This window comes from Stegostoma tigrinum, chromosome 9 (assembly GCF_030684315.1).
Source record: "Stegostoma tigrinum isolate sSteTig4 chromosome 9, sSteTig4.hap1, whole genome shotgun sequence".
NCBI classification, from domain to species: Eukaryota; Metazoa; Chordata; class Chondrichthyes; order Orectolobiformes; family Stegostomatidae; genus Stegostoma; species Stegostoma tigrinum.
In genome coordinates, this window is record NC_081362.1 from 77,855,305 (window position 1) to 78,719,605 (window position 864,301).

Here is an 864,301-nt window from a genome sequence, read left to right on the forward strand (position 1 = left end):
TCCTAATTCTGTTTTTAAGTTCCTTCCGAATTTCCCTATCCTCTTCAAAGGTTTTGTCAATTTGTAGCTACTTAGATCTATTGAATGCTTCCTTTCTCCTTTTGACCCAGTTGAAAATTTCCCATGTCATCCATTTTTCCTGAATCCTGCCATTCCTATCCTTCAGTTTTGCAAGAACATGCATGTCCTACAATTTAATCAACTGGTCTTTAAAAGCCCCTCACATGCCAGACAGAGATTTACCCTCAAATAACTGCTCCCAATACACATTCCCCAGTTCTTGTCTAATTTGAATGTATGTGGCCCTTGCCCAATTGAACACCCTCACCCAAGGGCCACTCTTGTCTTTTGTCCGTGACTACTCAACCATGACTTCACCTTACCTTGAATCTGGTCTCCCACCCTTTCAGTACTATAACACTCTTTCTCTATTTTCATTTATACATTATATGTTAAGATATACAGCCCTCTACAGAAATGTATAAGATATTTGCTGCTCTACAGAACACGTCCAGTCTGTGTGCAAGGATGACCCTGACCTTCCCATAGCTGGTCATTCATCCTGCTAACATACCACTTTCCTGTCCTGGGCATGCTTCTAGTGAATCACAGCCCAAACTAGAGGAACAACATCTTATCTTCAGACTAGGCATTTTACACACTTCTAGACTTACTATTGAGCTCAACGCCTTCAAATAGTAAACCAACTCCCATTTTTCCCCTTTTTTAACTTATTGCATTCTCCATCCCATGTCTTCTCCCCCCTCCTTCCTACCCAAGTGGAACTGCCTGTTCTTTCAAGTCTGGTAGTTTAAACACACCATTGTTCTGCCACTCTCGCATTCCAAACACTTAATCTGAACTATCAACATCTTCTCCACCAGCACGCTACTCCCCACCACTGCCTCACCTTCCTCAACTACAGGAGAAATGCTGCCCCCGCCACACTTCACATCAGCTCTGATGAAGCGCCAACTAGACTCGAAACATCAGCTTGTTCTCTCTCCATGGATTCTGTCTGACCCACTGTGTTGTTTTCAGTGTCTAAGACCTCACTCCTTACATATTCCTCTTTAGTCTGATGTTCATTTTCAAACTGTGTTGCTGATGTCAGAACCCCATCACTAGATTCATCATCAGTTGTATATTCCATGAAATTACATCTACCCTCAAGTTTCTCTCTTGCTTCATTTATACAATTTCAGAAATTTGTGTTTAAATTATTTACAGCACCACTACAAACATCAACATCATTATCACAATTTCCTTCCACGTCTCAGTCTGAATCTCACAGGTTGAGATGATCTGCAACTCTGACTCATTGACCCTTTCTCAGTGGGTTTATTTTGACACAGGAAAATACATTTCACGGCCCATTCCTGCAATTACCTTACCAACCTTTACAGAGTTCCAAATTGTACAGTTATCTCTTTTAGGATTCTACTCAGGGTTTTTCTTCTCAGCTCAAGTGAGGTCAATCTCCTAACCATAGCTTCAGGTGTTCCAACTCTGTATGATCTCAAATGTTAATTTAAATTCACAGAGATGCCTTATTCTTGAACAATGTGCCCGAGAAATAAGAATATCACCTTCAAGTTTAACATTTCTCTTTTGAATGTGAGGTCTGCACTCTCAAGTGCCCGAGCTCTTCCCTGACCCTGTGATCATGTTTCTTTTTTTTGTCTGATCAGTCACCATGGTATTGTCCATGTAAAAAATGGTTCTTCGTTCTCCATCCAGAATTCTTCCTCAAAGATTTGCAGTGCAGACAGTTAAAACAATCCCACCTAAATGGTACAATGGGTGTAGTCAGCAATCATAACGCACACTCTAGAGGTATCTACCAAAAATTGCTGTTTGTGTGGGAATGATCAAAGATCTTGCTTCTTGTCAATTTGTTCAAACTATCATTAACTGAGGCAAGTGGATGGATTACTTCTCTCATTCTTTCTCCAACTGATTGTGATCCATTCATAATCTGAGTTCTCCATTTGGTTTGGGAACAATTCCCAGCTCTGAGTGCGTTGTATCAGTTCTGCCACTGACAAAGCTGTCTAACTGTCCAATTGCTGTCTAACTGAGATTTCATTTCTTTTCCCAAAGGATGAGGAATTTTTTTCTGGGAGTGCATGTGGAAACAGACTTAGCTCTTCATGCTTCTCATTAGTATCACTGCCCTCGTTACGTACACATGCATTCTTTACATCTGCTGGCTCCTTATTCTACCGTAAGGCTCTTCCACTCCCGAAGTGTGACAATATTCCTTATTTACATTAGTATTTTAAAGATTACTGAATACAACTCTCTTGTGTAGTGCTGAAGGCCTCTCTAATTACATTCAGCCTTCTAGCCATGTCTCACCTTCCAGTTGTACAGCACTGCAACCTGCGGAGGACACTAGGTTGTATTTTTAAGCAGTGGCTCATTCCAACAATTTCAAACAGTGGATACCAAATATACACAGTGGCCAGTGGTTCAAAAACGCCCAATCCCTGAATTTTCAAAATGTAGCCCCTTTAGACTGTTGTAAGTTGGAGAAAAGTGAATAAACATACACTGTGGTAAGTATCAAATAAACACATCTCTGCTGTGAAGTTTAACATATTCATTCTCAGGACGTCGGAAAAGTGACATTTATTGTCCGTTCCAGGCATCTTTACATACTGGCAGTAGGCCTTTCTGTCGCACCGTTGAACAGTTTGATATAATTAGTTGGCTTTCTCAGTCCCTTCAGAAGGCAGTTAAAAGGGAAACACTTTGCTTTGGGACTGGAAACAGATATAAACCAGACTCGCTAAGGGCAATGGATTTCTTTCTGTAAAGGACCAAAGTGAACTAGCAGGAGTTTTACAAAATCTAACAGCTGCATGTTCACTTTAACTGATACCAGCATTTAAGTTCCAATCTTTTCTTCTAAGAGACAATTCAAATGCTCAGACCACTGTGCAGCATGGTTGGTAATACAGCTCTCTGACTTGTTAGCCTCGGCCTCTGGTTTGTAGCTGAACAACCACACTCATATACTTGTTTCAGAGATAGTATGAACTGCAGATGCTGGAGAATCTGAGATAACAAGGTGTAGAGCTGGATGCACACAGCAAGCCAAACATCATCAGAGGAGCAGGAAGGCTGACACTTTGGGCCTAGACCCTTCTTCAGAAATGGGGGAGGCGAAGGGGATTCTGAAATAAATAGGGAGAGAGGGGGAGGTGGAGACAAGATGGATAGAGGAGAAGATAGGTGGAGAGGAGACAGACAGGTCAAAGAGGCGGGGATAGAGCCAGTAAAGGTGAGTGTAGGTGGGGAGGTAGGGAGGAGATAGGTCAGTCCAGGGAGAAAGGACAGGTCAAGGGGACGGGATGAGGTTTATAGGTAGTAGGTGGGAGGCAGGGACAAGCTGGGCTAGTTTTGGGATACGGTAGGGGGAAGGGAGATTTTGAAGCTTGTGAAGTCCACATTGATACCATGAGCTGCACGGTTCCCAAACGGAATATGAGATGCTGTTCCTGCAACCTTCAGGTAGCATCGTTGTGCTGCTGTAAGATGCCCAGGATGGACATGTCATCTAAGGAATGCGGGGGAGAGTTGAAATTGTTTGCGACTGGGAGGTGCAGTTGTTTCATGCAAACTGAGCACGGATGGTCTACAAAACAGTCCCAAAGCCCAATGGTATCAATGTAGGCTTCACAAGCTTCAAAATCTCCCCTCCCTCTACCGCGTCCCAAAACCAGCCCGGTACGTCCCCGCCTCCCTAACCTGTCCTCTCTCCCACGTATCTCCTCCTCCCACCTGAAGCCCAACCCCCACCTCCTACCTACTAACCTCATCCCACCCCCTTGACCTGTCCATCCTCCCTGGACTGACCTATCTCCTCCCTAATTCCCCACATACACTCACCTTTACTGGCTCTATCCCCGCTTCTTTGACCTGTCTGTCTACTCTCCACTTATCTTTGCCTCTATCCATCTTCTATCCGCCTCCCCCTCTCTCCCTATTTATTTCAGAACTCCCTTTTTCCACGCCCCACCTCCTTTCTGGAAAAGGGTCTCAGCCCAAAACATCAGCCTTCCTGCTCCACTGCTGCTCGGCCTGCTGTGTTCACCCAGCTCTACACCTTGTTACACTCATACTTTTTGTTTTGTTCAGTACAGCGTTTTGTCATTCTAAAAATGTAAGTGGATGTGAGACATGTGAGGCAATCAAATATTAAGAAAAAATTGTAGACTGTCAAGTCCAATTTCTAAAAGGTATCATCAACATCATGTATTCGATCAAAAATGTGACCATTAAGCTGTCATTCATACACTTCCTGGAAATAATTGAAGAAAAGCACCAAGCAACTAAGAGTCAAATAGTCCAAAGGCTTCAGGATAAAAGAAAGCTTCTGTCTGTCATGTAGATCATGAGCATCGGAAAATCGAGTTCTGGCACCATTGCAACAGCTTTAAGTCAATATGTTGTGATACAAGTGTATGCACATTCTATCTGTGACCGTGTGGGTTTCCTCCCATAGTCCAAAGTTGTACAGGTCAGGTGGATGGGCCATGTGGAAACTGCAGTGTTCAGGGATATGTAGCCTAGATGGATTAGCCATGGTAAATATAGGGTTATAGGATATGGTGGAGATGCTGGGTCTGGGTGGGATGCTCTTTGGTGGGTCAGTATGAACTCAATAGGCCAAATGACCACCTTCTGCACCAGGGATCCTGAAACCAGGTTACTTTAGAACATCCAAACTGGCAACTTATTTTCATTGTACCACACTTAAAAACCTTATGAAACTATCCATTAAATGTAGCAAACACAAAGTGCTGGAGAAACTCAACTGGTCTGGCAGCATTTGTGGAGATAAAGTAGAGTTAACTTTTCAGGTCTATCACCCCTTCAGTTCAGGCCTGCTGCGTTTTCCCATCAATTTCTGTTTGTGTTTCAGATTTCCGGCATCTGCAGCTCTTTATGTTGTTATATCCATACAAAGTCTTTAGTGTATTTGATTCATTGTGTGGTGCTTATTTTTAAAAAAACTTTCATGGCAAGAAAATTAAAAATAACAACTGACTTGACACTGAAACAAGTTCAGATCACTGCCATAAAATAATGTAGGATGAATATCTAACATTTATTTAAATGTTTGAAATTTAAAGAGCCATCCAAGTATAATTAAACAATATATCTGAGCAAAACACTGGGACTTCACAAAACCAAAATTGCACCAAGGCTGAAACTTGCACAAGACTTAAGACAAAATCTACAATTCTCACTTCAAGCCGTGGAGAGATTTCACTTCATAAAGGAAACAAAGCAAAGTTGGAGAGTATCTGCAAACATTTTAAACACAATTAATTAGTTCCATATGATTCTGGCTTGACTGTGTCCAATGTAATTTTGTAAGCCCAGCACCAACAATTTAATACCTGATGTAGGTATATGATAATTTCATCCAGCCTGCTTTCTCACAGATTCAATGGGATCAAATTGGTCTTCTGTAGATTTTATTTCCAAAATTATAGTTTATTCATAACATTTGTAAAAGCATGTTACAAACATTTTGACTTCAACATAACAGAATTTGCAGTGAAATTCAGCATGTTCCACTCTTACAAGCTTTAATATGATTGTAATTATCTTAATAATCACAAAATATATTCCATGTCAGGCATGCAGACCAAGGATAAAATGTTACCAGTTGAAGATTATAGAATATGAAATGGTAAATAATGTTTTCTATGGCCACCTTGAGCAACCTGAAGTGCCTCAACACAATTTCAATATTCTTGATGTTCAAACACAGATTCTTTGTAATGCACACAGCCCAAGGGATTATACAGCTTCCAGCCAGATGGTGTACTTTGATGAAAAGGCCTTAGACAAATTGTTAAGCATTGCTGTTTTGGTGCTTCCATTGCTCACCTGTCATGTGATGTAACTTTTTATTATTTATGAATTTGTGGAATGCTGACCAGCATTTATTGCCCGTCCCAAGCTACCCTTGCAAACATGGTGGTGATCTGCCTTGTTGAACTGCTGCAGTCTACTTGCAGCAAGTTGACCCACAATGCTATTACAGAGGGAATTTCAGGATTTTAACCCAGCGACAGAGAAGGAACGGCGATATATTTCCAAGTCGTGATATGCATGGCTTGGAGGGAAACTTGCAGCTGGTGGTATTCCCATATGTCTGATGCCCTTGTCCTTCTAGATGGAAGTGGCTGTGGATTTGAAAAGTGATTTCTGAGGCTCTTTGGTGAATTTCTGCAGTGCATCTTGTAGGTAGTACGCACTGCTGCTACTAAGCATCGCGAGTGGAGTGAGTGGATGCTTGTGGATGTAGTGCCAATTAAGCTGGCTGCTTTGTCCTGGATGGTGTCAAGCCTCTTGAGTATTGTTGGGGTTGCACTCATCCAGGCAAGTGGGGAGAACTCCAACACACTCCTGACTTGTGCCTTGTAGATGGTGGACAGGATTTGTGGAATCAGGACGTGAGTTACTCGCTGCAATATTCCTAGCGTCTGACCTACTGTTATTTCTATTTGTATTGCTTTGGTTGATTAATACAAATTCAAGTCACATGAGGACTTGACTAACTCTGGAAGTCAGGCAAATTCTAATGGAGGGAAAAAGCTGTTTTTGCTGCCTCAAAATCACAGACGAGTGGACGAAGGTCTGGCAGATGGAATTAAATGTTGATAAATGTGAAGTCATCCATTTTGGTAGGAATAACAGTAAAAAGGCTATTACTTGAATGATAAAAATTGCAGCACGCTTCTGTGCAGAGGGGCCTGGGTGTCCTCGTGCATGAATTGCAGAAGCTTGGTTTGCAGGTGCAAAAGTTAATTAAGAAGGCAAATGGAATGTTGTCCTTCATTGCTAAAGGGATAGAGTTTAAAAGCAGGGAGATTATGTTACAGCTGTGTAGGGTCCTGGTGAGGCCACACCTGGAGTACTATGTTCAGTTTTAGTCTCCTTACTTGAGAAGGGATGTACTGGCACTGGAGGGGGTGCAGATGGTTGGCTTATGAGGAGAGGCTGAATAGACTGAGATTACATTCATTGGGATTTAGAAGAATGAGGGGGGATCTTATAGAAACACATAAAATTATGAAGGGAACAGATTAGATAGAAGCAGGAAGGTTGCTTCCACTGGCATGTGAAACTAGAACAAGAGGATATAACCTCAAAATTAGGGGGACCAGATTTAGGACTGAGTTGAGGGAGAACTTCTTCACCCAAAGGGTTGTGAATCTGTGGAATTCTCTGCCCAGCGAAGGAGTTGAGCCTTCCTCATTGAATGTTTTTAAGGCTAAGATAGATCATTTTTGGACAGTAAAGAAATTAATGGTTATGGTGAGAGGATGGGTGAATGGAGCTGAGGTGATGAAAAGGTCAGCCATGATCATACTGAATGGTGGAGTGGGCTCAAAGGGCCGGATGGCCTACCCCTGCTCCTGGTTCTTATGTTTTTTGTTCCCCAAACCTGGAATATTGGCAGAGGAATACAGTATAGGCTGTTTTCTTGCCATTTGATTGCTTAGAGGTACATGGATCTGGGGAAAAAGAGAGACAAAAGAATATCATCAAAAAATAACCAATTGTGGAGGTCTAACGTGATGAGATTATTTGAGATCATTGTCTAGGATACTATTGAAGATTTAAGGTATGGTTGATTATCCTTTATCCAAACAGGCCAAGTAATTCTTTTGAATGTTTAAAGTGTCACCTCTAATGGGTATAAATCATAACTCTGAAATACTGCAGCCATGTTCACCAAATTTGCCATACTTTTCAAAAGAAATATTTTTTGAATGCAAAAACATTATTTGTTTTGCATAATTTCTAATAAATCTGATTGTTCCAGAAAACTCACAAAGTTCATTGAATGGTGCAATAGCATAAAACATTTTTTCTATGCTTTCCTTAAATAAATCAGTACACATAATCTCCAGTTCTGTAAGAAAGTCATCAATATAGCACAGAAAACTGTAAAGATAAAACACAATAAAATAGCTCTTTTTATCTGTTGTGCAAATGAGTTTCGTTTATGCACTCAAAGTGCATTCAACTATTCTGTTTCATGGTTTATACATATTTATGAATATATGATTCCCACTAAAGGGCTGCATACACATCATGTCATGGCAAGACCTATATAACTAACTATTTTTGAATATTCAGTACATCAAATGCTAACCTAGCAGTAAACATATCTTAGAACAGCATGCACTAGTTCCAAAGCAATGTTATTCATGTTATCTGAAAGTTTACTCCAATACAGCTGAAAGCCATGAAAAGCTCTGTCTCGGTTACTTCAGGCTTTTTACTCCCAATATTTTGATCAAGAGATAAAGATGTTGATGCAGCCACAGATAATTAGGACCATTCTGTGAAAGAACAATGTCAATATAGTTCAATCATTTTTGTTCTATCACAGCCTCTGTTTGAAGAGAATTTGATTCAAGTCCTTGTGTCTGCAATTTGTGCGCAAATTCCTCTGAATCTTATGAAAACATAATAAGTTCACCTTATAGTTTCACACTGATCTGGGAAGAGAATGGATTTCATGCCCCTCATGGCCCCTTTCTGTACCCCAATATCTCTGTGATTCCATGATACTCTGATGATATAAATTATGGGACTGGTTTTTACCCATCTGAAGGGTAGGTCATGGTCTAGTGGCATTATTGATAGGCTGTTAATCCAGAGACCCACGTAATGTTCTGAGGACCTGGGTTCAAATCCTGCTGTGACAGATGGTGGAATTTGAATTCAATTATAATCTGGAAATAAAAGTCCAGTGAGGACCATTGTCAATTGTCAAGAAAAACCCATCTGGTTCGCTCATGTCCTTGAGGGAAGGAAACTGCCATCTTTACCTGATCTGGCCTACATGTGACTCCAGACCTACAGCAATGTGGTGACTCTTAACTGCCCTTTAGGCAATTAGTGATGGTCAATGAATGCTGCTGAGCCAGTGAAACCCACATCCTACATCCCATGGATTAATTTAAAAAGTGGTTGTCGTCTCCAATCCTAATCAAGTATTGGAATGCAGTGAAACACATCACATCAAGACAAGTTTTACATAAAGTCATAGAATCATACAGTTGTACAGCATGGAAACAGACCCTTCAGTCCAACTCGTCCAAAATGTCCAGAATATTCCAAATTAATCTAGTCCCTTTTCCCAGCGTTTGGCCAAAGCCCAACAAACCCGTCCTAATTATGTACCCTTCCAGATGCCTTTTAAATGTAATAATTGTACCAGGCTCCGCCACCTACTGTCGCAGCTCATTCCACACAAGCACCATCCCCTGTGTGACAAAGTTGACTCTTGGGTCCCTTTTCAATTGTCCCCCTCTTACTTTAAACCTATGCTATCTAGTTTTGGATTCCCCCCTCCTGGGAAAAAGACCTTGGCGATTCACCCTATCCGTGTCCCTCATGATTTATAAACTGCTATAAGGTCACACCTTGGCCTCTGATGCTCCAGGGAAAATAGCTCCAGCCTATTCAGCCTCTCCCTCTCACTCAAACCCTTCAACCCATCAACATCCTTGTAAGTCTTTTCTGAATCCTTTCAAGTTTAATATTTCCTACAGCAGGGAGGCCAGAATTGAATGCAGTATTCCAAAAGTGGTCTAACTAATGTCTTGTACAGCTGCAACAGGGCATCCCAGCTCCCATACTCATCGTACAGACCAATGAAGTCAAAATAACAATTATTGTTCAATATTGTAGTATTGAGTGCATCAAACACTACATTGGCAGCAATTGATAGTTATTGACTAAATATGGCAAACATTCTCTCCCTGAAACACAACAAATTAAAAAGTTGATTAGCACATACTTAGAGTACTGCATGCAGGTCTGGTCACCATATACATCAAATAGAGTCTGGAGAGGGTACAGAGAGGTTTTTAAAGGTAATACCTGAAATGTGAGGGCAGCACCTCAAAAAAGATGTTCAGACTGGATTGACTCAAAGGTATCAAGATCTGCAGATGCTGGAGTCAGAGCCAACACAGTGTGGAGCTGGAGGAACACAGCATGTCGGGCAGCATCGGAGGAGTAAGTGATTCAACATTTTGGGTTGAAGCACTTCTTCAGAGAAGGGTCCTGACCCAAAACATTGACTCTCCTACTTCTCTGATGCTGCCTGACCAGCTGTGTTCCTCCAGCTTCACACTGTGTTGATTCAGACTGGGTTCCTTTTCTGTTAAGGGAAGAGGTGGTGAAAGGTGACCAAACAAAGGTGTTCAAAGTTATGAAAGATGTTGATAGATTTGATACAGAGGGAATGTTTCAATTTATGGGGAAGTTCATAACTAGAGGTCACAACATAAGATAGCACCCAAGAAATCCAATACAGGATTTAAAAACATCTTTACCCAGAGAGGAATGAGAATGGGGAACCTACTACACAGAGTGTGAGGTAGAAATTAACAGAGATGTTAAACAAGCATTTGGGAAGGCAAAGAATAGAGAGGTATACAGATAGAATTAGATTAAGTAGGATGGGTGGAGGTTTGAGTGGAGCATTAGGACCAGCATAGACCAGCATAGCTTACATTGAATGGTCTGTTTCTTTGTCTAATACCCTGCTCAATCCGTTGTAGTAAGTCTACAAAAGACATAGATATGACATGAGAAAAAGTGGTGGATAAGTTTGTGAACCATACATTCAAATTTACCAGTTTCTTCCTCAGTATATACAAGAAGCATTAGACTTTGTTAAATATGTTTGTCAAGAATACAATTACCATCATTATTACATCAACAAAATATGCTGCTGAAAGACTCCCTCTTCAGGACTTGTTTTCCCACAACCTGTTTTCTGTGTTTTACATATTTTGCCAGACACCAGTATTTGCAATCAGCACTGAAAGATTATTTGCTGTGTTCAAAAATGTGCTGAATTCTTGCTGTATAACGAGTCAAGTAATACTTAATGGCTTAATAACTATTGAAAATGATCCAGCAAGAGCTGTAACTTGATTTAATTGTTAGGGAAAAGTCAAGAAAAGCACGATTACAAATTATATAGCAGTTCAGAAATTTCCTTTTTTAATTCCATGATTCAGTGTCTAGACAATGCTGAAAAAAGAAAAAAAATGTGTGCAGGATTTCAGAAAAACATCAGGGCAGTGAGTCTAATTGGATGTCTCTTTCATTGCTGTGACACAATGGGCTGAATAACCTCCTCTTGCACCATGTGATTTGTTTTTTAAAGATCAATTTCATTCATAAATTCACCTCCACTGCTACCACTCAACCCCATGACTCAAATACACATGTGGTTCACTTTTCTCCTTATTGCAGGCCCTGACCACTATCTCATTGGAATATGAAAGATCTTCCTGGTACTTTACTGGAGGAAGTCAAATGAGAATGTCTCTGTTGATACTTCTAGATTTAATCACAATATTGTAAAATAGCAAATTCTTGCTAAATTGTAAAAATAAGGGAAATTCACCCTTATTCTGCTTGTAGAACTAATACCAGTGAGCCTCAAGTTTTCTAAAAGGTTCTGAGCACCCCCTGCTGGTAAATAGAAAATTGCTTCAGTGTTGAAAGAGAACCTTCCTTCAGGAGGGCTGACCTGCAGGCTGAAGGACCTGGATACAATGAGATCAAGAGATCCCTTCAAAGTTTCTTGTAAAAACTAGACACTAAGCATTACTCAGTTTAACTGGAAAACTAGTCAATGTTGTGGTTTAACCAAGATAATGGGAACTGCAGATGCTGGAGAATCCAAGATAATAAAATGTGAGGCTGGATGAACACAGCAGGCCGAGCAGCATCTCATGAGCACAAAAGCTGACGTTTCGGGCCTAGATCCTTCATCAGAGAGGGGGATGGGGTGAGGGTTCTGAAATAAATAGGGAGAGAGGGGGAGGCGGACCGAAGATGGAGAGAAAAGAAGATAGGTGGAGAGAGTATAGGTGGGGAGGTAGGGAGGGAATAGGTCAGTCCAGGGAAGACGGACAGGTCAAGGAGGTGGAATGAGGTTAGTAGATAGATGGGGGTGCGGCTTGGGGTGGGAGGAAGGGATGGGTGAGAGGAAGAACAGGTTAGGGAGGCAGAAACAGGTTGGACCGGTTTTGGGATGCAGTGGGTGGAGGGGAAGAGCTGGGCTGGTAGTGTGGTGCAGTGGGGGGAGGGGACGAACTGGGCTGGTTTAGGGATGCAGTCGGGAAAGGGGAGATATTGAAACTGGTGAAGTCCACATTGATACCATTAGGCTGCAGGGTTCCCAGGCGGAATATGAGTTGCTGTTCCTGCAACCTTCGGGTGGCATCATTGTGGCACTGCAGGAGGCCCATGATGGACATGTCATCTCAAGAATGGGAGGAGGAGTGGAAATGGTTTGCGACTGGGAGATGCAGTTGTTTGTTGCGAACTGAGTGGAGGTGTTCTGCAAAGCGGTCTCCAAGCCTCCACTTGGTTTCCCCAATGTAGAGGTAGCCACACCGGGTACAGTGGATGCAGTATACCACATTAGCAGATGTGCAGGTGAACCTCTGTTTAATGTGGAATGTCATCTTGGGGCCTGGGGTAGGGGTGAGGGAGGAGGTGTGCGGGCAAGTGTAGCATTTCCTGCGGTTGCAGGGGAAGGTGCCGGGTGTGGTGGGGTTGGAGGGCAGTGTGGAGCGAACAAGGGAGTCACGGAGAGAGTGGTCTCTCCGGAAAGCAGACAGGGGTGGGGATGGAAAAGAGTCTTGGGTGGTGGGGTCAGATTGTAGATGGCGGAAGTGTCGGAGGATGATGCGTTGTAGCCGGAGGTTGGTAGGGTGGTGTGTGAGAACTAGGGGGATCCTCTTTTGGCGGTTGTGGCCGGGGCGGGGTGTGAGGGATGTGTTCCGCAACACATCCCTCACACCCCGCCCCCGCCAAAACCGCCCAAAGAGGATCCCCCTCGTTCTCACACACCACCCCACCAACCTCCCAGATACAACGCATCATCCTCGAGACATTTCCGCCATCTACAATCCGACCCCACCACCCAAGACATTTTTCCATCCCCACCCCTGTCTGCTTTCCGGAGAGACCATTCTCTCCGTGACTCCCTTGTTCGCTCCACACTGCCCTCCAACCCCACCACACCCGGCACCTTCCCCTGCAACCGCAGGAAATGCTACACTTGTCCCCACACCTCCTCCCTCACCCCTATCCCAGGCCCCAAGATGACATTCCACATTAAGCAGAGGTTCATCTGCACATCTGCCAATGTGGTATACTGCATCCACTGTACCCGGTGTGGCTTCCTCTACATTGGGGAAACCAAGTGGAGGCTTGGAGACCGCTTTGCAGAACACCTCCGCTCAGTTCGCAACAAACAACTGCATCTCCCAGTCGCAAACCATTTCCACTCCCCCTCCCATTCTTTAGATGACATGTCCATCATGGGCCTCCTGCAGTGCCACAATGATGCCACCCGTAGGTTGCAGGAACAGCAACTCATATTCCGCTTGGGAACCCTGCAGCCTAATGGCATCAATGTGGACTTCACCAGTTTCAAAATCTCCCCTTCCCCCACCGCATCCCTAAACCAGCCCAGTTCGTCTCCTCCCCCCACTGCACCACACAACCAGCCCAGATCTTCCCCTCCATCCACTGCATTCCAAAACCAGTCCAACCTGTCTCTGCCTCCCTAACCTGTTCTTCCTCTCACCTGTCCCTTCCTCCCACCCCAAGCCGCACCCCCATCTACCTACAAACCTCATCCCACCTCCTTGACCTGTCCGTCTTCCCTGGACTGACCTATCCCCTCCCTACCTCCCCACCTATACTCTCTCCACCTATCTTCTTTTCTCTCCATCTTTGGTCCGCCTCCCCCTCTCTCCCTATTTATTCCAGAACCCTCACCCCATCCCCCTCTCTGATGAAGGATCTAGGCCCGAAACGTCAGCTTTTGTGCTCATGAGATGCTGCTCGGCCTGCTGTGTTCATCCAGCCTCACATTTTATTATCTTGTTGTGGTTTAACCATTGCTTTTTATGCCTTCTGTTGCAGATAGCACTCACAGACTTTCTTATTGAATAACTTTTGAAAGTAGCTCTAATTTTTCATGATTTCTAAATAAGGTCTTCTCCCCATTTTTGCTGGGAACTCTTTAACTATTAAAGATAACAGTACATCGTGAAAACACTGTTGAAAGTTTTATACTGCTCTCTCTTTTTTAGATTATTCTGGTAATTGTTTCTGCTGCAAATACATCCCCTTATTAATGAAACCTGAATCTGCACTGTCTTGTGCCAGACACTACTGTTGAAATATTTTAGTGAACTGTAATCAACTGTATTCAAAAGAACTTTTTAACATGGTAATTTAGAATCATGTGATATCTGAAAAGGATCCTTTTGAATCCTGAAGCTCCTCCACAATGGCATTGCAATCACTGAGAAGGAATTCCACAAGATAGGACCTGAAATAGCTGGAGAAGCCTGTCAAACCTGTTCTGACATTCAGTGTGGTAATGGTTGATCCAAACCTTAACATAATTTACCCACTTTTGATCCATAATCCTTGATCCCTTTACCTTAAAGGACTGTAATATTTAACTTCTCACTTTATTTTTTTTTACTTTATAGTATAAAGAGCTATAATGATGAACTTCTTAACTTATTTCCTTCTTTTTCTATTATTGTACATTAGATTTCCTACCTGGTACCTCTGGTACCTGAGTTGGTGCCAGGAATGGAGATATTGTACACTTTTCCTGTACTTGAGTACGCATGACAATAAAACCTAAATCTAAATCTATCAGTTTTAGTATTGGAAATTTCAATTGGCTTGGCTTCAGTTTTAAGGCTTTTGTTCCTGTTTTCTCCAGAAATAGTGCGACCCTAACTATTATTTGAATCCTTTTTATCATTTTAAACACTCTAATTAGATTGCCCTTCAAACTTATTAATTCGAGGGACACTTACCTGGCCAGCTAAAGGTCTTTGCTCCAAAAACAGAAATTGCTCAAAATGTTCAGCAGGTCTGGCAGCATCTGTGAAGAGAAAGTCAGAGTTAATGTTTCGGGTCCAGTGTCCCTTCCAAAGCTGCTGAACTTTTCCAGCAACTTCTGTTTTTGTTCCTGATTTACAACATCTGCAGTTCTTCTGGTTTTTATTCAGGATTTGGTACCTGGGCAAGTGTGCACACAGGCAACTGGCCAGGCTTCACCCACCTCTCTATTGAGTTGTGGAGAGGTTTGATAAGGCAGCAGATCAGTGCAAAGGCCATCCAGAGATTGCTACGGACTAGCCCTCACCCTGCAACCTGAAAACTCAACAGCAGGGGTACAATTCTGGCCTTGGAAATAAATGCTTTATCACTTTAATCCCAGTGTTGTACTGGTAATTCTGCACTTTTCCTGTTCCCATTGAAGTGCAGTGCACTTAACTAGACTGTTGGAGACCTCTCCACAGTCTGTTTAATTGATGCATAAATTCCTAATTCTTTCCCTTTGTAGTCGGGTCACTTTTGAGATTAAGGCCAATGTTAAGCTTTTTGATTGTTTTTTGTACCTGTGTTCTTAATGATTTAGACTAAGGCATTCCCATCAAGGAGAGAATTAAATGTCACAAAGCATTTCTTTTAAAAAGAAGATGCATTTAAAAACTACTTCAAATGTTCCTTAATTCCAGCAAATTAGCGTTCAAACCGTAACTTGAAACCAGTAATAGGCTTATTTAAGTCATCCTTGCCCTTTAGTAATTGGTTTAATTGGCAATTCACTACTTGGGTGGTAGTACGTAATGACTGGCATTTTTTTTTATTTTTGCTTTGTTACGCTGTATGTAATGTAATAATCTAAAGAATTAAACAGAAAAATGCTTTTCTTGAATTGATCCAACCCATCCAACAGTCAGTGCCTTTACTGAAAGAGGAACATTACTAATAATCTAATGTTTTGTCCAGTTATTATTTTTATTATGTCTGCAAAAACTGGACTGACTTTGGAGTATGCCCAGCTACAATGTGATCTTTTAAGAGGTGACTGGCTAACTAATTGCTTTGCTTCAGTCACGCATTTGGGTTGGATTCTCTTTCATTTAACTATGGGCCATCAATTTCTAATAAGGTGCTAATCTCTCCAAATGAATTTGTCGGAGGATAAAACAAGTTAGGATATATTTTTCACTTTCTGAGGCCAGTGCCACAGGATCCGAATGGCACAAAGGGATTCTGAAATCTGATTACGTTCCATACAAATCTGGGCAATTTTCACGCCGAGCACTGTTCTCTGACAGAATCTTGAGACCAATCCAGAACAATCTCAGAATGAAGGATCCAGTCTTCATTTGGTCATGCAATGGATTGAACTGAAGCCAAGTACAATATTCTGGTCACTCAAGGCACAAATGGCCATTACATGTATTCGGGAAAACACTCAGCAACACCTTGACTAATGACGTTCTTAAAACGTTACGTTTTATTTCAATTTTTACATTTTATTTTTTGTTTTGTCTTCTATTATTAATTGTTGTTACTTCTATTATGAAAAATATTTTAAATTGGTGTTGACTTTGATATATGATTTCCTTTTTGATAATAGTATGTGAGGTCTATGTGGAGACTATTGTAATTCACCCATAATTGAAACATTTCCACAACTTTAAACAAGCAGTAAACACTGAAAAGGGAAACATAAATAAATACCTCTTGCAATGTTGACTCCCATGGGTGCTTAAAAAAGGGACAAGGTATCTAAGTAAATGATCACATGCAAATTAGCAAGTCGAGTTAAGATTAATTTATATTTAATTAACCTGTTTGCACATGTTTTGATATACCTCTGGGGCAGATGAGACTTGAACCCAGTTCTCCTGACCCAGTGATAAAAACACTACCATAATGCCACGAGACTCTGTTTTAGTTTGGATAAAAAGTAAACATTTGTCTTGATGGGCCACTGTCATAGCCAGCTGGAGTTTCTACAGAGGCTCTTCTGATCCTGTGCTGTAACATTAGCAGAAAATTGACAGCAATTCTGGGGACAAGGAAAAATTCTGATTTTACACCAGCTTTGCCATTTTGGAGATCAAACTCCTTTCCCAATCCAGAGTTCAGCTTCAGGAAGAGCTCGACACCAGCCCTGTTTAAAGACAGAATCAATTCCCCGTCAGTAAGTTGCTGTTTGTTTCTTCTTGCAGCTGTGAATCATGAGAAGGAAGAGGAAGGGGAAACAGTAGGCAATGAAGAAAGCCCTGCTCTGTCCTGCCTGTCTATGAAGAATATATTCAACTGCAATAGCAGCAACTGGGAATCCTGTTCCCCAGCCCTCAGTGGTCTCACTTCTTACCTTCCCTTCATTACCGACTATCCTAGTGTGTACTTCGCCACAATTCAAACTAAAGGACACCACCAAATGATCACTCCAAACCAAATTTCTGCATAAATTCTGCCACGTTCCATACACTGCCAATTAATCACTCTTGCGCATCATCCTAAAGTTTGCACTCCATTTGTCTTTGCTTTTTCTACACTGTTTTGCACCATTTGGACTGCAGCATGCTGTCGGAAGGTGGACTTTCAGTGAAGGAGGTGAATGACTGAGCTCTTGCAGGATGATCCTCAAGCAGTTCTGGGTGTGGAAGGCTAACCTGCAATTTGTGCCATCTTTAGCTGAGTAGCAACAGCCAGGCTCACAGGAAAACAACAATGGGGTGTTAAGGACAAGAAGGTAAATGCTGACTCCATGGGAGATGACCATTAGTCCTCCTCCATCTTGGATCCCCAGTACACCTACAAAAAAGCCTCGAAGCATGCTGCTTCCCATTCTCCACTGATTTCTAGATCACAATCACTTCCAGATTGATTGCCAGCCCCTCCTCCAGTCACTGGGCATCCCCTTTTGAAGAAGACCAGGTTAGCTTTAAGCAGAGTGAGCTCGCTTTAGCTAGCATTAGGAGGTTATGATGTCGGACCTACTGCTGATTTAAGGAAGAGTACAATTAGAATTGGCTCAATCATTGAAATGGGAAGAAGGGACCAAGTTGGCACACTGACTGCATTGCAATGAATGGTCACAGAATAATCACACTTCACAATCTCATCTGTTTTTTTGAGACTATCTGCTTTAGCTTCACACAGACTAAAGGTCACAGACGTATTACTCGGTACTGTCTGGAAGGCCTTAGACAATTGAGCAAATCAGTACATGTTCCACCTAAATGATTTCTGCAGAATGCCTGAGATCATCGTCTCCTGTGTGGACAAGTCACCTACCTGTTTCAATGTTGCTGCAATACCCCACGCTATAAATTTGTCACATTACTGCCAGGAACACATATGCAATTTGTCTCACAGATAAACTACAGCTTTCTGCCACAAGCTCCTGTTTACAGCTGCCTGGGCAAATTAGGATATCCAGTCCCTCACCAAATCAGGAAAATTATGTTTCTAAGACAATGGCAACCGTAGATGCCTCTCTATGCTCCTTATTTTGTTTCTATGGCACTGATCAAGCTGACTGTGTAAACATCACCATTAGTAGCTTTATCTCCATCAAATACTAGAAATGGGAATTACTCATGCTGAGAGCAGTGCTTTTTCAAACAAAGCCAATTAATAATATTTTGTTTTTTGATGTTTCATAAACTACCGCTGAAAAGCCAGGTCATAGATTAAGGATAAAAAGCTTTGCCTCACAATATAGCAATCAAACATGATGATTAGTTGTTTATCCAGATAGATAATTTATTCTATAAGATTTGAAGCATTTACTCTTAATACTTTGTCTTTTTTAATTAATGTATGTTGTTATCATTAATAAGCTCTGTTCATGGATTAAGAGAACAATTAAGTTTCTTTTTCAATTCAAACATTAATAAACACCAGTTACAACTTAGGCTTTTTATAGTAATTATTTATCTTTTAATGGTTTTACATCCACTCCTACAATTGGGCCTTATCATGTTATAATGTGTACACAGGAGGTTTTCTAACTCCTGCTTTTGTAAATCTGCATGCCAATTGATTGATAATTATCTGACTTACATCGTAGAAAACCTTTGACTGCTGTGTGCTGAGAGAGATATGATGTCTGTATTAGTTATCTCGGGATCCTTGTTTCTCTGCAGCATTTCTACACTACGTTTGAAGTATCATACTGTAAAGCCCAAGGTGGGGCAGGTGCTGTTTGATTTGTTTCAAACAATGCTGCAAGTGTCTGGATTGCTCCACTAGTTGCCTCATGTGCATTCTGAAACATTGGACACAGTAATGCTGACATACTCTGTGCCTGTACAGCACTGCCATTGATACAGGAATCATCAGGCAGATTAATGATGACCATCGAAGCACTCTTACAAACTGGAGACAAGGGTTAAATTTTACCCTGGACTGCAGAGCCCTGCAGTCAGCCTGAAAAGTGGGTCCCCTGTCTGTATTTTGTGGCTGCAGGATAGTTTCAATGATTTGAACTCAGAGCCAAAGAGTTATACATCATGATTTGCCTTAGGTCCGAATCATCCAAGCTGACCAAGTCTCCCAAACAAAACTCGTCCCATTTGCCTGTAATCTGTCTATATCCATCTAAAACTTGTGTGTTCAGGTATCTTAGGTATTGGGTGACTTGCAAGTGATATTTTAAAGTGTAATATCTTCATTGAATCATAGAATTCCTACAATGTGGAAGTAGGCAGTTCGAGTCCACACTGATCTTCCAAAGAGCATGCAACCCAGACTCACCCGGCTACCCAATCCCTGTAACCCTGCATTTCCCATGGTTAACCTGCCTTGCTTGCACATCCCTGGACACTGTGGACAATTTAGCATGGCCAATTCACTTAACCTGCACATCTTTGGACTGTGGGTGAAAACCCGAGCACCCAGAGGAAACTCACGCAGGCGAGGGGAGAACATGCAAACTTCACATGGACTCCAATACTATCAGAGGCCTGTCAGAGCCTCAACAGGATCTGAAGCCTTTGCAGTGCCAATGAGAGAGGTGGGCACTCCTGAGGCAGGTTATAGGCATGGACATCACCAGGTAAGTAAAACAAAAATGAATTTCAAAAGGCCACAAAGTGATATCGGAACACCTCCTGAGGGGGATTCACTCAAGCTGTGGGAGCTACCTCCCAGCCTACCATCTCCTCTTTAAGCCATTGAGCCTCCAGCTCCAAAGCCCACCACTTCCCCCTTCCTCCAACATCACTCCCAACTGCTACAGTGATATGTCTTTTCAATGGAACATACAGGATTCTTAGTGGCTTCCATAACAGCCCCTGTGGGTAAGTCTAGGACCAGAGGGTGTAATCCCGAAGTAAGGTGTTGCACATTTCGGGCAGAGATGAGGAGGAATTTCCCCTATCAGCAGGTAGTGAATCTGTGGAATTCTTTACCACAGAGGGCAGTAGAGACTGGATCATTTAATATATTCAAGATTGACATTGACAGATTTTGAAGCAGCAAGGGAATCAAGGATTTTGGGGAAAAGACAGGAAAGCAGAGATGATCAGATCAGCCATGACCTCAGTGAACAGCAGAACAGTCTGGATGGATTGAATAGGCTACTTCTGCTTCTACAACTTAAGGATTTATAGTCTTACGATGCCAGAGATGAAGGTGGTGTTGCCCCACTGTTGGTAAAATGTTGGTAGCGCCGTAAAGTGGCTCTTAACAAATGCTATTCAGCTGTCCACTTTCTGACAACCCACCAATGGGAAACATCAGCAGGATTCCATTCCACCCTGACTCCCCTCTCTGTTACTGGTCTTCCACTGACTCCCCAACTATCTACCCATGCCCCACCTCCCTTAGCCCATAACTGTCTTTTTCTACCCCATACCTGGAAACAGGTAGAATTCTTCCCAAGTGATAATGGGAACTGCAGATGCTGGAGAATCCAAGATTACAAAGTGTGGAGCTGGATGAACACAGCGGGCCAAGCAGCATCTCAGGAGCACAAAAGCTGATGTTTCGGGCCAAGACCCTTCATCGGATGAAGGGACGAAGGGTCTAGGCCCGAGACGTTAGCTTTTGTGCTCCTGAGATGCTGCTTGGCCTGCTGTGTTCATCCAGCTCCACACTTTGTTATCTAGAATTCTGCCCAAGGAGGTTTAACAACATTTTCCCATTAGGAAATGGAGACAACTACATCACTGAAACAGCACATTGGGATTTTGTGAAATACTGTGATGGCAAAAGGGCACTAAGATAACAAGGTAGTGGCACAATCTCTAGATGTGGTCTGGGGATTTTCACAAACATTGAACAGAAGTTTTTGCTCTTGTCAGTGATGAGTTTGTGGTCAGGAAGATCATTCATTTGGGTGGGCTGTGCTCAATCTGATCACCCCCTGTCTTTTGAGTGAATTAGATTCTGGACGCTGGGGCTCATGGTCAATGTTCCTGCCCAAATGCCAGTTTATGGCACTGTGAGGCCATTTAATGACTGTGAAAGGGCATCATTCACTGCCACAGATAGTGACATATGGGAGGTAACATATGACCCACAGTAATGTGTTGAGTCTTAACAGCCCTCTGAAATGACCCAGAAAGCCACTCAATTGTATCAACTGCTGCAAAGTCTTAATAAAAGGAATGAACCTGGACTGAGTATCTGGTAAAAGATAATGGCTAACTCAGCCCTGTCAACCCTGCAAAATCTTCCTGAGCAACATCTTGTTGGATGCAAGCATTGCTGAGGTGGAAATCTGATTCTTTTCTTTTGTGGTCAGGCCACAGATCAGGATATGGACCCCATCAGAAGAATATATACAATGAGAAATTTTGAACCCTACAATGTTTGCCTTCATTTGCCCCATGCCTCAGGAGTGTCCTTTGGAAGAGGTTGTGAATTCTATACGAAACACATGTTCTTTAGCTTCTTACTCAGCCTTATGCTGTGGCCAGGTGGACAACACAGAGCACAGCTGTGGGGGTCCTCAGCATCCTAAAGAAGAACCAATTCCAATTTAGTGCTGGAGCATAAAGCTTCAATGAAAAGTATATTGCATGCAACAGAAACCTGTTACAATCATCATTATACAACATTACTATCTTCTTTACAAGGATTAATGAAGTTGTAACCATTAAAATTGTACCAGAGTTCTGATAAGATATTTCTTCACAAATTCGAAAACATCGAAAAGCTCTAGGGTCAACAGGAACAAAAACAGAAGTTGCTGGGAAAGCTCTGCAGTCTGGCAGCATCTGTGATGGAATAAAACAGAGTTAATGTTTCGGGTCCGGTGATCCTTCCTCAGAACTCAGACCTGCTGAGCTTTTCCAGTAACTTTATTTTTGTTCCTGATTTACAGCATCTGCAGTTCTTTCAGTTGTTAACTAAAATCAACAGGTTGAGTTTGCCGGCTTCTTAATTTCCAAAGCAAAATGCCACAACTGAATGCACTAGAAAACAGATTTCAAATGTCTTTTTTTTGGCATTGAGGAACCACAATCCACAAAGTTGTTGATGCAACATCAGAAAGTTAAATTTGGAAATAGTGATATTTTTCTCCAGTGTAATTGTTGTGAACTGAAATATGTTGTTCCTAGTGTAATGGAGAGCAACATTGACCGAACAAAATTAGTCAACATTTGCTTTTGTTATTTACATATGTCAGGACAAAAACATTTCTTGTACCCATTATCCTGATTCCTAGAGTTGATAGGGGCAGCTGCCATGGAACATTCTTAACGAAATTAATTCTAAATTCAGCTTTCCCTTTTAGGGTAGCTCTACTATTTTTAAGATATCGAGCAAGTTAAAAATTAGAAATGGCTTAGGGATTTCCTACATGAATGTTGCCTTTGCTGCTTATCAATAGGTCTCAAGTTAACTTCACTAGACCAACACCCAACAGCATCTCTGCATTTGAAGGTAGGTTTTCTTCTTTATTTTGCTAGCTCATTAGAACCTATTATTATTGTCTAACTTGTCTAAACAAGAGCAATGTCCTTGGGAAACTGGGGGAGGGTCAATCAGAAGCTATTGGCAAGTGACAATGCAGGAGAAGAAGCCTGGGGACTTGTGAGTAGGGAGCTTGTTAATGGTGAACAGAGAGCCAGGAAGTTTAATTGGAAGTGGGCATGCATCTGTGTCCTCCCTAGCCAGACAGATTTGCAGAGAAGCATCATGTAGAGGCAGGGCAGCAGGCATGGAAAGAATAAGCAGAAACTTGGTACACTGCTTTGGGGTTTCCAGATCTATAGGGATATTTGCATGCAGGACATCGCCCAGTGGGGTGGAAATCTAGCCTCTGTGCACTGCTGACTTACCCAAGGGCCTCAATTGCAGGCCACATCGCTGCCCACAAGAATTCCCTCACTGGACTAAAATGAAGGAAGATGAGAAGGTGGCACCATCTCCATTCTGTACCCTCCTGCCTAATCTCACACACCACCATTCCCCAAACCCATTCCCAAATCCAAACTTAACCCAGGAGTAGAACATAGAACACAGAACATAGAACAGTACAGCACAGAACAGGCCCTTCAGCCCACAATGTTGTGCCGACCATTGATCCTCATGTATGCACCCTCAAATTTCTGTGACCATATGCATGTCCAGCAGTCTCTTAAATGACCCCAATGACCTTGCTTCCACAACTGCTGCTGGCAACGCATTCCATGCTCTCACAACTCTCTGTGTAAAGAACCTGCCTCTGACATCCCCTCTATACTTTCCACCAACCAGCTTAAAACTATGACCCCTCGTGCTAGCCATTTCTGCCCTGGGAAATAGTCTCTGGCTATCAACTCTATCTATGCCTCTCATTATCTTGTATACCTCAATTAGGTCCCCTCTCCTCCTCCTTTTCTCCAATGAAAAGAGACCGAGCTCAGTCAACCTCTCTTCATAAGATAAGCCCTCCAGTCCAGGCAGCATCCTGGTAAACATCCTCTGAACCCTCTCCAAAGCATCCACATCTTTCCTATAATAGGGCGCCCAGAACTGGACGCAGTATTCCAAGTGCGGTCTAACCAAAGTTTTATAGAGCTGCAACAAGATCTCACGACTCTTAAACTCAATCCCCCTGTTAATGAAAGCCAAAACACCATATGCTTTCTTAACAACCCTGTCCACTTGGGTGGCCATTTTAAGGGATCTATGTATCTGCACACCAAGATCCCTCTGTTCCTCCACACTGCCAAGAATCCTGTCCTTAATCCTGTACTCAGCTTTCAAATTCGACCTTCCAAAATGCATCACCTCGCATTTATCCAGTAGGTGGGGGAATTATTAAATTTCACCCACTGTTACGGACACTGTCACTGCTACCATCCATAGTATTAAGGCCAATGTACCTAATGTATGTTCACACTTATCTATGGGAAATCAATTCAGAAAAAGTGATAAACCATCAAAATTAACAAATAAACTCAATCGCATCTGAAGTAAATTAAAGGTTATGACCTTGAAACCTACTGCTGAGTTTAGAATTGAGTACCTTCATATAGGACACAGCTTCTTCCTGGCAGTTGCAAGATATTAGGCAGAGATGAAATATTAGCCTGTCTTTACAGGTTGACTGCTGCCCACACTGGTCACTATAGGCGTACAATTAACAGTACATTAAAGGGAAAGATCATATGAAATGATAACTGAAGCACTTTCTGCGTGAGAGGAGTTGCATGAGAAGAAAATCTCTTCGAAAAAGTCAATTACTTAAACACAAATAAGGTAGACATACTTTTTCCTTTCTACCTATTTTAAATGATCAGCTTTTCATTGATCCAGTGAATGCTGACAACATCACTAGTGGATCTGATTTGAGGGGTTAATGAATGTAAATGTATGTGATGCTTTAATGTATAAGTGTAGAGTGAAATCCTGTTTCCAATCACAGAAGTGTGATGTGTCTGTAAACAGATTTCTGTATGAAACTAACCAAGCTGGTGGGGTGCCACTCAGGAAATGGTCTTGTCCTCAAAGTCATGGATTTGTAGGAGGTCATGGCAGGACACCCCTTAAGTCAACTCTCAAGCATCACCCAGCATGGTATTTTCTCAGCTGGCCATTCCTGGTACTTAGTGATATTCACCATCCCTATCCATACTAGTTAAGAGTAGTTTTAGGCGGTTTGCTGCCACAGTCCTTCACATCACTGTATAGTATCCATAGAATGGGCACTGTTCTTCGATAACAAGAAGGCTTATTGCATGATAGCAAAAATGCAGCTACATGTGGCTACAGTTGCTGGGACTTTGCGAAACTGGCACAAATACATCTTCTCTCTCCAAAAGCTAAAGTAAAACTCCTTGTCTCCTCCACCCCAAGACTGTGTAACACCAGTAGAATGGGTGAAGTCAATGGCTTATGAATGTTAACTACTTCAGAATAATTACCATACATAGCGCATGATTTTCTTTAGACTTGCATCCTTCCATTGGTTTCAAGGATGATCCAGGTTACTTGATATCAAGTTTGTTTCTCAGAGCAGCTAGTGCTATGTTGGGGGCTTTACAATTGGACACAGCACCTGCTGGTAAAAGAAGCAGGAAAGTCAGTTGTGGCAGCTGTCATGGTCATTATCTTTTATTCACTCATGGGTTGTGAGCATCACTGGCTGACCAGTATTTATTGCCTGTGCCTAGTTGCCCTTGAGAAAGTAGTGATAAGCTGTTTTTGTGAATTGCTGCAGTTCACGTGCTGTGAGTTGACCTACAATGCCCTTAGGGAGGAAATGACACAGCGACAGTGAAGGAACATCAATATATTTCCAAACGGGGATGGCGAGTGGCTTGGAGGGGAAATTGAAGGGGGTGGTGTTCCCATGTATCTGCTGCCTTGTCCTTCAAGATGGAAGTGGTTGTGGACTTGGAAGGTGCTATCTGAGGATCTTAAGTGAATTTCTGCAGTGCATCTTGTAGGTTGTACATACTGCTGCTACTGGGCGTCTGGTGGATGGGGTGAATGTTTGTGGATGTAGTGCCAATCAAGCGGGCTGATTTATCTTGGATCGTATCAAGCTTCTTGAGTGTTATTGGAGCCGCACCCATCCAGGAAGTGGGAGTATTCCAACACAATCCACACCTATACATGATGGTGAATTACTCTCTGCAGTATTCTTGGCTTCTGGCTTGCTTTTATAGCCACTGTACTTTTATGTTGAGTTCAGTTGAATTTCTGGTCAATGGAAACCTGCAAGATGTTGATCATGGCAAATTCAATGATGGTAATATTATTAAATATCAAACGGTGGTGATTAGATTATCTCTTATTGGAGATTATTCTTGCCTGCCATTTGTTTGGCACTGAAGTAAAAGGAGCTGGAAGGGCAGCTGGGATAGCTGTTATGGTCCTTTAGTGCCTTTGGTCCCAACATCTTTGGTAAGAGGAGCACTTAAGGACAAAGCCAGGTTCAGTTACAAATCTTATGTCCTCGATGTGGGCCTTAGAAGATGAGAGGGAAGTGGAGAGGTGAAGGAATTTGGGATGGGAATTCCACAAATCAGAGGCTTTCTGATATTGGAATTAGATCCAATAATCCAAGAGCCAGAGACCAAGAGACTGAAGATTAAAAGGATCGGGAAAATAGGATATGATGGTGGGGAATTTGCAGAGATGAATTATAGTTTCCAATGACTGTGCCCTTGTGCCATATTCTGAAAGCAGCCTTTAACAAATTATTGACTGTTTTGCAAAACAGACTGACGGCAATGAGCTCCCAATCAGCTGATGCGGGACCAATATTTTCCAGCAACCCCCATCATATTCTAGCTATTCTCTAGCTACGATAATGTTCCATGATACAAGCCTGAATGATTTTCAATAATTTTACTGATCTCAGAAGCATAACCTTCAGAAATGTCTGCACCTTTGACAGTGAGGTTGGCAAATAGGTTGGCAAATGCCAGAGCAAGTTCAATATCTGCTCATCTGCACCGAGGAATGTGGAGCAAACAACATGTCAAACTTAAACAAATTCATTTTATGATGTACAACACGGTGGTAATACCTACCCTCCCTTATATCTGTAAGACATGGACTTCCTCCTGAAGATATAGCAAGTACAGGTACCACATGAAATGCATTCTCATCTGTGAAATGAACTCCATTAGTGCCATTGTTTCTTTTAACAAAAAAGGGGGCAAAGTTGTAGAAAGGTAAAGGCTCCACGATTGCTTTCTCATTCGAAATGATGGTTTAACGTGAAGGTCGCCACGGCTCAGACAAAGGGGAAGAAGTTGATGAAATGAGACCTTTATGGCAGTCTCAGCTGGTGTGCGAATTGAACCCTTACTGTTGACATCACAAACCAGCTATGCAAGCCAACCTAATCCCACCACATTACACTTTACACTGATAACATAGTAATAATATCACTGCACATAGTGATTCAGACACCCAGGCTAAGGACCTTGGGATGTGGGTTCAAATGACATCACAGCAGCTCATGGACTCTGAATTTAATTGAGAAATCTGGAATGCAAAGCTAGCCTCAGTTTCTCAATGAAGCTGTCATTGATCATTGTAAAATGCCATCTGGTTCCCCAGGAGATAGTAAGAATGTTCGATGCTGGAGCCAGAGATAACATAGGGTGAATCTGGAGGAACACAGTAAGAAAGTTGACGTTTCGGGTTGGGACCCTTCTTCAGAAAAATCTGAAGAAGGGTCCCAACCCGAAACGTTGTCTTTCCTGCTCCTCTGTTATTGCTTGGCCTGCTGTGTTCCTCCAGGTCCACACCGTGTTATCTCTGGTTAACTATTGTTTTTTTATGGAAGGAAATGTGTCCTCCCTTCCAGGCTGAACCTACATGTGACTGCAGACCTGCAGCAATGAGGCTGACCCTTAACTACCCTCCAAAGTGACCCGAGTGAGCCATTCAGTCCTAGGACATACAGAGGTTGCCAAAAAAAATGCTGCAATGCTCACATCCCGCGAAAGCACAGATAAAATACAGACAACGAAAGGTAATCTTGAAAGACCAGGTTACACCAACAAAATCAAACAATTCATCCTCACTCTCTCTGTGGAAAACCATTCAAGCCTACACCCATGTTTCACAGTCACACTAGAATATACAATGTACATGCAAGAAGGAGACATCTTGGAAAATAAAGGGAAATTGAATATATGAGCTTGGCAATCAGGATTGGCAGCATTCAGTGGGTATTTCAGTTATGGAGCTGAGAAAGGCATTATTTTATGTAAATAAAGTGAAAAAGCTACCTTCTTGGTTGAGATGGCCCCAAGCCATGACTTCCTTTGGTGGCCTCAGGACAAACTAATCTTGAAGTGAAAGCCTTAAGCATGTGTCCTTTGGATAGAATAACATTAGCTTCAGATGGAATCTAAGGGTGCCTTTTATCTTCTCTGTTTCCAACCAAATATTTCCGCCCACCACTTTGGGATTTAGCACGCCAGTTAGTGCCTGGGGAATGAGTGCTGGACAGCTGAACGGACAGGTCTATCTCGCCAGTAAAAAGAAAGGGAATGAGAATGTGTACAAATTACATTAAAAGATTCCAAATCTTCCCCTTCACTAATTTGAAGTAAGCTATGCAGAAAGAAAAAACAGGCAATCTGACTGTCAAAGCTAAGTAGAGAGCTGGGTACAGCTTACTTGTGCACATATTCCAGAGTTTTAATGACATGATGGGATGAAAGGGTGCATTTTATGAATTAATGTTCCAAATGCACCAGTAGCATATAGTTGGAACTTGAATGTGGAGGTTAGCTGGCAGATTTTCTGCCCATTAATTTTATGCCTCAAGCCAGTTCTAGCAATTTTTGCATTCGCTGTGTCTGTTCTGTAACTGCTAAAGCAGTGCAAATGAGCTGAAAATCTACTTTGATAGGCTCTCATCCTGGTTCAAAGCAACATCTCTGAAGACACTGTTTTATAGCCAGTTGCAAATCTTATGGTTTCCGGCTTCATGTAAACAGTCCATCTCAAAGTGCCTGTTGATTCACAATTCAATGGGTGTGTGGGCCTAAAGATTTTGTGCACCTGCACTCCATCTGTATCCCCAGCAAATGCATCCCTCACTGGATATGCACTCAGATTCCATGCCTCAAATTCATTCCACAACAGGAGCTGTTAAACACAGAATAAATTACACAAACTCAACGAAGAGTCTGAGGAAGGGTCGCTCAACCCAAAGCATTAACTCTAATTTCTCTCAACAGATGTACCCGACCAGTGAAGTTGCTCCAGCAATTTCTGCTTTTGCTTCTGATTTGCAGCATCCTCAGTTCTTTTGTTTCTTTCTCACAGAATACATTAATTTGGCCATAAAGTACCAGGAATTCTACAAGCTGGTAGAGCCTGGTGTGGGCAGTGGCGTGATAGCAAAAGAGACAGGATGAGCTTAATTGACAAGAGAATGCATTGGGTTTGCCCCCGTTGGTAAGATGCAAATAGGATTTCTCACCGCAAACCTGGTAATAAATATTTAAAAACTGTTTATATTCCAATCAATGGTGCAAAGAAGTGTCCTATCCTTGAAAGCAAATTTTTCAATTGTAAACAATGTATCTTATCAACAACTCCAAGGCCGTGAGAACACATTTTGCACATTTAAAAGGTGGTCATTAATAATGAATATGAAGCCACCTGGTTGCAATGTGAGATTGTGTAAACAAGTGGTAATGACAGGCTGGACACTGGTGTTGTGTTCGGAACGTGTGATAAGATGCATGTCAATGCTGCTTTACTTCGAGTAACTATTATTTACTAATAGCTAAAACAGAAAGCACAATGAGAGAGCCTCTCAATGTGCATAAACAAAGCATCAGTATCAGAATACTTAATAGCCGCTGCTTTGTCAATAATGATGCATGAGTAACCATTTTCACTCCAATCATTTTTATGAAAAATAGCAATATTTAGACTTCCTAGTTCTAGCATTTAAACTGGGGAGAAAGTGCTCACTTCAAATGATTTTTTCATGGGGGCAGGGTGAGGGGATCGCTAACATTTTTTAAGCAACACAGTACTTGGCTTTAAAGGTCTCAGAAGATAGTTTGGGACTATGTTTCAGCAGGTGTGGCAGTGGTAGGGAATGTGTCATTATTTCTTGGTGACATTAGGCCCATGGTGCATCCAAATCTTCTCCAGACTGAAGAAGGGTGACTGGACCCATAACATTAACTCTGCTTTGTCTGTACAGATGCTACCCAACCTGCTGCACTTTACTTTCTATTCGTTTGTGAGATGTGGGTGTTGCTGACTGGCCAGCATTTCTTGCCCATCCCTAGTTGCCCTTGAGAAGGTGGTGGTGGCTTCTTCTTGAACCGCTCCATTCCTCCTGCTGTGGGTTGACCCACATTGCTATTAGGGAAGGAATTCCAGGATTTTGACCTAGTAACACCGAAGGAACAGCAATATATTTCCAAGTCAGGATGGTGAGCGACTTGGAGGGGATCTTGGAAGTGGTGGTATTCCCATATGTCTGATGCCCTTGTCCTTCCAGATGGAAGTGGTCACGGGTTTGGAAAGTGAGATAACAAGGTGTAGAGCTGGATGAACACAGCAGGCCAAGCAGCATCATAGGATCAGGAAAGCTGCCGTTTCGGGGCTAGACCCTTCATCAGAAAATGCTGTTTGAGGATTTTTGGTAAATTTCTGCAGTGTAACTTATAGAGTGTCGGTGGTGGAGGGAGTGGATGCTTGTGGATGTAGTGTCAAACAAATGGGCTGCTTTGTCCTGGATGATGTCAAGCTTCTTCAGTAATATTGTAACTGCACTCATCCAGGCCAGTGGAGAGTATTCCATCACATCCCTGGCTTGTGCCTTGTAGATGGTGGACAGGCTTTGGGAAGCTAGGTGGTGAGTTACTCACAGCAGTATTCCTAGCCTCTGACCTGCTCTGCTAATCCAGTTGAGGTTCTGGTCAATAGTAATCCCCAGGATGTTGATAGTGGGGGATTCAGTGATGGTAACACCATTGAATATCGAGGAATGGTGGTTAGATTGTCTCCTATTGGTGATGGTCATGGACTGGCATTTGTGTGGCATGAATGTCACTTGCCACTTGTCAGCCCAAATCTGGATATTGTCCAGATCTTGTTGCATGTCAACTTGGACTGCTTCAGTATCTGAGGAGTCATGAATGGTGCTGAACATTGTGTAATCACTGGCAAACATCCCCACCTCTGACTTTATGATGAAGCAGCTGAAGTTGGCTACACCTAGGACATGATCCTGAGGAACTCTTGCAGAGATGCCCTGGACCTCAGATGATTGACCACCCACAACCACACACATCTTCCTACATGTCAGGTATAATCCCAAACATCAGAGACTTTGCCCCCGATACCCATTGATTCCAAGATAACATGGTGTGGAGCTGGAGGAACACAGCAGGCCAAACGGCATCAGAGGAGCAGGAAGGCTGACATTTCGGGCCTAGACCCTTCTTCAGAAATGGGGGAGTGGAAGGGGGGGTTCTGAAATAAATAGGGAGAGAAGGGGAGGCGGATACAAGGTAGTCAAAGGAGAAGATAGGTGGAGAGGGGACAGACAGGTTAAAGAGGCGGGGATGGAGCCAGTAAAGGTGAGTGTAGGTGGGGAGTTAGGGAAGAGATAGGTCAGCCCAGGGAGGACGGACAGGTCAAGGGGGCTGGAAGAGGTTAGTAGGAAGGAGATGGGGGTGGGGCTTGAGGTGGGAGGAGGGGATAGATGGGAGGAAGGACAGGTTAGGGAGGTCGATACAAGCTGGGCTGGTTTTGGGATGCAGTAGTGGAATGGGAGATTTTGAAGCTTGTGAAGTCCACGTTGATACCATTGGGCTGCAGGGTTCCCAAGAGAAATATGAGGTGCTGTTCCTGCAACTTTCGGGTGGCATCATTGTGGCACTGCAGGAGGCCCAGGATGGACATGTCGCCTGAGGAATGGGAGGGGAAGTTGAAATTGTTCATGACTGGGAGGTTGTTTAGTGCGAACCGAGCATAGGTGTCCCGCAAAGCGGTCCCCAAGCCTCCGCTTGGTTTCCCCGATGTAGAGGGCCTAGGCCCGAAACATCAGTTTCCTGCTCCTCTGATGCTCTGATGCTGCTTGGCCTGCTGTGTTCATCCAGCTCTACACCTTGTTATCTCAGATTCTCCAGCATCTGCAGTTCCTACTATCTCTGAACCTATTGATTTCCAGTTTTGCTAGGGCTCTTTGTTGCTACACTTGATCAAACACAGCCTTGATATCAAGGACTGTCACTCTCATCTCACCTCTGGAATTCAGCTCTTTTGCCCATGTTTGAACCCAGGCTGTAATAAGGTCAGGAGCTGAGCAGCCCTGGTGGAACCCAAACCTGGCATCACTGAGCAGGTTATTTCTGAGCAGGTGCTGCTTGACAGCACTGTTGATGACACTTTCCATCACTTTACTGATGATCAAGGGTAGACAGATGGACTGGTAATTGGCCGGGTTGGATTTGTCCTGCTTTTTCTCTACAGGACATACTTGGGCAATTTTCCACATTGCCGTGTAGATACCAGTGTTGTACTTGTACTAGAACAGCTTGACAAGGGAAGCAGCAAGTTGTGGAGCACAAGTCTTCAGTACTATTGCCGGAATATTGTCAGGGCCCATAGCCTTTGCAGTATCCAGTGTCTCCAGCCGTTTCTTGATATCATGTGGAGTGAATTGAATTAGCTGAAGACTGGTATCTATAATGCTGGGGACCACTGGAGGAGACTGAGATTGATCATCTATTCGGCACTTTTGGCTGAAGATTGCTGCGAAAGCTTCAGCCTGTCTTTTGCACTGATGTGTTAGACTCTTCCATCATTGAGGATGGGGATATTTGTGGAGCCTCCTCCTCCAGTGAGTTGTTTAATTGTCCACCACCATTCACAACTGGATGCGGTTGGACTGCAGAGCTTAGATCTGATCCTTTGGTTGTGGGATCGCTTAGCTCTGTCTATCACTTGCTGCTTTCGCTGGTTGGCGTGCAAGTAGTCCTGCTTGATGGCTTCACCAGGTTGATACCACGTCTTCAGATCTACCTGGTGCTGCCCTTGGCATGCCCTTCTGCACTCTCTATTGCTCCAGGGTTGATCCCCTGGCTTGATGGTAATGGTTGAGTGGGGGATATGCTCGGCCATGAGGATACAGATTGTGCTGGAGTACAGTTCTGCTGCTGTTGATGGCCCACAGCACCTCATGGATGCTCAGTCTTGAGCTGCTATATCTGTGCGAAGTCTGTCCCATTTAGCACAGTGATAGTGCCACAGGACACAATGGAAGTTGTTCTCAATGTGAAGGTGGGACATCGTCTCCGCAAGGACTGTGCAGTGGTCAGTCTTACCGATACTGCCATGTACAGATGTATCTGCAACTGGCAGATTGGGAAGGAGGAGGTCAAGAATGTTTTTCCCTCTTGTTGGCCCCAGACCCAGTCTAGCAGCTATGTCCTTTAGGACCCAATCAGCTCGACCAGTAGTTCTGCTGCCAAGCCACTCTTGGTAGTGGACATTGAAATCCCCCACCATGAATACATTTTGTTCCCTTGCCATCCTCAATGCTTCCACTAAGTGTTGCTCAACAGTGAGGAGTACTAATCTGTCAACTCAGAGAGGGCGGTATTTGGTGATCAGCTGGAGGTTTCCTTGCCCATGTTTAACCTGAAGCCATGAGACTTCATAGGGTCTGTAGTCAATCTTGAGGACTCCTAGAGCAACACCCTGCTGACTGGACACCACTGTACCACCACCTCTGCTGGGTCTGTCCTGCTGGTGGGACAGAGCATATCCAGGGATAGTGATGGTGGTATCTGGGACATTGTCTGTAAGTTATGATTCTGTGACATATGACTATAATCAGGCTGTGGCTTTACTAGCCTGTGAGACAGTTTTCCCAATTTTGGCACAAACCCCCAGATATTAGTGAGGAGGACTTTGCAGGGTTGACAGGACTGTTTCTGCCGTTGACTCTTCCAGTGCCTAGGTTGATGCCAGGTGATCCATCCAGTTTCATTTATTTGAGACTTTGTAGCGATTGTTACATCTGAGTGGCTTGCTAGGCTATTTCAGATGTCCTTTGAGAATTCTGCATATAACCCAAAGTCTTCCAGGCTACCATCAGTTCTGAGGAAGGGTCATGGGACCCGAAATGTTAACTCTGATTTTTTTCTTCACAGATGCTGCCAGACCTGCTGAGCTTTTCTGGCAACTTCTGTTTCTGTTCCTAAATTCATAAGTTATTTGGTGAGGAACCCTGGAAAGTTACAGCTGAAGGTATCAAGGAAGTTAAAAGGGCGAAATGCACTTCATACTGTACTGAAATCATCTATGAGTGTTGCCGATTGTGAGTATGAAGAGAGAAAGAACAGCAGCGATAACGTCAGCTTTTTGTGCTCCTAAGATGCTGCTTGGCCTGCTGTGTTCATCCAGCTCCACACTTTGTTATCTCGGATTCTCCAGCATCGGAAGTTCCTATTATCTATGTAAATGTGTGTTTGATTTTCCACAATGCCTTCAGAGATGACGCATGCTCAGAACCTCCACCCTAACATTTTCCATTTTTTTCATCATTATCCCCTCATGATAAAGCAACGAAGGGATTTGCATTGGGAATTGTAGGGCCTCAGTTCAAAACTACACTTTTTTCAATACTGGCTAAAAGTAGCATCAAAGGTCTTGAGAGAACCCCATCACTCTCAAAGTAGATTAATCTGCAAATGCAATAACGTCAGCTTTTGTGCTCCTAAGATGCTGCTTGGCCTGATGTGTTCACCCAGCTCCACACTTTGTTATCTCGGATTCTCCAGCACCTGCAGTTCCCATTACCTCAGAAAGAACAGCAGACTCGGCAAGAGACACACTTGGGTTTTTACCTTTCGAGAATAAAGAAGGACATGGGTTTTAACTCTCGTATGTGTGTGTTAGTGTGCTGTGGAGCTAGTGTGTGCTATTGAGCTTAGATACTCATGTGTACTAGCTTGCATTTGATTGCTAGTGTGCTGTGAAATTCACAGTCAAATAAATATTCATTAGTCATCCCCTGCTTTGTAGTTAAAGAATTCTGTTCCTCTGAGTGTTGGAAGCCAGTTAACAAGCCTGTTCAAAAGGGAAATAGGGCAATAAAAATTGAGCTTTTTAGCTCTCAATGTTACACTTTCCACTCTTCACAAATGACCCAGAGACTGATTTATATATCTTCCGACTCATTTCTTTTATTGGGCTTCCTTCCCATTCCCAGTCTGTTTCTGCGTGTTGTGATATTATTTCTTCTCACATCATATACCTGATAAACCCGCTCTTTAATTAACTCAAGAAAACCTGTTTAAATTTCTCTTTTGCGAAGCACAAATTCATTTGGATTGGGGGAGAGGTATGCACAAAGGAAGGGATCTTTTTGAATTGACATTATTGTGACCAACGGAGGGTGTGTGTGAATAAAGAAAGGGAGTCAGCTCATCCTTCCCCACCTGGGAGTTTGACAGTTTGGAGTATCTGATTTGGTACCATATTAAATTGGGGAACAGTCTCAACAACCATACAAGGTCTCTCCATCTTCATTACCACCGGCTCGGCCTGAACTCAACTTGCTCCCCTTCCTTTGAATTAACTTCAAAATTCTCTTCCTTATTATCCCAGGATGTTAGTTAAAAGATTTTCACTTCATATCCTTTAGCCAGGTGTGATGAAACCCTTTTGCTAGATCCATGTATTTCTTTTTGCATTCAGCAAGCCACCCATATATCGCTGTGAACATACACAGAATTGGTCTCACACCTCACTGGAGTAATGCACCGGAAATCAAGATCTGCTATTGCTGAAGTTGTCACCAAAGTTAAAGATGTTTTAGCAGAACATGTGATTCCCGTTTATCCGTCTATTAGATCGAGGTTGATCGAAAGCACAGATCATGGGATGACACAATGAGTCAGTGGTTAGCACTCCTCTCTCATAGCGCCAGGGACTTGGGTTTGATTCCACCTTTGGGTGACTGTCTGTGAGGAATTTGCATGTTCTCCCTGTGTCTGCATGGGTTTCCTCTGGTACGCTGGTTTCCTCCCACAAAAGTAGGTGGTTTGGCCATGGGAAATGCGTGGTTACAGCAACTGAGTAGGGGGGTTAGGTGTGGGTGGGCTGCTCTTCAGAGGGATGGTATGGACTTGATGGGTTGAATGACCTGCTTCCACACTGTATAGGTTCAATGACCCTAGAGACTCTCACACATATACATAGGTTTCTATACTTAACTGGGATTACAATTATTACAAGTAATTTGGCTCTAGCAACATGTAAATAATTATGAACTGTCAGCATAAATCTTTACTCGTTAAAACTCTTATCCTTTTATAAACTCTCCTTAAACATAGACAGGCACACTCAGACAGGTAAAAACAAAATGGGTGTTATGGGCAGGAGAAAAATGCAGTTCAGTGGTCCCTGCTCACAGGATGTGCTGAGATGGTTCTGGTGCTGGTCCTATTGCCGCTTCTCAGTCTTCCTTCTCTGGACGCTTTCACTGATTTGCAAGGGGCACAGGGTGGTTCACATTTACAGAAAGTCTCTGGCTCATTAATTAAGAGCCACAGCTTACAGTGACTGCTGAAGGGGAACTACATTGGTTTTATTTAGTCGTAAAGAAGCTTTTACTGCAGAGAACAAAAAGAGTTACTTAGCTGCTAAAGGCCATGTGCCTTCTCACTATCTTATCTCACAGCCCTAAGCTATTCAGCTACCTGAGAACTAATCACATGGTTATTTGCAGGCAGAAGGCCTTTATAATCATTAATTGGTCACTATTCCAAATACCAATCAGCTTCTCGTGGCCAGTTGGATCTCCAACTGAACGTACACTTGGCTCCAGTTTGTCTGCACCTACGTTTATGACTGTTTGAACCAAAACTGTTTAAAACAGTGCTTACAATGAGCGTCAGTTACTCACTTTTAAAAACTTGCACCTATCCTTGGCTTAAAACAGTTTGCTCCTCATTTCAGTCCACAATTAAAAATAGAGAAAAATAGAAATACTTTGTCTTCACATAGGCACTTCCCAAAATCGTTATGTGTCAACAGTTAATTCTGCCCAGAAATAGGCAAGTGGCTTATTGTGTTCTGCTCTGGGATCGCAGCACTACCTATACTTTGCTCCTGTGTCTTGTGTTCCATTATTGGTGCCTATTCAGGTCACTATGCACTTGCTACTTTAGTTCTCTTCAACCCGCCATCTCCTTCTTGCCTTTCTAAACTTTCCATTATACTTCACAACAGCCCCATCAACTCCCAAACTTACCCAGTTTCAACTTTTCTCTTCTGCTTGTAATTAACTGCCATTTCTCTTTGCAACATCAGAAAACATTAAAAATACAAACTGCTGGGGTTGTTGCATAACAATGTGCCTCTTACTGTGGGTATCCAGTTTGATACCTGGACTTTTGAATCGGAGCAAATCTCAGTTAGCCATTGACATGACTTTGGTAACATGAAACCCAACTAATAGACATAGAACATTACAGCGCAGTACAGGCCCTTCGGTCCTCGATGTTGCGCCGATCTGTGAAACCAATCTGAAGCCCATCTAACCTACACTATTCCATTGTCATCCATTTGTTTATCCAATGACTATTTAAATGCCCTTAGACTTGGCAAATCTACTACTGTTGCAGGCAGGGCATTCCACACCCTTACTACTCTCTGAGTAAAGAACCTACCTCTGACATCTGTCGTATATCTATCACCCCTCAATTTAAAGCTATGTCCCCTCATGCTAGCCATCACCATCCAAGGAAAAAGGCTCTCACTGTCCACTCTATCTAATCCTCTGATCATCTTGTATGTGTCTATTAAATCACCGCTTAACCTTCTTCTCTCTAATGAAAACTGCCCCTCAAGTCCCTCAGCCTTTCCTCATAAGACCTTCCCTCCAGACCAGGCAACATCCTGGTAAATCTCTTCTGCACCCTTTCCAAAGCTTCCACATCATTCCTATAATGCGACAACCAGAACTGTACACAATACTCCAAGTGCGGCCGCACCAGAGTTTTGTACAGCTGCAATGTGACCTCATGGTTCTGAAAGTCAATCCCTCTACCAACAAAACCTAACATCGTGATGGTTTCAAAGCAAAAGTTAACATAACTACCAATTGCTGAAAATTTGAAATAATAAAATCCTGTGAATTGTGATTAAAAAAACACTGCTTGGTGCTGGAATCTGTAGGCCAGCACCATCTAGCCGCTTTACAATATTCATAGATGCTGATTGTGTTCCCAGTTTCAGAAGAGGGGCGTTGGTCGATGCATTGTTTTCTATTAGAGTAGCAACTATTCCCTTTATCATTTTCCTTCAGCTGCCCTTCGGTTACTGGCTGTTTTTAATCATTCTTACCTCATCCTCTTAATTTGTCTTTTTTGTTTCAGTTGATTGTGTTCATGTTTTTAAGTACAGGTGAACTTTCAATTGAAGGAACAGAGTGGCTCTGATTGTACAATCTGAGCTCAACTGACAATGAACTTTACCCCATGTCAAAGTACCTTTACACACACATACCTGATCAAATGCACATATGGCAGGTACATAATTTTAAGAAAATGTGAGACAAAGCAGAACTAGACTTTCTCGTTATCTGTTCTGTAGCTTTATATTATTAGAGTCATAAATCACAGCACGAGACACTTTGGACCAACCAGTCCATGCCGAACATAATCTCAAATTAAACTAGTCACACCTGCCTGCACCTGGCCCACATCCCTCCAAATCCTTCTTATTCTTGTACTTATCCAAATGTCTTTTAAACATTGTAACTGTATCCACATCCGTCACTTCTGCGGGAAGTTCATTCCACCAGGATGGTGTTCATGTTGTTGATTTTCCTGTGTCCTGTTGTGTGCCTCCAGCACATGTAGAAGAAAATGTAACACAATCTGGAGCTGGAGGAGCAGAGCAGGCTAAGCACCATCAAAGGAGTAGGAAAGGTGCTGTTTCGGTTCAGGACCCTTCTTACTATCTCTCATATTGAAGAAGCTTGGCAACACAAGTACAGCTAGCAAGGTTGCCATAATGGAGAAAAATGGGTTAGCTTGGCTGGCTGGTTTGCAGCACAGAGTGATGCCAACAGCATGGCTTCAATTCCTGCTCTTGCTTAGTTCACCTTGGGTTCTTGCCTTATCAACTTCACCATGTGCCTGAGTTGCAGTGACCCTAGCCATCTCTCCCTGATGAGAGAACAGCCCTATGGACCTTGCCACAGTGGTGAGTGAAATAGGAAATGACAAAAAACTGACTCCAGTATCAGATCAGGCATGTACTGATGTGATCATGACACTGTATCAGTATAAAATTAAAATATCAAATATAAAAGCCCAAAGACTGCCGAGTTTTTATGAGTATAACACTTCCATTCTAATTAATGTAAATTTCAGTGTGATACAAACTCATCATTTTCCTGATTCAAATTATTTAATCAGCACACATACATAAACTAACAAACATTAATAATTTTTAAACTACCCATAATTTTTCTCAAATTATGTAATTCTAAGGTAAGTCTGTAACAGTTCAGTGGTTAAATGCATTTTAATTACTCTATTTATCTAACAAATGGAAATGGAGTGCAGAGATTTAGTAAACCCCCATCCCCATGTGGATTGAAAGACAAAGTCTTTGATTTTAGATTGAAAACAGAGAAAAATGAATTTCGTACAGTCATTGGATGTTCTAATGAGATTTAATTATTATGGATTACAGTTCCTTCTTTAGTTTTCTAAGACCATTTTTCAGATCAGCTGTTAGTTATTATTGGCAATGGCTACCTACGGTCAGTGAACTGAAATGTTAAGTGTGTCCAAAAGTAAAAATATGCCAACTCTTGTCTTCTATACATACATACTTTTACAAGATATTATTGAACTGCTTGAGTCACAGACTGGCCCGGTATCTCATGGCACAGTCTCACGCTATTGAGAATCCCAATTTAATTTGCTCTGAGATGCTTTTCATTCATTAACTCTTTGAGACTGACTCCAACCTCATTGCAAAAAGAACTTGAAGAAACAACGTCTTGCTCCCATTTCAGAACAGTAGAAAATATTTTGTGCTTGTACATAAAATTTCTATGAATTTGCTATCTTGCCATCTCCATTTTACCCACCAACTCCTGAGGCAATGTGATTTTCTTTAATTGTCCAGTCAATGCCTCAGGTCTGGACGAAATCTGATTAGTCCTTATGAGTTCATTTAGTATGCACCAGTTCCCATGTCCTGGAAGTTAGAACTTTTAGAAATATTCAGGAACTTCTTTGTTCTTTAAGTGGGCCACAATGTTACTTAGAATCATAGAACTTTACAGGACTGAGGAGGCCGTTCGACCCATTGTGTATGTACCAGCTCCTGAAAGCGCTACCCAACGAGATCCACTCCCCAGCCAATACTTAAGCATTGTAAAGATGCCCTTCAGAGAAAGAAGTGGTTCAACTATTCATCTCAGTGAAAAACATAGCCATTATCTATTTAGAATTTATAGTCTTTAAGACCATAAACTGAAGTACAGCTCTACTATTCAATACAGGCAAATGCGAGGTGATGCATTTTGGAAGATCAAATTCAAGGGCGAACTATACAGTAAGTGGAAAAGTCCGAGGGAAAATTGATGAACAGAGAGATCTGGGTGTTCAGGTCCATTGTTCCCTGAAGGTGACAACGCAGGTCAATAGGGTGGTCAAGAAGACATATGGCATGCTTTCCTTCATTGGGCGGGGTATTGAGTACAAGAGTTGGCAGGTCATGTTGCAGTTGTATTGGACTTTGGTTCGGCCACATTTGGAGTACTGTGTACAGTTCTGGTTGCCACATTACCAAAAGGATGTGGATGCTTTGGAGAGGGTGCAGAGGAGGTTCACCAGGATGTTGCCTGCTATGGAGAGTGCTAGCTATGAAGAGCGGTTGAATAGATTAGGATTATTTTCATTAGAAAGACAGAGATTGAGGGGAGACCTGATTGAGGTCCTCAAAATCATGAAGGGTATAGACATGGTGGATAGCAAAAAGCTTTTTCCCAGAGTGGGGGACTCAATTACTAGGGGTCATGAGTTCAAAGTGAGAGGAGGAAAGTTTAAGGGAGATATGCGTGGAAGGTTCTTTACACAGAGGGTGGTGGGTGCCTGGAACGCGTTGCCAACGGAGGTGGTAGACACAGACACATTAGCATCTTTTAAGATATATTTGGACAGGTACATGGATGGCCGGGGAGCAAATGGACACAGACCATTGGAAAATAGATGACAGGTTAGACAGTGGATCTTGATCGGCGCAGGCTTGGAGGGCCGAAGGGCCTGTTCCTGTGCTGTAGGTTTCTTTGTTTGTTTTGTTTATTCAACAAGCTCATGTCACATTTCATAATCTTTAATTCCACTTCCCTGCCTTTTCCCGATAACCCTTGTTTACTTGCCTGATAAATAAATCTGTCTATTTCAGTCTTGAATGAATTTAATGAGCCAAGCTCCACACTGCTCTGTGGTAAAAAAAATTCCACAGATACTCAACCCTCTTGGAGAATAATATTCCACCTCATCTCTGTCTTAAATAAGTGGTCCCTTATTCTGAGATTATGCCCTCTGGCCCTAGAATCTCCCACCGGGGAAAAAACATTTCCAAATCTAGCCTCCATGTCATCTAATAAACTTGTATGTGTAGGCTTCCTCTGGATGCTCTGGTTTCCTCCCACCATCCAAAGATGTGCAGTTTAGATGCATTGGCCATGCTCAGTTGCACATAGAGCCACGGTTGCACATAGGCTATCTTTATCATAAATAACAAAAACAGAAAGTGCTGGAGGAACTCAGCAGGTCTGGCAGCACTCTGGAGAGAGAAATACAGTTTACTTTTCGAGAATTGGATGGGTCAAATCATGTTTTTTGTTACGCTTTCTACCTGTTTACTAGTCCAGACAATTTTGACTGGAATTGGAAACTTTGCTTTCAATCACAGAACTTCAAGACCCACAAAAGTTCTTTGCAGATGATGGAACATGTTTTGAAGTATGGTTAAAAAGATTAGTTGCTCTTAAAATGCTGAGAAATATAATAGCCTATTTGCGCTCAGCTTGCTCAGTTAAAAGCAATGTGAAGATGAGCAGATCATCTATTTTAACGATAAAAAAATAAAATGGATTTTTCAGGGATTCTGAGCAGATCTGGCAGCACGTGTTCAGAGAAAACAGAGATAATTTTCAAGTCCAGTGACACTTCATCACCGGTACTGCTATTATTTGAAGGAGAGTATTGGCTAGGGCACTGGGGAAAACCCCTGTTCTTCTTAATGATCCACATCATTAGTTACCTGAAAGGGGATGTGAAAATAGTTTGTTGGCAAAAGTGCAACATCTCTCAATGAAGTGATCGAAGGAATGCAGAAGGTTGCACATAAAATTTGAAGAGAATGAAAATAAGCATTAGTCTGATGGTAATCAATATGATCAGTCCACAGACACACACACAGTCTCATCGGTCAAATATTTGTCCTTCTCATCAACATATTCACTTTCAAATACTTGACTTTCTAATTACTTATACCAGAAGATTAGTGAACAACTGTTGACCAAGTAATTACATCCTACATGGCTAAAGATTACTGAAAGATATAAGTTTCTTTCAACCCTTCACAGTGACAGTTATAATGCCAAGAAGAAGAGTAGGATTTGTGTTTTCATCCCGTTGGCTTTTTCACCTCCACAATTTGTTTCAATTACAATCAGTAGCTTAAAGGGGACGGGGTATTTTCCTCGGTAGTGTGGTAATGGGAAAACTCACCTGCCACTATTATATAGATCATAATGGCGGTATGGTGGTGCATTGGTTAACAAAACATTGAACATTACAGCACAGTACAGGCCCTTCGGCCCTCGATGTTGCACCGACCTGTGAAACCAATCCGAAGCCCATTTAACCTACACTATTCCATTATCATCTGCATGCTTATCCAATGACCATTTAAATGCCCTTCAACTTGGTGAGTCTACTACTGTTGCAGGCAGGGCAATCCACGCCCTTACTACTCTCTGAGTAAAGAACCCACCTCTGACATCTGTCCTATATCTATCACCCCTCAATTTAAAGTTATGTCCCCTCATGCTAGCCATCACCATCTGAGGAAAAAGGCTCTCACTGTCCACCCTATCTGTTCCTCTGATCATCTTGTATGTCTCTATTAAGTCACCTCTTAACCTTCTTCTCTCAAACGAAAACAGCCTCAAGTCCCTCAGCCTTTCCTCATAAGACCTTCCCTCTAGACCAGGCAACATCCTAGTAAATCTCCTCTGCACCCTTTCCAATGCTTCCACATTCTTCCTATAATGTGGCGATCAGAACTGTACACAATACTCCAAGTGCGGCCGCACCAGAGTTTTGTACATCTGCAACATGACCTCATAGCTCCGAAACGCAATCCCTCTACCAATAAAGCCTAACACACCGTACACCTTCTTAATAACCCTATCAACCTGGGTGGCAACTTTCAGGATTCTATGCACATGGACCGAGATCTTTCTGCTCATCCAACACTACCAAGAATCTTACCATAAGCCCAGTACTCTATATTCCTGTTACTCCCTCCAAAGTAAATCACCTCACACTTTTCCACATTAAACTCCATTTGCCTCCTCTCAGCCCAGCTCTGCAGCTTATCTACGTCCCTCTGTAACCCACAATATCTTTCCGCACAATCCACAATTCCACTGACTTTAGTGTCATCTGCAAATTTACTAACCCACCCTTCTACGCCCTCATCCAGGTCATTTATAAAAATGACAAATAGCAGTGGCCCTAAAACAGAGCCTTGCAGTACATCACGAGTAACTGAACTCCAGGATGAACATTTCCCATCAACCACCACCCTCCGTCCTCTTACAGCTTGTCAACTTCCGATCCAAACCGCTAAAACACCCTCAATGCCATGTCTGTGTATTTTCTGCAATAGCCTACCGTGGGGAACCCTATCAAAAGCTTTACTAAAATCCATATACACCACGTCAACTGCATTACCTCATCTACCTGTTTGGTCACCTTCTCAAAGAATTCAATAAGGTTTGAGAGGCACAACCTACCCTTCACAAAACCGTGTTGACTATCCCTAATCAAATTATTCCTTTCTAGATGGTTATAAATCCTATCACTTATAATACTTTCCAACACTTTACCCACAACCGAAGTAAGGCTTACTGGTCTATAATTACCAGGGTTGTCCCTCCTCCCCTTCTTTAACAAGGGGACAACATTCGCTAGTCTCCAGTCTTCTGGCACTGTTCCCTTAGACAATGATGACATAAAGATCAAAGCCAAAGGCTCTGCAATCTCCTCCCTAGCTTCCCAGAGAATCCTAGAATAAATCCCATCTGGCCCAGGGGTCTTATCTATTTTCACACTTTACAGAATTGCTAACACCTCCTCCTTATGAACTTCAATCCCATCTAGTCTAATAGCCTGTATTTCCGTATTCTCCTCGACAACGACATTGTCTGTTGCCTCCCGGTGCCGGGGACCTGAAGTCAATCTCAACTGTTGGGCGACTGTCTGCTTGGAACTTGCACATTCTCCCTGTGTCTGCATTGGTTTCCTCTGGATGATCTGGATTTCCCCCACAGTCCAAAGCTGTGCAGGTTCACCATGCTAAAATACCCCGTAGTTTCCAGACATATGCAGGTTAGGTGGATTAGCCATAGTCAGTGTGGGGTTATGGGGTGGCTCCAGATGGAATGCCTTTCAAAGCGAGACTCGATGGGCCAAATGGCCACTTTCTACACTGTAGGGCATCTGTCATCTGTGAGAGCAAATACTGAGAACATTATCCCTAACTGTCCAATGCTGAGTATATTTAGTGGGAAGTCAATAGTTGGTGAACTATTTTGAATACATTATTAATTTGAACAAATTCTAACTCCAGTTGCTATAAAGTGACATGGTTCACTCGACGTCACTTTTAAATGCTGCTTTGCTTGCATGTATTTCATAAAAACTAAAGGATGAAGTGAATTTTATTCACACCAGACACAATCCAATTATTATTTCTGGCATTTCAACATTTGGGGCAAACTTTCATATACCCAGTTTTAATCATTATAAAGTTGTCAAGATGTGTACACACAGCTCAACAATGGAGTATCTGTCAGAAATAAAATCTGTTTGGAGCAACTTCTACACTGATATTCAAGCACAACTTGGGGCCAAAAAAGCTTTAAAATTAGTAGACAATTTAAGTTTGACTTCTCTCAAGTTTTTACCCCAGACCCAGAGCTTCCACAAGGCAGGGGAGGGAAAGGAAATGGTTTGGGAGAGGATATGGCTCGGGGAAGGACAGAGTTGGAACAGAAATAGATCAGACATGCAAAATAAGGGAGAGGGATGATATATGTGGGAGGAACAGGGTGGAGACTATAGGGGAGGATGATAGAAATCAGTACAGACATGACATGACAGTAATGGCACGGAATGACATGTGGTGGGGATTTCGAACAAAAAAACACACAGTATGCAATAAAGATCCTCATGTCACCACAAATGCATAGCTGACCTTCACAAGTTAAACTGCACCAACTGAGTCTCCTGTGGGTTTTGCAGTTCTTAATCAAGATGTTATTGACCTCCCCTTTACCGTCAGCACCACCATCCCCATGCATGGACTTCTTTGTTTGGAGAATGACTTTGCAAAGTATATCTGTACATAAATTCAAAAGAAAACTGATTCAAGAGTGAAAACTATAAATAGAAAGTCCATGGCCTTTGGTATTTTGGAAGCTGGATTCCTGAGAACATTGGTTGGGACTATTTGATGAGTCTTAACTCAGGTGGGACAGTACTGCTTTAAACCACCAAAGTAAAGCTCAAAACATTTATAAATAGTGTGTTACAGCCATCCTCTCCCAATTATATGTGATGTTTTCCTGATGGGGGGCCTGATGGCTGCTACAACCAGTTTTCAGCAAAGGGCTTTGTTGCACTATTTCACAGGTGCAACCAGAAGATTGGATTTGCATCACAGAATACATAATTCATTTCCTAAATTCAGGGTTTATGGTTCGCCATCCAAGCCATCTACTTTAAGTTCGATTTGTCTTTCTGAAGCAAATGAATCAGGATTCAAGTTAAATAAATCCAGGGGATAAATTGGCCATAATCTCCACATTTGTGTTCCAACAGTGGAAGGTAACGCTGCATTGCACATGAAACAATGTTGGCTCATTGTCATAGTTACTGAAAACATCCGGAAAGGAATTCCTTTGACAGGGTGAGGCAGAAAATTTGATTAAAAGGAAAAAGCACACATCAATTTAAAAAACAAACAATTCTTTTTCTTTAACCCAATCAGCAAGTATAATGAGATTAATTGCAGAGCATTTCCCAACCTGACAGCAACGCATTGCTTCAAACTGAGGTGTAGAAAATGATCTTCCATGTAATAAAAATGAATAGGTGTACAGAGGCTGACAAGTGGTACTTGACAACAGAGGTATTGCTTCTCTCAGACAGCCAGGTATAAATCTCACCCACAACTTGTTGTGTTTTGTACATTCTAGTGAAACTGCTTTGTCTCCATGTTAAAGTGACTGAAGGTTTCTCCTTGAATGTCAAAGTCATTGTGCTGAAATCACTACGAAGATTGGTGAACACGTTTAACAGCTAACTGTAGGCATCAGGAGCACAAAAGCTGATGTTTCGGGCCTAGACTCTTTTCTGATGAAGGGTCTAGGTCCAAAACATCAGCTTTTATGCTCCTAAGATGCTGCTTGGCCTGCTGTGTTCATCCAGCCCCACACTTTGTTATCTCGGATTCTCCAGCATCTGCAGTTCCCACTATCATTCTCAACTACAGGCATCTTCTAGTTTACACAAAACATTGCAGTTAAGCAGGTTAAAGATGCAAGCTGCAACCTTCTTTGAGTGACAAAAGATGTTGAAGAAAGCCTTTTGTTGAAATGATCAACTTACATCCCATTTCTTTGGAAGCAGGCTGTTTTGTGCATATAAAATAAATCAGTTTTGAGCTCAAGACTGAAGGCAATCAACACCTTCAGCAAATACATAGGTATTCCCCTCATACCTGCAACTTTAGGGAAACTTTAGAGCAAACCCACAAGCGACACTTTCTTAATGGGTTGGAGTGAGAAGAGAAAATGCAGCAAAAGAAAATCAGGGCACATAGCAAAGTCTCTTGGGAGCAAACATCTCTTTCGCTGCACTCTCTTTATTAATTATTAGCACACATCAAAAGATTAAACACATAACAGTTTCTCACATCTGTACCACAGCCTTCACACCAAAGTCCCAGCGTTTCTATTAAACATTCACCAGCATGTTCACTGCGATAGGGCTGTCTGCTGCAATTAGCAAATTAACGAAACCTGCTGTAACAGTCAATCTACATTCACCACTCTGACAAGAGCGACTTCACAGTTGCTCGCAAAGAGGTTCCCATAGATTTTTGTAACTTGATATTTTAAAAAAGAAAATTCAAATGAAACATACTAAAAAATCAAAGTTGCTGGAAAAGCACAACAGGTCTGGCAGCATCTGTGAAGAAAATCTCAGAGTTTACTCGCTTTGAATCCAGTTTCGCTTCCTCATAACTGTTGGTAGCTGGGAAAACATTGGTCTCCACACACCAAGCCTTGTTATCATATGGCGATGGTAGGAAATGCCGATGCTGGAGTCTGAGATAATGAGATGTGGAGCTGACCCTTGGGTCCCAACCTGAAACGTCAGCTTTCCTGCTCCTCTGATGTTGCCTAGCCTGCTGTGCTCCTCCAGCTCCACACCTTGTTATCACATAGTCTGCCATTATACACAACCTATTGTTGGACACTAACAGTTCCTATTAACAACTATTCATCCTCCCAGTCAGTTCATTATAACTCGTTTGTCTATCCAACTGCTCTTCTCTCATGGGCTCTATCCTATCATTTATTTCCTACCCCAATCCCCCTCCTTATCTTCTGCATTTAAACCAATGTTTTCCCAGCTACCCATCAGTTCTTAGGAAGGGTCATGGGACCGAAAACCTTAACTCTGATTTTTTCTTCACAAATGCTGCTAGACCTGGCTGAGCTTTTCCAGTGACTTCTGTTTTTGTTCCTGATTTACAACATTCACAGTTCTTTTGGTTTTTACATTTAAAAAATGATTGTTACAAGTTCACCTCAGCTTCAGTTTAGCTTGTAATGTACTGCCCAAATGCAATTTAGTTGGAACCGTATGTTACCTGTAAGGAAGGTAGTGTTTTTGTATGTAAATATAACAAGTTAATGGTATCAATGTGGATTTCACAAGCTTCAAAATCTCCCCTCCCCCGACTACATCCCAAAACCAGCCCAGCTCGTCCCCGCCTGCCTAACCTGTTCTTCCTCTCACCTATCCCCTCCTCCCACCTCAAGCCGCACCTCCATTTCCTACCTACTAACCTCATCCCGCCCCCTTGACTTGTCCGTCCTCCCTGGACTGACCTATCCCCTCCCTACCTCCCCACCCATACTCTCCACTGCACCCATCTTCTCCTCTATCCATCTTCAGTCCGCCTCCCCCTCTCTCCCTATTTATTTCAGAATCTTCTCCCCATCCCCCTCTCTGATGAAGGGTGTGGGCTCGAAACGTCAGCTTTTGTGCTCCTAAGATGCTGCTTGGCCTGCTGTGTTCATCCAGCTCCACACTTTGTTGTCTTGGATTCTCCAGCATCAGCACTTCCCATTATCTCTGATAACAATTTGATGTAACTTCTTTGCTATTATACTGTGTACTTTTAAATAGCTTGCTCAGTCTTTGCATGCATACATCTTCCTGCAACCTCATTATAATCGTGCTATTTGCCACAGTTTACCTCTCCCCATTCATTCTTCTAAAATACATCATGTTACAGTTCGTTATTTCATGCTGAAAGGGGAAAAGTATTGTGTAACTACTGGGCAAAAGCAAAGGAGTGAGTCTAATTGGAAAGCTCCTCAAAAATCTTGGACCAAATGGCCTCCTCTAGTGTTGTATGATTCAATTAATACAGGTCATTGCAGATCATTTCAAATTGACAGCATATTATAACAATCATCAATGTTATTCTTCCAAAATAAAGCCCAGATTTACTCTGCTGTACTCCCATTGAAAAGGTAAATACAGATTTCAGTTGAATACGTAATACTTTTCACTATGCCCTAAATAAGTAGGATTAGATGTGCTTTATGCATTGTTTGTCATTTTTATACAGAGACATTGTTATTTCACAAAGTCACCAAGATTTGATATGGAGATACATATTCTTGAAGTATTTTGCATACCTGCAGAATTAATTTTAGATCCCCTCCTCCAGCTCCCACTGAGCCCTCACCATCCTCCTCACTGCACAGATCATTCAGGGACTTGGAATCTAAAATGATTCCTTCAAGGGATACTTTATTCATAATGAATACAATTCTTGGAAAATTACATTGCAAGTCTGGTTTTGTTTCTTGCAAACACAAAACACACTCACTCTATGAAAGATCTGCAATGTGAAACAGTATGACAAAGTAAGAAGGGAATAGAATTCTCCACGCAGTGTACAACAGCAGAGAGCTGCTATTTTCTGTCATTTGATGGCGTGTGTGCAAATGCTACATGCACACAGAGCAGAAGCTGTAAAAAATCATCACTTCTCCTCCCCATTTATTGTGAGAAATAAGATCTGTGCCATCTTCTTATTAAGTATTCTACCCACCACAGAGTACAATTTCTTCATCGTTAGACATAAAGCCAGGTTACCCAGCTGATGTCTCTTACTTCACAAGGTAAAGGATAAATTCAATTGGAGACTTACTTACCACAAGATCATTATCATTCCTAGCTTCCTCGAGGTCAATTTGACTCCACCTTTTCAGACAAGTTCTCTTCCTTCTGGTTTTCTTTATTGCAAAGGTGTCTCTGCACTGCCACCAACCTCCCTAACCCACCACCTCCTCCATAAAAAGAATCACCCCCTCTGTCTCTACATTTGGAAACCCAGCTGCCTTCCTCCCTGTGGTTTAAAATTTAATTTTATTGACAGGATGTGGCTCATTATAGTAAACTGCACAGCTCCCTTGTTTTGTGTAAATGCAGGGAGAACTGGTTAGCAAGTCCTGGCTTTGCTGATTAACACTCGACAGCTATGATAGATTGCGAAAACAACTTATAATTCACCTGATGGTTTGCTGGCAAGACTGTCAACCTGGTGGAAACAATTAACTCAGAGAGCTGCTTATTTCAGCCACTGTGTTGTCAAGTTCAGCAGCCCAGAACATTGCTGGCCCCCTAGCCATAAAGTGTCCAAATCTCTCTCCCAGCAAGTTTCATTTTAAACAGGCAAAATTTTACCTCACGGCATGCCTAATTTAGGGGCTTTGCAGAAAATTTCCTTGTTAATAAAACTTTCTTCCTATCACTGCATAGTGTTCTGATCTAACCAAATGGACCCTGGGTTATGATGAGCTATCTCTTTGACTGTCAATCTGCTTTGGGGTGGCGGGGTGTTCATAAGATGATGCAGCAAAATTAAGAGAAGGTTGGTTGTGATCACTGAATGGAATGAGATCGGCCAGAAGGACCTCAAAGAATATGAGTTCCTTGATTGGGGCTGTTACATAGAACATAGAACATAGAAAAGTACAGCACAGTACAGGCCCTTCAGCCCACGATGTTGTGCCGTGGATTAATCCTAATCCAAAAACAAAATAACCTAACCTACATTCCCCTCAATTCACTGCTGTCCACGTGCATGTCCAAAGTCGCTTAAATGTCACTAATGACTCTGCTTTCACGACTTCCACTGGCAAAGTATTCCATGCGCTCACAACTCTCTGGGTGAAGAACCTCCCTCTGACGTCTCCTCTATACCCTTCCTCCTAACACCTTAAAACTATGACCCCTCACGGCAGTCAATCCTACCCTGGGGAAAAGTCTCTGGCTATCGACTCTATCCATGCCTCTCATTACTTTGTACACCTCGATCAGGAAACCTCTCTTCCTCCTTCCTTCTGGAGAAAAAAGCCCGAGCTCAATCAACCTCTCCTCGTAAGACAAGCCCTCCAGTCCAGGCAGCATCCTGGTAAACCTCCTTTGCACCCTCTCCAAAGCCTCCACATCTTTCCTATAATAGGGCGACCAGAACTGGACACAATATTCCAAGTGTGGTCTCACCAGGGTTTTGTAGAGCTGCAGCAAAACCTCACGGCTCTTAAACTCGAGCCCCCTGTTAATGAAAGCCAAAACACCATATGCTTTCTTCACAACCTTATCCACCTGGCTGGCAACTTTGAGGGAGCTATGCACTTGAACACCAAGATCCTGCTGTTCCTCCACACTGCCGAGAACCCTGCCTTTAATCCTATATTCAGCATTTAAGTTCGACCTTCCAAACTGCATCAGTTGTGAGTAAATATGAGGTTTTGCACTCTGGAAAAAAGAATACAGGTATGGACTATTTTTTAAACGGTGAGAAAATTCGCAAATCAGAAGTGCAAAGGGCTCTGGGAGTGTTGGTCCAGGATTCTCTAAAGGTTAACTTGCAGGTAGAGTCCGTAATTAAGAAAGCAAATGTAATGTTGTCGTTTATCTCAAGAGGGTTGGAATATAAAAGCAGCGATGTGCTTCTGAGGCTTTATAAAGCTCTAGTTAGGCCCCATTTAGAATACTGTGTCCAATTTTGGGCCCCACACCTCAGGCAGGACATACTAGCCCTGGAGCGTGTCCAGCGGAGATTCACACGGATGATCCCTGGAATGGTAGGTTTAATGTATGATGAACGGCTAAGGATCCTGGGATTGTACTCATTAGAGTTTAGAAGGTTAAGGGGAGATCTAATAGAAACTTACAAGATAATGTATGGTTTAGAAGGGGTGGACACTAGGAAGTTGTTTCCGTTAGGCGGGGAGACTAGGACCCGTGGGCACAGCCTTAAAATTAGAGGGGGTGAATTTAAAACTGAAATGAGATGACATTTCTTCAGCCAGAGAGTGGTGGACTTGTGGAATTCATTGCCGCAGAGTGCAGTGGAGGCTGGGACGTTGGATGCCTTCAAGGCAGAGGTCGACAAATTCTTGATCTCAAAAGGAATCAAGGGCTATGGGGAGAGTGCAAGGAAGTGGAGTTGAAATGCCCATCAGCCATGATTTAAATGGCAGAGAGGACTTGATGGGCCGAATGGCCTTACTTCCACTTCTTTGTCTTATGGTCTTATGGTCTTCGCATTTATCCAGGTTGAACTCCATCTGCCATTTCTCAGCCCAGCTCTGCATTCTGTCAATGTCTCACTGAAGCCTGCAATAGCCTCGATACTATCAACGGCACCTCCAAGCTTTGTGTCATCAGCAAACATACTAACCCACCCCTTAACCTCCTCATCCAAGTCATTTATAAAAACTACAAACAGCAGGGGCCCTAGAACAGAGCCCTGCGGGACACCGCTCAGCAATGACCTCCATGCAGAATGCTTACCATCTACAACCACTCTCTGCCTCCTGTCAGCCAACCAATTCTGAAGCCAGACAGCCAAATCACCCTGTATCCCATATCTCCTGACTTTATGAATGAGCCTACCATGGGGAACCTTATCCAATGCCTTGCTGAAGTCCATGTACACCATATCCACTGCTCGACCCTCGTCAACCTGTCTCGTGACCTCCTCAAAGAACTCAATAAGATTTGTGAGGCATGACCTGCCCCTCACAAAGCCATGCTGACTCCCTTTAATCACGCTATGCTTTTCCAAATAGCCATAAATCCTATCCCTCAGAATTCTTTCCAAAACCTTTCTGGCCACAGACGAAGACTGATTGGTCTGTAATTTCCAGGGATTTCCCAATTCCCTTTCTTGAAAAGAGGAACAACATTTGCCTCCCTCCAATCTTCCAGTACGGCTCCCGTGGAGAGTGAGGAAGCAAAGATCTTCGCCAGCAGCTTAGCAACCTTCTTTCTTGCTTCCCGGAGCAACCTAGGATAAATCTGGTCTGGCCCTGGGGACTTATCAATCTTAATGTTTGCCAAAATTTCCAGCACATCAACTTCCTCAATCTCGATCTGTTCAAGCCTGTTTTCCTGCTCCTCAAAGTTCTCATTCACAACAAGGTCCCTTTCCTTAGTGAACACCGAAGCAAAAAACTCATTTAGGGCTTCCCCTATCTGCTCAGACTACATGCACAAGTTCCCTACGCTATCCCTGATCGGCCTTACCTTCTCCCTGATCATTCTCTTATTCCTCACATATGAGTAAAATGCCTTCGGGTTCTCCCTAATCCTTCCTGCCAAGCCTTTTTCGTGCTCCCTCCTGGCCCACCTCAGTCTACTTTTGAGCTCCTTCCAAGCAAGCCTGTAATCCTCTAAAGCTGTGCTAGTCCCTTGCTTCCTCCACCTTACATAAGCTGCCTTTTTCTTTTTGACGAAATGCTCCTCTGTTTCCGCCATCCAAGGCTCCTTAATCTTACTCCTTCTTACCTGTCTCAGAGGAACAAATTTATGCATCACTCGCAACAACTGCTCCTTAAACAGTCTCCACATGTCTGCTGTGCCCTTTCTGTGGAACAATTGCTCCCAATCTGTACTTCCCAACTCCTGCTTGATAGCGTCATAGTTTCCTTTCCCCCAGTTAAATATCTTCCCCTGGTAACTGCTCCTTTCCCTCTCCATGGCTATGGTAAATGTGAGGCTGTTGTGGTCACTTTCACCGAAGTGTTCTCCCACCGCGAGATCTGGCACCTGTCCTGTCTCATTGCTGAGCACCAAATCCAAAATGGCCTCCCCCCTTATAGGCCTGTCCACGTACTGAGTAAGGAAACCCGCCTGAACATACCTGACAAAAACGGCTCCTTCCAAACCATCTGCACTAAGGAAGTTCCAATCAATATTGGGAAAGTTGAAGTCACCCATAACAACAACCCTGCTACGTTTGCACTTTTCAACAACCTGCCGGGCTATGAGTTCTTTGATCTCCCTACTGCTATTTGGGGGTCTGTAGAAAACCCCCAGTGAGGTGACTGCTCCCTTGCTGTTCCTAACTTCCACCCGTACTGAGTCAGTCACAAACCTTCCTCGGCAACCTTCATTTCTCTTGCTGTGATACCCTCTCTGATTAGCAACAGTACACCCCCTCCTCTTTTCTCCCCTCTGTTCTTTTTAAATGTTCTAAATCCTGGAACATCTCGCAACCATTCCTGCCCCTGTGAAACCCACGTCTCCATTATGGCCACAACATCATAGTCCCAAGCACTGATCCATGCTCTAAGTTCATCACTCTTATTTCTGACACTCCTTGCGTTAAAGCAGACACATTTTAACCGATCCCTTCGTTCCATCACATGAAAAACCTTCCCGGTAGATTCACTGCATCCTGCCACTGCCTCATCTATTACTACGCCCCCTCCCCCCTTAGGTGTGTAGTTCTGGTTCCCACCCCCCCGGCCAAACTAGTTTAAACCTTCCCAAACTACTCGAGCAAATCTCCCACCCAGGACATTTGTGCCCCTCCAGTTCAGGTGCAACCCGTCCTTCATGTACAGGTCCCACCTTCTGCAGAAGGCATCCCAATCGTCTAACTACCTGAAGCTCTCTCTCCTGAACCAGCTGCGCAACCACGTGTTAAGCTGCACTTGCTGACTGTTCCTCCCCTCGCTATCTCGTGGCACCAGTAGCAAACCTGAGAACACTACTCTAGTCGTCCTGCTCTTCAGCTTCCAACATAGCTCTCTGTAGTCCCTTTTCAGATCCTCAATTCCTTTCCTGACTATATCATTGGTGCCAATATGTACCATGATTTCTGGCTGCTCACCCTCCCCTTTCAGAATCTTGTAGATCCGATCGGCGACGTCCCGGACCCTGGCACCAGGGAGGCAACATACCTTCCGGGAGTCCCGTTCCTGACCACAAAATCTCCTGTCCATCCGCCTAACTATTGAGTCCCCTACCACTAGCATTTTTCGATTCTCCCCCCTATCCTTCTGAGGCACAGTGCCAGGCTCAGTGCCAGAGACCTGACAACTATGGCTTTCCCCTGGTAGGCCGTCCCCACCAGCAGTATCCAAAGCGGTATACTTATTGCTGAGGGGAACGGCCACAGGGGATCCCTGTTCTGTCTGTCGGTTCCCTTTCCGCCCCCTGACTGTAACCCAGCTGTCCTTATCCTGCGCTTGAGGAATGATCACCTCCCTGTACATCCTCTCAATTTCCCCCTCAGCCTCCTGGATGATCCACAGTCCATCCAGCTCCAGCTCCAGTTCCCTAACTTGGTTTTCGAGGAGCTGGAGTTGGGTGCACTTCCCGCAGATGTGGCCAGCGGAGGCATGTGTCGTGTCTCTCACCTGCCGTATTCTGCAGGAGGAACATATAACTGTCCTAACATCCATGCCCCACTAACCTGAAAGTTCACACAGTACTAAACTAGGAAGAGAAACAAAAAAAGACAAAACCTGAAAAACTTACCAAGTCTACAGCCTCTTATTAAGGTTAGAGGAAGTAGATGGGAGGGAGAACCTATGGTGTAGGGTCTCGGGTCTTCCTGCCACCCAAACCAAAAAAAAAGATTTACTCACCTAACCAGCAACCCTTGGTCCTCGGTCCGCAACTGCCGCCATGAAACTGAAGCCTGAACCTAATTTGGTTCAATCAGGGAGCCCTGGCTGACAGATATTGACAGGAGTGTCATAGGTTCTGAAGAAAGGTCTAGGCCTGAAGCGTCAGCTTTCCTACTCCTCTGATGCTGCTTGGCCTGCTGTGTTCATCCAATTCTGCACCTAGTTATGTCAAAGGTCCTGCCCACTCTGAGAACTGGCTTCGAGTTGGCTGAGGCAATGTAATGTACGATGTGTGTATAAATAAAGGGTGACTTGAAGGCAAGATGCCAACCTTCCAACCCATTATTTCAGTCACCATTGTGGCACATGTTATCCAACTGTGAAAAACTGCAGATCAATTTATTGAAAGATGTGATGTTAAGAATGTCCTTGAAAGACTATAAGTTATTTAAGAATAAGAAATTGTTGACTCCAGGCATTGAGAACATAATAATCAGCACATTCTACTTTGTTAAAATAATCTTTAGAGCTCAAAGCAAAGTAAAATTCAGCATCACATGGTGATTAGTGCAAACTAAATCTTGACTGACTCCTCAATGAAGTACAGGCCACTGTCAGAATTGACAACTTTCAGGTAACCTGTTGAACCAAGGCCCCATCAGGGAGATGTAAAAGATCCCATGTGAAGGACAGCAGGGGATATATCCCCAGTGTTCTAGTTCATGTTGATCCCTCAACCAACATCACTAAAGCAGATTACCTGGTCATTATCACATTACCACATGTGGCAACTGAACACACTGGAAATGGCAAGCTATCTGTAGAGGCATAGTAGTCTTTTTCCTCGGTATAGTCCCTTAGGCTCAACCTCTTCCTTCACCTAAAACATGGTGACCCTCAAGCTAAATCTCCACCAATCTTTTCCTTGAATGACCAAGCAGACCAATGGTCTGATAGAACTCGAGTGACTTTGCCTTTTAATGCAATTTCAGGCCTACCTTAAATATTCAAGCACATTTCTACCACTTGGTCTTGTTACAATTTCTGCTTACTTCTGTAAACCTATAATATATTCCTAGAATGAAATCCCACTGATGGACCATATTAAAACATGGTAAATCAATACATAATAGACAGACATTTTGAGGTAAAAGCCAATTCTCTCTTCAACGTAAAGTTATGATGCTGGTTGGTTGTCTAATTATTTTGCAAAAGATGTGACTTCCAAATCTAATGTTGTGCTTGCATACAATGAAGGCAATCATTAACGCATGTAGCATCAATATTTGGTGCTTTGGACAGCTGAATGTGTCCTTACATTAATTTAGTAATAAATCACAAGCCAGTCTTGATTTGTGTTTCATTTGACAAATATCCTTGTGAAGGGATTAAACAGATTTACTTCTCTGAATGCAGCAGAAATATTCAGTCCCCTGATCTGAATTTCAAAGTAAGAGCATTCAAAAATATTGAAGAGGCAGGAAAATTGGACCGTCGTATAATCGACCCATTTATTTATTGACGTGAGCATAGTTTACGAGGTGACAAAGCACTGTATAATCCCTTACCAACCATCAGGAAATGTAAAGGAAATACTATGGAATCATTTTAATTCTAAGGAATTGCATTACTGAGCCACTTGTGCCCGTGGATAGACATGTCCGTGGCATCGAGGCACAATTCCATTGTGTGAACAGATACCAATGTTCAGACAACATAGCACCTAATAATAAAGCCAGCATTCAGGTGAAGTTTCCTCACTCAAAATGGAGTAAACATACAAAACTTACTACCATGTGGAATAGTCAGAATGAACAGTATCGATGCTCATCCACAAAGTGATGGGATGTATAATTGCTTGTACTGTTAAGTGGCACTCGCTTAACAATTACCTGCTCACTGACAATCAGTCTGGCTTCTTCCTGGGCCATCCAGCTCCTGACATCATTACACGCTTGTTACAAACACGACAAAAAATGCTGAACTCAATAGGGTGAATCAGGATGACTGCAAAAATTGATAAAAAGGCAACATTTGTCTGAGCATAGACTGGAGGAACTTAATATCGAGTTTAACACCTTCAAATTATGAACCAACTCCCATCTCTTCTCTTTGTTTTAGCTTGTTATCTTCTGTCACCATGTCTTCTCTCCCCTCCCCTCACCCCAATGGAACCGTCTGTCCTTTCCAGTCTGGCAGTTAGAAGCACCATTGTTCTGCCATTCTCACATTCCAATCACTTAATCTGAACTATCAACATCTTTTCTCTGCCAGCACTCTACTCCCACTACCCACACACCAGCCCTCGCCCCCACCAAATTATAGCATAAATGCTCTCCCCTCCAATCTTCATTTCTGCTCTGATGAAGAGCCATGTAGACTCGACACATTAGCTTTCTCTCTCTCCATGGATGCCGTTTGACCCGCTGTGATCTCCGGCATTTGTCATTTTCAGTAAAGGGATACCCCGATAATTGTGAGGTAAATAGATGATAACTACAATCGATGTGTTCTTGATTCCATGGTCACATTCTTCATTTGAGGTCAACACTTTCAGATTGTGAACCCAATCCCAACCTTTCCTTTCTTTTAGCTTTAATTGTTGTATCTTGTCACCATGCTCTCTCTTCCCTCCCCCTACTGCAGTGGTACTGACTGTTCTTTCCAACCTGGCAGTTAGATGCACCATCGTTCTGCCATTCTCACATTCCGATCACCTAACCTGCACTATCAGCACCCTTTCTCCTCTAGTACTGCACCAACCCCCAACCCCCACTATTGCATAAATGCAGGCCCCTCCACACTTCACGTCAGCTCTGATAAAGAGTTATTACAAGTTCCCATGGATGCCAGCTGACCTGCTGTCATTTCCAGCATTGTTTGTTTTCAATACTTTTTGAACAAGGTTGTGTTTCTGTCTGACCCATGAGTCTCACTTAATTGAGATTCCAGCAAGGCTGAGTGAAAGTGGGGAAGCTACATTAAAGGATAGTTCTTGCCTACCATGCAAGAGAGGATAGGAGGGGAGTGAGAGCCCTACAGTCTCTTGTGGAGGGCAGAGGTGAAATATTAGACCAGGCAGGGAACTTTAATCTTAGAAGAATGACTGTGAAGAGAGCAAAGGTTATATTTGGAAAGCGTTTCACTAAGTCCTCCAACTTGCAGGTAACCCTGTGGCTGATAGAGGAAGTGCCCAGAAGACTGGATCGCAAGTTGATATTTATGGGGCTAGAGGTGGGGGGAAGCCTCAATGGCCCCTGATAGCTGGTCTTAGCTGACAATGGGGTGGGTGGAACTTATCTGAAGGCAGGGCAACGGTGATTGACTGAGGCTTTAGGGTGTTCGGGGGGAGCTCGATGGCAAATGGGGAAGGATGCAGGATTATGACTTCCATTGTAAGGTTTCCTGCTCCAGTACCCACACACTCAACAAGACATGATCTGAGCAGCTATCCTCCAGTTGGAAGTGTTTACAATGGGATGGGTGGACGCCAGGGTGTGCCTGGTGCTAGGTAATACTCCAGTTGGCAGAGATGGAGTACTTAGGTGAGATGCCTTTAAATAGGGCCCTGGGCTTTAGACACCTGCATTCCTCACATGTGTGCACGTGTAAATGCATATGGTCAGCCAAGCCACTCTCAAGCAAAGTCTTACACACTACTTACACCACCACTGAAAAACCCATCGCTACCAAAGATTCTGCCCCATGTTCCATTTTTCAAGAAGGTTTTCGGGCAACAAGTTTATTTACTGTGGGAATGATTATTAAATCTCAGACAGAAAGGAGTGTCCTAATTCTCGAATGTATCAAGAGAATACCAATTTATTTGAAAGTGTAGAGGAGGGACGGCTCCAAGAAAGGGAGAAATTCATCACAAGTAAAGCACTTTCACTCTTTTCTTCCGCCCTTGGACAAAGCAAAGAAAAAAGCGTTGTCTCAAATGGAAGGATGCTTTTATGTTTTTTTATTTTGAGATGTGGAAAAGCACTGTTGTCTGCCAGTAGCCTCACAGCAGTAACATCTTAAATTGAACCTTTCAGTGATCACTCCTGAACTGTATGGGACAGCTCATCAGCTTACTTCAGTCGTGGAAAATGAATCATTTCTGCACATCAGCCTGCTTATAATTGTATTATTAAACTTGTTGTAAAAACATCGTGTACATGGTATGAATATAAATGATATCTGATCTCACTGTTGAAATGGCAATAAACTGCTTGAGCTTTTATTTGTCCAGCAAATTGTCATCAAGAAATATCCTTTCTTGTTAAAAATCTCTGCCAGCAGCCCTTATCCCAAAAAAGTCTTGCATTTATATACAGCCTTTTATGACCACTGTCCTAAAGCACTTTACAGTCAGTGATCTAACTTTGAAGTGTTGATAATGTGGATATTATTCTGGCATTTGTTATTTTTGTGATTTATAGTTTTATTCTGAAAAGCTAAAGGATTTGCCTAAGAGGATTTTTTGCATGTATCAAAAATTCCACACGTTTGAGCTTTGTTACACAGTAGTTATTAACCCTGTAATAGGTGAACAGCCATTTGAAAACGAGGAGACTCAGAATCAATTTTAGCTTAGAATTGTAAACAGAGTGAAATATTCCAAACGTTAAATTCATCATCTCACCGTTTCGATGGATGTCTCTTAAACTCTTCTAAAACAATCGAAAAGAAAACTAATTAGTTACGGCAAAACTTCTTGGAGCAGTAAAATAACAAAAAAAACTTTAAAAGAAAAACGAACAAAACCAATAAAGTGGCATTTTGGTTACTGTCCAACTTCTTCCTATACCCGCCAATTACAATTGGCCTCAAGTGGACAGAGAAGTCCTTTGATATTCTATTGAAAAAGCAATTGAAGAATTAAACAAATTAATGAATTGACATTTTCATGCAAGATCAATTTAACAAGAGTAAAATGTTAAAAACTGTAGTGATTGTAGTAAGGTCAGTCAGATGGATGTCATAGATTATGAATTCCTTGCTTGCGACTGTTAATCTGGTCCATTCAGGGAGCTCTGGCTGACTGATATAAACAGAAGGTTCTAATCACTTCAGGAGCTGGTTCTGAGGGAGCTGGATCAGTGTAAATAAAGGTAACTAGATGACTGGATACTGGCCTCTGTGGAGTTATTTCAAAGACAACTTACAAAATTAATCAAACAACAAATGCCTCCACCTTTTTATCCTTAGTCTTAAGCTGTATAATTAAAAGTTGTGTTCCAACTTGGTTTTATTAGCATGTTGAATATTAAATGAGAAGTCACAGTCAATGAAGTGTTTGTTTTCACTTTTCCTGCGATGGTATCTTTTCATTTAAAATGTGAACATAACCTGTCGTGCAATAAGAACTGTCATTTTCTGAGAAAATTTTTAGCGAGCCAATATCAGTCTGCCCTGTCTTACAAGGAAAATGCAATTCTTCTTCAAATCAGATGGTACCTTCTTTATGCATCAGCACCTAACTTGTGCAGCTCTCTGGTAACTTCCAAATCCAGGAATGTAAGCTTAACTCTTCAATTTAAGATAAAACTCATATCAATAAGAAAGATTTATGTGCAGCTACATGAAGTTTTTGAAGAACTGTACACAAATTAATCAAAATCTGAGCCCGAAACGCAAAGTACATTCAGTCACGAGGAATTGTTCTTTGACTTTGAGACAGATAAATGGTCAATGTGTATGCCAGGCTACAAAAATAGAGAGTAACACTTGACCATTTATTCCTCATTTTTGATATTTTCTGAGCTATGTGAGTGTAATGTCAGCAGCAAAGTCTGAGGAATAGGAAATATGCCTGCATTCCAAATGGAGACAGGTAAAAAATGGGAAATGGAGAGAAAGTTTTAGTATTTTTAAAAAAAACCTTGCTTTGCACGTATTCTGACCTTTGCAGGTTTTGGAACTCAAATAAAAATAAAATACAGCCGATGCTGGAAATCTGAAACAAACAAAGAGAATGCTGTCAATGAATCACACCAGACTTGAAAAATTAACTCTGCTTTCTCTCCACAGAGGCTGTCAGACCTACTGAGTCTCTCCAGCATTCTCTGTGGTTGATGCAGTGTTGGAGCTTAACTTCACAGCCCTTGAAATAGGATAAATCAGGTTCCAGTTGATCAACATCTTGCTCAACAAACACAGCATCACTACATCTGAAATATACTCCAGGGCTTGTCATGAGTCTTTGTAGAACATGATGACACAATTATATTCAAAGTGCATGCCTGATCATTTGATGGTAGTTGAACAGCTTGACTGAATATGTGAATATTGAGTGATTTTGAACAAGTGGATAAAAGCATTTGCAAATAGATTTCCAGTAAAATTTGGCAGGTATAATCTGTAGAGGATAGCTCTCTGCTTTGAATATTATGTAGCCAAGAATCCTAACTACTGAGCTTTATCAGGAAAATGATTAATCCTTGAGTTTAGAATCCCCCCAATGATGCTTTCTGTTCTCCATGTAGACTTTTGTAACCAAATAACTTTTCTTTGCATTGATTCAGAAAGCGAATTTCTTCAGTGCTGCATGAAATTTCCGCGTGTCTTTGTCTTTTTCTTATTTGCATTTACATTTAACAACCTGTCAGAAAGTGTTTTTTATAGGTTCACATCTAATGACGTGAATAATTATGTCAATTTTTGTGAAGCTTTCAATCAGGCTTTTGTAGGTCCTGTGGAATACCCAGCCTTCATTATACCCACAGACATGTCAGAATAAAGGATTGAAGAGCACTTTCCTATCACAAAATATTCAAGGAAATAAGAATAAGACATAGAATGTGGATTTGAAATAGATATTTGAATCAAAAGTTGAAATAACTTTATCCTATGTATCTTTCAGAGCTTTTTAAAGTATGTAGTTGCGTCAGATTATCATTACTTTAAAAAATATGCACACATAAAAGGATGTACTGTGTCATAGCTATTATTTAGGTTTTTATTCTTTCCATGCATTTAATCTTTTCATTGTTCTTTTTGTGAGCGATAAAACTGGATTATTGTATTATTGTTGAGTAATAAAGCCTTAGAATCTTGAACTGTACTTACAGCAGGATAGAGTATAAGAGCAAGGGGCTAATGTTGGACTTACAGAAGATAATAGTTCGGCCACAGCTGAGGTATTGCATCTAATTCTGGCTGCCACACTTTTGGAAGGAGGCGAAATTGTTTGAGAGAGTGCAGAAGAGATTTAAGAGGGTCGTTCCAGAGATGAGGAATTTCAGTTATTTAGGTAAATTGGTAGAGCTTCGAATGTTCTCCTCAAGAAGAGAAGGCTGACAGGAGATCTAAAAGACGAACTCAAGATCATGAGAGGACTAGACAGAGCAAACAAGGAGAAACTGTTTCTGATCATGAAAGGATTGAGAATGAGAGGGAGCAGACTTAATGTAGTCTGTAAAATTAACAAAACTGATATGAGATCCAGTCCCGAAACGTCAGCTTTCCTGCTCGTCTAATGCTGCTGGGCCCGCTGTGTTTATCCAGTTCTACATCTTGTTATGTCAGATTCTCCAACATTGGCAGTTCCTGCTATCTCTGACATGAGGAAAAATCTTTTTACGAGTGGTTAGGGTCTGGAATGCACTGGCTGTGAATCTGGTAGAGGTCACCTGAATGAGGACTTTCAAAACAGAGGAACGTGGTTATTTGAAAAGGAACAGTGTGCAGGGTTGCGCGGACAAGGTGGGAGAATGTTGCCAAATGCCTATTCAGAGACCCAGCAAAGATATGATGCACTGAATGGCCTCCTTCTGCACTGTAACAATTCTGTGAGTCTGGGTTCAAAACAAGCTGGAATGATGCAAACTAATAGAGGGTGAAATTGGTCCATTGTGATAACACAAGATAGACCAATTTAAGTAGGCCCTGTGGCAAAATAGTGGCATCCCTGCCTCAAAGCCACAAGTTCAGGGTTCAAGTGCAAATCCGGGACTTGATGGCCGTGGACAATGTATTAATGATGTAACCACACAGGTTGAGTATCAACCTATGAATCTTTCAGATTCACCAATGGCAGACAGTAAGATCAAGTGAGTCTCCTGCTCACCCATGTTTGACAGGGATTGGCTGATGGAAGGCACAAGCTTTTGCCACTGGAAGCACATATATTGACCTGTTGCAGGTAAAATCTCAGTCTAGAAATGGACATAAACCTTATAATTTCTGCCTCATGCATCATATAGACAGAGGAAAAAATAACTAATAGCAAGTGGGCAGCCTACTTCATATGCCATCTGAAGCCAGTGGAGAAGAAAACTAGTTCCATTGCAAGGAGGGATAGAAAAGATGAAATTTGTTCAAACAAGGGCAAGTTCATGTTTTCTAACAGTTTGAGTGAGAAATGCTGAGTACTTCAGATACTATAATATGCATGCTTGCATCTGGTATACACGGCCACTGTCTGGTGCAGTTACCACCTATTCATTTGAGTCTACACATTGAGATCGCATGGGGTACAACTAATCAACAGGAAGGCTGAGTGTCAGGATAATAAAATGTGAGGCTGGATGAACACAGCAGGCCAAGCAGCATCTCAGGAGCACAAAAGCTGACGTTTCGGGCCTAGACCCTTCATCAGAGAGGCTGAGTGTCAGAACAGGATCCAATTCATTTCTCATTGAAGATCAAGTAAAGTCAACATACATTCGATAACTCAGTGATTTAGCATTCTTGTTCGGCAAATTCCGTGACATTACCCTGAATGGTCACGGTTGCAATATTTTGGAGAATGGGAAAGGCAGCTTCCACTTTGATTAGAGACACAATGGAACATGACATGGGAAGCCTTGAGAAATGGAACATCAACAATATCAGCATAAATATAGGCCCAGAGTTTAATAGTGGGAAATAAGAAGAAAGTTATGCGAAAGTAAACCATTTGACACATAATATTCACATAATTGTGCCTGAGAAAGCCCAGAAGATAGTAAACCAATTTACTTTGGTTCAACTGCAACATGATTTAGGTCAGTTAAGAACAAGTGAAGCATTTGATAATCTGCTGGAGTCTGGGAATAGAATGAATTCACTTTGCCAATGAGACTCACTCAGTGTTCCAAAGAAGAATAACATTGGACTCGAAGGACTAATTCTGTTTCACTCTCCATAGATGCTGCATGATCTGCTGAGCTTCTCCAGCACTTCCTGTTTTCATTTTAGGTTCGCCCATTGCTTCTCCATGTATAATAGTAAGGTGGAAGGCTGGAAAAGCACAGCAAGTCAGACAGCATCCAAGGAGCAGAAATGTCCATGCTTTGGCAGGACTGGGGAGGATGAAGGGTGCTCATAAATAAATAGAGGGAGGGGGATTACATGGTGGGAAGGGTAGGTGGGATGGTGATAGGTGAATGCAGGTAGGGAGTTATTGTGATCTGGTCTGAGGGAGCGGATGGGTGAGTAGGAAGATGAGATAACAAGGTGTAGAGCTGGATGAACACAGCAGGTCAAGCAGCATCGAAGGAGCAGGAAGGCCGATGTTTTGGGCCTAGACCCTTCCTCAGAAAGGACAGATTAGGTCAGGTCAGGAGGGAGAGGGCGGATGTGGGATAAAGCTGGGCATGGAAGCATTTTGAAGCTGGTGAAGTCAATGTAAAGGCCATTAGGCTGTAAGATCCCAAGTCAAAATATCAGGTTGCGTTCCTCCAGTTTACATTTGGCCTCGCTCTGACAGCCGAGGAGGAGGAGGCCACGGATGGACATGAGAGTGGGAGGGGAAATTAAAGTGGACAGCAGTGGGAAGGTCAGGTTGGCTTGTGGATACAGAGCACAGATGCTCTGCGAACCAATCCCTGAGTCCGAATTTAAGCTCCCTAATAAAGAGGAGACCACATCAGGAGACATAGATGAAGTTGGTTGAAGTGCAGGAGAATGTCTGTCAAATTGGGAAGAATTGTTTGGGGCCTTAGGCAGAGGTGAGGGGGAGGTTTAGAGGCAGGTGTTGCACCTCTTGCAGCTGCAGGGAAAGGTACCGGGCGTGGTGGAGGATTTGGTGGGAAGTGTCGGGCTGACGAGGAAGTCATGGAAAGAATGGTCCCTGCGGAAAGCAGACAGAGTTGGGGAGGGAAATTTTTTTTGACGGTGGGGTTTGATTGTAGGTGGCAGAAAATATCAGAGGATGATGTGTTGGATCCAGAGGTTGGTGGGTTGGTACGTGAGGATTAGGGAACTTTATCCTTATTGTTGTTGGGAGAAAGGCGTTTGAGGGCAGAAGTGCAGGAAATGGAGAAGATGCAGTTGAGGGCATCCTTAATTACAGAGGAGGGGAAATTATGGCCCCTGAGTAGGAGGATATCTGAGATGTCCTAGAGAATACTGTAGTAAGGCATGATGTCATAGATACTCTCTAATGGTGAAAAGATGGTCAAAGTACAAGGACACCACAGAGCTTCAAAAGGATATAAATAATTTAATGAAGAGTGCAGTCTGGGAATGTGGTTGATGAAGAGAACTCGAAAAACCAGCCCAAGATACTTATTCAGAGGATTGTTCATCTTACTTACATGAAGAGATTCTATAAGCAAATGTTTCCAAAGAAATACTACTCATTGGCTACAGCCAAGAAAGGAAGAGTAAATGAGCGACCAGAACAGAGTCAGAAAGATATAATAGGTTGATATTTCTAGGAAATGCAGTTTTTGGGACACAGAAGCTTTTCAAGCTAACTGGAGAGACATGAAGAATTTTGCGGAAACAAGTAACTGGTTGTGAAATGGAGAGAGGAAAATAGCTTATGGAAATATGGAAATGTGAGAGCTTACAAAGATACTACATATTTCCTGGAGGTCAGCAGGGCAACTGACTCCGAACTGCATAGTCACTTGCCTTATGAGGAAAGGAGCCACAATTCAATTTTCTGTCTCTTGGAAGGAGTCAACAGCTCTACAGTGAACTGTGAGAAATTAAAGAGAACATTTCTCAGTTGATCAAACCCTGGTGTGGTATGTTGAGTGATAGAGAGAGGAACATTCAGTAGAAATCTCAGGAGATGAGTTGCAATGAGCACAGATTTGACAACCTGAATGGTATCTTTTTATACACGGAAACTCTGACACGGTAGTTACCCGATTTAACCTGTGGCTGCCCTTTTCCATAGCCTCTGCACTATTAAGGTAAGGTCAAAAATTACAACACTCCAGGTTATAGTCCAACAAGTTTATTTGAACACAGAAGCGTTCGGAGTCTCATTCCTTCTTCACCTGAAGAAGGTCAAGACTCCAAAAGCTTATGTCTTCAAATAAACCCTATGGACTATAACCTGATGTTGAGTGATTTTTGACCTTATCCACCCCAGTCCAACACGGGCACCTCCACATCATGACTATTAAGGCAATGTGTCATTTGAGTATTAAAGCAGGCATGAGGTCTATAATGAGCAGGAGGCTGGAACTGAACAAGAAATCTACAATAATGAAAAGATCTACTTTGGACAGGCATTCTACAATGAGCAGGATACTGAATGGGTGATCCACAGTAAGCAGGAGATCTCCAACAGGAAAAGATCTGCTCTGCAGATCTTTGGAGATGAATTTAAAAAGAATGCTTTCTTCACTCTTCCCCTGCTAAACGTAAATGAACCACATTGTGTTTATTCCTGCCCTTTGTTATCTATGTCTTGTTTGAAGCTGACAGATTGGGTTCTGCTGTGAGACTACAGGGAGAAACAGTGTCTGTAAATTCTTGAAATGTGAAAAGCAAATAGAGAAAAAAAACTGCAAATGTGAATGGACCAGAATTAATTCAAAAGTCGGTTTGTTTTTGTTTTCATTGCTTAAGGTTTAGATTTACATTGGAGAAACATGGAAGCATTCTGAAGGCTAAAATCTTGCTTTAATACCTCTGCCAATTCTACTGTGTATTGGGGTGCTCGAAATTCATGAGAGCGAGTTTATGCCTTCTTCTTTCTCCGTCTTTTTGTGGGGAAGTACACTATTTTCACTCTTTCCCCCCCTTCACCTGATCTGAAGGATCAGAAACACAACACATCCAAAATTATGTGCACAAGCATACGTCCTGTCAACAACCATCTTCTGTTTATTTATTGACCATTTGACTAATAATTACATCCTCTCCTCAATTCGCTCTGTTCTCTACTAATTTATGATTGCATGCAATCCCCCAAGAGAGGCAAGATTAATCAACCCATAGCAAGAGTTTAAGTCCTTCTCATTATTGTAAAATCTAAGATTTTCAAATCAACTTGTTTCCCATCCCAACCATTTTTTTCCACTCTCCAGGGGCTCATTAGTTTCCAAGATTTTGAAATATGTTTTAGAACAAACCATGAGAGGAGCATACTTTATACGCCTTACTAAAATGAAAATCAATTGAATATTAATAGAACCTGCTGAGAAGAGACATGTTCACAGGCTCTTTGAAGAAAATATAACATTTCTTCAATTTTGAAAGAAGTTTCGCTATTTGGTGTTTTCAATAAAATGTTTGAAGAAATGGAATTTACTTTCAATTCTATGAGTACAACCACTCTCACTGCCTACTTTTTGAAGTTACTTTTATTTATTTAAATACAACTTTAATGAATCAGATGTGGCAGATGTGTGCACATGGTCAGATTGTGTCCCTAAGCTCTCCTGGGTTCATAAATAAGGAAAAATATCTTGCAACTTTACCTCGAGAAATGGGTGATTTAAACATATGGTAGAACAGATGGCACTTGATAATGGAATAGATTTTATGCACAATCCTTTCACAATTCATTTGAATTCACCTAGATCGATGGGATAAAAACTCCCTGCTCTCGAGGCTGCAAACATCCTGCACAGAATGAGTTGCTAGATGAGTTAGAAGCAGGGAGGTTGTTTCTACTGGTGGGTGAAACTGGAACTGGGGGCATAACCTCAAAATAAGGGGGAGCAGGCTTAGGACTTAATTGAGGAGGAATCCCTTCACCCAAAGGGTTGTGAATCTTAGAAATTCCCTGCCCTGTGAAGCTGTTTTGAGGCTATCACACTGAATATCTTTAAGGTAATGATAAATTTTTGAACAGTGAGGGATTAAGGGTTATGGTGAGCGGGAAGTTAAGTGGAGCAGAGTCCATGAAAAGATCAAGAGGCCAGATGGCCTATTCATGCTCCTATTTCTTATATTCTTATGAGACAGTCTCGGCTGAACTGATAGCAAAAACAAGTGCAGGTCACGAAACCAGCCCTAATTAGTAAGCGATATCGAGAGGAAGCTTCTGCCTGCTTCTTGTTGGTCCGAACATTGTAAATGCAGCAGAAAAATGTTTTTCAAGCAGTGGCAACAATTTCATAGTATTTAATTTGGATGCGATTACGGTTTTGATGGAAAACTGTGAGACGAGGGCCATTTTGGACCTCTCCTAAACATTCACAACTGTACATGGACCTCCACATCTTCCTTCCCTGTATAATTCAAAAGCATCGCCATAGCAATGGTCTAGTGATATTATTGCTGGACTGTTAATCCACAGATCCAGACAATCTTCCAGGAACTTGGGTTTGAATCCTGCCACAGTAGATGATGGAATTTAAATTCAACAAAATATCTGGAATTAATGATGACCATGAATTGATTGTTGGGAAAAACTCATCTGGTTCATTAATGTCCTTTAGGAAAGGAAACTGCCATCCTTACCTGGTCTAGCCTACATGTGACTCCAGACCCACAGCAATGTGGTTGACTCTTAACTGCCCTCTGGGCAATTAGGGATGGGCAATAAATGCTGTCTAGCCAGCGACACCCTCATTCTGTGAAGGAATAAAACCAAAGTTTGACTTGCAGATGAGATGCTTCAGACTTCCTTTTGCAAGGCGCTTACAATTACTATGCAGTGTGTTACTTTTTAATTTCAAAAATACACTTTATTCATAAAATACCTTTATATACATAGTCACTAAAGCAGTTATGTGACAAGAGTATACTTCCATGCATTTGAGGCACTGGGAGTGTCCAATAATAAACCAACACCCATTCATGGGCACTGTGGTACAAGAAGGATTCATATTATTTCCTCCTCCAGTCAAGAGTGAAAGGTGCTGAGCCATTGCAAAGATGATGCCCCTGAGCAGAAAGGTTGCTTTCACTTATGGTAACTGAAGATCCAGCTCTTCTTGAAGTGAAGCAGGGAGATGGAGCTGAAACAACATGAAGGAGAAACCTCTGGCAGAGTGAGGAGGAGAAGGAAGGCTCTTCATAAAAATCTCAATCCTTAAGATTGTTGTCTGGCTCCTCTTTAAACAAGTTACAGGCCACTCTGACCAGACTGTTATGAATGAATTTGCCCAGGTGTCCCAAAATACCATTGCGGTCAAATCAATATAAACACATGCTGGTACCAAATCCAAACATTCCCATTTTATTAGGAACAAAATTACAATAGTCTTTAATACTAAACATACTATCCCTAATCCTGGGTAGTGGGAACTGCAGATGCTGGAGAATCCAAGATAACAAGGTGTGGAGGTGGATGAACATCAGAAACGAAGGGTCTAGGCCCGAAACGTCAGCTTTTCTGCTCCTAAGATGCTGCTTGGCCTGCTGTGTTCATCCAGCTCCACTCTAATCCTATTTGGCCCCTAAGTTACAGTACTTCGTGAGTCATAGAGACATAGAGGTATACACCATGGAAACAGACCCTTTGGTCCAACTTGTCCAGGCTGACCAGATATCCTATATAAACCCCCTCCCTTTTGCCAGCATTGGGTCATATCCCTCTAAACCCTGCCTAGTCAGATACTCATCCAGATGCCTTTTAAATGTTGTAATTGTACCAGTATCCTCCACTTCCTCTGGCAGCTGATTCCATACATGCTCCACTCTGAATGAAAAAGTTGCCCCTTAGGTCCCTGTTGAATCTTTCCCACCTCACCTTAAACCAATGCTCTCTAGTTTTGGACTCCACCATCCTGGGGAAAAGACATTGTCTATTAACCCAATCCATGCCGCTCATGATTTTATAAACCTCTATAAATTCACCCCTCAGCCTCTGATGCTCCAGAGTAAATACTGCCAGCCCATTCAGCCTCTCCCTATAGCTCAAACCCTCCAACCCTGGCAACAAGTTTGTAAATCTTTTCTGAACCCTTTCAAGCTTGACAACTTGCTTCCAAGACCAGGAGACCAAAATTGCATGCAATACTCCAAAAGTGGCCTAACCAATGTCCTGAACAGCAGCAACATGGCCTCCCAAGTCCAATACAAGTTAGCAATATATCTGTTTTATCAGACAGGAGGTTGCTACAAGATATTCAGGAACCACTTCTCTCACTTTCACATCAACAATGAGGAGTGTCTACAGCTGCCACACTTCACAAACCGGCTGGTCAGTTAACCAGGCCACTTCCCTGGGTTAGATCGACAACCACAGAGCTGGCAAGGTGTAGTAAATAGAAAGGAGGAAAGTGTTAGACTGTAGGATGATACAGGCGGACTGATCAGATGGCTGAACAGTGAAATTTATTCCCGAAAACTGTGAGATGATGCGATTTTGGATGACTAACAAGGCAAGGGAGAGCATTTCGAATGGCAGGACACTTGGAAGCACAGAGGATCAGAGGGACTTCAGTGTACATGTCCACAGATTCTTGAAGGCAGCAGGAGAGATAGACAAGGTGGTTATGAATGCAAATGGGATACTTGTCTTTCTTAGTCAAGGCAATGATCAGAAGAGTCGGGAAGTTATGATGTAGCGGCATACAACATAGGTCTTCTATCTTTGCTAAGAAAAGTAGAAGGATTGGGCACATGACTTTGCCAGAGTATCGGATTTCCACACAGTGAAACAAGCCATCAAATACACACACACGTGGCGCAGGAAGTAGCCCTCCTCACTGAGGAGATGCAAAGGTTTCCACTTCTTGAACACACAGTTAGGATGTGACCAAAGTTACCTCGCCTTGGCAGCAGCCGCAAAGGGCTGCATATTCCAAGAGAGGCAATCTCACTCAGTTTACCATTCCATTCTTTCATTTTCACTCCAAGAGAAAGCTCCATGTTTCTGTCGCGAGATTCTGACCGGGTCTCCTTCAGAAATATGAAGCATAGTTAAAAGTTGACAGGTCCCTCATAGCGTAAAATAGTCAGTAGAAGTTAAACTGCGCCCATTGTTTCACAGTAGTAGTTAATGTCTTCTGTGATTTAAATGTGCAAAAACACAGCCACTTTGATGCCTCCTATGAAAGGTAAATATGCAAATTACTTGTAAGGCTAGGGTGCCAGGATGGTAGGGTGCCAGTTTGGTACCATGTCAAGTATTAAGGAAAGGTATCCCTTATTCTGAGATTCTGCTCTGTCATCCTAGATTCTCCCACAGAATAAATAACACTTCCTCTATGTCTGAACCTGTAAGTACCTTGTACGTTTTAGTACTGCTGCATCTAATTCTTCTAAATTCCAACAGGTACAGGACCATTCTACACAACTCTCCTCATAAGACAATTCCTCCATACTATATCAATCCAGTGAGCCTTCTCTGGACTGACTCCAATGTCAGTACATCTTTCCTTAATGGAAGGGGACCAATGTCCTGGGTGGAAGGTTTGCTCGAGTAGTTCGGGAGGGTTTAAACTAGTATGGCAGGGGGGTGGGAAGCTGAGCTGTATACCGGAGGTGAGAGTTGATGCGGGTGAGGCAATAGCAAGAGGTAGACCAGCCAGTGGGAAGGATTTTCCTGGGAAGGAACCAAGGGATCGGTTAAAGTGTGTTTGCTTTAACACAAGGAGTATCAGGAATAAAAGTGATGAACTTATTAGAGCATGGATCAGTACCTGGTGCTATGATGTTGTGGCCATAACAGAGACATGGGTTTCTCATGGGCAGGAATGGTCGTTGGATGTTTCAGGGTTTAGAACATTTAAAAAGAATAGGGAGGGGGGAAAAAGAGGAGGGGGTGTAGCACTACTAATCAGAGAGGCTATCACAGCTACAGAAGCTTCCTTTGTCGAGGAAGATCTGCCTACTGAGTCAGTATGGGTGGAAATTAGGAACAGCAAGGGAGTAGTCACCTCGTTAGGGGTTTACTACAGGCCCCCCAATAGCAGCAGAGAGATTGAAGAAAGCATAGGTCGACAGATTTTGGAAAAGTGTGCACGCAGTAGGGTTGTTGTAATGGGTGACTTTAACTTTCCCAATATTGATTGGAACCTCCTTCGAGCAGAAGATTTGAATGGAGCTGTTTTTGTAAGGTGTGTTCAGGAGGGTTTCCTAACTCAGTATGTTGACAGGCCAATGAGGGGAGAGGCCATTCTAGGCTTGGTGCTCGGAAACGAGCCGGGGCAGGTATCAGATCTTGTGGTGGGAGAGCATTTTGGTGATAGTGACCATAACTGCCTCACATTCTACATGGCTATGGAGAAGGAGAGGATTAGGTAAGATGGGAGGATATTTAATTGGGGAAGAGGAAACTATGATGCGATTAGACATGAGTTAGGAAGCATGGACTGGGAGCATTTGTTCCATGACAAAGGCACTATAGACATGTGGAGACTGTTTAAGGAACAGTTGTTGCGAGTGATGAATAAATATGTCCCTCTGAGACAGGCAAGAAGGGGTAAGATAAAGGAACCTTGGATGACAAGAGCGGTGGAGCTTCTTGTCAAAAGGAAGAAGAAATCTTAAATAAGGCGGAGGAAGCTAGGGTCAAGCTCAGCTCTAGAGGCTTACAGGCAGGCGAGGAAAGAGCTCAAAAATGGTCTGAGGAGAGCCAGGAGGGGGCACGAGAAAGGCTTGGCAGAACGGATTAGGGAGAACACAAAGGCATTTTATGCTTGTGTGAGGAATAAGAGAATGGTCAAAGAAAGAGTAGGGCCGATCAGGGATAGCATAGGGAACTTGTGTGTGGAGTCTGAGGAGGTAGGGGAAGCCCTAAATGAGTTTTTTGCTTCTGTCTTTACGAAAGAAACCAACTTTGTAGTGAATGAAACCTTTGAAGAGCAGGTGTGCATGCTGGAATGGATAGAGATAGAGGAAGCTGATGTGCTGAAAATTTTGTTAAACATTAAGATGGACAAGTCGCCAGGTCTGGACCAGATTTGTCCTTGGCTGCTTTGGGATATGAGAAATGCAATTGCTTCACCACTTGCAAAGATCTTTGCATCCTCGCTCTCCACTGGAGTCGTACCTGAGGACTGGAGAGAGGCAAATGTAATTCCCCTCTTCAAGAAAGGAAATAGGGAAATCCCCGGCAATTACAGACCAGTAAGTCTCACGTCTGTCGTCTGCAAGGTGTTAGAAAGGATTCTGAGTGATAGGATTTATGACCATCTGGAAGAGCATGGCTTGATTAAATGCAGTCAACACGGCTTTGTGAGGGGCAGGTCATGCCTCACAAACCTTATCAAGTTCTTTGAGGATGTGCCTAGAAAAGTTGATGAGGGTCGAGCTGTGGATGTGGTGTATATGGACTTCAGCAAGGCATTTGATAAGGTTCCCCATGGTAGGCTCGTTCAGAAGGTCAAAAGGAATGGGATACAGGGGAACTTAGCTGTCTGGATACAGAATTGGCTGGCCAACAGAAGACAGCGAGTGGTAGTAGAAGGAAAATATTCTGCCTGGATGTCAGTGGTGAGTGGTGTTCCACAGGGCTCTGTCCTTGGGCATCTACTGTTTGTAATTTTTATTAATGACTTGGATGAGGGGATTGAAGGATGGGTCAGCAAGTTTGCAGACGACACAAAGGTTGGAGGTGTCGTTGACAGTATAGAGGGCTGTTGTAGGCTGCAGCAGGACATTGACAGGATGCAGAGATGGGCTGAGAGGTGGCAGATGGAGTTCAACCTGGATAAATGCAAGGTGATGCATTTTGGAAGGTCGAATTTGAAAACTGAGTACAGGATTAAGGATAGGATTCTTGGCAGTGTGGAGGAACAGAGGGGTCTTGATGTGCAGATACATAGATCCCTTAAAATGGCCACCCAAGTGGACAGGGTTGTTCAGAAAGCATATGGTGTTTTGGCTTTCATTAACAGGGGGATTGAGTTTAAGAGTCGTGAGACCTTGTTGCAGCTCTATAAAACTTTGGTTAGACCGCACTTAGAATACTGCGTCCAGTTCAGGTCGCCCTATTATAGGAAAGATGTGGATGCTTTGGAGAGGTTTCAGAGGAGGTTTACCAGGATGTTGCCTGGACTGGAGGGCTTATCTTATGAAGAGAGGTTGACTGAGCTCGGACTCTTTTCATTGGAGAAAAGGAGGAGGAGAGGGGACCTAATTGAGGTATACAAGATAATGAGAGGCATAGGTAAAGTTGATAGCCAGAGACTATTTCCCAGGGCAGAAAAGGCTAACACGAGGGGTCATAGTTTTAAGCTGGTTGGAGGAAAGTATAGAGGGGATGTCAGAGGCGGGTTCTTTACACAGAGAGTTGTGAGAACGTGGAAAGCGTTGCCAGCAGCAGTTGTGGAAGCAAGGTCATTGGGGACATTTAAGAGACTGCTGAACATGCATATGGTCACAGAAATTTGAGGGTGCATACATGGGGATCAATGGTCGGCACAACATTGTGGGCTGAAGGGCCTGTTCTGTGCTGTACTGTTCTATGTTCTATGTTCTAAAACTATCCACATTATTCCAGCTGTGTTCTGACTAGTGCCTTGAATAATTTCAGCAAAACCTCACTACATTTATACCTTATTACCTTTGAAATAAAGGTCAGCATTCCATTTGCCTTCCCTATTGCCCATCGACCTCAGATACAAGCATTTTGTTATTCAATGTTTATTAAAAAGATCACAAAGGTGGATTGGGGCACTTCATAAAAAACCAAAAGAACTGCGCATGCTGTAAATCAGGAAAGAAAAGCAGAAGTTGCTGGAGAAGCTCAGCAGGTCTGGCAGCATTTGTGAAAAAAAATAAGAGTTAATGTTTTGAGTCTGGTGAGCCTTTCTGAGAACTGAACTGGGACATGTTGTATTATAGAATAGATTCCACAAAGGATGGGGTTGGAAGCTTGTCAGCGATAGACAAGAATGGAGTCTGAGGTTACAATCAGATCAGCCGTGATCTTATTGAATGACAGAGTAGACTTGAGGGACTGAATGTCTTTCTCCTGCTACTGATTTGTATGTAAGATGAGATCACAACATAGGACATTCCGGTGTAAAGGAATCTGCCCAGCCTTTAGTCAATGTCTCTGCGTTGTGAAGCACTGCAGGGTCTTTAATCAGTCATTTATATATATATAATGTACACTAACATCAGTAACCACTGAACTCAGATTGTATGTGTAAACCTGTGATATTGTAACCATGTTTATAAGTAGGCAAAGTTAATAAACATTAAGACATCTATCTCAACAAGAACCCAACTCTCTGTGGTATGTTAACAAATGGGGCTAACAGATAGGAGACCACAAAGTGCTCCAGCACATTACCACAACTACTAAAACACCAGTGGCTGGTACCACAACATATAACAGAACATATCTGATAATCTTCCACATTGCTGGATCAATGCCAGTGTTGTGACTGCACTGGAACATCTTGGCGCGAAGCATAATCTTTTAGGAGCATTGCTGAGGCATTGTCAGGGCCTTTGTGAAATCTGGAATCTTCAGTTCTTTCTTGATATTGTGTGCAGTGAATAAAATTGGTTTTAGCCAGCAGCCCTATAGCTGGGGCTCTCAGGAGGAGGCCAAGAAAGATCATTCACTCCACATTGAAAGTGGTTGAATCCGATCTAACAATCTGTTGTGCACTGATATGTTTGGCTGTCCCATCGCAGAAGAAGGGGATATTTGTAACACCTCTTTCTCCTGTGAGTCATTTATTTATCTCCATTTTTGGGTGCCTTCTAGCCCTCTGTGATCTCCCCTCCCTCCCACCTTGGAGATCTCTTCCTCCAAAAATGATGGGAACAGTTTTTCAATGCTTTTGAGGCAGAGGTGGATAAATTGATAGCAAGCTAAAGGGTGCAAGTTTATTAGAGTAGGCGGGAATGTTGGAGTTTAGTTTGACTTAAACAGATGGCAAGCTGGCTGAAAAATGCCCTAACTCATATGTTTTTATTTTGAAAATTAGCTCTTGCCATATCTGCCCAGGAAGTACCTGATGCTGATGTTCATTGAAAAATGTTAATAAATGTTTCCATCGTGAGGCATGACATCAGTGATTAAAATGCAAACCCACGGAGAGTATTGAGACATCCTAATATTCTGAAGGTGGCATATTGTTGTTGTCCTTGGTAAGGATGAAAAACATGATCACAACTGCTGCAGCAGACGGTAGAGATTGAATGTTCTGATGTTTACTGTCAGGACAAATTGACAGATTCTCTTAGTTGCAAGCGACTATCAATGGAGACCCCGCACATGCTAAATCTCCTTTCCACCCAGGAATACTTTCTGATCATGATTAGTTAGTTTTAAATTAATCAGCTTGCCATGTCTCTCCCTGATGCAGCACCACAGCGGCTGTCAAGAATCCCTAAGTCCTGCTGCACTCCATCAATTTCACAGTTCATCAGAGGCCATTGACTCTGAGGTTCTCAACATTTCAGTCTTAACTCCTGGAACCAGCTGCTTCTCGCCTTCCTGATAAAACTGATCTTTATTCCCATTTCAAGCTGAAGGACCTGGATGGTTTTGCAGTCATATTTTGATACTTTGTTGTAAACTTTGTGAGACTGAAAAAACTGTTATCTTTTTAACATGCAATGGCTATGTATTTTTGGTTAACTCGTACAGAACCAATATTTCAGTAATTTTAGATAACAAAGTGTGGAGCTGGATGAACGCAGCAGACCGAGCAGCATCTTAGGAGCACAAAAGCTGACGTTTCTGATGAAGGGTCTAGGCCCTAAACATCAGCTTTTGTGCTCCTGAGATGCTGCTTGGCCTGCTGTGTTCATCCAGCTCCACACTTTGTTATCTTGGATTCTCCAGCATCTGCGGTTCCCATTATCTCTGATACAATTTCAGTAATTTTACTTATTTTCCCTTTATTTTGCTTTTATTTCAATTTCCTAGTTTCAGGCTTGCAACTAGAATTTTAGATCTAATTCAAAACAAATAACTATATGGAATGTCCAGTCCAAACTGAGGCAATTCTCCACAGCTTGTTCACTGGTGGTGCCTATGTTTCACAAGCGCAGCTTCCAGCTGTATTCATTGAACTATATCCTTCTTGGTTTACCTAGCTTCTCCTTAAATGTGTCTATGTCCTTCACCTCCACTACCCCCTGTAATGGTGAGTTCCCTATTCTAACCCGTATAATGGGGTTGGAACACCCTGTGAGTTGTTTGCATGAGCATTTAGTTCTGAGGAAGGGTCACTGGACCTGAAACACCAACTCTGGTTTCCATCTCCACAGATACTGTCAGACCTGCCGAGGTTTTTTCCAGCAATTTCTATTGTAGTCAATGATTTCCAGCATCTGCAGTTCTTTCAGATTTTTGATGAGCATTCGGGATCTCAGCTGAGTTTATCTCCAAGGCCCCATGGCACGGGTGTCCGGCCTGGGTTTGCTGAGAGGGAAGGGGAGCCGATCCCTGGCAGGATCAGCATCTGTCATGACAGCACTCAAAATCTGTCTTCCTTTAACCCATGTTTGTTGGAGTGGTAAGGGGAGGAGAGAGACTTTAAGTAACCTCAATGGCCAAGACAATACTCACAGCACCACTGCCAGTGCTAAGGAAGATGAAACCAGCTGATCCTGGTGTTCTCCTTCTCCCTTCTGCCCTAGAAATCAGAAATGCATTTGGCAGCTACCTCGGTGAGTAGATGTTGTAACATGAATCTCAGTGAACATGGAGTGCCCAGACCTTGTGAGCTTCAATGAAATCAGCACTTGAGATTTCCAGCAGCTGCTTCTCAGCAACTTTGCCCTATTTCATTGTCTAGAGATTGACGCAAAGTCAGCATTACAATGCGGATCCCTATACCTTGGCCTTAAACTAGCTCTGAAGAAGGGTCCCAACCCGAAGCATCAGCTTTCTTGCTCCTCTGATGCTAGCTGGCCTGCTGTGTTCATCCAGCTCCAGACAGTGTTATCTTTGACTCCAGCATCAGTAGTTCTTACTATCTCTTAAACTAGTCAAGTTGTATTGGTCTTAAACCAGTGGATAAAGTACAATAACTCCATCAGCTTTCCAGCGGTCATTTTCTTTCGACTTCAGTTGCATTTGAGTAGATTTTCCCTTCTGTAGTTAGTTATACACTGAAATTTTTCAATTGCTACTATTAGAAACTTTCAGCTAACTGAGTGCTCACTGCTCGCATTCTTTCCTTTACAAATAGCAGTCACACTTAATTTAAAGGGCAATGAGTATGAGCCCACATGTTAAATGCAACAGGATAATTTACTACGAGTTTACGTACTTCCTTTTGTCCAATTTCTTACATTCAGAATTTTTGTGACAAATACGAACAAGTCTGGGTGAAACTTGGAACACAACTGTTTTATTTAAGATCCTAAATTAGTGAAAAACATTTCACACACACAAAACTGGTTTTGATAACGGGCCAGGCAAAATAGAAATCAATTATACCTTTGCCATCTACCTTCTACGTTCCAAATACCAAATCTGTACTTTTGGAAACTCAGATAAAAATTGTTTATTATTGACTCAATAATGTGTGTGGTGCATAACAGTAATACCATTGTACCTCATTTGCCATGACAAGCATAAACATCTAAGATGATGGATTATGTGAACTACAGAATAGCGTAGCGAAATTCAAAAATAATGCTGATCATTATAAATATTAGTCATTGCAGTGCAGTTTGATTGAAGAGATTAAGACAGAGAGAAAGAACTTGCAGTTATAGAGGGCCTATCATCATGCAGGACATCCCAAAGCACTTTACAACAAACAATGTTTTTTTTGAAGTGTAATCAGCACAGCAAGATCCCACAGTCTTAAGAGAACAAGCAAGTTAATCTCTTTTATTCATGTTGATTGGTAATTAAACATTGGTCAGGACACCTCTGCTTTCTTACAAAATAGTGCCAAGAGATCTTTCATCCACCTAAGCAGGGAGATATGGGCTCTACTAAACATGACATTCAAAAGATGATACTGCTAAAAGCGTAGCACTCCTTCAGAACTGTAGTAGCACATCAGTCTAGATTTTGTGCATAGGTCTCTGCAATGGAACATGATCAATGAACAATGGTAAGCATGCTACCAGATGAAACAAGCCTAGCACACATTGACATGAGAAGAGTGCAGCATCAGAAGTACTCCAGTACCAGTCAAAGTGTGGAGCTGGAGGAACCAGAGCAGATCAGGCAGCTTCAGAGGAACAGGAAAGTCAATATTTCGGGTGGGAAACCTTCTTCAGAACTTCCCTACTCCTGCTGTGTGTTCCTCTAGCTGTGCACTGTGACTCTGGCTGCAGCATTTGCAGTTCTTGTTATCTCTGAGTTACTCCAGTATCAACTACTTTTCATAATAATGCCTAGGTTTAGGTTTATATCTGTTGGTATCCAGTTTGTTAATATTCTTGCCTCGAGCACGTGTCACTATAGATTGAGACTTTGAACAATACGAGCAAAAGCACAATAGTCATTCTTCCTGATTTTCAAGCAATAAGATTACTTGTTCAGAAGGTGAATCAATGTAGCCATTGCCCGAGTTCTACTTCTTTCCACAGTTGAATAGTCTTTGACATTGCATAATATTAGGCATGATGATTAATAGCAAGCGTATCCAATGCAAAACATCACTTTCAAGAGAATAAAACAAAGAACTGCAGATGTTAGAGAGATGAAAAAAAAAGAAATTTCTGGCAATACTCAACAGATTCGGTAGCATCTGTCAAAAAGCAGAGGAACATTTTTTTGAGTTTGATGACTCTTCATCAGAACTGATAATAGCCAGGAAGAAATGATATTTATGCTGGTTATTTAGTCGAGGTTGGGGGAGAAGTGGGGAAAGGGGAGGTGAGCAGATAGGTGGAGATGGAGCCAGGATAGGGAGAGTTATGAAGAGGAAAGGGAAACATGGAGACAGGATCACATTTTCTGCTTGGGGTCCCTGCTGTCTTTGGGACTCAATATCAAGTCATGTCATCCTTAATGCCCTCACTTGCCTACCCTTTTATCTTTCTGGACCCCACGTCCAGTTATCCACTCACCTCTCCCTTCTCCCCACCACCTCTCCCCAACTTTGTCTTCCACATAAATACCACTTTCTCCTGGCTGATTTCAATTTGGATGAAGAGTTGTCAGATTTGAAATATTAACCCTGCTTTCTATGCACTTTCAAGAGAGATGGACCTATAAATAAAATGATGTACAATCACATTGAAGGTCACTATCAGAATGTTTCCTTTGACCAGGCTGTAAATGTAACAAGAAATTAACATCATTTGGTAATTATAGTGTTATTTTACCATGATACATGTAGAGATTTAATCATCAAAGGCCTACAGAATAAAAAAAGGTCATTCAGCCCATCATAAAATAACAAAATGTATAGCTGGATGAACACAGCAGGCCAAGCAGCATCTCAGGAGCACAAAAGCTGATGTTTTGGGCCTAGACCCTTCATCAGAGACCCTCTCTGATGAAGGGTCTAGGCCTGAAACATCAACCTTTGTGCTCCTGAGATGCTGTGTTCATCCAGCTCCACACTTTGTTATCTTGGATTCTCCAGCATCTGCAGTTCCCATTATTTCATTCAGCCCATTATGTTGATATTGACCCCTCCGAACAGCATGACACCAGACCCACCTATCCCTGTAGCCCTGCATATCCCATGGTTAATTTACCTAGGCTGCATTTCCCTGGGTACAATGGGCAATTTAGCATGGACAATCCACTCGAACATGCACATCTTTGGACTGTGAAAGGAAAGCAGAGCACCTTCACACAGGAAATGTGAAAACTCCTCACAAACAGTTGTCCAAGGCTGGGAATTGAACCCAGGTGCCAGCTGATATAAGGGAAGTACTGCTAATAACTGAGCTACCATGCCACTCTAACCATCAAAACAGTTGCCCAGCTTATCTTCACAGAATGCTGAAATGGCTGAATTTCTTCAATCACTTCCTCAGTGTTTTGTAGATGTGCAAGACAATAGTTAAGGTCTGAAGTCATGCTAACTTCATCTTAGAAATTCTGTGCTCTTAAAAGGAATATCTATGGTAACCACCATAGTACCTTCTTAAACTTTATTCGACCTACTATAACTTTGAGTGTAATGTAACCAATGACATAGTTCTCTCTGTTTTACAGGTTAAGATTACCTTAGCAAGGAAATCATTAGGTAGCTAACATTGGCTGACTGGCATGAAGTAATCATGGAACAGTTGCCTTCCACCTCAGCCTTTTCCCTGACCACCAGCTCTTTCACATATTTTATATTTTCACATACCCATGAACAACCAGCTGGCCAGCCACAGCACACCCAGGAAGAACAGAGGGTAACTTCATACCGGTGATGGAGAAGCACCATTTGATCTGGCCCTTACAGCCAGCTGCTCAGGTACAGGCACTGGCCAAGTCTCAGAGATAAGAATAGAGTCAGGGTAGTAGATCACTGAGCATGACTGGGCCACAGTTACAGTTGGGAGAAGGTGCCAGCTCCTTTGGAAGGGACCAACACAAATAAGTTCTGCTATAGAATATTTTGAGGACCTCAGCTCCTGGTATAAAGGAGAATACTGATTATCATTCGTACCAAGATTCTTCTGAAGGAGAATCACATTGGACTTGAAACGTTTACCCTGTTTCTCTCGTTACAGGTTCTGCCAGATCTGCTGGGTTTTTCCAGCACATTTTGTTCTGATTTTCAATTTCCAGCATCTGCATCATTTTGCTATTACCTCCCACAATTAGTGGCCCTGCAACACAATCTCCTGTCAATCTATTGTGTCTGCTGTTATTGTGGCTGAAGATCTGAGCCCAATTGAGGTGGGGGGTGGGGTGGGGTAGGGGGGAACGGAGGTTTGGTGGTATTAGAGGTAGCTTGCAGGGTCTTGCATCCATGTAGCAGTCTGAGCAGTACAGACAACAAAGTGTGAAGCTGGATGAACACAGCAGGCCAAGCAGCATCTCAGGAGCACAAAAGCTGACGTTTCAGGCCTAGTCCCTTCATCAGGCAGCTCTCTGATGAAGGGTCTAGGCCCGAAACGTCAGCTTTTGTGCTCCTGAGATGCTGCTTGGCCTGCTGTGTTCATCCAGCTTCACACTTTGTTATCTTGGATTCTCCAGCACCTGCAGTTCCTGTTATCACTGAGCAGAACAGACAGTCAGGAGTGCAGTCGTGCCACTTCATTGGAGTGGCAGGGTCCTAACTCTACTGAACCTGAGAATGACAGTTTTGTTGCAATGTTTTCATTCTGCCAGTGCCTTTGCTGCATGGCCCCTTTCTAATTTTTAACACATGGAGGCCAGGATTCCTGGACCTCATGAGACTCCCTGGCTAAAAGAAAGTGAGGCAAGTTGGATGCACAAGTTAAACCCTGACTTGTGAAGGCCAGACAAGACATTAGTACCTATCTCCAAGCCTAATCAGCTTTCTTCCATAAGACTGGACCTCTGCAAGTGGTCAACCAGAAGCCTAGATGATGTCTGACCGACCTTCCCTGTGATATTGAAGCCCTTCAGTGTAACTCCTGCCCATCCCATCCTTCCTCCCAAAAATGGCTACTCCCATCCCTCCAACCAGCAGCAATGTCAAATTTACCTGATATGACTATTGTCTTTGCTGTCAATCTGGTTGGTAAGAGAGTGGGAAAGCTGTTAAAAATGAATGAATAAGTGTCTTGCTGTTGATTTCCACAGGAGTATGAGGAACCCAGGCTTTGTAGTTAAGTTGCTTTTAAAAGCCCTCACCCTGTTACTTTCTTCCTTGGCCCGAAAGTATGTTCCATATAAATTCTATTTTGGTAGCAGGTATGGCGCTTCCATGTAATTTTGAAACCTGTTCTTCAGTATACAACTGCCATGTGGACTGATGCTTGCTCAGCAATTGTACGTGACCCATAATGTGTATCTAAATTTTTACCTTGCCACTTGAATCTGCTGAGCACAAGCAAGATCAATTGGGACCTTGCTGTGGGTAAACGTCCTCAGGAAATCATTTCTAGTTTTCATACACATTTTGTGCACACGTGAAAAACAAATTAGAGAAAGTTCAGTTTCTCTGGCCTTTTGTGATGAGGAAGATTCCGTGTGTGTGTGTGTGTGTGTGTGTGTGTGTGTGTGTGTGTGTGTGTGTGTGTGTGTGTGTGTGTGAGAAAGAGAGTGTGGATGTGAGAGAGACTGAATTAACATATGGTAATCTACAGGTAAATATTTATATTAAAAGGGCTGCTTGCAAAACTCAAAGCGATTACATGTCATTTCATCTTCGCGCTTATAAATGCCACAGATTATCTCATTGTTCTTTGTTCAAGTACTTGTTGAAAGGGTGTTCTGCTGCAATATCCCTTATTAAGGTGTGTGAATTTATATTTTGTGTGGGCTGTGAGGTTCGGTTTTGAGGAATTCAACTCCCAGTATCTTGCTGAGGTGCTAGCAAGTTGAGTAGCTTTTCATCTTTCTCGGGTGCGTAAAAAAAGACATCACAAGTCTTTTATAATCTCTTCCTGAGCTCCTCAAAGCTTGAGCTCAGAGTAAAAATGTTCTTGCTGTTCCTAAATTTGAGTTCTTCTGCACTCTGTCATAACAAAGCTTCTCCTAAGAGACATCAAAAACTGGACTTAAGTTGAGAGATAGTAGGAACTGCTGATGCTGGAGTCTGAGACAACAATGTGTGAAGCTGGAGGAACACAGCAGGCTAGGCAGCATCAGAGGAGCAGGAAAGCTGACGTTTCGGGACTGGACTCTTCTTCAGAAATGTTGGCGGGGAAGGCGATACTGAAATAAATAGACGCGGCTGAGCAGTTTCAGGGCTGAAGAAATTACCAGAGGGTTGCAGTTGGAGAAAGATCCGCTGAGGCCCCCTTCTCCTTCCCCATTTCTGAAGAAGGATTCAGACCCGAAACGTCAGCTTTCCAGTTCCTCTGATGCTGCCTGGCCTGATGTCTTCCTCCAGCTCCACACTGTGTTATCTCAGACTCCAGCATCGTCAGTTCCTACTATCTCTGAGTGAGTTTTAGCCACACTTCGAAGCCTCTTCTAAGGATGCCTACTTTGAAGAAGTTATCCTCCTCCCTCCAAAAAGACCTCAGTGGATCTCTCTCCCACTGCAACCCACCGGTAATCTCTTCAGTCCTGAAACTGCTCGATCACGTCTATTTATTTCAGAGTTCCCTCCCCCTCCACCTTTACTGAAGAAAGGTCCAGACCTGAAACGTCAGCTTTCCTGCTCCTCTGATGCCATCTGGACATAGGTTGGGAGATTCAACTTTGGAAATTTTTTTTATAATTATCCTTTAAAACACTTGGGGAAGGTTTGCTCCAATGATTGGGACTATAAACCAATGGTGTGGAACAATAGTTAACAAACCCTCAAAGATATAGAACATAGAACATAGAAGATTACTGCACAGTACAGGCCCTCGATGTTGTGCCGACCTGTCATACCGATCTCAAGCCCATCTAACCTACACTATTCCATGTACGTCCATATGCTTGTCCACAATATATTTAGTAGTGAATATTATGAAGATCTTTGATTAGTGATCTAACCTCTGTGAAAGTTAATGAAATATGAAGTTACTTAGAGATAATGGGAACTGCAGATGCTGGAGAATCCAAGATAGCAAAGTGTGAAGCTGGATGAACACAGCAGGCCAAGCAACGTATCACCACCCTACCTCCCCACCTATACTCTCCTCTCCACCAATCTTCTCCTCTATCCATCTTCAGTCCACCTCCCCCTCTCTCCCTATTTATTTCAGAACCCTCTCTCGATCCCCCTATCTGATGAAGGGTCTAGGCCCGAAACATCAGCTTTTGTGCTCCTGAGATGCTGCTTGGCCTGCTGTGTTCATCCAGCTCCACACATTGTTATGAAGTTACTTACCTTGGTCTTGAAAACAAAAAAGCAGAATACTCTTTAGAAGGCATAAAACTTGCAAATATTGATGTTCAAAGGAATTTGGGCGCACTGCCGTGAGAAACACGAAAGGTTAACATACCGTTGCAGCAAGAAACTGAATTAGGCTTTGATGTGACCACATGAGTTTATTCCCTACCGAGAGGTGGCGCAGCTTGTAATAACAATGCAAATGGTCTAATAATCAGGGATTGATGAACTGCCTGGATTGGTTTGCTTCAGTCTGTAAAACACATTTCAAATCATGAATCAGATGTTATCACATTTCAATTGATTTCCATGTGAACAGCTTTTCAAATCCAAAACAGGCTAACAATCAGGCAGAGTCATAACATGGTACACAGACAGCACATAGAGGCTTTAAAGGCGAATTCTCCTAAAAATAAAATTGCGCACAAAACATCCCCCTTCTGTACAAAAGAAAAATTAACTATTTACAATACCAAGTAAGTGTATAGTCTCTATAAGATTTATGTAATTTGTTGACATAGCCAAATCTCATGGGCAAGACTTTATCTGGGAGGTACCATCGATTTCCGTAGTCATCAGTCATACTGTCTGCTGTTCTTGTTTGTGTTGTCAATTTCTGTTTGTAGGGATTCATGTTCCTATTCCAGGTACTGATCATTCTGACATTTGACAAACTATTTTCATTTTGGATTAGCTACTGTCTGATCTTGCTTATCTGGCTGTGTCAAGTGGTTCAAATCTCCTTGGCAATTATTGTTTTGTTTCGAAGGAGCTTTCAGCTCACTTTGAACATTCTGGTTTTACATCCTAATTTTTTCAGAAGTTTTATCCTTCAATTCATCCAGCATATTTTCTCCTTCTTAACCTGATTTCCTATATAGCCTCTTAACTTCTTCTTATTTTGTTTTCTTAGAAGCCTGGGCCTCTTGAACTTTCTACTTCACTGGCTGTCTGGTATTCCTTTATATCCCGTTAAGTGCTTCCAGTAGACTATCATTTCTGGTATTTGTTGCTGAGAGAACTACTTCCTTACTGCTTATTGTGCGCACTGTGCATCTCCACCTGTGTTTGTGGGTCTATCATTTTCTACAGCATTTCTTTGAGCTCAAGCCAATGTTTCTATAGCTGTTTCTACTGAGCTTGATCTGTTTTGTGTGTGAGTTTCTCCAGATTTTCTTGTAACCAGCAATCTTTCAATGGATTGATAATATAGAGTTTATGGTTCAACCTGTGTTTATTCGTTCTCTTTCGTAATGACATAGTCAGACAGTACGGACACAGACCCTTCAGTCCAACTCATCCATGCTGCCCATGTTTCCCAAAATAAATAGTCGTAATTGCCTCCACTGTGCAATCAGTAGGCTATTGCTTCGCTGTAGATGATGGATCAATGAAATTTCCAAGACAGTAATGGATAGATGTTTATTAGGTGAGGGAATTAAGTGATGTGGATCAAAGAATAACTCAAGCTGAGATGTATACCTGATAGCATGGTGCAACCGAATAGTGGAGTCAAATGATTTGATCCTGATTGTGTGTTCCTGTAGCTGTCTGGCTTATTTTTAGTTCTCTTTTACTGAAGATGATGTTTTTTATTTAAAATAAAAATGACACTTCAACAAAAAATAGCAGAGGAGTGTATTTCAAACAAATGGACAAAGTATTAACATTCCCACAGCATACTATCACCTGAATATTTGCTAACCAATCAGCAATCTCCTCTCATCTATTAGAAATTTTGTTTTCCATTTCCATTTATATTTCTTGTGAATTATCCTGATGAGTACAAGATGGAAAACTGACAAAGTGTATCATTTTTCCAAAATAATATCAAAGGGCACTGTGTGCTATCAATATCATTAGCTTCCTAAGCTAATTATTCTAACTAAATCACAAATTTTCTGTAAAGGACCGAGATCCCTTTTATTAGAAATAGCAACCAGAAGAAATCTTTCTACAATGCTTACAATACTCTTGTCATTTAGCAAGAAAAGGGAAGGTCCCCCACTCCACCCATGATTTTTCTTGTCCCCTAACATAAAGTTGTAGTCCATGTTAGGACTTATACATGGTGCTAACAACTGACAAGTCATTCATGTTCCATATAATGTTTTATTGCCTTTATCCAAAGTTACTGTTATCTCCATCAACTCTGCTCTTGAAAGCATAATTTATTGAACTGGTTTTTAGACACTTTAATAAACGGTCTGGTTTATATATCCATTATTCTACGAATATTTATCTCTTTTCTTAGCAGTCCCAAAAGTATCAAAAGATTTCAAGAATTTTTTGCTCAAGCAGCATGTTCTACTGCCACTTAATGTTTCCAGGATTAAACTTATGCCCCCTTTAATCTGCTTTTCTTCATTGCAGTTAAGTCTAATTCTATTAATAATTCAAAGCCCTAATAATTAAATTGATTTTAGTCATTCTGCTTTGAAGCCTCCTCACAATATGAGGACAGAGTGAGCAAGATATTGGCCATCATTGTCTATAATCTCAGGGTTTGTTGAGGATGAGTCAAATACATGTACATACATATTGTAATGTAACTTCTCAATAGGCAAGTGATAGCTGTAATCTATCACTTGGCTTCACTGTCAAAAAAATTCATTTTCAAACCAATCCAACTTGAGAAATTGGTGCACATCTTACCACTGATCCAGCCAGCTCTGCACTTCAATATGATCAAAGTTGATCTTTAATCTGAACTCCACTTTCCTACACTGTCCCCATTCACCTCAATTCCTTTAGTTTGCAAAACAAATTATCAATCTCTATCTTCAATAAATCTGACAATTGAGAATCCACAGCTCTTGTTTAAAGTGAATTTCAATGACTCACAGCCCTTTGAGTGCAATTTCCTTCCCTTGTCTCGCTCAGACCACCTCAATTTTTGGTTACCTCCGAAATCCCAGCTGATGGAATTTCCAGAAAATGGTAAGAAGCTCATCTGCTGGAAACAGGAGAAAGGCTGCCCATTGTAATCTGGAAAACAGGTGAATATGGAATGTAGGTCTGGTCTGCACTTCACTGAAAGCTTGACTTGACCCAGTACCCTTGATTTTGAACAAGATAGTTATCCTTACCTGCCCTACTCTAAAAGTAATCAGTATTTAGGCATGCGACAGCAACTCCAACCTGTGTTTACACTGTAAACTTTCATACAATCTAGTACAAGGTGTTGCTTCTCTCTCCACCTGTGTCTCAGACTCATCTTTCTGATTGATCTGCTTATGGCATTGTTCAAGCATCAGTTACATCACAGATTGATAGTAACTAATTAGTCCACATATTTTAAGCGTTCACACTAGGAACTGAGCAACGGAACAAATGGAACTTAAAAAGGCCAATGAGGGATGGTTGAGTTGTGTCCTGAGAAAGACAAAGACATCTTGTGACACAATGAGTAGCATCGCTGCATTTGAGCCAGATTCTCTCCAGTGAACTCCAGCTCCAGGACATGATGGTCACAGAAGAAGCATTCAGTAAGGCCCGAGGGATTGACTTGCCGACTCCTCCTCCTGGTTCTTATGACATGGCCAAACAACTTGATTATCAGCCTGTAAATTCTTCTGATACACCTATGGCTGATGATGAAAGTGGGACAGTCTCCTGTCGAACATGCTTAGACCACAAGACATTGGAACAGAAGCAGGCTGTTTGACACATCAAATCTGGTCCAACATTCAATGAGATTGTGGCTGATCTGATAACCTTCCACTGCAGTCTATCTATCTATGTCAGCCTTAAATTTATTTAAAGACCCAGCCTCAAAAGCCCTCTGCCTTAGGGAGGTCTGTAGGTTCGCTATCCTCTGTGAGAGGAAATTCCTCCTCAACTGTGTAAATGGGTGATCTATTGGAAGGGCATTGGAAGGGTTAACCTAAAACTTTGTTATGGAAAGCAGATGTGTTTTTTTCTGTGTGATGTGCAGCCTGGATACAGAAAGAAGTGGTAAACAGGAAGAGTAGGGTATCACCTTCAATGATAGATTTCTACTATGTTGAGCTATAGCCCTGAATGGATTTTGTGCCTTTAAAAGTACACAATCCCTGTGGGTGACGAAAATGCTGCCAGCATAATATATTACATAGGATAATTATCATTGTTAATATTGTGTCAATAACATGATGGAGAACTGTAATCATATAATTGTGGCCTTACACTGTTTTGGGCAATCCTTCAATATTAAATATCACAGAAATAAAAAAAAAATAAGGATTTTGCAGATGTACAGCCAGTCAATTGTAACAGCTTTCCTTTCAGATTTGTAATATTCCTCCTGGTTTCCCATTTTATCTTGAGCAATGAAGACAGCTGTCTTCCATCTCAAGAGATTTGATATTTAAATCCTGGCAGGTACTTGATGCAGTTATTGAGTCTTGCAGTGAAATAATTTCTTGAAGGCTTACTTCAGGAGACAAAGTAAATCTCTGCTTCTAGAATCTCATTACAATGGAAGCATAGTGAGTTAACTGTCACAATCGTTTTGATGTGTAGCATTACGGGCACTACAAGTGACCTTAGATGTCCAAAGTTGCTTCCGCAGGACACTTCCACACTGCTGATGTCCGTCACACCAGACATAATGTCAATCCTCAAGGAAGGTAGATTTCAACATAGGCTACAACTGTCAGAAGTTTCCAGACTGAGCAGATTGTGGCATCAATCATCATGACACCCGTACTGCCTTTTTTGAACGCTACATCTAATGGTGTCTTTCAATCACACACAGCTGGATGGCTATTTACACCTGGAAGGATCCTACCCACAACTCGGTCTATTTAAAGGAGTCATTAACAACTTGCAGATTGGTTGCTGATTGATCTCTGCTGTCTGGTTCTCTAGTTGATTAGACAATATCTACAAGAGTTTGGTGGTTTTCTAGCATTCTTTAAAGTTTTGAAAGGCAAAAGCGAGTTTGGGACAGGGCTGAATGTTCTTTTATAGATTTCTAGCCATCCTCACAAAACAATTGTCCTAAATACGTGTCCTGTCATAGGCAAGCCCTCTGAAATACAGCATGACAGGGAGAATGAACAGATGTGACACAGAATAGGACAAACTGTTAGAAGCATGAGAAGGAGGGCTCTCAAGTGGTGACCAAAATAGACCAATTCTCCTAATGATGCTTAACAAGAAACTTAAGTCAAAACTTTCAATCTCCTGGTATCTGAAGATGAGGCATGTCTTCAAAGAAGCTCATCCGACTTCCTCAGAAGTCTTGGTACACTGACTCCATGGAAAATCTCCAGGAAGTTTAAACTTCTGATGGGCAATTCTTCACCTCTCTGGGATCCTGTGTGAATATCTCCAGCTCTGAGGTAGAATTGGAGATTTGGAAAAGATCTGACTTCCTTACCAAGTTAGCTATCCAGGAAATGTTAGACAGATTAAAACCAAATCTAAATCCTCACTCACTGTACAATAGATAACCTCCGCTGTTCTCCCCCATTGACTCACCTGACCCTCTAACCACCTTCCCCAACCCTCTTACTCCCTTTTGACCCTCCAAATCACCACTGAACCCCTCGACATTCCATGCTTCCAACCCTGCAACAACTCCATCAGACTCTCCATCCCCTTTGACTTGCTGAACCATCCCCCAATGTTCTACCACTCTCTAAACACCCCTGACTCTTCCATGATGCTGGTCCTAATATCACCCCAACCCAATATCACTCCCCTACAAGCCTGGCACCATATTCGTTGTGTCACCCTGCCCAGCTGCCAACAAACCACCCCACCACTGCCCAGCCAATCAATGAACCCATTGACTTCATTTGTACTCATTTCACTAGCTCACAGTTAAACTGTTTACATCTCTTGAATATTTTGTGTGTGCCAGTGAATGAAAGTTTACCAGAATGCAGCCACAAAAAGCAGATATGGTTTAGTTTTCACTTGTGCTCCTCCACTATGAAGAAAAACTCCAACATTAGGTACTCTTCACATTGCTGAAGAGGCCAGATTTGGGAGACTCAGTCAGAAAGTTGGATGCCAGTAATGGCAGAAGACTGTAGGAGGAGGAGTGACAATCCGAGAGTGATTGATGCTCGTAGACGATTCAGGCTAATGTGTGCGATTGCTAAGGAACTCGTCACTGAAATCTGTCATCTACCAATTGAAACATTGACAAGGGCATTGGATAAATATTTGGATAAAAATAACGTGCAAAGTTGTGGGGAAACACCGGAAGATTGGCGGCTCAGTGGCTAGCACTGCTGCCTTGCAGCCACAGAGTCCTGTGTTTAATTCCATCCTCGGGCGACTGTCTGCGTGGAGTTTGCAAATTCTCCCCGTATCCATGTGGGTTTCCTCCAGGTGCTTCAATTTCCTCCCATAGTCCAAAGATGTGCAGGCAAGGTTTAGCCATGAGAAATGCAGGGTTACGGGTGGGGGGAGGGTGGGATGGGTCTGGGTGGGATGCTCTTAGAAAGGTCAGTGTAGACTTGATGGGCCGAATGGCCTTCTTCTGCACTATAGAGATTCTATTGGTACTGGGTAGCGATGTTCATTTAATGAGCTGGTGCAGACACAGTGGGCTGAGTGGCTTTCTTCTGCATAGTACCCAGCTCTATGATTGTGTGATGCCCCCCCATTTATGTAGTGCTGGCTTGCTTTAACTGATGCCAGCTTCTCATGATTTGCAGCCTCAGCCTGTGGCTTGCAGCCAGATTAATAATGCCATCAGCACCAGCTACATGCTGCAAACCTGTTAATTAGCAGTCATGATCCTTACAGTGGATACAATGGGCACAGGTTAATCCCAGGTCACGACCCCTGTTCCTATTAATGAGGCTATCAATCCTTTCTCCCCCATCCAATTCAGATCAAACTTTTTTTTAGCAGGTTTAGCATGTTCAGATTGAATTGCCTAGGCAACTGTACAGGTTTTATTATTGCTAGCAAGTAATGTGCTTTATTCTTCACTATTGAACACTGTCATCTCAGGCAAGGCTGAGTTCATTTCCCCATCTCCAGCAGTGGTAATCCTTCCAAGCCCCCACTGTTCAGCAGAAAATGCCACTTTAAACTGTGCCATTAATGGCTGCCTGCAGCTAATGGATAATGATGAGCTATTAAATCTTCAGAAACAGTTTATGGTGAAACATCCCAGAGGAGTCCGCTAATATTGCATGGCATGAAAATGAAAGACAACAGCGTTTGAAGGTTTCTTTCAGTGACAGAATATTTTCCATTATTGTCTTTTCTTCTTGTTGTTCGGTATAGCTGAGCTGTTTGGATCAATCGTTATAAATACAATTCAAACAAGATTAACCAAACACTCTTTTTCCTCCTTAACCTTACACTGTGGGTCTGAGAGGTCGGAGAGAGCCAAGACATGCAAAATGAAAATAAAGTAGGATGGCAGCCATTTAAGCAAAAGTATTGAAAGTGCTTTCAAACCCAAAAAGGTTTGTTTAAAAATGATGTCGTCACCATTCACTTCAAACTCAGAGCTTTGTTGGGAAGTTGAATAGACTTCAAAATATGAAGCCAGATAAAAATACACAGTAGGCTGTGCTTTTCGTTTAGAGTCATAGAGTTGTACAGTCAGAAACAGACCCTTCGGTCCAACTTATCCATGCCAACCAGATATCCTAAATTAATCTAGTCCCATTTACCAGATTTTTGCCCATGTCCCTCTAAACCCTTCTTAGTCATATACCCATCTAGATGGCTTTTAAATATTATAGTTGTACCAGACTCCATCACATCCTCTGGCAGCTCATTCCAAACACACACCATTGTCTGTGTGAAAAAGCCATCCCTTAGGCCCATTTCGTGTCTTTCCCTCCCACTTTAAACCTACGCCCTCTAGTTTTGGGCTCTCCTACACTGAGAAAAAGACTTTGGTTATTCACCCTATCCATGGCCCTCATGATTTTATAAACATCTATAATTGAGCATATGTGTTTGAATTTCTGACTGTGTTACTTGTACAATTATGTAATTTAACACTAGCGAGATGCAGGTCTGATATTTATGTCTACCGAATCAAAGCATTACCAACTAGAGTCCATCTCTATGGCTTGGCTGTAGTGGCATTATCAGTCTGAGACAAGGATGTTTAGGTTTTTTGGACTTTTTTCATGGTTGTGGGCATTGCTGGCATGCCCCTGCATTTATTGTCCATCCCTAACTGCCTCGAGAATCTTATGGTGAGCAGCCTTCTCAGAGGTAAACTTTGCAAGTGGTCCAATCCTCTTACATTTGGTGCCCTGCCCTTTTATGTGGTAGGGGCCAGCTTTAGAAGATGCTCTCAAAGTCACTGCTGTTAATGATCATTAATGGTGAAGAAAATGCATTTTGATGGTGGTCAATAGAGTGCCAATCAAACAGGCTGTTTAGACCTGGATGGTGTTAAGTTCCTTGGCTAAATGGGGAGTATTCCATTGCACTCCTGGCTTGTATCTTGTAGGTAGTAGACAGGCTTTGGTTAGCCAGGAGGTGAGGAAGTCCTAGAATTCCAAGTCTCTGAGCTGCTCTTGTAATCACAGTACTTGTATGGATGGTTGAGTTCAGTTTCTATCAATGGTAACCCTCAAGACATTGATGGTGGCGTATTCAGCAACAGTAGTGTCATTGAATACTAAGGTTTGATAATTAGATTCATACTGTTTGACATGAGCATAGACCAGCATTTGTAGGGTAAAAATTTTTCAGCCTGAGCATGAATATTGCCCAGAAATATTGCTGCTGAACGTATGGACATGGATTTTTTCAGTCTCTGCGGAGTGATGCATGGCACTGAACATTGTGCAATCATCATGGAACATTCACATTTCTCAGCTGAGAAAAAGTCATCGAAGAAGCAGCTGAAGAAGAGGTTGGGGCTGGGACACTGCCCTGCAGAGATATCCTGAGATGACTGACCTCCAACAGCCACTACAATTTTCCATTGTGCTAGGAGTGAACAGTTGCCCAATGATCATGTGACAAAGGGCCCAAGTTGTTAGATCTGGAGGTTTCGCTACCAGCAATGATGAGATGTTGATCCCACAGACAGACGTCCAATAACCTGACAGTGAAAGAGATGATAGAGGTAGTTACTATGAGGAACATCACTCTGTGGACAAGAGTCCAATGCTGCAAGAGATTCAATTACATCACTCGCTCACAACATGTTCACATCCTCCTCCCATTTCTTGCCTGCAGTCTCATTTTTTTCTCTCAAATAAGCTGAAAGCATGACTGCATGTGGCATGTGAACAGACAAAATTGTTCAGCAAAATCACCACCTAACCATCCATGGGCTCTGATGAAAAGTCATACAGACCCAAAATGTTAGTTTGCTCTATCTCCACTGATGCTGCCTGATCTGCTGTGATTTCCAGTGTTTTTTTGTTTTCAGTACAGATTCCAGCATCAGCAGTAATTTGCTCCCAACTAACCGTCCAAATGTTCGAAACCTTGCTTATTTCCACCTGCTTGATGCTTCAACTGGGTTACAAGCATCGTATCTGGTTTTAGTTCCATCTAATATGTTGCACTTGAAGCTGAGCTATGAGCAGCAAATGGAGATGCCTGTGCCAAACGATGCTTTAATATAAGAGGGGGCACATGTTTATGGTGTAGGGATTTTTGTGTGAAAGCCTGAGTCTGAATTGAGGGAGAAGTCATGAGAAGATGTGTATGTTCCCCAGTCCAGAGCAGGTGGGAAGCACACTCAAATTGGAACATTTCTATTGAAAGGCCATATAGTTAGCAGGCCAAACAACAGCTTTTACCAAGTCAATAGGCTTTTGAATTTAGCCAATCAATTTGAACCAGACATTTAGATAACAAAAACCTATTAAATTTAAGTCTGATGGTTTTGCCAACATAGGACTAATCTTACTGTAAGAAATATTGATTTGTTATCAAGGGTATAACAAGGTGGGGGCAGTTGGACAAAGCCCAGACCTAGCTGCCATCTGCAAAAGCCAATGGCCCTCGCTGTCTCTTACAGCCTCCTTTATCTTAGAGAAAGCACCATCTAAATAACAACAGTACTATTGGCTGAACCAGTTAATATTCCTGATAGAAGAATCGATGGAGAAGACACAGGCCATTTTGGACGACACATAACCTAGCTGTAACTTCGAGAGACTAAATTCTATTTTTTTTTCATACATAATTGGGAATTGGAACGGCATAGCATTAGAATCTTGCTTTATTCGGGAATAGTTAGCAGTTAGAAGGGATTTATTCGGTTTGTTAATAGTTTAGTTAATTTGATCACTGTTAGAGTTAGATAAATAAATTGTTACTTATTGATTTTAATGTGAGTGTCAGGGATTTATTTTATTCAGAAGTTGCTGAAAGGCAGGTTACAGAACTTTTCGCACTCCTGACAGATTATAGAGCGCGGTGCTCCTCTTTGGATATTTCGGTTTCAATTCTGAGAGCAGGGGGATCAACGTCCGCTTTATTGTATTAGAAAAGGGAAGCAGAGAAATAAAACTGAATGTAAGGGACAGAAAACAGAGCAGGGCAAAATGCTGTAAGGTCATGAGGCTGTGGAATTCACTCCTAGAATGTAAATGAATGAAACTGAGGTCATGCTCACATTTAAGAATGGGTTAACACTGTGGTGGAAGAGAAAGGGAAATGAGGAAATGTGAGAAGAGCACTGGGACTTAGGATGAGGAATTGTTTGTGCGGAGGGGATACACTAATGAACACAATTGCGTCAGGCAGGTCCTTAGACTGGTCTATCAACTAAGAATCTATAAGTTTTTATGTGGCCCCCTTTTAGTTCTCAAGTGTTTCAAATTAAAAATAACAACAGAACAGCTTTACATTTTAAACAAGGTGAAAAACTAATTTATTACAACATTTTGGCTTGCTGTTATTTTAGTAAAAACTGATTAAGTTGTTAGCTAAAATGCAGATTCTAGATTTAAAGTAAACAAATTAAAAATTGTAAATGCGGGTGAAAATTAAACAGTCTCTGTTATCACAGCTGACCTGGCTTGTTTGAAGATCATCTTTGTAAAGTGAAGGGACTGAAAACTTGAAATTAGATTCAGCAACTGTAATGGTTTCAGTTGCTGAATTGAATCCTTACAGTGTGGAAACAGGCCATTCAGCCCATCGAGTCCACAGCAACCTTTTGGTCCCCTACCCTAACCCTGTAATCTTGCATTTCCCGTGATTAACCCACCTAGCCTGCACATCCCTGGACACTATGGTCAATTTAGCAGAGCAAATCCACCTAACCTGCACAACTTTGGACTGTGGGAGGAAGCCCAAGCTCCCAGAGGAAACCCACGCAGACACGGGGAGAATGTGCAAACTCCACACAGACAGCCAACTGAGAGTGGAATTGAACCCAGGTCCCTGCAGCAGCAATAACCAATCAGCCACCGTGCTTTTGGAGATTGCTCTCGCAAGTGGACTCATAAATGCCCTTTAAAGCTCCTGATCAATGCTACAGAAGCTTTTAAGGGTTTAATGGATATTCCTGGAATCCTTTAATTATTTCATGACTATTTGTGGTTGCCTTTTTGATGTTGTCTCTTAAGATAATACAATCTGACTATCTACCTTTGGCTATCGGTGAATCCAAAAGAGGGGTGTTTTGGCTTTTGGGATCATTTCATGAAACACCTTGGGACCATTTGTAAAGAAAGCTAATCTGCCTTTAAAACTATTTCACAATAAAACGAAACATTTGTGACACTAACTAATCTGGTTCAACAACTTGTTTCCATGTCATCATTTTCGGGATTTCAAAGTTAGAAAAAAAACGTGGCCGCTGTGATCAAACTGTCATTTGTTCACACATGTTTTGCATAAAAATATTCAGCAAAGTTCCTTCCAACATTAGCACCCACTCATAATTAAAATGATATTGCTACATCTCCCAGTTACTGAGTAGGAAATTTTACAACAAAAGTATGCTTTTACTTCCAACACATGATGTGGGCTGACAGATGAGTCTCTATATTGCAGCTAATTACACAGCATCTTCCTGCCTTCAATCAGAGAGGTAACTGAATTGTTTAACTGCATGGAGAAAGCATTCATAATTTCTCAAATTGGATTCCTTCCCAGGCAAGGTGTGGCAGATGGTAAAGCTGGAGGAAATATTCCATAGGGTGTTTGGCCATCCTCTCGTTGATTTCCCTGAGAATGAATTCTCTTGCAAACTCTGTCAGACAATCTGTGGTTGTTTAGAGTTGCTGCCTGCCTGCCAGTACCTGTCCATGCCATTAAGTCCTAACCTCTACCGATTACCTCTTCAGGTTTTACAAGTCCAGGTCCCAAATACAAATAGAAAAGAAGAGAGGGGGAGCATCAGGAGGCTATGTCATTAGTCTCTCAAACCAATGCAGAAATCAGCTTAGAAATCAATGGCCCACAAACCGTATAGAGTGAATTTCAGGGGTGATCATTGACTGATTTACCATTCAGAGATGAATAGATGCAGTGACAGGGCAAATTGTGGTTGGTGACCCCATAGAGGGTTCCACCCACCATTTGGGAAGACCGACTAGTCGTTCAGCTAAAGAATGCAAAAGCTGTAATGAGAAATTAGCATGGCCCAAACACCATTATCAATGCCTCCTAAATCTACTGAAATTCTTTGCAGAAGTGATTAATCATGTCCAGTGGACCAAGAAATTTGTTTGGCAGAGGAGCAAGGGTAACAGGGAGGAATCAAAGGTATTCACAGGAACAAAGTTGCTGAAGTTCTTTGATTCATTGCATGTTCCCTTTCATGGTGATCAAAGCAGGAGCTCAAATGCAATTGTTCAAACTAAGCATTATTCTTCAATTTCTAAAGAAAAATCAAGTATTTAAATATCCAGGATTTCTATAGATGTCAATGACAGACATGTGCAATCAACCATCCGGCCCCAACACGTACATGCCACAGCATTTAAATATATGTAGCGTATAGCACGCAGAGAATATGATAGTGTACTATTGGACACTGAGTACAGACCGAATACAGTCAAATCTATCAAAAAAAAACACACTGCATGATATGACACATATGGTAGTAATCTCTTTTTTTTGTAGAGTGATTTATTGAACTCCATGAAATAGCTTTCTATCAGGGAACTGGAGAAAACAATATCATTATGTAGCTTTCTCTGACAATCAGATCTTGGTTGATGTTTCTGTAAGTAGGGAAGCATTCCCACAAACAAATGTCTGCTTTGAGGCAGGGTGTGTGAGTATGTTAGCAACACACTGAACACTTCACCACCTTCAATAAGTTCCTTTCTGAGGAAGGGTCACTGGACCTGAAGCATTATCTCTGTTTTTCCCTTCACAGATGCTGCCAGACCAGCTGAACTTTTCCAGCAACTTTGTTTTTGTTCCTGATTTACAGCAGCTGCAGTTTTTAGAAAAACCATAGAATCCCTACAGTGTGGAACCAGACCTAAGGCCCAACAAGTCCACACTGACCCTTGGAGCATCCCACCCACACACATCCTCTGAATCAACACATCCTTGAACACTACGGGCAATTTAGCATGGCCAATCCACCTAGCCTGCACATCTTTGGACTGTGGGAGGAAACCAGAGGAAACCCAAGCAGAAGCAGGGAGAGTGTGCAAACTCCTCACAGACAGTCACACGAGGATGGAATCAAACCTGGGTCCCGGGTGCTATGAGGCAACAGTGCTAACCACTGAGCCACCATGCCACCCATAAATCTAGGCCTTTGTTCAAAGATTTAAGGCATGCTAAACTAAGCTGAAAGTTCATCAACTGGAAACTCAGCAACTTTATATGAGGCGTCATGTACTCCAACAGTGTCTACAGACTGCAAGCTTTTTTATGTAAGAGGACATGAGTCTGGAAGGGTTACTGCTGAGGCATGTTCTAAACATCACCCAATATGATCTCAAAGGAATTAACATCTAAAACTGTGATCTCCCTCAAAGTCTCAGTCACAATGTCGGCCATACTAATGCGACTTGTAACTAGTTGCTGTCATGTGATCAACCTCACCTTGTTGAGAACATGAGTCTCATTTTGTGAGAGTACCAGGTAATTTTTCTTCATGAGAGTAAATCCACCAAACTATGTAGATCTCAACCAGGAAAGAGGATGTTAGTAACATGATGGTACCATATTCAGCACCATTCTTGACTCTTCAGACTCTAAATAAGTGCATGTCCAAACACAGAAAGATCTGGACAACGCTTGGGCTGAAGGATGGCAAGTAACATTCACACCCCACAAGTGCCAGGCTATGACTATTACCAATAAGAGACAATCTGAATGCCGCCCCTTAACTCCTTGGTGGTGTTACCATCACTGAATTCGCCCACTATCAACATCCTGAAGGGTTATCATGGACCAGAAATTAAACTGGACTCACCACATAAACACAATGGTTACAATAGCAGGTCACAGGCTCGGAATACTGTGGTGAGTAACACATACCCTGACTCCCCAAAGTCTGTCCACCATCTACATTAAGTCCTAACCTCTATCCATTACCTCTTCAGGTTTTACAAGTCCAGGTCCCAAATGCAAATGGAGAAGAAGAGAGGGGGAGCATCAGGAGGATATGTCATTAGTCTCTGGTAAGGCACAAGTCAGGAATGTGATGGAATACTCCCCACTTGCCTGGATGGGTGCAGCCCCAATAACACTCAAGAAGCTTGATGCTGTCCAGGACAAAGCAGCCCGCTTGATTGGCACTACATCCACAAGCATTCACTCCCTCCACCACCGACACTCAGTAGCAGCAGTGTGTACTATCTACAACATACAGTGCAGAAATACACCAAAGATCCTCAGACAGCACCTTCCAAACACATGACCACTTCCATCTAAAAGGACAAGGGCAGCAGATATATGTGAACGCCATTACCTTCAAGTTCCCCTCCAAGCCCTTTACCACCCTGACTTGGAAATATATCGCTGATCCTTCACTGTCACTGGGTCAAAATCATGAAATTCCCTCCCTAATTGCATCATGGGTCAACCTACTGCATATGAAGTGCAGTGGTTCGAGATGGCAGCTCACCACCACCTTGTAAAGGGCAACTAGGGATGGGTAAGAAACACTAGCCAGCCAGATCTCACAAATGAATTAAAAAAAAACTGTGCTGAACCGTGGTGACGTTTCTAATCATGAATTTCCAATTTTTGTTTGTTCGTCGGAGCGTGCAGAGCCTTAAATAATATCTAGTAACTTTTTGCATGTCCACAAAATTACATTTTATGGCTGCATTTTCCCAACTTGTTAGGTGAGGAAATTATCGACAGGCAGGCCTGATTTCTGCCTGTACCTTAAAACTCTCATTGATAGCTTTGATGCGTTAACTTTGTCTGGAAATGTGTGGGGTTTTAAGAAATTTTGGTTGGGTGTAATCTTGGTCTTCACTCATTCCCCTGCAGCTACTGACCAACTGTAACCTAGTCCACAAAAGGATGTTGCTGACCTTTTCTTCTTTGTTGTTGTATTTTAGAAAGCTCCTAAATTTCGGGATGCACTTTTGCTTAAAAGTTTCAAGTGTCTCTAGGACACCAGCTGCCCCTAATGTTCTGAAGCCGTGCATTCAATGTTGCAGTGGGCATTTCTTTTTCCTCTGATACTTCCAGTTTTTCTCTCTGGAATTAATTTGTGTTGATTTTCCCTCCAATCTAACTTATCATTAAAGTAAGATGTTTGGGTTTTTCTCACAGATAGAACCAGCACAATTTTATGACATCTGATTCTTGTAAGTTAGAAATAACTTTTAGATTTTAGAAACAACACTTTAGACTCAAAATGCTGTTGCTTTGTCGTGTATATTTCTCTCTGTTCTCCAGGTGACTGGTGGCCTGACTGTTACTGTTACAGAATATTGTTACGCAGCACAACATTGAAATATGAGCGTGAATAATGGATATATACTCGCATAACAATTACTTCCTAGCTCTTTATAAATAATACAACAAAAAGGCAGTAAAAATAGTCCCTGGCATCATGTACCATCCACCAAAGTACCAATAGTGTGTGGGGAGTGACATGAGTCAGTGTTTCTGGCAAAGGGATGGAAATGAATACGGTCTGGAAATGGTTTCTGCCTCATGTAGTCGATTTTAGTTGATTCTGATAAGAATGTTTCCAGAAATGCATTATGCCCAATTCTGATGAAGGCCATTGACACAAAATGTTAACTGCATTCCACTGACCTGACTTGCTGAGGGGCCCCAGCATTCAGTTTCCCGGTCAGATTTCTACCATCCGCAGCATTCTGCTTGGTTCATAGAATCATAGAATCCCTACAGTGTGGAAGCAGGCCATTCAGCCCATCGTGTCCACACCAACTCTCCAAAAAGCATCCCATCCAGACCCACCACCCCCACTCTAACTCTGTTACCCTGCATTCCCTATGGTTAATCCACCTAGCCTACACATCCCTGGACACTATGGGCACAGGGGTGGTATGGTGTTTCAGTGGTTAGCACTGCTGCCTCTCAGTGCTAGGGACCTAGGTTCTATTCCACCCTTGAGTAACTGCCTGTGTGGAATTTGCATGTTCTCCCTGTGTCTGCATGGATTTCCTCCCACAGTTCAAAGACGTGCAGGCTATGTGGATTGGCCATGCTAAATTGCCTGTAATGTTCAGGGATGTGTAGATTATGTGGGTTTTAGGGGGATGGATCTGGGTGGGATGCTCTGAGGGTCAGTGTGGATTTTTGGGCCAAAGGGGCTGTTTCCACACAATAGGGATTCTGTGAATAAAATTTAGCGTGGCCAATCCATCTAACCCGCACATCTTTGAACTGTGGGAGGAATTTGGAGCATCCAGAAGAAACCTATGCAGAATTGGGCAGAATGTGCAAACGCCACATGTCACCTGAGGCTAGAATCAAACCCTGGGTGCCCGGTGTTGTGAGATACAGTAGTAACCTCTATGCTGCCTTACAGTTTGTCTATTGGCTATATAACCCTGGTTAACAGCTGGGCCCCTTGTTTAAGAAAGGATAACGTTTCACTGGAAGCAGTTCAGAGAAGACTCATGAAGATGATGCTCGGTATTGAAGGGTTGTCTTACGAATGTAGGTTAAACAGTTTGGGGCTCTACTCATTAGAATTTAGAAGAATGACAGGTGATTTCTTTGAAACGTATGGCATTCTTCAGGGCCTTGACAGGATGTTTTCCCTCATGGGAGATTCTAAGGCCAGTAGACACAGTCTTAGCATAAAGGGGCCATGGTTTTAAGACAGAAATGAGGGGAATTTCTTCTTTCAAAAAGTTGTGAGTCATTGGAGCTCATTGCCACAGAGAGCTGTAAGGGCAGAGTCCTTGTGTATATTTAAGGCTGAGACAGAGCAATTATTGATCAAGAGGCAAATCAAAGGTGATAGGGAGGAAAGTGGGCACGAGAGGTGTCAGATCAGCATGATTCTATTGAATAGTGGAGTAGGGTGAAGGAGAACCATAAAGTCTTATTGTCTTAAGGCTTGTTGAGTTGTGCAGTTTAAGTTGAATTCCAAATCAATCCTTGGACAAGGGTGAGTCAGTTTACTTTAGAGATAATATGGTTGAGTCTATAGTATTGGTAAGTGCCCTGAAATGAGAAGGACATAATGACTTTTCCAGTGACCCTTACTGAAAGTCAGCTGAAGACATAACCAGCTTGGCTCTGATAACCCAAATGGTTGATCAGCCAATGAATCCGATCAACTCTGGCCACTTGTCTGTAGATGCAGATTGTTCTCTGCACCCATGGATTGTGCTTTTCCTCTACACTCATGATGGAAATATAAAGGAAAAATAAATCAGAATTAGGCACTCTAATTACAGCTAACCAGATTTAAAAGTTTGGAAGAATCTGCCACTAAACATTATTCTAAAAATGTGAGTTATCACGGTAATAAAAAGCTCATTTCTTTTACCTCAATCAGGATAAAATGTACTTTGTGAATCACTCCCCTGAGAAACTATGTGGAGCACAAAGACATCAGTCAAGCCTGTCACTGAAGATGGCTTTCAAGAAATTAAACTTTAAGTTCCCTTTGAATTGCTGCTGTTGTAGAAACAGCAGAATGTGACTCCGAAACCAGGCTTCATAGCACCTGTACTTCATCTACTATCCAAACTCGGTTCCTAAAATTGCAGGCATGAAGAGTACATGAATATGCTGCCAGAAATGCACCACACCACTGTGTACTATTGGTGGCCACGCTGACACTTTCTACAGGAGGCTGAGGGATGAACTTATAGAAGTTTATAAAATCATGAGGGTCATGGCTAGGGTGAATATCCAAGGCCTTTCCCCCAGGGTATGGGAATCCAAAACTAGAAGGCATAAGCTTAAGGTGAGAGGAGAAAGATTTAAAAGTGGCAACTTTTTCACGCAGAGATTGGTGCATGCATGGAATGAGCTGCCGGAAGAAGTGTTGGGGACTGGTATGATTACAACATTTAAAAGGCACCTGGATGGGTATATGAAGAGGAAGAGATTGAAGAGATATGGACCAAATGCTTCCAAATGGGCTTAGGTTAATTTAGGATATCTGTTTGGTATGGATGAGTTGGATCGAAGGGCCTGTTTCTGTACTGTACATCTCTATGGCTGTCTATAATCAACCTATTCAGAGATGTTATTGCACACCTCGGGAGCTGGTGGGACTTGAACCCAGGTCTCCTTGCTGCATCATAAGTGTATGCCAACAACATTCACTAAAAGGTAATGTATGCGGCTGAAAATCCTTAGGCTTCATGCATGACCAGTTTTCCACTTCCACTCATGCCCACCAAAGTGCAAAGAGTTCCATAAGCTTCCATTGAGCCAGGCCATTCTATGCCTGATCTCTGGTGATGCCTTTAGCATGATTAGTTTAGCTACCAGTCCAAAAGGAGTATACCCTCCATGTGCCAGAGCTCCTTTTCAACATTGTCATCAATCATTTGGGATGAGAGCAGGTCACAACATTTATTGTTTGAAATGTGTATGTGATTTTGGAATTTAGAATTAAATGGGATTCATCTCATTTATCAAAATTACGAAATATGTGGTAAGATAGTCTTCAACATTGATAAGTGCAAATTTTAAACTGAAAATGGACAATACAAAGAGCATCAGTAAGAAAATGCAAACATCGTGGAAAAGACAAAAGGAAGTGTGAACTGTGAGGAGGGGGTGAAAAGATAAGTGGAAAAGTTTATGTGAAACAAAAGCATAAAAGTTACCATTTTTCTTTAAAAGTTGCAGATGCAGCAGAAAGTAAATGCTGTTAGAAAATGCAGGTAAAACTGAGTAAGTATATTTATTTCAAGAACAGAAAAAGAATTTGTTCACACTAAAAATCTAAACATCTATCTTCAGCCTGATAAAAAGATTTCTGAACCAAACACCATACCAAACAGTGAAAATGGGAACTGCAGATGCTGGAGAATCCGAGATAACAAAGTGTGGAGCTGGATGAACACAGCAGGCCAAGCAACATCTTAGGAGCACAAAAGCTAACGTTTCGGGCCTCGACTCTTCATCAGAAAAGAGAGTTGGGGAGAGGGTTCCGAAATAAATAGGGAGAGAGAGGGTGGTGGATAGAAGATGGATAGAGGAGAAGATAGGTGGAGAGGAGACAGACAAGTTAAAGGGGCGCGGATAGATCCTGTAGAGGTGAGTACAAGTGGGGAGGTAGGGAGGAGATGGGTCAGTCCGGGGAGGACGGACGGGTCAAGGGGGTGGGATGAGGTTAGTAGGTAGGAAATGGAGTTGCGGCTTGAGGTGGCAGGAGGGAATAGGTGAGAGGAAGAACAGGTTAGGCAGGCAGGGATGAGCTGGATTGGTTTTAGGATGCAGTGGGGGGAGGGGAGATTTTGATGCTGGTGAAATCCACATTGATACCATTGGGCTGTAGGGTTCCCAAGGTTGGCATCGTTGTGGCACCAAAGGAGGCCCATGATGGACATGTCATCTAAAGAATGGGAGGGGGAGTTGAAATGGTTCGCGACTGGGAGGTGCAGTTGTTTATTGCCAACCGAGCGTAGGTGTTCTGCAAAGTGGTCCCCAAGCCTCCCCCTTGTTTCCCCAATGTAGAGAAAGCCACAACAGGTGCAGTGGATGCAGTACACCACATTGGCAGATGTGCAGGTGAACATCTGTTTGATGTGGAACGTCATCTTGGGGCCTGGGTTGGGGGTGAGGGAGGAGGTGTGGGGGCAGGTGTAGCACTTCCTGAGGTTGCAGGGGAAAGTGCCAGGTGTGGTGGGGTTGGAGGGGAGTGTGGAGCAGATGAGAGTCCCGGAGAGAGTGGTCTCTCCGGAAGGTCGACAAGGGTGGGGATGGAAAAATGTTTTCAGTGGTGGGTCAGATTGTAGATGGCGGAAGTGTCGCAGAATGATGTGTTGTATCCGGAGCTTGGTGGGGTGGTATGTGAGGACAAGGGGGTTCTCTTTTTGTGGTTATTATGGGGATGAGGTGTGAGGGATGAGTGCGGGAAATGCAGGAGACACGGTTGAGGGCTTTCTCAACCACTATGGGGGAAGTTGCAGTCCTTGAAGAATGAGGACATCTGAGATTGTATCAATGTGGATTTCACAATCTTTAAAATCTCCCTTCCCCCCACCACATCCCAAAACCAGCCCAGCTCATCCCCGCCTTCCTAACCTGTTCTTCCTCTCACCTATCCCCTCCTCCCACCTCAAGCTGCACGTCCATTTCCTACCTACTAACCTCATCCCGCCCCCTTGACCTCTCCGTCCTCCCCGGACTGACCTATCCCCTCCCTACCTCCCCACCTGTACTCACCTCTACAGGCTCCATCTCTGCCCCTTTAACTTGTCCATGTCCTCTTCACCTATCCTCTCCTCTATCCATCTTCGATCCGCCTCCCCCTCTCTCCCTATTTTTTTCAGAACCCTCTCCCCATCCCCCATTTCTGATAAAGGGTTGAGGCCCGAAATGTCAGCTTTTGTGTCCTAAGATGCTACTTGGCCTGCTGTGTTCAGCCAGCTCCACACTTCGCTATCATACCAAACAGTGACAGGGCATTCACATGTCATTAACAGCAAGTGGAATAGTGGATGTATCTAAGGTCAACAGTTATCAAAATAATGCACACGGTATGTCTGGCTGAAAGACATTATTTCAAGATACCAAGAACTGCCAATGCTGGAGTCAGAATCAACATAGTGTGGAGCTGGAGGAGCACAGCAGGTCAGGCTGCAACAAAGAAACAGGCCTGACCTGCTGTGTTCCTCAAGATTTTATTTCAGCTGCCTTTGAAGCCCTTTGACGATTCTTCTCTTTTAGATGTTTTACGTACGCTTTTGTTGTGCACTGGTCTTTTCAATAATTGTATATGTATCCCCAACTGCCCCAGTACCAACTCTTGCAAAAATGCTTTCCCAAATCTTGTCCTTTTCACAATTACATTCTCTGATCATTAGACTCAATCACAAGCATATTCAAAATTACATGATTGATGAAGCAATGTCATTCTGGATGTTTAAAATTACCATTGGAGAAATTAATGGAAAAATGCACAAAATATATGTATGACATTCCTCTGATCATTGTTTTAATCAAAGTGTTAATTCCTTCAAAATGCCAATGAATTTCTGCTTGAGAAATGTTCCTCTTACTACACCTAATCTACGTAACAGAATTGAATTAACTTGATTTCTTTCCTTCACTTAGAATCGAATTTAGTTCTACACTTTTAATGCCTTTCCCAAGCTCGTTCTTCATCAGTTTTATTTATAATTTATAACTTAATGCACTCCAGCATAACTTGTGGATCTTTTCTCCTTGGTATCTCAAATTAGTATTGGAACATGTTATTGATGCTTTTAGAATAGAATAGAACAGTCTTTTATTGTCAAATCTACACAATTAGTATAGTGAAAAGCTTTTTGTAGCCAATTAAAGCGCCAATTTCAATAAAAAAAGTATCCAGACACAATTTCTTTAGTTTCAATATCTTAGACAATACAAAAATAAAATATCCAGCATTGCAGAAATAAAAGTTCAGCACAACAGACCACGCTGACACCTAGTTTCCAGTCCTCACTGGGCTCAGACTGCACACTGCACCAGTGACACACCAGGAGGCCACTACAGGAGGCCATTGCCCCAGAGCAGGCCAGGAATCGTCGCCAGAGGCCGGGAGTCGAAGAGAAAGAAAGGAGGAGCAGAAAAGGAAAGAAAAGTACGAAGAGGAAGAAAAGAAAGGGAAGAGAAAGAAGAATATAAGAAGAAGAATGGGGCAGAGCAGTCGATCTCTGACTAGTCTGCCAATCACGGACCATTGGCACCATAATGTACTATTTGTAGATTATCAAAGAAAGAACATTGTGAACACTAGAAACCAATACGAAGTTTCATCACTTTACACATGCACCCCAACAGAATGAGTTCAGGGCCCTTCACTCCTACTTGAAATGATTATCAAACCAGGGTGGCACAGTAGCTCAGTGGTTAGCACTGCTGCCTCACAGTGCCAGGGACTGGGGTTTGATTCCACCCTCGGGTGACTTTCTGTGTGGAGTTAGCACGTTCTCCATGTGTCTGCATGGGTTTCCTTTGGGTGCTCTGGTTTCCTCCCACAGTCCAAAGATGTGCAGACTGGGCAGATTGACCATGCTAAATTGCCCCATGGTTTTCAGGGATGTATAGTTTAGGTGAGTTATAGGGTGAAGGGTCTGGGTGAGATGTCTGAGGGTCAGTGTGGACTTGCTGGGCCAAAGGGCCTGTTTCTACACTGTAGGGAGTTTATGAGCTATCTCCATCCACCATCAACATATCCTTTAACTCTTTACTTCCTTCACATCAAAGGTGTGGCCATGGGTACATGCATGGTTCCAGCTATGGCTGCCTCTTTATGGAGTACATGGAATATTCCTTGCTCCAATCCCACTCAGATCGTCCCCACAATTCTTTCTCTGTTACTTCAATAACATCACTGGTGCTGCTTCCCTCTCTGGATCAAAATTGAAAAAAATTTTCCATTGCGCTTTCCATTTCCACCCTGCCCTCATCTTCACCTGGTCCCTCTCTGACTCTTACCTTCCCTTCCTTGACATCTCTGTTTCCATTTCTGGTGATATGTTGGTGACTGACAAGCATTACAAACCCAATTACTCCTACAGTTACTTTCATTATACGTCCTCACACCCTGCTTCCTGTAAAGACTCCATTCCATTCGCCCAGTTTCTCTGGCCCCATCACATCTATTCCGATGATACCATTTTCTGCCAGGGAGACTCAGAAATGTCCATCTTTTTCCTCAACCAAGAATTCTCCACAGGGCCCACGGCAATGTCCAACCTATCTCCTGCCCTTCTGCACTCATCCTTTCTCTTCCCTCCCACAACATCAAAAACATCACCTTGGTCCTCACTTAGCGCGCCCCCCAGCATCAACATCCAAAGGATCATAAGCTGCCGTTTCTGCCACCTCCAGTGGGATTCCACCATCAGACACATCTTCTCCTCACCTCCCTTGTCAGCATTTCACAGGAACCATTCCCTCCAGGACACTTGGTCCAATCCTCTGCCATTCCCAACATCTCCCATACTCCCATGGCACCTTCCCTTGCAATCATAGAAAGTATAACACCTGCCAGTTTATCTCTTCCCTCCTCACCATTCAGGGTTCTGGGCATACCTTCCAGGTGAAGCAGTGCTTTTCCTGTACTTTACTAAATCTAGTCCACTGTGTTTGCTGTGGTCTCCTCTATACCAGGGAGACAAAACGCAGACTTGGCAACAGCTTTGCAGAACACCTACATTCTGTCCAAGCTTTCAGCTTCCTGCCACTTCAATGCAGCACTGCGTTCCCCACCAATGTTTCTGGCTCCGGCTTGCTGCAGTCCTTCAGCGAGGCTCGGTACAAGCTGGAAGAGAAGGATCTCAATTTCCGCTTGGGGGCCCTGCAACTTTCAGGACTCAGTATCAAGGTCAATAACTTTAGAACCTGAACACCATCCTCTAAGTCCTTTACCCAACCTGCACACCCCAGGCCTGTCATGACATGGGCTGCTTTGTGCAGAGTCAACCCATTTCCATCTGCTTAGGCTCCCCATTATCAGCTTTTCTTTCTCTTTGGCTTACTAAAATCTATCCCTTCATCTGCCTAACTGTCTTTCTCTCTCTCTGGGCTCCATCGTCACCTATTTGCTCACATCATTACCCCCCAACCCCCTGTCATCAGCAGGTAAATCATCTTTTCCTAGCTACTAATAGTTCTGAAGAAGGAAGACTCAAGGGTCTTTTGAAGGCTCAAAATGTTAATTCTGCTTATCCTCCACACATACTGCCAGAGCAGCATTTCTCCAGCAATTTCCACTTTTGCTTCAGATTTCTAGCATCCACAGTTACTTCTTTTATATTAATGTATTATGAAAATGCATATTCACTTCAAAACATTAATTCTGTTCCTCTGTCCACAGATGCTGCTGGACCTCCTGTGTATTCCCAGCACTTTCTGATGCTGTTGTAGATTTATAATGTTCTGTGATGGCTTACCTGATTGGCCTCAGTTGAGCTTAGTTTCAATGCATCTCCTGGTGATTTTTCATTGAGGGTCTTTATGTGCCTCATAATTTACTTTTATGACATCCTCAATGAACGCTGTTAGTTTGCACGCACCCAATATTTTTAATGGTTACCTTACTGGTTAATTTCTTATTGAGATTGTGGCTGCAGGTTTTTAGAAGTTTTGTTAGAGATGCCATCCTTTAGTTGTGACATTAAATTAGTGCAGTATACTTGCTCTGATCTTTTAGAAGTATGATAAAGTGATAAAGTGCATAGAACTGTATTAAGAGCATTCTCTCAGTGTTACATACAACACTAACACTGCACGAGTAGGTTAACTAGCTATTGCTGTACTGTGTAAAATAACTGCTACCTTTGCCACAAAGTAGCTGCTGGAAAACAATTAATTGAACAGAATCAAAATTAAGAAAATTAGCAAAAGCAAAAGTAAACTGAAAGGTCAACCCTAGGTTGACATGCAATTTGTCTGCGAAAATTCTGGAAAAAATGATGTTGATTCGGAAGATTGCTTTTCCTTTAAGATTCATTTCAGACTTCACTGTGATATTTGTTTTTATTTCTGTTCTGTTCCTGGAATTGCAAATGTTCTTATCCAATGTTCTTTTATTTTATCTCCTTTTTAATAGAACTTCCATTCGATTCTGGTTTTCACCATCTCTTTTCCTTGTGTAGCCCCACATCAATTCCCACATCAACAAATTGTTCTCAGCTGGAATTTCCTATCTTTCTCCTACTCCTACACTCAGCTGCCAATATTTGCATTTTTCAATACTCTCAGAGCCAATGATACCAGATTTCTTTCTCTTTTTAATCCGTTACTGGCGCTATCATAGTTTTGGTGAATTCTAGTGTGTGGTGCACTTTTTACGCTTGGCCCCTTCAGTTTGATATATTGGAATAACACACTTTATTAACGGTGTATTTCAAGTGTCCTATGCATCAGGAGGTCTTTCACATAGAGCTTCATTTTATACCAAAATATGGTAATGACAAAATTTCTGCTCGCTAGCCATGATATTGGTCAAGTCAACTCAAATTTGACCAGGGAGGTGATGGCTTAGTGGCATTAAATCCAGAGACCCAGGTAATGTTCTCGGGACCCAGGTTTGAATCCTGCTATGGCAGATGGTGGAAACTGAATTCAGTAATAAGCTGGTACTGGAAGGTATATTTTAGGAATAAACCTTGAACATCCTAAGGGGGCCTATCAGCAGAACTAGCTGTGGAGGAATCTTGTACAGCCAAAGACCTATCTCAACTTTCAGAGCAAACTAGAGTAAAACAGATTCCTGAAGACAGGATAAGAGAAAGGCTTAGGATGGAAAATTTCTGTTTATTGCACAAGAATGAAAAAATAACATTGGATGTGTATTAAGGTTGATGTTTTTTCTGTACGTATTTGACAGATGCGAGAGATGTCAGACAGAGATTGGACAGAGGTAAAACACAACCAGGCAGAGCTGGGACACAGTAAAAAACACAATTCTGCTCAGTCAATCTGAGACTGAGATTGTTTAAGTAAACACAGTATTAGCCTGCGTACTGGATCCTTCTGTGGTCTGCTTGAAGATAATAACTACAACACAGTGGAAAGATAGATGCAGCATCATATCTTTTAATAGAGTTGTCAATAATAGCCATTTTTGCACATTTCTACAGATCTCCTATTCAGTGCTAGAGCTTTACTGGTTTTCATTTCCCTGATGGCTTCACTGACTTCGAGGTTCTTGATCCTCTCCTTACTGCAACAAGACTCTGGATTTGCCCCTTAACTGCTTCATACAAGTTCTCTGGCACTTTGGGATTCTTAGCAAGCACCAGTGTCAAGTTGAAAATGAATTAGCCCTAGTTCATTATCTCGTGGTGTGGCACGTAATATCTGAAGAATAAATACAAATGAGAGGAAATCAGGAAATGAATGATCCTTCAGCTACTAACAAGAAACTGATCAAGTCAATTCCAACAGTTTATGCCATCCCATACTCACCAATCTCTGGAGCTCTCAGACAGTTACCAGCAAAAACAAAGGCTCTTCTATTATACTTCTCATGCTGTGCTAAACAAGGGAAGGATATTTCATAAATATCTGCTTTGTAAACTACACGAAATTAGCACAAACGTTCCAATTTTTAACCAAACCGGCCTGTTAGGTTATTGCTTTGCTACTACGTAGCCATTAACTAGTCTGCCATCATGTGGCTCCCAGTGGAGTTAAATTCCAAATCTTACTAAATTGAAATCACTTTTCATTTAGATGTTAGGCCAACTTCATTAATTGCAACAGTTACATCATAAAAATTTGCTCTGTTGTATTGTTTTACGCCAAAGAAAGTTTGAAGCTTACAAATGAGATCAGAGAAACATAATATTAGCTTAAGTTACAAATGCTATGATGCTTTGTTAAAATGGTCTTCATATGTGTTGTAACTTACAAAAGATTTAAGTTAAGAAGGATAATTCAGATCAACAAGAACTTCCCAGAATAGTATGACTAGTTATCTGTAGCAAGATTGCATTTCTTTTTACCTAACGTCCCTTTGGCGCTTCTTAAATTACCATATATAGTATGCTGATATAAAAGTTGAATTTTTGAAATGAAATTTCTAGACCAAATGGCTGTGATGCAGGACTTTAGGTTGTAGTGGGATTACCAACACCTTATTGAAAAAGACTGTGGCAGACCACCCCTGCATAGCCCTAGAGTCACTCTGAGAGGTGTGAGATCACTGAATGTAAGATTTCTGACCCAACTGGAAGAAGAATTCGGAATGAACCCCTGTTCAGTGATTCACGAAGTGGTCAGGGTAAGTTTGTAAAAGTTCAATGTAATATGTTGTAGTTAATTTGTTTAATATCATATTAAATTGGATAAAGTTTAGTATTTAGCTCTATAAGATAGCCTAACAGAAAATGTAGAGATAAATAGGCACACTTTGTTAATGTTATAAAATGAACAACTCATAAAAAGACAAATAGAATTTTATAGTACAAAGGGAGGCCATTCGACCCATTGTGTCTGTACCCGCTTTAGAAAGAGCTACCCAAGTAATCTCATTCTCCATCCCTATCTCTGTCGCCTTCTGAAGCCAGCATTTACTCGTATATATCCAGATCTCATTTGAAACCTCCTGTGAAATCTGCCTGCACTGCTTTCCCAGGCAGCGCATTCAAAATCCTAAACAACGCTCTGAGTAAAGAAGTTTCTCCTCATCTTGCTCCTCACTCTCTTGCTAACAATTTTGAAATTGCGATCTCGAATTACTGACATAATACCCTTCTTTACCCTGTCAAAATTGTTCTTAACTTTGAGCATCTGATTAAGGTCACCTCTTAATCTTCTCAACTACAAGTAGATTAAGCCCAATTTCTCTAGTCTTTCCTTGGATCCAAAATTCCCCATTCCTGGGATCATTCTAGTAAATCTCCTTTGCACTTTCTCCAGAGCTTTAACATGCTTCCTCAAATAAAGTGCCCAGAACTGAATGCAATACTTCAAATGTGGTGTGACCAATGATCTGTAGTGGTATAGCATCACTTTGTTGCTTTTATAATCTATGCCTTATTTATAAACCCAAGGATCCCATAACCCTTATCAACTGTTTCAACTTGCTTGGCCAACTCCAAAGAATTACACATTTGAACCCTGAATTAACATTCTTCCTATACTAACCTCAAAGTTGTGCTGTTGAGCCTGCAGTGTCTCTCCATGTTTCTTTGGCCAAAATGCACTACCTCACATTTCTCTGCATTGAAATTCATCTGCCAGGTGTCTGCCCATTTGGCCAACTTGTCAATGTCTCGCTCAAGTTATTCAGTATCATCCTCACAATTCATTATTCTCCCTAGCTTAGTATCATCTGCAAATTTAGAGATTTTGCCTTTAATAGCCATCTTCAAATCACTTAAATAAATCAGAAAGAGCAAAACTCCCAACACCAATCCCTGAAGAACACCACTTTTAACTTGTCTCCAGCCTGAGAAATGCCCATCTCTACCTACCCTCTGTTCCCCCTCTTTCAGCCAAATTCTAATCTATGCTGTCAAGCACTCATTAATAACAAGCATTTCTAATTTGCTAGCCAACCTGTCATTTGGCATGGTATCAAATGTTTTCCGAAGCTCCAAATATGCGACATCCACAGCATTACCCTCTCCTATTGCCTGTGTCACCTTGTCAAAGAACTCAATTAAATTTGTCAGACATGACCTTTACTTGATGAAGTCATATCGACTGTCCAGTATTAACTTATTTTACTGTAAATGTATATTTACCTTATCCCGTATTATGGCTTCCATCAGTTTTGCCACTGCTGATGTCGAGCTGACAGGTCTGTAGTTTCCTGAGTTGTCCGTTGCAGGAACACAGCAGGATGAACACAGCAGGCCAAGGAGCATCAGAGGAGCAGGAAATCTGACGTTTCCACCCACCACAACCGCCCCCAGAGGATCCCCCTCGTTCTCGCATACCACCCCACCAACCTCCGGATACAACGTATCATCCTCCGACACTTCCGCCATCTACAATCCGACCCCACCACCGTAGATATTTTTCCATCCCCACCCTTGTCTGCCTTCCGGAGAGACCACTCTCTCCGCGACTCCCTTGTTCGCTCCACACTGCCCTCCAACCCCACCACACCCGGCACCTTCCCCTGCAACCGCAGGAAGTGCTACACTTGCCCCTACACCTCCTCCTCACCCCTATCCCAGGCCCCAAGATGACCTTCCATATCAAGCAAATGTTCACCTGCACATCTGCCAATGTGGTATATTGTATCCATTGCACCTGGTGTGACTTCCTCTACATTGGGGAAACCAAGTGAAGGCTTGGTGACCGCTTTGCAGAACACCTCCACTCGGTTCGCAACAAACAACTGCACCTCCCAGTCGCGAAACATTTCAACTCCCCCTCCCATTCCTCAGACAACATGTCCATCATGGGCCTCCTGCAGTGCCACAATGATGCCACGCAAAGGTTGCAGGAACAGCAATTCATATTCTGCTTGGAAACCCTGCAGCCCAATGGTATCAATGTGGACTTCACAAGCTTCATAATCTCCCCTTCCCCTACTGCATCACAAAACCGGCCCAGCTCGTCCCCTCCCCCCACTGCATCCCAAAACCAGCCCAGCCTGTCTCTGCTTCCCTAACCTGTTCTTTCTCTCACCCATCCCTTCCTCCCACCTCAAGCCGCACCTCCATTTCCTACCTACCATCTCATCCCGCCTCCTTGACCTGTCCATCTTCCCTGGACTGACCTATCCCCTCCCTACCTCCCCACCCTTACTCTCCTCTCCACCTATCTTCTTTTCTCTCCATCTTCGGTCCGCCTCCCCCTCCCTCCCTATTTATTCCAGTTCCCTCTCCCCATCCCCCTCTCTGATGAAGGGTCTCGGCCCGAAACATCAGCTTTTGTGCTCCTGAGATGCTGCTTGGCCTGCTGTGTTCATCCAGCTCCATCCTTTGTTATGTTGGATTCTCCAGCATCTGCAGTTCCCATTATCACAGGCTAATGGAATGCTGGACTTCATATTTAAAGAGCTGGAATATGGAGATGTAGATGCTATGCTGCAGTTATGTAAAACCCTAGTCTGAGCGGACTTGGGAGTACTCTGAGCAAATCTGGGCACTACCCCTTAGGAAGAATGTTTTTACCCTGGAGGGACTTCAATGCAGGTTTATCAGGTTGATACCTGGAATTTAGGGGTTAAGTTATAAGGAGAGATGAGACAATTCAGGCTTTTATTTTCTAGAATTTAGCAGCTTAAGGGGTGATGAAATGGAGATCTTTGGTCTATTAACAGGGAAAGACAGGATAGCTAAAGATAAATTACTTCCACTGGTTGAAGATTCCAGAACTGGTGGCTTAGCCTAATAATTAGAGCCATCCAGGAGAGATGTTAAAGAACATTTCTACACACAAACAGTAGAAAAGGTTTGGAGTTCTCTTACTCAAATGGCAATTGATGTTAATTCAAATTGTTAGATTTAAATTTGAGATGGATAAATTTTTAATAACCAGTGGTATCAAGGGATATAGGCCCAAGGCAGGCATATGGAATTAGGCCAAGATCAGCCATGATCTTAATGAATGGAGGAACAGGTTTGAGGGGAGAATGGCCTACTCTGTTCCTTTGTTCCCATGAGATACTCTTCCTGATTTCTATTGCTGTTATTATTCTGATATGCATCATATACCTCCTTTTTCTTTCTTAGTTTCTCATCAATATCCTTGGTCATCCAAGTGCCCTGGTTTTGGATGCTCTGTATTTATTTGTCATAGGTATGTACCTAGCTTGTACTCTTTGAAAAGTCTCCCATTGCTCATTCACTGTTTAATCAACCAAAATGCATTTCCAATCAGCTGGTCCTGTTCAACTTTTTGATATTTAATATCTGCCCTTTTCCAGTCTGGGATATTAATCCTTGACTGATTTTTGTCCTTTTCCAACTTAATAGTGAACTTTATAATGTAATGATTACTATTTCCCAAATACTAACCCACTTTGATATTCTCCATTTTCCAAGGACCAGATCCAACAGAGCTCCCTCCCTGGTAGGCCTAGAAATGTACTGTTTCAGAAAGTTTGACTGCACACATCGCAGGAATTTGTCCTCTTCTGTGCCCCAAACTCTAACTTTTATCCAGTCTACGCTGGAGTGCCAACTAACACAACCCTATTTCTCCTACAGATTTCCATAACCTCCTCTACTTCCCCCCCACTGTTTGGAGGTCTATAATAAATAAACAGCAAGGCCACCGTCCCTTCCCGTTTCTCACCAGCAACCATATAAATTCTAATTTAGGAGTTACGTCTAATCAAGATGATATTATATTTGACCAAGACTAAAAACATTACAACCGGTTTATTAAGTACCCAGTCCTCTTCTGGGTTGTCCGTAGTTCTGTCAATGCTGATATATCATATCTCCCAGAGCCATTTCTCTGCTTCCAGATTCTTCATTTGCACACATGCAATTAACCCTGCCCTTATTATTTTGTTCCCCCATCGTCTCTCTTTTGCCTTCACTGGTACTTATAAAAACCAGGCCCATCAGTCAACCTACCACCTGTCTTACTCGTTTAAATCCATCCCCACTACAGTATTTGCTCTCTCAATCAAAGGATTAGTTCCATTTTTGCTCAGGTCAAAACCAATTTTCCTGAACAGCTTTCTCATTTCCCAAAAGTGATCCCAATGACCCTAAACCACTCCTTTATACACCACCCATCAAGCCATGCATATACCTCCCCAGTCAACCTTTGCCTAAATGGTGAAAGTTGTGACACAGGTAGTAGTATTTCTGAGATTACTCGTCTGGAGGTCCTACATTTTACACTGATCTCTAATTCCTCAAACTGATCTTGCCTCCAAGCTGTACTTCCCTTTGTCGCTGGCTCCGACATAAACCACAACTATTAGTTGTTCACCCTCCCTTTCAGCAACTTTATCCAGCCATTCTATTAGCTATGTAGATAAAAGCTGTTTATTTTTAGCATTGTTGGTTTTTACTCCATTCCATCATGACGATCTTTTTGGCTTTCTCTTCGGGCCAAAACAATGTGTGGTGAATAACAATTCATGTTGATAACAATTCATCCCAACTCCTGGTTGTATAGAAGTGTTGTGAGGAGCTTCATCACAAAATCATCACTCGACAGAACGAAGTGCCCGCAATAGCATCAGTTATATTGGATGTCACACATTTTAGTCATTATTTTTGACATACTAGATTACGCTCATTGTATGCCAAAACAAATCACTGGCACTATGTTATCAGTCAGTGTGTTCGCAGAGGTCCATCATTAATTATTTAGACTTAGATTTATTTATTTGTCTCATGTGCTAAGTATATTAATACAGAAGTACAGTGAAAAGTGCACACAGTCACCTTTCACTGGCGCACACTTGGTTACAAAGACCAGAATTAAAAGATTGAACAGAGACAAAAGGTAAGTCAGAAAACAAAGAAAGTCCCAAGCCCCATTTCCATAATAACACAGACTCCACTCCAATGTTAGGGCACCCAGCAGGCCACCGCTGCTGCCACCATGTGAAAGGCTCACTCTCATCGCCAACTGTTGTCCCCTCACCAGCCCCACTCTCACTGCCCACTGCCCCCTCACAACCCACTGCCTCCTCACCAGCCCCACTCTCACTGCCCACTGCCCCCTCACCACCCACTGCCCCCTCACCAGCCCCACTCTCACTGCCCACTGCCCCCTCACCACCCAATGCCTCCTCACCAGCCCCGCTCTCACTGCCCATTGCCCCCTCATCACCCACTACCTCCTCACCAGCCCCGCTCTCACTGCCCACTGCCCCCCTCACCACCCACTGCCCCCTCACCAGCCCCACTCTCACTGCCCACTGCCCCCTCATCACCCACTGCCTCCTCACCAGCCCCGCTCTCACTGCCCATTGCCCCCTCATCACCCACTGCCTCCTCACCAGCCCCGCTCTCACTGCCCACTGCCCCCCTCACCACCCACTGCCTCCTCACCAGCCCCACTCTCACTGCCCACTGCCCTCTCACCACCCAATGCCTCCTCACCAGCCCCGCTCTCACTGCCGATTGCCCCCTCATCACCCACTGCCTCCTCACCAGCCCGCTCTCACTGCCCACTGCCCACTCACCACCCAAAGCCTCCTCACCAGCCCCGCTCTCACTGCCCACTGCCCCCTCACAACCCACTGCCTCCTCAGCAGACCCACTCTCGTTGCCCACTGCCCCCTCACAACCCACTGCCTCCTCACCAGACCCGCTCTCACTGCCCACTGCCCCCTCACCACCCTTCACCCCCTCACTGCCCTGTTTTCACTGCCTATTGCCCTGTCACCGCCCTACTCCCACTGCTCACTGCTCACTCACCGCCGCACTCTCACTGCCTACTGCCTCATAACCACCCTACGTTCACCCCAAACTGCCCCCTCACTACCCCCGCTCTCACTGCCGACTGCACCCTCAGTGCCCCGCTCTCACTGCCGACTGCACCCTCACTGCCCCCGCTCTCTCTGCCGACTGCACCCTCACTGCCCCCGCTCTCACTGCCAACTGCACCCTCAGCGCCCCGCTCTCACTGCCAACTGCACCCTCACTGCCGCCGCTCTCACTGCCGACTGCACCCTCACTGCCGCCGCTCTCACTGCCGACTGCACCCTCACTGCCCCGCTCTCACTGCCAACTGCACCCTCACTGCCGCCGCTCTCACTGCCGACTGCACCCTCACTGCCGCCGCTCTCACTGCCGACTGCACCCTCACTGCCCCGCTCTCACTGCCAACTGCACCCTCACTGCCGCCGCTCTCACTGCCGACTGCACCCTCACCGCCCTGCTCTCACTGCACACTGCACCCTCACTGCCGCCGCTCTCACTGCACACTGCACCCTCACTGCCGCCGCTCTCACTGCCGACTGCACCCTCACCGCCCTGCTCTCACTGCACACTGCCCCCTCACCGCCCCGCTCTCACTGCACACTGCACCCTCACTGCCGCCGCTCTCACTGCACACTGCACCCTCACCGCCCTGCTCTCACTGCCGACTGCACCCTCACCGCCCTGCTCTCACTGCACACTGCACCCTCACTGCCGCCGCTCTCACTGCCGACTGCACCCTCACAGCCCCCGCTCTCACTGCCGACTGCACCCTCACTGCCGCCGCTCTCACTGCCGACTGCACCCTCACCGCCCTGCTCTCACTGCACACTGCCCCCTCACCAGCCATCGCCCCCTCACTGCCCCGCTTTCACTGCCAAATGCCCTGTCACCACCCATCACCCCCTCACTGCCCTGCTTTCACTGCCTATTGCCCCGTCACCGCCCTACTCCCACTGCTCACTGTTCACTCACTGCCCCACTCTCACTGCCTACTGCCCCATAACCACCCTACTTTCAACCCCAACTGCCCCCTCACTGACCCCGCTCTCACTGCCAACTGCCCCCTCACCGCCCCGCTCTCACTGCCGACTGCACCCTCACTGCCCACGCTCTCACTGCCAACTGCACCCTCACTGCCCCCACTCTCTCTGCCGACTGCACCCTCACTGCCCCCACTCTCTCTGCCGACTGCACCCTCACAGCCCCCGCTCTCACTGCCGACTGCACCCTCACCGCCCTGCTCTCACTGCCGACTGCACCCTCACCGCCCCGCTCTCACTGCACACTGCCCCCTCACCAGCCATCGCCCCCTCACTGCCCCGCTTTCACTGCCAAATGCCCTGTCACCACCCATCACCCCCTCACTGCCCTGCTTTCACTGCCTATTGCCCCGTCACCGCCCTACTCCCACTGCTCACTGTTCACTCACTGCCCCACTCTCACTGCCTACTGCCCCATAACCACCCTACTTTCAACCCCAACTGCCCCCTCACTGACCCCGCTCTCACTGCCGACTGCCCCCTCACTGCCCCGCTCACACTGCTGAACTCCTGTAGAACCACGTTCAATGTGCATTTGCTGCAGGACACAGCCTGTATGTTTAGCTCCCGCCTCACAGTTCCTGGTTGCGACCTGACTCCTTTCCAAATCCTTCAGTCGGTAGTTAAAAGGTCAGGGAGTGGGGGATTGTGATAGAATTACTGCAGAGAAGAGAGAGAAGAAGAGAATGAAAGGTTGAAAAGGAAAGGGAACCGGCAAACAGGTGGAGCTCCAAATGGAGGGAATTACCCTGTTGCCATCTTGATGGAATGTTTTCTTTTTTGTCTTCCAGCATCAAATATTTCCGGATCTTTCAGATACAATCAAAGCTCATTCATACGCATATCCAAGGGCAGAACAACATCCAGTTTAACTGCTAGAATGGTACAGGTTGATCTCACATTGATTAAGGAATTTGAACACAATTCCCCAAAATTTTTTTCTTTGTGTCGTCCTACCGGTCTCCACTGCCATATTTCTTAGGCTTACTCCTTGTGAACACCTTCATGCATCCGAGCCTTTCTTGTGGACATGGACAATATTATAGTGTAGTAGAGTCAAAGAGCACAGAAACAGACCCTTTGGTCTAAGTCGCCCTTGCTGACAAAGTTTCCCAACCTAACCTAATCCTAGAGACAGTAGGAACTGCAGATGCTGGAGAATCTGAGGTAACAAGGTGCAGAGCTGGATGAACACAGCAGGACAAGCAGCATCAGAGGAGCAGGAAGGCTGACGTTTTGGGCCTAGACCCTTCTCCAGAAAATGAAAATGCATGGCCAATCCACCTAGCCTGCACATCTTTGGACTGTGGGAGGAAACTGGATGACCTGGAGAAAACCCACACAGACATGGGGAGAATGTGCAAAACTCCACACAGACAGTCACCTGAGGGTGGAATTGAACCTGGTTCACTGGTGCTGTGAGGTAGCAGTGCCAACCACTGAGCCACCATGCCACCCCCTTCCTTCTCCTCTTCCCCCTTGTATCCCCCCAAATACTTCTTCATATATTGAATATTTGCCAGATGTTTATCAATCGTTGAGTCATTTCCCAATCCACAGAAGCTAGTATTTTCCCAAAAACTTGGCTCAAAATTGGCTTTCCTCATTACCCTCTTGAGCCACAATAAATTAACACTGCTCCAGGTGAGGATCAAACTCACAACCTTGGCATTGCACACGCCTCTATACTATCATATAAGTACCATGCGCTGACCAACTGTGCCACTTTGCCATTCACCTTATCTATGCCCCTCATGACCTGAGGTTTTTTTAACAAGCAATGTTCACAAACACAAAGACCCGACTACAATTACGTACCCAAATTTACAATTTGAAGCAATGGTGGGATTTTCTCCTGAGTTTCTGGATTACTTGTCCAATGACATTACCATTATCCTAACCATCTTCTCCCCCCAGTTAATGGTAGGTAATTAATAATCACAACACTGTTTGATCCTGGAAAAAAAAATTCAAGAAACATTAGAATTTTTAGGTGGTGACTTACAAATGAGAATATATGTATTTAGTTTATGTTAGAGCAAAAACTGCTATAGAGTCCATGATGGGTTCACTGTACCTGCCATTTAATTTATAAAAGGATATTCATTTATTATGAAGAAGCGATATGCCATAAGTTACAAAATGCCTCAAATTTTGACTTAGTTTTCAAGGTGCTTTCAGCACTGTTATTAAATCATACTTCCAGCGTTTCATGGTAAAAAAAAATTGGAGCTGAACAGCACAGAAAAGGAATCTAATTTTCTGCAAAATGCTCCAATGGATTAAATTGTGGGCTCTTATTTCTTTAAGAAAGTGTATTTTAAGCTGCCAATTGATGGAAGAACAGTCAAGATGCATGCCAGATTACATTTCTACCATTGTAGATTAGCACAATGTCAAAATATGATTCATAGTTAGCATTAAAACAAAAGACTTCAAATTTCAATACTTGTACGAGCCTAATCAGGGACATTCTAACAAAAGTGGCCAACTTTTGTTTGTCACTAATGTATCGCAAGACAACTTACAAAAGTAAACTTCCCAGTCTTTCTCAAGTGGATAGTCAAAAATGAATGTTGAACTAATAACAGAACGGATGAGAGAATGAAGAAGGGTCCTGACCCGAAACGTCAACTCTTCTTCTCCTCTGGCATCCACCTCGAAACCGATATCCATTTGAAGCCCACCAACTCCCACAACTACCTAGATTATTCCTCTCACCCAACTTTCTGCAAAACAGCCATCCCCTATTCCCAATTCCTTCGCCTCTGCCGCATCTGCTCCCGAGATGAGCCATTCCAGGCCCGGGCACCCCAGATGTCCTCAACCATGTCTCTCGCATTTCCCACAACTCATCCCTCAGACTCCCCCCCCCCCGCAATAACAACCAAAACAGAATCCCCCTAAACCTCACGTACCAACCCACCAACCTCCGGATCCAACGCATCATCCTCCGACACTTCCACCATCTGCAATCTGACCTCACCACCAAAGACATTTTTCCCTCCCCATCCTTATCTGCTTTCCGGACGGACCACTCTCTCTCTGACTCCCTTGTCCGCTCCACACTCCCCTCCAGCCCCACCACACCCGGCACTTTCCCCTGCAACTGCAGGAGGTGTTACGCACACCTCCCACCTTACCCCCATCCCAGGCCCCAGGAAGACCTTCCACATCAAACAGATGTTCACCTGCACATCTGTTAATGTTGTATACTGTATCTGCTGTTCCTGTTGTGGTCTCCTCTACATCGGGGTAACCAAACAGAGGCTTGGGGACCGCTTTGTGGAACACCTATGCTCGTTTGCACTAAACAACTGCACCTCCCGGTTGTGAACTATTTCAACTCCCCCTCCATCTCCTCGGATGACATGTCCATCCTGGGCCTCCTGCAGTGCCACAATGATGCCACCCGAAGGCTTCAGGAACAGCATCTCATATTCCGCTTGAGAAACCTGCAGCCCAATGGTATCAATGTGGACTTCACAAGCTTCAAAATCTCCCCTCCTGCAACCGCATCCCAAAACCAGCCCAGCGCATCCCCGCCTCCCTAACTATTCCTCCCACCTCAAGCCCCACCCCCATCTCCTACCCACTAACCTCATCCCGCCTCCTTAACTGTATGTCTCCTCTCCACCTATCTTTTCCTTTATCCACCTTGTATCCACCTCCCCCTTTTTCCTTATTTATTTCCGAACCCCCTTCCCCTCTCCCATTTCTGAAGAAGGGTCCAGATCCAAAACATCAGCTTTCCTGCTCCTCTGATGCTCCTTGGCCTGCTGTGTTCATCCAGCTCTACACCTTGTTATCTCCTACTCCTCTGATGCTGCCTGGTCTGCTGTGTTCTCCAGCCCCACGCTGTATAATAGAATAAAGGTTTAGTAGGAGGAATGTGTTTTAACGAGGCTTTTAAACACAATGGGAAAGGGAGAAGCTGGAAAAACTTAAAGGAAGGAATTTAACCGCTCCAGCCTTAAACAGGTAAAGGTACAGGCACGAGGAACAAGAATGAAGTTGAAGCAAAAAAGCATCAGGGTACAAGTTTCAAAAGATGTATTTATAGGGGATGCCATAACAGTATTTGTGTAATGGAGCAGATTTTGCTGGAACAAACCAAAAAATCTGAATGGCACAGATCATTATAAAGTACAAATCAGCTGGAAACTTGGAGTGACGTTGGGAGAACCATGAATTGAGAGTGTCACAGCTTGTTCTTCCCCATGGTATCTCCCCTGTGATTTTCATGAATTTGCCCCATTTGCACATCAATTCTTCGTAAATCCACCACCATATGTGCAATTGGGTAATCCATGGTGTAAGTACCAACACAATAGATTGTTTTTTTCTGTAGAAAGTGGGGAATTTGGTTAAATGCATAGGACCTTTATCTAGTGTTACTAGTCTTTAAAGGGTATAAAGAATTTCAACTGTTGTGCTCTCCTTTACAAAAATAGATATTACTGGAAATGCTCAGCAAGTCTGGGAACGCCTGTGGAGAGAAATTAAAGCTTCGGGTCAAGTGATCCTTCCTCAGAACTGGATTCTCCTTTATTTGGATTGTAAGTATCTCACTAAACTCTGTAGCTTTCTGTTTAGGGCTTTAAAGTAAGTGCTGCTTTAAGCTTCGATGAGTATTTTAAATAAATTTCTGTAACAATATGTAAACTGGGAATATCTATTAGAAACAAAATAATACTTCCATTCCTAGAATGACCAGTGTTGCAATTGATTTCCCCATCAAATGTGAATTGCACATTCAGTTCTTTCATAAGCATTTATATAGTTTATTAAAAAGCAATTCGCACATAGCCATCTTCCCCAAACTAAAGGATCCATCTCTCTGCATTGGTCAATGGAGAGGTCCATTATTGAAGGGAAATGCACAGTCCCATATTTTATTAGAACATACAAACAGGAGGAGGCCATTCAGCCCTGCCTTTAGGCTATATTCCTTTGTTCAACAAAAAGAGACAGAGAGAGACACATAGAACGAAAGAAACACAGAGAAGTAAGATGCATAATCTGTAATAGACACGAAAAAGGGGTTGGGATTACGAAGGTTAAAATACAAGGATTATTTTTATTGACAAGAATGACATAAAAATGTTGTCAGATGCTGCCATACATGTTAGGTACTGGGGAAACAGCAATCATCAATACAACCTGATCCTTTAATTCAAAGATAATGGGAACTGCAGATGCTGGAGAATTCATCTGAAGGGTCTAGGCCCGAAACGTCAGCTTTTGTGCTCCTGAGATGCTGCTGGGCCTGCTGTGTTCATCCAGCCTCACATTTTATTACCTTTAATTCAAACACCAGCTTTCAAAGCACCAGTTATCAAAGCCTTTATAGACTGTGTAGGGCCTCTATTCGGGATAGAAATCAGTATCTATTGTAATTAAGGACATTTCAACAATATTTCCTCAAACATTTTATTTGGGGAAGAATTATGACAAAATGATGGTGGAAAGATTAGTTCCATTTCATTTTTTACAAAGTATGGATTAACCAAAGAAATACAATCGGATCAATGTTCAAATTTAACATTATAGATATTCAAATAAATAATGATAGTTTTCAAATGAAACAATTCACAACTTCAGCTTATCACCTACAATCTTAAGAAGCATCAGGAAAATGGCAAATTTTAAGGATCATGATTAATGACAATTGTCAGGGATGTCCTAATGCTTGGTGATTCCAGAAGATAGCTCACTGTAACCTTCTCAAGAGCAACTAGTGACGGGCAATAAATGCTGACCAGCCAGTGATACCCACACCCCACAAGTGAAAAAAAAACACATGGAATTCCTTTGTTACAGTTTACTATTAGGAAACCCTCAATGAGTTCACCAGTTTCAGTCTATTCAAACTTATATATGAGCATGAGGTGAGACGACCACTTACATTGATTAAAGGGAAATTTATAATCAAAGCTCAGGGACTACACTCCCACACTTTGTGTCAAGTTTGCAGGTAAAACCAAAAAGTGTGAAAATCAGACAACAAGCACCTAAGAATTGTCCTAGAACCAATAGACTAGACTAAATTAAAACTAGAATGAATTAAACGTCTCACAATAAAAGTTTTGTTGTTAGAGACAAGATGTTATTATTATCATCTGTCTGTGGGGGACCATATCACAGGACCTTAGCAAATCAAAAATAAACTCACTTACTTGAATTACGTAGTACATCTCCTGTCAGGAGGAGAAAATTCAGTGAGTATGTCATGTTAAGACTCTAAGAGATAGTATGACAGGAAGGATAGTCAGAACAGAAATATATTTACAATGGGAAAGAGATAGGGGCTAAAATATAAATCAGAACAATTCAAGAATTAATTTGAAGTTGAAAAATTCACAATTTGAACTTACAGGAATGAAATTGGATCATGCAGAAGTGTATAAAAAGTCAGATGGATTGTTACGTTGTCTTTTCAATAATTATCAAAATGACTTTAAGAAGTTATTACAGATTTATAAATTAACTTATGTAAAATTGCCAGGATAAATACAATGACATGGACAGAATTTGCTACCCGTAAAACTACATCTTTATGGTTTCAACCCAGAAATATGAACTCAAGTGAGGAAAAAGATTATATTCATGTCAAACAGTGACATTATTGAACCATATCATAGTAGCTGGATATCACACATATATATGGTGTTGCTGTAACTAGCATCATGAACCAGTCCAAGCCATTTCAAAATATATTACGAAGATAGTCTAGACCCTAACATTTTCTTATTTTTAAGATAAGTGTAAGGTGTTGCGTTCCAGATGCAATTCAATTAGTCAAACTATTGACTTTAAGCAAAATACACAGACAAAATAAAAACAAACGAAAAGAACTGGCTTAACTGTAACTGAAACAGAGTGCTCAACAAAGTAATATATAAATTACTACTAATTAATTGTTCCTATATAGTAACATATCCATGAACACACCTTTAAAAAACGCAAATCAGTAAAACACATTGTCTCACATGCAATTCTGGCTGAAGGAAGAGAGCCCCAGCTTTTAGCTGTAATAGTGAGAGGAATAAGAACTGCCACATTCAGTTTCAATGCCCCAGCAGCAACTGCTACTGAAGGCTACTACAAAAAGAAATCCCGGTTCTGTGGGAGCTGGACCCCACCCATTCAGGCTGCTTCTATTGTTCCAACTTGAAAAATAAACTCCAAGGCCTCATAAACTGTTCATTTTATTGGCTTTGGGGCAGACTGCTCACCACCTCTGTCTCAACGTTTCTTCATAAAAACCAGGCAAAATACACCTCTTAAAGTCATGCTATCATCACATCAGATGAAACCAGAATGGTGGGTGAGGCATGGGGAGAGATATGAGATTCCACAACCAAAACTGTTTCATTGATGTGCAATGCTACAATCCATACAACTTAAAAATCAACCATATGAAAAGACGGATAATTTGGAGAAAATACATAGAAAAAAATGAATTCTATATTCAAACTGGACTTATACAGAATATGGTCATGAAAATGATTGTGTGTTTAATGTAAATATATTAGTACTATCAATGTAAATATAAACAAGTGATACGATGGACCTTTGATAGCAAAATGAAAATGCCTCTTATGGATACATTTTCACTTTTTTCAGTGGCAGGGTATGTAACATAAAACATATTGTGATGATTTAGGAATATGGATGTTTAAAGTAGAGGCAAGATAGATTTTGAATTCAGTTTGTGAGAGCAGCTGGCTTGTTTTGAGATATTAGAAAGTCATTTGAAACGGTGAATTAAATACAGAATATTAAGCTATCCGGCTTCAGTTAAGTGCCTAGCAGGATTTTTGTAGTGTTAAATTGACGAAGTGTATACAAAGTTTCTTTTAATGACCCATAGATAAAACAGAACGGGTGCTATTAGTAGCTGGTATTTAGTTCAGAAGAACAGTTCCATCCTAAGAATGGGACAGATTTTGGAAAGGTGCAAAAGTAGTAAGGTAGTTGTCACAGGTGACTTCAATTTCCCTACTACTGACTGGAGCCCTTAAGTGCAAATAGATCGGATGGAGCAGATTTTGTCAGGTATGTCCATGAAGAACTTCTGACTCAATATGGAGAAAGACCAACTAGAGGGGGAGACCATATTGGATTAAATGCTTGGCAATGAACCAGGCCAGGTGTCAAACCTCTCAGTGGGAGAACATTTCGATGATAGTGATCACAACTCCCTGACCTTTGCTATAGGATGGAGAGGGATAGAAACAGACAGTATGGGAAAGTATTTAATTGGGGGAGGGAGAATTACACTACTATTCGGCAGGAACTGTGGAGCATAAATTGGGAACAGATATTCTCAGGGTAATGCCCGACAGAAATGTGGAGGTTGTTAAGGGACCACTTGCTGCGAGTGCTGGGCAGCTTTGTCCCGCCAAGGCAAGGAAGGGATGGTAAGGTGAAGGAACATTGGATGACAAGACAGGTGGAACATCTAGTTAAGAAGGAAGCTTACTTAAGGTTGAGGAAGTGCAGATCGGACAGGGCTCAGAGGGTTACAAGGTAGCCAGGATGGAACTGAAGAATGGAATTAGGAGAGCTAGAAGGGGGCAGGAAAAGCCTTGGCTGGTAGGATTAAGGAAAACCCCAAGGCATTCTATGCTTATGTCAATAACAAGAGGATGGCTAGAGTGAGGGCACGGCCAATCAGGGATAGTGGAGGGAATTTGTGCCTGGAGTCAGAGGAGGTAGGGGAGGTCCACAATGAATACCTTGCTTCAGTATTCACCAGTAAGAGGGACCTTAATGTTTGTGAGGACAGCACAAAACAAGCAGATATGCTCGAACAGTTTGATGTTAGGAAGGAGGAGTTGCTCATGATTTTGAAAAACATGAGGATAGATAGGTCCCCAGGGCCAGAAGGGATATACCCAAGGTTTCTATGGGAAGCAAGGAAAAAGATTGCTGCACCATTGGTGATGATCTTTGCATCCTCACTGTCCACTGGAGTGGTACCAGATGATTGGAGGGTAGCAAATGTTATTCCCTTGTTCAAGAAAGGAAATAGGGATAATCCTGGGAAGTCTTACTTCTGTGGTGGGTGACTATTGGAGAGATTTTCTGAGAGATAGTATTTATGTCTATTTGGAAAAGCACAGTTTGATTAGTGATGGTCAGCATGGTTTTGTGAGGGGCAGGTCATGCCTCACAAGCCTTATTGAATTCTTTGAGGATGTGACAAAACTCATCGATGAAGGTAGAGCAGAGGATGTGGTGTACATTGATTTTAGCAAAGCATTTGATAAGGTTCCACATGGTAGGCTTATTTAGAAAGCAAGGAGTCATGGAATCCAAATTTGGCTGTCTGGATATAGGATTGGCTGTCCAGTAGAAGACAGAGGGTGGTAGTAGATGGAAAGTATTCAGCCTGGAGTTCGGTGACCGGTGGTGTTGCACAGGGGTCTGTTCTGGGAGTTCTGCTCTTTGTGATCTTTATAAAAGATTTGAATGAGGAAGGGGAGGGGTGGGTAGTAAGTTTGGTGATGACCTGAAGGTTGGTGGAGTTGTGGATAGTGTGGAGGGCTGTGGAGGATATTGACCAGATGCAGAGCTTGGCAAAGAAGTGGCAGATGGAATTCAACCCAGAAAAGTGTGATGTGATTCATTTTGGAAGGCCGTATTCAAATGCAGAATACAGAGTTAATGGCAGGATTCTCGGCAATGTGGAGGAACAGAAGGATTTTGGGGGCCATGTCCAAAGATCCCTCAAAGTTGCCACCCAAATTGATAGGGTTGTTAAGAAGGCGTATGGTGTGTTGGCTTTCCTTGGCAGGGGAATTGAGTTTAACAGCCACGAGGTTATGCTGCAGCTCTATAAAACCCTGAGTAGACCACACTTGGAATATTGTATTCCGTTCTGGTCGCCTCATTATAGGAAGGATGTAGAAGCTTTAGAGAGGGTGCAGAGGAGATTTACCAGAATGCTGCCTAGACAGGAAGGCAGGTCTTACGAGGAAAGGTTGAGGGAACTCGGGTTTTTCTCATTGAAGCAAAGAAAGATGAGAGGTGACTTGATAGAGGTGTACAAGATGATGAGAGACATAGATAAAGTGGATAGTCAGATATTTTATTCCAGGGCAGAAATTACTATTACGAGGGGCATAATTTTAAGGTGATTTGAGGAAGGTATAGGGTAAATGTCAGAGGTAGGTTCTTTACACAGAGAGTGGTGGATGCATGGAATGTGCTGCCAGTGGTGGTGGAGTCAGATACATTAGAGACCTTTAAGCGACTCCTGCATAGGCACATGGAGGATAGTAAAATATAGGATATTCAGGGTAGTTTGATCTTAGAGTTGGATAATAGGTCAGCACAACATTCTGGGCTGAAGGGCCTGTACTGTGCTGTGTAGTTCCATGTTCTATGTTCCTATCCCACATTTTATTTCATCTTCTTTGCCCACTCTCCTAGCCTTTCCAAGACCTTCTGCATCCTTCCCCTTCCTCAACACTTACCCCTTTCCCCTTTCTTCAACACTTACCCCTCTCCCCCTTCTTCAACACTTACCTCTCTCCCCCTTCCTCAACCCTTACCTCTCTCCCCCTTCCTCAACCCTTATCTCTCTCCCCCTTCCTCAACCCTTATCTCTCTCCCTCTTCCTCAACCCTTACCTCTCTCCCTCTTCCTCAACCCTTATCTCTCTCCCCCTTCCTCAACCCTTATCTGTCTCCCCCGTCCTCAACCCTTACCCCTCTCCCCTTTCTTCAACACTTACCTCTCTCCCCCTTCCTCAACCCTTATCTGTCTCCCCCTTCCTCAACCCTTATCTCTTTCCCCCTTCCTCAATGCTTACCTCCCTCCCTCTTCCTCAACCCTTATCTCTCTCCCTCTTCCTCAAACCTTATATGTCTCCCCCTTCCTCAACCCTTATCTGTCTCCCTCTTCCTCAACCCTTATCTCTCTCCCCCTTCCTCAACCCTTATCTCTCTCCCCCTTCCTCAACCCTTATCTCTCTCCCTCTTCCTCAACCCTTATCTCTCTCCCCCTTCCTCAACCCTTATCTCTCTCCCCCCTCCTCAACCCTTATCTCTCTCCCCCTTCCTCAACCCTTATCTCTCTCCCTCTTCCTCAACCCTTATCTCTCTCCCCCTTCCTCAACCCTTATCTCTCTCCCTCTTCCTCAACCCTTATCTCTCTCCCCCTTCCTCAACCCTTATCTCTCTCCCTCTTCCTCAACGCTTATCTGTCTCCCCCTTCCTCAACCTTTATCTCTCTCCTCCTTCCTCAACGCTTACCTCTCTGCCCACCTATCTTTGTGACATTTACAAACTTACCAGCCATGCTGTCAGTTCTTTTGTCCAAATCATTAATATACAACATGAATAGTTGTGGTCCCAACACTGACCCCTGCAGAACTCGACTACTCACCGGCTGCCATCCTGAAAAAGACCCTTTTATCTCCACTCTCTCTCTTCTGTCAGTCAGCCAACTCTCTACGCATGCCAGTAGCTTGTACCTAACACTGCGGGGTGTTATCTTATTTAGCAGCCTCCTGTGAGGCATTTTGTCAAAGGTCTTCTGGAAATCCAAATAGATCATATCCACTAGCTGTCCTTTATCTCACTTGCTCTCTACCTCCTCCAAAAATTCGAACAGATTTGACAGGCATGACTTCCATGACATTTGAGAGGACATCATGTGTTGTTGAAAGTTCAGAACAAAATGACATTTCTTGAACTACTCAACATCTTCATTTGAAACTTGAAAAATTGTTCCTTTTTGGAGATAATCAGCAAAGGTAACATGATTAGAGGTTAAAATTTACTAAGGTGCATTCGTGGTATACAAGACATGGAAAAGCTAAGATTAGTTACTTAATCGCAAACTTCCAATAGGCAGGATCTAATCCAAGAAGACTGCATTTAGGAAATATGTAGAACATTGTAGCTCCAAATTCCTGCCCTTCCCTGTCACCATGGCTTCCTGCTTAATGCACCAAATCCTGCAATTTAATATTTATATAACTGAAACTTTTACAGTCATTTGCAGAACTGGAGGAAATGAATATAAAAGAGTTAAATATCAACTACATATCTCGAAAGACTGGTGATTATATTTATATGCAAGTAAGAATATGAAGGACGACAATCAAAAGCACTTAACCTCATATTAGTTAAACTCTTTGAAAAGTGAGGTGACTATATGTAGTTGACAGTGTAGAGGGCTGTTGTAGGCTGCAGCGGGACATTGACAGGATGCAGAGATGGGCTGAGAGGTGGCAGATGGAGTTCAACCTGGATAAATGCAAGGTGATGCATTTTGGAAGGTCGAATTTGAAAGCTGAGTACAGGATTAAGGATAGGATTCTTGGCAGCGTGGAGGAACAGAGGGATCTTGGTGTGCAGATACATAGATCCCTTAAAATGGCCACCCAAGTGGACAGGGTTGTTAAGAAAGCATATGGTGTTTTGGCTTTCATTAACAGGGGGATTGAGTTTAAGAGTCGTGAGATCTTGTTGCAGCTCTATAAAACTTTGGTTAGACCGCACTTGGAATACTGCGTCCAGTTCTGGGCGCCCTATTATAGGAAAGATGTGGATGCTTTGGAGAGGGTTCAGAGGAGGTTTACCAGGATGCTGCCTGGACTGGAGGGCTTATCTTATGAAGAGAGGTTGACTGAGCTCGGTCTCTTTTCATTGGAGAAAAGGAGGAGGAGAGGGGACCTAATTGAGGTATACAAGATAATGAGAGGCATAGATAGAGTTGATAGCCAGAGACTATTTCCCAGGGCAGAAATGGCTAGCACGAGGGGTCATAGTTTTAAGCTGGTTGGTGGAAAGTATAGAGGGGATGTCAGAGGCAGGTTCTTTACGCAGAGAGTTGTGAGAGCATGGAATGCGTTGCCAGCAGCAGTTGTGGAAGCAAGGTCATTGGGGTCATTTAAGAGACTGCTGGACATGTATATGGTCACAGAAATTTGAGGGTGCATACATGAGGATCAATGGTCGGCACAACATTGTGGGCTGAAGGGCCTGTTCTGTGCTGTACTGTTCTATGTTCTATGTTCTATGTTCTATACATCCATGGATAACAAACTGTGGAGTTGGATGAACACAGCAGGCCAAGCAGCATCTCAGGAGCACAAAAGCTGACGTTTTGGGCCTAGACCCTTCATCAGACAGCTCTCTGATGAAGGGTCTAGGCCTGAAACGTCAGCTTTTGTGCTCCTGAGATGCTGCTTGGCCTGCTGTGTTCATCCAGCTTCACACTTTGTTATCTTGGATTCTCCAGCATCTGCAGTTCCCATTATCTCTGGCTATACATGCAGATAGAATTAAGAACAGTGGCTTTATGTGTAATTATGGATACAGCTGGTCATCTTGTAAGTTCCTTTCCTGGATTTTAAAACTGTTATCTTATCATTAGCATTAAACATATTCATCAAAATACATCACAAGGCTTTGCTGGAGGGAATATAAATATATCAGAATAGCTTTAACTGAAAGTTTATTGTTTAAGAATTATTTTAATATCACAAAGTGGCAAATACCCATGGCATGAGAGTCATTTTTTTTGATTACTATTAAAAGACTGACAATAGAAGCTGTAATAATTATTAAAATATACAAATAATTCCCAGTTGAAAAATGTCCCTGTCAATTCTCAAAGCAAAGCCATGCTGTGAGAGTGAATGTATTATTAAAGTCTACTGCCAGGCTGTCAGGGTACAGTAATAAATCGCAGGGCTAGTTTCTATTTGATATTCCAGCAAATGTCTCTGTGTGCTCATGTAAAAACATTTGGATGCTTTATGTTTTAATTAACAATGGCAGATTGTCTGATACCCACCACCAGATAAATAATGCGCACGAATCAGTCCTATTAAAGTAGTGCACATTGTGGCATGTGTAAGCTTGGGGAGTTTTGTCAATACTTCTTGTGATTATCATGAGCACTCTTCTGCTGCTGAAAACACAGAGGACTGGCATTATTCAAGAATGGACACTATCCAACAGCCTTAGTGAGATGAAACACTTTCAAGTTGGCTGCAGTATAGATGTGATACAATACACAGAAGACAATCATTTGTTCTGCCTGTAATTGGAGTGAAATCACCAACGTGTCCTTTATAAATAGACTTACTTCTCATCTATCAGTCCCTGCAAAGAGAATGGCCGTTCAGGACCCATCAGTTTTACCTGGGTAATATAACGTTGCCTGGAAGACCATCTTGAACAGCAATTCTCCCCACTTTTGTCGAGTGGAATGTTCTTTGCAGAATATCAGAGGTGAATTAGGGCATGGTGGAGGAAGTAAAATATTCTTCAGAAAGGATGGGATTTCAGGTTGAAGAGGGCAAGGATACTAACAATATTTTACACACAAAATGAGATGCAGGCGACTTTTCAGCGTATAAACTCCAGAATCAGTAACCCACTGGATTTCCAGAGGGAGGGTGCCTTCATTGAGTTGGTGGCTACACTACTGCTGGAAAAATGCCAGAGAAGCTGCAAGATTGTCCTCACTGGGATCTCAACATTGTTATTAGGCTTCACACTTTCATGTTTTGGGCAACAGAGTTGAGTCCCTCCCCAGAACTTACTGAGGATGTGTCTTGATGTGGCAGACTTGCATGATATTTTTGGCTAAGCGTCCCCGCTGTCTCCGAGCTAACCACCATGATACTGTAAACCTTTTGCCCAATGTTTTGGGTGAATGTCATGTGTTAGTAATGGCCTCGCGCCATAGATGTCACCTGACCAACACATTTTCCAATTTTGTTTCCATTGTGGGCAGTTTTTACTTTTTGTATTAATGTTAGAAGACAAGAAGTTTGAATTAGGAAAGGAAGCTAGATGGAACTTGATCATCTCAAAGATATGGTTTTGGTTCAACATACGGCAGAAGATAATAAAGTATAAATCAATTTTTACTTGAAACCAAACAAAAGCCAAATACTGCAGATGCCGGAAATTTCCGTCACTGCCTGGCTTTTATGTCTCTTGAATCAATTTATTTGCATTGCTGGAGAATGAACAAAATTAGGAGATAAGGACAAAGTGTCTCCACTTAATCTCAGACAAAGGCTGAGTATTATTGGAGTTAATAACTGCTGAGTTTGTGACTGGGAGTGCAAACATTAAGGCTCATTTCATTATTTTTCATTTAGGATAATCCAAGATTGATTTTAGCTGAGGAAACACAGGGATTAGAAGTTTTGAGCAGTTCGGAGCAGAGCTGACTGGGATCAAAAGCACAGCACAGTTTCTGCCTAAGAAAGAGTATAAAACTATTCAGGGAATGTTATTTTAGTAGAACATTAATTTCAGTAACTTCCAACAGGGGTGTGTGAAACCGAGAGATTATTAAAAGACTGAGAAAGCCTGAGCTTTCAGTTTTATGAAATCAACAAGACTTTGCAGTTCATAGGAAAGAAATAGAAATAATCAATTAAATCGAATTTGAAGTTTTGAGATAGAAAGGTAAACTCATTGGATTTCATTCCAAAAAGTGATGGGATCGGTGGAATTGGGGAATGAGTGAAATGTGACTGTGTGTGTGTGTGTGTGTGTGTGTGTGTGTGTATGTGTGCATGTGTGTCTGTGTGTGCGTGTGTATATGTGTGTGTGCCTGTGTCTGTGTGTGTATGTGTGTGTGTATATGGCTTTTATTTTCCTTTTATGTAATAAACATCTGTTTCATTGTCAAGGAAAATGGGGCAGCCTTGTGTGCTTATTTTTCAGTGAATTCCCACCGTGTTAAATGTTTTAAAAAGTTATTTGATCAATCAGGCCAAGTTTCATTCTGGGACCTGACTTATCCAGTAGTCATACCAGCTGGGACCAAAACCATAAACAAAATCATTGTGCTATGTAAGCTTTTGATCATGAATGATGTGAAAAGACAATGCTGATTACCAAGATGAGCCATCGGATAGTTTGGCAATATTTCAGCATGCTTTGTCAATACATTACTACCAACAACTTTTATCAAATATTTGGCACCAATTTGTTGGTCAGTGTTTATATTTAACCAGAGAACACAATCAACATTTTAAACAAATAATTGTGAAATCATTTTTAAAACAATATTCAAAGGAAAGAGCTGAATCAAAACATTTGTTCAGCAGATCTGTAATTCTGGAGATAAAATTCATATTTTATTGAAAATGTGAGCAAATTTGTTTTCATTACATTGACTGAAATGTTACTTAATTAAATGCAGGCTATCAGCAAACATCAACAAGCATTGTACTCAAGCACGTCTTAAGCAATTAATGAACAGTTAAATCGTTTGTAATCTCTGAAACATTGTGCCCTGCGTTGGTATATGACAAATTTAGGTGTTTGGTTGCAAAGCTGAAAGTGTAGAAATCTCAAAAGTCTGGTAAGGCTCGACATGTACCCTGTGGAGGTTTATTGTGAATTATGATGCTGATTGGTGTTGGCAGTACTGCATACTGGCTGCTCACTGCAATCCCTTTCAATGAAGCTTATAACCAGCCTCTACTCTGATTCCATGACAAGGCTGCAGCTATAACAGTGTGAAAAGAAGGTGAGAGGAGTTGATTAGCAAGATTACTTAGGCATGATGTCCGAATGGAATTCCCACTGGGCTTGTTGGTGGGGAACATTCCAGCTGCACCAAGCACAACCATTGTTGTGTGGGGCAGAAGTTGATGTTGTTTATTCCCGACATTAGAAATTTCCACATCCCTACTTGCTTGGAATTGATGGTAGTGTGCATTTCAAGGTAAATATATACTTCTTACAGCTACCCATGGCCGAATATGACAAAATGGCTGCCTGTGCTTTTCTTAACTGACACAAAACAGTGAAGAAAATTGTAGCTGATTCAGCATTTCTTATGGCATTCACAGACAGACAACAAAATGTGGACTTCACACCTTCAAAATCTCCCCTCCCCCACTGCATCCCAAAACCAGCCCAGCTTGTCCCTGCCTGCCTAACCTATCCATCCTCTCACCTATGCGCTCTTCCCACCTCAAGCCCTACTTCCATCTCCTAACTACTAGCCTCATCCCGCGCCCTTGACCTGTCCGTCCTCCCTGGGCTGACCTATCTCCTCCCTAACTCCCCACCCCCTCTCACCTTTACTGGCTCCATCCCCACCTCTTTGACCTGCCTGTCTCCTCTCCACCTATCTTCTCCTTTATCCAGCTTCTATCCACCTCCCCCTCTTTCCCGATTTATATCAGAATCCGCCATTTCTGAAGAAGGGTCAAGGCCCGAAACATCAGCCTTCCTGCTCCTCTGATGCTGCTTGGCCAGCCGTGTTCATCCAGCTCTACACCTTGTTATCTCAGATTCTCCAGCATCTGCAGTTCCTAATATCTCAGATAAAAACTATCTGACTTGAAATTTCTAATTTTTATACAAAATAGAGAGACAAAGCTTAACCCACCTTAGATGAGGCTTTTAAAATAATTCTAATTGCATTTTACAGTGCATGCACATATTCATACAATAATCATGTATATATTAATGTATTTAATGTATTAATGTATTAGATAGTGGAAATTGTAATTAAATTTCTGCAGGCAGTCAGCCTTGAGTGCAGAGACTGGTTTCAATAAATGCCTTTGGAAAACCTTGATAAGAGTACCAACTAGCAGCTGGGCAAATGTCACAGCAATCGCTATTGGAATGTAGTCTTTACAATAAGAACACAAGAACGTAAGAACTAGGAGCAGGAGTAGGCCATCCGGCCCATCAAGCCTGCCCCGCCATTTAATAAGATCATGGCTGATCTTTTTGAGACTTAGCTCCACTTACCCGCCCACACACCATAACCCTTAATTCCTTTACTGTTCAAAAATTTATCTAGCCTTGCCTTAAAAACATTCAGCGAGGTAGCTTCAAACAGACTGAGAATTCCACAGATTCACAACCCTTTGGGTGAAGAAGTTCCTCCTGATCTAAGTCCTTCATCTGCTTCCCTTTATTTTGAGGCTATGCCCTCTAGTCCTTGTTTCACCTGCTAGCGGAAACAACCTCCCTGCCTCCACCTTATCTATTCCCTTCATAATCTTATACATTTCTCTAAGATCTCCCCTCATTCTTCTGAATTCCAATGAGTATAATCCCAGTCTTCTCAGTCTCTCCTCGTAATCCAACTCCCTCAGCTCTGGAATCAACCGAGTGAATCTCCTCTGCACCCCCTCCAGTGCTAGTATATCTCTTCTCAAGTAAGGAGACCAAAACTGTACACAGTACTCCAGGTGTGGCCTCACCAGGACCCTATAGAGCTGCAGCATAGCCTCTCTGTTTTTAAACTCCATCCCTCTAGCAATGGCAGACAAAATTCCATTTGCCTTTTTAATTACCTGCTGCACCTGCAACCCTACTTTTAAAAATTCATGCACAAGGGCACCCAAGTCCCTCAGCACAGCAGCGTGCTGAAATTTTTTTTACAATATAAAACATCATCCATTTTGCTGTTATTCCTACCAAAATGGATGACCTCACACTTATCAACATTGTACTCCATCTGCCAGACCTTTGCCCACTCACTCAGACTATCTATATCCGTCTGCAGACTTTCAGTGTCTTCTGCACATTTTGCTCTACCAGTCATCTTAATATCATCTGCAAATTTTGACACACCACACTTAGTCCCCAACTCCAAATCATCTATGTAAATTGTAGACAATTGTGGTCCCAACACTGATCTCTGAGGCACACCACTACCCACTGACCGCCAACCAGAAAAACACCCATTTACCCCTACTCTTTGCTTTCTACTGGTCAACCAATCCTCTATCCATGCCAATACATTACCTGTAATATCATGCAACTTTATCTTATGTATCAGAGATAATGGGAACTGCAGATGCTGGAGATTCCAAGATAATAAAATGTGAGGCTGGATGAACACAGCAGGCCAAGCAGCATCTCAGGAGCACAAAAGCTGACGTTTCGGGCCTAGACCCTTCATCAGAGAGGGGGATGGGGGGAGGGAACTGGAATAAATAGGGAGAGAGGGGGAGGCGGACCGAAGATGGAGAGTAAAGAAGATAGGTGGAGAGGGTGTAGGTGGGGAGGTAGGGGGGGGATAGGTCAGTCCAGGGAAGACGGACAGGTCAAGGAGGTGGGATGAGGTTAGTAGGTAGCTGGGGGTGCGGCTTGGGGTGGAATGTGGAATGTCATCTTGGGGCCTGGGATGGGGGTGAGGGAGGAGGTGTGGGGACAAGTGTAGCATTTCCTGCGGTTGCAGGGGAAGGTGCCGGGTGTGGTGGGGTTGGAGGGCAGTGTGGAGCTTTGCAGGTGAACCTCTGCTTAATGTGGAATAGATGACATTCCACATTAAGCAGAGGTTCACCTGCACATCTGCCAATGTGATATACTGCATCCACTGTACCCGGTGCGGCTTCCTCTACATTGGGGAAACCAAGCGGAGGCTTGGGGACCGCTTTGCAGAACACCTCCGCTCAGTTCGCAACAAACAACTGCACCTCCCAGTCGCAAACCATTTCCACTCCCCCTCCCATTCTCTTGATGACATGTCCATCATGGGCCTCCTGCACTGCCACAATGATGCCACCCGAAGGTTGCAGGAACAGCAACTCATATTCCGCCTGGGAACCCTGCAGCCATATGGTATCAATGTGGACTTCACCAGTTTCAAAATCTCCCCTTCCCCTACTGCATCCCCAAACCAGCCCATTCATCCCCTCCCCCCACTGCACCACACAACCAGCCCAGCTCTTCCCCCCCACCCACTGCATCCCAAAACCAGTCCAACCTGTCTCTGCCTCCCTAACCGGTTCTTCCTCTCACCCATCCCTTCCTCCCACCCCATGATATTATTCAAGGAAATTATCATGGATGCATTCTATGAACCCCTCCTCAAGGCTGCCATGACTGACCTGGTTTGACCAATCGATATGTAGATTAAAATTCCCCATGATAATTGCTGTACCATTTTTACAAGAATTAGTTATTTCTATGTTTATTGCCCGCCCCACCACAATGTCATTATTTGGTGGCCTATAGACCACTCCTATCAGTGACTTTTTCTCCCTGCTACTCCTAATTTCCACCCAATGGATTCAATGCTTTGTTCAGTAGAACCCTATATCATCTCTCACTGCTGCCCTGATATCATCCCTAAAAATCAGAGCAACACCATCTCCCCTACTTTCCCATCTGTCCTTCCAAACAGTTTGATACCCCTGGATATTTAACTCCCAGTCATGACCATCCTGTAACGGCCACTAAATCATACCCATTTGCCATGATTTGAACCGTCAATTCATCCACCTTGTTTCGAATGTTCCGAGCATTCAGATAAAGTGCCTTTATGCCAGTTTTCCCACCTTCTTTTTGGATCCTAATACCTCCATTACTAACAGCTCTTGAGTTCTCCTTTCCTTTAACTTTTTTCCTAATTTTCAACGGAGTTGAAGCTTCCTCGTCACCTGCTAACCTGCTGCTTTGCCTTACGTTAATTGTTATTGTCCCTCTACACTCCTCCCTGTTCTCTTCCCCCCCCCCCCCCGCCCCCGCCCCCGCCCCCGCCACCTTACTAGTTTAAAGTCCTATTGACCACCCTGTTTACCCTTTTCGCCAGAACACTGGACCCGGCCCTGTTCAGGTGGAGTCGATCCCAGCGTTATAGATCCCTCCTGTCCCAGAATTAATGCCAGTGTCCCATGGAAAGGAAACCCTCTTTCCCACACCACTCTTTTAGCCACGTGTTTACTTCCCTGATCCTCACCTCCCTATGCCAGTTTGCAAGTGGCTCAGGTAGCAATCCAGAGATTATGACCTTTGAGGACCTGTTTTTTAATTTTGTTCCTGGCTTTTCACAATCCCAAAACAGGTCTTTTTTTCCTAGTCCTGTCTATGTTGTTGGCACCTACATGGACCACAACAACAGGATCCTCCCCCTCCCTCTCTCATATACTCTTAAGCTGGTCAGAGATGTCTCACACTGGGCAGGTAACACACCATGTAGGATTCTCTGATGAAGGGTCTCAGCCCAAAACATCAGCTTTAGTGCTCCTATGATGCTGCTTGGCCTGCTGTGTTCATCCAGCTTCACACTTTGTTATCTTATGTAGGACTCTCTATCCTGCTTGCAAAGGGTACTGTCTATCCCCCTGATGAAGGAATCCCCTACAAATACAATCTATCCTTTAGTCCCCTGCTCTTGAATGGCCTCCTAAACCCTGGTTCCTTCCTGCAGCCCTGTCCCTCATCCACGCAGGGAGCAAGTACCTCATACCTGTGGGACAATGTCAAGGGCTGCGGCTCCTGTGTTCCTGTCTGAAAGTCCCTCTGCCTGCCTCACTCGCAGTCTCACACTGCTGTTCCTGGCCGCTGATAAAATTAACATTAGTTAATTTACCAGGTGCGACTGCCTCCTGGAACACAGCATCCAGGTATTTCTCCCTCTCCCAGATGTGCTGCAGTGTTTTGGAGGGAGTTCAGATTCCAGCTCACCAGTTTTGAGCTGGAGCTCCTCAAACAGCCAACACTTGCTGCAGATGTGGTCACTGCCGTTCTCAATGGGGTCAGCTAGCTCCCTTATCATACAGCTACAACACATGACCTGGCCTGCCATCTCTACTTAGTTAATTATTTTAAATTAAATAGTCTTTGTTTCAGTTTCACGGTGTTCTCTGCATCAGTAAGTTTACTCCATTATCTACTCAAACAGACTCCAGCTTTGCCTTCCGACCTGCTCCCAGAGGATTTGGCGTCTAGGTGACCACCCCGAAAGATAGCAAAGAGATGAGGAAGAAAAATGCAAATACCTTACCTGCTCACTACACTTAGTCGTTATTACTAGGTTAGAAGAGGTGGAAGGGTGGGAGACACTACATGTGTAGTGTCTCGGGTATTAGTTACTTCTCAGATTTATTGGGTGGAAACTTACCTTCCCAGGCTGCTCTCACGCTTTCTCCCGGACTCCCTCTGCTGAAACAACTGAAATGTATTGTAAGAGCCCAGGGACAGGTGATAGAGGGTCTGGCAAACATCACAAGATGATGAGAGGTCCAAAGGTTGACCATGAAATTGTTCATCATTGATATGCAGAATGTTTAAATATCCCATCCTTTATTGGGAAAGGTAGAATATCCTAGAGATACTCTCCTGTGCTACATGGTAAGGAGCTCCAAATAAAGATTGATTTAAGCTACTGAACATGGGATGTAGGATCCTCTTTAGAATGTCTCCCAACAATACTAAATGATTGGTTTCCCCCTGAGGTTCAGGCAATGACTATATCTTGGATCTACCAAGGGAAAATTTATGCAATTTTAAAAAATATATTCACTGAAATTCTCTTTTCAAGAGAAGGTGCACTCTGTCTTGTGGCATCTGGCCCCTAGTAGCACAAAAACCCAAATATACACTAATACTGGCTACATAAAATGGTTCTATGAGACATTGAAATTTGTCTACTGTGATGAAGGTTGTGTGATTTATATATTGTTAGTGCTTTTAAGAATTTGAATCTCACACTCATGGAAAATAGCGATTGATTTATTTTTGTGAATTGGTCATTCATTCTAGAACCATGACTTAAAAACCAGTCTATGTCAGAGACAACAATGACTGTGCAATGATCCTTGGAGTGTTAATGGAAGTTTGTTTATATTGTGGGGTTTACAACAGGTGACAGGAAGCATTAAGTCATTAGCTGTAGCAGAATTTAAGTTGGATAAGTTCTGTAATTTAGTTTAAAAGCTTTTGGGTTCAGTTTGAGGGACACCTGACTGAGGTCAGAAGCAAATATAGTCTATCCTGGAAAATGGACTTGTTCAGAGCAGTAGAGGGAATAAATTACCTCAGTCAAAGGAGGGCAGTTTGTGAAACTACCAGACCAGGAGTGTTTGGTCGTAAAGCTACATTATTTATTCAAAGGTGAAAAAGCCTGAATTCTCAATCATGTGCATATTCACAGAACTGGCTTCACAGCTCATAAGACAGGTGTGAAAAAGAATTAAGCCTACAGAGATGAAGGCTGTCAATAAAATGTTAACAACACCATCGCAGAGACAAAAATATTCACAATTCAATCTTCAATTTCTTTGTAGAAAAAGAAAATCTCTCATTGGATAGAGTCCAAAATCGCAACTTTGCCCTTTTGATTCTTGAGTTACAAACAGAGAAATTCTGAAAAGTATTCACAGAGAAATGTACAAGGAGAGAAGGCACCCCCTAAACTGCTAGGAAATGTTTTTAAAAAATTAGTGAAGATATAGACCCCATCGTGCTTTCAAAAATATGGGCATAAAATGATTTGAACCTGGGTCCCCGGAACATTACCTGGCTCTCTGGATTAACAGCTCAGTAATATTACCACGAAGCTATTGCCTCCCCCAATAGCTCCCACCTTCTGGATGAGATGATGAGAAAGTTGATGATGAGGGGAGGTAATGGCCTAGTGGTATTATCAGCGGACTGTTAATCCAGGGATCCAGATAACATTGTGGGGACCAGGCTTTGAATCCTGCTGCGGCAGATGGTAGAATTTAAATTCAATAAAATATCTGGAATTAAGAATTTAATGATGACTGTGAATCCATTGTCGATTGTCGAGAAAAACCCACCTCATTCACTCAAGTCCTTTAGGGAAGGAGACTGCCATCTTTACTCAGCCTGACCTACTTGTGACTCCAGACCCACAGCAATGTGGTTGACTCTTAATTAGGGACAGGCAGTAAATGCTGCCTCATCCTGTTAATGAATAAAAAAAATGAGTAACTTTCTTCACCCAGGGAAGTGGTGAGCTTCAAGAACTCATTACCACAGAGAGTAGTTAAGATATTTTATGATTTCAGGGAGGAGTTGGATATCATACTTAGAACAGAAGGATTCAAAGGATTTGGGGAGAAAGTGGGAACAGGCTACCATTCTATTTCTTAAAAGGATAAACACACAAACTGCAGTTCATACTGTCACTACTATTGCTGTTGTTACAATTACTGCTTATATAGGGACTTTAATGTAATAAAGTTCAGAAATGCTTTAAAGGGGTGTCTTCAAACAACATTTATTAGACAGTAAGTGGGCTTATAACATTCTAAAGAGGGGTTTAGTAGTGGCTTTACTCAAATGACAAAAAGAATTACTAGAAGTCTCACAATGGCAGCCATAAAATGCTTCGTCCCATTTGGTTAATAGTTTTCAAACAGTACCAGCAAAAGAATAGCTGTGACAGCGCCAAGTTGCTTTCATTCAAGCTTATGTTTTGGGAGGTAAAGTCGACACAATGGAAGCCCATGTCCTGACCTTTCAGGGTCCCCTTGGGCAGTTAATTGCCTCATCATGCAGTATAAAGGTCATCATTCCATCAAATTACAAACCCACCATGGTCAGTGTGCTGTCAAAGCTTTTAAAGATCATTCATCTTTTGCAGCAAATCAGCATGCGTTCCAGCTGTCATTTCTATTCTCAAACTTGCCGTAGTATGAAGGTCACTTACCTCCACTGAGCATTGATCCTCGTCCTGCCTGATTACTTATCCATTTTACAATCTATTATTTTTAAGAAAACACCTCATTTCTTCACCAGTCTAGTTATCTCTCAGAAGCTTCAAGCAACTTTGGTGCCTTTGACTACGTAATTGCCCCTTTTTTCAATGATCCAGTTATGATTCAAACAAAATTCTCCAATAGAAACGAATACTAGCAAAACCTTAATTCTAATTTAATGAATCAAGCCCTGGATTCTGACTTGGAGAGAGGGAGTAAGCTGGTGCAAGAGGTGTGGGGACAGGGGCAAGATAGAGAAACCCAAAAGTAATTTATTTCCTGAAGATTCTGTCACCAATTACATATTTTCTTTATTCACCATTCGTGACTGTGGCCAGCCAGATTGAGGGGCAGGCTGGTTGTTAGGCTGCAGGTCGCAATCGAGCATCGGGGAGGGATCGAGGGGGCAAGGGAGGATTCAGAGATCCTGGAATATTCAATCAAATTCGGAGGCCTGAAGGATTAATAGTTGAGGGGTGGGTGTGCAGGGTTGGAGTCTTAGAAAATAAAGGGACAAGTGGGGAAGTGACGATGGAATGGGAGTGGGGTTTGAAGGCCTGAGAATGGAGTGGGGACTGGGTTGAGGGAAGTAGAGAGGATGGAGATTGCTGGCTGGGAGCTTGAGGCTGTGTATAATCACTTGAGGAATGGGGATGAGGCAGTTTGGGTGGAGCGGGAGAGGGAGCATCTTTAATCATGGGGTTGGGGAGGCAGGTACAATGGACCCAGTAGAAAATTGGAAAAGGCACTTACATCATTTTGTAACAATTCTTCATCTTCCTTTGGCTGCCAGTGAAACACAACCAGTCAGAATGCAATTTCAAACCATAATTGAATAGAGACTGGCATTCTGATACTTTCATTGTCAAAGCTGCCTCTTGGCACTGGAATGGTTTGCTACCCCTGTCCAAACTCCATTAAAATTGGAAGTAAACCACTTGGAAATAGGTTGGGGCTGGGATTCAAAATACTTCATCTGCCCCCATGCCCTCAAAAGTAGATAGCTGCAAAATGATCATGGAAGAAGGACATGGATGAGAACCAAGCTAAGTGAAATTATAACTGTGAAATAACATAAATTAGTGCATTGGACTTAATGATGTTAAAATTTTCAGAAAAATGGATAAATAATACTCCAGGTGGCAAGTCAATTGAGTAGAGCATAACAAAGTAGCAGTCACAGATGATGTGGTCATAAATTTGTCATGGATAGGATTGCATTGATGAAAATTTCAAAAATCTGAAACAGCAAACTCAAACACAAACTTCAGGTTCAATTTCCACCCCAGCTGAGGTTACCATGACGGTCCTGTCTTTGCAACCCTGCCCCTTCCCAATGCGTGGTGACCCTGAAGTTCAATTCACCACCGGCCATTGCTTTCTCCTGGGAAAGCAGCCCTATGTCCCTCTGGTCCTGCTGCTCCTGCACCCCCCTTTGAATTCTAGCCCCTATTTTATATTGTCTTTCAATGTTCTTCCAACCAAAGTGCATCACTTCATACTTCTCTGTATTGAACCGCATTTGCCACCTACCCACCCACTCCACCTATGGATCAATGCCCTTTTGGAGTCCCACACTGTCGTCCTCACAGTTTACAATTCTTCCAAGTTTCATGTCATCTGCAAAATTCTGAATTGCCAGCAGCAAATTGATATCCAGATCATTAATATGGAACAGGAGAAACAAGAGTCCAATACAAGGGTCCCAATTATTCCAGAAAGTCAGCTAATGTTCTGGGGACTCAGGTTCAAATCGCATCACAGCAGATATCGGAATTTGGATTCAATAAAGAATTAGAAATCTACTGATGATCATGAAACTTTTGCTGATTGACAGAAAAAACATCTTCACCTAAGCAGGCCTATAAGTGACTCCAGACCACTAGCAATGTGGTTGACTCTCACCCGCCCTCAGGAATGCCCTCACACTCAGTTGTATGAATCAGTACAAAGTCTTCATAAGGAAATAAAACTGAACAGCTGGCATTGAACTAGGCACCAGAAATGACAATGGCAGAAACACTCATGTAGACCCTGCTTGTGCTGTTTGGCATGCAAGTAGAACTGTTTGGTGGCTTCAGGTATTCCTGGTACTGCTCCTGGCATGCCGTCTTGCACTCTCCGTTGAACCAGGGTTGATCTTCTGGCTTGATGGTAATGATTGAGGGGGGGATATGCTGGGACATCAGGTTACAGATTGTGCTAGAGTATAATTCTACTGCTGTTCATGCCCCACAGCACAGTTCTAATATCTGGGGGCTAGTGCCAAAACTCGGAGAGCTGTCTCACGGACATAGCCATACTCACGGAATCATACCCTACAGACTATGTTCCAAAGACCACCTTCACCATCTCTGTATATGTCCTATTCCACCAGCAGAACAGATCCAACAGAGGTGGCGGCGCAGTGAGATACAGTCAGAAGTGAGTTTCATTTGGAGTCCTCAACATTAAGTTCAGACTCCATGAAGTCTCATGGCTTTGAGTTAAATACGGGGAAGGAAATCTCCTGCTGGTTACCATGTAAGATGTGGAAGCGTTGGAAAAGCGGCAGAGGAGATTTACCAGGATGTTGCCTGGAATGGAGGGATTGTCTTACGAGGAAAGGTTGAGAGAGCTAGGGCTTTTCTCTTTAGAATGACGAAGGATGAGAGGTGACTTGATAGAGCAGTACAAAATGGGCAAAGGTATAGATAGGGTGGTCAGCCAGAAACTTTTTCCTAGGGTGGAGGAAGCTATTACGAGGGGGCACAGTTTTAAAGTGAGTGGAGTTAAAGGATAGAGGTTAGATAGACCTTAGGTTCAGGGTAAAAGTTCAGCACAACATTGTGGGCCTAAGGACCTGTGCTGTGCTGTATTATTCTTACGTTCCACATTGACAATACCCTCCACCATGTTGTGTGGCCCTATAACCATGTTAAATGAGACACACTTTGAACAGATGTAGCAACTCAAGCCTGGGCAACCATGTGGTACTGTGGACCAGCAGCAGAATTATGCTCCAGTACAATCTGTAACTGCACGGCCAGGCATATCCCCCCCTCAACCATTACTATCAGGCTAGGGGATCAACCCAGGTTCAATGGAGGGTGCAAGAGGATACGCCAGGAGTACTACCAGGCATATCGGAAGCCACCAAACAGGTCTACTTGCACGCCAAACAGCACAAGCAGGAAGTGATAGACAGAGCTAAGCCATCCTACAACCAACAGATCAGATCTAAGCTCTGCAGTCCTGTTTTATCCAGTTGTGAATGGTGGTAGACAATTAAATAACTCAATGGAGAAGGATGTTCCACAAATATCCCCTTCCTCACTGAAGCCCAGTACATCAGTGCAAAAGATAAGGCTGAAGCATCAACAGCAATCTTCAGCCAGAAGTGCCGAGTGGATAATCCATTGTGACCTCCTCTTGTAGTTCCTATGATTGCAGGTACTAGTTTTCAGCCAATTCGATTCACTCCAAGTGATACCAAGAAATGGTTGGGAGGTGATAGCTATTGTAAAGGCCGTAGGCCTGACAACATTCTGGCAATAGTACTAAAGACTTGTTCTCCATAATTTGTCATGCCCTGAGCCAAGCTCTTCTGGTACAATTACAACACTGGCATCTACCCGCCAGTATGGAAAATTGCCCCAGGCATGTCCTGTACACAAATAAACAGGACAGATCCAACCCAGCTGATTACCACTCCATTGGCCCACTGTCGATCATCAGTGAAATAATGGAAGGTGTCGTCAACAGTGTTATCAAACAGCGTTTGCTCAGCAATAACCTGCTCATTGATACCCATTGTAGGTTCTGACAGGGACACTCAGCTCCTGATCTCATAACAACCTTACTTCAAACATGGACAAAACAGCTGAATTCCAGAGGTGAGGTGAAAGTGACAGCCTTTGCCATTTGATTGAATGTAGTATCAAGGAGTCCTAGCAAAACTGGTGTCAGTAGGTATCAAGGGGAAATCTCTCTAATGGTTACAATCATACTGGGCCAATAGGAAGATGGTTGTGATTGTTGGAGGTTAGTCATCTCAGCTCAAGGACATCTCTACAGGAACTCCTCAGGGTCATGTCTTAGACCCCATCTTCAGCTGCTTCATCAATGATCTTCCCTCCATCATACAGTCAGAAATGGGGATGTTCGCTGATAATCGCATAATGTTCAGCACCATTCATGAGTTTTCAAATACTGAAATAGTCCATGTTCGAATGCAACAAGATCGCAAACCAAGATCTGGACAATATCCAGCTTGGGCTGACAAGTGGCTAGTAATGTACTTGCCAAACAAATGATAGGCTATGACCATCACCAATAAGAGACAATTTAACCACCATCCCTTGACACTCAATGGCTGTGCCATCACTGAATCCCCCAACTATCAACATCCTGATGGGTTACCATCAAAAACTCATCTGGACTTGCTAAATAAATGCAGTGGCTACAAGAGCAGGTCAGAGGCTAAGAATACAGCAGCAAGTAACTCACCTCCTGACTCCTCAAAGTCTGTCCATCATCTACAAGGCTCAAGTCAGGAATGCAATGGAACACACCCCACTTGCCTGGATGTGTGGAGCTCCCACAACAGTTAAGAAACTTGACACCATCCAGGATAAAGCAGCCCACTTCACTGGCATCACATCCACAAACATCCACCTCCAACGCTCAGTAGCAGCAGTGCATATTATTTAAAAGATGCGCTGCAGAAATTCACCAAAGTCTCTCAGGCAGCATCTTCCATGGCCATTTCCATCCAAAAATGACAACGACCAGTAGATACATTGGAACACCACCACCTGCAAGCTCCCCTCCAAGCCACTCATCATCCAACTTGGAAATTCGTCGCTGTTCCTTCACTGTTGCTGGGTCAAAATCCTGGAATTCCGTCCCTAAGGGTATTGTCGATGAACCCACAGCATATGGACTACAGCAATTTAAGAAGGCAGCTCACCACCACCTTCTCAAGGGCAACTGGGGATGGGCAATAAATGCTGGCCTGCCAGTGAACTGTCCCCCAAATAAATAAAAAAAATCATTGCTCCAATTACAAACTGGAAATGGTTACTCAGTGTTTTCATCTCCAGTGAGGTGTGCACTTAAATGTGAGCTAGCTATTAATGCTGCTGTATCTGATCATTGTATCCAACTACATTTAATTGACTCGGTTCAATGTTGGTCCGCAAATTTATGAACCATCTTTAAGGTGTTGATCTACCAATCAAATCTTTTCAAAAAAAGCAAATCTGAAATCTAAATAAGCAAACTGCCTATGAGATTGTTGTTGTCACAAATGTCAACTGAGCTCAGTTGAACTGCAGGCATAAAGATAATCACATTCTAATTGTAATTAGGATAAGTTTGATTAAAATATGGTATTTATTGGCCCACATGAATTGCTTTGATTAAATATGCCCAGAAAATGATTAATGACTTCAACACAGATGACCTAATGAAGAAAATGTCTAAAAGGTTTATTTCCATAATAATAAACACTAATTATTCCTTGCTTCGGATGCATTTGCTTCCACCTTCTTGGCTTTACTGATTTCGTTGAATTTATAGCTGTTTTGATTGAACTCATTTAGAAGCTAATTATGTGCATGATCAGGCAGACAAAAAGATAGAATTTTGATCTTTGGGTTGTCTCCTTATGAACTATATAACATTTCAGAAATGGTTTTCAGTTTCAATGAACTGTGCTCTAATCTTCAAATCCATTGAACTTGATGAATAGATTGTCTTTCTCTGGTAATAGGATGACTTCTGTTAAAATGAGGCAGATCCAAAGTTCACTTTTCAAAGTCCAAAGCTAAGACTATAAAAATGTAGACTTGTATTATGTTAAGAAAGTGCATATGAGAAGATCGGGAGCCTCAGTGCAAGTTTGAAAAACAAATCTCACTTTCTGGTTGGGGACTACACAGCGTCTAGGACTCAATATCGAATTCAGTAACTTTACAGCCTGATTCTATCCTTCCATGTTTCTTTTTTATCCACCCGCACACAATTTCCTGTCATGACATGTGTTGCTTTTAGCATAGTCACCCATTTCCAGTACTTTTGGGCCCATTATCAGATTATAAGGGTTGCATTCAGCATAGCTAACCCATTTCCTCACCATTAGCTCTTATTATCTCTCATTCAGTTTTACTTCTGTCCTGGCCTGCTATCTATTATGTCCTTGTTTACCTACCCCTTTCATACCTCTCTCTGTCTCTCTGGGCTATGTCTCTATCTATCTGTCCCCCTCTACCAATTCCCCCGATTACTACTTTGACTTCAGTATAAATACCACTTTTTCTTAGCTACAGACAGTTCTGACAAAGAGTTAACAGATTCAAAACGTTAGCTCTGCTTTATTCCCAGAGATGCTGAGTTTCTCCAGGAATTTCTGTTTCTGTTGAAGAGAATACAGGGCCTGGTTTTAATTCTCATTATTTTCTGTACCTATAAATGTAATTTTCATTTTAAAAAAGGGCTAATGGAAGGTTTACCTGTGTATCTAGAATCCTAAAATATTACTATAAGGGGGTATAATCCATATTTCAGCTGTGCAATGCTGTATTTAGATCAGCGCTGGAATTCCTTAGTAAGGACATATCAGTTTTGGAGAGAGTGCAGCATGGATTTACGAGTGATAGCTGGACTCTAAGATTCAAGTTACACACGGAGATATGAAATAGGATCAGCTACATACGTAATGGCCCCTGCAGCTTGTTGTGCCAGTCAACAAGGCTCCATCTACTCCCAATAAACTTTGATTTCCTGGCCTAACAAAAATCTATCTCTGCCTTAAAAATACTTCATTGCCCCATTTTCACAAAATTCTGAAGCAAACAGTTGCTCAGCTGCAAACTATGGTTACACAAAACAATGTTATATTCCAAGGAGTTTAGAAGGTTGAGTGGTCAGTTGGGCAAAACTTTCAAGATATTAAAATCTATTAAAACCTAGATGTTAAAGTAGGCTATTCAGCCCATTGAGTCTGCTCTACCATTCAGGGAAATCATAGCTGATCTGACCATCCTACTTTCCTGCCTCTTCCCCTTAACCCTGAATTTCCTCATTGATTAAAAATCTTTTCTATCTCAGCCTTGAATATACTTAACGTAGCCTCAAAATCCATTTGAGGTAAAGAATTGCACAGATTGACTGCTCAGATGAAAACTCATCCTCATCTGTTTTAAATGGCAATTCCTTCCTCAGATTGCATCCTCTGGCTCTAAGATTTTGTACATTGGAAAACAACCTCTCAGCATCTACCCTGTGAAGCCTCTTCAACTTTTTATTTATGTTTCAATCAGGTCTCTTCTCAGTTTTCAAAACTCCAATGAGTACGTGTCCAACTTACTCAACCTCTCCTCATAGGAAAGTCCCTCCTTGCCTGGATCAACCTTCTCTGGACTGTCTCCAATGCCAGCATATTTCTCCATAGATAAAGGGATCAAAATAATGGAGTGAAGGATATGGTTAAGGGGAACATAATGGGTGGATAGAGAGAACCTGGTGCTGCAGATTGAAACATTTAAAACAGGAGTTTAATCGAAACAGAGAGACCCATTCAGGAGTGAAACTAGGAAACTTTTTGCATGCATATTGTGTTAAAAATTGAAACTTTCCTCTGTCAATGGTACTTGATGATTGATCAATTGTTAATTATAAAGTTGCAATTGTTTTCTCTTTATTAACCAAACGTATTAAAATCTGGCAAAGACAGATATGTGCATTTAGGTCACTGGATCACCTACTATCGACGGACTGGTGGTGAAATAATATTGGAGAGGCCAATTGGCCTGGTCCTATTCCCATGTCTAAAGGCCAAAAGCCAACATAGCTCCAAAGAAATTCCTTCTCATAAAAATTAATAAACAACGCACTATTTACTACAATTTAATTTTTAAAAAATACTCATTCATTTGGAAGTATCCTTTCAACTTTTAAATGACCTTGACTTTAATTGGTTTTGAAACTTTCTGATAACTGTTTTCTCTTTTTGACTACTCTGATTAATTTACTCGCCCACAAGCCTTTTCTTTTCTTGGCTCTAATCCAATTCATGCGCATTTGTTTACTGCCTGACAAAGCTACAACTGCAGTTGTACAGTTCATATATCAAACACACTGGGCATATATCCAAAGTGGAGACAGATGTGGGCGACCTGGTCTGGTGCATCATTAATTTTTTCCTTCATTCATTAATGTGATGAGGGTATCACAAGCTAGGCAGAATTTATTGCCCATCCCTAATTGCCCGGGAGTGGGGGGTTTAAGAGTCAACCACATTGCTGTGGATCCGGAGTCACATGTAGGGCAGACCAGGTAAGGATGACAGTCTCCTTTCCGTAAGGACATTAGTAAGCCAGATGTGTTTTTTTCCCCGACTGTGAGCTGCTAGCAAAGTGTTCCTTATCTGCTTGTCTCCAAATTGAATCACGTACAGCTGAGGTCAGCAAAGGATCTATGGAATTAGGAGGAAATTGTGGTTTAGTGATAATGTCACTGGACTAGTCATCCAGAAGGACTGGGGAACAAAGGTTTAAATCCAATCGCAACATCTGATACTGAAACTCAATACTAAAAATCTGAAATATAGTGGTCGTCAGCTACCACTGATTATGGTTCATTCATGTTTTGAAGAAAGAAATCTGCCAAATTAAAAAACCGATAGAGCTGCGGATGCTGTAAAGCAGAAACAAAAAGAGGAGTTCTGAGGAAGGGTCACCAGACCCGAAATGCTAACTCTGATTTTTTTTTCTCTTCAAGGAAATCTGCCATCCTTACCCAGTCTGGTCAACATGTGATTCAAAATCCACACCAATGTGGCTCACTCCTAACTCCCGTCCGCAACAACCGAGCAAGCTGATCAGTTCAAGGGCAATTGTGGATGGGCAGTAAATGCTGGCCTTGCCAGCAATATCCACATTCCATGAGCAAAGAAAAAAGGCTGCTGCTTTCCTCACTTAGACGATAATAATGAGAGATATGCAAATGGGTCATTTATTTTGCTTGTCTACTCCCCATTGCCAGTGCGGACATGCCAACAAAAAAAGGAAACTGACGCTCCAATTCAACCAATTTCTCACTTCAGAAACCAATATCCTACACCTCAATAATATGATTAAAAATAACCTTCCTGAAACTACGCTAACTTTAATAACTTAGAAAGACGCTCCCTTAATTGTGAGCTTTTGAGGCATGAAGAACTGCAATCTTTTATTAGAGATAATAGGAACTGCAGATGCTGGAGAATCTGGATGAACACAGCAGGCCAAGCAGCAGATTAGGAGCACAAAAGCTGACATTTCAGGCCTAGACAAAGCCTTTTCTGATGAAGGGGCTAGGCCCAAAACGTCAGCATTTGTGCTCCTGAGATGCTGCTTGGCCTGCTGTGTTCATCCAGCTCCACACTCTGTTATCTTGCAATCTTTTAAGCACTTGATCAAACCGGTTATACTCGTTTTGAGTGTTAGCAACTGACCCAGTTCCTCTGAGAGGATAAGTAAACTATGATTTAGGGCTGGATTTTCAGAGGAACCAACCCTTCCTTTTTTAACAAAGGGAGAGAGTTGCACCTTCTGAGAGGAGATTCCAATCAGGACTCCCGCAAAAATACAGAGACATTCTCCCATTCTGTCAGTTCTTCCACTGAGCAGAATGGTAAGAGGAAGGTAAACTAGTTTCTTTTTTCACACCAGCCAGCTACAGTATTCTGACATTTAAAGGTCTTGTCAGCTGCTGTCCAATGATAAAAAACAGAAGTTATGGCTGATATTGGGCCATCAAATTGATAGGGAGTAGGATGGCAGCTAAGGAGGACATTCTGGAAAGTAGGGTGCATGCTGAATAGGGTACCAGGTGGGCAGGGTACCAGTGTGCAAAGTGGCAAGTGGCCAGATAGGTGACACACTGTTTAGGGTAGGTCAGGGTGGGTGGGAGAAATGGAATCTGGATCCAACAGTGGGGCAAATGGCACTGGGGTGGCAGCAGTGGAAAGGAGTGTCAGGTCAATGTCTGGGGGAGGATGAGGTAGGTATGGGGTCAGCTGACTAGTTACTCAGTATTTCGACTATGTCTTTAATAGTCTAACTTTTCCTGAGTAACTGTATACTTAACATTTTCAGAACCCTCTCCTCACTCAGATTTATGAGTCTTCCTGGTGTAAGGGAATTAGTCAGTGAAGCTGTCAGTTTCCCAGGCAATTCCTTCAGAGTTTCCTTCAATGGAGATTCTGCAGTCCTCAAATCAACTCCCACCTATTGGAATAACAAATGACTGGCCAGCAAAAATTCCAGGCCCATTTTTAACTCAGTCTATTTACTATTTTTTTTTCCACTCATGAGACGTTGGCATCACTGGCTGGCTAACATTTATAGCCCGTCCCTAGTTGCACTTTAGAAGGTGGTGGTGGGCTGCCTTCTTGAATTTTTGCGGTCCATGTGCTACAGGCAGACCACTAATGCTCTCAGGGAGAATTCCAGGATTTTACCCCTGTGACAGTCAAGGAATGGCGATACATTTCCAAGTCAGGATGGTGAGCAGCTTGGAGAGAAAAGTGTAAGTGGAGGTGTTCTCATGTGTTTGGTACCCTTCTCCTTCTAAATGGAAGTGGTCATAGATTTGTAAAGTGCTGTCTCGGGATCTTTGGTGAATTTCTGGCAGTGTATTTTGTAGATAGTACACACTGCTGCTACCCAGCGTCAGTGTTGGAGGAAGTGGGTGCTTGGAGATGTGAGTTCCAATCAAGCAGGCTGATTTGTCCTAAATGGTGTCAAGCTTCTTGAGTGTTATTGGAACTTCATCCATTCAAGCTAGTGCATGCACCCAATACAGCAAGTTTTTCATTGTTAGTGGTGAACCTTGCCCATTGGCCCACCATCTCAGGAAAGTAAAAGTTGTGGATCTATTTCCTTCATTACTGCAGACATTTGTAACAGCAACGTCTCAATTTTCTGATCTGCACAGCCTGGAGATGAAGCATAATCTTAGAAAATCAGACATACGTTCCAAATGTGAAACCAGTATTCATTGTAGAGGTGCTCCATTCTCTCACTGGATTCACCATCTTATATACGGTGAATTCTGAATTTTATCTTTCCACTACTTATATTGTAAGTGTTGGAGTGTTGAAGGGCTGGGGGTTTCTCCAATTTGTGCTCAAACCCCGACCCATGGCTATCCATCTATTGAAATGATTAATAAGGTATTAATGGATGATTAGAAGCAGAAAATGTTTAAGGTCTCGCATCCTAGTCTATGATTTTCCCTCAGCAAACAAAGGCCATGAAAAGACTATACTGAACATTCACCTCCTTTTATTTTTAGTGAGATTCATTTCAAACTCTGGTTGCCCTGAGCATGCAGTGGTACACCATTAAGATGCTAGCTCCACTTACAGTAAATGTTTTAATTCTTTGCCAGTGTAAATTCAGGCAAAAGCCGTTTAATCAAATTTGAAATAGAACTAAGTATTTACTTTTCCGTTGGACTCAGTTTGTGGCAGTTATCTTGATTGTTAAAAATGAACATAGGCCAGACATTCAGTAGCTGTGTTTCTGCTCCATAGAAAGCAGTTTAATGCTTTAGAAATTCTTTTAACAATTGCACATGAATCATTTGAAACATAAAACCTGGACTTCCAGACAGTTTTACTTTTCAAGCAGTTCATTGGATAAAACATACAACTGCAATTTTTTCTAAAATATGTCTCATTTTAACAAGGAAATGGCAGAAACCATTTTACTGTTTGCTGTTGACAATTACAGGGTGAATATAGTCAAAGTCAGATTGATAATGTTGACAATTAGCAGTTTAAACTTATTGCACTGTTAAAGTAAAAGCAAGGAACCTCAGCATTTAATGCAGCAAGTGTAGATACTCCCAGCACTGCAAAAACGAACAAATGACTCTATGTTAGACGCTGTTCATGTGAGATTTACTGGGATATGATAATAAGGTAGTGAAATTTAGTACTGTACATGTTTAAAAGAGTTATGAGTTAATCGTTCAACACGTTTTATTTTACCTGGCTTCTCTGTTTTCTGTGATCTTCTGCTACAAAACTTTGGTTAAATCACGTGTGCTGAGGATTTTCACTCTGCAATTGGTTGAAATTTGAAGCAATTATCACCAATTCCAAAGTAAATATGTGGTGAGTTTGTGAAAATACCGCCCATATATTTTGCAAGAAATAATACATTTTCAATAATATGGGAACTTAGAATACTATGTGAGAATAGTGGCACTTCATTGCAATCAAGTTCAAGTGATTAAGTTTTTAAAGCCTTGTAACCTGCTCTTATTCAGATAGTATACAGTCCTGTTACATGTTAACAGAGATAAGAACAGAACATGCTGGAAGTCTGAAATAAAAACTTGAAATGCGAGAGAACACAACAGATCATTTAACACCTAAAAGAGAACAGAAAGGCGAATCATTTGGAATTCTTCATTAGAATTGTCGTGCTGTATCTGATGATGATCCATTCATCCAGTAGATAAGTTTCACCCATAACATGTTGAAAGGACCAATTACAATTAACATTGTGAAACAGTGGCTCAGTGGTTAGAACTGCTGCCTCACAGCACCAGGGATCTGGGGTTGATTCTTGCCTTGGGTGACTGACTGAGTGGAGTTTGCACATCCTCCCTCTGTCTGTGTGGGTTTCCCTCTGTCTGCTTGGTGCAGTTTAGGTGAATTGGCCATGCCAAATTGCTCATAGAGCCCAGGGATGTATAAATTAGGTGGGTTACAGGAGTAGGGGGATGGGTCTGGTCAGGATGCTCTTTGGAGGGTTGGTGTGGACTTGTTGGGCCAAAGGGCCTGTTTCCATTCTGTAAGGATTCTACTCACCTGCATGAGTAAAATCCAATAATCCTTCAGAGGGCTGAAGAAAAATTATATTGCAAGGGTAGCATCTTGCATATTTTCTGTTTGTCTCAATCAAATCTGTGAATCTAAAGGTCATCAAGTACAGTCGAGCCAAGTCCAGTAAAATATATTCTATGCCTTCACATCAGAGCCATAGTGGGTCACATATAATCCAACTCCGAAGAACCTCTCGAATCACGCTAATGATCTGGCAGCTCGTGGACTCAGATAGTAATGGTAAAGGAGGTAAAGCAAATAACAAGGTTCAAAGTAAATTAATTCTCTTTACGATTAAAGTTTTCTGAGGACTATAAAATTGTTACAAGCCATTAAAACATACAACCATGAAGTTAACACAAAACATAATGCAATAATTCACTGCTCTCATTATAATCTATTGCTAGTTATAACTCTCATGCTTTTAATCAGATGTCCTAGGAAAACACAGCATTGATTTAAACTTTGCTGGAATTAATTGGTGCAGACAATCTGTCCCCAAGCAGGAATGCAACTCTACTCTTGATCCCATTAAATGGCATCAGGCATTACATTATTATTTTATACATGTTATTTCTGTTAAGAATGATATTTCTGAGTTGAAGTTCTGCAATCAAAGGTGAATAGAAAAGACCTTTCAATTAACTTGAGCCAAAGGGCTTGGCGTAGACACAGGCAAGATGGCAGCTTCTTTTGAAGAATGTCTGCATGGCTGAAAACTTGCTATAGATATTTTGAATCACTCTGGTCAAACAATATCATGATGAACTTCTGGGATGTGAACTTCAAACTTCTGGCCTCGAGGTAGGGTACTGCTACTATGCCACAAAACGCCAAAGTCTCAGAATTCGGTCATCAGTGCAGGGCAATCGTTTGGAACAAAAATGCTTATAGGTGGTTGCATCTTGTGATTTCAGAAAATGCTCTTTCACACAGCTCGGCTGCAATATTTCACAGATAAAACACAAATCAAAACATTCGTTTAATCATGGTTTGAAACAAGCACCCCAAAATCTGGAATTAAAAATTCAAAATATGTCAGGTGTGAATTCAGATGTACTAGGTTTGGCGACATTTGTGCATGATCTGTTACTTTGGTTTGCAAAAACGTTACTTTAAACAAAAATGAAAAATACGTCCTTTTATTCTGAATGTTTTATTTCGAAAGATTTGCATTACAATTTAAAACAACTCAAATGAAGTATTCTACACTCAGTTACTTTACAATGGTGTTCGATGAAATCCCTGAATGGATATTGCTTCAGCTTCAGTCAGAAATGGGTGGGCAGTTATTCCTCAATCACCATATTTAATACAAGTGGCAGAAAAAATGCGAGGCAACAACCAAGTTCAAACACTGCATTCTTGGCTGATGAAACTGGTTCTGAATCTACAATCAAGTACACAACACTTGGTAACTACAGATTTATTAATAACTTTAAAACTAAAAAATAGTTGTTACATTGATCAGCTTGCCTTTTTAATTTTCTGTTTTGCTTGCATAATAAACATGCAATGAAATATCTTTATTTTCTTCTGAAAGAATCTTCTAGAGCAAAGATTCAGATCATTGCTGTATTGCATAAGAGCATTACCAAAATAAGGAAGAGCTAAATAACCAGAAACTAACATCTTAGCTTCATGTGAATGTCCTACACTCCTCCTGAGACACGCAGCAGTCAGACAGAAGCATGTACATCAAAAGTTTGATTTACAGTGTGACACGGTCATGCACACAACTCCTTGCATAGCTCAACCCACATATAGTAAGGCACTATTTCCTCATCACAGCCCAGTGTCCATAAGCAGATTGCTCTGCACATCAAAAAGTATATACCGTTGCCGATGAAGAAATACATAAATGTATAGGATGAGAGCAATTTATCATCTTTCATGTATGTGCTCACAAAATGAAGGAAATGTCTTAAAACATCTCTGCACACAGTTTGAAATCAATTTTTTTCTCTACATCAATTTGAAAGCAGATGCACTGACAGAGCAGACTCAGTGGGCTAATAGCTTCGGTGTTTCAAGTGCACACTGATCAGGTTATATACATATAAGGGTTTGAAAGCATTCGAAGAAGAAAGCTGTAGTGGTTCAAAGTCTATGGATTAGCTTAGTCCCTGCTCAGTTGAGCTGGTCCTCATACTGCTTACGGAAGCAATCTCCGGCAGGGAAGAATTCCCAGCAACGTTCCTGATACATTTTCCACACGTAGGATTCCTGTCAGATAAACAATATTGTGTTATATGGGCCAGTGCATGGCAGAGACTTTGCAAGGGTTCAGAAAAGATTTACAAGGACGTTGCTGTGATTGGCGGGTTTGAAGGAGAGGCTGAATATGCTGGGGCTGTATTCCCTGGACTGTTGGGCCTGAGGGGTGATTTTATAGAGGTTTATAAAATCATGAGGGCAAGGATAGGGCGAATAGCCAAGGTGTCAAGGGTGGGGGAGTCCAAAACTAGATGGCATAGTTTTAAGGTGAGAAAGGAAAACTTTAAACGGAACCTGAGGAGCAACCTTTTCACACAGAGGGTGGTGTATGTAGGGAATGAGCTGCCAGAGGAAGTGGTGTAGGCTGGTACATTTAAAAGGCACCTGGATGGGTACATGAATAGGAAAGGTTTACAGGGAAATACTGGCAAATAGGGCTAGATTAATTTAGGATATCAAGTTGGGCCGAAGGATCTGTTTCTATCCTGTTCATCTCTATGGCTCTATGACGCTCAATGGACTGCGAGCAATATGTCAAGTCTCCTGCAGAGGTGGAGGTACAATGATAATGACACCATGCCTATTAATCAAGAACCCCTGGTCAGTGTCGTGGTGTGGGGGTGGGGGGAACATGGGTTTTAATTCCAACTGTAGCAGATGGTGAAATTTGAATTCAATAAAAATGTGGAATAGAGGGCTACCCTAATAGTGATTAATTTGTGAACCCGATGGATTTTTAAGGTTAATATCCCTTATGAAAGGGAACTGCTGTCCTGACCTCACCTATATATGACTCCAGATTCACTTGACTCTCAACTGCCTGCTGAGCAATAAACATTGGCCTAACCAGCAATGGATGACTTTTTGTCAAAAAGAAAAGTGCTTACTCAGAAAATTAGAAAGAAATTTCAAGTCACACAAAGTACAACAGGGCCATGGAGTAGACAAATGGAGAATTGCTCAATGTATGAGAGTAGATGCTGTAAATACTGGCTTCTCTGTGTATCAGTCTTTTAATGCACAAAAGGATGAGTAATTCATAGATGTTTCTCCCCTGACCCAGCCAAGCAATGAAGAGAATGGCCTAAATTTTACTGCAGGTGTCGGGACCCTGTTGTGGCGGTAAAAAAGCAGGTCACAAAGTCTGACTTGATGGCAGTAGGATGGGTTTGGCAATTTTAACACAGGCAGCTTCCCACATAGTCCCCTGCAGACCCACGACCAATTAGTGATGGCTGGCAGGCTCCTGAGGTTACTGGTCTGATCAGAGAACCTGCAGCACTGAAGCCGCACCAGTCCCATCGAGAGCAGGACAAGAGAAGTAGAAACATTTTTCTTTAAATATCACAGGGCTGAGGGCTCGAAGGGAAACCCCAACCCGACTGCTGCGCCATTGAGTACAGCTTTTCTCCCAGTCATCTGAAAGAAGGCTGCCCCTTTGTTTAGCTGTGAGCCTCACAGTGCCACTGGTTGGGGTGGCTTGTCATGCCAACAGCACTGCCAAAAAATGACCTCTAATCAGACCTTTCATCACATCAATCTGCTTCCCAGCTCCGTAGAACAGGCAGATTCTACCCTTCAAATCTCATCACTGAAACACTTCTCAGTTTGCAATAGGATCAAATTTACAGGGAGAAGGTAGGGGAATGGGCTCGAGAACAAATCAACCATGATTGAATGGCAGAGCAGACTTGATGGGCTGAATCAATTACTTCTTCTCAGATATGTTATGATCTTAAAGGCAAACTGGGGAGGGAATCTGGCATGGCTTCCTGGAATGCAATTGCTTGGGGAATTGGTAAAATGCTGGCCTAAATCTCTGCTTTCTTGTTGGTTGGCCTCATTCTAATCTTGACTGAGAATCATGAAGTTTCATAACTGGCCACTTGCTGATGTGCAATGTGAAATCCAGCAAGGACTTGACAATCTTTGGTAGCTGTGAAGGAAAAGATGAACTGTAACAGAAAAGCTAGACTGTATGTGAAAACAATGGCCATCTGTGTATGTCTTGAGCGCAGAACCTTTCCTCCTAATTAATGCGAACAGCTCATAAACATCCTGAAGTGTTGTAGCATTAGTCCAATCCTCTTCACTCACCGATTAGAAAGTGAAGGAGCCTTACCTGGCCGGTGTGTTCTGTTTCATCTTTGTTAATTAGATACATCAAGAAAAACCTGTAGGAATAAAGACATATGTTGGTAACATCTAAAGAGACATTGTAAGTGCTGATCTAAAACTGATTCCTGTGCAAATTCCATGTCATTCAATGGAACACATCCTTATGCCATTGAAAACCTACGCACTGGTCATGATAGCATTCAATATGCTGTCATTGAAATCCTCCTAAAATCGACTACAATTTCTATTTTGTAGGTTCAGATAATGATTTTCTCCACGACTCACCTTTGCGTAATGACGGTCTGCTTGAATCAAGGATTTGGCGGTTTGCAACAAGTGACTAGATATTTTCCCCTCAAATTACTAACCCTTACATGTCCGGACGTACCAGAAACTGGTCAAACCTCTCAGAAGGCCCAACGCGCTGTCAATGCTGTAACTGTGCCGCAAGTGTGTGATCGACTTTGGTGAAAATATATGGTGGATAATTAGTGTTTGGAACCCTTTGAAAAAGTTCCCAGCTCTGAATTTGAGTCAGGGACTTCCAGAGAATTCCAACATGCCTTACTAGTTACCCATCAGAAGATAGAGGGATTAGAAAGCTGATCCAGATAACTATACTCCTGACACCCCCACGACACCACCCCAATACCCATTACTCACACTGATCACCTCACCATTACTATCCAGTATGCTGACTCTTGACTAATCTTACCCTCTCACCCATTCACCTGCCATCTGTATCTCAGGAAAAATTAGTGGAATTTAAACATGTTCTAACTCCTGGTTGACCATACTACTGAGTCCCAACCACTCACACGAAACTCCGTCTCCTGGAAACCTGGCCTGCCAACTCACTCTGACAGCTGAAAAGCACTCACATTACACTCCCCTCCAATTAAAAAAAACTTGATCTTACCTTCTCCAACTCCTGACTATTCCCACAAACACTCCAATCCAACTACCGACTGCAGCCCCCAACACTTGACCCCTCCACCCTTTCATCCACTTAACCTGCTGTCTGCACCCAACCTCTCAGGTTATGCCCTCGTTCACCATTCTGGGATTCTACACTCTCCCCACTTGGTACCCGACCCACTCACTCACCGACCAGGAGGCCTAACCCCTTAACCATCCAGATACCACTCTATTCCTTCACCTAGTTACTTTACTCACCTTAAGCCCAGAATACAACAGCCACTGCTGTAAAATGGGACAGAGAGTCACAGACTCATATAACATGGAAACAGACCCTTCGGTCCAACTTGGCCACAGTGGCCAGATATCCCAACTTGATGTAGTCCCATTTGTCAGTATTTAGCTCCATATTCCTCGAACCCGTTCCTATTCATATCCCAATCCAGATGCCCTTTAAATGTTATAACTGTACCCACTTCTATCACTTCTTCTGGCAGCTCATTCCATACAGGCACCACCCTTTGTGTGAAAAAGTTACCCCTCAGGTCCTTTTTAAATCTTTCCCCTCTCATCTTAAACCTACACTCTCTAGTTTTAGACTCCCTCCCCCCCCCACTCTAGGAAATAACCCTTGTCTATTCACCCTATCTATGCCCTCCGTGATTTAATAAACCTCTATATGACTTGGCCTGTGCTGTGCAGGAAGACTTTCTGAAGAAATTTCTTGAGATGCCTGAGTGGAATGTTCAAACCAGAAGTGAAGGGAGTGGAGTAGGGTAAAGGAGTGAAGTGACAGTCTGCTGTCTCTGCCACTCCTCTGAAGATTCAGCCTCATGTTTCCTTTTCTTAAAAAAAATTTTAAAAAATCCTTCATCTAAAAACAAAACATTGATAGTTTTGATTATCACAATTTACTCTTTAAGTCCTAATGAGAAATGTGTTCTTTAGTATAGCCATGTGGGACCAGTGTATTGGGATCATTGCATGCGACAGCACAAATTGCTAGGATACATTTCAACCAATATCCATGATTCCTAACATTAGCGATACGCTGAACACAGCCCTTTAGTTACCAAATCTCACACTGCTTTTTCAAAGGGAACAGGTTAAGCTCAATTGATGTACTTTTATGTACAGCCTAACAATAGACAGTCAGGAGCAGGATGGTCACAAGTCACCTTATGAGAAAGGGGAACGATACAGGGCCCTTCGAGATGGACCAAGGCAGAAAAGAGAAAGTGCACAACAAATCACCAAGTAAAACACATTATTGAATCCCTAGCTGTGCTGAAGAATATCTAGGGGGGAAAAGTGAGCATTTAATAGGCAGTTGAATCACACACTACACGGAATTATATAAGACACTTCATGCTACATGTTCAATGACACTAGCAACTCAACCTGCATGAATTCCACCTGATCCAGATCAATAAAATGAAACAATGCCTGATTTTCTACTGTTGGTTGTGGCCAGCTACAGTAACACAGTATGCACTACAGATTCAGACTGCCTCAATGTAATACTGCCATGCAACCAATTCCATTTGTTAGCCAAGATAGGTAAGCTAAAATCCCCATCTCCCAAATTAATACACTGTCTAGAAAATTGTGAACGTTTCAGCATGGTTACTTCTGAGGATTGAGGAGTAACCAGACTGAAACATTCAAAATTCTTAGGGAGCTTGAAAGGGTGGATATGGAAAGGTTGCATCCCATTGTGGGACAGTCTAGGACAAGGGGGCATAAGCTCAGTTTAAGAGGTCATACATTTACAGACAGAGATGAGAAGAAATTCCTTCTCTCCAAGGGTAAAATTCTTTACTGTAGATAGCTGTAGAGGCTGGTCATTAACTACCTTTGAGATTGAGGAAGGCTGATGTTTAACCAGTAAGAGAATCAAGAGTTAGGGAGAAAAGGCAGGGAAGTGGACTTGAGGATTATCAAATCAGCCACGATCTTATTGAAGGATGGAGCAGACTTGATTGGCTGAATGGCCTACTTCTATGCCTGCATCTAATGGACTTATTAAGTGATGGTGTTAAAGTTAAGTGGTGTTAAAATAATTCAAAAAACCACTTGCCTGTTTTCACCAGACACAGCAAAGAACATAATTTGAAGCAAATGAGTAAACTAAACTGGTTGTAGTTTTCTTGCTATGCTGTAAATGGATGTACGTCTCAAACTTCTACTTCAAAGCAGGTTTAAACCATCTCAAATAATGTTGTAAAGTGCTGCTCATACTCTGTTCATTGTCTCCATGGAATCTTGCAGTACTTATTAAAAATGCTGCTTAACTAGTTACCACTGCTGGCCAAGACTATTCCACTGTGTTACTATAGCTCTAATGATGGTGGTAAATTAGGATTTCATTATCCAGGCTTCACTCAGAATTGAAAACATAGGTACGTTTTGTGTTTTATGTGGTTTTTATAATAATGTTATAAATCTATGGTTCTCAGGTTCCCGAGATTTTTTTATGGGACTGGGCATAGCGATGCCATCCCAAATGTCTACAGGACAGTTTAGTGCATTAGTGAATTAGATGTTGGTTCATAGAAACACAGGAGCCACTTGGCCCTGTTTTGCTATTCAACAGAATCATGCTGTAGCTATTTACCCTAAGAACCATATCTAACTCCTTCTTGACAATGTTCTGTCAGCTTTCTGTGGCCTCCATAGTCATCATTAGGTTACCTTTGTATTGCAGATTTTTATTGCATTTAAATGTCACCTTCTGCCGTTCTGGTATTTGAATGCATGTCCCCAGCCTAGGGTTACAGATTACTGGTGTAGTGACATTACACCATGCCACCATTTCCCTCAAGAGCTCTGCTTGCCAGAAACAATGCTTGAGGCTGGTGTTGATTTTGGGCTGAAACGGCAAGAGAGTACCACTGTCTACCAAGAGTGATGTAGGCACTTTAGGATGTGGAGCAATGGATAGGGTTTAACATGGTGGCAGCGGTCCTGGAATGTGATGTTGGGATCTGGCATGTCTGAGAAAGGGATTCTGGGGCAGCAGAAACCCTGGGAAAGTTGGAGGCACTTAGTGTGAGAATTCTTGAACAATGCAACATGAGAGGAAGTCACTGGGTGCAAAGGAATGGGGATGAAAGGTCAGGAGTGGCAGAAAATAGTGGAAGGGAGTAACAAGGGGATACAGGGTATAGGCATTCGGGATGGGTTCAGATGAGATGGTTGGAAGGATCACAGAGGTGAAAGAAATGCTAGCAGGATTAGCAGCAAAGCTAGTTTAAATATTTTTATCACATTAAGCTGGAAAATCCTGCATTATCACTTGGAAAGGCAATTTGATTCATGACAGTCAGCATGGATTTGTGAGGGGGGTAGATCATGCCTCACAAAACTTACTGAATTCTTTGAAGGGGTGACCAAACATGTGGGTGAAGGTAGAGCAGTGGATGTGGTATATATGGATTTAAGTAAGGCGTTTGATAAGGTTCCTCATGGTAGGCTCATGCAGAAGGTAAGGAGGCATGGGACAGGGGAAAATGTGGCAGATTGGATTCAGAATTGGCTGACGCTTAGAAGACAAAGGGTGGTAAATAAAGATGGAAAATATTCAACATGGTGCTCAGTTACCAGTGGTGTACCACAAGAATCTGTTCTGGGTCCTCTTCTATTTGTGATTGCTGTAAATGATTTGGATGAAGGAGTGGAAGGGCGGATTAGTAAGTTCGTGGACGATAAGAAGGTGGGTTGCATTGTGGACAGTGCTGAGGGCTATTCTAGGTTACAAACGGACATTGATAGGATGCAAAGCTGGGCTGAGAAGTGGCAGATGGAGTTTAACCCTGAAAAGTATAAGGTGATTCAGCTTGGAAGGACAAACTTGAAAGCAGAATACAGGGTTAAGGGCAAGATTCTTGGCAGTGTGGAGGAGCAGAGGGATCTTGGGGTTCATGTCCACAGTTCCCTGAAAGCTGCCACCCAGGTGAATAGAGTTGTTAAGAAGCTGTATGGTGTGTTAGTTTTCATTAATAGAGGGATCGAGTTCAAGAGCCATGAAGTTATGCTCCAGCTATACAAAACCCTGGTTTACCACTTCTGGAGTATTGTATCCAGTTGTGGTCACCTCAATAGAGGAAAGATGCAGAAGCATCGGAAAAGGTGCAGAGGAGATTTACCAGGATGTTGCTTGGAATGGAGGGAAGGTCTTACAAGGAAAGTTTGAGAGAGCTAGGGCTTCACTCTTTAGAGCAACGAACGATGAGAGGTGACTTGACAGAGGTGTATAAAATGATCAGAGGTATAGATAGAGTAGGCTGCCACAGACATTTTCCTCGGGTGGAGGCAGCTTTTACGTGGAGACATAGTTTGAAAATGAATGAAGGTAGATATAGGGGACATGTCAGAGGTAGATTCTTTACTCAGAGAGTAGTGAGGGTATGGAATGCATTGCCCAAGAGGGTACTGGAGTCGGCCTCATTAGGGGCATTTAAGCGGCTATTAGATAGGCATATGGATGATAATACAAGGTCAGGGTGGTGGTTGGATTAGACCTTCGGATTAGGGTAAAAGTTTGGCACAACATCATGGGTCGAAGGGCCTGTACTGTGCTGTGCTGTTCTATGATCTATTACCTAACTTGTATAAATCCTGTTTTCTATTTAAATACTAATGAGATTCCCAACTGATATTGAATTCATTTGAGGAATCTGACTCTAAGTGAGAAAAAGCCTGGCTTGTTGAAATAACTATATAACTGGTTTTAAATCGATCAAGCTCTTACAGCTTTAAATGATTTTGAAAGGAGTCTTTTGCCTTTCCATTCTTTGCTGAAGAATTAGTTCACCTTATAGTGCAAGGGCAAAAGGGAAAAAGAGGTGTGTTCCTTTTCGTCCAACATTCTCCCTGTTGTCTCCTATTCTCCCGGCCTTGCCTTTATTCTTCTCTCCATCTTTCTGTTTGTCTTCTCCTTGTTCTTTGCCTCATAGTTTTCACATATTTTCTCTCATTGCCATTTCTATTTCTGTTCAGTATTCTGTTGTACCTCTTGTATTTAAATTGCTCAGTCTTTTCAGGAACTATAATCAGAACCGCTCTCTCTTCCTCTATGTGCATTACCGTATCCAGAACACGGAAATATTACTGTCAAATGCAATATAAGATGCCTTATAGACAGAAGAAGAATTCGAATCGAGGAATTTTTGAGACAGAGAAAATCTGACTGATTTTAAGTTCTGTTGTTTTAACTTATTTTTTTTCTTGGGGAAAATGTCACTCATGAAGATGAGTGAAATCCTTGTTAAATGGCTTTGTCACTCAGTTTATTTATGACTCCGAAATCAGAGAGCTTGCTCCAAATCAAAAATGATTAATCATTTCAATAATATTGATTCAGCCTTGGAAATTCCTTTATTATGGCCTCTTGCTATTCATCTGAATATTATGATGTCGCAATGAAATATCAAGAGGTTCTTGCACCGAGGGGTAGCACGGTCGCTTGGTGGTTAGCACTGCTGCCTCATAGTATCAGGAACCTGGGTTCAATTCCACCCTCGGGTGGCTGTCTGTGTGGAGTTTGCACATTCTCCTCATGTCAGCCTGGGTTTCCTCCAGGTGCACCAGTTTCCTCCCACAGTCCCAAGATGTGCAGGATAGGTGAATTGGCCATGCTAAATTGCCCTTAGTGTTCAGGGATGTGTAGATTAGGTGTGTTTGTAGGGGAATGGGTCTGGATGGTATGCTCTGTGGGTCAGTGTGGACTTGTTGGGCTGAAGAGCCTGTTTCCACACTGTAGGGATTCTATGATTCAATGCTTGGGCTGTGGCATTTCAGGAATACAAGTGCACAATATTGAAGATACTGGAGATCTGAAATAATTACAGAAAATATTGGAAATACTCAACAGGTCAGGCAGCAACTGTAGAGAGAAATAGGGTTTACATTTCAGTTTCATGGTGACCCTTCAACAGAATGAGGAGTGACGTGGGATGAAGCACTCCTACTCCTCTTAGCCTGCAAGCAGTGCTTTAAAAAAGCTCACCTTCTCCCTGAGCCCTGCCCTCGCAACTGTTGAGTTTCACAAGACTTGAGAAACCACACTGCCCACTGTAAAATCCACAAAGCGGGTTATTTCACAGGTAGCCAACCTCAGTAATATCTTCAAATGTAAACCTGCATCCTGGAATTAGGTATGCTTCCCAGTCTCTTATTCTGCTGTTGTAAAAGTCAGAAGTGGATGGACAGGAGGTGAGTGATTGTCAGGATTTTTAAAATGATAATATCAGACCTGACCCCAAGCCTAATCACTTACAGTCCACTCAATGTTTCAAGTGTTGATGTCAAATCATGGAGTAGTGCTAGCACTACGAAAATCACCACTCTAACACTTTACACAATCTATCTTTGGATTATAAGTTACCTAGAAGCTTCATGCACCAAGAAGCCTCATACTTGCACGCCAAAAATGGCAATTGAATGAGCTGAACTAGATCACTTGTCTAATAGCCTTATGTGTTTATTTAATACTTTAAATCATATCTCAGCTCAAACATTCATTTGCAAGTTGACAGCTACACAAACTTCTTTTCAAATTTTACTGCCTCCATCTGTAGGTTCGACAGCAATTCCTGAAGCTCAGCAATGCAAATGGCTTCTATCCATAAAAGGATGTGCTGTGAAGCTCAACATTAGACAGAATTGTTTTCCTTGGCAGGTTTCAGTCCTGTTTTATATATTAAAAAATAACATCACTGACGAGAGCTGTTTATTTTCTTTTCTCTTCTGGTGGCCATGTAGCTGATTAAAAAATCCATGCATGCTGCTCTGGTGTGATTGAGTAGCAGAAAATGTAAGTACTCACAGGTAATTTGCCAAATTATGCTCCTGTAGCGTGTGAGTCTCAAAGCCGTGAGGGACTGTGTCGAAGTAGTCATTGCCAATCCCACAGATGAAGCACTTGGTCTGAAAGGAACAAGATTTTAAAATAAAAGAAGATTGGCACTTCATCACACTATTGTCTGATGACCATAATCGGTTGAGGGGTAGGCTTGAGATCCAGGAGATGGGTCTGTGTGATTTGTCTATCTTTCAGCTCAATCGTTGCAAAGTATCTGAATGGTCATACTTCCCTTTCTCAGCTGTGGGAAACTATGATTGGGAATTTGAGATATTTGCATATCTGAAATTAACTTAATCTTACATTATTTATCCACGAAAGTGGGCTTGATGAATGTAATTCCCATGGAAGATTTTTTTCTTATTTTGCAGGATACATTTTCAGCATGGCATCCCTCAAAAGGGGGGGCTATTTACATTATGTTTTAAATGTGCTTGACTAATCTTTTAATTATAATAGAAATAGCATAACCTAAAATAAAACACAACCCCAGAAGTTACATTTTCAGCTCCTTGCCCAGCGTTATAGATCGTGCACTTGATTTAAGAATCAATAGAGATGAATGTTTAACAGTTTTGCCAATCTTGATTGACAACACCAATTTTACTGTCAATGGAAAGATGCAAATCTACATTTTTAAAATTCATTCACAAGATGAGGGCATCACTGGCCGGGCAGCATTTATTGCCCATGCCTGACTGCCCAGAGGGCAGTTAAGAGTCAACCACATTGCTGTGGGTCTGGAGTCACATGTAGGCCAGACCAGGTAAGGATGGCAGTTTCCTTCCCTAAAGGATATTAGTGAACCAGATGGGGTTTTCTGATAATTGACAATGGATTCACAGTCATCGTTAGATCCTTAATTCCAGATATTTATTGAATTCAAATCCCACCATCTGCTGTGGCGGGATTCAAACCTGGGTCTCCAGAATGTTGTCAGAGTCTCTGGATTAACAGTCCAGCGATAATAACTCTAGGCCATCGCCTCCTCTTATCACTCATGTGACAATAACCCCTTCGAAATTAGAAAAGAAGATTATTGCTATTGCTCTCAATTCAAGCAGAATCCCCACATTTTCAGGGCCATGCAATCATATAAGTTTCCAACACAGAGAGACAGACAGCTCATGGACCATTGCTTTCATGTCAACTCTCTGGTCTTTCAATGTATCCTTTGTTCAAGCAGTTCGTGTTCAGATTGTACCTTGCATGAAAAATAACCTTCTCACCTTCCCCCTCCTTGAGCTCCCTGTACAAATCCTAAAATCAGTTTGTTCAATGTTACTGATTTGCCACCAGGAAAATTAATCTTCCTCTGTTTACCTATGGTTAGCTAGTAGGCAACTACAAATATTTGTTGTGAAAGGCAAATAGCTTGAAGTGTACTTGTAAGGCCTGATGATTTTAATGGATGCAAAATTTAAAGCACATCACTGTGCAGTGGGGAATGAGACTTGCGTTACCTTAGAAAATAGGTCAACCTGACGTTCTGAGATTCAGACCCTGAATTTCACTGTAATGTTAGTGAAGATTGCAAGGACTGTGTGTTGACACAGTCCCAGTTGTCTTTTTCAGGAAAAGTGTGTTTTTCATTTTCCTCAAGTGTGTTATTCCGATATTGTTAAATCCCTTACCTCCATATCTTCTTTAACTTGCTCTTGCTGATCTCTTAGTTCACCAAAAGCATCAATAATTAGACCTGAACAGAAAACAGGAATTAGCTCATTTAATTAAGGAAAGCCTCAGAGGCAGCTCCTCCTGAAGTAAATTTTCACTTAAGCTGTAGCTGACAGTTGCAAAAAGGACAGTGAGGGTAGAAAAACTCACTCCTATGGCCAAGAGTCACTGAGCAAAGGAATACATAGAGCTATCCAGGCGAAATGAAAGCTCCTTGGGATACTGGCAATGATTATCCATGGTGAAGGAGTTAGAATAACATGCTTTAGTAAGCAAATCCATGCCAGCTTGTTTAACGCATCCATACACAACTGGTCAATTCATTTTACTAATATCTACCAAAAGACTCTCAACTAACTCCACAGAGGCTGGTCTCCCATCGACAAATCATACTTTATTTACACATGTACAATACTTGAAGCTGGTCCGGCTTCCTCAGAGCCAGCTCTCAAGAGTGAACAGAACCCCTGACACTCCTGTTTATATCTGTCAGCCAGGGCTCCCTGATTGAACCAGATTAATAGCCCCAATCAGGGAACTCATATTCTATGTGGTTCACCTGGCGGACCTTGCTCCACTCACTACATTCGTTCCCTTCTAAGTCTAGGGATGTAGGCCTGTTTTTTTTTGCTTGTAGCCTCTCCTGGGCCATTTTTGTACCTGGTCCGGTTCCTCTGGCTCAGCCCCTGATATGGGTGGTACGTACCAGGCTGTAACCCGCCTCTTCCACCCAGAGCGTCTCAGAAGAAATTCGTTCTCTTCTTCAGGCAGGAAAGGCATCGTGGCTGCGACATCCACCATGTCCAGCTCAGGCAGCGAGGTTTCTTTAACACAGATGGAGGAGGTGAACCCATGGCTTCCGACAGACTTTCTTGCTGTTCTGATGGGCCAAGTATGTTCCTGCCCTGTTTGCAAGTTTGCAGCTTTCATTTGGTCCACGTGCTTGTTCAGAACTGGCTCACCTACCTGAACTTGGTATGTCACAGGACCTGACCTCGTGTCTACCATGCCTCTTACCCTTGCAAGGCTATTTCCATGGTTTTGGAACCAAATTACATCCCCTGAAATAAAATGTCTCTCTTGCTTAGAGTAGTCTTGCGTTCGGCATTGGCATTTTGATGCTGTTTCACCCTCCCCTCACGTCCAGGAAGATCAGACTTAACCTCATGCAGTGTCTTCTCCCCATTAGAAACTCTACTGGAGCTATCCCCATAGTCGCAAAAGGGGTGGTCCTATAATCAAATAGGAACCAAGACTGTTTGGTACCTAGTGAAGCTGCAGTCTGATTTCTTAAGCATGCCTTCAAAGTTTGGACTGCACTTCCTGCCAGACCACTGGACAATGGATGGTATGGAGCTGTCCTTATATGTTGTACACCATTCAACTTGAGGAAATATTCAAATTCCCTGCTGATAAATAATGGACTGTTATCTGTGACCAACAATCAGTGGTGACTGAACTAGCTGCTTCTCATACAAGACCAGTAACCTTAATCTGTAAAGGTTCCCCAGTATAGGATTTCAGTCTAGCCAAGGTCTTCTGCAAGCATAAGGGCTGGAATCCAAAGTGAATAATGTTATAGACTGGTTCTGCAATCATTGATACATCCACGTCCGTGTCAGCCTCCATTAGAACTGGGTGACCACTGAACTAGATGTTTAATTTGATCGGTTTCGATTTGGATGTTGCTAAGCAATTTAAGTATTCCAAGCCAGATCCATGTGGGCTTTCCAGGGTGTGCACTCTTCTGGGTACAGGCCTACGAGTTTTCTTACTCAATTTAGGTCTAAGTGGGACCCTCTTGTTGTCTCAGGTCCACATACTGGCAGCAAACGCAAAAGTTTGCTGACCCGGATCCTGAAGAAAATTTTAATCATTTGGCTAAGGTTTGGCTTTGTTTTGGGGTTTTGCTGTGGGCCGACCCAGAGACTTTCTGTTCAGGATATGTCCTGAGTGAGGCTGTGCAATTGCCTTCACTCAAATGTTCTTACCCAAGCTCAGTCAGCCTGGTGAGGGTGTCCACTTTCAAGAGCGTACCCTGTAATGCATACGGTCTATTTGTCACATTTTCTAATCACAAATCCAGTTGTAGTGCCAGTTTGAAGTCCAAATGGGCTTTAGCTAGTAAGCACTTTTGCATGGTTACATTATTAATCCCACATACGAAATGGTCTCTCGGCATCTCATTGAGAGTTAAACCAAACTCACACGCCTCAGCCAGCTGTTTTAAAATCCCGACGTGAATTCCCCTCGTTCTTGAGCTGGCAAGTAAAACTGGTAGTGTCTCAGAATTGGAGGTGGCGTGGAGCCGTAATATTCCTTAACCAAATCCATCAACTCTTGAAAGGTTCTAGTATCTGATGCCTGAGGAAATGTTAGGCTCCCAATTGCTGAAAAAAGCTATGGGTTCACAAGCTGTCAGGAGAATTACTCATTGCTTTTCATCTGCCCGAATGTCATTTGCCCTGAAAATATAACATCTTCTTTCCACACTGTGGTCTGGTCTTTGACAGCAGGATTGAATGAGTCAAGTTTCCCAAATAATGGCCTGATGCCAGAAATGATCCCAACTCAAAGATGGCTGTTGCGAGCGAATTTATTCAGGAGTGTATTTTTTCCTCATCGCCACTGCCCTTGTTATGATCACTAGAGACTTGGCAGCATGAAAGATACATGCAGAGCCTGTGATGCTGCTGATCTAGAAAGAACAAGTGATGACTTCCTTTGTGAAGTGGGAATTGTCTGCAGAGTTCTCCGCCTGACTATTATTCTGTTGTGGCTGTACAAATGGGTAACTGTTGTGCATGTCTAGTGGTGCCTGATGAGCTCAATATTTCTCTGTTGTTCCTCTAGGTCTTTCAAAAAGGTCATTCCCATTGCACTATTTCAAATATTGGCAGAGAAGTCTTAAATAGCTCAAAGATAATTATCAACCACTTTGCAACAGCAGAACACCGTTCCATTGAAAGTCAAAACTAAACTGTTGCTAACAATATTAATCCTGGATCCCTGCACCACCTGTTGCCATCTCAAACCACCTTGAACAGTTGCTTTATACAGATGCAAATAAGAAACAGCAGAATGAGACATGGGTCATCTAAAACAGGACATTTGCTTTAATTGGCACCTACTTTAAAAGATCCCACCTAAGGACAGACAAGCGGCTTTAGCTGAATGGGCAGCAAAAACTGAAACAGGTACCTGAAACTGTCCAAAAATGTGCAGGTTGTGTGGATTGTCCATGCTCAATTGCCCATAGTGTCCAGGGATGTACAGGCTAGGTGGATTAGCCTTGGGAGATACAGGGTTACAGGGACAGGGAGGGTGTGGTCGGAGGAGTGGGTCTGTGTGGGATGCTTTTTGGAGGGTCGGTGTGGACTCAATGAGTTGTGTGGCCTGCTTCCACACTGTAGAGATTCTGTGGTACCTCAGTAGATGTATCTGCAATGATAATCCAGGCCTCTGAGTGAAATACAGCTGGAGCATTTGTAGAGTAGTATGCGCATGAAGTGAAGAGGATGCTTGGTCCGAAATGAGCATTTGACTGCCAAAAGCTTTTAAACGGCTAATAGTCTGGTCTGGGTTCGCGCTCCTTCCTGAGATAGGCCTGGCAGCTGGGATCTTGGTAAAATGCTGAAGTAGGTGACATCTGGCAGGGTGTTGTCCTGCCATCATGGCATTTTACCAGTTGTGGAGAAATTGGAGGACGGCCCTCCTGTCCAGAGACTAACTGAGCCTCGTAATTGGGCAATTAAGGGCCTCTTCTTGCCAACACTGGCATTTTAGTTGTGGCAGCTGTGTCTTTTGCCACATTGTAAAGCCCTGCAGCTTGCCAGCTGTGTGGGACAAGGCCTATTTAATTGGACACACTGAATGCTTGTACAGTAAAAAGTACAGAAAACGCAAACAAAGCCGTTTGCAACTCCTCAGTCCACCTCTGCCCTCACCAAATAATCCTTCATTCCTCAACAGGGACTGCATCATTAACTTTGGCAACCTCAGATATCACTTCCTGGTCGTGAAGGAGGTTTCCACTGCTTTGCCTAATCAGCTGGCTGCAGTCTTAGCACTGACTGCTGGTCCTGATGGTACTCCTGATACGGAAGAGCTGCCAGCTATTTGATTGGCAGACATCCAAGGGTCGGCAGCCCCAAAAAGCTGCTGGAAAAACAGAAGAGGCAGCCGTAGGGTCCTACAAATGGCTAAGGCAGTGTTGCTCCAGATCCTCATCAGGAAACCCACCGCTCTGGCAAAATTTTAGTCATAATCACACCAGCCAAGTTTGCTGCATGGTTATTGCACAAGTCATTGAAAGAATATTATCGTTGCCATACCAAAGGTTCTGGAGTTTCACATCCTAGTATATTCTGTAAGTGCATTACTTCCAGACTTAGTTTCAAGAATTGTATTAAGTACATAAGAACATAAGAAAGCAGCAGCAGCTGGCCATATGGCCAATCAAGCCTGCTCCTCTGTTCAATAAGTCTATGGTTGATCTGTTTGTGGACTCAACTTCACTTACTCACCCACTCACCATAACCCTTAATTCCCACCGCCATCCAGGAACTGCCCAGCTACGTCCAGGACACCACCCATGCCCTCTACCTTCTCCAAGACTTCCAATTTCCTGGCCCCCAACACCTCATCCTCACCATGAACATCCAATCCCATACCCATGTATCCCCCAGCCAAACGGCCTAAAAGCCCTCTGCTTCTTCCTCTTCCGCAGGCCCAACCAGTCCCCCTCCACTGACACGTTTTACAGAACTTGTCCTTACCCTGAACAACTTCTCCTTTAACTTCTCCCATTTCCTACAGGCTAAGGGGGTGGCTACAAGAATGCGATCCCCTACTCCCAATTCCTCTGCCTCCACCACATCTGCTCCTAAGATGGGGCGTTTCACTGCCGTATGACCCAGACATCCTCCTATTTTAAGGCTCACAACATCCACGCCCTCCAGTGATTAAAAATGCCCTCAAATGCATCTCTTGCATTTCCCGCTCCTCTGCCCTTAAATCTCCTCCCTCCAACAAAAATAAAGACAGAATCCCCCTTGTCCTCATATATCACCACACCAATCTCCACATCCAATGTATCATTCTCTGCCACATCCCCACCAACAACCCGACCGCACAACCGAAGAGATATTTCCCTCCCCACCCTTATCTGTCTTCCATGGGGACCACTCTCTCAGTGACTCCCTCTTCTACTCCACACTCCCCACTAACCTCACCACTCTTGGCACCTTTCCTGCAACTGCAGGAAGTGCTATATCTGCCCTATACCTCCCGCCTCACCTGCATTTAAGGCCCAAAACAAACCTTCCATATCAGACAGGGATTCACCTGTAAAACCACCAACTTGGTCTACTCTATCCGCTGTTCCGGATGTGGCCTCCTCTGCATCAGTAAGACCAAGCATTGACTTAGAGATTGTTTTGTACAGCATCTGCACTCTGTACATGACAAACGACAACACCTTCCAGTCTCTAACCATGTTAATTCCACCTCCCACTCCCTGGGTGACATGTCCATCTGGGCCTCATCCAGTCCCACAACACCTCATATTCCGCCTCGGGAGCCTACAACCCAACGGCCTAAACATGGAATCCACCAGTTTTCAAATCTCCCCAAAACCGGCCTCATGCCACGTCCAACCCTCCCTCTCATCCCTGGCTCCTTTAACTGACACAACTTGTCCACTGTCTCTCCCACCTATCCGCCCCACCCATCCCACTGACAAATTCCCACCACTCCCTACCTACATTCACCCATCACCATCCCACCTACCTTCCGTCTCCCCTTTTCTGAAGAAGGGTCCTGACCTGAAACATCAACTTTCCTGCTCCTCTAATGCTGCCTGGCCTGCTGTGTTCATCCAGCTCCATACTATGTTGCCTCTGACTCTAGCATCTGCAGTTCTTGCTATCGTTGGCTATTTTTTCCTTCCCTTTTGTCCAATGGTGCTTAAAACCAATCATAATGGTTTAATTTCCATGTCAGGTAAAGTTAGCCAACATGCAGAAACCACGGATTCGACCTGGGTCCATCTGGTCGATGCTGTCCAATACGATACTAAAAATACCTACTCCCTGTTTCTCACAATAGTTAGTACAAAGTACTACTGATGCTGGAAATCTGAAACGATCTCAGAAATTGATGGAAAACTCAGCAGGTCCTGGATCAGCAGTGGAGAGACCAGAATTAACAATTCAATTCAGAACTGAAGAAGAGTCATACCAGCCTCAAAACATCAACTCTATGTATCTCTCCACAGATACTGCCAGACCTGCTGAGTTTCTCCAAGACTCCTTGCAATCTTTCATAGCATATAATGAATATTATACCATGGTGACTGTAAACATGGGAGCACAGCTGAAATGTACGAAATGTTCGTAACTCTGTAGAATTTTAAAAGGTTAGAATAACTAGAGTGCCCTAAATGCATGTAAAGACTATCTTTCTTTTTTTCAATATTACTTAATGGCCAATTAGGATAGATAGCAGCATTCGCTATTGACCAGCCACTGCTTTCTTTTTCATTGCTCATGCATTGTGTAGTTGGGATATTTGTTGATTTTGGTCTGAAGAAGTATTTCACTCATATCACTTAGGTTTCCTCCAGCGCAGTTTTAAAAATCACCACCTGATGCATGTTCTACCAGTGTATCGCTTATAGAAATCCATCTGCACTCACAAAATTACTCGTGGAGAATATGGCAAAAGAACATCATAATAATACAATCACCACAATCAGCTGCAAAATGTGCTTCCAAATATTCCCGCACCTTGAATGATGGCCAACAGGATAACGATTACAAAGAAGAAGAAGGTGATATCAAAGATAATTCGATAGATTTCGTATTCATCCCCAGCTGGGTCTTCGATCTCATCACCGATACCTCCACCAGCACGGACACCGACGTACATGTGAAACATGTAACACTGTTTTAAACAAAAAGAATGTGACAATATCAGATGACCATGCATCTGTCACATGGATTGAGTTCTCCAAACACTTTTGTCCTTCATTTGTACTTCAAACTAACAAACCGACAAATCACTTTAATTGAAAGCCTGACATAAAATTCACTTAATCCAAAAATCAATACTCCCGTGCCCATGTTAAAAATTTTGCAAGCTTCTTATGTTCATCTAATTGAATTGTGAACCGCTGCCTAAGAAGAAAATCCTGTTGTCAACTCATCGTTGTTGACTGATGCACCCTGAAATGTTCTTGTGGTTTAGAGAAACCAACCAGTCCAGCTCTGAAAGTGAACCTTCACAGGGCTTGTTACATTGTCTCACTGCAGCTTCAGCAGAAGATCCTTGCAAAGCCCAAAGAAAGAGCTTAAACCAAAAGAGCCCACATATTATATGCGCTGTTTAAACATTGTTGGAGTAAAGGATATGTTAAGAAAATGCAACAGCAAATCAAGTATCTGTTCACAGAAAGAAATCAAAACTTAAAAGGCAATTGGAAGTAGCATTTCATAGAGGAGAAGGAGCCTTAAAAATAAATATGAATATATTTACTAACACGTAGCTCCGTTGTAAAAGCTACACTGCCAGCAGAAAGTTGCATTAGCATTCATCTTTCATCCTTAAATATAATTTAGAATAACAAGGTGGATATTATGATCAACAGTGATGGTTAAAATGCATGAGACAGATTGTCAGCCCATTTAAAGAGGAATAGGTTGAGTTTATTAACGTTGACTAATGCCTTAAAGACTTCGCCATTGACAGTACATGCCAGGAAAACGTAAAAACGCTACTTGAGTTTCAATCCAATGGAAACCCTTGGACTGTGACCATGCAGGACATGTGTACTGGACTCACCAGCCCTTCAGGGCTATGTTTCTTTTCCAGCTTCACATCTATTATACACCTTAAAGGTGAAATCTTATTCAAATGAATCAGACTTGACAGGTTTTCACAAACAAGTACAGCACCTACCGTCAGCATATCATCACACTTCATGTCTGGTGTGTCTCCATCCTCACTTTTGTTGTAGAATTTGCGAAAGAAATTAAAAGCAACCACTGTGTACAGATACACCACAACGGCCAATAAGCCCACAGTTAATACCAGCTGCACAGACATAAAGTGGGAGAGAAGCGTCAGATCAACATGAAGTCATTAATAGCCATATATTTAATAAAACTGGAGATTTTAGTGGATGATTACCCATCCGTTTTATAAGAACAACTTGGGGTAATTTCCCAAAGACTTTCGGTCATTTAATGATTGCCTCTTGACCAATTCAGACAATGTTTGGTTTTCCCATTTCCTCTGGCCATAGTTCTCTTAATTTGCTGCATATTAAATGTATGTTTAAATGAGAACAAACAAGTCACTGTGCTTTGCATTTTAAATTTAAAAGTGTTGCAACAGTCAAGTTGATAGAAAACACATTCAATAATCCTCATATATATGTTATGCAGGGATTTTGCACCTGCTACTCGTTTGTGGATCCAACTTTATATTTAGAAAGCTCGCATCCCAGTACCTGTTTGCCATTATGTGTCACAGACGATAGGATGGTACGTAATGTTTTAAACCCCATTGCAATATCCAGCAAATGGGCAGCAAAGAAAAAGTTGTTATAATGTCCCAGCACTGACATGGTCATGTACCAGGCAAGGTACAAGAAGGACTGCAAGCAAAGAGAAACAAGCATTACTCTCAGAAAACATACAGAAATATATTATGTACATGAGGAAGACTTTTACTGAAAGCACACACATTGCACTGAGTTTGAAAATTAAAACAGAAAATGGACTGTTAAATAGCTGAGATAAGAACAAATACTAATGCTTCACCAAGAGACTATTCATCAGAATCAACTCCTTTTCTTTAAAGCTGAATGACTTGCTGTCCCATTCAAAACTTATTTCAAATTTGCAATGCTTTTCTTTTGTTTCTGTCTGAAGCAATATTTTGGTTTCAGATGCACAAAATGCAAGATTCCATGCTAGGGGCAATTTTCCGCTAGTACAGACAATTTAGAACACAAACAGAAAGTATTTGGTATCCAAATAAGATCATTAAATCACCACAGAGACCACTTCTCAACCCACGGTCCACTTAGGGTCTGTTAGCGTCACTTTATAGAGTCATTAAATATATTTGATTTCTGAAATTCTCCAAAGGATTGTTAGTATTCCTGAGGGCTCTGCTTGACTCCTATTGTAATGAAGGTATGAAACCAACCACAATAATTCATGGCTGTGGTGTTCCTGTATCAGAGTTCTCACCGTACCTCAATTAATGCAATGGATAACCTTCAACTGTAGGCAATCTTTGTAAAATCAACAAGTTTCAGTTACAATACCCGGTGAAGATAAATAATGTGTTTTATTAGTCAAGCTCAACAATAGATTCAGAGATGCATTTATGAGGAAAGTAAAGAAGCAAAAACAAATCCAGGTTGTCACTGTGGTTTTTTCCAAAACCATTCTGTGGTAAACACGTTTTGTTCAATCATTCACAGGATGTGGACACAGCAGCTAGACCAGTCTTTATTGCCCATCCCTGATTTCCCAGAGAGAAGTTAAGAGTTAACCACATTGCAGTGGGTCTGGAGTCACATGTAGGCCAGACCAGGTAAGGATGGCTGCGTCCTTCCCTAAAGGACGTTAGTGAACCAGGCGGTTTTTCTCCAATAACCAGCAGTAGTTTAATGGTCACCATTAAACTCTTAATGCCACTTTTTTTTCAACTGAATTCAAATTTCACAATCTGCTATGGTTGGACTTGAACCTGGGGCCCCAGAACCGTAATTGGGTCTCTGGATTAATAGTCTAGTGATAATAGTATTAGGGCCCCATAAATACTGCCCAGGTCACCACTGAGAAAGTTCACTATGAGATGGATTTACATCAGCAGAATTTTTTTAAAAAGTACTGCTAAGTAGAAGTTGTTTCAGAGATAGTAGGAACTGCAGACGCTGGAGAATCTGAGATAACAAGGTGTAGAGCTGGATGAACAAAGCAGGCCCAGCAACAACAGAGGAGCAGGAGGGCTGATGTTTCGGGCCTAGACCCTTCTTCTGAAGAAGGATCCAGGCCCGAAACGTCAGCCCTCCTGCTCCTCTGATGCTGCTTGGCCTGCTGTGTTCATCCAGCTCTACACCTTGTTATCTCAGCTACGTAGAAGCGGTGAGTTTTTTTTTTCAGAAATATATCAATCACCTCAGATGAGATATAAGGCCCAGATTTTCCAAAATTTGATGCTCTGAGAGCAAATTGCCACTGATTTGCTGCTTGGTAAACCCAATATATTTTAGACAATACAGTGGTCCAATTGGTTTTGTAAATTCACCAATACATTAACTGTGCATGATGTAAAAGACATGGCAATTACAGAGCTCCACAAGAAGGAAACTGTTGTCTGATAACTCCATATTAGAACACCAAGCATCAGCCCCGAAATGATTAAATTGAGGGGTCGGGGAGGGATAATGAAGAGAAAAACAAATGAAAAAGAATTTTTAAGACCTGCAGCTCTGACTTTGGAAGAGTCAATTTGTGTATTGGTTATGTTCGTGGATTATTATGCAGAAGTAACTTAGAAAACATGAGTTCAAATACCGCCATGGAGGTTTGAGAACTTGATTTCAGGGAAAAATAAAAACGTGAAAAGGGAAAACATTAAAGTGACTGTAGGCTGTCTGTCTTAAAAATCCAGTAGTTCACTACAGTTCTTTAAGATGGCATTAGGGACCACCTTGAGAGTAAACCAAGGAATGCAATTGCCATATCGAATCCTGGTCATGCCACCTTCTTGAAAGGATTATGTAAAAGCAGACTATGTGGCAAGGAATAAATAAGTGTGAGAAACTAGTGCAGGCACAAACACACATACAAATGGAAGTAATTATAAAAAAATGATAAAAACAGTCTTTCTTCTGGGAATGGTTTTCAGCATTGTAAGAATAAGCACATTTACACCTGGACATCATTACACATTTCATAGTATCCCTATACAGCACAAAAAAGGCCATTCACTCACCGAGTGTGCACCAACTCTCTGACAAGTTTACCACCCAAACACAACCCCACCCCATCCTCATAATGCCATATTTACCATGGCTAGTCCTAGCCTGCAAAGTGCAGGGCAATTTAACGTGGCCAATTCACCTAAGCTGCACATCTGTGGGAGAAAACCAGCGCACTCAGCAGTAACCCACACAGACACAGGCAGAAAGTGCAAACTCCACACAGACAATCACCCAAGACTGGAATCCAACGCAGTTCCCAGGCCCTGTGAGCCACCATGCCGTCTAGCATTTATGGAAATGTTTCACTGAAAATTGAATTAACTTCTGTCCTCTACTTGATACCTACATTGTCCGTGAATACTACTCCCAACTTCCAGATTTGATATTTGACGTCAATTGAGTTCAGCCTGTATAAGAAAAAAAAACAAATCAGTTCATTTGGACCAAGCGCTGACCGTGACTGATGAAGGATGTTGATAACAAACACTTCGTAGAAAGTCTTCTACTAGGAATGGAGAGCAAGGAAGAATGAAACATTTACCCACCTATGGAATCAAGAGAAATGAAATGACATATGAGGTGGTTTAGGCTGGCCACTCAGCTTTAATTAGCAAATTATTGTAATTACAATAATTACAAAAGAAGAAGATCCAACGGCATCATTTTAAGACCAGGGTCTTTAGGGTCATTAACTGAGACATAGTTGGCACTGCCCATGACCTGAGCTCAAATTATGGGAAAAAAGACAGAGCCAAGAGATGCTACTACCAACAATATTTGCAAAATATCAAGAATCACAACTTACAGGAAAACATAACCAAGTATTCCTCAAAATGCCTGATGATTCATGTATTAGCACATCTTACATACTGGAATTAATTTTAAAGATCATTAGGCAACAACGTTTGAATGGTTTTGTTCTGAAAGAAAATCCTTGCAATGATCTTTGATAACTTAGTTCCAATGAAATCTGTATGCTTCACACCAATTTCATGAGCAAAATGACTCCATTTTCCAAATAGTTTATATTAATCTGACAGGCAGCCACTTTGTTAGATTTGTTTTTGTTGCATCAGAATGCTGTCACTCACAGGAATGAAGCAATCTTCTCATTGTTGCTGTAAAAAGTCCTAGAGGATTGGAAATGCATTATTTGTAGAAATTATAATTCATAAACCACACACAACTTTCATTTCACAAGGTATAATAAAGGAGCTGGAATACCAATTCTACCATGGTTGATTTGCTAATGGTATAACTTGCATGAGAGAGTTATCGTAAGTTTTATTAGAAAAACAACAAGGCTTATACCTTATTTTTTGATGCGAATGTGATGATGGTAGCACTACTTTAAGCTCACTGTGCAGGAGGGGGCTTTGATTTATACAGCCAACATGCTGCCAAATCTGACAAGAGACTGGTTTAACTAAGACAACACAATGTGGAGCTGGAAGAACACAGCAGGCCAGGCAGCAGAGGAGCAGGAGAGTTGACATTTCGGGTCAGGATTTCGGTTAAACTTAGGTTCCTTTGACAACTTTAGATTTCAAAATGCATTGTTGATTAAATTAGTGCTGAATTACTACCTGCTAAGATGTGCCTTCCAAAACTGACACTGTTGACAGCATTTTTCAGACACTGAGGCTTCTTACGCCTCACCCGAAGACCCGCCAAGACAAGCTGCCTGGCAGACAGCTTATGTTCAGGAGGGCATTCGATGGCCTAGGTTGATATGCATGCCCCCTGCTGGAAGGACAGTCCACCTTATGAAGGTGTTGGGCAATTAGATGGATCACAGTTCTGCAGTCTCAGCAGCGACAGGTTTGAGCGACAGCATCTGTTGGGATCAGTCACCGGAGAAGAGGAGCTAATGGAGGCCTGGCCTAAGGTAGGTCTTGGGTATCAGCCAGGCCTGGCTGGCAGATCCCAGTCAGAGGAGTGGGTTGGGGGCGATGATGGAATTTGAGGGACTAAGAACAGAGGTGGAAGGGGGAACGATATCGCATTTGGCTAAAACAAGGTTATTGCACTGGCCCATTCAGCTACCTGCTTGATAATAGGTCTCACTCTGCCTTGGCTAAAATAGTGGTGGTGGCAGGATGAGGACTTTGGGCACAATTACTGGGCCAGTTAAGGGCCTCAAAAAATAATGACTATGTCAGGTCTGAGGGCATGTGTGCCACTTATCACCTGGGTCAAGAGCAGGCAGCTGGGCAGTAGGCATTGCACTGCATTCTGAGAGTGGCCCACCTTCAAAGCTGCTTACAAAGTGGATTAAAAAATTCTACCCCATGGATTCACCTGAATGAAGGAACATGGGAAAGGGAAACAGGGTGCAGACCAATGCAGATAGTGTGATTAGTGTAGATAGTGGGATTATCATAGATTGGTTGATGCAGATATGATGGGCCAAAGGGCCTCTTCTGTGCTGCAAGACTGTTATAGAAACTGCTTGCATTTATGTGGCACCATCAACATACTTAAGCATCCCAAGGTACTTCAAAGGAATGATAACAAATAAAATTCAACACCTAGCCACATGAGGAGATAAAGACCCCAACACACAGTAAGTGGGAAGGGAGCTACTTTTCCCCAGCAGAAAAGTGGAAATGGCTCCAGGGAATTCTACAATCAGAAACAAATCTCTTTTGAAAATCTCCTTTCTTACTTGTCTGCTAGATAGGCAGAGATGCTTGCCTGGGGTACAGTTTTGGGGAAGGTCCCAGAAATCAGGGAGGATTGGAGATTGGTGGGTTCAGGAATGGACCAGAAATCAGAAAAAAGGAGACCTGGAAGGGACTGCGGGAAGGCAGAAGGAAAGTGGGACAAGCAAAAGGTGAAAGGGAGGCACTGGGAAAGGTCATAGGAATTTGTGTGTGGGTTTGGGGGAGGGTGGAGGTGAGTGGGTGTTGGCCAACTGGGTAGAAGATTTGTTTGAGGAGTTGAAGGCGCATTCCCGCTCCTCCTGGCCTTTAAGCAAGGTCATGGAAAGCACTTAAGTCACTTCATCCATCGGCTCCCATCTCCATTTTGCAACTGAACGATGGGAAATCTGGCTTTTAACTATCACATCTAAATCAGATTCCCACCCACACGTTGGGAACCTGAATTCAATATTATATCGAGGTGCTCTACATCTCTGGAGCAGTAAACACAATCCATCACTGTAGGAGTGGCATTATTTTTTAACAAGCCTCCCCGATGCCTCATGTACTCATTGAAGGGGGGACATAATACGGGGAGTTAAAGTTTCAACAGGTCTTTTTAAATTGGTTTCATGCAAATTTTAAGCAGAATGAAATTGGGGGTCAGGTCAAATGGATAAGCTTCACAGAACCAAGCGACTAAGTCACATATATCCCCAGCAAAAGCATCCAGCTTTAATTCTGGGCTCAATCAATCACAAACACAAAGGGAGCATTGCTTTAAGTGTACACAGCTTCTCTTTTTAACAACTTCATTGAATTTTGCCAGTAGCCGATACAGTATTGTTGTCAAACCTTGAAAAGTGCATATCCAGCTTCAGCTTAGTGGGAGGTAAAGATCAAACCAGTTCTGAAATAAGTATAACCTGTGATTGAAGTATTACAGGTTTTGAAATTCAAATCAAGACTCTTGTATTAACTAACTTAAGGGTTTCTGTTATATTTCTCAAATAATGTCATAGTCGTAGAGACGTACAGCTTGATAACAGACCCTTCAGTCCAACTTGTCCATGCTGATCAGATATCCTAAATAAATCTAATTCCATTTGCCAGCATTTGGCCAATATCCCTCTAAACTCTTTCCATTCATCTACCCATCCAGATGCCTTTTAAATGATGTAACTGTACCAGCCTCCACCACCTCCTCTGGCAGCTCATTCCATACTAGCATCAACCTCCATGTGAAAAGATCCCCCTTAGGTCGCTTTTAAGTCCAAGGGGCAATTTCTTCATGCAGGGGGTGACATAGTGGCATATATGTTGGGTGTAAGTACTACTCACACTGCAGAGAAGGAGTTATCCCTCTTGGGTTTCTTCTTCTCCTGAGCATCACTGAAATCTAAAGCAGCTTTATCCATTCCCAGCAGTTCGCTGATCCTATCTCGCCCATAGAATTCACCATACTTATCCATAACCTGCAGGAAGGCAAGATAAACTGTTATTTAAAGGACTTTCATGTTACATAAAGCTCAGTAGTGGAATGTTTACAAAGACAAGTCTTAAACAGCATATGATGGCATACTCTAAAGACACTGGCCTCACGTACAGGGGTATTAAGATAGTTGTTTCTATCAGTGAGATTGTTGTACAAATGTGGTATTTGCTGAAATGAATTTTCTCTCTCTCATTAATTTTTTAAAAATAATTCAGTGGACAGCACAGTAAAGAAATGAATAAATGCCTGCTGAAAAAAATGTGATGTGCTTTTGAAGATTTTCACCTTGTCCTTGTCAGGCCAGATGCAAGAATGCTAAATTGTAAAGGAAGCAGCAATAAATGCATGAGCAAAAGGAGCAGTATAAATTGTCACTCTCTTTGAACTTGGCATTCTAGCATCTGTTCTGAGGAATGTAACATGAAAAGTTTCAACAATTTTTTTTAATACTCAAGTTCTGTAGTATCAGACAACTGCTTAAATAAATACTTGTCAAACATCCTATAGTGGCAGCGCTAACAGTGTTAGTAAATTTGAAGAAAACAATCAGCTGAATTGACTTGTTTTCAAACTTTTTCACCAATTACCAAAACTCATATCTTGTTTTATTGAAATTAACATCCTTTGAATGAACCGGTTTATTGAATACATGCCAATTTCAAATTGACACTGAGTAAACAACCATGTGAGCATCAGTGTGGTGCATTTCAACTGCCTTCAAATGACATTAGTGGGGAGATAATAGGCTTAAATTAGGGTCGTAACCTTATCACCCCATTAATGCCAGCTACATTTTAGACAGAGCACACTGCCGAGTGTGCAGAATGTTAGAATATAAACCATTTTAAGTATGAAACTCTGGGTCTACCAATAAAAGTAATGCCTCAATTGCCATTTTAGGTGGGCACCGGTTGCAGTATGAGACATGTAGACCCCAATCGGATTTACAGATAATGGAAAAGAAGAGGCCCATGGAGGGTGAGGTTTGTGGGCCTCAGAAGATCAGGAATCATCTGCCCCCAGCCCTGTCCAAGTTTATATTGCTGATAGGATTGCTGGCCTAATTTTTAGATGAGTTCCATCAAGACACCCATTCGGCACTTTCACCTCATCTCATGAAATTAAAAGAGGCCAGATTCTCAAAATCATGGAAGCCCTTTCCAGCCAGAATGATCAGCTGGCCAGTGAGCTCCCAACATATTTATTCAACTGCAGTGAGTGTAGGATGTCAGAAAAATTACATTTGAACCTGCTCTTTACCTTTCTTTTCACAAACTTGTCCCAGTAGTTATAGGGAAATGATCTGAAAGAGGACAGAATTATTAGTAATTACATCTCCTGATTCTCATGTATCTTGCAAATAAAAGAAAGGCAAACTTTGTTTGTCAGGTACAGAGGCAGAACTAATCCGGCTAACGATCCGAGGAAGGGAAAATTTTACAGTGCATCATGAAAAACAAAATGAAACAAAACTGCTTTGAAGTAGCCAGACACAAAGCAGGGACAATGAGCTTGCCAACCTCATGGAATTCTCTGAGGTGGCAACAAAAAAAATTAATGCATTAGCATGTCAATAAAATAACGTACTGAATTAACATGTAAAGAGGCAGTACATAAGGATAGCCGAATGTCATACCTGATTTGCATACTGACTAAAACACACCTGAATTAAATTTTGGATTTTGATAATGTCATGACCCTAATCTGATGATCCACAGGTTATTTTACTCTGATCTTTTTCTTCGTATTTTCATACTTGCATTGGAGACATGACTGATTGTAAACCTTACCTCAATATAGCCCATGACTGCAATAGATGTTAATTTTAAATAAATAAAACTCTGGTGATGAGACATGATCTGGAGGAAAGCCGATGTCAAAGTGAGACGTGGAAGATAATTGGAAAATATTATTGGATATGGAACTGCAGGAGGTCAGAAAATGAAATTGTGAATTGATGAGGAGAGAGAAAACAAAGAACTCAATTTGTGGATGTAGTACAGAGGCAAATGGACTGGTTCTAAATTATTTAACTCTGGTGTCAGCTTCATTCACTCTGAAATCAATGAGTTATACACAGTCGTGGAGACAGTGCGGTCAACATTTGCAGTAATATTGTAACTGGAGGTAGAGTTATCTCTCCAGAAGATCAAATGAAGCTGAAAATGGGCATTGATAACATCTGGCCACTGGCAGCACAATGCTTAAAATTGACATTGCAGCATGTGGGAGAACTTCACCTAAAGCACAACCACAGAACAGTACACAGTTTGAAGTTACTTCATTAGGTATCTTGTATCTAGGATGTATCATATCTTGTATCTATAATATGTTGATATCCATGAGTTCCCTACCATGTCCAACCATGAGCCTTTTGAAATAGGAATCCACACCTCCTATAACATTCCTCAGTCACAATGAACTCTATGAAGAAGGGTCTAGGCCCGAAACGTCAGCTTTTGTGCTCCTGAGATGCTGCTTGGTCTGCTGTGTTCATCCAGCTCCATACTTTGTTATCATGAACTCTATGCCCCTGGTTCAACTTGCCACTTCATTTCCCCTCCAATCCAGACATCCACATTCCAAATTAGAGGGTGAAATGAAGACAGAGTTGCTACTCTATGAAACCGTAACAAAATCCTTTGCTGATTAATCTTATTCATAAAAGTGCTGAATATATATATTTTTTGATTTTGAAATGTTAATCCTTCCTGATGCGAATGAGTTCTGCAAATGTGTATTTCTGGATAGCTGCCATCTTCTACCGTCTGTAAATCTGAGGTGACTCAAGGACATTGCTGGTCATTTCCTAAATTGGAGCAGGTTCAGTTCATCCATTCTGCTGATTGACCATTGGCTCTGCGTTAAGTAAACACCTTGATTTAAAACTCTCATCTTGTTCTCAAATCTCCCCATGGTTTTTATCATTTCTCTCTTGCTACAATTGCTTCCACTTCCAAGATATCTGAATTTTTCCGATCTGGGATCCTGAGCATCCCTGATCTAAAACTTTCTGCCATCAATTTCAGCTGCCATAGCCCTAAGCTCTGGAATTCCCACATTTCCTCCTTTTAGTAAGCCTAGGGGAGGTTGAGAGATAACCTCGAGCTCTCAAATCCTTTGTCCTCAAGACAACGCTTAAAACCCGCCTGCAAAGAATCCACACAGTGTGGAAACCGGCCATTTGGCCCAATATGTCAAGTGACCCTCAAAAAGCATCCTACCCAGATTCATCCCCCTATCATATCCCTTTACTTTGCACTTAACCTATACATCCGTGAACACTACAGGTAAATCAGCATGGCCAATCCACCTAGCCTGCACATCTTTGGATTGAAGGAGGGAACCGGAGCACGCGGAGGAAACCTACATAGACACAGGGGGAATATGCAAATTTCACACAGACAAAGTGACACCTCTTTGAGCAAGTTTTCGTTCATCCCCCTCAAATGTATTCATGGAGTGGGAAGGCTATAGCATGATTTATGCAATCGGGGCCACTTAAAAGCCCTGTGCCACTGTACTCAATGAGTGATGAGCAAGCCAATTGCTATGTGGGGAGCTTAACTAGTAAGATCTGATGTGTTCAGAGATAATGGGAACTGCAGATGCTGGAGAATCCAAGATAACAAAGTGTGAAGCTGGATGAACACAGCAGGCCAAGCAGCATCATAGGAGCACAAAAGCTGACGTTTCGGGCCTAGACCCTTCATCGGAAAAGGGGAATGGGGAGAGGATTCTGAAATAAATAGGGAGAGAGGGGGAGGCGGACTGAAAATAGATAGAGGAGAGGATGCTGCCCCACACCACCTCCCTCACCCCTATCCCAGGCCCCAAGACGACTTTCCACATCAAGCAGATGTTCACCTGCACGTCTGCCAACGTGTTATACTGCATCCGCTGTACACAGTGTGGCTCCCTCTACATTGGGAAACCAAGCGGAGGCTTGGGGACTGCTTTGCAGAACACCTATGCTCGGTTCGCAGTAAACAACTGCTCCTCCCAGTCGCGAACCATTTCAACTACCCCTCTCATTCCTTAGACGACATGTCCATCCTGGGCCTCCTGCAGTGCCACAATGAAGCCACCCGTAGGTTGCAGGAACAGCAACTCATATTCTGCTTGGGAACACTGCAGCCCAATTGTATCAACGTGGATTCCACAAGCTTCAAAATCTCCCCTTCCCCCACCGCATCCCAAAACCAGCCCAACTCGTCCCAGCCTGCCTAACCTGTTCTTCCTCTCACCTATCCCCTCCTCCCACCTCAAGCCGCACCTCCATTTCCTACCTACTAACCTCATCCCGCCCCCTTGACCTGTCCGTCCTCCCCGGACTGACCTATCCCTTCCCTACCTCCCCACCTATACTCTCCTCTGCACCTATCTTCTCCTCTATCTTCAGTCCACCTCCCCCTCTCTCCCTATTTATTTCAGAATCCTCTCCCCATTCCCCTTTTCTGATGAAGGGTCTAGGCCCGAAACGTCAGCTTTTGTGCTCTTAAGATGCTGCTTGGCCTGCTGTGTTCATCCAGCCCCACACTTTGTTCTCTAAGATCTGCTGTGTATCAGGCTCTCAGAGATTCGTGGGGGTGGTGACTGTCCATCATCATTGGGAGCTCAATGCCTAATTGCCATCAGAAGTGAGGGAATAACCAGCACCTCACCCCCAACTCTTCACCTTTCTTTCTGACCACTCCTCCACCCTCCCCTAGGTTGCGATCACCTCTCTGCAAGCCCATTACCTCTCACTCACTTGTGGTTTGTGTCCTCTGAGGATTTAAGGCAGCTATCATCACCCTGCCAGTGAAGCTGACTGATGAGGAGCTGATGGCCTCTCGTTAACCTTGGGTTTGGAGACAGTGTTGTGGGGGGAGGATGAAGATTACGACCACCCATATCGAGGAGTCTGGACAATATTCATTGCTGACTGCTGCACATAATTGGACAGGCCTTACCAAAAGGAGGAAACGTGGAATTCATGCTGGCTCTCACACTGGTGGTCAAGATTCACACTAATTGGATTACATTCCAGCCAGAGTCTTTACAGCATAGATATAGGCCATGAACCTTTCATTTCTTCAGACATTTTCCTTCACCGTTTCTTTATTTTTTTATGGGATGCGAGGGTTTCTGGCAAGGACAGCGTTTGTCACCAATACCTTATTGACCATGAACAGAATGGTCTTGTTAAAGCAGTTCAGAAGACTTTCACAGACCAACCACTTTGTTGTGGGTTTCGAGTCACACGTAGGCCAGATCAGATAAATACAGGAGATTTCACTCCTATTAGGCAACCAGATGGGTTTTCACAACAATTGATGATATTTTTGTGGTCACCACAGCTGAAATTAGCTTTATATTCCAGAATTATTCATTGAATTTGAATTCCACCACTAAGTGTGGTGTAATTTGAGTGTATGCCACTATAGCATTAACTTGGGCCTCTTGGATTTCTAATCAAATGACATTACCACTGTGCTACGATTGCTACCCACCCCCCAATGCACCCCCCCACCAAATATATTAACTGAGTAACAGAATCACATACAAATTCAACGTCTAATACTCACTGTGTGTTTATGACCAGCCTATCCCATTGTCCCTTGATGTCATCCTCTGAAGGTTGCTCTGTGATGTATAACCCATCAAACTCCAACTTCCTGGCAACCTCTTTCTCTCTCTTGAAAATAACCAGAGGGACCTACAAAAAAATAAGGAGGTAAATGTGGCTGAATGACATGACAACTTCAATTTTATAGCCACCAACTTCCCAGTTTGCAGATTTCCTTGCTGTCATTTAACTGCAGAGTGGTTCATGATCTAACATAAGAAAGACACGCTCATTCACTGATGGGCTAAAGAGACTGGCATCTCTTAAATATTCACTGCAAAGATTGGAGAGACTTGGGTTTGCGAAGTGATAGTCTCCTGAGGAAGGCAATATCTGCTGGGACACTGTCACCTCCATCGTCTGAAGATGTGACATTTGCACTCTCCCAACACTACTGGTGAGATATGGACTTCAACAGTGTCTGAATGCCTCCTACTGCCTCCGCTCTGCAGTTTTCCCACCTCCATCCAAATCACATTACATCTGTGTGTGTTCAGCTTGCCTCCAGATAGCTTTTCTCCTCACGAGGAATATGAAATGTCTGAAGGAAACACTGATCCTCACCATTAATATGCACCGACAGATGACCACATTGCCAAGCACTTGGACTCATGCCTGAAGGATAGCCCTAATTATAATTATATTTCCGAAGAAGTGTCCAGACATGAAATGTCAGCTTTCCTGCTCCTCTGATGCTGCCTGGCCTGCTGTGTTCATCCAGCTGTACACCTTGTTATCTCAGACTCCAGCAATGGCAGTTCCTACTACCCCTACTAATAATTACAGGTTTATGAAAGGTAAAGATTTTTTAAACAACTAACTATCAACAGCCTCTCCTGTTAAATTGGACACAGACCCACCTCTTTTACACCCTGAAAAAAAAGTTCAGATTCACACCAGGTGTGTTTCAGAGATTTTATAACCAAGTAGTTCAGAGATGTTATGGTACACCCCTGGAACAGGTGGGACTTGAACCCAGATCACTTGGCTCACAGGTGGGGATATTACGACCACCGCCAGAACCCTTCTAGGTAGAAGACATATACACCCACCTTATTAGAGCATCAGGACTGTATCAATCAGATTACTGACTAACTAAAATGGTTTCAGAATTTTAAAAATGACATGCAGACTGTTGATTTCGGAGCATGCTCACCCACATTATTGTGTTCTGGCTCAGTTAGGTCAGCATGCCAGATATTGTATCTGACAATGTCACTTTTGCAATGTAAAATTCAGCTCCATGTTATGGACTAGTTTAATTGGTTTTCTCCTATCATTCTCAAGCCAAATTTCTCATGCCTCATAATTGTTAAAATATTGTAAATGAACATAGGTCTGTTTTCAGATTGTCGAGCCATTAATTTCTACATCTTGTAACTCCACTAAACCATTTTGCTCAGATTACACACTGTGTAGGCTTCAACTACCCAATAGATTAGTCAATCCATAGTAGAAGAAGTAACTAATAGTGGTAGAATTTTACAGTAAGATATATTTAATGTTCTGGATGATGGTCTTGAGGCACAGTGGGTAGCATCTCTAAGCCAGAACTCTGAGTTCAAGTGCCACTTAAAGAATTGATGTCCAAGGACAGTGCAATCACAATGTGGGCAAACAGGTTGAGTAACAACTGGTGAATACTTCTAACACAGGCCAATGGCAGGAGGTAAGAGTGGAAGAGACTTGTGATCAGCCATGTGTTGGGATGAATTTGGAGTCTGTGCCATCACTATCCACAGAACCAGGCAACAATTGTTATGTAAAGTGAATGTCACCCTCCAACTACTTAGTCTTCTTGGGGGGATGAAGGGTGGGCCTGTACACTTCAATTCCTCATTTTGAGGTGTATTTGGAATCTGAAGAAGAATCAAGACGGACTGAAAATATTGACCGTGTTTCCCCTCAGACGCTGCCAGACCTGCTGAGTTTGTCCAACATTTTCAATGTTGATTTCAGATGTCCAACTTCTGTAGCATTTTGTTTTTATTTGGATTTGTGATCTGTCTCCTTGCCATACACATTGTAGAAATTGTGGTAATGTGGGTCTGATCTGCCTTCCAGCAGAGAACCCAAGAAGAAAATAATGTATAGTAGAAAGGAATGCACGAATCTTTTCATTACAGTGCTGTTTTACCCATTTTCTAACATAATTGTAAAAAAAAATTCTCATTTTGGAAAGATTAGCTGATAAGCATCTTTAAACTTGTGACTAGATTTACCTTAATCACACAGAATGTTTGCATTTGAATTGAAAAGCTAAGGTTGGCTAGTGAATATTCATTTTCAGATACAACAAAATTTAACTGCAACAAAGTATGAGAGAATGAGTTAGAACATTCTGAATTATATTGTCTGCTCTCCCAAACCACGCTGTACCAGCATGGAAAAAGAGCCAAAACCCAGCTAACGTCTATAAATACAGGTGGTTATCCTTAAATGCAATAGTTGTGTTCGTGTGTGACCTTGTGCTATAGAAAGTTGAGCTATACAAAATTGCACAATAGAAAATCGCCTTTGAAAATAGCATTATAGACAAATCATTTTGGAAAATCGCTATACCTGTACATTCGAAAGTTTGCGGTATCCAAACAACATCCAATATTCATCAATCACTTTACAGCCAATTCCCGTTAGACCAGAACTACCTGTATGTGAACTTTAATTGTTAAAGTTACCCACAATCGCTGACAGAGGTCCTAAACCCCATAATTCTTAGAAAGTTAAGGTTAATAATAAATCCTTCCAATAATTTTACTTTTAAAACTTATCCTGACAATAGTCTGAAATGATTTTTGAATCTCACTGCTGTGATCTGTTATCCATTACTCACTGCAAACCTCAAAAAATGCCAATGATTAAAAATATAGTAGAATCCTGAATGTGGAAGTTCATAGCATATATCCCAATTGTAAAATTGTAAGATCTACCTGAATCTAAATACTAGGAATTGGTCTTCTGCAGAGAGTTGTGTATATTCTTCATCAAGGAGAAATATCTATTACAAATATATATATATGTTACATAGTGACCATATCTTTTTTATGAGAAACAGGCTAAGCAAACAAAAAATACATTTAATACACAATGCAGGGGTTCTATCAGACTGGTTAATTCTACTGGGTAAATTTCAGGTTTCACCAATGGCATGGAGACCTTTTTGTAGCACGAAAAAAATGCCCAGAATAGAATAAAATCCTTGTGACAGTTCACTGCATACACCAATAATTGCGATTACAAGCCTATAATCTAATGCTGAGTTTCAGACGATGGTGTTAATCTATTTGATCTTTGCTTTAAAAATCATTGATTAGAAGGCTGCCTGTTAATCATGCCAGGTAATGTCCAGGAACCTGCTGCAGACTACAATATCAGAGTCAGTCTCATGAAAACCCAGGTGAGTAATGTAGAATGTGAGGCTGGATGAACACAGCAGGCCAAGCAGCATCTCAGGAGCACAAAAGCTGACGTTTCGGGCCTAGACCCTTCATCAGAGAGGGGGATGGGGGGAGGGAACTGGAATAAATAGGGAGAGAGGGGGAGGCGGACCGAAGATGGAGAGTAAAGAAGATAGGTGGAGAGAGTGTAGGTGGGGAGGTAGGGAGGGGATAGGTCAGTCCAGGGAAGACGGACAGGTCAAGGAGGTGGGATGAGGTTAGTAGGTAGCTGGGGGTGCGGCTTGGGGTGGGAGGAAGGGATGGGTGAGAGGAAGAACCGGTTAGGGAGGCAGAGACAGGTTGGACTGGTTTTGGGATGCAGTGGGTGGAGGGGAAGAGCTGAGCTGGTTGTGTGGTGCAGTGGGGGGAGGGGATGAACTGGGCTGGTTTAGGGATGCAGTAGGGGAAGGGGAGATTTTGAAACTGGTGAAGTCCACATTGATACCATATGGCTGCAGGGTTCCCAGGCGGAATATGAGTTGCTGTTCCTGCAACCTTCGGGTGGCATCATTGTGGCAGTGCAGGAGGCCCATGATGGGCATGTCATCAAGAGAATGGGAGGGGGAGTGGAAATGGTTTGTGACTGGGAGGTGCAGTTGTTTGTTGCGAACTGAGCGGAGGTGTTCTGCAAAGCGGTCCCCAAGCCTCCGCTTGGTTTCCCCAATGTAGAGGAAGCCGCACCGGGTACAGTGGATGCAGTATACCACATTGGCAGATGTGCAGGTGAACCTCTGCTTGATGTGGAATGTCATCTTGGGGCCTGGGATGGGGGTGAGGGAGGAGGTGTGGGGACAAGTGTAGCATTTCCTGCGGTTGCAGGGGAAGGTGCCGGGTGTGGTGGGGTTGGAGGGCAGTGTGGAGCGAACAAGGGAGTCATGGAGAGAGTGGTCTCTCCGGAAAGCAGACAGGGGAGGGGATGGAAAAATGTCTTGGGTCGAGGGGTCGGATTGTAAATGGCGGAAGTGTCGGAGGATAATGCGTTGTATCCGGAGGTTGGTAGGGTGGTGTGTGAGAACGAGGGGGATCCTCTTGGGGCGGTTGTGGCGGGGGCGGGGTGTGAGGGATGTGTCGCGGGAAATGCGGGAGACGCGGTCAAGGGCGTTCTCGATCACCGTGGGGGGAAAGTTGCGGTCCTTAAAGAACTTGGACATCTGGGATGTGCGGGAGTGGAATGTCTTATCGTGGGAGCAGATGCGGCGGAGGCGGAGGAATTGGGAATAGGGGATGGAATTTTTGCAGGAGGGTGGGTGGGAGGAGGTGTATTCTAGGTAGCTGTGGGAGTCGGTGGGCTTGAAATGGACATCAGTTACAAGCTGGTTGCCTGAGATGGAGACTGAGAGGTCCAGGAAGGTGAGGGATGTGCTGGAGATGGCCCAGGTGAACTGAAGGTTGGGGTGGAAGGTGTTGGTGAAGTGGATGAACTGTTCGAGCTCCTCTGGGGAGCAAGAGGCGGCGCCGATACAGTCATCAATGTACCGGAGGAAGAGGTGGGGTTTGGGGCCTGTGTAGGTGCGGAAGAGGGACTGTTCCACGTAACCTACAAAGAGGCAGGCATAGCTGGGGCCCATGCGGGTGCCCATGGCCACCCCCTTAGTCTGTAGGAAGTGGGAGGAGTCAAAAGAGAAGTTGTTGAGTGTGAGGACGGGTTCAGCTAGGCGGATGAGAGTGTCGGTGGAGGGGGCCTGGTCGGGCCTGCGGGACAGGAAGAAGCGGAGGGCCTTGAGGCCATCTCCATGCGGAATGCAGGTGTACAGGGATTGGACGTCCATGGTGAATATGAGGTGTTGGGGGCCAGGGAATTGGAAGTCCTGGAGGAGGTGGAGGGCGTGGGTGGTGTCACGGACGTAGGTGGGGAGTTCCTGGACCAAAGGGGAGAAAATGGAGTCCAGATAGGTGGAGATGAGTTCGGTGGGGCAGGAGCAGGCTGAGACGATGGGTCGACCAGGGCAGGCAGGTTTGTGGATTTTGGGAAGGAGATAGAAATGGGCCGTGCGGGGTTGGGGAACAATGAGGTTGGAGGCTGTGGGTGGGAGGTCCCCTGAGGTGATGAGGTCATGAATGGTGTTGGAGATGATGGTTTGGTGCTCGGGTTTGGGGTCATGATCGAGGAGGCGGTAGGAGGTGGTGTCGGAGAGTTGGCGTTTGGCCTCGGCGATGTAGAGGTCAGTGCGCCATACTACCACTGCGCCACCCTTGTCTGCGGGTTTGATGGTGAGGTTGGGGTTGGAGCGGAGGGCTGCCCGTTCTGCGGGGGAGAGGTTGGAGTTGGTGAGAGGGGTGGAGAGGTTGAGGCGGTTAATGTCTCGACGGCAGTTGGAGATGAAGAGGTCGAGGGAGGGTAGGAGGCCTGGGGGTGGTGTCCAGGAGGAGGACTTTTGTTGGAAGCGGATGAAGGGGTCAGTGGAAGGAGGGTTGGGTTCCCGGTTGAAGAAGTAGGCATGGAGGCGAACACCTCCGCTCAGTTCGCAAAAAACAACTGCACCTCCCAGTCGCAAACCATTTCCACTCCCCCTCCCATTCTCTTGATGACATGTCCATCATGGACCTCCTGCACTGCCACAATGATGCCACCCGAAGGTTGCAGGAACAGCAACTCATATTCCGCCTGGGAACCCTGCAGCCATATGGTATCAATGTGGACTTCACCAGTTTCAAAATCTCCCCTTCCCCTACTGCATCTCTAAACCAGCCCAGTTCGTCCCCTCCCCCCACTGCACCACACAACCAGCCCAGCTCTTCCCCCCCACCCACTGCATCCCAAAACCAGTCCAACCTGTCTCTGCCTCCCTAACCGGTTCTTCCTCTCACCCATCCCTTCCTCCCACCCCAAGCCGCACCCCCAGCTACCTACTAACCTCATCCCACCTCCTTGACCTGTCCGTCTTCCCTGGACTGACCTATCGCCTCCCTACCTCCCCACCTACACTCTCTCCACCTATCTTCTTTACTCTCCATCTTCGGTCCGCCTCCCCCTCTCTCCCTATTTATTCCAGTTCCCTCCCCCCATCCCCCTCTCTGATGAAGGGTCTAGGCCCGAAACGTCAGCTTTTGTGCTCCTGAGATGCTGCTTGGCCTGCTGTGTTCATCCAGCCTCACATTTTATTATCTTGGAATCTCCAGCATCTGCAGTTCCCATTATCTCTGAGTAATGTAGAACCTGGGCTGTAAAATGGCAAACTCTGCAACTGAAGCAAAAGAATTCATCGACCAATGAAAATGCATTCAATAGTTCAGGTAATACAATCAAACACAATGGGGTTAGGCATAGAGAGTTAGACAAAATTGCCCTCTTGGTATGAACTAGACTTTCAGCTTGCTTCTTGGAATAAAATTTGCAATTTACACAATTAGTACCTACAGCTTGCAAAACAAATGACATTGTTTTCGTGAACTGTTTGCAAAGACAATTTTTTTCTGTTGCCTTACTTTTAAACAGTAGTAGCCAATGATGCAGAAAAATGAGATGACAGTATGCAGGATGGCTAGAATTCGCAGGGTTGGTTCCATATAGCCACTGCTTTCTTGGAGAACATAATGCACTGTGACCCTGCGCCCATTTCCCATACTGCTCCATCGAGAACCTCCACCTTCCTGATAGTATCCTGGGTGTTTACATTCTTTCTCCTCTAGAGTTGGAGAAGTGGAGACCTGTTGAACATTGCACATTAGTAACAGAACCTTCCACCATTGATCAAAATATCCAACACAATTTACAGTCTTTGCATTCAGAGATTATGATAAAAACAAATCAACTGCTGGAATATTTTCAAAACTTGTTTTTGGACACACAAGATATATCTACCATCATTTTAATGAAACTGTGACGCACAAATATAAACATAGAAAATAGGAACAGGCCCTTTGAGTCTGCTCTGCCATTCAATATGATTATGACTAATCATTCAACACTGTATCCTGCTCCCACTTTCTCCTCATAACCTTTGAACCTTTTAAGCCCAAGAGATATATCCATCTCCTTCTTGAAATTTATGAATGCTCAGCCTCAACTGCTTTCTGTGGCAAAGAATTCCATAGACTCACCGCTCTCTGGGTGAAGAAATTTCTCCTCATCTCAGTCCTAAATGTAAACCCCGTATTCTTAAACTATACTCCAGGCTCTGGACTCCCTAGTCATCGGGAACATCTTATATAAATTTGCCCTGTCTAGTCCTGTAGAATTTTACAGGTTTCTGTGAGCTTGTCCCCAGTTATTTTAAACTCCAGAGAATATAGTTCTAAATAATCCAGTCTCTCTATGTCAGTTCAGCCATCTAGAAATCAGTCAAGTAAATATTTGTCGAACTCCCCCCATAGTCAGAACATTCTTCCTTAGATAAGGGCACCAAAACTGAAGATGTGGTCTCACCACGGCCCTGTACAATTGCAGAAAGGCATCTCTGCTTCTGTCCTTGAATCCTCTCACTATCAGGGGCAACACACTATTTGTCTTCTTCACAGTCAGCTTATTGATGTATAAGGACATCTAGATCTCGTTGTGGTTCCCCCTTTCCGATCAATATCTGTTCAGCCAATAACCTGACTAATCTGTTTTTGATATCAAAGTGGATAACCTCACACTTATCCATGGTTTACTTCTTCTGCCATGATTTACTCACTCACTCAATCTGTTCAGATCAAAGAGAAGCATCTCAGCATCCTCCTCAAAGTTCACTCACCAGCCCAGTTTTGAGATCCACAAGCTTGGTGATATTACATTCAGCTCTCTCACCTAAATCATGAATATAGTTTGTGAACAGCTGTGGTCCAAGTACTGATTCCTACAGTATCGCACTAGTCACTGCCTGTCACTTGGAAAAAGACTCATTTATTTCTACTGTTCGTTTCCTCACTGACAACCAGTTCTCTATCCATGTCAGTACACTAATCCCCAGTCTCAAGCATTTTAATTTTATGTGCTGATCTCAAAGAAAGCCTTCAGAAAGTCTGAGTAAACTATCCACTGGCTCTCTCTTATCAACTATTTACATCTCAAAAAATTCCATTGGATGTCTCAAGCATGATTTTATTTTTGTAAATCCACATTGACTCTGTCCAATCATGTTACTGTTTTCAAGTGCTTGGCTATTAAATCTTTTCTAATCGACTCTAGCATTTTCCCGTCTACTGATATCAGGCAGTTTAGACTTCCCAGTTTTCTCTTTACGTTCTTTTTAATAAGCAGGGCTACATTAGCTACCGTCCAATCCATAGGCACTGTTCCGCAGTCTATGGAAACTTGAAAGATGACTACCAATGTATGCGTTATTTCAAGGGACACTTCCTTAAGTACTCTGGGATGTAAACTATTAGGGCCTAGGGATTTATCGGACTTGAATCCCATCAATTTCCCCAAAACCATTTCTTACTAAGACTGATTTCCTTCCGTTCCTCCATCTCACCAGACACAGTGTTCCCCAACATTTTTATACGTTATTTGAATCTTCCTTTGTGATGTAAGCACCAAAGTACGCATTTAACCAGTCTGCCATCTGTCTAATCCCTATTTTAACTTCCCCAGATTCTGACTGTTATGGACCTACATTTATGTTGATTGATCTTTTTTCTGTTCACATACCTATTGACATTCTTACAGTCAATTTGCACGTACCCACAAGTCTACTTTCATACTCTACTTTTCCCCTCTTAACAAAGTAATCAACTTCCTGTGCTGAAAACTAAAGTGATCCCAATCCTCAGGTCTGCTACTTGTTATGGCCAATTTGTATGCCCATTCGTAACACTATTTCTAATTACCCTTGGGCTTTTCCTATTTTATTTTTGCACCAGACAGGAGCAATTGTTGCAGTTCTTCCATACGCTCTTCAAATATTTACCATTATTATCCACTGTTATCCCTTTAAGTAATGTTCCCCCACTTAGCACAGCCAGCTTATGCCCCACACCATTGGAGTTTCCTTTATCTAGATTTAGGAGCCTAATCCTAGAATCAGCTATGTCACTCTCCATCTTAATGAAGAATTCAATCATTTTATGGTCACTCATTACCCAGGGGCCTCACGCACAATTAGATTGCCGATTATTCCTTTTTCATTTCACAATACATAGTCTAGAATGACGAGTTCTCTACAGTTTTGCTTTACAACTTTGACATTCCGTACTATATACTTGCCAATACAAAGAAAAATATCGCCTATCATTTCTTCATGAAAAAATATCTTGTGCTAATTTCAAGCATCTGGGGTAGAGAATTGCAATCATTTTCAATATTGATGCTTGAAATGCTTTCACTGAATTCTAAAAAATGTGAACACTATCATGAACACCCTTTTTTATTGAAAAATGGATGATGCAATATGTCAGGGTAACTATTGTCTATACACAATTCCATTCATGTATAGGCTTGGTGGCATTCCTTACTCTCCCAATCTGCCATCAGTCTTATGGTCAAACAGTCTAATTAATCCCGGAACCAACCATCTGGCATCAGATCAGCTGGAAACTAATAGTGAGTTTAGTACATGCCAGCTAAACATTGATCCATGTTACACGTGAAACAATGTAAAATTCTGAATTCAAGCTTAAAAACGGTCACGATTTCACAACTAAATTTCCACTCAACAGACTTGAGAAGTACATGCTACAACCCTAATTCTAGAGATCACAGTTGTACGACACTGATAGAGTCATTTCATTTTGTGCTTTATGTTTATCTCTTGGATTAAGCAACACCAATGGTTGGTTAGTCCTCCAAAAACACCACCAAACCCACTCATTACTGCTGAGAGCAATACACAAAAGGAATAACTACTTTAATTTGATTATTTAATTGGTTAATTGAATCCAGTTGGGAAAACACAAATTATAATTGGGACTTGACGATCAGACCCCAATCTGAATATTTAAAGAGGAACATCTGTATGAAGGATGGTTTGGTGTTTGATCTTTACTTAGCTGTTCGTAATTTTATCGCTAACATATGCTGATTAGTAAAATTCAAAATGAACAAATGTCAACTGTTTCTTGAACAATAACAAGCATGGAGGATAAATCATCATGTACTTCTGTACCATTTGTGTCACTTAAACTATCGTACTAGGGTGTATACCAGCCACAATGATGATGCCATATGGCTCAGTACAAGAACATCTTGGGATCACACAGGAACAGACCTACAATCTGGATCTTCCTCATAGTCTCTGTTAACAAGGTTTATATCATATCAGGATAACTATGGTACAGTTGCTGGCATGCAATAGATTGCATCTTACTTAAGACAAAAGCCTTTTCTGGTTAGACAACCAGATGGCCTTACAATACCACACTAGACCAAGGAGACACTATAGATCCTTCTCTGAAAGAAGACAGTGGCAACAAATATACTGTAGAGTGTGCAACAATAGAGAGTTTATACAACATGATGAGCTTGGGTTAGGACTGCTCATTTGAAAATAGACTCAATAGGAAAACTAGGTAATATGAATAGAACCAATCAATAACATTCTGGATAACAAGAAGTTGTCATTTGTCATTTATAAAATCCATCTGGATGAGAATATAGCAAGCATGATGAGTGGGTTTGTAGATGACACTAAAATTGGTTGTACAGTCGACAGTGAAGGTGGTTATCTATGATTTAAATGGGATCTTGGTCGACTAGGCCAATGGACTGAGGAGTGGCAGATAGAGTTTGATTTAGATAAATGAAAAGTGTTGCATTTTGATAACACAAACTAAGGCAGGACTTACACAGTTATTGGTAGGCCTAGAGGTTCAGGTGCATAGTTCACTGATAGTTGCATCACAGGTAGACAGGGTAGTTAAGAAGGCATTTGGCATGCTTGCCTTTATTGCTGAGACCATTGTGTATTAGAGTTGGGACATCACGTTGTGATTGAATAGGAGGTTGGTGAGCCCACTTTTGGAGCAGTGAGTGCAGTTCTGGTCACCCTCTTATAGGAAGGGTATTGTTAAACTGGAGAATGTGCAGAAAAGATTTACAAGGAATGTTACTGGGACTGGAGGGTTTGAGTTACAAAGAAAGGCTGGATAAGCTGGGATTTTTTTTCACCAGAGCATTGGAGGTTGAGGGGTGACCTTACAGAGGTCTATAAAATCATGAGGGGCATAGATAAGGGGAATAGCAAAGATCTTTCCCTAGCGTTGGGGAGTTCAAAACTAGACGGCATAATTTTAAGGTGAGAGAAGAAAAATCTGAAAAAAGGATATGAGGGACAACCTTTTCACACACAGTGGTCATATGTAAAATGAACTGCCAACGGAAGCGGTAGATGCAGGTACTGTTACAACATTGAAAAGGCAGTTGAGTAAGTAAATGAACAGGAAAGGTTTAGAGGGGCATGGGCCAAACGCAGATAAATGGGTTTAGTTTGGTTTGGGAAACCTGGTCAGTCTGGACAAAGTTGGACCAAAGGGTCTGTTTCCTTGCTGTGTGATTCTATGACTCTGTTGTTATTTGGCACACAAATTATGGCTAAACATTATCATCTGCAATCCCCTGAAAAAGTTCGACAAGAATACAAAACTCCTACCTTATAAAAGAGGAGAATGAAGTTAATTGCAAAGGCGACAAACAATGCCAGCATCCTCATGTTGTAGAAATTGCGTGCAAAGTAATTCTGGAAAGGGAGGAAAAAATGGATTGTGGAAAATTTTAATATAAACAAACTTCTAAACAAAAGTATTTATAACAACGTTAAATATACTGTAAAACCTAATGTAATTAACTTAGAAAATCAACACCAAATCATTTCTTGAAATGCAATGAGCCAAGGAAGATTTTAAAGAAAATAATGACAATAGAAAGGTGGATGCCCAACAACTCAAGAAGGACCTGAAACGTCCTGCATTTGGTCCATGGTATGTACTTGATTCTGTAGTCAGAGCCCAGCCATTCTTGCTGGAATTGTACATCTATGAACGCTGTGCAAAGACAGCATCAGACTTGACTGTCATGTTCCCCACATAGAGGTAATGGTATAGCCATTCAGGCTCTCAAACCTATCCTGTTATTCAATGAGATTATGGCTAATTGTACCTCATTGGGATTTATTAATCTTTGATCCAAATTCCTCGGTACTCTGTTAATAAAAACCTGTTGACTTCAGTCTTGAAAGCTGCAATGCAGCCAAGATTGTATTGGTAAATTCAGGAGCAAATAGTGGTACCAAGCGGAAGTGTGCCTGTTGTGTTCATCCGTAAGAAAGTTGGAAGTGTTTAAAAAAGGAAAATAGAGATGTTCTCAGAATTAAAAGTGGAATGCCAACACAAGGATTTTCAGATTGAGTACAGGACATGAACTACTGCTCATTGTAAATTCTGTTTTCCTTCAGTGTTGACCTTTGTCAGAAACATTAAAAAAGGCTGATGGGTAGAATTGAGAGATAACCATCAGCATTTCTCCTTTCTCTCAGAGTAAAAATTGATCCCAATTCTCCCTGTTCAACCTCTCATGTAGGCTGTAATTTTTGAGGTGCTTGGTTAGAGGTAGTGGGCATGAGAAATCAGGTGGAAAGCCAGGTGGGCTAACTACCCATTGCATTCATGCAACCACTTTGTGTATAAGCAACAGGAGGGACAGTGGTGGAGAGCTGCCCTGGCCTGAAATTGATTGAGGGCCTTAAGTGGCCATCAGGTGGGCTCTTTGCTGCATCAGGTGAGTGCCAGGTATACTTTAGCAGATTTTGTATGGGTGCAGGATTGAGTTGGCTTCTAATTAGACACCCTTAGCAAGGAATGCCTTTGCAGAAACATTCCCCATTGTCCACACCAGCTAAACTGGCCGAGCCCACTTTTCTGAGTTTCTGGGACTCCTCTTTGTTTGTCAGTTCTTCCTGACTATAATTCCAGCAGTCCCCACCACTCCCAGTGGTGCTGCTTGGAGTATTAGAGATAATGGGAACTGCAGATGCTGGAGAATCCAAGATAACAAAGTGTGAAGCTGGATGAACACAGCAGGCCAAGCAGCATCTTAGGAGCACAAAAGCTGACATTTCGGACCTAGATCCTCTCTGATGAAGGGTCAAGGCCCGAAACGTCAGCTTTTGTGCTCCTGAGATGCTGCTTGGCCTGCTGTGTTCTTCCAGCTTCACATTTTGTCTGCTTGGAGTATTGTTGGTCTTCTGAATAGCCAGCAGTTCTTAAATGGAATTTCTTTCTTCTTAAATGGAATTGTCGGCTGCAGGCAAGATAATACAGGGGCTCCCAAAACTGGCTACAGTCAGGATGCCCTTGGCTTTCTGGGTAAAAGCTGGTACCACTGCTGCCCCATGAAATCCCGGCATTTCAGAAGCTTCGAAACAAGCTGATGTTCATAATTTGAAGTTATTTCCTGAACTAAATGCCTCAAGTTTGACTCTGTCTTCTACAGTTAGAAAACAATCTCTGCTCATGTGAATAATTTTCTCCCTAAAATGTTTCATTCACCGATCACAAGTACACAGCACAACAATTTTCTGACATGCTGTAATTTGTGGTTTTCTGTCAGCATTGAAGATTAATTGCCTCCCTTCCCATACTATGACTTAATTTATTAGATCAGTAAAATAGCAAAATTCTTTTTTTATTCATTTGGGAGATGTGGATATTGCCAGGTGGCCAGCATTTTTTTGTTGTTAGTGTCCACCCCTCATTGCCCATGAGAAGGTGGTGGTGAATTGCCTTCTTGAACTGCTGCACTTCTTATGCAATAGGTTGACCCACAATGCTGTTAGGGAGGGTTTTGACACAGCGACAATGAAGACATGGTTATTTATTTCCAAGTCAGGATGATGAGTGGCTTGGGAGGAAAGGTGGTAGTGTTCCCATGCATCTTTTGCCCTTGTTCTTCTGCATGGAAGTGGTCTTGGGTTTGGAAGGTGTTGTCTAAGGATCTTTGATGAATTTCTGCATCACATCTTGCAGAAAATACACAATGCTGTTGCTGAACATCAGTGGTGGAGAGAATGGATGGTTTTGGATGCAGTGCCAATCAAGCAGGCTGCTTTATCCTGGATAGTGTCAAAATTCTTGAGTGTTGTTGAAGCTGCACCCATCCAGGCAAATGGGAAGTATTCCATCTCACTCCTGGGGTATGCCTTACAGACAGTGGACAGGCTTTGGGGATCTAGGAGGTGAGTTACTTGCTGCAGTATTCCTAGCCTCAGAACTGCTTTTATAACCACTGTGTTTGTGTGACTAGTTGAGTTTCTGGTCAAAGTTAAACCCAAGGATGTTCATAGTGGGGGATCTAGTGATAGTAACACCATTAAATATCAAGGGGTTGAGATCAAGTTGTCTCTTACTGCAGATGGTCATTGCCTGGCATTTTTGTAGTGTGAATTTACTTGCTACTTGTCAGCCTGAGCTTGGATATTATCCAGATTTTGTTGCATTTGAACATGAACTGCTTCAATATCTGTGGAGTCACAAATGGTGCTGAATGTTGAGCAATCATTAGCGCAAATCCACTTCTGACATTATCTTGGAGGAAAAGTCTTTGATGGAGCAGCTGAAGATGGATCGACCTAGGACAGTATTCTGAGATATTCCTATAGAGATATGCTGGAGCTGAGATGAACAGACCTCTGACAACCACTACCATCTTCCTATCTACCAGTTATGACTCCAATCAGTGATAACAAAGTGTGGACCTGGATGAACACAGCAGGCCAAGCAGCATCTTAGGAGCACAAAAGCTGATGTTTTGGGCCTAGACCCTTCATCAGAAAAGGGGATGGGGAGAGGACTGAAATAAATAGGGAGAGAGGGAAAGGCGGACCGAAGATGGATAGAGGAGAAGATAGGTGGAGAGGAGAGTATGGGGGAGCGAGGTAGGGAGGGAATACAAGAGAGTTGCAGTGGGAGAGAAATTCCCTGAGGCTGGTCCGCATGGAGGAGGGTAACTTCTTCAGGTTCCTTTTCTGATTAAGGGTCCAGGCCTGAAACGTCAGCTTTTGTGCTCCTAAGATGCTGCTTGGCCTGCTGTGTTCATCCAGCTCCACACTTTGTTATCTCGATTCTCCAGCATCTGCAGTTCCCAGTATCTCTGATCACAATTTTAACCCCACTGCGAAGCCTCTTCCAGGGTACCTAACCTGAAGAAGTTACCCGCCTCCCTCCGGACCAACCTCAGGGATTCTCTCTCCCACTGCAACTCTCTTGTATCCTCTCCCTAACTCCACCCCCCCGTACTCTTCTCGTCATCTATCTTCTCCTCTATTGCACTCACAAGTAGCTTCTGCTGATACGCTGTAATTTTCTTCCAGAAGGCAGATTCTTGCACTTCTGGTTCTTCAACTTTCTGTGCATGTTGCTGTCTTCTTCTTCGTCGACGGGACTTCTTTTCTCTATTTTTTTCCTCTTTTTCTCCATCCTCCCCTCTGTAAACCAGAAACCAAAACTGTCATTCAAATTGTCAAAATATTCCACAATCCAACCTTCTAATGTGACATACGATACATGAGACGTTTACAACTTCACACTTGTTGAAGGGAAGAGTTTTTAAAATTCATTCATGGGATGTTGATGTTGCTGAGCAGGCCAGTATTTAATGCCCAGAGGACAGCTGAGAGTCACTGTGGCCGAGAGTCACATGTAGGCCAGACGAGGTGAGGATGATCGATCTCTTTCCCTAAACGGGATGAGTGAACCAGCTGGGTATCCCTCTGGCAATTGGCAACGGCTTCATTATTCTTAATCCCAGATTTTTAGTGAATTCAGATTCCACCATGGGTGCCTGGATCAATAGTCTACTGATAATACCACGAGCCCATTGCCTCCCCACCCGGCCGTGGAGTTAAGGTCAAGTGTTGCCTTCAATGTGAAGTAAGATTAGTGAGTAAGGGATAACTGGACCATGAGGTGACGATTATAATTGAGTCACTGTTTTGAAATGATACGTTCTATTTTACAATATTTTTTAGGTAAAATGTATATCAAAACATTGAACGATTTGGGGAACGGAAATGTAGAGCTGGTTTGAACATAACAGCTTATTGACAGTGCAACTTGAGATGATGAAAAACCGTGACATTAATCCACAGGGAGCCTCAGTTTAACACTTCAACTCAAAGACAGCATCTTTGGCACCATAACACATTCTCCCAGCACTGGAGTGTTGGTCTTCATTTTTGTACTGAAGTCCCAGTTTGGTAACCTTGCAACTCAAAGTCAACAGTGTGATCAACAGGACCTCAATGGGCAATGTAGCTGCATCCAACCCCTCTTTGGAGAAAATGCTCCAACTTCATGTTCTTAAACTCACTGATCGTTCAAATAAATTGGATAGATCTTTGCTCCCACTATCTGGACAGTAATTTGGTGGCACCAAACCAAAAGCTGGACAAGTTCCAATAGTGTGAGATGGATCAACCTGATTACCAGACCAATGGAGTTGAAGATTTGCGTCAATGTCCCATATGGCATAAAGATTATATATTTCATTTGCTAAAATCCCCTCTGTGCACCCTCACTTCATCAAAGGGAATCAATAACAAAAGAATTCTGATTCATCAAATTACTCACTCGGCTTTCTCTGCCTCAACTTTATGGCCTTCTTTTTCATTTGTCTCATCTTCCTTTGTTTTCTCCTCCTAGAATTACATTGGGAGTAAAATGATTACAAAAACTCAAGGTTTTGTTTTCCTTATTAAATCTTATTTATGTGAATTTTAACCCCAGGAAAATTTGTTGCTTCACAACACGTAACCAAAGGAGCAAAACATTAGTGGATGTAAACAACTGAACAGGATTGGATTTGAAGTCAGAACCTGATTGAGGAAAGGACAAACAAAGAAGTATAAATGGGAGGATCAAGTTGGACGTCGCTGGGTCGATTAACTGGAACATAAGCAAGAATTTACAGTAGACAAAGGCAGAACTGTGCTACTCTGTACATGTTAATCTGCTCCAGTGTCCATACAGCATTTCCAGTAATAGGGAGGCACATTTATTACATGCATTAGGCAGAAAAATATCCAATATCTTTAATGGTTTTAAACTTGTGAGGTAAAATCAGTGAGCTGTTTTAAGTTTAGTTTCCACATAGACTCAAATAAAGTGGTATAAAATGACAAAATTAGAAATTATACTGGATTTATACAGAAAGGTACTAATATGATGAATACAAACAGTTAAAGAGGTCTCTGATTTAATGACATGGGTAATCTGTAAAAATTCAAATTGGACAACATGGAACCGCATTGATACGTATGGGCCAATTCAGCATTCTCATTATTCCAGCCAAGTGTCACAGTCAAACCGAGTGCGCAGTAGAGAAATGCAATGTTATGGCAAAATTTTTCAGATGGTGGGTCACAACTGATGGCTGCCCCATAGCTTTTTAAGCATTAATTGACTTGGGATGAGTCTTCCGCCCCCAGGTGTGCAGGGCATTCCACCTCAGAGGACTGTCAGCCATCAGACTGACCAACAGCTGTACTGTCCTAGCAGTGCCATCAGGCCTGCCAGCCAGCAGACACACCAACAGCTGTCCAGTCCCAGCAGCACCGCCGGGCCTGCAAGCCATCAGACTGACCAGCAGCACCACCGGGCCTGCCAGCCAGCAGACTGACCAACAGCTGTCCAGTCCCAGCAGCACCACCGGGCCTGCCAGCCAGCAAACTGACCAGCAGCTGTCCAGTCCCAGCAGCACCACCGGGCCTGCCAGCCAGCAGACTGACCAGCAGCTGTCCAGTCCCAGCAGCACCACCGGGCCTGCCAGCCAGCAGACTGACCAACAGCTGTCCAGTCTCAGCAGCAACACCAGGCCTGCCAGCCAGCAGACTGACCAACAGCTGTCCAGTCCCAGCAGCACCACTGGGCCTGCCAGCCAGCAGAATGACCAGCAGCTGTACTGTCCCAGCAGCACCACCGGGCCTGCCAGCCAGCAGACACACCAACAGCTGTACTGTCCCAGCAGCACCACCGGGCCGGCCAGCCAGCAGACTGACCAACAGCTGTACTGTCCCAGCAGCACCACTGGGCCTGCCAGCCAGCAGACTGACCAGCAGCTGTCCAGTCCCAGCAGACCACCGGGAGTCGTAGCCGGTGCTGGGAGTTAACCGAATCCCACAGAATGCAGATCCAAGTGCCCAGAACACAGTAAAGTTTGGAGGCAAGAGGCTCTTACTTGTGGCCTTTAATTGAGGCTCTTCAGCGGGCCATTAATTACCACTTCACAGCAGCTTCCTCAATTTTCATGCTGGCAGGTAGTGTTGAGGAGCTGTGAGTAAAAACGGGAAGTGATTCCAGTCAGGCTATTTCTTTAATTCATTCGTGGGATGTTGTCATCACTGGCTGGGGCAGCAACTATTGTTCACTCAGATTTGCCTTGAGACTGCAGCAGGGAAATGCTTTCTTCAACAACCGCATTTCATGTGGTGTAAGCACACCCATGGTGCAGTTAGGGATTTTCAGGATTTTGACCCTGTGACAGTGAAGGGATGGTGGCATACATCCACGTCAGGATGATGTGTGCTGTGGAGAGGAATTTGCCAGTTAGATGCCAGTGTGGGTATTGCCATTCTCATTGTAGTGATAGAGATTGAGGATTTGGAAAGTGTTGTCTAAGGAGATTTGGCAAGCTATTGGAGTGCATCTTATAGATGGCACATATTGCTGCTATGCATGTTCATGATAGAGGGAACAAATATCAAGTGACAGATGGGGTGCCAAATAAGCAAGCTGCTTTGTCCGGGATGCTAATGAGCTTCTTGAGTGCTGTTGGAGCTGCACTTATCCAGCAAGTGCTAAGTAGTCCATTACACTTTTGACTTGTGCCTGGTAGATGATAGACAGGATTTGTAGGGTTAGAAGGCACATTATTCATTGCAGGATTCCTAGCTATTAACCTGCTCTTGCAGCCACAGAATTTATACAGCTAGTCCAGTTCTTTTTCTGGTTAGTACAAATCCCCTGGCAATCAGTGATGGTACTGTGACTGAATATCCAGGGACAATAATTGGATTTTCCCTTGTTGCAGATGGTCTTTCCTTGGCACTTGTGCAACACAAGTGTTACTTGCCCCAGATCAGCATAAGCCTGGATATTGTCCAGTTCTTCTTGTGTTAGGCATGGACTGCTTTAATATTGAGGGGTCGTGAATGCTGCTGAACATTGTGTACTTATCACACAATTCAGACTTCATAATGGAGTTATTGACGATGCAGTTCTTGGTGTTTAGGCCAAGGACATCACCCTGAGGAACACATGTAATGATGTCCTTGGTCTGAGATAACTCCAACAGCCACAACCAGTTTCCTTCGCACTAGGTATGAGTCCACCCAGTGGAGAGTTTCTCCCTGACTCCCATTCTCTAGTTTTGTGACTGGTCAAATGCTGCCTTGATATCAATGTTAATCATTCTCACATTCCCTCTTTATCTTCAGGATATGGGCATCACTGGCTAGGCCAACATTTATTGCCCATCCATAATTGGTCAGAGTCGAGTTAAGAGTCAGCCATACTGTTGTGGATCTGGAGCCACATATAGGCCAGACCACATAAAGACAGCAATTTCCTTCCCTAAAGGGCATTAGTGAACCAGATGGGCTCTTGCGACAGTCAACAATGGTTTCATGGTTGTCATTAGAATTTTAATACCAGATTTTTATTGAATTGAAATTCCACTACCAACCATGGTGGGTTTTAAAGGCATGTCCTCAGAGCATTACCTGGATCTCTGGATTTACAGTCTGGTAATAATCATCTCGCCTCCTAAGTCCAGCTCTATCGTCTCTGTCTGGATCAAGGCTGTGAAGATGTCAGGAACTGAGTGGGCCTGGTAGACCCAAACTAAGCATCCAAGGCAGCAAATTATTGTTGAGCAAGTGCTGCTTGCTAGCACAATTGAATACAGCTTCTGTCACTTTGTTGATCTAGAATAGACTGACGGGAGGGTAATTGGCTAGGTTGGATCTGCCCTGTTTTTTGTGTACTAGACATACCTGGGCAAATTTCCATCTTGCCAGATAGATGCCAGTGTTGTAACTGTACTGGGACAGCTTGGCTAAGCGTGTTGCTAGTTCTGTAGCACAGTATTATTGCTAGAATGTTATTCGGGCCAACATCAGTATCCCATGCCTTCAGTTGTTTCTTGGCATAATGTGGAGTGAATCAAATTAGCTGAATACTGGTATCTGTGAATCTTCATTTTTTTTATTCATTCACAGGATGAGGACCTCGCTGGCCAGGCAGCATTTATTGCCCATCCCTAACTGCCCAAAGGGCAGGTAAGAGTCAACCACATTGCTGTGGATCTAGAACCACATACAGGCCACACTAGGGAAGGATGGCAGTTAGTTTCCCTAAAGGGCATTAGTAAACCAGATGGGTTTCTCCAACGATTGACAATGAATTCATGGTCATCATTAGACTCTTAATTCCAGATATTTATTGAATTCAAATTCCACCATGGTTGGATTCAAACCCAGGCTCCCAGGACATGGTCTGGGTCTCTGGATTAACAGTCCAGCAATAATACCACTGGGCCATCACCTGCCCTAAATTCTGGGCATTCTGGGATCCTCAGGAGAAGACCAAAATTATTGATCCATTCAGAACTTCTCCCCAAAGGTTGTTGCAATTGCTTCAACCTTCTCTTTTGCATTGACGTGCTGAGCTCCCCATCATTGAGGATGGAGATATTCGTGCAGTGGCCACCTCCAGTGAGTTGTTTAATCATCCAAGACCATTCATGGCTGGATGTGGCAGGACTGCAGACTAGGATCTGATTCGTTGGTTGTGGGATCACTTGGTTCTGCCTATCACTTTCTGTTCATGATATTTGGTTCACAAGTAGCTCTGTTTTGCAGGTTCAACATGTTGACACCTCATTTTGCCTATTGCTGCTCCACGGCATGCCTTCCTGCATACTTCATTGAGCCAGGGTTGGGTCCTCTGGCTTGATGGCAATGGTAGTGTAAGGGATATATGAGGCCATGAGATCACAGCTATTCAGATGAGAAGGCGATGGGGGTGCCTCCATCAACAACCTTCTTTCAACACTCGACTCTCTCTCTCCCCTACACCCCCTCCCCCAACACGACGCTTTCCCCCTTTTGGGTGCTCAATGTCTCCCAGCCACCTCTGCCCATCAGCCCTTCTACCAGCCTTACTCCCTTCCCTGCTGTCCTGGTCCTGATCTCCATGCTTGCATTCTGGAACTGTCTATTGTCTTAGTTCTGGTTTTCCGGGTTTCTACTGTGTAGCACGAGAGTTCACAAAACTGCAGCTACAACATTAACTAGCTTTCCAAATTTTGAGCATATGAGAAAAAGTGATAAGAATCACTGAGGTCACAATGTCCCATTGAGCTAGAATTAATTATTCATGTGGTGTCATATCTTGTCATCTTATGGTTTGGTAAAGGAAGCAGTTTTCATTCTGGAAAAAAATGGTAACTAAACCCTCAAATGAAGGTGGGCAAGGGGAGATGGGTCTTGCTGGCATAACAAGAAGCTGCCTGTCATCTTCATCCTAAAAGGGTTCAGATGGCTGATTGGCACAACTCAGATTGCCAGCTCCAAAAATAAGAGATGCAAACATTGGTAGGTAGCAAGTGAAAGGGGAGAGAGAGAGAGAGGATGCAGAAGAATGATCCATTATCCTCTTGGGTGAAGGCTAGGGCCTGCAAAATATCAGGGATAAATACAACACATCTCCAAAATATTGGGGTCTACTGCCTCTGCTTCTCCATTCTACAGAACAGCTTCAGGATTGGTTAAGCATTCTCATCTGTGATGGTTAGTATATCCCCTTTCTTTGTCTAATTTCATTATGCATCAGATGTAAACTGCTGCTTTTTAGCAAACTCAATAAAACATTTGCAATTTGCTTATGACAAGTCAACTTCCCTTTATCAGGTAACTGTAACCATATACACCCACCCCAATCTAACACATTGCAAGAGGATTGCTAGTATTTTGTGTTACCTGTTGGCTGCTTCGAAGTTCTGGAAGTGGAACAGTGAGGTAATGTGGACTAATTAGATCTCTCATGCCAGCGTTGGGATTGTGTGGTATTAGTTTGTATTGGCCTCCCTCACGTCGTAAGTCTAAACCAAAGATATCAGACAGGAAGTCACTCTCCTCGGTGATAGCCGTTAGGTCAGTCAAGTCTTCTGAAGGCAGGGTTGATTGTGTAACTTTCCCCTCCCCTTCTCCAAGTTCACCTCGTACCTCATCATGTGTTGGGTCTGGCATGTTGGCTAAAAGTTCTGCAACTTTGATCTTCTTGGCTCCCTCAACAAGGCTGCCCCCCAAGAAAGTGCTATACATGATGCGGAAGAATCCGCGGAAAACACTAAATACAAAATGGGAGAACCCAATCAATAAACTCCAATAGAAAGCAAACAAGGTCATAACCATGTCCTTCATTGTCATTTTTTTAATTTTCTTCATCTGTTTTTTGAGGCTTTTAGTTGTGAGCAACTTCATGAGAATCATCACATTATACCTGAGAGCCATTAAGGCAGATCTAATTGTTGTCATGGAGAAAAAGTTCATTTTGGGATCTTCTTCCTCCATTTTATCCTTTTGTGTCTCCTCTTTACTCACAGACCTCTCAGTGGAATCTGACTCCGAGATCTGTGCAGCTAACTGCATTTCAAAGATAGTGTCTTCACAGAAATTCACAAACAGTTCCATCTTTTCTTTCTCTCCTCCTTCATTCACGACATCGAAGATGAATTGTCTCTTAGACTCCTTCACTTGAGGCTTCTCCCACTGTGTCCTGCTGGATTCACTGATCTCAAAGTAGACTCTCTCAATCCGTTTGGCACTTCCCATAATCTCTATACGGCCAAGAAACGGTTGAAAATAGTTCAGAACACTCTCTGCCAACTCCAGGAAGGTCTGCAGGCGAGTATCATGGGGCATGTGCTCCGACAAGTTGGTCAGTAGCACTGCAACATTGAAACCAATGTCTTTTGCAGGTTCATGAAATCTTTCAACAAACTCTTCATAATCTAGCATCTCATTTTCATCAGTCTCTGCACAGGAGAGTAGGAATTCAGTTTCTGACTGTGTGTAGTGTTTATGACTTTCCATGGCCTTCTGGAAGTCCCTCTTGGTGATTAGACCCTTGCTGTCAGGATCATATTCTTTGAATGCATCAGATGATGTTAGGTTCTTTAGCTTAAGGAACATGTCAAAGAATTTGAGGATCATTTCTACATTGTTTGAAGACTCTACCAACATGTCCACCATCTGCTTGCCAATAGTTCCATTGACGACATTACCTGAAGTAAATAGTTAATGTAAAATTACATTTGAGCCATTATCAATCCTTTATTACCAATGTTCCTTCACTTTTAATTTAAATGTCTGCTTTGCTTATTAGTGAATGATTTTATACGATAGAATCACAGAATCCCTGCAGTACAGAAAGAGGTCATTTGGCCCATCATGTCTGCGCCAGCCCTCCGAAGAGCATTCCACCCAGACCTAGACCCCCCACTTTATCCCTGAACTCAGCATTTACAATGGCTAATTCACCTAGCCTGCACACGCCCGCACAATACGGGGCAATGTAGCATGGCCAATCCACCTAACCTGCACATCTTTGGACTGTGGGAGAAAACCGGAGCACCCAGAGGAAATCCACACAGACACGGGGAACACATGCAAACTCCACACAGACAGTCGCTTAAGGCTTGAATCAAGCCTGGGCCCCTGGCTCTGTGAGGCAGCAGTGCTAACCACTGAGCCACCATGCCACTCTTAAAACAGGTCAGCGTTACCCCTATTTTGCACAAGAGAGTTAGTGACTTTGTATTCAAGTTCTTGAGTGGAACTTGAACCTAGAAGCTTTTGAATCTGAGGCAGGGCTGCTGTTAACTGAATCGTGAATGATAACTTAATTGGTTTGATCAAATCAGACTTGTTCTGGTATCATGTATCAGTGCCTCGTATTTTCAAACGAAGGGCTTGAATTTCACCCTCCCAATGCAATGTAAGAATGGGATATTTGACAGGTTAAAACAGAGGTATCTTCCTCGCTCCAGAACAGGCTTGTCCTTGTGTTTCAAGGTGGGGGTCTATCAACGCTCTGTATGTGACAACTGACAACACTTTCTGGTCACCAACCATTTTAACTCCCCCTCGTGCTCCATGGTGACATGCCCATGCTGGGTGTCCTCCAGTATCACAATGACATCGCACGCAAACTGGTAGAGCAACAACTCCACCTTGGGAGCCTACAGCCCGATGGTTTAAACATGGAATTCACCAGTTTAAAATCTCCCCACCCCTGGCCTCATCCCATGTCTAAACCCGTCTCCTTGACGTCACACAACCTGCCCATCTTCTCTCCCACCTATCCGTCCCATTGACCTATTCCCACAAATCCCTACCTACACTCACCTATCACCATACCACCTACCTTCCTCAGCCCCGACCCTCTCTCTCTACTTATTTCCTAGCTCCCTTGCCCCTCACCAAGAAGGGTCCCGATCCAAAATGTCAACTTTCCCGTGCCTCTGAAGCTATCTGGCCTGCTATGTTTCTCCAGCTTCACAATGTATTGCTACAGGTAAACAGGGTGGTTAGGAAGACATTTGGCATCTTGCCTTCATTGCTCAGACCATTAAGTATGGTATTAAATTGGAGAGGGTACAGAAAAGATTTACAAGGTTGTTACCGGGACTGGAGAGTTTCAATAATGAGGAGAGGTTGGGACATTTTTCACTGGAGCATAGGAGCTTAAAATCATGTAGGGCACAGATAAGGTGAAGAGCATAAGTATTTTCCCTAGAGTTGGGGAATTCAAACTAAATGGCACAGATCTAAGGTGAGAGGAGGAAGATTTAGAAAGGACCTGAGGGGCAACTTTTTCACAAAAAGAGTGGTTCATACGTGGAATGAACTGCCAGAGGAAGTGTTAGATGCAGGTTCAGTTATAACATTTAAAAGGCATTTAGAGATGGATAGGAAAGATTTAGAGGCATATGAGCCAAATTCAGGCAAATGGGACCAGTTTAATTTGGGAAACTTAGTCAGCATAGACAAATTGGTCCAAAGGGTTTGGTTCCAAATTATACAAATCCATGACTTAATGACTCTATAACAGACAGAAATAAGAGCGCAAAATTAGTTAAGAGTTTATTTATTTATTGAAATTATTTGTGTGTAATTTTAGTTCACAGACCCACCTTCCAGCATTGAAAGCAGCATAACGACCATATCCTTCTGAAGGTCCATCAACTCCGTCAGCAGCTCAATTTGGCTAGAATCCTAGAAATTGTAACATGCAGATACTGTGATAAATAATCTTAAGCTTTTAACTTTGTTTTAAATTGTTGAATTTCTACAATTGCAGTTGAATACTAAGGATCAGTGCTGTGAAGAAACCATTGTAAAAAAAGCAGTTCTTCTACGTATTGTCTACTCTGAATCAGCAGAGTACTGTTCAGTCAACTTATAGTATTTATTATTCTTATAATATTTCTTTTCCTAAACTTAATTGTACTGTATTTCTTCCTGCTAAATTGTATGTTATATCTCTAGACTTTTTTAGTCCTTTAGGTGCCCGGAGATAGGGACAGGAACGGAGACTGGAATTAATACCAAAGCCTTTCTTTATTCGCATACCTACTTACTAACCTGGGACAGTTTCATTTGCATATGGGCAAACACATGAAGAAAGCCAACCACTGCATCCCATAGTCTGCTGTGTGCCAGACTTTGTTGATTCCCAGTGCAGGGGCCCTACAGAAATAAACAGACTTTAGCACAAAACTAGAATATTTACATTGTACTAGCTAACTAATAAGTCTTTTCAACCAGAATCCACATTTTGTGCAAGGATTTTGAATCATAAATTTTTTTTTCAGCTAATTTGCACTCTCACCTCTGAGTCAGATGGAGGTGATTTCAACTTCCACTTCAGGATATCTGTTCGTAATCAAGATTGATTCTCCAGTGGGAACCGAGGCAAGATAACTCACTTCTTATTTACTTTAAACTGTCAGAAATTTTTCTAGATTTTCTTATGTAAAGGTGATATTGATTTTTACTATTATAATCCTTTGTTGCGTAAGCAAAGAAGCTTTGGAGACAAAGGGGACAATTTAAACTTGAGAAGCACAATGAACAAAGTGTAGGAGGAGAACAGAGTTCATTGGCTGCCTAGATGTTGCTTATGGAGAGAGGCACAAGCTATTTTGAGGCTTTGGTCTTATTTACTTAGAGCGAGGAAGCTACGCCTTCAAAGATCCAGGACAGATCTAATGCACTAAATGGCTTCTCCTGCGTTATACGAGTAAGGGTTAACTTTAAATGAAACCATATCCCTAAAAAGCCACTGATGCTAAGTTGACTGAAACATAAAACATTGAGGTTGATAGATTACTCAACACCATTTTAACATAGAGATAATGGGAACTGCAGATGCTGGAGAATCCGTGATAACAGAGTGTGGAGCTGGATGAACACAGCAGGCCAAGCAGCATCTTCGGAGCACAAAAGCTGACGTTTCGGGCCTAGATGGTCTAGGCCCGCAACATCAGCTTTTGTGCTCCTAAGATGCTGCTTGGCCTGCTGTGTTCATCCAGCTGCACACTTCGTTATCACTGTTTTAACATAAATGGACCTAATTTAAATAATTAGATTAGCCACGAGCTATTAAATTACGAGTAGATGTTTGAGGGTCTCCCACTACTCCTTTCAGATATTTCTTCCACTAAATTTTGAAGCTATGCAACCTTTTTGCCAAACATAACAACAAACAAATCTGACAATGTTCAGAAAAGATTTACAAGGACGTAGACAGGGTTGGAGGTTTAGGCAGAGGCTGAATAAGCATGGGGCTATTTTAACTGGAGAGCTGAGGCTGAGGGGTGACCATACAGAGGTTTATAAAATCATAGGGGACATCAATCGGGTGAATAGTCAATTCTTTTCTCCAGGGTAGGGGAGTCCAAAACTAGGAGGCATATGTTTAAGATGAGAGGAGAAAGGCTTAAAAGAGACATATGGTGCAACTTTTTTCACACAGAGGGTGGTGCTTGTATGGAATGAACTGCCAGATGAAGTGGTGGAGGTTGGTGCAATTACAACATTAAAAAGGCATCTGAATGGGTATATGAACAGGAAGGGTTTAAGAGTCAAATTGGTCAAATGCAGGCAAATGGAACTAGATCAATTTGGAATATCAGGTTGGCATGGACGAGTTGGACCAAAAGGGTCTGTTTCTGTGCGGTACATCTCTATGATTCTGTAAATTATTGGGGCTAACATGTTACTAGAAAATGATTTGGCAAACCATTCTGCTATATGGGTCAATAAAGGGAGCTACATTGAAATGTACAATTACATACATACTTGCATTACAATTTCCCAGGTTTTGCTGCCAGCAGCCAATGAGCACAGCACCATTCGCTGAATTGGCTGAAATATTTTATGGGTTTTTAAGTTATAAATTACAGTTAATCAGGAGTATGATTAGGAACTATGTAAACGAGGAAAGCAACTTTATCTCACCTCAATTAATCAGTTTGAAAGATACCTACTGAGGTATGGGGGTGTTCTGAACTAGGATAGAATATTTAATTCAATGTAAAATTGTTAACAGAAAGATGTAAAGATAAAGGAGATATGAAATTAAAGAAAGCTTTAAGGTACAGTCAAAAGAAACAAACAAATATTTCAGACCAAATTTTCAAGTTTTTAGTTTTCAAATCATCTCCAAAGATAATTAAAGTCCAAAGGAATGAGTGCCCCTAATTGTAGAATTCAAATCTCAGTACCTACAAGACTGTTAGGCAGTAACTAAGACTCAAGACTGATCGTGCCATTACACATACACTTGAATCCCATGGTTTTTATCATGGGGAGTATTTGTTAATTATAAATACCACGATCTCTCACGCTCTATACATTTGAATGCCTAATCTCCTGGGCCAGGGTGCATTGGGCACTTAACTGTACACATCCAAAAACTGACAAATCACTTCTGAACTAATTCTTAACAAAAAAAAAATCACCACTGCATTTTAGTACAAAATCTAGGCTATTATGGTGAGAATGAGATAAAGCTAATAAATCTGATCTTCTCACCAAACAAGTTTAACTCAAGAGTAATGATGGCTCTTATTTTTGATTTTACCTGGATGTACTCAGTAAGTGTGTTGAACACTTGCTTTGCCACATTGATTGCCTTCGAGAAATTGCGCTGTCCCTGTTCATCAATGATGTCCTTCCCAGAATAAAACCAGTAGAAGTCACTGATTGATTCCTGGAAGCAAAACAAAAGACAATAGTCATAATTATGGGCATCCAGTGGACAGCATCTCAGCGGATACTACTGGTTTTCCAACATCCAAAGTGTTTAATGTGCACTGAAAAAGCAAGATTGTGTATTAAATCAGTGTTCATAGTTCTTTCCAGTATTTTAGCGTTCTCATGGGAATGTGCAATTTTGTTCAATATACCATTTTGTACGAATGCTGTGTGATAGTTATTGTACAACTGAGAAGTTAATCAGAATAAACTGAAAACAATACTGCTCAATTACTTCATAAATTTCTGACAATCCACTTAACAAGTTTGTTCCTTCAAGAACTGGATAATTCCCTCATATATACTCTGCTAATCAACTGAGGAAAAAAATGTGTCTAGACTACCCAGATGGAACAGTATTACTTAGATGCAATAGCGCTCTGCTTTTACTGAGTTGTTTCAAAACAACATGCATATGAAATGCAGTGAAATGTTAAAAACAGGTTGTAAAAGTGCAGGTAATATACAAAGATCCAATAACATCTAAAGGAAGACCATTTGCGACAATAGTTTGCATAAAGATAATCAATTCAGACAAGAGATCACTATTCACGTTTAATAATCTTTTACTTGTTGCATGTATGAGTCATGCATTCTCCACATTTATCCTTATTGCATAAATCTGCGATATCAGGAATACCTCATTGACTCAACTACATGGGCTGTATCTTCCTCAGGGCTCTGGAACACCAAATCCCAACTTTTGTTCCTTGCAACTTGAATATCTGACTTCACATGACAACTTTCAGTCTTTTTACACTAGAGACAGGTTTGCAGTGCAATTGCAAGGCATGCTAGGGTGCAAGAGGGGTGTGGGTGGAGTAGCGGGCAGGTTAGAATGCTCACTTTCATTCTCCAACATAGTATCCCACTTCCAACAGGATTTGAGTGGTCCTTAAACCCTTCCCAGCCGATTACCTTGTGAAAACAAACCAGAAACCACATCAAAGGAGCAATTTGTTATTGCAACTTCTTGAAATTGTCATTCGTTCTCAGATGAATTGTGCTAAAATTCAGTAGTGCTTGAAACTCAGCCAAGTATTCACATTGGTCACTGCTGCCCAAACAGCAGGCTACAATTTAGGAAGGAAAGAGCAGTAGGGGTTCACTTTAATTTCCCACCAAAGAGCTTGATATTTAAAGTAAGCGATCATGTGGTTAGTTTTGTTTTGTCAAAATGATGTTTTTAATCCACTGGACTCAATTAAATTACTTTAGAAATGATGACTGCACAAGCTGCCAAGACACTTTGTAACATCTTTCACTGCATTTTATAATGAATATACATTCTAATACGCAAAAGACTGGTCAATGCAAGTAACAATTTATCTTTAAAGGATATGTTTGTAGGATGAATCACTTCATCAAAGTACACCTACATAATAATGCAGCACTTCTTAATGACATGTTAAAATGCGAACATACTTTATACTTATCTTCCAGAATGTTTCAGATTTCTCAGCAGTCTTTCCATTTGCTACATGAACTCAAAAACCTATATTGCTTTCAGTGGACTTTCAAACCCCACACCACCAGAGTAAAATGTTGTCTGAGAGGAATTCCAATTTTCATCTCCTACTTAGAGTGAGGATCCCCACCTCAGCAGAGCAGGTGGTCAGAATGCAGAGGAAAATCGTATTTCTACTAAAAACAAGCTTAAGATTGGCCAGTTGCGCATTGAAACATTTCTTTAATGTTGTAACTTATTACTCAACACTGGATTAGTTTAAAAAAAATCACAAAGTAGGCAAGTATTTTCAACTAGAATAACAAGGTGTAGAGCTGGATGAACACAGCAGGCCAAGCAGAATCAGAGGAGCAGGAAAGCTGACACTTCGGGCCTAGACACTTCATCAGAAATGGGGGAGGGGAAGAGGGTTCTGAAATAAATAGGGACAGATGGGGAGGCGGATTGATGAGGGATAGAGGAGAAGATAGGTGGAGAGGAGACAGATAAGTTAAAGAGGCGGGGATGGAGCCAGTAAAGGTGAGAGTAGGTGAGGAGGTAGGGTGGGGATAGGTGAGTCCAGGGAGGATGGACAAGTCAAGGGGACGGGAAAAGCTTAGTGGGTAGGAGACGGGGGTGGAGCTTGAGATGGGAGGAGGGGATGGGTGGGAGGAAAGACAGGTTAGGGAGGCGGGCACAAGCTGGGCTGATTTTGGGATATAGTAGGGGAGGGGGAGATTTTGAAGCTTGTGAAGTCCACATTGATGCCATTGGGCTGCAGGGTTCCCAAGCGAAATATGAGTTGCTGTTCCTGCAACCTTCGGGTGGCATCGTCGTGGCACTGCAGGAGGACCAGGATGAACATGATGTCTGAGGAATGGGAAGGGAAGTTGAAATGGTTCGTGACTGGGAGGTGCAGTTGTTTCATGCGAACGAAGCATAGATGTTCCGCAAAGTGGTCCCCAAGCCTCCGCTTGGTTTCCCCAATGTCGAGGAGGCCACAACGGGAACAGCGGATACAGTACACCACTTTGGCAGATGTGCAGGTGAACATCTGCTTGATGTGGAAAGTCTTCTTGGGGCCTGGGATGGGAGTGAGGAAGGAGGTGTAGGGGCAGGTGTAGCACTTCTTGCTGTTGCAGGGAAATGTGCCGGGTGTGGTGGGGCTGGAGGGGAGTGTGGAGCAGACAAGGGAGTCAAGGAGAGCGCGGTCCCTCCAGAAAGGGTGGTGAGGGAAAAATGTCTTTGGTGGTGGGTCAGATTGCAGATAGCGGAAGTGTCGGAGGATGATGCGTTGGATCCGGAGGTTGGTGGTGTGGTACTTGAGGACAAGGTGGATTCTGTCTTGGTTGTTATTGCGGGGAGGCGTTGTGAGCGATGAGTTGCGGGAAATGCAGGAGACACGGTCGAGGGCATTCTCGACCACTGAGCGGGGAAGTTGTGGTCCTTGAAAAACGAGGATATCTGAGATGTTCGGGAGTGGAATGCCTCATCCTGGGAGCAGATGTAGCAGAGGCAAAGGAATTGGGAAGAGGGGATGGCATTTTTTGAGGAAGGTGATTGGGAGGAGGTGTATTTCTATGTAGCTGTGCGAGTCGGTGGGCTCGAAATATATATCGGTTTCCAGGTGGTTGCTTGGGATGGAAACAGAGAGGTCCAGGAAGGAGAAAGAGGTATCAGAGATGGTCCAGGTGAACTTAAGGTTGGAGTGGAAGGTGTTGGTGAGGTGGATGAACTGTTTGAGATCCTCGTGGGAGCACAAGGCGGCTCCGATACAGTCATCGATGTAACAGAGGAAGAGGTGGGGTTCTTCCTCCTCCACGACATTGATGACTGTATCGGTGCTGCCTCGTGCTCACATGAGGAGCTCAAACAGTTCATCCACCTCACCAACACCTTCCACTCCAACCTTAAGTTCGCCTGGACCACCTCTAATACCTCTCTCTCCTTCCTGGACCTCTCTGTCTCCATCTCTGGCAACCACCTGGAAACCAATATCCATTTTGAGTCCACCGACTCCCACAGCTACCTAGAATACACCCCTTCCCAGCCACCTTCCTGCAAACATGCCATCACCTATTCCCAATTCCGTTGCATGTGCCACATCTGCTCACAGGATGAGGCATTCCACTCCCGTACATCTCAGATGTCCTCATTTTTCAAGGACCACAACATCCCCCGCTCAGTGGTCAAGAACACCCTTGACCGTGTCTCCCACATTTCCCGCAACGCACCCCTCCCAGCAAAACAACCAAAACAGAATCCACCTCGTCCTCATTTCCCATCCCACCAACCTCCGGATCCAATGCATCAACCTCCAACACTTCCGCCATCTGTAATCTGACCCCACCATGAAAGACATTTTTCCCACCCCACCCTTATCTGTTTTCCGGAGGAACCACTCTCTCCGTGACTCCCTTATCCACTCCACACTCTCCTCCAGCCTCACTACACCCAGCACATTTCCCTGCAACCGCAGGAACTGCTACACCTGCCCCTACACCTCCTCCCTCGCCCCCCATCCAAGGCCACAAGAAGACTTTCCACATCAAACAGATGTTCACCTGCACATCTGCCAATGTGGTATACTGCATTTGCTGTACCCATTGCAGCCTCCTCTACATTGGGGAAACCAAGCAGAGGCTTGGGGACCACTGTGCGGAACACGTCCGCTCAGTTCGCACGAAACAACTTCACCTCCCAGTCGCGAACCATTTCAACTCCCCTTCCCATTCCTCAGACGACATGTCCATCCTGGGCCTCCTGCAGTGCCACAACGATGCCATCCGAAGGTTGCAGGAACAGCACCTCATATTTCGCTTTGGAACCCTGCAGCCCAATGGCATCAATGTGGACTTCACAAGCTTCAAAAATCTCCCCCTGTCACTGCATCCCAAAACTAGCCGAGCTTGTCCCTACCTCCCTAACCGGTCCTTCCTCCCAGAGATAATAGGAACTGCAGATGCTGGGGAATTCATGATAACAAGGGGTGGAGCTGGATGAACACAGCAAGCCAAGCAGCATCTAAGGAGCAGGAAAGCTGACATTTCGTGCCTAGACTCTTCATCAGATGAAGGGTCTAGGCCTGAAACATCAGCTTTCCTGTCCTTCCTCCCACCTGTCTCCTCCCACCTCAAGCCCCACCCCATCTCCTCCATACTAGACTTGTCCTGCTCCGCCCCCTTGACGCATCTGTCCTCCCTAACGCCCCACCTACTCTCACCTTTACTGGCTCCATCCCGGCCTCTTTAACTTGTCGGTCTCCTCTCCACCTATCTTCTCATTTATCCATCTTCTATCCACCTCACCCTCTCTCCTGATTTATTTCAGAACCGCCTGCCCCTCTCCCATTTTTGAAGAAGGGTCTAGGCTCAAAATGGCAGCTTTCCTGCTCCTCTGATGCTGCTTGGCCAGCTGTGTTCATCCAGCTCTACACCTCGTTTTCTTATATTCTCCAGCATCTGCAGTTCCTATTATCTCTGAAAGTATTTTCAACTGGCAGCAGCAATAATTAAGTTCATTATTCAATTTACAATTTGTCCTTTTGGATACATCTTTGCTCAGCCAAGTGAAAACCTTGAATGCTTGAGCATTCATTCTGCAAAGCTGAGATTGTTCCTAGATTGTCAATAAAAGGTGCTACATTGAAATGTACTGTAACATCACTTGTGCTATACTTTCTCAGCTCTGCATTTTCAAGATTAGACGTGGTATCTGATACAGTATCAGACTGTTGGTCACCTTGACTTCAACATTAACATAGTGCCCATATGGATTGCTTTTCTAACAGTCTGCAGTTTTCTGCAGTCTCCTTGTCATTTACGCATTTATCTTACCTTCCCCACTGATCAAAATGCTCTAAATGGACATCAATAATGTCTTTTCCATTACAAGCCAGTCCTAAGCCATTCGGGAGAAATGCTTTGATTACTCCTTAAGAAGAAATGTTGCAAATGTAGCAGATGCACAGCAACATGAGCATACCTGTTCATTGATACGGCTTATTTAGTAGCATGGGCAAAAGACAGCACCCACTCTGATCAAGGTCATGTACCCTGTGCTCAATGAACACAAGTGCCACCTCTCACGTGCACCAGAAAGCTATGAAGTTCTATGTTTAGTGCAGCCAGTATTTCAGGAGCAATTCAAAGTGGTGGGATAACTGTTGCGGTTGTTTTGCATTATAAATATCTACAATTTCCAAATAATATTAAAGGCTAAAATTGTATTGTATTTAACATAAAATATGTTGAGAAAGGCTCTCTTAAAATACATCGAACATAAAAGATAGACAGGAAAGGGTACAATCTCAAAGGAACTACATAAGCAGGAAAATAAAAGAATGGCAAAGATACTTAAGGTATACAAAACCAAAATACTCCAGTTTCTGTAAATAAAAACAGGAAATGTTGGAAATACTGGTAACAAGCATGGAGAGAAAAATAGAGTTAATATTTCATATGCCTGTCTGATGAGAGGGTCACAGGAGTTTTCATGTCAGATCACAGATCTGAAACATCAGCTCTGCTTAATAAGTCTGTAGAACAACCAATTAATATAAGTAATGAAGAAGATGCAGTTTAAGAACTGGCCAAGGTATGGATGGTTGGACAGCCTACGCTGGAATACATGGTAAAGTGTCCCGTACAGATTATGTGACAATGCATGGTAATCCCTCATAACTGTTGGGAAGGCTAAAATACTGACTTGCCTCAGCTACAACGTCTGTATCCTACTTCATTTTACGAGGTACTTTTTTGGTAATGTCAGTTCCTCTTTCCAGATTGGCAAGGGCTTTTAAAGTCCATCAGAGCCAGGAACATAATGAATGTTCTACAAGAATGCTGGAGCCCCATTCCCCATTCTACATCTACCCTTTGGAGATTGTCCCTGTCGATTCCCAGCTGCAACATAAGACCTGAACATATGACCATAAGATATAGGAACAGGATTAGGCCATTCGACACATTAAGTAGGTTCCACCATTCAATCACAGCTGAAACATTTTTCAACCTTATTCTCCTGCCTTCTCTCCATAACCCTTGATGCCCTTACTAATCAAGAACATATCTATCTCTGCATTAAAGATATTCATTTAGCTGTTGTGCACACGCAGCCCGAGGTCAGTGATGCCAGCTTTGAGTGGGAGACAATCTTAGTCTATTACTTTTATTCCTTCATAGGATGTGAGCTTTGCTGGTGATGGCAGCATTTGTTGTCTGCTTAAACACTCCCCACTTACCCACGGTTAAAATCACTGCCTATATTTACGGCAGCAGCTTCAGCAGACTTCCGATGGTTTGGAGATTAGTTCTCTAATGAGATTCCAATTAATCTAGGGGATAAAATAAGTCAATTTATGCCTGACTTGGCCAACAGAAAGCAGATGGATAGGTGGTTAAATTCAGCCGGGCAACTCACGTACAGAGAGAGCAGCCAATTAATACCACTTTAACCTATACATGAAGTGTACCATCACACCGCGACTACATTTTAAATTGTGCCTTGAGAAGGAATATCATTTTGACTTCTGCTTCCACTTCAGCTGTTTTGACTTCACAGGCTAACAACCATATCCAGCAACATATTGTTTAAATTCATCATGAACGCAATATTGTGACAATGACTAAATGTTCTCTATTTTTCACAATGTGGGTTGATTAATAATTATCGGCCAGGACACACTTGCCCGGTCTTCAAAATTATACTAAAAGATATTTTTACATCCAACTGAAAAAGCACGTTGGGCATGAGTTTGACAACTGGACAGCTCATCTGATACTATTGTGCTCCCTCAGTACTGCACAAGATAGTCAGCCTTAGTTTTGCCTTCAGTGTGGGACTTGAACCCAGGAACTTGAGGTCCAGTAGCAGGAGTTCTAGCAGCTGAACCACATCTGCCAACTGAAGGTAAAATTGAAGCACCTCAGGCTGGATAAGCACATTCAATGCAAGTTTCTTTTTCCCTTGTTCATCCACTAGTGCTGTTTTGGAGTCTTACAAGAAACATTCAGTCACTTCTTGTCCTGGCTATCCATTCCCTGCAGAAGTCTCCCAAAACGCCTGGCTGCAGTTTTCCTTCAACATCTCAGCCTCCTGTCACTCCAACATCCGCCAGGTCTGTCAGTCAGATGTTCATTTCATACAGTTCTGGCAAAAAAAAACAGCCAGCAGCACGTGGGTAGATCTCAGGAGGTTCAAATCCCCAGGCCTCACACCAGTGAGGTCCAGCACATTTGTCACCCATCTCCTGTCGACCAGAATCTGACAGCTGGGTAAAATTGGGACAAGGACGCATAATACTCACATATTACTGAACTTGCACAATCTCTCTGCACAAAACCTGCTTTAACAAGAATGAATTATCTCCAACAGACAGTACCTGAACTCTCAAGAGGTAGTCCACAGTTGAAATGATGATATTGACTGTTGTGTTGTTGCCCGTCTGGGTTCGTAGATAATTCTGGAAATCTTTAGACAAATAAATCAACATTTTAAATATGAATTGGGATCCAAAGCAATCATTATCTAATATATCTACAGCACATGTGCAGGTTAAGTATAACAACCTGGTACTATTCAAATCACAACCCAAAGATAACAAGAGCAATTAATAATGATAGTCCAATCTGGAGTATCCGAGAATTGGCCTGTTATCTTTACATTTTTCTTGTTAGTTTTTTTAAGCCAGTCTTGATAATTTTGTTTATGGACACTCTTGTCTTTATTAAAAGAGAAGGTCTCATTTTTATGACATCTGGTGAATTTTGCCACTTTTTCTTCACTTAAGTCTTATTATTTTAAATAGGGGCAAGTTTCGTTATTATTTTCTGTAAGGGATGTCTTGCATTTTTGTATATGGAAAGTCTTTCTCTGTTACCGCAGTAACAAGACTTTTTTTTAACCACTTTTGTTGTGTCTGGGTCATGTCACTGTTTAGTACAAACCGGGATCTTACAACTTGTGAACATAGATAGGATTATTATTTTGTACAAGGGAGCTTATATTTTTCTGTGCTTGTCTTTTCACAAATCTGTGCATACCTGCCTTATATTTTACCATTGGGAGTCTGGCATTTTTATGCTTTCTGTTGCAGTAATTTGTATAAAGGGTTGTTTGGAGTTTGTGTATTTGAAATTCCTGTATGCACATCTTGTAATCTTACATGGTCTTTGAAATACATTTTTGGTTTCCCACCCCAAAGATTATACATTCCTGTTCTCAATCCTTTCAAGAATTCTTTCAGTCTCAAAGTCAGTTTTCAACACAATTATTGTATCAATAGTCTACCAGTTAAAAATCAAAACTGAATAAAATGTGAATACAACAGGCATCAGTTTTCCAACCGTAGTGTAATGCACTGTCCAATGACCAATGAACACACATGCAGCCTTTGTTACACACCTGAGTTGTGACCTTCACAGAGCAGCTGGAGAAATCGAAAGAGATCACACGTAAACTCATCATCCTGCATCACCTTCTCACCTACAAGATGTCAGTGATAGTGAGAGTGCAGTGTGTCAGTATCAGGAGCCTGGCAATGTGCATCCTAAATCTAAAACATCTGCACATTTTTAATTAAATTACAAATATATTTATATATACCACCTAGTTTCCCAATATTTGCTAATCATAACTACTGTTCTATCAGAAGCCCACACGGTGCACTTCACAGATAGAGAACAAATGAAAACAGCCACACATAAAACATGACGATAAAAATGAAATCTGAAAACATTCAAATCAAAACACATGAAAACTATTTTAGAAGTTGGCATGGCTATTGCCAATATTTATTGATTCCCCTAAAATTATATATTTTATAATTATATATGAATACATAATCAAAATGCTCCTGTATGTACATGTGTATGGATTTAAAATGCAAAAGATTTCATGATTCATAATAATTTCAAACTTTTCTTAAAAGCATTAAATTGGTCAAAAAAAACAGCTGGCCTTTTATGATGCTTCATCAGTGACATATCCGGGATGTTGGGGCTACAGTGTTAATTAGGCTGTTTGCTTATTTATTTACAAATTTGTAACTACATGAGCTTTAAGAATGATGATTCTGGAGAGCTGAAATGTAGCTGCTTCTTACTAATTTAGTTGTAAATCTAAAGCCAAGTGGGCAAGGAAAGTCTTGTGGGCCACGAGTTATGATGACTGTAAAATGGTAAGTGCCAAATCTTTAGTGTAAATTACAGCTCTTGCTCTTTTCTTCCACAGCTCATGTTTAATTCAGTGTTTTATGTAGTTCTTTTGAGTTTGAACAGGTACAGAAAAGCAAATTTACAGGAGCTTAGGTAAACTTTCAAATGTGCTTGAGATGTCGAAAATAATATTTCAGATTCTAACAGACAAAGCATGTTTACCTTAACTTTTTTCTGAACATTTAAATGCAAATTGGATACATTTGGGACAGATCCAAGTGAAAGATAGTAGTGTTGCAAAGTTGGGTAGTGTGCTTGTGGATTGGGAGGCAGGAAGTTAGAACCTGGTGTTTGTAAAATGCTAGAGGAGAAAGCATTGCATGGTTCCTTTAAGAAATGATGTGCTTTTTCTATGCATAGATAGAAAGTCTTTCTCTGTTACCGCAGTAACAGAGAATGTGAATACAACAGGCATCAGGAGCAAAATAACTGTGAACATTGTGGATTGTGGGTGCACAGACAGCCCTCATATTTTTATCAGTTAGCAGGCCAAGCGGCAGTTTTGTTCTGTTACCAAGACAAGTTTTGAATTTTGCCAATTTTAATCAGGCACTTTGAGGCTAAAAAACAATTAAATTTAAATCTGACAGTTTTGGAAAGATAGGACCAATCCTGTTGTAAGAAATTGATATGTCATCAAAGATATTAGAGCAGAGGGCAGATGGAAAGTCAGGATAGCAAGCCATGAACTCTTAAGAGAGAATCACTAGTTCTTACAGTCTTCCCTAACTTTTAGAGAAAGTACTATTTAAATCAAAGGTACCTATGGCAAAACTAGTTAATATTTCTGACAGAAGAATTTGACGGAGAAGGCATTCCTGACAGAACAAATGACACAGAAGGGACATAATATTCTGGAAGAAACATATCCTGGCTGTAATTATGAGAGACTGAATTTAAAAAAATATATATTTTGTCTTTATTGGAACAGCATACCACTAGAATCTTTTATTCGGGAATAGTAAGTAATTAGAAGGAGTTTATTTGGTTTGTTAATAATTTAGTCAGTTTGTTTATGTTACACTTAGTTAGATAAATAAAGTTACTTCTTGATTGTAAAGTGAATATCAGGGCTTTATTCTATTTAACCACTAGAGGTTGAGGAAAAGCAGGTTACACCACTTTTCACAGATTAAAATAAAGTGTGAAGCTGGATGAACACAGCAGGCCAAGCAACATCTCAGGAGCACAAAAGCTGACGTTTCGGGCCGAGACTCTTCATCAGAGAGGGGGATGGGGTGAGGATTCTGATATAATAGGGAGAGAGGGGGAGGTGGACCAAAGATGGAGAGAAAAGAAGATAGGTGGAGAGGAGAGTATAGGTGGGGAGGTGGGGAGGGGATATGTCAGTCCAGGGAAGACGAACAGGTCAAGGAGGTGGGATGAGGTTAGTAGGTAGGAGATGGAGGTGCGGCTTGGGGTGTGAGGAAGGGATGGGTGAGAGGAAGAACAGGTAAGGGAGGCAGAGACAGGCTGGACTGGTTTTGGGATGCAGTGGGTGGAGGGGAAGAGCTGGGCTGGTTGTGTGGTGCAGTGGGGGGAGGGGACGAACTGGGCTGGTTTTGGGATGCGGTGGGGGAAGGGGAGATTTTGAAGCTGGTGAAGTCCACATTGATACCATTGGGCTGCACGGTTCCCAAGCGGAATATGAGTTGCTGTTCCTGCAACCTTCGGGTGGCATCATTGTGGCACTGCAGGAGGCCCATGATGGACATGTCATCTAAAGAATGGGAGGGGGAGTGGAAATGGTTTGCGACTGGGAGGTGCAGTTGTTTTTTGCGAACCGAGCGGAGGTGTTCTGCAAAGCGGTCCCCAAGCCTCCGCTTGGTTTCCCCAATGTAGAGGAAGCCACACTGGGTACAGTGGATGCAGTATACCACATTGGCAGATGTGCAGGTGAACCTCTGCTTAATATGGAAAGTCATCTTGGGGCCTAGGATAGGGGTGAGGGAGGAGGTGTTGGGGTAAGTGTAGCACTTCCTGCGGTTGCAGGGGAAGGTGCCGGGTGTGGTGGGGTTGGAGGGGAGTGTGGAGCGAACAAGGGAGTCACGGAAAGAGTGGTCTCTCTGGAAAGCGGACAAGGGTGAGGATGGAAAAATGTGTTGGGTGGAGGGGTCGGATTGTAGATAGCAGAAGTGTCGGAGGATGATGGAGTGGTGTGTGAGAACGAGGGGGATCCTTTTTGGGCGGTTGTGGCGGGGGCGGGGTGTGGCGGATGTGTTGCGGGAAATGCGGGAGACGCGGTCAAGGGTGTTCTCGACCAATGTGGGGGGCAAGTTGCGGTCCTTGAAGAACTTGGACATCTGGGATGTGCGGGAGAGGAATGCCTCAACGTGGGAGCAGATGTGCGGAGGCGGAGGAATTGGGAACAGGGGATGGAATTTTTGCAGGAGGGTGGGTGGGAGGAGGTGTATTCTAGGTAGCTGTGGGAGTCGGTGGGCTTGAAATGGACATCAGTTACAAGCTGGTTGACTGAGATGGAGACTGAGAGGTCCAGGAAGGTGAGGGATGAGCTGGAGATGGCCCAGGTGAACTGAAGGTTGGGGTGGAAGGTGTTGGTGAAGTGGATGAACTGTTCGAGCTCCTCTGGGGAGCAAGAGGCGGCGCTGATACAGTCATCAATTTAACGGAGGAAGAGGTGGGGTTTGGGGCCTGTGTAGGTGCGGAAGAGGGACTGTTCCACGTAACCTACAAAGAGGCAGGCATAGCTGGGGCCCATGCGGGTGCCAATGGCCACCCCCTTTGTCTGTAGGAAGTGGGAGGAATCGAAAGAGAAGTTGTTGAGGGTGAGGACGAGTTTGGCTAGGCGGATGAAGGTGTCGGTGGAGGGGGACTGGTCGGGCCTGCGGGACAGGAAGAAGCGGAGGGCCTCGAGGCCATCTGCATGTGGAATACAGGTGTATAGGGACTGGACGTCCATGGTGAAAATGAGGTGTTAGGGGCCAGGGAATTGGAAGTCCTGGAGGAGGTGGAGGGCGTGGGTGGTGTCACAGACGTAGGTAGGCAGTTCCTGGACCAAAGGGGAGAAAATAGAGTCCAGATAGGTGGAGATGAGTTCGGTGGGGCAGGAACAGGCTGAGACAATGGGTCGACCAGGGCAGGCAGCTTTGTGGACTTTGGGAAGGAGATAGAAATGGGCCGTGCGGGGTTGGGGAAATATGAGGTTGGAGGCTGTGGGTGGGAGGTCCCCTGAGGTGATGAGGTCATGAATGGTGTTGGAGATGATGGTTTGGTGCTCGGGTGTGGGGTCATGATCGAGGGGGCGGTAGGAAGTGGTGTTGGAGAGTTGGCAATTGGCCTCGGCGACGTAGAGGTCAGTGCGCCATACTACCACTGCGCCACACTTGTCTGCGGGTTTGATGGTGAGGTTGGGGACCACGCCACCAACCTCCGGATACAACGCATCCTCCTCCGACACTTCCGCCATCTACAATCCAACCCCACCACCCAAGACATTTTTCCATCCCCACTCTTGTCTGCTTTCCAGAGAGACCACTATTTCCGTGACTCCCTTGTTCGCTCCACACTGCCCTCCAACCCCACCACACCCAGCACCTTCCCCTGCAACCACACGAAATGCTACACTTGCCCCAACACCTCCTCCCTCACCCCTATCCCAGGCCCCAAGATGACTTTCCATATTAAGCAGAGGTTCACCTGCACATCTGCCAATGTGGTATACTGCATCCATTGTACCCAGTGTGGCTTCCTCTACATTGGGGAAACCAAGCGGAGGCTTGGGGACCGCTTTGCAGAACACCTCCGCTCGGTTCGCAATAAACAACTGCACCTCCCAGTCGCAAACCATTTCCACTCCCCCTCCCATTCTTTAGATGACATGTCCATCATGGGCCTCCTGCACTGCCACAATGATGCCACCCGAAGGTTGCTGGAACAGCAACTCATATTCCGCTTGGGAACCGTGCAGCCTAATGGTATCAATGTGGACTTCACCAGCTTCAAAATCTCCCCTTCCCCCACCGCATCCCAAAACCAGCCCAGTTCGTCCCCTCCCCCCACTGCACCACACAACCAGCCCAGCTCTTCCCCTCCACCCACTGCATCCCAAAACCAGTCCAGCCTGTCTCTGCCTCCCTTACCTGTTCTTCCTCTCACCCATCCCTTCCTCCCACCCCAAGCCGCACCTCCATCTCCTACCTACTAACCTCATCCCACCTCCTTGACCTGTCCGTCTTCCCTGGACTGACCTATCCTCTCCCCACCTCCCCACCTATCTTCTTTTCTCTCCATCTTTGGTCTGCCTCCCCCTCTCACCCTATTTATTCCAGAACCCTCTCCCCATCCCCCTCTCTGATGAAGGGTCTAGGCCCGAAACGTCAGCTTTTGTGCTCCTGAGATGCTGCTTGGCCTGCTGTGTTCATCCAGCTCCACACTTTGTTATCTTGGATTCTCCAGCATCTGCAGTTCCCATTATCACCTACACCACTTTTCACACCCTTTTTAACTGATTATACAGTGAGGCATTCCTCTCTGTGTGTTTTGGTCTGAGTTCTCAGAGGGGGATCAAACTCCACTATAGCAAACCGGGGGTTCGTCCGGTATCTGAACTGATTTGGATGGATTTGAATATATTTCGGGTATGAAAGGTCCCAGCAGATTTAAAAAGAGTTGTGGACTCAAGTCCTAGATCCTTATGTAAAACTTAAGTGAGAAGTGAAAAATCTGTTTAATTTTAGTTGCTTGTTGTTGGTTAAAAATCAAAACTGAGGAAATGGCTTCTAACATTGTTGAATTGTTAACTGGGGTTGAAGACACTCACAGATTTTCCAAGAAAGTTTAGAAAAACAGAAAAATGAGATACTTTTAGAATTAGTAGATAGGCTTGTATTGGATTTAACTAGGGACAGGAAGAAAGCTGAAATTATAACAGAGCTAGATAATCATTCAGGCATTTCAGAGAAATAGTCACGTGTGGTGGAGTTAGAAAAATTAAACTGCAGATCAGCCAATTGAAGTCAAAAGGTAAAGAAAGAGACAAAGAAGATTCCTAGCTGAAGAGAAAGAAATTGAAACAGCTTGAATTACAGTTAAAAGCTGACCAGAAAGAAAAGGCAGGAATCACTCTGGTAGAGAAAAAAGGAAAAGAGAGATTTTGAACGTTGAGAGTTGCCAATTACATCGGAAAGTCAATTTAAATAGATGGAGATGAAGATAGTCGATAGGCTAAGTTAGGAGGAGGGTGATGATGAGCAAACCCATCGTAGCCAAAGGCCTGGTAGGGATATTTACAAACATGTCTAACCATTACCAAAATTCAATGAAAAAGGTGTAAAAGCCTTTTTCATTTCCTTTGAGAAATTGGCTAAACAGATGAACTGGCCAGAAACTACGGGAGTAAATGTTAATTCAGATCAAATTGGCAGGCAGGGCTAGTGAGGTGTTGCAGTGCGGTCAAGGGAGGAGTCAAGAGAATATGAAGAAGTAAAACATTATATTTTGAGTGTCTAGGAATTGGTACCAGAAGTATATAGACAATGATTCAGAAATGCAAGAAAGGAACTAACTGAGACTTATATCGAGTTTGAAAGAATTAAACAAAAGCAACTTCGATAAATGGATGAGAGCAATAAATAAGGATCTTATAGAAGTTATTCTGCTGGAGGAGTTTAAAAACTTACTTCCGGAAATGATCAAAACTCATGTTGAGGAACAGAAAGTTAGAATAGCGAAAAGAGCTGCAGAGATGGCAGATGAATACGCATTACTGCATATATCAAAATCTGGTTTCCGATAGCAATTTCATTCTGTGAGGGAGAGAGATCGGAAAACAGGTAGACCTTTCAATGAAAAATGCAGGGAACAGTTTACCACATGTAAAAAAAAACCCAAGTGGGTGTAAAAGAGGTGAAAGACCTCAGATGTTTTCACTGTAAAGTGGGACACACAAAGTCACAGCACTGGTGGATTAGGAGAGGGTCTGGGAAAAAGGGTGTGGTAAAAGGGGCTAAACCAGTGGGATTAGTTGAGCTAGTGAAGGAAATCCCCAGAGAAGTCGAGAAGCTGCAGGAGAGTGCCCAGTCTAGTCACAGGCTGGATAGTAAGATAGCAACTGATCTTTTCAAAGGCCTCACCGGTATGGGTAAGGCTTACTCAGGTAAAATAGGGGGAGTAGGATAAGAAATTAAAATACTGAGAGGTACGGGAGCTGGTCAGTCTCTAATAGTAAGAGATGAAAATATATGCACTTCTTCTCAAATATTGTCCTATCTGTGGAATACATGGAGAGAGGATCAGTGTTCCCCCATGTAAAATAAGGCTTGAAAGTCCAAACAAGACTGGGGAAGTGATAATGGGAGTAATAGAAAAATTGGCTGTTCCATGAATAGTGTTTGTTCATGGAAATGGTTTAGCTGAATCATAGGTGGAGGAGCCAAACGAGAACCAGGGAACTGACAGGTTAAATGGAAAATACCTTGGAATTTTTCCAGATTGTGTGGTGACATGATCCCACAGCCATAAGTTAAAACAAGAAGGGAAAACAAAGGAAAAAGATGAAGGGGTTGAGTCCAGTTAGCTGATAATCTGTTTGATAAAATGATAAAGGAAAACCTAAGCTGGTCCAGCACCAGGCAGAGATGTTTAGTTCTGAAAGACTAATGGAATTACAACAGGAAGAACAGACAATAAAGGATTTCAATCATAAAGCCTACTCTGAAAAAGAATCAGAATGTATTCCAGAATATTATTGTTAACTTAAAGTGGAAATGGAGACTTTGGCATGTTAGCACAGATAAGAAATGGGCGGAAGTGCACCAGGTTGTGTTGCTGGTAGAACACAGACAGGACATATTGCGAATTACCTGTAGGAGGTCATCTAGGAGTGAGGAAGACCCAAGCTAAGATAAAGAAGTATTTCTATCGGTCTGGATTACATAAGATGTGGTTGAGTTTGCCGTACTTGTCATACGTGTCAGACGGTAGGAAAGACAGGCTGTAATAACACCAATGCCTTTGATACCAATTCCCACATTTGATGAACCTTTCACACAGGTACTGATTGATTGTGTAGGTACCCGCCCTAAAACCATAGTGGGAACCGGTATTTGCTAACCATAATGGCTGTGTCCACCAGGTTTACAGAGGCAATTCCATTATGGAATGTTGAGACAAGCATAGAAAGGTGGCATCAAACCCTAAAGACCATGCTATGGACTTATTGCCAGGATTATCCAAATGATTGGGATTAAGGTATCACATTTATATTATCTGCTATTAAAAATGCTCCAAATGACATATTTTACTCCATTTGAATTGATATTCAGACATGAAGTAAGAGGGCCTTTAAAATGAATTAAGGAACAGTCAGTAGGTCTGAAATCAGAGATCTCACAGTTGGATTATGTATTTGAGGTGAGGGAAAGATTAAACAGAGTAGGTTAATTAGCTAGACAACAATTGAAGGTGTCACAGCACATAATGAAGCAAGAAGCGGATAAGAAATCTAAAATTTGTAGATTTGCCCTTGGGGATGAAATATTGGTGCTGTTTCCAATGGTAGGAGATCCCTTCAAAGCAAGGTTTCACAGTCCCTATCAGATTGAGAAGAAGTTGAGTCAGGTGAACTGTCTGGTAAAGAAGCCAGATAGGAAAAAATATTATCAAGTATGTTACGTGAACATGCTGAAACCTTACTATTACAGGAAAAAGAAACCAGGGAAACAGGTAGTAGTTTCTGCCACTCAGAGTGAGGAATCAAATCTAGGTGATTCGGATTTTGACTTGCCTCAGAATAAACTGAATAATAGGTAAGTCTCAGGAACAGAGAATTAAATTGAAAGACTTGTTACAGTGCCAGGAGGACATATGTAGAAATAGAATGTGGAGGACTATTGCCATAGTATGTGAGGTTGACATAGGGAATGCCATTCTGATATAAACAATGCCCCTACAGATTTAATCCTCTCAAAGCAAAACAGGTTCGGAAGAGAGTGGAAGCGATGCTCCAAAACAACATCATCAAGCCAAGTCAAAGCGAGTGGAGCTCACCAATCGTGTTGGTTCCCAAACCTGACATTACTCAACAATTCTGTATCGATTATTGGAAGGTCAATGATCTTCAAATTTGACTCATACTCAATTCCAAGGCTGAAGTACTTTGTGAAAAAAGTAGGACAAGCCAGTGAATTTTTTGAAGAAGTAATGAGGATAATTGATGAGGGAAGGGCTCTGGATGTCGTTAACATGGGCTTTCGTGTGGCATTTGATAAAGTCCCGCATGGCAGATTGGGACAAAAACTAAAATCACAGGGATCCCTGGCTAGATGGTTTGAAAACTGTTTTGGTCATTGAAGACAGAGGGTAGTGGTAGAAGGATGTTTTTCAGTAACTAGTGGTGTTCCACAAGGATCAGTCTTAGGTCCTTTGTTGTTTGTAATAAAGTGTGGGTGGATTGATAAGCAAGTTTGCTGATGACACGAAGCTTGATGGAGTTGCTGATAGTGCCAATGATTATGTAAGTATACAACAGGATATAGAAGATTGGCATCTTGGGCACAGAAATGACAGATGGGGTTTAATCCAGACAAATGCAAGGTGATGCATTTTGAAGGATCAAATTTAGGTGTGAACTATATTATAAATAGCAGAACCCTTAGGAATACTAACATTCAGACAGATCTGGGTGTGCAGGTCCACAGTTCCCTGAAAGTGGTGACACAGGCAGCCAAGGTGATTAAGAAGGCATACGTTATGCTTGGCTTCATCAACCGGGACGTGGAGTACAGGAGTTAACAATACATGGTGCAACTATATAAAACCCTTGTTAGGCTGCATTTGGAGTATTGTGTGCAGTTTTAGTCACCACATTACCAGATTTGGAGAGAATGCAGCGATGGTTCACCAGGATGTTACACAACAAGGCGTAGAGCTGGATGAACACAGCAGGCCAAGCAGCATCAGAGGAGCAGGAAAGCTGACGTTTCGGGCCTAGACCCTTTTTCATTTCTGAGACAACAAGTTTTGAATTTAGCCAATTTTAAATCAGGCACTTAGAGACTAAAAACCAATTAAATTTAACTCTGATGGTTTTGACAACACAGGACCCATCCTACTCTAAGAAATTAATATGTCATCATGGATATAAAAGGGAAAGGCAGTCGGAAAATTAAGAACTGCCATCTGCAAGCTCTCAAGAGAGAATCGCTAGGCTCAAAGTCTTCTCTGAGTTTTACAGAAAGCTCATTTAAATCAAAGATACCTAGTTAGTATTTCTGAAAGTTGAATTTGACAGAGAAGGAATTCCTGAGAGAACATTTGACGGATAAGGCACAGAACATTGCAGAAGACACATAACCTGGTTGTAATTTCAAGAGATTGGATTTTGTTATCATTTTGTTTTATATAAGTGGGACTTATAGTTATTGGAGCAGCACCCCATTAGAATGTTATTTTATTCTGGAATATTTAGTATTTAGAAGGGGTTTATTCAGTTTATTAATAATTTAGTTAGTTTGTTCATTGTTAGAGTTAGATGAATAAATTGTTACTTGTTGATTGTAAAGTGAGTATCAAGGGTTTATTTTATTTAACCACTAGAAGTTGAGGAAAAACAGGCTACACCACTTTTTACATTTCTTTTAACAGATTATGGGGCAAGGCGCTCCTTTCTCAATGTTTTGGTTTTAGTTCTCGGCGGTGGCGGGGGGGAGGGGGGGGGCAAACCCCTGCTTTATAACAGGAGAAAATTGAATATTTGCATGACATTCTTGAAGGTAACATAGCAATAAAGAAAGGAAACAGGTCACAAAATAATTTAGTAATCTGGAATTTGTGCAGATTCCCAAAGTAGTGTCTAATGTGTCCCCTGTCATAAATGCAGTCCCTCACTCACAGATTCATTGATTTCCCAAGCATGGTTGGGTAATTGAACACTGTTCAAAGTTAAGTATTAGAATCTGGATCTACCGCTCCACTGAGTTGCCAGTCTTTGCAGTGCTGCCTTGGGAAGTTACTAAGCAAGTGCCCATGAGAATACTGTGGGATGAAGGACACATCAAACAATGGCTCATTGCTAGGCCACTGTTGAATTGTGCACATTGCTCAGCCATACCATATTTAAAACATTGTGAGAAAAGGAGGATAGCATAAAGAATTTTTTAATACGAAAATAACATTTGGTTGCGTCTTCCAAGTTGTAAGCTTCAGAAAGAGTCACTTTGTTGTGTGTGGAATGAATCAAGGTGAACAATCTCATTTAAGTAAGCTTAGTGATGGAGCAAAGTAAACATCTAAACTCAATTTTAATCAATGAAACTAATCATCCGAACCAAACCTGTTGGAGTGTGGCCATGAACCATGTCAACAATTCTAAAATATGGAGACTACTGACAACAAGTCATGGCTGATGACAAAAGTTAATGCTTAATGGCTTTATGACTTCATGTGGGACTTTTCAGATGTGTAACTACAGATGGAGTACAGTAAGTGAAACAACGACATAGTGAAAAGAAAAACAAGAAGTGTTGATAGTTAGTTGAATGCGAATTCAATTACTGACTAATCTCAAAAAAAACTTGGCTGAGAAAGCATACTGGATCCAGAAACGTGAAAATTACCTTTGTTCTGTAGCCTGATAATTTCCATGGACACTGTGAAAGATAGGATTGATGCAATAGGATAGCAGGGACCGGAATTATAATTGACTTTTTCTAAGTTTTCATGTAATTTTAGTGCAAGATTGGTAGATGCTCTTCAGAAACGGTGTAAACAACGATGCTATTTATATGGAATAGAAACCAGGACAGAAAACACGTACCTAAACTATTTCAGAGTTGAGGGGTCCGTTAAGGTCAGAATCTTATTCAAGTGATACTGAAGCTGTTTATTACAATCATGAGTGATCATGGTTGACTCATAATACAGCTGTGAAATTATTCCGAAGATTTCCAACAAGGTGCAGAGGTAGTTTGATCCTTATTACACCTGTTTTCTCATTTTCAGGCACCAAAAGCCTCAATGAAGACATTCTATCCTTTTCTGTGTTCTATTAAAATAGTTTTATTCAATTTTGGGAAAGTGGGACTTTTCTTGTTAACTACAATTCTTGGCATGGTAAATGAAATTAGACCCTTGCAAAACAATGTGGAAACTTTAACAGAAAACTAACTGACTGTTATTTTCCTAAGACTAATACGTCTAGCTCGTATCATGAAACATTATTCTATTTCTGCAACCAGTATGCAATTCTGATTTCTGGAGTTTTACATTTAACAGGCTGAACCTCAATAGCCAAAACAATACAAAGGCTTTCTGCCTGAGCTTCACATTACAATATATGCAAAGGAACCCAGTTGCAAAATAGGGTAGATAGTAAAATACAGATTAAACTCACAGAAAAATTGTCATCTGCGTCACAACAAATAATCAGTGCCATTGCATTTTAGTTTTTAAAGCAAATGAGAAATTAAATTAGGTACAAAATTTAACACCAAAAGTCTTTTAGTTGTTACTTGCACATTGACAGGTGCAGCCATAAAGCCACATTGAATACACAACAAATACTACAGTAACTGTACACCACAGTTTGGCACATCCAACCACTGCATCACTGCCACTTAACGGCTCACAGTTCTTACATCTAGTGTGCCAGTTACTGTGCAAATCCTGAGAGAGAGGCAAAACAGATATGAAGTTGGCTAAAAGGCTTAAACTTTTCAAAAGCAAAAACAAACAAAAATATATGTTTTCTTTTGTATTAACAACTATGCACAATATCTAAAGAGTGCGAATTGGAAGAGTTCAGGACCTGTACAGTGCTGACACAAGGTAACAAAGGAAATGGCAGAGTTATAATTACCGCGCTCATGAGTGATGACTGAGGAGGGGAAGACAGAACAATTGAAATCAAAAGAAAAAAAATGAGGTTAGGTAGTTAGAAATTATACTCAACTTCATTCTAAATTTTATAAGAATTGGGTAGGTTGAAACAGGGGAAAACAGAATTGTAAAAGTCACACAAAAATAAAACCATATATTAAAGAAACAGAATTATACGCATCTTCTTGGTTTATATCTAATAAATAACAAAGGGTTTATGTTATGTAAGAAAACAATATTTTTCAATAACTAACAAACCCGGTGTTTAACATTTATTTACACAATGAATTCAAAATGAACAATTCAACACTTAATTACCTTCTTTAACAAACAAGCACACATGCACACACATGTCCTAATGCACAAGTACATAGGTTTAATACGTGGTGCTGTTGAAAAAGTACTTGAAAAATTTGTGCAGTTCAGAAGTCCTTTTTTGCTTTTTAATATCTAATCCTAGCATTTGCTGAATATCTAATTTGGTCGATAGCTTTTTGTAATTTGGTAAGCAGTGCCACATTTCTCGAACAATGGTAGTTAGTGAGTGATTTAGCATTCATGGAACACAGCATTACTTTTGTTACATTTTAACACAATCACATAACATGTGAACAAGCAACAGATACATCATGACTAAATGGCAAGGTCTATTGAATGGTATATAAGAAAATTACACTGAAGAATGCTTCAAAGTCAAGATGAAGAAGGACAAAATAAAGATGAATGTGTACAACATTTGAAAATGGAAAATGCAGCAGTATGATTGGCTTGTGTGCAAGCAAAATAGAGACTTCCAGATCAAGTATGTATTAATAAACATTTTTGGAATAGTTCAGTTTTTGATCTCTAATCTACAAAGGATACCTTTAAAATGATCAGTTGAGAACACCAGTAAGCAGAATACTTTTGTTCTGAGGAAGTAAAATGCATAATCTTTCAATAAAGTAAAGCTGTGATGCTGCTGGTGCACTGCACATTCATTACATGTTTTTCTTTACTCAGTTTGGAGGATAACATAAATTGATAATGAATTTCTGACACTCGTAGCCCACAAATCACCATTTGTTGTCATGTATGATATGGGATTCATCCATTTGTACTTTAACAGAAGAATTTATTACTTTATTTTAGGGTAAAATAGATTAATTCTATCATGAAAGTAAGAGATAAAGGAATGCCAGACAAATCTGTTCACATGCTGCCATTATAAATAGTATATAGAAATAGGAGTAGACCATTCAGCTCCTTGAACCTGTTCTGCCAGTCAGTGGGATGGCTTACTGGGATCCTAACTCCTCCCTTTTGCCACCCTAATGCCTTCGGCTAGCAGAAATCTGCTTACTTCAAAGTTAACATAATTAACTGAGCTGCCATCCAATACCTAATGTAGGATAGAAAATGTAATACTTGTACTCCTATCAGCATTAGTGTGAAGTCGTGTCTCTTAACTCTTTTCTACAAAATGATCTGGTTCTGATTTTGAATTACATTTCCATGTCTTTAACTTGCCACTAGCGGAAAACAATTCCAAACTATCAACTCATTCAAACATTCTAAAAAATGCTGTTAAATTACTTCTCACTTTTGCTTATAATTTCATTCAACGATCCCTAACAATTTGATGTGCTGTACCCTTTCCAAGGCCTTTCTATGGTGCAATGCCCAGATATGCGCGGTCTACTCCCAATTTGATCTAACCAGAGTTTCAGATGGATGGAAAAACCTTTCTTCCATTTACACTCCAGTCCCTCTGAAAAAAAAGGCTGAATTTCCAGTCACCTTCTTGATTTTGTTTTTTTAACCTGACTGCTATATTTACATGATTGTGTAAAGGAATCCCAAAATTTCTCTCAACCCAATGGTGGTGTATTATGCTACATCACTCTTTTGAATGCTTCCTACTTTCAACTGCAACTTTACCCAAGAAAGTATCTGATTGGCTTGGTGTCATCTTTTTCTACCTCACATCTGTTAGAATTGGCTTTCCTATAACCCAGAATCTAAACAATGCTGCTTGTTCTTCTGGTAATTTATAGGTTTATAATTTTGTATTAGTCTTTGCAACAGGAGAAGAAATTTGATTGCAATTATTCACGGACTATTTTTAAGACAATTGTCTCTTTACTCCAGGCTTCATTTCCATTCAAAGGTTGATGTTTGAGGTACAGAAATGGCCGCTGTATTGATGGCATCCATTTGAATTTGGCCATAGATGGAGATATTATGATATACAAAACATATTGATGACTTTTAGCATGACTGTTGGTGATTTTTATGGTTTATCCAAATAAAACCCTTTAAAATGCACGTACTTACTAGAATCCCAATGACAACTTTAGTGAAAACGCAAGTTCTCCAGACTTTGAAAATGGATGAAAATGATAATAGTTTTCTTCGAGATACAGGGGCTAATACCTAAACATTGCCTTTTTTGATGGCAAGGGTGGCAGATCTAGTAGAGTTGGACAGAGCCGGTGCTGTAATTATGCTGTAAAAGACACTACAACTGCTGCATTGTAAATTTATCAACCATGTTTTCACAGAATTTCCAAAAATGAATACACCTCTGTTACCAAGTAACTTAAAAAGGCATCAAGAGCAGTAGATCATCATCACTGTTAAGAATCAGTAGTAGATCTTGCCATATACCACTCTTTCTAAATATTGAAATACTGCAATATAAATGATTTACACAAATACATACTGCAGCTAAAGCATCTTTCTTAAAGAATTTTATTTAATTACTTTCAAGGATTATTTATTTCTGAGCATTTTAATAGAATCAGAAATTTGAAATCAGAAATTGAAGCAGTGCTATGATCATTGCAAGCTTATGAAATACAGTTGCAAAACAAAACTTAAGAATCTAATCTCATGTTCAGCTTGCCATACCAGTATGTAAATATTTAACACATTTATATGAAATCTTCCATCTCAAGTGGAGGAATTAACCTATATAAAGCACACAAGTTTACAGCTTTATTAATTGAGCACAGAAAGACTTTTCATACAAATGCATTGTGTTCGCATGCTAGCTAGTAATTCATGGCATAATTACAAATGAATCGTGTAATCTTCCTCATTTTATTAGAAAGCTTAGAAAAGATGACTAGAATACCATATTGTGTTTCAGCATATACCTGATCCCTCTTCTGTCACCATGCCAAGCCCTTCTGCTTTGTTTTGGCGTTCAAATGCATTTAGATCAAGTACACTGCAAATAACAGAAATAGATAAATGACTCTTTTTAATTTTTCTGTGATTAAAAACATGAAATGCAGGGTTTAAAAATGATGATTAGGCTCAATTGATCCACAGATGATAAATTTTTTATAACTCTCAAACAGTAAGGAGTTCTTTTTTATCTTTTCATAATGCAGTAATGTGACAAACTGAAATGCATATTTTGAGTTGTATCATGTTTTAACTAAAAAGGGGCTCCAATGTCCAAACGGTGGATGTCGAAAGCCTGAATATCTCACTCAAACCATTTGCCTCTTTTAAAAATTATGTTAAGATCAAGCCTGAAATTGGAGGTTTTCCGCTTATTTTTTGAAGCTCTCAACTACTTTAGAAAATGGGTGAGGAGGAAGAAATACGAGATTTTCATGACCAAGAGACAACTCACTATAGTCTGTAATATCATACATGGGAACATACGGAAAAATATATGAAGACATCAAGTTCATAAGCGCTCACTAAACTTGGTTTACTGACAGAAGAAGAGTTCTGTGTATTACTGACAAACGTTGCTTCTCATATATTACATGCAGTCATGTCAATACCACAACCATACAAATAAGACAGAGGCTGAATACTGTGCAACTGTTGATTCACCATCTGATCCTTGAATGGTTCTGAATTATCTACAAAGCTCATGTGAAAGTATGTTGGAGTAATCATTATTCAGCTGGATGGGTGCAGATGCAACAATATTCAAAAAGCTTGATGATGTCCCAAAGTAAAAAAGTTTTCTTGCTCACTTAACTCAATATTGTTCATCTCTACAGCTGATATGCTAGATGTCTGCAGCATGTGCTATCTAAAGGTTGGACTGCAAGCTTATTTTAACAGCATTTCCTGGCCTTAAGGCATCTCACATCAATGGGTACAAGGGCAGTTATGAAAATGTTATCAATTGCAATTCAGCCAAAAGCCACATTTCTTTTTCAAATGGTGTAACTGAATATGTAGTACCATTCCCAAATCGGGATTGGATAAAAATCCGAACATTTCCTGTTCAATTCCATTTTTAAAACATCTCAATACCCATAAACTGAATTACGCAGCAAAACATGTTATTGTAAGTTTATAGTTTAGCACAAACACCAGTTTCCACCTTTTCCTTCTAGATACTTTTCCTGTCTAGAAGTTAATTCCCATCAGGGAAAAACTTAGCTCTATACTTTTTTAAATCAGCATGCTCAGACATGTTATGGCATTCCTTTGGAGAGGGTGGGACTCGAATCTGGACCTCTTGGATCAAATATAGGGACACCACCCTGCATCACAAGGTCCCAAAAACTCAGCTCTATTTTTTTTACTGAGTTAGATGAGGGCCCTGGGTTTTTCTTTTGTGTGACAGTAAAAGACACCTTTGTGAACAGAATTTATACAAATATTGTTTTTCTTCCATCACCCTTGTGGCCAATTAAATATTTACAAGCAAAGTCTGTTAAGGGCAAAGCTAGCATCAAAAAGCATCAAAAGGGGAGTAGGGAGAGAGGGATGGGACTAAATCAAAATGGAGTTGGTGTGAGAAATAAAGCACTGTATTCCCCACAAGTGAGATCTCAGATCTGTTTTCTAATTTAACATATTTTTCTAGTCAACCTGCTCAGTGACATTATTACACATGTCTGGTTCAGGTGGGACTGGAATTGGGCCATCCAGCCCAGGTCACTACCATCGTGCTATAAGATGGGCCTAGAATTCAGCTCTTAAATTCAAAGTCCAGTGAGCATCACGTGCTCTCAATTAACTCTGGAGTGTTCTGACTGAAGGACTTGCATTTCCCACACTGACTGGATAACTGCAGATCCAACAGCACTCAACAAACTTGACTGCATCTGGAATAAAGCATCCCATTTCATTGCACTGCAATTTCAGCATCCACTCCCTCCACCACTGGCACTATAGCAGTAGTGTGTACCATTTACAAGATACACACAAACGTCTTAGTCACACTTTCAAATCCACAACCACTGCTAACTACAAGAGTAAAAGCAGCAGATATATTTTGAGCTGCAAGTTCTACTCTATGCCACTCACCACCCTGACTTGGAGCTACATTGCTGTTCCTTCACTGTCACTGGGTCAAAATCCTGAAACTTGTTTCCCAAAAGCATCATTAGTGCACCCTAAACCAAATGGACTGCAGCAGTTCAGGAAGGCAGCTCACCACCACCATCTCAAGGTCAGACAGAGATGTGGAAAACGTGCTGGCCCAGCCTGCGATGCCGACATTCCTCGAGAAAATAAAAATTACTAAACAAAGTGAGCATCATCACCATAAAGATTGTAATCTACCAAGGAGAAAGTCCCATGCCACCCTCTCATCTAATATATCCAATAAATAACATTATTGATAAAACTGTCAAAAATCTAAGGTATTACTCATCAGCTGTGTGGTTCAAATTCATTACAGAACTGTGGGTAGATCCATATAGAAATATCTGCAATGTGCCAGGCACTTTAGATTTCTGGGCTTTCAGAATTGATACCATATACCAGTCATTCAGCATTTACCGCTTGGTCAAGATATAGAGTGTAGTGACTGTAATGAGGTCAGCCAGCTGCACCTCATAGAATATGAATTCCCTGATTGGGGCTGTTAATCTGGTTCAATCAGGGGGCCCTGGCTGACAGATAAAAAGGGGACTGTCAGGCATACTGCCATTCTCACAGCTGATTCTGAAGAGGCAGTGCACTGTTCATGTGTAAATAAAGGGTGACTTGGTGACAAGATTTCATACAGCATATTCTCTAAGTAAGCCATTCCCACATCTGAACCAAAGACGTCAAGAACGATCAGCTAGACTGCAGGACATGAGCAGGGTACTACTACAATCAATAAACTTGCTGAATTATTCATAATTCCCCAGTTCAAATATGCCACATCAGAACACTGACTACCAAGAACTATCGAAGAGCTAAGAGCATCATCACATGGAAGGATATTTCAGTTTGTCAAGGAAGTATACGCAGAGAAAGGGTTCTGCAGCATTCCAAGACAACAAGAAATCCTATTTTCTGTGCTTGTGAAAACTGCACATCTGCACAGACAAATCAGTAAAATTGACCCAAGTATTTATGGCACTCATGAACAGCAGTAAATCCATAAAGTCACTGAAGCCACAAGACTGTGCTTTGAAAGAGAATTTATCTTCCACTAATACCTTCGTTTCTTTAATATTTAAACAATAATAAAGCATAGATAACAAAGTATGAAGCTGGATGAACACAGCAGGCCAAGCAGCATCTCAGGAGCACAAAAGCTGACATTTCAGGCCTAGACCCTTCATCAGAGCCGAAACGTCAGCTTTTGTGCTCCTGAGATGCTGCTTGGCCTGCTGTGTTCAACCAGCTTCACACTTTGTTATCTTGGATTCTAGAGCATCTGCAGTTCCTATTATCAATAATAAAGCATAGCTGCTTCACAATCTGACATATGGCCGATGCTATGAAATCAGACTTCATAAATGTAAAAATTGGTTCCAATGTCAAATATCTGGAAATAACTGCAGCATTTGATGATTGAAAGAAAAAAAACACAATAAATTAACAGTTTCAAATTTGCTCAGGCGCCTTAATAGAGTTGTTTTCACACTATATTGCAGTGTCTGTTCTGTTGCTTGATCAAAACCCTGGAACTGCCTTCCTAACCACACTGTGAGTATATCTACCCACTGGGAGCTCACCACTACCTTCTCAATGCTAATTAGCAATGGGCAATAAATGCCTAGCTAGAGATGCCCACCGACTGTGGAAATATACAAAAAATCCCTTCAGCCATGTTTTTCATCCACCCAGTATCAGATCCACTAGTTGGCAACAGTGACAAGAGTATCTGGAAATATGGTAAATGACAAGTCAAATAAAGATCTCCTTAACCAAAAAGTGTTATTTATTGAGAGATAAACATGGGGAGTGTGGAGAAATTGAAGGATTAGCTGGTGAATGCACCATAACACCACATCAAGTCTACGTCTAACTTGTCTGGCTTTAAAATTGGCATGACTGCACACAGTATATGAGAAACAACCTTACTCAGCAATACCCAAAACTATCAAGTCAGCTATGAATAAAGAAATAATGAGAAGGAAATAAAGATTGTATTGAGAGATAAAAAGAGACAGAAAGGAAAGTGAGCCAGCATGTCAAAACTTCAAGAAGTTGCTATATTAAAGTAATAAAACTCCACATTTCAAACTTTTCACTGGCTAAGCAAGAGCAGTGGAATAATTGTTCTTACAAAAAAAATCATATAATTAGACAAATACTTAAGCTGTTAATTACTAAATTTAAATTTTGATGGTGAATTTAATAGGTAGTGAATACATAAATGCAACAATTTCATAGAATTCATTGGGATATTAAGCACAGAATACAGTGTCCATAAAGTTAAATAACAGAGTGATCCAAATTGGCTTAACAACTCGTGGTAATTTCCATTCCTGGGCTATTTCTGTCTTGCCACCATTAACAGCCAATTTGCACATTAATAACAGCACGACTGTTCACTTGCTGTTATTTTTTTCAGTGATATTCTAGGTCCACACATGAGTGATTGTCACAAAAACACCGGGACTGGTGACCTGGAAAATAAAAACTCCCTTAAGAATGAAACATTGTATTCTCAATCCCGGAGTTACAAATGCAAACAAGGTCTGTGGGTGAGATCAGCAGTGAGTTGCTGAATCAAATTTAATTCAAGCTGACCGTATTCTGACCGCAATAATTAAAAACTCGAACAAGTAGAAAATGAGCTAAAGGAAGTGCTGAAATCCCTCTCAAATGGAGCAAAGTATGAACTGGAGGAGAACATGTGGTCATCCTACCTGCAAGACTGCATGAGGCCAGCAAGACTCTGAAAGAAACCTACATCCTTCTTCTCTTTTAGACAGTCCAGCATTTTCTGCAGAAGATAAAAATCAGACCTCAAGTGATGGATTAATGACTAGAAGTTGCAGTTGTATTATATATTATAATATTATACCTATTATAATTTCTGTTTTAACATATCACATTCAAAGGAGGTAGAACATTTTCTGATGTAGGGTGAGTCAAGGAAAGATATTTGAGATGATTAAACCAAGAACCAAATATGTTGGTTCTGTGGCACAATTGGTTACAATATTACATTGGCCCAGAAGACCCTAAGCTCAAATCCTTCTCACAGAATCGATTGCGACAGAAGGGATCTTTAGAATGTGGTTCACTAGTCGTTATGCGGGCTGTAAATTATACCATTGTCCAAGGGGGCAGAAGTGTATGAAGTTGAATAAAATAAACAAGAGAGACACAATGTGGATTCCACAATAAACAGAAGAATATCTAGGGAGACAGTCCATATGGGCTTCTAGACACAGTTGGTTAGTTCCACCTTGAGGAGGTGACAAGCTATCAGGAAAGCTGTGGAATTAAAGGTAAAACTCTGAGATTGGCCTTTATCTCATTTCACTGAGTAAATCACAGTCTCAGGTATTCCAAATGGGAGGAAGCAATATGTAGCATCCTTTAAGGATGCTACATATTGCTGCAGCCTCAATGACTCAGTATAACTACTGATGTCCTAGAATGCATATATTGAAATTTGCTGATAATATGAAGACTGATGGCTTAGTATATAGTGTAAACAGGAGCAAATATTTACGAAGATTCATCTTGCCTACAATGGGTAAAACTATGGTTGATGGATTTCATTGTATCATTAGGTTACGTATTCAGACTGTGTTCTGGACTCCGATTGTGGTCTAATCAATGTCTACTATAGATTCATCATCAGCCCCTTTGCTTCAGTAATCAGTCGAGCTTACCTGCTGAACTGTTGAGTTTCCACCATTTAGAATAGCAATCCCAAGCTTTAGAGTGGATGCAACCATTGGTCCCATTTCCCCTAAGGAAAATGAAAGCAGCTACTGAATACATTTATTGACAAACCCATTTTAAGCAAAGGTACAATATCGAGGGTCCACTAATGAACAAAAAAATCGACATTGCTGGGAAAGGCCTTAAATCTGCATTCTCATAGTTCTGGCAGCATTAAGAGGCAAATGTGCGAAGGTAAATATTTCACCCGAGGCTTTCAGAAATCATAATGCAGGTGGGTTCAAACAATCCACATCCAGTGAGAAAGTAACAAGTAGATGTTCAGAACAAATCTGCAAAGACTTTAGTGATTAATCTAATGGATGTAGGAGATAAGGAGACTAAAGTCCCACTTGTAGAATTTTCTTACTACAGGGACGTTTCTCAGAAAATTCTTTAAATGTCCTGTACTGCAAGGGCAGCAACTTAAAGGAAAATTAAATACAAATCAAGTTATCCAATAACAAAAAGAAACTGGAAGGGATCTGGGTGACAGAAAATTTGTGAGAAGAAAAAGGTATTGGTTAGGAGACTTCTCAGGATATTGCCTGGGCTGTAGGGTTGGGCGTAGGTTATTTTTAACAGTGTAGTTCCATGTAACCCTTAGTTCACTTACCTTTGCTGGCACTGATCATCTGCAGAACCATCTCAGCAGCTCCTCGGTCGTGGAGTCTCGCTTGTTGATAAAGAAGCTTTTGCTTCTCCATTTCCTTCTCCTAAAGAGAAAGACGGCAGGTAATCAAACGAAGGTAGATGAAGCATTTCCTTTTGTCCAACAAGGAGACTTTGTTCGTTTTAAAACCTAGGGCTCTATGCTAACTTCTCAGGCCATGCATATTTGAGGCCTAACACTGTAATTTCGACTTTGTTGTTACCTGTATGCAGTCCATCTTTGCAGGAGGCTGACAAATGAGGTCAAGACATCTGCCTCACTGCTTTTCAATAGTCATACTAGTTCCATCTTAGAGCTGGAGTATCCTTTTTTGAGGAGATTGCACAAACAAATGAACTGATCCAAAATAAAGCCCTTTCTAGCAGGAATCTGGCATTCTCTTTAGGTCATGTTCTGGTTTGTCAACAAACACAGGTGTTCACAGGATAGAATACAGAAACTTTTATCTTCTTGCTGTAGGATGTTGTGAGAAAATACTTGCTGCACTTTAAGCCTGTTTCCATCAACGCACTGTGGCTCACAACTTTCAAAATAGCCACTCTCGGTGCATGCTTGGAATTCATTTTAGGTTATCGATCAAGCATGATTTGGAATGTTGAAGAGATGAAGGTGCAAACATTTTTAACTTGCATTGATTAAGTGTTTTCCAAATTGCCCAGTTTAATGAAAAATGTTCGAATTTGGCCAGTGTGGGACATAATGCATGCCCAAAAACAGCAGCTCATCTTTGTTTCAGCCCAATCACAACAGGCAACTAATGCACGGGCAGAATTAGTGCCCAAGCACACCGTATATAAGTGCGGTGAGGAACACCATAGCAGGTCTTTTCCAGCAGTGCAGGATGGAAACAGGTTTGACACAACCCCTGGCGCAAACGTGGATGGCAAAAATCCGAATTCCTGGTAGATTTGAAGCCTGCAAGTCAACTATAAAGAGGATACCGCAGCTTCGATGGGACAAAGTTGGATACCAACAGAAGACAGTCTAGAGCCCTGCAGAGTACAGCAGCGTTGGGCGTTCAATGGTGCGGCTGAAAGCTGAAAACATGGGGGTGTGAAACAATTAAATCTGCATCATGTCCAGACAAAAAGAAATTTTGGGAGACACGCGTGGCTTATGAGGAGCAACAGCAGTAGTAGCAGCAAAAAGCAGGTCATCATGAAGCTGGTTTTGCTGCCTTTGAGTTCTATTGGAATTACTCAGAAATACGCTGAAAGAATGAAAAATTCAGATGGAAGAGATAAAAAAAAAGGCTTTTACAGGAATCTACCTATATATAAAATATAGGGGACAAAAGCAAGAAAGGACACAAATGAAGGAAGTAATGGATTAGAAACAAAAACTACTAAAATACTGTAGATGACACTAACACAGAACAATTAGTGGGTTTTTGTTTGTTTTCTTTTCTTTATTTTTTTTTGTTTTACCAGAGTCGTTTCCCAGAAGCTGCCAAATTTGTTTCGTAAATCTTTGATTATATCAAGCTGCAAAAACAAAATTAATCAGTTTTTTGTCATTTCCATGTAGCAAAAAAAAACTTCTTGTCTGGAACAAAATGGTGATCATTCTAAAATGGGAGTGCAAAGTAAAAGTGTAGCCTTGCTTCACTTAGCCATGCCAAAATCTGACAGTTTTGCCTTCATTTTCAACCTCTTCCTCAGTAGCCACACAGTGAAAGAAAACAAAATTCTGTCAGTTGGTAAGTCACTTTTTCAGTAAAGCTGCAGCATTCCTATCGGCACCTCAAAGGGATGGATTTGCTATTTTTCGCAACTTGCCCCCTTTCAGTTATTTTCACTCTTCCTTTCGGAATACAGGAACAGTACTAGGCCATTCAGCCCATCAAACTTGCCTTGCCATCAACACAATCATGGCTGATTGAACATTTCAATGCCTTTTACCCGCTTCATCCAGGTAACCAGGAATACCACTGGCAATCAGGAACCTGCCAATCTCTGTCTGAAATATACTCAAAGACTGAACCTCCAAAGCCTTCCTGGTAGAGAATTCCAAAGGTTTACATCCTTCTGATTAAGATCCATCTTGGACCTAAGTGATATCCCTTTATTTTTAAATCCCCCCACAGTTCTATCTCCTCAGCAGGGTTAACACCCTACCTGCATTGACCCTGTCCATCTACATTTAGGTGCAGTCTGTTTTAGGTAATTGGAGGTGATTAGCTCAGCTGGCTAGACAACTATTGTGTGGTTTGTTCAGAATAATGCCAACAGCAAGGGTGCAAAACCCAATCTGACTGAGGTAGACTAGGTACCTATCCTCTTGCTCTCAACCCTGAAAATGGAAGGCAACAGCAACTGTCACCGATAATAAAACCATTGAGATAACAGCTCAGGCTGAAGCAGACAGCATGCCAAGGACTTGCCTTCAGGCACAGCACAAAAATATAAACGAAAGAATATTAGGTACAACTTCTCAACTGGAAAAATCCTTGATAAAAGCAGCAAGGAAACATATGAGTGTGAGTGGTCCTCTAGATTCCCCTCTCTTTGGGTGGTGAGGGAAAGGTACAGAGCCTTTAGCACCTTACCATGTTAATTGGCTGGGACTTGTAATTTACTGTTTTGGAAGTTCCATGCCGTAATAGTCGCATTACATTGTCATGATTGTAAATATAAAAGGATACCACAATTAATGGCACACATTTTTTTTGTAATTGATCAATGAATGGGACCCACTCTGAAGAGGTTAGATTTTGTCCAGGTAGCTTGATTCCTAGCAGTCGCTGCAAGTTGCTGCAAGTGGGAGGTACATACAAAATGATGCATTCTTCATGACACCTGGTATCTGATGGAACAGGACAACCAAGGGTATATCTCATTCCAAATCAGAGAAGGGTTGTAAAATGAATGATGCAGAGTCTGAACAAGGAATTGCAAGTTTGGACACTGAATTCAACGTCAAATCAGGTACTGCAAGTGCAATAATGAGAGAGAAAAAGAAGGCTGGATTAAGAGAAGTAAAAAGAAGAGGCTGAAAGAAAAAAAAATTAAAAGGCCGTTAACGTCCTTTATAAACGCAACAATTGTCATTTATATAGTCTCTTTAAAAGAATAAAATGTCCAAATTGCTTCACAGGGATGTTAGCAAACAACATTTAGGATTGACCCACATAATGAGATATAACGGCAGATGGCTGAAAGCAATTGCTTTAAAGGGCCCCTGAGAAGATGAAAGTGGGTTAAGGAGGCAGAGGTGTTTAGGGAGGGAATTCTGGAGCTAGGAGTCTTGACAGCTCACGGTGTCAAAAGGGAGAGCTATTTACAAAATCAAAGATGCTGAAGAAGCCAGAATTGGAGAGTTACAGGGACGTAGCAAGAGCAAGTCAATGGAGAAATTCAGAAATGAGAACTGTACAACTGAAGCTGGCTTAAATGGGAGCCAATGCTGATCAGAGAACCTGGTGGTAAAGATGAATGGGATTTGGTTCAGGATAGGACAAATCAATAGAGTTTAGGTTAGCCTTTAAGGTCAAAAGACATAAAGTTAAAAGAATGAATTTCATTTTATCATAGCTTATTCCATTTTCAGCACCAGGATAGTTGACAGTTTGTAAACAACATTTACAGGCAATGGGCATTTAGACTTTAAATGATTAAATCTTTACTTGCTGTAGCGAACTTAATTTGTGCCTAATGTGGAAGTACTGAAGTTTCTGCCCATTCAATTCAAGACAGAATGCAAGTTACCATTTTCCCAGAACTAATGGCAGAGAGCTTCAATGTGAACAACAATTTTCAGATTTTTTTGTTACAAAGGTTCATGATATATTAATTTGTTTGTAGAGAATTTGAGTTCCAAAGTGGAGGAAAAATTGATCTTAAGATTTGCAGTTCTGTGAAGATCACACCTGCAATTTTCCAAAGGTCAGAAGTTAAGTTTGAATATTAAATTGAAAACAGCATTTATATGAGGTCATGTGATTTCAACAGAGTGACCAACAAGCAGTCAAATGGAGATAATTCTGAAGTTTTTTTTCAGATTTGAGTTTTATGACCACCAGAGAGAGAAAGGGAGGGGGCAGAGGCAGTTTTATGTAGAAGGAAGAGGCCCATTAAGAACAGATGAGCTGCTACTAGCAGTCTCCAAGCAGTCAGGGCTAGGAAGGTGATTAAAGTCATTGAGAAGGAAGCCGCAGAAGCAGGAAGCTGTGGAGTGTCTGAGAGGAACACATTGTCCAAGGCTGTTGAAAATGAGTCCAGGGAAGCCATATGAAGTGAAATGAGCTGTTCGATGGCTATGTCAGATCCTGATATACTGTGAATATTTTTGATTTTTCAAATTCCAGTTGTACTTTTTGAAAGAGGGCTGATGCAGCCAAAAATGGCTGTGAATATAACTTAAGTGGCTACCTGCAAAGAGAGTGAGAGAGACCCGCTGCATATCTTGTCTACAATGTGAAGGGAACTTCAAACTTTAGCCCTTCAAAGAGGGGATGAGGCAAGTCAAAAAGAGCCTGAACTGCGATCTCTTGTTATTATGTAGATGTCAGCAGCTGATAATTACATGCTCAACAGCAAGCAGTCCGTGCAGACGCATTTTATGTTTTCCCTTTAAAGAGTATACAGGTGTGAAGTTAAGAAAGCAGATGCAACTCCATGAAGTGGGCTAGCGGGATTGAACATCCTTGTGTGTATTAGCCTGGGTCCAAGCATTAGCAGGCTGTGACAGTCAGAGTCAAAAATGTATCCCCTAGTTAGCCTTGTGTTGCAGGTAAAGAAAGATCTTCACAATTTGACTGCTGCCTGCCCTTAGAAAGGAAACAGGGCCACAAAAGGAATGTTAGAGTTCAGCCACAGTAGGGAGGACATGATGGGCCAAAGGGCCTTGCTCCATATTGCAAAACCATATGACTCTCAACAGAACACCAACCAATCTGTAAAACTAAGTATCAATAAAAACATCTGATCAATTGAAAACGTCAGGGCTACCAACAACTTCCACTGCAATGGTCTCGAGGTTAATATCCACTCTTGGCTACCAATTCAGAAACTGATCCACATATCTTTCTTTATAACCTTTTTTTCTGGACTAATCTGTCATGACTAATCTGTGCATTTGCATTACAGAACTAATTCTTCCTGCATTAAGTTATTAACAAACTCAGTCTTTGTCAACTTGCAAAGGCCCATTTGACTGGGTCATTTTAAACCATGCGTTAATTTGGGTCTGGGAAAAAGGTAATCAGAATGGTTTTCAAATTAATCTTGTTGTGAACAGCAGAAGAGTGGGTGAATACAGTGCGGGAAGCCAGTTCATAGGCATCTCTGAGCTATAGGGATTTCATAATCTTATAGAAATCTACTAGATGTTAACATGACTAGACAGGATAAAAGCAGGAAGAATGTTCCTGATGACCCTGGACTCCAGAGCCAGGGAACCTGTTTAAGGTTTTGGAGTAGACCATTTAGGATGAGAGAATTTCTTTATCTAGAGAGTGGTGAGCCTGTGGAATTCTCTGTCATGTAAAGGAGTTGAGGCTAAAATACTAAAAGCTTTCAAACAGAGTTAAGAAAAATATCTTAGAGTTGAAAGGATCAAAGATTCTAGTGCACAGTGGAAACACAGTACTAAGTTGAATGATCAGCCATGAGCATATTGAATTTTGGAGCAGACCCAAAGGGCCAAATGGCCTAATCCTGCTCTGAATTTCTCTGTTTCAACCCTCTTCACATTGGAGCTGAACGACTTTGGGTATGCTGTCTGGAACCATTGCAAATTGAACAATCTTGCTGGTGTCTGAGTGCAACAGCAGAGTTAACCATTTGTTTTTTAAGGTGTCATGACAGGCAATAATTGAAGCAAGCAACATCTAATGAAAGCACAGCAATTTGCTGAAAAGAAGCCAATTACAGCTGTGCCAGCTGAGCAAGAGGCTTCAAAGTGGAGAATGAGGTGACTCTTCATTGCATTTTCAGTGTTGGTCAGGGCATTGCTGGGATCACAGGGATGAATCTTTCTTCCTGGTGTTTGTAATGAGATTGCTCAAATAGTTTTTATCAATTGTAACATAATTCAATTTTTTCTATTATGTATTAAACATGTGTGTTCTTTTATTAGAAGTAGATAGGCAGCCTATGATTACATTCAGTAACACAGCTTTGGGATAAGTAAAAAGAAAAATAAAACTTATAGTCTATCTATCCAGGTTTCACTGTTGAATCTGACCTGTCCAGGAATACCATTATCTGGGATACAGGCAACATTTCAACTACATATCTGCCTGGATCGAAAACGACTATGTGATTTGTCCACCAATAATAGTGAGTAACATTATCCTCATTTTATTGAGGGGAAAATTTGGAGCAATTTGTTGAGAAATTGGCATAACTTTTTCATGTAGCACTTCAAACTTGGGAGGTGAAATGGCTGGAATGGATGTGTTCTATTAACCTACTTGTCAACTTTGTAGGCAAGTTGTCAATCTATATGCCAATAGATGTCTTTTTATGGCAACCAATACCTAAAAAATGTCAAATCCCTTCCCACGTTTTAGAAAGTGTCACAGGATGTTTTCAACTAACTGCATCAAAGTAATCTAAACTGATCATCCCACCAATCTGCTGTCAGATTTTATAGGTATGACAGGATTTAGAAATTATTCTTCCAGTATTGAATCAAATTTATCTTTTGAAAGTTAAATCATTCTGAAAGTGATTCTTAATTGTTACTTTATTGAGTTTTGAAATCCATGCTGTGTGGTTATAAAAGGGTCACTTCAACCTTAGGAACAGGAAATCAAGCGTCTGTGGAGTTGGACGTTATAATTATCTCTGGATATTGGATGTAAAGCATGCAGATTGTTACTAAACATAGGCATTAGATTACACCTTGTCAGAAATTCAACGAAAAAAGAATCTGCTTTGCCATGCTTTGATCATTCTTACTATTTACCATCCATGTGATGGCTTTATGGTCTTCACTGGTATCCAGTGATGGTTTGATTATTTATATATATGAAACAGTGGTGTAAAATAATCCAGATTCCACAATGATGTAATTTAATTTCAAGAAGCAGGTATTTGTCCTCAGGACCCAAGGTTCTACATGGAGATATCAAACTAACAAACAAATGTCACCATACACATTCCAGCCTGCTCATAATTTATCAATTGTGTATGAGGACATTGCTGAAGTTGAACATTTGATTCAACACAAAATAAGCAGCACGTTCGCAGGGGGAGAGCTCAAAGCATTTGGTATTAAGCAAGAAGGTCTACAAAAGGAAATTAGTTTAGACATGAAATCTATGGAAGATATTCGAATATGTATCATCTGAAAGACTAATCATGGAATCTCTTACTTCAAAGCTTTTGACTTCTTCCTCACCATCCTCATCTTCTTCCACATGACAGCTCTGCAGTAAAAATAAAGTTAAATGTCTGGTAAAATGAATTTCAATTTAAAACATGAAGCACTGTAAAGGGCTATGTTCTTTGCATATGAATTTAGCGCTTAAATTCAAAACAGGTACATTACGTCAATTGCATCTCTTTCTCGCTGCATCTGTGCCTCAGTCACAACAAGGTCAGGAGCCGCCTGCATCAATGCATTAAAAGGAACAGAGAGCTGTGGAAACCCAACAAATGGACAGAAAAATTCAAAGTGCTATCACTGGCAGTACAAAGTGAGGAGCAGCAAGAGTCAGAGATTCACAGCTGCAGTGATTGGAATTAGATTGACCTCACTGACTATGAGGTTGTTGATTGGGATTACTAACCTAGGCCAATCAAGAAAAGCCCTGGCTGACCAACATAACCAGGAGATTAGAATCCCCTCAGTTCAGGCGACTGTCTCTGAGCTAGCTGACCACTGCCAGTGTACTGTGCACAAGTAAATAAAGAGTGACTTGGTGATGGGGATACCAGCCTCTGTGCAGTTATTTCAACAGTCAAGAGTTTAATATCTTTAAGTAATAACAGCACTGCATTATTTAAGCAGATAAGTAGGTCTAAGAAAAGGATGATGTCAACTGCTCATTGGAAAGGGCAAAACCAAGACAGAACGGTAGGAAAGGGTGAAAATGAGTGAAGGATGAAGGGGAGTTCAGGGTGACGGACTACAATGAAGATGGGTGCAGCATGGTAGAAAAGGATGAGGATGAGTGCAGGGAGGGATGGAAAAGGCCGATGATCAGTGCAGTGTGATAAGGACAAGGCCAGGGCAAAGCAACAGAAAAGAATGGCCTGTAAGTTGCACAGGAGAAAATCAGGAAATAATGTCACAACATGAGATGAGACAGTGGGACTATGTGACAGGTAAATATTTAATTTAATCTACATTTAATGTAAATTACGTCAAGCAAGTAGCTAGGAAATTGATTAAATACATCAACATTAATGAACTAAAATTATACCAGATATGATAATGTAAGTGGGTGTGCATAAATTGCAACATAGTGGAGTATCACATGCAAACAATTAGAAAAGCAGCAAGTGCCAACATCTTGAGGAATTTTAATTCAAATGTTGTCGAGCTGTAGTACTAACCAAAGGCATTGAGCTGTTGTGGTAAAAAGAGTTACCCAGATACTTTGAACCAGGCTGTAGTTGCACCTCATAGCTGAGGTACTGAGGGTGGCCTGTTTAGTGATCATGGACAGGACACTGTGACTGTGAGTCAGGCAGGTACGGGAATTTCACATGCACTGGTAGAGGAGTCTGAGCCTTTAGCCTCATTAAATTATTATAAGGTTCTTGCTGCCTGTGTGAATCAAGGTAACAGCTACAGGGTATATGAGCAACAAGGTGTAGAGCTGGATGAACACAGCGGGCCAAGCAGCATCATAGGAGCAGGAAGGTTCATGTTTCGGGTCTAGATCCTTCATCAGAAATGTGATGAAGGGTCTAGACCCGAAACGTCAGCCTTCCTGTTCCTATGATGCTGCTTGGCCCGCTGTGTTCATCCAGCTCTACACCTTGTTATCTCAGATTCTCCAGCATTTGCAGTTCTTAATATCTAGGGTATATGAGCAAACTGGCTCCCTTGGCATTAGAGACAGCTCAGAGAAAGCTCACCAGGTCAATCCTGATATAGAGGGACCATCTTATGAGGAGACACTGAGTAGGTTTGGCAGGTATACATTAGAGTTTAGAGGAATGAGAGAAGATCTTATTGAAACATACCAGATTCTGAGCAGACTTGACAGGAAAAATGTGAAAAAGTTGTTTCCCCTTGTGAGAGTCTAGGATCAGAGCTCACAATCTCAGAATAATGGGTCACACATTTAAGACAAAGATAAGGAGTAATTTCTTCTCTGAGTCTGGTGAATCTGTGAATCTTTACCACAGAGGGTTGTACAGGTTGATTTGTTAATTATTTCGAGACTGAGGTAGACATATTTGTGACTAGTCAAGGAAATCAAGGATTATGGGGAAAAGACAAGAAAATGGAGTTGGGGATTATCAGATCAGTGATAATATTATTGAATGGCAAAGGAGTCTTGATGGGCTGAATGACCTTCTTTTACTCCTGCATATGATCTAATAACGTACCTGGCCAGGGCACTATGGAACAGGGGGTCATTCAACTGGGGGAAGGCTTTAGGATGTACGACAATTGTATGGACCAGTCAATAGAGAGTGATAAATTGCATAATAACAAAGTGTGGGGCTGGATGAACACAGCAGGCCAAGCAGCATCTTAGGAGCACAAAAGCTGACATTTCAGACCTAGACTCTAGGCCCGAAATGTCAGCTTTTGTGCTCCTAAGATGCTGCTTGGCCTGCTGTGTTCATCCAGTTCTACACCTTGTTATCTCAGATTCTCCAGCATTTGCAGTTCCTACCATCTCTGAAACACTTTCAAATGGCTACTATCCAGCCCTCCCTCATTCCCACAGACTAACTTACTTCATCAACCTCCTCCTGCACCTCGATCTCTCTTCAATGCACCTCAGCTCCACCCATCCCTCTCTTTCACGAGGCACTGCCTCAAGTCCTCAGCTGAACTGCAGTCATTGACAGTCACCTTCACCTTATTGCCATCTCATTTATCTCATGCATATTTATGTTCCATAATCATTATCCTTTCATTTTTTATCACAATCCATTTCTTACACACATAACTCCCTGATTCCTCTCCTTGCAGAAGAAAGGCTAGAAAATGGAGAGTTGAAAACCCAGGGGTGGCTCTCTAGTATTCACCTCCCTGACTGCTGTAAAGGCACTAAAAACAGTAATGATCCCCCTTGAGAAGAATAACCTTGAAAATGAAATTTGAGTTTCCAGTTAATAGTGGAATGGATAACATGAAAAAAGTCCCATGACCAGGTGTTTCCTTCAGTTGTTGAAGTTTCCCAAGTCCACTGCTGGCAGGATTTGGGAAAATTTGGGAAAATACAGACCTATATAATTAATAAACACTCTAATCATGAGGAACCGGCAGTCTCCTCTTCCTGCTGACCACAACTTCTTCACAATTCTCTCTTTTCAGCATGGTGGCTCAGTGGTTAGCACTACTGCCTCACAGAGCCAGGGTCCTGGGTTTGATTCCAGCCTCGGGTGGCTGTCTGTGTGGAGTTTGCACATTCTCCCTGTGTCTGTGTGGGGTTCCTCTGGGTGTTCCGATTTCCTCCCACAGTCCAAAGATGTGTAGGTTAGGTGAATTGGCCATGCTAAATTGCCCTTAGTGTCCAGGGATGTTTTAGATGGGATTAGCCATGGGAAATGTAGGGTTACAGGGAAAGGGTAGGGGGGTGGGTCTGGGTGGGATGCATTTTGGAGGGGCGGTATGGACTCAATGGGCTGAATGGCCTGCTTCCACACTGTAGGGATTCTATGATTCTCCTCTGCCTAAAGGCTTTGGCGTTTTTGGAATTGGCAAGTCTTTTTTATTGCCATGTGCTTAGCTGCCCTTGCTTTTCCTCTTCAGGCGAGAGAACGTTGCACTGGTCCTTTGACTTAGCCAGGTGTGTTTGTCAGGTAGGATTTGGAATAGTCGCATGACTCCTTTCATTTTAGACAACATTGAGGCACAGTCCCAAATATAATACTCTTCTCATCGTCATGACTGTAACAAAACAGCAGTCTCCCAGCTAACTGGTGACAGAGTTAAATATCATGCAACAATTATTTTGTTGAAGTGATGTCTGCACAGTAAGGACTTTGAAATCTTTCCCCAGGTTAGTTCTAATTCATATCTTTCATCTGGCACAAGGCTTTCAAGTGCAATGTCGGGGATACCGCGAGAGGCGATCTGAGGAAGCACAGTAACAAAGCTCATGTGCACTATCCACCAGCTCACACACACACATCTCAGTGAAGGACCTGGGTTGTCGCATGGTGGGGGCTTGAGCAGATGCTGAATGTGCAAATCTTGATGGAGGCAGCAGGGACCATGCACACTGAGCACAGCTGGTCGTAGATGATGGCAGTCATTGTGAAAAGGACTGTTCTGGAACAGCACCAGAAAATGTGTAACATTCTGTTAGCATTTTCAGAGACACTGTACAGCACTGAAGTCACTGGGGCCATTTGTCCCAAAGATGCTATCACCCGTAATTGAAGCAACAGAATGAGAAGCCTCCCTCTAACTCTGCTGAAGCCTCAGGGACAGAAGTAATGGGAAGAGGAAAAGAAACAGTTTGTGGTTTCACAAGGGAAAGTAATTGGGTGCTTTTAAGGATGTCAACTTGTCAAACTTATTGTAGGTGCTTCCGCGGGATAAACTGTATTTCAAGTCTCCATTATCTAGCTGTCTTCATTGTCGTCTCTCGCTTAAATGTACCCCAGCCTGGTAGGACAGTAGGTATGAGTGAAGTGGCAGGATTACTGACTGCTGGAATAAACTGGGATTGGTGGAAACTGGTGGGATTGGAGGAGGCAGTAGTTTCAGCATTGGCAGGCATATATCTGCAGCACCTCAGGTTAGCTATATTGTGGCTGTATAACATTGTCCTGGATGTTTATGAAACAAACCAGCCACTACTTTCCTCCAACTACACAGTCTAATTCCTAAATGTAGATATTTCTAATCAACCTGCTGAGAGTTTTTTTTTATATTTTCCGACATTATTACACACCTCTGGTGCAGGTGAGCATTGAACCTGGGTGTCCTGGCTCAGAAGTAGGGACACTACCACTGAGCCACAGGAAGGCCCTCTCTGCTAATTGTATACTAACTGCATTTAATTAAATGTAAGTGGTGGACATTAACCAAGGATTCACTAGAGCTCCTATAAAAAGGAAAAGAGAGGAGTTATTGCCTCAGTGGCCATACCCATACCTCTGAACCAGGGGTCTGTGCTCCTTTTCCATCTCCAGGATGTGATAGCCACAGAGATGTGAACACATCAGATGGGGCTTTTATTAATTTAAAAGGAACAGATTGAAACAGTGATTGTTGGACAAGCAGGTGCATGTTTGAATTGCGTTATCCTGCAAGGCAATGCTTACAATAAAAGATTGGTTCCACTTTTATCCTTCTTGGATATAGCAATGGAACTTACTGCAATTCATGACTGTTGCTGCCTGCTGAAGTCCCTATGTCTGCCAGGGACTCAAATTACACATTTAATGATCATTCTTGTCCTCATGTGGCTGTTGTACCTTCCCTTTGACACCATCAAAATGACATGGCTCAACTTTTTAACCCGAAGGAGTGATTCTCAAATTAAGATATCCTTGGAAATGACAGTTATGCAACCTGCTTCCTTTAACACGTTCAGAATGAAATTTGGTCATGCTGATTGGATTTGTTGCCTTTTGTTCTCATTACATTCTGACTACTGTTTTTTTTGCTGACATTAATTCTGGTGAGTCACTGACTCTGCTCAATATTAATTTCTCTGGGTTATCCAGCGTACTGTCCTTTTCTTCAACCATAAGTATTGGTGCAGGCTAATTAAACAAAGTTAACGGTCACCATTTCCATTTGTAATTAACATGATCAGTTCACAACAGGTTCAAATTGCTACTGGCCCATCGCATTGAAGTATACAACTCTAGAACCTTAGTAATTTGCATTTATCCCTTTTGAACATTTTATTGTCCTTGAAAATACTGAGGTGGCTTTAGTCCTATGTACCTGGGCCGCCCACTGGTGCCACACGAAGGTTTTTGAGGATCTGTGGCTGCTGGCTGGATCAGACTACGCAGCAGTTAGGTTGTGAATGCAGATGACGTGGATTTGCCACTGGGTTGTGTCAAAGGGAGAAGGCAACTGTGAAGCCTTCCATAACCTCATGGGTATGCAGGAGCTGACACCATGTTTAAAGGGTAGTCCTGCCCATGTAAGTATTGGAAATCATTTTGCAAGCTTTAAGACCATAAGACATAGGAGTGGAAGTGAGGCCATTTGGCCCTTCAAGTCCACCATTTAAATCATGGCTGATGGGCATTTCAACTCCACTTCCCTGCACTCTCCCCGTAGCCCCTGATTCCTTCTGAGATCAAGAAATTGTCGATCTCTGCCTTGAAGGCATCTAACGTCCCAACCTCCACTGCACTCTGCGGCAATGAATTCCACAAGCCCACCACTCTCTGGCTGAAGAAATGTCCTCTCATTTCAGTTTTAAATTTACCCTCTCTAATTTTAAGGCTGTGCCCACGGGTCCTAGTCTCCCCGCCTAATGGAAACAACTTCCTAGCGTCCACCCCTTCTAAACCATACATTATCTTGTAAGTTTCTATCAGATCTCCCCTCAACCTTCTAAACTCTGATGAGTACAATCCCAGGATCCTTAGCTGTTCATCATACGTTAAACCTACCATTCCAGGGATCATCCGTGTGAATCTCCGCTGGGCACACTCCAGGGCTAGTATGTCCTTCCTGAGCTGTGGGGCCCAAAATTGGACACAGTATTCTAAATGGGGCCTAACTAGAGCCTTATAAAGCCTCAGAAGCACATCGCTGCTTTTATATTCCAACCCTCTTGAGATAAACGACAACATTACATTCGCTTTCTTAATTACGGACTCTACCTGCAAGTTAATCTTTAGAGAATCCTGGACCAACACTCCCAGATCCCTTTGCATTTCTGATTTGCGAATTGCGAGTTTCGAAAATAGTCCATGCCTGTATTCTTTTTTCCAAAGTGCAAAACCTCACATTTACTCACATTGAATTTCATCAGCCATTTCCTGGACCACTCTCCTAAACTGTCTAAATCTTTCTGCAGCTTCCACAACTCCTCAGTACTACCTGCCTGACCACCTGTCTTCGTATCATTGGCAAACTTCGCCAGAATGCCCCCAGTCCCTTCATCCAGATCATTAATATATAAGGTGAACAGCTACGGCCCCAACACTGAACCCTGCGGGACACCACTCGTCACCAGTTGCCATTCTGAGAAAGAGCCTTTTATCCCAACTCTCTGCCTTCTGTCAGACAGCCAATCCTCAATCCAAGCCAGTAGCTCACCTCAAACACCATGGGTCCTCACCTTGCTCAGCAGCCTCCCGTGAGGCACTGTATCAAAGGCCTTTTGGAAGTCTAGAAGGTCAGGAGTAATGGGATACAGGGGAACTTAGCTGTCTGGATACAGAATTGGCTTGCCAACAGAAGACAGCGAGTGGTAGTAGAAGGAAAATATTCTGCCTGGAAGTCAGTGGTGAGTGGTGTTCCACAGGGCTCTGTCCTTGGGCCTCTACTGTTTGTAATTTTTATTAATGACTTGGATGAGGGGATTGAAGGATGGGTCAGCAAGTTTGCAGACGACACAAAGGTTGGAGGTGTCGTTGACAGTATAGAGGGCTGTTGTAGGCTGCAGCGGGACATTAACAGGATGCAGAGATGGGCTGAGAGGTGGCAGATGGAGTTCAACCTGGATAAATGCAAGGTGATGCATTTTGGAAGGTCGAATTTGAAAGCTGAGTACAGGATTAAGGATAGGATTCTTGGCAGTGTGGAGGAACAGAGGGATCTTGGTGTGCAGATACATAGATCCCTTAAAATGGCCACCCAAGTGGACAGGGTTGTTAAGAAAGCATATGGTGTTTTGGCTTTCATTAACAGGGGGATTGAGTTTAAGAGTCGTGAGATCTTGTTGCAGCTCTATAAAACTTTGGTTAGACCGCACTTGGAATACTGCGTCTAGTTCTGGTCGCCCTATTATAGGAAAGATGTGGATGCTTTGGAGACGGTTCAGAGGAGGTTTACCAGGATGCTGCCTGGACTGGAGGGCTTATCTTATGAAGAGAGGTTGACTGAGCTCGGATTTTTTTCATTGGAGAAAAGGAGGAGGAGAGGGGACCTAATTGAGGTATACAAGATAATGAGAGGCATAGATAGAGTTGATAGCCAGAGACTATTTCCCAGGGCAGAAAAGGCTAACACGAGGGGTCATAGTTTTAAGCTGGTTGGAGGAAAGTATAGAGGGGATGTCAGAGGCGGGTTCTTTACACAGAGAGTTGTGAGAGCATGGAATGCGTTGCCAGCAGCAGTTGTGGAAGCAAGGTCATTGGGGTCATTTAAGAGACTGCTGGACATGCATATGGTCACAGAAATTTGAGGGTGCATACATGAGGATCAATGGTCGGCACAACATCGTGGGCTGAAGGGCCTGTTCTGTGCTGTACTGTTTTATGTTCTATAGCATCCACTGGGTTTCCCTGGTCTAACATACTTGTTACCTCTTCAAAGAATTCTAACAGGTTTGTCAGGCACGACCTTCCCTTACTAAATCCATGCTGACTTGTTCTAATCTGACCCTGCACTTCCAGGAATTTAGAAATCTCATCCTTGACAATGGATTCTAGAATTTTACCAACTACTGAGGTTAGGCTAATCGGCCTATAATTTTCCATCTTTTGCCTTGATCCTTTCTTAAACAAGGGAGTTACAACAGGAATTTTCCAATCATCTGGGACTTTCCCTGACTCCAGTGACTTTTGAAAGATCACGACCAAAACCTCCACTATTTCCTCAGCCACCTCCCTCAGAACTCTAGGATGTAGCCCATCGAGGCAAGGAGACTTATCAATTTTTCGACCCTTTAGCTTTTCTAGCACTTTCTCTTTTGTAATGCCTACCATACTCAACTCTGCCCCCGGCTCTCCCTAATTGTTGGCATACTACTCATGTCTTCCGCTGTGAAGACTGGCACAAAGTACTTATTAAGTTCTTCAGCTATTTCCTTACCTCCCATCACTAGCCTTCCAGCATCAATTTGGAGTGGCCCAATATCTACTTTTGCCTCTCGTTTGTTTCTTATGTATTGAAAGAAGCTTTTACTATCATTTCTAATATTACTAGCTAGCCTACCCTCATATTTGATCCTCTCCTTCCTTATTGCTCTCTTTGTTATCCTCTGTTTGTTTTTGTAGCCTTCCCAATCTTCTGATTTCCCAGTGTTCTTGGCCACTTTATAGGCTATCTCTTTTTCTTTGATATATTTCCTGACTTCCTTTGTCAGCCATGGCTGTCTAATCCCACCCCGGATAATCTTTCTTTTCTTTAAGAAGAAAACTGTTCTTTAATTCACCAGGCTCTGAATTTCTGTTGCCTCCAGCATGAAAAGACACTCCAAAGCCCAGCGAGAAGATTCTTCCACCATTACAGATTCCAGTGAGGTCTGAGATGGATGTAGTGCATCTAGTATTTGAGGATAAACACGGACAAGGTGGATGATGTCCATACTGTCATCATTTCACCTTTTTATTTTGCCAGCAGCATTCTGGTAGTTTTCTCCTTAGGGGCTCAGATCTATGATGCCAACTGAAGGGCTGGCTTCTCTGCACCTCAGTTGTGTGTTGCCCCTTGAAATCTTTGGGCCTAGTATTTGTATGCTCTACCCCAGAGTCAACAGTGTGAGCTCAGTAGCTTTTTACAGAGAGAAATTCTCACCAAGGTCAGCCGAGCGTATCGTGAATCCATCTCCTGGTTGTTGCGATAAGCCAAAGAAGCCACTAGTGAGAGGTCAGCTTTCACAGGGTGGGTTACTGAATGAGCAAGAGAGCTGGGAGTTTTACTAAATTGAGGAGACAGGATTAAACCATTTCAAACTGTATTTAAATTTTATGCAAGGGGACGGTTAAGCATGAACTTCACACTGCTAATTGGTGGCTTGTCTGCTTTGTTAACTTCCCGCTGTCAAAATAATAACATAGCTTTCCTGCCACCAGGAGTGTTCTGTGAATATCCCAAGCAATTCTCCATACCTGCCCGCCTTGCCTCTTCCAGTACCATATTTGAAATGCTCGTTGTTAGACTGTTCACAAAGCCTAGTTCATACTGGGTCGAAAACCAATGGTGCAGCCCACTGAGCATTTATCCACCAGGTCACCATCTGACCTGCTGGCCTATTAAAACCTGCACCCATCTAGCCAACTCTCCCCATCAGGTACACTCTGTTGGATTGCTGAGAGCAAGATCACTGATTGTGAAAGACTGCAAAGTTTCATGCTGTATGAGAAAATAAAGCAACAATAAAATCATTGTTCTCCATCATAGCTTTAAAAGAACAATCCAACACAAACTATTTTCTTTTACAGAGAGGAATTGAGTGCTATCAATTAATTGAGTGGAGACCATTCAGCCCAGTTGGTTAGAATGTTAATGCGTGGTTCGGACAAACATCAATGGTGCAGGTTTGACACCAGTCGTGGCGAATATAGACTTGGGACTTGCTTCCTCACCTGCGAGGGCTTCTAAGAGAATAAAACAATAGCAAACCACTGCTAACCAAAGCTGCTAAATAAAAAGCTCAGGGTGCAGCATTAGCAGACAGTAAACCAAAGATCTGCCCTCAAGCAGAGCACACATACCACAGCATGCTAATTAGAAATAATTTACAACGAATTAATTTAGTAATGTAATTCAATCTTTACCTTTGCCATAATGTCAGCATAAGCCATGTAGAGGAAATCTTCTTTGAGATTACTGAGAAAATCATAAGAAAATGCTCTAAGTAATGATACAGAGTAATTTGTAAATTACCTCAGATTTTTTTAGTGGTTGTAGTTTGGTTTAAATAACATGGGCTACAATTCCCAAGGAGTTCTCTTGATCTTCCTCCATATTTTTAGCAGACCATCAACAAAAACTTTCAAGAGTCAACAGAAATGGCTTTTTACATCATTTTGCAGGTTTCCTACTGAAGTTACTACAAGTTATAAGGAGAAGCCCCACGAAAATTCTATACTGGCCAGCAACCAGAATATCAACTACTGTCTTTGTGCAGATTGTTAAGAGAAAAGCAACCTAAAGATGTTGAATTAAAATTCCACATTGTCAAGTTGTGGGGAAGAAGTCACAAATCAGATCACTTGTGAATGTGCAGGGCAAAAATTACCATAAAAGATGCCTTTGTAAAAATTCAAATGAACTTTTTATCATTCAATGAGGGGAGCCTGTCATCCTTTCCCAGCCTGCCATCATTTGACAGCAGCTAACTAATGTTTGGTTTGCTTTCTGTTAAAGCTGACTTTTACTCTACTATTAACACATGCACTGGACCAATGGTTTGTCTCCTCTGTGAAACCACGGCCACTCCCTTTACCTTTTGTCCTGTGGCATTTTTGATCTCTAACCTCCTTCACCCTCTAATCTTTCCCTGATTAACTCCTCCATTTCATTTGCTCTGCCCACATTTTCAGTAATGCAGAACACAACTTATATCCACATCTCATCAGTTCCGAAGAGTCATAATGGACTTGAAACATTAACTCTATTTCTCTCTCTGCAGATGTAACCAGACTTGCTGACTTTCTCCAGTATTTTCTGTTCATACATGCGGACATATTGTGGTTGATTCTTATTGTCCGCAGTAACTATAGCTTTCCTGGTAAAGTTTCTCTCTTAAGAACAAGAAAAGATCACAAAAAATAAAGCCAGAGTGTCCTCTAAGCTATCCTTTAACCATGTTGTAACTTTGTCAGAAATTTGGTGGAACTGCTACTTACTCACAAAGATACCTGTGAGGGAGCGCTGTCAAAGAATTTCCAATGTGCCACAACTAAACAGTCACTTAAAGTGGAGCTAATCACCAAAGATTGCCAGAAAAATACTCAACCCATGACAAATTCTGACTTCAATATGTAATGAGGTTTAGTTTTTCCAACCACATCCACTGTTTTCTGAATTTAATCTTAATTTCATAGAACATAGAACATAGAACATAGAACATTACAGCACAGTACAGGCCCTTTGGCCCTCGACGTTGTGCCGACCTGTCATACCGATCTCAAGCCCATCTAACCTACACTATTCCATGTACGTCCATATGCTTGTCCAATGACGACTTAAATGTACTTAAAGATGGTGAATCTACTACTGTTGCAGGCAAAGCGTTCCATTCCCTTACTACTTTCTGAGTAAAGAAACTACCTCTGACATCTGTCCTCTATCTTTCACCCCTCAATTTAAATCTATGCCCCCTCGTGCTCGCAGTCACCATCCAATGAAAAAGGCTCTCCCTATCCACCCTATCTAACCCTCTGATTATTTTATATGTCTCAATTAAGTCACCTCTCAACCTTCTTCTCTCTAATGAAAACTGCCTCAAGTCCTTCAGCCTTTCCACGTAAGACCTTCCCTCCATACCAGGCATCATCCTTGTAAATCTCCTCTGCACCCTTTCCAAAGCTTCCACATCCTTCTTGTAATGCGGTGACCAGAACTGTACGCAATACTCCAAGTGCGGCCGCACCAGAGAGTTTTGTACAGCTGCAGCATAACCTCATGGTTCCGGAACTCAATCCCTCTATTAATAAAAGCTAAAACACTGTATGCCTTCTTAACAGCACTGTCAACATGTGCGGCAACTTTCAAGGATCTGTGTACATGGACACCGAGATCTCTCTGCTCATCTACACTACCAAGAATCTTACCATTAGCCCAGTACTTTGCATTCTGGTTACTCCTACCAAAGTGCATCACCTCACACTTGTCCGCATTAAACTCCATTTGCCACCTCTCAGCCCAGCTCTGCAGATTATCTATGTCTCTCTGCAACCTACAGCATCCTTTGTCACTATCCACAAGTCCACCGACCTTGGTGTCGTCTGCAAATTTACTAACCCATCCTTCTACACCCTCATCCAGGTCATTTATAAAAATGACGAACAGCAGTGGACCCAACATCGACCCTTGCGGTACACCACTAGTAACGAGTAATTTCCCTTTATGTTTGTAAAAACGTGGAATGTCAGTGGTATAAAGAGTCATGTTTTGTAAAGGCTTGGTATGAGTTGAATAAAGATTCACAGTTTCTTGAACTTCAGTGTGCTTTGTTCTCTCATTATATTTAGTTTTGTGTTTCTCCCTTGTCAAAAGCAAAGATTTAGAAAAGCATGTTATAGTAATTGAACTTATCCATTAAGCCTACCATTTCTCAGTTAAAGCTGTCCGACTGAAAAGTAGAATAAGTTGGTGAAGAGGGTCAAGGCGTTTGGTTCCCTCCTCTTCATCCACTGGTTTTTCATCCCCTGGTTTCTAAAGAAATAAACAGATGAAGTTATAACTAAACTGAAATTCTGTCAGAAAAATTACGACAATAAATCCCAAATACTATATACCCAAGGTGACTACAGGAAGCGAGGGAAGAAACTGCTGCCCCTTTGGCAATGATCTTTGTGTCCTCACTGTCCACTGGAGTAGTACGAGAAGACTGGAGGGTTGCAAATGTTATTCCCTTGTTCAAGAAAGGGAGTATGAATAATTCTGGGAATTACAGACCAGTCAGTCTTACTTCTGTAGGGGGCAAATTATTGGAGAGGATTCTGAGAAACAGTATTTATGATTATTTGGAAAAGGACAATTTGTTTATAAATAGACAACATGGCTTTGTGAGGGGCAAGTCATGCCTCACAGGCCTTACTGAATTCTTTGAGAATGTACAAAACACATTGCTAAAGGTACAACTGTGAATGTGGAGTATATTGATTTTAGATTAAATTTCCTACAGTGTGGGAACAGGCCCTTTTGCCCAACAAGTCAACACTGTCCCTTGGAGCATCCCACCCAGACCCATCCCTTTATAACACACACACCCCTGAACACCACAGGCAATTTAGCATGGCCAATCCACCTAGCCTGCACATCTTTGGACTGTGGGAGGAAACCAGAGCACCTGGAGGAAACCCACACAGACACGGGGAGAACGTGCAAACTCCACACTGACAGTTGCCCGAGGCTGGAATTGAACCTGGGTCCCTGGTGCTGTGAGGCTGCAGTGCTAACCACTGAGCCACCGTGCCGCCCACTTTAGCAAAGTGTTTGATAAGGTTCCCCATAGTAGGCTCATTCAGGAAGTAAGGAGGCATGGGGTTCAGGGAAATTTGGCTGTCTGAATAGTGAACTGGCTGTTCAATAGAAGACAGAGGGTGGCAGTAGACAGAAAGTATTCAGTCTGAGGCTCGGTGACCAGTGGTGTTCCGCAGGGATCTGTTCTGGGACGTCTGCTCTTTGTGACCTTTATAAATGACTTGGATGATGAAGTGGAAGGGTGAGATCGTAAGTTTACCGTTGACACGAAGGTTGGTGGAGTTATGGATTGTGTGGAGGGCTGTTGTAAGTTGCAACAGGACACTGACAGGATGCAGAGCTGGGCAAAGGAGTGACAGATGGAATTCAACCCAGAAAAGTGTGATGTAATGCATTTTGGAAGGTTGAATTTGAATGTACAATACAGGGTTAATGGCAGGATTCTTGACAGTGTGAAGGAACAGAGGGACCTTGCAGTTCTCAATATCTAGATCCCTCAAAGTTGCCACCCAAGTTGATAGATCAAAAGAACAAAGAGCAAAGAAAATTTCAGCACAGGAACAGGCCCTTCGGCCCTCCAAGCCTGCGCCGATCCAAATCCTCTGTCTAACCTGTCATCTATTTTCTAAGGGTTTGTGCCCAATTGCTCCCCGCCCATCCATGTACCTGACCAGATATATCTTAAAAGACACTAACGTGTCTGCGTCTACCACCTCCGCTGGCAACGCGTTCCAGGCACTCACCACCTTCTGCGTAAAGAACTTTCCACGCATATCTCCCTTAAACTTTCCTCCTCTCACCTTGAACTCATGACCCCTAGTAATTGAGTCCCCCACTCTGGGAAAAAGCTTCTTGCTATCCACCTTGTTTATACCCCTCATGATTTTGCAGACCTCAATCAGGTCCACCCTCAATCTCCATCTTTCTAATGAAAATAATCCTAATCTACTCAACTTCTCTTCTAGCACCCTCCATACCAGACAACATCCTGGTGAACCTCCTCTACACCCTCTCCAAAGCATCCACAACCTTTTGGTGATGTGGCGACCAGAACTGTACACAGTATTCCAAATGTGGCCGAACCAAAGTCTTATACAACTGTAACATGGGGTTATTAAAAAGGCGTATGATATGTTGGCTTTCATTGGCAAGTGAATTGAGTTTAACAGCCGTTAGTTATGCTGCAGCTCTACAAAACAGTGGTTAGACCCCACTTGGAATATTGTGTTCAGTTCTGGTCACAGGAAAGATGTGGAAGCTTTAGACAGGGTGTAGAGGAGATTTTCCAGGATGCTGCATAGAATGGAGGGCAAGTCTTATGAGGAAGGTTTGAGGGAACTCGGGCTTTTCTCATTGGAGAGAAGAAGGATGGGAGGCGACTTGATAGTACAGGATGTTGAGTGGCATGGACAGGGTTGACAGCCAGAGACTTTTTCCCAGGGCATAAATGACTATCATGACGGGGCATAGTTTTAAGGTGACTGGAGGGAAGTACAGGGGTGATGTCAGAGGTAGGTTCTTTACACTTAGAATGGTGGGTACATGGAATGCACTGCCAGCAGTGGTAGTACAGTCAGATACATTAGGGACATGTAAGCATCTCTTGGACAGGCAAATGGATGATAGTAAAGTGAAGGATATGCAGGTTAGTTTGATCTTCAAGTAGAACAATAGGTCGGCACATCGTGGGCCAAAAAGCCTGGGCAGTGCTGTATTGTTCTATGTTCTATGTATATTCTAAATACCATCATGGATCATACAGGTTCTGTAACAAATGCCTTCATATTTACAACACCAATTTCAGCAAAATAAATTGCACAATCCAGTCAGTTAATTGTCCAGAATGTAGCACTTCATATAATTGAAAAGGAGAAGATCAGCCTTGCAGGACCATAGTCTCTTATCTTTTGACTTATACAGCTTGTTTTCTAGATCTCGAAAAAGGCACTAACAACAAGACTAAGAACGAGCAGTAGGTCAATCAACATCTTAGAAATGAACAGACAACTGAGATTCAAACACAAAAACAAAGTCAAAACCTAGACAATCTGTTTTCTGCACAATGTGCGGGTTGCTTTGTATATTTTGAACTTGTTAATTCAAATTTCCAATATTTGCTCTTCATGTGACTTTACTCAATAAATCATCTCCATTTCATCTTTCCTTTCCTTTATCAGTGCCCACTATTTATTATTCCTTCTTGGGACTGGACAGACTTGAAAGCACTTAACGGCTATCTTGAGTTATCCTTAAGGAATTAAGAAATTAAATGAGTGGGCAGAGCGCTGGTGTATATTTAAGGCTGAGATAGATAGATTCTTGATCAGTAGGGGAATCAAGGGTTATAGGGAAAGGCCAGGAAAGTAGACATGAGGAATGTTGGATCAGGCATGACCCTAAATGGTGCAGCAGGCCTACTCCTGTTCATATTTTTTATGGTCTTAGTTCAAGGTGAGCCATCACACTGAACTACTGCAGTCAGATAGACAGTAGCATTGTAGCAGTATGGGAACATCCGGCTAGAGACATGGCTGATTTAGAGGACAAGCCTTCACTACCACACCCAGAATATCCTACCTGCTCAGCTATTTGTCAATATCACGTGGAGTCTGTTTTATTATTCCAAGTGATGGTGTACCTGAAATACTTCTTTTTACCAGAGATACCATACAAGTGAAACTTGTTGGTATGTCTATATGTCAGATTCCAGAATGAGAAATGTGAAAAGTGTGTATCTTTTCAATGAATGCTGGTAAATCCATATGACATACTGAACCTGGAAAATTCACAATGGCAATCTTGTCTAATCAATGCAATTTCACTGGAATTAAATGTTCTCCTTTGCAGTGAAATGCTGCTCCGCAAATTTTATAACAGACATTGATACTCCTCACTCCCCTATTTTATCAAAGGTATTCTGTTCTGTGAAATAGGGTACCATCTTTGCTAAAACACAGGACAAAGGAATAACCACGAATGAATTATTGTACTCATTGTCCACTTCCAATAGTGCAATGAAAGCAGTCATATGTAACAGATTGTTAAGCGATGATGGAACAGCATCCTGGTAGAAAGGTAAAAACAATGGCATGAAATTAAGAAAAATGTTTTACATTTTAATTACCTTAGCAGAATCCTCAGAAAATAACTGCACAAAAGGTCAGCAACAAAATGTGACTCACAGCTATATCCTCTATTAGCTTGTCTTCGAAATAATGTTCCTCAGTCTCAATCCAGGACTTTTCATAGCCTTGAAGGAACAGATTGACAGCTCGGTGCCTGAAGGGACATAAGAGCAATGACAATTATGACACATTATTTGCTTTGCTTGTTACATTAGTACTATATTACTCTCTGTATAACGTTAAACTGATGATGTTGCAAGCTGTAGCCCATATTGTAGCACTGTCCTGTCAGTCATTGTCATTTTTTAAAGTAATATCAGACCATTTTCAACTTCAAGCTAGATTTCTTCATCTGCCTCAATCTGATCAGGATACTTTTTTAATTACTTAAAAAATAAATGTTTACACCAATATGAATTGGCTTCTAATCTCTCATCTGAAAATCTCTGTTAATAAACAAAGGTGCCTATCTTTAATAATAGAGATAGCAAGGTGTAGAGCTGGATGAACACAGCAGGCCAAGCAGCATCAGAGGAGCAGGAAGGCTAACGTTTCAGGTCTAGACCTATCTCTCGGCCAAAAACTTCAGCCTTCCTGCTCCTCTGATGCTGCTCGGCCTGCTGTGTTCATCCAGCTCTACACCTTGTTATCTCAGATTCTCCAGCATCTGCAGTTCGTACTATCTCTGCCTATCTTCAAAACAGTTTTCAAAATAGCAGTATTTTATTTCTTTCACCTTGTAAAGTATATCACAAATATCAAAAACCCATGAGAAATAAAATTTATAAGAAATATTTTGCTGAAATTCAGTGGCATTGAAAATCACTTTTAGGAACTGCATTCATTTCTAGGAAGGACACATTGGCTGAAGAAAGTTTGTAACAGAATGACAGAAGCATTAAGTGATGTATTGACCGGGCGTGTAAATCCTTTTGGTATCAGAGATTACTGACTGATCTCATTGAAATGTTTAATATTATTAAAGCAGTTAATAAGGTGGATATAGAGAAACTATATCCTCTGTTGAACATCGGACCATAACCTTAAAATAGGAGCTCAGTTGTTCATGTGTGACATCACAAAAAGGGAAGGGAAAATCTAGCACTCTCTTCCTCAAAGTGCTGTGGAGATTAGGTCAACAGACAGTCTCAGGACTGTTAGAGAAGGGTATGAAGGGTTACTGAACCAATTAAGGCAGGTAGACAGAGTTAAGATACAGGTCGACCATGATCTCACTAAATGGTGGAATATGCTTAAGCAGCTAAATGACCTCATCAAATTTCTAAGTGAAGCTAATGCCAATACTCCATTTGCTTAATGGTTTTCCTGTTGACAGCAATACCAAGTTTATCGGCAGCATATTACAATGGTTCATCATGCAGCCTCTGAAGGTTCCAGGATCTGCCAGATGTTTTATAAAGGTTCAGACGATGGTCTGCCATCAGTTTCATTCAGAAAAACAAATACATTTGTTCCAGCATCAGCACTTGTTTTCATCTGGCTTTATCAGCCACACATGTGGCCAGCGTACAACGCCAAGTAAACGTGAGTAGAGTGTAACTGACAGTCGGTAGAGCAATGCTCCCCCAGAACTTGCACAGCAATGTCAAAGCAGCTTGGGTGACAAGTTTTGGCAGCATCTAGAAAGGCAAAGACACTCCAAGTGCACAGTAAATGTTACCATCTGCTCCCAGATATGTGTTCATTATTGAGAAACTCAGCCTGTCTATATTTGCATCTTGCCAGTTGTTAGTACTCCTGTTACAGAAATAAATATCTGCACTTTTAAAACCACATTCCTCCCTTATCTATGTCTTTGTCATCTTCAGAGTAGATCTCTCCAGTACTCTTCCTAGTTACATCATAGAAAAATATTCTACCTGTCAAATGCGCCATTGTCCAAGTCCTATCTCCTGAAATAAATTAGTATTCGTTTGCGGTCATTCTTGAAAAATTATAAACATTATAAAATATTAAACATTGATAAATTCCCTAGACCAGATGAGCTATTTCCAAGAATATTGAAGCTGGTAGCTATAGGGATAATGGATGCACTGGAGATGATATTTCAAAATTCAATAGATTCTGGAAAAGTTCCTGTAGACTGTAAAGTAGCAAACGTAACCCCATTATTTAAGACAACAGGGAGAGAGGAAGTAAGAAATACAGACTCATTACTTTAATGTCAGTCATTAGGAAAATGATATTATCTATTATAAAGGATGTGATAACTGGAATACTTCAAAAATAACAATATGATTGGCAGAGTCAACATGGCTTTATGAAAGAGAAATCATGTTTGTCAAATATGTTGGAGCCTTTGAGAATGTTGTTTGTTTCATAGATAAACGAGAACCAACAGATGTGGTGCTTTTAGATTTAAAGATAGTAAATAAATAATAATAAGTAATAAAAAGTAATGAATAAAGTAAGCAGGTCCTAAGAGATCTGAGTGTCCTTGTATCCTAGTCACTGAAACTAAGCAAGGAGATGCAGCAGGCGGTAAAGAAAGCAAATGTACAATACCTAATGTTATGGACCGAACCAATCCCCTTCAAAACGTATTAAGAATTTAAGTTAAACCCTCGCTTTTCTTATTATAAAGGTAAGTGTAAGGAGTTGCATTCCAGATGCAATTCGTTTGGTCAAATTACTCGGCATAAACAAATCCCACTGTTTTTACACTATAGTTAAAATATAAAGTAATAAAATAATTGGCTTAACTGTAACTCTGCTGAAATGCTTAACAAAACAATAAATATTAACCTCTGCTAATTTATTGTTCCAATATAGTACTATCACATAAACATGCTCTTGGCAAAGGCAAATTCAGTAAAACAGATTGCCTCACATGCATGTCTAACAGCAGGAAGAGAACCAAGCTTTTAGCTATAACAGAGAGAAGAATAAGAGCATCCAGCTTTAAGACCCCAGCAACTGCTGAAGCTAAAACTAAAATCCTGTTTCTGTGGGAGCTTGACTCCACCCATTCATGCTGCTATTATGGTTCCAACTTCTAAAATAAGGCCCAAGGCCTCACAAACTGTTTACTCTAGTAGAAAGAGTAGACCACGCGACACCTCGGCCTCAATTTTTCTTTGTAAAAGATACCAGGACATAATGCACCTCTTCAAGCATAGTACCATCACACTAAGTACTGGAGTAAACATGTCGAGCTGCAGTAGTATAAGACCTTGATGAGACCACAGCTGGATATTTTGTACACAGTTTCAGCCCTGTTATCTAAGGATATACATACTTGCCATACAGGGAGAGCAATGGAGGTTCACCAGATTAATGAGTAGAGATGGAAGAAGCTGGGCCAATTTTCTCTCAAGTTTCTGCAACTGAGAGGTAATCTCATTGAAAATTTCAAAGTTCTTTTGCAGGGTGTGACAGGAAAGATGCGAATAGAACTTTTCCCCTGCACTGTGACAAGGATGAGCTGATCTGTGCATGGAAAGACGTAAATGCTGAATACAGGGTTCATTAACCATTGTGAGAAGACAGACAGTTCCTACCGTGGTAAATTATAGAGTGGAGCCATCCGGAAGCAGGCCACAACTGCTCGTTTACGTTGCTTTGACAGCAGCTTGTGCCAGACAGCCTTTTTAGATCTCTGGGGATGCTCCACCTAATGCATAAAGCAGAAATGCAAAACTCAGGCTTGCCATTACAATTGTGAGACCAATTGTGACAAAACTGGACCAGTCATCATCAGTTTAACCAATTCTTGAATTTATTCTCATCACACCCACAAGGATGAGATTGTAGATGAGTTAACCAGTATTTTAAAGTTTGAAGCTAAAGCCCATTTGAAATCATACGATTAGACATTTTTATTCATTATGTACTGACACAAAATTGCTTCATTCCAAAAAAAACACCAAAATGATGTTAAGACAGCAGCTTTAGAAAGGGCTCAACAAGGTGTAACTTAGATCATTTTATCTAGGACTTATAGGGGCATGTATGCAACTTGGGGAGTGATCGGTCTGCAGGGCTATAAAAAAGGACACGTAATCAACCTCACTGTGATCTGATTTCACCAACTCAGGTTGAATAATGTGTGGACCGGAAGGTTGAAAAGAATAATTCTTCATCAGAATTAGGACACGAAGGACAGAAGCATTGCCAGGGATTGGGGGGGTTGGGAGTGATTCATTGGGGCAAGCTAAGCAGAAACTTAGTAGCAGATCATTAGCGAAGAGGAGAAATATAGAGTAGTGGAGGCCTAGTGTTTCCTTATGGCATGAAGGAGCACTCCGACCCTTAAGCCACAATAGGACACAAAAATGTTACATTTATTTACCTTTTTGGTGGTCTTAAGGGTCTGACCCTGAATGGTGCCAGGTTTCACCAGCAAAGTCAGCACTAGCTCCTAGGTGTACAATCGCTTGTCAAAATGTTATTTTGATGATGTTATTACCAATAACTTTTGCATTTCTACAAGGCCCACACCTGCATGGGCAAAAGTGGTGTGTGATGGGAAGTGGATGTAAATCCTGTTGGGTCAGGTGCTGCTCACAGTTTAGCCCTAATGTCCTGATTCTGATACAACTGTTTACATTGGGAATCAGAGACTGAAGTTGAATCTTGGTAATGGAAGACAGGGCAGGGTGGTGTGAACCTTGTAAAAATGCAAGGAACAAGACACAGTAATGGAAGGAATGTAAAATCATTTCAGGTTTATGAACTGATTGGCCTTCCTCATCTATGTAGTAGTGTCAGCCGATGTGTAATCCAAAACACCAGGCAAATGGTCTGGGGACATGGGTTAAAATCCATCTATCACAGATGGGTATATCTGAACTCAATAAGAAAAAGATGGAATTTTTAAAAAGCTGGACTAATCGCGACTATGCAACCACAGTTGATTGTCGTAAAAACCCACCTGGTTCACAAATGTTCTTCAGAGGAGGAAATCTGCAGTCCTCAACTGGCTTACCATACTATACCATAGGAGACACATGGGAGCACCACCACCTTCAAGGTCCCCTCCAAGCCACTCCCCTTCCTGACTTGGAAATATATCGCCATTCCGTCGCTGTCGCTAGGACAAAATCCTGGAATTCCCTACCTAATAGCATTAAAGAAGGCAGCTCACCACCACCTCCCCAAGGCCAATCAATGCTGTCCAGTCAATAAAACCCACATCCCACAAATGAGTGAACAAAAAGCTCAAAACTCACTGCAATGTGATTGACCCTTAATTAGGAGCGGGCAATTAATGCTTGGACTAGTCAGCATCACCCTCATCCTGTCAACAAATCCAAAAATAGCATCGGAAATGCAGCACACAGAATGCCACACCAATGGATTACTGGATAGAATTCTCAACCGTCTTCAGTGGCATAGAAAATGATGAGAAAGTTAGGACAATGTTTGAAAATGGACAAATCAGACTCTCAACATCAAGAAAAAACGTACCAATTTTTCTCTTAAGAAATGAAATAAATATTTCTGAATCTCACAAATGAGCAGCGACTACCTTATTGTATCTCAGTATTAGGTAATGTCCCCTCATTTCTATGTACTTTCTAATTCTCCCCATCCTCCTCTAAAAACTAGATGGTGTCAGTTTCTGACATAAAGGTCAGAGCAGATGTTGAAAGCTTTTCTGCGATTTAGGACAACTCGACGTTTACCACCATTTCCCTGGGCACCATCATCTTCCATTCTTTGTCCATGTAAATAGGCATTGCCAAACCATCAGTCTCATAACATCATCATAGCTGTTTTCGGACCAGCTCTCACACCAGTTCAGCCCTCCAGGGCTTTACTTTGCAGCTCGGGGTCATTTACGTCTTGCACACTTCTGCCAGGGACACGTGTATCTCATGTTTCTACACAAGATGCATCTTAGGATCATAAAATCGCCACACCATGGAAGCAGACCATTCGGCCTACTGAGTCCACACCAACCCTCTGAAGAGCATCGCACACAAACCCACCCCCCATCCTATTCCCTATGAATAATCCACCTAGCCTCAACATCCCTGGATACTATGGGCAATTTATTATGGCTAATCCATCTAACCTGCACATCTTTGGACTGGAGGAGGAAACCTATGCAGACATGGGCAGAATGTGCAAACTCCACACAGACTGTCAACCAAGGCCCCTGGCACTGTGTGGCAGCGGTGCTAACCACGCAGCCACCATACCACCCAAATCTTATGATTCTTAGCTTAGTTTCTTAGTGCTCGCTCACTTTGCACTGACGTGGAGTCTGTCAGGTTCTCTGGCTTGCATTGCTTTTTAGTGCGTAGGTTCTTCCAATTTACAGGCTGTCAGCTTTTTCGGACTGCATTGGTGTTTGATACAGACAGAAAAGCAGGCACCATGTCACTGTGCAGAGCACACAACAGTCGCGGAGGTGGGTATATTGCTGCACAGGCTTGTGCAACCTCAATGTCATACCTGCATTATGTGCCAGCCACTTACGCACAAACATACTGCACATGCTCCAACCAAATGACAATGTCTGGATGTCAAAGGACACCAGTCCTTAGTGCAGTCAATGACTCTTTTATTATCACTGGGCATGTCATCTGGAGCAGGACTTGTATTCAAATGGGGACTTCAATACCAGTCTCACAGTCCTTGGCCCAGACTTGCACCGAGGATTTCACTGACGTCATTTTCTCCTGGTTGCACCAGTTCATATCCTCCCTCTATGACAAGCAGTCAGGTAGCCTGGACAACAGGACTGTTAAACATCGCTGGCTTCCCCGAAATGCAGGGCTCTATAAGTTTTGCTTTGAAAGTACCCTATCACCAAGTTTATCAACAGAAAAGGCTTCCACTCCATCAATACCCAGATTACCTGTGACCACTAGTGACAGATCTTAGTGAGCTGAGTGCACGTTGGAGAACTCAAGGTCCCTGCCTCCTTCCAAGGATCTCATGCTAAATAGCCATTGGGCTGCTGGGCATCCCCACCAAACATGGCTGATGACACCTTTACAAAACACTCACACTGACAGAGAACAGAGTTAAGCTTTCAGCTGACCACAGCAGAACAGACAGTAGGCCTCCTTAACATGAGGGTTTGCTACTTGGACTGCTGACTTGACATATCGCTGGGGCAAGCTGTGCCTACCAGAATTGAAGCCTACAATCTCCTGGATGAGGAGGAAGCAGGAAATCCATAGTGATTCCCTGATGATGCCAATGAGGTTCAGGATACTGACGTGGGAGGCATTCAAGAGACCATCATAGAGCTATGCATCAGTAAAAGCAAGGGGCCAGACACAATCCCATTGATGCTCACTCCCAGGATGAATGAACTGTGTTTGGGCTTCCCTTCACTGTGTTCTGCTCTGCTGGTTATATGGCAAGCAGCCCTTGGTCAGTATGCAGTACATAGAACATTACAGCACAGTACAGGCCCTTCGGCCCTCGATGTTGTGCCAACCTGTCATACCGATCTCAAGCCCATCTAACCTACACTATTCCATGTACGTCCATATGCTTATCCAATGATGACTTAAATGTACCAAAGTTGGCGAATCTATTACCGTTGCAGGCAAAGCGTTCCATTCCCTTACTACTCTCTGAGTAAAGAAACTACCTCTGACATCGGTCCTATATCTTTCATCCCTCAATTTAAATCTATGCCCCCTCGTGCTCGCAGTCACCATCCTAGGAAAAAGACTCTCCCTATCCACCCTACCTAACCCTCCTATTATTTTATATGTTTCAATTAAGTCACCTCTCAACCTTCTTCTCTCTAACGAAAACAGCCTCAAGTCCTTCAGCCTTTCCTCGTAAGACCTTCCCTCCATACCAGGCAACATCCTAGTAAATCTCCTCTGCACCCTTTCCAAAGCTTCCACATCCTTCTTATAATGTGGTGACCAGAACTGTACACAATACTCCAAGTACGGCTGCACCAGAGTTTTGTACAGCTTCACCATAACCTCTTGGTTCCGGAACTCGATCCCTCTATTAATAAAAGCTAAAACACTGTATGCCTTCTTAACAGCCCTGTCAACCTGGGTGGCAACTTTCAAGGATCTGTGTACATGGACACCGAGATCTCTCTGCTCATCTACACTACTAAGAATCTTACCATTAGCCCTGTACTTTGCCTTCTGGTTACTCCTACCAAAGTGCATCACCTCACACTTGTCTGCATTACACTCCATTTGCCACCTCTCAGCCCAGCTCTGCAGCTTATTTATGTCTCTCTGCAACCTACAGCATCCTTCATCACTATCCACAACTCCACCAACCTTAGTGTCGTCTGCAAATTTACTAACCCATCCTTCTACGCCCTCATCCAGGTCATTTATAAAAATGACAAACAGCAGTCGACCCAACACCGATCCTTGCGGTACACCACTAGCAACTGGCCTCCAGGATGAACAATTCCCATCAACTACCACCCTCTGTCTTCTTTCAGCAAGCCAATTTCCGATCCAAACTGCTATATCTCCCACAATTCCATTCCTCCGCATTTTGTACAATAGCCTATTGTGGGGAACCTTATCGAACGCCTTGCTGAAATCCATATACACCACATCAACCGGTAGGGACAGAAACAAACTTAGTGTTTCAAGATTCTTCTTCAGAAATGTTAACTCTGTTTCTTTCTCTGTAAGCTTCTCCAGTATTCTCTGTTTTTGTTTCAGATTTCCAGCATCTGCAGTATTTAATCTTTATTACAATATATCTGAACCTAGTTATTTCTGCACTACTTCAAACATTTTATTGTCCATCCATTGTTGCCCGGAGGGCAGCTGAGAGACAACCACAATGGTGGACACAGATTTCTGTCCATAAAGCACATTAGAGAACCAGATGGGTTTCTATGACAATTGACAGTGGTTTCTATTGGACTAGCTGTATTTTTCCCCCTTCTTCTCCAGAATTCTTCATTATATTGAATTCAAATTTGACTACCTGGCATAGTGGGACATGAACCCATGTTCTAGGAAGATTAACCTGGGGTTCTGGATTACCAGTCCACTGACATTACCACTACATTACCACCGACTAGTACTGTTGAGGCCTGATGCATAATTAATGAGCTGAGGAGTAGAAGATTGAGTGGAAAAGTTGACATGGACAGTGGTGGAAATGTCCACTACAGTTCTCACTCAAAAAGTACTTTGGCAAATAAAAATGGGACACTTCAGCTGCCAGCTCCAAAAGATTGCCGAATTTCTTAATCCTGATAATCCTGTTGACATTTCCAAGTATTATTGCAAATACAATCCAAAGCTATTACCTCTTTCAGACAGGCATCTTGTTAATGCACACAAATTAAGGTTCTATCATCCCCATAGACCTGGGTTTAATACAGCTGTATGAACAAGAGCCGTGTGCTTTACACATTTCAGTCACTGCAATCAGGTGAGAGGTCATTTAACCAGTCATTTTCAAAAGCGCACTGCAGGCCTCACAAAACTCTCCCTGCCTGCTGCAAGCCTTTTCTATTCTCTTCATTTGGTGACCCCTCACTTGCTTCCCATTGTAACTCATCCATTTCATCCCAATTAACTCTAATTTAAAATCAGCACATCAGAAATTATGTGTATCCAAATTATAATCACTTAAATTAAAACCTCAGACCTGCTCCAAATGGAAGATCACATTGGCAATATCCAACACACGTATCACTGTTTTCTCTGGATCAGATGAAGTTTCATTCCTGTTAGGTAGATCTTTGTAAAGGGCCATCTGCCACCTAATGGCAGGATCTTCCAACTGTGGGAAAGGATAAGAGTCAGTGATACGCACAGCAGCATGCATGAGCAAAGCTAACTCTTTTCAAACCTCCAGGCAAATGTTTTACTAAAGCTCACGTTTAACTCTGTTTAGTTCAGAAAAAAGCACCTCTGACCAAGCAAATAAATAAATATTTTCAATTACTACTTTACAGCACTACTCACCCTACTGGTGTTAAAATCTAGCCAATTCTGGAGTTTGAACAAATTTAAACAGTGGTCAGAAAAGTAGGATGAAAAGATACAGAAAACAAATGTATGCATATGTAAAAGTATGGACTGTCCTGTGCATGTAGTAATGTGGTATCTAATAGCAACAATTTAGATATTCAGAAGTTATAACAGCAAAGGGTTAACTGATTTTTGAACATTATCTAAAATTTGAGATTAGACTAGAGCATTACATTTTCTTTATAATGCTTTTAATTTTTCATAACACAAATAGTTTCACTAAAATGAAAACAGTATTAAAATCAAAGCAAAGCTGAAAGAAAGTAAATAATTGAAAACAATGAGTAACCATTATATCATGGCTGCAGAACACTACAATCATATGATTATAGAAACCAGCATATGAAAAAATAATCAGGTTTTGGGAATGATTACAATGCAGCCAAGCTCAGGATCTGAGACATTCAGGAAATGTCAAAAACACAAATATAAAATCCAAATAAAATGGTTCCAAAATCCTCGGAAAGGATTAAGGTTGCAGCATTGAGATCATTTCTATTTTGCTGTATTTATTACAATTTTTGTAGTATTCAAAATAAGCAGGACTTTATTCCTGTCTACTGGTCTTTTTTTCACTTTCCCTGACATTATAATGATGAATTCATGAGTGTTTTCCATCAATACCCTCTCCAAACTCTGAAACTGACAGTACTTAGGGAATATGCAAACGTACAGAATAACATGGAAAAGCAGAAGCTGCTGTCAGTAACTCTAAGCTCCTCCAGCAGGTGTATTAGTAAAGTCCTCAAGTGCAAAATCCCTAAGCAATCAGTGAATTGATGAAACATTCTACTTCTTCACTATTAGTTTAATTGTAAGAAATATTGAAAAAGTTACGTCTAGTTGCATGAGGTCTTACAGGGTTTACAATCATGTATCAAATTATTAGCTACTGCTGAAAGGCTAAGTTTATAATTGAGGAATGTTAAATCATTGTGATAAAAAACATAATTTTTAAAATAATGTTTTTAGAAGTTAGTCCATAATAGTTTAGCTTTCATCTTATCACAGTCTCAATCAGAAACATTTATTCTGCTTTCTAAAATAAGGAGATTCAGCACTTTTAACTTCCTGGATAGTTGCCTGTGAGAATATTATAATGTCATTGACTGCTTCGCCTGCATCCTGACATTACTGTTACTGGTCACCCTGAAATCTCCTTGATTTGTCACTAGATTTAAATGGCCATAGAAAAAGGAGTCTACTTTAGACAGACTACTGGATCTTTATGTATGGACAGCTTTCTTTGAAGTCAGTGGCAAGTATTGTTGCTTCGCTATTCACTGCAATGTCCTATCATTAACCTGTTCAGGTATGTTGAGAGACATCACTAGACAGTGAGATAGTGACACTAGATGACCCCTTTGGTTACTTTTAATCAATCTGCTACAACATGTCACATCTCCAAGCCAGATGCAATGTGAACATGGATCCCCTGACCTAGAGACATGGGCACAACAAATGCACCATGAGACTCCCTCTAAAACTTATTTTGGGCAACACATTTGAAAACGTTCTGAAATAAAACTAAGAGTTGTGGATGCTGGGAGTCTGAAATGAAAACAGAAATTGCTGGAGAAACCCAACAGCTCTAGCAACATTTGTGGAGAGAAAGCAGAGTTAACATCTTAGGTCCAGTGACCCTTCTTCAGACATGTTAAGTTGCCAGACCTGCTGGGTTTCTCCAACAATTTCAATGTCTGGAAATGTTATGATACTATTCAAGAATAGGTGGAACTTCTGGCCCAGGGATTTGGACACTGTCATCATTCTACAAAATCCCATGGATATGTTTCTGAATTAATCTATTTAGACATGTTATAACACTTGTCTGGAGCAGGCAGAACTCAAACTTAGACCTTTTGGCTCAGGGATAGGAATACGACCACTGTGACACAAGCCCACTTGGCCACGAACTCTCACTTAGTATGTGCATTTGACTGATGGTTATGGATACAACAAAGTGTCAATAACTGTGGTGTATTCACTGCATTTTAATGAAAGGACATTAGGTGGTCGATCATTAATGTTGAAAGGTGGCTTATTCACCAACTTTCTTTCAAAGAACTTATTTGAGATCTCAGTATACACTAAAAGTCAAATGATCTAATGTATTTACTTAATTTACAAATTGTATTCCTAAACTCATTTCTACATAATGTACAGGTTGCATTAGTAAATATGACATAACCTTTGCAGTCAAAGCAGGAAAAAAAAAGGAACTGGTACACTGCAAATTCCCAGTAATTTGATATACTTTCAAGACAAAAAGAAGAAGATAATTTTTAAGAAAAATTCTGGTTGGATAACATAACTCTATATGCAAAATTAGTGTAAGAGAATCAATAAAAGTTCCATGGTATAAGTAAATTCTTATCGAAATTTGAGGTGTTGCTCTCAAAGCACTGCAGACCAATTGTATTGAAACCAATATCAATCATTCCTTCATTCACATCTGAATGTCAAATAGGACATTCCATAACATTAAAATATAAATTGTGATAGCACATTGTATAAAGGCAAATATTTTTATAAGCATACACAAAAAGCTCTATTCTACTGAAAAATAAATAACACATAGAACATGAAGACCCCACAGAGGAGTAAGCATCTCTTTTTATTAGTAATCAATGCAATTATTCTGATTACATGACTACCTTGTATGTCTAGAGACAGCTTGTAGTACCCAAGCAAACCATGCAATGTAGAAAACTTTTCCACTTTTGGGCTTCACCTAGGTTAAGCAAACAGCATCCCAAAATGCTCTTGAGGGTCTTAGAGTGTTTCTTCATGGACACAGCCAACGAAAGGGTTTTTTTTTGCAAGCTGGTAAAGGAACTCATTGATCTCTGAAAATAATGACCAGTGAACAGAGCGGTTTTGCATGGTCAATTTTTTATAAACGTAAGTGCTAGCATATCTGAACCAGAGTTCGTGAGCCATGAGATGGATTTGGAAGATTTGCTCCACATCCATTTCACAACTATGGTTAGTCTCTTCAGCAGTGTCTTGAAATAAAAGGCTTGATACTGAAAGGCAGCATGCAATTATGCTGAAAGAGAGGGGCAGATATATGAAATGAGCAGGTATAATAATTTACAATCAAGAAGGCATTGCATTGTAACTTGTACATAATTCATGCTTAAGCATAATAGTGCAATCAATAGGGAGCAAATTCACAAATATACATAATGCTGCAATTGCTTAGCAAGTGGACAGTAACTCGGAAACCTACCTTCCCCTGAAGGTGAAGATTATTGCGAATTATTTCTCTAACTTCATCTTCTGTATCTTTCTGTTTTAAGAAGGAAAATTAATTAAATTTCAGCAAACTATCTTCAAAAGACCCACAAGATCATGTAACTCTAATAATGCATGAAGTAGTAACACAGATTCTTTGGAGAGCAGCACATTGTTGTAATTTCAGCAATGGCTTAAAATTCATTTTCCAAAATACTTGTATAAGTTGTTTTAGATTATTGAGATTTACATAGGTCCAATAATTTCTGAAACATAGTATGTTAACACATCAATTGCTAGTGTGGCAGTATCCTTCAGGTGTTTCTCCAATTCTACTAACAACAGGAGTGAGTAGTGCAATCTTTCCCCAGTGTTGTTATTTATCATGTTTCACACAGGAAAACCACTAAACAGTTAGACATCCAAGCTAGAAATTACTCTGAATACATTCTTGCTTAAGATTTATATGGACTGATGTGGCCATTTTGTATCTGAGAAGTACACAGAAATGAGGCAGAATAACAGCAAAACTGGAATCTTGTTAAGATTCATCAGAATAATGCTGTTAAATACCTGTTCAAAGATAGAATCAGATACCTAAGCCTCTTGAACAACATTGAGTATCCAATTTCAGCTGCTTGCGGAATTATTTCCATTCAAGAAAAAGGAATTTAAGACAAAAAGGAAAATACAATTTAAATACCAGACTTGGAAAGCTGTCACAGAATTATCAAGGAAAAAGTAAAACATAATCTGTCAATTAGAAGTTCAACACTTCAGCATAAATTGAGGGTTAATTGACATAAAGAGAGATCACTGAGCAAATGATGCTGCATTGGGTGATAACAGCAACCTGTAGGATGTCCAGACAAAGACATATGACATGAAAAAAATGAACAAGCTGAGAATTCAAAGTTTCAGTCTACAGCAGAAGATTATCTGAATTTGGAGGACCATAGAATACTGAAGATTGAAAGAAACCTGCCACATTTGATGGGAATAGGAAGCTTCACAGATCATTATTTCGCTTCCATACTCTCCAACTTGTGATATCTGGCCATCAAAGATGATGAGTGGCTAATTATTGCATGGCAAATGCAGAGGCAAAAATATCCCAGGGTTTCATACCAAAGCCTTTGCACCATGACATCAGACTAATTGATCGAATACGCTTCTAATAGGAAACCACAAATCAAATGCAGACTGGACTTTACAGCTCGTTATCAGTTCAGGATAAATAAGTTGCAAGGCGAATGAAAGACAGTTGGCTCTCAATTTGCTGGCGAGCCAGACCATGATCTCATCCTACATATTAACAACAGTCATAGCAAAAAGCAGCAGGCACAGCAAAACAGGATACAACAATATTGCCAGCTGACAGTGCAGGTAGATTGAGGTATACTGCATTAGAATCCCAAGGAACTCATATGTAACCAGCCCACACAGCTAATCAACTGCAGAGTCACTGAAGAACAGAAATAGGCAATTAGCACAGACTTGTATTCATTGACAGGACATAAGCATTGCACCCAACATAATGCAAGCGAGAGATATTAAAAATCCTCCTACACAACATAATCGTATATCAGCTTCATTTAGTTGGTAGCATTTCTCTCTGACTCAGAAGGTGTAGCATGGTGCCATACTAAGGGTGTGCTGCATTGCTCCTGCGAATTAAATATCCCAATATCTGCAAAAGGGCAAGAAAATTCTCTTGACATTCTACAGAATGTCCTTCATAACACCAAATCTGTAAAAGCAGATGAATTTGTTATTTTGGTCATTGCTCATGAGATCTTACTATGCAGAGAATGATTGCTGAATTTATTGTCTTAAGTTACTTGACTTTAATGCCATTCATTGTATGTGATGGATCTGAAGGCAATGATAAGGCATGATAACAATGCAAGCCTTTATATACAAACCTCCTGAGGCACTTTTCATCTGTGACACTCACAGAGATCTACTTCCATTTGTTCATGGAGTATCTGTGGAGATGTGTGTATGAGTTCAATGGATGCCTCTTACCCTGACCATCCTATGCTGTTCCTCTTTCATTATTTGGTGCACTCACTCATTTTGTAATTGCACTGCTCCTTATCCTGTTTATTCAAACAAATGTAAGTTATTAAGCAATCCCTCAATTAGCGTAAATGCTTTAACTGGCACAGAGACACATCCCTGTGATGCTCCAGTGCTTTTCAGAAATGTTACAGCCCAATGAGTGTAAACTGGCAGGTATAAGAACAAGAACTGGGCAAAACTTCCCTTAAATGGAAATGATCAGCCTTACAGCAGCTGAAACTTTATAACGTACAGACTGGGCGATATTGTTGCGTGCAATGTGGTGAGAAGAATTTGGAGCAGAGCAATAAATAGAAGTAAGAATTAATGCTCAGAAACAAAATTACTGGGCTTTTAACACACAATTAGTGTCCATGTTAACATAAGGCACAGAGTAATTTCTAGTCTTTAGACCTTCCTAGACTGAAATCAGTCGACGTTAAGAAGATTTAAAGAAAAACTCAAAAAGCAAAATCTTAATTTTAGTCTGATTACCATGCTAAATCTATTTTTAGCTAATGAGATTAATTCCTGGTCACCAGGTGCACAAATATTTAACCCAATAGGCAGCAGTCTCTTCAATGCTGCAACAATGAGTGAAGTTTGAAGAGAATAGCGATCTCCTTTCCTCTTTGATTTCTTCCTCTCTTGATCAGACACACCTCCCTGTGGACAGCAAAAGAAGAAAAAATAGTTGTTATTGTTAACATAATATACAGAGAAAATGGGTGTTGTCATCATATTTTTCCAAAAGATCAGGGCCAAAGCAGCTGAAGGTTGTGCCACTATTTATGGATCAAAAGTGAGGAGGTTCACAAAAGGACCAAAGCGGGAGGACCAGGAGTTATCAGAATGGAGGACTATGGAGAAATTTGAAAAAAAACTTCAGATTCCTAACACATTGTTAGTTAATACCAAATAATGGGGACCTTCTTACAAGATGGCCAGTTTCTCTAAAGACTGAAGTTTGAACACCCTAACTTGATTCTACATGGAATGTTTAGAGATAGTAGATTTCCAATCTGCGTTGTTGAATTGGATTTGAGCCCAGAACAATGTACTCAACGGTTACAATAAGCAACTGATTCACGAAGATGAAAATGAAGTACGATGATGAAGAGGATATCTATTGATCATTTCAAAGCTTCTTTATGAGCCACTGTGCAGTCATTAAAACTGCTCAGCTGAATTAATCTCTAATTGATACATGAACAATTAATACTTTAAAAAAGTATTTATTACTGTAACTTTAAATTCAAGGCAACTTCAGCTGCAAATAGCAAAAGTTCTGTATAGAAGTGTAACATAAACGCAAACAAAATGGCAAATTTGGAACCTTTGACATCTTGGACTTTGTATCAGTAATGAGGAAAGACATGTTGTTGATTTCATTCTGAATCACAAAGTTCTGTTCTTCTCTTTTAAAATTCTGAAAAATAAATATTGACAGTAAGCGAGACTGAATTAAGTATCATATGCGCACAAATTATTGTTTTATGGAAGATGCTAAAAGATTGATCTCATAATTGCATATTGAGCTCACGTGAGATTTGGCCCAGTAGATAAATACTTCAGCTACCATGCGGAAAAGCTCCTCTGCTTCAGGATTTGGTTCTTTGAGCCATTTTGCGCTGAAAAAGGAACAAAAAGACATTTTGCAGCCATGTTTTAAAGCTACAGTTGATTTCAACTCTTCTGTATTGAAACAAAGAACACAGGTGCAGGAATAGGCCATTCAGCCTGTTGAGCTTGCAGCATCATTCAACATGATCACGACTGATCACGCAATTTCAGTGTCAAATTCCTGCTTTTTCTCCATACCCCCTGATCCCTTTAGCCGCAACAGCCATGTCCAGCTCCCTGTTGAATATATCTAGTGAACTGGCACCAATGGCTTCCAGTGGGAGAGAATTCCACAGGTTCACAACTGTGAGTGAAGAAATTCTTCCTCATCTCAGTCCTAAATGGTTTATATCTTTACTCTTAGATTGTGACCTATGATTCTGGACTTCCCCAACATCGGGAACATTCTTTCCACATCTAGCCTGTCCGATCTCATCAAGATGTTATATGTTTCTGTGAGATTTCCCCTCAATCTTCTAAATTCCAGTCAGTACAAGTCCAGTCGACCCAGTCTTTCTTCATGTGTCAGTCCTGCCATCGCAGGAATCAGTCTGGTGGACTTCCTCAATAACAAGAATGTCCCTCCTCAAACTAGGAGACCAAAACTGCAGACAATACTCAAGGCATAGCCACATTAACACCCTGTATAACTGCAGCAAAACATCCCCACTCCTATACTTAAATCCTTTTGCTGTGAAGACCATTATGCCACTGGTTTTCTTAAGTTTTTTGGGATAGTTCATTCGAGAAACATCATATTATGCATTAATTAATGCTCATTTGTGGAAAATCAAGAACTCTGGACCTGCTGGATTGCTGCTGCTTGCTGAGTGACCAGTCAAAAAATTAGCAGCTTTGGTAGCTTGTTGCAGTAAAAGGGATATAACTTAATATTAATGAGCACTGCCATTCACCAGGAATGGCCAGTCAATAAATTAGCATGATTGTGTTCAAATTTAAGACTAGTCATTTCATTAAATGATAATTGGTTAAACCACAACATCGAAAAAAACTGTCATAGAGTTATAAAGTTCTACAGCACAGAAAAAGGCTCTGAAAAGACAATTTTCCAGCACTTGGTCCATAGCCTTTTATGCCTTGGCATTGCAAGTGCATATCTAAATACTTCTTAAATGATACGAGGATTTCTCTCTCCACCATCCTTCCAGGCAATGAGTTCCACATTCCCACTACCCTCTGGGTGATTTGAAACAAAAACTTATATCTCCATTAAAGCTCCTGCCCCCTTCCTTAAGTGGTATCCAATATATGCCAGAAATTCCTCAAGACTACTCCTGCTCCACTGCTATAACATCACCTGAGGTACAGCATGATAGGTAAAAGGCACTTGCATGTCTAACAATGTTACTGTTGCACAGGATTGTAAGGATCTAAAAGGATTAATGCTGATGAGTTCACTAAGCACCACACAATATGATGTTGCGAGATGTAGTTGGAAAAGGGAATAACAATTTTCCTAGAGGAAAAGGACCAATCATTGGGATCACCCTCGTAGTCTTAGTTACAATGTCTATCGTACCAATGTAACTTATATGTATTTACTGCCATCAAAATCAACTACATATTGCTTAAGACCAGGCTCTTTCCTTGATAGACTACTGAGGGCTTTCCCCTTATCAAAAGGTTAAACAAGCCCTGCAGTTCCCATCCAGGAAAGCAGATGATGGCAGGAATCTTATCTTGATCTTACACCATTATGAGCTGTGGTGAGGATCAACACACTTCAGGGCAGTGAAAAACTAAGTGGTTTTCCATTACTGCACTAGACCAAAAAGGACATTGTATACCACTGCCAGAAAGGTAGATGGTGGCGGACCGTCTACCTGGTTGACTTTACATCAAGAGCAGAGCTACAATAAAGATGGAGGGTAATCGGGGAGAGCAATAAATCGTGGCCTTGCCAACCCTGTTCACAGCTCGTGAACAAAGAGAAAAAAAATTACAACATTCCCAGGGGAGACTGTATTTGCGGTAAGCAGTACCAAGACAGCAGACATATGTTCTGTAAGTAGCACAGAATTAAAATGAGTTTAAAGTTCATGCTTTGACTACACACAAAAATATGGAAGCTGTCGTATTCTACAGGATGACAGGCTGCTCTTTCAATACAGAAAAGGAGACAACTGGGAGTGGACCTAACCTGAGTATTACCTGACCTTGGGAGTGGGGCAATGTTGCGAAGTTGGGTCCTTCATAAAGAAAGTACAGGAATTGAACCTGTGCTGTTGGCTTTGCAACAATACATTGAATAAACTATTCTTAACAGTCCATTTCTACCTAGCATCTGGCATAAGATAGTTACAGTAGTAAAGAGTACAGCGATAGTAAACTGCGCCGTATCCCTCAATACTGCAGTATCAGATTCAATGCAGGAAGTTTTCATATATGATTTGCTCATTACTTCATTTTTTTAAATTGTATGGGGTGATAGCCAGGAGTATATTTTTCTGACCTAACTGCATGACATCACACTTGCCTACATTAACCTCTATCTGTCAAGTTTTTGCACATTCACTCAAAATTACGGTATAAATAAAATGCTATAAGTATAGTACCGGTTATAATCCACAAATCTGATCAGTAGTGGGTAAAAAGCATAAAGGTCTCGGGTGAGCACAGTAAATTCATCCATAATTAGCAGTTCAGCCTCAGACATGTCTCCTCTGCCCTCTGATTTAAGGTGTTCCTCTTCCATCACAACGGTGGCCACTTTCTTTTTCAGCTTCTCCATCAGAGGCAGGAAGTGTGTTTTAAGGAGCTGTGGTTTCACTTTGCTGATAATTGGCTGTGAGAATACTGGTAGAAGTAAAATATCAGGTTTCAGCATTTCGTAGAATCAGAAAATTCCTATAGTGTGGAAGCAGGCCATCCAGCCTATACCAACTCTTTGAAGAGCATGTGACTCAGACCCATCCCCTCCTCTATAAGAGATAATGGGAACTGCAGATGCTGGAGAATTCCAAGATAATAAAATGTGAGGCTGGATGAACACAGCAGGCCAAACAGCATCTCAGGAGCACAAAAGCTGACGTTTCGGGCCTAGACCCTCTATAATCCTATATTTCCCATGGTTAATCCACCTAACACATTGCTGGATGTTATTGGCAATTTAGCATCGGCAATCTCCCAAACCTACACATCTTTAGACTGTGGGAGGAAATCCACACAGACACGGGGAGATTCACAGAGACAGTAACCTGAGGCTGGAACTGAACCTGGGTCCCTATCACTGTGAGGCAGCAATGCTAACCGCCGAGCCACCGTGCCACCCCCAAACCCTGTCACTTGACAGGACTGGCGGAAGAAGGCAAAATTTTCAAAAGGAAACTGGATAAACGCTGGAAGAGAAAACATTTGCAGAGCGTAAGTGCAGGGGAATGGGAGAAATTGGGTAACTCTACCAAAGAGTTGACACAGACAAAATGGGCTGAATGGCCTCTTTCTCCATTATCCTATAACCATCCAGAGAACAAATATATGTAAACTGTAACTGAAATCAGACATTCTTTTTAATATCTTGCATGCTAGTAGTAAAACTGTTGATTATAATGCAACATTTAATTATTTCACTTGACAATTCTATACAACTTTACAATATGAAAACCATCCTGTAGCAAAATGTACAGGCTGGCTACAAATAACAATCCTCAAGTGAAATGGGAGCTGATGGAAAACTTTCCTTTCTCCATGGAATAGTGGCGTATGGAATGAAGGCTCTTTTGAAGTCATACTTTTTGCATTCTTGGCTTACTTCATAAATTCTTAATAGTTTCATCAATCAAAAGGAATATTTTCCTTACAGAAAACCTGGCAATTCTTGTAATTAATGTCTTCAAGTAAACAGTCGGAATGGTCAATTCTGAACAGCAGATAATCACAATTAATTAGACATCACAGTCCGAGTATCAATTTTATTTCTGACTAGTGGAGTTAAAAAAATGCATTATTATAAGTGAAGGTTCTTTGAACAAATGCAAGTTTTTTTATCATGCAGAAAAAATCCACTCTCAGAAACTAAGGAACAAATGTTCTTTAAATGAGACATCTTTTTATTTAAATGTTTGAATCTTGAAATGTGTGGACCCCAAATGTCCCATGTACCATTGGGATGTGCTGATTAGAAACTTTTGGGCCTACGCTCCAGGATTTTCCTTCTCTTTATTAAGTGTCCTCAAAAAATATCTTGAGAATTGCTTTGGCAATATCTTGATTTGCACAATCAGTCTGATAATATTTCAGCTTCATGGAAGATACCAGTCATAAACAGCAGTACCTGCTAATCTTTTCATCCAGGCTCCTTCATCAATGCCCAAGTTGTTAGATATTATCTTCAGAATGTTGCCCAGAAGGGTGTTCATGTGTTCGGAGGTGACAGCAGTGCAACACTGCTCTGCCTTCTCAGGGTTATTCTCTGGTCCATGTTCCCACCAATGGGACATGTAGCTGCACAACATGGGTAAAATGACTTCCATCACATGGGGCATCTGAGTGTAGCGTATCCCAGATTCTGTCAGCTCCATGATCTCGTCCAGTAGTCTTTCCAGAGAAGGAATATTGGGGCACATATCTTCCACTTTGGCTGGTAACTTCAAAGCTAAGGCAAAAGAGCAACTTTAAGAGGATGAAGATCATTGGCAGTCCCCAAAGAATAATATTTTGTACTTTTAAATTAACTACGCCAAGGGAAAATGTTTGAATAAGAACCCCTGATGTATCATTTGAATGTTTTGTTTTTGGTTTACGGTGTATTTTTTTTCATTTTCTTATCAAGACACTATTCATATATTCCAAAAGTGATCAACAACTTTTTGACCCACTGTACATAATTTCATATCTAACAATCTAATAATCACCCCTTGAAAGTCAACAGCACTAACATCACTGAATCCCACATTATCAAAATCCTGGGGTTACCAATGTCCAAATTAGGGGCGTGGGTTCAGTTACATGAAAAATTATGGAAAAAGTTAAAAGGGAGGAGAGCTCAGGAGAGATTGTAGACCTTTCCAGAAGAAGTAATAGGACAGGGAGTATGGAAAAGTCTGGAATCTAACATCAGGTACAGCAGATAAGGGGACAAGTATAAGAAGAGAGGGGAGTTAACACAGGACTGAGAGTGTTGTGCCTAAATGCGTGCAGCATACAAAACAAGGTAAATAGACTTGCAGGGTCGATCAAAATGCTGTTTTAGGTATCACAGAGATGTGTATGCAAGAGGATCAGGGCTGGGAAGCTAAATATCCAAGGATAGCCATCCTTTTGAAAGGACAGGCAGATGGTAAATGGAGCAAGGTTGCCTTGTTAGTAAAGAATGAAATGAAATTAATCGCAAGAAACAATGTAGGCTCAGAAGGTGTGGAATCTGTGTGGATAGAGTGGAGGAAATGCAAAAAGGAAAGTGCCTAATGAGAGTAATGTATAGGCCTACTGGCAGTAGTTAGGATGCGGAGCAGAAAATAAATCAGGAGACAGAAAAGGTAAATATGAAATAAACTATTTCAATAATCATCGGTGACGTCAATGTGCATGTAAACAGGGAAAATCAGGTTGGTAGCTGATTTCAAAAAATGGAATTTGTGGAATGTCTATGAGATTTTTTTTGGAGCGACTTCTGTTAGAGCCCATTAGGGAACAAACAATTCTGGATTTGGTAATGTGATGTGAGGCAGGCTTGATGAGGGAGCTTAAGGTGAAAGAGCCCCTAGGGGACAATGACTACAATATCACAGAATTCACCCTGCAGAATCAGGTGTTACAGTATTACAATTGAGTAAAGGTGGCTACAAAGACATAAGGGAGAAGCTGGTTGGAATGGATTGGAAGGGGATGCGAGGCGGAAAAGAGTGGAGCACCAATAGCAGGAGTTTCTGGGGTAATTCAGTATACACAGCAGAAATTCATCCCAAGGATGAAGAAACATACTAAGGGGACAATCAGGCCAGCATTCCTGACAAGAGAAATCAGAGACGACAAGGTTGATGTCATTTCCTGTGTTGGTGATGTCATTTCCTGTTCTTTTTCTCAGAGGGTGGTAGATGGGCTCCAAATCAATGTGCTTGTTGATGGAGTTCTGGTTCAAATGCCATGCTTCTAGGAATCAATAATACCCTTTACTGGCATAACATTCACAAAGGAGGAGGAAAACAACAACAAACTGCCATTCCTAGATGTCACAGTAGAGCGAACAGCCAATGGGGAACTTCAAACCAGCGTCTACAGGAAAGCAACACATACGGACCAAATACTGAACTACAGGAGCAACCATCCCAACACCCACAAACGAAGCTGCATTAGAACATTATTCCAACGAGCCACCACACACTGCAGCACAGAGGAACTAGGCAGAGCAGAAGAAAATCACCTATACAGCGTATTCAAAAAGAATGGGTACCCTATGAACACAGTCCGCCGATTCCTCAGCAACAAACCCAAACAAACAGACAAAACGGGCCCAGAAACCATAACCACTCTCCCCTACAGCAAAGACATTTCCGAAATGACTGCCAGACTACTCGGACCTCTTGGCATCAGGGTAGCCCACAAACCCACCAACACACTAAAACAGCAGCTAATGAACTTAAAAGACCCGATACAGACAACAAGCAAAACGAACATCATCTACAAAATACGTTGCAAGAACTGTGACAAACACCACATTGGACAAACAGGCAGAAAGCTAGCCACCAGGATACATGAACATCAACTAGCCACAAAACGACATGACCCACTATCACTCGTATCCTTACATACAGATGAGGAAGGACACCACTTTGATTGGGACAACACATCCATCCTAGGACAAGCCAGACAGAGACACGCACAAGGATTCCTAGAAGCATAGCATTCCAACCGGAACTTCATCAACAAACACATTGATTTGGAGCCCATCTACCACCCTCTGAGAAAAACAACAGGAAATGACATCACCAACATAGGAAATGACATCACCAACCCAAGGAAAACTAAACACATAAATACAAAGCGGGACATAACACCAGCGCTTCATCGGAGGCTCCCTGATGATGTTACCTAGAATGGTGACAAAACGTCTGGCAGCAAATCTTCCAGCTCATTGAACCAGCTTACATCTGGAACAAAATGAAGACCCACTCTTTTGTGGACCGAGAGGAGGACAGCACTGTGTTGGAGGTGGAAGGAAGATGTCGGGTTGGCTGTGCACCCTTGCAACCGGTGGATCTTAATGCTGGCTTCGGCCTAACGCTGGTTCAGGGGAGCAGCCAACCTGCAACAATGGCTGCGGTGAGTGCTCGTGCCACAGGTCAGGGGGTCCGGAACACCATCCACATTTCCGTGAAGAAGGTTGATGAAGGTGCACCTGTGGACCGCACCTTCTTTGTGAAGAGGGTCCTGTTGGACTGTTGTGGGATCGCTGCTGTGGACATTTACTGCCTGCAGGATTTCCCTGGAGGTTTTTATGATGTAACCTTCAGGAGTGCCAAGCTTTGCGAGTGCTTCCTGGAGGTTTTGAAGGAGAAAGGAGGTGAGGGCCCCCTCTCTGTACTGACCGCTGTCCCGCTTTTTGTGATGCCAGCGCAGAGGAGCTGTATGGTGACTGTATACATGTACAATCCACATGTGCCAGCAGTTGATGTCCTGACCTGCCTCGGAAGGTACGTGAAGGTGGAAGGGGGCCTAACCAACATAATGGACCCCTTCGGGATCTGGAACAGTAAGAGGCAGGTCAAGGTGACGCTGAGGATGGGCTTGGATGGGAACATCGTACACCCACCGTCCAGCTTCACGATCGGCGGGAGCAAGGGCTACCTGACCTACGCAGGGCAACCTAAAGTCTGCCATGCCTGTGGTAGGTCAGGACACGTGGCTGCCGACTGCAAAGCCACCATCTGCAGGGAGGATGGACACCTTGCAAAGGATTGCCCAGAAGAAAAAAGCTGCAACCTTTGCGGGGAAGCGGGCCACCTCTATAGGGTATGCCCGCGGCGGGGGATCACCTACGCCCAGGTCGCCGGCAGGGGCAATGCAGGGCAAGCCTCCCCGGAGGAGAGGAAGGCACCAGGGCCCTGCAAGGACCCCACTAATGTGCAGGAGAACCAGGTCGTGCAGGAGGCCGCAGCCCCGCAGGATGGACCCGAGGCCAGCAGAGCGCCCCTGCAGGCTCCGCTCTCCCCCGACAATCCGGAGTCAATGGAGGAGGCGAGAGGTGACCCAGGGGAGTGGACAACGGTCCGGAAAGCAAGGAGGAAGGCGTGCCGGTGGGCCCAGGCACCACAACCATCAGGTGGGAAGAGGCAGCTATAGGGGGGCTATAAGAGCTCCTCTGACGAGGGAGATTCGGAGGAGGCCCACCCAAAGCAGAAGCTAAAGATCTCAAGAGAGAAGGAAAGCAGCACACCGCTCCCAGGTGACAGGAGGCGTCCTGAGGCTCCCTCCGACACCCAGCCACACGCCGCTGGGGCCCTGGAGGGCCCCCCAGAACTTCCAGGCAGGAAGGAGGAAACAGCATGTCCCCAGCCTGACCCAGAGCCGGACTCTCCTGCCTCCGTACCCCTGACAGGGGGATGCCACCCGGAAGGCAGCACGGACGGTTTCCTGAGCCCGGAGAGCATCCAGCAGTTAGCCCGGCCAATGGGCATGAAGGGACAAATGGAGGGGCTGGACCTTAGACTTGGGGAGGGTACTGCGGTCACTGCACACAAAGGGGGTTTGGGTTGCGAGCATTAATGTGCGCAGCGTCAAGTCCACCGCAAGATGTATGTCCACGTTGGCCTACCTGACCACCGTCAGGGCGGACTTCCTGTTTCTGCAGGAGTGCGGGATATCGCACCTCAGCAGGTACGGGAAATGGTCGGGCGCCTGGGCCTGTGGGCCTTCGATCTGGTCGGGGGGGTAATGACTGTCAGTCCTCAGGCCTGGCTATTCTGCTGCGGGGGCGCAACTTCACCATCTCTCGAGTTCAGGAGGTGGTGGGGTGGGGGCGCCTCCTAGTGGCTGATGTCACCTGCAGGAACGCTCCCCTGAGGCTGATCAACGTGTACGCCCCAGCGGTACGGAGTGAGCGGTTGGCCGTCCTGCAGCGGCTTCCACCCCTGCTGGCTACATCCAGGCTGGTCATCCTAGGCGGAGACTTCAACTACATCATCGATACAGATGGAAGATCCGGTGTGGGGGCAGCGGGTGGGGGGAGTCAACTGGACATCACATCCAGATTCCTGATGGGCACGGTGAAGGACGCCAAGCTGCTCGACGTCTTCAGCACCCCTGCAGACAGAGCGCAGCGGAGATACACCTGTTCACGGCCAGACGGGTCTATCCGCTCAAGGATAGACTTCCTGTTTGTGTCACGGGCGTTCTCGGAAAGGTCCACCGGCGTCGAGCCAGTGTTCTTCTCTGACCACTGCCTCCTGCTGGCCGACTGTCACTTACAGGACGACCAGCAGGCCAGCAAGGGGACGTGGAAGCTCAACACGACTCTGTTGAGCCCAGAGAACATCGAGGAGCTTAAGAGGGAGTACGCTGGTTGGAGAACCATGAAACCGCTCTTTCAGTCTCTGGGCGACTGGTGGGAGACGGTGAAGGAGAACATCAAGAGGTTCTTTGTCCTCAAGGGTGTTCGGAAGGTGAGAGAGAGGCGGGGAAAGCTGTCGCAACTCCAGAAAAGGGTGCAGAACCTGCTCTTTCTGCAGTTGATGGGGGCCAATGTCACGGAGGACCTCCGCGAGGTGAGGGGCCAGCAAGCCTCGCTCTTTGCTGCGGAGGCCTCCAGGATAATCTTCCGGTCCAGGGTCCGCTCCGTGGAGCGACGTGTGCTCACATTTCTTCTTTCAGAAGGTGCACCAAGAGAGCTCTGTGCTTAGCCGGCTGAAGGAGGACGACGGCTTGGTGACGTCGTCTCGGCCCGACATTTTGAGGATCAGCAGATCCTTCTATGCGGGACTGTACGACACGAAGCCCACGGACAGCACGGCCTCCAAGTCGTTCCTGTCGTCTATCACAGAGGTCTTAGACGACGGCACGAGGGAGTGGCTGGACTGGCCGATATCCCTGGACAAGCTGACCAGATCCCTCAAGTCCTTGGAGAGGAATAAGACTCCTGGGAGCGACGGCCTACCAGTCGAGCTGTATTCCACTCTGTGGGACCTGGTCGGCCAGGACCTGATGGAGGTGTGCCGGAAGCGCAAGTCCATGAGGAAGGGCATCATCACCCTCATTTACAAGAGGAAGGGGGAGAGGGAAGAAATTAAGAATTGGCGTCCCATTTCACTGTTGAACGTGGACTACAAAATCCTGGCCAAGGTCATAGCCAACCGGGTCATGTCTGTGCTGGAGTCAGTGATTCACCCTGACCAAACCTGTGCTGTGCCGGGCAGGAAGATCGCTGAGAGCCTCGCGCTCATCAGGGATAAGATCGCCTATGTGCAGGACAGGCGCGTGGACACCTGTCTCGTCAGCCTGGACCAGGAGAAGGCCTTCGACAGGGTCTCTCATGCTTACGTGAGGGACGTCCTCTCCAAATTGGGGTTTGGGGGGGCATCCGCAATTGGATCCGGCTGCTCTACACCAACATCATTAGCGCAGTCTCGATCAACTTGTGGGAATCGGACAGTTTTCCGGTCAGATCTGGAGTCAGGCAGGGCTGCCCGCTCTCTCCTGCCTTGTTTGTGTGCTGTGTGGAGCCCTTTACTGCATCCATCAGGAAGGACGTGAGCCTGAAGGGCGTGACTATCCCAGGCAGCGGAGGCTTTCAGGTCAAGACCTCCCTGTACATGGACGACGTCGCCGTCTTCTGCACCAATCATCGGTCGGTGAGTAGGCTGTTGGACATCTGCGGCCAGTTTGAACTGGCCTCGGGTGCCAAAGTCAGTAGGGGTAAGAGCGAGGTCATGTTCTTCGGGAACTAGAACGACCGCTCCTTCATCCCCTTCACCGGCAGGACAGACTACCTGAAGGTGCTGGGTATTTGGTTCTGTGGAGCTGGGGCGTGCACTAAGACCTGAGGGGAGCATATCACCAAACTGAAGCAGAAGCTGGGCAGGTGGACACTCCGGTCCCTCTTCATCGTGGCTAAGAACCTGGTTGTCAGGTGCGAGGGGCTTTCGGTACTGTTGTATGTGGCGCAGGCCTGGCCTATTCCCTGGACCTGCGCCACTGTGGTCACCCAGGCCATCTTCCACTTCATTTGGGGGGGGTCGAGGATGGGCCGGGTCCGTAGGGACACCATGTACAAAGACCTGGAAAATGGGGGAAAGGGTGTACCGAACGCCACCCTCGCCCTGATGGCTACCTTTGTGTGCGGCTGCATCAAGCTGTGCGTAGATCCTCAGTACGCAAACACCAAGTGTCACTACTTACTGAGGTTCTACCTGTCCCCAGTGTTGCGAAGGATGGGCCTGGCCTCGTTGCCGCGGAACGCTGCAAGTAGTTGGACCGTCCTGTACCACCTGTCCTTCATTGAAAATTTCTGAAAGGAAACACCTTTGACCACAAGGCCGTCAGGCAGTGGTCAGCACGTAGTATCCTCGAGACCCTTCGGGAAAAGGAGAGGGTGGATCCCGTCGTGTCGTTCCCCACGCAGACTGCCAAAGTCATTTGGCAGAATGCCTCATCGCCAGAATTTTCAAACAAGCACAAGGACATTGCTTTGCTGGCGGTGAGAGGGGCTCTGCCAGTGAGATCCTTTATGCATGCCCAGAATCTCTGCGCCACCGCACACTGCCCTCGAGGTGGCTGCGGGGGGGACGAGACTGTCGATCACCTCCTTCTGGAGTGTGCCTATGCGCAGGAGGTCTGGAGGGGGATGCAGTGGTATTTGTCGAGGTTCGTCCCGAGCAGCTCCGTGACACGGGACTCCGTGCTCTACGGGCTGTTTCCCGGGACGCACACCGAGACCAACAACAACTGCGCCTGGAGAACCATCAATGCGGTGAAAGATGCTCTTTGGTCTGCCCGCAACTTGCTGGTCTGCCAGCTGAAAGAACTGACCCCGACTGAATGTTGCAGACTGGCGCACTCCAAGGTCCAGGACTACGTGCTGAGGGACGCGCTAAAGTTTGGGGCAGCTGCCCCCAAGGCGCGGTGGGGAAAGACCACCGTATGAAACCCCTCGTCCAGAATAGAAAAAAGGGCCCTATCTGGTAACTGGGCCCAGCTGGCGCCTTCCCCAACTGGTCAGGGGGCCAACGGGGACTGTGCGGGATGACGACTGCCGGGGTATTTTCTTTGTTTGTTTTTTTTTTCTTCTTTGTCTTGTTTTTTTCCTTTAGTTGGTGTACGTACCCCCTGGGTAACCCGGAGCGGCTTGCATGACTGGGTTGGTGTACAAATATGTTTTATTTTTTGTACATCCTATGAATAAAGTATATTTTTTCAAATTAAAAAAAAGTGATGAAATGTCTGAAAATGAACCTTCCACCTCAGCGAGCAAACCTTCATCCAAAAGGAAGATCATGCTGTTAGACTTCTTTGAGGAGATAACAAGCAAGTTAGATAAAGGAGAGTCAGTGGACTTGACCTACTTGGTTTCCCAGAAGGCTTCTGACAAGGTGCCATACAGGATGCTGCTGAAAAAGACATGAGCTCATGGTGTTGGGGATAAGGTATGGCATGGATAGAGGATTAGCTAATTGGCAGAAGGCAGAGAGTGGGGACAAAGCGGTCTTTTTCAGGTTGGTGGCTGGTGTCTAGTGGAGTTCAGCAGGAGTCAGTGTTGGGATGACAAGTGTTCACACTATACGTTAACAAACTGGACAAAGGAATTGTGGGCATTATTGCTAAGTCTGCAGATAACACAAAGATAGGTGGAGGGACAGGTAGCATTGAGGAAGCGGGGAGGCTGCTGAAGGGATAGGAGATAACTAGAACAGGTGAATAGATCATATTCCACCTGCCATTTTGTTGCTCAATGTGGGAAAATGTGAGGCTTGCACTTTGGTAGGAAGAATAGAGGCACAGACTATTTTCTACATCAGGAAAGGTCTTTAAATCTGAAGCACAAAAGGACTTAGGAAACCTAGTTCAGAATTCTCTTAAAGTTAACATGCAGGTTTAGTTGGCCATTCGGAAGATAATACAAAGTTAGCATCCATTTTGACAGTGCTGGACTTCAAAGGAAGGGCTGTACTGCTGAGGCTGTACAAGGCTATGGTCAGACTGCATTTGGAATATGGTGAGCTGTTTTGGCTCCTGTATCTAAGGAAGGATATGCTGACATTGGAGAGAATCCAGATCAAGTTTACAAGAATGATCTGACTGATGGAGGGTTTTTCATATAAGGAGCAGTTGAGGACTGTGGTCTATACTCGATAAAGTTTTCGAAGTATGAAGACGGGATAGCATTAAAACTTAAACAAACACAGCCTCAGAGTGAAGGCGTGGCCATTTAGAGCTGAGATGAAGAGGAATTTCTTGTGCCAAACCTTGTGGTGAATCTGTGGAACTCATTGCCACAGAAGGCTGTGGAGGCCAAGTCACTGAGTATATTTAAGACAGATATAGACAGGTTCTTGATCAGTAAGGGGATAAAAGGTTGGAGGGAGAAAGCAGGAAAATGGGGTTGAGAAGCATATCAGCCATGACTGGAAGGTGGATCAGGCTTGATGAGCCAAATGGTCTAATTCTGCTTCTATATCTTATAGTCTTACTGGATTGAACCAGGCTAACCATTTGAATGCAGTGCCTGCAAAAGTAGGTCAGAGAATAGGAGTCCTATAGCACACCTCCTGACTCCCCAAAGCCTGTCCACCATCTTCAGGACACAGGTTAGGAGTATAATGGAATACTCTCTATTTGTCTGAATAAGTGCAGATCCAACAACATGCAAGAGAAGCTCAACAATATCCAGGACAAGGCAGTTTACTTGATAGGCACCACAGCCATAAACATTCATTCCCTTCATTACTGAAGCTCAGTAAAGCTGTGTGTACCATTTACGAGACATGCTGCAGAAATTCACCAGAACACCGGAGACAGAACTTTCAAACTTGTGACCACTAACATCTAGAATGTCAAGGGCAGCAGGTTCCTCACCTGATCACTTGCAATCCTAACCTGACGTTGAGTCAAAATACCAGAACTCCGTCCTTAAAGCATTTTGGGTGGACCTACATCAACTGGATTGCAGCAGCTCATGCAGGCAATTCACTATCAAATTCTCAAGCATAATTAGAAACGGACAATAAACTTGTCCAGTCACTGATGACAGTCCTCTAAAGGAATTTTTAAAATTCTATCTAAAGCTCCAGTTTTAATTCATGATGAGAACAGGACACGTGAGGGCTGACAATGTTAGTTCAGTTGGCTCGACAACTGGTTTGCAGTACACAATCATTTCAACAGCATGGGCTCAATTCCTGCAATCAGCTGAGGCTATCATCAAAAACTCCTTCTCAACCTTTCCTCTTACCCAAAGATGGTGACCCTCAGATTATACCAAAGGTTATCAGGGACCCTCAGGTTATCTCTCTCTAATACAAAAGAGCAGCCCTATGATCTGTTAAGATGAGGGCATCTTTTACCTTTACAGTCCACATCCATGTGCTATCATCACATGGCACAATATGGTGGAACTTTGAAGTCTAACATCAGTACATTTGTTGGTCTTTAAAGTTGCATTACATCAAATGAATAAATGGCCAAAACATTCATTGCACAGGAGGTAATGTACCTGCTCGATCTTTCGGTGTCTTAGTGTTGTAGCTCGAGAATGGATTGTGTTTATTCGAGTCAGTTTCTAGGAATGCAACAGGAAAGGCTCCAGCCAATGCTGCCAGACATTCCCCTAATGCTGGTCGCTGCCTGTAATGAAAAATTACACAAATAGAAATAAAATTAACAAAGGAGCTGAAAGAAACAGCACCCTTGGCCTGCAGCTTGGATATTGATTGGATTAGGCCCCGAACTCTGTAATTTTCAAGTTTTTTCACCTGTCTGTCTCTCTCTGCTCCTTCAAGATGTTCAGTGAATATTATCTTATCTACAACGTTTTTGGTCACCTATCCTACTTTTTTGATTCAGTGAATTTGTTCTGTCAACTCTCCTGTGAAGAGTCTTGGAGTATTCTAATACAATAAATGCAATTAGTAGCCATTGAAAGCATTACCTTCTCACAGTCACATGAACTAAATCAAATTAAGGAGGCAATTACAAAAAGGGAAACAGTTACATTCAGACTGCATCTATCACATTTTGAGAAACAAGTAAGTAAGTTTTCTTTAAAGAATTTTATGACAGCCATGTGAACAAAGCAGGTTTTAATAGGGGCTGATAATTCAGGTGAAACAGTTGATATGTTGAAATAGCAAAGGTCAGAGAAATTGAAGCATCTGTTTAAAAAAATGCAATTTGTTTTACAGCAGCATCTCTGGACTGTCCACTTGGAAATTCACATTAACTTTTGGAAATTTTATATTTTAAAAGTGATGATTCCCTGGGCATCTCAAAAGACGTTTATTGCGAACCAACTGACTGCTGTGGTTCCTGCAATAGTGGGTCAGGTGGCTCAGTTGGTAGGACAGTGGGTCTGTGATGTACAATGACACCAAAGGTGTGGGTTCAATTCTGACACCAGCTGAGGTTACGATGAAGGGCTCTCCTTCCCAACCTCTGCCCTCACATGAGGTATAATGTAGTGATTAGGGCCAGGTAAACCTCATTAACTGCAAGGGTCTTGATTGGGGTTGTCAACCTGGGCCAATCAGGAAAGCCTTGGCTGACCAATATAGCAAGGAGATGGCTCTGAGCTGGCTAGCCACACCCAGTCTAATGTGCACTCGTAAATAAAGCGTGATGGGACCTGGTTTCTGGGTAGTTACTTTAGACAATAGCCCTGAGGTTAAATGGTTGTCTAATGAAAGTGAAGAATAATGTGACTACCTTTATACTACAGCAGAAATTAATTTTCTCTAAACTACCATGGGGCTTCCTGAGATCATGAAAGCTGCAATACGTCTTGCCTCCAAGTCACAAAGTTCTGAGTTCAATTTCCATCTCATATCTTCAGTACGAAAATCAAGGCTGTGGGTGCCAGTATGGTACAGAGGAATTGGCTACTCTGATCAACATGATCTTCCAGGCACCATCTATCAGCTCAAGTGGATGCAAAAGATTGAACAACACTATTTTGAAGGAAAACAGAACAGTTGTTCCTGGTATCCAGGCCAATTTTTATCCCTTAATCTATATCATAAAATAAGTGATTACTAGATCATTATCATTTGTTGATTATGGTAGCTTGCAATGCACAAATTAACTCTGCAGCTCCTACATTACGATTTGATTTAATTTATTGTCATGTGCATTTATTACAAATACAATGAAAAGTGTTGTTTACAACATTACAGAAGTGACTACACTGTAAAGCATTTGAGATGTCCAGTGGTCCTGAAAAAGCATTATGTAAATGGAAAAAAAAATGTTTTTGTTTCACAGAATATAACTGTTTTGTTGATATCATTTACATAGGCTGCATTGGCTGACATCAGTGCATGCTCGCTATGTGTCACTTAAATCCAGAAATTTAAATGGATTTGGAGAGACGCAGCCCAGAAGACGGTCAAGGATCTGGGAGGGGAGTGGGGGAGAGAGGAAGAATGGGTATAGGGGTTGGGACAGAAGGAGAGATGAAGAGATGAAGAAGTGGCCTCCCAGCTCCCGTGTCCTCAATCCCCCCCAACCCCTTCCTCAAACCCTGCATCCCCACCTTTCTCCCATCCTCATGCCCCCTGCATTCTCACCTCACACTGTTGAGCCCTTCTTCTCCACGTAGTGCGGACTTTATATTTGACTTCAGAAGTCAATTTTATAAGGTGACATACTGCATCTGATATTATGCACAGGCATGTTTTCAGATTCATGTGCATGTGCAGTTCAAGGTGTCAGAGGGCACTTCCTTTCCATATTTAATATGACTATAAGATGTAGACGCAGAAGTAGGCTATTCCAAGAGTTCAGTGCTTCACCACTCAAAGGGACCATGACTAATCTAATACCCGTCAATTCCATTTTCCTGCCTTTCCCCATAATCATTGACTCTCTTACTGATAACTTGCTTCCTCCTTTTGTTTAGAGCACATTTACTTCGGCCATCTAAGTCATTAATATATATTGTAAATAATTGTGGGTGCTGCACTGATCCATGTGACACTGCACAAGTTATTACTGCCATTCTAAAAACTCTCCCTGTTCATCCCAGCTTCTATTAGTTAGCCATTCCTTAGTCTATGCTAATATATTACCCCCAGCACCATGGGCCCTTATCTTATGAAGTAGTCTTCTGTGTGGTACCTTACTGAATGCCTTTTGGAAATCCAAACATATTACATCTACTGGTTCTGTTTTATCTATTCTGCTTGTTGACCCCTTAAAGGATTCTACTAAATGTGCCCGGCATGATTTCCCTTTCATAAAGCTATGCTGACTCTGCCCTGGTTATATTATGTTTCTAAAATGTTCTACTATTACATCCTTTATAATAGACTCTAAAAGTTTCCCAATGACAGAGTTTAAGAAAGCAGCCATATACTGACCTTTTTTTAGGTTTCTCTCCCTTTTTGAATGAAGGTATTACATTGGCAGTTTTGAAATCTCTGGGACATTTCCAGAATATAAAGATTTGTGGAAGATTACTAATACTTCAAAGGGAAGCACGATGGCTTATTAAGGGTTGCACGATGGCTCAGTGGTTAGCACTGTTTTCTCTCCGTACCAGGGTCTCCAGTTTGTTTTCTGCCTTGGGCAACTATCTATGTGGAGTTTGCACATTCTCCCCTTATCCAGAGGAAACCCACGCAGGCGCTCTGGTTTCCTCCCACAGTCCAAAACATGTGCAGGTTAGGTGGATTGGCCATGCCAAATAACCCATTGTGTCTAGGGTGGGAAATGCAGAGATAGGGTAGGGGGTGGGTTTGGGTGGAATGCTCTTGCGGAGGGTTGGTGTGGACTTGATGGGCCGAATGGCCTGCTTTCACACTGTAGGGATTCTATGAACTGCACTCACTCTCTCTCTAACTACTGTCTTTCATATCCTAAGATGCATCGGATCAGCTCCAAGGGTCCTATCAGCCTTTAACCCCATCAGATTCCTTAATAGTTTTTTTTTCTCCTGATAGTTACTGTATTTATTTACACCCCTGATTTAGCCCTTAATAATTTAGTATTTTTTGAATGCTACTAAGCATCCTCTACCATGAAGAATGATTGCAAGTATTCGTTCAACTCCTCCGTCATTTCCGAGTTTCCCATTATTATTTCCCCAGCCTCATTTTCAAAGGGGCCGATGAACACTTTGCCCTTACTTTTTTTATATATATTTAAAGAGGCTCTTGCTGTGCATTTTGGTATTACTTGCTAGTTTACCCATAGTTTTTATTTTCTCCCTTATTTCTGTCATCTTTGGTTGGATTTTAAACCTTTACCAATCTTCTGGCATACCACTAATCTTTGTCACATTGTGTTTTATTTTTACAATTTGATACTATTTAAGGTAGTGAAGTATTCTTTTGTGACATTCCTTACTACTGTGCCATTTAAGTTGCCAAAACTGTACAACAGAAGCATGGAACAAAATAAGCCAGAGAGCTGCTGTTGGCTGACTTATGTGAGCTAACCAGATGATGGCTACATTCCCAAAGACCCACTCTGTGATAAGCTTGCTATCAGCATAAAGCCACACGTTGCAAACATCTGTGAATTTACGATGTCCACAAGTGACAAGACACCAAATTGCTAAGATTAGAATCAATGCATGGTACATGCTGCTGACCAGAACGCTAGAGACAAACAGTCAGATAGGGTATAGAGAAAGGAGCGGTCAAGACAAATTATCCTACAGCAGGAAACCGCATCCACCAGAAGGAAAACAAAATTCAGTCAACCTAGGCCAAAACCATTCATCTGTACAAAATGGACTGTCACTCACAAATCGATCTGTATCGTCACGGCAAACCATGTTCCATACAAAAATGACATGCATCCTGGATGAAATTCATTATCTCCCAAGATGGATGGATGCTAACCAATCCAATTTTAATTAATGGCATTGATGAACAGGAAAAGCTCATTAATTAAAACTACATAAAGCTGTAATTTGGAGTGTTGCAGGTTATATATTTGGGGAAGAAACATTGAGAATGTTACTGATTATGTACAAATTATCATGATATATGATATCACAATGAAAGTCATTCTTAGAAGCTTTGAAGCAAGCTTTCTATTTTACAATATTTTCACTGGTTATTTCCTTACCTTTCTACATATATGCTTTTCCCTGTGCCCAATGCATACAAGCTGCTTAATATTCTGTAACCAGAAACTTGTACGTCATCCACTGAAAAAGAAGAGCGCCACCAGCACAACATTAATTCTCAGTTTCAATAAAAATTAGAAAATATCTTCCTTCCATGCACTCTCAAGAAATCACAATTAATCACTGATGCCCTTGATGTTGAGAATGTTTTATGCTGTTAACACAAGAATGTTCTTTAACCAAGTCCACACCTTGGTCATAGCTTGTATTGAAATACTTCCACTGTATTACATTTCGCTAGTAAATGAGTTAACACTGTGGCAATCCACACTAGAAAACTGAATCTGAACATACCTATCCAACAAAATCTGCTTTGCTGGCATCACCAAATTTACACAGAAGAAATCAATTATGAGAAAGCATGATTTTTAAATTAGCAGCTCATTTATTTAAGCCTTGAGCTTTGTCTCAAAAGTAGTATGTTGTAGAAAATGATCTTTATATTGAACACACGATTTAAAGTGACCAGTAACAACTGACCAAAATGAAACAATGTTGAAGAATTGTTTAATATTGTGTCTAATTTTACTTACTGTTGACAACTTGTCATGTTCTCTCTAAGATCAACAATCAGAAACTTTGCACTAGCAAATGCATCTATGAAGTCACTTAGTACTAAAGAACTTGAATATTGTTGAAAATGTTACCAAAGTCTTTTTTTTATTTTGCAGTGATCAGGACAGAAGCAGGAATACTAAATTTCAAATGATCCTAACAATTTATACCACAAGAAAAAAGGCTGACTGAGTCGACTCTGATTGGATAAGGCAGCAAGAAAGAAAATATAGGCTTCCTGGGTAATTCAGAAAGACACAAGCTTTGAACAAATTCCATTTGTGTGTACAGAGCAAGCCCCTTTGTCTAAAGCTATGTTACTTCTCGAAAGGATACATGAACAGTGTTATGAACTCAGGAGGTTCAGTAAGTTTGATCCATTGTTGAAATCAAATCCAACAACAGACATTTTGTTTCCAGTTCTACAAATGTCCTTTAGGGAAGGAAACTGTCAACCTTACCTGGTCTGGCCTACATGTGACTCCAGGCCCACAACAATGTGGTTGACTCTCAACTGCCCTCTGGGTAATTGACATAGGCAATAAATGCTGCCTAGCCAGCAACACCCTCATCCCATGAATGAACAAAACAAATGCAGAAGCTGGCTGAATGTGATATGTAGGAACATTTTGTTTGATTTAATTTAATTTGATTAATAAATCATTGAACTTACATAGCTAGCATTGCATTCGTAGTGAAATCCACACCAGTTTAACCAATTGTCTGATAGGCATTCTTTTGGGATTAATAGCAGCATATTATTATTGGAAATTACCACTGGCATAGCCACTGCATAGTAGTAGCGTGAAGTGACTTGTTTAGGTGCTTAAACTTTTTTTAGATGCTTTGCCTTTCCAGGCATACTTGAATCAGGCTGGGAACTTCTCAATTTTGAAAGTGGCTCTTTATGGACCATTTGCAATTTTGCACCATATACAGCAAGCAATAATCCTAACAGGATAACCAGTGTCCTGTAGGGCTTTGGTTAGTTGCCTCTCTTATAATAATCCCCTTACAGTGCAAACCAAGCAGTTGTCAAATTTATAATTCTCTCCATTCTTTCTTTTTGGTGGGAGGGGGGACTGGGGGTTTGGGGGACAGCATCCGAAGTACTGTTGTTTTTGTCACATCAGGCATTTGGTTGCTCACTGTCATTTACATTGTTGGATTAATTACTTGCTGTCATTCAAAGAAAAATAAGTGTTTATTGAACTGGACAGCAGAACACAGACAGATTAATCTGGGAAACAGAAGAGTTCATTCAAAGAGCAAGACTGTTTGTCCACTACCATTCTGTAGAAAGGAGAGATAGCCAGGTCGATCTGAATGATGAGATGTGAACTCACATATTGAACTGAGCTGTTGTAGCTGGTTAGATCAATCTACAAGAAAATGTGAAGTTGGAGTACATGCTAGCAACTGATCAATCTCCAACTCTGAGTTATTGCCTTGTGTGTTTTGCAGATTTTAAACATCCCTGCATAGACAGTGATATACAACATTTATTAGCGATATGCTGAAGGAAACAAGAAATGCTCACATCCTCTTGTTAAACATTTTCAGTTAAGCATGTGTTCTCATGTAGTCTGAATATAAAGTCCTCAGCTAACCAGAATCCTATATTTTAAAACCTCACAATTAAAGTGTGATTTAAAGGAGTATTCTCTTCATGGCTATAGCCAGACAAAAACCATAGAATGGTTACAGCACAGAAGGAGGCCATTCAGTCTGTCATGTCTGAGCTGGGTCTCTGAAAGTGTAATTTATCCAGCGCCACTATCATTTTTTCCTATAGCCCTGCAATTTTTTGCTTATTCATACGGTGATCTTAGATCTTCTTGAATAATTTAATTCACCCGTGCCTCCGCCAAACTCTCAGGCAGTGCATTCTAGATCCTAACCACTAATTGTGTAAGGAAGTTTTTCCTCAAGTCGCCATTGCTTCTATTCCTGATTAACTTAAACGTTTGCTCTCTGGTTCTTGTTACAGCCGTCAATATGAACAGCTTTCCTTATCTTCCCTGTCCAGGTCCCTCATAATAATCGATACCCCAATCAAGTCTCTTCTTAACTTCCAAGGAAACAACTTCAATTTCTCCAATCTGCATGTAACCAAAGTTTTGATTCACTAGAACCATTTGTGTGAATTTTATCAGAACCATTTTGCTGCCTTCACATCCTTCCTCAGATGTAGTCTCCCAAGCTAGACAAAATACTCTAGTTGAGGATGAGCCGGAGTTTTACATAACATCCTTGCTTTGGTGGTTTATGGTCCTATTGATAAAACAATGACGTAATATGTTTTATTAACCATTTTCTCAAACTGTCCTGCCACCACAATAGATTATGTACAGATCCCTCATCTCCTGCATGCCCTTTATTGTCTGTCTCTTGCAGCCAAAAAAATCCCTTCATTCCTCTCTACTAAAATTTCATCAGCCATTTTTCCACCCATTTTGCTAACCTGTTGTGTGGCCTTTTCAAGTCCTATGTTATCTTCCTTATGGTTCACAATACTTCTCTTGGGGACCAAATCCTCTGGTTTTACATCCTCCCCTCTCAGGATGCTCAGATTTCAGCAATACCCTTGACCTTGTCAGCAGACCATCCTGGCTCCCATCAACCAATTAACTTTTGGCAAAAAGATCAGGAGAAAGAGACCTGTCTACAATTCCAATGGTTGTCAAATGAACACTGGGGCAACATTAATTACTTTAAGGTAAGGCATTTGCCTCTTTCTAGGTTAGAGAGTTTCCAGCCAAGCTCTGCAGTTCCTGCAGCACCATCCATTAGTGGTGGCTACAGCTCATGCTATTTTGGCAATCCTGTAAGGCTGAAGAATCGAGCTAAATCCAGGGTTAGGAGTTTCAGCAAGGGAGATGAAGGGGTTATAGTGGACCGAGTTCAAGGAGCTGGGGTGGATTAAAAGTGGGATGATCTGGAAGGGGAAGAGGTTGAGTCTTGATAGGCAAAGGAGAATACCCCCATCCCCAATTTATCCGACACTAGGTCATCATTAATTGGCCACTGAAGGGCCTCAATAGGCCAAGGAGTCTTCCAATGTCTCTTCAGTCTTCTGTAAGGTTTTAAGCAGGTCATCAACGGGCATAAAGTACAACCTCATGCTGCAGTGTAACACATTCTGACAGCATCTACACTGAACTATATTTGAATTATTGTAAGGTTATTGTTTGATAATATACAGTTAAAATTCCAAAAGAGAAAAGCTATGGTGATATCTGTTAGATTAGATTTATCACAGGGTTACTAAAATATAACAAAGAATAGAAGCATACAGATCAGATCTTCTCCAAACTGGTGCTGTCCAATGTGTTCAAACAATGATGACAAGACTGGTAGCAGTGCCACTGTAGTGTAATTGATGATCTGGGTCACTCCCTTTGGCTGTGTCCTGGTGTGAGTGAATTGGCCCAGTTTAAGGTTCTCTATGGTCTTTTCCAAATCTTCTGCTGCATTTTCAAAAAAGGCTCGTAGAGCCAACTTAACAGACTCCAGGCCAGTCTTCATCACCGTTCTGTGTACAACAAGATAATCACTTAGAGGGGGTTAACAGGTAGACAAATCATGCTGAGCTTTAATGAGTGACTCTAAAACATCATCTGCCTCTACATTAACAAGAACACTCCATGTAATACCTGTAAGATCACCATTCGTATCTGAGAACCACAAGATGGAGTTGGGGGGGCTCCTTCAGTGCTGAAAGACACCCCATCTGTACTTGCCTCCAACACTCTACCCTCAACCTGCCATCACTCAGCTTCAGTCAGGGGCCGCACTATGGTCCTGCACCTCAGTTAATAAAATTCCAACAACACCAATGGCTCCCACTAGCACTGGTGGGATGAGAAGCTGACTGGCCTGCAGCGCTTGGCAGGTGGATCTTTCCATTGCTATTGTCCTCAACTGTGAATAAGACTTTCCAGTGGCTACTTATATACCTAAGGGACATTCGATTACATCAGTCCACCCCCAGAACTGACAGGGGGTGGGAGTGGCAATTCCCCACCAATCGTCCAATTGGCAAGGTCCTTGGAATTGCTGTTGAACAAAGGGACCTTGGAGTGTAGGTTGACAGTGGAATTGCAGGTAGATCGGTCAGTGAGGAAGGCATCTGGTATGCTTGCGTTTATTGCACAGTGCAGTGAGTATAATAATTGGCAGATCATGTTACAGCCATGGAGGACATTGGTTAGGCCACTACTGGTATACTGTGTGCAATTCTGGTATCCCTGCTTTGAAAGGATGCAGTGAAACTTGAAAGGGTTTAGAAAAGATTTACAAGGATGTTGCCAGTGTTGGACTGTGTGAGCAATTTGGGAGAAGCTGAATAGGTCAGGGTGTGACCTTCCAGAGGTTTATAAAATCATGAGGGGCATAGATAGGGTTAATAGACAAGGTCTTCTCCCCAGAGTGAGGGAGTCCAAAAGTAGACGGCATAGGTTTAAGGTGAGAGGGGAAAGATTTATAAGGGACCTAAGGGGTCACTTCCTCACACAGAGGGTGTTGCACGTATGGAACAAACTGCCAGTGGAAGTGGTCAAGGCGGATACAATGACAACAATTAAAAGGTATCTGGATAGGTATATGAATAGGAAGGGTTTAGAGGGATATGGACCAAATGCTGACAAATGAGGCTGGATTAATTTTGAATATCTGATTGGCATGGACAAGTTAGACCAATGAGTCTGTTTCCGTTCTTTACAGCTCTATGACTCTTATGGCAGGAAAGATCTTTCAGCCAACAAAATCATAGCTCACGCCAAGGTGTAGAGCTGGATGAACAGAGCAGGCCAAGCAGCATCAGAGGAGAAGAAGGGTCTTGCCCCGAAACGTCAGCCTTCCTGCTCCTCTGATGCTGCTTGGCCTGCTCTATTCATCCAGTTCTACACCTTGGTATCTCATATTCTCCAGCATCTGCAGTTCCTGCTGTCTCCACAATTCACAGCTCTTGCATTTTCCTGTCTCAAATTACAATTCTGCTGCATCCTAACCCAACAAGATAACTGTTGTACAACATGTATCAAAAAAAAGGTGTCCAGGAAGGGGAACGGAAGAGTTTCAGAATCACAATTTGTCTCACTTGGTCCAATAATCACATTGCAGTTTAATTTCTACAATTTGAAAATTGCACAAATTTTGTAAATTTATTCCCAAGTTATTCTTTGGCGTTCTGTCATCTTAGTTCATGAGCAGCAAATCCATATGCATTACTGGATTCAAATAACTTTTAACATACAAACAGAAAATGCAATCCTATGCGAATATTTTGCTTTTCAAACTGGTGTCAAGCTCTCTTATGGTAAAAATTGAGCAACACAAGAACATGCTCAACACTTTGTTGAAGGCATTCATTCAATGTGAAGTAGCAGGGTTCCTTTCAGAATCTTCCATTAGTGGATTCGAGGATGTGAAGATGCTACTATTGGGCTGGTGCGGACAAGGCCAAAAATCACACTACACCAGGTTATAATCCAACAAATTTATTTGAAAATGCAAGCGTGCAGAACTCAGGTCCTTCCTCAGGCGTAGTGTGGGAGACCGAGTATTAGACACAGAATTTTGGGTGGCAGAGTGGCTCAGAGGTTAGCAGTGCTGCCTCTCAGCACCAGAAACCAAGGTTTGAGTCCACCCTTGGGTGACTGTCTGAGTGGAGTTTGCATGTTCTCCTTGTATCTGCGTGGATTTCCTCTGGGTGCTCCAGTTTCCTCCCACAGTCAAAAATCTGCAGGCTAAATTGACTGGCCATGCTAAATTGCCTGTAATGTTCAGTGATGTGTAGGTTAGATTTGTTACAGGGGGATGGGTGTGGATGGGATGATCTGAGGGTCAGTGTGGATTTGTTTGGCCGAAGGGCTTGTTTCCACACTGTAGGGATTCTATGATTCTTATAATCAGATAAGTAATAAGCCTAAAACTGAATCTTGAATCTTTAATCCGTTGGGAAGGAGACTCCTGATTAAAATGCGAAACCCAGATTCCTTTCGAGTCATTGTCCTGAGATAATTAAAGGTTTTATCAAAGTATACAAGAGGTGGCATCTCATGTCAGAGAATGCATTTTAGGTGTGAGGTCTTGCTTAGAATCTGTTTGTGTGTGTGTGTGTGTGTGTGTGTGTGTGTGTGTGTGTGTGTTTGTGTGTGTGTGTCTATGAGGGAACGAAAGAGAGAGACAGAGTATCTGAGTGTGTGTGTGCTCTTGAGAAAGTGTGAGTGTCTGGGAGTGTATGTGTATGCGTGTGTGGGGGTGTCTGAGAGCGTGTGTGTGAGAGAGGATCTGTGTATGTGTGTGTGGGGAGGACGTATAGTGTGGTGGGGTCACCTGCAGTATGACATGAACCCAAGATTATGATTGAGGCTACCCTTATGGATATGGAACTTAGCTATCAGCCTCTGCTTAGCGATAAACTGTGTTGTTGTGTATCGTGAAATCTATCTTGGAGAATGTTTACCCGAAGATCTGAGGCTGAATGTCCTTGACCCCTGAAGTGTTCCCCCACTAGGAGGGAACATACCTGTCTGGTTATTATTGCATGGTGTCCATTCAGCTGTTGTCGTAACATCTGCATGTTCTTGCCAATATAGCATGTCTCAGAGCATCCTTGCCTGTGACACCATGCAGGCACTATGACAACAGATGAATGGACACCATGCAACGATTACAGGATAGGTGTGTTCCCTCCCAATGGAGGAACACTTCAAGAGTGAAAGATATTCAGCCTCGGATCTTTGTATAAGTATCCTCCAGAGTGGACTTCAAGATACACAGCAACGAAAATCGCTGACCAGCGGCTGATAGCCAATTGCTCCAGTTGTGATCTTGGGCTTATGTCGTACTACAGGTGACCCCACCACACTACACACACACAGACACACACACACACACACACACACACAGACACACAAACACACAAATTATTTCTTCCAAGATGTTTGTGTAGTTGAAGATACATTCTGTTTTGCTCAAAAAAATGACCCCAGTTTAAAACATAAACAGATTCGAAGCAAGATCTCACACCTAAAATGTATTGTCTGACCTCAGATTTCACCTCTTACATACTTTGATAAAACCTTTAATTATCTTGGGACAATGACTTGAAAGGAATCTGGGTTTTCCATTTTAATCAGGAGTCTCCTTCCAACTGATTAACTGTTCAACAAGAGACGGCCAGTTTTAGGGTTGTTACTACTCTGCTCATAAATTCTTTGTCTTAAACTCTCTCTCACACACACACTACGCCTATGGAAGGGGCTGAGCTCCGAAAGCTTGAATTTCTAAATGAACCTGTCTGACTATAACTTGGAGACTTGAGATTTCTAGGAACAAAAGAAACTAGCTACAAACAGAAAAGACCCAGAAGAAAGAACATCCTTCTCTTTCACCAGAACACACCCCCTGCCTCCTTTTCTACCTACAGTGACTCAAGTAATCAGCACAACAATGAAATGTAGTTTACAATCTCGAGGCACACTGAGGTTTGCAATTCAGGTCATCCATTCTACACACAATATAACATTGAAGTGAAACTTGAACTCTGCTGTGCAGGTCCAGCTCATGCTATTACCCTTATTTGAGAAGACACATGGAAGCTGATTTTAACTTGAGGCCCACTAGAGACGATTAGCCATCATCCATTCTGACAACAACTCTTAGAAGGAGAGGGTAGTTATGCTAGTAGTCACTTATTTACCTAAACAACACTGGTCAAATGGTTTACCTGGCATCCAAAGTCTGGCCCAAAATGTGAAGACAGTTTACAATTGACGTGGCGTCATTCCCTGCATTAAAAACAAAATTGATTTACTATTGCTGCAAAAATGGACTATGCTTTACTGATCTGTCCACAACCACTACTGCTATGGTGGTGTAACGACAAACAAATAATGTTTGCTGTGGTGCAGAATGGAAGTACCTATCAAATACCACAAACTTTGAGCCTGTATTTCAGATTTTGAATCAGCACTGCCAGCGTGAAGAAACTTTACCGTATTTGGAAGGAGACATGCAAGGTACAGGTTAATAGGTGAATTGCCCTTTTGTTTTCAAATCTGACTCTATTTCTTTATTTCCAATAATTTTGTTTTTGGAAATAAATGCACCCCAGTCCATAGCCTTCTGATCATTGCCACGTTCTTTCTAAGATGTTGCACAAATTAAAAAAGACATAATTATTTGACGATAATAAAATGTGAGGCTGGATGAACACAGCAGGCCAAGCAGCATCTCAGGAGCACAAAAGCTGACGTTTCGGGCCTGGACCCTTCATCAGAGAGGGTCCTCTCTGATGAAGGGTCCAGGCCCGAAACGTCAGCTTTTGTGCTCCTGAGATGCTGCTTGGCCTGCTGTGTTCATCCAGCCTCACATTTTATTATCTTGGAATCTCCAGCATCTGCAGTTCCCATTATCTCTCATAATTATTTGACATTAGCTTTACATCAAGCATTGACCATTTATGTGCTTCACTATGTACCATTGTGACTAGATTTTACAAAGCGTCTTGAAATTACGTCCAGAGCCTTTGCCTAAACGTGCATGTGCATGTCAGAAACATGGTAAATCTGGCACTTCTAGGGAAATGATATGATCAAAGTGGCTGTTGCCCAATTCATTTCCATAACGACAGAGAAGATTGGGAATAATGCTGAATATGTGGCAATTTATAATATCTTCCCAAAATTTCTAAATAGGTCATGGTGGGAAACTGAGGGTAAATCCTGTAGAAATTCAAGGTGGCAGTGTCCTCAGCTGTCACATAATTCTCACCCTCATAGCAGCCAATATGTACATAATGACTGGTGACCTTCCCTCGCCATTCATTGCCATGTTATATAAGTTCAGATGGCACTTGGGAGCACCTATTTTGTAGAAACGTTTCCCCTAAAACAAGGGCTGAAAGGCCTGTTTCTAAGCTGGACAGCTCTCTGACTCCATAACATCATACAGTCTCTTCACTCATTTGGCTGGACAATTGGTTTATGATGAAGGGTGATGCCAACAGTGTGGGCTGTACTAGTTGAGGCTACTATGAAGGTCCTGCCTTCTCAACCTCACTCCTTGCCTGAGGTGTGGGAATCCTTGGGTCCAACTTATCATCGGTCATCTTGCTCTCTTTTTTTCATGAGAGAGCAGGGTATGGTGACAACTTTTATGTTCGTCTAGTAAGAACACCAGCAGAGTCTCCAGCTGTCACTTAAGATGAGTAAACTACAATGAATCAATAATCACAATTAATTACTCCACTCAGGGACCAAAGGAACAGACTGTCATGCATAGCTCATGGTATTTGTTATATTGTTGATTAAACAAACGGAAGACATCTCAATTGGCACAAATATTTGAAATACTGTAAAACACAACAGTTGTCATTGGTGTACAGAAAAAAATGCTTCCATCAATGGACAGATACAATATCATGCTTTTTCTATACATAGTTAAACAATGAATCTTAGATAATCCAGATTTTCGGGAACAACGGCAGGCAAGCAGGCTAAAGATCATTAACCAAAACTGACAGTGATGGAACCGGGAGCAAGGCACCATTCCTGTGGAATAGTCGGATTTACTGGCAGGGCAGGAACTATTGGCAAAGAGACTGGCATCCCTATGAGCCAAACACATGACATGCTAAACTAGCCGTGCAAATGGGCAAAGCATAAAATCAAAACATATATATGGCGAGAAATAATACGGTGCCATGCTTCAGTCGTCAATACTTTAGCTTACCAAACAGTGATATCCTATGTCTGACAAGCACTCCAAGTTTGCAGAAGAGGCTGAAGTGGAGAGAAAGAAGAACAGAGGGAAAACAAAACAGTAAAAGGAAACAGCTGAAATAAAAGCCTATCGAGTAATGTGACATCATGAAGAAAGAAGTCTTTTTAAAAAACACAGTTGGAACTACACAGTGAGGGACCATCATAGAGCTGTAGGGACACATTGTTGCCTAGATTATGAGTCTGTAACATAAAAGTGCACATTATATGCAAAGCCAAGAGCAAAGCTTTTATTAACATGATTCAAGCAGCTTCTATGTGTTAACAAAAATAAAAGTTCATTAAAGCAAAAGAGCACTTCTTGGTTTGCTATAGGTTCAGTCAAATTTCACTGTAAAATTCTATCAGATACACTGGAACAGGTTTAAGTTTTTATTTAAAATCTCCAACCCGCACATTACCTTATTTCATTCAGGATCACTGAACTATCATCTCACATCATGCTCTGACTGAGAACCAGCGAATGTGATCAGTTCCAAGCCCGTGACCATCATCCTACAGAAACAGCTGCAAAAGGCAATGCCAACTGAGGCAGAATAACTAATCTCTAACTGTCCCAGGAGAAATGCTCGGTCTTTTCTCCATACTCCTCCTTGATGATCCGTCCAAGATCAAAATTTCAATTGTAATGTGAACCCACAGTGAATCCTTCTAGAGTACAGCATGTCAATACAATCATCTGTATCATGAGAATTGGAGCTCCCTTCCATTAGATTAGATTCCCTACAGTGTGGAAACAGGCCCTTCAGCCCAACAAGCCCACATTGCCCCTTGAAGCATCCCACCTAGACCCATCCCCCTATAACTGACACACCCCTGAACACGACGGGCAACTTAGCATGGCCAATCCACCTAGCCTGCACATCTTTGGACTGTGGGAGGAAACCAGAGTACCCGGAGGAAACCCATGCAGACGTAGGGAGAATGTGCAAACTCAACACAGACAGTCGCCTGAGGCAGGAATCAAACCTGGGTCCCTGGCGCAGAGAGTCTGCAGTGCTAACCACTGAGCCACCGTGCCACCCTTGCACTGTTCCATGCTGCAAGATTTGACTTTGATCAATTTGTAGTTGAATTGATTTTCATAATATATATTTTAAAAAGTGAAGTGATACAACTTTACTTGCAAAAGTGAAATGTACATCTTTTAAAATATAAAATAAAAGTATTTTTCACATTAATAACTAAATTTACCTACTTTTCTCGTATCATTTCTTCTGATGAGGCTGTTCAACATTTACTGAGTTTTCTCAATAGGTGGCAATCTAATCACATGGTAATAACTATACAACTATATATCAGCAATCCCCTCTTGGAAATGCAATTTGTAATGTTAATTTAAAAAATTACATTTACATTCACCTAATATTTAATAATAAATTGTTAGTCCATTTAACAAAAATCTAAGTAATGAGCGAATGAGTTTGATGTATATATAGGAATACTTTCTTTCTTAATAAGGTATATTGCACTAGAAACCCACAATGTTTAAGTGTATGTTCATTAATATAAAAATGATAATTAATGTATTGATGATACTTTTCCAGAATAAATATTAATAGTCATCTTACCTAGAATTTTTTAAATAGAGTAGATTTAAGTGTGGGCATTCTCTATAAACACCCCTCATAATTGATTAATATTTGAATAAAAGAATGGATTCTTTCTAGTGGCCAGTTGAAGAATATCTCCACAAGCTGTAGAAGTTGAATCATTGAATTTATTCATTGCTCGCTTAGATCAATTCATAGGAACAAGGGAGTCAAAGAACACAGAAAGAGACAGATAGGGAAATGGAGTTGAGTCCACAATTGAATCAGATACAGTCTTAGAAAATGACACAACTGGCTTCAGGGCCAAATGCCAAATTCCTGCTCTCAAGTTCGACATTCTAATGTTCAACAAAATCCTTGTTAAGACTAGAGATTCAAAACAAAATTTTTGCCTGAACTGTCATCATTAACTCTTATCAATTATAAATTGTTCTATTTGTATAAGAAGGTCAAAGAAATTGCTGTATTTTTCCATTCTCTCAGATAAACTTCCAGTTACCTTTTACTGGGTCATCATCAGACAACAGAGCCATCAGATACAGATGACCTACTTACTTGGCTCTGCGAATAACAGTTTACAAGAATAATTAACCATTGCTGAAGAAGGGTCTAATTATTCTTTGAAAGCCAAGATTAAATCTGCCTCCATCACAGACTCAGGTAAGTGCATCCCAGATCCTAACCATTCACAGCATAAGCAATGGTTTCCCCATGTTTAATCACCAACCACCACAAAGTAACGTCCTCTGGTTTTGGACCCCTCTATCAATGGGAACTGTTTCTCCCTTCCTACTGCATTTAGACCCCTCTTGATTTTGAACACTTCTGTTAAATTTGCTATCAACCTTCTTTTTTTATATGAGGAGGTTCTGGATTGGGTGATTTTGCATTTGTCAGTTGCTGTTTTGTTGCATCGCGAGCTTAATTAAGATTCTAAAGTCAAGGAGAAGGTTGATCTCCAAGTAGAACCTCTCAGGAAGGCAGCAGTAAAGGTGATGTGAAACATGAGCAATGCCTTGCCTCAAAAACAGCTCATAGCCAGGACTGCACGGTGGCTCAGTGGTCAGCACTACTGCCTCACAGCATCAGGTACTTGGGTTCAATTCCACCCCCAGGCAACTGCCTGTGTGGAGTTCACATGTTTGCCCCCTGTCTGTGTGGGTGTGTTCTCGTTTCCACCCACAGTTCAAAGATGTGAGGTTAGGTGGATGACCCATGGGGAATGCAGGATTACAAGGTCAGGGGGTGGGTGAGTTTGGGTGGGATGTTCTTCAGACGTGTTGGCCCAAATGGCCTGTTTCTACACTGTTGGGATCCTATGACTTCAACTGGCTAAGCAGTCAGCTAGTTAAGACACAATGCTACACACCTTTCACATCAACTAAAATACAATTTCTCTATTTATTATGAATAAAAGTCAAGTTGAAGCTGTACCTGTAATCAGGCTGCATTGATTTATTTGTCACAATTAGTAAATATTTTCAAAAGCTTTTGAAATCTGGATAGAGTACTGTTCCCGCTTGTAAAAGATTTAAGTACATGGCGACACGAATTTAAAGTCATTTGCAAAAGAAGCAAATTGATGTGAGAAAAAAAACTTCTTTACTCAATGATAGTTATGGTATGGCATGTGTTATGTGTAAATGTGGTGGACACTGATTTAATTGAAGCATTCAAAGGACATTGGATAGTTATTTAAATAGAATTAATATGCAAGGGTATGAGGAAATGGCATAAAAATAGAAGTGAGCTGCTATACTCATTTGGAGAGTGAGTACAGACATGATGGGCCAAATGGCCTCCTTCTGTTCCATAACAATTCTGCAATGTAGCCCTGTAAGTTTGGAACTGAGTATTATCTGCCTTTCCCTAAAGTGACTTGGTTCCTTGCCATGATAATAAGCAAATCACACTGCAGAGGTTGACACTCCCCCAACCAACAACTCACTGTGAAAAAGAGTATGCCAGCATTACCTTGTTACCATCTCCTTTTCCTTGTTAGATGCATGGCCTCCACTACTGAGAGGGTTACTCGCAGTAGACAGGAAATACAGGCGGTGGTTCTTAAAATATTGATCAATTAGCGGCAGAACGACCTGCAAAAGTGAGCAACACTGAGTGTGCACGTTACTCAAGTCAAACATCCATCAGTTTCTCAACTAGAGGATAAGGAAATCAAATTCTTCAGTTCACCTTCTATCATAGTGGTCACAAGATGCTGCAATAATCAGTGTTGTTGACTAATCAATCTTTGTTATTCTTCAATACATATTTTGCAGGTCTTTGAAAACAAAAGTCACTTTACTGTCACTTACCACAAGTCGTGTCTCAAATTACCTAGAGCGTGCATGCTAAAAACATCATCTTAGAGTCGCAGACACATAGGTATTTACAGCATGGAAACAGACCCTTCAGTCCAGCCCATCCATGCCGGCCAGACATCCTAGATAATTCGAGTCCCATTTGCCAGCATTTGGCACATATTCTTCTAAATCCCGCTAAACTCTGCTGATTCATATATCCATCCAGATGTCTTTTAAATGTTGTAACTGTACCAGCCTCCACCACTTCGTCTGGCAGCTCATTTCATAAACGCACTACCGTTTGTGTGAAAATGTTAACCCTTCGGTCCCTTTTAAATCTTTTCCCTCTCACCTTAAACCTATGCCGTCTAGTTTCGGACTCCCCTACCCTGGGGAAAAGATCTTGTCTATTTACCTTACCCACGCCCCTCATGATTTTATAAACCTTTATAGCGTCACCCTCAACCTCTGACACTCTGGATAGTTACTTAAGTAGAATCAATTTGTGAGGGAATGAGGAAATGGCACAAAATGGAACTAAGCTGCTATACCCATACATACAAAATAGCCCCAGCCTATTCAGCCTCTCCCTATAGCTCAAGCAATCCAACACTGGCAACACCCTCTAGATCTTTTCTGAACCCTTTTAAGTTTTAGAACCTCAAAGAGCCCAGGTCAAGGTGGGCTGTAATGATTGTCCTGGACACCAACACTTCCTGTAGCAGGGAAACCAGGATTGCAGTCCCCCAAAAGTGGCCGAACCAATGTCCTGTACAGCTGCAACATGAATTCCTATACTCAGTGCACTGACCAGTAAAGGCAAACAAACCAAACGCCTTTTTCACTGTCCTGTTTACCTGTGACTCCACTTCCAAGGAACTGTGAACCTACATTCCAAGGTTTCTTTAGTCAGTAAAACTCCTAAGGACCTTAGTATTAAATGTATAAATCCGCCCTGATTTGCCTTTCTAAAACATAGCATCTCACATTTATCTAAATTAAATTCTATCTGCCCACTGGCCCATCTGATCAAGATCCCTTTGTACTCTGAGGTGACCTTCTGCGCTGTCCACTACACCTCCAATTTTGGGAATATCTGCAAACTTACTAACCATACTTAAGACAGATGTCAGAGGGAGGTTCTTTACTCAGAGGGTTGGAAGGGCGTGGAATACTCTGCCTGCCAAGGTAGCTAACTCAGCCACATTAGGGGCATTTAAACAGTCCTTGGATAAGCGTATGGATAATGATGGGATAGTGTAGGGGGAGGGGTTTAGATTAGTTCACAGGTCGGCGCAACATCGAGGGCCGAAGGGCCTGTTTTGTGCTGTATTGTTCTATGTTCTATGTTCTACTTCTTACGTTCACATCCAAATCGTTATATAAATGATGAAAAGCAGCAGATCCAGCACCGATCCTTGTGACACACCGCTGGTCACAGGCTTCCAGCCTGAAAAGTAACCCTCCACAACCACTCTCTGTCTTCTGCCTTCGAGCCAGTTCTGTATCCAGATGGCTACTTCTCCTTGTATTCCATGTGATCTATCCTTGCTAACCAGTCTACCATGAGGAACCTTGTTGAATGCCTTCCATCTTCTAAAAGAAATTGGCCTAATTTTTCACCTGAATCATCTAGGCTTAACTGCTCCCGCCACCTTTCGCAAGAGCCTGTTGCAATGATTAGTTATTCTTTCACTGCACTATTTTTTCATTCACAGTTCTTATGTTTTAGGTTCAGCTGTAATGACTGTCCTGGACACCAACACAAAGTATATTGTGGGTACCCTGGAGCAGTAGGTTTGACTTTACGTTGGGGACTCAAAAATAAGGAGCTGGATTTTACAGGTCTCCATGCACAGTAGGGAGGTAAGGGTGGGGATGGAGGTCTACACCGCTCCTCCCCAATCCTGACAGGCTGCTCTGCCAGGAATTATAGCTAGAATCAATATTAATTGTTTCAAGGTGAGACTCCAACCTTGGAGGAAGAAATCCAACTTTAGAGTTCACAGCCTAATTGATCTGTAGTCCCAGCAGCACCAGAGGAAGCACTGGCCATCTCTGGGACAAGAAACACCCCAAGAATCCCGGTCATCCAGGATGGGAGTGGCTGGACTAAGTGGCGGGAGGATTTAGGGGAGGGAACTGGGGATGAGTTTCAGGAGATCAGGTGGACACATGTCGGATTCCCTTGGGGGTTAGGGAGGAGGGAGTGGGAAGTGCTGGTTGTTTAGGGGCGTCTCCGATGGGTTCAGGATCAGGAAAAGGAGATTATGATCTCCAACCCTCACTCAACAAGCCTGTGCAGCTAATGCAGCTGGGTGAACCACGTGGCATGACTCTCTCCCTGCAGCAATGCAATGAGGCCCTTAGGTGGCCATTAATTGCACATCTCAAAAACCTCAAAAAGCCCAGGTCAATGTGGGCTGTCCAACATCCTCCACCACCTCCGCCTGCCTCCCTCCACCCTTCTCAACACCAACCCATATCCACCTCCACATTAAGGTTCAGGCAGTTCAGGATGACGAGCAGGCTGACAAGAAGACAGCCACATAATGGGCCTTATGTGTCCCCAGCTTTGAAAGCTGTCAGTGAGTGAGTCCTGTAGATACAGCCCAAGGAGTCATTGACCTTTATTTGTTCACCATTGAAAGTGTTTGCTCAACAGCATTTCATACGTTTATTTCTCACAACAGTTTCCCCCTTTTAAAATGTTGTACCTTAGCAAAGAACTTGACTTCCTGCTCATGCACAAATTTTTCTCCTTTACTTGTGGAACAAAGATCTAGAAGCAAGGACAAGACAACACTTCTGATAAAAGAAGTAATGTGTACACCACTAAAAACCGAACAAAGCAATAACATTGGAAATGTTGGCATGGGCAATGCGTACTGTGCTGGAAATAAAAAGCAGAAATTAGTGGAGGAACTTTTCTGAAGAGTTACATTGGACTTAAAATGTTCATTCAGTCTGTCTCTCCACAGATTCTGCCAGAGCTGCTGAGTTTCTTCAGCACTTTGTTTTGATTTCAAATATCCAGCATGCGCAGTACTTCACTTTTATGTGTGTGTTGAATCAGGTCATAGTATAAATAGAAATAACATAATTGCTCAAGAACAGACAGTGTGACAACAAGCAGTAAGCTGCATTATACCAGAGAAAAGATTATAGAGATTCACATTTCCCATAAAAAATATATTTGTTGCAAGTGTTAATGACTAAGTTTGCAGCACATTTCACCTTTCTGTCAGAGGTTGTGGCTTGAAATCTTGTTTCACGACTTGAGCAAAAGAAAAATCTAGACTAGCGATACTGAGGGAGCACAGCACTGTTGGAGGGGCATTATTTTTGGATGAAATATTAAGCAGAGGGTCTATCTGCCTGCTCAGGTGGACATAAAAGATCCATTGGTACTATTTCGAACAGGAACAGGAGAGTTACCTCTGGTGTCCTGGATAACATTTATTGCTCAACCTACCTCTCAGAAACAGATTATCTGGCCATCATCAAACTGCTGTTTATGGGAGTTTGATGTGCCCATAGTGGCTGTCATATTTCCTCCTATACAAAAGGGGTTACATTTCAGAAAAGCACTTAATTAGCTGTAAAGTACTTAAACTTCCACTGGACAAACTTATTTTTCGGCTCAGTAGAGTAATGCAACTTTTATTCCTGTGCTGTATCCAAGATTTATACCTAGGTACTTGTACCTAAGATGTTGCTATAAGAAAGCAGACAATGTTAAAGTTTTTCACTGTACTCCTACAATGGAGTACATGTGCCAATGAAAGGATATTCTAGTCTATTCTAAAAGAAATTGTCACAAGTCTGTCTTCTTCTATTTTGAAGGGGAACCGGCAAGTTATCCCCAGTGCTCTGAACAATATTGATCCTTCAATATTTTCAATTAAAATACATTATCAGGTTATTTTCACATTGCTATTTGAGAGAGCTTGACCCATGCAAACTGTTTTCTACATTTCTCACAATGCAACAGCGGTGTCAATGATACTTCACTGGCTGTAAAGGTCATGAAAAGTAATGTAAATGTAAATACAAGTTTCGCTTTCATATTTTTGCAACAGCACTGTACTGTAAGTGGCAGCAGGGCAACTTCACAAGGCCAGGTCTGCTGCAAAGTTTTTAAAAATCAGTTCTATGGAATTTACAGCACTGGAATGGGTCATACAGCACAACGGATCTCCACACAAACCTCTTCCTTTTCTTCATTCATACTGTGCTGTTTCAACAAGAAATCTATATCTTACAAAATGTAAACATGGAAGTGACATTTCGCAAGTTTGGCATCCAAAGTATCAGAATCTGACATTTTAATAATAGTAAATATGCATTTTACCAAACTGCAATATGTAATCATGAGCCTGATCGACATATTTGATGAGCTGTTGCAGGAAGCTGTAAGCAAATCTTTTTTCAATGGAAGGGGTATCCAACTCCATCTCTTTAAAGCCCCTGGAAATATAAAAAAAAGTCTTAGCATTTTGCATTCCTATGCCAATACCTCTTTTTAAAATAAACTGATATTGCTGCAAACACACTCATCAAAAAGTTGACCGAAATCAGTTAAAGAATTCTCAATTCTCATCAAACTAATTGCAACAAGCATGCATTTACAAAATTACTTGAAGAGGATGGAACAGGAAAGGGCAACAAATATAAGAGGCTTATTCTTGAGTTGCTAATACCCCATAACTGCAAATTCAAAGACAGTAACAACAAAATTAAATTTGGGGATATTCCTGTTCAAGCCACATGGATGGCTCAGAAGCTACAGGTGAATTAGAGTGAGTGACGGAGTTGAGAGACGTGATGATGAGCTATTTTGGTGTTACCATTATTTGTACGGAGCCTAATGTTCTTCCGGATGATGATGCTGAGGAATAGAATGTGTGTGAGAAGCAGAAGGAAGCCACTAATGGATCTTTGGGGAGCTCATCGCCACTTTAAAAACTGCAGAGATTGTTAAGGTTTCACTTACTCCCTTTTTGTCTGTAGTGTGTATACGTCAGGCTGGCTGGTTACAGCAAACTTCTGTTTGAAATGCAGGGGGAACTCACAATGTAAAGGATGAGAGCTGGTGTAAATACATTATCTTTTCTCACCATTTCTCAACCATCGCACAGAATCTGCATTCGCTACATGCCCCACTCATATAGCAGTTATCTAGCAGTGTATAAGGTGTACATGGCACTGTTATTTTTAGTACAGCCTTTGTATTGTTTAACTACATTCATGTGCTTTTACATTATTTTTATGACATTTAGATTCTCATGAGCCTTATTGCAATTGAGTATTGCTTTGTCCACCCAAATCATTATTGACATCAGTGAGTTTTTTTAATGGGAACCACTCAGTCTGACACATTGAAGGTGATGAGGTACCAAGTGTGCCAGCCTTCACAAAAGACACCCTATACTATTCTCTTTGGCAACAGGCAGCGGGGCTAATGCTTTGTTAAAATATTTTTTAAATATTTGCTCATGGCATGTGGACTTCATTGGCTGGGTCAGTGCCCTTGAGAAGGTGGTGGTGAGTTGCCATCTTGAACTGCTGCAGTCCATTTGGCCTAGATACATCCACAAAGCCCTTTGAGATGTAGTGCCAAGATTTTAACCCAGCAACACTGAAGGAACTGTGACATATTTCCAAGTCAAGACAGTGAGTATAGAGATTCCTATTTACTAAAGAAAACTTCTTGGTGCAAATATGAACTATGAATGTCCAAATAACTAGTACGTAGGATGGTTCTTCAGGAAGCCCCAATCACAGAACCCCATACTGTCTAAAAGGGCACTGATTCACTGAAAGCAGATTCTGTTTCACGTGTTGCACTAAGCAATTCAGAAGGATTCTGGTGAAGAGGAGTGAGATTGCTCTTTGATTTGTCACAAGATCACAGAGTTCTGTTCTGCCCATGGAGGCACCTTTGTGACCTAGTTGGGTAGTCCTACAACACTGACTGAACCAACCAGGGTTGTTACAACTGCCAAATCCATTTACTTTTCCTGGTACACCTTTCATGGGATCTGCATCAGCTCTGGCACGGAGGTCACCAACATTAATTTGTCTGACCTTAGTACAGTAATAATGTAGGAATGGAGATCATCACTGAAGTTACATGAATATCTAAGTAACATGGGCTGGGTCTTCAGAAGCACCTGTGTCACTGTATGCCCTGCTGGCAGTGATACTTCCATTAGGATTCGGCCTAGCCTCATTGTCGAGAACACCACCACCCCATGTTGTAGTCATTGCTAGATTTACTGGGCCACACCTAGAGTAACCCGCAAACAGATCTGTGTCACCAGCTGCTATAACATTTACACCTACAATGTAGTTGATGAACGTATCTAATGAACATCATTAAGGTGTGAACTTACTCTGTCTCTACCTCCTTCAAACACATACTTAAAAGGATAACGTAATCAAGTGACAGCAATCCTTGTTGCATTCAACACATGTAAACCCAATTAATTTCAGTAGCTAGAGAGTCAGTTCTACCATTTCAGATTCATGCTTGTGCATTTCTTTCCTTTTTCCTCTGTTTTGCTCATTTACTTTAGACCTTTAACCTAGTTCAGTTTTCCTTTGGTATAAAGTTGGTTAGTTGATAGACTGTGATCAACAGTAACAGGAAAAGTATATCTTCACAGTAAATTAACTAGAATATCCACAGCACATATCAAAAAAAAGGCCAAATAAAATGGTTAATGACCAAAAATGTGGGTGAATATCCTTTGGGTGTCCCTGTTCATAGACACATATGAAGGTCTGGCTTTTTTGATGCTCTGATAGCCATGTCGGCAAAGTAAGTGAGAGATGCATGTCGGAACACTGGAAAATCCCCACACAACAAATTGAAGGTTCCACCGTGCAATTGCCTAGTGCCTGGAACTCTCTGATAGTATCCATCCAAACTGGACAACACGGAGGGTTCAGTCATGTGTCGCCCAAAAAAAGTTGCACAATTAAAAACCACGTATAACTTCCAGGTAAGAAGCAAAACAGTCCCCTCAACTTACTAAATACAACAGACCTATGCCACCCATCTTTTACACACCCCTGAATGCTGATCCACTACCCACCTCACCTCCCAGGAATCCATCCCTCTGCCACTGAACCTGACAACTCACCCCACCATCAGACCTCCTGGGTCCTGATAACCCACTCACTACCCCAGAGCAACATCATCCCCCTCCACTGGAGGTTCAACACATTCCAATCGCCCAGCCCCATCCTGACACTACCTCCAGATGGTCCAATAACATCCAGCTGCTGAGCCTGACTCTTGTCCTCCATGATCTAATAATTCTGGTATTTCTTCCAAGAATGAAAATCTATTTGTCATTAAAACCAATGTGTGCTTCATTGTCCAGTATAGATTTTGAAAATACCAATCTTTGTATTTCAAACATCTCCCCTTATTTCGACCTTCTTTTTGTTGAATCAGTGCTTTCTCTGATCAAAGACAGCTGCTTGGAAACGTGCTCCATGAACTTGATGCACATTAGAATTACAGACAAGAATGTATGCAAGCCAATCCCAGGATGTTCTTCACTACAATGCTTCTGCTCAACACCCGTCCCCACCAAAGACTACATGGCTGGAATGGGTAAACTAGATAACTTTATAACCTACCTTTGCATTGTGCAGCAGAGCCAAGAAGTTGTTTCAAAAGGGCATCAGGTCTCTACATATTTTGTTTGCAAAACTCAACCACATATTCCCCCATGTTCCCCATTCATGTAACATTTAAAGTTGCCATGTAATAAGAAGTCGGATTTTTTTCTAATTTTATTTCTTAAATTTGACTCCATGATGTTTGAGTAGCAATGCATCTCATTAGTAACTTAATGGACAGTGTCTAAAGTTATTCTCCTCCTCGTACTGAACGCTGTACAATAAACTGGGAAAAGAATTCTGAGGGAGAGTATTAAAAACTGTCCAATATGATGGTATCAAATGGACTGGAAGCAGATAGACCTACCATCTACATCACTCTCTACATTTTAGTAACAACCTCTTTCATACCAAAGTAACTTGTACCAACCTGCTATCATACAATAAAACGCATCTTGATTAGACTATGAAGTTATTTTCCTCCACTATATTAGGCCAGTCAGGGCCCTTTGACCATTACGGCAGTTGGTGGCAGCAAATCTCCTAAAGCGTCTTTCACCAAGGTAACTGTGGGAGATTCTATCATACAATACTGGACACAAATACCTTGAGACGGCATAACCATTGATCTGAAGAAACTTGAGGATTTCCTGAGCTTTCTCTCGGTCTCTGGCTTTCTCCTTCGCCGTCAGTGTATCATAGGGCACCAATAAAGGGTGGTTTCCTCCTCCTGAAGAAACAAAGGCAACCACCAACATTAAGAAGAATAAGCAATAAAATCAGCTGTGAAATTTCACTTCCAGCTAAATGGATGAAGCTGAAACTATGATAATTTACAAGAGTAGATTAGATAGCTGGATGAAGGGAAATGGGTTGAAAGGAAATGGGAACAGCGGTGCTGCATGTCAGAGCTATCTGTTCTTATGAACAGTAAATTCTGACATGGGCTGGTAAAGCTGACTGTTGCTAACTGAATGCTGGTTAAATGACAACAACCTATGGCTGCTTATGAATCTTAGAAAATGGAAACAGTCAACCTGAAAAGCAACCCGTATCTCTGTTTAATAAAATATTTAAATAAAATCACCTATCTAAATAAGTATTCATAGAATCCCTACCATGTGGAAACCGGCCCTTCAGCCCAACAAGTCCACACTGACCCTGTGAACAACATCCCACCCAGGCCCATCCCCTATAACCTTTCCCCTATAACCCAACTAATCTACACATCCCTGAACACTACGGGCAATTTAGCATGGCCAATCCACCTAACCTGCACATCTTTGGACTGTGGGAGGAAACCGGAACACCCAGGGGAAACCCACACAGACACGGGGAGAATGTGCAAACTCCACACGGAAAGGCGCCCGAGGTGAGAATTGAACCTGGGTCCCTGGTGCTGTGAGGCTGCAGTGCTAACCACTGAGCCATTGTGCTGCCCCCATTGCTGATGTGTAAAGTGGCAGTTGTGACTCCAATGGGTGTGAGCATGTGGTAGCCAGTGCAGAACATCTCTGATTTTAACAGCATTGAAAGAAGGGGCAACCAAGAAGAAAAATTTCTTCCCAGGAGAGAAACACAAGCAGAAGAGTCATTCACTCATAGGCCCAGTCCACCACAGAGTGTGGCACAGGCAAAGGCCTGGGCATTGATGTTGTGCCCACTATCAAAGCTGTAATAGGATCAGAAAACGGGAGAAAAAATCCAACTGACAAAATTATAATGTGATCGGAGATATAAAATAGCAGATGTAATCTGATGCAATCAGAAGCCCCCACTGGAATTCTTTGGGAGATCTTACATTACTGGTGGTCACCCATTTTACAGTCTGCACAATTTTACTTTTGATGTCTCCATTACAGCAATCCTAAGAGTTACCTGACAGGGGTTATGTTCAAACTTCTACTCCTCGCTCCCTATTGTGTTATTTTTAGGATCAAACAGCAAACATGGGAGAAACAACCAATAACCCTCTAAAGGTCAACAGACACAATGGCAAAAGGGTCATTCCTTTCACTCCTCCCAAATGCAGCATCATCTGCAGAGTGCTTCCAGGAATTTTTGGTTTCATGTCAAATTTATTTTGAAAACTCAGTGAACAGCAGGTCCATGACCTTCAGAGTCATACAGCTATACTGCACAGAAACAGACCATTTGATCCAATCAATCCATGATGAACATAATCCCAAATTAAACTAGTCCCATCTGCCTGCTCATGGCCCATATCCCTCCAGACCTTTCCTATTCATGTACTTACCCAAATGCCTTTGAAATGTTGTAATTGTACTCACATTCAGCACTCCCTCGTGAAATTAATTCCACGTGCAATCCATCATCTAAGCAAAAAAACTGCCCCTCACATCTTTTTTAATCTCTTTCCTCTCACCTTAAAAATGTGTTCCCTAATTTTGAAAACCCCATCCTAGGGAAAAGAAAACAACTATTAATTCTATCTATATCACCTCATTATTTTATGAACTTCTATCAGGTCACCTCTCAACCTCCTACGCTCCTGTGAAAAAGGGCCCAGCCTATCCCGCCTTTCTTTATAACTCAAACCTTTCAAATCAAGCAACAGCCTGGTATATCTCTTCTGAACCTTCTACAGCTTAATAATAACCTTCCTATTACTGGGTGACCAGAACTGGATACTGTGTTCCAGTTACAGCCTCACCAACGCCTTGTACAAGCTCAACATGACATCCCAATTCCTGTACTCAAAGAGCTCCAAACGTTTCCTATTTAAGAAAAAGAGCAGCAAATCAGAAGGCAGCTGAGAGTCATCACTGCAGAATTCAGGGAGTCATTGCCACAGTCATCACGACTCTACAGGAGGTCAAAGAGATCCCAGTGCTTCCCAACCTCCATCCTTCTCTGACCAAAAAAAAATGGGGCACTGTGAGGAAAGCTACAGGCAAAGCAAAGGTTTACGAGGGACCAGCCACCAAGAGAGTAGGCTGGTGTTTGATTGGAATTGCTGAGGCCTTTGTTGAAGAGGTTTTGGCATGAGGAGGCTGAGCACAGGTATGGGTAAGAGCAGGTTAAGGGCTCTTCAACTCTACTTTTTTTCTGTCTGAACTAAAGGTAGTTCAGGATGGCAGTTAGGGCAGTGGCTTGCTCCTCTTGCAGGATGTGGGAGATCACGGAGATGTCCAGTGTCCCTGGAGGCTACACCTGTCAGACTATCTCTGAGCAATTTCTGCCTCTCTAAATGTCCATCAATCCTATTTTTTATAATTACCTCCAACAATTTACTGACAACCAAAGTTAGACTCACAGATCTACAATTTCCCAGTTTGTCCTTACTATCTTTCTTAGACAAAATGTACAGCATTAGTTACCCTCCTAGCCACCTCAGATCAGGTCCCGGAGATTTGTCCACCTTTATATTCTCTAAGACGTCCCAAACATCCTCTTCCGTAAAGTGAACTGTGTTTAAAACATCAAAATTTATTTCTCTGTGTTCTCTAATCTTCATTTCATTCTCCACAGTAAAAACTGACGTGAATTATACATTTAGTATCTCTTCCATCTCCTGGGGTTCAACACAAAGACAACCTTCTTGATTTTTAAGGGCCCTACCCTCCCTCTAGTTATCCTCTTAATGTACTTGTAGAATCTCTTTAGTTTATCCTTAATCTCATCTGCCAATGTTATCTCATATCCCCTCTTTGCCTTCCTGATTTCTTTCTTAAGAATGTCCCCATGCTCTTTACATTGATTAAGAGATTCAATTGAACTAAGTTGTTTATATCTAAAATAAAATTTTTCTTTTATTCTCGGCTAGAACCTCAATACCTTTATTCATCCATTGTTCCTTACGCTTATCAGCCTTACCCTTCACTCTAACAGAACCATAGTGCCTCTGAACTCTCGTCATCACACTCTTGAAACCCTTCTGCTTGTCAGATGTCCTTTCACCAGCAACAGACTACTCAGTAACTTTACCAGCTCACAGCGTATATTAAAGAAGATAACAACAAAATAGCAAGTAAAACTGATTTGCTGTATTAGGGAAGAGAAAATAGCTAAAGAGAAGGTTCTGATTATGCTCTGACATTACATAACAGATTGTTCACACTAGTACTGGTGAAGTCCTAATTGACTGCCCTCCTGAACGCATGGGGGAATGACTCAAATTGGACAAGGGTAACAAAATAGCTTAAAAATAGAGAACTGTAAGATTTGCAGGCTACATTTCTGATACTGAAAAGTTGGGAGCTGGGAGGATTAGTTTTATAGTTTTGACAAAGAACTGCGAGTTGGACTGTACAATGAAATTATGAGATAAGACTATTCCACAGCTTCCATTCAGGTACAGGAGCACCAAATCTCTGAAATGGATCAAAGTAAGAGTAGCCATCAAATTGTGACCAAATCACTGAATAGTAATTCGGCACTCTGCCAGTACATTCACCAAACTACCGATTCCTTTGAAACATGCATTTAAAACAAACAAAGTGGAACTGCAGAAGGTAAAACCCAATACTTTCCAACAATCTAACAATATCCAAATGATAATGGAGCACGTCCCATTACCTTTAACTTCCAATTCATTTTTCTTCTTTTTAGCCCAGATATTATGATAGTTCTCTGCTAGTAGCTCTGCCATTGCCTGTGATGAATTGTAGATAAATACACAATCATTGCCAGGTTAAAACATTTTATACTGTGAAATATAAGTTTTTGAGAATTGGAACAGTGAGCATTTACTGATCAAACTCAGTTCCTAGATAAGCTTCTCTGAATAAGGAGGAACATTCTAGCCTGCATACTAGAATGAGACTTCTATCTTTGAAGAAAGATTAAGTAGAATTGGCTTACATTCTCTGGAATTTAGAAATAAGATTTGATTTGATTTGATTTATTATTGTCACATTCAGTGTAGAAGTTTTGTTTTACATGCTGTACAGGCAGATAATACCAGACAAGGTTCAGAAGTCACATGGCACCAGGTTATAGTCGAACAGGTTGATTTGAAATCACAAGTTTTCAAAGCACTGCCACTTCATCAGGTGAAAGCTTGTGATTTCAAATCAACCTGGTGTCGTGCGACTTCTGACCATGTCCACCGCAGCCTAACACCAAGAATTAGGGTAACAGAACAGAGGAAAGAATACAATGTCACAGCCACAGCGAAGGTGCATAGAGAGTGAGGTGAACATTAAATTTAAAATATGAGAGGTCCATTCAGAGATCTAATTATAGCAGGTAAGAATCAGTTCTTGAATCTGTAGTACGTGTATACAGGCTTTTATATCTTCTGCTTGACAGAAGAGTCTGGAAGAGAATGTAACTGGGGTGGGAGGTGTCTTTGATGATGTTGGTTGCTTTCCCGAGGCAGTGGGAAGTATAAATGAAGTCAATGGATGGAAGGCAGGTTTGTGTGATGGACTGGGCTGTGTTCACAACTCTGTAGTTTCTTGCAGTCTTGAGAACAGCAGTTGCCAAACCACACTGTGATGCATCCAGACAGAATGCTTTCTATGGTTCATCTATAAAAATTGGTATGAATGGTGACCTCATTGAAATTTTTAAAACTCTTAGAGAATTTGACTAGATAGATGTTGAGAGGCTGTTTCCCCTAGCTCAGTGGAACGAAGGGTCATAGTTTCAGGGTCAAAGATTGTCTACTTAGGACTGAGGCAAGGAGAAATTTCTTGTGTATCTTTGGAATTCTCCTGCCGAGAGCTGTGGATTTTCAGATGATGCGCATATCAAAAAGTCTTCAACAAGAAAAGCTAGTATAATAACTTAAGCATCATTCTTCAATTTATAGCATGCCACGTGTAGGATATGTGTCGGAACAAATTAAAAGGAGTAGCAATTACTTACATGCAGGTCCCTAGAAAGTGTAACATTGCTCATGTCAATAGGCCTTGGGCTGTACCCATGTGCAGAATCTACAGAAACCTGAGTAAAAAGCAGAAACGTTATTGTAACAGCAGATGTAGAAAACATATGTAAATAGTTATCTGCTGCAATCAATTCAATAAAATGCGTAACATTGCACAAAGGGACAGAAAATCAAAGGACAGTGGAAGTATCAAGATTTGTTTTACATAGTAAGAGTGTTTATTATTTTCACCTTTTCTCTTAGTCTCCCCCAAGCCACTATCAATGTGTTCTGGATGTGTGGATTGCTATGACCGTTTGCTTCCTAAGATGGTCCCATCAAGAGTTAAATTTGACTAACCCCAATAATGGAGAACTCAGGTTATAGGAGGTTGGGAGACAGACTCTGCATCTGAAAGTCCCCAGAATGCTCAGGAAAATTCACTGATAGGGTGATCAATGGGAGGAAAGTCCCATCCTAAAAAACACAAAATTGACAGAAACATTGAGAGGTTGCTCCTCCAGTCACAGGCTGGGTTTCCCTCATGGTTACTGCTAGTAGGCTTACTTGTGAACCTATCAGCAATACACATAATAGAGGAAAACACGTGATTGGAAGAGCAGCAAGCAGATCGGAAGTAAGTGATAGCACTGAGGGAGTCACTGGTGGACCCAGTAGCCAGAGCCAGGGTTAAATGTTGGAGCTAGACTTGATGTCCTGTGTTTAGCTAAGGTCAGGATCAGGTGACCCATTGTCAAGGCTGAAATTTCAGTCTATCTGAGAAGGGCAGGGAGGTAACAGACAGAAGACAGTTTGGCAAGGGAGAATGAGGCTACAAGCGGAGGGGTGTAGGGTAGAACAATGCCGTAAGTGTGGGGGAGGCAAGAAGGAGTTTGCGAGAAGCGAACAAAGCGGCTGCAGGAGGAGTTTGGGGGAGAAGGAAATTGTAGGTGGTGTGTGGGGACAAATGAGGTTGCAGGAGGGTGTGCGAAAGAAGGAAGCTGAAGGATTGGTGTAGGGGACTCCACTTTCAATGGATGGATGCCAGGGAGAATTCTAAATAGAATTCTAGATGCTGGAGGTGTCAAAGGGTTTGGGAAAGGAGCAAGAGTATGCCGCAGAGCAAGATTAGCCAAGATCATATAAATGGCAAAGCAGACTCAATGAGCTAAATGGCCTACTCTAGCCCCTAATTGCTACCTTTCCAGTTTAAGGTTGCATAAATTCGGGAGCTACTATTCTTGGAAAAATTGTAGTAGGTCCTACTGTACAGATCACCACCGTGTCTAATATCCTCAAAGCAATGACCAGTAAAGGCAAGTGTACCAAAATCCTTCTTCACCAAATAAAAACCAAAAGAATTGTGGATGCTGCAAAGCAGGAACAGAAACAGAAGTTGCTGGAAAGGCTCAGCAGGTCTGGCAGCATCCGTGTAGAAAAAAAATCTAAGGAAGGGTCACCGGTTCCCAAACATTAACTCTCATTTTCTATTTCACAGATGCTTCTAGACGTGCTGAGCTTTTCCAGCGATTTCTGTTTTTGTCCCTTTCTCACTACCCTGTCTACCTGTGACACCACTTTCAAGGAACTGTGAACCTGCAGCTCAAGGTCTCTTTGTTCTATAACACTCTCCAGTGTCCTACCATTAAGTGTATAAGTCCTGCCTTGATTTGCCTTACCAAAATACAACACCTCACATTTATCTAAACTCCATCTGACCCTCCTCGGCCCATCATCAGTGCATTGAGTATAGGAGTTGGGATGTCATGTTGTGATGCTACAGCACATTGATTAGGCCTCTTTTGGAATACTGCATTCAATTCTTGTATCTCTGCTGTAGGAAAGATGTTGTGAAACTTCAAAGGGTTCATAAAAGACTTGCAAGGATGTTGCCAGGGTTGGAGGATTTGAGCTTCAGGGAGAAGCTGTATAGGCTGGGGCTGTTTTCACTGGAACGTTGGAGGCTGAGGGGTGACCTTACAGGGGGTTATAAAATCATGGAGGACATAGATAGGGTGAATAGCTAAGGTCTCTTCCCCAACTTAGGGGAGTTCAAAACTAGAAAGGCACAGGCTTAAGGTGAATGAGAAAGATTTAAAAGGGACTAAAGGGGCAACTTTTTCATGCAAAGTGTGGTACATGTATGGAATGAGATGCCAGAGGAAGTGGTGGAGGTTGGTACAATTACAACATTTAAAAGGCATCTGGATGGTTATATGAAAAGGAAGGTTTTACAGGGATATGGGCCAAATGCTGGCAAATTGGACAAGATTAATTTAGGCTATCTGGTTGGCAAGTTGGAGCAAAAGGTCTGTTTTCATGCTGTACAACTCTACAACTCTATTTCAATATATTTAAACTTAAATCTGATACTGAGATCCATGATACAGTAAATATGATTGTAACTGCCTGGTTAAAGTGTTCCAGCTTGTTCATTTGCAGAAGAAATGCATTTGCTGTGACATTACCAGCATGCAAAGGCCTTCTGAATGGTGATGACATTTTTGTGTCCAAGTGTGTGTCAGTTCTTTTGAGTAAAACAAAACCTGTGTTGCTAACGTAAGCCAGTTGCCTTGTACAAATTTAGACTGTGTTATATATGGGAAATAAAGACTTTCTTGTGTGCTGCAGCTTTATGTTTAAGAGGTGATTGATAATTATTGAGAATACTGGCGAGCCCTCCTTACTCTGCTTCTGTCAGAGTCTAAATACAACACACATCAACACATACATGTGCAGAAGTATTTTTATTACCTGCTGCATCAGGTAATAAATGAGCTGGTAAGCATGAAAAAGTAACCCTGAAAATCAAGAAGGGGCCCTTTAGGAAATCTCTTCAGGATGGCTCACAACGATATGGACAAACAAGGAGAACCCTGGTAGCCTCTGTGAGCTTCCAAAGGTTCACACTTTATGCTGCTCTGTGCCCTGAAGAGGTCACCAGTGACAATGACAGAGCCCATACAAGGCACCATTAATACAATGTATATCCTTTGATCTCTATGGTCTCCCTTCCTGGTCCATGCAGGATAAAAAAAGTCTCCAATTGCTTGAACTGCAGATGCCCTCTGCATTCTGCTGCATCAGAAATGGTCACCATTTCTGCCAGCTTCCTGAATGAACTGGCAGTATTGATATGCGGCTGCCATCCTCAATGTAGCAGTGCTCTCCTAACTGGCAGCTACTGAGAAAACACTGCCATGGGGTCCACTCCGCTCATCGGCACAGGATCAGCTTCCTACAGTGGAACTTTTGAATTTTTGACAGAATTCAGCCCTGTATGTTTTATCCAGCACCATTCAAACACAGCATTCCAGACTCCAGTTTTCATTTCAAATATATTTTATTTTTGTCATATTATTTCGCTGTTTAGGAGTCTATTTCACCCATGCCTTACTTGGGAGAACCAGAAAATGCAGAAAAGGTGTGCAGAACACATTGGGTTAAGGGTAATATTTAGTATGTAGACTGCATTAGTGGAACTGATCGATTACAAAAGATTTGCTGAGTTTGTAGGTGACCATTAAGCTGGTATTTGATAGGAGGTGCTGATACTGAAACGATAATTGAGAGAAGGAACAGGCCAACCTGGTGAGGGACAGGATGAGAAATAGAATTCATTTTAGCTTTTATTCAGATGTTTTTAAAAACTTGGCCAAACACTGGGGGCTGCAAGTAAAGTAATTTTCCCACTGCGAGCGATGATCATTCAGTCATACAGTTCTACTGCATGGCAACAGAGCCTTTGGTCCAACTCGTCCTTGCCAACCAGACATCCTAAATTAACTTACTCCCATCTGCCAGTATTTGGCCCACATCCCTCTGAACCCTTCCTATTCATATATCCATCCAGATGCCTTTTAAATGTTGTAACTGTACTAGCCTCCACCACTTTCTCTGGGAGCTCATTCTATAAAAGCACCACCTTTTCCAAGAAAAAGTTGCCTCTTAGGTCCCTTTTAAATCTTTCCCCTCTCACCTTAAACCTAAGCCTTCTAGTTTTTGGACTCCCCTACCCTGAGAAGAACGAACTTCCATGTCCAGAGGTACTTGAAGCTGAACAGCACAGGCAGTCGACCGTGAAAGTTCAGTGCCTGATCAGACAGCTGTGCAGGTTCACTGCTCCTTTATTTCACCTTCCACATGGTGCCTGCTCTCTCTCTCTCTCTCTCTCTCTTCCTCCCTTGTTACAGTGCCACTGTTTTGATCTCTTTCTTTCCAAAAAGTTCCAAAACAATGCAACGGTTTATAAAACAGCAATTACTGTTTGAAGAATTCGAGGAAGTCGGCTCCAACACTGAAAAAAGCCTGACAAAAGGAACAGCTCTTACAGCCACTATTTCCTCCCATCCTCCAGACAGCGTATCAAGTCCCAATTGGTTTTACATTGATGAAAACAGCTAAATCTATTCAAAACAATACAGGATCAACACTGGTCAATGAAGAATTCAGGTGGTAGTATTTTTATCTGTTCGGCTTACCTGACTTGACTGAGATATTCGGCGTGTTCTGTTATATAGGACCATGGATTCACCTTCTCTCGTTCGCGCAATTGTCCAACTCCAGGCAACCATTGTTTTTAGAGACTCCTTTATTGGCCAACGATACACTTCTTTGTCCTGAAATTTTATTGGAACATTCTCATTTAGAATTACAATTTTTTAAAAAAGAAAATTTCAAAGGAAATCAAACATATCCTCTTGGTTTGCTTTCCATTGTCCAAAGGAAGTTATTGTATGTTTTAAAATCCTAACTGTGCAATAGTAAGTACAAGTCAAAGTTACAGAGATTTTTATGTCAGAGCAAGTTATTGCAGATGCTGGAATCTGGGTTGCAAACAAAAAATGCTGGAAATCAAAGTGGGTCAGGCAGTATTCGTGGAGAAACAGTGAGCTAACATGTCAAGTCAAGATGACTCTTCATCAAAGCTGATGTGAAGTGTAGACGGGGCAACATTTATGCAATAGTTGGGGAGAGGGTGGTGCAGTGTTGGAGGAGAAAGGGTGCTGATAGTGCAGGTTAAGAGGTCGGAATGTGAGAATGGCAGAACAACGGTGCGTCTGACTGCCAAAATGGAAAGAACAGATAGTCCCACTGGAGTAGGGGGAGGATACAGAGGACGTGATGAAAGAGAATAAAACAAGTAAAGCTAAAAGAAAGGGAAGGAATGGGAGTGGGTTCACAATCTGAAGGTGTTGAACTAATTGTTAGCTCATGTCATTTATTTCATGGGGTGACAAAAATCTATATCAGAATATTAAAGCAACAGCATTGAAATTTGATGTGTTTTACAATCTCTACAGATCATCACAACTACTACATTATTCTCATATCCAATGAGTTAGTTTGAGAGTGACGCACTTATTACAAATGGAAACATAAGTCAATGCAACTTCCAGTTGGCTACATTATGCTCCTCGTCTGACAGGGAGGGCGAGACTAGAATTCAAATAAGAGTGGGTTGAACTAGCTTATTAAAGTAATTGTATTGATGAATCCTTAACACAACAAACTACACATCCAAAAACATCCTCGAAGTTGCTCTTCTCATCTCTCAAATCTGTGATCTAGAAACAGACAACACCAAGAATCACTTGGTTGTGATACATTTCTTACACCGGGGTCTCACTTACTCAGTAAATTCTTGACAATCGTTTCTAATGAATTTGTGAGCGATTAAGGAAATTTATTGATATCTTTATAAAGGGAATTGAATATATATTCAAAGAAGGAAAAAAAATTGCAGGACTACAGAGAAAGAACAGGGGAATGGAAGTGATCAAATAACCCTTTCAAAGAGCTGGAGTATGCACAAAGGGTTGAATGGCATTCTTGAGTGCTTTATGAATTTGTGACAAATGTTTGACATTAATATCAACAGAAACAAGACCTGATCTGGCCAAATACAGAAGTTTAGATGACAAACTATCCAGAAGGATCCTGGTATAATACATGCCAGATTCCAACTCTTGAAGTTCGAAGACTCCACCTGTTCCCTTTGGTTAGCACAGTTAAGAGATTTATCTGAAGAACTGGCCATCAACAGATTTTATAATTGGAATGGGTGATTTTGAATTTACTTTTATTTATAAAGCATCAGATACAATTGTGGGAAAGATCGGTGTGTTCCTTCATTTTAGACAAATTCAGATTGCAGCAGTCTTGGAAAGCCAAATCTGTCTGGAGAATAGCTCATCAATGGCAATTTTACTGGTAAATTCTGGTACTTTGAAGGTATGTTCTACTTTTATGACTTCCTGGTTATTGATTGTTTGCATTTTAGTCCCTCAGAATGGGGATGACACTTGCTCATAGCAAGTGGATCTAAATAGGCTCTTAACATAGGGAGACTGTTGTATTGCAACTACCACATGATGCTGGCTGATGAGAACATTCTCCCGCTCTTTCTGCTGTCAAAGGTGTATATGAAGGATTTACAGATTGATAATCAACCTGTTTGATTTAATTACGGCACACCTTCCATGGTCATCAAGTACTGAGGTGGGACTTGAACCTACAGTGTCTGGTGAAGAAGTAGCGATGTTACGCACAATGCCACAGACTCCTCTTATTGATGGATAAAATGATGTCCAAAGTCACTTAGTAGAGAAGGCTCATTGCCTCCTTTTCCTAGTTTACACAAATTTTAAATCTTATTTTTATCTTTCCCTACCATGAACAACCCCTTTGTCTTTGGCATGGGAGTCTGCCTCTGTCAAAAGTATAAAAATGTTGTCCAACACATCTCAGTTCTGAACAGTCATACTGACATGTTGAGTTTCTCCGGTGTTCATTGCATAAGTTTCAGATTTCCAGCATCAACAAAATTTTGCCTTAACAATGATAAACTGTTCAGGCTTCACTCTGCAAGTTTACAGCATTATCCCTTTTGTATTATTACGATTTAATCATTCTCACGTATTCATTATGGTCAACACAATCATGTCTATTGCATGAGGTAAGTACATCGCTCATACTCACCTTTTCAGATAGAAGTTTGAATGGTTTTAGCAAAGGATGAACCTTGGCAGCTTCATTGCATGTTTCACCATACACCCATCCATTCGCAAACTGGAAGAAAACGACCAGATTATTCGATTTTTATTGTCGTTTGGGTTTCATTCAACAAATCATTGACAATTTTCAATCACTGTTGTAAACTCAACTGGACCAACAGTTATTGGTGCAGTGTGCTTGTACTCAAATATCTCATGAAGCAGTAGAGTGCAGATTCAATGAGCACAAGTCAATATGGCAAGTATCAGAGATAATGGGAACTGCAGATGCTGGAGAATTCCAAGATAATAAAATGTGAGGCTGGATGAACACAGCAGGCCAAGCAGCGTCTCAGGAGCACAAAAGCTGACGTTTCGGGCCTAGACCCTTCATCAGAGAGGGGGATGGGGAGAGGGAACTGGAATAAATAGGGAGAGAGGCGGGGGGGCGGACCGAAGATGGAGAGTAAAGAAGATAGGTGGAGAGAGTATAGGTGGGGAGGTAGGGAGGGGATAGGTCAGTCCAGGGAAGATGGGCAGGTCAAGGAGGTGGGATGAGGTTAGTAGATAGATGGGGGTGCGGCTTGGGGTGGGAGGAAGGGATGGGTGAGAGGAAGAACAGGTTAGGGAGGCAGAGACAGGTTGGACTGGTTTTGGGATGCAGTGGGTGGGGGGGAAGGGCTGGGCTGGTTGTGTGGTGCAGTGGGGGGAGGGGACGAACTGGGCTGGTTTAGGGATGCAGTTGGGGAAGGGGAGGTTTTGAAACTACTTCACCAGTTTCAAAATCTCCCCTTCCCCTACTGCATCCCTAAACCAGCCTAGTTCGTCCCCTCCCCCCACTGCACCACACAACCAGCCCAGCTCTTCCCCCCCACCCACTGCATCCCAAAACCAGTCCAACCTGTCTCTGCCTCCCTAACCGGTTCTTCCTCTCACCCATCCCTTCCTCCCACCCCAAGCCGCACCCCCATCTACCTACTAACCTCATCCCACCTCCTTGACCTGTCCATCTTCCCTGGACTGACCTATCCCCTCCCTACCTCCCCACCTATACTCTCTCCACCTATCTTCTTTTCTCTCTATCTTCGGTCCGCCTTCCCCTCTCTCCCTATTTATTCCAGAACCCTCACCCCATCCCCCTCTCTGATGAAGGGTCTAGGCCCGAAACATCAGCTTTTGTGCTCCTGAGATGCTGCTTGGCCTGCTGTGTTCATCCAGCCTCACATTTCAATATGGCAAGTTCCTGGTATTGTGTGCAGTGCTAAGGAGAAATGGCACATGTAGTGCAGATCCTTTCCCCCAAAGTACAAAACAGGAACAATCACAGGCACAGTATTTACACACTCAACGCTGGAAATGCCATAGGAGAAAACCACATCATCACACGTTCAGCAAGAAATAGTTCATGATCCTGTAGCAATCAAACTAGATCTAAATTGGGAGAAAAGTTATCTGAGCACTGCACAGGAAGTGGGGAGAGAAATGAAATGTCAAAGCATTCTATTTTCCCCTCAGACAAGTACTGTTCATGGGTCATACACTCTGATTAGTATGCAGTTCAATTGAAGCAAAACAAAACTAAATACCACTGCAAAGAACAAGTGACAAATGCTCTTACAGATCCCTTACGCTGTCTATAAAAGATAGAGTAATGCGGCCTGTTAGTATATAATAAAATCAGGTTTTAGATTCAGTCCCATTGAGTTTCTAGGTTCGTCATGCATCTATCAGAAGAAGATGAGCAGTGACACCATGAAAGGCCATGTTTGTCTGTTATTCAATGGCCAATCCATAGCAGCATCAAAGAAAGCTCAAGAGGAGGGTGCTCCCTCTGTTGCTTACACCGTGTATCTTAAGGAAGCTCAAGGAAGAATAAAAACAAGATTAACAGACCTACCTTGTCCATCGCCCACTTGTCATGACTGTGCTCTGCATATTTGTTAACAAAATAATCCAACTTTTCCGGTAGGGTTGTACTAACAATGGAAGTGAACAAACAACAGAAGTTACTTCCTGAACTACATTTTCATATAAATAGAACATATGTGGCAACATTGGTCAGTCACAGACAAAGATTATGTTATTTTGCACCACCCCCCCTCCCAACCCCATGCTTTCTTTTACTACGGGCTTAATATGTTTTAGACCTATTCCTCATTCCTTAGAGAATGGTGTTCGGAGTGCTAAATCATTTTTTCAACTATCAATTGATTGCAAATGTGATTTTAAATGTTATTAATTTTAATTTTCAAGACAGGAAACAAGAAAAGATTTTAAAAAGTACAGGTTAGGGGCAGGGCAATGGAACGAAATGAGTAACTCGAGAGTAGCTACGTGCCGTAAAATTCTGGGACTCCATTAGGAGAAGATCTTCTTTTCCTTTCTGTTCAATAAAGAATACATCAACTCCACAAAAGTTGTGTCAGTCTTATGGGGCAACAGTCCCAAGTCATAACTGTTCTGCTGTGTTTTTCCTCCACTGGAAATAGTATGATCTACACTGGCTTATATGGTTGGGCAAGCCTCCCTGGTTTGCAATCTGTTGATCCTCTTACTACATTTTAACATTACTCAGCCACAGAACTTGTTTCTGCTGTTTTGTTTCCTTTTTGTCTCTGCTTTTCAAGTAAGCAGCCAAGGTCTGCACCAAGACAAAACCAAGCTGATTGATAAAACAGGTTTCACTTACTCCACCAATGCATCCCCAGTCTTTTGCAATCATATCTGTAACATTTCAGGTAATGCTTCCTTATATCTTGGGAGTTTTGCCGATGACACAGAGAGCAGAGAAAATACGTTTGAAGGGGAAATTACGAAGATAAAAAGGGAGTCAGGTAGATTAATTGAATGGGCAAAGATACATCAGGTGGAAGAAAATGCAGCAAAAGGCAAATTGGTGACTTTGGGAGGAAAGAAGAAAAAGCAGCATACTGTCTAAATGAAAGAGTGCAGAGGACTGAGGTGAAGAGGATCCCAGTGCATGAATCAGTAATACTATCTTGGTAATGCCCTGAAAGATTTGAGCACATAAAGGGTTTATCTATTTAGAATGGTGGTTAGATGTGATGCAGATGACAGGCGCGCCAGCACAGATATCAGCTAAACAAAACAACCAAAGAACTGCGGATGCCAGCAATCAGAGAAAAAAAACAGAAATTGCTGGAAAATTCAGCCAGTCTGGCAGCATCTGTGGAGAGAAAGCAAAGTTAACATTTTCAGTCCAGTGACCCTTCCTCAGAACAGACCTATGAAGGTTTTCTAGCAACTTCTGTTTTGTTGCAGAAATCAGTTGTTTGCTTTTCCATTTTCTTTTAACTCTGAGACCATTAAGGTGATTATAGTAAAGCCTTTTTCTTAACCTTTGTGCTTGACATAGCTTCTCATGCACTCCAATTCCACAAGCTGCCACATCAGGTAATGGCTTTTCATTCAACTGGTAACTTAAATGGCAAATTTAGTGGGCCAAGGCTCAAACTATTTGAGAGATGGGTCAAGGGCTACTTATTGCTTTTGAGGTAACACGGTGTTGAGCTGGATGAACACAGCAGACCAAGCAGCATTAGAGGAGCAGGAAGGCTGACGTTTCAGGCCTAGACCCTTGGTCAGCTTTCCTGCTCCTCTGAGGCTGTTTGGCCTGCTGTGTTCATTCAGCTTTACACCACATTATCTCAGATTCTCCAGCATCTGCAGTTCCTACTATCTCTGAAGCTCATTGCTATTTTTTATTTTTTTTAAACTTGGACAGAAAAGTACAAGATAGCCACAACAAAGATACACCATGGCTTGAGAACTGTTCAATAAATTCACTTTGTTGTTGTATAAGGACAGTACAGGATTAGTCTGGGAAAGCTATAGTTGCATTGCCAGTATTTTTCATGATATGAAACTGAGAAGCCACACCAGTAATTAACCTATTCATATCCATTTTTCCTGAAGAATAAGCCAGTTAGTTGTATTTCAATTAGTCGCAACTAACTGGAGATCCCATCTAATCTCACCTTAAACCTGTGCCCTCTGGTTTTGGACTCCCTCATCCCAGGGAAAAGACCTTGGCTATTCACCGTAACTCTGCCCCTCATGATTTTTTAAACATCTATAACACCACCCCTCAGCCTCCAATGCTCCACGGAAAATAGCCCCACCCTATTCAACTTCTCCCTATTGCTCGAGCCCTACAACCCTGACAACATACTTGTAAAGCTTTTCTGAATCCTTTCAAGTTACACAATATCTTTTCTGTAGTAGGGAAATCAGAATTGCATACAGTACTCCAAGTGGCCCAACCAATGCTCTGTACAACTACAACATGATCTCCCAACTCATATACTCAATGCACTGGCCAATGAAGGCAAGCATACCAAACACCTTCTTCACTACCCTTGGTTGAAGAATGTGAATATTCTACAGAGACAGTAGGAACTGCAGATGCTGCAGAATCTGAGATAACAAGGCGCAGAGCTGGATGAACACAACAGGCCAAGCAGCATCAGAGGAGCAGGAAGACCAACGTTTCAGGCCTAGGCCCTTCTTCAGAAATTGCATTTTACATAAAAATAGGAGGGAAGGCAAGCAGTGAAGATGACACAAAGATTTTTCAGACAAATATAAATAGATGAAGTAAATTGGTAAAAACTTAACAGATGGAATATAATGTGGGGAAATGTAAGGTTATGCACGTTGGCAGGAAGAATAGAGAAGCTGAATGTTATTTAAATGGAGAAAGATGGCAGAAAGTTGCAGTACAGAGGGATTTGGGAGTCCTCATGCATATATCACAAGAAGTTGGCATATAAATTCAGCAGAAGATTGGGAAGGAAAATGGAATATTGGCCTTTATTTTGAACAGAATGGAGCATAAAAGTTCAGAGGTTTTGCTAAAACTGTACAAGGCACTGATTGGACCATACCTGGAATTCTGAGATCAGTTTTGGTCTCCTTATATGTGGAAAATTTTACTGGCATTACAGTCAGTCAAGAGAAGGTTCACAAGGTTGATGCCAGGTATGAAGGGATTTTCTTATGGGGTGAGGTTGTATGTCCAGGTTGGGATGTACTCATTGGGGTTTAGAAGAATAAGAGGTGGCCTTATTGAAGCATTTAAGATTGTTTTGGGGATTTACCAGGGTACATGAGGGCAGATTGTTTCTCCCTTTGGGACAGTGAGGACAAGAGGACGTAATCTCAGAATAACGGGTTGTATAGGGTGGGCCAAAGGACTAAAAGGTAATGATGATGTTCAACAGCTGCATGGAAATTTTTTTATTTATTTCTTCACAGGATGAGGGCATCCCTGGCTAGAGCAGCATTTATTGCCCATCCTTAATTGCCCAGAGGGCAGTTCAGAGTCAACCACTGGAGTCTGGAGTCACATGTAGGCCAGGCAAGGTAAGGATGGCAGTTTCCTTCCCTAAAGGACATCAGTGAACCAGATGGGTTTTTCTAACAATCAGCAACAGTCACGGCTATCATTAGACTCTTAATTCCAGATATTTTATTGAATTCAAATTTCACAATCCACGATTCGAACCCAGGTCCCCAGACATTATCTGGGTCTCTGGATTAAAATCCAGTGATAGTGCCACTAGGCTATCGCCTCCTCTCCACAGGATGGGAAAACAGGCTGGGCAAGTTTAGGATGATGCTTGACAAGCTGCGTGATCTTGGATGACTGCCGTGAACATTCCTTTAAGGGCAGAAGACAGCACTTGCAAATTATTTTTTGCGTACAAGCCAGCAGTTTTATCTGTTGTTTTGCTGTTTACAGTGCTGGCTGTTCACTGCAAAAGAGAGAGAGTTCCGTTCCAAGTCTTCGCCCTGGCTCAGAATTATGCATGGTGCCAGGAATTAACTTAAGCCTCCAGAGCAGCCACCAATCGTGGACAGGAAGGCGTGAGACCTGTTGCTTTTTTTCTAGAAGGGTGCGAAAGTTGTTTTGTTTTCCCTTTTCTCTTCCGTTTACTACTCATTTATAATTACCACTGTAATTATTCATTACTACTTAATAAACATTCATATTTAAGCAAATTGCTGTTGGGCGATCCTTCTCTTAGTTACATTTTTTGCAAATCTGAAAAGAACCACTCAAATACAGGCTGTGATCCAAGGCAGGGGTTAAGACAGGTACAAGGGGAATTTTCTTCTCCTGAAGGCTCTGAATCTGTGGAAATTTTTACCAAAGAGGGCTGTAGAGGCTGGGTCATTAAGCATATTCAAGAGAGAGGCAGAGGATTATTAACCAGTAAAGGATTCAAGGGCTTTGGGGAAAAATCAGGAAAGTGAATTTGAAGATTATCAAATTGTGATCTCATTAAATGGTAGGTTTGATAGGCTTAATGATCAATTTCTTGTCATATGCTTTATAATGGTCTATACAGGGCATTGGTAACACCATACCTGGAACACTGTGTACAGAACCGGTCACCTTGTTTATGGTGAGATGTAAATGTATTGGAAGCATTTTGGAAAAGGTTTGCTGGGTGAATACCTGGAAAGGGTGGACTGCCTTAAGGGAAAAGGTTGTACGGAGTAGGCCTTTAACCACTAGAGGTTTGAAGAGTAAGAGATGATATGATTAGAACATTCAACTCTCGCAGTGTATTCATCATGGAAAGGATGTTTCCTCTTGTCAGAAAATCTAGAACTCAGGGTCACACTTTCAAACTCGGGTCACACATTTAAGACAGAGATAAGAATACTTTTTTTTCTCAGAGATGGTTCAAAGTCTTTGGAACTCTTCTTCAAAAGGCAGCGGAAGTAGAGTTCCTGAATATTTTTAAGACATTTGGCTCTTGATAAGCAAGGTGGGTGGGGACGGGGCGGGGGGGGGGGAGGATGGTATGGGTGGGTGAGAATGTGGAAAAATCAGATCAGCCATGATGACATTGAATGGTAGAGCAGCTCAAAGGCTGAGTAGTCTACTATCACACCTAATGCATGCTTTCATAGAAATATGGGTAATGAGAACAGAAGTTGGCCATTTGGCCTTTCAAGCTTGCTCTGCCATTCAATATGATCACAGCTAATTATCCTACCCATTACCCTGTTCCTGCTTTCACCCAATACCCCCTTTGATCCCTTTACCCCTAATAATTATATCTATCGCCTTCTTGGAAGCATTCAATGTTTTGGCCTCAACCACTTTCTGTGGCATGCTTACTTTCAACTGAAAGAACCGCAGATGCTGGAAATGAGAAGCAAAAACAGAAATTGCTGGAAAAACTCAGCAGGTCTAGCAGCACCTTTGGAGAGAAATCAGAATTAACATTTCAGGTCCACTGACCCTTCTTCAGGGTTCTGAGAGTCCAAGTAAACCATATCCACATATTCTCCCTTATCAACTCCACAAGTTACAACCTTGAAAAGTTCCAATAGATTCATCAAGCATGATTTCCCTTTCATAGATCCATGCTGACTCTGTCTAATCCTGTCGCTGTTCTCAAGTGTTCTGCTATTAAATCTTTTAAAATGGACTCCAGCATTTTCCCCACTACCAACATCAGGCTGACTTGTGTATGATTCCCAGTCTTCTCTCAACCTCCTTTTTTAATTTGTGGTTGTATGTTTACACAAGGGAACCAAGGGTTATATTTGTCTTTCCTCCCTTTATAGAAAATTGCAGCTATTAGCTTTCAGCAAGAATTTAACAGCATGTCTTTGCACAGATATTGGTAGTTCCTGAATAGGACATAATGAATTGGAAGGTTCACTAGGCTAAAACCAGATATGAAGGGACTGTCTTATGAGGAGAGGTTGAGTAGATCAGGCCTGTACTTTATGGAATATAGAAGAATGAGAGATGACCTTTTCAAAATAAATAGAATTCTTCAGTGACTTGACAGGGTATATGCAGAAAGGTTCTTTAGCCTTGTGGAAGAATTTAGGACCAGAGGGTTTAATCTCAGAATAAAAGGTCACACATTCTAAGACACAGAAGAAATTCTTCTCTCAGAGGGTTGTGAATACGTAGAATTCTTTACTGCAGAGGGAAATCGAGGTTGGATCAGCAAGTATATTCAAGACTGAGATAGGCACATTTTTAAATCAATAATGCAATCAAGGCTTATAGGGAAAAGACGGGAACATGGAGTTTAAGATAATCAGAGCAATCATGATCTAATTGAATGGCAGAGCAGACTTGATGGGGGTGAATGGCCTACTTTTGTTCCTATGTCCTGTGATCTTACATTTCAGTTAACAGAAGTGTTCAAAAGCTTCCCAATCAAACCTTAAGGTATCTACAGGTTGCGGGTTGAAATTTCCTTCAGTATCCACTGACGATTGTTTCTCCATCATTGCCACATAGTTGGATTCCATGTAATCTGGAGGCAGGGCCCCTGCAACAGCGCTCAAACAGGGCAAAGCTAACTTAAATAACTCTGGTTCATATTTCTGCAGAGAAACAGGGAGAAGTCAGAAACAATCATTAGATCAGTGTCTAAAAATACAACTTTCTCGGTATTTCCCTCCATTTGCTCTGATTCTATTTCTGACGAAGCTCAAAAATATAAATCTCTAAATGCACACAACATGCAAGTTTATTCTAAATGTGTTTTTTTTTCATTCCTGTTTGGCATAACTGACTAAGCCAGGATTTATTATCTATCTCTAGGTGCCATTGAGAAGCTGATGTTGAGCTATCATCATAAACTGCTGCAGTCAATTCAGTATTCATAGATCCACCATATCATTACAGAGGGATTTCCAGGATTTTGAGCCATTCACACTAAAAGAATGGTGATATTTCCAAGTCAGGACGGTTGAGTGGCTTGGAGGGGAATTTGTACATGTGGTGTTCTTATTGGATCTGCTCTCCTTGTCTTCCTAGATGTAAGTGGTCATGGGTTTGGAAGGTGTGGTCTAAAAACTTTTGGTGAATTTCTGCAGTGCATCTTGTAGATAGTACACATGGCTGATGTTGTGCTCAGGGGTGGAAACACAGAATACTTTCAAATGTGGTGCCAATCAATCAGGTTGTTTTGTCCTTGATGGTGTTAAGCTTCAAGTTTTTGAAAGCTGTGCTCATCTATTAAAGTGGAAAGTATTCAATCAGGCTCCTGACTTGTGCCTTATAGATCATGGACAGGCTCTAGGGAGTCAGGAGGTGAGTTAGTCACTGCAGGATTCCTCACCCCTCATCTCTACTGTTAGTACAGTTCAGTTTCTAGTCAATGGTAACCCCATGATGCTGGTAGTAGGGATTCAATATAGTAACATCATTGAATGACAAGGGAGAATCGTAAGATTCTCTCTTTTTTGAGATATTCATTGATTGGCATTTATGCGGCATTAGCAATATTGCCACTTTTAAAAATGATGAGACCCTCACTGTTTTTCTGTTATTTTTCTCTTTTTTATGGTGAAACTGTGAGCTCAATTTAGGGTTTGGTGAACTTTAAAGAGCTGCATATTTGAAAAGAGGAGAGAGCAAATGCAGACGTTTGGTTGCTGGCCTGTAAGATAATGCAATTTAATTGCTAATCTGAGGAGCATTGTGGATAATTCACCACCATATGTTGCAATGCCCATGGCTGGGAGCTGGCTAATTATTGAGTTGGTCAATCAAGAGAGGACCAATGCTAATCAGATAACCACAGATTATAAAGCGGATAAAAGAAATAAAAACACTTTTGACTGGTTCTGGCAGGTGTGGAGTGACTTCGGAAACTTTGGGGCTGGCCACATTTTTTTTTAATTCTCTCTATTATTCTATCCAGTTAAAGAACTATTGAATGTTCTGAGAAAAGAATCCCAGTCTGTAAGAAATAGGTAAACAATTCTGTGAGTCTACTGAAATTGTTCACATTCACCAGTGACTTCAAAATTGGATATACAACTACATCCTTGAGAACAACTCATTATCCAAGGATTGCATGAAGATTTTGGATAAAATTTGTGACTAGGGTTGTGGAACAGGTTACTGACTTGCTTGCCAAGCTGGTGTGTTTGATTGCAGATGTTTCGTCACCCTGCTAGGTAACAGTGTCAGTGTGCCTCCAGTGAAGCACTGGTGTCCTGTGCTGCTTGTTATTTCTGTGCCTCTGTTTGCTGAAATGGTTGGCATCTCTTCTGGTCCTGTTTTTCAGTGATTTGTATTTCGGGTCAAGTTCAATGTGTTTGTTGATGGAGTTCTGGCTGGAATTCTAGGCTTCCAGGAATTCCCCAGCATGTCTCTGTTTGGCTTCTGCCATTCTGGATGTGTTGTACCAGTCAAATTCGTGTCCACCTCTGTCTGTGTATATTGAGACCAGTGAGAATTGGTCATGTCTCTCGGTGGCTAGTTGGTATTTGTGCATCCTTATTGTCAGTTTCCTTCCAGTTTGGCCTATGTAATGTTTCTCACTGTCCTTGCATGGTATTTTGTACATTACATCAGTTTAATTGGTTGTGGTATGGGATCCTTTACATTCGTCAGTAGCGGTCGCAGGGTAATTGTTGGTTTGTGGACTAGTCTGATACCTAGGGGTGTGAGTAGTCCTGTGGTCATCTTTGATATGTCTCTGATGTTCAGTAAGGTGACTAGTTATCTGGCCATATTGTGGTTTCTTGTTGTGGTTTGTCGTGGAGGAAGCGTCATCCATTTTGGGTATCCATTCCTTTCGAAAACTCCATAGAAGTGTTCCTGTTCTGCTTTACGCAATTCCAGGTTAGGTTTCTTCCAGTCTTGTGTGTTTGATAATCACAAAGGTGTCATCCACATACTGGACCCAGAGTTTGGGTTCTAATGCAGAGAGTGCTGTCCATTCAAACCTTTGCATTACCGCTTCTGCAATCAGTCCTGATATTGGGATCCCAAGGGTATGTCGTTCATTTGTTCGAATATACAGTTGTCAAAGGTGATTTGGGTTGTGAGGCATGGATCCAGCAGTTTCAAGTTGCTCTCCTTGTTGCTGTTAGTGTCATGAGGTGTGTTCCTTCCTGATTCACCTAGCAGTGTGGCAATTGCCTGTTTGGCTAAGTCGATGTTTATGGATGTAAATAGTTCTGTTATGTTGAAGGATATCATTATCTCGCTCTCTTCTATTGTGGTATCATAGAGTCACAGAGTCATAAACCACAGAAACAAGTCCATAGGCCCAAACTTGTCCGTGCCAACCAAAACGTCCTTGATAATTTTGAGGGATTTGTGGGAGGATTGGATGGAGTGGGTAGTGTTGCCAACTGAGTATTCAAGTTTTCATTGTAGTTCTTTGGCTAGTTTATTTGTTGGTGTGCCTGGTAGTGAGACAATGGGTCTGAGGGGGACTCCTGGCTTGTGTATCTTAGGGGTCCATAGAGGCAGAGTGTGTTAGATCCCTCTGGCATCGGTTGGGAGGTGCCAGCATCTGCTAGTAGTGCGATAACTTTCTCAATGAATTGGGGTCTGTTAAGGAAGAGTTTCGTGTGTCTTTCATCTGCCGGTAAAATTACAATGTATCTGACTTTCTTGAGTCTTTCCAAGGCTTTCTTGTCTTCTGTGTTGAATGTGTTCCACTTACCTTTTCTGCCCATGTTGGGACTATCATTTGTTGGATGGTCTGCTGTATTTTCTCCATGAGTCCATTGCACACAACTGGAAGAAACCCACTGACACATAAACAACATCTTCACCAGAATAAAATTCATCAAAGAAGAAGAGAACAATAACTGACTACCCTTCCTAAATATAAACAGAACATAAGAACAACAGGGAACTCCAGGCCACACATACAGACCAGATACTTCCTTACACCGGCAACCATCCCAACACCCATAAACAGAGCTGCATCAGGACATTATTAAAATGAGCCATAACACACTGCAGCAACCCAAAATTGCGCCAAGCTGAACAGGAGCACTTATACAGAGTTTTTAAAAGGAATGGATATCCAGAAAACACAATCCGTTATTACATCCACGACAGACCACAACAAGACGTGACACAGCCAGGCACATTAGTCACCCTACCGAACATCAGAGACATATCGGAGAAAACCACAAGACTAGTTTAGGGCGGCACGGTGGGTCAGTGGTTAGTACTGCAGCCTCACAGCACCAGGGACCCAGGTTCGATTCCAGCCTCGGGTAACTGTCTGTGTGGAGTTTGCACATTCTCCCTGTGTCTGTGTGGGTTTCCTCCGGGTGCTCTGGTTTCCTCCCACAGTCCAAAGATGTGCAGGCTAGGTGGACTGGCCATGCTAAATTGCCCATGTGTTCAGGGGCGTGTGGGTTATTGGGGGATGGGTCTGGGTGGAATGCTTCAAGGGACGGTGTGGACTTGTTGGGCCAAAGGGCCTGTTTCCACACTGTAGGGAATCTAATCTAATCTAATCTAATCTACTCAGGCCCCTAGGTTTCAGGGTATCCGACAAACCAACAACTACCCTTTGAGAGCTATTGATGAATGTAAAGGATCCCATACCCACAACTAGTAAAACTAACGTCACATACAAAATACCATGCAAGGACTGTGAGAAGCATTACACAGGCCAAACTAGAAGAAAACTGATAATAAGGATACACAAACACCAACTAGCCACCAAAAAACATGAACAATTCTCACTGGTCTCAATATACAAGGACAAAGATGGATACAAATTCAACTGGGACAAGACATCTACAATAGCAAAAGCCAAACAGAGACATGCTGGGGAATTCGGGAGCATAGGATGGGGAAGGAAACTGCAGGGGATGGGCACATTAGAAATGTGGAGCTTATTCAAGGAAAAGCTCCTGTGTGTTCTAGATTAGTATGTACCTGTCAGGCAGGGAGCAAGCTGTAGAGCTTGAGAGCTGTGGTTTACGAAGGAGGTGGAATCTCTGGTCAAGAGGAAGAAGGAGGCTTATGTTAGGATGAGATGTGAAGGCTCAGTTAGGGCACTTGAGGGCTACGAGGTAGCCAGGAAAGACCTAAAGAGAGAACTCAGAAGAGCCAGGAGGAGACATGAGAAGTTGTTGGCGGATAGGATCAGGGTAAACCCTAAGGCTTTCTATAGGTATTTAAGGAAGAAAAGAATGACGAAAGTAAGATTAGGGCCAATCAAGGATAGTAGTGGCAAGTTGTGTGTGGAGTCAGATGAGATAGGCGAAGCACTAAATGAATATTTTTCAACAGTATTCACTCTAGAAAACGGCAATGTGGTCGAGGAGAATACTGAGATACAGGCTACTAGACTAGGTGGGATTGAGGTTCACAAGGAAGAGGTATTAGAAATCCTACAGAGGGTGAAGATAGACAAGTCCCCTGAGCCGGATGGGATTTATCCTAGTATCCTCTGGGAAGCCAGGGAGGAGATTGCCGAGCCTTTGGCATTGATCTTTAACTCGTCATTATCTACAGGAATAGTGCCAGACGACTGGAGGATAGCAAATGTGGTTCCCCTGTTCAAGAAGGGGAGTAGAGACAACCCTGGTAATTAGAGACCAGTGAGCCTTACCTCAGTTGTTGGTAAAGTGTTGGGAAAGGTTATAAGGGATAGGATTTATAATCATCTTGAAAAGAATAAATTGATTAGGGATAGTCAGCACGGTTTTGTGAAGGTAAGGTCGTGCCTCACAAACCTTATTGAGTTCTTTGAGAAAGTGACCAAACAGGCAGATGAGAGTAAACCGGTTGATGTGGTGTTTATGGATTTCAGCAAGGTGTTCGATAAGGTTCCCCACAGTAGGCTATTGTACAAAATGCGGAGGAATGGAATTGAGGGAGATATAGCAGTTTGGATCGGAAATTGGCTTGCTGAAAGAAGACAGAGGGTGGTAGTTGATGGGAAATATTCATCCTGGAGACCAGTTACTAGTGATGTACCGCAAGGGTCGATGTTGGGTCCACTGCTGTTTGTCATTTTTATAAATGACCTGGATGAGGGCGTAGAAGAATGGGTTAGTAAATTTGCAGACGACATAAAGGTCGGTGGAGTTGTGGATAGTGACGAAGGATGCTGTAGGTTGCAGAGAGACATAGATAAACTGCAGAGCTGGGCTGAGAGGTGGCAAATGGAGTTCAATGCAGACAAGTGTGAGGTGATGCACTTTGGTAGGAGTAACCGGAAGGCAAAGTACTGGACTAATGGTAAGATTCTTAGTAGTGTAGATGAGCAGAGAGATCTTGGTGTCCATGTACACAGATCCTTGAAAGTTGCCACCCAGGTTGACAGGGCTGTTAAGAAGGCATACAGTGTTTTAGCCTTTATTAATAGAGGGATCGAGTTCTGGAACCAAGAGGTTATGGTGAAGCTGTACAAAACTCTGGTGCGGCCGCACTTGGAGCACTGCGTACAGTTCTGGTCACCGCATTACAAGAAGAATGTGGAAGCTTTGGAAAGGGTGCAGAGGTGATTTACTAGGATGTTGCCTGGTATGGAGGGAAGGTCTTACAAGGAAAGGCTGATGGACTTGAGGCTGTTTTCGTTAGAGAGAAGAAGGTTGACAGGTGACTTAATTGAAACATATAAAATAATCAGAGGGTTAGATAGGGTGGATAGGGACAGCCTTTTTCCTAGGATGGTGACGGCGAGCACGAGGGGGCATAGCTTTAGATTGAGGGGTGAAAGATATAGGACAGATGTCAGAGGTAGTTTCTTTACTCAGAAAGTAGTAAGGGAATGGAACGCTTTGCCTGCAACGGTGGTAGATTCGTCAACTTTAGGTACATTTAAGTCGTCATTGGATAGGCATATGGATGTACCTGGAATAGTGTAGGTTAGATGGGTTTGAGATCGGAATGACAGGTCGGCACAACATCGAGGGTCAAACGGCCTGTACTGTGCTGTAATGTTCTATGTTCTATGTTCTATGTTCTAATTCCTGGAATTCCAGAACTCCAATAACAAACACATTGAACTTGACCCGAAATACAAACCACTGAAAAACAGAACCAGACGTGAAGCCAACCATCCCAGCAAGCCGAGGCATATAAATAACAAACAGGACAGAACATTAATGCTTCACCGGAGGCACACTGACGATGTTACTTAGCAGGGTGATGAAACAGATGATGAAATGTCTGCAATCAAACACACTGAATCAGCAAACAAGTCTACAATCTCAACTGCATGAAGACTTGGCACTCTTCATTTGAAACTATTTAAGTGCCCTGACAAATTACAATTCTTTTATTTTCTTTCAATTTATCCCCTAACTGTGTCTCTGTCTGTCCATCTGTCTATGTGAGAATGGGGTCATGTTCAATGAAGCTTGGGCTTGAATCATAGATACTAATTAGATGGCTTTGTCACTTAGCTTTATCCTGCTAAAGTTACAGTATTAATTATAAATTGTTAAATTCTGTGATAGAAAGGCTTTTTTGGTTTGGCTTGCTATTCCTGGTCATAACAAAAACAAGACTGAATATTGGCCAGTTCTTTCTGCATTTAGAAATAGACTGTTTCAGTATCTGAGCAGTTACAAATAGTGCTAAACATTGCACAGTCATCAGTGAACACCCATACTTCAGATCTAATGATAGAAGGAAGGTCATTGGTAACGTAGCTGAAAAATGGTTGGTCCTGGAGCTGAGATGATTGACCTCTGACAATTATAACCACTTTCCTTTGTGCTAGGCATGTCTTTAATCAACGGAGAGTTAATCCCAATTTCCAGTGACATTAGTTTCGCAATAAGGGAAAGGATGTGACTCTGAGTGATTTGCCCTCCACATCCTGATGTTGAGTTCCATTCAGGCACAGTGTGCCTTTGAATGAGGAAGGCCCCACCACCAACTGACGCAAGCTGACAAACTGGCAAACTCGACACAGTTTTACCTGTTGTGCATGTCATATGCTGAGAGGTGGGTTACAATGGCTTTTTCCAGAAACAACAGAATCAGCCCCTATATGCTTATGAATTGCTCACTTAAAGACTTGAATTAGCAGAAGAGCATTGGAGGTGACTGTGATCCCACCAGCCTAGAACATAGGTTGCAAGCATTCAGATCTGCCACCATTGTGCCCAATTAAATACTCTATCCACTCACAAACTTGCCAAAAGAGACTGCAGGAAATTCTACCAGGTATATAATTTATTTTCATTATTGAGTAAGAGGGACATTAAAATTGTTTTCGGAATTGTAAGACCAGGCAGACTTTAACAAAGAATTAAAGAAAAACATTGCTGGTATGGTAGATGACAAAACTGAAATAAAAGGTACCTTCTGGGACAAGGCATCAAAAATCCCCCAGAACAACTTTCTGGAGAGATGAAGTTCCTCTTCTGAAGTTGCTCCAAAGCTACCCCAACCTCCAGGAAGACAGTAATACTTCCAACACCTTTCGTAGTGATTGGTCAATAACTGGAAGAGAAGAATGACAAGTCTGTTACTGAATAAAAATTACTTTTCAAGAAATTGCATTGCTCATATTTGATTTCTCCCTCAGTAGACAATGTGTACCATTCTTGAGAAGGTGCACAGAGAAGCTGCTTTCAACGTCTTCCGACAATCACCAGGAATTTCAGAACTTTAATCACTTCATGGATTGAAAGAATCAACAAAGATAAACTGTTACACAGAAAGCATCAGCATTAACTCTTTCTGGAGTAAACTGTTTCCTGAGATGCAAGGGACAAGGAGAAAACAGTATAAAGGAAATGAAAGCAACGTGCTAATTAACCATCCCTGGGAAGAAGGAGTAAAAGCAACATAAATAAGCTGTTTCCAGGGAGACAGGAAATAACACTACTTGGTAAACCACTGCCTCATGACAAATGCTCAGTTAAGACCTCCTGCAGAAGGAATGCTCTGAAGTAAAGGGGTTAATTGCAAGACAGGCTGTTTCATACAGACAGCTTACCCTGAATGTAACAAGGAACAGGGGAGCTATTTCTGATAAGAAGGTGGGCGACAGACTTGAGGTCTTCAGAAGTATAATCAATGTTGGGGATGAAAATATCTAAAGAATCATCAATAATATCACATTACAAACTTGAAAGGCAGAACATTGTCTAAGAAAGCAACTTTAGAATTCTGTCTCAGCAGAACTTCAAAGAACAACTCTGCACAAGAATTGAACCCTGGACACTTCCAGAGCCAGAATCATAGCTAAATTCTACCATTAATCAGGAAATAGCGAAGTTGGATTGTGAAGCTTAGCTTGCTTATTTGGGGGGTCTAATTTCGGTTTCCACATGCAATAAAGTTTAAATCATTGTTTCAGTATTTGATTGTCTAAGAGATTTCTTAATGAGTAGCCAAATTAAAGGGGACTTGTGGTGATTTATCCACAGCATCCACCCTGAACACACCATTGGATGCTAGGCAACAGTAGCAAAAGAAACAGAGGCGAAGTCAGAAGAAAATTTTTACACAGCCAGCTGTTGTAATTGGAAGCATTCACTTAAAAATGTGATAGAAATAGGTTTAATAATAACTTCCAAATAGGAATCAGGTGAATTCTCAAGACATGTAGATTTGTGGGTCAAGATCTAGAAAATGGGACCAATGAACAGGTATTTCAAACAGCATAGACATGGTGGGCCAAACAGCCTCTTTCTGTGCTGTATCATTGAACAGTACAAAGAGAGACTCAGACTATATCTCTTACCTTTGACAAGACACTTGGGCTCAGCTCAGCACCTGTATATCTGATGCAACACATTAAAACATCCATACATTGTATCACCTTTTGTTATTGCATGTTATTACATGCTACCTCATTGTCACAGGCAGTCATTCTCATCACACTGCTGAGTCATGAAGGAAATTATATCTTAACCTTTTCACCATCATTAATGAAGATTAAATTTTCAACCAAATGTACTCCAAACGCTAATTATCTAGGTTCCTTATTGTTCCTCGATTTTGGCATTTTAGATTAAGCAACACATATACATATTTCTCAAGTATCAGTTTTTGTAAACAAAATATATTAAAGAATAAATTAACACAATAGAAATGTTACCAAACCTGGGAAATATTTATGGTCTTTTAAAAATATAAAACTAACATTAACCTTTTAGATTGTAACATAGCAGCATGCTTCTAGCAGGTAAGTTGGAGTACAAGACCTTCACGCTTTAAAGTCATATGCTACAAGTAACAAGAACATAAGTCTGTCTCCTCAAAACATACCACAGGACAAAGCAAAACAGCTCTGAGACAGAATGTTTTACAAAATGGAGGGGTAACTTCGGGTGGTGTTGCTTTTGCATTTCTGGCTAGTAGAGGTCATGGATTTGGGAGATACTATAGCACAAACTTTGGTGAGTTACTGCAGTGCATCTTGCAGATTGTACCAATGTGCATCAGCGGTGAAGGGAGTGAATGTTCAAGGTGGTGGATGGGATGCAAGTTAAGTGGGTTGCATTGACATGGATGGAGTCAAGGCATCCTGAGTGTTGGTGGCACTGCAACAATCCGAAAATTGGAGAGTGTTCCATCACATTCTTAAATTGTGGCAAGGCACTGAGGAGGTAGGAGGTGAGTTACCACAGAATTCCTAGCCTTTGACCTGCTCTTGTAGGCCAGTCGAGTTCAGCTTATGAGCAATGTTAAATCCCAGGATGTTAAGAGAGGGTTATCCAGCATTGGTAATGTCAATAAACATAAGGGGCTGAAGGTTAGGTTCTCTCTTGTTAGAGAAGATAATTGCCTGTCATGAATGTTGCTTGCTACTGATCAGCACATGCTGGATGTTGTCCAGGTCTAGCTGCATCTCGGCATTGACTGCTTCAGTATCTGAGAAGTCATGAACAGTACTGGACATTGTGCAAACACTAACAATTATCCTCACTTCTGACCTTATGGTGGAAGGAAAATCATTGATGAAGCAGCTGAAGATTGGTTGGATATGAAACATTACCATGAGGAACTCGTGCAGAGATGTCCCTGAGTTGATACGATTTTCCTCCAACAACCACAATCAACTTCCTTTGTGCAAGGTATAATTCCAACATGCGCGAGTTTTACCCGAAAATCTATTGATTCCTATTTAGTTAGAGCAAGTAAGAGGAGCCAGAGCACATGAAAGGTATCGATATTTTCTACTCAACCTGTTCAGAGATGTTATTGCGTGCTACTTCATTGTCACGGGCAGTCATTCTCATCTCACTACTGCAGTTCAGCTCTTTTGTCCATGTTTGGGCCAATGAAATCAGGAGTCACATGGCCCGAGCAGTGTCAGGCAGCAGGGTATTCCTTTTTAAGTGCTGGTTGATAGTAATGCTGATGGTCCCTTATATCACTTTGTCTTTGATCAAGTGTAGACAGATGGATGCTAAGTGACCAGGCTAGATTTGAACTGATTTTTGTGGACAGGGCATACTGGGCAGCATTGCACATTGTCAGGTAGATACCAGTGTTGTACTACAGCAGCTTGTCTAGGGGCACAGGTAGTTTTGACCATTAGTCTTCAGTCTCTCTTAATGTTGTTTGGGTGTATTGTCTTGGCAGTATCCAGTGCCTTCAGTCATTTCTTGATATCAAGGATAGTGAATCAAATTGCTTGAAGACTCATATCAGTAATGCCAGGGACCTCAGGAAAAGAACACGACTTGTGGCTGAAGATAAATGTAAATATTTTGAACTGATGTCCTAAGCTCACCCATCATTAAGACCGTGATATTTATGGAGTCTCCTCCTCCTGTTGGCTGTTTTATTGCCCAAGAGCATTCACAAATGGATGTGGTGAGAATTCATGGCTAAGAACTGATTGTGGGATGCTCAGCCTTGTCTAATGAAAGTTGCTTCAAGTGTCTGTCATACAAGAAGTCATGTAAACCTGTGTTATAGCTTCAGTCAGTGGACATATTTTGAGACATGCATGGTGTTGCATTAAAGATGTGCATTGAAGATATTCAGCTCCTTGACATAAATGGAAAAGTACAGTTCCTGCAATTATTGCGATCCTTTATTCAATTGAAGAGGTTTAAGATTAATCAAAGCTTACACATACTGCTGTGTACGTACTCAACAGTGAATTAACAGTGATAACAAGGTGTAGAGCTGAATGGACACCACAGGCCAAGCAGCATCATAGGCAGAAAAAGGTCTAGGTCCAAAACGTCACCTTTCCTGCTCCTATGCTGCTGCTTGGCCTGCTGTGTCCAGCCAGCTCTACGCCTTGTTATCTCAGATTCTCCAGCATCTGCAGTTCTTATTATCTCTAGTGAATTAACAGTGTCCTGTCTGCTGTAATGGCAGAGGCTTCAAATAATTTAAAATTAACAGGGTATCTTCTGCATTAAAACAACAGTAAAATAAATGCCACAAGTACACTAATATTGCCAAATCTTGTTTCTCCACTCAAATTTTCTTCCCAGTTTTAGTTCAATGTTGTTTGCTTTGTTTGATTGCAAACTGCACTGTGCCTTCCAATCTGTTTTAACTTTACATCTTTCAAGTGAGGGCTCTCGTGGTGCAGTGCTAGTATCTGTACATCTACGCCAAAAGGCCCAGGTTCAAGTCTCAGCTGCGCCAGAAGCATGTAATAACATCTCTGATAATAAAATGTGAGGCTGGATGCACACAGCAGGCCAAGCAGCATCTCAGGAGCACAAAAGCTGACGTTTCGGGCCTAGACCCTTCATCAGAGAGGGGGATGGGGAGAGGGAACTGGAATAAATAGGGAGAGAGGGGGAGGCGGACCGAAGATGGAGAGTAAAGAAGATAGGTGGAGAGAGTGTAGGTGGGGAGGTAGGGAGGGGATAGGTCAGTCCAGGGAAGACGGACAGGTCAAGGAGGTGGGATGAGGTTAGTAGGTAGCTGGGGGTGCGGCTTGGGGTGGGAGGAAGGGATGGGTGAGAGGAAGAACCGGTTAGGGAGGCAGAGACAGGTTGGACTGGTTTTGGGATGCAGTGGGTGGGGGGGATGAGCTGGGCTGGTTGTGTGGTGCAGTGGGGGGAGGGGACGAACTGGGCTGGTTTAGGGATGCAGTTGGGGAAGGGGAGATTTTGAAACTGGTGAAGTCCACATTGATATCATATGGCTGCAGGGTTCCCAGGCGGAATATGAGTTGCTGTTCCTGCAACCTTCGGGTGGCATCATTGTGGCACTGCAGGAGGCCCATGATGGACATGTCATCTAGAGAATGGGAGGGGGAGTGGAAATGGTTTGCGACTGGGAGGTGCAGTTGTTTGTTGCGAACTGAGCGGAGGTGTTCTGCAAAGCGGTCCCCAAGCCTCCGCTTGGTTTCCCCAATGTAGAGGAAGCCGCACCGGGTACAGTGGATGCAGTATACCACATTGACAGATGTGCAGGTGAACCTCTGCTTAATGTGGAATGTCATCTTGGGGCCTGGGATGGGGGTGAGGGAGGAGGTGTGGGGACAGGTGTAGCATTTCCTGCAGTTGCAGGGGAAGGTGCCGGGTGTGGTGGGGTTGGAGGGCAGTGTGGAGCGAACAAGGGAGTCACGGAGACCGCGTCTCCCGCATTTCCCGCAACACATCCCTCACACCCCGCCCCCACCACAACCGCCCCAAGAGGATCCCCCTTGTTCTCACACACCACCCTACCAACCTCCGGATACAACGCATTATCCTCCGACACTTCCGCCATTTACAATCCGACCCCACCACCCAAGACATTTTTCCATCCCCTCCCCTGTCAGCTTTCCGGAGAGACCACTCTCTCCGTGACTCCCTTGTTCGCTCCACACTGCCCTCCAACCCCACCACACCCGGCACCTTCCCCTGCAACCGCAGGAAATGCTACACTTGTCCCCACACCTCCACCCTCACCCCCATCCCAGGCCCCAAGATGACATTCCACATTAAGCAGAGGTTCACCTGCACATCTGCCAATGTGGTATACTGCATCCACTGTACCCGGTGCGGCTTCCTCTACATTGGGGAAACCAAGCGGAGGCTTGGGGACCGCTTTGCAGAACACCTCCGCTCAGTTCACAACAAACAACTGCACCTCCCAGTCGCAAACCATTTCCACTCCCCCTCCCATTCTCTAGATGACATGTCCATCATGGGCCTCCTGCAGTGCCACAATGATGCCACCCGAAGGTTGCAGGAACAGCAACTCATATTCCGCCTGGGAACCCTGCAGCCATATGATATCAATGTGGACTTCACCAGTTTCAAAATCTCCCCTGCCCCTACTGCATCCCTAAACCAGCCCAGTGCGTCCCCTCCCCCCACTGCACCACACAACCAGCCCAGCTCTTCCCCCCCACCCACTGCATCCCAAAACCAGTCCAACCTGTCTCTGCCTCCCTAACCGGTTCTTCCTCTCACCCATCCCTTCCTCCCACCCCAAGCCGCACCCCCAGCTACCTACTAACCTCATCCCACCTCCTTGACCTGTCCGTCTTCCCTGGACTGACCTATCCCCTCCCTACCTCCCCACCTACACTCTCTCCACCTATCTTCTTTACTCTCCATCTTCGGTCCGCCTCCCCCTCTCTCCCTATTTATTCCAGTTCCCCCTCCCCATCCCCCTCTCTGATGAAGGGTCTAGGCCCGAAACGTCAGCTTTTGTGCTCCTGAGATGCTGCTTGGCCTGCTGTGTTCATCCAGCCTCACATTTTATTATCTTGGAATTCTCCAGCATCTGCAGTTCCCATTATCTCTAATAACATCTCTGAACAGGTTGATTAGAAATTATCTATACCTCTCCTGTGCACTGGCTCTTCCTACTTGTTGACCAGGTATGGGTACCATGTACACTTCAGATAAAGTTATTCAAGATAAGTGTAAGACCTCACCAAGTTGTCCTGCCCACAAAAGAATTCTTGACCACCTTGTGTCTCACATGCAGGATAGCAGAAAATCTGCAGCAGAGCTCCCATTTGCTAAGAAATTCAAAAACTTATTTTGTTTGCAAATTGAAAATAGCAAATGAAGGTTCTGTACACACGGTAATAGTCCTGAAGCAACTGATGACAGAGACTGCTTTTTGCTCCGAAGATAGGCTTGTGTTGAGCTCAGGTAGAACATGTTAGAATCTCATGAAGTGAAGACTTACATCTATGGGTCTCTTCATGGTCTTGATAACATTTTCGTCTTACTGAATTAATTTGTATCTGAATAGCAATTGTGCATTAAATTGCATCTTGTTCAAGACAAGAGCTTCTTCTCATTAAGACTTAATTGATGGCAGTAAACTACTAAAACCATTACTTACCAGTGGTTGGAATCACAAGACCAAACAGGGCAAATCAAATATTGCATGAACACATTAAGCATTCCCATGAATATCAAGAACAAGAGCAACAATGAGCTTTGAAGGACTTACCACTACATTTAGTCAATACACATACTTACTTTCAGAGGCATCTTTGCATGTTCATTCAGCAAGGGGACATCAAACACCAATCTCCTCAACAAGTGCTGCATCATGGATGGTCGTAATTGGCTGTGTAGGAAGAGAATTCTCTCTGATGAGATAAGAATGTGATTCTTTCTCATACTTACCATTACAGCAATGCAATAATTACATTATCCTTTAAGACATTATTAATAAATATTATTATTCTTCTTTTTTTGAATTGGGAAACCAAATGAGGGGCAAACAACCATTTGTTGAAGACATGAACAAGAGCAAAATAAATAAAGAATTCACAAGATAAACCAGGAAGTTTGAATTAGATTATGCCCAGTTTGGATCTGAAAAGATTTTAGGGGGACATTGAGGAAGATCAGGTTCTCTTATGTTTGAGGATTTGGGATGAAATGCAGCTAAGAAAAACTAAGCTGTGATGATGCAGGACAGAAAGATGCTCAAAAAGGTGAAGCCTGTTTGAAATGTGGGCTGGAATTTCACAGCCCCTTGGGGTTCGGATGCCAGGTGGGGAAGGGTCTAAAACCAGGCACTGCTCACAATGTGGTCTCCTCTTAGGGAAACGAAATGTAGACTGGGTGACCATGTCATAGAACCCTATGTTCTGTCTGCAAAAAAGACCCTGAGCATCCAGTTTCCTGCCATTTCAACACACCACCCTGTTCTCCCGCCCCAGGCTTGCTGCAGTGCTCCAAAGAAGCGAAGCTCAAGCTGGAAGAACAGCATCTCATTTTCCGACTGGGGGCCCTGCAGCCCTCCAGACTCAATATTGAGTTCAATAGCTTATGGGCTTGAGCTCTCCTATGTCCTTACCCCAATCTTGACGCACTAGGCCTTGTTATCACAGTCTGCTATTCGACACATGCACTGTTAGCCACTAACAGTCCCTGCAGTTCCTACTATCCCATTAATAGCTGTTCACCCTCCTAGCCAGATTGTTATCCAATCCGTTGTCTGTCTAACTGTTCTTCACTCTCTTTGGACTCTATCACTACCTAATGTTTAGTCTTTACCTTCTCTCCCTCTCTGCTGCACATAAACCCACATTTCCTAGCTACCATCAGTTCTGAGAAGGGTCATCCAACCTGAAATGTTAACTCTGGTTTCTCTCTTGACAGATTCTGCCAGACCTGCTGAGCTTTACCAGCAATCTCTGTTTTTGTTTCTGATTAGCATCATCTGCAGTTTGTTCGGTTTTTAACCACTTAATGGCTATGGGGTAAATACATTTGCAAAGGCAGGCCCATCCTTGGCATTGCTGCAAGGGGGTTGAATCGCCACCTCAGCCTAACAATCAACACTTGGAAGCAACAGGAAAAATGTTCAGACATTAATAACCATCTGAAAGTGAAATGGTAAGAATGACAGAGCTAGTCTCAGTGCGGTCTCTTACGAGACTTACAGTGCGAGACTTACACAATATAAGGTTGAAACACTATTCTCTGATTGATTTTCAAGCACACTGAACAGAAAGCAACATTAGCTTCTGCCAATACAGAAAGTTGCTGGAAAAGCTCAGTAGGTCTGGCAGCATCTGTGAAGCAGAATTAATGTTTCAAGTCTGGTGACCCTTTCTTCAGAACTAGGCTGAGGAAGGGTCAGTGGACCCAAAACATTAACTCTGTTTTTTCCCTCACAGATGGTCCCAGGCCTGCTGAGCTTTTCCAACAACTTTGCTTTTGTTCCTGATTTACAGCATCTACAGTTCTTTCTATTTTTACAGGAAGTAATGTGATGTTATAGACAGCTTGAACCTGAAACATTCAATTTGTTGCCTTCTTATCATTTAACTTACCCACAGATTGCTAGTAAGCACTCCTCAATGGCATCCCTCTGGGCCTTAGTGAGGGAGCACCCTTTAGAGAGCCTGTAGACAGTGTGCAATAAGGAATCAATAAGAGACGCGTGATGTTCTGTACCAGCAAAAAGTGGGGCACACTTGGTTAACAGTGGCAGAACAGCAGTGCACAGGTATCGATTCAGTGCCAATGCCATATCTGTGGCACTCAACGCAGCCTAGATGTAAGAAAAAAATACAAACATAAATATGTATTTTATCTCTCCAGCAAAAAGCACCTAATCTGAACAAACTGATGAGGTTTAGAAACCCTGCTCAAACACACCCCTAATAGCAGGCAGAAATACAGATCTTATTCTGGTTACAAGCATATTTGTTCTAACATGTGTAAGGATCAACCCATTTCACAGGTAATCTCTAACCCTCAGGCACTTTACTATAGTAATCCCAAGTCTAATTTGTCTACTGTCAGTGTCACTGATTCTGGTAAGCTCTGACCACAGGGAACCTGTTTCCAGAATACCACCTCATTCTTTTCCAACCCTGTTGTTAATTGTGGCAGAAACTTTGAAATAATTCTGTCGGGGTACGGACAACGAGTGCAGGTGATAGAGAAGCTACCATCCATTCATTAACTAACATTTGAGTAGACATAAATCATGTACCATGTCAACACAGAAAAGGTACATCTGCTACACCAATGCCATAGAGATCCTGTAGGAAACATGGTGTGCACAGTATATGGCTTACAGTCATATGCAAAGGCAACCAGCCAATATTGTTACAAATGTGTAAGCGTTCTAATTTTGGACAGGAGTTTTGCTCATGCATTGTAATCATCTGCCATAACTCTTCAGTTTGCGCAGTCCCAAAATTTATGTTCTGTACAATACAGACTGGAATAATCACCATCAAATTATAACATCAATGCCAAGCTGTCACTGACTTGCACGATCCAAGATGATTATCATACGTTAATGAGAATCTACCATGGCACAGACAATTGATAGTAAATAAATTCATGGGAGTGGACAGCCACAAGACCAAATTCCTAATATGAGCAATGGTAGTTGAGGCCTTACATTATGAAGGTAAATTAACTGGGGCAGAGTCCTTGTGTATATTTAAGACTGAGGTAGATAGATTCTTGATCAGTAGAGTAATCAAGAGTTACAGGGAAAACGCAGCAAAGTATACATGAGAAATGTCAGATCAGCCATGAACTTACTGAATGATTAAGCGGGCTAAAGGGGGTGATTGGCCTACTTATGTTCCTGTTTCTTATGGTCTAACTTGACTGTCATTTTGTAAGTGCCATCCCTTGTCCTGGAAAGAGACTGGTTGTGAAAAGGAAATGTATAATATAAAGACTGATAACTAGTAGTGAACGAGCCTGTATCAGGTCCTCCAGAAACAGGTGGTGATGGTGATGAAGGACACTGACCAAGGAAACCAAAAAGATTGCCAGGAACACCACCAACAGGTGTCAATAGGGAGCACGGGTGGCGGAAGTAACCGAATGGACTCTGGGGGAAAACAGTGACATTGGTACAAGTAGGGCTGATGGGAAGTGGCAGGGGGAAGCAGAAAGATAAAGATTTCTTCAGCCCAATATAACCCACTGGCTATGTTCCATGTACCTATTCCAAATTGTTCCTTGGTTATCCTTAATTTATCTCTCTGTTTATAAAGACCTGATACCAGTAAAATAAAGAATTCCTGCTTCACAGCCTTTGAGCTGTCTGTGTATTCAAATCTCATGTTGCCCTTCAGAGTGTTAATACATTTATTTTAAATATACAGGCAGCAGTATGTTATGGACCTGTGTGATTTATCCAAGGGGTGTTAATGCTGTGCCAATGTATGTTTTAAGCACATCTATCAGCTAAAATTGGACTCCGTGCTTAGTGCCAATCATGTAACAATTAATACTTAATTCTAACTTAAGCTTCTCAAAGAATTTGTTCTGGATAGAAGCCGACTTTGGGAAGACAAATTGTGTAATTTTACTGCAGGTACAGTTCATGTAGATAGAATATTAAAGTTTTATATTTTCATTATATCTATCAAGATACATGAGAAAAATCCCTACAGTATAGCTGCTTAAAAATTATACATATTCACCATTACGCTTTGCTGAATTCCTGGTGACAACTTCTAAATGAATAATAGATAGACAATGAATTGAATTTATTTAGGTTAATCCATTTAACTGGCGGTAACCATTGATATTGTAGCTTGATTTTTTATTTATCTACAAGTCAGTCAGGCTGGTTTATTTTCAGTGTGAATTGCTGATTCACTACTATACTTATATCACGTTGACAGAAACATGGAGAGACATGACACCAATTAAACTTCTGAGGATTCTTATCTACTCACTGTGTCCAGTGAGGCAGCAGCACGGAGGTCTGGCAGAAAGCCAACTTCCAGTAGATGTAAAAGGAAATCTTGTTCTTCGATTCCGTATACCCTTTCCAGGAATAAAACCATGGCAGCTTTGTGATCTGGGCAGAATCCTGCTGACATGTCTGGCTCCACAACCGTGCCATCTAAAAGGAAACGTACGCATTTACTAATTGACTCGTTTCTTAAATAATTCAAATGACAAAAGAAATCATAATTTTTGCTTTTGCTTTCCCTTCTCAGATGCACAAGCAACACACAGACAGGCGAACAACCTCCATTCTGAGGACGGTGTTGCGGAATTGGCATTTGGGAACAGCAAAATATTCCCTCTCCTCCAGGGAAGCAGCCACCATTTTCACCAAATTCCCTCAGTAACTAGCTGAAAGTCTAGCAGAGCAAAAAAGGTTCAATCCACATTCCACTCTTCAAATTCGAAGGTGTCATGTTATCTCCATTCAATACTTACACTGTAGGATTGGGCCAGGGATTTCACTTTTACTTTGTCCCAACAAAGATCAGTAAAGATTAGACTCTATCCAACAGACAGAAATCAATACAAAGCCATTTTGAGAAAAACCATGCACCTATCTGTAATGCATGCCAAATCAGTTTAAATAATGGAAAACTTGCAAAATATCAACAGCTGTTCAGTATTAAAACAAACCTTGCATATTACATTGAATACCATCTCCAGAACAGTTATAACCATGTGGCAGTAAACTGAAGTGGATGCAACACCTTAATTTTTGAGCAACTTGACACTAGCTTGTTGAAAAGACAGCATGCTACATCTTCTTGTCACTTGGAAAGATAAGGCTAAGGAGCAGCAAACCCCTCACAACAGGATTTGCTGCAAGCTCAGAACATTCAGACAAAGTAAAAAGAACATAATAAGAGTTATTTTAATGCCAACAATGGGTTGGTATGCCTTCCCAAACCCAAACTTGAGCTGTGGATCTATCTAAGCCAATAGCTTCCTCAAGGCTGATCCCTGCCCAACTGGAATCTAAGCCTGTCATTTAGGTGGGAGACGTGTCGGTGCTATCAGATACAATTTAAAACAACAACAATATTGGGGGTAACCCCAACTTCCAGGTTTCCTGCACTCTGTAGAGTTGCTGCCCTCAGCCCAGGCCCTCTTATCAGATCAAAAAGGTTAAAATTCCCAAGGCTCAATAAGCCTACTTTAAGTAACAAGTCTCATCAAAACTATCAAACAGAGAAACCATTTAAAGCTCTGAAAATAGTTAAAATAAAGCAAGAAAAAATGTCCTTCTTCGCCAGATGGAGTGATTTGTTTGTACATTATGGAATCTATCAATATTCATTCCAATCACTCACTTGCTGTATGAGCACTCACAGCTTAACATCAGCTATACTGCTAGAAGAAAAATTCGGGCAAACACTTTGATGCACCACATTACTTTATTCACTGCAAATCTACTAAATTTGACTCTATTTTCAATTTTTTTCATGTCAGTACACGAGAATAGGGTGAGCAATCTCTTCACCTGGCTAAGTAATTTCACAATTCCTCTGTTTTCCACATCTGTGTTTCGAGGACAAGATAAAATGGGCATTAGTTTACTTAGTGAGGTGGGGTCAAAAACTGCATTTGAAGAATGTAAATATTGTTCCAACGCAGCAGGTTTTGCAAATAAATCCTCAAAAATGTCACATTCACAATCAAACAATGCACCATCACATTAAGTCAAGCAATTCTGTTCAGTTGAGTTATTTATATTACATTGTTTGCACAGACTAGCAGAATCCCTATGGTTAATTATTTCAACACCATGCAATTTCTTTTGTAAGATTCTTCTTTTAACAATTATCTTAATAACCTCTTAAATACTTCTTTTGCTTGTCAACAAAGATATACAGCTGTCAGTTTGAAACACATCATTATTAAAAATGCCATATCTTGTAACAGACCATTACTCTAGCAAATGTAGGCTGTCCATGAGAATAATACATATGATTTGTTCCCACTCATCAAAGTTATGTTGAGAGATTCTTGAACATAGTGCTGCAGCAATTCCCTCAGGCAATCAATAATCCCTGTTGTCAATGGAAAGCTTACAGGCAGATAGTATAAATGCTTAATAAATTATCAGAGATAATTTTCACAACCATACTTCAAACCGTAACCAATTCATTACCTTTTTCTCTCTACACTCAACAGAATAGCCTAAAAGTTCACATATGGAGTTGATCATTTCATTTATGGATAGTAAATTGCTGATTTGATGGCACAATTACATTTGTCATAAAACTACAGTTAAAATCACTTAACATGCAGTCTCCAAAGTCCTTTCATTAAATGTGGTAAACGTACCCTTTGCAACTGTTGGCATCTGGAAGGGAATGCTGACAACTCCTTCCAGGTCTTCCAGCGGAATCAATGAACGGAGAATGGATTTAATTCGGATTGCCTCCCCTTTGCCTGCATTAATGAGCTATTGTAATAAAGAAAACAAATGAACATTGAGATATGTAAAAGGGGGGAACTACACAACTGACACAATTTGACACAAGTCAAGATTACTATTGCTTTTTTGGTCATGGTGGCAGTCTCTGGTTCAGTGTATTATTTGCTCTTCATATTTTTAACTTTCACCTCTTGGCTGAAGATAAGAAGAAGACAATTCGATCCCAGACTTTTACCAAAGTTAATCTGAAACCTGGTGTTCTAAAAATGGCAGGAAATGTTTAGTTTGTGATTTTCATGACTGCCTGCCCCTATCCTTCTATGTTTGACTACACTACCTTGTGGGAATCTTGTGCGAATATGTTGTTTCAACTAAATGGATAGACCTGGATACTCTCCTTTTAATTATAAAACCATGGACCCCCTAGCTTCTGTGCAGCTTGACTAGGAGCAATGGCAGGAAGAAAGGGTAAGCAAAACAGCATTAAACTGAGGTCTCAGTTTTTAATCTAGAATTGTGGTGTGAATACGTGGGAAGAAAGTGAACACTGGCACTCCATATTACAGACTTCTTCATCAATGTTAAAAATGATTCCGGGATACCTCTTTGCACAATGTTGTTACAAGATTGACAAAACTCTCAATAATGACAATCTCAGTTGCTTTACTAATCACATTGTAAATATTGTTAATATGTTTTCTCCAAATGCAAGAAAGATGTGGAAATTCCTTTCCCCCATCCATAGCAACTTTTTGAAGAGCTATCGAAAAACTAGAACAGCCATACTGAGTAGATTTATGAAAGTGATCTCAGAGACTAATGAAATTGATTTTTGACTTGATTTGTTACTTACATGGATCTCTGGTGCACAACGGCCTAATAAATCAATTAAAGCAGAATAGAAGGTCATGATAGCATTCCCCATGTGAATGGTGTCATCTTCCTCTTCTTCAAGGTCTCTGTTAACCAAATGTATTAACAACATTTCTGTGTTTTGTGAAATTTAACAGGTACTAACAGTGATTTGTGTTGGTCACAAACTTCAATACACACAAACTTTTTTATTTCTTTATTCATTTACAGGATGAGGGCATTGCTGCTAGGCAGCTTTTATTGTTCATCCCTAAATGCTCAGAGGGCAGTTAAGAGTCAACCACATTGTTGTGGATCTGGAATCACACGTAGACCAGACCAGGTAAGGATGGCAATTTCCTTCCCGAAAGGACATTAGTGAACCAGATGGGGTTTTCTGACAATCAGCAATGGGTTCATGGTCATTTGAGATTCTTATTCCAGATATTTTTATTGAATTCAGATTCCACCATCTACTATGACGGGATTCGAACCCAGGTCCCCAGAAGATTATCTGGGTTTCTGAATTAACAGTCCAGTGATAATACCACTAGGCATTGCCTCCCTATAAACATGCATAAATTCCAATATTATATAATGTTAGCAGCATATGCTATAACTTAAAAACTTATTTATGTTGCAAGAATTGCATTTTACACAGCTTTGCTGAAATGTTTTCTATATATCTTTCCTGCTGTCCTCTGGTACACCCTACATGCGCCACCAAGCAACAACCCAAGTGTAGCCAGGTTTCTGCCAGCAATGACTGTCTTTTGGTGACACTAAGATGTGAGCTACTTGTGCATATCATGTAATTTCCAACAGCACAATCACTACAAGTTGTGAAAAAAAAGTCCTCTTGCCATGGATAATGGTAAATTACTTCTTTATCTATAGTTAAAATCCTCTTAATAAAATGACAGCCATCCACTGTTTAAAATTTGCAAGATCTGTGAATTCAATTTTATTAGCCAGTTAATATTTGCAAAGAAAAGCATGGCTCTTCCTTATTTTCATTAAAGAAGGATTGTGGCTCCACAGTTTTTAAATCAATAATTGTAGCTTTTGCAGCAACACAACATTTCCAGCTGCCTTGGCATTAACCACTCAAATAAAAAGCATTGAGGAAGAACATCTTCCTGTTTCTTTTTGCTGATTTTTTAGAATATTTTATTGTAAACTGCAACTATAGATAATATTGAGGAAACTGGCTCAAAGAATTTGCTGAGTTTACAATGTGGATGAGCTTAATTAAGCGATTCAGTTGAGTCATCACAAATGTTTGAACTTATGACTGTGCCTATTATTTTGGTTCAGTTCTAATACTTCTCAGTTTAGTAATTCAACTGAAGCAATAATCCTCCCTATTCAAAAACCATTTGGCCAGAAAGACAAAACTGACATATGTTTCTTAAAACTTAATTTATAACCTCAAAATTAGAGCAAGGCCATTCAGGATGTCAGGAAGCACTTTATCATACGTGAGAAATCTGGAACGGTCTCTTCCAAAAAGCTGTTGAGGCTTGGGGGTTCAACTAGAAATTCCAAAAATGGCTCTAATTGCATTGTCAGATAAGACAATTAAGGGTTATGGAATTAAGACGAATAAACTAAATTAAAATTCAGGTCAGTTATGATCTAATTGAAAGTTGGGCAGCTCATGGGGCTGAATCACTTATTCCTGTTTCTATATCCTTATATTTAGATCTAGACAAAGCAATCGTTATGCTATAATGAATTTTTAACATTTTCATTTCATGAGCAAGGCCGAGATCCTGAATATAAATGAATGTCAGGCTGAAAGGTACGGTATGCTTGGTTTTTTCTTAATTCAGCTGGAGCTACCTTGAAAAATATATATTTCAAAGAATAGCCCTGGTCACTCCACAACCACCAAAATATGACAGTAATTGTCTTTCGGGTCATAAGTCAGACTCACAGCCTTCTACTAGATTCATCAGTTGATGACAGGCCATCTCTTGCTGGATCTTCAGAGATCTTTATAGCTTCCTCCATAGCAGCAAGAAGCCCATCCCCACCTTCTCCTCTCAGAGCTGGGCCAAAGCACTCGGGGCGACGTATCAATAACCTTACAACCTCATTGGCATTCTCTTCCACACTCTCGCCTACATATTGATGGAACAATGTGAATGTGAGAATCTAGCACATCACACAAAAGAATAATCCTTAAATCAACAATGTATTTCAAAGCCAATATTAGGCAGGGATTTAGAAAGCTCTGACACTATGTAGAAACATTGTTCCTTCCTGCAGACAAATAAAACAAAATTTCCTTGTCATTGCGGCTAGCTCTGCTATTGGGCATCAGTTCTCTGCTACATTGAGGTATAACTCGCTAATTTACTCTATTCATTCACAGTAGTTGGCATTAAGACATACACATGACTTATAGCATGATCTGAATGAAATGTTCGTATTTGTCTGTAATTTGTAATGAAGATAACTCACACTCTAAAATCCATTCATTCTGATGCCCAATTCGTCAGTTTCTAATATTAGAAATTGATCGATAATTCACTGCAGATGTACAGCAGTACTATAAAATTGTGATTACTTATTTGCATTTTACACAGCCTTCAACATAGGGCAAATGTTTAAGCTTTATTTTGTTTTTAAAAAGTGAAACAAATACTGTCTTTCCCCCAGAAAGTTATCAAGAGTGCAATGATTAGCTCAAACAACCTGTAAATTAAATGTTAGTACTTAAAATATTTATTACAAAATGCTATTTAATTTACTATTTAAGCTCTCCTGAGAACTTGGCTGATAAATCCATGGAACAAGTTTATTAATGGAAGCTTCAAGGCTGAATTTCCAGTCTTTGTTGGGGTGTCAATGTGATCAATTTCAGCACTTTGGCTACAAAGAAGTAAAGGTCAGCTAGGATTGGTTATGAACAGGTCAACAGCTCAGGAGAAATTAATCAATGGAAAATACTCTGGGCATGCTGATCCTGCTGCTCAACCTCCATGTGTATGTTCACAGACTCTAAACCAGCTGGTGAGGTAGAGTCTAAGACACACAGCTTTTCTTAATGGAATGAGTTTACTGATTCACTCCATCTCAAAGCTCTCATCAAACATCCCAGTGTCGCACTTTCTCCTATTTACATGTAGATATTTTCTAATCAGCCTTTTCATGGGTGTTAATACATACCCCTAGAGCAGGGAAGACTTGAACCCCGACCCCCTGTTAGAGGCTCCACTACTGTGCCACAAAAGCTCACTGGTACTTATATGTGCTCACAGATAAACAATACCCACAACCTGTTTTTCGTGACCTTGACAATGACATTAGCAAACCTTAGAATGTGATTTACAAGATATTAGCAACATGTTCCTCATGAGAACATGCAAATTTGCAAAATTTGCAATACGGGGAGGTAGAAGTTGGTGGTGTGCTTGTCTTTTAGTACAGCACGTACAAGCCTTTAAATCTTTTTCTGTTGTTCAGGAATAATCACCCTTCTAGTTGGTATGATATTGATAAATAGCCACGGAAGGAACATTCATTGTTCTGCCCTGTCAGAGTGTTAATCAACCTAAGAGTCTTACAATGACTTTACCCAATTCTCCAAAGGAAAACTATGAAAGCTGTTAAACAACAACTGATTTTGACTATCTTCATTCATAATCCGTGCGCTCATTTATATTGAACTCTGATTACTATTAATCGAGCACAGAAATAAATCTCTCTTGCTTGTGGTCTTTCAATGGAAATTTAGATCACATTGCTCACTTAGTATGGAAAAAGATTTATATTTTTTGATATACACAGTTCTGAAAACCTCTGACAGACCAACAAATAAATAAATAAAGGCTTGTGCATTTTACACAGAATTTGCACTTGTTGCACTCCATACATGGCAGGTCTCCCATCCACCACTTAATACAGCAGTGAAATAGGAAGACTATCCAGGGACCTTTCTACCACATTAATTGTGGTGAAGATGGAAAGGAGGTGACGATCCAACGTGAAGAGAGCACAGGATTCTACCGACAGAATAGGCATCCTGTCTACATTCTCACATGTGGCTGGTTTCTATTAATGACATGAATTTTCAATGAATGGAGTAAATCACACTTTATTCTCCCCTTCTCATAACACAATTGTTGCCCTTCCTGCTGCACAGTCTTTACTTTGAAAGGGCATGCTGTTAGATAGCACCTTACCGTTGCAAAATACTGCAAACCGGAGAAAATCCAGATACCGCTCCCCTTCCACAGGATTCCACCCAATATCTGGGTAACCCTTGGCAACTAGCATAGCGCAGCTCTGGAGGCCACAGCCAGCCAAATATTGAACAACCTAGAGAATGGAACACAGTCAAAAATTATTTGGATAAAGCATTCAGCTTCAACGAAATATCAATTTCCTGGAAGAGATGCAGTAGTGAAGGTAGAGCTAGAGTGTAATCTAGCTACAAACTGAGTACTTTTGAACTTCTTAAAGGGACAACAGTTCAATGAAAAATGCTTTGTTGGTTTCACAGTCTTCCACTGGGGAATAACAGAGAAGTGTTGAAAGGATTAGCCGGCTGATTAACAAGCTATTGAAACTATGCTTTAAGCACTTCTTCCGCAATCAACAACTTGAACTCGGGAATTTTGGCTCAAAAGTAGTTGTGACTAGGCTACAAGATTGCCATAAAAATTGGTTGGATAATCCTTTCATATACAAACATATACTTTACATTGTTTCCATTAAAACTGAACAATACTCCCCTTACAAGAAATCATGGCTCCAGGTGTTTTCCCTTTTGTGGAGGAAAAGCTACGCAGTAAGTCACTATCTTCATGGGCACTATTCAAAGGAAGTTCTTTTCAGTTAGCAACATCACTGATTATCACCAAAGAATGAACTGTCTGAATCAGCCCTGCTTCTGACTGTGACACAGTTTTCCATTCAGCATCGGTTACTTGCAAAAAATAAGCGTTGGAGAACATAGAACAGTACAGACCCTTCGGCCCACAATGTTGTGCCGCCCTATTATCCTACTAAGATCAATCTACCCTGTATACCACACATTTTACTATCCTCCATGTACCCATCCTAGAGTCACTTAAAAGTCTCTGAAGTATCTGACTCTTCTAGCAATGCTAGCAGCACATTCCACTCACCCACCACTCTGTGTATAGAACCTACCTCTGACATCTTCCCCATACCTTCCTCCAATCACCTTAAAGGGAGGCTGCCTTTCTTTCCAAACAGTCAATCTCTCACCCTTAGTACAGCGGCAAACTGTGAGTGGTTGGAGGACTGCAGCATTACGACTGTCTCAAGGCCACTGTCAAGAAAGTGGGCATAGACTCTTCTTGATAATCACACAACAGCTGTGGATTAATGGACAGGAAAAAAAGCCTTCATAAATCACAAAGCAGTTTGACAACGTGAAGCAGCATGGAAGCAGACATGACTGTGGAGTCAATAAATGGGAAGCCTAGAACAAGGAATTGTATTGGGGAGCCTACAGGCTGCGCAAATGTCAGAGTCTACTCTTCTACTTCCAAATGTCTGAAGCCATTATATGGAAAACTTTGTTTTCTAGGAAAGATGGCATCTCTCTCCTGCTTTATTATAAACAAGGGCTGAGGGCCCAGTGATTAATGAAAAACAGTTTCCAGAGTCAGAAGGGTCAGTAACAATGAAATATTCACTGAAAGTGACTGGCTAAAAAATCAGGGAAAACATGAAGGAAAGAAAATTTGTGAAGCAAGTTGATCTGATGTGGAATGCACTGCCTGAAAGGATAACAGAAGCTGATTAAATATTTACTTTCTAAGGATACCAGGATAAATACTCGAAGACAAAACATTTGCAGGGTTATCAGGTAAGAGTTGGAGAATCAGGGAGCATATAGAAAGTCTTGACAGCCTGTTTCAAGGATTGGTACAATGGGGGAAATGGTTGCCTTCTGTGCAGGATCAATCTGTGAATCTAACACACACATGCAAATGGGGCTGAAGTGAATATAGGTCCAGAGAACTGTTTTACTCAAACTGAAGTAGTCCACTATACAACGATATATTCTTGAACAATGTGATTATACTTGCAGCCAGGTCTACGTTGTGGAGAATGCAATCACATCACAGTCTCTTTGTTTAAAAAGTAGTGTCAATGTTGGTAAAAATCAAATCAAGCCAATCAATTGTAACAATAAAAGTATCTAGTTGATTAAGGAATATAAAATGTATTGATTTTAAATTCATGTAAATAACTAAAAGAATCAGGGACAATTCCTTCAACCACTGTATTCTGAACTAATGTACACAATTTGAAATATACATAAATAGCCTAATTATGACAAGGAATTGTCATTCCCCCTCCCACTCCCTATGGCAAATGACATTGATATTATGGAGGACTTGTAATTATTTATTCTAAAATATTTATTTCTGAAACTGGAATTATTTTCTATTCAACACAAAATTGATTTCCAAATCAGTACAATACCTCATTGGATTAATTTTACAATAAAGCTGCAAGCATGTTCATTGATATTAAAACAGAAAATGTTGAGACGCACAGTATGTTCAGCAGCACATGGGTTAATATTTGCAGTTCATTAAAAGTAGAAGATAGACAGGTCACTTTGGATGGCATAATAAGATGGATCACAGAGAAGAGAACAAATGGTATAAGTCAGGAAGTGAGATTGCAATCACAAAGTAGTCATTTCAAGTTAATGTTTAAACAGAGTAGCAAAGCAAGATCTGTGCTAAGATTTGTGTATACAAATATAAGACCTAAATTACAATAAAGACAGTAAGTGTAGCAAGTTTGACACCATCTGTGGAGAAAGAAAGAGTGAACATTTTGAATCTAGTCTTCTATGAGACTGAAAGTGGCTGGAAAATTATGTTTTTTTGCTGTTGACAGAGGAGGAGGAGGACCAAGTGGAACAGATATTGAGGTGGCCCAGAGCAGAAGACAAGAAGAGTGCTAACTGCAATAATAGAGGTCTAAATAAAAAAAAACAAACAGTCAAAAACAGGTCGGCATTGCTGAGAGTGAATCCATGCAAACAAGACACTGGTGTGAATGGGAGGGAAGGGGGTGTAATAAAAATATAGGACAGTGCTCATGCTCCGAAGTTGTTGAGGTCAGTGCGGTATCCTGAAGGTTACAAAGGACTCAGATGGAAAATAAAGAGCTATTCCTTCAGCATGCACTGAGCTTTCACAGAATCTCTTTAGTGTGAAAGCAAGTCAATCAGTCCATCAAGTCCACAACAACCCTCCACACAGCATCTCCCCCAAATTCAAACCCCTACCCTATTCCTGTAACCCTGTATTTCCCAGGGCTGATCCACCTAGCCTGCATATCTCTGGACTGTAGGAGGAAACAAGGGCACCAAGAGGAACCCTACAAGGTGGGTCCAGACCCGAAACGTCAGCTTTCCTGCTCCTCTGATGCTGCTTGGCCTGCTGTGTTCATCCAGCTCTACACCTTGTTATCCTACACGGAAAAGGTGCAAACTCCACACAGACAGTCACCCAAGGCTGAAAGCAAAAACAAGTCCCTGGTGCTATGAGGCAGCAGTGCTAGGCACTGAGCCACTGCGCTACCCGCACTGCAGCAGACCTAGGCTGGAAATTCTAGCACTGAGAGCAAGATTCTTAACTACCTTCTTAACTGTTGAGAGTTGACTCTTAGCTGCACTCTGGGCATTTTGGGATGGGCAATAAATGCTGCCTATCCAGTGACACCCTCATCCTGTGAATGAATAAAGAAAAAAACTGAGTATCGACATAACAAGCAACTTGTGGCTCAAGGTCGTTCTTACGAACAGACTGGAGGTGTTCTGCAAACTGGTAAGTAAGTTGGTGTTTGGCCTCACCAATATAGAGGAGGCTACACTGTCACCTGTGAGTGCTATATTGAAAGAAGTACAAATAATTCACTGAGAGGGTCCGGCAGTATCTGTGCAGTGAAAGCAGAGTTAACGTTTCAGGTCCAATGAACATTCATCGGGCATTTTCTATTTTTTCCTCAACTGAGGAATCCCCCAGGACCTTCAGCCTGATCCACCCTTCTTCTGCAATTCTTTCCTCACCCATTTCCCCTCCCCCCAGAGCAGTGATAGGGTTCCCCTTGTTTTCACTTTCCACCCCACTACTGTCCACATCCAAAGGATCAGCCTTTGCCATTTCGAACACCACCAGAGGATACCACCACCAAACATATATATACTTTCAGAAATCTAAAAAAACATACTTTCTCTAAGTCGGGCTCTCGCAATGCTAAGGCAAGTTCATTGTTGTCCATCACAGATGCTGCCGCAACATCCAAAGGAGTAGACCCTCGCATTGAAGGAGAAGCTGTTAAGAAAATATAAAACATTTAAGAAATAGTTTTATAAGTAGTTTAGGTATGACAGCGTTGTTTAATATTGTATCAGACAAAAGAATTTGCCTCCCCTATACACAGTAAGATACTACAGGGCTGAGATATTTTAATAACTGTAAAGTTGACAGAGAAAGGTTTAGACTGATTGAGAGATGCTTAAATTCAGTTTCAAAATGCATTGAGCACTCCTGGCAAGTATCTGAAGTTCGAGTGTCAAATCCAATTGCAAATCAGCATCAATAAATACATGAACATAAGGCTATGGGCCAAGTGCTAGAAAATAAGGTTAGAATTGATGGATGCATGATGGCTGGCATGGACATGTTGGGCTGAAGGGTCTCTTACCAGGCCATAAAGACTCTATGATTCCATTGCACCTTTAATAAATTAACTGCTGGTCTATTTTTTAACTCACTTTTGAAACTACCTTGAAAGTAACATTTAAGATAGTGCAGTGCTACTCTTTAAGGCACAGTTAAACCATGAAAGGCTGATGTGAATTATGTTCACCATTACGAAGCAATACTAAGGGCACAAGACACAATAACACTAGTAACTAATAACACCATCATGCCCAAATCCAGCATGCTGTTTAATGAAAACATCCAACAGAAGAATCTTTTTTAAGTGAGATCAATTGTGACATTTTTTATTCATTATCGGGATGTGAGTGTTGAAATCAAGGACAGTATTTTATTGCCATCCCTTTTTGCCCTCGTGATTCACCTTTTTTAACCATTGTTCACATGCAGCACTTTCTGCTGTAGCAAATGAACTTGCTTGTAAGGTAATTTCAGGGGACAGTTAAGAGTCAAACACACTGTTGTGCAACTGCAGTCTCAAATAAGCTGTACTAAAATAGTAGAGATTTTACAACAATCCAGTAGTTTCATCATCATTTTTCCCCCTTTATTCATTACCAAGATAAGGGTGTCGCTGGCTAGGCAGCTTTTATTGTCCATCCAAAATTGCCCAGAGGGCAGTTAAGAGTCAACCACATTGCTGTGGGTCTGGAGTCACGTGTAGGCCAGACCAAGTAAGGATGATAGTTTCCTTTCCTAGAGGACATTAGTGAACTAGGTGAGTTTTTCCCAACAATTGACAATGGATTCATGGTCATCATTAAACTCTTAATTTCAGATATTTTATTCCACCATCTGTCACAGTGAGATTTGAACCTGGGTCCCCAGAACATTACCTTAGTCTCTGGATTAACATTCCAGCAATAATACTACTAGGCCATTGCCTCACCTCATCATTACTGAGGCTAGCAACTTATGACAATTCTATCAATTGAAGTTAAATTCCCCAAGTTTCCATGGTAGGTTTTGCATTTGTATCACTGGACCATTGGTCTCAGCCTCTGGATTACATGGCCAGAAATATCTAGATTCTGAACAGTACTGTTCCAGTGTATGAACACCAGTAAGATCAGAAGTGAATGCTCCATTAATTCATAAAATAAAAGGACATCCAGCAAATCATTTATTTTTCTCCTCACCTAATCCAACACTGCTGTTTTCCAATAAATAGCTTAAGTGATCAAACATGGCTTTTTGATTTTGCCTGCTAATTCGACAGAAATAGCACAGGAAACGGCAACAATTTGCGACCATCTTTGGGAAGATAATTTCCTAAACAAAGGTAGAACAAAATAGACTTGATTTAATTTGAACATTTCTTTTAAAGTTCAATAATTGGGAAAAAAAGTTCAGAAAGGTCACAAAGCACTTTTTGATTTCATTATCCAGTAATAGTGGAGATGTTATGTCATGGGAAATATTTGAGAAGTGGACTATACCATTTCCTCAACAATACTGTATCTGGAAATTTTATTTAAGTGTTTTTCGAATTTGCAAACAATGGTCTCCGCACCAGGTTCTTTTCGGGGTAAACAGGTAATGTAGCACATTTTCAATCAACATAAATATGCATATTTAATTTAAATTTTGTAGAATATGTAGCATCCTTGTTGAGAATATGTAAGAAATTTCATGGCTTCAGCTTTGAAGAGGGATAACATAATGCTGACACTGCCTGAAAAGATGACAAGTTACTGGCAATTTGCAACTCATTCTTCAACATACTTAGGTTTAAGCTAAACTCAAGTTGGTGATACCAACAAGAAATATTTACTATCAATAAGTAAAAAATAATGCTGAATCATATTTTAATGAATCAATTCACTGATAAATTACTTATTGGGATGATGTATCCAAGGGTAAAATGCAAAGAATTGAGGTATTATGACAGTAAGGTTGAATGATGTTGAATCCAGAGAAATCTACCTTGGACTCTCCACCTCCAAGCACATTCACCATCACCTCCATCACCGTCTCATGCATCCCCAGAGCTCTCATTAGATTTGGGTGTTGGTAAAATACTTTGTTATTCATGATGTCCCTAAGCAAATAAAGAAGGAAGGAAACACAATTAATGAGTACAAATGGGCACTCAGGGATGTTGATTTATTGTTGTGACAATTCCACTAACAAGGCAACATTATTTACATTGTTGACTTTCAGAATATTTCAACCAAACTCTGACTTTTTAAAATTTGTTGTCTTTTAGAATGGTGTTCTCTGAAGTTCTGAGCATGTGATTTTTTTTTTGATACTGGCAAACAGATTGAAACCAAAGCTGTAATGTGAAAATCCAATTCAAAATAACTTCTAAAGGCTAGAAGAAATGCTGACAACCCCAGGTCATGTGAGGTGAGTTGTTATTATGGTGTTTTGGACTTCATGCCACATTTGTGTTTTCTGCCATTTTAACTAAGGGAATCCTCAAGCATGCAGTTAAGTTTTTCATTCCCCTGGAATGATTGAACATTCCCAGATTCAAAGAATAACAAGGCCATCTATCAAACCACTCCAACTCCAATGTGCTCAGGTGTAGCCTCCAGAAACTTGGGATATCTGTGATCTAATTTTCCCATGGTCATTGTTATGATCCCAAATGATGGAAGTAGAGGACAAGTTAAATTCCAGAGTGAAACCTGGTTTTATATATTAATATTTTATTTTGTAGCTGTTTAGGCATTGAACATTCATTGGAGGCTGTCACGATTCTTTAATACAGGAACACGTGTTTATGTAATGAAGCAGCTGTAAAGACAACAACACAAAATTATAATTTACAGATACTCAATTCCAAGAGGTTCCACTCTTATCTCAGATTTCTTCTTTAACCGACTATTGCCAGTTGTCCTCCTTGGAATGCTGATTACAGTTTTATGACCTCTTTCCAGTTCTGCTGGTCTCAATTAGATGTGGTTAAGATAGTACTTAAAGATTTAATAAATATTTATCACAACTTTACATATATGCACATATATAACAGACACTGGCACTTCAATATCTGGAATAATATTAAGTTATTTGGCTACAAATAGTATCATGCTTCTATCAGGATGCCATACTTCAAGCGGCCTCAGCTTAGATGGCACCTGAGATCTTTATACCTTCAGGTCACATGCTGTGACACACTGATGATATAATGAGCATGTCTCTAAAAGGAATACTGCATAGTAACTGTGAGAAATATTAAAACTACTACATTAGGTTGTAATTGGCTACAATATTCTGTGGCAAATAGTGTCACGTCAAAGCTTTTCAAATAAAAGATCCTTTCAAAATCATCCAAAAGAGGGTCCTTGAAATGATCCTGCGGAATGATGGATTGACAAGCCAAATGCATTTGTCGCAAACTCATCTTCTCAAGACATAAACCCACTGCTATAAATAAGTTAACATCTCCACCCCAAATATAGTTGAGGGAGGAATTTCAAGTAGACAAAGTAGTCACTCCTATTACATCCAAAATATATAATAATGTTAAAAACCGTTTTCAAGTTTTAAAGTAAGTAGAAGTCACTAACATTTAAAAAATGATGTAGCTCAGTTGGAAGATAATTCTTTCCACCACAGGTTGTAAGTCAACTTCACTTGAGCTGCACATCACCAGATTTTGTTTACTCACCCAAGCCCACAGATCATCAACTTCTCCTCTTCTTTACCCATTCTGACACTTAGAAGAGATCTGATTTGGCCCAGTGAAGCAAGCAAGTTGATTGTATCCTCCACGGACACTCCATTTATTGTATATGTCTTGGGTAAAGCACGAACTAGCTCACCAATGCCATCATACTGCCGATGCAACAGCACAAACATGGCCCGAACTAACTCTGGGTCTTCAATCACTGACTCCTGGGCCCATCGTACCATGGTCTCAGAGATCAACTGCTGTAGAGTAGCTAAAAAAGAAAATCAAAATCAGACATTAGTTTCAATGGACAGATTTACAAATTCCTGACAGCATTGTCCTGGAAATAAGTTGGCAAATATGTACATTTCCATCATGTTCCCATGTTCAATCCTCATACAATGGCAAAGTTGTATTATTAAATGCTAGTCTTGAAGAAAAGAATGCAGACTATTTCAGTTTAATTTGACCATTTGCTTATTGAATCTACTAGCATCTTCCAAATTCAGGGGCCACTGCTTTCTCAACATTGCAAACTATCGACCAGATCTTAAGACACTCGATCTCCAGCAACTGGTCTTTGTTATCTCACAACTTTATAAAGCATATTCTTCAAAAAATTTAAAACCTCTTATAGCCGACTGACTTCACAATTTCTTAAATAAAGCAACCCATTTTCTGCCCTCTCTGACGATCTCCTTCCCTGCTCTATCATCAAGATAATATCTCTAGGCCATGACCTGCACAGCAATCGTGAGCAACATTATTGAGTCATAGAGTAATTCAGCATGGAAACAGGCCCTTCAGCCCAAACAAGTCCATGCCCAGTCAGCTAGTTGCCCACAGTTGGTCCATATCCCTCTGAACCCTTCCCATCTATGTACCTGTCCAAATTTTTTTTTAATGTTCCAAAATACCTGCCTCAACCACTTTCTCTAGCAGCAAATTCCATATATGCATCACTCTGCGCATAAAGAAGTTGCCCCTCAGGTCTTTCTTAGATCTTTCTCTTCTCACCGTAAACCTGAGCCGTCTAGTTTTCAAGTCCCCATCCCTGGGAAAAAGACTATATGCATTCAACCTATCTATGCCCTTCATGATTATACACACCTCAATAAGGTCACCCCTCATTCTCCTACATTCCAAGGAATAATGTCCTATCCTGGCCAAACTCTCCCTATAACTCAGACCTACTAGTCCTGGAAATATCCTTGTAAATCTTCTTTGCATACTTTCCAGTTTAACTATGTCTTTACCATAATTGGGTGACCAAAACTGTACACAATACTGCAAGTGTAGCCTCACCAACAACTCATACAACAATTTTAAGTGTGCAAAGAATTATGCTGATAACCAGCTTAGAAAGAAATCAAGAGATAACACGGTGTACAGCTGGATGAACACAGCAGGCCACGCAGCACCAGAGCAGCAGGAAAGCTGCTCTGGTGCTGCTTGGCCTGCTGTGGCCTAGGCCCTTCTGCAGTTTATACTATTTCAGAATTAAATCAAGTCTGTTTTTCCTTTGCCATTGATACGAACCCAATCTAGAAGCCTTTTCCTTTAGCACCCGAGCAACTCAGTAAATAGTGGTACTACTGAACCTATCTTGGTGGTGGACATCAAAGTTCCCTACCAGAATACAATTTGTGCTCTACCACCTCTATGGCCTACTCTAAGTGGTGTTCAAAATGGAGGAAAACTGAACAATCAGCACAGGTATGTCTTGGGGCAACAAGTGGTTGTTCTGTAACGAACAATATTTAATAACAACTGAAAACACTGCAGATACTCAGCAGGTCAGGGAGCATCTGTGGACAAAAACATAACAGTAAACATTTCAGATCCATGACTTTTCATCAGGATTTCTCTTTCTCTGGGGATGTTGTCTGACCTGAGAAACTTCACACCTTTCTCCGTTTTTAATTTTGGTTTTCCAGCACCTGCAGTTTTACCATGACAGGCTGATTGTTAAGACTTTTGCTAAATAAGTGTTCATTTTTTAAGGTACAACTAGAAAGACCCAGAATATTTAGGGTGTAGAGAAGGGGAATAAAGCATGCTTTAAAAGGGTGACTCATGATCTGGAATCATCAAATCTTAAAGAAAATCACTTCTAATGCACTTTAGAAACAAATACTAACTGGGCTTCTTTGTCTCCTGTTCCACCGGATTCTCTTCCTGCTTTTTCTTCAAGTAGGTCACTTTTTCTACCAAGTTCATAAGTCGCCCTCTGATTGTAGAATCACTGTCATCATTATTCGCTTCTTCTTCTTCAAGTTCAATGCCTGAAAAAAGAATTGTGACTTCTTTTCAGCACCCAAAATCCCATTTAAATTAATACTGTTTGGAAAACAGACCTCAGTGAAGGGCTCCCTTTATGAAATTGCTTTATATTGATTTGTTTTAAATCTGCTAATTAATTCTAATAAGGAAGTTATGTAACAGTGGAGGATGGTTTACTGACAAGGTAGTCAAAAGATTAGAAACATTTTGTCTATAAAATGCCTTTATCTTGTCAATAACCAGCTGTTGGAATTTTCCATCAGAAACTGACTGTTTCAGTTCACACAATGTTAACTAAGTCTAGGTCTGGTCTGATACATTTTCTGGTTTCACAAGTACACCCAATGCGAGAATTAACTTCCCTGAACAGTCCAGCTAGATGCCAAACGTGAAATCAGTTTTGACACTTATAAGCCCAAACTATTCCTGCACTCCAAACAACCCTTGACCCTATCTTGACCAGAAGCAATGACTGACCAAGTACCTTGCCTGAAATTTGATAAAATCTAACACTTCCTCAATCCAGAGGCAGCAGCTGAGATAGTATATCACTAAGTGGTGGTAGAATCAGTGGGCCAGTCATCCAGGACCCCAGGTTAACGTCCTGGTGATGTGTGTTCAAATCTCACCAAGGCAGATGGTAAAATTTGAGTTTAATTGAGGAAAATATAGCCAACTGAAATTTTCAAACTTGAACGGCTTTTTTTAATAGATAATTGCAATGACTCACTAACTCTGGTTATAATTGCTGAAAGCAATTAAAAGATTTTGTCAACAAAATAACATACCAGTCATGTCGATTGATGATTCACTGTACTCATGGTGGTTTGATTGTATTTTTCCCACAGCATGACATTTTACTGCCAAGGTTTGTATATCGCACTGTAGTTTATTGCAGAAACCATTGGTTCACATATTATACAAATCAGGCCTTGACCCTCTAGACTTTTTGTTAATATGCAAAGCTGTGTAGAATTTTGTTTTTCTGTTTGACTTAATATTGCTGTTAGGAGGAAATGTGGATCAGGAACTCCAAACAAGCCTGTGAGGACACCAGAAGGTGCTTTTTGTGGAGATGGCCAATTTCATAGCTGCACAGAACGGATCTAAGGACAGAAAATGGGAGGCTGAGTCCAGAAGGCCCTCGAGCAGTGACACATCGGCAGCCCTACCGGTGGAAGTAGGTAAATGTGAAGGAGTGTGAGAATTGAGGGGGGCTGTGGAGTGGATGTTTAAAACACAGCAGGAGCACCACCAGTAAACAAACAATCATTTCACCCACTACCCTCATACCAACAAGGTCTGCTACCAGTTGGCGAATGACCTTAATTGTCTTTTAATTATAATAATGGACCATCAACTCCCCAGCCAGCCAACAATGGGCAGGGGACAGGAACATGGCACCAACCAAACAGGTCACCTCTGATGCTGGTTTTCCTGCCTTTCTGCCTCCCAGTCCTGCCTCTGACATGATACATGAATTCTGCCCAGCACGTCAAACTCACCACAATGTGCCATGAGATCTTCATGGAAATCCAACAACTCTTCACGGATTTCTACAGGACAGGGGCATTCTCGCCTGTCATTCTTGAAACTCAGCAACATGTTAATCTGGAAACAAACAAAAAATTATTGAACTTTTGGCCAACCTGTCTTATTGTTGGGATGTAAACAATGCCACAATACTGTACAAATTAAGAAGCAGTGTTTTCAAAAAGATCGTGCATGTGAACCAGCAATCATTTCCTCCATCTGAAACAATCCTGGGACGTTTCTGCGTTGGGGATATGGAGGAATCTTCAAGATTTTCTGCTGTTTCACAGTCACCTGCATATTTGCTGTCCTTCCACCAAATGCTATTCTTGAAACAGGCTCAATTTAGAAATGACTCCAGCATTTTGGTTTTGAGTCTGCGGATCTATGTTCCCTGTACTTTCAGCAAGAAAGTCATATGGCATCACCAGCGTGCACCGAGGAACAGCCAGATTTGTACGATCTGATAAAGACATTATTTGCCTGATTCTCACCTTTAAAAACAAGTATTCTCACTGTTCCCAGAAGACCCTGAGATGACTGTATAGTGTGGTAGTGAAGTTCACACTAGCATAACACACAGATATCCTAGAATCTGACCTTCAACAACAAGCTCGGGAAGGCAAGCAACATTAGATTAATCATTGAATGTTTAAGAGCAGGATGAAAATTTCATGTATTGATTTTCCCAACCCCAAATAACCTTGGGAATACTTAAGATTTCAGAAATGTCCAACTAATGCCCCGAATTGGGTGCCTAATCAGTGTGCTGACCAAAGTTTAATGCACCCATCCCTGACTTGTGGAGGCCTAACTAAGCCGTTCTAAATCTGGACAGCTTTCCCTCTCAGGACTGATTGTTCTGACTTAAGGGCTTCATCTCACTTGTGCAGGATGCCTAAAAAGGAAATTCGGTTGCAGCTCCTAGGATGAGGTTGCTCCTTGTCCATAAGTGCTCATTGTCTAGCCAGAAGAAGCAACAGGAATTGGAAGCTGGCTGAGAGCCATCCACATGCCATTTCTTTTGAACACAAATACCCCGCACACTCCAAATCCAGTGAATCCCTCCCAAGGTGTTGGTCCTTCTGTAATCTTCAGCTTCTGGTAGAAGCATTACTGACAGATTTTAGCTCTCTCAGTGGCCTGGGCAGGTAATGGATAGTCTCAGATTAGCTGGTTGCTCTGGGCCGTGGGGGGAGGGGGAGGGGAGAGAATGACACAGAGAAGATTTCTGCCCTTGGCCTTGATCCAAAAGAAGGCCCAACACTGGCTAGTTAAGCATTTACTGCTGTTGCACCTTCTCCAACAAAGTTGACACGAGACTCCCACTAGTTGGAGAATTGGTGGGGCAATATCGCTGCTCGGTAACATTAAATTCCACCACTTGTCTTACTCTGATTACCTGGCCCACGATACTGAAGTTATTTCCCAAAGTTTTTACAGAAAAGATAAATGAGAAAGTTATTACAAATCAAAAAAAAACCCAAGGAACTGCTCATGCTGGAAATCAGAAACGAAATCATAAATTGCTGGAAAAACCCAGCAGGTCTGGCAGAATCTTGGACAGAAAGCAGATTTAATGTTTTGGATCCAGTGACCCATCTTCAAAAACTCTTCAGATATTACATATCATTTTCTCATGGCTTCAGGACACCTCAAAGTCCTTTACCACCAATAAAGTATGTTCAATGGGAAATGTGGCAGCCATTTTACACCCAGAAAGGTCTGACATAAAGACTGAGCATATCGCCAAACATGTTTTATACAGGGATAATGGGAACTGCAGATGCTGGAGAATTCCAAGATAATAAAATGTGAGGCTGGATGAACACAGCACGCCAAGCAGCATCTCAGGAGCACAAAAGCTGACGTTTCGGGCCTAGACCCTTCATCAGAGAGGGGGATGGGGAGAGGGAACTGGAATAAATAGGGAGAGAGGGGGAGGCGGACCGAAGATGGAGAGTAAAGAAGATAGGTGGAGAGAGTATAGGTGGGGAGGTAGGGAGGGGATAGGTCAAGGAGGTGGGATGAGGTTAGTAGGCAGATGGGGGTGCGGCTTGGGGTGGGAGGAAGGGATGGGTGAGAGGAAGAACCGGTTAGGGAGGCAGAGACAGGTTGGACTGGTTTTGGGATGCAGTGGGTGGGGGGGAAGAGCTGGACTGGTTGTGTGGTGCAGTGGGGGGAGGGGACGAACTGGGCTGGTTTACGGATGCAGTTGGGGAAGGGGAGATTTTGAAACTGGTGAAGTCCACATTGACTTCACCAGTTTCAAAATCTCCCCTTCCCCAACTGCATCCCTAAACCAGCCCAGTTCGTCCCCTCCCCCCACTGCACCACACAACCAGCCCAGCTCATCCCCCCCACCCACTGCATCCCAAAACCAGTCCAACCTGTCTCTGCCTCCCTAACCTGTTCTTCCTCTCACCCATCCTTTCCTCCCACCCCAAGCCACACCCCCATCTACCTACTAACCTCATCCCACCTCCTTGACCTGTCCGTCTTCCCTGGACTGACCTATCCCCTCCCTACCTCCCCACCTATACTCTCTCCACCTATCTTCTTTACTCTCCATCTTCGGTCCGCTTCCCCCTCTCTCCCTATTTATTCCAGTTCCCTCTCCCCATCCCCCTCTCTGATGAAGGGTCTAGGCCCGAAACGTCAGCTTTTGTGCTCCTGAGATGCTGCTTGGCCTGCTGTGTTCATCCAGCCTCACATTTTATTATCTATGTTTTATACAGGTGTTGCTTGAGGATAAATATAGGCCAAGATAGTGGAGAGAACTCCCTTTTCCCTGAGGGTGTGAAAAACACTACAGAAGTGCAAGCAATCTTAGTTATCTTTTTGACTGAGCAACAAATGATGGCCAGGACACCAGGAGAGCTCCTCTGTTTTCTTCAAATAATGTAATGGGATCCTTTATATTCTTCTGAGGAATGGGACACACAGGTGTGACCAGCAAGTAGGTCATGAGTTAATCAGTTTACCACTTAACACAGTAATAATTGAACAACCTCACTGGATGGTAAGCTGCTATGTTATAAAAACAAATGTGTGAAGTAGACAGAATGACTGGACGTTTTATTCCATTTAGACCAATTGAGAAATAGTTGACAGCAATTGTTCACAAGTTTAGAAAGACCAAAGATAAAGAAGTTGGCACTGTAAACATTAGGATAATGCAAAAATTAACAGTGTTTAATATCAGCAAGATAATAGTATTAAGAATAAGATTCCTTAAAGGCTTCAAAATGAAGAGAGTCATGAAATTGTATAAAGTCAGTAAGCAACTATTCACTCAACACATTGTTGGTTTTCTTACCTGCTCCTGTGGAGGTGATCGGAATTCTTTTGTTTTTTTGGCAGTCAATGCAGCAGACATGTTTAATGCCTGCATAACTTCGTTATATCGGAATCTTTGGTTGTCCTGAAGCTTTAGTACAAAATCATCTGAAAAGGCGACAATGGCTTCAATCCTGTGTCTTAGTTGACAGTCACACAAATACTGCAAAAGGTGGCACATCTGGGGAAAAAGAAGCCATTACATGAGATTGTGCCATGTTGTTATTTTATTTATTCAATGTTATGAGTGTCACTGGCATTTATTGCACATCCAAGTTTCCCTTGAGAAAGTGATAGTACTGATATTGCCTGTATCTCTTTCCTTGGTGATAGCTGTTTAAAAAAAAGTAGTTCACTGCACATTACTCTTTTTGATGTAACTGCCATACAATGACTTGCACAGTAGCTTAAAATCCATCCTAAAGAGAAGTTCTGGATTATTAATAATAAAATCATTGAGTCACACAGCATGGAAACGGGCCCTTCAGTCCAACCAGTCCACCCTAACCGTGTCCCCAAACTAAACTAGCCCCACTTGCCTGCACTTGGCCCATATCCGTCCAAACCTTTTCTATTCATGTACTTATCCAAATGACTTTTAAATGTTGTAACTGCACCTCTAACCACCAAATCCTCTGGCTGTTCATTTCACACACGAACCACTCTCATGTGCATTTTAAATCTTTTTCCTCTCACCATAAAAACATGTACCCTAGTTTTAAACTGGGGAAAACACCTTTGCTATTCATCTTACCTATGCTGCTCATGATTTTATAATTTTATAATTCCTTGTTAGTGATGCAATTAATTGCCTTCATTTTAAATATTAGTAAAGTTGAAAAGGTAAACGAGATGGGTTCTGAGATTTCTGAAGTACACTGACGTCCATTCTGTGTTGCTAGTTCTTAATGGCTACCCAGAAAACCACAAATACTGCAAAAGGTGGCACATCTCAATTTTTCCATCATCCATTTCGTGATTTATAGTAAGTTATCCTTTGAGCTTTCTCACTTGATTATTTTCTATTTCTCAATGTACTGTACTATCAATGAAAACAATAATTTGCAATGACTCTGAGAATATCACTGTTAACCTGGAATCTGTCCTTGCCCTCTTCTGAACACTAATGCTGAATCTGAGATAGGGAATTCACGATACAGAGTGCTTTGTTGTCTTTGCTCTTTATGGAAAGATTATTAGCATACATACAAAGAACACATTTGTAGTTCTACAGCAGTAGCAACAAGAGAAAACAGACTTCCTACATGAGGGCAGCCACCGATTTAACCCGCATTTCATGATGTAAAATGAAGCTCTACTTCCACAATCTCATATTTTTGATCAATATCCATTTCTTGAAAAATTCATTCACAGACAGACTTTGCAAACATGAGAGAGTACGGGAGAACTAACATCAACTGTATTTTGTGTGGTAAATCTATAATTAGCTCATATTAAAAGGCTCATATCATCCGTGAATAACAAGAGTTATTTTAGGTCACACATCTCCAAGTCTTCAATGAAACAGGTTTTGTCATTCATCTACAGTATATTGGCCCAAATCTTCTGAACAATATAAGAGCTGTTGCAAATGTATCTGGTTACATTTAGCAGGGTCTGACGTCTGAATAAGATTCAAAAGAATTTGTTTATTGCAGCAATCCATGCAGAGATCTGTGAAGCAGATCAGCACAAAAGATAACCGCTTTTTACAGCACTGGATGACATAGAGTGAATGGTTAAGAGGGTGAATGGATGGGCGAGCGAATGAGTAAAATTACAGGCGGTTGAGATGGATAGATGGGTAGGCAAGCAAATCAGTAGTAGATGGCCAATCAGGTCAGTGAATAACTTGATAATCAGGGGATGGTTGGGTTAGGTCAAGCAGGTAATCAGGGTCAGGATGTAGTTTGGTCACGTTGGGGCTGATAGTGGGTTGGTCAGGGGCTAGTTTGGTCAGGTCAGAGTTAATTGGGTCGTAGGAGTAGTCAGTGGTTGGGGGATCTGGAGGGCATTGATCAGAATCAAGGGTGGTGATCAGGGTCAAAGGTGGTAGTCTGGAGGGGTTCGTTGTGGAGTTGATTCAGATGTTAAAGAAGTTTAATCTAACAATTATTTCCTGGATAACTACCTAAGTAAGTACTGCAGCCATCTCCCATGTCTCCAGCTCTGGCTCAGAGTAGAAGACATTTGCAGAGGGTTGAAGAAGTTGAAATTTCTCAGGAAATTCCCACGTAGATCTATAAATCAAGACCTCCACAGGATCCCAATGCGCAAAATGAAGAACAAAGAACAGTATAGCACAGGAACCGGCCCTTCAGCCCACCAAGACTGCACCAACATATGCTGCTTCTCCAAACTAAACTTTGGCCTCTATGTGGTCTATATCGCTGTATTGCCCACCTATTCATATACATGTCAGGATCACTTTTAAAAGTTGCCACTATATCCACCTCCACCACACCCTCTGACAGCACATTCCAGGCTCTTACCTCCCTCAGTGTAAAAACTTAGCTCCCACCTCTCCTTTAACCTTATTCCCTTCTACCTTAAACCTATTTCCCATAGTGATTGACATTTCTACCCTGGGAAGAAGACTCCAAATATCCATCCTACCCATGCCTCTCATAATTCTGCAAACTTCAAATCAGTCACACATCAGGGCTCCAGTAATCCAGAGATTAGAAGATTTGTCTGAATGCATCACAGCAACAAGCTTGACCACAGCAAGGAGCTTCACAAACATTTACTAGAAGACTTGCGGAACAATGGTTATGTACTCCATCACCATTTTACACAGGACACTTATCCTAGCAGAAAAAGCCACCAAAGTTGATTGAAACTGCCTGCATTTTTTTGATATCTGCATAAACTACAGAATCTTTATGCTTCATAGAAGTTCGATATCTGGACGGGTAAAGGAATGGGAATGGTTTAGAGGGATATGGTCCCAATGCTGACAAATGGGGATAGATTAATTCAAGATATCTGGTTGGCACGGACAAGTTGGATCAAAGGTTCTGTTTCCATGCTGTACACTCTATGAATCTGTAACTCCATAAGGTTCAAATTTATACAGGAAATAAATGTTAAGGAACAATAAAAATGCCTTTATTTTCGATTCTGACTAGCGCTACAAAAAAGTATGGGCAAAAACTGCCAATTGTAGATTTATCAGATGATGAAAAGGTTTTCTATTTCACGTCAATCCACTTTAACTTGTTTGGTGTGGACCTCCTCAGTAAGTACTGAATTGCGAGGAGGCCCCTTACTCCTGGAAATATGGTCTAAAATTTCAAAGAATAACAACTTCACAATTAGTAGGCAATCAACCAACTTCACACCGTTTCTGTACTTGTTGTTTGAAGTAACAACACCTCTGGTATAGGGTTGATCAATTTATTTTAACTTTTGGATCTACACACTACAATGTGCATTCTAAAAGATGCTGAATCTCCTTGACATTCACAAGCATTTACTGCTGAACAGGTCATTATTACTGGCACACCAGAATCTGGCTCAATAATCAGATCAACTAACGTGCATCAACTTTGCATAAATCAGTAATTACTTGAGTTGAAACATCACAGCTACTCAGATGTGTTATGACAATCCCAGTTCTTAAACAAATACCATCAGATCCTGTGCATTCAGTTGTCAGCTTTGTAGCAAGCTGATTGATCCACCAAAGAATGACTGCTGGGCATTAATGAATTACCAATTAAGTGATTGCCAAAGATTAATTGGCATCAGGCCTCCCTTTGCTTTCCATTGGTCTCCTAGCAACTCCAGAATCCTGGGTACCCTGCTCCTTCCCATGACTAAGCATTAAGTCACATCCTGCACCAACAACCTACTTATATTTCAATACATTCAGGGAGGAGGATGCACAAGGCTTTCCTGATATGCAGACAATATCAATATCTATTTAACATAACTTTGACACGCGAGAGTTGTGTTAGCCAAGATCTAAGTCAGGGCAGATACTTTTGCTTTACTGGTGCCTATTTAATGAAGTAAAAATATCTTCAATAAAAAAGTCAGAAGTCACACGACATCGGATTATAAGTCCAAGTGGCTTCATCTGATGAAGGGGCTGAACTCCGAAAGCTTGTGATTTCAAACAAACCTGTTGGTCTAGTACCTGGTGTCGTGTGACTTATGGCTTTGTCCATTGAAGTCCAAAACCGGCACCTCCACATCACGGGTACCTTCAGTTAAAAAAAAGTGCATGGTTGTTGATAACCGTGCAAGAACTCAATGAAGGTTGTTTGCAAGTCTAATTTTTGAATTTTTTATTTTGTTTTGGGAATGTGGCCATTATTCACTTCTAATTGCCCTTCAGATGGTGCTGGTGAGCATCTTTCTTGACTCACTTCAATTCATGTAGTGTTGGTGCACACAGAAGGAAGGACTCCAGGATTTTGACCAAGCAACAATGAAGAAATATCAACAAACTTCCAAATTCGGATAGTGAGTGGTTTGAAACAGAAGCAGCAGATGCTGGTGTTCCCATGCATTTTCCTTCCTTGTACTTCTAGGTGGTAAAAGGTGTGGGTTTGGAATGTGTTGGAGAATGAACTTTCATGATTTTCAATGTTGTTTTTATTTACTTACAAACTTTTGAAAGAAAAGGGGCTTATTTATTAAATCATATCACCTCAGATTCAAATACACTGAGCTAAATATTTTAGACTCATTTGTAAATTAAAATGAATTCTACCTCATGAGCAGTAGTGCATCATTTACAATTTTGAGTCTCAGGTACAAACAAACACAAAAACACACACACAGTTACACTTTTTTAAAAAAAAAACACTTTTCACCAACATTTCTCAAATCTTGAAGGCAAAAAGGATAAGGTTTCATAAGGTAAGATGCACTGCAACACCACCACATGCAGGTTCTGCTTTAAACCACTCACCATCCCGATTTTGTTCAGATGGCTATCAGTCCAATGTATTGGTGCAAAAAGACAGATGTTGCTGAACACAATAAGTTTGCTCTAGGGACCTTTGCAAATGTAGTCATTCAGGAAATATCAACAGGGTCTCTTCAAAGGTTTCTCATGCAAGAACAGGTGCTCCAGACACTACTGTGGAGGCACAACAAGTGTTCTTTTTCCAGGAACAGAAATAGGAGAGCTGAGCTGGGAAGCTTCCCTCTTTCAATAGACTTTGCCCAAACCATTCAAAACAATGCCCAAAGCAGAAACTGGAGCCTGAACAGTCGTAACCCGAGGATGTTGTCTCCAGTAAACAAGCAGTAGTCATGAACCATGCAAATACCAAGAAATTACTTGTGTGAAAACCTTTCATTGATCTCTCTCAAAAAAAATCCAGGTTCTTAAAATCCTTCAACACAAATCCACAAAAAATATTTAACATGAATCCTTCATAACAATGTGAGGGCCATTGACGAAGCAGCTGATGGCGGTTAGATGACCACCCTGAGGCTGAGATGGCTGACCTTCAATAATCAGAGCCTAGGTTGTACTAGGTATGGATCCAGATAATGGTGAATTTTCTCTCATTTTTGACTGACATCAGTTTGGCTACAGTTCCTTGAGGCCATATTTCGTCAAATGCTGCCTTAATGCTAAGGGCAGTCACTCTTATGAGATTCTGGAGCCCAGCATTGTGTGCACGTTTGAAACAAGGAATTAATGAGACAAGAAATGGAATGGTCCTAACAGAAACCAAACCAATCATCAGTATGAGGTTGTTGCAGAATATGAGTCATTTGATAGAACTGTTAATGACACATTTCATCACTGATGAATGACGAGTAGACTAACGGAGCAATAATCTGGTCAAGTTGGACTTATCCTGCTTTTTGTGGGAAGACCGTATCCAGATGATTTTCCAGGTTATCAGGTAGATGGTGGTGTGGTAACTGCACTGGAATCCTAATACTGGTAACGAGTGCTATCAATCCAGTATTAGTACTGCACTCTTAATCCAGAGACCTGGATTAATGAACTGGAGACATGAACTCAAATCCCATCACAGCAGCTACAGAATTTACACTATCTGGAATAGTAGGCTAGGACTAGACATTACATGCCCCCTTGTTGGCTGTTCTTTCAGTGGGACAGCATGTCAAATTGGGAGGGGGATGGGAGCTGATCCAGCCTGCCCGCTTACCATTGTATGGAATTAAATAATTAAGGGTCAATCAAACTTGGAAAAATCTCAATTGGCCCCATTAATATGCTGGCATGGACCATCAAACAGTCATGGCTGGCCAGCCAGCTTTCAAATGCCTACATGAACGAAGGCAAGTCATCAGAAAAATGCATTGTGGGGATGATATCCCACGTTTGCTCCCATGCCATCCTCCAAACTGACACTGGTACCCCAAACAATCTTCCACCCAGCCCCTTCCCTCCCTCAAAACACTCGTTCCTGTAAAACCCCAAGGCCTCACCCTGCACTGTTGAGGAGGAGGAGTGTATATCCTACAATCTGCTCATTTAGACCATCTGCAGCACCCTTTGGCCATGGGTCAGGCTTCTGATTGATACATCAGCTTCAAGAACATTTTTTTCCAGGGGTTTTGGGGTAACAATGCAACAGGCCATTTGTCCATTTGCCCACCTCGCAGCCCCAGTAAATTTCTCCCCTCAGTATCATTAATGATCACAAAACAATTGGATTCTTGTGTAAAGCCATCAGGTTGAATAATGTCCTTTAGGAATGGAAATATGCCCTAATCTGGTCCAATCAGCAGGCAAATATATGGTTGGCCTTTAAACCCTATGAAATGGTCCCAGTAAGCCATTCAGCTGACTTGCGGACAACTGAACTAATAAAAGCTGGCCTGGCCAGTGACACTCCAAATCTGTAAATACTTTAAAAGCCAGCATCTAAATGGCATTCAACAAATTTGAAGCATAGTAACATAAAAAAAAACAAAAGCAGGAGTAGGCCATGCAAACCTTCGAGCTTGCCCCACTATTCAATATAATCATGATTGATCAGCTAACTCAGTATCCTGTTCCTAATTTCTCCCCATGCCCTTTAATCCCTTTACCTATTTAAGAACTGTACCTAACTCCTTGAAAACAGCAATTTAGTCCAAATTACAACATGAAAGAGGCCATTCAGCCTAGCCTATGCCTGCTGACTTTTATCCTCCACAGGAGATGTACTGATGTGCACTCATATCCTCCTTCCTTTAACCGTCCAGCTTACTCTTAGATGTTCACATGGACATCGCTCCAGTCTTTAGCACTAGGTATGCATCCCAGAGCATCACAATATTCTGTGGAAAACTATTTCTCCCTTTTAAAAACAAAGGAAATTAAATTGCTCTGTGCAGTATCAGACATAGATGCATCAAAACAAGTTTACATAAAGTTTTTCCAGTATTTTAATGAAAGTGCTAACATGTTTAAAATAAATAGTTTAGAAATATTATTAAGACAAAAGATACCCTAATACTAATGCATTTATTATCAATCCTGCACAGAACAACTTCAAGTAGATGATGTTTTGCTTAAAATGCAATTAGCAATGAGTTTTCGGACAGTCTTGTTAGTAGCTTAAAAGCCCCTACTTGTTCAGTGGTTACCTCTAACAAGCATGCGTACATGAAAATTCAGATTAAGATTTTCCTTAAGTCCTACCTGAAGCTTAACTGGCTCAGGGAGTTTCATCTGCAGTAGACCTTCTTGGGGAACTTTGTCGCTTTTGAATTCTTCATCACCTCCTTCCGTTTTTTGGTCATTTTTACTTACATCCTTTTCATTCATTTCATTTTCTTCTGTCATCTGAGTATCTTCAGCAAACACACTGGCCTCAATGAGCTGTAAAACATGCTTCAAATCTTCACTGCCAAAAATACCCATGATAAGGAGCGTGTAAAAGAGCTTGATCAGGGGGACAAAAAGGAACTCGGTGGTGCCGCCAACTGGGTCTCGAACATGGAGACTGCCTTCCTGCACGGCCTCTGTCAACATCTCAATTGTTTTGGCCTTCAGGATGTCTAGCGGAAATTCTGGGCTGTACTGGAAAGACTCCCCAGTCACGGTGACGAAATTGGCTGAGGAAAACTTCATTCTAGGCCTGAGTGAGGTGCTGAGGCCTACTCCAGGGACTGCATGGCTTTGGTTATCATTCGGGAATAAAGTAATGCTCTTGGTTTCGTCTGTCATCGGAACAATGAACTCATTGTTCATCATCAGCCTGGCAGTGGCATAGGTGCTAAGGTAAGTGTCAATGAGTAGATCATAATAACCTGTCCGCAGTAAACCAGGTACATATTTATTTTCTATCGCGTACAGCAATTGAGACTCATCCACATGGCTGCACAGGGCATGGGCCACTCGGTTATTACCCAGGGCACAAACTGCGGAATACAAACGCAAGGTATGGTAGTGAAATTTCAGCAGGTCCTCATGCTCTGTGAGTTCCAAGATATCCAAAGCCCTACATATCATAAAGAATCAAAGGGAAGGTTAATGGTTTCATTAATCATAATACACATGCAAAACCTTTCGTGTTTTTTTTAATTACAGTGCTTAAAGAAGGTCAGATTTATGGTGAATAACAAATCTTATATTTAGGCTATCTAGCCCAGGGAGAACTAAATGTGCAGATGAACAGACATAGTGCTGCTGTGGACATTGCTAATCAACAATGACAAGAATGACATTAAAATTATAACAGATTCAGGCCAGTGAGCCCATGTTGGTGTTAATATCCAACATGAACTGTCTCACTATCCCTTGTGTGAACCCTCCTCCCATATTTCACGTCTCCCATGTCCCTCAACATTTAATCTAACCTATTCTTAAATATCAAAAAAGCACTGACAGTCAGCACTTAAAAGTAGACACCAACATCTAAGACACGTGCTGATCAATGGTGCTCACTCCTTTTGGACCTTCTCTTTCATTTAGATGCTCAGCATGGCTTTCTGACTGTGCATGCCAAAGAAAAAGGATGAATAAATGGATTGCGGTATCTGAACTCATTAAGTGTGAATAAAAATACGTATGTGATGTGTGTGCTGCAGTTTTGGCCACAATTAGAGTTCACAGGTATTAACTGTTCACAGCATGCTGCTATGGTAAGTTTTCTGGACACTAACCTGTTCTCTTCGGGAATATGTAAAGACATGAATCTTAATGGTTCTGTACATTGCACCTGCCATCCATGGCGGTCACTAACACGACTGACGTCCACCTTTAAGAATTCATTTGGCACCCTGCTCCACAACACAGGGGTAAGGTGTTGGACGTGAAGCCGAGGAGGACACTGTGGCCTTGGATTCCTGCGCTCACTTTTAAACAATCCAGCTGACAGGGGCATTACATTCTGGAGATAAATAAAAGAAATGCAGGTGGGTGCTGGTCATGATGGAAACAATTACATCAATCCTTTCATAACAAGACAATCCTGAAGTCCCAGCACAGTTACAGCGAATTTCAGATGTCGACTGATCGAATGAAACTCATAACAATTCCAGTTTAATTTACCAAAGCGCAGTTGTAAGAACTGATCTTCAGCAAATTTTGAAATAATGAGGGCAAGTATTGTTTGTAAAGTGAAAGAAGAGCAAGTTACAATAATTGAATAAAATCAAACAGAGAGTTGCAGAAACTGGAAATCTGAGACAATTGCTGGAAAACCTCAGCAGGTTTGGCAGTATCTGTGGAAAGAGAAACAAGAGTTAATGTTTCAAATACAGTGACCTTTTATCATCCTGAAAGCAGCTGGTGAAAGTTAGTAACAGAGAGAGAGAGAGAGAGAGAGAAAGTGAGAGAAAGGAGAGGCCAACAGAGGTTTTGCTGATGATTAGCTGAGTAGGATATAAATGCTGGGTCGAATGCTAAAAAGGAGTGCAAATGATTGAAAGTGGTTTGCTGTGTCGGGAGCAAACCGTATAAAACAGGACATGGGGTGTGAGAGTGAGTAATGAGAATGGAAGAGGGTATTCAACTTCTGAAACTGTTAAACTAAATGTTGAGTCCTGAAGGCTCAGCTGATCCTGGTCATTGTGGTCCCTTCCTTCAAATTTTTATGCACATAGCGACCAACTTGATCTCCCTTTGTTTCTGTTTCTAAAGCTAGGAGCTGATAATTTACTAATGTAGAGCAGTGATCAGTAGATTAACAGAAATAGTTACACAGACCATAGAATGTCTGAAATCAGCAAGGGCATGAACTGGGAAGCATTCAAAATAAAATCCCTTAAGCCCCGATTTTCAGTTGTAACATCTGCAAACATATGATTTAGAAGCAAGAATCTTTGAGCCTGCTTCACCCTTCAATAAGATCCAATTACAATCACATCTATTCCGATAGATTTCGCCCCTTGCCTTTCTTATCATGAATCATGTTGGATATACAAGAGTCTGCCCAACCAACATACAGAACCAATCGTTTACAACAAGTTGATGGAAGTTAACATTGGAACAATATAATCCTGCATCAGCCACTAGATGGTGCTAAAATTAACAAGAACGTGACTGCTTCCAAAAACACTGCAATAGCTGAAGTGATGATTGATATGATTCCCTTCATTGATTGCATCAAAGAAGTTTAAGTCGACAGTAGTTCATAATAAAACAGGTGGTTTACACAAATGAAACACTTTACAACCATTCAATGAATAGTGAAACATCTTTTGAAATGGATTATGAAACCATCAAACATTCTGATTATAAATGTCCGCTTGGAAATAAATTAATAGACCAAGTGCTGAACATACAAGAGATATGATGAAAATTTATTGCTCCAGTACAAACAAAATAAATTGTTAGGAATAACAAGCACTGTAGATGCTGGAAATCAGAAACAGAATCAGAAATTGCTGGAAAAACTCAGCAGGGCAGGCAGCATTGTGGAGAGAAAGCAGAGTGAAAATTTCAGGTCTGGTGATCCTTCTTCTGAACACTGTCAAGAATTCTAGAATGCTGCAGTTTGGCAGGACTAAACCTGCAGATTCCTTCTATCTAACAATATTGACTCTGCAAGGGAATGTGAAAATTCCTTTGTAGAGATTGGAGTGAGTGCAAAACAGGAAATCATATGTTGTTCCCACCAGATTTTTCACTGTCTGGAGAAATTCTACTAAAAAATAAAATTTGTAGCAATAATCTTAACTTGTACTTTCATGCACCTTCATTTGTACTATTTTAAGTTATTTTTCATTTGTCCCTCTCAAACCACATATTGCAATAAGTGTCTACCATACGATAACTACAGTTCTGAATGAGGTACGTTCTTTGCCAAAAACAAGGAATCTCCAAAGTTTTAAGTTCTTCACTGTTTCCTGGATATTGTGGTCAGCAGTACAATGATCAGTACATGTTTTTGGCTTCATAGAAAGCTACCCCTAAAGATTTTGGCCACCTCTTCTGTGGTACAGATTTTCTTCTTCTCCACCTGCAGTTCACATACAATGCCAATTCAAAGGGATCCTAAGCAAACCAGCAGCAGCATGACAGCAAGAATGATGAGGAGTCAATCATAATGAAGCATTTTCACAAACATAAAACGAGGAAGTTAAAACATTTCATTTTTTCACTTTTAAAATTTCAAATCACAAAGCTATGATTTAAATTTTGAAAAGCTAAGGGTAATTAGATGAAACCTGTCATGATATTAAGGGGAACTGATAGGGGAGTGAGGGTGAAACTATCTACACCAGTGAAAGAGTCAAAGTAATAGACTTTTGCAATGACAGATAGTCTCTTTGGGCACAGTGCTAAAGCCCCATTGACACCCTCCTCCACACCCTCATCCTCTACATTCACTTTCAGGTCCGAACCAACTCCTAAGGAACCCCGCCATGCTGAATGACAATTCCATCGTCAACCTAGATTGGCTTTATAGGCAGTGAAAATTCAGCCCTAACAGTTAGAAGCAGTGCTTTCAGGACTGAGTTTAGGAAATGGCCTTTCACATAAAAGTATGGTAGGGTTTTGGAACTCTCGCTTAGAATTGGCAGTCAGCGCTTGATGAGTCATTATTTTAAAATTTAATACTGATCATTCTATATTAGCCAAAGGTATTAAGGGACATGGGGCAAAAGTGGCCATGTTGAAATAAGTCACAGGTCAGATATGACCTCATTCAATAGCAGAACGGGTTGGGGAAATAAAAAACACTCCAGCTCTTGCACATATGAATTTGAAATCCTATTAACAAAGCAAATTTCCTCCATTCATTCTCAATTAATTATAATAATAATACCAGGGGTTAGATGTCAGCCTCGTCCCTTTTTATCTGCTCAGTTAATGTTTTGAACCGGTGAAATAGATTATACCAGAGAAGGGATTTGTGGTGATTTGACTACTGTAATTTAAGCTCTGCTATAACCAGCTACCAGATATTTTGAATATGTTCTTAGATGAGAGATTTGCTTATAAAATGGTACACTTCACACGATGTCTTTTTCAAATAGTAATAAAATATTGACTACTGATTTTTGAATTTCATCATTTGACTTCAATACCTGGAATATCCATGGACTGAAATGGTTTCACAGAGGAAAAATGTGGAATTAGAAAGACTACAATAATCACTTGACCATTGGGTGACCAACTGTGTCAAAAAAAACAACTAACACAGGCAGTCAGAACCAAAATTAACATGTCATCAAAAGACACTGAAGCCAGTCAACCAATTGTCTCCTATGTGGATTTACACTTTTATGTGATCTTCACACACTGGAGATGAATTTGTGACTACGGAATTAGACAGTGTTTTCTCTGTGGTCATATGGGCGAAGCACACAAAGACAATACAGCACATCAGCACAAAGAAATCTGCAGCATTGGTAGCTGTTGTTAATCTAGGACATCATTAACTAATCCTGGACTCAGAATAAAACTTTACTCAAGTGTTACTTACCTTAACTCTTCCGAGTTCAAACTGGAACACATTGGGGCTTGTGGCTTGTGCAAATACTGCTGCAAACAATTTTGTGCTTGGTTCCACCTAAACATAGAATGAAGATCATATAATTGCTGAGGAAATTGAGCGATTATTGTCAATCGCTAAGAAATGCAACCTAATTTTCTATCTTGTCAGTCTGAGTTCATTAAGGCAGCTGAATCTTTGCACTTCAAGTGGTTAATAACACGCATGTCAGTATTTCACTGGACATACCCATAAGTGTTCAAGCAAATTAATACTGTATTTTCCAACAATTATCTTTGTGATGTTTTCATTAAAGTGGAACCTACTTAGGAATATAAATTAGCAATGAACTCACAATAATCCAGATGATGAATAACTCAGAATGCAGTCCACACCACCCACTCATCCATCACTAGAATGTGTACTTTATTTTAATTTTTTTCAATAAATTGCAACACATGACATAATTTTAATGCAGCCTACACTGCAAAAATCAGTTGTAGAATAAGGCCAATGCACCCAGTATACAGAAGGACACTCACTGGTGACTTGATTTCCCACTGTTGTTATAACTTGTTCCAAAAGGTATTTTGGAAAATTCAATCAGCCAATCGGAGACATAGAACTCCATCAAGTATTCTTGTGTAACAAAATGCTGTTTCGTGAGAAAATTCTCATTAGCTAAATGCACTTTCTAGTGACACTTGGATAACCAGGATATCTAGGATAGGCTTCTATAAAAGTGTCAGATATTCTCACCACACAAAAATTTGAGTTCTTTAAGAAAAATATTACATTAATTAAAAGTCTTATTTTCTCGAATCAGATGCTATGACGGAATTGAATTCTTACGTCCCATTTAGCCCCTACACAAACCTACAATGATGTAACTCAAAATATGTCATTGCCTGGGAGTGAATACATGTTCCTGTATCTTAAATTCATTCATTGTACGTATCTGGGTATTGCTGATGAGGCCAGCATTTATTGCCAAATCCCAAATGCAATTGAGAAGGTGGCCGTGAGCTACTTTCTTGTATATCTGTGACCCACTGCAGCAGCTTTGGCAGGACTGAGCTGGCCATTTGCAGGGGCATCAATAACATTGCTGTGGGTCTGGAGTTACCTAGTAAGAAAAGCATGTTCCCTTTTGTTCACTAGTGAACTTGGCCGGTTTCTATTATAATCTAGTATTTTTATATGAACACAGTACATAAAAACAGGAGTAAGCTTTTCAGTCCTTCAGCTGTCCTTCACCATGAGATAAGACCATGGCTGATTATGTTGTGGCTTCAACCCACTTTGATGTCAGACCCTGCCCTTACCCTTAACTCTCATGTCCATCAAAAACCTATTTAACTCAACACAGCCTCCACTGCTTTCTGTACAGAAGAAACCATAGAAAAATCACCAAGAAAAGAATACTCCTCATCTATGTCTGAAAAGGAGACCCTGAAAATAAGAAATCGAGTTTCCTAGTTCTACTCTCTCCCACTAGAGGAAAAATCCTTTAAATATGTGTCCTGTCAATTTTCCTCAGGGTTTAGGATATCTTAATAAGTTGAGGGCTGAAACACCAGTGGATATAAGCCCAACCTGTTTATGGTCATTTTCGTGGTGTCAATTAATGACACTTGCTTTTTACATCAGAAATGTAAAACCGGTCAGGTCAGGGAACCTCCACAGGAGGTTGTCCCTCCTCTCACTTGTCCAAAACAAACCCACACAGTCAAAGCTGCGGCTATCACACATGGCATGGGCCTTGCTCTTGTCGGATTCAAACTACATGGCCACTTACTGGGCTAAAGAACAGGCAGGCTGTCTGATGCTCCCCTCCTCCCTCCCCCCCAATAAAGCTTCAAACAGGTTAGAACAGGTGGCAGAAAAGCTACCACCTGGATTTTCTGAGTTCCTCTGCTTCCAAGCCCGCTCATGGAATGCACAGGATCAACCTCAGTGCTAACTATTATCGATTGTTGTAAAAATCCATCTGGCTCAGAAAGTCCTTTCAGAAAGGACAGGTACAGCGGTGTCAGTCCAATAGTAATGTGGGTGATTTTTAACTGCCCTCAGAAATGACCTTGCTAAGCCTCCCAGTTCAAGGGCAATTAAGGATGGGCAACAAATGCTGGTTGAATGAAAAAGAGTCTTTTGTATATTGCGTGGTATCTTAGCAGAAAAGACAAATAACAATCTGTTTCACCACAGAATGTCATGTAAAGCAGTAGAGTTAAATATCAAAAACAAGAAACTATTACACAAACGGTATTTCAAAACTGGAGCCTTTTCCTAAATATCTGCAACTCCTGAAACAAAAGAAACTTTTAAAACTCAAATTCATAGATTTTTGGTAGTTGAATATATTCAAAGGATACATAACAAAGTGAATATCACTGGTAAATTACGGTAAGTGCGATGCAAGATGTGATATATATATACACCTGTGTTTGGATTTCAACCTGGTAATTAATGAATGTTGGTCTATATTTTTGAGAAGGGTTTTGATAATTAAATTAATGATTTTTTTCAGAACCATCATTTTAAATCAATACGTGTAATAGAGTTGGTGACTAAAAGCATCTTAGAGTTTAAAGAAAGATTGTTTATATTGCAGGGTATACCAAAGGAAGAAAACAAAATGTCTTTCTTTCTGCAGAAGAAAGGATGGGCAAGTTTTGTTGTAAAACTAGTTAAAAGCTCTTGAGTTCATTTCAAAGAAGACGTGACTGAAGTCAGATGCAAGAATAGTTTCTCCTAGACAGAGGAGTATCTTCAAAGCAGTTAAGGGAATCCATTATCTCAGTGTAAGGACTTCAGTTTGTGAACTGAAGTTATGTTTGATTAAGACCTCAGCTGTGTGAATCAAACAAAAATGCTTTACAGCTCACTGGACTAGAACTGAAAACAAGAGGTTAGGACAACTGACAATATTTTATAGGGCAAAAATATATCCCTGAATGTTGATTAATTGTTAAGTGCTGGAGCAAAAACAGAAATTGCTGAAAAAGCTCATCAGGTCTGGCAGCATCTGTGAAGAGAAATCAGAGTTAACATTTTGGATCTGGTGACCCTTCGTCAGACGGTAGATAGCTGATTTAACTTTTCATTCTCTTGCATCACAAACTTTAGTTTTATTGTTAAAACTGTATCAGCAGCCTTATGCACTTATACATTGAATTAGAAAGAAACAAAATACACTCTATCAAGGCAGATTTCATTCTGGAATCCAAATTGTCTATTGGTAACATCAGCTAGGATCATAACACAAGAATATCAAAGGATATGGAGCGAGAGTGGGTAAATGGAAAGTTGTGGTGCAGATTAGGCTTTATCTGTTTGACAATTTGGTGCAGGCGGGGGCAGAATGGCCCACTCCTGTTGCTCTGTAGGAAGAAAAGGCAGATTATTCCTTCCATTTAATTTGACATACCTGATAATAAGTATTTAATTCCTTGCCATTGGCTGTGAACGTCAATAAGCCACTGGCAGTATCCACTAGGCAGCCTATTTCCAGCCCACTGTTATTACGGCTCTGTCCAGGGCTTGTGCTTTCTCCTGCCCACACCATGTAGCAATTGCTTCGCTTGACACTGCATTGGAAAAACATTTACAGAAAAGTTCATCAAAGCTTCGGTGTGTGTGTGAGCAGACAAAGTGACGGTTAGAGTCAAAGAGCTTGAGCTTTGTAGCCAAAACCACATTTTTCTGTCTCTAGAGTGAAAGCTTCTTCTAGTTCAGCAACTGTAGCTATGCTTTCTTTGGCATAATTCCTGTGCCCATCTGTTGCCTTTCTCCTCCAGGTATTGCTGGGATGTGGTTCCACCACCTCACACAGGCATCCAATATGCCACACAAGTGATCATTCTATATTTGGAAGTCTAGGCAATGGGTCTTTGAGGTCATTTAATGATGTAAGCAATGCAGCCCAGATGCTGATATCCATCCCTGCATTTAAAAGTTTTTTTTCCTCCCTATAACACTGGGACAGCAAGATCAAACATAACATCTCACAGCTATCCTAGTGGTGAATCCAAGCAACCACGCTCAGAATAGAACAATCTTCACTGTTATGCTCATGACTAATTGATCAGACTTGTATCATTGCGATATTGTCTTGCTTAATGCCACTCCTCCTACATGGCACACGCTAAATTAAGTAGTAATCAGAAAATTTTCACAGCCGTTTGTTTGATTATTTAATAGGTAACAATAGGAAAATTGGTGGTATGGTGGCTTAGTGGTTAGCACTGCTGCCTCACAGCACCAGGGACCTGGGTTTGATTCCAGCCTCGGGTGACAGTCTGTGTGGAGTTTACACATTCTGCCTGCATCTGCATGGCTTTCCTCCCACAGTCCAAAATATGCAGGCTAGGTGGACTGTCTAGGGGAAATGCAGAGCTACAGGGACACGGTACTGGGGTGGATCTGGTGGATATGCTCTTTGGGAGGTCGCTGTGGACTCGAGGGGCTGAATGGCCTACTTCCATACTGTAGGGATTCTATGATCAACAGATGTTTCCAACTGATTCCAAAATACACATTCAACAGTTGAAAATCGGGGTGGGGGCAGTACCCTGACAATCCCACTGGTATCAGGGCTCACCTGATGTGACTTCCAGAGCTACCTAAGTGGGTGACCATCCCACCAACTTGTTTTCAGCAGGGGTCTAGCTGTTTAATTAAGTAAGTTGGGATGTTACGTCGGTTACAATTCTCAGCCATTTGTAACAAATTACTGATCTAACCTATGCTCTTTGAAAGGACTGCTCAAGGCTTCTTACAAAACAGCTGAAGACTCATTATGAGATAGTAGGAACTGCCGATGCTGGAGTCTGAGATACCAAGGTGTAGAGTTGGATGAACACATCAGGCCAGGCAGCATCAGAGGAGCAGGAAAGCTGACGTTGTGGGTCTGGTCCCGAAATTATGTTTTATTTCATAGGCCTATTAAAACTTCAGCAAGCAATCCTCAAGCAATCATCTCACATCTCTTAAGCTCCAGAATTCACCAGCTAAAATAGTTTCTCACTGGTCAAGCTTTTGGCCATCAGTCCTAATACTTCATGTGGTCCAGTGTCAAATAATGTTTGATAATACTACTGACAACTGCCTTGCGGTGTTTTGCGACTTTCAGGGTGCTGTCTCAATGCACATGCAGCATTGTTCATCAGTCAAAAAATTGTCATACCCTCCTTATTCAAGTCCATTGTGCTGATTGCTCTAATGTTTCTTGGTTGTGCAATGTCTAGATCTTGTACTGCTTACTATGCAGGCTATTGCTTAGTCATCCATGTGAGCATGTTAAAGATAATGTTGGTTGTGCACATGGTCTGTTTGTCGCACTGCACAGGATAGCAGTTTAGAGGGAACAATAATTATAGTGTAACAAATTCTTCTTTTAATTCTTCAAATATCGCATTATCATTCCTAGGTCCAACAAAAGGCTGACACCATTCTGTCCTCCTTCTTGATTGTTGTACAGTAACAGAAAATCTTGGCCTCATCAAAATCATTCCTAAAACTATCCCCTCTATTGGCGCGGTGGTAGTGTTCCTACCCCTGGACCGAGTGACCCTGGTTCAAGTCCCACACACCCACCTTGGGCCTTTTGAAGCCCTAAGCTATATCACTTGTAGTCACTTACAGATGTGATCACATTTGTGCTGGCACTTTGCCTGCAGAGGTCTCATGCCAGTCAGGCAGACAGAGGGGCAAGAGCCTCCTATTGAGGGCCTCTCAGCCCAATGAAGACATCCACCAACCAACAACCACCCACCTTAACCATTCCAAACTGAAGTTGTCCTCCCCTTTAAATCTGCCTCCACATATTTCACATAGCCTTGTCCACCCAATCCCCACACTCCTCACTAAGGCACCTGATCTAGGACCTGCCCGAGCCTCTCACCACAGTTGGACACAACTTCTAACTCCAGCTCTCAAGGGTGACAGTTCTTCCGAAGTAGGGGGCTGAGGTTTTGCTTGAAAATAATTCATGCTGCTCCCAGAGTAAAACTGCTGCAAGGCAGCTATCGAGATCATGAGGACCACCTACTCCCACAACGTCAAGCGCCTCAATTCTCCTTCATGCTAAACTCTTCTTCTCCCTTCAATAACTCAGATCAAATTTAAACCTCATTCAGCTAAGACTCAAATCTTACATCTGATGTCTAGAGGTATATCTCTCTTCAATACCTATCTTTTATTGAAGAAGAAAGTGCCTTCCTCCAAGCAGTTACTTATTCAGGAAGTTGCCTTCTTTTATCCTTATTCAACTGTTCAGCCACAAAATTGTTGCTTGGTCCAGTTACAATACAACTCTTTACCTTTCATGGACTTTTCCTTTCTCATCTCCTAGCGTTACTGTGACAGTGCGAACCTTCTCCAGATCATACGCTGTGTCGTACTGATGAAAATCTGAGGTAACCCAACCGACCCACACATTAGTTGGCTCCTGGCCAGGAAATATTCTCACAGAATAATAGTACTGTAAAAGAGAAAACTGTGATTAGCGAAGAGGCTAACAACATATGCTCTTTTTCTCAATTTCCAATCATTCACTGCCACTCTCCAAATATGACAATGGCAGCACAGGAAGTGATCTTGCACAATTTTTTCACTCACTTACAGTAAAGGCAAAACAAGCTTATGTTGCTGACCAGTATGGACCTTCCCTAGATACTGGCAAAAATAATCCTCAGCAATAAAGCACCAGTCACAATTTGTAAGAGTAAAAAACCCTGTGCCACTACAGGGCTGCATGGCACTGTTGCTCAGTGTGTTAGAGAGATGTCAACTCCCTCTGAATTGTACCCCAATGTGTAAATGGGGTTAATCCAGATCCAGAGAAGCCGAGACATTTCCAGAACTGCTTCCAGTGAAAATTATCCTGTTGCATAAATGTGGGTTATATTGAAAATGAAACAGAACAGAATTGATGCCCGCAAACACTCAGTCATGCAATCGAATACAAATGCAGCATGCATCTGCCATGCTTCGTAGTAAACACCAAAATAAAACAAAAAATTGCAATGTTAGAGACCTGAAATCTTAAGAGTTAGTCACTTTTTTAAATTGACTCATAGGACATGGATATCGCTGGTTCGGACAGTATTTATTGCCTGTCCCTAGTTGCCCTTGAGAAGGTGGGGGTGAGCTGCCTTCTTGAAGCACTGCAGTCCTCGTGCTGTGGGTTGACCCACAATGCCGTTAGGCAGGGAATTTCAGCATTTTGACTCACCGACAATGAAGGAATGGTGATATATTTCCAAGTCAGGATGGTGAGTGGCTTGCGGGGGGGGGGGGGGGGGGGGGGGTACTTGGAAGTGTCGGGGTTCCCAGTTATCTGCTGCCCTTGTCCTTCTAGATGGAGGCGGTCTTGGATTTGGAAAGCTCTGTCTGAGCATCTTTAGTGAGTTACTGCACAGCATCTGGCAGATAGTACATACTACTGCTACTGAGTGTCAGTGGTGGAGGGACTGGATAGAACATAGAACATGGAACATGCATGTGGATGTGGTTCCAATTAAGGAAGCTGCTTTGTCCTTGATGGTGTCAAGTTTCTTGAGTGTAGTTGGAGCTACACCCATCCAGGCAAGTGGGAGTATTCCATCACATTCCTGAATTGTACCTTGTAGATGATGGACAGACTTTGGCTAGTCAGGAGGTATGTTACTCGCTGTGGTATTTTTAGCCTCTCACCTGCCCCTGTAGCCACTGTGTTTATGTGGTGAGTTCAGTTGAATTTCTGGTCAATGGTAATGCCCAAGATGTTGATAATAGAGGATTCAATGATGATAATATCACTGAATGTCAAGGGGCAGTGATCAGATTGTCTCTTATCGAAGATAGTCATTGCCTGGTACTTGTGCGGTACAAATGTTACTTGCCACTTGGATAGCATCTAGATCTTGTTGTATTTGAACATGTGAGGAGTCACTAATGGTGCTGAACATTGTGTAATCATTGGCAAATATCTCCACTTTTGACCTTATGATCAAGGAAAATTCATTGATGAAGCAGCTGAAGATGGGTGGGCCTAGGACACTACCTTGAGGAATGCCTGCAGAGATGTCCTGAAGCTGAGATGACCAACATCCAGCAACCACAGGAAGTTACCTCATTTTCTCCCAACAACCACATCCACCTTCCTACATGCCAGGTATGACTCCAATCAGTGGAGAGTTTGACCCCTGATTGATTCCTGTTTTGTTGGGGCTCCTTGATGCCACACTCAATCAAATGTAGCCTTGATTGCAAGGGCTGTCACTCTCACCTCACTTCTGGAATTTAGCTCCTTTGTCCATTTTTGAACCAAGTCTGGAATGAAATAAGGAGATGAGTAACCCTGGCAGATCCCAACCGAGCATCAGTGAGCAGATTATTGCTGAGCAGGTGCCATTTGATCGCACTATTGATGACATTTTCCATCACTTTTTGATCATTGTCAGTAGACTAATGCAGTGGTAATTGGCCAGGTTGAATTTGTCCTGATTTGTCTTTACAGCACATACATGGGTAGCTTTCCCCATTGATGGGTAGATGCCAGTATTGTAACTGTACTGAAAGAGCCTGGCTGGGGGAGAGGCAAATTCTGGAGCACAAGTCTTTTAGTACTATTGCCAGAATACTGTCAGGACCTACAGTCCTTTGTAATATCCAGTGTCTCCAATTGTTTTTTGATATCACATGGAGAGAATTAAAATGGCTGAAGACTGGTATCACTGATGCTGGGGCCACTAGAAGAGACCGAGATAGATTAGCCACTCGGCACTTCTGGCTGAAGATTGCTGCAAATGCTATAGCCTTATCTTTTGCACTGCTATGTTGGGCTCTTCTATCACTGAGGGTGGAGATATCACTGGAGCCAGTGCAGTACACATATAACTCAAAATAATTTACCCAGTACGCAACGTGACAGCATTAGCAGTGGCTGCATTGGCAAGATGGTCCCAAACCGGACTCATGGTGGTCGTGGAGTCAAATCTGGGTCAGCACGTCACTTGGCTGTATCAGCGGCATCTGCATTGGCATGATCCATGGAGGGCACATAATGGTAAGGGCATCAGTGGAGGCGAGATGGCATCAAAGAGTGGTGACTTACATTCCAGCGAAAGCGGCACAGTAAAGGGGACTCCTGCATGGTCACCCGACCCACGGCCCATGGTGGAGCATTTAACAAGAAGGACAATACAAGTCGAAAACATTTTCTTTATTTCTTCATTTTTCTGCCTTTTTATTCGATGTTTTGGTTTATTTTTCCATGTTATTAGATGGCACCGGAGAGTGGCAACACTGTCCAACATTTTACATTGTACTTTGTAACAAATTACATATGCAATAAATAGATCAAATAATTGTGCTTTCACTAGTTTTGTTTTAAATACAAAAATCAGATATGGCTCCAAATGTCATGCTCGGTACCATTAAAACAGAAACAGCAAATGGCAGAAATGCAGAACTGAATAAATGCTGCATGTTCCGTCTGTTCGTCGTTCATTTCCTTTTATGATTTTGCATTCATTTGGCCCTTAATGAAAATACTGGACAACAACTGGTGAGTCAACAGCTTGATCCATTTGCTGTGATCTATTTTGATCATGTAAATTAAAACTGGTTTAGAAACAGCTAAACAAATAAAAATGCTTTAAGTATTTAGTTAAAATGTCAATAATTTTGATTGAAGGTGATCATCATAAACCACTTACTGTTGTTGTCTGCATCAGAAAGTCATAATCATCTCTGTCCTCTGCCAGTACCTCCTCCGTAAGTCGAGGTGAAGAGTGAGCCAAGTTATAATCAGGTTTCGTCCTTTTTAACATAAACCTGAAAAGGAGGGTACTTTATCTGTGAGCAGCAACATATTCTGGAGCACTGTTTCATAAACTGGGTATTACATCATCTTAACAAAAGTGCTTTATCCATTCAAGAGTCCAACATTATTTTCATTACAGAGCAAAGTTATACATAATGCAGCAAATTACAGTAATAAAGCTTGTTTTCCTTGTTCTAGTCAATAGTGGCACCCATGATGTTAATGTTGGGGGGAATTCAGTGGTGATATTACCCCAAATACAGTACATTATGCCAATTTGTACCTTCTTTCCTTGCAGATTTTGTGGTTAGATGTTCTTTTACATAGAACATAGAACGTAGAACATAAAACATTACAGCGCAGAACAGGCCTTTCGGCCCTCGATGTTGCACCGACCTGTGAACTAATCTAAGACCATCTCCCTACACTATCCCATCATTATCCATATGCTTATCCAAGGACTGTTTAAATGCTTCTAATGTGGCTGAGTTAACTACATTGGCAGGCAGAGAGTTCCACACCCTTCCCACTCTCTGAGTAAAGAACCTGCCTCTGACATCTGTCTTAAATCTACCACCCCTCAGTTTGTAGCTATGCCCCCTTGTACAAGCTGACGTCATCATCCTCGGAAAAAGACTCTCACTGTCCACCCTATCTAATCCTCTGATCATCTTGTATGTCTCTATTAAATCCCCTCTTAGCCTTCTTCTCTCCAATGAGAACAGACCCAAGTCCCTCAGCCTTTCTTCATAGGGCCTTCACTCCAGACCAGGCAACATCCTGGTAAATCTTCTCTGTACCTTTTCCAATGCTTCCACATCCTTCCTGTAATGGGGTGACCAGAACTGCACGCAATATTCCAAGTGAGGCCGCACTAGCGTTTTGCTGCAGATAAACATTCCTTGTCACTTTACATGGTATGAATGTTGATTGTGATTTTCAGTCCAACCCGGGACATTGTCTTGCTGCAAATGAGCATGGATTGCTGAGGAGTAGTAAACATTCAGGAACATGGTGTAATCATCGGCTACCATTTCCATTTCTGATGATGATGGAGTAAAGTTCGTTGAAGAAGAAGTTGATGGCTGGGCCTGGGGCATTGAGGAAATCCTGCAGTTATGACCTGAGGCTCAAATAATGTAGGGTCCAGTCAATGGCATAATTAAAAACCCATCACCATTAGTTTTGGGTGGGACATTTAATTGAGCAGGAGAGAGTTAAATGAAGACCCCCCACCAAACTTTCCACCTCCGCCGATTAAGTCTGTGGTAGGAAGGCTAATGGGCAGCATTCTCCTCTTCTGTCAATCAAACTGCTTAAATGGCCAATTAATGTCCACTCAATGGCCATATCCCACACTGTTTGTATGAACTCAGAGCTGAGCAGGAAACTCAATGCAGGGAGTATGAATAATGATCTATTTTGTCTATTTCTGCAGGCTCCCAAGGGAATTATCATCAGGAAGGAGGAGCAGAGCCAAAAGCCATCACTCCTCCATTACCCCAACACCAGCAGCCCCTTCCTGCCATCACTCCCCTATTCTTGCATCCCTCCTGAATCCAAGGTTTTAGCGGTGCTGCTGAGTAAAGAACAGTTGGTCTCTGAATGGCTGGCAGCTCTCAGTGAGTTGGACATCCATTCCCCAAACCCTCTCCCACTCACTCCCAGCTTCTTGATCCTGGGAGAGGGTTGACCAGTGAATTGTTAAGTGCCTAAATGGCTCAATGCAGCAGGATTTCCCTAAAGAAGGCAATGCAGGGCCCCCACAGTTTCTTCAGCCAGCAAATGAACCGTGCATTGATGCCATTAAATCAACCTAATATGCGGGCTTGAACGTCATACAGTTCCATCAGTCAACATGGCTTTGGAAAGGAGACATCAACCAAGTGTTTTAAAACTTGGTGTCTCACTTGCCATGCAGTTGCCAAGATTGTGAGCTTGAAAACTGGTGCAATATGAAAGCATTGAGAGGAGATGATGGTGAACTAATGATGTCACCAGACTACTCATTGAAAGACCCAGGTTAATGCCTTCAGAAAGTGTGTGCAAATCCCACCCACAGAAGATAGTTGAACTTGAATTCAATTGTTAGAATTTAGAATGGAAAGTTAGTCTCAGGAATGGTGACCATGAAGCTAACATCTACTGACATAAAAATCCATCAGGTTCACCAAGGTCCTTTAGGGAAACAAATGTGCAATTCTTAGCAGGTGTGGCCTATGAGACTCTGGATGCAGTTGACTTTTAATGGAAATGGCCGGGCAAGCCACTGTTTGAGGGGAAGGAACAACATGTGCTGGCCCTGCTAATGATGCACATATCCCAGGGAAAGGTTTTAAAAATCTGCAAGGCAAGAAGGTTCAAATTGACATGATGTATTGCTGGTGATGGCACAGCAGTTCCACATTAAAGTCATGGATTCCCTAACAGTTTGTGAAGGTAATGAGCTGCTTTTAAGGATCCTCATTGTAAACTGTGTGCCAGCACTGTTGCTATGAACTTAGAAACAGTCAGTGATTTGTTCAGATCTTAGACTTCCAGCCTGCCATTTTGGCTCACCACTGGGAAAATGATAAATTTGCCTGTATCAGTGACCAGTGTCAGGAACTAGATATTGCTGTTAAACTAATGCATGGAAGAAATTGGAGATGACAAAGTTAAAGAGTACAATAAGTTTGGCATGAATTGCAGCTGTGGTCGCAGGTGGCAATATTGGTCTGCGACTGTCTTTCTTCCAGGAGATACACAGCAATGCCTGTTCCTCCAAGAACTGCAGATATCGTTAGTCTTCCCCAGCTCAACCTATTGAGCAAATAAAGGAGTCTGAAAGGTCTCCTACTCAAAATATTAAGGTTGACACTATACTGTAATGTTGACTGAGTGCTGCACTGTCAGAGGTGCTGACTTTTAAATGAAACATTAAACGAAAACTCTATATGCCTGCTCTGGCACATGTTAAAGATCACATGGTATTACTCTGGAGAAGAGCTGGAGAGTTATCCAGTGTCCAGACAATACTCGTCCTCCAACAGATATCAAAAAAAAATCTGGTCTTTATTATACAGCCATTAGTAGGAGCTGTCAGTTGCATTTCCTAACTTGCGACAGTGACTAAACTTCAAAAGATTTTCTTTATCTGTACAATGCTTTGAAACGTCTAGCAGTTGGGAAAAGTGCAAATCTCTTTCTCTTTCTGTGCTCTCCTTTCAGCTGTTCCGAAATGTGGCTTTTCTATCTGTTACTCCTCTTGTCTTTTTCTGATCAGAAAGGATCCTAAATTTTAGAAACAGCCATACCTTTTTATGCTTGCTGAAGGATATCCAGGCATGAGAAACAAAAGCCAAAGCGATTCTGCACTCAAATCAGACTATAAACTAACAGGAAGAGATCTGTCAAACTGTTGTGGCAACTGGCTAAATACCACCCCAAATCATCCTTAATTTGTGGGCAGGTTAAAGAATTTGTGGTGGCAGTGCTGAGTCAGAACTAAGTAGCACTTGAGTCCACACTAAGTTGTGAATTCTCACTGTGGCATATATTAAACAAAATCACAGCCTATCCATAAGCTGCAGCTGGTGGGCTTCAGATGGAAAATTCTGATAACAAGCCAAATGAATTACTCAAAACAACAAAAGGATGCTGAAGAACAATGCATCACAGCTAAGTAGGCCCCACTGAATTAATAAATTATTGGAGCCATTCACATCTCTAGATAAAGAATTTTCAACAGCTGAGGGAGCCAATAACCAAATAATTAGTATGTCAGTGAATGACTGCAAATTAGAACAGAGAAGTGGGCACCGCAGAATTCATCAATTCATAAACCAGCAGGTACAGTATCCAATGGTTAGGTTAATGGGTTATCAGGGAACATGGTATTCATACAAAGCAACAAATCAAAAGTATGAACACTGTAGCAGACAAATTAGCAAACTGATAAAGAGTTGGAGTTTCAGATGCAAAAGAATTAATTAAATCATAGATGCCAATTGCATGAAAAGTTAATAAGTTAACGGAAAGCTGTGAGTGGTAATGAATGAATAAAACCAGACATGAGTGAGGTATACTAACTGTACATTGATAGAGTAACCCATACCATTGATTAATAAACAAAGATTGAGCAAACCATCTAATCAATAACATATTGGAACAGGAACAAAAACAACAAATAAATTAAACAATGGTGCAACAGTCACCAGCAAATAATTTAATTTTGCAGAATGACCACAAATACTGTAAATTGTCCAGTGAAATAATGAATTATTGCAATAGGAGGCACACCCACTGAAATAATAAATTCATTCAGCAAGAAGCATATCAGCAGGTAAATGATTGGAACAATACTTGCTGACAAATTAATGAAGTAATGGAGAAGTGGGGGAAACCAATAAGTCAGTAAATGGATGGAGCAACAAACACCAGTGGATTAACACATTAATCTTCCAAACAGCACACCACCAAATCAATAAAAGAATAGGGCAATGGAAAGATATTGGGCAAATCATCGCTGGATTGTAGTCATGGTTTCTTGACGAGTGAAAGAAACTTACTGCTTCTGAGATTGGTAAAATTAACATTAAAGGTGATTTCATTTGTACAAATTTAATTTATAAAACCGTGTTAAGTCAACTGGGCTTACTTTGTCTCTGTAAAAGTGATTTTACAGTCGATTAACTTTCTAAAAGCACCAGGAGGAATTTTCCAGAGCTCTCCTGACTGAGTGATGTAATTTTCCCGTGATGAACAGGGAGTCACGGGATAAGCAAATGAACACAGTTCCCACTGAAGTAGCAATGTTTTATGAGCCCATGCAATTATGTGAAGGGAATTAACGTTTTTAGCCTAAGATAAACCACTTGCCATACTGAAAAGTGGAAGTATCGGTGGACAAATTAAAAATTAGAAAGATTTGTGGCAGTGTGGGAAGATAATGTACAATTGATTGAAGTATGGAGCTGGATGAACGCAGCAGCCAAGCAGCATCTTAGGAGCACAAAAGCTTACGTTTCGGGCCTAGACCCTTCAAAAGAACAGGGGGAGGGGGAGAGGGTTCTGAAATAAATAGGGAGAGAGGGGGAAGCAGATCGAAGAGAGATAGAGGACAAGATAGGTGAAGAAGAGTCAGACAAGTTAAAGAGGCGGGGATGGAGCCAGTAAAGATGAGTGTAGGTGGGGAGGTAGGGAGGGGATAGGTCAGTCCGGGAGGACGGACAGGTCTAGGGGGCGGGATGAGGTTAGTAGGCAGGAAATTGGTGTGCGGCTTGAGGTGGGAGGAGGGGATAGGTGAGGGGAAGGACAGGTTAGGGAGGTGGGAACAAGCTGGGCTTGTTTTGGAATGCAGTAGGGGGAGGGGAGATTTTGAAGCTTGTGAAATCCACACTGATACCATTGGGTGTTTATTGCAAACTATGCATAGGTGTTCTGCAAACCGCACCTCCTAGTTGCGAACCATTTCAACTCTCCAACCATTCCGCAGACGACATGTCTATCCTGGGCCTCCTGCAGTGCCACAATGATGCCACCCGAAGATTGCAGGAACAGCAACTCATATTCCACTTGGGAACCCTGCAGCCCAATGTTATCAATGTGGATTTCACGAGCTTTAAAATCTCCCCTCCCCCCACTGTCTCCCAAAACCAACCCAACTCGTCCCTGCCTGCCTAACCTGTTCTTCCTCTCACCTATCCCCTCCTCCCACCTCAAGCCGCACCTCCATCTTCCTACCTACCAACCTCATCCCGCCCCCTTAACCTGTCCGTCCTCCCTGGACTGACCTATCTCCTCCCTACCTCTCCACCTGCACCTCCACTGGCTCCATCCCCGCCTCTTTAACTTGTCTGATGCCTCTCAACCTATCTTCTCCTCTATCCATCTTCGGTTCGCCTCCTCCTCTCTCCCTATTTATTTCAGAACCCTCTCCCCCTCTGCCTTTTCTGATGAAGGGTCTAGGCCCAAAACGTCAGCTTTTGTGCTCCTAAGATGCTGCTTGGCCTGCTGTGTTCATCCAGCTTCACACTTTGTTATCTCGGATTCTCCAGCATCTGCAGTTCCCATTATCTGTGATACAATTGATTGAAGTTGCTTCCTAAATATATCAAGTATATACACGCTAATTCAATTTTCTCCGGTCTAACTTAGAGTCATGAAGTCATGCAGCACGGAAACAGATTCATCGGCCAATTTATCCATTCCGACCACATTTCCAAAATTGAACGTGTCCCATTTGCCTGCATTTGGCCGGTATCCCTCTAAACCTTTCCAATCTGTCTACTTGTCCAAATGTCTTTTAAATGTTGTAATTGTACTCGCCTCTACAACCTTCTCTGGCAGCTCACTCCATATATGCACCACCCTCTGTGTTTCAGGTCACTAGGAACTTTGGTTATCCTGACTAGGGATATGAACAATCTTTGGCAGTCACAACACAGCTGGGATGGTTCAGTCGTGAGTAATCCCGAGCTGTGAGAATAGAACAAGTCTCTTAAATATAGTGTAAATTTTGGAAGGGAAATCAGGAGATATCTTCATTGCTCAAGAGTAATACAGGGAGAATTTCCTTGGAATGTCTCTCACTGAGATACTGCAACTTTGAGGGAAATCTCAATCGGCAAAATAGGATTCTTTCCCACAAAAATTATGGCTGAAGGAAAAGTGCAATAGAAACCTCATCCCTGCAGATTCATTATTCTAATGAAACTGACAATACAATTGATTCAAGTAGGCAGTTTGTAAGTTTCCAAATAGAGAAATGGCAATAAAGCAATTTGACAGGGGGACTTTAATGAAAATAGGAACAGGTTTATTTGGGCCCAATCATTTGTTCTAATCACTTTTAAATGAAGAATCATTTTTTTAAGAAAACTCTTTTGTCCCAGTATTCCTTCAATTTTAAGAATTGCGGCTTGGGCTCTGCCAAGAAGTTTCAGAGGTCACTGAGGGCATGAAACTGGTCGGAAACTTTAAGCTCAATTTGAAATATGTTCTCAACATGTCAGAGCCTGGAGCCATGTAAACCCTGTGGCTCCCAGCTGCAGGGAAGAATCCCAACCCCAAGAGGCAGAGCTCAGTAACAGATTAAAATTTGTGACCTAATGATACTAGTCAGACTGCAACACGATGTTTCAACCCTGGGTTGCAAGTCTTTCTGGGACCTGCTGGTGGCTCTTCACGGTATGCAAGAAGAGGGCCAAAGGAGACCCAGCTGCGTTTATCTATTATGCTTAATTGCATTAGGGTGATCTCATGGTTCAGAAAATTAAGGGTGCTTCTCCTGACCAAACATGACTAATTTGAGTCTCTGATGCCACATCCAGGTTTCCTCCCCTGACTATAATCATATCTGGACCTCCCCTTTCAACAATTATTTCACCATGGTGACCATTCCTTTCCATGCCTGGATGGTTTATTTGTCCGCAAAGCTCTTACCAACAACCCAGGCTGCACTGACCACCCACATCCTTCTGTTTTTGAGGCTTAGAATATAGAACAGTAGAGCACAGGAACAGGCCCTGTGGCCTACTATGTCTGTTCCAACCATGAAGTCATTCTAAAGATAATCCGATCTGCCTGCACATGGTCCATATCCCTCTGTTCCCTAGCTGTTTGTGTGTCTACCTAAAATGTCTCTTAAACTTTGCTGACATATCTGCTTCTACCAACTCCCCTACCAGCACTTTCCAGACATCTACCACCCTCTGTGGAACAAAACTTGCCTTGTACATCTCCTTTAAACATTCCCCCTCTGACCTTAAACCTACATCCTCTAGTATTTGACATTTCAACCCAGGAAAAAAGTCTTCAACTATCCACCATATCCATGCCTCTAATAGTTTTATTGATCAGGTCACCACTCAGCCTCCAATACTCTAGCAAAAGCAATCCAAGTTTGCCCAACCTCTCTTTATAGTTAATGAATGATTGATTTTTAACTGCAAAAGAGCTAGACTGAGTACTATTCATTTACCTGTCTCACATTCAATTACTTTGTCGAAGTAACTATTTGCTGAGCTACAATTTGATAAACATGTTATTTTTCCATCTACCGCAGGACAGATCACATGATCACCAGGGAACTGGAATAAAATGACACGAGATCTCCAGTCAGCCACTGGATCTACAGGCAGAATTTACAGACCCAGACAGGTAGGGGTTGCCCAGAAAATTCCACCAGTGCCTTTCCCAGCACCTACCTGCCAATTTCATGAGTTGTAGGGAGGCATTAAGCAGCCTGTTCATCCTTTCCCCAACTGTGGCCAATAAATACCACCTACGGAGCAATTAGCAGCCACTTAAGGGTCACTTCCTGCTGCTATTTCCCAGGCACTTGACTGAGACCAGAGGTGGTTGGAAAAGTGACACCTAACACTGTTCTCAGGCAGGAAGGCTGCAAGCAGCCTCCTATACCAATACAGTAAAACAAAGAAGGTATGGAACAAATATTTTGGAACAAAATTGCTGGTGAAATGCAGCAGGTCTGACAGTATCTGCAGCGAGAAAGAAGAGTTAATGTTTGGAGGCGCATGACTGTTGATCAGAACTCAAAAGGTTAGTTCTGCTTTCTCCCCACAGACCTGCTGAGTTTCACCAGCAAAGTTTTGCCCCTATACTGAGGCCCATTTCAATCGCAGGTCTTTCACAAGCTCCAGAAAATCCCACATTTCATGTCACCTCTCCACCTGCCATGTTCACCTCCACCCCTAAACCCACTCGTCCCCCTTGCCATGCCCTGATGGTCTAGCCCTGCTGATTACCTTGTACCTAGCTCCAACAACATGCATTGCAGGGGACTAGATGCTGTGCCAAAAGTGGCCACTGCTCATAGACAGGCAAAACAATGCTTTATTTGGCATATTATTTCCACCACAATCAGATTATAACAGTCAGGTCTACAATTCTACTCTGTTCAGGAAACATTTTCAATCCTCGCACAGGGCAAAAGGAGCAAAATTGCTGGAGCATGTTTGACTAGTGCCTCTGTTCTGTCATCAAGTGTTTCGAGTCAATTATTAGGGCAGCTGTGAAAAATTACATATACAATAAAAGAGTTTTTATACGTTTATAAGTTTTTTAAAGAAAACTGTCGAATATCCGTTGTGTAAAATCATTTGGTAACAATAAGAAGAGACAAGCATTTGAGAAACATTTTCAAAGTTGACGATACGTGACTATTGCCTCCTGCGTTGTCACACTTACAACATGATTAGGTGATTTACTTGGAATCTGTTACTGAGTAGTCAAATTTCAACAAAATAAATACCATTGTAACTGTTAGCAAACAATTTGCTCTTTGTGGTTGGTTGGCTCGACGAGCTGATTTGTCATTCCGCAGATGTTTCATTACCTTGCTGGATAACATCATCAGTGCAGCATCTGAAGAGCACTGTTGTGTTTGCCCAACTGTTATTTAAACGCTGGTGTCCAGTGAGCTGGATTACCTCACTTCCGGTTTTCCTTCGCAATGGAGTGTATATGGGATCTAGTTCTATGTGTTCATTGATGGCTTTCTTAGTAGAGTATCAGGCTTCTAGGAATTCCCATGCTTGTCTCTGCTTTGCCTGTCCCAGGATCCTGTTGTTGTCCCAATCAAATATCCATGTGGATGGAGATGGGTGAGTATTGGTCATGTCTTTTTGTTGCCAATTGATGTTCGTGTACCCTTGTGGTTAATTCCCCTCCTATTTATCCAATGTAGTGTTTGTTGCAGTCTTTGGAGGGAATCTTGTTTATGACATTCATCCTGACCATAGTGGGTAGTGGGTCTTTTGTCCAGGTGAGCAGTTGGCATTGGGTTGACGAGGGTTTGTGTGCTACTCTGATGCCCAGTGGTCGTAGGAATCTTGTGGTCAGGTCAAAAGTGTTCCCGAGGTAAGACAGCATGATGAGTGTGTCGAGGTGCGTAGCATCTTCCTGGTGTCATGCGTGTGATTGGCATCTTCTGACTCAGTTTTTCTGGGTATCCATTGTCCTTGAATACCTGGAAGAGGTGCTCTTCTTCTTCTCAGCATAGCTCTGTGCTGCTGCAGTGTGTTGTTGCCCATTTAATTAATGTTCTCACGCAGCTTTATTTGTGCGTGTTAGGGTCGTTGCTGTTGAAATGCAGTACTTGAACAGTGTTTGTGGCTTTCCTGTGTATCTTTCTTAGGAACTCCCCCTTTGTCCTGCGTTTCACCATGACGACTAGGAATGGGAGCTGTTTGTTCTCATCCTCTTCTCTGGTGAATCTGATTCCGGTGAGGGTGTCATTTGTTAGTTTGTGTGTCTCCTCTAGTTTGGTTCATTTAATAATGACAAAGGTGTCACCCACACAGCGTATACATAGTTTTGGCTGGAGTAGCGGACAGGCCTTACTTTCAAGTCTCTGCATCACCGTTTCAGCTACTAGTCCAGAAATAGGTGATCCCGTGGGTGTCCCATTGATCTGTTCATATGTCTGGCCGTTAAACGTGAAGTGGGTAGCGAGGCACGATCCAGTAGCTTCAGCATGTTGTCTGTGGAGATAGTAACACTAGGGTCTTGTTTTTCTTTTGGTAGTGTTGACAATGCTTCTCTTGCCAGTGAATAGTCTATTGATGTGAATTGTCGAGAACACACAACAGCACTTCATCGGAGATAATAGGAACTGCAGATTCTGGAGAATCCAAGATAACAAGGTGTGGAGCTGGATGAACACAGCAGGCCAAGCAGCATCTTAGGAGCAGGAAAGCTGATGTTTTGGGCCTAGATCCTTCATCAGAAAAGCAGGAAAGCTGATGTTTCAAGCCTAGACACTTCTGATAAAGGGTCTAGGCCCGAAATGTCAGCTTTCCTGTTCCTAAGATGCTGCTTGGCCCGCTGTGTTCATCCAGCCCCACACTTCATCGGAGGCTGCACTGATGATGTAACCCAGCAGGGTAATGAAATATCTGCAGAACAACAAACCAACTCAGCGAGCCAACCAACCACAACACCCACAATCTGAGCTACAAATCTACTCTAAAATCTTAGAATTTACTCTTTGATGTATACATGAGTAACTGCACCACCTAATTTTAACACAAAAGTGAGAATGTTCAAATACCTAGGATATATGACAGAGCTTCAAGGACCATGTTCATTTATAATACTAGGATAAACAGCTTGGTGGTCCCTCCCCATATTGTCAGAAATGGATGTACTTTTGCTCATACATTCTGCAAATTCTGCATAAGAAAATTAATTATCACTTCCAATTAATAACAGTAAGTCACAAAATGCAGGTTAAAAAGAGCAGGAAAGTAATTATGAGCAAACACAAAATGCCAGAGAAACTCACCAGGACTGGCAGTATCTGTGGAGTCAGAAACAGAGTTAATGTTTCAAGTTTGATATGACTTCTTCAGAACGCTAACAATAATAAAGCTATTATTAACTTGTGTAAAAAATGAAGTATGTTGAACTAAAGAGCTTCATCAACCCAGCTGCATGCCAAATGATAGTCACCACATATGGACTTCAGCAAGGCATTTGATAAGGTTCCCCACGGCAGGCTCATTCATAAGGAGGCATGGGATACAGGGAGATTTAGCTGTCTGGATTCAGAATTGGTTGACTGACAGGAGGCAGAGAGTGGTTGTAGATGGTAAATATTCTGCCAGGAGGTCAGTGCTGAGTGGTGTCCCGCAGGGCTCTGTTCTTGGGCCTCAGCTCTTTGTAGTTTTTATAAATGATTTGGATGAGGAGGTTAAGGGGTGGGCTAGTATGTTTGCTGATGACACAAAGGTTGGAGGTGCCGTTGATAGTATCGAGGGCTAGTGCAGGCTTCAGCGAGACGTTGACAGTATGCAGAGCTGGGCTGAGAAATGGCAAATGGAGTTCAACCTGGATAAATGCGAACTGATGCATTTTGGAAGGTCGAACTTAAATGCTGAATATAGGATTAAAGGCAGGATTCTCGGCAGTGTGGAAGAACAGCGGGATCTTGGTGTTCAAGTGCATAGCTCCCTCAAAGTTGCCACCCAGGTGGATAAGGTTGTTAAGAAAGCATATGGTGTTTTGGCTTTCATTAACAGGGGGATCGAGTTTAAGAGCTGCGAGGTTATGCTGCAGCTCTACAAAACCCTGGTGAGACCACACTTGGAATATTGTGTCCAGTTCTGGTTGCCCTATTATAGGAAAGATGTGGAGGCTTTGGAGAGGGTGCAAAGGAGGTTTACCAGGATGCTGCCTGGACTGGAGGGGTTGTCTTACAAGGAGAGGTTGACTGAGCTTGGACTTTTCTCTCTGGAGAGAAGGAGGAAGAGAGGTGACCTGATCGAGGTGTACAAGGTAATGAGAGGCATGGATAGAGTCGATAGCCAGAGACTTTTCCCCAGGGCAGGAGTGACTGCCACAAGGGGTCATAGTTTTAAGGCGTTAGGAGGAAGGTATAGAAGAGATGTCAGATGGAGGTTCTTCACCCAGAGAGTTGTGAGCGCATGGAATACTTTGCCAGTAGAAGTCGTGGAAGCAGAGTCATTAGTGACATTTAAGCGACTGCTGGACATGCACATGGACAGCAGTGAATTGAGGGGAACGTAGGTTAGGTTATTTTATTTTTGGATTAGGATTATTTCACGGCACAACACTGTGGGCCGAAGGGCCAAGTACTGTGCTGTACTTTTCTATGTTCTATGTTCTATATTCATGACACATCTGTATACTTTTCAGTCTTAAATTGTTTTTTTCTATTCCAATTGCAAAAGAGTTTGTTTCACATGAAGATACAAATTTATACGTTAAAGTTGTTGCAATAGCAATAATTGAGGTAAAAACTGAACTTAATATTTATATATATCTTGGTCAAATAAAATCAGACATGTCTGGAGAAACTCAGCAAGTCTGTCAGCATCTGTGAAGATAAAACATAGTTAACGTTTTAAGTTCAGTGACCCTTCAGAATATATAACTTGACATTGGCTAATACACTGAAAGCAATCCCATACCACATTCCAAATAGCTTCATATAAAGTGAAATTGTCTTGTGAAATGTTGTCTGCTCAATCTCTGGTAACTTTCAGAAAGAGGAATGCTTCCATTTTACCATGCCAGAATGATTTAAGCTCAGCTTCCAATATCAAAAAGATACTTTCAATTAAGTGCAATGAAACTTACCGCTGTTTCAAACGAGAAGGTTTTTCCTGATTGTAATCCTTATGGTTGTTGAACTCTGTTTTGGTACTTTCTTTCTCTTTTTCTGCTGTGGCTGAGGCCAGATGTCCATGTGCAGTTTTCATCAAAACTTCAAAATCAGAGTCTGCATCAAAATCTTCAATTTCATTTTTCTGAGGTAGGATATTGGTATTTGCCAAACCACCAATGGACATCTTACAGAACACTTCTGCACATTCAATGGGCATGCTCAGACGATAGAAAGCAATGTCTGTGTTGCTGTTTTGAGATCCAAATGACCTCTGTATGACTTTCAAGCAGGGCGAGCTGTCAACAGTGCCATCTATTCGTGTTACCTGGTACATACATGCCACAGAAGTGTTACCAAGCAATGTCCTGGTTTTCGCATATTAATTAAAAAGTACAAAATAATGTATTGTATATAACATATATTGACATTTGTAGCTAACCAAAACATCATTTGCTTAAAATTAAAGCCCACATTAAATATGCTGCTCAGGGATTTCTGTACAATTGCCAATTCATAAATGTGTAGACTTCATCTCATACAACTAAGCTTATAACCTAGAATTGTAGAAATGGTGTCTCACTTGAATGGGATCTTCAACAGTGTTAGACATTCTGTAGAGGAAGCATTGCTGCTGCAATGCATCTTGCAGATGGTGCACTCCTGCCACGTTATGATCGAGTTGAAAGAATGGTACATTTAAGGTGGTGAATGGAGTGCCAATCAAGCATGCTGTCTTGTCCCGGACAGTGACCAGCTTTTTAAGTGTTGTCATACTTGCACCCATCCAGCGAAGTGGAGAATATTCCACCTTACTCTTCATGTGCCTTGTTGATGGTGGAAAGACTTCAGCATGTCACAAGGTGATTAACCTGTCACAAAGTTTCATCTTTCATCTGTCCTTATCGGCACAACATTAATGTGGCAAGGACCTTACATTTCGTGAAAAACAGGCTGTGGATCGTGTAGGATATAATGATCGCAATTCAACTAAATTTTAAGACAAAACAGTGAGATGCTCTATTGTTGGGTATCTTGTGTGATCCTAATATATCACTTATCAGTCTAAACCCAGTTGTTGTCCATGTCTTGCTACATGTGGGCAGAGGCTGCTTCATTATTTGAGGAACTGAACACTGTGCAATTAGTAATCAACAGCCCCATTTCTCACCTCAAGGGAAACAGCTGAAGCTGGTGTGACCTAAGTCAATGCCCTGAGGAACTATCATGGCAAAGTCTTGAGGATGAGGTAATTGGTCTCCACAAAACAGTTATTTTCCTTCATGCAAGAAATGACTGAAACTGTGATGAGGTTAGGGTTAGGGTTAGAGAGCTCCCCCTACCCTGCGGCCCACGTTCCCAATAACTGAAATTTTTCTGGAGCTCTTTGATCCCACATTAGATCACATATTGCCACGATATCAAGCACAGTTAATTTCACTTCACCTTGAACATTAAGAACTTTTACCCACATTTGGAACCAAATGTGAGGGTCCTGGGAGATTCACAAATGACCATTGTTGAGCAGATTATTGGAAAGTAATTAGAGCTTTGATGGCATCTTCTATCATTATATCAAAAATGGAGTTCAGGCTGATGGGACATGAATTGGTTGGATTAGATTTGACTTGCTTTTTTAAGTGGGATTTTGTTAAAAAAAAATCCATCTATAGATGTCAGAATTTTCATTCTAGTTTACTGATATCACAATGCAAATTCAACTATGTGACTGAAAATACATATACGTTTCCAATTCAGCAATCCAATGAGAAAGTTGGGCCAGAAGGAAATGTAAACTGGAGAGAGTTTTAACCTTGGAACTGAGCCCCTATTGGAAGGATTTAAGCTACACAGTGGGGGCAAGGAATAAAATGTGGAAAGGTGAGCTATATCAAAAAGTAGATACAAGAGAGGAAAATAGTAATGTGGGAAATGAGGATCAGAAAACTGCATGAAGGGACAAAGAGAATAAAACGCCAACCATCAAGACCAGATTTTACACTAGGTGTTATAAACAAAAAGAAAAAACAAAAGGATCTGTCTCAGAGTGCACAAGAGCATTTCTAACAAGATAAATATGATCCAATAGACATTTGGCTGCTGGGTTACAAGCATTGTACCATGATTTCTTTAGGGGTAAATGATATTCAAGTAGAACAGGAAGCTAAGTAAAATGGGTGGGGTAGCACTTCTAATAAAAGATGGCATGGGCACAGTAAGGGCTGACCTTAGGTTCAGGAGATCAAGTTGTAAAATCGGTTTGGGTGAAAACATCGGGAAAAATACGTCACTTGCGGAATAGCCACAATGCGTGACAAAGTATACAAGACAAAATATTGGGTGCTTGTGAGAAAGGGGCAGCAATATTCATGTGTGATTTCAGTCTACATCAACTGGAAACATCAGATGGAGATCACTGAATGCTTTCGAAGTAATTTCTCATGAGCAGCATGCTGTGAAACTGACAAGAGAACAGATTATATTATATTGAATAACGTGACAAGATTGATCAATGACTAACAATTAACGGCAGCAGCAACCAGAATATGATTAAATTTCACACCCAATTCAAAACGGCAAAGATTGGATCAAAGCTGGTATTTTACACCTAAATAATGGCAACTATGTGGGCATGAATAGCTCAGCTAGCTAAAGTGAATGAGACAATCATAAGGAAATAGCAGGTGAAATTAACAAATATTTTGCTCATGTCCTAACTATAGAGGGTACCTAAAACTTCCAGTAGCAGCTGTAATTCAGGAGGTGAAAAAGAGAGAGGAATTTTGTGAAATCATGACGGAAGCGGTACTCAGCAAATTGCTGTGGGCTGATAACTCTGCTAGGATCTTAAATGAAGGCTCATGAGAATGTGGAGGTATTGGTATTGATTTTCCAAAATTCCCTCAATTCATAAAAGGTTTCCTCAGACTGGAAAACAGCAAAATGTAACCCCTCTATTCAAGAAGGGAGGCAGGCAGGAAACAGGAATGTATTTACCAATTAGCGTGATATCTGTCATTGGAAAGGTGATCAAATTGACAAGTAAAGAGATTAAAGCTGCGTACTTAGAAATCCTCCATGCCACCAGAAAGAGTCCGCATGTTGTGTGAAAGGGATTTGAAAGATAATGTATGCTGTGGATAAAGGAGAGCCAGTTGACATATTATATTTGGATTTCCAGATGGTATTTGATAAATTGTCACATCATGGATATTTAAACCTCATGGTTTTGTATGTAACGTATTAGCACAGATAAAAATTGGCCGGCTGGTAGAAAACTGAGAGTCTGCAAAAATGGACCTTTGTCTGATTAGCAGGATGTTATGAGTCATGTCCCACAAGAGTTTGTGATAGGGCCTCAAGTTTTTACAACTTACACCAATTACTTAGATGAGGGAAGCGAAGACATGGCCGTGAAATTCAGAGATACATGAAGACGGATCAGAAAGAATGTTATGAAGAAGACATAAGGAGGTTGCAGATGGATATAAAGAGTTTGAGTGGGCAAAAATCTGGCAGATCGAGTATAATGCAACAATGTTCACTTTTGCAGGGAAAACAAAAGAGAACAAAGTATTAATTAAATGGAGAATGATTGTAGAATTCTGAGGTGCACAGGAGTTTAGGTGTTCTGGTGCATCAGCACAAAAATTTAGTATGCAGGCAGGAGGTAAATAAGAAGGCTGATGGAATGCTACCCTTTATTACAAGAGAAATTGAGTCAGCGTTCAGATATACAAGGCATTGGTAAGACCACGTTTCAATTAAGGTGCGCAGTTTTGACCTTGTTATTTAAAGGAAGCATGTAAATGTGTTTCAGACAGTTCAGAGGTGTTTACTAGGTTGATTACTAGGTACATTTCCCTTCCCCTATACTTCTCCCGTCAACCCCATTCTAGGCCCCAAGAAGACGTTCCACATCAAACAGATGCACATCTGCTAATGAGGTAAACTGTATCCGCTGTTCCAAATGTGGCCTCCTCTACATCAGGGTAACCAAACGGAGGCTCGGGGACCGCTTTATGGAACACCTATTCTCTGTTCGCAATAAACAACTGCACTTCCCAGTCGCAAACCATTTCAACTCCTCCTCCCATTCCGCAGACGACATGGCCATCCTGGGCCTCCTGCAGTGCCACATGATGCTACCGAAGGTTGCAGGAACAGCAACTCATATTCTTCTTGGGAACCCTGCAGCTCAATGGTATCAATGTGGACTTCACAAGCTTCAAAATCTCCCCTCCCCCTACTGCATCCCAAAATCAGCCCAGCTCATCCCTGCCTCCCTAACCTGTCCTTCTTCCCACCTATCCCCTCCTCCCACCTCAAGCCCCACCCCATCTCCTACCTACTAATCGCATCCCACCTCCTTGATCTGTCCGTCCTCCCTGGACTGATCTATCTCCTCTCTAACTCCCCACCTGTATTCACCTTTACTGGCTCCATCCCTGCTTCTTTGATCGGTCTGTCTCCTCTCCAACTATCTTCTCCTCTATCCACCTTCTATCCGTCTCTCCTTCTCTCCCTATTTATTTCACAGCCCCCTTCCCCTGCCCCATTTCTGAAGAAGGGTCTAGGCCCGAAACGTCAGCCTTTCTGCTCCTCTGATGCTGCTTGACCTGCTGTGTTCGTCCAGCTTTACACCTTGTTATCTCTTGATAACTGGAATGAGTGGGATATCTTATAAGAATAGGTTGGACAGGCCAAGCTTGTTTTCAATGCAAGTTTATAAGAGTTAGAGGGTGATTCTTCCTAGGTAAGGAACTCGGAATGTTTGGATGGGAATGTGCAATTGGAAACACCAACATATTAGTCATAATCTTATTGAATAGCGGCGTAGGCTTCTGCTCCTAATTTATATGTTTTTATGTTAGGATGACTGAACTGTCCATGTATTACAAACAACAGCCACAAAATTCAAAGGCATCAGGTGCATGACTCAAAAGCTGAACAAAGTGCTGACTTTCAAAAGCATGTCATTAACAGTCTGGAAGAAATGCAATCTGTTTGAAATTTGTCACAGGGTTACTGGTGCTTAGCTCTGAATAATGATGAGCAAATTTCTTGACAATGTTATTCCCTTTGAATTTAAGACTAAACACAGATATCTACCCTACCTCAACATGTTCGTGGTTTGCCGGTACAGGTACAAACTGAGGCAACCGTTTACTAAACCACATTGTGATGTCTCTGTTCATGTTCACAGCAAAGGGTTCATATCCTTCTTGCAGCCCACAAATGGTGAAGTACTTCAGGGTGCTAACATCATTGCCAAAGTTCATTCTGCCAACTTGAGAGAGCCCCAGACTACAGACTGGAATAAAACCTGTGGTGTGAGTGGAAGGGCAAGGAGAGGAAAAACAATAAAAGCAAATCATTATTCCAGCACTTGCAGTACTAACGTAAGGCACATGGTTAATAACTATTGTGAGAAAAGGAAACTTTGGAGATAATTCTGAATTTGGGCAATCTGAGAGATCAGATAAACTGCACAATACATGTCTCAGAATAATTATTTTCTTTGACGCCAATGGGAAAGAAAACTGCTGCACAATGTTAGGGTAAGCCAATGTTTCCTATTTTATATTATTGCCCAGAGTCAAAATCTCCCCCTTGAGTTTGAAACAGCTCAAAACTTTTCATTACACCATCTTCTACAATAATCTATTCAGACCTCACATGCTGTGAATTTCCTTTATCAAGTGGCTAGTTAATTACTGAAATCGTAAAACATGGGAGAACTATTGAATAGAAATGTGGCTGCCTCACAGCACCAGTGACCCAGATTTGATTCCAGCAATAAGTGACTGTCTGTGTGGAGTCAGCACAATCTCACCGTATCTGTGTGGTTTTCCTCCAGGTGCTCCAGTTTCCTCCCACAGTCCATGCAAGTTAGGTGGATTGATATGCTAAACTCCCCATAGTGTTCAAGGATGTGCAGCCTTGGTGGATTTGCCATGGGAAATGTGGGGGTGCTGATGGAGGTGGGGAAGGCTGGGTTGGATGCTCTTCAGAGGGTCAGTGCAGACTCAATTGGCCAAATGGCCTCTCTGTGCACTGTAGGGTATCTATGATTCTATACTATGTACCTGCTGCAATAGCCATCTGAACCGAACTTAACACAAATTGTGAACAATTTTTGTGCTTTAATTTCCTCGGATGCTTGAGTATAATTCTAATTGGTTCAAGAAAGCAGTTCCAGTGCAGCATTTCCAGAACTGTTACATACTGGCACTCCGCAGGCCCAGGGGGGTGCAAGTTGATCTTACTCTATAATCTAAAGTCAGCTAATTAGGAAAATGTGCACAGCCTATATTGCATCATGTACTGGGACAACTGCAAGGGATAGTTGCCCTTGACAAAGTGTCAGATTTCACTTATAAACAATTTACAGCAAGAAGGCCCAATTGCAGACAGATAACTGGAGGCAAAAATCTTGTACTGAAAGGTTTTCACCAATCTGTTGCATAACATCCATCAGTAATGGTTGCAGAGTGCTTTGAGCAGAATTGTACAGACTTACCAAGTTCTTTTCTTGTAGCCTACTTGTTAATAATGGAATGAGAGCCCAAGTGAACCTTACCTATCCAAGTTCTTTCATCCAACAGAATCTTTTCCCATTGTGGTCCCACTTTGATGCTTGAAAACTATCATAATCCCTCATTGAGACGTCCAAAGAGGAAAAGACCAACTTAGAGCAAAGGGAAGGAGCATTGCTGCCTTGGAGATCACAGACCCAAAAACTTCCAAGTTCCTTCTAATTTGGAGTCACAACACCTGCTTTGAAAAGCACCACTATAGGGCATTGAATCTGTTGCACATTAAACTGGTCTCTTATCCACTTGCCCAGATGTTCATGGTAGCTCACACTGTGCAATAAATCACACTTTCATGCTTGTAATGCTTTTTGCACTAACTGTTTAATTAGCCCCTATGACTCATTGAGCAGGGGCATAAAAGAATTTGTTTTGTAGGTAAACAAAGTATGGAAGAAAATAATGCACTTAAGTGAGAGATAACAGAAACTGCAGATGCTGGAGAATCCAAGATAACAAAGTGTGGAGCTGGATGAACACAGCAGGCCAAGCAGCATCTTAGGAGCGCAAAAGCTAATGTTTCAGGCCTAGATCCTTCATCAGAAAAGGATGAAAGGTCTAGGCCCGACACGTCAGCTTTTGTGCTCGTAAGATGCTGCTTGGCCTGCTGTGTTCATCCAGCTCCACACTTTGTTAATGCACTTAAGTGGATGGATTGAAAAAAATGCATTCATCAGTTTAACCATCAGCAGCTTGAGCTCTAAAATGACACTGGAACTTCCACTTCAAACAAATCATACCTTTACACAGGAATGCATTTCGTTAGATCAGAGAGACATGTGTTTCAGTTTTGCAGGAAGGAGCTTATAGACTTACCTGTTCGAATATTTAAGAGACAAAAGGTCGCCCTGAGTAAATGATCAATGCTAAGAACAAGCAATTACAATTGCACCTCATGTAGCCATCAAGACCACCACACATTATCGAGCAGGAGATACCAAAAGGATGACAAATACATTCCTCCTACACAACAGGATGCTCAGTACTAAGAGTCTTTTTTTTCTCAAATCTGTATTTGACATTTGTGACTCCAACTCCAGTACTAAACCAGCTCTTAACAACTGCTGTATCACAAGCAGGCTAATTACACAATACAACACAAAGGACATTTGGGTTTTACAGGCATTAGGCTCATGACTAAGCATTTCAAGATGTCAAGATGGATGCACACATATATCTCAGATCATATGCACGCCACCCACCATGTGATAAACTCAGAAAATTAGGAGACTGGGATCCACAGCAGTCAAGGGAGTGAGGCCATTGTTTGATTCAAATAAGGGACCCCTTTCCAACTTTCCAAAATTACGCCAGATTGACTGAGGTTGCGAAAATGTGTTCCATGTGTGGCCAAATTTGCAGTCTCTGGAGGGGAAGCCAAAGACCACCATTGAAAAGATAAGTGCGTTTTTAAAAATACATAAATCAAACTGAAACCAAGAGAAGTGCTCCTTTTCCAGCTTCCCAACACACTGCGCCAGCAGCATCCACACAGTTTCTGCCCTGATGACAGCAACACCTCCAGTCCACACTACCTCTGAGAACGAAGATACACATGCCTCATTGATTGGCTCCTGCACCTTCTTTCAGCCAAGATACTTACTTAGTGAGTACTAGAGCCAGGTGAGAGTGAGAAGCACATTTTGGTGAGCATGTCACAGGCATAGGTCAGCAAACGACCAAGTAAGAAAAGTACCTGGACTCTGGCATTGAAAGCACTGCCAATGACTAGGTGCTAGTTCATCTCAAGGCAAGAGAGAACCCCATGATTTCAAATAATAATAACTTAAAGTCCAAACAATAAAGGCTGACACAGCTGATCACAGATGGGGAAAGTCGGGGTGAGGGTAGGTGGGGTGGAGGAGAGGAATGTCAGGCAGATTTCCTGTTTCATGGAGCCACATCAAAACAGGAGTCTTGAACCATCATAGATAAGAGATAATGGGAACTGCAAATGCTGGAGAATTCCAAGATAATAAAATGTGAGGCTGGATGAACACAGCAGGCCAAGCAGCATCTCAGGAGCACAAAAGCTGACGTTTCGGGCCTAGATGATCTAGGCCCGAAACGTCAGCTTTTGTGCTCCTGAGATGCTGCTTGGCCTGCTGTGTTCATCAGCCTCACATTTTATTATCTTGAACCATCATGTCAGGCAATGAAACAGACATAATAAAGGTGAAGAGAACCAACAACAGAAAAGAAGGGAGGAATTGAAGGCAAGGCCAAAAGAAACAATTTTCAAGTTTGACTCATACATTCTGGATGTGTTGGGGAATATTAGAAAATTCAGCTTTGCCTGCAACAGTACTAAGGTTAATTTTCACACAAGGCGTGTGATGTATGAAAAAATCATTGGTCCTCAAACAAGGAGCAGTCAATGTGTGAACAGACTGAAGAACCGAAGAGTTTTGCAGCACAAAAACAAACATTGGCACGCAAACCTCTTCCCAGCTTAATGCACCTTAGCTAGCCGATATATCACTTTTTACAGTGTTATTAAACTATCACAAACAGGACTGAAGTGACTGTCAATTGTAAGCAGTGAATTTTCCCACTCTGCCCTACTCACCCTAGCTATTATTGATATGCTACACAACTCCAAGTACTGAAAATCAATCAGAGTATTTCTTGTCTGAATCGATATTTTGCAGGTGTAGGTCAACAACTCATCCATGTTCACATCCTGTTCATTCAAGCGTTTGGAACGGCATATAATTATGCTTTGCACTTGAATTATTCAAAGCTTTCTGCACTTAAAAATGTCAAATTGTCAGTCACTACTAAAATTCAATCTGGCCCTTACTGAACACACACAATACACTTAGAGATAGTAGGAACTGCCAATGCTGGAGGATCTGAGATAACAATGTGTAGGGCTGGATGAACACGGCAGGCCAAGCACCACCAGAGGAGCAGGAAAGCTGACGTTTCGGGTGTAGACACTTCTTCAGAAATGGGGGAGGGAAGGGGATTCTGAAATAAATAGGGAGAGAAGGGGAGACAGATAGAAGATGGATAAAGGAGAAGATGGGTGGAGAGGGACAGACAGGTCAAGGAGGCAGGGATGGAGACATTAAAGGTGAATGTAGGTGGGAAGTTAGGGGGGGGATAGGTCAGTCCAGGGAGGATGGACAGGTCAACAAGGCAGTAGGTAGGAGATGGGGTTGGGGCTTGAGGTGGGAGGAGTGGATAGGTGGGAGGAAAGACAGGTTAGGGAGGCAGGGATGAGCAGGGCTGGTTTTGGGATGCGGTAGGGGGAGGGGAGGTTTTGAAGCTTGTGAAGTCCACATTGATACCATTGGGCTGTAGGGATCCCAAGCGGAATATGAGATGCTGTTCCTGCAACCTTCAGGTGGCATCGTTGTAGCACTGTAGGAGATCCAGGATGGGCATGTCATCTGCGGAATGGGAGGGGGTGTTGAAATGGTTTGCCACTGGGAGGTGCAGTCATTTGTTTTGAATCGAGCGCAGGTGCTTCATAAAACGGTGCCCAAGCCTCCATTTGGTTTCCCCGATACAAAGGAGGCCACATCAGGAACAGCAGATACACTATACCATATTAGCAAAATTGCTGGAAAAGCTCAGCAGGTCTGGCAGCATCTGCAGAGGAGAAAACAGAGTTAACGTTTCGGGTCTGGTGACCCTTCCTCAGAACTGATGGTGGCTGGAAAAACATCAGTTTATATACAGAAGATAGGGAGGTGGGTGGGGTAGGGAGTATACAATAGGGTAGAGCCCAGAGGCAAACAAAGACATTTGGACAGACAAAGGAGTTGCTAACCATTAGGCTGGGAGGGTGAATAGTTGTTAATGGGGGCTGTTAGTGACTAACAACAGGGGGTGTGTAGTGGCAGGCTACGTGGGATCGAGGCCTGGCGTGAGGGGTGGGGGATTGGGATATGGAAGTGTTTAGGCCCTAAAATTATTGAACTCAATATTGAGTCTGGGCGGCTGTACCGTCCCCAAGCAGAAAATGAGATGTTGTTCCACAGCTTGCACTGGGCTTGACTGGAACACTGTAGCAAGCCGGAAACAGAGATGTTGGTCAGGGAGCAAGGTGGTGCATTGAAGTGCCACTTCAACGGCCGACATCTCTGTCTCTGGCTTGCTGCAGTGTTCCAGTGAACACTGGGGATCCTAGAGAATCTGAGATAACAACCCTTCTAGGCCCGAAATGTCAGCCTTCCTGCTCCTCTGATGCTGCCTGGCCTGCTGTGTTCATCCAGCTACACACCTTGTTATCTCACCTGGAAACTGATATCCATTTCAAGCCTACTGACTCCCACAGCCTCCAGGAATGCACCTCTTCTCACCCACCTTCCTGCAAAAATGCCATCCCCTATTCCTAATTCCTTCACCTCCCTCCGCATCTGTTCCTGGGATGTGGCATTCCACTGCCAACATCTCAGATGTCCTCGTTTTTCAAGGATTGGAACTTTCCCCCCCTCGGAGGTCGAAAACACCTTTGACTGTGTCTGTTGCATTTCCCGCAACTCATCCCTCACACTCCCTCTCCCCAATAACAATCAAATCGGAATCCCCTTGTCCTCACCTACCACCCCACCAACCTCCGAATCCAAAGCATCATCCACCAGCACTTCCACCATCTGCAATCCGACCCCCACCAAAGACATTCTTCCATCCCCACCCTTGCCTGCTTTCTGGAGGGACCAGTCTCTCCGTGATTCCCTTGTCCGCTCCACACACCCACCAGCCCCAACACTTTTCCCTGCAACTGCAGGAAGTGCTATATCTGCCCCCTAACCTCCCCCCTCACTCCCATCCCAGGCTTCAAGAAGACCTTCCACATCTGCTAATGTGGTACACTCTATCTGCTGTTCCCAATGTGGCCTCTTCTACATCGGAGAAACCAAGCGGAGGCTTGGGGACCGCTTTGTGGAACACCTACGGTCGGTTCACAACTGGACCTATCCCCTCCCTAACTCCCCAACTACACTCACCTTTACTGGCTCCATCCCCGCCTCTTTGACCTGTCTGTCCCCTCTCCACCAATCTTCTCCTTTATCCATCTTCTACCCGCCTCCCCCCTCTCTCTTTTTATTTCAGAATCCCCTTCCCCCTCCCCCATTTCTGAAGTAGGGTCTATACCCGAAACGTCGGCATTCCTGCTCTTCTGATGCTGCTTGGCCTACTGTGTTCATCCAGCTCTACAGCTTGTTATCACACACAATACAGTATGGGTGACAGCCTACAATACATTCATCAACATGAACTGATCTCCTCTGATTTTGCTCACACACGAAAAATATTTATTTCTTTCCCTTAGCACTCACCACTGATAACTTGAATTTCCTCATGTAATCTGCACAACGAGGATTCTAGCAGCCTTAAGGAAGGACTCCCCCCTGGCATGGCTTGCTGCAGCACTGGTTAATATGAGCAAAAAACATAACAGAGTTGTGGGTATGACTTACACTCGCTGTATTACAAAAACTGGATAAAGCCAAGCTGCTGCAATAACAAGGCATTGGAAAATCACATTTGCACAAGGCATAATTAATTCTGCAAGGTTAAAAGCTTAAACATATTTTTAACATGATATTAATTTGGATCATATGAACTTATGCTTGATAACACAGGACTGAATATTGCTGAAAAGAGGGCGATATTGCTAAAACATTTTGTTTTCCACTCTCCAAGACAAACACAAGAATTCCAAATTCCATTACATTAATTGAAATTTGACATTCTTGCATTTCTCCTAATGAGTGTAAGCAGGAAGTGTCTAGTGATATGTCTCTCTCTTTAGTAACATTCAAGTTTGATTAGATAAATTATTTTCACATGTGCCTTATGGGCAGGGAGCAAAAAGGGGTTGGTGACAAATGATGAGAACAGAAGGAAACTGGGTAGCCTGAGAAGTGGTTAGCACTGCTGCCTCATAGTGCCAGGGGCCAGGGTTCAATTCCACCCTCAAGCAACTCTGTGGAGTTTGTACATTCTCCCCGTGTCTGCATGTTTCCTCCAGGTGCTCCAGTTTCCTTCCACAGTACAAATATGTGCAAGTTAAGTGCAATTGCCATGCTAAATTGCCCATAGTGTTCAGGGATATGTGGTAAGATTGATTAGCCATGGAAAGTGCAGAGGGTGGGGTTTGGGGTTGAGTATGGGTGGGATATTCTACAGAGAGCTGGTGTGGACTTGTTGGGCCAAATGGCCTGTTTCCATACTGTAGGGATTCCAGTCTAATCTTTTATTGCTGTCATCTCCCACTGACAATTGCTGCAAAATCAACAGCTATTTATGCTGAAATCACTGAGATGCTGGAATTTCAATCTTTGTCCTCAAAAGAGGCAGTGAACAGAAACCCAGGCTGGGGGGAAATAGGGAACAATATGAATTAGGATATGAATCAGAAGGGGCAAAAGCAGAAAAGATGGCCAGGTAGATGGAGGAATAAAGGAATGAATAGATTACACAGAAGGGGCAGGAAGGAAAAGGGGGTCAGGGATCAGAAAGCGCAGTGAAAGGGTGTAGACAGGGACCATTGCTGGGCCAAGGCAATTCCACTGAACATATGGACATGGGGGAGATGCGATTTAGTGGTTAAAATAAAGGACTACCAGAAAACAGTGTAAAGCCAAGAATACAGGAGGCGTCGGGTAGCCAGGGGTAAGTCATCAAATAGATTCATAAAACGCTTGCAAACTAGGGAGCAAAGTCCAAATGGAGCAAAGTGCAAGGTGATTCACAGACAATAAGATGCCTAATAAGTGGTTGAGTATCAAACTTTGTGACAGAAGGTGAAGTAGTTCAAAAAGGCAGCTCATTACCACCTTCCAAGGACAACTAGTTACAGACGATAAACGCTGGACACACCAGCAATACTGATGTCCCATATTAAAAAGGTATTTGTGAAGCAGTGTCTCTTTAATCATCAATGGTAAAGTATCCAGAAGATGAATTAAATATTTAATGGTTTAAGAAATTGGTTGCCATTAATACAAGGCTGTAGAAAGAGATCTTCATGAGAGATCCTCAAACTAACCCCAATACCCAGCTATCTCTACACAGCATTATAGCAAATCAAACTACTCCCATTGCCCACCTCTCTGCATAACTCTTGAAAATTCTAATGAGGCTCTCAGGTTTGATTTCCTCTTAATGGAGCCATGCTGACTCTGCTTGATGATATTATGTATTCCTGAAGGGTCTGCAATTGTATCCTTTATGAGAGCCTCTACCTTCTTTCCAATGACAGACATTAGGCTAACTGGCCTACAGTTATCTGTTACGGCCAACAGTTGCCTTTTACCCATGGCTGATGAGACAGCACAGCAGAATTCAAATCTTCTTCAGTCTATTGAGCTCACCCCTGGTGATGCAGAGATGGTTTACACAACCTGATGTGAATGAGGCCCAAGAACCAATATCAACTTAGGGATAAACTGACACAACATGGTTTCCACATCTTAATGCAAGTAGTTTTCATGAATAAGAGAAGTTTAAACAATTTAAAAGGATAAGAAAAGAATTCGACTTCAAGAAAAGAAACTAACCTATTAAGAAAAATTAAGTAAACAAAAAAAAGCAACAGCAATGATATAAATTGTGGTCCTGATGTGGTCAACAGACATGACAAACCCAAGGAAGTATCCTAACAATTTAATTATCATCAAAAAAGCAACTCAGCAAAGTCTAGAAGCTCACACAAAACTAGATCACAAACTGCAATGGAATTCAGAATTTGGACAAACCTTGTTTCTACAATAATGCCATTGTAGGAACTCTGCTGGCTTGGCAGGAATTCGACACCAGAAATACACAACAAAGAGTTTGTGATATTAGAAAATACACCAAGAGGAGACAAAATTTGCTTTGGTGTTGCAAATATAATTGCATCAGCTTTCCAAACAGTCGGAATGATCTATTGCTGCAATTTATCACTCAACCTATTGTTCAGTACATTTATTTATACAGAATTACTCAGGAGGAGGTGAATTATTAATGTATCATATCATGGTGAACCAGCTTTCAGTTATAGTGCTCCAACTTAATCAGCTATGATTCACAACAAAGTATTTTTCTTTCTGTTTTATAATGGCACTGATTGGACAATAAGACACAAATGTGCATCGGCTATATTGTGCAAGATCCTGATTGTCGTTGCTGGTGAACTAAGAGGTTTTGCACAGTATTTAGGAAAGGCACTGCTATCCAACATTCTCATTTCTCACCAACCAACTTTTCCTCCCAAATCATTCCAGCCTCTCACCACCCCTCCCACACACACATACTTGAGCACGCATCCCTATGTGCATTTTGAGAACACTTCTGCCATCACTGCCGTTCTGTTCACATGTAAAATGCTGAAAATATAAAACAGATCTTGTTGGAAACACAGAGCAGGTCAATCAGCACCAAAAAGTAGGGAAGAAATAGTTTAACATTTCCGACACTGGAACCAGATACATTTAGGGATAATTATTTTGTCACAAAGGTGAATGACATCAAGAGTTCAACAATAACCTTAATAAAAAGACAGGGGGTGAAAATCTGTAAAATCCATATAAATTATATAATATATAAACTAAAGTATGAGTCAGCTCGATTTGATTGTGAATAGATATTAAAAGATTTTAAAAACTCTAGAACACCTCTGCAGGAGTTTCTCAAGATAACGTCCAAGGCTCAACAATCTTCAGCTGCTTCATCAATTTCCTTTCCACATTCATAAGGTCAGAAATGGAGATGTTTGCAGATGACTACACAATGTTAAGCACCATTCACAATTCCTGATACTGAAGGAGCCCATGTTCAAATGCAACAAGATCTGGACGATATCTAGGCTTGGGCTGACAAATGGCAAGTAAAACTAATGCCACACAAATGCTAACCAATAACCATTTCCAATAAGAGACAATCTAACCACCAACCTTGACATTCAATTATGTTACCATCACTGCACTCCCCCACTATCAATATCATGGGGGTTATCATTGACAAGAAACTCAACTGGACTCGCCAAAGAAACACAGTAACAACAGCAAGTCAGATGCTAAAAATACTGTGCTGAATAACTCACCCCTCCTGACTCACAACATCATCTACAGGGCACTTCTCATGAATGTGATAAAATACTCCCCGATTGACTGGATGGGTGCAGCTCCAACAATACTCAAGAAGCTTGACGCCATCCAGGTCAAAGTAGCCCACTTGATTAGCACCAAATCCATAAGTATCCACTCCCTTCATCACTGGTGCTCAGTATCAGCAATGTGTACTATCTACAAGATACAATGCAGAAATTTACCTAAAATCCTTAAACAGCACCTTCCTAACCCATGACCACTTCCATCCAGAAGGGCAAGGGACGCAGGTATATGGGAACACCACCACTACCTGCAAATTTCTTTTCAAACCAGTCACCATCCTGACTTGGTCATATATTGCCATTCCTTCATTGCCATTGGGTCAAAATCCTGGAATTCCCTGTGTAACAGCATTGTAGGCCTATCTTCAGCATGCGGACTACAATGAGCCAAGCAGGCAGCTCACCACCACCTTCTTGGGGGAACTTAGGACAATAAATGCTGGCCAGCCAGCAATGCCCCTGTTCCACAAGTTAATTTTAAAAATGTAAGTAAAGCCATGGGAAAAATACACGAATTGAAATGTCATGAACAAAATGGGAAGTAAATATGTAAAACAGCCACAATCACTAACTCTACATAAACTAAGATTCTTACAATGATTGTTTCTGATGAAGGGTCTAGGCCCGGAACGTCAGCTTTTGTGCTCCTGAAATGCTGCTTGGCCTGCTGTGTTCATCCAGCTTCACACTTTGTTATCTTGGGTTCTCCAGCATCTGCAGTTCCCATTATCTCTCTTCTTACAATGCTTTGTGGTTTGGTTCCATGCAAGGGTAACAAGTTTATCAACTGAGCCATAAGTGGTGAAACACAATTGTAAGAATTTTAGAAAACAATTCACTGGTTGGGAGTTTATGGGATTTTAGGAAATGTGCTAGGATTGGGGAGGATATAAAATCAGGCGGGATAATGCATTTCAACAGTAATAGGGAAGGTGGCTGATGGCTCTCCCACTCTTAGGTCAACTATTTTTAACCAGTGGACATTCAACACTTTGCCACATGAAGTGACCGACCAGTTAGATGCTGGCAAATTCACTGCTAGGAGGTGGGACCTCTTGGCCAAGCCAGCGACACCTATGATCCACAAGTGAATTAATAAATAGGTACAAAGAGCTACAGGCCATGAAAGGATTACTCCGATGCATGTACAACTGATCAATCCACGTGCCCCTCTGTCAAGGCCTGCCTGACTGATGCTGGTAAGCCCAGCTTGAATTACCTTAATTCTAGGCCCCCATCTTCATAGTTGATCCTGGCATACTGCAGTCCCAACAATGGCCACTGCTCCAGGAGGCACTGTTGAGGGTGAAGACCTGCCAGCCTTCTAATGGGCAGACAACTCTTGTGACAGTATCTCATCTCTTAAAGGAGCGGAAAACCTGATTATAGGCAGTTAATCTTCTGAGAAACATCATAACGAGGTTGCGACAGGTCAAGGCAGAGCTAACCCTGATTTTCTGAACAACTGCATTACTGCCGCATGAAATCCTAACTGCTTTATCCAGACTGGAAAGAGGTAGGGCTGTGAAAAACTGACTGAATAGCCTTCCTTTAATGATAGCACCTGCATTTTATTTCCTTCTAAATAAACAGACGAGATTTGAAATGACACCGACAAGCGGTGCTGATTTGTTTTTCTCTCAATCCCTTTAATGATGTCAAGTTAAGGTCTCAAATCTTTGGACTGGAGTACTCTGACAGCCAAAATACTGCTCTTCACACATTTATTTTTGAAGAGGCCAATTCCACCCATTATGCCAGAGAATAGCATTGATAGCTGAGAAGACAGAACTTGGAAGAAATATAAACATTGTCATTCACAGCCAGGCATACAGAATAATTAAGGAGACATAGTGTGATTGCATTCTGCTCTCAGGTGTCAAAACCCTAGCTGTATTTAAATAGGATTGAATTCCTCCTGTTGAATCGATAAGAAAAGTGACATTCATTAGGAAGTTTCTTTTGAAAACAGCAGCTCGGTGCTTGGCTGAAGAAGAAAATTCGTCCATCAAAATGTTCAGCAATCTGCATCTGAACTGAATGTGATGCAACATTGGCTAATGCATTATTAATCTTGTTAGACTTCGAGAACTATCGGGTACATTTAAAAATCAAAGCTCACACAAGTTAATTTCTTGGAATCTGCTATTATATCTCATTTTGTTGGACGCAGCAGGTTCTGCGCCTACACTGTTTCTCATCCCTTTCAAGCCATCATTGCGTTAGCAAATGAAGGACACATTGTGAATATAAAACATCAGATGCTACAAGTGGCAGTCTGAAAACTGCACTCACACCGCAAAATATTCTCAAACTCAATTATTTTTCACTGGATAAATTTTACGATTGATGAAGAAATAATTATGCTTTAGAAAGACTGTCCATTGAGATCTCGCTGAGTAATACAACAGTTGATTTTAAATCTGCTGGTACAGGGAGGAACAGCAGAAGCAGGCTGAGTGCCAAATTGGAGGCCACTGGAAGACCCATATCCGTGTGGCCTAGCATTGGCATCACATCCCTCACTGCCATTGGGTCAGCCTGGTTTTTGAAAGCGTGCACGAGGCATCAGCAATGATGAAATGCCTGCATCCAGTAGATGTCTCTGGGTCCTCCCTGTCAGTCATTCTTTGTCTCCAATGACAAGTTACAGCCACACAATTTCTCACTCCCACCCAACAGGGATGTGAGGCCAGAGAACAATCACACAGGGCCCCCAAATGCCCCAGACCTGGACAGGGGTTGTGGAATCTTTGCCACAGCAGTTGAAGCCAAATCATTAAGTATTTTTGAGTGATGGATATTGTTCTTACAGCTAAAAGGGATCACAGATATGGAGAGAAATTGGGAACAGGGTACCAAGTTGCATGATCAGTAATGATCACACTGAATGGCACAGCAGGTTTGAGGGGATGAATGGGCTATTCCTGCTCGTATTTCTACATTTTTTAATCACATTGCACCTCCTGGCTCAGACCCTCCCCTTTCTCAACCTGGTTCCAGCCTTTTCCACCTCTGGCTCCAGTCCCTGGCAGGCTAGGCCACGGCTGTCACTCCCCTTTTCACTTGTACTCTATGTCTGGCTCCACAAGAAGCAGCATCTGATTGGGTAAAAAGCCCCTCGCGAATTCTGATACTTCTGTTCACTTGGGGCGAGTTTTCCACAATTTGCCGCTCCCCGACAGGAACTTCTCCAGGATGAATTCTACCACCCTGCTACCTCCAGATTATTCATGCCTCTGGTTCCGGGCTCTGGAGGTCACCACAGAGTTCGGGGTTATCTTGATATGCCTTTCCCAGAGAGGGATGGTTCCACAGCCAACCTCCAAACTCATCCGCATTGAGCTCAAGAATCAGTCAGTAATAGGAAACTTGAATTGGACTATGGGACTTTTGAAAAAAACTTTCCAGAAGTTTTCATGACTCCTGCTCTGAATTAATACCTGGGCTTTAGTTTCAGCATGTTTTCTAGTTACAGATAAAGACCGGTAAAGCATCGATCAATCAAGGATTTGCATGGCTCTGCCAGGCATCAATGTACTAATATTAAAATATCTTCAACCATGCTGAGTTGCAAATAATATTTAGCAGTCAATAGATATTTTGCTAACTCATTGATACAAGCTGTCAATGTTAAAGTGAGGTAGATGGGCCTGAAACGTATATGTCTTGTCGCCAAGTTTTAAAGGCACATCAGTCAACTTCAAACATGTCATTCATCTAAGAAATTTTCCTTTATCCTTACACTTATGTTCTGTCCAACACCCATTACTCTAGCCAGATGACCCATTCCTATCAAGTTCGAATACCATTTATCACGGCTAGTGATTTAACAAATGCATCTCAAAAATCTAAACAAACTATAGCTGCTTTAGTTCCTTTACTCATCTATTTTTGGGCCTCAGGGAAAACTAGCAGGTCCCAGGAGATGAGAAGTGCTCAATCCTTAAGATTTATGCCATTGAGCAGGAATGTTTCCTCAAGCCCAATGACTTGTTACCCGTACCAAGGTGCAGTGAAAAATGTTGTCTTACATGCTTTACAGGAAGATCATACAAGTGCATTAGGTTAACGGAACAGAGTGCAGGACATAATGTTACAGCTACAATGTTCAAGAAGCTTGGAACCATTCACAAAAGCAGCCTGCCTGATAGGGACCACGTTCACAAACATGCACTCCCTACACCACAGACACTCAGTAGCAGCTGTGAGTACCATCTACAAGATGCCAGCAGAAATTCACCAAGAATCTTGAGACAGCACCTTCCAAACCCAAGACCATCACCGTCTAGAAAGACATGGGCAGCAGGTGTGAACACCATCACGTGCAAGTTTCTCTGCAAGCATTGATCACATAGAAAGATATTGTCACTCCTTCAATGTTGCAAGGTTAAAATCCTGGAACTCCCTCCCAAACAGCATTGTTGGGGGACATACACAAAAAAGACTCCAGCAGTTCAAGAAAGCAGCTCACCACCACCTTCACAAGGCCAGCTAGGGAACAGCAATAAATGCTGGCCCAACCATCAATGTCCACATCCCATAAAGAGACAAAAGTACTTCCCCATTGCTTGTCTGCTCGCACTTCAATCTTACATTCACCTCTCAAGCATGCATTCCCTTCCACCAACCTGAATCACAATATCACACTATTAACTACCCTAACTGCAATCTCTCCCTCACTCCCCTCCCGCTCCTCTGCATTGTCCCTGTGCTGTTGGTTTTCCCACCCGCTGGGCCGCTAATCTCTCAGTTAGGCGGGGTGTTGGGCAGGACATCTGGAGAAAAGGTCTGCAAGATTACATTGGGATCCGAATGCAGGGAAACTGTGTTTCCCATTGAGGCAGCTCAGTAAATATCGTCATAGAGTTTATGCACATCCTCTTTTAAGGCCTTCAGTTAAAATGTAAATCATTCAAAGAAATCAAATAAATTGGTTGGATATAACCTTCTCCTATACTCCTGGATTATGCTATGCCAAAAACATACCTGATCATAGTAATTAGTTCCATTATTTGATCCAGTATTGATATTAGGCATGCCTTTGTGTTTTTTTTAAATAAGCATGTACCAGTTGTAAAACTTTTTTTTCCAGATAGCACATTAGTCCATGCTTACCATCTGCAACTTCAAAGTCTTTGAACGCGAGTTCAGATCCCGAGTCATCCAGCAGAACCTCCCCGTTCAGGGTGAATGTCATGGTGTACTCGTTCATATCGACCAGGCAGCCTACAACATCCCCGGCCTGCCATGAACGGCCAAAGTGCTCGTTGCCCTGGTGCCAACGTTGTGCCTTTGGGAAAAATGGCCTCATGTTGAATCTTAGGCAGAACAGAGTAATATCTAGCACATCCTGTCACTGCCCAGTCATACAGTGGGTAAATATAGTGGCAATACTTTGGAAAAACTCTAGACAAGGCATAGAGGATTTTGCTTTCATACTAAATTCCATCATTTCCTGCAAATGTTCAGTTTTTGTTAAGAATGGGATAATCAGCATGCTTTCCTCAATGAATGACATGAAGGGTAATGTCTGTTTTCTGGTGCATACGTTCATCTTTCCATAAAAGACATCGTACCTAGCAATGATGCCACGGCGGGTTAGGATTGACCTTCCAGTGGTGGGAGACAGTGGTCGGGATGGTTTATGTTTCCTCAAAGTGCTCCTTGAGAGGGAGTAGTCAACAGCCTCGACTCTCACAGCAGCAAAATTATCTGGGCTGGAGAAGGGTTCTCAGGATGGAGGTGTTGTCACTCTTGTCTTTTAAATCAATCCGAATTTAAACCGGTCTTTTCATCCAGAAAATCACTTTAAAGAAAGAACTGCTCTACCCAGGAAAGGCTTTAGGTTGGTCAGGAGTCCCAGGGTCTGCTGCCAGGATGTCACCTCCAGCCTGGCTTCTGCCACTTGAGGGAAACTGTAGGCTGAATGGAAAATTCCAGCCCACCCCCTTCAATAGTCTTGGCCCATAATGAGCTATGCTGGTTACCTGCTATAGTGAGCAATTAGCCCTGCTACCCCTACGGAAATGGGCCAGAGGTGGAATGAGGCCAGGGAACTCGAGGGCATTGGTTTAAGGTTAAGCAGTGAAAGATTTAAAACGGACCTGAGGCCCAACTTTGTCACACAAAAGATTGTGCATTTATGGAATGAACTGCCAGAGAAAGTGGTACAGGCAAGTCTAAATACAACATATAAAAGACATTTGTACAGGTACATGGATAGCAAAGGTTTAGAAGGAAATGGGCCTAATGCAGGCAAATGGGACTGGTTCAGTTTAGGAAACCTGCTTGGCATGGACGAGTTGGGCCAAAGGCCCTGTTTCCATGCTGCTTTAGTCTATTACTCTAAGATCATATGAATCGGCATATCACCTAGATTCTGGGCTCAAGGTCTGGACTCATGATCTGCATGGCAACACAATAAAACAAAGAACTGCAGACACTGAAGGTCTGAAACAGAAACTGAAATTGCCAGAGAAACTCAACAGGTCCAACAGCATCTGTGGGGAGAAAGCAAAGTTCAGGAAATCATCATCAGAACTCGACAGAAATACTGGCATAGGAATACGATGGTATTCTCCGCAAAATTGGGCCACTTTTAAATATAATTTATCACTGATTTTGAAGGTATGAGATCACTACTGATGCAGACGAAGTTCTGAAGTTCGACAGTGAAATAACTCCACAGAGGCTGGTATCCCATCACCAAGTCACCCTCTATGTGGAAAGTCCTTGACTCTGGTACAGCCTCATCAGAATCAACTCCCCAGGAGTCAGAATGCCTTATACTTCTGTTTTTTATCCAGAGCTCCCTGATGAGACCAGCTTAACAGCACTAATCAGGGAACTCATATTCCATGTGATCCACCTGCCTGACCTTGTTACAATCACTATTATCACACCCTCTCTGAAACCAAATACATAGGCCCACTCTTTTGTATCTCCTCCTGGGCAGTTTTACCATTGGGCCAGGTTCCTCCAATTCTGCCTCAGATATGGGTGGCGTGTGACACACAGTACCTTGTCACTTGTGCCCTGAGTGTCTCAGAAAAAAATCCATTCTCTTCTTCAAGGGGCAAAGGTGTGGATCCAGTGACATTGACTGTGTCTAACTCAGAGGTGTATAAAATCATGAGGGGCATGGATAGGGTGGATAGCCAAGGCCTTTTTCTGAGGGCAGGGGAGTCCAGAACTGAAGGGCATAGCGGTGAGAGGGGAAAATTTAAAAAAGGATCTGAGAGGCACCTTTTTCAAGCAGAAGGTGGGTGTGTGTAAGCAATATGGAAGTGGTGGAGGCATGTTCAATTACAACATTTGATAGGCATCTGGATAAAATTATGAATAGGAAGGGTTTAGAGGGATTTGGGCAAAATGCTGACAACGGGGACTCGGTTGGATTGGGATATTTGGTTGGTGTGGGACGATTTGGACCAAAGGGCCTGTTTCTCTGCTGCATGACTCTATGACTAAATGTTGTAACTGTATCTGCGTCTACCACTTCCTCTGGCAATTCATTCTGTATATGCACCATCCACTGAACAAAATAGTCTCTTTTAAATCTTTCCCCTCTAGGTTATATGCCCTCTGGTTTTAAACTCCCCCACCCTGAGGAAAAGACCTTATCTATGTCCCTATTTCTGCAGGAAAAGACAAGCGAAATGTAGAAGACTCTTTGATTTGACTACTTCTATTTCCTTTGTTGATAGTGACTCAAGGGCACACTACTTTTTGTTTCTCAACAATACAAACCTTGAAACCATCAAAAACGAAGGACTGGTCATCTGTCCCCAGCTCTTGATCTGGGCGGCAGCCTGGTCTGGTCCAGCCAACGCGCATATCTTCAGCAGTAACTGCTTCAAATTCAAAGTACCACTTCCCACTTTTCACTGCATAGGTTTTCTCAGCTCGGAAAATGCGGAACCGCTCAGCCATGCTGCTCAGCAGATCAGATCTTGCAGCTAGAATACAAAGCACATGCCAGACAATGAATCATTTCTTGTACCACTAACAGATGTACAAGTCTGATATGGAAAACGATCTCAGGTGAAGTGAAAGGTGAACCTTTCCCCTGCCCATTTGTGAAAGATCAACCTCAGAACCCAATGTCATGGTTGCCAACACTGATTAGGATATTCCTGGAGTTGCGGGTATTTGATCACATGACATTTGATCAAATGGTCAGTTCCTGGACCAATCTATTCATAATCCATGCTGTCTGGAAAAACCGTCTGCAAGTTGGAGGCCTTTCCACCCTAACAATAAATGCAGCATTTAAGTGGCAAATAAATGCCCATCTTAGGATCTCAATGCACCACTGCTGAGGGACCAGGTATCAGGAAAGGAGGATGCATTTTCTTCTGACCCTCTTCAAACTCCAGTCCCAACGAGTTTGCAACCTCCTTCTCACAAGTATCATCCTGACCTGGGTCTCTCATTGATGCTGGGCCTCTGGTGAGTGCACTGCTAGCAGCAACTACTGCCCCCTCTGCTGACACTGATTGGCAGCCAATACTTTCACCCCTGGGGTTCTTGGTCCCACAGAAGTCTAGTATAACCCACTTGAGAATGTGACTAGCATTTAGTACAGCAGGCCTTTCCCAAAAAAGGTGACACAGGACTCACCCGAAATGTTAACTCTGCCTTCTGCCCACAGATGCTGCAAGACCTGGTGAGGCTTTCCAGCAATTTCTGGTTTTGTGTATCTTATAAAGAGATTGAACAACGCTAAATGGCACAACTCATAACAGGTGGTGTTGAATGCACCATACATACTTTAAAGCAAATAACTTACAAGTTCTTCAAAAATGCGTAAATAATTGCAGGAATTGTAGTCAGGACGGTACCATGGTATCAGGAGTCATTCAAATCATGGAAAGCAATACAAATGTGGAGGTGGTAGAGGAAAATATAGTCAAGAATATAGATACTACTCTCTGGAGTGATGAGTCCCAAATGACGTGCTGTCTTCCTAATGCTGCAGTTAGAAGATCTCAAACAAAACAGAAATTGCTGGAGAAACTCAGCAGGTTTAGCAGCATCTGCGAAGAGAGGAACAATTAGCTTTTTGAGCCTGTTTCAGAGCTGAAGAATTATTGAACCCTTAACGCCAATTCCAATTCTCTCCCTACAGATGCCGCTGGACCTGTTGCGTTTGTACAGAAATTTCTGTTTCTGCTTGTCTCAGAACCCCAGCATCTGCAATTCTTTGTTGTATTTAAGGAGAGCTCTTCGTGGCTAGAAGGAAACTTGGATCGAGAGGGGAATGATCTAATTATCATCATTCACATTGGAACAAACAAATTGATCAGACTAGAAAGGAGGTTCTGCTGAAAGAATTTTAACAGTTAGAAATTAAATTTAAAACCAGTACCTCTGAGGTATTACTCCTGGAATTAGTGCCTAAGCTATGGGAAAACGGACATAGGGTAAATAAAATCAAACAGTTAAATGTTTGGCTGAAAGATTGGTGTGGGAGTAATGGGTTTCAATCCATGGGGTTCCAGTAATACTTCTAGAGGAGAAGTGAGCCGTTTTTGGGGGATGGGCTTCACTTGGATCCTGCTGGGACCAATTACCTGGTGAATCAAGTAACTAGGATTGGAAAGAGGGCTTTAAAATAAATAAAGGTGGGAAAGGTTCTGGAGAGGCAGTGCATAGGCTTATAGAACAAAAGAACACGGTGACCTTGCAGGCCAGAAATATTTAGAGGGTGACAGGAAGAAATGGATTGTAAAAACAGTTTAAAAAGCAGCAAATCGAGTCAAATGAGGAACCAGCGGTAAAAAGCCACAATTAATTGGAACACAGGAATTAGGAGTGGGAGTAGGCAATTCAGCTCTTCAAATCTGCTCCACCATTTAACTTGATAAAGGCTGATCTTAATCCCGTTCTCAAATCCACTTTTCTGCCTGTTCCCCATAGCCCTTAATCTACTTCTCATCAGAAAATGGAATTTTATACATTACCACATCCAAATAGTTTGACCTCTGATTGGATCCATGATAAATTGTTCCAGGAAATAAGTCCTGAATACACTCTGAATTCTTCCTTGTGGTCACCTCTTCCAATTTGATTTTCCCAATCTACGTGCAGAGTAAAGTCATCAATGATGAACGTGTTTAGAGATAATGGGAACTGCAGATGCTGGAGAATCCAAGATAACAAAGTGTGGGGCTGGATGAACACAGCACATCAAGCAGCATCTTAGGAGCACAAAAGCTGAAAAAAATCTTTTTCTGATGAAGGGTCTCGGCCCGAAATGTCAGCTTTTGTGCTCCTAAGATGCTGCTTGGCCTGCTGTGTTCATCCAGCCCCACACTTTGTTATCAATGATAAACATGTTGCCTTTTTCACATTGTCCTCATCACATGTCCTGATGTATTCTCATCCCTACAGTACACAGACTGTTAGGAGAGCATAGTCTGGATTATGTGGGATGAAACAATGTACTCATAGAGCCTTAATGGAAACATAGTTATAAGGGAGTTCAAAGTTAGGAATTAATATTCAGGACTGTGTGACTTTTTGAAAGGATACACAGGAAAGAAAGGGTAGTGGGGTAGCTTTGTTACTATGATATGGAATAAACACAATAGGAAGAAAATGATCTTACATTGGAAAATGCAGAACCGGTATAATGGATACAAGAAATAACAAGGTTGAAAAAGACACTGGTTGGAATACTCGAGATGCTCCCTAACAGTGGTTGTACCGTAGGGAAAAGAATACATCAAGAGGTAATGATGGCATGTAAAAATGCAACATATACATCATGGGTAACCTTAAGCATCATGTAGTTTGCAAAAAACAAATTGGCAGAGGTGACCACAAGGAAGAATTAAGACCGTACTCAGGGCCTTTTTCTGAGAACAATTTGTGGTGGATCCAACTAGGGGTCAAGCTTTTTGAAGGTGGTAATGTGTAATGAGGCATGTTTAAAAAATGTTTTCAAAACAAAGAGAACAGTGACCATAACTCTTCAATTAAGCAAAGTGTCTAAAAAAATCACACCCTGACACTGCAAGACACTTTCATCCTGCATTGGAGTGGCAGAATTCATTAGAATTCTTTGACAAAGTAATAAACAGGCTGAATAAAGGAGAACTAATAAATATATATTTGGATTTCGAAAAGGTGGCTGATAAGGTGCCGCAAATAGGAAACCTTAATAAGAGCCCAAGGTATTAGGGGTAGAATATTAGCATGGTTAGAGGATTGGCTAGCTAATTGACAGGTAAGGGAGAAGGGATCAGTGCTGCTGCAATACTTGTTTACTATATATTAATTACTTGGATGAGGAAAGTGAATGTGCTATAGACAAGTTTTCAAATGACAAAAGTAGGTGGGAAGGCAGTCGTGAGGATGACATAAAGCACCTACAGAAGGATATAGACAGGTTAAAAACTTCCCAGATGGAATATAACATGGGGAAATGTAAGATTATGCACTTTGGCAGGAATAATAAAGGAGCTGAATATTATTTAAATGGAAAAAGACTGTAGAGATTTGCGAAGTCCTTGTGTATAAACCAAAAAAGCTAGCATTCAAGATCAGCAGTTAGTTGGGAAGGCAAATCAAACACTGGCCTTTATTTCAAAGAGAGAGGAATACAAAAATAGTGAAGCTATGCTAAAACGAAACATGACGCCAGTTAGACCACATCTGGAATACAATAAAGAGTTCTAGTCAACTTATGTAAGAAAATATATATTGGCATTGTAGGCAGTCCAGAAAAGGTTCAATAGGGTTGATCCTGGTATGGAGAGATTTTCTGACGAGAACAGACTGAGTACGTTGTACTCATTACATGTCCTGATGTATTCTCATCCCTACAGTACACATACTGTTAGGGGAGCATAGTCTGGATTATGTGGGATAAAACAGTGTATTCATAGAGCCTTAATGGAAACATAGTTATAAGTGAGTTCAAAGTTAGGAATTAATATTGCAAGTAATGTAATAATGTTGTATTTAACTCAGCAGGTTTAACAGCATCTGCGAAGAGAGGAACAATTAGCTTTTTGAGCCTGTTTCAGAGCTGAAGAATTATTGAACCCTTAACGCCAATTCCAATTCTCTCCCTACAGATGCCGCTGGACCTGTTGCGTTTGTACAGAAATTTCTGTTTCTGCTTGTCTCAGAACCCCAGCATCTGCAATTCTTTGTTGTATTTAAGGAGAGCTCTTCGTGGCTAGAAGGAAACTTGGATCGAGAGGGGAATGATCTAATTATCATCATTCACATTGGAACAAACAAATTGATCAGACTAGAAAGGAGGTTCTGCTGAAAGAATTTTAACAGTTAGAAGTTAAATTTAAAACCAGTACCTCTGAGGTATTACTCCTGGAATTAGTGCCTAAGCTATGGGAAAACTGACATAGGGTAAATAAAATCAAATAGTTAAATGTTTGGCTGAAAGATTGGTGTGGGAGTAATGGGTTTCAGTCCATGGGGCTCCAGTAATACTTCTGGAGGAGAAGTGAGCCGTTGTACTCAGTGGAGTTTAGAGGTGATCTTATTGAAACATATAAGATCATTAGGGGGCTTGACAGGGTTGGCCCAGAGAGATTGTTTCCCCTTATAGGATAGTTTTTGACTAATGGGCATAATCTCAGAGGAAGGCTTCACCTATTTAAATCAGAGATTGGGTTTAATTTCTTCTTTCAGAGTGTGATGAATCTGTGAAACTGTTTAGCATGAAGGGCTGTCAAGGCTGGAGTTATTAAGAATATTCAAGGCTGAGAATGGCAGACTTTTAGTCAGTAAGGGATCCAAGGGTTATCAGGAAAAGGCAGGACAGTGGAGTTGAGGATTATCAGATCTGCCATGATCTCATAGAATGGTAGAGCAAAATCATTTGGCTAAATGGTCTACTTCTTATGATATTACAGTAAATATTGGCCAAGACATCAGGGGTAACTCCTCAGCGCTTCTTGAAAATAGCACCAAGAAATCTTTTAAATTTAACCAAAAGGTAAAAGAACCCTCGGTGAAGCAAAGAGTCTAAAAAAATTGCACCTCAACACCACAACACCCTTTAGTCCTGCAATGAAGTGGCAGCCTTGATTTTAGTGCTGCAGTTCTGGACTGCACAACCCTCTCAACCAGAGACAAGAGAGCTACACTTGAGAGATGGCTCTGACAAACTACAGAACTAAATCCACTGGTCAGCTCTGAGGGATCTCATGTGGCAATCATTCTGTGGTGACCTTGCTAGTTCTCTGCAAGCATCTTTCAGTTGGTCTTAGGTTCCACTTTCCTCCAAAGCCCTTTTAATCGTTCTACTTCAAGGAATTGTCCATAGAAATATTTGCTAAATCAAAATATTTGACTGACTCTTCAATCAGCTTGCTTTTGTTGCATTATAGGCTTGCTGGTTCTACACAAATTCCCTGACAGGATGCCTAAGTTTATCAGTACTTCAATAAAGCGCACTGAGAAATTTTTTCCAATATAAACTAAACCAAAGCAAGTCTCCAATTAGAGATAATGGGAACTGCAGATGCTGGAGATTCCAGGATAATAAAATGTGAGGCTGGACGAACACAGCAGGCCAAGCAGCATCTCAGGAGCACAAAAGCTGACGTTTCGGGCCTAGACCCTTCATCAGAGAGGGGGATGGAGGGAGGTAACTGGAATAAATAGGGAGAGAGGGGGAGGCGGACCGAAGATGGAGAGTAAAGAAGATAGGTGGAGAGAGTGTAGGTGGGGAGGTAGGGAGGGGATAGGTCAGTCCAGGGAAGACGGACAGGTCAAGGAGGTGGGATGAGGTTAGTAGGTAGCGGGGGGTGCGGCTTGGGGTGGGAGGAAGGGATGGGTGAGAGGAAGAACCGGTTAGGGAGGCAGAGACAGGTTGGACTGGTTTTGGGATGCAGTGGGTGGGGGGGAAGAGCTGGGCTGGTTGTGTGGTGCAGTGGGGGGAGGGGACGAACTGGGCTGGTTGAGGGATGCAGTAGTGGAAGGGGAGATTTTGAAACTGGTGAAGTCCACATTGATACCATATGGCTGCAGGGTTCCCAGGCGGAATATGAGTTGCTGTTCCTGCAACCTTCGGGTGGCATCATTGTGGCAGTGCAGGAGGCCCATGATGGACATGTCATCTAGAGAATGGGAGGGGGAGTGGAAATGGTTTGCGACTGGGAGGTGCAGTTGTTTTTTGCGAACTGAGCGGAGGTGTTCTGCAAAGCGGTCCCCAAGCCTCCGCTTGGTTTCCCCAATGTAGAGGAAGTCGCACCGGGTACAGTGGATGCAGTATACCACATTGGCAGATGTGCAGGTGAACCTCTGCTTGATGTGGAATGTCATCTTGGGGCCTGGGATGGGGGTGAGGGAGGAGGTGTGGGGACAAGTGTAGCATTTCCTGCGGTTGCAGGGGAAGGTGCCACCACCCAAGACATTTTTCCATCCCCTCCCCTGTCTGCTTTCCGGAGAGACCACTCTCTCCGTGACTCCCTTGTTCGCTCCACACTGCCCTCCAACCCCACCACACCCGGCACCTTCCCCTGCAACCGCAGGAAATGCTACACCTGCCCCCACACCTCCTCCCTCACCCCTATCCCAGGCCCCAAGATGACATTCCACATTAAGCAGAGGTTCACCTGCACATCTGCCAATGTGGTATACTGCATCCACTGTACCCGGTGCGGCTTCCTCTACATTGGGGAAACCAAGCGGAGGCTTGGGGACTGCTTTGCAGAACACCTCCGCTCAGTTCGCAAAAAACAACTGCACCTCCCAGTCGCAAACCATTTCCACTCCCCCTCCCATTCTCTTGATGACATGTCCATCATGGGCCTCCTGCACTGCCACAATGATGCCACCCGAAGGTTGCAGGAACAGCAACTCATATTCCGCCTGGGAACCCTGCAGCCATATGGTATCAATGTGGACTTCACCAGTTTCAAAATCTCCCCTTCCCCTACTGCATCCCTAAACCAGCCCAGTTCGTCACCTCCCCCCACTGCACCACACAACCAGCCCAGCTCTTCCCCCCCACCCACTGCATCCCAAAACCAGTCCAACCTGTCTCTGCCTCCCTAACCGGCTCTTCCTCTCACCCATCCCTTCCTCCCACCCCAAGCCGCACCCCCTGCTACCTACTAACCTCATCCCACCTCCTTGACCTGTCCGTCTTCCCTGGACTGACCTATCCCCTCCCTACCTCCCCACCTACACTCTCTCCACCTATCTTCTTTACTCTCCATCTTCGGTCCGCCTCCCCCTCTCTCCCTATTTATTCCAGTTCCCTCCCCCCATCCCCCTCTCTGATGAAGGGTCTAGGCCCGAAACGTCAGCTTTTGTGCTCCTGAGATGCTGCTTGGCCTGCTCTGTTCGTCCAGCCTCACATTTTATTATCAAGTCTCCAATTAAATATTTTGGCTGATGATATGCCACATTGACTATAATGTCACTTTTTTCGATGAAATGGAGTGTGGGTAAGTTTGGTTGCCATGCAAACACTGCACTTCTTTCCTGTTATCAGCAGCTTGGAAATTTATTTTTCTGTAAGAAACTGGAGAAAGTGATCTTGTGGAATAAATAGTTTACCTTCAATTTATTCAGACCTCACAACCAACTAAACTCTGAATTCACTACATGTAAATAATTATGTGGGCTGCATTCCTAGCCCAGTAAGAATAAATTTTGAAAGACTAAAATAGAAGAATTACAAACAGTCTCATTTTATATGTTTCAAATATAAGCTGATTCTAAAGGTTAATGACCTGTGTTGTGAATTCCTGTGGAGTTTCAGATCTTTCTGCATGTCATTGGTTAACACGTGTAAGATTAGATGAGGAAAAGCCATCAGCCATAGTAAGGTTCACCCTATGCATTAGACAGTTTAATGTTGGGCACCATTTTCTCCCAGCAAGACAGAAAAATGTCGATTGAATTTCAGGAAAATAAACTGTAGGAAATTCTTCCCTGATTCCGAAGGCAATCGAGTAAACTCCTAATGCCAAAGGTTAACTATAATGTATCACTAAGCAGAGCTAAACTAAGTCCCTTGCTCTGTGTCCTAACTGCCAATGACATGAATCAAAATGACACTTTCATTTAGGAAAGTAATTTGAGAAGAGCAATCTAAGACGTAAAACAGTTCACTCTTTTATGGGTCCAAAGTAATGTCCTAGGATGCCCATGACTGATTCCCCTTTATGTACCTGCTTCCCTTCAAGCTCAAGCTATGGGCAAAATTTAATATTCATGTTCAGAGCCTTTCCAGACAGCTGCAGATTTCCTAGGTCCTACATCCTATTTTAGGGAAGAGCTAACAGAATTAAGCGCCCTTCACACACTGAACTGGCCAGCATTTGGTCTTTCCTGTGATCAAGAACCTTCAGGAGGAGAATACCGCAAAATGAGGACTGTCAACTAATTAGGAGTTGGAAGCTCTTCATTGTCAACAGCTCTCCATTGCCAGCAGTGCCACTAACTGAGAGACATAGATGCTGCCAGGAATGCACCAGGAAGAGGCCAACCATCATTGAAGAGCCTAGGCTACAGGGGCGTGACCAGCTGGTGGAAGGGCAGGGGACTCCAATTAAAGGAAGGGAGTAGGCTCTGAGTAGAACTCCCCTTTCCATTAGGATTTGTTTATTAGTGCCCCCCCAGATGCTCAATGAACAATGGGATAAGCCCATAATGGGCAATAATTACTGTTCATGATCCTTCCTGTCACAGACTTTCCCATCCAATCACTCAAGGTGAGGGCCTTCAATTCCACCCTATGTGTGTAGCACGTTTCCTCCCTTGAAATGTGCAACACTCCCCCACTTCCCCCCCTACCTATTTCTTAATATGATCTTTGGTCACACTTATTCTGCTACTGGGCACGCCCTTTCCAGCTTGTTCTCATCCTCTGCAGGGATCCAGATGGGAACACAAAGGTCATCAAACTGCAACGTCAAGCTTGACTTTTAACTCTAAGGGTTTCGAATGAGTTAAATCCTTGCCTGTTAACTCGGCTTTTCTCTCTGTCCACAGACCTGCTGTGTATTTCCAGTATTCTCTGTTTTAATATGCTAGAATCAAATTTGACAAATTGTGTAATTATTGTGTTACAGCAGGTTCCACTCTGCAAATAGATCAGCACAGCAGTTCCAATTACAGACATTCTTCTGTTTTGTGCACAATAACATTTTAAGTTAACGACAGAGGAACTAGTTGCTATAGAAACGGCGCATGCTTCTACTGTCCATAACAGCTAATGTGTATTTTTAAACACCTTATTCCCTGCTGTTTTTCAATGGCAATGTGCTTTTCAGGGACTATATACATTGCAGTTCTGATCTGAAAGATATTCTTTTCTATCAAAGCTTACTTTTGAACTTTTGTATGCTATGATGTAACAGCCCCTACTTAACTACAATTTTAATCATTTATTTTTTTCTTTCTCCAGACTCATAAAAAGCATAGGTGAAACTAATTCTACATAAGTCAGCATTTCTGCAATTGTTGATTAATATATCTCTCCTTATTGTGGAATAAAAGACACTTTTTTCACTGTTTTCTCTCATTTCAATCTTATTGCATGCATGGGTTCACTAATACCTAGTACACAAATATAATGGAGATCACAGTGTACACCTTTAGTTCAAAATGGAGTGGATGAGAAAAGGGTGGAAGTTAAGATTCAGTTACAAATGGCCTTGGTCTAATCTGGAGTATGCTGGAGTATTGTTCTGGGCACAGGGACTCAGGAAGGATGTGCTGACCTTGCAATGGGTACAGCCCAATTCACTGGAATAAAATCAGATTTACCAGGTTCAATGATTAGGAGGGGTCACATAAACTTGGTTTTTGCTTCCTTCAATATCGAAGGGTGCAGGGTGATCGAGTCAGAGGCTTAAAATGATAAACTGATTCAGTTGGGCAGATTTTATTTCCTCTGTTTGGAGAATTTGAAACACGCGAACACAATGAAATCGCAAAGCATTTATTCAATCTAAGGACAGTGGAAATATGGAATAAATTCCTTGGAATTAATTCCCTGCAAAGACTTGGGTGTTGGTTCAGTGAAATATTCATTTTTGTTGCTTTTTGTCACCAAGTGGTATGAAATAAAAGAGAGCAAATTGAGTTCAAAGCAGAGATCAGCCAAAATCAAACTGAATGGTGGAACAGGCTTTGGATAAAAGGAGTGAGTTGTGTTTGTAATCTTTAGAGTTTAGAAGAATTAAACTGATCATGATCCAACATATAAAATCCTGAGGGGACTTTATAGTTGATATTGAAAGGATGTTGGCCCTCCTTGAAAATCTACAAACAGGGCAGTTTCAAAATAAATGATATCTCATCTATGATGCAGGAGAGGAGGAATTTCATGACATGAATCTTTTTGCAATTCTCTTCCCCATTCACCTGTGCAAGCTGAATCATTAAATGTATTCGAAGCTTGAGGTAGACAGATTTTTGATCTGCAAGGGACTCAAGGGTTATGGGTGGTAGACAGGAAAATGGAGTTAAGGCTACAATCAGATCAGCCATGATCTTACTAAATGGCAGAGAAGGCTCAAAGGGCTGATTAGCCTCGTCCTGTGCTGAATTCTTATGGGCCTGAATGAAAGCTCTAGGTCTATACTTATTTTCCATTCTATAAAATTAAAACTAATTATTCTCATTAATAGCTATGGGAAATCCAGGTTCACAGGGATAGGGTAAGGGAGTGGGTCTGGGAGTGATGCCCTTCGGATGCACAGTGTGGACTCAACGGGCCAAATGACCTGCTTCCATACTGTTAGGATTCTATGAATATTTAAACACTATCACCAGAAAATAAAACATACGCACTGACCACCTTTCTTGAAATTTGTTCCCTCTACTATTGGCCAATCCATATTGAATGAAGTTCACATCAACCACTATATAATTACAATTTGACTCCCTAACTTTACCGATTAGAAAGGTTTTAGTTCACTTCATAATCAGGAAGTATGTCAACCTGCTTCAACAGTGGTACACAATGGAAGTTCTGGAATTATTTTATTCAGTACATGCAAAGTAATCTAAACAAAATTCATTGAGTTGGATTTTGGATTTGGGAGCAGAACCGGAGCCAGAACAATAAGTGCTAAATCTGTATCAAAAGGAGCCACCAATACCCACTGGGTAATTAACTTCACCATAGGTTCCAAAGTGAAGATCTAACATTTGGTCAATTTGATCCAATTTACAGTTGTTGCATAGTTTGCATGAAGATTGACAAATTCAGTCAGTTGCTGGCTCTTGCTTTCAGCTCCACTCATACTAACAGCACTCATACTGATGCAACTCTGCTGAGGGGAAAACTTTAAGTAGTGGCACATTTCCTCTTAGGTTTATTTTTTAATTCATTTGTGGGACGTGGGCATCATTGACTGGCCAGCATCTGTTGGCATCCCCTAGTTGCCCTTGAGAAGGTGGTGGTGAGCTGCCTTCTTGAACCACTGCAGTCCACCTTCTGTGGGTTAACCCACAATGCCATTAGGATGGAACTCCAGGGTTTTGACCCAGCAACAGTGAAGGAATGGCAATATATTTCCAAGTCATTTCCAAGTGGCTTGGTGGGGAACTTTAAGGTGGTGGTGTTCCCATGTATCTACTGCCCTGTTCTTCTAGATGGAAGTGGTTGTGGGTTTGGAAGGCACTGTCTGTGGATCTTAGTGAATTTCTGCAGTGCATCTTGTAGAGAGTACATACTGCTGCTATTGAGCGTCAGTGATGGAGGGATGGATGCTTGTGGATGTGGTGCCAATCAATCCAACTACTTTGTTCTAGACAGTATCAAGCTTCTTGAGTGTTGTTGGAGCTGCACCCATCCAGGCAAGTGGGGAGTATTCCATCAGACTCCTGACTGCTGAAAGTAGATGATGAGGAAAATAATTTTCATGGACATCTCCTAACATTCAGCACAAGAGGGAGCATCGCAGAGACATGGTTGTTGATCTTAGGTCAGGATTGGTACAGTACCCAAGAATAGTGAAGAAATAGCAACAACAGTTTCATATAAAAATAAAATTAATCAAAAATAACAATACTCAACAACTAATTTCTACGGCTAACACACAACAGATCATCTTTTAACATAACATACATGGCAAAAACTTAGAAAGTGCCTAAGAGAAAAGGAAGAGTTGGGATGTACCATGGTCCTGGTCTGGTGCCTCTAAATTATATCCATAGCCAAGAAGTGTCCGAACTGCTTCACGCAGACTGTCTTTGTTGGACTTTTTGGTGCGTTCATCCAAGAGGGTATATGGAACCAGACGAGGGTTTCTTCTGTTTTTGATGTCCTATGGCAAAAAAAGCACAGTTAGATTGAACAAAAAATTCCTGCATTTTAACTTTGACCACTAAGCTGCATGTGCGTCCATCTAGTTACTTAGTTTTCACATTGGAAAGGGAAAAGAAGTTGTCAAACTGTGATTCAGGAATATGGGAAGCCGGCAGGAGCTGAAGTCGAAGATCAGCTGCAATTGCACTGAATAGTGGAAGAGCCCAAATCCTCTTCTCCTACTTCTATATCTGATGTCTGTTCTTTGAATGGACAGATTATTTTCTGAAGTGTGAAGCTTCATGAGCACTGATTGAGAATGTGTCCTTCTCATATTCAACTTGTTCCCATGTCACCAAGGGGACATAAGATAAACAGTCATACTGTATCAAGATCTGGAGCATCAGATCTGCAGAAACAGTGAATATGTCTTTATGCCAATAAATTCTCACAGGCAAATCTTCTGACTTCAGTTACATCAGCAGGAAGAGGAGCTATGTAGAAAACAGGCATTTGTGACCCAGCACTGAACCTTTGGTACACCACGGTTATTGGTTACCATCCTGAAAATGGCCCCTTATCCCAAATCTCTATCTTCTATTAGCCAATCGTCTATCCATGTTAATATATTACCCCAAACCTCATCAGCTCTTATGTTGTTAAGTAGCCTTATGTACAGTAACTTAGCAAATATCTTTTCAAAATCCAAATACATTACATCCATGGCTCCCCCTTTATCTATCTTGCTTGTTACCTCCTCAAAGAATTCTTATAAATTTCTTAGTCATGATTCTTCCTTCATAAGCCAAGCTGACTCTGCTAATTGTATTATGTAATTCTAAATGCTCTCCAGAATCTGCAGGGATTTGCTTTGGTCCCAGTTTTCCTTCCCAAGTTTGTTCTAAGGCTTTGACTGATTACTGAACTTGTATTAGGTCTCCTCTAATTAACCTTTCCAATGTGGAGTTGGGGAATGGATTATCAACCTGGATTTGTATTGTGTACAGAAATTCCTGGTGGAGCACGTGTGAGCACTGAAAAGATTCATCATCTCAGCACATTCATCAAGAACAATCACTTGGGGAGGACATGGAAAGTAATAATGTTTTTAGGGGTGACTGAAAATAAAAGGAGAAAATTGGTTCACAACCCATACCCAGACAGATAGCCTACCAGGTATCTACTGATGTTGATCAGATGAGAAAGATACAGACCTAGCAATGCCTTTAGGTAAGGGGGCCTCCCACTGGTACAGAAAATTCCAAGCAGAGTAGAATAACATTGCTCCATCATAAGCTCCACTGATGATGTCACCTAGCATGGTGATGAAACATCTGAACGAGAATAAGCCAGCTCGGCGAGTCAGTCAACAACCTCACTCACATCCCGAGCTACAGATGTTTTCCAAAACTATGGTACAGAAAAATCCAGCTGATGTTAACTCCGTATCAGAGACGGCAGTGTTGTATTCAACCTTAGCGAAACACCCCCACTTCCCCACTTGTAGAGAGTTTTGATGGCTCAAGAACATTTCCTTTGCTGAATGTGAAGGATTGAAAAAAAGAAAGCTGTGTTTATATAGCACTTTTTGAAACATCACAAAACACTTTTATTCATTCTTGGGAATCAGAACATCACTGGCAAGGCCAGAATTTTTTTGTCCATTTCTAAACGCCCCTTGAGTAGATGCAGGTGAGCCACTGTCTTTAATTGCTACAGTCCAGATGATGATGGTTCTGCCAGGATACTGCGAGGAAAGGAGTGCCAGGATTTGGATGTAGTGTCATTGCAGAAAGAACAATATCCCTCAAGTCAAGATGGTGTACGACTGGCAGGGGAACATGGATTTGATAGTGCTCTTATGGCCATGTACTTCCAAGTGGCAGAATTCATGGATTTTGGAGTTGTCATCTACAAATGAAGTGCTTTTGCAATACGATCCTACTGTTCTAATGTGTTTTAGTGTTTTAGTGTCTTCAGATGGGCCTGGGCCCGAAACATCAGCTTTCCTGCTCCCCTGATGCTGCTTGGCCTGCTGTGTTCATCCAGCTCTACATCTTGTTATGCTGAAGTCCACATTTGTTTACATTCTGTTGAACATACAGAAAAAGATCATTTTTCATGCTGGAGTGATAAGGTGAAAGCGATGGCGATTGTGGGAGTCCAGGAGATAGTACTAATGGAACAGGTTGGAAATCGGTTTCTTGTTTAGGCAGAATTGTCAGTTACTAAGCAATTATTTGTTTGTGTTCTATGCAAATAGTGTTCAGTACCAGAAATAAAAACTGTGAAGCTGCCAAGGCAACATTTATTTGGTAAAACAGTTTTCTGCACCTCATAAATGCTGTTCAATTTACAATGTTTGGTCATAAAGGAGCTTGGGTCAGGAAATAAAACTCATGTAATAAATGTTAGTGCATGCTCTCGGCACTTCAGTCCTCAATTTGAAATGTCCTTTTCTTTGATAGACGTAAAAGGGCAAAGTTAAGCAAAAGGTAAGAAATGCCATCTGTTCAGTTCTGAGCGGATATAAACCAGTGGTACAGATCAACTCTCAACATTAACCCTGCCGAGAAACAGCATGAGTTCAGCAAAATTATTTGTGGGCTACTAGGAGACAGAATGGGAAAGATGGGACTATGACTATGCCATACCATAAGACCATAAGACATAGGAGTGGAAGTAAGGCCATTCGGCCCATCAAGTCCACTCCGCCATTTAAATCATGGCTGATGGGCATTTCAACTCCACTTCCCTGCACTCTCCCTATATCCCTTGATTCCTTGTGAGATAAAGAATTTATCAATCTCTGCCTTGAAGGCATCCAACGTCCCAGCCTCCACTGCACTCCATGGCAATGAATTCCAAAGGCCCACCACTCTCTGGCTGAAGAAATGTCTCCCCATTTCCGTTTTAAATTTACCCCCTCTAATTCTAAGGCAGTGGCCACGGGTCCTAGGCTCCCTGCCTAACAGAAACAACTTCCCAGCATCCATCCTTTCTAAGCCATACATTATCTTGTAAGTTTCTATTAGATCTCCCCTCAACCTTCTAAACTCCAATGAATACAATCCCAGGATCTTCAGCCATTCATCGTATGTTAGGCCTACCATTCCAGGGATCATCCGTGCAAATCTCCGCTGGACACGCTCCAGCACCAGTATGTCTTCCTGAGGTGTGGGGCCCAAAATTGGACACAGTATTCTAAATGGGGCCTAACTAGAGCTTTATAAAGTCTCAGAAGCACATCACTGCTTTTATATTCCAAGCCTCTTGAAATAAACGACAACATTACATTCACGTTCTTAATCACGGACTCTACCTGCAAGTTAACCTTTAGAGAATCCTGGACCAACACTCCCAGATCCCTTTGTACTTCTGCTTTATGAATTTTCTCACTGTTTAGAAAATGGTCCATGCCTGTATTCTTTCTTTCCAAAGTGTAAAACCTCACATTTGCTCACTGAATTTCATCAGCCATTTCCTGGACCATTCTCCTAAATTGTCTAAATCTTTCTGCAGCTTCCCCACCTCCTCAGTACTACCTGCCTGTCCACCTATCTTCGTATCATTGGCAAACTTCACCAGAATGCCCCCAGTCCCTTCATCCAGATCATTAATATATAAAGTGAACAGCTGTGGTCCCAACACTGAACCCTGCGGGACACCACTCGTCACCGGTTGCCATTCCAAAAAAGAGCCTTTTATCCCAACTCTCTGCCTTCTGTCAGACAGCCAATCCTCAATCCAAGCCAGTACCTCACCTCAAACACCATGGGCCCTCACCTTACTGAGCAGCCTCCCATGAGGCACCTTATCAAAGGCCTTTTGGAAGTCTAGATAGATAACATCCACTGGGTTTCCCTCATCTAACCTACTTGTTACCTCTTCAAAGAATTCTAACAGGTTTGTCAGGCACGACCTCCCCTTACTAAATCCATGCTGACTTGTTCTAATCTGACTCTGCACTTGCAGGAATTTAGACATCTCATCCTTAACAATGGATTCTCGAGTTTTACCAACTACTGAGGTTAGGCTAATCGGCCTATAATTTCCCATCTTTTGCCTTGATCCTTTCTTAGACAAGAGGGTTACAACAGCAATTTTCCAATCATCTGGGACTTTCTCAGACTCTAGTGACTTTTGAAAGATCACAACCAAAGCCTCCGCTATTTCCTCAGCCACCTCCCTCAGAACTCTAGGATGTAGCCCATCAGGACCAGGAGATTTAGCAATTTTTAGACCCTTTAGCTTTTCTAGCACTTTCTCTTTTGTAATGTCTACCATACTCAACTCTGCCTCCTGACTCTCGTTAATTGTTGGGATACTACTCATGTCTTCCACTGTGAAGACTGACACAAAGTACTTATTAAGTTCTTCACCTATTTCCTTATCTCCCATCACTAGCCTTCCAGCATCAAGTTGGAGCGGCTCAATATCTACTTTTGCCTCTTGTTTGTTTCTTATATTTTGAAAGAAGCTTTTACTATCATTTCTAATATTACTAGCTAGCCTACCTTCATATTTGATCCTCTCCTTCCTTATTGCTCTCTTTGTTATCCTCTGTTTGTTTTTGCAGCCTTCCCAATCTTCTGATTTCCCAGTGTTCTTGGCCACTTTATAGGCTGTCTCTTGTTCTTTGATATATTTCCTGACTTCCTTTGTCAGCCATGGCTGTCTAATCCCACCCCAGATAATCTTTCTTTTATTTGGGACGAACCTCTGTACTGTGTCCTCAATTACACCCAGAAACTCCTGCCATTGTTGCTCTACTGTCTTCCCCGCCAGGCTCTGCTTCCAGTCGATTTTCGTCAATTCCTCTCTCATGCCTTTGTAATTACCTTTATTTAATTGTAACACCATCACATCCGATTTTACCTTCTCTCTTTCAAACTGCAGACTAAATACTACCATATTGTGACGCTGCCTCCTAAGTGTTCCCTTACTTTAAGGTCTTTTATAAAGTCAGGCTCATTACATACCAGCAACGAAGCTAGATTGTTTTGCACAATGCTGGGCTAGATCTACATTGCCAGACATCGGAACAATCATTGCAGCACCATACTTCTTGGTTCCTTCAGGATCCAATGTGAAACAAACAGAATGCACAACAGAAGAGAATTTCATGGTGTTCTCCCAATCTCTCACTGTCAATTCTGTCAAATATTGGCAGAATCCCAATAGAAACCGTCTAGTTAGCTGTTTTTATTCATTTACACCACATTTTCAGGGCTTCTGTTGGTCTACTGGTTAGTAGAAACAGATTGAAAGAAACCCAATGTTAATCCCAAGTATCAGAGATAATAGGAACTGCAGATGCTGGAGAATCCGAGATAACAAGGTGTGGAGCTGGATGAACACAGCAGGCCAAGCAGCATCATAGGAGCAGGAAAGCTGACATTTCGGGCCTAGACCCTTCATCAGAAATGCTTCTGGTTCCGTAGGCAGGTACTAAGTAAGGTGATGTGGCTGTAGTACCTGGTTTGCTTCAGGACATAGTCGAGCAGTTTCAAGGCCGAAGAAAATACAAGAGAGTGGCAGTGGGAGAGAGATCCCCTGAAGGGCCTAGGCCCGAAACGTCAGCTTTCCTGTTCCTAAGATGCTGCTTGGCCCGCTGTGTTCATCCAGCTCCACACCTTGTTAATCCCAAGTACTCAGGTTTATTTTATGATGTATGGCACACAAATTCACCATGAGGCTTACGTAGGTGAAATTTATTAACAATAACTATATTACCTTTCCAGTTTATACATAAACTGATGACAAACATTTAGCTCTGAAACTAAAATATGAAAATACTGCATATCAAAATGTTGTTACATGCATTTATAGGAACAACATTTTGTCTTGTAAAAATATGAAGGACACCAAGAAACTTGAGAGAATGCCAGACTGGAATGTATAATGCTTCTGCTCTGTATGTTAATTCCCAAAATTAAGACAATTGCAATCATACATTTTCCTTCACATTTTGCGAAGACGGCTTCTACTCACATATTCGTTCTGATTTGGCTTTCTGCGGTATTTCCAAAAGGGATTTGGTAAGGTGCCCAACAACAGATTAATTTGCATGGATGGGTAAAGTCGCCATAGTCCCATGAGATAGGTTAACAATCAGGAAGCACACTGTGGAAATTAATGATGCTTTTTCAAGAGGAATCCACAGGGATCAGAGTCAGATCTCAACTATGCAAAACCTACATGGGGATCTTGTGATACAGTGGTTTTGTGCCTACCTCTGACCTAGGAGGCCCAAGTTCAAGCCTCACCCATTCTAGAAATGTGTAATAAAACTTCTGGAAATGTTGATTATAAAATAGCTATGAAATCTATGTTAAGAACTAACAGAAAGAGAGTTACGTAGTTAGGATTGCTGACTATACAAACTGTGGAGAAGACACAAGGAAGCTGCAAAGATATAGAATGACGTTAATGAGTGGTCAACAAGGTGGCAGGCCAAGAAAAAGGATGAGTAAATGTGAAATTGTTCACTCTGGTTGTGAGATTCAAAAAAAACTGATATTTTAGAAAGGGCCTGAAACTAGTAAATGTCATTCAATGAGACATTTCTATTATCATCCACGGAATGCAAAAAGTTAGCATGCAAGTACAGGTAGCAATTACAGGGAGGCAAATGCTGTGTTGAAATTATTGCTAGCGGCTTGGAGTACAAAAATAAATAAGTTTTACTACATTGTATATGGTGATGATGAAACTATACCTGGAACTCTGTGTGCAATTTTGGGGGTTTTCATACATAAGAAAGCATATAATTGCACTGCAATAAAGGTTCACCACATTAGTCCCTGGGATGAGAGTTGCCCAATGATGAAAAGCTAAGTAAATTTTAATAGAACATAGAACATAGAACATTACAGCACAGTACAGGCCCTTCGGCCCTCGATGTTGTGCCGACCTGTCATACCGATCTGGAGCACATCTAACCTACACTATTCCATGTACGTCCATATGCTTATCCAATGATGACTTAAATGTACCTAAAGTTGGCAAATCTACTACCGAATTTTTTTCTTATAATGCGGTGACCAGAACTGTACGCAATACTCCAAGTGCGGCCACACCAGAGTTTTGCATAGCTGCAGCATAACCTCTTAGTTCCGGAACTCTATCCTTCTATTAATAAAAGCTAAAACACGATATGCCTTCTTAACAGCCCTGTCAACCTGGGTGGCAACTTTGTCTATATTCTCTAAAGTTCAGAAAAATGAGAGGTGATCCTGCTGAAACATGCAGGATTCTACAGGGATTAAGACATGGTAGGTACTGGGAGAGTTTTTCCATGCTCATGGAATCTAGAACATAAGGATCCAGTTGAAGGAGAAGAGCCCATTCATTTAGAACTGAGATGTGGAGAAATTTCTTCACTCAAAGCGTGGAAAATTCTTCAAGTTCTTTCTGGAAATTCAACACTGTCGTAGCTCATTTCAATGTGAGACTAAATAGGTACAAAGGAATTGAACTCAAGAGGTGAGGTGAGAGTGTCTGCCCTTGATAGTAAGGCAGCATTTGATAAAGTGCGGCATCAAGGAACCAAACAAAATTTTATTCAATAAGAAATTACAGATAAAATGTTCCATTGGTTGCAGTCATACCTAAAACAAAAGAAAACAGTTGTAGTTGTTGGAGCTCAACCATCTCAGCTTGAGGTAATCTCTGCAAGAGTTTATCATCAATTACCTTCCCTCCATCATAAGGTTAGAAGTGGAAATTATTGCTGATGATTGCACAATGTTCAGTAACATTTACAATTTCTCAGATTCTGTGTCTTTACACAGCAAGACAATAGCCAGGCTAAGACTGATAAGTGGTAAGTAACATATGGGTCACATGGTGTTGACATGGATTGTTTCCAATGAAAGAGAATTTAACTATCTCCCCTTGACATTCAATGGCATTGTCACTGCTGAATCACCCAGTACGAATTACATAGTTGAATCCCCAACTGTGACCATCCTGGGTCAGTGAGCAATTCATCTGCTGACTTGCCATGCCTGACCAACACCTACAAGACGCAAATCACTTGTGTTATCAAATGCTCCCCATTTGTTTGGATAAATGCAACTCAAACACCAAAAAGATTTGATACTGTCCAGTTTGGCTTGGTGGCTCAGTGGTTAGTACTGCTACCTCACAGTGCCAAGAACCTAGGTTCAATTCCACCCTCAGGCAACTGTGTGGAGTTTGCATGTTCTCCCTCTGTCTGCATGGGTTTCCTGTGGGTTCTCCAGTTAACTCCCACAGTCCAAAGATGTGCAGGCTTGGTGGACTAGCCATGTTAAATTTCACATAGTGTTCAGGGATGTATAGAGAAGATGGGTAATGGGGGAATAGGTCTGGATGGGATACTCTGAGGGTCAGTCTGTCCCTCGAAACATTCCAAAGTCCTTTACTAACTATAGATCGTTTTTGAAAAGTAATAACTGTTGTTATATATGCAAATAGCAAGGTTTTCAAAACAGCCAACAATCAGTAAAATAACAGCCTCACATCTCTGACATACTGGGCATGTCATGAGAAAATTCTACAGAACCCAGAAGTATCAAATCTACAGAACTGCTGGCACTGCCAATATGTACATGGGTCTGCGTTGGGCAATATTCTAGCCTAATTATAGTTCATGGCATTAGGGGAGACAAGGCTAAAGGTAGAGTTTTTCTATGCTTGAATTCACCTGGTACTGACCCCGATTCTAATCAGCAATTTTGACATTTGGAAAAGCCCAGCATCAAACTGAATTCAAATGTAATGGCGATGCTGTCCATCTAATCTATAACTCAGCACACGTAGAAAGGAAATCAGTAGCAGGTCTTGCTCCTTGGAGGAGAGTACCAGTAATCACCATGCAGACATCTAGCATATTATTTACACACCCACCAAGCTCAAGAACTGCTCAGAGATAGTGGGAACTGCAGATGCTGGAGATTCTGAAATAGCAAGGTATAGAACTAGATCAACACAACAGGCCAAGCAGCATCAGAGGAGCAGGAAGGCTGATGTTTCAACCCTGGACGCTTCTTCAGAAAACAAAGCAGGGTCCAGGCCCGAAACATCAGCCTTCCTGCTCCTCTGATGCTGCTTGGCCTATTGTGTTCATCCAGTTCTATACCTTGTTATCTCATGAACTGCTCAGATTGCTGCTAACATTCACTCAAGACATTTGAATTTGATGATGGTGTTGGCTGCAAAAGGAATGCTGGCTAGAATATAGGGAGAATTCATTGCTCTTCACGCAGGGCTATGGGACTGCGCTAGCGATGAATCAGCACAAATAACATGAATGTGTCCTCCCACAATGCTGTCAATCTCTGAAGTTTTCTGAATCATTTACATTACAAAGTTATCTCTGATGACACTGTTGCCAATGGAGGCAGCCAGCCTCGAAGATAATTTAGATAAACAAAAGAAAAACACTGTGGTCTGCAGTTTAAAACTGAAAGAAGATTCCTCCGATAGCAACAAAACACAGAAATCTCTCTGTGTTTCGGCTCTTATCTTGAAATTGAAGGCATGTTTGAAGAGAGTTTTTAAGATATTTTCAAAATTGGAGAAAGACTCAGGAAGTGAAACAAGGCAGGTTCAGGAAAAAAAGATTCATGGGCAATAGCTGACGTGTTGAATTTGTAAATTTACCACAGCAAGCAGGGACAGAGTTAATAGCTTGCAGGTGAAGAAACATTGGCTGCCAGGGCCAGACACTTTTTTCATCTCATATATCAAGAAAAGGTGAAGCTGGATGAATCAGTGCATCAAGCGTTTTCCTTTGGCTGACAAAATGTGGTTTAAAAACTAAGGTAGAACACACATTAAAAGTAACAGAGGAGTTTGAGATGGACCAAAGAGCTACCTTGTGGGACGGATCACTTCAACAGGTTCAGCAAAGCAGATTCAGGAAAGGATTCAGAAAGAACAAAGATATTTGGTTGTCAATTTTCTTAGAGGCGGGTATCAGTCAAACTGGACAAGGACCATGTTGGGAGTATATGGGCAGGAAGGTGGTGAACAGGATGGTTACTGGAAATGTGATGCCTTGCATACAAGATGGTTCAGCACTCAGGATTCGGCATTTTTGGAAGTTGAATTCACTTAAAGGAGGATAGCACAAAAAGGGAACGCAAAATAAAGTGATCCTCAAGATGATGAAGGCTCCACCAACAATGAGGAGAGGCAGGCCATGAATGGATGATGTTTCAGAGCTGAACAATTGTAAACCTGGCAATCGGCACAAAGCCAGAAAATTTAACTCAAGAGTCAGACTGCTCTCTGAGGTTGTCTGTCACTATTTGAAGGGTATAGGTAAGGTGTCTTTTCTCTCTGGTTGGGGATTTCAAGACTAGGGGCACACTTTTAAGGTGGGAGGAGCAAGATTTTAAAAATATACATGAGAGGCAACTTAGTAGTTGGTACATGGAATGAAGTTCCAGATGAAACCACAGAATCTCTACAGTGTGGCCACTCAGCCCAACAAGTCTACACTGGCCCTCTAAACAACATCTTACCCAGATTCACCCCCTACCCTATCCTCATAACCCTGCATTTCCCATACTAATCCACCTAGACTGCACATCCCTGTACACTATGGGCAATTTAGCATGGCCAATCTGCCTAAACTGCACATCTTTGGATTGTGGGAAGAAACCGGAGCACCTGGAGGAAACCCATGCTGATACAGGGAGAATGTGCAAATTCCACACCGACAGTCGCCTGATGCTGGAATTGAACCCGGATCCCTGGCTCTGTAAGGCAGGTGTACTAACCAATGAGTTACTGTGGTGCCCCCCCAAAATAAACACAAATTGTGGACTTGGTACAGTTGCAATGCTTAAAATATATTTGGATGGACAAGAAAAGTTTGAAAGGAAATGGGCCAAGTGTAGGCAAGTGGGACTAGTTTAGTTTAAGATTATGGTCGGAGTGCATTGGTTGGACCAAAGGCTCTGTTTTGTGCTGCACAACTCTATGACTCTATGACTAGGTTCAACTTGAACAAGCTGTCTCATAAATTGATGGAATTGGTGTCAGCCTCACATAGGTAGTGGCAAGAGTAAAATGGGACAGTTTCCATTTTGCCCACATTAGTCTAGTCACATAGACAGCTACTGTTAATGCTCATTTTGCTCAACATAATAGAATATGTCATAACATGCAAACATAATCCCTCACAGTACAAGATAAATCTTTACTGCCCTTCAACTATTGTTGACAGTGCAGCAGGGGATGACTTATAATATGGTTTTTAATCAAATAGAGTGTATTTTTAATGGAGAATAGGCATATGAAGTTGTGAGATACATTATTCTAATATTTCAAGTCCTTTAAACTATGATCTTGAAGGTATATTCTGACCCCTAATGATTTCTTTATGACAGATAAATTACTTATTTCATTGAAATACTGCACATTTTTCATGGACTTGAGAAGTTTTACTTTAACACAACAGTTTGCATTAATATGCATAATTAATCAAAGCATTTCTTGCATATTAATTTTTGTATCCAAGTCTGAGGTTCAGCTCCATTTTCACTCCCAAGAACTGCATTTATTGCTCATCCCATTTAAAAATGTCCACCATATAAGGCAGATGTGGTAGAATACACAAAGTACATTTATGATTCATGTGAACATGGTTTCTTCTAGGAAAAGGTCAACAGGTCCAACTGATAGTTCATTCTTTCTGAATGATATAGCTAAATCCTCATCTTCTTACCATATTCCTCAATCACCTCTTTTGAGAAATGCACATGATTGACCTATTTATATCCTAGCTTATACAGTAGCCTGCCTCTCCGTTTTCTTTAAGTATATAGTGTGGTCAAGCAGAAAGAATGTTCTTATAATTGCACAATGCATGGTCAAAGCTGAGTGAACTGCTTCATGTCAGGAATTGCCAACTGATAGGAAGAGCAATGTGATTTAATGGATTTATCAGTTTCTCTACACTATTCAAATATCCAGTTGATCTCAGGTGTTACCTGAAGAATGACTGAGGCCCTGCTGGACTATAACTTGGTGTCATGTGATTTCTGACCTTGTTCACCCCAGCCCAACACCAGCATCTCCACATTGTGATTAAACAGGAATAAGGGACTTACTGGCTTGTCCTCTTGCAGGGCTTCCCAAAGCTGGGCTAGTTCCTGAAATTTTGGGGTCATGAGCCCTAAAGTGAATGGCCAACACACTTCCCCCATTCCTATACTCTTCTCTTCCAGCTCCCACTGTGCATCAGGGGCACGTAGTCATGACAATTTTCAAACCTCAGTGCAAAATTGTCTAGGGAGCACCTCTCAGCAGCGGGAGCTGCCATGGACTCAAAGGGAAGTATGGTCACCTTCTGTGCCATTAGTATGAAATTTCTCACCTTGTTGCTCCTGTCTCAGGAGAAAGGGCCTGAAAGGGTAACATTTTTCTCCTAGTTGGTTGGTTGAGGGGGTGACCGCTCAGTAAAGTCATGCCAGCTGCCCCTCAAGAGGCAGCTACAAGGTGATGAGGAATCCCAATAGATAAGAAAACAGAAAAACAAAGCCTTCTACCTTCATCTCTCACCCCCAACTCACCTCTACATTTCCTCCAGTCTGTTATTATCATCAGGTCAAAGGGCCAAACTTGGTTCAATGAAGAGTAGAATAGCCTACTCACATTCCTACGACTCTATTTCACAGCCAAGAGAAAAGACCTAAGCTCTTCAGTTCTCCCACACCTAATTGTGAATGGTGATGGACAACTAAACAACTTACCGGAGGAGGAGGCTCCATAAATATCCCAATCCTCAAAGATGGGCAGAATGCAGCATAGCAGTGCAAACGATAAAGCTTAAACAATGACAACAACCTTCAACCAAATGTGACAAGTGTATAATCCACCTTCGCCTCCTAAGGATGTCCCAAGCTGTTCTAAGCATCGATGGTGAAGGGAGTGGATATGTATGGATGTGGCGCCAATCAAGTGAGCTGCCTTGTCATGGGTGGTGTCAAAGTTTTTAAGTATTGTTGCAGCTGCATTCATTCAGGCAAGTGGGGAGCATTTCATCACACACTTGATTGTGCCTCGTACGTGGACATTCTTTGGGAAGTCAATAAGTGAGTTACCTGCAGCAGATTCCTAGCCTGCTGTGACCTGCTCTTGTAGCCACTGTATTTATAAAGATAGTCCGGCTCAGTTTCTGCTTAATGGTCACCCCAAGGATGTTGACTGTGGGGGTGTTCAGTAATGAGTTGACCGTCAAGGGGAGATCGTCAGATTCTCCCTTCTTAGAGACGGTCATTATCTGGCACTTGCGTAGTGTGAATGTTACTTGCCAATTGTGAGTGCAAACCTGGACATTACCAGGTCTTGCTGGATTTGGACATGGACTGCTTCAGTATCTGAGGAGCTGCAAATGGTTTTGAACATATGCAATCATGAGCAAACATCCCCACTTCTCACCTTATAATGGGAGAAACATTACTATTGAATCAGCTGAAGAATTTGCAGAATGGTATTTATTGTTCCTACTTTCTCAAGGTATAATTTTCTTTTTTATGTGATATTCAGGGAAATACTTTGTTTCGTGATAAGTAGCTCTCAACCCGTCAGTGGGTCAAAATTATGGAAATCCCCCCCAATGGGCATTGTGGATCAACTTACAGCAACAGCTCAAGAATGCACCTCACAACCACTTTCTCAAGGGCAACTATGGATGGGCAATAAATGCTGGCCAGCCAGCGACTACCATGTCCCCCCAAATTATTTTTTTTTTAAAACTTGGGGCTGTGATCTTGAGGGAGAAGATCAGAACTACCCAAGAGGAGAACCGTCATCATTCAGTCTCTGATGGTCACTGCTGGTGATCTCAGCTCCTGCTTTATCCTGTATGGTGCACTGTGTTTATCCATTAAACCAGTGGGAAAATTGCAACTTTAACATCGAAGAAAAACATGGTACTTTTAAAGCAAGGAGGTTCACTTGTATAAATGCTGCAAATTCTATCAGTCAGATGTTACTGCACTGAATCGGCAACTCACATCACATATACCAGGACCTAATCATTGTGAGAATTTATTACTTTCCTCTACCAATTATGAAAGACTATCTGCCACATAATTCTCTGCACGAACCCCTTCTTGGCAAGAGAGGAGATTTTTTTAGTACTCCTTTGACAGCCGTGAAATACTACAGGAGGCCAATACCTCGAAAACATCTTCCAGAAGGAAAAATTATGACTGACAAACAATGTAAATTCTCTGCATTGAAACAAAACGTGCAAAATATATGGTGCCGAGCTTCCAAAGAGTAATCAATGCAAAGGTCATTCAGCCCATTAACACAGATCCACCATTTAAAAATGATCATGATGTGCCTCAAATCAAATGCCCTGCCTCTGATGCACATTTCTTGAATGACTGACATATTAAGGAACAAAAACAGAAACAGCTGGAAAAATCTCAGCAGGTCCAGCAGCTCTGTGGAGAGAAATCAGAGTTAACATTTTGGGCCCAGTTTCAGGACCCTTGCTTTGACATATTAAGGAAGTTGGGGGTGAGGGAGAGGGTGGAAGGTGAGTGCAGAGAGGTGGGAAATTTGTAACGGAATCCAAATGTAACAGGTTACTGCTCAGTAACAGATCTAGCAGATCTAATCCAAATTCCAGTCAAGGGAATAAGCAAGGTCTTTGTCTACAAAACTTGCCCCCAGAAATGTGACCATGTAAGTTCCTGAAAGCTATGCCCATCTTTCCCTCGTTCTGTCCATATAGGGGATCGTTGCTAGCAGGCTTTAGTTACATGGCAGGATTAGTAATGGCTTAAATTGAGCCAGGAGGACAGATTATCTTGCTAACAGCACAGCTGGGTACCTCTGTTGTGCGATTTCTGCTCTTTGACTCAGGAGCACTTGGAGCACATTGACTGGCAGAACAAGAATTTGGGGGCTTATCTGTTAAACAATGCGGCAAACACCAACTCAATTTTGAAGTGCTGGCTCCAACATGATTCCAACAAAACTTTCCATCAAAAACACAGACATGTGTGTTTTTGTGGCTCAAAGCACACTGAGGTTTGTATTTAGTCAGGGTGGTGAGGGCAACCCCACCATGGTTGTTTTCTATTTGGGTCCTCCTGGCAACAAATCAGTTGCTGTTAGGGCTCCTACCTTTATAAAGATTGGAAATCTGGCTCCGACGATGCCGCCCACCTGCTGGTCAGTCTTAGCAGCACCACTGGGAATGCGTGGGCACTGCTAGGACTGCACCCAGCTGAAAGGACACAGTGATGAACACCATCCTCACGACAGGTGAGTCGAGTAGGGACTTGCAGGCCAAAGGAAAAGGCAATGTTGGTAGAGGCAGGGGCGTATTGCTGATGGGGTCGATGCCTTATCGGGGGTCCTTCCATCCTCTCAATTTCCCAGTGAGCAGGGTGCTCCACTTCCACTCACTGTCTGCAGGGAGGCCACAAGGATTCACTCCATGAGGTGCCTGTAAGAGGCCTTTAATTGATCAATTCAGCGGTATGCTTGCTCCAAATTGATCGGAAGGTGATTGGCACACACCTGCCATCTTAAACCCATGACCTTCCCTCACCATTTTATGAGTCCTCTTCAGCCAGCCAGCTCCCAGGCCACCCCCAGACAGCTGGAACCATCCAGTCCTCAATGGCTCAAACACCTGTGCCACTCTCATACAAGCTGTTGCTAGCCTCAGCCATTAACAAGGTGATGGTGCCTGGAGAATGGTCACTGTGTTAGACATTCAAGTAAGTTTTGAGAAGATTTGTAGCTCAGGTTGAGTTTCTGGATGTGAGTTTGCTCACTGAGCTGGAAGGTTAGTTTTCAGACATTTCGTCACTATTCTAGGTAACATCATCAGTGAGCCTCCGATGAAGTGCTGGTGTTATGTCCCGCTTTCTATTTATAAAAAGATATATATATAAATAGAAAGCGGGACATAACACCAGCGCTTCATTGGAGGCTCACTGATGATGTTACCTAGAATGGTGACGAAACATCTGAAAACTAACCTTCCAATTCAGCGAGCAAACTCACATCCAGACATTCAAGTAAATCCTGCTGCTGTAGACCAGGCCCACCCACTTCCTGTCCACCCACCTGCTGAGACACTCTGCAGCAGAAAATGCAGTGTTTAACATAAATGTGTTGCAAATGCTCCAGCTCTCCAGCCTGATAGAAGGATAAACATGCTACAGCCTCTTGCTCAGCTAGCGCTGAGCTCATCAAAAATGCAAAAGGCTTTTGAAACTTTCATAGCTTCCATTCTGTCTAATCAGCAGCAAGTCCTGCACTGCAATAACTTAGGATGTGACATGCACTGCAACACAGACAGGACACAACATACCTGCTGAATGCCGTACGTCCAGCCTTGCCTAATGCGATCTCTGGCCCAGACGTTGTGAGCATTCTCCGCCAGTTTGTCCACCATTGCCTCCTGGGTTGAGGTTAATTTGATGTGGCTCAAGTCCATCGGAGCTGGCTTGTAGCCACTTGGCAGCTGGTAGCTGCAACAGAAAACACAGCATTTCTCATTATTCATTTGTCATTTTGTTAAGACCTTAAACGGTGTGAAAATCAGAGCATCAACAACATAAATCGATAGCAGTTTTGCAATGTGTTCATATAATCCTGACAGTTATTGTGGTTTTCAGACTACCCTACCAATTATGTTTGGTCTACAATGCGAAACTTACATCTCAAAAATTCCTCCCCCAACCCATCTTATAACATTGTATTTCTTAACATCAAAACAAAAGACTGTATGAAGTGTGCCTTTTGCCTGACATACCCATCCTCATCACAGGTATGAGTCAGGCAGCTTGTGGCTCCATAATTAACAAAGATGCCAAAAATACGTAAAAACTGAATAAAACTTTGGATGCTGTAAGTCAGAAACAAAAACAAAATTTCCGGAAAAGCTCTGCAGGTCTAGTAGTATCTGTGGAGAGAAATCAGAGTTAACATTTCGGGTCGAGAGACCGTTCCTCAGATGTGGGGAAGCTGCAAAAGGACTGGGACAGGCAAGGAGTTCTGAGGAAGGATCACTTGACCCAAAATGTTAACTAAAGGCATGTATTCTGGGGTAAAAGAAACAATAAAAGAATGAATTACAGCTGTAGAACTAAGATCAGGAATGTACAGCTCTGTCATAAGACATAACTGATTTGTTTCCAGCAGGTTATGATATCCCTATTACAATGTTATAATTAAAAAAATTGTGGACACAGGAGATGTGAAACAAAAAAAAACAGAAATTGCCAAAGAAACTCAGCAGGTTGGCAGCATTTTTGGGGCTTTAAACTAAACAGTAGGGAGTGGGTTCAGTTGCATGAAAAATTATGAAAAAAGTTAAAGGGGAGAGGGGTCAGCAGAGGTTATTAAACTTTTCAGAACACAGAGAATGGAAAGGGTCAGGAATCTAAATTCAGGTGCAGCAAATAAGGAGGTAACTACGAAATGGGGTCAATCAACGCAGGACTAAGGGCACTGTACCTAAATGCACACAGTATATGAAACAAAGTAAATGAACTTGCAGCATAAATTGAAGTTGGTGAGAATTATACCATGGGATCACAGAGGCAGGGCTGCAAGGGAATCAGGGCTGGGAAACTAAATCTTCAAAGATGCACATCCTATCGAAAGGAAAGGCAGACGGATAGAGGAGGTGGGCTGTCTTGTTAGTAAGAAATTAAATTAAGTTGATAGAAGAAATGATATGGATTCAGGAAGTGTAGAATCTGTGTGGATAGATTTGAGGAATCACAAAGGAAAAAAGACCCTTGTGAGAGTTATGAACGTTTTCCTGGCAGCAATCAGGATGTGGGAATGAAAATAAATCAAGAAATAGAAAAGTTATGTATGAAAGGCACTGTCACAATAATCTTGGGGGACTTCAATACGCAGGTGGACTGGAAAAATGAGGTTGGTAAGGGATCTCAAGAAAAGGAATTTGTGTAATGTTTACAAGATGGCTTTTATGGCGGAGCTTGTGGTAGTACCCACTAGGGACCAGGCAATTCTGGATTTAGTGATGTGTAATGAGACAGACTTGATTAGGGAGCTTAAGTTGAAGGAATCCCTAAGAATCAGCAACCATAATATGATAGAATTCACCCTGTAGTTTGAGAGGGAGGAGATGGAATCAGATGTAATGGTAAAACTATTGAGTCAGGCTGAGTCAACACAGTTTCATCAAGAGGTCATGCCTGACAAAATAATTAGAATGCTTTGAGGTGGTAATGAACAATTTAGACAGAGGAGAGTCAGTGGATGTGGTTATTTGGATTTCCAGAATGCCTTTGACGATGTGCCGCACTGGAGACTGCTAAATAAGACAAGAACCCATGGAGTTAGGGGCAAGGCATTGACAGAGATATAGGTTTGACTGACTGGCACAAAACAGGGAGTAGGGATAATGGGATCTTTGTCAAGATGGCAGTGGGTGACTAGCGGAGTTCCTCACAGCCCTGTGTTGGAGCCAGAACTATTTGCATTAAACATTAATGATCTGGTGAAGACATTGTTGTGAATTTTGCAGATTTCACTAAGATGGGTGAAGAGACAGGTAGTGTTCAGGAAATGGAGAGGTTGCAAAAGGACTTGGTCAGGCTAGGTGAGCAGGCAAAGAAGCAGCAGATGGAACTCCATGTGGGAAAGTGTGAGGTTATGCACTTTGGTAGTAAGAATAGAGGCACAGAATATTTTCTAAATGAGGAAAGGCTTCAGAAATCTGAAGCACAAAGAAACTTGGGACTACTGGTTCAGGATTCTCTAAAGGTTAACATGCAGGTTCAGTTGGCATAAAGGAAGGCAAATGTAATGTTAGCATTAATTTCAAGACGGCCAGAATACAAGAGCATAGATGTACTGCTCAGGGTGTATTAGGCTCGGCTCAGGCGGCATTTGGAACATAAAATTTTTGGCCCCATTTGAAAGGAAGGATGTGCTAGCGTTGCAGGGGGTACAGTGGAGATTTACAAGAATAATCCTGGGGATGAATGGTTTGTCATATGAGGAGTGGTTGAGGACACTGGGTCCGTTGATGGGAGTTTTGAAGGGCAAGGAGGGATGTGATAGAGATTTACAGAATGCTCAGAGGTCTGTATACAATGGATATGGAGAAGATATTTCCAATAGTAGGAGAACTAGGACCCAAGGGAACAGCCTCAGAATGAATAGACAATCCTTTGGATTGAGATGAGAAGGAATTTCTTCAGTCAGAGGGTAGTTAATCTGTGGAACTTATTGCCACAGAAGGATATGAAGGCCATGTCATTGAGCATATTTACCACAGAAATGGATAGGGTTCCTGATTGATAAGGAGATCAAGGTTATGGGGAGAAGGCAGGAGAATGGGGTTGAGAAAAATATCAGCTACGATCGAAAGGTGGAGCAGATCTGACAAACCAAATGGCCTATTTGCTTCTGTATCTTATCTGCAGACAGAGAGCAGAGTTCACATTTTGAATCCAGTGACTTTTTATTGGAACTGATGATTTTCTCCCCACAGATGTTGCCAGACCTGTTGAGTTTTGCCAGCAATTTTTGTTCTTGTTCCTTATACCAAGGAACTGCTTTGTAAAGCAACCATTACTGTCTCTGAGTTCTACTTTACAACTTTGGGCAAAAGCCATAAAGTATGTGTGACACAATTCGGTGTTAACACAGCTTTGCTTCTCCAAAACTGATCCATTTGCTCTTTATTTCCAATGTCCTCATATATATTTATGGCATTCATATTTACAATTGGATAAAATTGAGAAGTAGGGGGAAAATAACTTAGAATCTTCTTCAAATCCCTACAGTGTGGAAACAAGCCCTTTGGCCTAATAAGTCCACACCAACCCTCAGAGCATCACACCCAGATCCCTCTCCAATTATAAATCACATCTATAATCTACACATCCCTGAACATAGTTGCTCAAGTCAATCTTACATTCATGATGACCAATGTATGATGACTAAGTTGTTCACCTATTATTTACCATTTATACCAGCTTCTTCATGATACACTATAGTTTTATTTATATTGCTGCGTAATCTTACAAGTCTGAACTCACTATGTTTTAATTGAATAGTGAGATGCTAGCAGAGCATTTGTGGTAGTCTTACTGTCATGACAATGGATCCTAACCCCAGATCACCTTTAATTCCAATAAGCGTCTTTTAAAAGAGGACTGATACAGCCAAAGTGACTGTGCATACAAGTTTAGGAACGGTCTTGAGAGAGAGAAAGCCTGGAATGTTGCACATAATGAGGTGTCAGGAGGCTTCAAAGGCACAGAAGTAAGAGGCAGAAACTATACGACAAGCTGAATTTTAATTTATCTCAGACTATGAACATGACGGGAGAAAAGGTATCACTCTTGCCAAGTGACATCTGTTAAGTCTTTCCCTTTCAAAATTACACAAGAAGATGTTAAAAAACGCTTCAACCCTGGTCTGAGTGTGCTGATCGAGGACATTGTCTGTGCCAGTTGGTTAGGCACTCTTCTGTACTGGCCTGGGCTCAAGTGCTCAAATGGCTATAAAGGTCACAACTGAAGATCCAGCCACTAGTCACCCCTGAGCGGCAGGTTAAGAACTCTCTTACTCTGAATGCTAGATGCCAGCTAACCTTCAAGCCATTCAAAAGGAAACAAATCAAAAAAAATTCAAGCAACCTGCAAAGCAAAGCATCTTGAAATCATCTGCTCAAGTATTAATGTTTCATTATATATGCTTTACAGATAACTCACAATAACTGATCTATACATCTTATAACTTTCATCTTTTTTTCTGACTCATTCTGCACCCACCTTGTTTCCAAGCTTTCATACTTTTAAACACCCATTATGTTGTTTCACATTTTGCATTGTTCTAATGCAGATAGTTCCAGTGTTGGAGTCTTCCTTAAGTATATTTCCTCATTAGAATGCTTCTCATTCATCACTTCTGATTCCTAATTTGTATGCACGTGTGTTGCATTAAATTTTCTTGCATGTAGTAACTAGGAGAACTCACTATTCTTAACTCAAGGAAGTTTGGTTAAATTGGTTCCTTTCAAAGCATAAATGCATTGTGGTCTAGGAGAAAAGGAACAAACCATTTGTAAAGTAACCTTGTTTCAATGAACCAAGGGGACAGATGAACAAAGAAGTGGAGCCAGTTCATCCCTCCTCACCTGGGAGCTTAACAAATTGATATATTGCACCTGGAACCATAATAACTTGAATAACTTCACTTGGGTTGAGTCACGGCAAATTGGGGAATATGTGGCTGCGATTTGAACCCACAGACAAAACAAAAGAATTGAAGGGGGCGCATTGGGTTCAAAGTGACAATTATTTGAAAGATCTGCAAAAGGCTTTCTTGTGTTTACACTACTGCATTGCAGGGTTGTCAATGCTAGCACAGTATTTTTCAGAGTTAGGGGTAGTTACTTTTAAGGACATAAAAGCTCTGACCTTCTAACACGTAAACTGTTTAGCAAGACACCTAGGATTAGAACACCACCCAAAAGTTAAAACACTCAAAATGTTAAAAAAAGGTGATCAATGGTTTACAGGTGGAAATTGAAAATGATGAAATGGATACAGCAGCAGGAGAAATGTTAAAATTGGAGGAACAGGAATTAGAATTTTGATATAACAAGTAGGAAACACAGGAGAGAAAGAGAAAAAAGAGAGAGGAAAAAGCGAAAGAGGAGAGAGAGAGAGTACAGTTGGAAGTAGACCTTGCAGCAAGGAGAGAACATAGAGCATAGAACTTAGAATATTACAGCACAGTACAGGCCCTTTGGCCCTCGATGTTGTGCCAACCTGTCATACCAATCTGAAGCCCATCTAACCTACACTATTCCATGTATGTCCATATGCTTATCCAATGACGACTTAAATGTACTTAAAGTTGGTGAATCTACTACCGTTGCAGGCAAAGCGTTCCATACCCTTACTACTCTCTGAGTAAAGAAAAAACCTCTGACATCTGTCCTATATCTGTCACCCCTCAATTTAAAGCTATGCCCCCTCGTGCTCGCCGTCACCATCCTAGGAAAAACGGTCTCCCTGAGAGAAGAGAAAGGGTTTCAGGAAAAATAGCAAGAAAAGGAATTCTTTCCGTTTTTACACGATTTCACCAACTTGTCTTGATATATGTGTCAAATTCTATTTGCTGATACGTCTTTTAAGTAACTTCGGATGTCTTACTACGTTAAAAATATGAAATTGAGCAGGTCATTCACATTCTTATCTGTATGTAGTAAATAATTGACTGACTTTTCCTAAGTCTCCCATCAGCTGTTCATACAGTTAACAGCTATGGGCATCAGCAGCTGGAAGCCAGAGAAAATAAAGGACAGTGCTCAGCAAACAGTTAAAAGCGTTCAATCACACTTGAATTAGAGAGGTATGTATAATTAGTCTTATTGAGCTGTCTTAAGTAGCCGGTGCCCTTAATGCATCGTAAGTGATATCTTTGTAATTGACTGTTTAAGATGTTTAGTGGACTGCCCAGAACAAACTTTAATATTATCAGTGGACGGGACAGTTGATGAAATAATAACACAACATGTGAGTTAGATGCAACCTGAGAAAAGGTTTAAGCGCCTGATGTCCTTGAAGATGCAGCATCCGGTGTTTGCTGGTATGCTTCCAGCCTTCCAAGACTGGCGGACACCACAGGAGCTGAAATGCATTAACACATCCAAAATTCTATTTTAAATTCAAGTCAATAAGTCTGATTTCATCTGAGTTTTATTTTAGTTTCTCTTCCGGTTGTTTGACCTAATTTTGTTTATTTTGTTCATTTAAAATAGTAGAAACTATTTGACGGGGCTTCAACAGAAAAGCCACAAAACAATAATAAATTTACTATTCCCATTCAACCAACTACTGACTAAACATGAGCTTTATCAGCTGCTGCTTTGATTTACTTGTAATGTTACAGGCAGAAAAACAGGAACCAGATTTGAGGGAGACGGTGTTAAAGTGATAACATCTATTGCACTAGTAATCCAGAGCCCCAGGCTAATGCTCTGGCAAATGGGCTCGAATTGCATTAATGGCAGTTGGCAGAATTTAAATTCAATTACTAATCTGGAATTTAAGGCCTGTCTCAGTAATGATGATCATAAAGTAATTATCTATTGCCATAAAAATCCTTCTGGTTCACTAATGATCTTCAGGCAAGACATTCTGCCATTCTTAGTTGGTCTAACCAAACCGTTGGTTCTAAACAGACTTTTGAAATGGCCTAGTAAGCCATTCAGTTTAAGGGCAATTAGGGTTGGGCAATAAACACTGATCTTATCAGTGACGCCATAATCCACCGTAGAGCAAATAAAACAAAAAGTAAAAGCGCGGCAACGTAAAGAGAGGTGAATTATCATCAGCTCCATGCTAAAATACTCCAATGAGATGGTTATTTGATCAATCTGTACTTTGTGTCCCCTGTCACGACTCATTAGTGATTTGGCCATCTCACATAGGTCATCTGCATGATTTTCGATAGCAAAAAGCACAGGCAAAATGTCACTTCCATTGATCATGATTTGTTGCAACTTTTTGAAAAACAATTCCAATGGCAAAAAGCTATCTTAAAACCCAGCACACCAGGAATGTCTTAGAAAATGAAAGTCACTTTTTGACAACTCTTGTATATGAATGCAATTAGTATTGAATGATTGCAATAGTGACAGATCTAGAGCAAGTGCATATGATTTCGCAAATACGAGTTGTGAGTTATTAAATTGTAACCTTTAGAAGAATGAGAGAAGGTACGACATTTAAGAAAGTTCAAATCCTGGAGCAGTTCGCAATTCTTGGAATTCGGCATTCAATGGTTTTGCCCTTTGAAGATTTACTTTCCCCTTAGCCCTTTTAAAAGAATTTCACTCCAAGTGTGATTGTTTTCATTTGCTGCTCAGTCATAAAGAGGGGAGACAGAAACAAATCTCATGGGGATCTGTTTTAGGCTTGCTGACATTGGCAACAGAAGGCGACTTGATAGATCACAGTTCCCCACAAACTGAGAAGCAAATTAACTCACAGACTCATAGATGTTTACAGCACAGAAGGAGGCTATTCAGCCCATTGTATACACACCAATCAAAAAAGACCTGACTACACTAATCCCATTTTGTACCTTTTGCCCCACAAACCTGGAAACTGTGCAACACAAGTGAACATCCAAGTACAGCTGAGATATCAAGGTGTAGAGCTGGATGAACACAGCAGGCCAAGCAGCATCAGAGGAGCAGGAAGGATGACGTTTTGGGTCAAGACCCTTCAGAAAATTTTCAGAAGAAGGGTCTCGGCCCAAAACATCAGCCTTCCTGCTCCTCTGATGCTGCTTGGCCTGCTGTGTTCATCCAGCTCTACACCTTGTTATCCCAGATTCTCCGGCATTGGCAGTTCCTACTATCTCTCTCCAGGTACCGCTGAAGTGTTATAAGAGATTCTGACTCAATCGCCCTTTCAAATAGTGAATTCCAGACTCCTACCAACGTCTAAGTGGAAAGAATTCTCCTCAACTCTCTTCCTAGCCTTCTGCCTCTTACCGTACATCTACGCCCCTGATTATTGACCCCTCACTAATAGAAAAATTGCCTTCCTAGCCAGCAGGTCCATGCCTCTCATAATTTTATATATGCCTCTCAACCTTCACTGCTCCACAGAAAACAAGTCCAGCCCCTCCAATATTTATTCATAGCTCAGACTCTCCAGCCCAGGGAGCATTTACTAAGATCACTGTCCCAATTCAAGGTGAACCTCTACCAGCCTGAAACCTAGTTTAAACTAATTTCTTGCCCATTCCTGATTGCACTATTTTCATTTCTGCAAAGGAATTATGGAAGTGATTTGACAACAGTATAAAAAAGTGGGCCAAAGTAGATACAAACAAATTATATTTTCACCGAATGACTGGATTGGATATTGGCAAGATAGTTAATGGAATGTTTGGTCCCAGAGGTGGTGTGAAGGATGACGGGGCGCTGAACTTAATTGAGCAAGAGGCAAAAAAATCACATTCTTGCAATTGAGATGAACTTCAGAGATCATGTTCCTCCCCCCATGGCCACCCTCAGCTGCTGGTTTGAGAATATCAACAGCAGATGGCGAGAGCACTGTCTGCATATGTTTGCAACATACTAAATCCACAACTCACTGGAATTCAGTTTGTCTTCCAATTTAACTTTTCATTCAAGAGACTCAATGATTCAGATACCCAAATGTCCATCCTGGGCCTCCTGCAGTGCCACAACGATGCCACCCGAAGGTTGCAGGAACAGCACCTCATATTTCACTTGGGAATGCTGCAGCCCAATGGTATCAATGTGGATTTCACAAGCTTCAAAATCTCCCCTCCCCTACTGCATCCCAAAACCAGCCCAGCTTGTCCCCGCGTCACTGACCTGTCCTTCCTCCCACCTATCTCCTCCACCCACCTCAAGCCCCACCCCTATCTCCTACCTACTAGCTTCATCCCACCCCCTTGACCTATCTATCCTCCCTGGACTCACCTATCTCCTCCCTAACTCCCCATCTACACTCACCTTTACTGGCTCCATCCCCGCCTCTTTGACCTGTCTGTCCCCTCTCCACCTATCTTCTTCTGTATCCATCTTCTACCCGCCTCCCCCTCTCTCCCTATTTATTTCAGAATCCCTTTCCCCTCCCCCATTTCTGAAGAAGGGTCTAGGCCGGAAATGTCAGCTTTCCTGCTCCTCTGATGCTGCTTGGCCCGCTGTGTTCATCCAGCTCTACACCTTGTTATCTCAGATTCTCCAGCATCTGCAGATCCTACTAGCACTGAAGAAGACAGTGGCCATCAATTTGATGTGAGTTGATCATGCTAGGGAGCCACTGGGGATCTCTTAGCAATCTCATAGGCATCTGCTGATGAATGTATCCAGGAAGTCATTGATGATGTCTTCATTGAAGCCCACCGATTTATCAGCTTCCCAAAAGGATGCTGGGAGGCAGGGTAGGGTGCTATTAACTGTACCCACATAGCCAGAAAACCTTATCCACAACTAGCCATGTTCACAAATGGGGAAAGGTTCTACTCACTGAAGGGGCAGTTCATGTGTGACCTCAACAGCTGAACAACATCCTCAAAACATACCAAGGGTGATTGTTTAGTGACAAGGGCTACCCATTAAAATATGTCTGATGATGCCTATCATGAATTCTCAGATGATGCCAAGGAGAGAAGCAACATTTCATGTGTTTCCACAAGGGTCATTGTAGACCACAGTTCCCGTGACACTGAGATTCAGGCACTGCCTGTACCAGTCAGACAGTGCAATGCAGTACGTCTGTGACAGAGGATCAGATGCAGGCATCACACAGTTTGCTGCACCTTCCACAACCTGATTCAACAAACAAGGAGTCATCTTGAGAAAGGAAGAAATCAGTGGAGCAGTTAAACGTCACTTTCTGAGGAGGAAGCTGCCACAACAAGCAGCAACTTCATGCCCCTGTTGGGCCCTCCTGGGTTGAAGGTTTGGGCTTCATATCTTAAGCCTCCTGGCCAGCCCTGCACTCACTGTAAACCAGGAACATTGCAGGGCTTACCTGCCCACTCCCCTATGGAAATGTCACAGACCAAGAAGAAGGTAACCCCAAGCTTTCTGGAGTCCTCTCCAGTAGTTCTGCTCCTTGCTGTCCGGGAAAGAAAGGACAAACTTTATTTTTTACTACGGACTTTCGACATCTGTACTACTTTGTTTTTATCTGAGAACTCCCAGGTGCCTTGTTATTAAGATAAAATAGGCTTGCTTTTGTCAAGGACAGGCAGAAAATTTCCTGGAATAAGCAGATTGTCATAGAAGGAAAGATTGGACGGGTTAGATTTGGAGTTTGGAAGTGCGAGGGGCAATTTGATTGTAGTCTATAAAATTCTGAATGGACTTGACAAGGTAGTGAATACACAACTGGACACAACTCGATGAATCCTTTTCAGGCAGGGAAATGAGGTTATCAGATATCGATTGGAATATGGAATTCAAAAGCAAACAGTTCAGACTTGATCTATTGAGATGCTGAATAGTCTACTTCTGCTTCTATTTTGTATGCTCCTAACTGGAATCTATTGGAAATTACTGTCCAGAGCTAACCTATTGTTTGTTGTGCAAGTTCTGACTGAAGCACATCCTAAAATCCCCTGCTCTTTTCACAATCGCAATCCTGACGGCACTTCTGTAAGATCCCTCATATGTTTTATGTTCATTTCTTGTAGACCGTTTATTCTTCACTGTCCTTCTTATTCTTAACAAATCAAAACACTGATGGAGCACCACAGACTCAAAATAGAGACCTTGATGTAACTATATAGAGTACTAGCCAGTTTCAGGTAGAAGGCCTCTTTACCTTTAACCTTTCAATGCTAACAGTCTGCATCATGTGTATAATTCCCATCCCAGGAACTTGAATACACAATCTAGAGAATTAATATAAATGGAAAAGATCTACACGTCAAAGTAGTTCAAAAGGAGTGCTACATCATCTTCTTTCTGTTGAGACATTAAACAAGTCCCATCTGGCCTCTCAGAAGATCCAATGGCATTAGCTTGATGAAAAGCAGAAGTGTTCACCTCATGTCTTGGTCAGGTTTTATCCCTAAGCCATCATCATTAAAATAGTTTTACCAATCATTGTGATTTGATTTGAAAGACTCCCAGTCATTCCTTCAAGCATTTCTGTTTGACCAAACCAGGTTGGCTGTCTGATACCTCACAATATTTAGCATCAAAATTCATGTTTATGTTCCTGGGGAAGGCCTGTGAATGTATGCACTTTGTTAGAATCTCACCGTGGTAGCTGCATTTTTTTTTATTAAACAACCTGTTCAGAGATGTTATTATACACCACTAGCACAGGTGGGACATAAACCCAGGTCTCTTGGTCCAGAAGTAGGGACACTACCACTATTATACAAGAACCTCCTACTATGGTAGCTGGTAGACTTTAAATGTTTTGAAATTTAAAAGTTAGACTCAGTAATAGTGACCAATAGACTATAATCAATTGTTGTAAAAATTCATCTGCTTCATTCATGTCCTTTAGGGAAGGAAATCTATCACCCTAAGTTCTGAGGAAGGATCACTGGACCTGAAATGTAATCCGACCCCACCACCCAAGACAATTTTCCATCCCCTCCCCCGTCTGCTTTCCGGAGAGACCACTCTCTCCGTGACTCCCTTGTTCGCTCCACACTGCCCTCCAACCCCACCACACCCGGCACCTTCCCCTGCAACCGCAGGAAATGCTACACTTGTCCCCACACCTCCTCCCTCACCCCTATCCCAGGCCCCAAGATGACATTCCACATTAAGCAGAGGTTCACCTGCACATCTGCCAATGTGGTATACTGCATCCACTGTACCCGGTGCGGCTTCCTCTACATTGGGGAAACCAAGCGGAGGCTTGGGGACCGTTTTGCAGAACACCTCCGCTCAGTTCGCAACAAACAACTGCACCTCCCAGTCGCAAACCATTTCCACTCACCCTCCCATTCTCTAGATGACATGTCCATCATGGGCCTCCTGCACTGCCACAATGATGCCACCCGAAGGTTGCAGGAACAGCAACTCATATTCCGCCTGGGAACCCTGCAGCCATATGGTATCAATGTGGACTTCACCAGTTTCAAAATCTCCCCTTCCCCTACTGCATCCCTAAACCAGCCTAGTTCGTCCCCTCCCCCCACTGCACCACACAACCAGCCCAGCTCTTCCCCCCCACCCACTGCATCCCAAAACCAGTCCAACCTGTCTCTGCCTCCCTAACCGGTTCTTCCTCTCACCCATCCCTTCCTCCCACCCCAAGCCGCACCCCCAGCTACCTACTAACCTCATCCCACCTCCTTGACCTGTCCGTCTTCCCTGGACTGACCTATCCCCTCCCTACCTCCCCACCTATACTCTCTCCACCTATCTTCTTTACTCTCCATCTTCGGTCCGCCTACCCCTCTCTCCCTATTTATTCCAGCTCCCTCTCCCCATCCCCCTCTCTGATGAAGGGTCTAGGCCCGAAACGTCAGCATTTGTGCTCCTGAGATGCTGCTTGGCCTGCTGTGTTCATCCAGCCTCACATTTTATTATCTTGGAATTCTCCAGCATCTGCAGTTCCCATTATCTCTGAAATGTTAACTCTGATTTTTTCTTCACAGAGGCTGTCAGACCTGCAGAGCTTTACCAACAATTTGTGTTTTCGTTCCTGATGTACAGTATCCTCAGCTCTTTCAAGTTTTTTAAATCTATCATCCTTACCAGGTCTAGATAGGTCTGCAAAGCCACATGGCTGACTCTTAGCTGCTCTTTGAAATGATCTAACAAGCCACCTGATTCAAAGGCAATTAGGGATAGATTACAAATGCTGGCCTTGCTGGAATAAATTTATAAAGGCACTATATCAATGCCAAATGTTGTCGCTAACTATAGTATGTACAAATTGGTTGCCATGTTTCCTGCTTTAGAATAACGATTACTCTCAAAAAAAGTACATAGTACTCTGACTGCTGTACAAACATAAATCTTCCTTTCATCCTATGGGCATGATTCAAACTGTAAGTTTTCTATTTCTCAGAATTACACTTCTTTGACCCTGATGTGCTAAAACAAAACAGAAAAAAAATCATGAAAGGCAAAAACAAAAAATGACATCATAATAAAATTACTGAAGAAATGCTCCATAGACTTCTGAGCTGATAGAGCCTCCAGCTTGTCTGGACATTGAATATTCAACATTTTATCAATTATATTGGCATACTTTCTTTATTTCTGATGCATAATATGCATGTCCATTTATTAATTGAAGATGAGCATTCACAGTCCTTCACAATATATGCCCACATATATTGCCCACAGTGCAAAAAACAGCTGCAAAAAGTTTTCATGGGAAAATCAAATTGCATTACATCAGCCAAGCCAAGAGGATAAGCACAGGTACTTCAACAAAAAGGACAGAAGATACATAGCAACATGTTCAAAGGCTGCAATCCAACAGAAGGACTGATCACAAGACCATAAATTTGAAATCCAGGAATTATACTGTCATTTCTGATAAAAGCCTCATGTATTATTTTTAACAATACGTACATATTTTGTTTTCGGTTTGTTATTTTGTTCTTGGTTTATTCTTGACAAGAGGTTTCTACTTTTGGGAAGGGCAATGAACACAAGAGGACTTGCATATAAGATAATAAAATGTGAGGCTGGATGAACACAGCAGGCCCAGCAGCATCTCAGGAGCACAAAAGCTTTTGTGCTCCTGAGATGCTGCTGGGCCTGCTGTGTTCATCCAGCCTCACATTTTATTATCTTGGATTCTCCAGCATCTGCAGTTCCCATTATCACAGGACTTGCATATAGATTAGTCACGAGTGAATCCAACAAGGAATTCAAAAGATAATAAAATGTGAGGCTGGATGAACACAGCAGGCCAAGCAGCATCTCAGGAGCACAAAAGCTGACGTTTCGGGCCTAGACCCTTCATCAGAGAGGGGGATGGGGGGAGGGAACTGGAATAAATAGGGAGAGAGGGGGAGGCGGACCGAAGATGGAGTGTAAAGAAGATAGGTGGAGAGGGTGTAGGTGGGGAGGTAGGGAGGGGATAGGTCAGTCCAGGGAAGACGGACAGGTCAAGGAGGTGGGATGAGGTTAGTAGGTAGCTGGGGGTGCGGCTTGGGGTGGAAGGAAGGGATGGGTGAGAGGAAGAACCGGTTAGGGAGGCAGAGACAGGTTGGACTGGTTTTGGGATGCAGTGGGTGGGGGGGAAGAGCTGGGCTGGTTGTGTGGTGCAGTGGGGGGAGGGGATGAACTGGGCTGGTTTAGGGATGCAGTGGGGGAAGGGGAGATTTTGAAACTGGTGAAGTCCACATTGATACCATATGGCTGCAGGGTTCCCAGGCGGAATATGAGTTGCTGTTCCTGCAACCTTCGGGTGGCATCATTGTGGCAGTGCAGGAGGCCCATGATGGACATGTCATCAAGAGAATGGGAGGGGGAGTGGAAATGGTTTGCGACTGGGAGGTGCAGTTGTTTGTTGCGAACTGAGCGGAGGTGTTCTGCAAAGCGGTCCCCAAGCCTCCGCTTGGTTTCCCCAATGTAGAGAAAGCCGCACCGGGTACAGTGGATGCAGTATAAGTCCAACCTGTCTCTGCCTCCCTAACCGGTTCTTCCTCTCACCCATCCCTTCCTCCCACCCCAAGCCGCACCCCCAGCTACCTACTAACCTCATCCCACCTCCTTGACCTGTCCGTCTTCCCCGGACTGACCTATCCCCTCCCTACCTCCCCACCTACACCCTCTCCACCTATCTTCTTTACTCTCCATCTTCGGTCCGCCTCCCCCTCTCTCCCTATTTATTCCAGTTCCCGCCCCCCATCCCCCTCTCTGATGAAGGGTCTAGGCCCGAAACGTCAGCTTTTGTGCTCCTGAGATGCTGCTTGGCCTGCTGTGTTCATCCAGCCTCACATTTTATTATCTTGGAATCTCCAGCATCTGCAGTTCCCATTATCTCTGATGTATAGAATATTGATCAGCTGTGGGCTGAATGGCATGATCCTGTAGATTAAATTCTATGCAATTCTACATTGTGTTAGGAAAGAGGGAAATCAGAGAAAATTACTCAGGAGTGTAGGGTGAATATAAATCTGACAGTGATGTACCTTGATGATGCGGTGATGAAATAGAGTGTTCACTCAGGGCGAAAGTCTAAAATGGAGTGTGTTAGAGAAGGAGCACGCTGTATCAGACCGCAATAGCATATATAGTGTGAAAAAAGTGTAGGAATTACTTTCATATGACTATGTCCAGATCACTAATAAAGGACAACAGTTGAGGACAATCAACCAGTTCAACACGAAAAAAGATAAGAACAGAGTCTGAAAGTAAGTACACACCAGATCATGCACAGGCCTCTATTCCATGGGTCAGCCTCATCACTAATCAAACAGAAGCTCAACTTAACAGCCTTTATTTTTCTCCCAACACTGACACAGACACTCCTCAGCAATGACTTCATCATCAAATGTAACTGCACTGCCTTTCCATTCATCTAATTCAAGCCCATATCTCATTTTTCAACCAGGCTTTGGGTTGGGGTAGCTGCACTGAGGAACTCTCTGAAAATATAGCATTATATTGAAAGTGCTTTGAAATACCATCAAAAATGTTGAGCATTCCATTCGCACTAACTCATGTATCACAGTGTCATGTTTTTTCAATGATAGCACTGTGCTACTGTTATTAAACTCAGAACACTGTTATAATTCTTCTATACATGGTTGACTGGAACTGGTGTTAATCTAGGTGTGGAACCAGTTGCACTTTTTCAGAAGTCATTATGTCATTTCGAGACTGCCATCAGAAGGAAGAGAAGTAAAGAAGGATTGCTAACAACTGCATCTAAAGAAATTCTGGGCAAACACAGTGGATAAAGGGGCAACACAGTGGCTCAGTGGTTAGCACTGCAGCCTCACAGCACCAGGGACCCAGGTTCGATTCCCGCCTTGGGCGACTGTCTGTGTGGAGTTTGCACATTCTCCCCGTGTCTGCGTGGGTTTTCTCTGGGTGCTCCAGTTTCCTCCCACAGTCCAAAGATGTGTAGGTTAGGTGGATTAGCCATGCAAAATTGCCTGTAGTGTTCAGGGGGGTGTGGGTTATAAGGGGATGGGTCTGGGTGGGATGCATCTGGGGCGGTGTGAACTTGTTGGGCTGAAGGGCCTGTTTCCACACTGTAGGGAATCTAATCTAATCTAAAGGAACAGGAAGGTGCACTGATAAGGTTGGCTAAAAATAGAGGAAAGGGCACTGCATGGACAATTAGACCAAATACTGGTAGACACTGCAGTCAGATTTTTTGCTACCCTGGTGATGCTCAAGTTGGGAAAGGTCAGGGGGTGGGGGGTGGTCTGAGATGCTGCACTCTCTCCTTGCATCCAATCCCTCACCGTAATGGAGAAGACCAGGTTGAGACTGCAGGACGTGGCCCTCTTAGCTGCACCCTAAGCATACATAGTCAGAAATCGCCAGCACAGCAGGAATGTGGGCAGGAATTCCCAAATCAGGTCCTCTTGCTTTTATGAAAATTCACACCTAGGTAATTTGTGCACCATTTAGTTTACAAAACCCAGTTTTGCACTGGTAGCCAAATATTCTGTAGCATTGTAAGCTTCCATGTTGGTTTTAAACTAAGAGTTGTGAGAGCATGGAATGCGCTGCCAGCAGCAGTTGTGGAAGCAAGGTCATTGGGGTCATTTAAGAGACTGCTGGACATGCATATGGTCACAGAAATTTGAGGGTGCATCCATGAGGATCAATGGTCGGCACAACATTGTGGGCTGAAGGGCCTGTTCTGTGCTGTACTGTTCTATGTTCTATGTTCTATGTTCTATTAGACCAACGTACTACATGAGATATTTTGCTAGTTTTTTTTAAGTTATCAACCCGCAGAATGCTTTTGTTCCCCAGAGCAAACATCTTAAAAGTACGTCAATCACAGTAAGTTGCGATTTGTGAAGGTTGATATCAGTTTTCCATGAAATGAAATAGAACACACCAAATACGCACTAAATTTTGGAAATGACTCAAGGACAATAACACAGAATTGTTACGGGGCAGAAAGAGGCCATTTGGTTATCATGCCTGCGCCCGTTCTTTGAGAATTTAACTTACATATTTCCTGTTTTTTCCCTATAACACTGCAAACTGTTCTGATTTAAATAATTATCCAATGCTCTCATAAATGCATCAACTGAATATTCCTCCACCACATTTTCAAGCAGTACATTCCACACCCAGAGAGACAGCGAGGAAAGCTATCAGTCTGGTGCAGCTGGGAAAATTAGCAAGTCACACAGTCAGAGCAGGCAGGAAAAAAGCAGAGAACAAGGTATGGCTCATAAATTAAACTGCATTTATTTCAATGCAAGAGGCCTAACAGGTAAAGCAGATGAACTCAGGGCATGGTTGGGAACATGGGACTGGAATATCAAAGAAATTACAGAGACGTGTCCCAGGGGTGGACAGGACTGGCAACTTAATGTTCCAGGGTATAGATGCAGTAGGAAGGAGACAAACGGGGGAAAGACAGGAGTGGGAGTGGTGTTTTTGATTAGGGATAATATTACAGCTATACTTAGGGAGGATATTCCTGAGAAAATGTCCAGACAAATTATTTAAGTAGTACTGAGAAATAAGAAAGGGATGATCACCTTATTGGGATTGTACTCTAGACTTCCCAACAGTCAGCAGGAAATTGAGAAATAAATTTGTAAGGGGATCTCAGTTATCTGGACGAATAATAGGGTGGTTATGGTAGGGGATTTTAACTTGCAAAACATACACTATACCTGCCATCGTCTTAAGGGCTAGGATGGAAAGGAATTTGTTAAGTGGTAAGAAAATTTTCTGTTTCAATGTGTGGATGTATCTAACAAAGAAGGTGAAAAATTTGACCTACTCTTGGGAAGTAAGGCAGGGCAAGTTCCTGCAGTGTCAGTGGCAGAGCATTTTGGGACCAGTGGCCATAATCGTTTTAAAATAGTGACCAGAAAAGAATACAGCAGATCCAAAAGTTAAAGTTCTAAATTGGAGGAAGGCCAATTTTGATGGTATTAGGAAGGAACTTTTAAAAGGTGATTGGGGGCAAATGTTCACAGGTAAAGGGTCGGCTGGAAAATGGGGCTCCTTCAAAAATGGGATAACGAGAGTCAATAGACAGTATGTTCTGTTAGGGTGAAGGACAAGGCTGGTAGGTGCAGGGAATGCTGGACGACTACAGAAATTGAGGTTTTGGTCAAGAAAAGAAGGAAGGATATGCCAGGTGAAGACAGCAGAAATTGAGTGAATCCCTAAAAGAGTATAAAGGCAGTAGCAGTATATTTAAGAGGGAGATCAGGAGAGTAAAAAGGGGACATGAGATAGTTTTGGCAAATAGGGTTAGGAAGAATCCAAAGGGATTCTACAAATGCATTAAGGACAAAAGGGTAACTAGCAAGAGAATACAGCCCCTTAAAGATCAGCAAGGCCACCTATATGTGGAACTGTAGGAGATGGGGGAGATATTAAATAAGTATTTTGCATCAGTGTTTCCTATGGAGAAGGATATGGAAGATAGAGAATTTGGGGAAATCAACAGTGACATCTTGAAAAGTGCCCATATTACACAGGAGGAGCAGGTGGATGTCTTAAAATGCATAAAAGTGGATAAATCCCTAGGACCTGATCAGGCGTATCCTAGAACACTGTGGGAAGCGACAGAATGGATTACTGGGCCCTTTGCTGAGATATCTGCATCATTAATAGACACAGCTGATATGCTAGAAGACTGGAGGGGGCTAACGTGGTCCACTATTTAAGAAAGGAGGTAAGGAAAAGCCAGAGAACTATAGACTGGTGAGCCTGATATTGATGGTGGACAAGTTGTTGGAAGGAATCTCAAAAGACATGATTTATATGCATTTGGAAAGATAAGGAATGATTAGGGATAGTCAGCATGGCTTTGTGCATGAGAAGTGATGTCTCATTAGCTTGATTAAGCTTTTTGAGGAAGTAACAAAGAGGATTGATGAAGACAGAGCGTTGGACGTGATCTATATGGACTTTACTAAGGCGTTTGACAAGGTTTCTCACAATAAACTGATTAGTAAGGTTAGCTCACATGGAATACAGGGATAACTAGTCAGTTGGACACAGAACTGGCCTTGAAGGTGGGAAACAGAGGGTGGTGGTAGAGATTTGCTTTTCAGACTGGAGCCCTGTGACTAGAGGTGAGCCACAGGAACTGGTGCTGGGTCCACCACTTACATAAATGATTTCAATGTGAACATAGGAGACTGAAGTTAGCAAGTGTGCAGATGACACCATATTTGGAGGTGTAGTGGACAGCGAAGAAGTTATCTCAGTGTACAAAGGCATCTTGATCAGATGAGCTGATGGGCCAAGGAGTGGCAGATGCAGTTTAATTTAGACAAATGCAAGGTACTGCATTTTGGAAAGGCAAATCAGGGCAAGACTTATAGACTTAATGGTAATATCCTAGGGAGTGCTGCTGAACAAATAGACCTTGGAGTGCAGCTTCACAGCTCCTTGAAAGTGGAGCCGCAGATAGATAGGATAGTGAAGAAGGCATTTGGAATGCTTGCATTTATTGATCAGCATACTGAGCATAGGAATTGGGAGGTCATGTTACAGCTGTACAGGACATTAGTTAGGCCACCTCTGGATAGGGTAAATAGGCAAGGTCCTTTCCTCAGAGTAGGGGATTGCAAAACAAAATGACATAGGTTTAAGTTGAGAAGGGAAAGATTTAAAAGGGATCTAAGGGACAACATTTTCATGAAGAGGTTGGTGCTTTTATGGAATAAGCTACCAGAGGAAGTGGTGGAGGTGGTACAATTACAACATATAAAAGGCACCTGGATTAATACATGAATAGGAAGGTTTAGCAAGATATGAGCTGAATGGTGGCGAATAGGACTAAATTTATTGAGGACATCTGGTCACCACGGATGATTTGGACTGAGGGGGTCTGTTCCCATACCATACACTTCTATGACTCATTATACTAAATGGACTACAACAGTTCAAGAACCACCTATTTGAAAGTCTCCTCAGAAACATATTCTATCTAGAATATGCAGAAACATTTCAGTGCTGAAGACTTCGCAGAAACAAAGATACTCAGCAAAAAGGTAAAATTTAAACAGTGTACAAAGAAAAATGCAAGTTGGCAATGTTTGGTGTTCGTATATAAGGCTAAGAAAAGAGCGAACATAAGTCAAGCTATTAAGATAACTGAGTTTCAAGAGTGTTATTTTACCATGTGGAATTCAATCAGTCTTGTGAAACTATTTGAAATTTTCATTGCAAGCAATCTAAATACAATGGCCCAGAAAGTATTCAGCTGTGGCCAATTGACATCTAACTGATTACCCCAGATGAACACCAAGAGTCAGTTCTGTGAACATCAAATTAATATAGGCACTTACTGCATGTCAGATGTGCAAAATACCAGATGATATTGGTAAACCTCCTTGGGGTGGCACGGTGGCTTAGTGGTTAGCACTGCAGCCTCACAGCTCCAGGGACCCAGGTTCGATTCCCGCCTCAGGCGACTGTCAGTGTGGCGTTTGCACATTCTCCCCGTGTCCAAAGATATGCAGGTTAGGTGGATTGGCCATGCTAAATTGCCCGTAGTGTTCAGGGGTGTGTGGGCTAAAGGGGAATGGGTCAGGGTGGGATGCTTCAAGGGGCAGTGTGGACTTGTTAGGCCAAAGGGCCTGTTACTGCAATGTAGGTAATCGAATCTAAAGAAGCTCTGAAACAAGCACATCAATGCAGCTTGTTTGGAATCACCTAGGTAAAAGCCCTAGCCTACGTAAATTAATATCTTCCTCTATCACATTGTCTGAAGGGAAAACGATCATCTGCATTCAGATTAAATGCAGCATTAATTGGTTATAGTAGACTGCTCACCGAGAGGACATGAATTTAAATCTCACCACGTAAAATCCAATTAATTTGATCATTTATGACCCATTGATAAAATCTAAAGAGAACTGCCAGAATGCAATTGCTCTAAGAAGGCTGATGACATTCAAGGATATTTAGACAAAGAAAGTAAATCCTTGGAGAATCAGCCATTTTTTCTTTCAAACCTGAGGCACTCCTAGTAGTCTGAATGGAGTAATTACATTTTTTTTGCCATATCTAAATCAGTTTTTCATCCAGGCTGGGTTTGAGGAATTTAAGGATTAAGCTAGGGGGAGATTCACAGAATTAAAGAACACTACTGTCAGCAGATTGAGACAGCATGCCTTCACTGAGCTGCATCTTGCATTTTGATCCAAGCCAACTGTTCTGTTATTTCTGCCCTTCAGCCCACTGTGGCCCACCACATCTCACAAGGGACTTTCAGTAAATTGTAGAATGTGTAAAATTACCCATCCACAGCAGGAAAGCTCCACAGTTACCTACCACCTCAAACTGACAGAGAATGAGTGTCATCAGTTCATGGCCTTCAACTGTATACCAGCTCTGCCATACCATAATCTAATGCTCTTTATGAGCGAGTGACTGGATCATGATCTCGATGACAAAGAAATAAATCTCACTGTATTCTGCCTGACTTTAGCGAAGAGATCACCTGAGAGATTGCACTGGAAATGTCAAATGGGAGAACAGGCAGATGCTTAGGAAATGTAATGGAAAGAAATGTTTTCTAACAAGAATACTTTGGCAATGGTTAAAGGCAATTAAATGAAATGATTATTGCTTAACAATAACGTAAGAAAGATTTTGGATGATTCTGCACACAACCAAACACCTGTGATGATTACCGAATGTCTTTTCTAGGCTTTTATTTGAAAAAAAACCTTCACACTTGAATTTCTATTGGCAGTCTGAAAAATTGAAAATAACAATTAATTATGCTTAGACTGTGTCACCGTACCTTCACTGCTCTGCATCTTGCACCTGATCTAGGGCAACTATTCCCATTACTATATCTCATCAGATGAATTTCAGGAAACTATGGAAAGAGTAGGATTATGCACTCTGTGAAGATGCGCCAGTGTTATCTATCTCTACAAGGTGTCAGAGTTATAATAAGTATCCATTTAAAATCTTTAACTCCCAACTGGATCTGTCATACTGACATCACTTGCTAATCATGAATTTACAAGAGGAAAAGTCATCAACCTCAAACATTGACTCTGTTTCTCTCTTCGCAACTGCAGCCTGATCTGCTGAGCATTTCCAGCAATTTTTCTGTTCAATGGGGCATACAGCAACAGGCAGCAATGGTAAGGGAGTGCACTGAGCAGGGGAGTTCAGTAGTTTGAGTGGCCCCTCTGTAGAGAAAAGAGTGTCTCTGGGAGAAAGAGGCCTCTTTGAGAAAGGGAGAAAAACAAAGGATTTGCTCAATCAGTTGTGAACTATAGGTTTAATTCCATGTAAATACTCTGCTCTCTGAGTTTTACCATTATTTAACCCTCTTTGTAAAGACCTGATGCCAGTGGAGTAAGGAATCCCTGTTTCATAATCTTTGGGTTGTCCATGTGCTTAGATCTTGTATGAAATTCTGATGCCCTCAACAACTTTTAATGTTTCCCACTTACCCAGCCTAACTGTTTATTATTCATCATGGATGTCCATGCTCCCTACACCTTCATCCCCCACCAAGGTGGTGTGAGGATTTTCTGTTTCTTCATTGAATGAACATCCTACATTGTCCCATCCTCCAACACCACCCTCCTCTGCCTGGCTGAGCATACTTTAATAGTTCACAATTTCCCCTTTAACTTCAGTCATTTCTTCCAAATGAAATTGTTTGCTATGAAACCCCATGTAGATCCTTGCCATGCACATCCTTCTGTGAGATGAAGAGAACATTCTTTGTTCCAGTCCTACACGGGTCCCCTCCCTGGCCTCTTTTTCTGGTACTTCGACGATGTATCAGTGTCCTTTTCTACCATAATCTCAAGCTGGGAAATTGAATCAACTTTGCACCTTAACTTCCACCTTTCCTTGACTTCACATCTCTGATTTTTCTCTTCCCTTTTGCAGCTTCTATCTCCATTTTGCAGATCTCCATTTCTAAGAATGTGCTAATGGCCAATATAAGCCGAGCAACTGCTACAGCTCCTAAACCTTACACTTCCTCCAAATTGTTTTGATCAGACTCTATTCTATTTCTCATTTTTTTCTGTCTCCCGAGCATCTATTGCGATGAAGTTACTTTCCTCATCACTGCTTTCAATGAATCTTCCTTTTTCCTCGACCAAGGATTTTCCTCCACCATGGTTGATAGGACCTTCAGCCAAATCTGTGCCCCATTCCCCACAGTCCATTCTTTCTCTTCCCCCCCAGTACCATAAGAGAGTTGCCCTAGTCCAAGCCTACACTCCCACTGGCCTGTATAATGAATTATCCAGTGCCATTTCTGCCACATTCATCATAATGTGATCACCAAACATATCTTCCTCTTTCGCCATTTCAATACCCCGATCGATTCCTTAATTGTAGCCAAACTTCCCACAGGGCCTCCCCATTGAGCCTTCCTTTGCAGTCCCCATCCTTTCTACCATCTGGGGCCACAGATACCAAGTGTTCTCAATGATTTCCCATTACTTGAAATCTCTGCAGACTTCCACTGTCCTTGGCCTCACACAATTTTACAATGTAGCCCAAAAGAACAACAATTTAAAATATCTCCTCTTCCAACATGACACTTTACAACCTTCTGGAATCAATATTAAGTTTGAGGTTTGCTTGTACATATATAATTATAAAATACATTTTTATTATAATTATTATATAATAAGTATACTATTATATATTAAAATATATAAATAATTATATTTAATACATATTTAGTTGACTACATGTGTGTTTATTGCTGATTATTAATAGTTTAAATAATATGCACGCCAAGACATCTTGAGCTATTACAAAGGAACTAAGACTTGTCATACAATCTTGCTCAAAGAGGGAGACTTTAAACCATAATTTACAGATGAAGTTTAACAAACTTAAATGCTTCAAAGGTCCTTGCCTCAGGGACTGCCTATAATGGTGAGTTCCGCACTCCAACCTAAGTAATGAAGCTCTGCGCAAATTCTCAGAACTCAATGCATGAATAAGGTTGTTTTATTTCTGGGGTTTTTGGTTCTTCTGCTAATCACCAAACATTTTCTCTTCTAATTTTGACCCCTCTGCCAATGATAATTTCTCTTTATCTAGTTTGTCTAGGCCCCTCATGTGTTCCAATGTAATTACCTCAGTGAAATTTTGCATTGTAATTTGGAAGCATTGATTAAGGAATCAGACAGAAAACTCTACAGACTGAGAAAACGTGAGCTGGCTTTGGAGTTCTTGACGACTGTGAGGTGCCTCTATTTCTTAACTTAGATGAGTGCGTGAACAACTTACATGAATTACTACTCCTTGAGGAAACAAACTGGTGCTTGGTGACCACAAACCTCATTCATTTAGCCAACAAATGAAAGCTTCTTTCAGACTCTCACATTTAAAATGTGAACACTGCTACTTGCAGTCATCTCCAATGGATAATGTTCTGTTGTATGCATAGATCTATGGGAACAGGTAAGGCTACTTGACAAAGATTGTGTCATGGGAAAAATGCAACCTACTGTGACAAAAGGAACCAGGGCACAGGCTGTCACCTCAGGGAATCAGTAAATTGGTAAGCAGACACATCTTAGGGTATAAATAGCAAACAAAGGAAGTACGCTACACTGAACTCCAAATATCACTGCTGTGTATGCAGTACAGAGATTACACCCAACACCAACCAAGATTAATGTCCAGCCTACATTTTGAATGGAACATTACGAATATGACATTCTCAACCAAAGCAGCATCATGTTAATCCTGAGTGTGAAGCAAATTGTGCTGATTTTTAAATGATATTCTTTTTCAGACCAAGCACTGGTTCACAGATATTGTAAGTAGCTGTTATGTTAGGCAAGGGAGAAAGGGGACAGGGGAAAACGATGACCACCTGCTGGAAGTTAAGTTTTCAGCTTTGCGGAAAGCAAAAACAAGCACCACAAAAACATTCACATGGTATGTTGGATCAAGGTACTCACTTCCTGGGAAGCTTTAGCTTCTTCACCTTTTCTTCTGCCTGGTCATCAGCAATGCCTACATGGCAACCTAAAGCCATAAGGGTCCTGTAAAATAAATGCACAGGAATAAGAAAACCCTCAGATAATATTCTTTTACATAAACAGGGAACTGATAGGTCCATGCTGGTGCTTATAAATCACGTGAACATGTTCCCACGTTCCTTCCTTTAACTCCAGAAACATGTTCCTCAATTTCTTTCTCCTCATGTTCAACAAACTTAAATGCTTCTAAGATCCTTGCCTCAGGTACTGGCAATAATGGTGAGTTTCCATTCCAACCTAAGTAATGAAGCTCCTCCCAAATTCTCAGCAACATATGTTTTATCAGCACAAGACTCAGTTTAAATTCTTAGACAGCATATGAAAATTCATGAATTGACCAGTGAAAAGATTGTTCAGACCACTGTATAACACTCCATCTCATTGCACACCTTGCTGTGTAAAGTAACAGAATCAGAGAGAACATATGGCCTGCTGCTTCTCATGTACTTGTGGGGAGATGGTGATATAGTAGTAATGTCACTGGACAAGTAATCGCAAGGCCTTTGCTAATTCTCTGGAGAAATCCCACCATGACAACTGGTTTAAATTCATGAATAAATTTATAATATGGAGCTACTCGCTGCATTGGTGACTCCTCAAACACACACTCGCTGCAATTTGCTGGCATCTCCTAGTACTACAATCAAGCCTACCCCAGCTCCAGGCCTCCCTCTCCCAGGCCTGCAAAGGACATATCGTGTTTTTCATTCTTTGCAGGATCCACAACTTCAAGACATGATTCTACTACTGGCTCCACCCCTGCCTGTTTGACCTGTCTGTCTCCTCTCCATCTATCTTCTCCTTTATCCATCTTCTATCTGCCTTCCCCTCTCTCCCTATTTATTTCAGAATCCCCATCCCTTCCCCCATTTCTGAAGAAGGCATTAGACCTGAAACGTCAGCTTTCCTGCTCCTCTGATGCTGCTTGACCATGTTGTGTTCATCCGGCTCTACACCCTGTTTCCTGAGCAATGTCTGCTCTACCAATTACTGTGCTTGGTGAAAATGTTTCTTGTTTCAAAAATGAATAAATACACTATCATTATTCTAAAATCTAGTTCAAATTAATGTATTACCTCTAATTCTATATCAAAAAGACAGGTTCATTAAAGCCATTATTAAAATAAGGCTTTCACAATCAATTAATTTGTAATTCTCATTATGAAAGATTTAAACAGAATGCTTTATCATACAAACTGTGCGTGGCTACGATTAAGATTTTCAATCACAGAGCACAGTCTGAGTGTATTTCATCTCAGTAACAAAGGAGTCAATTAAATTTGGGGAGATTGCCGCAAGTGAATCAAATACACTGGAGTAATTTTACACATATGTTCTAATGCAAATACTTAGGCCTTTCCTTTTACACTCTAATACCAGCAAGTGTCTGCAGCTTAAGAGATAGTAAGAACTGATGCTGGAGTCAGAGATAACAGAGTGTGGAGCTGTATGAGCACAGCAGGCCAGGCAGCATCAGAGGAGCAGCAAAGTTGATGTGACCTCCTCTACATCGGTGAGACCAAGTGGAGGCTCAGAGACTGCTTTGTAGAGCACTGGCGCTAATGGGAACAGCAGATGCTGGAGAATTCAAGATAACAAAGTGTGGGGCTGGATGAACAAAGCAGGCCAAGCAGCATCTTAGAAGCACAAAAACTGACGTTTTGGGCCTGGGCCCTTCATCAGAAAAGAGCAATGAGGAGAGGATCCTGAAATAAATAGGGAGAGAGGGGGAGGCAGACTGAAGATGGATAGAGGAGAAGATAGGTGGAGAGGAGAGTATAGGTGGGGAGGTAGGGAGGAGATAGGTCAGTCCGGGGAGGACGGACAGGTCAAGATCTGTCAAGGTCAAGAATCCCCCTAGTCCTCAGATACCACCCCACCAATCTTCAGATACAACATATCATCCTCCGACACTTCCGCCATCTACAATCCGACCCCACCGCCAAAGTCATTTTTCCACCCCCACCCTTGTCTGCCTTTCGGAGAGACCATTCTCTCCAGGACTCCCTTGTCCGCCCCACGCTCCCCTCCAACCCCATCACACCTGGCACTTTCCCCTGCAACCGCAGGAAGTGCTACACCTGCCCCCACACCTCCTCCCTCACCCCTATCCCAGGCCCCAAGATGACTTTCCACGTCAAGGAGATGTTCACCTGCACATCCGCCAATGTGGTGTACTGCATCCACTGTACACAGTGTGGCTTCCTCTACAGTGGGGAAACCAAGCGGAGGCTTGGGGACCGCTTTGTAGAACGCCTACACTCGGTCCGCCGTAAACAACTGCACCTCCCAGTCGCAAACCATTTCAACTCCCCCTCCCATTCCTTAGACGACATGACCATCCTGGGCCTCCTGCAGTGCCGTAATGATGCCACCTGTAGGTTCCAGGAACAGCAACTCACATTCCGCTTGGGAACCCTGCAGCCTAATGGTATCAGTGTGGATTTCGCCAGCTTCAAAATCTCCCTTCCCGCCATTGCATCCCAAAGCCAGCCTAACTCCTCCCCTCACCCCACTGCATCCCAAAACCAGCCCAGCTTGTCCCCGCCTGCCTAACCTGTTCTTCCTCTCACCTATCCCCTCCTCCCACCTCAAGCCGCACCTCCATTTCCTACCTACTTACCTCATCCTGCCCCCTTGACCTGTCCATCTTCCCCGGACTGACCTATCTCCTCCCTACCTCCCCATCCATACTGTCCTCTCCACCTATCTTCTCCTCTATCCATCTTCAGTCCGCCTCCCTCTCTCTCCCTATTTATTTCAGAATCCTCTCCCCATCCCCCTTTTTTGATGAAGGGTCTAGGCCTGAAAAGTCAGCTTTTATGCTCCTGAGATGCTGCTTGGCCTGCTGTGGTCATCCAGCCCCACACTTTATTATCTTGTAGAGCACCAGCGCTGTTGGCAACAAACGACAATACCTTCCAGTCACAAACCATTTCAACTGCCCCTCCCACTCCGTGGGTGACATGTCCATCCTGGGCCTCCTCCAGTGTCACAATAACGCCACTCGGAAACTGGAGGAGCAAGACTTCATATTCCACGTTGGGAACCTAAAACCCAATGGTCTCAATGTGGAATTAACCAGTTTCAAAGTCTCCCCACCCCTGGCTTCATCCCATGACCAAATCTCGCTCTCATCCCTGCCCCCTTGACCTGATACAACCTGTCCATCTTCTCTCCCGCCTATCCGCTCCTCTCATCGCACTGACCAATCCCCACCACTGCCTACCTGCACCTGCACCCACCTATCACCATCCCACCTACATTCCCCAGCCCCACCCCTCCTCTCTATTTATTTCACAACTCCCTTCCCCCTTCCCCATTTCTGAAGAAGGGTCCTTCTTACACACACACACACACACACACACACACACACACACACACACACACACACACACACACACACACACACACACACACACACACCACTGTTCTGCCATTCTCACTTTATCTGCATCATTAGCAGCCTCTCTCCTCCAGCACTCTACCTCCCCACTATAGCACAAATGCTGTCCCCTCCATACTTCATATCAGCTCTGATGAAGAGTGAACTAAACTTGAAACATTAGCTTGTTTCTCTCCATGGATGCTGCCTGATCTGCTGTGATTTCCAGCATTTTTTGTTTTCAGTACAGATTCCAGCACCTGCAGTAATTTGCCCTGATTATGATAAGCTCGTAAGGAAGTTCAAAAAATAAATTCACACATTGCACAGCACTGTGGCAGTAAATTTCACATCTTCAAATAATTCAACAATTCTCCATCTAAGCAGTGCAGCTATTTTTTGTTCAACTGGTATATTAGTTCAATCAAGAGACAGAGCTAGAGACAATCATAGTGGGTAAAGGATAGGTAAATCATTGTTTTTTAGGATTCTTAAACGACTACTACTGCTTTACTGTCTGGGAGAGGGCTGAGTATATTCTCCTTGGCTGGTATTTGCAGATGTTTTAAAAATTAATTCACAGGATGTGGGTGTTGCAGGCTGGGCTAGCATTTATTGTCTATCACTAATTGTTTAAGAGTCACACACACTGCTGTGGGTTTGGAGTTACAGGTAGGCCAGACCAGGTAAGGATAACAGATTAAAACAAAAAGACATTAGTCAGTCAGATGGGATTTTCCTGACAATTGACAATGGTTTCACAGTCACCATTTAGCCTTATTTCCAGACGATTAACAAATTCAAATTGCTCCATCTGCCATGGTGGGATTTGAACCCAGATTTCCAGAACATCTCCTGGGTTTCCTAGATTAATAGTCAAGCAATAATTCCACAAAGCCATCACCTCCCCTTAAAAGATAAGAACTATTAAATTAAGAAGATAACTTGACAACAGGCAGCTCCTAATGAAGACAACTTGGGTCTAACCCACCAGCTGGAAAGCCAGCGAGATCCACGTGTCACCTCTTTGAGGAAAGGTTTGTTTCACGCTGAGTGCCACGTCAGTGCATCAATGGACCACGGTAGGCCTTCTCCAGGATCAAGGTCCATGGTGACAAAAGTCCTGCCAACTGCCAACAACCTTCATCAGATGCAGGTCAAGCAAAGGCTCACAGCTCTGAAAGGCAGAATGTAGCCGAAGGCAGTAGTTGCTGTCAATATGACAGCTGCTGGAGGCCTTGGATTGTCAAGGTCATGGATGAGAAATGATGGCGGTGAGGTTGCATGGAAGATAGAGAGGGAGGAGAGGGCGTCAGCAGCAGGGGTGGCTGTCAGGCCATAATGGCTGTCTCAGTCAGGCACTGAGTCTTTAAGTCATGACTCTGAACAAGAAATTCTCCTCCTCTAAGTCCCTGCAAGCGACCTTTCACTGATTTGCCTGTCATGCAGTTTGCCTGGCATTTGCTTAATAACAGTGGGATGAGGCCTATAAGTTGGCATTAGTTGGCCATATAAGTGTATCAATTAGTATTGGGCAGAAAGGCCATCTAAGGATCTTCCCATGAGATTAAATTGGTGGGAAGGCAGCAAGGTGGCCCTGTTTGATGAAAAGCCTCCATCATCAAACGCACCAGGAGGTGGAGCATTAATTTCTGCCTGACATTTCTGTTACTTATTTCTTTAACATTAACTTACAAATGAATTTCTGTGGATTTGAAGCAGACCATAAGTCCCAGCAAATTATATTTTCAGCCAATGAGAATTAATTCAGAAAGTTAACTCATTACATCTTCACTGGGTGAGGTGCTCAGAGACGTCACTTCTCTGCTGGGACCTTGCATGCAATGAATGGCTTTTAAGAAGATGTCAGAGGCAATGATCTTCTGTTCTTTGCTCCTGTGATCTTCAGAAAGCTACAACTGAAACAAAACCATTTAATAATAAACTTCTCTAGGTATACACTGTGGGAATCCAAAAATTGTCAGCCTTAACAAAAGCTTTAAATGTCAAGAAAATATGATGTTTGTGACTGTTCCCTGTAAGAAGAAAGAAAATAAATAAAATAACATACTCACTTGAGGGTTTCAAGTGACATCTGCAAATTGTAATTTCGTTCTTGTTCTGGTAATTTGGAGAATTCCACCAGACAAGGATGCTGCCGTTTGTTGTCATCACGGATCTGTAAGGAAAATGCCAAATTGTGTTCATATCTTCACAGTTATAGCAGCATATTATAATCAAAAGCCAGTCTTAGTTCTCCAAACCAACACTAATTTTGATCATCACAAAGTTTTGGCAAACATAAAAAAAACTAAGTTAAAGTGTAATAAGGGATTTTGGCTACAGCATTGTTGTTTCAATGTTTAGCGAAAGTAAAGTTGAAAAATTCTCATTTCTGCCTAATTCAAATATCTGAAACTAAAGGAAATGCTTTTTCTTCAAAGAAATCTCCCTAATCCTGGCATGTAGTTTAAAAAAAAGGTAGATAACAGTCTTGCTAAATTCTCAGAAGGTTAAATACTGTATCAAATTGGGTATTCTTGCCTCAGGGTTGCTAGCATGGTAAACTTGATTAGAGGTAGAACAAGGGGGTGTGCATTTTAACCAGCACCTACCTACCCCAGGTTTGATAAATGCCAGTCAACAGTTTCAAATTGGAGGACTACCTTAGCCCTTCCACTGTTGTTCAAGGCCCACCCGATGCACAGGTGGGTCTGTAAATGGGTGAGCAAGTGTACTGCTGCTTAAATATGGAAAAATGTAATGTGTGCAATCCTAAATTTCAGGACCATTAACACTCCCTTTTTCTACCACACATCGAGAGATTGAAAAAACAGTTACTGATGTGGTCTTTGGTGCTTTTAGAATGCTGTAAGCTTTCTTAAGGAGACCGAGTGCTCAGCCTGAGTCACAAAAGAAATCTAGCTCATTAGTCACTCAGTGGTACACCAGCCATAACCACACCCCACTCCTCAACATAGCTATCTTTAAGCCATCAGTTCTCCTCACACCACCTCCACTCACCTTTCCTGGTTGGAACTGCAGGCTGGCTCCGTATGGGAGCCATATGGTTTTCAGCCCTTCATAGCCGGAAGATTGAGGCTGGCTCCTCTGGGATGCTCATATGTCATTTTAGTCTAACTCCAGTGATGGCTTGAGTCTCCCAGCAGTGGTTTTGCATCACACAAGTTGAAGTTCCTCCTTGAGAGCCAAGTTTAATAGAACTTCAAACCAACTTGGGTGATGATGTCGCCAGTTCCAGTAAAATACACTTAGTGCGTACTTTGCAACCTTTACTATATTCCAAAATACTGCTTTTTAAAGTTGCTTGCCTTTCAACATAAAGGCTTATTTTCCTTCATTAGATTATAACTAAAATAATCTTCAGTCTGATTCAAAACCAAATTGACTTACTTTTCCTAAGCTAACAGACAATAGAAAAGGGGGCTCCTGGTTTCAAAGTCTATCATATACGAATTAATGGTACGTCACCAACATACCGGCCCATATGTCCAGCCGAGCTCAATTTTGTTCATTACCCAGAGCTCATGGATGTTTTCTGCTAGCTTTTCTCGAACTCGGTCCAGGTGAGGTGGGAGTACAATCTGAAGGTTCAAGAGAGAAACGTAATTCTTAAAGATACGCTTACAAAGCATATTTTTCCCCCAAACATTCAATATATAGGGGTATTAGCAAAATTCAGGGACATCATACATATATATAGTTTGAAGGATCAATAATGGGTATATACAGCTTTCTTCTTTTGGTGAGATCTCATCCATTTGGATTTCACTGCTAAACTTCCTCTTCTTCCTCCAAAATAACAAACAGTAAGGGCTTCCAACACAAACACCAACTGTCCCACTTCACAGTCGAAAACAAAAATTGTATCCTAAAACACAAGGTATGGTGCTATTCAGGCACTAAGCCAATCAAAAGAAAAGGCGTGAGTAGTACAAAAATGGCTATTTATGTTTCCAGCAGTTCCTATATTTCTTTCCATTCAAAGGCACATTACATATACTTTGAGGTTATTGTGGCAATTTTTAAGGCCAAGAATTGGATCAAATTAACCATGGCTACATTGCCAGCAACATGGTAATTGGCAAGTGAGAAAACAAACTATTTACATTGGTAAACACATCATAAATAAATTGTGCTGTAAAAGGGTTAAACATCACATTTATAAACTATTCTATGCATAGTGCTCAGCGCTTGTGAATTGGCAAAAAGGTCATCAAACAAATACGATGCCTCAGCAAAAGCATAACACATTGTTTAGAAATCAAAATTACACACATTGGCACAAGATGCCAGCAGCGACACAGAATCACAACTGGTCCAATACCAAGGGGTATACTTTGCTCCAGTCATTAGAAAAATGAAATTAAGCATGAAGTGTGAGAAAGGATTCGTGAGCTCAGAAGTGAATGCAACGTAAACACTCTGCAAAATTAGCTTTGCCACATTGCAGTAAGGATTCATAAAATACTGATACACAATTTAGTCATGTTTAGAGTTTAGAGTCATGATACATGATTAAGTCAGTGCGATGTGTTTGGATAGGGTTTAATAAATATGTAGATAAGCCTCTGAGGTAACTTATAGGTTCACTGTGACCTAAGTGGTCATGCTTTTGTGTTTCATTAATACGTTGGATTCTTTACAAGACGGAGCATGTTGCTCTCTAGTCTCACCTTGTAGAGTGTAATAATAAACAAAGTTTAACAAAGTTCAGCTCAAATCAAGACCTGAAGAACCCATTATAGAAGATGATCAAACAGGCGTTCAGCAATCAAGAAAACACAGCTGTGCTTTCCTTCGTTGTTCTCTGATTACATGTAGTATTCAAGGATTTTTAAATCTTGAAGCCTCTAATGAATCAAAAATCCATTTCTATTCCTTAGCTTAAATATCAACATCAAAAACAAGCTGCCTGGTCATTTTCATATTGTTAAACACACTCATAAGATATTAGTGGTATACAGATGTTAATCTGTGATGCTAATATTCAACAGAAACAGAATTAATCTGTAATTTACACCGCGATGTTCCCCTAAAGTATACAAGCTATCTCTGTTTCCCGATCTATATGGACCACAATTTCACATACTTAAACATTGTAGTTAAATCACAAAAGTGACCAATCTGTCACTCTCTGTCTTGAATGCCCCCAATCACAAAAACACAAACAGAAACCAGTGGACAATCCTGAGATGTGTAATAAAATAGTAACACATCAAAGTTGATGAGACATGTTGGTAAACCATGTAATTTGCATTTATAATATGTTATTATTATTTGGGATCTTGTTTTGAAAGTAGAGGTAAATGTGATTTTGATTTTCACGTCTCTTAAGGTGATTTATTTTTTATAAGGGTCAGAATCTCATTTCTTCTAGTAGTGGATCACAACTGCATTTCCAAGAAAGGATGTGACTTTTAGCTAAATGATAGAGAAGCAACCTGATGAAATAATTGCTTAAGTATTTTGTCAGTTGAGATTTTACAACCTCAGGAAAAGAGACACCAGAGGCCAGAAGGGCGGCTGAAGATCTGTGTTACCAGATGTGCTCTTTAGCACCTCAAAGCAGTCAAAATCACTGACAGAAGTCCTGATTTTTTTTCTCATAGAGTTTAGTGAGAACATTCAGTGAGTTGGCCTGTGTTGGTGTGCCTCTGGAAGAGACAGAGAGAATCATATCTGGTGATTGCCAAAATTAAATGTTTGCAAACTCATCAGTTGGCTATGAAATTTTAAAGTGAAAATAGGAGTGATACCTCACTGGGGTTGAGCATCTGAAAAGAATATTGTGGGGGAAAAGTGTTGTTTCTTTCAACTTGCTGCTAAAGTCAACAATTTTTCAAACTATTCAAAAATAGAAATTGATGGAGCACCTCAGCCAGTCAGACAGCATCTGTGGGGAGAAATCAGACCTAACATTTCGGGTCCAGTGACACTCCTTCAGAACTGATGATAAATAGAATCATAGAATCCCCACAGTGTAGAAACAGGCTCTCTTGTGGAAACAAGTGCACACCATGCTTTACCATGTCACATTATCCACCTTATCTATGCATCCTTGAACACTATGGGCAATTCACAATGGCCAATCCACCTTAGCCTGCACATCTTTGGAGTGTGGGAAGAAACTGGAGCACCCGGAAGAAACTCACAAAGACACGGGGAGAACGTACAAACTCTACACAGACAATCACCCAAGGATGGAATCAAACCCAGGTCTCTGACACAGTGAGGCCCATGTAATGATAAGGCCTACTGCATGGAGGTGGGGGAAACCACAGGGAAAGGTGCTCAAGCCCTAAAATTGTTGAATTAGATATTAAGTTCCCTACTCCCACACAACAGGCCTTGTCATCACATTGGCTGCTACCATTCACTACACATTGTCAGCCACTAAAAGTCACCATTAGCGGCTATTCAATCCCCCAGACTGTTCTTTAACCACTCCTTTGTCTATCGATTTGTGTTTCTTTATCTTTGGGCTCTATCTCAACCTATCGTTTACTTCTCCCCACCTCCCCCAACCCCATTTTCTTTCCCTAGTTATCATCAGCTCTGAAGAAATTCTCCACAGGTGCTGCCAGAGATTTTCCAGCAATTTTTGTTTTTGTTTCAGATTTCCAGCATCCACAGTTCTTTCAGTTATATATAGCTTTTCTTTTGTGTAATTAACTTGTGTTCTTTTTTCTTAAAAGTATATTGGATGCCTCTTGTGACCATGTTCAGTGAATGACCCCGACTGTAGACAAAATGCAAAAACTAAAACGTAGGGCCTATCAAGTCAGACCTCACTATCGGATCCGAGTTGACTAGTATTATCTTCACTAGGATCATATAGCTACAAGGCTGTTGTGACATCAGGCTGGAAATGCACTAATAGTCTTGAAAGAAGCTACCCACTTGTCTTTCTCTGTACACAAACGTGAATATTATGCTAACAGAGTGCCCAACGATACTGTGTATTAATGTTTATAACTCCAGGCTCAAAAAAATTGTCTTTTTGGGCAGAAGTTCCAAATTTGCATGCATTTAATGCAATTAAATCTTCTATTTTAATATGCAGTTCCTACACCCAGTATAATTTGTATCTGTGGTGACATACAGCAACATGCAATTGTCCAACAAAACAAATGCTTTACCTGAGAAGTACCCACAGGCATTGGTGTAAAGGCAGCTTGAGTGAGTGAGATGTTAGGGCCAAGGAGGTCCCTGACACCATTATGATCTTGTTTGTATTCATTAGTGTGTTCCACCCTCATCTTCTCTTTTGGAAGCAAGGCTTCAAAACAAGGAGCATAACCTGGAGGAGGCAGGAACTTAAACTCCCCATGACGACCGCCAAGCAAAAAACGGACTCTAAGGAAACATAAATGCTGCACAATTAGACAAAATGGTTGCATTAAAAACTAAACAGCAGAAAATATCATGCTAAGATCAGCAGAACAATAAAATTCTTGGCCAACAATTAAGCAGAGATTTGCTGCTCATGCTGGTTCAGGGTACACCAAGCAAGCAAGAAAGGACAACACAGTGTAGAGCTGGATGAACTCAGCAGGCCAAACAGCATCATAGGAGCAGGAGAGCTGACGTTTTGGGTCTAGACCCGAAGCGTCAGCTCTCCTGCTCCAATGATGCTGCTTGGCCCACTGTGTTCGTCCAGCTCTACACCGTGTTGCCTCAGATTCTCCAGCATCTGCAGTTCCTACTATCTCAGAAGCAAGAAAAGATTCTCACTGCAGGCAGTTATGAGGACTGTCGCTAAAACATTCAGTTCAACTATAACTCAAATGTCTTCTTGTACTAAACCACAGTCATAAAATCCTCCTCAAATAGCCCCACCAGCTGATGGCTGACAAGGCAGTCTCATTCACACAGGACATAGTACAGCACTGGAGCAGGCCTTCAGGCCCACTATATCTGTGCAAAATATGATGCTATTCTAACCTAGACCTCAGAAGAAAATTTCACACATTCGTCTAAAAATCATAGCCCTGACTGGAATTCACTCCACACCATCCTATGCATGGATGACAGTCACATTTGTCGATGGCACACCGCCAGTTTGACCAAACATGCCGCCGACACCAAACTGAGCCAAGTGGTGAAATCCCAAGTTTCAAGCATCCAGAGAGATTCTGAACAACCTTCAGCCGCTTGAGCTACAAGTAAGGCATGAAGACCAGTAGGGAATCATGCAATGGTCCCGTCACTCTACTAGTAATTCGGAATCCCAATCTAATGTTCTTGGCTTTAATCTCACCATTGCAGATGGAGAAATCTGAATCCAATAAAAAAATTCTGACGTTAGAAGTTAGCCTAATGGCAACAATGTAAGAATAGTTGTAAAAACTCATCTGGTTAACTAATGTTCTTTAAGGAAGGAAATTTGCATCCTTACCTGGTCTGGCCTACATGTGACTCCAGACTGCAGCAATGTAATTGGTTCTTAACTACCTTCTGAAATGGTACTAACAGGCCTCTCAGTTCAAGGGCAATTAGAGTGGGCAACAAATGTCAGCCCAGTCAGTGACGTTCACATCCCATTAATTAAAACAAAAATTGTGATTGTGACCACCAAGCCAACCATCACCCATGTGCTGAGCTCAAACACTGAGAAAGTAGTGCTGGTGATATCACAACCATTTACTATAGCCCGAACCTTTATGAGGACAGAAACATTCTGCACATTCGCCAAGATAGCACTGGAGCTCCAAATCCAAAGTCCAGCCCCCACACACACCCATTTTCACTGTTTACGTTGAGGAGGGGGAGGGGAATGGAGAGGGCAGCACATATTTCACACTCACCTAGTTTATGGAAGCAGTGGCACATTTAACACTTTCAAAGCCTCCACATATTTTTGATCATCCAGTCCTCTTAAACTGACTCCTGGTATTTATACTTCTTTTTGGTCAGAAGTGTCAGCTTTTCTTTATAAACTATCTTGGAAGATTCCTTCATTCCACCTAACTATGGGCCAGCATTTATTACTTATCCCTATTTGTCTTTGAGAAGGTGGCGGTGAGCTGCCTTCTTGAACAGCTGCAATCCATTTGTAATATTAAGTACATCCATAATGTTGTTTGGGAGGGAATTCCAGGATTTTGACCCAGGGACAGTGAAGGAACAGTGATATATTTTCAAGTGAAGATGGGGAGTGGCTTGAAGGGGTACATGGTGTTCCTATGTATCTGCTACCCTTATCTGTCTAGATGCTAATGGTCACAGGCTTGAAAGGTGCTGAGTAAGGGTCTCTGGTGAAGGTCTACACGTCATCTTGTAGATGGTATGCACTACTGCTCCCGTATGCTGGGGATGAAGGGAGTGAATGTTTGCAAATATGGTGCTCGTCAAGAGGGCTGTGTGGTTCTGAATGGTCTCAAGCTTGTAGAGTTATTGGAGCTGCACTCATCCAGACAAGTGGGTGCACCATGCAGATATTTCGACAGGTTTTGGTGAGTCACGAGATATGTTTTTCACAGCAGGATTCCTAGCCTCTGACTTGCTCCAGTAGCTATTGTATTTATACTGTATTTAAATAAATATCGTGAGGAATTCAGTGATAGTAATGCTATCAAAAGTGAAGGTACTAGTTAAAGTGTCCTTAATTGGAGATGATCATTGCCTAGCACTTGTGAGGCACACTTGTTATTTGCCACCAGTTAGCACAAGCCTGGATACTGTCCAAGTCTTGCTGTGTTCCGACTCAGGCTGCTTCAATATCTGAGGAGTTGAGATGGTGCTGAACGTCATACAATCAATAGTGAATATCCACACAGCTGATGGAGGGAAAGTCATTGATGATGGATCTGAAGATGGTCAGGCCTAGGACGCTATCCTGAGGAACTCCTGAAGGGGTGCCCTGGAGCTGAGGTGACAGACCCCCAACAACCACGACCATTTTCCTATCTGCCAGGTATGACTCCAACCAGCAGAGGATTTTACCCTGATTCCTGTTGATTCTAGTTTTGCCAGGCCTCTTTATGGCCACTCTTGGTCAAATGCAGACTTGATGCCAAGAGCAGTCACCCTCTCCTCACCTCTGCAATTCAGCCATTTTGCCCATGTTCAGTCCAAGACTGTAATGAGGTCAGGAGCTGAATGAATTTGGCAGAATAGGAACTGAGTGTCAGTGAGCAGGTGCTGCTTGAAAGCACCGTTGATGACACCTTCCATCACTTTAATAATGATCAAGAGTAGACTGATGGGCAGTAGTTGACTGGGCTGAATTTGTTCTTTTTTTGTGTACAGGACATACCTGAGCAATTTTCCACATTGTTAGGTAGTTGCCAATGGTGTAGATGTACAGGAAGAGCTTGACTAGGGGGCCAACAAGTTCTGGAACACAGGGCTTCAGTGCTATTGTCAGAATGTCGTCAGGGCCCATAGCCTTTGTAGTATCCAGTGCCTTCAATGGGAGAGGACTGCTGCTGGCTGTAATGAGGAACTACACAAATTGAGCACCAGGATGTTGTACTGGAGGGTCTTGCAGCGGTACAACAGATGACCAAGAATGCTGAGAAGCCATCCAGTGTGAGAGGCAGTACAACATTGCCTGAACTTGCTACCTTCTTGCAGGGTGACAGCATTCAGGCTCAAACCACTGTCCTTGCTACTGCCTGTCTGCCACCCTCACCTAAATAGTGAAGTCCAAAGCACTGCACCCACTCACCTCTCTCTCTCTCTCTCTCTCTCTCTCTCTGTCTCACACACAGGACAGACAAGAGTACCAACAAAACAACATGTTAATGAACATCGGATTTGATGTTTGATTAAAAAAAATGTTATGGTGAGGTTCTCAGCAGTGGTGTTTATTGCAGAATTCAGTCCAAGAGGATGCTCTGCCAGGACTCAGCAGATGAATGGAAAGGTAGCGTACAATGGAGCAAAGTAGTGAAGGGATGCTTCCCTGAGGGAACTGGAGTCTGAATAGATGCTCGTGAGTGGGAGTGAAAATATGCTGGCTGTGTTCTTCATTTCACTCCTCTGTTTCTGGCTTCCCATCTCCATGCTTTCTGCACTAACAGCCAAAACAGCAGCAGTTGTGTGCCTTTTCTAATATAGTGTGCCAGCATGCCTCTACTGCCAGAATATTGCAATCAGGTGGTGTCAGATTCACGAGATGGTTCCACACTTGTTCAGCCATCTTTCGTGCAACATTGACACACTGTGGCACAAACAGTGAACTGAAATGAACGCTGAAATGGAAGAATAACTTACTTTACTCCTGTACAGAAGCTGACCACAGGAAAGAAGAGCCCATCGGTGTTGAAGTTTTCAAACATCCCCTGCACTGGTTGCCCGTTAATTCGGAAGGAAATGCTTGGAGCGCTTAAATCCAGACAACAGCTGATAACATCATCAGCTTTTAGGAGGTGCTGATTTGGTGAATTTACCGTTCGGGCAACACAGCCTAAAGGCAAACAGAACCACAAATTTAGAAAATATTATCTCTGTTTCCAAATGTCACACTGGGTAGGCTTCCCACTGTCAGAAATGAAGCTAAATGTTCATTTTGATTGTTTTTAACAAGCTATTTAAATTTGGATCAAATTGTGAATCACGATATTGGGATCACGGCAGGCAGACACTCAGCTAATGTGGCTCACTCGAGATGAAAACGGTAGCACATAAATTGGTATTTGAGAAGGTGGCATGAATGCCTTTAATTCAGACTGAGTGGCTAACCATGAAGCTGTCCCCTTGAATCCAGAATATGACCTGACTTACAATATCAGTCTTCTTGATCTGACAGGATACACAATTCAAGACAGCACCTGAAATCAGACGATCTAAAAAGTTGACAACTGTGCGATTCTTTACCAAGGCATTAACAGATGCAATTGTAAATATTAGCATTTCTTGGGATCAGTGAAATCAATTTATTGTTCCAGTGCATGAGCTTATGGCTAACCCACCAGTTGATATCAATGCTGACCTCATGTGCAGAAGGCTGCCATTAAAGTTTGGGAGAATACCAGTGATGCAGCCATAGTTCCAGCAACATCCTTAGAACCCCAATCATTATGTTTCAACAAAATTCTCCGCTATGCACTACTAACCTCCTGAACATGTGACTAACATTTCAGGTCAATATCAGACTCCAGTAACCAGGCTGCAGATTTATTTCCAGTACAACAAATAAAGTTGTTGTAGTAATTGTCATCCAGACAGACAACAACCAGACTGGTGCGTCACAAATTACTTGCCTCTTGTTGCCAAGTGAAAGTGACCATCGTCCCAGAGGACTATAAGGCAACTTTCTCACTGGAGAGAAAGAGAGATATACAGCTCACTGGGTTTCACTGGAGAAACGTCACACCTCGTGGAAAAGGTAAGGGCCTTCATGGTGAACTCAGCTGTATGGCAATTGAACCTGCGCTGCTGGTTTGACTCTGCATTCCAAACCAGCTGTCTAGCCAACTGAGCTTACTGACTCCAGGTGCCAAATTATAATACTGGCATAAGCACACAGGGAAGCTAAACTGGGTCAGCACACCATAAGGTTAACTAGAATTAACAGGGTTAGGGTTAATCTGAAACAAATCATTGTACATTTGAATGAAAAAGCAATGCACTTCACCACCTTACGGCACTTCCTACTACTTCACAGCCAATGAAGGACTTATCAAGTATCATTACTTTTGACTTCTAGGAAACACACAGACTCATAATAAATGCTCTATAAAGTCCCACACACTGTAGTGAAACACATGACTGGATCTCTTATGTTTTTTGTGATCTAGTTTGAGAAATTATGTTAGTCATGATAATCACCTCAAATATGGCTCTTCCAACAGTGCAGCATCTCCTCAGTACCACGTTACACTCAGACTATGTGAATAAGCCCCTTGAGACATATGATATAATCAGAGGGTTAGATAGGGTGGATAGGAAGAGCCTTTTTCCGAGGATGGTGACAGCGAGCACGAGGGGGCATAGCTTTAAATTGAGGGGCGAAAGATATAGGACAGATGTCAGAGGTAGTTTCTTTACTCAGAGAATAGTAAGGGAACGGAACGCTTTGCCTGCAACGGTAGTAGATTCGCCAACTTTAAGTACATTTAAGTCATCATTGGACAAGCATATGGACGTATATGGAATAGTGTAGTTTAAATGGGCTTCAGATCAGTATGACTCAGCACAACATCGAGGGCCGAAGGGCCTGTACTGTGCTGTAATGTTCTGTGTACAATGCTCTTGTATGAATATGCAGGGGTTTTCCAAATGGCGGGTCAGTGCCTCCAGTGCGATAACAAGATGAGATTCTGGGGCACAAGCCCTGAAGTATTAATAGCTGCAATGGAACCTGGGCTGTGCTCTAACCGCATTAATTATTTTTTGGTGAGAGTGGCCTAATGGACAGCTCTCTGCTACAAAAAAAACCTGTGAATAGGTACATGTTTGTGTTTAACTGCAGCCTATCCATCAACAATCCCGATTCCTTCAAGGATTCTTATCTGCAACTCCCTCATACCCAGCCCCAAGAATTTTCATCCCAAGGTCATACAAAGTTTGAGGCAATAAAGTAGGTTTACACCAGGACAAGAAAAGGTGGAATACTGTTGTGGGAGAGAGGGAGTGCATCGACAGAGCTGGGACCACTGGAATGCTATTTCTGCAGAATGCACAGCACATGGGACAACTTGGCTAATACTTACTTTAGAAAATGGACAAGATGAAACTGAGCCAGATAACTACACCTTCTAATTGTGGCTATTACTTTAACAGCCACCTGAGAGGGTAGACAAATCTTCAGCTTAACACCCCAACCAAAACGCAGCTCTTCCAACAGTGCTGCATTCCCTCAGCATTAGGATTTTCCTCAACTACGTGAACAAGTCCCTCCAGTAGGGCTTGAAACCCTCTCCTTCTGCCTCAGTTGAGAGCATTACCACTGTGTAAGGTTCACAAAGATGATTAGCAGCATTTCTATCATTTAAAAGAATGGGAAGACACTTCTGAAAATGTTAACAGATTCTAAAATTACAGGTTTTCAGAATTGAGAAACTTAATTACGAAATGACTCCACTAGAATATCATAACACTGTAACAGAAAATACAGCTGATTTACAATATTGACATGTGTACCACCAGTGGAACTGAAACATGACAGATAAATGACAGTTTCTTCACTGTAGTTTCTAACTATAATAATGAGGCCACAAGCCTGATTGCCATTCAATGTTGGATATTTAATTGCAGTTGGCTGGATTCTTCTGAGTTCTGTGAACCCAGAAGTTTCCTCAAACTGGATTCTGAGGGTAAGGGCCCTTTGAATCCACCCTCTGAATCAAAGTAACTGTCTGAGGAGCCTCCTCATTTGGGCGTGCACATTCCATAAGGCCTTTGACCCCCACCCAGTCAGTCAATCAGCCACCAATCCCCACTCCACCAATGGAAGCTTCATAACACCCAACCTCAAGACCACTGAATTCCAACGCCAATGTTCAATGGCCTATCCGATTGCTTCATCTCTTTCCCATTGTCTCCCATGATCACCACTGCTAAATCTCATCACGGCTTGTCATATCATATGATCCATCTGGTAGATTTGCTACCATCATCCTCATTCCTGTTTGGAATTTTCAGAGCGTTGTAGGTCTAGTCTGGTAGAAGATACCACTCGGTGGTCTCACAAGAAGAGCTTCTTGTCTTAAACAAGATGCAGCTTATTGCATGATAGCAACTAGGTACAAGTTTCATTAATATCACAGCCATTGTTATTGAGACTATGAGAGAGACTCTGATGTTAAGTCTTACTCCTTCAAGATCCAAAGCTATTCTCCCACCCGAGGCCATTTGACAATATTATATTAGGTGATAATTCATGTTCTCCTCAGGATTACCCTTATCCCTTGAAAATCATCGCCCTACAGAACCTCTTCCTCCAATCTTCCCAGTTAAAGTATCATAGAGTCATTGAGATATACAGCATGGAAAAAGACCCTTCAGTCCAACTCATCCATGCCAACAAGATATCCTATATAAATCTACTCCCGTTTACAAACATTTGGGCCATATCACTCTAAACCCTTCCTATTCATATACCCATCCAGATCCCTTTTAAATGTTGTAGTCGTACCAGCCTCCAGACTTCCTCTGGCAGCTCATTCCATACATGCAGTACCCTCTGCATGACAAAATTGCCCCTTATGTGCCTTTATATCTTTACCCTCTCACTTTGAATCTATTCTCTCGCATTCAGATTCCCCCACCGCAGGGAAAAGACCTTGCCTATTTACCTTAACCACGTTCCTCATGATTTTATAAACCTTTATAAGGTCACCTCTCAGTCTAAGACACTCCAGAGAACATAGCCCCAGCCTATTAAGCCTCTCCCTACAGCTCAAACCCTCCAATCCTGGCAACATCCTCAGAATCTTTTCTGAACCCTTTCAGGTTTCACAACATCCTTCCTCTAGCAGGGAGACGAGAACTGTACACAATTCTCCAAAAGCAGCCAAACCAATGTCCTGTACAGTTGACTCTTTTGTTCCCTTGTTCAGGCGTGCCTCTTGTGACTGACTCGCCACCTGACTGAAGGATCGTGTAAACTATATTGAACTTCAGTGCAGTTCCAAGATCTGAGACGTCAGATAAACAGTGTGAAATCAAACCACCACAACTGAATGACAGGCCCTCCATGACTTTCTGATTGATCCACGAGTCTGATCAGTAAAATATTTTTCTCAGTGTAGCTGACTTTTCTGTGCAACAGTGGGGCATTGTTACCTGGTCGGAGTGCATCAAAGGAGCTGTTGAACAGAAGCCCTGACTGGCTCTTCAGCTTGATGTAAAAGACCTCACAATCTCCTGTTTGAGGAACAGCAGAGGCTTCCCCTGGTCAACATCCCTCCATGAACCAATTAAACCCATTGACTGGTCTCTCATCTCACCTGTGTACCCTGTGGTGAACACATGCTCTGCTACACTCTCAACTGTGGGCCTTGTGGTGAACACATGTTCTACTACATTTGTCTATAAAAACTGTATTGGAACTCCAGAAATAAATAACAGATTCCGAGGTGCTTACAGACATACTGAACGTGTGGCTTAAGCCAGCAGATATCAACTGATGACACAGTACATTTGGGATTTAATGTCAATCTTGATTCCTCAATGATTTTATTTGATTTTTTTAAAAAATAGATATTCTGCGAATATTAGTTCCAAAATTCTAAAAGATATCGCTATGCCTGATATGGGAAACAGTAGTAAGTCTAAAATTAGTCAAGTAATATCTTAAAATTTTGAAACATTTGCACCGAGAACACATCAACATTAACCATCAAACTAGCATATATTTGCATATGGTTGACATGCAAAAAGTCATTCAGCTGCTTTTCACAAGCAATGATCAATCGTTATATCACGTGGCAGGTGTTTGTAGTTTAAACATTTTTCTATTTTAACATGATTTTTCAAGTAAATTTTGATGTTAAGGAGATGAATAGTCTGGATGAAGGCTCAAGCTTTGCATTTGCAGTAGGCTATGTATATTGTTAAAGTTCCTAATTATGTAGAACTACCTACCTGCCCATAAGTGCAGTCCATCAAATCCATAGGAGTAAAGGTCATCTCCAACGCCATTCCCTCCCCAACCCTCACCCCCGCCAGGGCACGGTGAGTAACCATCTGTTGAAGCCCAGCCAACTCGAAGATGTGTGGCTTCTGTTGTCACAAAGGGGTCAATATTGTCCACGATTAGTTCATAGTACCACTTCTTGTATTGGGCAGCACCTTCACTTATTCCCAGAAAAATATTTGGTCGCATACTGAAAACAGAAAGTAAATGTATCATGCTTCTTCATCGGACAAAACACTATCCTGGTTTTTGTAAAATGCTAACCCATGTTTGACCACAACAATTCCATGATCATCTACCTGCTGGAAAAGTAGTGTATGTGAAATTTGAGACCTAACCTGATTACACTACGTTTACAACACAAGTAATCCACCATCTGAAACTTTGAGGCTGCACGATGACACTGCAGCAAAATTCTTTCCAACTACCAGGAGAGGATGGTCCATAACCCAGGAAAATGCCAGTGGCATCACTCCATTGCATGTTGGTACTCTTGCCTGCAGGACGCCAGAATGGCTCACTGTGGGGGTTATGGGGTGGTGAAGGTCCCACAGTAAGTGTCCACCTTTAAATGATGAGTTTATCTTAAAATTTCCCTCTACAAAACAATCAACATAAAAACTGAAAGAACTGCAAGTGCTGTAAATTAGAATCAAAAACAGAAGTTGCTGGAACAGCTCAGCAGGTCTGGCAGTATCCATTGAACAGAAATCAGAGTTAATGCTTCGGGTCCAGTGACCCTTCCTCAGAACTGCAATCAACCAACAAAACAACCAACATTTTTGGCTCCTCATCCCAATCATTTTCTGTTCATTCATTTTCAGAACTGGAATGATAGGTCATTGTAGCAATATAAGACCTGAACAGAATATATGAGCAACATAACAGCTGCTGCACTAAAAATGATCAGGGTCTCTGTCATTCATATTCTACCATCTAGTCTACAAATGATCCAATTTTAATGAAGTTTTTGAATGATAATAACTGTTCATTCTCAATTAGTCTAGAGCAGACCTAGAAATGCTGTTGCTGCTTGGAGCTGTTCTGCTAGGGGATGAGTTGCCACAGTATGCCACATTTGTCTGTGTTACGCTATCCTCACATAGCGACTATGGCTTGTCTGCAATCGTTCAGTGTGACATCCATCATCCAACTACATCTCTGGTTACCACACTACGGGAAGGATGCGACTGCACTAACGAGTCATAGAGTGCAACAGTCAGAAACAGACCCTTTAATCCAATCAATCCATGCTGACCATAATCCAAAGCTAAACTAGTCCCATCCTCCTGCATTTGGCCCATATCCCTCCAAGCAACTCCTATTCATGTACTTATACAATTGTCTTTTAAACATTGTAACTGTACCAACATCCATTACTTCCTCTGGAAGTTCAGTGCACCCACGAACCATTCTCTGCATAAAACAATTGTCACTCCTGTCATTTTTAAATATTTCTCCTCTCACCTTAAAAATATGCTCACTAGTCTTGAATTCCCCTACTCTATGGAATAAACACCTGCCATTCATTCTATCCATATCTCTTGTGATCTTATAAATCTCTATAATTCAATTCTCAACCTCCTATGCTGCAGTGAAAAAAGTCTAAGCTTATCCAGCTTTCCTTATAATGTAAATCCTTCATTCCCAATAACATCCTGGTAAATCTTTTCCAAACCCTGTCCAGCTTAGTAATATCCTTCCTATAACAGGATGATTAGAAGTGGACATATTATTCCGGAAGTGGCCCCATCAATGTCCGCACAACCTCAATATAATGAGAGGGTGCAGAAGAGATTCATCTTCCTCTTCTCTAACATCCTCCAGCTCCATCCTTGAGTTAGCGGAGCAGGTTTAGAATGTCAGTGCATCCAGGCGCACAGAAAGCCTTTTCAAGATGGTTCACGCTCCAGAGTTTCTGGGTCTTTCATTGATATCCAAAAGTGGCAAGTTGTTTTGGCAATACAGTATTGGCAATACAGTATGGTATGGTAAAACAGGGATAGAATTGGATGTGAGGGACACCATAGGGGCAGAGTAGATAGTTAATGAGGTTTGTTCAGGAAGATATGGCGAGTGAGTTTGTGGGTCCTCAGTGAAAAGCCCCTCCAAAAACACAATGCAACTCATACTTATACAAAAAATACATCAGGTTCAGTCCTAGGCATACTTCTAAACACTAAAATTATTGAGTGATAATGAGAACTGCAGATGCTGGAGAATCCAAGATAATAAAATGTGAGGCTGGATGAACACAGCAGGCCCAGTAGCATCTCAGGAGCACAAAAGCTGACGTTTCGGGCCTAGACCCTTCATCAGAGAGGGGGATGGGGTGAGGGTTCTGGAATAAATAGGGAGAGAGGGGAAGGCGGACCGAAGATAGAGAGAAAAGAAGATAGGTGGAGAGAGTATAGGTGGGGAGGTAGGGAGGGGATAGGTCAGTCCAGGGAAGACGGACAGGTCAAGGAGGTGGGATGAGGTTAGTAGGTAGGAGATGGAGGTGCGGCTTGGGGTGGGAGGAAGGGATGGGTGAGAGGAAGATCAGGTTAGGGAGGCAGAGACAGGTTGGACTGGTTTTGGGATGCAGTGGGTGGAGGGGAAGAGCTGGGCTGGTTTTGGGATGCGGTGTGGGAGGGGGAGATGCGGATCAATGGGGATCTCCCCTTCCCCCACCGCATCCCAAAACCAGCCCAGTTCGTCCCCTCCCCCCACTGCATCCCAAAACCAGTCCAACCTGTCTCTGCCTCCCTAACCTGTTCTTCCTCTCACCCATCCCTTCCTCCCACCCCAAGCCGCACCTCCATCTCCTACCTACTAACCTCATCCCACCTCCTTGACTTGTCCGTCTTCCCTGGACTGACCTATCCCCTCCCTACCTCCCCACCTATACTCTCTCCACCTATCTTCTTTTCTCTCCATCTTCGGTCCGCCTCCCCCTCTCTCCCTATTTATTCCAGAACCCTCACCCCATCCCCCTCTCTGATGAAGGATCTAGGCCCGAAACGTCAGCTTTTGTGCTCCTGAGATGCTGCTGGGCCTGCTGTGTTCATCCAGCCTCACATTTTATTAACTAAAAATATTGACCTTTTTCTACCATTTGAGGTCGGTCGTATTTTTTTTAAAGTTAAATGCTCACATCCATTCATTTGAAAAATGGGATAAGGAGTGATGACTTGGGAACATTGATGGAAAATCTTAATTATCTCTGAGCAGGGAGGCAATATAGCACATACTGGTGCAGCATACCTTACATGCCTGAAAATGGGGAGCTCCAGGATGACTGTATGTTCACTTGCAAGCGTTAGTATTTTGTTAAACTAGTTCTTCCCTCTGGGAGTTTTGCCTTGAGTGCTGCCTGCATGTGCACATGCAACCACTCTACCTGCATCTCTGGCACCCTCCCCCAACTCCTTCCCCCTCAGGCAGCTGCATTAGCCCCTGCTACCAGTAAGCTGCCGACAGCAGACCTGATGAATAGAACTTTGAGTTCCTCACTGGTGAGCAAATGCTTGTGGGTGAAAGCCCTGCCAACCACACCCTCACTTCAATAAAACTGCTAGGCAAGTGGCCTGGCCCCATGCAAATGTGCTGAAGAAATGGAACGCCAGTCAATCACGTGAAACTCCATGCATGTCCCTATCCTTAGAATTCAGGCCTGCATCCAAAATGGCATCTGTCCAAAAGGAGAGTCACAACTGTAATTACAATTAATTTAACAATATCAATACACCAGCTTGCTATGCTTGTGACATTTAAAAGAACAGTAATTGTGAACATAGATCACTGGGATGATTTTAATTTTACCTGCTGACATGGTTGACGAGTCGTGTTTGTAACAGTAGGTCTCTTCCTGGTAGCAGGTTGTCACAAATTAGATGCTGGTTAGATCGCACAGCAACTCCGTGACACACACACAGAGAGCACAACACATCTAAAACCTTGGAGGACGAGAAAATTAATTATGTTGAGTCATTCATTTGTCATTTACCACATGGTGCAGATATCCATAAAAGTCATGTTTCTGACAGACCATCTCAAGATCATATTTCTTCCACATCTGGACTCTTTGAAAACTTGTCTGAGTAAGAGATCTTTAAACGTGCAAAGACGTCAGTTACTGTTCAAAGACACTTGCTGAAACCTGTACAGGCTCGAATTATTCTTGCACGTCTGTATTTATTCAGAAAAATTAGTTCATCCGAACACCAACTCAGGGGGCCTATTAAGAAAACTTATACAAGCAGAATCAATTAGGTCGATCACAACTGCAACTAAAATAGAGAATTTGTGAAAAAGTGTCCTCAGTAAAAGTGTATTAAAACTGGGATGCGTATAGGCTTAAAAGATGAGTTAAGACGCCATGCTCTCAATGCAGCGTTGCGAGTCTGACGTCTGAGTGAATTCTGGATCTCAACAACACACATGCAATGAGAACTTCTGGTGAGATTTTTAAATTCACATCATTCCACTGGACAGGAGGCAAGCTCAGCACTCATTTAGAGGTTTCAAGCATCTCTATAAAGGGGGAGCTGTCTGACTGGCATTAACAACAAATTGCTGGAGGCTGCCCCTGCTTTGGCAATCAGATCTGGCAGCCCCTGGGACAACCATGGGGGTAAAATGAGTCGAGGCAGCAGAGACTGAAGAGAAGGTTAGGAGCCGTGATTGTGCCAGTGCAAGGTAGCTGCACATATTAGATTTCAGGGCAACTTTGAAGCAATGTACTCAGGTCCCTGTCGAACCTGAGAGCTGTGACTAAATGTACAAGACAAGGTCCTCAGGGACATTAAGAAGCTGTTCAGTAGTGACAAACAGGCTATCACCAATTCCATCTCCAATGGTTCTTTGAAAATTCAAAACTGTCCCGAAGTTGTTGGGATCAAGAGAGAATTGTAGAACCTTCAATTATCAAACCTGCTTATACCAGGTCCTGGCCCCATAGCCCTTCGAGCATCCAATCTACATCAGGTGATGCTCATCAAGTTTCCTATTACTGAAATTCTACAAATTCTGGAATGTACAGGTCAGATTCTTATGGTATTTGACCACTTGACCCACCAATTTGTAGCAGATTTCTGAGATAGCATTTCAACTAGATCCACACTCCTCCTTTATCTTTACATCATTCTAACTTCTGTCTGGAGTTCCTTTTACTCGCACTATTGTTACAATATTAATATTCAGCTTTTTCTGGCACATAATAAACATTCTGGTCATACTGATAGCCACCATTTTTTTCACAATCGCTGGTCAATGGCGCTATGTATAACTATACCAAATGGACTCAAGAAGCCAGCTCATCACCACCTCGTCAAGGGCATTTAAGGTTTGTGAACAAATGCTGGCCATGTAGGTGACACTCACATCCCTTGAATTTTTTTTAAAAACTCCCATGAACAGAAATTAGAACACCGCATGCGAGTATTGTGTTGGAGCAAATTACTGCACATGCTGGAATCTTTACTGAAAACAAAAAATGCCGGAAATCACAGCAGATCAGGCAGCATCCGTAGAGAGAGAGCAAGCTAACGTTTCAAATCTAGGTGACTCTTCATTAGAGTACTGTATTGATTTACTGCAAATGTATTCAGATCCAGTAGATGTCCCTCCCCCATTGTCATGGGTCAATGCAACTCTTAAACCTTCTTGACAGCTTTCAAGATAAAGGTACTCTGAAATTTAAAGCCACCAGGAAGCCAATGGCAACCCAGCTCAGTCAGTAAGTATCTCAACAATCTCATATCTAGGGTCTGAATGAGGATCAGCTCCATTAGACTGTAAGACCATAAGAGTATAGCAGCATAAGTAGCCCAATCAGTTCATCAGGTCCACTCCACCAGTCAATGAGACTTTGGCTGATCTGATAATCCTCAATTCCACTTTTCTGCCTTTTGCCCATAATCCTTGCTTCCCTTCCTGATTAAAAATCAGTCTGCCTCAACCTTGAATTTATTTAATGACCCAGCCATGACAGCCCTCAGTGGTAAAGAATGGCACAGATTCCCTACGCTCTGAGAGAAGAAATTTCTCCTTCTCTCTTTCCTAATTGGGCAACCCCTTACTCTTGAGGTTACTCCCTCTTGGGGCAGGAAATCACAGAGTTAATAAAAAGTATAGTAATGAAATGATTAGTTCTGCATATAATTAACAAGCTCATTGACGGTATCATTATATCTATGTCAAAGCACAAAATTTAGAAATAAAAATGCCATGTTATCAACACTGCGCAAGGTATAACTGATTAGCCCACCATTTTTTCTGTGCCATTTCGTAAGAATTGAGAATTTTATCAAAAAATTATAATGAAATACAATATGGCATCTTATACATCAAACTGTAAAGAGTAAGGCGGTTTGACTCACCCTTTGATTCATTTTAATCACGTCCCTTTTGGAAGACCCCATGCAGAAGACCCCACGCACAAGTCAAGTGTCAAGATGGGTATAGAAGGGAGAAGGATTGACATGGGTAACAAGGGACAGCTCAAACTGTAATAGAATACTCTCCAATTCCTTGCATGAGTGCAACTCCAAAAAACCTCAAGAAGCTTGACACCATCCAGTCAAAGCAAAACCTTATCCACCATCTTAAGTAATTAGTCTCTTCACGACTCACACACAGGGGCAGCAGTGTGTACCACCTACAAGATGTATTGCAGCAGCTTACCAAGGCCCCACCAACAGCATCTTTCAAACCCACAACATTAACTTCCTAATAGAACACGGACAGAAGACACAAAGGAACACCACCACTGTCCTGATTTGAAACAATACTGCTGCTTTTCACAGTCGCTACATCAAAATCCTGAAATTTCCTTTCTAATAGCACTGTTGATGTTCTTAAGTCCAAAGAATCACAGCAGTTAAGAAGGGAGCTCACCACCACTTTCTCCAGGGAAATTGGGCAAACTGTTGTAGTTAGCCGTGATCATCCATAAATGAATGGACAAAAGCTCCCAGCAGCCTCCTGGTAGCTAGTGCAGAACTGCATATCAGAGAGACTGAAACAGACATTAGGTGCAGGAAATTTCTGGTGTTGAAGGGTTTGCAGGGGTTATAATATTCCAATCTTCTTTAATAAGTTAAAGTCAGAACAAGTATAACAATCTTCTAATGATAAACAAGCTAACATGCTAGCAAATATCCTAACGCTAATACTATAAATCACTCCATCACTTGAAATAAGTGAGAATATTCCACCATTAGACCTTATTTGGAATAACATTTTAAAAAAAGCAAATTTCACAGAAGAACACCTCCTCTGTCACTATTTGTAACAAAATACCAAATAATTATACATATTTTATAGACATAATTACAATTTCATGACAAATTTTCACCGCACATACTCTTAAAAATTGACCAATTTGCTTTTTCACAGAGTAAAATGATTAGCAATGCAAAAATAAATGAAAGCATACCTTATGATTCCTTCCATGTTTATCTAGCAAGGAAATTATAGACTTAATGTGCCCTTCTTTGATAATGTTCAAAGCTTCAGGACTTTCCACAAGAACACAGTGCAAAACTTCAAGAATTCCTATTGGTAAAATTAAAATCAATTAGTTCAATAGATGTTTCTTTTTACTATATTTTGTCAAGATTCTTATTGCTTGCACTTTTCTGTCACCTTCCAAAAGAACAGGAAGAACCAGCCAACTTCTTACAAATACCAACCTCCTAACAGTGCAACTGTAAGAAAGGATACACAGTGATTTTTTCTCTCCATGTCTTTCCTCTGCATTGGGAAGCACCCTGTAACTTTGGAGACCACTTTATTGGTACGGCTGAAATGAGTACTTCACTCACAAGGAACTGAAGCAATCCCATTAACACAGAATGAAACTATTTGGCCCAGTATCACTCTTTAGCAGAGCCATCCAACTTGTCTTTCTCTCCCCTCCAACTCTCCTCCCTCCTCACCATCCGCCAACACCCCATGCACCATCTTTTAACCATGACCCTGTGGCTTTTTTGGACCCTTTTTAGTATTTATCCAATCCCCTTTCAAATATAATTATTGAATCTGCTTTCACCATCTTTCAGGCAGTGTGTTACAGATCAAAATTTGTTGTGCAAAAAAAGATTGTTCCTCACATTGGCAAAAGAACCAGAGGCAATCACCTTAAATCAATGTCCTTGCCTAAGCAAACAGTTTTACTTTACTTACTCTAGGAAAACATCATGGTTTTGAACAAATCAAATTCCCTTTTAGCCTTTGCCCTACAGTGAGCAGCCCCAGCTTATCCAGTTTCTCAATATTACTGGCATTCTTTGTGGTCCCGTGCCAGTAAAGCTACTAGCTTGTCGGTTCAGCCTCAAAATTTAAATGACACAAAAGAAACTCAAAAAATGACAAACATTTGCTTTGCTTTTGACACATTTTGTGCTAAGGTTAGCACAATGTCTGATTTATTTCAGGGAACGGATGAACTGGACAGCATTGCCATTAAAATATAAAATAAAGTATGTCCATGAGAATTATTGAATTTAATTACTGGCATAGGCTTTAACGTAATTTAAGAATGTAAGTCAACCACATGAAAAGCAAACCATAGAGCAAGGAGGTGTATGTTTATGGAATGAAGATTAGGACCTTAAGGATTAAATATTTATATTACACTTTTGTTCTTAGATTATTGTTATAGTATAGTGTTTTTTTCAAGGAAAATGACAGAATTTTCAGTAAGACCACTCTTCATCGAAAGGTAAGCAGACATACACAAGAAAAAATGTGTTACACTACAGGGAATCAAATTGCTTTAGTGTGACGTGCTTGGAAAGCATTAAGCATTGGCCAACCACAGAGAATAATAATGTGTAAAAAAATGGAGGAAAAAATGTTTCATGCACACACAGAATCTTCACTAAAAAACCTTAATGCCTGATGACAACTTTATTATTGCATATGTAAACCCCATTCATTATAAAAAACTAAATCAGTTTACATCTAATTGCTTGAATGATTTTCAAGATTAATAATGCTAATCAAGTGAGCATTTTTGCTGGAAACCTCTTGTCACTAAACTGCAATTTTAATAAACAACAATCTTATTCTCATTTAAAGCATGTTACTCCTTGTCGAAATGGTACATACGTACACAGACTCATTACAACTGACCATTGTTAACCTATAGCAAGAACAATGCGTAAGTCAAGCCTTAAATCTGCTGCATGCTTTTCAACTATTCACTTGGCTATCTTAGATCATTTTGAGAACTTCAGAAATACCAATTTTGTTTCATTTTAACTGACTTGTTTAATATTATATCTGATGAAAGAAATGGGCTTGTGCCATAAAATTGAAATAACTTTGCCATGACGCACTTGGTCACTGCACTGGAAATCAAGTCCCACGAAGATTGGTGGAGCAGATAGTGAAGGGGACTGTCAGAGAATGCAGCAGAATATAGATAGATTGGACAGTTTGGTGGAGAAATGGGGGATGGAGTTTAATCCAGGCAAATGCAAGGTGATGCATTTTGGAAGATCCCCCACTTCAAGAGCGAACTATACGGTAAATGGAAAAGCCCTGGGGAAAATTGATGCACAGAGAGATCTGGGTGTTCAGATCTATTATACCCTGAAGGTGGCAATGCAGGTCAATAGAGTGGTCAAGAAGGCACATGGCATGGTTTCATTCATCAGACAGGGTATTGAGTACAAAAGTTGGCGTGTCATGTTACAGTTGTATAGGACTTTGGTTCAACCACATTTGGAATACTGCCGTACAGTTCTGGTTGCCACATTACCAAAAGGATGTGGATGCTTTGGAGAGGGTGCAGAGGAGGTTCACCAGAATGTTGCCTGGTATGGCGGGCATTCGCTATGAAGAGAGGTTGAGTAGATTAGGATTACTTACATTAGAGAGGCGGAGGTTGAGGGGGGACCTGATTGAGGTCTACAGAATCATGAGAGGTATAGATAGGGTGGATAGCAAAAAGCTTTCTCCCAGAGTGGGGGCTCAGTTTCTAGGGCTCATGATTTCAAGGTGAGAGTAGAAAAGTTTAAGGGAGATATGCATGGAAAGTTCTTTACACAGGGTGGTAAGTGCCTGGAACGTGTTGCCGGCGGAAGTGGCAGAGGCAGGCAGGATGGCATCATTTAAGATGAATCTAGACAGATACATGGATGGACAGGGAGCAGAGGAATACTGAGCCTTGGAAAACAGATGACAGGTTTAGATAGAGTATTTGGATCGGCGCAGGCTTGGAGGGCCGAAGGGCCTGTTCCGGTGCGATAATTTTCTTTGTTCTTTCTTCTCGTTCTATTCAACAGAGCCATCACAAATGTGAAAATCTGAACAAACTGTCCAATTTTACCTAACTGTTGAATTCAGGTTATAACAATCACATCAGGATTTTATCATTAAGAAAAATTAATTATTTATTGCAATCAAACAAGTTTAACCAATAACAAGAAAGAAACATGAATTGCTAACATATACTCCATAAGTTAAACTCTATCCCCTTTAAACATTCCCAAACAGACACACAAAGAAACAAGACATAAATATTTTGGGTGAAGAAGGAACAAAAATGTCAGTAAAGTATAGAACTGATATCAGTCAGTTTACAGGCCCATGGCAGCACAATGGCTCAATGGTTAGCACTTCCTCCTCAAGCACCAGGGACCCGCGTTTGATTCCACCCTCAGGTGCTCTGGTTTCCTCCCACAGTACAAAGATGTGGTTAGGTAGATTATCTAAATTGCCTATAATGTCCAGGGATGTGTAGGCTAGGTGGATTAGCCATGGGAAATAATGAGGTGGGGTGGGTCTGGGCGGGATGCTCTTCAGAGGACCAGTGTGGACTCAATGTGCCTAATGACCTGTTTCCATTATGTACGGATTCTATTAGTTGGGCTGCGGACACAACAACTCTTAAATTTTTCATTCACTGGTTGAAGGTTCAGCTTTGCAGTATCTTTCAAAGTTGTTTTTCTCCTTATCCTTTTGAGAAAGGAATTTTTAGAGAAAAAGAGAAAGATCTGCTCAGAAGTTTGTTTTCCTTCTCCATGCACAGAAGGGAAGGACACAGGGAAGAATAAATGCTTTTTCTTTCAAAACTTGGATGTTTCTGCTGCATTAACCCGGCACAAAGCTGTAGCAACTCACACGTGAAACAGTCATGCAGTTTCTATGCTGAGTGCCAGGAACTCTCACAATTGATCCTGGTTGAAAAACCAATCAAAAGTCTGTCACTGGGCAAAACTCCTCTGAAAACACAACCATGGAGCTGAGGTGTCCAGCAGTCTTCTCACTGCTTGAAGAAGGAAATACACACAATGAATTCCAGTAATTTACATTTTTAAAAACTGCAACATATCCTTCCACAATCTTTGGTTTAACGTGGTATCATTTCCCACTTTTCAGTCCAAAAATAAAACTGGCCTTTACAACTTGGAAACAAAAGTAATCAATACGCAGCTTGAAATGGAAAGATGCTCTTTAATCTACGTTACTCTTTAACTACTTTGTCCTTTACTATCACTGCTCCCACAGGTCACTACATAACAGGAATGTGATTTGTTTGTCCTAATCATTCCTACACTTTGGGAAATAAAACAAGGTGCAAATACTAACAAGACAATGGCAAGAATAGTATATCACTCAGCATAACCACAAAACAACTAGCATTTAGAGTCACAGAATCACAGAGATGTGCAGCATGGAAACAAAACCTTCGGTCTAACTCGTCCATGCTGACCAGATATCCTAAAGTAATCTAGCTCAATTTGCTAGCATTTGTCCCATATTCCTCTAAACCTTTCTTATTCATATACACATCCAGATGTCTTTAAAGTGTTGTAATTGTACCAACCTCCACCACTGCCTCTGGTAGCTCATTCCATACACATACTACTCTTCATGAAAAGTTGTCCCATAGGTCCTCTTTAAATCTTTCCCCTCTCACATTAAACCTATGACCTCTAGTTTTGGACTCCCCCACCCTGGGGAAAAGACCTTGGCAATTTACCCTATCTATGTACCTCATGATTTTATAAACCTCTATAAGGTCAGCCCACAGCTTCCGACGCTCCAGGGAAAATAGTCACAGAGTATTCAGCCTCTCCCTATAGCTCAAAACCTCTAAGTCTGACTCCATCCTGGGAAATCTTTTCTGAACATTTTTCAAGTTTTACTACATCTATCCTAAAGCAGGGAGTTCGGAACCAAATATAGTATTTCAAAACTGGCCTCACCGATGTCTTGTACAGCTGCAACATGACCTCCCAACTCCTATACTCAATGCACTAGCCAATGAAGGCAACTATACCAAAAGCCTTCTTCACTATCCCTGTAGCCTGATAACCCGCAACACCACTTTCAAGAAATTATGAACCTGCACCCTAAGGTCCCTTTGTTCAGCAACACTCCCCAGGATCTTACCATTAAGTGTGCAAGTCCTGCCCTGATTTGCCATATCAAAATGCAGCACTTCACATTTATGTGAATTAAACTCCATCCACCAGTTCTCAACCCACTGGCCCATCTGAACAAGATCCCTAGATAATAAAATGTGAGGCTGGATGAACACAGCAGGCCAAGCAGCATCTCAGGAGCACAAAAGCTGACGTTTCGGGCCTAGACCCTTCATCAGAGAGGGGGATGGGGGGAGGGAACTGGAATAAATAGGGAGAGAGGGGGAGGCGGACCGAAGATGGAGAGTAAAGAAGATAGGTGGAGAAGGTGTGGGTGGGGAGGTAGGGAGGGGATAGGTCAGTCCAGGGAAGACGGACAGGTCAAGGAGGTGGGATGAGGTTAGTAGGTAGCTGGGGGTGCGGCTTGGGGTGGGAGGAAGGGATGGGTGAGAGGAAGAACCGGTTAGGGAGGCAGAGACAGGTTGGACTGGTTTTGGGATGCAGTGGGTGGGGGGGAAGAGCTGGGCTGGTTGTGTGGTGCAGTGGGGGGAGGGGATGAACTGGGCTGGTTTAGGGATGCAGTGGGGGAAGGGGAGATTTTGAAACTGGTGAAGTCCACATTGATACCATATGGCTGCAGGGTTCCCAGGCGGAATATGAGTTGCTGTTCCTGCAACCTTCGGGTGGCATCATTGTGGCAGTGCAGGAGGCCCATGATGGACATGTCATCAAGAGAATGGGAGGGGGAGTGGAAATGGTTTGCGACTGGGAGGTGCAGTTGTTTGTTGCGAACTGAGCGGAGGTGTTCTGCAAAGCGGTCTGCAGTTGTTTGTTGCGAACTGAGCGGAGGTGTTCTGCAAAGCGGTCAAACCATTTCCACTCCCCCTCCCATTCTCTGGATGACATGTCCATCATGGGCCTCCTGCACTGCCACAATGATGCCACCCGAAGGTTGCAGGAACAGCAACTCATATTCCGCCTGGGAACCCTGCAGCCATATGGTATCAATGTGGACTTCACCAGTTTCAAAATCTCCCCTTCCCCCACTGCATCCCTAAACCAGCCCAGTTCATCCCCTCCCCCCACTGCACCACACAACCAGCCCAGCTCTTCCCCCCCACCCACTGCATCCCAAAACCAGTCCAACCTGTCTCTGCCTCCCTAACCGGTTCTTCCTCTCACCCATCCCTTCCTCCCACCCCAAGCCGCACCCCCAGCTACCTACTAACCTCATCCCACCTCCTTGACCTGTCCGTCTTCCCTGGACTGACCTATCCCCTCCCTACCTCCCCACCCACACCTTCTCCACCTATCTTCTTTACTCTCCATCTTCGGTCCGCCTCCCCCTCTCTCCCTATTTATTCCAGTTCCCTCCCCCCATCCCCCTCTCTGATGAAGGGTCTAGGCCCGAAACGTCAGCTTTTGTGCTCCTGAGATGCTGCTTGGCCTGCTGTGTTCATCCAGCCTCACATTTTATTATCTTGGAATCTCCAGCATCTGCAGTTCCCATTATCTCTGAACAAGATCCCTGTTGTGAGCTGAGGCAATTTTCCTTGCTGTCCAATTCCTTGGTTTGATTCATTATTGTCATATGTACCTACAGTGAAAAGTTTTGTTTTGCATGTAGTACAGGCAGATCATACCACAGAAAGCGCTTAAGAGTAATAGAACAATGAAGAATATAACATTGTGGATGCAGAGATCGTACACAAAGAGCTAAGTCAACATTAAATTTGAAATTGGAGTGGTCCATTCAAAAGTCTAATAACAGCAGGGAAGAAACTGTTCTTGAATCTGTCGTTCCACATGTTTAAGCTTTTGTATCTTCTGACTGACAGAAGATGTTATAAGAGATTATAAAAGGAGTGGGAGGGGTCGTTCATTATGTTGGCTGCATTCCCAAAGCAGCAAGAGGTATAACTGGAGTTAATGGATTTTGGTGTTATCTCCAAACTAAATAACCATACCTCTCATAGTCACATCCAAATGATTTATATAAATGACAAAAAGCAGTGTACCCAGCACCAATCCTCATTGTACACTGCTGGTAACAGGCCTCCAGTCTGAAAAGCAACCCTCCACCACCACCCTCTGTCTCTTATTTTCAAGCCAATTTTGTATCCAAATGGCTAGCTCTTTCTATATTTATATAGCAACTTTATCAGAATTTGAAGTCCCGAAGTATTTCACAGCAGCAAATTCAAACAGAATTTGGATGTGGAGCCATATAAGGAAATTTTGGGCTGCTGCTGAAAAACTTGAACAAGGGGCTAGGTCTTAAAGAATGTCCTAAATGAGGCAAGAGAAATAGACGGGTTCAAGGTAGAAATTCCAGAGCTTAGGACCTCTGCAACTGCGGGAAAGCCCATCAAAGATGGAGCAACTAAAACAGCGTCACCAAAATTTGAGACATGCAGATAGTTTTGGGAGGGCAGGGTGGGTGCGAGCAGGGAATGGCATATGATAAAGTATTATAACACGGTGGGGCCATGAAGTGACATGAGAAAAAAGATGAGAATTTTAAAATCAAGGTGCTGTTCAACCAGAAGCCAATAATGAGCACAGAGTTATAATGACAGTCAGAAAGAATAATACATATTTTATGTTGTAGGTTTCAGAAGATCCTGGGTAAAGCAGTGGGACTGGAAATGAAGCAAGGCGACAACTTCTTCTTTGGGAGACCCTGAACCAGTTGCATAAAACATACCTGGCAACATATAAATCAGATGACAATGTAAACATGGCAACCACTACACTTCCTGCAATGCACCCAGTCTAAAACTTTAGTTATAGGAGTCTCCAAACAGAAGATGGAATGTGAGAGGTGAAAGGTTTAGTTTAAGAGTCATTCAAAAGGATTCGCTTCAAGTAAACATAAGACTCTTCATACTGAAAAATAGCAGCCAACAAACATTTCTTATTCACGTTATTATATGAAACAGATTTTATTCACACACAACATAAGTGATCAACCTGCACAATACAAACGAGAAGCTCTGAATTTCTGTACCTTCAGAGCTCTCACACTAATTCTGGAAAAGCACCCTTATTTAAATATTGACTGTTTTAAAGGTATTTTCATGAACTTCCTTAGATCTTTTGAAGAATGGCTGATTGATGCAAACAATCTCAGTTGTTTCCTTTGAGGACGCATTCCATAAAAAAAGCTCTTCTTGAATTATCTGTGCTTGGGTGTTTTGAAGAACAGTTGATTGCAATCCATCCAAATCATGATTACTCAATCCCTCTGCTTACATTTGTTAGACTGGCCACTAAAGTTATACAGGAGTCACTCATGGTTCATCTCGCTCCATTTATTTCTACTCAGTATTCTTGATAGTAATCAGACATTTGACGTACAATAAGATCAATCCTTCCTCCTTCTCTATTCTGGTAGAAACCCGATGCTTACAAGGCAGCTCGGTTATTAACTCTTCAACATGATTTCAACATGCCCAATATCCAACTTCAGAGCAATGGCATAAACAGGTCTGACAGTGATTTGGAGGTTGTTTCTAGTTTTCTCTGCTGCAACTACCACTACAGCACGTTTCCAGGTTCAGTTTGACATATCTTTTATGATAACTCTCCATTACGCTTGGGCAACTGCCTCCAAAATGCAAACAGGAGCAGGGTCCTAAAGCAACCCATCTCACAGACATTTTCATGGTGAACTGAAGCTCCAGAGTATGACAGGTTCCCCACCTTTTCTGCAAGTGAATGACCAAGGTGAGGCCCTTAGATTTGTTTTGTTCAAATCTTACAGGCAACAAATTTCAAGGCAATGCATTCAAGCCTGTGAAGAAATTAGTTGTCAGCAAAGAAATGAAGATAAAGGAATTGGTCTTTAACAAAAGGGACAGAATAGTGCAATGGGTTAGAACAGTATCGTTTCACTTGAATTCGTGTTTATACTAGTGAGATGAATATCATCTGTCTCAAGGATCCTATGTGAAAGGAGTTTAAGTCATCTGAATTCAATTGCTACCGATTATAAATCACTGTAAAAAGTCATCAGGAATCTGTGCTAAAAGGGTTAATCACTTTGTATGGACTGGCACTGGGCAATTTTTACAGCAGCAATTACAACCCAGTACTCATCAGACGGCAGAAGAGGTAAAAGAGTTAAGTGGCCAAATCCATTACATGTTACCTCCTTCAAATACACATATAAAATTAGAGGAAAGTCAGGAAGTATTGCAAGCAAATCCTGAAAAACATGTTAAATTTTTCCTCAATATATTGAAGAAATGCACACTTGCCCCACCAGCTAACGTCAGTGAATATGCCATGGAATCGCAAAGCACTGTTTCCAGAGCAGATTGTGCCAGAAAGCTCCCTAGTACAGTGACGCAGCTTGATGTGCCCTAACAACATGGGTGCATAAGCAAATTCTGGACTCTTTCCTAGTTACAAGCATAAAACTGACATTTTTTTTCTGTCATGTCAGTGAAACTTTCTTTGCCGAAACTAGTTACTGTTACCAACATATCTAATGTGGTCACCTGACAGTGTCATCCGCAGAGGCAGAAGCAACGGGGATTACTCCAATGGCAAGTCATTATAGTTGACCTTGACAAGCCTTGCAGTCACACAATCTCGTGTCGCTCCCAAGGTTTAGTCAATATAAATCTTACTCTCCCTCTGAAAATCTATGTTCTCCTGAGCTATAAACCCTTAAGCAAAAATTCTAAATTAATTACATGAGCAGAAATGTTGAACAACAACTTGCACACACAAAGCTATTACAACAGAGAAAAATAGCCCAAAACATTTCACGAAGAATTAAAAATATCCATCAAATCCTGTGAAAAGGAGGTCTAGGTAGAGGTGATCAAAGCCTGGTGAAAGAAGTGGCGTTTAAGGAGGTACTAGAGAGATAAAGGGAGAAACAGAAGGGCTGAAAGTACAAGAGAGAGATTGGGTGAAAGGCAGAAAAGGGAGGAAGTGAGGCTTGTGAGGCTTGACTTAAAGAAACAATTTGGTAGCTTATAACTGATGACAGAGATACAGAGGAATAAGGCCAGGGAGAGACTTAAATATGAGGATGAGAATTTTAAATCTGAGGTATCGAAGTGCAATTAGCCAAGGAAGACAATAATGATTGTTGTACTTTTTAGCAGTGGATAAGATTTATATAGCACAATCTTAGAGGAGCTGTTGTTTGCAAAACAGTGAAAGCCGCAACAGAACTGAAATAGTCCGGTACAGAAAATTGTCCAGAGGTAAGACATGCCTGAAATGATCAAGATCAATCATTAGGTTTTATGCATTTGGTTAATTACAAGTTACCTTTGGCAAAACCTAAAGAAAATGAAGTAAGTGAAACCCTATTTGCTGTAGTAAGCAAATTCGCGCATAAACTACCAACAGCAACAGGCACATTTTCACATTGTGGCAGCATTTCTAAAGGTCAAAGAAGTTCTATACATGTCAGAGACGTGGCCCATGTGTTCCGTCAAACAATGTGACAGCAGGTATACTAAATTAATTATTTTCTGTATTCACTGAAGGACAGCACAAAATAGTTGTGAGAATATTTATAAAGGGAGGCTTCAATGCAGGGACCAGTGCATCATGATGGCTGGCAGAACTAAAATGTAGATCTGGGACTCAGGAGGTAATGTTGAGAAGTGAAGACTTAAATAAAAAAATAGGTTGGGTACATTGGGAGTTCAAAACTGCTGGGATAGACAGAGAGTACAAGGCTGTTTGGGGGAGGTCACCTACATTGACAAACTGAGCTTGTTACTCTGTAAATAGTGAAATACGTTGCCCTCCAACCTCAACCTAATTGCAAACACACAATGAAATGCACAAGGGATTCCCCTTAATCCCTGCTTCAGACTGAATTACTGGATGTTTTCCTGACAGGTGGAAAATGATGCACAGCCTCCCCTATGATCAAGTGGACACAGTCACCATGATTACCGATGCAACGGGCTGGCCTACATTCTTCCCTTAGATTTCAGTATAATCATATTCAGAATAACACAGTCACTTGGTCTATTAAAAGACCAGTCGGATCAATTCTTGACTTTGGTCCAACTGCTCATGAAATCAGCACAACAGCCTTGTCATTCATCTGAAATTGGCAATGGGTGGCCTGAACAAGTTTCTGGTTTGGCCACATTTGAAAATCGCCACGAAGTTGTGTCTGCCATTTGAGTATTCCATTGCTGACGATGCAAATGTTTTGGGGCATTTCTTGTATGGACACCAAAAGTTCCTTTGAGGTCAGTGACTGGGTCATTGACCATTTATTATGAATAGGTGGAAGTGCACTGTGCATGCTCTGCCAAGCTGTGCATGAGAAGTGAAAAATAAATGCTGGAAACAAAATATATCCCCCATACTTAAGCAGATGCCTACCAAAAACATATAGGTAATCTCTACTCCCTTGTATCAATGGAGAAACCAGGGATCCTCCACGCTTCTAATAATCATCTCCTGATGGCCTGGCTTTTGTGCAGGAAACCACTAGACCATCAGCTGACCATTAAAAATCACTCTCTGTAACTTTTAGCAATGGGCCAAGGCTAATTTATCAAAGATAAATCAAGCCATAACTTTTAAGTAAAATCCAGCTCTGAAATTATGCAAATTCCACAAGCATGCCGTCACATCGTTGAATGATACCTCATTCTGATAGCATATGCTTTATTTTTGTAATTCATCCAGCATGACCCAGACAACATGCAAGCTTGGGCTGATAAGTAGCAAGAAATATTTACACCACACAAGTGCTAGCGAGTTTTTAAGAGTAGCTCAGGTTGAGGTTCTGGATGTGAGTTTGCTCGCTGAGCTGGAAGGTTAGTGTTCAGACGTTTCGTCACCATTCTAGGTAACATCATCAGTGACCCTCCAGTGAGGCACTGGTGTTAAGTCCCGCTTTCTATTTATCTTTCAATAACAAAACCTACAGACAAACCAACGGTACACCAATGGGATCTCCGATATCAGGGTTCTTAGCAGAGGCAGTAATGCAGAGGCTCGAACAAACAGCTCTGCCAATCATCCAACCCAAACTTTGGGTCCGCTATGTGGATGACACCTTTGTCATCACTAAACAAAACAAATTAGAGGAAACCTTCAAGACCATCAATAATACCCTTACTGGCATAACATTCACAAAAGAGGAGGAAAACAACAGCAAACTGCCATTCCTAGATGTCACAGTAGAGCGAACAGTCAATGGGGAACTTCAAACCAGTGTCTACAGGAAAACAACACATCCGGACCAAATACTGAACTACAGGAGCAACCATCCCAACACCCACAAACGAAGCTGCATTAGAGCATTATTCCAACGAGCCACCACACACTGCAGCACAGAGGAACTAGGCAGAGCAGAGGAAAATCACCTATACAGCGTATTCAAAAAGAATGGGTACCCTATGAATACAGTCCGCCGATTCCTCAGCAACAAACCCAAACAAACAGACAAAACGGGCTCAGAAACCAAAACCACTCTCCCCTACATCAAAGACATTTCCGAAATGACTGCCAGACTACTTGGACCTCTTGGCATCAGGATAGCCCACAAACCCACCAACACCCTAAAACAGCAGCTAATGAACTTCAAAGACCCGATACAGACAACAAACAAAACAAACGTCGTCTACAAAAATACCTTGCAAGAACTGTGACAAACACCACATTGGACAAACTGGCAGAAAGCTAGCCACCAGAATACATGAACATCAACTAGCTGCAAAACGACATGATCCACTATCACTCGTATCCTTACATACAGATGAGGAAGGACACCACTTTGACTGGGACAACACATCCATCCTAGGACAAGCCAAACAGAGACACGCATGAGAATTCCTAGAAGCATGGCATTCCAACCGGAACTCCATCGACAAACACATTGATTTGGAGCCAATCTACCATCCCCTGAGCAAAAGAACAGGAAATGACATCATCAACGCAGGTAATGACATCACCAACCCAAGGAAACCTAACCAGATAAATAGAAAGCGGGACATAATACCAGCACTTCGTTGGAGGCTCACTGATGATGTTACCTAGAATGGTGACGAAACGTCTGAAAACTAACCTTCCAGCTCAGCGAGCAAACTCACATCCAGAACCACACAAGTGGTAATGACCATGTCCAACAAAAGAGAATACATCGATCTCCCAATGTTGTTCAACAGCATTGTCTTCATTGATTGATCGCGCTATCAACATCCTTGTGCTTATCACTGGACACTAAACTAAACTGGACGATCTATATAAACACTATGGCATCAGGAGCAGACCACAGCAAGGAATTCTGTAGTGAATAACTCAACACCTGATTTCCCCAAAATATTTCCCTCATCCACAATGCATAAGTCACGAGTGTGATAAAATAATATTTAATATGCATTACCTAATAACACATACAGGGTTAAATTTTCCTCTGCACACACTGCATTATAAAAAGCTTAAACTCCCCTAAACACCCACACTGTGCAATATATACAGGGTTAAATTCTACTACACACACTTGGCTTGAAGCGTGCAACTCCAATAGCACTCAATAAATATGGCATCATCCAGGTCAAAACAGCCTGCTTGATTGGCACTTCATCCAACACCTTTAACATACACTCTTTGATCTACAATTGCACAGTAATGGAAGTGCATACTATCTACAAGTGACACTACGTCAACCCACCCATGAATTGTATGTTCCAATTCTGCAATGACTACTATCTGCATAAAGAAAGGCAGCAGGTTCCTCTCCAAGCCACACACTAATCTAACTTGCAACTATACTGTCACTCTTTCACTGCTGTAGATTCAAAATCCTGGAACTCCCTTCCTCACAGCACTATGGACATTCCTACCCTGCCGTGGACTGAAATTCACCACTACCTTCTCAAGGGAAATTAGGGACGGACAATAAATGCTGTCCTGGCCAGTGAGGTTCAAATTCCATGAACAAATAGAATAAAAATTCAAAGGATTCATACGTACCAGAAGAAGCTTCTAATCTCTCTAGTCTGCTTATTAACCAGTCCAAGGAACCAGAAAATTGGGCACAGTTTTTGCGATTGCCTCTGATCAGGGCAGCTAAAGACAGAAGAGACAAGATTAGGGCATAACTGTATACATCCTTATTTCTCTCAACGGGAACATGAACAATTTTCATTCATAAACACTGGCATTTCAGGCCAGAATATCGGACGCCAGGCTGCAAAAGGAAAACAGGAAGGTGTCAGATAAAGATCTATATTGTCAGATAACCATTTGGATTATTCACAAAAAATAATGATTATGTTTCACAAAAACAATAATCTTGTTAGACAACACGTTGACGTCAAAACAAATTCTGAAGCACAAGGATATGCAATATGTCTGAAATAGTCTGCACTCCTGGTGCAACATGTGCTCTGATAAAATACAATTCAGTTTTGATTAATCAGAAAGTGGGCAAACTTCACAACTCACTGAAAAGTCCTCAATGCATTATCGCATTCATTTGTTTGCGATTCCATTTCAATAAGATAAACATGCTTTGTTATCATCAAAAATAATTGATGTTGCCAACAGTCTTCTTTTCTTCATGTAACAAACATGCTAGGAATACACTCAGTATCCATAGATGATTTACAATGTATTTCCTACATGCCTTTAAAATATTGACTATTTACTGACAATTGTTGAATCTCCTTACCTTTTTATTCTTGAGCACATCAGCAGTGTGATAATATTTATTTTAATGCCACGTTTTTATCAAGCTTTGCTAATATATTAGTTGCTCATGCATGTTAGCAATGACATTCAAACATCACAAGGTAAAAGTTGTGTTTTGGCTCTCCATCTCAAAACATCGTAAAAGCCAACTTTGTATACTGGCCAATTAGGTATCAATTTAAAGCAGATAGTTTTGGAATTCAAGGAATGCTTGATTCTCTAGTGTAGACTAATGACAATTAGGGCAGAATCTCATGCGATCATTATTTACTTATGTGTGTACGTAAAGTATTACGTATATTATATATACTCAAAATAATAAAGATAATCACTGGCAAAAAAGAAAAGCTCCAATACAATCCTAAGAGATTCATCAGCAAACAACAACTCATTACTTCACATCCTCCTTCTAAGTTTGGAGCCATTTTCCCACCAGTCAATAGGATGGTTAATCTAGTGCTGTGTTCAGGTTTTATGGGAACCCATGGTCCATGATGCATGCAGGAAGAGGGCATGATGGAAATATTACTAAACTATGGTCCTACCCATTGGCCAGCTCAGCCTCTTTTAGTACTCAACATAGCTTTGAAAATGTTTAAAGGAGTCACCTTGAATTGAATTTGCTGGTATGACTATTGGTGTAAATTATCGGGTGAGAAAAGTTTTGCATAAATCTACTGCAATCAATATATGAACTGGAAATAAAAGATCAAAAACATACATCTTACCGAGTAGCTCATACAGAGAATTTAGAATTGCTCTCCATGACTCTCCTGCTTCCTTCCCAGCTACATCTGTAAAATGGGCTGCACTGCTGTACACGTTGAGATGATCAATGCACTCAAGAACTAAGTTAATCATTCCCTGCAAATGAAATCATGAAGACAAATTTGCAGATCACTACATAGTGAATTTTCAGCATTTTTTCTGAATGAGTTGTTCTGTGCCAATAAAACTGCTTACTTCTGCCATGGTATTATTATCATCAAAGGAATTTGACAGGTTTTCCAATCAAATGTAAGTGGGCTGTGTATTGTACATTCAATTCTTTTGCAGTTTAACTTATTAACATAACTTCAGACTAAATCCATCACTAAAGATTAGTAAAGGAGAGCTGCTTACCTCTTCCTGGAAGAGATTTTGTCTGTTCTTCAATGCTCGCAATCTGTTCTGTCGTTCTTCATGTTCCAGGTGTTCATCAGGTGGCTGAAAGTAACCAATCAGATCCTGCAAGCTCAGGCTAACTGACTCAATGGGCAAATCAATGGCTGTGGACTTCCCTTTTTTATTGAGAGTATCAAGGCCCCTGAAAATGCAACCAAATATTAGCGACAAAATAGTCCTAATGTCAATGATCATGCATCACCGATTGTCTTAACCTTTCATCACATAAACTTGCTGACAAAACGATTTATCAAATTGATAAAAATTGTTGGAAATTCACTTCCTCCATGAAGTAGAATTTTGGGCAGACAGAAATTTCCAAAGTACTCACAAAGCTGTAGCAATTTCTAATTAGTAGAGGAAGCCTGATGATTCTTTTGTCTATCCGCAGATTTTGTGACAGTAGTCTGGGGACATGTGTGGGCAACTGCTAGGGGTTAGGGTTAGGGTTAGGGTTAGGGATAAGGTAGGGATCCCACCTGATATGTCTCCAATTAATCTGCTTGCAACTACTTCATTTGAAAACAGAAGATGATTGTAATGATCATGTCACCAGTATCACATGGGCTCCATCAGGGCTCCTTTTCCCTTCAATGCATTTGACCTTGGTCAGGAGGAGAGATGGACTAATAAGGCATGTGTGATTCTGGACTTTGTAAATTGAGACAGTACAAAAGCAAGGAAATTACAGTGAAACTTTGGAAAACACCTGTACAGCCTCAGTTGGAAAACTGCATCCAATTCTGGTCTCCACACTTTAGGAAGGATGTGAAGGCACTAGAGAGAGTGCAGAAGGTTAGGCACTAGACAGCATGCAGAAGGCTTTACAAGAATTATTCCAGAAATAAGAGACTTCAATAATGCTGGTGGTTAGGCAAAATTGGAACTGTTCTCCCTCGAGAAGAAAAGGTTAAGAGGATACTTGGAGGATATGTTTGTTTGAACAGTGAGAAAGGAGAAACCTCCTATTGCTACAAAGATCAATAACCAAAGGTCAACAATTTAAAGAGACAACATATGGAGAAACTATTTTTATACAGAAATGGGTTGGGTTCTGGAATGCACTGCCTACTAATGTGATGGACAGAGACTGAATTGTGATCTTCAGAAGGAAATTAGATCATTATCTGAAGAGGAATAATTTATTGGGCGATGGAGAAAAGACAGGGGAGAGTATTGCTGAGTTGTTCTCACAGAGAGCCAGCATGGATACAATGGGCCAAATGGTCTCCTTCTGTGTTATGATTCAGTTTATGATTTTCTGGCTCTAATTCACAGATTTGCAGGCTGTACTGTAAGTGGTTTGACCAGAAATGAGAGCAAATTCTGCTGGTGACAGCATCATGACATTCAACTTCCTATCAAATGGGACAGAAAACTGAATAATAATAGGCACCAGAAACTGCAGAAAAAAAGGAGACTGCAATACTAACAGTATTGGAAAAGTGCCCAGGAGATTAAGAGTTTAGAGGCAAGCAAATAACTGAGGTGAAGGATTTAAAGGTCTATCCCCAAGTTAAGCCTTGAGTTTATTTTCTTCCCTTTTTCATTGAATTAATGAAACACAAGTCCATAGCAGTGCTGGCATTCTTAGCAGATGTTGTGATGGAGCCTGTAGAGATTTGTCTTCACTGCATTCCCACTGAGGAAGTAATTAGAAGTATTAGATTATACCTTCACTCAGGGAAAGTGTGAAGACAAAGCACATGGAACATACTTTAATCACATATTGTAAGGGTTAATCAAATCAGGTATTGACTGACACTATTACGAGTTCTGAGATAATGGGAACTGCAGATGCTGGAGAATCCAAGATAATAAAATGTGAGGCTGGATGAACACAGCAGGCCCAGCAGCATCTCAGGAGCACAAAAGCTGACGTTTCGGGCCTAGACCTTCATCAGAGAGGGGGATGGGGTGAGGGTTCTGGAATAAATAGGGAGAGAGGGGGAGGCAGACCGAAGATGGAGAGAAAAGAAGATAGGTGGAGAGGAGAGTATAGGTGGGGAGGTAGGGAGGGGATAGGTCAGTCCAGGGAAGACGGACTGGTCAAGGAGGTGGGATGAGGTTAGTAGGTAGGAAATGGAGGTGCAGCTTGGGGTGGGAGCAAGGGATGGGTGAGAGGAAGAACAGGTTAGGGAGGCAGAGACAGGCTGGGCTGGTTTTGGGATGCAGTGGGGGAGGGGACGAGCGGGGCTGGTTTTGGTATGCGGTGGGGGAAGGGGAGATTTTGAAGCTGGTGAAGTCCACATTGATACCATCGGGCTGCAGGGTTCCCAAGAGGGATATGAGTTACTGTTCCTGCAACCTTCGGGTGGCATCATTGTGGCACTGCAGGAGGCCCATGATGGAAATGTCATCTAAAGAATGGGAGGGGGAGTGGAAATAGTTCACGACTGGGAGGTGCAGTTGTTTATTGCGAACCGAGCGGAGGTGTTCTGCAAAGCGGTCCCCAAGCCTCCGCTTGATTTCCCCTTTGTAGAGGAAGCCACACCGGGTACAATGGATACAGTATACCACATTGGCAGATGTGCAGGTGAACATCTGCTTAATATGGAAAGTCATCTTGGGGCCTGGGATGGGGTGAGGGAGGAGGTGTGGGGGCAAGTGTAGCATTTCCTGCGGTTAAAAAAACCTCAAGGACACTCTGAAGTGAATTCTGAAAACACAGCTACTGCATATATTTCAATTTCTCTATTTCTGTTGTGGACTGGGCCTCTGTAGTGTTAATCAGATGCAATGAAGGCATTATGCAGAAATTATCCCATGAACATTTTATTGAAATCTTAATAAATGCAGTGCTTGCCTGGTCAATAGCCTGTTAGTGTCACAGACAGTTTCTTCAACAAACGCAACCAAAAGCCATAAATCATAGTGCGTTATACTATAGTACAGGTCTCATGGCATATCAGTCCAAAAGGTGTCAAACAACATGTTAAGCCAAGAGTTTACTGCTGGGGGTAACAATACACAAATACTAAACACATTAATATGAATTTGCTGCCTGCTATTTTGACAAAGGGGTTAAACCATTTTGAGTAGATAAATATCTGTTTTCAAACACTGGACAGAGGTCTGTTGTGGAAAAGCAATAAACTGTTGGTAGTACATATATACCTATGGACTATGAAAAATCAGAATATAGAATGATTTGGACATTGCCAGGTTAAAGAAGGTTTAACAGTTTTTCTCTCTTTCTAACTCTCAGTTGGCAAGAGACAAGCCTTAAAGCAAAAACAGCTAAAAGTTCACTCTCTGACTGAACTACTTCTAAAAACTGATAAAGCTTCAAATCTCAAGTCTCCTAACAATTTGCCATTGAATACCAAGTCTGATCTGAAGATCTTCCATCATTCTGCAGCTGTCAACAATTTGATCTCATTACAGGAATTAAGGGAACTATGAGAAGTCAATGTATTCTATTGTGTAAATTTTTAAATTTGAACTCCAGTAGAATTGTTCCTTTGTTGCCTTTTTTTTCTGAACCTTGATAATTCTACTAAGCTGTGTTGTCTTGTTTTGCCTGCGCATTACCTTGTGGGTTTGGGATTAAGGGGATATGGTTTAAATCCGAGTAACAGCATCAGAGAGTAATAGAGTCATACACAGCGCAGTAAAGGTCCTTCAGCCTACCAGGTGACCCAAGAGATGACCTGGGCTTTGGGATTCTAGAAAACTGCTTTACATCTGCACTGTTGCTACAGTGCATGTTTTTAAGAGCCAAGTCATAATTAAAAGAAAGCATACCTAATAAACCTGTTGAAGAGAAAAACTGTGCTGCGGATAACCCGTGCTGTCCTTGATTCTTCATGCTGAGAGCGTGAAAGAGTTAAGCCATCATCCATGTGGCCTTCGTGATGCATTATGGCCTAAATGAAAAAAAAGGTAGCAGAAATTTTTATTGCAGCCAGATCACAACAGTTTATTTCTGCAGCTGGTGTTTAATTTTTTTTTTCAGTGATTACAGATTACAGAATAAACATTATCATATCAAAAGAAAATGGGGAAGAGCTTGTGGATGGACTTCCTGCCTCACCACCAATTGAGACTCATTTACGTGAGTGATTCATTCCAACTTAGAAGCCTCAACCTTCCAATAAGACAATGAAATGTAGGAGCAGAAGTAAGCCACTCAGCCTATCAAGAATGTTCCACCATTCAACAAGGACATGGCTGATCTGATAATCCTCATCTCCATTTTCCTGCCTTTTCTCATAACCTACAGTCCCCTTGCTGATTAAAAGGTTATCTATCTCAGCCTTGAAAACACTTAATGACAGCCTCTACAGCCCTCTGCAGTAAAAAAAAACTCCATAGATTCACTACCTGCTGAGAGAAGAAATTCCTTCTCATCACTATCTGATGTGTGGCAGGTACATATTCCGGGATTATGCTGTCTGGTCCTAGACTCTCTCAATTTCCTCTATTTAACCTGGCAAAAGCCCCCTAAGAATCTTGTATGTTTTCATCAGATTGCCTCCCATTCTTCTACATTCCAAAACTATAGGCCCAATATACTCAACCTCTCCTCATAAAGACAATCCTTCTAAACCTGGGACAAGGTGTAGAGCTGGATGAACACAGCAGGCCAAGCAGCATCAGAGGAGCAAGAAGGCTGATGTTTCAGGTCTGGGCCCTTCTTCTAAATCTGATATCAGCTTTTAGTAGACTACTCATAATATTAGGAAACCTTTCCTTGGATAGCTGTTCACAGTATTCCAGTTGTGGTCTGACTAGTGATTTGTACAGTTTTAGCAAAACCTTCCTGTTTTTACACTCCACTCCTTTTGAAATAAAGGCCAACATTCCATTTGCCTTCTCTATTATTTGCTGAACTTGGATGCTAGCTTTTTGTGATTCATGGATGATAACTCCCAAATCACTCTGTTCCTTTGTTTTCTGTAGTCTTTCTCCATTTAAATAATATTCAGCTCTTCTATTCTTCCCGCCAAAGTACATAATCTCACATTTCCCCATTATATTCCATCTGTCAAGTTTTTATCCACTCGCTTAACCTTTAACTTTCTCTCTGCAGACTATTTAGGTCATCCTCACCACTTGCCTTCCCACCTATCCCACAAACTTGGCTATAACACATTCACTTTCACCATCCAAGTCATGAATGTATATTGGATATAATTATGGCCCCAACATTGATCCCTGTAGCACAGTACTAGTTACAGGTTGCCATCCTGAAAATGTTCCCCTTATCCTAACTCTTTTTTCTCATAGTTAGCCCCTCATTTATCCATGCTAATACATTACCTCTAAGACTATCAGTTCTTATCTTATTAAGTAGCCTAATATGTTGTACTTTATCAAACACCTTCTGTAAGCTGTTGGCATTGAACCAGCAGAGAAAAGTGAAACTTGTCAGGGCCTCTTGTGGGCTTCTGGGGTGGGAACCTCCTTTTGAGGGCATGCAGTGTGTGATCAAGGCACTGAGCTTTGGAAGGGATGGGAGAGATACCTCCAATCCTTCCTGCTAGCACGATTACAAAACTGCTCCTCAGTGACTCCCACTGCACAGTCCTCCATTCTGTTATCACTTACCTGTGGCCTGAGTCTCTGAGTGATCCTGTTAACAGCAACAGCCACCACCTCTATGGCTAGCCTCTAAATAGTCACAATAATCAACAAGTAGGACTTCCCCAGTCTGCGGACATTGATTCTGGCCACTACCCAGTCACGTTCCAGATTGGAACTTAATTCATTCGGCCTTCCAGAGAAACAGATTATGAAGGACTAACACTGTCCCTACAGCTGAGGTGGAGACCCCATCACCCACTTTAAACTACACCCAACATTTAAATTGGAAAAAGGCGATTAGAAACACATTCATGTCACTAATGTCCAGAACAAAAGACTTACTTTACGCTGAGCAGTTCCCATCCGAGCTGATTTTGCATCTACAGACTGATAAGTGAGCCAAAGTCCAGTGTCTAGGTGCTGAATAAAGCACACTGAATCTCCATATTTAACCTCTGGAGATCCCATTCCATCCACCTCTTTTCTTATTCCTGTATCCAGCTTTTCCTGAAAATAGAAATACATCATTTTTAAACAATTCTTTATTGCACAAATTTATGATTCAAATTAGTCATTATTCAACAAGAGTCATTAGTTTTACCCAACCATTAAGAAAAAGCAGTTAAACCTGCAAAGCACACATACTGTTCTGACTCAGCTCATACACCTCAAAATGGAGCTCCAGTGTAACAAATGTGCTCATTTCAAAGTATTACTGTTTTTCACTGCTTTTCTCCCTCTGGGCAAGATCCACGATGAATCTCCACCACTGAATGGATCACACCCTATCCAACTCAAGATAATACAAAGTGCACCTATGTGACCTGTTCTCAGATTTCAAAACAATAATATTTAAGCCATGATATTACTATAGAAGTCATGGCTAGTAAATATTTCCCGAATTTCCATCTCCAAAACTGAGTACAGTTCTCTATATGAGGATCTACCTGAATGCAGTACTCCAGATGAGGATCTCACCAAGTACCTTTGTACTCTAGGCCCCTGAGGTGAAGATCAATATTCTATCAGAGATTTGTTTATATTCTTTGAGCCTGTCCAATTGTGTTAAATGATCACCATGTATGAGGTGAATCAGTTCAAGTCTTTTACTTTTTGATATTATTCAACCTATACATGCATAAAGCTCAGGCAAATGAAGGATTGAAATGACACATAGCCTCAGGCATGAAAAATGATTTCAGATTGTTATCAGACTGCTCCCAGAAAGCAGAGAGCAAGACTCAAGTGCCAATCATGAAATTAGGTGACAATTTGTTTTCACTCTGGTTGCTATGCCAATTGGGAGATCCAGAAACCCGCAATTAATTAGTTTACTCATTGGCAGTGCCAAATTTGCTAATCAGGCAAAATTGGGTACAAGAATGGTGTAACTCCCCTCCCTCTGACAGTCATAGCACAGAGGGAAATGCTACACTGAATTCTGTGACAGAAGTTGGCTATCTCAATGTAAACAGGCCATCAGCACAGGAATGTTTTACCCAGAAAGCTAGCTAGACCTGTTATGTATTGAGCTGCAGATTGTATAATCCAATCAGGCAGAAAGTCATACAAGACCGTGGTTTGTCATGAAAGGAAATCTGTAGGAGTGGCTGAAATGTGAACTATTGGTTCATGCAGGCAGAGAGGAGATGTCCGTCGAAAATTGGGAAAATAATAATAAAAGTTGGCAAGGGGTCATTGATGAAAGGAGCTAAGTTCCTAAAATGAGGCTACAAATGCATCTGCCTGTGTCGATTCTTGTCTACAGGCCACCCCTGTAGCAGTAGTCAGTGTCAAAGCTTAAACTACAGTCCCAACCAGTGGACCTAAACCATCAATTGGACTTTGGAAATTCACAAATTTATAATTTAAACTGTATTTATCGTCAAGATAGGAGATCCCCAGCACAATTACAAAATAGTAATCATAGAGAGGTTCATGCAGCATAACAAATGTCCCTTGTGCCAAGTTATCCGAAACACCTCAAAATGAATTGTGTGCAAATTGTCAGATACACTTGTTACATAACAATGACACAATTCAAAAGTATTTCATCAGTAGAAAGTGCTTTGAGATGTATAATGGTTATAAAAAGCACGATATAAATACTTTAAAAAAATCAGTTTCAAGATCCTTTTTCTTGACTAGCAGCAAGGAAAATGACAGCTGCCGATATCCAACATATTTTCACTCCTAATGATGTTCCCATAATTTAGGCTTGGATTCACAATTGTTTTTCAGGAAATAACACTCACTGTTTGGAAGATAGCAAAGAGATTGTGTTTTTGACGTAACATCAACAGTCTTAACCAATCACAACATCACAGGGAAATTTTATTTGAAAAATTGCAATTGACAAATAAAAGTATCTCTGAAGAGGTAACTAAACTACCATACAAAACCACATGAGAAAGTTGTGTTTTCGAGAACAAATTTTTAGGGAGAACAGGGTTGACTTTTACATGAGTAATATTTTTGAGGGAGTCGAAATTCATGATGGTCGTTTGGAACTGCCACTATCCTGATATTGACATACTGATGATTTTGTTTTTGTGCACTGATGATGGTTGCTGGCCATGGTCCTGAATTCAGTGGGGAAAGCTGTCCCAGTTAACAAGGTATAGAGCTGGATGAACACAGCAGGCCAAGCAGCATTAGTTTTTCTGCTCCTCCGATGCTGCTTGGCCTGCTGTGTTTATCCAGCTCTACATCTTGTTATCCCGGATTCTCCAGCATCTGTAGTTCATATTATCATCCTGTCCCAGGATGTCCAGTGACATGCTAAATGGGAAAACAGCAATTGTGTCAATGCACCCAAAAGTCTTATCAACACCACTCCACAAACTAACACAAAGTACACGAAAATATAAGTATCTTTTGGTAAAACATTGAAGAGGGTGGGGGGACAGTCAAATTTTACAAGAGATCAATTACACCTTGAATTTACATGATCTCAAAATATGAGGTGTCAATCTGATCCCCCGGTCCAAATAAGTGAATTAATCCCAGTCACCACAGCATATTTAGTCTCAGTGCTCCTGTAATATAGAGGGTAAAACCAGATGAGGTTCCTGTAGCTGTTCCTTAATCCCACGGCCACTGCAATTCTACTTGTGAATAGATTAAGTTAAAAAAAGATGAGACTTTGGACAATACTGAATGCTGCTGTCTCTCTGGCGATGAATGGCTGTCTGTGTGAGATATATGGGAACAACAGAAACAAATTAAGCCATATCCACCATGAATGCACTTGTAGGTTAAGAGCAGCAGAGAATGTCTGCATCAAAAGGAAATACAAAAAGCAAGGGAAAAATTTATCGATTATTGTATAGGTAACATTCTGTACATAAATTATTCAACATGTTAAAGAAAAATATTTTTCAGTTTTCAATTTTTTTAAAAATTCAGGCAAAAATTAAGCAAGCAGATAATATAAATGATAGTCACAAAGTTGTTTGGCATTTTCAATACTTAAGATAATTGATTGTAAATATTAAATTTAAATTGGAAATAAAATTAATGCCAGGAATTACATTGGGAGTTGTCTCAATTGACCACTGTAACGCAGGCTAAAACATTAATGGACAGGTCACCAGGCCTTCTTTCAATCTGCCTTTGAAGTTGCAATTAACATTTGAGGAAGATTTCAGTGATAAATCTTAGGACTACATATTTGGCTAATTTTTGCAATGGCTAAGGGAATTAATTTACATTGAAGTTTTTGGCATGTATTTCTGGAGTAAAAGCCTGGCCAAATTTTAATTGATAGCAAGTCATTGACTACAGATGAAGCCTGCATAAACAATACCAACCTGATGTGCGTAGGAGAACTATTGTAATCAAAATGTTACTATGACATACAGCGTATTCATATAAATGTGCTTCAATCACAACAGATTAGAGAACAAGCAGGTAGTCATGCTTTATTCAATGCACTCGAATTACAATATGGTAACAAAATTGACGGAAGGGAAACATCTAACCATTGAATATATCTCATTTTCTGGCCATTCTTGGGGGGCGATTGTTTCAAAATTAGGGGTCGCATTTTAAAACAAAGACAAGAAAATATTGTTTCTCTCAAAGGATTGTGCAACTTTGGAACTGTCTAAAGACAGTGCAGGTGGGTGTCACTGAATATTGAGAGGTTGTCTCCTCTTCTGGGAAAGTCTGGAACCAGAGGGCATAATTTCAGTGTGTAGGGTCGTCCAGTTAAGACAGAGATGAGGAGGAATTTCTTCTCTCAAAGGATAGTGAATCTGGATTTTTTTTCAACCTCAAAATGCTGTGGAGGCTGGGATCATTAAGTACCTTGAAGGCTGCGATAGATTTTTAATCAGCAAGGGAATCCGGGATGAGGGGGAAAGGGCAGGAAAATTGAGTTGAAGATTATTAGATCAGCCATGATCTCACTGAATGGCGGAACAAACTCAACAGGCTAAATGGCATACTTCTGCTCCTATGTCTTATGTCCATTTATTCAGCTGTCCTTTTTTTGCTGATACTTGCTGTTCTGAGGAATTCAATCCCATGCAATTCCAACCTTATTTGCTAAGTAGCTCAGCCTAAATTGTCACTTGAGTTTTTCTCTTCTATGCTGAAGTCTAAGTTGCTTGGTTTTATAATTTATACAAATACACAGAATAGTTTCAGTTTCACAGGCTGAATAATAACGTAATTAAGTCAGATCATTTGACAAGTATTTTGGAATACCTTGCTCAATCTGAAGCAGAAAGCTGTGCTTTTCACATCAGCTTTTTCTTTGCCCATTAGAAGAAGCCCTTTCTCATCAATGAGGCTCAAGTACTTCCCTGTTGTAACATGTCTCAGTCGGAATGGCTGACCCCACCTGATATGGCTTCCACTCCACCTGCAAGGAGAAGTTATTTCACACTTTGTAATATCTATTGAATATCAAGTCAGTGAAAGGACAAACAACACCCAGTTAATGAGAATGAAACAAACAAGACACAAGCAACAGTAAGTAACCTGAGTGGCTTGCCATTTTGCTGCTAATGCTGTTCAGAGGACTTTGCTTCACTGTAGCATAATGTTGGTGTTTAATGTAACTTTCTTTCATGTCTATTACTGTTTGTTATTTAACAAACAAATAGCGCCCTCTCTACATGAAACATCCATGTTCCAATCCAACTATTTCCTACAATCAACTTGCTTTTTCCAAAACTATAGTTGATTCATAACATTTGTAAAACATAACAGTTCATACTTGATTGTATATATGGTGCAATTCAGAGAAGTTTCTATCAATGGAGTACATGAGCTGCCTCACTACATTATCATCACAGGTTCTGAGCAGATCATACATTTACATTGCAAGTCAAACATTCTCTGGAGGACATGGCCTGAACAGTTTCACATGGGTTCCAATCCTTTGGCTCAGGATGGCAGGAGGGCCTCAAACAATACTCTTTCCCCATTGAACCGATGTGATAGCTGCCCTAAATTTCACTGCAACTCTCAGCACATTATCCTGGACCTTGGAATTTGCCAGTCTGCAATGATCCATTGTCTGAAATGTTCCATTTTGACAATACTTTTCAGCAAAAGACAAGTAAATTTTGTGCTGCCCAAAGAGTATCTTTCAATGAATTGGTGATTCTCCAGCATTAGTTAGTGTTGGGTCAATGTACACTGGGACAAACAAAAGTTTGCTGTGGAATTCCCACCTCACTAAGTGCCATTGCCCATGTATCATTAATTATACAATAAGTAGTATCAGTTACACCTTGTACAGTTCAGCACAGATTGCAATGATAACCACATTCAATAAATAAATGACATCTCATGACTGCATGCACTTAATCCTGTTTTAGAGATGTGGGCGCGTACCTATAGGTAGTGGATTGCTGTAATCTTGTACAATTGTAACAGTGATTACCATTAAACAAGTCAAAGCTTGTAGCAAGCAAATCATATTCACACCAGTGTGGATTGCATTACAAACAATGCGAACATTAATGCCATTTTCAGTCTTGGGACTGGGCTTTTACATCAGCTGCGTAGCATGGAGACAGACATGAAACCTTGTACCCCCAGCCTACAGCTGGTTCTCTGACTCCATCCCATTCCCTGACTACATCACAAACATTGGATGAGAAAGGATAAATTTGGTCAAAAGGACTACGTAGGGACATAACAGTCTATCAGGGCTGTTGTCAAAAGTCAACTGCAGGTGGTAACAAGGATGCCCAGAACTGGAAGCCACTTATATCGGAGACTGGTATGACACACAGGGATGACCATGTTCATATTTGTGCAGTAACACACTGCATTCAGAGATTCACTGCTGTTGAAGTGATAACCTGGATGAGGGGCTGGGTGTGATACAATACTGTTTTCTTCATTCCTGTTGCATTTAGGCTGCCATAGATAGTGAAAAGAAAACAAGCCCAGACTTGTGGCGAGGTTTTCCTGAGGTAAGTGTACCAAAGATCAAAACAGAAAGCCAGCCACAATGGGATAGTGAGCAGACAGAATGAAAGGTGGACTCTCCACCATGGTTAAATCCATGTCACTCGGTGTACTTTACATGGGCCAGGGCTCACAACAGTTAAACTCCAGACATATTAACACCATTGCTTCTTATTAATGCAAAGTTTTGAGGTTGTGAATAATGGGAGCCTCAACACTCAGTTAACTGGAGTGATCACGTTCACTTACAAACATTGTAGGCTAGCATCTTGGAGCGTGTCCTTTCAATGCCAACTTAGCAAATCTGGTTTAACTTGCATACCCACAGTTCAAAGGGCAGGTCCTAATGTGGAGGATTTTGCAATTGAAAACCCCAATGAATAACAACGTCAATCAGCATTTGTATATCGTGGCATCACTTTACGTTGACAGAATGGAAATGATCAGTTAGCTGGAGCCCACACTGCTGTCAGTGACGAGAACAATGTAATTATCTACTGGCCTACACATGAATACAGACCCGCAGCAATGTGGGTGATTCTTACCACCCTTTAAATGGCTGAGCAAGCCATTCAGTTCAAGACCATTTAGGGATGAGCAATGAATATTGGTCTTACCATTGAGACCCTCACTCCATCAAAGAATGAAGTAAAAATAAAATTTATAAGTAGAGTCAGCAGGCTTTAGTTTGAAATTAGAATACAAAAAGCAACCCTTCAACACAACCATTCTGTGTTGCTGTTTATTCTCCAAAACACCAGGAGCCCAATGTGTTTATTTTGATCATTTATCAGTTATCCCCTTGCCTTGCAGACACCAATGAAAGACAAAGTCAACACCATCCTACTGTACCCTAGGGCTGCTCTCTCATCAGAGAGAGAAACGACAGGTGGTGGAATTAACCTGCAAGTTACTAGGCATTATGTGAGAGAAGAGGGTGAGAAGGAAAGTCCTTCATGGTAACCTGAGCTGGTACAGAGCTGAACCCATGCTGTTGGCATTACTCAGCATCGTCAACCAGTTATCCAGTCTAGTGAACTAATCTTAACCAACTAAAAATAATATTCTTAAAAACAATTCTATTTCAACGGTAAGTCCAGGAGTGCATTTTACAGACTCTCAGCTTCATAAAATAATGTTTTGCCCAGTCTCTATCCCAAATCGCTATATTAATTGTGGGTCTAAGTTGCCTTGTTATCAATCTGTCCCAAACCAATAAAAGCACATTGATAGAATAGATGGTAAACAGAGTTATTTATGTTAAACATTTCTCTCAAATCAACCTGCAATCTCTGAAACAGCTGTAATTTTTCAAGTTTTTCCTTGTATTTGTATTTCTTCATCTCAGGCAGTGTCCCAGGGAAATAGGAGACAACAGCAACATTCAACCGTTTGAGATAGCTTCTGCCAAGCAAACATTTGTCCATTAACGTTCCAGCTATAAAATCTTGCTCATGATTGAAAAATATTACAAACGACATTTAAGCAGGAACAACCTGATACCTTTCTGTTTCTGTTTCAGACTTGCAACATCCATAATATTTAGTGAATTTTTACTGTATCTTTACCATTTCCTCAACTGCCTTCCTTTATCATTGTGTCCAAAAATGTATGAAGCACCCAAACTGTGGCTTTAAAAAGTCTTAGCAACATAGAAAATAGGAGCATGAGTGGGTTATTCAACACCATAAATCCAAGCAAACACATCTCCAAACTACGAGATCTAGGATTCTGCTCCTCCCTCTGCAAGTGAATCCTTGATTTCCTGACCTGTAGACCACACTCATTAAAGATAGGTGGCAACACCTCCTCCATGATAAACTTCTACACCAGTGCCCTGCAAGACTGTGCATTCAGCACCTTACTATACCCCTTACACACACTTGACTGTGTGGCCAAATTCAGCTCCAACTCCATTTACAAATTTGCTGATGACATCACCATAGTGGTTTGGATCTCAAACAATGATAAGACAGAGCACAGGAAAGAGACACAGAGCTTAGTGTTATGGTGTGAAGGCAACAATCTCTCCTTCAATGTCAGCAAAATGAAGGAGCTGGTCATCGCCTGCAGGAAGCAGACTAGAGGACACAAGATAATAAAATGTGAGGCTGGATGAACACAGCAGGCCAAGCAGAATCCCAGGAGCACAAAAGCTGATGTTTCGGGCCTAGACCCTTCATCAGAGAGGGCACAATTGTGTCTGTATCAATGGTGCTGAAGTTGAGGGGGTCAAAAGCTTCAAGAAATTACACAAAGTTGTGAACACAGCCGAGTCCATCATAAAAACCAGCCTACCTTCCACTGTCTCCGTCTATACTTTTTGCTGCCTCAGAAAACCAGCCAACTTAAGCAAAGATAATAAAATGTGAGGCTGGATGAACACAGCAGGCCAAGCAGCATCTCAGGAGCACAAAAGCTGACGTTTCGGGTCTAGGCCCGAAACGTCAGCTTTTGTGCTCCTAAGATGCTGCTTGGCCTGCTGTGTTCATCCAGCCTCACATTTTATTATCTTGGAATTCTCCAGCATCTGCAGTTCCCATTATCTCTGATACTAACTTAATCAAAGACCCCTCCCACCCCGATTATGCTCTCTTTCACCCTCTCCCAATGGGCAAAAGATACAAAAGTTTGAAAACACGTGCCAATAGATTCAAGAACAGCTTCTTCCCCACTGTTATCAGACTTACAAACAAACATCTTATATGTTACAATTGATCTTTCTCTTCACCTTCTCTGTGGCTGTAACATGGTATTCTGCATTCTGTTCTATTACTCAGATATACTAATATAACGTATGATTTGTCTGGACTGCATGCAAAACAGTGCTTTTCACTGTGTCTTGGTATATGTGACAATAATAAATCAAATCATTCAAAATCCCCAGTAGGCCCCTTGTCAGATTCCGTGGCAGCAGAATTCCCCAAAATTAACTCAGAGTGCAGAAGGAACTGATAATAGTATTCCTGAACTCCACCATCAGGATAATCAGTGAGGCTCAGTAATTATCCATGCAGCCACAATTTAGTGGTGGGTCAGAGATTAAATGGGAGCCATTCAGGTCTGAGATGGCTACCCAGCAAATCTTATCAGAGTTTGCAACAGTTATAGCAGATGGGCTGTCTATATGTCATTGGCCCAGCAGCACTGGCAGTGAAAGTATCGAATGACTTATAATTATCCAGCAGTATTTCATTCACTAGGGACCCAAAATGAGGGGAAGAGCATCATCTGAATGGCATTGATTCCATCAGGCCTCTCCCACAGAATTGAAAGGGGTTTCCCTTATGGCTCTTAAGCCAGTAGGTGGGCCTCCTGTTTGCCCCACAAAATTCAGCCTGCTGTTTTTGAAGGTGAAGTCATTGTAATGAGGGCTAGATAGATCTCACTGAGTGTAAGATCCTTGATTGGGGCCGTGACCTGCACCAATCAGGGAGCCCTGACTGATGGATATAAACAGGTGATTCAGAGAGACCCTTCACTCCAGTGACTGGCTGTGAGCTGACTGGTCAGAGTCCATGTACTGTGCACATGTACATAAGGGGTGACTTGGTAACAGGACACAGGCTTCTGTGCAATTCTGAAACAAGGTAGCCATACATGAGATGTTAAAACAACACATAGGCTTTGAACAAAAATCAATCTCAGAGGAAAATGTTCTTTGGTTCTATGGCATATGATGTGCAGCTTCCACTAGATAGGCAGGAGATGGTCCCAACAATTCAGCTTTACCTAAATGTGAGTGTTTTAATGTTGATAGTGATGCTCAGAGGAGACTCAATTCTGGGAGAGCATTGAAAATCCAGTTAGCCTGCAACTGGTTAATTCAAACCTGTACCACTTAAAAGGGCTCTAGGGATTAAATTGATATTGTTCAAAAGACATTCTGATGAGCACCAGGTATGTAACTTCTTCTTACTGAAGTCAAAGTACTTTGTGAAGAAATCAGGATAGAAGGAACTATTTCTTTCAGATGACAAATGAATGCATGAAACACCTTCACTATACTTTCACTGATCTCTTGAAAATCATTCCCACAGATTTCGCAGGTCAAGCTTGCCTGCAGTTGACGTATGCAAGAACGGAAAAGAGATCCAGCTGTCAAACTTTCCCTCTAGATCAACCTGTGATTATTCCATCCTGCCAAAATAGGGGTAATCATTAAATCTCTACAGTGTAGGAAGAAGCCATAAGGCCCACCAAGTCTGAACTGACCGTCCAAAGAGTATCCCATCCAGACCCACAACCCCGCATTTACCATGGCCAATCCACCTAATGTGCACATCCTTGGACTGTGGAAAAAACCAGAGCACTTGGAGGAAACAAATGCAGACACCATCCAAAAGTCCACACAGACAGTCCCCCAAGGCTGGAATCAAACCTGGGTCCCTGATGCTGTGAGGCAGTGGCGTTAACCAGTGGTCCACTGGGCCACCAGGCCCTTCTTTTTTCAGATGCAAATCAAGAGACAAAATCTTCCTAAAAGTATCAATAACTTAATCAGCAATGTAAAAAGGCTAAAACTGTCACATCCAGCAAATTCTTAAACATGTTATTGAAGACCACATTAATAATGACCAGGACAGGAAACATTCCTGAGAACTTTCAATGTTTGGTGCAGTTAGCCCCTGGAGGAAATCTTTCCCTCTCATTAGTAACATATTCTATTTAATCCAGATATACATGGTGAAGCGTGGACAAAAAATTGACTTTGTCAACAAACCAGGCAGAGAATTCTCCTTTGGCATATTTATAGAATTTCTTCATTGTGTCTGTGTGTGAGAATGGATCACCCATCATTTACAATATTTCAGCTGCATAATTTCCATTACAGAAACCATTCATCAACAACAAAGTTCTCTAAGGTTTCAATCCATAACTCGCTACAACTGCTGTCATAGCATTTTTATTAATTGTACTTTTAAACTTTGTTTATTGCATAATTTTCCCACAGAATTAATCTATTTCAACTGATCTCAAATTGAGTTTCAAGCTCAAAGGATTTAAAGGAAATTATCTGCAGTAAATCCCGACGTTTAGTGCCGTCTATATATCCCATTTTCATCATTGAGTTTAATGAAATTCACATAATTCTGGTGGCTGCCTGTGGAGTTTTAACAAGTAACATTGCAACAGTCCAGTGCTGTGGCTCATAGCTCATTGATTTATGGGTATATTTCACTGTAAAATATCAGCAGTACAAGTTGCCAGTAATTTACCTATCAGTGGTAATTAGTAATAAGTGGTATTAAGGCCTTGACTGAAAATTAAAGTCGCTTTGTGTTGTGCCCCCAGTTCCTGAAGAGAATTTCTGATATCACTGGGAAGGGTTTCTTCATAGGAAAAAGAAAATAAAAACTGAAATGCACCAATTCAATTTTAATAGTAACATTGAAGGTGGTTCCAATTTCCCTCTCAAATAGGAGACCCTCACAACTCAGTAGATTGATTCTGAGAGCAGGATTAGATTAAACAGCTAGTAAAATGTGAGGCTGGATGAACACAGCAGGCCAAGCAGCATCTCAGGAGCATAAAAGCTGACGTTTCGGGCCTAGACCCTTCATCAGAGAGGGGGATGGGGGGAGGGAACTGGAATAAATAGGGAGAGAGGGGGAGGCGGACCGAAGATGGAGAGTAAAGAAGATAGGTGGAGAGAGTGTAGGTGGGGAGGTAGGGAGGGGATAGGTCAGTTCAGGGAAGACGGACAGGTCAAGGAGGTGGGATGAGGTTAGTAGGTAGCGGGGGGTGCGGCTTGGGGTGGGAGGAAGGGATGGGTGAGAGGAAGAACCGGTTAGGGAGGCAGAGACAGGTTGGACTGGTTTTGGGATGCAGTGGGTGGGGGGGAAGAGCTGGGCTGGTTGTGTGGTGCAGTGGGGGGAGGGGACGAACTGGGCTGGTTGAGGGATGCAGTAGGGGAAGGGGAGATTTTGAAACTGGTGAAGTCCACATTGATACCATTAGGCTGCAGGGTTCCCAGGCGGAATATGAGTTGCTGTTCCTGCAACCTTCGGGTGGCATCATTGTGGCAGTGCAGGAGGCCCATGATGGACATGTCATCAAGAGAATGGGAGGGGGAGTGGAAATGGTTTGCGACTGGGAGGTGCAGTTGTTTTTTGCGAACTGAGCGGAGGTGTTCTGCAAAGCGGTCCCCAAGCCTCCGCTTGGTTTCCCCAATGTAGAGGAAGCCGCACCGGGTACAGTGGATGCAGTATAGCACATTGGCAGATGTGCAGGTGAACCTCTGCTTGATGTGGAATGTCATCTTGGGGCCTGGGATGGGGGTGAGGGAGGAGGTGTGGGGACAAGTGTAGCATTTCCTGCGGTTGCAGGGGAAGGTGCCGGGTGTGGTGGGGTTGGAGGGCAGTGTGGAGCGAACAAGGGAGTCACGGAGAGAGTGGTCTCTCCGGAAAGCAGACAGGGGAGGGGATGGAAAAATGTCTTGGGTGGTGGGGTCGGATTGTAAATGGCGGAAGTGTCGGAGGATAATGCGTTGTATCCGGAGGTTGGTAGGGTGGTGTGTGAGAACGAGGGGGATCCTCTTGGGGCGGTTGTGGCGGGGGTGGGGTGTGAGGGATGTGTCGCGGGAAATGCGGGAGACGCGGTCAAGGGCGTTCTCGATCACCGTGGGGGGAATGTTGCGGTCCTTAAAGAACTTGGACATCTGGGATGTGCGGGAGTGGAATGTCTTGTCGTGGGAGCAGATGCGGCGGAGGCGGAGGAATTGGGAATAGGGGATGGAATTTTTGCAGGAGGGTGGGTGGGAGGAGGTGTATTCTAGGTAGCTGTGGGAGTCGGTGGGCTTGAAATGGACATCAGTTACAAGCTGGTTGCCTGAGATGGAGACTGAGAGGTCCAGGAAGGTGAGGGATGTGCTGGAGATGGCCCAGGTGAACTGAAGGTTGGGGTGGAAGGTGTTGGTGAAGTGGATGAACTGTTCGAGCTCCTCTGGGGAGCAAGAGGCGGCGCCGATACAGTCATCAATGTACCGGAGGAAGAGGTGGGGTTTGGGGCCTGTGTAGGTGCGGAAGAGGGACTGTTCCACGTAACCTACAAAGAGGCAGGCATAGCTGGGGCCCATGCGGGTGCCCATGGCCACCCCCTTAGTCTGTAGGAAGTGGGAGGAGTCAAAAGAGAAGTTGTTGAGTGTGAGGACGAGTTCAGCTAAGCGGATGAGAGTGTCGGTGGAGGGGGACTGGTCGGGCCTGCGGGACAGGAAGAAGCGGAGGGCCTTGAGGCCATCTCCATGCGGAATGCAGGTGTACAGGGACTGGACGTCCATGGTGAATATGAGGTGTTGGGGGCCAGGGAATTGGAAGTCCTGGAGGAGGTGGAGGGCGTGGGTGGTGTCATGGACATAGGTGGGGAGTTCCTGGACCAAAGGAGAGAAAATGGAGTCCAGATAGGTGGAGATGAGTTCGGTGGGGCAGGAGCAGGCTGAGACGATGGGTCGACCAGGGCAGGCAGGTTTGTGGATTTTGGGAAGGAGATAGAAACGGGCCGTGCGGGGTTGGGGAACAATGAGGTTGGAGGCTGTGGGTGGGAGGTCCCCTGAGGTGATGAGGTCGTGAATGGTGTTGGAGATGATGGTTTGGTGCTCGGGTGTGGGGTCATGATCGAGGAGGCGGTAGGAGGTGGTGTCGGAGAGTTGGCGTCTGGCCTCGGCGATGTAGAGGTCAGTGCGCCATACTACCACTGCGCCACCCTTGTCTGCGGGTTTGATGGTGAGGTTGGGGTTGGAGCGGAGGGAGCGGAGGGCTGCCCGTTCTGCGGGGGAGAGGTTGGAGTGGGTGAGAGGGGTGGAGAGGTTGAGGCGGTTGATGTCTCGACGGCAGTTGGAGATGAAGAGGTCGAGGGAGGGTAGGAGGCCTGGGGGTGGTGTCCAGGAGGAGGACTTGTGTTGGAAGCGGGTGAAGGGGTCAGTGGAAGGAGGGTTGGGTTCCCGGTTGAAGAAGTAGGCATGCAGGCGAAGACGGAGGAAAAACTGCTCTTCCGCCATTTACAATCCGACCCCACCACCCAAGACATTTTTCCATCCCCTCCCCTGTCTGCTTTCCGGAGAGACCACTCTCTCCGTGACTCCCTTGTTCGCTCCACACTGCCCTCCAACCCCACCACACCCGGCACCTTCCCCTGCAACCGCAGGAAATGCTACACTTGTCCCCACACCTCCTCCTTCACCCCCATCCCAGGCCCCAAGATGACATTCCACATCAAGCAGAGGTTCACCTGCACATCTGCCAATGTGGTATACTGCATCCACTGTACCCGGTGCGGCTTCCTCTACATTGGGGAAACCAAGCGGAGGCTTGGGGACCGCTTTGCAGAACACCTCCGCTCAGTTCGCAAAAAACAACTGCACCTCCCAGTCGCAAACCATTTCCACTCCCCCTCCCATTCTCTTGATGACATGTCCATCATGGGCCTCCTGCACTGCCACAATGATGCCACCCGAAGGTTGCAGGAACAGCAACTCATATTCCGCCTGGGAACCCTGCAGCCTAATGGTATCAATGTGGACTTCACCAGTTTCAAAATCTCCCCTTCCCCTACTGCATCCCTCAACCAGCCCAGTTCGTCCCCTCCCCCCACTGCACCACACAACCAGCCCAGCTCTTCCCCCCCACCCACTGCATCCCAAAACCAGTCCAACCTGTCTCTGCCTCCCTAACCGGTTCTCCCTCTCACCCATCCCTTCCTCCCACCCCAAGCCGCACCCCCCGCTACCTACTAACCTCATCCCACCTCCTTGACCTGTCCGTCTTCCCTGGACTGACCTATCCCCTCCCTACCTCCCCACCTACACTCTCTCCACCTATCTTCTTTACTCTCCATCTTCGGTCCGCCTCCCCCTCTCTCCCTATTTATTCCAGTTCCCTCCCCCCATCCCCCTCTCTGATGAAGGGTCTAGGCCCGAAACGTCAGCTTTTGTGCTCCTGAGATGCTGCTTGGCCTGCTGTGTTCATCCAGCCTCACATTTTACTATCTTGGAATCTCCAGCATCTGCAGTTCCCATTATCTTAGATTAAACAGCTGTCCCTTTTGTTTTAGGAACTCTTATAGCTTTAACTTCTTTTAGCACTGGCAGCACATCTTGTGAGAAATCATGGAGTATAGTTAGCAATGAAAACAAAGGCTCCCTGGCAATGATTTGACATGTTGCAATCCAGATTTGGTCTGGTATTATCTACGTCAAATGGAGGACAATGTGGCTTGGAGGCAAGATCCAGCCAGGCTGATGATGAAGGTGTGATATTACAGACTTTAGGATTTTAATAACAGTTCATGGATTGAATGAATCAACAAAAGATAAACCATTACACATGAAATGCTACAGCAATAACTCAGTCTGGAATAAAATGTTAAATGACAAGGACAGACTTATATGGAAATTGAAAGCAATTAACCATGTCTTGGAAAGGAGGATATGGAAATTACATAGATAAATCTGCTTTGACACCTTTGGATGCTTTATGCCACAAGGATAACCGATTGCCCTGCAGAAGAATTTAAGGAGTTAATTGCAGGAAAGCTGTGTCTTTTAACAGACAGATGTAACTAGGAACAAAGAAGCTACTTTTGATAAGGCAAGCTGCAGATTTGCAGTAATTTGGATGAAAGGGTTTTAAGAAATCATCGATATATCATCTCATAGACTTTACGAATGAACATTTATACGTTACTCGAGCACCAGAACTTCCCTTCAACAGAACTCCAGAGAACAACATTGCATAAGGATCAAACCCTGGACACTTCCAGAGACTGCCTGCTGTTGGTGGGTTTGTGGCAACGTTCCACCATTTTATTAGGTAATACCCAAGTTGGGTACTGAGACTTAATTTGCTATCTTGAGGGGTCTTATTTTGGTTGTTACATGCCATAAAGTTTAAATCATTGTTTCGGTACTTGATTGTCTATGAAATTTCTCAATATAAATAGCTAAATTAAAGATAACTTGTGGTGATTCACCCATCACAAAGGATATGCTGAATTTAGCTCGATGCACACAAACATAATTAATCCAAATCCCTGACTGCTGTAAACTAAAGCAACAAATTCTTAAGCTGAGATAACAAAGTGTGGAGCTGGATGAACACAGCAGGCCAAGCAGCATCTCAGGAGCACAAAAGCTGACGTTTCGGGCCTAGACCCTTCATCAGAGAGATGATCAGAGAGACCCTCTCTGATGAAGGGACTAGGCCTGAAACGTCAGCTTTTGTGCTCCTGAGATGCTGCTTGGCCTGCTGTGTTCTTCCAGCTCCACACTTTGTTACCTTGGATTCTCCAGCATCTGCAGTTTCCATTACCATTGATACAATTCTTAAGCTGCTCAGGAGTTGATTCCAGTCATTCGTTCATTTTGAACAATTGTTACAACTTAACTGGGAAGAGAGCACTGGTAAAGCCATCACAAGTATGTACATCTAAACAATCGAGATGACCAATTTGTCTGACAGACTGCTATTCAGGACAAATACCATTCTCACCAGGTTTGGCATTAGCAGAAAAATAACTTTTTCTTATAAACAAATATTAACAAATGGTAGAGGAAAAGAAGATTTCTAATCTACTGCTTTGCAATAAACTCTACCCTTTTGGACTCAAATACGCATACTTTTGTTAGAGAATAAAATAGACAAAAAATGGCTTTTCAGCAATGGTATGGTGGAAAATTATCGGAAAAGAAAACAGAATTCTGAAGACCATTCATCGAGACCACAGGATGGGATGAGTTGCCTCTCACTGTTCTTTTAATTTTAGTATGCATGATACAATGTTGTCTGCAGAATGGTGGTCATTCTTTAATTCAGTAGTTGATCAGGTGGATTTAGATCTTGTGTTGGAATTCTTTTAAGTTTCTTGGTTTATTGTTTTTTTCTATACACTGAGAGGATGGAGACAGTCATTTTCTGCTTGGCAGTTCTGAGTGCATTTGGCCACAGCACATCTGCAAGCCTGTGAAAAAGTGCAGCTCAACCCATCCAAAGGCTATGACAGGCAGTTTCTCCTGAACACAAAATTTCTTGATACTGTTCTGCCTCAGTAATGTAACTACCTCAATGCTCCAAAAGCAAACTGTGTTCTACAGCAAAAAAAGTGTCCAATTTATTTTTTTTTTGAAACTCTCCATGTATTTAGTTATGTATCACAGTCCAGCTTCCATTCCAGATTATAGTCAAAGAGGAAAACAATGTGTTCCCTTAGTGGTACACTCTCTAATGTCATGTTAAAGGTTGTACTTTTGCCCCTTTTCACACCACTAGTTCAATTCACACAGTAAGTGTGAATCTAAAAGCAAAACTTTCTAATTAGCAACAGCATTGGTAGGTGCACTTACAGAAATGGGTACACTAATCAAAATCTTGTCACAGCAAAGAAGTAACACCTTGATGAGTAATTCCATGCATGTGAATGAATACAACTGAGAGAACTGATGACACCAATAATATTCAGCGCAAGTCTGTTGCTGCTTAGTTCTCTGTGTATAGTTTGGATTTCCACAGTGAAACAGGCACATAATTGCCTTGGATGCCAGTCAAAGAAGGCTCACAAGAATTGAGCAGATTAGACCTGTACTCAGTGGCATTTCAATGGATGACAGGCAATCCTGTGGAAACATAAAATTCTAAGTAGGCTAGCTAGGGTAGACACTGAGAGGATGTAACCCTTTGCCAGCAAATCGAGAACTAGGGAACAAGTTTAAATATACAGTTCCACATTTGAGATAGAGTAAATGATACTGACCTAGCCAGCAGAGGGTCGGCTCCAAAAGTGAGCATAACCCTTGGCAGAGGTATAGGAACCGCAGATGCTAGAGAATCTGAGATAACAAGGTGTAGAACTGGATGAACACAGCAGGCCAAGCAGCATCAGAGGAACAGGAAGGCTGACGTTTCGGGCCTAGACCCTTCTTTGGAAATGGGGGTAGGGAAGGGGGATCTGAAATAAGTAGAGAGACGGGGGAGGTGGATAGAAGATGGATAGAGGAGAAGATAGGTGCAGAGGAGACAGACAGGTCAAAGAGGCAGGGACGGAAACAGTAGAGGTGAGTGTAGGTGGGAAGGTAGGGAAGAGATAAGTCAGGCCAAGGAGGAGGGACAGGTCAAGGGGGCGAGATGAGTTTAGTAGGTAGAAGACGGGTTTGGGACTTGGGGCGGAAGGAGGGGATAGGTGAGAGGAAGGACAGGTTAGGAAGGCGGGGTCGAGCTGGGCTGGTTTTGGGATGCAGTAGGGGGAGGGGAGATTCTGAAGCTTGTGAAGTCCACATTGATACCATTGGGCTGCAAGGTTCCCAAGCGGAATACGCATTGCTGTTCCTGCAAACTTCGGGCAGCATCAATGTGGCACTGAAGGAGGCCCAGGATGGACATGTTGTCTGAGGAATGAGAGGGAGAGTTGACATGGTTAGTGACTGGGAGGTGCAGTTGTTTATTGCGAACTAAGTGTAGGTGCTTCACAAAGCGGCCCTCAAGCCTCCACTTCGTTTCCCCAATGTACAGGAGGCCACAACGGGAACAGCGGATACAGTATAACACATTAGCAGTAGTGCAGGTGACCATCTGCTTGATGTGGAATGTCTTCTTGGGGCCTGGGATGGGGGTGGTGGGGAGGTGTAGAGGTAGATGTAACACTTCCTGCGGTTGCAGGGAAATGTGCCGGGTGTGGTGGGGTTGGAGGGGAGTGTGGAGCGGACAAGGGAGCCATGGAGAGAGTGGTCCCTCCAGAAAGCACATAAGGGTGGGGAGGGAAAAATGTCTTTGGTGGTGGGGTCAGATTGCAGATGGCGGAAGTGTCGGAGGATGATGTGTTGGATCCGGAGGTTGGTGGGGTGGTACGTGAGGATGACAGGGATTCTCTTTTGGTTGTTATTGCGGGTAGGGGGTGTGAGGGATGAGTTGTGAGAAATGCAGGAGACACGGTCAAGGGCGTTCTCAACCACTGAGGGGGGCAAGTTGTGGTCCTTGAAAAATGAGGACAACTGAGATGTACGGGAGTGGACTGCCTCATCCTGAGAGCAGATGTAGCAGAAGTGTAGGAATTGGGAATAGGGGATGGCATTTTTGCAGGAAGGTGGGTGGAAGGAGGTGTATTCTAGGTAGCTGTGGGAGTTGGTGGGCTTGAAATGGATATCGGTTTCCAGGTGGTTGCCAGAGATGGAGACAGAGAGGTCCAGGAAGGAGAGAGAGGTATTGGAGATGGTCCAGGTGAACTTAAGGTTGGGGTGAAAGGTGTTGGTGAAGTGGATGAACTGTTCGAGCTCCTCGTGGGAGCACGAGGTGGCGCCGATACAGTCATCAAGGTAACGGAGGTAGAGGTGGGGTTTAGAGCCAGTGTACCTACAGAAGAGGGATAGTTCCACATATCCTACAAAGAGGCAGGCATAGTTTTGTCCTATGCGGGTACCCATGGCCACCCACTTTGCCTGTCGGAAGTGGGAGGAATTGAAAGAGAAGTTGTTGAGGGTGAGGACGAGTTCGGCTAAGCGGATGAGGGTGTCAGGGGAGGGGGACTGGTCCGGTCTGTGGGACAAGAAGAAGCAGAGAGCCTTTAGGCCATCTGCATGGGGAATGCAGGTCTATAGGGACTGGACATCCGTGGTAAAGATGAGATATTGAGGACCAGGGAATTGGAAGTTCTGGAGGAGGTGGAGAGCGTGGGTGGTTTCACAGACGTAGGTTGGGAGTTCCTGGACCAAGGGGGAGAAAATGGAGTCCAGATCGGTGGAGATAAGTTTGGTGGGGCAGGAGCAGGCGGAGACAACGGGTTGACCAGGGTAGTCAGGTTTTGAATTTTGGGAAGGAGACAGAAGCGAGTGGTGCAGGGTTGGGGAACAATGAGGTTAGAGGCTGTGGGTGGAAGGTCACCGAAGGTGATGAGGTTGTGGGTGGTTTGGGAGATGATGGTTTGGTGGTCAGGGATGGGGTAATGATAAGGAAGTGGAAGGAGGAGGTATCGGAAGTAGAATTTGAATTCAATAAATGTCTGAAATTAAGGATCTAATGATGACCGCGAATCCATTGTCGATTGTTGCGAAAAACCCATCTAGTTCACTCACTTCCTTTAGGGAGGGAAACTGCCATCTTTACTTGGTCTGGTCTACATGTGATTCCAGACCCACAGCAATGTGGTTGACTCTGAACTGCCCTCTAGGCATTTAAGGATGGACAATAAATGCTGCCTGGTCAGCGGAACCCTCATCCTGTGAATGAATAAAACAAAACTTGCACACAGTACACTAGCTGTGACCAACCAGCTTAGAATCAGTCCCTGAAGTCAGGAAATTCTGAATGTTCTGTTTACATCAGTCAGCCTGGGCTCCCTGGTTGACTCAGGTTAACAATCCTAATCAAGGATTCATGATCAATGAGATCTACCTCGTTCCAATCACAAGACTGTCCCTTTTCTCCTAACATGGATTCTATATCATATTTTTCAAAGGCAATGTCGTCCCCGACGATTGCACTGATTTACTCCCCCTTGTCTGCGGGTTTTTTGGTGAGGTTGGCATTGGAGTGGAGGCAACAGATGGCTGCACGTTCTGCGGGGGAGAGGTTGCAGTGGGTGAGACGGGTGGAGTGGTTGAAGTGATTGATTGAGGCAGTTGGAGATGAAGAGGTCGAGGGAGGGCAGGAGACCTTGGGGTGGTGTCCAGGAGGAGGAGTTGTGTTGGAGTCAGGAGAAGGGGTCAGTAGAGGGACGGTCAGGCTAACGGTTAAAGAAGTAAGTGCAGAGGCGGAGGCGGCGGAAAACCTGCTCAATGTCCAAACATCACCAGTGTTCGTTGATGTGTGGGTGGAGGGGGGCAAAGGTGAGCCCGTTACTGAGGACTGACAGTTCGTCCTCAGCAAGCGGGAGGTCTGGGGGGATGGAGAAGACTCGGCAGGGCTGGGTGCTGCTGTCTCCTCTGGAGATGCCGGCTGTGGAGGCGGTGGGCGGCGGTAGCAGCGGTGACAGTAGGTGCATCCTCAGTGTCCATGGTGTTGGCCTCGGAAACGGAGGCAGTGGCATCAGCAGCGGTGTTGATGGCGTTTGCTGTCTCAGAACTGGCGTACCTGGCAGCGGAGGATGTGACGTCATCCATGGGTGCTCCGACAGTGGCGACATGCCCAATGGCGGCCGGTACATTTTGGGGAAGGTCCTGGGTAGGGTTGGGGATTTGGGAGGTGGTGTAGGCCCATTTTGGGTGGTAGGCATCAGTAAGTTTACTGTGTTTATGGTTTTTAGTGTCCAATGAAGCAGGGTAGAATTGTGAGTTCAGGTTGTGGATCCTATGAAGAATTAAAAACAGGAGAGGTCCTTTGCCGGTCTGGGAGTGGGAGGCTCTGAGCTGGGGTAGGTTTGATTGTAGTGTCCGGAGATGCTGGCGCATTGCTGTGAGTTTGTGTTTCAGGAGTCACGGGGAGAAATGCGTCTGAAGGGTCTTAATGATTCGAATGTAGACATTGTCACGGATGGGGCAAAATTGGGAAGGCCTGAATGTGGATTGTAGACCATTGGGGGTGATCTGGTTCCGTAGGCATGTACTAAGAAAGGTGATGCAGATGTAGTACCTGGTTTGCTTCAGGATGTGGTTGAGCAGTTTCAAGGCCAAAGAGGCTACAAGAGAGTTGCAGTGGGAGAGAGTTTCATTGAGGTTGTTTCTTCAGAGTTGGCTTCCTTAGAAGAGGCTTCACAGTGGGGTTAAAATTGTTTCAGAGATAACAGGAAGTGCAGATGCTGTAGAATCCGGAAAAACAAGGTGTAGAGCTCTGGATGTGAGTTTGCTCGCTGAGCTGTAAGGTTCGTTATCAGACGTTTCATCACCATTCTAGGTAACATCATCAGTGAGTCTCCGACAAAGCGCTGGTGTTATGTCCCGCTTTCTATTTATCTGGTTAGGTTTCCTTGGGTTGGTGATGTCATTTCCTGTGTTGGTGATGTCATTTCCTGTTCTTTTTCTCAGGGGATGGTAGATTGGCTCCAAATCAATGTGTTTGTTGATGGAATTCCGGTTGGAATGCCATGCTTCTAGGAATTCTCCTGCATGTCTTTGTTTGGCTTGTCCTAGGATGGATGTGTTGTCCCAATCAAAGTGGTGTCCTTCCACATCTGTATGTAAGGATACGAGTGATAGTGGGTCATGTCGTTTTGTGGCTAGTTGATGTTCATGTATCCTGGTGGCTAGCTTTCTGCAGGTGTAGAGCTGAATGAACACAGCAGGCCAAGCAGCATCAGAGGAGCAGGAAAGCTGACGTTTCGGACTTAGACCTTCTTCAGAAATAGGGGAGGGGAAGGGGGTTCTGAAATAAGTCAGGAGAGAGGGGAGGCAGATAGAAGATGGATAGAGGAAAAGATAGGTGGAGAGGAGACAGACAGGGTTTTATATCGATCAGCCAGAGTGCCCTGATTGGACCAGGTTAACAACTCTATTCAGGGAACTCATATTTTATGAGATCCACCTGCTGACATTGTCTCAATCACTACAGAAATGAGAAAGAATTTCTTCTCTCCTAAGGTTGTTAATCTTCAGAAATCACTACCTCAGGCAGCAGTACAGCAACGGCCATTTAATATATTCAAGGTTGTGATAAACAAATTGTTTGATCTACATGAGCTCAAGATAATCGGGGGTACTCAGGAAAGTAGATTTAAGACTACAATTAGATTAGTCATAATTTTACTGAGTGATGGAGCAGATTTGATGAGACAAATGGCTCTTTTTTCTTAACCTCTTATATTCTTACATTAACAAACTCTATGCAGTCAATTTTATTCTCTCTAAAGGCACTAACGCCAGGATTTTATGAAAATACACTTATCATTGTAAAGCTTTCTCAAGTGCCAAAGTTCTCCTTGCTCATCCAGAGGCAACTCAGACATGATAATACATTGTGCAGTAAATTGGCTATATTCAACCTCATGATAATCTCTGACTCTGCGACCTGCGGAGAATCCTTCTAAAATTTGGTTGACCACAGAAGTTTGTTATCACTCTCCCCTTCTCCACAATGACATGTAAGCCAATAGAACCATCAGACACCTACCCCAACCCTCTTCTCCATTATCTTCACTGCAGTACTCGACCTCACCTCAATTAACTTATCCAAAGATATGGAGATGAGTCACATGGTAAACAGAAATCTGCTCAATTCAAATTGCTTTCAAAAACAAAACCACTCCAACTTCAGTCACTGATCTCAAATAAGCTGATGATGCTGGTGTGTGTATTCATTTCGGAACTTAGCTCCAAGTCACTCTTTTTCATTGATTCTTTCTCAAATCCTCTGTAAAGTTGATACTCTCTTTCAACCAGCTACCATGGCAAAACATTTCTTCCAACAACCCCTTCATCAATTAAGATAAAAGGCAAGATGCTGAAATATTTGGATCAATATCCATATATTGAAGAGGCTCTTCCCAAGCCTAGTCAACAAAATCCATCATACTGTCCAATGACGACAAGAGTACTTGAACACCAGGATCTCAGACCTGAGGCTATGGTCATAACAGACCAAGCAACAACAGCCCTATGCTCCTAGATGCTTTGAAGACTAGATCAACCTACCGCAATTATTGGAGAAGTACCAATAGTGAATACCATGCAAAATACTTCAAATCTGGTGACAAAAAAGGCTATCTAACAGCAGTATCCTCTTCCAGGTCAACAATGCCCAGCATGAAAGTGCCAATCATTCGAGCCCAGCACCACTGGGCACGATATGTTGCTCAGAAACCTGTCACCAGACTCCTGAAGCAGGTACTCTGCTTCAAAACTTGTTGGTGACAGGAGTCTCCCAAGGTGACAGCAGAAATTCTTTCGCAATATTCTCAAAGTGTCCCTGAAGAAATTGAACAATCCAACCAGTCTCTGATTTATGATCAAGCAAAATGGAGAAGTTTCATCTGGGAAGGCACCAAATACATAGAGAGATTTCTTCAGCAACATGCGTATGTGATTCAAGAGACTGCATGCAAATTTCCAAGCTCTACCCAGCCCTCTAAGCGCTAACTGTTTCTTATGTGTGGCAGAGACTAAAGATTTACCAGCCACCTCAGAACCCATCAAACAGGAGTACGAGGATATCATCTTCAAACTCAAAGTGGTGCCTAAGAAACAGGGAGAACTCCAATGCAATTCTGAGGCATCAAGAGCAGAGAATGCACCATGTATGCTCCCATCAGTGGTGAAAGGTGCAATGTTAGAAAGGAACACTTTATGCCTCTCCAAATTCCAGTCTGAGGATTATGAATGCATCACGTGGCTCGGAAAAATCTTTGCATTTGCCAACAGCTCATCCACCAAGCCTTCTGCATCCGTCTCCTTTCTTTCATTTGCTCCAGATTGCCCAAGTGCATCATTGGTCAGCCCCTGCAAATGGTAGTTTACTAATAAAATGTAAATAAATCCAGCTATTTAATGGCTCTAGCCTCACTCTTCCCACCAAGTATTTACCCCAGACTGAAATCAACTTGTATTACTTTCAAATCACCTTAATACACTTTCAAATGACTTCAGTTTTGAATAGTCGCATTTTTAACCTTGCAAGTGAAAAGTGCATTCATACACGTCATTTCTATTCAACAAATGTAATAGGTCATGATATTTGTCACTTACGCGACCCTCAGCATCTCTAGCCTCCAAAGTGATCGAGCATGAATGGACACTGCTCCGCCTTCATAATGAACTGTCCTAGAAGGAAACAGCAAAGAGATACAATTGAACACATTCTTGGTTTTAATGTTGAGTATTCCATCATTTTAACACAGCTACATTCCTAATTACAAATAAATCATTAGAAATATTCAAATCACTACAACTCAAAATTACTTTGATGGAAATTATTTTGAAAATTGTGGAACAAAGTAATCAAAACAAAAGTAAGGGGAATCTTGTTATAGTATTCTTATATCTGAGCCATACTGCCCAGACTCAAATCCAACCTGCACCAGATATGTGTCAGAACAGGTTGATTAAAATATCCAGATACATTAGAGATGGAAAAAGAAGAATAGGTTTTCCGTTATGTAGAAAGTTTGGTTTCTTTCAAGATTAAAAATGCAGTTTCTGCATTGTATTCTCAAGTTTAAAATAAACAGGTTGATGGTCATAACATTTTGTCATAATCGCATAAACCTGCCTGAAGTAATATGTTAGCTAAGTCCTGACTCCTTTGTAAAGGCTTCCTGCGTTTGACGTTTCTAATATATTCGTGCATTACTGACAGTCCGGCATGTAGAGACCAGCGGAATTCTTCTGTGTTGTAAACATGATGTACAATGAAGAACTGCTCCAGTTGACACATTTCTTGATTTCACGGAAGTGATGGAGCAACCAAATCAATCCCTCCTGCCCCTACCCCACTCCCCCAACCGCCATGGTAAAATCCCTCTCTTTAGCTTTTTAACAGATCAGCAGGCATTTGGGTGAAATTCCTTTACTTAATATTTCACCAGGTCTTTAGCTCACTAATATTAAATAGATTAGTCACACTGGCTGTTATCTATTACAACCATTTGTTATTGACTGCTCAAAATTATGTTTTAAGTCGAATATTTGCCAACTTTAATGTAACAGCGCCTAGAGCAAAAAAAATTGTTGCATTGTTTGACGTATTTATAAACACCGTTGTACCGTACAGGGACCATATTGCACAGAGGTGTCCCTTCACCATTCTAGGTGACCCATTTTTAAGAACCATCTTCACACATTGATTCTAAGTAGGTCTATGTAACACACTTTCACTCTGTATCAAATATACATTTTACTTTAAAGCAAAGTCATTGTTGCCTTGGATGTTACCAACATTAAATAGATTTTACTTCAGTTTTGCTCAATTATATCATTTAACTTCCCAGACCTGGCCTCACCAAAACCTCTACTTGTCAATTCTATACTCACTGGCCTACTTTTGCAACTGGTCCAAAAGCATGTTCCTTCATGAACGTAAGAGAATGAAAAATCTCGTACCCCATCAGATGAGGAGATACAAGGGTGAAATGTCAACAGTTTGGTCAAGGAGGTAATTTTCAAGAATATCTATCAGGACAAAAGAAAGTTGGAGAGGTGAGGCTTAAGGAAGCAGCTTAGGGCCTTAAACTGAAGGAATGGCCTGTCGTGGTGAAGTAATTAAAACGAGGGATGATCAAAAGGTAGAATTAAAGGACTGCAGACACTTTGGATAGTTTCAGACTGAAGGGCAGTACAAAGATTGGGAGGAAGAAAGCTATATCACGACTTGAAAACAATGATGAACCTATTAAAATTGAGACATTGCTGGACCAGAAGCCTATCTAGAGAATTATTCATAGACTGTTGGATAAATAGGACTAGTTGCAAGTAGGGACAAGGCAGCAGAGTTTGACATAATCTTAAGTTCATGGTCAGTACATGGAAAGGAATAGTCACAAATGATGAGAGCTTCAGCAGCAGGTGAACTGATGCAGATAAGGAGGCAGGGGATCTTAAAGAGATGTAGATCAGTGGTGTTACTGGTGCTATGGATGTGTGGTTAGAAACACATCCCAGAATCAAATATGACACCAAGGCAGTGAACAGTCAGGTTCAGTTCCCAGGGACAGGCACAGAGTTGCTGGCTAATGGTTCCTTCATTCACTTGGTATCAACTTTTGTCTGTCTAGGCTACTTGGATATGTCTGAGACATATTCCTATGATAAAAGTGTTGCTGTAGTAAGTTCTATTTTTCATAGCATTTAGTACACATGGATGCACCAAAGATCAATGCACTCAGTGCCTGAAAGGCAGTTCCTCTCCAAATGAACACTGAGTACTTTAGAACATCTCCTTTACATTGCACACTTCGAATGTCACCATTTAAGTTTTCTGCAAAGACAAATCCAACTTTACACTAATTGTTCAAGCATTTCTCATAGTTGTTTACATTGGCACTCACGTACATTTAAGGAGCTGAGCACCCTGGAAACACCCACTTAGTCTAATGGACATGTTTGCACACAAAGGAAACAGTACCTAATTAGTGTCACTAACTCTGAGGCTGCAGTTTAAAAAAATTAAATTCGCTCGGATATACGGAGAAATTTGTTCACATTGATTTCAGCAGAAATCAGGCCAGTGTTAGGTTCTAACCAGCTGCTTAATTGTGAAATCTAACTTTAGTTTTCTTAGTTATGTTGCAAAAAGTCCCTGATATTGCTAAACAGATTTAAGAATCTTATTTATAGTCTCAGAAGATATTTTCTGTGCCACATTGATTGGTCAACTCAGAAAAGGACCAATAGAGTTCAGATCTAATTGACAGTGATGTATGGCTGCTACAAATCTGATTAGACTATTACACCCGTCAATGGCCAAAAATGAAGCAACTATGAAAGGTTAACTTTGTAGCTGCCATGTCACAGTGTCTTCAATGTCTGCATGACATTCCATGCTCAATATATTTACAGATTTCTTAAGAGAACACTTCACAATGTATCCCCTACCTTCACCTCTGTTTCTGCTTCCTGACTTAATAAATGTCTTTAAAATTCTAAAAGCTTTTCATATCCAGAGAGGACGTTTCCACTTGTGAGGAAGTGCGTAACAAGAGGCCATCAGCATCAGACAGTCAAAAGAAATACAAGGAGAACAAATGGTGAAAATGTGGAATTCGCTACTGTAGAGAGTGGATCAAGCAAAGATGAGAGACACAATTAAAGAGAAACTCAACAAAGATCTGGGCAGACTTACAGAGATAGGTTGTTCGTCATGCTTGCCAGTGGGATGTGTCCAGGATCAGGAAACATTATGTTGATATATGGCACTCAGCTATCACTCTAACACCGACAACATGTGTCAATCGTCTGTGTTGTAAACACACTGTATGTCAATGTAGCTATATGGTCATGCCAGAAAGTGGTTGGGGGCTAGTCTTCAATCTAGTCCGGTGTGTGTGTGTGTGTGTGTGTGTGTGTGTGTGTGTGTGTGTGTGTGTGTGTGTGTGTGTGTGTGTGTGTGTGTGTGTGCGTGTGTGTGTGTGCGTGTGTGTGTGTGCGTGTGTGTGTGTGTCCAGGGGACCAGGGACTGTTCAGCAATCAGTCATGTAGGGCTAGCATCGGCAGTCAGGGGAATCATTTATCACCAGACGGAGAGCTATAAACACAGTGGTCTGGGGTCTGGCAGTCCATTCGTGAATCTATGAGAGAGACGCAATGGAGGCCTAGAGGGGCAGCAAGAGAGGGCGATCATTGTTAAAAATGGTCAGGGAGTCACAGTTGGTGGGGACCAAACCAGAGGCATTTGTAGAGACGGGAGCAAGGATTGTGACAAAGGAGAAAGACAAAATATCTGGGTATGTGCAGAATATAGTGGAGGGAATGATAGGCTATGGGAGGAGATGCTTATTGGCAGCGACATCCACTAGAGGAGCGTAATGTCAGGGCTTGGGGGGTTGGGGGGTCAGGAAGGAGGGTAAGATACAATGTTCAATGGGGAGCAATTTCTTTCTCACAATCTCCCTAACGCATTCACGTTAACTCATTCCATTTAATTAGACAGTGAATGTGCTACATGTCATTTTTTTCCTCTGTGGGAAGCATCTCACTTCAACATAATGGCTTAATTTCACTTCGTAACTCAGTCAAGTATAATGAACTGTCAGTACAAACCCAAATACAGCACCATTTATTGTTTACTTAGGAGCAAGAAAGAAAAACCTGCATTTGCACGGTGAGGGGGGTCCCACAATACATCAGAACCACCAAAATTACCTTTTTGAATTACAAGTAAACAGGGAAGTTGTGTTCAGAAAGATCCCATAAACCGCAAATGGAATAAATATTCACCTACTACCCTAACTTCACAACTTAATGCTCGAAAGGGCAGTCAGAGATTTAATCAGATACGGATGGTCTGCAGGAGAAGTCCTGAGGTAAGGTTCAGCCAGAGAATGAATGGACAACAGAAGATCCATCAGAGAGCTTGAAATCACTGGTGGGAAAGTGGAATACTTTGAAAATGACTCTATCTTTAGACTGGAAAATCTATAAATTTCCCAAGTACTTACAGCTCAGATCATGTGGGACCACCAGGTGGCAACTGCAAAAACATAAAACAGAGTCATAGACAAGGAACGGCACAAAGCGGAATTAAAGTGATAAAGGAGAAATTTAGAAGCCTGAGCAGACAAAGTCTAATGGAAGAAGAAAATTTGTAGACTATGGAGGCTACAAAAAATGTGACAGATCCATTATTTAAATAGTGGTAAAGGAGGACGATATTTATTTAGAACACATCCAGAAGAAAAAACATGCAAGTAATTTGGATTACTATTTCGAGGCATAAATAGTGGGAATCATCCAGGAAAAACTCTTAAAGAAGATGATTCATTCAGTACAGCAGAAAAGAATGCAAATCATTGTTCAACACAGGTGACAGGGCTCATTCAAGTAAAACTATTAGCGGAAAAGGAATCATTTATTATTAAGTCTGCAATTAACAATATTCACCAAAAGAAGTCATAAAAATGGGGGAATCATTTTGTTTTACTTACAGAAGGTGGGATGTTCCATTTTGACCATAAAAGGTGGCAAACCATCCAGTAAACATTAGTAGAATCAAAAGCCTTTGAGTCAATGAAAGTAAGTAATCACACTAGGAATACATTGCAGTAAAACAATATTGACAGCAAGGTTTAATGATAGAAATGGACCTCATAGAACACAGAATTGGACATCTTCAAGAAAATGATTCTTCAGAAACAGAACTGTTGCCAAACTAGATATTGAAACAGAATTGTTGTTGAGATTGTTGATAATTTTTGTCATATTTAATAAAGACAAAAAAAAATTGACTTTAGAGAAAGCCATTGAGATGGTTAATGAAGGTACAGTATGGCAAACAGCAGATTAATGATAAGAGGAGATCAATCATTTCACAGAAATTCGCCAAAATCCACTCAGTTCAGATATGAAATCCCTAAAGATACACCTAAGAACTAGTACAGTGAACAAGACAGACATTGTCAATGATGTCCTTCAAGGAATCTACACAAGCGCAGTCAGCACCCAGTTCCTAAAAAGGAGTGCTTTATATGTTATGCAATCGTTTACTTTCAGAAAATGTGCTGACATAGATCACAGCCATAGAAACATAAGAAGTCAAACAGTTACCTCATAAAGTGGTCACTGAGATAAAAGAGGCTACAATAGAAGAACAGTCAAAGTACAGAACTTAGGTGAGTCAGATTTAGCATTTTGGCAAGAGGATATTAATACCGGAGGATGTGAAGTAGATTTTAAGCTTGATACAGGGGATAATGCCACGATGTAATCAAATAGCATACCAACACTGAAGAAGCAATGGCAACAGCCTGCAGCAGTATAAGCACATGTCTGATGAAGTACAGTATTTAAGTTTACAGTTATGCCACAATAACCCTGCAAAATGAGGGGTGTCAGACAGTACAGAACTAATATATGCCTCATAATCAAGACTTCTCCTCTCATGTTGGAGTGTATGTTTTATCCTGAATATTCTTCAAATGGCAGAAGCAGTTAAATTAGTTATTAAAGTCAAGAAAGCACAGGTCAAGAAATAGCCAGTCACAGAAAAACGGTTCAAGGAACACTGGTTAAGGAACAGCTGGTATGGAACAATCAGTCAAAGGGCAAACAATAGAAAATGTTATAGAGTTCCCCATAACCTAAATGGAACTTAACAGACGTCAGAATCCATTGATGTTAACTGTGTTGGCATAAGAAAATTGTCGCATACTGGCAGCAGATGCTGGATTGCAGAAATGGTTTGCACTGCCATCAACACGGATCAGAATTCAGACTGTAACAACTTGTAATAAAATAAAAAACACAAGCAATCAGATAGCCAAGGAGCAGTACACCTAACTTCAATTAGCCAACAAAGCTTCAACTGAAATAAATCAGACTGCTACTCAATTTAGTGAAAATACAGTGCTGATAGATTCAAAATGTGATATTAGATGCTGAGAATACACAATGTCAAGCAGAACATTTCATTTCTTTATCCAACAACAGAAGAATCCTCAGCACCAGTGACAGAGATCAAACACAACAAGAAGTAATCCTCAAACAATTCAACTGAGATGGTGAGCATTTTGGTTGTCAGAATGTGAAACATGTATGAGCTAAATAGCACAGATCGATTTAAGGGGATCTAGCTGAACACAGAAGGATGAATGGAATAGTTGGCACATTGATAGGTTAAGGTGAAGTAGGGTGGGAGGAGCATAAAAGCTGGCCCAGAACAGCTGGGCTAAATGGCCTGTTTCTGTGCCATAAATTCAATGTGATTCTGCGTAAAAGTTTGAGAAAGCAACGCTGCCAACGGTGGAGGAGCTGTTCATTTGTTTCACTGCCGGAGGTGACAAGATCAGAGCAAAAGCATTGGGCTGTACACGACTGCCTTTGAAGATTTTCCATAGTTGGGAGCAAAGGCAGGTCCTGACCTATTGGTGGTGCCTTGCCACCTGTCATCATGATTTAACTGAAGGCAGGCAATAACGATCCACCTCTGAAAGCATTGTCCTACTGGCAGCCCCAGCCTTAGTGATAGGCCATGCTATATGTGGCACTTCAGAATATTACATTAAATTATTCCAAATATTTGTCACCACAGATGCCAGGTCCTTGCAGGCTTTGGGCAATACGGGCTTGAGGGAAAAGGGAAACACAAGGCAGACTTTGTGTTCTCCTTAGTCTGCCACTAGCAGGTTGCATCCCCTGCAGGTGACCTGCCAGGTTTCAAATGCAGAGGTGGGCCTATCCCAAGTGACCAGTTAATTGCAACTAACAAATTGCCAGCCACTTCTGGACAGATAGCCATGTCCACTACCTGCCCACTTCCAGCTGGTCCTGATGTAAGGTTTTGACCTGAAACATTCACTTTCCTGCTCCATGGATGCTGTCTGACCAGCTGTGCTTTTCCAGCTCCATATTAATTGGTTCTAGCTCCCAACATCTGCAGCCTTTACAGTCTCCACCTCCAGTAAGATCGTCTGCAGGCAGGAGCTTCCGCCACCAACCCCAAGACAACCTTCTGGGTTTCTCTCCCAGTCCTGCGTCGATCCCTGCCAATACAGATCTCTTACGATTCTGCCCAATAATGCTGTCATCTATTTGGGCATGAGAAGGCTGACTGCTTAGAACCTACTATTTTGCAATGAAGCATAACCAGAGGTACAATGAGATGTGATAAGGCTTCACGAGACCAAGTTCAAGATTCTTAACACAGAGTATTCTCAATTCACTGAACACTATGTTAAATAAATAACCACAAGTGGATTTGTAATATATTGCGCAAAGCACACATTTTCGTACTGTGAATTCTATTTAAATTCAATTTAAACCAAACTCATTTAAAATAGATTGCTTTTTTTAAATTTATTTCTAATCACCAGTATATTCTTAGTTTGTTTTCATTGGCTAGCAATAACTTGCTGACTAGTTTGCGTTGTCACACACAAAGATTAAATGTTTAAACAAGAACAACATTAACCTAAAGCTTGATACTTAGTTCCCTGAAAATTCCTCACAGTATATCTTATTCAATTCAAACGGGATCTAAAAGGCAAAACATACACTAATCATACTCGTTTTGATGCTTCATCAAGAGTTCATGATGTTCTTTGATAAAATGTTATCATTATACATTAACGAGGAAGAGTAGAAGCCAGGAAAACAGATCAAATTGAATCATAACATTCAATTAAGAGTATGAATTAGCAATGTAATTGGTCTGCTGCAGTGAGCTCCTCTGAATAGTACAATCTGGATTATCCCAGAACCAGCTGGATAATTAATTGTGTGAAAATCCACAAGGTAACATTTAAGGAGTCCATTTGATTCTTGTACATTTCACTTCAGAGGTGTTTCACTTCAACGTAATGTTGATATTCCCAAACGCCTATTCCCTTCTCACAGCTTTACACCTATTTTCACAACACATGCAAAATAACACTTGTGACCTAGTGACAATGGGACCGTGTGGCACAGTAGTAGTGTCTCTACCTCTGGGCCAGGAGAACTGGATTCAATATCCAGCTGTTTTAAAGGTGTGAATAACACCTGTAAACAAGTCGATTAGAAAATATTTACATTGTGACCAGCAGGGGTCTTGCAGGGCAGTGGTGGCGTAGCTACCTTTGAGCCAAGAGGTTTGAATGCCACCTGCCCCGAATGTTTGTTATATGTCTGAACAAGTTGCCGACAATAACTACATTGTGAAAACTTGCCCAAATGTTTATTCAAACCCAGTTGGTTTCACTCCAGATAATGAATTTATCTAATGAATCCAGAGACTGGAAAACAATGTCGAACTCAGGTAATTTCAGCGAGTAACAGGAAGAAGTTTTTGGTTAACTTAATCTTGTCTGTTTTGTTTCTCTTCTCTAGTTTTTGTTTGCAGGCTAATGGACACACAGGGAGACATAGACAAAGTGCAATAGCCCTGCATTACATCGATCCCTGTCTCATTTCTTAAGTTTTAAATTGTCAGTTAACCACATCAACTTCTATCTGGCTACACGAATTGGACATTAAAAGGTAGCAAGCGTGCAGGTAAAATATAATGTCAGGCCTTTAACTTGTTCATGGAGACTGCAACCTGGAACATAACATTGAAAGCATTTAAATAAGAAAATGTGGATGTGGGTTTAATGTGCAAAATTTGAAGCCAAACATTTACCAGCCTTTGATGCCACTCACCTAAAAAGCCAAACTTGCCCAAAGGTGCCTCCTGACATCACCAAATCGGCAATACACCAATTTCCCTGAGTCTTTCTGCAGTCCCTAACCAATCTCCCCTCTTGGTCTCTTTAAGATCACTTTGCTGGTGAGACCCATCATCTGATCCCTCGAACTTTTCCACCAAAACAACTGGCCACTCACTTTCTCTTTGCACTGCCCATGCCACCTGATGGTACACTATTCAGAGGGCTCTTGAGGCACTACATAATTTCAGCTCTGAACAGGTTAACTAGAAAATACCTATAGTCTATTCAGGCTTTCCTTTTCTAAAGCACGTCATCTTCAAATTATCCACAGTTGACTCCTCTGTCTTTGCAAACTGCCACCTACATTTTCAATCTTCCCACCCTCTTGCCTGAACAATGTTTTCCTCCCAAACTTAAGTCTGAGTCTTAGTTTCAACAAACCTGCCTTAGTACTGAAAGGGCCCTAATCAAATTGACAAATTGCAACTTTTTAATGACTATGATCATGGTGCAGTATCCCTTCTCAGCCTTCTCAATCTGTCTGCAGCCTTTACTACAGTTAACCGCACCATCCTCCTACTAGGCCTCACCTTCATCAGCCAACTGTAAGTGATTTCCAGGGCATCTCTCACAAATGATTCTGTTCAAGCTCCTGTACCATTACCTCCGGAGTTCTCCAGTGACCTGCTCTTAGCCTTGTTTCTCTTCATCATCTATATTCTGTCCAAGGCAGCATCAACTGAAGACACGGGATAAAGTTGGAGGTTGCATATGTGAAATATGCTTCTCAATCCATGTCTCTGTTGTCAGAGTTTCTTCCTAAATTCCTGTCTTAGTGCAGTCATAATTTCCTCCAATTGTACAACAGGATGCCTAAAGCCACCATTATTACTCCCAGCCGCACAATCTGCTTACTCATCCCAGATGTAATTTCCTGCTTCAGATATCATCTGAGATTGTTTGAAAAGCCAGCATCCCATACGACATTGAGGCAAGTGTTTGATTCTTTATCCCCTCATAAACATTGTCCACTTCCACCCATGCCACAACCCATCCATCACGGAATCTCTTATCAATATCTTTGTTATCTCTTTACTCTTTGTTATCCCTTACTCCAAACATACACTTGACTGCAGGGAACCCAAGAGTTTGTTGGATGGTCTCCGGGAGCTGCTAGGATTCATCTCTGTCCTATTAAATTACTGAATCACCACTAATGTCTAGATTTGCTTTTAATTCAAAGTCCACTATGTGCTGTGGTGGAATTCAAATCTGGCACCAACAGCACTACTTACGTTTCTGTATTACTAGCCCAATGACACTATACCATCGCCTCTCCTTCAACACTAATACCTACTTGGCTCAAGCATAGTTGCCTTTATATGACTCATTAACAAGTCCAGTTGGCAATCCACCCAGCCACCAGTGACTGTTCACCAGACCCTATCACAGACCTGATTGAGGACAGTTTTCCTAATTGGAAGAACTGGATTTAGGTTCTCACACACAATTCTCACAGCACCCCCACCGCCATCATGTCCACTTCAACAGGCTCTGAAAAATCCATCCCACAGTGTGAACTGTGAATCTCCAAAAGCTACTAGCTCCAGTTTAAGGTAAAATAAAAACAGAAGATGCTGGACAAACTCAGTGAGTCTGACAGCATCAGGGAGAGAAAAACAGAGTTAACGTTTCGAGTTCAGTGTGACTCTTCTTCAGGACAACAAAAGTATCTTGCTCTTGAAATTTAAAGCTACTGGATCCACACAGAGTAACAACCTACACTCACATTTATTGTAGACAAAACCATGGCACATCTATCTTTTGAAAAAATAAATATTTAACACAGCCATTAAAGTTATTTGACGAGCTGGTAGCTCCTTGTAAACAGCCAGTCGCATTGCATCATTCTAACTCTTGTCATACATCAGGAATTTTCAGTTCTCCACACGGTTCCCACACTGCATATGTCACCCAGTTCCACAATTATTTTTGCCACCTTAGTTACCTCCGCTGTTCTTCTCCGTGTTCTCCTGAAGGCACAGTCAAACATTCATCCATGTGTCCATGCAGTAACCTCAGCACATCTCCTCCTTTTAAGTATCCTAAAAGAAGGTAAGAAATAATTAGCTCTCAAGATGAGATACAATGAATAGCACATTGGTTCTCAAACGAAAAGCAAAAACAAGCAAGCACTTGTAAGGATGGTACACCTGGACTTCCGGATAGGGAGATAAGGACAAGCCCTAATGAATTAAGCATGGGTAGAAAGCAAAATCACATGGATCCAAATACAAAGCCTTAAGTTCCTAAGTTCGTTAATGTGGTACCAGGAAGGAATACAAGACAACAATCTTAATGTTGCCTGACAGTTTCACAAAAAATAATTACCAAAAATTAAAACATTTAAACACATACATAGAAACACACATGTACGCACATACACATGCATGCGCACACACACAAACAATTTACACAGGAAAATAAAATGATTGGAAATTAAATTGCAAATTCATTATCTGAAGGGATATAATAAAGCTGCAGGATGCAGACTGATACGGCAATAAAGGTAATCATGATTAGGTGCTGCACATTGTTAAGGGGTGGTATGCTTGAAAGGAGGCCTTAGGTATATTCATGCAGTGTCACAAATGCAGCTTTTAAGTGGATGTCTTATCTTTCAATAATTGATGTGACTGTCTTCCTAGCTGCGTATTAGCTTAATCCGGTTCATTTTCCTCTCTAGGCATCTTTTCTTGCTCTGCTAATGTTCTCTATGTGAAGGTTATCCCCTTACAATGCTGTAAAATGATGCAGGGCACAGCTGATATTGGAGGGTTCTTGTTGTACTGTGACAGCGTGCCTTCTTCTGGGCCAAGGTGTGTAATAACATGTCCAAACAGCTTGATTCACAATAAATACAGCTGATATTGGTCATTTGTAAACCTGTGTAAACTTGGGTCCACCCAACAATAGGACCACTATTTCAGCATTCCAGTCGTTTTGATAGTTTTTAATCTTATGAGATTGCCTGTTAGTCTTGATTTAGCGGTTTGTCAATGGTATTCAAACTCATTGATTCTTGTACTAGTCCTGGCACTATGCACAGGACAAAGCAAAGACACTAAGACTGCTGGCAGCGTGTGCTCTAATATCGCTGACACAATGTTTGATGACCTATTTATATGATGCCATTGTTCAAAACATTTTCCAATTAAAACATTGTGACCTTGCACATTAAGAGAAGACAATAATTGCTGTACTTCTTTGCCTTAGGGAGGTGGACATAAAATCACAGAATTTCTACAGTGTGGAAACAGGCCATAATAAGTCCACACCATTCCTCTAAACAGCATCCCATCCACACCCTTTACCTGTAACCCTGAATTTCCCATGTCTAATCCACCTAACTTTCGCACCCCTGGACACTATGGGCAGTTTAGCACAGGCCAATCCACCTAACCTGCACATCTTTGGACAGTGGGAGGAAACCAGAGCATCCGGAGGAAACCCATGCAGACACAGGGAGCAAACTCCACACTGAGGATGGGATTGAAGCCAGGTCCCTGGCACTGAGGCAGCAATGCTGGTCACTGTGCCACTATGCCACCCCAAAGTCTCTCACATGGCAAGCAAGATTTCTGCAAGCTGCTTGGAAAACTGGAAAACTTAATTCTGCATAGTGTGGCAAATGTCATCAGAATGGCTTGAAAGGAACTTGTCCTGTCATTGCTTAATGATGTTGTGACTTTCACTGCAGCAGGGAGGGTATTGGTCATTGGTTGACCTACATCAAGGATGGCATAACCCTACTATGGCCTCAACTCACAGAGAGGAACTACAAAGGTACGTCCCCTCACGCATGTCAGTAGGTACATGTGGACCTGGAAAGCTACACTGGAGTTAATTCTAAACGTGGCTTTGCTACATGAGGCAATAGCACACCTGTTCCTTTGCCCTCTGCCTGAATATTTCTTTCTTCTCCAAATCCACAACAGCCATTATCATACAGCGCTGAATGCCAAAATTGAGCAATAAAGTTAGAATGTAGATTTGCAACAACAGCTTAAAAACATTGCAAAAGCACTCCAATATTAAAAACTACTTTGTGGGATGATGGCATCGCTGGCTGGGCCAGCATTTATTGCCCATCACAAATTGTCCAGACAGCATTTCGGAGTCAACCACATTGCTGTAGGTCTGAAGTCACAGGTAGGGCAGGCCAGGTAAATATTGTAATTTTCTTTCCTAAAGGACAATATCAAACAGAAGAAACTAAACATGCAATAAATCAGAAACCGCTGCTTTCAAACTCAAATGAAGCAGCAATATCCTCCTACAAAAACACAACTGGTCACAGTTTAAAGAATCAAAGTTCAGTCGGAAAAAACAGAGCTGACAAACACCTGTTTAATATGAATAAACAGCGCACAGAGTGAATAGCTCAGAAAATATTGGGTATTCCATGCAAGATCAATTAGATTTAATTTGCATCATATACGAGGTATATAACAGCATCTGCACCAATTCTTAGCATACCTTGGAAAACAACTCTTAAAATTGTGGAACTCAGGAGCAATACTATCAGTATTCAGGTTTCTCTACCTAATACTAGGGTAAATGGAATGGCAAAACGGCAAAGAGGCAGATAGGATAGTGGAGAAGGCATTTGGTATACTTGCCTTTATTGAACAGTGCACTGAATATAGAGCAAAAACAGAAGTTGTTGGAAAAGCTCAGCAGGTCTGGCAGCATCTACGAAGAAAATATCAGAGTTAACGTTTTGGGTCCGGTGACCCTTCCTCAGAACGGTTTTGATTGAGTATGGGAGTTGGGAGGTCATGTTACAGCTGTATACGATATTGGCTAGGACACTTTTGGAATACTGTGGAAGGGTTTTATCAAACTTGAAAAGGTTCAGAAAAGATTTACGAGGGTAGTGCTAGGGTTGGGCAGTTTGAGCTTTACAGAGAGGCTGAATAGATTGGGGTTACTTTCGCTGGAGTATTGAAGGCTGAGGGGTGACCTTATAGAGGTTTATAAAATAATGAAGAGCTTGAACAGGGTAAATAGACAAGGTCTTTTCTCCAGTATGGCGGAGTCCAAAAGTAGAGGACATAGGTTTCAGGGGAAAGACTTAAAAGGGGCCTAAGGGGCAACGTTTTCATGCAGAGGGTGGTGGAGGCTGGTACAACTGCAATATTTAAAAGGCACCTGGATAGGTATATGAATTGGAAGGGTTTAGAGGGATATTGGCCAAACACAGGGATTTGTTTTATCTAGGATATCTGGTTGGCATGGATGAGTTGGACAAAGGGTCTGTTTCTGTACTGTACATCTCTACGTCCACAGGTACCTCAATAATCTGCCTGCTATGTTTATGAATCAATTTACTTCTCTGGTGCTGAGTATATAAAAAGTATTAAACAAAGCCAAGAGTTCCAAGATACAACCTTTGCACTACTAATACAGAGCTTCAATTTCTGGCAGCACATCTTGGAAAACTCAAGAACGTGGTATGAAATGAAAGCTGGTATATCAACATTTAAGATTCAATCTCCACAGACATATTAGGTTACAGTCTCTTAAATCATCAATGTATATAAGTTACTGCTTACCATATTTAGAGGAAATTTCATTTGTGATCATACTAATGATGCTTGGTCTCATTTAATTTATAATTATAGTGAATAACATTTCGTTTAATCTTATGATTTTTTTTAGCTATGTTTTGGCTATGTAACTGTATGATTATGCTGTAGGACCTAGGGCTTTCTCACCTTTTCTTTAAGTTCCTCTCCATAGCATTCTCAAGAACATGAGTGCCTGAATGTTGTGTATGTTTCTTTGTGATGGGAGCAAAAATTAGGGTCAATGTTTAAAGCTGATACTATGCACCTATGCATGGTCAGTTCAGTTATAAAGATATACACAGTGGCTGGATTTGGTCTCTGGCTAGAATGGCTACATTCTGTAAGGCAAAGCTTTTGGAGGAGAATTAAAATAGCGCAAGATTTAAAAGGATCACAAGCTGGGTAACAAAAAAGACAAATGTAGAAATGGGCTCTTCCAAATTCTTAGGGGAGCGATGTTATTCACTCCTGTAATGTGTGTACAAAATGCTTTGACCAAATATAAAGCTTCTAGCAAAGCTGCAGCAGTGTGACTGCGGGGGTTTTCGAACAATCTTACCTTGTGCTACTTCACTTCCAGAGCAAATTGGAGCAACACTCCAGAGAGTTTGCTGGAATGCGGCATCAACATGTAAACTGCTACAGCCATATGACAAATGCTGCAAGAGAACGAGATCAGTTCAGCACGAGCTGAAGACTGCTTGGTCACATTTCGATACATTTTAACAGAATCCTCATATTTAAAAACAATTCTTACAATTCAACTGTGTAAATATTATAGAATACAAAATCTGCTTCCAGATTTTATTGTTACCAATCAGTAGAAGCATTTGAATAAGATAAATACATTGTTTGTGTAGCAAGATAGTTTAATGTTTGTTTAATCAATGTCTTTTTCATTTTGTCTGAGCAGAAGTAGGATTCAAGTTCCCTACACCTCACATGAATTCTAGCTCCACAGATAAGTAAACATGACTGCATTGAATCGAAGAATCCTCACAGTGTGCAAACAGGCCCTTTGGCCCAACAAGTCCACACTGACCTGTAGAGCATCCCACCCAGACCCATCCCCCTAATCTAAACATCCATGAACACTATGGGCAACTTTGCACGGCCAATTCACCTAGCCTGTATATCTTTGGGCTGTAGGAGGAAACCAGAGCAGACGGAGAAAACCCATGCAGACAAAGCGAGAATGCGAAAACTCCACCCAGACAATCATCTGAGGATAGAATTGATCCAGGTATCTGGCACTGTGAGGCAGCAGTGCTGATCACTAAGCTACCATGTTGTACCAATAAGAAAGAAAGACTAGATCACACACAGATATAGTCAGATCTTTCAGAAAACTCTATAACTCGACAATGCATGAAAAAATGGGAACAATGCTGATCAAGAATTCCAGGTTACTCAGTATCAAGAAATAGCATGTTGCATTTTTCTCACATTTTGCTAACAGACTGAAATCTAACTTTCACTAAAATAAAATGAAAACGGAACCTATCACTCTCCACTGTGCAGTGTATTCTGGCCATGATTACAAATTACTTGCCCAAAGCAATTTTCCTCCTCTGCTTGTTAATCCCCTCCTGCCTCTGCAAACCCCTACTCACTCCTTCTACAGTCAATCAGCATGCTTTTTTAAAAGTGTCAATCACTCTTGGGATCCTCGAACCAATGGTCATTCTTAAAGTGCAGGCTGTTCTATCATAAGTCACTTTAAAGGCAAGCCTCAAACTCCATGCATTACACCGCAACATTGACAACTGGTAACAGCCGCTGGATATTAACAGGAGTGGAAATTCTAAATAATTTTTCCTTCTTTAATCTCGAGTCTCAGAGGCCTAATGTACCACTACCCAACAATGATCAACTAACAATACAGCATGACAACATACTTCAGTTATTTGTGAGCTTAACAATCAGTGCCATTGGAAGCATGGTTTTTTTCAGAGTTTCAAAGCACCATACAGTTCGTAAATACATCAGACATTCCACACCTCCAGGTAGAGACTTGAAATAAAGTGAAAAATGCAAGTGGTTTGCGTTCAGAAATAGAGGAAAATGCGTGGACTTTGTTATTTCGATGAAAGAGTACACATAAGGCTGTATTAGCAAGAAATAAATCAGAGAACACTTGTTTACAATAATTTACACAGGAGATTTGCAACATAATACTCACCAGGTACCGCTCTGATGAAATGCTGACTAAGATAAGGTCATCTCCCACCCGTACCTTTTCCCCTTCTGAACGTTGTTTAGATGCAGGGTGTATAGTCCACCAGCACGCTTCTCCTGTACAAACAACAAATGTGAAATGGTTCTCTGTACATTTTATAAAGTACTGTGTCTATTTCTTCTGTGAATATTGCCAATGTGCCACAGAATATATAGAAATGTATGTAAACTGAATTTTAGACCTAACATGATGCCAATACCAAGATGTGCTGAACTTTTACCCATAGACCTTAGATTTAGGGTAAAAGTTCAGTACAACACAGCGGGCTGAAGGGCCTGTATGGTGCTGTACTGTTCTATGTTCTATGCTCAATCTGCCAATCTTGCAAACTAACTGATTCATGAAACAAATACAACTGTCTTTCAATAAAATATGCTAATTACATAACTATTTCAGAGGCAAGTCTTTTATCCTCATAAATTTATAGTGCATGCTTCGTTATTTTTAAAAAGGTTCCAAAATTTTAAATGACTCTGTAACTGGCTTCAGTTTTTTTTTGACTGAACAGTCTATTATAAAATGAGTGACAATAATCTTATGACTACATCTACTTCAGTAGCTGAATGGTGTGAAGCTATTGAATTTCCAGAGGTAATTTGGGATACAGTCTGTATGACTCCCAATTTTGGTTTGACCGCTGTTCATTTTACCTCCATTTCTCTCAGCACATTTCTGATCTAAATAATAGCTCACAATACCATGTCTTTCTATCACGGATATATAAAAATTTGCTTTATTACTCAAGTAAGCCACTCTGAAATTAGAAAAGGGTGAATTTATGACACATGAAAGGAACGAAAGCTTGATCAGCATATTTAGAGGGATAATACATCCCTTACAGCATACCTGTTGTATCTTCCTGTAATCCAACGTCAAAGGCCAGTTTGTCTGTTGAGGATCGAGAGGTGGACAAACAACAGAGATACTTGGAGAGAAAATGCAGGACAGCAGCAGGTTAAAATTTCAGACTGATGATAATTTAACTGAGAAGACAGCAGTGAACAGTTGATCACTTCACAGGAATTTAAAGTCCATCTAAGTTGGTTATTGTAAGTTAGGTTTTGGCAAACATGCTCTGCATTCAGTAAACCAAAACATTTAATGAGCTTTGAAATGAATTCTTACCACAGAGCCCCATCAACATATGAATTTTGACTGCTACAAAGAATGCCAGTGGATATATCAAGTAGTCTATGCATCATCACATTAGTGCATTAGAACATCCTGGCCTGGCAGTGCCCTGCAGGTGGGCTCAACAAAGTTATTTAGATACATTTTATTAAGAATGTGAAAATTAGATCACCATAATAGGATTGTTGATGCGAATGAGATAAGTAAAAACAATAAATAAGTCATTCTTACCATTCCACTGTAGGAATGTCTGAGCAACACTGCATGTCCGTACAGGAGGGTCCGATGGCCTCCTCCTTGAGCTGTCTGTTTAGTAAATGATCATAATGTTCAGGATAGTAAATCAAACGAAGCACAATACCTCTCTGTTGTAGCCATTGACAACTCAACTGACTGTCTTTTCCACAGTTAAAAAAACAGAATTCTGTAATATGGTGCTAAATATGCTAGTGTACAAATCAATGGATTTCACACAACAATTACGCGGTGCTGCGGTCAGAGTTTAATATGAGCGCTATGATAACTTTGGCCATCGAAGCATGAGAGAGAACTAAGCACTGGTACCAGTACAGAGGGGCGATAAGGTTGACCTTAATGTTAAAACCCAAAGTAATGCCATCTGTTGAGCCTCAATATACATTATTAAAGTACAGTACCTAATTTATCAATTCTTTGGATATGGGCATCATTGACAATGCCAGCATTTATTACCATATCTGTTGCCACGACTAAGAGGCCTCTCAAGCAATTTCAGAGCACAAATAAAAGTCAATCAGACTGGTATACAACCAGAGTCACACTGAGCCTCGAGCAGGTGAATAGTTTTCCTTCCCTGAAGACAGTGGAGATCCACTTGGATGTTTATGCTTATAATTCCAAGTTTCATTTCTCAATCAAATAACATTTTCAGTGAATGTGGGATTTGAACTCACATTTCTTAGCTTGTACGACAAATATCCTACCTTCAATAACACTACACATCCCGTAAAAAGCTATTATAACAAGGTATAACAAAGACATATTTGTTATGTATTTGCTGTAATGGTTCAGAAAGGGTTAATGTAGAAGATGGCATTCAGTTGCATCCAATCTGATGATGTCATAAGGCCTTGAGTAGGATTAGGCAGAACATCTTAACATCTTGCAAGGTGAAGATCCATATCCACAGGTCTCCCAACAGTCTTTATGATAACGTCTACCATACTAATGTGACTTGCACCTGATGGCTATCATTCAATAAATTACATCCAGTCAAAGTTGAATGTCCTTTCCACATTTAGTCTGCACGACCAGGCTGGAGAATGGGACTGTTGGGAATGATGAATTGTTGGGATTAATGAAATAAAATTATAAGTGTCCTGTTACTTATTTTTTTTCCTGTGATCCTTTGCCTTCAAAACATCTGAGTTCTGAGATGAAGGAAAAGGGAGACCATTACCACAAAAAAAATGTCAACCAAAGCCCTATTCTCACATGGCCAGTACACATGGCAATATGATATCCTAATCAGAAAGTATTGCATCATTATGGAGCAGGTTTGTAGAATAAGACATAGATATTTAGAAGAGAATTAAGTTTAATTCAAATCGATAAAGAGTAGAGATAAAAATAATAACACTCAAGATTTTATTTTGTACGGTATTTGTTCAAATACAAAGAAATCTATCTTTCCTGCAATTCTGCTCACGGCTCTTAGAAGCTTCCATTATTTCTAATCAATGTGGTTTCAACTGTGTTATTTAAATGACAGTTTTCCACAATTCTGTGCATTGTGGTGTATTCTCACAGCAGAAGTTCCAATATTGTGTTGGTGTTGTAGGATTCCCCACAACTCTTTTCCCCTCTATCAGACTCCAATTTTAAAACAGGTATTTGAGGATATGGAACAGTCCACCCAGTTGAGTTTCCCCAAAGAGTAACAGAAACCAATCAGGTGTTAAACAGTTATCTGAGAAACAAGTCAATTCTTGCATGCATGGGATTTCATTTCCAATTCAGCTTGAAACTTGAAAACTGTGAGCAAGAGACCAATTACTAGGTCTGGATGAATCGATTAAGAGGCTCAACAAGTTTTCTGGATCAGACGAAGCATAAGACAATCAAAAACAAAGCATGCAGGCAGACTGGGAATACGAAGATCTTTTAGGGCAAGTCGACACCCAAAAGTACTAAAAAAAAATAGATTTTGTACCTTCTGACACCATGGCAATCCCCATAGTCAATAAAATTCCCTATTTCAAGTGCAATACTTGTGATTCACTTTGGAATGTATCAGAAGATTTTTCAAACATGGGAGTTAGGTTCTTTGGCAACATCTTGTCCTTTACAGCCAGCGTTACAACATGGAAATCAAACTTGATTCAGTATTTTGCAGTGAGCATAAAACAGTCAGAAATAAAAGTCAAAGATCACAGCAAAACTTAAACTCACCAGGAGAAAAATAACTGGATGTAGCAGAATGAAGAACCTCATGAGGTAATTAAGTGAATTCATGGGATTTCCAAGTAATTGGTCTTCCAAAATGCTCAATTGTAGGTTTTCTCTAGTGTCGTCCGCAACATACCTGCTCCCTATTCTTCATGGGTTGGTACTATAGCATTGACAGTGGCATCATCAAAATTCCTGGTCATAAATTACACTCTGCCATCAATTCTTTATCCATGATTGCAAACCCACGAAATACACACCATACTACAATGATTTGAGGGACAGTGTTGTCACGCACTGTAATGCACTCTGGATATTATACAGGCACCAAAGGCAGCTTTCGAGGTTTACCCAATTGTTATCCATGTCTGTAGGCAGGTTTTATTGCACCGCTTTTCTGTAGCACTGGTAATCCTGTGAAAATGAGTCACAAGAGCTGTGACTGTCCCTTATCACCCAACAGTCATTTTGTCTCTTACCTCAACTGCTGCAATCAAGTTGAGACGATGGACTGAGCAACGTAAAGAAATAACATGGTAGCTCCCGCAAAACTGAGAATTCATATGCAAGTAAACTCATTGGAAATTAACTGCATATGTGGAGAATTATAGACTTTACAGTACATATAAATATGAAAATTAACATTTGAAGGTCAACAATCAGTGCTTCCAGAAAAACTCACCTCCCCCAGTCCTGGAAGTCACAACCAAATTTTATACTGATCAGGCAATCAGTTGCCTGAAATCATGGCTTCGGCCCCTCTCAGATGAGCTATTCCATCTCCAAATTGCAGCCTGCAAATCAGACCATTGTCATCCCTGGTCCAGCAGTCTGCAAGGAGGCCTGGAGTAAAGGCAATTTGGGCCTGGGATCAGTGAACTTATGGCAGAACTAATGTGTCAGTGGAGGGAGGGTCTTCCAGCAGCAGTAGCCCTTGCCAAAGACAGTCTATTGTGTGACAAAGGGTGCCTGAGCATGACAGACCCCACACGAAGCTCACAGGGAGCCCAGAGGTTTTATTGGGTGCACTTCTGAGACAGCAACAGGTCCAATCATGGAAGAGGGCCTTAAGTGGCCATTAAGTGGCATCTCAGGAATTCCACCAATGTTATGACCCATTCTCCCATACTCAAGCTTGAGTCACGGACACAAAACGAGTGCAATGTTGCAATGGATGCAACCAGTAGCCCTTGAAAATCGAAAGGTTTCAAGACCTATTTAGATGCCTATGCAAGAAGATGATACGTAAATCTGTGTAAATTGAGCTGCAATGGTTAAAAGGACAATGGTGACATGATAATTGGCTGATGTAACAAATGCCCCTACATGTTTCACTGGAATGAGCATGATGGTTCAGTGCTACTGACATTATTTGCACATGATGAGAGCCAACAGTGCTGCAGACCTTGGTATTAGATCTGAAAGCAACAGTAAACAGAGTTCCTCTGAAAGATGGTCTCAAGGGTACGCTACACAAAGATAACAAAGTAATAATAAGATATGCTGTTAGGCTTGGATGAAGGATGCTCATGTGTTGCTTAAACACAAATAGGTTCTAGTTGGCCTCTTAAGACAGCTTCTCTGTGATACATTCTATGTAATTCATGACTGAAGTGCAGCCTCCTCTGACAGAGCTCCAGGGAAAAGTCTTGCAAAATTTTTCTTCCATCAACAGATCCTGCTGAATGAGTTGTTCCATAGTGATGAGGTTTTCCCTACTACTGCCAGTCTTTTCTTCTGGCTTTACAGAGCTGTCAGCTGCTCTTCTCTCACCAGCATATAAATCACATAAAAGTGGAGTTCCACAGTGGGAAGTTCATGAGTGTTGTCACCAGGTTGTAGTTCAGCAAATCTCCCGAAATATAGTAGCCTCCATTGTAATGTCAATGCAATAATGGAGGGAAGGCTTCCTGACAATGAAAGGAAGAAAGAAATTACAACTTGCAGTTAGTCCCAATATGGGGGCATAAATTCTCGGTGCTCATTTGAATGTGCTGTGCCAGTTAATGAAGTACTTTAGTGCTAATGACTGGGTGTTAGAAAACTGCACCATTTACAGCTGCACATAGTTGTGGTTTGAGGCAAAAAACTGCAGATGATGGAATTCATGATAGACAAACAGGAGGCTGGAAGAACACAGCAAGCCAGGCATCCTCTGAAGGAAAGGAGAAATCAACATTTTGGGTATTACCCTTCTTCAGATCTGGATGTGGGGGTAGGGAGAGCTGCAGATCACAGAACTCATTGAAGTGCGGTCAGAGGAGCATGAATGTTAGCCCTTTACTGAGGGCAGACCATTTGGCCATTTGAAGGGTTTGAGGTCAAGGGGTTGGTGAATATGCGCAAAGGATCAGGAGTTGGGTTTTGGAAGGGTCTCATGGAGGCTGAAGAGGGGAGGGGTAAGAGTGATAACATGTGATGTGTGAGGGTTGGGCCTATGCGGTGGGGTTAGTAGTTGTGGGAGGGAAAGGAGAGTGGGAGGATAGTAAGCTGGGTAGTGGGATGGAGGATGAGATGCAGGAGGAGTGTGAGAGAGATGAGGCAGACAGGAAGGAGGACAGGTGGAGGGGTAAGGTGTATTGTGAGGGTGGACAGATGAAGAGGGAGAGGTGTGCTGGCTAGCTGCAAATGGGCAGTAGGACCCAGGAGTGACCCTGTGGCTAGATGTCCATATGCTGGCTGGAGAGTGGGCGGAGTCCGGAGTGGAAGCGTAAGTTAGAGGGAAGTTGAGGCCGGTCCCAGTTCTTTAGTCAGTGGAATCCAGGGTGGCATTTGTGGAGTCATCCAGAGCAGCGACAGAGGTTTTAAGGTAAGTTCCTGTAGATGCCAGTTGGAGGCTCCATTGCCGGACCAGGCATCTGAGCAACTCCCCTTACCGCACATTAAGTCCTGAAGAAGGGTAATACCCAAAACTTTGAGGTCTCCTTTCTTTCACATGCTGCCTGGTTTGCTGTGTTCTTCCAGCCTCCTGTCTGGCTATCATAGTTGTGGTTTGTTGGGAATATGGTAATTGACAACTTTGAAATTACTGGACACCACAAAGGTTGGGCAAAGTAAACAACAGAAGGTTTACTGCATTGCTACAAACTATGTATAAGTTACATGAGCACTTCTATCCATGCTGCTGCTCATGCTAGAGGCTTCCCATGTCTCTCCACTGACTATCTCGTACAGACTCCATGTTTTCACATGGTACCATCACATTAGGTGGCGTCAGTTGCAGTCTGTCATATATTAACCCATATAAAGCTCACATTTTTAAGGACAGAGGGAAAAGTGAAAGTCCTGTAATCTAGGACAGGTGACATAATCAGGTAAATCAGTCCTGGCGTAATTCCTGGTCCTGCAGTAGCACAAAATGTTGCCTTCTATTCTCCCACAGGAATAGAACAATATAACAGTTTGAGAACAAACTAGAGTGGTTTCACCTCTTCTATAGTAACTGGGGCAGCAGATCAACAAAACACCTGAGAAGCAACGTGAATGGCCACTTCCTGCTGTTTCCTGCTGTTTGTGCTATTTCTCCTGAGACTGCTTCACGCCCCCATAAAAGTTTTAGTGCGAAGATGAGAAACCTAATTGTTGAAAGGGTGACCCTACCTCCCAGAAAGTACAATCTCAAAATTTCAATCTAAGAATAAAATATACAAAATTTATCCTTAAAACTGCAAGCCTTGTACATTTATGTTCCTTTTGTGACTTTGTCAGGCAAGTTCAATGAATTTCTTCAGATTTTAGTTATTATTAGGAAGAATCTAATCTAAAAATAAGGAATATGTAATGATGCATACCAAACTTCATCCTAAGGTGCATCAAATACAGACATATAATGCCACATCTAAAACAGCTAAAATCTGAATTGAGTGGATTGTGAAAAAGCAAATCTTGATGGCTATGATATGGTTCTGCAAAAATTGGTCCATTTCTCCTCAATTAACTGATTTCAATACAACAAATTCTGATTTTTTTGCAATATGATGCTTTCATGATTTTTCTGATGGGAGACAAGATTGGGAAGTTACCTGTACTTTATAAAAATTCACTGCTGCACAATTTATTTGCACATTTACACACTTAGCACTGAACTTCCACAACAGCTCCACCTTGCCATGCATTCAGTTAGGAAATTGCCTCACACCTCACTCATGTTCAATTAGAGTTCACATTAATGCTGGAATAGTAACCAAATTCACAATTAGGTAGGACACCTGTATTGAATTTGTTTGTACTCTCATCTATAAGAATTACATGTTGTTTGATTTCTAAATTAGGCACAAGGGAACAAAGTTGAAAGTGTGGATTTCAACACAATGAAGATACTCTTTACTAAATAACATTTTATTGATCACAACACTATCTTATGGGGTTTTTAATGCTGAATACAATACAAGAAAGTAGGAGCACAAATTAGTTATGCCTGGAAAAATTCTAATCAGCATAACATTAGCATTTCAGGATGGCAGAAAATTAATTGTTTGGTTTGATTCTCTAATAAAAGAAAGATCTTGACCAAAACAGAGTGTTAGTTTTAGTCAGATTTTTGATTTCATCACTATGAATATGTATAAGGCAAGCACAAAATGCAACTGATTGTATATGTCCTTCAATCAGCAATGCTACATGTCAGCTAATCTTCCAGCACATGCCGTGTGTGCCAACACAGACTTGAACACAGTCTTGGCACAACTCCTTGGCTGAAGTGAGAAGAAATTACTTGACTCAAATGGCTATGAATCTTTGAAATTCTCTACACCAAAGAGTTACAGATGCTCCATGTCATATTCCAAGAGGGCCAAGAGGCCACAAAGTGTTTAACAGTGGGAGCTTCATCAAGAAAGTGTTCACTTTGCTGGCAGCAATATCAAACTAAGCTACTTCATGTCCAAAACGGCCAATGATGTCAACACGACATTATGTGTTTGGACTCTTAAAGTGAAAGCTCCCCATTCATACGAAGTACACAATACTCCATCAATGGAATGCAATTAAGGCTGGCATTGTCAGATTTTAGATTTCTCAGGGAATCAAGGGATCAGATGGGAAGCGGAACTGAAGCTCAATATCAGCCATAATTTTTCTGCATGGTGAAGTGATTCAACAGGGAACATGATCTATTTCTGCCCTTGTTGCTTACATTGCTGAGTGTTTCCTGTTTGTAAGTGATTTTTCTGTCTCTTTGGAATCACACCCAAATGAAACCCCCTGGACCTATTGTCCTCACCATGGATATCAGAAAAGCAACTAACAAGGAAAATACATATTCCGAAGATTATTTTAGCCAATGGTCTGATATATGAACTAACAGGACTAAATACACCACATCCCTAGAAGCTCGAAAATCCAGGGCAAGAGTTATTAATTGCTAAATAAATATATTTAAACTATGGAAATTTTCCACTTGAAGTGAACAGCTAAACAGGTATTTATCAGCAGTGCTTTGATTCTATTATTTCCCATAACTTAATTTCCTTAGTATATTCTGCATTCTCTTCCCAACTTACAGGTTAACATAACTCAGTTGGTGGAGTCAAGAGATAAGATTTCAATTGCTAAACTAGGGGTGGTGCTCAGAGAGTAGCAAGACAATAAAATGCTGTATAAAGATTATTGAAACAGTCAGTCCTTTGGCTTGAATGTTAAAACAAACCTCCTACTCCAGTCGTTAAATAGAACTAAGTCCAGTAAAATTATTCGAAAGGACTGAGGTACTTCCCCAGTGTCATTATTTTTCCCTTAGCCAATATTATCTCTAAAAACATCCCAAATAGGCATCCGAAGCAATAACCTGAGCCCACAACAAGAGGGTAAATTGGTGACTGACAACCGAGTTTAAATAATTGGAGGGAATAGAGTATAAAAACAGGAATGTCTTTGCTGAAACTATGCAAGTTTAATTAAACATCTCTTTATACTGTTAACAGTTTTGGTTCTCCAACAAAGTGAAAAACATACTGGCATTGGAGGCATACAGAGAAGATTCATTAGGTTGATCCCAGGTATGGAAGTATTGTAATATGAGGAGACAATGAGTAGATCAAGCCTGTAAACACTGGAGTTTAGAAGAGAGAGAAGAGAGCTTTTAGAAACATTAAAGATTCTCAGGGGTCTTCACAGGGTGGTTATGAAAAGATTGCTTCCCTTGGGCTAATGGCCCCTGGAGTGTCCAGGATCAGTGGGCATAATCTCAGAGTAAGGGGTCAACTGCTCAAGATAAAGATAAGGAGGTAAATTCTTCTCTCAGACGGTCATGAATTTGTGAAATACTTTGCCGTGGAGGACTGTCAAGTTTGGGTCATTAAATATTTTCAAGGCTGACATGGGCAGATTGTTACTCAGTAAGGGAATCAAGGGTTATGGGGAAAAGGCAGGAATATGAAATTGAGGATTATCAGATCAACCATGATAAATGGTGGAGCAGACTCATTGGCCCAAATGGCCTTCTTCTGCTCTTATGTTTTATGGTTTTAAAGTCTTTTGAAAAAATCCACGCTGTAAGAGATTTCACGGAGTCGTGAAACGGTAAGCAGAGGAGATTCTGACATTGAACTTCCTCCCTTTAGATGGATTAGTTATTTTATGGGTTGTCTGCCAAGGTCAGAGTAGGGATCTGGAAATCAACAAGTCAGGGCTTTGTAATACAGTGGACCAATGGAAATGACTGGGTTTTGAATGAGCTACCATCCTTATCACTCAGTGTTAGAATGCCAACATGCTACAAGTTTTCACTACTCTTTTTGCCATGAACTTGTTTTATACATTACCTTTACTATTTTTATATTGAGGGCGCATCCAAGCAATGAAAAAAATTCATTAGCAATGTGAATGCTAATTGAGAATCACAAGCGGAAGTGGTATGACAAAGTAAGTTCCAACATTAACCATAAATGATGCATGCTAAAATAAAAGCTGCAAATGCTACATAACAAATTCTGCTAGCTAGTTCGCGACAAGCAGTGCAGGGTTCAATGAAATATTTGTTTTTCTTAGCTTCATCATGAATTTCTGCATATGTATACAAAATATTTTGGAAGTTAATTGTATTTTGTTTTTAAAAATAATCAGAACATATCACTAACGTTGTTTACTTTATGATAGAAAACTTATGAATACGACTAACATCAATCAACCCAGTATATCCCTGTATGGAGAGTAGAACAGGTTAACTGAAATGATAGTTTAATAAATGACAAGTTAGTGTTCTTTAGACAGAAAATTGATGTGAAATTTAAATGTGTTAACAGATTTCTATGATATTTCTTTGAACTTTTGACAAATTTCAACTAAATTCATAAATTACAATTTCAACCCCAATTCCGTAATTCAGTTTACTGCTAATGATAAAAATCCCACAATTTATGCTGAACTAGCATGAACGAAAAGTGGAGACCTGGGGCAGATCAATCATGATCTTATTGAATAGCAGGGCAAGCTTCAGAGGGCTAAATGGCCTATTTCTGCTCCTAATTCTTATGTTTTTATATTCTTAACACTTCCCAACTAAAATATTCAAGATAAGTTAAAATAGAAATGATAATGCTGTGATAAAAAGAAGTCTATGTTAACTTGTTATCTGATCTATCTTTCTGTTTGCATCTCATTATTGAAAACAATATTTAGGAGGTTTAAAAACAGATTACAGAGATCTGTCATTTTGTACCTGATGAAATCAACTTATTTGGGTAGTCTGCACATAGAAAAGGGTCAATTCAAATTCATTGTTCCAAGAAGTGCTTTGCAACACTTTGCAATTTAGCTGTCACTCTATTCACTTGCTCATATAACATTTTGATTACAGGAAATCTTTTTCACTAACTGTGAAAGCTGCATTTGGCTGATCAAGCATTCCAAGTAATTAACAGCAGCTATAAGCACCTTCTGAGCTTATGTAATGATATAAAAGATGTAGCTGTCCTTGTTTCAGTAGATCTCAAAAGATGGTGATGTACTTGCCAACAGAGATTATTGTTTATATTACTCAGCATGAAATCCAGAATTCAAATCCTACAATGGTAGTTTGAGATTTTAAGTTCAGTCTCAAGTAAAAGATATCATAAAATCCCTGCACTATGGAAACAGGCACTTTGGCCCAACAAGTCTACACTGACCTGCAACACATCCCCCTATAGCCCATCTAATCTACACATCCCTGAACACTATGGACAATTTAGCATGGCAAATTCACCTCATTTACACATCTTTGGATTGTGGGAGGAAACCAGTGCAAACCCACCCAGATACGGGAAGAATGTGCAAACTCCACACAGATAGTTACTCAAGGGTGGAATCAAACCCAGGTCCCTGGTATTGTAAGGCAGCAGTGCTAACCATTAAGCCACTGTGCAACCCCATTTATGAAGCTAAAAATTGTGTATCATGAGCTGTTTGATTGTGGCACAAAGACAGCTGCTAACATATGTCCTTTAGGAAGGAAACCTCCCATTATCATCACCCCAATACAGATGATTCTTAACTGCCCTCTGAAACGCCTACGAAGTCATTAATTAAGGGCAATGAGGATAATTGCTGCCCTCTCCAGTGACACCCAGATCCTGAGAATGAAATGTGTGAAAAGCACTGAAAATTCCAAATGCATTCAATTCAATTCAATCAGTGTTGTTAATGATTCTCCATGGACTTCATGTCTTTACTCAAATAAAAGCAAAATACTATGGTTGCTGGAAATCTAAAATAAAAATGGAAAAATGCTGGAGAATCTCAGCAAGTCTGGCAGTATCTGTGAACCACTTATTCAGTTCTGATGAAGTCTTAAATTTGTTTCTCTCCACAGATGCTGCCGGACCTGCTGAGTTTCTCCAGCACTTCCTGTTTTTAATTTCACATTTTTGAAAACTGTGTGAAGGTGAAAAGTTCACAGAGGATTAAACTCTGTTGTTTAAATCAAATTAAAGACAAACGAAACTTTAAGTTTTAGCTTCATCCAATTTTATATTAGCTATTGTAATTTTACGTCCTATTAAATGTTACTATCTAGAATGTGACTCACAAAATTTGCAATGGTCAGGGTACTGTGTATTGATGCCCTCCTGAAACAAACAGTACCATCAGACTTAGATCACACAGTATGAAGCTGGAAGAACACAGCAGGCCAAGCAGCATCAGAGGAGCAGGAAAGTTGGGTCCTGACCCGAAACGTCAAACTTTCCTGCTCTTCTGATGCTGCTTGTCCTGCTGCGTTTATCCAACTTCACACCATGTTATTTCCGATTCTCCAGCACTGGCGGTTCCTACTATCTCAGTGTCATCAGACTGGCAGCTTTGATAATTATCTAAAGAATGCTGGATATTTGACAAAAAAGAAATTTAGAATACATACATTTCTACATAAAATTAATCAGAAAGTGACTACTATAACAAATGAAAGCTAAAACATAATCCAGTAATCGGTGAGATTCTGAACTAAACTGATCACTGTGGAGATGCGCAAATAAAGGTAACAAGCTCTGCAGAGCAAAGCAGAGAAAATGAAATGGTAAATTAACCTTGAACAGTCTTTTGAATTTTGAATACCTATGTAGCATCTACTGAAAAAGCAGTATTTACAGAAGCTCTGGTCTGCTATTCCAGACAATGAATAGAGTTTCCCTGAAATGCCACAGAGGAAATCTCAGTTTGAGCCCGAAAACAAGCTTCAGATGGACACCAGGAATGACCCCAAAGTCTGAAGGGATAAGTTCATGGCAAACTTATACTGGGGCTTGAGCCTCATTATCACTGAAACAACAGAGTGATGGCAGGTCACTGGAGGAGTAGCCCTTGAAGTATGGGCTTCTCATAACAGGCAATAGCTTTCGGTTAAGTGCTCCAAGGTCACAAGTGAGTCAGAGGGGCATAACCAGGAAGAAGGGATGAACCAGGGCAGGAGGAAGGTCATTAGATGTTGGAGGAGCCCTAGGAGCTAGCAGATAGCTAGAATGCTCTGGAGATAAATAATGGATGGATAATGAGTCAAAATTTGGTATTTAAATAAAAGCAAGCCAAAGCCAATGAGCTAAAGAACACAGGAACATAAGAAACAGGAGCACGAGTAGGCCATGTAGCCCTCAGAGCTCACTCCACCATTCAATAAGGTCATGACTGATCTTTTTGTGGCCTCAGTTCCACTTACCCACCCTCTCACCATAACCCTTTAATTCTTTTACTGTCCAAAAAAATTATCTGACTTTGCTTTAAAAACACTCAACGACTTGGAGATAGCAAGAGCTGCAAATGATGGAGTCAGCCAATAAAGTGTGGAGCTGGAGGAATACAGTAGGTCAGGCAGCATCAAAGAAGCAGGAGAGTTTCAGATCAGGACCCTTCACCAAGGCTATTTCTCAGGGACTGGACAGGGAATTCCGCAGATTCACAACCCTTTGGGTGAAGAGGTTCCTTCTCAATTCAGTCCTAAATTTGGTCCCCCTGATTTTGAGGCTTGTTCTGATTTCACCCGCCAGTGGAAACATCCTCCCTGCTTCTATCTTATCTATTCCCTTCATAATATTGTATGTTTCTCTAAGATTCCCCCTCATTGTTCTAAATTTCAATAAATATAATCACAGTCTACTCAGTCTCTCTTCATAAGCCAACCTTCTCAACTCCAGAATCAATCTAGTGAATCTGCTCTGCACCCCACCCATACCCCCACCAATGCCAGTACATCCCTTCTCAAGTAAGGAGACCAAAACTGTACATAATACTCCAGGTGTGGCCTCACATGCACCCTATACAGCTGTAACATAATCTCCCTGCTTTTAAACTCTATCCCTTTAGCAATGAAGGACAAAATTCCATTTGCCTTTTTAACTACCTGTTTCACCTGCAAGTCAACCTTCTGCAATTCATGCACGAGGACACCCAGGTCCCTCTGCACAGCGGCATGCTGCAATTTTATACCATTCAAGTAACAATCCCTTTTACTATTATTCCTACCAAAATGGATGACTTTACATTTATTAACATTGTACTCCATCTGCCAGAGCTTTGCCCACTCACAAACTATCTATACCCCTCTGCGAACTTTCAGAGTCCTCTGCACGCTTTGCCCTAACACTCTTCGTGTTATCTACAAATTTTGATACACTACACATGGTCCCCAACTACAAATCATGCATGCAAATTATGAACAATTGCAGTCCCAACACTGATCCCTGAGGCACACCATTAGTCACTGATCACCAACCAAAAAATCACTCATTTATCCCCACTCCTTGCTTCCTGTTAGTTAACCAATCCTCTATCCACGCTAATACATTGCCCGTAACATACTGCACCTTTATTTTGTGCAGCAGCCTTTTGTGTGGTAGCTTGTCGAATGCCTTTTGGAAATCTAGATAAACCACATCTACTGTGTCCCCATTGTCTACCATGCTCATAATGTCTTCATAAAATTCCAGTAAATTAGTTCTACATGACCTGTCCTTCATGAATCCATGTTGCTTCTGCCCAATGGGGCAATTTCTATATAGATTTCTTGCTTTTTCTTCCTTGACATTAGATTCAAACATTTTCCCAACTACAAAAGTTAACTGGCCTATAATTCCCCAACTTTTGCCGACCTCCTTTTTTAAACAATGGCGTCACTTTTTCTGTTTTCCGATCTGCTGGAATTGCCCCAGAATTCAGTGAATTTTGGAAAATTACCATGAGCGCATTTGCTATTTCTACCATCGTCTCTTTAAGTACCTTGGGATACAATCCATCAGAGCCAGTGGACTTGTCAACCTTTAGGTCCATTACCTTGTTAACACTATCTCTTGCATGATAATTATCATTTCTAGGTCCTCACCTACCTTAGTCTCATTGTCATCAATCATTGGCATGTTATTTATGTCATCCACTGTGAAGACCAACACACAATAATTGTTCAATGCTTCAGCTATTTCCTCATTTCCCATTATTAAATCCCGTTCGCATCCTCTAAAGGACCAATGTTTACCTTAGCCACTCTTTTTCATTTTATATACTTGTAGAAACTTTTGCTATCTGTCTGTATATTCTGAGCTAGTTTACTTTCATAATCTATCTTACTTTGCTTTATAGATTTTTTTGTGGCTTTTGTTGACCTTTAAAGTTTTGCCAATCTTCCATTTCCCCACTGGTCTTTCCCACTTTGTATGCCTTATCTTTCACTTTGATAGCCTCCCTTATTTCTTTAGACATCCATGGCTTATTACCCCTTTTTCTAAAGTCCTTCCTTTTCACTGATATATACTTGCGCTGAGCACTTTGAAAAATTGTTTTGAATGTCCTCCACTGTTCCTCAACTGTCCCACTATGAAGTGTTTGCTTCCTATCTATGTTAGCCAACTTATCCCTCATCCTGTGGTAGTCTCCTTTGTCTAAGCACAGGACACTGCTTTTGGATTTTATCTTCTCACTTTCCACCTGCATTCTAAACTCAACCATACCGTGATCACTCCTTCCATAAGGATCCATAACTATGAGATCATTAATTATTCCTATCTCATTAAACAGAACCCGATCAATTCACCAGTTTAAATTCATAGTGATCACCCTATTTATCCTTTTCGCTAGAACATTCGTTCCAGTTCGGTTCAGGTGGAGACGATCTCAATTGTACAGATCCCTCCTGTTCCAAAACTGATGCCAATGCCTCATGGAGCCCTTCTTTCTCACAGAAGATACAGAAGCCAAAAGACATGCAAAAGCAGTTTCAGGAACAGCTTCTTCCAGGCTGTTATTAGACTTAAGAATGAACTGTAGCCCCAAATAATGCTGATCTTGCTAACTTTGATCTCGTCTAGAGCACACCCTGTGTAATGTAACCTGTATGCCTCTGTCTAAGTCTTTTTGATCTGTACATCCTTGCTTATTATGATCTGTCTGTATTGCTTTTAAACAAAGCTTTTCTCTATACTTCGGTACAGGTGACAATAAATAAATCAATCAACCTATCAACGTGAACCACAACAACTGGATCCTTGTCCTCTGGCTCCAATGTCCTTTACCCTGACACCCACTGGGCAGGCAACACACCATGCGGGCCTCTCGACCCTGCTACAGAGGATGCTATCATACTCCCTGATTATAGAGTCCCCTACGACTACCACTTGTCTTTTTGCTCCTCCTTCTTGAATGGTCCCCTGTGCCACAGTTCAGTGGTCAGCTGGCCCATCCTCCCTACACCCCTTTTACTAATCTTCATAGGGAGCAAGTATCTCACACTTGTCGGACAAGATCAAGAGCAGCAACTCCTCTGCTCCTGAATTCGAGATCCTGTTAACAGCCTCAATTGTAGTCACACCCTGCCGTCCCTGATCACTGACTGAATTGAAGTACTTAATCTACCTGGTGAAGGTCAGATCCAACTGCCTCATCTCAGCAACTCTGGACCAATGAATCCAATGATTGAGGCAGCAATAAACAAAGAATAGTGATCATGGTAGCTGCCTTCCAAACAGTTGACCTAAGTTCAATCATGGCCATTGCAAGTTGTTACTTCTCAAGTGTTCAGCAGAAACACTCAACGAAAAACAAATTTGACCAGTTGTAGTAAAATACTTTGTGGCAGAATGCCAACCGGGGTAGGCAATGGCCTAGTGGTATTATCACCGGAACGCTAATCTGGAGACCTAAATAACATTTTGGGGACCCAGGTTCAAATCGCATTACAGTAAATGATGGAATTTGAATATGATGAATATCTGGAATTAAATGTCTAATGATGACCATAAATTCATTGCTGATTGATGGAAAAACTTATGTTGGTTCAATCATGCTCTTTAGGAAAGGAAACTGCCATCCTTACCCGGTCTGGTCTACATGTGACTCCAGACCCACAGCAATGTGGTTGACTCTTAACTGCCCTCTGGGCAATTAGGGATGGGCAATAAATGCTGCTTAGCCAGTGACACCTTTGTCCCATGAATGAATAAAGAGCAAAAAAACACTGGGTCAGGAGGCCTGGGGTTCAAGTCCTCTATCCCAGAGGTCTGGCATAACATGGCTGAAGAGATTGATTAAAAAACTCTGCTCCAGGATGGTATTGAGCATGTTGAGAGCTTTTGAACCTACTTTGATCCAGGTGGGAATTGGTTATGTTCTTAATTTGTAGGTGCTGAAGAAACTTTGAAGAGTCAGGAGATAAGCCACTCCTCAAAAACTACCAATACAGTTCATCTATACACTTAAAGTAAAAAAAAACTGAGGGCATAAAATCCATGAAATGTAAACTTGTAATAATATCACACATTTCTTGACAATATATTTATTGTTTGAGTCATAGGGTTATAAAACACGGAACAAGCTCTTTGGTCCAACTCATCCGTGCCAAAGAGACATTCTAATCTGACCTAGCCCATTTGCCAGCATTTAGCCCATATCCTGCTAAACCCTTCCTATTCATAAATACATCCAGATGCCTTTAAATGTTAAAACTGTACCCTGCTCCATCACTTCGTCTGACAGCTTGTTCCATATACACACCACCGTCTGTGTGCAAAAGTTACGACCCAGGTCAGTTTTAAATAATTTACCACTCACCTTAAACCTAGATCCTCTAGTTTTGTACTCCACCATCCTTGGAAAAAGACTTTGGCTATTCTTTTTTATCCCTGCCCCTCACGATTTTGTGAAGCACATAAATGGCAGGCAATGACCATATCCAGTAACAGACAATCTTATCACTGCCCCTTGACATTCAAAGGTGTTACCATTATTGAATCTTCTACTGTCAGCATCCTGGGGGATACCATTGACCAGAAACTCAAGTGGACTTGTCACGTAAACCACTGCAAGAGCAGGTCAAAGGCTAGTAATACCCGTGGCGAGTAACACGCCTCAGTAAAACATGACATCTACGAATGTGATGGCACCTGTCTGCCTCGGGAAATGATGATTGCTCTCAAGACCAATGTCACTTTCACTAACATGCTACCAATATAAACATGTGTAAAGGAGAATATAGATGATGTAAGCATCTCTTCTTACTTACTAACTTTTATACACTGCCCTAAGGGTAGATCGCAAGAAACTTCATTATCCTGGTTAAAAGTATTTTGTTGCCAATTACAAACATTAAAACATCTCATTAAACAGGGTCAAAATGTCATTCCAGTAACATATACCGATGGCAAAGAGTGGCTGAGAAGAAGGATGCAATTTTTAAACTGAATAAAGTCATAATTATCTACTTTCCCGCATACTCAATTTTCAAACACCTACTGAAATTCAAGACTGATAAAAAGCAAAAAATAACATGATTCTCATCTGAACAAGTTTTGGAATTTGAAGTTTTTTTTGTCTTAACAATGGCCTGAAATCTGCAGTCATAATAATAGTAAAACCATCATTCTTTGCAGTTATTACAATTGTAAAACTGTTACAACTCTGAATTATGCAAATTTTCCATTATGAGAAAATCATCTACCAAATTTTGAAATAATTAAAGGCACGTTCATAGTATTTCAGCAAAAGCTCATGTACGTACCCGAAGCTTTACTTTGTTGTCTGTAAATAAATAAAAAGTGCATTTTACTTCCTGGTTTGCTGTCTATCAGAATTCTTTAATCTGGTTGGCTGCTTAATCTGCTTTATTTTCTTGGACTCCAACAATCACTATTACTGAGGTCAGAATGAAATTAACATTGAGAAACATGAAATCTACACTGTAAAGATTGCCAAATCATTACTGATAAATTTCATAAAGGTCAGTGGCAAGTGTTTTCACTTTATCATGGATTGCAAAATCCAAGGCAAGGCCAACTAAAATTAAGAGTACATATTGTAGTAGTTAACCCAAGTCTATGGTTGAAGTTAGACAAAAAAAATCTGAATTTTTCCTTATTTACTGTGGTTTAAACTAGGTAAGGTGGGAATATTTACCTAAGATCCATTCTGCCACTTCCCTGCCACACCATCACACTCTGGGGATCTTCTACCAGATCTAAAGTCAAAACAGCAACTACCTAAAAGGACTGACATATTAAGACAATATACCAATGGCATAAACTGGCCTAGAATTTTCTGGAGTGGGGTATCCTGTGGTCTGGTGACTTAGATATCTTCTCTGGCTCTTGAATGACTTTTTATTTAACTTGCAAGGCTCTGAAAGCAAAAGGGCAACATGGCATCAGTGCTTTTAGTGAACGATAAGAATCCACGGTATTTCCTAAAGCACTGAGATTTGCAGTTGGTTGTAGGAAATGGGGAAACAGGGAAGAAGATAGATTGAATTAAAGTCAAATCAAACACAGAAAGGGAAACACAACACAGGGACAGAAATGTTCAGTTGAGTGAGGGAGACAAAAAAGTACAGAAAGAAGAAATAAGTCAAAGAATTTAATTGTACGACATTAAAAATTTCTGAACTATTTACTACCTGTACGATGGTGGACATGGTTTAAATTGTTTTCACTTTAGACTGGTGAGGATGAGTGCAACATTTATTCAGGAACATAAATCATCTCAAAAAAATGGTACTAACACTATTGAATATGTTACATGCCAAGTTTAATGAGCAATTAATGAACTGATGTTGCATCTTCATGAAATGTATGGGGATGTAGAAGGTAAGTTGCCATTGCTACAGATAAACATTAGCAATAACTTCATCTGGCAACTCATGGTCATTCACAGTTTACAGAGAATTTCTTTCTTGTTAAGGGTGCGACACATAGTTGTATGGCATGGAAACAGAACTCTTGGTCCAACTCAGCCAAGTCAACCAGACATTCTAACCTGGCCCCAACAGCCAGCATTTGACCCATATTCCTCTGAACACTTCCTATTCACATACCCATCCAGATGCCTTTTGAATGTTGTAACTGGACCCGTATCCACCGCTTTCTCTGACAGCTCACTCTATATACACACCATGAAGAAAGTAAACCCCAGGTCCTTTTTAAATCTTTTCCCTCTACCTTAAACCTATGCATTCTAGTTTTGGACTCCTCTACCCTCGGAAAAAGATCTTGGCTATTCGCCCTATCCATGCCCCTCATGATTTTATAAAACTCTAAAAGGTCACCCCTCATTCTACGACACTCGGGGATAAGAACTCCAGCTTATCCAGCCGCTCCCTATAGCTCAACCATCCAGTCCTAGCAACATCCTTGTAAAACTTCTCAGCTCCTGCACAAGTATAACAACATCCTTCTCACAGAAAGGCGACCAGTATTCTAAAAGTAGACTCACCAATATCCTACACAGCTACAACATGACAATCCCAACTACTATACTCAAAGGTCTGAGCAATGAAGAAAAGCATGCTAAACACCTTCTTAACCATCGTGTCTACCTGTGATGCAAATCCAAAGAATTATGTACCTGAGCATCTCTGTCTCTCTGCTCTATGCACTATCCGGGGCCCTATCATTAATTGTATAAGTGTAGCCCTTGTTTGTTTCACCAAAATGTAATATCTCATTTATCCAAACTTAACTTCATTTCCCATTCCTCAGCCCATTAGTTCTGGGGATTTATCTAGATTTACGCAATTTAAGACGTCCAGCACCTCCTCTTCTGTAATATGAATTCTTTTCAAGACATCACTATTTATTTCCCCAAACTTCGTTGCTTCCATTTCCTTCTACAAAAGGCCTACAAAATCATGGTGGGTAGCAAAAAGCTTTTTCCCAGAGTGGGGGACTCAGTTACTAGGGGTCATGATTTCAAGACGAGAGGGGAAAGGTTTAAGGGAGATATGTGTGGCAAGTTCTTAAAGCAGAGGGTGGTGGGTACCTGGAACACGTTGCCAGTGGAGGTGGTAGAGCGGGCATGATAGCATCATTTAAGATGTATCTAGACAGATACTTGAATGGGCTGGGAGCAGAAGGATACAGATCCTTGGAAAATAGGCAACAGGTTTAGATAGAGGGTCTGGATTGGCACAGGCTCGGAGGGTCAAAGGGCCTGTTCCTGTGCTGTAATTTTCTTTTTGTCCTTTGCTCTCCACAGTAAACAGCGGCACAAAATATTTGCTTAATATCTGTGATTTCACAATTAGATGGCTACAATAATCTTTAAAGAGTCCCATTTTCTCCCTTGTTACTCTTTCGCCTGTAATATATTTATAGAATCTCTTTGGATTCTCCTTCACGCTATTCGCCAAAGCTATCACATGGCCTCTTGAATTGGAGTAGGTGCAGTCTAATTTACCAGTCATACATGGTTCTCTGCTAAGATTGTGTCTACCTTTATTAGGCTTGCTCTCCTTGTCTGTTGTACCAGCCTCAGCCACTTCTCTCTTCTCACTATCGCCTTGGTTCCCACCTCCCTTACTAGTTTAAAGTCTCACGAGTAGCACTAGCAAATTTCCTCACAAGGATATTGGTCCCTTTCTAACTCAGGTGGGACCCGACCCTCTTAAACTGGTCATATCTACCATGAAAAGATTCTAATGTTCCAACAATGTGAATCCTTGACCTCTGCATGAGCTCCTCGGCCACATATTCATATGCTCTATCCTCAATCAATCAAAGCAAGCATCATTGTTGTTTGATGTGTGCATAGAATGTGTGTAGAATTCCTGCCCTGTCCTGCTGGAAAATGTGACAAAGAGGAAACTCATAGGCAGCATACTTGAGCCATATTTTCAATCGGTCAGAACAACTCCAGAATCAGTTCTAACTGGCAAACAGGATCCAATTCTGCCATTCCCACTGCCACTCCATACACTGGCAATTTTGGCTGGCACAGCACAGAGGTATGACTATCAAGTCCATACCCTACACTTCCAACTACGCCAGCTCCATTGCTGGGATAGAAATATTTCAAGGAGTTTTCCCAGCTTCACCAGGATTTGTGATTCATAAGCCTTCTGAAGAGTTGTGGCCAGAGTACAGATTCAGGAACCCTTTGAAAGATATCATTCAAAAAATCTTAACAAAACCCCCCAAGCCACATTCATAATGCTTCATACTCTTCATGCAAACTCGGTGCCAATTCATGTCCCTTCTATGCCCCCTTACCCATATGCACATGGGACATGGGTATATAAGTAACCAGTCACAAAGTATAATGATAAATGTGGAACTGATGAGAAAAAAAAACATTCAGCATCATTCTTTGAAAAGCCTGCTGTTCCTACAAACCTACAAGAGTGTCAATCAGAAAGGCCTTTAAACTATCAACATCTGACAGTTCAAACACTTTACACCTCTTCAGCTTGTATAAATAAACATTCAAGTACTGACAAAACAGATCACAGAAAGAAATAACATATTATAACCATTTAAAAATATCAATCAAACAACATTAATGACTCACTCCGGATTCTGAAATAAATAGGGAGAGAGGGGGAGGTGGACCAAAGATGGATAGAGAAGATAGGTGGAGAGGAGAGTATGGATGGGAGGTGGGGAGGGGATAGGTCAGCCCGGGGAGGACGGACAGGTTAAGGGGGCGGGATGAGGTTGGTAGGTAGGAAATGGAGGTGCGGCTTGAGGTGGGAGGAGGAGATAGGTGAGAGGAAGAGCAGGTTAGGCAGGCGGGGACAAGCTGGGCTGGTTTTGGGATGCAGTGGGGAGAAGGGAGATTTTGAAGCTGGTGAAATTCATATGGTTTTATTTGCCTGGGTTCTCAGCCAAGCATGTGTAATACAGACAGGGCTACCCATCCATCCTTGAGTCAGGAGATGAGAAAGGGTTTGATAGAGTGTGTGTGACGAGGGCTGAAGGGCCTAACTACTTTTATCACAACTGGCATGAATCCCAGAAAACAGAGGTGACCCTTCTACTTAGTCAATTTCAGCATTCCTACCCCAGTGATTGCTAAAAATCTGCTTCCAGAGTTAGCCCAACTACGTCCCACACCAACCTCCCCAGAGTGAGGATCATGTAATCCAAGGTATTCTAATCCAATATGACTCTGCCTCATTGCAGCTTCGGTTCAAATATGGACAAATGAGCTGAATTATAGAGGAGAGATGAGAGTGACAGCTCTTGACATCAACCGAGTATGGCATCAAGGAGCCCTAGCAAAATTGGAATCAATGGGTATCAGGGGGGCAAACTCTCCATGAGCTTCAGTCGTGCTGGCACATATGAAGATGGTTGTGGTTGATGAAGATCAGTCATCTAAGCCCAGGCCATCTCTGAGGAGTTCCTCAAGGTAATGACCTGGGCCCAGCAATCTTCAGCTACTTCATCAATGATCTTACCTCCATTGTAAGGTCAGAAGTGGGGATGTTCACTGATGAGTGCACCATTCGCAACTCCTCAGATGTTGAAGCAGTCCATGTTCAAATGCAAAATGTTCCGAACAATATCCAAACTTATGCGCTGATGAGTGGCAAGTATCATTCACGCCATTTAAATGCCAGGCAATGACCATGACTATTAAGAAATCATCTAACCACTGCCTATTAATATTCAGTGGTTTGCCATCACTAAATCCTCCACTAACAACATTCTGGGGGTTACTATTGACTGAAAACTCAACTGGACTCACCACATTTACACAGTGGCTTTACAGCAGGTCAGAGATTATGATTATGGTGGCGAATAACTCATTTCCTGTATCCCAAAGCTTGTTACCCTTTCACATGGCACAAGTTAACAGTGTGATGGATTGCTCCCCATTTGCCTGGATGGGTGCAAATCCAACAATGCTCAAGAAGCTTGACACCATCCAGGACAAAGCAGCCCGCTTGATTAGCACTATATCAGCAAGCATCCACTCCCTTCACCACCAATGCTCAGTAGCAGCAGTATGTACTATCAACAAGATGCACTGCAGAAATTCACCAAAGATCCTCAGATAGCACCTTCCAAAACCCATGACCACTTCCATCTGGAAGGACAGTGGCAACAAATAGATGGGAACACCACCACCTGCAAGTTCCACTCTTGGACTTGGAAATACATCACTGTTCCTTCACTGTCACTGAGTAAAAATCCTGGAGATCCCTCCCCACAGGCATTGTGGGTCAACCTACAGCACATGCAGCGGTTCAAGAAGGCAGATCACTGCCATATCCTCAAGGGCAACTAGGATTATGCAATAAATACTGGCCAGCCAGCTGCACCCACATTCCATGAATGAATAAGAAAATGCCATTATTTCAGCTCAGTAAGGAGAGAAATTTCTGTGTTGTTTGAAATTTTGTCTTAACAAGGCAGCTGGGAGCAAGTTACTGCAGGTGCTGGAATCTATACTGAAGACAAAAATTTCGGGAAATCAGTGGGTCAGGCAGCATCCATGGAGAGAGCAAGCTTCTTAAGAAGCTTAAGAGAGCAAGATTCTTCATCAAAACTCAAAACATCAGCTTGCTCTCTCTCCATGAATGCTGCTTGACCGGGTTTGATTTCCAGTAATTTTTGTTTTTACCAAGGCAGCTGTTGGTTTGGAAATCTGTATCCAGGCAATGCTTTCGATGGTGGTCATGAAATAAGAGATTTGAGAAGAAGGGTGGGTACAGAGAAGCTGAAGAAAGGACTTACAGGCAGATACTCTGCACGTTGAGTGACAGGCCTGATACAGTTTCTTCGATTTATAAATTCAAGTATTTTCTACTTTTTTCAAAGCTAACTGACATACTGCACATATTGCAAACAATGTTCAGTTCCTTCTTATCTCCTTAAGTGCTGCGACTATTACACAAAGATGATAACTTTCTTCAGTAGAAATATCACAACCTCCAAGAAACCACATTCTATTGCACATCAGCTAATATGGTATACTGTATCCGCTGTCCCCGATGTGGCCTCCTCTCCTTCGAGGAAACCAAGCCAAGGCTTAGAGGCCACTTTATGGAGCACCTATGCTCAGGTCATGACAAACGACAACACCTCAGTCGTGAACAACTTCAACTCCCCCCCCACTCCTTGGACAACATGTCCATCCTAGGCCTCCTCCAGTGCCACAATGATGCCACCCAAAGGCTGGAGGAACAGCACCTCATATTTCTCCTGGGATCCTTGCAGCCCAATGGTCTCAATGTGGACTTTACAAGCTTCAAAATCTCCCCACTCCTGACCTCACCTCAAGACCAGCCCAGCTTGTCCCCACCTCCTTGACCTGTCCACCTTTTCTCCCACCACTCCTCCCACTTCACTGACCAATTCCCACCCCTACTTCCTACCTACCAGCCTCATCCCCACCTCCTTGACCTGTCTGTCTTCCCTACCACCCATCCAGCTCCACACCATGTTAACAATTCAATTGCATTACAGATTATTTCTGAACAGCTCATTATAATCAGTCTATCCCTAACTGTGAACTGAGGGCATGTGGTAACCATGACAGCATGATGTTAATGATGAATTTTGATGCATGATTCCCCCTAGCTCATGGCTTCATGCGAACCAACTTTACCTTAGGCATTTTTTAAATTATTATGTTTAAAAATACAAATAGCAGCATTGAAATTAAGACAAGTAGCAATTTCCCACTCTACAACTTACCAGTTACACAAAGTACGCATGGCATGTAACTTCAACCTGCTCTTGAAAAAGCAACTTGCAAAATTCCCTAAGTGCAGCCATACTGTGCTGTACGGTTTCGAGAGCTGAGCTACTAACATCATTCACGAGAACAGATTTGCAAGCTTTTAAATACAGATCCAGTCCTGAGGATCAGCTGGGCAGAATGAAGAACCAATTTGTTTGTCCTTAGGAAAATTCAAGTCCAGGTGCTTCCTGCATCACACTGTGATACTGTGAATCCTTATTCAATTAACAGTTTGGGCGAGCTGTGTGGCAGACTGAGTGAGGAAATCCCTTGCTACTTCAAGACTTTCAAGCCTTTCTTGAAGAATGTCTGCCACACTTAACAGTGGCACCCTTTATCTGTGTCAAAAGGTTACAGGCTCTTTTACATTCCTTCTGTCATGTAGTCAGTTTCAAGAATTTCCTGTGTTAGAACCATAGAACTACAGAAGTGATACAGAACAGAAGGGTGCCATCGGCCCATCATGTGCATGCCTTCCCAAAGACACCAAGATATCCTTTCCAATCCCATCTTCCTGAATCCCATACTGATGCAGATATTTCAGCTGAAATTACCTAAATCAGAAGAAAAAAATGGAAATCGTTTGCCCTTCTTTTTTGTCCAGTTTCCATAAACTCTACATGACTACAAGGTGAAACCTCCCTCTCAGAGAGGCAGCAGCTGAAGAAATGGTGAAAAATGCAGCACAATCTGGCTATCAATTAATCGGAAAAGTGCTCTTTTGCAAACATCAAAACCAAGGATATGGCTTACAAATTTAGCAGGGACTTTGAGGTATGTCCCCACCTCTCAGCCATTTCTGAACAGTTGATAAGATGATGTCAAAATTTCTGAATGCATTGCCAAGCATTGTGCAATCATCAGCAAACATCCCCACTTCTGACCTTATGATGAATGGAAAGTCATTGATGAAGCAACTGAAGATGGTTGGCCCAAGGACACTACCCTGAGAAACTCCTGCAGAGATTTCCTGGAGCTGACCTCCAACAGCCATGACCATCTTCCTATGTGTCAGGTATGACTCCAACCACTGGAGAGTTTACCTCCGATATCCACTGATTCCAGGTTTGTTAGGGCTCCTTGAGGCCACTTTTGGTCAAATGCAGCCTGGATGTCAAAGGCTGTCACGCTCACCTCACCTCTGGAATTCTGCTCTTTTCACCATGTTTGAACCAAGGGTGTAATGAGATCAACAGCTGAGTGGCCCTGGTGGGACCCAAACTGGGTGTCACTGTGCAGGTTATTGTTGAGCAAGTGCTGCTTGATAGCACTGTTGATGACACCTTTCAACACTTTATTGATGATTGAGAGTAGACTGATGAGCAATTTTCCACAATGTCACATAGATGCCTGTGTTCCAACTAGACTGGAACAGCTTGACATGGGGAGCGGAAACTTTTTTTAAGAGTGACAGAAAATGTACAGCACGAAAACAGACCCTTCGGTCCAACTCGTAGTTTATTTTAGATAAATGTGAGGTGCTGCATTTTGGAAAGGCAAATCAGGGCAGAATTTATACACTTAATGGTAAGGTTCTGGTGAGTGTTGCTGAACAAAGGGACCTTGGAGTGCAGGCTCATAGTTCCTTGAAAGTGGAGTCACAGGTAGACACGGTAGTGATGAAGGCTTTTGGTATGCTTGCCTTTATTCGTCAGTGCATTGAGTGTAAGGGTTGGGAGGTCACGTTGCAGCTGGACATTGCCGATGCCACATTTGGAATACTGCATTCAAATCTGATCTCCCTGCTGTAGAAAGGATGTTGTGAAACTTAGGAGAGCTCAGAAAAGATTTGCAAGGATGTTGCCAGGGTTGAGCAATAGGGAGAGACTGAATAGACTGGGGCTATTTTCCCTGGAAGTCGGAGACTAGGGGGTGATCTTTTGGAGGTTTATAAAATCATTAGAGGCATGGAAAGGGGAATAACCAAGGTCTTTTGCCTAGATTAGAGGAGTCCAAAACTTAAGGGCATAAGGGGAAAGGTTTAAAAGTGACATAAGGGGCAACATTTTCACACAGAGGGTGGTGCATGTATTGAATGAGCTGCCAGAGCAAGTGTTGGAGGTTAGTAAAATTCCATAATCTAAAAAGCAAGGATGGGTAAATGAATAGGAAGGGGTTAGAGGGATATGGGCCAGATACTGGCAAATGGGACGAGGTTAGTGTAGAACTTCTGGAGTATAAGTCTTCGGTATTATTGCTAGAATGTTGTCAGACCTCATGGCCTTTGCAAAATCTAGTGCCTCCAAATGTTTCTTGATATCATGTGGAGTGAATCAAATTGGCTGAAGACTAGTATCGGTAATGCAGGGGATCACTGGAGGATGCCATGATCGATCATCCATTCAGCATTTCTGGTTCAAGATTGCTGCGAATGCTTCAGCCTTATCTTTTGCACAGATGTGTTAGACTCTTCCATCATTGAGGATGGGGATATTTGGAGCCTCCTCCTCCAGTGAGTTGTTTAATTGTCCACCACTATTCTTGACTGGATGTGAAAGTACTTCAGAGTTCAGATCTGATCCATTGGTTGTTGGATTACTGAGCCCTGTCTGTCACTTGCCGATTGTGCTGTTTGGCTTGCACATAGTCCTGTTTGGTAGCTTCACCAGGTTGATACCTCATTTTCAGGTATGCCCTCGTGCTGCACCTGGCATGCCCTCCTGCACTTTCCATTGAACCAGGGTTGATCCGCTGGATGTTGAGTGGGATATGGCAGGTCATGAGGGTGCAGATTGTGCTGCAACTACAATTTTGCAGCTCTTGATGGCCCAAAGTGCCTCATGGATGCCCAGACTTAAGTTGCTAGATCTGTTCAAAGTCTGCGCCATTTAGCACGGTGATACTGCCACACAACATGATGGAGGTTATTCTCAATGTGATGGCGCGCCTTTATCTCCACAAGGACTGGGCGGTGGTCACTCTTACTGATACTGTCATGAAGAGATGCATTTGCAGCTGGCAGATTGGTAAGGATGAGGTCGAGTATGTTTTTCTCTCTTGCTGATTCCCTTTCCACTTGCCGCAGACCCAGTGCAGCAGCTGTCTTTTAGGACCCGAACAGCTCAATCAGTAGTACTGCTGCCAAGACACTCTTGGTGGTAGACACTGAAATTCCCCACTCAGGGTGCATTTTGTGCCCTTGCCATCCTCGGTGCCTCCTCTCAGTGTTGCTCAACAGTGAAGAATACTGATTCATCAGCTGAGGATGGTATGTGGTAATCAGCAGGTAGTTTCCTTGCCCATGTTTAACCTGAAGCCATGAGACTTCATGGGGTCCACAGTCAATGTTGAGGACTCCTAGAGCAACACTCTGCTGACTGGATACCACTGTACCACCATCTCTGCTGGGTCTGTCCTGCCAGTGGGACAGGACATATCCAGGGATGGTGACGGTGGTGTCTGGGACATCGTCTGTGGGGTATGATTAAGTGAGTATGTGTATGTCAGGCTGTTACTTGACTAGTCTGTGAGACAACTGTCCCAATTTTGGTACTAGCCTCCAGATGTTTACGAGGAGGACTTTACAGTGTTGACAGGACTATTTCTGTCATTGTCTTTCCAGTGCGTAGGTCAATGCCTGGTGATCCATCTGATTTCATTTCTTTGAGACTTTCGGGCAACTGAATGGCTTGCTGAGAGTTGAGAGTCAGTTTCCTTCCCTGAAGGGCATTAGTGAACCAAATGGATGTTTCCGACAATCGACAACGGTTTCATGGTCATCTGTAGATTCTTAATTCCAGTTTATTTTTTACTGAATTCAAATTCTACCATCTTCCGTGGCAGGATTCAAACCTGGTCCCCAGAATATTATCTGGGTCTCTGGATTAATGGTCTAGCAGTAACACCACACAGCCATCGCCTTCCATTTTCCCTCTCAGTCGGAGCTAATAGCTTCACAGTACTTCTGCCCTGCCTTGCTGTTTAGTGCAGAAAGTCAGGAAGCTTCTTCTGTTTCTCAGCCATCATCAGTTGAGGAGGTGGGCAATTTGCTTTTTGACACCATGCAACACCAATCTCACACCTACAATATATGCCTACTGTCAATATACTACACGCACATCAAGCAAATAGCCACGACTCAAGGAGTAGTTTTCAGTCAAGCCAAGGGAGATATCCTTCGCTCAGATAGTCCCAGCACAGTAAGTCAAGGATAGTCTCCAGTATTAGTTCACAGTCAGTCAACTGCTCAGGGGTATCACAAAAACGGTTTTGTATCTCCTCAGTCCAGGAAGTGGATCACTGTCAGCCCCATGGGTCCACTGCACAAGTCCAAGGAGTAGCATGGAGACAATCAGAGAGCTATACAAATATCTGTCATGGTTGGTCATCAAAGTAAGTGACAGTCAGTCTGGGGCCACCACTAAAAGTCAAGAGGATATATCAGGAGTCATTTTTGCAGGAGGAAAGTCAGGGAAATTCATTGTGAGGATTGGAAGCAGTATGTTGGAATACAGAGGGAATTACAACTGTGAAGGGAGAGGGGGAACTGGATATAAAAGTGAGGGACATAACAGAGCATTGAAGAGGAAGGAATAATGTGGGAGGACGGTCATTGAGAATCAACAGCACCCTGGCGTCAACGACTAGGACAATGCACCACTACATCTGGCATGTTTACTCAACATGCCTGGGGCTTTTGGTGGAGGGTAAACTGGGGAGATGAATATTTGGATTGGGCTGGGTGAGAACATGGGGAAGTTCAAAGCTCATGGGTTTGATGGCTATCACATAGAGACAGTGAATATTTGGGGCTCACTAACAGTAAGAGTCTAAGCCTGCTCACTGCATGAGGAGGGACCTCTGCTCCCTTCCATCATGCTTTAAATAGGAAACATGCAAAGGTGCTGAAAGTGGCTGTCACCATACCCAAAGTGCATGAGCTAAGTGTTCCTATGAGGGAGGGGGGGGTAGTTACTCTGGGATTGAACTGTCCCACTATGTTTCTGATCTAACAATACTGAACTGGTGGGAGGTTTCCTTATCACATTAAGCTGTTGGAGCACCTCCACATTGGGAACATGGATTTCCCATGTAGCCACAGATTGCAGTGCTGGACACAGAGGAAATGAGTTCAGATCTCCCTTACCATATTGACCCCCACATTAAAGATGCTGCTGTTAGGAAATGGTGCCTTTACCTCTTCAGTGAAGTTCCAGCCTGCTTACCAACACTCCCAAGCATCACCAACATCACTCCAACCTGCACATTGCGAGACCCACTTTGCACTGTCACGAACACAATACAGCTGTTCTCACTTGACATATCAGTTTTGAGGTTTACACAGGATCCCTTCAGCAACAAGGAAATTGGAATCTCCACTAAAGACAATCCACTGTGTTAATTATGCCCTTTTCAAATCCATGGCTTTACTTGGTACAGGGAAATGCTCCCCTCCCAAACAGGTCCACAGCAAACTTATGTTTCAGACCAGGAGCCAGTACATGTCTAACCCCTTGGAGCTCTCAGCCGGCCCTGCAAAATTATTCTGAGAGCTTGTTTGAACTGTCATGTTCCTTTTAGGACTTTTATCCTTGACTATTAGAAAAATAAGTTAGGCATAATCTACCATTAACGTTCGCCTATAAGATATCCAAGTACTTTCAACTCTCCTTTATTGGAGTGGCATCAAACCAGTAAGTAGCCAGTATACACATGAAGCGTGATGGATAACGTTGTAGTGCATTTGGAGCATAAGATTTATCTGGATTCAATATAATTTTCAATTAGTTTTCAAATGTAATAGCTTTTGCAATGTAGTGATATCCCAACATACTAATCCACTGTAGCAGCTATAATTGAAAAACAATTGAATAACAAGAAAAATATATTTTGGTTTTCTTACTAATCCCCTTCTTTCCAATTCTTCTCTTGGAAGATTACAAATATGCTTAGATTTCCAATCTGCTGCCATTGTAGTTTCACTCTTCAGGACACTTAATTTGACATTTGTACTGCAGATAGTGCACTTCCAGGGAACTGCACTGGTTTTAGTTGCCTACAAATTATTTTAAAGAAGGAAGAAAGCATTTGCGTTTTTGGACAAAGTATGGCAAACAATCTGTTCACAGGTGGGGGATGATTATTTAAAAAATTCAGTGAGACTGTGCCTTGATTTTAATAGTAATTCTATTTTCAACTTCAGGTGACCAAGCTGTTTGTCAACATCTAAAGTTAAAATCTGCAGGATATTCAATAAATCCATAATTCTGGGTATCTAACTTCAATCCCCTGCACCCACTCTTACTCCAATCCCCTTGCATCTCAAAGCTAATTTTTTAGTCCAGTGTCATTGCTGATTCAAGGGTATACAGTAAATTCTGCCATGGTTCACAGTTTCAAACAGTGAAGTCCGTAGCTTATGCAGAGTCACAGAGCTGTACAGCATGGAAACAGACCATTCGGACTACTCATCCATTCCAAACACATATCCTAAATTAATCTAGACCCATTTGCCAGCATTTGGTCTATATCCCTTTAAACCCTTCCTATTCATGTACCCATCCAGATGCCTTTGAAATGTTGTGATGATATTGGCCTCCATCACTTCTGCTGGCAGGTCGTTCCAAAGACTCAAGCTTTCTGTGTGAAAAAGTTGTCCCACAGATCCCTTTTAAATCTTTCCCCTCTCACCTTAAACCTATGCCCTCTAGTTTTGGACATTCCCACCCTGGGAAAAGGCCTTGGCTATTCACCCTATCCAACCCTTGTGATTTTAAATACCCCTATAAGGGCACCCCTCAGCCTCCGACAATGCAGCAGCCTCCAAAAATCCAGACAGAATAACCCCAGGCTATTCAGCCTTTGCCTATAGCTCAAACCCTCCAACCCTGGCAACATACTTGTAAATCTTTCCTGAACCCTTTCAAGTTTCACAACATCGTTCCCACAGCAGGGTGAACAGAGAAGCATGCAGTATTCCAGTAGCAGACTCACCGATGTCTTGTACAGCCATAACACGGTCTCCCAACTTCTATACTCAATGTACTGACCAATAAAGGCATAATGTGGAGGCACCGGTGATGGACTGGAGTGGGCAAGATCAGAAATCACTCAACACCAGGTGAGAGTCCAACAGGTTTATTTGAATACACAAGCTTTTGGAGTCTTACTCTTTCATCATGTCTCGGTGACAGAGGTAGTATCAAACACAATAAAACATCAAAGGGTCACACCACTTATGAGGATGTACTTAACAAACCTATGATGCCATTAAATCTTTAATCAGTTAGAAGGGTTTAATTGATTAATGTTATCTGTAAATTCCTGAATTGCTTTGAAGTCTCTATCCTGAGAAAACTAAAGGCTTTATCAGCGCAAAGAAGGGGTGACATTTTACGTCAGACAATACATGTTGGGTGCGAGACCTTGTTTAGAATCTGTTTGTGTTTTGGTTTGGAGTCAGACTGGTTTTATTTCTAAAGTAGGAATGTATAAAATACCACATTGACTGACTGTATATAAATTGTGTGCTTTTTGAACAAAATAAACTATTTACAAACACCAATTCACCTCATAGTTTTATTGTGTGTGTGTGTGTGTGTGTGTGTGTGTGTGTGTGTGTGTGTGTGTGTGTGTGTGTGTGTGTGTATTTAGTGTGGTGGGGTCACCTGTAGTGTAACATGAAACCAAGATCCTGGTTGAGGCCATCCTCATAGGGACCGAACTTGGCTATCAGCCTCTGCTAGGCGACTTTGCGTTGTTGTGTATCCCGAAATCTGCTTTGGAGGACATTGAAAAGATCCAAGTGGCACTGAGACTTTCCCCCACTGGGAGGGAACATCTCTGTCTGGCAATTATTGTATGGTGTCCATTCGTCTGTGGTTGTAGTGTCTGCATGGTTTTGCCGATATACTATGCCTCGGGGCTTCCATGCCTGCAGAGTATGAGGTATACAACATTGGCTGAGTCACATGAGTATCTGCCATGCACACAGTGGGTGGTGTTCCCAAGTGTGATGGTAGCGTCTACCATCTGACATGTCTTGCAGAGGTTGCCATGATAGGTTTGAATAGTGTTGTGGTCAATGTTGTCCTGAAGTCTGGGTAGTTTGCTGTGAACAATGGTCTGTTTAACTTTCGGTGGTTGTTTGAAGTGAGAAGTGGAGGGGTGGGCAAGATCTCGGCAAGGTGCTTATTGTCATCAATAATTTGGTGAAAGCTGCAAAGAACATGGCATAGTTTCTCTGTTCCCAGAAAGTACTGGATGGTGAAGGATACCCTTTTGGACATATCTGAAGTGGTCATTATGGTTTTTCGCTGTGGCACATCGGAACTAGCATATGAAACGCCTTCTTCACTACCTTGTCAATCTGTGACTCCATTTGCAAGGAACTATGAAGCTACACTGCAAGGTCTCTTTGCTCAGCAACATTCCCCAGGAGCTTAACATTAAGTGTATAAGTCCTGCCCTGCCCTTCCAAAATACAGCACACATTAATCTAAATTAAACTCCATCTGCCACTCGTCAGCCCATTGGCCCACCTGATCAAGATCCCGCTGTACTTGGACATAATCTTCTTTACTGTCCACTTCACCTCTAACTTTGGTATTACCTGCAAACTTACTAATCATACCTCCTGTGTTCACATCCAAATCATTTATATAAATGTTGTTAGAACCATAATTTGCATACCAATATATGTCAATTTTACTGAGCTGAGGTTCATAAAACTGTTTTGATTAACTTAGTATGTGACTTACTGTATTCATACTCCTTGGTAGGTCTGTTCTTTTTTTGTTATGCGACTATGGAGAGTGAGATTCACTGACTGGGTCAGCATTTATTGCCCATCCTTCATTTTCCTTGAGAAGGCAGTAGTGAGCTGACTTCTTGAACCCTGCAGTCCATTTTGTGCAGTTGTATCCATAATAAAGTTAAGGAGACAATTTCAGGATTTTGACCTAATGATAATGAAGGAACTGTGACATATATCCAAGACCGGATGGTGAGTGACTTGGAGGGGAACCTGTAGTTAAAGTGTTCCTCTGCATCTGCTGCCCTTGTCCAGTAGACGATAGTTATTGTGGGCATGGAAGATGGTGCATAAGGAGACTTTTTGAATTTCTTCAGTGCATCCTTGTAGATGGCGTACACTACTGGTACTGAGCTTCAATGATAGAGAATTAATGGATACTCAACAGATGACTTACTTGCCACAGGATTCCTTGTTTCTCATCTGCTCCTGTAGCCACAGTATTTATACAAGGTTTATATGGCAATGTTTATTGCAGAGTATCCCATAGATTGTGCATGATGCAACCAAAGTACATTGGTGCTGGAGACAGTTGATGCTTTTTGTGGTGGGCGGCATGGTAATAAAGTAGATTTTGTTGACTGGTATGCAGCTGCATTTATTGAGACAAGTTGAGAGTATTCCTCAATACTATTAGTGTCTACCTTAGGGCTGGTGCATAAACCTTTGTCGGGAACAGGCAAGTAATTCATTGTAGAATACCCAGGTTTGCTCCTGATCTAGTAGTCATGGCTGGCTACGCTGAATTTCTGATTAATGGTACCCCACAGAATGCTGACGATGGGACATTCAGCATTAATAATACAGTTGAATGTAAAGGGAGTTTCTCTGCAAATGATTCAATCACACCTTTGCATTCAGTCGATGCATTCAATCAAAAATGTGGATGACAACGCCTTTGTAAATACCTCTTCCTGTTAGTTATTTGTTTGTCCATTAATGAACTATTAACTAACAATGGCCAATAACAACTGAATAGATCAGGACTGCAGGTTTGACCTGCTCTATTCAGCATCCCCAGGTTAGCTCCACACTTTCCAATATGCTTCCTGGTGCTCCTAGTACGCCATTTGGTCACTTGCCGAGTTGGTGATGAAGCAGTGAGATATATTTTGGGCCAGGAGGCTGGAGATTATATCCAGTCAATGTTTTACTCTCCTAGGGTTACTCCCACCTGATTGTGGCACTGTACCTTAACTTTGGAAAATTTGATGAACTAGGAAGGGAACCAGCAAAGTTCATTAATATAATACAGTGGATACAAGTATGTCAGGCTATTGCTTACCAAGCTTATGAGATAGAACCACCTAAGTTTGGTATAGTTTTCAAATACTCATGGGAAGCGGTGAATGGTCTGGATATGCTTTCTCTAATGTGTGATTTGTTCTTTTATTAAGGACAATTTTAACACCCCAGCTCCCACACTCTCCCCTTCCTTCTCCTTTAATATTGCACGAGAGGAGCAGACTAGGCCTTTAGTGCTTAAATCTCTGACCCTCAAACCTTCTAGAACAAAGACAAGACCTCACATTTGAAACAAAGTACAGCAGTATGAATGGGCCTCAGTTGAAAATGTGAAAACTGTCACCTGAATGCATTAAATATTCATCCACTTGGCACTCTGAATGATAATTTCTGAATTAATCATGTTAAACGATATGTCCTGGAAATCACAGATAGTGACATTCTCAAAGAGAGATTTGAATGTCACCTTTCATTTAGCCCTTAAGTACCAATGGGTTAATGCCTCCAAATATCATACAACACAATAACATCTATATCATAAGTGTAAATATCATACAACACAATAATATCTATACCATAAGTGTCTGTGTAATAATATAAATCTACTGAAGTTAATATATCATTTATGTCTGTAAAAGAAAACTAAACCAAAAAAACTTGCGAATCAAATAGTTCAGGCGATCTGAGAAAATCTGGCCACATGTAACATGAGCATAAATATCAGATGGCGATCTGTTATGACTGGTTACAGAATACATTTAGACCCGCAGTGTTCTAAAGCAAAGTCTGTCAAGTGAACAAAACATGATGCTGAAAATAAATGAAACAGCAACATTTAAGAAGAGAAACTTTGAATTGTAAAGATATTATAATCTATACTAGTAGTAACAGTAGGAATTGGGGTGTCCCACAGACGCACAAAGTTACTGAACTTGCAAAGTCGGTAATTATGATTCCTCCAGACCTGAAAACAGGTTACAGCATGCAACACTTACTTACATTGAGATATGATGTTCATCTCTATTGACAATAAAACAATGTCATTTACAGGAACAGACATGGAAGGAAATACTCAAGGTATTAACGTATTTCCAAGTATTCTGCTCTATGAGAAATGTAGTTATGACTAATTTTTTTGTGCTTTTTAAATTCGCATTGCTATGTTAATGCTGGAAGTCACACAACACCAGATCATAGTCCAACAGGTTTATTTGAAATCACAAGCTTTCAGAGCACCACTCCTTCTGCAAGTGAATTCACTTCACCTGACAAAGGAGCAGCACTTCAAAAGCTTGTGATTTCCATGTTGAGTGACTTCTGACCTTGTCAGCCCCAGTCCAACAGTGGCACTTGTACATCATATTAATGCTGATCCCAATGTCTCAATATACCAATTGGTATTGTTGTACAATATAACAAATTTTTCGCTGAAGACAGCTGCATCAGATATGAATTAAATTTATTAGACTGGATTTTCTGATCAAACATTTACATCAGAATGTAGAACATGACCAATATTGAAGCTTGAGTCATATGACTATAAATGGTGAACTGTAGTGTATTGCTGCATTTGCCAATCTTTATCATTTTGCACCAGTTGTGAAACTTTACTATATATCTATGTTTCTCTTTCCACAAATACTGCTGGAGCTCCAGCAGATTTTATTTTTATTTCAGATAGTGTGTAGCTTACTGAGATTAGCATTTGTATAAAGAAAGAGATCTTGTCGGACTCTAGTAATGCTGTGGTAATGTCCCTACCCCTGGGCAGAAAGATCCAGATTCAAGTTGCACCCCTTCCAGAGTTGTGTAATAACATCTCTGAACAGGTTGATAGGAAACACGGGTAAAAAAAAACAAGAAACTTTGTGAGGCAAAATCTTCCATTCATTAAAAGCGCCATAATTATTTTGATTACTTGCCCCTTCTGCTTTCTCCTCATTGTTTGCCAGCATTTCTTGAAGAGCCCGAACAGACAGGGATTGCTCCAACACAAAGGTACAGATAGAGAGATCTGGAGGGACATTCTGCAATGAAAGCATCAAAATGTAAGGTTTTATAGGCAGTTTCTCATTAGAAAGAAAAACACACTCCATCATTATCTGTACGGTCAGTGCAATATGTTTTTACATTTCACCTTCAGATAGTCTAAGCGTTCATATCTCCATGTAATCTGCCAATTCTCAACTTTTTACCTGGCTTTAAAAGGCTTTGAGCAGTGATGTACAGCCCACCATCATAAGTTTCATATAAAGCATTAATTGGAATTACAAAGCGAGCAAAGAGATTTATGTGTCCACAAAGATACAAAAATTGGAGGTTACAGTAGGCCAATCAGTCCTTCAGGCCTGCTCTGGCTGATCTGACTGTGATGTCAACTCCACTTTCAAGTCTCAGAGATAATGGGAACTGCAGATGCTGGAGAATCCGAGATGACAAGGTGTAGAGCTGGATGAACACAGCAGGCCAAGCAGCACATTAGGAGCGCAAAAGCTGACGTTTCAGGCCATCAAATCTGATGAAGGGTCTGGGTCCGAAACGTCAGCTTTTGTGCTCCTAAGATGCTGCTTGGCCTGCTGTGTTCATCCAGCTCCACACTTTGTTATCTCCACTTTCGAGTCTGCCTTGCATAACCCTTGACATCCATGTCGATCAGAAATGTACTTAATTCAGCCTTGAATTTATTCAGCCATCTAGACTTCACTCTCTTAGAACAGAATTCCGATGAGAAAATTTCTCATCTACATACACAAATCAATAATAATTCAATGCGCAAGTACAAAGTACCTGTCATACTGAACTCAAAACATTAAGCCTGTCTCTACAGATGCTACCTGACATGCTTCGCTTTGAAAGTGCTTTGTTTTTATGCAAAAAAAATTAAAGTAGTTCATAAACTCATGAAGGTTACAAAACAAATGTGAAGATGTGGGACGTCAGTTGTATAAAGCATTGGTTACAACTGACCTGGAATACCATACTGAATTATGGACATCAAAGAATTAATAGGTTCCAAATGGAGAGAACAGATTCACTAAAATGATGCCAGAGCTGTTCTGTATTCCTTTGAGTTCAGATGGTTGAGAATTGTCTAAAGTGAAAAGGGATTTGACAGAACAGATGCAGAAAAGCTACTTTGTTTCTGGAAGAATAAGTCAGAACAGAGGGGCACAATTAAATTTGAAGCTAGGTTAGCTTGGGATGCAATCAGAAAGCAATTTTGTCACACGAACGGTAACATGAAAGTGAAATCCTCATCTTCATAAGGTTGTAGATGCTGCGGCAATTGAAAATTGATACTAAAATCAATATTTTTTAAAGTTGTCGGAGACAGATACAAATTGACTATAACCTAATAAAATTGTATAATAGGCTGAAAATCTGAACGGCTTAACCTGTGCCTATGTTTCTCTGAAAAATGAAAACTAATCATTCTGTTCATGCTTTAAAATAAATAAATAAATGTACTGACACATCAAACATCATAAAATCCTGCATTCTTTTCATTTATAAGTTTGTTCAATTTATATTTAAAAAGCTACAACAGCCAGAATGTGCTAGATTATGAATTTGTATTGCGACTGACCAGTCCAAGTTTAACCATGCGCTGATGTGCTGATCAACGACATTCTAGGTTTCTAATCTTTCATGGATTAACAACAGTATGCAACACTGAACAGTCTTCCATCAATTATACAGCCTAGCTGTACTATATAAACTTTCACTGTGTTCCAACTGTAAATGGAAGCTTGTTGTTCACAACTAAAAGTTCACTGTCTGATTCAACTTTTATTTATGTGGTGTATATTGAATGATTCAAAAGACAGAATGTGCTACATGACTAACTGATTAATATTGCTCTAATAGCATATTACACAATTACAGAACAGTTTTTGGTAACTTACAAGTATTTATTATTTCCCAAATAGACAGATAAGGACATGCAGGACATTTGAACACGTGAGCCTGTCCTGTCAAGAAATGCCAATGAGGTATTTAAGGCAGTGAAGGTGGAAACTGTTCAGCCTTTCTTCCTGCCTGGGCTATACTGCCCAGGCTCATCAGAATACAGGAGCACACTGAGGGCCCAGACTCAACAGATTTACAACTGGGTGAACTCAGTTGAGCTTGTTGTTCCACACTCTAATACACAGATTGGACACAGCAGTTTTTGTGATGCATGTGTTGACTTCTGCATCAAGTGATGGATTGTTGGTGATTGTAGAGCCTATGTATGTGAAGCGAACAACAGCCTCCAGAGTCAGAAATTGTTGGTGAAACTTAGCAGGTCTAGCAGCATCTGCAAAGAGAAAGCAGAATCATCAGGCTCAAAATGCTCTCTTCCGACAGATGAGTTTTTACAGCAATTTCTATTTTTTGTTTTGGATCTCCAGCATCAGCAGTTCTTTATTATTTTACCCTCCAGAGTTACATTGTCAATGTTGATATATGAAAACCTCCTGAATCATGATATGTATTTTCCTAATGCTGAAAGTCAAACAAAACTTGTCACAGGTATGAAAGACCGTGTTCATTTGTTGCTGAAGTATTTGGCATCGAATTCTGTAACATTATCAATGTCGAGCAATTCTTTGATGAGAACTTGACACATGTTCATCTTGGATTTCAAATAAGCATGGCTGAACAGTTTTCTATCTGTTCTGGTAAGTAAGTAGATAGCATCTGTACATGATCTAAAGATGTATGACAGCAATAGAGAGAAGAATATGTCAAAAAATGCTGACACTAGGACCCTGTTTGACCTGACTGCAGGAGTCTAAAGCTTTCAATGTTGTCCTCACCCATTCTGCTATTGTGGGAAAAGGAGATCACAATGAGCAACCTCAGTGGGAAACCAATTTTCTCCAGCAGTTTAAATAGCCCATTACTGTTCACATGGTCAAATGCCTTGATGAGATCAATGAAGGCAATATATAGCAGTCTTCTTCGTTCACAGTATTTCTCCTGCAGCAGCTTCCAGTCTGTGAATATCATATCAGCTCTAGCTCTTTCAGTTCTGAAACCACCAGGGAATTTGGTAAAATGATTCAGCAAGAATTTTCAGTCTGACAAAAGCAAAACAGGCAAATGCTCAGGACAAAACAAGCCATTGATGGTTGTTGCAATCAGTGCTATTGCCCTTGACCTTTTACAAGGTAATGACCTTTGTATCACAACATAACCTGAGGTACTGTCTCTTACCTCCACAAAGCCAGAGAAACCTGCAGGACTGCTGGTTTCCCATGTTTGATTGTTTTAGATTATATAGCATCAGCACCTGGAGCTACACACATGACAAGCAAGTCAACAGCTTTGTTAAACTCCTCTAGCATGTGTGTTCAGTATACAGTTTTTTCCATGACAGTGAGGCTTCCTGTGAAGTCTGCTGCATCCTTGGTCTCCCTGAAACTGAACTCAAGTTAGTGTCCCACTCATCTCTTGTTGTCATGAGTGATGACCTGACCTGATGACACACCCTTGCCATTGTTTTCAATGGGACAATTTTCTTTGCTGATGGCCTTGTTGCATTTTTGATCTCTTCATACATGCTCCTGACATTCCCTACGTAGAAACTGATCTGGATATTCTGGGAAAGTGGTAACCAGTGATGATCAGATCCAAGTAGTCTGTTCTAAAGGGAGGTGTTAGTAACACAAAACTCATGGCAGAAGCAAAACTCATCTGTGTTCTCATTTATCTTTCTCAGGCTATGAGGTCCGAGGGAGCAGGGTCATGCTCCACAGTCATGTGTTGAAATTCCCCAGCGGGAAAAGGCACTCCAACTTGTGGATTCTACTGAAAGCCACGTCAAGCTCTTCACAGAACTGGTTTTTCACCTCTAAGGTGGAACATGTGTACTGATGAGGTTAACTTTCCCTGCTTAATTTAGAGTCAGATGAGCAGAAAATGTTATAAACCATTTATGATGGTTGGGGTCTATCATTGAGAAGAGTAAGTCCCTTGCAGTGAGGCGTAATCTTGCTCATGCCTTTCTTCTGAACTCTTCTCTTGACACATGAATGTGTACTGTTTCTTTTTCAACAACCCACTTTTGGTGTACCTGGTATCTTGCAGGCAAGCTTTGTCAATACTCAACTAGCAAGTTCCACGTTCATTGCAGCTGTTTTACACACATTATTGACGAATCACAAGTCATCTGTCAATCCTGTACATATGGTGCTAGCATTTCAGCTTGTCAATCAAAAGTTAATCTCTTTATTTCATGTCGTTTTGCTTGTTTGATTGGTGCTACGGTCTTCATCCACTTGTTCAGCACAGACTCTCCAAGCACCTACTAACTCAGTGACAGGCTACTAGTCAAGGCAGCCTGGCCTTTGGTGGGCAATGGCCAATGGTATGCAATGGTCTTTCCTACTGGAGACAAAAAAGTGGCCAAACTAATTGGGCTGATCACACTTAACTGCTGTCCTCTCTGTTGAATTACTGCTCTGCAGTGAAGCTGGAACATCTTCTTCAAGGCAAAGAGCTGGCCAGAGTTTAGTAGGTCTTTGAGATGCCCAAACATGGATGCCTAAGCATTGGGTCTCTTGTTGACCTTTTGGGTTGAGTTCTCTATCTTCAAAGGTACTCAGTGCTTAACGTGGGTCTTTTTCTCCCTTTGCTGCTGCCAGCACTGTAGGCTTAAAACTAGAAATAAACTGGTACACACATGGGAAGACATGTTTCTTAACACACTCACCAGACACAATACTTGTTGGATAGTCTTCAACCAGGTACAAAGTCCATCCTTGTGATGGTTCCACATGTAAAATAAATGTAAAATTGTTTTCTACCACCCATGAATGGAGTAAATATAAACCGGTCCATTTTTCACGATAATATTCAGCTAATTTGGCTCAATTTTCTTAGCACCAAAAAACCAGATGAATGTTGTTGGGTTTTCAAAAACGTTTGCTCACTAACACAGTTCTGGAAATGTAACCTGGTGTTGAGTATACCCTGTCATACTATGTAGATAACTTTTAACAATCTCTGGGCATTTATAGATGAGCAGTTGACAGTAGCTTGCCACCATCACTCACTTTGCAAGAACAATTTTTTTTAAAACATGGGGTACACTCTCAGCTCTGAGTCAACAAATGGTTGTTTTAAACTTCACTCCACAATCTCACTGCAAAACCTTTTCCACATTTCAAAAAAGAAATAATTAGCATTTAGTAGGAATTTTCACATAAATGTGGTAGTCAAAAGTATCTCACCACCAAATATGTATTTTGGAGTGTTACATTTGAAAACACAATGGTTAATTTGTGCACAGCACTGATTCCATTAACAACAAGTGAAATAATTCATCATCTAATCTTTTTGATTGACGGATAGATGTTAGCCAAGGACAACTGTTTTGTTCTGTGTCACATAGTGCTGTGAAGTCCCTTACAATTTCCCTCAGCTGAAATCCAGGATTTCAGCCGACCTTCTTGATTATGTAAGATTATCAACCCAGATGAATGACACAAATCGCAAAATGACTAACTTCTGACTCAGAGGGGGGAATGCAATTAGAGCAGCAGTTTAACGCCTGAAAGGGAAATGGATTTTCAAAGGTGCTGTTTCCATTTCAAAAGACATCAAATTCCCCCTCCTACCAATTCAAGTGAATAATATAGATGTCTTATAGCACTGTTTAATGCAGGACTGATCCTCCCCAATGTTCTCACCAAGATTCAAAAATAGCAACTTTGTTCACTTTCTGACACTATCTCCAAAATGTTTCAATACCATTTAATTACTTAAGATATCTCTCCTTTGTTGTAGTTTCTCACTCTCACTTGAAAGAATGGTTTCCTTCGGTTTCGACGATTTTGGGGAACAGAGCTTTACCTTTGATCACAACCGTTTAAGTAACAAATCAATGAGCCAAAAAGAAAGTGTATCTTGCAGGATAAAGAAGCAGACCACCGCTCCCATTTTCTTAGAACATAGAACATAGAACATTACAGCACAGTACAGGCCCTTCGGCCCTCGATGTTGTGCAGACCTGTCATACCGATCTCAAGCCCATCTAACCTACACTATTCCATGTACGTCCATATGCTTATCCAATGACGACTTAAATGTACCTAAAGTTGGCGAATCTACTATCGTTGCAGGCAAAGCACTCCATTCCCTTACGACTTTCTGAGTAAAGATAATGTCAGTAAAAATACCTGCCCTATATGATCTAAATAAATGAGAAATTATATGTGTAATAAATAAAAGTATAGAGGATGTTAAACTGATCTCCCACAGCTGGGTCATGAGATTTCATTTACTGTTGCCGGTTTTTGACAGTTCTTACACATACATTCCTGCAGTTTTATGGAAACGTTATTTTGACGGTAAGTTTCTTTAAGGAGGTAGTGGCCCTGTTTAGTATGTACTTCAAAAGTATAAATCCATACATTAGAACACGATAGTGGCCCTAAATAAAAGTTAGAAATAGGTAGTACAGTATTATAAAAATTGGTAACATATAAGGAAATGTCAACGAGACAAGAAGCAGACTGTAGGGACATGCTGGTGGAAGAAACTGTTTGATATCATGCAGCCTATTCAAATCCCGAGACATGGTTGCTAATGGCTAATTAATATTATGACCTTTCCATAGTTTTGGTGAAATATGGAGTCACGATGACAGAGATGGCATTGTTCTAAGTAGGTTACAGTATTAAGACTTATTCAGGGGTAGTCTTTAATACAAAAACAGGTCCAAACAGCATGGGGCTTGCAGCATGGGGTCAATAAGAATGGGAAGGTGTAAGGAAACATTAATGGGTTGGAAGCCAAGGAAGACATGTTTAATTTAGTTTACCTTGTAAGAGTAAAATGTACTGCAAAAAGGCCGTTTTATGAATGAATGGAAAAGCAGTACAGTAAATGTAGAGTGTTTGTGAGTGAGTTAGTAAAAAGAATCACAATACAATATCTCATTGACACCCCCTTTGATTCAACTGAGACTTTTCGAAGAGAATCAGTCAATTCTTATCATAACTCAAATGTAGCACTTGGGTCTTTTAGATGTCGGAGGGGCTTGGCGAGGCATGGCTCATTGTTGGGCATGGTTCATACATTTACTAGCTTGTTGGCAACTGAACTTAATAAAAGAGAAAACAACATACACAGCTAAAATAACAATAATAAACATGCAATGGAGGTCCCTAAGGATCCCAGCCATCCGGTAGCCCAACTCCATAGGATAGGGAGACATTATATGGGATGAAGCATTTGATAAGCTCAGGATACCATTGCACGGAGAAGGTCCCTCCACTTGTACACTTATCAAAATCGGCTGGAAGAAGCTGTTGAGATACTGACAGCAGTTGCTTTGTCCCATGTCTTGCCCCACTTTGGACGACTTGACAAAAAACATGGACCTTTGTGGTCTTCCCGATTTGAGGTAAGAGTGAGGGCCAGGAACGGAGTATTATGGATACGATCATAGCAGGGCTGGTACCAGGGCTTGTTCTCTAAAGAACAGCTAGGTGTCCCAACATGACAATGCTGTCTGTTTCAAAAATAACTCTTTTACTGGAGCATTGAATGAAACCTGCCAGCAGCTTTTCCACTTCAGTCACCAGCTTTATTCGCACATTGCGGCTGCTTTAGACTATTATCTCTTTCAGATATCTGGTTATCAAAGGAATGCTTTGCTCAAAAAGCGAAACATAGTCAATCTATCATCTGCCAAATTTCTGCCTCGAGCAAACAAGTTCTCTTTTTAAAAGAGAAATCCCATTATGAAAATTGAGGATACATTTTCAGTCACAATATATGTTCATATGGCTCATATTCACAAACCTGACTGTCCTGGTCGACCCGTTGTCTCGTCCTGCTCCTGCCCTACCGAACTTATCTCCACCTATCTCGACTCCATTTTGTCCACCTTGGTCCAGCAACTCCCCACCTACGTCCGTGACACCATCCGAGCCCCCCACCTCTTCCAAAACTAGTGCTCAACATCTCATCTTTACCATGGACGTCCAGTCCCTATACATCAGCATTCCCCATGCAGATGGCCTAAAGGCCCTCCACTTCTTCTTGTCCCACAGGCCCGACCAGTCCCCCTCACTGACACCCTCATCCACTTAGCTGAACTCATCCTCACCCATAACAACTTCACTTTCAATTCCTCCCACTTCCTCTCGACAAAGGGGGTGGCCATGGGTACCCGCATAGGCCCAAGCTATGCCTGCCTCTTTGTAGGTTACGTGGAACAATCCCTCTTCTGTACCTACACTGGCCCTAAACCCCACCTCTTCCTCCGTTACCTTGATGACTATCGGCGCCGCCTCATGCTCCCACAAGGAGCTCGAACAGTTCATCCACTTCACCAGCACCTTCCACCCCCACCTTAAGTTCACCTGGACCATCTCTGATACCTCTCTCTCCTTCCTGGACCTCTCTGTTTCCATCTCTAGCAACCACCCAGAAACCGATATCCATTTCAAGCCTACCGATTACACACCTCCCTGCAAAAATGCCATCCCCTATTCCCAATTCCTGCAACCCTGCTGCATCTGCTCCCAGGATGAGGCATTCCACTCCCAATCATCTCAGATGTCCTCGTTTTTCAAGGACTAAAACTTCCCCCTCTCAGTGGTCGAGAATACTCTTGACCACATCTCCCGCATTTCCCGCAACTCATCCCTCACACCCACTCTCTGCAATAACAACCAAAAGAGAATCCCCCTCATCCTCATGTACCACCCCACCAACCTCCCAATCCAGTGTATCATCCTCCGGCACTTCCACCCTCTGCAATCTGACACCACCACCAAAGACATTTTACCCTCCCCACTCTTACCTGCTTTCCAGAGAGACTACTCTCTCTATCACTCCCGTGTCTGCTCCACACTCCCCTCCAGCCCCACCATACCTGGCACTTCTCCCTACAACTGCAGGAAGTGCTACAGCTGCCACTACACCTACCCCCTCAGCCCCATCCCAGGCCCCAAGAAGACCTTCCACATCAAGCAGATGTTCACCTGCACATCTGCTATTGTGGTATACCGTATCAGCTATTCCAGATGTGACCTCCTCTACATCGAGAAAACCAAGCGGAGGCTTGGGGACCGCTTTGCAGGACCTCTATGCTCAGTTCGCACTAAACAACTTGCACCTCCCAGTCGCAAACCATTTCAACTCCCCCTGCCATTCCTTAGACGACATGTCCATCCTGCAGTGCCACAACAATGCCACGCGAAGGCTGCAGGAACAGCACCTCATATTTCGCTTGGGAACCCTGCAGCACAATAGTTTCAATGTGGACTTCACAAGCTTCAAAGTCTCCCTTCCCCCTACTGCATCCCAAAACCAGCCCAGCTTGTCCCCGTCTCTCTAACTTGTCCTTCCTCTCGCCTATCCCCTCCTCCCACCTCGAGCCCAACCCCCATCTCCTACCTAATAGCCTTATCCCGCCCCCTTGATCTGCCCGTCCTCCCTGGACTGACCTACCCCTCCCTACCCCCCCACCTACACTCATCTTTACCGGCTCCATCCCCGCTCTTTGACCTGTCTGTCTCCTCTCTAGATAATAAAATGTGAGGCTGGACGAACACAGCAGGCCAAGCAGCATCTCAGGAGCACAAAAGCTGACGTTTCGGGCCTAGACCCTTCATCAGCTCTCTGATGAAGGGTCTAGGCCCGAAACGTCAGCTTTTGTGCTCCTGAGATGCTGCTTGGCCTGCTGTGTTCGTCCAGCCTCACATTTTATTATCTTGGAATCTCCAGCATCTGCAGTTCCCATTATCTCTGTCTCCTCTCTACCTATCTTCTCCTTTATCCATCTTCTATTCGCCTCCCCCTCTCTCCCTATTTATATCAGAACTCTCTTCCCCTCCCCCATTTCTGAAGAAGGGTCTAGGCCCAAAACATCAGCTTTCCTGTTCCTCTGATGCTGCTTGGCCCGCTGTGTTCATCCAGCTCTACACCTTCTTATTTCAGACTCCAGCATCTGCAGTTCCTACTATCTGTGTTCATATGGCTAATGGCTTGTACCAGAAGAAATATTCACAGTATTAATATTGCAAATTATGCATTGTACTTTGTAAAACTAAGGCTGATTTTAACACAGAGCTACTTTAAGGAAGGGGTGAGGTGCGAGTGTTATGATCCCTGTACAGACCGATAACTGTTAATAAAAAGGATTTCCCAACTCAAAGAATTCCAAGATTTCATGTTTCAAGATTTTTGGTGTAACAGACAAATCAGACTAATTAACTTCTTAACAAAACTGAAAACTCTGCACCACATTTATATGTTGCACACATTCTCAAAACATTCTCAGTTTTTTTAATATAAAGTCTCAGATGCCTTTCAGAGATTTCATAGGCTCTCTTTTCACTACCTCACTCAGGGAATTCTGTTTGGTGAGAATTCTACAACATGCCAGGTGGAGAATTGCAAATATTACTCATTACACTATTGTTCAAATCAGATTATAAAGGAAACCCCAGTAATTACCAACCTGTCAGTGGTGAGAAAACCTCTCAAAAATATAATATGAAATAGAATTATTAACGTTAGGGACAAATATAGATTCATTAGGGAGACAGAACAAAGGCTTGCTTAAGGATCAAAAAGCTGTCTAAATGATTTGCTCGAGTTGTTTGGTTAACAGCAGTGATTGATGAGGATAATGTTTTTGATCTTGTGTCGATGGATTACTTAACAGCATTCAATGCAGTGTCGCACAACAGAGTTGTCAGAAAGGTTATAGTTCATGGAATAAAGCGGGTATTTGCAATACAGCTACAACAGTGTTGACAAAGAGAAATTGTTTCCAATAGGAAGTGGACCAAGAATGAGATGGCACAGATTTACAGTGATTCATGAAGAAATAAATGTAATCTGATTTTTAAAAAATATTAATGCAACGGGTAGTTCGAGTCAAGAATGCGCTGCTTGGAAGCATGGTGGAGGCACGTTCAATCAAGACATTCGAGAGGGCTTTGCAGTTTATTCAAACCGAAATAATGTGCAGGGTTATGAGGAAAGGGCAGGAGAATAGCACTAAACCATGACGCTCATCTCAAGAGCCAGTACAGACATAATGGACCAAATAGTCTTTTGCAGTAATCCTGTGATTCTGCACTAAAACCTACACTTGTACCCTCATCTATTTTCAATGGCCCTTGACCCTTCAGCAATCAGATCACATGAGCTTGTCTTCGGGCAGAATTATGAGGAGTTCACCTTCCCTATCCCTTCAAATGTCTCAATTTTAACTTGCATAAAAGGAGAGCGTTTAAAACAGTGACCATGTCATAATGGCCAGTAATAAACAGGGTAACTTGCAAAGATATCTTAAATTTGAGTCGAAGTCTATTTTAACTTCTGGGACTCAGCCAAATTAAACAGAAAATTTCACGACCAATGGTGTCAGAAAGAGAAAGTGTCCATTTTCTCACTTGTCTGTAGAGGCGTATTCAAAGTGAAAATTCTCCTCTTAATCAGGTGTTGCATTACTTCTGGCTGGTTTCACTGTTTCATTGCCATAATTTGAAATGGTCAATAGTGAATCTTGGGCTCAGCTTTCAAGGTTTCAGAAGCCTACCTAGAGCTCAAACAGTTAGGATGAGGAGGGAAATTACCAGGAAGATTCCAAAACTAGGCCTTCAATAAGGCTGAAAATGAGTGATAGTGTCAGTTCCAGAGATATCATTCCCAGGAGGTACATCAGGTGGAGGAAACAATTCAATTAACTCACAAGAGGAGTGTGGGTGTAAATAGTCCTTTGTCTTCCCATCACTCCATTGTGCCTGACAGTAATGCTGGCCACGCACTTACCCCAGCACTCTGGACAATTGCTTCCAGTTAACACATCCCTTGCCACCCATCACATGTGTACACTGTGCCGGCTCTCAGTTCCAGTTCAAACGCACCCTCATCTCTCCCTTACTCCCAAATCAGCAACCACTGGTAGCATTCTATTTTCACATAGGAGCCTCTGTAGAATTTAGCAGTTTTACCTATGGTTCCTACCAAACAGTTCACTTCAGCCACTTTGATTCTAGACAACCCTCACCAATCTTGCTTTCATTCTCACGTTTGCTACAAGGAGAGCACCTCCATGTTTGCAATCTCCTTTTTATTTGTGGGCACTTCCTTTTCTATAGCAGAAAAAATGATCTATGGCACCATATAACACTGAAGTAGACTCATGAGATTGTCTCAAGTCAGTGGCCTCTTAAGGACTACTCCACTTGGAAATATTGATCCCAGGATCTTGAGTGAAGAAAACCTCTGATCACTGTTTGTAACTCCTCAGAGACAAAGACACATACAATAACCTTGACAACATTGACCTACATCGTGAAGCATGTCATATAATACTGTAAAGACTATCAGTATAAACCAAACTCTTCCTTTTTCCAGTGGTTCCTTCTAGAAATAAAAATGCGCAGAAAAAGTCATCTCTTCTCACAGGCAAATCATTCTGAAGGCACACCATCAGGTGCCCAAAATTCCCAGAGAAAAGCCTGGACAGCAGCGCTCCACATGCATTAGATACTGAGAAGTTGTGTGAGCAGAAAACACCTGGCACCGTTGAGGAGTAGCTGATATCGGGGTGGGGGAGAAACAACACCCCAGCAGAAAGCCTCCCAGTTCTGCCAAGCAGGATAGAGATGTGATCTTCAGCAGCTCTGGAAAGAAAAACTGGTTGCCTCTCACAGGCAGCAACGCCAGTTATCGGAAAACCTGCCATTGAGTTTCAGCACCCTGGATGCAGGTGAAGGAGAGTCTGCTTCCAGTCAGTATTGTGTCACCTCAACTGACACCGGCATCCTGCAATTGATCTTAGAACAAAGATACCAGGCTCAAAGCCGTGGAGATCTGCTGAAGCTTAATCTTTTAGCTTGTCATTTTCTGCATTTTACTTTGCCTTTTGTGAGTTAACTGGTCTAACATTAAAAAGCGAAACAAAATCTAGAGCAGAAGCGATCAGTTACCTCAGCATAACAGCTTTCACCTCAGACATCAGATGCCAGTTCGCCAGAATATTGGGCATAGAGACCAAAGCCAATATACCTTGATCATCCCAAATTAATCAATGAAGCAAGCACCAAACTTGCAAAAGTGTTGAGCTAACAGAACCTCTGTCAATTAAAATAAAATTGGCTCAGCCAAGCAGTGCTCCTGTTATTCAGCCCCATTAACAGTGAATGTAATGTATTCTAAGGGAATGATTCTGGGTAATCCTCTCTTTGTGTTGGAGTTTGTTTTATAGGCTGTTTTACTGTGTTAATGATACTGTGTAAATGCAAATTGTCATATTGGGTTTCAAACAGCAGATTTTGCTTCAGTCCCAATCTTCTCTCTCAACCAGAACAACCCTTAAAACACCCAAAATTGGGACTTTCAAAGGTATGAGGACCAGTCAGGCTGTTATTTGAACAGTCTCTAGCTGCAACTCTTGTCACATTAGGTTCACGATGACAGATGTTGGTGGTTGATCTTTGCATGATCATCTGACCTGAAATTGTCTAAATCAGATCCTGATCCAGCATGTGGGGCACTTCCAATTGATTCATTAATATTCCTCTTATTGATCAGTAAAATGGCAGTGGCTTTGCAACTGAGCAACTTGTTAGCCCACCTAAGAGCTGAATGCATTTTGCACAACCAGCAACAAACTGAGGCAAGATGAAGCAACTCACAAATATTACAGAATCTCTACAGTGCAGAAAGATGTTATTCAGCCCAAAAAATCTGCACCAACCCTCCAAAGAGCTTCCCAAACTATCTCCATGATCTCACATTTACCATGACCATTCCCACCCTAATCTGCACATTGCTGGACTCTATGGACAATCTAGCACGGCAAATCCACCTAACCTGAACATTTTTGGAGTGTGGGAGGAATCCGGAGCACCTGGAGGAAACCTATACAGCATGAAGAGAACATACAAACTCCATGCAGACGTCCATCCATGGCTCGATTGGAAGCTGGGTCCCTGGCAATGGCAGGCAGCAGGGCTAACCACTGAGCCATCATGCCACACCAGATTTCACTTAATTTAGCTTCAGAAATAGCTGGAATAGAACAGAATAGCTTTAATTGTCACATATACTCTATCAGAATAGTGAAAAGTTTATACTTCGCCAATTATAGTGCTGACTTAGATACAGAAGTACCTAGGTTCAGCTTGTTAAGTTACAAGATTTATTCAATACAGAAATAAAATGTCCAGTATATGGGTGCTTCTACCTGGTACCTTCCCAACCCTACCCTGTTCAAGTCCAGGCAAAAAAATCAGGTTGATAGTTTCACGAGCACACAGCTAATGAAAGCTCTTAAATGGGCTACTAATGCCTGTGTAAGGGCACCATCCCATTCCAAGTGATATTCACACAGAGACGGTACACCTGTCATGTGGGAAGCTCAAGAAGCAAACCCCATTATGTATGACTGCAGGCTCTCTGCGGCAAATCACTCATTTAACACCCTGCCATCCCCCTAACCCTGCGACTACCATACCCCACACCATCCTCTGTATATTCAATAAATACTATTCAAAACCTCTGAAACCCCAGCTCTGTGCCATGACCAGTAGCTTAATGCATCTCCGTTTTCTTATTTCAAAACAATTTCTTTATAGGTTATGCAAGTCTAGCATTATATCTTATCCAACTGTGTCATAATGTTTCTTTGGATTATTCTGAACGTAAGCAAGCCATCCTGGGTTCAACCAAAAGTAATAGCCTGATAGTAGCCTATCACCTTCATTTCAAAGCAGATCAGAAAACTCACTACTATGACATACCATAGAAGGAGAAATGCTGGGTCCATGGCATATGATTGCAGACATCAGTTAACAGATGTATTTATCGACTCATGGAAATTGTTTTTCTATTATCGACAGAAGAATGCCTAACAGTCTAACAATAACCTTGTGTGAAAGTTCAAGTAATAGATTGAGTAACTGCTTTGGAATGAAGCATTGCCATCAACAAGCCGAGTAACACTGCAGTTCAGATTTTCACGCCTCAACATTTTCTCAGCCATCAATGATCTGCTCTTTAAGTACAACACATTGTTTAGTTTTCAAGAATTCTGACATTAACATCCAGTGTAGGATCTCCCAAGACCCCCTGGTGTTAGAAGAATAAGCTACTGCTATATTATTGCATTAGAGAAACACTTTTTCACTGCTATATATTGGTTCTTCTTATGTAAATGTTTAAGGCAAAAGCACAAGCTACAATTAAGTGCTCAACCTGCATCATCATCAGGCATCATCATTACAGAGACATTCTCCTGCAAAATTAATACTGGTTGACAGCCCAAATCCATTTGCAGAAAACAGCTTTTATAATGTGCAAAAGCTGACACTTATTGCCATTCAGTGTAAAGCAAAGCACCAATCTGAGTAAAATGTGCTCTGGTGAGGCATCAGTGTCAAAAGCATTTAAAACTGGTTTTTTAAACCTAATTTCAACTCTAACGAGCTGCGAGCACCAGTTTTGAATGTTGTCAGATAATTGAACAATTAACTGGAGGAAATAAGCTCCAAAAATATCCTGAGGGGGGAGCCCAGCATAGAGGTGCAAAAGAGAAGGCGAAAGCATTTGCAGCCATCTTTAGCTTGTAATGTTGAATGGATGGCACATTTGAACGTCCTCCTGATGTCTCCAGATTCACAAACGGTACTTATCAACCAATTTCATTCAGACCGCAAGATGTTAAAAGTCAGGTGAAGGCTCTGGTTACAGCAAAGACCATGAGCCCTGACAGCATCTCAGGAGCACAACCGAGGACTTGTGCTTCAGAATGAGCAATGTTCCACTAACTCCAGTACAGCTACAATACTGAAAATGTAAAAAAAAATCTCCAAACAGCCATTGTCAACAAAAAGTAAGACAAATGCAGTTTGGCAAATTATCACCCTTCAGTCTACTCTCAATCATTAGCAAAATAATAGATGTTATCCGCGGGGGTGCTTTTTAAAGCTGTCCAATGTTCAGTTTGAGTTCCATCAGGGATACTTGGTCCTAGATCTGATTTTAGCTTTGGTTCAACCGTAGGAAAGACAGCCCAAGTCAAAGAAGTGAAGCTAAATCAAGGCAGTGTTTGACTGAACGTGACATCAAGGAGACCTCTAAAAATTGAAAATAACTGGAATCAAGAAAAACTCTACACTAAATTGGAGTCATACCTACTGCAAAGGAAAATGGCTGTACTTGCTGGAGGCCAATCATCTCAGTCTCAGACATTGCTATAGGAGTTCCTTAGGGTGGTGCCCTAGTCCCAACTATCTTCAGCTGTATCGTGACCTACTCTGCATCATAAGATCAGAAGTGGGAATGTTCACCAATGATCGCACTACATTCAAAACCACCCCTCAGAAACTGAAGGAGTCCATTTCCAAACACAATGGTAACTGGAAAATATCCAGGTTTGGCTGAAAAATGGCAATTAATACGTATGCCACACAAATGCCAGGCAATGACCATCTCCAACAAGAGACAACTTAACCACTACCCCTTAAAATTCAATGGCGTTACCATCACCAAATCCCTGTTATCATCATCCTGCAGGGAAGTTACCATTGAAGAGAAACTGAACTGGACTCCTGCAGCACGTAACTCACTTCCTGACTCCCTAAAGTCTGTCCAACATCTATAGTGAAAAAATCAGGAGAGTGATGGAATATTTGCTACTTGCAGTTCCAACAACACTGGAGAAACTTGACACCATCGAGGGAAAAGCAGTCTGTTTGAGCTGCACCACATCCACAACATCCCAGTCTCTCCAACACCAATGCTCAGTAGCAGCTGTGTGTACAATCTACAAGATGCACTGCAGAAATATGCAACAGACTGCACATTCCACACGCATGACCACTACCATCTAGAAGGTCTACAGTAGCACATATACGGGAATAACACCACCTCCAAGTTCCCACCAAAGTGACTCACTATCCTGACTCTGCCATACCTTCACTGTTGCTGGGTCAAAATCCCCAATTCTCACCCTAATGGTACTGTGGATCCATTAACAGTGCATGAGTTACTGTGTTTCAAGAAGGCAGCTCATCATCACCTTTTCAACGGCACCAAGCACTCAGCCAGCGATGCCCACATTCCACAAGTTATTTTTTTAAAAGTCAGGGATTTGCAATTCTGTAGTATGCAACTCACTTTGTGACACACAACAGCCTGTCCATCATCTATAAAGCACATCGTAGTAATAGTAAAGAAATATTCCCCACTTGCCTGGATGAATGCAGTTCAACTCTACTTACAAAGTTTAACACCATCTGGAATAAAGCAGCCCATTCAATCAGCATCCTGTCCATCATTCTAAACATTCACTCCCTTCATCACCAGCTGTAGTGGGCAATATTTGCAGGATATACTTGTAAATGATTTTTTAAAAAACTGCAACAACTTGCCATGGATCTTTCAACTGCAGCTTCCAAATCCACTACCTACACTAAATGATGTGGGGACATCACCACCTGAAAGATCCCTTGAAAGACATAATCATCTTCATTTGGAGCTACATCACTGTCCTTCAATGTCACTGAATCGAAATTCATCAACTTGCTTCCTAATAGTTCTATGTGCGCAAGCTATGCTGGATACATTGTAGCAGTTCATGAACACAGGCATTTAGAGATGGTAATAAAGTTGGAACCTCAGCCCAGAAGCAAATTTTTAAACATGACTTTCGTAGACCTCTTCCTGCCCACATTCTCAATATTCCCCATGCTTTCACTCCACAATCACCTTCCACAACATACATGGGGAACACATTTAGTGCAGCAGCAGCCTGAAGCGTAAGTGAACGTGGTGTACGCTTGGGTATATCCTATAAATCCAGATAAAAGTTATTTGCATGGCCAAATGAAAGCCATATAGATTTAATTAAGGCCCTTTGATGAGTCGCCATGAAGGATGTGCAATAAAGATTCACCAGATTTGTTCCCAGGATGTTGGGACTGTCCTGCAAAGAGATTTTGGGAAAACTGAACCTGAACTCTCTAGAGTTTCAAGAATGAAAGGTGATATCATTGAAATTTACAAAAGATTTAAAGTGACAGGGTAGATGCAGATAAGATGTTTCCGTTGGTTTGGGAATCTAAAACTGGAAACACAAGTTAAAAACAAACGGGGTGCCACTGATGTCTAAGATGAGGATAAATTATTTTACTCAGAGAAATGTGAACATTTGAAACTGTCTATCACAGAGGAATGTGGAACCTCATTCTTTGAGTGCATTTAAGGCAGAAATTGATTAATATCTGATAACCAATGGCGTACAGTGTTATGGGAATGAAGTGAGTAGAAGGTATTGAATTGAATGGTGGGGTAGACACAATGTTATCTAAAATTCAGCTGTACTGTTTTCATAGTTTCATATTATTTTGAAAATTTGAAACTGTACCAGCGCTTTCTGCTTGAAGTTTAGGCATTGCTTAAACTTCGAGCAATTTATATTGCTGTTAATTCTTAATGTGACAGCAGAACATTTTTGCCATACTAATTGTGTGAGCTCCATGTCGCACTGACATCACAAGAATCCACTGCAGCAGAATGGATATTTTAAACTGGATTTCAGAATAGATTGGTTGTACTGTCCCTTGTGATGAAAATAGCACAATGACACTAGCTGTCAAGACACGCATATGAATGTAGTGCTAAAGAACAATTACTTTTGGTGATGGACCATAATCCAGCAAAGAGTCAATGCTGTTTGTAGAGCAAAATAGAGCAATATTTTTGCAAGAATCAGGAGATTCATGTCATGCAAAGAAATGTGCATTCTAGATGCAGCGTGACTCTGTTTTAAATTGAGTGGTTTTTGCCTCCCCTAAGGAGATAACAGTCATTAACATGATTAGGGTCTGATGTGATTATTGACTCTCCTTGTATCATGTCTGCATTATAATGTGTCTTTGGTTTACAAAGTGAGCCTGATAGAAATGATCCAGCATCCCACACATCAATGTAGGAATGTAAGAGAAAAAATAGATCATTTGGCCATTTGATCCTGCTCCACCACTCAATAAGGTCATTTGGTTGTGGTCTCAGCTCCACTTTCCTGTCTGCATTTCTAAACCATTGACTTCCCTGTCTTTAAAAATATATCTTAGTCTGAAAAAAATTAAGAGCCCATCCTCCATTAGCTTCTGAGGAAGACAATTCTACAGTTTAATGACATGCTAAGGGAAAACAGTTTTCTGTCTTAAAAGGGAGACCGCTAATTCTTAAACGATGTGCCCTAGCTTTAGTCTCTCTTACATGAGAAAGCATCCTCCTATTGTTTAGTGATCCAGGAGATCCCGCTCAAGATCTCATATGCACCATATGGTCACTTCTCAATCTACAGTCTAAAGGATACAGGCCTAAACTGTTCATACTTTATTAAAACATAAGCTCCTCATCCCAGCAATGAGTCAAGTGAACCTTCTCTGAACTGATTCTAAAGTAATTATATCTTTTTTCCAAATAAAGACAGCATACTGAAAACAGTGCTCCATATATGATCTTATCAATGCCCTGTATATCTGCAGTAAAATCACCTTATTCTTATATTCAATTCCTCTTGCAGTTAATGATAACATTCCACTAACTTCCTAAACGTTTGCTGTACCTGCACACATGCATTCAGTGATGCATGTACCAGCACTTCCAAATCCCTCTGTCCTGAAATCTATCTTCATTTAAACAGTTTTCTATTCTTCTCAGCAAAACGGAGAAGTTCATATTCACCTCTGTATATTCCATCTCTATACTCTGCTTTTTGTTAGCTAACCAATCCTTTCTCCATACTAATATGCTATTAGTCAAAATTGTGGGCTGAATCTTAGAGGTCTGAATCTTACAGTGGCCTGAGCACAATCTGTATACAATCTAGGGGCTTCACCACAGTCAGCCATCCTTCACCAAGTTGCTGCACATCCTCAGCCTGAATGCATTTGGCTGAGACAAACATGGCCAATTATTGTGGGTATGCAAGATCTTTCACTGTGTGGTGAAGCGTACTCAGCTCTCATTTGCAAGACATGTTAATGACAATTTTTTTTAGGAAACTGCTCTCTCTCTTTCTGCTCCCATTTTAGGTCCTTTCCACTGAGAGTCTCTCTGCCGCTAGTGCCATATTGGTCACTGTGGCTGCTTTCCTAAGATGGCAAAGCTGGATGCAGGAAGTGCAGGACTGAGGAAAAGCCCAGGAGCAGCATCAAGCTACCGAAGAGGATGAGGAGCACCCAAGTCAGGGAGAGATCGCAAACACAGATGCACAGAGCACAGAGAAGAACCAGGGTTTACAGCCCCAACTCAATTTCTTGGGGAGGAGTGTGACACAGCCACGGTACAGGCTCCATATGTCTGGAGACAGTGCAATAGAAATTTGCCAGATCCTGGTGTGGGGCCTGAGGGCTGCAAGAGTGGGAGGCCATCCGCTCCTAGTGTCTGTGAAAGTGGCACCTGCTTTGAACCTTAATTGTCAGGTGATCTGTGTGGGATCTCTCAATTGTGCCCCCACAAATGCATCAGGGCAGTGACTGATTCCACCTAAAAAAGGTGGCGCTGGCTCATTTTGTACCTCCACAATGAAGTCAGTGATGGGAGCCTGGCAGTGGAGTTTGGAAACATAGCTGACTTCCCTCAGGTGCAAGGTCCAGTCAACTGCACACATGTGGCACCGAGAGGGCCATATCACAACATTGCAGAATTCATCATTTGGAAGGGGTTGCAATTTATTAATCTGCAGGTCATTTGTGTTAACTGCTCCCACTTCCTGGAGGTGTATGACTGCTACCTTGGCAGCTGCTACGATTCCTGTATCCTTGAGCACTCCAATATACCTGGTGTGTTTGAGGGTCCAGTTTATGAAGCTAACCATTGTGATCATGGCTCATGGCGCCATTGCATAAACCTCTGAGTGATGTAGAGTGCAAATTTAATGCTGTCGTGTCTCATCCAAGCCCATCATGGAGTACAATACAGGGCAGCCGATGATATGAATCTACTTTATGGACCAGTCTAGGGCTAACAGTGTGCAGATTCATCCTGGTGAGTTGTGCTCTGTATAGTTGGATCAGGCAATGTGCAGGATGCTGAGGAATTGGGGCCTGGGAGCAATCTTTTAAGGAGGAGGATGATGACACTGGGGAGGAGAAAGCTGTCCTTGTGTGCCTGAGTCAGAGCTCAGCTGTCTTGGGCACTACAGGCCAGACAGGCCGTAAATGACATCCAGTTCCAGTAGATGAGAGCAGAGTGCAGCAGACAATCATGGAATGTAAAACATTCATTAGTCATGATGCTGAAATCAGGTTTGCACTGTCAGGGCAATCTTCCGTCACTATTGGTTGTACCTGTGTTCTCTTTTACTGTCTGCAAATAAAAGCTCATGCTTGGACTTATCCAATTGCCTGCTTATATGTGATGTTGCTCTCCTGGACAATGACAAGTTGCAGGTCTGCAGTAGACACAGGGGACAGGGCAGATTTAGAAGGTAGTCAGACTGTACTTAGCTATGGAGAGATAAAGCGTGTGGTGTGGTGGTTAAGTAGGGCTGGTAAGAGACTGTGGCTGTACGTGTGAGCGAGTATCAACCATGCCAGCAATGTGCCATGGATCCCTTTCAAATTGAACACAAAATTGTACCACATTGTGATCACTGTCGCCCACAGGCTCCATTAGCGAGAAGATTGATTAATCCTGTCTCGAGAAAAACAGAAATTCCAAAGCGCAGTGGTAACATTCATTCTTAATTAACAACATGTTCTTAATATGTATGTATTATATTTTTAATTCACAAGATCAGAACAAGTACAGTTGTCTGCATCAAACAAGAATGAATTGATTACTTTTAACTTCTCTTCAAAAATATACAGGGTCTTCATTATATTCATTTATCTATTCATTTTCTAACTGGTCTTGGATTATTATTCCTACCACAGTGGAACATATCATGCAAATACATAATATCCTTCAGGCTATCAAAAACTGATGTGGCAATAATCAAAGATTCAAGCTCGGCAATAGCTGATAAGAGTGCAATAAAAATTTGAAAGGCTCACCTTAGAGTTCGAGGTAGACTCCAAAAAACAGAGTCGGTTGCCAAATCCTTCTGCAGCAAGACAGAGTTTGAGCTGCTCTTTGTGGAAAGTGGCACTGCACTGCAGTACAACTTCATCATTCTGCAAGAAGAGAAATGAAACACAGGCATCATTTGGAGTTCTCTATCTAATAAATAGTGTACGTAGGGTGTTGAAAAACACAATAATAACAGAACATTGATTCAATGTCAAATGCATCTATATATTATTTTCCAGAAATAAGCTGCAAATTACAAAATCCAAAACTAAATGACAGGCATAATATCTCACAAATACATAGCGTCGTAAACATAATAGTATTCCTGAGGCAGTTCACAAAAGAGGGAACAGAAGTTGTGCAGCCATGGAAGAGTCAGAGAAGGTGCCTATAAAGTGTGGTCAAATGGGTGGTATTTAATAAATAATCAGTACCAAAATAGGTAGTGTTCAGCACTTCGGACGGCAGGACAGAGGTATTGATGCAGAGTTATTTAAAGTCAGATAGATTTCTAGGAAATGAGATAACAAGGTGTGGAGCTGGAAGAACACAGCAGGCCAGACAGCATCAGAGGAGCAGGGAAGCTGATGTTTCGAGTCTGGACACTTCTTCAGGTCCAGACTAGAAACATCAGCATTCCTGCTCCTCTGATGCTGCCTGGCCTGCTGTGTTGCTCCAGCTCCACACCTTGTTATCTCAGACTCCAGCATCGGCAGTTCCTACTATCTCTTTCCTGGAAATGAGGTTGGAACAACTCAAAGAATTCCTTTCAACAACAACTAATTTACATTTATATGGTATCTTTTACACAAAAAAAATCTCAAGACTAGGAGAGGATAACAGAAAATAAATAATAGCTGCTGATGCTGAACATTAGTCTGGAAAGATAGCTAAAAATGTGGCTCAGAAGATGGGTTTTCAGAAGGCTTTTACACATCATGAGTAAAGGGGGAGAGGTGGAGGGGTTTGGGGAGGTGCCTTCTCTAGACAGTAGAGCCAGGGTAGCTTAAGATTGTTTCATCAGTGGGAAAACAGAAGGCAAAGGGATGTCATGAAGGACACAGCCTGAAGTCCAAAGGGTGTACAGGGTGTGTGTAAGGCTGGCAAAGAGATGTGAGTGGGGGAGGTTGTAGAAAGTCAGATGGAGAGAATGAAACTAAGGAAGATGTTGAAGGTTGAGATGAGGTTTTAACATTTAATGCATCGCATAAATGCATTAATACACAATGTTTCAACAAGTGTGTGGTTTAAAACAGGGCAGGATGCAGACATCTGAGTTAAGATTAACTGAAGTTTTTGCTCAATTGGATGTAAACAAGGAGAAGAAACAAAAACCTGGATTAGCATTTGATAACAGTTGTTCAGTGGTGAGGCATAGGAGAAAGTGAATTATGGAGTACAGATCGAAGCATTTCATCTTGGTAATGAAAACAATTTTGGATTGGAATTAAATAGGATGCCTAGGTTTTATGCAGATTGCTTTTAAAATGAACGGATGGAAAAGTGAACAATATCAAAGGAACTAGCATTTTGATGGACACCAAAAACGATGGCTTCAGTCCAACCAATGTTCAGCTGGTGACTAAATCTTGGTTCATGTATAATAAGAAACTGAGCAGGCAGTCTGACAAGGCAGATTGGGATTGAAGGAAATATTCATTGTTTAGATCTGGATATGACATTCATTTTGCTGTGGATTCCAGGGAAGTAACTTGTTGGGATGGAAATTTATGCGATTAAGTAGAAATCTAGTAGTACAGCCAGCATAATATTACTCTGTGCTGACTTCAACAGGGAGTAAAACCAGAATGGGTTCCAAATGCAATGTCAAACACAACCCTACCAGGCTCCCAATGAGTAGGTTATGTAAAAATTGACCCATGTCTGTGCCTGTGAATGATATCATTGAGTCATGACATGCGAAAGTGCTAGAAATGGGAATAAAAATAGATTCTTCTGGGACAAGATCTTTAGACGAGGGCAAAATTTTTTGGCAGATTATGCTTGAATCTGTAATTCCGTGGGTGTATTGACCTTCTGCAAGTTCTACTTCATTAATTTTAAAAAGCCACAAAGTTCTACTGAAATGTTGAGTAAAAATGTACAGATTATGAATAAAAATTAAGCAATGCATCATTATCAACTTTTGTCCTGACTATACATTGGAAATTCAGGGTATTTTCATTGGGGCAATATTTCTAATAACATATGCATAGTGACAAATGCATAGAAATAAGGGTAACACTCACACACACAGCCACTGAAATACGAAAAGTCCATGACTCAGATGCCACTCAAAATGGGTTTGGTAGGTTCAGAGTACAGTATTTTTATATATAAGTCTGGGACACACCCATCAAACTTCAGCATTTACCCTTATGTATAAAACACAAGTAAATCACAGTCAGATCATCTTTAACAAAATGTATAAACAGCAATCATATTGCATTTTCCGATCTTGATAATAACCAGCTTTCTTCCAGCAGGTGAACTAAGCCATTGAAAATTCAAATAAACATCCAATGGCCATATTAATTAGCTTCTAAATGGCACTGGCAGATGGCCAAGCTGTGCGCTGACCCATAGGGAGTACCAGAGTACTGTCTTAAAAGGAACAGAATGGCTTAGCAATCATAATTATGTGACAGTCACAGATGACTGCACAGCAAACCTAGGATTCACATGGAAGTGGTGGCACAGAGCTACAGGCTGGAAATTTAATGGACAACATGCCTCTCGCTGGCTTCTGAAGCCATGATGTTGAGCAGCCAATCAATAGCATGTAGTCATTGGTTCCAATGCTGTGAGGCAGTATGCCCTACCTCCAATTGAAGGGCCAGCTGCTCTTCAGTTCCAACAGCCAGAGCAGGAGCTGTGGCCAATGCTGGGATTGCAGCACTGTAGATCCCAGGAAGTGGATGGGTGTTGGCAGTGAAGTTGGGCACTCTCTGCGTATCAGTGCCTGATCAGAAGGGACTGCTCCTACTAATCCCAAGCCGGCTTTTATCAGATAAATTCCTCAGACTAGATCAGAGCTTCAACCAGAGGGAAAAGGCTTGAGGGCCTCACTTGGCCGAAGGACGGATAGGCCAACCACAGCCTATGTCAGTCTGCAGGCATGGTACCTGAAGTAACTGCACAGAGGCCAGTATGCTGTCACCAAGTCACCCTTTATTTACACATGAACAGTCCAGGGCTACAGAACTGCATCATACAGAGTCAGGTATCAGAGTGTCAATATCCCTGACACTCAACTTTTTCATGTCAGCCAAAGCTCCATGATTGGACCAGATTAGCAGCCCCGATCAGGGAACTCATATTTTATGATGTGTAGTGGTTGACCTCATTACAATCCCTAAAGCACCCATCAATATCCTACCCAAATTTACTTCACCTCCTCTGCTTCTCATGCCAGGGATGGCATAAAACCCCAGCTCAAATAGCACTATGTTCCAGATGAGCTGTTACCCATGTGCTCTCTTGGATGGATGCAAAAGATCCCATGACACTATTCCAAAGAAAAGCAGGAGAGTTCTTCCTGGTGACCTGGCCAACAATTATCCTCAATCAATATTACGAAACAACTTATCAAGTCATTAGTGAATACAGTGTGGAGCTGGAGGAACACAGCAGGTCAGTCAGCATCAGAGGAGCAAAACAGTCGATGTTTCAAGCTGAGACCCTTGATCAGGTCCTGATGTGTTCCCCTAGCTCCACATTGTATTGACTCTGACTCCAGCAACTACAGTTCCTGCTATCTCAAAGTTATTTATTATCTAGTCACTATCACATTACAAATCTGTAATGCACTATAGAACAGTAAAAAAAATTAATTCCACTTCAGAAGAATGGGAGAGCAGAAATGCCAATTGGCTTCAGAAAATACTGGTTAAATAAATGTTGGAACGAGATAACAGATGATTGGCAGGTCGTAAAGGGGCTTGATACACACCATGAAGAATATACTTGATTTGTCTATAGGAAATTTGATGCACTCAAATTGGCCACCAATTACAAGAGACGACTACATCATTACACCACTACAAGATACACTCTACTCCAACTTGGGCTGTAACATTCTTTGGAACAACCGGTAGTCATGAAAGCCATTGTATAAATGCAACGTAATTTTCTTCCTTTCAAATTGTTAATGAGTAATTTCAAAGGAGATCAGCCAGCAATTTGTCAAGATTCCCAGGTTCAGTTTTAATGCCATGCATTAGGAAATTTTCATCTTCAACTCTGATCCTTAAATCCAGACCCAATAAATGGAGCAATTATCCCACCCCTGTGATTGACAGTTCCAGGGTTACTCTAAAATACAGACCGCAAAGAAGCAGTGGTCCTAAATAACACTAATTAAAAACATTAGTCTAGGCAGCTGTAAGAGTGGTGCTTATGGCACTCTGCTCCTGTGGATGGTTCATTTGGCTCCCCAATTCAGTTTCAATTATTTTTCTAACTTCCAGAGATCTCCTGTGTCAGACCCACTTCAAATCAAGTACGTTCTTCATGGTGTGTATCAAGCCCCTTTACCACCTGCCAATCATCTGTTATCTCTTTCCAACATTTATTTAACCAGTATTTTCTGAAACCAATTGGCATTTCTGCTCTCCCATTCTTCTGAAGTGGAATTAATTTATTTTTACTGTTCTATACTGCATTACAGACTTGTACTAGTTCAAGGATATGATGTTCACATATTACTGAATAACATGTCAACACAGCAACACAATTATACACAGCACTGTTAGAGTACAGCCTTAGATGGACTGACTATGATTTCGAAGAGTGTATTTAGGAGTTGAATGAGGAAGGGAGCTAGCTGAAGGAGATGATCCTCTGCGATTTTTCCAAATTTCTCAAACTGTAAGAATTGGTTCTTACTCTAACACAGCAGAAGAAGCTTGGTGAGGTGACACTTGGTGTTTGGTGACACTCGGGCAGTTTAGAGGCAAGTAACACTTGTGCCATATACACATCAAGAACTGATCAACTTCGATAAGAGAGAAAATAATAATCGTCCCTTAACATTCAATGCATTCCCATCAGTGAATGCCCCGCTATCAGATTACCATTGGCCAGAAACTAAACTGCACTTGCCATGTAAATACTGAGGCTACAAGAGCAGGAAAGAGGCTAGGAATCCTGCACCAAGTAACTCACCTCTTGACCCCCTGCCAAAGCCTGCCCACCATCTTCAAGGAGCAAATCTGGAGTATGTTGGAATACTCCCCTCTTGCCTGGATGAGTCCACTTCAACAACTCTCAAGAAACTTTGACACCACCCAAGACAAAGCAGCCTGCTTGATTGGCACCTCATCCACAAACACCTACTCCCTCCACCACCAACACTCAATAGCAGCAGTGTATGTTATCTATGAAATGTACTATGGAAATTCACCAAGACTCCATAGACAGCACCTACCAAACCCTGATCTCTTTCAGACAATACAAAGAAATACCACAACTTAAACGTTCCCCTCCAAGCCAATGACTATCCTGGTACAGAAATATATCACCATTTCTTCACTGTTGCTGGTTCAAAATCCTGGAACCCCCTTCATAACATGGTGGGTGCACCAATAGCTTATGGAGTGTAGCAGTTGAAGATGGCAGCTCACTACCACCTTCTCCAGGCAACAAGGGGTAGACTACAAATGTCGGCCCACCTAGCAATGCATACATCCCATGAATGAGTAGAAAATTCTGTGGTTAAATGGAAAGTGGAAAAATAAGTGGTTAAAGTGTATTCTATTCCTAAGGTTTAAATGGTAAGTTGAACAGAAAAAGGAAAGTAATAATTGATTTTAAAAATTAACCAGTTAATTAAAACATTAAATGAGACAATGTGTGTGATTACAGAATGTGGGTACTGCCGAAGGCCATGTAATCCGGGACAAACAGGTCTGCAAAATTTGTTTGCACCTTGAGCAAATTGGGCTAAGAGTCATTGAGTTGGAGGCTGAATGACAGACACCGCAACACTTCAACTAGAGAGATATTTACCTGGACTCTTTAATCCTGGAGGCAATCAGACTCCTTAGGATAGGTTCTTCTGACTTGGTCACTACCCTGAGAAACTCAGATGTAGGGCAGCTGAAGGGGCCAGAGTGGAAGGACCACAGCCTTTGCAATTGTCTAACAGATATGAAGTTTTTGTAGCTTGTCTGGATGAAAGTAAGGGCTGTAGGGTGGATGAGCTAACTGACCCTGGCATTGTATTGCAGGGAACAATTCAAGTGACAGGAGCAGAAAGGAATGCAGTGATATTAGAGGACAATACAGTGTGGGAGGTTGATAGTATTCTCTTCAGCAATGAGTAAGAGTTTAGGTGGCTGTGTTATTTACCTAATGACAGTGTTTGGGAAATCTAGTCACGGCCAGAGCGAGACTTACAGTGGGAGACATAGGATCAAGGCATTACGACCCATGTAGAAACCAAAGCATAGATAGAATTTGAGTGGAAATTCTGCAGAAACTGCCTTTCTACATCTGGTCACTCTGTTCTACCATACTGGCATTGTCAATGACAAACTATCACTATTGAATAATCCTGGTTCCTTTACTCTGTCAATTGCAGTCTTAACTACTGCAATCAAACACTTTTAAACCTACATTAAAACACAACTTTTGAAAAGACAGAATATCCCCTACTGTGATATATATCTTGGAATGCTGTCAGATATAAAGACATCAAATCACTTCTAAGGTAGCCCCAGCAGGTTGTTAAATGCTTGATTTGGTGTCCTTTGATCATCACGATTATAATTTGCTGAGTAAAATGTTGAGGTCATGCTTCTCTTTCTGGCCTGACAGTAATTTTTGAAAGCTCCAAAGGATCAGCAACACAAGTGACAACTAGTCAGACAAAGTGATTGAATGGTAATGATGATCAACCACCTGTGGTTTATTGAATCTCACAAAATGTGAATGTTGCTGCTCAAATTTTTGGGAGAGTGAAATCATTTGATGCAGAATGTGGAGGAGTTTAATGGCAAGTCTCACAGCACTGGACATCACCTTGATGTATCTCAAACAGAGGAAGGTCGGTGAAGTGAGCTGCTAAATAAGGATTAAGTAATTTCCACAAGACGTGAGCTAGCACTGTTTCTCTTTCTTTTTCAGAATGGCAAAATCAAAATGCTAGGATTACTTTCCCAGGGAATGAAGCTGTTATCGCCACAAAATGGCAAGATAAAGATGCAAAAAAAATTGATTAGAGCTATCAAGTTGATAGCAGAATTCTGACAAAACATTTCTCCTTCAGAAGCCTGAACTAAAAGGAGAGAAATGGGCATTAATCTCAATACTATTCGTGCAATCTTGCTATAGACTCGGAAGCTGCCATCTCTACTTATAATGATACTGAACTTCAAAGTGATGCACTGTGCCAATGTTTTTCAGATATTGCTGACAAATGAGATGTATTATAAGTACATCAACCTCTGACATTTTTGTGCTGCTTCTCATGTAGGTAAACATCCCAAAGTACTTCATGGAGGAATAATCCATTAAGTCGATGATGAGCCAAATTAGGAATATTTTGGAAGGTGACAAAACCTATTAAATGCACAAAAGGCATTAGTCAGAGGAAAGCAGATGCTTGGGCGTAGAGCTGGAGGAGGTTATTGAGATAGTTACAGTGCAGTAGTTAAGGTACAGTGTGAAACCATGAATAAATTGAACAACAAAGATGAGAATTTTATGTAAAGATCTGGGATCTAATGGTAGTTTTGCACAAGCTGAATGAAGAGTGGGTTGGGAGGGCAGTGAGGAGATCTGGAATACTTGGGTTAATTTAGTGTTAAGAACGGTACTGTAAAATAGGTGATAGCAAATCCACAGCCTAACATCTAAATTTTATTCATTGCCTTCAAGGAAGGCAGTGGCAGAGGGGTAATGTCACTGGGCTAGTACTAATCCAGAGGCTCTGACTTGTGCTCTGGGGACCATGGGTTCAATCCCAACATGGCAGGTGGTAAAATGTAAGGTTAATTTATAAATCTGACATATGAAGCTGGCCTCAGTAATTGTGATTAAAACCCTATCTGATAGGGAATCTGTCATCGGACTCCAATTGCACAGCAATGTGATTGCCTTTTACCTGCCCTGTGAAATGAACCAGCGTGCCATTCAGCCAAGGATTATGGATAGGCAAGCGGTGCTGACCTTTCCAGTTAGGTGCACATCCTTTGAAAGAATTTGAAAAATTGAGCCATTGTGGGGTCCATAACAAGGCGAATGATTTAGATAACAGATATTTAAAGTATCAAGGAGCAAGTAGCTGAATAGAACAATAATTGAAACAGAATTCCTAAAGATTCAGGCATCTGAATTGAAAGGAGAGAAAATGGTTATTCATCTCACTACGGTTTGTGGGTGGCCACCACGTCTATTCGTAATGATGCTGAATTTCAAAAGTAATGCATGTCGTGTAAAAGTCAAAAACTATACATTTGAGAGTTTAAGAATACAGTTGGTGTAATAAGGGAGAGTTTCTTCTCCCTCAGTAGTAGACATAGGAACTGGGATTAAAAGGAGAAAACAAGATTTAGCTGGTATGGAGGACTAGGAAGTGACTCAAAATAGCATTTGTCAATGAACACAATTATAAATCTTTCTCTTCGGGGGAAAAATATCATTTGAATGTTCATAATCATGATGAAAAATTTAAACTTTCTTAAATCGTGATTGTATTTGTAGTTTGTCGGCAATAGTTTGGTTCAGAACTTATGATTCTGGTACCCAGTACAGTCAGTACTCCTAGGAAGCATTGCTGAACACCTACTTCAGAATAGATCCTTTGTGAAATACATAATTCACAAGATTATGATAAAAAAATTTAGAAACACTTTAATAAATTATGGCTCTTAAGGAATTCAAGAGTGTATTCGAAAAATAAGTTAAGAAGAATTGACTTTGATGAAGCATCAGCATGTACAGAAGTTCAAAATTACACAGTTGAAACACGCTTAAGAATGGAGCCAATTGGCAACTCTTGACTGGTCCAATTTGCAGCTAACATGACCCAACAACATTAGGAATTGGAGCTAGACTTCAAGCTGCCGACCCACCATCAGTTTTAGAGACTATCAAATACCTTTGGCAGGGAATGATTCGTGGGGGTGTTGAGGCATGAAGAATTCCTGTAAAAGACAGGAGCTACTTTTGCATATTCACAAAGTTCACAGGGCAGAACGATGCATTTTACAGCCTGCTGACGTGCTCAGATGGTGACTCCTAAGCCTGCCTTTGGAAACCTCGCTCAGCCTTGGGCAGACTGAGCAGCTGATCATAGAACCATAGAAATAGTCTTTCCTCATGAGTTATATGTAATGAGGGAAAAGACATTTCCCAGTCAGGATCTAATCACAAAGGCTAGATCTCATGTAATTGATTATCTTAGTTTGTTTCATACAAAAGTATTGTATGCACAGGTCACATTATAATATGTGGTAGGTTTTATTAGTTCTTGGTCTATTTTCATCTTCAGATGATTTGACACTCCCTCCTAAATATGGCTTGTGTGACTGGCAAGTCAGATGAAAGCAATGCTACTTATTGAAGTCTGTACACTATTAGCAAGACCATAAGACATAGGAGTGGAAGTAAGGCCATTCGGCCCATCATGTCCACTCCACCATTTAAATCATGGCTGATGGGCATTTCAACACCATTTCCCTGCACTCACCCCGTAGCCCTTGATTCCTTTTGAGATCAAGAATTTGTCAATCTCTGCCTTGAAGGCATCCAACGTTCCAGCCTCCACTGCACTCTGCGGCAATGAATTCCACAAGCCCACCACTCTCTGGCTGAAGAAATGTCGTCTCATTTCAGTTTTAAATTTACTCCCTCTAATTTTAAGGCTGTGCCCACGGGTCCCAGTCTCCCCGCTTAACGGGCGTTATTTCTGCAGCCGTCACCTTCAAACCCAAACAGGAGTACAGTCTGAATCCAAGAGTAATGGCATTTGATAACCACTGCTCGTCCTGTGTTTTTGTTTTAATCACTGCAACTTTGAAGACTGTATTAACATCATTGAATGCTGCCACTTTCAACATGATTGTCCACAACAGATAAGAAAATTGAAACATTGCAAATGAGAAACGAGTGCCTTGTTGCCTTGACTGAAATAGGGACATTGGAGAGACACAGTGGCAAGAGTAATGGACCACGGTCTGAAATTAAACAATGACAATAGAGTAGTGGAACACAGGCTAAAAATAACGTAATACAAATTACGAAAGATATAGGATGGATCTTACAGGGGCCTGAACGACACAGGCTATGGTAACAAATGTAGCAGAATCATATGAGAAGGCTTGCGTGGCAAATCTCAATGTCGGGAGCACCTTGCTGCATCTTTTAAGCAAGTTCCGGCATTAAGGCAAGATTCTCACTTGGGAGTGGTGAGTTGCCTATTAGGGGGATTATTGCTTGTTGACGACCTTACAGATTGTACATCTCACCTCATTCTGTCCTGCTTTCCATCCTGCCACCAGCTACGTGCAAACTAATGCCAAGAATTATCAACATGGAAATCAACACAGGGACCTGGAGTCAGCTCACCACTAACTGCAAACACACTCTATGTTCCTCACCACACAACAGTATCCCAGGGCACAATCCATGGGCAGCAGCCACACACGCCCCTCACCCATGCACACTGGGATGTGTGACTACCACCCTTCAGGATCCCCTTCTCTGATCTAGTTGCAGGACATTTAAAAATTACGGACCAACACTGCATGGTGCACTAACTGCTATCTTTGAAAGGCTGCTGCAAGGGTGCAGTACCAGCTCACAGTTTGGATCTGGCTGCATTTCAGGGATGCTGTCTTACTCATTTAGTGTTCACTCACTTAGCACTTACCTGCACGCTCACAGCGGCCATTTCTCAAAGTCTCACAGGAGTAGTCCCGAATTCCGGGAGGCACCCATCAGTCGGTGTGTCCCAGCGCAGTAAGTCAATACTGTTCAGTCCAGGATATGTACGGGTATCAGTCAGTGATCTCTGCACTCTGTCCGGGCCTGTCCAGTTCAGTCACTCAAGGGGGTGGGTCACAGTCAGTCCATTGGATTTGCTGACGGAAACTAACAGCAAAGCAGAGGTTCTGGCAGGGGGAGTGTGGAGATGTGTGAATCAAGGGGTGCTGCTACCCCTGGAACAAGACACAGAAATATACTTGTGGGGATTACAGGCTGCTCGTTTCTGGGAGGGGTGGATGATAACTGTGAAGGGAAACAATTGTATTAGTAAGGGTGAGATTATTGTAAAGCATCAACAGCAGAGGGTTGAATGCGACCTTGAATTCAAAGGAATTTGAAATCAATAAAGATCTGGAATTAAGAGTCTAATGGTGGCCATGAATCCATTGACAATTGTCAGAAAAACCCATCTGGTTCATTAATATCCTTTAGGGAAGGAAACGTCATCCTTACCTGGTTCTGACCTACATGTGATTCCAGACCCTCTATGTGGTTGACTGTTAACTGACCTCTAGATAATGAGGGATAGCAAGAAATACTGGCCAAGTCAGACACACCCATTACCTGTGAACGAATTAAATATAAGCCAGACAACAGCATGCTGAAGGCAGCTGGGTGCCCATCATATTGTCACACTCCTGCAGCTTCAGGGCACTGAGGGCAACTGCATCCCACAAACCTGGCAATATGGAAATTCAGAGGCTGTTCAGTCCATTAAGCTGATTTCACCAGAAGGCATGTAACAGTTTACCTTGTCTAAGGTACTGCCTGGTTTTTTAATCACTGAAGAGGTTTTTTTTATGGTTGCTCTTCATTGCCTGACTTGTTCAATCAACTGGAGGCCAGGATGCAGAAATGCACTCATTGCAGCTAGTGGCTGGATCAGTGGTTCGCACTGCTACCTCACAACACTCGGGACCTGGATTCAATTTCACCCTCAGGTGACAATCTGTTTGGAGTTTACACGTTCCCACCCCCAACACTGTCTTTGTGGTGATCTTTTTTTTCCCACAGTCATAAAGATATGCAGGTTTGGTGGATGGACTATGCTAAATTGCCCACAATGTCCAAGAATGTACAGACTATGCGCATAACCTGAATGCAACTACATTACAGAAAAGATTTTGAAATTCGGCACCTACTAGCTGAAGTAAGAACATACATTATAGAACAGCTACAGCAAACTGGATTTATACTGTGTTTGAATGCAGTAAGTCATGACAAGGTGATTTACTGAAGCTGTTAGAACAGGTGACCAAAAGCTTGGTTAAAGAGGTAGCTTTAAAGGAGTGTCTTAAAGGAGGAAAGAGAGGTGTAAGACAACCTGAGCATTGGTGATGGAGGAGTGAATGTTTTGAGGATGTGATGTGGCTCAAGCAGACTGCTTTGTTGTGGTGAGAGATAATGGGAACTGCAGATGCTGGAGAATTCCAAGATAATAAAATGTGAGGCTGGATGAACACAGCAGGCCAAGCAGCATCTCAGGAGCACAAAAGCTGACGTTTCGGGCCTAGACCCCAATATTCCAGGTGTGGTCTGACTTGCATAGATTTAGCAAGACCTCCATAGTTTTAGACTTCATTGCCTTTGTAATAAATGCCAAGCATTTGGTTTGCCTTCTCAATTACCCGATAAATCTGTCAGCTACCTTTTTCAGATTGATGCACAAGGATTCTCAAAGCACTTTGTGCAACCAGTCTGAAACCAAACGGTGTTAGTCTGACAGTAAGTTGGGAATGTGCTGGAATGTTTGATAGTGAATATGACAATAAACAATAACTGCACAGTTGGAAACCAATGGAAGGAATAATGATTTTATGAAAGCGGGTGCCAAGGTTCTTGAGTGCTGTGTAGTTGCACTCATCCAGGCAAGTGCAGAGTATTCCGTCACACTGTTGACTTGTTCCTTGTAGATGGTTTGAGAGACTTTGTGAAATCAAGTGGTGAATTATTTGCTACAAAATTCCCTACCTCTGACCTGCTCTTGTAGCCACTGTATGTATATGACTTGTCTCGTCTAGTTTCTTGTCAATGATAACCCCAGGTGTTGATATTATGATACTTAGCAATGGTAATGGCATTGGATGTCAAGGGGTAATGGTTAGAATCTCTCTGGTTGGAAATGGTCTTTGCCTGACACTTGTGTGGCACCAACGTTATTTGCCACTTATCAGACCATATCTAAATGCTGGCAAGGTCTCCTTCCCTATGAACACAGATTGCTTCAGTATTTTGTGAACTACAGGTGGCACTAAACATAATGCAATCATAAATCAAATCCCCAATCTCACCTTATAATAGACCAAAGCTCATTGGTGAAGCAGCTGGAGATGGGTTATACCTGAGACATGATCAATCTTAATTCAGTAATAATCAAATCACGAAAATGAATAAAGCTTACTGCTGGTAAGATCAGGAAGATGATTCAAATCAATGACTCAGTCCTTTCTACTATCAACACTGCCTCCACCACCACCAACTGTTCTATGTCTACTCAACAAAAGATCGCCCACATTGTGACTTCAAATAATAACTATACTCTTTTCCCTACCACTCAGAGAATAAAAAGCAACCTTCACATCCACAAAAATTGATATTTTACATTGAAAGTACTCTTACACAGCATTTCATGAGTGATAGTAGACTGTTGCAACATTTTAATAGCCTAGTTTTGATCTGTATGTGTCCTTGACTCATAATGCAGTATTGTTCCACAGATACTGGCAGTCACCCAAAGGGGTAGGTGAGTAAATGAGTTTACAAATGCACTGACAATCCAGAGAAGACAGCCAACAGACACCAGAGAGGTACCAGCAAGTTCTGCTGCCCACATTCAAAAATGGGTGCGGAACAGGCATGCATGGAATTGAGTGACTCCAATGCAACTGATTATCACGAGTAAACATAGAGATTATCTGGGCAACAACTTAGTAAAGGACAATCAGTTTAGCTTCAGAAAGGGAGAACACTGCTTAATGATCATTTTATATTTGTCACAGTAAATAACAGGTCAAATTAGGCTGTAAGGTACTGTGCATCTAAGATTTCCAAAGCCATTTGAGAAATTTACGCACATAAGCTTTTTAACCATGAGATTTCATGACAATACTTTGCGAGGATAAACAGATTGAAGCTGAGAAGTTTTAAAAGAAACAGATGTTTGATGTCAGGAACTTGAGAAAGAGCTGAATCAAATGCAACATTGAGACTTTTGCTATTTCTAACTTACATCAATTATAGAAACCCAATGCAATTTGCTCAGATTTGCAGATTCCAAATTTGGTGAGGTACTGGAACCAAAGGAGACAGCAGACAATGTTCAAAATGATGTAGATAAAAGCAGAGGAAGGGGCTGGACAAAGGCAGATAAGTTTTTATCCTCACAAATATAAATTGCAGATCATGGGAAAGAATAATGGATATCATTCCATGGTTGGGGATTTAATGAACACACCCATGGCAGATTTGTAGATGAGGTGGACATTTAGTTGGACAGGAGACCATCAGGTTGGGGATACTACTGCCTCCCTACCCATCTCCTGATTAGTTCAAGGCAGAAAGGTCATGGGCCAACTCTCTGCCCCAAAGCGAGTTCCAGCTTCATTCCACTGCCACTGGCATACACTCAGCAGTGGGTAAGGCAGTCACCACATAGCAAACTTTAAAAGTTGCAGGTCCTGGAGAAATGAGCTTTTGACAGGCAGTCAGTGCCCGATTGAAAGGTCAGGCTTCAAGAAGTGGGGAAGTTGGCGGTGGCGGGGGTGGGGGGGGGGGTGGTGAGGTGGGGTTGCGCACACTGCCCTGTTTTCTGAATCTCTAGTCCCCTGGAGCTAGTGACTCCATCCTCATGGCCTTTGTCTTTGTCCTGCCCTCACTAACCTATAGCTAGCAAACATCATCTATCCTGGGCCCAGCTAGCACTGGTCTACAGCAGTGCTGACAGCAATGGCGTCATGCTTCTAACTGGCAATTCAAAGGTGCAAGACTTCTGACCCTGAAGCCCTTGATCACAGGGAAGGCCACTTAGACTTGCTACTTCAGCATTTCATCTAACAGGGCGTCCCCGATGGAAATGGTGCAAAGTTCTCAGCTGGTTTCCAACCAACATGCAAGCCTCCCATCGCAGAGATTAAATTACAGCTGGTGAATAGTGTTCAAATAGCTAACAGCAAAACTGACAGAAACTAAGCAGCCCGGGAAAACTGAACAATCAATGCAGTCAAAGCATATAGAATAGAATTCAATATAACCAATAGACCGTCAAACATATATACCGAGAATAGTAGAATAGAAACAAAAAGGAACTGGCATCAAACTACACATTGCCTAATCCATCTTGAATATTGTGTCCAGTTCAGGTTGCTAAGAAACAAGAGAGATAGTCAAGCCTTGCAATAAGTCTCAAAAAAATCCTAAATAAATTTGATTGATAACATCAGGAATCTGGGTAATGGTATAAAGCTGGACCTCTCATCCTGTAAAGTATCTACATGTGCATAGGATTTAGAGTGGATACAAAAGATAATAAAATGTATGGTAAATGTTAATCAAGAATATTACTTAAAATGGGAACAGAACAAAGGGACACAGTCAAATCAATTAAAGGCAATTTTAGGACTGATATCATCCTTTGCAGACATGACAGATACAGAAGGCATCAGTCTGGATTCAATGGTAGTCTATCACATCTAAATCAGAAGGGTGCAATTTCAAACTTCAGTCCAGAGACAGGAGTACCAGGCTGACAATTAAGTGCAATATGGGTCTATGATAGGTTCAAAGCAATAGGGCATAGCATGGCAAGTGCTGTTGGGGAGGATATAATCGCAGTGTTGGTGAAAGGGGCTGGCTATGTCCATGACGTTGTCAATATCATATATGTTAAACTGGTGTTGAATTGTTCACTGCAACTGGATTTAAAACACCCCAGGCCACTAGATTAAGAATGAAAGCTCTTCTGCTATCCTGCAAAACAACTTGACTTCAAGCAACATCACAAAGTAGATAATGTTGTCATTTATCACATTGTTGTTTATGACATCTTATAAAACTAGCTGCCATTTTTTTCTCTGCATTACAACTGGCTACATTTAGAAGCCATTTTATTCACAATGAAGTGGTGGAGACATTCTGAGAATGTGCAAGTTATTACACAGATGCAAGCTAACGTTTGTTCAAATATTTATATTTGCATTTGGAGCAAGTCATGGAGGTGAGCATCTTGGGATGGTTGGGATGAGTTGGCACTATGATGGAACTGGACTCTGAAAAGGATATAGGGTAAGTAGAGGCACAGAGATTAGTATAGAGGATATGAGAGTCTGTGGGCATGGGGGAGGGCAGGTGTATGTTGAGAAAATTTGGGCACAAGGACTGGAGAGCTATTTTTTGCATTATTCTCTTCTTCACAGCTGCAGCCTGCTGCTAGAGAATCAAGGTGGGCTTTTCAAACAACCCAACTCCACATCCATCAGCTCCTGTAGCTGCCTGTGAATCCTTCCTGGGACAACAAGCGTGACTCCTATAGAATAGAGCCGTACGATTGAAAATCCACACATTCAGGAGCACTTCTTTCAGATTGTGTTTGAGAAGCTTGGAATTGTTCAGCCTATGCAGAGGGAGCAAAATTCAAGCCATAATGTGTAAGTTTGATCATAATTGATGATTTTTATTTTCTTTGTATTCTATCTAACTGTAGCCAGAGACTCACTTGCAATGCGTCTCTTCCTGCTCCTTCAACTTTACACCTGGTATGTCTAAGGATTTATCCTTAAGCCCCTTCTATTTTCTATCTGCATGCTCTTTTCACATGTGTACTGACAATATTCAGCTTTCCCTTACCACCACCTCATTCATTTCTTCTGCTGTTAAATGATCAGACTGCTTATGTGACATTCAGTACTAGATGACCACAAATTACTGTCAATGCTATATTGTGGAGACTGAAGCCATTGTTTCCATTCACTCCAAAACTCTGTTCCCTTGCTATTGACTCCATCCCTCTCCCTGTCAATCATCTGAGTCAATCTGATTGAAACCCTGGTGTCATATTTGATCCCAAGATGGGCTTCCAACTGCAATCATAGCACCACTAAGATCACCTATTTCCAGCCCTAATAAAATCATCAGACTTCATGCAATCTCTCCTAATCTGCTGCTGAAATCCCAATTTATATTTATCTCTAGACTCTCAATTTAGAAACTGAAGAAATAACAGCAGGAGTCGGACATTGGCCCCATCATTCATACTCTACCATTTAGTGAAATCATGCCTGATCTTATTGTGGCCTTGACTCCACTTTCATGCCTACCATGACCCCTTCTCCACTCCTTGCCCAAATCCTTGTTAATCAAAGTTTGTCAAACTCAACTTTGAATATATTCAATGACCCAGCATCCACTATTCTTTAATGAAGAGAATTCCGAACACCAAGACCACCTGAGAGAAGAAATTCGTTACCTTGGTCTTAAATGGGAGACACCTTATATTTTATCTTTGACCTCATTTTTAGATTTCCCTTCATCTGAATCCCAACCACTCAACAATTGCAATTCACTCTTGACTGCCATGATCTCCTTTCCTAAACCTGACATCAAAATCTCTGCCGCCCATTGTCTTAAAACATAGAACACAGAACACAGAATCCATACAGTACAGAAACAGGCCTTTTGGCCCAACAAGTTTGCATCGACCCTCCTAAGAGCATCCCTCCTAGACCCATCCCCTAGCCTACCCCTGTAACCCTGCATTTTCCATGGCTAACCTATCTAACCTGCACATCCCTGAACACTATGGGTAATTTAGCAAGGCCAATTCATCTAACCTGCACATCTGTCTTAGCTCACAACATTCACTTGCTGTGTTTGTTGACCTACAATAATAGTCTTGTCTTGAGTCTAACATTTGCATGGTCCTTTTTAGACCTCTCCTTCTCTCTAAAATCTTCATTAATTTTCCTCCAATTCTGGTCTCTTCTGCAGCTGCGATTATAGTTTCTTCAGTATTGGCATTTGTACCTGCAGTTATTTCGGTCCTAAGCTCTGAAATACTTTTCCCATACCTCCATGCCTTTCTAACTTGCTTGCGTTCTTTAACACATTCTTTAAACCTCATCTCTTCAATCAAGCTTTTAGTCAGCTGACTGAAAATTGCCTATGTGGCCTGAAGTCATGTTATATTTTATAATGCTCCTGTGCAGTGTCTTCAGATATTTCATTACTTTTAAGGCATGACATAAATACAAGCAGCTGTTTTTATTTTGTATTGGAAAATCATTGATATTCCTTGGGCACGGATCCCTCCTATACACGGCACCAATGCTTCAATGCTATCTTTTAAATACTGTTGAGATTTTTTAAACTTAAGCAAGTTCAATTTACAGCCAAAGTCAAATGCACAATTGTACCCCAAACTTCAATTATGAAATGAGTATTCTATCTTAATAATAAATAGTTACAGTTTTACAAAACAATGATGTAATTTTGTATTAATTGCTGAAATTTCTCCAGAAGATATAGAATTCCTTAGAAGAAGTCCTGAACAACTGCAGTCCAAAATACATCAGTGTAAATTCTCCTGAACGCTTCTCGAAAACACTTGATTAATAATTCAATTAAAAATCACTTCTGGCCTGTTGGAAATCCCTCAGCTCCATCCAGCTTTGTAAAATAAATGCTTTGTTCCAGCTAATGTATCTAAAGCATAAATAATAAGCAATATGTTTTTCCTAATCACTGTGTCTGCATTCTGAGGAATTCTGAAGTTAGATTGTCAGTTATCTTACGTAAGGTTTAAGAAAAAACACACCATTGACTTTAAATCTGTGGATATAAGCCTTCTCAGTTAAGATTCTTCTGGTATTTCTTGAAAAATATTACATTGGACCCAAAATAAAAATGCTGGTGTTGTCCCAGTTCAGTTGTTGCTGCAAAGTCCTGTGGCTTGACAAGTGGGCATGATGCTTTCATTATCGAGCTGCACATTGGTTAAATCTGAATAGATGCATTTCAAGTCCCACCTGCTCCAAAGGCGTGTAGAGCAACTTGGTTAAACACAAGGGTTAGAAGTCTATAGTTGGGTTAGATGAACAAGGGTGAGAGAATGCTTGTGTGCAATGTAAACATCATATGATCAGTCAGACTGAAAAGTCCATTTCTGTACTGTCAAATCAATGAAAACCAATGTATTTGTTCTGAGGCTCGAGGGTCAGGTTAGTTGATTAATTCTTGTATAACGAGAAACATTGATGCAAAGTACATGACTGAAGGATTCTAAAGATTTTATGTCCTCCTCTACCCAATTTCACCTCCCCCACCATCTAGTTTGAACCCTTTATTATTTTGATTTCCAGTTGTTCATCCAAGATCCAGTCTTTGAAATACAATTATCTCCAGTTAAAGATGGGGTAGACCATAGCCCTTGCCATTGATTCCTGATGCAACTTCCACGAAAATACACCATGAACCTCACCTCTCTTCCCTACTTTCGGATGAACCAAAATTATTGTTATCCTGAGCAAGAGCTGAGTTTAGTGCCATGTTGTCTCCATCCACTTAAATTGCCCACTACTTGCTAAACCTCTCATTTTTGCTTTCATTCTGGTGTACTAGCTCCAGGTAGTTACAAATTATTGAAGCTGACTAGGAACAGTGCAATTTAATATACAATATTCCTCATTGTTTAATGGGCTCAATAATAAAAGCCAAAATTTCCCATTTCTCATGATTTAGAAACTGAACATTGCACTTAATTGTCATTACAGGCATTCATTTATAAAAATGCAGCATGATCTGTCATATGTATTTTCTGTGTTACCAAGTTTTCATGATTTGCTTTAAAATCCCCCCCACCATGCTAACTGCATTACTGAGTGAATCCTCCAATTAATCACATTAAATATAAAAAGCCAACCTCAGTCCACCATAGTACATTGCACTCAATTTTTTTTTAGATGTCACTAACATTCTCTCAATTCTTACATAAATACCTGTGCCATACTTGTGATACAATGAATCAAAACAAATAAAACATTTAGAATTGTAACCTTCCAAAATAAACCATAGCTTGGTAATAAGAAAGTTATGTATTTTCTTAACATCCAGACATTCTGCTACAAAGTTCCAGTCTAACCTCAGGATGAAAGAAATGTCAGAAGTCAAGATACTTCTCTGCACATTAAAATCCTTTAAAAACCAAGGAATTTATGTCGTTAATTCTAACAATCGTCAATATTAGAAGAAATAGTTCAATGAGCTCAAAATACATTTGTTTCATGTCATACTTCTTAATATTTTTATTAAATATTCTGAAGTGCTTGATTATATATTAATACTGTTTATTTTAAAATTAGATTTCGAACTAGTGGCATATGAGTTTTGGTCAGTGAATATGAGGGTTACAAGGAGTAATTTTTCAACTTTTTTTAAAATCAGAATGAAAGAGTTCCTGGAGAGATAATGGGAACCTGTCTGTACTGGGACAGTTTTACAAGTGGGTAGAGTAAACACTAAAGAGCGTTAGCTTGATTTCAGTTAGAAGAATCAGGAATTTTTTTTTATCCTTAGGAGAATAGCTTGGGAAAATTTTGTTTTCAGTGCACTGAAGTCCTGGTTGGAGTCATATTTAAAAATAGAGTCTCCCTGAAGAAAGGTGATAATTCAGAACAGTTAATGAATAGGTTACTTCAGTCTTGAAAGTTCAAGGCCAGAGTGTTTGGTTAGAACCCTGTGTTTTGAAGCCAAGAAGGCCTAAGTATGATATTTAAAGAAGAGGCTATCAAACTCTCAAGACTCGGAACTGTAAGAAACAGTTATGCCAAACCTATAGATAAGTCTCTCTGGTCTCTGAGTACTGTAAAAGTACTCAGTTGACATAAATGAGGTTATATTTTTACTATGTTTCAAAATCTTTCAAAATGTGTTATACGTAAACAGCTTGGTTTATTCCATTTTATCTTCTTTTCATTTGCAAAATGAACTTCTGTTTTGTTATTAAAAAACAGACCTGAAGCATTGCATGCTGACATTTCAGTGAATGACCACCTCATTAAATTAGGAAAAGTTCTATCAAGTAATATTTAAATCTTGGAACTTCCTTGTTCAGTAATAACCTGAACTGGGATCGTAACAATATTTAAAAGATTATAAATCACTTCTGAATATCATAGCAGCCAACATATAATTGGGTGCCACATATTTGCCTCCCACAAATAAGATTTCCAGAGTTATTATGACGTAAGTTTGCAAACATGAAATGTTAGGCAAAATCTTAAAAGCCTATGGGATGCAAAGAAGGAGGCAAGTTGTAAAGAAGGCGTACGGTATGTTGGCTTTCTAATGAGAAAAGTTTGAGGGAGCCAGAGTATTGTTCGTTGGAGTGAAGGCCATGAGAAGTGACTTGATAGAGGTGTACAAGATGAGAGGCATAGACAGAGTGGACAGTCAGAGACTTTCTCTCAGGTGGAAATGACTATTATGAGGGGGTATAATTTTAAGGTGACTGGAGGAATGTATAGGGGAGATGTCAGAGGTAGGTTTTTATGCAGAGAGTGGTGGGTGTGTGGAATGAGCTGCCAGAAGGGGTAGTGGAGTCAGATACTTTAGTGACTTTGAAGCAACTTTTCGATTGGCACATGGAGGATAGTAAAATATAAGGTGTGCAGGTTAGTTTGATCTTAGTAAGATAATAGTTCAGCACAACATCATGAGCCAAAGGGCCTGTGCTGTGCCTGTACTGTTCTATGTTCTATGTTCTAAGATGCCTCGAGGAAGAAGTGTGTTACTGTTAAAACCAGAACCTGACATGTTCATTATTCTACACAAATACATTCGAGGAACAAAAGTCCATGGATAACCTTCCCACCCTGCCCGCACACAAGAATCTTAACAGGCCAATTAATGACTGCTTAAAAGCAAGCAGGGGCCTCTTCCCATCTCGACTTTCATTTTCCCATTTCAGTAGGCCTGGTGACATGCAGCCTGCATGACTGGTTGGCCAAAGTAAGTAGGCAACTGGCACAGCATCCCATACCCACCTATCAGCCAGAGGTCTAGGGAAGGTATGAGGAATTCCAGTCATCGATTCACAGCCTAAGAGGCTATTAGGCCTGATTAATCTTTAATATCTATGCAGTTGAACATACTTCCCTACTTTTCTTACTGTTGAATCTGCTTCCACCACCCTGTGAGGCAGTACATTCCAGATCGTGACAATTCACTAGGTTAAAAAAAAATTGTCATTACTCCTCTGGTTCGTTTGCTAACACATTAAGTTACCATACCAAACAAAAAACTGAAAAAATTATAGATGCTAGAAATCTGAAACAAAAACAGAAATGGCTGGAAAATCTCAGCAGGTCAGACAGCATCTATGGAGAGAACTCAGAGTTAACATATCAGATCCAGTGATCCTTCTTCAAAGCTAAGTTTGTCAAAACTCCTCATGATTTTGAACACGTTTCTATTATATCTCACCCTAACCTTCTCTGCTCCAAGGAAAATATGCACATTTTATGAAGGGGAAGGGACTACCAAATATAATGAAAACATCTTCATAACACTGTATAACCTCTTAAGAAAAAGGGGTATCCTAAGTCAAAGGCACCATTGTTTGAGGTCAATATTTTGGCAACTTGGAGAGACTTCTGAGACAGAATCACTGCTTGATTTGCAATCTCTCCAATCCCAAAACTAGATAAACTGAATGTCACTTAATCTGTCTCTTTTAATCCATTGTATTAATCATTCTGAACCATAATAACATATAAATGACAACGGTAATGTCAGAAAAGAACATTAGCAGCAAGGTGATTGTACAAAACTATCAGTCTTTATAGATATGAATCCAGACAAACTAATTTTCTTAAATCCTTGGATATAAATACTGACTTTCTGGATAGTAAGCTTATAAATGAGAATGAAGGAGAGTTCTAAGTGATTTTGGAAAAGAATCCAGAAGCAGGAATTTTAATGATTGAACAGTAGATTGAACGATCTGTAAAATATTGAATACATTAATAATTATAGGCAGAGATTTTAAAAAGGACAAATTTGCAAGAGAGCGTAGTTAGTCTACAGCATCAGGTGACTATACCACAGACAGGTTATTTGTGTGCATTTTGTGTAGGAGAGGAAACAAGAGAATTGCATTTTGGATTAACTGATGATAAATTTGGAGATGGAGGGCAGGAAGTCAGCAAGAAGAAAGTGTTTACCCTCAATCCTCAACACGATGATGCCATGCCTAGTCAGTAAGACTCTGACATTAGAAATTGTAAGGAGATAATGTGAAAGAAAATGATCTTAAAACACGATGTGAAGTGTTAGACTCCATAACTGTTGACAGCAGGCTGCAATCACATTCAGCCTAAATTAGGATGTTAATGGAACTGGATCCAGAAGTTTATGAAAAGAATGGTTTTGGATTACTAGTTTTGAGCTGTAAGAGATTACAGTTTCACTTAGCTTTGATAGTTGAACAGCAGTTAAATAGTAATGAGATCAGAGATAATGGGAACTGCAGATGCTGGAGAATCCAAGATAATAAAGTGTGAGGCTGAATGAACACAGCAGGCCCAGCAGCATCTCAGGAGCACAAAAGCTGACGTTTCGGGCCTAGACCCTTCATCAGAGAGGGGGATGGGGTGAGGGTTCTGGAATAAATAGGGAGAGAGGGGGAGGCGGACCAAAGACGGAGAAAAGAAGATAGGTGGAGAGAGTATATGTGGGGAGGTAGGGAGGGGATAGGTCGGTCCATGGAAGACAGACAGTTCAAGGAGGTGGGATGAGGTTAGTAGGTAGGAGATGGGGGTGCGGCTTGGGGTGGGAGGAAGGGATGGGTGAGAGGAAGAACAGGTTAGGGAGGCAGAGACAGGTTGGACTGGTTTTGGGATACAGTGGGTGGAGGGGAAGAGCTGGGCTGGTTGTGTGGTGCAGTCGGGGGAGGGGACGAACTGGGCTGGTTTTGGGATGCGGTGGGGGAAGGGGAGATTTTGAAGCTGGTGAAGTCCACATTGATGCCATTAGGCTGCAGGGTTCCCAAGCGGAATATGAGTTGCTGTTCCTGCAACCTTCGGGTGGCATCATTGTGGCACTGCAGGAGGCCCATGATGGACATGTCATCTAAAGAATGGGAGGGGGAGTGGAAATGGTTTGTGACTGGGAGGTGTAGTTGTTTGTTGCGAACCGAGCGGAGGTGTTCTGCAAAGCAGTCCCCAAGCCTCCGCTTGGTTTCCCCAATGTAGAGGAAGCGACACCGGGTACAGTGGATGCAGTATACCACATTGGCAGATGTGCAGGTGAACCTCTGCTTAATGTGGAATGCCATCTTGGGGCCTGGGATAGGGGTGAGGGAGGAGGTGTGGGGGCAGGTGTAGCATTTCCTGCGGTTGCAGGGGAAGGTGCCGGGTGTGGTGGGGTTGGAGGGCAGTGTGGAGCGAACAAGGGAGTCACGGAGAGAGTGGTCTCTCCGGAAAGCAGACAGGGGTGGGGATGGAAAAATGTCTTGGGTGGTGGGGTCGGATTGTAGATGGCGGAAGTGTAGGAGGATGATGCGTTGTATCCGGAGGTTGGTGGGGTGGTGTATGAGAACGAGGGGGATCCTCTTTGGGCGGTTGTGGCGGGGGCGGGGTGTGAGGGATGTGTTGTGGGAATTGCCGGAGACGCGGTCATGGGCGTTCTCGATCACTGTGGGGGGACAGTTGCGGTCCTTGAATAACTTGGACATCTGGGATGTGCAGGAGTGGAATGTCTTATCATGGGAGCAGATGCAGTGGAGGCGGAGGAATTGGGAATAGGGGATGGAGTTTTTGCAGGAGGGTGGGTGGGAGGAGGTGCATTCTAGGTAGCTGTGGGAGTCGGTGGGCTTGAAATGGACATCAGTTAGAAGCTGGTTGCCTGAGATGGAGACTGAGAGATCCAGGAAGGTGAGGGATGTGCTGGAGATGGTCCAGGTGGACTGAAGGTTGGGGTGGAAGGTGTTGGTGAAGTGGATGAACTGTTCGAGCTCCTCTGGGGAGCAAGAGGCGACGCTGATACAGTCATCAATGTACCGGAGGAAGAGGTGTGGTTTGGGGCCTGTGTAGGTGCGGAAGAGGGACTGTTCCACGTAACCTACAAAGAGGCAGGCATAGCTGGGGCCCATGCCTCTTGCTCCCCAGAGGAGCTCGAACAGTTCATCCACTTCACCAACAGCTTCCACCCCAACCTTCAGTAAACAGTAATGATTTGTGTTTAGTCAGCATTTCTGTTACATGCACAGAAACCCACTGCAATGTTTATGAATCTCCAAGCCAGTTTTACAGCACAATCATAGAATAGCACAGAGGAGGCCATTCATCCTACTATGTTTCATGCCAAGTCTCTGTAGGGGCAAGTCACCTGATTCCACTTCTCCATATAGCTCTGCAATATTTGTTTCCAATCAGATAATCATTCAATTCATTTCACAATTCAATCCTCCTCCACCACACTCTACACCAACACATGCAAATAGCTCGCAGCAGAAAAAAGTATCTTCCTCACTCTCTGTTGCTTCTTATGTCAATCACTTTAAATTAATGTTCTCCAGTTCACCAACACTCTGTCAATTGCAAACAGTATTTTTCCCCTCCATCCTGTCCAAGTCCCTCATGATTTTGAACACTTCTCTTAATAGACTTTTCAATCTCTTATACAAGAAAAATAGTGAAAGCTTCTCCAATCAAACCATCTGTTGAATTGTATCAGTGATAATGGGAACTGCAGATGCTGGAGAATCCAAGATAATGAAATGTGAGGCTGGATGAACACAGCAGGCCCAGCAGCATCTCAGGAGCACAAAAGCTGACGTTTCGGGCCTAGACCCTTCATCAGAGAGGGGGAATGGGGTGAGGGTTCTGGAATAAATAGGGAGAGAGGGGGAGGTGGACCAAAGATGGAGAGAAAAAAAGATAGGTGGAGAGGAGAGTATAGGTGGGGAGGTAGGGAGGGGATAGGTCAGTCCAGGGAAGATGGACGGGTCAAGGAGGTGGGATGAGGTTAGTAGGTAGGAGATGGAGGTGCGGATTGGGGTGGGAGGAAGGGATGGGTGAGAGGAAGAACAGGTTAGGGAGGCAGAGACAGGTTGGACTGGTTTTGGGATGCAGTGGGGGGAGGGGACGAACTGGGCTGGTTTTGGGATGCGGTGGGGGAAGGGGAAACTTTGAAGCTGGTGAAGTCCACATTGATACCATTGGGCTGCAGGGTTCCCAAGCGGAATATGAGTTGCTATTCCTGCAACCTTCGGGTGGCATCATTGTGGCACTGCAGGAGGCCCATGATGGACATGTCATCGGAGGTGTCCGCTCGGTTCGCAATAAACAACTGCACCTCCCAGTCGCAAACCATTTCCACTCCCCCTCCCATTCTTTAGATGACATGTCCATCATGGGCCTCCTGCACTGCCACAATGATGCCACCCGAAGGTTGCAGGAACAGCAACTCATATTCCGCTTGGGAACCCTGCAGCCCAATGGTATCAATGTGGACTTCACCAGCTTCAAAGTCTCCCCTTCCCCCACCGCATCCCAAAACCAGCCCAGTTCGTCCCCTCCCCCCACTGCACCACACAACCAGCCCAGCTCTTCCCCTTCACCCACTGTATCCCAAAACCAGTCCAACCTGTCTCTGCCTCCCTAACCTGTTCTTCCTCTCACCCATCCCTTCCTCCCACCCCAAGCCGCACCTCCATCTCCTACCTACTAACCTCATCCCACCTCCTTGACCTGTCCGTCTTCCATGGACTGACCTATCCCCTCCCTACCTCCCCACCTATACTCTCCTCTCCACCTATCTTCTGTTCTCTCCATCTTCGGTCCGCCTCCCCCTCTATCCCTATTTATTCCAGAACCCTCACCCCATCCCCCTCTCTGATGAAGGGTCTAGGCCCGAAACGTCAGCTTTTGTGCTCCTGAGATGCTGCTGGGCCTGCTGTGTTCATCCAGCCTCACATTTCATCATCTGTTGAATTGTTCCTGCATTCTGTACACTGTATTTTGCATTGACACCTTTCTAAAGTGTGGTGTCAAGCACTGCACCTTATATTCCAGTTAAACAATCCAGTGTTTTATATAGGCTCATCACAACCTCTTTGCTTTTGTATGTCGAGCCTCAGTATTGGTACCGTAGCCACATGTATAGAAGCCTGTCCACAGTTGTAGTTAATGTTGCTGAGGTACAGAATGTCAGTGGCGAATGGGGAGGGACCTAAAATGGAAATGCATAGAATGAAAGCATAGAGAGAGTTCAGAATGAACAAATGAGACACTGAGTGACATTATGCAAAGGAATACTGTGGTTGGATCCAAAAGGAAGGCAGAAACTCATAGGCATATTGGACTTTTGTTACTCAGCTAGTCCCAGCACAAATCGTGCAGTCGGAGGGAGAGATTGGGATTATGGTCACAGGTGGATCATCAGAGATGAGAGTGGTGAGGAGCAGATGCAGTTGGGGTTAGGATGGCGGGGGATTACTAGTGGTGGTGAGGGGAACAGATAGTTTGGTGTTAGGGTGGTGGTCAGAGGGGGAGGAAGAGTTAAGGTGGCGGGTAGATCAACAATGAGCAGAGGCAGAGGAGGTTGGGGTTAAGGCATCAGGAAGCTCATGTAGCATTCTCACCATCTCACCATTTTAACTAGCCTGAGGTCATGCAGGGGCAAGCAAACCTCCACAGAACGTCAGGGGCCTAACTTAATTTAGATAACTTGGTGAAATATTGAGTGTGCCTGACAATAAGGATCACACAATCCTGAGCCCCATTGGAAAGATGTGGCACCTGGCCACAACCAGCCCACATGAGGGAATTTTAAATCCAACGCATTTCCTGACTTCTGCTCCTCACCACTTCTCTTTCTTCACACGATACTGATAAGGTCCCCTGGTCCTCACTGTTCACCCCGCCAGCGTCCACATCCAAAAGATCATTATCTGCCATTTCTGCCACCTCTAGTTGGATCCACCACCAGGCACATAGACCAAATAACAAAGAAAATTACAGCTCAGGAACTGGCCCTTCAGCTCTCGAAGTCTGCGTCAATCCAGATCCTCTATCTAAACCTGTCAACTATCTTCCAAGATCTGTATCCCTCTGCTCCCTGCCCATTCATTTATCTGTCTAGATACATCTTAAATGATGCTATCGTGTCTGCCTCTACCACCTCTGCTGGCAACGTGTTCCAGGAACCCACCACCCTCTGCAGAAAGAACTTTCCACACATATCTCCCTTAAAATTTTCCACTCTCACCTTGAAATCATGAGCCCTAGAAACTGAGTCATCACTCTGGGAAAAAGCTTCTTGCTATCCACCCTGTCTGTATCTCTCATGATTTTGTAGACCTCAATCAGGTCTCCCCCTCAACCTCCCTCTTTGTAATGTAAATAATCCTAATTTACTCAACCTCTCTTCATAGCGAGTGCCCTCCATACCAGGCAACGTCCTGGCGAACCTCCTCTGCACCCTCTCCAAAGCATCCACATCCTTTTAGTAATGTGTTAACTAGAACTGTATGCAGTATTCCAAATGTCGTCAAACCAAAGTTCTATACAACTGTAACATGACCTGCCAACTCTCGTACTCAATACCCCATCCGATGAATGAAAGCATGCCATATGCCTTCTTGACCACTCTATTGACCTGTGTTGCCACCTTCAGGATACATTGGACCTGAACACCCAGATGTCTCTGGGCATCAATTTTCCCCAGGGCTTTTCCATTTACCATATAGTTCACTCTTGAATTGGGTGATCTTCCAAAATGCATCACCTTGCATTTTCCTGAATTAAACTCCATCTGCCAGTTCTCTTCCCAACTCTCCAATCTATCTATATTCTGCTGCGTTCTCTGACAGTCCCCTTCACTATCTGCTACTCCACCAATCTTCGTGTCGACTGCAAACTTGTTAATCAGACCATCTATACCTGCCTCCAGGCCATGTTCCCTGTGGAACACCACTGGTCACAGTTCTCCATTTTGAGAAACTCCCTTCCACTACAACTCTCTGTCTCCTGTTGCCCAGCCAGTTCTCTATCCATCTAGTCAGTACACCTTGGACCCCATGCAACTTCATTTTCTCCATCAGCCTACCATGGGGAACCTCATCAAACGCCTTACTGAAGTCAGGGTGTATGACATCTACAGCTATTCCCTCCTCTATGAACTTTGCTACTTCCTCAAAGAATTCCATCAAGTTGGTAAGACATGACCTTCCCTGCATAAAACCATGCTGCCTTTCACTAATAAGCCCATTTTCTTCCAAATGTAAATAGATCCTATCCCTCGGTATCTGCTCCAGCAGCTTCCCACCACTGACATCAGGCTCACCGGTCTATAAATTATGTGGATTAGCCTTGCTACCCTTCTTAAAGAAGGGGACAACATCAGCAATTCTCCAGTCCTCTGGGACCTCAGCAATGCTCAAGAATGCTGCAAAGATATCTGTTAAGGCCTCAACTATTTCCTCTCTCACTTCCCATCCAGACCTGGGGAATTGTCCACCCTAATGAATACCCAACACTTCCCCCCTCCTTATGCTAACTTGACCTAGAATAATCAAATGTCTATCCCTAAACTCAACATCTGTCATGTCCCTCTCCTCAGTGAATACCAACACAAAGTACTCATTAAGAATCTCACTCATTTTCTCTGATTCCTCGCAGAACTTCCCTCATTTGTCCTTTCTCTCAAGGCCAACCCTTTCTCTAGTTACCTTCTTGCTCCTTATGTATGAATAAAAGGCTTTGGGATTTTCCTTAACCCTGTTTGTTAAAGATACGTCATGACCACTTTTAGCCCTCTTAATTCCTCATTTCAGATTGGTCTGACTTTCCTGAGATTCTTCCAAAGCTTCATCGGTTTTGAATCGTCTAGACCTTATGTATGTTTCCTTTTTTCTCTTTGCTAGGCTCACAATTTCACCAGTCATCCATGAAGACCCAATTTACCTGCACTTTACTGGATGTGGTCTACTGTATTTGCTATTCACAACGTGGTCTCCTCTGCAGTGGGGAGACAAAATGCAAAATGAGCAACCATTTGTGGAACACCTAGGTTCTGTCCACAAAATTGAACCCTAGCTTCCAGTTGCCTGCTGCTTCAGTACATCACCAAGTTACCTGGCCAAGATGGAAGAAGAGCATCACATTTCCACTTGGGAACCCTGCAGCCTTCAGGACCTTAATATTGAGATCTTTACAGCCTGAACCCTTCTTCGCACACTCCCACACCCTAAGCCTTGTCATGACATGGACTGTTTATAGCACAGCCAACCCATTTTCATCTCCTTGTGGTCGCCATTTGCAGCTCTTCCCCTTTTCTTAAATATCAGTGAAACAATAACTTTGCTTTGTCTCCACAGAGGCTGTCAGATCTGCACAGTTGCACAAGTAATTTCTGTTTCTGTTTCAGACTTCCAGCATCCACAGTTCTTAGTTTTATTGTTAAACCCAACATTTCTTACAATTCATATCAACTGAACAGCATCATCCTGGCTCATGGGACTGGGTTGAGACAAGTGACCCTCAAGAAATCACTTGTGATGCTCTGACCCACCTGGCATTGACACAAATCCCACTGACTATACACTGTCATTTTAAAAAGAAAAAAATGAATTCAATTTTCTTCAAAACTAATGTCTGAAGCATTACTGCATTGTTTTTCTGTGAAAGAGATTTCAAATAAATATCAAAACGTGACAGCAACTACAAACAGAGTGGATGATGGAGCTGGGGCTATGACAGCATCAATTAAGGTTGGGAATGTACCATGTTGAAAGTAAATGCCCGATAGATCCAAGCAAGGTAATACTGTGATTGAGAGGAACAGAGCACAATTGCTAATCTTCCATATCAGTGAACCATGAAGACAGAGCATGACATAAAGAAAAACAAAAAGACAAAACTGATGAGAAATGGCAACGATCTATTCATATCACTTAACCAGCAGAAATGACTCTCATGCCTTTGGTGTGCTTTATTTTATATATTTATCCCTGGGTTGAAAGTGTTACTAGCAAGGTCAACATTAATTGCCCTAACCTAAATCACCTTTGGAAGTTGGTGGTGCTGCAAAACTGCAGTCCGTGTGATGTAAGTGCACCCACAGTACCACAACTTTTGACTGTATTAGGCAAGAACTTTTAAAAGTTGATTGGAGGTGGATGTTCGCAGGTAAAGGTACGGCTGGGAAAGGGGAAGCCTTCAAAAATGAGATAACAAGAGTCCAGAGTCAGTCCATTCCTGTTAAGGTGAGGGGCAAGGCTGGTCAGTGCAAGGAACGCTGGATAACTAGAGAAATTGAGGTTTTGGACAAGCACAAGAAGGACGTATAAGCCAGGAATAGACAGCAGAAATCAAGTGATCCCCTAGAATTGTATAAAGGCAATAGGAGTATACTTAAGAGGGAGATCAGGAGGGCTAAAATGGGACATGAGGTAGCTTTGGCAAATAGGATTAAGGAAAATCCAAAGAGATTTTACAAATACATTAAAGAGAAAAGGGTAACTAGGGAGAGATAAAGATCAGCAACGCCACCTATGTCTGGAACTGCAGGAAGTGGGGGAGATACTAAACAAGTATCTTGCATGTGTTTACTGTAAAGAAGCATATGGAAGATAGAGAACGTGGGAAATAAATAAGCGACATCCTGAAAAATGTCCATATTACAGAGGAGGTGGTGCTGGACTTCTGAAAATGCACAAAGGTGGATAAATCCCTGGAACCTGATCAGAAGTACCCGAGAACACTGTGGGGAGCTAGGAAAATGACTGTTGGGCCCCTTACTGATGGTGGTGTAGGCTTGTTTTCAGACTGGAGGTCTGAGACCACTGGTGTGCCACAAAGATCGGAGCTGAGTCCACTGTTTTTTGTCATTTATGTAAATGTTTTGGTTGTGAACACATGAGGGATGGTTAGTAAGTTTGCAGATGACATCAAAATTGGAGGCGTAGTGAATTGCAAAGGAGGTTATCTCAAAGTACAAAGGACCTTGATCAGATCGGTTAATGGACCGAGAAGTGGCAGATGCAGTTTAATTCAAATAAATGAGAAATGCTGCATTTTGGACAGGCAAATCAGGCAGGACTTATACACTTCATGATAAAGTCCAGGGCTGTGTTGCTGAACAAAGTGACCTGAGAGTGAACTTCACAGTTTATTGAAAGTGGAGTCCCAGGTCAACAGGGTAGTGAAGAAAATGTTTTGATATTGGTCAGTGAATTGAGTCAAGGAGTTGGCAGGTCATGTTGCGGCTGCGCAGGACACTGGTGAGGCCACTTTTGGAATGCTGTGTGCAATTCTGGTCTCCCTGCAACAGGAAGAATGCTGTGAAACTTGAAAGGGTTCAGAAAAGATTTACACGGGTGTTGCCAGGGTTGGAGGGTTTGAGTATTAGGGAGAGACTGAACAGACTTGGAACAAAAACGAAGTTGCTGGAAAAGTTCAGCAGGTCTGGAAGCATCTGTGGAGGAGAAAACAGAGTTAACATTTCGGGTCCAGTGACCCTTCCTCTGAGCAGATTAGGGTTATTTTCTCTGGAGTGCCAGAGACTGAGGGGTGAACTTATGAGAGGTTTAAAAAATTGTAAGGGGCATAGATAGGGTGAATAGCCAACGTTTTTTTTTCCCAGGATAGGGGATCCAGAACTAAGGGGCATAGGTTTAAGCTGAGAGAGGAAAGATTTAAAAGGGACCTAAGGGGCAACATTTTCACACAGAGGGTGGTGCATATATGCAATGAGCTGCCAGAGGAAGTGGTGGGGGCTGGTGCAATATTTAAAAGGCACCTTGATGGGTATAGGAATAGAAAGGGCTTACGAGGGATATGTCCAAATGCTGGCAAATGGGACCAGATTAATTTAGGATATCTGGTCGGCATGAACAAGTTAGATCAAATAGTCTGTTTCTGTGCTGTATATCTCTATGACTCTATGACTCTAAAGGGAGGGAGTTCCAGGACTTTAACTCAGCAATGATGAAAGAGTGGCAGTGTATAGGAGGAAGCTTACAGGTGGTATTCCAATCTATCTACCACCCTTGTCCTATGAGATGGTACAAAGCATGAGTTTAAAATGCACTGTCAAGGAACCTTTAAGTGGATTGCCACAGAGCACCTTGTATATGGTACACAGTGTTGCCATTATGCACTGGTGGTGGTGAGAGTGAATGTTTAAGGTGGAGGATTAGGTGATAACCAAGTGATCTGTGTCAATACGTAAGGTATATTGATTTTAAAAGAAAAACTAACACCCCAGGTGTATTCAACGCAATGTGGATATCACTGGCCAGCCAACATTTATGACCTATCCCTACATGCTCTTCAGAAGTTGGTGCTAAGCTGCCTTCCTGATCTGCTGCAGTCCATTAGAAACAGATAGACTCAAAGTGCTGTCAGAAAGGGAGTTCCAGGCTTTTGACCCAGCAACAGTGAAAAAAGTGAGACATGGTTCCAAGTCAGGAATGGGCACGGCTTAAAGAGGAACTTGCAGGTTGTAGTGTACCCATGAATCTGCTGTCCTCTGTTGTGGTTAAAGTCATTGTGTTGGAAGATGCTTTTGTAGCAATCTTGCAAGCACTGCAGTGCATCTTACATACGGTACACGCTGATGCCACTGTACATCAGTGGTGGACAGAATGAACGTTTAAGTTGGTGGATGGAATGCTAATCAAGTGGGCTGCTTTTCCCTGGATGGCAGTCAAGCTTCCAAAGTGTTGTTGGAGCTTCACGAAATCTAGACAAGTATAGATTACTGCACCTGTACTTGGATGGAGACTTTAAGTGTCATAACATTCAAGGCGACCTGGCCTCGTGCAACGAAGTGGGACTAGTACAGGCAGTTTATGTATTTTTGGCAGTGCACACTCGATGGGCCAAAGGGATTCTTCTGTTCTGTATAATTCTACATCCATATATTCTGCTTCACTTGTCTTTACTTACGTTTCCCAGCTACTGTTCCTGGCTCAAAAGTAAACTGGCATAAAATACCTTTAATTTTCCAATGAGCAAATGCCATCCTACGTTTGTGCCAGATCATACAAATGCCCACTGTCATATGGCACTGACTGAACCCTCACTGAAATTTTCATTCCTTCTTAATGTCATGTGAAAAGCACTGTGATTTAAATAGCATGAAAATGATACATAACACTCTTCAAGCTCTTTCTCAAACCACTTCAACAAGCAAGTCCCTTAAACTGCTTAGTCATTTCAATGTGAGTTGACTATCAGCAGTTTCTCTTTCAGCTGGGGAGGAGATTGCAACGGAGAGGGGGAGGGAAGCTGCCATGGGGAGCCTGTCAAAGAAATACTTAGCTAAACAGAAGTCAAGAAAACCTGAAATCACAGGTAATGAATTCCTGACAAATTAACATGTTTTTAATGAAACACTGAAAAAACAGTTGGGCTGCTCACCTATGGATGCTGTGGCTAGAAATTGTAAGCGTTCCTTGACTGTTGTGGCTTTAATTTGAACTGAGTTTTGATAATTATTGAGGAATTCTTCTAATTCTGGTTCTTGAAGTAAAAAATACTTCACAGAACAATACAAATACAGAAGGTAATGTTATTACTTCATTTCACCTCAACTAATGTGGCGATCGGTGTGAATGCAGAAGTAACCCCCAAAAATCAAAACATAGCCCTCAAGAAATCTCAAGAATGGCTCTAAAAATTTGCTGACCTTTAATGCTCTGTGCTGGGTGCGAACATGAAACACATGAGATGCCTTACTTGCATTTGGTGCATTGGTTTACTAAAGCAGTCGAGCATTCTGTGTTAGAAGAAGTACTAACTGTGGATAATTGAATCTAAAAATATATGCACATGATCCATGAAACACTGGCCAATTCCATGACACTACTTTGCAAATTACAGTTACAATTTTACAACAGTAAACATAATTCCTTTTCTTTAAATGTAACTTTTGTCGCTCAGGTGAAATTATTTCTATTGCTCTTTGCACTAGCCTAACTGCCAATCTAAATACATGCGTGAACACTCTCTGAAGGTCATGCATTGGTTTGCTAACTTTAACCCAACCTCATTTGTGAAGCTAAAATCATTTTCAGATTAAGTTTTAATTGCATTTTGAACAGATATTTCAACATATATTATATAAAATTTGTCATTTATGGAATTTTAAATCAAATGTAATGTTATTTCATTATTGGATTTTTGCCCCATTGAATGCCTTCATCTGCAACCTCAATACGATGATAAAGGAATTATAATTCCATGTTGCTTCTAAGATTCTGATCTAAGATCAGGCACACTGTGTTTCTATCCACTCTGTTTTAGGAAAGAATATCAAGTATTGTACATGACTGTCGACACACTACAGTTTGAACCTCATCACACGTGATCAGAAATGCCGCAAAAATGGCAGGAAACAATTATAAGGCACAGCCTTTTATAGACTGAGCACTTTTCATCAAAATACGATTATTATGGTAAAAGACCTAATTTTCTACTGTATGCTTTAAATATCATATCAATGCAGGATTGGAAAGTGAAGTATTCCCAAAAGAATAGTCACCTGTGGCTGAAACCAGAAGGCGAAACTGCATCATTAAAAAAAATCAACACAGTCAGTGTATTGAGGGAATCAGCATTTCAAACGTTCTTTAAAGGTTCCTTCTGGGGTTTATGGATAAAAATAATTGCTGCAATGGCTAAAGAGGGAACGAGCTGCCTTCAGCTATAGAGCGCAGGATATTGGAAGTCTGTGCTTGAACATATCACACTACATTATAAATAACAAAGAGACTGAAAAAAAAGGCAACACGAGGAAAAGAAATATGCAACTTATTGCTTTGGTTAGAGTTTATTGTCTGGCGAAAAGCCCAACATAAAATATTCCACCTTGTCCCATCAGAAAGCCAATGTCTTTAGAGTCTTTCTTCATCACAGAATGCCTCCTGTGTGGAAACAGGCCCTTTGAGCTACAAGTCCACACCAACCCTTGGAGCATCCCACCCAGACCCATTCCCCTATAACCAATCTAATCCACACGTCCCTGAACACAATGGGCAATTTAGCATGGCCAATCCACCTAGCCTGCACATCTTTGGACTATGGGAGGAAACCGGAGCAAATCCACATAGGCAAGGGAGAATGTGCAAACTCCACACAGATAGTTGCCCGATGGTGGAATCTAACCCGGGTCCCTGGCACTGTGAGGCAACAGTGCTAACCAATGAGCCACCGTGCTACCCCTAAATATAAACTTCACCATTTTCCAAGATGGGATTTGAACTCATGTTCACTGAACAATAGCCTGGTTCTTTGGATTACCTCCCGATAACATTACCACCATGCCATTGTCCCTCATTTGAGCATTTGGTTATTTCTTCCTCATAACTCAGCAGATCCTCTCAAAATCTGCCCAGAAAACTGAAAAGAAAAACTGACCAAACTGTTGAAGATTAGAATATTTTGCAGCCAAAGTTTGGGGATTAGGTCATAAGGAAGTTTGCTGAATTGATGAGCTTTTCACTTAGATCCCTACGCTGACAACCCACCTTGTCAGAAGCTGCTGGCTATACCTTTCAATTTGAGTTAGTATTCTGTAACGTGCTGCACCCCTGAAGTTTGGCAATTATATTTTCTTATAATTAGCTAAACAATCAAAGCTTCTGGATCCTAGAGATCATCAGCTGGAGGTCTAGTCTTCAGGAGAGAAGGTAAATCTTTTTCCTTCAAGTATCATGGAGTGGGGGGGTCACAGAAACAGATCAGAGGCAAAAGCAGGTGGGTGACCTTTAAACTCCACCTCTGCCCCCTAATTGGCCTCAGGTTGGGGAAAATTGTGTCCTCCACTCATCCTGAGCATCAGATCACCCTGGGAGGTTTTCTAGTCAGCAAACCAACCACTTTTCTTGCCTGTTGAGAAAGTAATTGGGACAGACTAAGGCTAAGGCCTTAGGTGGTCTTTAATTGACCACATAAGAACCTTAATTATTGGTGAGTTGAGAAGGTCACCCATGGGCCTTCTCTCCCAGCATTTCATTGCTGAGGTGGCAAGAAGGGAGCAAGTATTACTGAAGGACAAACTCATCCAATTATTTGACTTTCCTCACCACTTCCTGGGAAGGGAACATTCACCCAATATCCCAATTCAGAATTCATTTCATGGAGTTTGCTCCAAATTGGTCAACATCAGTCAGTAAGCTTCCTTCTCTACAATGTTACTGCTCACTCCCATAGGCAGTCTAGCTATCTTACATTCAGCACTGCGAGTATACTGGTTAATATGCAATTATGCCGTTCACAGCACAGCATCGAGCATAAGAATATCTCCAAGATAGGCCCAAAAAAGATCTCAAGTTGATGAGAAGCAATATTCAAAAGCTATCTGTACCCACTTTCCCAGTCCTTGAAAAACTAATTTGACCATGCTAACACCAGTCTTTAAATCAAAAAATCCACCCTTCTGTTTAAGGCAATAGGTAGGACATAACTGCTAATATTCTGGTTAGTGCCAAAGCAGAAGTATGATGTTCAGCCAAAGAATTCAAAACAGGAAGGAACCCACTTACTCAGAATCCTTACAGAGTAGAAACAGGCCATTTGGTCCAATGAGTTTACACGAACCCTCCAAAGAACATCCCACCCATACTCATCCCCATGCCCTACCCCTGTAACCTTGCATTTCCTATGACTTTCTAGGTTCCATCTCAGGCACTGCAAAGAGAAATCCAGGTAGTGCGAATCATGCTAATCATTTCTCAAGGCGGTACCACTGTCAAATGCCAGCACAGATTATGTGCTTGAGCCTCACCATGGTTTACTGATCCACATTAATAACTGTTCAAAATTATAATGTAATATTGCTGTAAGTAATTAACATAAATAACTGAAATTATCATCTGTTCATCATTCCATTATCTTAGAATTAAAAGCTAACCAAAATGACCTCACATACATCTCAAATTGTCTTTGATTTTTAATGGCAAATCCCACTTATTTTAATTACAGGAGGCTTTAGTGAGTAATAAATCCACAAGTAATCCAAGATCATCTTATTCTGTTTAATGCGGGTTGATTCAGATTAAAACTCGTCTTCATAAGACTATTGTTTTTATTGTTCAATCTATCAAAGCTGAAGCAACAAAGAAGGACCATAAAGCTAGGACAAGAAGCCATTCACTTCTGATCAATTTTCCCAACCTCTCCTCTCTGCTACCAATGCCTCTCCACTCCTTCTACACTCTCCTACCTTGCCTCCTTGAAAGGATATAGTGCTAAAAGCACAAGGCGCTTATCAGTGTCATGCCCAAGCTACCTGTGTTGGCTTGGTTGTCAAAGTTTGGTCATCACGCCTCTGAAATGCCTTGCATGTTTTATCATATTGTAGGTGCTGTATAAATGCATATCACTACGTTTCTATGGCCTGCATAACACAAAGGATCCTGATACTATTGCAAGTGCTTAAAGGGCAACCAATTGTACCAATCATGCTACTTGTTAAAACTCACAAATACAGCAGCAGAATCCTGACACTGTAAACATTGAGGCTATTCTTCTGTGGTCAGGAGGAGCAGGAATGTTCTTCCCAGGTCCTCAAGAATGATGTGCACAGCTCCTGTAACCAAATCACCCCCTTGCACTATCTGGATCTCAAATCCTGGCTGTTCCAGAGAAAGAACTGTATCCAAGCTAACTAAGTCCCAGGCCAAAGGAGCATCAAGATTCTCAGTTGGCACTCATAGCTGAACACATAGCTGTTCCTAAGGCCCAAGAAGCACTTTACAAACTGCATCACCTGATAATACTATTGGGTTGTTGACTTTGTCCTACATCTTTGTGCACTTCCTTTCTTCAACATCCAGACTTATAATGTATGCTATTTATGTGAACTTCCTACACAAGAACATACACTTCTGTCAGAAGAAGCATTGCATAGCTGCCAATTGCTGCAAGATTTATTAATACTGCCACAAACTTCCATGGCCAGTTTTAATGATTAATACAGAATGGATACTGGCTTATAAGAATAAGGGCAGAATGGATAATTTTAAAACTAAGAACTGAATTACATCTCCACACACTGGTCAGATACCTGCCCATTGATCCCCGAATCCACAATTTCCACAATTAATAGAGACTGCCAAATACAGAACTTGTACAATCGACCAGAAAAATATTAAGCATCTCACTTTTTTAGGGACTTCCTCTCAGGCAGTTTCTATTATAAATTCCTGTGTCCCCACCTGCAATCGATACTGTCATTGTAAAGTTGCCATACAGTAACTGCACCCTCTTTCCAAATGATAGACAAGAGTGGGGAGCTTGCATAGTTTTCAATATAAAGTTGAAAATAGAAATTGAGAATGCAAGTATAGGGCCAAAACCAGATCAGATAACTTTAGAATAGGACATAATTATGTCAGCACAGAATTAGGTCTAATTGTCCAGACGTTCTTTCTTCAATGCAAGACTAGGCTTGATTCTGTCCTCCAATATCATAGTCATAAAGTCTTAAAGGTCTACAGCACAGAAAAGGGGTCTTTGACTCTTTTGAGTCCCATCGAGTCTATGCCAATCAAAAACAAGCACCTAACTATTCTATGTTAGTTTCCAATATTTGGTCCATGTCTTGTGCACATCTAAATACCTCTTCGATGTTACAACGATGTCTGCCTCTAGCAGTCTTACAGGGCAATGAATTCTAGATTCCCACTGGCCCCTAGATGAAAAAGAAGTTTGCACATTATGATGAACCAGACCCTCAAAGTATATTATAGCGAAAGCCTAGACCCTAACTTTTATATTTTTTAAAAGCCAAGTGTATGGCATTGTATTCCAGATGATTCAATTGGTCCACCGCCAAGCTTTTGTCCTTAGAACACAAAGGCAATTCAGCATTATGACAATACCCCTCTGCAAGAGAAACAGGGCAGAACACATCTCTTAAAGACACAGCATCAGCACACTCACATCCTGTCTAAGCCCCCTGCTCCTTTCCTAAAATCTATGCCCCAATCATTGATCTCTTCACCAAGGGGAAATGTTTTTTTCTATCTATCCTATCCATGTCCCTCATGATTTTACAAATCTCAAACACTTCCCATCTCAGTCTCCTCTGCTCCAAGGAAAACAACCCTAGTTTTTCCAATCTCTTTTCAGAACTAAATGTCTTCATCTCAGGCAATAACCTGGTAAATCTCCTCTGCATCCTTCCATGCAATCACAATCCACCTAGAATGTGGATTCCAGAGCTGCACACAATACTGTACCAGTGATCTAACCATCATTTTAGACAATTCCAATGTAACCTCCCTGGTCTTAAACTCTATGCTTTAACTAAAAACGGCAACTATCCCACATGCCCCTTTAATCACTTTTATCTACCTTTCCTGCTATCTTAAGGAACTGGTGGACATGCACGGCATCTTCAGTATTTCCCAACTTCTTAACTGTTCATTATGTTTTTCCTTGCCTTGTTTGCCCTGCATCAGAGTGTCACCTCACACCTATCCTGTTTGAACTCCATTTGCACCTGATCAGCTCATCTGACCAGCCCATTTATATCATCCGACAATCCAAGACTGTCCTCCTCACTATATACCACCTCACCAATTTTCATATCATCCATGAACTTAGTGACCAACCCTCCTATATGCAAGTCTAAATCATTTGTATGGATAGCAGCTCAGAACCCGGCACCAATCCCTGTGGAACCAAATGAACACAGACTTCCATTAACAATAATAGTTAAATAGTGAAGATTTATTTCCTAAAGGTCTGCGTACCTTACACAAGGTAGAAGACAAGTGTAAGAGAAATAGTTAAAGGAATTACTAAAGGATTTTAAAAAAGCTACTGTGTAAGGCTTGGCCTGTAATCTTTTGTTAATTCTTAGCTTAGATTTTAATAAAGAAGTAATGTTCAACAATATAGTTTGCTGCAAACTGATGAGTCCCACAGCAGACATCAGTTGAATGGTTTCCTGCGGTCTCTATGCGCTATTTATACACAAGTATGTATACCCTTGCGTAAATGAAAAGAGCAATTCCAGCATAAATTCCAAGGCTTTAACTAAACACCTAGGTTTAGGTGTCAACTGGAAACCACTCAATCTCGCTCCTTCAATTTGCTAAGTTGCAAAGGTATTACATGAGATAATGGGAACTGCAGATGCTGGAGAATCTGAGATAACAAAGTGTGGAGCAGGATGAACATAGCAGGCCAAGCAGCAGCTCAGGAGCACAAAAGCTGGTGTTTTGGGCCTAGACCCTTCATCAGAAACCAGGGTATTACATGACCTGGTTTGCAAGCAAAGAAAACCATAAACTCCCAGGGGAACCCCTTTTCTGTTGCAGCATTAACTAATCTCGTATGAGTGAGTGTGGAATGGTACTTTATAGCAGGCATTGCAGGATTGTTATTAGAAATGCGGTGTATGACACACTTATCTCTCTCTTCTCACCAGACTGCATATAATTGCAACAAATTCATTACCAGCTTGGTTAAAAAGGTAATCAGTCTTGGTACATTCCTGACTTGTTTTGCTGAGTTCCACACAGTGTAATATCTGCAATTTCTTTTCAGCCGGGTCATAAAAATGTTACCAAATATTAGCCAAACAGCATCCAATCCTACGTTTGTATTTCCCCAAGGTTTAAGGTATCAGAGCCATGAGGCCTGCATTCAAGTCCTACCTGTCCTGGAACATTTCCAAATCCATCACCATTTAAACAATACTGTTATGGTCCAAACGAGACAGACTTAAAGAGGGTCTTCTGGTACAGTGGTAGTGCCTTCACCTCTGGGCCAGAAGGTCCAGGTTCAAGTCCTAACTTAGGTTGTGATGGCCATGGAAATGTGTCCAAAAGAGATGATTTTTAAAAAAACGGTCTTCATAATGATAAGACACAGATGAAAACTATGGTCATAGGGTTTGGAGGTGTTTGCTTGTAACATGCAACTCAGTAAATAAATGTGTAAAGATTGCCTCTTGTTCTATCCTTCAACAATTAACTATCTACGCTGCAATCTAAAAATTAAAACTGACTGAAACACTTAAAAAGTGTAATTCCTTGCAATATGTTTGTTGAAAATCGAAAGATAGTCCAGGGTAATTTCTCCCTGCTTGAAAGCCATTGCTATTCCAACAGAGAAATGTGACACTGTCACCTTAAACCTATGCCCTCCAGTTTTGGACTCTGCCACCCTCGGAAAAAGACTTTGGCCATTAACCCTATCCGTGCCCCTCATAGTTTTACAAACCTCTACAAGGTCACCCCTCAGCCTCCAAAGCTCCAGTGAGAAAAGCCCCAGCCTCTTCAGCCTCTCCCTGTAGCTCCAGCCCTTCAGTCCTAGCAATATATTTGTAAATCTTTTCTGTGCCCTTTCAAATTTAACAACATCTAGCAGGGAGATGAGAATTGAATGGAATCTTCCAAAAGTGACCTCACCAATGTTCTGTACAGCAGCAACGTTACCTCCCAACTCCTATACTCAATGTTCCAACCAAGAAAGGCAAGCATACCAAACACCTTCTTCACCAACCTGCCTGCCTGTGACTCCACTTTTAAGGAACCATGCACCTGCACTTTAAGGTTTCTTTGTTCAGCAGCATGCCCAAAACCTTCCCATTAACTACCTAAGTCTTGGCCTCTGCCAGCATCTGGGGAAAGAGAAACCAAGTTAACGTTTGAAGTCTGGTAAGACTCTTCCTCAGCTAAGGAACTTTAATGTAGTTGGCCCAGCTCACAAGCACTGCTTTTGGAGTCGACTATTAGTGCAAAAAAGAAGGAACTTTTATGAGAAAAATACTGTTTCCCCTTTACTCTCTCCAGCACTGTGCTTTTTCTCCAATCTCCCAGTTTCACGCTCTGACCCCATGAAAGGTGGAGACAGGGATAAGATTGAACCTTTGCCCAGTTACAGTCCAACCCACTGGTATCTGCACCACCCTGTCAGCTCCACCACCGCCGCCCCCCCCCCCCCCCCCCATCATTACCCCAGGACTGAGAATGAAAGCGCAGACAAAGAGGAGCAAGTACAGGAACCTCCCCAGCACATTCATCAGGATGGATCACGGGGCATTTACAACATGCTATTCCTGCAAAAACCCACCACTGAGCAGATAGCCACTGAAAGACCTGAATCTCTGGTGCCTGAGCCTTTTTTAAAACACTGCTGGCATTCAAAAGCTGCCCTACTCGATGTGTCCAGAAGATGTTGGAGGAGAACGGGAGTGTGGAGGTTCCAGCTGAAAGGAAAAGAGGCATCTTCCCAGACAAACAGCAATCTGGTGCATACCTCAAGGTGACAGCTCCACAGCTGGCAGTGGAAGAAACACCCCAGGCAGCTAGAGTTTGAATGCTTGTCAGAGACCAGGTACCTGCTGAATCCCAGGCAGGATAATGGTGTTGGCGATCAGAGACTTTGTCCACATGCACTGGGAAGAACAGAAGCAGCTGAGAAGCAAGAACCCAGAAGCTGCAGCAGTGCACTGAAACCTCCCATGGTCTGGCTGCCTCCATGGGCAGGCAGGTGACTGCCATGAAGAGACAGGTCCGGCACCCACAAGGTCCACTAGAGAGGCGCTCACACTTGCACTCCATAGCCCCAGATTTCCTTAGGAACAAAAGCATGGCATCGGGGAAATGAGGAATCTTGGTGTGAACTCCAGGTGCCCCTACCTAACATAGAGATAGGGCACACGGCTACAGGAGTGCTCACAAACAGCCCCTCAGAAGTCTGCACGCAGCACACTCCACAAGTGGCCAGGACACCACTTTCACCCTGTCTGCCCGCCTGCAATCCTTGGAAGGTGAAAGCAAAGAGGGTCAACTTGCAACTAGCCAGGAGACACTCAGCATGCTTGGCCCATCCAGAACCAAGGAGTACATTGGACCATAGTGGGAGGGAGAAAACCCACTGAACGTACCTTAGTACTTTGGCGACAATGCACCATACATTATTTTACAGTAGTTTTATAGATGCCACTGCTTTGACCTCTCATCCAGTTGTTTATTTCTCTGTGCAGCTCCAAATGTCATTGTTCCAGCATGAGGCATAACTTCACGGTCATACAAGCTGTACCATGGATCGATTAGACTCTGCTGCTACACCTGGTAACAGGACAAATGAGGCAAACAGCGGGCAATGAGTCCCGCTCACACCTTTGCCTGGTTCTGGTCTCTGTGTCCTGAATTGTTAGTGTGAATGATGCGGCCAGCGATGTCTGGAGCAGGGAGGTGCAAGTAAATAAGGGTGCTGCATTGGACTGCCAGGGATTAGGGACCAAACAGATTTGTGTGTAAAGTTCTTTCCCTTTAATGGACAGAATGTCCATGGGTTCTGCAAGCTTCTTCCTCAGGACCGAGTCACCTATCATGTCCACTCCGAGTGTGTTCGCAGGCATTTTCTTTCCCATTCGTGCAGCTTAGATTTCCAGCATGGAGGAAGGTGACAGTAAGCTCTCCTTGGCCAATAGCTTCCAGCCTCTGCCTCTACATGTGGATGAGTTTCCAAATACCATAATCCCAGAGGTTTCACACCTCCCCACATTCCCACTCCATCATTAACATGAGCCTGCACTTGCACAGCTCTCTGCCAAACCACTGGCACATGATATAACTGTGCCTAATGCCGTCATACACTGTCCCTTCCTTGAAGCGAGGGACTATGGTTGAATCCTCCTCCTGTGTGACCTGCTTCCCAATCATATATCACCCTAAACACACCTTATAAGTACTTTGGCCCCTTTGCAACTGTCATCACCACTTCCCTTCAGCCTGCAGCCCCTAGTTCAGAAGAATAACTCAAGTGTTCTTCCTCCGGCAACAGCCCATTGTCCATCCACACCCCAATGGCCCATAGTTTCTGTGGATGAATTACAATAGATAGGTCAAGGCCCACCCATTTTCCAACTTAACCAGACAGCCTCAGTTCAGAAGTGCCTAGACCCCTGACAGGTGGCTAACTGTCGCCACTGCAACCCCCCCCCCCCAATTGTTTCAGCCCTATGCCGCCAAACTGGCCATTACACATTCCACTAACTGCAGAGACATGGACCCCCTGAATGTGAACACCCCAACTGGATGCCCGACTGTGGCCAATTTCCTGGACTGGTACCACAGAACATCCTTAACACACTGTGCCGGGCGTCCCTGACTGACGGATGGTTCCGTGGACTTCAATGGGGACCTGGCTCAAGCAGACATTGAGCCATGGCTGCTTGCTTGCTGTACATGCAGTGTGTTTGCTGGGTATGTGGTTAGCACATGGTGCAAGTGTGAGATTGACATACAGCAAAAGGTGCACCCCTGAGGCTGAGGATTGCCAACCTATAAGTCAAGCTGCCTGGTTGTGTGGCTGTGCTAAGTGGCAAAGCAAGTCAGAGATGCCGTGAGCATGCAGGTGAGTGGGCATTAAGAGAGCAGATGACCAGCCCTAAGATTCTACCTAGTCCAATTCATGAGCTGGATGCTTGACCCTGCACACAAACTATCCCTGCTACAGCCTTTCATTGCTAATTGCCAGTGAGCCCTGCTACAAAAGCCATGGGCAGCATGCAAGTGGATCAAGGAGGTGTCATGATGGTTGTAAGCAGGATAACAGTGCCCATGGATGATGATAAGTGACTGTCCATGGATTGTGCCCTGGGATGTTGTTTAGTCCTTTACCACATTTTTGTCCTTAACAGCAAACAGCCAGTTGTATTTGCTCTGCTTTGCTTATCGGGTTTTCTCAACCTCCAGCTTGCTTGGTACATTTGGTAACATCAAAACCTGATTGTAAATGAGGTAATTTGGGCTGTTTACAAGGCATTTAACAAACAATAACCCCCTGTAATTTGTAACTCACTGCTGCCTAGCAAGAAACTTGCCTCTCTGCTTGTCAATAGCATAAAAGATGGAGCGAGATATCCCCAACATTGAGATTAGCCTTGCCAGACTTCTCATCCGATTCTGCCACAAATCTCACCATAGGTCATATCCCTCAGACCTCACCATGATGTGTCTCAATTCAAATAACTGAATTATCTTGATTCTATAACTGTGGAGTTTGATTGCAGGGTGCCCATACGACAAACAGGAAGCCGATTCCATCAGACTTTATTTATTTAACTTGAGCTTCAATTTTCAATCTTATCATGGAGTTATAAAGTTGTACAGCACAAAAACAGACCTTTCAGTCCAACTTGTCCATGCTGACCAGATATTCCAAATTAATCTAGTCCCATTTGCCAGTTTCAGTCCACATTCAGTCCATCCTATTCATATACCCATTCAGATGCCTTTTAAATGATGTAATTGTACCAGTCACTATCGCTTCCTCTGGCAGCTCATTCCACGCACGCACTATGTCCTACAAAGAACAGACAGCACAGGGGCAGAGATAACAAAGTGTGGAGCTGGATGAACACAGCAGGCCAAGCAACATCTTAGGAGCACAAAAGCTGACGTTTCGGGCCTAGATGCTTCAAAGAAAAGGGAGATGGGGAGAGGATTCTGAAATAAATAGGGAGAGAGGAGGAGGTGGACCGAAGATGGATAGAGGAGAAGATAGGTGGAGAGGAGAGTACAAGAGAGTTGCTGTGGGAGAGAGATCCCTGAGGTTGGTCTGACGGAAGGAGGTAATTTCTTCAGGTTAGGCATCCTGGAAGAGGCTTCGCAGTGAGGTTAAAATTGTGATCAGAGATAATGGGGACTGCAGATGCTGGAGAATCTGAGATAACAAAGTGTGGAGCTGGATGAACACAGCAGGCCATGCAGCATCTTAGGAGCACAAAAGCTGACGTTTTGGGCCTAGACCCTTCATCAGAAAAGGGGAATGGGGAGAGGATTCTGAAATAAATGAAGAGAGAGGGAGAGGCAGACCAAAGATGGATAGAGGAGAAGATAGGTGGAGACGAGAGTACAAGAGATTGCAGTGGGAGAGAGGGGCAGGGCCTTTAGCCCACCAAGATTGCAAAAACACAAGATGCCTTTCTGAACTAAAAACCTTTTTTCTAAACTAAAATCTTCTTGCCTCTATGTGGTCCGTATCCCTCTACTTCCTGCCTATTTCTACACCTAAGGTTCTTGAGTAGACTTGTAGCTCAGGATGTGGATGCTGTGCTTGGTTTGCTTGCTGAGCTGGTTCATTAGTTTGGAGACATTTCATTACCCTGCTGGGTAACATCATCAGTGCAGGATCTGATGAAGCACTGTTGTGTTTTCCTGCCTGTCATTTAAACTCTGGGGTCCATTGGAGCTGGTTATTTCATTTCCGTTTTTCTTCGCAGTGGTGTAGATGTAGGGTTTAATTCTATGTGTGCTGAAATTGACCCCAGACTTTAAATACCAGGTGGGAAAACACAACATCTGGGTAATGAAACATCTGTAAAGTTGCCACCCAGGTTGACAGGGCTGCTAAGAAGTCATACAGTGTTTTAGCTTTTATTAATAGAGGGATCGAGTTCCGGAACCAAGACGTTATGGTGAAGCTGTACAAAACTCTGGTGTGGCCGCACTTGGAGTATTGTGTACAGTTCTGGTCACCGCATTATGAGAAGGATGTGGAAGCTTTGGAAAGGGGTGCAGAGGAGATTTACTAGGATGTTGCCTGGTATGGAGGGAAGGTCTTACGAGGAAAGGCTGAGGGACTTGAGGCTGTTTTCATTAGAGAGAAGAAGGTTGAGAGGTGACTTAATTGAAACATATAAAACAATCAGAGGGTGGATAGGGAGAGCCTTTTTCCTAGGATAGTGATGACGAGCAAGAGGGGACATAGCTTTAAATTGAGGGATGAAAGATATAGGACAGATGTCAGAGGTGGTTTCTTTACTCGGAGATTATTAAGGGAATGGAACGCTTTGCCTGCAACGGTAATAGATTCGCCAACTTTAGGTACATTTAAGTCGTCATAGGATAAGCATATGGACGTACATGGAATAGTGTAGGTCAGATGGGCTTGAGATCGGTATGACAGGTCGGCACAACATCGAGGGCCGAAGGGCCTGTACTGTGCTGTCATGTTCTATGTTCTATGTGAACTAATAAACCAGCTCAGCGATCATTCCTATACCACTTGCGATACCTCTTAAATGGTGCTACTGCATCTGCCTCCACCATCTCTGGCAGTGCAATCCAAGCACTCAACACCCTCTCGGTAAAAATCTTGTCTCTTATGCCTTCTTAAAACTTATCCCCGTTTACCTTAAAATGATATCCTATAGTAATTATTATTTCTACTCTGGGAGAAAGACTCCAACTATCATTTCAATCCATACTGTCATGATTTTGTAAACTTTTATCAGGTCAACCCTATCCATCAATGTTCCTCTCATCCTCAAAGACAAGAATCCCTAAATGATCTGTCTTTAAATGCATTCTAGTACAATCAAAGAAAATTAACGATGTGTAAAGAGTGAATCATAAACAATGAAACTGAAGTCTGAATTATCTTCTGAAGTTTGAGATTCAGTTAATTCCATTTCAGTGCCTTCCTTGCTTTTGTTTTCAAGCACACATTAAGTTCAATTTATCAATGTTAGGCAAGAGGTTTCAAATGATTTATTGCTCTGACTACTGCCTCAGTTCCTTGTGAATTAAGCAGGTCAGTAGGGTGTAAAGCAAGTATTTAAAATACCTGGTTTGCTAACTGTGTTAAGTTCATCATAGAACATAGAACACAGAACATAGAACAGTATAGCACAGTACAGGCCCTTTGGTACACGATGTTGTGCCAACTACTAAGGTCAATCTACCCTGCATACCCAACATTTTACTATCCTCCATGTGCCTATCCAAGAGTCATCTAAAAGTCTCTAAAGTATCTGAGTCCACTGGCCACTGCCAGCAGCACATTCCACATGTCCACCACTCTCTGTGTGAAGAAAAGTTAATGCTGATAATGTTCCCTTGTTCAGGTCTTCATGTTCTGAAACCATCAGTACACAAACTGTGAATTGAATTGAATTGAATTAGCTGTGTTGACACGTACTCAAATGAGTACAGTAAAAGGTTTTCAGTCATTTCATTACAGTGCCATCTTAGGTACAAAGGTACCTAGGTACAGATACTCAAAATGAAATTCTTAGGAAACAAAAATAAAATTAGAAAAATAAACAAGTAAAAAGTTCAGAGCATCACTGGAGATGTAAGGATTCTGTCAAAATATAAAACAAAAATTATCTTTTTGCACAGGCCCCTGACTAGGATTTGGGCACCTCAAATGAAAAATGTAATCGATATTCAGGTAGTGTTCTTGTCTGAGAACATATCACCCATAAAATCCATGAAATTCAAGCTACATTATTTAGCATTCTTCTGAACAACAGATCTGATCTAAAGAAATTACTAGGTTATGCTACAACATTTAGCGGTGTCCTGATCAAAATCATCTTGAAAAATTGGATGAGGAGCAATGGGACTCTGTTTGTTAGTTTAAAAACACAGGTGAGAACTTATATCTTTTCACAAAATGACACCGTTTCAGTCCTTGTACTGATGCATCACCATTGAATTTCAATAAACTCAACACATGTTTATTTAAATGATTATTTTACAATGTCAATACCATCTAATCCCAGCAGGGTGCTTCACATTGACTAAACTTGAGTTCATCCAGAATGGCTAATGATTCTAAATAATAAGAAGTCCAATTGGAAGTCCAATTTGCCTACTGACTCTATGCTTGCTGACCTACATTGATTTCTGGTCTTGGAATTTTAAAATTCCCATCCTTTGTTTACTTTCTTCCATTGCTTTGTTGCTGCCTTTTTCTGGAACCATCTACAGTTTTTAACTCTTACAAGAGGAGTGTGCTAAAAGTAAAGACCCACTAATCTAGGAGCTATACCAAACATCTTGACGATCACCAAAAATGGCCAATCTGTTTTTCTTTATTATTGCTGACTAGAACTAAAGAGATATTCACTAGGCTTTACAGAAACCTCAAAAATAATTCATCCATTACAGTTATTCTACAAATAAGTGTCAACCCCGTTATCTTTAATCTCAAATTGATACACAGTCATACACATGTACACCAAAGGCATAGACAACTGCTCAGAGCTATTGTGGGTGCGAACACAATTAGGCAAAAAGGGAAAATAAAATACAATGTCCCTGGAGGTCGAGGGGTGAACTCAGACAATAAAATGGGTCACCTTCTCACTATTTCATTCAATTCCTGTCAATGAGACTGATTGCTGACATTTGCAGAATAATGGAAATTCTTCGGACAAGATTTCAGAAACCGCTGAGCAATAGCAGTCCTGATATTTGGAACTTTATCAGGTGTTTTTAAACCATTTCATTGAAATGAAGTCAGAAATCACACGACATCAGGTTATAATCCAATAGATTTATTTGAAAACACACCTGAAAAAGAAGTAAGGCACTGAAAGTTTGTGTTTTCAAATAAACCTGTTGGGCTATAACCTGGTGTCGTTCAATTTCTGACCTTGTCAGCCGCAGTCCAACACCAGCACCTCCCGCATCATCTTCATTGAGATGGACACTGAGAGTGCTGAATAAACTCTGATTCTTACTGACTGGGCAAGGCAGTAATGCATTTCTAAAACTGCTCCAACAACTGCCCACAGTTTCTAGGTAAGTATTAAAAAAATTCACATCACTCAGTCAAGAGACTGTTGCTGCCAACTACAGCATAGATCTACTAGGATTTTCCAGATCTATTTGTTCAACAATAAAACTATACCCTTAACTCTCAAAAGTTTTCATTGGTTATTGCTTTCCAAACTCACTTAGTTCTTTTGGTAAACCATAGTCTCCTTTAACATTTTGGCATTCTACTTCCAAGCATTCATATGAAAAGTTATTTTCAGTCCAATTACATCCAAACTGGGAAGATACAGCTTAGTGGTATGATTGTTGACTGTTAATCCAGAGACCCAGGTAATGTTCTGGTGACCCAGGCTCAAATCCCACAATGGCAGATGATGGAATTTGAATTCAATAAGGAAAAAAATCTGGAATTAACCACTGTCGATTGTTTGGAAAATCCATCTGGTTCAGTAATGTCCTTTAGGGAAGGAAACTATCAATCTTATCTGGTCTGGCCTACATGTGGCTGCAGACCCACAGCAACTGGCTCTTAACTGTCCTTTGGGAAATTAAGAATGAGCAATAAATGCTGCCCTAGCCAGTGACACCCTCATCCTATGAATGAATAAGGAAAACCATATTCCAATTCTCATAATCCATAAATGTGTGTTCTTAACAACAGGCATCTGAGATCTCTGTATTCCACTGATTCAAGCCTTTCGAGGATCACCAATTTTCATCATTCCATCAGCCATATCTGCAGCTGTTTAATCCCTACACTATGGCATTCTGTCCATTTTCTCCAACCCTCTATCTCATTCACCACCCTGAAGATACTCTTTAAAACATACCTCATGATAGAAGTACTTCATTATACTAATGATGCCAAATAAATACTGCCATAATTTGTGGTGTCATTGATACTTACTACTTCTCTGACAACCTTGGCATGAAGCATGACATTTTCTCAGTAACACAGCTGCCTTAACTGTCTATGGTTAACTGATATACCATGTTATCCAGAGATCAGAAACTGCATTGAAATTAACCTGAAACTTTCCAATATTCTTAAGAAGGGGTAACTATTTTAACACAATTATCAATACTATAGTTTCAGAGATAGTAGGAACTGCAGATGCTGGAGAATCTAAGAATACAAGGTGTAGAGCTGTATGAACAGAAGAAGGGTCGAGGCCCAAAACATCAGCTTTCCTGCTACTCTGATGCTGCTTGGCCTGCTGTGTTCATCCAGCTCTACACCTTGTTATATCAATACCATTGTTTTTTTTCTAAGCACCAGCTGATGAATGGACCTGAACAAAATACTAAATATATATTTCCTTTTTGGTTGAGCTGAAATGATACAGCCTATAGCTCAGTCCTACCAACACAATGATGTACTTCTCACTCATGCGTATGAGTATATCAGCAGCATGTCTTGCACAGCAATGTAATGGGGATGCTGAAAAGCCAAAAGGGGACACACAAGAGTCAGCGATAACAAGGTGTAGAGCTGGATGAACACAGCACACCAGGCAGCATTTGAGGTTTTGTAATGGGCTGCTCCATGAACTCTGACATTACTTTGCTAATCCCTCAGTAAGTTGAGCTTCCGCACAATATCAGGTGCAGTATATCCTCCAATACAATTACTTTGATAGGGTTACTACCAATAACCAACTGGTTGACAAAGTCAATGTATTTTGAATCCAGAATCGTGAGGTTTTCCATCTTTCTTTGTGATGTGTGGCTAAAGTCTAAACACAGAGAATATATTTTCCTGAAATTTTACATTGGGATGGTTACATGGCGTAGAATCATAAAATTCCTACTGTGTGAAGCAGGCCATTCAGCCCATCAAGTCCACACCAAAACTCTGACGAGCATCCCACCCAGACCTAACCCACTACCCCAGCATTTTCCATGGCTAACCCGCCTAGGGTGCATATCCCTGGACTCTATGGGAAATTTTAGCATGGCCAACCTACCTAACCTGCACATCTTTGGACTGTGGGAGGAAACTTACACAGACGTAGGGAGAATATGCAAACTCCACACAAACAGTTGCCCAAGGCGGGAATCAGGCCTCAGTCCCTGGCACTGTGACACAGCTGTGTTAACCACTGAGCTAACATATTGCCACCATTTTGAGAAAAGGGAAGCAGAATGCAACACTTACATCATAAAAGAAAGTTTCAGAAATACTAATGAACACATTTATTGCATTCTTTGTTTCTGGGCCAAGACAGCAACTTATAAAACAGCAGGAGAATCCACAGTAATACCATTTTAATTAAATGTGTAACAAATTTTAATTTTGTGTTTCATTCAGCACCGCAGATTTAATTCTTAAAGGCATATTTCAGAAAATTATTTGATTAGTTTTCAGATTTTAGTCAACAATCAACTTAATTAACAGTTGCACTCTGGACTGCCATTGCAGACACTGAGATTCCAAGATTCAGCTAAGAATCTTCAGAGATAATAGGAAATGTTCCATGTTGTAAGTGGATTTGTTGAGCTTTATTGTAATCATAGTTCCAGCACGTCAATTGTTTGCCTCTGTATCCAATAGGATAGTTATCCAAAGATAGGTGGAGGGACAGGTAGTATTGAGGATGCAGGGAGGCTGCAGAAGGATTTCGACAGGTTAGAAGCACAGGCAAAGAAGTGGCAGATGGAGTACAATGTGGGAAAGTGTGAGGTCATGCACTTTGGTAAGAAAAATAAAAGCATGAACTATTTTCCAAATGGGGAGAAAACTCAAAAGTCTAAAGTGTACAGACACTTGGGAGTTCTAGTCCAGGATTCTCTCAAGGTAAACTTGCAGGTTGAGTCAGTGGTCAGGAAGGCAAATGCAATGTTGGCATTTATTTTGAGAGGATTTGAGTATAAAAGCAGGGACGGACTACTGAGGCTTTATGACGCTCTGGTCAGGACACATTTGGAGTATTGTGTGCAGTTTTGGGCCCCATATCTCAGGAAGGATGTACTGGCCCTGTAGCAGGTTCAGAGGTGGTTCACGAGAATGGTCCCAGAAATGAAAAGCTTAACATATGAGGAACGTTTGAGAACTCTGGGACTATACTCAATGGAGTTTAGAAGGATGAGGGGGGACCTAATTGAAACTTACAAAATACTGAATGGCCTGGACAAAGTGGATGTTGGGAAGATGCTTCCGTTGATAGGAGTGACTCGGACCCGAGGACACAGCCTTAGAGTAAAGGGAAGATCTTTCAGAACAGAGACAAGGAGAAACTTCTTCAGCCAGAGAGTGGTGAATCTATGGAATTCACTGCCACAGAAGGCTGTGGAGGCCAGGTCATTGAGTACATTTAAGACTGAGAAATATTGGTTCTTTATTTCAAGGCGATCAAGGGTTACAGGGAGAAAGCAGGAGAATGGAGCTGAGGAACTTATCAGCCATGATTCAATGGTGGAGCAGACTCGATGGGTCAAATGGCCCAATTTCTGCTCTTATGTCTTATGGTCTTATGGAATAATTAACTATTTTCTTCAGTGCAGTTTTAATATCGCACATTTTCTATTCAAGGTCAGTAAGTTTTTGACAAGACTACAACTTAATCTTTTCTTAGTGCAGATAAGCCTTTACATTAGTCAGGTGCATGCACTGAAGTCCCATTATTCTGTTTTTGTTACATACTATCATTAAAAAAGACAGCAGGCAAAAGTTGACATTATTTGGTGAAAACTGAAGAGTTTATTTTGGGATAATACAATGTGAGGCTGGATGAACACAGCAAGCCCAGCAGCATCTCAGGAGCACAAAAGCTGACGTTTCGGGCCTAGACCCTTCATCAGAGAGGGGGATGGGGTGAGGGTTCTGGAATAAATAGGGAGAGAGGGGGAGGCGGACCAAAGATGGAGAGAAAAAAAGATAGGTGGAGAGGAGAGTATAGGTGGGGAGGTAGGGAGGGGATAGGTCAGTCCAGGGAAGACGGACAGGTCAAGGGGGTGGGATGAGGTTAGTACGTAGGAGATGGAAGTGCGGCTTGGGGTGGGAGGAAGGGATGGGTGAGAGGAAGAACAGGTTAGGGAGGCAGAGACAGGTTGGACTGGTTTTGGGATGCAGTGGGTGGAGGGGAAGAGCTGGGCTGGTTGTGTGGTGCAGTGGGGGGAGGGGACGAACTGGGCTGGTTTTGGGATGCAGTGGGGGAAGGGGAGATTTTGAAGCTGGTGAAGTCCACATTGATACCATTGGGCTGCAGGGTTCCCAAGCGGAATATGAGTTGCTGTTCCTGCAACCTTCGGGTGGCATCATTGTGGCACTGCAGGAGGCCCATGATGGACATGTCATCTAAAGAATGGGAGGGGGAGTGGAAATGGTTTGCGACTGGGAGGTGCAGTTGTTTATTGCGAACCGAGCGGAGGTGTTCTGCAAAGCGGTCCCCAAGCCTCCGCTTGGTTTCCCCAATGTAGAAGAAGCCACACCGGGCACAGTGGATGCAGTATACCACGTTGGCAGATGTGCAGGTGAACCTCTGCTTAATGTGGAAAGTCATCTTGGGGCCTGGGATAGGGGTGAGGGAGGAGGTGTGGGGGCAACTGTAGCATTTCCGGCTGTTGCAGGGGAAGGTGCCGGGTGTGGTGGGGTTGGAGGGCAGTGTGGAGCGAACAAGGGAGTCACGGAGAGAGTGGTCTCTCCGGAGAGCAGACAGGGGTGGGGATGGAACAATGTCTTGGGTGGTGGGGTCGGATTGTAGATGGCGGAAGTGTCAGAGGATAATGCGTTGTATCCGGAGGTTGGTGGGGTGGTGTATGAGAACGAGGGAGATCCTCTTTGGTGGGTTGTGGTGGGGGCGGGGTGTGAGGGATGTGTTGCGGGAAATGCGGGAGACGTGGTCAAGGGCATTCTCGACCACTGTGGGGGGAAAGTTGCGGTCCTTGAAGAACTTAGACATCTGGGATGTGCGGGAGTGGAATGCCTCATCGTGGGAGCAGATGCGGCAGAGGCGGAGGAATTGGGAATAGGGGATGGAATTTTTGCAGGAGGGTGGGTGGGAGGAGGTGTATTCTAGGTAGCTATGGGAGTCGGTGGGCTTGAAATGGACATCAGTTACAAGCCTGAGATGGAGACTGAGAGATCCAGGAAGGTGAGGGATGTGCTGGAGATGGCCCAGGTGAACTGAAGTTTGGGGTGGAAGGTGTTGGTGAAGTGGATGAACTGTTCGAGCTCCTCTGGGGAGCAAGAGGCGGTGCCGATACAGTCATCAATGTACCGGAGGAAGAGGTGGGGTTTGGGGCCTGTGTAGGTGTGGAAGAGGGACTGTTCCACGTAACCTACAAAGAGGCAGGCATAGCTGGGGCCCATGCGGGTGCCCATGGCCAGCTTGCAACTGATGTCCATTTCAAGCCCACCGACTCCCACAGCCACCTAGAATACACCTCCTCCCACCCACCCTCCTGCAAAAATTCCATCCCCTATTCCCAATTCCTCCGCCTCCGCCGCATCTGCTCCCACGATGAGGCATTCCACTCCCGCACATTCCAGATGTCTAAGTTATTCAAGGACCGCAACTTTCCCCCCACAGTGGTCGAGAACGCCCTTGTCCGCGTCTCCCGCATTTCCCGCAATACATCCCTCACACCCCGCCCCCGCCACAACCGCCCAAAGAGGAACCCCTCGTTCTCACACACCACCCCACCAACCTCCAGATACAACGCATCATCCTCCGACACTTCCGCCATCTACAATCCGACCCCACCACTCAAGACATTTTTCCATCCCCACCCCTGTCTGCTTTCCAGAGAGACCACTCTCTCCATGACTCCCTTGTTCGCTCCACACTGCCCTCCAACCCAACACACCGCCCTCCAACCCCACCACACCCGGCACCTTCCCCTGCAACCGCAGGAAATGCTACAGTTGCCCCCACACCTCCTCCCTCACCCCTATCCCAGGCCCCAAGATGACTTTCCACATTAAGCAGAGGTTCACCTGCACATCTGCCAACGTGGTATACTGCATCCACTGTGCCCGGCGTGGCTTCCTCTACATTGGGGAAACCAAGCGGAGGCTTGGGGACCGCTTTGCAGAACACCTCCGCTCAGTTCGCAATAAACAACTGCACCTCCCAGTCGCAAACCATTTCCACTCCCCCTCCCATTCTTTAGATGACATGTCCATCATGGGCCTCCTGCAGTGCCACAATGATGCCACCTGAAGGTTGCAGGAACAGCAACTCATATTCCGCTTGGGAACCCTGCAGCCCAATGGTATCAATGTGGACTTCACCAGCTTCAAAATCTCCCCTTCCCCCACTGCATCCCAAAACCAGCCCAGTTCGTCCCCTCCCCCCACTGCATCCCAAAACCAGTCCAACCTGTCTCTGCCTCCCTACCCTGTTCTTCCTCTCACCCATCCCTTCCTCCCACCCCAAGCCGCACCTCCATCTCCTACCTACTAACCTCATCCCACCTCCTTGACCTGTCCGTCTTCCCTGGACTGACCTATCCCCTCCCTACCTCCCCACCTATACTCTCCTCTCCACCTATCTTTTTTTCTCTCCATCTTTGGTCCGCCTCCCCCTCTCTCCCTATTTATTCCAGAACCCTCACCCCATCCCCCTCTCTGATGAAGGGTCTAGGCCCGAAACGTCAGCTTTTGTGCTCCTGAGATGCTGCTTGGCCTGCTGTGTTCATCCAGCCTCACATTTTATTATCTTGGATTCTCCAGCATCTGCAGTTCCCATTATCACTGATAATAAAACAAGGGTCACTTCACCCAAAACATGAACTATCTTTTCTCTCCACAAACATTATTGTTACTTCTTCCTAGCAAGTTGAAGTCATGCTTAATGGCAAGTCCAATGGATATAAATGTAGCCCAGTCATTAAGAACAGCATTAATGTTGTCAATGTAGTCCAGTTTGTTGAGGATGGCTACTCCAGTTCCTTTGACAGGCCTGCAGGTATGGGTTTCAGAGTTCATAAAATGTTTGAATGATTCAAAGCAATGATATACGAAATATTTTTCAGTTTACTACGTCATGGCACAATGTTTACATATGCAATCTGTCTTTCTCGGCATATACTTTCAATAACTCAGTGAGTTTTCATTATTGTACATTTCAAACAATTATGGATTCGAATGCAAAATAATGAATGTTTGTTTGTTAACAGTTTATCATATGTTTCCCAAACTGTTATGAATCAGTCAACTGAATTTACAAAATTGTAAGGTAACTGACATTAAATTAGCTCATTCCAACTCCAGCTTCTTCCTTCCTCTCCCAAATACACCGGCTTGTATTGAGATCTGAGGCTTCTGGTTATGCTTAACAGCCAAAGCTAAATGAAATACCTCCTCCCCCTCCACCCTCTTCCTACAGAATAAGGGGATGGCCATGGGAGCCCACACGGGCCCAATCTATGCCTGCCTCTACATAGGATACGTGGAATAGTCCCTCTTCTGCAGCTGCACTGGCACCATCCCCCACCTCTTCCTCTGCTGCACTGATAACTGTATTGGCGCTGACTCGTGCTCCCACGAGGAGCTTGAACAGTTCATCAACTTTACTAACACCTTCTACCACAACCTCAAATTCACCTGGACATCTCTGAGATCTTTCTCTCCTTCCTGGACCTCTCTGTTTCCATCTCTGGTGACTGCCTCAAAACCGATATCTATTTCAAGCCCAGCAACTCCCATAGCTACCTAGACTACATCTCCTCTCACCCACCTTCCTGCAAGAATGTGACCCCTACTCCCAATTCCTCGACTCCTGCCACATCTGCTCCCAAGATGGGGCATTCCACTCTCGAACATCCCAGATGTCCTCTTATTTCAAGGACCGAAACATACATCCCCTCTTCAGTGGTCGAAAATGCACTCGACTGCATCTCTTGCGTTTCCTGCACCTCTGCCCTCACATGCTCTCCCCGCAATAACAACAAAGACACAACCCCCCTTGTCCTCATGTACAACTTCACTAATCTCCAAATTCAACATATCATTCTCCTTTACTTTCGCCACTTGCAATCTGACGCCACAAACAAGGATATATTTTCCACCCCACCCCTATATGCCTTCCGTGGGGACCGCTCTCTCTGCAACTCCCTTGGCCGTACCACACTCCCCACTAGTGCCACCACCCGCCCACCACTTTTCCTGCAACCACAGGAAGTGCTACACGTGCCCCTACACCTCCCCCCTCAACTCCATCCAAGGAACCAAACAAACATCCCACATCAGATATTACACAGTGTGAGGCTGGATGAACAGAGAAGGCCAAGCAGCATCAGAGGAGCAGGAAAGTTTGACGTTTCAGGTGGAGATTTCTGAAGAAGGGTCTCGACCCAAAACATCAAACTTTCCTGCCCTTTTGATGCTGCTTGGCTTGCTGTGTTCATCCAGCTTCACACCATGTTATCTCAGATTCTCCAGTAGCGGCAGTTCCTAATGTCTCATTCCACATCAGATGTTCACCTGCACATCTGCTAATGTGGTCTATTGCATCCACTGCTCCCGATGTGACCTCCTCTACATTGGTGAGACCAAACAGAAGCTCAGAGACTGCTTTGTGGAGCACCTGCTCTCTGTTTATGACAAATGACAACACCTTCCAGTCACGTACCACATCAACAGCCCCTCCCACTCCCCAGGCGACAAGTCCATCCTGGGCCTCCTCCAGTGTCAAGACGATGCTACCCGTAAATTGGAGAAGCAGCACCACATACTCTGCTTTGGGAATATATAATCCAATGGTCTCAATGTGGACTTTACTAGTTCCAAAATATCCCCACCCCTGGCCTCATCCCAAGACCAACCCTCCGTCTCATCCCTGCCTCCTTGACCTGACAGAACTTGTCCATCTTCTCTCCCATCTATCTGCCTCTCCCACCTCACTAACCAATCCCCCCACTGCCTACCTGCACTCACCTATCACCTCCCACCTACCTTCCCCAGCCCCACCCCTCCTCTCTCAATTTATTTCACAGTTTAAATGCCTTTTCATGCAGTTCAAATGCATGGTGAAGCATGAGATTAGCACAAAGGTACGCTCCCACTCTCATCAATTTACTCAACAAAAATCTATAAATCATACGAGGAAATAATATTAACATTGATTTTCAGAATGATTCTGGCACTTACGACCTCTTAAAATCTTTATAACCTTTTAAGTAACAGATCCATATGAATACTTGATTTCCTCTTTCTTATGGTTCAAGGATAATTGTTTGAAAGAACCCTCTTCTTCCTCCTGCAGCAACTGATTGTTTGCCTGAAGTGCGGTTCAATGAAGGATAGTTTGTGCTAAAACAACTTGCATTCACAAAGCATCTTTCATGATGTCCTAAAGTACTTTATAGTCAATTTATTCTAAACTACTTTAGAAGTCCAGTCATTGTAACTCGTCATAAGTTCCATATCACATGTTCAATGCAAGCTCAGAATAGGGCATACACCATACACCGCTTATTGCTATGAACCCCACCCAATCCTATGCATATTATTAAAAAATGGTACAACCTCTCTCCAACTGCAATATTGGTACAATTAGTTTCAGAATTGTGAATGTACTTAGCACAGTCCCATGACAACTTATTCAGCAAAGAAGTTCAATTGATAACGAGGCAGTAAGCAATAAAAAAAACAAAGGCCGCTTCTGTAAAATAAATGTTGCTTTTGTTTAACTTAAGGTAACTTTACTTTGTGAACGTTTCCCTTCAAGGATTACACAGACAACTGATAAGTGCAAATCCTAATCTCGACAAAATTTGCAAGCCTGGCACTTGACTGGCTAATAAATGTTAGCAGAACTGCAATCTTGAATTTAATAATTTTAATAAAGAACACTTTCACCTCTTGTATATCAGCTATATTCTATTAAAAAAATCCCAGCATGGAGAGGCATACTTGAGTGCATTGAGAAGTTATATCCCCTGAAATTGACTTGATCCCTGTCTCTTGCAGGTTTCTGTGAGATATGATTATGGGTGGGTGTTGTAGATTAGCCTTATGATGGATGTGAGATTGCTCGCTGAGCTGGAAGGTTAGTTTTCAGACGTTTCATCACCTTTTTTTCATTTGAAAAAATATACTTTATTCATAAGATGTACAAAAAATAAAATATATTTATACACCTACCCAGTCATACAAGCCGCTCTGGGTTACCCAGGGGGTACGTACACCAACTAAAGGAAAAAACAAACAAAGAAGAAAAAAAAACAAAAAAAAACAAAGCAAAGAAAATACCCTGGCAGTCATCACCCCGCACAGTCCCCGTTGGCCCCCTGACCAGTTGGGGAAGGCGCCAGCTGGGCCCAGATACCAGATAGGGTTCTTTTTTCTATTCTGGACAAGGGGTTTCATACTGTGGTCTTTCCCCACCACGCCTTGGTAGTGGCTGCCCCAAGCTTTAGCGCGTCCCTCGGCACGTAGTCCTGGACCTTGGAGTGCGCCAGTCTGCAACATTTGGTCGGGGTCAGTTCTCTCAGCTGGCAGACCAGCAAGTTGCGGGCAGACCAAAGAGCATCTTTCACCGCATTGATGGTCCTCCAGGCGCAGTTGTTGTTGGTCTCGGTGTGCGTCCCGGGAAACAGCCCGTATAGCATGGAGTCCCGTGTCACGGAGCTGCTCAGGACGAACCTCGACAAATACCACTGCATCCCCCTCCAGACCTCCTGCGCATAGGCACACTCCAGAAGGAGGTGATCGACAGTCTCGTCGCCCCCGCAGCCGCCTCGAGGGCAGCGTGCGGTGGCGCAGAGATTCCGGGCATGCATAAAAGATCTCACTGGCAGAGCCCCTCTCACCGCCAGCCAAGCAATGCGCTTGTGCTTGTTTGAAAGTTCTGGCGATGAGGCATTCTGCCAAACGACTTTGGCAGTCTGCGTGGGGAACCACATGACGGGATCCACCCTCTCCTTTTCTCGAAGGGTCTCGAGGATATTACGTGCTGACCAATGCCTAACGGCCTTGTGGTCAAAGGTGTTTCCCTTCAAAAATTTCTCCACGAAGGACAGGTGGTACGGGACGGTCCAACTACTCGGAGCGTTCCGCGGCAATGAGGCCAGGCCCATCCTTCGCAACCTTCCATCCACTGACTCCCACTATATGTCTCCCTGACTCGGGAAGGCAGTAAACATAATCAAAGACCCCCTCCTACCCTGGTTATAACCTCTTCCAACCCCTTATGATAGGCAGAATATACAAAAGTTTAAACACAAATACAAACAGATTTCAGACCAGCTTCTTTCCTGCTATTATGAGACTTGTGAATGGACCTCAAATTTTAAACTTAATGCTGACATCACTCTTTGTGCACCTTCTCTGCAGCCAAAACAGTGTTTTTTGTTCTGTTCTATTACCCTAATGTACTTTGTACGCTATGATCTGCCGGTACTGCACACAAAACAAAACTTTTTACGTACCTCAGCATATGTGACAATAATAAATCATATTAAAACAAATCAAATCAAACCATTTCTAAATTTCACATTGGTTTCTGACCTGTCAGTAATTTGCCAGGATTACCTAGGTGACTGAGCAGTAGGAAGAATTTCTTCAGCAAATAGAAAAGTTTGGAAAGCTTTGATCAGACTGCACAGCCATCGAGAGACTGATTCAAAACACTTCTTTCCTCTGACACTGCTAACCTTGCTTGACAGGTGATTGTCAAATTGTTGGAAGGCACTTCACCCATTACCCATTTCACTCTTACTTCAGCTGCACTTCCCTAGACCTAGCCTTCACTATGGTATGGGGGCAACGTAAGCAGTTCTACCTCATATTTCTGATGAGTGCAAGAGCGCAAGCCATGCCAAAACCAGCAAGACCAACAGCCACACGATATGATTATGATGAGGATATGATATAGCATACAACAGGCACTGGAATCCAGATGGAAGGAGGAGAAACACCCAACACAGAGTATCCAGGGGAGGATCAGAGCATTTTTTTTAGAATAACTGCAGCCACCAATGCCAACTAAGACATCAACCAGAGATGGAATGACTGTGAATAGAACCCATTAGAATAAGTTCTTAATGAAATCCAGACTCAATTAATTAATACCTGCCACTCCCCACCTAAAAGTAGTAGCTGGGAGCCTCTCAAACAGCCAAAGCACAACTGCTTTGGCTTTTGGCCCTTTGTTCAGTTCCCCCAAACCTTATTCCAAGAAGCCCAAGATGGCCTACAATTGAGCTTAAAAACTCAAATTATTTGAGAGTCCGTTGCGCCTCTTGAGGCTATCATGCATTACCAATGGTTCAATTTTCTGCCTACTTATCACAGGTATATCCCAAGAAAAGCAGCAAAAGGGAGTAATAGGGAGAGGTATTCTGGGCATGCAAAAGCACACAGGAGAACTGTGGAGCAGACAGGAGCAGTAAGGTTTCTCTTGACCCCACAACTAATTAGGAAAAGAACAATTTCACTGTTTTCTGGACGCAATATGTGAATCCACAGCCACATCAGCAAAACCTGAATGGAGCAGTCATGGTCTTAGCGGAGGTACAATTTTCTTAAAGGAATAAAAATACATTTCTTTAAGCCCCTCAATGCCATACAAAAGACTAGCTCCCTGATATATGTGGTTGCCCCAAAGTCTGAAATATGATCTGACCACACGGTGGTTCAGTGGTTAGCACTGCAGCCTCACAGCGCCAGGGGCCTGGGTTTGATTCCACCCTCGCGCGACTGTCTGTGTGAAGTTTGCACATTCTCCCCGTGTCTGCGTGAGTTTCCTCCGCTTTCTTCCCACAGTCCAAAGATGTGCAGGTTAGGGTGGATTAGCTAAATTGCCCCATAATTTTCCCATCAGGGATATGTAGATTAGGGGGTGAGTCTGGGTGGGATGCTCTGAGGTTTGATGTGGACTTGTTGGGTCAAACGGCCTGTTTCCACACTGTAGGGATTCTATGATTATTGGGCATAATGCCTTTTGTACATCTTTACATCACAGTTTATTGTTTCTGGAATTTGACAGGGATAAAACAGGCATACCAAAGACTAATTCGTATCATCAAACAAAACCTGAACTGTCAAATTGCAATAACATGGTTAAAAAATCAGTTGTACTCATGCTTCCTGTAAAGTGCTTTCAGATGTGTGCTGACAGCATACATCTCAGGAGTAATATCAGCAACTTGACCTCGAACTGCACTGTTGACAAGAGGTGTTAGACTATTTCCATGGCGCCTAGCTTTAACTTCATCCTATCTCAACTGTATCTGCCTGGTAACTTTCTAAGCTTAATTTTGAAAGTTAACAGGTGAATGTGAGATTCTGGCTATGGGAAGTCTGGTATTTGCAATCCAGCAAACCTTTTACTATAACTTTATTCTGTTAATTTTCATTTCCATTGTTCAACCTTCACAACTAAAAATAGGTTGCATTTCCTCACTCTGTAATTGGATGAGTCCACAGTTCCTTTGGGTATGTTTAGATTAGATTAGATTCCCTACAGTGTGGAAACAGGCCCTTCAGTCCAACAAGACCACACCGCCCCTTGAAGTATCCCACCCAGACCCATTCCCCTATAACCCACACAGCCCTGAACACTACAGGCAATTTAGCATGGCTGGTCCACCTAACCTGCTCATCTTTGGACTGTGGGAGGAAACCAGAGCACCCAGATGAAACCCACGCAAACACGGGGAGAATGTGCAAACTCCACATGGACAGTCGCCTGAGACTGGAATCGAACCCGGGTCCCTGGCGCTTTGAGGCTGCAGTGCTAACCACTGATCCACCGTGCCAACCCGTTTCTGGGTGCAAGTTGGAAATTTCACTCCCCTAATGAGTTCTTTGGGAGAAAGACATCAGTTCATACTTGATGAATCAAATGCTGTCTATTTATGCGCTGGAACTTTCTATAATTCAGAACTGTTTTGCTGTGTTAGTGAGTAATTGATATGGGATTTTGCTCCAAACATTCAAACCCAATGGAAGCTGTCAGCCATTCAAGCAATGCAGTGCTATTTCATGAGTGCAAACCTATAAAGGACCAACTTGAACAGTACAAGTGAATTAAAATCTGGCGCTTGATGGAATATGCAAAAGAACAAGTGAATATGGTACTGAGGAAAGGATGCATTGCAGAAGCAAAGAATTAGATTGTTTTTATATATGACGCCATTTGGTTTGCCTCACTGTTTTGCTCAGTGATGCAACCAAACAATGATACCCTTCGATGCAAATATATATTGTGCATATATAAGTTTAAATGTGTTCACTAGGGTATGATTCCTGGGATGAATGGGTCATTTTTTGAGGACAGATTGAACAAACTGGGTCTATGCTCATTGGTTTTTGGAAGACTGCAGGATGATCTCATTGAAACAGTTAAGATTCTGAAGTGGCTTGGCAGGGTAGGTGATATTAAGATAATTCCCCTTGAGAGAAAATCTGGCACTAGAGGGTCATTGTTTCAAAATATGACCTGTCCCATTCAACATGGAGAGAGAAGGAATTTCTTTTCTCAGAGAGCTGTTAGTGTTTGGAATTTTCTATCCCAAACAACATTGCAGTTTGGGTCATGGAACATAATCAAACAGAATGGAATATCTTTTTGAGGGTTAGGCAGGAAAGGAGATCTAAGCAAATCACTCTTGATCTTATTAAATGGCACAGGAGGTCAAGGGGCCAAATGGCCTACTCCTAGTCCAATATCTTATGTTGCACATTGCCACTTTTCTGGCAGTAGATGTCTTTGAAACAAGAAATAACCAGAGAAGCAAAGTCTGCTAATATATAATGCATGTGTGTGGGCTGAGCAGACTGCAGCTGTAGGTGTGCTCCTATCCATTTGTATCCTGACCCTGTTTCGCAGGCAGCATGCTAATAATGGTAACACTGATGATACACTCGCTATCTTATCTGTCACCTTCAAGGAAGCAGTCCAGTCGGATTTGGGATGTACCGGAGAAATTTAAAAACAAATAAGAATCAATGACAATTTGAAAATGGCACGAGGTGCACGGACAGGAACAGATTATTCTCTTGGTTTAAATAAATGTGACATTCAAAACATGAAGACTGAAATATTTGTTATTTACAGTCAATGCAGTGACCAATTTCCCTGACAGTAAAAGACCTCAACTTGATCATTGCTTGCTGCTACCAGACAGAGAGACAAACTGATTCCACCGGCACATGTCAGTTCACAACTGATAATCCAAATAAAGATATGTGTTGAATGCAAGCCTCAAGAAGACACATTTCCAGGTGTAAATGAAAAGGTCTTCCCACATTCTTGTTCAGATGCTGGGCTATGTGGTTTGAAACTGTTTAGATACTGATGGTGGTTTTCAGCTATCTAAACAAATGGGAGCAATGTCGACTTTGAGCGATGCCGTAAAACAATAGTTGAAACAGATGCCTGTGACATACCTTAGCAATTGCAATCAGTAGAAATCAAACTCAACACAGAGAGGCATTTTTCAAACTAATTTATGTTCTAATTTCTAACAATAAAAGTAAAACCTGCAGATGCCAGTTTTTAAAATCAAAATTGAAAACAAACTGGAGGTCATTTTCAATAGGTTGGAATGTTAGAATTTCAGATCAACATACAGTCAACTACTTTTTGTTCAACGTATGTCTCTTCAAGTTAGACCACCTTCGAACTTAATTGTAGTCCCTTCTCAGGCTGTGCTGATCACTAATTACTCATGAAACTTTAGATTTCTTCCAAAAGCTAACTGAAAGGACTATATCCCCTGATCACCAGCAGAAAATTCTTAGCATAGATAGCCCTGGCTAGCGTCACTGATAATTTATAGTTGGCTGATACCAAATTTTATGAACCAATTTCTCTATTACTGCACGGATCCTTTCAAAACCGTGTCGCTAAAAGTACTTTCTGCTGCCATATTCGTAACAATTATATTCATATCGGCACACATAAGATAAAGGAATGCCACAAACAACTCTCCAATATAGGCGCTGCCAAACAATAGAAGGCCTATCCTTATTTCACCATCAAGAATTCTGGCTCTTGAGGAGGAAGACATGTCTAATTTCTCAACCTTATTCAACAGGTCGAAGAGGTTAAACAGCAGAAAGTTAAGTAATGAAATGTGAGGCTGGATGAACACAGCAGGCCAAGCAGCATCTCAGGAGCACAAAAGCTGACGTTTCAGGCCTAGACCCTTCATCAGAGCTCTGATGAAGGGTCTAGGCCCGAAACATCAGCTTTTGTGCTCCTGAGATGCTGCTTGACCTGCTGTGTTCATCCAGCCTCACATTTCATTATCTTGGAATTCTCCAGCATCTGCAGTTCCCATTATCTCAGAAAGTTAAGTAAGTTGGCTAAAAGTTCACAAATGGAGTATAATGTGGGAAAATGCAAAGTTGTTCATTTTGGAAGGTGGAACAAAAGAACAAAGTATTATTTAAATGGAGAAAAACTGTAGAAAACTGCAATTGAAAGGCACTTTGGAGTACTTTTGCATGAAACACAGAAAACTAGCACATGGGCGCAGCAGGTAATCAGGAAGGGTAATAGAATAATGGCCCATATTTCAGAGGGTTTGGAAGATAAGAGTAGGAAATTTTTGACATGATTACACAGGTGCTGGTGAGACCACGTCTGAAGTACTATGAGCAGGTTTGATCCCCTTTTCAAAAAAAAAGATATTATTTCATTGGAGGCAGTTCACAGAAGATTGGTTAAGATGAAGCTGGGTATTGAGGGATTGTCATATGCGCAAAGGTCAAACTCTACTCATTGGAGTTTAGAAGAATGAGAGTGATTTCATTGAAAATAAATCTTGACAGAATAAGTATTCACAGGGTATCTCCCCTCAAGGGAGAATCTTGGTCCAGACAGCATAGCCCCAGAGTTAAAGGGTGCAAATTTAAGACTGAAATGTGGAGGAAATTCTTCTCTTTGAGGGTTATGAGTCTTTGGACTCCTTGCCGCAGTGGCCAGAATCCTTGTGTTTGTTTAAGTCGTAGGTAGGCATATTGATTCTTGATCGGTAGAGGAACCAAGGTTAAAGGGCAAGAAACTGGATGAGAGGAGTGTCAGATCTGCCATGATCTGTCTGAATGGTGGAGCAGGCTCTAGGGACTAAACAGCCTACTCCTGTTCTTATTTCTTACGGATCTTATAGAAATGGAGGAGCTCCTTACAACAGGAACAACCTAAAATATTTACAGGGTTACGGAACATGAATACTGAAAACGGCAGTATCACCCTGACAGGGAGATGTGTCTCCAAACACCCAGTAAAATTTTACACCCTTTAAAGTAGCCTTCTAATAAATTTGAGAAGCAATTTTTAGAAATAACAACAGTGGGTGACAATTTCTAGTCACAAAATCATCCAAGCAGTGCTCAGATAGTTACTGTACATACGCATAATGGAATTGTTCGAATTTATACATACACTACTGTTACGGACCAGACTACATCCACTCAAAATATTTTAAGAAGGTAGCCTAGACCCTAACTTATCTTACTTTCAAGGTCAATGTGAAGTAGACTGAGATAACAAGGTGTAGAGCTGGGTGAACACAATAGGCCAAGTGGCATCAGAGGAGCAGAAAACCTCACGTTTCGAGCCTAGACCCTTCTTCAGAAAAAGGATTTTCCCTGGATTACATGAGTTCAAGAGATTTTGGTTTCCCTACTGGATGAACTGAATTTCAAGAGGATACTTCCAATGGTTCAGTGATTTTGACTTTATCTGAGTTCTGTTTACGAAAACAGGGTATTTACAGGAAAAACTGCAGAGGACTGCCAATGTATCTCCAAAACAACAGTTGATGGCCTTATCAGGAATGTCATTGAGTTTGTTTATGACTAAGTCATACATTTAGTCCATGGATGCATATTGTCCAGAAAGCTACAATCAGCTCAGTGAAATCTGACGGAAGACCAAAGGCTCAATAGATTAGCCATGAAAACATATCTTGAGCACAGACAGAATGGAAGATATAATGGACGACCATACCTCATCATGATTAATTACTTCTCTTGATGTATAAAGCTTGAGAAGTTGCATACCACAATTACAGATGCCATTCTGCAAGTCCTACACGAGGCACTTACAAGTTATGGTACCCTGATATGATTATTTCAGACGATGGGCTACAGTTTGCTGATGACTGCTACAGCCAATTTCCAGTCAGCTCTGGATTGGAACCTATCATGAGCTCGCTAACTCATTCAAAATTAAATGGGAAAGCCAAGAGTGCAGTTGGGGCTGTTAACACACTTTTGGAGAAGAATGCCAACTTCTATATGGCACTGCCAACATCTGCCCTCACTATCCCAGCCCACTGTGGTCTAACATCAACAAGAGTTGAGATGGGCAAGAAGCTGGGGACTCAGCTTCCCAACCTTCCAATGATTTTGCCTCAGCATTAACATATACAGGGCTGTCAAGATGTATACAGGGGGCAATCCTATCATGCTCCACAGGTCACACACTATATTATGTGTTCCATTGAGATTATTGTCACATTTAGGAGAACAGCAATAGGCGTGAATCAGGGATCTGAACAGGAAAGCTACAATGATATAGAGATTTACAGCACAGAAAAAAAAAGCCCTTTGGCCAACTGCATCTGCACTGGTCAAAAACAAGCACCTAACTATTCCAATTCCATTTTTCAGCACTTGGCCCATTGCTTTGCAGGCCTTGGCATCACAAGTGTACATGTAAATATTTTTTAAATGTTATGAGGGTTTCTGCCTGTGCCACCCTTACAGGCAAGGAATTCCCACCAACCTCTAAGTGAAACCATATTTCCTAACATTGCCTCTAAACCTCCTGCCCCTTACCTTAAAACTATGCACCATGGTCATTAATCTCTCTACCAGGGGGAAATTCTCTTCCTGTCTACCCTATCTAGACCCCTCATAATTTTATGCATTTCATGCAATGGAACCTTATCATCCACTACTGATCAATTGGAATGAGCACAATGGCCCTCCATATTCATCACAGAATCCCTACAGCATAGAAGCAGACCATTCAGCCAACACTGACCCTCTGAATAGTACCTCACCCAGAGCCACCCTGTAACCCTGCATTTCCCACAGCTAATCTACCCAGCCTGCACATCTTTGGACTATGGGAGGAAACCCAAGCAGACATGGGGGGAATGTGCAAAATCCACACAGTCAGAAATGAACCCAGGTTCTTGGTGCTGTGAAGCAGCAATGCTAACCGCTCTTCACCCATATTGCAGACTCTCAGGAAGAAAATCCAAGACAATCAGCAAACTACCAACCTTCCAAGACAGAGCTTGTTAAATAAAGAGAATGTGTTCTGGGAGAACACTGAAACCTCCAGATTGTCTGAACTTGTGAAATCAGAGACTTGGTTAGGAAATGGGATAGCAGTAACCGTATTAATAAACACAAATACATAATGTTATAAATGATGGAGAAAATCTTGAGAGAAAATGTCACACATCAATATGAAAGAGTTAATACTGAGGAGTGCAATAAGCACTATCTGCTGTGATGGCGTCCTACGGACTTGTGGGCGGAACAGCGTGAGATCTGGAAGAAATGAGTTCTCACATCCGGTCCTCCCCCAAGACTCCATAACAAGTTAACACTGCTGCCTCATGGGCCCACGGATCTGGTTTTGATTCCACCTTTGGACAACTGTCCGTGTGGAATTTGCACATTCCTCCCATGTCTGCATGGGGTCCCTCCAGATGCTCCAGTTTCATTCCACAATCCAAAGGTATGCAGATTAGCTGTGGGAAATGCAGGTTAAGAGGTGACCTAATAGAGACATACAAGATGATCAGAGGATGAGACAGGGTAGACAGCGAGAGCCTTTTTCCTCGGATGGAGATGGCTAGCACAAGGGGACATAGCTTTAAATTGAGGGGTGATAGATATAGGACAGATGCCAGAGCTAGGTTCTTTACTCAGAGAGTAGTAGGGGCTTGGAATGCCCTGCCTGCAACAGTAGTAGACTCGCCAAGTTTAAGGGCATTTAAATGGTCATTGGATAACCATATGGATAATAATGGAATAGTGTAGGTTGGATGGGCTTCAATTTGGTTTCACCGGTCGGCGCAACATCGAGGGCTGAAGGGCCTTTACTGTGCTGTAATGTTCTATGTTCTATGTTTATAGGGTTGGGAGCTGGGTCTGGATGGGATGCTCTTCACAGGGTCACTGTGGATTCAATGGGCTGAATGGCGTGCTTCCACACTCTAGGCATTCTATGTCTGTCGTATCAATAGTTGCCAACATAGAGTAAACTACATCTTGTGAACTCCAAAGACTGTTCTCATTAGGCTTGGAAGTGGTTTTCTTCTCTCCCACCAGACAAAGTAAGCCCTGTAGTTTCCTACACTTAAAGAGAGTGTTGGCACAAAGAGCAGTTCTTTTTGCACAGTGAGCTGACATGTTCATGCAACAGATTTCATCAACATACACATGAAAACGCAGGTGACAACACGGGTAAGTGGATCTGAGTCCACGAAGAGATCAGCCATGATCTTACTGAATGGCAGAGCAGGCTTGAAGGGCCAAATGGCCTACTCCTGCTCCTAGTTCTTACGTAAAACATAAAAGATAACCCTTGTTGTTGAAAAGAAGCATCTGATAAGCAGATGAAGGAGCCAAGGATGGAACATTGGAGATTCTGAAGGTAATAATCAGGAGCTGTGGAGGTTTTGTTCAGACTGATATACTAAAATCAAGCAATAGACTGAAATTTCAAACAGTCGCAACTGGAAATATGTAGACTTTCACTTTAAGAATTAAAATAAATTCTATTCATGAACTGTTTAAGTCTTTCTCATTATTCGTTCACTACAAGTTAGAACAGAACAGCTTTCAGCAAAATCGAAAACTAGCTGTTTAAGACTGATATTTTCTCCGCGGGCATGTTACTGGCAAAAAAAGCATTTGCTGCGCACTGCATGATGTGAAGAGAAACCTTCTGAGATTCTCACATGCTGCGCATTCATTAATAGTATATGTGGAGAATGGGAGAGCTGGCCATAAAATCTAATCCTCTAAAACTGAGTCAAAATGAAAAGAATTTTGAAATCTGAAAGTTATAAATATCACAGCGAAATGATAGCATGGTTTAATCCCTGCTGCGTTTCCAAATATATCAAGTGGAGTGGTGCCAAGTGGCATCTGCCGAAAAGTGTGTGAGGTGGAAAATTGGAACACTAATCCATGTCCAAGTGCCCCTTTGTACCTACTCGCTGTCAATCACAGGTGGTTTTGGCAACAGCCTTGAGGGAGGATTTGCATGAGCCCTTTTCACTATAAACACAAAAATCGAATGGACAAACCAAAATAAGGAACAAAGCTGTAGGGGTTAAAAACTTAAAACAGATGAAAAGAGATTTGAGGAAGCCCACAAATATTCTGTAGCTCCAAACAAATACTGAGTTTTCTTTCAAGTAGGGAGCATTAAAAACCACTACAATTTGTTTCATCCCTGTACTGTGCTTATCTTCTGTCATAACAGATTTTCTCTTGTTAGGTGAGATGGTAGCATTATGTCACTGGATTAGTAGTCCACAGCCCCAGGCTAATGTTCTGGAGTCAAGGGTTCAAATTCCATTATGACAGCTGGTAGAATTTAAATTTATTTAATGGATCTGGAATATAAAGCTATTTGACCAAGATAACTACCACTGACTGCTATAAGTATCTATTTGGCTCACTGTTGTCCTTTAGGGAAGAAAATCTGCCACCTTTATCTGCTTTGGCCTACATATGACCCGCACCTACAAAAATGTAGTTATTCTTAACTAAACTCTGAAATGGCCTGGCAGACCACTCAGTTCAAGGGATATTAGGGATGGACAACAAATGCTGGTAACCACAGGTAAACAACATGAACTACTGATGTATAACTCTACTGGTCAAAATGCTAATCCTGGTCTAAAAGCACCCTATGTACACATACAGACAGATGCAGAAAAAAAAGTGTTACGGTGGAAGAACAAACTCTGGGGAATAATTAAAAGGCACCAGCCTTCAGGATTCAGACCTTTTTGTTTTCCAAGCCCTTCCGTCCTCTGATAGTTTCCTTCAAGTTCTTTTGCATCTTAGCAGGAAGCACAGAGCAATTTATAAAGTCTCTACTTTATTGGTTAGAACCAACAGTTTACAGCAACCAGTGGGAAAAAAGAATTACTGGCTTCCTTTAGTTTCAGGTATTTTACTGGAAAGAAAGAGAGACATCGCCTCCCCTCCCAGAATCTAAGTCCTTCACTTTGCATCATTTATGTTCAGAAACCCAAGGACCAAACCGAGGGTTGCTGTCAGGCCACTGGCTTCCACAACTAGTCACAACTACCAAGGCCAATCAGTTACTTATTGCTGGCCAAATCTCACTTTGTACACATACCTCAGAGCCATGCTGTCTCCTTTTACACTTGCCCTCCTACCATTTGCAAGGCAATGTGTAAACATGACCCACAATCGGTTTCAATGATGTCCTTCATTAAAAGTACAATTTCTTTGTTATTCTCTCGTCATAAAACAGTCTGCTTTCCCAATTTAGTCCACAATCAATTATAAAATAAAAAGACACAGTCTTTGGAGCTCCTTATTAAAACAGAGTTTTAGGAGAACTGATACCCAATCTCTCATGGCCACAGGAGCTACAATGATATGTTATACAACCATAGGTCAGTGTTACACCCAAGTATCTGTCTTCACCCAAAGACCATCCAAGTCAATTTTCAACAGCAGGCACATCATAATAAGTGGAGGAGGAACTCTAGCGAGTGCTCAGTCTTCTCCATTACTTTGGCTAATCACCTTTGTCTTACTTTATCCAACGTGAAATTAAACAGGGTATCCTCTTCAGGAGAAACAATGCGACAGGTCGAGAGATACATGAGTCAGAACATGCGGTAGTCTTTAATTCAGTCATTCATTCTGTCTTGACTTTTACATATAAATAATTTTAATATAATACTTTTCTTTTAACAATGTACTTCAAGTTAGGAAGTGAGAAAGAGTTGATTAGAATAATGGAGTTTCTCCATAGTACGCGCAGTAGACCTGAGAGACACAAAACTAAAGTGCTAGAGTGCCATCTCTGCTGGATGTATATAGTGAGATAAGCTAATTTGCAAAGACAAATTCCATCATAAATGCTAACATAGGAATTTGTAGAGAGAAAAACTGAGGGTAAATGTATGAACACTGAAGTCGATTAATATATGGATTTTCTCTCTCTTGTAATAGTTACAGTATTCTGTGCAAAATATATATTAGGATCTTTTATGAATGTAGTCCACTGTTTCTGAGAAAAATCCTGCTTATGTCAACTGACTCCATCATGTTCACATGGAAAAAACACGAATTAATTTGGCAGTGGCTAAGTAATAGCAATTAAAGATAAATATTCTGGTGACAAAGCGTCAATAAAAATCTGGAAAGGAAGAAGACAAGAGGGTCATACATTATGCAGATATTACAAAAAATGTATAGTATATATGAGTGAATTCAAGACACTAAGCCAGTCACTTACTTTCGGTTCTGAGGAAGGGTCACACACGCAAAATGTCAACTCTGATTTATCTCCACAGATGCTGCCAGACCTGTGAGCTTTTTCAGCAATTTCTACTTTTGTTTCAGTCACTTACTATCTCTGATGATGCTTTCTAAGCTGTTTCAAGCGTCAAATGTGTTATCTTGTGAAATGAAGCCAGGTTTTGGGCTGAATTTAGCTTTGGAAATAATGATTAACAGCACTCATTGACATTGAAGGATAAACCAGAGAGAAATTTTCAACAATTTCAAAGTGCATAGTTAAATGACACAAGCAGGGTTAAATGCTGAAGTTAAAATGTTACTATCTGAGTTGACCAACATCACAATGATGGCACCATGTCCAGAAACTCTGCAATCTAGTATGTGAAACATTGAAGTTACTGTACAAATACAATATGCATCAGCTCAACTCACCAGAAACTAACATTTGTCTATTCCATAGTAAGTATATTTTCAAATATTCAGTAAGTCTTAACTACAGTCAAACTACTCTTCTGGCACTGAATACCAACTTTGTAAGTGTAAATCAAATTTGCTGTTGAAAATTTTGACTTTTTTTTCACTTTCCTTTCTGTGTCCCTTATCCCTACCCACCCCTCCCCCCTTTCTTAATGCAATATTTCTTTTCCTCTCTTTATTTCACTTTCTAAGGTTGATTTGACAATGAATTAAATATCCTGACTGGTACTTCCTGATTCAGACTCTACATTGCTTATCTCCGCTTCTTCAATCTAACTGTTTAAGGAGATACACCAGCACTTGTTCTGCTCAGTTCCCTTGTAAAGGACAGCACACTGAACTTGCTAGTTACAACTAGCACACAATGCACTTGTATACATTGCATGCATTGCAAGTGGAGTTGATAGAAGTTGCTGCTGGAACCAAAACATAGCCCTTTATTTTATTATTATTTTCCCTGAATGTTTTCTCTGTTCCTTTCCGGAAAGCATAGGTTTGAGGCATTAATGTACTAATACTGCAGGGTGCCCGTATGTGTCTCAGATAAGCAGCTGTAATTAATATAAATGGGTAAAGGTTGTCAGGCTATCCAACATAGACAGTATCATTTCCCATCCCAATTCTGTCTTTATCCAATAACCGCGCCAGTAGATTTCCAGGAAGCATCATTAAATCCAAATCAAAAATAGATATATTTGCTAGTTTTCTTTTCTATAGTCAGGGATGCCGTACCCTCATCATCATCACTGGTGGTCCCTCGCAGACGAGGATAACTCTCTTCCACTGTCATGGGAGACCACAGGTGGCTCTATAGTCCAATGCGGCTTACACAGACTCTGCCACACTTGGGGCAGAAGGTGATTGTAGGAAGGGGTTGGTGGGGCGTTGGTGTGGCAGAACGCTCCTTATGCTGTTTTTGCCTGGCCTCCACTTTTCCCTGACAGCAAGTCCCAAGGTGCTCGATGCCTTCCTGGATAACTCTTCCTCCACTTTGGATGGTCTTGGGCCAGTGATCCCAGGTGTCGGTGAAAATATCGCAATTCTCCAGCAAGGCCTTGAGGGTATCCCTGAAATGTTTCCTCTGTCCACCTGGGGCTCGCCTAGTGTTTCGAAGTTGGGAGTACAGCACCTGCTTGGGAAATCTTGTGTCAGTCATGTGGATGACTTGCCCATCGCGGCCGATCAATGATGCTCACTGCTGGCCTGGTCGAGAGCACTGGTGTTTGTGCATCTATCTTCCCAGTGGATTCACAGGAGCTTGCACAGGCAGTGTTGGTAGTACTGCTCCAGTGCTTTGAGGTGATTGCTATAGACAGTCCACATCACAGAGCCATATAGGAGGGAGGGAACCACCACAGCTCTGCAGACCATGTGCTTGGTGCCATACCTGATGCTGTTTTCCTCAAAAATACTGTTCTTCAGGTGGCCAAAGGCTTTAGCCATCCATAGCATAAGTAACAGAGTCCCATTGTGTACACTTAGGGCCTCTGGCTCAAGTCTCTGATATGTCATATCAGGCATTAACATAAATAATCGTTCATTTTCCATATATGACACACTGAAGTTATTATTGCATTGTATAAAAGCACACTTTTCTCAACTTTGGGGAATGAATTATTTACACTGCCTCTATTAAAATACAGTAACCTTTACATTAGGCTAACTACACTAAATAAGGCAATGATTTTTGCCATGAATATTATTGTAATATGTATTTATGAAGAATCCTCTTGATGTTTATAGAGCACTTCATGACCCACTATTCCTGACAGCTATAGCATAACCCTTCCTTTAATGCAAATAAGGCCACTGAATAAAACATATATTATTATTCCACTACAGACTTTTCTAATGTGCTCCATCTGTTTGTAAAGGATGCTTGTGAATCGTTTCAGCAGAAATAAAAGTCATTTGAATTCAAAAGATTGTAAATAAAGATAAATATTCACTAAAGGAATACATACTTTTGACTAAACTTTTAAACATTGGCAAAGAAGACTCAGCAATGCTCTAAATCACCCACCTGAAGACTGGCGCATTGAAATGTACAAATATTATGATGTTCAAATTTGGAATTCTGCAACTAGAAGTTCAAGACTGACACGCTAACAACATGACAGTATCAACTCTCAGGGCTGCATCAATATGAATTTCATAATCATTAAAGTCTATTGGGAATGATTTTAAAAATTACTTAGGCATTGTATTAGTGGGGATCAGTTCACACTACATCGTTCAAAGTCAGTTTTCAACAATAAACTGTTTCTTTCTATTATCAGCAGTGAAAAGTATAATATTAAAAAAACTTTGAATAGGAGTTGACGCAAAAATCAATTGTTCAATCTCGAAAGCAAGTCAAAATAGTTGTAAAATTGCATTCACTTCACAGAGTGGTCAAGAGCAAGATTAATTTAAATTCAAAGTGAGTGTATGTGTGGCCTGTAATTGATCTACAAAAGACCATATTGGCAGCACATCACTATAAATTGCATATTATTGCGGGCTGCAGTTAAGGCCTGTTCAAGAAATGCATATAGACAAAAAGCAACTGATGACACAAATGTTGCCAACCCCGTGATTTTCTTCTTCATGTGTGTGTGGCATATAAATTTGAAATAATGAATTCTTGTGCATGAACGAACATAGATCACTTGATATTTCCACACATAATTTTGCATGAAAGATTCCAAATCTCAAATAAAATCAATTAAGGCAAATATTCAATATCCTCACACATGTATGAAAATAACTGAATCTTAGCAACCTTTTCATAACTCAGGTAATGTCTAGAAATTTATGTATATGTATAAAATATAGGAACAAAGACATAGAGTCATAGAGTCACAGACTTGTACAGCACAGAAACAGACACTTTGGTCCAACTTGTCTGTGTCAACCAGATATCCTAAATAAATCTTGTCCCGTTTGCCAGCATTTGGCCCATATCCCTCTAAACCCTTCCTATTCATATATCCATCCAGATGCCTTTTAAATGTTGCCATTATATCAGTCTCCACCATTTCCTCTGGCATTCGCTCCATAAATGCACAATCCTCTGTGTGCAAAAGTTGCCCCTTAGGTCCCTGTTTAAATCTCTCCCCTCTCACCTGAAAACTATGCCCTCTAGTTTTGGACTCTTCTCCCTTGCGAAGAACACCGTGACTATTCACCCTATCCATGCCCCTCATGATTTCATAAATCTCTATAAGGTCACCCCTCGGCCGCCAACTCTCCATGGAAAACAGCCCCATCCTCTTCCATAGCTCAAACCCTCCAGCCCTGGCAACATCCTTGTAAATCTTTTCCGAAACCTTTCAAGTTTACCAACACCTTTCCAAAAGCAGGGAAACCAGAATTGAATGCAGTATTCCATGTGATGAAATAAAATTACATAAGTCTCACCTGAAATTTCTGTTAATATAAAGATACACTGGCAGACATCTACAGTGGGGATAAAATGACTTGGTGGTAATATCACAAGACTACTCATTCAGAACCCTAAGTTTTTGTTTTGGAGACTTGGGCTTAGATCCCCAGCATGGCAGATGGTGATACCTGAATTCAATAAAAATCTGGAATTAGAAGCTAGACTGATAGTGAGCATGTAACTATTAGCAACTGTCAAAGAAGCCCATCTGGTTCATTCATATCCTCTAGAGAAAGAAATCAGCCATCTTTACCTGGTCAAACCTACATATGACTATAGAACTAGCGCCATGTGGCTGACACTTAACTGATCTCTGGCCAATTAGGGATTAGCAATAAATGCTGGCTTAGCCAGTGATGTCCATATTCCATGAACAAATTGTAAAAAAAAACTAAGAAAACTAAAATTGTTTTCATTGGAACAAAATAGTCTGTGTTCTATACTAAATCTCCATGAATCCCATTTGCATGCCATCCTACTTACAGGATTTGCAGCTGCACTGCTCACTGTTCTCTGAACAATATTCTTGTATTGTCTGTACGCAACCCATCCACAGCTCTGGGGTTGGGTAGATTTTGCCTTCACCACGTGGGTGCTGATTTGTGGGAGTGACACTTGGCCATAGTAGAAACCACCCTCTTTCATCCAATTGAAATCAAGGATATGAAAATGATGTAGTATCCACAAAGGCTTAATATTACACTCCACTCTGTAACCACATGGAAGAGAAAGGCAAAACTCAACCACAATGTGTCTCGTGGAGAGTTTAATCATTGCTGCTTTTAGCTACTTTTGTAATTGTTAATAATATGTAATGTGTACTGAATATCTCGCCCTCTATTCTTTGGAACTGCTAGGTTTTTATCAATTGTACCCCACAGCTGACAGCTAGTTAATTTACATTTTGTCTCAACGTTAAAAAACTGGGACATATCGCTTCTACATTGCCACAGTACTTACCACATCAAAATCTTAGTTAATGCTCAGTGGACTAGAATGTTTGCACAGCACACTGATAGAAGGGGTCATTGACAGTGTTATCAAGCAGCATGTGCACAGTAATAACCTCTTTACTGATGCACAGTTTGGGGTCTATCTGTGCTTCTTAACTCATAACCACCTTGGTCCAAATCGGCCAAAAGATCTGAACTCCAGAGATGAGCTGAGTGTTACTCCCCCTAACATCAAAGCAGCATATGGCTGAGAGTGGCATCAAATAGCTTTAGCAGAACTGGAGTCATGGAAAGCAGGGGGAAACTCACCTCTCGTTGCAGGGATAACTAGCACAGAGGAAGACGGTTGTGATTAATGAAGACTAATCATGTCAACTCCAAACATCACTGTAGGAGTTCCTCATGGCAATGTCTTAGGTCCAAAACAATCACCTGCTTCATCAACAGCTTTCCCTCCTTTGAGGTGAAAAGTAGGAATGTTCATTGATGATTGCACACTATTCAGCATAATTTGTTAATCATCAGATGCAAAAGCAGTCTCTATCCATTTGCACTAAGACCTGAAAGATTTTCAGCTTTGGGCTGATGTGGTAAGTGTTACAACAGGGAGACAGACAGCCGAAACAAATCAGCCATTTTTTATCTCTGTGCTTGCAACACAGTAAATCTAAAACTTTCAAAGACCTTCAAAATTGACCCCAATGGTTCCAAACTGGACTTCTGGAAATCAATCCCAGATTCTGCAAATAATCAATTCTAGACACCAATTTTGTAGCTTAAACAAAAGACTTTGCAATTTATTGAGAATAACTTTGATGGAGCAAAATTAAACAACAAAGTAACCTATTTAATGTCGACAATTCAAACTTAATAACCTTTATTTCTTGCCTCATTCACACAAAAAACAGACAGATAGACAAACAAACGGAGTTAAGGATTAAAGAAATGAAAATAACAAAACAGGCTAGATTACTTAAGAGGTTCACACATTGTTTCACAGACATAGACGATTGCTTCTTAGTTAATGTTCTGAAGATGCCAATCAGTAACACCTTTTCAGCTCACTCAGAGAAAGTCAGTACTACTTATTACTTTTTTTATAAAGTTCTGTTAGCTGATAACAGAAGGTGAGGGAGGGAGCTTTCAAATCTTCATGCTGTAGTATCAATAGCCAAATTCTTTCTCCTAGAAAATGCAGTCCAAATACCAGTCCAATCTCGTGTCTCTCCCAGTCAGACTGACCTTCTCTGCACAGGTTCCAACTACCATTTAACATCTGCCATCTCTTGGAGCATAACATCTCTGTCAGTCTTGCTGGAATCAGTTTCCAGGTACTGACCTCTTTAATGACCAAAATCTGCTAACTATTTAACCTATACTACTCTGTCCCAGAATCAAAACATCTGCAGAACACTTTGATCAAGAACCAACCTACAATGGAATTCTAGGCTTGTTTGTTTCTTTTTTTTAACACAAGCTGCTGCTCACAATCCAAAGGACAACGGCCCGGCATAGTTTGATTTTAATTTTCACATTAATATCATATACAGACAGCAATAAGATTTACATAAGCTGTTTATTAACCTAAACAAAGCTTTTGACATCACCAGTCAAGCTAATCTATGCTACTTCTCTTCAAGCTATGATCGCCAAACAAATTTGTGAAAATGATGGTATAGCTGGATATATTTGCTCCTATCACAAGATGTACAAAGCCTTTATGTCACGAATCTTGCGTTGTGCCTCCCCAGCTCTTCAACCTCTGTTGCAGTGCGTAAGAGGAGGCTAATGAACACTGGATTATGTTCAGGGAAACACTTTGATTTCTTCAGGCTACCTGCTTCCATCAAAGTCACAGAGACAGTAATCCATATACAGACGACTGTGCACAAGAAGGAAGACAGCCAGACTGTAGCAAATGAATTCATGAGAGCTGTCAAAAATGTTGACCTCTAAATGAGTCTTGCAAAGATCAAGTTTATGCTTCGGCCAGCACCAGACTCACATGATGAAGCAGCAGACATAATTGTTGATGGCACTAGTCTCAGGTTTGTAGAAAAACACTTACATTTTGATTGGGTGTTTTCTAGTGATTCCACTTTATTTTTATAATTATCCCATGTAATTTAAAGGACAGTGCAGCACACCCTCAGTACTAACCCTCCGACAGTGCAACAATCCTCAATACTGGCCCTGGAAGGTTGAATACATATTTGGTCTTAAATAAGAGGCAATATTTTCAGTGCACTATGCTAAGGTTACTTACTGTAGAAAATAACATTGTATTTGCTGCGTAATGAAGTGTAGGTGAGCAATACCCAAAGATTAATAGCAGTTTATTAAATTGCAGGACTTCATGCATGCAGGTGAAGGTTATTGCTTCTGTGACCTATGTAAGTCCTGCGTTTATTGTTTCACATCATTATTTATCAGATAAAGACAATAATAGATAATATAGGAATGAATGTCATTCAGCCCTTTCAGCTTGTTCTGCCATTCAGTTGGATTGTGCCTAATGAGCTTCTTAACTTCATTTTTTCCGTCATGCTTAAAATACATGTGTAGCAAAAATCTATAATTTTCAGTACTTAAGTTTTCAACTATCCTCATCTCAGAAGCTTTCTGGACACAGTTCCAGATTTTACTACCCATCACATTAGCAGCAGGAGACAATAGAAGAAGAAAAATGCACAAATTCAAGATGAAGTAGAGACATCATTATGTCCTCCTGTACAATAACTGTAATGCTCCGTTTACTGTGCTGAGATCTAAGGCAGGAACTAAGTGCTTGAATGTATCCATGTCAAACAGCTTTGGTGATAATAGGTTTCTGATGATGCAGACCTGCACCATCGATCTCTGGGTAAGCTTTATCTGACAAAACAATCGCCTCTCTGCTGTATTCGGCAAAAAGCAGGTGATATGCAGTCCTGATTTATTCAGCTAGGAATTTCATAATCTACATCAGTCCTTGTTTCAGTTCTGAGATTCCATGAATGTTGCCGTTATGGTGTTAAGAAAGATAGGAATGAATGTTCAATTCAGCTGTTGAAAACATCTTTCAGAAACTGTTTAAGCAACCAAGGAATACATAATAAGAACAGAAAATGCTGGAAACCCTCAGCAAGCCAGGGTGCATCTGCCAAGAGATACAAATCTGAAACGTTAATATTGTTTTTTCTTCACAAACACTATCAGGTCCGCAGAGTACTTCCAACATTTTGCTGCCCCACCAGTGCAAACCTTGGTGGGGAACTCACCCTCAATCCAGAAAGCTGCTTTCAAGCATTTAACATTCTGAAAGCTAGCGGGAGGAAGATGGGATGCAGAGCTCTACTCCTCACCCCCAGCTTTTCTGCTTTTTTGATTGCACAAGTGTGTATGGACATGGTGAGAAAGTTACAAGTCAGGAGTTGGAATCTAAGTAGGAATGCACTATATTGACAGAAACTGTTGGGTTATGATTGCACATAAGAGCAACTCCATCATCTTTTTTATTTTGATAGGCACAGAATCTGCCAGAGCCCAAGCTTGTCATGTCCTGCCTATCACTGAAAGTGTTTTCAATATTAACAACTGTCATATGTGTAATTTTCCTCAAGAACAGTCTTTTCCTATTCATAAATCTTGCATATCCTGGATTGACTTGCAAACAGACAAAAAAGGTTTTCATAACCCCATCCTTGAAATACATTCTTGAAATAACATGAAAGCCTCATTCTGATGTGTGATGTCATATGCTTCTCAGCAATTGAAACTAACAAGATGGTTACCTGTAAAGATTCAGAAATGCCATAATTTATTGGCTGTAATGCATGTTTCCAGTTACATATTCTTACTCATTCTTATGTGTTACCCATTTATTCTATAAACTCTTATTTTTTCATGGCACAACACACATACTTCTTAGGACATAATATAGTCATTTTCTACTAATAATAAACAATAAGACTCAAAATACAAATTGGTAATAAGTTTCAAAAATAATGGGTTGCCAGAGTTAGATGATCAGTGACAAATCGAAGGTGGTCCAAATCAGCCAATTCTAAATTCATTGGAGACAAATGCATCTTTTAATTTAACATATCAATGACAGTTATTCCAATGGTTCAGCTGGTAAAGATGTTCTTTCTCACATTTGCTTCCCAGTCTACACTGAGCTTGTTTACCTCAAAAGCAGAAGACATTAGGGCACATTTCAAACCAAATGTGATGTTAGTTTAATAAAGAATAAGATTTGCAAGCATCATCACTGAAAGAAGTGATTGGTACAGAGAAACTTTCCAGGGTATGTCAAATAAGAGTACTTGGGAGATTCATGGTCACAAGCAATGGGTGTAACTTAACCAGGGTTTCACAGATGTCCTAAAGATGCTTGAGCTCTGCAGGAAGTTGCAAATCCTTAATAGGCAGTCATTTGCACAACCCTACGAGGCACAGTTAAGATTCTCACCATCCTCAGCCTGGGTGCAGTAATATCATTCTAGAAATACACAATGGAATCACAGGAATCAACCACTTCATTACAAAAGTAGCTAAGCCCTCAATTGGTATGAACTCACCAATGTGCACTTCAACCACAATATCAGACATAGTTGAGCTTCTTCCAAAATGGTGACTTTTGCAAGGTACAGAGCAACACTAATTCTATGCATTGACGCCAACTCTGCACTTTGCAGCAATCAATGGGAAACTCAAACAGGAAAGCTATTATTCCATCAATGTGGCAGTAATCTGTGCACGCACTTCCAGAAGATATTGCATTTCACCACATGGGTTGCTTTCACAGCAAAGCAACTGGACGCGAAACATCTTCGAAGAAGGAAAACTGGGCAACTGGCTTCTCAGGGAGTTGAGTTACGTTTACAATAGTCAACGTCAAGTTGACAGGAGCTACGCAGCGGCACAATGCTTCTTGCTTCACAGATGCACTAATGAGCAACTTAATCACGTGAGTAACCTCATCTTGCATCCTCATTCCTCTTTCCACAATGATGCCACTTGTAGTATGACATGAATGCATATATGACTGACATAATGATCTCATATGATGAAGTAACTCTAACTTCAGAGATAAAGGGAACTGCAGATGCTGGAGAATTCCAAGATAATAAAATGTGAGGCTGGATGAACACAGCAGGCCAAGCAGCATCTCAGGAGCATAAAAGCTGACGTTTCGGGCCTAGACCCTTCATCAGAGAGGGGGATGGGGAGAGGGAACTGGAATAAATAGGGAGAGAGGGGGAGGCGGACCGAAGATGGAGAGTAAAGAAGATAGGTGGAGAGAGTATAGGTGGAGAGGTAGGGAGGGGATAGGTCAGTCCAGGGAAGACGGACAGGTCAAGGAGGTGGGATGAGGTTAGTAGGTAGATGGGGGTGCGGCTTCGGGTGGGAGGAAGGGATGGGTGAGAGGAAGAACCGGTTAGGGAGGCAGAGACAGGTTGGACTGGTTTTGGGATGCAGTGTGTGGGGGGGAAGAGCTGGGCTGGTTGTGTGGTGCAGTGGGGGGAGGGGACGAACTGGGCTGGTTTAGGGATGCAGTAGGGGAAGGGGAGATTTTGAAACTGGTGAAGTCCACATTGATACCATATGGCTGCAGGGTTCCCAGGCGGAATATGAGTTGCTGTTCCTGCAACCTTCGGGTGGCATCATTGTGGCACTGCAGGAGGCCCATGATGGGCATGTCATCTAGAGAATGGGAGGGGGAGTGGAAATGGTTTGCGACTGGGAGGTGCAGTTGTTTGTTGCGCACTGAGCGGAGGTGTTCTGCAAAGCGGTCCCCAAGCCTCCGCTTGGTTTCCCCAATGTAGAGGTAGCCGCACCGGGTACAGTGGATGCAGTATACCACATTGGCAGATGTGCAGGTGAACCTCTGCTTAATGTGGAATGTCATCTTGGGGCCTGGGATAGGGGTGAGGGAGGAGGTGTGGGGGCAAGTGTAGCATTTCCTGCGGAATGTGCAAACTCCACACAGACAGTTGCCTGAGGGTGGAATTGAACCCAGGTCCCTCGCACTGTGAGGCAGCTGTGCTAGCCACTGAGCCACCATGCCACCCCTTAGACAAAGCACAGACAGAAAAGCAGCAGATTCACAGCCGAGACAGTTTACTCTAAGAAAGCAACATTTCCAATGCAGAAGAGAAGTCAAACACAACTGGGTCTGATGTTAGGCAGAATCCATGAAGATTAAAAATCAAAAGTTCATATCCTTGGTGTCAATATACAATCTATGGAGGCAGCTCAAAGCACCTCTGCCAATGAAATGAGCTGCAAAATGTTTGCTGAAGAACTGTAATTTCTCAAAGTTTCATATATTTCACAACTAAATGAACGTTATTATCATTTAGGTCAGTTCACTGATTTATTAGCAGCTTCCTATTAAATATTAAAAGACCAATCATTCAGCTGCATCATGATCAGTTAATTTTCTTTGTTACTCACAAACAAATTAGTTTTGCTTAAATAGTCCAAGACATTGTGACTCAGTGTTATTAAAATTTATTCAAAAAAAGATGTCTAATCTCCTTTTCAAAAAGAGGGGAAAACGTGGCCCTTTGTGAATAAGAGCCATCAAAAGAAAATCAAAAGAATGAAATCACATTGTATATTACGCAAATAATCATCTCTTCAAGTTATAGAACATAGAACATAGAACATAGAACAGTACAGCACAGAACAGGCCCTTCAGCCCACAATGTTGTGCCGACCATTGATCCTCATGTATGCACCCTCAAATTTCTGTGACCATATACATGTCCAGCAGTCTCTTAAATGACCCCAATGACCTTGCTTCCACAACTGCTGCTGGCAACGCATTCCATGCTCTCACAACTCTCTGCGTAAAGAACCTGCCTCTGACATCCCCTCTATACTTTCCACCAACCAGCTTAAAACTATGACCCCTCGTGCTAGCCATTTCTGCCCTGGGAAATAGTCTCTGGCTATCAACTCTATCTATGCCTCTCATTATCTTGTATACCTCAAATCCTGTGAAGATTTAATCATCCCAGATTTCTCTACCATTAGCTTGAAAGCAACTTCTTTGCCCCAGCAATCTGTGCTTACTGTTATGAAAAGCAAAAATTAATTTTCAATTAAAGTTCAGAAATATTGCTGTGCTAAGAGAAGCAGCCATTCTATTTAAATATCTTTCCAACACTGTGTGCCAGGAGTGGCTCAGTATTGGTCTGAGCCTACAGGTTGAATTTTGCAGAGGTGACAGAACTTCTTCGTTGCCAGCTGATTCATTGTTGATTTGGTCAAGTGATTGACAGCCCAGCATTTGATCTTCCCCTGGGATCAGCAAGCTGGTGGCAAATGATCTTCCCAAACACAGGCCAGCAGCACCACTGGGAAGACTTGGGTGGGGTGGTGGGGGTGGGGGTGGATGGGTGGTGGCATGGGTTGCTGTTACTGCTTTGACACATGTGAAGTCCAGCATCACTGCAGGACAGAGGTCAAAGAGGAATGATGGTGGTGGGGTGTGTGTCATAGGGAAGAGCGTTCAGCAGCAAGGGTGGGGGATGGTTGTCAGTGGGTTCCTACTCCACAATGCTGCATCCCCGAATCAGGCACCAAGACACTTTGTATGAAAGATCCCCCACAGGTGCATGCAAACAACCTTGCACAGTGTTTGCTTATTACATGGTGAAACCACTACCGGCCTATACGGTGGCAGGGTGTCATCTTTAGGTGACATTAATTGCTAACAGGAAGGGAAGGCCGTCCACGAGGTCTTCCCAAATCAGACCTAGCTGAGTACAGGCAACACCTAATTAAATTCTCCCCACCACCACCAAAAATGCCATAGATTCAGAGATCCCTCTCCAACTGTGGGCAATCTGCAGTGTTTGTGGAGGTGGGGATCTGGTAGAGCTGATGAAAATGGAAACTGAGCACATTCAGCAATGAGTGGGCAATTCACTCCACTGATTTACTGCTGAAAGGTATTCATGCTGAGTGGAAATGAGACACCCTTACAGAAAGAAATAAAGAAAGGTAAACCCTGGAATATTCCCCTGGAATGCTCTTCTACATTTTATTGTAGCTTCGCAAAGGAAATTGATGGAAATTTTAAGCATGTTGCAAGGTGGTCCCCAACCAAAACTGGTGCAATATTACATAGTACACAAGTAAATGTAAAAGGAAAGAAAATAGTTTCAAAATAAGATGCCTTACCTTTAACATATCTTAATTATCATATTTTCGCAGATCTTTGATGTGATCACCATGTATTATTGTTATATTTTCAACTAATACATTTCAAACTGTTTTTTACATTGCATAAAGTTATGTGACCCTGCAAGTCAATTAGATGATAATATAGTGGTGCTGTATGCTCAAATAAGCTGATATTTTATGAATGATCTGGAGGGTGTTTAAGGAAGAAAAATTGCCTCAAAGATAAACATATGTCAAATGGGAATGTCCACAGTTGTTGATTTGTGGCTTAAATATCTCAATATTTGGCTAATATATATGTTAAAAATGAGATAATTGCAGCCATTATGCATGTGTCTGCAATACAAAATGATTTGTGAACTGTTGCAAAGATACGATATTGAAACAAGCTGGAAAAATAATGCCCGTAAAGCCAGTTTTTTTGTTTAAAAGGAGGAACACATTGTTGTCATTCTTTAGGACAGCAATAACAATCACTATAGAGACATTCGAGTACAACTACCTCCAAGTTGGAAAGAGAACTGAGGCAGTGGAAGCAACTGTGAAGAATGTCATTAAATCTGAGTTGATTCAGCAGAAGTACACTTTTTAAAATAATAACAAGCAGAACACATTGTAACATGTATTCATGTTAAAAAGGACCCTACAGTTGTTTCAAACTTTTTAAACATGGTTGTATAGTGACTGTACTTTATTGGAACTATAAGCATTCATTTCTCTAAGCAAATTATTTACAAAATTAAGGCTTGTACATCAATTAAAAATGAGTCAGTATAATAATTAAAGCAGAAAATTATATCACAAGGTAAATTTTACCGATCAGAAAATTATTGGAAACCATTATCAGAAAGATAAATATTCATTTGGAAAGGAATAGGCTAATTGAGGAAAACCAGCATGTATTTGTTTTTAAAAAAAACTATGTCTTACTAACTTGATTGATGAGATAACAGAGAAGGTTGATCAGATTAGAATTATAGATATTGTTCATATGACCTTTCATAAAGTGATCAACAAAATCTCACACAGGAGGCTCGATAAGTACAGGAAGCCCATGGGCCCAAGGTGGTAAACAGCAGTATGGATTTGAAATTTAGTCAAAGACAGAAAGTGATGGTTAATGGATGACTTTAAGGCTCAGAGGTAGGTTTGCAGAGGTGTTCCAAAGGAGTCAGTTTTGGTTCCATTATTTATTTCAATTTTTTATAAATGACTTGAAATCAGCTGCAGGCAGCTAATATTTAGTATTAAATATTTAATCATATATTAAATAGTATTGAAATAGTGTACAAATGAGACAATATTAAAAGCTGTACATGAGCAAAGACACCTTTATCTAAGTTCCTAAACAAGGTGAGAGAGCAAGTTGACAAAGTAGTTACAAAAAGCAGAGATAACAAAGTGTCGAGCTGGATGAACACAGCAGGCCAAGCAGCATCTTGGCCTGCTGTGTTCATCCAGCTCCACACTTTGTTATCTCCCAGATTCTCCAGCATCTGCAGTTCCCATTATCTCTAGTTACAAAAAGCACATGGTTTAAAGATACAAAGAAACAGAGAATGTACAAGTGAAAAGGTGATACCTGAATGTTCTCAATCACTGGCTAGGCTTCAGGGGTGGAACCACATTCTGGGAATCACACTTCTGGAAAGGTGCAGAGCACTTAGAAAAGCCAAAAGAGGGGTTCTATCAGGACAATACCAGTAGCGGGAGAGGTCAATTGCGAATTTAATGCCTTCATAAAGAATGTCAATGTTTTACACATCTCTACTGGGACAATCTGTGTAATACAGAAGTGCAGGGCTGATACTTCTTTCTCCAAGTTTCTATTCCTTTCAGTGAGAAGCAAGTTGGGTGAACGTTTCACCAAGAATTTGCTCTGACTAAGTTTAAGGTAGGAATTCTGGAATCTCTCTTTGATAAAGGGGACTAAATTATCAACACTTTTCAATTAACTGAAACCCACCTGTCAGCAATTGTAAGAATAAAAAAAAACTAATGATGACCTGTTGGAGTAGTGCTTCCCACAACTTTTCACACTGTGACTCATTTTGAAGCTTGAAAATTGTCACAGTCCCTCACGCAGAATGATGACGGCAGGGAAGGATGACAACAACGTAGTGAGCCCAGTGAGAGCAGAGACCTGTCTGATTGAACTGGACTGCTGCTGGCATCACAGTAAGCACAGACATGTTGATGTCAAAGGGCCTGTTCCTGTGCTGTACTATTCTAAGTTATACAACTCACCAATAGCTCTTCTGCAGATAATGCTGTATCACATTTAACAACCCCATTTGGTTGAACATATTTTTACAGATCTAAGATTTACAAGAAAAGCAGCAGAGGGGCATGACATCAAGCTAAATATGTTTAATGCTGGTATAATGGAGAAGAGAGTGAGGATCCCAAAGTGGCATTTTTTTTACTACTTTGATGGATCAAGGGTAACAGTTCTTACGATATTTTCGCAAGAGCTGCCCAGCTCATTTGTTCTACGTTGCTGCATTCCAAAATGGTCAGCATGTAGAGGTGGTCGTAGCTGCTTTGAAGGTGATACAATATTGCAGAAACACCAAGAGAAATCCTCAACGAACACTAGGCCAGCATTTGATCTTCCCCTGGGATTAACAAGCTGGAGGCAAATGGTCTGCCCAAACACAGGCCAGCAGCACCACTGGGAAGACTTGGGTGGGGTGGTGGGGGTGGGGGTGGGGGTGGACGGGTGGTGGCGCAGGTTGCTGTTACTGCTTTGACACCATGTTAAGTCCAGCATCAGAAAATAACTTTTCAATGATGCGTTCCCATCTGTTTAATGTAGCACCTTTCCTCGTAGCTTACATTACTCCCACCCAAAGTCCAAATCAATGCCAATTGCTTCAGTTTGGTAACAGAAAGTGAAAGATGAGGAGCCGGCAGCAGTAGTTACATGGATAGCTTCAACCTTGAAGACAAAGATGTCGATGAACTCCCCACATTTGTTGCAAGTGTATGTGGAAGGGTTCAACGGAAGAGCTGGTATGTGAAAACAAAAGCCAGAAGGTACTGTTTGCTTTCCAGGACTATCCTAAAGTAGGTGCAGTCCTAGCAGTGGCAAACGAGGTTTGAGCATCTTATGTGAAACAACTAGGTCTGGTGATGAATAACTAAACCAGCTATGCACTAGTTAAGCTCAGGTCTCTGCCACTAGATTTCAAGTGGTGAAGCTGAGGACTAGAACAGAACAATAACTGGGGAGGAAAGGAATGTTGGTTTTACTGTGGACATGAATGGTGAAAATAAGTGAGTGCCTAGGTAGAATGTGGCTACTGAATTATCACAGCAAATAGTATGTGCCGGACAAGTTGTCAATAAATTGATGTAAGTTGGTAGAAATTGATCAACAGTACAAAGACGATTGTCAAGGCAAGATGAAAGTAGGTGGTGATAAGTAGTCAGATTCGCAGCAGAGTCATACACAATGCTGATCATGAGCTGCAGTAAAAAAAAGCAAAAACCTCAATTGAAAAGTTCTTGGTTCAGCACATTTAGAGTTGATACAGGACGTATTGCTATGTATCCAGTGGAAGGAGAGCAATGCGCAGTCTGACACTGCTTTAGATATGAGTGTTGAGTCTTGCTTGCGGTTTTAGTTTTAAACATTCATCTGAGAATATGCAATGTTGAATTTTTAACTTTTGACAGGTTATTTTTAAAAGGTAACATAAATGCAGAGATAAAAGTCTTCTCAAGGATTCATTCAAACTTTGGAGTTTATCTCATAAGATTGGCACAATAAAAGGGCAACAAACCAATAGTTTGATATGTCTACCTACACCCCTCACTTAAAAATAGATCTACGTGCCTCAATTAAAAACTGGATTAAGAATTCTCAATAAAAACTGCAAACAGTACTTCAATAACTACCTAACACATTTTCATAGAACATAACATCACATGCTGGAATTGATCCAAGAATGTATACAGAGTCACAGAGTTGCAGAGCACAGAAACAGATCCTTTGGTCCAACACATTTATTCCAACCAGATATCCTAAATTAATCAAGTCCCATTTGCCAGCATTTGGCCCACATCCCTTTAAACACTTCCAATGATTTGCCCATCCAGCTGAATTTAAAATGTTGCAGTTGTACCAGCCTCCACTATTTCCTCTTGCAGCCCATGTCACACACACACAACCCTCTGTGTGAAAAAAGTTGCCTTTTGGATCTTTCCCCTCTCGCCTTAAACTATGCTCTTTGGTTTTGGACATGCCTACCCAGACAAAAACGCTTTGGTTATTCACTCTATCCATGCCCCTCTTGATTTTATAAACTCTACACGGTCACCCCTCAGTCTCTGGCACTCCAGGGAAAACAGGCAGCCTATTCAGCCTCTCCCTATAACTCAAATCCTCCAACCTCAGCAACATCTTTTTAATTCTTTGTTTGTGCCCACATAAGTTTCAAAACATTTTTCCTGTGGCAGGGAGACTAAAACCGAACGCAATGTTCCAAAAGTGGCCCAACCAAAGTCCTGTACAGCTACAATATGACATCCCAACTCCCATATTCAATGCATTGACCAATAAAGGCAAGTGTACCAAATGCTTTCTCCACTATCCTGTCTAACTATGACTCTACATTCAAAGAACAATGAACCGGCACCCCAAGATCTCTTGGTATGGCAACATTACCCAGAACCCTACTATTAAGTGTAAAAGTCCTGCACTGATTTGCCTCAGCAAATAGAACACCTTACACTCGTCTAAATTAAACTCTATCTGCCACTCCTCAGCCCACTGGCCCTTCTGATCAAGGTCTTGTTGCACTCTGAGATAACCTTCTTCGGTATCCATGAACTAGCAATTTTGGTGTCAGCTGCAAACTTACTAACCATTCCTCCTACATTCACATCCAAATCATTTATATTAATCATAAAAAGCAGCGGACTCAGCATGATCCCTGCAGCATATGACAATATTAAAATGGAAATCTTTTCTCAGTTGAAAAACAATCCTAGTCATAGATCAGAACCACGTTTAAACATCTGATCTGCTTTGCATTTAGATATGGTAATCATTGCACTTGCAGTTTCCTCAGCTGATGTGCTAGAAGTTCATTGCATAATTTTCCATTGTCCTGTGGATGTTCAATAAAAAGTATTGTTAGTTTGCGGTAAAGGCAAAGTCACCATAGTCCGAGTGGATTATAGGGTTGCTCTCTAATTAGAGAGAGGCAACCGGGTGGTGGTTTAATCTCAGGTCACCACAATTTAGCCAAGGGGAAATATTAAGAAGGAGAGTCCTTCATGATAACTTCAGTCATTGCAAAAAATGAACCCATGCTGTTAGCATAATTTTGTATTGTAAACCAACCATCCAGCCAAATGAGCCAACCAGTTAGTTTGTGGTATGGTTTCACCTGTCACTTTGACTGTTTGTTCCGTATATTCCATGTATCATCATACGAATGATAACAGCTGCCCAAAACATAAGTAATACATATGAATCAGAGCTGTCCATATGTTACATTGAATAGACACTAGACTTCCGACGTTCTTGTCCGAACCTTATTTCCTGTTTGTTAGTGATACTAATGTATTATCCCCAATGCTGTTAGCTCTTATTGTGTGCATGAATTTAGTGGCACCTGAATAAATGCCTTTTGGAAACCCAAGTACACTACATCCACGATAACAAAGTGTGGAGCTGGATGAACACAGCAGGCCAAGCAGCATCTCAGGAGCACCTGAGATGCTGCTGGGCCTGCTGTGTTCATCCAGCTCCACACTTTGTTATCTTGGATTCTACAGCATCTGCAGTTCCCATTATCACTGATACACTACATCCACTAGTCCCTTTCAATCAAAGCTGCTCATTACATCTTCCAAGACCTCGCAATAAACTTTTTAAACATGATTTCCTTTTCACAAAATTTTATATATCAACTCTCCATGGATTCTGCTTTTCTAAATGTCTTGCCTACTACCTTCTTAACAATAGATTCAAGATTTTTCCAATGATATAAGTTCAACTACTGGTCTATGCTTTCCTACTTTCTGTCTCTCTTCTTTCTTATACAGCAGTGTTGCACTTGTGATTTTTCCAACGCTTTGAAACCTTTCCAGAATTTAGGGAAGCTTTAAAGATAATGACTAATGTATCCATTACCTCTGCAATCACTTCCTTTAAGACCACAGAAGACAGGTAATTAGGTCTAGGAAAATATCAAGGTTTTAGATCCCCTAGTTTCCACATGAGATTTTGGCACACATCAAAATTGCGTCCTGGGTTTCTGTATTTTAGGGCATTACCCCTTCAAGCTATGTGTTATTCACAATATAACTAAGTACTCTAACTAATGTTTACTGAGGGAAGATATCAAGCGAGACTATAAGATTAAAGTATTAACTTCTACTTTGCAATTGGTACAATACTTTCCTGAACAGCCTACTTATTTAAGGGTAACATAGATTTGGAGATCTGAAGCAAACACAGAAACTGCTGGTGGTGAAACTCAGCATGTTTGGCAGCATCTGTGGGGAAAAAAAGCAAAGTTAGTGCTTCAAGTCTGCTAACTCTTCGTCAGAACTGACAGCAGTTAGGAATTGTGGTATTTATACTGACGATGATATTGCAGTGGGGATGGGGAAGGGAGGAGAAGTGAGCAGATAGGTGGAGATGGCATCCCCTTTTATATCTCTTTTTCTCTCTTTGTCTCTTTGAACTCCATCTCCACCTAGCCACAGAGTAGACAACAACACCTCCTCTACTACAATCCTCAACACCAGTGCCCTGCAGGGTACTCAGACCCTACTATACACGTTATACACTCACAACCATGTGGCCCAATTCCGTCCCAACTCCACTTATAGGTTTGCTGACAATGCCACCATTGTAGGTCTAATCTCAAACATCAACAAGGCAAATACAGGAAAGAAATTGAGTGCTCAACAGCATAGTGTAGAGGCAATGATCTTTCCATCAACATTAGCAAAATGAAGAAGCTGGTCATTGACTTCAGGAAGCAGAGTAGAGGGCATGCCCTGTTTACATCAATGGTGCTGGTGTAGAGATGATCAAGACCATCAAGTTCCTGGGAGTGATGATCACCAACAATCTATCCCAGTCCAGCCACATCAATGCAACAGTAAAGAAAGTACAGCAATGTCCCTACTTCCTCAGGAGGCTAAGGAAATTTGGCATTTCCACAAAGATTCTTACCATTTTTATAGAAGCACCCATAGAAACCTTATCTGGATGCATCACAGCGTGTTATGGCAACTGCTCTTCCCAAGACCGCAAATAAACTACTGAGAGCTGTGAATGAAGCCCACTCTATCTTGCAAACCAGCCTTCCATCCACTGGCTCCATCTATATTTGCCACTTGGGAAAGCGACCAACATAATCAAGGACACCCACCCTGGTAACACTCTCTTCCATCCTCTTCTGTTATTGAAGATATAAAAGTTTGCATACATGTACAAACAGAGTCAAGAACAGCTTCTTCCCCACTGTTATCAGACTTTTGAACGGACTTCTCAAATGTTAACGTTGATCTCTCTCTCCCTCTCTTTCTGCACCTTCTCTGCAGCTGAAACATTGTATTCTGTTCTGCTACCCTATTGTACTTTGTATGGTATGATCTGCCTGTATTACATGAAAACAACACTTTTCACTCTATCTTCGTACAGGTGAAAACAATGAATCAATCAAGCTAACCTTGTTTGAGGAAGAAAAATTGCCATCCTTACGCACTCTGACCTACATGTCACTCAACACCCACAGCAATGTTAATGATTCTTAATTTCCACCTAAAATGGCCAGTAAAAAACCTCAAAAAAGAAATGAAACCAGGCAGACAATTTGGGATTGACTTGGACGCCAGGAATGACAACAGTAAACTCATTGCTGTCAAACCTGCAAAGTCCTTCCTACCAGTACTGGAGGGGTTCGGGCGTGAGCTGTCATATTCATGATATCATATGTTACATACATTATCCCATACTGGAAAGGATCAGGCCCAACGGAGGTAGCAGCACAACGTCTGGAGGGAGTTGCCTTGGACTTATGAAATCTCATGGCATCAGGTTAAACATGGAAAAATCCTCAACCCCTACTCCCTCAAAATGAATCAGTGCTCCTTCATGTTGAACACCATTTGCAGGAAGCAGAGATGACGACATGTATATCCTCAGAACTGGAGGAAGGGTCACCGGACCCGAAACGTTAACTTTGATTTTCCTCTTCACAGATGCTGCAAGATCTGCTGAGCTTTTCCAGCAACTTCTGTTTTTGTTCCTGATTTACAGCATCCGCAGCTCTTTTGGCTTTTATTCACCAAGGCTGTACTTGGATAACAGACTGGAAAAACCACATTGCACCCTTGATCATCTGTTCCAGTTGAGAAAGCAATTCATAGAATCGTACCACAAGGTTGCACACAGTAAGCTTATGAAACATTCTCAGACACTTTTTTTTCTGAATGTCACCATCTGTTGCAAACTTACACAGCAGGAGCTACTTCAGAAGCTTCAAAACAGTCAGACTGGTGTTAGATAAACTTTTCAAAAGGTTAGCATTCCCTAACATGTTAAATTCACCTGATGCAGTCACTTTTAATTTTTTTCTCAATCTTTGTGTGAAAAAACATTGGACGGTTAAGATTCAAGGTATTCCTTCACAGTTGGAAGACAGAGTAATGTTTAAAGGTTATTGCTCCTTACATCAACATTATTGTCTCTGTCTTATTTTCTCATTCTTTTTAATTCACACAATACCTGGAAGCGATTTCGTCTTTATTAACTGCATATCTATTGATACTGATTAATTCTGTCAAAGGTACCACAAAAGCTTCACAAAGACATCAACCAGTTCAATTTAAATAAAACCTGAAATAGAGAGCTTCATTCAATAGGAGACACCATTAAATTTTCAATTGTTACATAAACTCATACACCATCCCCTGGTGAGGCAACACCTGACGTACTGCTTGCAGTTTCAGTCTTCTGACCTAAAAAGGGATAAACACACCAAAGGGGGAATGTAGCTAAGGTTCACTAGGCAGATACCGTGGATGACAGATCTAACCTAAAAGGACAGATTGGTTTGGTTGGACAAGACGGGATCTGACGAAAACCTATAAAATTCTAACAGCACTGGACAGACTACATAAAGGGAGGATGTAGTCCAGAACCAGGGGTCACAGTCTCCGGGTATAGTTTAGACTATTTAGGAGTGAGACTGGAATATCCCTCTTCACTTGAAGTGTAGTGAACATGTGAAATTCTCTAGCACAAAATGAGCTGGAGGCACAGGCAATAAATATAGTCAAGAAGGAAATGGATTACATATGGAGGTTAAACACCATGCTTCCATACTGAAAGGCAAAATAATGCAAATGCTTAAAAAGTTTATTCACCAAATGCAAAAGAATCTGTAACAATAAACCAGGGTATACAGCCTTAACCATACATGGTGGAGGTATAAAAGAATCCTTTTCTATTAAACAGCACACTTATCATTTAGATCCAGAAAAACAGCCCATGGTGTAAGCAAAAATACAATACTCTTTGGAAAACTGCCTAATCAAACCCAGGAAAAGCAGCTCGGGTTCTCCAGTAGTGCTAATGCTGGGCCTCATGGTTCTATTAGATCCTACATCAAACTACAGAAAGATTAATGCAGTAACAAACATATATTTCCACCCAAATCCTCACTTAGAAAACAGTATTGATATGGCTAGTAGTGTCAGATTTCTTACCAAAATAGATTGTTAAAGGGATACTGGCAAGTTCCTTTAATACCCAGAACTAAAGGGATATCAGCACCTGCCATAGTAGACAGTCTTTTCCATACCTCAGTGATGCCATTCAAGCTAGATGAGACTCCAGCAACTTTCCAGAAACTGATAAATCAAGTACAGGTTAAGTATTCTTTACGCGCTTATCTGAAAACCGATAAGACATAAAAACTGAAGACATTTTGAAAGTGGACCTGAAAGGACCAGGAGATGCTTGGTGTTCAAGCGCTTTGAAAAAATACTTTGCTGCTGGGTCCATTTGGGTTCAAAGGTAGATCCAGAAACCAAAAATACCCTTTTTCCGAAAACAAGTTGATCTTAAGTTTTTCAGATAAAGGATTCTTGACCTGTAGGATATGTGTTCCTAATTTTGTAGCTTACCTTGATGATGTACTAGTACAAGCTTCAGAGGGCCATTTGGAACAACTGGAAGCTCTGTTTGGGAATTTACAATTAGTTGATTTCGTGATAAAACTTCTAAAAGTGAATTTGCAGAAATAAAGAACCTTTCAGAGAATATAGTAGGGGAAGGACAAGTGCTGCCAAGAAAAGCAAAAGAAGGAACGGAAGGGTTGTCTGCCCTTTCACATAAATCAGAAATAATGAAACAGGTGGATGTTTGGGTTTTAATGCAACAAAAGAAGGAACGGAAGGGTTGTCTGCCCTTTCACATAAATCAGAAATAATGAAACAGGTGGATGTTTGGGTTTTAATGCAACAAAAGAAGGAACGGAAGGGTTGTCTGCCCTTTCACATAAATCAGAAATAATGAAACAGGTGGATGTTTGGGTTTTAATGCAACATTTTACCAGATTTCAGCACTTTAGCTGCTGTGCTGATGGATTTTCTCCAAATGAAAGCCCAGACAGAACGGCTAGGGGAGTGCTTAGCATCATTTGAGAAAATATCAATGAACTTATGTTGGCTACGTCAAATTTCTAAGTCCTCCAAGGCAGCAACTGGTGCTTCTGCTTTGGGAGTGGACAGTTCTGTTGAAAGAAGTTGGGTCAGGCAAAGGGAAAAGAATAGAATGTTTTTCTAGAAAACTAAATCCACACCAAAAGAGATATCCCATGTTAGAAAAATAAACCCTGCGCTTGCTGCTGGCTTTTAAACATTTTGAAGTTTATGTCCATCATGATTACAGACAGACATTTACGTATACTGATAGCGTTTGTGTAAACAATTAAAAACTAAAATGTCAAACTATTTGCTATTACAGCCTTATCTTTTAAAGGGTTTTTATATTGCAGCAAAAAGCTATACTTCCAAAAAGATGGCAGTGGAGTAGGACTTCTGAGCACAGGACTTGTCCACTCATCCACTTTTCTTTTCATTTCTTTTCTTCTTTCTCTTTATTCTCTCATTTTTTTCATCTCTTTTGTTTTATTTTACTCACCTGTTGGTGAAGATCTGGGTCGTGGTGACAGCTTCAGCAGCAGAGAATAGGCCGAGCAGCGCAGACTTGAATGGGCCCAGCAGTGTGGACTCATGGCGGAGACATCAGAGGCACATTTGGATTTCCAGTGGCTTCTGCATCGTCAAGGTGGTCCTAGCGCCAACTCATGGCCGCTGCTGCTGAGGTGAGTTTGTGGGCTCCAGGCAGCATCTGCCTCCAGTGCGGACCCGAAGAGGCAGTGCCAAAGGTGAGCTTGTGCCCACTATGAGGCCCGGTGACATCAGCAGCAGCTGCATTGGTAGGGTGAACCCAAAGCAGACTCATGGTGGTGGGCTGAGTCAAGTTTGGGTCAGTGAGGTACCAGGCAGCATCAGTGGCACCTGCATTGGTGAGGTCCAGCGAAGACTCATAGTGAGATAACAAGGTGTAGAGCTGGATGAACACAGCAGGCCAAGCAGCATTAAAGGAGCAGGAGAGTTTACGTTTCGAGCCTAGACCCTCCTTCAGAAAAAGAAAAATTTTTTTAGTCATACTTAATTTTTCTAAGTCCATTGTTAAGACTTACTTACTTGTACATTCCAGCATTTTCCTGATGCCTGATATTACGATAATTGGTTTGTGGTTCCTTCTTTTCTCTTTCCCTTTCTTAAAGGGCCATTCCATAATCTAGGAAAGAATATTTTAACAGTGCAGCTGCTATCCCTCAGATATAAGCCATCAAGTCCTGGGGATTTTAATCACTTGAGTTTGTGAAGTTTTTTTTCTTAGTTGACATCAATAACCTTTCCTTGCTCTTATTAACAGATCGGATACCTCCTGTTACTGTTATCTAACTTCATTATTTTTCTGTGGAGAGACAGAAAATGCTTGATCAATAGTTCTACCATTACCTCATTTGCCATGATAATTTCTTCTGCCCTTGCTTTTATGTTAGCTAAGTTCATAAAATATCCTTTTATATTCCTGCCAAGTTTCATCTCATTCTATTTGATACATATTTAATAGTTCACTCAACTGGTTGATCAGTTGATTTACACTGCAGAGTGATGCCAGAAGCATTGGTTGAATTCCCAAACCAGCTGAGGTCACTATGAAGGTCCAGCCTTCTCGATCTCACCCCTCACCTGAGGCAGAGTGACCTACAGTTGAACCCACCTCATGACAGAACACTCTGACTGTCTTCTGAGATGATGGTGACAATTACTGCTACCAAATATGTCCCAAAAAGTAAGGGAAATAGTTCTGAGCCATGCCAAATCTCAATGGAAACAGCCCTTCCAGTCACAAAACCTTTCACTGATCTTCACCTCCTGCCTTTGAGTCAATTTTGAATCCAAAGTGCTACTTCACCTTAGATCCAATTGGTTTTTGCTTTGCAGAACAGTCTGTCATGTGGTGTCTTATCAAAACCATTGCTAAAATCCATATAGAATGTCATATAAATGCTCATCAACTCTCCTTATCGTCTTCTCAGAAGATTAAATTATGTTAGTGAGACACAGCTTCGCTTAATAAATTTATGTTGACTGCCTTTGATTTATCAACACCTTTCAAAATTAAGTTTTAGTTTTTCTCTTAGAATTTTTTCCAATAATTTTCCCAGCAGCTCGGTTAGAATGACTGGCCTGTTTTTTTTTCCGTCAATCCCTTTCTCCATCTCCCAAATATGGGATTTTGATTTATTTGCTTCATTTTTTAAAAATTTCATTCATCAGGTGTGGGTGTTGCTGGTTGCACCAACATTTATTGCTCATCTCTAACTGTCCTTGAGAAAACATTAATGTGCCACGAATCAAAAAATTTTGGCTCTCCTCTCAGCCTTTATTTGCCATTCACACAATGCTGTCAAGTAAAGTGCTGTCTAAAGTATTGTGCCAATAATTTGACTTTGATGTCAGGGTCTCATACAATCTGGATGGCGGTGAGTGGGTCTTTAGTTCAGGTGAGCACCATGCCAAAAGGAAGACGAATACCTCTTCCAGGTTTTCAGGGATAACGGATGTCCAAAAAGCTGGATCAGAAGATGCCAACTCAAACAACATCAGGAAGATACTACAGGCCCCGACATACTAGGAACTCACCACAAGACTTCTACGACTGCTGGGCATCAGAAGTCCACAAGCCCACGTCAACCCCACAACAACTGCTCACCTGAACTAAAGGCCCATTCCCTGCTATGGACAGGACCAATGTCAATTACAAGATCCCTTGCAGTGACTGTGAAAAACACAACATCGGACAAACAGGCAGGAAACTAACAAGAGTACATGAACATCAACTGGCTACAAAAAGACACAACCAATACTCACTCACGTCAATCCACATGGACAAGGAGGCTGGGACAACACCAAGGTCCTGGGGCAAGCCAGGCAGGGACAGGTATGAGAATTCCTAGAAGCCTGACACTCCACAAAGCATGCATTTAATAAACATATTGAACTCGACCCCAGATACATTCCACTACGAAGGAAAACCGGAAGCGGGGCAATCCAGCTCAAATGACTCCAGAGTTTAAAAACCAAGTGGGAAAACACACTGACACTTCATCAAGGGCTGCACTGAGGATGTTACCAAACATGGTAATGAAACGTCTGCAATACAAAAAACTAGCTCGGCAAGCCAACCAACCTCAACACCCACAACCCGAGCTACAAATCTATTCCAAAACCTTAGCAACTTATTATTTGTTGTATCAAAATCCATTATTAAGGTTAGAGTTGGATATTTAGAGACCAAAATATAATCTGGTACAGTCAACACTGTCTTGTGGAAGGAATATCATAGTTCACTAATTTACGAGTGTTTTTGAGGAATTAACAAGCAAGATGAACAGAGGGGAATCTGTATATGCGGTGCCCTTGGGATTTCAAAAGGTTTTTAATAAGGTACCACACCAAAGATTACAACACAAAATAGGAGCTCATGATTTAAGGGATATCATACCAGCATGGAAAGGTGAATGATTAGTTAGAGAATAGGGACAAATGTTTCTTTTACAGGTTGTCAAGCTGTAACTAGAGGGCACCACAGTGTCTGAAACCTGAAGTCCATTAATCTATTTCTAAGACTTGAATGTAGGAACCGAATGTATGATAGTCAAAACAACAAAGAGTTAGTGTGCAGGTTAGGGAGACCAAAGGATTGTTGGTGTTTATTGCAAAAGATGGAATATAATAACAGAGAAGTTTTACTGCAGACATACAGGAGATGATGTTTGAAGCAGTTCACAGAAAATTCAGCAATGAAGGGCTTATCTTATGAACGGGGCTGGGCCTTTATCCATTGCATATTAGAAGAATGATAAGTGAAATATTTAAAATACTGAGGGGACTTAATAAGATGGATGCTAAGGGGATGTTGCTTCTTGTAAAAGTAGAACTAGGGGATGTAGTTAAAGAATAAGAGGTCTCACTTTTGAGACTGAAACAAGTAGAATTCTTCACATTTCAATGTCATTAGTCCACAGAACTCTCTTTCCCAGAAAAACAGTAGGGGTAGAGTCACTGAATTTATCCAAGGCTGAATTAGATAGATTTTTCATAGATGAAGGAATCAAATATTATGCAGGGGAGGGCAGGGGGACATGCAATGGGGAAAACAGAAAGTGCAGTTTAAAATACAAACATATTGTCCATGATCTTATTGAATGGTAGAGCAGGCTCCAAGGACCAAATTACGTAGTTCTCCTCCTAAGGTTCCTGCGTCCTATGTTCCTAACAGGAATCAGGCAGTGCCTGAGATGTTCACCCAATGGCTATGGAACTTTCTGATAAAATACTGTTACATTGCTCCTGGAAGAAATTAGTTAGGTTAGATGTGTCCTTCTTGACAGTGACCTGCTTATCGTCATTGAATCATGCCTACTTAGCAACAATGATTGATCAAAGAAATCTGCAAACAAGATGTGACATATTCTCCAACTTGGAAGAGAAAAAACAACTTTAAGAAAAGAAAATAAATAGTCAGCCAAAAAGAAACCTCAGTGTCTGACTTGTAAAGTAGGGAGTGGCAGGATGAAAACATTTGAACATTCAGCTGATAATTAATTCTGTGGCATATTGCCTCTGGGACTCTGACAGCCAGGTATCAGATATATTGGGATTGCAGAAGTCAAACTGCAGCCGTGAAATTCAGTCACACATATGCTGTGTGCCTTTTTTTAAACTTCCAAATCTGGCTATGCAACAACTTGTGAAAGTGAGAAACAGATTATTATACTTCCGGTTGTTTAACTTTTACAAAAACAATAATTTTGACAACATTTTGTATAATTTTGTCTCATTAATATTAGTCCAATCATAGTTCATAATTTTGCCATAATTGGAGGTAATCAGTGCCCTTGCCACTACCATGTTACATGTCTGTAAAAAAGAAAGTTTGGCATTTATATAGCATCTTTCACAACCTCAAGATATCCTAAACTACGTCACAGCCAATGTAATCACCACAGAAATACAATCACTGATGCAATGTAGAAAATGTGGCAGCTAATTTGCACATCACAAAGTCACACAAACAGCTATGTGATAGTTGCAACAAATAATCTTTTTCTTAGTGGTGTTCATAGAAGGATAAATATTGGCCAAGGCATCAGAGAAAACTGCCATGTTCTTCTTCCTCCAAGATGGACCTAAGTGCAACATCTCATCCAAAAAGTTTCACCCCCAGCAGTTCAGTACTCAGTAATTTCAGTACAATCTCAGCACAGATTTTGTGACCTTGAAACCATATCTTCTGGCTCAGAAGCAAGTGGTCCCACTGAGCAAAGAACAATGCATAATATGGACAATACTTCATCCTCAGATACAGACGTAAGAGGCTCAGATTTTGAAGAACATTTTCAGAATAGCTACCAAAGTCTCAGTACATCTAGAAGTGGCGCTACTGAAAAAGCAGTTGACTTCATCAAGACACCTATTCTGTGCTTGGAACCACTACCCAATTATGTCCTGCAACACACTTATTCTTTGCTAATTTATCATGAGGTATGATAACATTCTTCCATTAGTTTGCTGATGACTGACAGTGATAGATAATTGATTAGATCAGAATTTTTCCACCTTTGTTTCCAGGATATACCTTGACAATTTTCTATATTGATGGGTAGATAGGCGAGTTGCATCAGTACTGGAAGGATTGTGGATATATTTCCAGGGGAAGGTAGGAGGAGGTATCTGAGAGCTGGCACTCAGCCTCTGCAAAGTACATGTCAGTACGCCAGACAACAACAGCACCACCCTTACCGGCAGGCTTGATGACAAAATTAGGTTTAGATCTGAGTGCACGGAGTGCAGTTAGTTCAGAGAGAGATAGGTTGAATTTGTTGAGAGGGGCAGTGAAATTGAGGCGACTGACATCACACCGACAGTTCTCAGTGAAAAGATCAAGTACAGGTAAAAGGTCGGAGGGAGGTGTCCAGGTGGAGGGAGAGTGCTGGAGTTAGGCAAAGGGGTCTGTGGGACGGGGAAGAGGATTCTTGTCCAAAGAAATGAGCCCGGAGGCGAAGACGGCGGAAGAAAAGTTCGGCGTAACATCGTGCCCCAAATTCATTAAGGTGGGGAAGCAGAGGGAGAAAGCTGAGGCCTTTGCTTTTTTATCTGAGAGCTGGCGCTCAGCCTCTGCAAGGTAGAGGTCAGTAAGCCAGACGACAACAGCACCACCCTATTTTCTCTGTGAACTCTGTTTTCTCCTCCACAGATGCTGCCAGACCTGCTGAGCTTTTCCAGCAACTTTGTTTTTGTTGCAGCTGTACTAAACAGGTTAGTTACTTGCATAGTCAGTTCTAGGCGCCCAGTCTTCAGCATTATTCCTGCCAGGGCCACTGTAATAGTATGTTGAGTCCAGTTCAGTTTCTGGTCAATGGTAACCCAAAGGATCTTGATATAGGGGGTTAGCCTATAACGCGTGTTCTGGCAACATGAATTAGCTACAATGTGATGGACAAATAGGGGAACAGCATTTATAAAGTGTGAACTTTGTGTTGACTATAACATGATTCCAACATCGATTGGTTCGTGGACTTTGTCCCAAGCAAGCACTGGAAGCGTCCCCATGCTATCATTGAGGATTCTCACAATTTTGGTGAGAGGTACTGTACAATTCTGCCAGGTTACCCACAAAATGAGGCAAAATGGCAAGAATGATAACAAGAAGCATCCTGATGATAAAACTGTGGATGGTGTATGTCAAAGAAAGGCTATAACGCTAGAAGAGAAGCTTGGTGTTGTGAAGTGCTTTGAGGGTAATGAGAGAATACGTGATATGCTCATGCAACAGAAATACAGGAGTCTGCCTTATGCACCCTTAGAGACAATGCAGAGAAGATTAAAGCAAGCTGTATTGCTGGAACACGTGCTAGCAAATCTGTGAGGTCTCGATGAACTGGCTTCTATGTGTGTGGATAAAAGAGAAAGCCTTATCAATTTTTGAAGATCTAACAGAACAAGGCAAAAATCCTGCCGATGTGCCTGCCTTTAGCGCAAACAGTGTCTGGTTTACTGGTTTTAAGAACCGATATGCTTTTCATAACGTAAAGTTATGTGGCAAAGCAATGGTATTTCCTACCATAGTAAAAAAATTAATTGACAAAGAAGACTACAACTTAGATGACATGTTGGTGTTTTTAGAAAGTACTGAAGGAAAAAATTGCAGATTTCAAGATTCTCCTCATCCTGGATAATGTGGTAAGCCATCGATTAATCATTGGTGAGCTTTCTGAAAACATCAAAGTGGCATTTCTACCCCCAAACACAATCTCTATCCTTCAACCCATGGACCAGGATGCAATAGCAGCTTCTGAAGCTTATTATTTAAGGCGCACATTTAAGAGGCTGATTGCAGCCACTGAGGGGGATAGGGACAGTGTTCTTCAATACTGGAAGAGCTTTAATACCAAGAATGCAATTCACATTATCATCGAGGCCTGGGGTGATGTCAGTAAGGACTGCTTGCATGCAGTTTGGCGGAAGCTTCTCTCAGATCTTCTCCGAGATTTTAAAAAGCCTTGATCCATTAGAGGAGCTCCCACGAATCAAAGAACACTGTGCTGATCTTGCAAAGCAAGCCGGATTTGAAGAAGTGGAGAATGAGGATGTTGAAGAGCTGCTTGAGTGCCATTGTAAAGACCTCTCAACAGCTGATCTACAACAACTTGTCACTGAGGGGGAAGTGGAAGCTCAAGATGTAGAAGATGAAGTCTTGGATGCAGCACCACAAAAGCATTCCACTTCTGTTTTGTGTACTATCCTAAGGGAAATTGAGAAGCAGTTGCAGCTCTCAGAGGGAAACGATGACAGTGCAGAACACATGGGGCAGCACAGTGGCTCAATGGCTAGCACTGCTGCCTCACAGCACCAGGAACCCGGGGTCAATTCCACCCTTGGGCATCTGTCTGCGTGGAGTTTGCACATTCTCCCCGTGTCTGCTGGGTTTCTTGCAGGTCCTCCAGTTTCCTCTCACAATCCAAAGATGTGCAGGCTAGGTGGATCAGCCATGCTAAATTGCCCATAGTGTTCAGGGATATGTAAATTAGGTGGGTTATAGGGGAATGGATCTGTGTGGGATGCTCTAAGGGTCAGTGTGGACTTGTTGGGCTGAAGGGCCTGTTTCCACACTGTAGGGATTCTTTGATTGACTGATTGAACATGGCAGGGTAGCAGTTTGAGAAGTAAAATCATATTTGACATCCTATGAACTGCTTCTTCATAAAAGAAGAAAAAGGGCAAAGCAGCAAAAAATTGGATGTCTTTTTTAAGCCAACCTCCAAGAAACAGTCAGAAAACATTGAACCACTGCCATCAACTTCTGGATTAAGTACTTTTTGCCCTAATCATTGCAGGGAAGTGAAGGAGCAGATTGGGAGGCAGACACTGGAAAGGTGCAGAAGTCACAGGGTTGCAGTCATGGGTGACTTTAACTTTCCAAATATTGATTGGAAACATTGTGGTTGGAATAGTTTAGATGGAGCGGATTTTGTCCAGTGCATTCAGGAAGGATTCCTGACACAGTATGTAGATAGACCAACACGAGGAGAGGCCACTTTGGATTTCGTGCTTGGCAATGAAACGGGTCAAGTGTTAGACCTGTTGGTCAGGGAGCATTTTGGCGGTAGCGATCATTCTGCGTTGTATTGTTCTATGTTCTATGTTCTATAACTCTGTTACTTCTACAATAGTCATGGAAAAGAATAGGTACATACAACAGGGAAAGGTTTATAGTTGGGGGAAGGATAGTCACAATTCTGTTAGGCAAGAACTGGGTAACATAAAATGGGAACAGATGCTGTCAGGGAAGAGCACAACTGAAATGTGGAGATTGTTTAAGGAATGCATACTGCATGTGCTCAATATGTTTGTCCCTAGCAGACAAGGGAAGATGCAGTCGAGTGAGGGAGCCTTAATTCTCAAGAGAGGTTGAATGGCTGGTTAAGAGGAAGAAGGATGCTTATGTAAGGTTTAGGAAACTAAGGAATAGAAAAGGCTCTAGAGGGATACAAGTTATCCAGGAAGGAGCTGAAGAAAGGGCTTAGGAGAGCTATAAGGGGGCTTGAGAAAACCTTGGTAGACAGGGTCAAGGAAAACTCCAAGGCTTTTTACACGTACATGAGGAATAAGAGAATGACCAGAGAAACGGTAGGGCCAATCAAGGATTGTAAAGGGAATTTGTGTACGGAGCCTAAAGAGATAGGAGGTCCTTAATGAATACTTTTCTTCAGTATTCACAACTGAGAGGGACCTAATTGTGGAGAAGGACAGTGTGAAACAGGCTGGTAGGCTAGAGGAGGTCAATGTTAGTAAGGAAGATGTACTAGGAATTTTGAGGAACTTGAAGATAGATAAGTCCCCCGGGCCTGATGGGATTTATCCAAGGATTCTATGGGAAGTGAAGGAAGAGATCACAGGGCCTTTGGCAATGATCTTTTTGTCCTCACTGTCCACAGGTATAGTGCCAGAAGATTGGAGATGGGCAAATGTCATTTCCTTGTTCAAAAAAGATAGTAAGCAGCGATTTGTGAGAGGTAGATCATGCCTCACAAACCTTACTGAATTTTTTGAAGAAGTAACCAAACACGTGGATAAAGGTAGAGCAGTGGATGTGGTATACATGGATTTAAGTAAGGCGTTTGATAAGGTTCCCCATGGTACGCTCATGCAGAAGGTAAGGAGGCATGGGACAAGGGGAATTGTGGCAGATTGGACTCAGAATTGGCTTACCCTTAGAAGACAAAGGGTGGTAGTGGACGGAAAATATTCAACATGGTGCTCACTTATGAGTGGTGTACCACAAGGATCTGTTCTGGGTCCTCTTCTATTTGTGATTTTTGTAAAAGATTTGGATGAAGGAGTGGAAGGGTGGATTAATAAGTTCACAGACGATACAAAGATGGGTCACATTGTGGACAGTGCAGAGGGCTGTTCTAGGTTACAAAGGGACATTGATAGATGCAGAGCTGGTCTGAGAAGTGGCAGATGGAGATTAATCCTGCAAAGTATGAGGTGATTCATTTTGGAAAGACAAACTTGAAAGCACAAGGTTAACAGAGAAATTCTTGGCAGTGTGGAGGAGCAGAGGGATCTTGAGGTTCATGTCCACGGTTTCCTGAAAGCTGCCACCCAGGTGGATAGAGTTGTTCAGAAGGCGTATGGTGTGTTAGTTTTCATTAATAGAGGGAATGAGTTCAAGAGCCGTGAAGTTATGCTCCAGCTATACAAAAGCCTGGATCAGCCACATCTGGAGTATTGCGTCCAGTTCTGGCCGTCTCAATACAGGAAAGATGTGGAAGCGTTGGAAAAGGTGCAGAGAAGATTTATCAGGATGTTGCCTGGAATAGAGGGAAGGTCTTACGAGGAAAGGCTGAGAGAGCTGGGGCTTTTGTCTTCAGAACAATGAAGGATGAGAGGTGACTTGATAGACATGTACACAATGATCAGAAGTATAGATAGAGTGGACAGCCAGAAACTTTGTCCTTGGGGGGAGGTAGCTATTACGAGGGGGCATAGTTTTAAAGTGAGCGGAGGTAGATATAGGGCACATGTCAGAGATAGGTTCTTTAGTAAAAGAGTGGTCGGGGTGTGGAATGCATTGCCGGAGAGGGCAGTGGAGTCGGCCTCATTAGAGGCATTTAAGCAGCTATTAGATAGGCTGAGTTGTATGGATGATAGTGTAAGGTAGGCGTGGAGGTTAGATAAACCTTGGGATTAAGGTAAAAGTTCGGCACAATATCGTGGGCCGAAGGGCCTGTACTGTGCTGTACTGTTTATGTTCTATGTTCTAACCCTGCAACTACAATTGCACCTGAACATGATGATAATGATGATGATGATAATGACAACCCTCGGCCCCTGCATTAACAACAGAGCTACCTCAGAATCTCCTTCCCCATCAAGTCATCCTGACGTTTTTCAAGATAAGGTGATAAATTTACTATTATTTCATTATTACATGTGAATTAAATATTTGTTCAAACTGTGCTATCCTTTGTGTTTATGCTTTTGAGTGACTGTTGAGTATAATGAGCGCTATTTATTGTTGGTCTGCCCCAACCCCCCTTTCCCCATTGGTCCCATTATTCCTATCGTGCAATTTTCTATAATGTGTCATTTCATAGGAACACATCTATTGCGTTATAGCAGAGTCTCCCATACTGGAGGATTCAGAGATGGTAACACAGAATAGAGATGGTCATTGTGGCACAAATGTTAGTTGCCACTTGTCAGTCCACACCTGGATACTGTCCAGACATTGTTACATTTGAACATGGACTCTTTCAGTATTTAGGGGTCACAAATGGTGCTGAATATAGTGTAATCATCACTTCTGACCTTATGATGGAGGTAAGGTCATTGATGAAGCTGGTTAGGCCTACGTCGCTACCCTGAAGAACTCCTGCAGAGATGTCGTAGAGCTAAGATGACTGACCTCCAAAAACCACAACCATCTTCCTCTGTGCCAGGTTTGCCCCCATTACCCAGTGACTCCAGTTTTGTTGGGATTCTTTGATGCCACACTCAGTCGAACACCACCCTGATGACAAGGGCTGTCACTCTCACCTCACCTCTGAAATTCAGCTCTTTTGTCCATGTTTGAACCAAGGTTGTAATGAGAACAGGAGCTCAGTCACCCTGGTGGGACCCGAACTGGACATCAGTGAGCAGATTTTTGCTGTGTAGGCGCTACTTGATGACACCTTCCATCACTTTACTGATGATTGAACATAGACCGATCATAATTTTATTGGAAAATACATTCCACCAAGTGCAATAATACTCGATTTGAAATCATGTTTCTAAAGCATTTCTCCAGATTTATAGATTACAAATTAATAAGAGTAATATTACTAAGATGCTTTCACTTCCATGTTCCTCATCATTAGCTGTACTTAAAAGTCAAGTATCTTCTAACTAAAAATGTAGTTAAAATTTTAACACCTCTGAAGAACACCGCTCCCTCAGATTCACTCCCTGTGTAAGGTCCACAGCCACAACTCAAAATTTGCAGACTTTCATTAAACAAGTGATAAAATAACTGAAGAAAAAAATATCATGAATGGCTGTGCCAATAGCAACAATCAAGACAACTTGAGAGCAAGATAAATCATATAAGGAGTGATACTTCGTATACAATCTACTTCATTAATTTCAAAACATTTATTTACTTACATTCAAAAATAATTATTATTCAATAATTTGCATTATATAATGCAAATAACAGATCAAAGTAGGCATTTGTGCTTAATAAATGAAGTTTTCAGCCAACATGAAACAATAAAATCAATAGCTTCAGCTATGTTCATAATAAGAATATAAACAGTGGCTGTTGTAATGTTGCAAAAACAAGCACACTGAAGAATGCATATCCCCAAATTCACTCCCTGTGTAACCATCCACAGCCACAGTTCAAAATTTGTAGAGTTTCACTAAACCTTCTTCTTGAAAAGTGATAAAGTAACAAAGAAAAAATGCATTCTATGAGTGACCATATCTTAGCAACGGTAATGGAAGTGGGTCCACAGCTAAATATCTGTCAGTACACTGGATTTCAGTTAAAGAAAAGACTTGGGGGCAATTTAATGTTTCTCCAATGGTATAACACTAGTGATATCTGGTTAGTTATCCTTTATATATTCAACCTTTATATATTTTACCTTCCTATCAAGTTCAAAGGAAAATTGAGCAGGTTGTAGGCTGACAAAAGTTGCTGGTCGGTTTCTTTGCTGAAAATGAAGTAATTTGCAAGTCACAAGGAATCCCGATAACTTCCCTGGATACATCCCATTGATATCAGATAGTTGGGCTGGAAGGTTTCCTCTCCATATCACAGCAAAAGGCAAGAATCTCAGTGAAACCTTCCCACGCTAAATTTTGCCCTTTCTAGTCTTTGGAAATTTCAGAACCATTGGAGGCTTTTGGGGCAGGGACTGGCGTCAGATCACCATCCTTTATCAAAGTGACTGAGTACTCAATCTCATCATACTACAGCAACACAGACATGAAAGGAAAATCAAACATATTGTGTAGAATTTACGCTCCACATGGAGGCAAAAATTGAGCAACAGAAGGTCTCTTTGGTAACTCAAGGTTGTTCAATGATTCAATGAGATCACGGTTGATCTGATTATTCCATGTGCCCACCTACCCTTGCTAACATTTCAGTGTCTTGCTTAACAGGGGAAATGGCCTTTGGATGTGACAGCTTTCTCATAAGTATCATGATCATTTCCATTCTATCCAGCCTCGATTCCACACATCAGGACTTTCATCATTTAAAAAAACACATCAGCATCTGAAATACAAGGTGCATACTTTATTTGAACTACTGTTCAAAAACAAAGATGTTGTAATAATTCTGTTTAATTGTGAAAAACAAACCTCAACAATTTGATTGTTAAGTTTCAGAGTTTCATGTCTCATTCGCATCACCATCTATTACCTGAGCAGGGTGGCTTGATTCCCAATGACTATCACTTTTATAATACTCCAAATTACTTGTATTAAATTCTATTTCAGATAGTCTTAAATGCTCTGAAATCTGACATCTATGAAAGTACAGGCATTTAATAGATCATATTTATTGTCAGTTTAATTGAAGAACTCTAAAAGAAGATATGTACCTGAAAATGTATACAACCAATGGGCATTGAAGTTTCACAATACGTGACTTCCGAATTTATTTTTGGCATGAAGCGACAAGATCAAAGCCATACTTTCTCTTTCAAAGGGATTTTATCCATGTCAACATAGCCAATGCTTTCTTCCAATTATCGTATCCTCAAAGTCCATGAACATAATAGGGTGATCGTACCAGCAATTCTCACTTGCTTTCTGCCATGGTCCACAATAACTACTAGCAGTTTTGTCATCACATTTTGCTTCTTAGTTTCTAACCTTTGAACTTTAAATTACAAGCCTCTGCTGACTTTTAAAGTCCAGAAAACTAGTTGGAGAAGGACGGAATTGAAGCTAAGGTTAACACAGTTTTCTATTTATTTGCAGAGTTATTTTATATATGCAAGCACTTTCTAAGCCAATAACCATTGTTTAAATCAATGTCTACAGACACACAAGTGAATCCGAGTTAATGTCAATCACCCAACTAAAATTAGAGCCACTAAATATTCAATTGACAAAAGCTGAAAAAAAATTCTTGACTTTAGTGAAGGTGAATGTGATAATGATCTTCAATGGTTACCCAATAAGCTGCATAAAGCAAAATTTTACAAACATGGGATATGTTGGAATCAAACCCAGAAAGTCACCAAGATAATTGATCACCGAACAAAGAAATTCTCAAATATTTTCAGTGCAGTGGTAGAGTATTTGTCACGAACATATTAGTGACACAAAAAGCATCACTGTTGTTAATGCTGCAAATGCTGCGATTTATAAACGCATGATGATACTTTAATAAAACAGTCAACAAAAAAAAATTGACAGCAAACAACAAATATTTACAATTGAAATGAAATGTCAAAATAAAGATTTTTCCAGTGTAAATTCTGTTATTTCTGTCCAGTTTACAGGGATCTACCAGCTACATCTTAAATGATAGCCCAGCTCAGCCTCAACCTTCTCAAAACTACAAAAAAATGATTCCCACTGGATTATTAACATCAGAGCCCAGGTCAATGACTTTGAATTTTTCTGGTAAAATGTCCATTTTTGAGCTGTAAAATAGGAACCTAACTTATCAAAAATGATGGGTGGACAATAGTTGCAAATTCTGCATCAGAAGCATTCCACCACATCATCCTGGTAAAGGCATATTAGATCCCAGGAAAGAGGGTCCTTAATTGAGAAGGGATAGAGTATAACTCCAATTCTCCACTCCAGTTGTGCCCTCACTCCATGTTTGCCACTTCTCTCCCAATCAACCCTATTGTCCTGATCATACCTCTCTTCTCCACTACCAGAGCCTACTAGAAAACCACTGCTACTCCTAAATCAATGCCAAGTCAAAATGCCTGGAGGATGCTCAGCTTTGTGTCTATAGTACATTTCAATATGGTCCAATTCCAAACAATGGCTTAAGTCCAAATCCTGTCAGGTTTTTTGAAAGTATTTCTGCTGCAAGCCCTAGTGAGACTTCCGGCCATATCTGACCAAACTTGCCTTAGTGGCTACTTACACTGTCCCATGGCATCCCTTGTGTCTGATTACAGCCCCATCCTACCGTGTGCCGTTCCCTGAACAGCTCACCACTATTGAGATATCCTGGAAGTCACCAGCATCACCTACACCCACACCCTGCATGCCCACCGCACTGTCTACCCTCTTATTCAGGGCACCTCACCACCTGCAACAAAATTAACAGCCATGCCACCCATTTTCATCTCCAATAATAGCTGCCTCTGTCTCATTCCAGAAGGTAAACAGCCCCCAATAGGCAACTTCAGAAAGAGTCGAGGTGGGTCATATGTTGCTCGACATTTGGCTCCCTCACTCCTTCTGTGGACAGCATCCCAAAGCTATGCATCTGGGCGGATTGATTTACTATGTTCAAGCCCTTGGACTCGTATCTGATGCAGCCCTTAACTTACCATGTTGGGAACCTCTGGGCAAAGACTATTCTCCCCTGACTTGGCTAAGGTCTGCTGACAACGTGACAAAGGTCCTTTTATCTATGTTAAACAGCGAGGCAAAACAGAAGTAATATAAGCCCAGTATGGTTGAATGGGCAGATGGTAAACAGGCAAGGCACAGCAGGGATGCTGACAGCATCAGGCATTTCAGACTGTGCGAGAGTGATGACAGTGAGCCAAGAACCCAGAGATGGAGCCTGGTCCAACCCATCAGCAGAGTGTCTGTCCCTGAGTGCAGTGTCCTTGCTGCAGTGTTACAATGATAGTTGCTGGTGCAGCCCAAGATGCATCACTGAAGTGCAAAGTTGTCCTAAAAGTGGATAGGAGATGTTCTATGTGGATTGTTAGAGGCTAACACATGTTGAATGCTAATGTCCATGGAGGTGGGATACATGTGAACAGTGCCTATAGAGTGAGCCCTGAGATGCTGGTGCCTCGTGTGTCCAACATAAAGACTCTTCAGAGCAACAGATGAACTGAATTCACCAATTACTCACTCTGACTTCCATGTCGATTTTTCTCAACATTTGGCTTGTTTAGTGAGTTTGGTAAGATGGAAAGATGAATACTAAGCTTGTCAACAAGCAATATTAGCCTTTAACTAGCGATATTCCCCATTAAATGGCAAATCACCCTGCCTAATAAGAAACTCGTCACGCCACTTGTCAAAAACATAACAGATGGAATGAGATGCTCCTGATGTCGAGATCACCCTCGCTGGATTTCATCGCTGATTCTGTCACAAGTCTCACAGTAGCCCACATTGCTCAGACTCTAATAAGACTCCACCCACAGGGTGTGCTACCAGCTTACCCATTCTGGCACAGGGACAGTTTATGGTGTGTATATGTGCACTTGGCAACGCAAAGCAATTTCTTGGAATTGTAAATGGTTTAGTTAAAAAATTGTTTCTCAGGATATTTCAAGCTTCAGATCACTGCTAGTTCACCTGAAGTAGTCAGAATCCTTAAAAGCTGGTGTGCAGAAAGGAGGACTAGAAATGTAAAAATCAACATCAGAAACTAGAGAAGTATTCTTGCAATAATCAGCCACATCAACAAAGTAGGACTTTTCTGTCATTTAATCACAGATTAGGTTCTCTTGTGTTGGAAGATTGCAGAGGAAGTGGACCCATGGCTATTTTTCATTATGATCTCATGACTGATTTCAATGTGACAAAAACAAGTGACCTCCTAAATTAAAATATAGGGATTTTGCCAAACACAACTTTTTTTAGCAAACTGTACTTCCACGTAATGGAAAGCAGTTAGAAATAATTCTAAAAATGTCAATAAAGGGAAAAGAAAACTCAATTGATATGTTTTATTATTGTTCTCAGTTTTGACATATCATGTGAAGTGCAATCAATGTTATTGTTACATGCAAATATGGATTGTATTACAGTAATGCAATCTCAGATTAAGGGAACTGTGCTTCTCTCTCCTTATTTGGCAAACTGCACCAGCAGGAAAGAATTCAATTTTTATGTATGTCACAACACGTTCTTGAAACTGCTTGGAGTGTGTCAAGAAAAGACCACCTAATTTTAACCGGGTTTAACAGCTGTCACAACAAAACCAGAAAAGACGTTTGTGAAAATGCATGTGTAGCAACTTGTCACAACCAACCTGACTTAACAGCTGTCAGCGCCAATATCGTTTAACAGTTGCCATTACAAACTTGGTTTCAATGCAGTCCAAATTATTATGTCTCTAAAAACACCGATAACATCACTCCTGCTCTTCAGCAGTTTGCTGCAATGGTATTCTCCATCCACTCATGGAAAGTGATGCCTCCCACGTTGCGCAGCCAATTTAATGCAAAATATTTGTTTAAGTTTGATCAATAACCTCCAAATGCCTATCCCCAACATTCTTGCCATTAGGTGTGCAATGTACCTATCCTCAGAGGAAACACCAAGTTAGAAAGTGATTAGAGGCTCCATTACCTTTTTCATTCCCTCGTGGGATGTGGGCATCACTGGCTGGCCAGCATTTGATGTCCTCAAGAATGTTGTGGTGAGCTGCTTTCTTGAACCACTGCAGTTTATGTACTGTAGGTTGACTCACACTGCCCTTAGAGAGGGAACTCCCCAGGAGTTTGAAGGAACAGTGATATATTTCCAAGTCAGGATGGCAAGTAGCTTGGAGGGGAACTTGTAAGTGGTGGTACTCCCATGTGTCTGCTGCCCTTGTCCTTCTAGATAGGATTTGAAAGGTCCATTGCATGATTCTTTAAGTACCAGTTAAACCTTCTTCCTCATGTCTAATATTTTGACAGAAAACAAACAAAGGAAATGGATACAAAGGAATTTTAAAAATAACACTTGGTCAATGCCCCTAACATTTTTATCTTAGGTTCTTTGCAGACATGTTCTGAAGATTAAATGTTAATTCTCACATGATCTTGAAGAGCTAACACCCACTCACAATACATTCAGGAAACAGATCCTTCAAACGAAAGGCTAAATTTAAAACAAGCCTCAGACACAACTATTTACCACAGACTAAACTAATCTGATGGACTCTAATTAGCCAGTGAAATTTGCACTTCTCTCTGACTCAGGGAATCTTCATGATGGGTGAGCAGTCACGTCAACAGTGCAAAACTGATGCAGAGAAGTGGTTTCCAACTGCTGTCCTAACATTTTAAAACTCCTTTTTAAAATTAATAATGAAAAAAAAGTTAACAAATTTTTAAAAATGTTGTTAACATTAATTTAAAACTCTAGCAATTGGACATACAGTTCCCACACAAATGTTCAGGGAAGAAGTTAATTGAAACAGTGAGGATAACTCCTGTGAGTTGTGGTATTAATGAGATGCAAATCCATGCAGTTAGGGCTCTTGCCATCTGTTGGTGACATTACACAACCCGCAACTTGAAGGGGTGGAACTTAATCACTAAAGATTTTGTCAACCGAGGGAATCTGATTTTTGGCTTCTTTCTTGATTCATTTCACCCACCCGGTATCCTATCTACATCACACTAGGATCAAAGCTTATAAATTTTTCCAAAAAATTTCTCTAATCTCCCAATACTGTTCACTGTTCCACAATATATTAGCTTTCAGTCACCTGAACAACTCCACTTCACAACATATCACACATACAACATCCTTCCCGGACAATGTATCTGAAAACTTATGGTTATCAACAATTTATCATTCCCATTTAGAAAACTCTATGGACGTGTGTACATGTGCATTAGGCCAGAGTGGTGGGCGTGGGGGTGGGTGTGGGAGTGGTCATGGGGGTTTGGTAGAGGGAGTGGAAGCAGAATTGGTTAATGCCAGTAATTCAATGCAGGTTGAGCAGTCAATTTTCCATCATCGCTGACCTTCTTTCCAGTAAAGTTCACAGATTGGTGCCTTAAATTCTTTCTGGAAGCTTCAATGCCAGTCTTACCTTTGCTTTTCCTTGGCTTGAAATTAAATAAAAACTTGGCAATATTTTATAAGTCGATGAATAAGAAAACTGGCACAGTGAAAAGTTGTCTGCCGATACACTATGACTAGTTTCACACTCTGGCATAAATTAACATCACCCCCTATATCCTCTGATGTGCCATTAGCAACACAATGTGAGATTCATTAGTAAGTTAATTACAATCATGCAACTGGCATACAATGTTTCTACGTGTAACGCTTCCTGTCACACTATTTCCTCATATATTTCTGGTCCAATAATGTATCTCTGTTGCCTTAACTTTTCTCAGCCATACTTGATCTCCAGTTGGGATGTCACTGTTGTTTACTTACCTCTTAGACTGCCCAACCACATCCTGAACCTTGATGTCATTGAGGCAACAGGCCTTAAATTTTGAACATTGCTCTTTAGATTTTTCTGAATTACTTATGTGATTTTTTTATTGGGCTATTGTTCCTCTCGGCTGTGTCCAATTCCTACCACAAAACCACAATTACCACCAATGCAGCCCAACACCTACCCTCTCAGATTTCATCACTTTTTTCATACATTCCACCTCTCAACCTCTTTCTTCTGGTTGCCAGCAGGAATATCTTTCACTTCTTCCATTTTTCCTTTCATAACATCAAAGCATTGCAGCTTTACCACGTTCCTAGGTTAAGTAAATTGACTCGCAAATCAACCTGTCGTCCTGGCTTACATCACGTAATTTATTTGGAGGCTCAATAGTTAGCACAGCTGCCTCAAAGCACCAAGGATCCGAGTTCAGTTCTACCCTTGGCAACTGTCTTTGTGAAGTTTGCATGTTCTCCCCTTATCAGTATGGGTCTCTTCCTACAGTCCAAAGATGTGCAGGCTAGTTGGATTAGCCATGGGAAATGCATAGTTACAGCGATAAGGTAGGGGGGTGAGTCTGGGTGGGATGCTCCTCAGAGGGTCAGTGTTACTGCTAATTTGTGTTCAGATATAAATGTCTAGCTTTATGCTCTTGTTGTAATAACACTGCAATTCTATTTGTGCAATGACTTGCAATGCAAGAACAACTATATGGAAAGTCCATTGAACCAAACAGTGGTATACTTATTGCCAACAAACCCTTAACCAGATCTCACAACACACGTACACTGAAGAATAAGACTGCATATGCTCCCTAATTTTCCATTTTTCACTTAATTGCCACTAAATCATGACCAAACAATTTTAGTGGCTTCTTTATTAAACGAAACAATCAATACAAGGTGAATAAACGAAGCGAATGAACAATGAGAAACAGCAAATTGATCCTTATGTCAGATTTGTATAAACTATCGGTTTTACTTCCTATTTATTGTGTAAATGTTAAATGACCCTGCACAAGTAAAAGTAACTGACAATTTCAAAATTGAACAAAGTGTCAAGACTTATCATAAATTATCAAACTTCTACAGATTGTTCATTACAAAAGCAACTGGAATGACAGCAACGTATCTAAGTTTTCAGACAAGCCAAATCAAGAAGAGCTGTGCATCATTGAGGATGCTGCTGAAGGTCATAAACAGGCTAATTTTATTGGACAACAAGGTGTGGAGCTGGATGGACACAGCAGGCCAAGGAGCATCAGAGGAGCAAGAAGGCCTACGTTTCGGGCCGAGACCCTTCTTCAGATTCCAGCATCTGCAGTTCCTACTATCTAGCTCAGAACTATTCTGCATTCCCTCAATGATAATTGATGGAGTTGAAAGGTTTTCCGATCTTTTTGATTCTAAATTAAATCTACCCACATCGAACGAACGCGTCAAATCATTCAACGTGGAAACACTTACAGTTCCTCCTGCTACATCTTGTTTGAATCTACAGGGTGGATCTAAACAATTATCGAAAGAATCTCTGAAATAATGTTATTGGATAATGAGTTTAACATGAGTAAGTGCAAGGTCATTCATTTTAGATCTGAGGAAAATAAAACTTTCATTCATGCGACATCAACATTGCTAACTAGACCAGCATTTAATGCCCAGCCCTAAGTGCCATTGATAAGATGACAGTGAGACGTCTTCTTAAACTACTACAGTTCTTGGGGTGTAAGGATACCCACAGAGCTGTTGGGAAGGGAGTTCCAGGATTTTAATCCAATCAGTGAAGCAATAGCAATATGATTACAAGTTCGGGTTGTTTGTGGCATGGAGAGGAACTTGCAGTTTGTGGTATTCCCATACATTTGTTGCCTTTGGCTTTCCAGGTGACAGCAGTTATGACTTTGGAAGGAACCACTGAAGGATCCTGGATGAGTTGCTGAAATGTGTCTTTTCAACAATACTCACTGCTGCCACTGTGCATCAGTGGTGAAGGCAGTGAATTTTTATGGTGGTGGAAGGAGTGCAAATCAAGTGGGTTTCTATGTCTTAGATGCGGTTGAGTTTCTTGAGTGTTGTTGGATCTTCACTAAATCCAGGCAAATGGGGAGCATTCCATTACACTCCTGATTTGTATCTTGTAGGTGACATACCAGATCAGGAATACAGGAGGTGATTTATTCACTGCTGAATATCCAGCCTCTGATCTGATCATTGTAGCCTTTGTATGATTGGTGCAGTTCAGTTTATGGTCAATGGTAATCCCCTGGATGTTGATTGTGAGACATGCAGTGATAGCAATGCCATTGAACATCAAAGGATAATGGCTAGATTCTCCCTTGGTGAATATGATCATTACCTGGCTTCTGTGCAGTGTAAATGTTAGATGCCACTTGTCAGCCCAATATTGAACATTATCCAGGTCTTGCTGCACTTGAATATGGACCACTTCAGTGCCTGAGGTGTCATGAATGGAGTCATGAATGGTGCTAAGCATTATGCAACCATCAATGAACATCACCATTTCTGACATGTGATGCAGGGAAGGTCCTTTATGAAGCTGGTACAGGCGGTTTGGCCTAGGACACAACCCTGAGGAAACAGTGTCATAGAATCATACAGCATAGAAACAGGCCTTTTCAGTCCAACCAGTCCATGCCAACCATAATCCCAAACTAAACTAGTCCAGCCTGCCTGCACTTGGCCCATATCCCTCCAAACATTTCTTACTCATGCACTTATCTAAATGTCTATTAAACATTGTAACTGTACCCATATGCACCACTTCCACTGGAAGTTCATTTCACACATTCTTGCTGTGGGGTACAAAAAAATCAAGATAGGCTTTCCTCACAAAGGGTAGTAGAAATTTGTTGCTTTAAAAGTGTCCGGATATTGAACAATTTGAGAGCAAAATTTTGTTCAGCAAGGGTACCAAGGGTTTTAGTACAAAGAAGAACAACTGGTGCTCAGATGCAGATTGGTCATGGTCTAACTGAATGACGATGCAGGTTTGAGGGGCTGGATAGCCTACTTCTGTACATCAAACTCACTTGTTATATGAGCTGACACTCTGCACAATAAGGTCAAAGCAAAAACTGTTAGTTCAGGATGAATTGAAAAGTAATTATAATGCGGATCAAAATTTCAAGTAAAGCAGAGACTTTGGGGATAGCTGTCATATGAAGTTTTCCTGAAGTAAATTGCGTTTTTCTATGTCCTACTGAGATCTCTGCTGTACACTAAGTCTGCATACATGATGATTAGATAATAAATATAACAATTTCCCTTTGCTTTACAGTACACTGTCTCTATATATAAATAAGTTGCCCCACAAATATCTGAAGAACTTACACATTTTCACATCTGTAAGATAACTAAAAGCCAATATGCTAACTAAGTGCTGACACCTAGAAATCTATCTTGAACAAAAACAGAAGTTACTGGAAAAACTCAGCAGGCCTTGCAACATCTGCAAAGAAAAATCAGAGTTAACGTTTCAGGTACAGTGACCCTTCCTCAGAACTCTATTTTTCTTGTTTTTTTTTGTTGGATATGTCTGCACCCAGAAAATCTGCAGCCAACACGTGTATGTAAACTCATGCTTTGTAACACACTAAAAAGGGGCTAGTTTGCTCAGTAGGGCATGGATGTTTAAAAATGCTGAAAATGTCAGTTCAAACCTCTTAGCAGTTGAAGTCCCACTGTGACGTTTTGACATAATTATGTCATTAATAGCAATGCGCAGAAAACAAGAAAATTAGATGAGAAGAGTGAGACAGATTGATCAGGAAGATTTCAGGCAAGTTTGGAACATTGGGAAGGGGAGAAGAGACTTTGCATTGGGAATCCATTCGCACCCAGTTTGTCTGTTTACATCTTCATTCGCGCACTGAAATGGAGACACTCATATCTGCCTGGGTCATATGATTAGCTTAGTGGAACTTTTTCTATATCACAATTTAAAGGTCGAAATTGACAGTACAGTCAACTATAACATAGTTTAATTCAACCAGGTAAAAGAAGAGTACAGGAAATTAATTAACAACAATTGAATGAATTTATTACAAAAAATTGCATAGAATGTATTTATTTCAAACGGGTCACTGAAATGTAATAGCATAGGCAGCACCAGTTCTTCTGAAAAATGGATGTAAATTTGTGGCATTTTGTTGGAATTCGAATAGAATCAATTCTGGAATAATACAATCCTTTACAGAATCCTAGAATTATACAGTACCAAAGAGGCACTTCAGCTCATTGTGTCTGCTCTGACAATCTTTTAAAAAATGATTTTCCAGTGTCTATTAACCAGTTTATTTACTTTTAATGTCAGTTCAACATCACAAGCTAAGCCTGATATTACAGAACAAGATTTCAATCATAATAGCAAGAGAACTGAACAGTTACTCTCCCCCAAGACTGAGTTTGTCAAACAGGGCTCCCAATCTCTTCAGGTTGGTAGCGTGATCTCCCAGCTTCTTGACCCTCTTCACTTGCTCATCCAAGCAATGTCTCTCCAGGAAATCACAAAGATGACGGTCTGTGTTGCCGGAGGAGAGTTTATGCAGATCCAGCAGGCTCTGGCTCACATCCTACTCCATCTGTTTCTCAATGTGTTCCTGTTCCTCATGGGACTGCTGCTTGAAGAATTCAAAAAAGTAACACAGGGCCACATCATCCTGGTCAAAGTACAAGACATGACGAGGAGCAGAGCTCCAGGTTTGTTAACAGCATCTTGTGGGAGCTCTGACAGGCTTAGGAGGTCATCTTCACTGCTACTGTTCACTATTGCCTAGACTGTGCACCAACAAAATATTATTCTAAATCTACACTAGTCACACTCTCCAGCACTTAGCCCACAGCCTCAAATGTCATGACACTCAAGTGCTCGTCCAAGTTCTTTTTAAAGGTTATAAGCTTTCCCACCTCAATTGCCCTCCCACTAACTTTAATCATCCTGAAGATCTTCCCAAGTCATTTCACCTGCTAGGAGATAGTAAATGAAATTGGTACCTCAAAATGGTTGGACTGGACATTTAGACGAGTAACGTCAGCCACCTGTATAGCAGCCCTAAACAAAAACAAGGAAAGGGGTGAGAGTTTGTCCTCTGAAACCTGGCCTATCTCTGCACAGTCATTGAAGTTTCTGTCCAAATTTGTGACAAAGTGGAGCTTTCATGTTCAAATCTGATTCCAAGGGATTGTTCATTTTTGTAGTAAGTTTATCTCACCCATATAGAAACTGGAATATCAGAAATTGTTCCACATCATCACTGAAGAGAAACAGCAACAAAGGGCTTCTACACTGTTAATCTCCAACCACGTAGATACTTATTTCCTTCTCGCTCTATTAGTTGAAATCCAACCACTTAGCACTGTAAAAGTAAAAGATAATATGGCACAAAAGATAATTAAGATAATTAAAATAATTAATTCTCAAGTGATAGGACATTTTTCACAGAAACTACTGCAGTTAGCTTGCTGCACCTGCATGCTCTCTATCAGCCTTTTACATCCAGCACACTGCTTCTTCTGATCAATCAAGTTACATAAGAATACTGCAGATCTCTGCAGAGAAATAATCCCAGTCCTGTCTAGCATCGAAAAAATTCTTTCTCCAATGATTTTTATGTCATACCACAAAAATTCAATCTAAACTGAAGGTAGCATACATTGAATGGTGTTTATTAAAAATATTCTCTCTTTTAACAGAAGTATGAGACAATGGGTTTGAATTTTCTGAATATGTTCAGTCAACTGTGCACCCGAAAATTCCGAGCGGCTGAAAGTCCAAGAAATTGTAGCAAGAATGGTTATTGGCGTGACATGCACCTAGGCCATAATTTGTTTGCTCGCTCTCCAAAAATGCGCAAGAGCTCATTACCATAGCTCCAATCATTATCACAATCCATGGCAGGACTAAGTTTAATTAATTAACGCCACCATGATCACCACAGCTTGGTACCAGTGAGCTCTCAATCAGTGAAACATTTCACTACTTTCATGTTTAAAACAGATTTCAAGGAATTACTAGCATTCAATTTTGCTTCCAGTAAGTTGGTCCAGTAAGTAAGGGAGTTGCTGTAAAAAGCAACATTTACACTCACTTACTCTAGGAACTTCACTGAAATCCTAAACCTAAAGTTATAAAGGAATAATTTTTATAACCAGGCTCTGATTGGGGCTGATTCATTTAGTTTACGTTAATATCTATCAACCTAGATCATTAAGTATTGATTGCAACCAGTAAGAAAATACGGCTAGACATCACATGCAATTTAGCTGATATCCTAAATAAAAGCAGAAACAACTGTGGATGCTATAAGTCAGGAACAAAAACAGAAGTTGCTCGAAAAGCTCAGCAGGTCTGGCAGCACCTGTGAAGAAAAACTCAGAGTTAACATTTTGGATCCGGTGACCCTTCCTCAGGTTCTCAGTTCTCTGATTTTTTCAGAACTGAGGAAGGGTCACTGGAACCAAAACATTAACTCTGATTTTTTCTTCAGAGGTGCTGCCAGACCTGCTCAGCTTTTCCAGCAACTTCTGCTTTTGTTCGGTGATGCCCTGTTCATATGAGTTCCTTCTTAAACCTGACTTATACATTTCTATTGTTTCAGGGCAAATTCATCATTCATATTAACCCAATACAGGTATTCTGTTTGTACATACTACATTCCCATGTTATAAGAGAAATTTGTCCAAGAGAGCAGTGAATGAGTAGTTCACACTTGCTCATTTAACCACTATGGGTTTTGTCATAAAACCTAAGAGGATTGGAAATCCATTTTGGTGCCACATTGTCTACAGAGGATCGGGTAACCATGTGAACAGAGCAAGCAATTGTTTATAACCTTAATCAATCAGACTGAAGAATTCTTAAAGAATATTATTGAGCTTAAATCTGGAAATTTCCGTTGGACTAATTAACTCAATGTCAAATCATGTGCAGGAATTACGATAGAGGGACCGAAATAAAAGAGAGACAGATATAAAATAAAAATGACTATTGACCACTTTTTATTAATTTCAATCTTCAACTATAATGGAAAACTGAAATAGCTTTTGAAAACATTCATTTTCAATGCCAAAATGGTTGTTGATACCAATTACAACTTATCATGTTGTTAAAAATCCACTCAATCCAGAATGGATTATTTTTATGTTGTGTCCAGTGATGAAGCACACGTTCCTACATTCCATGTGTTTCAGCAGCAAGTCTCTCAGAGAGACATTAGCCCCGGGAAGCTTCTGAAGCAGCAAGGCAATTCAATCAGCAACCTCCTAATTTCTGCTTTTAATTATAAATGTGCAGTCACTGGAAGTTCAGCCTAGGCTAATACGATATCAGTTTCCTATCTGTACTTGTTGTAAGGCTTCTAAGTGAGATGGATTTGTGGAATCTCAATCCAGTCACAAGTGGGTGTGGGTGAGCCCAAAGCAGCAAATTACAAACTTGACAGCAGTTGACAATTAAGGTCATAAAAATGACTAATCTAGATAACAAAACTGTCACATTTGTGTTGTTTGAAATACTCTTCTGAAGGTGCTGTTGACTTATACAGTTGCATCAACGTGCAGGAGTTCTATGTGGACCCTGGAGTCATAGAGTAATAGGGTTTACAGCATGGAAACAAGCCCTTCAGCCCAACTTATCCATGCCGCCCAGTTTTTGCAATTAAATTAGTCCCATTTGCCTGTGCTTGGGCTGTATTTTTCCATACCTATCCCATCCATGTGCCTGTCCAAATGGTTCTTAAATGACAAAATTTTATTCACCTCCAACACCACCTTTGCAACCTGTTCCAGACACTCACCACCCTATGCATGAAAAATATGACCCATGGATCCTTTTGTATCTCTTCTCTCTCACTTTAAACTTACGCCCTCTAGTTTTAAACAACATGGAGGAAAAGCTGTTGGCTATCTACCTTAGCTATGCCTCTCATGTTTTTATAGACCTCAATAAGGTCACCCCTCGGTCTTCTACACTCCAGGGAAAAAAAAAGTCTCAGCCTATCCAACCTGTCCTTGTAACTCAAATCTTCCAGTCCAGGTAGCATCCTCGTAAATATTTTAGGCACTCTTTCTAGATAAATAATATCCTTTCCAGAGTAGGGTGACCAGAACTGCATATAGTACTCCAAATGTGGCCTCACCAACGTCTTGTAAAGCTGAAATTAGACATCCCAACTTCTATACTCAGTGCTCCAACTGATGAAAATAAGCATGCCGAAAGCCTTCTTTGTCACCCTTCTTTCAAAGAGCTATGAACCTGCACCTCTAGATGTCTTTAATCTATGATACTCCCCAGGGTCATACCACTGACTGTGTAAGTCCTTGCCCGGTTTGATCGACCAAAATGCGACGCCTCAAGTTTATCTAAATTAAACTCAATTTGCCATTCCTTAGCCCACTGGCCCTATTGATCAGGATCTTGCTATATTTCCAAATAACTTTGTTCACTGTCCACCATACCCCAATCTTGGTGTCTTTTGAAACTTTCGAACCATAATTCCTAAATTCTCACCCAAATCATTTATGTAAATGAAAACTAACAGTGGACCTACCATCGATCCCTACGGTACACTGCTGGTTACAGGCCTCCAGTCTGAAAAACCACCCTCTGTCTCTATGGTCAAGCCAATTTTATATCCAATTGGTTAGCTCTCCCTGGATCCAATGAGATTTAGCCTTACTCAACAACTACCATGTGGTACCTTGTCAAAGGCCTTGCTAAAGCCCATGTAGATAACATCTACCACATTGCCCTCATCTACTTTCTTGATCACCTCATCAAAATACTGAATCAAATTCGTGAGGTATGATTTCCCATACACAAAGCCATGGTGACTGTCTCAAATGAGTCCTTGTCTCTCCAAATGCCTGCAAATCCTGTCTCTGAGAATCCCCTCTAACAACTTACCTACCACAAACGTTAGGCTCACTGATCTGTGGTCCCCAGGTATTTCCTAGCAGCCTTTCTTAAACAATGGCAAAACATTAGCCACCCTCCAATCTTCAGGCACTTCACCTATGGTTGTCAACAATACAAATATCTCAGCTAGGGGCCCTGAAATTTCCTCGCTGACCTCCCACAGAGTTCTGGGACACACATCATCAGTTCCCGGGGGTTTCTTTATCTTAATGTGTTTTAAGGCTTCCTGCACTTACTCTTCTGTAATTTGGACTCTCTTCTAGACTTCTATTTATTTCCCCAAGTTCCCTGTTATCAATGCCTTTCTCGACAGTAAATACTGAATGAGAAATACTTATTTAGTTAGAGAGAAGAAGGTTGAGAGGTGACTTAATTGAGACATATAAAATAATCAGAGGGTTAGATAGGGTGGATAGGGAGAGCCTTTTTCCTAGGATGATGACAGCGAGCACGAGGGGGTATAGCTTTAAACTGAGGGGTGAAAGATATAGGACAGATGTCAGAGGTAGTTTCTTTACCCAGAGAGTCGTAAAGGAATGGAACGCTTTGTCTGCAATGGTAGTATATTCGCCAACTTTAAGTACATTTAAGTCATCATTGGACAAGCACAATGACGTACATGGAATACTGTAGGTTAGATGGGCTTCAGATTGGTATGACAGGTCGGCACAACATCGAGAGCCGAAGGGCCTGTACTGTGCTGTAATGTTCTATGTTCTATTATTTGGGATCTCACTCATCTCTTGTGGCTCCAGACAGAGACAACATTGTTGATCTTTCAGAGGCACAATTCTCTTCCTAGTGACTCTTTTGCCCTTCATGCAATTATAGGGGATGAGTTTCTGCAGCAATTTCTGTTTTAGGAGGAAAGTATTTCAAGAAAGTGAAATTTGGTCCTTGATCCTGAACAGAACAAAAAAGCGAGAAAAATGCTTTGACCTCCTGCAGCTTGTTCAGTGAGAAATTAATTACCTGATGGATAAAAAGAAGGACGCAAACTAATCATAAACAGTGTGAAGATAATTAAATCAGTTATTTTCTTTCATAATCAATGCAATCCTAGATCAGAAAGAATGATTAACTCTGTAAAGGTCACTGACCTTGGAGATTATTAGGTCAATTCCTATCGCCCACTTTGCAGTTGCAACAACTGTCATGTTACTTTCCACTGGAAGCACTACTGCAGTCAATAATATATTGAGTGGTATCTTTAGGAATGAACAAGTGGTACACCTTGATGACATAGAAACATTTACTGCATGTTTTACCCTGACAGATAAAATATCTTCCCTAGTAAGAAATGCTGTTCTTGTGCCACAGCCAGCCTCAGACACAACCACTTCATTATACCTTTATTTAAAAAGTAGCCAATGCATTATTAAAAAGAAAATCTCTGTTCCACAGACTGTTGTGTCAATCTTAGTAAAGGTCAATATTTTCCTTTGATGTCTGATCTATTACACCTGAGTGAAAAAAAGTCAGTTTTAAACTTCAAAGAACCTTGACTACAATAAAGAGCTACAGAACAGACCACTGTCCAAACTAGTATATGTTCAAGTGATAAATTACATAACTGGAACAGCAGCAACTCTTACATTTATCCATGCTGCATTTCACCATAATTTCATGGTGTTACAGCAGAGATCAGTAATGGCCAGACTGTTTTGTCTCTTATTACAGCTTTAATTGATCTATTTTAAAAAGGGAAAGAGGGAAAACTCAGAGCAGCACATCAATTTAAAGCATTATAATTGCATAATATTAACAAAGCTATCTTGTATTACAAGTTCTTACCCCATATCATGGAGATACAATCACAATTAAAAAGCGATTTAATAACTTCAGTAACAGTGAAGTTTCTTCAAATTTTGAAAAGAAGGATCCACAATCATGGACGCGGACAAAGTGCACATTTTTCTGAAGTTCAGAACACAGGAAAACTACTGCTAAGCATCAATGAGAAGTGATATTAATCTACATATTGATTTAATGAATAAGATTTCTAAGAATAGACCGAGGATGACTTCATTGAGCTTTTTCCTCGACAATTTCTCAGAGCAGAATGTTCTAGGACCAATAAATGAGACAGGCTTGTTTAATGATCTCATAGTATAGGCATCCCTAAGTAGCAGTGATCATAAAATGATTGAATTGCACATTCAGTGAAAGGGAAAGAAGAGTGGATTTAACTAGTATTTTACATTTAAACAAGGGCAAGTATGAGGCATGAAGAGAGGAATGGCTAAAGTGAACTTGGATACTATTTAAAGGGGTAGGTTGATAAGACAGAGTGGCAGACACTTAAGATAGTCAGAAATAATACATTCCAATGAAAACAAAGATCCTAATGGAAGAAGACACCAACCATGGTAAACTAAGGAAGTTAAAGACATAAACAAACTGAAAGGAAAAACACTTAATTCCACAAAGATGAATGAAAAGTCAGAAAATTAGGTAGTTCATACCAAACAGCAAATAATAACTAAAAGATCAATAAGGAACAAGAAATTAGTGAATGGCAAAAAGCTAGATTTAAATATAAAAACAGGTGGTAAGGGGGTTTCCACAGGTATTTAATAAGAAAAGTAGTAAGTAAAGTGAACATGCTACATAAAATGAAAATCGTTCTTCTAGACAGGATGTCTGGGGAATTAGCAATGACAGATGAATTGAAGTGTACAAAGATATCTTCACAGCAATAATTTTGGATCAAAATGTGAAAGGAAGGGAGGAACGCAGTGTCTGGGAAAAGTCTGCCGAGAAAATACTTTAAACTAAAATCCCTTTGTCCTAGGATGTTGGTAGAAATGATTGCTGAAACAGTAAATACAATTGATGCACCGTACTTGAATTTCTGGAAGGCATTTGACAAGGTGCCACAACGGTTACTTCTCAAATTAAGAGTTCATGGGGTGTAGGGATATCATAAATCGAGGATTTATTAGATAATATGAAGCATAAAGTAGGTTATTTTCAAGTTGACAGTATATGACAACTGGTGTGTCAACAGGGATCAGCATCGGGGCGTCAATTGCTTATGATCTATACAATTGGCTTGGATTAAGTGGCTGAAAGTATAGTTGCCAAATTTGCCGATAATGCAAAGATAGAGAGTAAATTAAGTTGCGAAGGAATCATGGGAATATAGAGATATTGATAGGTTTAGCAATTAAGCAAGCATTTGGTAGATTGGGTATAATATGGGAAAATGTGAACTTGTACACTTTGGCAGGTAGTCTGGAAAAACGGCATGTAATTTAAATAGAGAGATCACACACCAACTAGGCACGAAGTGTGAATTTTTTTAATCTGCCTTTTAGTGCTGATGCAGCCAGCATTCAGTAACAGACCGTACCAAAAGGTTGGCACATGCTAGTTCTACACCTGATTGCAATATTTGAACGCTCCAAAATATTAGTTGTATTCAATGCTGTACATAGACAAAGGTAGGGAATGTTGCAAGGTTTACAATAGGTCACTCAAAACTGTTCTATAGTCATTCAATAGCATTTACAGATCCCACACAGTTGGAGAAGTCAGACAGCAACAGAAACAAGCTTCATCTAAGATAGAGATAGAAAGAACTGCCAATGCTGGAATCAGAGATAACACAGTGTGGAGCTGGAGGAACACTGCAGGCCAGGCAGCATCAGATGAGCAGGAAAGTTGATGTACTGGGTCAAGACCCTTCTTCAGAAATGGGGGTGTTTCAGGTTGGGACCCTTCTTCAAAAATGAGGCCCACTTCTGAATTCTGAAAAAGGGTCCCGGCCCAAAACATTAACTTTCCTACTCCTCTGATGCTGCCTGGCCTGCTGTGTTCCTCCAGCTCCACACTTATCTATTCATGCCAGATAGAACTGTTTAGAGAGACCACTTAAAATGTAACTGAACTACACTGAGTCTGTTAAGTTGGAAACTCAGTGAGAAGTCAAGAGCAATAGGATGGCTTTATACTTTTGGAGCTCAGGTTTTTGGGAGTTAAAAGGTAGCTACGTGTTGGAGTCAGGGCTCCATAAATGTCCTAGGTGCTACAGAGGTTGCAAAAGCCATGAATGGTAAAGGTGCCATAGTCCCAATCTCTCCTTAGAGTGAGATGACTAGCAGTGAGTTTAACATCAACATTCAGGCAGGGGCAGGTCAAGAAGGCAGGACTTTCACATTAACCTCACACAGTGCAGCTATTGAACACACAGTATCACTCTGCATCACAGCTCAACCATCCAGCCAAGTGAGCTACAATCAGTTCACAACCATGATCGTTTTAAATGGTGCAACAGGCTCATGAGACCAGATAGCACACTCCTGCTCCTAAATCATATGTACATATGTTTACCTTCATTATTAGTAATATTGTGCCAACACATAACAGTGATGGTGGGAAGAGACTACTTCAAGGTAGACTAACTAACAATTCCAAAAATGTAACTATTTCAATGGACAAAACGTAGAAACACAAAGTAGAAGCAGTAGCAGGCCATCCAGTTCTTCAAGCCCGCTCTACTATTCAGTATGACCGCGGCTGAGCATTAAACTCCTGTTCCTGCTTTCTCCACATACATTTTGATCCAGTTAGCCCTAAGAACTACATCTAAGTCCTTCCTGAAACATTCAATGTTTTGGCCAAAAATGCTTTCTGTAGCAGAGAATTCCAGAAGTGCACCACTGTCTGGGTGAAGAAATTTCTCATCGTCTCAGTCATAAATGGCCTACTCCATATCCTCAAACTACAATCTCTAGTTCTGGATTATCCAGTCATTGGGAACGTCCTCCTCGTGTTTACCCTGACAGGTTCTGTCAGAATTCTATAGGTTTCTATGAGATCCCACTTCCCCACCCCATTCATCCAAACCCCAATAAATACAGTCCTCACTGATCCAGTTTCCCTTTATATGTCCGTCCTGCCATCCTAGAAATCAGTCTGGTAAACCTTTGTTGCAGTCCCTCCATGGCCAGAACATCTTAACTCAAAGGAAACCAAACTCACACTATACTTCAGGTATAGTGAAGACCCTGTACAATTACAGCATGATATCTTTGCTCCTCTAATGTAATATTAAAATGTAATATAAACTTGGACCACATGATTATCAAGTGTGTAGACTGAATCAAACATATACAATGACAAAGAATTGTGGACCTGATGGAGTTTTCTCACCTTTTTTTTAATAACCATAAGCTATTGCTGTTATAAATTATACTCTAATTACAATTTCAAAATCACTTCAGCACAGCATGACAAGATTTGCCTTTCAATCTTTCTGCTGTGCTGACAAAATATGCGGAGTTTGTTGATTTGAGCAAAGTGTCAGCAGAAATAAACAGTGGCCTGGAATGTCCTCAGCACTGCTCACAGCTCAACTGCTTTCCAAAAACACCCAACTAATACACTTAAATTAGTTTTCTGCTGTGCCTGTCCCAGATCAAATATGTTCACTTAACTTGAGATGGGCCTGGAAATAATATAGAGGCAGATTCAGAAATGCCAAAGGAAAGAATAATTAGTACCAGCTAGTAGACGGATCTGTTTCAGGAAAAATGTGACAGAAAGCCATTCCGTCAGCAGAATGGCCCTAGATATGAGTAGAAACCCAACGCAGTGAGACTTGAGAAGAAAAAGAACATTCAGAAAAGATCCACATTTATCCATCTTCTTTGCTAATCTCAGGACATCTCAAATAATGCACAGTAAAATATATTTGAAGCACTGTAATTGTTAAATCACAGGAAATACTGCAGCCAATTTGCACATGGCAAGGTCCCACAGCAGTCATGTGCAAATTGGCCATCTGTTCAATGGTGTTCCTTCTGGGATAATACATGTTTGCGTAGCCACCAGGAAGAGTTCCCACTCATTTCATTAAACAGGATCTTTAAATTCACATGACAAAAAAGCAAGAGCCCAGTTTAATGTTTCATTTGAGACATGGTAAATCTGGCCCTCAGCAGTACATTGTTGGCTGAGATTATGTGCCTATTTCAGAAACAGCAGGGACTTCAACCCACAAACTACTGTCTAAGACCCAAGGGTATTACCTGCTAAGATAAAGCTCATGCCTATACTATACTGTATACTGTATTTCATAGCCATTTAAGCATGGGATTTGTGAATCTTTCTGCTTCTTTTAATTATATGTCTGTGGCATGAACTTTCTTTCATATACTCTCTCCAGGCTTCACAACTCCTTTGCACTTTGCAGAATGGTAATAAAATTAACAAGAGTTTGTATCTAACAAGATTGCACAGCAATACATATATGATAATCCCAGAATATGACAGCAATATGTATATGACAATCCAAATTCATAAAACAAGGAACTTATGCTGGAAGTCTGAATCAAAACAGGAACTGCCTTTTTCTGAAGAAGGAACTAGGCTCGAAACATCAGCATTCCTGCTCCTCTGATGCTGCTTGGCCTGCTCTGTTCATCCAGCTCCACACCTTGTTATCTCAGAAATTGCTGGAGAAATTCAGCAGGTCGAGTAACATCTGTGGAGGGAAAGTAACGTTTCAGGTCCAGTAACTTTTCTTCAGAACTGTTATTAGCTAGAAAAATATGATATACATGTTGAAGACAGAGGGTGGGGTCTGGTAAACGAATATGTGGAGACGAAACCCAGAGAGAGAGAGAGAGAAAGACAGTGAGGCAAACAAAGGAATGTATAATGGTAAAACAATGAGAAAGAAAAGCTGACAATGGGGACCATAAGTAGATGAAAATGGGTTGGCTGTGCTGAAAGCAGCTCACGTCATAACAGGATCTGGGGTGTAGGAGTGTGAAAAGGACGTAGAAGAAGGTATTCAGGTTCTAAAGCTATTGAACTCAATAACAAGTCCTGAAAGCCTCAGGGTCCAGAAGAAGAAAATGAGATGCTGTTCTTCCGCTTGCATTAGCGTTTGCTGGAGCACTGCACCAAGCCCGAAATAGAAATGTTGAGCAGAGAACATGGTGGTGTGTTAAAGTGGCAGGCAACAGGAGGCTCAGGGTCATTTTCAAAGGCAGAACATAGTCGTTCTATAACGTGATCGTCCAGTGGTCATCTGCACTTAATGTCCCCAGTGTAGAGGAGACTACATTGTAAGCAGCAATTACAGTAGACTAGATTATGTAAAGTACAGATAAATTGCTGCTTCACCTGAAAGGTGTGTCACGGTGTTGCGAAGTTGGGTACAATATTTGTTGACTGGAAGGCAGAATGTTAGAATTTATTTGTAAAATGATAAGGGGGAAGATTGTGTGGTCCCTTTAAAAGATGATGTGATTTGTAGGCTTTGAGATTTAAAATAAAGTCTGCAGGCAGCAGCACATGCACAGAGAGTTCTTGAAATCGAGACACTGTATCAGAAGGCTATACTGTTTGCAGTCAATGTAGCATTTTTACCAAGACAGAGATAATGAGAACTGCAGATGCTGGAGAATTCCAAGATAATAAAATGTGAGGCTGGATGAACACAGCAGGCCAAGCAGCATCTCAGGAGCACAAAAGCTGACGTTTCGGGCCTAGACCCTTCATCAGAGGATTTTTACCAAGACAACAAGTTTTTGAATTTAGCCAATTAATTTAAACCAGGCCCTAGATAGCAAACCCAAGTAAATTTAAATTTGATGATTTTGACAACCTAGAAACAATCCTCTTGTAAGAAATTGATAGGCCATCAAGTGTAAGACGGTGTTTGAAAATTGGGGTGACAGCGAACAGTCATCTGAAGAGAAAATGTCTGCCTCTCACAGAAATTTCTAAGCTCTTAGAGTAAGCACTATCTAAATAATGTACTATGGAACTCTTAACTAATATTCCTGACACAAGAATTCAATGGAGGAAGGCGCTCCTGACTGGAGAACAGCGGAGAAGACAAGGAAAATTCCAGAGGACTTATCCTAGCTGTAATTTTGACAGACTAAGTTTTTTTTTCTTATTATTACTTTGATTTATATAAGTGAGAGCTCCATTTACTGGAGCAGCATACCATTAGAATCTTGTCTTATTTGGGAATAGTTAGTAGTTAAGGGAGAAACTGTTCAGTTTATTCGTAGTTCAATAAATTTGCTCATTGCAGGAGTTAGATGAATAAATTGTTACTTGTTGCTTATAAAGTGAATTTCAGGGATTTCTTTCATTTAACCACTCCTTTATTAGAGATTTCCTTTAGCAGATTATGAGACAAGGTGAGCTTCTCTGGATGTTTCAGTTTTAATTATCAGGGACAAGTCACCCATGAGGATGAGTGGGTCAAGCTATCTTGGAGGGAACAGTCCCTGCAGAAGGCTGACAATGAAGGGGAATGTCTGGTGGTGGCATCCAGCTGAAAGTGGCAGAATGACAGCTTATGATCCTTTAGAAACTGATGCTGTTGGGTTGTTAAATGAGGGCTGGGGACCCTATCTGTGTTGTGGGACGGTAGAAAAAGGGTGAAGGCCAAAGTGTGGGAGATGGTTCAGACACGACTAAGGGCTCTGTCGGACACAAGGGTGCAGCATCCTCGGAAGGAAGCATTTCCAATGATGTCATTGCTACATCGGAGAAAGAGTTGTGAGAAGGTACCCATTTGGAAAAAGGAATATTCCATGTGCCCCACAAAGAAACAGGCAGAGTTGGGGCCCATGCAGATCATAACTTTTATCTGAATTCAGATTCAATCTGTTTTAGCATTTTTATATTTATATCTCTTATTATCAACTAATAAGAAAACCATAATTCATAAAAGCATGAGCTGAAAAGAACCCTGAGGGTTTCACTTATGACATGACATAAATAACAAGTAGGAGAACAAGAAATATGAATGTGTTCCAACAGCAAACTAGCCAGGTTCTTGTCAACAAATCAGATTCATGGTTATAGCTGAAATACTTAAGGAAATAATGTGGACTAATGGTTAACTGGTTCGATCAAAATCCTTTTATCCTGAAACTGCTGCTATGTTAATTGACCACTATGTATTTTTTCTATTTTCCTTTCTATTTATCTTTCTTATTCTAGTTTCACTTCCCTGATGAGAATTATTATTTAACCTGGTAAATTGGTCTTCTTCCAGGAACAGGTGCAAAGTGGACAGTTCTTGTGAAACACATACCTGAGGAGGAAGGCCTAAGGCTCATTGGAAATTGTGCCTCGGGTCTCATCCACACAATATCATTCAGTTGTGGATGCCAATCATGCAACTCAATGCTGGGATTACTTGATCATTTGGCTAGCTCCACAGTAACATACAGGGGAAGTTGAACAAGTTGGATCTGTCAGCAGAGATCACTGAACCTGTGTGCTGAGCAAGGTGCTTAGCAGGCATTTGCTCTCTGGCTGAGAACAGCAGAAAAGGAAATATGGAGACACAAACACTGAAAATAGAATGCTGTAAGGTAGACATGAAGCATGAAAAAGTTAGAAAGCTGCTTGGAATTGTTTGAAATTACTTTGTTTTCAGACCAGTTGACCCACTGACATAAGGAAGCATTATTACACAAAGGCAATTCATACAAATGGGTCAGAAGGGGCACTGTTATACTTTCATACAAAAGAGATACAATGTGGTGCAAATCAACACCCATAAAAGGCAATAACTCAAGACTGTTTGATGGAGAAGCTACTGACACCACGAACACTTCAATAAATGATCTACTAACAACCCACGTTTTTAATATTCACAACTTTGCCTTTTCTCTATCTCCGCTCAACAGTTAATATTTGGAATGCAGAACATATAAAATCCTAACAGTCTTAGACAAAGTACAATGATATGTACAAAACCTCTCAGAGATTGTCTTCCAAGGGGTGGAAATTTGTCAGGGTGGTATGGGAGCAGGTAGCGTGGTACAAAATCATTCCAACCTTATTTACTTTTCAGCAGTAAGCTCAGTTGTTACATGTCCTTGTGGTATGTGAGTGAGCTTTTAAAGTATCAATGGGACTCAGCATGTGTACTAATCTCCTTTCTTCAAATGGTAAAGGTACAATTAGAACCATTACCACGAATTAGATGTGGATAAAATCAACTAGGATTCCTGTTCCTAGCATTGTCCAATGATCTGTACCATATTGACTTTGGAGGTGGTCAAAAATGATGCTCAGTGATGATGCCTGACAATAAATAATCTACTGCCTGGATGTGGATATAAAAATCACTACTTAGAGGAGAATCAGTGAGTATTAATGGAATTATGTCCCAATAGCAAGACATTTACTGGGGAGAAATGTCATCTTTATTCATTCATTTATTGCCAATCCCTACGAGCCCTGGAAAAGATGGCGATGAATGGCTTTCTTGAACTGCTGGAGTCCATGAGGTGTAGATATGTCCACAATGCTGTTAGGCAAGGGGTGTATTAGGATTTTGGCCAGTCTCTTCTGTTTCTGTCATATTAACTAACACAAATTGCAGCTTAAGAATTGGTATGCTTTATTCACAACCTATACCAATAGATTTCCCCACTAATTCAATTTTCTTCTTCATTTATTTAGTTCTTTATTATTCTTTACTTAGGCTCTCTTCTCTCCCAAAAGTATGGATGATTTGTAGGAACATGAATTTGACCTCTCAATGTTACAAATGGTATCCAAGACGCCAATCTTTGATAACCTAAGCAGACTCTTCAACCTGAGGGGCAACACAACTAAGCACAATCCTAACATTAACCATCAGCAGGGAATATTGGATAGCAAGTCCCTTGCAACCCCAGGGATACCGAAACTAACAACACTGAATCTACCGGCAGCTAAAATTAGCTTCAGCTTGAGTATCATACAAGAGACATTCTCGGTCCTTCCCACTAAATTTCTCACTCTCTGAATCAACTGAGCCATTGACAGCTAACACCTTGTGTTTATCACAGTTAATTTAAAACTGATGGAGAAATGATGACTGGACTAAAAACCTGTTAGCTGTGTATACGGGAATAATTTCTCCACTCGTGTTTATGATTAGTGCCAGCCAAAGTTTGTCGAAGTTCTGAAAGTGTTCCATTAAAAGTTTTACTACTCCAAGTACGTGAATAGCAAATCTAGGCTGGCATTTCAGCATACCACTGAGAGAATATTGGACTCTCAGAGCTACCATCTTTCAGATGAGATGTTGAAGGGAGGGCTGTTTAAGGAGAATGTGAACAATGGTTCTACCTTAAAGAAGATGACCGCCCAGAGAATGCTTATCTCTCAATTATTATCACCAGAATAATTGTTTGATTACTACCTCATTGCTATCTGTGGCAGTTTGGGGAGGGGTTGGCTGAATGGCTGGTTTGCACTACACAGCAATGCCGACAGTGTGGGTTCAAGTCCCACACCTGTTGAGGTTACCATGAAGGACTCTTCTCGTCAACTCTTCCCCTTGCCTAAAGCACAGAAACTGTAAGGTCAAACCATCACCAGTTTAATGAGAGAGTGTTACCATGGTGACTTTACCTTTGCCTGCTGTACATAAATTGGCTACTGAATTACAGCAATGGCTAAGCTGCAACATACTTAATTAGTGCAAAGTTACTTAGAATGTCCTGGGATCATAAAGGACACCCATAAAAATGAAAGTTTTTTTTTCTTTACCCCTTTTACACTAGCAGTATCAAAAAGGTCTTGTGGTTTAGTAGTTAGCTTCTGCCTCTGAGGCAGATTCTCCAGGTTTACGCCCTGCTCTAGGTCTTCTGGCCATTGAAGGAGATTTCACGATGCAGACAAATAGGCTGACAATCAAGCTAATAAAGTGTGAATCTGGATGAACACAGCAGGCCAAGCAGCATCTCAGGAGCACAAGATGCTGCTTGGCCTGCTGTGTTCATCCAGCTTCACACTTTATTATCTTGGATTCTCCTGCATCTGCAGTTCCCATTATCTCTGATAATCAAGCTACTAATCTTTTCAATGAACCCCTGGCAGGCAGTAACAGCAGGAAAGATTCTGGTCTGCCTTGCATAATGTAGACAGGTTTCCCTTGAGCCTTAACCATTTTGACCCTCTCCAAAACAGACAGAGATGCCAACAATCCCTTGTGAATCACAGCTAATGAAGTGCGGAAGAATATCAGATACACTGCTTTTCTTTTAAGCTGGTATGATATCCTTCTCCCCAGTACTCGTGAGACAAGAATTTCAATGGTCCATCACCTTAAACAATATTAACTGAGTTGTGCAACTCCCCTGAGATATGCAATAACTGTTAATTCCAGTTGCTCTCAAATCATAGGGAGATGCCTGTTTATATACCTATGTTCTTGCACAATAATTGCCCAAGCACCAATAAATACAAAGCATTAGAAACAGAAGAGACGGTAAGGAGCCAGATATCTTAAGTCTTTCTCGAAACCCAAACAGGCATTTTAATTATAATCATCAAGTCACAACTTACCCTTTTTTTTCTTACTTAAAACTATAGCTAGATATTAAGATATAATAGCATGGTCACATTTCTACAGATACATATTATTTGTTCACAATTTAAGTTATAATTACAGTGTCTGGTGAGACCCAAAAACAGCTGTGATTCTTTTCAAAGAACAAAGAACAAAGAAAATTACAGCACAGGAACAGGCCCTTTGGCCCTCCAAACCTGTGCCGATCGAGATCCTCTGTCTAAACCTGTCATCTATTTTCTAAGGGTCTGTATCCCTTGGCTCCCTGCCCATCCACGTACCTGTCCAGATACATCTTAAAAGACACTATGATGTCTGCGTCTACCACCTCCTCTGGCAACGCTTTCCAGACACTCACCACCTACTGCCTAAAGAACTTTCCATGCATATCTCCCTTAAACTTTCCTCCTCTCACTTTGAACACATCACCCCTAGTAATTGAGTCCCCCACTCTGGGAAAAAGCTTCTTGCTATCCACCCTGTCTATACCCCTCATGATTTTGTAGACCTCAATCAGGTTCCCCCTCAATCTCTGTCTTTCTAATGAAAATAATCCTGATCTACTCAACCTTTCTTCATAGCTAGCACCCTCCATACCAGGCAACATCCTGGTGAACATCCTCTGCACCCTCTCAAAAGCATCCACATCCTTTTGGTACTGTGGCGACCAGAACTGTACGCAGTACTCTAAATGTGGCCGAACCAAAGTCTTATACAACTTATGTAACATGACCTGACAACCCTTGTACTCAATACCTCATTATACATTTGCTGCTTATCAAAGTGAAAACTGATTTTCACTTCACATTTAGCAATGGTGTTAATGAATTAGTGATCAGATATACTGCAAGGATACTGCAACCATGGAAAACGGACCAAGGGATTTATTAAGAAGAGGAAAATATAGTACAAAAGTAAGCTAGCAGGGCACGTAAAGATTGATGCTAAGAGTTTCTTGAGGTACGTGAAGAGAAAGAGATTGGTAAAGACAAACGTAGGTCCCCCACATACAGAAATGGGGAATGATGGTAGGGGACAAAGAAATGGCTGAGGAACTGAACACTTATTTTGGTCTGTCTTCACAAAAGAGGACATGAATCAGATACCAGAAGTGTTGGAGGATGCAAGATTTAGTGATAGGGAAGAACTGAGGGAGATCAATATTAGTAGAGAAATGGTGCTGGAAAAATTGCTGGGATTGAAGGGTGATAAATCCCCAGGGCCTGATAACCTCCATTTAAGAATACTTAAGGAAGTAGCTCTAGAAATAGTGGATGCATTGGTGATCATCTCCCTGGATTCTGTAGACTCTAAAACAGTCCCTGCAGATTGGAGGTTAGCTAGTGTCATTCCAATATTCATAAAGGGAGGTAAATAGAAAACAGGTCATTTTAGACCACTGAGCCTATCATAGGTAGTGGGGAAAATTCTCAAATCCATTGACAAGGGCTTTATAGCAGAGCATTTAGAAAGCAGTGGCAAGATCAGACAGAGTCAGCATGGATTTATGAAGGTGAAATCATGCTTGACAAATCTGTTGGAATTCTGTGAAGATGTATCTAGTAGAGTTGACAAGAGGCAGCCAGTTGATGTAGTATATTTGGATTTTCAGAAAGCTTTTGACAAAGTCCCACGTAAGAGATTAATGTGCATGGGATTGGGGGAAGTGTATTGAGATGGATAGGAAACTGGTTAACAGCGAGAAAACAAACAGTAGGAATTAATGATAATAAAATGTGAGGCTGGATGAACACAGCAGGCCAAGCAGCATCTCAGGAGCACAAAAGCTGACGTTTCGGGCCTAGACCCTTCATCAGAGAGGGGGATGGGGGGAGGGAACTGGAATAAATAGGGAGAGAGGGGGAGGCGGTCCGCCTCCCCCTCTCTCCCTATTTATTCCAGTTCCCTCCCCCCATCCCCCTCTCTGATGAAGGGTCTAGGCCCGAAACGTCAGCTTTTGTGCTCCTGAGATGCTGCTTGGCCTGCTGTGTTCATCCAGCCTCACATTTTATTATCTTGGAATCTCCAGCATCTGCAGTTCCCATTATCTCCAGTAGGAATTAATGGGTCCTTTTCCCTAATGGGTGCCACAGGGATCGGTGCGGGGACCCCGGCTATTCACAATATATATTAGTGATGTGAATGAAGGAACAGAATGTAATATCTCTAGGTTAGCAGATGATGCCAAGTTGGGTAGGAGAGTGAACTGTGCCAAGGATGCAGAGATCTTTCAGCATGATCTCAACAGGTTGGGAGAGTGGGCAAATCAATGGCAGATGCAGTATAATTTGGATAAATGTAAGGTTATTCACCTTGAAAGCAAAAACAAGCAGGAAGATTACTACCTGAATGGCTGTAAATTGGGAAAGGGGAGTGTGCATCAAAGCTTGGGAGTCCTTTTGCACCAGTCACTGACTGTTAGCATGCAGGTGCATCAGGTGGTAAAGAAGGCTAATGGTATGTTGGCTTTCATTGCGAGAAGTTTCGAGTACAGGAGCAAGGATGTGTTGTTGTAGTTGGTGAGCCTTGGTTGTTGGGCCTTGGTGAGACTGCACCTGGAATATTGTGTGCAATTTTGGTATCCTTTTCTGAGGAAGGATGTTCTTGCTCTCAAGGGAATGCAGCAAAAGTTTACCACCAGGTTGCTTCCAGGAATGGCAGTCTGACATGTGAGGAGAGTTGTGAGGAGGGTGGGATTGTTTTCGCTGGAGTCCAGATGAATGAGGGGGAATTGCATATAGACTTATAAAATTCTAACAGGACTAGACAGGGTAGATGCAGGGAGGATGTTCCTGATGGTGGGTGTGTCTGGAACCAGAGGGTCACAGTATGAGGAATCAGGGAAAACGATTCAGGACTGAGACAAGGAGACATTTCTTCACCCAAAGAGCGATGAGCCTATGGAATTCATTACCACAGGAAGTAGCTGATGCCAAAACATTGAATGTATGCAAGACATGACTAGATGCAGCAGTTGGAGTGAATGGGATCAAAGGGTGAAAGCAGGATTAGGCTATTGAGTTGGACGATCAGTCATGATGGCAAAGAATGGCAGAGCAGGCTTGAAGTTACAAATGGCTGCATCCTGCTCTTATCTTTTATGTTTCTATGTTCTTAAAATAGCATACAGGAAACTATGTGCTTTGTTTACCAAGTAGTCACATGTAGCAACTTGGGAAACCAAGCACCTAATTTCCTGTTTGACTAATGTATTAAACACTATGGTCCAAGTTAACTTTTACCTAGCAACCCTAGAATTCCATTCCATATCAGTCCAAACATGTGGTCTGCAAAGTACCACACAGGCCTAGATCCACAGTAAATTGTGTGGCAGCATTTCAGAATTTAAAGGTTCTGCATATTGAAAAAACTGACAGCACACGTAACAAGAACTTAAGTCACTGATGAACACTGATGATTGCAAAATTTGTTTTTTTTTAATTATTTGAATATTTTAATTAAGTTTCTGACCCATCAGGAATGCATATCAGGAACTAATAGCTCAGAAACCAGGGGCTACACTCACCCAAAGTGCTGAAAAAGAAAGTCCACTTTGTCTCATGATCCAGTCCTGCTCCATTTGTAAGCATGGATCAGGTTTTCTGCTCAAGCAATGGCAACAGGTGGGATCTTAAAGATGCGAGATTGCTGGGAGTGGGAAAGGGAGGTCAATCAATGCTTGAGAGGAATGGTAAACTGCAATGGGAGCTTAATAACAGACATAGAAGCACCCTCTTACCTACTTTTGTACAACTTTAATTAATAACGGTCTTGCATCCAAGTCACCACTACGGATGGAGGTGGCAACTCGCACATTCAGGCAGGAGGGGATGTTCCCCATGCTTGCTTGTGCTGTACATCTAAACTGGCCTCTATAGATGCAAGAAAAATAAACGTTTAACAAGGCTGTCGGTGCATCTACTTGGTACTCAGCACATGAAAATAGACAACTTTACTAAAATAACAAAGTGTGGGGCGGGATGAACACAGCAGGCCAAGCAGCATCTTAGGAGCACAAAAGCTGATGTTTCGGGCCTAGACCCTTCATCATCAATCTGAAGTTCCCATTATCTCTGATCACAACTTTACTAAAATAACTGGCTTCGGGAAACTGGCACCACTGGCAGGCACCAGAATCTTTCAAGCCTCTTCACCTCAATTCCCAGCCCACTTGTGACAAAATGAGCACGTTCTGTGACAGATTTAAAGCTCTGGATCTTTTTATTTTAATTGGCTTCAACTGATTGTTTTGATCCGCCTTTAATTCATAAAACCCCTGACCAGCCATCAAAAGAAAAACTAAAGGACTGCAGACGCTAAAAATCAGAAACAAAAACAGAAATTGCTAGAAAATCTCAGCAGGTCTGGCAGCATCTACAGACAGAAAGCACAGTTCATGACAGTTTCCTTCCCTTAAGGACATTAATAAACCAGATGGGTTTTTCCTGATAATCAACAATGGAATCATGGCCATCATTAGACTCTTAATTCCAGACTTTTAAACATTGAATTTGAATTCCACCATCCGCCACAGTGGGATTCAAACCCAGGTCCGCAGAACAATTTCTTGGGCTCAGGATTAATAGCGATAATACTCCTAATCTATCACCTCTCCCCAAATGAACCTAAATGAAACAGTCCAGTGACCCTTCTTCAGAACTCTGATCAACTAGAACCACACAGTTGCATTCTGCTCCACTGCAACTGCTTGAATTTAGGTTCATTTGGGGAGAGGTGATAGATTAGGAGTATTATCGCTATTAATCCTGAGCCCAAGAAATTGTTCTGCGGACCTGGGTTTGAATCCCACCGTGGCGGATGGTGGAATTCAAATTCAATGTTTAAAAGTCTGGAATTAAGAGTCTAATGATGGCCATGATTCCATTGTTGATTATCAGGAAAAACCCATCTGGTTTATTAATGTCCTTAAGGGAAGGAAACTGTCACCATTACCAGGTCTGGCCTACACGTGAATCCAGGCCCACAGCAATGTGGCTGACTCTCATTTGCCCTCTGGGCAATTAGTGATGGAGAATAAATGCTGCCTGGCCAGCGACACCCTCATCTCATGAATGAATTTTTAAAAATTCAAAGTAAAACTGAAGCAATTACAGCAATGCACAGCAAATACAAAAAGATAAAATTTAATTTGGTACTGATAATTCAAACTGGATTAATATGACGACTGGTGTCTATGCATTTAAGTTTACATGAAAGCCGTGATGAATATCTCAAATAGATAGAAACTTGTCAAACCAACTTGGGAGGGGTGGTGTGGTCGCTTTTATGGACAGGGACTATGTCAGGAGAATGAATTCCTTAGCAAATTTGGGAGGTCCGGATTAATGCCCCACTTACTCCAGAAGTATGTAACAACATCACTAAACAGGTTGATTAAAAAATATCAAAAATTTATGGATGTTGAGCTATAAGTTAGTTGTGGATGCAGTTTATTTTAAAATTCCATTTCCTTCCACAATATTTTATTAAATTCCAATGATCTTGGTTGAAAATCAGTGGAAACTCTGTGCTGTTCCGTTAAGAATATCAAAGAAGCAGATCATGTTGTGAATGAGGCAAGAACCCCAACCATAGTGAATTTCCTGAACTGTTTTAGATGAGGGCTCCCAACTACATGTGCAACCTGTAACTTTATTCTGGCAGCCCCTGAGTGTACTTTAGGCTAGGGTTGCATTCATACCGCAGCTATCTCATAAATCAATATCCATGGAGTGCAAATAGACTGGACGTCCACTGTAAAACTATCCATCACGTATCCATCCAATAGATTACAATCAACTCTGTTTCTCAGGCAACTTATCTTTAGAGTTAGGATTACATGGGCTGAACAATTCCTATGTCATAATTCTCAAAATATCACCAGGAAGGGAAACAACAAACAGCTATGACAATTAATTGGAGCTATTTTTCACTCTGCTGAAGTTAGTGATATTAATTTATTGCTGTGACCTCAGCTGGTATGAAGTCGACTTCCAAAAGGTGATCTCGTCATTGTTTGACGGTGCACTGTCTCCCACTGTTGCTGACGTTTAGGCCAGGCCTCTGGAGCATCTACACACATTTAAAGCAGTTGCAGCTGTCTCTTACTCTCTGTCTACTACAGCCTCATTCCCCAGTCTAAGAAATGGCTAGTTACCACTTAGGAAGCAGGCAGATATTGTGTAATCCGTTAGTTGCAATAATTGTTTCTCAGGCAGATATGAGGTGACGTTTGAAGCTCTCCATTAGTAAGATTCATATTATTTTTGGAAAAGACTATAAACTGGGCCACCTTGTCAAACTAACAGAAGAAAGACAAGTGATGGTAAACAGTCTGGAAGAAGAATTTGACCTATAAAATAAAAAAAAGCAGGAATATATTTTCAATATCTATGCTGGGAGATCACTGTTGACAATAGAGTCCATAACACCCAAAGCTTTTCATCTTGCACTCATCAGGACAACTGCAAAATTTCAAACACTCACAACAATTTATACTAAAAGAGAATAGTCTGCAGATTGGTTGTCAAGTCAACTCTGATTGGCCCAAACATTACTATGAAGAAAGCAGCAGAGATGTATAGGCTCCCCAAGCTTCCAAGATGTTCAAAAAAAAAGTGCAAAGTGTTGCAAGTCGAGCTAAACTGAGTCCGCACCTCACCATATGATAGGCTTGCAGTCAGCACAGGGCTTGGTTGAACTTGTGTAGTAAAGAGGAATCACTAAAATAAAACAAAGAACTGCAGATGCTGGAGATGTAAAACAAAATCAGAAGTTGCTGGTGAAACTCAGCAGGTCTGGCAGCATCTATGGGAATAAAGCAGAGTTAATGTTTTGAGACTGGTGGCTCTTCATCAGAACCAACTCTCCTATCTCTTTAACCTATAACTAATTAAAATCTATCTCCACCTTAAATTTACTGACTGTCCCATCATCTATCATACTCTGGGCACTGAATTCCACAGATTCACAGACAACTTTTGAGAGAAGTAATTTCTTCTCATTTCTGTTTCAAATCTGCTCCAGTTTATCCTAACACTATGCCCTCTCTTTCCAGACTGGCCCACATAAGGAAACATCCTCTCTCTTACATACCTCAATTAGATCTCCTCTCATTCTCAACTCCAGAGAATAGAGGCCTAAATTGTTCAATCTTTCTTCATAGAACAAAACCTCATCTCTCAATCGAGTGAGTCTCCTCGGAAATTGCCTCCAATGCAACAACATTCCTCCTCAAGTACAGGGACCAAAATCATACACAATACTCCAGGAGTGATCTCACTAATCCCTTATATTGTTGCAGTAACATCTCCTTATCTTCATATTCTATTCCTTTGGCAATAAACACCAAAATTCAACTTGCCTCCCTCATTACCCGATGTACCTGCATTCTACAAATATTTCTGTGATTCACGTACAAGGACACCCAGATCCCTTTTCACTGAAGCACTCTGAAGTTTCTCTCCATTTGGATAATAAATTGCTTTTCTACTCTTTCGACTAAAATGAATAACATTACACTTAGCCACATTAACTTAACTGCCAGTTTTGGTGAATTCTCCTAACCTATCCATATCCATTTGTAAATTTCTTATTTCTTCATTGCTCCAAGATCTACCTTCTACTTGGCTTATCTCTGAAATTAAACCTTGTTGGCAAAATCATTTCTGATACCATGTCTACCTAATGTATTTTTTTTTCCCCTTGCTGAAAAGATCTTTGTTTTGCAGTCACTCACAAAGATGCCTCTGTTCTGTGCTGCTGTACTGAGGTTTTTGCACATTTTGAAATTAAACTGGAGGATTCCTGCTTTCTCACAGCTCAGGTAGAGGATTCAAGATGATAAAGTGTGAAGCTGGATGAACACAGCAGGCCAAGCAGCATCTCAGGAGCATAAAAGCTGACGTTTCGGGCCTAGATCTTTCATCAGAGAGGGGGATGGGGTGAGGGAACTGTAATAAATAGGGAGAGAGGGGGAGGCAGACCGAAGATGGAGAGAAAAGAAGATAGGTGGAGAGGAGAGTATAGGTGGGGAGGTAGGGAGGGGATAGGTCAGTCCAGGAAAGACGGACAGGTCAAGGAGGTAGGATGAGGTTAGTAGGTAGGAAATGGAGGTGCGGCTTGAAGTGGGAGGAAGGGATGGGTGAGAGGAAGAACAGGTTAGGGAGGCAGAGACAGGCTGGGCTGGTTTTGGGATGCAGTGGGGGGGGTGATGAGCTGGGCTGGTTGTGTGATGCGGTGGGGGAAGGGGAGATTTTGAAGCTGGTGAAGTCCACATTGATACCATTGGGCTGCAGGGTTCCCAAGCGGAATATGAGTTGCTGTTCCTGCAACCTTCGGGTGGCATCATTGTGGCACTGCAGGAGGCCCATGATGGACATGTCGTCTAAAGAATGGGAGGGGAAGTTAAAATGGTTCGCGACTGGGAGGTGCAGTTGTTTATTGCGAACCGAGCGGAGGTGTTCTGCAAAGCAGTCCACAAGCCTCCGCTTCGTTTCCCCAATGTAGAGGAAGCCACAGCTGGTACAATGGATACAGTATACCACATTGGCAGGTGTGCAGATGAACCTCTGCTTAATATGGAACGTCATCTTGGGGCCTGGGATGGGGGTGAGGGAGGAGGTGTGGGGGCAAGTGTAGCACTTCCTGCGGTTGCAGGAGAAGATGCCTGGTGTGGTGGGGTTGGCGGGCAGTGTGGAGCAAACAAGGGAGTCACGGAGAGAGTGGTCTCTCCGGAAGGCAGTCAAGGGTGGGGATGGAAAATGATGCCACCCAAAGTTTGCAGGAACAGCAACTCATATTCCGCTTGGGAACCCTGCAGCCCAATGGTATCAATGTGGACTTCACCAACTTCAAAATCTCCCCTTCCCCCACCACATCCCAAAACCAGCCCAGTTCTTCCCCTCCCCCACTGCATCACACAACCAGCCCAGCTCATCCCCTCCCCGCACTGCATCACAAAACCAGCCCAGCCTGTCTCTGCCTCCCTAACCTGTTCTTCCTCTCACCCATCCCTTCTTCCCACCTCAAGCCGCACCTCCATTTCCTACCTACTAACCTCATCCCACCTCCTTGACCTGTCCGTCTTTCCTGGACTGACCTATCCCCTCCCTACCTATACTCTCCTCTCCACCTATCTTCTTTTCTCTCCATCTTCGGTCCGCCTCCCCCTCTCTCCCTATTTATTCCAGAACCCTCACCCCATCCCCCTCTCTGATGAAGGGTCTAGGCCCGAAACATCGGCTTTTGTGCTCCTGAGATGCTGCTTGTCCTGCTGTGTTCATCCAGCTTCACACTTTATTATCTTGCATTCTCCAGCATCTGCAGTTCCCATTATCTAAGGTAGAGGATTTGTGCCTTTTCCACACCTTGACAGGATCAATGCTGCTTATTTGTGGGCCTCAATAAATGATTCCCATTTCCTTGTAATGACTAGTGAATTGATCCCTCTACCAGCAACCTCCATAAATTATGTCAGCTTAGGTCTTGGTTTTACTAAAACACTCACACTATTTGCAGCTTTAAGAGATGAATCCCACCTCCTTACTTTTCTTTAAACCTTAGATGGCCCCTGCTCCCAATAGTTTAAATAAATGTTTCCTACTTTTAATGCGGTTTGAATGAAGGGGCTCTCGTGTTTTCAGTGACATTAATAAGGTCTCTAAACTTTCTTCTTCTATCTTCTATCTTTCTGCTCTTCCCCTTCATCATTTTAATTCTGGCTGTGCAACTTACCCAGATCCATGAACTTGGTTTGAATGCTTTTGTGGTCCTTGATTTCCCTTGCAATGGTTGTGCCTTGTGGTGCCTATGGCAGTGACATTCAATCCAAACCGTATGTATTTTCTTTACTATTTTCTTTCTCAGCCTGTAATACGTCATACTTTTTTAAAAATTTTTCCATGCCCACCAAGAATTCTAACTTTACTCAGTCAGCATCCAATATTCATTCACTGCCTGGCTGAGCCCCAATTTAGGATTGCCGCTCGACCATGCAATTCAATCTGAAACTGCTTTAGAGTGTAACTAATTCTCCTTCGTCAGGGAGTCCCTAACTCTCTCATTGTGGCACATCTCTTCACTGGTCTGAAATAATTTTACATTGACTGTGGGTTCTTCCATGTTGATGCATGACAGTTTCTTTTGATAGGTTCTTGAATGTTCAGCTCTTCTGCTGCTGACTTTCCGCAGAATCAAGAAAATTAACGCTGAGCCTGAAGGTGCTAAATGCTCTTCAGATCCTCACTGCCACTGGCATGTTATGTGAGGCAGCTAAATGAAATCCACATCCACTGGTAATCATGTTAAACAGGCAGCAAACCAACTCTGCCCATCATCAGGTGATTGGTTTCAAATGTAATGATCCACAGGGCCTGTTTGGCCTAGAATGGTAGAGGAAAACCATTTCTGGTCCAACAGGAAGAGATGCCGGCATCGAACAATAAATATTCTATTGCTTGTTAGCAACTAGTTAGAAGTTATACTGACATGATAGACATTGTTACAGAGACTACTAGACTACTATTCTGCTCTTGAGTCCATATGCCATCAGACTGGGTCATGATGATGGGTCTCTATGTTGACGCTTTCAAATTCAATTTTAACACAGAGATTGAACATCTTCCCTTTGTTTACAGAGAAAGAGTCCCTATGTCTCAAGATTACCAGCTTGCCTGTTTATTTTAAATTAGTTGTTCATATAGCTATTAGCATACTCAGGGAAGTTCAGCAGATACTGTTCAATCACAGAATCATGTCTAAAGGTAGGCATTTTGTTTTGGGTCTTACAAGTGCAGTCTTCTTGAGTTTGGTATGTTTTCTCCGATTTCAAACAGCAGATGACTTGGCCAATCAGTGAGGCCTAAGGCCTATATATCAGCACTGAAATTCATACACAAGATTGTTGTTCAAAGCTAAGTGACTAAGGAATTTTTTTTATTTTTATCATTGTTCTTGTGTACAGAATAAGATGCAGGGGTCAAGGCTAACGCGTGTTCCATATAAAATGAATATGGACCATAACAGGGAAATCAACAAGTTATTGAAGGTAAAAGAAAGAGCAGAAATATCTTGAGATAGACAGGAACATTTTTAAAAAGGAACTATGAGAGTTATGGTTGTTAAATTACTTAGTCATGGAGCTTAAATGGATAGCATAATTTACACCTCACATCATTTGTTGACGAACCAACAACAACTAATATTTAAATAGTGCCTTTAACATAACATAATGGCCCAAAGTCCTTCACAAAAACATCACAGAACAAAATATGATGTTGAGCCACAGAAGACTAAATGTGTGATCAACGAGATTGGTTTTAAGAACTGTCTTAAAGGAGAATAGTGAGGTGGAGTCAGAGAAGTAGTGGAGTGAATTTTCAAGCATGGAGATGAGGCAATGAAATTATCTGAATTTCTCACTGCAGTTACTGTTTTGTATTACATGCTAGTTATTATGACGAACGCAAAGTTGCTCATCCAACCACTTCTCCTTCACCCCCTCCACCCCCCACCCCATCCTCAAGTACTGCAAATCATTGCAAAATTATATAATGATGCCTGTAAATCACAACTGTCAACAAATAGCAAAGGCATGTATTTAAATAAAAAAGGATAAATTAAAGTATATTGGGATTGAAGGTAAAGTGAATGAGTAAACAAATTGCAAGTCAGTTCCGCTTATCTTCAGTTGTTTCACACTGCAGATAAGCGCAGATGTACAGACATTATTACTGTGTATTTAAATGTTTAATTATCTCAATTATGGAAAGGTGGTGGTGTAGTGGTGAGGTCACTGTACAAGTAAACCAGAGCCCAAGTTAATGTTCCGGGAACATGGGTTTGGATCCCACCAGAGCAGATGGTGAAATCTGAGTTCATTAAAAATCTGGAATTTAAAAGAGCTAGTCTAATGGCGACCAGATATCTGCTGTTGATTGTGGTAAGATCCCATCTGTTTCATTCACGCACTTTAGGGATAAAAATCTGCCTTCCTCACCCGGCCTACATGTGACCCCAGCCCCACAACAAGTGGGTAGTTAACTTTTAAGTGCCCTCTTGGAAATTACAATTGTTGGCCCAGCCAGTGAGACTTACATACCATGAACGAGTAAAAAAAGGTTTCAAAATGAGTATAAGAAAAATTTGCAGGCTGTTATAGCCTCTACCATCAAATATACCACAACAATAATAACATAGACTGGACTTCATGAGAATTAGTTGTGCTTGCATAAATTGAGGCGAACATGACTTACTGAAAAAGAGGGATAAAGCTAAAACATGAAATTCACAGTAAACTAATGGCAACTTTCAAAACACGGTCATCCGAAAGATTCAGACTGATCTAAGGATTACTTCAAATTCAATACAACACCAATTGCTTTGGCTTTTATTTCCAATCTTCCAAGGATCCATTCAAAATTGGAACATTTGAAAGAGGATTTCAAATAAAAGGTGGGGCTCTGGCTGCTGGTAAATAGATTAGATTAGATTCCCTATAGTGTGGAAACAGGCCCTTCGGCACAGCAAGTCTACACCGAGCCATGCGGCATTCCACCCAGACCCATCCCCCTATAACCCACACACCCCTGAACACTGAGCAATTTAGCATGGCCAATCGACCTAGCCTGCACATCTTTGGACTGTGGGAGGAAACCGGAGCACCCGGAGGAAACCCACGCAGACACAGGGAGAATGTGCAAACTCCACACAGACAGTCACCTGAGGGTGGAATCAAACCCAGGTCCCTGGCGCTGTGAGGCTGCAGTGCTAACCACTGAGCCACCGTGCTGCGTCAGAAGATAGATTAAACAGTCATGCGATGAAGTCACTTATCTTAGGCGAGATTTGTCATTTGATTCTTAAAGACATGTCTGATGTCTACCGCCAAACACTGAACAGCAGAAAAGAATAATATCTGATAATGTACAATATTCAATGCATCTCCACAGCTGTTATTGAGCAACATTTTATCAACTACATATCGCCGATGAGTTAGATGCCAAAGTTGTCAAAAAGCAAGGCAACTTTAGTCGACACGACAAAGTTAGCATTTCTAAAGTAAATGGTTTTCTCATACCTGTAAATAAAGTAGAGGCATGCTGATGTAATAGCAGCAGCAGCAAAGATCTGGGAAGTACTAATTAGGAGCAACTGATGGTACACAGGATTTGTGATTTCAGAACTTTATCCAATCACTATAAAACTCTTAAAATGTTTGCCAATCCGGCTTGGCCAGTCCAGGGAGGACTATTTAAAGGATCACATATAATCCATACCAGACAGTCCCAAGAAAAAGATTTATTTTGCCAAATCTCACCTTCTAGCTTAAAGTAATTAAATTAAGCCATTAGTTAAAGTTGGCCATTGTTCCATGTTTATTACAGGTTCCTAAATAAAGCCAAGTGGATCCAGCCTAAAAATATCTACTTTTAATTTTATCTCAGCATTATTGGTGTGAAACTTTTATTGAAGCTCAATAAAGTCCTAACCCATTGCAATTCTCCACCATATGGTCGTGAAAACTCCTGGGTCTCACTTAACTCTCAGTTAAATTGATTCCAGTTGGGACATTATTAGAAGTGCAACAAATACGTTACAACAGAAAAATATACTTTCATGGACATCATTGCAAAAAGGGGGTGGCACAGTGGCTCAGTGCTTAGCACTGCTGCCTCACAGCACCAGGGAGCTAGGTTCATATTCCACCCTTGGGGGGCTGTCTGTGTGGAGTTTGCACATTCTCCCCATGTCTGCATGAGTCTCCTCCGGGTGCCCTGGTTTCCTCCCACAGTCCAAAGATGTGCAGTTTAGGTGAATTGGCCAAGTTAAGTTGCCCTGAGTGTTCAGGGGTTTGTAGATTAGGGGGATGGGTCTGGTTGGGATGCTGTGAGGTTTGGTGTGTAATTGTTGGGCCAAAGGGTCTGTTTCCACACTGTAGGGATTCTTCTTCAATTATGTTTCCCTATAATCAAATGTTAAATCAACATTCAATATATCAAATAGTTAATGTTTATAAAATGTGACATTGCTGTCTCCTCAAAATTGACCTCCAACAACCTGGAAGTCATAACAAGGAGGGAGAATTTAAAAGATGGAAAAACTAGTTAGGCAAGAAAGATTTAACATTTTCAGATAACATGAAGTTATTGCACACAATATGGTCAAATGGTTAGAAAGGACCACGGTGATAAGGGAAGTTGAGTTTCTTTTCCTCATAGAAAGGTCCCACATGGCCAGTGTACCAAACTCTAATTGCTCGGCTTCATGTGCCAATCCTTGTTTAGAACTGTGGGTAGAGCTGTGAGGTCTGGTGTTTGGCACTTCAGAGCCAGACAGCTCAAGATTGGTAGGACTCAACCATTAGAAGTCTACAAGTCCAAAGGTCAAACGGATAACTAAGGAGAGAATAGGGCCCCTTAAGGATCAACAAGGCTACCTATGTGTAGAACCACAGGAGATGGGGAGATACTAAATCAGTATTTTGCACCAGTGTTTGCTGTGGAGAAGATTATGGTAGATAGGGAATGTGGGGAAATCACAACGCCATCTTGAAAAATGCCCATATTACAAAGGAGGAAGTGCTGGATGTCTTAAAACACATAAGGGTAGACAAATCCCCGGGACCTGGCTCTCACTTAACACTCAGTTAAATTGATTCTCCCCGTGTCTGCATGAGTTTCTTCCCACAGTCTAAAGATGAGCAAGACGGGTGGATTGGTCATGTTAAATTATCCATAGTGTCCAGAAATGTGCAGGCTAGGTGGATCAGACTCTGTGGGACACCAGGGAAGGGATTGCTGGGCACTGTGTTGAGATATTTGTATCATCGACTGCCATAGGTGAGGAGCCGGAAGACAGGAGGCTGGCTAACTTGGTGTTAGTATTTAAGAAAGGTGGTAAGGAAAAGCCAGGAAACAATAGACTGGTGAGCTTGACATCGGTGGTGGGCAAGTTGTTGGAAGGAATCTTGAGCGATAGGATTTACATGTATTTAGAAAGGCAAGGACCAATAGGGAAAGTCAATATCACTTTGTACATGGAAAATTGCGTCTCACTAACTTAATTGAGTTCTTTGAAGAAGTAATGAAGAAGATTAATGAGAGCACAGTAGTGACCTATATGGACTTCAGTAAGGCATTCAACAAGGTTCCTCATGATAGACTGGTTATCAAAGTTAAATCACATGAAATACAGGAAGAGCTAGCCATCTGGATACTGGACTGGCTTGAAGGTAGAAGATTGAGCATGGGTTATGGAGAGATGCTTTTCAGACTGGAGGCCTGTGACCAGTGGTGTGCCACAATGATCGGTGTTGGGTCCACTGCTTTTTGTCATTTATATAAATGATTTGGATGTGAACACAGGAGGCATGGTTAGTACGTTTGCAGATGACATCAAAATTGGAGGTGTAGCAGATAGCAACAGGATCTTGATCAGATGGGCAAATGAGCCAAGGAGTGGCAGATGCAGTCTACTTTATATATATGTGAGGTGCTGAATTTTGGCAAGGCAAATCAGGGCAGGACTTATATATTTAATGGTAAGGTCCTGGAGAGTGTTGCTGAAGAAAGAGACCTTGGGCTGCAGATTCAAAGTTCCTTGAAAATGGGTAGTAGGTAGATAGGATACTGAAGGCAACTTGGTATGCTTGTATTTATTCATCAGTGCATTGAATATAGGAGTTGGGGGAACACATTATGGCTCTACAGCCACAGGTTAGGCCACTTTTAGAATAATTCATGCAATTCTGGTCTCACTTCTATAGGAAAGACATTGAGACTTGAAAAGGTTCAGAAAAGATTTACAAGAATGTTGCAGGGTTGGAGGGTTTGAGCTACAGGGAGAAGCTGAATAGACTGGGGCTATTTTCCCTGGAGTGTCAGAGACTGAGGGGTGACCTTATCGAAGTTCATAAAATCACGACAGGCATGGATAGGATAAATAGGCAAAGTATTTTCACCAGGGTGGGGGATTCTAGAGAACATAGGTTTAACGTGAGAGGAGAAATATTTAGAAGGGATCCAAAGGACAACTTTTTCACACAGAGGGTGGTACGTGTATGAAATGAGCTGCTACAGCAAGTGGTTAAGGCTGGTACAATGACAACATTTAAAAGGCATCTAGATGGGTATATGAATATGAAGGGTTTGGAGGGATTTGGCCAAATGCTGGCAAATGGGACTATATTAATTAAGGATTTATGTTCGGCATGGACAAATTGAACTGAAGGCTCTGCTTCCACACTATACATCTCTATGATTCTACAACGTTGTATAGAAAAAGGTAACTCTGATTTCAAAACCTCTCAACTATTTACTAGCAAGGGATACATCAGCTGATCATGTGGAAGATCACAGTTATGCCAACAGAATGAACAGGGGTTGTCAAAGTTACAAGAGTGTCTTCAGCCTGATCAGCAGTTCATCATGAAGGACAACTCAATCAAACTTACATCCTTCCACCTGCTAAACTTATGGCATGCATTACACCAGCATTTGTTCAGTTGTCTTGGAGGGGTGAGAAGGACAGACTCTGCACGACTACCACCCACGTAAATATAGCCCACATGCACATTGTTTAGCGAGTGTTGTGATCCCAACTGATGTCATTACCGGACAAGTCAGATCCCAGACTGAAACATGGCTTAATAGATCATACGTTGCTTTTTGGTATTTTAATGAGGTTTAACTGAAATACTGCAGACTCACAATTAAAAAGTTAAAAAAAATTATTATAAAGAAGAAATTAAGTTAGAATCCCTATAGAGTGGAAGCAGGCAATTCATCTCATTGGTTCTACACTCCTCAAAATGGCCTTCCACCCAGGCCCATCCCCCAACTCTATCCCTGTAACCCTGCATTTCCCATGGCTAATCTACCTAGCCTGCACAACCCTGGACACTATGGGCAATCCACCTAATTTATACATCCTTGGCCTGTGGAAAGAAATTCATGCAGACACAGGGAGAATGTGCTAACTCCACACAGCCCAAGGGTAGAATTGAACTTGAGTCCCCAGTTCTGCAGATAAAACAGAATAAACTATGTAAATATAACTCAAACTTAAAATTTGAAACACACAGCAGAACAAAATTTCATTAAATTCCATTGAAACTCTGATTCACAGTACTCACAGAGACAATTTCCTTCTGCTTTATATCTACAGGGCTCACTTTAACTGTGGCTTCAATTACCCATCTATAGAATCTGACAGACTCATACAACCGGACTTACTCTCTTCAAGGTTTAAACCAAATACCAAAAAGCAACTGTTATTCTAATCCAGCTCTAGCCAAGTCTTCTGTAAGCTGCCCAACTGAAATTTTTTTTTCCCCACAAGCTATGAGTGCTTACCTGAAGCACCCAAAAAATTCCAGATTCCTCAAATTAAAAACCTAATGCGCTACACTGTTTATTTTGTTTGCTGGTAACCCTCCCAATGTAAATAAAACTCTACCCAGCCAGAACCTTTGTAATACTGTGTTTTAAAAATCTCATCACCACTGCTACAGAAATACTTACAAGTTAATCGTGAAACTCGTTCTGACACACAGTAAAAAATCCTACTAGTTTCAAATTCAAGAATTCAAAAATATGTGAAAATATATATAAATCATACACCTTACATCACCCTACATCAAGTTGTTATCAACCAAAACACCAGACTTCCAAAGCCAAGTGGTGCACAAAGTTATACCTGAGGATTGCCAATAGCTCTGTCTGCCATATACTTCTATGCATGTTCTAGTGCATGTTTCAAGATCTTAACACAGAAGGACAAATTCAATTTAGAGCAGCTGGTGGATTCTTTAAATAGCAAAGACTCAGAATCTGCTGGAAAATTATTGAACAAGCTACAGACTGTTCCTTGGACATTGCACTCCTTTTGCATTCTTGAGAAAGGACATTCAGCTGCTTATGGTTCATTATGCCTTAATTTGGCAGAGGTATTCTGAAGCTATCAGTCTGAAGAAGACAAGAGTGTTTCTATCAACTTGTACCCAGCCACATATTCCAAGATCCCACATCAGTATCATCCACACTCCCCTACATTCAGAAATAGATGTCTTGGTATCTGGGGACTATTCTCCCCCAAAACATTACGCTGGATGACAAAATCAATCATTTTCTAGCAAGCGTTCATTGTTAAGTCACAAATTACTCTACAGCCTGCTGAACACAGGAACACATATCACAAGATGTGTTCCAAGCTTCAATTTGAAGACAATCTCAAAGCCAACATCACAGCTTGCTTGTTGAATCCCAATGCAAAGGAAGAAAACAACCTTTTGTACAGACACAAATGGAAAAGTCTCTGTCAAGTGATTTCAACATTTGAGAAGAGTGACAGTAAACATTCATCCAGCTAAGCAACAGGCAAATCCTTTTTGTACAGACATGTTATTTGACATACACATGTCAAATATAAAAAAAATTCCAGAAGTTCATTTTTTAATGAAATATTGGCTTTATCTACTCTCTGCAAAGATTTGTGTCTGACAGTGACTATCTCTATTGAATATTCTAGCACTCAGCATGTTATTGCTTTTGGAGAACATTAGTCAAAATTTTAAAAAGGCAGTAAATCATGATATGCTGACAGTAATGATTCAACAAGTCATTTAACTCACATAAATATCATAAAATGCATTTATTCAGCAGTTAAGTTTCTGGCTGAACAATAAGTGATCACTTTTTTTAGACACTATAAGAACGTTAACTTTGTGCTTAGTGATTTTAAAATCTGAAATGAGTAGGAACTGTTTTAGAAGCCAGTATTTGAAACAGTGTCAACAGTTTTGAAAGCATGTAACCTGACACACATGGCAGGTATTTGAAACAACTGTTTGAACAAACAGTAACTGGAGCAAAAACAGAAATTTCTGTTCAAACTCAGCAGGTCCAGCAGTATCTGTGGAGAGAAAACAGAGTTAATACTTCAAATCCAGTGATCTTTCTTCACAAATTCAGTTTCTCCAGCAGTTTCTGTTCTTGTTTCAGACCTCCAGCATCTGCAGATCTTTAAAGCAATAATTAGAGTTCCAATTGCAGACAATCTGGAGACAAGGGCGCATACTAATACAGCACTTGTTGACAACAAGATGTTGATTGGTCTGTGAATCAATGATAGAGGCACAGAAAGAGAAAAAGAAGTGTGCAGATTTCCTACCAGCCAAGAAGCTGCCTGTTCACTGCAGTCAAAATCTCAGTTAAAACCTGAAGTAAACCAGGTACCTTTACTGTAACATTTGCTGTAAGCTGAGTCTTTTGAATTGATAAACCACAGACATTTTCCAAGTGAAGCAGTCACACTGTGCTTTTTGCAAACCACAGAAAGTCATCTGGACAACAAGGGGTCTGGCCAGCCGAAGAAGGATCCTGTCGACATCAGAACTGGAAAGCAAAGCAAAAACCACTGAACTGAATTTCTAGTTTTTCTACCTCTGCAAACACTCCACTTTTGTAAGTGTGTGTGTGCGTCTGTGTAAAGGGGAATGTATAAGTGGACTAGAATTTTAGTTAGTCATGTTATATGCCAATAGTTTATATCAGGTTACTTGTAGTTATAGCCTAATTATTTGTAATAAATGCTAATTCTTGGTTAGTACAGAAACCTGGTCTACACTTTGGTCTAGGCCCAAAATGTCAGCTTTTATGGTCCTAAGATGCTGCTTGGCCTGCTGTGTTCATCCAGCTCCACACTTTGCTGTCTCCCATACTTTGTATCAACCTTGATCTGAAAGTCAGGTAAGCTGAGGTACTGTGCTACTTTTTTTAAAAAAAAAATCATATTCGATATAACTCTGGAAATCGGGGAGCTTGATTTACAGTGTGCTACCCCAACGGGTCGGAACAGTACCCAATTTGGAGAATATTGTAGATAACACTTTATTCTGTCCAATTAGTGAAAATTAAGTTTTGAATACATGGTGGACCTTTGAATCAAAAGCTCTGAATCACAAACTCCTCCACTGCTGTTGGTTAGGGAATCTCTGAATCGGATCTCAGCAATGGTAACAAGTATGTGCTTTGTCTCTCACATTCTTTTCTGTCAAATAGTCATGGGAGACCAAATGCCAAAGAATAAATAATGACAAATTCCTGCATGTTAGACATTGATATGGAGGCTGAAGAAGAGTAATATCAAACTCAAAACATTAAGTCTACTTCTGTCTCATAAATGATGCCAGACCTGCTGAGTTTCTCCAGCACTTCCTGTTTTTATTTTAGTGATTCCTCTCCATGTTATCTGGACATTAAGGGACTAATATCCCTTGCTGTTCACGTAGGTGAGTGAATGTTCCTAGGATAAGCGGACCTTGGATAAGGTAGCTACCCCACAGAGCTGCATGACCCATACTTTCTTCAGCTTTGACATGATTACAAATGTTATTAGTTAGGCTGTCCAGTAGAAAGGGCTTCCACGACCATGTCAGGTACAAATGTAAGAACTTGTACTTATGTAGCACCATTTATGTCAGAATGAACTACTTTCGAACTCCCGCCAATCTTGGTATGAAGAAAATAGAAGCTATGAGCACACAGCCACCTCCAACAAAGAGCAATTCAATAATGAACGGATAATATGTTTTAATGGCATGAGTTGAGGAAATTTATTGATCTAAGCACTAGCATTTAATAGCAGCATGGGACATTTTACATCTACCTGAGACAAGAGGTGAGATCTTGGTTTAGCATTTAACATCCAATAGGTGGCACCTCCAATATTGCAGCATGCCCTTAGCATTTATTGCACTAAAGTATCACCCTGTAATTTGCCAAGAGTAGAACAGTAGTGAGAATCTCAGAAACACAGCTCCTACGAACACACAGTTCCTACATCATAGGCTCTCGCTTGATGTATTAAACTAAGTCCAGAGGATATATGTTGCGTGGACTGCGGGCAGATCAATAAGCATAAAGAACTGGGAGGTTCGTTTTCAGATGTTTCGTCACCATTCTAGGTAACATCATCAGTGAGCCTCCGACGAAGCGCTGGTGTTACGTCCCGCTTTCTATTTATCTGGTTAGGTTTCCTTGGGTTGGTGATGTCATTTCCTGTTTTGGTGATGTCATTTCAGGCAATGACATCACCAACACAGGAAATGACATCACCAACCCAAGGAAACCTAACCAGATAAATAGAAAGCGGGACGTAACACCAGCGCTTCGGAGGCTCACTGATGATGTTACCTAGAATGGTGACGAAACGTCTGAAAACGAACCTTCCAGCTCAGCGAGCAAACTCACATCCAGAACCTCAACCTGAGCTACAAATCTTCTCAAAATTCGCAAGCATAAAGAAATTTGACGGAAATGGTTGAAATGCCTTCCCTTGCTAGAGTAATTTTCTGTGCCATTTCTGCAAGCCAATGCAGCAAAACAAGGCAAAAATAAACACACCAAATTTATTTTAACTTTAAAAAAGTTTCACATAGTTCTGAATCAATACTTGCCTATAAGGAAAACTATATTTGAGTCTATATAAGACTGGCATTTATTCTCTTAGTTGGATACAAACATATTGTATTACTACCTGAAAAAAGTACCACAGATGTTGGAAATCAGAAATAAAAGAGTGAAACATAGCAGATGTGGGAAATTTGAAATAAAAACTGAAAATGGTACCCAGCAGCTGGTATTGTCACCTTATCAGCTTTTTCTTTTAATTAGTTTCCAACTATAATACTTTTTTAAATTGGATACAACACACAATGCAATAAAAAGTACAGATGAATTAAATCTCACTGTTTAAATCTTTCAGGTTTCCTTTATGTTAATTAATTTTTTCATACATATCCCCAATTTTAGTTTACAAAAGTGTTAACTATTATTCAATTATGTAAAACATCATTGTTAATGGCCTGATAATATGGCAGCATTAAAAAATCATAAGACATCGTTAAGAACCTTGCCAAGGATACTTAAGTAAGTGAATGTAATTTTTTTCTGTGTGAATAAAAATGTATTTCTGCCTGTAAATGTGACAGTTTTGTCTACAGGTATATACAGGTACATCCATAAAAAAGTCATTTTTCAATTGAAGTGCAAAAATGTCCTGGAATCATAAATTGAGCAACTTACACTGTGTTAAAGCCTTAATTTATGGGTTTGAAACTGGATGTGCCAAAAACCTAGCGAAAGCAAACATAACTATAATGAGCGATGTGGAAGAAATAATTTGAAATCTACTGGGCTGAATTAACATGTCACACTGGTCAATAACAGTATATTTTAAAACCTAATATTTTCAATAAACCTATATTTAAGTTCATCAAGATGAGAAATACAGCTACTGAAGAGTAGAACTCTTCACCTGTCAGTGTCAGCTTCAAGTAATTCAAAAAAAGTTCCAGCCTCAAAGGCAAGGTTTGGTGATTCTCAGAGGGCCCCCCTCTTTCATAAATCCTTAAAGGGATTCTCCCTCCATCCTCCGGAAGTTGGCTTTAGCTGTCATCCAAGCTGCATATCAACAGACCTGCCTGCAGTTGAGTTAACACCAGTAGAAGTGGGATGAGGCCTTCAGGTGGTGATTAGTTAGCAACTTAAGGAATAACAGCAAAATAGACTCTCTTAAATGGTAAAAAATTGCAGCACCCTGCTGTGTAGAGAGATTTGGGTATCCTTGTGCATGAATCACTGAAGATCGGATTGCAGGTGCAGCAGGTAATTAAAAAGACAAATGGAATTTTGGCTGCCATTGCTAGAGGGATTGAGTTTAAAAACAGGGAGGGTATGCTGCAGCTCTGAAGGGTCCTGGTGAGGCCACACATGGAGTACTGTGTGCAGTTTTGGTCTCCTTAATTGAGAAGAGATACACTAGCACTGGAGGGAGTGCAGAGGAGATTCACTCAGTTGATTCCAGAGTTGAGAGGGTTGGATTATGAGGAGAGACTGAGTAGACTGGGATTATACTCATTGGAATTCAGAAGAATGAGGGGACATCTTACAGAAAGATATAAGATTATGAAGAGAATAAATAAGGTGGAGGCAGGGAGGTTGTTTTCACTAGCAGGTGAAACTAGGACTAGGGGGCATAGCCTCAAAATAAAGGGAAGCAGATGTAGGACTGATGTCAGGAGGAATTTCTTCACCCAAAGGGTTGTGAATCTGTGGAATTCCCGGCCCACTGAAGCGGGTGAAGCTACCTCGCTGAATATTTTTAAGGCAAGGCTAGATAAATTTTTGAACAGTAAAGGAATTAAGAGTTATGGTGAGTGGGCGGGTAAGTGGACCTGAGTCTCAAAGAGATCAGCCATGATCTTATTAAATGGCGGGACAGGCTCAAGGGGCCGGATGGCCTACTCCTGCTCCTAGTTCTTACATTCTTATGTTCTTATTATGTAATTGACAGTGCAGTGGGTAGGTCAGCCATGGGTCTTTCTAATTAGAATTTAATTCTAATGGAGGAGCGATCTACCTAATTAAATGTCCTTTCCATGTCTAAGTGCATGAGCAGTGAATGATAAAGATTCCTGTCGCTTTCCCTGAAGTCATAGTTATTATGCCATGCGTGGCGTATTGCATCCTTGATATTTTCAGCTCTCTGCACAAGTACACTCTCAGACATTTCAGTGTCCGCAAAATTGATTAAGAAGTGAATTGTCATATTTCAGTAGCAGCATTGCCAAGGCTCATGATTCTTGGTGGGAGCCCTGCTGCAGCATCTAAATAGAAGCCTTGAAGAGCTCTGAAACAGAGATGGAGGAATCTTTGGCACTTCATAGGGGTTTCTTTTGAGAATAATCGCGACAACATCATAGAATAATGCACTTATTATGGTGAAAACTGCTATGTTTACAACAATGGGAAACCATATGGCTCATTCTCTTTGCTGCAGATTCACCACTGAACACAATATTAAAACATGATAGCACAGATGACAGAAAATTAATAGTTTGCCTCCAATGAAATTGCACACAGAAAGATGATACTTTGCTCTGGAGTCACTAACTCCATAATTCCCCTGGGCAGTTGCCTTTATGTCTTTAGATAGGCTTGCAACCAAATTTTACAATTCATCATCAACAACACCTAATACCACCTTCATAACCGTGCCTGCCTCATCTATCTGCTGCTAATATCCCATCCCTACCTTCATCATATCTAAACCTGACTATGCAATGCCCACCTGATAGTGCCCCATCATCTACTCTCCACAAACTTAAAGCCACCCAAAACTTTATGCTGTCACCTACTCTGTTCACCAATTCTTCCGGTGCTAACTGACCTACGTTAGCTCCCAGTCCAGCAGATCCTCAGTTTTAATTTCACCTTCAAATTCTCCATGACAAAAAAGCTCCTCTCCACCTGTCTCTTCTAAACTACCTCTGCACCTCAACACTCAGATCTCTGCGCTTTTACACTCCAGCTTCTTCCACATTACATTTTAAATTACTCAATTATTTGTCATGTCTTAAGCTGCCTTGACCAAGGAGGCAAATTGAATTTTGGCATTTATTGCTAAAGAAGTGGAAAATAAAACTTGGGAAGTGTGGCTGCAACTGTACAAGGCATTAAGGAGACCACACCTGGAATATTTTGTACAATTTTGGACCTCTTGCTTCAGGATGGATATAGTTGCATTAGAGGCAGTTCAGAGGAGGCTCAATAGATTAATCCCAGAGATGAGGGGTTTGTCTTCTGAAAGAAGACTGACCAGTTAAGGCCTATGCTTTGTGGAATTCAGAAGAATGAGAAGAGACCTAATTGCAGTACATAGATCTAAAGGAGATTGACAAAACAGACAGAAAGATTGTTTCCTCATGTAGGGTAATATAGAATGACAGGTCAGAGTTTGATGAGGAGAAATTAATTCTCTCAAAAAGTCTTGAAACTCACGATGGAATTTACTACGCCAGATTGTGATGGATGGCAGGAAATTGAGTAAATTTGAAGAGATTGACAGTTTTTAAATACATAATGGTCTGTAGGATTACAGTGATTCGGCAGGGAAGTGCAGTCGAAGCCAAGATGAGATCAGCCCATGATCATATCAAATGACAGAGCAAATTAAAGGGGCTGAATTGCCTGTTCCTGCTCCTAGTTCCTAGTTCCTATGTTCTTTGGACAATAACACTTCCAAATCTCTCACCATTTAAGAAATACTCTGCATTTCTGTTTATCTTACCAAAGAGGATCACTTCACATCTCTCCATGTCATATTCCATCTGCCATGTTCTTTCCCACTCACTCACTTAATCTATTAAAATAACTGGCTGCCTTTTCACATCCCTCTCATAACTCACATTCTCACCTAGTTTTGTGTCATCACCAAACTGAAAATAAAACATGATCCCCTCAAACAAATTTCTGATGCAGCTTGTGAACAGCTGTGGCTGAAGCATTGATCCCTGCGGTACTCCACCAGTCACAAGCAATTGAGAACACCACATTTATTCCTAATCTGTTTTCTGTTCATTAATCAATCAATAATCCATGCCAGTGCCTTATGCACTATTCTATGTGCTCTAATTTTGCTTACTCATCTCTGTGTGGGACCATCTGAAAATCCAAATACAACATATCCACTGATTCTCCTGTATCTATACTACAAATAACCACCTCAAAAACATCAACTACATATTTTAAATGTGTGTCAAATGTGAAGTCCCTCTCATGAATCTATGTTGACTCTGCTCAACTTTACCATTATTTTTGAAGTGTCTAGCTATCGCATCCTTTATAATGGATTCTCGCATTTTCCTACCAATGATGTCAGGGTAACAGATCTGTAATTCCCCATTTTTTTCTCTCCTTCCTTTCTTAATAGTGGAGTTATATTTGTTACTTTCCAATGTGAAAGAATTGTTGTATGTGCCACTATTGTATCTTCTAAGCATGTGGGTTCTTTAGGAACTTATGTATTCTAGTGTATATGATGGTAGCCGCCTCCTATCATCACTGATTAAATTTTATTTCTTGTCTCTAGTCCTGCCTGTGCTTATTTTTTTACTATTTGAGCAAATATTTTACTTACCCATCTTGAGATCCCTATTTGAAACAAAAGGGACTCATCACTCAATCTAATATTCATTTCCACTATTAATAAAATCTTACAATTACTAATATTACCCCATTTTGGAAAGAAAGTGAGAAAAATACTCACCAATAAATCAATTATCAGTTTTCCCATGATGTCTCTTTAGCCTTCTTCAGAAGACATCCAATCCACTTTGGAGACACAGATTCACATTTGTTTAGAGAAGTACTGTGTGGGGTTCAGTAGAAAATTGTATCAAAGAAACTTAATTGTGTAAGGGTTAAAGTTTCTAGCAGTTACTTGCAGGTCATTTTCAAGTACCTGCCTCAATAGGACAAACAAACCCCTTGAGGGAAAGAGATATTAGTTATTCAAGAACTACAATACAAACGCCCTGTAGAAAAGAAACTTCTATTGATTATATGGAGGATTTGCGAACTGTAATAGTTTGTATCTGGTATAAAAAGAAGCCACATCTACTGTCTGTAAGAGAGAGAGAGACAGAGAGAGAGAGACAGACAGAGAGAGACAGACAGAGAGAGACAGACAGAGAGAGACAGACAGAGAGAGACAGACAGAGAGAGACAGACAGAGAGAGACAGACAGAGAGAGAGAGACAGAGAGAGAGAGACAGAGAGAGAGAGACAGAGAGAGAGAGACAGAGAGAGAGAGACAGAGAGAGAGAGACAGAGTTCCAGCTCAAGCTTAAGCCCAGAACCATGTAACACCAAGCTGTCCAAATAAAGGCATTTTACCATCTCTTTGTCTCTCACTCCGGTTTGCAATACTAGAGGAACCTCAACATGCTGTAATTACTCTCCGGATCCTCCTCAGTCACACTCTCTTAGGTGCTGCTGCCTCTCCAAGTCCTCCTTTTTCTCACTCTTTTTTAAGTGCCACTGTCTCTCTGCAGGAATCCTGTCTCAGTTTTTTTTTGGTCTTGGCGCCTCACTCCAGGTCCAAACACACTTCCACACTTTTAGACCCTGTTGCCTCTTTTCTGGATTCTCCTCTCTCCCGCTCCATTAGATGTTGCTGCTCCTCTCCAGATCTTCTTCTCTCATGCTCTTGTATTAGATTTTCCCAATTTTGGTACATAGTAAAAATCTATTCAAAATGTATTGTTGAAACATAAAGCTTAATATCGTATTTCAACAATCAAATACAGCAACTTTTACCAGAACTATAATTCATATAAATTCTGAGAAAAGACTGTCAGCAGGCAATAATATTTACAGATTAAGACAAAAAGTAAGAACCAAAAGAACTGCGGATGCGTGAATCAAAAACAAAAACAAAGTTGCTGGAAAAGCTCAGTAGGTCTGGCAGCATCTGTGGAAGAGAAAAAACGTTTTGGGTCCGATGATCCTTCCTCAGAACTGATAAAAAGTACTTTGCTAAAATTAGTTGAGAAGCTAATTACCGTCAGAAGTAGAATGCCTGCAAGTATTTTAATTTGCAACGCACTTTAAATGCATCAGAGAAATTAACCTTTTTTTAATTGACAGATGCTTGACTAGAAACATTACTTCCTGTTTGCTTCTTTGAATGAAAGTTTTCATTGCAAATTTGCTATTAACAGATGATTCAAGCCAAATGATATGGTTCAGAGTGTATGATTCTCAGATATCTTTGATGTACAAAGCACTGTTCATAATTCCAGCTTTGCAATGGTTTATTTCCAGTATATAATAGCTTTTCAGACTCAGTACTTTACTTTTCAAAAATGAGTATTAGAATTTTTTTAACAAACATGGTATTGCTAGAAAATTGTATGGATACTCAAAGGACTTAAGAAAACTGAGTGACTTAATTTGTAACTTTGTCATTATTTCTTGGTGCATAAAAGATAAGTCAGTCATAAATTCCTACAGCATGGAGACAGGCCCTTCAGCCCAAAATAGTTCACATCTGACAAAAATGTCCATCCACAGTAACCCTGCACTTAGCCCACATCCTTCTAAACGTTTCCTAGCCATGTATTTTCCAAATATTTTTTAAATGTTTGGAATGTACCCACCTCAACCACTTCCTCTGGTAGTTTATTCCATATGTGTACCACGCTCTGTGTAAAAAATTTGCCCCTCAGTTTCCCATTCATTCTTTCCCCTCTTACCTTAAACTGATGCCCTCTAGTCCTCGATTCCCCAACCCTCGGAAAAAGACTGAATGCATGCATCCTATCCATGCCTCTCGTGACCTAATACACTTGTATAAGATTCCTACCTGGTCTCCTATGCTCTAAAGAAAAATTCCTAGCTTGTCCAACCTATCCCCATTACTCAGTCCCTTGTATCCTGCCAACATCCTTGTAAATTTCTTACACACTCTTTCCAGTTTAATAACATCCTTCCTATAGCAAAACTGAACACTACACTCCAAGTGCACCCAATGTCCTGTTCAACTGCAACATACTTTCCTAACTTCTATATTCAACGCCCTGACTGTTGAAAGTCAGTGTGCTAAAAGCCTTCTTCACTGCTCTATCTACCTGAACTCCAAGGTCCCTCTGTTCCACTACACTCCTTAAGGCTCTACTGTTTACCATTGAAGTCCTACCTTTATTTGACTTTCCAAAATGCAACACCTCACACCTATCTATATTAAACTCCATTTGCCATTTCTCAGTTCACTTCCCCAGCTGATCAAGATCTTGTTGCAATTTCTGACAACAATTTCAGGAGTGCAATTAAACACAGAAAACAGGAAATTGCTGAGCATTAACCCCTCCTCCACAGGTTATACCATTGTGGTCTTTGCTGATGTAATCGTTAGAAATTACTACTCAGGTGTGAACTTGCTAATTTATTATCACATCAAAGCCAATTGGTCTTGACTGAACCTTAATTCTGCTAAATTAAGTCATTATGTAATTTTCTAACCATATTAATATTAAAGCTTAATCAAAATAATTAAATTTAATTACCTCTAAACAACATTACTGGCCTTGAAAATGTAATTTTGTAAGCGTGAGTTCTTCACTCCAAGGAAATGATGCAATTTTTTAAAAAGTTTTTCTGTTTTTCTATTCAATACTCTTCCTAACATCTTGTGCACATAACTCAATATATATTTGGCCTTCTGTACAATGATTTAAATAAAAACTGATCCCGGATTTTACTTCCTACTGTGCTAATTTTCCTTCAATCAGATTAGTTGATCAACCGGTCTGTTATTTGCCCTGTTCATAGAGGCATGAATCTCCCATTAGAAGCAAAAGTAAACTAGGGAGGATATTTAATTGGGGAAGAGGAAACTATGATGCGATTAGACACGAGTTAGGAAGCATGGACTGGGAGCAGTTGTTCCATGGTAAGGGAACTATAGACATGTGGAGATGGTTTAAGGAACAGTTGTTGGGAGTGATGAGTAAATATGTCCCTCTGAGACAGGCAAGACGGGGTAAGATAAAGGAACCTTGGATGACGAGAGCGGTGGAGCTTCTAGTGAAAAGGAAGAAGGTAGCTTACATAAGCTTACATAGCTTACATAAGGTGGAGGAAGCTAGGGTCAAGTTCAGCTAGAGAGGATTACATGCAGGCAAGGAAGGAGCTCAAAAATGGTCTGAGGAGAGCCAGGAGGGGGCACGAGAAAGGCTTGGCAGAAGGAATCCGGGAAAACACAAAGGCATTTTACACTTACGTGAGGAATAAGAGAATGGTCAAAGAAAGAGTAGGGCCGATCAGGGATAGCATAGGGAACTTGTGTGTGGAGCCTGAGGAGGTAGGGGAAGCCCTAAATGAGTTTTTTGCTTCTGTCTTTACGAAAGAAACGACCTGTGTAGTGAATGAAACCTTTGAAGAGCAGGTGTGCATGCTGGAATGGATAGAGATAGAGGAAGCTGATGTACTGAAAATTTTGTCAAACATTAAGATTGACAAGTCGCCAGGCCCGGATCAGATTTGTCCTCGGCTGCTTTGGGAAGCGAGAAATGCAATTGCTTCGCCACTTGCGAAGATCTTTGCATCCTCGCTCTCCACTGGAGTCGTACCTGAGGACTGGAGAGAGGCAAATGTAATTCCTCTCTTCAAGAAAGGAAATAGGGAAATCCCCGGCAATTATAGACCGGTAAGTCTCACGTCTGTCGTCTGCAAGGTGTTAGAAAGGATTCTGAGGGATAAGATTTATGACCATCTGGAAGAGCATGGCTTGATCAAATACAGTCAACACGGCTTTGTGAGGGGTAGGTCATGCCTTACAAACCTTATCGAGTTTTTTGAGGATGTGACTAGTAAGGTTGATGAGGGTCAAGCTGTGGATGTGGTGTATATGGACTTCAGTAAGGCATTTGATAAGGTTCCCCATGGAAGGCTCATTCAGAAGGTCAGGAGGAATGGGATACAGGGGAACTTAGCTGCTTGGATACAGAATTGGCTGGCCAACAGAAGACAGCGAGTGGTAGTAGAAGGAAAATATTCTGCCTGGAAGTCAGTGGTGAGTGGGGTTCCACAGGGCTCTGTCCTTGGGCCTCTACTGTTTGTAATTTTTATTAATGACTTGGACGAGGGAATTGAAGGATGGGTCAGCAAGTTTGCAGACGACACAAAGGTCGGAGGTGTCGTTGACAGTGTAGAGGGCTGTTGTAGGCTGCAGCGGGACATTGACAGGATGCAGAGATGGGCTGAGAGGTGGCAGATGGAGTTCAACCTGGATAAATGCGAGGTGATGCATTTTGGAAGGTCGAATTTGAAAGCTGAGTACAGGATTAAGGATAGGATTCTTGGCAGCGTGGAGGAACAGAGGGATCTTGGTGTGCAGATACATAGATCCCTTAAAATGGCCACCCAAGTGGACAGGGTTGTTAAGAAAGCATATGGTGTTTTGGCTTTCATTAACAGGGGGATTGAGTTTAAGAGTCGTGAGATCTTGTTGCAGCTCTATAAAACTTTGGTTAGACCGCACTTGGAATACTGCGTCCAGTTCTGGGCGCCCTATTATAGGAAAGATGTGGATGCTTTGGAGAGGGTTCAGAGGAGGTTTACCAGGATGCTGCCTGGACTGGAGGGCTTATCTTATGAAGAGAGGTTGACTGAGCTCGGTCTCTTTTCATTGGAGAAAAGGAGGAGGAGAGGGGACCTAATTGAGGTATACAAGATAATGAGAGGCATAGATAGAGTCGATAGCCAGAGACTATTTCCCAGGGCAGAAATGGCTAGCACGAGGGGTCATAGTTTTAAGCTGGTTGGTGGAAAGTATAGAGGGGATGTCAGAGGCAGGTTCTTTACGCAGAGAGTTGTGAGAGCATGGAATGCGTTGCCAGCAGCAGTTGTGGAAGCAAGGTCATTGGGGTCATTTAAGAGACTGCTGGACATGCATATGGTCACAGAAATTTGAGGGTGCATCCATGAGGATCAATGGTCGGCACAACATTGTGGGCTGAAGGGCCTGTTCTGTGCTGTACTGTTCTATGTTCTATGTTCTATGTTCTATGTTAAACTAATATTAGAAAAGACCAAGTCATTCCTGACAGCCTACAAAATCTTTGAAAACAGATTCTTTTCTGCTAACAAAAAACGTTATCAGTTGTTTTAATAACAGTGAGAGGCTTTGTGAGGGGTAGGTCATGCCTTACAAACCTTATCGAGTTTTTTGAGGATGTGACTAGTAAGGTTGATGAGGGTCAAGCTGTGGATGTGGTGTATATGGACTTCAGTAAGGCATTTGATAAGGTTCCCCATGGAAGGCTCATTCAGAAGGTCAGGAGGAATGGGATACAGGGGAACTTAGCTGCTTGGATACAGAATTGGCTGGCCAACAGAAGACAGCGAGTGGTAGTAGAAGGAAAATATTCTGCCTGGAAGTCAGTGGTGAGTGGGGTTCCACAGGGCTCTGTCCTTGGGCCTCTACTGTTTGTAATTTTTATTAATGACTTGGACGAGGGAATTGAAGGATGGGTCAGCAAGTTTGCAGACGACACAAAGGTCGGAGGTGTCGTTGACAGTGTAGAGGGCTGTTGTAGGCTGCAGTGGGACATTGACAGGATGCAGAGATGGGCTGAGAGGTGGCAGATGGAGTTCAACCTGGATAAATGCGAGGTGATGCATTTTGAAAGGTCGAATTTGAAAGCTGAGTACAGGATTAAGGATAGGATTCTTGGCAGCGTGGAGGAACAGAGGGATCTTGGTGTGCAGATACATAGATCCCTTAAAATGGCCACCCAAGTGGACAGGGTTGTTAAGAAAGCATATGGTGTTTTGGCTTTCATTAACAGGGGGATTGAGTTTAAGAGTCGTGAGATCTTGTTGCAGCTCTATAAAACTTTGGTTAGACCGCACTTGGAATACTGCGTCCAGTTCTGGGCGCCCTATTATAGGAAAGATGTGGATGCTTTGGAGAGGGTTCAGAGGAGGTTTACCAGGATGCTGCCTGGACTGGAGGGCTTATCTTATGAAGAGAGGTTGACTGAGCTCGGTCTCTTTTCATTGGAGAAAAGGAGGAGGAGAGGGGACCTAATTGAGGTATACAAGATAATGAGAGGCATAGATAGAGTCGATAGCCAGAGACTATTTCCCAGGGCAGAAATGGCTAGCACGAGGGGTCATAGTTTTAAGCTGGTTGGTGGAAAGTATAGAGGGGATGTCAGAGGCAGGTTCTTTACGCAGAGAGTTGTGAGAGCATGGAATGCGTTGCCAGCAGCAGTTGTGGAAGCAAGGTCATTGGGGTCATTTAAGAGACTGCTGGACATGCATATGGTCACAGAAATTTGAGGGTGCATCCATGAGGATCAATGGTCGGCACAACATTGTGGGCTGAAGGGCCTGTTCTGTGCTGTACTGTTCTATGTTCTATGTTCTATGTATCAAGTTGTTGGACAAAACACAGAATCAACTTATGTCTAGTAATGTAAACCACCTTATGATTCCTAAAAAGATTTTGTAGAGTTTTCAAAACAAAGGCTATATCCATAGTATACCTAACCGTATCATATATTGTCTAACTGAAATGAATACAACAACTTAAGAATAAGCTGAAAAAAGAAAGCCTGCACCACTTGTCAAGTCCACAACATCCTAAGTCATGTATGTTTAGTCAATGATTAGCATCCCCTCTCATAGAATAATGGAATCCCTATAGTGTGGAAACAGGCCCTTCAGCCTTACAAGTCCACACTGACCCTCAGAGCATTCCATCCAGACCCATCCTGCATAACCCACCTAATGTACACAGCCCTGAACACTATGGACAACTTAGCATGGCGTAGCCTGCACGTCTTTGGACTGTGGGAGGAAACCGGAGTGCCTGGAGAAAACCAGGGTGGCACGGTGGCTCAGTGGTTAGCACTGCAGCCTCACAGCGCCAGGGACCCAGGTTCGATTCCTGCCTTGGGCGACTGTTTGTGTGGAGTTTGCACGTTCTCCCTGTGTCTGCATGGGTTTCCTCCGGGTGCTCTGGTTTCCTCCCACAGTCCAAAGATGTGCAGGTTAGGTGGATTGGCCACGCTAAATTGCCTGTAGTGTTCAGGGGTGTGTGGGTTATAGGGGAATGGGTCTGGGTGGGATGGTTCAAGGGGCAAGTGAGGGCTTGGTGGGCCAAAGGGCCTGTTTCCACACTGTAGGGAATCTAATCTAATCTAAAACCCACACAGACACAGGGAGAAAGTTCTTATTGATCCCGTGCCCTTTATGAAGTATTTGTCTTTCGCCACTCCCTGAATGAAAATCAAAATCAGACGGGCTGTCAAATATCTCAATGAAATATCAAGTAATTTTAAATTAATTATTAACATTTACTTGGTACAGTGATTTCAGGGCAGTGGCATTACCATTCTTGCTCTCATCGAAGAAAGAATGTTTTTAAAAGTGATTTCCAAACCCAAATGTTGGCCTTTGGGGAAGGGACATAGGATTATTACTTAAAGTTTTGTTTAAAGTTGCTTGAGGCAGAAATTTTTGCATTCAAATTTGGTAAATTAACATTTGTACAAAAACTCTCTAAACAAGTATCAGTAAATCAGCAAAAGTTTTGTGATTAATTCAGTTAATCCCAATAATAGCTCATACTAGTAAAGAATAAATGCTTGTCTATATCTCAATCTATATCTAAATTTTATCATTTATAAAATAAAGAAGCATTACCTTTGATTTATAAACATCTCATTAGGGAATCTAACCCAGATTATACCAAACAACAAACAATCTACTTAAAGGAGTCGAGATCTTTAAATGTCTCTTTGACAATTTGAAGCACATTACTTGACACCTGAAGTGAGTTCTGAGAACAGATTTCCTATTTTTAACTCCTTCCTGGGCTAGCATTTAATGCATGTCCCTAGGTGCCCTTGAGGTGGTATTGAGTTGCCTCTTGAACTGCTGCAGTTTTTGTGCTGTACATAGACACCCACAAAGCTGTTCGGGAGGGAGTTCCAGGTTTCTGACTCAGAGATATAAAGGAACAACAATATATTTCAAAGTCAGAGTGGTGTGCGGCTTTGAGGGGAACGTGTAAGTAGTGTTTTTCCCACATATCTGCAACCCTTGTCCTTTGAGCAGGAGGTGGTGATGGGTTTGAAATGTGCTGCTGGTGATTTTCTGCAGTGCACCTTGTAGATGGTGTACGATGCGACTTGTGAGCATCATTGGTGGTGGGAGTGAATGTTACTGGGCGTGGTGCCAAGTGGGCTGCTTTGTCCTGGTTGGTGTTAAGGTTCTTGAGGGTTTCTGGAGCTGCACCCATCTAGGCAAGTGGGGAGGATTCCACTCACCTGAGCCTTGTTGTTGGTGTACAGGCTTAGGAGAGTCAGGAGAAGAGTTTCTCACTACATTGTTCGTGCCTCTAACCTCCTCTTGCAGCCACAATATTTATACGGCCACTCCAGATCCGTGTTGTGTCAATGACCACCCTTAGACTGAATTCAGTGACAGTAACATCAGTGAATGTCAAGGGATACTAGCTCAGTTCTCACTTATTGGAGATGGTCCTTGCCTGGAATTTTTGTGGTGCAAATGTTGCTTGCCATTTTTCAGCCCAAGCCTGCATATTGTCCAGGTCTTGCTCTATTTGACATGGACTGCATTCGTATCTAAGCAGTCACAAATGCTGCCGAACATTGTACAATCATTAATGAATTTATGATGGAGGAAGTCATTGATGAAGCAGCTGAAGGTGGTTGGGCCTCGGATACTACCCTGAGGAACTCCTGCAGAGATGTCCTATACTTAAGATAACAGATAAAACCACAACCATCTTCTTATGTGCCAGGTACGATTCCAATCCCATCGACGCCAATCTTGCTAGGACTCACTGATGCCACACCTTTGTGGACTTGATGTCAAAGGACTTGATGTCAAATGTGGACTTGATGTCTCTTCACCTCTAGAATTCAGTTCTTTTCGTCTGTTTGTGAACAAAGGTTGTAATGAAGTCTGGAGCTGAGTGGCCCTGACAGAGCTCAAACTGAGTGTCACTGAGCGGGTTATTGCTGAACAGACGTTGCTTGCTAGCACTACTGAAGACAACTTCCAGCAATTTACTGTTGCACACACAAATACAGGCCAAACTTTTAACAATCTCAATAGTCAAAGCTAGCAAATAGAGAACATGAAACATTTAAACCATCATTGTTGCAAAGTTGAAATTAAAGTCAGCCAAACACTTTGTTCATGAAATGTCTTGATGGTGCATTCTTGAATTTTTCTAGGTTCCTTCAGACGATCATCATTTCTGAGCAGTTCACACAATGTGGCATCCACATTATCCTTGAGCAGAACTTGCACATTACACTGATCATTAATGCATTCCTTACAAACAAAATCCACAAGTGTGTACTTTCCATGACATGATAAAAGCAGTGACCAGATGTTCTTGTACTATCTTGTATTCATGCACTCAGCACATTAAAGCTAGTGAACAATTTTGTTCGGTTGCTGTCAAAAGGTAATGTAATTGAGAGAATACCCTTAAATACTAGGAAGAGTTTAATTATAGCTTCTCTATCAGCATTCACCAATTAACAGCTGCAACATAATATTTTGACTATAACATCTCAAATTTACTCTGAATTCAGTTTGGTATTTATGCATGTTCCATATTCAGGACAAAAATACTAATTGTGGCACCAGTATACTTGGCTGCTAAAACAGCTTCAGACCACCCACTTACTCTGGCATCGACATAACTTGTAGTGCATCCCCTCACCCAAATCAGATTTATATTGATGTTAGGTCCAGCAGTGCAATCAGTTTCATTTCTTCCAGCTCATCTCTCAAAGCAAATTACTAGAATTGAACAGCAACTATATCACAAGTAGTATTTTTGCTGGTGTCAAACAAGGTACGGTAATTAAATATTTTTCCAATGACCAGCACTCGTATCACAATTAAATTTATGAAAAAATCAACTTGGTATGTTGATCTTAGCTATCATCGCAGAATTATTATTGTGCAGAACGAGGACATTTGGCACATTGCACCTGTACCAGAATCAGTTTGTTAACAAAATTGAGAAGAAAATCATCCAATCTGTACCTTATGTTCGTATTTCTCAATGTTTTTAACCATTTCTTGTGTGCAAATCACTGCCGAATATTGTCACTTTGTATAATATCACAGGTTGCATAATCCCGTATCTAAGAATGGATGTGCTGGAATTGGAGGGGGTCCAGAGGATGTTTACAAAAATGATCCCAGGATGAAGGGCTTGTCATGTCAGAAACAACTGAGAACTCTTGGTCCGTACTCAATGAAGTTTGAAAAGATGAGAGGGGATTTCATTAAAACTTCCAGATTACCAAGAAGTCTGGAAAGAGTGGCTGTAGAGGAGATGCTTCCACTAGTAGGAAAGACTAAGACCCCAAGCCACAGCCTCAGAGTGAAGGGATGAAACTTTACAACTGGGATGTGGAGGAATTTCTTCAGGCAGAAGGTGATTAATCCGTGGAACTCTTTGTCACAGGGGGCTGTGGAGGCCACATCATTCAGCGCATTTAATACAGATTAAGATTAAGAGAGGCTCTTGATTGGTATGCGGATTAAGGGTTACGGGGAGAAGGCAAGACAATGGGGTTGAGCAAGATATGATCAAATGATGGAGCAAACTCAATGGATCAAATAGATTAATTGTATCTTACGGTCTTACTATACATAAAAACTTAGTGAGACTTTACTCAGAGCTCTATTCGTGCTTTTCATACTATAGAAAGGATATAGAGGCAGTTGACAAATTAAGATGGAATTCACCAGTTTGCAACATTTAATTCACATTGTTACAGCAATTTAATTACCAGAAAATAGGATTCCAGGTCAGTCATAAAAGGTAGCCTAACATTTGTGCGTACCTTTGAAGACATTTCAGTCTTTTGGTAGTGGCTCAACTGATTGTATTCATGTCTCTTTTCCGAAGGCTGTGTATTTAAGTGCAACCCCACAGGCTCATGTCTGTAGCCTAGGATGGCATTTCAGTGCAGTACTGAGAGAGTGCTGCACTGCTGAAGGTGCAGTCCTTTAGATGAGATAAGAAAGTAAGGCCTACCAGGAGAATGTAAAAATCACAGGCACCTTTTGAAGAATTACAGCAAAGCACTTCTGCTATTATGGCCATTACTACATTTAAAAAATGACCTGCTTGTAATCACACATGCTGTGTGCAAACTCACTGCTGCATTTCCCACTTTAGAACAGTGATTAACTACAAAAATATTTAATTGAATGTAAAGTATTTTGTGATGTCAAAAATGATACTATGGAAGTGCGAGTTCTTTCAAGACTCAGAATCCTTTGTATGAAACATATAAAAGTTTAATCTCGCCTCTTCCAACATTCTCCTTCTTAGAAGAGCAGGAAACATGTTATTAAGTACATCCACTATCAATATCACTATTTGTCTGCCTCAAAGTGCAATCTATAAAGGCAATTCTGATATAAAATCAGGTGGCAAGTCTACATTCAGGATATTTATGTCCTTTATCAGCACAAACTGTCCTTTAAGTACATTTTAGGAATGCAACACTATGTAACCAGATTACTGTTAAATCACTCTTATCACCGCATTTGCAGCACACAGACAGTTCTTATCACAAGAATATTTTACGCAGAAGAGAGGTGTTAAAATAAAAGCAATCATCAGATGCTTGCAATGGATGGTATGGAATGAAAATAGGTCATGAACAACATTGTGAAACTTGCAAATTAATGGGCTAAGCAATAAAATTGATGGTTTTACAACAACAATTTAATGTAAAATCTAAATTACTATTCGATACAGGCTTTTTTTTAATATTCGTGTTTTCAGCTGTACACTGAGATATACAGCAATATGCAACGGAAAGGTTCTACACTACCAGTCTCTGTCAACTAGTGTTAATTGGAAATGTTGAAAACTAAGAAGATTAGGTACATATATTTGGTTGTTGTCTACTAATAACTGCAATATAATTTATCACGCAAGTATGAAATAAAATATGTACATTTTGCCACACAGTATTCTGTTCATTATACATGAATTAGTCAATATTTTTATGAACAGGTCCTCATTTATTTTAACACCACGAAACCAGGACTTACCGCAACACCGCTATTTAAAGGTTTAACATTGGAGGGTCTCAAGTCATTCAGCTGAGAAACAGGCCCTTTGGTCCAACCAATCCATGCCATACATAATCCCAAACTAAACGAGTCCCACCTTGATCATATATTCCATGGCATTATCAGCAAAATGCTAAATGTTTCTTGCTCACTGGTAATATGACAGTGGTAGTCTAATAGTCAATTAATGTTCAATAACCAAGTGCTTCGTTTATGTTTTTGTTGTTCTCATTGTACCTTTGTCTGTCCTTCTACAGATGTTCCTCCAACTCATTCACACCTCTGATTAGCTTTCTTTCCTCCCACTGCTCACTTTTTTTCCAACTTAAAAAAATGACCTCCATTAGACCCCTTCATCTGTAAAACTACATATACCTGTTACCAGAGCCATCAAAGTATAATTACTTTGCTGAGTTTGGAATAAAAGATTGTAGTCCCTTTCAGCAGACATTGTCTTAGGTCTTCCCCTATGACGAAGATTTCTCTTCATATTCGTGTTTTAATATAGTATAAAGTATTGGAGAGTGTTATGAGCCTACTAGGTTCAGGCTGTCACATGCGTTGATGGTGGACTCACTGTCCTGTTATTGTTTTCTCTTGGGAAATCTAGGTGATTACTGAGAGCGGACTTAAAGTAATAACTGGCTCTTGCTACTTCACAGGACAACTTCAAGTACCAGCCAATGATAAAATAACTTCCAGAGTTTATCTTAAGCTTCTCTCACTATTCAGTACAATCAATCACAGTGCAATCAATTACCAAAATAAGTGGGCTATCTTGCCTAATGCAATCGCTGTGTGATTGATTGCATTAAGCAAGATAGCCCACTTATTTTGATCTCTTCTCCTCTGTCCATCCCTCTTCTTTAACCGCACTAACATTGCTAATGATAGAACTGGAAAGATAATGTGTTGGAAGCAGAAAATCCCAAGGTGTCTTTAAACATTAGACAATTGACACAACTGATCTATACCACAATTTTCATCCTGCTCACTCAAAACTGGCAAAAATTGAGAGGCAAATCTGGTTAGATCTCCAGCTTTCCATTTTGAAATTTAAGGAAGAGAGAACAGACTTCATTTTAGGATAAACACAAATCATTTCGGCACGTCGTGACATATCCAATGATCCCTGAAGGTAGCAGGGTAGGTAGATAAGGTTTTTTTCTCTTTATTCGTTCATGAGATGAGGGCATTGGGGGCTCGGCAGCATTTACTGCCCATCCCTAATTGCCCAGAGGGCATTAAAGAGTCAACCTCATTGCTGTGGGTCTGGAGTCACATGTTGGCCAGACCATGTAAGGATGGCAGCTTCCTTCCCTAAATGACATTAGCAAACCAGATGTTTTGTTTTCGACAATTGATACTGGATTCACAGTCTTCATTAGATTCTTTATTCCAGGTATTTATTGAATTCAAATTCTGCCATCCGCTATGGTGGGATGCAAACCTGGGTACCCAGAACATTATCTGGGTCTCTGGATTAATAGTCCAGCGATAATACCACTAGGCCATTGCCACCCTTTAGTGATTAATGAGGCATGTGGAATTCTTGCCTTTATTAGCTGAAGTATGGAATATAAGAGCAGGAGGTTACACTGGAACTATATAAGTTGCTGGAGTATCACATGCACTTCTGGTCACATTATGTGAAGGATGCAATTGTACTAGAAAGGGTACAGAGGAGATTTATCAAGACGCTGCCTGGGCTGAGGGATCTGAGCTAAGAGAAAAGATTGAATAGATTGAGGTTGTTTTCCTTGGAGCAGCAGAAATCAAGAGGGGATCTGAGAAAGGTAGACCAGATTGAGGAAGATAGATAGGTGATTAGTAACACACTTCTTTCATTAGTGAAACCAGGATTTAAGGTAAGATGTAAAAGGTTAACAGGAAAGTTGAGGAGAATTTCTTTTCACTCAGAATTATAGAATCCTTACAGTGCACATAGAGGCTATTCAGCCCAGTGAATCTGCATCTGACCCTATCCCATAACCTTACATTAGCCGTGGCTAATCCACCTGGGCTGCACATCCCTGGACAGGGTAATTTGATGGCCAATCCACCAAACCTGTATGTCTTTGGACTGTGGGACAGCCCGTAGAAGAAACCCAGGCAGACACAGGAAAGCTCTGACAGACTGTCACCCAGGGCTGGAATCAAACACTGTGAGGGAGGAGTGCTAACCAGTGAGCCACCATGCCACCCAAGTTTTGCCATGGGGTTGCTCTGTATGGTAGGGGAGTGGGAATCTGGCAATCACTGCCTCAAACAGTAGTTGATTCTGAATTTCTCGTAACACCTGAAGCAGTAATTAGGTAGTCATTCGTATTACCATAGCCTCCAGGGCTATGAAGTGAGAGCTGGAAAATGTGATTAATATAATCAGATTTTTGTTGACTGGCACGGAAACAAAGGGCTGAACTGCCTCCTTCTGTGCTATAAATGACTATAACTATGAATCTAAACAAAACAGGCAATGCAACAGTTAATAACTAAAGAATGATCAGTACCTATATCTGTACTGTTCATGGTCACCCAAAGCTGCTCATCAGTTTAATTTCTGTAGCCCCACAATGTCTTTAGTTCGTAGTTCCTTCTTCAGTTTGCCAAAAAGGAATGGCTCAAATTGTGCAGTTCTCTTTTTGTGATCTATATACAGATCCTGTCCTATAATCCAAAACACAGTGCTACATACATTAAGCAGAATGCACCATTATGGAGGAGCTCCCAATGCAAGACAACAGTGAATGGGCTCAGTGCACATTCTTTGACAAACATTGTGGGAAATGTTGCTCAACAAATAGGATCTACAGACACCAGGCTGTCATCTACAAAAGCACATGAATCATCAGTATGGTTCCAAGGTCATTGTGAGAATTTAAAATTAAGACTATTGTTCGTTTTGCAGGTTGATATTCCTTTGGGTAAAAATGAATAACCATTCATCACTTTCATTGCTGGCAATGAATTAATCTACAGAAATTTTGTAGGTTTTTTTTGGTAGCTTAGAATTTGTCTTAATTTGTTAATGTTGATTGCATGCATTTCATTATTGAAACATTACAGTAACAAAATGATGATAACTGAAAACTTCAAGATTTGGTATACTGAGATTGAGGTATTCAGATTTAGCTATACACAGCTTTTACACTACACATTTTTGAAGGCTTAATACACTTGATTAATATAGAGAATTAGCATACAGAAGCAAAATCTAAATCTTGTCTCTGTTCATCTGATATATTACAGATCTTGACACCTGACTTTGAGTTGGTTCTGCATTTTAAGTTTTCAGTATATGGATAATTTACTTGCATGTTATATAGGTCTGTAGAAACTAATGGTAATTTTAAATACTAAAACATGATGGCCGGTGTGTACTGATCAATATCAGATTTTAGCCTCTCTGTTAAAATAGGACAAATAGCAGTGTTCTTGTAAATAAAACAATTGAACATTTCTACTGCAGTCAGCTTTCCTTTAACCCGTGCAACTCTCCTAAACATTACAAACATGCATGATATATAACAAAAAAAGTTTGATTCACATTGTACTTTCACTCAAGGTCATTTCATCCAAGTTCAGCATTTTGTTGCAAAGGAAACCTCAGGATAAACGGCCAAAGTCTACATTAGTTAACAGAACATGGGCTTGCCTAATGTTTGTGTAACCCCACTGCTGTATGCTGCGTTGGCATTGCTCTATAAGTATAGTACGTTGCTAAACTTCTAGTCAAATGTAACACCACTAGGTATTCGGATTGTGAACCAATAAATGCCTCTACGCTCCCTTATTCCAAGCAAGCTTTAAAAACTTTGTAAACGCTTTTTATAAATCACTTGAGGTGACATGGAGACGCTAGTGGTCCGTTCAAGATGAGCATGCATGACATATACCACTGTTAAGAAATACAAACACTTTACAACTCGATGCTTGGTTTTCAGTTTTGTGTTATGCTTCACACCTCAAAAAAACACGCATACTCTGGCGATACTTGCGCGAAATTTCCGCATATTTAAATTGTGTAGAGGCGTGCATTAAAAATGCAATGATATGTTTCTGTGAAAATTAACTGCATCGACCCGTGTACAGAGCAAGACGAACCAAAGAACCCGAGCACTGGATATGACGGCTCGTTACGGTTGGTTTGCACAAATACTGAGAGCCAAACGGGGCAACTGCATTGCTTATGAACTGAACAATGAGCAACAGCGGCACCACGGTGACTGCCTGCGTGTCTTACGCATGAAACATGCTCATTAGAGCAACACAGGGCACCAAATCCAAACCTTGCCTCTATCCATCTAACAGTGCAGCCCAGATAACAGCGCTCATTCCCTAACAGCCCGTCAAACAGCATCCCGCTAACTCTTCCGCTAGCCCCACACTACTAAGGAAGGGGGTGGGGGGGGGGAGAAAAAAATTCAATACTGTACTAACTCCTGCTTCGTTCAAATTATAAACGCCATCAGTTATTGTCACATAGTCCGCCCTGGGATGCAAAGATTCTTTGACACTTCATTTCCGCCTCTTTGCAATCACATTTTTTCCCCAGAAGAAATGCACCAGACAGCAGAAGCTTTCCGATTTACTGAGAGAATAATTCCATCCAAGATAAAAGCACCGCGAACACAGCATGCGGTTGGTGACAGCGCACCCGCTAAGTGCAGTGCAGGACTAATACACATTGATTCAAATGCGGCTGAAATAAATCCTCGCGTCCTTTTCACACAGTGGGGTGGGGAGGGTTAAAGAGCGAAGAACACATTATTTAATGGTACGCGAGGTGAGGGAGATGGAAATAATAATGGGGGGATGGTGGTGGTGGTGTGAGAAAGAGGTACTTACAGTTCGTAAGAACTGAATTTCGTCTTCTCCTTCTCCCACCTCAGCCATGACCGCAAGGGAGGGTGATGTGGGATGAGGGGAGGGAGAAGACAGGCGCGGCTGGTTGTCTGTCCCCTGGATGATGGACTCTTATCACAGCAGAGCTGCAAATCCTCCTCTCTTCCCTCTCTGGCTCTCCCGCGCGCGTCTCCGCTCGGGGATTCCGCGAGCGCGAGCCCGAAGGGGTTGCGGGGGAGGGAGCGGTGGTGCGCACCGTCAGATGCTCGCGCTCGCGCTGTAGCAGACCCAGATTCGATTATTTCCAACCCCCCCCCCTCCCACCCAAAAAGAAATGCTGATGCTGGAAATCAGAAATTGCTGGAAAAGCTCAGAGAGCATCTGTAGAGAGAGAGAGAGAGAAAGCAGAGTGACCCTTCCTCAGAACTCCAGTCCTGCCGGGCTTTTTCAGCAATTTCTCTTTTTCCTGGTTTTTTATTAAATCTCTCTTACTTTTGCTCATGAAACTTTCGCCGCAAGCTATTCCGCAAAACCAAGTGCCTGCGGAGAGACATCGCCGAATGTGTCAGGGAAAAAAAAGCTTATCAGGAAGAGGTGCAGATGAGCTACATGCATCTCCTCAAATTGTGTGCAATAATGTACGGGTCGTCGATTTTCTATGACTTAGTGCATTATTTCGTCGCTTTCACTAGTTATAAAATATTCTACCTCCTCCCCCCCAACACTTAAATAAATGGTGATAAATATTAGCATTTTGTGTATGTTTTTTCTTTTGTTGATGCTGGAGAATAAGAAAGAAAGGCTTGTATTGATATAGCACCTTTTTGGATCACAGCTCGCACCCCCCAAAATGACTTAGGTACATAATAAGTATTTTTCTCGAGCATTGTGACTATTGTGCGGAATACAGAACCATCTAGAATGTTAATGACTAGATAACATGCTTTGAAGGGTGCTAATTGGGAAATAAATATTATTCTTCAAAATAGAATAAATATTACTCTTCAGCAAATATTATTCTTTTGCGTTCGCTTATAAGGGCAGATAAGGCCAGGGTTTAACTTGTCATCTAAAAGCTGGTACCTCTGACAGTGCAGTACCTCATCAGTGGTTCACTGGGATGTCACACTTGAACTTTGTGTTCAACTTGGTGTCCACCTGAAAGCTTGTGATTTAAAACAAAGCAGTTGGACTAGAACCTGTTGTCATGTGACTTCTGACTTCATCCACCCCAGCCCAGCACCAGGCATCTCCACATCGTGTTCAAATTTTAGACTCGAATTCTCATTTGACTTAAAGTGAAGAGTGATACCAAACAGATGACAATCTTAGGTATAAGGGGAACTGCAGATGCTGGAGAATCCAAGATAACAAAGTGTGAAGCTGGATGAACACAGCAGGCCTAGCAGCATCTCAGGAGCACAAAAGCTGACGTTTCGGGCCTAGACCCTTCATCAGAGAGGCCAATCTTAAGTAATTTCAAGAACAAAGGTCATTTCTCTAAAATAAAAGTTTGGTAGAGCAGATAAAAGTTCTTTCTGAAAGTTGGAAATGTGTAAGTTTAATCCAGTCTTTCTTTCCCACTTTTTATTTCTCTATCTGCCTCTGATTTGATGTTGAAGTCACCCACTATAATTCACCCCCTCTATGAATGAGTCCTTCTGCTGTTTTGCTTTACCATCCTTAAAGAACACCAATAATGGAGAACGACTTGTTGGTTCATCTGTTTAGGTGGGTAGCACAGCCCTGCATGTCTCACTGCACAGTAATCAAATCATAGTTTCAACAACACAGTAAGCAAAGAAATTTATGCTGAAGATCATATAGGCTAGTCTAATTGACAGCAGATGTAAATAAATGCCTTGATAAGGCACAGACTGACCTGCAAACAGCTGATGATAGTAATGGCAAATGGCTTCTTGAAAAGAGAAGGTGGAGGAAGAGGAAAACAAAGACTTTTTTCACCGCTGGAATTGTCAGGATTGCTAATCAGTACTTCTGCTAGCTTCACCTCTTCATGTTCTTTTCCCCATAAAAATTGTTAAATTAACATGTTGAAGGAATGAACATTGATAATACATAGAACACCAAGAAGAACATGGTATCATCAGACAGCTAAGCAAAACACTTTGATCAAATGATGCTGAAAATAAGGCTATGCTTTAGTGACATTTGGAATTTAAAATAAATTAATTTGGTTATGAAAGTCAAGAATCATATTTAAGGGATTTCATGCCGTCTAAACAGGTAAGGAGCTACTGCCCATTGTAGACACACATTTCCTCAATATGTCGCATTGAACATAAAATGTCTCTGGCTTTATTGTCATATTTGATACTGAGTTTTCATTAGATATGGGGAAGTATAATCTTTCAGTTTATATGGAGTTCACCTTCAAAATTTTTATAATGGATTTCCTTCCCATAGGAACTTGAAATAACTGAAATAAAACAATAGAGATTTTTACTTTTTTATTGTTATTCTTAAGAATCATAAAATTCCTAAGAGTCTGTGTCAGGAATCTGTAGCCACTTTACTACATTTCCAAATGACCTCGTAAGCAGAATCTGAAGCCACAATCATTTGGTGGCACAATGCAGCAACTGCAGCTTGCTGGAAAATCAAATTAGTCTTGCGTACCTCCTAGTGGCCGACTGAAAACTAGCATTAGCAAGTGGAAACAGCACTATTTCGAGCTGGTGCATGAGACTAGACGATCTCTTTAATGTAAAGAGCTCAACAGAATGAAGCAAAAATGGGCAAGTTAGTAGTGGGTGTACAGGCTCAAATTTCAAAGCTCTCTGCTCCCAAGTTCCTGGTCTTGGCTATGATGCACATAAGAGCATCTTGTTCTGGAAGTAATGAAAATCAAAAAGGGCAGGTGCTGATACATATGCCTTGATCACAAGCAGAGCAGTGCCCAAAAGTCATGTTGTTTTCCTCTCGGATATAAAGGCTGAGGAGGTCAAATAACAGAAAAATTGATGAAAAAGTCATTGCATGAAAAATGCCAGTATTTAAAGTACATTCTTGTTGACTTGCAAAAGGAGCAGAGCCATTGCCAAACATTGAATGGATAATATTTTTATCTGTTTTCCTGCATGAAGTTATAGGATTTCCTGGAAAAAATCTGGAGTAATGCAAGAGTAATACCAGTTTTGAAGAAGAGTCTCATCAGACTTAAAATGTTAACTCCATTTCAGTCTTCACGGATGCAGCCAGACCTAGTAAATTCCTTCAGCGTTCCCCGTGTTTTCTGGACTAATGCAAAATTTGTGTCAAATCTGCAACCACCTTAATGAATTTTGCTAGCACTTTGCACATGAAGAACAAGCAAACATTGGAATTTGGCATTCTATGCATCTCCAAAAAATACTTATACAGGACAATATTTTCTTGCATTTGAGGCAGCAAAAGTGTTTGATAACTGAATGGACCCCTATTGTACTTTGGCAGAAAGACTAATTGATGATCATGCCTCACTGTGCCTTGGTGGCAGCTACCCTAAGCTTTAATGTGTTCCTAGACTTTGGAATATGCCAGTCTGCAACATCCACTTGAGGTCAACACTTTGCACTCAAAGAACAAGTTTTGGATGGACCAAAGGGTGTCTTTCACCAAGTTGATGGTCTTCCAGGCATAGCTGATGCTTGTCTTGGTGTGTGTTCCTTGGGAACAGATCGTAGAGCACAGAGTCCTGCAAAGTTACAAAATAATATAAAATGCACAGATAACTTGTATTTATACAATATGTTTGTTATGTCAACAACTATCGCAACAGGTTTGCATGCAGCAAGGTTTCACAAATAATGGTCAGATGAATGACTAATCAATTTATTAGGTGACGTTTCTTGGGGGAGCAACTCTGTACTGTCATCTGAAAACAATGTTTTTTAGTTTTATTTTAAAATGTACCAGAACAAGCACACAAGATCTTAGTGTCTCAGCCAAAGATATTATAGAGTCCCTACAGTGTGGAAACAGGCCATCTGGCCCATACTGACCCTCTGAAGGGCATCCCACCCAGACCTGACCCTACCCCTATAACCTTGCATTTCCTATAGCTAATCTACTGAGCTTTCAAGTGCCTGAACACTAAGGGCAATTTAGCATGGCCAAGTAAGTCAAGTGAGGGTGAAATTGAATGCAGCTACCCTTGCACTATGAGGCAGCAGTGCTAATCACTGAGCCACCATGCCACCCCAAATCATTTCAAACAATTCAGTGCTATCTCTGTACTACACTGAGTTAACAGGAGAGATTAAAACCTGAATTTTCTCCCATCAAGTTGGCTCAGCAGTCCTTTTAAAATAGCAGACAGGACCCAATCCCAGGATTTCCAAGCTCATTCATAGAATTTCTAATTTTCAGGAGTGTCTTTTAAGGCTACAGGCTGATTCGGGTTTCAAGCTTGTACCCTAAGCTGGCCAACTCATTCCAGGGACAGGCATGTCATAGTTCTCTGCTATCTCCAATGAATCCGGCCAGTATTTTGAAAAGAGTTGTGGTTTGTGGCAGCTCAAAGGTGTTGTGAAATATAGACTGCATGATAGGATCCCTTGAAAGGAAGGTTTAAGAGGTCCTCCTCATGTCCTCCACTCATTGTCAGACTGAGCCCCTCCACTCACTCCACCCTCCCCTCTTCACGCCACATAGTCCCAAATTAATTCTGTGCTAGGCTGCACCACTTCCAACACCCTTATTGGTCCCTCATGCCATGTTGCATTATTTTCATGCTATTCACTCACAGGGGTCGGGCAATGCACTTTACTGAGTGTTGTGACACCACCTGATTGGCCATAATCCCTCTTTACTTGACTAAGGACAACCCCCTGTAGCCTTTCAGACATGGCCATTGGTTGAAGCACCTACAATGTGTTTGCTGCTTAAGCAGCTGCCACATGATGTAAGTGTGATAATGACATAGCCTTGTCTTGTACTGCAACACGTGCGCTCCTTGACTGCACAGTGCCAATAGCCATGACAAGCCAGAGTCTCTTGAACTGTACTAAGAACAAGTAGCAATGCATTGAAAGGCAAGGCAAGGCAGTGGTGCTGTTGGCAATGAAGAGACAGAAAAGAGCCATGAGATGCATTTTGTGCAGGTGCATGATACAAGGATGTGTCCCTGTGGTGGAGCAACCTGTCAGGACAGAAACATTACAATGTAATTTATTGGCAAGTTCCAAAGTGAGGTGGTGAAGTGTTGAAGTGTTTTATGAGTTAGCCCAAGATCAGCCATGATGATGGTGATCAGAGTGGCTTTCACTGATGCCTAACCTCTGTGAATGAATGGTGGAGGAAGTCGTTGGCGAAGGAGAGTGCAGTGAGATGTCTATGAATGGGCCTGAAGATGGAGGCCCCGAGAAGCAAGTAATGAGCTGGGTAACTGCTCCCACCTTCATATCTGGAACTGACACTGTCAAGTTTCTCACTAATACCTGGGAGAATCACAAACTACATTTAAATGTTGTATCAGTGATAATGGGAACTGCAGTTGCTGGAGAATCCAAGATAATAAAGTGTGGAGCTGGATGAACACAGCAGGCCAAGCAGCATCTCAGGAGCACAAAAGCTGATGTTTTGGGCCTCGACCCTTCATCAGAGAGGGGGATGGGGAGAAGGAACTGGAATAAATAGGGAGAGAGGGGGAGGCAGACCGAAGATGGAGAGAAAACAAGATAGGTAGAGAGGAGAGTATAGGTGGGGAGGTAGGGAGGGAATAGGTCAGTCTAGGGAAGACAGACAGGTCAAGGAGGTGGGATGAGGTTAGTAGGTAGGAGATGGAGGTGCGGCTTGGGGTGGGAGGAAGGGATCGGTCAGAGGAAGAACAGGTTAGGGAAGCAGAGACAGGCTGGGCTGGTTTTGGGATGCAGTGGGGGGAGGGGATGAGCTGGGCTGGCTTTGTGATGCAGTGGGGGGAGGGGATGAACTGGGCTGGTTTTGGGATGCGGTGGGGGAAGGGGAGATTTTGAAGCTTGTGAAGTCCACGTTGATACCACTGGGCTGCAGGGTTCCCGAGCGGAATATGAGTTGCTGTTCCTGCAACCTTCAGGTGGCAACATTGTGGCATTGCAGGAGGCCCATGATGGACATGTCGTCTGAGGAATGGGAGGGGGAGTTGAAATGGTTCGCGACTGGGAGGTGCAGTTGTTTGTTGCGAACCAAGTGGAGGTGTTCTGCAAAGCGGTCCCCAAGCCTCCGCTTGGTTTCCCCAATGTAGAAGAAGCCACACCGGGTGCAATGGATACAATATACCACATTGGCAGATGTGCAGGTGAACATCTGTTTGATATAGAAGGTCATCCTGGGGCCTGGGTTGGGGGTGAGGGAGGAGGTTTGGGGGCAAGTGTAGCACTTCCTGCGGTTGCAGGGGAAGGTGCCGGGTGTGGTGGGGTTGGAGGGGAGTGTGGAGCGGACAAGGGAGTCACGGAGAGAGTGGTCTCTCCGGAAGGCAGACAAGGGTGGGGATGGAAAAATGGCTTGGGTGGTGGGGTTGGATTGTAGATGGCGGAACTGTCAGAGGATGATACGTTGTATCCGGAGGTTGGTGGGGTGGTATGTGAGGACGATGGGGATCCTCTGGGGGCAGTTGTGGTGGGGGTGGGGTGTGAGGGATGTGTTGTGGGAAATGCAGGAGACGCGGTCAAGGGTGTTCTCGAACACTGTGGGGGGAAAATTGCGGTCCTTGAAGAACGTGGACTTCTGGGATGTGCGGGAGTGGAATGCCCCATCCTGGGAGCAGATGCGGTGGAGGCAAAGGAATTGGGAATAGGGGGTGGAATTTTTGCAGGAGGGTGGGTGGGAGGAGGTGTATTCTAGGTAGCTGTGGGAGTCAGTGGGCTTGAAATGGACATCAGTTTCTAGCTGGTTACCTGAGATGGAGACTGAGAGGTCCAGGAAGGTGAGGGATGTGTTGGAGGTGGCCCAGGTGAACTTGAGGTTGGGGTGGAAGGTGTTGGTAAAGTGGATGAACTGTTCGAGCTCCTCTGGGGAGCAAGAGGTGGCGCCGATACAGTCATCAATGTAACGGAGGAAGAGGTGGGGTTTGGGGCCTGTGTAGGTGCGGAAGAGGGACTGTTCCACGTAACCTACAAAGAGGCAGGCATAGCTTGGGCCCATGCGGGTACCCATGGCCACCCCCTTTGTCTGTAGGAAGTGGGAGGAATCGAAAGAGAAGTTGTTGAGGGTGAGGACGAGTTCGGGTAGGCGGATGAGGGTGTCGGTGGAGGGGGATTGGTCGGGCCTGCGGGATAGGAAGAAGTGGAGGGCCTTGATGTATAGGGACTGGACGTCCATGGTGAAAATGAGGTGTTGGGGGCCGGGGAATTGGAAGTCTTGGAGGAGGTGGAGGGCGTGGGTGGTGTCACGGACGTCGGTGGGGAGTTTCTGGGCCAAAGGGGAGAAAATGGAGTCCAGATAGGTGGAGATGAGTTCGGTGGGGCAGGAGCAGGCTGAGACAATGGGTCGACCAGGGCAGGCAGGTTTGTGGATTTTGGGAAGGAGATAGAAATGGGCCGTGCGGGGTTGGGGAACACTGAGGTTGCAGGCTGTGGGTGGGAGGTCCCCTGAGGTGATGAGGTCATGGATGGTGTTGGAGATGATGGTTTGGGGCTCAGGGGTGAGGTCATGATCAAGGGGGCGGTAGGAGGTGGTGTCGGAGAGTTGGTGTTTGGCCTCGGCGATGTAGAGGTCAGTGCGCCATACTACCACTGCGCCACCCTTGTCTGCGGGTTTGATGGTGAGGTTGGGGTTGGAGCGGAGGGAGCGGAGGGCTGCCTGTTCTGCGGGGGGAGAGGTTGGAGTGGGTGAGAGGGGTGGAGAGTTTGAGGCAGTTGATGTCTTGACAGCAGTTGGAGATAAAGAGGTCAAGGGAGGGTAGAAGGCCTGGGGATGGTGTCCAGGAGGAGGACTTGTGTTGGAAGCGGGTGAAGGGGTCAGTGGAAGGAGGGTTAGGCTCCCGGTTGAAGAAGTAGGCATGGAGGCAAAGGCGGCGGAAAAACTGCTCGATGTCCAAACGTGACTGGTATTCGTTGATGTGTGGGTGGAGGGGGACAAAGGTGAGCCCCTTGCTAAGGACTGACCATTCGTCCTCAGTTAGTGTGAGGTCTGCGGGGATGGTGAAGATGCGGCAGGGCTCAGTGTGGCTGTCTTCTCTGGGGTGGCTGACTGTGGAGGTTATGGGCGGGGTTCCGTCGGCATCAGCTGTGGGTGGGGTTCCGTCAGTTTCGACTGTAGGCAGGGTTCCGTCGGCGTCCTGTCAGCATCGGCTGTGGGTGGGGTTCCGTCGGCATCAGCTGTGGGCGGGGTTCCGTCGGCGGCATCGGCTGTGGGCGGGGTTCCGTCGGCGGCATCGGCTGTGGCCTATAGTTACCTGCCTTTTGTCTACTTCATTTTTTAAACAGTGGCGTCACATTGGCTGTTTTTCAATCTGAGGGAAAGTATGAGGCTTTTATCCTCGGGTGGAGGCATCAGTTACTCGGGGACACAGGTTCAAGGTGTGATGGGGGAAGTTTAAAAGAGAAGTGTGAGGCACATTTTTCACACAGAGGGTGGTGAGTGTCTGGAATACGTTGTCAGAGGAGATGGTAAAGGCAGGCACAATAGCAGCATTCAAGAAGCAACTGGATGAACACATGAATAGGAAAGAAATAGAGGGATCTGGATCCTATAGGTGAAGACAGTTTTAGTATGGAAGAGCAGCAGGTCTAGGGGCCTGTTCCTGTGTTGTATTGTTCTTTGTTCTTTTAAAGTTTTTTTTATATACATCTTATTGTCCATATAGCTTTATTTTGCTTTTATGCAATGTGTAATGAGTGAATATTCATTGAAATTACCTAACCAGACTTGAGGGGCAATAGGCAATGGGTAGGGGGGTTGAGGAGCTGTAAGGGCTGTTTTGGGTGGGATAGGTAAGAAGTAACATGAATGGAGAATGAGTAATGCTTCAGTGTTGATGGCTGGCGGGGGGGATGCTGTCTATTTTTATCGTAACTCTGACAGAGGTCTCGCACCACCAAATTATGATATGGAGATGCCGGTGCTGGACTGGAGTGGACAAAGTCCAGAAGTCACACAACACCAGGTTATCGTCCAACAGGTTAATTTGAAATCACAAGCTTTCATAGCACAGCCCATTCGTCAGATGAAGTGAGAGACAAGAGCACACAAACACAGAATCTATAGGCAGAGACGTCAAGAATAGAGAAATCAAAAGATCATACAACTGATGTGAATGGAGTGTCAAATAATAAATCTCTCCAGGTGACCAAGAGTGTTAGATGGTGTGAGCATAGGGTCAACAGATGAATAACAAGCAAAGGGATGACCTACAGTCCAATTAAATGAGGCAGAGATAAGCACAAAAAAATTAAAAATGAGGTGGCGCTGAAGCCAAACTAAATGACTGGAATAACATGATTAGGTGTAAGAGTCACATGCCAAAGGTCTAACCAAAGTAATAAGTAATCTAAAACTGTACAAACTAATTAAGATAGAGATCATAATAATTTATCCAGGTTTTACTGTCAAAACAGGACAATAATGAAGGTTTTACAGATAAAGAACAGCGTGGTGGGGTCACATGTAGCATGGCATGAACCCAAGATCACAGTTGAGGCTGTCTTCATGGGTACAGAACTTAGCTATCAGCTTCTGCTCGGTGATTCTGCCTTGTTGCATATCTCGAATACTGCCTTGGAGGGCACTTACCCGAAGATTGGAGGCTGAATGTTCTTGACCAGTGAAGTGTTCCCAGATTGGGAGCAAACATTCCTGTCTGGTAATTGTTGTGCAGTGTCCGTTTATCTTTTGCCATCACATCTGCATGATCTCACGAATATACCATGCCTCGGGGCATCCTTGCTTGCAGCATCTAAGACAGACAGCATTGGCTGAGTCACATGAGTGTCTGCCATGTACATGGTGGTTGTAGTTAAATCTGTTCTGATTTCTTACGTCATGCTTGTTAAATTAATCCCTTGTAAGTTTTTCTTCTGATTAAGGTTTTTGACCTGAAGCTTTTTCTCATTTCTTCATTGTTTCTTACCAAAAATGTCTCCCACATTTAGTGCTGTCGCTTCGATACTCACCACGCAGGCTGAATTTGAAGCACAGATATTTTGTACTTCTTCACTTCTTGCCCACTTCTTCAAAACCTTCATAATTTTATTGAATATTAATTTAACCTATTCAATGGAAAACTGAGCTGTCTTGGCAGGCTGTTGGTTACAAAAGAAATCTCATTGTCCTTTGTCAATTTAAGCCAGACTCTACATTGTGAGCAAAGGCTTTTCCTGTTGCAATACAATCCTCTGAGTAATTTCATTATGCTTTTCAATTATGCAGCTGAAGCTTACCCACACTGATTAGCCAGGCTGAGCCTGCAATATTCCAGAAGGAACACAACAACAAACTTTTGTGTAAGTGCAAAAGAATTATATTGTATCCAAACAGACAGGAACCTGGATACAGTTCCGATAACTTGAAAATATGTTTCATTTCTACACATAAAAGATTCCATTTTAAGATTGAGATTTCCTGGTTTGCTGGTTTGGTTGGTCAGTTGGTTACCTCAGAACTATATACTTAAGGGGTTTTCTAATACTGCTTTTGAGGAAGTTATGCGTGGTTGAGGAGCATATATGGGAGGCAGGTGTTCTTAATCTTACTGTTCACAAATTGCTCCAAATCGGCATCTAGCAATGACTTGGTTACAGGTCAAATGACTAGCACGTGACATTTGACATTTTACCTATCAGAAAGAAAATGTAATTATTTTCAAAAAACTCAAGTATCCAAATCCAAGAACGGAACAGAACTGTTTTGGTTTGATGACAACCAGAATGTCTCAATTTGTTGCATCAGGCATTTCAGAAAATGTGCTTCAATTTGATGCTTGGCAGATAAATGCTTGGAGCCTGACTGGTAAAAAGACAAATCCTGGTGCCTTTTTCCAGTCATTTGCTGTGCTGCCACCGGTTGATGGTTCTATGAGACTGTTTCACGGAGAAGCACTGTATCAAGAATACAAAATGAATCATATTTGCTGAGAACTGCTAAATTATTCAAAATTTTCCTGTTCTGAAAACGACACTGGGAAGTTGCATGAGGTACTTTAGCAAATTAAGAAATCTACCATGTTTGCGCTATATTATAATGTCATTTTAATAACTCTGATTTAATGTTTACAACCTGAGTTATAAAGTCTGTTAGCACATTTTTCACTTTATACATTAATGATCTAGATGAAGGAACTGAGGGCATTCTGGCTAAGTTTGCAGACGATACAATGATAGGTTGAGGGACGGGTAATATGAAGGACGTGGTGAGGCTGCAGAAGGATTTGGACAGGTTAGGAGAGTGGGCAAAGAAGTGGCAGATGGAGTACAATGTGAGAAAGTGTGAGGTTTGGTAAGAAGAATAGAGGTATGGACTATTTTCTAAATGGGGAGAAGATTCAGAAGCCTGAAGTGCAAAGAGGCTTGAGGGTTCTAGTCCAGGATTCTCTCAAGGTAAATTTGCAAATTGAGTCAGTAGTTAGGAAGGCAAATGCAACTTTACATTTATTTTGAGAGGACTTGAAATAAAAGCAGGGAAGTACTTCTGACATTCTGTCAGGCTCTGGTTTTTGCTCATTGAATCTGCTCTGCCATTCAATCATGGCTGATAAGTTGCTCAACTCCATTCTCCTGCTTTCTTCCGACATTTTGGGTCCTATATCTCAGGAAAGATGTGTTAGCTCTGGAGCAAGCTCACAGGAAGTTCATGAGAATGGTGCCAGAAATGAAAAGTTTAACATAGGAGGAATGTTTGAGGACTCTGGGTCTATGCTCAATGGAGTTTAGAAGGATGGGAGAGGATCTAATTGACATTTACAGAATAATGCATGGCCTGGACAAAGTGGACTTTGGGAGAAAATTCCATTGGTTGGAGAGACTAGGACCCAAGGGCACAACCTTAGACTAAAGTGAAGACCTTTTAGAACAGAGATAAGGGGAAACTTCTTTAGCCAAAGAGTGGCAAATCTATGGAATTCACTGCCACAGAAGGCTGTGGAGGCCAGGTCATTGAATATATTTAAGACAGAGATAGATAGGTTCTTGATTGTCAAGGGGATCAAGGGTTACAGGAAGAAAGCAGGAGAATGGAGTTGAGCAACTTATCAGCCATGATTGAATGGCAGAGCAGATTCAATGAGCTGAATGGCCTAATTTCTGCTCCGATGTCTTTTGGTCTTATTGTTTGTCCAGGCCCAGTTGAGGTAGGGAGAATGAGCTCTCCTCTTTTTAACCCACTCTTAGGCAATCACGACAATTTTTAAAAACTTTTTACTGACCAACCATGAAACGCCTTTCCTGCAGCAAGTGAACTGGAATAGGATTAGGACTTCTACATAGTCAAAGTCTGGAGAGATATCAAATGGTGCACATTTTTGGCTCTGCGAGCCAATATTGCTTTTCAAAGCAGTGAGATTATTGTGTTGAGTCTGGGTTACCAAGAATTTCTGTGTTAAGCAAAGACTGCCTGCCAACAGCCTCTGGATTGCTTGATCCATGGTTTGCTGCATACTGACAGAAGCATTTAGCACCTGCGATCTGCAATCACCTTTCTCTCCCCTTCTCTCTCCGTGTGGGTGAAAAGATGGAAAAATCAAGAATGCTTAAAAGAGAGAATTCTAACAATAAATAACATAGGTCCATCTGATCAATGATCAAAGTGAAAAATGACCACCACCATACAGACGTTGTCTGTGTCATCATTGCTAAAATAAAAATAAATAGTGGTAGACAATTTAACCCACCATTCTGACCTTGACTTTTGATTTTCAGAATTTTGTTCCATCTATATCTTTTTCTACTCACAATATCTGTGTCAAACCAGTGGTCTTTTCTCTGTCATAATCAATAATGTGTTTTTGTAGATTTAGAAGTTTTTAAAGGGTGTAATTTCAGTCACATAATAAAAAACAATATTTTTACTTTCTCTGTTATTTTCGGAAAGTGTGTTATTATAAATTAACTATTTTCTGTTATTGACAAAAGCCGGTGTGAGTTACTTTCATCCTGAAAAGCAGTCAGTCAGGCAAATTAGTTATCTTGCAGCATCTGTGAAGAGAAGTGAGAGGTAACATTTTAGGTCCAATAACCCTTCTTCAGAACACCAGACCCAAAACATTAACTCTGATTTTCTCTTCACAAATGCTGCCAGACCTGATGAGCTTTTCCAGCAATTTCTATTTTTGGTTCTGATTTACAGCATCTGCAATTCTTTCAGTTTTTAAATTAGTTAGCATGATGATCTCATTGGGATTTTATACATCTTGTGATAGATTGAGGAACAGTCAGCTATGACTCATCTTCAGAACAAAAGAGAGCTGGAAAGTGATGGTCTTTAGTGTTGACAAAGGGGGAGGACAAGTGAGGTAGTGTAATAGATGGTGAGGTTATCCAGAATAAAAGTTAGAGGGAGTGCTCATGATAGTGGAGGAGAGCTACAGATATAAAATAGGTGTTAATGGTGCGTGTCAATAATAGAAATTAGACCAGCTTTTCTAATGGCAAACCCATACAAACAAGTCACTGAAGGCATGATTGGATTGTAAACAAAATCGAGAATAGTGTTCATGCTCCGAAACTGTTGAGCCCAGTGTTGAGCCCTGAATAATATAAAATGCCTAAATGTGCACTCTAGGAGCATTTCCACATGTGAACAGGCCATCTCTGATCTCATTGTAATGAAAATTGGCTGTAAGATTTTGAAATTATTTCTTTGTTTTGGTATATCTTAATTGTTAGTCAATTTGGGATCAGCCTATGTTTGGGAGCAGCTCCCCCACTGACATTTCGGCCACTGAAAGCGTCAATTCTCTTTCTCACTCTTCTGTGTGAAGTAAAACAAAATTCCCAGCAGCTAACACTGTCTTTCTGGATTTCTGTTGTTAATATGAAAAGGGGCGAAGAGACCTTCAGAGGTAATGAAAGATATTCTCAACCAGTGAATGAAAAAGTAAGAATAAGTGTACCCACAACCTTTGTTGTGTAATCAACAAACAGTTGGAAATAATTGAAAGGAATCAAAAGATTCTGTAAGAAAACAACTCATTGTGTGATCTGGTTTGGTGCCAGAACTGTGCTTCTGTGTAAGGTGGGATTGATTAGGGATAGTCAGCAAGGATTTGTTAGAGGGAGATTCTGTCTGACTAATTTAACAGAGTTTTTTTGAAACATTGACTGAATATATTAATAAGGGTAGTGCAGCTAATGTGGTTTCTATGGACTTTAGTAAGGCCTTTGTCAAGGACCCACATGAAAGACTGATCCAAAGGATAAGAGACCTTGGTATCAAAGGTAAGTTGGCAAGCTGGATCCAAAATTGGCTTGCAAATAGAAGGCAAAGGGTGACGATGGAGAGTTTGTGTTTTGTTACTGTGGTCAAGTGGTGTATCAAAGGGGTCAGTGCAGGGATCCTTGCTGCTTATTATATATGTTAATGACTTAGATGTGAATGGGGAAGGTATAATTAATAAGTTTGCATATGGCACGAAAATTGGTGGTGTTGCTAATAGTGTAGAGGATGAGCTGAAGTTTCAGTCTGATATTGATCAGCTGGTAAATTGAGTACAGCAATTGCAGAAGGGATTTAATCCTGATAATTTTGAAGCGATACTTTTTGGGATGTCCATTCAGAAAGGGATATACACAATGTACAATAGCCCATAGGAAGTACTCAGGAACAAAGGGACCTTGGTGTCCAGGTCCATAGATCACTGAAGGAGTCAGCACAGATAGACAGAGTGGTAAAGGAGGTTCTGGGGATACTTGCCTTCATTAGCTGGGCATAGCGTATAGGAGCAGGGAAGCTTTGTTACAACATTATAAATGCTATGTGCCAGACCAAACCTCGTCAAAACATATTAAGGAGATAGCCTGGACTCTAATCTTTATCTTATTTAAAGACAAGTGTAAAGAATTGTGTTCCAGATATAATTTGATTGATCAAACTATTAAGAATTAAGCCAAACAATTTTATTCTTACACCAGAGTTAAAATACAAACAAAAAAAGCATTGGAATAGCTTTAACTCTATCAATATAACAAACAAAATAATATATATTTTAACTACTACGTATCAACTGTTCCAGTATAACAGCATCCCATAAATACATCCTTGGAAAAGGTAAATTCAGCAAAACAGATTACCCTCACTGGCTATCTTCTCCAGCCCAGGAGAAAGGGGCACCAATGGAATGAATCTAGCAGCAGAGAGAGACCTCAGACTTCTTGCAGCAGCAGAAAGAGAGCTATATCAACTCCAAAACCTCTAATATTAACAACTGAAAGCAAAACCTAAAATCCTGGATGTGTGTGAGCCCAACTCCACCCCACTCATGCTTCTTTCATCTAATTTTTAAAATACCAAAGCTATTTACTGTACTGTATTGACCGTACTTTCTATGGAGCAGCATCTCAGTATCAGCTTTACAACACCCCTCTTCAAGAGAAACTGAACAGAACCCAGCCCTCTTAAAGGCACATCGCATCACAACAAACATTGGTTAAGCCAGATGGAATAATCTGTGCTGTTCTGGTTGCCACACTATTAGAAGAATGTGACTGCACTAAAGAAGATTCAGAGGACATTCATCAGAATATTGCCTGGGATGAAAAGTTTCCGTTATGCAGAGAGACGAGATAGATTGTGTTTGTTTTGCTTAGAACAGAGGAGGTTGAGGGGGTATACAAAATTCTAATAGGCTTAGATAAGGTAAATCATGGGAATCTTTTTGGCATGGCAGGTCTGTCTAAGACCGGAGGGCTTAAGTTTAAAATGAGGAATAAGAGGTTTAGATGAGATCAGAGGAAAATCTTTTTCACCCAGAGAGTGGTAGAAATATAGAATCTGCTGCCTGAGATGGTGGTGGAGGCATGTATTCTCACAACATTTAAGAAGCTGATAAACCCTTAAAATGCCAGGGCATAGTAGGCTATGGACCGAATGCAGCTAAATGGGATGAATATAGTTTGGTGTTTGTTGGTCTGCATTGATGTGGTGGACCAAAGGGCCTGTTTATCTGCTGTGTGACTGTGACTTTTCTTTACTATTCTCATGATTTTTGTCCCTTTGGGTTTCAGTCTGTAAGTGTATTGGAATTTTAAGGGATGGGTTTAATTTTCAGTTATAGACTGACAATTCAACTTGTTCAGGTTTTGCTACTGTCTAAAAAGCTTGATTACAATAGTTATTTTTGTTAGTGAAAACAACCTGGTGTGCATTTTCAATTTACCTGAATGCAACAGTGAGTTATGACACTGACTCCAGAAATACTGGGGCTTGGTTTCCAACGCACTATCCCCATGTGGGAGAATCCCCAAGAAATCTCTTACCTCAGAAAATAGCCAAGAAACTAAACAGAGTCCAGTGAATGCCTGGCAGCTTGGTTTTGGTCCAAGGAAATTTAAGGAATTCTCAAGAACCTGTAACCAAGAAAGGGATTCACAATCGAAATTAAAATTTTGATTATGAGATGCAGTGTTAAACTAATCATGCTTTTTCTTTTGCCAATTTTCTTACCTCTTTTAACATATGAACTTCTGCTGAGTTTACTTTTTAACTAATAATTTAGAATTTGATTTTTTTAAAGGCACCAGTATCTATAACATTCATAACAACATGAGGAGCATTTAACTTACATTACAAGTGGTTCAGATTCAGAACACATTGAAGACAAGATGTGGATATGGATTCAAAAGTAACTTTCAGAGGGATTTAGTAAATACATGATACTTGAAAAAGGAAAAAAATGCAGAATATGAGGAAAGAGAGAGAGTGAGATTAACTAGACTGCTGTTTGAAATATCACGCACAGACTTGATGGATTGAATGGCCTCCTTTAATACTGCACAGTTCTATGATTCATAGCACAATGAGTTTATCAGAGCATAAGTGATTTTTTAAACCAAATATGCTACCTTTCCAGATTATTCAAAAAGGGTCAATTATTCAACCACATTATTCCCACCCAAATTCAATGACTTCCTGACCCCGTTAATTGTAGCAAGATTGTTGAAGCTGACTTCGTGGAAGGAAGTCAATTGACCTTTTTGTTCATTAAGCAAGAAATTCAGTCAAATTGGTCAAACACAGTTTGCTTTTAACTAATCTGCACGAACTGTCCCTTATTAAACCACCATTTTCCAAATGAAACTTCAACTTCATAAGATAGGAGCATAGTCAACAAAATTCTGCTCAAAAGGAAAGAAGAATAAACTGAACATCTGCAGGAAAGTTAGTCATGTCATGCATTGACAACGTACTAGAATCCATAATTGTAAGTAAAATTGAGATGCTGGCTGTCTAAAACAAAAATCCCCAAAAATCACGTGAACTTCCCCAAAGTGGTACCCTTTGTAGTTGTGGTTTGGAAGTGCAGTTGAAGGTGCTTTGATAAGTTGCTGCAATATAACATGTACACTGCACACTCTCTCATCATAGTGAGCATTTCTTGAATGAAAAGGTTGTTTAAGGTAATTTGTCAGAGGAGTAGTGAATGAGGAACTTGTGCTGCTTCAGACTGGTTATGATAGACCTCTGCAGTCCTTTGCAACAAGATCTGCAGTCTAATTGACCACATGGTCAAAGTTATCTTGCTTATCTCGCTCTGCTGTTTGTTCTCAATGCAGCCACCGCAGATATTATTAATGCTCCTGAAACTTCCAACTCTCCGATCTCCCCTGGGAACATTCCTGGGGAAGATCTACCTTGCACACTGAGCTGAGACACTGCCATGAGTCACCGAAAGACCAGCCGACATACTGTTGAGAGACCAGGCTGGGACTCGCCACTGAGAGCCACCAGGATGCTGACAGACCACACTGAGACCCACTGAGAGACCAAAGCGGGAAGAAACAAAGTGAAGGAAACAGAAGGAGCAGAGGTGATCTAATTGGAGTGTTCTATTCCACCACCATCTTGACCAGAAAAATACACAGGGGTTATACGTTTAAGAAGCTAACTAATCTTGTAAACAATCTTGTGAGGAATCTGAGATGCTGGCTAATACTCTATCTAAACAAAATACAATACATTGATTCCCCAACTCACTGCACCACCATGTTGCATAATCTTTCTGATGCACTATAATAATTAGCTCACATCCCATCCATGATGCTGAAGGGAGACCACATAATACCTTCACTGGAATCAGCAAAGAGGTGAAATTATTTGCATTGTTTGAATCGTAGCAGAACTGAATTTGCCTGAGCATCTGAGAAGGCCTTTGTTTCACTTCATGTGTAGCAACTTTACAAGGAGGTAATGACGCTAATTCTTCTCTCACAGAAAGTTGTATTAGGTCATAATTTCAGACAGTACTAAAACAAATCTGCTTTGTAATCAGGATTGTTACAGATGCATTCCATTTGTTAACTGATAATGTCCTCAGACATTGAGCAGTTAGTGAGATACAGAGAATGAATCATGTCCATTGCTACAGCATAATGCAGATAACTGTTTTACATGTTAGTTGCATATGTAGTATTTCAATAGTCTTGGTTATCAAAGCCATGTTATAATGTGACAGGGAATGCAGGGAATGTATTCTGAGTTCTGTCTTTTTGTCAACTGGAAGGCTGATTTGAATGGAGCTGTCCCTTGCTGCTCACTTAGTGACCACACCACAGATTTTCTTTACAATGAAATGTATCTGTGTTTCATATATTTATAAAGAAGAGGAGCAAACAATTTTTAATTGAAAACAGAAACATTGGTAAGAACAGGGAACAAGGTAATACATAAATATCGTGGAGAATTTGAAAATGCAATGGGCTAAGGAGGCTGTGGGAGTTACGCTGCCATCCTCATAATTGGTCAGTATATGGATGATTTGATGACAGGACCGGTATGACAGGTCGGCACAACATCGGTATGACAGGTCGGCACAATATCGAGGGCCAAAGGGCCTGTACTGTGCTGTAATGTTCTATGTAATGTTCTATGACCTGGCCTTCGTGCCACAGCTTAAATGTAAGGCACCCAGACAACTTTTGTGAGTGTACCGAGCCTTCGTGGTAGATTGTGCCTCAGCATGTGTCAGATTGTGTAGAAAACAAAGAGAAGAAAAAAATATATAACCAAGAGATCAGAATCTCCTCAGTTCAGGTGACGGACTCCGAGCTGCTGGTCACAGCCAGTGTACTGTGCACAAGTAAATAAAGGGTGATCTGGTGATAGGATTCCAGCGATTGTGAGGTTATTTTGAATCTGTATGCCGAATGTGTAATGTATCCCAAAAAATTTCCGCAAGCTCCAACACACAACACCGTCACAGAATTAAAGAATTTTCATTTTCGAGAGCGAAGGAAAGGTTGCAGCACTCAGGCCCAATCATCATTTTGTTAATTACACAGCTGTTAAAGGATAATGAGAGTTAAAATGGGTATGGGGTCCTTGTGATTATCCTGCCCACATAGCACACCGACTTCACGGTGACTGCTTATTTTTATGAGTCAACTCTAAATGGGAGATTGAGTGGCTGTGTGCCTCAGCAGAGTTCCAAAGTTCATACAAGGCTAACACCACTTAAAATGAGCCTCATAGTGGGGGTCATTTAGCTTAAATGGCTGGTTTGTGATGTAGAGTGATGCTAACAGCATGGGTTCAACTCCCACACCAGCTGCAGTTACCATGACAGAATGTCTTTCTTAGCATCTCCCCTCTCCTGAGGCATAGTAACACTCAGGTTAAACCACTTTCAGTTATCTCTAATGACAGAAGAACTATGCTAGAACTATGGTGACTTTACCTTTCTTCTGGCTAGTGTAGTTGTTGGAATTATTTGTGGAAGAGAGTCAATGTGGCGCTATAGAGTGTTTCTGAGGTTTTCTGATACTCTACCTTGGAGATGAGGCAATCAATGCCTTTACTATTGAGGGCCCTCCAAACAAACTTTACTAAGGTAGTGGAAGATGACAATTTGGGTAGTCAATGCCAGTAGTCTAGCCCCACTGACCTGAATCCAGTGTTGTAATGATTTTATATCAATGGTTCAAGTCTTCAAATGCAAAATCCCCATCATTTACACCTGGCCTGTGACACTGGTAAATGTACCATATTTGGTGCTGGAAAGAGCCTCTGAACTCACATTCATGCTATTACTAAAATGGCATAATCTCACTTTAATTTTGTCCAGTGCAATGGCTACTGAAACCCTCATTCTTGCCTTTGCTACCTCTCATCTTGATTATTCCAACACACTGAATTATACCCTCCATAACATGATAGTTCTAAAGAGCATAGAACCATAGAGGACAGGACAGAAACAGATTTTTCAAACCGACTTGTCTAAACTGACCAGATATCCTAATTTAATCTAGTCCAATTTGCCAGCATTTGGCCCATCTTCATCTAAACCCTTCCTATTCGAGTACCCATCAGATATTGTAATCAGTAATTAGTTCAGAACAAGGGACATTGGCTCTAAAATGTTTCTCTAGAGGTGCTGCCTGATTGTCTAAATTTTTCCAGTAATTTCTGATTTTGTTTCTGATTTCAAGCATCTACAGTTCTTTGGTGTTTTGACCTAAAATGTTAACTGTTCTTTCACCCTACACATGATTCCTGCTCTGCTGAGTATTTCAAGCATTTTACACTTTTACGTCATCCAACTACATTGTTTTATACTAGTGGCTGTATAACAGCTGTGAATTGATAGAATAAAATCTCATATCCAGTGCATTCAAGCTGTTCTCAGAAACTCCAAAGGCAATGCAAATGAAGTGAATACGTGCACACCAGGAAAGCCAGAAGATAGATTTGAGTTTCTCTATAATCCTACTATTGCTAGTTAGTGGTGAATAATCAGTTGACTTGTCCGAATTAATCATTTTTTGCCTGATTGGCACATCTCTAGACAGAAAGCTAGTTAATACTGATAGTCAGTCATTCCAGGTAGTTGTGGTTGGGATAATACCACATAAAAGAGTAAACATCAACCTCAGCACAAAAATGGCCAGAGTGAAAACTTCACCCTTGTACAATAAATTCACATATTCAAGAATGAAAGGCTCACCTGCAAGTCAGCCAGACTGGAATGAGTTTTGAACTAGGTTCAAATGAATATTGAACTGTATTTCAACAGCTGTTTTTGAACAGCATAGAGAAGAATGAATTGGAAGACACACTGTCTCTCATTTCTCCTCCTGTGGTCCAGTGACCCTTTCTCAGAGCTTCAGTCACCGGACCCAAAACATTAACTCTGTTTTCTCCTCCACAGATGCTGCTAGACCTGCTGAGCTTTTCCAGAAACTTTGTTTTTGTTCCTGATTTACAGCATCTGCAGTTTGGTTTTTAAGCTGACATTTTGGTTCTGGATCCTACTTCCAGACCCAAAATGTCAGTTTTCCTGCGCCTCCGATGCTGCCTGGCCTGCTGTGTTCATCCAGCTCTTGTTATGTCAGACTCCAGCATCAACAGTTCCTATTATCTACAAACTTTACAGCCTCCTTAATTTTTTTTTCCTTGGTCTCACACATTGGGCCTGTCATGATATAAGTTGCTTTCAGCCCTGGTTACCCACTCTGTCCTTTATCACATGGCATGTGTTGTTTTT

The 864,301-nt window shown here is 41.9% G+C and overlaps 1 protein-coding gene across 1 annotated transcript; it reads right to left on the bottom strand.

Annotated features, from left to right (window-relative positions):
* Positions 1-158,166: 158,166 nt before the first annotated feature.
* Positions 158,167-842,851, bottom strand: ryr2a (ryanodine receptor 2a (cardiac)). The gene is made up of 103 exons (XM_048535805.2): positions 842,698-842,851; positions 661,035-661,154; positions 638,922-639,026; positions 602,397-602,471; positions 601,881-601,959; positions 600,978-601,090; positions 599,355-599,454; positions 595,171-595,267; positions 584,074-584,148; positions 563,763-563,919; positions 559,392-559,556; positions 557,268-557,389; positions 553,479-553,662; positions 553,085-553,220; positions 551,637-551,732; positions 537,722-537,840; positions 534,106-534,239; positions 530,250-530,491; positions 524,934-525,126; positions 520,853-521,069; positions 517,190-517,294; positions 515,765-515,868; positions 510,224-510,307; positions 484,968-485,127; positions 468,494-468,641; positions 456,118-456,326; positions 453,484-453,658; positions 437,772-437,980; positions 432,630-432,982; positions 419,416-419,533; positions 416,035-416,195; positions 413,142-413,301; positions 409,703-409,789; positions 405,933-406,159; positions 404,467-405,268; positions 396,817-397,017; positions 393,470-393,575; positions 391,823-391,966; positions 389,679-389,952; positions 387,986-388,100; positions 387,199-387,331; positions 385,566-385,669; positions 381,521-381,656; positions 379,267-379,453; positions 377,329-377,434; positions 376,382-376,502; positions 374,017-374,186; positions 371,632-371,852; positions 369,821-369,911; positions 362,763-362,903; positions 354,888-355,051; positions 348,561-348,639; positions 346,650-346,739; positions 344,150-344,287; positions 339,668-339,745; positions 338,372-338,447; positions 334,439-334,562; positions 330,549-330,664; positions 328,912-328,976; positions 325,866-325,987; positions 322,289-322,338; positions 320,283-320,343; positions 315,844-316,082; positions 311,932-312,013; positions 307,355-307,485; positions 296,987-297,307; positions 295,269-295,509; positions 292,613-292,700; positions 292,406-292,498; positions 291,565-291,735; positions 289,001-289,060; positions 285,380-285,514; positions 279,319-279,431; positions 275,855-275,951; positions 271,795-271,901; positions 269,297-269,348; positions 258,832-258,885; positions 251,454-251,553; positions 250,786-250,865; positions 249,808-249,884; positions 244,888-244,961; positions 241,728-241,745; positions 229,101-229,181; positions 228,079-228,167; positions 220,077-220,205; positions 217,574-217,678; positions 217,123-217,204; positions 213,905-215,211; positions 208,497-208,564; positions 207,202-207,352; positions 203,525-203,611; positions 198,441-198,662; positions 191,537-191,667; positions 187,227-187,269; positions 185,813-185,946; positions 182,173-182,233; positions 179,334-179,480; positions 178,781-178,915; positions 177,610-177,766; positions 170,779-170,843; positions 169,109-169,209; positions 161,366-161,417; positions 158,167-159,252 (listed from the first exon to the last, which is right to left on the bottom strand). The coding sequence occupies exons 1-103, from the start codon at positions 842,743-842,745 to the stop codon at positions 159,157-159,159; spliced, it is 14,868 nt and encodes a 4,955-aa protein (XP_048391762.2). The 5' UTR covers positions 842,746-842,851; the 3' UTR covers positions 158,167-159,156.
* Between the last annotated feature and the right edge of the window lie 21,450 nt (positions 842,852-864,301).

Coding starts and splice junctions, on each gene's coding strand:
- ryr2a (XM_048535805.2), bottom strand. CDS start 842,745: ATGGCTGAGGTGGGAGAAGGAGAAGACGAAATTCAGTTCTTACGAACT. Junction 292,701..295,268: donor AGATTTGTGGATTATAACCG/GTACTATACTTA, acceptor TTCCTTTTTCAG/CGCAAAATGGCTCAAAGAAC. Junction 271,902..275,854: donor AGCTAATAGAGGATATAGCT/GTGAGTCACATT, acceptor TTATTTCTTTAG/AAACCAGGGGATGAAAAACC.